The 1,149,038-nt window shown below is 39.6% G+C and overlaps 6 protein-coding genes and 1 pseudogene across 28 annotated transcripts; 4 read left to right on the forward strand and 3 right to left on the reverse strand.

The window, feature by feature from the left end:
- The first annotated feature begins 195,075 nt into the window (after positions 1–195,075).
- TENM2 (teneurin transmembrane protein 2) lies at positions 195,076–824,491 on the forward strand. Of its 19 annotated transcripts, none has more exons than XM_071814801.1 (33): positions 195,076–195,215; positions 259,925–260,034; positions 337,704–337,994; positions 378,671–378,946; positions 538,001–538,084; positions 610,956–611,165; positions 655,974–656,208; positions 668,586–668,824; positions 705,206–705,328; positions 714,355–714,560; positions 722,392–722,587; positions 725,407–725,508; positions 729,318–729,350; positions 742,339–742,533; positions 747,967–748,167; positions 749,628–749,840; positions 775,719–775,865; positions 786,649–786,859; positions 787,828–787,947; positions 789,475–789,736; positions 790,373–790,640; positions 791,786–791,929; positions 793,339–793,588; positions 796,511–796,531; positions 800,245–800,477; positions 801,986–802,140; positions 802,635–803,509; positions 809,628–809,803; positions 811,362–811,597; positions 815,662–815,958; positions 816,849–818,463; positions 821,269–821,399; positions 822,595–824,491. In XM_071814801.1, exons 3-33 carry the CDS (start codon positions 337,769–337,771, stop codon positions 823,354–823,356), a joined length of 8,442 nt encoding a protein of 2,813 aa, XP_071670902.1. In that variant the 5' UTR covers positions 195,076–195,215; positions 259,925–260,034; positions 337,704–337,768; the 3' UTR covers positions 823,357–824,491. The 19 variants fall into 19 exon arrangements, with proteins under 19 accessions (XP_071670902.1, XP_071670905.1, XP_071670904.1 ...); XM_071814804.1 differs by having other exon boundaries at positions 749,628–749,813; XM_071814802.1 differs by having other exon boundaries at positions 195,094–195,160.
- A 14,506-nt stretch (positions 824,492–838,997) lies between these two features.
- Positions 838,998–904,464, forward strand: WWC1 (WW and C2 domain containing 1). Its single transcript, XM_065848936.2, has 23 exons — positions 838,998–839,263; positions 868,038–868,147; positions 873,043–873,246; positions 874,917–874,993; positions 875,751–875,830; positions 876,755–876,884; positions 877,346–877,492; positions 878,508–878,581; positions 883,685–883,927; positions 885,394–885,483; positions 887,832–888,370; positions 892,394–892,502; positions 894,270–894,350; positions 895,236–895,322; positions 895,829–896,021; positions 897,333–897,485; positions 898,068–898,168; positions 898,952–899,099; positions 899,799–899,963; positions 901,379–901,471; positions 902,078–902,308; positions 903,109–903,230; positions 903,720–904,464. Exons 1-23 carry the CDS (start codon positions 839,145–839,147, stop codon positions 903,784–903,786), a joined length of 3,363 nt encoding a protein of 1,120 aa, XP_065705008.1. The 5' UTR covers positions 838,998–839,144; the 3' UTR covers positions 903,787–904,464.
- Positions 904,465–905,522: 1,058 nt separating this feature from the next.
- Positions 905,523–923,310, forward strand: RARS1 (arginyl-tRNA synthetase 1). 3 transcript variants are annotated; one of them, XM_065849356.2, is made up of 16 exons: positions 905,523–905,594; positions 908,000–908,099; positions 910,965–911,099; positions 911,605–911,793; positions 915,387–915,498; positions 916,497–916,597; positions 916,976–917,097; positions 917,412–917,532; positions 917,816–917,945; positions 918,275–918,379; positions 919,314–919,492; positions 920,002–920,111; positions 920,724–920,829; positions 921,581–921,753; positions 921,926–922,173; positions 923,162–923,310. In XM_065849356.2, the coding sequence occupies exons 4-16, from the start codon at positions 911,629–911,631 to the stop codon at positions 923,269–923,271; spliced, it is 1,782 nt and encodes a 593-aa protein (XP_065705428.1). In that variant the 5' UTR covers positions 905,523–905,594; positions 908,000–908,099; positions 910,965–911,099; positions 911,605–911,628; the 3' UTR covers positions 923,272–923,310. The 3 variants fall into 3 exon arrangements, with proteins under 3 accessions (XP_065705428.1, XP_065705427.1, XP_071670917.1); XM_071814816.1 differs by lacking the exon at positions 905,523–905,594 and adding an exon at positions 907,315–907,458; XM_065849355.2 differs by lacking the exon at positions 908,000–908,099.
- A 20,802-nt stretch (positions 923,311–944,112) lies between these two features.
- Positions 944,113–944,761, forward strand: LOC136108004 (zinc finger CCHC-type and RNA-binding motif-containing protein 1 pseudogene; annotated as a pseudogene).
- Positions 944,762–961,641: 16,880 nt separating this feature from the next.
- On the reverse strand, positions 961,642–963,726 carry TLX3 (T cell leukemia homeobox 3). The gene is made up of 3 exons (XM_065849217.2): positions 963,207–963,726; positions 962,561–962,804; positions 961,642–961,963 (listed from the first exon to the last, which is right to left on the reverse strand). The coding sequence occupies exons 1-3, from the start codon at positions 963,625–963,627 to the stop codon at positions 961,753–961,755; spliced, it is 876 nt and encodes a 291-aa protein (XP_065705289.1). The 5' UTR covers positions 963,628–963,726; the 3' UTR covers positions 961,642–961,752.
- A 9,572-nt stretch (positions 963,727–973,298) lies between these two features.
- Positions 973,299–1,122,801, reverse strand: RANBP17 (RAN binding protein 17). 3 transcript variants are annotated; one of them, XM_065849006.2, is made up of 28 exons: positions 1,122,696–1,122,801; positions 1,119,027–1,119,173; positions 1,118,020–1,118,110; positions 1,117,122–1,117,288; positions 1,113,943–1,114,008; positions 1,113,511–1,113,615; positions 1,111,415–1,111,580; positions 1,109,068–1,109,141; positions 1,108,489–1,108,608; positions 1,108,085–1,108,231; positions 1,106,794–1,106,966; positions 1,104,230–1,104,423; positions 1,100,111–1,100,216; positions 1,098,417–1,098,552; positions 1,044,740–1,044,813; positions 1,036,303–1,036,383; positions 1,031,201–1,031,264; positions 1,031,006–1,031,114; positions 1,026,410–1,026,513; positions 1,020,220–1,020,308; positions 1,013,782–1,013,889; positions 1,011,294–1,011,376; positions 1,003,282–1,003,496; positions 1,001,997–1,002,135; positions 996,076–996,239; positions 979,722–979,820; positions 976,346–976,473; positions 973,299–973,842 (listed from the first exon to the last, which is right to left on the reverse strand). In XM_065849006.2, exons 1-28 carry the CDS (start codon positions 1,122,711–1,122,713, stop codon positions 973,746–973,748), a joined length of 3,264 nt encoding a protein of 1,087 aa, XP_065705078.1. In that variant the 5' UTR covers positions 1,122,714–1,122,801; the 3' UTR covers positions 973,299–973,745. The 3 variants fall into 3 exon arrangements, 2 of the variants coding, with proteins under 2 accessions (XP_065705078.1, XP_071670919.1); XR_011741396.1 differs by lacking the exons at positions 973,299–973,842; positions 996,076–996,239 and having other exon boundaries at positions 976,352–976,473; XM_071814818.1 differs by lacking the exons at positions 1,031,201–1,031,264; positions 1,036,303–1,036,383; positions 1,044,740–1,044,813.
- A 3,251-nt stretch (positions 1,122,802–1,126,052) lies between these two features.
- LOC136107938 (kazal-type serine protease inhibitor domain-containing protein 1-like) lies at positions 1,126,053–1,138,078 on the reverse strand. The gene is made up of 4 exons (XM_065849354.2): positions 1,137,359–1,138,078; positions 1,131,888–1,132,048; positions 1,129,374–1,129,518; positions 1,126,053–1,128,406 (listed from the first exon to the last, which is right to left on the reverse strand). The coding sequence occupies exons 1-4, from the start codon at positions 1,137,813–1,137,815 to the stop codon at positions 1,128,279–1,128,281; spliced, it is 891 nt and encodes a 296-aa protein (XP_065705426.1). The 5' UTR covers positions 1,137,816–1,138,078; the 3' UTR covers positions 1,126,053–1,128,278.
- Positions 1,138,079–1,149,038: the final 10,960 nt, after the last annotated feature.

Raw genomic sequence — 1,149,038 nt, forward strand, 5'->3', positions numbered from 1 at the left:
TGTGGTAGTTAAAGGGTTATTGAATTAAAGCTTGTGACATCTCAGCGTCTGTTAACTCCCATAGTCAGCTAAGTCCCACACAGTCGCTTGCTCATTCCTCCCAGTAGGACACGGGATAACGTCTTGAGATAACAGCAGGTTAATAAGTAAAGCAAAGCTGCACGTGCAAGCAAAGCAATATAAGGAATTGATTCACTACTTGCCATTGACAGGCAGATATTTAACCATCTCCTCTTCATCACGCTTTATAGTTACTTGGGAAGACAAATGCCTTAACATCTCCCCCTTTATTATTCTTCCTCAGCTTTTCTTGTTGAGTGTGGCATCATATGGTCTGGGATGCCCCTGTGGTCAGTTGGGCTTGGCTGTCCAGGCTGTGTCCCCTCCCAGCTGCTTGTGGGGTGGTACTTTATTCAGCAACATATCTCAGACATACCACTTACACTTAAATGTCAGAACAGCTTTCAAACATCTACTTTGCTTTCCAATGCTATTAGTAGGAGATCATAATATAATACCAAAATACCTAGTGGCAGCAGGTTTCATATTTTTTGTTTTAGGGGAGAGCTTAGAGGTGTGGTTTACATTCCAGGGAAGTAAAAGTAGCTTATACATCATAAAATAAAAATAAGCAAATAAAGAAATTACAGAAACTTTGAATTCACCGCTGTACAGTGTGTGTTTCAGATCGTTAATTTTTAGGTCTTATTCTTTGCATACCCCAGTTGTCTTAGCAATTCTGTGCAAGTTTGGAGCTCTGTGTGGAATTGGTAGCACTTCACTGTCTTAAGTGCCAGACCTGTGGGTTGCTGGATGCAGCTGAACGCTATTACTTTTTCTAGAATTGGGCACAGCATAACTGTATGTATTAAGTTAGAAGCTAAGAGAAAAAATCAAGCACTGATTGTGGCAGTTGATTATTTTTGTGTTTGAAGAGCGATCTATGTTTAAGTGACTATTCTATAACTTGGTGATAACTGAAAGTAAGTATGTATTAATATGATCTTGTTTATCTTTTTATTTGACTCTCTCTCTTTGAAAAACTTAAATGAATGTAGAGGTCGAAGACTCTCAATCATATTTCTCATAAGCCATGACTGCTACTCACAGTGACATTTTTTCCCCTATTGGGAATAATGTTAAGCATCTTTGCTTTTTGAAGAAAAAAGTAAAAGGGTAAAACAACTCCTTATGATTTCCTGCAAGTTTCTATGCATTTATGATGATTGTGACATTAAATCTATACTTTTTTTCTTAATGCAAAAAAGGAAAAAGTGTAACTAAAATGTTGGTTTAAAAAGTATTAAACCTAGAATTCTGACAGCATTTCGCAATTAGCTTTTACATTAAGTATTTATGGCAGCTACAAATTCACAGCATGGTTTTTGAAGCAGTAACACATGGGGGGAAGCAAAACCAGAACGAGTGCAATTGACATTCTACTGTCAGAACAAAGGGTTGAAAGTGTATGGTTTGTATACAACTACTTTGGTATTATATATTAACCCCTTAAAGTAGAACTAAACTCAGTATCACCCTTTAAAGAGGCTTCATGCAGTTAATTATTAGTAAATTAAGTCCTTCAATCATTCTGAAGGTTGAAGAACATTAAATTATATAGTGCTTACCAAATGATGTCCAAAATCTGACTTAATTTACACTCTCGAGTCAATGGTGTTCACAAGGTTGTAAATCAGGGCAGAGTCTGGCCCTCTTAATTATTAATGTAGAACAAAAATAAGGAGCTCATTCAGAATGTCACTGCGAATCTGCTAAGCCTTGTGCTATAGAACTGTACACCTCCAGGAGCACAGTGCTGTGTAGCAGTATGAGAGAGAGGAGAGGAAAACTTGCTCCGTTTCAGGGGCTGTCTTGAATAAAAATGATTTGTATGGATGTTCTGCAGTTTTGCTGTGAGCCTTGGGGAATGCCTTTGATGCACTTGATTAGGGAACAAGATCTCAACCTTGTAGGTGCAGTAAGTTCTTCACATGTTTAAATACTGATAATTAGTCTCAGTTCTCTCTTTTTTTTTTTTTTTAAGTTACATGATCATGGTGTGGTGTGTTTTTGTTTTTTTTTTTCTTTCTTATACTATCAATTGTTTCTAGGAGTTTGTTTAATTGCCACTGCAATACCCTGTTCTTAATTTCTGTCACTATTGCTAAGTCCTTCTCTGCAGGGCTGCTCTCAGTCCCTTCATGCCCAGCCTGTATTGATACTGGGGGTTACCTTGACCCAGGAGCAGGACCTTGCACTTGTTGAACCTCATGAGGTTCTCATGGGTCCACTTCTCAAGCTTGTCCAGGTCCATCTGGATGGTGTCCTCTCCCCCAGGCATGTCCAGTACACCACTCAGCTTGGTGTTGTCTGCAAACTGGCTGAGAGTGCTCTCGGTCCCACTCTCTGTGTCACTGAAGAAGGTATTAATTTATGCAGAATAAATGGTGATGTTTAATTTTTATTTTGGAATGTAAGATGATATATGTTTTAAAATCCATTTTAAAAAAGAGGAAGGAATTCCTTTTATCTGTCTATGTAGTGTAATGCAGTAAAGTTCAGATTGCTAGTGTAGCTCCAAGCATGCTGACATATGCAGGATCATGCTGAGATACTAGCTCAGGAGCAGCCTAGACAAGTTGGGAAGTAGGTGTGCCCTCATGTAACCCGTGCAAAGTATGAGCTTCTGCTGGGATCCATGTTTGCCACGTATCTGACATGAGTATTTTTGCAGGATAAATGTGATGTGCAGGAGGTTGGACTGGGTTCCAGTGGCGTGGCTCACAGGTGTGCACTGTGTGCAGGGGTGGGGAAGACTGGTGGGAATAATTACCCCAGGCATAGCCAACAAGCTGGGTGTCATTATTCAGAATGTCTGAAAGTTGTATGATGAGACCTGGGATTTAGGACATGTTTACCCATCACTAGAGTGCTTTGACCTACTGAGTTATTGTAATCCATGATTCTTTGCTGCCCTAAAGACGGTGTGTACTCACATGAATTCAGCTGTGTGGGTTGGCATACATGTGTGGCTAAGCCATTTTCTTTCTGTCACCACGGATGAGAGCTTGATTTTCAACCTTGTTGAGAAAAATTTTGCTTTGATTACTCAGCTCTGAAGAGGCATTGGTCCAAGGTAAATTTTGGGCAAAGTGTATTCCACCATATCTGAAAAATGTTCTGCTAGTTTTAATTCTCACTCTGTCAGCAGACTGGTTACTGGCTGCCTCAAATCATATAACTATGGAGTTATTAATTTTTCGTATTTGTAAATAAGCTCCTTTTTCAGAGAGCTGTTGAAAAGATAATTCTCTTGCTTATTTCATGGACTTCAAACCTAATGAGAAACATATGGAGTATATTCTCTGATTCCTGTTCTCCAGTATGTACCCATCTTGTGTATGAAAGGCAGAGGATCGCAGACAGGTTCAGAAGTCTGGCATGCAACTGTCTGAGGGACTGTTGTTATTAAGCCATTCCAAAGTGGTCTTGTAGACAATGTACAGAATGTTAATTCTGTTGTTAGAGCTTTATACACGGAATATAACAAGAATTTACTGTGTGTATTTGTTTACATGCCAGGATGTGTTCTCGTGTAAAGTATCAAATCCACAGATCAGAGCCTTCTCTTGAATCACTCTGCTCTGGCACAGGTTAAAATAAAACAACACACCCCTCCTCCCACAAAAACCCAACGAAAACTGCTGGTTGTGTTTCGCTCTGACACGCCAGTTCCAAATGGCTTTCTGTCTCACTCCGCTGGTTTCTTGGAGGTGGGGATTGATCTGTGAATCTCTTGCATGGTATGTTTGAAATATTTATCTGAGGTTGAACTGTCAGGCGGTGTCCAACTCATTCATTACTAGGCAGCAGAGGGAGGCCGGGCTGTCAGGCAGTTATCATTTTCATAAGATATGGCTCTGTGTTGATATTTATGGACAGCAGGTTCTATGCTTTGTTAAACTTTGCAACTGGAAGAGCTTGTTGCAAGGCATTTGATTTAAATGTGGAAAACGGTAAACCGAAGGTAATAGTAAATTATATCCAAACAATGTTAGTGTTGTCATTATCTGCGATATTCATGGTCTTTCTTTTCTTCTTTCCCTTTGCACCTTTGTTCTTAGAAATATATATTTATATATATTGCTTTCCCTTTTCCTCATTTGCTTTTGCCTTAAGTTTTTCTTCTCTAAACATGTCAGTGACTGGCTTGCAACCAGTGTAATTGGTACCTGGTAAATGACCTGTGTTTTGTTTCTTGATCTGAACTCTTCCTGAATGAAACATGCCTTTGGGGTGCTACAAAGTTCGCCATAATCAAAGAATCAAGGACTTTTCTCACGGTGCAGCCAGGCACCAATAAACACTTGCCTTAACTCCTACAAATTGTAAGTTCCGTTTAGCTTGAGATTATTAGTAAGAAATAAACCATCAGATGAAATCAGACATGTCACTTTTCCTGTTGTTGCTCTCTCTTGTGCCAATGTTATGCCATGATACAATACTGCTGTCTGTTCTGTGGGAGCACGGTGCTACATATAGCCCAGACTGAAAGGTTTTATTATATTTTAGATTCCAGGAGTGTGACAGACATTTTTACATTATACAAACTACCTAAAATTGTAGTTCTTAAATGTTTTCATTGTCTGAAAGGCACATCTTATAGCTGAGGGATAGGAATGTTATCTTTAGGTCAAATTACTGTGTGCTGAAGCATGACCCAATTTTCAGTTTAATGTGAATCCTATTTTTGGTTGTGCAGAAAAATATAAGAAATACCTATTGACTGTGAGGTGCTTATTTCAGTTTTATTAAAGAGCTGCTGATTGCAAGTTATGGGATGCTGTAAAATTGAAACTGCCTTATTTAAAAGCATTCTTGCTTGTGCGATGGTATAAAGGTTGATTTTGCAGCTGTGTAGCCATTGCGTGAGGTTATTTCAATAGTGGCTCTTCATCTGCAGATATTTTCTATTTTTTCTCTTAAAAAAAAGTCCTGGCACTTTTACATTTTGAACAGTTAATCTTTAATTCTTCACCATACCAATTAACTGTGAACTATTAGAGAAACAATAAGCCATGAATCATCAGCTGCTTGTAGGCAGAGAGTTTAATAGTCAAGAGACCGAGTATTTCTTTATCTTAGATGCACTCAAAATCAAAGTGAATAAATCCAAGGTTAAAAAGAAAGGCTATCACATTCCCACTGGTTTTGAAAACAACTCATTTCTTTCTCTCTTGTTCATTTGCTAATACAACACAACAAAAGGAAGGACCTGATTCTGCAATCCTTGATTCACACAAGAAGCTCTTACTTCTGTATCTGTCACACTAAGCAGAGTATATTATTAATAGATATTATTCGCAGTGTACAAATAAAATTCATGAGAACAAACAGCCTACCTCTGTAAACTTTTAGTTCTGTGGAGAGTCCTCATGAAAATGAATACTCCCATTTCAATGGTATTATGTGTGGCAATACAGCTATTCAATTAAGAGCCTTTAAAAGCTTGTACTCTGCCTACCTATAAGCATATAAGTAGTCTTTAGCTCTCATAGAGTTACTCATCTATCAGAAGTTAAGCTGGAGTTGGTGTGTATTGCTGGATCTGTGCCACACTCTCCTACATCTTGCAGAACAAAGTTATTAGATCAAAAGGCTGAAGATATTTCTGTGGCCAGAACTGCATGGGTATTGGGCTGTTTCACCTTAAAGATTTTGAAAACGATTGGTTGGTGCAGTCCTTCCTAAATACGATCAATAACTACAGAAGGTTATATAGAAAGAATAGTTCAGATTAGATTTCTAATGAAAATGGGTGCCACATGCTAAACAGCATTGGATCTGTGCAGCTGTAGAAAGGTAACTGTCTTTAGAGCAAGCAGCTACATTTCAGACAGGGCAAATGCAATTGGAGGAGTTTCACAAATGCGGTGCCTGTAACTTCGGTTTTTTTATACACAGTTGTAGAGCATTTCACTCTAATAGGGCTCCTGCAATGGAGCAGACTTTCAGATCAGCAAGTATGCTCTGCCTGGTTGGAACTTTTTAAAAATTCTAAGTGAAGCAGGCTCAAATTTGGATCTCTGCAGCTTCTCATGAGTGACAGTCTGAAGGAGAAAGGAGTAAATGAAAAAGACTGCTTCAAACCTAAATTTGGAAATGTTTTCAGTTGCCAGAAGATATTGCACGAATGGTTCAAAGAAACCTCGCATCTGTCACAATGACCCATCTCGGTGGTCTTTGAACATTTGATGGGAGGTGTCTTAGTTCAGAGTAATTTCTTATTTCATAATCCATAGTTAATTTGACAAATAGGCATGTTTTACAGATGTCTGTGGAAACACTAACAGAATATCTAGTCCAGCACTGAAACGGGAGGAAGGCTGAATTTAGTAGTTGGTATATCCAAGGAATACCATTAAGTAGCATCCATCTAGATACTTTATAAGGAAATGGTAGGACTTCTAATTTTAGGACTTTTAGATATTTTTAATTTCGATAGTAAATGTTTCAGACGACTTTAGTGTTAATGCACCGAAGACAAGTGCTGCTTCCTTAGCATTATCTTTCTCAGCAATTTTCACAATAATTGTAGGAAATCCTGGTAGTATTTCCTTTTTCAGGCATTTAAAGGAAAAAAAAATCCAGAAAATGCCACAGGAATCAATAACATTATGCTATTGTTCTCTTTCCAAAGCAGTTTGTTGCCAATAAAATTTGCTCAATACCGCTAAAGGTTCTAATGTGTTTAAATAAATTAAACAGGAGAATTAATCAAATTCTGCTCTGTATCATTAGGAGTAATGAATAGCTAAAAATCTGACTCTGTTGGAAATGTAGAATTGCTTAATTCAAATTTCAGTATCAATAATGCTGATACAGGGGAAACAAGTAAAAGGTGCTAAGGGGTCTGTTAAAAATCATTATGTGATCTAGTTCCACAAAGATAAAAGCTAATGTTGAGATAGAATTTTATCTGCATTAAGTTACTAATTTACTATCTACTTTAGTTATGAAACAGAATGGAAAGATTTTCTTCTGCTCAGGATGACAGTAATCAGAGCACAGGCTTGGAAGGGACCGGGAAAATGGTTCAGGACCATCCATGATCTCAGGGCAGAATGTTCCAGTCTGGTATTGCAGTGAAACGTCCTTCTAATTGATACATTTTCAAGAAGTCTATCAATTTAAAAGAACAAAGACCTTTTTCTCAAAAATCCCCAATGATCTATTTCTCTAAAAGTCTAGGAGGATATTTATTATCACTCCTACTTAAAAACCTCACCAAATCTCCAGCAGTATTTCATGTATATTGATCTTCCTTTAGCCTGAAGTCTATCAGGATTTACTCTGAATTACCAGTTTACTGTTCAGTATTGAGACAGAGCTTCTGTGTATTTAAAGTAATGGGAGCTCTGGAAGAAGGAGTTGAGAGGAGGAGGCACAAGGTGGTGTGCAGTGTTTGAAGTGAACACTGTGCTTGCATGAATTCTCTGCTTTGTAACCCAAATCCAGCGGGAAGAAAACAGGTGTCATTTGCATATTTAGGCCACACATTCTTCTAAGTTGGTGATTTTCTGGGAGTAGCATTATGGTATGCTTTTCACAAAAAAAAAGGTTGCAGTAGAGATGGACACAACAAGCCCTTCTTGGACTCTTGGCTGCTGTCAGAGGGAGTAGCTGACTCCCACTGAATCCCAGCACATATAAAGTTGTCTTCTTGCTGCCTTTTCATGAAGTTGGGCCCAGTACCTTTCTTTTTTCTTTTCTTCTGTTTTTTAAAATGTTTTCTTTACTCACTTCAGTGATGGAGTTTCTAGAACAGCCCCTCAAGTAGCTGAAGACCAGCAAATTGACCTTAGGCATGAGAAGTAGTCGTTGAAAAGCAGAAGGATGGACATTTTTCTTGTTGGCTTTCCTGAAAGAAACCTTATCATAATATTACTCCTGGAGGGTATAATCACATTACTGTCATGTGATTAGCACCTACTCTTGTCAGCGGGGAATTCACATCACTAGAGTCCTTCTGTGGGTTTTGATTATTTTGATTATTTTCTGTGCAACCATAATGTTTAGAAATTACCCATGCAGTTTAAAAAAGTAGAGCTGAGGTTGAAAAACAGTGCAATATCCTAACCTATTGCTCTTGCCGTATTGGTAAAGGGACCGTTTCTTACTCTTTGGGAAATACCACTGAGAGAGAAGAGACGAGCACCCATTCTAGTGAATGCTGTTAGTATTCCCTAACCCTTGTTGCTGGCTATCACTTTGAATAGGAGAAGCAGTTAAGGAAAAAACCCACTTATTTTCATTTGTATCTGTGCATTGTTATGGGTTCACGGGGGGGATTTAGAATTTAACCATATTCTTGAATATGACAACTCAGTGGTAAAGTCTACCCTTCAACTTACACAGTTGCAAACTCCAAAATGGATTTCCTGCTGCTTTGTACTTAGATGTCAAAGCCTGAAAATATAATAAAACACATGAATTTTGGCTCCCAGGGGTCTCTGTCCTGTCTTCTTGTGTCCTGCAACAGTTCCTGGTGATGCCTCATTAATGTGGAACTGTTTACAAACAGTGATTCACTGTGGAGAGGAAGGAGGGGCAGTGGGTTGCGAACACGTAATATAAGGGCTACAGTACACTGACATAGGGTTGACATGCTGGTGTTTCATCCCAGGGCTCAAGCTCAGTCACTCAGTGAGAGCAGCTGTAAAGATGTGACAGTTAGAGTTTCGCTTAGCCTATAATGCTGCTTCAGAGCAGACTGCTTTTAGAGCAAGAGAGACACAGCAGGGTCCAAACTCATCTGAAGATTTGACATAGATCTTACTGCACCTTCTTCTTCTAAAGTAAGTGTCCCTAAAAGGACCTTGAATCTCAGAGGCAAAGTTCTGCTAAAACATTCGCTGGAATAATGACATTGCAATCAGCTTTATCCATATTACTTCTGAAACCTAGTTTTGTTCCTTGTTTTATTCAGCAGTTTCCTCCTCTCTGCTTGAAGTACAGATTCTACCAGTCTGAATGTCTCACCTGCCCCAGTGCACAAATGGTCACCCACCCCGCACTGTCCCCAGTCTCGGCTGCGTGCAGAGGAAAAGCATCCAGCTCCCTCTTCCATTCGGTGGCTTACACCTCTCCCAGAAGCAGCAACCAGAAAAACATAACATGATGCCCCGAATTGCTACCCACTCTGTCACACTTTAAGGGAGGCTAACATAAGATGCACAGCAGAGTATAAATAAGCAATAAACTCATGCCATCTGTCAAGAGGTGCAACATTACAACTCTTGCTAGTTGAGGATAAATCATAATGTTTATGTCCTGTCCATGTCAAAAGACTGATCTGATCTACAAAGAGGGTAATGGTGGGGTTTTATGACTGTTTGCTTTTTTTGGATTCAAATATAAAGCACACATTCTGAATTTGAGAGTTGATGACTGTTCCTTGGGGGAAAAAAATATGACCATGTAAAGTCAAGTCTTTACCATAGTTCTTGCAGGTAAAACCAGCTTTGTTCACAAGGATGTGTTCTTATCAGCACCAAAATTTAAATAATTATTTCTAAAGCTGAATCACACAGTCAAACAGAAGTGAAATATCTTCCAAGTTACTTTGCTCACAACTCATAGTAACTGTGAATCTTGATCCAGATTATCAGTGACGTCAGTCAGGACAGATTTATCAAGTTAGCAGAGAATCTAGGCTCCCACCAGCTTAGCTGTGTATTGGAAGTAGATGTGTAGTAGTGGACTCCCAGACTTTTGGGGGCAATAGAATTTGCAGTAGACAAAGTGAACCCAAAATAAATGTCATTTTAAGTTTTAATACTGTGCCCTTTCTTCTTTTTAGAAGTGGTTTGCTCAGTCTTCTAATCATAGTGTATTATGTTGCTGCTTTACAATCACACTCCAAATGCAAATCACTTCATTGGTACCTCAGTGACAGCAACCCCTGTCAGCAGTAGGTACTTTGAATATGCCAATAAGATTTTAACTGCTTTGAAATGTTTGCAAGGGCCACTGTTTCAGGAGATTACAATCAGGGCATTCCATCAGAGGGCTGCTAAAATAGCAGTGCTTTATTTCCACCAGACTATATGCAATGAGCTAATAAGTGATTACTGTCTTTGTATCTTTATATTTGAGGAATAGGTAGAGCATTTCATCCAGTGAACAATGATTGTGTCTTTCAAAAGCATATGCAGCTTCATTAATATTAATGAAGCTTGCATACATGCATCAGAAAGGGCTTATACCCTATATAATCACTATTTATCTAGGCAAATTTAGCTTCATCATTGTCTATTTTCTAAAAATAAGCCTTGTGCACTTGATTTATAGCTTCTGCTGTTTTGTGTTGTGTACAGTTACCATTGTCTTGATCTCTGAGACTCTAAAACTACCTTCTGCTCATTTAAGAGAAGGAAGTTAACTGTGACCTTTACAAAAAGAATAGCCATTGGACAGTTGTCCATCTGTCATTTGAAGAACCTGTGGATTAAGAAGGTGAAAACTCTGAGATTAACACAGAAGTTCAACATGTTTTGTTATCACTTTCCTGTGACTCTATTTCTACATATTAAGCATCGTGTAAAATGCCACGCGTGAAGTTGCAGAGGAGATTGGAAGGAAGCAAATGCTATTCGAAGTACTTACCACTGTACAAGTGCTTCTGACAAGCCTGCTCCTTTCCTTCAGTTTGAACTGTTGGCTCAACAGCTGCGTTTTTGTTTAAGCATTTAGAAATTATATTTGTAAAGAAGATATGAGAAAGGGGAATTTACCCTTAAAGTACTGAAAAGTGTTCATTGACATGACAAGTTCTTAGTGTGTCTTCAGATGTAATTTTGATATGTACACACACAAAAAATAATTTTACTACCTTTTTTTCATCAGTGTAAAAAAAAAAAAATCTATATGTTTGAAAACTAAGTTAAAAAATGAACTTGAATATTATCCAAGTTTCAGAGGTATCTGTAGTAGAAAACGAAGGGGTGGAAATTTCTGAAATTCAGATAGCCAAATCTTTAGCCATTGGTTCACCTACTGTAAGCCCATCCCATCGAGATTATATTAATTGACTATACTACGTAGCAAACAGTATAATATTTGGGAATTGCAATTAATTGGTTGAATCTCAACTGCCATTGCAATATCCTGGGAAAAAGTATGTATGTAATTCTTGGCTGTGCATATGGAGGAAAACTAAGTACCATAATAGCAGGATAACATGTTGATTCTGTATGTGTAGCTAATTCTCTCCAGATTTTCAGTAAATAGGAGAAAAACTATGAGGATGATCAGATTACTAAAAAACCATACCTTATTGTGAAAGATTCCAGAAAATTCAGTATGGTGAATAGCACTTTTGAAAATACCTCCATATTTTTACATCTCCAAGATCTACGTTACTCTAATACTGCTGCAAGGTGTAAATCCAGACACATTTTTAATGACATACCTAGTCTTGTCTGTCAATATAAATCCCATGCAAATATGCTACATGGAGGAAGTTCAAGTTCAAGTCATGTGCATGGAGTTGTCATTAACTTGATTTTACCCACAGAAATTTCTTTGGATTTGTCACTTTGTGACTTATGCCATGCGTCAGCTGCCAATATTTAAAACGGACATAATATATTGAAACAAACCTGTCCTGTTTCTTGAAGTTCTGGAGTTTCTGGGTGTACAGCTCTGGGAGATTCTACCCTTTTTAATAAATCCTTTTTAAGTGGGTGGTGACGCTAGTGTAGCCCCTAAGCATGAGAGTCTGAAAACAGAATTTCTCCTTCAAATTTAAAGGAAGAACTCTGTGATCATCTTCTATTATCTTATTCTTCAAATAAACTTATTTAATCCTTTGTTACGCTATGAATAGTCTGACAAAATCACATGGTCTCTTGGATGAGTTGCTTTGCCTCAGAGTCTGTCAACTTCCAAGACTTTCAGGTTTCCATACCATGGGTTAATTGATACCAATCCCAATTGTCCCAACCTGAGGCGATTCTTTCAGGGACAAAGGCTTTCCCAGCAGCTCATTTAGCATAATTTTAAATGCCTTTTAGCCTTTTGGAGCACTCTGATCTTTATAGGCCATCTGATTGAATTCCAGATATCTTTTAAGTCCAACTGCTTGTTTTAGCTGTCTTTCACAGAAACATTTCTCTATTCGTACTAGTCTAAGTTTAAATTTTCATTTAGGTAACAGTCCTTTATTATGTCAAATCTTTTCTATTCAGCAATTTCCTTCTGCAAATTCACACCCTTCTATTTTTTTTAGATAAATAGCCCTTGTATTAGTGTTGTTGTGAATAAACTGTTCCATATGTTACAGGCATAAGAGACAAAAGTGGCATCTTGCCCCTAAATGCCCTTGGTGTTGAAATGTTCTCTGCAGAATCCTGCTATGAGAAAGCTTTCTTTTGATGCAGCTTGACGAATGGAGACTATTTCCTATTTCTTGTTCTTTGTCTTAGCCTGCTCTTTAGGATGCTTCTATAGATTTTATTGTCTAATCTCTATTAGGCATCTTAAAAGGTACTTTTTGATACTTGGGAACTCAGGCTAGGAAACCCAGCTTGGTTGGATATCAGTTTGTTGGTGCTCGATTTGTAGATCTGCATACCCTGAAGTGAGGAACATCTCATTCTTCCCTCATTATTTGAATCACCCTTGAGTCAAGGTAGGTTAAAGTCGAGTGCAAAGAAAACAAGCTTTCCACAGTATCCAAAACCCCCAAGATGCTTGTAAAGGATGTAAGTGGAAAAAAACTGAAAACAAGCAAAGAAATAACCTATTTTATTTAAAATCAGACTTTACTTATCCTAAAATTATATCAGAAAGTTTTCTCCTTGTCCAAGGCCTTTCTTCACACTACTATGGCAGGGATAAATTATTTCTACATTACTTGTGTTTCATACTGTGATAAAGATTGGTTGCATCTTGAGCTAACCTAAGTCTGGGGTATTGTGATTTTGCCCTCACTTCTGGTCACATTTGTGCTTTGTTCTGGTAGTAGTGTTCATGCAGCCCAGCAGATAAGCCCAGACAGGGAGACAATGCAAATAAGAACAACCTTATTGAAGAAAAGAGCATATCAGAGGGGCCAGAATCCTGCACCTAAGAGATTTCCTTTAGAATTTTTACTCTGAAAACATAGTGAGCAAAGACTAATAGTCCAATTGCATTTCAGGTTTGTAAAAGGAAAAGAAAAAAATGATATTATTTCTTATGAATCATGACACGGTGACACCTGCTATTGTATTTCAAGATGGTTGCCTAATATTGTATCTAATGCTTGACTTTTTTTTCCATGTTTTTTTCCCAATATTTTTCATTCAGTTATTTCTTTTCAGTCAGAGAAATTAGAATATTAGAATTAGATCCAGATTTTCTGTGAATATACTTGTTTAATTTCATTTTACAATAATTTTGAATTTAGTAGAATGGTTAAAAATGAAATATCTCTGAGTAATTGGTACAGACAAGGCTACATAGATAAAAGCTAGCAGACATGTGAAAATACATACCATACGCTTTACATGATCAACAACCAACAACTCCAAAGGTCTAGATATTTTTCAAAAATCAGTCACAAGCAGATACTGCTTTGACTTGCAGGCTTTGACATAATTAATTTAACTAGAATGAGGTCACATTCCAAAACAAACCAGGTGGAGTCATTGTGGATAAACACTACATGCTGTGCCGGAATCCACACAATCATTTTCCAAGTCTGAAAATAGACTCACCTATGTGGGAAAGCTTGGAGCCATTATTCATCTCTCTTTTTTTTTAATAGAACACAAAAAGAGAACTGAGCCTCTTGATGTGTGAAGGGAAACACATCGTTTTCAGGATTATTTACAGTCTAACATACAGTGCACATTTCGAGAGGAGTGGCAGAAAAATGAAATAAAATAAATCTCTGACCTTTCCTGTCTGCCTTACTTTTAGAAATTCTTTGCCTGTTTGCTGTTACTGCTTCTGCTAGGGCTGAGCTTCTAAAATGATCTTCCCCCTGCCATACGAAGAGCACCTGCTGCTAATAACTGCACACAACATTTTGAATGTTCTGTGTTTATTCTGTCCTTTATTTTACTTTCAGTATTTGTATAGTGTCCTCTCATCATACCACTCTTGGAGACGGGAATTCTGACCCTTTGTATTCCAGAGCTAGTGAGTGTTCCAAGTTCGTTCTTGGTTTTGTGTTCATTCCTCTCTTACAGTACATGGAATAGGACTCTGCCTATGTTAGAGATTCCACAATATAGGAAAGGGACTAATTTTCAGTGGTTCACTGAGTGAATTTGAGATCAGTGTCACTTTTAGCACATTGCTTGAGGATGTGCTTTCAAACAAGAAAGTTTAGCAGTCCAACCTGTTTTTTTCCCGTTGCAGCGTAAAAGACACTGTCCTTGCATTTAAGCTGATGCCTTAAAACATACTAATTTAGGAAGAGTGTGAGGGTGTGTGTCTTTTTACTGGGCCTACCCAAAGCTACTACCTCTTAATTTGATACGAGGCCTTGACTGAGCATTAATTCCATAGATCTAATATTATAACTTACTACGTAACATTATATTTTTCTTTGTGGGAGCTTACCCTTTCCCCCCGCCGCCCCTTTCTAAGCTCTAACTGTAAAGCATGCTGCAGTTCTTATCAAGACAGGACAAGTTCATTCTGCGATCAGTACTAGGTATGAAGAGTCTTTCTACCCACCTCCCAGAGATCTCACTGCTTTTGCCAATCTGCTTCACCACGGAGGCTAATGCTGCTTGAAATAATTTTAAAATTTAGGCAGGAAAATTCATTGTACAACTGATGATATAAAACGGCATCTTTAGATATTGACATAATCTTTTTGAATCCATGATTTTTCAGGGCTATAACAGATGGAAATAAATGGAGCATATTTTTACAATCCACATGGGTTAGCTGTTGGTATTATTTCTGTAGTCATGGTAGAAATAAGCCCCTACTACACTATGTTATACAATTAACAGTGAAATTACTAGTGAAAATTTTCTGGGAAGTGAAGTCCTAATTGGGTAAAGAAACAAAAGAGTTTTACATTTTACATTTTACATACTCGTGAGAGAGGCCAAGCAAAGCAGTGAAGAATCAGAGCTCGCCCGGGCTGTGGGAGCAGCACTTGAAACTCGGAGAATGAAAGCAGGCAGTGTGCATGGGCTGGTTTTGTTCTGGAAAGGCTTCCAAAATGGAAACTGAATCAGGTAGGCAAAGTCTTACTGCTCCATGCCACAGGCACTGGGACACCTGGTGAGGAAGAGGAGTCTAAAGCACCTTTTGGAGAAGCGTATTTCTTAGGGAGACAAGTCTTCTTGCCTTGGGCATTCATTTTACACTTGTGAACAGATAATTTAGTCTCTGCTGAATTACTCCAACCCCAGCACAGAAAATGTTGTGTTTTCCTTCAAAGATTCAAATTTGCTTAGGGATTTCCTTCTAGATTATTCCCAACAGTCACAGATGTTGTCTTACCAATATATTTATCCAGTTGTATTTATTGTACTGGTGCAGCCTATGACTCTCAGGTCTTGGCTAAACATTCCTGTAGTATTTTTTCTTGACTAAATGTTAAAAGAAATTGATCAAGGATGTTTTTTAATTATCAAAGTGTTGTGAAAAGATTTTTTTCACCTGTATAATTAGAAGACATTTTAAAAGAAAATTTTCCAGTCAATTAGTCCCTAATGAAGCTCAATTTGTTTTACAAATTAACCTTTTCTTAAAATAACAGGATGATTTAATGCAAGAGCTATTTTGCTTATTTCAGTCTGTACTACAAGTCCTCTCTTCAACAAATATACATCCCTTGTAAGTCAATGGGGGATAGCATTTAAGTTAATAGGTTTTTGTTCCCTAAAGCTTAACTTCAGCTTATATGTTGGCTACATAACACTCTGGAATGCTAAGGCCATTCCCGGTACTTTGGTCTGAGCTCTGGCTTTTTTCTTGCTTCAGACCTTGTTGCGTTGTGGCCCTGAAATCAATATATTGACTGTCCCTGAAATTAGGGGTGCTGTATGCAACCTGGTTTCAGGGTCTCCATTATTTTCTTCTCTATTCATGGGAGTCAGACCTGCTGCATCGCTTAGTGGCCGAGCCAACTCTAACCTGTGTTTTCGTGCCTCGCTGGTGACCATGTCTGACTCTGGTCCTTTCTCTGGTGTGGAAAAGCTAAAATTTCCTTGGAGTTAGACATGTGTATGAGAAGTTTGCACTGTACGAAGATAGGACAGTGTGTGGCTGTTGCTTTGACAGATTTAAGTCCACAGATGCCAGATTTAAGTCACATACACTGCAGCTGCAGAGTGAGTCTTGCCAGGGTGTTTGGGGTCCATGCTGCCTGTGTGCCCTGCCCCGTCACAGCGACCGCTTTGTTCTTTGACCTGACTTCTTAGTACAGCCATCTGTTCTAATGAAGTGGGGAAGTGAAATGTTAATTGGTTTGAATGCTTTTTTTAATTGTGTTTATTTTATTTTGAAGTAATTGTAGTTCATATGTTAGGGTACTATGTTTATTATGACAGTGTTCAGTAGTACATTGTATCATTGACTGGATTTAGTATTATCATTAAAGTCTTTCTGTATTTATAACTATACATTTTTACTGCATTTAGGTTAACGTATATGACTTGTGACTAATAAGATAGAAAATCATAAACAGCAGTAGCAACAGTTGAAATATCTGCCATTCTCAGCCAAGTTTCACCACTGTGCCTAGGAGAAGCTTCTGTTGAATGTTGTTGCTGAACACTACCCATGCGTATTGGCAGCCAGAACAGCTTTGACACCAGATTCCTTTCTTGAAGGTGAACGTATGATGCACATTCTGTCTCCCACCGTGCTGATTTGCTGACATGTCAGGGGGGTAAGTGGGGAAGGGAAATGGTGCCTGCCTCTGCTCTGCCAAGGTGCCATTGGGGTTCACGTCAGCTGCTTTTAATGCTGGGATACTGCTGGGAACTGAGTCTGGAAGAAAATGCTGTGGGAGAATTGATTTTGTTCTGTATCTGAGAAAACTGACCGTGTATAAAAAGATCCCAGGGCTTTGACTGGTTTGCGCATCTCTCCTGTCCTTAGGAAAGGCGGTATCATTTGACTGTGGCTGGATGAACAGGTCTCTCCTAAAGGGGTGTAACGCTGCTATAAAGAGAGATGGTGGTTGTAGGCAACCTGAATTTAGTCAGAGTTCAGCTACCCGCAGGGAAAGCGCTGACCCAGCTGGGTATTGAAAGCACCTCAGGAAGCTCAGGAAAGAAGGCTGGTCTGTGTCTTACTCCAAGTTATTCTGAAGAGAAAACCACAGCTTTAAATTATCCCTTTCTGCAGCCAATGATGATTCAGAAGTGGCTTAGAACAGGAATTAGTCTTTTATTAATTTACTTTTTTTTTTTTTTTTTGGTAACGTTAAGCCAGATTTAGGCACAACTGTGAGCAAGTTCTATTGAAATGAGAAGTCTGGGGCTGGCTGGTAGTTAAGTGGACTTATTTATATTTACAGAGTTCTGGACAGAATTAATGATTAAAGCATTTGTTTCTCTCCATCCTGTCTCCTACAGGCATTAACTGGCATTAATAAAGAAAGGTGCAAAATCATAGGTGCAGGTTAAGACTCTTGTTTAAGAGGTGGTTAAGACTGAGTACAGCAACAGTATCGCAAAACTGATTGATCCAAACTTAAAAAATTTACCTGATGAAGATAGTAATGCCTGTCATCTTAGAGATATGCACTGTCCACCCTGTTCTTCCCACTGTATTCATTCAGGGTGAGATTTTGTCTGGCACACACACTTGTTTATTTAGTGAGACATTCGCATGATGTGCCTGTCTGTCTCAGCAGGTGGAGTTTAGTGCTTCCTGGCATTTCCTCCACCAGTTTGATGTTAGGAAAACTGCTGTATGTCTCTGCCTGTGCCCTGCGTTGTTCTGAGCTGTGTTCATCTCACTGCCGTGCTCAGCAGAGTCCAGGTTGCATTGCAGTACAACCTGGCACAGTGTGACCCTTGCAGGCTTGGGTGGTTAGGTATTAGAGTCATACCAGCTAAATGGAAATAGTTGCAAGTATATGCAATATATCCATTTAAGGATCTTACCTTTCCCGTGGAATCTTTTCCAGTATCTTTTTTCAAGTTAGATCATTCACAATCAAGGAAGAAAAGAGAGGAACAAATACAGTGCCTCTCCCTGTTAAGGACCCAAGCTTCTCCAGTTTCTATTAGAAACTCCAGGTCTTTCAGTACTGCGTACATTTTATTTAGGAATAAGTGCATTTTTCAGATTTTCTGCTCAGGGCCAAATAAGCTCTTCTGTTAAAGAGCTGCAGTACGAGTGGTACTCCCTTGTTTCCACCCTTTTGGCTCGAAGTGACTTTATATGCTGCATGCGGAGCTGTTATAGTTGGGTCAGTGCAAGGTTAGATATCTCACCATGATTACCAACAGTGATTTTTTTTCAAATAGTGAATTTAACATGGCAGTCAAGAATAAAATGGCATGAAAAATTGTAATCTGTCTCACCAAAACATGCAGTTAAACGGGAGAGAAATATATGTCATCAATTAAGTATAGTTGATTTAGCTGACAGTGCTAGAAATTTGAGAATACTTTTATAATGCTCTAATTTTTCTCTGTTCATTCTTCAATGCAAGTACTGTACTTGGAACTAATTTTCATCTATTACACATTTCAAAATACTATTAGTCTGATTAATTAATGCATAATACATCCTGGAGACTAATTTGTTTACTCCTAGCGGGCTCATTAGGACTTACTATATGAATGCGAGATTAGATTTTAAAGTAAGCCACCTTCTAAAGATTGAATCATATGTCTGCTTTGGTGTAAACTGACAAACAAAAATCTGGTAATCTATATCCCTCATTGCTATGCAGGAGTGTGTTAAAAGTTTACTGAAGTTAGATGCATAGCTAGACAGTTCTTGCAACTAAAAAAATGTATTTCCTTATGTTAGGTATAGCTTTATATATCTCAAACCAAAACACTGATTTATTAGGCAAATTTGCCACTACTGCAAATCTGAACAGAACAGTACATGCATTTTTATTTTGCATTGAAATATATGTCGTATTCTCATAGGGTTTCACCTTTGTTATTTTACTTTTTAATGATATTGTCTCACCAGAATGAATGGATAACTTTGCACTGAAGCTAAACATTCACCAAATACAGTAACATTTGGGAGAATTATCTTGAGTGCTGTGAGTCTGTCTAGATGCTGTTTAATAATGTCATGTGGTGATAACTTCTCGCCCAGCTGACCTAGGAGGAACCTTTTTTTTTGAAGTCCTGTTTTGGTGTTTGTTTGTGTATTTGTTTGGTTTGCAGTTGCATGAATTCTGAATGTTTTGCAACACTGGTGCATTTCATTACAGAAAAAGCCAGAGTGGTGGCTCCTCTAGGAGCATATATACTTATGTAATTATATACAAGTTCTCATATATATATGTGTGTGTATCTATATAGTGTATATCTATTTATAAAAACACCCCTTACTACTCTCCTAGTGCTGAACCAGTCATTAAAACTGATTTCTATTCTTTCTATTTTCTATCTCTTAGCCTTTTCAAATAGAAGGGGTAACAGGTCAATGCTTTTCAAATAGCCATGTCTTAGTCCAGGATCCTCTGCAGACAGGTGATTTACGAATGTTCCTAAGTTAGTTACGGTCAGTAACCACAAGTTCTGAAATAAATCATTATGTACGCGTCATTCATTTCCAAAACTTGGATTGGAAAACTTCCCAGAACAGGCTGTGTAATGACACTTCCCCCATTCTGTCAACTTCACCTTTCTTACTGTGAAAATAGACTTCACAGGACTGGGAACCTGATGTTCGAGCTCCACCTTGATTAGGAAAATGTGAATCCACAAAACGAAGAGAATGAGTTAACTTAGGGCTTTTTTTTTTTTCTTCATCCCCCTTCACAAAGGGTTCAAGTTAAACCAGCAGTAACTTGGAGGGCTTTGAGTTGTGATTTAACTGTCCTTATTCTTTCAGGAGAAAAATTTGCATTTGTCTTCATGCTACTGTGAAATCACAGATGGCCTTGAAGTTTTTAGGTGGTGTAGGTGGTGTCCCATTCTGTCCTTTCATCTTTTCTTTTTCTTTTTGTTCCCTTGTTGTCACACAACCTTTTATCTCACTCAGCAGAGATTATCTACAAATCAGTCTTTAGACTGAAGTCTTACCCCTGCCAAAGGAATTAGAAGGTTTATTATTTATTTTAGAGTCTGCATTTTGAGTGTTAATCTTCTGTTGGTCATAAAATTTGTCATAGATTTGTGCCTTTTGTTAATTTTGTGGAGGCTTACCAGAAACCTCTATTGTTTATCACCAATAAAGGAAGTCCATTTTCTGAATCACCCTGATGAGATCAGCATATTGCTTCACACCTGTATGTTATATGTTGTAGTAAATACGTAGAGTTTGGATTGAAAGAGTTTTATTTGCTATTGTGTAGCTTATGTTTTGACAGGCACATATATGAAACATAATCTCCACCTTTTGCTAGTTGCTTGATGCTGTATTTATTGAATAAAATGTGTAAATCTTTGACACCACTACTTTGTACTTGAAACAAAACAGGTCTTGAAAAAAAAAAAAGTGTTTCTTGAATTATGGAAAATAGAATCGCCCACTAATAGCTCTCAGTTTTAACTAAGGTGGAGATTAAGATAGTCTCCTGTCTTTCAGGGATGATAACATGAATGCTTGTGTCTTGCAGAATTTCTTTAAGTTTTGCACTAGGCAAATGTTGACAAATTATCTTTCTAAAATCTCCAGCTTCCTAAATCACTCTGTGGGCTCAATATATCTTTTCAGGAGATATTATGGAATAGCCAATAAACAGGCAGTTCTGAATGAAATTGTCATGATTATATGCATAATCTTATAAATAAGATCACATCAACACTGTTTTATTTCAATGATTACACTTAAAGTCAATTATTATATAATTCAATCAAAGTAATAGTATACTTTATTTTAAAAATGTCTTTAAAAATATATTTACTTTTTATAAACCTTGAATTAAATATTCCTTATAGGAATACATCACTAAAATGAGCTGCATAATAGGCAATGTTTTTGGAATGTCACTACACTCAAATTCATGGTCAGTCTGTAAAATAACCCCAAATAATTCTTGAGGATTGTCCTGTGTTTTTTCCTCTGGTATACTGTCCTTTGGAGTCATTCTAGAGGCATTCCAAGAGGTACCTGCAGTGGAAATAGTACTAGAATGTCAAGGAAATGTAAGGAATAAGCTGATTGCCTAATTACTTGATATGGTTCAAAATCTTGTGTTCACAAAATGCCTTGTTTCTCAGTGCCACCAAAATCCAGCTTCAGTGACAGAGAAATAAAACTCCACCTCTTCTCAGAGGTTTGAATTTCTACTTCCTAACTTCCGTAGTATACAAACGATCTTGATTTATGTTAAGAATGGAGTTTAGGACCAACATTATGCACTCAGATCTCTTGGCAGCTTCCCAGCAAATACATCAAGAGGTGTGTTCACTCTTTCAGATGTCAGAGTAGGCGTTGTGGAGTGAAACGCATTTCTCAGACGCTTCTCCTTGACAATGCTGTCGGAAACACTTAGAGTTAAATCTAGATCCCTGGCATGCAATAGAGTTTGGTTTTTGACTTCCATGGGAAGAGAATGTGCCCCTGAAAGCAGGTAGTGGAGTGCCCAGGACAAGCTGATTTGTTTTGCTAACACACTTCAGCTATGTTATAAAACACTTTTCAAAAAGAATTAAAATTTCCTCTGGTATGGACAGGACTAATGAAACTCCCTTCAGAGCCCATCAGCACCATTCGTTTATAATCAAGCAGAGGGACTGCTGTCTAGTGACAGGAGACACTGTCCAATCCTAATGGAAACCAGTAGCATCCGCTGTGGGAGCGAGTAAGCAAAAGTGACAAGTTAAGATGTCCTGAGAGCTCTTTTGCAGCAGCAGGTATTTTATGTGATTCAAAACAGGGTAGGCAAATCTTCCCTTGATGAGTCTTCAGCATCTGTCCTTATCTGTGACTGCATGGTCCTTCTCCTCAGCAATACTACTACCTATAAGATCAAGTAGTAAGACTGTAGGAATATCTCGTGTGACAGTTTCAAAGAAATTAATTGTTTCGTATTAAGCACTTGTTTCCAAACATCCTGCAACTAGGTAGAGGATAAGCAAAGCATTTAACTGTCCTTCAGCACTGTTGATTAAAGCTTAGATTGTTTCAGCTGGTTAAAACAAATTGTCTTGCCATTGACATTCCTGTGGCAGGGACCAGAGCTCATGTGCAGAGAGGACCAACTGTAGCATCATCCAGAAGGTTACGTGTTCAGCACATAGCACTCTGTGCTAGATTCCCTACAAGCCACCGGGGAAAAAAAGGAAATCCAGCACTCTTCCTTCTGTTTTACCAGTTTGCAGTCTTTTATTAAATTCCATTTTATGTAATTAAATTACATTGTATCTAATTATGGAGCAAGAAACTTTCTTGTTAAGTGGCCATGGGAAGTAGACATTTATGTGTCACCTGCAAGCATGTTTTAGCAAGATGCAGGTGCAGGTTTCTACAGACATGTCTGCCTTTGTTGCTAGCCCACGAGTGGGATATTTAGCACCAGGTAGAGTGAGTGGTGCAAAGAGGCTGCAGATATGGAGTCACTTAGAAATGTCCAATGCTTAGAATAATTTACAGGGTACTGGGCATCTTTGACCTGCAGAATTGTAGGATCTGTAACCAAGTGTGTATAGCACTTTATAAAATGCTTCTGGCAGCTCCTAACGGATTGTATTGCTTAAACTGATATTGTGTCTGCTTCTCATTTTGTGTCACTTAGATTTACCTCGGAGACACAGAGTAAGAATAATAAGTAATCATCTGTTTTTTTCTACTTTCTTAGCTCTAATTGACATGCTAACACTCACCACAAATTTTTCAGCTTTTTCCACCATTACAGCCAGCAAAAAGGCATGAAGTAGACTTAAAGGCTAATAGTGAAGGATTTCTTTTTCTTGTTAACATTGCTGATGGAAAAAGAACGGTAACTCCCCAGCTAATTATTTAGAAGCTTGTCCAGTATTATTTCCAGGCTAGCAGAACCTGGAAAGTCATATTCATCCCTTGAGAAGAAGAATACAGTGATTAAATGGGATGAGAAAGAGATTTGAATAATTTTTAAAGAAAGCATATTTGAAAAATCTTGGATGTCAGTTTGCTATTATGGCAATGCATGATTATCATACTGATGGAAATGAAAAGTTATTTATTAATATCTCTTACTGAATGGAGGTGCAGAGACGTATATCAGAGAAAAGGGAGTGTGAGTTGTAACATATACAGTAGTGACCCATGTGATTATTTTAAGGGCACTGGTGTATGTTCTTGGAATTCTAAATTACACAACTGACTTAGAAAACCATAGTCAGTAACTGTTAAAAATTCCTTTATTGTGAAGATCATCTGTGCAGCTGATGAAAGCATGTGTCTCCTAAGGAAAATTATACTTTTTGGTTTTTAAGCACACAGTACAGTAAACTGTAAAGAGCATGTTCACACAAAACAGTTAATTAAGCTTCCATAAGCATAATACAGGATGAATTCAAGGATAGTCAGTTACCTCTGGCTGATGTCAGATATGTTGCACAAGATAATGAATACCTGATGCTCCCAATAGCAGGACGTGTTAGACCGCAGTTTCAGCACTGCTGCTGAAAAGAAGGAAGTTGAATCAGTTCTCTCCCGTCTGTTTTCCCAGCTGCCCTTTCATTTCAGTCTTCTGTGCTCTGCCCCAGCAGCATTTGTGCAGCTGTATCAGGAAAGGGATAAGGGAGTTAATCTAGATAAAAAAAATGCAGTGTCATCTAATTTCAGAAGCTTTCTTATTTTTTTTTTTTTAATGGTAGAGAGACCTTAAAAGACACTATCAAATGCAAGCATGTTTATCCCCTAAGTTTAAACATCAATGCTGTCTGTTACACCAAAGGCATTGGATTTTGGCTCTTTCCGAAAGCAAAGCAGATGCCTTTCTACATTCTAGGGCATTTGTACGATATTGTATCAGAAAACCTATTTAAATCATCAGTTGGCTTCCTGTCCCAGTTTACTTCATAACGTGTCAGTCTGTCAGCAGTAGGCTTTTTCTCCTACAGCAGTTTCTAAAACTTTCAGCATATCACCAGTGCAAACTGTTCTAAATGACATTCCATGGGAGGCAGCTGGGTTCTTTGATAGGGAGCGGCACTGTGCTGCCATCGCCGGCTGCACTGGGCTCTTCCTGAAGGAACCACGCCGTGGCTGTGGGGTCTGTACCATGGGCTCCTCAGCGCGGTTCTGCTGTAATTCACCATTTAGCTGAGATCGAGTAATCTCTTCTCTATAGAATTAGTCTGGTCTTAATTCATATTATATTCTGAATTCTCCCAACTTCCTTATAGTAATTTCACTCAGAAAACAAGGTAATATAATGCGAATCCACACAATATTGTAGCCACAGGGACAAGCTTATAGTCGAAAGCAGTGCTACAAAAAGAAACTTTCAATTTGAGCACCCTTTGTACAAACTTCCTGATAACGTCGGTGTGTGGTGTGGGTCAGACCTGCTGCCGTGTGGATTGCTGCTTGTGTTCTCCCTCTGGGCAGACCTTGAAAGCCACTGTGTTTTTTTGCTGGTAGAAAGTAAGGAATGTCATAGTTCATCTCACAGGGAACTGCGGGGATGTTGGAGTAGTCACCTTCCCCCAAACTGCAGAACCTGTAACAGGCGAATAGCTATGGCAATGGAATGAAAACTTTCAGTCTGACATTATATAAATCATTGAAATCAGACCTAACCTTGAGTGACTAAAGCCACAGCTAATGTGGCTGTTTACACCAATAAAGACAAGAATTTTCCTCCACTACTTCAATCTGTGTACTAAATTAAGATGAACCCTAAACAGGGTGGCTAAGTAAAATATGACTTATGTATTTATTTTAATTATAAAGGAACAGTCCATTGAATCTGCTTTATTGCTTGATTTGCGTCCTTTAATGTGTAGTGTAATGGTTTTGTTTTTAATCTGTTGACATCCTTTTTCACTCCTGGTACTTAATATTTTCACCTCTCTCCCAGGCCGCCTTCTGTTTGTCACTGTGTGCGTTGCACAAGGACAGCTTCAGATGAGCAATATTCCCAGCTTTAAACAAAAATCTGCTTAAAAATTCTCTTTGAGGAAAAAACATACTTAGAACATCATCTTTCCTAATCACATTAGTAGGAGACTAAAGTAATTTCTTATCGCCTTTGCAAATTAGGATTTCGTTAGCATGCTTTTTATTTCTTCCAAAGTTTGTCTTAATGAATACACCCATCTTGGGTAGTAAGAGAAAATGGTAGAAATGCTGTCAGAAGGATTTAATTACATTCAGCAGGAAGTATGCATGTTGACTCTCTCTCTCTCTCTCTCTCTCTCTCTCTATATATATATATATATATATATGTGTGTGTATATAACTTTATTTTTTTTTCTACAGATAAAGGGTAGATGTTTAGGTCACAAGGAAAATAAAAAGAATAAAAATGTGATTCTGCTGAGAATGATTTTCATAAAGATTTTTGTATTTAAGATATGTGAAGGTAGGCTGTAATTTTGCTTATCACCTAGATCAAGAATCCATTCCTGAAATTATTTCCATTTTTGTTTACTGTGGTGTTGATTTGGGGGGGAAGGTGACAGGAGTAGAAGAAGGAGAGGGAACGGAAACAAGTCTTTTTTTCTGTCTGCTGATAGACGAGCGATCCCTCAATCTTCAATACCATTGCAAACCTGGAAACATAACAGCAAATGTTCACATTCATGCATTTTCTCAAGTACATGATTCATATAAATTTTTTACTATTTTTTAATGACAAAATGCAAGGCTTATTCTTCTTACTCAAAATAAGAAAGAAAACGCATTCATTTCAGAGGGAGCAAACCGAGTGTGTATTTTTTTAAAGAAGTATTGATCTTCAAATAAAACTTCCAGCCATTAAGCTACACTTCTTTTATGTGCCAGGAATGCCCTTGTAGGTTATTTGAACTTAGCAGAGATGTTCAGAAGTAACTTATAAATTTGAGGTGCAAAAATATCATGATGCCTTCAAATGCATGTTTTTAGGTTGTTTTTCCTTCTCCTCTCTCCGATATGAAAGTTTCTCAGAAAACCACCTGTGAATTTGCATAGTCAGATCTAATTTCTTCTCTTAGGTAAGAGGATTTATCAGCTGATGGATTTGCACGTTGGTATCATTCTCTAGACCAACAGCTTTCTTCACATTTTGGGCAAGACTAGACTGTAACACAACACAGATGGTTTTTCAGCTGCAGGGCTTGCGGCACAAGGAGTGAAAATGCAATGTGTGCTGGACTTCACCAGACTTCTCACAAATGTGCTTTGGGCTAATCCCTTTTCCTAATAACTTCCTACATCTGGGGTGCAGTGATTCTCAAAAAGTACTTCTTCCCAAATGCCCTCAATTCCTACCTGCATTGGAGCTTGTGGAGCTATATGGGGAGAACGCCCTCTTCCTCTGTAAATACTTTGGTAACACTGAGTTTTCCAAAGTTTCTGAATGCTGCCTATGTAGGACTAGTAAGTCTCAATTTCTGTTGTTTTGCTTCTATTGATGAATCATTCTTACTACAGACTAAGTGTGTTTATAAAATTCTAAGCTCTGAATCTTTGAATAAGCTGTTGGCGAGCCCTTGCAAGGCATGCACTTGAAGTATCTTAATCCAAAGACTGAATTTAAGAGATTGTCTTTAAGAAGTTTGGAACTTGCAAAGACTAACTCCTATGGTTAGACTCCATCATGATCCATATATACCATACATCCACTAGTTGTGTTCAGAGGAGAAAATTACATCTTTACAACCGCTTCATTTCTCAGTGTCTCTGTTTCATTTTGCTGATAAATCTTTCTCCTTTCTCCCATTTTTTAATCCTTCAAATATTTTCTGAATCTTTATCTCAGTCAAAATGATCTGTTACTTTTTCTTCTGTTTTCTCCCTCCTGGGAGTGCTAATACCCCATGAACATGCCCAGTTGCAATACTGCATCTCTAGCCAGATGTGAAACAGGATCAGCAATTAATTGTTGATGGGCTCATGGCTTTGCTGTGGCTTAGCCAGCTGTGCAGTGGACTGTCCTCTGCACAGGAGGGCTGGTGCTGAATGGAGTCAAGTCTTTTGGCATTCTATTTGTGCCAATAATTTCCTTATCATATGTTTTATACATTAACATCTGGAATTAACAGTAAATTCAAATCTGCTCATACACATTCCCTGTAGATGCAGAGATACAGACATTTTAACAATGCCATACGCCAGAAGGATTGCTGGAAGGAACGGTAGTCTGATAAGAGCTTGTCTGGACTCTATTGCTGGTAACACTACTTATATTTTGCAAAGAGAAAATAGAAGTGAGACATGGTCTCTTACTATGAGCATTTTATCTGGAGCTTATCTCAGAGATTATGGAAAGTCAAAACACAGACACTGCAAAAATACCAAAGGAAAAAAAAAAGGTACTACACCAGCATTGCCTCGAATGAAACCCTCCCTTTTCTAAATGGGATCTTTGCTGAAAATCCCGAATACAAGGTGAAGGACAGACTGAAGCATGCAGCCTGCTGATCCAATGCTTCAGCGAGAACAGATGGTATTCTGAAACAGTCCATTTGTGATCATTCCATAATAAAGATTAAAGTTGCATATTCCCCAGCAGAGGTGCTTTCGGCAGCCTGCCAATTCATGAGCAAGTTCTTGGCCCTCCTCTTCCAGCATTTTACTCCTTTTTTTTTTAAACTTATCCATATCGCATCATTTTTCCAATGATAAGTCTCTATATAAAAAAATCAAGATACAGAAAAGGATTTCTATTGCCATTGTTTTCCTGTTATAATAGTCAATTAACTATGCTAGGAAATTGTTTTATTGTTCCAGACCATAATCTTACAGTAATGTTTTTAGTCATACACACGTTGGAGCTGTACTCGTCTTCCAAGGTGTGTGAGGTTGATAATTACACAATGAATGCAGGGCATTCTCTCATTGAATTTGTCCTTGTGAGCTAAGAAGTGTGGGGGTGTTGTAACAAGGCAGCAGCTGTAACTGACATTCTAATCACAGTTGGGAGTCTGATATAATTTTTTTCTTTTTTTTTTTTTTTTTATAAGTTGGCTGCAAACTGTTATTTCACTGCTTATAGTGGAGCTCATACCCTGACAGTTTGCATAGTAGCAGGTAACCATCTGAGAACAAGGGACAGCAACACTGAAAAAAATGTAAAGTGCTTATAAATGCTATGGATACAGCTATTACATCACAGTTTTGAGCTTAATGTGATCTGAATTTTGATCCATTTTCTGTAAAATTGATAACTACATTTTCAGAGGTCCATTCTTTTCTGTTACCTTTTTATATGGCATATCTGTTTTGGAACATTGTCCATGTATCATCTTATTGGTATTACATTTGAAATCTATAAAGCAATGCTGGATCTATGAATGCACATATCAGTGTATTATAATAATACATAAACAAATAGGTATTCAGGCCCTGATTCACCAAGAGTAGTTTGGAAGGCACTGAGATCTTCCTGTATTTTGATCAAAGTCGATGTTCATTAAAATTGAAACAAACGCTTGCTTTCACCCTTCCTCAATTACTTGCTGTTCAGTAACCGTTCAGATGAGGTAGCTTTGTTTGAATTCTGAAATTGTTGTAGCACTTGCTGGAATTGTGCCAATTTGAAATCTATAAGATGGAGAATACTGGTGCATACTTCAGGGATGCAGTTAAGATTAACTAGTGTCTATATAGGATGTACATAATGCTATGTGTTTCTTTCTGCCCATAAATACTGGGTTTCCTATTATGTTAGATAATGAATGTAAATGCCTTCTTACTGTAAATACCATACATTATCTCTGAAGAGATCTTCTGCCTTCCACTGTTATTTCAGAAAGCATTAGAGGAACCTTTGTAACATTTAATACTTGGTTGCATTGCTGTGTCAGTCACAGGGATTGCCTCATCCTTGAGGCTGCTGGCTGTGATGCCGCAAATAAGAGATGTGAACAATAGGACTTTTGGAAATAACACTGACTACTTTTTGACAACATGGCCCAGCATAAAAAAAATGTCAAATTAAGTGCTTTTGAAGCTCTGAGACAGTAAGTAGTTAAGAATTCTGGGTATCGTCTTCACTGAAAGAGATAAAAGGAAAGTATAAAGGAGTTGGCTCTTTCTACAGAGATAGTATGGCTAAAATGATACTGTTTGGTTATGATGCATGAGTGTGCAGGATCAAATGCATTAGTTTTGTTATTGGAGGCAATTCTGTAGCTTGAATATACCATGGCATGTTCATATCATCTCTGGGCAGGCAAGGAAGTCATTCCAAGTAGGCCGCAGCCTTAGAAAACAAAGGTCACTAAGTAAGATTAAAACACCTTCGAAGACAAAGACAAAGCTTGAATTTTAATACTTTGTGCTGTTGAAGTAAATTCTTTTCAACACCAATCAATGGGAATTGTGACCATGTTAATAAAAATAGAATATGATAATTTATTAGGTTTCTCTCTGTGTACTGTAATTTTCTCACACAGAAACCTTTCCTTTAGGTTAAATGTTTTAAACTGCTCACAACTGTCACACTTCTATGTTCTTTGACTGTCACAATTCTGAGTTCCTTCACAGAATGATTGCATAACCTGTTCTCCATTTATCTTCAGACATCATGTAAAGGGATTGCAGAAGTCCATATGAGAACAGACTACATGTAAACAATGCTGTTATCTGAAACTAGACTTTGATTCATGATGTCAAGAATCTTGCTGTGAAGTGCAGCATCCATTACCAGTGCTTCAGTTCTTTATTTCAGAGCTAGGGATCTCTAGTAAAATGACAATGGATCACATCATAAAAGGATTCCACATTTATAAATAAATAAATATCTATATATATTTTTCCCTCATAACACAGGTATTTCCACATCGTAGTTGGGAAAGGCCCGAACTTTAGTCACTAGGACGAGCTTATAGCACCACCACAGTACCTGAATGTAATTTACCTGGCTTAGTTCATAGAAGCTGCTGACTTTGCAGTGGCTCAAATATCAGTAATGATGTTCATGCTAAAGTTGACACCTGCTCTGCCCTCCCAAATGGAGCCCAGTGAAAGCAGGATGATTATTTCCCTTCACCTCTTAACTACCTGGTGAAGTCAAACCCTCATAGACTAGCACAGGGCAACTACTTTCTGAAGGTACAAGTGCTACTCACTGTGAGTACGTAAGTACTGTGTTCTTCCCACCTCTTGTGACAATGATGACAGAATCACTGTCTTGTAGCTCTGCTCAGAGAATGCTAATAGAATAAGAGCTTTTTGTGCCTCCTCCACCAGTGTAACCTCTTTTGTTCTCTTTTACAATGCTTCCTTGCAGAGCCTGGCATTGTCCCTATCCTTCTCCCACTTTATATGAGCATATGATTTTTTTACATGCCCCTAAAATAGATCATGATCATCAAAAGGAATGAGAACTTATACATCCATCCATGAGAACTGTGTCCTGCCATAGCTCAGTCTCTCTACATGGTATAGAATAGTCTTGTCTACAGACTGAAGCATTTAAAATACTCCTAGTTAAAACCAAGGAGAAACTCTGAAAGTACTTGACAGCTCTGGACTGTGCTTCTGGAGCAGTTAGCAGAAGTGTCACATGAAGTCAGCACATGAGCACATGAGTTTTAGAGAACCAGTATGTACATATCTGTATGCAACATGTGTACCTGTGTGTACATTCATTTTCATTATTAGGAGTAAAATCTGAATTTTTCTATTCCAGTGCAAACTTTGGGTGTCTTGATGTTTCTTTTCTGTTTTTCTTGTGTTTTTAAACCACTGGTAAGTTACAGAAGTGCAGCAAGCAGTACTGCAGGTTCTGTACTGTGAAGCTAGCAGATAGCAGAGGTCCCAGTCTCTGGATTGGGCACTCTACTTTTTTCCTCTATTCTCTAGCTAACACCATTTGCTGCTGGAGACAAATGTAGTCATGCTGCTATCATACGGAACTTTAAGTACGGCAACATTTTTAGTGTAATTCCCAGAGATGCATGCTATGTCTAAAGCCAGCAGGGATCTAAAGGGCTGGAACCAGGGTAGGAGCAAGTCTTTGAAAATAACATGTAAAGATAAATAGTTTGACACAGGCTCTTCGGTGAATTTAAAATCAGTTAAAGAGCAGTGGCAGATGTCCAGTAGAAGCAGGTCTGTTGAAATGGTTTGTATCTTCTGAGATTTTTAGTCCTGTGTATTTGGTTTGGAGCTGGGGAGAGGAAGGGAGGGAAGGAGGGAGTAACTGAAGACAGCAAAATAAACTGACTCTCCACAGCCTCCCCTTCTGTTCCTCAAGGGGGGAATGTGATGCTGTGATATCTTCCATACCTCTGTCTTGAAATTTATCTAGGGTTACTCAGGAGAGAGGCTACTTGAGTATCCTCCTCTAAATCTGGGGAGTCAACTGTTGTACTGTTTTGAGGGCAGGAGGGAAGGAATGTTTACTGTTAGGAACAATTTTGTCATGGTGATGCAAAGCAATTGCATCTCTTCTCACACTGACGTAGAGACAGAGGAAGGATGTAAGACTATCAGAATAAACAAAAGTGGCAAGACTAAGTGGCAAGAAAAATTTATCTATATGGTTCATTTATTTGTTTATTTAACCTTCTTTTTACTCCCTTATTTAATACTTCAGCTTTCTCTCTCCTTTTTTTTTTACCACTTCGTAATTGATGTAATTTATATCCCAGTTTACCTCACATTTTGAATTTTTCTTGATGTATACTTTCCAGTTGCTGAGTAGAGATAGATGTAAAACTGACACAAATCATCAAAAGAGCCCCTTGTCACTGGATTTAGCAATCATTTAGGCAAACGTTTATATGAAGAGTACCTGTATTCCTTCTGAGGTTTGGGTATCTACATAAAATTAGGACTGGAGTTTCTCTGTACCTTGAAGTAGACAGTGTTTAATTATATTGAAGGAAGTGTTTGCCAGGAATTCAATGTGAAGCTTTGCCATGTGTGCTTTTGCTCTTCATCCAACAGGCATGTAACTAACTGGAGAGCACAGTGTTCTCTTGGAGAGGGCAGACCCAGGCTGGCAGTGGGAGACGTCCTTTGGGCGGTCACTGAGAGCACGGAAGAGTAACTACAAATAGATGGATTTTGTTGCTTTCATGTTTTACGCTGTGCGAGTGTTAGTTACTGCAAGATGAATGGCAGTAATGGCAAGACATTCCCCATTGCCTCTTTCTTGGGAAAGCTATTAAACAGCTTTTGAATGTGCCTGCATCATTCTTGGTTTTTCTTTTAACTTGGGCTTGTTTCTCTCATGTCTGTGAGTTCATTGCTACTGCGAGGTCACTCTGTGCAAAGGCTGATTTAATACATGTAGGTGGAACTTCAGCTGGTGTATATCAGGCTTTAATGTTCTTGGGATTTGACTGATTTACCTCACACTATGATTCAGTCTTTACCGCCATGTTGAAAATTTATAAGCCAAACATTTTATTGCAACAATTTCACACTGTTTTACATAACAAATATTTTAAATCCACGGTCTCTTTGGGTCCTAATTTTTGGGTAGAGCTTTTAGTTATATCCAGGCAAATGACCACAGTGTTACTGATAATTTGCTTTTCCAGACAGATTTTAATTTATTAAGTTATTTTAAACTGATGAAGCATCGTGTTTGCTGCTGCATGCCTTTGTCCACTGCAGCTAATTACCAAGATGTGTGCATAAGAAAAAACACTTTTGTTCTCATCATCCTTCCCTGTCTGTGATTCATTCCAGGTTGTCACAATCAAGTATTTGTGGCATCACAGTTCATTACTGTGTGAGTTTGATGTCACAGGATCATTGTTTTCTTCCCTGTGCCTCTCGCTGAGAAGAGGAACAGACCGTCATTAGGAGGGAAGTGGCTTCTGCAGTACGTGTACATGCGCAGTCTTGGAAATCAGTACTGATAGAGAATACAGAAAAATAATTAAATTTAAATAGAATTATTAAAATATATTATTTGAATGTGATGATTGAAAAAAGATTTCAAGTTGGTGTTAGATGGAAGATAAAAGGCAGTTCATGCACCTAAGGTTGATTTTGTTTTAAAGAGATGAAGTAGGATTAAGAGTGTTTATATCCAATTTGAATTAGCTTACAACTTGATCACAGAATATTTTGTTCACTGATAGATACATTCAGAGAGATTGAATTCCAGTTCTAAGGAGGCGTAACTCCTAATCCAAGAGTTAAAATGTAAGAAATCCCAGCATGACTCTCAGAATCATGTGGTATCTTCAGGTAGAGTTGTTTCAGGTGTACCTGCTCATCTGTTCACTCTGCTCCCCACTAGGTGGGTGCAAGTGTTTGTTGAGTTGTGTCATACCTAGAATGACTGAAATTATTACAGTTAGAAACAACAACAACAAAAAAACCCCTGTTGTTGGTGGCAAAAAGGAATGTCTGGATTTTCTAAATTCAGGTTATTTCCCAACATGACCTGACACCAGCTATGCTGGTAGCCAGGAGCTGCCCTTTAAAGAGCTGCTGCCTGCCCATTGCCTGACTGGTCCTAGAATGGTTGTTAGCATGGCCTCACAGAGAACTGCTGCGAGACCTCAACCAGACTGCTGGGGAGAGCTTTCTGCCTTGGGTATTGGTTTTATTGGCATATTTAACTGAGCAGTCATGCCAATAGGTGTGCAGAAGCCTGGCACTGCAACGGGACCTGGGCCAGCCCTGCCTGCTGCCCAGCAGGCTGCTTTCCCTTCCCCTCTGAACCTTGCCTTTGCCCTAAGATTTCAGCTTGTATGTCATGTATAAACTCTGTTTTACTTGGGCTATGTTTTTTCTTATTAGAGTGGGTGAAGGAACTAGTGGGCTGAAAGCCATTTGGCTTTTCCCATGCTTATTCAAAGTTTTAGGTGACTAAAAATACAGCATCGGGTTTGGACATCACTACTCCTTACTCTTGTTTACCACTGTTGTGATATCCTGGAGTTTCCAACACCAGTAATAAGAGTAAATACGCTGTAATCAGTAGAGATATTTTAGATTGTTTTTTTATACACAAAATTAAGGAAATTAAGAACCAACATATGCATTCCTGCAGTATCAAGTTAATAGTCCAAAGTCAGTGCAAAAACTGTTTTCTATACCAAACAGCATTTCACCAATTTTCTTCGTACTATTCCATGCTCAGTTATGACATGACTACTAATGCAAATACTGTTTTTTCAAAACCCTGTGAGGATTATGTTATTCTTATTAGTGTTAGATGTCCTAATATTAACTTTAAAAATGTCAGAAGATATACACACAGTGAATATGATTTAATGATACTGAGAAGCCATAACATATTTAATGCCTGATTTTGAAGGTTTAAATTATAAGTTTGTCTTCATTAATGCCAGTTCTTATTCAACTGACACTGGGTTGTTTTTTTTAACAGCATTGCCAGCAACTTTGTCAGAATTGTTCGCAAATGACAGTGTAATCTAGTTTTAGCAAGTTTTTTTACATGCGTTCTTTTACTTTTCTTCATTTCAAGTAACTTGTTCTCCTTAGAAAACAGAACAAAAAAGCCCAAACCAATGGAATAACGATAAACCTTTTCTCAGAGTTTGTAGGGTCACTGGTGCCCCTAATAAATATGAGGAAATCCTGTAATATTTTGCACACTAGCTGAAAGCTCATAAATCTCTTTTCTTTTGATTCTTACGTAGGTAAGGAGACATGTACTGATTTTTACAATCAGTTCATTGGGTTTGTGATATCACGTTGAAGCCTTATCAGCATGTTGAGAATAGTTTCTCAAGTTGGAGTACAGGCTAGATTCTAGACTTGATATTTTTTTTCAGGTATTCAGATAATTTCCATACAGTGCACTGAGACTTACGCATTTGATCTCACCCGTAGAAAGGCTGTGGCTCTCAGTGGGCCATTGTGTAACTTGTGGTACTGCTGTGACTGTGAGTCCTCTTTGAGTGTTCTGATTTGAAGTCCTGGCTCTTGCGACAAAATGATGATGAGCTTCATCATTCGTACTTGCTTGCTCTGTTCATGATAACATCTGTTAGACCCCGAATCTGGTTGAAGCCCCACAAGTAACAAATGAGAAAATCTCAGTGTCCAATGTGTATGCTACTAGTGTATTATTATATACAAAATTTTTAAAAAGCACTAAAAATTATAATGATAATTAGTTTCCCCAGCTGTGCAGGAGAATTAGGCATTTATTAAAGCATTAAAAAGCAGGGGGACATAGACTGGTCAGTCAAAATATGCTGTTGATCAGTGTCTTTAGGATGTGCATTTTTACTGCTGGATTCAGTCCCAGAATTATTTGGCTCTGCTTTGTATAACATAGAGAACTTCAACTCCCTTGTCCTTGATATAATAGAGCCTTACAGCGTCCCAGCTGTAGCTGGTTACCCTCTATGGAAAGGAAAGGTGCACATTGTATAAGGGTCTAGTGCAAATCAGGAAAATGCTGCCTGCAAATGAAGACATCAGTACTCTTTCTGGTACACAACTACTAGATTTTTAAGGGAGTAAGAGAAGATTATAATAATGAGTCTGATTTGTAGTTCCCAGCAGCTAACTGGAGTTTTTCCTGTAGGTTCTAAATTGTAGCTGGATGCAAGATGGGAGCCTGCAGAGGGGGAACAGTAAGAAGGAGGAGGGTGTAGTGGGTATTGAACAGCAATATAGACTGATACGAATACAGATTAATTCAAAGTTAAACCTGGGTAGGATCTTAAAAGTGATGTAGATGAACTACTTAAGTATTCACTATATGTTTCAGTGAGGTTCTTTGAAAATCATTCTGGCACAGAGCATAATATTTTTAACACTTAACAGTGAGAGCAAAAGCAGGAGTATACAGATTTTTAAATAATTATTTTGAGATCAAATTAAAGGATTCTCAGACCCCTTAACTAATCATGCATTTATTAAAAATCTATGTAAAGCATTCCATTGTTCTCCATAAATATTCATGTTTATTTTAATAAGTGCTTTACAGATTTATTTTAATTCCACCTAAAACCCTCCAGTGGCTAGAAAACTTCATATTCAAGTCCAGGTGTACAGACAAATCTGGAATGTATTTCTAAGATGCTGTAGCATAGTTATTAAGAGTATTATTAATGACAGCTATTTTTGTTGTTGGTTTTGATTGCCACAAGAGAACATAGAAGCTTGCAGCTGGGATTCTTTCAAGCAACATTCTATTCTTCAGGGAACTGTTATTTCAATAAAAACAATGAAATCAGTTAGCATAGGTAATAAAATAATTATAGTAATTTATTTTGGCTATTAAGTGTTGAATCCCCTTAGCTAATCATCCACTTAAAGCTGTTACTCAAAGTGCCCTGGTTGATTTTCCTTAAAGTTAAATCTCATGATTTCTTATTCACTGTTAAATCCATTTTTTATAAAATCTTGCTGTGCTTTTCTACTGGTGTTACTCTGAGTGCCATCAATAATGTAATGTGGTTACCCCAAACTAGTAAAGGATATTTCTCGTTGTCCCATCCATAACAACAGTCATTCTTTGACTTCTTCGCACCTGGTTACAACTGTACTTGAAGCTTACATATTTGCAGTTAGAAAAGCTTACTGTTCACAACCAAAATCAATATTAGAAGAGAGTTTGCTCATGGGGTGTTCAGAAAACCCTGTGTGTGAACTGGACAGACATGATTCCTTCCAGCACAGGCATCAACAGAAGGGCCCATCTTCCAGTACAGAAGTGCAGTGGTTACTGCTCTGAAACCAATACAAATTGTTCCCTTTAAGTAATTTAAACTTTTCTTAACTTTACATTGTTGTGGCTTCTGATAAGTCCTTTAAATTACAGAAATGAAAACAGACAAAGCTTAGTTTCTGTCTTAACTCAGAAAATGGTGTTAGTCTTGCTTAAGAGAACAACTCTGCGTCTTCCTTTCTTTCGTAGAGCAGGAGTCCAAGGGATATGTAAAGGTGTGATACTAACTCCTCTTTACAGAATGGCCACATTTATTTACAGATATGAGAATTTGATCCTTCAGCATGTTACTGCTAAAGTATTACTGAGTAATTCAATCGTTATAGACAACAGTCAAACTCTGTGTTTTAAATAAAGCAACATTTTTTCTGTTTCAACATGATTTCCCTTCAACTGACTCAGCTGCTCATTTCCTCAGATAGAGGACAGTAGAAAGTTATTAAGTGAATGCTTTGTATGATGTAAATGAACACACACACACACACAGACATATATATAGGGTATAGAATTAAGATACTATCAACTTACCTGTGATCTAAAATCAACAGAAACCAGTGAAAATTTTTCTAAAGAGTTCAGGACACAGATTTTATGGACCATATCCAGCAAGAGGTGTGAACGTGACTAAATCCCAGTATGTGAGTGGTTCCAGCAAGGTTTGCCCTCGCAGTCTCATTCCTTACTTACAAGCATATGACAAAATGAGAAATCCCTCAGCGAAAAACTGTATATCAGCAGAAACAATCTATATTGCAGTTGATACTGCAATAGTAATTTTAGCTACTTTACCACTGTATTTTATCTCTCAGGCCACAAAGACTGAGAGCTTCTAAAGCAGTAAATCTACTCAAGGAAGAGAGTTGAATTTTGAAATAAGTGGAAAAGAGATTCCAGGGTTTGGGCAATCTAGAATGTGGTTTCTTAGGTGTATGGCCTTCATGATGATGGTTTGGAAAGGCTGGCAACTCATTGAAAGATGTTTGGGATGGCCCTTGTCGGGTTTTTCTAGTTGGTTGTATTTGGTTTCATAACGCTTACTAGTGGGGACTATTTCCAGGTAGTTTCACTGTTTGTTGCTCCTGGGAAGTGCAGGGACAATCTTTCCTTCCAGAATCCTCTGAAACTGCAAACAAAACATTGCCTTAGCCTGAATGGCTAAGGGAAAACCAAAAAACAAAACCAACAACAAAACCAACAAAATGAAACCAGAACAAAAACCCCACACACACACACAAACCACCCAGTTGTCTTCTTGTTAGGCATGTCAGCTTCTGCATCCCAATTAAATTTTGAATAATCCTCAACAGCTGAGCAAAATTTGTTAAGCTATGATAGAATTGATTCATCATTGAAACCGTTCTTTGGATCTCTGCTTTTAAATAGTCACTAACTTAAAACTCAGGATATCGGGAAGACTATTATTAAGGGATTTTGATATCCACATTTTTCTCTTCTTTAAGGGGTGTTTTTCGTTTTCTTTTAGAGGGATATAAACTAACATCTTTTGGAAGTTTCAGTTGGGGAGCGAACGGGAATGTAAGCTCCGCATTGCATCATTTTATTCTTTTAGGAATCACATTTTACTCACAGTGGAGTACCCAAAATTGCCGTCTTTCATGAAAGGGATTAAATTAAACTATACTGCATAAGGGACTTTGACAATTCCTATAGATTGTAATGATGAATATCTTGATAAAAATGATCTTTTTAAGGCAAGCCTTTAAAATATATTTGCTCTGTTTCTGCAAGGCTTTAATGGATGAAATATATGAGGGGTTTTGTTGCATTGTTGCACCTGATATGGAGGTTTCTTTTTCCTTGTGCTTCAAAATCGATTATTCACTTCTATATCTTGATAGAGGCAATATCGTGATCTCTTTTAGCATGAAAGTGAAGGAGTGGTGAGGTTACGTGGTTATCACCCCTATGAATAAATTCTGCAGTGCACTGTTTGACATCACCTATAACATAAAAAGCAAAATAGATACGTTCTTCTGCTCAGCTTTGATAACCCTTATAAAGAAACTGAAATATTCTTCCAGTCAAAATTACTGTAAATAGTCTACTAATTGTTCATTTATAATTAATTAAATTTAATTTAAATAAGGAAGAGTAAAGATTTCTTGAAAATGTAAAAAACTCTTGCAGTAACTAGTCTGCCCCAAACATGGAAATTTTGACTCTAATCTGATAAAGGCAGGTGTGTTTAAAAAAAAAATTAGTAACTTAATTGACTTCATCGAGAATAATAAGTTAAATACGTATACGATTGTTCACGACTTTAAAATATAACGTGGTTATTTTTAATAGTTTACAGAATGCCTTATTTAATCTGTAATTTCGTTGGATTGAAAACTGTAATTTTTAATTTACTTTGCAGTAACAATGCAACTGGCAGGAGAAAAGTTAATTGTACGTTATGCTGTGCTTTTCTTAAAGCCTCTGCTCTAGAGATCATTTGATTACTGAGCATCACAGCTTTCATGTGCATGCAGAAATAGCTTGAAAATGCACTAAAAATATCTTATATTGAAGAAATAAATAAGATTACAGAAAGTGCCGTTTTGGAGGTTTTGTTTTGTAATGACAGTATCACGTTGTGAAACAGCTCGCTAATTGTTTTTGGCTGCCTATGTTCATCAGTATTTAATTCAGGCTTTCCTTTAAATCTTAGACCTTCCTTATTTTCTGTGTTTATAAATGTTGGAAACAGGAAAGGCAGTAGTACAAGAAATACAAATTTGCAGTCTAAAGAGTGCGTTACCATGGCGGTCAATTTAGGGATATCACTGTATAAAATCTTACATTAAAAAATAATTACCAAAAAAAAGGCACTCTAAGCTCGTGGTCAAACGGTACAGTACCCACAGAATTTTTCAGTCACCATGAAGCTTTTCCTCTCTTAAAATGCAGCAAAATCTGTTCACTTAGAAGCAAGAAAAAAATGCTGTAAGTGAGGGATTTAACACACTGGATAACCTTTTCATTAGACAATTATGTGTTTCAGTCCATGGGATATGAAGTGTATATTTTTTGTAGTACGTTTTCAGATGTCAATGACCCTATTTCATGGAATATAAGTCACACTGTGAATTTCAAGATCTGAAGAAAATCAATAGATGAGACATTGAAGACTCTTATATCAACTGAACATTTTTTTTCATTTTTTTCTCTCTTTTTTTTTTTAATCTCCTTGCTGAAAGCTCAACCCAAACATCAAAAAATCACCAAAAGACTTGGATAATAATTACTAGAGTCTTGGATTTTACTGTAAAGAGCTTTTGTATCCTAGCAGTATTTGAAGTCCTAATCCACTAGGTACAATACCCCTGGGTAAGAGACCAGGAATGTTAGAGAGAGTTAATCCATTGAGCAATAAAAATTATTGCTCTACAACAATTTCGAAAATCTTCACTTACCTTCACAATCAATAAAACTGAAATTGAACAGTCACAATTCACATTAAACTAATTAGAGTAATTAACATAGTTATATTTATAATTACAAATGCATGCATTTGGTGTTACTAGTAGGGGAGACATTTTCACAAACATCCATTTCACTAGTGCCTTAATAAAAATTAAAGACATTATACTGTCTTTTAATACACTTCCCCCCTATAGTTCCTATATATTTGTGCAAAATAATCGTCTTGTTCCTATCTGTGTCTCGCCTGTCTCACAGACTTGAAAGTTCACTTTTGGGCACTTGAAAGAGTAAGCACCACTCTCACAAGTGCATGATTAGGAATTTGAACAGACGATTCTCAGAAAAAAAAAGGAAAACAAAAAAAAATGGACCACCATATGCACTGATTATATGTAATCCAAGAGGTTTAATCCTGAAAAGATGCCATTTATGAATACTTAAGTGATTGCAGGGATGCAATTTTATATTCTCTCATTAAATCTGTTTAGGATTTGCAAACAGGCAGAGCTTTGGGGTTCTCAGCTTAATTCTCTTGTATGCATGGATAGAAACTATGAAAATCACTTTACTAGTGAAACATGAGAGGAAATGAAAAATAAGATAAAGTGGAACAACAGCCCCAGTCAAACTATCACACATTTCAAGGACACTTATCCTGCCAATTAGTGTTAATAATCATTTAACCTTTATGAATGAACACAATACCAGCAAAAATGGGAAATCTTCTTGCAACACAAATTTAAACACAAAATGAATATATAAAAGTCAGTGCAGGTATGCAGAGTAAATATTTATCAAATATTATTCATTCAGTATGTTTCTCCCCAGGAAACAGGCACTGATGGAAGGATTCAGAAAGACAGTTGCCTCAGATAAACATATTTAAGCAGGAGGAGTTGGAAACATGTGTTAGGGCAGGAGATTATGACCCAGTGGCAATTATGGAGACATGGCGGGACAACACACATGACTGGAATGTGGTCAAGGATGGCTATGTCCTTTTCAGGAAAGACAGGCCAGCCAGGTGTGGTAGTGGAGTTGCTCTTTATGTGAGAGAGCAACTACAGTGTATTTAGTATAGTCCAGGCACAGCTGAGGGGCGAGTTGAGAGTCTATGGTGAAAGTTTGCTGATGACACCAAGCTGGGAGGAGTGGCTGACACGCCAGAAGGCTGTGCTGCCATCCAGCGGGACCTGGACAGGCTGGAGAGTTTGACAGGGAAAAATGTAATGAAATATAGCAAATCTGGGTAAGAACAACCCCAGGTTCCAGTATAAGTTGGGGAATGATCTATTACAGAGCAGTGTAGGGGAAAGGGACCTGGAGGTCCTGGTGGACAGCAGGGTGACCATGAGCCAGCACTGGGCCCTTGTGGCCAGGAAGGCCAATGGTACCTGGGGTGGGTTAGAAGGGGGTGGTCAGTAGGTCAGAGAGGTTCTCCTGCCCCTCTACTCTGCCCTGGTGAGACCCCATCTGGAATATTGTGTCCAGTTCTGGGCCCCTCAGTTCACGAAGGACAGGGAACTGCTGGAGAGAGTCCAGCGTAGAGCAACCGAGATACTGAAGGGAGTGGGGCATCTCCCTTAGGAGGAAAGGCTGAGGTGAGTGGGCCTCTTTAGCCTGGAGAAGAGGAGACTGAGGGGTGACCTCATTAATGTTTACAGATATTTAAAGGGTGAGTGTCAGGAGGATGGAGCCAGGCTCTTCTCAGTGACAACCAATGATAGGGCAAGGTGTAATGGGTTCAAACTGGAACACAAAAGGTTCCACTTGAATTTGAGAAGAAACTTCTTCTCAGTGAGGGTGACAGAGCCTTGACCAGGCTGCCCAGGGAGGTTGTGGAGTCTCCTTCTCTGCAGACATTCAAACCCGCCTGGACACCTTCCTGTGGAACCTCATCTGGGTGTTCCTGCTCTGGCAGTGGGATTGCACTGGATGAGCTTTCCAGGTCCCTTCCAATCCCTGACATTCTGGGATTCTGCAATTTATCAGTGACAAAACAAAAAAACAGTTTATGTATGATATTACTAAAAGAAATCATGCTTATATAGTAACAACTCTGAAGTTGTTGATAATTTTCTTAATTTTAATTTGTTAGTTTATTTTTTGTCTTTATGTTATTTCCAGTTAAAAAATACTAAAAAATAAACAGTGAGAAGTCCATGTTTCTGGAAATATATTTGTGTTTTAATTTGCGTGTTTTTATTTTAGTTCATTGATACTTTATTTCTCAAGTAGAATTGTGTACATAAATTGATAGGAATTCATCTTAAGGCTATGTTTAGTTTAGTGATACACATGAGAATGATTATGCATCTGAAAAATGCTGACAAGGTAATTAGAAAGTTAAAAAAATTTAAAAAATCCACTGTAAGTCTCACTCTGAGTCGGCAAGCATTTTGGCTCCAGAATTTGTCTGTGCTTTACTTCTAACGATGATTAGTTTTAAGAAACTATTCATATTTAACTTTAAACTTCAACGCAGTGTTGTAACAATTTTGTTCATTTTATCATGCGCCATCCTGCTTTCAGCTACTTCAGCTGCTATCTTAGGCTGTGTTTTTCTCATGCAAAGCCAATAGAGGTCCAGGCAAGTCCTGTGCTGGGTAACAGGTCATGGTGGGAACTTTGTGGAGAACAGGGATTGCTATAAATCTGTTGTAACATACACATAGTTTAATACTGCAGATTCTTCCAGCTGACAACTTATGATGTAAACCTTCACTTTGAGAGCCAAATTGTATAACATATAATAAAAAGTCTCTCTAGATTTGAAAATGCTATGAAGAACAGTATGTCAGATGAAAATGGATCATTTTAGTGGAGAATGTCTCAGACATCTCTAAGGATGTGAAAACCGTGACCAAGAAAGTTGAAGTAGCCTGCTTAAGGTCAGAGTAGGACTCAGATCTCTTGTGCATCATCACTACCCTGTACTTCTTACACAACATTTCCTAAACCTTATATTCCAAAGTTACCCACTTTTGCTTATTCAGTTGATCTAATAAAATCTGGATACTTTTCAGTATTGATTGGTGTAAGTGTGGCTTAATGGCAGAATCATTACTTTTTTAATCTTGGAACTGCCAGCCCTTACTCTCCTCAACTGAAATTCAGTTTCTTCGATTAAGGACTGCCATTACTAATTGTTTTTAAATGTTGCTTGAATGGTTCTAGTTCAAAAAGTTTAGTTCTTCAGCAATATCTTATAGTTCCACACTCTTCGCAATTCATTAAAACTTCATGTTGTGTGGCATGACCAAAGCCAGAAAAGGGAAACTGATAGAAAATCCTGGAACAAAAAGGTAGAACTTAAATGCTAACTTTCAGAAAACAGTGGCTTGATGGCTTTCTGCACTGCAAATGAGTTGCATGTGTATGTCCATTCATTCTTTGCGTTAAACTGATGCACGTCTGGTAGCAACCATAACTGAGTTTGCCTACCTATTTCGCATCTATTCATGCAGTTCTGGAGGAAAGGTCAGATGAGGATAATATGTCAAAAGGGTATAATTAAGATTCAGGAAGATTAATACCTGTGGTATTTAGTGAAATTGCCTTCTAGTGGAATGCTCATCTATTACTTTGATATTTAACATTTCTGCTGTTAAAATGTTAGTGCTTCTAAAAGTACAAAATCGGTGGCAGACATTTGGGTTATATACTCTTTTTATACCAAAAAAGAACCCCAAGGAGAAGCAATCAGGTAGAGGGTTTTTTCCTGGAATTATAGTGTTTAAGTCTTTCAGTTTTTCCACTATAAATTTGTATTTGGTAAGGTTATTTAAGTTATGTCAATCAGTTTGACAAGTGGTGTCAGTTTGAGAGTGTGAGGGAGAACATACCAGTAATAGTGTCTGAAATATATGGAATGGTCTCTCGTGAAATGAAAATGATACATCTGTAGGATGAAGAGGAATAAATGTTACTTAATTCAACATGAAGAAAAAGATCTTTTTAACATGATTCAGCACATACTTAATATATAATTGAAAGCAGACGAGTAGCCTCAATGGAGTTTGTGGTACACTGGAGCTACACTTCCTTCCAGAAACTACACAAACACATCAAAGATGGTACACTTCCCAAAAAGCGCAGTGAAGATGAGAAGACCAGTACAAAACTGACAGCCCAAAGTAGGTGAAGTTAAAATAGTAACTAGACAGGTATGAACATTATGAAGTCATCAGGTTTTTCTCTTACTCATTATGGATGCTGCAAATAGTAGTTTTCTTATATATATGTTCACATCAAGTCTAAAAAAGTATGCACAGTACACTGCTGAAAATCATAGCAAAACAAATTTGAATGAAAATCTACACCATTTTCCTAATTTCTTTCCAATTTTTTTAGCTTTAGTTTTTGAAGTAAATGGAAATTTTGCTTTATTGAGAAAAAGATTCTGCAAGACATTGGCATGAATCATCCTTCCACAAATGGAGCTGGTAATTAAGTGAGTCATAGGTAGAGAATTTCCAGAATTACATGGTAAAAGTTCTATATGGCTTTGCTACAGGTATAACAAATATCAAGATTTTGAGTGCTGGCAGTACTAAATATGCTGTAGTAATGTTGTATTATAGAACACATGCTACCATTAAATTAAAGAAAACCTATTAGTGTAAAAATGGGATCTTAAGCTGCATTCAAAGCAAGGAAATTCAGACTTATCACTGACATCACGACTAGATTAAGTCATGTAAGAGTTTACAAGATAACACCCCAGAAGTTCTGTGGTTTTGAAAAGAGTATGATTGTTGGCAGTGTCATATCACTACTTCATCTATTTACTTCTGCGTGCATTTTATTTAAAAAATTTGAAATACATTTATTTAACGCAATTGGCAGTGTGTCTGTCCATCTTGACCTGGGCCTGACTGTGCTTCCAGTTGAGCAAAGAAGCAGATTCGGAAGGTTCGGGATACTTCTGTTGAAAAGAGCTTTCACCAGTTGTCTTCCTGAGCTCTGGGAATGTCTTTGTACTCAATTATCATAAAGGAGAAAAAAATTCTTTATCTGTTGGTAGGGCTTTAATTCTTATACTGAGAAGAAGCATTCAGTCTTTTAAACTGAAATACAAGTTTAAATTTCTCTTCCGATTCTGTAAGGTTTGTGAAGTTATGATAGTTACCTTACATAATCACATCATAAGCCCCAACAATATATTTAGTAAACAGTGAAGATGAATATAGACCGGACAAAGTGCTATAGGAATTCAGAAGACAGTATCACTCCTATTTTAAACAAGTACATGATTTAGCTTACTGGAGGTTTCATTGTGTAAATCTGATGGTTGAATGTTACGTGATAATGAGTTATTTTTTTGATCATTGAAAACAGATGTGAAATCAGGAACCAAAACAATTACTTTGATGTCTTGTAAGACTCTGACAAAATTAATAACTTTGTATTTGCACAAAAGACAAGGTTATCCCTCAGGCTACTGTGAGAAGAATGTGCAGGTTTTTTGCAAGTGTGATGTAAAGACTCAGGGTCCAGAAATATCGTTCGGTGGGTTTTTTTCATATTTAAGTATGTAGTCCTACTGAGTCTACTAAAATGATTCGCATCAGACTTTGTGGGACTTTTGCTGTTCTGTGTAATTACTATGTCTATTGCATTCTAGACTACATTTTATTCTTCTTTATCTACAGATAGATCTTGCTCCAATCTGCAAGTCTGCTCTACATGTTAGGAATTGCAATTTAACCTAAGAACTGCACTGACTGTTAGTTTGTGACTGTACTTAAAATTAAGTAGAATATATTTAGGGTTGCCACAGCTGCCACTTTTGCAGGAGTCAATATTATTGAGCACACAATTTAATTGACATGTCTCATGTAAAATTTCCCATTAAGCAACAGTGTGTTGCTTTGTAACTACCAGACATTGCTTTGCTTAAAATGCGTGGTAATTACTTATTAATCTTTTATGGCTTACTGGAAGAAAGTAGCAGGAAGGGAATGAGTATTAAGAACTAAGAGAAGACTGAAAGGAAAGAGAGAGGGTAACTGGGAAATGGGAAAAATGGAAATTTGTTTGGAATAAATGCATGTGTTGTTCAGTATTCTTGCAGCTGGATGTAGTGGAGTATTATGAGTACAGAGGTTTAAATGGAGATCACAGCTGAGTTGGGGAGAAAAAGTGGGAAAACACTGGGGGAGAGGAGGAGGGATGAGGGATCAGCTCTGGCTGGGAAGAGCCAAGGCAATCATCAGAACTCCAAGTACATTTGATGTGATGGGTGCTGAAAATACAAGAAAGGTTAGAGGATTTGCAGCCCTTCTCGCTGCCAAAATCAGTAGTGATTTTGGAACAGAAGGGAGATATGAGGATGCAGCTATTGCCTGGAACCTCTTCTGGACTGGGCATAACCCCCAGAGTATAAAAAAGGCCACACGTGCCTTTTCCTTTCTGCAGCTGCCCAGAAAAAGACGTTGGAGTGGTATCTTTCCGGTTCAGACTTGAATAACATCATGTTCCTTGAACTTACAAATTATAAATATTTAGAGTCACAAAGAGCTCTTTTTTGAAAATGAAATTGACTGGACAAAACAATTGAAAGAAAAAAAAATTAAAGGTTCTTTCATTGTATCTTTATTCAGGCAGAATTTCCAGTTAGTTCAGTAAGGATTGAGAAAGAAGTAAAAAAATCCTTTATTTTAGGAAAATTATTCTCTCAGAAAAGTAGCTAAAATAGAAACTCAAACAATTTTTAATTGCCAGATATTTGCAGAATGATAATAAGTTCTGTAAGTACACTTGCTCTGATAATGGATTTCTTTAGCCCTCCCTTTTAAGCAGAAACAAGAAATAGAAATACTATTCCATGCATCTTATCCATCTAGAATCACGTATGTTTTACCTGCAATTACCTGAGTTTTCTAAGTATGAGACAACTGATATTTGAGTTACTTGGGTACTTGCAGGTTTCCCATTGCCTGTATTGTCTTCTTAATCAACCAGTTGTGTCTCTTAACTCGTTATCAACTTTTTTTTTCTTTGGTGGCAACAAAGGCAATTGCATTGAAGACTTAAGCAGCATGCAGAGGGGTTTTGTCACTCATGAAGGCGTGATTTGCCTTTGTAAACTGCAGGTATCAAAGCAGCTTTTCTATTCTGTTTGGACACACCGCATAGTAACAGGGGGATGAGAGGCAGCTGTGCTTCAGACCACATGAGGTAATTTGCAGACACATTTTAATTGCCTTTTAGAGAGCATGAAGGAGTTCCAAATAGTCTAATGAGTTCCAGCAAACACCTGTGAAATGCTTTTAGACCACCATGTGAAACAAAAATTAAGAAAGAAATAAAGCACAAATCTAGCATGGATATTCTAATGGAGGTTAGAGAGGAAAATACATTTCCTTAAATACCTACCACATTCTCTAAGGCAAAAATGAAGAAAACAACAAACCATTCTATATTTTCATACCTTCAAAAACTTAGAGACAAATTTCAGCAAATGGTCTTTGTAGAACTGTTAATATAGGAGCCTTAGGAGCAGAGGCTTGTTTGAGGTTGAATTATGAATAGTTTCAATGTACAAATGCATTTTTAATCATTATGTTGTAACTCTGCAAAATAATTATGGTCCAGCTTAACTTCAAGTGTTTGAGACTGTATCCACTTAAATCATTGTTTTCTTGAGTGCTTGTTTCTCCCTAGGGGCTTAACAGTAGCAGCAGAATCTCATCACAAAGACCCTGAAAATGATTCAACATTAGCTACATTTATGCCTATGCAGTGTTCTGTATAAATGCATTTTTGTTGGACTTGTGAATTTCAAATCTCTGATAACAGTGAATTAGTTGCTTATGTTTAGTACTTAACTTAAAGGAAATCCACAGTGAAGTTGATCCTTGAAGTGGAGCCTTGGGTAAAATGAATTACGCTTCAGCTCTATAAACTACAAAGTATCATCCCTATCAAGAATGCCATGAGATTTTGAACATGCAAAGACAAGAGCTGTTTCGAGGTAAATTGCTTAGAGAAAATATTAGAAATTTAGAAAAAATATTCCAAAACCAAGACAACTGTAAGCCCCATAGGAGCTAAACATTGTAAATACTGTTGTGTGGTGGCTTGTTTTTCCAAGTCTACACACGGAGGACTTGCAGAAGGAATAATTTCTAATTTTTTTTTATGGCCTTTAGGAAATGCCGAACAGTAGCTGCCTTTTTGCCTGCAAGAAATCCAGCAAGTTGATGGAAGTTATAAAAGTTGTACATTAAATATACAGTAGAAGATATCAATTTGACAAGAAAAAGTGTATGTTTGACATTTTGCATTTCATCATTTGAACTTGCAAGACTGATTTGTGGCATGCAATAATGTTGTCTTGGGCCTCTTTGGAAATGGTATAGTTCTCAAATGATGAGAACGCTCAATGTTTGGCTTTATAGAGAAAGGCAGGAAAGTTTGCTGTTGAGTGACATGACTGAAATGACAGTTCATCTCTAGAATAAGTCATTGTGCTGTGAGGCTGCTGTATCATTACTTCCTTAGCAATGAAAAATTCCATTAAAAATCATCTCTATCGCATGCTTTGTCATAACGTATATTCTTCCTCACTGGCAAGGACAAAACTGTTTAGGGTATCTGAGTTGAATGAAAGACTTCATATATATGATGCGTGCTGTTCCTTGAAAGAGATGCTAAACTGAGGGAGAAAATGTAGAATGTCCATTCCTCTCTTCTGATTAATCCTTCAGGATTAAGAATGTTGGTGGGGTTTTTGGTTGTTTGTTGGTTGGTTGGTTTTTTTTTTTTTTTTTTCAGATGAACTTCAGGCAGGACTAGGAGATAAAATCATCTTTTACAAACATTTCCCTATAATGTACAAATTACAAAATGCCTTAGGTCTGGATTTTTCTTCTGGAACTATGTAGGGTTTCTCCTGTTGTGCAAGGACTAAAGGGGTACAATAAATGGAAACAAGGTAGGACTGAAGTGATGCGATGACAGTCAGCATGGTACAGACTCGGCAGCACAGTGTAAAGAGTTGCCAAATCAAGTCACAGAGTAATCCAAAAAGTCTGGGGCTGGCATGGCAGCGTGTGGTGACATGAGGCTGAGTTAAGGGCATCACATCTCATCTATCGAGCACTCTCGTTAAAATTACGATTGAACAGCAATAAACACTGCGTTATTGGGAATAATCCCTTACGAAACCACAGAAACCAAAGGTGAGCTTCAACACATCAGGTACCAAGACTTCCAATAAAACTTAGCAAAGCCCAGCAAGAACATGTATGTCTTTCCAAACTGAAATGTCACATCCTCTTCTGCATATAAAAAGGTCTCTACGTCTAAGAATGAGCAATGCTTCTTATTTTTGTGGAAGCACAAAAAGATCTATTTTGACCCTTGGAGATGATTAAAAGTGTAGGAGCCCTGCATTCTTACAAAGGTATTTAAGAACAATAAGTTTTTCCATTATAATCAGCTCAAAGAATCTTCATGGAAAAAAAAAGTCTTTTAAAATGCTGTTTTATTGAGAACTCACTGTTTTATATTGAGTAATTATTTTGTGAAATTTTGAAAGGGAACAATCAATCTGAATCACTTAAATTTCATTTAATTTCACTATTAAAATATCTAATTTTGATATTTTAATATATTTTGTTTCCTATTTTAATATAACTATTTCATATTATGTGTCTTATTTATATATTTATATTACTTCAAAGTTGCTTCTCAGCATTTGAATCCTTTGATAAAGGTGATTTAAACCTGATTTTTGAGGTGTTTGCAAACTCATAAAATCCACATTGAGTAATATGGAAGTTGCAAATAATAAAGTTAATAAAGTTCTGCCTGAGAACACTGCAAGTCCTTTAAGTCAAAGCTTTGTGACATACATTCCAGGTACTTTAAAAACAATAAGCATTGCTATAATTAATAATAGCCAGGATTAACATTCTTATACTCATTCTATCCATATCTGCCTTGGTTTCTCTTTGCTTTCATTTTTGTGTTCTTATTTTGTCTATTCTTTTTCCCTCTCCTTCCTTCCTTCTCCGTGCTTTGAAAAGATTCTAGTGGATGAAGAGTTTTCTTTCTGTACTCGTTCAAGAATTGAGGAACTGTGATGAGAGATTCCTCTCTTTCATCCATTCGTTTCTTTTGTTTGCCCCTCCTTCTCTGGCATGTCTGAACATCCTTCACCGCCTTTCCTCTAGATATTGTAAAGCATCAGAGCACACTTTGCTCCCACCATATCTCTTTATATCTTCAAGAGTTTTCACTGTCTTGCTCTTATGTACTTTTAAAAGCTCTAAGAACTGTGCAAAGATCAATAAAACTATTATCCAAAGTTTCATTATAACATTATTCTAATTCAAAAGATAAAGAAACCCTGGTATCCCACATAAGGAAACAGATGTAGGGTGAGACTAAATTTCAGTTTTAAAATAGCTACCACTTGGACATAGCCCATATAAGGTGTGTTCAATAGAACTTAAAAAATATTTAAAACTTACTCATCCTACTAATTTGTGTTAGAAATGTACTTAATTGTCCGCTCTGGGAACGATGCTTTCACTTGTCATCTCTCACAATCAAAACATGTCTTTGAAGAAATGGTCTGAAATAGCATAACCGTTGTGAACAAAAACTGTTCCAGGTGTGCCAAGGTAAATGTCTTCTGGTAAGTTTCATTTTCCTTATGCACTTCTGGACAATTCCTGAAGAGAGGAATGCATCAGGATAATGCTGGATTCTGCAGAAACTTGGAAAACCCACAGGATTCATGGATGTGGGAAATCTGTAGGGATAAGGTGGTTAAATTTTGATTTCAAAGATGACCTTTACCACTTGGAATGTTCTTGAGATAGGCAGTTCTGTGAGGTAGTCAGACTCTGCTTGATTTAATTATTTAAATAAATATGCATTTTTCTATCCTAGTATCTTTTAGAAATGAGTTATTTATCTCACTGTAATGATAAGCATCCTGCATACCAAACAGCATTAAAAACCCATTACCTGCCTTTGATAATAGCATTACCTCTTTTCAGGATAGCCTGAGGAGTTTCTTGCAGCCCAAAAGCTTTACTTTGGTCTATGTTTGCTGTCCATGCTCAGTGCTTGGACAGTCATAAAGAGATTTAAGGGCTTTTGGTTTAAAAATGGTTGTTATTTCTTAGTCATGCTTATGGATAAAAATAGGAAATTTATTTTTAAACTTAAGCTTCTGCTTAGTTTTTCCTCTTAAATTACAGTAGAATCTCTATCAAGACTGGTTTATGAAGAGGAAAACAGAGTCAAACAATAGTGCAAAGCATTTTGATATGCAAAAAGGCTAAATTTTATAGTACCTTAAGTATAAACACGGATTTTTCGAGTATTTCCTTTAGGACACCAAGGATATTTTGAATGTCTTAGTTAATTTTGTGTATAAATCTTGTTTACGTTAATCACTGCTCTGTAACAGGAGAGTCCTGCTTTTAGAAAGAAGTTGGCACTGATGGCTCTCTAGAGTCTGAGGACTGTGACATTCAGTCTGGAAAAACATTGAAGCCGACACACATTTGATAAATGTTGTCCAGGCTTTTCACAGTTAAACACTGAGAAAACGCTGTCATCTATTGGAAGCCTGATTTAGCAAATGTCTGTTCCTGCGAAGCGGCAGGTGTGCCTGTTCTACTTTTCAGGACTCATGAAAAGTAGAAAATATTTGGGAGGAGGGAATACCTTTCTGTTAAAGAAAGAGCTGATAAAATGAAAATTTACCTTTGAGATGACACAGTAAAGACTTAAGTAAGCAAGAACCAGACAAAAAGCTTCAAGATACTATAATGTTATTTAGTGAAATGTATAGCAGTGAAGAATTTGTAGTGTGAGGGTGTTAAGAGTGTTCCTCTCATAGTGGCATGTAGAAAGTGGGCAAATATATGGGAAACCATAAAGGAAAAGTAGTAGCCTGGATTTTTTCTAGGTGCTAATCTATGTAGTTGCTACTGAATGGTGCACAAGACGAGGAGTGGGAGGAGAGGAAGGAGTTGTTAAACCATGTAATAGTAAAGTTTGGGTTGATCTAGACACAGCGTACTCAATACATGCATCCTTAAATAGGGTAGATACTTGATATGTAACAGTGCATAATTCTGAATTGTTACAATGCAGTGGAGAGGTTTTTATACTTCCAAAGAGAATACAGGAAAAAGCATCTGTTTAAAATGGTATCATTCTTTACAAATTGATTGCTAGGGATGAAATTTTTGATTTTGGTAAACTGAGAAAAATCTGCATTACTTGTTAGGAACATGCCTTGCTTTTCTATTTTCTTCTTAATTGGGGTCTGCCTGCAATGGAGTTGCCCAAAAAGAAATCTTGAAGGAATGTAGCAGGCAAGAGGAAAAAATACTTGTCTTGCTTTCTTAAGGCATGTTCTCTATTTGACTTCCCCCTGACTGGAGTGGATTATTGTTTCCAGGGTTAAAGCACCAGAGAAGATCCCATGTCCACTGTAAAGGCAGAGGAACTGAGTGAACCGAGTCAATGACTGCCCAGGGTGTCAGTGAAAAGCTGACGGTTTGGCAAAGGCTTATACAGGGAGAAAGGTAGAAAACACAGCAGAAGCCATCTGCTTTTCTTTGGTGCAGATGAAACAAACTGGTAGAAGTGATAACTGTGTTTACTTGCTTTTGCCTGTTCATACATTTTTTCTCTCTACTTTCTATTTTTGAGTAGTGAGTAAATATTGCTTTTCCCTGAAGATCGACGTCACATGGGAGCAAATGCTCATGGTTGCCAAACCCCAACTGGAACTTGTTGTCACAGACACTGTAGGGAAGTTCCTATAGATGCCAAAAACCCAATGGAGACACTGTCACTAAGGTGACTGGGAACCAGACAGGTGTATTCTTGCACTGGAGGGTGCTTGGATTACACAGTCATCCGCTGAGCGCGGTACATGGAGCCAAACGTGAGTCTTACACTAAAATGGAGCCAGAGAGATGCCATTTAGAAAGGAGCTGCTGATATGATATACAGCCAGTCTAAATGAGAAAAAAAGAGAGAAATATGAATTAGCGATCATTCATCATCCTTAGTAGAGAGTTCAATCATCTGCCTTCAAAAAAAAAGTTACACGTTTTTCTATTAACATCCGCCTCCATCACAAACATGCATAATGTTTGTAACAGTATTTTAGGATGTCAACTATCTCCCTGTACTTTTTTTTTTTTTCTCAGAAAGCATTCTTTCATTCAGAAGAACAAAGTAAATGTTACTAATGGGTTTTAGTGAGAGCAGAGTAAATGTAGAGCAAATGCTTAGAGATGTTTCACATATTTATTATAGGGACTGCTTTTTAGTTCTGCATGGAGTGCTAAAAGCTGTAGTACAACTACAGCTGAACCACAAAGCAAGGTGTATTTTATTTGAATGAAGGTACCAATTTGAGCTTTCTAAACTACATGGTTAATATTGTAAAAAGTTTTTGAAAATCCGTCACTATAGTGTTTGGAGTCAGACCTCTGCTGCTGACCTTCTGCCCTCAGACTTTTGGAATGTATTTTCAAGAATTTACAAATAATTAAGCCAAACCAAAACATAGTCTTGCATCATCCACATAAGCCTTGTAGTTGTACAGTCTTTATTTCTATAAAATAAGCTGTCCACATATAGTCCTCTACCCACCATTGATTACCTAATTACACAATCACTCCATCAGTAAATCAGCCCAACATCTGTGACCCTACATGTCACTGCAGTAGCCCCCTCTGATTCCCCAGGAGCTTTGCTGAGGCGGTTCTGCTGACATAATATATTCATTATCCATTAGATCTGGCACACGCTCTGCAGTGCTCAATTACAATACAATCGAGCGGAGGGCCTGGTGTCAGCCGATGTAATGACTTTCTGATTATCTGTCTTTAAATGATGAATGAAATGAAAATGTACTATTCAAACCAAATATAAGATTGCTAAAGATGCTAAATGAAAATTTTGCATACACACTTTGTGGAAAGGGGGATGAAGTTAGAGGGTAAAGGTTTCACCTCACGTTCGAAAAATAAAGAAGGAGAAATCTGTTCTTAAACCACCGTAAAACCATCTGGTGGAACTATGCTGCCTTTAAAGTTATGGCCTTGTGCCAGTGCATTTTCTGACCATCTCAGATGTTTTCAGTCTCCCACTAATTCATTGGAAGGATTTACATTTCAATGATTTTCTTAAATAAATTTTGTTTTTTCCTTTTTTGTGGAGAGACTTAGTGGCTTGAGTTAACTTTATATGTAATAATATTTCTTTAGACTAAAGTTGATTATAATAGCTGTAATAATGAGTCACTTCCAAATTCATTTGTTTTTTAATTTGATGAAGTATGGGGAAAAAATGCTCTACCTGATTTCACCTCAAAATACATTTCTATGTGGAACACTGTATTGTATAGCCTAGTGTTAAAGAGGTGTTGGGGAGCAACAGTCCTGGCCTCTATTGTATCTTCAGATAAGAAGATAAAAGATATTTCTGTTGCGCATTATCAATCTGTAAAACCTTAGATAATGAACAGTGTAGATCATTGCCCAATGTGGTTTCTTATATCACTTCTTAAAAATCACAACTTTAAACAGCTTGTAACCAAGTCTCAAAGAGTAGGTGATTATATCACAGAGTAAAGGCAACATATCAGTATGGGGAATAATATTTTAACTGAACAGTATCCATCTAAGCAGATTGAAACAAAATGAGAGATTTCAGTATATGCCAAGATTATAAATAGATGAGAGATTCATAAGCACTTTGCTGTTCAAATAATTATGAAGCAGATGTTTGATGGGACAGTCATTTCTGTCTTTGTTTACATCTTCAATTATTTTAGTTATAATTGAAAATCCCATAAAGCTGCATGTTTGAGCGCTATTTGAATCTTACTTAAATTATAGCTTCCCATTTTACACATTTAAGTTGAATATTTCAAGATTTTGAGTGGTGTGCGGCTCTTCTGGGAAATGCAGCACTACATTTGTGAAGGCGCTGTGACTAGTTGCAGGGTTCATTGTTTGCCAGAATACTATCATAGAACTTATTTAAGACTTCTACAATGCATCCAGATATGTTTATCAGCATCCTGATATATTCATTTTAGTACTACATTTACTACAAAATTATTTTGACCTCACATACACTGTGGACAAATTAACTTTGTTGTTTGTAAACCTTGTGTACATATTCTAAGTATATATTATGAAATGAATAAATACAGTCACAATATAGAAGTCTATACTGAATGAAAATTTAGAAAGGCAGTGGCAACCCTCTTGGATTCGTAAAGATGTCCAGTTCACTTATAAAACGTGATGCTGCACAGCAGCTGAAATAAAGTCATCTTCACAGATATCCTTCTATTTGGGGAGTCTGAGGGAAGGAATCAAAAGAAATATAGGTACTTGTACTTCATGATTTATGACAAATTTATTATTAAACTTTAGACAGAAATGAATCTGAGATTTTGTTGCAGATGTGTATTTGGGGTTCAGTCAGCCCTTGATAGAAGCAGGAGCATTAAAAATATTTGTAGTCCCTTAAGAACTTTGAAAACTTGTATATTCATCAGGCCCCAGGATCTCATTTTGAGTAGATGCTTAACAGTAACCTTTCTGATCAAAAACGGAGAAATAGGCTAACATAGCACGAGACACAGAGATGCTGGCAGCAGCAAAAGGGACATTCTGCCCTTACAGATACATTAGTTTAAACCAAGGGGCAAATTTGCTCTGAGCTTGTCTCTGGAATCCAGGTGGATCATACAACCTCATGAGAGGAAATTATTAAATCAGAGGAGACTTGCTGGTGAAATAATTTTAACAAATACATGACTGTCGTTCACAGTGTTCATACTATTTTAATCATCCTCATAGGACTATTCTATGCACCTTTTATTTTAGCTTTAAAAAATCAAGGACTGATTTTCAGTAAATTCTTTCGCTTAAATTCTTTTGTTACATGGCACAAGAAATGTCTGTGTGCAAACACTGCCTTTTAAGGATAAGGATGTTTTCATCAAATTTGTAGTACAGTACTGTCCCGCACTGTAAAAAAAAAAAGAAAAAAAAATACCATAATTCATTTTTTTTTCACTTGACTGTAGAACCCAAAACTTATGAAAAGCTGAAATGTCTGACAAGTAATTCTTGTTTTCTTCATTTAATTTTCTCCACTCTTTCCTCACCGGATATAATCCTCAGCAGCAATCAAGATGTGGAGTATCAGATAACACAGCTGGGATAATGCATCAGAGTGCAAACTCTAGGCTGTTCCTTACCTAGAGGAGAGAGATGATCTCTGGAAGAATAGTGCAAGTTAGTGCTGCTCCACTGGATTTACTCCTGTTTGCAGTTGGTAGCAGTAGAAGGCAAAAAGCCAGACAGCAAGGAGGAAAAAACAAGTGAGGAAAGTCAAATAAAAGTAAATGCTTGGAAAGATTGTAGTAATTTTATGACTCTCAGATTAGAAAATTCACAAATTTACAAATTAATTGGCATAAACATATATACTAAAATAATTATAAATTGATATTGAAGGCTAAATATGGTATCTTATTGTGTCTCCTGTAAATCAGGTACTGATCTGCTGTGGAATAACTCTATAGGATCTCATGAACAATATATAGTTAGTATTTTAGTATTAGAGAATAAGAGAACACATGTGAGAATTTCATCATTCCAAGCAATTTCCTCTCTCTCTTTTCCTTTCTTTGTCCTTTACCATTTCACACTGGAACTTCCCTCCCCAGGACAAGGTGCTCTCCCCTGCTGCACACCCTCTGTGCCAATGGACAGCCCGGGACACGCTTCAGAGATAAATTCCATGGAGAGAAATGATGAAATTTAGTGTACATGGTAATTTCACTGAAAACCCGGAGGGATTTGGCAACTGTGGGCAAATAAAGGCTTAGAGCCTGAAGGAGTAGATTTCTACCCTCCAGGACCTGACATCATAGCCGCAAAAGAGTTCGAGATGTCGCCTTTGTTTTAAAGGAAGTGTTTAATGCCTGGTTGATCCCAGCCTGGGATGCAGCTCCCCTGGGGTATTGAATTACCTCAAGTGCTTTACAGCTCCTGCTGAAAGGCTCCATTATATTCCCGGGCTTTGTTAGTAGTGTAGGCCGAGTGATTTAAGATGGTGGTTATCAGAGGTTATTGTGTTGTCTGGATAACATGAGGAACTTCCTGCTTGTGTTTCCCACTCATGTAGTTTTCTCAACCTTTTATATGCAGAGCATATCTATAGCTTTTTCTGGGAAGAAGAAAAAAAAAGGAGTTGTGGCAACCATGTAGAAACTAGACTGATCTTTCAGTGGTCAGTTGTTATTTCCTTCCCTTTTGTTTACTCATACACATGTTGAAATGTACTGCACATATCTCCCTATATACGTAGATATATTTAGCACCTCATGACCACCTTCTAATATCTCCTGACATGTGGTGCTGTGCAGGCAGTTAAGCTGAGAAGCACAATCTTCAAGGACAGTCTGGAAAGCTGAAGACATCTGCTCTCCATATCAGCTGCAGCTGCTCAAAGATGCTGGGGTCTAAAAAGTGGTTTTAGTCTCCCACAAGTAGTTGGAACACATATTCATCCATTTGAGTGATATTAGACATTGTTTGCTACCCCTATTGTTCTGTTTTCTAGTGATACGAGAATATTTATGCAAATAAAAGCTACAACTCTAAGGCCTTTCCGTGACCTTTGGTAGAATATTGGCGTGTACCTCAGTGCTCTACATGTGTGGGCACATTTTAGATAACCAGAAAAACACATAGGAATTGTAAGTTTCTGCTGAAATATAAACTGATAATGTTGTGAAACAAATAGGCTTTTAATTAGAAAACTCACATTGCTACTAATTGGAAATACAATTTCAAATCTCGTAATAAAAATAACATTTTAATCTCAAACCTCTTACAAACTGATCAGTAGTTTAAATACTCAACAACCAGAAGGCCAACCTTTTGCAAGCTATGTGTGCTTTTTGGTTTTTTGGGGTGCCTTGTTAATAGCTTTTCTCAGCAATCAGCTCATTTCAAAGCCAGGTTTAAAGCACTGTGCTTGTAAATCTAACCTTTCCTTTCAGTTTCACGTTTCATCACTCGTTTGCCTCAGATAAATGACAAAGACAAGTGGGCCAAATGAATGCTTCTGGTTTCAGTTATAATCATTTAATAACAATGCCTTATAATTTGATAAATACAGAAGACACAACATACCTCGGTAGCTTACCAAATAAAGTTGGCTCTCTGTTTTCTAAGTAGCAGATATTCCAGCTTCTCTCACTGTTGTCAGCTTTTGATTGACAATGATTTTCTTACAGTTTTCCTCTACTTCTAAATATCATGGGGAGGATATTATGCATTCCCCACCTGTCAGCTTGGCTGCCTTACAGAGTGTTCAATTACGCTCTAATCGAATAGCTGCCCAATGTAGGCCACATAATGACTTCCTGATTATCTGACTTTAAATGATAAATGAAATGAATATGTAACATTCTTTTCAAATACAAGATAGTCACTGAGCCAAATGAAAACTGATTTTGTGCACTTTTGTCTGAAAAAAAAAATATTGTATTCTAATTCCATTCAACAGTTGTTCTGTTGCTTGTTTTGCCTTCATTAAGATAAACATGGAGTGAGTTATCTGGTAAAACATTAGTCTTCATTTTTGTTTTCAAACAGATGCTGAAGGTGTTGAACAGTGTCTAGATTGTTCTTCCTCTCTTTACGTTGACTTCTTATAAAAAGCAAGGTCAGATTCATATGATCAGTTCTTATTGGGAATATTTCAATACGTACTGTCACTGCAACAGGTCTGGTTTGAGTAATGTATTATACAGACAACATTAAGGTCTGAATAAATTATTTAGTTGTGATAGTGCTAGATGTTTTTCATTTCCAGGCTGTGGTATTAGTACTAAGCAACCGGTATGGCATTTGAAATCAAATAAACCTCTGCCACCTCATTGGGGTAGCATACATTTATTATGCCAAAGTCAGAGCAGCATCTCATAATGATCTTTCGAAGTCTTGTCAGATTCTCTAACCTCTTTACCCAGCAGCCTATGACTGGCATTTTTCTGAAGCACTTCAGCTTAATTTTAGATATGATTGTTTGTGCCAAAGTGTTTGTGAATAATTGCCCTGCTCTAAAGGCTTAAAATAAAGCGGCTTGTAATTTTTTTTTACACATTAACCTGATATTTGTGGCTTCTAAACCACTAGGAATATCATGTGATGTAATAGATGAGAATACTTGTGGTGAAGTTCAGCTCATTTTGAACTTTGTTAATTGGCAGAAGCACTAGCAGTCCAGGACCAGCTCCTAGATGAAAGATGTACTGTGACCCCATTCTGAGCAATCCATTCCTAAACTCACCTAACTCCTGAACTACATTCTTTCTGATTTTCAGCCTAACGTGAAGATACAACAGGCATGCAAAATTCTCCAAATTGGCTGCAGCAGAACTGTCTTGCCAGGATATTTTTTTGCCGCTATTTTTCTTCGTCTTAGGTAGATCACGGCAGGGAGTAGGATCTCAAAGCCACTTAATTGTTTCTTGAAAGCGCTTTAGTGACTGGAATATTTGAAAGAAACATCCTCTCTCCCTAGGGCAGCATTTTGAGAATGACCCCCTCTCCTCAGGGCTAAATCCCTTTTGTGAAAAAAGTTGATGAAAATCGTGTAACGGGCAGATTGACGATGATCCAGGCATGAATGATGTGTGTTGAGACACATCGTGTCCCTGTATGTCAGACCAGGTGACAGAGACTGTCTGCACACACACACCCCACCCCCTGTTCCAATGCCAGGTGCCAAGCATAAGAAATCAGGTTGACCCAATCCGCAGACGGTTTGTGCAAACCAGCAGGTCTACATTTGAAATCTCTCTTATATGCTTGTGTTGTCACCCAAAGTTTGTATTTCAGCAGGTAAGGGATGCATTTTGCATGCTTTAAAATATCATGTAGTCTTTTTTGCACTATTGCATCTTTATATTATGAGAGGAGCTCAGACTTGAGGAGGAATGCATTTTAGAAGGGGAGAAGTTAGTGACCGTTTCTGTTGTACTTTGAGAGCAGGTAAGAGGGGAGTGAGCCAGAAGAATCTGGTCAGCAGACGAAATAACACTAAGGAGGCATTTCAGAAAGCAGGCAGAGAGTCTAGTGATGTTGGCAACAACTTCATCAAGTCAACAACCTACCATTAAGAGATGATAGTCCAGCTCAGCTTAACCTGAAGTAGCAAAAGTGCCTTCTTGTGTTGTACTCCCTGCCAGAGCATGCTTAAAGTTATTGCAGCTTTAGAGTCAGCTGTATTCCCGTGATTTTCTGAGTTATCCTCTCTATTCCACTTCTAGTTGCTGATGATGTTTTACCAAATTTGAGAACTGAATTATCTAAAGAAAACTATTTAAGGTTTGAAAACAAGATATTGTTGTGGTTTAGTACATTGTGATGCAAGAGATGAAAACTCTTGTAATTTTTTCTCTTGTGTCACAAACGGAGCAACTTGAAAGGAACTAAAGTGTTGGGGTTTTTTTATTTGGTATTTTGAAATGAAATAAAAAAATTCCTGATTCTAGAAAGTCATGGGGTTTCTAATTAAACTTCTTCGGGCTACATCATAACAGTCTCTCTAACTACTTCCTCACAGTTGGAACACACAACAGAAGTAAAACTAAGGGTACCTGAGCTCTTATGCAGTTAAAGTACTTTCAGTTGCCTAAGTTCTCTTGATTTCATACTGCTGTGCTTGTGATTCTTCAAATTAGCTACAGCTGAGCTGGCTGCAGCTAATGGGTAGTTGCTGGGAGCATGGTTATTTCCTTAGCAGATCTGAAGCGAGATGAAGGATATTTCTGTGCCAATAGATTTATGATGCATATCTTAACCTCTCACTTTCTTTCATCCCTATTTCTCTATGTTGTCCATAAAGAGAAAAAATAGTGGACTGAGGGGCACTCTTAGATGGTCTGAGCACTGAGTGAGGGCTTCCTAGTAGAGACTGGTCACTGCATGTTAATGGGCAACTCTCTCAGGCATAGACAAACAATGGCAGGACTGTGAAAGGGTGCAGACTCTTCCTTGGGTTCTGGCAGAAAAACGGGTGTTTTGCCTGCTTTTTTCCAGGTAAAAGCTTTGCGAAGAGCAGTCAGGTAACCTAGTCATGGGACTTTGCTATTTTTCTAATCTAGATGACAAAATATAAATCTGATTTAGGAGAACCACAGTGTGTACCTGGGTAACTGTTTACACCTGTGTTGCTGGATATCTCTGAAAGACTCAAATCCAGCTAAATTAAATCTTTCTGATCTGAACATAGGCACTATGGTACAAGTTATGTTATAAAATGTTCGGTTTTGAGGCTGAAGAAGATAAAGGAGAATAGTACTAAAACCTGAACTTTAAACAAGAAAGATGGGAACGGGTGGTAACAGAAACCTTTTGATACACCTCTGCAGTTTGAAAACCTGTAGATAGTCCAGGGGGTATTACTTTGATTAATTATGTAACATTTTATTGGGCCTTAGGAAGGTGAAGTGAGGATGGCATATTTGTTCATCAAGTCTGGTATGAACACAACAATACAGGGAAATCTTTCTGAGCCTGTATTGTGAATGGTATGTGTAATTGGTATGTGCTCTAATGATTTTAATCACTTAGGCAATTTTAGATACATTATTCATTTTAGAAACTTGATTGTGCAGTAAGCATAGTTAGTCCAGACAGAACAGTATAGAAACATCTGTAGAGGGCAAGATGACCTGTTGCTAATTCCCTGGAATGAGTGTATGTTGTTCCTTAATCATCAAGAGTGAGAGATCAGAGAGGACGATTATTTTAAGTAGTATATTTGCCCTTTTATTGACATTTTCTGAATTCAGATGAGTTAGATGAATTACATAACTTATTGTCGTGTCTACATGTAGGATTCCTGAATGTTGCCAGGGGGTATGAAGTGCGATGACTGATAGAGCTACGTTGGCAAGTTGTGCTTTTCTCATTCTATCAAGATTGTTTCCTCTCAGAGTCAATTGCTCCATGGAAAATTCAGGTAGGAGTGGGAGCTCTGTGAGCTCACACCAGTGCTCCTTGGGGGCTGGGAACTGACCTGCAGCACTTCTTCCAGCAGTTAGCAATTGTTTAATTCTTCATTTTTTTTTTTCTAGTGTTGGTTAGTATGTAGCAACATTAAATGAATGATCAGTATTTGTGCGGTTGGTACATTTTAGAGGGATGTAAATTGTCTTGGTAGGTTTTGGATACTCAGCAGGGATCGTGCATTTGAAAGTGGGAGGCAACGCAGCATGAGAAGTAATGGTCTCAGATCTTCTCAGAGAATTTTAAGGAAATTTCCTTTTACGAATGGGGAAAAAAAATCATGGGTGTCAATGTGTCAATGCATGTGGTAGGTCTAGGTTGTTTGGTTATTTTTCAAAACAAACCTTGATAAATAATAATGAAGGCACTTCTAACTTTGCAGCTGAACACTTTTTTTAGTGGACAATACTGTTGGTGTTACTTTTGTAAATAATACTGGTATTAAATAAAGTATTTATGCCTACATACATAGGAGTGTACGTGAAATTGTGAAGCTGAACTTGACTGTAAAGATCTAGGGGTTTAAAATAAATTTGTTTTTATATATGAAACAACTACCTGAACACTGCATGTGTAACATGAAAAACAAAAGGCACTATCCACTGAGAAATGGTCTGGTGCTAACTGAATGCAGACTCGGTTTACCTGCCCCAGCCTGGGTCCACTGCAGGGAAATAGCCACTCTGGCAGCATCTCTGCTGCGGTGCCTCCTGCGCTTCTCCTCTGCCCTTGGCCATGCAGGGCTGCTTCTCACATGCTTTTCCTTGCTGCCTTTGCCCTTTCTTAACCATGTTTCAACAGAGGCTGCATCAGCCTGCTTGGTTCCAGCTGGGTCCCTGGGCATGGTCACCACACACAGGTGTGAGGTGCACAGTGGAATGAGGCTGGGGAGGCAAAATCTTGAGATGAAGTGTAAACTGAGGTAGTAATTGTCTAGAGGACAGAAAAACGATACTGAAAGCAGTAGGATCAAGTTGTGTAAGAGCGTGTTTTTGCTCTAGTACTTTTGCAAGTGGTGCAAAACATGCCAGTGTGGCTGACATTTGCTAGTAAAAAACAAGCAGCATTGTCACTCCAGCCTACAGGAGAGCTGGGTGACTTTGAGGGCAGCAGTAACAGACACAGGATTTGAATCCAGTAGTATGAAATATGAGGTATGTAATCAAGGAATCGGAAGACTTCTGCTGTGAGTTTGAAGCTCATCAGCTGGCCAGACAAAATGAGACCTGGGCATATGGGCTGGTCCATGAGGACTGGTAGCCACAAGTGCCACTTGCCCATAGAAGTGCAATTGGTGAAGTATTTGCTATAAACAGGGAAGCGTTAAAATGACCTTGCATTGGAGTACAGTGTTTAAAAATGTGGTTCTCCTGTTAAATAAATGAGGAGAGAAAAAGGATAGGTCAGATACTGTACAATGACAATTAGGATAATGGGTAACCTGTCATGCAAATGAGTCTAAAAGGCCTTTAATCATTGGGCCTGCATGAGGAAGGATCTGAATTTATAACTACTTGTTATATATGCATTAAGAATAAATATTGGGAAAGGGAAAAGAACTATTTAACATGAAGGAAAATGTTGATAAAAGAACCAAAAGCTGCCATCTGGCCACGATTAAACCGAGTTCTGTCCTACCTACCGGAAGATCTAGAGTTGCCTTTGAATAGTTTAATGGGGTCAGCAGAACTGAATAATGTTAAGGCGGAGTGATGTCAGTTTATAAAGAATATAACTATGGGGACAATTGCAGTACCAAAGGATTTCCTCAGTTATCCAGAATTTCTTTTCCAGATGTGTAACTCTTCAAATACCGAGGTGTCTTTCCCTCTGTAAAAGGATACACCTAAGTCAAGATATTTCACCTCCTTTTACAAAAGAGAAGTGTAGCCTTGCAGGATTAAATATGTGGGAGATTAGTGGGTAGCATCTTAGGAAGCAGAGAGGGACCATAAATAATCATTACTGCCCTGTGAAGCACAAAGGACTTATGAAGGGAGAGCAAGCTGAAATACTTGTGTGTTTTTTTCTTTCACCTCCATCAATGTCAACATTTGACATGAGATAGGAGAAGGGTTGTGGGCAAAATGTATGAGCAACAGCAAAATATATTTAATTGCAGAATATCGTTGATTGTGGATTGTCTGATAATTTGTTAATGGTAGTCTTAACTACTGGTAACCACTAAGATTGCCACTAGACATTATCTTAAGAACTTCATTAAACCATACTTTCTTCTTCAAAGTTTGATTGTTGCAGAAATCAGATGTATTCTTTTCTGTCAGTAGCTAGTGTGCAGAGATATACATCTTACTACCTTTGCGCTCTACTCGATAAGTTATCTGTACTGAAATAATGTTGTGTTCTATGTAGAAAACCTCAAAACCTCTTTCAGAAGAAGTCTTTTTTATTTTTTTCCTTTTTTTCTGGTGGTCAGTTCAAACTTGTGTAACCAGAAATACATTGGTAATGAAAATGTTGTACGTAATTATGATACTTGGAAGCAATTTGTACTGAAAAACACACAAGCAATGGAACAGTTGCATGTATACCGGCTGACATTCTTTTAATGTTCTGTGCTTCAAATCATTCATGAAAACCACTTAAAATTGAAAGAGAACATATGGCTGTTCTTATCCAGTATCTGAAAATATCTGAGTAAGGTAGAGTTTGTACAGACATTTTTTCTGAAATTTGAGAAAATTTTCAACCATTTATGCTTCTTTATCCTGGCTAACTTAGCAAAGCTTAAAGGGAGTCTGACTATTTAATGAAAAACTTCCATTTTGATTATTAAAAATGAAAATTAATTGAGGAGATGCAGCTGGATGTACATATTGAAGACATTCTAGGAAACTGAAAGTAAATCTGCTAAAGCTAAATGTACGTAATCTGCCTTTAGGACAGTTTTTCAGAGAATGGCATGCCATCTCCCAGTCCTTTGTGATATATATACTGAGAAAAAGCCAGAGTACTCAGACACATATAAAAGAAACCTGAAAATCACTGTGATTTCAGAATTTCCAATTAGGAAGAAAAGAAGATTTAAGTCAACAAAGCCATATGGGGTTTGTTCCCCAAAGAAAGTGGCAGCAATGCAGAGGTAGTTTGTCCCAAGGAAGCTGGAGCGTTGTGCCCTTCCAGCCCTGGCTGTGCCCCGGGCTCTGCCTGCCCTCCACTTTCAGCCTGTGCCATTGAGTTTGCCCTGGATAAAGTCAAACCAGCATACCCTATGTGGTTATGAGGGCTCAGAAAGGAATTCTTAAAACATCTTTACAGCTTTTAAAACAGGTTACGTGATTTAGCACTGAAACGTTTTCATACCGGTTCCTTTTTTCCCTCTCCCTCCCCCGCCCTTTTCTGGATGTACGTGATAAATGACAGATTCTCTCAGATAATATTCATGTGGTACTCCAAAATAATTCTGCAGACATGGTAAAAGCTTTTAGAGACTATAAAACTGATTATCTCTTCTGTAGCTCTTTTCATCTTCAAAGCACTTAGCAACATTAACTAATTAATCCTCACAGCGTCCCTCTGAGTTAGATATCGTTGCCGTTATACAGATGAAGGAATTGAAGCAAACACATTGTGACTCACTCATGATCACCAAGACAGTGACAGAGGTGGAATTAGAATGCACAGACCTGTACTTTCAGGTTCTCTGCTCAAACTGCCATGCTGTTCCTCTCTTGATGAATGTACATGTAGGTACTAGTACCCTCACCATGGCCAAGGGCTGACTTTCTGTTAAAGAAATCCTGTTAGGAATTGCTCTGATGGGGAATTTGTTTGTAGTCAGACTATCCTCTTTTAAACACGTCTAAGGGTTCTTCAGAAAATACAACTTGTGTTTCTTCATGGTGCACTGAAAAATTTAAGTCAGAAATAACACGTATGATCTGTATCCATTCTGCTCTCTGTGGGATAAAGTCCTTTGTGGGCTGACATGTCAGGCATCCCAGACGTGTTCTTTGCTGTCTTTGGATGCATTAGATGAGCTCCTGGCTGCACTCCATTACCGGGAAACCTGATGAGGACATGAGGAAAGATGAGAACGGGGCACCCAAATTGTAGCTAAGTGCTATGACAATATTTTCAAATCAGATGATGCAAGTTTCTTTGCAGATCCTCGTGGGCTGTGGGTTTTTTTTGGTTTTTTTTTCCAGTAAAATAGAAACTTCCATTAAAAAAAATTGGTTCGCTGACTGAAAAAAGAGTTTAACTGACTGCAAACCTCCTAATTAAAGAGCAAGCAGTCATGGTGTTTAGGCAAGAAGCAGAAACTGAAAAACAAGCTTCATTCCTCTACTCTGAATGTAGTGGCCATTTTATCAAAATAATTGGTATCATACAATTGACCTTAAACATGAATTCACCCTGTTGCTGTAATGAAACAAACTACATACTAGAAGGCTTATGTTTTAGAAGTGTAGAGGACAGAAGCTTCAGGTGTGGTTGAAGACTCTCCCATCTTCTTTAGAGACTTGTTTTTTACTCATCTTGGAGGCTGATAAGCACTTGGCTTGCATTTTTTTTTTAATATCCGTGGGAGTGTTTGCCATTTGAGAACAGCTCTTCAGCTGTCTGTGAGGAGTAAGCACAGGGATTGGCGAGCAGATGGTGGAATTGTTGGTGCCATCGCTGGAGCCCTTGCTGGTCACCAGCTGTGCCGCGCGCTGGCTGTAGGTGCTGCCCCAGCTGAAACAGGGGCACTTGGCTCTTCTGGGTACTGGAAGCTGCTCGGAGAAGAAGAGCAGGGTGTGGGCTCTGATGCTGTCAATAAATAGTGCTCCAAGTTCAGCAGACATGCTCTTAAAAGAATTAGGAAGTATAAAATTAATATTTAACCAGATTAATACATTTTGTCTGCTTCATTTATTTTTTATCAATTTATGAAAACGCTGTTGATGGAAATAATACATTGACAGAGTATGTTGTTTTGGTTTGGTTGGGGTTTTGGTATCTTCTGGTAAATGGAAACTTATCTTCCTTATGAATACAAACCATCTAACAAGCTATATTGGTCAAATGCTCTAAGAAAATAATAATTATTAGGTCATGATGCATTAATATTTATGTTGTTCATAACTCAGCTTTAAGAGATTAATAATGGAGATGTGAGGGGAATGCTGTCTTAAGGGTTTGTGATTATGTTAATTTTAAGACTTACTGTAGGAAAGGAAATTACTTTCAGGTAGTTACCCTTTTTGTTTGTAGAGAGATTATTATGAAGGAAATGTTCTTTCCATTTTCTTCCAATAATTCTTAAGCATTTCCACTGAAACGAAGTGTTAGGAGCAACTCTCCATGACTACAAATCTATGAGAACCTATTATCGCTGTTCTTAAAAAACTAGAATTCCAGAGTTGCTTGAGCTGCAACTCTTTGGTCCCAAATTATTAGGGAGCAAGAATTCCAGAACTTAATTAATTTTGGAACTTTCACAGGCCTTCCTTCTTCATCTGAAGCAAATCCTAATGCCTCGGAACTCTGATATGATTTGACCCATGCATTCAGGTTCGCAAAGCCACTTCTAAATAATAAGTTGTCCTTTCAAAAGGCGGAGAAGAATGCTTGGAAAAATTGGAGGTAGTATGTAATCACAATGAGAGACTGAACAAATGTAAGGAGAAAGAAAAACAATAATTTATTGTGGAAATGGGTGCAACGTGCAACGTGGTGGAGTTTCATAAACCACTCTAACTAGTTGTGGGTGTAGCAAAACCATTCTGATTACAGATATTTTTTTGTATCTCTTTATTCAGTCTTAAGCAATTGCTGAGAATCCTTCTTTCTTCAAGAAGTCACTGAAACAAAAGTGCCTTTTGTAGGAGATGAGGTTTTTGCTGTGTATTACAAACCAAAACATCTCTTCAAAGTCGTGGTGTGTCATTTTGATGCTGTAGGTAGAATGAAAATGTATTTTTACAGAGCATTTCTGTCTGGCCCAAATTTTGTCACAGAGTATATGTATCTATGCAGTCTTCACTTGACTCCATTCCTCTGTGTTGAAATTTTGCTCTCTGCCCCTTTTCTTCATATCTTTATCATACCTTAAAATCAGAACCTGAGCCCAGTAACAGCTGAGTTAAGCTTATAAGCTCAAGAAATGAGCAGTTAAGTAATATAAGTTCACCTATGCGGGATTGCTCCTACTACCAGCATACTGCGAGCTTGATCAAACTTGCAAACTTATTTGTGTTTTCCTCCTGCTTTTAAGTGTCTGCACGCATACTGTTAATACTCATACCTAATGTGTGAAACACATAACTGTTTATCACAGCCCAGCAGGCAGGATACAGATATTTTCAAACAGCACTACTGTATCCTTATCTCAACAGTGCTAATATTATCCTCTGCCAAAACAGACATGATATATTGAAGTATCTGTAACTGCTACAGGATCTCTGCATATTCCTTGAATTTAGCCTGCAGCAAGTCTGCCATCCATAGTGATCCTGATGTTGCAGCTGATGTTGCAAGTAGCTGCTTAAAAATATTGTCAGAGCATTGGTGCTGACTTGTAGCCTCTCCTGACCTGTGGAGACATGGCCATTAAGACAGACTACCTGTGTTCCCACCTTCCCTACCACATCTTTATATCCTGACAGTAGTCCCCTTTCATGTTAGTAACCCTCTGTCAGATAGAGATGGGGTTCAGATCATGGCTGCAAGCTGCCTGCAATCATAGTTAGGGGCCAAACTTACTTAATTTCAAAGCTTAACAGTAGTTGATGAAATCGGTTCCAATCCACCCAAGTTGGAGCCGTGGCAAAAAGTTCTTTTCCTTCTTTTTGCTGACTGGATTAAACCTGACACCATAACAGAGGAAAAGGACAAGTCCAATACTGCAAACCGTTTTACTATATGATCTACAATATTTGCATGTTGAAGTGCTCAACTACACCACAATTGTGCAAAGATCCAGTAATAGCAATGTAATGACTTCCCAATGATCTGTCTTTGAAAGATAAATGAAAAAGATATGCCACCTTCCAGCTGCAAATATGACGATGTTTGTTGCCACCTGAACCCTTTTTTTTATTATTATTATTCCTTGGGTGGGTGGAGAGGTGTAGAAGGAAGGTTAAAAATGTTCATGTTACACTCTTTTCTAATCTGTCCTCATAAAGTTACACTATTTGGATATTTTTCCTATGTTGTTCAACCTCCCTGAAAGAAATCTTCCTGAAATTCAAAGGGGAAAAGTGGATGTATGGAGTTAATCTCAGGATTTTACAACAGAGTTTAGATCAAATCAAAACCCTTGGCTATTGGTGAGCCACAGGTTCTTCTTGATCATGTAAGTCCTTCCATCACCCACTCCAGCATGGCACTTTTGAAATGCAGAAATCTGTCACTTCTGAGATAAACCCACTAATCCACCTCTCTCCTTGGCACATTCTCTGTTCAGTGGGCAGATTTCTTATATGGATATTTTCTATCACTTTTGCCAGTGCTTCCTCTGTGTCATAAGCTGATGGCTTTAACTAGTGATTTTCTGTTTTTCAGATTCGACAGAGAAATCCAAACACCTCTCTGTGAAGTGTTTTCGGAGTTTATCCCCTGCTGAAAGTCTCCTCTAAGGTAATGGTTACAAATGACAGCAAGTGTATTGTTTACAAAATTTCTGGAAAATGGTTCTTGCTCATCCAAAGAGCTTGTGAATTCTGTAGTCTGCATTATTGCTCTCAGCACCAGCAGCAGCCTCTGTCATTCTTGCTGGTTAAATATCCATACAAGTCTTTGGAGCTTTGGATCCTTGTTGAAAATTAAAGATGTAAGACATAATCATGAGTTCTTTCAAGTACTTGTATTGATTACTATTACTGTATTTTTTTTAGATTAGGATGCAGCAAGATGGTAAATTGCTAACCACGTACCGCTGTTTTGTAGTTCACGGTTGTAACGGTTGTAAGGAATTACTTACGAGGGTTTTCCTCTGTTCCTGTGTGCAATCCTAGCACTTTTTTTTTTTTTTTGATTTATTTCTCTAGGTGTTTAGTGATGTGTTTTACAATAGGGTTCTTTTTCACAGCAAAAAAAAAAAATCTTGTCAGCAGAAGATTATGGCACATATAAATCAGTAACATGGGAGATTGTGTCTGTCTGTAGTTTCCCTTTCCACTTTCAAGTCAGACATGTACTGAAAGACCTATCTCTGAGTTTCGAGATTCAAGATACTAACACCCAAGAAAGCTACTTCCATGTTTCCACTGTTTGTCTGGGGTTTGGGAGACAAGTTTGATAGTTACAGTTGATCAGAGGATTGCTCATACTTGCAGGTTATGTAGAAATACCAGATGAAAAAACTGCAGCCTATATATGGTACAGCCAGGCATAATGTTGTGTTAGAGGACTGAAAAATGTAAACAGTGGTTATTCTGGAAGACATAGTAGTACTGAACTTAGAGGAAATTAACCCAGTTGTCAGGGTGAGGATATGGTCAGAAACCTAGAGCAACTTAGACTTACAGTAATTGAGAATGGAAAATCATGAACCTCCTCTGTCACCTGACTTTTTTCATTTTGTCATTTGATGTCACCTCCATCCCCTCCCTCCAGTGACTGCCAACCTCTGAGGTCACAAAGACTCTGGAATCTGCTATGCTAACACACCAGAACCCATGAGCGAGTTGTTGGATCCAGTCTCACTTTCTTAGCAGCAAGGCTTGAAAGGTCATCGATCCCTCAGCAGATTTCAGATATTCGAGTGCACTTTTCTGCTATGAACTCAAGTTTTGTGTATACATTAATTATTCATCACTGATAACTAGGGAACAAAAACAATTTGAAATTTGTCTTTTTGTATCATAGGTGATCCCTTAAATTGTGTTAGTTATTATATATTAATTCCTTCAAATCCTTAAGTGAATTGGTCAGATTGCTCAAGGAGACAATAATTTGGAACAAATAGTTTTACTAATAGTTTTAAAATAATAAATGTGTTAAAAGGAAGTGAGTGCAATCCAGGGGATTGGCCTCAAACAACTGCATTGGAATATATAGTAGCAATGCACAGGGGCTTTTCTTGCATACTGCATATTGACCGTGTTCAGTTTCTCGTGAGATGGTAATTACACTTAAGAAAAATGAAAGGTAAATTTCAGCAATTCAAAGCCACCTTCTCTGTGTTTCTTCCTTGAGATTCAGGTAATTGAAGAGCTCATGGTTTATGTTTCTTTCTTGAGAGTCAGGTAATTGAAGAGCTTATGGTTTATGCAAAATTATAACAATTTCATACCTCTCTTCTGCATGGGAATTCTTCATTCACATCTTTAATAGCTCTAAATGTGATGGACTCAGTTTGGAACAGATGCCTTGGTTTTAATCCCAGAGTTATTTAGGTTGTTTATGTCCACAAGCAACCTTGGAGGAAGGGAACCCTTGAGGAAGGGATTGAGTAGATGGTTCATTTTGTCTCTAAAAGTTTCCACTGCTTCTGTCTCACTTTGCTGCCTTGTATAATGCATAAAAGAACACTTCAAAAAGTTGCTTATTTATGGAATTGCTTTAAAAACATGATATTGTTATGGAAACTATTGTACAATAGAAGAAAATAATTTAAATAAGGATGCAAATATTGCAGTCAGTACCTGGAGGGATGATAAACCAGGATTTTACCAGTCATTAAGAAAAAGCAAAGGTGCTGTAATGGCTGGTGTCCTGTGAAAACACTGGATGGAAAGAATTAAGAATTAGTCATGTAATTCTGACTTCTCAATGGCAATCTGTTTACTCATTAGTGGTGCTGGGGTTCTTTTTTTAGTTTTGTGTGTTTTTTCCCAGTCAAATAGACCATTTATAATAATCTCCAGCTAACAGCACTTAGATTCTGTGAAAAAGTATTTAGGTTTTTCCCCCGCTTCAAAGGGCACCTTTTTTTTTATGCTTACCCCTGCATATAAGTCTTAGAGAAAACACCTTCTTTCTGTTTGACTCTTTCCAGTGTACGACCACTGGAGCCAGACATCCACTTTCCAGAAGTTTTGATGAGAACACTTCACAGGCAGCTACAAATATTTATAACCTTGAGGCTGCCTTTGATTCTGAATCAGCTTTCAATTACCATTTTAGTTACACTGGGAAAAAAATGTATTTGATCATTTCCAAAATAGAACAAACTCAAGAGGATGCAGTTATTTTAAGGCTTCTATTACTAATTATAGCTAACTTATTACCATACATTGTGGTTGGCCTTCCAGGATACTTGTTTGCATAGAATTCATCAGTTAGGGGATAAATTTCCTAAAGTTTTACACGGACCATTGCACAAGTGTTGAGATAGTAACAGTAGTATCTATGGGAAAATTTTGGATTACTGTGTAATTTCTATTCCTTTCTTAGACAAGAGGACAAACAAAACCCCATAAATCATGAGCTATTTGTTTAATATTATAATGAATGTTAGATCAGATTCAGGATTTCTTCTTTGTCTTTAAGGATTCTGATATAGCTTGAACTTCTCCAACATGCCAGATGTGATTTTTAGCTGGAATGTTTGGAATATGTAGTCAGTGTCATATTTTATGACCTCTATAACCTCACTTGCACTGTGATGTTAAATACATCAGACAACTCTGGTTGAATTAGCCAGGAAAGTTATGAAAGGGTATCAGTGTGTAACTGTCATATAAAAGACCTCCTTCTAGCTCACTTTCTAGACATGCATTTTGCTATTATAATCTTCAACAAAATCTTTGATGCATTAAAAATACTGTATATATTTTATTTGACACAAATTTTTGAATGTCTGTATGATTCAGTCTTTATCAAAATGCGCACATTAAAACCTTCAGAAATACAAATTAAAATCAAGAAAGTCAGGGATCATCAGCACCGTCTATTATGTATTTATTTTCTTCCTATTTTATTTTTCTTATTTCATCTCTTTTCCTTCTTTTCTTCTTCCCCCAAGTGACTTCTTTGTGCTGATTTTAACAATATGTCTGAACGAACATTTGAGATCAGGTGGAATTCAAATGCAATTGATCCTTGAGCTTCTCTTATTTACATTCCTGGTTTAAAAAAAACAAAAGCCAAACTAACCACACAAACCACCACCAAAAAACTCGATAAATCTCTTTCCTCTCTGTGAAGTTTTTGCCTAGGACTGCGATGTTAAAAATAGACAAGGTTGGTGTCATGCAAACACTTGTAAATTAATAGCATGTTTATCATAGAGGATAGAAAGGCATAGAAGAAAAGATTGATTTGTAGCATGGTGGGCAAGAGACCTGAAGCAAGTCCAAAACTCTCCTGACTATGTTATTTGGTTACTACTCGCTGGAAGGAACCAAACTGTCTGTGCCATAGTAACCTGCAGCCAGAAGAGAATGTTCTCGTTCTGGAGAAGCTTATCAATCATTTTTGTATCTCTGGTTTTGGATTAGAGAGCTAGTCCTTTACTTGCTTTACCATTTAGGATGCTCTAGCATTCCTTCCTTCTTTAGCAGTATATAGCTTGATCATGTATTTATGCTGTGCTTTTGAATAATGCCTTCAGTTCATCTATTGAATACTGACAAATTTTCCTTTTCGTACATGTTGGTTGAAGAGGGGAGTGGGGGAGCACAAAGGATTTTTTTTTCTTTAATTCAACCACCTTATGTTCCTGTTACTCTGTGAGTAAACAACAAAAAATCCAACTTGATATTTTAATTTCCCCATATGATTAAGCTTTTCACCAGATGAGTGTAGTGAAAATCTAAATGAAATAGTTATTTTTCTCTCCGGTACAGTGTCCTGTATTTAATGCCAAATCCATCCTTGTGCCAACATCTTTTACAGAACGGAAAGGTGGGCTGCCAGTGTAGCTGTGTATGGAGCACTGATGATAGTTTTTGCTGTGACTCCTGTACCAAAGTCTGAAATGATTATTATAACAAGTACTCCATTAAGAGACAGTGCTATCACATTAATGTGAAGGCTCCACACTGTTTACTTTTCTCCCTAAAATGTTTTCCGGTGCGATAATAAAGTATTTTTTTGTGTCAGTAGTATGGAAACCTTATGGATAGTTCAAAGGTTGCATTTATTTAATGCTAGTCTCTGTTTAATAGAAAGAGAAGAGGCCTGAAGTAGAATATGGAAACACTATGGGGGTACTGTAATCTCTCAGAACATGCCAGCAGAAATCTTGAAAGAACAAAATGCAAATAAAGAGAATATGGAGACAGTGAGTTGGGTAGAATTGCCAGAAGACTGTGCAAAAGTTTAGTTTAGTTTAGTTTTTTAAGTCCTACGTAAGTGCGGAGACTTGTTTTGCACAACAGCCTTCTAGTTTTTAATGAAATACCAAGGTAGGAGAAAAGATGGACAGGAAAGATTTCAAGGAAAGGTCTTGGAGCAACATTGTTTTGCCCGTTATGTTGGGTTAGTAGCTGTACATCTGCATTTTGACTGTTAATTACTGAAGGTATCATTCTTCACCTGCCGTTTCAGCAAGTATCTGTGACAGTGAGACTGAGTGCTATGAAAAAACATGAATGAAAATGATGCTTAGTTGCACAGCAGCTCCAGTTGTGAGCATTTTTGCATACGGTGTGCATGTGCATTCATGAACGTGCATGTGTGCAGCAGACTATGGACATAAGCATTGCTAAATCCAGCCATCAGCTTTTGGATGCTAGGAAAGGACACATGCATTAAATAAGAAGGAAAAGCTTTATATTCTTTTGTAAATAGTTAAGATAATTTGCATTTTAGTTTTTCCTTTTTACAAAGCTTGAGGTTTTCTCTAGTGATACTTAAGTATTTGGATATAATTCTCTTCATATGTAAAAACCTCATCACTCTCTATGAAGTGAAGAGTAAACTCTGCCTTGTAACTCTTTGCTCCAAAATCTCCTACTTATAGCTCAGCTCCAAGACTGGTCATGCCTCATGTTGACTCACTTATCTATTTATAAATATGATTTGTGCAAATTATGAAATATCTATTTGTTCCCTCTATGATACCTCTATTTTTATTTGCATTAGTACAAGAATAAGTAATGCATAAATAAGCTTCAGTAAGTGCAGATTAAACTCTGTGTGTGAAACTTCGGTTTCAGGTTAGTATCCTACAGTCAGTACAGGGTGGTGCTTATTTTGTGTGTCTAAAAACTATAGATTCTTGGTGCTGGATAGTTACACCTTGATAAAAAAAACTGAATGAAAAAGTTCCATATGACTGATGTTCCTGTGTGCAGATTATCTTATTGCCAGTGAAAGAAACTATTAGAAACAAGGGAATACACCCCAGAGTTGTAGCAGAATCATTGTTATTTTGGTGAGGATGTTGTGATTTATCCAGGAGACATCATATTGCAGTGCACTGGGTCTTTGAGAGACAGCTCATCATAATCTCCGGGGCCATGGCCTAACAGATTAAATAGAATGATGAGTTTGTGTTGTCAGAGCACTTCTGTCTAGAGGACAAAACATTTTATTTAGGGGGTAGATTGATGGGATTAAAGCTTTAAATTGATTTACTTTACAAACACAAATTTACTGTAAGTTGTTTTTTATTAAACCAGTCACTGGATTGTTAAAGGAATTATTTTAGAACAGATGAGTTCATTTAAATGAAGAGTGAAGGATCAAAAACCTCAGAATTTATTAGTAAACTCAGTCCCTGCTATTCCTTTGCTGAAAAGCAACATAATCTTTTATGTTTATTTTAATTCGTAGACTATTTGAAAGAACTGGAGACATACAATTTTCTCTCTTTATACCTTCTCAGAACTAAATAAACATGGAAAGTCACAAAGTATCCAAGTAATTAGAAATTAAAATAATTATTTTGGTGGGGAGAGATGCTGTCTGTTTCCTTTGAACACTTTTGAAATACAGTACAAATAAATAGTATCTGTTACTTGTGGCCCCTTGTTTTGTTGCAGCTACACAACTCTTCAGAAAAAACCAGAGAAATATGCTATCAAAGCATATATCCTTTTCACAAATGTCATTCTTCACTCTAAGAAAATTACCTAAATGTTTAAATAAACAGTTTCCAGTGAGAGCCTTTTCATTGTCTTTCTCTGTGATGCTCAGCAGGTGTTTAAATGTTTTATTTTTTCACTTCAAACTATCAGTGTGAAGTAATACCAATAAATGTGTTAGTTTTAGATAATCCAACATTCCCTGTGCTCAGCTGCTTAGTTTACAGTTATCTGTGTGAGTTAGAAATCTATTACCGTGTGTTCATCTTCCACCCAAATCTATCCACCAAGCATCAAAACTCATCAGTGAGATGGAATAATGCCATTTAATTAGTCTTTGATATACAGTTAAATTAGGTCTTAATAAGGGGTAGTGCATCCTAAAATCAATTATCTCACTCTTCTTAATAAGAGCAACTAATTAGTAGGTAAATCACCATAGTTCCCCTTTTATCCTACAGCTTTTACACTCCTGTGAAGGAGATTAGGTTGAGGAAATTACTCCGCAATAGCTCAGAGAAATTTTAGGGCATACCTCAGAAAATGCTTTGCCAAGCAAACTGCAGTACAGAAAATAAACAAAAAAGAAATGGGAAGTCTTATCAAAACCACTTAAATTACTTGATGACTTTGCCCAAATTATGTGTGTCAGGTCACCTACCAGACAAAGGCAAACAGAAACTAGTACTGCCCTGCCTGCAGCAATCTGTCAACATACAGTCTGGGTCTGTCCTGGGGTTCATTTCAATGAGGTCGTCAGTTAACCAAAATACCTATTTATTTCATAGAAAATTGTGCAGCTGCAAACAAAGTATGCCTTGTGGGCCTTAAGCACGGTCTTTACTAAGTATGGCTTTATTCTGATGGAGAATCAGAATCCCAAAGAGGGAAATCTTTGCCACGGCCTTATGAAAGACAAGCGTAGTGTTTATCCATAGGTGCCGAAATTGTTACCTCTGTTAAGCACACAAGTGTTGCATTTGAGGTCTCATTTTTTAGCAAAGACTTCCAACTTCTTCAAATTGAAGTTTCTTCAATTTTTTGAATCTATATTTTTGGTTATAACAAACAACTGTTGGAAAAAAAAATGTATGTCCAAGGAGAGTATTGCAAAGCGTGCTCAGGATTTCTTCACAAGTTACATCTCTCTCAAATGGCTGCTAGACAACTACAGGCTTTGAAAGACCCTAATTTCATCCAGTCATGTAGGCTAGTATACAGTGTATTGCCAGAGATTTGTCACATTTGATGGCACCTTGTTGACTTTTTGCTTTCAAAAGATGTTGTCATTTTCTTCCATTCGATAGTCATTTTTTCTATCATGGTCAAATGTTTGAAGGGAACTCAAGGACATGCTTGTGATTAATCAACGAACAGAGATGTGTTTTTCATTCTTTTTCTGCTGCTACTACATCCTGCATATACTAGCCCCTTCACACTAAACTCCCTTGCCAAGCATGTCAGAGAGATTTTATAACTGTGAAAGTGTGATGTTATTGCTTCAGTTTCCCTTATGCTTATTGTTGCAGTTTTTCTAGACACTTTCTGGTGTTAGTCATTAATGACAACACAGTGCCCCCGTTTAGAGAGTCTGAGCTTGCAGTCTGTTCTTTGTTTTTCCTCCCCGCTGCATTACTCACGCTTTTAGTGGAAGGAAACGTTCTGAAGGCAGCCGTTCCTCCCTGTGAGGCTTCATGAAATGAGGTATTTTTGATATCTGTTCCTGATTCAAATGCTTACCCCAGTAATCCAGTTTTTGATCCTAACACTACCAGAAAGCTGTGAGAAGTGGTCCTCCTGTTTGGCTTTTGACTGATCTGGGACAGGCAGTTATGATAGTGAATATCTGAATCTCCAAACAGTAACGTTTACATCAGCATCTCTGATACTATGTCAGTGGTCCTCTTGTTGATGATCAGCTTAAGCAGGAGAAAAGAAAAGGAAATGTGGCATTCAATTCACTTGCATGTTCTCTGGCTGTGGAGAAACAACACAGAATCTGTACACAAAATACTAACACGCCCTAATATAGTGCATGCACCAATATCTGTGCTCTGTATGCACGCTAATAGAAGGAGTCATAAACTTGCTGAGGACTTAGAGTGAATGCCTATGATAGGCAGGAAGAGTGGGGAAAACACCAAAGAACCAGTGAATGCTGTATTTTAGGCTTGCCTTTGGTGCCACAGATGAATTCTCCAGGCTCTTTAGCTTTTCTGACCCTCTCCTCAACAGTGGAAAGTTAAAACAGGGTGATTTTAGTAGTCCACAGTCAACCTCAGTGCCTTTTAAGTTAAACCTCTTTCTGCTGATAGCCTCACATTTTACAAGGCTGAAGGAAAGAAAATGAACTAATAGTATGGCTTCATGACCATGCTTTCTATAGGTGGTATCAAGTTTCTGAATGGACACTACTTGCAAGTTTCAACCTATTTTTAAAGGATGTACTAATCTAAGTTGGAATGGTGCATTAGACTAACTTATAGTTAGTAATGAAACACTGTGGGCAATCGAGAAAAAGCCATTGTGTTCCCAGCATTGATGTTTGTATGTTCAATTTCACATGTTTTAAGAAATTAGAAAAAGTCAACAAGCTTTGGAACACAGCTGGAAAATGTGAAATATCAGGAATCCCTTTACTGACCTCTGCAGATTTGAGATCTGGTTCATAATGGGAGTAAAAGGTCAGCATCTCCCACTCTCCCTTTTCCCCAGCTGTACATCTTATGCGAAGGCCAAGTTGGAACCCACTGGGGTCACAACAGCTTAGCTGGTGTCAGGAACAGCTGTGTCCCCATGCCCCCACAGCAAGTTTTCATTATTATATTTTCTGACTTGCAACAATAGGTTTGGATCAAACTGTTGCGATAATAAGTACTAACAAGCTGTTTAAGGGGTAACAGAAGGTCATTTTACTGAGTGAAGATGAATGCTCATTGCTATTTTTTTCCAATTTATTATGTACTCCTGACAAAATTATCATGCCAGTTTTACTTTCTCTTCCACATATCTCTCTATTTTTCCTGTTTTGCCATGGACCTGGTCCAGGTAGCAGTCTTTGTTCTTGAAAAATACTGCAGAGTTCATGGCATACAAGTTTGAGAAAATATCTAAGCTGATATGTTTGCAGCTAAATGAAGTTCACTTTTTCTTCATGAAGAAGAGCTGAAGAGAAATAACAGATATCTTTGTCTGCTTCCTGTTCCAATAGTGATGCATCTTACGGCTGCCAAAGGGCATGGTGAACTCAAATGAAATCACCATACACACAAAATTTCATCTCCCAATGCCCTCTTACTTTATCCTTATCCCTCCTTTGACAGCTTTCATTGCGTGCTCCACAATTCTGTGGAGTGAGGTGGGTTCTCCTCAGAAATATCATTTGATTGTATTCATAGATTGATGAGGCAGGTTTTATTTAAAACTGAAAAAATACGGGCTAAAATTGGCAACCTATGTTTGATGTCAGGGAATTAACAATTGAGCAGGTCAGTTCTGTTGCCTGTCATCTTGTCTCCTCAAAGGAGTATGGACATTTTGTTGCTGTCACCTTGCAAGGGTTATATCATGATTTACATCTGCAGCTTGTAAACAACAGTAGCGCGAGCAGTTTGACAAGTGGCAGTTTCACTAGTAAACAAATCAGTGATGCACTTAGGGATTAACTGGGATTGTCAGCATTTGGGTTGGGGTTGGTGCCTGAAACGGAGTTTGCCCTAAGCAGCCCTTTCTGTCTAGGATACCCTTTGCAGGGGGGAAGATAAAATTATGTTTGGGCTTCAGGTGTAATACCTGGGTAGAATTCATGCTTTCATCAGTAGTTCGTATGAAAGTTTTGGTGTTGTCTGATCCACTTGCATTCTGTGGGTATTATTCCAGATCTGAAGACCAAGGATCTCTGTGAGGAAACTTTCAAATTCTGTGACAAACTTGCCCACGTAGTGTTTTTTTATTCCGTCTTCATTTATTTGTAAAATGGATTTCCATTCCAAAGGTGACACTTCAGGCTTGTGTATGTGTTGTCTGCTGTTATCTGGAGGTGACCTTTCAGAGCCTCACCCCAGGTGCCAGAGCCATGTTTAAGAGCAGTGCTTTGACTTGAAGAAACATGCAGATGCTAAAGCAAAATGAAATTGGAATCATTAGAACAAAATCTCCCTGACCTTAAGTTCAAATGATCGCAGCTGTAAGGGCCTATGGAGTTACTTATCATGAACTTTTCAGAATCCCACTCTTCACCTTATTATAATTCAAATTAAAACGTTATTTAAAACCACCAGACCTTTTTTGCAGGCAGAGACTAGTGACTTTACTGTCCTTTTCCCTATATGACTGTTGAATTATGCATCAGTGCAAAGTGATTATAAAACATTACCAAAGAAGAATGACTGTTCAAGTATTTAAAATTGACTTTGTGTTGATATAATGGACTACACAGAGTAACTGGTGATAGAAATCAACTGTAGGGTGGCTGCATCCTGGTCTTTAATGTTAATGAAGGGTTGTTAGTTCATCTGGAAATTTACTTTGCTAGATTTGCTGCTTCCCCATACATACCTGTGCGACTTGTCTCTCTGTTGCGTTTGATCTCCTCATTGACAATGAGCTGTGCTGATTTGAAGGCCAAGATTGGGAGCAGAGCCATGAGAGTCGGATGTTTTTACGTATATGTCTTTTCAGCAGGAATTTGATTCCTGTCGTCCCTCTCTTCCTTGAGATAAAGCCTTCCAGTCGCTCCAGGAGTCTGGGGAAAAACAGAAATGTCAGCAGCTGTACAGCAAATTATCAATTTCACCTGCATTTAAAATTTAATTTAAAATAATCTAACCTTGTCTTATTTTAAATGCCAGCAAGTTTGATATTTCTTTTTACATGAACTTGAATTTACCTCATACAATGATAAATGGTTATAAATATTCCTTACTCCATCAGCTGTTAATCATTTTATTTTTCATCTTTATGCTTTGGGTAAACAGAATCCTATAAAACAGTAACTGAAGAGTAACTTCCTTATCCTCTTGTTTCCTTGCTACTGCAAGTGTTTCATTCCGTGGCTGTTTTTTCTATCACTTCCACTTACCTCTGCATTTTGTCTTTTCCTTTCCCCCTTCTCTTCATTTTCTGCTTTTACCTCTAAATTTATCTTTAATTTTACATCTTTCTCCTTGAAACAGGTATCAATACTAGGAGGGAGATTATGCAAAGTCCTTCCTTCTTCCTTTCCCCCTCTCCTGCCCCAAGGATGGGGATTTGCCCATCTCTAGAGGCAAAGCTCATTTCAAGCCCAGCCGAAGGCAGCATGTAGGAGTTAAAGTAAATTCAAAACTCTTCTCAGCCTTTGTGGCTCTGGCTCTGGGGAGAGTGAACTCAGCAATACCTTGTTTTACTCAGTGCAATCACAACAATCTGTCACCCTTGGTAAAGCTCCTTTGCACTGGAGAGGGGGCTGGGGACCGGGACGGGGGCTGGCACGGAGCAGAGCTGTGAATGGAGATAGCCGTGGCAAACTAGTGGGCTGGTTTTCCACTCTCAACATCCTCCTTCCCTTATGTGAGTGTGTACTTTACCTATGACTACAGCTGTCATACAGCTGGAAAAATGTGTAAATAGTAATTGACTTATCTTGACCCATTGTTCCATTTCAGAAACAGGGTATTTAACAAATGAAGGTCAAATGCTTTTGCCTAATTTATGAATTGTACTGTTACTCCTGGGGAAGTGTTATGACTTTGAAGTTATATTTTAATAACGTAGGCGTTGTGTTTATGTTATCATCCATTATGGCCACGATTAATCCTGGCTGAATGCTACACTGCCACATGGGAATCTGAGATTATGCAGCTTGATTTTTTTTTTTCTTTTTTTCTTTTGGACAGCATGTTAATGGTGCGCTGTACATTGTCCAGTCCTGCTGCATGTCACGAGCTCAGTGAGAATACTCTGTACAATTGCCGTTCCTGTTTTAACTTGAATGTTTCCCCTAGTACTGAGGTGCCTTTAGACTTCCATTTGCACAGAAACACTTATCAATATAAGTGATTTACGCAGAATTTATCACTTCCCATTACCATTATGTTATCTGGAGACAGGATTACATCAGGCAGAATCAGATATGAATATGGATTGTTTTGCTGTAAAGTGGCAGATCAGATGTGTGTGTATGCTTTCTCCCACCAGATATGGGAAATGCAAAAACAAATGTAGAAGAACAAAAGGATGAGATACGTGGCTTTTATCTGGCTAAAGAGTTTGGAAAAAATATTTTTATTACCGTGATTAGTGTCCTTAATTTGATATATTTCTGTTGCAGTCAGTAGCCAATTTTATCATTCAAGTGCTGAGACCAGTATGTGTTCTGAATAACATATATTTGAAGCTCGATACTATTTTTTACTTTCTTGAAGACCCCAACAGTGTTCCAGAGGAGCAAGAGCTTCAGGCCTGTTTGCATAGGATGAAGTCCCACATCAAGAGGTGCTTCTTTTTTCCAACCAGTGGTGGCCTCTTACTCGGCTGCACTCCTGCATCACTGGAAGCTCTAATGCATTAGTTGCTGCCATTGATTTTGCATTAACTGCACTAAAGTACTGCTTTAAACTTTCCAGGCTTCTGCTTTTTTTGTGTCTTTTGAGTGCGGATGCAGATCATGCATCTTTCCCTTCTCCGTGGAAGCTGACACGTGTGCCGGGCAGCATGCTGGAGGGGAGGGCCATCCGCACCTCAGCTGCTCAGGGGCTGAAAGCTCTGGCACAGCAGAGAACCTCTGTGTACATACCCCAAATCCAAAAAGAATTCCTTTAGACGCCCAGTCCTGATGGTTTTGAATCCTTTTTTGCTGAAGTTCTTTCTTTCTTTCATCTTGCGCTGCTTATGTTGTTTTGTGGGCATTCTGGTGACTAGGAATCTTTCAGAACCATGAGCTGTCTGTGGTGAAGTTCCTCTGTGTGACCAAGTGCTGTTGTTCATTCCTGTTCCTGTAATTTTTAGGCTATCGTTGTGTTTAGAGGAGGTTTTTACCCAAAGGGGAATTACAGCCTCATATTATAAGGCTCATTTGGGTCCTGATCCAAGGAAAATTATTATTCAGAGGCTCTAAAGAAATGACAGATGTGACAGTATCGCTGTCCTCACTTGTACAAAGTAATTTTCATATATTTGCCCTCTGACCTTTGTCTTTATCGTTGATGTTGGTTTTATCCTTGCAAGCTGCACTGTCTGAAATTCTCAGCTTCCTTTAAATTTTGCTGCACACTTTGACCATTCTTTAACCAAGTCTGAAAGGTCAGGGACTATTAACACATTTAAGATAATATTCTCATATATTTTAGGTCAGAATCTTTTCTCCCTGTTAGTACAGAGGTTAGTGAGACAAGATCAGATCCTGTCTTAGCACAGATAATCCTGTGCAGTCGAACAGGAAAGAAGCCAGTATGAACTACAACAGGCTCAAAATTAAGATTCAAATACGGTTTTATTTCCTTTTTATTGTTTGAGATTTACCTGTTCACAGTTCCAACTTTTTCACAACCATTCAAACAAAAAACTTCAAAGTTTCTAGCTGGCACAGCTGATGTGTAGAAATAAGACTCTAAAAAAGAAAAACATCTGTTTGGTGAACTTGCAATATTGTTACACGGGATAGGAAGCAGGTTCTGTCCTGCTCTTTGTGTTGCAGTTTTTGTTCATTTGTTTTACAAAATTAACAACATAAATAGGCAGGTCTCTTCTTTCTTGAGTAACTTCTTACATGCTTTCTATACTTATATTACTTATATTTCTTTTAGGTCAATGCCTCATGACACTTTCCTCCTTTTTTTTTTTTTCTTAAATGTCATTACTCACAAGTTAAGCACAGGAATAGTTCTCTTGTTATCTGTTTTTTATATACAATTCAGAAATATAATTATGAATGAAATGTAGAAAAATTGTGTTTACAGTAAAGTCTCAAAACATGGTGCAATTATGATTTATGAAACACATATGTACCTAAATATTTAAAATAATTTAGACATGTTTCGTCTGTTTATTAGTCTAGAAAGAAATAGCCTATAACTGTTTCTTTCCATAGAATAGTTTGACTTAAGGTTTTCTTAGGAGGTAGGAGGATTCTACAGTGTAAAGCTAAGCATGGGGGCAGAATTATGTTCAGAAATGAAGGAACGCGATCTCTCATGTCACTGTGATGAAAACAAAAATAAATTCTACTTGCATATCCCCAGTGGCTTAAAATACAGCATTGGCTGCAATTCAGTTGAAGAAATATGCCTTTCAAGTGATTTACCAATATCAATTAGGACAAAATATTTTATTAAACTACTTAAGCAGCTTGACAGAAATGTGCCTCCTCTGATGAAGAGAAAGAAACGTGATGATTTTAGGACCTTCCGTTCCTTTTCAGCATTTGTTGCCTTGTGTATCTCGTCAATAGGTTATCATAGTAAAATTTCATAACGAACATAGGAAAGTTCATCAGGGGAAAATGAAAACTCATACAGCTGAGAGGAAATGTCTGTGAAGAAATATCCCTGAGAGACCTTGAGGTGAATAGTAGGAAAATAAATTAGATATTAATCTGCACAGTGATATAGCTGCACAACTGGTCAGTACAACCATGAGCAGCATATACAAAGTCATCTTAGTTTTGGAAAGGGGAATAAGAGACCCTTTCAATCAAGTTCATGAAATAATAAACTCAAGATACCACATTACTGATAAGTCTTATCAATTGTAATCTTTTAAGAGAAAAGCAAGATAAATAAGGGAGCTAAAGTCAGATTTAAAGAACAATAGCGCTTGGGAAATTCTTGGGGAATAGCAGTTTCATTTGATATTTTAAGGGATGTATTGTTCATCTACTCAACTGCATTGGAAGAAAACCGCAAGCTTTCTTATTACATGATAGATTACAGGATGAAGATGCTGAAGGCCACATTTTTAAAGCTTTACAGTAACTGTTTAAATACTTTAGGCAGAAGATGAGTTTCTTAGACATGTGTAAGATGAGAGGTGATAAAATTTTTCACACAGCGTCCTCAAACAGAGTGCAGTTACACACAGAGATACCTTCACATTTTACCTTTCATGTTTTACAAGGGACAAAACATACATTTAATGTTGACTATCTGTGCCACTTATTTTCATCTGAACTAAACTAGGCAAGTAAAAACCACAATGAAGGCAACTTAGGTTACATTAGACATGAACACACACACACACACACACACACACATATGCGTACGTATAAAATAAACGAGTGATCACTCTTCCTATATGCATTATGTGCCTTGTGCCCTTGTTGCAAAACAAAAACAAACAAACTCTTAAACTTGAACCCATAAAAATCAAAAAATCTACAGTAAGTATGTCACCAGGAGTGTTTTGAATCTGTTAATAAAGAACCCAAAAGATAAGGAAAACATGGGTAGTTGTTACCTATAAAGACAAAATATTTCCAGAATCTTTTATCAGTAATGTCTTGAATGTAACATTGGGGTTTTTTGTGCTACTAACAAGAAGTTTAAAGCTCTTGGCACCATCTCTGGGCATTTTATTGTGTCTTCAACAGAAATAAAACTGGATCTATTTGACTCTCAATTTGTCATATCCCACGTTTGACACAGAGTGTTTGAGGTGCCTCGTGTTGTAGTGTTAATTATGTTTGTTGTAATTTAGCACTAGTAAACAGAAAGTATATTGACAGGGGATTCAGCTTCAGCTGGAGTGCCATAAACTGTTGGGAAAATGAAAACAACAGAGAAGTTCTGGAAACATTAGAAATGTAGATTTCAGTTCAAGTTTTGTTCATCATGGAAAAATGTGGACTCATAAAACAAAGAGAAATTATGATGAATACGGACATGTCCATTTTAGCAGCCATCTAAAAAAAACTCCTACTCAGTAATTTCAGGACCAATTGAAAAAAAAAGTGTACTTCAGCAGAAATGAAGGTGATGTTGGCATTGTTTGGATAACTGGTTATGTCAGATATAAGGGGACCATATATAAGGTGTTGTAAGCATGAACTAGACCTTAACATTTGAAAGAGCATTAATATGAGCAAGGAGGTATTTTTCCCATTGTATTTAGCTGCAGCAAGGGACAAAAAAAATCCATATAAACTTAAAAAATACCTACAAACTGGCTTGCTGTGTTTTTCTACTTGAAAATTGAAAACATTGCATCATTTTCTCAATCAATGCTTCTGAAAAGTAAATAGAAATGAATCTTAAGAAAAGGGAATTGCGAAAACCCCATTATACTGTGAAAATATATTATTGTCTAAAAGCTTGACATACAAGAAGCAAATGGGTGCAGGTTTCCCTACTCTGTTTGCTCAAGCGATGTGTAAAACTGTTAGAAGAACCACTAAGCAGAATATTTTATAGAAATAATTTCAGACATAGCTGTTGCTTACTAAAATACTTGTTCAAAACAAACTTATGTTACATCAAATGGACCTGTAATGAACAGAGGCACTGTTCACCAGTCCTGGTTTTGGCTGGGATACAGTTAATTTTCTTACTAGTAGCTGCTCTAGTGCTATGTTTTGGATTTAATAAGAGAAGAAGGTTGGTAACACACTGACGGTTTAGTTGTTGCTGACTAGTGCTTACACTAAGTCAAGGACTTTCCGCCCTCTCATGTTTGCGAGCAGGGAGATGCACAAGAAGCTGGGAGGGGGCACAGCCAGGACAGCGGAGCCACACTGGGCGAAGGGGGATTCCAGACCATATGGTGTCATGCCCAGGACAGAAACTGGGGGAGTTGGCTGGGGTGCTGTGATCACTGCTTGGGGACAGGCTGGGCATCGGTCAACAGGTGATGAGGAATTGCACCATACTTCACTTGTTTTGTATTTTCTGTTATTATTTTCTCCTCCTTTCCTATCCTGTTCAACTGTCTATATATCAACGCACAAGTTTTTCTCTTCCCCATCGCGGTGGAGGAGGTGGGGCAGACGTGAGCAGCTGCGTGGTGCTTAGTTGCCAGCTGAAGTTAAACCACAGCACTCAGAAAGGGACCAAGACTGGCCATACTGTTCTTATGTGAGCATGCTTTGTTTAGACTGATTGTTGTTGGTTTTAGGTGGATTCTGATAGTATAGAAGAAAAGGTGGTAACAGACACTGAAATAAAGGTCCAAATACTATCTTATAGTTTTATATTGTATCTTTCAAATGTAAGTGTGTTGAATAGGTTAAAAAAATAACATTACGATTCTGACTTTTCTTCTTTTACTTACTGTTTTTTTCTCTTTCCTCTGGTATGTTCCATTGACATTTTTTTGCAGTATTAGTCTTAGCCAAAATGAATGAGCCATTTAATCTCTCAGCACTCCTCCTCCTTCCTCCTCACCACTTTCAAAAAGACAATTCTTGTTCAGATCTGAGAGCCAGTAGCAATTTTGTACTTTTGCTTTTTACCCATTATATTAAAATCTCACAGGATCTCCCTTAACATAACGTCTGATATTAGACTTATTCGCTTATTGCCAGCATCATTACTGATACGGTATTCTTTGCTTTGGCTTCTCTTTAGTCCCTAGTAAATAGTAATTATTTGTCTTACCCAGCAGTTTATTAATATGATCTCAGTTCTGCAGATCTTCTGCTTTATGAAAGCAAACTCAGCCTTCTCAACTCTATCTTGCCATTCAGCTCATGTCTCAGATTCTTTGAATCCGTCTCATCTTTCCTCTTGGCACTTTCTGTTACTTTTCTGTTGTTGTCATTCCTGAAACTTTCTGTCTTTTCTTGTTGAGCTCTTGAGTACAAAGGATCACTTCTTTTTGAATCTTTGGAAAATGTTGGTCACACCACATGGATTTAACATAGACAAACACCCTGATATCAACAACTCTTTCTGGTGCCTATGTGAGTTAAGATAGAAAAGCAAAGATAGATGTTACCTGCTCACAGAAAGGTACTGTACTCTGTATTCTGTAAGTGGAAGTGGTTTAGGACAGCAAACCATGTCCTGAGCATGGACTTTTCACATCTCCTTTCAATGTCAATGCAGTTGAACTATATTTTTTTTCAGTATAACCATTAAGCCCCTGAAAAAAATAAAATAGATCAACCAAAATTAATTCCACATTTATTAAAATGAAGGACTTAACATTGCATAAGAATGAAATTAGGTAAATCAATTTCAGAATTTTTCAGTGGGAGCAAAAGAATGGAAACAGGCCGCATTTAAATATCATTCAGAAAAACTGCTGTTATCTAAGAGTTTGAGAGATCATGAAAGAAAAAACCTCAGAAACAATACTCTGCTGTCACATTCCATTGATCCAGAGTTGCTCTGATAATAATTAAAAAAAAAAAAAATCAACATGTTTCAGTGAGTTTTATACACCCTTTCTTTTCTTCTAATTTTCAAATACCATATCCATTTTGATTACTTTTTTGAGAGACATGAAGATAAGATGGGTTGGACTGAAACAGGTAAGGTCTTGGTAATAGCTTTGAAGAAAGCAGAGCCAATTTGAATGTGTGATCGACCATAGTTCACCTTTCTTTCAGTTTTTGGATCATATACATACATACTCCTTGTCGTCTTCCACATCAAGCCCAAGAGGTCTTAAACAATATTTTAGGTAATGTACTAGGCATTTCATTTTCTTTAGAAGAACCCAATTATGCTAGAAATTAATAATTAAAAATTATAAATAGAATAAAGAAGCAAACATGAATATTATATCCTACGGCTACATTTTTCAGCATGGTGTGCAGGGAATTAGGTGCAAAAATCCCATTTATGTTAATGGATCTTGCATGTCTAATTCCTCATACACTACAGTGCAAATTTACCCCCTGGTGTCTTTGATGGTACAGAGGACCAGCACAGAGGGGAAGAAGAGGGAGTGATTTATTTGAAGACCTGTCAATCAAAATGGCAACCAGAGAAAATTGCAAAGCTGATTTTAACCTCTGCAGAAACAGCTAGTTAGACCATATGCTTTTTTTTTCTCTTGCCAGATGTCAATATTCATCAATTTCTCATTAAGAGAATGGCACTCTTAAAAAAAAAAAAAAGAAGTGGTGGTTTTTTTTTTTTTTTTAAACACTCCAGAAAATCAAACTGTAAAAAACAGGCCGAGGTAACTCTTTTCAGAAAGGCAACTATTCTGTGCTCTTTATAATTTGCAACTACAGGTTCAGACTGCCATGCCTAGACCTGTCATTAGTTTTCTAAAAGGATTTTACGTATTTACAATATTTTCAAAACTGGAGACCATTAAAAAAAAGGATGACTTTTGATCCTGCACAGTCATCTAGATATTCAGTGTACCATCGGAAGTTTTTAGTTCGCATTTGTCTATTAGAGCTAGAGGTCGCATATATCTGCTTAAGCTCATTCAACCTATATGGATAATAGGGGTCTTCTCACTGCCCTTGTGTATTTGGTATTTAAAAACAGACCAGCCAACAAACAAAAATCACTGGCAGGTAACAAAAATGTTATCATCAGAATAAGACATTATTTGTTCTTATTTTTTTGAAGGTTGTCAAGAGTCAGTGTACAAAGAAAGCTATTTTAGCTAAGTTAGTTGTCATTTTTGGTTAAATTTCAGTATAGCTAAATAGCTCTTTTTTTTTCTTTTCTTTTTTTCTAATATGTGTTAAAAGCGTCCTGGAGAACCATAGGACACCATTTTCCAAATGTGACATATCCTCTCTTCTTGTATAAATAACATCAACATGTTGTTAGTGTTTGGTAGGCTGGTGTTAAACAGCTGTTTTGTTATTAATATTTTATTGCTCTACGTTTTCAAAGATATTTTGACACTTGCTATTATTTCAAATGCAGCTTTTCTTGGCGTTTTTAATGGTTTGTGTATATCTCTAGACAGTTTCAAGATCTTGAAGCTGTCACAACATGTTAAGTAGGCAAATCAGCTAACACAGTAGTTTCAAGAAAGATAATTTTCCTTGCATAACTTCAATCTGCATCATTTTACATGACTTATGAACAGGAACTGACTCATTGACAAACAAGGCATATAGCTTATAGCATAGAAAATGTTTCAGAGTAAGTGTCTTCAAAAAGCAAAGCATTGATCAAAATTCTGAATTTCCTGTTGCTGATGCTGAAAATTGCAGAGGCTGCTTATGGTTGAGATTTCATTGGAAAACCTTCCACAGGTGAATTAGGGTTTTGATATACATATAATGTTTAACTTTACAGCTGTCAGACCTGTATGCGTTCGGCCTCACTCAGTAGTTCAGATCTGAATTTCTAAAGGTCATATATGGGACTGTAACTGGTTTAACATTTTAATTTTCTTTTTTCCATTTACTCTTTCTAATCCTGGAGTGAGACAGTGAAGGTCAGAGTAATGGTGAAAATGAAGAGTTTGGACTTTTTATTCATCTAACCAATACTGTCCATCTGGTCAAAAACGTACGCTGTCATTACACTGTGCTGCTATTGACCTGCGCCCTCTTCTCCTGATTACACCCTTCCTAGGATAAGAGGCGATTCACAGGCTGTGATCCGTGAGCCTCCCTGCCAAAGGCTGCTGATTGTTCCGAATCATGGGTGGTGATCACTTTTCTGATATGAACTGCTATCACAAACTAGAACACAGAATTCTGTTTCTTTAGGAACTTGTTTTAGGCAAAACGTCTGTCCTAGAGGTGAAAGGATTAGTGCTTTATCTACTAGAGCAGGCCATGGTTCTACCTTTTTCTAATGGGAATTATAAAGCTAGTGAAGATTGAATAATGTTTCACTTGTGCTTTATACCCAAACAATAATTTGAAAGAAGTATCGCTGTTCTTTTCTGTCTGGCTTGTTTCTCATGCTGTGGTAGTGACTTCAGAGGAGAAACTGACTCTTCTCTCCGTTTCTTAGCAGATGGTGGCTGTTTTGAACACTCATATGAAGCTTTAGTAGCAACTATCCTAAGTCTCTGTTTGAGAGTTTTCATGAAAGGTAAAGAAGCAGCTGCCTGTATGTTTTAAAAGCAATTAAGAACATAGAAGTCAATGCTAAATTTTTGTCCTTTTTCACGTAAAACTCTGTATTAACTTCAAAGCTAGTGAGTGTGCTGGAGTAAAGTCTTTAGAATTGAACTTGTAGCAAATAAAAATTGTGATATTTAAATCTCTTTCTGTAACCGTTATTTTCTTAGTGGGAAGAAGGTAGCTCTTCTCACAAGATGAGATTTATCTGAAGGACTTTGAGGTTTAAAAAATACTAATGAATACACGTGGCTTTTAAAATATTTGAACAGATCACATGACCTAAACTGCCTACATGATGACAGTTTGACTAAAGAGAGGTTATCTTTTTCATATGTATGGATTATAAGAACACATGTACAGTCCAGTTTTTCATTGCTGCCCAGGTGTTGAACAATAGAAGGTTTTTTTGCTTTATATAACTCCTCTGCAAGCCCCAGAGCAGAAAACATTATTCAAACACAAGAAAAAATATTAACGTACTATCCCATTTAATAATGCCTCATTCCAGAATGGTCCCTTGCAGCTGGCAGTAGTTACACACCAGATGTAATATTGTGGGTTGGACTAGTTTCCAGTCCTCCTTGGGATTGTATTCAGTGCACAGTCTGGGGTTTCCTCTGTCATCCCCCATACCTGACCCAGAGCCCAGCAAAGCTGAGGACTCAGCTGTGTGCTCCTGAAGAAGTATGGAACAGAAAAGTGCTGAGGGAGCTGTTTGCCCATGACTTACTGGGTTTCATCACCTGCAAGTATTGAATTTCTTGTAGTTATTGAAAATGGGAATTGTAAAATTGAGAAAATTGTGGCATGAAAGAGTAGCTCGTGAATGTTTGTGGGACATTTTCTTCCATCAAGTACTTGCCTAGAGTTCATAATGAATCTGGATATCCACTAGAATAGACAGCCTTAGCAATCTACTTTGTGGGAAGATTTTAAAAAGCATTAAGTACTGCTGGACACCCAAATTCATGTTGATTTAGGTTTGGAGCCCTGCCTCACCACATTTGGTGCCCAGGAATATGATCTCTCTGGAGTAACACTGTTATGCAGTAATATTTGTGCTTATTTACAATAAACATTACTGAGTTATCCTTTCTTTTATGTTTATATGATCAGCAAATAATTCAGTGTGTTATTGTGTGCAATAGTGTGTGTGTGTGTGTATATATATATATATATATATAATTTTTTTTACTGATTTGAAGGGACTACTAAATAGGCCAGAGTCCTATGTCTGCCATCATACCTGTTACATCTCCTTGATACCTCTCTTCAAACGAGAACGTTTCTGAAAAGGCTACAATCTGAGCCAGTACAGTTAGTTGAATTCTATGCCAGATTCCTGCTTATAAGTGCAGACTGGAATAGGCAGAAATTGTCTTTCTTAAAAATGCATGTTTAGCACTGGATTTCGCAGATGAAAAGATTAACTTAGACACAAAGTAAAAAGCTTTTCCATCATTGAAAATGCACACCAACTAAGCACTCTTCGCTGGTCTTGTCTCTAGATGCACCATTAAAAGGAAAAGCCGTTTCAATTAAGCCAAGTAAATACTTTGCTGTATTTCACTCCTTGGAGAGTAGAGAGCAGTGGTAGTTACTGCTATAAATGTCACTGGAATTTTTATCCTCCTTGGCTTGCCCAACTCTTCAACTTCCTCCAGCTTCTGTATCTTCAGAGACCTGTTTGTATCACAAATGGCTACAGCAAATAAGACCAGTGAGCTGCTCTCAAAACACATCATGAAGTGGGACTACTCAATATTTTTTTTGTGCATAGCTAGGTAGAGTGCTTCATCTAGCCAGGAAAGCATGCTTTGAGTTGGATGATGGAAGTGAAATAAATCGCTAAGTCCTGTGAGTTCCAGTGAGCACTGTCATCCTCTGACCAGGGCGCACAGCCCCCAGCAGGGCTTGCTCTTCTCGTGCAGGGTAGCAGGTTGTGTTCCCTCCTGTATTACCTGAGCAAGTTCCATCATCGCGTAAGAGAGAAAAGTGCTGGGTGGCCCACGTGAGAAGTGGCTGGACATGACTTATGTCTGTGCTCCTGATCTGTGTAATTCTGGAGAAATGTAAGAAGAAAAGCTTTCTATAGCATGATGAAGAACAGGTCGGTGTGAGTAGGAGGGTGTGTATGTTCTGCTGAATAACTGGGGCTGGACACTGCTCCTGTTGGGTTCAACAAGCTGAATCTTAGCAGTCAGTGCCTATACGTGATCAAGCCCACAGTTCTTCCAGTCTAAATCCAGCAAGTTGTGCTAAACATTGATCCCTTACATTAAATTATGTTATGGGGTCCATTTGTAGAACATATTTATGTTTGTTACTAGTGAAGATGTTTTATCTTTTCTCAAAAGCACAGTTTGTGGTGAAAGTGTTGCTGCAAGCTTTTTTTTTTACATTTTAGTAGAATTCTGTCAGTCAATTCTTGAATCTATTCTGTAAAATATTTACCGAGAAATCCATTTTGCTACCATAAAATCATGTCTGCTACTTTTAAACAATTTTGATACTGGTTTAAACAGAAAAAAAAAAAAAAAGGTATTCTGAAAATATTTTTTGAGAACTAGAAATTGGTTGAGATAAATCCTATGAAGTGGAAGAAAACATTGATATATTTTACAGAACTATTTTTCTTTTTCCTAACTAGCCAGAATAATTTCTTAACTTTATTAAAGGGTGCTGAGTTCTCTGTCTTTAACTGCAAAACAAACCCAGTTCTTAGCTGATTAAATAAACTTGTTGACATGAGACTACAGATGTGCTTTAAGTTGAACACAAATATTTTGCTGAATGAACACTGACATAGTATGATACAATGAAGCCTTAAGTATGTCAGAGGGAAAATGTTGTTCTACAACATTTTAAAATGTAAGTTGTTGTTAAGCATCTTAGAGGTGTTTCCCTAGAAATGGCAACCTTTACCAGGGGAGTCTGATATTGCAAAAAAATGATGGCAGCCAAGGGCTCACTTGTTCTTGTAATTCCTTGGATTCTCTTGTGAACAGTCCATGTAGCAAAATGCTTTGGTACGAGTCTTTTAAATATAAATGTGGACGCAGTCATCGAAAGAGAAGTATGTCACAGGGAACACAGAAAAGCTTGAGCATACAAAGTCGCATTTGAGGTTCGAAATGTCCTGAGGAGCTTTACTAAATGGCATGCTCAGTGACAAGGCTCTTGTGGTGGCATTGGCTTGGTCCTGCTGTGACCTGTGCAGTCACCAGGAGCCTGGTTTGATCTGTTGGCTCATCGAGGTTTTTGAGTCCGGATATAGTGTGTCATTGTATTCTATAGTGCAACTGTTACTGTGCTGCTTTCCTAGGACAACTGCAGTTTGTCTGCCTGCAAATACCTCCCTGACTTTTGTTTTCTGGCCCTGTGTTTTTACAGTATGTATTATAGGCAAGTAGGATGTCTTTTGCCTTTTTGATTCTTAGTATGTTATGAATCAAATCATTATTAATGGGAGTAGGCGAGAAGAAAGGTAAAAAAACAGTGTTTACTTAAAAATAATGTGAAAGACTCATAGAAACATTCATCAGGCTTTTTAATAACCCATTTATGAAAACAGCATGTTGGCTCAGTGGAGTAATTGTGTAGTGTATTAGCCACCCTGTTCCTAAGGAGTTCAGCCCAGCATTGATGTTGAAGTTTATGCTTCCTTTTGGTGTTTAATGGTAGCATCTTGATTTTGATTTAGTTCTGCTGTGTTTTCAGAAACCCCTCAAATTTCCAATGGCCATTGGGAAAACTCAGGTAGAAAACGAGTTATTTAACTTGTTGCTTGAATTCAAGAAGAAAGAAGACTTCAGTTATTCAAGTTTGTTCTCTGTTAGGTGTTTATATGAATAGAAGATTCATCTGATTTCTTTAAATGACTTTTATAAATAAATTGTCTCATTAAAACAATTTCTGAAAATTGGAAGGGAGAAAAAAGTAACAGCAGCAGTATACTCTTTTCCTGGAATTAGATGTGCAGAGCAGATAAGTATCTCATAGATACATATACAGTAGTCTATATAGCAAAGAACAGTGGACTTTAAGTACTGTTCTGTCATTTTGATGTCCCATTCATTCCACTTACTTGCCATGCTCTACACCTAGAAATAGTCTTTACCCAGAGATTAAAGCAGAACCAATACAAAGCAAATAGAATAGCCATTTTCATCTCTCTCTTATTCGTTCTACACTATTTTCAATGAATCACTTCTGAAGTCATATTCTTGAGAGAAAGGGAGATTTTTCCTCTCACATTATTTTTTTTTGAAGTTCATTGTTCTTGGGGGATGGAAGATTCAGAATGTTATAAAGGAAAATATCACACCACAAGTTGTAGATAAGGATAATAAACTTGATTTGTTTTTTTTTTTTTTCTTTCGATGCATTTTAACTAGAGATACTGGGACCTGGAGCATAAAAATTACTTGATTTTTCGTCATCAGTGACTTTTCAGCAACTTTGGATAAATGTGTATGTTCTTGCTATCTGTTAAGACTGTTCTGTGATAGGAATTTTTTTTCGACTGAAGTTTTGAGTTTTAGCAAGTCATTTGAGGTGAGAAATCCAGGTACAGAGAGTGATGAAGAATTCCATTCTAATATATAATAAAGAATTTTTTTGTGTCTTGTTTATGGGGTAGTAGATGCTCATTTACTCTGGACATTGTATCTCAAGCTGAGCGTCATGATCACCAGACAGGTTCAAAGAGATTCTGAAGTATTATCTGTAGGCAAGAGCAATTCATTTCCCCCTTTGTCAGCAGTGGTTTAATTCCTTTAAAGAACAGAGAGAAAAGACGCTGGGAATGTTCACTTTTTTTAATTGCTCTGTGCAGTTGTATTTCTTCTAGATGGAAAAGTGTAAATACTAGTCGACTGACTTAGAGTCTTGGTTTGTTGCCTAGCACTGGAGGACTTGGTTTCACATAAAGACAGACAAATCAAAATGGGTAACACTACTGAAAAGAAATACTGGGTACATGAGTTGTTTATCACTGGTCTGTGATTTGGGACACTTTCTGACTGCACATCAGTATTATTCTGTCATAGCTTTAGCACCATGAGCTAATTCACTATTCTTTTTCTGTGTTGGGGACTGATACACTATGGGTTTCAGTCTGTCCCTGAGAATCTGTGCCAATCCACTTCCAGAATGGTCAGTACTGTGAGAGCCTTGAGGAATGGCGCTGTTGGCAGAAAGTGAAGACATCTCAGGTGTCACATCAGGATACCAGTGCACACCAGCACAGACAAAAGCAAGTGACTCTTAGGGTGACCAGACCTGAAACAGGACTGCCATACATTTTTCTGCCTTTTAGCTGAGGTTTTTTGTGTGCATTTTTTTTGTTGTTTTGTTTGTGTTTTGGTGGTGGTGGTAGTTTTGCTTTGTTTTGTTTGTTTGTTTGTTTGTTACATTTCTGTGTAGTGACAATGTAGTGAGTGGGTGTGGACAGAATTCAGGCTATGGGTATAACCAAAAAATTCCTGGGGAGGGAGGCTAGGTGGTGCAGAGGATGGACTAGATCGCTATGGGTTTGTAAAAGCACAGTGCTAGCCCAAGGGAAGGACACAAAAAGTCAGAGCAGGGTTGTCCAGCAGAACCCTCACTTAAATTGACCAAAACTGCTGTGTAATCTCATGCTCAGCATGTCAGTCCTCATGTGCATCAGCTCTATTTTCTCATGGAGACTCGAGGGTAATGCAAGGACAGAACTGAGGTTTGCCCCTTAAGGAGATGGATATGGTTTCACACTGTATGATGTTTAATTGCCACCTACACAATAATATTTTTCAAAAAGAACAGAGAAATGAACTCCTGCAGTCCCAGTCTTGTACATAGTGCATTGCTTAAAGAAGCAAAGCTGTTACAGACACAGAACATGAACCTCTGAGGAAATGAATCTCAGTCTAAACTGTAAGCTACAAGAATAAACCAGCAAAGCTGATTTGGATTAATATCAATAAATAAAGAAATCTTCATTTCTAATTTGCACAAAAGATTAATAAAAAAAAAAAGAAAAAAGAACAACTTTAAAAAGATGGTGCATAGATGCAATTTTATATCTTGGGATTATAAAATAGACGACACAATGAAAATTCATCTAAAATTTTGCTTACATAAGGTGATTCAGTACTGTGTAATCCAACCCACATAATTTTAGCTTTGGAAATATAATGCTTGGGGTGTGTGATACAAATTAAAAGTGGAGATTTAAATGGACCTCCACGGAAATGGACATATTGTTCTTTCAAGTCTCTGTTTGGATTGATCTTTAAAGGAGAAGATGAGAAAAAAATCTTATTTTTAAATGCTTTATTTTGATCCTAAATTAACTTCTTTTTCTATAACTCATCTTGGCTATTGAATGAACCCAAGGGTAAAATACAGATTCTGTTTTAATGTTATTTTGCATAATACATTTTCACATTGTGAGTAATGGTACCCAGAAGGAAAGAAGCAGTGTTTAATGATGTAATTCTGCAGTTCTTTCTGGTACCTTTCATATTTTGATTCTATTCATTTGTAACACGTGAACAACAAAGCAATGTTACAAAATGTATTAGGACTAATAGAGACTTTCTCTTTCAAGAATACTAGTGTTAAGTGGTTGTAGTCTTTAAAAATACTAAGCAATATTTTACTTTTGTTGCAGCCAGACAACATGAATGTCTACAAACATGTATGTGTATATCTTAAACAAGTGTATACAGGCACATACATATTTGTTACACGTGAGATTTCTGTGACAAGTAAGATTTCTTGATACAGCTAGAGCAGATTATTTGATTGCTTAATCAGATTTTGAATGAGCACAAGAAAGTATGAAGCTGTATAAATGTTTCTCTTTAAAGCTTTCCATATTTCAGAATAGCCAGTACTGATTAGGTGGTTTTGCCGCAATGTTTGACTGTGCGAGGTGCAGAATGTTGTCTGTGCTGGAAGCTGAGGATGTCTGGCACCTCACGTGCTCCTTTTGTAGCGCAAATGCAAAGACTGATGTAACTGATGTGGTGCTGGACTGTTGAGACCACTGGGACTTTGTAAAAATAAAAAGGTAAGAATTTGCCCGGTATGATTAGGGTTAGTGGTTCATGTATGTATCAGAATTTAAACATTTTATTCACAAGCACTGAGACACAAAATATGTAAATTTTGCTCTGTTTCTTTGTGACTTTGGTGAGGGCCTTATGTATGATTTAAGGTTATGTATGATTTTAAACAATTTTTTACTAATGGTAGCTCTGAAACAGCTTGCTGAATGGAAGGCATTCCATTTAGGGTTCTCACACATGCACATGTGCATGCGTATAAAATTAAAGGGAAAGTTACTTAGCATAGTATGCCGTATTTCACTTTAGGAAGGATCTATACTTACTGTAGTCTGATTTATTGTAGAAGCTCTGAAAAGTGAGGTTTATATTGTCTTGAGCTATTTCAATGGTGTTGCTGACATGGCGCTGTAATCCAAAGGACAGAATATCAATAACGCTAGGATGTACAGGAATGTAAACAAGCTTTAGAAAAAACATCCAACAGTTTGTTAAATAGACCACAACAAAACAAGTCTATTATCGTTGCAAAAATAGCTCTGAACTTAATATGTCTAATTATCTGAATAGCTTGGAAAAACGTAATTAATCCATCAGCAATATTTGGTATTCTAATTCTGATACTGGATGGTGAGTTTTATGTTTATTCATATCTCTGTCAATATATTGGCTTCTCCTAAAGACGAATAAACATTAGGCTTGTTTTCTCCTGATAGGATTCTTAGTCTGGCTGAGTTTAGTTTGGTTTAGTTTGGGTTTTTTGTGGTTTGTTTTTGTTTGGTTGGTTTTGTTTTTGTTTTTTTTTTTTGGTTGGTTGGGTTTGGTTTTTTTGGTCATTGTTTTGTTTTGGGGTGGTTTTCTTAATTTCTGTTGTTTTTGTTTGGTTGTACTGTTGTTGGATTTTGTTTTTAAATATATATAATGTGTCCTGTTATCTAATATTAAATCAAGAAATTTTCGTGTTACTCTCTAATATTGTTACTATTTCGGGAAGCTGCTTCAACAAGTGTTTTACTGCCTCTCCAAACATGCTTACTTGCCTTTATGTGTTGGATGTTTCAAAGTAATATACTTTGTGTAAATTTCAAACATAGTAATATAATGTGAGCCTACAGATGCCTGAGGGACTTGTACGGGGTGACAGGGCATGCTGTCAATTTCTGTGAAATCTGGATTGTGTTGTAAGGAGTTGAGTCAGCGAGTGACCAAGAACAGGGCTCACATCATCGGGAGTGCTCCTCCTCACAATCAGGTGTGAACATAAACAGCGTTGAAAGCCAAACTGGTGGATCTGGTTCCAAGCTCTCTGTATGCAGGCAGGCAGAGCAGGTGTTGAACTGGGTTCCAAAACTCGTACGTTGCTCTTTTAGATAGTGTTCTCATATGACAGAATGAAGAAAGGGAAAGGTATGGGATCTTTTCTGAGAGTATATTTAGTTTTCAGGACCATAAATCTGTCACTAGCTTTACATATACACGCCTATTAAGCCAAGTCCTTCTAAATCTAGTTTGTATTACAGGTGGTGCATTTTTTACCATCTATTCTTTCTGTTTGCTGTCTTTTCATAGTGATAGTGTTGAAATATACCGATCTCTTAAAATGCAAACAACTGACTTTGAAGTTTGTGAATCAAATAATATTTTGCAAGAAATCAATATTTATGTTTCTCCAGGTTACAGAGCCAATCAAACCAATGCTCCTCACCATGCTGAAATGTAGTTTTGGGTGTTTTCTTCTATTTTCCTTTTATACCATACCCCTTACTTCACCTCTACCATAGATACGTTATTGAATCTCATTTTTCTAGTGACAGTAAATAAGCACAAGTGAAAGTTATTACAGACTAGAAGTTTATTGTGTAAATAGATGACAATTTACTTCACATTTTGTATCGATTACTTCAGTTTGGCTTACCACCTACGTATACTTCCATCTTCTGACGCAGTTGGCTCTGTTCTGGTTTCCCTGAGGTGTGCAAATTTCACAGCCCTCAGCACTCTATGGTGTATAATGGATAGACAGTTCAGAAGAGTAGCAGCTCAATGAGATTCAGCCTCTCCAAAATCAGCCAGCCATGGAGCTACGTGTGGTGATGACACTTCATCTTAGCGCAAAGTGTTTTTCTAGTGGTTTACAACTCTCGTTTCTGTAGGAGCCTTATCTAATTGCTCTGTACTGAGTGTGTGTATCTATTTCTTTCACCCCGAATATCTTCACTAATGGCTAGGCCCTCTCTTTTGCACTAGTACAGACAACTGCATACTTCTGCCCTTTGCTGCCTGTATGATGATTTGCTTTCCTGTGAGCTTTCTGGCTGTTGCATATATGGTAACTTTAAATTACAAACCTCTGAGAGGACTGCAAATTTGTTGAGGGCACACAACATTAAAAAAAGCTTTTGTCATTTTATGATAACAGGATCTCTCCCTCTCCTTTTCACTTCTTTTCCTTTTCACTTCTTTTCCTTTTCACTTCTTTTCCTTTTCACTTCTTTTCCTTTTCACTTCTTTTCCTTTTCACTTCTTTTCCTTTTCACTTCTTTTCCTTTTCACTTCTTTTCCTTTTCACTTCTTTTCCTTTTTCCTTTCCCTGTTTTTTCCGTTACCCTATTTCCTTCTACTTTTTCCCTTTCCTTTTTTTTTTTCCTTCATTTTTCCTTTTCTTTTTCTGTAGTTGCCATTCCAGAAACCATAGCTTTCTTGGAACTTCTGTCACTTCTGTCCTTTTTGGCATTGTCAATATGACAAGTGTAATCATAGAACAGGAATCTACTCCATAAACTGTTTGGAAAAAATAAGAAACATTTTTTAGAATGAATAGAACCTTGCCATTTTTTTAATCTGCAATACTCTGCTAATAATTGACTCGAAGCTAGACTGAATTTTGGAATAGAAGGCCATGTATTTCACTGAACAGATTCCTGAGGGGTTTCAGTCTGTTCACCCTGGCTGCCATTCTCAATGCGTTATCTGACTGGTTTCAACCTGTGGGTGACGTCCTGACCTCAAAGCAATTAATTCAGGCACCTGGTCTTTTGATTGTTGCTTTAGGAAATACGTAACCAGCTCTATCAAACTCCTTCCAAATGCTAAAAATCTGCATTTCATCTCAATAACAAGATTTCTCTTGCTGCATTTCTAATACTGGTTTCCTGTAAGCCTGTGCATGGTTTTGAAATTGCAATTCAAAATTGAAATTCTTTCCTTATATAGTTCTTGTTGAGACAGTGACATCACATCAAAAAAGTATCATAAGTACAAACCGCATATGACAAATTGAGGATAACAGTCATTTCCTTCTATTTCAGTGTTTTTGCAAACTTCCATGAGAGCCGTGTTTAGATATATCTTTTACTGCTGTCGAACAAAACTGAATTCACTACATGCCATGGGAAAAAAATGATATTGCTAATGCACCCAAGCTGTGGATGGCAGTGCTCACTCACTGTTTCATGAGTTTGAAGTTAATTGTTCAAATCTGTTGTCTCCAGGACTGGAAAGGGATACTTAGCAATAGAATTTTACATCTCTGGAGATGGATAGCAGGCCTTCTGTCTTTTCTTCTCAGTTTAAATAAAATGTATCAAAAAAAAAAAAAAAAGAGCAAAGTAATGAAAACTGGGATGAAGGAGGAAAAACAGTGAAAAGAGTGAAACATAGGTTCTTATGTAGAATCGTAGAATTGTTTAGGTTGGAAAAGACCTCTAAGATCATTGAGTCCAGTCTAACACTGTTAAGTCCACCTCTAAACTATGTCTCTAAGAACCTCATCTCTGTGTCTTGTAAACCCCAGGTCTGGTGACTCCACCACTTCCCTGGGCAGCCTGTTCCAGTGCATGACAAATCTCTTCCATGAATAAATTTTTCTCCCGTATTGTCTTATTAGGTATTCATGTAACCAGTTGCATAGATGCACTGAAGAGTGGTCGGAATTTTCTAGTTCTTGTTCTTCACAATAGGGCTTTAAAGTACAACTATAGGTAGATAAAGATTGTATATCAATACATTATTATGTCACATATCATGTATTCTTCTTTCTGCTGATTTTTGAATAGAAACATTTTAGGATCATATGTACTTGGTAAGAATACACCAAAATCATTAGTACCATGATACTTGATTTTACATTTAATAGAACTGTTCATAAGGCACTTGTTGCCATACTGTTGTGCAAAGAGAAATCACATAAGCATGGTGTTGGGATCTTTTTTTCACAAAAGCATATTTTGCTATTCAGTATAAGTTTTTTATACCCAATAATTATGTACAAACCATTCATTCAGTGTTATCCTGATTTTCAGAGCTGCTGAACACATTCATTTTTTAGTCAAACTGAGGAGAATGCTCTGTTTTCATTATCTTCTGAAGAATGGCCATACATGCCCAGTGGTACAATATTGCTGTACAACAGTGCACTTCTTACTCAGATTTTGCTTTTTCCAGTTCACAAGTGGCTCTTGCTGGCTTATGTCGATTGTCCTGCAGGAAGATTTGAGCACTCATCTGTTTCATAATTGCTTTTCTTTCCTGAATCATTTGCATCTGGCTTGAAGAACTCTCTTCTCTAAATATTCTGCAGGATATGTGGTTTAAAAATCAAAATTGTCATGTTCAAGTGTAAATACCTACAAAAGAATCAGAGCATTAATTCACTCTCTACTTTATGTCCAATCACATAACTTTTACTTAGTGAAAAAAAACCCAAAACTGAAATCCAAAGCTGCAGATTTAAAAAAAAAAAAAAAAATTAGTATCCACCAGAAAAGAAAGGAACTGTCTGTATTGTCCCTAATTACATACCATGTACTTTGAAAACCACCCACCAAATATCACACTAGAATTATGAAGAAACCAGTCCTCATTATGTCTCTTACAGAATTAAAGAAATAGTAGTTTGCATGAGAACATGAAAATTTAAGTAGCATTTTAAACAAATCAAAAAGGGAAAAGCCAACCAACTTTTTATGTTGTGATATTCATAAAATAACAAAAATTGAAAAATACTGATTTCCTTTCATAAACCTGTGTTTCATTTTCGAAAGTTTATATATATATCTACAGTGTATAAAGGATTGGCTAGTGGATTCTTGAAAGTTCTTAATATTAAATTACTTTGAAATGAATGTGCTCTGGAACTCCTGACTCACTGTCCTTGCCTGTCTGCTACTTCAGAACTGTCTTTAAGAAGGTCTGGTCTGGGGATATTTAGAAGACTACTGCTGAAATCATTTGGGAGGGGAGGGCAAGACTTCGTCTTCTCAGACAAGTGAATGGTTTTGATTTCTCTCTCAGTGTCAATAAGTACAGTCTTCAGATGTTTGTCTCTGATATAGTTTTCTTCTACACTTTTTTCCTGCTTTTTTTGAGTCTTGGTCTTAAAAATGAGCAGCTTGGGACCTGTTTGCTCCAAAACTGTGTTCGGGTTGCTCAGCAAGCTTCACGCTGTAAGCCTAGATGGGACCTAAGGGAGATTCGATAGCTAGGAGTAGTGCCACTGATCTGTATGTTCCCAGCTTCACAGCCACGGGGTTTGCGGGGAAGTTCCCCGGTCAGTGCCTGGAGTGTCGGGCACCTTGGGTCAGGGCTCAGTGGGATTCCTACACTAGCCAGAAGAGGAGGGTGACAACAAGGGCATATCTTGAACTTTTCTCCAAGTGAAATTTAGTTTTTCAGTTGAAGGGTAAATTTATAATACCTTTGTCACAAGACATGGACAAGGGCCTGTGTGTGAGGATCGGCTCCCCTGGCCTCTCAGAGGACGGTGGGTGCCAGGCCGGTGCAGTCACTGCCTGACTTGGCGTTGGGCCGGGACTGGGGAACTGGAGCCTCTTGATCACATTAAGTGTCATTGTCCTCTTTTCCTGCTTCTGTTTTGCACCTAGAGATTTGTTGCTTGCGTCTCCAGGACTTGCGTGTAGCCAGGAGAATTAATGAGATAAAAACCTAGAAAAAAATACAAGACTGAAAATTTAATAATTTAAATTAGAAGGAATGTTAAATTGGGACATTTCTTTTTTATTAGTATTTTTTGGCAACTCTTCCCTGATTCTGTTGCCCAAAGAAAGCTTCAGAACAATCTCCCTTTACTCAACAAATATCCCTAAGAAAAAGGAAATTCAGATAGTTCTTCAGCAGAATTTAGAAAGCATTGTATCCTAAGGAGACAAAAAGTAACACCTCCAAAAGAGTTATCAGGAAAAAACGGAACAGCCTTATATGTCTTCTTCATCAAACACAGGAAAAGGAGAAATAAACATTAATTTTACTCTATTAGTTTATGGACTTTTAGTTAAAGACAATTCAATGATGAAATTAATATCATTTTCTTTGAAGAATTCCCCATTTCTGTTTTCAAGTATTTGTAATTTTCTTTACCACAACCTAATTCTTAAAAAGTTTTCATTGTGAAATCTACTGTATTTTTTTTCCACACAAACTACACTTCGGTTTGCTTGCTCAAATATGTGGGTACTGAGTTTTGGCTCTTTATATGAAATACCCTGAGGTTTTCAGATTTTAAAATAACAAGCTCATTCAAAGTTTGAGCAAATACTACTCCATCGTAATAAAGGATGTGCAAATAATGCAAGGGTAATTCAATACACATTTGTCTCTGACAGTGACGCTGAAAACTTCCTCCAGTCAATCACGGCTTGAAGCATGTGCATCTGTGATTTTCAAATTTTCATCTTTTCCCTTTCAGTTTTTACTCAATTATTTCCTCCCCCTTCTTTCTTTCCATTAACAAATGAGATAATATAGAAAAGTCACCTTTCCTGTGAGTTCTCCGGGCTTATTTGGTTATAACAAGTAAGATTGTAATTTCTATTGAGGCTTTTTAGAACTAATGAAAATTATCAACATGTCACACAGCTGCATTTCAGTTTTGTTTGTCAGAGCCCGGAACAGAATTGATTTTATAAATAGATCCTAAATGTGAGTGCAGAATATGCATACTGATGAGTTGATGATAAGACTTTGTTTAGAAATACTTTCACAATTTACCCATGAAGAGTAAAAAGAATTATATGTCAAACAGAACAATGTAAAGCAATTTTTTCCAAAGTCATTTATGCAACTCCATATCCTTCAAGAAATATACTACATAAGTGGTTTTTGCTTTATGCTCATTGATGAGATAGAAGAAGGTTTCATGTGTATTAGAAAGAAATCACATGCTCCGGAAAATGGAACATCTTGTTTTACTGTAGCACAGATTCAGTGAGTCTGACAGGGGTTTTTTTAGATAAAGTTAATTAAAATCAAATTGATTTTTCTCCTTTTCCCTACTTGAAGGTTTTTTACAATCATATTAGTAATGGTGAAGGAGAAAAGAGGGAAAGAGGAACAGCTGTAGCAGGAGGTCAGGGTTTTCCTCTCTAAGAACAGCTCCTGTTCTGCCAGTGAAGCTCCTCAGCAGGGAGAAGGTGCAGTGGTCACTTCTCATGGCTGAAGAGCAGTCACTCTTTGAGGGCTTGGGGGACTGCTCAGCTAGTCAGCTTATAAAAAGCTGTGGTCACACCCTATGGAAGCCTTTTTGTCTCTGTTTGCAAACCGAGTCTTCTTCTTAATCTGAACTCTGCAGGTTCATAACTGACAAGTGCTTTGTCTTGCCGCCCACCAGCAGAGCTTCATACGCAACACACAGCTCTACAGAGCCCAAATGCGGGGTGGCGATGCAGCTCCTCTTAGGACCATGTGTTGACCCTGGTTGTGTTAAAATGTTCCTCCTCACTGTCTGCAGTGACCTGGAAATATTTTCTTTCTAGTTTTTTTAATAATATTCAGATTATGTTGATCATCTAAATACAAAAGCTGGTTGAATTCTGATAATTTTGTCCTGGTTAACAAAGCCATTTGTACTGAATGAAGAAAAATTGGACATATAGCATACTTCCCATCGAAGCTGAAATTTGCTTTGCTGTTTTAAATTATAGATCAGGTGTATGCCCACTAGTTGTTACCCAATTGGCAAGGTATGGCCTCACTGAACACATAAAATATGACTTTAGAGAAGCCTTGCACGACATCAACCTCTGAAACGGCTGGTGGCACAGCTGAAATCAGTGGGATCGTTCTGCATGTACAATCCACCTAATGCTGAGTGGCCTCTGCAGCTTGGCTGACATTAAAACATTATTCTCTAAATCAGTGATTGTAATAACCCTTCTGGTCTGTGATGTTCAGAAAATAATATTTGTGCCATAGAATGGCTGTGGATATCTTTGTAAAAATCAACATCTGATGACTGGTGAGAGAGTAACATTACCTGTTTAGATTCCTAGGTATTTATACTTGTATTGAACATAACCACTACGGCTGATGTCGCTAGTAATAACACGAAGAACAGAAAATTGAGATACATAAAATGTTAGATCAGAGTTGAAATGATGTTTGCAGCATGCATATGTGTTGCATGAAAGCTAAAATAATTTTGTTGGGTTTTTTTGCTTTAAAAATTCATGCTGCCTTGATCTATTTTCCCATTAGTTTCCATATTATCCTAGCAAGAACAGTCAGTCATTCACTTTTCTTTAAGTTATAATTTGTCAACTCTATTTCTCTACCAGATTATTTTGTCACTGTTGTGCTACATACCCCTCTTCAAGTGATTTACCTTTTTAGTAAGCACTCAAAAACAAAATACACAGCAGAAAAAATTTGACTTGGCAACTCTGCAGAAATGAGCATTGTCCGTGGCTTTGATTTTGACAGATTAATACTTCTGCCTTCATTTCTCTGAATATAGTGTTGACAGCAGACCTTTTCTTAATTCTGTTCCTAAAACCTCCTTGCTAGCTATGAATTTATATGTTATACAGAATTAATATACAGAACAAAGGCTGTCAGAGTGTGAGTGTTGGCCAAAGGCTAACTCAGGTCCTTTAGTTTCTTTGGAGAGATAAAGTGCATCTTTTATTTTTCAAGGAAAATAATTATTTAAGTGTTTATGTGCATTCTCTTTCAAGTATCTCATTCTCAGTAGTTCAGGTCTGGGTGAGTTAGGGTAAATAGATGCACTGATGCAAATCCATGGTTTGGTTTCAAGTTGGATCAGTCCTTGTAATTCTGTGCCACAAATTTAACAGAAGGTGCCTTATACAGATTACAGCTTGTTCAAATAGTAGCTGCCAGAATATTAATTTGAACAAAATATTCACAACCTACATTTTTTCAGCTTCTGGATCTTTTGCTGAATTTTCCAATCTGTTGATTCTGTGCTTCTGTGTTTCCTGATTAACTGGCAAGTTCCTGAAAAAAAAAAAAACAACATCATCTTAGGGATTCCTTGTGTTCTTCTGAACTCAGGATGATTTCTGGCTTTTTTGTCATGCTCTTTTGAATGTCTGCTCATTAATCCAGCTCATGTAAATGAGTGACTGATATGACTCTGTTTATTGGTGAGTTATTTCATCCTGATACAGACTAAATCAATTCATTCTGACTGATATACAAGAGACCTTTGCAGTCTCACCTAACTAGATCTGATGGCCTGACTTAGATTTTTCTGCCTGACTTAAATGGCATTTAAGTGGCAGATCATGGAAGCAGATGTGATTGTCATATCTGAGCTGGGCACGTGTGCCCCTTCCCTCAGAAACACGTTCTCCTGCAGAATGGCTCTGAGTATGGACCGGGAGCCACATCCTGCCTTGCCTGTCTGAGCAGGCTTCTGGGTGAGGCTCCCGACCTGCGGAGGGCTCGCAGGAAGGCTGGTTGAGAGTAAACGGAAAGAATAAAGAGGATAATGCTAAAGAATAATGCTTAAGTATCCATCATAGGCTGGCAGAGAGATACCTCTGTGTTCCATGGCGGGGTAACCCCAGGTATAACAGAACTGTCCTAGCGCTGTGTGGTCTGTGCAATGGGATGTGCTATGTGGTTACTCCCTCATGGCTGTGTCCAGTTTCTTATAGTACATCACAAAATGAACTTCTAAAACAGTTACAAACTTGAGGATTACCTTAAAAGATATTAATATACTGGTTTGATTGTATTTGGATTGCTTCCTAAGCAGAAAATGTTATTTATATTATAACTGTCAGAGAATGGAAGAAGAATTGCATTAACAAATGCATTACAACCATGTGTTTATAGATCCAGCCTCCCTCAGGGAATGCTGCCAAACACGATATTCCTCACATTTGGTTTGTAAGTTGCATCTTACAAGAAAAATATATGCTGTAAATGTATTATTGTCCTCATAACTGAGGCCTTGATTAAATAGAGTATTTAAACACATCCTTAAATCTCACTGAGGCTGGGGTGGGGCATAAAGATAAGCTGAAAATTAAATATATGTTCAACATTTTTCATGACTTGGCTATATTCTGTTGCTAGGCCCAGAATTTTAAGAAATATATTTTTGAAATTACTGTCGTGCATTTTATTTAGAAAGTAAACATACTTATATATATATATTTCACAGGTTTTATTTATTCTTTTGTGTTGCCAAGTATTTTGACTGGTTTAGTAGTGTCCTGTTTTTTCAATAAAATAGGAGATAAATGTCTAAAACTCCTGTCTTTAGGCCAGAATCTGACATCTTCATGTGTCAAAAGGTGACTTGCTTTTAGTAGTACTATATACAATTCATCTTATTCTGAGGATAAGATATTTCTTGGTGTGATGAAGGACAGCAAAATCTGATGTATATTTCAGGACAATGCTACATACTTGCAGAATTTCCTTTATTTTATTTTACAAAATAGGCTGGTCCATGTGGCCCCCTCAAGACAAGGTTTGTCGTGCTTAGTGCTGGGATGGCCATGGCAAGGTCCCTGGTTTTAGGTTGCCTTGTCTTATAGTTGCCCTTTTAAAAATAATTTCTGTGAAGGATGTTTCCATAAAAGACATCTGGAGAATGGCAGCGGCTGCTAAAGCTGAAGCTTCACGTTAACGTGAGACTTATTCTCATGAAATGTTGGCGTAGTTTTCCAGGATGCTCTAAAATCTAACATCCAACTGAAGTAATTTTCCACTGTGAAGTGAATACTAAGTTAAGGAAACATGCATAAAGAAATCATTTTATAAGATGTAATTCAGAAACATTCCTTACGTAATTGATCTTTCCACATTGTTTAAACAGGATTTCCATATGCCTAATTAAAATATAGTCAAGTTTGGAAAACAATATTAAAAAAATGGAACATGTCAGTCCTACATGAGCTTGGGTGAAACTCACATTTAAACTGAAATATAAATCCACTCTGATGTAAACTTATATTCTACCCAAAACAGAAGTCCATGCTGTACAGAAACTGTAGAAGCCTCTCTGTTGATTTTCAGTCTTTCAGAAACTGCACAGTAATTTAAAAGAATCAGGTGTTAATCTGTGTTCTGTATATTTGGTATATAAATAATTATATAATCACTGGCAGGTGCTGCATCTCTGGAGGGTTAAGTGTTTCTGAAAGAGAGTCCTGATCACTTGGAAACCGTTTGCCCGTAGAGCAATGAAGCAGTGACACAGAATTTCTTCTGTGTTTCCGCTCTGGGTCCCCACGACCTCGATCGCAGGAACTCTGTCCCCTCCTTTGTCCCCACATCCATCCTGTGGTTCCTCACTGGCCATAGAGTGCATCCTTCGGACATATGTCCTGCTGACAAGCATCACGTGTACCGCACGGCTAGTGCCTGCTCACAGAGGTGCTGATTTAAATTTTTCTCAGCTAATAGATGAAATTTTATAAAACTTACATAAATATCATTATATTTGAAGCCTGGGGTTTAGTTGAACATGATTTTAGAAACATATTAGAGATTTTTGAGGAGGAGCAAAGGTGGCTGGCAGCTTTCTGCAGCTCGGTGCCTGTGCGTTATTGCTTCAGCAACTGAGACTAAAGAAGCACTTTCCCGCCTGCTAATTAGGAAGTTATTAGCTATAGCTGCTTAAACAGGAAGCAGTTTTAAAACTTGAGGAGCATCTTCTCCGTTCATCTTCCCAAGTGCTCTTTTCCTTATTTCATCAAGGGTATCATCGTAAATGTCAATACAAGTTACATGAAAATATCTCTTAGGCCAGTGGTGATGTATTAATGGAGTCAATAGGTGAATTTTCATGCAGTGCTGAATGGTTTAAGGTGGAAGGAAAGTTATCATAAAGCACTGCAAGGAAAAAAATAGAGAGGCTCAAGGCAGCTCTTAAATTTAAGAGTGAAAGGTGTTGGGAGCTCTGGTCTTTAGCAATAAGGCAGATGTCGTTTTGGTTTATGGTATGAAGTGTGCTTCAAATCATTTGCAAAGTGTGAACTGATGAGTACGTAGCTTTTACTATGAATTTTTGGATTGTGTATTACAAGCAATGAAAATCTTGTAACACTGGAATGCAAAAAGCAATGTACCTTATCAGCTTTTGTGAAAAATAAACCATATTACATGTATTTACACTAATTGTGTAATTAGACATTCAAATTACAGTATGTAAATACCTAGTAATCAGCTGAAATTTGCTTTGAAAAACAAGATAATTCCCTCAACACAGGCTACCTTAAAAGAATGTTAAGTTAGCAGAAACCCCACGAAAGTACAATGAGAAAATTAGCCTGCAGTAATGAAAACCTCAATAACTGGGGAGCAATGTGTAATTCCATCATTTCCTTTTGTGTGCAGCTATATTTAACGATTTGAAGCCTAATCAGGTGATGTGCTGAGCACACTGAAATAAATAGGAGTTCTCAAGAGTCTGTAATACTAGAGCCCAGCAGACTTTAAGAATTTACTTCATTCCCCTAAAAAAGGGGGAATCTTTCTTTTCTCTTTAGCAGATCTCTTGAAAGATACACGAAGTGAAGAGTTTAATGTGTCAATGAGCCACATAGTGAAACTACAGCCAAAAGTACTTAAAAAGGCAGTAGTAGGGCCTGGGGAGTTTTGCTGACTTAACAAAACCCTCAATATGTCTTGTGCTTATTCCATCTCAGTTTAAACCTGTTCTAGATACAGTGTGTAAATAAAAATATTTCTCCCTGTGGAACCTTACTCTTTCAGCGTTAAATAATCGAGCATCATTTTTGTAAATTGCTGGTGGTTGTTCTTGACTGACATGTTTACTTAGATAATGTAACAGTTTTTCTCAAAGAAGTCTACTTAGTGTCTAGATGACATAAACATGCTTTTTTGTGTGTGTGGAAGAAAAAATTCCCAAGTGTTCTTTACAGTTCTGGCTTATTCTCTTTCAGGCTTACAGCCTCGTTTAGTGTTTTCCCTTCCTTAGTACAGGTTCAATTACAGTCTGTATTTGCACATATCTGTAAAAATCACAGTTGGTGAGTCTGAGAACGATGTCTACTTGGGAAACATCTTGCTCCTGTGTAGACTGAACCTCTTGAATCAATTCTAGTCTGCACTACTGCTGCTAGTTTTGCTGGCCGCTGTGATGGGTGTGATAAGCCACGCGTTGCTTGACACTGATCTTCCCTAATGCGAACTTGCTTTGCTTTTGTAAATGTGGCCCTTGCAACAGTGAAATGAAAGGTGAGGGGCTGCAGTTGTAGCACCCAAATCAGCACGACTTTAAAGCGTTCTTAAGGGTTAGTGACTCAAAAAAGTATGGTTAAATCCTGGCCTGTGTGCTGACGCTTCCTCACTTTTGTGCTGTGATAGTAGATGCAAGGAGTGAAGGGCTAGAATAATTTGTAGATGTTGAGAATTTTGGGAAAGAGAGGAGGTGAGAGCATCATGAGATGTAATCCCACGCCAGGTTAACTCAGCAGATGGAAAGATTTTAACATTTAGTTCTGTATTACAATCAGATTTGGGGCAGCAATAAAACTGAGCCAGGACAGTAACAGAGAGCAGTACTGCTTTACTAAAATGTTTAAACTGTTATACAACTAGTATTATTATTTTAACATAAAATAATATATAACCCATTATTATTACAATTTTGGATACTTAAAACCTTTTTCTTGTAGGTCCCCAAGATCTAAGTAGAGAGGCTTTGCTTTTTATGACAAAATCAGTTCTCTCACACCATTTAACAGGCAGGGAATCTGCCTGTATGTTCCTTTCTGGCTACCCACATTAGGTAAGAGAGCTGGCAAAGAGGGTCTTCGGGTCTATCATCCCATTGCCTGAATTGCTGCCCTGGCAGGTACTGCAGCAAAACTGCATTTTCAGCCACTGATGGTCAGTGTGCCAGATCTTGAGTTTCTTTCCCAAACATAAAGCGTGCTGGTAAAGAAATTTAGCAGGAGCTGAGCACTGGTGCTTTACACAGTATTAGGGTGGTAAGTGGATCAGCATTGTTGCCCAGCTTGGCTGGTCTGCAGGAGCCAGAGGCTGAGAGCAGCTCCTCAGCCCCACCACGAGCCTCAGCTGCACCTTTGCCCTGGCACCTGCCTTTCAGGTTGCTGGGCATCTGGCTGTAATAGAGCATAAGATCATGAGCAGTAACTACTTGGAAATGTTGAGAAATGGTCATCTTGACCAGCTACAGCCAGCCTACTCTTGCAGGTTCTGGTTATATGCTTGTGGGTTATATATTCTGAAAGCTTGAATTAGGTAAATTAACTGGTAAATGGAAATAATCCAAGCATGGCAAGGGTTCATCCTCTGTAATCCAAACACATGATCAGGATAACCATGAATATGCTTTGCACTGAATACATAATGCAGCAGCTTAGAACATAGGCTTGCTGTGCAGACAGCCATGATGAGCAAATTTTGGACTACAGCTGATGGCCACCGAGACTTCAGTGGTTATTGGGAGGGTAGCAATACCATTGTATTGTTATTTTCCTTTGCTATTTGATAAAAGACAATGAAAACCGATAAATGACCTCTCTAGCCATAAACTTGATCCAAGTTCCCTAATTGATTCAAGGGAAGACATTTTGGGGAAAGCAATTTCTGATGTAGGAGACATGATAAGGATAGAGATGACAGAGACAACGAAGACTCTGGGTAGTGTGGTGATCTCAAATTAACTTGCAGAGGTTGATGAGACTGAGTCATTCCATTTGAAAACAGGGTAGTCACTACTACTGATAAAGAAACTAAGAAGATTCCTTCGACATTTCCAGTATTTGGTATTTCCTATCCATCAGCTGTTAAAGAAGATCCTAACTTTATAAAACCAAAACACTTTTGCGTGCGATGTATTCATAGCAATATCTGTAGAGACTTGGGCAGTTTCCAGTTCTATCAGGTAAATACTGAAGTATCACTTTCTAAACCAGAAAAGAGCTACAATAAAGAATTATAATATCCAAAAGAATCTGTAGGAAACAACAATTCAACCCAACAGTCAGGACGACAGTGGCTTTAAAAAAAACCTGTCCTTCCTTCCAAGATGGCAAAAATTCCCCAGACGGCAGTGACAGTTTCTCCAGTAACTCAGTTGAAGGCAATTTAGATTGTTTGATCTGAGACAAAAGAGCATATTTGAACATACCATAGTCACAGATCCAGGTGCAAAGCAAAAGATGTGTCAGCTCTAAAATGCAGTGTAGTACTTCAAGGCTATGCTCTTAGAGGGTCTCTTGCACACAATATTTTTCTTTTTATGCTACCAGCCATCAAGTATCTAAACTGCAGACTCCTTAGTTCATCACATACTGGAAATACACACAGTAAATTCTCCAACAGTTTTTAAAGATTTATTTCAAATTAATAGCAATTCAGGACCACAACAGCCAAAACTTGCCATAACATTTTATTTCTGTGTATGAAACAGGACTTTCTGGAAGTGTTTGTTTTTGACCAATACATATTTTCTTGTCATGCCAATCAATATAATGGTTCTGTGTAGCTTCCCCTTATCTGAGAGGATATATGTGATCAAAAAGACTCTTTAAGCATTCGTATGTTAACACTCTCTGTCTAAAGAAAAACTGAGAATTTAGTTGTCAATGAGAGCCTTTTATTAACCCCCAATAAATCGATGTTTATTAATGCATTTCTCTTGAGCTTTGCTTATTTTTAACTGAAGAAGATGCTTCAAATGATAACAATCTGAACAATCTTGTTTTCCTTCTTGTAACTTGAGGTGTCTCCTTGTCATATATATATATGTGTGTGTGTGTGTATATATATATATGTATTTGAAAAAATACCATTCAGAATTTGGATTCCGATGAGCTGAATGAAAATCAGTGTCTTTCATATTTCTCCCAACATGGTTGCTCCGTTACCTATTATTGTTTCCTCCTGTACGCAGCTGTCAGGGTTGCTGCTGACATGCTCCTTCAGGGAGACTTGATTGAGATCAATAAGTCATTGGGAAGCACCCAATTAGCAGTCTTTCACTTCTGCTGGAGATGCCTGCTAAGCGTCCTGTGCTATAAGCACAATATTTCTGCACGACTTTTCAGTCCAGATGCACACGTTAATCAAATGAAGAGTAAAACAAGAAATCCTGAGTATAGTACTCAGGGAACCAAGTGCTGTATTGTTTGATTTCAGTTCAGGTTTTTGGATCTCCCCATCTCTTTTGTCTTCTATGCTTGCCTGATGATACCACAAAAGATTGTGGTGTCGATTTAGATCTTCAAGTCCACTGTGAAATCCATGTTCTTTTTCTGTGAGATTAAATTTTAGGATTTCGATTTCATGGGCACAATCGGAAGGTGCTGCCACTAAGAATTCAGGCCAGTTATTGGTACTAAACCCCTTCTGTGTTACTGTGCGCTCATGTTCCAAAACAAAATATTCCTTCCCAATGTCCCTTTATTAACCACACCCAAAACCTTATTCTAACTAAACAAAAGGGACAAATTACTCACAAATGCAGGTTCTGTCAAACCATCAAGTGGTTACAGGAAGATAGCAATTAAGAAAAGCTAGAAGCAATTTGAAGGCAGAGTTTCAGATCGATAGGCAAAAGAGCAGTCAGCTTTCACAGACCTTAGGCTGGCATGAGATGCTAACACTCCGTGCAAGACAAGTGCCTGTTTCATGTTTTTTGAGCAAGCATTTATTGTCGTGCGTTCTTCACATGACATCAGGTCCTCCATGAGATGTTTGATTGATACATCATTTTTTCCAGTTTCTAGATAGTGTAGTGTGGAGGGGTTTCATTAGAAGGAGATATGTTGTTGAATTAGTCAGGCCCAAAGGAATCTCAAGGCCACTTCGAGAAGCTGAGAACAGAATCTGCTGTGAGAAAGAGGGGCGTTTCTTCATTAGCAGGGCCTCAGCATGGCGTGAGTCGTTGGACCTATCATCGGTGGGGCTCCAGCCTGTGGACTGCCCATGATATTCATTTAGCGAATCCATGCTTGGAGCGTGGATTCATGATTAGAGAATAGTTGCGTATATAAGGAGACATGTTTCTGTAATAAATGGCTTTGCGTGATTCACATTGAATCGGAGTGCTGAGTCCTTTATCGTTCCAACAGTGTAGTACATCTATCTAGCTTGCAATACTTGGACGGGAAAAAAAGACCTTTGAGAATGAGTTATACACAGTTCCAGCTGTCTTTTACAGCACTGACTACATTTTTTTTGTATCGCTTATTACCCCAGGCGTGGAGAGAGCCACTAAGTGCTTATTTGTGGGTGTGGTGCAGACTCACTTCAGTAGCATTTGTTATGAAGAAGTATATGGAGCTTGAAGAAGGTTGCCTTTTTGGGTACTGTTAAAAATTAAATGAATAAAAATAAAGACTTTCAAAAATCTACATATACTTGTTTAGCTTGTCAAAATATTAGCATTGCCCTGTCTTTGGCAATTTCCAAATACATTAATGTGAAATATGTGCCATCTGCTCACTGTTTATTAAAGCACTACAGTGAAACGTTAAGGTTGGTATGAATGGTATCAGCAGGGCTTCTTCCCCATTGTACCCCAGCCCAGCTGTCCCATGAGCATGTCCCTGGGCCTTCCTGTCAGCCCCCGAGCCTTTCTGAGGCCATCGGGCCACCTGCTCTGCTACCTTTGGGCTGCCTTCATGGAGCCTCAGGACCACACTTGTGGGTTTGGGTGACTTGGGGTTCTAGTGGAAAAAAAAATCATGATTCCAAACTGAGGAAGAGCACATGTCCATTATCACCTCTCTGACCCAGTGTAGTTGATCCTGAAAGGCAGCAAAGACTGGGACAATGCGTGTATCTCTTTCCTGGAGTCCCACCCATGGGTCTGAAAAGTAACTGTTCCAGGAAGCATTCCTGATTACACAGTCTTGACACAACCCAGCTCTCAAAGCCAAAGAAGAGATCACTCGTTTCAGAGTTGTTGTTGCAGCATAAATATGGATATGTCTTGGAAGCCTCAGGGATATCCCACCGGTTTTTTTATGGTTGGGGTGAAGGGAGGGAAAGTCACAGTGTTTTCTGTGATGAATTACATTTGCACTTCTCCTCTAATTGGAAAATGTGAGATGATATGTAGAAAAACCTTCTAAGAATTTATACTCAGTGGAAATGAAAGATGTGGTTTTAATTCAGATTAAGTACCACTGTAATTTCTCTTGGCTACTCCATACTTCGTTTTCCTCTTTCTCACACATATGTTGAACTTTCTTTTTGAAAATTTTAGGATTGATTCTCTGTTCTACAATAAACCTTTCTCCAATAATCTGTCATTTTGCAAACTGATTTTTATTTCTTCTTTCATTACAATGCAACACTGGTTTTGTGGTCCTTATTTTTTATTTCTTACTATCTTTTTTTCCTTTACTTGCCATGTCTACGCCAAATGTTCTGTAACACACTCCAAACACTCTCTCTCCCCTTGTTTAATTGCTACTCCTTCTGAACTCTTCCAATTCTCACCTCCCTATTCTGAGTCCTATATTTCATCTGTGCCAATTTTTATTACTGCTACTTTTATCTGTGTCTCCTTCAAGCTTCCATCACCCTTTGTGTTACCGCAAACTAATGATCAAGTGGGAAGTGTATCTGCTCTTTTATTCTTTCTTCTTTCAACACCAGTGTGATTAATCCTAGTATTTCTGATTGGTCCATGCAATGATGATTGAGCTGTCGCTCAGGCTTTCACCCTGTCTCGCCACTGGTATGAAATTGAACTTCAAACCATGAGAGCCTTCAGCACCATCAGGAAAATGTGAGTCAGTAATCTACAAAGTGCCTCTGCGTTTCATATGCTATCTAAACTTATGGATGCAGAAAATACATTGTAGGACTTATTAATGAATCTGGATACAGCAATGCCACTACATTATGTAATCTTGCATCCCTCGAGATGAATGAATTATGGATACAAAACTATTATCACACCCTTTTGGCAACATTTTCTTTTCTCTCGTATGATATACCTGTGACTTGTTGGCAATGCTTTATTTCCTCCCTCCCCCAGTATATTGCAAAACTCCTGGAAGCTTTGTATTTCTATTATTTTTGTAGGAGTGCTTTCATTCTTTTTCCACTAAATTTGCTTTCCTTTTGCTATTATGCCATTAACCTTTTAAAGCTTACGTGTATAGCTTTATTCATTTTAATAATTTTAGTTCGATGAACAAGAAACATCATATAATGCAAAGTATTTTCAAAATCACTGACAAATAAAATTGATATAATTAAGATTCTTCTGTATTTATATTGGAATTTCTAATGTGGAAAATTCAGAAGTTCTGAAAGACCCCAAGGAAAAACTGCCTTTGTCAAAAGTGTGGGTACCTAATCTGAAATATGAATATGTGGTCCAGGGCCCCTTTGAAATTCTGCTCCTGATGCTGGAAGATGAATCTTATGAAAATGAAACTTCTCTTATTAATAAGTTAACTAAATTTTTTGACATCTCCAGCTAAGATTTGAGACATTTTTTCTTTTAATGCAAATGTCCTCTTTTTCTGATCAAAAAATCTATATACCCTACCCATGTGTGAAGTTTCTTTAATGGCATCTTTTCAAAAGTATCATAGTACGTATTCAGTATAATTTATAAATAATGTGATGTGTTAGGTCAAATCATCTGATAATGTTACATCAAGACCCGGGGATGTGACAACCTTCAAGGCAGAGCTCCTGTAGAGGCAAGACACTGCATTAATTTCTTTTCCTTCTTGATTTCCACTCTTCCCTCTCCAGCTTTGTAATCCCTTTTCGCAAGTGGAGTAATGAAAATGAACAGAGAATGGGAATATACTTTTAAAAAGTACAGTGAATCAGTTCCTATTAAACCTCACTGTCTAAGAATGGGCCAGTGAAACTGGCACAAAGTCGGATGAGAGAGAAAGATTAATTCATCTCCTGTCACTTCTAAGAGCAGAGTTCAAACCAATCCAAGGAGACAAAAAAGACTTTTTGCATGTGTGCTTAATGTGTATAGCTGTCAGCAGTGAGGTACTTCAAGCTACTCTGCCCTAGTTTCCAGTTTATAGGAGCATCATAACCCCAACTGCAAGGTCTTGGGTTTGGAAACAGTCCAGGAGCTGAAGGTGACAAGCTGGTACTTCGTTAGCAGCACATGAGTAAGTGGAGGTGCCCCTGGCAAGACCTGATTAAGGGACGCTATGCCAGCAGATAAGATTATTCTTTCAAAGACTCTGAAATTATTGTTTAGGAGAGGGATTTGGATGTTGTGTGTTGGGAGGATGTCTGTTTTAAAGAAAGTAAGCTCAGAATAAGGAAATAAAAGTTATTTCACACATTTGATAATTGTCTACTTGTTGACCATCCCAACACAACCAATAACATGTAATGTAAATTTGGCCATGGACCATTTACAATTTCTGAGCAACCTGATCTCGGTAGTGATCTGACCTGCAGGCCTAGGAGAAGTTAAGCAGAACCTCACCAGAGCCGAGAGCTCTCGCTGGTACAGGGTGCCTGGGGCAGCCTCAGCAGGACTCCCAGTGGGGCAATGGGGAGCGTGGCTCTCACTGCGCCTTCTAAAAGTGTACAGGTTGTGTTTCTTTACATGCAAGACCAGACTGGAGAAGTCAGTACTATTATCAGTGCTAGGCTAATGCAGGCTTGTGTGCAGATTATTTCCATTCCCTGAAAAAAAGTACTTGAATGTGTGAATATACAGAAAAGGTTACACGTGGCCTCCAGCTTCCCTGTTTGCCAGACAAGATCAGGTGCTGTCAATACACACAGGAATTGTCCCAGCATCACTGAAATTTGGTTTATTGCAATTTTGTGATACAATCCTATAGAATTCAATACTTATTAATCAAATAGCATTTGACAGAATTTTCTAGAAATGTTTTTATCACCTATAGAAAGCAATATAGAAACATTTTTAACTTAGCAGGACATATTTCTGTAGTATTACTGAAATGATTTATTAAAGCTTTAGAAATCATTTCTATGGGTTAAATATTTCACCTTTTTCCACTGTCTTCTGTAGAATATTCAGAGGGCAAGTTGTCCACTATTTAGGAGCAGTAATATGGCAATTTAGAAAGAAAAATAAAGTGGAAGGTATGTGAGCAGGGTTTAACTGGATGCTGTGAGTAGCAGGCTAGCTTTTATGCAGCAAAACAAAGGAAATGAGTCTGAATTTTTTAATTGCAGCAATGTTAACATTACCACTTTTTGCAACTCCTACACAAGATGTAACCTCTAATTACAAATATCTCTAATACTTTTTTAGGACATTAGTTGAGTGTTATTTCCAAGAGAAATACGCTGCTCACTGAATTTCTGTAGCAACTTCCGATAACAGTTATTTTGCTTAAAGTAAAAACTGAGACAAGTCAGATTTTCCTAGTGAGCCAGATGGGTAACTCACTCTGTACAGCTACAGAGCGGGACTGCCCCAGAGCACTGGCCCAGTGTTCATTAATGGCGTGTGGCAAGACTGAATGCTTGGTCTCCATATTTTAAGCCCAAAGATTTCAGTTCTTTAACAGCCCTGTAAGCATGATCAGTGTGTCTTATTCCAGTTCTACATGTTGCAGACATGAAAGCACGAAAGAAAAAAAGAGCAGTTTTTAATCTGCTAGTTGGTTTAAATACAATGCACATGTCCAGTTGTGCTTCGCTGGAGCTTGGCTAAGGAGGATTTGACCAGGCTAAGGACCCAGCAAAGCTCTGAGAGTAGGGAAAAAGTACATGATTTAGTCATAAGGCATGTTTTGAAGCCCTTAGTGCTCTATTTTAAGAGCATCTACCGAGATGCTTTTGTTTTCCTTCTCTTTCTCATATATTCCTGAATGATTACTTTGCTGCATTCATAGAAGTTCTTTCTGGAATAACTTTGTTCTTTTACCAAGAAATGTCAGATTGTGTCAAACAAGTTCAGCAGTGAGTCTGCATATTTATTTCTACCCAGTATTTTGCCTGTAATTTTGCTTCTCTCCATCTGTTAATTATATGTAGTGACTTATGAAGAATCACATTAAAGCATTTTAAATAATTGGTGTGATAGTGGATGCTATTAGTCACCATTATCACCGGTGGGTGATAATTTTCTGCTCTGTCCCTTCTTTTGGGTGAGAATGGAGGGCAAGTCTGCTACCAAGGAGAAGAAATGCTGAGTAGATTAAAGAAATGTTGGACTTAATTCATTTCTCACATACACTGTATCTCCACTGATTTCATGGAATTGCTCCTGATTTATATCACTGTATTGCAGAGGAAAATCAGTCCCTTAAACCATACTACTATAAGTGATTCATTTTGTGGTTTGCCAACCTATGATGTCTATTTTGTATTTTTAGTATTAAGTCACACATCTTCTGGATAACAATCACATAATATATAAACTTCTAACTACAATGGTTTTTTATCATAACAGTGGTGTTTATTAATATTTTTTACTTCCGTATGGTATGGCATGATATGACTTGAAAACACCATGGTATTTGTTTTTCTATTTTCTTTAAGCCTTGACCTTTTTTTTTAATGTTCCTTGAGCAAAGGTTTTAATTGTCAGTATACCCCAGGCATTCTGGCTGTTGGGAGTGGAGTTTGGGACTTTAAAAAGTGTGCTCTAATATACTTGAAAATATAAAAGTTAATACAAAAAATGTTAAATAAAAGTAGAACTGCAATTTTCAAAAACAGAATATTTCTAAACAAGAACAGATTATAAAGGAAGCTCTATGGAATTTTCTTAAGATTCTGCAATTGGTGGAAAATGTGAAAATTCCATTTGTGGATTAATAAGTAGGCAACTATTGCACACTTTTCCTTTAAATATATTTATATATATGCCTCCCCTTGGGTTTTACTCTGAAAACAATTGTATTTAGAGAAGTGGTTGTGATCTTCAGCTATTGCAGAAAACCTCAGAAATAGTAGGCACATGGGAAGTGTGCTGCAAAATTCTCCTTCTGAAGCCATGATATATTGGTCTAGAAAGAGACTCTCAAGCAACTGTGTGCATATTACCAGGGGTCCAACATGTCAGGGAGCTTAAGGGAGTGGGAGTAGGTCAATGATGTGTTAGACATCACCAGTTATTTATTTATTCAGCTTGACTTTTTCGATAGTATAACAAAGTAGGCATGGATGTTGCAGTCACACATGACCTTGAAGGATCAGGATGCCTTATGTTGAACTTGGATTTCACCTTGAGGCTCACCCTGTTTCAGTGATGGTCTGGACCAGATTATTTCCAAACCTACTTTCAGGTCTGAATTATTCTGTATGATAATACAATGCAGAGACTTATTAATCAACCTCTGTTGCCCGATCTGCAGACAACATAATTATTAAGTTGCAACATCCCACTGAAGAGCTGAGTACATAATGAAAAAACTAATGATTAATTCACAAATTCTGTCTGAATTGTAAAATATTGCTGTGTGGCTGTTAATGTACAGATGTTCCCAAACACTTCTCATGTTTGATGAAAAAAAGTCTTCTGATGCTATAAGTGCCCTAAATTTTAGCAGAGTTACTGAAATTAAAGGGTACAGCAGCCTTGGTCTTTGATTGTTTCTTATTTGATCATGTAGTTTAAAAAAAAAAAATAAATTGTGTAGTGGAAGTGACTGGCTATTGAAACAGCAAGCATCCTATAGTTTGCAAAATCATTATCACTTTATGAGAGTGACAAAAGAGGGATGCACTTGTAATTAATGCTCTTCACCACAAAGAGCTTTGACAGGTTCAGTGAAATAAAAAAAAAAGCAGCAAGCTACATTTAGTGTAAGGGTTACACAGAACCAGTGTACTGTACTTAAATGCTTCTAATCTCCCTTCTCTACTATTTTCTCCATTTAAAATAAAATAAAATCCCCAACAAAATTCTTCAGCATCTTTGGAAAAATAAAACTGTATCTTCATAAGAAGAGAGGAAAAAATGATGGGGGGGACGGGGACTGTGTTGGATGGAGGGGACCTGAAGTAATAGTCAGAAAGGTAAAGGCTCCAAATGAGGTACCATTAGCAAACTATGTAAAAGGCAGAAAGAGCATGCTTTTAAAATGCATAAGAAGGCAGGGAGTAACAAAAGGAAATATTGGGTCTTCTACTTAAGAGGACGGAAAGAAAAAAAATACCGTATGTAGAAAGCTGAAAAGCTTAATAGCTACTTTGTGTTAGCCCTTCACTAAAAAGATAATAGTTACAGGCTTAATGCACTAACAGTAGTAACATAAAGGTGAGATGGAATCAGGAAGGAACAGGTTAAAACGTGTCTACCAATTTAAGATGGAACACATTAAAATAATCTCTGGAGAGCCTGGCAAAATTCTCCCTGGAGTGAGGTAGCATCAGTATCAAAGCCGTTGGCAATTTAATTAGTGAATTCATGGAGGGGAGGGAATTTCACTGGGGCTGGAAATGGATGCCATAGAATGAAATCAAGCAGGTGTAAGATCCTCATACTCAAATTCTGCTGTTTCAATTCAGATCTTTAGGCCCAAGGGAATATTTTGGTGCTCTGAAAATGCATTGTTGAATAAGGTGTACAGCCCTGACTGAACAGCCCGTGAACCTGGCTTGCTAATTAGTACTTATTTTGGCAGCGGTCGTTATATGGCCAACAGCCAGCCTTATAGGCTGCAGGGACGTGTTCTGCAAAGATGGGGAGTTCGAGTGGCAAATATTACATGGTATCGCTTCCTACAGCTGTAAGTCAACCTCCCAGGCTGTAGCTGAACTATCTGATTGATAACTCGCATTATTTTTTAAAGTTGAGGGACTCAACAATATTGTGCTAAACACACATGAAGAGGAAGCATGAAATCACTGTGGTTCCTGTCCAATCTTTACTTTATAATTATTTCATAAGCTGCCATCTGTAATTAAGTTTGAACTGTCAGTGGTTCCATAGCATAGCGGTGTCATTGATAATAACATGTACACAATTATGTAATCCTTTCTCTTGGGAAACATCAAAAAAATACGGCTGGGAATACATAATGCTTTTTTCAAACAAGAGAGCAGATAAAACAGAAATTTCAATGGAACCTCATAGAAACACATTCTTATTGTTGTTATCCTGTTATTTTTCTTTTTATTCTCTGCAAACAGGATATTTTGGGATCTAGAATTTTTCCACATTTTGTTTGTTAAAAAGTCATCCTCAGCAAAGTTCTGATTTTAAAATGGGAAAGCAGACAGCAGCAGAGTGCAGGTAGGATTTTCCTTTCAGAATATTAGTGTCATTTGCACTGTGAAAATTCCCCCAGATAGTTAAGTCACCTCCTTGTGCTTTTACCAGTATTTCTGATGTGGAAGTGGTATTAAAATCTGTCCCTCCTTTGGGGAAAGCTTATGCAACCAAGCGCATGATTCTTATGACCCCTTAGGCTGTCGCTGTTAAAATGTGCCATCAAAGCCTAAAGCAGCTGCATATCAAGCAATGGTAGAAGCACAGCAGGAGCTCAAAAATGTCACTGGCCTTCCTCAACATAAGAGAGCATGTTCAGTAACGGGAGAATGGGGAATTTCTCCAGGCGCTCCTCAGGCCTGGGCCCCTGTGGGAAGTCTGCCCCGCAGGGGTGATTCTTCCTCTGTGGGCAAATCCCCCTGTTGATCAGCAGAGCACAAGAGGAACAGAGTAAAATTTGCTTCAACCTGGTTTTATAAAAGATGATGTAAATATCTTGGGTTTACAGTGTATACAAGTATGCATAACATAAACAGTTACCATATATTTATATATGGTATATGTGGGTATATTTGCACAGTATCAATGACTGCAGTCTTTCATAGTTTCAGTTGAAGCCCCTATACTGCACACATCATCCTTCCTCCCCCTCCCCACCCTTATTTGTATTCATCTCACCCAACCGTACAGATCACGTATTGTCATATCCCATAGTTGTGATTCTTCTTGTAGACGGGAGAGTTTATGCTCCCTGTCCAAATAAGAGGAGTGAAAACACTCCCTTCCAGGCTGTCTCTAGTGACATCTCAGTCCTGTGTCCTCTTCTCAGCAATCATTTCTGTCTGCCTCTCATTCTGTTTGTGAACCCATCTGGGATTATGTGTTATGTTAACATAACGCACGGTTATATGTGTGCCAAATCCATTTCCAATATTTCTGTGAGTGATACAATAGATCTTCAGCTGTACAGCAGTGGCTTGGGACTGGATGGGATGTAGTCAAAGGTGCGGAGGGACATGGCCCGTGTCAATGTGAGGCTGCCCTTTACTGTCCTTGAAAGTTTATGGTGAATGGGAAAGGTTCTTCATGGCAGGAAAAAGCAAATGTTACACCCAGTTTGTGAAAGACGAGGACAAGGGTCCCCCAAGGAGGATCTGGGGCTCCTGGTGGAAAGGAAATCCTTCTTTTAAAAGGAAATCTTGGTAGATATTGTCAAGGTGAGTTTCAGTTTTGTTTTTTTTATGACTTCTTGCCTTTCTCTGACTTGGGTACATGTAGGATTCCCAGCTCTGGCCTTGTATGGCCCAATGAGTTCATGTATCCAGATGGCCTTGGCCAATAGCACTGGCCTGGGCAGCCCTGCCAAGGTTCCTCGCTGGGGCTTTGCTGAAGGTGCTGGAAAATCCTGTGGCATTTTTCCATCAGCTTTGCGTGGAGAAACTGTCATCCCCAGCAAATGGTCTCTGAAATATGAGGGCGGAGGAATGTTCAGTCATTTGTTGCTCCGATTGGATTCATCTGTTATTCATGTTTGCCGATACCATAAATTGTGGCTGTAGACATTCGGCTCTTTTACTGCTGCTTGGATGGCACTTGCGTTGCATAAGGCGAGTTAGATTCCAGAACAGGAAAGTTTTAAATTTGGTTTCTACTTGATGTTTGTTGATTTTTTCTGCCAGCTATACACAATTTTTTGGCTAATGTTACTGAACGTTTAAGGGGTGACTGTAGTAATGCTTATTTTTTAAAAAGAGGTAAAAGCAAGAGGTCTTCTATATCTGTAATATATATAAATATGACATTCTATACATGAGTTACATGTTGTAGCATAGATAGCAATTTCCCTGGAGACAGAATGCGTGACTGAGGGTAGGGTGGTCTAAAGGTAAGGGCTATCTGCTATCTTGGCATGAAACATCAGTAGTGAGCATCTAATGTGGTTTTTGCCTTTCCAGTTTATTTGAAAAGTAGAATTGAAAGGATTTTGTTGCATTAAAATAAAACCTTTTACCAATTATATCCCTGTCAATGATTGCACTTCATATAACTTTTCCAGTCTGACTGTGAAAATAACAGTGAGGGCAGATCATTTTTAGGAAGCTGCTTTTAAAAAGAAAGCAGAAAAAAGAAACCTTCGTAATTATAAACCCTGATTATGTAAAGTAGTCAGATATGGGGTTTTTGCTTGGGTTATATGTGTCTTTTTAAGATGTCTTGTTTAGAAGTTCAAGTTTTGAAATGGAGGATTTTCATTTAATGTTTAAAATGAAATCAAGTTAAATTCTTTCTTATTGTGTATTGCTCAGTTTATAATCCTTAGAGTTAGCTTATTTAGCTTTATGGCAGCATTCCTGTATGCTGTTTGGGTCTTTGAAACTCACTGCTGCCCCTCCTCATTTTATTATCATGAAATTCAAAATACTTGACAAGGGAAAAGACTTCAGAGACTACAGTACAATCATACTTCCCCGACATCAAAGTGAGAAAAGACTGTGAGATGAGCCATCTCGACCAACATGAAACAGGACTTTGACATTGTAATGCATTGACATCACCCTCATTTACTCTTTTTCTTTTCTTTTTCTTTATTTAATTTTTATTGAGGACAGTAAAAAGAGGATATCCTAAGGACACTTGTGACTTAGACAACCCGTGAATGAGCAGAGGTGTAAAAAGCATCTGTAGTCCCACTTTGTTTCAAAAAGATAATCAAGTCTCCCAGCCAATATAGGTATTACCTGGCTGAATATTACATATAATGCTCAATGCTCTAACATTTCCTTGCTGGTCACTAAAATATAAAATAAGAAATTGATTTATTATACCCACTTAGCAGTGAATAAGTAGCACTTGATGCTAATAATACACCAGAATGTAAAAACACACAAGCCTTAGGGTATGCCAAATAAATGCAACTCTTTAAAAAAAAAGAAATAATAATAATAGTGGCAAAAAATGAATAACCTATATTTTGGTATCCTAAATTCAACCTCAGTAAGCTAATGTCATTATTCCTGAAAAATAGTTTCTTAAATATAAGTTGGAAAATAGTTACCATGATCATATTGTCATTATAGGAAAATGTAGTTATTTAGAACCTGGGAAATACATGTGTTTGAAATGCAATTCATGAAAGGCATACAGTATGTCTTTTAATTTATCAGATACTGGAAGATTATAACGAGTTAAGTTTTATGTTAACCCCTGAACACAATAGCTCTTTGCTAAATTCCAAATGATTTGACTTATCCTGCTTAAATACATTTTGTTGTGACGATTCAATAGACGAATATGCAAAATTGTTTTTTAACCTTAATGTGACACTGACAAGCAGTCTGTGTGCTGTATTTTGAAAGTGTCAAAATAATGAAAGTAAAATAGTGAAATAAGAAGGAAAAATAAATTAAGGGAAAAAAAAAAAAAAGAAAATCAAAATCCTTTGTGGTATTTTCTGATAGTGTCTCCAGCACAGCATGACAGTGTGCTGTTCCTGCAGGTACAACGTGAGCTATAAGCAAAAGTGAAGTAAATGCCTATCAGGAAAAAAAAAAAAAAGAATTTTAGAATTATTCTAGTTTTAGCACTTTGAGTTTTTTTAGCATTTAAGAAATGTTTAATTAAAATACATCCCACTGACAGTACATATGCAAGCTGATGTATGTATTGATGGACACAATTGTATTGACTAAACATTGGACAGAATGTGTTAATAGAGATAGTATGACTGGTGTTGTGATTGGATTACTATGTTTCATTTCTAATAGGTTCTTGATGTTCTTTATGAAATAACTATTTCTTGATGAATTAAATAGAAGTTTCTTTTAAATAGAATATGGTTTTCTGTATATTTAATACAAAGTCAGAAGATTCACAGTAAAATATGAATCCTTTAAATAAGAATGTAAATAGTCAGCATAAGTCAGCTTTGAATGTGCAACCCTTATATCAATACATGAGGGTGTTTTTTTCTTGGCTGCTTTGTCCCTTAATGCACAAGAACATCTCTCTAGCATGGTTACAATAAGTAATTATCTATTGAATCAGAGCTAGTGCAGTGCAAGTAGCACATAGTGTACTTACCTGGCTAAACTGATAGAGAATGCTTTATAAAAGTAAGGCACTGAAGAAATGTAATAATATTTATGCTCTATTTTTTTTAAGCAAGAAGTTGTCTTTATCTCACCATCTCCTCAGAATATTTTATATTATCCTATGCTGTAAAACAGACACAATGCTGTGTGTGATTGCAGGCTGAGAAAAAAGACATTAGAAGGGTATGAAATTAAGACAAGAAAATATTTGAATTGTTAGTGATTACTGAAGAGGCTGTGACACCTCTTGTTCTCTCTGATGGAGTCAGGAAGAAGCAGGTTCTGCTGTATTTCTGAGCTGGGTTGGGGTGTGCTGAGAAGAGGACAAACACGCCGGTGTCCAGACGAGTGGTCACTGATTTTGTTTTGAAATGACTTAGAGCAAGGAAAGTCTTTTCCTGCAGCAATGCAGTGAAATCTCTTGTTGCTATGGTCTCAATTGGGTGCCTGGAAGCACTGATGTATGTGTGAAATGTTTTCATATCACAAACATATTAGCAACTTACTTGATACCAAGCACAGAAAAAGAAACCCATACTGTTCATGCATATCCTTGTTTTCCTCTTTTTTGTACTGTAGTGAAGTGAGGGTGTTGTCGGCAGCCAATTTCATGTCAGGCCTTTCTGTGATTCTTTCTTAGTGCTCATCAGGGTGCCGATAGACTAAAGCCATCCAGCATGAAGAGATTTTTCACATCGCAGTTGCAGAAGCAAACTGCTTCTTGCCAAGCACAGAAAATACCAATAAACATTACATATTCACATTTCCCTTTTGTTGTTTAATAAGGGAAAGGTGTCCTGGTGATTGCTCAGCCATCAAGCAGGACAAATTACAACTTCTTTTCTTTTCTTTTTGCTCTTTTCTCAACAGAGAGTCTCCTTTCCTCAGCCTTCTGCTGCTATAAACGAGAGAGAGCATATAGAGAGTCTCAATAGGAAGCGTAATGGGAAAGTACGAAATTGCGCAGCTCGGTTGCCAGTTGCAAACGAAGGCGCCTGTCCTCCTAGCTGTTGCGGGTTCCTTTGTTAGCCAGAATTGTTTCCTTGATTTTCAGAGGCCTGTTTATATATTTGGGATGTGTCTGCTTTCTCCAAACACTCTACTGTAAGATTCATTAATGAGAGTTGGATGTGTACAACCTAGATTTTCCCCCCTTGTCTCTTTAGTAGGGCTTTTTTTGCTGGAACAGCTGCCTCTTCTGTTGTGTGAGGTGCTGCACAGCACTGCTAGGCAAAGCTTCTCCCAAACACAGGGTAGTCTGAGGGGCTGATTTTGAAATAACCAATTAATAAAGTGTATGTAAACAAAATTCTTTGCTTTAAAGTCCCATTTGCTTAATTTTAGTGCCACCACCAAGAACTGTCATCCTCTCTTTCTCAATATTCGCACTGCAAGTTTCTGCTCAGTGTGAGAAAGAAAATTTGCCCAAGTTTGTTTTTTTTCCCCTGAAGATGAGTGAACCCAGGTCCTTGTTCGAAATAACTGTGGAAATCACCTCTTTGTTAGGCTTGAAATATCTTTACTAATCTTTAAGTTTACTATTTTCCTGGCTGCCAACATGAACTTGGCTCAGTTCCTTACATTACACTAAACCGCTATTAAACGACTGTTACTACCTTAATCATTTTTGTATATTAGTCATAATAAACCAGCAATAATAAATACCATAAGTAGATATAAGTACTAATTTTCCAGCATGATTTTCTGCTTTGTTTTTTTTTTGTTTTGTTTTGTTTTCTTTGATTCATAGTAACAAAGAATGAAAATTGAAATAAATATGAAGCCTTCCCACTCTTCTGAAAAGTTTTGCCCTTAAGCCTGTGTGGCCATTCAGAGATCGCTGTGGTAGGTGTGTACTTATACTGCTCACATACATGAACTGAAGAGTGATGAAAATACATATACACTTTGTCTTTCATTCAAATGCTTAAAATGATCCAGTCCTTTCAGGCACTTGATTTTTTTTTTTTTTTTTCCCTAGTACTTTGGGGTTAGTTTATGTCTTATAAATAGGAAATTTTAGATGTGGAAAATAGGACAATGTTCCAACAGTGCTGTTCATGAACAGTACTCCAGTATTTTCCTTAATGTCTGCTTCTGCGTCTCCTTAAATGTGCAAGTCAGGCACTACCTCCATTGCCGGAAGACCCTTTAGAAAGTATTGCATCTTAATGCTTTTAAAAATACTTACATACTTTTACTTCTGTAGCAAATGTAATATGTTGTATACAGCATATAAAAAATTTATCATTTGTCTTCTAACACCTGTAACAAAAGTATCTTGGAAATACATAAGAAACATATAGATCAACTCCCAGGGAGTCATCTGGTGTGCTGTATTTTTCCCAAACTCCAGTTATTTTCCCAATAAATTCTGATAGTAATTTTGGTTTAGTGTGCTAATTTTGAAAGTAATCATACAAAGATTATATACACTAGTTTATATTTAGGGTACTGAGAAGGATCCTTATGGAGTTCTATATTAGACTGTCTGATTTCTCTTTTCATTCTGAGATATTAATTTATACGACTGGCTGCTCTGGGAAGTTCTGGTAAGAATTTTCTAATATATTGCTTGGCAAAATAATCATAGTGTATTGAATGAATTCATACATTAGCATGACTCATACAAGGCTGAGCAGTTGCACAGCTAAGCCAGCCACTTCCAGTAAATAGAATTCAAAATCTCATGTTTATTTTAATTTTATTTACTGTATTGCATATGCATATTTTTGTGTTTTTCCAAGAAAACATGATTGCTTTCCCCGCCCCACTCTCTAATTGGCAGATAGAGCGACACCTTGTCCGATGGCAAAGAAGAAACAACTTTTGCATGTGGAGTCATAAATTTGTGATTAGTGCATATCTTTTAGAAACCAGGGCCCTGTATTTAAATCAGTGTGGAAAAACAACGCCGAAAACCCACCTGGCAGAAAACAGTTAAAGCTGTTTGACCAGGAGATCATGTCAAAAATACATTTTTTCTGTTACAGGCTTGTACATTAAAAAAAAATGAAAAGCTAAGTAAAAAAAGGAACTATTAAGAGAGAAATTTGAACACATTACTATATACAAAGAGGATTTAGATTTCAGATACTGAATTCAAATCTAAATGTTTTTTTCAAAACACAGAGTTACACTGAATCTCTTTAAACTAATTTCTAATATCTTAAAATTTCTTATTTAGAAAATTATTTTAGAATTTTCCCGAAGCTTTTTACTTTGGACATTTCTCTTTCCATTGAATTGGGCATAAAGGGTTCCTATGTATCTTCAAATATCCCATTTTTTTCAAATAACCCATTGTGTTGTACAAGGTGAGGTACTTATTCTTAGCATCTACCCTGCTTGAAGGAGAGTTATGCGCCAGTATCTGGCAATTCAGTGGATACAGACTTGGAAGATAAAATTATGTTCTGTGTAGGTAAGTGTAGCTAATGTGAAGGTGAACTAGGGTGAGGTATATATGGAAGTCACCAGGCAGCACACCAGGTTTGCTTCTGTTGAATTACAGCCATGCAGATTTATGTTTAGATTTTTGTTTTCAATAGCTAAAGCAAAGAGCAGCAAGGAGGTGACTTTTTACCTTCTGTGAAGTCTTTCATTATACTCTGGTGGTATTCCTGCATGTTATTCTTCTAATGGACTCTTCCTGCTGTGCTGAAAAGCAAGCTTGTTAAATAAGATCATACAGAAATACAGGACAAGTGGAAATTATTCTGTAATTTTTTTAATTGATAGGTAGGGAAAATCTTTCACTGTAATGTACTTTAGAACAATATTGTGGAGTTTATGACACAATTCCTAACTGATGGGGAGGTGCAAAATAGCACTGGAGTAGGGGAATTGGTAAGTTGAGGTCGGCCCAGGTTGCTCAGGACTTTCTCCAGTCTGGTCTTGAAAACCTCCAAGCACAGGGAATGCACAGTCTCTCTGGGACACCTGTTCCATGCCTGGACAACTTGTGACTCTGTGAGCTTCTGCTTCTACAGAGTAAGTGGGGACAGAAGAGAGTCTGAATTTTCTTTGCCGAAGTTTATTCCAGTTAGTGTCACCTGTAACCGGAAGATTCTCTGCAAGTAAAGACCTTGTTTAAGAAAACGGTTGTGTCAGGAAATAAAAGGTACAGATTGAATTTGTAACAGAGTCCAGTAAGAACATACCATTTAGCAATCAAGTCCATTTGTGTAGGAAATTAGTTTGCAGTGTGGTTGGTTCACTTGAACTTTACAGGAGTTGTTCGGATCACCTCTGTAGTGAAGTTGGAGCCAAAATGACTAGTTTTGGGTGATCTAAAAAGCCAGGGACAGAAGGGAAACCACATTCTCTCCATCAGAGTCTGAATGAAAGTGAATCAGCATGCTCCTTCACAGAAGAAACTCTGATGGGGTTTCTTGGTGGGTTTTGGTTGTCTGGCAGCTTTCAAACCTTCTCTTATCAGCAAAGTAAGGAACAACTTGGTAGTCCCTGAAGGAATTTGTACTAAGAACTGATACCTGTTGTAAAGCACTAGGACAATAAGGGAAAGGGGAAGAGTAGAAGCCTAAGAACTATGCAAACAGAATGTAGATGTGAGAAGTGCTTTTCATGGTAAATATTTTTCAATGTTTTGCGATATGCTTGTAACCTGATCCTTAAATTTTTGTTTGTGCATGTGTTATCCTAATATTTTTTCATGCCAGAAACTCAAAATGGATAGAGCACTTTCTTACAGCAGGACCCACATCACTGTGTGCATTAGAAATGGTCTGAACTAGCTGGAGGTAGCAGCCCTTAACTTCAGGTCCCAGAATTCACACAAGGTGGTTAGTGAGCAGCTCGTGGATGCAACCCCTTCCTTGGGTACATGGCTGCTGAGCAGCACCGCTGCCTGGCTTATCTCTGAGCTGGTTGTCTGCACTTCACCTGTCAGTAGCCAATGCTTCTGCGTTTCTCTTTCATTTTCAGACATATTAAAAATTTATCACAAACATTTAAAGAAGAAAAATGCATTGACTTTTCTGAAAGCAATTTGTTAATTAACATCAAAGGGATGAAATTTGCCTTGCATTGCCTGGTGAGTGGCATTCTTCCATCGTCCTGGTTGCTATGGCGATGAAGGAAACTCGTTTGTTCCGGGTCACTCCGAAATTTGCACATGAAAGCATTAGAGATTACTGCTGTCTAATCAAGTTATATGGAAAAGTTTAAAGGGAGGTACAATGTTTTACAGCCGGCAACCCTCAACAGAATAAAACACAATAGCTGAGAAAAAGGATTATCTTGTGCTTTTAAAAACATACTAGGAAAGTTCAAAATAGTATGAAAGCTTTTTTAGCCAAACATCTTGATTTTTTCTAATGCTATTTTCTAAACGAGGAATGGTAGAATCATATTTCTAATAGAGAATTAGCGTATGCATCGCCCAACTTCAGGGCTGGATTCAGCATAATGAATAAGGCATGTGCTATGCATTCATTAAACGATTTTACTTTTGAACTCCAGATTCTTCCGTGTCACAGTCCTCAGTGTTGTCACATCACTGCAGAAGTATAAAAAAAGTTACTCTGAGTATGAATTAAATTGTCCAAAGCAAAGAAGTCTGGACTGAGCAAGCCCATGTCTTGCGTGCAGTGCGGATGGTGGTGTTGCCTCTGCAGACATTCTTCAAGGCTTTGGGAAAGACGGGATGTACACCATAGTCAAGAACACATGTTTGAATCAGCTTCTGTTTTCATGTAGGGATTAGAGGGTTTATCCTTTTCTAATTTATTTTTCTTTATAATTACATTTTTATGACTTGCAATTTCCAAATAATGTCAGTCAATATATTAAGTGTTGCTTAAATAGACAAGTCTAGAACTTTAACAGCAGTTATGCAAACAGCTCCATTACAGAACATTAAGTTACCTTAATTCTTAATATTTATGATTTAACAGAACTGTTCAGAGACCGCATTTGTAGAAACATAATGAATTCTTCAAGTTATCTTTTAAATTCAACATAAAGAAGTATATAGCATCCTGTATCTTAATTATATATGAGGATATTCTTGCTATCAAATAGCATAGTTGTCATGGAAGCAATCAAGACTCAGTAACAAGGAAACTGTCTGATTGACCAAGGCTGTTTTTAACAATACAAACTAAAAAAGAAAAGAAAAATATCCATTTTAATGTACCTGCTGAAGAAATGTATCTGCTTAGATGTTGCCATATTTTCAGTACTAAACTGGCTACTAAAGCAAAGTATAAGATACGTTTTGTGATGGTACAAGTTAGTACAACGACAATGTAGAACGAGACTGTGTATACACACATGCTTTTACTAAGGAGAGATTAACTGTAGCAGTGGAATACTGAGGTATACATGCATGTTTGCTTATGTATGAGGAAGGATCAATTAAGACTGCCATATCAGTTACATACATTTATTAATCTGAGAGGTTCTATCATTCCATACTGCTAGGAGACTCTCACCTCTCTACCTCTTGATTCTACTTCTGACATTTTGTTCTGAATTCGAGGTTTTTATGTGTGATTTCCCTTCTAGTATTTTCCTATGGAGCACAAATATGCTTACGTTCTATTTTAGTCTGTCTATTTGTCACAAACATTATTTTAATTCGAGAGAGCTTCTCTGTCCTTTGCCTTATTGACTATTTTTGGGCTGGGTTTGTTGGTGGAATGACTGTTCATTGTATAAAAGCAGCCCTAACAACTTACAAGCACAGAGTAGGCATATTTTGTATTCTTCAGTTTTAAAGTGTTTTGTCTACACCAGGAACAAAAGTGATACCGTGATTTTAGCTGACCAATTGCACATCATGAATAATGCAGGGTAAAATGAATAACTCATCAGCAACTCTGATGCTGAGATATGTTCTCACCCAAGGTCCACTAATTGTGATCTGATTCATATAAAGTAGCCTGCTTATAAATGCGTTGTGAACAGAAAAAAAAAAAAGAATGCATTCTCAACAAACAGCATTTTCAATAACTTTACCAGCTTCAGTCGCAACTTTTCAATTCAAAATCCAGCTCCTTATGCGCTACCACATTTTTATCTGAAATGACAGAAATAATGTATTTCCTTATTCAGCATTTAAAAAGCATCCAGTTCCTAATCCAGCTTTAGAGCAAATCTCTCTGTTGGTCAGTTTTTTAAGCATACAAGCAAAACAGGACTTTATGAAAATGACATATCAGAAGGACTAGATATTTACTGCAATTTTCGCTGACTTTCTAAAGGGAGGAAAAGAGAAATACATGATATGTTCTCTTCAGCCTTTTCATATATTTTAAATACACAATTTTATATAATAAGTAATTAACAATTTTAAGAAAACCCTGTGGTTATGAATGATGAATAACATTGCATCATGTTGTATTTTCATTTTTGTTTAGGAATTGTGATACTACATTCAAAACTGAGTATAGAAAGGACATATTGGTAGTTCAATAGGAGATGGAAATAGCATTTTTTTCTCCTAAATCAGTGCACGTAAGAATCATTACTTAATGAATGACTTTTAGAAGATGCATTGTGAAGGAATAGAGCTTGTTATTGAGAAGGAAGATGGGTTTTGAAATGTAAGGAACAAAGCTGAGGGCCCCAGGTTTTCCATCAAGGGCTTTTTCCGTGCAAGCTTTTGGAATTCTCACGTGGGAGAATGCGCTTGACCTGAATGCCATCTCCCTTCTCCCTCTGCTGTGTTCGGTAGTAACAGGACATGGGGAGGTTTCTGAGAGGGTGGGGGTGGTCTTTGGGGGATCATTTGCAGCACCAAATGATAAGGGACTTAACTGGTGAGATGTAAGAGACTGCTCAAGAATCAGTGGAATGAAATAGGTTCCTCCAGAGGTCATTTGGAGAATCAGTGTTTGGCTCCTCTTGTGCTGAAGTTGGATGATCAAAATGTGTCTCTTTTTACAGAAATTGTTCAAAATATTTCAAGTTCCTTTCGTCCCCCTTTGTCCATATTCAGAACCGTTTTCACAGTGTCGGTGTGGATGTATCATCAGAAAAAAAAGAATGCGAGGATGTGGAGACCTTCTTTCCACACTGAGCAACACCGGGCTCTGCTGTCCTGTCTTCACATCCCTTTGTGGGCGCTCCAGCTGGAGCAGCTCAGGGAGTTCCGTTTCATTTTTCCTATAGAGATGGTAGTGCTCCCTACACGTATCCTATTCTGAAAATAAAATGGAGGAAGAGTAATAATGTTTAGAGACCTTAGTGACAAGTGACAGGTAGAAGTGTAAGGATTTCTACTCCTTTGTTGTTGTTTTAAAGCTGGTACAGGATTGCAGCCATGTGAAAGTTCATTCCTAACAGGCATGTGCTCTCACATCCCAAGCCTCAGGCTACAGTCAGATATAATTAACACCCTTTGACAGTTTCAGAAGGGAGTACAGAGACCATCTGAGCTGGGGAGGCTGAAAAACCCTGTTTCTCTTGCAGCTGAGATCTTCAAGGCTGAGGCACTTTACTGAGAAGTATGGAGAAGCCAGCACTGCTGCGTCTGAGCAGCAGCTCTTCTGTTGATAATCTGGATATTGGGGACTGGGACTGTGGAATCTTTCCCTAGCCTAAGAAAAATCCTTTCCCTAACATTAAGTGAAGTATTAGAAAAATAAAGATGTGGCACATAAGCATCAAATGCATGAGAATGTTCACTGTTCTTATTTAAATTAGTTTTTATTCTCTTAAAAAAAAAAAAAAAAGAGAGGAAGAAAATAAACTTTAAAAGCACTGTCTTACAGCATGAAATCTTTCTGGCATTGGTGGAGCAGTCTGTTTTCCACCTCTCCCAGTACTCGCTGTTCGTTCCAGATTTGTTACAGTAATATTGCTTTTTCCAGTGCTATATTGTTATGATAAATGCATGTGTATTTTCTTCAGCCCTGGATTTTGGCTTCAAGGAATTGATTCAGACTGATATTTTTCACAAATAAGCCATAATAAGAACTTCAGAGAGAGAAAATAATTTTAGCTTTCAAAATGAATTGGCTGCTGAGATCGGGAGCTGGAAATGTCAGGGGTGGCACCTGTAGGTACCCTGGGTTTTGAGGCCATGTGCAGGCATGGAGGTGACAAGGGGCCTGAGAGTTGTCAGTGTTTCTGATAATTATGCCCATTTATTTCTAGGGAATATTTTAGGATTGAATTTTTAGCTTTTGAAAATATTTTATGTTCAAATAAATTATTGGGGAAAAAAAAAAAAAGTAGAGCTTAGTAGTTTGATTTCCCCTCGATGTTAATGATTTTTGTGAGACATCAAATATTTCTGACATGCTCAGAAAACTGGCATAGTTTGTAGCAGCTTTTAGTTTCTGAAACAGTTATTTACCTGCTGAAAATCAGAAGGACTGTCCAGTTTTTGAAAGGCTTAATGGAATATAATCACTAATGATTTGCTAATTTTTCTCTTAAGTGTTTGATTATACTTCAGGCTGTGAGAATGAAATCAAATAGAAATAGAAATATAAGGAACTGCTGTGAAATTACAACCGTTACTATACTGTAGTATACATGTGCATACTGCACATGTTGAATTTCCTGGTTTAGGTTACATATTAAAGTTATTTGGGTTTCTTTTGTTCATTGGGAACAGGAATCATAAGTTACAAAATACTGCACTAACTTTGGAGTCACTTCCAGCTGTCACATACACCTGCATCATTTCAGAGGCACCCTCCAGTTGTTTTTTTAACTTCTGAACTCTTCTCAGCTCATTCCTAATGAAAATTACTAGAAGTACATTTGTGAATGTTAATAAAATACAATATAGTGTTAAGAGCTAATCCAGTTAAATCTCCATTACACTCTGTAATTCTATCTATTCGTCATTCATGTAAAAGCAGATTTTACTGGTGTGTCTTTTAAAATGCCTCAGGTTCATTTTGCACTCTTCCTTAGCTCATAGCCTCAGAATAAAGACAGAAAAGGGCTGGTAATGTAGACCGAAATGAAATGTGTTTGTTTCTCTCAGCTTTTTTCTATACTGTGTGGCTCACAAACTGCTGTGTACTTGGCACTAAATCCACATGAGAAAGTAGCGTTATATTGGGAAATGGCAGCAGTTACTGCAGGATGGTTTTCAGGACAAACCCACAGCTGTCAGCTTTTGGATCAGTCAAGTGTGGAGTTAGTGCAGGGAAAATGTTTAGCCTCAAGGGGGAGAAAGCCAGCTGCCATGGCCATTAGCACCCTTTGTTGACCATCCAAGAACACCAACGGCATCCAAGGCGGCTTTGTCCCAGCTCGCTTTGCTGCCGAAAATTTTTGGAAGGTGTCCAGTATGTGAGCAGAGATGGCATGGGTAAAGGGTGCAGCAGAAGTGCATTTAGATATTGAGCTATAGGTTGTTTGCTTCTTTTGGTGTCCTCAAGTAGAGACTTAATTTGCACTGGTCCTTTCCAAAAAGAAAGAGTTTAATGAAATACCGTGGAAGACAAGATAGTTAGCCCCTGTCCCTTGTATGGTGAATACAGAAGGAGCAGGCCCTGAAAAGGATAATCAACAGAATAGGCTAATATTTGAGCCAGCACATTCAAAATCCTCAATTAATTTTGGGGCTGAGAATATTGGGTGCTCAGTCTGAGCACTCCAGCTGCACTTGAGTTATCTGAGAGTGTAGATGCTCGGGATCTCCTAAAATGAGATCCCAGCTGTTTCTGGTTGATAAATCTAAATTTATAAAACGCTTTTGACAATTTGATTTTAAATTAAAAATTAAGTGCTTTCATTCATTATTTGTATTACATCATAGCGCTTGGGAGCCCCGTCACAAATCAGGACCGTACCTTATTCGGTACATACAGGCAAAGAACAAAAGATTGTCCTTGTCCCAGAGATCTTACAGGTTCACTGTAACACTATGTATAAAAAACAAAATAAAGGATTCAAGGATGCTAGGAGATACAATCCATCAGCATTGTCTCAACAGAATCAACAGCATAAGCAGTGGCATCTTACTGCTTTGTTTGTAAAACTAAACATTTTTTAAAAGGAAAAAAACCAAAAAGGATGGGCAAGTGTTTAAAGGTAGGTTGAAAAGAAAACAAAGCAGATCATTTGGATTACCCATCAAGCTATGCACTTTACATCCACTGAGCATCCGCTGCTGCAGTTGGGATGGAAAGTTATTCTTATACCTGCAACGGATGGATGTCTCTCTGTTAGTATTTCAATTTGCTACCATTGATGGTTCTTCTAAAATTATTACTTGTTGTTTTGGGTGTTTGTTTTTTTGTTGTTGTTGTTGGGTTTTTGGTTTGGTTTTTCTGATTGCTCTTCTTCCCGGGACCATAATCAACAGTTGAAACATTATTTCTGTATAGATTATAGTTGTTGAACTGAATAATAATGTATGATAAGGCAAGACAGAGAGATTACTATTGATTTCCAGATGAATATCACACAATGAAAATTCTCGCCATTAAGAGAAATTAAGTATGAAGAGGAAAAAGGTGCAGTTGACACTGTGATGAAAACTCACATAATGCAGTGAGTTTTTATTTTATACTGATTACCTTACATAAGCTTTTGTGCGTGTACATAGTTGTGTGTTTTCCTGTATTGCGTGGATGGATCAAAACAAACAGGGAAATATCTGAGTACTTTGTTCTCCTTTTGTATGTGCACTGCTATTATTCACTCACTAATTCTTATTATAAGATTGAAGCATTGTATTTCAATCTGTGAAAAAAATGCCATTGTTTAAATAAACAATGTAGAGACAGGAATTTGAGTCATTACAGAATGATGTATACTCAGAGAACAAAACCCTTAGCAGGTAGCTTCAGTGTAGTTATTTCAAGTCTCCCTAACACAGATGGTGCATCCGCAGTGCTGTAAGTACACAGTAGATAAAGAATATTTGTGTGTACTTATACATGGCAGAAGGAGAAATTGTATTGACAATGCAGACAAGGAGTTTTTGAAGAGTTGTTTACAGTTTGCTGGAGTAAAGGAATGGTACAAAACCTACTATAGGATAGCAAACCTATACGCTCACCATTTCTGTCAACATTTTTACTTTTTGATTCATCCTTAGTTATGAGCCTGAGCCAAAATCCTGAATCTGATCATCATATTTGGATGAGATTAGGAAACAGATGTGAATTTTAGCATTCAGATAGATCCTAGGTATCTGACTGGCTGTCTGCTGGTTATTTTTTCAAGTTTTAATCACTTCCTCAAGTACATGGCATATTCTTGATCTGGTCTACCAACATTTTTCCATCTTGGCATTAAAAGATAAGGAATTATTTCTCTGTGTAGGTGCAGGTGCAATGAAGAATTATCCTGACTGCCCATGGCTTTCTAATTCAAATGAGATAATCAAGGAAGGTTGTATAAATCCACTAACAGCTGAGAATACCCCCAAAAATAACCGTGTAAATATCTTACAAGAAATGTTCTCACATGGAACCCACAAGAAAATTTTCTAAATCTAGAAGTTTTGTGTAAAACTCCATTAAAATATTATATTTACTTCAGAGTTTGTCTTCTGCAGGACCCTCTAGCCCTGAAAACCTTTCTTAGCCTCCTACACTCCATATTCAGCTTGCTCTTGATTACAGTTATTTTACCACTGTAAGAATTCTACTTCCAAAAATACGTATGAAAGCTTTTATTTCTGTGCTATTTAGCAGAAAATAACCACAGCATGGAGGCCACAGAAAATTGTGGATCTCGTTTCCTGCCTACTTGCATTAAAGAGTGAAGAACTAGGGCCACCAAACCATTTCCATCCACCTGTGTGTGTTTCTCCTCTGTAGACCTGATATTGAGCTTTCTATCTCTAATAAGCCCTTCCACTTGATTTACAAAGGCTGGTCATCTCCACATTGCAAAACAATATTTGGTCTAATTACTTAGGCAAAACCAGACTGAAGGTCTTTCACAATCACTTCCAGTGAGAGGCTTGTCCTTTTAGAAGGAAAAAGTAAAATAACAGAAGAATAAACAAGCAGTTCTGGCTTTACGTATGTTGTTTTCACAACCAAGATGATCACAATAATTTAAAAATCATTCTCTTCTAGAATATCAAGGCTTAGCTTGCAGTTATGGGTAGTGAACCTTAAGCCAGTCTTAAAACATTTCAAGAGACATTTACCAATACTGTTGAACTTGGTCAGTTCCCCAGAATTTCGAGAGGATATAGTAATACTGATTGTTCTCCATTCACATACGGGGAAACAATGATTAGGTACAATATTAAACTGCCAAAAGAGCAGGATTATTTATTTGATTTTTTTTCCCATTCATTTAGGAATTAATATTTCTAGAATTCTCTTTAGCTGTGACTCAAGGAGGGGCAGGTGCTATTGCAGAGTCCCTCAGTAGGGCTGAAAGGAGACGTTCCATATCCTTCATTTCCAAGGAGTGCTTGTTATTAGCTCAGCATAAAACAGGTGTTAACAACAAGACAATGTGTCAATAGTTAGATATAACTTTAGCGAAAATTATTTTCAAATAGGCAATTGGAATGTTCAAATGTAGGTACACTTTAGTGGAATTAGACTTGAATATTTATTGTGAAGGTGCCGTTAATATAATGAATGAAAAGAGAATAAAATTATGTGAAAATGTTGCCATGTTTGTAATAATTACTGTTTTTATAAATTAGAGGCATAGTAAGTGAGGGGTTTTTTTGTGTTGGTGTTTTTGCGGTTGGTTGTTTTTGCGTTGGTTTTTTTTGGTTTGGGTTTGGTTGGTTTTGGTTTTCCTTTTGACCATTCAGCCAGCTCTAACAGAACTTTCAAAAATATCGACATTTTGCAGCAGCGAAATGCAAGTGGTATTTTTCTCTATGAAGTTTAATTTTCAGCAATTTCATAATAACAGATGAAAGTTTTCCCTCCGCATGGATCTAAGCACCATTGAAGCCCCGTTTTAAAAGTGAAAGCCTGACTTGTGACTTTTACATCTCTTAATATTTAAAGAAATTTTGTGAAAGATCATTTGTTTTTGTATTTGCATCAGTGTGAAATATTCACAATTAGTCAGCTTAGGACCATGTTAAAATCTTCTCTGCAGAGGAGTGAGGAACGAGGCTTTCTCTGGATTCCACTTTGCATGCTTTGGTCAACATGGTGATGGAGTTAGATATGAAAATTTTTATCAGGAAAGTCATGTAATCTGATTTCTAGATCTGTGTATAGACGTATGTCTTTATCAGATTATTCCTGAATAAGAGGAATGACTGACTTTTATGAATAGTATATTTGAGGAATCCATTCAGTATGGGTTTAAAGATTTTAGGAAATAAGAACGTACAAATTTACTTGGTAGTTCTTTCCAGTGATTAATTGATGTTAATGTAACATGTCATTGGATTAGAAAAAGAAAATAACATTCTGACATGACTATAATAGGAATATTCTCAGCTTCAGAAATGATAGATATTTCATTGTGCTTAATTTTTCTTTCATTTATGAGTTACTGAAAATTTGCTGATAAACTGAATAGGAATTGAAATAGGTTCTAGTAGCTCAAGTATTAGAAGAATAATGAAGTCTGTTAACTATTCTGTTTACTATCAAAATAACATTAGAACAAGGTGGCTGTAGACTCTTTTGGTTGTCATTTCTGAGTTTTAGGGTTTGTTTGTTTTCATTTTTGTTCTCTGTAATGGGAGTGATAGAACTAAGTGATATCTGTGGGGGTTCTGTGTATTTTTTACAATCTTGTAGGCCTGTTTTCAGTACAAGGCTGCACCTGTACACCAACACAAGACACAGAGTCAGGAAACTGCAGTTTCTGCAGAGCAGAGTCTTCTGAGATTTCAGAAGCTAAGTGGGGTGTTTCAATTAATGCTTAGATTTTGAACTGAGTCTTTTCATGGGATAAATTTTGCTGCCAGAGATATGGAGCTCCAGGTGGGACTGCAGTGTGCCTCTAGAAGTGTTTAATAAATAAAATTAAAAAATCTTTATTCTGTCATTCATAATTTGGGGGGAAAAAAACCCACCACAGTGTCAGAAGAGTTTACTGTCTTAAATTTGATGCCTTCCTTACAGACTGTTAATTTTTCCATTTGAGTTAAAAAAATCATGTATTCCCCCAATTCAAAACTTGTGAGACCAAGCAATTTTGTGGATTTTCTTCATCTCATCTTTTAATAATTTTCTTGCTGCTGCAGAGAAAATGGTAATAAAATGGGAAAAAAACATTATGGGGAAAGCATATAAAATTTCAAATGGTGATAGAAAACCCCTGAGGAAAAGTATTTCCATCACAAAGTGTTCTCTTTTCAAGGGATCTTTGAAGTCTGTCATAGGACTGCACATTCAAAAATCTTCCTGCTTTGTTTCTTTTTTAAATTAATCATTTGAACATTTTTGGGGGCTTCAAATGTTTACTGGGTGATTATTAAGACACTGAAGTACTGAAGAAGACTCATGAGGCTACATATTCACCCTCATAGCCTTTTTAGATTTTATTTTGACAAACCATCAATTGGAATTTTTAATTCAAACTATTCTCAAATGTTGCAGCATTTTTACACAGTATATTATCAAAGTATCAGGTCCTTTGATAAGGGTAATTAAACATGCCAAGTTTGTTTCCATAGCCCTAAGTCTGCACTTGCTTAGTCTTTCATTATGTTACATGGCTTACTTCAGCTCACTCTATTTATTTACAGCAAAGCAAATGGCATCCTGTCCTAAATGGTGATATATTTATCATCAGAGTTAATGATAAAGACTGTTTTAGGAATAGATAATAAAACAATAGACATTAGAAAGTGCAATCAGAGAGAAATAAATGTCAGTTTAATGTTGATTATTGATGAGAGTTGTCTGGATAGAGCAAAGGTTTCATGGGTTATATGAAATCTTTTCAATTAAAGGTGGGTTAGACTTTTGGGGTTCTAATGGAATTTAAAGGCAGGTTTTGTGAAGTTTCACAAACCCACCTGCCACAAAAACAAACACACACACACACAAGAAACAGACAAAAACCCCAAACCACAAACAAACAAACAACAACCACCAAACAAACCAAATCAGAAACCTCCAACTTTGAATTAGAAAGCAAATCTTTTCCCTGTCCTCCAGTTGGTACTGAGGAAAGCAGTTTTGGGTTTTTTTTCTATCCAGGGAATTAAGAGGAAATCTCTAATATTCTATAATTGTCTTGGTTTCACAACATAATATCTGCTTTGTGACACATTCGCTGGCTGGTTTTCTTTCTTTTTGTCTGAGAGCGCTGGAATTTCCCGCTGTTGTGCCCTTGATTCTGTCATTGGAATACATCCTAGCAGAAATTTCAATTCGCAGAGCAAAATCCTCTTTAGTTTAGATTTGTGTGAAAGTTAAAAAATTACAAGTATTTTAATAAAGGCAATAGCAATAGCTCAGGAATAAGGTTTAGACTTAATGTCTGTGCCAGGGAGTACATTAACTCTACTCAAAAATAAAAGCATGTGAAATGGCATACTACTGCCTGATTATGATAATGCCTTAGTACAAATTTTTGAAAATCAGATACTATAAAAATATACCATTAACTTTATGTTAATAAAATATTTTGCTTGATGCCTGTTAAATTATTCATTTGAAGTAGTCTAAAAATATAAAAGAACTCTTATTATCATTCAATTTACATGATTACTTTAAGTTCACTTTTTTGGTTTAACATAAACAGAGTATAAAATTCCCATCAAGCATTTGGATATTTAAAATGTATCATTTTTATGCAAAAATTGGAGCCTGTTAGGATGTTAAGGTTGTCATTAGTATAAATATAACTTCAATTTCTGATGTGAAAGTATTTTACACATAGGAATTACTGCGTTTGCTGATTTGACTCATTATTTCTGCTTTAATTATTCACGTGCTCTTTTGAAAAACACAGTTTTAAAAAACAAAAGCTAAAAAGCTCTACAAATTGACTCAAAATACTATGAGCATTTCTTTTAAGTAACACAGGAATCAAGGTAGCCAGGGAAGGAGACATTTGGCTTCTTGAATTTGTGAGCTGTTATTCTTTCAGCAAGCTGTGCTCAGTATGAACAGTGACGTTAATCCAAGTTTGAGAAAGGCACTTTAGGACTCCCCAGAGCAATGACAGTGAAGCAGGCGTCTGCTCCTGAGGTGGAAACCTCCATCAGCCCTTGCAGGGATGCCGAGCAACAACCATGCCGTGTTACTTGGCTGAAATTTGGAGGAGGTGTTATCTGATCCTCCCCTCTCTTTGCTCATGCAAGAAGACAGATTTGTATCACTTGCTGACCTTTAGGATCACTGTTGCTCCTTAGAAGCAGTGGCAACTCATTTCCACCCAGGGCCACGTCAGCCTCACGGTTGCCTTCAAAGGGCTGAATGGAGTTTTAGAACTGTGTAAATGACTCCTACATTAAGATTACATTTGGCCCTTTGAAGGCAACCACGAGGCTGATGTGGCCCCCGGTGAAAATGAGTTTGACACTCCTGTTCTAGACCCTCAGATGATTTTTTTTCTTTTAATCGTGTCTCATCTATTTCTATTTGGCTATAAAGGGTATTTTTACAGTGAAGACTTGTCAACCAACTTTTGAGTCTGATTCAGTCACTTTAACAGCCTCCCCCTCCGTGCCCCATGTAAACGCCCCCCTGAATCTGGCTCTGACCCAGCAAACTGCTGCCCAGTGCCCCCTGTGCTGCAGCACGTGAACCCAACACTGCGCAAACAGGACGGCAGTTGCACGAGTCAACCCTCAGAGCTTAGCTTTATGGTGATGAAGGGAATTTTATTTGGGACTTCCTATGGAGAACTGTGTGCACAAAGGATTGCAAGACTGGGGAGATAAACCTTGGCAACTGGAATAAGGCCACAAAATGAATAAACCAGCTTTTCAGTGATTCACAGGGGATACGGCCCAAGATCAAGTCAGCCCTGGATTGCCATCAGCCAGCATATGCAGGGGATTCTCACAGCTGCTGTGCTCAAGCCTTGTTTATTGTGGGAGGTCACAGAAAATAGATGGTTTCATTTCTTATTTCTAAGAGTCACGTCCATTCTCTGTGCTATAGACTTAATCCACACCAAAGCCACTCTGGCTGAGAAACACTAGACAATGCTATTTCCCTCTGAATAGCACTTTTTCCCAAATGGTTGTTTAATCTCCATATCTAGGTTAATTTGAAATAGCAACTGAGACCACAGAGGATTCCAAGAAGGAAGGAAATATCAATATATTGTACTGCTTTGTGAAAAATAAACTTGACAAAGTAAAGGCATTTAGATGTAGCATTTGCCATTAAAAGGCACTTTCCATGGCTGATCGCGTTTGCACAAGTGCCATATAGTCCGAAGCTCTTTTTCTAGAGTTAGTGTGGAAGCTGAGGAAAGTTAGTATGATGGGAGTTTTGAAGGTAGTCAGAGAGTCTAATTTTAGGAATTCAGCTGATGTTCCCAAGGTTGTGCCATTGACTATCTGTATGCTCGGGGGGCAGCAAAGCAAGATGATTTTTGAAGCAAGTCAGGCAAGTCTAAGTAAAGTTATCTCTAAGTCGAGGCTCTTTCACCCTTTTTATTGCTCTACAGGGGACCCAATGATGAATTTAGGTGTTTCTAGTGGATATAACATTAAGTAATGTAAATATTCCTCCTTCCTCTTGTTGCTGTTTCACCGTGGAGCACAGTTAAACCAGATGAACTTTGGAGCATCTTTGACTGATGTACTTAGAGGTGTGTTAGTGAAAGAGAACTTCCTTTATTGAGCAGAAAATTCATTGCATGCAAACACTTAAAGCCCAAAGATTTCAAGAACGCGGGTGCTGTAAGGTAATAATTTCTTTAAAGCATTTGTTACCTTCCTGAGCTTGCAGAGTACAGAACAAAACAATAAGCATGGCAGATTATCCTGTATATTTTGTGTAGTTATATCATTGTGTTTCTCTGGTTTAAGTTGGTAAATGGCTGCTGGGTTTGATGACAGCCCATACCTCAAAGGCGTCAGCCACTACAACACAACTCAATTTAGAACTGCAAGCTTTAGAGCAAGTTTTTCCTCAGCTTGTAAATACATAAGCCCTAGTAAAGGTTTGGTTGTTGGTTGGTTTATTTGGCCTTTTTTCCCTAGGTACGGTTATGTAGGCATTCAGCTAAGGAACTGTCAGTCAAGTGCTTGATAGAAGCAGTTTTTCATGTCCCCAATTTATGTAGCCCAAAGAACAGAATATAAAAGCAATCTCCAGTGACATCTTAATAAATAGATGTGTTGTGTTATACAGGAATATCATAAAACTCATTATCTGGTTTCTTTTTTAAAGATCAGTTAATAATTTTTCACTAGTGGGCAGTTTGGCATGGCTGTGTTTTTGGCATTCTTGAGAACTGTAACTTCGTATGCTGTGCAGACATCAGTGTGTCACAGCAGCGAGAAGGCAGAGCATGTTTGGTACCTGAGGCAGTTGTTACCAGAAGAAGTTACAGACGGGAAAACATAGCCTAAAACCTCTTCCCAGTATTAATTCCCAACAGAAGGGTTAGAAGCAAGTTTGTGTATATTTGAGGCTCTGAAACCGATAAAGCCTGTTGGGAATGTTTTCTGTCTTTAAACTAGTAAGTCATCTTGTGATGCTTTGTACCAGATCCTGTCAAACCAACAGGTGATGTGACAAAATGACCATCAGTTCAGCAGTGTAAAAGAAATTGGTTTTCTTAAATTGCTTTTCATTTAACCTTGTTATAAAGTAGTGATATAGAGAAAAAGAGCCTCCATTATTCAGTCTTTTATGTAGAATCAGACTAATTTTTTGTGTAATGAAATTCAGGATGGAGCTATTAGCTGCTTCTATAATTGTAGAAATTGCTTGAAATGTGACTGTGCTTCTTGCAACCATAAAATCAACTTAGAAATGATTGATTAATAGATATGTATCAGGTGGCTGATGAATTGGCTGAAGAGTAGTGCTATGACCTACCAAGCATGCATGAACGTAGCTCTCCTTTTTCACTGAACAATGGGCCTCCTTTCAAAACGTACATTTCAGGAGGAGACAGGGAGAGTAACTCCTTTGTCTCCTAAATCCATCTGTACTTTTCGTTGACAAATGTCAGGTTTCGGTGAAAGGTGCATCGCAAAAATCTCTTCCCTCTGAGTTCATCAGTGTCTGTCACTGAGGCTGTGTGTGCCCCTGGGACTGCCTGGGTGCCTTACGTTGCCAAATTGACGAGGGGAGAATTTTCCAAATTACTCACCTTTTCTGAAGAACTAATTATGGCGGGTCTTCAGGGGCTCCAGGGCAGGTGTCATCTGCAGAGTCAGAAATGTGATGCACAGGTCAGTGAGAAACCTGTCCTCTTCTAGCAGTGGGAATGGAGCGGTTACTCCTTCCTCACCAGAAAACAAAGGAAACTTGGGAGCTTTTCACAGTTCTGACTCTCACATGTTCATAATTCCCTGTGATACCAGTTCAGATACATCAGGAATTCTAAGACAATTTGACATCATTAAATAAAAAATCTTCAGCATAGGAATTCCATATCTATTTCCACATTCCGTTTTTATCTTGCATTGTACAAATGTCTTAGCTGAAAGTACAAAATGCTAAATTGGGCACTTGTGCATTGGACTAGATGATCTTTTGAGGTCCCTTCCAATCCCAAATATACTGTGATATTGTGATACTGTGATACTTCACTGTCTCATACAATGTATAACCTTACTAGCTGGAGACAAGAAAGGATGTTATGCAACAGGAGTGTTTTTACTTTGTGTGTTGGCTTCTAGCTTTAGGAGTTTTTTTAACTCCAGTTTAGCTTCCTTTTTAGCTCTAGTTTCTTTGTTGCTTTATTCTCCTTTTCTTTTGGTCAGCTCTGACAAGACTCATACACCAAGGTGCGAAACGTTCTGCATTGTTTTGCGGCAGCATTTGTCTCTCTGGGAGGAATCAGAGTTTGTTTCACTGGCAACTATGAAATCACCACTGGGTCTGTCATGTGGTTAAGCTGCAGATGGTTTGCATGAGTTGCTTGTTTCAACTGCATGAAATGTCTCTCTGGACTCTGCTGTGATTCTGAGGAATATATGCACTATCAGTCACATGAAAACAAAATCATGTTTTACTTTTCTGTGACATTAATCCTCACTAGCCATAGGTTTAGTTGTACAGTTCAGCTGCTTCTTCAGGTGAGGGAAGGAAGCTGCACCAATGGGATGCAGTAGCAAGCTATATCGAACCTCTCACAGGCATCACGCAGTCTGGTTAAACCTCAGGGGATACCATTGCTGGTAGTCAGGGATGGATGGGAAAGAAAATCCTGACGTAGGAGTTAATGTCAGGTATCATATTAGACAGGAAACTCTTTTTTCTCTCTACAAAAAGGTTTCAAATAAACATATTATGCAGTCTCCTCCTTTACAGTAATATTTAAAAGTTAGATTTTCTTTTTCAGAAGAGTATGTATAAAACATAGACTGTGACGATCATGCTACTTCTCCTCTAACAATGTAACATTTTCACATGCAACCATGCCTGATGTGAAAGCCACAAGCATTGCTGCTGCCTGGTGGTGATGGTTTGTTACTCATCTAGTTTCCCTGGTACAATTTATATTTATGCAAATAGAGATTCTTGGCAGGCCACTAGATATTTTAAGTGTCCAAAAGCTCTGGTCCCCCTGTACAAGAGTAGAGAGGCTGGCAGAGCTTGTATGCGCATTGTGTTTCAGAAATAGATTACAGATCAGCTGAAGTTATAGTAATATTTCACATAGAAAGTACTGAATACATTGAGGAGGAGAGGTTACTTTATGAATTTAAGGTTCACGAAAGCTGTTCAGTTAACATACTTGGAGTTTCATGTCTATTGTTAACATAAGACACCAGCATATTGTGGTTAGAGACAGCAGGGCAATGTTCTTAAGAAGTTTGTTTATCATTTAGATACTGAGAGAAATGGTCACGCTTTCAAATATTCTCATTGTTTGATATATTGACTGCTTTTGAATGTCTGAGTAGAAACGGCAGGAGGGGAACTCCTGAGTGCTGAATCCTTCTGAAAATCTCACATTTACTCTCTCATCCAACTTTAAAAATCCCCAAATATATTATTTTTTTACTCATATTCATTTTCTAGCTGGATCATAGATTTTTAAATTAATATATTTTATCCTATTTTTAAAATGCTGAATAATTTAGATTGCAGAGATTGAATATTGGGATCCCATTGAAGTGGGCTGTTTAATTTGACATAACATGCATGGATGATCTGAACAGTAGGACAGCAGGCCAGACTGGTCTGCCTCTAGGTAAATAAAATGATAAAGAAAATACAGACATATCTGAGGTGAACAGGACTTTGATATGTCAATCTCAAGTTGTAGATGAGGTGCGCATGTCTGTTATTAAGGAGTTGTTCTCATGAAAAAGCAGTTCTGAGGTGAGAAACTGGAAGCCGGCGTTGTTATAATAGCTGGTTTTCCTACCTTAGAGTTTACTCTCATCTTATGGCATAAGACTGACATTATAAGACTGGGTCACATTCGCTTTCCAGATTCTCATGCAGGACCCAGCCTGAAGCTTTCAGTATCAGGTAGCGGTTGTTTGTGTGAGAAGGCAAAGCGTGGTTAGCTGTCAGACCTCTGCGATGTACTGGTGAGAGGATGTGAAACCATAGCCTGTAACGAAGTATAAGATACGAATGTTTCATCTTCCCTATTCCCTCTTCCTCTACTTGAAAGACAAAGTTACAAACTAACTAGAGAAAAAGAGAACCTCTGCATTTTCTTGCTAAGTAAAAGTCTCAACTTGAACTCTTTAGATTGTGGAAGGGGCGTGGGGTGTGGAAGTCACTTTGAAGTGTTAAGCTTTGTCTTCCTGGGGAGTAACTATATGTAAAGGCAGAGCTGTGATATTGGCTTGCTGAGTGTTGTGCCACCTGCTCTCCATGTAAGTGACCTTGGGACTGTAACGCAGTGGCACAGCAGTAGCCTGACGCTTCAAGTCTGGAACTGTTTGCCGATGGCAGCTCTATTTTATTTGTGTGGAAATTGCTCAGCTCTGACATTTACGGCGTGATTGTTGCTCTGCTCAGATCCTTCTCTGATCTATTGATCTCTGCTTTCTTTTCTACTGACAAAGTGCTCCGTACTCATTTATAAACCCTTGAAATTAGCAAAAGTCATCAATGTAATATTTTGATGTAAATTGGACACTCACAAATTGCCGAAAGGTCATGATGCCAATAGGAAAAAATGTGGCCCAACCCTCAATCTTAGCAGCATTCATCTGAAAGCAGAAGTACTTTGTGTACAAGCTTACAGTATGGGTTCACATTCTGAATTTTTGTTTTCCCCTTTCATTAGCAGACCTGGAAAAGCAGTCAGATCTGGGAAAGAGCTGTCTTGCAGAGTGCTGGAAAATACAGCTTTTGATTCCATCCCACACTCTTCTGGGATGAAGAAACTATCCTACATTAGCTGTGTACAGCTGATGGGAGTCTCCTGCATTGTACTAACCGCTAAGCTCAGCATAGGTAGGTCTGACCTGAGGAAGAGTCCCTGTGCTTCCCTCTTCTGCACCAGACAGAAATGTAGAAAAGCAGATCATGCAGAAATTAAACCAGCAGTTTGTATGTTAGATACAGTTATACTGTTAAATATAGCAATAAATAAAAATATTTTAATAAAATAATTTATTAATAATTACTTAGAGAAGTTGTGTCAAATGCAGACCAAGTTGTCAGTGTCTAAAATTTTCTCATTTGAGCATTTGAAATGTTTAGTGTCAACGTGAAATTGTTTGGGGAGCTTGAGTCCATGTCTCAGTTGATACGTGTCTGTATTACTAATCATAATGACATCTATTTTTTCATATTCGCCAAGAATAGAATCAGAAAAGTACTCAACAGTGAGAGAATGATTTCCATTCTAACTCACATACGTTATCTTTTCAATTCATTTGGAGAAGTGAGATTTCTCACTCATAAGAGACCAGGCTGTTGGGACTTAGAAAATCAGTGCTGATCATGCCGATAACATATTGGGCAATACACAGAAAAATATTTTGCCAAAAGCTTCACTAGCAAAAAGAGACTTGCTTCATTTATAAAGTTTCAGACCTAAGATGCTACTAATGTTCTCTTCAGAAAAGAGAAGAAATCTTGTTTGAAATATAACATGGATTTTTTCAAGCATCAAGGAGGTTTAAGACAGTAAGAGAGAAGTTTTACAGGAACTGTTTACTTATTAACCAAGGCACACAGCCTGGCTCGTGTATTCTGGAAATGAATCAGACACCCTGGCAAAAGATCAAGGACCATATAGAAGCTTAATACGATTTGCCATTTTTATATAGGATTCTTTCTCATAACTCCTGAGAAGTAATCATTGATTGCTGCCATAAAGGAAAAGAACAGCCACTCCCCACGAAGCACAAATTAACAGTAACATGCAGAAAGTATTGGAATTCATGTTTGATGCCAACAATTAAGAAAAACAAAAAAAAGCATGACTGCATGAATAAGAACTTATTGCTCTTTAAGTAACACTTTTAGAACAGTTTGGAACTGAGTTGGTGTACTGACAAATGCTTCCTGGAAATAGTCAAAATTATTAAGGCTTTTGTGTTGTTGTTTAAACGTGTCTGAATTTCAAGGATAGAATGTATATATAAAGAGAAGAATAACTCATGTACCGCCCCCCCTCCAAAAAAAAAGAAAGAAAGAAAATTAGTAAACAAGTGCTAAAGAGATAAAAACTCATGAGAATTAGGTTAAAGAAGATCTTAAGGATTTACCATTTCTCCTAGGAACTTACCATTACTTCCAGCTGGTGTTTTTATTAAAGGCTCAGCACAATGCAAAACATTGGGAACACTTGTAATGTATTTTCCCACTGTTCCTCCCAATGTAGTTGTTCAGTCATAAACATAAAAGGATGCGTAACATTTCCTTATACTTTAGATATAAGCAAAACCTGATGATTGCGAAAATTCTCATAGAATTTCTATCCTCCACCCTCATTGCTAGAGGATCAATAAAACTAGGAAAATGAAAGAATTCAGTGGTAATAAAAAGACTTCTGTGACTCTCAGTGACTTATTCATTGCATCAGTGACTGTCAAATGTCAGGTGCTTAACGTCTCCTGCTTTTCTCACGCAAATATATCCACCATCAACAGGTAGTGTTTGTAGAAGGTTTATATAGTTTGCACATCAGGTGAAACATGAGTGTAGACATTCCTAACCCAGCCCAACAGGTGCTGTTATATCTTAAAAAATCATGTCCAGGATGAGCACCTTGGTGTGGGGCACACTGGGGGCCCCAGCTGGCTCTATCACAAACTTCTCCTCTGTTACATTTGCATGTCATGTTTTTGCACATAAATTGCCACGAATGAGGAGGCTGGATTTTACGAGTCATGGACGTTAATCCAAGTTATCCTGCCACGTTTATTTTCTTAGATACTTGGATATTAGTTGTCATACTGTTGTGCTGCCATTGGAATAGGTGTTTTGTTTGGAAGTAAAATATTCTAAAAGGTATTTTCAACACCTTGGAGTGAGTGTGGTGTGTCTGTCCCATGTTAGAGAACTAAGACCTTTTATAAATAGCAATAGAAAATGTAACTGTCAATTGAATAATTTCTTCAACTAAAACAGTTGAAATCACACTTTGTCTTAGCTACAAAATACCTTCTCAGCTCCTAATGTTCAAGTTCAGCTGCACATGGCATTGTCATTTCTTTCAGAGAAGATTCTCATTTTTCCAGAAATAATATGTATTAATTTTTAAAGTTGTATTTACAAGTATCCTACATAAGACCTGCTGAGGTCTTGAATTTTCATAAGGCATTCTTTTATGAATTACAGATTCATAAAATGTCTTAGTAATTGTAGTTTGGGTATTTGAATGTATCATGGCTACTCCTGGTGCAATTCATTTTCAATTATAAATAAGATTCTGCTTATAATGCCTGTCCCCCAATGGACCGCAGTAAACAAGATATTGTCTCCATTTGAAAGATATTCAGCTTCAAAACAAAAGGGATGATAGAGGCTTACTTGATTTTCTTTTTCTTTTTTTTTTTCTTCAACTGTGACAGAATTTCTTATGGCTTATTCTTCATCCATGGCTAGTGCATTTTAATATTTTAATTTATTTAAGCTTCCTAAAAATACTGAATTGCACAATATTCAGAATTTGTAGCTGAATCTAGTGAGCAGAAGTCTCTACTTGAATATCTAAGTTTATACTACTAAAATAGTAGCACTCAGATGACTGTAATGGCCAAAATGACATGTGCTGTTACAGTCCATAAAGTCTTGGTCATCTGATGAAGAAACCTTCATCCTGTACTTCATACAAGTGGAATGTAAGCGATTTACCATTACCAGTCACTTAAATGCGCTTTAAAGCAGCATCTGCTTCTTTAACTGTCTTATAACCTGTGTCAGAATCGAATAGCCACGTTCACGTGTGTTGAATTTCTGTTTCGTGTTTTCACTTGATATATTTGGATGTAGTTTAGATACACAGTAAATACACTCTTTAGTGTTTTATTCCTTTGGAAGTTTGTGTAGGGTGTTTTTTGTGGGTTTTTTTGTTTGGTTGGTTTGTTTTTTTTGTTTTCTGTTTATTTTTCCATTTTGAAACACATTCTTCAGTATGTCAAGGAAGAAATCTTACATAATATGAACACAGTTACTTCAGTTGCATGCGCTATTGTCATCTACTTGCACGTAAGTTAATTTGCAAGAGTAGTTTAAGTGATAATTGAAGTTTTTTAAACAGATGTACATATGCTGTGTGAATGACATAAAAAAAAAAAAAAATGAAAGTCCTCATTCCAGTTCTTGGAGAACCGAATGTGCAAATCTTCTGTCTGATTCAGATGGTCTAATTTTTCACATACAAAGATTCATTTGAAACCTCATGAAATCTTTAAATTTCTCTGTAAAACATCACGAATGATTTATCTTATTGTAAAAATTACCGATCCAAATCAGAATCTCAGATATTTATCCTTAATCAAAGGACAGTAATAAATTCAGGTTATTAATCTATTGGAACTTTGTAGGGGAGAGGGTAATTATGAGGAGAAGCAGAAAAGCTTTCCGCTGTCTCCATGTGCAGCCTTACAGACTCTGTAGGAGGAAGCATCCTTCTCAGTAACGGGAAAAAAATAAATAAAAATCATTTGTCTAAAAAATGTAGTAAAGAAAGAAAATGGTCCAAAACCCAAGCTATTATTATGTGGGTAGCTAGAAAGGAACTGATTGCTAAGAGATCCAGAATTTTTATTAGATCTGCTAATATCTTCTCTGCTTAGATGCATATAAAATAAACAACACATAAAATGTAATACATGTATGTAACCCGTGATCTGATAAAAACTAGCCCTTGTGCGAAGTTTATGGGCTTTATTCCCCCCTTTTATAATTATACTGATATTCTCCATTGTGAGAGAAACACAATAGGAACTTTCATATTATTATTAAAAAAAATCAAATTTATAGAACAATTATTCACTGTAGTTGCCTGTAATCTTCCAGAATCTTTTTCTTTGTGTGTAGATACTTTCTTATAAATACGTTAATAAAGAATAAATCTAAACAAGATAAGAGAAAATTGGAAGGCGTCGCAATAATTTTGTTCCCCACAGCAGGAACTAGAAAATAACTTTGTTTCTTTTTCCCAGTTCTTTGCTGTTGCCCAGCCAACACCTGAGGGATCACTACCAAACCGGGGAGTAAGTCATTAAAATTCAAAGCTTCAGCATTCAGATACTTTTCACACTTTCTTTTGCTTCCAACTAGCAAGGAATTTTTCAGACAAGCTTTTAATTAACAGGTGAGTTTAATTGATATGTGAGTTTTCTGTAAATGGAAAGGATATCAGTGAAAAGTATGGGAGGATTCTTTCATACAGTCTTAGACCATCAATTTATTTGCACATTGGTGTTTTTGTTGAATCCGTTTTGTTTAGTGAATAAATACAACAGAAGATATAAATACCGGAAAAAGTGGAGGAAGAGTTACCCAGAAGGGTGGGGAACTGTCCTAGCAGCTCCTAACACGAAGCTCTACTTCAGCCATACCTGCCAGAGGGATGGAAACTCATAGGCACCATGAACAATCTGTTTTCTTAAATAAATTGTATGTGATTTCATTAGGTCAGGACTAATTCTCCCAACCCTGTCATATAAAATACAGGTGTCAGCTGGACTCGTACTGCCGTGACAAAGAGTCAGAAGTGTTGTTGAACACACCTTAAAATGAGAAGAGTCAACTCCTGTAGGTGGCTAAAAGCCTGGCTTCAAAATGCCTTAATTTAGACAATGGGAATTAATTTCCTAATGTTTAACGCAATTCTTCCTTACTTCAATTTAAGACTTTTATTTATTTTTTCTTTGGTGTGTTTCCTTGTTTTGCGTTGGCTATGTTCGTCTGTTCAGTGCTTTGGGTTGGGTTGGTTTTTTTTTCCTTACCAGGGGTATGAAATTGTAAGAGTGGGTTGGGTTTTGGGGGCTTTTAAAACTGTTGATGTCTGAGAGTAGACCAAAATTCTGCGAAATCTGATAATGTACTCTTTGTTAAGATGTCAACCATTTTAAGAGACTAAGCCATGCTGTGGCCTGGAGGTATGACTTAGAGAAGCAACCAGCCAAAGAGATTTTTGTGATTAAGATAGTAGGAGGACAGCACACACATTTGTTCATTAGAAGATTTTTTTCCTCCTCCATCGTTACTGCTGGAGCTCTGTGTGAGTCTGGTGGGAGAGCTGGGAAGAAAACAACAGTATAGTGCAGTTAACAGGCTCCTGACACCGACTTCCATGTTTTTGCTGTACTGCCACTCTTTTTGAGTATTTGTTGCCATATTTCTTTGGTGCCATATTTCTTTGATTTCTTTGCTTATATCCTTACGTGTATAAGCAAGTGATTTCTACCTTGAGCAAGAGTGGCCTAATTTGGCATTTATTATAAAACTGTCTTGTAATTGGATTGTGCAAGCTCCTACAAGAATATTTATAAATTCTTGCATGTGTATGAAGGCGGTCTTGCTTTTCTCTGAGAGTATTTGGTCTGTCTTTGTGAAATATGATCTTTCAAGTAAGAAAAATGTGAAGATTATTGTTAAAAAAAAACAACCTCCAACAAAACAGAAACCCTGTTGTTCAATGAGGTACATTTTTCATAATAAACATTAAAATTATTCCAGCCTTTCAAATAATTTTTAGAATTTCCCACCTTATGAGCATTCTATAATTTCTTGCAGGTAGAACTAAGGATATGGTTAATTACAACATTTATTGCATTTGTAAGGAAAGACCAAGCAGTTTTGTGGGGCAGAAAATACCAGGTATACATTTGAGACAAAATGCTAAGCTGTCTTTTCAAAGGCGTAGGTGTCCCTTACAAGCTGCTTCCTCCCTTTCTGCACAGGCACTGAAAATGCGTAGTCTTTCCTGGGCATTTCTGACGTGATGGTAACAGGAGACAACTTTTCTCTGTATGTGTTAATCAGTAGAGGGGCAATGCCTCATATCCAGCCCACTTACACTCTCCCAGTATCATATACACAGGCTGTAGGGTAGACTTTGTGTTGGTTACTGGTTGTGTTTGACAGTGAGGCAGGAGTTTTTGTTTGGTGTTGCTTGGTTGTTTTTTGTTTTTGTTTTTTTTCTTTTTTTTTTTAGCGTGCAGTTGTATCTACGGATTGCTTGGAGCAAGCAAAAGTGAGAATTATATTAATTTCCACTTAAGACCTCTGAAATGCAGGCTTAGGATGTTGCCTTTCTCTCTTTTTGGCTTTTCTTTGTTTCATATCAATTACATTTTTTTTTTTCCTGTTCAACATGTATAACACACTGCTCGGAGAGATTCTTTAAAAAAAAGCCAAGTGGGAGGAAAATGGCTGTGCAGTGCAATATGCCGATGCTACTTAACTCCATTTCTCAACATATGAAAACCTCCCTGCTTCTTGAAAAAGCAGCTAATTTAATTAGGTCCTCGTTTCCATGAATCCTATAGCCCAAATGCATCCTCCTGTCAAATGGCTGTGCCTTTATAACCTTGCAAACCTTCATGGCCATGCTAGGGGAAGGAAAGTTGTAGCTAGAGAAGCATTTTGCTCTTCCATTCCTAGTGCCTACTAAAACAACTTCCATCGTTTTCGTTTGCAACATGTATTAATTTCTTAAACATGAGCAACGATCCCTACAACAAAGCCGTACATGTATAATTAGTCTTGTATTCAAGTACGTAAACTTATAAATTTGAGGTTCAGATAGAAACTTGAGAACTCAACTACCAAAATTACTAATTACCAGAACACTTGTCTCCATGCACTGACCAGCCCGGGAACATGCCTCTTCCTTCTTCTAAAACAGATGGTGCTTTCAGCATACTGTAAGGTCACCAGATTCAAGCTGTTACAAACCAAAAACCAGTTCCAAAGTTTTGCAGCTCTCCCCGAGACGGCTTTGCCAAGCAACCCACTCTGTCACAATGCAGCGGAACCCTCTCTGTCACAGTGCCGTGGAACCGGTGCACTGGGCACAGGAGTGGCAGAACGTCACCAAGCAGCTGGGAGGCTGATCTGAGACACCCTTTGGGACTGATCCAAGGACTGGAGAGTAAGGGCTTAAAGCCACCTTTAGCTTCCCAGGAGCTGGGCATCGTAAGACTAACCCAAAGAGCTGGCTCAAAGCTTTCTGGAATTGTAGAAGATGTGAAAGCAAGCTGTGAAGACTTAATCCAGATAATATCACAGTGGTATAACGATGGGCTGGGGCAGCAACTGGGAGATTTGGCAGAGGCTATGTTGCCAAATGGCAAACATTTTCTTCTTCAGGCTTAGTATTTCTTTGTTAAAATGAAAGATAGGTTGTTAAAACAAACATTTTCAAAGTATTAAAACAAATATTTTCAAAGTATTTCACTGTATACTGAACAGTGAGCAGTGCTGTACACTGAGAAACAAATTAATGAATCAAACATTGCAGCACTATCCACAGGGGCTCGTTTAAAAGCAAATGCATGACAGAGCTGGAAACCAGCTTAAATGCAAATGAGCCAATGTGATGAAATCTGTAATGTTTGATTCATTAATTTGTCTCTCATCGTACAGCAGTGATCATTGTTCAGTATGTGCTACTAATGAAAGACCCTTAAAGACAAGGATTTCCAACTTTCTAGATGAGCTTTACTTTAACAGAGAAATTCTGTCACAAAACCTTTTATGATCATGTGAGAATCTTGCAGCATCTGTACTAATTAGTTTCATAGAAAAGTAATATTTAATATATATTTTAGTTTTCTTATGATGCAGGCTAGCAGATGGAAAGAAGGAGAGCCAGCATCATATGATCCACTAGCTTTCCAAAGGCCACCAGCAGCTAATATGTTATAGTTAAAAGGAGAAAAATACTGGAAAAAAAAAAATCTTGGCTATGTAATGAAACAGAAAACACATTCCCCCCCAATCTTTGGATACAGTTACTTTCCAAAAGATTTGAATCTGCTGTAAAAACATGATTGAATGCCCAAAAGGCATCAGGGGTGGCCAACTTTACTGTTTACCTTTTATAGACGTTAGATTATCAAATGTCAGTTTTGATAGGTATTCTGGTAATGTATATTCAGTCTTATATAGCAGCGATATCAGCCTCTGTTTGTCAGCTCCTTAACTCTCAGCCTATAGTTGTGTTTCTGGTGTCAGTCATTCACAAGACCATCATATTGGGGAAGACAGGACAGAAAAAAGATTATCAAATGAAATGGCCGCTGTAAAGCATATAATAAAATGTAGTAATCTGGGGTCCAATGACAAAGAAAGTTCTGCCAGAGTCAGTGTCAGCTTTTGCAGCCACAAATACAGAAATTTATATAGATTTGGTTTTGTTAGGATTCATCAATTTGGTGACGGCTTTGCTGAGTAAGGGTCCCCACGTGTCATTTTCGTGAGATGGGTGGCACTAGCCCCACAGTGCACCAGAAAAAAAAAGAAAGAAGCCTTTTGTAGCTGATCAGCAGCACATAATAAAAAATTGGCTTGGTTAGGATTCACATTTTTTTGATTCTTTTTCCAAATCCAAACAACATGCACTAGGCCAATCTGTCTATTTATTTCCATTCTGTATTTACAATGGGCTGACATTTAGGCAAGTGCAGTGCTAATGGTACCTCTAGGTATTGACATCTACAATTAATCACAAAGCAGGTACGCTCTTGATCCAAACATACCAATTTTTATCACATTGCCCTAGAAATGTGTTGTATTCACCAGATTCTGAAGGCAATTTTTCCAATAGGGCAGTTTCTGTTCTCTTGGCTTTTTCTGAGATTGCAAACTAAGATGTCAAATATTGTCAGCTACAAAACAGCTAGGTCTTGAGGGCAACAACAGAAGGTTGTAATGTCATTAGTGATGACATAAAAAGGATCTTTTCAGTGGAAATGACTGTCTAAAATTAAATCATAGAAAATCTGGTCCTGCTGTGAATAGAATTTGGTTTTCATGGCATACTTTATACCAAAACAAAACAAAAAAATACACCCTTTTTCAAAGGCTACCAAAATCACCTGCAAAGAGGATTGAAATAGGTATTTAGAAGTATATGAATCATGATCAAGATTTTCACAGTGAAAAGTTTCTGGAGTCTGGTGTCCTTAGATGTGGAGTAAGCTGGCAAGATGAAATTTTGGAAGATAAGCCAATCAAGGAAAAGGAATCTATGTGCAAAGACATTAGAAAGTAGATTCCATGACAATTTCACTTCTGTTTTCATCTAGCATTGACTGTATGTTAGACTTTTTTTTGGTTTTGCTTAAATCTTTTCTTCTCTGCATAGTTTCCTGTTCTAGCCATTTAGTTTTCAACTTCCCCAGCACCATTTAAAACCCATTTCTGCCGTCTTGTACTACTGTAGATTAATGGTGTTATATATTTTGCCTTGATTCAAAATTATTTTGGATTTTTTTGGAAGAAAACAGATAATTTTTTTAGTCTGTTAACAGCTAGTTCTTCTCCGCTAAAACTAGTGGCAAAAATCCTCCTTGTGGCAAAAATCTTACTTGTGTCAATGATTCAGAACCAAGACCAAAGAATGCTGTGGTGTATTTTGCATAAAGCTGTAGCTTTACCTGCCTATTTTTCTTTAATCCATTTAAAAATTATTTTTGTAGGTGTTTTTGTATTTACCAAACCAGTATGTCTTGCAATAGCATCATATTCTACCTTCAAACCGATATGACATTTAATTTCCTATTCTATATCCCTCTTTTGAATGCATTGTTTCCTGTTCTCTGTGATTATAGATACTATGTGGGGAGCGGGTTTTCCACCCAGGGCACAATGATTTGTGCGTCTTCTTCCACAGAAGGCAATTGTGCATTCCGTGGGTAGGCAGGGGAGCAGTGTAGTGAGGTGGGCAAGGCAGCTCTTGTGCCTCCCAGCCGTGCGGGGAAGGGCCGGGATGCTGCCGGGATCCCAGCAGGGCCCAACACGGGCTGCAGGGCTGAGGAGACGGGCTCAGAGGGGATGGTCGAGCTGCCTGGACCCAGCGACTACTGTGGTGGTGGAACAGTCCTTCCCTTTCATCACTAAACTGCTTCCTCAGTGTTGGCACCAAAGGGTTAACACAGTAATACCAGTGACAGAAAGTAAGTTGACCTTGTGCTCAGTATGATTTTTTTCATCTCTTTTGTATCTTTTATATTATTCAGTTATGTCTATTAGATGTTTTCTAGTCTTTGAAGTCCTACCTAGCATGGTAGCTCTTTTTCTTCAAAAACAATTTTTGCTTATCCTAAGATTCACAGCTTTGTTGTGGCTCTTATGTTGATGGAGCGTTTCTCATGGGTATGTTTATTTCCATTCACAAACCATTGTGGGTCTGTTGCTTCACTTCAGAATGTCGTTCCATTTTTAGCAGCCTCTTTTCACCACCTCTTTTAGCATGTCCAATCCTTTACATCAGCCTTTCAGATGGTTTAATTCCTCAGTTCTTCAACTGATGATATCAGACCTGTTTATGTTACTAGGCACAGCCACAGAATTATATCTTGTATGCACTGTTCCGCTTCATGCACATGTTTATTAGTAAGCTAGTAATGTTGTAAGAAGTTGCAGTAACCATTGCTTGATGTAGTGTGCAAAAATTACAGTATAGTAATTCAAAAATGTGTTATCTCAAAAGAAGTTTGTGCTTACGAACTTTTATTCATGCTACAGCAGGTGGTTTTAGCTAGTTCTAGAAAACTTTTAATACTTTATTTTTTAGATTATTTTGAGATGATGTAGAAGCTTTACAAATCAAAAGATGTTGTTGCTAAACAACTGAACTAAATACTTCACAAGCCACTAGAGATTTTATTTCAGCATTTTCCAAAGTGTTTCCATTGAACAACAAAATGTTACGTCTCTCTCTTTACTCACATTCTGTTTTAATCTTATGTAAAGTAGCTTTCAAAAGTGACAGTCACTGCTCCTAGTCCACAGTCCAAGAACATTTTTAGTTTTTCCCTTAAGTGTTTAGGAAATAACTTTGTAGTTTAAGTATAGGTGTGAGAAAAGAAAGAAACTGGAGATAACAGAAGAGATTTAAAATTAATTAAAAAGTTGCAGTTGCTTAAAACTATTTCCAAGGTCACTGACTTGTATATTTAAGATCTTGAAAGAGCAAGAGTTGTCATGGTTTGAAGGCTCAGTCATGCTTTGAACAGTTCCGTTACTGCCCGGCGCTGCAGCCATGGTCAGTCAGTGGAGTGCAGTACAGAGATTGCTGGGCTGGCTGGGAGGGTGTTGGTGAACACAGGGGCCAGGGCAGGTTCACGGCAGGGCTGCAGCTGCCTGTGCACAGTGTCATCTGAGCACCCGGTGCCCCACCTGAGCTCAGGGAGATGCTGCAAGCTGATACTATTGCATGGAGGGCCAAATTGCAGGGTGGTATATTCATTTTATCCTTGTCAGCCTTCTTAAGGATTCTGCACTAAACAGACTGGCAATTATATGACAGAAAGGTTGACTGAGTAGTTTTCTAGGAGTGTAAATAAAACTGGAACAATCTTTAATTTAAAAGGATTTTTTGAATTGGAACTGAGCTGTAAAAGAAGATGATGAGTAGCATCTAAAGCCTACTGAGAAATTCAGCTATCAAGGCTTTCTCCATAGCCATAGATATTTCTTGACATAAAAAAATAATCTTCGCCCTGAGGACAGTCCAGCACTGGAGCAGGCTGCCCAGAGGGGTTGTGGAGTCTTCACCCTTGAGTTTTTCAAATCTGGAAAAACTACCGTGTTGAGCTCACGGTTGGGACAGTCAACTTCTCAAGGTCCTGTTCAACATCAATTTTTGTCCTCTTCTCTGATTGTAAACTCCATACACTGACCACTCTACCTTTTCCAGTAGTGAACTATCTAGAAATAATAACACTGCTTAACTCTCAGCACCTTTCTATGAACAAATCTCAAAGTACCTCTGTGAAAAGATAGAGGTGATTTTGGGGACAGCCAAGACAGAGTGAGCAGAAGCAACGTTACAGGTTACCCAGCTGGGCAGTTCTAGAGTTGGTGATGGCCAACAATCTCCTGCTATCCAGTGCTGTTCCCTTTACACATCACACACTCTTGCATAGTTGTAGAGATGCATGAGCTGGCTGAAGCAATGTTCCTGATCCACATGGCATCACATCAGAGAGCCAGGAAGAGAGCAGCCACCGAAGCATGGTCCTGTGTCCATGTTCATGTGTCAAGCTCCCTCAGGAAGGCTGGTTCTGGTTTCAGGACTGGCTGCCTTGGTCTGGGGTGACAGGGGTCCATGGCACCATACGCTATTGTATGGCCCGGACTTGCCTGGTGCTTTCCTGTGAGAGGGGCAATGCGGTTTTATGTTCCTATCATACAGAAGCTATTAGAATTTTTTTTCTTCTTCTTATATTTTACAGAAAGTTTTCTGAGAAAACTTGGAAACCAAATCAATATTAAAAAGAAACTCTCCCATCTGTCAGAGAAAGCACGGGAGCCAGAATTGGCCTCTGAACCAGTCAGCTGAGAAACTTTAACTGCATAAAGAAAACATTTACAAAATGAAGTCCGCCATCATGTTCGTAAAACTAGGTGAGCTGTAGCACCCTGTCACTTCGCTCTTAGTGCCTTCTAGACACTTCAGGAGAGCGCACAGGAGCTGCCCTGTGGCTTGTGAGACTGTGTTAGGATGAGTTACATTTAGTACGTGCTGCTTCTTAAAGGCTTGACCCTTTGTGCAAGTTATGTGCATTATTAGCAATAGAAATTGATCCCATAAAATAAATAGATCAGTTCTGAAGACTCATTACCAGAATAAGCTAATATTATGTATTATGTTTTGTAATGTATTCTTTTATTTTATTTTTAAGTACCACATAGCTGATTAATCACAAAGCAGTAGTACTGTCCATTTTCCTCTTGTGTAAAATTTAATTTAATTCTTGTGAAGAATCTTTTAGAAATAACATCAGGAATTGCAGTAAATGTTAAAAGACATTGTGTAGAAAAACCTCACAGACTTCCTAGTTAGTTAGCTGGTCTTTCTTTAGATCTGCGTTTCCCCTCTTTGTGTTGTAAGACATATGACTAAACCAATTTGGTCTTTAATCCATAGAACATGCTGTGAACCTCGCCTGTCTGTTTTTGTGTTGGTGCTTACTTGACTATGACTACAGATGTGAAAAATTGAATAGTAATAAGTCTCTTGCTTATATTTGATGTGCGATTTTTAGATGTTTTATGTTATTTCCATATATACATTTGCTGAGAACTAGTCTTTAAAATTACTTTTTACTTATCTTCATGACTCTAGACTTTGAAGTAATACTTCAATGACAGCCGAACTGAGGCATTTTAACAGTTTCTGAACAGGGGCTGAGCAGACCTCTCGGTATTCTGTACCATGCTAAAGAACTCCTTCCCTCTTGAAAGTTTTATCATGTAGGAGGCTATTAAAGTTATGAGTTAGGCTGAGGCATGAATAAATCCTGAGTCTTACTGATGATGTCATTATAGTGGTCAATAAAATACATAGAAGCAAACGCTTTTCATGCTACTAAGATCGGCTAAGCAAATCGGGATACACGAGCAATTAACTCTTTAATTAAGATGAATGGATGACATTAGCCCTCCTTAAACCCTGCTCGTCAGCATTTACAAACAGAAAAAGACGGATGTCTCCTTCCTAAAAAATCTAGCTTTTATTTTTCATTCTTTGACAGCATCTCATTCTTTCCACTTCGTAAACAAATTCACTGATGAACACTGCCAACCGCAGAGATTTAAACAGCCCTGTTCAATCAGTGTTATTTCTCATTGCTCAGAGGTAATGTATATGAATTTAATTTATTTTCTAGGCAAGTTGCATTGAATCTGTGTTTCTAATTAAGAAAAAAAAGGACTTTTGATGCCCAAATGTATAAGATCATATGAATTCAATCAGCGTGACATGTTAGAGGTCACATAGTTAAGTACCATGAAAAATCTTGTCTTTGAATTGGTTTATTAATTCTGCCAAAGGTGTGTGTAAATCGAAGGAATAAAGTCTATCAGTTCTCTGTAATGGCAAATCAGAATAATCTGGAAGCAGACAGATTATGTCTCCATATGTTTAAGATACATATTGCAGTGTATTTTCAGAAACAACCAAATTTCCTAGTGATGGAGGTGTTATTGCCCTTTTGTAATCCTCCAGTCCTCCTGGCTCCAGTGTTTTTGCTGCTGTACTGTCATGGAAGACTGGAATGTGGGGACATAATTCCTACAAGCTATAATGTTTTTGTCATGCTGCACTCATGGCAGAAGGCTTAGTGGTACCTGTGATATATATGACATTGTTACTTGCAATACCCAGAGCCTGAGGCAATCACCCAGTGTGTTATCCAGCAGCGTGGGCTCCAGTAAGATATTTTCACATACAATCAAAACATCCTCACTTTGCAGTTTGTAGCTCAGTTCTCTTAAAGAAGAAGGTGCAAAAGCTTCCTCACTCAGGGAAAACTGTTACAGAGAATGAAGCTGAAATGATGAGATCAGCTGAGGAGCTAGATGATGACAGGGAAATAGCCATCTGTGTTTCAAGCAGATTTTTGGCTTCCTGACAGAAAATGGAATAATGCAGCTATTTGAACCTAGATGGGAGGCCTTTGTGGAGGTGACACAGTCACTTGTTACAACTCTGGGAGCAGTTTGGAATAGGGGGTGCTGCCTGCCAGGTGCCTGGCTGATGCTGGCAGAGCTGCTCCTGCACAGCTCTGTTTGCCATGGCAGGGTGCAGTAGGAAGGGCACCTGTGGGCTCCGGTCACTGTACACGCTTCTCTGTTTCCTTTGGTTGTGCCATAGCAATACAAACTATTGGAATTTCTAGTAATCTTCTCAAACAAGGAATGAAAACAGTGTTTTATGAGTATTAGTCACACAGGTGCTGAAGAAAGGAGTCAGACACAGGCAGTTTGAAGCACACAGCTGTGCTGCAGCCCTGTGCTGCTGTGTGTAGTAAATCAGCACATGCTGCTCCTCGCATTGTCCCAGCCGGTGTTGCTGCTCATACCCAAGCAAGCTCAAGTTCAGCTTTGCATCTGGATGTTAGGCTGCCTCCTGCTCTTTGGTGCACCCTGAGAGCTTAAGCCAAGTTTCGCAGACTTCAGTGTGAGCTGGGTCACCGGCTGCGCGGGTCTGGTGGAGAGGGACGAGGGCCGCTGCCAGCCCTAATGCACCTCCCCTACCCTGCGGGAATGGCCCCGGTGGGACAGGGGGAGTCCTGCGTGGCCTCCGAGCCTGCAACATGCCCCTTTCCTGACAGTGGGCTCCAGGGAAAGCACCTTACCTGCTGCACAGGGTGCTTAATGGCAAGTCTTTCACTTCAGTCATGGCTTCTGGTACAGGGGTAACTTTACAGCATGTCAATATGATGGCTTTTGATACTTTTAATGCTTATTTATAAATAAACTTTCCATCAAGTTCCCGTGTTTTGATTATAATTTCAGTCATTTTAGTTTCAGAAAGCTTGATAGGATTGCATTGGGATGTGAAGGCACTCTAAACCTCCATGTCAACCTTCTAGGGTGCTTCTGAACCTTCAGATTGCTTGTATGGTTACAGGGACTGTCCTTACAGGCTGGTAGAAGTTCAGTGCTGCTGAGCACTTGCCATGCAGCTGCGGTTATCTGCACTGATCCATCAGCTTGGTTCCTGACAGCTGAGGCACAAACAGCGGTGCAGCCGCAGCAGGACAGGCTGGCGCAGGGCACAGGCTGGTGCCCGAGCTCTGGGTGCCCTGCTTGTGCCACTCACTTGCAGCGTGAACACAGACAAAGGACTGATTTGGTAAAATAAGTCTCTGTAGTTGTAACTTTTCTTTGAATACTGAAGTGCCAGTCACTGCTGCTGATATGGACCATACCTCAGAATTAGGCATGTGTATCAAATGATCACATTGCTAACTTCTAGGGGCCAGGCCTAGAATTAGGTGTCTAAATACAAATTTAAGTTACTGTTATCTCAATTTGAAGTCTTTCTGCTCCTTAAAGTCTTAACAGGAAAACAGTTGGAAATTTTATATAGAAGCCTTCTTTAACAGGCTATCACTGCTGACAATTAAAGACAGAGATGGGACTGACAAAGCCCAGGTAACTTCAGTAGTAAAACCTGTTCAGAAATGAATGCAACTCATGCATCTGTATCTTAAACAATTTTTGACAATTCAGTTGCATTTTAAAGCAGGAATTAAGATTATTTTTGTATATACCAAAGCATATATTGATATATACAGAGATGTAGATAGAATATTATTTTCAAATACATAATCTGTAGTTATGGGAGAAAGAAACCAAACTCCTCAAATTTTGCATGCAGCTGGTTGGGAAATCACAGTGCTTATGAAAAGGCGGCACTCACCACTTATATATTGTATAAAAGTAAAGTACTGCTATTTAAAAAGATAAGAGGACATTAAGATGGAAGACTTGAAATAAATAAAAAGTCCGTAGTGGAAACAGAGCATAATCAGAAAGAAAGTTGATTACTTCATCTTACAACTGACAGTTCAGTGAAGTTTCTGTTTTAATATTATGTGCAAGCCAAACTGCCAGGTTTTATTTATCATCTAACTCTAGCTCTAGTCCAAGATACTGGAAAACCTCTCTTGTAGAGCTTTACCTCTTTAACCTCAAATGAAAACTGGCATTCCATCTGGATAGTGTCCAATGTGTCACATTTTGGTAGTCATCAACCAGCTCGCCTTGTAAATCAAGAGCACTGATTAAATAATCAAGATTTTTGAAATGCCTTGAGGGAGCTGTACGTTTTTTGCATTGGTGATTAGTATTCAGTGGTAATACTGAAATCTATTTGAGCTGCAGATATAAAACTGCATTTTGCATACTAGGCATAATCAGTGAGATTATATTCAGAAAGTGTGCTTCCCCTAAGACAGCAGAAGGTTATGACTTTTGCCGTGGCTCCATTGTTAGTTTAAGTGAGCTTTGTCCTTGCTGTTGCACAGCTCTTCATTCACCAGAATCAAATCTTTTCTGCAGCTGGGAAAATGAAAACTCTAGGTAATAACTTCCATAGGGCAGCTGGTTAAATAAAACTCTAGCCCATGAATGGAAAGAAATTTTAATTAAAGATCTTTTCAGTTATTAGAACTTAGCTTACATTGTATCCTTTCTTTTGTTGCTACAAGTAAACACTTTGTCATTTAAATCATTCCCCCAAAACACATATTGCTGGCAATGAGGGGGACTGCAATTTACAAAAGAAACAGTAGTTATTGGTTGCAAAAGAGACTGGTTAAGAACTGAGTTGTTCTTCATAACAAAAAAAACAGAACATAAGCCCTATATCCAGTAATGAACTTAAAGGAAGTATAGGAATATAAATCAAAAATGCTTTCCTGAAAACCCATGCTCAGATTGCAGGTTGTGTCAGCGGTTTTTACCCGCCTCCTCCTTTCTCAGGTGTGGATTCTGTGTCTCTGGACACTGGGGTCCGAGTGGTGAGAGCAGACTCTGCGCAAGATGCAGCAGCGAGTGCATGTGGAGCTGCTCGGGGCTCAGGGGGTTCCCCACAGCCCCGTGCCAGCCACCGGCTTTCCCTGGGCAACGCTGCCCCTGGGAGACTCTCCCTCCTGGCAGACTCAGCTCCCCGGCTCCCAGACTGACCAGTTTCAGCTCAATGGAAGTGTATTGTGTTACTCTTTAGGCAAGCTGCAGAGAGTGTCTGGAGAGTATACATTTCCCTGGGTTTGAGACCTCTGCTTTTGTTAGGATAGCATGCCCTGATGTTAAGCAATTGTATTTAAACTACCCTTACCCTAAATATTTGAAAAGTGAAAAAAAAAAAAAAAAGTCCTTGCAACTGTCTGAAGAATGTCTAAGCCTTGCCTGTGGAGCCTTGCCATACATTGATCCATATATTTCCTATAACCTTGAAGTGCGATGTGTAATCATACTTAATACAGTCTGCATAAGTGGGCTTAATGCATGCTCATCACTGGCCTCAAGGTGATTAGAGATGATGATATATAATCATTTAGAAGGGGGAAAGGAACGATTTGGAGTTGATCTGTCCTGCTTCCTGTCCCTGTCCATCCATATTCATTCGTAGCTCACTTGGAAGGCAATAGTGGTAGTACCAATGCTTGTCTCGCCTACCAACAAACCTACAAACTGGAAAAATGTGTTATTTTTGTCTCACTGCATTAGTTAGCCTCAGAAAGATAATAACTTTTCCTTCAGACTTTGCCTGTGCTGTTAGATTATCATAACCACAACAATACCATTGCTTTAGTTCTGCTATAATGCAAACGGGAATTCGGGCTGTATTCCAGCAGTGAGAAAGAGCATGAGAAGTAGGATAGACTTCAGCACCAGAAGCCCTTTCTTTCAGCTTTCATATCTCTGCACTGGTTTTGTAGTTTATGTTGTTCGATAAAAAATATGTTATGTGGGTTCTGTATAGAAAAGAAAATGTGGCAGAATCTGCCATGACATCATACTTATGTATACAGGTAGATTTTTGTGTATCCGAACCAGGCTGGGCAGGAGTAGTCTCTGGCCAACGCTGCCACCTCACCTGCAGCAAGCAGGGCCAAAAGCACCCTGAGCATCATGCTAAATGTGCTCGTGCCTGTGCCTGGTCCAAGTGTAACCTCTGCACTCTGTCTAGTGAAATCCTTACAAATGAGGCGTGTAAGTACTTCACTGGAAGTAGCCTCAAGGCAGAAAGTATGATCGTGCCCACTCCTGTAGATGTAAGGCTAAATTAAAGCATGGGAAATACTTTCAGATTCCTGGATGAAAGGAACTGTGTAACTGAAAGGTGTTATTGCTGCATGTTTTCATAGGTGTAAATACAGAAAAAAACCTTAATATAGACTCACACAAAATACTGGCTAAAACCATAAAAAGGTTTAAGAGAAAAGTGTGGCAGTTAAGAGCTCTCCTTTCTCCTTGTCTCTTGCTAGGGGTGCCATTGCTTAATAATCCCAGTTGTGGCAATATCGCACAGTCATTAAGATCCAGTATCTGCAGTACTTACACAGAACTTGACATTTAGGTGAAAAAAATGAAAGATTAGGATGTAAATGTATATATTCTGTAATTTTAAGCACATGCTATTTTTTTCTAGGTCAGGTTCATAGCTAATTCCACTGACATTTAATGTGCTAGAGTATATGGAATGTGATCTCGGCATGTTCCAACTGAATGCTCCTCATTTCATACAGTAAATTGGAGATTAAAGATGTTTGACCCTATCATTTCATACTAGTTTTGGTGTTTGATGAATACTGTCCTTCAATCACTGTGTTAGTCAGTTATCTGTTACTGATGTAGTCTTTGCTTGTCTTACTTTTAAAGACAGCTACATTTTTACCTCCTCCCATTTCTCCCTGATTTTTAATAATGAATAGCATACCTTGTGAGAAGTTCAGCTGCTTAAAGTTCACTGTTACTCAGTGCTGGTAACTTCTAAGCTACTGTAATTATCAATTTCTTGTTAATCAGTACAGTATCTTATAGAATGGCTAAAACGTAGTCATTTTTATTTTCATTATAATAATACTATAAAATAATGTCATTACCCTGGTTTCTTAGTATTGCAAGTCCTTTTACTTGATTTCGCCCTGATTCCTACTGTTGGTGTCAAGCGAAAGGTTGGGACCATTAGCTCTCAAGATAGATATTTTTTTCAAATATTTTTGGGGTAGATCTCTATAGATTTGTCATTTAGCTACTCTGTGTTGTCAGCTTTTTTACATAGTGGATCCTTTCTGTTCCTGTTGGTCCAGTAGACCCACTGTCTCCCTTACAGGCTTGCTGCTTGGTAGCTGGGAAGCAGTGTTCACTACTTGTTTTAGGGCTGTGACTAATTGCTTTTCAAGTGTTTCCACAAGCCTCCAAATTTCAGTCATCTTCACCTGAAATATGAACACTTCTCAATGGCTTTATTTGAGTCTCTTTATTAAAGACTAAAGTTTTGCTTTGCCTGAATAGCTGGAGTTATGTCTTGCCATATATAGAGGTACAGTACATGGGCAGAGAGGATTCTTAATAGAAGAATGAGAGAAAGACAGTTTTGTGGTTTGGTAGACCAAAATCAACTTTGGAGATTTAAGGGCTCATTTGCAGGGTACAATACATTGTTAGCTGATCTTCTCAGGAAAATTCCCTGCTGAGGGTTGTGAATGTTTTGGTGGGAATGAGCAGGGAATACCGAACAGAGCCCATTGGTGTGGGTCTTTTAATCCGTGTGCCTCTTAGCTTAATACAGAACATTGAATTACTCTGCTGAATAATTAGGCATTTGTCAAGGAAAATAGATACTTATTAATGGATGATTTGCCATGTTTCATCCTCTCCAGAGCAGACACACTTACCGTTCTATGATTTAGAGTGAAAAAAGTTCTCTATATTCATCTATTCAATTATGAACCTGAAATCTCATTCCCTTCACTCAGTGACGTTCGTATGAAGAAACTTCTGACTCTACTTTTCTGAATTCCTTTAATGTTCTCATAGTTCTGTTACATGACACTTTAGTTTATGTATTGTTGTGAATAAATGTTTCCAAGACTTCATTTTTGGAGTTGGAGCACAGTTCTGGGCTCCCCAGTACAAAAGAGATGTGGAGCTACTAGAGAGAGTCCAGCAAAGGGCTGATGAGATGATGAAGGGACCGGAGCATCTCTCCTGCGAGGAAAGGCTGAGACAGCTCGATCTGTTCAGCTTATTCATCCCAGAGAAGAGAATGCTCGGGGGGGATTTCATCAATGTGTACGAATCCCTGAAGGGAGGTGTAAAGAAGATAGAGACAGGGTGGTTTTGGTGATGCCCAGTGACAGGACCGGAGGTAATGGGCACAAACTGAAACGCAGGAGGTTCTGTTAAAACATGAGGAATTGCTTCTTTATTGTGGTGGCTACTGAGCACAGGAACAGGTTGTCCAGAGAGGCTGTGGAAACTCCATCCTTGGAGATATTCAGAAGCTGTCTGGGCTTGGTCCTTGGCAATCAGCTCCAGGTGGCCTTGCTTGAGCAGGGGGGTTGGACAAGGTGACCTCCAGAGGTCCCTGCCAACCTCAGCCATTCTGTGATCCTGTCTGTGTATGATGATGGTCACATTCACCAGATGTGGACAGATGTAATTAAAAAGCTGATGCTACCTTTGTGTGGTTATGCACAACTACATTGAGTACCTGCAATTCACAGTAAAATATGGCCACACTACAACAGTTACTTTAATACAATATCGGTTCCTAAAATATAATTTTCTAAAATGAACATGTGAGATGTGGTGTATTGTAATAAAAAGCATGTGAAAGCCTTTCACGATGATATTATAAATATTTCTTATTACAGGAAAAACACTATTTTTTGCTGATACTACTGACAGCAGAAGCAGGAGGCAGTAATAAATAGGATTTGAATGAGCTGGAAAGGAAAATAACAAAAATAACTGGTCTGAGGTTTTTGGATGTTCTACCTGTTGGTGGTTACCTGTAAAAAATTACCTAAGAAATAAAATATTCAGCAAGTGACATAAATAATTGAATTATACAAGGATAAAGTGCTCAGTTTCATCAGGGGTTGAACTCCATGCCCACTGAATGCAGTAGCCAGATTCTCATGGGCTTCAGATCAAACCTCAAATACAACAGTTTGATTAGTGCTGTTTGACCAGTATAACAGCAGGTCTCTGTGAACTCAGTCTCACGCTGTGTTTTTAGCATATTCAGACTGATTATAACATAATGACCAACATGCCGTATGCATTCAGTCTAATAAATTCAGTGTATGCCAGTTTTAATTAATGAAAAAGCCCTCTTGCACTTCTTTTAAATATTGATGGATGTTTGGATCTCCTTTTTTAATTCATGCAATACTAATTTTTATCACCTTGCCAGCTTTACCTGACAAGGTAAATTGTAAATGTGATGTAACAGGAAGTTTCTTGTCATAACTGCAGCTGCTCAGGACACATACAGTTCCCTGCCAGAACTAGGAGACAATGCTGCAGGTTTTACCCAGATAGTTTACTGGCCACACATCTGCAACTGGCACTCCTAACAGGGATTAAAAAATAATAAGAATAATAAATCAGCAACTGATAGTGTTTATAAAAAGATCGCAGTGATAGAAGACTAAACTTGATCAGTTTGCTCCAGACGGGCCCGTTGCTTCTCTGGCCACGCTGCCACAAAGGGGTCTCAGGGTCTGTCTCTGAGCACCACTCCAGTAGTAAAACACGGGGCCGTTTTGCTCAGGGAGGCTCCCCCAGCTGCCGTGTTTGTGCACAAGACAGGAGGGATCTCTCACCTCCCTCTCAGAACAACTGCGCTCCAGCTGGTGACCCCTGCTCCAGCTGAACCGTTCTGATCCGTATTTGCAATAAGCTGTTGCAGCCGCTCCAACTCATTCTTTGCTTTTGTATATCAGATTTTGCATTTAGTATTCTCTTTCATGATTTCATGGACATACTAGCTAGATTCCTCACAGATCCACTCCAAACAGTAACAACAAATTATACTGACATTAACAGAATTGTATTAAGTTTCTACTAATGATGGAATATTTTTCCACAGTTTAGGCTGCATAAAGTGGAATAAACATATTCTGCTATTTCTTGGTGGCCTTGTTTCTTCTCAATAGGAGGCAGCAAGTCTTTCATTTCAGCATGCTGTCCTCAAAGTCCATGCCATTTGGAGGCTAAGCTGTGGCTGACAAACTGCAAAGCTGACAGGAAAACATGCAAGGTTGATATATAAAACAAGCTACGCTGCTGGTGTTTTGACTGTCATCACTGCTTTCGGGAAAAGAAATAATACTGCCTCAGCCTGTGCAATGCTCCATAAGAGTCTCTTCAGCTTACATGGGGAATATTGCACATTTCTCTAGTATAAATTTGGAATCTAAGAACTGCAGTTTTATAAAACAAATTCAAAAAGATAAATATTTTTTTCCCAAACAAATGCGTAAAGGAAAAAAGCTTGTATAACTTGTTCCCAAATTGAACAAAGCTAACAAAAAAGTGATGGTCCCTTTCACGAACTGTGAAAAATGCCGGAGATAGTTCTCTGCCTTAACAACCAAATGAAAACATTCTCTCTTCACCACTTGCTCTGCAAATTTTGCTGCAAGCACCAACAGCTTTACACCAAGAAGACCCAAAGGAATTTTCCATCAAAGCAGAAGCGTGCACCACATGAGCAGGTGAAAATGTGATGGAGAAAGGTGTGATGTCTCTGCGTTTGCTATAAGCTTAACCTGTGCAAGCCTTCAGCTAATATACAGTATTTTGTTTTATTTCCAGATTCCTGTGGATTTAGTAGTTGAACGTTATTTCTGTGAGAAATTTATTATTTGGCGTTTGTGTACATAATGACCCGCTAATATTTCCTTTACAAAAAAAAAAAACAAACCCAACAAACAGAATTTGTCTTGTCTATGAACATACTGCAAAACATACACGTAATAGAAAGGGATATTTAAAACAACTTTATTCATTATCTCATTTATTATATTGTAGGTTGGCAACTAATTTGAAGTTACAGATCGAGAGAAACTAAATTACTATGCTACAACATAATCATAGGAAACTTTTGTTCAGCAGCTAATCTTCTATTAGCTACTTCTTCTTGTTGAGACTCACAACTTTGATGAAGATTTTTGGTGCTTTATTTAACATCATAGCTTATTAATATGAGATTCAGCAAAGTATCTACTGCATGCAGAATAACATTCCCAGGAAGATTTGGAATGAAAATCCTCCTGGCACTAGACTTTCACAAGAAATGACATATATAAACCACTAAGGGTCTATGTGCGCTAGCAGTCCATTGGAGAAGAATGTGGCAGGGTATTGGACATTCTTTCCATTTATGCCCTTCCCTCTAGTTACTGCCCCATGCTTTCAGATGTTCAGACTACTAAGTATACGGCCACAGTTAAAAGTGATGGCAGAGAGTAGGAATCCCTTTTAGAAACCTGGTCAGAGGTACTGCAAGGGCAGCACTCAGTGGCATTTTGTGTGTATCCTTGAGCTGTTTGCATAGTGCATGAGACAGCAGGATAGGTTCAGCATGCTCTGTCTGATCCACTATACTTTAAATTTTCTCAGTTTTACTCCTAGAGGTGTGTCATGTCTTCACCTCAGCCAGTAACCAAGCCTACCACAGCCGCTCACTCACTCCTCCGCCCCAGCAGGATGGGGGGAAGAGAATTGGAAGGGTAAAAGTGAGAAAATGCATGGGTTGAGATAAGAAGAGTTGAAATTAAATAAAATAATACATTGTAATGAAAAGGAAAATAACAGAGAGAGAGAAATAAAACACAAGAAATTGACGCAAATGAAAACAATTACTCACTACCAACTGCCTGATGCCCAGCGCATCCCCAAGCAGCAGCCCCCCCCCCAACCTTCCCCCAGCTTTGCATGCTGAGCACAACACCATGGGCTGTGGGAGCTCCCCTGGCCAGCTGGGCTCAGCTGTCCCCACTGTGTCCCTTCCCAGATTCTTGTGTCCCCAGCTGCTCACTTTGCGGGAGGGTGGGGTGTGAAGAGCAGAAAAGGCCTTGGCGCTGTGGGAGCCCCGCTCAGCAAGAGCTGAAACATCCCTGTGTTGTCAACACTGTTTCCAGCACAAATCCAAACCACAGCCCCACAGCAGCTGCTGTGAAGAAAATTAACTCTATCCTGGCCAAAACCAGCACAAGCTGGGATGCTGTTCATCACTATTTTCTATCCTTTTGTTTATCTAGAAAAATGATCTCTGAGAAGCAGAAATATCTGGTAAGATTTCAGAAATGAAAATAAATTATCCCGTCATAAAGTTCAGTAGCATCATCCTGTTATGATTTTCTTTTCAGGTGAAAAAGTGACAGGATACATAGGTCTATGTTATTTCACAGGCATAACCTATCCTTGACAAAAATATAAAGCCGCTTTCAAGGACTTGCACATACTTCAGTGCGTGTCTGTGTTGTGGCTCAAATCATTTCAGCAGTCTTGCTTTTGATAACACCAGGAATGCAGGAAGCTCTAAGAAACTTTGAATTGACAGCCGCTGCTTCCTGACCGCGGCCCCTCTGCTGCAAAGAGACGAGGAAGCGCTTTCCTCCTCATTATAGTTACAGGTTGGGTGGGTCAGTTTTTGCTTTACAGAGTCTCCGACACGACTGCAGGTTTAGCACACATCTGTACCCAGGTCTTTATTTCTACACTGCTTTTGAGGGAGATCTGTTCATAAATTCCTTTGGAAATAGCTGGCAAGCATACTCAGTGAGCTACAGGCTGTCGTGGTGTGGTAGAGGGATGATATCTTTTATTAGGCCAATGAGCATTGTTAGCTTTTGGTGGTTCAGGATCTGAAAAGAAGGCTGGCATGTCCACAAGCTTGGCACCTTTTGCAAATACTGTTTACCGGTCTAATTGAAAATACTATTTCAGAAACAGATCTTAACCTGCCTGTTTTCATTGTAAGTATATTTATAAAGAGGTATTAAACTATGAAACTAAACATGTAAGTGCTTAATCAGTTTGGTTTTTTGTGTTTTGTTTTTTTTTTTTTCTTTTAATGTATAGGATTTTATGTAGTCAAATAGTTATCAACTGCAACACTTGACGTATGAATAAAATACCTGAGCAATCCTTTAGAAATTGCAGCTAAACAGGACGACAGGCTATTGACCCATCATTTGGGAAACACGGTTTTGTCCATTTACTAAAAGTCAGGATATTTAAAACATGAATTATTTTTACTGTAACATGGCATTACTCAGAATACACCAATGAAAAACCCTTTTGTTGGAGTAATATACTGGTAAACATTTTAAAATTCCTAGTTTTTATTTGCTCTCACTGCGTGTATGAGTCCTTTGGTGTAATTTGACACAAATGTAACCTATATTCATACCTTAACTGTGTATTTATGTGAGATACTTATTTGCAATTCATGCTTTAGTGGCCATTTGTATGGTTTTACTTATCATGTCAGCCAGCTCTGACATTATCACATGACTCCAATTTGTTATATGCTTTAAATAATGAATAGCAAATACGCAAGGACTAAGCAAAGCAAACACAGCCTTAAGAATAATGAACCGTAAACTGATACAGCAATAGCAACGTATGTGTAGCAAACGCTTTCCTTTAATCAAAAACCACTTTATGGGATGTTTGTAAATCAGAGGAAAGAGAAGTTATTGGACAGATTCTATGCTAAAATGTTATTAAGGTTTGAGTAAAGATATTAGTAATGTTCAATGAACATTAAAATTTGTCTAGGAGATAAAAGAATATTTAGAAAGTAAAACCAGTTTTTGTCATTTTTATTTTAGCAAGTGGATTATGTGTTTTCTGGTATATATCTGAGGGTTCTTCTTTTTTGCAAATGTCGTTATACTGGGATTAATTACAGCAAAAAGCAGGAAATGTCATATGAATAACAATTGTGGCCTGGTGAAGAGCTTCAGGTATCTTTCAGGATTTTATTTTGAAAATTTGATAATGAAGAAAAGCTTTTAAAGCTTAATGCCCCAAATATTACATTTCTAAGAGCAGAAGCATATACACCATATAAATGCAAGATTTTCTTTTCCATATATTCTGATAGATTTTCAATTGCATTTTGTTGTTATCCAAAATTCAGATTGGAGATTACAAGTTCGTGACACATAGATTTCTTTACATACCAATTTTATAATTGGTACATATAAAATGAAATGCACAAACATAGAGTATTAGGCTCTACTAGGCTACAATACTTTATATTTAGTGCCCTACAGTATTAATATAGTAATATACTGCTCCTCTTATTTTCTTAATGATGCTTGAAAGCAAAAAGCCATCTGCATCATTCTGTGAAGTACAAAATAAATGTCTGTTTTACAGAATCAGGGCTCAGAACCAGAAATGCGTGAGCTCTGAGTTGTGATCACACCGTATTACACTGCTTGATTTCTTTGTAAAAAATTGTTTGATTTGCATGGAGATCATCTGTAAATCGTTATGAGTCAATGCATTAATGGACTTTTTCTTCTCAAAATTCCCGGTGATATCACCAGCCCATGTCTACTGAGAGCTACGATGTGAACGTTGACATGGCACACAGAGAAGTGCCAGCCTTTGGCACAAGTCTCTGGAACAACAACATTGTTTGGATGTTACAGTCACAGCACCTGAAACTTTTCTGTTCCAGCTCTCTTTGTTGCTACAGAGAAGCTGCACTGGTAATAACAATGGTGGGAAACAGTAAACAAAAAAATTCACTTTATGCTTTCCCTTCAGGAAATTAATATACCTGTTTTCCTCCTTAGGCCTCGCTCTCACCATGAAATTAAAAACATGCAAGCCATAATTCTACTTAAGCACATTTTTGCTGACATAATTCATGGACAAATACTGTAAATAATCACGCACAGGTATTATTACTGTGTACGGTCTCTTATAAATAAATCAGTAGTAATACATGAATTCCAGACATCCAGCAGGAGTAGGGTTTCACAGAATCACAGGCTTTAAGGCCAAAGGGGATCATTAGCTTGTGTAACCTGACCTTCTCTATAGCATATCATATAATTTCATCCATTTACTCTGTACTGAGTCCAATAACTTCTGTTTGACTAACACATCTCTTCTATATTTGCCTTTATATTGAGTTTCTTGGCCAAAAATTCATCACCATTTTTGTCAGGTCTACCATCGCCTAAAAGAACTTTTCAGGATTTCTTTGACTCTAATAGAAACCTGTCACTGGGAACGCGGGGTGCTGTTCCTGTAAATGGCTGTGATTATCCCGGAGCCCAGAGTTTCGCATGGTCACTGGTGTTTGTGTTGGGCTTTGCGATTCTTTTGAGTGAAATACGTATCAAAAATATTCTACTGCCTGCCCTATTTTATTATTTATAGTTTTTTTGTTAGGAAATGTTAACATTTTTATAAGAAACTAGTACACGTTAGTAAAAAAACAATCTTTCTGCCATTTGCAAAAGAAACATTATGTACTAAAAATGCATTCTAGCATCTTCCAGACCCTTCCTCTCAATCTTTTTTTTAACCTATGTAATTCATAACAACTTGTGATATTTTCCTGGTAGTATTGTAGCACAGATGACTAGAGAAGGATTTTTAAACAGGAAAGGGGGATTTGGGAAAAGACATTTGAGCTGTGTGGCTGTTCTCCCAAGGTGGACATCGCCAGCCTTCTTCAGCCTCCCAGCTGTAAACTGGCACGTTGATATAACAGTGTTGTGTTTAAATCATCCATCGCCTCCAGGCCGTTAGAGATTTGCATTCCCAGAATTTATTGTCTGTTTCTAGTAAACTACTTTTTTTAATAGATATTTGAAGACATGGCTTTACTTTACAGCACAAATTATTCTTTATGTTTCGTTTTGGGGTTTTTTTTCAGGGGAATTTTTAGGCTAAACAATTTCATTTTTTTTTTATCATCAATATATAATATTGTTTATATACATGTAAACATATATATCGGGATATGTTGATATGTATATTTATATATATACACACACTTTAAAGTATTTCTGTAAAATTGATTCTTGTAATATGTTCCTTAAGGAATTCCTTATCTTCCTTGTAAAAGCAAACAAATAAACAACCAACCTACCAACCAAAAAAGTGAAGAACAGGCATTCCTCTCATAGATCTCCTTGTAACTGAAGAGAGGAGGTTTGGTCTTGCTGGCTTAGAGCTCTGAGAGGATTCCCTGTAAAGGGAACAAAGGCTTAAAAATACAGTTGCATCCTTTACATTAGGAGCCTTATTCTTTTCCTCGCAGTATGGCTTATGTTCCTATAGGTACTGAAGTTCAAGTGTGATGGTGTGAATCCCCAAGCACAGGCTGTTTCCAAACACATTCCGACAGCACCCACACCCGGTTGTATGAAATAGCCTGAAAGCACAAAATGAAGCCCATGAACTGGCACTTTTTTAGCACTAGCTAAATTCCTTATACCCTGATTCCACAGTCAGATGTTTTCAACAGCAATAAGGAAAACAATGGTAATTTCACACACAAAGGGTGGAAGTTTTTATCTTTGTAGATTTGCATGTAAGGTTTAACCATCTTGTAAAATTAACTAGAGGGGAGCTAACAGCTCCTCAACACTTCTCATATCTGCCATTACCTCTAACGTTTTCTTTTGTTACTGATTTAAGGTGGTCATACCTTTTTGGCAAACCTATTGCTTTCAAATCTTTTCAATAAATTCACAGGACAAAGTATCTAAAATACAGAGATATTATAATGAGCAGCAAAAACGAGAGATTTTGCTAGGCTGTGTAACTACCACTTACCAATTACCTTTAACTGGTGAAATAACAAATTGCTGGTTTATCCCTTTAAGCTTTTGACCTAATAACTGCACTGTTTTTCATGAAACATCTCCTTTATATGTAGCTAGAGGCTTTCTTAGTGGTTTTGTTCACACACTTATAAATTACTCTCTGGTATCAGTTCATAAATTCATTGAATCACAGAATGGTGTGGATTGAAGGGACCTCCAAGGCTCATCTAGTCCAACCTGCTGCAATGAGCAGGGACATCCTCACCCAGCTCAGACTAATTCTTAGTTCATCTACTTTTCTAACAGTGTACTTATGCATCTCTAGCAACATGCTGCTGGTTTTTTGCAGCTTTTTGTGTGACTTTTCAAATGAAATAATCTTTTTCAACTGACTCCTAGGCAACTACTGCCCACAGAAAGACTTGCATTATTATGAATTGCAGAGTAGTATTGGCCTTATCTGTCCCCTCCCCTTCTCTCCTTGCGAGCCAGGCTTTGCTGTCTACAAACAATTCAGTTAAAACAAATCTCTGGGGCATATCTCAATGGATTAATACTACTTGTTATGTATTCTCATCTTACCACACAGCAAAGTCATTTTCACACAGATTTCTTTCTTGATGCTATACACTCCATCCAGGATACACAGTTTAACATTCATTCTCTTTTGCTATGTAATTGAAGAGTGTATAAACATATATATAATCTGATAACCCAGAGGGCAGTTGTCTCCAACAATCTGAGAAAGTCGACTAATTGATATTCCTTAGGTTTGGGTTTTTTTTCAAATTAAATATATCACAGTGAAGTCAGACACCTACTGAGTTATTTTTCAAATTATTTCCCCCTCTTCAGACTGTTTCAATATTTAAACAGAATTCTACTTATTTTCTTTCTTTTAAATGAGACCATTGTTATTCATAACCTATTTAATATGAGAAATTGTTCCCTTAAATTGATTCTAATATCAAAAGGTGTGTGTGTACACTGATCTCTTTTCTTTGACCAAAACAGAAATTGTCTAATGAATCATATTCAATTGTTTCTGTTCTCCACTTTGAAAAAAGTTACAGAAAACCAGGCTTCATAGAAGTGCCTTTGTACAGATTTTCCTGACGGGGAAAAGCCATAGCTAATACAGTCAGGAAAGATTTTGATAGACCCAAGAAGAACGCTTTTTTACCTTTAAAAGTGGACCAGAAACCTTAAAAAAACAAAACAAAACAAAACAAACAAACAAACAAAAAACCAAAAAAACACCACAAAAAACCAAAAAACCACAATCCTTGCAGACATTATTTTAGTCAAGCAAAAGATTTTTCTCTCTTTCTTTATCCGGTCAATCTATAGAGGTGCTGTAGAAGTTCTGTGGACAGAGGGATTATAAACGAAGTTGAAGTGTCCCACTGCTAAAGCACTGGCATCAGCTTCGTAGTCAAGCGTTGCAGACCAATTTTATTTATTTATTTACTCACCAGTCCTTAGAGAGCATCCTAGGATTTCCTTGTAGAAGTGCTCATTCTGAGGGAAGTAATGCATTAATTTGTAATCCATGTAGACATTCATCTGCTGATATTCTCTCATTGGATGAGAAATATTAGCACAAAACTAAAGGAATAGGCAAAAAATTATGAAACCATGTCATAGACTCTTGTACTTGTAAAGAATAAACTGAGCAGAAAATAACACCCAGATATTTTGTTAATATTTATTAAGGTCTCAAGCTACCTTTGAGATTTTTTTTCTGAAGTAATGATTGAGTACGCATTTCTGGTTTGATTGTAAGAGCGACTTTTCAACATTTTTTTGGCTGTGCCTTTTTTTGTGGATTTTCAGAAATAGGTTTTGTGTTTTGTCAGCATTCGTCAGTTCTGCTTGGGTATTCCTTGCATGGCCAAATTCAGTCCTTGGGTGGATGATGCGGATTCTTCCGAGTGAGGAGATTGCTCAGTGATTTGGAGCTGCTGTGAGCTACACTGATGTCTCTCCAGCTACATGTGATATTTAAACTGGAGACTAAAACATCTTTTTGGACAGTAATTCAGACAGGAATAATCGTAAGAAAAAAATCTATTATCAGATAAATATTTTGAGTAATGAGAGAGCAGGATATAGCTATGCTAGATGCTTAATCTGAATGCCAACAACTCTTCAGATCACAATACATTTGTAACGTTTTCCATTTCCAAACAATGAGCAATCAAACATAACCTAATTAAAATACTTTCAGTGGTGAAAGAAAATAATATAAAAATACATGAAATTATCAAATAAAAAAAGTGAGTGACTAATTTGTCAGTTTCACCATCACTTTACAAGTAGCAGCAGCCAAGTTATCCCTACACTGCATATCAATCAATTTTACTTCTTACGGCTGATAAGATATTCTCTAATTAAATTATGTTTTAATTGCCTTTGACTTTTAATGCAAGGAAAATGGCAATATGCTTTTCATTAAAATACTCCCTACTCATTTCTGTATACTGTGATTGTCATTATGCAGTTAACAGTTGTTCCACAATGGTATCAAGACTCCACATTTTCTCTTTAAGGGGTTATTTTTATATGCTAATATATGCTAATATAATAGAATTCTTTTAATTGTTGACACTATTGAGTAATGCCCACTTACACTGTGTTGTCATTCCCAGAGTTATTCAAATAGCATCTTTAGAAACATTTGATTCCACGTGTGACTGCATTTACAATTAGAATGTCAGTCCTGGAAAACACAAGCTTCCTATTTTTCACATTGAGTTACTTACTAATTAACCTTTCAAAATATTTGGGATTTTTTAAAACGATCATGAAGTGCATAGATAGTCATAGTCCTGCTTTATGAGATGAGAACTAAAGTTCATTATAGTACAAAAATGCATGTCAGTAAGGATGTGGCAGGATTAAGACCGTAGATCCAGATCAGTCTCTCAGCACAGGTATGGTTGTCCTGTGTACCATGGCAAATGTACAAGGGCTGTACCGATAAATAAATGAGATCCCGGATGTAAAACTTATCAAGGATTCTTCTCCAAATCTCTTTTCTGCATCTGCACAGCAAAAGGTGGGAAAGAAGCAGGTAATGTCTTGACAGTTCCTATTCTTCAATTCAGAAATTACAGCAGTGTATGGGGGGGGTTGGTATTTTGGATGATTCAAAACATACTTCGTCTTAATTCAGCTTAGAGGTAAAGAAGGTAAGCAAGCTACAGACACTGCTGCAAGATATGAAAGTAAAATCAGAATAACAAAAAAAAAAAAAAAAGGAGACAACTTCTTTCTCTGGGCTTTGAGATAACCAGAGTGGAGGGAAAATTGAAGTGCAGCCATACTGCATTCAGTTTACTGTCTGACCCCCAAATTAATTTCTACACCAGTTGCAAAGAAAACATCACCTCAAGGCTGCACCTGAATGCTTCTCTCATGCTGTCACACAATTACTCAACATTAAGCATTCACTCATTTCTGTATGGTCCTAATACTGTGCCTGTTGTGCCTGGTTTACAAATAAAGAAGTGCTGCCGCTTCAATGAGCAGATAATGATATAACCAATGCTGAGTTATTTGATGTGAGTAGTGGACATTTTAGTCCCTGCACGAGTCCTTAATCTCTCTAGGATCCACAGGAAGAAAATTATTTGATATGAGAACCTTTGATATTACAAGTTGTATTTAACATTTCAAGGCTCATTTGAATCAGCTCAGCTCACTGAACTGCTAAAGCGTACAGGACAACACATCCTGCCGAGAGGAGAAACCTATAGATGTGTTTTGTAGCCTAAAGGTAAATTCTGAAAAATCATGAAAAATTAGTTGCTGAAGATAAGGCCCAAAATTTTATTGGTGCCACTCATTTCAGAAGTCATCTGACAGCACAGATCTGGTGCATTACAGAAGGGCAGATGGATCAGGAGCAAAAAATAGCACTGAGATTTCTATCACGTACCGGGGAACTTCTTAAGACAGAAATTCTGTTATGACCCACAAATATCTGTAGTGCATGAGTCAACAAAATTTCATATTGATCCAAAACCTGCTACATCATAAAACCGTATCATGATTCCTTTTGCCCTGTTGTGAACCATTAGGATGCTAGAATACCTGAGTTGTCTGTAGAGATGTGCAGGCACTCCTGGCTGTTGCCAAACATTGAGGGTGAGCGCTCAGCCAGTGCTCTGCCCAGAGCACAAATCCATGGTAAGTATGCTTTTATCCAGCCGTGCTGTCCACGTTAAGAGATTGGTTTGTAGTCTTAGTATAAAATAGAAAACAAACAACATTGTTTCAGGGGATATGTATTTTGTGGTGCATTGAAGACAGAATCCTAAACAGAAGGTTTTATGTCTTTAGAAAAGTGTATCTTTGTACTACTCAAAGTGCTTGGCTTCTAAGTACAGCACTATAAACCGACTGCTTTCTGTAGGTCTGTCCTTTCAACCAAGGATGTGTGCTGATAATGTTGAACCAATCCTGAGGCTTTACTTAGGTAGCGTTCTCAGTGACCCAGTGGGACAGATGTGGCTGGGGGAGCATTTCAGTCAACAGGCCTGAGGGATTAAACTTGCATTTGATTTCTGAGACCAGCACAGTTTTTGACAAGACCCTTTTATTTCTATTGGTGGCATGAAATTATTGTAAAGAAAAGGCATGATATAATGTGCATATTTCTTTCTCGACATTTTTATTGGAGAGACAACACAAGTCAGCAGTCAAAGAATCAAAAAGCCAGAAAATTCAGTGGAAAAAAAAGGATATATTTTTAGAGGAAATCAACCTGCCTGGTATATAAGCTTGTATTTGTAGAAAGAATAATCATATACAACTAGAGTGACACCTCCTAGGAAGCAGAGATGGCCCCAGGGATCCATTGGCCAGGTGCTGCAGGGGGGTCTGCTGCAGGTGCTTGAAAATTCAGTCAAACTCTCTGTGTTAATTTAGGTCAATTGAGGGCCATGTCCTAGATTATAATAATTACAATAGAAGTATTGTGATTAAAAACAAACGTAGCTTTTTCTCTATATATAAATGAAGTGGGAATTAGTACATACCTTACAAGATCTTTCACAAATGTGGTTAATGTACATGGTTTTAATATATTTTTTTCTTTTTCTTTTCCCCCTGCTAGGCAATATTCAAAATCCAGAGGACAAGGCTGCAATCTGCATGAAGCTGGTAGGTCAAATTTTGAAATTATATAAACTCTAGTATAATTAGGCTGACAAAAAAAGATATAAACGGTAAGGTAATGAAACTTGCATTTACTGGGTATTCAGAGAATATGCAAAATCATTTAAATTTACATACTGAGGGGGAGAAAATGTGGTTTAGCAGAGGCAATTAACATGAGAAAGTAAGACAGATGCTGTGCAAATAATTCGTAATGAATAATTTCTTTGCTCCATTTTGTGTTTGCAAGTTTTCCAAACAAACTAGTTTTTCTGATGTATATGTTCAAACTGTTTGCTGAATAATATCTATGCATAATTTTGGTCTGTAATTCATTCATAAGCAGAACTTTTTGAATATTCAAGCTTTTTTTGAATGGGTATGTAGGTCGTACAACACATTTCTCTTTTCCAGTTGGAGAAACATGACTTATATGTTCTGCTATGAATAATCACAATATTTAACAATATTTGCTTCATTATTTTACCAAACATTCCTGGTAGTAAACTCATTTGTTAAAATAATCATGGAAAAAGAGATGCAAAGAAAAGCAAATTAATTAGCCTGGCACCCCTCTTTTGTTTCTCATTTGAGGAAAAATAATTTGTATTGTCCATAATTCTGTTTGTCTTTAATTAAAATATACGAGGAAATGGAAAATACAAAGGCATAGTCTTAAAGATACTCAGGTTTCATATGTTTGTAGTGTAGAGCTGGACTTCAGTGCCCAGAGTCCCTCTCCCAAGTGCCTGCGCTCTAATTTACTCCATACCTACTGGTGGCTGGTTTGCTGCCCATTGTGCAGATGCATGGAGTGGCATCCTCTAGTGACTGGTGTGATGGACTGTTTACTGGTGTGATGGCCCACTGACTGGTGTGATGGGCCACGAGCAACTCCACTTAGATTACAGCTGAATTTCTCTTCGGTCTGTAGCCAAACATGGCCTCAGCTTCTGTGTATAGCAGAGAAGAAAGACTTACATGTTCCTACATGTAAGGTAATGAAGATAAATATACTATTTGTTGGCAGTCAAGGTGATTAATTGCAAGAGGCAAGCTTAATTAGGCCAGTAGTAGTAATGGGTGTCATGGGCAGACACCAAGTTTTTTATGGCCCATTGTTAGAAATGTGTTGAAGTTTGAATAGGAACACATTAATGAATTAGTACAATTTGTGTCTTTTTACATAACAGGTGTATATTCTTAAATACAGTTAGTGTCAGATTTATTCGGAGTGCTGGAAAAGTCAGTTTTCACTCTTCCTGTAAGTGAAGCAGGTCACCAGACCTGAGAGACTGCAGCGTTCATATGATAAATCGTCTATGATGAACTCAATGATAAGTGAATTTCATTTGCAGAATCTTATTTGCAATGTAAAAATGTATTCGATTTTATATTTTTTTTTTATTTTTTAAATGTTTTTATATTTAATACACTTACATTTCAGAGTTTTTATTTACTATTTCAATAGCAGAAATTAATTTAAAAAATCTTAGTAAGCTGAGTTTCACATTCCTAAGGAAACAGCAGGAAAATTTTAAGCTCTCTTTTTGAGGTACCTTTATATCCAATTTAATCACTGGCACTAAGGATCTGACAGTCTCAACTTACCCATTTTTTTCCTGAGATCAGAAATTCGCCTGGGAATAGTTTATGACATGAGAAATACAAAGGATCCTCCAAACCTTTTAACACTAATAGGACAGGCGAATTCAGAGAACATATAAATACAGTTTCAAAAATGTCAGTTCTGCGAACATGTATTTGTTTGAAAGTTCTGCCATCCTCATACTTTGCTCCAAATAATCTGAGAACACTGAAAAAAATATTTGAAATAACTGAAGTGTACCTGTACGTTTTCAGGAAAGAATGGAAATAATACAATAACGTGCTTAGTAAGTCTTAGCGTAGTTGCATGTTAACCAGCAATTACAAGTTCCTTTGGGTACAAAGAAATGATGTCTTTAACAAGCATGGTGAACCAAACAGTCGTCTGAAAATACAGCAAAATAATAATGAAGTGACCTTAAAACTAGAAGGAAATTGTACTTCATCAATTTGGCAGGTTTTATATAGCAGACATGACTTCATTTATTTTTTTAAACGATATACACAAATTAAAGTAAGAAAACAACGGAAAATAAAACATCCATTAAGCTAATTTACTTGAATATATGTTCTCATTGTTCCTTGGGTTACTTGCCTTCTCTTACCTTTTTCAGCACTTCAAATTTCAACTTCGTAAAACATCTAAGCAGAGTAAACCTTACAATCATTATGTTTTGTTGTCTTCTTTCCTACTCATCTACACTATAAAAGAATGTGTTTGGAGTCTAGGTATTTCATCAGCAATTGCTAGAAGACATTATTTTTGTAATCTTAAACCAGACATTCTAGATTATACAACCCTGCAAATATAATTTCTGCTCTAACTTCCCATTCTTCTATGGCTGCCTTCATTTCTTTTTGCACTGCAGGAGTTCTTTCTGTTAGGAGTGATAAATGAACGTATGTCTTTACATTATACATATTTACAGCAAATAAACCTTGTATACCGTATCACTTTATAAACCCATTGCCCAGTGCTGTTACAGCCAGCACATTAAATATTGGGCTTCTCATGCTGCTCAGTGCACTTTAACACAACAGATAACGAAGGGAGATTGGGCATGAAAACTTCCTCTTTATCTTGCACCTTTCGGCACACAAAGTAACTGATAACGGCCAAGTTCATCATCCTTCTTTCATACAATATTCAGGAAATCAGGCACTTAAACCATGACCTTCAGAGAGAAAGGACTGTGTCGTCTGGTTTAGTCAGTAGCAGAAGTGGGGCCCTGAGCCTGAATGGAAGTCGTTGGATTTTGTCAGAATATAAATAAAGCAAGCGAATACTTCTGTGTGCTTGTATGGAAATCCATTTCAAGGAAAACATTTTGCATTAAAAGAGGGCAGAATAAGACAAAGAGCATTAAAGATGGAGCTAAATTAAGGTTAAGCAAACAAAAAATAAAATTGTTTAACTAATAGCTTACTTGAAATAAATATCAGTTACATAGTCTCTATTATTTCATTGTTTCATTAAAACTGCTATGCAGTAACAGAGCATTTCTGCTATCTGTTGGAAAAAAGAAGTTATTCCAAGCCTGAGAATTTTATGTTGGTTTATTAGTATTTCATATTTCTCATTGTCTTGTTAATTCTTGCATACTAAGAAAATTAAAAAAAATATTTTCTAATGGCAACTGAGCCTATGAAAGTTAAAAGATTCACAAATATATCATAGTAATTTTAGGTAACAAATTCAGCTTTTCCCCCCGTCTAATTCTCCTCCCCCAAGCACCGGAATGGTCTATTTAAAAGAGACAAATGCTGTTACAGAAGTTTGCATTGGCATTTGATGTAGGGATAAAAGTGTATCGCTCAGAAGGTAAACTGTCACCAATTGCATACCCTGTTTTATATATTGTTCACTTCTATTTTTACTTTGGTTTGGTTCTCATGATTCTTTAATCCTTTGCATTTTTACATGCACCTTCTAGCAGATGACTTGTCTGCACCTTTTTACACGCTTACTGCTGAAGCAGACTGCTAACTTAATACTGCTTTTGAGTCAGATTTGAAATCTTGTACTGACTCAAAATTACTTCAGTATTCTTTACACCTTCCAAGTTTCTTATTCCCTTCTCTTTTTCTAAGTATTGTTTCACATATATTATTCCACCACTTCTTGTGGTTAAAACAATTTAACTGACCTTTCACCTAAACTAGATACTAGAACAGTCTCATATGTTGCCATTTACCTAAACTTAATTTCATTTACTCTTGTGCAGAGTTTGCATCTGTGGTGTGCCCCTTACACACCACTTTGTGCAGACCTGAGAAAAAAATACTTCTGAGATCAGAAATAACTGTTGATTTTATCCCTAGTTCACCTTGTCAGTGAACTCATTGTGACCAGAATGCTCACCAACCTCCATGGCTTTTATCATAATCACCTTGTAGTAGTTTTTCCCAGACGAAAAATGCAAAGGTATTTCTATAGACAGGCAACCACATAAAATTCTTCTCAGATCCAAGTGAATCCTCTTCTTGATCTGCCAGATGAGCAAAAGTTCATCATTTCCTTAGATACGGCACTAGTCCACTTTAACCATCAGTTATCATAGCAGCCATATTCTTCAGAAGTTCTTGGAAATATTTGTGGTCAGTCAAGTTACTATATGGGAAAAGGGGTTGAGGGGTGCAAGTCCCAAGTTTCATGTCTGTGGGACACACTGCAGACATGTGCCATGACAGACAGGTGGTATTGTCGAAATTGTGCCTGGGGGAGGGAGGTTCCTTGGGGGTGGCTGTGCATACTGAACAGGCTCATTTGCAGACAGCAATTTCTCTGAAGAAAAGTGATCCCTCTTTCAGTACAACAGTGTTCTGTGCCTGTAAAAGTCTGCACGTCTTCTTTACTTTCCACTGAGCAGGTGTTACCTACAAAGACTGTCCATCTTTTTTTCTCCTCTTCTTCCAGAACTGCAAACTTGTTGATGGCTTTGAATTGTTCAGAGCCGTTCAAGCATATAGCGAGTAGCTTTCTACCATCTCGGTACTTCCTTCTGAGCTATTTCTAAGACAGGCTATAATTCTTACAGGGTAGATAGGCTGGCTGGAGAAGGGAAGGAAAAAAAAAAAAAAAAAAGCAGCCAAAAGGACTGGAAACTACCTGAAAATACTAGTACAATTTCAATACCTTTAACTTCTTTTTGGTTGACAAATTATGGACAGCTTCTGGCAATATTTAAGAGGTGATAGAAACATGCACAACATTTACTAAATTACCAAGAGTGGTGATTCCAGTGTGTTAAAATTCTGTATCTTGCTGCTGCTCCTCTGTTGGTAGCTGACTGCATAATACTCAGGTATTGCTCCCATACCACTGTGTGGTTACTTCCTTGGAACAGACACTCCCATGTGTATTTTGTTTCTAGTTTTTGATAATTTAGACTACTGTTCAGAGGATGCATTTCTTACTGTGCAATTGCAGGCATAGGATTAAGAATGAAAACAGGACATCTAAATCAGGTGCAACTAATGATATTCCAGTATATATAATAAATGTGGGAAATTGTACCAATTAATTAAAATAATCCTCTTTACAATGTGTTTAAGCATTTCAGAGGTATTATTCAGTAAGATAAGCTCTCTCTTTATTCTGAAGAGTTGAGTCCTATGTTGTTATGGTGGATCATTGCATATCATGATTTATAGCTTACAGGGTTGGAACAAACTATGCTTATCATCTGGTGCGACCTCTTGTGTATGCCAGCCAGTGAACTCCCCCGATCTTCCCCCACGTAACCACTCCAACAATCCCGTAGCTCACATACGAGATGCAATAGATCTTTCAGAAATATTTTCAGTTCTACTTAAAGGCTCCAAGCAAAACAGAATTCACATTCCATAGGTAAAATGTTCCAGTCATTAATTAGCTGCAGTATTAAAATTTCACTTTTGTTGTACAATGCAGTTACATAGCATCAGCTTCCAGAAACTGTCTTTAATTATGCTTATTTTGATCAAAGTATAACAATGTGTGTGGTGGGGCAGCTACATACTAAAAGAGAAATAATGATATATAGGGACACATCGAAAAATTAGCAGTTCCAGGTTAGGAATTCAAACACACACTTAAAAGGCAAGGGCACAAGCATCCAGCATTTATCTCCAGGAAACTGCAAATCTGTTCTGTTGTCTCCTTTTCCCTTTCCCTTCAAATCACACTGAAGGCCAATTTTTCAAAGAAGTGCAAGAAGGAGAACCACAGCCCTTCTGGATGTGGACAAGATGTTCTCATGTCAGCAGATTCTGTAAGTGACACAGTGATGCTGAGAGAGACTCTGAAGATATCAGGGCCTGAAGCTGATAACACATGCAGGTTTCAGGCTCCGTATCCCAGCGCTACGTTTTGTGCACGGAGCAGCACCCAATATAGCCAATGGGAAACAGGACAGCAGTATGTCCACAGTCCCATTCCTCAGGCCTTACTGAAATCTGAAGAATTACACCTATATGCACTTCGGATTCACTACTTGGAACTTGTTCTTGAAGGTAGGCCCTTCCATTCTTTCCTTTAAAAAACTAAACAGAACTCAAGGGTTTAAACATGCTGTAAGAGGAATAGCCTGCAGTCACCATTTACTTACTAATCCAGTATTTGAGAAGTTCTAACCCAGGAAATGGGGTATATGGTTTATCCTCCACAGCCTCACACATATTCAGTCTTGCGTCTCCCATTCCCAGGAGAGTAATCTTACCACCACATTAAAGGGATGGGACCAAACCTCTCTTCTGTCACAGCTGTATCATCACATTGAAAAGAATCCAAGATCAATTTCAATAGAGAACAAGGGAAAGACAGAGCATAGTTTCCTGTCTTCTGTTAGGACTCTCACTTTAGCGAGAAGACATGGTTATCCTTCTAAAACACATATAAATTGTCTCTAGGATACTCTGTTTTTTAGATATCATTAATCCTAAGTGTGGACACAAAGCCAGCATTCTCACATTGGCCTCATTAACAGTGCCTAGACGTGTAACTTCTGTTTGGTTTTGTGTTGTTGGTCGCTCCCAGCCGCTGTCCGTGCCAACCCATAGCAGGGGAGCACAGAGCTGGTTATTCACCAGGACAAACTCACACTGGTCACTGGAAACTGCCTTCCAGAAAACACCCCCCAGCTGCAGTGTAACCCGTGTTCTTTTTCACTGGGTAGCTAACCCTGACTTCATCAGCTCTGCTGAAGAAATGTGGCCACCTCACCAAGGCATCTTGACTGGTCTGTACCATTGAGCCATATCCATCACAACTGACTGTCAACAGATCTTTGTTGTGTGCCATTTAATCAGCCATATGGTTGTTCCCTCTCACATCGCTGGTATATTAAGTAGTTTTGTAATATTCTGCATATCACCACTAGAAATACTCTAATGAGATGAAGATTTAAAAACATCTTTAGATGGGATGGGCTAAACGTATTTTGGTTTTTGCTAATTTCCGTTTAATCACGATAAGCATCAAGTCATTTGCTTTATGGACTGCTCTTAGAGACATTGTTACCTTTTCCTCTGAAACTTAGATTGCATCAAAATGTAGTGTGAGGAGATTTGTTTCCCATCTGAGTATAATTCCCACTCTTTCCTCCTGATAGGGACAACTCATTACTTAACTGCAACAATCTTTTAAATACATCTCTAACATTCATTTTTGCAATCTAGTTTATTTTCAAGCAGAGAGATTATTTCCAGTGAAATGACTATCACAGTGTCTCTGTACAGAAGTCTCTCTGCAGAATCAAGACATCACCATGCATATTACATTAAAAATGAGACCACGGCATTTGAGACAAGGACACATCTTGAAATCTATGACATGCCATAGAAAAAGGTGAAGCCAGGGAGAAGTTGTGGTTATGTGGATCTTCCTCACGCCTGTGAATAAATGCAGTCCTCAAGCTACAGCATTGCATGTAATTTATGAGGCTCTACTAGTATGCTCAGCTCGCCCCTCTTCTCAATTAACCTTGAAAAGCTGAGAGATACTTCCCTGCTGGTTTCTGGATTGCCCCTTAAAACTCCTGCTCTTTGTTGACAGTTACAAAACTACAGTTGCAGTTGGAAAATTAACTCTGCTGTAGTTTCTCTCTAATCAGACATTTACAGTACGCTTTTCCCAGCTACAGGTAATCCAGTGTGCTCTAGTTTATTTCATTTCTCCACACAGATTTTTTATTTTATGGAATATAGACATCAAGATTGTTACGTTTTAGCAGCACTGCTGCTGTGCATTACTCGTGTCCAAGGCTCGTTTTCACTGCTGGTTCGGTATATCCTGGTTAATTTAAGTTGCTACTTTCCTCCTGGCCTTGCCAAAAATGTGGACAGTAAAGTTTTATAGGTTGACATCAGCTTGTGTCCAGCAGTTTGTCATTCTCTCGGTTCCTGATCTACTTTGCTTTAGTGCACCTTTTTTTTTGTTGGTGTCATTGATGCTTTCACAGATGTGTAGCAAAGGAGGAGGGAAGAAATTTAAGGTTAAATAATAGTCGACATTTAATTACAGTTTACAGAAAATGTAAGTATTCTTCAGTGTATTTGGTAGTAACACAGTACAAAACATGGCCAGTTCATTGAGAAGGGGAAGATGACAGCTGAAGTAATTCCCTTCTGAGGAACTGCACAACAGTTTGTTGAAACGTTTCTACCTTGTGGCAAAAAGATGGAAGCAATTTTTTAACAGTTTGGAGTTTTTTTCCCCCATTATGATATTTTGTTGTTTGTTGTTGTTCCTTTTCCCTGTGCTCCCCGCTGGCTCCGCAGGCTCCGAGGTGCGGGGGGCGGCCGAGGGGCCGGGGCGGCGGCGCTGCCGAACCCTCAGCGCCGCCGCCTGCTCACGGCTCCAGCGGGAAAGGGCCTCCGCGGGGCGGCCTCCGTCCTTCCTCCCGGTCCTCGTCCCCTCGCAGCGCCGACGGGACAAGCATCCTTCGCCCGCCGGCAATTCCCCCGCTCCCGGGCCGCCAGCCCCGCTTGCTCGGCGGAGCCGAAGGGCCTCTCCCGCTCCCGCACCTCTGCGGCAGCGCTCGGCTAGGGCCGCCCGGCCGCTCCGCCGAGGGACGGCCGCGGCGCTAAGCACTGACGCCCGCTATGCGCAGTAACGGTCAAGGCACCAAGGACGCGAGCGCATCGCCGCGGGACCTGCGGCTGCCGCCCGCGCCGTGACAGCGCGCAGTGCCGTGACAGCGGGCAGTGCCGTGGCAGCGTGCGCTGCCGGCCTAGCCCGGCGCTGCCACCCCCTCCCAGCCCGGCCACCCCCTCCCCGTCCGCGCCCACCCGGCCGCTCCGCCGCCCGTCACGGCGCCGCCGCCCGTGCCCGGCAGCGCGCGGGGGGCCTGCGCGCGCGCGCGGCCGGGCGCCGAGCGCGGGGATTGGCTGGCGGCCCCGGCCGCGGCGCGTGCAGCCGGGGGCCGGCGGGGCTGCAGCCAGAGCGCGGCTGGCGCGCGCGGCTGCTGGGGCTCGCGCTCCCTCCGCCCGCGTGCCGCGGTGGTGGCTTCTCCGCGCTGTTCGCTCCGCGCTGCTCCGCTCCGCTCCGCTCCGCTCCCCGGGGCGCTGTGAGGCGGCCACTGCTCTTCCCGCTGCTCCGCTCCTCGGGGGAGGGACGGGACGGGAAGGGAAGGGAGAGGAAAGGAGAGCAGAGCAAAGGAAGGGAAGGGAAGGGAAGGGAAGGGAGAGGAAAGGGGTGTCCCTCGCCAGTGAAGGAATCCGCACCGATGTAAGTTATCTCCCAGAGACGGTGTGAGGCACTCGGGCTGCTCAACCTGCTGCTGGTAAATGCTCTTCACTTCTTACTTGCCTACATGCTCAGGGCTTTCCTTACTGCTTTTCATTCGGCAGCAGCGCTTAAAGCTGCGGCGTTTCTGTGTCTGTCGCTCCCTTCCTTTCTGCTTCCCCCCACCCCCGGTTCTGTAATTGCGTTACTGGAGTTGACAACTTCTGATATGTGGCTGTAGCCGGGCAGGCAGCGGGTTGTTGTTTCCTGGAGCCGGTTAATTCAGCACTTGGAGAGGTCATTAGTCGCATGAGTTCCAGGGAAAGAGGATTCTCTGTGTCTCTGCAATAAGTGGTGCTGCTGCTTTTCTACCCATTAATTCTCATCCTTGATCGCTGGTATTTCTTTTATTTTCACGGTGTTTTAATGTTGCCTTTGTTCTTTAAGTTCCTGCTTTTTTTTTTTTTTTAATTTCTTCCCCTCCCCATGAGTTCTTCTGGGATTGAAGTACAATCTTTATGTATCTATATATATATTTTTTTTTATTATTATTTTTTTTTTTCAGTTTTTGCCAATAGTGTTGAAAGGTATCACTGATTCAGAAACTATTGTGCGTCTTGGTTAGGAACAGGCAGAAATCAGAGAAGGCAGGCATTTGTATTCCGAAAGGGAATTAAAAAAAATGCTGCTTTGCATCATTGCTGCAGATTTGCAGGAAGCAGTAAGGGACAATAATATTATGTGGTTTGCAAAGATAATAAACATAGAAGCACTTTGGTGTTTCAAGTATAGCCCTGCGATTGAGCTGTTTCCAAATTGCACTTAATAATAAATTTGTAGCTGTGGAGAAGGAGGTTGCTGGTATGCATCGCATACATTGCTGAGACAATGTACCAATGTGTGCTAACACCAGAGCAAGTGCCTGTTAGACCTTATGTGGAGTGGCAGTTTGACAAGATACTATTTTGTTTCTTGCGTACACCCAAACTGAAATTTAAATAAGGTGGCTTGATGGATGCAAATTGAGTTCTTAACTCTCTATTTCTGAACCAGACTCCTTTTAAACAGTGCTTGTTAGGAAGCTTGTAGGTGCTGGTATAAACATTTATCTGTAGCAGTTTCAGTTTATTTAATACCACTGACATCTTAATATGTGTGCCTTTTTTTTTTTTTTTAATGCTCAAAATGTAGTGGTAACTGTTGTCTCTCTGTGTGTATATACATATTCATGTATTTATATATAATATTTGGCTTGTACTTGTTTAAATTTACCAAACCTTGTACTACATGAAGAAAACAGGTAGTATGACAGAACTGAAATGCAGGGACACAGAATTATAGGATACTTTGTTTATAATATTTAGTTTTGTAGTCAAAAAATTATATAAGATCAAGGAAATTCAAAATGTATGTGTTCTGAAGAAGTGAAGTCTAGAAGTAATAGTATTGTACCAGTTGAAGAAAATAAAGCTTGACTGAAACAATATGGAATGCAAACTGTCAGTAAGTATGTGTAGTTATCTAATATCTTCATAGAACACTTTATGCAATGCTGTTTAAAATCTGATGTATTTAAAAATGTAGTCTACATTTGTTAAGTGTACAATTAATGAAAAAATAGTATGACCTGTTAAAGTGGTTACTTTATGCGAGTTTAATAGCTAACCTTGCTTGTACAGTCTCAAAGTTTTTCTTCAAACTTCAGAAGAATTTAGAGAGAGGTGATTATTTCTTGAAGACATTTGTGTCATCATTGAAATTATATTGATTTGAGAAAGTGGTGAATCTCCACCATATAGAATGATGACAGCTATTTTTTGAAGGGGCTTATGTAAGTGCTAGATAAAGTCGATTTTTACGAGGGGCCAGCAACCTAAAGATGGGTTGGCATTTCTTATGTTGTCAAGGTTTCAAATAGATGTAAGCAATGTATTTAGGCATAATTTTCAGGTGCGCTGGCAAATCCAGGTTCACAATTAATTCAGCTTGGTCCATATGCTGAGGATTCGAGTCACTGACTAATAAATTAAAACACTATTCATTTTTTACACTGATATATATATATGTATATATAGTGTAGTATTCAAAAAAACCAGCTGTGAGGTCTGAGCTTTAATTCGTTTTGAGAGGAAAACTTTTTTAGCTGTGGTTTCTTAGTGTTTTGGCAACGTCCAAGAACTCACAGAAGGTTGTGGTGGTTTTTTTTTTTTTTTTTTTTTCCCCAATTGTTAACACATGTTCAGCATTAAAAATAAAAAATAAAAAAAAAAAAATTTTGATCTGGATAATCTGTTTGAATTTTTTTTCTGCTTATTTTTAAACATTTTCTACTAAGACAGTGCTTATATGAAAACAATAATCTTTTAATTCTCTATGTGCTTATTTTTCATGTGGATAATGAAAATAAAATAATCGTGTTTCTGTGTCATTAGATTTCAACTGTTTATGTAGCTTGGGGAAAATTAGCACATGAACATCACTGGTGATGTTTTCCTCTAATTAAATTGAACTGTATTTCCATTTTTAATACTTTGTACTAAAAGTCAAAGAGCCGTGTGAGGAAACAGAGGAGGCACTTTCTCTTGTTAGGTCACAGAGTTGATTGTTGGTAGGAACATTGATTTGAGAGGGCCAATAGTTTAATTTCTTTGCCTTTTTAAATAACGTTTTTATTTCTGGGGGAAAACAAACAAACAAAATAAAAGAAAAACCACAAACCAAAAACACACAAACCAGCAACGTATTTATCAACTTGTGGTATTTTATGGTCATGGCTTTGGGATTTTCCTGTCAAATACCATCACTTTCGTTTCTGCAGCCGAAGAAAATTTCGTATGAACACTATTACTTTACTGTTAGAGTAAGCAATGGTGTAAACTGTGTAAGTGATCTTCTGCTTAAAATTATTTCAAACAATATAGAAAAGGGAAAATGTTTGTTCAGTTCAATCAAGGTTAATGCCTAGACTTCCTTGTCTGAGAGGTCAAACTAAATTGAAGGTCAGATTAGATGGAGACAAAGCTCAAGCCACTCTTAGACCACTCAAGTCACTATAGCGATGTTTGAAAAGCTGTTTTGTGTTTGTTTGCAGTTTACTGTGGATTTAATCCCTCAATCCTTAACATTTTTGGCAAAAGGCACACATAGGAGAAGCACCACTGAAGTCCATGCTTAAAGATAAGACTAAAAAATTGTTGTACAGATCCTTTAATAATATTCTTTATAGAAATTGATAGTTCTAAAAAGTCTTCCCTCCCCAACCCTGGATCCATAACAGGAAAATACAACCTTAGGATGTAAATTAAATTCATTTCTACTGAAGTAATTGATAAGAGATGTTTTAGTCTTGACTTGCTTTTTCAGAACGTTAGTGTTTAATGGCAATGGCAAGTTTTTTCTGTCTTTTTTTTAAAAAAAACTGTTAATTTCATAAAATCTTTATCAGGAAGAATAGTTTCTGTGTTACAATAGAAAAGATAGTTTTGCTGATACTAAACATATTGAGAACTGGTCCATACTTTCTGACCTGAGGTGTCACATCCCAGAGCCTCCATACCAACTGCTAGTGACTCATCTTTCTCATTTCTTACTGCACAAACCAGCGCCTGTGCATTGTGCTTTTAGATGGTGTAGGAGGTAGAGCATGGAATGATTTTGGCTGCACCAGACTGTTCCAACCACAGACCAGACCAAATCTGTGTCGTGGTCGTCTCTGTAGCCTCAAAGAGCCTCCTGTCCTGGTCCTTATTCAGAGTCACTTAGCTGAGCAGCTGCAGCAACGTGTAAAATTTTTTCTGCAATACAGTCTCACCTAATCCACGTACGGATTTAAAAGGTACTTTGGGGCATTCTCTGTTAGCTGAATTTTGTCTCACAATTATTGGTCTGCATTGGGATCTCATAATGCTCTCGAAGTTCAAATACGTTGTTTTAAATCCACCTTTCTGACTAACTCAATATTATCAGATAGACTTTTCGGATAAGCAGGAAGCGTGTTAAGCTTAGATGTTATTCCTTTTTTATTATTTTTTAAATAGATTCTTTTGGGTTGAATTGATTGACAGTCAGTGCCAAACAGTAATAAATTGTCTACTTTCATGTTTATTGCTGAACATTAATAACCCAGTAGTCATCCAAATAGGGATGTAATTGCAAGATTTTTAGCAACAAGCTGCACAACATTGAATTATAAACTTATGTTTAGCTGAGCAGGTTGTGAATGGATATGTTATGCATATGCTGTCTTACACCAGTGGCAGTATTCAGACGCGTTCTGGGTTAATAGTTAAGGAAACGACTGATCTTAAGTCATGCTTCTTTAACTCAGGGACAGGTTTAGTAGATGATATATTTTATTGTCTGATGAATGGAAAGCAAAGTTGCACTGAGGTAGGGGGATTCGGCTTTGGTGTTTGGGCTTTTTTTTTTTGTTGTTTTTTTTTTTTTCTGTTTGTTTTGGTGTGGGTTTTTTTTGTTTGGTTTGTTTTGTTTTTGTTTTCTTTTTAATCTGTAATGCCAGTCAAGTAGTATGGGGAAAGTAAGAACAAGGGACCACCCTTTTTGTTTTTTGATAATAAAGTCTTCATTCTGGTTTTGTTCTTAAGGGATTTCTTTGGTATATAAATGTGTACGTTTAGCCAAAACACTAACCTTTCAGAACTACAAATGGGTGTTAAAACTGTGTAAAGGATTTTCCTACTAGCTTGGGGCACAACATAGCTGCTTTTGTGTCTTTAGTGGGAGCATTTAAAGCCTTCGTCTAAATTCTCCAGATTTATCTGTTGTTTTTCAGCCCACACAGGCAGGGAAAGCATCAGGGATTGTTCAGTGGGGTATGCAAGCCAATCAAAATCATTAACAAACACGTTAGGAGTATGGAAGCGGCTGCTGTATCAGTCTTTATGGAAGGTGCTGTGGAGAGGCAAGGACTGCAGCCCAGGGTTGTGCAGGTGCATGTGGGGTTGGGGAAGCAGTGCTGCTCACAGGAACAAAACTGTCTGTCTGCTCTTACCCACGTAAGGCTTCTGTGGGCACAGTGACACCAGGTAGTGTAATTTTTTTGAATCATAGTCTGAGACACCCAGAGAAGCGTTTAGTGCAGATATGAGTCCAGATCTGTCAAATTTTAGTGTAGCACCTTAATGGTGCAAGTTGTCTTTTGACATCAGGGTGCAGATCTATAAGAGCACATGGAGCCTGTCTCCATGTGTGTACTTCTGCAGTTCGCTATGTAAGAGTCTAGATGCCTCCTAGGAAGTTTTATGCGTGTTCCCTTAACTCTGAACATGAAAATCTTTTGGAGAACGTTTAGTAAAGCCACTTTCCCTAAATTAATGAAGTTTGGAATGTTGGCTCTGTTGTGTTTTTGAATGGCTCTGTACAGTTGTACATGTATGCTGTATTGTGGAAAATGCTAGTTTAAAGAGGCGTAGGTGAAAATATCTAAGTGGAAACTACAAATTCTACTCTGAAGCCATTGTTACATAGTAGCTTAGTGATTATGCATAAACGCTTATAAAATCTGTAAAATATAGAAAGTTCTATTAAAGGTAAACAACAGATTTTTCCAAAGCTTTTTGCAAGTGTAGATTGCCTAGTGACTTTTCTAATCTCTCTTTAAAATGCAGCTGTCTACAGTGAAATAAGTTATCCTAATAGTGTGATCCAACATTGTGTTGTGTACTAAAATAACGGTAAGTGCCTTTTTCAACCAAAGTAAGTAGTTGAGTATTTAGAAAGGCAGAATGCTGCATGTTGAAATATAACAGTGATGCTTTTTTAAAATAAAGTCCACTTTACTTGCTATGCTTATCTTGCCAATGCTATAGGAAACACTGTGTTTGAATCAGATTCTGGGGAAAAATGAGGTGTTTGCTGTATATCAGTTGAAATAAAGCGGCAAAGGTAAATATTAAATGCATCATAAAAATACATTCTCTAGGGAGGAATGTTATGCATTTCATGCTTGCAAAATTAAATGAGTTTTCTGAACCAAATTGAAATAAGTGATATGCAACTTAATACATTTAAATAATATTAAGAAAAACGAATTATATTGAAAATGCCTATTAGTGCACGCTGTTTGCCTAGTTCTGCTGTAACTGTAGATACTTCCTTTCACCCAAATTATTGAAGAATTAAGCATTTAAAGAAAATAACTTTTAATCTTAGTTCATATTAATATATACCTGGGTTACATGTTTGGATGTGCATACGCACAGGTTCTTGGTGCACTTGGTTTTGGCTTCATGCCCAGTGACATTTGGAAAGTCATGGTCCATCAGGAGCTGGCAAAACTATAGTCTGGAATGTAGAACTTTCTCTTAAGGCATGTTTTCTTGTTTAGGCATTTCTTTTAACTTTACGTAATTTTGATACAGAGAAAATGTGGTGTTTTTTTTCATTGTCTGTGATTTTTGGGAGAGCTGTGCTGGTATACTAGTTTTGCATGAGAACATAAAAATGTGAACATCCACAAAACCAAAAGCCCATAATAGGATAGGGAAATTATTTTCTCTTCCACTTCAGCATGGCTGACTGGGCACCAAAATCAAAAGGATTATTTATGAATTTCGCAGAAGAATAATTGTTTTGGCAGACTCCTTCCAATCATGGAGAAGTTTTAGAAAAATCATGGTTTATAGCAGAATATTTGAATGAGCTGAAACTTTATACTTGTAACTATGGCTGTAAGTAAACACAACAGTATCATGAAAATGGATCTCTAATTTTAATGATCTCGCAACAGTTTGATTTATCTGAGTATTTATCTCACAGGCATACGGTTACCTAAAACATGATTGAGTTTATGTAAACATTGGTGTGAGATGTGAAGGTCTGCTGGCAATGGATATACAGACAATTTCCATGGTGAATGGTTTCGACCAGTTCCTTCTGTTTTGGGAACATGTGGCCTAAATATCAGCTGAAGAACACTGGCAAACACTGTTGAGGGAAACTCTAAATGTGCAGATCTCTATTGGGAGTGAAGCAATAGAGAACAGATTTTTAAAGAAAGTTGACTGTTTAGAGATGAGTGGGTGCCTGACAAAACTTCCTATTAATTTTAGTCATTTTAAAGTCCATTCTTAGTGTCCTTCTGGTCTTTATCCTGCACCTTTAGCTGCAGAAAATCCTTGAGAAAAAAAGCTGCACCTAGATATCTCAGTTAAGGTACATTAAATAAATGCAGATATTTGGTGGTTAAGTGTTTTCAGGAAAGGAGAAGTAGATCATCAGGTAGATTATTAACAATCTAAAAAGCAAGGTATGGTAACAGAGATCTGTACGGAGCCTTGGTCACAAGAATAACTAAAGCTTTTTTTTTTTCCTTGAGAAGTGAACTGGCTTTAGTTGTCTCCCTGCATAGAGACTAACCTAAATCTTCTCCTTTTCTCTTAGCGCAGTGCTAAATTTGGAGGTCACAGCTTTAGTAACCAGTACTGAAGTACATGGTACTCCAGTGCAGATCTTGGGTGACACCAATGGCCCCAGCTATGAAACAAAGAATGAGCTGTGCACTTGTCTTTCAGCTTTCCTACCTGCGAAGGGATGCTGACTGAAACCCAGAACACTGTCACCTCCTTTCTGCTGTGGAACCTGCTTGCAGTCCAGAGGTGACATGAGAGCTGAGTTGCACAGAATATATCTTTTCAGAATGTCATGTCAGTGGTCAGGACCAATGCTTCAGTGGCTCACTCTGCGGCAGAACTTGCTGCAGCATTTTCCTAGGGAATCAAAGTTACAATTATTTCAGTAATCCTTCTAAAACAGGCCGTCTGGAAGGTGGGAATATCTTTATGGTACTTTGACTGTTTCATCATTGCAGGACAAAGGAGGGAAGTAGTCTCAGATCATGACATTGATAACCAACATACCTTCCATTGGTAACTGATCTTAACATCACTGAAAAAAAGCTGAAACAGCGAATCTCCAGAGGGTTGCTGTCATTACTTCTTCCTACTCCTTTAGGATCATTCCCTAGCAAGGTGCTACCTTCTGCTTCAGGAACCTCGCTAGAAACAGCATTCTTCCCTGTGGGGTATGCAAAGCAGGGAGTGGCAGAATAATGCAGGGAAAAAAAAGACATCTTAGTATTGCCTCACCTGCCTCGGGATTTGTCCTTTCTCTTTCCGAAGTACTCATGGCTTTTGGCTCTACTGCTGCATGGCTGTTACTGGGGTGCCTACGAGACCCTGAGCCCCATGTTCTGCCTGGGGATGCTAAAGGGAAGGGCTAGTAGCTCCTCCTGGCATTGTGTTCCTTGTTGTGTTACCAGTGAGGGTTCCGAACTAATTAGTTGAATGAGAGAGACCTTTCACGAGCAGCTCTCACTGCTGGAGAGAAGAAGTGTGGAGAGGTGAGAAGGACCTGTGGATTGCCTGTGGAGTATTTATTCTTCTATTGAAGCTCTAATTACCTAACTGAAACTCTTCTTCCATCCCAGGGGCCTCCAGAAGTTCCTTTGGTTCAGCTGGCATTCTGTATCAGCTACCTCCAGGCTTAAATTGCCTTTCTTTTTCCTGCATTGTTCCTTTAAAAGAACAGTAATTACTTTTCCCTGTGTCTCTCCAACCACCCAAAATACGAGCCCTTAATAGATTGCTCATTTACAGAGCAGCTTATGCATTCCCTCAATGGCTGTCGCCGTTTGCCCATAACATTCATTGACTGCAAGTACTGGAGTTTATACATTGTCCATTCTGTAGATCTTGAATTTAGCATGTGTTGCAAAATTAAGATTTATAATTGTATCCCGGTTAGTTTAAGGCCAGCTTCTGGATCACCTTTCCCCTTTGCACAAGAGTACTGGGATAGAGAGAGCTGTGTCATTTTGTTTGCCTCAGCAGTCATCTTGGGGAAAGTCAGAATTCGGATTCTTTTGGTACTCCCAACACAGATGGTCGTTACCTTCTTCTTGGTGATAAAATGGAAAGGAGAGAGCCACAATACTTTTTAATTCCCTTGCTCTTATGGAAAAGAAGCAGTATGAAATGTGGCGTTTAGATCTCATGAAAAGCCACTATTGTTGCTGCTTTGCACTACGTCCAAGGTTTTCCATCGAGCACTGGATACTAAGGAGTCTGTGATTATTGAGAATTTATTGACCCCTAGAATGAAGTGTTCGAAGTCCCATTTATAGTCAGATTAAGCTAGTCCTAGTAAGGCTAAAACCTAGTGGGTGTTCTCAAAATCCTGAAGTAGTTTCCGTTAAAACAAATAATTTGTCCCTATGAATAGTAGAGTAGGAGTGTCTTTAAATTTTTAACATAATTCTTAGATATAATGACAGCTAAACCTGAATTCACTATGTTTGAATATGAGGGTCTGACCCTGTGAATAGTTGTTATTGTCCTGCTGCTGTTCAAATGACTGTGTGAGAAACAATCACCTGCTTAAGACAAGCTCTGTAAAACGTTTTTTCCACTGTCATCCATTTGCAGTGCAGTTTACTTGACACATTTGAAAGAAGGACACAAAAGATAGTTAGATGTCACTTTAATTTTGCTGATGAAATGCTGTGTAATACTTAGTAGGCCATAATATTGACACAGCAGAACCTGTCACAAGTTAGAGAAAAAATATTCAGTACTTGGTTTAAGATTGCTCTCCATTCAGGCAGTGCAAACAGGGACTCTCCTGGTAGCTGAAGAGCAACTGTATGTTACTACATCTGTGTCTTCACTTGTTTGCAAAAAAGAATACTGGCAGGCTGGAAGGGCTGAGACTGGTGTGCTGTTTCTTGGGTCCAGGTGGTGAGCTAGCAAAAACGTGGCTTAAAATCTTTCTTGCTGTCCTTCTCCTCATTTCACTTATCTGCTCTAAACTTAACTCTGGCACAGCTGTATCTTGAGCACCAAGACATACGCTCCATGACCGAGGGTTATTTGGCTTGGTTCAGTCAGTTCATGAATATTTTGGAGTATAATTCCCTAGATTTATTATGAACAGGTCTGTCTGTGTCAGAAGTCACAGTATGCATATCGCTGTGTATTCTAAAATAATGCTTTCTGTGACAGGTGTTTAGGTGGTGAATTTATCACATTTATGCCATGACCCTAAAAGGAATATTTTGGGTTGGATGGTGGTACTTTTTCTGCCTTCTACTTTCCTTCCTTCCTGCTCTGTACCTGCTTCTCTCAGCCATGACATTGATGAGGAAGGTTTTACAGGTGTAGTTTCATGTTTTGTGGTTGACTAATTATCTTATTGCCAGAAGCTGTACGAATAGTTGATGCCATTTCTCCTCTTGTGTCTGAAATCTTATTTGTGTCTATCACCATTAGATTATAGCTAAATGCTGAATTTTATAAATTAATGTTTATTTCCACTTTGATTACTTTGGAAGTCTGTAGAGCTATTATTCATCTTCCCTACTTAGCAGTTATTCAACATATCAGTTTGTTCACATAGTAAATCTGTAATAGCTTTTTGTATTATGGAAAACAATTCTTCCTTCAGTAGGGAAGCAGTGGTGCAGGATAAGCTAGTGCTTATAGGTTTATTCTTCACTTAGAAAAGGGGCTGTGGCAGTCCCACATGTAAGGATCTGGATCTGTTGCCTCTGAACAGCAGACACAATTCTGCTGGTCAGTTCACCCACTCAGCTCACAAACTGCGCTTTCCTTCCACACCTGCCATAGTAAATTCATTTGAGAACTGGATTTACTGCCTGAAATGTATCAGTTTTGTGGAAAGATTTATGTCTTTAGGTTTGCTAATTGTGCACCTTTTGCTGTCTTTTTTTAATTGCAAATGTTTCAATTAGAAAGTGTTTTGGAAGATTATAGAAGTTGGATGAGGTTCCAGTAGTGTAGGAGGGAAAGAAAAATTAATCCAATTTTTAATTTCAGACAAACAGCTTTATTGTAGAGGCTATCTTCTCCCTTTGTGATTATGCTGACCATGGACAAGAGTCTTTTTGAAATAACTAAAATGGCTACATTACATTTGAAATATATGGTGGCTAGGTGGCCTGTTCAGTGATAGCTTTTAGCACATTATGGGACCACGTTTTTCTTTCAGTTTCTGAGGCTCAGGTTCAGTAGAATTAGGAGTGCCCATCTTAGCCCTCCTCTTTAAGATTCCACAAGACTGAAACCCTTCGGTGAGCCGGGCAGATGTCCCTCACTGGTGACCACGACTGTGTCAGGCATTACAGCAGTACCTGTGCCTCTCCCACATGAAAACGGGCTGGCAGCACTAGAAGCCTGCTGTCCTCCTGGTTCCCTTTCCTTGCCGTCTTTGAAGATCTGTGCTGACTAAAAGCTGAAATCCTGGAGTACGGGAACTGAGCTTGTCTTACTCCTGGCACATGTTTGGTGAGGGCTATTTCAGTCTTCTCGTACGACTTAGTCCTTTGTCCCTGTGGATAATGGAATACGGGGGCTCACAGTGGAATACAGCATCTCATTGGCAAGCATGTTTTTGCGAAAACTGACTAAGTTATAGATTGGAGCTACCTGCTTTTCTTTAGTCATTTATTTATTTATTTATAGATGTCTCTAAGTCTGTTGTATGAGTTATTCAAGACTTTGCAAGATGAATTTGCAGTTTTATTAGCAGAGAGTTAAAGCTCGCTTCCAGTACACTGTTATCTTCTGGTTTGGGTGTCATGACTTAAAATGGCAAAGATGCTACACCTACATACAAAACATAGACACAGGGGAGCTCTTAACCTGCCTCCTCAATTCCTGGCTATCACTTCAACAACCTTTGAGTTCTGTTCATCTTATGGTTGAGATCCGCAGGACTTCCCTCAGACCTTCTCATCTTTCTGTTTTCACACCTCCTGGCAGGAATTCTAGCCCAGAAAGATTATTTCTTCTTTTCTACAGTTGCCACAGTGCTTCACTTTATGTTTTGCACAACCCTGCTCTCACTCAGGACTTCCGTAGAGCTTGAATTGTTTTCACCAAGAGAGACTGAGGTTAGAAATTAGTCAAAACCAAATGAAACCAAAACCCCAAATCCCTTTTCAAATGACAACAATAGTAAAGCTTTGGAATAGTATACCTGCAGAGGCAGTGCAATCCTCCCTGTTACTGATATTACAGTACAGACTAGACGAACATCCATCTGGGATGATAGCATTACCATCGATACTGTCTTGCAGTTAGGAGACAGATCAGACAACTTTGAAGTGGGCATCTCTCCCAGCTCTATTCTTCTGCAGTGTACTGGACTAGCACTTTGCAATAGAAACAGGTGAATCTAAACAGATATCTACCAAAAACCCTTCAGCTTTTTCTCCAAATACATTTCTTAAAAGTTTAGTTTATTTTTCAGGTTACTGAACTGGAACTTTGAGTGAGGACAACTGAAAATCTGGGTAGTTTGGGAATGGTAAAAATGGATGATAGCAGTTAGTGCTATTTGAGATTAAATATGTATTTATATGCGTACCTGTGCATGTGTGCATGTGTAAGGTTTAAATCCGGATACAAAAATCCTTCTGATTACAATGTGGAGATATTGTGTAATTTCTGTTAAACTGTTTTTCTCTTTTAAGGTGTCCTGTCTAAGCTAAACCATTAATGTATGGAAAGAGGCTAAGATCATGAATAAGATAGCTGTTTTGCTGAGCTGTTCTTTAAGTACTGTAGCAACCTTTGAACTTCATAGTTGAAATTTTGTGCTAGCTAAGTGTTTGTATATTCCAGGCAATTCATTTGGCATCAGGTATTCTATGCATAGCACGCAAATAGCTAATGGGACTTTATAAAATACCATGTAAAGAAACTGGAAGGGTCCTTATTTGGTAAATGAACCTAACATGAGAGAAATAAAACCACAGAAAACTAGATCATGCTTTAGATTACACAGAAATACTGAGAGGAGAGGACAATAGGAGCAAAGTCTTCATGGTAGTCCCTAGAACACACATGAAATATAATAAGATGAAAGATTTAAACTACAATAGCTTTGTGAGGGAATGCCCTGCCTCTCTCCTTGTTTCCCTGTATTGCATCAGTACTGATCTTTTTAAATGTGGAAATAGGTGCCCTCTGTGACTGCCACTGTATCAGTACTACAGAACGGCTCCTTGAACTCTGAATTCCACTGAGGTATCCCCAGATGCCCTAGATACTATTGAGACTTTGCCTGGAAATCAAAGTGGTTCAAAAAAAAATGACCCATCATCCAGACTGGCATAACCTCCCCGCATGCTTTTATAATATAAATTACAGTGGAATTAGTGAGTAAAATATTGAATATTGTCTCTTTTAATGCTATCCTTTGAAATTAATGGTAATGACAATTCCTCAGTTTGGGGAACATGGTAGTGGCTTTGTAGTGACTAATAGCTTCAGTCAGTAATGTAATAGATTTTTGCAACATGATAATGAAAAAAATTCTAATGAAGGTCAAATAGCAAATGGCTACTGAATTGTTAGTTTTAAAAATCTGTCAAACTTTGCAATAACTTTTTCGGGTTTTGTTAAGCAGGCTTTTTCACTCCTGATGACAGAGCTGTGATCATTACAGATCTTTCAGTGGATTTGTTGGAAGAACAGATCTAGTCTATTAGGCTCCTGAAGAAGAGGATTGATGCTGCCTAGCTTGATGCATGAGGTCGAAGCCCAGTTCGGTTTTCAGACTTTTTAGATGAGATGGCATTGTTGGGCCTGACAGTTAAGACAAGGACTGTGTGAAGTCACAGTTTGCTGTTTTGCGTCCTGGTTGAAGAGCCGTCACAGATAACCCGATGGCACGATGCAAGTGAATGCATGGCTGGGGAGCTAGCCAATGCTTTCCACTGTATGGCTGTACTACCGTACTAAATCAGTAACTTAGTGATGCAATAATATCTAACTTCTACATACAAGTTTGTTTTTTTAAGTTTGTAGGATTGTCATTTGTAGTATCATTGGCTGTTGCAGCACTGATATTCTGCAGGTAGTGATGGTAGTTTTGTCAGTTTGGGTTAGTGGATGAGACTTTTCATGTTACGTGGGTAGAGGACGTTTACAGGGACATTGGAAGGAACGTGTTGTGTCTCAGAACATCTTGCAAACGTGCCTAAATCGTGGCTAAAAGTGTTTCCTTTTTCTAGAATAGTTTTTTTTCTCATTTGCATTTGTGAATCTTTCATCTGTTTGTCACCAGTGATATTTCTGTAGTAAGTGGATTTCTGTTAGCTACCTACAAAGTAATTTTTTTCACACAGCATACTGATTCCTATTATGGCCTAGTTACGTTACCTACAAAACATTCATCTATGAAGCATTAGATAACTGTGATTATTTCTCGGAGTGATAGAAAGTAAACACAGGATAGGAAAAAAAAAAAAAACAACAAAACAAAATCTTTGAATTAAAATGTATTGAAAGAAAAATGATGAAACTGCCTTTTCCTGTGAATCAGTACTTTGAAGTGAGGATAATACTGCAAAAGTATAGTTCAAGTTAAGACTTGACAGACAATCTCACATAAAATCCTTGCTGCTCAAAATCTATTCTGGAGAAAGCACAACTCATAGGCTGTTATTTTATTTCTGTGTTGAGATAAATTTGTTTAACATTTGGAAGGATGTGCATGTAAACATATGATTTCCTTAAAGGAAATATAAATGTTGGAGGTTAAGTTTCTGATTACTGGTTGCATGAAGATGGAAGAGAAAGTCTGAAACAAGTTATTGTTAAGAGGAGGTATTTAACTCTAGAATGAGCTTTTTCATACTTAAAATATTGTTTCTCAGTTTAGGATCTGTGTGCAAAGATTGGAAAAGAATAGAAATTTTATCTTCTAATGACTGATCTGAAAAAATTAATTTTCTATCCAGTATATTGGAGAATGGGGTTATGTATTATTTCAAAATTTAAAACCAAAACACAGTATAGTAGAAAGTACAATATAGTACTCCATAGTACTACACACACATAATATTGTTTTAATTTTCATTTTTAAAAAAATAATAATGCAGGTTAGAGCTGCTGTGGGAAGAAAATGTATCTGTGTACTTCATTAGATTGTGTTTCACTGCTATAACAATACTAGCAAATAAATGCATGTGGTGTGCAAGTCTTAAATTTACTATGTCAGAGAATTAAAAAAAATACTCTTAAAGCTTTATTAATTTATTTTCTCATTTTCTAAAACATTTATCTCTTTAATTTGCTTCTGTGTTACACTTTCTCAATATGCATTTTTGGGGCAAAACCTATCCTAACAGGTTTCTCATACATCTTCAGTGTAGCGATTATTTGTGCGCAATGACTGTTAAATCCTTGATTATGTTGTGGGAAGAATGTAATGAAGTTATTTAGCACCTTGTTTGAGAAGGAATAGCTGTTGTGTTGTTAACAGGTTCAGTGTGGTGTGCATGAAGCTTTCTGAAGGAAGATGTTAAGAAGGAAATTTGTGTATTATTAAGTTGTTGCACTGAAGGTTACCGATTCGTAACTGATGCTGGGTATGTCTGATTATTGTGGCAACGCAGAACGACAGGAACACAGGTCAGAAGGCTGAGTTAATGGTCCTGCTGGCTCTGCTTTGGTTATAGGCCTAATCTCTGACTACCGAACTTGTTTCATCTGTGCAGCGGTTCACACTGCTTCCTAATGCCCAAGGCATGCCAAAACCAATTGGTAATGTGGTGTCACCATCTAACACGTACCTGTTGCTGGTGCAGTGTGGGCCGGGCAGAGCTGGCAGGAGTTCTGGGGCCGGTTCTGTGCGCAGCAGCAGTCACCACAGGCCTGTCGCAGAGCTGTGGGTGCCGCACTGTGACATGAAGTACCAAGTGAGTGAGTTGTGCTGCTTCAGAAAGAGTTGTTACCGGGACAGGCGGTTTTCTCCTCTCACTTTGTGCAGTAGTGTTGGCTGGGTTTATTGCTGTGGTACCCTACATGAGAAATTAAAGAGTGCATGCCTAATATCTGAGGAGAGATTTTTCATTCTGTAAGCTGTGCCAAGCTGACAGAACATGAGAAAATGTGGTGGCCTTTCCACTTCAGACACATCTATTTCTCTAGGTGCAAGTACCTTGTCTATGATGGCAGCCAATATGGGAAAAGTACATATGATCGTTGAATATGCATAGCTGTATCTGTGCATTTCCAAATCAGATGCTGAAAGTATTGTGGATGAACTTTTAAACCAAAGTGTGTTGTCAAAGGTCTTTCCTGAACAGAACTTTCATACTTGATCTCAGTCTACTGGCACTTTGAATTCTGGGCTTTTCCAAGCTGTATGGAATGGTGAAACAAGGTTTATTCTATTACTCTCATTGCCATATTCTCTGGGAGTGGGCTTATCGTTTATTGCATGTTCTTAGAAGTGAAATACTGAAGCCCAGAAAGTTGTGCTCTGATACCCTTCCGCAACCGAAACTGGAAGCTTCCTGCTAGCCGTGATTTCTATCTCACAAAGCATATGGTAAGTGTAGCAAATGCTATGAATGGACTTAAAAATCTAATCTCACCTACTGCCAACTATTTTGATAGATGCAAAGAAAATGAGGTATTTCTTTATCCTGGCCACTCACAAGTATCATCTAAAATATCCATAGTAAGCACATAATTTCAGAGGAGCTTGGTCATAAAAGGTGGGTGGTTTATCACCTTGGTTCAAGGGGACGAAGTTACAAGAAATATGAATTCTTGTGGTTCAGACTGCAGGTGCTATGGGTTTCTTTCATTCTTTCATGGTTCACAGAAAATACATTCTCAAAGAGGTTGTATTTCGTAGTACTTAAAAAAAAAAAAAAGACAGAAAAAAAAAAAGCTATGAAAGCTATATTGGATTTTTAAGTCAGCTTTGATTCCTGCCCTGCTGAATAGGAATGAGCAGCCTAATGTGGAGTCTTTGGAGTGCTTAGCCAGTGATGTTCAAACACCTGGTGTTACATCTGAATATCTGGAAAACAGTTCTGCCTCAGACTCAAGGAAAATGGATTAAATGCAGTATTAAATAAACTTCTGCAAGACTGGACTTACCTGTTCTTTGTGTATGAACAGTAAAGGCTGGGTCCACTCCCTTATTGTAAGTAACAATGTTACCAGAGTATTAGTGATTATTTGCTTTCAAACAGTTAGTTGGTTAAAACGGAGTAGGGCTGCATCTGGCCAAGTTCTCGGCAACGTTCATCCTTTTGAGAGCTCAGGATTGTCAATACTGGGCTCAAGTGTTTTTCTGTCACAGCCTGTGCTTTGTGGAGATCCATTAGTAACCTTCCTTTTGGGGTGTGCTGCTTTGGACTTTATCCACCAAGTTCACCATTAACTGGAGGATATCTTTGCTTATGTGACTTGAATTAATACACTATAAATGCCTTAATGTTTTCAAGTCACTTTATTACGTACAATAACATGGTCTTTCTCTCTTTAGTGGTAACACTTCATTCTCTCCAGCTCTTTAATAGCAGATAAAAACAAAACAGATGACGGTAGCACTCGCCATTCTATTCTAGGTTGCATAGTCTTGAACACTCAGGACTCTTCTCCAAACCTCTGCCTTTTAGTTCTATGGATGAGATTATTTGGTGAAATTATTTGATTCACAAAACAAAAACCAAACAAGTACTCTTTATCTGATCAAAGAGGAAATGTGTTGGTCCAGTCTCTTTTGTATAATTTTGGAGAAAGATATGAGGGAAAGTTTCTCTTTCAGATTTCCTTCCCAATATTTATGAGACAGCTGATAGAGAAGCTAACGTTTGACAGTCTCGCTACACTTATTGTTGTAGAAGATGTGAAGGATTGCATCCCCATCTGGTCACCTGATGGAAACTTTTTGAAGCTTTAGCAGTTGGTTTAGATTCTACAACACATCACAGCTTTGAGAGATCTTCCCCAGCATTATTGTGCTATCTGATTGTGTCTGCATTTACTGGAGATTACAGCTGTGATTATATAACCAAGAAATAGAGGCAGGCAGATAAAGATGAAAATCCTTTGTGTTATTTGGCTTTGATTTTGTTTTGTTGTGAGTTGTTTTGTTTTCCTGTCACAGATTCAAGTTGAATATAGAAACTTGAGAGAATGAACTACACACAGACTTAGGAAAAGACGAAAGTAAATTGCAGTTAGAAACCATATAAATCGAGGTTCTTGAGAAGATGTATTATCTTTACGATGTATGTTTTTCTGTGTGTGTCTGTACATATGTATGTGGAAAGGTTTGCAATGCAGATACCCTTGCTATGAACTTGATAATGGTAGTAAGAGGTTTTTCCTACAAAATGTTGCTGCTTCTTCGTTAATTCTTTTTCTCTTTTTTTTTTCCTGACCATTTTTAATTTGGTGAAAATGGTAGTGGTAAGTAGTTGTTTTGCAGTAGTAGAATTCAAAATTCATTAGCAAAATGCAAAGCTATCTTCTGTTTATGCCATCTTACTCTTTATGAAAGTAGGATTTTACACACAGCAACATTAATTACAATTAACTATAGCATTCTAATTTGTTGACTTTATTTATTCAGAACTCTATTAGTGTTAAGCAATTAATGGTAAGCTGAACTTTAGAGTGGATAAGAACATCATTCTAAGCTGCAATAGCTTACTGGATGAGCATATTGTCCTAAATTGGCTCTAGCTACATTGTTTAATGGTTGCTGTATATAGTGCATGTAATTATATGATGACTGAATGCTACTAAACATATCACTTTTAGGTACACATCATGATGATATCGTAGAAAATGTTTTTAAAAGTTCCCATTTCAGAAAATAGTTGTTTCAAGCACTATATTTAAGTGTTCACTGGGTGAATTCTAGATCCATTTACAAAAATATACAGGTTGGAGGATTTGACTTATTACCTCAATCTGGTCTTGCAGGTATGTTTACTTTCTGGCAACTTTCATTTTTATTTGTGCTGTTAGAAAAAGTAGTTCAGATTTTGCTCAGTAGCTTATTTGTCTTGCCATATGCTTTCACTTATAGAGGATTTACATTCATAATACATTTTTCCATTTAATAAAGTTTTTACTATAGCAGGAAATGGAGAAGAGAAATTGTCAGGCTGTTTAAAAATTCAGATAAATACTTGTTTGTCCTGTGAGTTGCATAGTTACATTTGAATTCATTCTTTTTTTTTTCCAATCTCCTACGTGCGGTGAGGACACAATCCAATGATGAAGTAACCAGTTTTCTAAAATAAAAATATGCTAGCACACACACTTTAAAATAAATGTATGTAGGAAGGATATTTTCTCCTTACTTTTGCATTACAACCGGATGCACACGCGCACAGACATGTCCATTTATCTCTCTATATTTATAAATATAGGCTATTCCTTTCAAGCCACAGTAAAGCGGTGTATGTAGTGGGAGCAGTCCAAGGCAGAAATAGTGTGACTGAAAACAGCTGTTGCATCCTGGTTCGCCCACTTGCTCCCTGGAGAAATAATATGTTGCTTATCTCAAGACAGTAGTTTATTATTTTCTCCTACGCGTTACTTGGCTGTTAGTGGGCTCCGGGATGAGATGAGGCAGAATCACAGCACCACGTGTCTCTGCTTCGCTCCGAGAGAGGAAATAGTGTCCTTTGTAGTCTGTTCTCCCCCGTCAGAGCGCCAGCCGTGGCCTACACAGGAGAGTAACTCATCCATGCTCTCTGACCTTCTGCATGTAAAACAAGCAATATTATCATCCTCATTTGCACTTCTTTATTATTTACTGTAGTCATAAAATCAGAGGTCCACAGGCAGGTTTGAAGTGCTATTGTCTTGGGTTCTGCATATGTAGAAACTGGTGGCAGTTACCAGGAGGATGAGGTTTCAGCCCTGATAGGACAAGCTCCCGAGGGACTGGGGTGTGCTCCCTGCCACCCCGCTTGCTGCCCTGGATTACCCTGAGGGATAGAGTATGCCAGGGAGTTAAGAGGTGTTTTACCTCCTGCCTCATTTCATAGACACCCACAGCCTTGAGAGGGGATTATTTTGTGTTTAACCTGCTGTCTTGAAATCACCCTTAGCTCAGGTCAGGCAGAGGGCAAAGTGTCAAGTGAAAGAAGTCACAGTGTCCAAACAAAACAACACAAATGTTGCTGCAAAGGGTGTAAGTGAGGAAAAAGATTCTTGATCGGTTCTTAATGAAGTACCTTCAGGAAGTTCTCCCTCACCTTCCCACTGTCAACTGCTGTGTGGGTTTTCCTGGCAGTCTCTCCTTTGGCATCCAGTATGTATCAAGATGCCTGTTGCAGAGAAAAACTTATTGGTGAAATGTAGCATTTACTGCCAATCCTGTTGTGGAGTCCGTGGCCTTAAAAGGAGAAAGCTGTTTTCTTTCACTCTAAAACTAGTTTCTTACACCAGAAAATAGCTCAGCTGCTCCTATAACTTAGTGGGTTTTCTCACTTTTTTGGAGATCCCCGTCTGTTATTCTGTGTGGTGTTCCCTGTAGTTACCCGACTGTTGATGACTCCTCCCTTCACTGGTGATTCAGTGTTGGTTTCCTAGCATGAGCTCTGGTTTTGGTGCTTTGTGTGTTTTCTTCTGAACTTCATATTTCTGTCTATTCATCCTTCAACAATCATAGTTGATACGAATGTCAAAGGAAGGTGAGTGTAGGTGGCTCATTACTGACTCAAGACTGAGACTGAGCACCATGTTACTCACCAGTTTGTGGACATCAGGGGCTTGGAGCAGCTCACCTCCATCATCTTGTTTTCAGGAGTATAGAAATACAGGTTTTCAGAGGTGAGCCAGAAGCAAAACCAATGGATCTGAATTAATTACCATTTTAAATTATACCTTTTCAAATTTTCTTTACATTCTGGCCCTCCTGGACTTCATTAAGCAGCTACCCACAGCACTCTATCGGTGTGACTGATGCTGTTGAACATCATTGTTGCCATTGTGGTTAAACTGATTATGAACCTGTTTGAACAGATCACCCTAATTCAGTGGTCTGTCAACACCACCTTCAGTAAGCAACCTCTTTTTGTCAGGGTTTTGGTGTGGTTTTTATGTGGCTGTTTGCAAGCGGCATGACAGCTCTGCTTTTTCCTTTGGATGAATATAGCATATTCTATTAAAAGTTACTCTTGAGGCTCAAGACTGAGCTGGTTTTGCCACATCACGAGTGTATTTTGTGGTCCAAAATCAGTCTGTGTTGATCCACAGTCAGTTCGGGGGTTCTCTCTGTGGATTCAGTTTTGTGGGAAAAGGGAGGCTGGATGTGGCACCATGACCCCGTACTCCTTTATTGCGTAAGAGTGAGAGCTGAGCATGTGCACTCGGGGGGAGCAGATGTGGACAGTTAATGCTGTTGCCCTGACCAAGTGATTAAGGGAATTAAACCTGGCCCGTTCCATTATGCTGAGTGTCCTTACACCCACTCCTGTTCAGAAGCAAAATGCTGCTTAAAGTGAAGAGTTACTGAAAAGCAGAGCACAAAACAAACATTATCAATCACAGATGTGACACCTAACCCCTGTGCCTAAACACATGCCTTCATGAATACGAGATTCCATTGCTGTGACCAATTGAATCAGACTATTAAAAAAAAGAATAGCGTGAGACACCCATTTGAGTTGTGCTTTGTGATTAGATTTCATGAAAATTGCATCTATTAAAAAGGGCTAAGGTAGTAAATGCACGCAGAAAAATTACAGTGTGTTTTCCTTGTACTGTGGGGATATATTTTGTTACTGGTTTTAAAGAGTGTTGCTCTACGCTTTTCTATCAAGCTTTGCCCTAAGGTGACGGTTTAGAATTTTTAATTTAACTTTGTCTGTCATCGCAAATGTAGAGAACTAGACAGCTGGGAAATTGTAAAAGTCGGTTTGAAAGGGATTTATTGAGTCACTCCACTCCAGTGGATTTAGCAAACCAAATTTTACAAGAACACTATTGATTATGCTTGCAGAAGTAAGAGCACAGCCCTATTTGTAAAATATGGCCATGCTAATCATTACTAATTTTTTATAAAGGACCATAGTGTTTCAGAAGTGCTCTCCTGTAATATTAATAGAAGATTAAAGAATGGGATGTAACCTTGAACTTGAAGCTACAGATTCAGTGTTTTGAACTTTGTATCATGTGGTAAATAGAAAAGGAAAGGTTAGGAAGAGCTTGATTGGTTTTTCAAGACCTGAAATTATATTACTTAAACCCTCAATTCCAGTAACTACATAATGCATAAGGTACTCTTATTTATTGGGATAGAAAATGGACATACTGAGCCAAAAATAGATGAAAGGAATGAACGGGGTGAAAGTGGATGGCAGGTAAGTTCAGAAGCAGTACTTCATAAAGAATTTTACCTCTCCCATCAGAAGAGAGAGCACCGTGGTGTTTCTACTGTACCACACCCTTGGGCATATCTGGTGCTGTCTGTAAAGATGAGAGTTCAACTTTTATAGCCACTTCAGGCAGGTAGGCGTTCAAGAAATGCGATGGTTCAAGAAAAGCACACTGGCCTCTCCTACTTCAACTCAAAATCTGTGAGGATGCAAAACTACTGTTATGTCTTTACCCTCTCCTTCAAAGCCTCCTGCCTATAGGTGAGGGCAAGAAAAGGCAGATATGCAATTCTCTCTGTTCCTCATTCTCTCTTCTTCTCTCAAGGAAAAAATTGGGTCCAACCCAAAGCTTTCTGAAGCAGTAGCTGCAGCATAAAAAATAAATTGCAAAATCCCCCGCATGTTTCTGAGCAAGAGCTATGAAACTAGTCTTTGCCAGTTGTTTCATTCTAATATTCATCAATATTCTGAACTACAGGAAAAGTGCTGCAACTGCCTATAGATTGAGGAAAGCAATGCTATAGCCGTTAACTCCCTGAACTGTTAACCGAGTGCTATCATGGAAACTCTGTGGATAGAGGTGTTGGTGTTTGAATTTTGCAGAAGCCGATAGCGTAGACCGCTGCTCACTAGGGAAGTCTGTTCAAGTGTATTTTTCAAGTGTTGATACATTAGACTGCTTAATTTTCTGGTCCTGTGACTAAATGTAATTAATATTTTTAAATTAATTTCAGGCAACCTACTTAGCATTCCGTATAAGTAGGAATTAATGCTAGTACCTATTTTGTTTTCTTATGCAGAATTATTTTGCAAATATTTGCTTTTGTCACTGCTGTTTGTAAACAAATGAAAGCTTTTTATTTTAATTGAAAACAAAATATGTCTGCTTTTCAAAACTAAAATAGAATTTTTGAACAGAAACTGTATTTCAGGATTAAGAAACATAAGAAAATGAATCTACTTTTTTTTTTCCCCCCTTTTTTCTCCCTTTTTTATTATATGCTGCAGAACATTTAATGCCAACTGTTTTTCAAGACCTTGAACCATTTTGGTTCTCTTTTACTATGGCAGTGCCTACAGCTTTAGTCTTCTGGGCATATCTTAGATCTCTTGTTAACATCATGTTAGAGAGAACTGGATTTTTTTGCCTTTTGAGCTCTTGGAGGTGCCACATTGCTAGTGAGTCTTTGAATCAAAAACATTTCTAAACAAAATGTTAAGTTCACGTATCAGGTGCAATTAATTGTAGTTAATGTAGCTGGGTCTTGCCAATTGCAGGGCTCATCGGTTTGGGTTCTGGCTATCCTTTATTCCTGCAAGTTTTGCAGCAGCACATATATTCTTATGTGACCTTTCAGCCTCCTACTTGCAGAAAAAAACATTAGAGGGAAGATTTAATTAAATCATGATGAATGGAAATGCAATGGGCTGTTCCTCTCAGTTCTTCTTTAATGGAGGATTTGTGAGACTGAACCGGCTCCTCTATACTCTTCCCCCTTCTTTATCTTGCTGTTCCCATGGCAGGAACATACTAGGGAACCTCTTGACTTTCTCCCTCCTAAGCCACAAAGAATGGGTTGTGACTGCTCTGATTCCTGCCACTGAAGAGGTCTGAAAGCTTTCACTATCCTTCTCTTGGTTACGGCTCCCAAGTCAGCAGCATTTGCTGCTGGCAGTAGCCTGTGGCTGTGGTGTTCATGGAGACAACTTGAGGCTATTTCGTCTTGTCCTGTCACTTGCTACTAGGGAGAAGAGATCAACACCCTCCATGCTACAACCTCGCTGGACTGGAAGTCCACCTCAGAAAAAATGGAACTGGCATTAGTGAATTTTTAAAGGCATGAGGTGGATCACCTATGCCCTTTCAGGTTATTTAATGCAAATAGAATTTGAATCCTCGATAGGACAAGAGGGAATGGCCTCATGTTGCACCAAGGGAAGTTTAGATTAGATATTAGGAAACATTTCTTCCTGGAAAGGTTTGTCGGGCATTGGAACAGGCTGCCCAGGGCAGTGGTGGAGTCACCATCCCTGGAGGGTTTGAACAGATGCGGGGATGAGGTTCTCAGGGACATGGGGCAGTGCCAGGGGTGGGTTAATGGTTGGACTTGATGATCTTGAGGGTCTTTTGCAACCAAAAGGATTCTATGATTCTGTGATTCCTTTCCGGTAGTTGTAGAGAGTGACAAGGTCTCACCTCAGCCTCCTCCAGGCTAAAACCCCCAGCTCCCTCAGCTGCTCCCCATCAGACTTGTGCTTCAGACCCCTCACCAGTTTCATTGCCCTTCTTAGGGCGTTAAGAAGTATGACTTCTGGTTTTTCAACCTGTGCAACAGTATGGAGTTATTTTCCTTCCTCCTTATGCTGACTTCTAGATAATGTTCTTGGATGTTTTTAAACAGAGTAGAATGACCCAGTGAGCCTGACAGCGGCCCAAGGGGCATGGGCCTTCCAGTTTCTGTGTTCTCTGGGAAGGCAGGAGTGTTAGCGATGCTATATGTAATCATTAGCTAGAAAGATGGAAATATTAGCAGGGTGCATTTCTGTGTGTGTATAGATATATTTACTTCTGACAAAATGAGTTGTCATGGAAAAGATTATAAGTCTTACAGTATAAATTCTGGGGCTTTTTGATTTACCTAACAGATTTTTCTGATTTCCTCATGATTTCACTCTGAACTAAGTGTCCGTCTGATTTTACACAAGGATGGTGTTTCCTAACTTTAGTTGCTGTCTTTTGCCATTCGATTGTCAGTGTGTTTTATTAATCTTGCAATCGCTGCCCTTCTGGTGGTATGGTGTTAGACTGTCATCCTGCAATATGTTGGAAAGAATGATGGAATTAAAGGGAAAATGCAAAGATATATGAACAAGATGAAAGAAGAATTTTGGATCAAATGCTGCAATGGCAAGCAGCATTTTCTTTTTATGTCATCCTGAGTCAAACATGAGATAAAAATACCTGGGATACTTCTTGCCTAATAAACTAAACCATGAAACCAGTGTGGATCTATTAATCTGCTGCAAAGAATCCTCGGTGCTGGTTATTGTTACTATGCTGGGAAAAGGAAGGAAAAAGAAAAAGTGCTTCATTTTTTTCACTGCTGTCATCACTCATCCTAATGAGGACAAAAAAGGTTACCTCTGCTAGGAGCATGATGCTTTCATGTACTCTGAAACCCACCTGCTCACTTCTTAATGAGAATGTGAGGTTTGGAGATACTGTGATCGTGTTAGCTTGTTTCTGAAATACATTGCACAAGAAATAACTGTCAGCTGCCTATTTGGTAACCATGACTTTTTAAATTCAGACATCTTAAGGAATGCTCTTGAAATAAATTCTTGAATCCTTTATTGTGACTAGTTTAGACCCTGACAAGCATCAGATGTCAGCAGTATCTGTGTCTTGGGGGTTTATAGGTTGGATTTTACACAAACATATTTCAGCATCTGCATATATATTATTCAATGTATATGTATGCATATGTAAATAAATATCCAGATCAGCACTGTGATTTGAATTTAGAAAAGATCTGACAGTGCCTATGAGCTTTCAGAGGCTATTAGTAAGACAAAATGTTTTTTCAGAAGGTGTGTTTGACATATCTGACCCATAAATTTCACCTAGCGTTCTGCTTCTGAGCTTGTGTGTGCACCTGAGAGTTGAAGTGTCATCACCATCCTGAGCTTTACAGCTGGGCTGTAAAGGGGAGTCTAAAATTATTGAGATGAGAAGGAGATGGTTTTATTTTGAGATCGAAAGCTGTACGTGAATTTAGAGAGGCTTTTTTTTTTTTTCCTTTAGAAGTTAGGGCATAATGCATACCATATTTCGTATACCACAAGACATACGGCTTGTGTTTCTCCTGTACCTATTTGTTACTCCATTTGCTGTTAAGTATATAAAATATAAGAAGTATATCTGTAAACTTCAGTGGTTAAAACCTAGTTGAAGCTGATAGAAATGTGTCACCACCTCATTTGTGGTGAGAGAAAACATCGGCTCTGGACTTCTGTCAGTGATTGTAAAGTTAACCAGCTTGCCGAAGTCCTGGCCGAATGTGTTTAAGCACAGAGTGTTTTGCTCCAGTCTCTCTGTTTCGTCCATACGGGTATTGCTACTGTTAAAAGCTCCGCACAGAGAGAGAAATAGATCCTCTCCAGCCAGCTGCCAAATTGTTGCACCATTTGGACTTCCGTATACATTTTTACTTACAATACATTTGAGTTGGGACTAATTAGTACCTTTATGTCTGTAGGTCGTTTAGATTAGGTAGTTCAGTGTTTCTTCTAGTATTTATATTTTTGTTTCATTTAATGAATCTGCTTAATAGCCTAACCTTGTGACTTGCTGTGAAACACCTATTTATTATTTTTTTTTCCTTCCTTGGTAACGATAGATCTGACTGTCCATAACCAGGGTGCGGGGGGGTTTTGTTTGTTTGCTTTTGGTAGTTAAATCGTTCATGAGAAGAAATCAGCCTGCCTGAGAGATGCAGGTTTGCAGTAGCAATCAGTTGCTTCCTCTAACACAATACAGTTAAACTTGATGGAAGAATTGCATAACTTGATTTGTGCTGAATAGCTGTCCATTGTCAAAAGCTCATTATGGTCGTTGGTCTCCTAATAAAAGTAGCTCATAGAGCAAAGTAATTTTGAGCTAGAGGAACAGATGTAGGCTCATTAGTGTCAAGGAGTTCACCACCAGGAGTTCAGCTGAGTAATGATTAGCCAATGGAACGTATGACTTTAAATCCTTAAAATTCCTTTAACCCTTGCAAATACATATCTTTTGAAGGCCAAATTGACTTGCCAATTTACAGCACAGTCGAGGCATATTAGACTCTAAAAGCTACATGAGAGGTGGTGGGTGAGTTAAGTGATCCTTGAAGAGACCAGGTTAGTGCTCAGTGAGGGGGAGAGCAGGGGGCACAGTCTTCCCCCCGCCTCCCCCGTTTGTCAAGAATTGCGAGGAGAACTCATACTCTTCATTCCTTTAAGTCTCCAAAGGTCCTTCAGCAGCAGCTATAGGCTTCAGCCTAGCTCTGAGAGGGGACTAGTCTGACTGTGTGCTTCTGGATTGATTCCATGTTTCATTTGAAGTGAGCAGAAGGAAGAGCGCTTACATGGCAAGAGTTGAGATTTACAGGGCTGAAAATCTGTCCTTGCTATGGTTGCTATTATTTAACAGAATTTTTAGCCTGATTCCAGATTCTTGACCTAATGTTTCTAGTACAAGAGCTCTTCTATTGCCTCTTGAGTCTTTTACCAGCTGTCCAGCATTTAGAAATAAGCTTGTCCGCAGTGCTGGGGCTCCCACCGACCTACTGCTCCACGACACAAGCCCTTTGCTGTGACCTTAGACTAACAGGTAAATGATTACAGCACTGTGACAGTTTGTTTCAGAGGGTATTAGCTGCCTCCAGTGAGTGAGTTCTACTGTTGGTCTGTGTAGGGGAAGTTAAAAGGGCATGGCATAATGCCCATAATTTTTTTTAGTCATTTAATTCCGTTTAAACCAGGACATCATCTTTGAATCACTGAACGGAGAAACAAATGAAGATTTCTAGTATTATTACAGTATATTCCCTCAGGTCATAATGGCAAGATTAGTGTTACATAAAGACTTTTATCATAAAAATTCATATTCTGATGAAAAAGAGATTGTGTTAATGACATGAAACTACTGGAAAATAGTGCTACACTGTCATATGTTACAGAAATGTAACATTTTATCCTTCAACTTGTTTTCCTTTCCACTGCATATTGTTAGTTCACTTTCACCTAAATATTTCCTGTATCTGACAGATAAACTCAAATAAGATGTTGGATAGCTATTCATTGGACAAAAGTGTGTGAATTTCTGTAACATAAGCATAACTGTATCTTCTCATCTGCCTTTTAACTGTGATTTAGCTGAGAGCTGAAGCATAGTTGGTTCCATTAATCAACGTTGAATCAAGCCTGCAATCTTTATACTAAGATTTGAATGTACAAACCTTTATTTTAAATCTTGCCAAACTCCACACCTGAATTTTCTTTCTCTTTTAGGAGCTGATAACATCACTAACAGCTAGGTAGAACTGGAACAGTGTTTCTTGTGATGATTTAAGTGATAGTGATAATCTCTCTTCTTGCCAGAGAGACAGAATGCTCTAAGCTCTGCATATAAAAAGAAAAAGAATGTTTTAAATACGTTGTTTGGAAATATATAGGGTTTGGTTTATATTTTTCTTCTGTAAGGATTTAGTACAGTTCTACAAATAGAAAGTTACTTTGGGTTATATAGGCTATAAACCAACAATGGAGAGTGACACAGCAATGGGAGGTTTATTTGATACTTCCTGAAAATGGAAATTATTACAGTTCCCATTATTAGAAAACTGCAAAATGAAACAATAAATACGTAGCAAACTACATTTGCGGAAGCTAATACTGTGGACTGCAAAGAAGATAAATATTCAGGAGATTTGTACATAGAGAATAAGTTCACATTTTTGAGGAAAATAATATCTTTTAGCATAGAGATGTGACAAATGACATTATGATTTCCTCCCCTCCACTGATCTGGTACGTCTGCATTTCTCTTGGTGAATGTATGTGCAAGTATCTTCCTTTTTTCTTTTTTTAGTAACTTTTTCTGTCAGAAAATATGCAATGCTTTATCCACACCTGTGTCCATCCCTGTGTGGTCATCTACATGTCTCTTTGTAAGTGCTTGATGTCTTACTTTTGTGACAGCCATCTATATTGATTTATTGTACAAAAAGGAATACTTGCTGTAAGTTCATGATTTTGTACGAAGGGTCTGTTCTTTAGTCTACTTCATCAACACAGTGCAAATTAATTTTACTTTTCAAGAAGGGCCGTTTGTTGGCCCAGAACAAAGCTGTCATGAGCACAGATGGTGAAAAGAAGCTTTGAAAGAATAAGGTAGATCTTGATCTTTTCCGCACAGCTAGTGAAAACATCATCCCCTTCCACTCCACCGGTCGTCAGGTCTTCTTCTCTGGGCTGTGCTGTAAAGGTGGAAGTTTTCCAGGACAGAGAGGCCACATTTTTTATTTTTGCCTCTTTGAACTTGTCAGGTAGGCAGTGTGGGAAATGTTAAGGAGAAGAAATCTTGAGGCCACTGGAGAAATTCCTGTAATAGGATTTTCTGACGTGAGGAAGTATAAACCTGCCATCTGACAGGGATAACAAAAATCAGAAGACAAAATTAATTAGTAAGAAATTGCTTTATTCCCTCTTTTTCATAATTTCTCAAGTTTTTTCCGAGTGTCTTCTGGCTTATATATCATAAACTGTTAAATGAAATGAAGACTGGCATTAATGAACAGTGTTATTATAAATTTAAATTGGCTCAATAAATGAACTATTTTCCGTTACAGTATCTGTCGAAGATAGGGACTGACATGTTTGTCCTGCTGGTTTGTGTATGGTGCTCCAAAGAGTATTTAAAATGTACAAGTGGCCAAATTTTTAACTCTCTGTTTAGATGTCTGAATACATTGAAAACACACAAATAAAGCGTGAATACGTTAATATTTTCAAGACATTTTTATAGAATAAACTTTCAACATCCTGTCAGGCTAAAATTCTGTACTCACTTTTCCATTTTTATTAAAGCAGAGCAAACTGTGTAAACCTCAGCTGCTCAGTTTGCCTCTGTAAGATCAGTGCCTCCCGCTGAAATGCACCTGAAATCCAGATGCTGTACGCTCGCTTGCTGAACCTGGGCTGTATTTGTATTTGTATTTGTATTTGTAGTGTCTGTCTTGCCTGTGACATTTCATTTAGTCCTTGGCCCTGCTGTGCTCGCTTGGGGGCTGCTGGGCAGGTGACTGAGTTTGCAAGGGCGAGCAGTCCTGCTGCAGGTGTGCTGGTTGTGTGCAGGCCCAGCTTTTAAGGATCCTGCGCTCGGCAGAACAACCAGACTGCTCGTTGACTAAAAGGGCAGGCTGCAGCCCGGGTTAGCTTTGGAAAGCTGCAGTTTCGGTCCATGAAAAAGGCTTTTTGATTTGGTGATCGACCGGCAGATCTGGTGAATAAGGCGGTGCCAAGTATATGCTTCTGGTCATCTAAAATCCATCTGGGTTTGGTGGAACATTTATACGCTTTTTGAAAAAAAATGTGCAGTGAAAATACAAGCTTGAGATGTGAAATTGTCAAGGGTTTGACAATCAGTCCCACTTGATTTGACAGGACTGTGTGTGCGCCACCTTCCTTGGGCTTGGGGCTGCGGCCACTCTCCAAGGTGGCTGCTTCCAAACGCTCTCGGCTGGCACAGCCAGAGCTCAAATCCATTACTGGTGCTGCTGCAGATGTGTGAGTCACTGTGGCTGCGGCCGTGGCTGGGGAAGCAGCGGCCTGGCAGTGCAGAGCTCCCTGAGGATTCATTTCTGTTGTTTCTTTGAGGAGGATGTTGTGCTGCTGTGCTCCAAAGGAACTAATACCAGATTTAGATTATTTCAAGTTAGTACGAACAACACTCAGCTGTAGGCAAACACCGATGTGGTTGTTTTCTGCATTCCTGGTCCCAGCCAAACGTCTGTTACAAATACCTAGTTGTCCACCATGAAAAAAGGGCAGATTCTGAGGTAACTTGGGGCTGGAAGTCATTTACAGACTGTATCATGGTGGACTTAAGATAATATGTAAAACTTTATTTTTCTCAGTTTCTTTATTCTTTTAGCTGTCTCAGTAATAGCTTTCTATGTAATTTTATGCTTACTGTGCTGCTGTTTCGTTAATAAAGAAATGAACATTATTCTTCGTACAAAGAGAGCTGAAGTCTTATATGGGTCAGAAATCCTGGTGCAGTGTCTAGAATTCAAACTTAGTTGTCAGATCAAAGCTTTTAAATTCCACCAACATGCCTCTCATCTCCTTAACTTTGACTTTTTTATTTTTGCAAAGGCTGCTTATGACTATTTCTTTCATGAAATATTGGCCATGGTATTTACATATATGTATTTATATTTTGGTGATAATATGTCTTGTACTCTGTTAATCTTTCTACCAGCTAAACTGAGAAGTTTGTATTTTAATGTTGCTTTATTTTGCACCTCATCCAGCTTTTAATGTTTAGTTTAAAAAATTCCTTTCTTTGCTCAAGCAGCACTGTAACAGTATATACAGAGTTACATAAATGTAAAGCTACTTAGGTTATAGCCCAGTGCAATAATCCATGGAAATATAAGTTCCCATTTTCTATTTCAATGCACTTCCTTCAAGCTGCTAATAAACATAAATAGTATCCTGTTGTATTTAGTAGTATCACAGATTCACTGGCACTATTCAAATTCCTTCATGAGATGAGTAGGTATAAACACATTGGAAATGCAAAATACCGGAAATCAGTATTTTGGAGGAAGCATTTAACATCAGATTGTATCTGTACATCTGGGTAACATAGCTGGTGGCTATCATATGAAAAAGGTTATAGCTGTAGTAGAAGTCTTTAAACATTTTCCTAACTACTATTTTTTCTAAGGTGTCATTTTTGCTAACTTTGGAAGAACAGACCTTTATCACAGCAGCTTGACGGTGTTATGTCCTTGCTTCTTGTGTGTGCTTTTAAAAATGTTATCTCAGCCCTGCCAGCAGCGGCTTTACCAGCTGAGGGTGCGGCACCTGCTGCCGGGAGCTCTCGTTGCTGGCTCCTCAGGTCCATAGAAGGGCTTGGGGCTTGGGACCTTGGGTGGCTTTGAAGTTTGGTACTTCAGCCTCACTCCATGCTGCTGACATCTTTGTGTATAACTCAAACTGTAATTTGACAGTCGAACAACATTCGCAAAGATCCTTTGTAATTGATTATTAATGCTGGATGCCAAAGATTCATGGAACTTAATCTCACCACTGAAACACAAGGTGCCTCTAGGACAGTTTTTAAGACAAAAGTATATATGCACTCTTCCTTCCTCTATTCAGATATTTTTTTGAAGTAGTTTGGATAGTGCTTTCTGAAGAAAGGATGGAATTTTTAATATTATTTTTATGGTTAACAGGAAATAATTGTTTCATACCTTATATTTTTTACTACTTGATTTCAAGTGCTATTTTCTACGTAATATTAAAAGGGATAAGGTGATCTCCAAATGTAGCAAAATATGTGATTGGAAGTTGATATTCGATTCACTTCACACTTCTGTGAATTTATAGTTTTTCCTTTTGAACCAAAAAAAAAAAAAAAAGCTTAGTTAGAGTTAGAATCAAGATTAACCTCTCCTCCTGATTAGACATTGGCCCCCATCATCCTTCCCTGCCCTCCATGGAAGTGTTTTTCTCACAGATCAGCTCAAGAGGCTTTAGCTGCTACACAGTACTGGGATAGCAGAGCAATGGGATCAGTTTCTGAGCTCTTGCTGGATTTTCAGGTAATTGTGGTTGTCAAGAATACTGTTTGTTATTTGCAGTTTCCAAGCAAGTTTGATTTTTAATTAAAAGAAAAAAATAAATCCTTTCTTGGCTGGTGATTCTTCACTTCCATTACAGACAGCAACTAATGGAGGGTGTTTTTTCCAAGACATTCTAAAATGTAATCTAGAAGAATAAGATGTTTGAGTAGCTCTGGCTTTCATGTCAAGAGTTAGGATCTCAGCTACCTCATAGCTTGATCTTTTTGTGTTTCTTCAGCCGTGGAGGTGTTATTCTTAATAAGACTTCCAACTGGTGGCAACTGAATGCCTTCATCTCTCCTATTTTTCCTCTTGTCTTATTCCTTTGAAAGTCCTTTGATCAAGAGAGCATAAAGTGGAGAGTCTGCTGCAAGCTCTTTCTTTCCCGTTGCTGAGGGAGCTGGCCGTCCTTTGGTGGGGAGGATGGAGCTCACTCAGATTTTGGAGATCTGGTGTAAAATCACACTGAGCTACTCATCTTTTATGCTTAGTGTAACACTATATTTCCACAAATATATTGAAATTAGCAGAAAAAATGTTTAAAACTTAAATGTAGATTATTTATGATTACTAATTCAGCACTTTATGTTAATAGTAAAAGACTATTGGTGTCTATTAATGAGGTAGCAAAGAGACAAATGAGATACATGAGCATAAAATGATTGATAAAGATGTTTATCTGAAAGCTGTGGTAACATGTGCATACTGTTTTTCAGAATGAAGGGTTTTTTTGGTGATGAGTTGAAATAAATAACCAGATTTCTTTGGGACCATAAATAAGTATTTTACTATTTTTGTTAACACCACATGCCAAATTCTCTTCTGACAGTTTATCATTTGCTTCTGTGGTGATGAATATTTTATTCTGAGCTTCAATATTGTAACATGGATTATACTCTTATTTTCATTGTAAATGTTTATGTAGTGATTTCAGATATTCGACAATGAATAATCAAGTTCTTGACTCTCCTCAAAAGTAGGTTTAATTCACACACGCTTTATATGTTTCTGTCAAATTGATACACATGCATTATCACACTCATTAATGACATCAGTAAGAAATTATATATTTGGATATTTTTACATTCCTAGAGTCTCACTTTGTATTGTTCCCTACATTAACCTTGTTATATGTGATGAAGTTGTGCATAACAGTTCTATTATTGTAATGCACTATGTTAAGTAATCCATATCTGTTTCATTTAGAGGAGTTGAACTACTAACTGTAGGTAGCTTTTCAGGCTGAAGTTGCTTGAGTACCTACGTATATGGCAATGTACCAGTGCACAGTCCTCAGCCTTGTAATTTTAGAATTCAGTGTCTTAATAGGATCAAATGGGTAATTACATACAGCTCAGTCTGCTGCCTTTGCTCACATTGAGTTGCAGTCTGCTCAAGGTTTGATTATAGGGGAGGAAGGTGCAACGCAGCATTAAGAGGCATGGCATGTTTTGGGGTCTTTGTTTAAAAATTCAGCAACACTGGGTAATGAAAACTTGTTTGTAACTGTTAGAATCAATCAAATTAATCAAATATGGAGAACTTCATGGTATTTTTCCTTTTTATATTTATTAATGTTTTCACAGAAAACTCTTTGTGCTGTACTTTTATTAAACTGGAGGTATGTGTAGTTCTCCGAGAGGTGGGAAGTCAACAGCCTGAGCTGTGTCACAAAGCCGTTTGTGTGTCTGGGGTTTTTTAGGTGGAAAGTTACCGGAGCCACATTGCGGTAGCTCTGGCACATGCACACCCCTGGGTGGTCGGTACCCACAGCAGCGTGTTTGGTCAGTGCCTTTCTCTGAACAACGTGTTCCTGCCTGAAACCAGTTCTTGACTTTCACACAGCTTAAGGGGATCGCCTTGGCAGTTCTCTGCACTGGGATTGTTGCAGCAGGATAGAATGAAATACGATAATGAGAAATGAGTGAGTTGGAAATTATACTAAAGGGCAATATTTGGTTTTTATTTGGCATCTGAAGTTCAGAGAAGTGAGGAGTATTCAGATTCTTGCAGAATTTATTGCCGAGTTACCACAGTCTCGTTTTCAAGCACTGACTAAAGATGTTAAAATCCTGTAATTGCCTCTGTATAGGGCTCAAAAAGTTTGTTCAGAAGGAGGGGAACCCATTTTGTCTACAGTGGACATAAATTTGAAAGTCATTTTTCTGTATCCTAATAGTTTAGCAAAATAATGGTGTCGTTAACTGCGTTAATGCATCAGCATGTGCACCATGAATTGTTCTTACTGTGTCTGTTTCTGTTCAGGAGATGGCACGGTAAGACCAGTTAATGGTCAGGCCATGGTAAGATCAGAAATTCAATCAACAGTTATTCCAAGTCTCTTTGTGCCTGTTCCTGTTCAGAAACCTTCTGTTCCAGGGACAGACATGGAGAGACTTGGAATAACTACAACCCGAACATCCAGACATCAGTCCTGGGAAGGATATTGGGAATCTTTCAAAAGACCGATTTACAAAGAGATAAGCTGTAAGGTTGTAATTCTCTGTATGCATAGCTTTACAGGAATAGCATCTTGAGCAAGCTTTATTTCATTATTTCAAGAAGTTCAAAGGTTTGGCTTATAAAGGCGAAGGTGTACGTGTAACAGCCCTTTTAGAAAGATAGTTCTTCACATTGCATGACATTCCAGTTTGAAAAACAACACTGCCCTGTATCACCGAAGCCCAAGTTAAAAGGATTAAGAACTGGCCAACTGACAAAGCTAAAAAATTAGTCATAATAATAGAGTGCAGCTCCACAGGGATCAGCACTGTGCTTGACACCGTTTAACAGTTTCATCATTAATCTGAAGTACATGGAACTGTGATAAAATTTGCAAATGACACAAAGATTACCAAAGCGGTAAATAATGAGGACAGGGAGTAATATAGAATTATCTATACTGATCCTGCCTATATCCGAACGTAATGTATTCTGATTTGTCAGATGCTAAGCTTTACAGCTAAGAAGTAAAGTCATATTAAGTGAAGCTAATAAGAAATGGAAGAACGAGAAACTTCAGGACTCGGAAACTGACAAATCAGCATTACTTTTCTGCAAATACAGGATGAGGGCACAAATAATCCTTACCTATATAGGCAGAGAAATAGTGAGTAATGGACTGATCTGTAAACATTTTATCCGTCTCTCTGAATCTTTATATCAAGACTAGTTCTGCCATAGTTTAACATGGATTATTTGACTCAAACCAGAAGTAATCAAATGAAATGTCACAACATGTTGATGTACAGAAGATCAGGCTATATGAACTAGGACTGCACCTTGACCTTAAACTGTATCTATAAAAACTACTAAGTTGACTTGCAAGAGTGTTTGGCAGACTTCTCTGGAGAAGCTGTGGTACTTCTTATGGGAAATTACTTGTGCGTTTAAGGTTGAAGCTATATTTTTAGGCTGCACTGAAATGTGCTTCTTCCCACATACTAAATTCAGACAAATTAAATTGTCTATTTTTCTGGCACAATAACGTGCGAGTTTGGAATGTTGGGGATTTTTGTTTGTTTTTCCTTTTAAATTTGAAGCAAAATGTGTATACAAATTAAAGGCTTCCCAAAATGAGAGGTTTTTCAGACTACTTTTGTGACTTGTGAGAAGATGATATTTTGGCCTAAAAATGAAGCTTATTTTTGGCATAGAGAGGTGTTATGGTTTATCCCCAGCTGGGAACTAAGCACCACCCAGCCACTAACTCAACTGCCACCCATAGTGAGATGTGGAGGTGAATGGAAAAAAAGTAAAACCCCAGTTTCTGTCCTGGGCATGACACCTTATGGTCTGGAATCCCCCTTTGCCCAGTGTGGCTCTGCTGTCCTGGCTGTGCCCCCTCCCAGCTTCTTGTGCATCTCCCCGCCCGCAAACATGGGAGGGTGGCAAGTCCTTAGTGTAAGCACTAGTTAGCAACAACTAAACCGTCAGTGTGTTATCAACCTTCTTCTCACACTAAATCTGAAACATGGCAGTAGACCAGCTACTAGGAAGAAAATTAATTCTATCCCAACTGAAACCAAAACAGTATCCACAACTTATTCTTATACCATCTACGTCGTGCACAGGTCCTAATCTTTTTGATACATTCCAGTTAATCATCACCACTTTTCCTGTCTTCTCATATATACACACAGATATCATTCTCTTAATCTTTGGGCCATCCCTCCAAAATGTCCATTGAGTTCATTTAGTCCATGACTTTGGGCTCCATCTGTCATAACAGTCTTCCAGGGCAGGAGAGATGGTGTGTGCGGTTGGATTGTTGCATGCTGAAGCCACGTCTGGTAGCATCACTGCTGGACTTTGCTTGGTTTCATCCTAGTTCATTCTTCATTAATCCACATGATTCTTACTGTAATACCATTGATATGGCATAGAGCAACTATCCTAGTGATGACATACAATGGCAGGGTTATATAGCAATTAGCACCCAGAAGAAAATACCCTTGAGGCACACATCAGATGTCCTCATCCTTCCCCATCACCCACCCAGTGCACCCAGGTTCTTGAGCAAAAACAATCCCATGGATGAGTCTGCCTTTGCCTGAGGCAGGAATGACCAAGGCCATCTTCCCTAGCATGTTTTTTATGTGCACTACAGGGACTTCATCCCCTTCTATAGTGTGTAAAAGTTTTGATTGGGCAGGGCCAGCGGGGTGGGCAGATCCCCTGGTGTTGAGTAACCACTTGGCTTTTGCTAAATGTACCCCAGTGTTTGAAGGTCCCACCACCCATTTCTCTCAGTGGGGTCTTTAGCAGTCCAGTGTATCATTCAATTTTCCAGAGGCTGGTACATGATATGGCATGTGATGATGTACTCGCCTGATCTCATCTGCGCTCTTTGGCCCAGGTGTCTATGAGTTTGTTTTGGAAATGAGTCCCATAGTCTGACTGATTTCTTTCCGAGCTGCCATGTCACCAAAAGGCTCGCTTTTTCAGGCCCAGGATAGTGTTCTGCGCAGTGGTGTGGGGCACAGGATATGTTTCCAGCCAGCCGGTGGTTGCTTCCACCATTGTGAGCACATGGCGCTTGCCTTGGTGGGTCTGCCGGAGCGTGACATGAGAAGTCACAGGAACTGCAGCACAATAAGGTGACTCGAGTCGGTTTGCAGAGGGAAGGAGCCAGTGTCTCTTGGTGTTACTCAGGCTACAATGCTGTGGTTGTTCACAGCTACGGACTGGCACAGGAGCTTTGACCCGCTCCAACCTGAGCTGGTTCACCCCTCCTTAGTCTTTCAGGACATGGAAAGCAAGAATATTTATTTAAAAATGTTTTAAGAGAAGATTTAGAGCTGAAACCTGAACACCTGTTGTCAGGCTTATACTAATCACCTGTGAACTTATAAGTAGGGTGACATGGTGCTGTGTTGTGATGTTCACGTTTCTTAAAGAACTGCTTAATGTTCACAGGGACTGAAAATCTGTTGTGGCAGCACTGGAAATGTGGAGGCTTTTTCTAATATGTTTTGCAGTGACGGATATGCTCCGCAGTCCCTGCTGCTTCAGTATGTTATCTTAACCTTGCACTTCCTGAGCGTCACTCCCTACATGGAGCCTTCTCTGTTTTGGGGACTCAGCAGTGACACCAAAGGACTGGCAGCTTCTAGACAAGGAAGTCTCAACCGCAGCAGCTCTCACTATCTTTGCAAATGTAGAAACATCTGCTGAAGAGCACAGAGAGAGGATCTGTGTGTTTTCCCCTCTTTTCCTGGTTCCTTTTCCCAGTGTTCTTCATGTTTGTGATCCCTCATGTTGCTTAGTAATTCCTAGTTTTGGGGGACATTCATGTCCCCTAACAAGAAGCTGCCAACTGAAGTGCCCCTGCTAGGAGATTACATTTTTCTCCTGTAGTCAATGAAGTCTTTCAAGAATGTTTCAAACTTTGATGTAGGTTAAAGAAATGTTCTTTAGAAAGTTTACATGGAGTTTAAGTGCATATGTCTTGTCTTTCTTTAAACTCCTAATACTTGTGTTACCATTACATCTAGTAGAAAATGTTTTCTATTAAAGTATGAGTTATATTTTTAGATACAGAGATAAAATGATCTCATCTCAGACTTGAATTTTTTTTGTAGTCGTTGAATAAAGCAAAAACAAAGGCTGTTGCATTCACCTTTCCACGTGTTTTGCTTTGTTGTGGGTTTTTTTGAAGTGTGGCCTGGATTTTTGTTTTCCAGCCCTGCCAAAATTTTAATTTCCTTTTTAAGTTAAATTGCAGTGTTCTTTCAAATCACCTTCACAATAAGGTTTAGTTCCATAGGAGCTCTTCAGAGAGTATCTGTGTGTGGCAGTGGTGTTTGTGGAAGGAGGGAGTGGCAGAGTGGGGAGAGATGTGTTCTATTTTTCTTGTGAGCTACTTTTGGTCTTTGATGTGAATAAATTTCCATTAATTGTGATGAATTGAGCCACTAAGCAAAACAAAATGGTGTCCATGTATTGCAAGACTATTAGCAAATGAAGGTGTCTTGCTGAAGACCACAGGTGGAAGATTGTGAAGGTCCTTACCTTAGCTGCCTTTCAGTGGAGCGTACAGTAATCATATGTGCTTTGTTTTCTGTAGAATACACAAATGCACAAAACAGTTTCGGAAGCCATAAGATTGACATGACAAATACGTGATGATATTAGTATTGTGTTGAAAAGAACAACAAAAAACCCACATTCCCTGAGGAAAACTCGGGTCGGATAGTGTGAGATTGCAATACAGCCATGAAAAAGCAAAGCTAAGTGGGAATTTTCTGCTCTCATTGAATAAGGCTCTGCAGATCTTCTGTTTGGACCCAGGCTCAGGAATATCGTTATTATGCTGACTCTGTTAGTGGTTGTATGATGCAAGGCCTGTTAATATTAACCCAGACATGTAAAAGCATTTGATTTCTTCTTTAAGGTAGGGGTAACTTGGGACAGAGAAGTTGACAACAACTTCTTTTGTATGAATTAGGGCAAAAAGAGGGAAAATCTCGGAAATAGGACACTGGGAATGGTGTCTTTGAGAAGAGGTTTTCTTACGGTATTCCAGTAAAGAGCATAAATTAAATCTTGCTCGGAATGCTTGTGTACAATTAGTAGCATGGAGGTGTTTGGAGTGTAGTCTCAGAAATCTGTGAAATTCATGCCGAAGCTAGGGGTTTGAAGGTCAAGTACACCTGAATATCTAAAAATAAACCACACAGCATGAGAAGTGGGAAAGAGGAAGTTCTTTGTTTTACATGTGGAGACCCCCGATGAAGAAAGTGAACGAGCTTGCACGGAAGAGCTGTAGTGTTGCAGCATGTGTTCCAAGTTGCGGTCCTAACCGGTGAACTGCCTCTTATTTCAGAGTTTACGTGATGCTTGAAAGGCTGAGCACAGCGTTTCACTCATGAGTACTTGAAAATCAGAAATAAAGCAGAAACAAGCAAAACAGTGATTCACAGCCAGTGCTGTGGAGTTTCCTGTTGGAAAAATCCGTGGTGCATTGTTGAAGAGGAGACAGCTCTGCTGGCACACAGCTGCCTTCGCGCTCCTCTGTCCCACATCAAGGGCAATTACTGCCATTGGGTTCAAGTTATAATGGTTTTGGAAAGAATTATTAAATCATACATTTTCCCAGTAATTAAAGCTAAATACTTAAGTAGTGTGAGTGGGAAACAATATGTAGATTTTATAGATGTATTAACTGATTTTTAACCTAAGAACTTCATATGATTTCTGTGAAATACCAGACTCCCCAGTCTGATGCTTTGGAGCAGATTGAGTTCTTAACTAGGTGTGTTTATAACTGAACCGGTTTGGTCCAAGATGAATCCTGTCAAAACTGAAAACCCCACCATTGTAATGCAAATCATTGCAGGTGAATATTCAATTTTTTTTTGGAAATATTTTTATAAATACCATAAAAGATTGTCTCTGCATGATTCCCTTCATAACTGAGCAATAAATGGAATAAACCTTCCGACCGCCTGCCACACACACGCCTGTGCGATGCTTTGAGGTGGTATAAAATCCTCATGCTGAACATGGGCATTTTGCTGTTCTGCACATCAGGGCTGATCCAGAAATGCACAATAATGTATTTTACCAGCCAGCACCATTCTCTGAGTTTTAGGATGTGGCTTCGCTGGGCTTTACGTTGGGCTTTACCCATTAACCTCTCTCTGCATGAGGACTGCCGCCGGTTTATTGGGATTCGGGGTGAGTGTCATTCAGCTTGAGTGACATGGAAGGCACAGGACCCGCTGTTGGCAGGAAGGATTTGAAGGGCAGTGAGTTGCAAGCAGAGCCAAATAACGTTTGCAGTTATGACAGAGTCATACAATGTTAGATAACACTGCAACCTCCAGCCAAGCAGAAATGATAGAATCATATAAAAATAGGACTGGAGATGACTTTAAGAGGGACTCTGGTTCATTTCTTGCCTGAGGACAGGATACAGTCTCCTTAATGTCATTCTTATCAGGTATTTGGCTAAGCCATTTTTAGAGGCCTCCAACGATGGTGAATCTGTGAAAATTCTATCCCGCCTACCTGAATCATTCACAATCTTTGTCATTAAAAAAAGTATTTCATAATCTCAACCTTTACTTTTGTTTGGCAGTTAGATTTCTTACCATTGCTAACTTAATAACTGGATCAACCTGAAGAAAACTTTCCTTTTTTCTTTTGCATTATATGCAGTTGAAAGTGTGTTATCTTGTCCCATCCACTTTCTCTGCTGTGTCAGCTCATCTTTAGACTAAACAATCTGGATTTCTTTCAGTCTGGTTTTATCTAGGTCATGTTTTCTCTGATTATCCTTGTGGCACTCTTCTGGACCTCGTCTGACTTCCCTCATTCTTCAAGTGAAATGCCGCAAACTATGTGCAGAACTGCGACTGAGCAGAGTTGGAAGGATTATTTCAGAGTCTGTTTTCTTATTTATACAGCCCTATATAAACATAAACATAATATATATTTAGAGAGTGAGGAACAGCATGATATTCTTGATTCATGTGTAGCTTGTGATCTGCCACAGCCAACAGCTTTTTTTACCGCAGAGTTACTTGTTTCTCATCTGTTTGTGTGCAACTGAGTATTTTTGCATAAAGGAAAAATCTTGTCCTTTTTCTCACTGTCAGGAGTTCTTTTTTTCAGAAACACTTTACCCATATGTCAAGCTGAATTTGAATTTGAAACCTGTCCGGTAGCTCACTAGTTTCTCATCTTTATGTCGTTTCTAGACTAAAATATGCCAGAGCTGCCTGATGACTTTGGGTGAATTTAGCCTTGCCGAGGTTGGTGCCTTGTTCAGTAGGAGATGGATCAAAGAAGGCAGAGAGAAGCAGCACTGTGATTAGATGTGTTTCAGCTGGGGCTTATGCTGCAAGGAGAAGTTCTGCAGCTTTATACTTGCAGGAATAATTATCAAATACAATTAATAACTCAAGAAAAGATTTGGCCACGTGTGCCATGATTGACTGAATCAGGGCCTGTGTTAGGATTTGTAGCTGAGGTTGTAGGAGACTGTAGGACAGGTTTTGATGGTGAAATTGGGCTAGATAAGCAAACTCATTTAAAATCAGGATTTCAGATTTCTTTAACATAGACGAAATGTTTTAGAGCTACTTGATGGATTAAACCAATGTCTACTGCTGAACTTTTTTTTTTTGGTACAAAATGTTCTATGTGCAAAAGGAGCTTAATGGCAAGGTCTGATTTTTTTAATTTATTTTTTTTAATAAGGTGTGATTCATCTTTGCTGTCCTCTAGTCTAATTAAAGATTAAAAATCTGCAACAGAATACAAAATTGTAACATCATTCTACAATTGCCTAATTTTGTAGCAGCTTAAAAAGCTTCATTACCAGTTCTTACCCTATCCAGGAAGTATTTGGATGAGTATGATTATCCTGTACTGCCCCACAGTATGGCCTGCAGTGCTCTTGTTTTTCTCAGGCCAAATTCCCTGAGTACATTGCTGCCTTAGTCTTCTGTGTAAGGCCTGTCGACTTGTTGAAAAAGCTTTTAGGTACCTTGGGAAGTTTTGGGTCAGGTCCAAAAAGCACAACCCTTAATCGTGTATGTTCCTGTGTGTTCAGAAAAGATGGATGCTTTGCTTTTCTGGAAACCTGGTGAATTCTTGCCAGTGCAAGGTGAGAAATTCTGCCTCTGAATACCTGTGGTATTACCAGGTGATTTCCCTGTGAAGGAGGGGCAGGACGTATCACGACCTTTAACAGTAATACCTGAAGATTTAGCTAAGCTCACTACTGGTGTGCTTTGGGGTTGAGGAGAAATGCTGAGAAGAGAAAGCTAAGTGTTGTAGTGAAATTATTAGTCTTCACAGCCTGCGTCTTTATTTGAAAGACTGTTCTGATAAACATTGTGTTGTGTATGCAGTGCTTACTCTAGCATGGTCTTTTGAGGAGATGCTTACTTGCTAATACTGCAATACTAAATTTTGCAGAGGAGGAGGTCATCAGTCCTTGTAAATGAAGAGTGTTTTTAATGGCTGAGTGGGCAAAGGAGCCAGATTTATTTTTTTTTTAATGCTACAGATAGCAGTGTTTATCATTCAGCCAACCAGAGCGTCTTTCTGCAGACATCAAAACAAAAAGCCCTAATAATATTTTTAAAGCAGATTAAAAATAATCTTTCTGCATGACCTTGCCTGGATGACCTCCTGGTTCACTGATTTTCAGTTGGGCACTGCATCATCTAGGCAACGTTGTGCTGTTTAAAACGTTGGACATGGAGTGGCATTATATCTTCATCTGTGCGGAATCAGCGGGCAGGGCAGGAAGGCGGCGGCGTCCAGTGCGCTGCGCAGCGTCTGCCCGCGTGCGCCCAGCACTTGGGAGGAGCGAGGGCACTCGGGTAGTGAGATGCTCAGTGACGCTGCAGCAGGCAGGAGCAAAAGAGAAAAATACAATGCAGAGGATCTTAAAAAACTTATTTTAATTTAATTTCATATGAACTCAATGTATAATTATTTAGTATGATTCCCTTGTTTACCAAGTAATTATAGCTTTAAAATCTGTTTGGGTTAGCATTTAGCTTCTCTCCATCCAAGGGAATCATAATATTGATGGAATATGTATTAGCCTGTTCTTGTGAGCAAAAGTAATTAAAAATATATCTTTATTATTCTCGGTATGATAGTAACCTATAATAAATTTTAAAATGAGCTGTTCAAACAAAATATTCAAGTAATGTGCTTCTTGTCCTTTGCATATAGAAAATGAAGTCTTACCTGCTTAGTTTTACAAGGTTTTAATTAAATTAAGGGCTTCTAAAATGACATAAATTACAAAAGTGAAGCATGAGCGGTTTAATATTGGGGAAAAAAAAAGTCTTGACACCAAAATTTAAACAGTATAACACAAACATTAAAGTGGCCTTCAACAATGACTTGAGGATTAGAACTCTGGATATCAAGAATTAAAGGATTTTAAAGTAATAATCTTTCTGTTTTGATTATTACAAGCTAGTGTTGATATATTTGACCTAAAGGAAAAGCTTTTTCCTTTAGCTATGTACTGTCTAATAGCTTTTATTGTTGTTCTCATTATAACGAGAATGTCTGTAAATGGGTGCTTGAATGTTTGCTTTTTTTCTTATTTGGCTGTAGTAACATCGGGAGATAAATAACAAATAGTCATTATTATTCCAGCTTAATAGTACAAGCTTGTTTTTAATGTATACACTTTCTAGGTTTCAGTAGATGAAGATTTATATTATAAAATGCTGAATTCTGTAAATTGTCTGATGAGGCTTTAAAAATGATATGATATGTAGACAAATCAGGAAACTACCCCATTGTGTTCTAGCTTACATTGTAAGTAGCCGAAGCGGTAAGGTAGGTTCATAGATATTTTTATCTTTCTAAGCTCCTATAATATATGGAATCTTGAGGTTCTTATACTGACAGTAATTGTTTTACAATAATGTTTATGTTAGGCTTTCTGAAGTGTTTTATTACCCCACATCTGCATATTCAGAAACAAAGACATGCTGCAGGAGAAAATTATAAATATGAATTCTAATGACTTTTTTAAATAGACAGGAAAAAATACGTGACGTCAGTTTCTGACCATGAAAAACTGAATGAGGATTTGAGACTTGCATTACAATTCTGAATATTCTGAGGAAGGAGAGTGCGCAGTGTGCCAGAAGCTGTGGTCAACTGCTAAATATTTGTACAAGTTCTGTGGTTCTCCTAGGTGTGATTTGGCTTGTGTGGGTTTGCTTGTTTGGTTTTGCCTTTGGAAAAACAAAACATAAGAGCAATGCTGTCATTACCTTTATGAAAGTGTCTTTTGTGAGATATACATGCACACAGAAATATTTAAAGGGACAGTGTTTTGTCGTGTGAAGAACATACTGAATTATGTGTATTCCAGAAGCACTTTGTTCAATCCTAATGTTTAAAAAAAACCCCAGGAATACTGACAAACCATTTTAGAATTTCATTTTTGCAGATAATTAAATTTGTAAAGTGCTTGAAAGAGGAAAAAAAATAGGAAGTGACATTGTACAAGGCTCTCTCTCTTGGTTTTTTTGTTTGTTTGTTTTCCTTTCTCCCAAGTATTTGCTTAAAATGTCGTTGTTGATGCTGTCCTTTCTGTACTTGACCTTCCAAACAACCCCAAACTTGAATGTCAGATATTTTCAGCATTGTGCCTACTAGTCAGAAGGTGTACATGCAAATGAAAGGTTTTTGAATGTAATCTAAGAGTAAGGACGATTTTGGTATAAACCTGATCCAGTGTCATCTTTATTAATGTATTTAAAGTACAGATCAAGATAAAACAAGCTTGATCTTTCTTAAGGTTAGTTTTGACTGGTACTTACCAAAAATGAATGAATCTTGTTTGGTCATTCATTGGATACGATGTTTCAAGTGCCCTGCAGCTTTATGTGGTGTCAGGCCCATACTTCTATAAACATTTAAGCAGGTCTCAGCTGTGACCACAAGACACTGGGGTCAGGATGGTTGCATTACATAGAGAGAGCTGGGCAGTTTGGTTCAGCACGCCACGTCTTGCTGCAGGGATGAATGGCCTGAGGACAAAGTCAAGTCAGTGATGCCTCCAGACCTGGGCATGTGCTGGCCGGGATGGTCACTGGGTGGGAAAGAAACCCACCCAGTAGCTGGTCCCTGCTCCAGCATGTGGAGGGCTGCAGAGATGAGGCTCGCTCAAGTGCTGTGTTAACCATTGCACACAAAGGTCTTAAAGGTCTTTTCCAACCAGACTGGTCCTGTGATTCTCTGAAGGTACCATGAGCAGATGAGGAGGCTCCTCATGGAGCAGCTGGTGTCCTCCGTGGCAGCTGGCTGGGGGAGGTGACAGAAGTTGTTCCTGGGGGTGCAGTGCAGCCAGGATTGTGCTTTGCTCTCCTTGTGGCCAGTCCACGCTCTCACAAACAGTGACTGAAGTGCTATAGCTTTGGGTGCATAATCAAGCCTTTGTGTTGCTTTTCTATTTTGGATAGAGCTTGTTTTGGTTTTGTTCCCTGTGAAGAGGGCGGTTGTTGATGAGGGGAGAAAAAAAAATCAACAAAACAACAAAAAACCCAAACAGAACACAAAACCAACAAAACAAAACAAAACAAAAAAACCCCACCACCTCTCAAAAAGACCAAAACCAACCAACCACCCAAAAAAACCCCACCTCCACCAAAACCAACTTCCATGCGAATGTCATACCAAGTAATAAAGTAATAATTCTTTCTAGTGAGGCAGCAGTTAAAAAGTATCCTTAGCTTTTTTCCATTGGTTTCTTTTTTTGTCTCCCTTGGGAGGAGGTGGCAGAGACATGGGCATTCGGTTGTTATCTCTACTGATTATGCAGTACCCAAAGAAGAGTGCTCAGTGACTCTGTTGTGCTTATTCCGTGGCTTCCTCCCTTCCGCCCGCCATAATGATATTCGGGCTGTGAAGGGGTTGAAATATCAACCTCATATCTGAAGGCAAATTTACATTTCACTCCAAACACCATAATTTAATGAAGGTTTTATGCTGTTGTGGGTACTTAATTATGCTAGAGGCAGAGCTGAAATTTAATATTGTTCCACATGCAGGGAAGATTTACTAGTAGCTTATTTTCAAAAGTCCTCTAAAGAAGACTATTGCTTATGCAGTCTACTCTTGTTTTTTAAAGCGGATTGGAATAACCCACTTTTTCATAAATAAAATTTCATTTTAATTGTGCAATGTAGCTAATATCTGTCTTTTTAGTTTATGGGTTTTTGAGGAGGAGTTATCTGGATTAGCTGGTTTTGCAGCAGTGATCAATGCAACATTTACTGTCCTTAGCAGCTAAACCTTGATGATCTACATGTAAACAAATATAATCATTCAGGACATGTAATGCTGTAAATGCTCATCTTATATATAAATCAAGACGACAATTTAAAAATTATTATAGAGCACACGTGTCACAGTTCTTCTCTTGCACAGCAGAAACCTCCATTTTAAATCTTAACCTGCTCTGTTCCTCATAATAAATGAAAGTACACGATGCTGAGACATCGCTGTCTCAGTTTTGGTCATGGCACCATCTGACTTGTGCAGCACTAAGGGTATATGGGGTAGAAAATGTGGTGGCTCTTGTTATCAGGGGGATGGGGGTCACTGTGATGGGAGCTTCCTGAGACACTGAGGTACCAGGGAAATTTCCAGACTTCAAACAAGCCTTTGTTTATGCACAACTACTAGGCAATCTATCCCATAACAATGAAAAACAATCATTAATTATAAATATTAGTGAAGCAAGCTTGAGCTATATTGTCTCCTGTTGGCTGTGGTGGTTGCTGAATGTGACATGTCCAGGCTCAAGACCTCTTGGAGGGAGCTGGAGCCAAAGTGGGTGTCACTGCTCTACCACAGGCTTCACTCCCTGGCATACACCTCTTCTGCAGATCAAGACCACCCTCTCTGTTTTCATGGCTCAGAATCAGTCTGTTCTGGCCATGGATGTCCCCTCCTGACTATGGGCCATTCACACCTACTGCAGATGAGCATGGCCCTATAAGGAGCAGCTGAGGGACCTGGGGCTGTTCAGCCTGGAGAAAAGGAGGCTGAGGGGGGAGACCTTGTCGCTGTCTACAACTACCTGAAAGGAGGTTGGAGCATGGAGGGAGTTGGGCTCTTACCCCAAGTTGCAAGTGATAGGACAGGAGGAAATGGCCTCATGTTGCAACAAGGGAGGTTTAGACTGGATATTAGGAAAAAAAAAGTCTTCCCAGAAAGGGCTGTCAGGCATTGGAACAGGCTGCCCAGGGAGGGGTTTAAAAGGCGTTTAGACAAGGTTCTTAGGGACATGGTTTAGTTAGGTTAGGTTATGGTTGGACTCATTGATCCTGAGGGTCTCTTCCAACCTAAATGATTGTATGATTCTATTCTATGACTGACTCACAGACTGAGTGCCAGTCACCCGAGTCCTTTAAGCAGTTGCAGACTGGATAGTTTTGTCATTGCTTTCCTGTGTTTATACATCTATGCCAAGGTTATTTTACTTCTGATGCTGAAGAAGGCTGTCTTGAGATACGTCTGAGGCCTGGGCAACCAGAATGTGTTAGAGCATGCTACAAAGACACCAATTGAACATGTACAGGACAGTAATGTGAAAATACAAATTGGAATTCAAATGGTAAATATTGGTGGGATTGCTGACATACAGGCAGTGTAACTCGGAACTCAGTGAAACAAAAAATGATGTGATTAATGTCAGAAGTTAGTAATTTTATCCTAATTAAACATAACAATTTCTGCCCAGTACTTCAAGTTACTATATATATATATATATAATTATTTTTTTTCCTGCACACATTGGCTGCTGCTACTCTGCTCGCCACATAGTGAGAAGTCCTGACTGTTTGTTTTCCTATGTTCAACTCGAGTTGGAACAACTGGGTGTTTCTCCTGTTTCTGCAGACTTTTTCTAATGAAGCTTTTAAAAGAAAATCTGCTGCCCTTTTTGGGGGAACATTTTTTTATTCAAAGTTATCATCTCTTTTAAATATGTGACAGTTTTATGCCTGATAACTTTTCTAGTAGTAATTCTGTATCACTGAAAACCTAAATATGACAGTTCCTGAGTCTCCCATGTCCGGTTTCTCGTCACTGGGTAGGAGAATTAGACTGAGTGACTTCAGCTGGGGAAACATCTGCTGTAGTTATGAGCTGATTGCTGGCTTTTGGCTAAGCTCAGCTCTAAATCAGCCCATAGTTATTATAAAAGAACACATTCTGGTTGTTCAGAGTTGGAATCATGAGTACCAAGTCATAAAGCAGGGTTTTTAGAAGGTGAGAAAACTTTCTAGCAATTTAATGTGTTTCATTATTATTTAAACTGTTCATATATTGAGGATTTCTTGGCAGAAGGCATCTCACAGCATAGCAGAGCTTGGAGTCAGTGTTTCTTAGATGACAGTGAAAATCCCCAAGTCTGGTATGGCAAGGGAGGTGCTATTTTATTTGGGCTTCATACCCCCTGCTTACAAACATATTCACTTTTTGCCTTCTACCAGTTGGGGAAGCAAATAACTTCTCTGCTAAATGTTTGGCTGTTGCTCCAAAACAGAAAATATATGCTATGTGTTTCAATTAAAAGAAGCCCTGTAGCAAAATGTGTTAGTCACAGGCAGAGGCCAAGTGTATCATTATTCTGAAGCAGCAGCAGTCAGGATAATGACCGGCTGAGGACAGTGGGCAATGGGAAGTGAAGCCTGTCTTGTCAGAGTGCTGTCAGTGCAGTCTGGGCACGCTTCGCATTGGAAAGTGCTGCGGAATTGCAGGGATATGGCTCATCTTTGGAGAAAGAGCGGAAGGTTGCCTAATGGCATGTAGTAATTTTAAGACTGATTTACTACTTTTGCCATAATAACCAAAAGAGTTAAGGAAACGACTTTGGCGTTTGTTTCTTTCCTTGCTTTGAGACAAACAGAAGTTGTTTCTGGGCTTCCAGTGTGTTTTACTTTGAAACAAACAAACAAAATCCAAAGGAGACTTAGTCTGGTATACTTTACTTTCCTATGAAATACATCCCTTATGTAAACAGCTTAGGTGAGAAGCATGTTATATTGGAGTTGGGACTTCAAGAATTACACTGGAGAAGTGGCAAATCTCAAAAACAATATTATGTACATGATCAGCCTCATAAATACTGAGCTCAGGATTCTGACTCTGTGTTGCAGCTGCTCGGCTTCCTTCTGAAATGGGGCCCGAGGAGCCAGCACATCACTAGTGGGAGAAGAAGAGGGAGCAGCACGTAGAGTGAATGTTGCACAGAGAATGAAACTGATGAGTTTGGAAGAAAGAAGACAGACAACAGTGGTCAACAAGTTGAAGGGGGAGAGTAGCAAAGTGCTGATTTTTCAAGCTTGAGAGGATGTGTTGTTTGCCAGCCATTCATATTATCTACAAATCTGTGGAAATATGGAAATTGAAGGAAAAGATAGTGATATCGTCTATTTTAGCAGGTCGCAAAAAATGTAGCCGAAAGTGCTGAGATAATACCTACTTTAAAACTGTGAGTTTTTTTAAAAAATGTTTTAAAACATTAATATTCTCATACAGATTGCTGTAGCATGTTGATCTGCTTGCCACTTGACTAAATTAGCCTACTCTTTCTAACAATAATTTATTCTTCTTGAGTTTCTAACTGTAAAAATGTGTTTGAGCATTAGTACAGTTCAAAACAGAAAACATACAACTGCAGAAAGGAAAATAACTTTAGTCCCATTTCCCTGCACATGTTACACTTGAATATAGAACAATATGGTGCACAATAGATCTTTACAGATGTGGTATTTGGTAGTGCCACCTGTTGCTAGGAAAGCAGAACTAAAGTGAATATTTTTGTTACGTTTACATCTAAACCGAGCAGAAAAAGGAATGGTACCTGTTCATCTTTTAATTATTTCAAGGCCATACGTGGATATAAGTTTGATCTTGTTTTTATAGCTATGAAATGGACTGTATTTTTTTTTAATGGTTTATCATACAACAGCACTGGAGATGGTGTGGTAAATTTCCATTCCAGAAAGCTTGCTACTGTTGGCACATGGTTGAATGCCAGTGGCTCTGTTGTGGCTAAACCTATTAAGTCTGATTATTTCCCCCCCTCCTTTAATTGATTACATTAAAGTTCATGTAATACACTAGAAGGTTGATCCTAATAATCCTGAAACTGCTTTAGATTTAGCAAAACACTGAAAGTTAGGTTTTTTTCCTAGTGCTTGAGTTTTACTTTTATGTCAAATGTGAAGAGAATTAAATGTTTTTTAACATGCATCCAAAAAAAAAAAAGAAAAAAGTAGGAGGCTAATGATGAAACTTGTTTGAAGACATGGACTTAATGATCTGAATGCATCTTAATACTTAGCATCCTTTATCAGGTCTTTCAGTTAGCAAGCATGAAAGCTGATTTCTCCACCTGCCCTTTAAAGGATCATATTTGTTTTATTATAGAAATATAACTAATGCTAATGATAAGAATAATGAAAGATTTATAAGAGCAGCTTGGGATCAATTTTTGGTTTTAATTGTGGTTCTTAGCATTACTGATCCTTCTTATTGCCTCAGTTCTACTGTTCATCTCTACTAGAGAAACACTCTACCCTAAAAATACACAGATTTTTGGCTTGTAAGGGAAAGGAAACATGTCTTTTCTGCATTGTTTTCCTCAAGAAGGATCTAGATGTCTAGGTAAGAGCAGGAAAAGATGGAGGAGCGTGGGAGGAAGTTGTTCTTTTTCAGGTCCAGGCAGGTATCTCTCAGGAGTTTATTGCTGCTTCACATAACCAATATTCTGTGGCTGAAGCCATCCTCCTTCCCCAAAGATAGACATTTCCTCTTACACCTGCTGGGCTTCTGAACAACCAGAGTCCTGCAGAGCAGAAGGCAATGAAAGGAAGCAGCTCTGGAGTATACAGGCATCTGTGGATTTAGAGAAGGTTCAGAGGGACAAATAAAGAATGACCTACCCATCTTCTGACCAGAGAAATGATGAAGAGAAATCTGACTTCATCATCCTAGTGAAGTTCAGGACTGGAATCTAATTTAGCCAAATGGAAAATCTTTCCTTATTGATTTTTTTAAACTTTTTTTTTTTTTTCTTCAAATGATGTCTAACTTCCTTTTGTCTTAGTTGCTTCTTGGACCTGAATTTGAAGTCACTTATATTCTTTGTCCCTTTTTCCACTGATCCAGGTTATACTTTGTCTTCCAAAACCTATTTTAACATCTTATTTTTCCCCGTGCACTTGTATTTAGCCCCTCTGTCTTTTTTAATTCTGAATACTGTGACAGGCAAAAGCAGCATAAAGCCTTTAGCAACTACACCTTGCAATATGGAGAAGGGGAAGGCTGTAGCTGCCTAAGGGTTTACTTCATGGATGGATTTTGTATGCTCTCTCTTCTTGAGTCTCTATGCTGACTCTCTTCTGCAGTCTGTGTTCCTATACAATTTAATCTTTTATTTTGTGTTTGTAGCTACCTGCTCTCTTGGTGTTTCTTCACATTGGTCCATCAGTTTAGTTGTTCTCCTGCTTACTCGTCTGCCTCCCATCTATGCACGGAATTGGGGCACCTGAGCAAAACCAACAAAACTTCAATTACTGGTGCCAAGTTTAAACCCCCTGTATAATTTTCCCCAATGCAGATCCTGTTGACATAAAAAGCAAAATAATTTTCAACAGTTACATGTCTTTTTATGAGTCTGTATGCTCTCTTCTAATGAAGTTTCCTGTTTAAAAGAGTTAGATACAAAGCGTATGAGCAAAGGTCCCTGGAGATGTCTGTGGGTGAGCCCTGGGGCCAGCGGGGGACCCTCAGCTCGGGAGGAGCGGGTGCTGTGGGCAGCGTGGTGCCGGGTGCCCGGAGGGGGTGTCCTTTTCGGGAAGTGGTGAATTTGGAAAAAATCTTAGGGAAAATCATTTAGGCAATGGGTGTTTGCATGGGGATTGGTGCTTTGTTGGCGTTGTCTACAAACTATGTATCTGCAGCCAAACACAATTGTATTCTGAAAGAGTTTGGGAACTGAAGGAGAAGAAACGCTTCCCATATAGTTTAAGATGTGACTTTGCTGCAGGAATTTACTCCTTTGCTGTGACCTTGTATCATCCAAAAGTGAACGTAATAGCAGATATTAAAGCCAGCGTGTAAAAACTTTTTTGCACAAACTGGTTGCTTCTGATCTCTTTTCAGTTGTGATTTGATTTTATTTTAATTAAAAAGCAACTGAAATTGTAGAACACTGCAACCTATTAATTGATTTTTGTGGATGATGGTGTAAATGGCTTAACACCAAATAGTAATCTATTTCTCTTCAATCCTGTGTCAGTATTGTTATCTTGTAGTACAATACTAACATATGATTATAGCTGCCATTAATGCATTTAACAGTAGATGACAAATTGTATTAAGATAAGAAGGGTCTCATGCTCTTCCACTTGCCCTGGTGTAAAACAGAAGTCGCTGCCTTGAATTGAAAAGATTTATTCTTGTGTAAGAACTTCCTGGTGTAAATTAGGAAAGTCAAGCCTGACATGTAGTGATGTACCAAATTATGTTACAGGATATTTAAATTCTGTCTCCCACTGTGAACAGCAGGATACCGTTTTTATCCTTCCTGTTGAATGCAGAATCACTTTTCCATTTATAAATTGAGCCTGAACAGAGTGCTCTCAGTATTGCCTGTTCCTCTGTTACCCAACACGCAGAATATATTAAGACACCTGTTCATCCTTGTAAAGCAAACAACAAACAAACCAGAATACTTTCCTGTAAACAAATTGTCCTGTGATTAGTGGAACTAATGGAGCTTCACTGCCTGCACATTTCTGTCCTTCATCCCTGATCCCCTCAGCAACCCTCCCACCAGAAGGATCACCAGTTTCTCTCTGCTCACATTCCCTATGATCTCCCCCTTCTCCTTTTTCCCTACAGTAGCACCAGTTTCTTTTTCTCCCCATCTTTTAAACCTTCCTGCGGTACCTTCCGCAGATTCCTCCTGCCCCGGTACCCACCAGCAGCACTTCTGCCCGGCTGTGCCTTTGCGTTGTGCTGCTGACACCTCTGGGTGCTGGGCAGCAGCTGGGCAGCCAGCAAACAGTTCAGAGCCCCAGATTTCTCTTCTCAGGGGTGATGCTAATTCGAGCCTCTTGTTTTACTATCTGACAGATTTTCTCAGAGCTCAGGGGAGTTTAATATCTTCAAGGCAACTGCCCTCTGTTAAATTTCATAGAAAGGAATCAACAGATATTAAAAGCGTGTCTTTATTCCCTCCTCTTTGTTCTAGTGATTGGTCTTTGTTAGACTAATTTAAGTTTGTTTTTGCTAAACTGCTGCTCTTTCCCCTATCTTGCTCTCTCTTGTTCTGCAAATCATGTGCAGTGGTTACCGCCCTTGTAATGATATTATTAACTGGACAGAAAGCATGCACAGATCAGGAAAGTGGTGTTTAGCCCCTTATTATTTTTAAGGGCATGTCTGCAACTTCCGTTAATAAACTTCTAGATCTTGTACTTGAGGATGGTATGATATGATTGCCTTTAAGCATACTGAAAAGAGAAAGATGAATACTGAAAATCTTTAGCTTCAAAAAATAAAAAATAGCAGATCACATAATTACAGCACATAAATGATACTGAAATGTAAATAATGGAATGTATGAGGCTGGAAGAAACTTCTGGAGTCCTACCAGTTCCTTCTACTTCCAGAATCCCCTGGAGCTCTAGTCCGGCACCCTGCCCAAGCAGGGTCAACCAGAGCAGGATGCTTAGGACTGTGTCTGGTTGGGTTTTGAGTATCTCCACAGATGAAGACACCACAACCTCTCTGAGCAACTCGTTCCAGTGTCTTGCCCACCTGTTCTAGAAAGCAGTGTTTAACTGGAATTTTCTGTGTCTAAGTTCGTGCCATTGTGTCTTGTCCTGACTGTGGGCTCCTCTCAGTGACACCCTCCCTTGAGGGACATGTGCACATGGGTGCCATCTCCCCAGAGCCTTCTCTTCTCCACACTCCACAGTCTCGGCTCTCTCTGCCTCTCCTTGCAGATTGTAACGCATACAAGTGTGCGCGATGCACAATGTGTCCTGAATGCGATTTCACCACCGCAGTATTAAGGAGCAAGAATAAAGATTCTTACTTGAGGAAGAACAGTTCTGAATAATAGCCTACATATGAACATTTGCTTTTCCCATAAAAGCAGGAAAAGGTGTAAAAATCTGAGAACTGAGCATCACTATGTGAGAATAAAAGTTGGATGACAATCTGTCCTTGAGATGGTTTCATGAGGATTTTTTGCAAGTAGCATGATAATGTAGAAAATATTTTAAAAACTTAAACCCAGCACACATTCAGAAAGAATTGTAAGCCATAGCTACATCAAATACCACCCTGGTATTCTTTTTTGTCGTGTTACAAATGGCTAGCCATTATATTTATGAAGTTTTGTACTTTGTGTGTCATCTTTTTGCATCAGCAATATTTGTTTCGGATTACTGAACACCGAGGTGCAATCTGTGGTATTCTTTTATAAACCAAATATTTTTTCCAAAGGTCATTTGGAATTCTGTTCTCTGAAATTTAGATACTAATTATGTTTTCCAGAGGCTTACTACCTAAAAGTTGACCTGCCCATGTATGTACGGATATTTAGGGTTAGCATTTTCATTGTAAAGGGAAAACTGTTCTAACTTCTTGCCTGTTACTGTTTCAAGTTAGCAAAGCCAGGAGCACCCAGTGTCCTTTTAAGCTCTCCTTTTTGTCAGTGGCTATGTATAGATTCACCGTCTTAGCTTTTAATACTTGAAAATCCTATCCAAGTGTATTTATGCTCACTTAGGTGCTATCCAGTATTCAGCATCCAAATGCCAATATTCTCAATTGAGGCTTTTGAGCTTATTTGTTGCATTGAGTCTTTTCTGAGTTTTGTAAAAATGAAAACATGCATGCTATTTTTTTATCAATATGTATTTGATGAAAATGTTTGCAAGTTTTAAAAATACCCTGTTTGCTCAGTGCAGGGCACGGGCAATAGAAATAGCTGGGAGCACAAGAATTACACCTTGTTTGGTGCGATGGCTTTTTGTTTAACCTCACAGTACTGGATCTCCTGGTGAAAACAGAGTTGTTTTCTCTATGAGGTAGTTTCCCAAAGGTGTATTTAAAAAAAAAAAAAAAAAGATACTTTTTTATCTCAGTAAATATTTATATATATTTACATTGTAATTGTTACATATAAATATACTAAGCAGAAATTTTTTGCAAATGCGTAAATCACAGTCAGTGAATCCTGTGCTGCCAAAGAATGTACATGTGGCTCTTTAGGGGCTAATGAACAAATGAAGTTATTTCTGTTAGTGACAGACTACTGATAAGCCATTAGCATTTACAGGTATGCATGTTTTATTGCTGTGTTTTATCAAAGTCCTACCTTAAGCCCTAAGCTAAGGAGGTGACAGGTATTGTAAGAGTCAAGGACTAGAAATAATAAACAGAATCTACATTAATAAAAAGCAGACCTGTCACAGTATCACAGTATCACAGTATGTTTGGGATTGGAAGGGACCTCAAAAGATCATCCAGTCCAATCCCCCTGCTGGAGCAGGAACGCCTAGGTGAGGTCGCACAGGAACATGTCCAGGCGGGCTTTGAATGTCTCCAGGGAAGGAGACTCCACAACCCCCCTGGGCAGCCTGTTCCAGTGGTCTGTCACCCTCACTGAGAAGTTCTTTCTCAAATTTAAGTGGAACCTCTTGTGTTCCAGCTTGATCCCATTACCCCTTGTCCTATCATTGTTTGCCACTGAGAAGAGCCTGGCTCCATCCTCGTGACACTCACCCTTTATATATTTATAAACATTAATAAGGTCACCCCTCAGTCTCCTCTTCTCCAAACTAAAGAGCCCCAGCTCCCGCAGCCTTTCCTCATAAGGGAGATGCTCCACTCCCTTAATCATCTTTGTTGCCCTACGCTGGACCCTCTCCAGCAGTTCCCTGTCCTTCTGGAACTGGACACAATACTCCAGATGGGGTCTCACCAGGGCAGAGTAGAGGGGGAGGAGAACCTCTCTCGATCTACTGACCACCCCCCTTGTAATACACCCGAGGATGCCATTGGCCTTCCTGGCCACAAGGGCACAGTGCTGGCTCATGGTCATCCTGTTGTCCACCAGGACCCCCAGGTCCCTTTCCCCTACACTGCTCTCTAATATGTAATTTCCCAACCTATACTGGAACCTGGCGTTGTTCCTGCCCAGATGCAGGACTCTACACTTTCCCTTGTTAAATTTCATCAGGTTATTTCCCGCCCAACTCTCCAGCCTGTCCAGGTCCTGCTGGATGGCAGCACAGCCTTCTGGCGTGTCAGCCACTCCTCCCAGCTTAGTGTCATCAACAGACTTGCTGATAGTACACTCAATTCCCTCGTCCAAATCGTTAATGACTATATTGAATAATATTGGCCCCAGTACTGACCCCTGAGGCACTCCACTAGATACTGGCCTCCAGCTGGACTCCACACCATTGACCACCACTCTCTGGCTTCTCTCTTTAAGCCAGTTTGCAACCCACCTCACTACTCTATTGTCTAGACCACACCTCCTCAAGTTAGCTGTGAGGATGCTGTGAGGGACTGTGTCAAAGGCTTTACTGAATTCAAGGTAGACCACATCCACCGCTCTGCCATCATCCATCCACCTTGTTACATTCTCATAAAAGGCTATGAGGTTGGTCAAGCATGACTTACCCTTGGTAAAGCCATGTTGACTGCCCCTAATGACCCTCTTATCCCTGATATGCCTTGAGATGATACCAAGGATAAGCTGTTCCATTGCTTTCCCAGTATTTAAACTACAATTTGAAAAAGTAAGTTGGTTTCAGTCTTATGATAAATATAACCCTTACCTAAAAGGCAGCTGGCAGCTCGCCTCTTAATTGTTTGAATATTTGGTACTGCTTGCTTTGAAATTATTTTGGAAGTGTAATCCAATATATATGCCAGATTTTTTTATAATTGTTTTGTTGTTTAGATTTTTTTAATGAACAGTGAAGGGTCTTGCTTTTTCCACATTCACAGCTAACAGATGATAGGACTTGCAAAAATGTAATAATAAAATCTTTTATGATTTAGAAATGCTTAATTTTATTTATGTATTTATGTACATCATTCTGTAAAGGTAATTAGGTAAAAAAGCAATGACCCGATAAAAAGATGTATGAATTTCTCTATACTGCTTAATGAGGCCTAATATAAATCTGAGTTTCAAATCACATTAGGGTTGTCATATGCCCTAATTTCAAATGACAGTTCTGGCTTGCCACTCAGTTGGCCTTTTATTTTGTGTCACAGATTAACCACCCATGTGGTTTTATGTCACTGTTTTATTAGAGCAGTGCTATGCTTTCGAGATGGGGAAATTTCATTACAGTAGTTCTGTTAGACCACAGCTCACATTTTGTGCAGGAGGGTAGTGGCAGGTTCAGGACATATGTGTGTGTATATATATACATACGTGTGTGTGTATATATATATATATATACATATACACGTGTGTGTATATATATGTATATATAAAATGGATAAATATAGGGGAGTAAAAAATTCCTTCTAGTTTTCCACACTTCCTAACAGTGCGGTTCAGTGCAAATGTGATTTCTGCTCATTAGCAGCCGCGTATCAGATCAAGGTGCTACATCGCTCTTCAGCAGCCGTTGCTGTTAATGGGTGACTAATACTGTGTACAGTGGAGAATACAGTGACAGGTGAAACAGTTCTCGAAAATGTGCAGCGTTTGTGATACTTCGTAAAATAGAGTGTCTGCTGTCTGTAGTTGAAGAAAGAGGATCTACTAAAACTATGAAAGGATAAAAAGCAGCTGTTTATTTTGTGGGCGCTTTCTGAATCTGCTGTTTGCTGAAGGGGATTAGCATCTCAATGCCTATATTTTTGTTCTTTGGCTTGATTCTGCACCTCTAAGTCATACCATCTTGTGGGTCTAAAGAAATAAGGTAATATAGAGAGTTTGAAACACTGATTTAATATTTTGGGATTGGATTAATAGTCTGGGGAAAGGTGAAAATACAACTTCTTGTCTTCGTTTGCCAGTGCAAACAGCATTACTAAGATGAGCTGGTAGGTATCAAGCCAAATAATTATTTTCTGTCTCTGTCTAGAGGTAGAGAGATGCTAGCAGGAACAAGAAATAGAATACAGGCTACAGGCTCTACTGGTTCAGATCGATGGCTGTAAGTGGATACCTGGGGACAGTAAAAGAGGCAATCATAATAGAAATGCCACTTACCCTTTCCCAGGCTTTCAGCCCTTTTGGTCCTGGGACTCCCTGAGCTGGATGTGGTCTCGGCTGCTTGGGAAACCTCAGCAGGGTTCTCTTCTGTAGATCTTTCCTGCCTTTGCTTAAATGCTTGTAAACCTGTGGCCTCCCCAGGATCCTCCAGCAAATGTGCATTTGCTGTGTAAAGAACCACCTTTTTTAAGAAGGGGGGAAGTAAGAAAAAGAAATTGTTTTGAACTGGACTACTGCTAGTTCTGTTTGATGTCCTCTGGTTCTTGTATGGAAAGGGTCAGGAAGGTTGGGGTAGCAAAACGCGCAGATCTCTCTGTGGTGTCCTTTCTCTGAGTGGTTTGATTTTGTGCAAGGGGGCACGATGAGTGCATTGCCCGCTGTTTGCTGTATTGCCCCTTGTCCTATCATTGTTTGCCACTGAGAAGAGCCTGGCTCCATCCTCGTGGCACTCATGCTTTATATATTTATAAACATTAATAAGGTCACCCCTCAGTGTCCTCTTCTCCAAACTAAAGAGACCCATCTCCCTCAGCCTTTCCCCTCTACTGAGCATAATTCTGCTTTATTATTGTCAGCTCTGTTGATTTGTATGCTAGAAGCAGCTTCTTCCTGCAGGGATGGTGCTACAGCTGTTGCTTGTTAAGCACCAACTTTTAGTGTTACTCCATTGTAGCATTTTTAATTTATTTGTGGAATCATGGTCGTCTTCATGTTTCCGATGACCATATTGCTTTTCCTCAGCTTCTGCATTCTTTCTCCCTGTCCTTCTGGCTACATATTTCAGTAGATATGTCACAAAGGCTGGTATATTTTTCATTTTTACTGCTTTTCTTTTTATTTGGATTAAGGTTATTGTGTCTCTGAAGATTGTGAGCAAAGTTACTTCTCCGGTGTATTGTGTTTTGTATTCTGCAATGAATCAGCTGCGATTTTAAGTCTCTGCCTCTTACAAGCCAGTGCTATTAGGTTTTTGCCGTGATCTTATCTGTTCCCATGAAGGACTGCATTCCTGTTCTTGTTGGCTTTGGTCAATAGTTCTCTTGAAAATTTAAACTCTTGTCTTCAACTATTACTAATATTCATTAGAAGAAAGAATTCTTAAGCTAAAAGTTTGCAAGATGCCAATTGTGAACTGGTACAGAACTTAAATGCTAGAGAAATGTATAATTTCTTCTTGTTTGAAATTTAATTTATGTATTTCTTTTTGTTCTACAGCTGTGGTATACTGAAAAACTTGCGTTGATATTTCATGGCTGTTAAAAGCTGCTATTATTATTATTATTATTATTATTATTATTAGTTACTCAAAATTCAGTTAATTTTTATTTACTAGTCTACCACTCTCATATCTTTTGCTGGCTAATAGGAAGAGGAAATCATGTTTTTTCTTTCAAGTTTGGCCTAAAGCTCATAAACCTAATTTCCATGATATATATTGATGTCAGGATGAGGAAAAGTGTGTCTTGGAAGTTTTACTCTCATTCGTCAGGCGTGTTAAGTTTTGATGAATAGCACTTTCAGTAATTGGCATCTATGTATACAGATTCTAAATATTCCTTGATTAGTTGGAATGTTTGGTATTTTATAAAGCATTAGTTATTTGAGGATGATAATGCATTACACATGCAATATAATTTTTGTGCTGTACATTCAAAGTGAGTTGACAAAAGTACTAGATTTCTTCATTTTTTTTAAAATGCCATGTACCATTTTTAGTTACAAGTAGGCTCTTTGCAAGCATCTACCTGTCTTTATTGCAAAATGGACTGTATTAAAGTGCAATTATTCAAGTTGCCAAAAAAGAGTGGGGAGGGAATGAAAGGACTCAGAGAACAACCAACACTAAAATCTTTATCTTCAATTTTTCCAGGCCTTTGGGTGAAGTTGCATGATGTTATATTTTCCTCAGAACCTTTCCTCTATGCAGTATTTTGATCAGATGCTGTCTAAGAACAAATTATTCTTGTGAAGCCCAGTATGGTGGTGTTAGTAAGATCACTTTGTTCATTTTGTTTAATTGTTTGTTTTTCTGCTGGGGTGAAGTCAATGAAACAGGGATTTCAGGAGGGGGATTGTTTTGTAATGTGAGTGGTTGCATTTTCTCTTGCGCTACAGTTCCACCATCAATTGTCAGCACCTGATCAGGACATCCCGATATGCTTATTCCCGTCCCGTGTGCTGGCATTACATATGGCAATGTGCTGAGCCAGTTGAAAGAAATGATGGAGACTAAAACTGTGGCAGGAGGAGACAAAAGAAATGGAAATATTTTGGTAAAGTGCCCAGTCAGGTTCATTGAGTAACCACATCAGCTCCTATCCTGGCTCGAAGGAGGGGAGATGCTGCAGAACTAGGAAGCCAGTTGCTGAGGTGAGGGGAGAATCACCCCTGGTAGCAACGTTGGCTCCTTAGCCTGCACACGAAGATGGGGTCTGCTGGTGCTGGACTCTCATGCCTGCTGTATTGGGGAGAGAGGCAAACTGGGATCTCTGTGCCCTATAGCCTTCTGGGTGGTGACAGATACCTGTATTAAACAGACTGTAGCATAACCAGTAAATGCTTGCTTGTTCCTTATTTACGGGGTACCTTACTTCAGAAAAAATGTTTATTGTTCTGAGCTTACAGCTGAAAGTGCCCAGAGCTGTGCTATAGCACACGAAATGCTGTATAATACTATGTACTATGAACATTGGGCACATGGTGTTAGTGAACACTTCGTCTTCGGTCTTCCCATGCCAAGACCCCAGCCAGTTAAAGGGAATAGGGGCTTCCTGGGTGTGGTGGCGATGGGATGGTTGGCACTGCAGTGGTGGGGCAGGGAGGCTGCCTGGGGCCAGAAGGCTCCAAAATGAGCAGAAGAGCATTTCAGTGGTGCTCTGTGGGTGGGTACCTTACACCAAATGATCTAGTGACTAAAAAAAAATTAGTCTAGAATGTGAAGTATGTACCGACAAAGGCCAAATACAAATTGTCTGTGTTATGTTGATTTTGCAGTTCCCTGGATTATACATGCGTGCAGCTGTGATATTCCTTTTCTATCATTACTGCGTGCGTAATCTATAACCTTCATCAAAGAAACATGACTCATTAATTAGTCATGAACAAGGGCAAGACAAGTGATAGTGTGAAGTGTGCCAGATCTTCTCTCAAAGTTTTTAAGTGTCTGGCAGCTTGTAGATACCGTCTCCATAGTACTGGCAGGTTACTCTGTAAGGACCAGTTCTTGCAGGATATACTAAGTGTATGGATTTTTCTATCAATTACCGCAGTGGCACTCAAAGTTACAACCTTTCTTTAATTAACGCTCTTGTACTATTATGAAGTGCATGGTGGTTACTGGCACTGTTGGTTTTAGCTGAAATTTAAATGGCAACAGAGACCATGGCCAAAGTGTGCGAAGTATTTGTACAAATTGGCACCCAGCAGAACGTGTAAATCTTTGTGTGGCTCGTTTTCACTAGTGTTGAGGAGGATTGTGCGAATGTGCAGAGCTGGTGGCAGCGGGGTGTCCTATGGCAGAACTGGTGGCTGTGGAGCCATCTGGAACTGTCCATGCCTGGCTCAGGGCAGCCCTGGCCTCTCCTCACAGGTGCCTGGGCACCCCACACTGCTAACACCAACCTAACTGGCAAAATTACTCTTCTTTGTTTTCAATACAAGCTTAATTCTCATTTATATTTTTTGCTGATTAATTGGCTGTTTGATGACAATTGTCTCATAAACTTGCAGTATGGCTATGAAGCAAACAGATGCTTTTCCAGGTCCTAGAAAGGTATTCCCTGTTCTTCCCACTGCTTTGAAATAATCATTTCTCAGCATTAGAAACTGAGAAATTAGAAGAGAGACAGAGTTTCTCAGACTCCAGAAATGTTTGGTGACAGTGTCTGCCCAGTACATGGGATGTGCCTTCTCTTTTGAGAATGAATTTGAGTAACTCCTTACTTTGATTTTTTTCTTTTTTAAAGACATTTTTGCATCATCTTACATCTCTACCCTGCAAATGGCTACATGAGAAGATGTGATATCAGCAGCACAATGAAAGGGAAGGTCTAGATTTGGTATTAGGAACAATTTCTTCCCAGAAGGGGCTGTTGGGCATTGGAACAGGCTGCCCAGGGCAGTGGTGGAGTCACCATCCCTGGAGGGGTTTAAGAGGCATGGAGATGTGACACTTGGGGCCATGGTTTAGTGTGGTACAGCTCCCTATACTCAGTTTTAAAAGCCTGTAGAAGATGGTCTTTCTGGAGGATTAAAACATGATCCTACACATCCAGTTGCCAGTTTTTATACGAGCCTGACGGGAGGCAGATTTTACCTTTCACAAATTACTTATTGTTCTTTTTCGTGGTAGTTATCAGTGTTTGTATCTCAGTGTAACCTGATGCTGCTCTTAGGAATGTTTCTGTTCCAAATTCAGCAGTTCCTGAAATAGTGATATACAAACAGGAAAGGTATAAAAGAATTAGCAATTATAAGCAAATAATATAAATGGCACAGAATTACCAAAGCAGGAGGTATGTAATAGAAATGTAATTTGCATTGAGGCATAGGTTGATAGGATTGCACAAAAGAAAGTAAGCATAATAGTGAAAATAAGGAGATTATGAAAGTAAAGACTGCATTCCAGCCCCTAATTAGTGAGGTTATCTGGATTTCAGCTTTTGCATTTGCGAATTAAAAGCACTGGGTTTTTTTTACATTGATTCATATTCTTAGGAGATTTTATGCCTTGATTCTGGCCTTAAAGATTTTACATGATACTAATGTACAATGTGTATCGAATTCTTTGTCTTATTTAAATAATTGATGCTTTATGGAAAGCTGTTGGCCTGAAATACAATTATGCCTATTCATTTCCACAGAGATAGACCTCAGCAGTTAAGTAGTGCTAGTACATCAAGCTTCTTTTTAACCAAAAAATAAGTACCATTAATTTAAATTTAGTGAAAGCAATAGATAAAGATGGCAGTGTTAAATACTCTGTGTTACAAGTTGCATATGCAACAATGGAAAGCACTGGCTTTTCTTTATGGGTTTTTGTATGTATTTATGAAATATTTGGCCTTAGTGTTAATGGTTTGCTTGTCTGTTCCCACCTCCAGCATGTGGTAGTTTTGTATTTTTTTGAGCGGGCAAGTGTCAACTGTTCAGATTTCTTTGGCAGCATGGCCAATCACTTCCTCACCATTATTTCTTAATGTTCAATTTCATAACGGAAGGTGAAATCTATGTTTTTTCCAAGTCATCTTACAAGTAGTTGTGGCTCTACCTGCATCATTTCATTGCCTAGGTGCAATATAAGTCAGTTGCTGAGGCTGTGGACATGTTAGGCAATTTTTCTTTTCTAAAAATACTTTTAAGGATAATGAAAATTCTGAAGAAAATGTGGGAACCAACAGGTAGGCTAAAGTATTACATCCTTAGAAGGATAAATTAGCAGAGGAAGCAGCAAGTGGTTTGTAGAGTGGTGACAGCTAAGAATATTTTAGTTTAAACTTCCTGCAATGAAGATATCTGGAGGAAAAACGTCTTGATCCAAAGGTTGTGAGGAATACTATCTGAGGTCATAACGTCTGTTCTTTCTTTAGGAACTGAGTAGAGAGGACATGGTCCATTCCTACCTGCTAGTTTTAACAGTGTAAAAACTAAATGACTAATCAATCTCATTGTTTGTGTGTCTACATTCAGAGCAGGAAGGAGGGAAAATGAGAGGCATAAGGAAACATGTGTCTAGAAGATTATTTTTTTGTCCTAGATCGAATAGATTTTATACGCCTTTTTGAAAGTTAAAAACTGAGAGAGATTACGTACCAAAATATTTTTTAAATCTTTGATAATTACTAGTATTTTACAGTTCATTTTTTCTTAAACTTCTACTTTTTTTTTCTTCTTGACAGATCCTTCTTGCTTTTCACTGCCCAACGCATTGAGAATTCCCACTCACCTGATGAGCTAAAGACACAACCCAGAGCGACCGCAAAGCAGAGCATTGCCGACCCTCCTTTCTGTGAGTAGTCACAACGTCAGTTCTGTACCTTGTTTTGCTCTGAGATGTGTTTATATTGTTGACCGAAGTGCTTCCATCTATGCTTGAAAAATGCCTAGAAAGATCTCTGCAGGAAAGTGGTTTTGTGGAGGAAAGCAATTTGTCTCAGCACTGCACTTTACAGAATCTACTTCAGTCTTTTCCAGCCCAACCGAATTACCTCAGAATGCTTCGCTAAGAGAAATGTGCCTTTTTTGTACCCACCTGGGTTTTCATTTGCTGGAGTTGCCCATCCTGACAAATTCAGGATCAAATGAGGATGGTAGGAGCTTATTGCTCTTGGCATCAAAAGAAATTTTTCTTCACTCGAGTGAGCCTTTTATTGAGATTCTTAACACTACAAAAACTATTTAGTCTAGATGAATGACTGCATATCATAAAGTTGTAAATCTGTGTATTCTGTAATATACGCTGTGCAAAGAAAACATAAACAAAGAGAAGAACCTTTCAAATCATCTGTTCTTTTGTGGTGTCTCTAACTGCTGGACAGAATGCTCACAAGACACCCTATAATTTAATTAATGTTGTGCATACACACTGGGAATTCATTTAATTACATAGAGTAACACGCTTATCCCAATGTGTCCAGCAGATGAAGTAGGCTGTCTCGCTTAAGAGTAGTTTAAGAATAAAGGAAATATAAGCTTCAGTTGATGGATTTCTTTTTTTTTTTTTAATTTTGAGCTTTTTATTCTCTTGTGGATTTTTTTGTTTTTACTATAATAAGTGTATCTATATACCCCATGTAAATGTTCCTTTATTTCTTGTCAGGGATCTTTGTAGTTCATCTTCAAATAGTTAAAGAGCAGACTGACAAGTACTTTTCATACCAAATTCCTGGAGAACAAGCATTAAGTGATAAGAGATTGGTCCAGAAGCTCTCGCTTTTGCTCTGTGTCTCAAGTGCAGTTTGTCAGGAAAAGGTTGCAGAAGTTGGTCCTCAGTTAAAATTTCAGAACACCTGATAGCTCAGTCTCAAAATACCCTGCTGCAGTCTGGTGTAGGTAGGGCTGCTTGGTTTGTTTGCTCTTGTTACCTCCTTTGGTTTTTTTCATGAGGGAACCTGAATAACACTGGGTGCTCTCCCAAGGTCAGACAGCAGGTCAGGAGCAAAGCTGAATGTGAAAGCACATTCAGAAATCCCTTCAGTAATTAAAGTTGAGAAGGTGTCCATTTAAACCTCTCAAAATGGTAACTAGATCCTGTAAATTGCTTTTTTTACATTGCTCTGGGAAGTACTGAGACCAGAAAGGTTTTTCAGATACTGAGGGGAAAAAAACTTCCAATTGTGTGGCTATGGGGAATTTGCTATGGGTTTGATTTGAGTCGATATGCATTGTAGGACAAGAGACTGTAATGCTGTGGTGCTTATGGGGAGCAGAAGTAGTTGCTTAAGAGGATTTCCACTGATTCCTCCAGCTTAGAGAGGAGTCCTCGCAGACCCCCAGGACAGGGGAGGAGCGTAAGTACCGCAAGAAGATCACACGCAGTGTATTACGGCAGCTGATTTGGAGTTTTATTTTGGAAGCTTTGGGGTTTTGGGAGATGTTTGGTCTTCACATTCGACAATGAGTTTTACTTAGCTGCAGATTTGGCGTGTGGAATTTGTCCTGGGTGCCGATGATACCTTGTTTTCAGCCTGTCGCAGGCTCTGCCGTTGACTTCGCAGGGTTGAACCAGTACAATCTCTCCTTAATTTCCCTCAGTAGGTCTGTGTTCCTGTAGATTTGCTGGTGTGATGAAGTAGTGCTGGTAACTTCTGAATTATTTCTCTTTTGTGTTGTTTGCCTGGCTCTGAGCACTGCCTGTTTCTGCCTTCGCATTTGTTCTTCTTTATACAACAGATAAAGACTCAACACCAGTTCACAAACAAATATTGAGACTCATTTCCCTCCATTGTGTCCTTCTCCAGCATCACCTGTGTTATTCAGAGGGCACTGCTGTAACATCAGTGTTTCAGCATATTTGTTAGGTTGACTTTTTGTTTCGAGGTTTTATTTATTTTCTTTTCAACAGAGGCTGCTATTATCCCATCATGGTGGATCAAATCCTTTAGAAAGTAACTACCTTAAAGAAAACACAAGTTTACTTAAAAACCTCCTGGACTTATCCCCAAGGAGGGATTCAGTTTCTTAGCCTTACAGATCTTGACTGTAAATTCCCTTCTTCTGTGCGAGTGGGAAGACAACAGCCTCTCAGTCACTGTTGTCTTCAGTGCTCTGAGCCCCGGGTCTGGAGGATGCAAAATGTTTTTGCACTTTTAGGGCTGCCACTCCATATAACAACATATTCTGTATGGTCTGCAAACCTTTTGTAAACTCACATTGGTATGATAACTCAAAGCTACTTGAGAAAATTGCTGAGGCAGCCCTCTCTTTACTGTCAGGCTCACGTGCCTCTCCACCGTGTTTGATTTGTTAGATTCTAATGATTTTTAAAGGGAACAAAAGTATACAAAATGGTGCAAAGTGTGCGTGGATCTTCTAAGTCACAGCATCTGTCTCCAACACTAATGCTCTGGTTTTGAGCCTATAGATCAAAGGCTTGTTTGCGTTATTTCTGCCGAATACCAGGGCTGCTTCTGCCGGTCGCACACACCTTCGTACCCTGTACTGTGCTTTGGCCGCCACCTGAGAGGTACCTTCAGTGAGAGCTGACGCTAATTTCTAGTGTGCTTGTGCTTAGTGCTTTCCATAATGGTCTAATTTGTTGGCTCCTTTCCCCTTTCTAGTGTAGTTCTGTGCTCACAGCCTGCTCCTCTGCACCAAAAAAACCCAACAAAAACCAAAACCCACAAACAAAACTGCAACCACCAAAAAGCAAGCCTCCCGCAAAACCCCAAACTCCACTTCCGTTGAATGACTTCACTTCCAAGAGATTGGATAGATGTACTTCTTTGTATCTTTTAAAGATATAAGATACTATTTTGCTGAAATAGTACTCAGTAGAGGTGAGGAAAAAGTCTATATTCGCTAAACATGTAGTCTTGTAAACAATTTTATTTTTAAGTATGCTCTTATCCTTCCCTAAAGCAAATTATTTTCTTGCCATAGATTTATTTTGTATACTTGTGTTTTTGAATAGTTGTGTTTTTTATTTCCTAAGCAGCAAGCTCACAATCACAACTTGACAAATAAAATATTTGCACTCAGAAATGGAACAACAGAACCAATGTAACTTCTGCTACTGATTTTTATTTGTGTGTGTGTGTGTGTGTGTGTGTGTAGCTATTTTGGCAGCAAAGGCAGAAAACTGTCCTGTGTAAGCGTAAAACTTACTTAGAGTAAATTGCTCTGAATTATAAACTAACCAATAAGTCCATATTGCTGCAGTGTTGTTCTCCCATTCCTCACCACTCAAATGAAAATTTTATCCCAAATAAGAAACAATGCACTGGAATTTATTGTTTTTTAGGAACACAGTAAAATGGATGCTTCCTGAAACTATCAACAACAGTTGATAGCAAGGATATATATTGAATTTAAATGGACTGTTGTAAAACAAGTGATGATTACAGAAGTAGTATTAAGGTGTTACCTGCGGTTTTGTAAATTATGCCATATTACCAATTACTGGTTTTGCTGAAACATATTTTAGAGAAGAAGAGGCACTATTTCTTTGCATTTCTGTCTTTGTTATGGAGTTTAGTAGAAGATAATGGGGTTTAAGCTATTTAGTTTTAGGAGCGACTTTAAATGCATCAGGAAGTAAGGCCACACATTGACCTCAGCACTGCAAAAATACTTGTTGGGGGATAAATTTATTTAACAGCCTTTCTTAAGACCCAAGATTTGATTTGGAAAAATAAATGAGACACTGTCATTTCTCAAGTCAGGCATGAAAAGATGAGAAATTGAATCCTATTTTGGATAAATTCAGGCCTCTGTCAGATGCATGGAAGATGGGAATAATTCAAGCATAACAGTAAGTCTAGGATGATTTAGAAAAAAAAAAGGATTACTGTATCTTAAAATACTTTTAGTGTACTTTAGATAGGAGTATTCAGTTTGAGAGGCTGTAATGAGAAAAAAACATACCTGTATAAAAATACGAAATTATCACTGAATGTCAAGTAAGAATGTACTAGACTGTACTGGCAAAGATAACTAGATGTTTGAAATCCTGCATTTTTGACTGCTTACTATGTAGCATACAAAATGGAGTGTTGATAAATCGATGCTGATAGTATTTGGTATTTTATAAGGATTCTCTTGGAGATTTTACTAACAATGATCTGCATTCTTTGCCATGAAGTTGTAATTCATATATTTTTCATATACTTCAGGGGGATATGAGCTTTTGTATAAAAAAAAAGGCTCAGTGGAGAAAAACAAGACAAAACCAAACAAACCCCAAACCCACCAAAACAAAGATAAAACCTCCAAACAAACAAAACCAGAGGGCACATTTGAGCTTTGACCTTTGATTTTTCTAACTAAGGGCAGGCTTTAATATATGTCATCATTTGAAAATGAAAACTCATCTTGTTGCTTCTCTAGGAATGTGGAACTGTGGGTGAAAGGAGGGGAGATGCTGTGGATTGTCAGGCTGACCACACAAGCTTGAGGGAAACATGGGGCCGAGTGAGCACTGTGTAAGGGGAGGCTGAGCTGGGCGGCTGTGGAACAGGAGCCAAGAGTCAGAGCCCAGAACAAGTGATGCTCTGTCAAGTACTTCTGTGTAACCTGCTTTAAGCACTGAATAAGGGTATCTGACACAAAGGAAAATGTAAAATCCAGATGTGGTGCCCGTGGTAATCTGTCCTTATGGTTTTATCCATTCCTTTTGGTACTGAAAACTCAGTACTGGCAATTCTAGATTTTTGTGGAAGCGATTCTAAAGTCTTACTGGTGGGATTTCAAAAGAAATACTGTGTTCTTGAGGATGATTTAGTCCTTCATTTTTGATAATGAATCCTGAGCTGGAGTATTTCAGAGCTGCCTGACGAAGAGGAAAAGGTTTGCAGTCAGCATCCCTCTTGGAAAGAGCCCTCTATTCGTAATTACTTTGTGACTAGAGTTTGAGGGAGTGGGACTGTGTAGGTGTCTGATAAATGTTTTTGGTGGAATAGAGTACACGCTTGAGGAATGAGCGGATAAAGCTGCATTTTGGTTCCATTCATTCCAGTCCAGGCTGGTGCCTTTGCCCTCGTGGACAGCTTATTTTTGTGTATTTAAAGATAAAGAAAAAAAAATCTTTAAGAGGAAGGAATCTTGTGTAAATATTTTCTTCCAGGTTTTTCCTTTGCTTTTCATTGCACTGTCTGTGTTTATAGAAGTAGCCGGTATGAACTGGTTCATTAGGCTTTGAATGTATGTTGTAAAATACTCTCCAGTTCTGAATCAGTCTGAAATCAAATCACAAGTTAACTTCTAGTCAGCAAGCTATATCTGCTTGGAAAGGATCTTCAAATCAGGCTTTATAGAAAGAAAACAGAAGTAATAGAGCTACACTGCCATCACAGTGAGAAATCAAAATTTTCAGCACTTACAGATGTTTTGGTATCGCGAAGAGCTGCCACCCCCAGTACTGCATCTGACAAATCTATGTATTTGCCACTGAAGCCAGGACATGAATCAGTTAGAATAAGCCTGAAAACAGGCTCAGGTGTCATCCTGGAGATGGCTGCTATTGATTGCAGGAAGGGAGATATTAGAGAGAGCAAGATGCCTTGCCAGAATAAATCAGTTTTGAGTAATAGGGAGTCCTCCAAGGGTGCTAATAATGCAGTAGAAAAACATGTCAGTAGGGCAGTGGAGAGTGACAGGATTATGCTGCACTGTAGCAATGTTGCAGTTCCAGTAGGTATATGAGGCAAGATGATGCATAGCGCAAATAATTTTTGTTCTGCACTTTTATTCTTCTTTTAAATTTTAAGTCGTGTGCTTGTCGTGGTTTGCTAGTTGTCTGCAAGCTATTATTTATTCTTGGTTTCACTGTGCCTTATACAAGTCTGTCATTTACATAGATGTTTCTCATAATTTTAGCCTGTTTACAGTGACCTGAAGTGGAAAACCAGTATGACTACCATTGTCTTACATGGTGTCCTATAGAAAACCAATCACACCTGGTGTTCAAAGTATGGGTTTCAGCAGAATAATTTAAAATTATAATTGTTTGGTAGAAAAACTGAATATAACTAGACTTTTTTTTGACCTAGCACCTGCTCACCTGTTGTACTGGCAGATAGATGTAATCTTGCCTTTCTGAGTATGTACAGTAGAAGCAACTTTTCTTTGTCCTGGTCTTTCCTGACCCAGCTTTTCATCGCCCCTGGCAGTCTGGTCCGTGCTTGTTCAACACGCGGCTAATTACAGTTATGTGAACACTGACATTAAAACAAGCTGCCTACTGGTAGAGATTTTCTCTTTTACAAGATTACGACTATCTTCTTATTTTTTAATATTAGCTTTGTCATAGCTGTAATGTGGCACATTTCATGGGCAGTTGAAGTTCCCCTCACTTTAGCAGATATCTGGCTATTATACAGATAGCTGCTTTTGACAATAAGCATCTGCAGCTACTCAAGACATAGAGATGCTGGTGTGTGTGGCTAGGCAGCTTCATTTGTTATGCCGTGTTGTCCCAGAATAAATATGCAGAATATATTGCAGTAGAACAATCACAATGCCAAAAAAAAAGAAACACATGGGTGTTTTGTTATAAGAGAACTGACTGTGCTGCTGGTATCAAGCAAGTAGTTAAATCCAAGTAGAAGGAATTTTCATTTTTAAAAAAATATTCCAAATATTTGCTCTATCTCTTTTTTTTTTTATTCAATCTCCTTAGCAACAGAAACATCTGTTTCTTTTTTTCTTAGTCATTACATTCAAAGAAAGTAGCTGCTTCAAAAATAATGAAAGCAATTTCTATGAATTGGGTTGCTATTAATTGTTTCCAAGATGTTTTAGTATGATAATAGGACATGCAACAATTGGCTGTTTTCTCTAATTGAAATATGGCTATGTAGTTAACCTGTGCTGGTTAGGTGAGGTATAATCTATCAGCTCTTATAGTGCATTAATTGTGTGATTTTCTGTGTGAGAGACAAGAGTGAGCTTGACTATTTCTGGCTTATTTAGGAAATACTTAGTATCAATATGTGCATTGTTGTTATACATAATGTTTTATTAATTTACAACTTCAAAGCAAGTCAGTGAAGAGTTTGCCTTAAGACAGAGGACTAAATATGCATGGCCTTACAAATATATATTTTTGTACGTCAATCTACAATACGAAACAGTATAATTAATTCAAAATAAGGACTTTGTTTTATAGTGATGCTCCTTCTCAAATTACTGTATGTTTTATTTTGTTTGTTTTTTTTTTTTTTCCTAGTGGATTTTACAACCCAATTTAAAGCTGTTATTTGGTTTCAGAGGGGCTTACTGCTCAGCAATTTTCACGTGTATGACCAAGAGTGCATTCCTCTAAATCACAAGGAACTTGCACATGTAAGTGAGATTTAGAAAAAAAAAATGAGCCAGGGCTGCAGGACCAGGTTATGAATTGGTCCCTTTAAGCCAAGAGGAGCAGACTCACCGTTGCGGTGTTGGGAGGGAAGGACCTTTGCTCCTGCCATAGTCTTGAGTGACTCATTTAGATCTAACTGCACATGGATGGAGCTGCATACATGCTTGAAATCTAGTGCAAAAATTGAAACTTATTTCTTGATAGTGTGAACCTACTTATCACATAAAGATTCATAATAGCATGGGAGGAGGGGAAATGTTCACGTGGGTGAAACTGGAAAGGCTTAAGCTCAACTGGAGCTAAAGTAACAAGGGCTGGGAAGAGTAAAAAGGAGGGGTCTTACAGGAATGTATGCTCGTTGCAAAAGGAATTTCTAGATATTCATGCGTCCACTGATGGATGGAAAAAAACCTTAATGATGGACACTATGGAAAAAGATTAAGTACCCGCTGCAATTTTTGCCTTGCTCTTCACAAGCAAAATCTGGTTCCACACCTATGTGTGTACCATGGGGTTTGAGGAGGGGAGGTGCAGCCAGGCTGAAACAAGGCTAATTGTATATGTTTTGTACATAGTGGCCAGGCTAACCTCAGTCTCTGGAAAGATCATGATGGTAGATCCAAACATGTCAAGTATGAGAAGGTAATCAGTAATAGTGTGGATTTACTAAAGGGCTACCATTGTTTTACCAATTCAGTTACCTTCTACAATGAAATAAATAGCCATGTCAGTCATTTTACACATTTTAGTACCAAGTTCTCCTTTCAGTGCACTTGCGTGCTGGAACCACACTATAAATTTTCTTGGATGCTTCCACAGAGTATGTATCTTGTGGTTTTTCTTCTGTGTTTGTTTGTTTTGTTTGTTTGTGTGGTGGTGGTGTTTTGGTTGTTTGTTTGGGGTTGTTGGTTGGTTGGTTGGTTTGTTTGGGGAGGGTGTTTTGTTTTTGGCAGTGGGGGGCATATTAATGCTTGTAATGCTCTCTGACTATATCACATGTACAGCAGGAATTTTACTCCAAGGACCATCAAAACTTTGAATTAGAGAAAGAAAAAGTAAATACTATTACATTGCAACTTTTAATCATGTTTACACTCTCCCAGATGCTTTTTTTCTCTCTCTCCAACCCTGAAAAAAAAAATCATTCTGCATGAGACTACTTCTGGCACATGTAGGTGGCAAAAATGGTTTTGAGAAGCTTTACCAAAGAACCATCTGGAGCCTGTATGAGGGCCAAGGACACTGAGAACTTCCTTCATGGAAGAACTGATGAGCTGGGCGGAGCAGCAGCAGTAAAGTATGGCTGTAATCCTTTCACTGGCCGGCACATCAGACGGATGGGCAGGCTGCCCAAATGCCACTTCTCTGAGAGTTTTAGACAGAGTCCATACTCTGATTTCCCTCTTAGGCTGCGCTAAAGCAATAGTGGAAGCCATGTGCGTTCAAGTTAGATGTGCAGAGTAGTCCAAAATACAAACATTGAAATACTCCTGATTCCTCAGTAAGTGCACATTCTTTGTACCCATTGTGTGCTGAAAATGGAGCTGGTGAACAGAGCCCCTCAGGGATGAGGTTGGTGGAGGCAGGCAGAGAAGGATGGTTTTGAGAAGGATGGCAGGGGAGAAGCTGAGTTTTAGTTAAGATGGGCATTGTTGGCTGTTGATCGTACTGTAACTTCTGTGGATGGGGTGGAGGGAAGGAGGAAAGGCATCTGTGGGAGGACCTCAGAAGGGAAGGCTTTTGTCAGTTGTGATCAGGGCCAGGGTTACAAAAATCGCTTCTTGAACTTTTGGTTAAGATCAAGTGTAGTGTAGGAAAAATGACAGGAATTGTTGTTGCAGGGAGGAGCCTCACAAAAGTACCAAACCCTGGTGCCTTGCTGTACTGGCAGGGAGACACCCCGGGCTGCCACAATCGCTGGCTGCTTCTCTGTAGAGTCTTCTGCCCAACGCTGGCTGCTGAAGTAGATGGTTATTCCTACTACGTGTTGAGTTTATTCTATTTATTCTGTGCGAAACAGATATTGAGCCTAAAAAATAAGAGTAGCTAAATACTGGCAATCTTACTGCCAGTGTCATGTTCTATGAGTATAATTAGAACAGATATATGATATCTGTGGTTATGCATTTCATGTGACCTTGCATGTTCAGTTTGTTAAATTAGCTTCTGTCGGTCTTTTAGCTGAACTCTTGGAAGCAGGAGATGGTGTCAGTGCTTTCATGGTAGCTGCAAATCAGGCAGTGAGGAAACACTTCGTCACTTGGAGAAGTTATACAGTCATCAGTATGGTTCTTTCCAAGATGCTCTGGTTCTGTAGGAATGCCTGAAGGTTCCTGACTGCAAGGTACAAAAAGAGTAAGTTGGTTTGAGATAAGAAGAGCAGAATCTTCAGTTACCTGATGCCTTCTCTGCTGACCATCCAAACGCTTAGAATATGAAAGGGATTTGTTTTGTTGCTTCTTCCTCCTTTACTCTGCACTGGAAGGCAAACTTTCCCCTGGCACCAGCTGTCTCAACGTTTCCTGGATATTGGAAAAACATTGCTTACATATTGGTACTCTTTCTAAATAAATCTGTATGATTCCTACAGAGTGTTCCAGAATAAATTGCACATTTTCTTTTACATTCTCTCCGTGTTTATGTTGCATATGCAAGCTGTTACTGTCCATAGGTTTGCTTACTTGCTTGGGATGGAATTTATAAAGATGAAAATGACTAATTCTTTTATCGTTAAAGCAGAGTGAAAAAGTAACACAGGGTGAAAAAGAAATAGCAAACAGGGTGCTTGACAAAGATAGCACTCTCAGTAGCAGTGCTTCCACGTGTATTTAATGGATATAACTCTTCAAATGCTTCCATAGCAAATGGATGCCTTTTTAACCTTCTCTGTAAATTACCCCTAAAGGTAACAGCTGATAATCCTGCAGCTCTTCATGGTATCTGTCCACAAGTTATTTTTGAAGACAGAGTTCTCATGAAGAATACTACTTTGATATTCAAAGAATGAATCCCAGGCAGTTTAATGCTAATGTAAGACAATTTTTCGTGTTTCAACTTTAATTCTGATTTGACTTGAAATTACTGCAGTTGGTAACAGAGAGGAGAAAATATGCATACAAAGTTAATATTTTTGAAGTAAGTGTTAGCATATAGGTGTCAAAATGTGGACTTTAACTGGACTGATTATTCAGAATCTCTTTTTTTCTGAACTGTTGTCACAACTGCATGAAAAACACGTGAATATAATCAGTATTCATGCAAGGACTGTTTCATCTGTGGTTTGTGTGTGATTTTTTTGGATACTGAGAGGGTTGTTTTGGTTATTTTCCATTTTTACTTGTTAAAACTAGCCTAAGAACAATCTGAAATTAGTGCCTTAAGTTGAATCTGGGTTCTGTCACAGTGATAGAACAGGTTCTTTCTTTGATGAAGTGACACTTTGCTCCTGTAATAAAAGGAAATATGTCAGAAAGGAAGCAATAGAAGTAATTGGTTTTGCGTGTTTGGCAGTTGACGCTCTAAGATCTCCTACTTATTTTGAGTGTAAGTTTTCAGTAAAACTACTGCATAATTTAGAATCACAGAACCCAAATTTACTTAGATACTAGTTCCTATAATGGTAATTCATTACTGTAAGAGATCACAATCACACACATCAATATTAATTATTATATATTCCAGGTATACTCTTAAAAAAATTATGCTATTTAAAAAAAAAACTATAACACAAACGCTTTCTCTGTGGAACCTACTGTTGTATGGAATCCATTGTGTTCTTCAGAGAAGTTAAGAATCTATGGAAAAAATACTTTTCATCCACCAAAGGAAATAGGGTATTTGACAACATGCATTTGTCTACAAAATGCGAAGCAATATCTGATGAAATACGCTTTGTCAATAAAATAAATTGCCAAACAAAATGTAATCCTGCCTCAAAATAGTTTAGCCTACACAGTGAAATAAGCTACTTCCACAAAGTGCATTTTATTGCTTGAATTATTTTGATTTGCTGTCTATCAGAATCTGTAGATAAAGTGTTTTTTTTTTTTGTCAGACACTGTATATCAACCTTATTTTATTATATATAGATAAAATACATGTAATTTGAAGGTGGACATTTGATAGGACACCTTAAACTGGTATTGGTTTAGCTGAAATGATAAACCACAGCCACGCCCTGCTGGTGGTGGGAGAGGCTCACTGCTCTTCCTATCTTTGCCTGTAAAATAGTGCCTCTCTAGTTTGTAATTCAGCTACTGGTGCCACAACTTGGGTGTATTTAGCTTTCCTGTGGCATATAGTGTGAATTGTTCACTGTACTAAAGCACAGTACGTAACTCTTTAGTAAATTGATGCAAATGTCAGTACTTGCTAAAATTTTTATGCTTTGCAAGTTGCATACTTGCATTACCTATATCCATGTGTGAATGACAGATCTTCAACTAAACCTTTCCCTGACTTTCATGGAGCTGTACCAGACTCTTAGCTGAATAAGCATTTGCAGAGTGAGAAGGGGGAATGTCAAAACTGAACAATAGCTTTCCAGTTTCTAATTACTTAAAATTGTCAATTATATAAACTATTGTGGAGAGTTTCTGGCTGTGTGCTGTGAACAACCAGAGCTTGGTGTGGCTGTGGTGCAGACTGAGACCTACATGGAAGGATTTCCCTGAGACACCAAAGACAGAAGGAAAGTAAACAGAAGCTGCTCTGCCCTCGACCCAGGCTGTGAACAGTGCCCTGCAGCCAATCACCATAGTGGGGGGGGATGAGTGACTGTAAGTGTAACCAATTGTAGCCTGCGCTTACCACATGGCCTTTTGGTATAGAGTATATAAGGCTTGGAAAAACGTGGTCTGTCGGACATTGCTATTCAGTGTTGTTCAGAGTTCATTGAAGACTATGGATGTTAAATTCGTATTGAATTAGACTCCCTGCTCTCGCCCGGCCCGCCCGTGCGATCAAAGAGCTTCTGCTGGCATCTGCATTCATCGAATTAATTATTACTTCAAACTCTCATATTGGTTTTTATTTTTTTTCCAATGGCAGTTTCCTAGTGATCTCAAAAATTTAAAAAGTTCTTCATTGTTTATATGCAAAGCTGCTTTAGCGCTTATGTAGCTGTTAAGAAATATACAATTTCTCTTTGGAAAAGGTTGCTAAAAACATAATTCTCTCTAGAGAAATACAAGGCTCCTGTTGAGATTTTGAACATTAGTATATGTCAGTGTTTGTACTGCAGAGCTTAGAGTTCAGCTGCATAACATCATGTTCAGAAAAAAAGGCTTCAGAGTTTCCTATTTCACAGTTCTTGTTAAAGTTAAAATCATATATGAGGATTACAAATTTTCACATAAATCAATAAAAGTTAAGTTACTTTGAGATTCCTTTTGCGTCAGTGGTGGTGATAAGAAAATGTCCAAATTTTTCGGTCATAATTTGAAAGAACATAACTGAAGGTGAAAGCAAAGTGCAGGTCTCCAACCCAGGTGAGAGATCTCCTGAATTAGAGTGATCAAATGTTGTCTTTGCTCAGAAGTTAACAAGATCATTCTTGTCATTGCTTGCTTTCCTGATTGCAAGAATATTAGAAGAAAAAGTACAAAGAGTGTAAAGGCAAAAGAGCTTACCTGTGTACTCAGAAGATGTTTGCTTGAGAATGTTTTGAATGAGAATGGGATTACTTACAGACTTAAAGTTAAGATTTGTTAAAAATAAACGTATTTGGCTAAATATAAATTAATAGTAAACTTTTGCATCTTGTTTAAACAAAAATAAACAGTGTGACAAGTGGGAAACACATCACAGGTCTGGTTCCTTCACCTTCTGTATTCAGAATTTCCCAGTTTTTTCAGGAAGAACTGCATGGATAGAAATATATTTTTATCATGTGCTACAAAGTATAAATTACGTTTGGTTTAAAATGTTATTTTCATGTACAAGAAAATAGAAGCTCTATAACTACAAAAATGCATGTGTGTGTAGAAATGGGTGAACTGGGCTGTCTGCAGGTGCGAATGTAAGAAATAAGAAGGTACTGTAAAAATGAGTAACTAATGATTAAGATGCAGGTAATACTTTTACTACATATAACGCTAGTTTGGTTGCAGATAGGAAGAAGTGAAATGCACTGAAAATAGTTTAGTCTTTTTAAGTTGCTGGAAAATGTTCATTCTGTGCTATAAAAAAATAAGTAAAACTGGATGAAATGGTATAATAGTAGCAATAGTCTAAGTTAGCTTCTGCAGCCCATGGCTCAAGTTTAATGCTAAACCTTCATACTGACATGAAACCCCAGCATTAGACTTTGCCTTTGGAAAGTTCTCATTAAGGAATGTGCAAAGTAGGCTCACTCTTGCTCATTAAGCCACTCGGAGGATGTGGACAATTCATAGCTGTGCTCCTTTTTATGCTGTTTAGTGTACGATTTGCATTCAGTGTTGAAAAAATGGTAATTTCAGAAAGCTTCTCCTGGAGTGGTTAGATTACAATTATGCTTCCCACTTAATATATTTTACATATTAAATAACCTGATTTGCATTGTTCTCTCTGAGTTCAGAAGATGAGGCTACTAAAAGAAACTAGGATTGAGAAGTTGCTCTTGAGGCATTTTTAGCTGCTGCGTACGATAAGGCTTATGAGATGATGTTTTCTGCGTCTCTGTCAGCTTCTTCCACCTAAATTTGAATTTGTTCACCATGTCCATTTGCTTTGATTAAAGGCTGAGAGATTTTGGAGATAACTAATTTCCTGCAAAATGACAGAGAACTTTTAAATGCTTCTATTCTGGGGACCCCTCAGGAGAGAGGACAGATTGCAAAATGTCTCAGCTCTAGAGAAGCATCCATCAGTGAATGTACCTTGTAAGGCACATAAGTCCATTATATACACCACCCCCAATATCTTAAATATCTTATATATTTTATCAACAACTGAATTTCATTAGTTCCGTTTCTCACAGAATTAATAGGTTTTGTTGAAATCAATAATGCGAGGTTTCATCATCAGGAGTTTAAACATATATATATATATATTTATATTTATACTCTACACATCTTATTGCTAGAAATTGTAATAGAAAATATCTCTCTTTAATTATGTTGAGTTTTCATGGAAAAATAATATAAGTACTGGGAAGATTAAGTGAAAATGTGTATGGACCTGATAAAATTTGGTGAGGTTGTAGTGTAACTGTAGATAATTCTATATGCAGTCTCTGAGGTGGTTTCTTGTAGGCTGTGCTGTGTATTTGCACTTAGATGAAGAAATAAAGTATCAAAGTCTTCCCCATATATTGACATCAATTAGAGATAAACAATATTTGAGTTTAATTAAGGAAGCCTAATACTTGGAACCTGAAAATTAGTGTTTTGGTTCTGGTGTTCAGAGTATATAGAAAATGCTGGAATTTTCTCCAGGTTATGTTGTGTACTTATCACTTAGGCACTCTAATGGTTTTTGAAAGAGAAGGGAAATGTGCGCGTTCATGTGGGTACATTCATAAGGTCACATTACACACAGAAAAATGAAGACACTTCAAGAATAAAATGCCCTGCATCAATTTTAAAGATATGTTTCTAAAGTCTTGAAATGGTGAATGTTACACTGATTTATACACGCTCCTTTAGTGGTTTTTAGCAGCTGGCTGAAGTGATATAAAGCAATTTTATTTTTCTGTGTGTCTGATGTCATTCTGTGTTAGCGTGGCTGTCTCAGGCCTTTCCCTGTCACTTGATTCCCTGGAGCAACTGTCTCTTCCGCTTGGGTTATTTTCTTTGAAAGAAACGAACGAGCCTATTTCTCAGTGCTAACTAGCTAGATCTCTTGGTGATCATTGATAACATTTCCATGAATTGCAGGGTAAGAATTGCTGGTCCTGAGTGTCATTGCTGAGAGAGAGGGAAAAGCAGTCGGTGTTGTTTAGTCTTGGTCTCCTGCATCATCACATCCTGTGCTCTCCTAGTGCCGCGTCAGCCAGTCCAAACCCTTCTCATGTCACCACTAGCTAACAAGAGGATAAATTGACTTGTAAATCTTGGTTACCAAGTGAACCGGGATCTCGCATTTATTTACGAGGGCTAGAAACCACTTTTGTTATTCAATTTCAGTTCAAGTGCAGTGTAGCCATTCTCTTTGCAGTTCAGGTTTTGCATGTCCTTTTGCATTTGTTGTTGACCTGACATCTTCAAAGACTGTTTAAGATGCAGTAAGCCAGTAATGTAGCTGAGATTCAGATGAGCACATCCAGATGAACACTAGTGTGAGGGAATTAAACATACATGTTTGGCTTGCATTTCTCTGGTGTGCAAACCCCAGGTTAAACTTGCACAAGTCAATTTTGAGGCTAAAGATACTCCTGTGATTTCCTCACCCCACCTCTCTATATGGGAATTGTTGGAATTAAATATTATATTATTCATGTTCATAGATTTGTAATGTAAAATGTTTGCTTAAGTGTCTGTCTCCTTCATTTTCTTACACTTACATAGATTAACCAATGGGAAAAAAAAAAAAGAGTTATGAACATTCCCACATACTAGTAAAGCACGTAACCGTGTTTTATGGGTAAAACATAACTTGGATTTTCCGGTAGTTTGCAGAAAAGCCAGGATTGTTGAGCAAGCAGAGATGTTTCTTGGAGTTGCCACTTAGAGATTATCAAAAGTTCATTTCAGTGACTAATTAGATACTGAGTTTGTTTATATTACTGTAATAGCAATAACATCTCTAGATGGACTTGTGTCAAATTTTGCAGTTAATTTAAAGAAGGCCCTTCCTTGAAGACTTGGTTAGGGTTCTGCAAGAATTTTGGCATTGAAAGGTACTGCCGTATGTATTTCTATCTGGTTTTTAGTGCATTTCTTATTACCTTTAGTGACAGAGTCACTTCTGTCAGTTAAACAACTCTGTCAGTTTTAGTTTCGAGAAGTGTTTCTCCATCGTTTATTATATTGCCTCTTCTTAAAGCCTTTAGTCAGCTCTTTTAATCTGAGCTGGTCACTGTGATGGTTTTGTAGCTTCTTCAGCCATGGCTGTGGTGACATGGACAAGCTGCTTTAGCAGTACAGGCCCAGGTTTGTTCCACAGTAGTGAAGCAAATCATTGCATCATGTGGAAAGCGCCTTATAGTGTAATTTTTGGTGTGAATGTAAAATGCTCTTCTTTCCTGTGACTGTGGCCTTGTCACAAAAGTTGTCAGGGACCAGTGGTCCTCAAAGTGATGGAGTTTAGTGCTTTGGTTTGCTGCCCTGTCTGAACAGGCTCCCAGTGCCCATTGTGGATACAGGAATTAGATGGCACCAAACTGGCACAGTGATAACACATGCCTTTTGAAACTCTCTTTCCCTTTTGTACGTATCATGCTTCAGTTGCTGCAGGTTTTAAAAAAAATGTGCTGCAGTGTACTTTACATGGCTGCTTTTTTCAAAGGGCTATTGCTTTTCTTTCTTTCTTTTCTATGCATATAGGAAGGAGACCTACAGCTGTGCCTTATAGCATAATGTATATGGATTCCCTGACTTCCTTCATTTCTCAACATTGTCAGAGTTTATTTGGAAAGAGCTACAAAAAACAGGACTTATAGACAACACAACTGAGGCTGAAAATGAAATTTTTTTGGCTTTGACTACACTGGAGTAAAATTATGGGATGGTTTTCTTAATATAAACCTTAGCATGTGTGTTGGTATACAGTAGGTTAGTGCTGAAATTCTGAGCAGTTAGGTTTATTTCTTTTATATAAATATCCTTAATGTAAAATACTTGGTTAAAAGTTGAGAAAACATAACATATTTGGGAAATTCAAATGATCCTTGATAGCGCTGGGAACATTTTTGGAAACGGCAACTGCAGTCTTAATCTGTAACGTTAAAAGAATAATTTGCAAAAGAAAGTAATAATAAATGTCCATTTAATTAGTTTTGCGAAGGAACAAAATATAGGAAAAAGTTGACATTAAGAAAATACCATTTTAAATTAAGCTTTAAATGAGAATTGCAGTATTGATAAGTTGAACAAAAGTAACTAAGGAGGATTCAGAAAGCAATGTGTACAATTTATTAGAGTAAAATAGCTTTATGCAAACATGTGATTTGACAAATTATTTTTAAGTAAGCATTATGAATGTTTTGGCTGGGTTTTTTTTTTTTGAGTTCAGTAATATGCAAACCTTCATATAGGAGTCAATATATCACCTGGAAAAAGGACCAAGTAATCTCCATGCAATTTTTGACAGTATGAATATAATTGCAGAAAGACTAAAACATAACTTTAAAATGAAGTCAGGAAGTTCACAATAACAATTAAACAACCAGAAAATAAATGGCTTATCAGAAGGGAAGAACTTAAATACATAGGAATGGTAATAATTAATTCAGCTAACATGAGGTTGCTCAATGTATTAGTTTTACATTAATATGAGATTATTATATACTGCTTACTACTTACATTTGTTTATTTTTTTGTAAAAGAAATCTGCTCTGAGGGAGTTTCGTTGACCTTATGTCTGATTTATAGCCTTGTTGTATTTCTTTCAATGTGAGAATGTCCAAGCGATCTGGTGCCAGTCTACAGTTAAGTTCTCCAGAAGACAGCTTGTTAACCTCAGCAAGAATTTGTAGTAGTTCATTTCTAAAATACAGAGACAGGCTAGAACATGGTACCAGTTTATTCTTAAGCCAGTGAAACTTTGAATTTATCTTCCTGGCCTAGATGTTTCAGTGCAGAGCGTACAGCAGAATTCTGTTCTACGTGCAAGAGTCATTAAAAGTTTGTTTGGTATTTCTGATAAATGAGAGCAAAGTCATGCCTAATTCATGCATGTCAATAAGCTCAGATTTTATCCACGGTATAAAAATGTAGATTAGCTGGATCACAAAGGAGAAAAGATTTCTTGATTTATGGGGTGACTTCAAAAGTTCTTGAGAGATTGTTCAGCTTCAAAAGAGGGGAGCAGGAGCATAAAAGTTTTCAAGTGAAGCAATAACTCAGTGTCATCATTCAGGAAGGAATTTCTATTGTTATATACTATTCTATTGTTTCTAGTCTATTGTTATGGAGTTTTTTAGTTCTGTAAAGCAGATAAACTTTGTATGTCTCAAATGTTGTATCATAATCAGACTATTAAAACCTACCAAAGAACATAAGTATGTAACAACACTTGCAGTTCTGGTCCTTATAGTTGTGGTACACTGTTGTAAGATAGAAACCTTGTCAATATTTGCTGTGTGTACAGGGAGGCCAGATGTGTCTCCTACTCAATCCAGTGGGTGACATGTTCAGGTGAAGCATCTCACTTTGCATCCCTAATTTAAAAAAGAAATCTTCACCAACTCAAAATCAGTTTCCTTATAATATGGATAATTAAGTTCATGTCTGCAGATAACAAATGCTCAACTAAAGCAAGACATTAGTGAACACAGTAAAAGGCAGCAATGAAATAATGGCTGCCCTGTGTAACAGAAGAGAAGGCAGCTTGAGCTCTTGAAAGCAGGAGTTGCGTGAAATAGTTATTGATGTGAATGAGTAATTGATTGATCAGGTAATAACCATCCTAATTTAAACCTGACAAGGATATTGATAGTTGATATTGTTAAATATCCTCTAATGAGGCAGAAAGAGGACAAAAGAAATCCTAGAGTTGTGTGAGTATTGTATGAGAGTTGCTTTGATAAACAAATACAATATGGAATGACTGGGAAACAATGAGAGATGATAAAAGGTACAATTTTCTAGTCGTTTTTCAGACTATAAGCATTATGTCTAGCATGTACAATGGAGCAAAATGAGGGAAATTACTGAAGCTAAGAAAACATGGCATTATCCGTTGTTTGCTATGAGTTTGCATGTGCCCTACATTGTTATTACGTCCTAATTATTTTAAATGAGCTCCATAGAAGCATTATGTCATTCCGAAATTTCTTGGGAAGTTTAAGCATCTGGATGGGTGAATTTTTGGTTGTGTTTTTGTTTGTTTTTCTCACATCAGATATGGGGTTTGCAAGTAATTAATAGATTTAACAGATTTAACAATGCTAGTATGTAATTTCCACTTCTAGGTAAGTTATTGCATAAATCTGAGTTTGTGGAAGAGATCATGAAAACCCGCCAACAAACTAAATTCACAGATGATTTTCTTTCATTATTGTTGGGGGACTTTAAAACAAACAAACAAACAAAAAACTCCAACTAATTGAAGACTTAAGAAAGAAGATGTAAATTACTGCTCTTTTCAATTGTCTAATGTAGCCCTTAAGTATGGGGAAATAAATTTATGGCTTGTAGTAGTTGTGATAATCATTGTACTCAAGTGAGTAAGGAACCCTTCACTGATCATGTTAATTATTAACAGCTGCCAAATATGCATTGTAAAAATGTTCACAAAATTAGTCTATTGTACCAAGCTTCTGTTTTCTGGATTTTCTTTTCTGAAAATAATGTAAAGGAATGTTCAGCTTAAAACCAAACATAATTTCAGTTACTATAAAAATGAAGTACTCTATTGCAGACCTTTGACTAGTCTGTGCTACATCAGAATTTGTGCATAGATGGCAAAATGAAAAGTAGCAGCAGTCCTCATAGAGATGATCCATTCTCCTGGTTAGAATGCTTTTTGGTTGTTTTTTATTTTTTCCTGTGTAAATTCTACTTGCTTGAAATTGAAGTTTTGTGTGTTTCCAAAATGAACCAAAGCTCAACTATGTTTCTCCAAGAGCAGTCTTTGTGTTATCACACTACAATTTTTTGTAACTATTGCTTTGAAAAATGAGAATTTTGAATGGTTCTTTTAAGGATATGCCATTGGGGCTTAATGTAATTAAGAAACATCACTGTGACAGAGATAACACTCTGTTGTAATAGTGGCCATTATGGAGCTAGAGTACACAGAAAATGAAGTAGTTAAGTACCAACATTTTGTTCATAGTAGAAAGAATAAATAAGATGGAGGTATGTATAGTATTTTGAACAATTATTTGATCATCATTAAACTATGCTCTGGCAAAGTTACTGAAGACTTTCATGTGTGTCAGAACTTCATAATTTGGATTACAAAAGTCTTAGCATTTTAGGGGGGTTATTTAGAAATTGATGTGGAAGAAGTGTGGGATTTTACTGATACATATAGGAGGACTTCTATGCAAACTATTTGAAGTCTGATCCATAAAGCAGTGAGTTTCTACTGTGCTAACTTACATATGTTCCGCGAGAATTCAGGAGTAAATGGGAAGTTATCACTGTGTGTACGTGGAAGTCCTTGTAGGATATGAACCTGAAGTGTTTCTTTTAGGTCAGTAAAAATACCTGGCAGATAAAGTGCCATTAAGATACTGTCAAAGACTTAGAGTGTGCTTTTCATACTTCAGTTTAGATTCCTAGGATGATTTTTGTACAGATAAAGTGATACTGAGTACCCTTAGGGGCTCTCAGTGCAGAGCATAAAGCCAGCTGATGCTTCTCCAGCCAGCTGCCGTTTCCAGAACTGTTGGCCAGATGAATATCCTTCGACTCTTACCCCATGTCAAAATACACATGGTTGAATAAAAGCTCAAAGATACCTCTGCCAACTTAAAAACAAGAATATAGTTATCTCATAAGGTTACATATTACTGTGTGAAAAATCAGCATTGCTGTCACTGTTCTCCTTTACTCTGTCTTACTTTTGAAGGAGAATTAATGCCAGGTGTGTGGTTTGCGCTGGATTTGTTGCTGCACAGAGGCACTACACATGTTCTGTGTGTAGGCAGCAGCACTAGTGCCACATTCCTTGGTCACTCTGGACCTCGGGCATAAACCAAGTGCTGAAAAGCACACACGCAACATTGGGGCTGAGTGGCTGGATAGGAAAGAGCATTTTATTTACTTCTATGGTTAGACCACAGTGGGACATGGGTTTTGGTGTCACAGTTTTATCTGAGCTGTTGTGGTAAAATGAATTATGCTTACTTGAGTAGTGTCTGATATGTGTGAATTTTAATAGAAATACTCATGCAAGAGGAAAAGAGGGTGTTCTTAGAAAAGTAAAGCAACTCAAGTGGTGAAACACATGCTCAAATATGCGCGTCATTGGGATTTATTTGAATGAGGAAAAATTTATGGTGATATATTGGTTATTTCCTTCAGCTCTTGGTCTGAAATGCTTCTCTTTTATCAATGCATTTATTCAGAGATAATGACATCTCTTGAACCAATCAGTTCCTATTGCCAGTAGCACTTAGCTCCTGTTAGCACTCTGTGGAACCATCAGATCAGATCAAGTGAATTAATCTGTGACATGCACAGTGAAGAACAGCAGCATTTATCTTCTCTAAGGTCATCCCTCCCAGCAGCATTCTCAAAGCAGCAGTCTCTTCTCATAGCGGGACTTTTCACTTCATAAGTGACCTTGATGGCCCATATGTTCCTCCTTTATTTATTTCAGATGTATAGGTTTCAGAGCACTTAATAATGAGGATTGTACAGAAGCTGCATGAAAAAATATTATGGTAGTGATGACAAGGCAGAACAGACTACTAATAGCAGCTAGGATAATTATATCTCTCTCTATATATATAGATATATATATTTCTTTTCTTACATTTGGAAAGGGATGTCCTGTTGAAACATGACATTTTGGAACTGGATGTCATAAAATTCAGGTCATAGATAAAATGCCGTATCTTCCAGAACTGCAACAATAGGAAGAAAAAAAAATTAAAACATCACAAATATGGTAGAAAACACCATAAGTGGGTTAGCTGACTTTGAAGGAAGCAAATATACTAGAACTTCTGAAAATAATTATAACCAGATAAATAGACAGAATTGACATTAACTTGAGAAGGCTGTGAATTTATTGTCTATTCACTAGGAAAATTTTATATTCCTTTTGCTCAGCCTTGTAGCTGGGGAGCTGTTGATAGCAGAGGGTGAGAGATGTTTATTTAATTAAGGATGTGTTTTCTTGGGTCTTAATATGATGTAGTCAGTCAGTCCCTGTTTTCCCTGCTTCTGCTTACTCCTTTCTGTCCGCACTCACTTTTAAACTTTGTCAAACTTGCAAGAAGCCAGTCTAAAGAGTGAATGTCCTAAAGACAGATAAATTCTGCTCAGCTATAGGACAGATAACCCCATAAGCTTGAGCGAAGACTGGTATTATTTTGCCAATTGCTGGAAAATGTGAATGTTGCCAGAACTTACCTGAGTGTTCTCTTTTTTCCTTCGTGCGGTTTTCGTTTGGGTGGCTCTTTTAGGCATCTTGGTGTGGCGGAGGTTTGGACACGTGGCAGCGCTGGCTCTGCGGTCATGATTGCCCAAGGTTGGCATCCAGTAGCCTGCAGGCTTGCACGGCCCATTTGGAAGCTGCACGAAGGACTTGCAGACCAAGAGCAAGTCTAAGTTGTTGGAAGGATGTGTAAGAGCAGTTAAAAACAAGTATTGAGACTGTGCTGTAATACATTCTACACATGCAGTGTATATTTCTTTTGGACGATGCTGTGTTAGGAGGGCTCTCTTATCCACAGGAGCTATGGAATGAAACGTGTTTTCCTGGGTTACAAGCTCTCACTGGATTTTCTTTTATTTTATTTTTTAAAAAAAAAAATTTTCTCTTTTTCTCACTTGTGATTGGAGAATTTATAAAGTTTCCTTCTCATAGGAAATGCCTGATTTTTTTCTGGAGAAGAAAAAAATAAGTCTAATGTGATTACCATCGTAGGAAAATCTGTGATTATGAAAGTGTTCGCTATCATTTGTGCTTAATGATCTCCTCGTAATGATTCTTTTAAGAAAAAAGATGATAAAAAGAACAAAAAAGGAGCCTGTGTGAGTGTGCATGGTTTCAAAGACAGAAATCAAGCTACACTGTAATTTATTTATATCTCCTATATTGCAGAGTATTGAGTTGTAATGCAGCTATTTCATTAAAATTATGCTTTTTGACAGAAATTTGTACATTTGAAAAACAACATCAGAAGATAAAAAATTAGAAAATTCTGACGTTAAGTTACTGTTGTTCTTGAGATTCTTTTATGTGTTTGGCTTGGTACAGTGAGAGTAGTGGACTTGACCCGCATCTGTTCTGCCTCTGCTTTTTCCTTACAGATCTCATCTACAGTGTCAGTATCTGGCTTTGTCCTTGGTTCCTTAATTCACATGCTGTATTTCAGTCTGGTGTTTGAAATAGGTGTCTAGTCTTTGTATATATTTAGTCCTCTTAACTTAGTCAGGAAAAGTTTCAGTTTGTATTGTTGCTCTATTTACATGAACCCTGAATGCAATCTGCAGCTTTTACAGAGCCCTTCTGTGTCTCATTGAATAATGCACATCTGTGAATACAGGTGAGACTCATGGAGCTCTCTTGACCATTAATGATATCTTATATGATTGTTTTTATAGGAATACCTATCTATATAATGATTTAATTATATTTTTGGTCAAAGTCTGTCAGTGAGGTGTTTTGACACTCATGTCAAACATTTGAGTACTAGTTTAGTACCTTCTAAGTAGATAATGTCAAAGCAGAAGACTTGTAATCAAACTGAATTGAACAAATTATCAAAATGTTATTAAGTCACTAGGTCAAGGGGCACTTACAATCCAGTTAAAAAAAAACCAACCAACCAACAACAACAAACCCAGACCACAAACAAACCCTCCCAAAATTAGACTGGCCAATCCTTGTATCTTGTTGAATTTATTTTAAAAACCATGTTGACGTAAATGCACTTGCCCAGAAAGGTTCAAGAAGGAAGTCAAGAAGACCACATGAAATAACTTCTCTGTTTTAGCTGCATATAAAAGAATTCACCCTCACCCTTCTCATAGGGCATTTCCACCATTTACCCATGCAAAATGACTGCATGAATTGCTAAGCAAAATGACATGAAGGCCTATGTTTGGAGTAATTTGTTGTTGTTGTTTAAAACATTCTACTGCTTTACATGAGGACATTAGTTTCCAGTTTCCAATGCTGGACATTCGTGATCGTGGACTCCCAGGAAGCCATGACTGCCACCTTTCTAACTCTGTTCTCCAAAAGCAGAACAAATAGTCTGCCCTACCATTTTTCAGGAGCAGCATACGCACAGCACAAAACCCAGAACATTGTATCATGGCCAGGGAAACACAAACCCTTTGCTGACCATATGGCTCTCTGAGGACTTGACTGTTTTCCTTTTGAACACATACACTACTACACTGCCTGTCACACCGTAAATTAACCGACCTTTTCTGAAACTCTTCCAACTATATTTGTTCCTAGATTGGAGAAGAATTCTGATAAGGGTATGGATTTTGTAACACCTGGCTTCTTCCATGATTCTGAGCTTGTTGGCACTTCTTTAAAAGAAAGATCAAGTAGAAGGCCTGAGGCACATCCTGCCAAGTCTTTAATGCTGCTGTCTGTCACAATTTGAAGAGCATCCTGACATCCCTTGAAAGTGGGCCATGAAGAGGGTCCCACACCTCCTTTCTTGCAGCACTAGTCGTTCTTACACAGCGACATGCTTCCTCCTTGGCAACAGCGGCTCCTGCTAGCATTAAAAATTTACCTGGGGCAGTTGCTCTGAATATCTGGGGTTGTTTGAACATGACTTCTGAAGCTTCTTTTACCTCATGATTCAAGAACCAAAAAGCGTCTCTATTATCCTGACAGAATGCAAAAGGTACTTGGCATTTAGCTGGAGTCCCAAGTCAGTCATCATATAGGGTCTTCTCCTGGCTATTTTTATTAATGAACCTTTTGTTGCATTTCTTCCAATCTTGAAGACCATTGAGGACTGTCAGATTGCCAGTTCACTCACCTGCATACAGAATATTGTTGGGTAATGAACTGCCTACTGTAATCCCACTTTCTGAGTGCCACTACTGTCATTTTCTGTAATAAAACACAATATAGAGGCCTGTGATGCAAAGCTACAGCCTGGGATGTCTGGGCGGCAAGAGGGGACACAGTCATTGAAGTTTACTCAGATTAGTGTATCGGTGGCATTCTGTAGTCTGGGTCAGGTGATACCTTGTGCCTCAGTTTATTTATTGAGGCAGATTAAAAAAATAAGTCTTTAAGATAGGACTGTAGATTTTTGGAATGACCTGAATTAATCTGTACTTTTAAAATATGAAGTTCTACCAAAAGCTCAAAATGTTATTGGAGATTTAGTGTCTGAATTGCCAGTCTTCCTATGACTGTCTATCTTATCTGCTATCACTGAGGCATTACCTGAAGCCAGCTTGACATTCTCCCTTGTCCCTGTGAACCATTGGTGTCCCAAACTCAGATACCTGCAGGGTGGGTGCTGCACCACAGCCCCTGGTTCCCAGGGGTGCTGGGGCAGCGTGGGGCGCTCAGGCTCAGCCAGCTCCTCCTGCTCTCCTGCCTCTCACCTGCTGGCCAGACTTGCCCTAGGCAACCGTCTTTTGAAATCCACAGCCCTGCACAGGCTGCAATGGTTAGCAGAGCTTGCAGAGCAGTGTTGCATATCCAAAGAAAAATGAACATTTTTGAAGCACTAATAACTAGGAGATGCCCATTCTCTGAAGCACCACTCACTCAGGCACGTTGTTATCCTCTTCTTAACTCAAGCAGTTGCTGTGCTCAAGGTGCATTTTCTCTTTCCAACCTTCCATCCTTTCCTCTCTGAATTCCAAGAGGACATAAGGTGGTCTTGATTGCTCAAGCTCTGGTGAAACATGTTAGATTTTAAAATTGAGGATAGTATTCTTCCCTAAACTGCCACGTGGATAGACCAACTTAGGCTTTCCAAGTATTTTAATGAAATATGCATTGTATTTCTATTATTTTTAATGCAAGCAGCAGTGAAGGAATAACCTCTGTGGCATAACTAGAAATGCAGTTATACTTGCTGTTGTGATATTGGAAGAAGTGTAAGTATTGCTTACATAATAAAAGTTGGCAGGCCTGTTGCTGTATATTAAGTCTGTTTTACTTTAAGTCAAACTGAAAATAAAATTGAGGTATAATATTTTCATAGAAATCTTCAAACTTCCTACAAACATGAAGACAAAACTTTGAATTTCAATGGCCTCTTGTTTAAATGTATTTTTTTTTAAAGCGATGTTTTAGTTTCATTTTGAATTAAAATTACTTAAAAATGTATAAATAAAAAGCTACTAAAAAAACCAAACCAAACCAAACCAAAACCAACCAAACAAGCCTGTTTTAAAGGATTAGAATTCTGGAAACACCATAGACTGATTTCTTGTCACTGAACTGGTTTTCTAAGGGCCATAAGTTTTCTCTTTAATAATTAAATGAATGTATCACCTTTATTTCATCAGTTACCACTCTGTGTCTAAGATTCTCTCATTTCATTAAAGAAATATCTCTATGTGTCATAGTTTAACCTGAGCTAGCAATACACTCGATAGACGCTTGCTTACTCTCCCTCCACCCCCAAATTAGGGGAGAGAATGGAAAGGGAAGGGAGAAACTTGGACTGAGATAAAGACAATTTAATAAAATAACAAAATACTAATACACTAGTAGTAAATTCTGACTCTCGCTAAATGCGACGCATGATGCTAATGGGATGGACTACTGTTATTGCTTGGTCTGGATGTCAGTCAAGCTCTGCCCCATCCATGCCCCCCTTCCTCAATGCCTCACACCTGTGGGCAGAGCACTCAGACCAGAGCAATTATGAACATGAACTTGGTCCTGGGGTGTTATCTCTTGTTTTCAAACTAAGTCCAAACAATTACTGTGCTAACTATTCAGAAGAAAGATTTCTAACTGCATGAAGAAAATTAACTAATTTTCAGGCAAACCAGCACAGCTTGTGAAGGTTTCCTTGCATACTTTGTATGCATAGTCACCTAATGTTGTTAGTAATAATTTTACATAGGAATGGTGAAGAACATTTTCTTTATTCTTTCTGGAGCGTTACAATCAAATATTAATATTTGTGTATCATGTGTTTTCTCATATCGGCAAAGATTATTTCTACTTCAAAAAAAAAAGCCCACCTAATTTCAGGAAACATGGGTTCTCATGTTAGATAGAATTTACCTTATTTTGGTGCCTTCCCAATTTTTTTTATATCTACATACATATATATATATATATTAAGTGTTATTGTAGACATAACATAAACTCTTTTTCAATCCTAAAAAAGAGGATTGTATGTGTATGCTGAATGAAGATTGGCTAGTATGGTAGTGTCTCTTTAAGGTTATTGTGAAGAGAAAGAATGTATGAAAATGATGCACCAGGGCTGCTGCTTGTCTCCAGGTTCCTGTAACAGGGAGATGATCTCAATCTGCCTTCATGCTGTTAAAATGATGCATAAGCCTACCAGCATTCTCAAATGATGGAGTATTATTGCAGCCTCTTAAAAGTTGGGCACTGAGATAATTTGGCTGATGTTGGAGAAAGAATGTACCATAACCCCTGTGGCTCAACTTTCATTGAATAAATATGGCATGCTGCTGCTTTTGTTCTCCTTGTGTATGGAAGAACAATTAACATGTCAAAAAAGAAGAATCACAGAATGTTCTGGCTCCTTCCTGTAAAAGTGCAATTCCACACTGAGCTGTGTTTTTGAAGTTATTGAGCAAGATTCAAGGTTTTATCTCCAAAATATCAGAGATAGTCAGTCTTGTGCTTCTTATGGAAAGTTATATTACTGAAACTGGGAGAACTAATGAATACCATATTGCTTGAGCACCTATCACGTGTATTAAGAATAGGACATATTTTTATTTCTAGATGTAAACAGATCTACAATATGACTACAGGAGTAGAGTTGCAATTTGTTTTGGTTTGGGCTTTTTGTTTGTTTGGTTTTGGTTTTGGTGGGGTTTTGTGTGTGTGTGTGTATAGAGGTAGAAGGCAGCTGAGGTTCTAGTTTCCTTTTATTTTAAATAATAAAGTAAAAATAAGCTTCATCGGTTGTCCATAATAACTCGTTGTGTGGATTTGTCAATAAGCTGAAGATTTCCATTCTTCTTTTTGGCTGTAGGAGAGATGCTAGGAGATATTAAAACCTTTTAAGACTTGATTACAGATTTACCTATTTTCAGGCTCTTGGAATCATAAAATCGTTTGGGTTGGAAAAGAGCTTTAAGGTCATTGAGCCCAACTATTAAACCAACACTGTCAAATCCACTATGGCAATTATGACCTTAACTTATTTTTTTTTAATGTAGGAAATCATGCCTTTTTTAATGTTTTTCCTCTTTGTTGTTGTTGTTGTTGTTAGCCCTTTACCCCTTATTGTTGAGGGTATCAGCTTGCTGATATCAAAATAGTGATTGGAAGCTAAATGGTGATGAATGAGAAGCAAGCGTAAGTTTGCATTAGTTATAAGTTTTGCAGAAGGCAAGTGAATTAGCCTGGTTTTCATCATTAGAGCTTCCTTAAAGCAATTTGCAAATAAAATGGTTGTATAATGACCTATTTAGTAAAAAAAAAAAAAAAAAGAAATTAAAAATCTTAGAATTTGCAAAAAGGCAATAGTAGGTCACAGACTGCAGTTACTAAATATTTGTTGCGTCTGTAAATAATCTGTACAAAATGCTAACAATGTCTGATTTAGCAGAACAGCAGTCTTGTAAGACAGTATTTCAAGTAGAGTTCGTGTAACTTTGTGGCACGTTCTTTTCTTTGATAACACCTTTCTGTCTTGAAGCATAGTTTCTAAATCATTTAGGAGTTCAAAGGCAGTCTTCTTCTGAACTACGTTGTGATTTTCACCTTTATTTCTATTTGTGTCTCACAGGAGATCCCTGCGAATCATAATTTCAATAAATCAGAGCATAAATTTTAATGCCAACGTAATTGTGTCTATCTTGAGAAAGGTTTGTTTCTTCTTAAAGGTTTTCATAGTGCAAGTGCGGCATACGGGTGACTGCCAATTGCCTTTATTTGAGGCTGTACGTCCTATCTTGCTACTGGTGAAGCTGAAGTCCTTAGTGCTGTGAAAAGGTTGAGAGATAGGCATGCTCTCAGTTTATATTGTGCTGTCACTGGAAAAAAAAACCCAAGATAAATATGTGCCTTTGTACTGATAAGAAAGAGTCTATAACATGTACTCAATCTTTAACTTGGCTGCTATGATGTACCCTGCTTATTAGGTCTTACCCTTTCTCTGACCTGAATGCAATTCTGAAATCCAATAGCTTTGCTTAAGGTGAATTGGGTAATCCTGAGTTCCTCTGGCAATAACTGTAACTTCTGTTTTGTGAGGAAGTGTGTACCGCGTTTCAGTCTGAGGGAGAACACGAGGTGGTGTAATCATGCTGGATAAAAAATTACTTCTTTAGTAGCATCCCTTTCTGCATCACGTTCATGGTAAAATTCAGGTTCTGGAGTCTGCAAAATCCTAAGTGTTTGGAGATCCTGTGAGCAAACACTGTAGATCTGCTGGGGCATCAACCTCGTTGTATCTAGATGAATACTTTAAGATGCAATACAGTGTTTCAGACAGCTCAGTGTTTCCCCTATGTCCTGCTGTACTGCTTGTTTCTGCAGGTTATAGTGATCACCTGTGTTTTTACCTGCTTAGCAGTTTTTGACATTCCTGGTAGGTTCACATGTCTCATCCAAACTGTTGTTAGGGAGTTTATCCTGAAAACTGCCAGCCTCAGAACTGTGCCTCATAATGTTGTGTTTTGCAAGAGTCAAGGTTTTGCCTCTTACTCTCTAGATGAATGTAGATTCTAAAGAGCATCCTCTGAAATCTGATCATAAATTGCTGCCTCACTGGATTTCTTGGATTTCCCCACCCGTGATGGCTTGGAGGGCAAATCTTGCAGCTGCGGGCACTGATTGGTATCTAAATATAGGGAAATCTTGCTGCAGGAAATTTTGAGACGGATCTGATAAAATGTAAGAAATCCCTCTCTTTTATCAGAAAATGGAAGTTGAAGGTCAGTTTTATGCGGTCCTCTGTAATTTATCTAGCTGCTGCAACTTAGATGAAAGATTAAATTTACCCTTTTCCACATAGATTGCAAGTAATCAGTCTTTGGGTGAGGAATTAGACCAGATTTGTAGAGTTAGTATTTATCTTTTCACCTTTGATTAAGGTGGTCTGATAAGTAGCGTTGTAATTCCTCTGTGATTCAAGCAGTAAGACTGGTGATGACACTTGTCCATTTTCCCCCTAAGATCTTGCACAGTTGCATGTCCCCCAGCGCTCACGTTTAGTGTGGGCCCTTGTGTCATCTCTTCCCGTTCTCCACAAAGCTTCAACTCTGTGTTAGTCAATAGTTGACAACTTTTTCGTCAGCATGCCTTTTCCCCTCCGCTGAAGTCACTGCCCTTGCAGCGAATGTCTGTGGGGCTAATGTTGCAGAAATGTTAAGTGTGAACTCATTACCCCAGTGTGATAATTTGACAATGTGTTGTGGCAGGAGAAAATCTTGTGCGCTAGCCCCAGTGGCCTTGTCACATCAGGCAAACCATGCCCTTCATGCTGTGGCTGCTTCTCCATGTTTCCGAGGTCTTCTTTTGGAAGTGAGACACCATTAATTCAGAAAGAATAGATCAAAATTCAATCCATGTGCTTTGTATATAGAAAACCACAACAGGAGTTACTTCAGCCATGTGACAGCTTGGAAGCTTGATTACAATTATTCTGTACTTAGCCATGAAACATCATCCCATTATTTTTCTTGTATGATGGAAACATAAAAATAAATACATGAGCAAGTAAATATACGAGGACTAGAACGTTCTCATTCCTGTGGACAGGAGCTGTGAAAACAATATTTTCTTCTGTTCCCTGCTTTAAGGGATACTTAGAACAGTTCACATCCAGATTTTCAAACACAGAGGCTTTCGTTAGGAGCTTTGAAGTGGCTCGCTCTAATGGATCTGTGCAAATTAAACCCTTTCTGGGAAATATAACATAAATCTTATTTGAAGAGTTTAGAATGTACTGCAGGCTGAATTGGTGCTCAGGGCAGTTTTGATGTGTGTGGCCTTAGGAAAGGCAGCCTTATCAGACAGAGGTGCTGACTCTCTGGAGGATGACCAGGATGAGGACTGGAAGCTGAGGGTTATGGTGAGCACTGAGAAGCTTCTACTGCTATAAAAGCAGAAAACCCAGGCACAGGACTGGGTTTTGGCTTGAATGTTAAAGCTTGAAATTTGCCATTATTTGATTAGAAATGAGCTTTAAAAACTCTGATACCTGAGATGTGTGCGTTGCTACTGAGGAAAGTAAAGCAAAGTTTAAAAATATTATTGGAATGTTTTATGAGACTGTTGGAGAATATTTAAATACGGTCCTTCACTAAATTGTTTGTTTCCTGGCTTTAAAATGTGCTTTTCTTTTTGAAGGACAGAACAGACTATTGCATATTGTAACTTAAATGTTAGTTGTAGTTAGTTATTTTTTTTCTTTATCATTCAGTTACATGCCTTTTAAAAGTGTATTTTGCTTTCTATGCTGTCAGTCCCTAATGCAATTTCATTTGTTGGAGAGCAGGGTACATTCTGTCTAAAAAGAAGTATAATACCCTCATAATTGAGGTAATAATACAGACCAGAAGAGCGAGATTAATGGAAATTTTGTTGTCCAGAGTGTTTTATGCCACAAATTTCTGTATTTGTCAATTCATATTTTTATTTAGAGAAGTAAAAGGCTTTTCATATTTGCAGGGAAAATGTCTATGTGTCCATAAATACATATGCATGGAAAACTCAGATAAACTAGTGACAAGCATTGTGAATGAACTTCTAATTAAAGCTTAAAATCAGACAGTTGTGAGTGCTACCATTATTCCCTTCACATTGCCTTTTATCTCCCTTTTTTGTTTTTTTGGTCCTGTGCCAGAAATGTTTGCTACCTAATAACAGATCTCAAGGATTCATTATTAGATAAAACTCTTTCATGTCAATAATGTTTGACAGTTTGTCATGACTGTGACGGGAATGCAACCATCTTTGATTCAGTCACAATTTTGATCTGTTTTCTTTTTTTTCCAATTTTTCCTGAAACACCGTGCAGTCTCCCTGTGTATCTTTTCACCCCCAGGAGCAAATGTTTCGGTGTTCCTTTTTCTGTTACAAACATCAATGCCAGAAGCCTGATGCTCCAGAGTGTTCCTATTATAGCAAACCAGTATTCACATACACTGCAAGAAAGCACTTTAGTAAAGAAACCAATTTAAGTTTAAAGCTTGCTACAAACAGCACAGAAAATAATTAGAAGTATCATAAATTTATCCCTTGTTGTGGTTTAACCCCAACCAGCAACTAAGCCCCACACAGCTGCTCTCTCGTTCCTCCCAGGTGGGATGAGAGAGAGAATCAGAAGGGGAAAAGTGAGAAAACTCATGGGTTGAGATAAGACAGTTAAACAGGTAAAGCAAAAGCCGTGCACACAAGCAAAGCAAAACAAGGGGTTCATTCACCCCTTCCCTTGGGCAGGCGGGTGTTCAGCCATCCGGGAACGCTGGGCTCCATCACACGGAATGGTGACTTGGGCAGACAAACACCATCACTCCAAACATTCTCTCTTTCTTCCCCCAGCTTTGCATGCTGAGCACAGCACCATGGGCTGTGAGAGCTCCCTTGGCCAGCTGGGCTCAGCTGTCTCTGCTGTGTTCCCTCCCAGCTGCTTGTGCCCCCAGCCGCTCGATGGCGGGGTGTGAAGAGCAGAAAAGTCCTTGGCGCTGTAGGAGCCCCGCTCAGCAAGAGCTGAAACATCCCTGTATTATCAACAGTTTCCAGCACAAATCCAAACCACAGCCCCACAGAAGCTCCTGTGAAGAAAATTAACTCTATCCCAGCCAAAACCAGCACATCCCTTAATGTGATTTAAACATGCCTTTGTGTCTGTAACAAGTATACATTTAATTTTGATGAGCTACTTGCAAATAAATGAACGAATGCTAGAAATGAGGATGCTTTTTTCAGTCGCTTGTGTGAATTGCAGGGTAATTACTGGTTCTTCAGAGGGCTTGTGGGAAAAGCATTGGCGCACTGTCAGCATTCGACTATGCTTTTTTATTTCCTTACTTTTAAGTACCCGTAATTCAGCATAAGTTGCAGGCTTTAACCACAAAAATTATTTTATGCTAAAGTGCCTCTAAAATCAAGGCCAAATGCTACTGTGTGGACTAGGTGGAAATGTCACCTACAACCTGTGTAAAAGCTGAAAAAGAGAATGAAAATAAATGTATGCTGAATAGATTCTCTTATTGCCTGTAGCATGCGTTAATCAAGGAGACAACATATAAACATGAACTAAAATGTATCTTTATTTTTCCTAGCTGTTGTGCTGTTATGTGAAAGTGATGATTAATACAGCTAAAAAGAGAAAATCATGCATCTCATCATTAAATCCAGATCTGTTCCTTGAAGACAGATAGGCTCCTACAGAAGGTGTTGAGGTGGTAGGCGCTTGTATACTGCAGTATAGCAAGAGCATTTTGAGTAAAGGTTACAAATCCGGGCAGGTACTCTTGTGTTAATCTAAGCTATTATGCTGAGTGGAGACAGGGGTGGGCACACTAGTGAAAGACTATAATAAAGTGTCAGGATTAATTATTGTCCCTTCTTTTATCTGCTTAAGAGTTTAAGACTGACCGTTAGTGTTATTTTATTATCGTGTTCTGTGGTTGAATGTTCTGTTACAAATACAAGCTGAAGTACACTGTGGTACAATATACCCTGGAAGAATTGGAAATGGGTGGATAAGCTTGGCTATGCAGAAATAATTTTTCTTCCATTCGGAATTTGAGAAGAATACTGTGAAGTAAGGCCTTCGTTAGCTGTTAGTTAATTTGGGACGAAATACTGCACTTAATATTTAGTAAATGGAAATGAAGGCGTCTCATGCTGATTGATTTTTATTTCCCTCATACATTTTGCCCATTGCTCAAGCTGTGGCATTTTTGATACCAGCTAATTAGGTTCATTCTGTGTAGATGGACAGCCAAAGTGACTCAGCAGGGCAGAGTTAAATTACTTCCGTCCATCCTGCTACGCTTGTTAGCAAGTCATGAATATCCTGATATTGTTTTTTTAATTAGTTGGTATGCTTCAGGATTTACTTCAGGGAAACTGTGAATCATGGGCTAAGAGTTACTCTACAAGAAGGATTTAGATATGTTGAAGGTGATTATCTTTTTCCTTGGAGATATCCTGTATCCTAGTGTTTTGCCTAAAATGTTTTGATAGCTGATACCTGCACTGACTCACTGAAGTATGGCAGCTACGCACAAACATTTGCCTTGTGAAGACCAGTAATATAATTAATTTGCCTTAGAATAAATTCTGTGTTTCCTAACTGTTTAAAAAGAGAAACTCTTACAGAGCTGTTAACACTGGAAAACCTTTGAGAACTAGAAACCTTTGGAAGCAGAAACGGTGCAGAGGATGATGGGGCTCATTCTTGTCTGTGTTAGCGACTCCAAGAAAAGAACAGGTTTCATTAGGAACGTAGCTAAATAAATGCATCTCAGGGATGAAACTCGTACAATGTTTTTATATTAAGCATAAACGTAGTTTACATGGACTACTTGTCTTACAAACCAAACAGTAGAAGCCATGCTGTTAATTTCTTGCTTGGGAGAGGCATAATGTCTGCAAGTTTGAGGCCTATTTGATGATCTTTTAAGATGATGAGGAATTTTATTTTAAACTAAATATAAAGCCGCCTTAAACCATGAACATATAATACTTAATCAAACTGAAATGCCTCATACAATATATTCTGCAGGCATAAAACACATTGTGTGGATGCTAGTTTATGTTCACAGGTAGAAATTTCTTTTAAAACTTAATGTTGTTTGCTTGAAAATATGGGGCTTTTTAAATGAAGTTTTTTTAAAAATGTAATTTTTGATAATTTCTTGCAGTGAAATGTTAACTATTTCCAGAATCCCAGCTTAGAGAAATCCCTACTTAAAGAATTCTCAGTGAAAGCACTTTCTTAAGCATTTCTAGCACACTGGTAGGTACTGTGGGTGCACATCTGCTTCAGAAACCCCCGATTACGTGGAACAGACTGGTTTCCTGCAAACTGCTCAACTAACCTGTCTTAATTTTACTCATCCTAGGATGTTAAACATCTTACTTACTTAGCGGTAGAGCTTTCTCCTCTTTTTAAGAGGAGACTGGGAAGGGCAAGAGATGTGCACATGAAGTTGGAGTGAATGTAAAGCTTTAGATAACGTAATCGAATTTCAGATACAGAAATTGAAAAGCCTGCTCTGCTATGCGTATTTCGGTGGTTTGAAAATATTGCGTTTAGTCTAGATTGAGGAATGTATTTAGGAACTATTAATAGAAAGGTAACTGCAATAACTGCATTTTTTTTCACTTTATTTATCTCAGCTAAAATAACCATCACTGAGTATTTGGGTTTTTTCCTCTCCGAAATGTTTGTCGTTTCAGCAGGATTGATGGAATCTGATGAAATACAGGGTGTTTCAAAAAGATGGACCCAATTTCAAAGCAGTGTATTTCACGATGGTAACACGAATATTTACAAACAGTTATCAATGTAACTAATTTACAATTAGCTATCAAGTTGCCTTTTGTAATCCTTTGAAACTCACTGCCCTGCCATTTGAAGTGGTAAGAGTTTCATTGATGGGCAGTTTGTGGTTGCAGAGATAGTGACTTCAAATTGGGTCCATCTTTTTGAAACACCCCATTGACTGAACTGGGTTATTTGGTTCTGTCCTGGTTTTGTCTGGGACAGAGTTAATTTTCTTCCTAGTAACTGGTCTAGTGCTGTGCCTTTGATTTGAAATCAGAATAATGTTGAGAATATACTCATGCTTTAGTTGTTGCTAAGCAGTCAAGGACTTTTTGGTTTCTCACAGTGCCCTGCCTACAAGAAGGTGGGGGGCACTACCAGCTACAGCGGGACAGCTGATCCCGACTGACCAAGGGATATTCCGCAGCATGCGGTGTCATGCTCAGCATTAAAACTGGGGGAAGAAGACGACGGGGGCCGGGGGGTCAGCAGCGTGACATGTTTGGAGTGATAGTGTTTGTCGGCCCAAGTCACCATTCCATGTGATGGAGCCTGGTGTTCCTGGATGGCTGAACACCCGCCTGCCCAAGGGAGGGGGTGAATGAACCGCTCGTTTTGCTTTGCTTGTGTGGCTTTTGCTTTACCTGTTTAACTGTCTTAATCTCAACCCATTAATTTTCTCACTTTTATGCTTCTGACTCTCTCTCCCATCCCACCTGGGAGGAACGAGAGAGCAGCTGGGGGGGTGTTGGATGCTGGCTCAGGTTAAACCGCAACAGAAATGGATTGGATTATCTAAGCAGTGGCTTCCCTCTGGACTTTGAATTTTTCAGCTGATTTTTGTCTTGATTTTAATTGCTTTGTAACAATTGATAAACTTGGTTGAGCTGAAAATTATTCATATGAGCAGAAGGATGTTTGAAGCTTGGAGGTTGTGGTATGGGTTTTTTTTCTTTTTTCTTTTTTCTTTTGTTGTTGTTTTTTAACATCTTCGCTGTATCAGAAGTGTCTACCAGAGCTAATGAAGGAAAAGTGAAGCTCTACTGCTTATCATATTAATACAATTTTGGGTTTCCCAAGAGAGAATTTCTCATTTTTCTCAAGGTGGTTTTTTGCGTTATACTTAAGTTGTCTAAATGATAAATAGTGCCCTGGGTAAGTTGCAGGCTATATATGTAACAAAAAGTAATATTGCATTTAAAGTTTTCTGATAAAGTGGAATCCAATTTTCCATTGAAAACTGAAGATGAATTTTAACTTTTTTTTTTTTTCCCCTGAAAATTCATCAGTGAGTCTGGGCTTATTAACAAGTAAGAAATTATTCATTTAAATCTTAATCTCACCAGTCCTTAATCTCTTATTTTATGTGAATCACTAAAGGAAGAAATAATCCTTAATCTATTTACCTTATTTGGTGAAGATCTATATTTCTATAAGTATCTATTACATATAGATTTTAGATCCATATACATATATAAAGAGATATATAAATATACATTTCATTCTTTATTAGTTTGCACCATTTTAGAGAAACTCAAAAGAAGTTTCTTAGCTCAAACTCTGAATAGTTGGAGCAAGAATCTAAGCCACATTTGAAGGACACGCCGTAAGAGTGGCTCACTGGAATCTGGTCTAGAATGCTTACGTTTTAAAGGACACAAAGGTTTTTAGAGTTGATTTTGTTTCTACATGTGTGTATTTCTGTTTCTAGGACATTTGATAAAGTACCATTACACAACTGCCTCTTGGCTCCGATGTTAGTCTTTGTACCAATGTTTTTTACTGCTTTGCAATGTGCTTCTGTAGGAAGCTGTATGTGTATTAAAAGAAGGTTCCTTTTCTGCTATATGAGCTATGTATCCTCTGCCTGTCAGACCCTTCATGTCTGACTCAAGTTTAAAACACTTGTCCTAATTTCTGAAACTTTTCTTCCAAGCTGTATTTAAAACTTTATACGGTTTTAGCATCCTCCTCTTTTCTTCTTTGCTGACTTTGTTCCAGTCTTCATCTTACGTCTGACCCACTTAAGTGCCTATGACTTTTTCCATGCTACTACTTATAATTGAAGCTGTTTACTTTGCTTTGTGCCCAAAATACCCCTGTCTCTTCAGATCTTTTTTCAGACAGCAAGAATACTCTTTACTTATAAGTCAGATATTCTCCTATAGAGATCTTGTCATCAATACAGTGTACTGGTCTCGCTAAAATCACCCGCGTGCGATTTCTAACAGCCCCGTTTGTGCTGAAATAGAAACTCTTTCGTGTTATATACTTCTGTAATACCAAAGACACTTTCCATTTGGCAAAATTCACAGTGATAATATATAGCTCTCTGGCACCGTCCTCTTTTTTTTTTATGCTGCTGAAACTAAAATCATAACCTATTGCATCTACACTGTGCAATGAAGCTGGGACCTGTGTTCAGAAGGGCTTGTGAGGATATGTTTATCTTAATAAAAAAACTCTGTAACTTAACAGATTTTATTATTATTATTATTATTATTATTATTATTATTATTATTATTATTATTATTATTTTATTTCATGCCTGTTACTGAAAGGTAGAAACTGTAGGTCAGAAAGAAGAGGGGAATTTTTACACACTTCTTCTTGTCTTGTTAGTCCATTACTATGTTTTAGCCCATTCTCCCAGTGGGAAAGTGTGAAGCGTAAGTGCAGGCAGCAGAGTTAAGCTGGAATGTCCTGCAGAGATTCGCTATCACAACGGGTAATACCACTTTATCGATCCTTTCCATACGTCTCCCACAGTTGTGTTAAGCCTGTAGCAAGTAAAACCTTTGCAAAACAAGATCAAGAGATATGCCTTACCATTTAAGTTGAATACTGGCTTAAAAATAGGATAAAAGGGTATTTCTTAGGCATGACATATTGTTGGTATTTTAGTATATACATGATAAAAAAATCCGCAGAGTGGAAGTTTGCCTTTCTTAGCAAAATTATTTATTTTTGAGCCCTACATCTGTGGATGCAAGTGGTAGGGCCAACTTCACTTTATATAAAACATAACTTAAAAAAAGGAAAATGATTTCAACTTTGATCAGATAGCTTTCTTAGAGAGTTGAAATTCTCATTCCTCCCCATTTTCTGCAATATATTACATAGTCATTATTTTGTTATTGGTACTGTAGGGTGGAACAAAGATTGTCTAAGATTTAATAAAAGACCATCAGACATTTTTTCATAAATATGTTTTTGTGTTAATCCTACTTCTCTGCTATACGCAGTTCCATTGCTGCAGCAGTTCCAAAGTTGCTTGTAAATGTTTTCAGTAGCACTTACTTAGATCATTAGTAACCCAGGCTTTCAAAAATACACTGAAGGGATTTCAGCGTAGTGGTGCAGGTTCTTGCTTCAAATGTTGGCCTGTACCTATTGAGAAATACATTCAGATGATAGATCTTAATTTCTGTTTTGAAAATCACCAGGAAAGCGTCAAGTGCTCTAGATCTAAGTGGTTGCCGATACCCGTTATTCTGTGCCTTTGCAAACTACACATTGGGATGATTGAAGCAGAGCTGGGGTCAGGAAAAATACATGAGAGAGTGTTCTGTTGGGGTGCTGGTAGTGCTGTTTTGCCATGTCCCCTCCCTGCAGCCAAGTGCCTCATCTCTAGAACCAAGGGCATCTGTCCTGGAAGGCGATTCACGGCTTTGCTCCGCGGCTGTTGCTTGGGCGCTGTTTGCAGAGCTCTGCACCGCGGGAAGGAGCTCTCCCACAGCTTCGCTTTGGCTGTTCAGCCAAGCCTAAGTGCTTTGTGCTAAACTTCCATTTACCTTGAAGTTATTTCAGTGACTGACTTGAAGAGAATGCTCTTCTAAAAAAAGACACCAAAACCAACACAAGCAACATAAAAAATGCCATGAACAAACCCACCCCCGCCCCCCAAACCACTTAAACAACCAAAAAACTCCACCAGTCCCCATATCATAGAGACCAACATATCTTTATTTCTCCACTTGCTTTGCTAGAATAATGGTACTGCTTGATATCTCAAAAAATCTGCAAAACAAGTATTATGAGACCTGTGTTTTAAGGAAGTTATGGATTTTCTACATTGATGATATGGAAGCAAGAATACAAAGGCTGCCAGTAGATAGCAGAGTTGCAAATAAAACTCTGATCATCTCAGTCAGTCCTGTGTTTGTGCTGAAGAATACTTGCCCTGTAGGTGATTTATCCAGATGAGAAATTCAACAATGAGTTGGGAAGAAGCCAGTAGTTACCTTTAGACAGCAGTAATAGGAAATCTCTCCCAGGAAATGGTAGCTCAACCACCTCCTACTCTGCTTTTCAGGGTGGTTCAGTCTTAGACACTTCTGCATCCAAGTTATAATGAATAACATGAATAAACTTTAAAATCTCTTGTGTTCAATTTTAGATGTAACGAAATAGTGAAGGACACTGATTGTGGTGCAGTGATCCACCGAATACGTTGTTTACATAGACTACTATTCACTGGCAAAGCAGTAGGACTGCAAACAGGTAACAGACTGTCGCTGAAGTCAGACTTGGCACTTTTTGTTTCATATGATATAGGTATATTATATTTTTAGAGGAAGAATAGTCAAGATTAAATGAGTTGTTATAAAAATCAATATTAAGGGCAAAAAGCAGGTAATTTTATTTTTTCTGTTGACAGTGGGTAGATGAAAAAAGATCTCTGATATGCACATGCCACATTTAAGTAACTCACAGAGTTTAGGAAACACAATGTATGCCATGAAGTATCTGATAAATAAGAGTAGAATTCTTCATTTCCTTAAGTAATTTTAACACAAGTGTTGAAGCGATGTAGAGAAGTGCTGAGTCATTTTGAAGCTGCTGATTATCCAGTACAAATGTCATAATAATTAAATCAGTACTGAAGTATCGAGCTAATTGTTATTATTGTTGTATAGTATGAAAATAATATGTTATTCTGTGTTCTTCATTTTTGTGATCTTGATGGCAGATCTGATAAATTCTAGTATTAATTCATTAAAGTCTGAGGATGAAGCCAGACCTGGAGAGGTGGACTGGAAAGATATTGGCTTGAAATGCAACATGTAGTTGGCAGATAAGTTCCTTGCTGATTTACATAGTTGAATCTTTATAGAGGGTGGTTGATAGCAAAAGTCCAAACCCGCTTATAAACAGACTGCTAACAAGTATTGGGACTTACTGACAAATGTTTGCGAATGTTGTCTTTTCTTAGTGGTGTGTATAAATGACAAATGTCTGTTACCTCTGAATTTATCTACTTACTTGTGAAGTGTAATCAAGAATATTTACAGAGGGGGAAAAAAGGGACAGAATGTTTGGATAAGTAAATTGCTACTGGAACAGATGTTGCATTTGCTACTGATATATCGAAAAGTTATGGGTAAGCCACTTAATAGCACTGTGCCTAAGAAGTAAAAGTAAATACATGAAAAATCCACATGCTTTTCGAAGTTACTGAACTATATTGAGACTTTGGATAGATAATGATTATGTGGTAATTTTAACAATAATTATTAAATTGATGCCACTGCATTCAAACCAGCCGCGTGGTGCAGCATAGTCACAATACAAGAGTACAGTCTCCGAAATACAGGAATTCGGGTTTTAGGGAAGAACTTTTACTGTGTTGTAATGTACATGTTTGGTAATGCATAGTAATGTGCAGTAATTTCTGGATCTCTTAGAAGCTTTGTACTAAGCCGTTACTTTTTTTATAGTGTTAGAGGAGCCACACACAAGAGTAATTTTTTCTAATCCATGGCTGTAAATTATTCCACCTTAAAGTACTTGGTGTATTGTACATGTGCGCATCTGGTGTGCTTCAGTGCTTCTGTGGAAGACGGTAGCTGGGAGAACGGAGTTGACACCAGAGATTTTTACCCATCCTATTTGGAAGCACAATGCTTTGCAGAGGCACATCGTCTTCCCTTCCCAGGTTGGGGAGGGAGATGCTGCAGTGAAGGATGTCACTTGTGAATGGGCGGATACTGGTGTCAGTCCATTAATCTGTACTTATGACCTTCTCTGTCCTGGAAAAAAATAGCTTTCCAAGTGAAGATCATTGGCCAAGATGAATAATTCCAGCAGACTGATGGCAGCACGTGCTCTACAAGTTAATCACTTCTCTAAAACAGTTGTTCCACGGCCACCAACAGCATCTCAACTGTGTATTTAGAAGTGGTGTGGTTTGCTTGGAGCTGTGTTTTGGTTTTTTTGGTGGTGGGTGGTTTTTTGTTTGGTTGTTTTTGGTTTTTTTTTTTTAAAGTAACACTCAGATCATAAAGAGCATTAATGATTATGTGGTAAATTGAGAGGTGGTAATCACTGGATAAATGGTACACTTGTGTTTCAGAGAAGCATTCTGAATACTTATTCAGTTCTGATACTCTGGTTAATTCCAGTTTGGTTTTTTTCCCTCTGAATTATTTGTAGCTAGCACAAGGCACATTCTTTTGAGACATTCCAGTCTATTGTGTATCTATTACGCTTTTATATATGAAAAGGGTAGATATCGTAATAATCCTTTAAATTTGTGTAAAGAATATTCTAGAGTCATGATATATTGAAAGAATGTTTTGAGTTTTCTGATGTGGTGGCTTTCAGAGGTTATGTGTGGTGTGTATGTATGTCAAGGACTGCAAAATATATTTCAGGTAAAAGAACTGGTGAATGTGTACACTTAAAGCTCATCCTGACCCTGAGTCAAACTGCTTTTGAGATTTGGAGGGGAGAAAAGAAGTTCCGTATTATCATTTTTGCACAGCTTTGCTATTTGGTTCCATTAGGGATTGGAAATGTGGAAATAATATGGAATAGTGGCTGTCAATCTGAGCAAGACCTAGTGGTAGTGGAAATCTCATTAGCCTGTCTATCAGGTGAGATCTAAAACTGAGGTCTTGACCACTAGTGGTCATTAAAGAACTCGCTTGCTGTTCGCAGGAGTAAAGGTGTTAAATGCAGTGTCTTGGATAAATTCCAACTTGTGAAATTAGATTTGGTCTAAATTCCCTACCAGTTTAATTCTTCGCTTCTTGTTCTTAACTGCAGTATAGTAATGCTGTGAGTTATTAAACAGTTGCTCTGCTCACTTGTATCTTAAGCGTGTCTACTCTTCATTGATAGGAAAAGTTTTATAACAGTGTATGTTATACCATAATGAAGCAATATAGAAAATAATTACAATCTTAATTGGAAGCTACAGTGTTAAAGTTTTAAAATACAACAATTTGCTTATATATTGCCAAAAATATATATGCTATGTTCATTACTGGCTCTTAATTTTTAAGCCACATCCCACAGGTTAGTAGCAAGCTAACACTGGGAGGATTGCTGCAGAACCAGTCTGTGGCACATCATGCAATCGTACTCTCAAAACACACCCCTCTGGCCCATAGCATGGAAAAATGTGTAATGGAGAGATCTGTGTAACTCTCAGATACATCCATTTTCTGGTCAGGTTCACCTCCATACCCCACATCTCACTCTAGCTCTGCCGACAGAGCTGAACCGTTGGATGCCAGAGCCATGTGCAGCTTGTAACCATCTCTACTTCTGCCTGTGTAAATTCTGTATCTAGAGATTCAACATGTGCTTGTTCTTATACGTCTTTTTCTCTACATATTAACAGCCATTTTTTCTCTCTGCCAATTTTCCTTGTGTGTTCATTCTTGTTTAACATACCATGGGGCTGGAAGCCCCAGCAGAACCTACCAGGACACGGAGAGTGTTTAGGTTGTTCTCCCTGAGAAGGACAATGAGGACACAGCAGCAGGCCTTGGTGTCTTCCAGTAACCTCACATGTTACAGCAGCACTGAAGAATCTTCCCAGTCCTCAGAATAAGGCAGTTGAAAATTATCTTTTTCCCTCCTTTCAACTCCTTAGCCGACGGCGGTTAACTGTATATGGAAAGTACTAATTCTCAGAGTGCAATCTGCACTCATTCATTCGCATTTCATCAAATATCTAAGGACTTTGCCAGCTTTCATTCTGTAAGTGTTCTCTTCACATATTGACAAGTCTTACGTAAGGCATGGAGAATTATCCTCTCATCTGCCAGGGGCTACGGGAATAAGAGTACCTTGATTTCATCTTATTCTTGTTTCTGTCCCTCAGATAAGATAGATCTATAGGAAATACCAGAAGCAACGTATAGTGAAACAGTGATTTACAAGTGGAAGAGCAGAATTACTGTGTTCAGGACCGAGTGTTGAAACGTGCCTGTATGTGTATAGGCAAAGCAAAGAGCTAGCTCATTGCCCCGATTTAGAAACATCCTAAACCCATGCGTTTATGATCTCCTTGCATTTCATATCCACAGTTAGGGTTTCAGACACGGGCACAGTGTCAGGTTATTGCAGAGTAAGTGGGGCTGTTTTCACAAGTCATCTGTTCTGCAGTGTCTGACTAACGTTCTCAGAATACATCAGACGTGTTTGTCACTGAGGGGCAGACTGCCTTACATCTACATGGTCACATCAGCCTGTTGATACAGCACGTTTACACCAGAATTTACTTTCCTTAGGTTGAGTCTCTTTCCATTTGTTATTTGAAGTATTTCTCTTTCCTTTTTTTCTGTTATCTTAGTGTGGGTTTTTTTGTTTTGTTTTTAAAAAAAGCCATATCCTCATTTTTCATACGCTGCCTGTTTCCTACATCCAAGTACTCTTTAGTTCAGACGAGTTCTAGCCCCTGAATTATGCATACTCAGCTTGTCATTCAGGGCAGCACTTAGAACATTTCAATAGAAATTACATCTCTAAGTCCTTTCCTCAAAGATGTATTTCTGGAACATTAGATTGTGCTTTAAAATCCAGTGAGAATATCCTATAGAACTAGGAAGGAAACACATAGATAAGTACAAAATTATGTATGAGTATTTATTGTTAGTCGTAATCATTTCGCAATGCTCGTAGGAATCCAAACTGTTATTTGGACAATTTCAGGTGTTTCTTTCCTAATCTTTCTTCTTTAATCTTAAAAGGTCTGCTTAAAAACATACATTATATAGAACATCTCTTTTTTTCAATATGTATTGTTCCTCCTGCCTCTTTGTACTTTAGTAACATGGCAAAGCAGTTTAAAAATTAATATTATTAGAAGAGCTATTAAAATATGCTTTAAAATTCATTTTATGAAGTTGAAAAGTTCATTTGTAATTACCCAAATTCTACAGTAATCAGGTGGAACAAATCTGCATTAACGATATGTAGTTTATAAAACCGTATGTATTTTCCTGTACTGATCAAGGTAGTCCAAGGGCTTTGTATTGTGGCCGATAAGGAGCGCCATCTAACACCAGAATTAGGTGTCAGTAGAGTTTTGTCTGTGGTTATGTGTTTGCAGGGTCCGCACCTCAATATATTTCTCTCAGTTTCAGTGAAGCAGAAAACAGTAAGAAAACAACTTACCAAACTCTTCAAGGATTTTCAAGTCCTGCCAGAGAAAAAATAAAAGTTATCGTTATTTCAGTACTTTGCTTTTTTGTAGTAACTCAAATATTTGCCTGATTTGCATATGTAGTTTGGCATGTGACTTAATTAATACTTTGTGTCACTGACGAATTGTCCAGTAGTACCTATGTCACGTTGATATACCTCACTAGAATGGTAATCAGTTTCTTTGAAAAGAAAGCTACATGGAATAAGTTTGGTCCAAACATTGTACAGGTGATGGGAATCAAACAGAAAGGAACCTAGCAAATGTCTTTTTATTAATATTATTACAAACAGAGTTAATTCTGTTAAGGATTTCCATGCTTTTACATGGCCACCAGCTTGTTTTCTTCTTTTGACATTGCGGTTTAGAGTTATCTTTTGATTTTAACTCTTAATATTTCAAACAAACGGGAGAATAAAGGGATTGGGTGTTTGGTGATGAGAAGGAAAAGGTTCAGTGGTTCCTTATTTCCCTTGACATGGATGGCACTGCATGTCATGGCAGGTCCTGACCTGGTTCGCTAGCAAAAGTGACAAGCAATTACTGTACTTTTATTATACAGCCGCCTGTCTGCTTGATATGCATCTCAAAGATCCAGATAGGGAAACATCAGTCATCTCTTCCCAAATGCAGTGACAATTGTACTTTTCTGAGGGGTGAAAAATACACCCCTGAACCTCTGCCCCGTTAGGAATTAATTGTGATGGATCTTGGAGGGCAATTGCAGTCTCCTCTCATAAGATCAGCTCAGACATTTATGCCTATATTTTGTTAGATTTAAAACTGATCCGTTGTTAGAAAAAATATTGTATTAGTCATTCTCTTTTGATATTTGATAAGGAAAATAGCAAATGCAGTGTAAGATTTAGGAAGCTGTAGGATATTTAAATTGGTGAAAATGTGAGTTACTCAGGCATGTGTTCATTCCCATGGCAGCTACAACCATGGCTGTGCTGGGTTTCAGTCCCCAGCTTGAAAAGCTTCTAAGTTACCAAAAGAAGTTTAGTTCTGTTCTTCAAGGAACTGTTGTGTCACTGCTGATGTAGATCATGTTTTCTACAGCCAGGCAAATGAAAATGCTTGCACATAATTTTTCAGGTAGTCTGTCAGAAACCAGACCTTTTCTATAATATAGTATTGATTGATTGATTGATTCTTAATAACCATCTCCTGCTATACCATTTTCCAGTTATTTGTTGCGAGGAGAAATTTATTTTTTTCATTTAAAATTCCAAATTATATCCAGGGTTTCTTTGTTTTACTAAAACAATCTTATTTAAGCTATAGTCCATCTAAGCTACAAGCCTCAAGTTGAAATCATATTGCTTTCCGAAGATTTATGAATAAAATACTGCTATAGAAAAATTTTTCACATATAAATTGCCAGCACCTGTGAAAGTAGGGATCCATGTTGGATGTTTGAAGTAAGCTGAGTTTAAAATGAAAATGCCCTCCAAAACACTAATAATAAAGTCTTTGATATTTTTTTGTCAGGTATGAAGGTGATAAATGGCAGTGTTACAATGTAGGAATGTTATTTCCCATATTTCCAATGCAAAATGATGGAAAGACATTTTTATTAATTTTAATAAATTTATTTGAATGTCCACTTCAGGAAATAATTGACCACAGGCCTAGGACAGCGAAGAGTCCTTGTAGCTTCATTGAGACTATTGATTTAAATTTCAAGAAATATGTAAATTTTTATGTGGTAGCATCCCTAGGCAGAAATAAAATAATTCAGCAATAAATTGTTGCTTTAGAATGATTTACGTATTGAATAGCCAAACAAATTTATTAAAACCTAGGAGCTAACTCATTAAGAGAAGTGAGACTAGAGGCAACCCTTCCTAACTGTGGTCACGAGTGCCATGCTGGCAGAATTGGGGGGGCTAGAAAACAAAATAGAAGTTTTGTAGGCACCAGGAGAAGTGAGTCCTGTGAAACACAGCTGTGAAATCACGTTCTCCTGCCTTTAATCCTGGTTGGAGTGACCAGATACCATGTGTTGATGCTTCCTCATTTATGCCTTGTTTGGATTTAGAGCGCATCTTACTCATGTGAGTGTTATAACACCACCACCTTAAGTACATCAAGCGTTAAAGGAAAAATATTAGGATGTAATTTTTGAAATTTTGTTCTTTAATGTTGATTTGAGTGAGGAATATATTGGTTATAAACAACTTGGAAGAACCCTTACCTAAGTCTTCAACGCAGGACTTGATTACTCAGTAAGCTTTAATTTCTGGGAATTTGACTTCTATTTTACATTCCTCACAATCATTCTCTTGTATTAATGTGCACATTCCAGTCGCATTTGTCACTCCACTTGGTGGTCCATGTTGTGTCCCTGCTTGTGGTTTTGCTGCGTAACAAATTAAATGTGATTAGTATCCAGTACTTAGACAGACCTGTGGTTAAATGTGTAAGAAAATGGAGGTATCTGTCTGTAAACAGGTAATGTCATTAGGTTAGTGGTATTCTGTGCTGATGATTATGGTATAGCAATGCCCACTTTACTTGAAGTTGCATACTTTGCTGGGAGTGTGTATTCCATATTAGCAATTTCTGCTCTTAATGTTCTCTTTGTAAAAAGTGCCAGACAGAATAACTCTAAACTCAGATCTTTATTTCTGTTAGTAAATTAAATGAGTTAAATTCTTAAATGCTTAGTCTTCCTTGTCTTGTATAGGAGATCCTACTGACTATACGGCACAGTCTGTGCAGAAAACTTCTCACTGAGACAGAGATCCCAAAGTTCAAGTAACTACGGTAAATAGGTTTGGCTAGATCTCAATTTTTAATTCTCCCCTTCCCCAAAGTTTGCATGTAGGTATGCGTACACTGAATTACAAAGCTGTTATTTAATTCTCATTTGAAAATAGTGGAAGCTGAAGAATAAAGGTCTTGGCTTTGCTATGAAGTCTGCTTACTAGGATACCTAGTGTTCCTTGGTTAGTTGTTCAGATTCTTTAATTTGGGAAATGTGGCTCAAAGATTAGATGATGTGAAATAGCTTGTCAGCATCAGAGCAGTGAATCTTCATTTCTTGATTGCAAAAATTGGACACAGATACAGCAGACCAGCAGAATTATTTTAGTGCAGAGGTGACAATAATGATAGGTTAATTTTAAACATATTAAATAATCATTAAAATCCTGGAATTTCGTCATGCTCGCAATCGATGTTTTCTCATCGAAATCTGAAATGGAAATGACATGGAATAGAGTGTTGTCATCCTCGATTGCCAGCCTGTAGGACAGTAGCAAAGTTTCTGAACTGAAATGATGGACAGAGAAGAGTTTGAACATGGTTGAGTTGCAAAAGCCTACTTCAAGGGCCATGCGTAGCATTAAAGGTTACTGCAGTGCATTAGCATGGAGCCACAGACCGTCCCCCTCTTTCTGCTTGGCCTGGTTGCTAAAGCTTTCCCACCTCCATGGCTCTCACCTCCGTGTTACCCTCTTCAGGATTCTGCACCTGTTCTGTGATAACATGGCCTGATAGCAAAGAGCACACGTGGCTGCACTCCACAGCAAACTCACTGCAACAGTTTTCCCCAAGTCTGTGATGCTTTGTCCGAAAATGTTCCATTTCATGAGTAATTACTCTATGTTGTGTTCAGTCAGAAAGGTAGGGGTGGACAGCAGGAGGGATGGTTCTTTCTTTACATTTTTATGGGTGCTAGACACTAAGAGGGGAGGAGAAGATGTAGCTCTGGAGCACCCTCCAGAGGCATGGGTGCCTTTTTCCTCTGGTGAAACCGAGCACGCTTGTGTAACAGGAGCTTATAGATCAGAGGGTACAGCTGGTTTCTGTCTATTTTCTGTATTCAAAAAACCTCACCCTGTTCGTTGTCATAACACACAGTCTTTCTCGTGTGCTTACAGAAGCTATGCAAGGGTGTATTTCAGAGTTCAAACCAACTTCTGTCAGGCCGTGGGGACCAAGCAGGGGGTACATGTCTGCTAGCTGAAAACAACCAGTCAGTACATCCACTTTCTGCTCACCTGTTGGCCTTAGAGATGTCTGAATATTTTATTTTATTTTATTTTGGGTTTTTTCCTTCTTTCTTTCTTATTGCTTACCTACTCAAAGGGTCGTTCATAAGCCCATGGACAAACTGGACATGCACACAAACTGCCCTCTTTGCTGGCATGACAATCAAGGAGCAGTTGCGGTTGGGTTAGTTGAGTTGGGATCACTGAAGGTCTCTATTGCACACCAACACGTCGTGTGTTCGTTCACCTTGATCCGGTGACCTGATTTACCTTCTACCTTAGGTAACCACTCTTGGAATTAATAAGAGCTTATAATTAATAGTGACTGATATCTACCTACAATGGAGTGTCAGTGATTATGCAGCCTGGAAGGTGGTACCTGATCTGGTTTGTATCTGTTGCTATCAGCTGTCTTTCTCAGGTTACATAAACTTACATCATCATAGATTATATTAGACCAAATGCTAAACAGGACAAGGAAAAAAAATAGGGTGGAATGGAACTTAAAAAACTAACAATTACTTGTTTGAGGAATTTCCTAATTGTTCCCTATGTGTGTCCAGGTTGCGCAGCAGAAACGAAATCCTAGTTCAGTACGTGTAGTTAGAACAGAAAGTTGGTTTTATTTTAACTGGAGTTTTGATGCCTGTGGAATGAAAATAAGTCTCTAGGGTTTCTGTGACTTGAGGGTGGGGTAAAGGGTAGATTTTCAGACAGTAGTGGTTTTCAATAAGCGTATAAGGACTAGGGTAAGTTATGGAAAAAAGAATTTTGTGTTTTGAGAAATAACAAAATCTGCTGTTAAATTGCTACTATACAATAGCTTACTTTTTAAAGTCAGAGAGTTTACCACATTTAAAAAATGGTAGGGAAAACATCTTGAAAGCAATATTGTAAGTTTGTATTTGAAGAGTAATGGCTTTGGATTGTCCTGAAAGTAATTCTCGTTTTGCCTTCTCTTGCTCTCAGGAATGTAGCATACCTTCTGATAGATTTGTGGGGACTGTATTTTTCTTCAGAAATGTATTATTACAAGATAAAATCAGGTTCGATAAGCATTAACTGGACAGTGGTCTGGGGACCAACTTGATATAATAATTTTCAGAAAGTCTTAAATGCTAAATCTGTTAATTTGTGGTCTTTACAACATAGATAGCATCTCTTAGAAGGTTTCATAACAAAGAACTTGCTTTGGCTTCAGTGGCAATTCAGAAGGGCACAGGGTAATGACCTGAAGCTCCTGATTTGCAAGGGGTATTGTAGCTTTATGGTTGCTACCTGATGCAGACTTATCTTCAGCCTGTTTTCATGAGCAGTTCAGTTGGTTTGTTCTTCTAGTGTGTCCTCTTTTTTTTTTTCCTCTGTGTGTGTGTAAATGTTGGTGCAACACTTATACATGCCTGTAATACCTGACTGGTCCCTGTTTTATCCTCCTTTCCTTCTAGTTTTCTACTGACTCTTATGTTTAAAGATTGAGTAAATTCCAAGTATTGCTGGATCAGAGATTTGAGACACATCCATTATTTTTGATTAGAAAGTCAATTATAGCTGATGCTTTGCTGCCAGGCCTATTGGGCTTTGTGCCTTTTCATTGTTAACGTGCTTATGAAATAAAACTAAATGTTCAGAAACTTGTAATTAGGCTTTCTCCTTTATGTTAAACAAGGGTCGCTGTTGCCTTTTAAGAGAGGATGGCATATTGCTCCCTTGGAATGATGGAAGGAGTCACCGATCAGGAAAAGGAGGATCACCAATTGATATCAGATGTCATAGGGAAGATACCTTTGCAAGACCGAGTCTCGTGGACTACTCCAAAAAGCTTAAAAGGGCCAGACAACGGGAACTGTAAACTCTCTATATGCTTACAATGAGGTGCATAAAACATAAAGCGATATTACTTTGTATCGTCACTGTTTTACAAACTACCTTGTCATACCTACCCCGAGCTCTAAGAGAAAGCTTGTGGTCCCAGCTGTCTCATTGATCATATGCCACTAGTCGTTGCAGCACACACAATTGAATTGCTTTTCCCTCAGGAAAACAATGTCTCCAGGTGTGCTAATAATAAAATTAATAGCTTAGAGAAACTGCTTGCCACAGCAGCTGTGGCTCTACAATGAGAGGATCGATTCCAGTGTTTAACTGTCCTAATTCCATAGTGGATACCCGACTCAGTCACTGCTGAGATACGTTCAGTCTCACAGTTAATCAATATGTTCCTGATTTAAAACAAAGACCAAGAAGTGGGATTAGAAGTCTTTCTGAATAAAAGGATGTAGGTTAAAACTGTCAACACCCTTCAACTATTATCTTAACATAAAAGTTGGGAGTGCTTTAGCTAGTGCCTCCACAGGAAGTCAACGTGCTACCACTGAAAATATCCCACTCATTTTGTGTAACATTAGCTTGTAAGTCTTAGAATGTAAAATGGCACTTAAATCATCTTGAGCTGGCATTTTGTAGAGCTTCATGAATTTTGATAGTGATTGATAATATTACTTTAGTGTGGATAATGTATGTATTCATACACTGTAGTTATTACTCTGTCATGTAGTGCTGCTGTCAGTAGCCACAGATTGGGCTGCCAGCAATGTGTCTTGAGGGGCACACGTGGTTTTTGTGTTGGATTTTGAGGAGATCTCAATTCTGAATGCTGATAAATGTCAAGGTTTGGCCTGCGTATGAAAGAAAATGCGCATTCCTACAGGTTGACAGTAGGAAGTGAAAGAGCATTACACAGAATTGTGTGGGACAAGGGGCTGAAATTTCAGTGACAGCTTCTTAGTTGCAAGAGGAATGAGAAATTTGTTAAAAATCACAGTGTGTTTTCCAAAGCTTTTTTTTTTTTTTTTTAGCCTGTAATTTGGTCTAATGACAGCCATTATTGTTACTTGTCTTGCTTATATCCTTAGATGATTACAACTCCAGCACAGCTACCTACCGCAACTTCGAACAGTGAGTGCAGGAGGCAGCTGGACGAGGTCTGAGACGTTTCTGTCAGCCATTAAGCATGGCAGTTCCCTGCAGAGGGAGAATAAATTCTCCTTTCCTCTCCCTCAGATTTCAGCAAAAGGAATCGAAATCAGCTCTCCCTATTCCATTTGATACCACCAGAGGAGTGTGGTTTTGTTTGATTCTTTAGAGTTTAAGAAATCTAAGGATAACTGTTAGAAGTTTGAAAGTGCTGCCCTAATCTGGTGGAAGGCATTGTAGGTAATGGGCAATTGGAAATGATACCAGACCTGAAAAAATGAAAGTGTTAGGGAGGGAAAGGCTTTGAAAGAAATGCAAGTATTAAAATGTTGTTCATAACCTAGAAAAAGATGGATGTATGTGGCATGAAACAGGCAGAGGTATTGCTGTTACTTTCTTTACATCACTTGGTAGAGAGGGCAGGAGAAAAACTCTCCTGTAGCAGGAGTATAACTGAGCTCTGAGCTATACCATGGTGTCACCTCCCAGATGTCACCACAGCTCCCATACCTCAGCCGCCATACTTGGCAGTCACGTGACTTGACAGGGAAAGGTGAGAGAAATGAGAAAATCCCTTCCATGTTTAAAAGAGGACTTCAGCCACCTCGCATTTACACCAGCAGGTAAAACATCTCTTGTGTGGACGAGAAGCGTCAGTGCTGAAGAATGCTGTTGCTGCATGCTGCACCTCATCTTGGTTCTCTCACTTTTTGTCTTAAGACTTTGGCCTTTTTTTTGCATTAGTTATTATGACAGACATGGGAGAAGCTGGTGCTTCCGTTTTTATCAAGTGTGTTTCAGTGACCTTGCTTCATAATAAATCGTTTTCATTATTTTAGTCTCTTAATGAATGAAATGACATCCAAAGGTATCTTGGAGTTGTCTCCAGATAAATAGTTCCAAGTATCTAGGACTGCGACTGGATCACTATCTAGTTGTTTCTTTTCTCCTCTGTGTGCCAGTGTCTCATATTTGTACACAAAGGTTGAGGACAAGAGATAAAGATAAATTTGTTAAGCAGCAACTAACCTTTTTCCTAAATGGGGAGCATGGCCTAGTTATGAGGGCAGGCAGAGTCTGAGAACGAGGATACAGGGAATATTTCGGAGGCTGTTAAGTTTAAATTATTGCTGGGAGCTATTGGTAGGAATGAAAGCAATCCTTTGTGGTTTTGATTGTTTGAATAAATAAATACGTTAGGAAAAATGTGCTTTGAGTTACTCAGATACACTGCTGGACACAGGCTTCCAATAGGGAAGCTCTTAAAGGTGCAAATTGGAGTTTGGTCTGTTGCTCCAATTGTATTTGCAAGTACTGGGGCTGAGAGTCTGGGTAGCGTTAGGAGATCTGTTGGATTGTGTTCTGGAAGAAGTCCAAGAAATTGGTTTTATCTGAAAAACAGAGTTCAGATGGGAGATTAAAGAAAACGTGGTTCTCCTACCATAAGAGGGTGTTGGTCTAGATGAGAAGTCTGCATTAGAGGATAAACTTACAGGTGCCACTCAAGGAGATTTTGTTTTTCCAGTGGCTGTCATTACAGGTGAAGTTTTTCGTTGCTCTGTGGAAAAATTGGATTGCATTTTCAGTCTTTTCTTAACAGCTGCAAGCATTCAGCTCTTTATTTATTAAAAACTGTAATTTTCAAGAAATGAATGTATGCTGCAGTAGTATACCTAAATAGGCTATTGTTTTGTGTTCTGAACTTGTGCACTGAGGCAGGAGTCCCACTGACCAAACTGATAAATGATTGTGTATTTACAAGAGAAAGGTAAGAAAAAGATTTCCTTATGCACTAACATAACAGCAATTTTTTCTTCGTTGTGTTTTGGTTTTTTATTTTTTTTTTTTTATTTTTTTTTTCCCATTTTCATTAGCTCTTTTCACAACATATTAAGTGAAATGTTCTCTAAAAATGTCGGGTAAAGTGTATCCTTCCAACATATGACTACAAATTGCTTGTTCACTCCAAGATATGTTGATTTTTATTAAACAATAATATACCTGTTGAGCATCCTAGTTAAGTGAGTGTAGTTTTTGTATTGATCGTTTTCATAAGATAAAGGTGGATGTTTCAGAAGTGGTGTGCAAGTCACATAGCGGGAGAGCCTATTGATGGTACTGGCCTAAGCATTTTTGTTGTGTTAGAAAATTAGATTGAGTTTTTTATTCTGTTTTAAAATATATTCAGCTTGTAAGAGGACTAGTTCACAGAATCACAGACTGGTTGGGGTTGAAGGGACCTCTGGAGATGATCCAGTCCAACCCACCTGCTGCAGCAGGGTCACCAGAGCAGATCACACAGGAAGGTGTCCAGGCGGGTTTGAATGTCTGCACAGAAGGAGACTCCACAACCTCCCTGGGCAGCCTGGGCCAGGCTCTGGCACCTCGAAGTAAAGAAGTTTCTCCTCATAAGCTGCAGAGGAGCATCAATAAGTGAATAATAAAGAGACACCATTTAGTTTTCATGAATATTACACTTACTAGATGAATTTTATTAAATAGACTTGTATACGAAGTCATTTTGATTAAAATGCTGTCTTTACCCATAATGTGTGTTGGTTCCATACCGGGTAACAGTTGAAAATTTCCTTTAGAAAAAAGTAAAAAATGTGTAGAGACGGAAGCAAGGTTGTTTGGTGGTGGTTTTTCATGGTTTGCCAATACTCACAAATATGATCTAACAATTCTTTTGTCTGCTTTTAATTTTACAGAATTAAGAGTTGGCTGAGGGTCATGACATGTTTTTAATTTTTTAAGGCAGTTCTTTAGATGTTCTACTTTATACCTTATCATTGTTCTTATCTTTTTGAAAATAAATTTCAACTAACTAGAGAGTTCTAATATTATGGTGTAGTCTTAAAAGATGCTAGCAGTATGCTTAAAACCACAAGAAAAAAGCTAATGAGTTGTATCGACACGTTAGGATTGAGTATGTCTACTTGTAAATAAGAATCCATGTGTGGATATAAGTAGGTTTCAAAGAAATTCCAAAGAGTACAGCACAGGGTGTCATATGCATCTGTAATAAACCCTGTCAAGATTCTCATCATAGATCGGAACCTGAGTTTTTGCTGTGATTGAGCTGGGCTTAGGCTCCTTGCCCTGGGAGGGAGGGGAGCGAGCTGCAGAGCAGGGTGTCTGGTCTGGGGGTGTCCTGAGGGTCCCTCCAGGTCTTGGTTCCCTCGCTGCATTGTGGGAGCGGGCAGAGGAAGAACAGCTGGTGCAGCTGCTGGAGCAAAGCTGTGAGTTCAGTTCTTAGATTTGAAATGTAAAGAAGGCGGCAGCTTTGCAGGAAGCTTCTTCCTACTAACTTCGTGTGTCTCTTGTGCCCCCTCTGCATTCCCAGGGCTCAGTCAGGGTGGCAGAGAGGGGACCTGGCTTGAGAAGGTTCATCCTAAGTTGTCATTTTCCCTATTGTACAGGTGACTTCTGTGCACAGCCAAGAGAAAGATGGAGAGAGGGAAGCAAAATTCTGTGCTGAAGCTCTGCTGAAACTAAATAAACTCTCATAAGGGGAAAGGCATGTTTTCTTTAACCCTTAGGCTATCTCCTTGATAAATTTCAAAGTTTCTCTGTGAGCAACAGAGGTGTTAGTACTTCCTAAGTAGCTTGTAAATTGTGAAGCTAAGCCTTGAATTAAGATGTTAAGCTTTGTACAAGTCTTTTTATCAGTCCCTCCTGTAACATGCCAGTATAACTTCCCCAAATGTAAAGTTTTGATTTGTGATGGCATTAAAAAGATAGTGCCACACAAGTGCAGTTCTCATTTTTGGTTTTTTTTTTAGTAATGTATTTAACAGTAATGTAAGCTTCTTTTGTGCTATGGAAGAACATGTGTTGTATAAAAAAACATTTCATTTATAGGCTTGGGCTCTAGTGAGAAGGTGTCATGGATTAATTGTAATCATATTCAAGTTCTCTTCTCTTAAAATTAATTTGGCAAATAAACACAGGACAGACAATCTTCATCATTCCCATAAAATGTGTCTTTGTCTTGCTATTCAGAGTATATATACCTGTAAGCTACAGTTCTAAAACACAGACATGGAGAAGAAATATAGATGTATAATAATTCAAAGGCTGTGGTCTTTATTATCTTTTTAATGAATAGCTGAATTACACTGCAAGTTTACAAGCCTTCTGTGAATATTTTGCTTTCTTACACAACGACTGTTTAGTCTCACTTGACCCCAGTGAAATTATATAAGAGGCGAATCTGATTATTAGTTACAACCTGAAATGTTATTTGATGAATTTTGTCAGCTTTTTCCCGTGAGACAGACCCGTGTTCCTGAAAATGGCTGTAATACTTTCATAGGGGGTTTGTTTTTCCTACATTTTCCAGTTCCGGAGCATCAGAACTTAGAAGAAAGATTATCTTCTCTTTATCCTTATATTTCTTTGCCTATTGTTTTACTTTTATTCTTTGATAGCCAAATGTTATTGTTTGATAGCACATCAGAGATTTGTCCATCAAAATAAAAGGATGTGTAATACACACTGTGCTGGCTTATAGGAAAAATGGCAACACAAACATAGATGCCTGGATGGCAGAGATCTGAGGTGTTAAGTGATTAGGAAGAGTCTGTTTTAGACAGTTACAGAAAGTAGAAGTAGTTTTGAGAGAGTAGTAAGTAATATTTACAAGATACTAAATGTACAAAAGATAATGCTGACATTTCATTTCATAGATGGATTCCTAAGACTGTGGAACATCAGCGTCTTAGGAAGGAAAAATAATTAATCTAAGAGCTTTAGGTCACAAATGTGACATAAACCTTCTCTCTATTGTTAATACCAGGTGATGTCAATCACTTCTCTCATGCAAATAATCACTATAAATAGAGCAATTACTACATAAGCAGTCAATTATGAACTGTTGTGTTGTGGAAAAAAAACCCCACAGTATATCGGCTTACTGTCATTTCCAGAAAGGGTTTAGCCTTTTCCTAAAAAAATAAATAAGCAATTATGATTCAGTGTGAAAGATCTAGAAAAGCTGCCAAAAGGGAAAAAAACAAGCAGTGTTGCTTTCTCTTGCATGGGAGTTAGGAAGTTCAGTGTTCCTTAGCAGAGTTCTTTTTCTTTCTGAGATTATTTAGATTGAGTTGCTAGATTGAAATTAAGATCCTTTGTCTTTGCAGGGCCACAGGGGCCCCAATTACTCTTGACTAGTGAGAGGAAAAGAGTTTTTTGAGAAAAATGTTCCCAGCTGCAGTTTAGTTCCTCAAGCATTGGTTCAGCAGGGCGGTGCAACACCGGCCCCCACAGCTCTGCAGCACATGGGGAATGCTTACGAACCTTTTAGAATTCCTGAGTAACTCTCCTTGTGCACCTTAAAAGAATTCAGGCAGGTATTAAAGTTACTGAGTGACGAGCCACAGTTGCAGCAATTAACATTCTTATATGTAAATGTTAACATGGTACACCGAAATAGAACCGCCCTCTCTATTATTTAGCTTTCCTACAGATTACATCGTTGTTGTGGCTTGGTAATGTAATCGTAAGCAGTTCTTACTGTGTTGCAGTGACATGATTAGTTTATTCACTCTGCGTTGTAGAATTAGAAATAATTACTATGTGTATTTGAAACACTCAGACTTTGATTGTAGAAGATTCATTAGGTATCTTTGGGCACCGGAGTGTCCGTGTTCTGCCCTAGAAAAACTCAAAATAAACAAAATTTTTGACTTGTAAAATGTGGAGTGATGGTCAAAGCTGGGAAAGATAGAGAAATAGGATATGGGAAGATGCAATTAACCCCTAGAAATAAACTGTAAGATCAGTTAGACCAGAGAACTGATTACATGGGCTGGCAACGGAAGCAATGACATGGGGTGTGGTTTGTCACTCAGCTCATGAACTTTCGGACAAGTTTACTTCTGGTAGCGAGGGAGCAGCCACCTGTCCTCTGCTTTCATCTCTAAGTCTCCGTGCTGTGATTGTGAGGCCTATAAACTGACTATTCTGCTTTTTTTTATTGAGTTGAGACTCTGTACATCACAGTTAATGCTATGTAATGAATACAGCAAGTGTATGTGCATCATTAGTAAAATCTGGGAAGAGAGTTTTGGTACCTCTTCATACATAATCAGTGATTCTCAGGTCTTTAACCGTCTGTTTCACAGTAAAAACAAATATGTTTTTCTTGTATTAATATTAAGAGCTCCTCTATATCCCCCTTTGAATGTGTGTTTAAATGAAGAAGAAATCCTCACTGTATTGTTTATATCCACTGTGTAATATATAAGCAGTACTCACTTTTGAAGAAGCTGAATTTAACTGACATTGTATGTTATTGTAATTACTGTAGTCGTAACAGTACTGAAACTTTTCCTAACAGCTTTCTGTCATTGATGCTTTTTGAACAGGCTGACTTATCTTAATTAGGAAAGCTTTTTTGAATTGTAGTTGAAAAGACTGTATGAACTGAACAAGTTTTCCTTCTGGAAATACTCATTGTACAAAGTGACACACATCCCCAAAATTCTGTATAGGGAAAGTTGTGTAACCCTTTATCATTTGTGATAGCTAAAAACAATTATAACTACTCTGTGTTGAACATGTAACTTGTTAAAAGCAGTAGCATTTAAAAAGACCAAATGATTAGAAGTGAGCTCTTCAGTCAAAAACATCTTGAGACTGAAACAAGCTTTAAAAGCACGCACCTCAAACACTGGGTCATTCTGTACCTGAGCTGCAGGTAAAGAGCACGGTCAGAACCTCCACAGAGGTTACAAGCTGTGTAATCCCAGAGGACAGGGCTGTGGGACTGTAGCATGGAGCTGGCTCCTCATCTCTGAGCTGCTTCCTATAATACTGCTGTTCTAGAACACAGGTTTATGGATAGGAAATTTAACTTAGCGACCTTTTACGTATAAGGAATATAGTTCTCAGGAGGTGAAACTAAATGGACAGAAAGAGATCTGTTTGTTGTTTAAATTACTATTCAAAATGTTCGAGTTGGTTGTTTTGAAAAATGCCTGAAGTGAATCAGATAGAGTGAAGAAATCTTTGGGGTTTAATTACGCAGTACTGCCACCTAGCCTCAGCTCACAGCTTTGTATGTGCTTGTAGATTTACAACTTTAGCATTCTCAGGCTTTACTTTTTACTTTTTTTCTGCTGAACCTTGTTGTGAGCTTTAAGAGTATAAATGTCTATGCTGAACAGAGACATTTCTTACATAGTAAACCTCAAATATTAATGTGAAAAGCTTCTTAATTCAAATAAATGGAAACAGGAGTAGTAAAAGCCTTTGTGTTAAATAGACATAATAATATCACAGCTCATATTAATGGTTTCCAAATTTGTCTTGGTATATGCCATGTTGATAAATGTTACTATTTCAGCAGCTCTCAAAACAAAAAAGGTTATTTTCCATTAGCGATATCCTTCCAAAATGAAGCAGAAAATGGAAAATGAAGATCTCATGTTTTTGGTGCACATACCCCAGTTTTACATGTTCCTAAAACGAAAAATGTCCGTGGGATGGAAATAAACAGGGTCAGAATAATCAAGACACAACTGATTCTGTATGTGGCAGCAACTAGATGTTTTATATTTTGAAATTTGTGAGATTTGTTTAGATATTTCATGCTGACATGCAGGGGAAGTACCAGCTTTCTTAGGCACATTCTTTTAGTACATCACAGTGTGAAGTTTTCCATCAGATTACTCTCAAGTGCAGTGTGAAGTTAACCAATCGAAAAGCTACTTTACCTTAATAACCATCTAGTGCTTTGTTCTATTTTATTTAATTTTATAATAAATCAAATAAATACTAAAATATTGCATTTAGATTGATGCCGTATTTAACGAGTCCTTTATAGGATGTAATACCAAGTGTTAATCAATAGACATGCCAGAATAACTTCCAATACAACCTTGTAGAGTTTTTTAAATTAATTCTTATTAAAATTATTGACTTGTTGTGACTTACTGGGGTTGCAACTGGAGCGGTTTTTCATCCTAATTAGGAGGTTAGGTTCCACTGCTCAAACTGCAGATAATTGTGTAATGATTGTCATCTTGAAACATAAAAATCAATGTGAGATACTATCAAAATCTGCCGACTCTCACAAACTATGGAAATTATTCAGGTTTTAAAAACACTGCTAAATAGTGTTTCCTTTTATTCTGTATAACATATTCAAGCACAGCTACTCAAGAGAATGTCTATTAACATAAAGCAAATATCAAGTGGTGCTCAGATAGTTAGGGCCGCCTCTTAATCTGTGATATAATTTACAAATATTTTAGGAGAGATATGTAATAGACTTATTATGTTATAGTATTTAAAATATCTTATTGCAAACTAGATAGTAGGATTATATTGTAGTTAACCATGGGCCTTTTTTTTTTCCTAGATTATTTTATTTGTTTATGCAATAAAGAAACTGGTATGTGAAGGTAACGACCACATACATACCTGTACGTTTCCTTCGCTGGTACATCATGAGAACTGGAAAATTTTAGGTCATTCTATAGATACGTATTCCATCTTTTCTTTTACTGTTTTCATGCTGCTATTTCAAGGGGCAAAAATAAGAGAAACAAAGAAAAAAAATGTTAGTTGTCACTGGGACTGTGCATCACTTAGAGGTTATTTATAGTGAGTTTGGTTTTAATATTTGATGTACACAGACCTTTCCGTCTCAGTCAGGTGTAAATCTGGAAACCTGCTCTGCTATAATTGCCTTTGGAGGTCTATGGGAGGTTCTAAAGCCTCCCATAGATTCTGAAAATAATCTGAAGAGAGTATTTTCTATCTATGAGGATTAAAAACCCATCAAGTAATAACAAACTTGAAGGGTTTTCTCTTTACTAAAACTAACCAGAATATGGGCTTGTAGAAATGAATGTCCAAATACATGAAACGTACAGTTACAAAAGTGAACAAGATGCATGCTCTTTGATTAGTCCATTATACATTATTATATAGTTTTCATTCCATCTGCCCTGTCTGCAGATTTTATTCTCCCATCTTCTTATGTTCCATAATGAAAAAAAAAAGTGTTCTGCATTTCAGTGTTTGTGTATGTTGTGTGTAAGGGAAAATGAGGAGCAAACCCTTTGGATTTGGAAGAAAATTAAGCTAAATCTTGGCTGTGAACATTCACCAAGTTAACTCCATGTTGGTCCTTGTCTTCTTGAAAGTACCTTGAAGCAACTAATTACAGGCTTTTCAATGAAGCACTACAAGTTTGGGGTTCAAATCTTACGTGTTATTCTGTGTTTCCTCTTCATCTACTTTCACAGGGAATTGCTGGCAATTCTTCATAATGGTGTCTTAAAAGAACATACATTTTAGAGATAAAAAGCACAGAGAGGTTGAGGTTGGAAGGGATCTCTGGAGGTCATCTTGCCCAACCTCCCTGATTATCTAAGACTTCTCAGTTTTCTTCTTTCTTCTTTTGTTTTTGAAGACTTTCTGTTAAAAAATACTAATAATCAAAAAAGTAGTCCATGCCTCTTCCAAGCATGTTCAAGTCCCCACATGATCAAGTATGGGTTCTAGTTGGACTCAAAATGGCCAAATGAAGGTGGATTTTCATCCAGCAGGTAGCTTGAGCTGTGAGCCGCCGGGCCAGCCCACAGGAGACTGAAAAGTACAGTCAGCCTGGGTTACCTCACATGCCTTTGAGCAAATCCTCAGCTAAAAAGACAGAGTTTGAATATATCACACCTACATCCTGTCTTTCGTCTCTTCCCTGGATTTCCCCTTGCTGCTACCATTGCTCAGACGTTTAGAATCAGCTGATATGTAGCTCAATACTGTGATCAGTTCTAAATGGTATATTTAAATTCTAACGCAAAGCTATTTTTGACAAAACCAAAACTTTTACTGGTATGCAACTTTGCGTTTTCATTGAAAAAAGATTTTTCAAAATGATGATGCTGACCCTGTTTGGGGGCAGAAATAGGCAGAATTCTCAGCTGAGGCAAATCAACTCAGTGGAGGTGAAGTGATTTCTAGGAGCTGCAGAGCTAGTAATCATCATTATCTTTGTGTGAAGAAGATAAAACTGGCTCTGAAGATCTACACAATAGATTATGACATTATTTGAAAAGTGTTTATTAACCTTCTGCTGTTAAATAGAAAGTAGCTTCTGGTGTCCCTTGCAAGAAAGGGTAAGATGTATAACACTTGAGAAGAAAATAAAGCTTTGGCCTTCTCGTTAACATTACTTACAGCTCGAAACAGCTACGCCCATGGCTCGTAGGCTTTTGAAAACACGGCGTTGTGTCCACATTTGGATTCAGACCTGCACACTGCTTGTGTTAACTCACATATCAGTAATTCTTTGAATTGCTTGGATGACGGCACAGAATTTGTTGGAAGAAAGCCTCCTCTATCAGCATTAACGCCACATTCCAAAATTTAGGTCTTATTAAATTCTGTCTAATACAAAACAAGGAGAATTGTGACTGCAATAATTAAACTCACATTAACTAGCACAGCCTGTTTTTCTCTATTATAGTGTCAAATTCAATCCTCAGTGTGAAAACAAAGCAAAACATAATTTTAGTTAAATGTTTGTTGAATAAGAAAAGAAATATTTTCCTTTGTAGACTCTTTAGAAACAATTAAGCATTAGCTCTGTCAAATACTGAATTATAAGTGAATTCAGTTTAAAGTATGCGAACCATACATCCTTTGAAATTTGCCTGAAAAGACTCATTATAAAACTAATGCTGGGAAAAAGCTGTCCTCTTCAAACTGGGTAAAACACCTGAATGTTTTTAGGAAGTGGCTGCACACGTTTTGAAAGAATTCTAGTAATGCCTAAAAACCTTGCCAAGTGCCTTGTAACCAGTACATTTCATATTCAGCACATCTGTTTTCTTAGAAGACTTGCAGTAATAATCAGATTGGTTAACTATACTGTGTTGTTGTTTGTTTTTTAAGATTGATTTTAATGCTTTTATTGATTTGAGGCAGATAAACTCAATTGTGCATGAAATCTTATTTATTTGGGGACAAAAGGGAATTTAGTCTTGGTAGAAAAAGCTTACCTTCCAGGGATGAAAAGTCTTTAGACTTCACTTTTTAAGGCATGTTCAGCATACTGAAAAATTCGTAATTTTGGTCAGCATTACTTGTCAGATATAGAGTTTGGTCTATTGTGCATTTTGGATCCAGGACAACAGTTCCAAGGATTATCGAAATGTACCGCAGATGCGGGGCACTGTATTAGTTGTTTTTCTTTTATCAACACATTTCTCCATGAGACTTTTACTGGCTAGTAATGATTACTTCAAAGAGTTGCATGTAAACACACGCAGTAGAAACTCATTAATTTTCAGTGATTTTGGAAATGCACATGAGGAATGGCTAATTTTTGCAAATCTGTGCTGTTGCCCCATGCTGTGCTATTTTATAAAGAGAACTGTAGATTGTTTCAGATGCAACTCCACCTAGAATTTGTGAGACCAAGAGAAAGGAAGGAGTAGGATTTCCAGAGAAGCAGATGGGTTTAGGGAACAGTCAAAATTAAGAAGCTTGTAAAAGCTGAGAGGCAAAAATGGGTCAAAATCAAGGAGCTGAAACCCAAGGAATGTTAATGAAGTTCTGATTATAAACAGAGAAAATAAAATCTTGCAGTATTGTCAGTATACTGGTGTGAAATGTGTGCACCGTACTCTGATCTTTATTACTTTCCTTTTATTTTTTTACCTGCTGCACTACAGGTTTTGTACCTAGTTGTCCATTAAATCTATTTTGGGTGCTTTCAGTGAGACTTGTTTTAGTTTTTGTCAAACACTGATCTAGAGCAAAATTCTCTGCTGCCCCAAATACTTCTCTGTTGTTGTTACTCTGGTTTTTATTTCTGTACAGGGCTCTAATGTGAGTCAGAGAGCTTTTGTTTAACTGTGGAACTTGAACACAGTATTTGTAATCTAATATGTGTATGTTGTAGTAGAAATTATGGGTGGTTTTTGTGATATGACACCTTGATTTTTCAAAGTTAAGTTCTTACTGGGAATGATAAGGAAACATGCTTTGGGTCCTTCTGATAAATTATGTTACTTAGCAAAGTGGGGATTATCCTGGTTCTGCATAGTTAAGTTGACTTATCCTTAGACTTGTCTCATTTCTGCAATTCTTAGGAAGCATGGATGAGTCTCTCTATATAAAGAAAATAACTTTTAAAAGCATTTTTATTCTTCATTTAAAAAAAATCTAATTAACTGATATGTCACAATTTCATGCAGAATTACAATTTTTAAATCGCACCCATGTGAAGCACTGGTCTGACCATCTGTCTGGTGATGCACTGTATGAGAACTGATATTAGTGCAGTCTCAGTGGAGTCGTGGAGCTACAGACCAATTTATGTTTCATTCTTATCAGTCAAAACTCAATTTCTAAATGGGACACTTCCTAATTCTGTAGTCTTGATTTTTGGAAAGTATTCCAGTAGCCTCATGTCAGTTTTTGATACTGAATGTAAAAGCATTTCAGATGGCTAAATGACTTAAAGAAAGGCAGATCACAGGATCACAGAGTGTCAGGGATTGGAAGGGACCTTAAAAGATCATCTAGTTCAGTCCCCCTGCTGGAGCAGATCTCAGAAATTCTAGCCATTCTAGGATAACTTAGACTAGTCCTGAAAATTTAAGCAAATCCAACTGAAAAACTGAAGGTTCTATCAAGATACCCTGTCAATATTTAGATTTTCCTAAGGATATTTATAGGAAATGAGAACTAGTTTTATGCTTAGAAATCACTGTTTTCAGATAAAGTTTGTTCTACCTATATAAATTGAGTTGCAGTGTAGATCACTACAGGTTTTCCTTTTGGGGAGTTGCCTGAGTCTTAGGCACAGAGATTGTGTTGTAGAATCTCGCCTCTGCACATCTTGTAATATATAAATGTAACCACTAATTCTAAATGGTGGAGTTAATACCTACAAGGTATTATATTTCTTTTTCTTGCGCTCTTTTTTACATTTTGTTATTTTAATGTGTGACCGTGCTACTACACTACTTAAAAAAAAAAAATACAGAGTTGAAAGTTGACCTCAAGCTTCAAAATAAAATGTTAGCTGGGAAAAAAAAGTGTTAGAATTGAAACCAATTTAGTGCTTTATTCACAGATTCTTGGTTTGTTTGGCTTTTAGTCTAATTTCACATGATTGAACAAATACTTGTTTTACTTTTCTGGTTTAAATTCTAGCTGCTTGTATAAGCACAGAAGTATTGTCCGTAGAAAGTTGGCTGTATTGCTCAGGGAGCAGCTTCTTCCCGAAGAAATGACTATTGACGGAGGTGTTCTTGCTGCCTAATGCACTACGTCCAGAAGCAGTCTTGCGTGCGCCACCCATTATTCTGTGTCACTGGAAAGACAGAGCTAGAGTTGTCCAGACGCCTTCAATAATGTGTCGGCATGAAGTCTTTCCAGTAGTACTGCAAGGGATGTCACTTGAAGTGTCTCTTACAAAATACTCACACATAGACTCCTTAATTCTGTGCTTTTTTGGGTAGGAGACTGTGGTTGTGGGAAGTAGGAAAGGCCTGTAACTCTGAGCTCCCTGGAGTCCCCGGTCAGTTCCCATGTCTGGCACAGAGCTGGTGGCTCCAGCGCCTTTGGGGCGCTCACAGTCCCAGCCGCTGGTTGTGCAGAATGTGCTTTAGAACAGTGGATATGCGTAGCACTGAAAATGGCATCAAGAAAGAGATTTCCCTTCTCTTCTTTACTTTTTGCTTTTACTTTTTATTTTAATAATTCATAAAATATTTCATGCAGGTTAGAAATTACTGAGATAATTTGGCCAACTAAGTTAGTAATGGTATGTGGATCATTTTATCCGTAGGTCATTGCGTGTCTCAGTATTGATCTAAATTTGCGATCTGATGGCTTTTAATGTATATGAAATGCTTTGTCAGATACCTTTCCAATTCTGTTTCCTAGTAAATTAGGTTAAAACTGTTCATAGTTTATTGATTTCACTTCAGGATAATGAAGCATTTTAGTGTTTCTTTCCAGTTTGCTTCCTGCTTGAAGAGGTACAGAGGCAAGAGGCTCTTTTGCCCACTGCCTGTAAGGCAGAGCAACCTACTGAAGCTAAGCAAAGCTTTAAATAACAAAAAAAATCCTCAGTAGGAAAAGAATATATCTGCACTGATATACATGACATGAGAATGTGGCTGCGACTGGTGGAGAGGTGGGCTCTTGGGTGGTGGAGGTTACAATTCCTTTTCATGCACTGTTTTCTTTAGATTTATAGACATGGCAGGGTTGTTTTCTTTGGGGTTTATTTCCATATTTTTAAGGGACTGTTTCAAAGTCAGCACTGTCAAATGACATGTTTGGAAACATACAAACTTGCAGTGGTGTCTTGGGAGCTATGGCAGAGCTGTGTTACTTTTGTTAAACTGTGCTTTTAGTCCTTGTAGAGTTTCTTCACTCTAGAACTGCGTGTCGGGCATTTTGTGTTCCCTCAGATGGTCTGTACTGTGAAACTGATGAAGCAGCAAAGGCCCTTGTGCCTTCTCAGGCAATACCATTTGTGTGTGTCTCCCCTTAGCTCCGTTGTTGGCGGGATTGGGTAGCGGGGACGCCATTGCAGCGACATTTGCTGGCCCTCTGTGGCCTGCACGCTTGCACAGACATCGTGTAGCCTCTGTCGTATTGTGCTATCAAAACTTTGAACTCTGCTTTAAAACTGCATGCTTAGGTGAATTTTCTATTCTAAAGAGCTCTGACTTATTAAACCTGTGTGCTCAGCTTACAAAGCTTTCATCATGTGTTCACTTTACAGGCTTGTTTCCTAAATACTTTTTCTTATTGGGTATGGAATTTTTCCTAAATTAAGAATATCACACAGTCACAGACCACTGAGGCTGGAAAAGGGCGTCTGGAGCTCACCTAATCCAGGCTTCAGTGCTGAACTGAGACTGGGTTGCTAAGGGCTTTGTGCAGTTGAGTCTTGAAAATGTGTCAACTTCCCCAGCCTCTGCAGCAACCTCTTCCACTGCCTGTTTGTCCCCATACTAGTTTTTCACCCACCTCATTTCCGATCAGAATTTCCCGTTCTTCTGTTTGCGCCTCTGGTTTCTCGTTTACCTGTGGTTCCCCTCACTAAAGACCCTGCTCTCTCTTCTCCATCACCTCTTGGGCCCCACTCAGGCATCTTTTGGCAGGTTCACCAAGCCCAGTTCCTGCACGTCTCCACATGGATCATGTGCTCTGTCCCTGGACGCACCAGCATCCTTCCCTGGACTTGCTCCAGTCCATGAACATCTTTCTTGTTTTGTGGGGGGAGCAGAACTTGATGTAATATTTTACTATCTGTGAAGTACTGCTAAAAATAATGATATTAAGAAATCACTTACCTGGGTAGCTAATACAGCATTGGAAGAAGCACAACATTTTAAGGCTTGTGTTTTAACGAGTTGGTTATGACTGTAGAGAAATCTCCTTTCACAATGTAATTGTTTTAACTGCATTATTTATTTTTGTTCTCTGTACATATCATCTAATCCTTAGTAGAAGAATCAGCTAAGTTTTGGACCTCTAGTTACTTTTCTGTTTTGAAAAAATAAAGCCATTAACTTTATCAGTTTCAGTATCCTTAGAGAATAAGTGATTTTAGTAGCAATTTTAAAATACTTTAAATTCAGTTTTCAGTGTATGTAGAACAGGATGTCTGTATACCTGTACAGATACAATAGATATTTAGTTAAAACCAGGTGTGTTCATTGAAGTTAGAAATTTGATTTTGTAAGACTCAGTGATACAGCTGAATGTGGCAGGTGACACAACATTTGTTTTGAATCTTTCTTGCCAGGTTTCCCTAGGTTTGATCTCTATCCTTGTCATAAAATGCTGATGCTTTTGCCTGGAAAGTTTGACCATGGCAGTCAAAGAACGTAGGCATCTCTGTTCTGGATACATGGCGATCTAGGCACCAGATGGCAAAATTGTGGGGGCTGGCTTTAGTGTGGTGAGCTTAGTCTGGAGAAGAAAATAGACATTGCAGCTCTGTTATTGTTCTTTCTGTGAAATGGCAATGGAAAGAGAGGACAAAACAGATTTTGTAAATATTCCTCGCAGTTTAGAGATTGTTTTTTAACTGGTTACTAACTTGTGACTGTTCTTCCTTTCTAAAACTCATGGTGCACAGGAGATGGCGAGTTGCATTTTTCGTGCAGTGGCTTATGTGAGGATATCCCCAGGTGAGCTCCCGTGTTCAGTGCTGGTACAGCTGCAGCCCTTGCTGGCTCCATGGGCCTTCAGGCACCTCCTGCTAGGTGCTGGATGAAGATCACTGCCAGGGTTGAGAATGGTGCCTTGCTCCTGACAGCTCAGCCGTGTGAGCAGTGACTGCTGACCAAATGACACAGGGGAAGCCTCCTGTCCATCAGCAAATGCCAGGCTTGCTTTGGAGTCACCCACAGATAGGATGGTCCTAGCCAAGAAGGCCGCAGAAGGATATGGCAGTGTGAGGGTATATGTTGGATTATATTTAATGTCCTAAATGACTAGGTAGCTGACATGTCTTGAAGAATGTGACCTCTTCTCTGGAGTGATTTTCCTTCAGATTGATGAGTCCTTTTTGTTCGTGACTTGGAGATAGAACAGAGGATGTAGTCAGGTCTGCATTGTGATGGGATGATATTATGAGATATTTACAGCTTCTTGTGGTCTTGGACCAGTTAATTTTATAGAAATGTGTTTTTCTTGGCTTAAGTTACTGTAGAAGATTTCCGTTAATCAAAATAACCCTTTCTGTCCTCTTCTATGATAATACGCAAGCGAACCTTGCGCTGCAGTTTTGGGTGGTGGAGCTTTCAGGGCGACAGGACTTCAATTCTGTCCCTGTCCACCTCTTGCTGTGTGAGCACAAGAACTTCAGAGATTTTGAGTTAGAGTTGATCATGTTTTATATTAGCTGTATTCATTTTATCTGTTGCTGTGCATTTTAATTCGTTTTTATAAAGCAATTCATTTGCCTTTATTGGAAGATGGAACAACGCTTGAGGTGTAATTGTTAGCTGAGAAACTTATGGTGCCTTCTTACTTCATTATGCAAAGTTTCATTGCTGTCTGATGCAATCTAGAATTTTGAATGTTCCAGAAAATACTTCTATGAAAACTGTTAAGATACAATGTCCTGTATTTTGTGTGCCTTAACATGATGTTCCATTGTCTTTTTTTTTGTTTTCTTTTCATTTATTAGCTTACTTTGAACCTTTAAAACAAAGGATCACTTCAGGAAGTTGTTATTTCTGATAAAATCTGTGTATTTACAAAGGTAGATAACTCTGAAAAAGTAAAGCTAGTAGTTTACACAAAAAAAATATGACTCCTTTTTCCTCTTCTTTTCTTCCCCAATAGGGCAGAGTATCAAAACTTAGCTGAGTGAGATACTTATTTGTGTATTTGGAAATAGGTGTCTTCACTGAAATTCTATGAAGAACTACTAGGGATTTTAAAATAGTGTTGCATTTGATTTTCATGATAAGTTTATACAGCCTTAAAATGGTCTCTAGTATACCCTTCTTCAAAGAATATCCTTGTAGGTTGACACTGCTAGCAGAGAAAAAGCATATTAAAACATCTTGTTAATGAGCATATGAAAATTGTTAGTATCAAATTGAGGTAGGAGAAGTTCCATGGAAGCTTTAAAGAAAGGAGAGTTTCTTGGGCAGAAAGAGAATGATGTTAATTTAGAGTCAAAAGCAGGTGGTGTTCTCAACTGAAATGATAAGTAAAGTACCTAAACTCTTGATCGTTTGCATGATTACTACGTTTGATGACTTCTGAGAATAGTCTTGTAGGGGGTTGAAAATCGCTGAGAAACCTCTTCAGCAACATGATCTTATTATAGTAGCATCCTCTGATGAGATGTACACCAGAGCTTTGCTTGAGCTCGGATTCTGGAAAGTTCCCCCTTAACAGTGTTTTCGACTATTAAGAGTAAACCAGAAATGAAAGGTACATTCCTAATGGTTTTCTTCTGGCAGATCTGTACCCAGCGGTACACCTTCTGCTATTGCCAGCAGGAATGAAGGTGCCTAACAGGCGTAGAATTATAGAATGTTTTAACACAAGGAAGTGAAGAAGAATTAAGAAGAAACTGTCTTAAAATTCTTGGCACCGGACCTGCTTGGGCGCAAGAAAAGTACAAGTACTTTCATGTTGGTTATGTTTCTGCAACTTTATAATACAGTCATAGGTTTCAAATGAAAACTTTTGAGTCTAATCAGAAGCCCAGTGCCCAGGAGTTCCCAGAGACAGCTGGTGGTTAGCCTGGGTGGGAAGGAAAAGACTGGTGGAAATGAACAGCATTCAAATCCATAACTGAAACTCTGGGGATAAAGAAGGATTTTGAGAACGTGCAAAGGCAGAGGAGCCTGACAAGAGGTAAGAACACTGGAAAATGCTGCTAAAAATTAAAATGAACTACTGACTAAGTGTTGGTGAAAGCAAAAGAGAGTGGGAATGGCTGGAGCACAACTTGTGCTCCAACCAGCTTGATGTCTTGACTCCAGTGCTAGTAAGGTTAAAAATCCCATTAACTAAATTAAAGACAGCATTCTGCCCTAGGATTAGAAGGAAAAAAGAACATCACCAGTCGACAATTAAATAAAGTAAATTGTCATTCAGTGCGTGGGCATTTAGATCTACGTCGCTTCTTTAAATTTTGATCAGTTTGATCAAAGACTTAGTCAGAAATTATTTAGACAATTATTTCCTTATTCAAAAGTATTCTCTGGTGATAGGAAACTATTATACAGAATCATTAAAGCATGCTTAACTGCATTGTGTTAATTATGCAATGATAAATTATTTTACCTTTCTTCATTAACAGCATTTTAGCAGCAGATAATAGTATTGTTTATTCTTTCTTGGCAGTAGAAGAGTAATAATGTCCTGTAGGCAATTATTTTTAGCAAACCTCCTCTTTTGAAGTGGCCGTTTTATATTTGATCTTTAAATCCATTTTGTAAACTTGTTCAGCTATGCTAATTTTAAGCAATTGTATTAAATGAGAAGTTGGCTTCTTGTATTGTTCTATGGTGACTTTATTATTTATTTTTTTTTATCTGAGTGCATAGAATGATGGAAGGGATGTAGATAACAATTATACTGCGAGCAGGAAACCAAGAACTGGAACTTGGTGTTCCCAGTGTGCAGTAAATTCATTGTGTGTGCTGAGGTGGGACACTTGTTCTCTTAGTATTGAACTGTTTCTGTAGAAGGATAATACAGATTTAGCTCTCATGGCTGTCCTAAATCCCAACAAATATTTGTAAATAGCTTTGAGTTAGGAGTGGAAATACATTATAGCAGGGTAAAAATTCTACATTTTTGGGGGGCAGTATTTGGAACGGGGAGGATGTTCATATCTCATTCAGGAAAGAAGGAGGAACACGCTCCAAAAGGAAAAACTTGAAAACTCTGCATAGCCGATAAACTCCAGGACACAAAAATTTTTATTCTGTCACTTTTTTCTTTATTTCTCCTTCAAACTCCTTCTACTGTTTTTCCTCTGTGTATCTAGGAATAAAAGTACTTGTCATTTCAGCCTCATTTGTATTTTGCTTAGTACTAATTTGGGTGGGGTTTATAAGCCCTTCTCTGAAAAATGGCTTAAAGTTTTTTGCTAGTTGTATTTGTCTGTACTGTTTTTCATGGCTTGGATGACATGCTTTTACAAAACGTGGCCATCTTTCAAGTCAGTGTGACGCAATGTAGATTGCGTATGGCTCGAGTAACATCTAGGAAGGGAATCAACGTCCGAGTTGCCACACTCTTTTGACATCCAGCTATTGAAATATGTGGGATGCAGGTGATATTTTAGTGAGTTTAAAACAACTTTTCAAGAATAGTAGTGTAAATATACTGTGTGAGCTAATAGAGGCACTAAATTGGTTTTGTGTGCTGGAGGCTTAACAGCCAAGTGCACAATTCGTCACAGATGAAAATGAAGAACTGGTTGGTTCAAATGTGCCACGCCACCTCAATCCTAGAACACTGGCAGATGCTTATCTAATAGTGACATTTTACTGATGTGGTTTCTGACTGGGTGATCTCCAGCTCATGACTTTCATACAACAGAAGCCACGTTCAGTAACATTTAGGAATTTGTATCCGAGCTTGTGTAGCTGCTTTTTCAAGCGACGTAAGGTACCTTTAAGAAAGAACTTCCCCTTAAGTCTTCAGTGTCAACTGCAATTCTGGACCCTCTTAGTCCATGGTAGAGGATTTGCTCACCTGGATCAACACGCGGTGGAAAATCAGGCGTTGATCCTTAGCAGTCAGTGCAGGATGTGAGAGCGAGACTGTCACAAAGCCTCTCCCAGCTCCTGGGCTTGCCAGCACTTGGTGACGATGTTATTTCCTCAGTGGGATGTTATTTCCATAATGGATTTAAACAGTTCTGGGATTTGTAAGAAGTTCGTGGAGTACAGAAATCTCAGAAGATAGTCTGGAAATAAAAATATGTATATTTAGGTAGATAAAAATACATGATGATATAAATATTGGGCACAAGGTTTCATTTTGTTGTGGTCACAATTTTGGCTGCCCTTAGTCGGAAAATACTTCCTATAGCTTCTATTTACTAAAGGAAAAAAAAGAATCAAAAAAGTAAAAAAACCTGGTTTTCTCTTCAGGAAAGCACAACAGGAAATGCCTAGAAGCACTGGGTGTATTTTACTGCTTAAACTTGAATCATTCATCAAAAATGTTCTGAAATAGCTGTTTCACGTGTCGGACTAAGTACATCTAATTTTCAGTGCAATATATAGAGTAGCTACACAAAAAGGAAAACTCAGTATTTGGAGAGAAAAAAAAAAATCTGGAGAAAGACTTATCAATGGAAAATGAGGTTACATTATTACACCAAACAGACTGTCCAAATAGACTTGTGTTTTTTGGCCCAAATCAAAACCAGCATACTTGCCATCAATTCGTGTAACAAACTGTACATACCGTAGTAGTGTTTCATTAAACATTGCATTTTATTTATTGCCTTTTTTAAAAGGTAGAGGTGATCCAGAAGTAGAGATGTACTTTTTCACCAACATTAAAATCAGCAAAAAATACAGCGGTTAAATAACTCATTTATCCCCTGAAAACCTGTACTGTGCCAAAGCTGAATTATTGAATTTTCTCATTTCAAAAATAGTCCTTGCATAAAATAATGAACAGCATTTGAATCTCTAAATCACAAGCTTATTTCCAATTGTTAATGATGAAAAGAAGTACAGGCTTTTAAAAGACCTTTTTTTAATGAACAGATTGGTACATGGTGTACTACTTTTTATTTTTTTGAGACTGTTTCTGATATCGTTTGCACTGTTGTAATGTTTTGATCTAGTTGTGCTGGGTTATTTAAGGGCACAAAGTAAATGTGAAGTGCTTTGTTTTCTCTTGAACTTCCAAGTGATTACTGCATTCTGTCTGTTGTGAGTGGCAGGTCTAATGGCCACATATTCTGGAATAGCATAAGGGATCATTAGAAAATGCAAGAAACAAGCACATAACTTAAGTAAGATCAGTGTACGAATCAACTTCAAATTTAAAAAGACTTTTAGCGTAGGCTTCACTAAGCCATTAAAATTCTTTTTGAGTCCTCCCTCTATGCCTCCTATTGATTTGACTTTGCTAACACAAAAAGTGGTCATTTTTTTTAAAAGAAAACCCTAAATGAAAACTCCCTGTTTTTTCATTTCTCAGCCCCTCAACCATCTCCTCTGTCCCCTCCCCTCCACACCCAGGGTACCACTGCTGTGCTCATGTCCAGGCAAATAGTTGTTGCACATGAGCACAAGAAATGCTGTATTGGGCGAGTCCAAAGTTTAAGAGATGGTGTGTAACTTGTGGCACATGTGATACATGTTTACCAACAAAGAATGTCTCGTTTATAGCTTTAGATTTACTGTCTGTGGAAGGTCTAGATCAACTGAGACTATGCGCCTTTGAATCTTGACCGACCCCTTTGCAAGCCACCAGTACGTTATTCGGAAAGTCAGATGGGATCCTCTCCGTGCTTCGCAATAATTAAAACAATGATGGGGAGAAAAGCAGTTGAAGTCAGTTGTTAGCGGCTGTACTACTCTGTAGTGTAAGTAGGTCAATATGAGCAGTCTTAGTGAAATCCTTTGAAACAAAAGAAATTATTAAAGCAGTTACTATTTAGGTCAGTTACTCAAAATATACCATTCATAGAGGGCCCTTGAGACAGACAAGTCGAAGAGTATCAGGAATTTTAACCTCAAATTGAATCTCACCATTATTCTCGCTAAACTGGAGCTATCACGTTTTACCTTTCCAGGAATGCGTTACATAAAGATTTGACTATCTTAACAAGGAAGGTGTTTAGCCTTGAATTGAAACAGTATTTCATCTGTTTCAGATAAGTACAAGAAAAATGTGAAATAAGTTTTCTAGGAGCGAGTTACAACTTAATTTCACTGTAGTTTGAGCCATGTATGGCGATGCTGTTGTGTGAATTTTAGGAGTGGTTTGTTGACAGTGCTGTGGAACTGCTTTTTACCGGACTGTTTCATTCATAGAGATCCCCAAAGCAGAGGCAAGCATCTATGCGAATATTTTGTTCATTTAGGTAGATGTATTTAGTCTCAGAGGCTTGGGATTTGTCCTGAAGTACTAGAAAAATCAGAAAAAATATTCAAAGTACTGTAATAAATATGAACATGTCATTGAATAAAACCCCCACTTAAAATATTTTTCATATTATCTATAATATTTTAAGTGTATCTTAAAATGTAGTAATGTTTAAGAAATTTTTAGTAGTACAGTGTTGTAAAGAACAAGTTATTAGCTAAATTATTATGAGATCTGATTCTTGTAACAAGGTTTTCCTTAATAAAGGTCAAAGTAAAGCTGCTGGGACATCTTTATCATGCTTTTCATTTATTTTCTTGTGTTAATCTGTTGGACTCATCATGGTAATGGCAGTGCAGATGTTGCACCTTGCTGCACGTGAGGGAGATTGAGGAATATTTCTTGGCATGATCAACACTCGAGCGTTGTCTCACCGCTCACCATTTCCTTTTATTTTTGCGTTTGTAGGGTAATTGCACAAAAATCTACAGAAGAATGTTTATTGAGGGAACACTTCAACGAAATCTTGTCTGCCTGAGAAGATGCTTTAATAAGCTAAGATGATGGAAATACTCAGAAGTTCTATGTCAGTCATAGTAAATCCTTCTTTTAACTATAGTAACAAGGAATTAAATGTTCTTTCAGAAACAACAGAAATCAGCCCAGACAGCTTGAAGTTCAGCAATCATAAAAAACAAAAAGCTGTTTGTATTTCTGAACGGAGAGACAATACCTTCATACGGAATAATGGGCTTTTGTATTGAGCAGTAGCGTGAAGACATACACAGAGTAATTGGCAAGTTTTGCTCAATACTGTATTCATCTGTTTCTGTGTTTTGTAATTGTGAGATGTTGATATCTGAATATGATGAGGTGGTATTGAGCTGGGATCAAAAAACCAGGAATTGTTAATCTAAATGATCATATATCTCCCCAAACTTCAAGAAGGTGTTTGTACCACCAGTTTTAACATGCTTTATAGTTAACATGCTTTACAGTTTAATAAATATTACAGGGCCAAAGAATTGAACTGTATAATTGAGATATAGAGAAGCCAGCTTAGCCACTAGACATTCAGAGAGGTGGGAAACCTGAGCGTACATTGAGTTGTCCGTTCTCTTTAAACTGAAGTTCTAAAACTAACCCTCCTAGTTTTAGGTACTGAATGTCTTCTGATTTTATTTTGGCGTTTCTGTGTGTACTGTTTCATGAGTCCCCCCGCCACCCGAATGTACCATGATAGTTAAAAGAATAAGGGGGAAGAGGGAAGCATGGCTACAATTTTTAACACTCACAGATTGCAGAATACCTGGTGGGTGGCTTAAATCAGCTGTTTCTCCTGGTTACCTAACTTTCTTCTTTAAAATATAGAAAGAAAAAGAAATAGAAATCGTCGAAATGTCAGAGTCTAAATGAAGCCAAGAAACCATTTCTCAAGTTCACCAGCTCCTCTGGCCAAGTACATTTTTTTCTCTTTTAGGGACACAATCTATTCCAGCCCAAAAGCAATGATTTAGCCAATACTTAGGCCAGTGTGCTGACCTCCCCTCCTCCGGGCGCAAACAGCTCCAGCAGTGCAAGCTGTGACTACCTCCTGGGGTCGTGGTCTTTCGCAGGAGTTTGTTACCTGGCTGGCAGTGGTGGCAGGAGCAGATCTGGGTATTTTTGGTGGGGAAGATTTCATTTCCCACAAAAGGTTTTGTCATGAGGATTTCTCAGGAGTGGTACAGAGCTGGGCATGGGATGCCATGAATAGAAGGCATACATTCAAATGCCAGCTCACAATAATGAATACTCCAGTGGGTAGGCTACCCATGCTTAGTGTATTTCTCGCTTTCTTCTTTCACTTTTTGGTTTATGCATACTGATTGTGCATATATTGAAGCATATATGCCACAGTAAGGGTGTTGTAATTAAGTAGGCTGTAATTATTTCCCTCTTGCTAGTCCAGTGAGCAAGAAGATATCTATACAATTCTGAAGAGCTCCAACTGAGGAGATGGATAAACTGGTCATTTTGAGGGATTGTGAAGAAAAACATCTAGTCATGTTCTGTGGTGCACAAGAGCAGCCAATTCCCAAAGTGGGTTGAGAGAATTATAAAAATGCAGAAAAGCTGAGGCTGGAAAGGACCTCTGGAGATACCTGGCCCAACCTTCTGTTGGGAAAAGGACCTCTGATTGTGTGATCAAGGGGCAGTAAAATAGTCGCAGTTGCTTGGGAGCACATTGTTAAAGGTTAATGTACATCTCTGTAATGCATTAATGGCAAATAGGAATAATCTCCTCTATGCAGCTCCTCTATGTGCTTCATTTTTAATTGCAAGCCCTCCTGCAGGAAGAACTAAAATAATTAAAGCTGGTTTGAGTCTGCATTTCTTAGTACTGTTGGATAACAGAAACAAATACTATTCTGTCAGTTCCATGTTGTTATCAGTGCTCATTCAGAAATCAAAAGATAACAGTGTTTTTGTTTTATCCTTATTTTTTGGACTCTTCAATGAGATGATAATTTAGATAGAATGCGATTCTCTTACAGTAGTTGATTTCCTTCCCCCCACCCATTCATGCCAGTATTTCAATTTCTAAGGATGCATCATGTGGGTTTTCTCTTTTTTCTTGATCTATGCCACACTGTTCTTCATGGATAAGTCAAGGAAAGTGGAATTAAAAAAAAACAGTGGTGACAACATTACTCACTCTTTTGTTATTGTTTCCTGGTTTTAGGTGACAGTGGCTGACCCCAAATATAAGAGTGGCTTTTCTGAAAGCGTCCTACCAGACTCAGAATAATGGACATAAAAGACAGAAGACACCGTTCTCTGACGAGGGGCCGCTGTGGAAAGGAATGTCGCTATACGAGCTCTTCGCTGGACAGTGAAGACTGCAGAGTACCAACTCAGAAGTCTTACAGCTCAAGTGAGACACTGAAGGCGTATGATCATGACACCAGGATGCACTATGGAAATCGAGTTTCTGACCTGGTTCACAGGGAGTCAGATGAGTTTCCAAGACAAGGTATGTTTGAAGTCAGAACCGCTTTCTTTTACAGTAATCCTCAATAGAAAATCTCTGTTGCTTGTTAAAATATACCAGTGTTATAAGGAATTTTAATGAAAAAAATGTGGGAGAATGGATACCATTTCATCATCATTTCACCTGTTTTGTGTTAAATTAGGAAGTCCTTTCTCTTCCCAGATTTCTGGTATTGTTGGAATTCACTATTTATAGGCAAGGCAAACTGGGATCTACTGTTCAAAGCATCTGATAAACACAAATGCTTCACCAGATGTTGTATTTGTCATGGATTTCAGGATTGGCCAAAATGTTTACTTCATATTCTGTTTCCTAGGTTCATTTTAGAAATAATAATGGCATTTTCACCAAAGTAACTGAAAGTACTGAAAAGATAACTAAAACACTGTTCTGGTAAAACCTCCTATGGCCAATGCATATTCATTATTAATTAGGTACCTCCACATTTCTTTGCTGTTCTTAACTGCTGTGTGACTGAAATGTGGTGATGGGCATACTGTTTGACTTCACTTTGTCACTGCTCAGCCTCACTGCTTACCCTTCATCTCATAAAAACTAGAAGGAGAAAACCAGCTTAATTACTTTTATAACTGGCTATAATATTATGCATTATTGCAGCATTGAGATTCTAGAACTAATATTTGAAATAACCTGCCTGTGTGAACTTGTAAGCAAGGTGAGGTTATTTCTTTTAGAAAATGATCCTTGCTTTAAATACCTGTTATGTCCAATGAACTAGTGAATTAGCAGTCTGAATGTTTTTAGTTGAAGAAACTGTGCTGATACCTTTGCACTGTGCACACACATAGTTTTACTCCCATTCAGGTATTTACTTGTCTCAGTAAATCATAAGTCTCTGTGTGGAAACCATTAGCGAGCATTGCTTCATAGGAACAGTGTTGAATGGTCTGGTTAACTTGACCAAATAACCTGTCACTCAGTCAACAGTTATATTTGGCTTTTAGAATACAATACTTGGTTTAGTTTCAGTTGGAGAATCAGATATGGTTTATATCAAGCAAGATACAAGCCATCTTGAGGCATAAGGGTATAGTACTTTGTGCCCCTCTCAGTGGAAGGTAAATTATCTAGTACATCTTCATTTGCTGAAACTCTACTATTTTATATATGTGTTTGTTAATGCCGTATGATAGTTTTCTACTACACATTTCTATGACTCAGAAGTTCTAACACACATTTCTTCGTGGAGATCATTCAATGAAAGGTCATTTTTTAATACTTGATATCATGTCATGCAACTCGTCCAAAGCATTCTGCCAGCAGTCAGTGTCTGTCTTCACCTTTAAACCAAAATATCTATCAATTAGCAACACTAATTAAACCCTTGTCAAATCCTTGTTTCTCTCGCATTTTGTACAGACATTTGGAAGTGTTTGCATTATGCTTGGTCTATCAAACACCAAGTTCTGTTTTCTGAGGTAATCTCTGTTCTTGTAGGGTCTTCTTTGCTTATAGGTCTTTACCTGCAGATAACGCATCAAACTGCAACTAGATCATACAAGCGCTGAAACCATTTTCACTGTGGTTTGTTCAGCCTTTGTGTACAGGAGTCATCTAAATATTACTTTTCCCTATCTGGATGACTGATGCTTCAGCTCAAGTACCTCATTTTAGCTTCCAGGTCATTATTCAGCATTTCATGAGGATGTTCTTTTTCTCTTGATTACTGATTTGACAACTGTTCATCCTCCTCCTGCTCTTAATTTGTTCTTAGCTGCCCTTTTTATGAAGGGGAGTGCAAATTCTTGGTAACTGAATTGAAATGCTCAGAAGATATTATTATTATTATTATTATTATTATTATTATTATTATTATTATTATTATTATTATTATTATTATTATTATTATTTACCCCGCTAGTCTGTGTTGTTGTGTCTAGATGAATGAAGATTTTTTTAAAGAGCCGAAGTAAGTTTTTCTATTAAATAATGTGAGCAGCAGCGCCTTATTTTCCTGCTTTTGTTAACTGGAGAAAGTAAATTTCTTCAGTAAATAAGTCTGTGATGCTTCTTCATGTTTGAAAGCTCGGTATCTTTTTCATTGTGATTTCTTTTCTGACATGAAATATGACATAACGTGGCAAGTAGATTTAGATTAAGACTTGGTGCATCTTCTGACTTTCTACATTAATCTTATATGGATAAAAATGTGGTACATACAGTAGGAAATACTGTTCATTACATCTTACGCATGCGGTTTCAAACTGCAGACATCTAGGAATTTATACATGCAAATTTATTCTGAATTTGAGTGGGTGTTTTGATAGGATTAAATTCTGTAGGAAATAAACATGCTTAAAATAAATAGTCTTTAGAGAATTTTTTTATTCTTCTATTATAAAAGGACCTTGACATATTTTTTTAAGCAATTGTAGAAATTTTCCTCAATATTTTGTCTCATCTTTTAGTGAAGCTATATGCATATGACTTCTTGAAAAGTATCTGGTTTAACCGTGGCACTGGAACTGCTCAAAGCAGTTGCTTTCAGCTGCTGCCTGATCATATGTTACTTGGGTTTGAAAATCTGTTAAGCGTAAGACCACATTGAACTACTTCCAGTTTTGTTTATGATGGTTTGACAGTGAAATGCTTATAACAAAAACAATATTCAGAGCTCAGAAATCTGAAACAGATCTTCTTGGTTCGCTTTAGTGTTTTGTCCTTCTGCTCTGACTTGTCTCATTCTTTATGAAAAAGCAAATCTCTGAAATATAAATACTTCTGTAAGCCAGTGTGAACAGAGCATTCGATAGGAAAATTGAATGTTGGTGGAAGTTTAGCTCTGAGATACAACTTCAAAAATTTGTCATCATTTGCATTTATTGAAATAAGTTTTTTGTGCTAATCGTTGACAAACACGCCTGCCAAAGAAAGTTCCTCTTTGCCATAGAAGCTACTTTCTGGTGTGGTATTTGGAAGTTTTTGGTATAAAGGCTTGAAGGCTGACGTGACTGTATATTACCTGAAACACCTTAATCTGGCATTACTTCTACTGGACTTTTCCTTAGCGAAATTACGGGTAAACATCTAAGTAATAAAATTCCCCATTTTTAACATTAGCAATAATATTTGCACAAAGTAATTCAAATTAGGTTTAGTATTTTTGCATCAAGTTTTTTTTCTCATCATTTTCAAAACCGGTGTTCAGATTCGTGGCTAGAAATGACAGCTCCAGTGCATGCTTGAGCTATTAATTTTTTTACCCTAAAAAAGATAGAAACGTATTTGCAATTCTGTACCTGCACTGGATATTCGTTAGTCAATTGATCTGAAAAATATGGTCCTTCAGTGGATCTCAGAGCATTCAAACATTGCAAGATTTATTTAAAGTTGAAGAGTCCTTTTTGAATGCTGCATTTTAAAATGAATAGAAACTTTTCTGCTTTCTGCTAGGATATATCAAAAGCTTGACAATAGTTCTGATGCCTCTGAATATTTGGAATATTTTACAATCTTGTGGTCATACATGAATTTCTCTATATGCTATATATTTTTCCTCTAAAGAGAACCAATTATCAAACTTTATCTTTTTTTTTTCTTCCTTCTTTTAAAATAAAATACCTTCTTTCTGACTTAATCTGCTGACACAGCACAGTGGAGGTAGATGTTCTTTAAGGCAAAAAATGAGGATTTTGGAAAACCTTTCTTTAAAGGCCTTGCTTTGAAAGGCATCTTTTCTTCAAGTATTCTTGATAACACTCAGCTGAGTTTTTAAGAGTTTTAAACTGGGTTTCCAAGGGATGATTGCAAACCTTACTGTTCCAGAGCTCCTCACTTGGCATTCATAGCTCATGGGTTGTGTATTTCAGCCTGAGCTGAATGCCAGGCTTCAGCTGATGCAAAATTTATTAGCCAATAGTTACAGTGAATTGACTGCTGTCTCATTCTCAGGTCAGATCTAGTTTAGCAGTAAATCTCTGCTGTGAAATGTTAGAACAACTGGAGTATATGATTGACGTTATTAAAAATAAGTCTCCAAAAACACAATCATACTAAACAGGACCCAACAGTCTTGTGAAATATTTTGATGATTTTTTTTTTTACCACAGTGGAATTGCTTTGTATATGCCACAGCATCCTTTTTGTATGGCGAGATAATTTCAAGAAAGAACAGCCAATACATTTCTATGTGTGAGCTCAAGCTCCATTTTTTATTCTTTTATAGTTAAAAGGATGTGCTTTTTGTATCCTGTTTGACACTATAGGTATATTAATGGGAGTCAGAAAAAAGTAGTGATAGTTATTATAATAAATCCCTTATAATGTCCCTTAAGATTGCCCAGTATTTTTATTAACATTAAACAGAGAATTAAGTTATGCAGTGGAATTCTCAGAGAGGGGCACTTGAGATGTGTAGTGCACTCAGCTTTCCTTCGCATGAAGCTGTGTTACTATCCCATACTACTTATCATCTCTTTTCTCCGTGTACATTGAATAAGTTTCTCGAACAACAACCAAAAAAACCCAACAAACACCACAATCAATCACTGCTCTCTCCTTAAAAAACCCAAACCCAAAGCAACCCAAACCAGTTTGATGAAGCTACATTTTATTTTTTACAGCCTACTCCAGGGCAGCTCTGATTGCTGAGAAAGACAAATGTTGTTTTCTCTTCTTGTTCTTCTTCACATCATGAATCTGTCACCAAATAATTTACTGGGACACGTTTAAAGAACCACACTGCAGTAAGAACATTTCATGAAAGTGATTAAGCTTGTTGAGCTCTGAAGTTATTGTGGTCAGATGCTGTGTTCAGCAACAACTAATGTGCTGCTGTATGGAGGGGGTAGTTGCTATTACAGGTTCTCAGGCTGACTGGGCGTCATCTCACTGATTACATTCCCAGTAACATCAACATGAGATTTTGGTCATCTTGTCATCAAGATGTACTCAACTTTTAGGCTCCAATGAGTGTATCCCTTCCCAATCCAACTGAGTTTTACTAACTTGAGTTTTAATATTTCTTTCTGGAACCTGTTACCTTTTGAAAATTAAATATTTTATGTAGATTTGGACTAAGGACATTAAAGAAAACTTTCTCTTGTATTGTGGTTGCAGGAGGAGCACACTCTTAGTTTTCCTTTGTCATGTTAGGTTTCAGGTGGCATTCTGCAGCATGTTGCCTTTCCGTATATCCAAATACTTACAAATAAAATCAGAGGTAGAGGCAGGTGGCCGAAGCCCCTTAACATGAAACGGAGTGTAGGGTCGCTTGTGTGGGGAAACAGGGCTGAAGGCAAATCTGTTGTTGTCACCGGTACGCACGTGGAACTTGTGCTGCTGTTGAATCAAGATTTACTTTGGCTTTAATGGTTACCTGAGAGATGGGCAATCCCAGTGTTAAAATATTTATTAAGGTGAGACAACTGCATTCCGTTTCTCTCCTCTAGAAAGCACAGCATTAGTGGGAAATAACAATTTTGTATTGTGATATGTATACTTTATTTAATAAACCAAAGATGTTGAGTAGCACCTCCCTCCCCAAATCATAAAAGATTATATGGGTCTTATTGTTAAGTGATAGAAAAACATGAAAGCACTTTTCATCTGTGCTGATATTGTTAATAATGGGGCTGCATAGCAGCATTACTAGACTAGCAAATAAATAAAAGTACAAACCTTTATAGCACCCTTCCCCAAATATGATTTTAGGAAGGGAAAATGTAAGAAAGTCTAACCCGAAATCTAATCTGCCTCTTCTTATTTATACTCTATCATCAGTCAGGTGGCCTTTTGAGCTGTAATATTAAGATCTCCTCATAAACAGGAATTAAACAAAAACTTTGTGTATATTTGATCTGAGTCACAATAACGTAAAGTCAGAAGGAAATCTCTTTAGGAGTGGCTTTTCAGGGAAACACCATGGAATAAGCTCCGTATTTGGGATACTTTCAAGTATACATGCATAAATTGTTCTCTGTTCCTCTTTTGTGTCTTGTGGCTGGTGGGGTTTGTTTGCTTGTTGGGTTTTTTTGCCTTTACAGCAGCAAGGTCTCTGATTTGTAAATGGTAGTTGAAGTCAGTTGCTCTGTTAATCTCTTATTTTCTGCTTCCTTTTCATTCCCCTTCCATCCTCCTGTCTTGGCGGTTCACCATTTTGTATCTCCATACGTGGGGTGTGCTCGGTGGCTTGGACCTGCTGGAACTGTTGGCAAGTTGAGCACGCTGAGTCTGTCTGACCCAGGCTTGTTGGACGAAGGTGTAGCTCTTGCTCTCTTTCCTGTTGGACTCATTGAACCTTGTCCCCCAGCGATCCTTCTCCAAGAGGGTCAGGAGGGGTGTTCCTGCCCAGCAATGGGGGAATCCTGTTCTAGGTGAATGTAATGAACGTGAAGTTGGAGTTTAAGAAAATACTGTCTTCTGAAACTTTACAGGGAGAAGGTATGATGTTGACAGGGGGCTCCAGTACTAATTAATATGACCAGCGCTGAGAAACACAGTACCCTTCTAATATTAATATTTATTTGTAGAGTAAACAACAAACAGCTAGACATAATATGCAAATTCCTTGTACACACAGTTTCTCTCAGGGAATCCTTTTTTATTCTTGGCAGTTTCTCTCTAGTGATCATTATTAAAAATCAGCATTTGTTTACAGTTGAAATTGGAGAATAAGAATGCAGGGATTTCTGATGCAAATATATAGGTATGTATAAACTTACCCTTCTTTTTTCCTAAACAGTTATTTAGCTTTCAAAAAGAGCTTCTTCCTCTCTCTCCTCCCCCTTTTTTTTTTACTGCTGCTGTACTAGACTCCTCATCAGTTGATTAGTTAAACTAGGTTCTATTTTTTTAACCATTTACAAAGTTACATGAGCATTATGTAAGCCAGATATAAAACCGTAACTTCTAAAAAGTAGATATTATCAACTGATGTGGTCAGCACACACTGAGTAAAAGCTTTTTATTTTTTTAAGTCAGTCTACACTAGAGTAGGCTTAATAACCATTTTAATGCAAATACCTTTTCAAAATCACTTCAAAATTAATAGGAATTGTACTTCCTACACCTGATAGTTACAAATTCGTATCAAGCAAAAAGATCTCGTGCTTCAAAATAGAGGAGCAGTGTTTGCTCGCCTTGTAATGCCTGGAGCCTGACTGAATGTTGAAGAAAATCTGCTCTTTCTGTACTTTTTTTTCTCCTTATCCCTTTGCTCAGCTATGTAATACAAGTCGAAGACTTTGGATACTGAAAATAATAATTTTTGATCCTATAAATCCTTCTCAATTTTCTCATACACACACATGCACACACTCTTCTAAGAAATTTGTAATATGTAGGCACATCCACGTGGATGCTCTTTCTCATATTAAAATCCATCTGAAGGAAAATAATGTACTCCAAGGAGATTAAATTATATATATATATAAAAACATATTATTTTTTAAGTAAGATAGCCTAAGTGAAAATATTTATTTCTTGATTAATTCTAACAGAAATGGCTAACTTGTGCAAATTCTTCAAATATTCCACCTTCTCTTGGTTCTTGTCTTCAGAAAGATCTGCAGTTTAACACAGATATTTTTTTAGGGTGTATTTTCCAGCAAGAAGAGTTAGGAATGGAGGCTGATTACTTGTGCGTGTTCTCAAACTGATGAAGACGACGAGACTCAGATAGTTTCCTAATACAGCTGTTAGCATGAAAATCTCAGATTTAAAAGCTTTTACGTTTGATCTGGGTTTGAAATGGGCAACTTTGTTCCTGCGTCCTAGGCATGTACTAGAAAATTAGTCTTCGGAAGTCATGTAGCCCAAAATTTGCATTAGTGAATATTGTTTTGTTTCTGCTGTGAACTGGGAACCCATCTAAAGCTTGTTTTCTGGGAAAGAGCAATTAGACCACTTGTTTCTCCTCCCCTTTTCTCATAATAGAGGAAGAAATAAAGATTTAAATAAAAAGGAAATCTGTAAATTTTAAAGTGACAAGACGTTTATTTTGGATTCTATGTTGTTGAACTCTCTGATAACAGGTGTTATTAAGGTCTGCATCTTCAGGAAAATAAGGAAAGGATTAAACACTCCGGTAGGGGGATTGGACTGGATGATCTTCTGAGATTGCTTCCAGTCCCTGACGTTCTGTGATTCTGTGATTTTTGGAGAGCGTGGAAGGTGGTTTAAGCACCAGTCCATCCACTGCTCCAGTGCACAAGGCAGCTTTCAGCTCAAATGCGTTGGGAACAGGTTGTAGGTGTTTATTATGTTTATTTTGTAATTGTATTTTACACCTGATTTTTTTGCCCATGTTCTTTTGAAATATCTTACTATTGTTTGGGAGTAAATTTTAAACCCAGTGGACAACTGTATGGTCTGTGGTGGTGAGTACTGTGTTTATATTTGGATTATGTGGTGTTTAGAAGCTATTAAAATATTGTGCCTGTACCCAAATACATGCAGTTTACTTAGTAAGGAAAACATAAGGAAACTTTCAAACAAACAGAAACAACCACCACTCAAAACTAATTTTCTTCCTTAGAGAACTGTGGATGTTCTGGAGTTTTGTCAAAGTGCTGATGACCAATTTACTTATAAAGTCTATAAATGGGAATTAAAATTAGTAGGAAAAAATGAGAAGCAAGTATAATTGGGTAAGCAAAGCCCAGCATTTTTTGTGTTCTTTTTGTTTTAGATTATTTGTCTCTGGATCTTGAGTTCAAGGTCAGAAGACCTGTCAGTTAGCTTCTTTGGCCTTCTCTCCAGTTGCTCATCAACTTTTCTCAGATTATTTCTACGCTGATCCCAGTAATCTCTCTTTCAATGAAACTCATTGTGGAGTCTTGAAAATAGTAATAGACAGAAACTTCGTCATTTCTGCTGGCAGGCGGCGTGTGTGGCAAATCAGGCTCCATGTCAAAAGCAGATCCCAGCTTCTCTTTGGATTTTGGAAACTGGTTTCAGTTGCTAGCCATTTGGTCTAGTGATGCCCTCTTCTGTTTTACTGAAACACTCACAGTACCCAGTGGTTTTTCTTTACAGGTTCAGTTAGATGCTGCAGTTATTCTATCTAGGTAGGGCTCTTCAAGCCTCCTTTCTATAAACCCTTTCCTATCTTTTACTTTTTCTCTGAAGGAATGAAAACATCCCATAGCAATGCCATGTGGGCCTCAGTGACGTGAATAAAGATAGCCCGTTCTTATTACTTTGATGTTTGTAAATCCAAACTTCAAATCAGCTTTTTCTGGTGGCGACCGGTTCCTGTTGAGCTGCTTGTTGCTTCAAGGTTCCTAAATGTGTTCAGGGTCTAGATAGCTGACTAGACAAAATACCATGCAGATATTTTTATGTATTGCTGTTTTTTATATGAGTGCTTAGCTGGAAGTGTCTTACAGTGAATGCGAAAGTGCATGTCTGTGAATGTAGACCATATTGGAAACAGAGATTTACTGTCCCAAAGTGTAATGCTTACTCAGCCATCTGATGAGATTGGAGCACTAAACAGTTTGAGAGGGATGCATAAAGCTGTTTTATTACAAGATGCTGTTATGAATTGTAGCAGCTTTCCTTATGGTATACTGCTGTTGCCAAACAAGTTGCGTGAATGTAAGCAGTTTTATTTGTAATTATTTGCTTACATTTCCTTAGAATATTTGGGTTATAGCTGTTTGTGATTCCTACTCCTCCACTGGTGGCAATCCCTACATCCTGTTTAATTCAGAATCAAAACATATCTTTTAAAATTGTTGGAAGAAAAGCCTCTCTGAGAAATGCTGTTTCTTACAGACGGTATAGGATGGGTCTCAGATGTTTGTATGGGTGTGTGATAGAGCCTTGTTGAAATGGATGCAGAAAGCTTATATGGGAAAAGTCAAAAAACCAGTTTTCTTCTTCTACTTAATGCAGTGAAAAATAAAGAAGAGATTTCATTTTAGCTCAACTTGGGCAAGTCTAGAAAATAGAGAGAGGAACTATCGACCTAAAGAGATGTTATGGAAAACACAATAGAAAGACCATCATGTAGAACAAATTGCATCAATTTAATTCCCTTGAGCAAATGGCCCATTCTGTGGGAACTGGTCTAGCACAGTATTGTAGCTTTTTTGAGTTACTTCCAGTAGAATACAGTGTTTTAAAGATGGCAGTTTAAAATGACATACTAAACATTATAATTATAACAGTAATGTTTCAAATTTTGTAGTTAAAGAACAAAAAAACCTTTTTATAACTAATATTCCGTTTTACTTCATAGTGATATCCAATTGTCTCTTGGAGATTTTCTGTATCTAAGATAAGCATTTGAACAGTATTAAGGCAAAGCTAAAATGCTGTTTAATCTCTGTGGGAAACTGTTACCTTCCATGAAAATTATTCACAATATGCTAAAAACTTACTACACAAAAGTGATAATCTGGACATAATTCTTGCTTAAGTAATCTCACCAAAGAGTTGCAGAAGTGGGGGAGGGTAGTATTAGATAGTTTCTTGTTTTGGGGGCTTTGGGTTTTAGTTTCTAATGAACCTGCTAAATTGGGTCAAATATATTTTGGCACTAATTCTGGAGTCATGACAGTGAATCAGATTTTGTGTATGGATAGACAGTAAGTTTTTTTTCTAAATTCTTATGAACACAACATTATTACAAATACCTGCTTCAAACACTGAATTTATAAAGCAGATTGTTCATAATCTGAGGAATGATATATCACAGCTGTAATGCTCTGTCTTCCAAAGTTAATGAACAGTTACAATTTTCATAATGAAAAATTAAAATAAGGTTAAAGTGGTTTATACAACCTCCTACAGATCTAGCAATAGTCTAATTAGAAGAATGAACATTCAATTTAAGGTACTTGGAAAAATATATTATTTAGTATTGATAGAGAACTAAAATCCTGTACTTGTATTTAGTATTGTTCAATTGTGAATGATTCAACCAGGACACAGCAGAGAAAAATGAGATGTGACTTGCTTTCTGAAATCACTGTGTACACAACAGATTGTGGTTTTCGATGTCTTCAGTACTTCAGTTGTGTGACTCTTGTTGACTCAGTGCAACAATCTCTCACCGGTGTTTGCCCCTTTCTCTACCATTTTTTAAATAAAATGAACCTTGGTTGTTGTTTTTGCTATTAATAAACTCTAATGAAGCTCTTCTTACTGTGAATTGTCTGTTCTCGGGTAATTGCAACCAAGCAACACAGATAAGGTGCTGGCTGCAAATAGCGTGGTGTTCTGGAGGGAGCCCACTGTCCCCAACTGCTGGCCTTGGAGAGATGGCAGCGCACAGCTGAGCCTTGGCCAGCGGGCTAGAATTGACCACTAGGGAAAACATCCAGCTTCCATCATGACATCACAAAACTGCTCTGACAGGTTTTCCGTGTCCTCGCGTTGCCTCGAGTAGCAGTGCAGGGGTGGGATGGGATGCCAGGGGTGTGACTGGGGGTGCCAGGGGTGTGATGGGGCTTGTGGGTTTGGCAGTGGGGGGAACTTTCTTCTCTACCCACAAGTGTCTGCCCATGCAGGAGGTTGGGAAGAGTTTGTTATGTGTAGGAAGCTGTGGGAGGGTGACAGCACACAACGAGTATTGTGACACTGCACTACCTTGAGCTTGTTTTTTCCGTTTAGCGTAATCTAGAATGACTGTAATTGAGAGTATATTTGGAATAAGCAGGCTTTGTGGTTATCAAATATGTCAGCTTTGCTTTTTATGTCTATATGTCGGCTTTGTAACTCTTATGAGCTGTTATTTCCTGACAGACTCCTCCATCTTAAATTCAGTCTCTTAGATTCATCCTCTTTGTTCATTTTTTTTGACAGCATAACAATGTTATACCTTGATGCAAGTATATCCGTCCCACACAGGGGCTTTTCTATGTAGTGGGGTTTTGTGTGTGTGTGTTTGGTGTGGTGGTGCGTTTTGGTGTGTGTGTGTTTGGTTGTTTTTTTGTGACCAGCACTACACCACACAAGGCAGAACAGTCCTCCTTAATAAAATTCCTCTGAAGTATTGTTTTAGAGTGAATTTTCTGTTGATCTACGCGTTTACTCATAATTTCTACATCTTATAAAAACATAATAGGATAGGATTTCTCCTTTTCTTTTTTCTCTAGTATCTCTTTTACTGCTGAGGATTTAGTGTCCCGTTTAAGAAAATGTATACCAAAAAAACTTGGAGGTGTGGCAGCCTATCCTCGTACCATATAGATGTGATATTTATAAAACAGAAACTTTGGCATTACAAAACATGATGATTATCTGTGCAACAAGACGGGGTATCTGTGCATAGGAACAACTAAGAATAAATAGAATGACTTGGCAGATTAAAGAAACCCCAAATTAAGAGGTGATTTTCACAGTTGTAATATTGTGTTGCAAAATATACAAATATTGTTAATAGTACTGATTCAGTTATTGAATCCAAAGTATCAATTTGCTCAGCTGTTCAGTTGTGGAGTAGTGGATTGTGAGAATAGGAATGTAATTTAGATTCAAATTTGTTTTCCTGGAAATAATGATTTTGCTAACATATAGTGGTTTTGAATGTTTTTCTAAAAATATTTTAATTACCCCAGCATCACTATTTTTGTGTCCTCATTTTTAAGCTATAGTTGAAGAGAGTGGAGTTGATCCTCTTTATATATTCCCAATAAAAGAGAAATTACAGTAGTTGGTGTATTTGTCAGTCATGAGAGGGAAAGACTTCTCGACTTGCATTCTCACCAAGCACGTGCAAGCATTAAGCAGGTGGCTCAAACTGATGGAGATTTACCTTAGATCCTCTTTGTGTGACTTCAGTAGTGTTCTGAAAGAGAGAAGATATAGTAGCAAAATGCACAGTAAATTTCAAAACCACAATTGAAAAAATTAATCCCCTGGCCATGTTTATATTACTGCTTTTCAGAATAGGAAATAAAATCTATGCCTTTGGAGGTCATATGACTATTTTGCAAGGAAACAGACGTGGAGTTATTGGTAGCATCAGTGAATGTCAAGCTTTCTCTTTTTTTCATTTTTAATAGCATTACACCTAATATGTTTAAGAATACATTAAGTCCAGCAGTATAATTTCCTTACAGCTATGCTTATACAATATGCCTGAAAAAATGCCAAATTGTTCAGTTTAAATTAACCTCATTCTTATGCAATGAGATGTTTAAAAGAAGTACTGTTGTTTGCTCATGTAAGAGAAATTCTCCCCTACAGAGATGACATATCTAAAAGGCCTTTATCACTTCAGCTTTCTAGACAGAGGGTGAAGTTGAGCTAAATCTCTGCACAAACTTTACCTTTCCTACAGCCTTACAACCTTTTAATAAAAAGATATTTTGGTGGTGTTAGAAGCTCCGAGGTTACACTGTTGTGGTTTAAACCTGTTAGCAATTTGAACAGCTAAAGTAATAAGTTGCGCAGAACAAACTGTGTATCTTTATCATTCAACGTCCTCCTGTTCTACTTAAAAACATCTTTGCACACACTATCTTACATTTCTGACGACGTGAGATTGTATATTAACATACAACATGATCTGAAATGCAGATGAGGGCAGAGAGGACACTTCTGGAGAGTGGCTTCTTGTCTTACTGTCAAGGAGACTTAGACTTGAAGTTTTATTTCTCTGCTGAATTCTGTAGAGATTTTTGCATATGCAGCTTGCAGAGGGTGTGTGTCAAATTTCCTCTTTCTTTTTTCTCTCAAGGAATGATTTGCAAGAATCTCTAGATTATCGGCAAAATATTTTGTATGCATTTGTGTTTTTCTCTATTTCTCTGTGTTCACCAACCAACTGCATGGGTTTCTCATGTTGGTTATCCTTTCTTCAGGACTCCTAACCTGTGCAGAATGATACTGGTAAATAAAGGCTTTTAAAATCCTAGAAAAAACTTTTCTAGTGACACCAAATGAAGTGGCAGTATCTTCAGTGTTCAAAAAGCAGGGTAAATTTTGAGATATGAGGATCAATATGGAAGAGAGTTCCCAAGATAAAGGGCAGATGGATAAGACTAGTCAGGAGCAGTGCTGAAAGAGGGATAGAGAAAGGAATGTGTTGGTAGGGGCCTTAGGGTGCTAACCCTGGACAGAAGAAGAAGGAAGAGAAAGCATTAACAGAGTTTTTTGGAACTAGCTGTTATCTGGAAAGTCTTATCAATAAAGTGGGAAAGAGGCCATCCCAGCTGTGGAGAGAACTGGAAATATGGTTTTGCAAAACCGCCCAGAAAGAGCTAAAAGCAGAAGCATGTGTAAGATGGGATCAGTTGGCATTGCTCTGAACAGCTTGGGAGCATCACCTGGTGCTGATGATGCAGGATTGGGTTTTGCTTCTTGCCTACATGGTAGAATTGCTCTGGACAAAACTAAAATAAACCCTTGAAGACCAATAGCATGGCTGGAGGTGGAGGCAGTACCTGAAGCTCACCAGCAACATACGCACTTTGCACAGCATAGGCAAGTGATGCTGTAACCCCTCTTACCTTCACACTCCTGTGGGATCCTCCTCTTCTGTTATCTGCAGTGTGTCTCCTTTTTGGGAAATGGGAGCTAGGAGAACAGATCCATATATTCTATAACCTGGGAGGTGTTATCTGCCAAAGTCAGGAGAAGGACAGAAGGGGAGGATGCAGCCCCAGAGGTTTCTGTGCACCAGCCCAGAGGAGGTTATGAGTGCCGGTGGCAAAAATTATGGATGTTCATACTTGTGATTCTTTGTCTGCTCTTGGTGCTTAGTGCACATAGCACAACTGATGCTTAAGGGTGGCTGAAATGTGTGTGGTTGGCTTTATTTACATGAAGGTGATGTGACTGAACTGCATTTAACATTCCCTCCTTCCTTCTTTCTGATTAAGTGAGAGCTAATGAGCTTTTTCAAAGGATCTTGCTGCTAGCGCTCTTAAATTGTGATTTGTTTTTCTGTGTTAATTTGTGAAAAAAATAGTGCAAAATGCCTCTCTTGAAACCTGAAGATATTTTCTCCTGTGCAGAGCCTTTTTAGTAATTCCTGAGTTCGGTGGTGTCCTTTAAGAAGTATTTAGGCTACAACTATAAATATTATCTCAACTCTTGAGGGAAAAAGCCTTTTACATTCATATTGCCATACACTTGTTGTTTAATTGTTCAAAACCACAGACTGACTCAAGTAAAAATCAATGGTGTAACTGGGACTCGCTCTGAAAAGCAATGATAGTCAAGTCCATATCTATATGGGATACGTAATGCGCGAGATTTCAAAATAACACTATATTAAACGTACAATTGTCACAACATACCGTAGTTTTTCACATAGCAGGCGTTGCCTGTAAGTGCCAGAGTGCTCTGACAGACAGGAGCAGAGACAGCATCACCTGAGAGAGGACGGATGGGGCACAAACCAATGACTTGCCCAGAACCCCCAACCCACCCAGTGAGATGCTGAGAAACTGAGAAATTAAAATATCAAAGAATTATGAAGTAGGTGTCACGATTCCACCCCCCAGGTGCACGTGTGTTTGTTCTGTAGGACAGCGAGGCGTGCTATGCAGTGTCAAAATGCTCTGAATGGACAAGTTGATCTACTAAAGTTGCCCATTGGTGCAACACCAATTTGTAGACAATTTTTTTTTATTTTAAGACAAATTTCTGCTTGTAGCCAGATGAAGTTTCAACACATCCCGCTGACAGGTGTAAAGACCGTGATCTTTTATTATTTGGAGACTTCTTAATGTGTTTCCCAGAGCAAATTATAGTAACACTTTCAAAAGCAGTTTGGATCAAAAAGTAAATCGGAGACTAGAAAAGGAAAAGTGTCATAAACAGGGTAAAAGATCACAAAACAATGAGTAATTGAAATGCCGTATATATTTTTACATAAATATTTTGTCACTGTGTTTAATCAACCTCAAAGGTTCAGTCTCTTTTAAAAAGACTTTATGATCAGGGAGCATGTTGTTCTTTAAAGATTTCTGTGATCGCCTGACATCTTTATGGGATATAGGAGTTTTTATTTGTTGTTTAAATTCCCACCTGTGTTTAAAAATACAGTATGGTTTTAGATATAGGAATAAGCACCATAAAAATTAATTTTTTGGGAGTACTGTTGAGAGTGGAAGATTGTACTGGTTGGTGGACCATTCAGTTCCTGAATAATACGCTTGAAGATGTTTTCAGAGAACTTAAGTGCAGATCTAAATTAATACAATACTGAGATTAAAAAAAAAAAAATAAAATAAAGAAGATGCCTGACTTAATTGGAGACAGAACAGAGTTAATGTGTGGTGCCTTGTGAGGTGCTTTTCTCAAGCTCAGGCGATGCTGAGCTCAACAGATGGTGTTTGCTTTGTCTTCTGTGGATTTTGAATTATTTTTTGGCCCCACAATCCATATTTGTGATGTCCACGACTGAACTCGGTGAGACTGCTTTAGAGCTTGAAGTACCCCAGTGCTGCAACACCTACAACTGGGGTGCTGCTGTTTTGTTGTTTGGTTTTTTTTTTTTCTTTAAACCCTTAATAATAGCCGTGGTATATCCGAGTTCACTGTAAAAAGCGGCCATTTTAATTTTTACGTACGTATTTTACGTATTTACGTATTTCATTATGATATTATTCATGCTTGCTTACAATGATTCTGTGACTGTTTGGACATTGCAATATTTCATGTGTTTGAATGCTCTGTTCACTTTACAGTTCTCCTACGTATAAAGCAACTGTCACTTTGCTAATGTGAATTGAAATTTCGTGTCAGCAGGACTTATGCTAAGCTTGGTTTTATTTGTTCCAGAAGAGTGTCATATATTATTCTCCTAGGTAGTGTACAAACATTTGAAATGTATTAATAATGGAACTTTTATATACATCTCTAAGATGCAGATGACATTTTTCTGTGAATTAGGGTTGTTACATGCTGAGTAATTTTTCAACTACAGTTCCCCAAAGTCCTGTACTTAGAAGCACCAAAATGCATTCGTATAATAATTTTATTTATGTAATTGTGTTTATTTTTTATTTTATGTAAACATCATTCGTACCTTCAGAAAAGAAATATGATGGTACTTTCCAACAACGCACAATTTATTTAGAATGTAATTTTTACTTTTAGAGCTTTTTGATTAGAAAGGAAGAAAAGCAAACTGATGATTATGACCTATAAAATTATTCAGCACTTATTTTATTAACCAGTAGATAATCCAGGGCACATTAAGGTGCAATTCTTTTTTCATCTTTTCAACAGGCCTCTAAATGATAATGAACTTGTCTTGATGTGCATGTTAATTTGTGATGAAAGGTGGTAAATGAGAAGAGTTTCCCAAGATTTACAGTCTAAGAAAAACAACTTGAAATGCATCTACTTCATCTTTTATGTAGCTGAAAATGTTATGGAGTGGAAAAAAGACAAAGACTCAGTTGAATGCTTAAGAATGAAAAATGTATACATTTTAAGTAATTCATAGTTTTCTTCCTGAAGAGGAAAAAAAAGCTAAGATTATATATGTCATACTGATGTACCAAATCCTATTTAAATAATTATGAGATGTTTGGATTTTGTTATTTTTTTGTCCTACTCTAACTCACATGCTAAACCATTGGGATAAATTGTGTTGGTTCGTTCCAATTTTACAAACAAAGTATGTGAGAAAAAAGATTGAGTTGCTTGGGGGCATGAATAACATTGAGCAGAAAAAGGGAAAAAAAATATTCTAGCTACTATTTTGCTGTTGCTTTTTTTTCCTTCCTTTTGTCTATGTAGCATGTATTCTTAACTAATCAAAATTATTCTGATTATAAGCAAACTTATCTGATGAGTGAAACTTAAGGCATCCATCACAAGGGAGAATTTCACTTCAGTTAATTCAGTGTGTCTCACCTTCATCTAATTTTCTGGTGTTTGTGGCAAAGGCATATTGCCTTTATCCATCACAGAAATGTAATCATAATTTAGAAAAATAAAGCTTAGAGTGTTTTATTTGTTGTTACAAGATAGAATTTAAAAATACGAAGGTGAAGTCAAAGACATGCTTTTACTGGCTTTTATTAATGTAGGAATTACTCATGTTCAAGCAGTTTGACAGCTTTATTAATATAATTTATTTAATAAAGTCTGACACTACTGGATTGGGAAGAACAAAAGATAGTCAAAGAAACGGGGAAGGTTGGCTTCAAGATGCACAACAGTGCGGGCTGAGTGAGACTCTCACACCTTAGGGAGGAACAGTAACAGCGGTAACTCTTCAAAACATGTGAATACCATTTGACTGAGCATGTTTCAAGAAGACTTTCACCTTTCTGGCTAAGCCTGGTATTCACTATGCAGGATCTTTCCCCAATATAGGACTTTTTTTTGATTTGCTGAGCAGTGCTCTAAGAGAAAATTTACCACAGTCTCCATTACAGTAACACCGTCTTACTTATCAGTGTCCTGTGGTGTCAGGAGGTCCCAGCATTAATCAGCTTTCCTTGGGCAAAGGCAGCAGGCGAAATGCTGCCCCTGAGCTGAGCGTGGATGTCGCCGCCTCACAAGGAAATCAAAAAGACAATGGTTACCGTGGCGTGGATATGGCCCCTTGCACATTTGAAAGGCCCAGCACAAAAACTTTAGTCACTCTTTTGGTCTAAATCGGAGAGATTTTTGTTATTCTGGCAGATGAGTGTTTTTGTGGTTGAAGTGTGGAAGAAAACACGTTTCAAGTATGGTGCTGTGTTCACGTGCTGCTTTGCAATGCTAGCGTTGATAACGACTTATATTGCTTGTGCCAGCGTAATTTGTAGTCCCATGTGCAATATTTATAGTGTTGAGCAAAAAATGAAGTAGCTGAGGCATCTAGACTGACTTAAAAGCAATGTAAATCTTGCATTGTAAATCATACATTCGTTAAAAATCTGAACCAAGATCATTTTCTGTTTTTCTGAAATTCAGGGTACATCTCACTGTCAAAAGTAAATATTCCTTTTAGAGAATTATCTAGCCACTATTGATTTAAAATTTACAGTTAAAGTGCAGGGGTTGAGTTGTTGTACTTTGGCAATGATGCTCCCAAGTCTTCAGGAAAGCACTTGTTAAAGAGCCCTCTTTTCCTGTCGGGAACATGGGTGGTGATGGTGTGAGTCTCTGTGGGACACTTCAGTAAAGCATGATGTGGCGGTGAGAAATACACATGTATAGGTTATGTGTGTGGTGGCCACCCTCATCTGTCTGTGGAGAACAGGAGTTTCTTTATCCATCGATTTTTATTGACAAAGCAAGAAAATATGTGTTACCATCAGGTAACTGTGAAGTGCTGGATAAAGTTGTTAGCATTCATGGAACTTCAGAAAAAATGCATGCAAGAAGTATTTTAAATTCCGGGTAATTTTAAATGTACCTGGTTAAAGAAAACAATCCCACCCATATGTTATCTGAGTTATTTAAAAATCTGTTCATAAAAGTCAAAACATTTGACATGGACATAATGCTTGTAATTATCCATGCCTCCAAGAAAATTAAACTATAGGTGTATGTAAATGAAGACACTCAAAAAAAATCATCATAGAAGTTAAAAAAAGTAGTTAAACTGCATTAATGCACTTTGTGGGCACTCTTACTCAAAATTTTAGTAACTTTACTTCAGCTTCATTAGTTGATTTTTGAAAGCCATTACATCCAAGTAAAGCTATTACATTTTAAAAATCAAAGTTTGTATAGGTGTATTTCTTAGTTTAATCTTCAGATTTTCTTCTTAACATTTCTGGGTTTGTGTGGTTAAATTCTAACCCAGACATATATATGTAGATCATTCCATTTTATTTGGCTATCAAGCGCCTCAAGGTAGCAATCCCATGCAGAAGTCAAGTTCCTGTGTCACAGTTGTGGCTGCAAGTGACGTTCAGCTACAGACCTGAGATCACAGAACGAGCAGACTGAATGTTTTGTTCGGGAGCTTCCAAATATTAATGAGATCTGTTCCAAGTAAAACTAAGTGTTCTGTATAAATACACCCTCTAATGGCACTGTTCAATGAAGAATATATGTTCTGACCTATTTTATGAGACGCTAGATGATCATTTTTATTTTTTCTGTTTGCAAAAGCAAGAAACCTAAACCAGAGTCCACTGTCATGCCCTTTACATGGTAATTTACCATCAGTTTCTCTTCTAGGGAGAAAAAAACCTTGTTACTCTTCCAGTTTGGAGGTCCATTAACAAATTTAGGTCCAAGGGTCATTGTCTCTTTTCAATTCTTGTACGTGAAACAGAAAGAATCAAGGCATATCTGATACCTTCTAGATCCAGCCCTGCTTTAGTTTAGACTTGTGTGTAGTAAGTTTTCAATTCACAGCAGCCGTTAACCTGTTCTTGCCTGGCCCTGAGAGACTGTGTCACAGGGAGGATGAGGCTCTGGTAGTAGGGTACTGAACTCAGGTTTCTGGGTTAATTCTGAGCCCCCTTCCTTTTATGTCTTGAACCATACCCTTCATGTTCTATATAGGTTGACAATGTTGGTCATTATTTGTGTTTTCGGATGAACTGGACCAACAGATGAATTAACAGCTGCTTTCTCCAGTCTTTCTTATGCTGGAATTGTATTTTTCTTGTGCTTATAGTTTTCTGATGGATATGACTAGGACTGTTACAGTCCTAATGATGAATGCAACATAGCTGCTCACAAAATTACCATCTCTACACCAGGATGCATTTAAAAAGTATGCATAATGTGCTGCCAGTTAGGAAGTTACCCTGAATGTGACCTTTGAGTAAATGGTTAATATGAGTAAAAACTAATCTAATGGATTCCTTATTTTTTAATGCCAGGGCTTATTTGAATTCTAGAGCAGGAGTGAAGGTTTACACAGTGCTCGGTAGCGCTCCTCCCCAACCTGAGAGGGTTGAAGGTAAGTGGGAAGGGAGCCGGTGTTTGTTTCTTGTTCATGAATGTAATTCATGAAGCTGAGTCCCTACGAACTCGTAGTTAAAGTCTTTGTTTCATATATACTGATTCACAGAGCATTGACAACCATCTTTTTTTATAATGGGAAAATGTTTGGGGAGATAAAACCATAGGCTGTAACTTATCAAGCAATGGCAGGTGAGGATTTTGTTTCCTAGTTGATTCACCTCCCTTTCTGTTTTTCAGGCTGAGAATCAGGGGCAGCTCAAGACCCAAATATGGCTCATCGAGAGGGAGGATTTTGTGGAATTTATGGAGGGAAACTGAAAACGTATTCCAACAAGGAGGGAGAGCAGGGGGAGTAAGGAGAGTAGACTGAGGTGTAGGAGTAGATGTGTCTTTCCTTGGGTCTGTCCAACCATTAGGAAGGGCAGATTTCAGTCCTACTGGCTTAAATTAACAGCTCTATGCAGGGAAAAGTAGGGTCCCTGAACAAGTGGCTCACAACTCCAAAGGAAAAAGGGCTAATCTGACAAATATTGTCTCAATAGGCATATAGAGAAATAAATACTTTGTTGTAAGAAAAATACCATAACTTATTTGTGATTATCCTTGATAAAGTGACAGTCTAAGGAGGTCGTTTTTGACTCAGAAGGAATGCTGCCTATTGTGCTGCAGTTCACAAGGCTTGTTTCAGAACGTAATTTTTCTTATAAAAGAAATGGAGTAAGCTATTCTTGAAGTTAACTTAATGGAATGAAACAGGTATAAAGCTCTTGAATTCTATTACCAGGGTTTGCCTAGAGAAAAGACAATTAGAATCCTTAATAATTTCATCTTGATGAAATCTTTACCACTGAAGCTTGACTAGTAAACACATGACACTTTATTTTCTGTAACTGAAGATGGTGTTCTGGTTGCCTGGCTTTATAGACAAAGTAAGGGAAGACTCCAGGTAAGCTACATTGACTAGGACTGTATCAATCAAATGAGATGAGGGAAATTTACCCCAATATGCATGTTCTTTTACAATACCTTTAAAATTCTTTTAAGAGGAGTAAAGATTGGATTTATTCTATTAAGAAATTGCATACCGTATTTTCTCATTGTGCTTTCTCTTTGCAGAATATTCTCCCTGTGCTTTTTCATATTTAGAACATGTTTGAGTTTGAAATGGAAGCCTAAAGGTTTTTCTGAAGAATTGTTGGGGTCTATTAATTTGTATGGTTCATTTGTGCTCTCCATAGGAAAGCTGAATTTGCTGGTGCATACTGTGGTTGTGTTGGAAATGCAGTTATATTTTTAAAGTGATATCTAGTCCCTGTAATATTTTTTCTATCAGTGTCAATGTATTTGGAAGACTGAGTCTCTGTAAGCTTGAAAAGAGTCACTTTAGGAAATAAAAATAAATGGTATGTAAGAAGCTTGTGAAGGGAAGCTTCAGTGGCTGGTGAAGGCTGGAACAGGAGTGCTGGGGGAGGAGAGGAGCTGTTTAATACCGATTCTTCCTGCAGCCTGGCAATTTATTCATGCACTGGACCTTGCAAGCCCAATCCACAGATGCTATTTTCTGCTCCTTACTGAATAAAACTCACTGCTGAGTCCTGAGTGTAAAGATTAATTAGTCAGTGAGTGTTAAAGGTCTGTTAAAGCCATTATGGCGTATGTCCACAGAGACAAATAGGGGCTATAAAACATTGTGTTTGAAGCCTAATTTTACATGTGTATTTTTCATTAATAGTAATGATGGTAGTAATAACTATAGTCTTTTCATCCTGAAAGCTCTCAAAGGACTAAATGCATAGTGCAGTGCATAGTGTGTAGGAAGGACCACGCTGTCCATCACTGAAATGCCATCTTTCTCAAGGCATCCTCCGGGTGATGCTGAGCTCAGGTTATTGTTGACCATTGCACAGGCAACTGTGCAGTGCCGGTCATCCAAGTAAGCCTTATTTTAATCCAAAAATAATTGTTTCCTGAGTTGAGGATAGTAATATATATATATATATATATATATGTGTATGTGTGTGTGTGTGTCACTTTTTCAAAAATGGCAACCAAAAAAGTTATGCATCATCGGAAACATATTCTGCCAATTGGTTGCCAGCTTTCAAATGAGCTCTGAGTTACAACATTGTTGAATGTTTGACTCTTTATCAGGAGTTTTTAGCTAATTTAATAATTTCTAGCTAGTGGTATAAAGGGGAATATTTTTTGCATATATATAAGTTGAAAATATTCTTGCTCATTTCTCTGGACCAAGCTGCAAGTGTTCTGTGTGTACCAAGAGTGAATGCCAGCATGACGAGCGGCTTTCCAAGCGAAGCACTCCTGTTTGTGTGTTTGCAGACTTCTGTGGGGTTTTGTGGTATTCTCGTATGTGTTTTTTTTGTTTTTTGAAAACTGGTGAAGCTCAAAGCAATCCAGACTAGCAAATATGGTCTCACTCTTATGGTTATAGCTGCTCCAGTATGTAAAACTAGTATGGAACTGTAAGCCATGTAAAGTATTTCTTTTCCACAGAATGAGATTTAAGCAGGGGAAGAGGTCCCTTTTGATGCTTCCAAAATATGTTGTTTACCCTGCTAAGTCCAGCTATGTGGAACTTGTTTCATTAACATAAGCTTCATTTACAAAACCTAAAAGACAGAACCAAAACTTACTATCTATATTCTCTAGCTGGTGACAAATGAAAAAAATTGTGAACATGACTGGAATAAAACTTCCCTCCTAGGCTGCACAGTTACGTTGTCTAGTGTTTTCATCCCAGTGCTGTACTTGGGTCGGAAGATAGTAGGATATATCTTAAAAATAGAAGAAAAAAGACAGCATTTATCATGTCTGTCAGGTCAGATTGCCTGGGCTTTTATGTCAGAACACTTTCTGGACTCCTTGCTATAATTAGTGTCTTAGGTAATTTTAAATGTTTGTTAGTTCACTGCAGTAATGGAGAGAAAGTCTTGCATTCAGCAGCATGTGCATAGGTGTTCTGGGACTTCTTCCTTTCTTTTCTATTGTCTGTCTCCTGCAGTTTTTAATGGAAGTCTTGTTCCTTTAGCAGCAACAGCAAGCTATTGTTTAAGCTGTTGTGTTGATGTTGGACCTGGAAGGCATGGACAAGAAACCGAAAGATGATGATGTGTTGAACAGGCTTCCAGCAATAACCAGATAAAAATAGATAGAGATGATAGTTGTTTTAGTGTCTATGTGAAATGAAGCTAGGGTGCTGGAAGGAAAGGGTATTCTTGGATGGAAGATGAAAAAAAAAAAACACTAAAAAACCAACAACTTAGTGGCTCTTACCAGATTTCTAACTGCAATTCCGTAATTAATAACTAATTATATGAATGTTTTGGGGCCTCTGTGGATAGTCATACTTAGAGGCTTCAAGAATTTAGCACTCTCTCTAAAGAAATTGAATTAATCACTCACTTCAGCAATGTATTTTTATTAGCTAGTGAATAAATGAAGTCAAAGGGCTAATAGATCTAGTGAGCGAAGCACTTGCCTTTCAGCTGTAGGTCAGGCAGCAACTGCAGCTCTCGGAGGAGCACTTATCCTGGAGACAACTGGGCTTGGCGGGGCTCAAGTGACTGACAGAGCCGGGGCTGTGACTGACAGCTGCGCTTTTTGGACCTCAGCAGAATACTTAATGCCGCTTGAAGCCCTATCCAAATATTTCACATCTTGTGATGGAAACTCAGTGACGGAGGTTTACGCTCTTAAAATAACATTAGTTTATAGAAACACACTTTATTTCGAACATAGTTATTATCAAAAAGGATTGTTTATTTTAGGGTCTAATTCTTTTTTGAAGTATCTAGTTTTACTCATATGTCTAAGGTTAATTAAATTACATATGAATTGTCAGTGCTACAGAATGTCTTTAGAAGACTTTCTGGAATTCAGACTCTTTTAGCTGCCTCATTTGCCTTTTATTGTGGCAATCTATCAACAGTACACTAAAATAATACGTGTTGAAATTAATGGTTGTGCATGACAGTATTTTCAGATATGTACCATGCATGCCCGTAATTCCTTAGTTGTATGTATGATAATGATGCCTTACATATTCACAGCAGTTACAAACAGGGCCAAATTAGGGCCAAAGATTTTTAATTTACATAGAAAAGGCAATCCATAATTGAATATTGCATAATTGGAGAATGCTTGTTTATAGTCATAAACTTGGATTTTGTTCTTGGCTTTTTCAGCACTTCCCCGTTTTGCTCAGTGTTTGTTGCAGTTCATGTACTTGTATTTTGATGTAAATATATATTGCTTACTAGCGATTAGTAAAGCCAGTGCAGACTGGCTTTTAAGATGTGAATGATCATACACACCAGAGAAGGAAGAGCACTCACAATATATAGGGCAGAGTCACAATGTGTTTGCAATTTGCAAACACTAAGGAACAGCAGTAAAAGTTTTTAGCAATAAATGTTTCAGAGGGAGAAATAACGTCTTTGTAATCCCAGTCACTGTGGACTGAGAAGAGGCAGCAATGATCTTTGTACGTGGATGGCGAGACCACGTCGTGGCTTTTTCATCATCTTAAGCTTCTAAATCTCATTTTCAGCGTTTTGCTATAAAACTAGACTTGAATGTTTCATTATTTACATGTAGTATGAATTAATTTCTTTTAATATTTAGTCTTTTCACCATTTCCTTGTTTCACTGTATGCTTCTATATATATATATATTAGTCTTTTCCTTTTATTGGCAAAATAAAAGTATTTGTAGTACATTTTGAACACCACAAATTAAGCTTATTTTTTACTGTTGCTTTTTAAATCTTTATGATGTATGTGTTATTGTATAAATTACGTGAATGGCTTGTGTCTAATGTTAATAATAGTACTGTCATCAACAAAAGAAATTGAAGTTGTGAGTGGTGGATCTTCTACGTGTTATGTATTGTTATTTGATAGGGAGTAACACCTAACAAAGAGCCTGTAACAATGTATAATTTAGTGCATACAGTATGGCTAGCAAATAAAATGCCAGAATTTCCATCTCAATTTAGGCAGATATTTGCTGGATTCATTCTAAACACTGCTACAAATGCAGGTTGTGAATGTAACATTGTAGAGTAGCAATTTATTACACCATAATTTTGTTTATAGTGCTACTGATTAGCAGTTTCACTGTGGTGGCTTAAAGCTTGACTGTTTGTGGAACAGACATTTTGTGGAATAGCAATGGCCAACAATTACACATGCTGTAGGTTTGGTCGTTTTCATATCGGTATCATTTATTAACAGCAATATCTAAATTAGCATTTCAGAGGTTTTTCAGACTAGATTATTTTAACTGCACCTTCTCGTGTGAAAGTCTTAATCTCCTTCACAGCACAGACCTGTGAGGTGTAGGAAATTACTATAGGGGTCTGTCCCTGATAAATGTGCCTTTTACGGAGAATTGCAGCAATGTGGATTTTCTTGGGGTGACAGCATCCCCTGACCACGTTGTCCCTTCTCCACCCTTTCTCCTTCTCCCCCTGTGCTAAGATGAGACCTGTGTTGCAGGTCAAGCCGGGCCGTAGAGGGGTCTGTGCTGCGAATGCATGAGAGGCGGTTTCGCAATCAGGAGCTGCTCGTGCAAACATCAGGGGGAAGATGTGGGGCTCAGTGCTGGACCAGCCCAAGCCACAAGGGCTCACGTGTTTCTCCGTGAAGTGTCAGCTGTTGTGTGTGTGTGTGGGAATGAAGCAGTTACTCCTGTGTTCCTCCCCAGGGCTGTGCAGGTCCCCGCTCAGCAAGGGCTGTTCTGGCTCCAGGAGTCTCCCTTGGTCTGCCCATCCAAGGCCTGCGTTGCCGTGTCGGTGTTAACTAGATAAAATATTCATCTCGGCTTCGACCTCCTTTAAAAGGTTTAGATGCTGGGGCCTGTTTGTGACTTTGGAATCAGTCTTTGGCAGATGTCATAGTTGTTAAAGTAGGTATTAATACGAAATAATAAATTAGTGTAGTGTTCAAGTTTTCTGTAGCTGTCTATCAGAAAGTTCTGAAGTGGATTTCTTTAAAGACTCCCTGTCTCCTGAGGAAAAGGGGATAAGGCACTGTGTCCCTGGACAGGATCTATGACTCATTATGTCAATCAAATTCCACTTCAGAGGGGAATAAAGAGATTTGTATCTCAAAGCTGTGCATAACGACTTCTCGGCTTTTCATTTCATATTTATGAGCGGTTTACTTTGAAGTGTTTATCAGGCAATACGCAGAAACATGAGAGAGCATTGCCTGAAACCATGTTCAAGTGTCTAATCTGTTAAATGCTTGCTGAGCAGGCTAGTTCATCAGTGCATGCAATGCAAAAAGAAGAGGAAAAAATAAACTTTCTGGGTTTTTGAGGTTTTGAAGCAGAATCTTTATATTAACAATATAAAAAGGATTAATAATGCCAAGCATTTTGAAATAAATGTAATATATGAAACTTACAAAAGTTGGCTATGTTCTGTGTTAAGTAGATAAATAGTTCTTTGCTTGAAAGGAAGCTTGACAGTACTTAATACCAAAACTATACAGTGCCACATCTGCTTTTAAGAGAGGAGTGTACATTGACCACAAAATTCGCACTGTTAATTTTGAAGGCTTGAGGCATTCATAAAACCAGGCTTCTGTAGGGTTCTTTCCCCCCTCCAAAAAGGGCAATTTGCTGATAACAGAAGTGTTAAAAGCTGATAAAAGAATAGCAGTGGCATTAGCTTGCAATGGAAACAAATTTGCAGCAGTATTGCCCATTCGCCATGTGCTGTGTCTGCAGTGGAGCTCTGAAGAGGCAGGAATTTTTAAATAGGTCAGAGATAAAAAGCCAAAATTTTAGGTAAAGTGGAAACAAAATGATGGTGTTTTTTTTCATTTTAACATAGCTCCCGTGGGTTAGCTAGATGAGAGCAAATGCCTGGTGATCATTGTTTCAGTTCCCTTATCACAGATTTTCTACCACCAGCTCTCTGAAGTCAGGTTTTACTGGTTCTGGTGAGATGTGACTGGTCCGGTCAGTCCTGTGAGATGGGCACCTGTAGGCTGCAGTGCTCACACGCACGGCCCAGCCCACAAACCCACGCTGGAAAATTCTGATGTATCTGTGGGCAGCGCACGGTATTTCCTTGGGTGAGTGGTTCCTGAGGATGTGTGCTACACAGTGTCTGTGCGTGTGCGCCTGCGTTTAATTTTAAAAGCAACTTCACATTAGAGCTCATTTTCAGTCGTATTCTTAGCTATTATAATTTTAAAAAGAAACAATAGGAATATAATTTGTTCGGTGCTTGATTTTTTACCAGGCCATCTTTCACAGTATCACAGTATCACAGTATGTTTGGGATTGGAAGGGACCTCAAAAGATCATCCAGTCCAATCCCCCTGCTGGAGCAGGAACGCCTAGGTGAGGTCGCACAGGAAGGTGTCCAGGCGGGTTTGAATGTCTCCAGGGAAGGAGACTCCACAACCTCCCTGGGCAGCCTGGGCCAGTGCTCTGTTACCCTCACTGAGAAGAAGTTCTTTCTCAAATTTAAGTGGAACCTCTTGTGTTCCAGCTTGATCCCATTACCCCTTGTCCTATCATTGTTTGCCACTGAGAAGAGCCTGGCTCCATATGATTTTGTGCAGATAATTTCTTATTTAAAAAAAAAATAAATATATATATATATATGTATATGTTTCTGCTCTACAGAGAACACAGTTGACTTCAAATGACTTGTTTTATGAGTCTCCCATTTTGAACTTCTTAAAGTTATCCCTACACTGACTTAGAGGACCCCAGTTGATCAGTACTGTACACTTCTGATTGTCTAGGTATAGATTTGTCTTTGGACTTAACACATCAGAAATCATTGGAAACTTTTGGTTTGCTCACTATTTTGGGTTGATGGGTTCTTTGTTTTGGCTTTCCCATTTAAGGGTAAAATGGCTTTCTCCTTGATTATATAACCCATGTGCATTGTTTGCCGAGTTCCTATTGTTATTTTGTTTTAAAAAAAAAAAAGAAAAAAATGTGTGTATATATATATATATATAAAAGTGCTATAAAGCATCTGTTGTTTGGTTTTTGTGACAAAAACAAGTTGTAGGAGAACTTAAATAAAGGGTAGTTTTCCGATATGTATGTTTGTTCCCTGTTCTGAAGTCATTAAAGAGATGATAAAGAAGGAAATGGAGCCACCAAATGCCTTTGAGAACCACAAATCTGAAATTTAAATAGATGTGCTGGCGAGTTTTAATATGCTTAGCTGAATCAGAGGTTCATCAGTCTGAAAGCAGTGGATAAATCTGTGAAGTATCCAGAGCCTGTCATGGTAGCTTAAGCCATGTGAAGCTGCTGGCCAGCTTAACTTCTGTGCTCTATCATACTGGTAATTAAGAAAACAATTTTTTTCAGATAAGACAGTGCCTGAAAGGCCACAGGCAAGAGCTGTGCAAGTCCCACACAGCCACAGGATTTCTGTCACTAGTCGCAGAATGGAAAAGTGAACTGAGCAGAATGGGCAAACTCTCATCCCAGGTGTCCTGTAGGCAGGAGAGATTTTCCTTTCCCATCTCTGGTCTTCAGTGCAGTCCTTACCTACTCCGTACTCCATCTCCAAACAAACGCAGTTTTAGGTTGAAGAGCACCTGTGACTCCTGTGTAGCCAAAAAGAAAATACATGAACTAGCCTAAAATGCTGCTTTGCAAATGGTTGGTAGATTAAAAAGTGTTGAACTAGTGTGAGGATTGATGAAAAACCCAATCTAATCTCCCTCTTGTTAAATCCACAGAATTCTATAATTGGAGTCTGCAAAGTAAATAATAATAAATAGATAAATAGTGGCATCAAATGATACCTAGATATACTTGACCTTTATCAGTGAGATATGAATTTATAATTTCACCTGATCTGCAAGGTACTTATGAAGCAAGTAAAGGCACTTACAAAGTAAGATGACGTGTGTGTTAAAAATAGTCAGAGGACAGATCCTGCACAGTAACTCTTCCAAATGAACTACATTTTGGTCTGCTCTGTTTGTAGTATGTACTGTGTTATCTCCACATAGTAGTGCCTCAATAAGATTTTGGTTTTAGACTGAAGATTCTTAATAACAAAACTAAACAATAGAGAAGGACTAGACAGTTGTTATTATTATTATTATTATTATTATTATTATTATTATTATTACAATTGGTTGGTGTGCAGAATAGTTGACCTAGTAGGACAAAATCAGTTTTTTAAAATAAGTTTTTAAAAATCAAGGTAAACATTTTCCCACACATAAAAGATTTGACAAAATCATAGTTTTAGTTGAGGTATCTTGATGTTGCCTCTTCAGAGGATCAATGCTGGAGTGGTGGTTGGAGCTTTTACTTTCTGCTTGGCATGTTTGCATTTCCATTCTGTTATTTACCAAATTAAAGTCATTGCCAGCAGTCCTTCAAAAAAAAAAAGGAAGGGAAAGAACAAGGTCAGGGCAACAGTTGTCCCTATTGTTAAAATGGAGTTTTATAAAAACAAAGATATAGATTCAAACAGCAGAAATTTAGAAAAAACCATAATCTATAAGCCATTTGCCGGCACATGCCACAGATCTTCACTTGTGTTCATTGAAGAAGAAGAATGAGGGAAAAAATATCTATATTAAAATTAAAACACTGGAACTGAAATTCTAAGGCACTGGAACTGACAGAAATGTAGATGGAATAGAGAAACAGACTGGTTACATTGACCAAGCAGAGCTGTGCACCTGGGGTAGGAAGAGCCTGTTGGGAGCAGCACGTACCACCCAGGACTGCGGCCCAGGTACGACGGGCTAAAAGGAAGATATTGCACTTGGGTATACAGTGAGCAGCCAAAGGGGAATCAGAATAGCAGCTTGTTTTGTGAGCGTGGAGAGTGCCACTGCAGGGAAAGCAAAGAGATGCGCAGAGGGAGGTCACGTTGCTCAGTTGCTTTGTTCCGCAAAAGCCTCGTGAGGCCAACAGTCCCAGCTGTGGAACCGCTGGATCTGCTGGGCTGCTGCCTGTGGCAGGGGGGCCACTGTTCGTGCCAGAAGGGCCAGGATGTGCCCAGCTGCAGTGCATGCCCCTGTGTGTTCAGGCTCCTAATTACAGTCATTGGTAGATAAAAGAAATCCTGTATTGAGGGTGTATATTTCGTCTGTAGCAAAGTTCAGGACCAGTAGTAGTCTGAATTGATGCCAACTGTTCCATTTATAATACCACAACTGACTGGCCATGAAAATAATTATTTTACTAGGATTAAAAATGAAAAGCTGAAAGCAATTTTTAATTCAATCAAATAAATAAAGATGTTTCCTGATCTCTTCATAAAATGAACACAAGTGATGAATAAAATAAAATGTGGTTGTGTCTGTTTCTTAGTAGGTATACGGTCTCAAAGAGCTTAATCTTTTTTCCTTGATAGCTTATTATAACGTGTATAACTTTTTCTTCTAAATTCTAATGTTCAAATGATTTTCATGTCATTATTCTTTAAGTTTGACATAAAGTATAGGTAGATTTGTTCATTATGGTTTTTTTAATTCATATGGTGCTACCTTTAAATAGTTTGAATGTTTTGGGAAACTCCACGTTAGATGAATTCCTTTCTCAGTCCTCAGAGTCATTGATGTTGATCTACTGATTGTCCTCCTGGCAGGATCGGAAATGCGAAGTTAAAGGCTGGCATCTCTGATATTTCTAAAACCTGGTATGTGCAACATCATTCAGAATGTAAACACAGCAGTTCTGAGTCGAATGATAGTTTAAATGTCTTTTATTCTACTGTACAGGATACAATTTACATTACCATTATTTCTAGGTGACATGATGTTTAAAGTGAAGAAGCACCTTGTGACTAAACAGCTGACAGCTTCTAGTGTTAAGAAATCTTTAAATGTGCCTGAGGACCTTCATAAAATAGAAAGTATCCATGTTCCCAACTTGTGAAGCAAGGAATAAAAGAAAACAATTAAGATTTCATCTGTGATGACAGTTGATTCAGGTTTTTCGAGGGTTCCCAATTAAACAGTTATGAAGGTATGAAAGCTCATTACCTGTGACTTCCACTGTTTCTCGAGAGCACAGTTTATTTATCAAATCATGAACAGTGGTTTATTTTTTACTGCTTTTTAAATCTTGATTTGACAGTATAAAAATAAGAAAAGGCTTTTCATTAGTTCAACAAATTATCACCAGCTAATTTATCCCCTGGTAGTTTCCTACAGATTTTCACAGAAATCTTTCTTAATAATTGAACTCAGATGTGTGTATCAATGAAGATTAGTAACTATACAGTGATTTTAGCCAAAAGTACTCATATAGATATAGATATAGATATAGATATAGATATAGATATAGATATAGATATAGATATAGATATAGATATAGATATAGATATAGATATAGATATAGATATAGATATAGATATAGATATAGATATAGTCAACTGAGGGTTTTTTCTGTAGAACAAGGAGGACTCACTGTCCTTTTCTGACACAACTAAAATGGTTTTACAACAGAAGACTAACATCTTCATGAGCTAGACTAGAATGCAAATGATTTGGTTTCTAGTGGTGAAAACTGAGATTTTTATATTATGTTGGTACTGTGGTCTAATTATTGTATTTCTTTGTGCCACATGAGCCTAACTGTGCATTGCAAATGTGGATAGTCAACACAGATACTGAATGCTACCTCCTCTCTGTTGTGATAGCACTTCATTTTCTCCTTACACTGTCTTTACTGACTCCTCTTTGAAGTTTACATTTTCCATGAAGCTGTATTTGTCATTCCTTCATAGGAAAATACTATGCTAGTGTGACAGGAGATGTCAGCAGGTGTCGAGCAGGTTGTTTAACATGAAAAAGCAATTTGAGAATAATTCTGTGTCTTTTTTTTTTTTTTTAGTAAAACATTAACCTGAAGAATTACATTTTAACCTGGGCTGTGTTGGGTAGATAATAAATAATAAATAGCTCCATCCTCTTGTCCTCCCAAAACTGATTTTGTCCTTAATCAACATAAACATTTCAGGAGAAAACAATAAATGTATACTTTGTCATAAACTAACATATCATTAAAAATAAGTTCATCACCATAAGGTAATGCCAGAAATACAATTTTTACATGATACTTAATCTGCCAAAATTAGTGTGTGTTCTGGAAAGAGGCTGTTCTGTTCACCCTTAGTTTAACAGCTATAAAACAGGGATGATAAATCCCACCTCACGAGGACGTGAAGATAAGTGAAGCAGTGTTTGAGACACAGCACAACTGTAGAAAATGTGTATGCAGTAATCAAGTATACTGTATTCCCTGTTTGGAATGTAAAGACTTAATGAGGCAGGTTAAAAAAAAAAAAAGGATAGTAGCACCACAGTCACCACTTCACCAAAGGAGGAAATTTTACTGAAAAATGTACGATGGGTACGATCACATAACTGAAGATTGTATAATATTGTGAGCTAGAGCAAAATCTCATTAGATGCCTGGTTTTACGAACCTTATAATTTTTTGAAGTGGATATGAATCTACTGTATTAATACTGTCAACAGATTTATTGTCAAAAAGAGAAACATCTGTATCCTGGTATTAGGCTCGGGATCTTCAAGTCAGAAAGAAGGAAGGCAGAAAGAGGATTATAAAAAAGACAATTAAAGGATTTTGCTGTCATTGATGAGAGAAGCTAGAAAATATATTTCAAATTCACACCACGTGTTGTGAAGTGCGTATAGGATTTCTATTTGCTGTTTCTAGTCTCTTGCTGCAGAAGGGACCAAGGCTGCCGGCGTTTCACTTTTGAGGAAATAGTTGTGTTTCTGTTGAAATTTAAGAAATGCTGTCTGCATACTACTGTGTTAGTATTTGTAACGGTATTTCATAGTCTCAGTATATATTCTATATTGCAGTAAGGATTATGGAGGTGGGGGGTGTATGTATGTGCACACGTGTGGGCTGGGCAATGGCACATCAGAGACCTCTGTGTATTCTCATACTTCTCACTAACATCTATAAAGCATTTCCTGGTGCCTTAGTCGCAAATGTGCTCTATCAGAGTAGGATTTATCATCATTAAGTGATTAAAGTTCACATTTGCTTATTTATAAAATGTTTAGCTTTCCTGACTTGCAGTATCTGGAATTTAATAATCTTAAATTAAAACATGTCATCTGTGAATCATCTTAGTAGGTAGTAACAAACGTGTGGGAAGCCCTGCTGTTGTTAACCCCCAGCTACAGATTTCAGAGATGTAGAACATGCTACCGCTTGTTCATTATTGTTATTTTCTAATTTCTAAAAAATCTGTTCTCTGGTATTTTTAGTGGTTGATCAGGGGAGAGTTTGCTCCACAGGAGCTGATACTTCCCAATCCCCATGCTACCAAAGGACTGTTATTAGGCAAAAATGGATAAAGAGTTAGGAAATAGGGGTGTTAGGGAAGTTCAGGGGGATGGTTCGGTAAAGGAGAGGAAAGCTGGCCCGTGTCCCTGCTGTAGGTTATGAGTCTCTGCTGTCTCCTTGTTCTTACCTGGTCTCCTGAGCCAGGGAGGTTCCTCTGCTTGGAGGGATCACAGAGAAAGAAGAGCTGATCTCTTCTTTGTGCTTTGTTTTTTGATTTTGTGCCGTCTTCAGAAATGGAATATTGCAGTTGTAATATCAATGATGTTAAGAGAGAGAATTTTCCAGGCATGTTTCATGCTAATATTACATTTGCCACAGAAGCTATTCATTGTGATTATGTGGTTAAAGATCCTGTATGTTGCACAGAAAAGATTCTACTGATACGTAGTACTGTACTACTGCAGTGTATTTTATAGTGATGTATAATGACGTATGAGGGCAGGGGGAGAGTGAGAGGAGGACATTCCCAGAAGAAAAGACTTACATCAATTGTAGAACAGGATCTTTAACCACAGGAAAAGAATAGTATTGAAACAGTTGAAATACAAAGGTGGATTAAAAAGATGGCAGTTGTTTATCAGATAAGGAAGATAAGTCAAAATGGTCAATGTTAAAAATTTGTGCAAGAAGTGGATTTAAAAAAAAAAAAAAATCTAATCATCTGTTCTCCCTGTCATGATAAAAAATGAATCCATAAAGAATTGAGAAAAATAAGTGTGCATTGGGAGTTTCATAGAAAGAACGACCTCTTATATACCACAGATTGGAGCTGAACTGTGATACTCTTGCCAGCAAAAATCATCATAGCTATGAACATAACCAAAATCTGTGAAAGAATGGACTGTCTTAAATGTATTCTTACTGTCCTTACTGCTTGTAATTGATTATAGTAGCAAAGAATGTAAGTCATATTTATCCTTTTGATTTTAGACTTTGCTCAGTTCAGAACTGCTGATCTAGTGTTGAAGGCAAAGGTATCGTATCTGTGTGCTCCTGGTTTCACAGATCTTCCTCTGAGGCATCTTGTAGCAATCACAGCTGGAGCAGATTGATCTTCAGAAGGGCAATTCCTGCAATTTGTACTTTCCCAAATGAGACCTCTGCCTAGAGGTTAGGGGAAAATAACCTTTGCTTATATGCTAATGCTTTTTATCCTAGCTGAGAATAATGAGTAGAACTGTACATCATTGCATTAAACACACTTTTAGTAAGCATTTATGTACTAAATAACCTAAGTAGTATATTTCTGTAAAAGGAAAATTGCTCCAAAGATAATAAAAGTAATGTATTAATTGAAAACGAAATATCTTTTCTGTATCAAGAGACTGTTCACAGCATGTAGATTATGGGCAATGATGATCAATTATATAACATTATATTACATTTCTAAACTAGCATCTCCTGGTCTATTTTTGTATGAGAGATTGCATACACTTCAAGGGAGCTGCTGATATTAACTGCTTTTCTTTAATGCAAGTGGTCTGGTGATTTCTGCAGGTGGGGGTGAAAGGACTGGGCTGAAGACCAGTAAGCTCCGTTGCGTAAGGAAAAGCAAAAATCGTTTGACTCTTTCTCCCTCTCTCTTCCTTCCTTCCTTCCTTCCTTCCTTCCTTCCTTCCTTCCTTCCTTCCTTCCTTCCTTCCTTCCTTCCTTCCTTCCTTCCTTCCTTCCTTCCTCCCTTCCTCCCTTCCTCCCTTCCTCCCTTCCTCCCTTCCTCCCTTCCTCCCTTCCTCCCTTCCTCCCTTCCTCCCTCCCTTCCTCCCTTCCTCCCTTCCTTCCTTCCTCCCTTCCTTCCTCCCTTCCTTCCTCCCTCCCTTCCTCCCTTCCTTCCTTCCTCCCTTCCTCCCTTCCTCCCTTCCTCCCTTCCTTCCCTTCCTTTCCTTCCTTTCCTTCCTTTCCTTCCTTTCCTTTCTTTCCTTTCTTTCCTTTTCATGGTGTGTTCTCTGAGAGAAAGAGGTTTATTTTCCGCCAGTAGGGACCTAGTGTTATTTATGTGGTAGGTGCCACATGAATCTGAAAGAAAACACTCTTCAGTTTTTGAATATGCAAGAATGGATTCTGCCTGCACATTTCAGTCCTGCTTTGCAAGTGAAGTTTCAGTAAAATGCAGTTATTCTCAACTCCATGCAAGCCCTAGAGATAGAATATGCTGTGTAGCACTGTAAGAAGCCATCCATCTGCCTTGACTGCTACTGCTAGTAGCACATTTTAGCTCATGGACCAGATTTCTCTCTGTGAATACTTAGCACAGTTTATATTCCAAAGGTATGGCAAGCAACAGGCACTGCTGCCCTCCTTCCTTCTCTTTTCTTCTAGGAGGTCTTGATGTGCTTGCTCTCCTAATCACATGAAGAGCTGTAAGAAAGATATTTCTGAAAGGAGACCCTAAGTCTTCCCCCCAGGCCAGGCTGTGGCTGTGTCTCCTTGCTCCAGCTCAGAGGTGCTCTGGTCGCTCCTGGGGACAAGGACGGCTGCTCTGCTCTGGGTGATCCCGGGTGGAATATTCTGCCAGGATGAGCACGTATGAAATGAGTTAGATATTTCTTCATTGTTCGTGAAACTGTATTCACAAAGTAATAATAGCATTCTTTCTGCTATTAATTTTGGAGCAATCATTTCTGTGCATCCAGAACGGTATTTATCATCTATCTGAATTTACAGGAGTGGTGCATTAATCCCATTAATACCTTAATGTGCAACAATGGCTGAGCAAATAAGAGAATATTATATTAGTGAAAACAGTTCATATGTTATTGAAGTGATGTGGGCACTTTCATTGTATGGAAATGAGGCACATAGGAGGATATGATGTAGATCAAGAAAAGGTCTAGGGAACATAGCTACACTGCTTCTGTCTCCTTTTTCTCGGATTTTACAGTAAATTAAGTGCTATGAAGATAGCAGGAAATGTGATATATATATATTTTAAATATATTTAGATCTATGTAAAATCTATATAAAATCTTTGTATCTATATAGATGTGGAAAAGTCTCCAAACTATTTTTTTCTGTGGTTTTCCATGAATATCCAGGGACAAGTTATTCTCCCATTGTATGCTTTCTTCTAGAACACATTCAAATAATATAAATAAATAAAACTAATTTAGAGTCTACCAGAGAAGAGCGTGTTTTTCCTAGAAAGGCAAATCTGTAGAATATTTCATGTCTATCGTCAGGATGCTTGAGATTTTCTCTTGTAAGACTGTAAGGAGATTTCTGAGAAGCAGCATAGAAAATCCTCTCCCAGAGCTCAGGGATGGATTCCATTTGTGTTCTTGAGTTGATCTGATCCGCTTCTCAAATTTTACAATTTCATCAGTTTTCGAATCTTTTTCTCCACATTTCTGGAAGATGCTACGTTCCCAGGTAATAAAAGTCGAGTGTATGGATGAATTCTACAAATACTGTTTTCCTTCCACTGTAAGTGCCTTTACCATTTACCTTGGACAAATGAAGTAAGAATTTCTCTGAAGATTGCTTTTAGCCAGATTTTGACATCAATACAGGAAGCTAATCAGAGTGGAATCATCTATGCTTCTAATGCCTGCTAAAATCCATGGAATATCATTAAAATGTTTTACTGTTTATGTAAAACAGCTTAATTAAGCTAATATGTTCATAATTGATGTGTGTTTGTAGACATTTATGCCACCAGCAAACAAGCAAACTCAAAAAACTTCGTTCTCATGATGGGTTTGGTAATTTTCATGTGTATCTCTCATCAACATCCACTTTACCTGTGTAGGTCAGAAGGTATGGGGCTAGCAGCCCTCAGCACTCCATTTTTTTTAATATAAGTTTTGTATTTTGTGTTGATTTTGACCTTTTTTTTTTTTTTTAATGAATCTAAGGTTATTTTGCTAATATCGTTAAAACAAAACTAATCAGTCGAGCTATTTTTGTTACATGTCTTCTATTGAAGTTGCACATGATTAAATTTACATTTTCTTTAAAAGTAACTGATTCATCTAAGTGTCATGCTGGAGCTCTTTACTTATTCAAAAAAAAAAAAAAGCAAAGGATCTCTAGACTGAAGTGCACTTGAGAAGCTCATTTTTAGAACTGTTCAGTTCATTGCTTTTGACTAAACCACAAAATTTCTGATTACGGCAGTAAATATTAGAAGGCAGGTTAAAATATACTCCTAACTAGGAGGGTTCGGGTTAATTTGGTGTCGATGAAAGAGAGCTGCCTTTTTTCATGTCAGCCTTTTTATATTGCTTTGAAATGTTGCCACTAGATGCTTCATTTCTTTAGAAGCATCCCTTGGTGACGCTTGTGTGCCTGCTGTCCCCTCTTGCTGCTGACCGGTGCCCAGGGGGCCTGGGGGTGTGTTGAGGGTTTAGATTGCGGGGTGACAATAAAACCCTGGCAGATGTATTGTTAACCTCCTCTCCCCCCTTCCCACTCAGGACAGGCGATCGGGAGGGAAAGAAGGACAGAGAGAAGAGAGTTGGAAAAATTAACAATGTTTTACTAATGCTACTAATAAGAATAGAGAAAATAATACAAAATATACAAAACCAGTCTTGAAAGCCCCAGCAACTGCAGAGCTGGCACCCGAAGTCCTGGACTGGACTCTGCAGCCAACCGGAGCTGGATTCAGTCTCTCACTAGGCCTCAGTTCGCAGGGATGACTGGCAAGGCCCTCTCCTAATGCCGACCATAAGCAGAAGGGAAAAGAAGGCAAAAGGGACAAGATCCTCATGTTCTCCCACTTTTATATGAAGTATTCACATGAATGGGATGTTATACACAGTTGGTCAATTTCTTGGTCACCAGTTTCTCGTTGCCCTTCTCGCGAGATGTGAATCTGTCCTTATCAAAAAGTTTGCATTCCATTGCTATGTTTACCAAAACATGTGTCTGGTTCTCCAGGAAAATGCAGCTAATATGAACGCTTTAGCTGACAGGCAAAATTCACTAAAAGAGAAACTTGTTTTTTAACAAAACCAGGACAGGGTGACACGGTGCCTGTCCCCTCCCGCCATCCCACTCAGTGCCACCATTGGGTAGAGACAGAGATCAGCCTTTCAGGAGAAATTTTTCACCTTCCTTTAACTGATAAGTTCTAGGAATAAATGTCGAGTAAGGCCCAGTTTTACTTTGTGTAGATGGGTGCGTACATCCCGTATTAACAGCGAGGCGTGAGAGTGGGGATATGGCTGATAGATGAACCAGATGGATTTAATACTGTGTGATCTTTCCTGTGAAATAAATTGTAGTACTTAAAAAAATTTGCTTAACATCTTTATTAACAGAAGACACTTAAGTGTGTTTTTCATTTAGTGCATGAACTTCCAACGTGTACCTTCTTTCTGGTAAATATATAGAGAAAGAGGAGAAAATATAAACTGCTTTTTGACAAAGTAAACCTACCATTTTAGAAACACAGACCACAGATCTACTTTATCTGTGAATTACAAAATTAATGAAATAATTGACAGTTGTACTGCCAGTGACTTCAGTCTGGCTTTGTTCTTTGTTTTAGCCCAAGGTAATAATGCTAAAATCACTTTGCTTTTCAAAACCTTTGAAAGCCTGAGAGACCAGCAAATATATCCCTATATTTTTTTACCATCCTCTTCATTACTATAGGAAGCAAATACATAAGCAGAAATCATCCAGCAAGTCTATACTTTCTGAGAGCCCTGGGGGACTCCATGTGCTTTAAAAATGTATGAGACTTTGTCCACGGAGTCGTTATTAACCGCTAAAGGTCACATGTTTTGACATTGTTCCTGAAGGGGTGGCCACCTGATTTGGTGTCGGTGCACACTTGCTTCTTGAATATGGTTAAAAAAAGGCAGAAAACAATTACAGTTATTATGAGATTTACCTTGATTTCTGTAGCAGGCATAAAACTACCAATCTCACCAAATGTAATAGTGCAAAACTGGTGACAAGGTTTCATGTTACATCACTGATAGTTTGCATTCATCCAAGTGATCCTGAGCTGTAAACTCTGTTTTCCCAAAGAAGTGTTCATTTTCTATGGAATAGGAAATGATGTGAAAATCAGAATGAAACATCCTGTCTGTATGGAAGATTCATGTATTTGAAAATTGGCTTCATAAGAAAAAAAAAATGATCTTTTTGAATAGTCAAATGCTCAACTTCAAAGCTCATGCCTCGTTCCTACAAATATAATGTTTGATACATAATAAAGCAGGTCATGTCATCAGCACTCATCATGGGCTTTACATTAATCACATACCTAAGTGATTAATTATTTAGGGCCAAAATAGTCACCTGAAATTTAGAGACATTTCCTACCTTTGTTTTGTGTATTTCAACCTTTTAAACTATTAGATGTGTTTTAGTTAAGTCTTACTAGCTCTGTGCACCAGAGGTGTCTGTATCTAATTCATTACTAAGGCTTGGCATACAGCATAGGTAAGAGAAATTTAAAAAGTGTGTTATTTTCAAACTTGAAATAAATCCCCTCACTTTTAGATCATTTCATTTTACATTTTGTTTTTTAATTGCCCTTCTAGGAACAAACTTCACCCTGGCAGAACTAGGAATCTGTGAGCCCTCTCCCCATCGAAGCGGCTACTGCTCAGACATAGGAATTCTCCACCAAGGCTATTCCTTGAGCACCGGCTCCGATGCTGACTCGGACACGGAGGCCGGGATGTCCCCGGAGCACGCCATCCGGCTGTGGGGCAGAGGGATCAAATCCAGGCGGAGTTCCGGGCTGTCAAGTCGTGAAAACTCAGCGCTCACGCTCACCGACTCCGACAACGAAAATAAGTCAGATGAGGAGAATGGTAGGCCTTTTCCTTCAATATATTCATCATGCACATGGAGGAGAATGTGGTCATACTTTTAAGTACATGAGTATTCTTTCAAATACGTATCTTTCACTTTTCTTCCTCAGTTTGACTGAAGCTGCTTTTATTGTTGTTGTGGTTTATTTATTTTTTTTCAGCATCAATAGGAGGAAACTCTATTCCATGTGTATCATATAATATGATATATATTGTGGTTTATCTTACAATTTACTTTCCACACAATAATCCTTCACATAAGTTTGTGCTCAGAGTCCATTAAACTTGCTGATAAGAGAAAAGATGCTTCTTAAGAGAAATAGTTTCCCATATGCAGTTTTTATACACAGCTTGAAATAATATTAATAATCTAAATATGCTAGTAGAGGTAACAATGATGCTAATTTGTAACCATCAGGTTTAATTTTGTGTGTTTTTTCATGGTTTTGAAGCTGAAAAAAAATTGCTGTTTGCTTATTGGTAAGTATCGGGGGCTTTTAAAAAGCAAACCTATCCATAAGACCGAATCAAAGCACTTCTATTTGGTGTAGTTTATTAAGTTTGTAGAACTGAGACTTTAAACAGTGCAATGATCATTTGTGGCAAAACACCCGGCTATTGGTTGATTCCCAACTGCATTAGGCCGCCTGTCCTCTCAAATGCATCTAACCCAGGTTCATGATCTACATCCATATCAGCTGAAAACTTTTTACCTGGGGAATTTTCTGTTCTCACGTATTTTTGAATTGAACTGAAGTAAATAGTAAAAATGGGTTTGCAGGAATTTGTCCTCCACCCTGTAGGGTGATGAACATGCAAACTCAGCCAAGTTAAAATACCAACTAGGGTTTTGACAGTTGCCTTTCTGAGAAGGTGAAGAGGAACCTCCCCAATGTTATAGCCATTTGACCATCTCTTCAGGGATCTGATAGCAGCTCTCTGCTATGCACATCACTTGTGATAAAATTGAATTCATTACATACATGTTGGGTGCCTCTCAGAAGAGGATTTGATTGAGGTTTTTTAGATAGATAGATAGATAGATCGATATGTATATATATATATATTAATTTTTTTTAGTCTCCTCCCCATACTTACTGACAGTTGTATCAGTTTCAACAAAGCCAGTGCACCAGGCACTGGAAACACAAACACCTGCTTGTCAAAGGCAAAACCGAATTACAGTTTTCAGATTGATAGGAAAAGTTCAGAGAAGCGCAATTGATTCTGTTTGTAACAGCAGGCTCTTTTTGCTGGTTTAAACTGAGTCTTCAAGTGATCTCTCCTCTCCATAGGCATAGCAGGATACATTTCTAAATCAAAATCAAAGTGGAGACTTATAGTTACTAGTAAAGGTACATGCAAGGAAGAAAGTGTTTGAAAAAGGATTAGTGACTGATTGATTTTTCCTTTTTTTTTTCTTAATAATACCATACTCAAAAATATGACAACTTCCATTGACTTTAATATAGTTTCGATAAGGCTACTGTGCATAACTTTGAATAGAAAACCTGACTAATGAATTTCTGGCATTATGGAATGATTGGGATTCATTTCTGTAGCATGAATTCACTTCTCTGAAGGTGACTGTCTCCGTTTCAGTGGAAGCACAATGCCACAGCTTTTGTCTGAGAAAATTTAATCTCAAGACCTACTTTCATACATTCTGTCCTAGGCATTGATAAAAGAATGAGTATGTTTGCTCGCATTTTGTTTTCTTCCTTACAATAAGTGAATTATTAAGTAATTGGAAATACAGTGCAGTGAATCCATGTTGAATAGGTAATTTTTCTAACAATGATGTTAATAAGGGAAAGGAGGACATGATCAAACAGCACACAAGAAATAAACCAGTATGTGGAATTCATTTTTACCTTTTGGTAAAAATGTTTCCCTGTTGGAAAGCTGATTGTATAAGGGTTTCTTTCTGTATGTTTGGTGGTTTTAAGAAAAAAGACACACAAGTATGAAGCAACTATTAGATACACAGAGGTGTTAACTTCAGTAAACTTTTTAGTTTTGCTCTCTCACCAGTCCTACTTAGCTCAAAAATCAATGCTTCCTCACATCACTGATTTTATGAAGTTTTGGGATGCTTTATCATATAGATTGACAGTTGCCCCACTGGTTCAGCACCACAGTGTGGACACTTACAAAACCATCATTAATTTCTCACGCTTGTGCCCAGCAGTGGTTTCCTACATAATAAACACTCTGTCCTTCAGAAGCAGATCAATAACCTGCTAGGTATTCATCTCCAAGAGGAAGTAACGAGAATCTATACTTCAAGAGAAATTCGCTCTCTGTTATGGTTTCAGATTTGCAGGATACTGGCATAAAACAAGACGTTTCTTGGTATGAGATTTTATCCATTTATGCCTAGCTGTATTAGAAGGAGCTCATGATGCATAGAGCACTGAATTTATTTAAAGTACCGTTGAAGCTTTTTCCCTTGATACAGTTCAACTGTTGTGTTCAACTCCAAAAGGTGTCATTTGGTTTTTTCTAATATTGAGATGCTGTCAGAGTTTATATCATTGCATTAAAAACAAACAAACAAAAAATAACGAACCGTACCTCTCACTTTTCTTGTAATATGAAATCTATTTTGTTGGTTTTAGTACATCTCTGAGTAGCCCAGAGGAGACTTAATTTCTAAACATTGCTCTAACAATATGATTTTGTTCCCATTCAAATTCATTCACAAAGCTTCTGATCATTTTATGCGCTTCTAGATTTAGTATGATTTAATTTTATCATAAATCAGAATTCTATGAACCTTGAAATATTAACAAGTTTGAGATGCTCATAGATAAATTGAGATAATGGAAGCTCATTGAAGTTCGGTGTTTTACTTGGTATACCGAAATTCTTCCTAACGAAACAACTTATTGATGATCCAGTTTGAAAAACAACACTTTTATTTTCACAAGTTTGATTAGACTCTGAATTCCTCCTACATCTCGCAGCTTTTACTACTGTCTCGATCTGGTAATCTTTTCTTCAGACACAACAATGTGAATATATAACATTGCATGTGTCACCAAATTGTTATTAAACATGATGTATTGAGTTGTGAGATGTAAGTAAATAAATCTTGTGATACATACAAATGTAAAAAGTCACTTAGAAATGTAACTCACCCCGATGTCGTGTGCCAGCTTTGTATAGAGAATTATTTGTGGGAACCCACAGGTATGGAGTATGGCGGATATACCATAGGGTTCCTGAATGCTTATTTTTGCTTTCCTTTTATTAAATCCTGTGGCTGTTTATTCCAAAATATTAGGAAAAAACTTTTCAAAAGTAGCAGTTGTCATCAGTTGTCGTGTTCTTTCCTATTTCCAGAGTAAAGCTGAGATGCTGATTATCTTTAGGTAGTGACCTTGATGCAGGTATTCCAGGGCTAATTTTTTTGGTCTTTTTTATAGTAGAGCAGTTGTTGTTGGTTTGTGTGTGTTTGGTTGGGTTTGGTGTTTGTTTGGTTGGTTTCAGGTGGTGGTTTTTCTTTTATTTATTTTCTTTTATTTTTCCTCTCAAAAGTATAAAACCTGTTATAAAATAAAGTAGCTTTCAGTTTTAAAATTCATGAAAACAGGATGATCATAATCAGGGAGGCGTGATGTACAGAATGCTTTTGCAACAGATCTGCAATCTTCTCTTTTCCTGGCTTCACCATTATTGAATAACCAGGTACAGGTTATTAGGGAGGTGATTCAACACAACTGACATCAGAGAGTGAAAAGCTGAACAAACCAGTAATATAGAAGAGAAATCATCCCAGATAGGAGGAAGGGGAATGGAAAAGTACCATTGAAACTCAGAGCAGCACTCAGTAATAATTCAGGGTGCTGAAATGAAGTGATAGGCCTGAAGAAAATCCCCAGGCAAGGCTTTCAGTTAGATAAGAATTTAAATCATGTTAATTCTTCTGTGGTAAAAGAGAAAACAGCTGGAATGCTGTTGGTCACTTTTTTGTGTATTGAAAATTTATATCTTGACACTTTTTGTATTAGTTCTGTTATTTTACACATCAACAATGTCACAACTAGAATGAACGTAACAAAAAGTTTTTCATGAGTTTTCTACTCTGATATTATAGCATCAAATGCTTGAGATGTTTCTGGTTTACATTTGTGTGGCGGAAAGGAAAAAAGTGTGTCTTGGGAGAGGAGGAGAACTTTCAAGACCAAAACCATGTTATTAAAATAATGTCAGACCAAAAAAGATGATCAAGGAATGCTTTTATCTTACCAGCAGTGATTCTGAATTGAGCAGCAAGACAGGAATGACTGGGGAGACATAAAGCAATCTCAGACTTCAGCAAAACAAGAGAAATAGGTCAAGGTCGTACTGTGGCAATCTGTGTTTGTTTCAAGGAAATCCACAATAAAACACTGTGATTTTGGTGGCTCTTTGCAGATAATGCCTATAAAAAGCAAATATTTTTGAGTATACGGACCCATTTCTGTGTTGGCAGCCCAGGCGTGGGCAAGTGGTGATGATGGGAAGGACCCTGGTGGGTTCTGACAGTGTGTGCACCAGGGCCAAGCCCTCGCTTGTCCCCACCTCGTGTCCTTCCTGGCGAGATCCGCCCTGCGCCCTGGACCGGCCTGGCCCCAGCAGCAGGTGGGAGGGCTCACGTCACCTGGAAAGCTGTTGTAGGGGCTTCACAGATATTTTCAGGTTCAACATCCATCAGTATTTGCTATGCTGGATGTGCTGGTGATCATGGATTCTGTTATTTTTTCCCTGCATTACTTTGGTGGTATTTTTTACTGTAGTAATGAGGAGTTTGAATACCAGACTATACCGTGTGTGCATATCACTTCGTATAAAAAACCAGAGTACTATGAATAAAGTAAAATTAAGTCAGGAAAATTGTAAGATAAAATATGAGAAACTGTATTTATGTGTTGTACTTCTGATTGAATTTTATGAAATATAGGGAAATTATATTTCCCTTTTTTTACCCTGCTATGTAGTTTTCAGTGGTAATTTCACATAGTAATTTCTCAAATGCAGATGTAAAATAAATCTTAAAAAAAGAAAAACACCCCATAATTCAAACTGACCTCATTTTATTGTTGCTTCACTTTTATAAGCAGTATAATCTGGGCTTTTCCTGGGATATTGTTGAATAACACATTTAGACTTACAGTGAAAAAGAAAAGATATTACTGCATCAGAGAGTGTACGAAGAGGCACCAGACCATCAGATGATAGCCGAGGCATTTATTTTCTTGTTTTTTACTGTTTTAATTTTGACACATTTTTTTCAATATTTTATTACTTCAGTTTTAATTCAGCTTTCTGGTTCACACTTCATAATTTGTAGAAAAGGTTATGGTGAAACTGTGACTCTACTCTTGAGAAGACTTTGGTTTTGTCGTATGAATGCTAATGGCTCTGAGTGGTAACACCAGTTTGAAAGTAGGTGGTTTTAACCTTCCCAGTGACAGAATTCTGTTTGGGTTAAAAAGTGGGAGATAAAGCTTGCTTCCTAAATATTCCCACTAAGAAATACTCACTTTTGTCTATTGGAAATACTTGTTAAAAAGGAGTGTTTAAACACTGATGATGCACTTGGAGCAGATCTGTGTAGTCTTTAATTGGTTGGGAAATAAAGATAGTATGCCCGTATCATTTTGAGATAATATATCTCTGTTTTGTGTACCAGAAGAAGCAGGGAAGCTGAGACTTTCTGTACGTGCTGGTTTCAGCTGTCAGTGCTGTCTGGGAACGTGGTGCCCGTTTCCCTCCCAGGTAGCTTGGGAACAGCAGGAGGGACCGAGATGAAAAAGAGAGAGGAGAAGCTGCCGCAGTTGTACGTCTGTTCAGAGCTGAGAAAGTGTCCAGATGGTCCTAAGGAAATGATGAGATTTAAATGAAATGTCATATACTCAGAAAATGCAATTGCATACGTCATACATCAAGTAGACTTCTGAAGAGGAGTGCCGGGGTGGGTAGCTCGTACATGGGCATACTTCATCTCTTCTTTAGGAAGGCTTGTAAAGTACTTTGTAAATGACAGATTTAGAAAGTCATTAAGCACAATATCAAAGCTCGGTTGCTTAAGTGGATCCAATTTTGATGTGCTCTCAAAACCTGAGGGTACTTCTGATAGGAAGTGGTTTCCTAATGAGGGAATTGACTAGCAGGAATGATTTTAAAGGCTTAGCTCCACATCAACTACAATTTTGTCCAGGTAAATGGCTTATGCATTCAGTGCTGAGGGAAGTCTGGATGATGGAGCTAAGGACAAAAAATGGATGTGAGGTATTGGTAAACTTTAAAGCCATGTGGAATACAAGAATATGAAATGACAGTATATAAAATCTTAAACATTTGTTACCGTTTTAATATAACTCAATAAAACTGTAGTGTAGGTTGGCAGGATGATTTGATGGAAGTAGTGCTCGACATACAGGTGTATCAAAAGAGCTGAATAAATGCTCTCTGGAACACAGTATTTGGTGATATTCTAGAGACTAAGCATGCAGATGATGGCAAGAGTGACAGCTTGGCTTAGATGGCCTAAAAGGGTAGAAAAAAATGCCACTTGGACATCCACTCTGGCTGCTGGGCCTTGACCTTCTTGCCTTTTGTCCATATACCATAGGAAGACCTGGCTCAAGCTGTGTCCTCTTCTGCAGCCTCTCTCCTTGTAGTGACTTTTTTGGGTTATGTGAATGCCCCCTACATAACTGCATGAGTCAAAGCAACCAGGAATTGAGACCTGGGAAATAAAAACCCGTGTTTAGGCAGGAAATTGAGGAAAACAGCAATGTAGACTGGTGAATTAAGGCTACCTGGAAAATACTGCAGCAGCTGGGTTCGCAAACTGATGAGGTGAGCTGTGACCTTCCTTTTTCCTGAATTCTTAAGGAAAGAGCTTCTGTGTGCAGCTGTATCTACAGCATTGTGTGAAGGTCACAACATGGAGAGTTTTTTAAAAACTCTCAAAATAACCATGAAATTTTTCAATTAATATTTTAATTATGAACCTTTCCATCTACTAGAGAGAAATGAGGAAACTATATTTAACATGAACACCATTACAGCAGCTCATACAGTTTGTCGATTCTTAGTTTTGGTAAAGCAAACCTATAGGTCACTTATGTAAGCAAGTGGCAGCACCTTTGTTCAAAGTATATAACTGAGTTAGAATAATGCCTTTTTGTGCTTTTCTGTAACTGTATACCTGATAAAGTTAATCTAGCTTGGTACTAAATGCATTACGAATGGCTGATGAGTGACGAAACAGCAGGAGTGTTTAACTGTGTGTTGTGGTCAATTAAATTTATCATGGTGAAACAGGAATAAAACAACCAACCAAACAGTGAATGCCTGTTTGCCATGTTTGTGAAACTGTACACATGTATGGCTGTTTAAGTTTTATTACTGTTTCTAAATATTTTCTTTGATATGCTTGGTGTTTACACGCTCTGTACACTGTTCTTTTCAAGTGTTCTGACAGCTTGTCTGAGACAATATATTTGAATTGATTGTTAATGTGATGTTGAAATGTAACATTCTATGCAGGTAGAATAGAGCTCATCTTCCATTAGAAAACGGATAGGAAACTATCTGTTAGATCCTTTAGTGCCAAAGTTTTCATATGTATATATAAGAACAAACAGAACTTGTTGAAAACTAAACAATCCCATAATTGCTGAGTTTCAAGAGAGGTTATTATTACTTTACTTTCTTTTATAAAAAAACTGTTTTAATGAAATAGTAAATGATAAACGTATGCCGGAAGTTCCTTACCTTAGATTAGAGAAGAAATTTAATTAATGAGCCCGAGTTTTATGGTTTTTGCTCATAAAGATTTTTTGTGACTCAACTTTTTGCAGAAACTTCTTGCAGAACTGGACTTCTGTCAGATACTCTAGAAGCAATCTGGAAATCAACAGTTTACTTTTAATTTCACTATATTTCATATGGATTAAAGACAACTTTCTACTTGATTTAAACTTTTGCACATTCTGTGGCAGTCTCCTTCCTTGACAGTGATAAGGGAAATACTTTTATATAGTCGTTGAGTCTTTCTGTAGCATTTGAAGTTGCTGACTCTGACATCGTTGCTGTAAGCAGCTATGGGGATGATTGGCAATGCTTCAGAACGGCTGCAGTTCTGCCTCTCAAATCAAGTGAATGATTTCTTCTGAGCAGCTGTTTGTCCACTTCCCAAACGCTCTCCTGGTAAGTCTTTGGCTCACAGACCTCTCATCAGTGTTCTTCAGCATCTCAAAAGCTGTTGGTAGCACTATAGATACTGTGCTGAAGTCTTAACCATATGTGAACATGAAATACTATGTTTGATAAAAATAGGAGACTGTTTTTTCAGTTTATGGTTTGTCTAGCTGATGGTTAGAGAACATCGGATTAGGCCAGTACCCATGAAAGGAAGATACAATAATAGCAGAGAGAGTGAAGTGTTACATTTTGCCCTTTCATTCAAGTTTGTTTGCTATTGAAGGCTAGTTATCATTGCTCTTAAAAATACTCATCTATATTTTGCAACTTACTGTAGGAACAACAGGTTTACATGAAGCAGTAGCTTTAAATGTTTTTCCAGGCCAAATAATTTATCTCATTATAATGTGTTACTGTTTGTCACCAGAGGGTGCCATTGCTGTGATCTTCCATGTTCTTGTGCTAAAATCCTCTGATTTTTGGAAGAGGTGCTGCTTCTAAATGGTTCCTCTGCCTTTAGTTGTGTAAGGCAAGGGCAAGGAAAAGGGGCCTTATGGAGAATTAAGTGCACAACTGGCAGCTGAGCTATGTGTAGGTGCAGTTCTTCAGATGCTGTTGCTTTCAGGAAATCAAGCAGTAGCTAGAGCAACCAGATCCTAACAAGGGACTGTTTGCTGGTTATCCACCTGAGCTGTTACCTTTAACTAACATCGCTTACGCTGTAGTTGCATACAAACTCTACATTACTCATTTCTTACTGAGAAAACCACCTCATTTTCTAGATACTTAGTACTGTGCAGCAGAACAATGCTGGTGTCAGAAGAAGAGGCAGTTTTATTTGTGAATGAAGTCACAAAGAGGTATAGTTACTACAAAATAAATTGGTGATATATTCTGTGCTGGCTCGTCAAGGCATCCAGTTCAAGGTACCTTTCCTGATATTAAAAACGTGTACGAGCCTTAGGCTTGTATGTACTAACTGTCCTATCTGGCCCCCAAGGTCTGTGGTTGCACAGTGATGATCCGACTGTGGTCAGGTGGTGGGTTCTGGGAGACTGATTTACACAAACCAGACTCTGAGAAACTTAGTTCATTTGTAGGATATATCACAGATGCAGTTCATTCATCAGATTGTATTTAAATGCAATAGGAACTCTTATTTATGCCTTCCATCCTTTGGTATTTTCTCTGTGCTCCCAAGTACACAGTGCAGCTATCCAGGTAAATGAATAAAAATATGAACTTGTAAAGATTCTTTTCCTGTAGGCTAAGACGGAAGAGGAAGTTTTCATAGGTTTTTTGCTTTGTAATTATTAAGAACCATGCTGGTTTTATTGGGGGCCTTCAAATAACACCTCTCTGGGACAGATTTTACAGCCGAGCAGCACCTCAGTGGAAAGGATGGCTTTTGTGATTTCTGAGGTTGTTCTAAATATCTGAGAAGCTGCTGACCAGTCATTCTAAGGCTTTCCAGTACCCCATTGCTGATGGGGAGAAGACGACCATTCCAGCGATGAAACTGTATTTACCAGGAAGTTCAAGATGCCTGTGGAAACTGATACTGTTTGCCCTGTTGAAACTGAGATACCATCTTGTAAGAAGGCATAATATCACTCAATTAGAACAACATGCCTGTAGGCAAGGCACAATATGTGAGCATCATTTGTTTGCTTAGAGCCACGACTGTCATTCAGAAATACTGAAAGGTAGCAGTTGGATTTTTTCACACAAATGGTTAAGGGACTTTTCTCAACATCAAATTAGTGTTCAAGAGTGAAAATATAGCTTCTGGTTCCTCAGATGTTGAGCTGTAAGAATGACTAATCATGATTCCCGGGGGGGGGAAGTTGTGGTTTTTTAAAACAAAAATCAAACAGGAGAGGTACTGTATAAGAAATGGGTTTATCAGTTTTCCAAAGAACAGTTCTATTCAGTAAACTTGAAATAAATTAATTACAGTGAAGTTACTTCTCTTTCCAGTTTTCTTTCAAAAGAGGAATTATTTTTAAGGCGCCGTATGCTATTTTTGTGTCTCCCACATAATGCTATAGTTTTAAGCTATATTACACAGCGTGGATAAGGAGACAAGGGAATGGATATAATTGCGTAACAGAATGGAGTTTGTCTTTTGTAGCTCTTTTTTTTAAAAAAAAAACCCTTCTTTTTGCTAAATGAAACACAACATCACTAACACTTGTGCTAAAAAGTTCTTTCTGAACTGTTATGTCCAATGCATAGAAAGACAGCGGGGGGTAGGAGGGGTTAGGTCAAGGCTGAGATTGTGGTCTCAGTGTGAGAAGGTGAGTGGGTGAGAACAAATAGTGGGACAAGAATTGCAGAGGAAAGAGAAGTCCAAGGAGGCTGCAGAGAACTCATCAAATGCTCAGGCCTAGGACAGCCCATGAAACAACACACCGGTGCAAGGAAGCAGTTATCTGCTGTCAAAAATGGTTTTACTTGCCATGTGTGCATGCTGTTTTTCAAAAACATGCTGTAGCAATACAAAGAATAAGTTTGGATCTCTATATAAATGGCAGTGTTCACTTTAATAACCTCTTTTGCTAAAGCAAACCTTCTAAGTTGTTGGCCTTGAAGGGTTAATGTGTCAGTGAATGGCACAAGACTGCTAGGGATTGAACACTTTTATGTTTGTGAATGAGATGCAAATATTTGGAGTCTTATATTTGTTCTCATTTTTATTCATTTCATAGTTATTTCTAAAGCTAACAATATATGTAAATAATTCAGTTTGTTTCCTTCCTTTGTGGAGTGCTCCATATTTTTGGTATTAAACAGTGAAACAATAAACCTTCTGTGCCTGGACCTGTCAATATATCCCTGGGTAGCTGCTCAAAGACTCCTTGAGTCTTGATTGTCTAGATTAATGTGCCAGCTCTAATTTTCTGGCTAATTACTACATACTTCAAAACCACTTCTATTATGATACTTAGCCAGTTTTTATTCTTTGAGATAATTTCTTGACCTGTAATTAAGAGTATCGGAAGCTGGGTACCCATATTCAGTTTAATCCTGAATTTTGGGGTTGGATGATGCTCCCAGCTCGTCCTCTGCCATTCTCACTCAGGACTCATCCTCTCCCCAGTGGACTCTCTAGTTGTGGACTCAATGTCCTTAGCCAGAAGTAAGGACGTTCTGTAGATAAAGGAGCACTGTATTGCTTCTCTCTGTGAAAGAATGCCATCACATCTCTTAAAATGAGCATTTCTATTCATTTAAAAGCAGAATTTCTCCTATGTTTTCAGATTTTTAGGAGTTTTTAATTAATTCATTGTGTTTTACTTCCATAGATATCATGAGAGACGAAGGCAGCCTGGTGTGATTACAATGGTGATACTTTGTGTAGTGCTTTTTTTGAAGAGGAAAAAGATAAAGAGGAGATCTATAATAATTATTAGATGACTGACCTATAACCACAGCAGGCAGACAGTAATCATCAGTGTTTTCGCTTTTATTCTTAGTCCAGCTGTTTTGCTAAGATCCTGAGAACACATTCTAGGAGCAATCAGTACTGCAATATTTTACTTGAAGGCTGGAGTTGTTGGGGGAGGATATAAACATAATTCGCAGGACTTGACAGTCAGCATGACTAACACAAATAATCTGACATGGTAAAGTGTAAAGGAGGTAGACCAGGTAGCTGTACATTTTCTATGGCTTTGGGCTGCCGCCTGATAATATATATTAAGATTTTCTTCTCTAGGTATTTCATTTGTAATAGGTATTTTTCACCATAGTTTTCCCCAAATATTTTCAGTCTTGGTAAAAATATAATGGCATTTGCTATTTTTTGCTTGAAAGAACATTTATTCTCCTTTCCTGCTTTTTTTTTTTTTTTAATATAACATACTGCCTTAATCTTATGACTTTAATGTGGTTCCTGATAATCTCCTAGTTTTGTTTGACACCTGATGGCTAAGAGCATTCTTTATGAAACAGAATATCGTAGTGTGAATGTGCAAAGAAGGGGGGGGGTTTCCTACCTATAATGAATCCTTTGCATGGCTAAAAAAAAACGGAGGAGCAGATCATCTTACAGAAATAATTATCAGCTTAGAAGAATGATCTGAAGAAATCAATACGTTCCTTTTCTCTACTTTTGTCCCTCCATATTTGAGTCTAGTTCATAAAATAACTGCATGCTAGAAATGCTTCAGATCATTTTTGGGGTGATCTGTTTTGATACAATATTGATTTTATGTATTTTGCTTTTGTTCGTCTTCTTGTGCCATGCGTACCACAATGGTATTCTCATCTGTCTTAGCATGGAAGAAATGCGGTGGGGCTTTTTCTTTTTTTAACAAACAAAAACTTTTCAAACAATTTTAAATGCGATTTGAAGCTCTTGAAATCTTACTTGAGCTCTACTGTTATGTCTCAGAGGAGTAGAACATACGTGGCAACTTCTCCAGAAAGATCCTCTGAAAAGAACATATTAAAGATGAAATATAAGGATTTTTAGATCAAAAGGATAATGATTTTTTAAAACCTTTACTATGTGATAAATTAATCAGAAGGTATTATAAAGATGTACAAAGTTGCACAAGGAGAGAGAAGAGAAAGTAGACAGTCACTTTGAAATTAGCAGAGACATAGACCTAAAGCCAGACTTTTAGAAGTTGGTTCTAAACCAACAGAAAAGCACTGCAGCAAATGCACTTGTTAGAAATGTGCACTCTGTCAGGGTGTGTGATGAGAAAAATTACTGATACGATCTCAAATACCTTATTCTGTAAGATATTTTATTGTATTTACATGAGAAAAATAATTGATATGATTACAAATACTTTATTCTGTAAGTTATTTTATTGTACTTATGTAGATACTAGAATGCTCTGTCATAAAATAATCTGCATTTTCAATTAATTTATCATTTGGTTAGTTAATTTTTGCATCAGAATATAAATATAGAGCAACCTGCTCTAACAGATCAGCTGCGACAAAAGCCAGCAGCAGGAGAGGACTTTGTGTTGTGCCTTTCCGCATGAGGCTCATAGGTAAACCTTACCTGCCTGTCCCCCACAAAAGAAAGATACACTATAATTACATTTATAGTCTTTATTGCAATTTATCTGTTTTTTCAAGATCTATTTTACTTATTTATGGAAGGCAAGGTGGATTCCACAACTGTCTGAGCAGTGATGATGCTTAGATAAGCAAAATATGTTGTAATTGGGTTTAAGAAATCTTAACATGGAAAGGGATTTTGCAAGTTAGAAAAAAGAGAAAAGCTCTGCAAGTCCATTTTAGTTTTAATTAGATAATACTAATGGTGTTTTAGGAAGTATTTTGAGAGATAATCAGAGTGACTTCATTATTATCATTTATTAATAATAAAGAAGTAAGGTTCTGTGTTGTGTGCATACAAATTGTGAATTTGTGGCAATGCTATAAAAACGTGATGAGTGCAGATATGGAACTTAGACTGAACATGCACAGTTGTAGCAGTGGAGAGTACTAGTGTGTAGTCCATGGTTCCTTTATTTGTGCACAGAGGATTCATCAGTCTGGAGAATAGTTGCAAACGTGATGAAATTAGTTCTGTATACGGATGGTCGCAAAATATCTGACTCATCTTTTAAAGAGTTTCTGAAGTCTGAGGAGTTAAAATGAAACTGACAGTGTTTTTTATAGACTTTTTTCTTTGCTGTTCAAACATAAAGTTCAGTAAGTGAGTTCTGAGTATTTTGTACAAGAATTTCTGTGATAGATCTGCCCTGTTAGGGATAGCAGCCTTTCAGCTATTATTGAAGAGATAAGATAAAGCCCTGGCCAAGCAGCCTTTATTTAGCAATAGCAATATCATCAGGCAGGTTGAACATGTGTTTGAGTACTGGTTCTTACTCTAAATCAAATATATGGAAGAAAAATTACACCATGATAGTTTTGATATGTAGGAATTATTATCTGTCACCCAGGCATATTCTCACTTGGGTGTCTAGCAAGTGTTGGAGTCTTCCTGCTCTTCACATCCCAGTTAGGGACACCCTTTGATGGATGGTGGTGTTGCTCAGCCCCTCGCCAAGGCTCTCCTAATGTTGTGCTGCACCCGGTCTCTTTTTATCATGTCCTGCATTAGAAAAGAGGTACCTGCACAACCTGTACTGCTTGGAGCTGAGCTGCCTCGTGTCGCTCTGTGGTGACCATCACTTCCCACCAGTGTGAACAGCCTTTGGTGTTGAAACTGAACATCCGCTGAAGCGGGTCTCTTAACCTGTTAGGAGAGCGTTTGAATGACCAGCCAGTTCAAAACTTTAAAACAAGCCTTTGCTAGGTTGATATTCATTAATAATAAATATGTAGCTGTGGATCATGATTCAATACGTGCTGGCAGAGTTGGTGTTCGCCAGTCTCGCGCCAACCAACCCCCAGGGTGAGCTGTGCTGTGGAGATCTGGTGAGCGAGGAGCTGGAACCAAAGTGAGGAACTTCATCTGCCCCGTTTGTCCTCATTCTTCCTCAGGTGTTTTATGCTTCTTGTCCTTCTCTCCCAGAAGCAAGGGTCTCACCTGCTCTGAGCATAGTGTATCTTGGTTTTAGGATCATGTTTCTCTGGACGTCTTCGCTGCTTGTTCTACAGCCTGCATTCTTATCTTGCAGATTTTACTTCTTGCCTGTATTTTCCTGTGCCCAACTATATCACATCTCTCCTTTTGCCCTTGCGTGCTTATATATTATTTATGTACTTAATTTAACAAAATGCTTCTATGCTGCTGCTGATTGTGCTTCGTGCACTGTTATGATGATAAAAAATCTTCATATGCCATTGCAAGTTGTGCAGGCTTTACCCAGAGCCTTTCTGTCTAGGTGGACGGCAGGCGTCCTGCCTCAGGGAGACAACAGCCTCTGCTTTGACTGTCGTGTCTCAGGATAAAAGAAAAATATATATATATTAGCTTAAAATGCAACTTGTAAAATACTTTTTTTTACTTCATCCCACCATTTGCATGAGCCATTTTTGTCCCCAGTGCACAAAGGGAGCTGCCCCAGCTGCCTGAAGACCTGCTGTGCTTGAGGGGTGTGAGGTGGGAGCCCAGCTCTGTCTCAAAAGCTGCTTTGGTTAATACAGCGATTAAAACAGCAAAAAAAAATGTAGCAATAAATCAGTTCTGTAGCATACATAGGACTCGGGTGATGAAACTCTATTTATTTTTGTCTTTTTCACCACTCGTGGTTTTCCACCATGCCTTGACTAGATATAGGATTTCTTTTTCTTCAACTCCATTGTAATGTGCTCAACATTATATGCCCCGAGAGTCCCAATTGAAGCTTCATGTGATTGAAATGAGCAGTGATAGTCGCCTTCTGAGTCCTGGCCCAACCGTGCAGCAGCGGTGACCGAGTTGTCTTACTGGTCCCTGTGACTGATGAGGGGCCAACAGTCCATCCATCGCTGCCCTCGGGCTTCTCTCCCACCTCATGCTGGATTCGGAGGAGATACTTGGGGACTTAAGAAGTAGATGCGTAATCTGTGCATTTATCAGTGGGATTGAAATAATCATTTTGGTTCAGACACAGGTGAGATACTGCTTGTGTTGGCTCAAAGGCTGCTAGTGAAAAATATTTCCCTAGAAAATAACTAGACAGGAAAAACGAGTTGGACTTCTGAGGATTTGAAGTATAAAATATGTAAATTGGAAGAATCTGGCATACTGGCAGGTTTACACTTTTCGCCTTGAAATACAGAATTTACGTGATCTGCTCAGTCCAGCATATATACACCATATATATTTTAAAAATATTTTTAAAATGAAAGCTTTCTTTTTATTTTTTTTTTCAATATGGGTGTTTTATGACAGAAATTCTAAGTCCGGTTTGGAGTGTTACGCTTTAGACATCTGTCTCCTTAAAACTTGAGTGAAAATACAAGATGCCTATTTGAATAACACGGTGTCACCAACAGTGCTTGAAAGTGATGCAAGAGGTGATGGTGCTTCCTTATGGTTCTCTCATCATATGTAGTACATTCGTGCATGTATGTGGCAGGTTCTTTGTAATAGAATAATGAAGAGGTCCAAAATGTGATGTCAGATCTAGTTAATCAGTGTACTAGAAATACATTACACTAAATCTTGATTAGAAAATAGTAATCAAAGTCTTGAGTTTCTTTTTGTTTGGGGAGACAGATGGCATATCTGCTTGACGGCAAATATCCAAAAGAATTTTTTTTAAAAAACCCTATCTTTCAAAACATGGCAATCAGAATCATCTTGGAAAGGAACTATTAAATTTAATAAGCCATATGTTCAGTGAATTTACTTATTTTGTTCTGAGATATAGACATAAAATTCACCTCTGTGTCCTTTTGCGTAAATTAACTGCCTTATTCTCTGCTACACAATTAGGGTGTTTAACAAAGTTCCAAATGTGCAACGTATTATTAGCCAAATACAGCAACTAGTTTTCATGTTGCTAAAATAAATGCATTTAGCTGAACAGTCTGCAGTTTACCAGAGTTCCCTCTGTGGAGTTCAGCGTGTTTGAAGATCAGATTGACTGGCAGCTTCCTTGGTATACATAAAACAGATCTAAAATTATTTCAAATAGAAATTCTCTGAGGATTGTATCATCTTTGCTGTTCTGTTGTACTGAAGATGCAGATGTGCCAGGCTGTTCTGCAGGATTATAAATGCATTAGTGAAACCCTAATACACTCTCTGACAAATATATGCAGTGCAAGAGGTTTTCTTAGCCATCTTGTACCCACTCATTTTATTTATTTCATGTAATTGGCATGTTGTTCTGCTTTTATAGCTTGTTAAAATGAGATGTGAAAATGGCTGTACCTAATGGCTGCTGGAAAATCTTTTCCCATGGTAGGCAGGAAGAACATTTCAGAAAAAAATACATTGCAGATTTTAAAGCACGGTGCTCTCCCAGTGAGAAGCGGAGATTAAAAAGATGGATGGTAATGCGCTGGAATGTTTAGCAGAAGCAAGTTTTAATGACCTTGGATATATAAGTGATCTTATCCAAATGCCCAAGTGTTGGAGTAGAATTGTAGATGCAAGGATAGCAGTGTAAGTCAGGGCTCCTTTGCACTGTGGTGCTGAGGCACAGGTGTGGTGTGAAGAGGCTGCTGGTAGCAGAGGAGCTTCTCTTCCTTTCCTTCCTTTCCTTCTTCAGGGAAAATGACAATACCTGGAATGAGGTTTTCTGAGCATCTTCCTGCCCTTGCTTTCTCACTGAGCGGTTTCCTTGGTTGCATTTTGCCCACCTCTGCGTCACCTGATGGTTGCATAAAAGCTGCTCCTTGCTGCCGGCCGCGGGGCCAGAGCGGTGCCGAACGGGGCCGTGGCGGCTCCCTGCTCTTGGCTCTTCTGTGCAGCCCTGTTGATCTCTTCTAGCCCTGCCCTTTCCTAGAGAGTTTGGTTCCTTGGTTAGGTAATTTAGCAAAGTTTGTGGTTTGGAAAGGTTTATTTGTTGTCATTGCTGCTGTTTGGTGGGTTTTTTATGCGTTTTGTTTTGTTGATTGGTTGGTTTGTTTTGGTCATTTTGTTTCTTTCTTTTTCCTCTGACGTTATAGCAAAATGGGAAATATGCACATTTTCTTTTTATCCTTCAAGAGTCCGCTGCCATTATGTCTCCCCTTGGGTGGTGGTGTTAAAAGAAGGGCTATTGGTGCGCTGGTGAAACCTGCCCAGAAACCTTGTTTGCTGAAGAAATTCAGAGGCATGGACCCTGTATGTTAATGTTCTTACTGAAGTTCTGTTTCAATATTATGGTCTCTCTCTTCCCTCCTTGCCCTCTCTCTTGTTTCTGTGTCTGTATGAAATGACTTTTAGCTGGACATTGACCTGTTAACATAAAAGGAAAATTGTCACAGTCCTCGTGATGCTGTTCTGTGGGCTTTAGTCAACACCAAGTTGCTTCAGTTCTAGGGAATCCTTTCCATAAGTTACTGTGGCAGTGAACTCCTTCAACTTACCAGATACGATGAATAAAAACATTTCTCATTTAGAAAGAGATAATTATTATGTAACATACTTTGTAGCACTCTCTCCTTTTTCTTTCTCTTTAACTATAAATATTTCCCACTTCTCACTGTCAAAATATAAATCTATATGTGGTTTGTGCAGAGAAAATCAGGACTCAAGATTATAGTAAAAATTGGAAGATAAGAGCATCTAATCTTGCTTGCCAGCATGTCGCTGTGTTTAAAAAAAAAATACTATAAAAGAACATGAATGCTACTGTATATAAACTCTACAACGGCTAATTTGAGTATGATTGATTGTATTTCTTACCAGTCTTTTGCATTTTCTTAACAATTGTTGTTGTTTCTCTGTGTGTACAATGCACTTGGTAATCTTTGACTGTTCCAAAAGGTAAAGAAGATTCTAGCTCTGGACCTCCAAAACTAGAGAGCTCTCTGCACTGGTGCACCTTCCAGAACAGATAGATCCTGCCCCCAGGAGAACCTGGTTTTAATTCCTAGCACCAGATGATGATAGCTTGCTAGCAGAAGCATGAAAAGTCAAATACCATAGCATATTTTAATAATGCATAGCATAAACTGTATTTAGCTTCACAATAGCCTTAATAATAAACCTCCTACCGCAGGATGTTTGCAGTTCTAGTTGATAGAACTTGCACTGAAAGAACTCACTGCGGCAGGACTCGTGTGTCGTAGTTACCCCAGTGCGGAGGCCAAGGCTGTGTAAGGCAGAAACAGAAGCAATTTTCATTACCTTCCTCTAACAAGGCCATGCAAAAGTGGCCTTATTTGTGATTCCTAGCTCTCCAAATTAGGCCCGTGAAGTCATTCTGTATTCATTAACAAAAACAACTAGTGAAAATAAGTTCAAAAATGAACTAAGTTGGTATAAAATGTGAAGCCTGATAAACCAAGCTTACCTGCCTATTCTAAGTGATGCAAACCCAAATTCAGTTGTTTTATTACTGTAGTGGCAGAGCTAATTCTGAACTGTGAAGTGCAGCATATAATGGAATATAGATCTAACACATAGTTCTCAAAATTCAGGGCTTAACTCAAGAAACTTTGAGAGGGTAAAATGTGTAGAGATGAGGACAGTGACTCCTCCCCAGAGTCAGGGCACTCCAGCCCAGTGCAATGACATAAATTAACACCAGTTTATTCTGCTATAGCAATGAACTTTCGAGGCATGATTAGATAGGAAGAAATTAAATCGCGAATTAGAAGAAAAATAAAATTTCCACTTACAAACATGCAGAGTTTTTTAGCTTCTTGTACAAGCAAAAGTATATTTAGAAACTTCAAAAACCTAACAGAATAAGAGAAGTTTTTCCATTAGTAAAATGTCCTAAAAGTTGCTGGGGAAAGGCTTCGTTTTTATTCTGTATATCAATATCATTTTTTTTAGAAAAAAAATATTTACAGTGTAGCATTTGATTTCTAGACAATAGCATAGCCCCTGCTAGATGTGTTACAAAGAATAATCAACTGTTGTGTGCCTGTTCCAGTGTGAAATATTGGTAAGATGAAGTATATCGAACACATTTATCTACTGAAATCAGTTTGTCTCAGAAAAGACTCAGTTAAATTTTATGGAGCCTAATTTTGTTACTGATACACCTTCTGAAATTTATCTAATATACTGTATTTTTCTTCCCTGATAGGTCAAATGAATCATTCTTTTTTCTCTCTTCCAGAATGGACAGTAAAAATAAAGCCACAGTATGCCATTTGTGTATAACGGGCATGATTTACTGCACGTCTGAATATAAAATCATAAAACTTACAGGACATGGTTAATACATAACCATCAAAATAACAGAGTGCAATTCTAAATTTATGAGGCTGAACTTAACACTGAATATCAAATAAGAACCACATTGATTTCTGTAGCGCATGGCTTAAAAACACATTAGGTGGCATAACTGCAAGACAGTACATTGATTTAAGCGTAAAATGCATAGCACTCAATACTTCACCACCTAACGTTTCCCAGTAATGAACAAAGCTGTTGTATATTGATGAAAGGAAAATTATTTGTTTTGTTAGATTATGGCACTCAAGCAGATGCCTTGCTTTTAGACTAGGTAGGCATAATTTGGGTCGCGCTTGGTAACAAGTGACTTTGGACACCTTAAAGAGAGAGTACATGGTGATCTGTGCATAATGTGTTTTAAGAAATATGTATTTAGTCTGGCCTTAATGTAAGTCTGAATTCAGGCCCCCTCGTTTCAGGGGGAGTGCTTTGGCAGGTACAGAAGATTCATTGCATTTTGGAGGCCTCTAATCGCTTTTAAAATGTTAAACATTTGCCTTCCTGAATCATGGCCAGAGAGTAAGTCTATAAATCTCTATCACCCTTGCTCACTGCGTTTTGCCAAAATTAACTCTGTTTACATCAGGAAACACACTTTTGCCTTGTTTTAGGCCTCAATACACAAAATGCCTCAGCAAGGGAAGAGATTCATTGACTTTAGTCTGAGATCCTCAAAAGATTAATTGGATTGACATTGGCAATTCATCTAGATTTAATCTTAAGTAAAAAATGTTACCTGGGGGTTAAAATCGGGTCAGTTGAACAGGATTTCCCTACAGTGCATCATCTCTAGAGTAGGATCCCTGTCCTTCTTAACTCTTTGATAGCGCAAATGGGACCTAAAGCAGCTCAGCCGGCAACCGCAGGTGAGTATGGGATGGGGATCAGCGCTTGGTGCTGCCCTCCCTGCGACGGGGACAGCAGCTTCCAGCCTGCGCTCCTGGCTGTTAGGGATGCTCACAGACACATGCACGATCTCTGCATATGGCAGAATTTTGTTAAGGGCTGGTAGCACCTTTTGAAGTATGACAACTTGAGCTGTGCCTGTCCCCGCGTTAGCTCTGTGGCATCTCACAGGCTGTGCCCTTTGGATTGCGTAGATTTCTTAGCTGAAACAAGCAGATATTAGATCAGAGTCAGTGTTGCAAGCTCACAAATTTCACAGGGTACTAATTTGATCATCAGTGTTCCGGAAACAAAAATTGATGCGGTTTGCGTTTCAGTTTTCCCTACGTTTTGGGTTACTTTTTTTCATCATGCACAGTTTTAGTCCTCATGACATGCAAAATGGACTGAGATGTTAGAGAATAATGTTTTTAATTACCGTTGACATTTTCAGAGAAGATTAAAATTTAATAAAATTAATTGTCCATGTTTGAATGGCTCACTTTGCAGTTAATCATACACCTTTAGCTTCACTGCAGATATATGTTTCTTTCCTGCAGTGTTTTTTACCTTGAAACTTACCTACAGTAATTATGATAATTGGTTAAATAGTTGGTTATAATTTTTTCTTCAAATTAATGTGATGTAATTCTAAGCTATGCTTAGTGTGAAATAAACTCCTTTTTTAATCTTGTTGAAAAAGACCTTTTCTGAACTTCTACAAATATTTTTTCTTTTCCTTTTAAAGGAAAATCTCCAGCTTACTAGAGGAATATAACTTACTGGGGTTATATTTAATGCCAAGTACAGAATACATTGCTTTCACTGCTGTGCATCTCTAGTAATATAATTTGAAGTGCTAGGGCCCTTTGCATCCATTTCTGAATCTATTATTAGTTGATTAAATTAGCTGGCTGGAGCAGTACAGTGAGAAGAGACACAGTAATGATATTACAGAATTAGTATGCTATGATGAATTGTCAAGAAAAGTAACTGTGACAGCCCTGTGGCCATATGCACTTAGCCATGCAATTTATAGTCATTTGAAAAGCCAAGGACTTTTCAGGTTTGGTTAGGAAATTTGTTCTTGCTTTTGACAGAAGTTGAGGGATATGTGTATATCGAACAAGAGGGGGTTTACAGTGCCAACATGAAAAGAAATCAAAGGCTCTCTTCAACTGTGCTAGCATTTGGGTGATTTGCAAAGAACAAGCTACAGAAAAGGATGAGTTTTATTGTAGCTGTGCCAGTTCTTTTAAAAAGATTATGATATGATAGTGCATAGTATATGATGGTGCAGTTCCTTTACAGTTGTAGAAAATAGTATTACTTGGGGTAAGATAAAAGTGAATGCAGCCTTGTATCACAATTTCAATAGTTATAGAGCACCACAAATTTTGGTACCACAGCAGGGCCTTTTTAGGAGGACAGTAAATACAGCTGGTTTTTATTCTTACAACTGATCTGAGGCTATTCAAAATGTCTTATTTTGCCTTTACACAAATATTTGTAAGTAAAAAGCAGATTGCCAAACACCATCAAAATTGCTGGTAGTTACCGTAGGTGATCAGCATGTAAAAACTGACTCAGGGCCAACGTTGTAGCAATTCCCACTCTTTTCAGCTTGCCCAGCGTAGTTGTTGGACACTTGGAATTTAAATTTAAAATCTTGCCACTTTAACATTTACCATATTGTGGGTTGGCTCTGTCTGTAATATCCTTAATCATTAAAGCCAATTCTACAAATATGTTTTCAAAGTGGTAACAAGCAGAGCCTGAATATAAAAGCAAGCAGGCGGCACCAAAAGACAACAGATTGTATAGTTAACTCATTCTTTTTCTGAGCCTAATAAATGGTATATCAGTAATATTATTCTGTGATTGTGGATGCATAATCTTCGCTGAACATCAGGCTAAAATTCTTGTTGAGCTTTATAAAGTGGAGTGTTAAGTCATTTTTGTTAATGTTGGTTATGTCAGTTAAAACCTTTGTAAAGAAAAGGAAAAGCATGAGACATTCTGTTATATTTTTAGTGGTTATATGAAGAGTTGTAAAATGAATTCTTAATTTTTTAGGTAGCCACTATAAAATTTTTGCTCCCTCCTGGGGCTGCTTCCTGGTACGTAGGTCCTGAAAATGATACTTCACATTTCTCTGTTCGCTACCTGGTATCCAGATAGGAGAACTACTTTTGTCTTCGTGTCTGCTCCAGCACATTTTCTTTATAATGTTGTTAGACAAATAACACTTTCTATTTTTGTAAAACAATTTCACATGCTAATTTGACAGCAGAGAAACATGTTTATAGGTGTGCTCTGAAGCAGACCTCTCCAGATGACTTAGTCCATAGGCAAGGCATATCTGTTTATACGCAGGGTAAAGACCTAACCACTTCTAGTCATCTGTTCTTCTGGTTTGCTATCCTCATCATTAGAAAATTTTTCCTCATGTTTAAATTGAGTCTTTTTTACCACAATTGAAGCCCATTCCTGGTTGTATGGGTTTAGCTTTTTTGTTTGTGTTGGTTGGGGTTTTTTTTGTTTGTTACTCATACTTTTAAAAGTTAGTAGCATACATATGTATTATTGTGGACTAAGATTGAATATCTGTCACCTAACAAAATGAGTTCTAGGGCTCTGTATTTCTTTGGACTGACCTGGACAGAATCTTCCCTGAAGTTGTAACCTAATAACAATGGTGGTTGCTGGTATTTCGTTTTTCTTTTACATTTTGCCTTTGCTGTGGTCATAGCCATATTAAAAAGTATGGTCTGGTAAGCGAGTGTTTCCATCATTTTTGCATCTGTTCAGCTCTTCAGGTGTCAATCAGTCCATGTTTCAGTGAGATTTTTGGCTGAGTCTTGTGCTTTATTCCTGCAGCGTTGTGAACTCTGTTACTACCTGCATGCGATCTAGGTAATGAACACTGCAGTCACACAGGAATTTCCTAATCTTCCTGATCTATGTACTGATAACAATTAGTATTAAATTATTTTCATGCTTATTTGCAACAGTAAACTATGAATATATTTAAAAAAGCCTAACCAAACAGGCAAGAAACCCCCTTCCACCACATATTTCTCCCAAGTAGCAAGTGATAGGACGAGAGGAATTGGCATCAGCTTGTGCCAGGGCAGGTTCAGATCCAGAATTATGAAAAGTTTCTTCCCAGAATGGGTTAGGAAGCTCTGGAACAGGCTGCCCAGGGCAGTGGTGGAGTCACCATCCCTGGAGGGGTTTAAAAGTTGTATAGATGAGGTTCTTAGGGACATGGGTTAGTGTTAGAGTGAGGTTATGCTTGGACTCGATCATATTAAGGGTCTCTTCCACCCAAAATGATGCTATCATTCTATAAATTAAAACAGGCAACATAATATTTCATTTGAATTGTTCTTTTTGCCATATTTATAGCATCATTATTTAAAATGACTTTTTTTTTTTTTTTGTATTACAATAGTAAAAGCTGCTTCTGAGAATAGATGATCAAAAACTGCCCTTGGGAAATAAACTGCTGATTTTAGTGAGTGTGAGTGAGTGTAGGACTAGATCCAACATTTAAGCAAAGTAAAATTGAAGAGATACATGAGATGAAAATAATTTTCTATTTTATTTGCCTTGCTGTATGTGGTAGGGAGTTTTTATGATTTGGGTGTTTGATTTGGGGACACGTTACACTTGGGTGAACTGGAGTGATTAAATTTCGGCTCTGATCTCCGAGTCACCCAATACATAAGAAGATAAGCATTCAAGGTCTTGCTTGTAAGTGTATCTACAAAGTGCTTGGTCCCTTTTGTAGTGTGTAGTCGGGTGTTCCAATATTTGTGTTTGACAGTAGCTTCTCATAGAGATCACCAACTGAAATAAGTAAAAGATTATTTTGCTTAAAGAGGAAACAAAAAGAGCTTTGTTAGTAGCAGCTGTTAGGAGCACAGACAGTGAGAAATAGGAAGCCGTGGTTCTGTAACATGCGCCTTTTCCATATTGATGGGTATTATGTGCTTTGACCCAGAGAAAGGCCTCTCAGCTCTCCAGTGCCTGGACCACTATGCCAAACACTCCTCAGAATTAACAGTTAAGTCAGAATGATCTGAAAAATATTGCCCAGAATATTTTGTCACTGTGTTCTGTATTTGGAATCTAAAGAGCACTTAAACCTGAGCGGGATAACTGTAGTTGTGCTGAAGAGTCCACTCTCGCTGCCCGTGGAAATGAATGCCTTTGATGTCTGTGCACCGCAGAGCAGTGCGGTGAGCAGCTAAATGCCTTAATGCATTCTGCCACTGAGCGATCTGAGAGCTGCCATGTGCATCGTGGAGCTGGTGCAGGGAGGTTTTCACTGTCAGCAAAGGAAAATGAATGCCTTTAGCTTTAAAGTTTAAATGCCTTGCTCAGCAGGGAGCCCAGAGAGATTTGTTCAACTGAAATGAGCTTATAATAAGGCTTTCATCCTAAGATAAGTAAGGACAACATTCAGTAGCTCTGTACTCCCTCACCAGAAAATACAAATAGCTTTCTCTATGTGTTATGATGCCGTTATTGTCTTTCATGTGATATGTTGCAATTCACGCTAATAGACATTTTCCATCGTAGACTGCAGTATGGCCATGTTGTAACTACATTATATTTAGAAATGCAGAAAAATACGAATTGCGGCTTACATATTAATTTGTTTGTTCATTTTACTCCCCCAAAAAATGAGCATTAGGATAATATCTGCAGAAAGACTGTCAATAGCAAGGTATTTTAAAACATTTAATTGTGCTCAAACTTTAAAGAGGTTCAAAATACATTCAGAAAGATTAATTTCACAAGAAAATCCATCAGTGGCTATTAAACATGAAACACCATCCCTGGCTTAGGCAGTCCTGGAGCAGCAGATTTTGTGACTGAGCGAGTGTGGGACCTGTCAGGATTCTCGCTGCTCTTGGGGACAAGAACCTCAGCTGGATGGACCAATTGTCTGACCTGGTGGGGCTCTTGTTACATTCTTACTCCTGTATCTGCCGATTTTCTAGCCCCACCCCAATCATCATTATTTCTGATGCAGTCATGATGCAGTTTTTAACCTGCGGGTTTCAGTTGGGATTGTTAAAATTGAATTTATGACTAGAGTCTCTGTCCACACCGTTGTTTTGTGTGTGGTGTTTGTTACAGGGTTTCAGAGTCCCTAATAAGCTGTTAACAAGCTGTCAGTTATAGCACTCATGCAAATTAGTGAAACAGCCAGTGAGGGACTGATGTGTACAGCGTGCTACCTGAGAGGATGGCAACTAAACCCTTCCAATTTTCATCACTTTCCTTGCCGACGCTGTCTTCTTAATGTCTATAAAGCATTCATCTTGTCTCTTCCTTTATATCGTGTTTACAAATTGAATACAGTAGTTAAATATTAATTAGTACAGGTCAGATTTTGTGTTAAATACCAGGCACCTAAAAATAGAACAATGACATTTAGATACCAAGGACTTCAATGAATCTATCTTTGTGATGGTTTAAATGTGTTATTTACACTTTGCTGCTTTTTCGTAGTTCACTGGAATTATTTTGTTTTCATTTCCACCGCCCTCTTTGTATTTTCTATTCACTGGTTTTCATTATATCTTGGTTTTGCTTGGAAATCCATTATTTCTTGGACTCTCATTTTTTAACTCTTCCCCAAGGGTTGCAAGCCAGGTATAAGTCTCCATACACCAGTCATCAAAACTTGTGTGCCCGCTTATTTATTTATTTTCTAAGTAATTCTCAGCGATGAAGTCTCATAGCTCATACTTCTTATCTTACTCATGGTTCCCTCAGGAGCATGCCACGAGCCTAATCTCTTTCGAATTCTTCATCAAAATATCAACATAAATGTATTTGTGTCCCCCTTGGTATTCATTAACTCTTGGAATGCTCACCCAATGTCATTTCAGACCCTGTGTTACCAGACTTGGCTGCGTAAGCACAGATCATTTTGACCTTACTAGTTCCAGTTAAAATTCAAATGCTGCTTTTTTGTGCTTACCACTGCAATATTTTTTTTCATGTGTTCCGAGGGAGTGGAACAAAGTAGCAATGGGTTGACTTTGCCGTTTGACTGTTGAAAGTGAAATTACTGATGGAGTACAAGTATCTAACACCTGACTGTGATGTTTAGCAAGATTTCTTTAGTAAAAATGTCTGGAAGATTTTTAAGGGAGTCGTATATGAGAAAAGCTACTTTGCTGGTGATTTTTAAAGCTAAAATGATAATCAAAAACCTTTCAACTTGTTTCTCGTAAGTATGTATGCCATTTTACCTTAGGAGGGGAAAAGGTAGGTAACCTGGGATACAACTGTGAGCAGAATTAAGTCTATTCCTCTTTGTTTGCGTCTCAATTGGAAGTGTAAAAATGTTATGTACCTGGAACTTCACAGGGAGTCATGTTTTATGGGGGACTGCATAGATAAAGCTCATCAGATTTCAGAATGCATAGTTCTAGCTTTGTAAGGTTCTCTTGAGCAACCAGTGTTCTTTTGTGCACTCGTACAAGGAGTGATCGAGATTTTATTTATTTGTTTGTTTATGTTTTTTAAAGGCAATTGGTGTCCTGGGCCTAAGTCTGTGTTAGGGAGCCAGAGAACTTTTCAGGTTGGAAGGAATGGCTGGGCATCATCTAGAGGTCACTGTCTTGCTCATAAAGTATTTGATTCATCCTGCCTTGTGTGCTGAGCATTGTGCAAACTGTCTGCTGTCTTGAGCGTGGTGATTGCAGAGGAAGCTCCTCGACGCCTCAGCAAGCAGAATGATCCCATTTCTTTGACTCAGGCCCATCAACAGTTGTATGACAGCTGGAACAGAAGAAAGTGATCTTTCACCGTGTAATATTTGGCTCTTGAATTTCAAATATTTAAACACAATTTTAGGAGTGCATAAGCATCTGTTTGACTAGAGTTAAATACTCTTAACTGCGTATTCTGTAGAAATTGAGTGGGTTATGTGCCTACCAACTTGATTCTGCTGCATTAATATCAAGGACCGTTTTTCTTCTGTGAGCTGAATGGAATCAGGATCGAGTGCAAAGTAAAGTTAAACAGGCATTCGTGTTCATTCAGGAGCAGTACAAAGTGTGTATTCAACTTGGTGCCATAATTTTCGTGTGATATCTGGTAAGCTTATTACTTAGCAAGAGCTATTAGCTGAAGTTAGGCTCACAATTACAAGGAGACCCAATCAGACTTTTGCTTTACAGAACATGTGTGACTGTAGGAAGCTGATTAGGATATTCGTAGGATATTAGTGAGAGGCTGAGGAGTTGTTATTCCCTTTTCTGTAAAGATGGACTTACTCAAAAAGCTTTCTAATTATATAGATAATTGATTATCTCAGGAATTATATTTTCAACAAAAAGCTCTCACCAGTCTGATAAAAAGCTTGTCCTTTACAGATTTTTGGAATATGAGATATAAGGACAGATGTCTTCCAGTTATAATTTCCCAGCTGGAACTCCGTGAGAAACTTGAGAGTTGTAAGACAGCATCGTAGTGTCAGGATGTGTTCAAATTTACTTCTTTTTTTTCTTTTTTTGTCAATAGTCAACAACAACTGGCTGCAGCATCTGGCACTACTGTACATTTTTAGAATTGTTAATTCTACCAACTATGGGAATATTTAAGCACATCTACAGGCAAAGGAATAGAGGATTTTGTTTTATTTAAAAAAATCTCTTTAATCCAACCATTGCCATTAAGACAAAGCTTTTGGATTTCTTTCTGTGTAAAACAAAGTGAAGAACAGGCAGATCTCCTTCAAAGAAAAAAAAAAAAAACCAAAAAAACCAAAAAAACAAACTTAAGGTTATTTTATTACTCTGTAGGTTAACTACATGGAGTTATAGGGACAGGCTGCCCAGGGAGGTTGTGGAGTCTCCTTCTCTGCAGACATTCAAACCCGCCTGGACACCTTCCTGTGTGATCTGCTCTGGTGACCCTGCTGCAGCAGGTGGGTTGGACTGGATCATCTTCAGAGATCCGTTCCAGCCCCAACCATTCTGCGATTCTATGAAATACCGTTGCAGGCTAAAACCAATACAACTTCTCATTGCCTTTCTTTTTTCCTGAAAACTTACTTTACTTTTATTGATTCAAATGTGCATTTTGTAGTTAAAACAGAAATCTTAAGACGTGCTAATTACATGTTTTGGTATGATTGAAGAGAACCAGATATGACGATATTCTTGCTTGGCTGTAGAACAAAGCAGGAGGACTGATGTGTGTTCACTCCTCCCTCACGGATGTAGCCCCCAGAGAACTGGTGCAGGAAATCAATGCCAGCACTTTGCTCTTATCTCACAGTACTGCAGGACTCTTGCTCACAATAGGAATGCATTTAATTTTAACTGGTTTAATGTTTACTAAACATCTGGAAAGGATTTCATCAATTATTATTACCATGGGATTTTGGGGTGTGGGAGGTGGTATTTGTGTGGGTTTTAGGGTCCTGGTTGCAAAGATTTCAGACTCTACTGATTTAGTACTGTACATCATGTGTGACAGACTGGAATAAGTTTATGACTGGGCGGGTTTTGCAGAACTCTGCAAAAAAATGATCAAATAATACTTTTTTTGGGGCATTCCACTTCTCTTCTAAGTAATCCAGTCTCTCAGTCCTGTTTATGAGTCTGTGAGGTATAGTGCTGCGTATTCTTATGTTCTGTATTACTGTGGTACCTGGCTGCTTATGTTAATACCCATTTTCAGACCCAACCATCAAAGATTTATTTATGTAAAGGCACAAATTGAAAGGCCAGATTTCAGAGTTTGACTTTTTTCTGGTTTTGCCATTAGGCCAGCAGAGACGATTTAAAATTTCACATGTGGATTCTGATTACCTCCCTGTAAATATAAAATAGCATTCAAATGAATGAAGTTGGGAATGGAAGTTCAAAGCAATAGCAAGCATTAAGAATTTTCTCCAAAAGATATTGTTGTATAGTCTCCCTCTAATTTTGTGCAGAGGAGTACTTATTTCTTAACATGTAAAGTTAACTTGACTACATTGGCCTTTTTTGTGTTTTACACTTCGTGGACATGGACTAAATCAGCTGTGCTAAACATACTTATTAGTAGTCAATTTATTTCTCAGTCTCTTTGAAGGAACCATGCAAATATTTGGGCTTCATATTTTGTTTTGATTTCTTGGTGGAAAATTGTATCCACATAAGTAAGCATGCACTGAACAGCAATAAATCATTATTTCTCAGATGACCAATATCAGCAGGAATCTCATATTCTTCACTGCTGGAGTTGATTTCTAAATTCATTGAATAATTATTGGTGCTGCTTTTCCTAAGTGACAAACGTTCTTCTGTCTCCAATTCTGTTAAGTCATATGGGGACACATTCACACGCAACCCAACATGCAAGGGTTGTTATTTTTAGGACATTGGAAATAGAAGGATAAGGAAGCAACATACATTTTAAAAGAACAACCAGTAATACATCGGGAACTTTGTACTATGTAGTTTAAGAAAAAAAAAAAATCTGATTCAGGCTGTTTTAATAACTGTTTAAATTTTGTGTTTTATCTCCCCAAAATGCAGATGTTTTATTACAATGATTAATGTTCCTATAATATCATGAGCTGTTTCTGTCATAAAGAATACTGTTGTCAATTTTAAAGTGTCATAACAAAAATACAGTGGCACAAGTTCCAGTGTCTTTATTGAACACAAAGTTTAGTGAAGCTCCTGAGGTTTTAGCAACAATTATGCAGACGGTATTGATAAATGGTTGCACAAAATGTTATCTTTTGCTGTAGATCTAAGACCAATTGTATCAGTGTGTTTTGGAGGACAGCAATTTTTTGAAATAATTTCTGGATGGGGAAAGCAATCTGAGTTCCTGCAGACAAGTGATGCTGGGTGTCAGTGGGGTCATTCACACCAAGGGAGCAGATCGAGGTCTGGAGGTCTCTGGACCTGCTGCTAAGGCCAATCTTACAAGGGCCCATGGAGTATTCATGCGCTTTAGTTGAAATTAATGTCACCTCGTCAGCACCATTGATGCCATCCCAGACAAAATGGGGAAAAAAGAGTGATTGATTCTCAAAATAAAATTAAAAGGAAAGTTCTTGGTAATTTAAAAATAGGTCTATTATATATGTTAGTTAAGTCTATAACACATTTCCCTGTCAGAAGAGTACAACAAATCACTGTTTCATTCATCAAAGGGTTAATTGAATTTTTAAGTAAAACACAACAGAAATTCTCTACAGCAGTGAGACATCAATTCGTTAGAGAAGAGAAATCCTTTAATAGCATGTAACTTAAATAGTTTGCCACCAAAATTAATTTATTGGGTATTGATTAGCTCCAAACTCAGTTTTAATACTGACAGAATATTACAGTTTTGTTTCAACCCCCTGCCAGCTTCTAGCTTTTGCCCTTTTTTTTTTTTTTCCCTTCATGTAGAAGCATGGGTAATTGGGTTCAATTAATTTTAGAGCGAAGTTCAGGATAAGATAGGTGCAGTGAGAGGCGTAAGTCTGTTCACAATTACTTTCTTGCTTGTGAAATATTGTTCTCTTCTTAGCCAATAGCTGATGCTTCCCAAGCAGAGATAGCAATTCTGCTAAGATTTCCTCTTCTAGAAGCTACTGCACTTAAAATAGTTCCATAATTTTTTCCATTTTTTTTTTTTACCATATTACCTTTTTTCTGGTATCAAAGCCAAATCTTTTGAAACCAACACGAAGTTTTATTTTCTGAAGGCTCAAAAAAAATGTACATTTCAGGATTTTAAATTGACTTACATTAACTGAAATGTTCTGGAGTTGGTTTATCATCAGTTAATGTGTCACCCTCCTGAGTGACAGAGCTGAAAGGTTTCAGAGAATGCAGGTCCCTGGGTTTTATTGCCCTCAGCTGTACAGCCTGGGTTGCCAGCATCACTAGTCTATATGCAACTAACTCATTAAATAGCAAAAAGTGTTATTTTATTTCTCAGGTTATGTATTGATTTTCCAAATGCAGCTTTCTAGGCACTCTTTGGGAATAAAGAGGGAAAAGATAAGGTTTATACAGATGTGCGTATGTAATACATCCACACAGACACATACCTACCAACTTCAGGCAAGTCGTATGAATTAACAAAGTTGAAGCCAACTTTGCCATTGTACCTCCAGAAGCAGTAAAGGCTACAGTGCCCAAAAGGTGAGAATTAGTCTCCACACTGCATCGCCAGACGACACAGCTGGTGATCCAGGAGCTGGAGACCCTCTCTTGAGCTGTTAAGTAAGGAAAGTGTTCAGCATCTCAGTATTGATGGGGATGGATCTTAAGAAGGTGTGTGATAAAGCAGACCGAGCTGAAATTCTGCCAGGTTTGGTAAGGCTGGCTAATGGTCCTGGCTACACCCTTTGTGCAAATGCATCCTTGTTTGAAACACTGTTTTGGCTACATTCTCCTTTATTCAAAATCAGTAAGTTTGTTAAGATGGAACTGAGCTTCATTTTCTTCTCTTTTTTTTTTTTTTTTTTTTAATCTGTAGAAGGCATGGATGTGTTTATTAAGAAAAGCTTTAATTGTGAAAACATTAATTGAGTCATACTTCAGAGTATTTCCATTTGATGGTCTGTTAGGTTAATAATGACTCAAAATGAATGTTGTTGTTTATTCCTTGAGAATTCAGCATAATGTGTATTTATGTTTCTTCAGCTCCTCAGACTCCAAGATATACTTTTAGTATTAAACAATGGTTAAGGCTTCTGGTGCAGGTAAAATAACTCATCGACTTCCCTGCTGTTCATTTTAGAAGAGGGAAAGGAGAGTAATGTGACATGAATTTGTTCCTTTTGCCCACGAGTGATTGAACCTATCACACCGCCTCAGTGTTGCAGCCACCTCGAGAGCCCACTGTGCACGGATAGATGAGTTAGTGTTACCAACATCAACTCGCTGAACCAGCTAAGAAGCTATATGAGGCAGCTAACAAAGTCGAGAGCTAAATAGTTATGATTGAAGGGCTCAGATTTGATGCTGTGATGAACAGCAGTGTTTTACATCTCTAAGTGCTGTCATTCTGCATGACTCTGTATTCAACAAAATGTTCTTGCATCTGGATAATATGTGAAAGGTTAACCCTTCTGGTTGTGATCACAAAGGAGTTTTTGAACTTACACTGTGTAGTACAATTCTGCAGGAAATGTTTAAAAATCTTCAGATACATTGTAGCATGTGTTTGCTTCTGCCCAGGGAACACTGGCAACCCCATGCTGTGAGAAACTTGTATCTGTTTTATTTTTATTAGATGTAATTAAAATAGTAGTGATTCAAATAGCACTAGTTTATACAATTTATATGTGTGCGTTTTTGTTGCTATTTGCCTTTGTTTATATGATTCTGCATTTCCGTTATACATTTAATATGTTATACCAAAATAATGTGTTGGAAAGAGCTCTGAAATAAAAGGTCAGCAAAACTTCCAGCACCCTGCAAGATTCCCTAAAGAGAGCCAGCCTTCCCAGGCAAGGTCTGCTCTTCCTTCTTCCCACAGTAGTTGCTAAAAAAGTTGTGGGATTTTTGTTTGTTTGGTTTTTGTAAAAGAGAGAATGAATATTTACACTTGCCTTTAGTTCATGCAGGCAGATAAACATATGTAATGACATTTCTCTCCTTTACATACAGCCGTATTGCACACACTCAAATGTTCCTGGGGTGTTCAGGTTTGTGATACTTTTGGAAATCAATTTGGCAGCATTTCTTCGTACATCTTTTCCAGGAACAGCTGCAGCTTCTTTGCCTGTTGTGTTTTCCTTCTGTGATGGGTTGCAGTCAAGTGTAGTTCTGGGAGATGGCTGCTACCTCTTGTGACTGGCTAAGCCAAGCAATTTTGGCAAAGTTTGTGCTCTTCTTTCTTCTTCCCTTTCCTTCTCTCTTCTGTTGTCTTTTTGGCAGTGTGCTGTGGGAGCAATAACTATAGCAAAGTTGCTATAGGAGAAAAGACAGAAGCTGGCATTACTGAGTATTATATAGTTAATAGGGATGTACTTTTGTTGGTAAGTGAACATTTCGCATGTTAGATTTGTCCTGCAATTTTAGAACTATTTATGGATTTGAATGGTTGCTCAGGGTCATTTCCATATTCTCAGTTTTCTGTGGACAGGACTAGAAGCCCCATAGCAGACACAAAACAAGAGAGCAGTCAGATTATAGTGTGTTTTGCAGACTCTGTTCTTCACAGGGTTCCTCATTCCATGGAAAGAGTCATAGAAGACCTCAAGGATCACCTGGTCCAACCTTTCTTTGCAAAAGCACAGTCCAAACAAGCTGGCCCTATGCCCTGTCCAGCTGACTCTTAAAACTATCCAATGTCAGGGAATCCACCACTTCCCTGGGGAGATTATTCCAATGGCTGGTTGTTCTCATAGTGAAAAATTTCCCTTTTGTGTCCAATTGGAAACACCCCAGGAGTAACTTGTACCCACCACCTCTCATCTTTTCCATGGGACTCCTTGTACAAAGGGAGTCTCCATCTTCTCTGTAGCCCCCCTTTTGATATTGGAACATGGTGACAAGGTCTCCCTTAAACCTTCTTTTCTCAAGGCTGAACAAGACCAGTTCTCTCAGCCTTTCCTCACGTGGTGGCTTCCCAGTCCTTGGATCACCTTTGTGGGCCTTCTCTGGACCCTTTTTGGTACAGTGGGGACCAGAACTGAACAGAGTATTCCAGGTGTAGCCTGACAAGCACTCAGTAGACCGAGATACTGACTTTTTTGTCCCTGCTGGTGATGCCCCTGCCAGTGCAGCCCAGCAGCCTGTTGGGTGCCTTTGCCACAGCAGGAGCCAGCGGGGTTGTGCTGGAGGGCGACAGGTGAGCCCAGCTCAGTGCAGGCACTGCTGGGGCCGGGGCTGTGCTGGTGCTGGAGAGCTCTGCTGAGCATCCCAGCTCTAGGCTGGACAGTGGGAAAGCAGTGACCTCCAGAAGGGTGCAGGGGTTTGATGGCTGCATGGTCTGACATTTAGGGCAACATCAGGGTTGAAGGACGAAGTTGCTGCAGATGGTGATTTGCAGTCTCTGCTAGAAAGGATAGTGAACTCAGAATTTAATATCTGATGCTTTTAGCTCTGGAGATGTGTAATTCAGCCATGTGTGTAAACCAGGATGGTGACCTTCACAAAACCCTGAGCCATTAGTTAATTCAAACAAATGTGAATGTTTGACCTGTCATAAATACCACAAAGGTTGAATGGGTGTAAAGAAAGGAAAAGATTAGAAGCTCCATGTGTATATAGAAATCACCAAGTTTAGAATCTTCATTGTATTTAAATGATTCATTTACATCCAGATGGAAAGATACTTCTTTTTAATGCGTGGTTGTGAAATTATTGCAACATACCAATTTATACCTGCAGGCACGGGTCTGACAGGCAGCCCCAGGTTCATGGTGGTTTTAGTTGCTAGAGATCTGTTTGTTTCGGTTTTGCATTTTGTCACTTAAAATACAAACAGTATAAACAGTATAAACAGTATGTACAGAAGTCTTTATCAGTGACTGGAGTGTCTTAACAATGCTACAGGTTTCAATCCAAGAAGCAAGAAATCAGTTGCATTCTTTTTGTTACTTATATAGTAAACCAAATATGTTGGGTTTATTTTTGTTTTGTTTTCAATATACTGTACAAGAAGATAGGGAATCAAGATCACTTTCTGGTTCAGATTTAACAGTTTAAATCAAGGAAAAATTTTTGTAGGACTTAAGTGAGATTTTTTGCACACCACCAGATGCAGACAGGAATTTCAGACTCCCACTAAAACTGATCTGTTTCCAAAATGAAGATTGTCAAGTCATGTAGGTGCTTCAGAGTATTCTACCCTGTTCCTTCCCACACTTAAATTGTTTGTTTGCAGAGACTTGCCTGAATGAATCTATTTGTGTGAATTCTTTTTTCTAGAAAGATTTGTCAGAGGGCTGCCTCTTGTCCAGTACCATGATTCCAGAGCAGCTTCCCTCTCCCTTGCATAGCATGCACAGGGAATATCTCCCCAAAACCATGCCTCCAGAGCAGCTGGGATCAGTGCAAGCAGCTCTGCACTTTTTTACCCAGCTCCCGGACAGGGCAAAGCCAGCAGTCCCCATTTGTCTCCTCTGCACATGTGCTCTCAGCTCTCGCTTGTTGACCAGGGGAGGCTGAACGGGACCAGTGGTCCTGCCACTGACCTGCTGGCAGAGCCTGGGGAGCCCCTGAAGCACCACAACCCCTGACCTGCCTCTTGGGGTGGCATCTCCCTGAGCTGGTGGGTCAAACAGGCTGGATTTGCCCTGCAGCGTAAGAGAAGGAGACACTACATGTGGATCTTCGCAGCAAACCTCCTAGGATGGAGACCCATCAAGCAGGGTTTGGAATAACTAGCCTTTACTCATTACCGTTTGAAAGTGGGCAGATGTTACAGTGATCAATGATAGGGAACAGGCTGATACACTGATAGTGATTAAACCTCTAGAAATTTAAAACAACAGCTGCCTTTTACCTGCATTACTTTAGAAGCTTTTGAAAATGTAGATGATCCTACTAGATAATGACTTGTAGAAAACTTTTTTCTACTGTTTAGTGTTGAAAATTTGTCCCTGACGTCTTCTAGAATCTGTCATTTTCATCCTAGTAATTCAACTACTTAAATACGTCGTACTGCTTAAAATAAAATTTTGCATGTTAACGTTCCTCTGCAACTAAATTTTAATAAATGATAAATATTTTCTGACTTCACAAAACTAGCAGCCTAATGATAAGGAGATATCTTGAAAAACCGCACAGTATTTAGGGATCCTTGCTTTTTTAGCAAGCTGTTTTCACTATAATTGGTAAGCTACATTCTGCCTTTGATTTACTTTCTCTAACTACATTGATTTCTGTGGCCTAATATATATTTAATTAGTAGAGATGTGATTGCAACTAATATTGTAGAGCTTTTAAAGGACAATAAATTCCAGAGTGTGTTTTATAGATTTTTATTATTTGTTTTCTACTTCAAATATTTTAACCACTGAGGAAGGTATAATTTATCTTATCATTAGACTTCTGTGCTTTTTTTTGTTTGTTGTAAATCAGGCTGCTTTGAGATCGAGTGGTGTCTTCACATCTTCCAATGTAGTTCTCTATTTGCAAACTGCTATATGATTTATAAAGTAATTTGTAAGGGAAGAGGTTGTCTTCCCTCAAAATTCAGGCTGATACCCAGTTCCTGAAGCTCCACATAGCTCAGCTGATGTGCAGAAGTTTGGGATGTATGTCTTGTGTGGCCCTTCCTGCTGGAAAAGCAGAAGAACACTGCAGAGATACTAAAATATAATGTTGATGTTTGCATTGTAACGTGCAAGGAGGAGTTTATTCCCAAATGCAAAGAACAGTCAGAGAAAAGTGGGGGGAAGTGTCAGAACTGCCCTATCCAGGATAACTGTGACCTGTGTGGGTATCCACAGTTGTGCCATAAAGGCAATGGGGAAAGTTACCACTTTTGAGAAGTAACTCCACAAGCAGGCATGGGACCTGAGAGCATTTCAGCATAGACTGTGTCATTGCTTCAGGGATGGCGGTGGGGAAGGTATGAACCTTTTTCTATCTCCTTTCAAGTGACAAAACACCAGGCAAGCAGACACAGGACTGGCACGGACACCCATCCCATGCCTCCCTGACATATGTTGCTGTTGACAGCTGTCAAGTGGAAGGGTGTTGAGATGAGGCCAACCTGTTCTTCAAGGTGCACAGCTATGAGACAAGGTGCAACTGACGCAGGTTGAAATACAAGAGATTTCAGTTGATAAGAATAAGTTTTGTTCAATATGGTCAAATGCTGGAATAAGGGCCCAGAGAGGTTATGGAGTCTCTGTCCTTCCTTGGAGGTACTGGAAACTTGGCTGAGCAAGGTCCTGAGTATCCAGTTCTTACTGCGTCTGCTTTGAGATGGGGAGTTGGACCAGACAACCTCCAGAGGTCTCATCCCATATGAACTCTGCTATAAATCTAGGGTAGCTTTTGTACCAACCTACTTGTTTTGCTTAGTTTTAGAATGAGGTTTCAATTACTTTAGTTCTGGCTTGTAATGCTAGTCTTTAGTTTTGACTATTCATGCCACGGTAGATTTAACAAATTCTGTGAATATGGCAGGTTATGATTACATTTTTATAGAATTGTACTGAAATTTGCATTTTGTAATTCAGATGTCTTAGCAATAAGATATTGTATGCCTTAAATTGCAGATTCCCTTTGTATATGAACTTTTATAACTGTGCTGATAAATAGTGTTGACATAGGCTGAGTCTTTACCTGTTTAATCCCCAAGAAAGGATAACCAAAAGAAAGTGAAATACCACTATCTGATAGCAAGAGAGAGTTCACAATTGGAAGAGTGAGAGCGAGATTTGAAAGGAGGAGGTTTGCTATTTAGTTTGATAACACTAATTTGGATTTATGGAAAGAGATGATGGAGTCTACACAAAGCAGAGTGACTGCACATGGCAAATGTACTAGATCAGTTATTGCCAACTATGGTAGACAAAATAAAGAAAAAAAAGAAAAAGTGGCTTAGATATTTATTTTCTGGTCTCTGCTTATCATGAAACATCTGCTTCAGCTGCTCTGGTTCCCACTGACAGTCATCGGTACTGATACGGTGAAATTCTGACTTCCATGCAGCACAACAGCGCTGAACTTCCCTGGGCTGCATTGTAAGAATTTACTGTTGTATGCATGTGATGTAGGTTGTGGTGCAGGTTAAAATATAAATGGTTCCAGTGCACTTGAATGAGCATCACATATGGAAATTAGCACTGGCACAATTAATTTTTGTTTGTTATAGTCTTAATGTTGCTAAGCTACAGAAGAGAATGGATCACACTGAGAAAATCTGCAAGTTGCTGACTGTTTGCACAGAATCTTTTTAAATGTTACACTAATCGTGTGCTATAGCGTAGCTTTTACTTAGTGTAAATAAAATGGGTACTTCTTTTAAAACCATCATCATAATTTTAAAATATTCCTGTCTTTACTTGTTATGAGAATACTTTTACCTATATATAGCAAAACAGCTATCCTTACAGCACCTTCTTCATCAAAGCAGCTTCTTGGTCAGACATGTACAGACGTGAATGTGATCAACTCCTGTATAGTGTGAAAGAACAATACATTTTTGTTTAAGAATTGCAGTTACTTCCATTTATATCTACATAAAGTAGTTTCACAGGCAATGCAGCCCAGTTTCATCCCCACAAATGAAAGCAAGCTGAAATACCTCATGTTAATAATATTGCTTCCTAAGTTGAAGTGCTTAACTTATTGCCCCCATGAATTCCCAGGGCAGCCATTGATTATTAGAGCCTGAAATATAAAAGCTAAGTGCCTGTAGTTTCATAGGCTGATGAGATAGCAAACACTGTTCAAACAAAGAAAGGTGAAATCTTGATGCAACAGATAGGGATGCAATAGAAGCGATCTGTGAATTCTTCTTCCCCTATATATCTCCCCGCTCAGAATATCTTGTGATACTTTTGTAAAACTAGAAAGGGGGGCTTGATTTTCTTTTTTAGTTTATTTGTGGGGTGACACAAGCCCATTTGATGTTAAAGGTAAAAAAATGTGTTAGGGAGGGAATAAGGACAGACCTTTGACAATATATTTTTGCTTAATCCTCTTGTTTTGAACTGCTTATGAAAACACTACAAAATCTTGCTACAGAATTTGTCATATGATAGGAAAATAAGTTTAAATGCCAAATGTTGAAGAGTAGTAATAAGTGCATCAAATGTGTGAAATATTTTTATTGTTTGTACTTCTGACAAAAGATAAGATTTGAGACTGAAAGTAAAGCACATGTTCTGAAAACCTCTTGCTGTTCCAGGTCCAATTGTGCAGCTTTGTTGCACTGCAGACACCTGTATGTTTGTATTTTTCTGTTGTTTCAGTTCACTTGGCAGTGCCTTACTTTAAAGGACAAGGAATGTTTTGAACAGCAACAGACTTTTCACCTGGACTTCCTGAATGAAATTTTGATTCTATAATGGTTCTAAGTCTAATGAAATAGACATGATTGTGTTAAATTCAACAAAAGTATCATTATCAGACTTGAATTTTATATGTTCTGTAAAATATGTGGCTTTTATTTGAGGGCATATTAGAGGAGATACATAGATGGTATCTCCTCCAGAGGTAATTAAAATTGTACTTAATATTAAAATCATATATTCATTATTTCTAGGCAAGGTACTTTATTCTAAAATGGATGCATTCTTTTCAGCAGTGGAAAGCTATTACGCAGCAAATAAGGACTTGCAGTTAACTGAGTATTTATCATAAAGCAAAGTATTATGAATCAATTATTTAAACCATTGTTATATTTTAAGTCTATGAATATAATATCTTCACAGATTATTTATTTTACGGATGCTTAGACATGCCATTCAGTATCACATGGGAGTTGGACTCAGAAATCAATTTGTGGCTCTTAAATATTCGATAGTTTTAATTTCGTAGAAGGAATAAGAACCCATATGTGCTAACAAATACATAGGTGAAGAGGTCTTGACTCTAAGGATGCAAAAAATCAGTACATGGTTAGCACATGAGACGCCTCAGTCAGAGCCAGTAATGAAGCCACTACACACACCGCATGGTTTCCATTACAGCTTTATGTGAGTAGACGGCATGGTGCCAGAAACAAAAGATTGAAACAATTTAAATGATTCTCTTCTTCATGGTTCAGATACTTGAGCCTCTGGTTTCTGTTCCCTTATTAATGTGCACTTTTATCTGTGCAGAACTCAGACTTGGAAAATAGGAATTCATGGCTTGAATATGTAGAATGTCATCTTGTTAAAGGATGCTATAGTATTATCTGGTAATATATCACTTCGTTGATTATTTGCTGTGCGATAGTTGCCTTCGAGGTTTATGTACTCAAGGTCAAGAACTATTTCTGGAAATTGTCTAATTTGTCCCAGTCAAAATTAAAGAAGTTCTTCTAATAGAGAGTTAGCAAAATAAAGGTCGTAGTCCCCTCTCTTCATATAATTACTTAGCAGTTAAGTCATTTACACCTCCAGCGGTGTCATCTCTTCACCACCCCCACAACCTGAGGGAGGGAAGCAAATGCTTGTGTCTCTTTGTAGGATAGCGTAGTCTCTGTTCCTCTTGTTGAAGACGTTTCACTGAGAAATAAAAATAATCATTGTTTGAGAGCATGGAGATGCACTGACCATCCGTTTGTCACAGGATTCCTTGCTGCTGGCTGGGCGCAGGGTTTGGGTTGGGTCGGGCCGGCCCTGGCAGCAGGTGGCCATAGGGCTCCGGTACAGCTCCTGTGGGTTCTTTGGGTGATGGCTTACAAGACAGCCTGGAATTGTATCATCTTTGCAGGCTCTTTGCCATAAACAACTAGCTTTTTCAGGCTTATACATCACCTGCTTGTGTTGCTGTGAAGGGATACTGAGGTTGCATAGCAACTGATTTTTTGGCGTTGCCATAGACTTGACGAAAGAGCCTGTGTGCAGAGCCATCTGTCCTGAGTGCCCAGCAAAGAGGGATGTGGTGACATTCAGGGTATGCAGACCCTTCCTGCGGACCACTGCATCTCTACTGCAGAACCAATGGCTGAGGAATGGAAAGACAATCAGGCACTAACAAGTGTTTTCTAAGGCCTTTGAGCACACTTTTAAAGAAAGCAATGCTTTCTAATATCCTCAGATTTTTTTATTTGTTTTAAATACAGGCTGTTTAGACATAATAGATTTTCATGTGTAAAGCTTATTAAAATGGAAGAATAATATAGTCAGATTTCCAATTGCAACTCAACTGAATTAATGTTGTAATGATTAAGCAACGTAGGAACAGTAGGGTATTTAGTACTTTTTTTATAATGATACCATCTAATGTAATTGCAGGTATGCAGATGTGAGTGGAAGGCATGCCTTTATGTGTAGGTTGCTAGGTTTTTCTTTAAGTAAAGCTTATTTTCTTTGTACAGTTGGAGCAAATGCATAAAAAATATTGAAAAGGTAATTCCCTACTTGTCTATCTGTATTAGCATTTTACAACATTTTATTTCATAAACTAAGCAAAGTTGATGCTTATTAGATCCAGTGATACATATTTGCTTTTAAAAGGTTAGGTTAGAATGTATTTCATAAAACTCATTTTGTCAGGTGCTTAGAGTTGCTTTTGTTTAATTGCCACATTACAAAGGACGGCATCTTAAGGATTTTTTAGGAATCAGTCATGGTTTTGCAATATTTCCAAAACCATTCTCAACACACATTCACTTCACTTATTTGTTTTCTCATCATGAAAGATTTGTCTGCCATAGATAACTTTTTTAGTATGAGCATTTCACATTTTTGAGGTAGCCTTTTTGGCCAATATGCATCTTCATGTCTCCACATAAAAAGGTTCTTCTTTTGCTCCCAGAAAGTCTTTGTTCCTTAAAAAACTTGTTCTGCCCCCTTCCCAGACCGGAGCCAAATATCAGAAATGCCTGGATAAATATGGGTTTGGGGATGCAGTCTATTGTAAATGTTAATGCTGTCAAAAAGAATAGAGTCTTTTAAATATCTCATTTCCTTTTTATGAACCTTGCAAGAATATGCCTTCTCTTCAATATTGGTTTCTGTTTTTTTCCTTTAGGACCAGACCATAACATGACATCTCAATTTTTTCAGTCTTGCTTTCTTCTTCAGTTATCACAGATATTTTTTGGTTGCTTGAATTCAAGTCATGACAATCAGTTCCTTCGACCTATTCGACCTGTTTCTTAAATGATGTCTGTGATTTTTAGGTATTGCAACTTCAATCTTACATGAATTTTCATATCTTGGAATGTGGGATTGGGAAGAGAACTCTGTTGTAACTTTGTTAATTCAAACGAGATTCAACTGCTTCTTCTTTCTCTCCTATGTTAAACATTTAATAAGTCATCTAACTATGTGGTTCCTTCCTTTCTGCAGAACAGTTTTGACTTCTGGAAAAGGTTGGAAGTGAAAAAATGTAAGGTGAGCTGGCTGGAAGGTCCTTATGGAATGTGAAGTGCTTCTGGACTTAAGATTTAAACCTTCATATCAAACTTATGTCTGTACTTTGTACAGTAACCTTCATTTCACAGTGTTTATCACAGGCAAAAAAAAAGTTCTACATAAAATATGTAATTCTCATCTTATCTGTAACTTTGGAAAAAAAAATAACACTTTAAAAAACTTTATAAAGCAAATCATCAGTTTAATTTCTACTAGAAATATCAAATTAAGATAAAATGGATTCATCTGTACTTCCTAAAACAAAAGAGAAGAAAATAACAGAGAAACAAGTCTCTTTGTTCTGTGTGAAAGAGAATACTTAATCACACATCAGCAGAGAATTAAAAAACAGCAATACATGAAAGTATTCTTTTTTTTCTTCACTGAACAAATTAATTGCCATCAGTGGAAAAAACTACAAAGTGCTGTTTAAAAATAAAAAATACATATCTTAAATTTAATAAACAGGAGCTAACACAGCTAAAATGAAGCTCCAAAAATCAGCTAGCAACTGGCAATTGGTTTTAGGACTCATCAGCTTGAAATACATATCAAACAACGTTCTTGTAAAAGCAAATGTGTGAGAGCAATTCTACATGCATGATTTTCTGAGACAGACTTACTGCAAAAGCTTCTGTATAATGTCAAATGGACGCTCTCTCCAGTTTAGTTCATGTCATAGCTGAAATCTGGCCAAATGTGGAGGTCTTAAACCACCTACTAATGTTTATCGTAACGTTCCTCATAATATTATTGTTATAGTTAAGAATAACACTCAGTATTCACTAGGAAACAGCATTTGTCTATCACTATATATGCTGACAAGTGTATAAAAGGAATAAAGGGAAGAAATTATTACCACGTGAGTGAGAAGGATCCAGGATAATTACCTCCTTGTACACTTGGACCTACAAGAGAGCAATATGATGCAGAAATACAAGGGATATAAGCTTATCTTGCAACTGGAGGTCTCTAAAAAAATGCAACATTTATGCTGTGTAGTGATACACTTCTCCCTTTTTGGGGGAGGATGACCCTAAATGTGGTATTCAAGGAACAATAATGGAAACTAATTCTATAGACGTGTTAATTCAAGTTGACTTTTAAAAAATACAGACCTGGTTTTATTTTCCAATATTGTCAAAATACCCAAGCCAAAATAGAACTACAAAAACATTTCACAAAATACAGGACCATGGACAGGGCTGCAAGGTCCTCGGGGTGGGGAGGGGAACCTAAAGCAAAAAACCTTCAGAATTTCTGGTGAACATTGTGCTGGTACATACTGAACACCTCCTGCTTCCCAAAAGGGGACAGGGATGAGAGGGGAGGTACAGCTGGGGCACATCTGGGCTCAGGAGCATTAGCTGAACACATAATAACCCAAGAGAGACCCATTGCCAGCCCCTGCAGGCACAGAGTTGCTCTGAAATCTGTGGAGATGAAAATTAGAGTTGAGTGTTGAAAAATCCTAGAATGTGTCCTTATTTCTATATCTCATCAATTATATTGGGAGTAGGTTCTCAGTCACGTTTGTCTGCTGGTTTTATTCAAATGTAGAGAACATCGTTCAGTCATAAGTTGCCTTGTAATGTCTGAGATGTATGTAAAAAAAGAAACTGGGCTGCTAGAGATTTTCCCCAAAACACAAGAAATAGAGAAATGCACATTTTATTAACTTTCTCATTTTTGTTGTTGTTGCTTAGTGTGGTTTAAGTGTTTATCTTTAACATGATATATACTGATAATTTTAGCAGCATAGTAAGGGGATTTTTACTCACTGACACACAGTTTATCACGCTGTGATAGATTGGAATAGATCAGATCTAGCCATATGACTGAAATTTTGTGCCAAGTTAGCCTATCTGAGGTGGCAATTTAATTGTCCTGAACCACCTTAATACTTGAAGATAGTAGTTTATTAAAAGAAACAAGTATTGCAAAATGGAGCTTCACAGGCTGGATGACTAACCTGTCTGGCTATTTTAATGTGTTTCTCTTCACTAAGCTACACCCGTCAGCCTTCCAAGGTGGGGTTTTGTGGTCTTACGTCGATGTTGTTTATAGCAAATCAACGTTTTATTGTATGGTTTAGTTTCAAGTATTTATTTTAAGCCAGCAAGCGGGGTGGTTTTGACTTCACTAGTCGGGGCTGGTAGCAATTGATGAAAAACAAAAAAAAAAAGATTAGATTACTGCTTAATGGGGATGTCTTCAAAACCCAAGAGTGACTGAGGAAGATAAGTCCCATGAAAAATCAATGCAACTTAGGCTCCGAAGGCAGTTAGGTGAGTAGACAATGTCACTCTAATGACCTAAATGGTCATGCTCTCTGAGTTTTAATATACAAGAGAGAATGGGGCTGTGTAAAAATATCCGGCATCTCTGGACGCTTTTAGGCTGTTAAAAATCTGAGTGCTGGATATTTATCTGATTACTGTCTCTTGTTCTTGCCTAACTTAAGCAGCAATGGGATAAAGCATTTTTAATATAGAAACTGGGGAAAAAATAAAAGCATTTAAAAAATATCCCTTGAAAGGAAGTAGTGGCTATTCAGGTCACAAAGAAAAATAAAGTATTTTAAACCATACACATTATTAGCTAGTTGTATTCTTTAAGTTCTTGGTTTCTTCATCCCTAAAAGGTTCCTGTTTAGTACTAATGCCCATTTCTTACATTCATTGGATGTTTGCTCACATCATACAAAGAGGACAAAATTTCCTCATATAGTTTGCCAGCCATCACACATTTCCAGTTTCTAGGTGGTGTTTTTGAGCTCAATCCCCTTAATCATTTATGTGATTATTAGGTTGCTGTTCTATGAACCCTCTTGGGAATCCATTTTTCTCCTGTCTGACCTCTTACGTACCAAGAATACATGTTTGCTGCCACTGGTCCAATGCAGAGCATTCGGGTAAAGAAGAGGAGGAGGAAGGGGAAGGAGCTAGATTGCAGTCCTGGGAATGGTTTTCAAGAGAGAAATGATCAGTCATATGTACAATGCTGGACAGCCATACAAAAGTCATGTTACCTTCACATTTATCTCTGTCTCATGAGGTTTTCCTTGAACCGTACTCCTTATTCCAGTATTTGTTAGAGAGTTGAACAAATAATGGCTTGAAACCTTATTTTCTGCCCTATTATCAGGTGGTGTAGCACAGAAACTGTTCCTTGTCCTCTGTGTTCTGCTAGTTTCTGCCTTTTTCTTGTATCACAAAGATCAAATATTTTTGTACCATATTGAGTTCCTATCATATCTATTGGATATTTGACGGTACATCGACCAGTGCCTTACTTGACACATGGTTGTGACAAATCTGACACATGAAGGAGAAAATTAGTGTCAGAGAAGTAGGAGCAAACACTGTCCCTTTTAAAGCTTCATAATCCTTTTTGTTAGCAGGCTTGTAGCAATACCATAACTCAATGACAGTCACATATCATTCAGCTGAAGGTCTGACTTCAGTCAGACTCTGTTTAAGGCAAAAGACAAAGGACAGATTGGAGAAGTCTTACAGATGTGGTCAGTACTCGTATAATTGAGATGCTCTCCAGAACCAAGACAGATGCGCAAACAGTAGCTCCATTTAATGCCTGTCTGGAGCATGTGACATGAGAGATGGTGAGAATTGGATTTGTTCTCCCCTGATGGAAGACCTTATTTCTGTTCACAACTACCTAATGGAAGAGTGAGGGGGATAAACCTCTTCTCAGATGTCTACAGCCATAGCACAGGAGGCGATAGATGCCAAGTGCACCATGGGACATTCCAATTCAATACAAATAAGTTTTTACCATAAGGATGGTCAAGTACTAGAGCAGGTTGCCCAGAGGGGTACCCTATATCCATCCCTGAAGAAGTTCAGAGCTCCACTGGCTGGCATCCTAAGCATCCTGCTGTGTTTGGACCTGCTTTGAGCAGCAGGTTGGACTAGCTGACCTCTGGAGTTCTTTTCCAATCTACACAATTCTATGAATATTTGGAATAGCTGTGTATTTGAGGAAGGTTAAAGCCTAGATTTACTTATACTAGGCAGTGTGATCTTGTGCTGCTTTGGGTTATGTTTTATAAGTCTATATTTGAACTCACACTGTGTGATTTTCTTCCTTTAAAATGACACAGGAAAGTTCAGTGGGCAGATAGAACACAAATTCAGTGGTTTCTCAATAGGGTTGGCAATATGGAGTTGGGACGCTTGTTTGACTGGAATACCAGGCTTTGCATGAAAAGAAATACCTGTATGTTGGGTCCCCATTGTGTGGTAATGAAATAGCATAAAAATTAATGAATGCCTGTTCTTCCTTTAGTATAATGTTGATGCCATCGTTATGAACACTTGCACTAGAGACTGGAGAGGGTGATGGAGATACGGGAAGAGATTTGTCTAAGGCTGCATAGGACTGTTGTTGAGTTGGGAAATCAAGCTGGGATTCTGAAATTCTAGCTGAGTGCACTGCTGCTCAGCCCATCCTAGCTCTCCTTGGTTCAGACCAGCTCTGTGACAGAACAAAACAACTGTAATTTCTGATAGTGTTTTATGTATCTTTGTGCTGAACTTCTGAAATGCTGCTTCAAACAATAGGGGAAAGTGTGTGCAGCTACATAGATCAAACTAAAGGACTTGATGCATAAAAGTAAATCTTATCTTAATTGCAGCGTGCTTGTCAAGGATGGATGCTTGAAATAGAATATTCAATGTGTGTTCAGGCATCTTCTTTGTTGTCTAGCTTGGTGCATTGACCTTTTTATCCCTTTTGCTATGAATTCAAATTCAACAGGGGTATGAATTGTAGTGAAGATTGCAATGAATTCCATGATCTTGACAGTAGAAATCATTCTGTATCATTACCAAGGGATGAAAGCATCATAACTCATCATTTTAATCTACATATCAAGTCAACTTGCTACCAGATTATTAGCTATGATAACCTTGCTATTATTGCATCATTGCCCTTCTAGTAAGTTTTATATGGAGTTTTAGTAGGGATACATGTGGTTACAAAAATGGGCACAAAGTGGAAGAGAATTTCAAGGATTTTCTTTTTTTTTTTTTTTTACTATTTTTTGAACAAATGCTTGAGACTTCTGGGTTAAAAATTATCTTTGTTATTTAGGTTGGTGCAGTCCAGTTTGTTATTGGGGTAACTGTCGTGTGTTTTAGAAAAAAGGTGACTGGACAAATACTTTTGATAAAAGTAGGGACTCCTCTTAAATGAAGAATACAAAAGCTAACATTTGTTGAAATGTAATGATTCATTTGAATGACCAGTTTTCTTAATAGTTTTTTTTTTTTTCACTAAGATCACTAAATGATTAATACATTGATCCAGCCTGCATTTATATTACATTCTAATTCTTTATTTTATATTCTCCAGTATTGAAGAGCTAGAAATTCAAATTGGATTCATTTTCGTTATCAAGTTAGGGGTGGGGAACTGTAAATTGTTCACCTCCACTGAGGAAACCACATATTTATAAATGTGTTCTAAGAAAAGTGAAGAAAGGCTTCTAACGTGTCTAGAAGATACTAATTTGAATAATAATTTCAGTTTGTAGAGTTTATGACCAATAGTTGTTTGCAGACTAAGGCTAAATATCCTTTCACCATTCATATTCCTTTCACTGATGTTACCAAGAGACTTATTTATTTCAAAGTAAGTTCTCCTAAAATATCTGTAACTCTGCTTTTGCTGGAAATATTAAAAACTAGGTAAATTTAATAAGAGAATCAATGTGGATACTCTGTGTCTTTGAGCAGGTCCTATGATCCATAACATTATCCTCTGTAATGGCGTGTCTTACAGTTCTCACATGGAATGGAGATCATGGAATTTTCTGGCTTTTCTAGCCTTTTATGTGGATATAAAAATCTGTGCTGTGAAAGTAATAAGAGGATGAGCCTTATTTTGACAGTACTTAAGTCCTTTTAAGAATACCTGATGTGTGTGGAAGAGGAGAAATAAAGTAAAACCAGGGTTTGTATGTGTTGTCCTTCAATTGCCTTGAAACATTTATCTCATTTTGTCATAATTAAAATGAGAATTAAATGCTCTGCATTCATGAAAATAAAGGAAGTGAAGCATGCAGATTTGTTTTTCAACACGTATATTTGCTGACCAACTGTCATCAACATGTTTAAAATATGTTGGAGATTATATTCATACATAACAGTGAGATCAGTTAGTCTGAATTCTGAGCTCAGATTTTTGTGAGACTTTGAATAGTTCTGTTGGTTTAATGCCAAAATCTCAGAGAAAAATTGGTCAGTTTACATTAGACCATATGTGGATAATGTAGAATTATCCAAAACCATATAGAGAAGATATTTAACAGAATTATAAGCTTTGAAATAGGAAAAAAAAAAAAAAAGAGGTCTTTTTGTAGGATAAGAGGAGCTACAGATTTATTCTTACATGCCTGATATTCTAAATACCTGCCTATTCAGCTTTATGTGACTCACTTAACTGTTCTGTTCCAGCTTTGAATATCAATAATGACGTGTTTCCTGACATCTGGGTTAAGGTGAAGCTATTGTATCTGTCAGTTAACCTCTTTTTTGTCAACCTGCCATGCTGATGATTTTGTGTCTATGGTGGAGTCATTAGGGTATTCTCTGTCCACTGGCAGAATGAAAAGTTAGATTTCCCATTCAGTACGGAGACATTTTTTATTTTCTATACAAATATGTATGCTAGAATGCTTTTAATGTATAAACTGTATCCCAAGATGTCTGATGGAGGCAATGCCAATGGAGAAGGCATTCCCTTTCTCACAAGTCATTTAATTTTTGCAAACTTTATTACTAAGCACAGCAATAACTGTTTATTTAGCAGATATTATCATGCAAAATTCAATACAGGGACAATGTTCATGAGACTGGAATACCATGAGTACATTGTGAGGTATTTCATAAATATATAAAACACTTGTGTCAGTTTATACTTGTTTTCAACATATTTCACTTCTTTACAGCTTGAATATCAAATTAGTGACATTTAAAATGTGTTTTCCCATAGCTTGTGGCATCTCACAGGTTATTTGGTTTAAAGTAATTATGCTTCATCACAGATTTGTGTTCCAGTCAGAGATTCAAACACTGTTGAGCTCTACAGTATATGAACGATTACAAATTTTCAAAAGAGGAGAGTTTTTGAAGGTGTCTGTGTGTTAAATTTTTGAATTAATAGGAACATCAAAGATACAGCATCTGGGTCAAAGAAGGACCTCAGCAGAACGGCTGTTTGAAGCCTTTCATTCTTGACCTCCAGGACTGTAATAAACTTTTAAATAGTTTTCAAGGGCACTTTGGATACTCTGTCAATTAAACTGCCGTGCAAGCCCTTTTCCTGTTGGCCTGTAGCCATTATTTAAAGCAGTCATTAAAATTTAGTTTTAGGTGATACTGTATGGCGCATTTTTTCATTAAGTGGCTTTCCAAAAAAAAAAAGAGGGGGGGGGGGCAAAAATAAAGGGAGGTAAAATATTTATTAAAAAAAACTGTGATTGTTTAAAGGAGCATTTTGAGATCATAAATCTCTCAGTTGCATTGTGCTTTTCTATTCAGTTGTTTAACCTGCCTAGTTCTGGTGTGGTGAAAGCATGCAATGAGCAAACACAAAAAACAACAACAAAAACCCCAAAACCCACTAATAGTGCATCATTTAGCCATTCCGCAAATCCTCACGTAGAACATACAATGCTGTAGACACCATCTAAGATAGACCTGATGAAGAATCGGTTGTTTTGAGATATATTTCCAGTATTATAAAACAGAATATTGTGATGGAGCCAGAATCCTCCATGCAGTAGTGAAGGGTAAAAAGAAGCATCGTTTCCTAGGGTGCTGTTGCAAGAAATGATAGTGACCAAAGAACAGGAGGAGGACCTGAGTGCTGTTCCTTGTTTTGTGACATTTGTTTTGTACATTGTGCGTATTTTTTAGCCTTTTCATTTCTTGTTTTTCACTTGTCTGAGTTGTAGGATGACAATAATAGCAGTGATATCTGCTAACCCCAAGAACACTTGTTCCGTGTCCTTCAATGGAGTGTACTGTATATCTACACAGTATTATTGTTACCAGACATGGCTGAAGGGTTCCACACGCCATGTGCCAATGGGGACTGATGTGCTGGTTCCATTCATAAGCCTGTAGCAGTCCTCTATGATATTGCAAGTACATCTTCAGTTCACTTGTCAGTAGTTAAGATCACTTCAGTTCAACCACTGATGAGACTATCCAAATAAAGAAGTGGGGACATTTGATAATGTACCAGTAATGTTACCTGTGCTCCAATTTCAGCAGAAATTGTGTTTTAATGAGGCTTCATGCTGCTTGGCCAGAGAGCTTGATCTGAACAGAGATAGAGGTGATGTGGTCACAAAGTGAGTGAGTAGTAGCATGTGTCATGTAGCTGAGATACGTATTTCAGCAGCTGGTCCTCTTGGTGAAAAAAACCCAAACCAACCAAACAAAACACAACAAAAAACCCCAAACAAACCCCACAGCACAGGCATTGTCTTGCTTTCAAAATTTAGCCTTAATTTCTGGCCACAATTCACAGCATGTATGAAGTCTTACAAGCTTGTACTCTGCCTTAGGATAATTCTTCACTTGAACTTAATGTTTGTGTGTTTGTGAAGGTCACAGTTTCTAAATGTTAAAAATCAATAAAGCTATTTCCGTGATTCCAAAACAGCAACAGCTGATATCCTGTTCGTTTGAGACTGGAAATTTTACATCCTTCCTGGCTTTAGCAGAGCTTTAGGGTACTCTCACACCCTGAACTCTGTTGTACTGATCTCCTTAGGTAGGTTTCCAAGTTTAGGCCCCATGTCTTATTCCCTGTACGTTATATTTAAATTTGTTGTACAGGATAGCAGAGGTTATACAGTCAAGAGACTGAGATTTGTGTCATGTTGTTGTGTGTTGTCTCCCTCTCTCTCCTATACACAGAGACGCAGATACTTAGATCCTGCCTTCTGGAGTAAGTTTAACCTTCAGTCATTTGCTACACAGCAGAAAATCTGCTTAACACTGGATGCTCCAGAATGATTTGTTTGTTTGTTTGTTTGCTGCTCAGTCAATCGCTTGATTTTCAAAGAAGTGAGAGTATGAAGAAGTGTCACTTTGTCCATATTTATATATTTGTTACTACAGGCATTAATATATTGTTTTAGTCTAGTTCACAACAGCCTGTCTCCCTGTGAAGTTATCTTTCCTTAAGCTATTAGGTTCTGTGATCTGCTTATTGCATCTTGAAAAGCACGATATAAATTCAAGTCAGGGACATTGTACTCTAGTTAAGGGACTGAGAAAATCATAAAGAAAAATGAGAGGTATAGCACATGTGTTTCCAATCTCTGTAGTACATATAATAGAAGGTTTTATTCTACAATTGTCAGAGAGGATCTCATTAGAGTGCAGACTTTCCTGTTCCTGAAAAAGTTCTCATGTTGGGTACTTTAAAGGAAAGAGTTCACAGAGTTAAGATTTAAGGGCACAGGCTCCCTTCTAATACAAGGAACTGTGGTCACAATGGAATGAAAAGTTCATAAGCTATTTTGACGATGGTAGTAATATGTACAATTTGCTTTATTCAGAAGCTCCTTCATGATGCAAGTGCACCTGCAGAGCTGCAGAAGGAAAGGAATTTTCCATTCTGTTGTCATCTGCTGGCCTCCAAAGGCAGCTGCCTAAAAATAATGGACTGGATCAGTTTTAACTGATTTTTTCTTTTTTTCTTTTTTTTATAAGAAACTGATCCAGGACAGGCTGAGGAACTTAGGAGCACAAAAACCTCAATTTTGAGTAAGTCAGTTGTGGGAAGTTTTAGCCATTGGTGAGTGAGGTGTCCCCTCTGGGGCTGGAAACTGCCCTCAGCTCTGCAGCCCCAGCTTCCACAGCCTTCATGGGGTTTTGCAGACTAGTGCACATTGTACGTGTTGAAAATACTAATAAAGACCTTGTTACATATTTTAGAAAACCAGGAAAATTGCATCTCTTGTTCTCAGTCTGACAACTGGAAAAAATAAATTTGCCCTTAGAGTCTATCTCCCAACAGTGTTTCAAAGAGAAACAGGTGTCCCCAAACAGTACAGGTTTGAGTCCTTAAAATAACAGCTTGAAATGTAAGTTAATAATAGATACATAAACATACAAACAAAAATATGTAGTTAATAAATAGATACATAAACTGAGAAAGGGAGCGGTGGGAGTTTTTGGTTCAACTAGGCTTCTCACTTGGAAATTGTTTTCTTCAGTTTTTGTCATCATGGTATGCTGTTCTTTTGATTTCCTTTCCAGTTCCTTGGCTCTCCCATTGACCTGCTTCATCATATTTTTCCCTTTTTACACAAAAAAAAGCCCAAATTTTTATTTTAAAAACCTTATATTTTTAATATTCAGAATTAGTAAAGCTCTTCCATCCCCAAAGAGACTCTCCTTTCCCGGATGGGCGCATGGATGTTTAAGAGGGAAGCTGGTTTTTCGTGGTGCCGCTGTTCCCGGGAGCAGGAGGCAGCGCTGCCAGCGTGTCACCCGCTCCAGGACACCCTGTGAGCTGCTCCTCCGGGTGATGCCTGCGCTAGAGGTAGGAGTGGAGCCGACGCTGGAGGCTGCTGCATTCCTGCAAAGGAAGTGTGTGTTTGATTTATCGCTGTCTCTCCCCTCATATGTTAGATTTTTGGGGGGGAAATTTCCCACTCCTTTTTTCTTTTTTCCACGAGGATATCAGATGTACTGGGCTCAGGACCTATGGAGAGATTCACAAAACGCTTGAGACCCCTCTTTACTGTTTCCTGCTGACTGCGTTCTAAATTTATCATTTAGAATTGGTTCAGATCATAACACAGCAAAATATTACTGAGCAAGCTGAGAGTAGCTGAGCCTTTTCCTTTAGTTTGGCTGTTCTTCCAAAAAACCTTTAAAATGTCCTTTTCATCCTAATCGTAAGCAACCTTTTATCAGTACAGTGTTTATTTTTCTAAACTGAAAATAAAAATAGAACCATACTTTTCTGGTCTGCATTTAAAATGAAAAAATCTTTAATTGTTCTTTTGAATCTTATACATATTCATGTTGAACTCGTTAAACTTTTGCAACAGATTTCAGTTGAGGGGGGAAAAAAACCAAACCAACTTGAACTTGGTCAGATGTGGGGAGGCCCAGCCACTGGAGAAATTAGCCTGGCAGAGTGAACACTTACCATATGTTTGATTTTAAGGAACATTTTGATAGTTTCCTTTATTTTAATTCACAGATGGGTATCATGTATAGCCAGCGTGAGAATAATCTTTGAAAAATCTGTTGCTTTTTAGAATCAAATTTTTGAATTTGAGATATACTGACAACACATTAGACAGAATCCTGGAAGCTGTTCCTGGTAGATTAGGTCTTCAGGTTTTAGTACGGAGAATATTTTTACAATTCCTAATCCAGTGTGATTTGGGAATAATTATTAAATAATTATTGGACTTATAGTGCTCTACCTAACTATTTAGTTAGAGATCTCTTAGACAGTCCTCCTAACATGGCATGGTTACCTGTGAAGCCATTATTTCATTGATTTCTGAAATTCTAAAAGACAATTTTCACTTTTGAACTGATTTGTTTTAATTACAATTTTATGCCATAATACCTTTAAGATGACAACAAAATATGGCCTTTTGGAGGAATAAGCTAATCTTACCTGTTTTGTAGTCATAGTTTTCCTAAGTATGCAAAATAAAATGAAATATGACAAGCTTAACTTGTGCTTGAAAGCAAATAATTGTTCTACTTTTTAGATGGCATGGAAGCTGGAGATGTGAGCTGGAACAGATTCTACTGTCCGTTTATAATAAACATGTGACAGTGCACTAGGATGCGTGGCTGGTTCTCATCATGGGATACAGATGATTGTGTAAACTGGGCAGCTCTGCTTAGAGTTTTCTCCTTGTGAGATATATGCTTATATATCATTTGCATATAAAGACAAATGATACAAATAGCTTCCTTGCTCCATATTTCCCAATACTGCAGATTAGTCTTGAGTAAATATATCTTTTTAGGTGAAAAGATTGTCTCAGAATGTTACTGTGAACATTGTATTGGTCAGCAAGTGTCAAACTCATTGCTGTTGGAAATAACTTCTGTTGATAATTACGAAATACAGAGAGGAGAGCCTGGACAGGAACCAAGATTGATGTTTGGACTTAATAATATAATGAGGCTTTAATAAGTCAGTAATAGGCAGCCTCACAAAATGAAATGAGCCAAGATTACAAACACATAGATCAGTTCCTTGGATCTTAAATACATAAATTGTATTAATCTGTATTGATAAAAATTAATTGCTTATTTTGTATGATCCAGATGTAATTATAGATCAAGATAACATTTCTTAATAAGGCAACATGGCCTTTCAAATTTCGAACCTTATGAGCTATGCAACAATGACTTGAGGAGACCTGGAGCACAAGTTGTATCTGCTGCTTAATTCTGACTTCTTTTCCTGCCTCGCTCCTTTCTTGTGCGGTGCCTGGGCCCTTTCTGCCTTGACTCCCTTTGTTCTGAACTGCTGTACTGTCTCTTGTGTAATTATATTTAGGCCTGAGTTTGAAGGTCTCTCTATTGGAGGTTTATGTTACAGTGATGTGATGGCCATATCAGGCCTCTAGAAACTTTATTTTCAAATTTAAGTTTAGTAGACTGAGCATAGGAACAGTCCAATTGACTTTACTGCAACACACGTAGAAATACGTGCAGGTTTATGGTTGGAAGTCTGTTCTGCAGACTCAGGTTTACTGCAGTCCCATCAAAGAGAGTGATACTGGAATCCTCCCATACAACAAATCAATGTGACAGTCTTAAATAAGCAGAAGTAAGAAAAATAAGAATGTGAAATTTCTGTTACAGTATATTGATTCTTACCTATTAATTTCTGAAGGTCATCTGTCAAGTTTTTTTATGTTATTTTATGACATCATTTTTAGTGTGAAATACCTAGGAGTACTACAGTGTGAGCTTTTAGTTAGTATTTTTTAATCATGCTTGTTTCTTTTCTGACCAAGGATCCAGTCTTCCAGCTCAGGTCTTGTCTGCTCTGTAGGTTGTGGTTTGTCTGGATGACCATTGGTGGGATATCAGACAGGCTTATTGTGTAAACGTCGCCCTTGAAAAACTGAAGAGGCCTTTTTTACAACAACAAAAAAAAAAAACTTCAAAGTTTGGGTATTAGTTTATACCAAACAGGTCTAAGCAAAAAAAATGCCCAACACGAGTTACTGAAGATCCTTTTTCCTCTCTTGCTCAGCTTCAATTTTCTGTGAAGTCACTGATACACTTCTCTGATTGCCATAGTATTTTAAGCTTTCTGCCAAAACAGGTGCTAAAGAGCTTTTGTAGAACAGAATGTGAAAGAAAAACAACACTTAGATGTACACTAAAGAAGAAAAAAGATCATAGCCAACACTTTCCCTTTACTGGTCTCGACAGAACCCTTTTTGTGCACATGAACCTCAGTACACACGGTGTGCGCAGTGCGTGTCAGCTCTTAGGCTGAGGCCGTATTTTTTCCTAAGGCTCTGGGTTTTTTGGTGAGATGTGTTTGTACTGGGTCTGGCTGAGGTGCAGGTACTTTCCCCCAGAGCGGAGAACGTGTGTTCGTTATTACGCCGTTTGTCTTCCAGAGAAACCACTCCGCGTACTGCGGCCCCACTTCCCGGGAACTGGCTGGACATCACCTGCTGGGGGGAAGAAAAGAGTAAAGCTTCTGTTTTAATTTGCTTCCACACACAGCCTTTGCTTTTCACTTTATTAAATTGCCTTTGTCTTGACCCAAAAGTTTTTTCTGTCTTATTTTCTCCCCTCCCCGCACTGCTGAGGAGGGGAGTGATAGAGCGGCTTGGTGGGCACCCTGCATCCAGCCAAGGTCAACCCACCACAGTAGTTTACCTGTAACACTCTGGAGTTAGCGTGTTTTCTACAGGTATAAAGGCTATATCTGGAAAACAGGAAGGATATATTCTGTATTTTTTTTAATCACAGTTACTTTAATTTGGATTACAACGTTATTCCAAAATTAATGTAAAAAGTGTATTTTCATAGTCTTATGTTCATTTGACAGCCCTATTAAGACATATTCACTCTGAAGCAGTAAACGTGTGCAACAAGGAAAATATAAGGATTTAAAACATGACTGATATTTTTTTAAAATTTGTAGAATTCATGTATACTTATTTTTGTCTAAAATCTTGTCAGACCTCCCTGACTTCATCAAATAAATTGAGACATATGTCCTGGGGAAAAGAAGAGCTTATGAAAAAATAAGTGATGTGACACATGAATTTTATTAGTGAGAGAAGAGCAATTATAAATAACTGTTTTCACAGGGGCTGTTTACTGTTTTTTACTTGCCTATATATACAGCTATTTTTTGTCAGTGTTTTAACTGGCAACTTCTAGCATGCTAAATCTGACTTGGTAAATTGAAGGTAAAAGCAATGATCAACTAATGGTAAGATGAGCATATTTTAATGATGTTGGCAATATATAAAACTGAATATATTTGTGGCTCTGGTCACAAATGCTTGTTTGTTGCTTTGTTTTTCTTAAAAGCTCTGCATTGTTTCTTCTCATTAACATAACTGGATTAAGTTTCATATCACCATTCACCATTCCCACTTGACCATTTCATAATTCAGATGAGGCTCTAACAACCTTTCTGAGCTTCTCTCGCTCTAATGATGTCCAGTCAATAAATGAGATTTGAGCACCGCTGCCATCGTAAATAGTATACTTGTATCTAATTTAAAAAAAAAAAGGACCATGAGGATGAATATTTAGCATTTTAGGTCAAAATGCAATCAAATTACAATCAACAATAACAAGCACAGTTGCCTTAACAGAGTTGGAGTTTTTTTTCCCTTTGGAACTTGATTGTTTTGCTGTACATTCCTGTTTACCCCTTTGTCTTAAAGTGATAGTGATCCAGTGTGATAACTCAGCTTCCTGTTTCAATTACCTTCACCTTCCCCAGCATGAGGAAATGGTGTCAGGAGTTAGTTAGCGGTTTAGGCTGGCATAGCTTCTGAATGTAAGTGCAGAGCATCGGACAAAGGATGATGAGACGGGCTTAGGCGCTGCCAGATGTACTAGTGGGATCCATAGCTAGTGGCATGTGTCAGCTTTAAGGGTGTAAGTAGTAAAAAAGAAAAAGGGAGAGAGACAGAAAAAAGGGAAACATCCCAGTGGTCAGTTGGGCAGAGGAAAAGCAGGGTCTGCCAGACGAGTGGCTTCTCCAGTGCTTCAGGTCACCCCTCTCCATGGACCTGTCCCACCGGGACTGTGTCCTTCTCCTCAGGACCTGCTCAGCCATCCCTGTGCCCACTCCTGCTTGAGGTGCCCTCAGGAGGTGTGGGAGGTGACGGGGTGGGTGTCACACACCCTCTGGCATGTTATTGGGTCATGCTGATTGCCTACTTAATTGACCATTAAGTCTTGTTTTCCTAAAGAAAGCTACAAAAGAAGGGGTAGGAAAAGCTGGAGGAAAGAAGTAGTAATTTTCATGCCTCAAGGAACCCAACATAACAACAATATGAAGTTTTGCAGTTGCAGGGCCCTAAGAATAACAGCAGAGGAACATCAGCATGGGAATAGGGAAACCTCTGCCCTGCAGCCAAGGCGTGAAGTCACACGCAGCTACAGAACTGCAGAATGAAGGCCCTTAGTGTGGCAATGGTTAAGGCCCATCAGGCACTGTATAAAAAGAGACCAAAAGTTAGATTAGCCATGACCAGCAAAATATTCCAAAGGAAGATGCATACTTATTTTTATTATTTTTTGTCATAATTCTTTTACTTTCAGTCCTTTTCCATGCTTTACTAAATGATGGCTGAGAAAGACAGCAAAAGATATTTTTACTGTACAACTAAATGTGGGAAGAATCTAAATGGCAAAGAATACTCTTGGAGAGAAAATGAGAGAGTAGATGCTCCATCTGTGAGGATTTTCTTGTTTGCCACAGCACTCTCTCAGTCCTTTTTTTCTGATGTTCTGTGTTTGTAAACTGGCAACTTTTTGCAAATTGTTCAGTTGAAGCAAAGAACCCTTTAACCGGTATCTGTTGCCAAACACTAAGAGCTGATGGTGAGCGTGTTGCTAACCTTTAATGGATCCTGGAAAAGCATAAGCTGAGTGTACACTGTGTGATACACTCAGGGTATGGAGAGAAAGCGGGAAAGGCGTGCACTGCGGCATCTGAGCTACAGAACACCTACAGTCCCTATGCTATTGTTGTAATGATAGTTACATGTGGGCAAACTGTTACTTGGAGGGAGCAGAAGAAACTCAGCTATTGTATAAGAAATATCTGCTTACCTGTTTTGCCCTGTTTGCCAGACTGATGGAAGAGGCTTCCACATTGCATGAGCATGGCTGTAGCGGTACCTGGGCTTGTGCTCACGGCAGCAGACTAGGCACACTGTTCTCTGGCTTAAGTTTCTCTCCAGTATATATATTTCAGGAGCCCCAGCAGTCATGGGAAGCTGTTCTTGTTGTGCTCTCAAAACAAACAGAATGGGCATTTACATGGTGACTTCTACAGCCCTGTTTTCAGCCTCTGAAAAGAGAAACTTCATTACACGTAGGGGAGACAGAAGTCCTCCTATCCCTGCAGTCACAGATAATTTCTGCAAACACTGATTTTCTTCAGATCACAAGATAAAACAGAGTTCTACTCAACATTAGGAAAAGAAACCCACTGAACACCGCATTCCCTTTCTGACACCTGGCCACGTTAGTGAACAAGACATTGATTGCCTCAGAATGGCTCAGTTTACAGCCTAGAGGAAGAGTTTGATCATATATGTATAATAATACGGGTAAACAAACTAGGCCTTATCGCAGCAGAATCAGTGCCAGAAATAGGTGGTTTAAAATGAGAACTCACAACCCGAGGAAGGGCAATAGTGTGCAGAGAACCCGGCATGGAAGCTTCTGGAAACATCTTGAATTGACATTGTCAGTCCTGGGGGTTGAGGGCCTGGGGGGGCCTTCAAATCACAAAGTCTGTGTGTGGGAATAACCGGTGTAGGCATTACGTGTGATGAACCCGATCATGTTACCCTTTTGACCTACAATAGCACTCTGTGAATTTTAGTGTCATTAATTAATTTTAGCTTGGATGGCTGTGTTTGGGCAGAATCAGGATGCCAACTGGCATCTAACTATTTGAGCATCTCTAATGTTATGGCAATATTAAGGCAGACCTAAGCCTGCAATGGTAGGTAGTATTTCTTTGCAAAGAGAAAGACAGAGTCAGAGATAATTTATGTGTTTGTTTAATAGAAAGAACAAAGCATTTTTAACAGTCAGTGAATTAGCATCTTGTTTAGAGAACAACTGCTTTTTATGTCCTCTGGCTGAGCATGGCAACAGCTTCTCCCACCAATATTTATATGTTAATAAAATAGTGAAATAATAAAACAAAGCCAAGAGTGCATTTTTAACGTACATTGTTCATATTAGATCCTGCTTATAGACAGTTAATGGCTTTTTCCCTCTCCAGCTTTATAGATTGAAAAATAGTTATAACAATAATAAGAAAGCTTCCTTAAATTTGTTTTCAGTAAGTTATATTCACCTTTAAAAAAAAAAATACTGTATAATTTGTTAATCTGTTTTCCCTGCCAAACTGGTTGTCTTACTCAACAATGAATTGAATACAAAGCTTCCCCCAGGCAGAGAGACAGAGTACCAACCCCTGAAAGTCTGGCAGCTTAATTGACATTTGGTGGTAGCCTCAGGCAGAAGTTAATTTCTATCCTGTTTATATACACACATATACTTTTCATAAAGCATGCAGACAGTACTGCAGATAAATTAAGACTAATTCATGTTGTAGTTCCCAGGTATACACTTGTTGAAATGACATGAAGCCATTTCATTTTATGAGTGAAGGAGTTCCTCACAATTAACCCAATCTGTCAGCCTTGTAGGAACAGTGTGTTTCCAGGCAGCTGTGTGAGGTTTTCAGAGCATTATTTTTATTCAATTGCCATCCAGTGAATACAGCAATCTCAAGAACTAAAGCTAAGGGTTTCAGACCTTGTTCCCAGATGATGTCCTTCCTACCTGAATGCTGCTACTCATGACTAATAGGTATCAGACAGTCTGTTAGGGCAAATGTAAACTTTATTCATAAAAGCAGTGCTATGTTTGCCTAAGTCAGGGTTTCAGATAAATGCCAGGCAGGCATAACGCATAATCTACAATCAGGTAAAAACAGGAATATCAGGCTGTTGAAAGGTAAGCAGAGGGTTTACTTAAATTATGTGATTTAAACTACATTTTAAACTGTGATCTGTTTCCTTTGTCTGTGTAGATTGAAGTCAGTGAATGAAGTCCGAGCTCCAGTGGTAAAACTGCGGGCTTTGCAAAAGAATGGTTTTGCTCAGTACCAGCTGTGGAACTGGTCCGTGTCTTTTGCTGTCCCAGTCCTTCGTATAGATTGTGATGGAAGTTCTGGCTTCAAAAGGCTAATCTACTAGAGGTATTGTATTGTATCTGTCTGCACTACAGGCAGAGAAAATATTTATGAAACTAATGATCTAAAGCAGAGTATTTCAAATAGATGTATATGATTAGAAAAACAGTATCAGTCACCCTGGTAGGAAAAAGATCTGTAAGTCAAAGCTCAGAGTTTTCTGTAGTCAATAAGGCTCTGTATACTTCTGAGTATGGGAACAATGGCAGGAAAAAAGCCCAAATATATTTTTTCGAGTAGTGTAGTGTACGTAGCATTGAATATCGCACTCCTAAGTGACAAGCAAGCAGCTGCTTTGAAGTGCCCTAGTTCTTAAAGTGAACTTAGGTTTTTTTGTGATTTCACAATACACATTGTCATGTTTTGAAAAAATTCTATGTGAGAAAGCTGTTTTGATGGTACAAATCATCAGCTACAATAAAAATCTTTATTAAAGTCATCATGGGGTTTGGGTTTTTTTGAACTATTCAGGAATTACAAAAGGCAGGTTTTGCAGGAGCCCAGCAGGAGCATTACTTTTACTCCACAAGTCGTGGAGCTGAAAATCTACTTGATGAACAGAGACTCAATAGCAGCAGCTAATTTCTAGTGACTTGTTTGTAGGTAGAGTCATGAGAAACCAGAATGTACTTAAAGCATGTGTGGCAGTAGTCGGGGTTTGGGTCTCCCTCTGAAGGCAGTGGGACCAGGTGTCGTTCCACGTGCAGCATCAGCGTCTTGGGTGTGAGGTGTTAACTGCATCATTACGATAAATCACTAAAAGTTTGGTTTTAATTCTTGGTTTGTATAATACACATACACTGATTATCATAGTGTTTATCAGCATAACTTTGACCAGACTTCCCAAAGGTGTACAAGAAAACTGTTCCCTAAAGGTGGCATACGATAAAAAGAGAAGTACGGCAGTTACCTACAACTGCTGTGGTGTCAACTGTGTTGCTGTAATTAACCCTGGTCTATATATGAATATATAGAACAGAGTGGCACAAATAGGTTACTCTTCCGAGTTCTTGTTGTCAGTGGATTTTGGTTGCTTGGCACTGATGCTGTTCAAGGCAATGTGCCAGCAGTGCACGTGAGAGCGTGTGAGATACAGGGAGAGCTACCTGCAGGTATTCTGCAAAACCCTTCTATGCGCTGTTGCTAAAATTAAGTTTATGGATAATTTATCACCTACTTGTCTCTTGAATAAATTACACGTACAAATGAAGACAAAAAAGCTACAACAAGTCTTGCTTTTGGCTCTGGCAAATAGGCATGTGAGCCTCTTATCAAACATCTCACAGCCTGTTCTATTTAGCAGTTCATGATTGTGAACAAGTGATTCATTCTTGTAGCTATTGTTTTTGCAGTATAAACATTAAATATTCTTTCACTTCCACGACAACTTAGAAATTATCTATTATATTTGACATGTCAAAACAAACTCTGATTTATAAAAAAAAGTAATATCAGAATTTAGTTGCAGTGAAACTGTAGCTGTGGTTAAAAGATTCACAGTTATTTTGCTTTCAGATACTGTCATAAGGAACTTTCCAATGTATCTTCAATATAAAGATGTTACATTATGTTGTAAATATAATACTTGTTTCCTAAGATATTTTTTTTCCAGTTTCCCCAGTTTCTTCTCAAATAGTATTTTCAGGTGATTTTTATGGTCTTTTTCTCATTGACAAATACTATTGTAGGTTTCTTAAACATGAATAATAGCAAAGGAACCAAATGGAATGATCTTTGGAAATTGCCATGGTAATAAATGCCCCATTGATTTTGTACTAAACTACACATGTACATTTTGTAGCACTGCATTAATCAATAGGGTTTTTTTTTAATTTGACTTTTATAAAATCTTAGTTCTCATAGATATTCATGTGCTGCACCTGAGAGTTTGCTTTAACCCTTGGTCCTGCACTAGGTCTGTCATCTCCGTTAAAAGGCTGTTCAAGGGCCCTGAGACATCTTGAAATCTGTATGTATTTTATTCATCTGCAGCGTAAGGATGAGAAACACAAAAGGAATGCCCAAAATTCTAGAGGTAGGAAGAATTTTGGATCTCTTTCTTTGCAGAAATCTTGGCATATTTTTCTTCAATTTGAAGATTTTAAATTATTTTTTTTCTTTAATTCTGCTTGACTTTGGCCAGTTCGGGTACCAGAGCTCATTTTTGCAGGGCTGCTGGCCGGACGCCGTTGCCCCTGCATCTCCGCTCCTGTTGTAAAGCTGGCAGCACAGGGAGCGCAGCCCCTCACCTGCGCATTACCCTCCCACTCCCTCATTTCATCCCAAAATGTCAAAAATCATGGGGAGCTTTTGAAAAAAAAAAAACACAAACCCACACCTTAAAAATAATGGACTCAAATTCTTGCTGTGACAAATGCACAAAGGTAATGATTAGTTCCCACAAATAATTATACTGTTAACAGAACAGAGGAAAAATACCATCGCTTATACAACTGGAGCAAATGACCTTAGTTTTAAGAATGTTGATATTCCTGAAGTATCTCATGCCATCCTATTTTTTTGAGGGGGGTTAAAAACCCACAACACAAAAAATCACTAGCTATTAACCATATTAACTCATTTATGATTAATACTTACATGGTAAGTGATGAATTTTCTTTCCCTTTCACATGATTTTTTTTTACATTTTGCATTTCACTCTCCCTGTGTTTTAAGAGAAGACCAATTTGGTTTTTATTTCTTCTTTTTTAGTTTCCTTGAGCTGCCAGACTGATCATATGTTTGGTTTTGCGGTGTAGCAAAGAAATCTCACCTGAGACGATTCACAGAATCATAGAGTGTCAGGGGTTGGAAGAGACCTGGAAAGCTCATCCAGTGCAATCCCCCCATGGAGCAGGAACACCCAGCTGAGGTTCCACAGGAAGGTGTCCAGGCGGGTTTGAATGTCTGCAGAGAAGGAGACTCCACAACCTCCCTGGGCAGCCTGGGCCAGGCTCTGACACCCTCACCAGGAACAAGTTTCTTCTCAAATTTAAGTGGAACCTTTTGTGTTTCAGTTTGTACCCATTACTCCTTGTCCTATCATTGGTTGTCACCGAGAAGAGCCTGGCTCCATCCTCCTGACACTCCCCCTTTATATATCTGTAAACATTAATGAGTCCCCCCTCAGTCTCCTCTTCTCCAGCTCCAGAGCCCCAGCTCCCTCAGCCTTTCCTCACACGGGAGATGCTCCACTCCCTTCAGCATTTTTGTTGCCCTGCGCTGGACTCTCTCCAGCAGTTCATTCTGTGGATCTTTTAGAAAACACAAAGAACTCTTCATTAAAACAAGTTGCCTTGAAGACAGAGTATGTGTTGCCTTTTCCAAAATGATTCTTTTACACAAGTTTTCTGCTGGGATGAGTCTGCCTGCCCAATGCCATAATGGAAAAATGTTCTGCCGATGTTTGTGACCAGCCATAGGAACAGCTTCCCTTTCCATACTCCTCTTTTCATCGTTCCTGCTCTCTACAATTCATCTTGTTATTGGCCCTTTTGGTTGACCGCAAGACTGGCTAAAATTAGAACTGTTTACACCAGGTTGGGTGACTCAGTTTTCTGTTAAATAGGCAGAAGTAGAAATGTCAGGATATGAATACTTCTGACAAACTATTTCAGGGAATTCATTCAAAAGTAGAAAGTGTGGTTTATTTTGAGTTTCTCATTTTGATATAAATTTTATAATATAGCTGAATTCACAAGTTTATGAGGAGATAGTACATGATAAATAATCACAATTACTCAAAGTAAATATTCTTATGAAAAGGGCATTGCAGTATCTTTGAGAAAATAACTTTGTTACATTTTAATCTATGCGGAAAACCTGAAATTTTAACTTTTTATCATAAATCATTCTTAAAAGGGATCTTAGCATATTGTATTTTTCCATGACTTAAAAGCTTAATGCACTAATTTTCTATAGTAAAAAAAACTTCGTTAGTGCCATCTGCATGTTCAAAGTGAAATAATGTAATTCCATATTCAGTGCATCATTCTCTTATGACACATTCTCAAATACAGCAAATGTTGTAAGACAGACTGAACCTCAGCGTATACCATTTCTTTTCAGTATTTCTAGAAGTTTTGTAGAGATTCACTAATTTGCTGTGTAGTTATAGTATCTTGTGCCTACTGGAATTTGAGACGAGAAATTTAAAAAAGTAAAAAAATGAAAGGTTTTAATAATACAAAGATTTGTGTGTACTATGCTGGTGGAGGGGGGAAGCAGCAGTTTAAAAAAAAAATCCAATTATGTGTCATTTGTATTATTGCCAATATAGCTGTTATAAGTAGGATATGAAGCTGAGCCCATGCAGTATGCTACAGTAAAATATTGCTAATATATTTATGTGAGAAAAGTGTTCAGACAGTTTAAACTGTGCTGAAGTTGATAATCATAAAGTTTCTAATAAAACAGTGTTCAGTGTGATAAGATCTCCTGAGCAGGAGTTAGTATAATATTTAGAAGCAGGGATTTGTCTGCTGAGGAGTTCGTGAAGCTTCTTCTACAGTGTAGCTGTACTTCTCATAATCACAGTAATCCACAAGTGTAGAACCATCTAGGATTTTAATAAGGAACGTAATACCAGGATTACATTTTGCTTGACTCCTCAAGCAATGCATTTTCCAAAACAAATGAAAGATAACAACCTGCTAAAAATACCTAGTCAACATAATAGAACAGGACTGTGAGCTTTCAAACTGAATCTTGGTGTGTTGTTTTCTTTATTTCTGTTATAATGTATGTGGGTTATCAGTCCCGTCCCTAAAAAAAGTCCTGCCCCAAACCTGGATAGAGATGTTCTCGATCTGTGAAGTGCTGTAAATGTTCTGTCTTCCCTTGAGATACAAAGCTTTACAAAATGAAAATGTTTTATACTAAGTGCAAAAGCTACCAGAAGATCGATGGAGTTTTAGGGTTAAGGAATTAGGCAGGTCAGTGTTGAATTCTAACCTCATACTCTATTCAGCCCTGGACAGAGGCACCACACAACTATATCCTCTGTACCTCTACAATATGTTTCTCAAGTGTTAGCATTTGAGAAACATGAACTATTTATGTCCTTGTTAATGTTACAGTAAGTATGAAAACTGGTCAAAGAAGGCATAAGCAAGGTAAGTTACTTGATTTCAGTGTTATTTTAAAGTCTCACTGAGAAATCCTGCCTGCAGGATGCTGAGCTCAGGCAGGAGATGCTAGGCCGCATACATTGGTATACTTGCTGTATGTAAATAGTCTTATATAAACCAGATTGAAAATACACTTAGAAGCCTCACAACTTCTGGTCAAACTCTTCTTAGAAATCTATGAACGTTCAAATGGTTTTTGGTTTAGATTTGGTTAGGGTTTTCTCCTTTGTTGCAAGATCCAGACAAACATTGCCCAAAACAGGCTGGGAGGTCTCGGACCCAGCAGGTCCTGTCAGTGCAATTTTAATTTAATTTTTGAGTCAGTACTTTTCTAGGTGCTTCTCCATCGTTTTGATGAACAAAACTATTTATCTGAAATTGGTGACCTGTGCATTTCTAGTAATCTTTTTATGGGTGCTAGTTCTGTATTTCTTTAGTTCTGATTTCTGTTATACTTGCAGATAGCTTTCTTGGTTTGTACTTTTTTTTTTTTCTCTTTTTTTTTTTTTTTTACATCATAAGGCTTTTTGTAGTGTTAATAATATTGCTTTGCAATTCCTGGCCATGTGTCTTAATTTTACCTTTTAAAAGGCTTTTCCATGGTATAAAAATAACTACACTGGACATTTCTGTCATCTATAAGGACTGAGCTGGGGAACCATAGCACCAGAGATCCTGAAGTGCCTTCTGTTTCTTTCGAATCTACTTGCTTTCAGAGGCAAAGAAAGCAGAGTTGCATGAGACTTAACCCTGTGCACTCTCTTCCCAATTTGAGAAACCACTGAATTTCCTTTATGAAGAGAAATCAAAGAAACAAATTTCAAAATGAAGTGGAGCAAGATCTCCTTTTACCACCAGCTGGCTGGATTTTGCTGATCAGTGTGGACCATCACCGAGGGGCACTGGGAGAGCTCCGTCAGTTTTCCTGGGTCTCTGACCTGCGCTTTGTATCGTTGCCATTCCCATGAAGTCACAAACTCTGTGATACTGACTGTGCATGCTGGGTGGGGTGACTTACCACATTCTGGTGTGGAATGAATCCAGTACAAATCACTTCATTGTATAGACCATATAATTTTTACCTTAATGTCTCATGGCGAAGGTCTGAAATTGTGTGTGTATGACAGGTATGTTAGAAATGGAGCATCAGGTACAGAGTACCAATTTCTAGTATTTGTTCGTAGCAGTCCCCCTTTTGTTACATGTTGTAAGACACCTGTCTAAGAAATAAAGCTAAAATATGGACAGGAGTGGTGATGGGACTCAAGTGCAAGTGAAGAATATGAGTTGAGAGAGGCAAAGGATTTAGAAGATTGGCAGAGAGAACAGTGGTGTGAGTAGAGCTGGGAGATAAGGCAGAAAAGGAAGGTGGTCAAGGAGCTGTTAAAGGAAGGATTTATCTCACCGACAGCAATGCTGTTTGTCAGTCTCTGCATTTGCTAAAACTTATTCAGTATTCATGGTGATCTCTGGAAATAATAGTAGGGGAAAGAGGAATACTTAGAGAATGATGCTTTTCCTTTCAGCTGTTTCTATTTAAATGAATGGGCAACCCTGCCATGTGGTAGACTTCTCAGATGAGCTTCTCACGAATTATTTAGTACTCCATAACTTAGTGCTGATGAAGTCATACTTGTTTTAAAAGCAATTATTTGTATGCATGAAAGTGTCAGCAGCTAGTGATGTACTATAGGTGAATTTAGTGTGCTGCTAATAGATGTTAGCACACTAAATTAGCTAGAGAAAGCGGTACGCAAGCTGGTGTGACCTATTTCTGCATCTCTTGTGGGAATTAAAACAGAGGAATAGTTGTGAGAAAATCTTTGACCCCAGCATTGCTTTCATAATCAACTCCCGAGTAGTGGGATACAGAAAATACCGGCGCACAAGGAACGAGAACAATAAACAAGATTTGTGTGTATCACTTGTAACTGTAGCTGTCAAGCATATTTTTTCTGATTTCATTTCTGCTTCTCATTTTCAAGAGATTAAGTTGTTTTTAATACGTTGACATCTACTGCTTTATTTATTTTATTACAGCACTCATGGTACAAATTTCATCTCTCCTTTGTTGTCTGTGTTGTCTAGAGTGAAAACAGTATTTTATAAGAGACCTTTTTGTTGTGTAATGCATTTCTGTATGGATTTCAGGACAGATGATTGAAAAAGTATCAGCTTACCTACTGTAATATCATTTTTCATAGGTAGGAACCAAGGTAATAATTAGTTGCAACTAAAACTGAAAATATTGCTACTGTTCTAGTTTCTAGAAGATGTTAAGTTGCAAAATCCTAATAAAGTATAATACCATTAGAGGTTTACAGATTGGGGAAACAAACAAACAAAACCCCCACAAACACAAAATCTCAAGCTTTTATAAGACACAGTGGAATTCTGCAGCAGGGTTGTATCTTGCTCTTTTTTTTCCCCTGTAGTTTTGTAAGGACTGTTATTTTTTCCCTTTTCCTGTTGCAGGTGTCAGTAGTGAATCCTGCAGGTGGAGGTCTGTGGCACAGCTCTGACAACGGTTGCGCGCTTCCTGTGCTCGAGCGTTGTAGAAAAATGGTTTGGGATAGAGAAAATACTTTGGGTTTGTTACAGGGTGAAAATACATTTGGAAAATATTCTAAGCCCTTTTTAAATTAATCAAGAACTCAAAAGTAGCTGATGAAAATGCCTTCCAATCTCCACGTGTGATTAAATAATCCTTAATGAGAAGTAGGTCCTTCGTTAGACACTATGACTAGGTAATTGAAAAAATAATTTTTAAATACACTCCAGAGCACATGAATGCACGAACATGGCCAATACATGAAGATGTTTATTCCTTATTGATATTTAAAAGTTGCTAAATTAACCTTATTTAACTGACTGTGAACAGCCAGAACAGCGTTATGGTAATTGTACTGTATTACTTGAGGAGTTTATTTTGCCATAACGTAGAATTTGAAAGCTCAGTGTATTTCTTGAATTTTGTCCTGCAGTTCATTGTTGCTGTGATTAATTCATCATGGCTACTTAGATATGCAGAACCTAAATACTACACAACATTGAAGCTTGTCTTAAAACCATAGTGTGAAAACTTTTATGCATCCTGCAGGAGAAAATATTTGTTTGCCAGTGAGAAGCGGTAACCAATACAGCACAGGATTGTAGAAATACTGAAGTTAAACAAATCTGGGACATCCCCTCACCCTTGTCCCCCCATTCTCTTGTTAAAATCAAGATTTTGTTTTTCTTTCATGTCCATGCTTTTGACCAGAAAGAATTACCTTTGGGTTTCCTTTCCCCCTTGATTGTTTTGTTTAACTGGATTCCACATCCTTATTTCTTTCCTACAACTGCGTACGTACTGAAGCGTGGGGTTGGATGTGCTATGGTCATTTCTCTGCTCATATTGTTGTGGTTCCACCAGAACCACAACCCTACAGCTGTGGGGGAGATGATGACTGGGCCAGCAAATCCTGAATAAGTCACAAAATGGAGAAAAGTTTTTAAACGTAAGTGCGCACTCTCTTTGCCAGACTCTTTCACTTGTCATTTGACCACTAGTTTGTACTAGAAAGAGTCCCTGAATTCTGAGGAGGCGCCAGCTACATGTCAAAAAAATCTCTGCCTGGCCTGGTCTACTAAGAGTAGCTGAAATGATGATTTAGATAAATCTGTGGATTTCTCGACCTTTACTTACAGTTGGTTTATTTTCTACATTTCTATTGAACAAGATACTTCGATTCTGCAAAATCAAAGTGGTGTGGACAACCCCTGGGCCAAGAGGCGTGTCTGTCCTCTGGGCTGGAGGGTGCTGCCCATGGCCCTTCCCTGGCCCCTCACCCCAAAGGGACCGCTCTGAAGGGGGGTGCAGGGGCTGACTCTCCCTTTACACAAAGCTCTGCAATGTGCTGAAGTGCATCAGTGCCGGACCCTGAGCACAGGCACCTTCATCACCTGCTGTCAGCAACAGGAGGGAGGAGCAGAGCTGGGTGACTTGTCCATAAACTCTTCCATAAGAGATGATGGGACCTTGATGCACCTCATGGTTGTCTCCTGGTTCTTTCAGTGGGCTTTGCACAGAGTTTTGACTAGCAGTCTCTGCAAGGGGAGCTCCTCACACCAACTTCTGAGCGCCTACCATAATCACTAAGACCATAATCACTTAGAATGTTGCAGATACTGCATGCAGAACACTTGCGCTAATAGTTAATAATAAATTAAGATGGATTGGAACAACTATCACAAAGTTGAAGCAAAATTTGTGACTACCTCAGACAGTCTGGTATTTCCCTGATGAAAAAAAAAAAAATAATGCAGAGGTGAGGTTGAGAGTTTAATCTCGTACAAGCAGAGGTTAAACCAATATGCTTATTAAAGTAGAATATAATTAACCTCTTGCAACAATGCTAATATCTAGCCTTATTGAAAAGCAAAACACTGTAACACAAAACAATACAAGGGTGAGAAATCTAACCCTTGCTTATCCAGGGAGGTTCAGTAACCATACTTGTTCACACAGGGAAACCAGGCAGCCTAAGTATTTTGCTCTTCTTCATGAGTGATTGGTACCAGAGCTCATGTTCAAGAGTTGCTTGTGCATGGGGAGAGGAGAAGAGCAATGAGCAGTCTCATCTGCAATGTGCTCCTTTCCCTTGCCTGGAGGCTAATAAGCAGGTGGTGATAATTATCTATTAATGTACAAAGATTCTTCCTAGAAAGAAGAATTGCCAGGTCAATGTGACACCTTGTCATGGAGCATGAGGAAGCCCCGTTGTTTGGAGCAGCTGAAGAGGCAGCCAAAATGGGGAGCTGGTGCTGTTGCAGGAGAATTTCTGAGATTTTTATGGGGCTCTCCCTGCCCTGCAGCTGATTGACCGTCAGTTTGAGCTGGCTCCTTTTCTGCCCTCGTTATCTTGGTTTCCTTCTAGCCTTGCCTTGGCCTCTTGAAGCTGCTGCTTTTCAGGGCTTCAATCCTTTGACTTTTCATGGCTCTTTTCCCCTTAAATAAACCCTTGCCCGTTCTCAGAGAAGGAGATCAGAGAGCAGCATGGTGACCTGTGCTGTGCTCTCTCTTCCTCCTCTCATGTGCTGTGCTTCTTCCCTCAGAAGCAACATGACTCCAAAAGTGCTGTGATGGACACACAGGTATCTTGGTACAGGGAGGAGTGGTTGAGTGTTGTGCTGCTTTTTAATTTCATTTTCTGTGCATAAAGCTGTTGGGTGTTCTTCTAAAGTGAGTGTCACTTTGCGAAGAAGACACAACAGGTGGTTACTGGCCTTTTCTTTTAAAGATGTTACTCTTTTGTACAATAAGCAGGTTGCTTGGTCCTAAGAAAATAGCATTGGTCCTAAGAAAATAGCAATTGAAGCAACTGATAACGTACTCATTATTTGGTATTTTTATTGACGTGTAAAGCAGAGTAGTGTCTGTGATTTTCTTCATCCTCACACACTATCTACAGGTTCAAGTTAGCTTTTCCAGCACAGTTCTCCTGCCAATACGAAGTATGTCCAAAGTTTTGTGAGATTAGGGGGAAAGGTTTCCTTTCTGGGATCCCAGAATAATATGGGCACTCATTGTTTCCTAGTCCCTACGTGAGTGCAATTTTTGCAAGTGTTTCATTTTGGAAAGTTCGTATTGGTCCCATGGAAATAAAAGCGAAGCCTCTGTTCAGGTTCTTCTGGTAGTGGGTGCTCAGATTAGTTCTAAGTATGTAAACCTGTCATTTGGCATGAACTGGGGATTGTGAGAAGTCTGAGCCAACTAGCTGTAATTTCATAATAGAGCCGTTTTCTAATATGAAGTGTTTTGGCAAATACTAATTTTGTTTGGAAAATAAATAAATAATCAAAAATAATCAAGCAACTGATTTCCTGATATAAAAATTGCTTCATATAACAAGAGTCAAGGATTCTCTTGAATACAAGGGATTTTAACAGTGCCTAGTTTGGTATTAAGAGAAGTGTTTATATTCAAATGCAAAAAAGAAGAGTTGCTCTTAAAGCTGCCGGTTTAATGGTTTTGGGTAATTGAATTCTTGTTTAATTCTTAGGAGGAAGAAGCGATTGGCTTAGGTTAATTCAGAAATCGTGCAAAATGTTACTCTTTGAAACCATTTTAAGATTTTCTTTTCACATTTCTAATTAGCATTTTGAAAGTTATACATGCTCTTGTTTTTAAGTTAAGTAAAATAATGAATGCCAAGTTAAATTTGTTTAAATTTTGGCCTGCCCCTGTTTAATGATTCAGCCAGAATATGTATAAGGTTATTGCATTTAAAAACATTACTTAATTATTAATACTACGAAAATGCTATTAAAACATAGCAAGTTGCTAGAAGCATTTTTGAAAAGGTATTATTTGATATTTAAAAAAATGGGGTAAGTAAAAGGAGTTGGGATTGTGCTCTGCTCATTTCATTTCAGTGTAGTGAAGCCTGATACTACTTGCAAGTAGGATAATTGTTCTTCTTCTCTGAAGAAGTTTCTAATCGTATGAGATGATCACTGGTGATAATGTTCCACTAACTACAATTTCTAGTACAGTACCAAGAACAAGGAAAGGACAGTAAGATGGTTATTTTAATTATCTGTATGAATTAAACTCTTCACTAGTGTCCTGTGATTGAAACTTATTACTCTAACTTCATTGTTTGGTTATGAGTGTAAACTACAACCCAATTAAATTAGAAAGGATGGCGTGATAGATGTTCACGATCTGAGGCTTTCGTAAGGGAAACAAACCTGGCAAACAGTTCAAGATTATCTTGTTGGCTGTGCTTTTTTGCCTCTAAACCAAAACATGCTATTGGATTGAATATTTGCAGCAGGAAAACATAATTCTGTGTTGCAGAGGAGGTGATGTGCTGGAACCATGAAGGAAGTGGACGGTCTCGTTTTTTCTGTCTGCTTGGAATTGTGCTGTGTGTTTTCTTATGAGTCTGGACACAACCTTCTCAAATTGACACAAATATTGAGTCATTTGGGGTACCTCCAAACTTCACGATGGTCGGCATCAGGTCTTTCTGTGGCATAGGAGCACGAAGCTCTGACATGTACCCTCATATCTTATATCCAGTAGGACTGGCCAGGCCTTTCTTGGACATTTTTTTCATATGTATTTTTTTAAATAAAAGTGCTACAGGGCAGTGCTGGCTTTGCCATCATTGCATTCCATAAACCATTACTGGGCAGGTTCCCCTGAGTGAATCTGGGGGCATACCACACATCCACAGAGGTTTATGGGTTTGCAAGGACTTGGGACACATGACTATCAGAAAACCTACAGAAAAACTTCTGCGAAACAAAGCAGTTAGACCGTTAATCCTAACGATCCGTGGCAGTATATTCTCTGGTTCAGCTGGGAGGTCTTTCACTGATTTCAGCTGGCCGAGGAAATTGTCTGTCACCATTGCCCAGATTCCTCTATGGGGAGGCTGGTTTCACAATAAGGATGAAGAGGTCAGTTTTTTGCGGTGTGTAGTTTGAGAACTCTTGTGTTTGTGTGTGATTACACTGTGGATAGGTGTTGCCTGCTATGTATGGTCAACATACTGGCTTTGCAGATACAACATGGGATTTCACACATTAGTAATTTATTTGAGAAGAAGCAAGATGTTGGCAAAGCCTTTTAGCCCTGCTGTTAAGGGGTGAGGGCACGGGCAGAGTGAGCTCCTCTCCTCCTTTCTCTCTTCTGCCAACCTCTGTCTTTGCTGACACCAACCTTGACCTCGTTGGTGTTTGTCATTAAGGAGGGTGGAGAATCACTTAAACAAAAAATTACCTGATATTTAAGAATTAAATGCATTTCTAGTCTCCTTCTGCTGGAGACTAGTACCAATTCTTGTTATGGTTGCAAAGGTATATGAATACCAGATTTCCTTCTTTTTAGGGAAAAATGTTGACAATACGCAGTTACACTCAGGGATCAGTTCATACGGGGTTCCTCTGCAAGCAAGGTCCTCATTAAGAAGTGATGACCACATTTCAACCTTGATCTTTGTGTCACCTCAGAATATTGATCAAAGGAAATTGCACAGGGCTTCTCTAGAGTTAACCTGCCAACAATAATTAAAAAACGTAATTTGTCACTCTCTTGAATAAGTTTGATATGCTGAGCATATGTTCTGCATGTGATTTCTATTTGTAGTGGCTTGGATGATGTATTAATTTACTTGTGAAATAAGTAGTTCAGAAATAACGGACACCAAATACTTCTATACATAAAAAGTACTTGGTTGTTTTTATAAATGTTGGTTTACATATTTGGTGTGGGTTTTTTTTTTTTCCAATCTGCAAACTTTCAAATGCTTTTCAAACATAAGAAAAGTTTGTTGTGTGAGTTTTAGTTGAAGCTGGCCTATTGTTTCTAAACCCACTTCAGAAAAGCATATACTGTTTTCAGTTTGTGTGTATTAGGCATGCAGGATTATCTGAGCAGCAGGTTTAGGTTTGTCCTGCATATTTAGGTGAAAATAAGTGAGAAACTTCTGACATTTAGGAAAAGAATAGACAATATGAACTTTTAAAATGCTAGCGTCCATTGAGAGAAGGCAGAGTTGATCTTTCTATAAACAATTTGACAACATTTAAATATTTTTTGACATGTATCTCTCTGAGTTTGTTTTCGTGTGCTGCTTTTCGGAGTTTTCTGGGGCTGAGGAATTGTACATTCAAAGGAAATAGATCAGAGCACGTGTTAGTTTATGCTTTACAGACCTTGCGGATTTTTTGTAACCCAAGTGAGAACTTGAAGTTATCGCTAAATACACAACACGCACTAATTAATGTACTGTAAAGTCAGGTACTTTTTCAGTTGACGGTTTTCCAGGAGAGATGATAGAAGGTAGAGAAGGGGCTGTTTGTAGCAGATATGGGTTGTACCCGGCAGTCTGCGCTACACCAGCACTCACAGCCAAGTCCCATCTTCGCCCTTGCAGTCCTGATTGTCCTCCTTCTTTTACATTCTTGCTGTGCGATTTTTATTACTCTTTTGTGCACATTTCCTTTCAGAGTGCTGGAAAATAATGAAGTTGTTCCTAATTTCTTTGCTGTGTGAGTGCTCTGTCTAATGATGAAGCTGGTCCATCTTAATCTCAATTCTAAAGGGGCTTTTCTTTTTAACAGCTTCCCCAGGAAGACCTATATGCAATCTCTATTGGAAGCTTTCACATCATTCCATTGCTTCATGAAGAATTTATTAATTTTATGAAGTATGTCTAAGCAATGCATCAGTAATTTATGAAGCTCCATCATCATTTTTGTAGACTGAGGGCATGTGGGAAATATCATTTGTGCCACTGGAATGATGCTCAGAAAACAAAAATGAATACATCTCACAGGCTGTTACAGCTGTTTCCTGCTCTACCATTTCTGGCTGTACTTCAAATATGGAAATCCTCTGAAAGTTATTTATGCTTGTAAATGAAATCTCTGGGAAAAGAAAAAAGGTGTGGGGGGGTGGTTTTTTTTCATCTTGCTGTGTGTTTTCTTTCATTTAAGGTCAAAATTTGGTGGACCATCTAGTGCATTAGGGAGTACAATAGGGAACTTTGTGTGCTGGCTGGTCTGTAGCCATTATTACAGCAATGTAAATGAATTTGTTGCCTCTCCCTCTTGTTCTAAGCCACTGAAATGCGGACAGAATGTGCTGCCTGGCCAGGGGATGCTGTGCTGTGCCTGTCGTGCTCCGCAGGGAGATCCGGGGGGTTCCCCCGTCCCAGCGGAGCTGCACAGCTGGGCTGGAGGGAAATGCTTTGCTGTGGGTGAAGGAAAGGCGATAGAGTTCTGATGTCAATTGTAAATTGATTTCTCTAGCTTGGGGTATATTGGTTTTTACAAGACCAGCAATTGATAAGTTTGATATTGGAAATTAGGTGTGTATTGGTGCAATTTGCAGTTTTATTATGGTGAGGAAGGGAAGAAAAGCTAAAGATTCCTTTGGGACAATTAAGCATTTCTCTTTAGTTAGTTGCCTGGAAAAAGTCTTTGAAGGAATTGATTTATAAACATGCTCACGCACTGGTTATTTCCAAGGAATCAGCTTTAAAGAACAAACATAATTTAAAAAGGAAATGTATATGGTCCTTTTTTTATTATTATTTTACATGCTATGGAAGACATTATGGAATGAATTGGAAATGCTATATCAAGATTATTTCCTTGAAGATCTGACCATTCTGAACTGAATTAGGGAGTTAGCAGAGTGTAAACTGTTAAACCTCACACATTGTAATTTTCAAGGGCCATTGCGCTAGGATTGTCATTTAAATATTTTGAACATTTTGTTCTCAAACCTAAAGGGTTAACTTTCAGTTCCTGATTATGAGGTGTTTACCACACAAAAGCTATAACTTAAGTGCAATAATTAGAAGAGTTATTGTTCTCCAACCAAAAAATTTAGGCACTTAGTTTTCATTTAGTGACATTTCTTTGGCAACATTGTCAAACTCCTACCTGCTCTCCATAGGCAAGTGTTTAGTATGCAATGTTTACAATAGAGTTATTTCAAAATGTAACTTAAACGGTATCTATAGCACACTCATGCTAAAACTTCAGAATGTTTACTTGCTCTGAGACTGAGCTTTACTACTGGTAACTTTTGCGGGTGAAATCAGTAAGGGTACAATCAGGTACACGGTTTCCATTAAGCTGGTGTTAGGGCTTCCTTTCCTTTGATTCACCTTGACTCGACAAACCAGAAATATGGAAGAAGTTATTGTTAAAGTAGGTTTGCATTTGAATGTGAGACAGGGAAAGAAAAAGTATGCATGAAAGCCATCTGTTGATGATTGAAACAATAATACCTATTCTTAATTGCAGTGGCCACAGGCTTCAGCTGGATTTTACCAATACAGAATTAGAGAGATGTTCAGAGAACAGGGAGTTAGGCGAAACAGGTTTGGAAGCAGAGACATTTATTCTTCTAAAGAAAGCTTGTAAAATCTCCATTTGTAGAAATCATTTTACAAATTGAAATAAAAAATCCTAGTGAGAATAAGGTCTGTGATACAAAGATATCTATGAAGCTTCTCTTGTTTTTATCTAAATGAAATACAATTCTCATGTTTATGTCTATGTAAACAGACACCTTGAAAATGTCCAGTATCCACAGGAATATCCAGATAGGAACTGTTGTTGCAACGACCAAAAATCAAGCTATTCTTTACTATATTTTTAGAACATCTGTTTTGCACTAGATTGTGAAGTGCTAACAAGTATCCACTTGGTGCAGAAATCCCTAACTATCCATTAAAAAGCTTCTTAAGAGAAAAATTCTGTAAAGTGCTCAGAGATGATCTTGCGTTCATGGCTGAATGAATATCCTTGGCACCGCTGATCTTCAGTTGACTGAAGGGAGAAATCAGGAGGGGTAAAGAATTAGCCGAAGGTTCTCGGCAGTTTATAGATTGAATACTTGTGATACAGATGTACCCGCTGTATGAGCTGTATTGTTCATGAGCATTGCAAATAAGTCATATAAATTGTATTTTTAGTGCGTTCAGGTCACAGGCTTTCTGCATCATGAATTGTTTTGAAAGTGGTTGGGAGAGGCGGGTGTGTGGAATAATTTAGATGTATTCATCCCAATGTACTCATTTTTCCAGTTTCTTGTGTTTTTTTTCTTTCAAAGAAAGACCAGAGTATATGGCCAAGGAAAATGAAATTCACAGTCACCTTTCCTACCACCTACATGTATACTTTAAGCTATAATAATGGAGGCATTTTATGTGTGGGCTGACACTTCAGTGTAAGTCAGTGTATTTTCATTATATTTGTACTTAGTAGGGTGTTGGTGCATACATTTTAGTTGTAGGTGCTTCCTCTGCTTACTAGGATACAAACTGGAATTTCAGCATAGTTTCTCTTTCAATTACTTGTTTTCTTTTTATAATACACTTTTCAACTTCAGTTTTTTCTTAGTTAGGCTTTACTATTCCATCTATATTTTTGAAAGCTGTGATAGCAAGGAGAAGAATGAAAGTGAACGGGAAACATCCTGAAAGTTTTTTATAAGATTATCTAAATATGGAGAAATCTAATTTCACATAGTTCTAAAACTAGGTAAATCTATCCAGAAGAACAACAGAACTAGAACAACTCCGGCAGAAAATAACACAAAATATACAATGTGAAGGTTAAAGGCTTAATGAAAGGATTAAACCATCGCTAGGAGTATTCTGTGTGCACCTGCCTTATGCTTTGAGTTCTGCTGTTGAGAGATGAGTTCAGGTTTCCCCCTGCTAGAAGATATTTTGTTTGGAAGCTGAAGCTGTCATTTATATACCCATAGGATATATATTTCTTCATGCATAGGATATATATCATAGAATCATAGAATGTCCTGAGTTGGAAGAGACCTACAAGGATCATTGAGTCCAACTCCTGAGTACAGCTCTGTCCCTGCAGAGAACTACCCCAAAATTCACACATATTCTCACATACATACAAGTATAGACACATGCATGCACACACACACAGAGTCTCTTTTGTACGTCCATGTGTCCACAAGGACAGCAGAAGAGCAGAGTCCCCCCCCAACCCCAAATAACATGTGACCACATTTTCCAAGCATCTTTTGACATTCTGGGTCTCAAACCCCAGCCTGGCATTCAGGATGTTTGCACTCTCTAGGTCCCTAGGACCTGAGACACCCAGCTTTCCAAGGAGGTCTCTTGCTCAGGCTTCCTGAAAGTTCTTACCTGGACTTTTCTTACTTATTCTGGGATATCCCCATTGCTTGGCCATTGTACCTTCTCTGCTCCAGGAAAACAGTCAAAACCTTGTCCCTCTCCATTGAAAACTAATACAGCCCAGTTGATTGGACTGTTCTGCGTTTGTATTCAACACTGTGGATTCTCGTTCGGTGTTACAGATCATATACCCAGTGTCATCAAAAGAGATTGTCCTTTGGTGTTACAATTAACTTTATGAGGGAGACTGCTGTTCTTTTTCTTGTTCTGACTTCTACGCCTGAGTTTTTCTGAGGCGGGCCTTGCAGTAACAAACAGTTCCCGCCCTCTATTGTTAGTGCAAGGTTATTTCTCATGAGCTTCCAACATCAGAAACCCAAGTGGATTTTGCTTCTAAGTCTTAGCTAAGAAATCCTCTCTGGGTAGAAGTAATTTTCTATGCTCGCTTTTTGGAGTTTGAAAAGTAAACAGCATATGTCCAAGAGTATGTGGGAGGCAAAAAAATGCATAGACTTAACAACTTGTGTGCTTCTCAAAGCATGGACTAGATAGCTGCAGAAACACAGTACTGATATTGATAGTATGTGCTTGACAGAAATTTGTAGGAAGGGAATAACCTTAATAAAGTGTGTGGTTAATTACAATCTAATGGAGTTGTACTAAAATAGTTATTTCATATAAAGCAAATGTTGTATTTCTGTTCAAAATATTTTTTGACTATATTTTGCACATAGATTTATATCTGATGCAGTCTTCTTACTGTGACTAAAAGATCTGCTCCTCTATTTACATTCATGCTTAACTTTGAGCTCACATCTATCGAAACAAATGCTTTCACAAAACTGAGTATATGTGCAAGTGCTTATTTGGACTGTGCACAGAGACACAATTTTTTTCTCCCATTGTTTGACTTGGTTTAGTCATGTGAGTGAAGCTATCTAAAGGGCAGTTGGTGTGGTGTCAGTTTGGAGAACCACTTTTAATCCTTCTCATTCACACCTGCCCAGATGTGCTCCGTTTAGCGATGCCTGTGTTTGGGTTTCAGCTAGCAATTGTGTTATCAGGCAGAAAAAACTTTCCTGAGATTCCAGGCTTGCAAGAATTATTGATTTTTTTCAAAATTACTTTATTCCTGAATGTCAATTGCAGAATGGCTTTGTTTATAATCTTTTAAAACTGTTGGAGGTCTCGGTATGAATGTAGTGACAGGAGTGATTCAAAAGGTTATCTGATGTGATAAGGACGCTTTAGCTGTGGTTTTGGGAAGAGGGTCAGCGAGCCCACACGGAGGCTCTGTGCCATCTGCTGCTGCTGCGGGAGGGACCGGAGACCTGATTAGGTGCTCAGTGAAGATTTTTCTGCTATTGTTACTGTAATGTCAGACTGGACCTTTACATAGCTGAGCAAATCATTAAGGAATTTGCATGTTTTAGCAGCCGGAGTCAAACAGACCAAAGGCAAAAATGATGAATCTCCATTTGAACCAGCCAATGCCACCTCTGAGGGGCTTGTCCGGAGCATCTAACTCCGCTACCACAGACCTTGCGGCAATCAGCTCCACGGGCGCCTTACGGAACCTGACTTAATGACTTTCTATATCACATTCACTTGGTGTACATTAATGAGGATTTTTTAGTTGTGTTCCTGCTATTTTGTCTCTTTTAAGACTACTTTCAGTGTTTTAGCATCATGTTCAAAAGGCTAGTCAGACTTCTGTGCTCGCAGCCTCATTAAAATTCTGTTCTGCACATCCTCTGACTCACACTTTATAATCTATCAGAACACCTGTTTTCTTTACAATGGCCACAAGGCAGCTCAAAACACTGTGGTATTTAGCATTTAATAATGAGCACAAGATATGTATTTTTTGACACTTAAAATTTCCTTTAGAAAAGTGTATGGAAAGAATCCAGGTTTGAATGAATTATCTGAATTCTCTCGCCTTCCCCCCCCCTCCTCCCTGTGTTTCATTATTTGAATTTTGACAAAACTCAGTAATTCTGCAGCAGACGGAGAATTCCTGCCTGACATTAGGCAATGGTCATGACTCGAACTGTGGTGGATTCCAGCAGCAATCTCTTTACCCACAGTATTAGCAATTTTTAAATTTGTTAGGGCAGGAAGCGATTGAGATTTGTATCTACATTTAAATAAGAGCCCTTCACAAACAGTTCATTGTAACTCTACCCCTATGAGGATGCTTAGAAGCTTAAGTATATTGTTAACATCTGTCTCTTTATCATTCCATTACTTAAATCAATAGTGGGCATTGCAGACAATTTTTCTTTTAGTTGCACGCTTTTAGAATTGCAGTATTTAGCTTAATATTAGCCATTTGATACAGAAGCAGTTTGAGGGCTCAGCATGGGGTGAAAAATGTGATCTCAAAGGGCGAAAGCCTGTCACTGTTATGTAAGGGAAGAATCATTTCCCAGTGGATGTGAACTGCCGTATCTTTAGTGTCCTAATAGAGGACATACTGCAAGTTGATTATTGTAATCCTACAGTGTTATCTCATCAGTGAGTGGATTAAGGGAGTTCTTTCTGCTGAAGGGTCAGAATAAACATTTTCATTTACTCCCTGCTGTGTCACTGACAAATAGAGGTGTTATCTAAGAACGTATTACTGCACATGGTAAACAAAACTATAGTAATGTACCAGTGAGTCTTCCAGCTTTCCCTTGTCATATAAAATAGAATGCATGCTGAAAGTAAAGTCAATACATTGTTGCTAAAAGGAAAAAGGAACTATTATACTTAATGAAGAAGCTTGCATTTCTCTCTAATGAAATTAGCTCACCTTGTTTCAGGTTAGTGAAGTTTCAGGTACAGGATAATGCGTGGCATTTTTAATGGGGAAATGAGTTCACTGTCTGAGTTGGTCCAAGAATCAGGGATGTTTTAAAGTATTTTAAAGTAGTAAGTTGAAAAGATGAGATCAGGAAATAAATGTGCAAGTGGGAGAGATACGTAACATGGGCAGGTTAACATTCTGTCTGTTGGAGAACATTTCCCAAGGAAACCTATGCTTAAAAAGGCATTGTGCTTTAATTGCTTACCCCGTATACCTTCCAAAGGAATTTGCATAAACTAACATAAAGGAACAGTGATTTTTCTTTTCCCGCTAAATGTTGTTCTTTTTGAAAACTGCTACTCCCAGGATGAAACCTCCTCCTCTGAATGAAGTGATTGCAGGGCACATTTTGTTACAAACCACTGGCCAAATTGTGTGTGGCATTGGAGCACTGGGAAGATCAAAGGCAGCAGCAAATGCAGAGGGAGAACCAGCATCACATGAAAGTGAAAGACCTCGAGGTGCCCAATGCAGAGGGCTCCTGTAAAGCCGGTGTCAGCTTAGCCCTGTGGTCAGTACATACCACAGAGGTTTTACAAATGGAAGAACAATTCCCGTAGGTGACTGGAGTTGTTAGCTTCCAGTAATTCTTAGAATGGATTTCTTTCCTGTATGGCATGTATTTCTAAAAATTATTTTAAGAAATACATGGGTAATGTTCACAGACAATACATAGAGAAAAAATGTGATCAAAATGCAAAATTGCTGTGGAATATTTCAAAGATTCCATAATCTGCAGAGTGTACCCATATTTATTCAAACACAATGTAAAATACTGGTTGAGAACAAAGTATACAAAGGAAACTGAGCTCATAGTTGAAATTGCCTCTCTACAGCAGAAGAAATCTTTAGCATAATTATCTTCTTTGGGGAATGCAGAGGATGGTGTCCTTTCACTTCTAAGATGCACGTTGTCCCTCAGCAACTGCTTGCCCTCTAGGCAGAGCTCTACAGGACCAATCTCTTCCAGCAAGGCTGATTTAAGAGCCACCAACCCAGTTCCCGCTCAGCTTCTCACTCCTGCCTCCTGTGACAGTTCCTGTCATTGTGCAGGTGAAATTGTGCAGGTGATCAGTTTTTAAATGACACTCAGTTTGGGTTTTACTTGTGGTCTTTGGTTGGTTGCTTGCTTGGGTGTGTTCTTCTGTTTGTTTGTTGGTTTGGGGGATTTTTTTGAGGATAGAGCAGTTAGTCTGTTGAAGTCAGATCCTCAGCTAATGCGTTTGCAGTTGTCTCCCCTTCTCCTGCCACCGCCATCAGCATAAAGAGCTGAGTGTGCGGAGTGGGGGGAGCTGGCAGGCCGGGCAGGGATGAGTGGGTGCAGGACAGGAGGGCAGGATCTGTTTACACCGAGTTCACCACCAGCAAAAATTACAGCACAGAACTGCACTCTCAGCAGACAATTTGATTACTGAGGCAGTGCTCTAAGCACATGATTTATCCATGTAGCTCAAAACAGATATGAATAGAGCAGTGTTGCTAATGCAGAGTAAGAGTTTCAAATGGAGGTTAATCAGATGTGACAAAATAGAATAAAATAGAGAGAGAATTAAGCAAAAGATGAGTGTTGTATAAAAGAGTGAACTTAAAACACTAAATAGAATAAAACATAAAATACTAGTTACATGACATACTAAAATCTGTTTGAATGTGGTTTGCCGCATGACAGGTTTCATTATATCATTCATTTGACGAAAACAAAGAAGTTTTCTCCAGAGCCTAGGAGCAGAAGTATTACCAAGGTCACTGTGTATTAGATTTGCTGGTGCAGCAGAGCATGGCTGTGACCGCTGGGCTTGCTGAAGCTCTCAGGACATCACACACGTGTTCCTGGGGAAGTGCTGAGGTTCCAGCAACAACTGGCACCATAGTTTGCTGGGCAACTTCTGTATCTGATGTAGGAATCAAAACTGCACCTCAGCTGATCTGGCTGCCAGCTCGTGGTCTTCCCAGTTCCCAGCAGAGCAATGCTTATGGAGTACTTGTGTTGGCATAAAACAAACCTTGTCAAGATATCTCTGGGTGAGATTTATGCAGAGTGAAATAAAAGTGTGACATGGACACCTGATGCGTGAGTCTTCTCTATGAAGCATGGCATTTGGCAACAGAGACAGTGCTGAGCTCTGCAGACCTGCCAATTCGCACTCATTTGGAGTGACTCAGTCATTTTTTCCTGTTGGTTGTGCGCAAATATCTAGCTAAATAGCTCCTGAAGTTAGGGATTTTTTTTATGCAATGAAACATTTTTCTAAAGTATTTTTTTTAACAGTGCTTCTTTAGACATATGTTTTCCTTCTGTTCTTTAATCACACTGTTAGCCTTTCAAAACAAAATCTATATGGATTTTGAACATGAATAATTAAAAGAATACATTCTGCTTTTGTCTTCTCTCCTTATAGATGCATAAAATGTTTTAGATCAGGTTTTGTTAAAGCTCGCAATTCCACTGGGGAACTGGGTCCTAACCTGAACTGCAGGTTAGCTCCTTATTTTTATCAACTAAGTCTTTGTTATGGACAAAAAAGAAACACAGCCGCATGTAAAATCAATAATTTTTTGTTAATGTAATTGCAATCCTAACAGGCTAACCAAAAGCTGCTTTTAGGCCAAATGTAGCTATCACAAAGAAGAAGGAAAGGGAGAGGGGAGAAAGCTGTTACAGGAAAAGTCTCAATAAAAAACAGTTAAATAATGCAAGTCTCAATAATAATACAATGAAAATCATTGCACACGCCACCTATCACCTATCATCCATGCTATGGCACAGTTCCACCGTCCCGAGGCTGCGGGCTGTGGGCCGGGAGGGAGGTTTTGGCGGGCGGTCCGTGGTGTGGAGGTCTGGCGGTGGGGAGGTGGTGTGTCCCCCTGGCTGGGAACATGACGTGTCTGGCAATGGTTTTCCATCCTCCTACTCCAGGCAACGCTTGTGGCTCCTGTTAGTTTTCTGACATGCTTTTCTGCCTTGCTTTTTCTTCTCTGATCCGCAGCTCTGTGTAACTTCTGAATTTACTGTATTTGCAGTGTCTCATATGTGGTATAGGCTTGTTCATTGTTTCCTTTGTTACCTTTAGAAACAGTTTTGCCTGCCTCCCAGGTCTGTTTTTCTTTAACTGACCCCTGGAGTGTTCATAATGCTGCGGTCTCCCGTATCACGCCATGTCCCTCTCTTTGCAGCACGCTGTGTTTTTACGCTGTGCTCAGAAATACTAAAAGCTGTCCAGACTAACCACTTGTTTCCACAATTTCTTTAAAAATGATGGTTATTTCACACAAGTGTACAAAGCTAAAAGCAAAGCTCCAGCCAGGCCAGGACAAGTCCAGACAAAGGCTGGCATGGCCACCGGGCCGGTGCCTTCCTGAGCGCCGGTGTTGCTGTCACTCACTGCTGCTCTGTGACACGCAGCAGCAAGAGCTCTGTGTCTGAATTTGATGGGATTGTCCATCGCTTCTGGCTTTCCTACCTACATTTATTTATACTGATGCTAGATTTTTGCAGAGATGGAAAGTGAATGTATGTCTTATTAAACTCAAATCATTTGTGAACTGGGCCAGGGTTAATCCTTTGGATGTAGTCAATGTAAAACCAGTAAAGGAAAAATAAGTTTGAAGTAGCAAAAATGCCATGAAAACCTCTTATTGATCATCTGAGTGGCTCTTTCGAAATCTATCACATTGAAGTTACAAAAGGAAAAATCAGTCATGCTATGAGAAACATGATGTCAATATGGTTGCATTTTATAATCCTAGTGCTGCCATAACTCCTCTGCGCTGTTTGCCACCACTGTCTGTAGCCATGTCTGCGCAGCTGGTTGAGGGGCTAATCTTTGTCTTGTAATTTATCACCATGAGATTTTACTGTTAGATTAGGAATTTGGTGCAGCCAGTCAAGCTCTCTTTCTACTAGTCATTATAGCAATTATGTCATGTGAATATTCAACAGCTTAGAAAAGAGATAGATGTAAACTATAAATATATGAATTATTCAATGGAAAAATATAAACCTTAGAGACCTGATGGTGATAGCATGAGGATTTATACAGCTACCATTTTTATCCTTTCTATTGTTACCGTGACTGTAATTGTTCCTGTTTGGTGTTTCCATATCAAATGGATTTCAGCATTCAGGTGTTTGATCCCAGTGATAGTGTAGCCATGAGTTCCACAAGGTAATGGGACATTAACATTAGTTGTTTAACAGCTACTTTACAGTTTATTCAAGTGTCCCAGTTTCTTGGGATGGGTAAATGTATAAGCAGGAGTGTGAACTCTCCATCTGCGCTGTGGTCACGTTTCCTGTTACTCAGTAAATACTGAACTGTACTATTGCCTAGGCCACCTGATGTGCACTGGGTTATACTGGGCTTTTTCATACCACTTCTCCCCTCCTCCCTCAGTCTCCCACAGTAGATTAATATTATACAGCAAGTATTACGGTATAGAAAGGGATAACCAAACAACAACAAAATGTTGAAAATATGAAAAACGTAAATCATATATGTATTTAGAGTCTATTTAATAAAACTTCTGAAGTCCTTACAGCAATACCTATTATCTAGTGAGTGACACTGAAATATTTTATCATTTTATGTCCTGTACACTCATCAAGATAACTATGATATGAATGTATGTGATTTTTATTCAGTTTCTCTATGTTTCCAGAACAGTTCCTACCATTGACCCTTTATTAAATACCCACATGAGTGTGACAGCATAGAACAGTCCCATAGCTCCATGGAGTTAAACTGTGTGAAATCACTCTCAAAACCAGTTGTGGCCTAATGGGGACACAGAAATGCCTTTGATTTCCTGAGCACAGCAGCTTTTTGCAACAAACTTTTTTAGGAGCAGTGGAGGAGAGCATGTGGGGTTTGATGCTGCTGCTGCTGTGCAGCTGATGAACCAGCTCGTCCCTGTCACTTGCAGAGTCTTGGGGTTCAGGTTTGGCTGGGTTCTGGTGGGGGCTGAGGGGAGATTAGTTTGTTTCTGGTTTTTAACACATTCTCTATTTGATCCATTAGGAGAGATATTAAAGCAGAATGTTCAGCTCATTGAGTTTCAGCCATGCAAGACTTTCATTCTTGGAATAAAAGCTCATGCACATGGAAATACTTGAAAAGTATGAGAATGCAGAAACTTGAACAATTTTAAAGTACAATGGAATTGTATGAAAGACCAACATCCTTTTGCTAAAACATATTAGGTTCCCTGTGCCAGAAAACATTAGGAGAGCATGCAAATGCAATTGGGTTTTCAGACTTTCCGCCGAGGTGGTACAGCTATGTGAATTCAAGGCTATCAAATACATTTAATACCTACTGAAAATATGTTCCTGTTATTCTTTGACAGCTGTATAAAATCAGTCTTCTGACAAATTCTTCTCCATTTTTTATTTAGATAAAAAGTTCAGTAATTAAACCTTGCCAATGAAAGTAAAATTTCAGTTAGTTAAAGAGAGAAAATGCAGAAACAGTCATTTATTATACCATATAATACCATTTCATTTTCACAGAAAGTGAGCTTCATAACAGGAACACTTCTGAAAATCTGTTTTTATTTTAAGTAAAGGGTGGAATATTTTTCTGCTGTGATTTTCTCTATGTTCTGTAGGAAAAACCTCCTTGCTAGGTGAGTGAAGCATAAATATTTGCCTTCTAGAGATTCAGTCAAATCAGTATTTTGCAAGGAAATGGTAGAAATACCACAAAAAATGGTGAGCTGCTATGAGTTTCTAGACAAGCCTATTCGTAATCATATAGATGATGGCTCACAAAATAAGTCTTACCAGATAAAACATTCATTTTAATTAGTGGAATTTTTTTTAAGCCATACAGTGAGGTTGATTAGCTCTACACTGCAATCCCATACATTAGTGTTGTAAGAATGTCAAGAAAGCAGTTGAAATTAAAAGGATTAGATACTGAATATTAAATATTTTAATATAATAATGAAATATCTTTAGCAGATTGTAAGACTGATGAAAAAAAGAGGAACACAAAGGTGCAGATTATTAGTATTCTACACATCAGTGATGTAGCTTTTCTTTGAAGTTACCTATTAAAAAAAAAGAGCTCGTTGCTTGAACTATGAGTTCTCTGAAAGCCGCTACATTCCTGCACTTCCAAAGCTTTTCCTGTTTTTACATAAGTAAAAGTTGCTTGAAGGAAAATCTGATTTGTTGATCATCCCTAGTAAAAATGCTTCTTAAGGACTGCTTCAGGACAGCAGTTGCTATTCTCTATTGGTGATACAGTAGGTAAATTTTAGCAATGGCGTATGATCAGTCTTTTTAGGACCAGCGTGATTTCCACAAAGAACAGCAACTTGTGCTCAGCTCAGCACACTTTCTTGCTTCGCTTCTCACTGAGGTAGCTGCACAACCTGACTGGACTCAAACTGTCATCAAAAATACGCTAGCACAGAGTTTTTGTATTATTTAATAATACTTCAAAATGCCCAGCGATTCCTTTCAGGTTTGGAAGTGATGTGTTTGAACCAGAATCAGTTTCTGTTGCAAAGATACCCTCATTGTACTCAGAGTAGTAAAAAACAGGATTATAGGTGTGCTTAGTATCAGTTTGTACTTCTCTGAACACGGTAACTTGTTAAAGCTGAGTGGCTCTTAGCCTCTTTTATCCCTAACAATTTAGACATTTGTCTAAGTACCTAAATTTTCTTGCCTTTTTTTTCTTCCTAATGGATGCACTATAAATACTGTATTTGTGAGACATTTGGCTCTAACCAGTCATTTATTTTGATGATCAAAGCAGCAAACTAGTAGTGGTTTTTTCACTCCTTCACAATATCAGCAACTAGATTAATACATGCGGAACTCACAAAGTTTCATTATTTGCAAGAATTTTAGCTCATGTTAATTGGAAGCTGAGAGTGCAAACCCTGTCTTCCCCAGCCAAAGAAGTCTGGAACCTAGAAGTAAAGTGGCTAATGAGCATTGGGTTTATTGGCAAAGGGGAGACCTTGATGCTCTTGGCAATGAAGTTGCCTTTGGTGTCTCCTGTCGCTTCTGTTGTGGACTTGGAAGAAGAAGGATCCCTAAGGCAAGGCTGGGGAAAGATTGCCATGCCACCCTGAAACTCCTGAGTTTGGCTCTTGCTTATCTGTGTCATCACAGACAGAGAAGTCATCTTCTGTCTTGGACTTCTGTCTGCCTCAGGCGGCCACGGTATGTAGATTTAGTCAGAGCTGTGGTGATTTACTTGGGATCTCTTGTCACTGTCTGTTACAGAAGTGATCTTTAGGGTTGTAAATGGCCAAATATTTCAGTATGTTCGAGAAGATAACCCATAATGTTTCCTAAGGAAGAGACTATAAGTAAAGGTAGAGGGCATAGCTATTGTAGTTGACATTAATATGTTTACATCAGTAAGTGAGGAAATTAAGGTGAAATCAGAATTTGCCTCTGCCTATCAATGTGAATAATACTGTGATACTTTCATAATGAAAGTTAGATAAAGGTATAAACTAATGTGAAGTATAAAATGCTGCCTCAGGATAAATAGATAGCGATGAACTTATTCTTCTGTTGAATATGTGAAAAATTAAAAGCCTATTGTATTGGTAGAAAAGGCAGTATCTATTTCAGAAACAGCTTTGGGACTAATGAACTGCCTAACTTTAAGCTGAAAAGAAGAAATTTCATTGAAAAGTGTAATGCAAAATTGTAGATTCACTTGCCATATATTATCTTGCCTGTGTCTGTTTTATTCCGGTTCTTAGAATTCGCCTTTTATTATTGTTTTAATTGTCTTAATCAGTATTGTTGTAATCACAAGATGTCATCCTGAGGAGAGGGGTAATCTAGTCGTTATGATGTTTCAATGTCACCTTTGTCAATTCATGCTTAACTACTATTAAAATTTCATTATCAGTCTTGTGATTAGATATCATTTGTGATACAGCCAGGAAATACAGGTGAGCAGTTACAACAAAACACCACTTTGGTATTCGTGTTCAGAATCATCTTCCTCATCTGAAATTATTCACCTGTGCCACCTTAATGATTTTCTTTTCTTTGAAACTCATTCTTGGATCTAAATATTAATATTCTGATAAATAGTTTTGTGTCATTAAACAACACTGTTAACTCTCCCTGGAAGTTTGGAACAATTTTCTATGCATGATCAAAGATAGACGTCGTTCAAACCTGTAGTATAAAAATACAAGTTACTTTTCAAGACACTATTACATTTCAACTATTCTAAGATGCCAAAGCCTTCCCTGGAAATGACCAGCAGAGGCACTAATTTGATGTTCTTAGTATCTGCTTAAGAAAAAAACTCTTTATCATGTATATTTTATTGCACATACATTTGAAATGAGATAAATTTAGCAAGATTATTCAGAAATGTAAAGGATTATTCAGTGCTATTTTGCATTCTTCGTTTCAGTGCAACAAAGATAAACTATTATAAAGAGGGACCAGTTAATTCAGCATAAAAATGATGCATGAAATGTGACATCTCTTTAACATTGAGAGAAAACACTTCCCTCCATTGAGTGCTTTACACTAAATGTAAAATATTGACACAGCCCTATTATACCAAACAATAGACTTCTTTCAGAAAGATAGAAGGGGTAGTATCATGTGATCTTATTAATATTTATGAAATATGATAACAGGAAAAAGGGAATTGGGATAGCGTTGCTATCTTTCTAGACCCTATCCATTGCAGCTTCAAAATGTTTTTCATTTCACACATCAGACACTAATTAGCAAATATCTAATTAGTGTTAGAAGAGTAATCGCTCATGGGAGTTGTTGAGGCTTTGAGCTTTCATGCATGCAAAAATAGTGCCACTTTAGGTACATTTGTTAAGGTACAGTAACTTTAACTTTTATTTTTCTCAGAACTGTGTGAATTAAAATAAAAAGCAAAATTAAGCTCCACTAATTGGGGGTGGAGAAATGACTTTATTGATAAAGAGTGAGGAAAGATCCAGAAAGCTTAAAATATAGGTATTTTGAAACTTCTGCAGATGCTGGGAAATTCATTTGAGAGAACAGAATGTAATATTAGTTTGATTTGTTTTTACGTTCCAGGTGAAAAACTATCTGTAATGTTCCTATTTACAAAGTAGATAACTATATCTACCCTAAATCAGGTGAACACACAGTACAGCTAAGGATGGAATAATCAAAATGCTATAGGAAATCTACCATTTTGAAGTTTTATAGTTCAAGTATGTCATGTTGATAAGTTTCTTGTTACGCTAGTTAATTATTAAGTTATGTGGAGTTTATTTTGCATTTTCTTTTTATGGGAGACATGAATTTTATATAAACAAAATCTACCTTGCTAGTAATTTTGTCACAGAGCGGATAAATGCATTCTAGCTAGAAACATGGATAGTGCTCAGTGTATAGCATTGTGCTTCTGTCAGGATCCAAATTACAAATGTGAAGGAGGAAATAAACCCAGCTATTTTTCATTCCTTGTTTTCGTAGTTTGCTTTGGCAACACTGTGAAGTTCACCCTAAAATAATATAAGCTGGAGCCCAATTTGGAAAGTAACTATACTGTAAGAAATGTATGACAATAATGTTAGGGATAAAATACTAGTATACTCTTTAAATATGCAACAAAGTATTATGAAGTGCTGGTGGACTGAAGATATAGTCTTTTTTGATTCTATTGAATTTGATAATGCAACTCTTTTTGCTCAACTTTCTGAAAATGAGAAGTCTGTATGGAATCTGGGTGCCTTCTAATTCATATTCATAAACATTTTTCAGTAACTGTTTACTATCAGTTTAATTTTAAAGATAATGGGGGTTCAAAACGTAGCTTTTAGATGGATAGAGAAAAAAGCAATTCATCTGTGCTCTCCACTAAATTGATTTCCATTTCAGTGGAAATGGCTTGTAGTGAAGTTTCAACTGTCTTCAGCAGAATGTTTCCTCCAAATGATGCAAGATTTCCACAATATTGGCTTGTCATAATATCCAGAATCTGGTTCCTAAATGCTAGAGGAATGGAGTAGTCTATTTTGTTGGAGGAGCTGAGTGGAAAATAAATATAAATAAATAGCATAAAAGCTGGATGCCCCTTCTTTTCTTTTTTTTCTTGTGTTCTGGCAGCCAGATCTGCATGGGGTTTACCCCTGTGTCCCAGGTGTCTTAATAAAGTCATCAGTAGGCCAACAACACCTGCCATACCACGGGAGAAGTGACTATCAACTGTTAGATCAAGTGGCAGCTTTAAAACAATCTTATCCATTGTACTGCAGAGCAAAGTGTTTGTTCCCTGAATTCAATCCCGGTGAACTCTTAATTTCAGGGATTTTTGTTTTATTTTGTTTTCTGTCTTAGCCTCTTTTTAAAACCACTGTGTATTCCTAAATTGTGGGTCGCTGAGTGCAACTGTGGTTTTTTAAACATGCAATTGAAAATGTAAGCATGGAACATGGTGCTTAGATAATAAAGACTGTGTGAGGACTTAGTAAAAACATTGCAAAAAGTTCCAAGTTCAGGAAGAGAACTCTGGAAAATGAAGCTTATTTAGGAGACGGTATTTCTCTGCATTGAATCTGTGCAAATGGAACACTGAGTGTGTTTTAGCAAGCTCCTATGTGTGGTTTAACAGCATTATTGGAAACAGGCTGGTTTACACCGGTGTGGTCTCTTGATGTTCCTTAGACCTTCAGGGGGCATATCAGCACATCTTTTTCAGTATCAAAACGCTGCACAAATAGTTTGTATAGGGCAGTTTTTCATATATTATTGCTTTTCTGATTGCAGCTACTGTTGACAATAATCATTAGCTATTGCATGCAGCTTGTAATCAGTTGGTTGCAAAGTGTTTCTATAGGAAAGGTTTATCTTCATTTACAGACGAGAACCTTGAGGAAGAGGGAGGCAACTGACTTGAAGCGAATTTGAGAACACAGCCTACTTTTCCAAACTCCACTTTGTTGCTCTAGTCACTTGTCCTCACTCCCATATCATCTGCACTAGAAATTCTGAACTTTACTAAAATATTAAAGCGTACACTGCTAGGTTGAGGTAAACAATCTCGCTTTACAGGTTTTTCCTTGTTTTCAAGGCTGTAGTTGGTCAGGCATTGCTAAATAACAATAGAATACATAATGCATTTTAGCATTTTGAACGGTTTTTTATTATGTGTGTTTAGGTTAAATTTAGTAGATATATGGAAAAATACACCACAGGAGGCTTGTCTTGTGTTGAATTTTTTGTTTTTGTTGGGTTGAGGGTTTACTTTTTTGTTTAAACTTGGAGGGAGTCTTATTTTTCTTTAATTCCCCATGTTTCTCAGAGCATGGCATGTCTGTTAGGACAAGAATTGTGTCATATTTTGGAGAACGTCTGTGCTAAAACACTGCTCCGAGGTCAAAGAAGAATCTGTTGATAGTGGGTATTCTATAGGACTCTGTTTTCTTTCCTCAAAGACTGAGCTAATCTCTCCATCAACTTGAGTGTCCTAATTTATAACTCAACACCCTTAGGCTTTATTTCTGCTGCCCTTCCAAGTAATTGACATGTCAATGAAAATGCACGAGTAACCCCCGCCATGGGCAATGGGGATACGGCCCCGCTGCTGTTATCTGCTCTTCAAAGGGTCTCTAGAAACGCCTCCATTGATCCCTTGTTCTGTGCCAGCTTTTAATTTGTGTCAATCCAGGAGCAAGGGGGGTTGTTTTAATTTAAGCCAAATATTTTTTTCTGACCCACGATGAGATGTGCTACATTTACAGGGATTTATTGTTCTGTATTGATTTTATGTAGCAGAATATCAAGCAAAACGAAGAGTCGGTATTGTTGAATCATTATACTAGTTAAAGCAAAAAGAATAATAAAGAGTACCTTCATTAATAGTGGTTTTTAGTAATTGTAAGAAGATTTTCGGCAAGTTAAGCAGGTGGAATCAAGCTCGTAAACATCAATTGATGAGAGGTTTTGCAGGTCTTTGATATCTTTCTCAAACATTTGATTGTATTTCCACACAGCCTAATTAGTGTGGTCAAAAATCAAAGATGTGTATATAAAGCAACAATGACCAGATCATAACTATTAATCATAAGCAGATTCTTGCTATCCCGTGATGATTTACTACTTAGGGAAAAACTTCATCTCCACATTTTATTCCATTTTTTTCTTTCCTTTTGTAAAGATGCACTAAAAAAAAGAGACGACATTTTGTGCTTGATGTAGTGCCATACCACGTTCAAGATATGTAGGCCAAGAGGTTCTTTTATGTTCTTTATTTACTGTATTTCCGACTTTTTAGCTTGTAGTCTCCTTGGGTTTTTAACCTTCCTCTGTTGTAAAATAAAGGCTTTGTGAAAGCATTTCCATACATTTCAAAATCACTTTGTGATGTGGTTTCACCAAGGAGAGACATTTCATTGCCTTCACTCAACTTTTCCGTTTTGATTCTTGAGAAAGTTTTCTTTGACTAATCTGAATGTACTTCAAATTTTTCTACGCTGTTTATGTTAAAACCAAATAAAAAATTTTAGACATAAACTATTTAATTTTGTTTTCCAGAAATCTTTGCGTTATCATTAATATTTTTCAGCTTGTAGAAATTATGTGTTGCCATATTATTTCTTAATCACAAAATGGGACATATTCCCATTTAACAGAAAACCAAAAGGATGCAACTCAAGTGCTTATTTAAAAAATAAAATAAAATATTAAAATTGAGTCAGGGTTATGAAATAAAGACGGCTACTTAGTAAAAGGTGTAAACTTCAGAAAGAATCTGGAGCAACTGAATGTTTTGCCTGGGGAGGCATGTTTTCCATTTTTAAATCTGCAGATTTTAAGTCTGGATTCAGTTTCACAAATATATTGGCTTGCTGCAATAGGTAGATCACAACTAGAACAGATAAATGCAGTTTATGTAAGCATATAAATCAGAGAGCATAATTTTAAGTACCCTTTCACGAATTACATTTGTTTCCTAATAGTCCTATCAAGTAGGTAAATATGGTTGATCCTCTTTATTTAGAGATCAGGTAGCATTAGCAAACACACGTTATATTTCAGCAGCAGATTTTCAAGCTCGTCAGTGGAATGTTAGGATCAGGATCTTTTCTAAATCAGTAGTAAGTAGTTACTGATCTCCCACGTAATTCAATCTCTTTATTTGCTGTCTCCTCTTCTGTAAAATGAGAACAATAACACTGTATGCAAATTCAAGATAAAAATGCACGGAACAGTTGTGGCACTTGTGAAATCCAAAATGGATATAGCCAACTGCGTCGTGCTATTTTTAGAACAATTTCTCACTGATAAACTTCTTTTATAACCCGTTGAAGTCGTGAAACCATCAGAATGGTTTTGATGATGATGATTGAATCCCAAAGCTTCCTAAGATTGTAGGAAACTCTGCTAGCAACAACAGCTTCAGTTAAGCTATAGTTATTGCAGTTTCTTCTACAACCAATCCAAAACCAGAAATAAACTCTGTTGCAGATATATGTGGAGTATGACAATACACTCAACATACAAAGCTTTGCACATCTTAAATTAAAAAAAAAAAAAAATCCTAGGTTCTTATTTACTCATATGATAATTAGATTTGCAAGAATGTGCGTGGGGTTTTAAGAGACCATCTAATTTATTTCTCTCATGTAAAATAATCCTTTTAACATGTAGTCTCAAATAACGTTATATTATTCCAGACTGTAATGTAGATAGTGTATAAGTTTTATTATCCCTGGATGTGTTTACTTGCTTGATCAGAATTACAGCCAGGTGGTACCATCTTCTCACAACAATTTTCCCTCCCTTTGAATGAGAATGGCTCATTTGAAGTTTGTGGAAGGCATATCCGTATGGAATTCGTAGGATTTCGTGTTGTGATACAGCAAGGAGACTTGCTTGAAATTGCTTGTTTCAGGCTGATGATGCAAAACTAGACATCTGTTAAATTAACATCTATCTAACATTTTTGCCTTTCAGTCAAATACATTCAGAAAATTTACATCTTTTTTAGCTGTCAAAACAATCTGTCACAAGATATTTATTTTTTTGTATAATGGGTTACTTAAGGAAAGCAGCAGATGGTTGAGTGAGCTGCACCTATGCTGCAGCTTTCCCAGACCTGTACTACCTACGAACTACTGGAAAATGTACATACTTAAATGATTACTCTTGAAAGTCTAAATAAATCAAATAGAACTTTGTTACTTTTTAACGTGTTGGGTCCCTCTCTACTTTGTGTTTCAAACAAAAACAAACCCCAAACTTCTAATGTTAATTTTGGTAAAAAAAACATAGGAAACGGCACCCAGCCTTCTGTCTTAAAACAGTCCATAGGGTGAGAAATAATTCCCTGCGATAAATCACAGCGTGAACAACCCTGCATTCACCTACAAGTTTGTTTCTTTGCTTAATTTAGAACATTCATTACTTCTCACATAGAGGAGGATATAATAACATGTTATCAATTACAATTATGTATAATTGTAATAAAACCCAGTAATAATAGATCCTAATAATGACCAAAGGAAAAAAGCCTTCAATGCACTAGAAAGTGCTGCATTGTGCTGGATTCTCATTCCGTCAAAACGTGTCCTGTGTGTCTCAGCGGCACACTTGGAACGCTTTTATGTGCCCCTTTCAATCATGTAGAGGCTGCCCTGCCCTGTCCTGCAAGAACACTACTGCGATTTTTCCAGATTAAATTCATAGTGAAATCCTGCCCTCATTAAAGTCAATGGGGCTGCTGCCGCTAAGTCAGTGAAACCTAAATTGACTGCTTGCTTTGCTGTATTTTCTAATAGACACACTAGAAGTCCAGTGTTAGAGCTGTTGGAATTTTTTCTTTCAGATGGATTTATTTGTATACATATCTTCTACTTTCACGTTTTGATTTATGTATGCTTGAAAAATGCATTTTTGTTTTGCTTTGCTTTTGTTAGTCTCATAGCACATAAAAAGCATGTGTGAATATGAGATATTTTGCTCTGGGAACAGTCAGTAGCTTTGTAGACGGGCGAGATTGGAAGAACTGAGGATGTGACATATTCCACCCCTGGGGAGACAAGAACTGTGTCACCCACACCACGACAGCCCTTCAGGGAGGATCTTGTGTTGCTCATTCACAGGGTAGTTTTGGATTTAATTTCAAAGCAGGAAAAGCGTTGTATAAAAACATTGCAATAAGTCACTGTATTTCATTAGTTATTAATAGTAAACTTTTAAGTGCCCCGAAAGGAATCTCTGTGGGCTTCCATGTCAGTATGATATTTTCAGAGAGACAGCATTTGAACATTGAGAACATATGGGGACATAGACTGTGGAAATCATTCACTTAAATGTCACTTTTATCTTAGATTTGTCATCTAATTTTAATATGTTGAATGCCATGAATATGTTTAATCGTAGTTTGCCTTACAGTAAGCTGCGTTTCTTACTACTGACTGCAGCCAAAATACATACATGTTAATTAGAGTGTTGGGTTTTTTCAAAGCTAGTTATTTTGGTTTTGCTTTGAGAAATAGGCTATGTGTGTAACAGGCTGCAGAAACTGTTTTGAGGCTTTGGGGAGAGTTTATAAACAAGTTTACTCTAGTAAAGACTTGGTTACAGCGAGATAAATGGTGCCAGTATCAGAGGAGGAAAAAAAAAAAGACGGCTTTTAAGAGTGCATTGTGAACTAGTGTACGTTGCTAGAGCCCCTTTGGCTTCAGTGAGCATACAGCAGTTTAGGATTTTTGGCACATAGGAACAAAGAAAAAGGAAAAAAGACCAACCAACCCAGACCTGAGCATCCCCAGGCAGCAGCAGGCTTGGCTCTCCTGTACCCTTCACAGGTGTCCCCTTCTCACCCTTATGACTGAACATTTCCAGGAAGGACTGACAGGGAAGCAAATTGTCTCAGAGAGACAGGGTAAGAAATGTACCAGTGTTAATGTTTGGTTTCTAAAGCCATTGCTCTTTGTTATAGACACTAGAAGTTATTTTTTCCTCTTTATTATTGCTATTGTGTCTGTTTAAGAGTCATAAAATACTTTGAATATATAATAATGTTAAAGTGTTGATATATTTAGTTGCAATGAACTGTGACAAGCTGAACCATGAGCATTGCTTTTTCTGGGCAGAGGTAGATTGGCTATAATCTTTAGTAAAAGTCATAATAATTGTCACAGCCTCAGGGCTATACTGGAAGTCCACTATAGCAGCAAGAAGTCCAGATATTAACAGGATTTTTTCTACACTGCTTAATACAAGGAAATGTAGTTTTATTTGCTGTGCTCCTGGGCTGGGCTGGGACTGCCGCCCTGCCCTGTCTCTCACCTTCCCCTCATCAGCCTTCGGCTGCAGCCTCCTCCTCACACTCCTCCCACCTGTGCAGAGGGTGCTGCTGCCCAGGGACAGATGGACAGATGGACAGATGGCTGGCTCTTCTGGCAGCTCTTCTGGGAAATGGATGCGTGGGGTTCTGCCCAACTTGAAACTGAGAAGAGCGCAGCACTCCTGACCGCAGCTGACACCGTTAGTGCAGCTGGAGTTAGGTGTGTTCTGATCTGCACGCTGCACTGAAGAGGTATAGCTGTTTGTAACGCTTGGCTGCCCATAAGCACCAGGACAGACCATATAGGATATGCTGTCCTTTAGCTACTGGCAGACCAATAAATGTTGTGGTTTTTTGTTGTTGTTTTGTGTGTGTGTGTGATGTTTGTTTGTTTTCTGCTGGCTACAAAATTGTGCTGGCCATGTTAGGAAATGCTATTTCAGCTAGGGTGAAAACCATGCAAACAGTAAAGCCCAAGAACCTCCCGTGCTTAGAAGTGTGGTCAATGTACCTCCAGACATAGCTACAAAATATCTGAAGAATAAGAAAATGATTTTAAAGTGTCTTTTCCTTAAAGTGGTTTCTTGGCATTTCCTTTATCTATCTCTTCCTTTTCTTTTTTTTCTTCTAAATGAATACTGTTCTGAAGAAGGAGATTTTGGGAGCATTGTGCTGGGAACAAAAGGATTCTTTCAAAGACTTGTTGCTCAATCTTGTTTACAGGATTTTTCTTTTCCTAGAGCCTTCTAAAGTCTTCTCAATTATTCACTTGCTTAATATATTCATATTTCCTAGAATAAAACCTTGCCCTATTTTGAAGAAGACCGTACCAAGTGTGCTGGTTCAGGTTGATTGTAAATGGGACTTTTAAAGGTGTTTCAGAACTGGGTTTGCCAGCGTAGTTTCCTTCCAGCATTTCTTTTCTAGCATAGTTTCAATGCGTTACGGCTTTTTAAGCTGGCCAGAGCAATGTGCAGAGTTGCTGTGTCTTGGCTGTGGGGTACCCGGAACGTCAGACAAACATCATGCCTTGGTGAGGAACGATTGCACTTGTTCATGCAGCATTAATAATAATTATGATCATAATCATCCTTGGGAATACATTAATATTGTTTTCTTACATATGTATTAGGTTAATACAGCTAAATAATCATAATTAACAACTTCAAAATTTTGTGTAAACATTAGTTATTAAACCCTTAAATGGGTCCTGTGAGGTATCATTACCACCCTTACATAAACAGAAAAAATTGACCACATCCAAGATAATTGTCTTTCCCAAGTTCCAGGAGTGAATCGCAAACTGAGATGTGATTTGATCTCCAAAGCTCTCTTTCGGGCATGGATTTTGCATGCTCTAACACACTGACTCCCAGGAGTTCGGTGTGACTTGTCTGAACAACAGCAATATTATTGTTTACATTTTATTTTCTAGTCATCACACCAGAAATAACTTTTCAGCACTAGCCCTGTGGGTTTTTTTGGGTGCCTATTGCAAATTAAAAAAAATATTTGGTGTGTTTGGGATGATTTCTACAACTGTATTAGTAGTTGTGGCCTTAAGTGTTGTTTTCTACTTTGAAATAATATTAGTGAAGCAAGATATGACCTGAGAAATGCAAAGCTTTGTCAGAATGTTGCTGAAAGTTAACCCAAATGGCACAGAAATGTCATACATAGTTGATTGTAATCATGCTGCTGTGTAGACTGTTATTTTTGTATATTGCTCTGGTCTGTTTATAACCATTAAGAAGGGAATTATGCATAGTAATGTGTCTAGAATCCAAGGAAGTTATTTGGCCTGTACATTATAATTTTTATCTGTTGTTTGGCTGCAGCATATGGAGTCATTATCCACTTAATAAATGAAATAAATGCAACCTCCCATTCCACTCGATGACTGGTGGTGTGGGAGTCAGCAGCATCTGTCACCTGTGCAGACAGACTGAGGGCTGGAAGTGCAGTTGGGGCTCTCATTTCTACCTTTTCCAATAAGGGTTGTTATGGGGGTTTTGTTTTGTTTTTTTAATTCTACTGCGTAGAATAATGGTCCCTTCCTAGGAACATATAGGTGATGCATTGTCAATGTGCGTTCACACACTCCTGCCCCATATGGCCCATACGCCTAAGGCTCATCGGTGTACAGTGGATGGATGTAGCATGTTAAGAATACGCATATGCAAAAGTATGAAAGATACAACTGAGGAAATAACTTCCATGTACTTTGAGGCCATAAGGGAAGTGGCTGAGGTAAGACTCTAAATGCTTTGCTTAAAGACTCAAAGATTGAGTGAGGTCTTTGTAGGCAGAGCAAAACATTTCCATGTTCGCTCTTTGTTCTTTGGAACATGTTCTGATTCTGTGTGCCCCTGTCTCCCTCTGTTGTTCAGTTTTCTACTATTTTTTGTGTGCTTTTTAGTGGGGGTTTTTTTTTGGTTTTGCAGAATTACAACTAGATGACTAACAGGGCAACTAAATTTTAGTAAGGTTTGATTTTGATTATAACTTAAAGCCTTCATTTCTGATTGGACTTGTATAAATTAGGGTTTCTTTCATTCAGCAGTGGTGCAGTTAAAAACTCACTGGAATCTTGTGTTTAAAATTGTTAATCTAAGGTGAAAACTATACACCTTAATTGTTCACATTACTAGCAGCTATCAGCTGTGCTAATTTTGGTTTTTATGCATGAGCAAAGCCCACAGTCTCTACCTGGCTCTCTAAGAAAATAAAAGATCTGTTTCTGCAGGCACCTACAGCATCAGCCTTGTCATGCTGATGACTCTGGCTAGACAGGATTGCCATTAGTGTTAGCCCTTTGGCATCTCTTTTTGATCAGCGAGTGCTGCCGAGCTGTTCAGGTATTCCTCACACATCACAGCTGCAACTGGTATCTGAAGGAATGCTCTGCTCTCTTCTTTCTGGAGCTCTTTCTGCGTTCAGACATTGTCAGTTCTGGTTTATTTCAAATACTGCTCTTCTCTCTCCCTTTTCCCTGGAAGGGCCATCCTGAAAGGTTCACACAGTTTGTCTGCATTTCAGGCCCAGCGTCACACAGATGTATAATGTGCTCCCTGGTGCCCAAATGTTACTTGAGTCCATCTAACGAGTGTGCCAGGCAGCCACCCAGAATGTGCTTGGGCATCTTCATACCACCTTCTCGTGGTACAGGATTGTTCGTTTTTTCTTGTTGCAAAGAAAACCTCGGAGCTGGAAACCCCCTTCCAGGCTATCTTGGGGCAGCGCTGACACCTGCCCCCCGTTAGCTTTCCTTCCTTCAGCTGTGTGAGGCCGCTGGCCCGAGCGAGAGCAAACACCTCCCCCGATGGCAGGGACACCTGGGCAGGGTCAGCGCCGCCCGCCCCCGCTCCGCAGGTGCCGCTGGGCAGGAGGCTGCTGGCAGCCGCCGCCCCTCGGCTCCTGCCCAACCGCCGCCCGGGCTGGGCCCCGCGGGGGGTGCGGGGAGGCGGCGGGGACGTCCCCGCTTCTCCCGCCCCCGCGACGCGGCGCCAGCCGGCGACGGGGAAAGGAAAGGGAAAGGCAGTGGCGGCGCACGGGGCTCCCGCCCGCAGGTGTGTACGCATGGGGGGCGCGGGGCGGCCCGGAGGGGGCGAGCGCGGTTGGGGGGGGAGCCGCCCGCTCCCCACGGGCTGTTCCGCGACAGCAGCAGCAGCAGCAGCAGGATGGGGCCGAGGCCCCGCGGGGCTTTTCCCCGGTGGCCGTATCGCCGAGGTGGGGCCGGCGCTCCCGGAGGGCGGTGGCGGCCGGGCCGCCGCGCTGCGGGGCGGGGAGTGGAGGGCGGCTCCGCTCCCGGCCGGTTGCTCCCGCCTCGCGGAGGGTTGGGGCTTTTCTCAGGAGCGAGGCTTTTCTTGCATCCTCTCTGAGTCCGAGTTAGAAAGAAAAAGCGACTAAACCGCCTTCTTCCGACTCACCCCAGCCCTCCCCCAAAGCCCCCCAAAAAAAACAAAGAGAAAAAAAGAAAGAAAAAACCCCACAGCAAAAGTCAGGATTTTTTTTCCCCTTTCTTCTCTCCCTGTTTAAAGAGACAGTGAATTCGGGCGGGCGGGGTGGTGCGGGCGGTACTGGCTGCCGGGGCTCCCGGGACGGCCGGGCGGGTGGGCCGCGAGCTTTTGGGTCGAGCACCTTTTTGCGGAGAGACTCCGCTTTACAAGCGTTTCGATGTTGCAGTGAGCGCTGCGTTACAGCTGAAAGTAATCTAGTGTGAAACCTCCAGCTTTCCAGACCCCTGTATAGATGCCACCTGTACAAGCTGTGTTAAATTCAGTTTTAATGGTTTGGGAGGCAAAGCATTGCTTGTAGCTGAGTAGCTTGAGCACTACATCTTCTTAACTTCCTGTTTTGGTAAATATCGGGTGTCATAGCAAAACTTGTACGTGCATCATGGACTTAGCGATTAGTGCAACTCTAGTTTGGCAGGCTCGGTCGTTGTTACCCGCTGTAGAGGTGAGTCTTCCAGTGCATCTGGGCGTGCTTCATCTCGGTCGAAGAGGTTGCTCGGTGCTTGTCCCCGCGCGGGGCCCGGGCAGCCGTGCGCAGCCTCCTCACGGGCGGCGGTGGCCCCGGTGTCCCTCATGTCGCCGGTGTCCCTTCCATCGAAGGGAAGGAGGGTCGGGGTGGGCGGGCGTGGCTCCCCCGCAGCCCGGGGCTCCCAGCGCTGCTTCGTGCGCCCTGAGATGGGTGGCGCGTTTGCTCACGTTCGGAATTACCCGAGGGTGGCACCTCACTCCAGAGGGGCGAATTGATTTTGCGTGGAGGTTATTTCAATAATGTATGTAAGGGAAATGCATGTGAGTCTTTAGTATCAGGTGACTTATCCTAGACTAACATTTTCTTCCTGGTGCCTTTATGGTATACACTTATTTTGCATTGTGAGCTTCAAACATCAGCAGATGTTAAAAGTATTTCGATAACACCCTTTCATTGCTCTTAAAGGACTTTTTGATAAGCATAAAGAACCGTTTCCATTGTGATGAATACCAGAAATGTGCAGGAACCACTTAGGCCTTGAATCAGTCGCGACCTACAATGGTAGAAGGGCTTTGACTAATACTTAGCAAACTGAGAAGCATTTTAAAAATGGAATTGACAGTACTCTATGTTTCTTCACACCTTTTTTTTTTCTTTGTTGTGAACATGTATTGGTTAATGTCAATTAATGCTCTGTGAACTTGGTTAACAGAAAATCTATTAGAGTTGAGACAAAAACTGTTGCCCTGCTTATCACTGTAGTGTCACCTAGAATGTTTAAAACATCCTTTATGACTTAGGCATTGCATGACTGCAGTCATATCCTTTATACTAAAAAAAAACCATCACAACACCATAGTGTCGCTTTGTATTGTTATAGATATTTTGAAACCTTAATCACCAGAAAAATCTATCACAAATAAGGAGTGAGGTTGTATAGAATTCCATCAGGGGTCAACGTGTTTTCCCATTGAGGTCAATAAGCACAGTTTTAATGGAGAAAAAGGGGATATTTTGGGAAGAAAAAATAAAGCTAAAAGAAGTTGTTTGTTTTCCTGTGTTGATACCCCTGCCTGATCTCTTCAACAGCGGTTTTCAGAGTACCCTTACAAATCAGCTGGTATCTCTGTGTTCTGCTCACACACGGGGCTACTGAGTCACAGGGAGAAGAAGTGTATTGTTAAAGCCCTTAAAAGAGAAATCAGGAGGCTCAGGGAAGGAGGAAGTGGAGGTTATTGAACAATCTGTGCATTTATAAGGTAACCTCTCTTTTCCCCCTCCACCCAGGATAGCACCCCTTAAATGTCATGCATTTGGTGTTGTGCATTAGGACAAGTACTTTTTGGGAAACATGTGTGGTGACTTCCTCACCTTGTATAGCGTAGTTCATATCTATTTCTGGTGCCTTCCACAGACTTGGTTTTAGGTATTCAGAATCTTAAATCGTACCGTTTTATTCCAGATTTCACAAGTAAGAATCTGATTATTGTAAAAGATAGTTGACTGATAAGTTTTGAATTGCTTCTGTGATTGTTGCAGGGCAGAGAACGTGAAAAAATGACAATGGATGTAACACACTGGTTGGCTGAAAAAATATTAAAAGTAAAAATAGTTAACCTTTGTTTTTTGTTAACCACTTTTTTCGCTTTGTCAGAAACTGTTTATTGGAAAGCGTTTGCTCCAATATCTCTGTCTTCATAAAGTTGAAGAACATTTCAAATAATAGCCAGATAGTTCACCAGTGCTTTTAGTCAGGTGGAAGAAAGGACAGTCTCAGCTGAGTTTCCAAAGAATCAAAACCTGTAGATTCTAAAGGAAAAAAAATATATACAGGAAAAAATATTCCATATTCTTTTTATTTTAATTATTTTTAAATACAGCAACTTATTACTTATGGATATTTTTAAAATCCACATCTTGCTATTCATGTGATCTGGTTGCATTTCAGAACCGTGAAACTGTTGTCTTAAAACCAGAAGTAAAATGTGCATTTAATGTTTTTTTTTCTCATTTTAATAATTTCTAATGCAATGTCATCTTTGCTTTTTCTAGAACCTTTTAATGTACATATAATTTTTTAAACATTTTTGTCACTTTTTAACAATTTACTTAAAATGCTATGTCTTAAAGTTCTCAAGAGTCAATCGTGTCAAGTTCTTGCTGTTCTCAATATTCTAATCAGTGCTTTACAGTTACCAGATTTTTTGTAGTCATTTGCTTTTCTGTGCATTCTCTGTCAGTGGTGTGACGGCGTAAAGACAGGTACAGCTGTTCTGGTTCATACCAAAGGCTCATCAAAACCAGTATTCTGTGGCTGATGAGAGCTGATGGCATGCCAAGAAATGTGTTTAAGGGTGCTCCTATGTGCCATCTCAAGCCGCCTTGGTGGAATTTTACTCTATATTCTGAACCACAACAGGCAGGTAGTAAAACAGACATTTTGAAACCACCCACCGTTTTTCTTATGTTCTCATTTGCTTGAGTCACAGTAGAGATAAAGCATGAAAATGTTTAACAGAAAAACCTCTCGACTCATAAGTAGGACTCTGCCCATATGCAGGCAGCAAGTAGGGATTGTGCGGTTGTTTTGCTATACTGTTGTTATGGCATTACTTGTATACCAGTCTCTCCTCTGTTTCTTATTTCTGATGTGGTAACTGTTGGTGTAAAGTCAACTGTGCATTGTGGGTGTCTCATAAAACTGCAGGAATGGAAGTCTTTGGAATTCTCCAGGGGTCTTTTCTGGTAGACTTAGAGAGCTTTACAATTTTGTTTCATGAGATAAGTGTTCTGTTATAGTATGTGATTATTTCACTTGATCATTACATGAAACGGTTTGAAACGTTTAATGAATTGTCTGGAAGGGTAAGACCTATTTGTGTGAGACCTTTGCACTACAAATGTAAGATATATTAGTGGTGTTTTAATCTTGGAACTTTGTTTTTGTGGGTGGGTGGGTTGGTTGGTCATTTCCCTACTCCCCCTCCCCTTCATTTTTGGTCATCTCTTACAGACTTATTGTCCTGTCTTAAGGAAGCCTTCCCCATTTGAAAGGGTTTTTGGCGTCCTTGGTACAAGGCACAGATCATGCTCAGCTCCAGACAAGTCAGCAGGGCTCTGGCCCCTGGCATAACAACGTATAATTTAGAGAGGTTTCTAGGCTTAGTTCTGTGCTTCCATACTTTCAAGGAAATACACTTGTGCCCACATCAGCTCATAAAAAGGCATGGTTTTTGACAAGCCCCAGTCATTAGAGAATGACAGCAGTGGCCTTTTAATTTGTTGACATCCTTCTGCTTTGCAGCATCTGTATCATAGATGTAGCAAAGCAGTGCATATAGCATCTGGAATTGAATTCACAGCAGAAATTATCTCAGAATAGAAGTCAGCCTGAATATAGGTCAAGTTAGTGCATAGGAAACCAACACATCTTCAAAGCTGTGGCTCAGAGAAGTACCAAATGCTCAAGGGTATACTTAAGGCAGGAACGTTGCATATTAATTCAGAGGACTGGGCAGTAAAATTAGGCTTTGTTCAGTTTTTAAGTGTGTTGCCAGTACTCTAAAATAAATTGTGCACTCTGTGAAACTATGTACTGTGTTGACTCAGTGTAGATTTGTACTTCATGTAGAGAACTTAAATTATCCAGTAGTGAAAAAGGCCCTTTACGAGCCGTACAGCTCTCTCCGGGAAACCGGCCTTTGTCTTTGCAAGCAGAATTTGTCTGTAGAGCGTGGAGGAGCTCTCAGCCCATGGCATAGGGAGAAATCGTGGCAGGCATACCTGTACCTTGTAGGTAAGTTAATCTTTCCATCCCTGATGTTAATTGAGGCACAGGTGGTTCACATGAACTGGCTGCTGTTCAGGCACAGGTGAAGGTAATCGGTGTACTGCTGTTATAAAAAAATGTAAGTCTTCTGTGGAAGATGCTTCAGGAGTTGTTTGATGCACCGATCTGATGACTGTGTTAGAAGGCCTGAGCTTGTGTGACTGTATTCAGAGCTACAGCTGGAGCAAAAATTCTAAACAGAAATGTACCAGGAAGACAGTAGTAAAAATTGGTATAACAGGAATCTGAATTTTTAAATGTCTTTTTAATACATGCTCCTCTGTGGCTTTACAAATAAATACAGTCTTGGGAGAGGGGAATTACATGTCCTTTGGAATTAGTAGTTAGATTATCTTGTATTTCAGTTCTTCTGTCAAGCAAAATTTATGAAAGTATTGATTTCTATTAATTCATGGAATTACTAATTTCGTAATATATTAACACGATACAGAGAAAGCTAAAAATTAACTGTATCAACAAGTAACAACTTAGGTATTAGTTGTTATCACTTACTGAGGTGACAATGATAAGAATCCAAGATGGTTTTCAGTAGCCATTAAGAAATCTGTATGACTCAGAGCCACGTTACAAGCTGCTTCCACTGAAGAAGCTTCTGCTGGTATAATGTTTTCTCTTTGTTTGCTTCGTATGACACTTGGCTATTTATTCTGTCATGTAACACCAGCAGTCATAGATAAATTAGTTCAGCTATGCATACAGTGAGTAAGGTTGTAGTGTTTGGACCAAGTGGAGGTCATAAACAATTTTAAGTTATAATGGTGCTATCACATGTATTTGGTTATGCTCAAAAAGCATTATTTAGGTGATTTTATAATTCATACCTTCAAGAGCACCACGTTTTCCTTCACGCTGCCAGGATGTTACATGTAGCTTATGCTTGTGCAATGTCTTTAACTTATTCCTCTCACCAATAAAATTATGTCTGGTCGTGACACTTCTTTTACCATAACGATTTCATTTCTGGTTGTAAATTGGACACTGGGAAGTTAAGTGTAGACAAGATAAGACACAAGGGATTTTCTTGTATGCTCTGCGTCTGTTCTAGCCCTTGTGCTCCTCTGTAGTCTTTCCTCTGAGCAGTGAACAGATCACAGTCGAGGGAATGGTGGTTGGGGAGGGATGAAGAGCTTCACAGGGCTGTTCTGCTTTTATAATGGTTGTGGTGTAGGAGAAAGATCCAAAGGTGTTATTGAAACAAGGTTTGTAGGGGGAAACGTGGTATGTTTTATCAAGGCAACTGATATAACTGGGGAAAAAAAAGCTTCTTTCAGAGTCTTTCTTCATGTCTGATACAGAAACAAAAGATTGGAAAAATTAGTTCTTTGTCCATGCTATCCAACTAGATAATTGGCAAGGGAAGAGTCTTTGCTCGATGTAAAATACAGAAGAGTATTGGTAAGAGACAATGATCATCAGCTCTTTTTACATAGCCAGAGGCTTTCATTTAACTCCAAAGCATATGTAGTCAATAAGTATTTCTGGGCAGTAGTCCCTTTAGTACACCTGAGTACTTTTGTAGCCTTTTACCGCTTTATTTCTTCATAATTTTCCGTTGTGACGTTCCGTGTTGTAGACAAACCTGTTGATGCATTTTCCTGGCAGGGTGTTGTGAGGTGGGGGGTTCATCATCATTGAACCAGTGCAATGTGCTGAATGCTCTTCCCTGTTCTCTTATGATGCAAGTTCTATGTCACAGACATAGAGTGTGCGTTTGCGTGTAGGCCAATGAAATCCCAGACCTGAAGCAAACAGAATGATCCAGTTTTCTAGTAGGGTAGAGAATTAAGGTATCAAGAGGTTTTCTGTGATTAAACTTGACTTGGCTTCCTCAGGTAGGACTGAGAGGAAGCTCTGATTAGTTGTTTTCTCTGTAATGGTGAAAGTGTGAAAAACGGGTTGGAAATCAGTTATTTGTGTCTCTGCACAAAATGACATTACTAGTACATTTAATAGTGTAGCTATTTTGTTATGTTTTACGGTGTGGTGCCTGTATGCTACTGGAGTACTGCTTGAGGAAGCTTAAGTGGGAGCACGTTTAACAGGAGTAAAATACAGGTTTTGCATTCATGTTAGTCAGAGACTTAGCCTGTCTTATGGAAATGTGGCTGATTTATAGAATAAGTTAATTCCATAGGAGAATAACTTGCTTTGCTTGCTGGAACCGTCAGGACTCAAGCAGTTTAGTGTCCAAACGTTTTTAGTCCCAACTCTAGGTCAGTTATTGTAGAAAATGATTTATTTAGTATAGTGTGTAAACTTATGCTTAATTTTGGCCACATGATCTTGTTTCTTTGATGAAAACAAACTGCACTGATGTTTTCAAGCCTTTTGTTGACCTTGGATGTGAACACAGGGGTTTGATTGCATTGCGAATGTGTAGATAAGCCTGTGAGAATGATTAAACACTTCTAGAAGTATATATATATGTGTTTGCATTTTTTGAAAATTGATGTAGTGAATATAATCTAGTCCGTTGTAAGATACTTGGATGCTGCTTATCAAGACTTCCATGAGAAAAGCAGTTTACCGATATGGGTAGGAAAATAGAAAATGAAATGGGAAAGGTCTCTTCCCTAATTGTTATTGTTACGTTAAGTGCATAGTCAGAGTGGGCTTCTTATATGAGCTTTGGACTTTTTTCTTTTTTAAAGGTAGCTAGACATTTTCATTAGAGTATTTACTAATAATACTATGGAAAAATTTGCAGTAAGTGGACACCTGCATCTTTGTTTGTCCTTTCTCCTCCTGTACCACCACGTTTTCAGACGGTGTTTATTTCTTTCATCTCTGGTGGAGAAAAACAGGAGGCATTTAAAGCAGCTACACTGCTTTGATTAGATTCCTTACACCAACAAGCAAGGAGAAATACTTGATGTAAACCATCACACAAAATGCTCTTTTGCTAGGTCAGGCTCATGCTGTATTGATACACACGTGGAGAGTGGTTGAAAAGGCCAGTGTTCTTATGAATATTTTTCTGCTTATGGTAAGTTTTACTCTGAAGCTCATGTGATGAAAGTTGCTCGAGAAGATTAGTGGGAATCTGATTTTAATTGATCCATATTTATACAATTGTATTGCCAGTGCCTGGGGGACAAAAAATAAGAAGTGAAACACTGAAGCAATCACAAATTTAGCAATAAGTGTGGGGTTTGGGACAGCTTGCAGGCATGAAGAATTCTTTATACCTGGAGGAGACTGAGGGAAGACCTCGCTGTGGTCTACAGCTTCCTCACAAGGGGAGGAGGAGGGACAGGCACCGATCTGTTCTCCCTGGTGACCAGTGATACCACCTGAGGGAATGGCAGGAGGTGTGCTGGGGAGGGTCAGTTGGACATGAAGAAAAGGTTCTTCACCCAGAGGTGCTGGACACTGAACAGGCTCCCAGGGAGGTGTCAGGGCCCCAATCTGACAGTGTTCAAGAAGAGAATGGGCAACGTCCTCAGGCACACGGGGTGACCTGTGGGGTGTCCTGTGCAGGGACAGGAGCTGGACTCCATGAGCCTTGTGGGTCCCTTCTAACTCGGGACATGCCATGATTCTTCAAGTTTTACTTTACAAATATGAAAACTGTATTCCTTCTGCCCAAAGCTTAATATGATGGTTTGTGGTGAGATTGTGGAGGTTAACATTCATAGAAAAACATCAATTCTTGTAACATTTGTGGTACAATAATGATATCTAAGTACTCAGTGTTGAAATTGGCCTCTGATTCTGTGGTAATCATTTGTGAATCTTCATAACCTCCTCTCTGGAACTGGGAAATCCTTACCAAAGAGGACAGCAAGTTGTGTAGAGCTGCTAGAACATTTCTTCTAAACTAGCTAGGTGCCATAAGGTACAGATGCCTGAATGTAGCCCTGTGTGAGTTGCCTGAGCTAATACAGAAGTCTGATGCTACCCAGCTGAGATCTAGATCCAGATTGCCAGAATCCTATGTCACTGATGTAGTCCTTACTTTCCCTTAATAGAATTGAGATGCTGGGATCTAAGGGAAGGCCCAAATAGGATGCTGCTGCAAAGAGAAAATATTTATTTATTTTCAGATTCACTTACATTTCCGCTGCCCTCTTAACCTTGCATCTCCGAGTAACAGCCAAGTCTGATTGTGGGCATGGGTTGGTTCTGCAGACAAGTATTATGCTTTTTGGCCAGCAGACTGATTGCCAGATGGCTAACAGCCTATTTGCCTTTACCTTCGAAAGGTAAAAGGTATAAACAAAGCAACTTACAGCAGCTTTCCTCATGTTACAAGTGGTATATATAGTGAGAAAAAAACACCAACAGAACAAAAGAACAAACCCCCACCCTCTAGCATGAAAATGAGCCCTACTTCTATGGGGACTTAGTGTGTGGTCCTTTTTACATGAGTAGGAATTCATAATTAAATTTCAAATTTAGTTTTTAGCTTGTAATTGCGTTTGTTTTTTTTTTTTTTTTTAAATCTAATCATATCTCTGATGGATTCCTTCAAAACTGTTAGTTCTGGATCACATTTTTTCTTCTAGTACTACTTGGTGTAACTTCATATATAAATAACAAGATAAATGGAAGAAAGTGTAATACATCTTTTTTAAAACACAGATTTATCAATTCTAATATGTTTTGTCGCTATGAAAACTCAGTTATCAACATTAAACATTTGTTCAGTCATTTGTTGATCAGCGGCAGTTTGTTAGTAGTTATAAGTAGAATTCCATCTGCCAGTTAAACTATATTGTAAATTGATTTATAAATTAGCAGCTCCTGGTTTTGAGCGGTGGGGAGGGTGTCTTTCTTAATGAATATATGAAGTTAATTGTACATAAATGCATCTTTAGAAGGTGTGTGGGGGGTGGAATCTCAGGTATACTGCACACAAGTATGCCAGTCAGGCGCAAACAGGCACACATTGTGATTATCTCAGTTTTCAAACCTGGAAGAGACAAGAATGTGTTGCTAAATGAGAGAGGCAGTATGTCATGCTCACTGAGATAAAAACAGAAGCTGCCAGACACTTTGGCTTTATTCTGCGAATTCTTTGCTTCAGAACTCTCCTGTCTTTTCTTCATGCTTATTCTTCCTCCCATTCTCATTCTTTCTCTCATTGCTGTCTCAATCCCTCTCTCATTGTTCTCTCCCTCTTTTCCCGTCTTTGATGCACATACGTTGTCACATTTCATTGACTCTCCCCTCTTCTCTGTTCTTACACTTACGCCTAGTGGTGCTTTAGCCAGAGCTTGCAGCCTCTCAGGCGAGTTTTAGTCATGTGTGAAGCTCAGTTTGATCGAGCGCTCCTTTTCTGCCTTTTCACTCTTGCAAAAGATTAAAAGGTGGCGTCACATCGCTCCCCTGCTCTTTCCCGCAGGAGGGACTTAAAAGGGACAACAAAAACTAAGCATTTTCAATAAGCATTTTCTTGCAAAAACGGGACTTAGCTGTGCAATTTGAGGCTGGTGGTGAGGATTGGGAAGGCTAGAGGATGCTTCATACTGCTAACAAGGGAAGGAAGCCTTCAACTGAGGCAGGTAAGAAGCGCCTGAATCCGAATGTTTTATGGAGTGGCTTGGTCAGAGCGGTAGATTTTCAGCGTTCTGTAACTGAGGCAGCAACTGCAGCAAGAGGCAGCGTCGGTGTTGTACCAGATTCCTTTTGTTTAAGACGTAAAGTATGTGCTATAAATTGAATTAGAAATGGGTTTGTGAAGATGCTGTATTCACACTGAATTATTGCTTCTCCCTCTTTTCTTTCTGTGTATCAAAATAAATCAGAGAACCAGCTTTTGTGAAGGCTGGACTTTGCTTAAGGTTAAATTCAGTGCTTAAATCTCGGTATATGAAAAGCTTTTGAGCCTTATAACCCTCAAGGAGGCTGGTATTCTGCAGTCTTGTTGCAACAGCTGAAATACGAATAAATTGTACTTATTTACTATTTATTTAGTAAGGTAAAATCTAGAATTGAGTTTAGGTCCAGGTGAATATGGTTTGTTTGCCTGGCATTTCATCGGATGAATAGCTATACCCTTTTAGACATTCTGTAAAACCTATTTCGTGTTTATGTTTTGTAAATTGAGATTAAGTAGCATCCTGAATGAAATACGTGACTAAAACTCATAAACTGCATCTGTGTTCAGTAAAGCAATCACCAAATTAGAATAATGGATTTATGTCAGTTGTCAAATGGAGTTAACTCTGAAAGTGCTGTCCACAAGTGCACTTGGATTACAATAAAGGGCTTTCTGTTTAACAGTTATTGAGAGGAGCTAATTTATCAGGCAAAGCCTGTGAACTTAAGTCTTGTGATAATATAAAATGATATAGCTCAAAGAGTTTGTGGTTTGGGGAAACATGCCCTTTTATTCTCTATAAAAATACATTGAAACTCCACAGGGATGCCCAAGACAAAAATAATTTTAATTACTTTTTTAAATGTTGCATGACGGTAGGTGCTTTTTATAAACAACTGGGATATTTAGCTATTGGGACTTCTGGCTCTGGTCTTGCCTGGCTCCGATGCTGGTTTTTTCCTCTCCCTGCATTTCTGTGCTTATATTTCACAGTTGTTCTCTGTACGAGCAAACTAAGGCTCGAAAGAGAAGGCAGGGATTCTGAGCAGCAGCGATGTGCTGAATTTCATCGTCGTGCAGGAAAGTGAACTAGCAGTCAAGACAGTGAGACCATTATTATGGATTTAAAACAAAGCAAATAATATTGCAATGATCAGAGTCATTTGTAAAAGCAGAGTACTAATTAACTGGCTCTGAAAGCAGAGCTAACTTCATAAGCTGCCAGAGTAAACATTGGTTGATAGGTAGATTTTTAGCATGGCAGACCTACAAATGAGCGCGCTGCTGCTAGAAATTAAAATGTTTACTTGAGAACTTTTGTCTTTATGCAAGTTTCCCCTGATGGCTCGATCCCGCATGCAGGCGTACGAATGCGCAGTGCTACGTACCTCGCAAAACTCAGCGGCTGTGCTTTCTGTGGACGTTGGCGGTGGCCGATCTCACAAGATAGGCAGGGACAAGGCACCGCGCAGCGGGGTGGGATCGAGCCCCCAGGGAAGCCTCGTCTCCCATCGGGACAGAGGGACCTCACCCCGGTACTACTTCTATCTTCAGTGATAGTTAATCACACGTATTCACCTTCATAGAAAGGGACAGATTTTTATGTTGTGTTTTTTTTTTTTTTCTGAGGACTTGGACGAAAGAATTTGTGAATATTTCACCGATTTCTGGCGGATATTTTTACTTTTTAACTCTAGTTTTGCTGGACTTGTTTATTATTTGTCATTGGAGTTGCTGTCGCACCTCTCTTTCACCTTTAGGAGTGTTTCTGTATGTTCTTCCAAGCTCCTTTTATGCTTCAGATCTGTTTAAGCACATGCTGGATCAATCTGAAATTAAGAGTAATTTGTCTGACAAAAATGGAAGGATCTGGGTGTAATGTGGTGTTTTAAATGATATTTCGTGACTTAAATAAAGTACATCTAAGTGTAAATGGTAGATGACTTCTGATACGAATTACTCATAAAGAATTTGTTCCTTTTGAAATGGCAGAAAACTATAAGGTTGAAGATGAGCTAACTTAATCTGCCTGAGCCCAGAACGCAGGATCTGAATTGCAGATCGTTTATCTGTCCTTTTGGCATTTGCTAACTCTGCCCTACTAGATGTTAAATGGGTGATTAATATAAATAGCAGCATTTTACTGATGTTCCAGTAGATGTTGCTGGAGAGCAAAGTAAAGATTACTTGATAGAGGAAAAGAAATGCGGTGAGATTACAGAAGCCACATTAAGAACTCAAGGCAAATGATTATACAAGCTGTTTGTAGTTTAATAATACGAGATCAATAATTTTTTACATTGTCATCCTTGGTTCTATTCAGTCTGAAAATCTGAAGCGGTGCGCGCTCTGAAATGAGGCACACTGTCTTTTTTTAAAGGTTTTAGTTGCCACTTTTAACATCGTATCACTACTGACATTGTTTCAGGTGCATGTTTTTCTCAGAGGAAAGGCTGAAAGAGTATCCCTAAAAGTTTGGCGGTTGTTTTGGCTTTTTAATACATCCACAAAATTCAAATGTTTAATTGTAAGTCAAGAAAATAGAATGCATGCAACCTCAACATTAGAATTCCAATACAGTAAAGTTGCCGTCTTTTGAGAAGAGAAGGAGCTTACTGGGTCAGCACGTAACATAATTAAAAGCGAAAAGCACCCTCTTTCCTAATTTGTATGGGTTTTTTTCCCTAGCTATGAACAGTTATGCGTTACTATCTTCTTACGTGCTTAAATTCTGAGAGCAATCCTGTGATAGGTCTCAGATCAATGAGTTGTAGAGTAACTAATGGCAAATGCGTGGATGGAAAACTGCGATGGGCCTGTGCTAAAACTACTGCCTTATTAATCTGATAAAATGATAAAGCAGTCCCAAAGGAGCGGAGGATTCTGGTATACAGGCGCTAACTGATGCAATTTCAGGCAACCACTGACCTCTATCTGTGGGAATATTTATTTTTGGAGATGATAATCAGCCGTGACTGATTTCAAATTCAAAACAGTGATGTGTGTTGTGCTGGGTTTTCAATCCTAGCTTTTCACGTGAAGTGGGATAAGCATGCAGAACTTAGGCTAGTCATAATAAGAAAAGTGATCTCTCTGCATTCAGATGGTTTCTACCTATGTGTACCTTAAAAAAGGAAAGACAATAATTAACTTAAGACCTTTTAGAGAAGAGATTTACATTTTTAGAATTAAAATGACTATATTGCACTGGATTTTTGTAACATATAGCAGAAAGGCTTTATTTAGTTTGGTACTTAGTCTGTAGGAAAATTTCAGCTTGTGCTTATAATTGCAAAGAAACACAGATAGAAAAAGGAGTGGCAGAGCTCTATTGTCAGCTCCCATGTCATTTGCATTGTAGATTATTTGTTGTTGTTTGGTTTTAGTATTTTTATGGGGTATTGGAGGTGTGTGTGCCAAAATTTGTTTAGTCTGACAAGCTTTAGGTTGATTTCCCTACCCCCTCCCCACCCCCTGCCTTCACATTTGTTATTGCCAGTAGGGTTTTTCTTTAATGTTCTGCTGCTTTAATTTATTATTGTATTTGTGAATACACACAACTTTGTACATACTAAGGTAATTCCTTAACCTTCAGAAAATGGTTTCAGTACTTTATATGTGGAAGAAGTGAAATATTCCTGAGTTTCCTTAGTATTGTTTGGGCAACGTTAATGAGATGTATATTTATTGAATAGTCATGTGTAGGGGTTTTTTGTGATTTATTTTTTTTTTCCCTTCCCCCTCAAACTTAGAAGTTTCTCGGACTTTGGAGACAATTAGCGATTGAACGTTGTGCATCTCAGCTGGGCATGGCCAAAAAGGTTCTTGAGCACTTTTACATGTTTTACAGTTCTGTGTCATTCAAGAAAAATAAGCCTGACTGTCACCAGTGAGAGAATATTACCAGAATTATGTTCTTTTACCTTCCCTACTTCGGTTTACTTTCAGACTTGTCAGTTCAATGAAATCGTATGTAATTTAGTTTAAAAGATCGTAATATGTCATCAGTTTCTAAAGAGAATTCCCTGTTGAAAACATTGGCAAATTTAGTTTAAAGGCTTATGACACAATATAGCCCTAAGGAATAAACTTTTATCTTTGTATTTCTCAGTCCTCAAAGTCGTGAAGAGAAAAGCAAGCGTACTTGTATAGTGGAATGAGTACACTGTGAAAAGCCCAGGATAGCTGAATAGGGTAAATAATTTTGGCTACAATTGAGTCTAGTACCACATTTCTCAGTAGCAGTATTGTATTTCTAGGTTGGTCTATGGATGCTTATGTAAGTATAAACAAACACACAAATCTGAATCTATGTATTTTAATTTAAGTCCATTTTCAAATTTAAAAATACATAGCTAATTTCTCATTACTGGCATACAGGAGGAATGGATGTCGAGGGGTTTGCAGTAGGTTATTGAAATATAAAGCTGTGATGTGTACACGGAAAAATGTATTGCAGATTACAATAATTTAATGACTTATTTGGGAAGCTTCCTTCAAATGCATTTATATGCATTTGTTCCATCGCTGTGTTAGTTTCATTAACATTTGATATAAGGTGAAAAAATATTAAAAAAAAACCCACAAAAAATAGAAATAGGATTTGGCAATGAAGTTATTTTATCTTAATACTTCTAAAGACACGGATATATATATTTTGGTAATTTATGCTGAAGTAACTCCCGAGTAACTTGAAGTAGTGAATGTAAGTTCTATTTTAGCTAAATATATTTTACACAATAAAGCTAACACAGTTCTTACTCTATCTTTATGCGCACATTTTTGGAAAGAGAGAGTTCAGTTGCTATCTATAGCTTATATTGATTTAACAAAAGTCAATCTGTAGGTCATCGCTGATTCCAGATCAAATAGAATTTATATTCTGTTATGGTGTGCAATATGATTATGCCAATGTAAAATGTGGAATTATAAAGCTTTATTCTCCTACACCCAAAGTTATTTAAAAACAAAAACAACCAAATAAGACCCCCCCCAAACGCCCAACCAACCAAATAAAAAACCAACAACACACAAACCTTTTCAGCTGAAGCTTTTGGAAGTTGGACATTTTTTTCAGATTGTTCTCCTAAGCTTATCTTTGTGAGATTCCAGAGGATAAAGTCATATGAAAGTATCTTAAGAGTGGTCCTTCTCTCTAAAACATTAGCACTCTTAGAAAACCCTTTGTATGTTTTCTGGGCATTTTGATATGAAACTTAATACAATTTCATATGTTAATTTTGTATATATTTTTGGTAGTGTTTTTTGTTACACTGGACCACACAGTATTGCCAAGTAATGGCTCATAACAATGTCAGTTATTCTAACATTGTTAGGGAGCAACACGGTCTTCCTTCCCCCTCGTTTCTCTTTATTATTGGATTAATGTCTAGTTTGAATAGGTTTTAGTTGACAAATTCAACTCGTTCAGCCCTTTCTGTTTGGTCTAAATGTCAAACCCACCCAGGCTTTTGTACAGTTGCTTCCCTGGCAGCAAAATGGAGACCAGGGAGCTGCTGCAAGCTGGTATCATTTGGTGGGGGGAAGAAGTGTCGATATCGCATTGTAAGAGACTTGTCTTCTCTCCCTACGTACAAGAATAACTACTTTTCTCTAACTAGGAGATTCTGCTTCTGTGGTGCTCCCTTCCTGCTTATTCATGCTTAAATGAAACTTGGATTATCTCAATATTTATATTGATATTCATACTCGTAGCTTAATTCTGTACATAACAGATAAAGGTGGCTGTGCTGTGTTTGGGTTGGAAAGACACAGAAAGGGGAAAAAATAACACGAGATTCTTCTTCGGGTCTAGAGCTAAACACAGGGAAAAATGTTTCGAAGAACAATTCCTGATCAGGGTAAAAACTGTGACATCAAATAGTACATACAGATTTCCCGAAAGTCAGTCTATCGTGACATCTCTCTGCTATGTGTACATGCACATAAATAATGTATATGATCTATACATATATACATACAGTCTCTAGAGGTCAGTAGAATGTAAGGAATGGGCAGATGTTGAGTTTTCTAATATGAGACTTTGAGATGCAGTGTATCAGTTGTTGCTACCTGGAAAAGATGAATAAGTTTCTAATGTAATTTGGAAGTGAAGTAATTAATCAGAGTTAACAAAGAGCTGAATGAAAGAGAATCATGTCTGTCTTGTTGCGGAAATGAGTGTAAATTATTTGTTTTGGGCAAATTCCTGATAAGCTCTCATTTACATCCTAAGAAACTTGACAGAAATCCAAACCATGATTATTGTATTATAGTTCATTATATTGCATCTCCTTACTACCTTTTTGGAGAGGATTTTTTAGAATGACTGAAATAAAAATTGAAATGGTCTTTTGAGACAGCATATGTCAAATGCTAAGCAAATCAGGACTACAGTGCAGGAAACACATTTTATTTCATGTTTGCCCAGTTAGCCTTGGCCAGCCTTAACAAATTAATTGTTTTATCCTTGTTTACTACCTCCTAAAATGAAATCTTCTGAACGAACCAATCACTTACATTTGAAGGTTCTGGTTTATTTTTGAAAACTATTTTGATAGTTTCTTACTAGAAGCTGCAAGTTTGGGATTTTTTCTAAATATTCCATGACTTACCCTTTTTCTTGCGGAGCGAGGGGGGAAACAATTAGCAGATGTAGAGCTTTTATCTCTGATGGAATTGATTCGAATTCTAATTTATGCTGCAATTAAGAAGGAGCTTTGTGCTTCTATTGTTTTTTTTCTTGATAGATCTAACATCAAAATTAAAGCGCTGTAACTCTATGCTAAAGAATAGTAGAGAAAGGTAAGAAGGGGTGTTACAGGTGAAGCACAGGTTAACACCAAACCCGTCCTTTCAAGATCAGCCTTAGGACAAGCAAGCAGGGTGTGTATGGGTTTGAATCTTTATTTGATTCACAACTATTGTGGTTTGGGTGCAGAATTTTGAATTCTATATTGGAAAAAAAAAGCAACTTAGACTGTTCTGAACAATAAAAATATGTGAGTTAACCAAATGAAAAGTAGATGTGTTAATAGGTTTACAGATTCTGGAACATACACGAGTACATTGTTTTATGTTTTCATCCTTTCTGGAGGAGAATGATAAACTGTTTCATTACATTATGGAACAGATTTTCTTTTTTTATGAAACCAAAAAGATACTAGAGTCTGAGTCCACTGCAGTGAATGCAGAAATAATAAGCTTTATTAATCTGATGGCATTTTGCTAGCACCAGTTCAGTTATGTGTTGATTCGTAGCGGTGGTTCCGTGATGGCATCTGCTGGGTGTGTTAGGTTTCAGTAATGTCTGGATTGTGGGGTTTTATTTCTTTGTTTTTACTAACATCATCTTTTTCCTCATTTTGTAAGAAAGATCTGAGAAGAAGACAAAACACCTCTAAAACTTACTCATGTTCACAAAACATTAGTTAATCAACCACTGAGCAAATGTTTTTCGCCTTTACTTCAAAAAGAAAACGCAGTAGGTCTTAAAATGTGGAACTGGGTGGTATGCATCCATAGCACACAGATGTTTGTTGAATTTGATAAATGATCATGCTGCAACATAGGTCTTTTTAAGGCATATGTACCTGGAAACATGTACCATTGTAGCTTGAGCACTTTCTTTACACCGCTGTGGTTACACAAGGCTTTTAGTATTTTTGAAGAGGTTTGTAGTTGCTGCTTAACCACGCTGCCTAAACTTGAAAAAAAAATCTGATTCTGAGTAACCGTGGCATATATATTGTTGTATAAATATTGTACTTAGGCTGTTAAATTCATCCATATATCCTTGGAAATTATCGGTTTGTATGTTCTTTTTCTCTTCAAAGAGGGCATTCATGTGGCATTCAGTATCTTCTGCTCATGTTGTAGTTAAGTTTTGTTTTGTAAAATATCAGTAGGACAGGAACCGTCCTAGAATTAGTTAGGTCATCAGTTCCCCTTTTACTTGGCTTCTAGTTATTTCTGTTAATTTGCCTGGAAGCTATGCTTCAAAATTGTCTTGAAGAGTACACCCTATACTTCAAGGCATGCTGTTGGACAACGATGGGTTCTTTTGAATCTACAGCCGAGTAGACAATCAATTTATAGGTAATCATCATATTAATAAATTCTCTCTGTGGTTCTCATTGTGGAGAACTTGATTTCATGACTCAATTGGTCTTTGCTAGTTCTGTGTTTACTGTTTTATTTCTTTGTGCTTAGAAGAACAGAACAGAAGTGCTAACCTTCTGAACTAAACACCACAGAACTCTGAGGGCATTATGTGCAAACTTGAGTAACCATGACGTTTGGATGTAAAGAAGTCTGAAATGACAGTAATAACCGGTATCACTGTAAAATTAAAAATTATTTCAATTTAAGTGGTTTAATTTTTCTACACACATTTTAAAGTCTGTCACCATAAGCTGCTGACTTCATCTCGAATGCATTCTGCAGGCTTGACAGTTGTTGTGGATTTGTTAATACTAAATCAGTAATTGTTGGCTTTGAAGAGGGATCCAGCATCTTCAGCAAGAGCTTATTAAACTATAAAATATGAATTGCCTTTACCCTAATGGCCTCTGAATCCTATTACCATCCCATTAGAGAGTGTGGGATTTTAGTAATTCTGTTGTTGTTTCCAGTGGGCAGTGAGTACAATGGGGAAGGGCAGGGGTTAATGCAGTTCATCTCCTGTAATAGCGTAAAAGTGAGTCCTTTATCATTCAGTAGAGTCTTTTCCTTAATGCAGGGGAGAGTGGCTTCAACCAGACTCACCGCCCCCAAAGAAACACCATAAACCCCTGAGATTTCCTTTATTACCTACACTTTGTAAATAGAGTAGAAATTAATAAGTTGCTAAATAAGCAGGTCCCAAGGAGGCTGCAGTCTGGAATGTTTTCAGTTATTACCATTATGCCAAGAGGTATATTGAAATACCTCTTCAGTCAAGATTATTGTATTTTTCATTGTTTAATTGCATTGATACTGTAATATTCTGATTGGTTTCCAAAAATGTGAAAGCATATTATCACTTTCCTCATAAATGTACAGTGTGAAAAGTGTAAACCAAAATGTAAAGAAATGGGAGGAAACCAAAGTGGTCTAAGTGGCGGAAGTGAAACTTTTGTACGTGGAATGGTAGTTGCTTGGTTTGGTCTGTATAAATATATATCTCCAGTGATAGTACATCTTACTAGAGAAATGATGTCTTAGAAGTTTACAGTAGAAGTGAATGGGAAGCATTAATAGAAATCAGGTGAGGTTAGAAAAAGTCACGTAGAGAGGTTCTGTCTGCCTTCAGTAGCGTATGAGGCCAGTGTGTGACTTTTTCAGCACCTGCCATGATTATTTTTTTTCGATCGTTTCATGGAGATTTATTTGACAGCTGAATTCCAAATGCTTGAGGCAACTTGCTTCTGATTTCAGAACAGGATCAAAAGGGGAAGATTTCCAACTGATACTGCAAGATAAGTTGAGAGAGACTTGTCAGTGTAACTTTTGAGATAAACAGTATCTGATATAATAATGTGTGTACCATATTGAGTTGGGATTAGTTTGATTCATGAAGTGTTTCTAGCTAATACTTTTCTTTTTAAATAAAGACAAAAGTTAGCATTGTTCAAGGCAGTTACTTTATTTGTTTATTTAGGACATCAGTCTTCGTAACTGGATTTTCTTAGGGTTTTTTTGATGATTGTGTTTGGTTCTGCCATAGTGTTGCCTATAAATACAGTGGTTCTCTTTATCATTAACAGATAGGATCTCGTGTGTGAGTAGTAAGAAGGGCTAGAGAAGGATCTGCTAGACAAGAAATGGACTACTTAAGGCACAATCAGTAATAGTCATGCAAGTAGATTTTTATATCCTACCTGTCTTTATTTATGTCTCCCGCATGTTTGATGACAGAACCCAAGCAAGCAAAAGAGAGAGGTCTTTACAGAAGCACTTGAGATCCAGAGCTCTATAAATATTAATGAACTTCCCTTTGCAGTGTTCCCTTGGTGAAGTTTGCAGTTGTTACACAGTGTGTTTGCTCACATGTGGGCACGCACTTAGATCTGTTTTCTCTCACTGGTAATACTGGGAGAAAAGGGTCTGGGTAGCTCCTTGTCCTTCTGCGTTCATTACTTCGCAGAATGGAATATCACAATTGCTCGTCCTTCCTATGGAGGTTGGCAAGAGAAAGCCTTAACTCCTGTGCTGTAAGGGTTGCACCTAGGTAATCTGCTCACTTAAAATACAAAATCAAGAAACAGTAACCCAGTTTCTTCATTGCAGAACAGGTAGGTTGTCTTCTACAAGAAGTAGTGAAATTTAAATACCTTACAGTATGTTATATAAGTGGGTGTCAGTGTTAAAACTGGAAGCAAATCAACTGATTTGTCAGCAAACTCTTTTCCCTGCTGAAATCATCCTCTTGATTTATTGGGTAGAGTCTGTATGTCTCTGTAGGTCAAGGTCTGGTTGTCTTAAGCGCTGAACAAATATGTGGGAAGGTATGATCCATGCATTGTTGAGTTAATAATCTAATTACAGCCTACTTACATAAAGATCTGAATATTTTAAGAGTTTTCTTCTTGCTTATGAGCAACGTGCTTACTTTAGAAAATTACTTTGTTGTACTAAATCTCAGAATCTTTGTTCTAATCAGCAGGGCCTGGATGGTAATGAGGAAGTATATATTACGTGTATTTATTTGAATTTTCTATTAACTTCAGAATTTTCTACATCCTTTGAGAACATATTGAATTTTCGTTTTACTAAGTAAGTAGCAGTGCTGGTACAGTTCCTAATTAATTTGTGTGCTCTCAAGTATACAATCAATGGAGGTCAATAAACAAGATTTGGCAATACAGGCGTTGTGAAAAAGAGAAGTTTTAGTGACAAAATTGTAGAAAAGGGCGATGTTACGGGATTTTTGCTTATACTTTTGTGTGAATGAAGGAGATGTACATGGTGACCATCACAAGAGGAAGGAGGGTTTGATATTCTGCATTGCACCAGTGCAAACCGTAGTACCTGCGCAAAAGAGTAAGGAGAGTGAAACATGACTGTTTGCAGACGAAATTTCTTTGGGTGATGTCGTGATCGGTAAATATATGAATTATCTAACTGCTGTTTAGCTTTACTCCATTTGGTCAATGCTGTTTTGCCTCTCTAACTGTGGTTCAGCCACCAGTCTACCAATGCATCACCAGTGAACATAATGCAGTTTGATTACTTCCTATCATGCAACCAAGTCTTAATTTTAAACCCATATTTCGTACTGAATTGTGTTTTGCAATGCCATGGCTTGTTAATGATACAGCTAATAGAAGGACTTGTTTACAGGAGGCTTATCATTACAACTTTTTTGCTTTAAACTACTATATTTTTGTTTATGTGCTTCTGAACTGCTGGGTTAGAATGTACTATAAACTGGAAAGTGCTGATGTGGGTTTATGGTTTTTTGAGTGTGTGGTTTTGTTTGTTTTAATGTGAAGTTTTATTATTTAAATACCTTGTGATCAAATCTAAACTCTTTTTTTTAAAAGCTTTACAACAATTTCATTTTCTCATCTTTCTTTTTGCATTGGAAAGTTGACCTTGTACATTAAATACTAACATTAAGCTGCCATCAAGATCATATTGTTTAAATATTTGACATGTTCCAGAGAGGTAGAGGAGAAAACAGCAAGGAAGCAAAACATTTGTGCCAAAGAGCTGCATTATACATGGACAAGCAGCACTGGTGTCTTAGACCAAATGTAATTATAAGAGAGCTGAACCTAATAAAGCATGCAGTATTTTCATTTTAATCTGTAAAACAAAAATGCAATGCTTAAGGAGAAATACTTGGGGAAGGTGAAAGTAGCTAAACATTGAAGGTAAAGAATTGCATAGTCATGAATGAAATAACTTCCATGCAGGTTTAGTGGTCAGGTGTTAAACCCCGGGCTAATAATTTAGGAGAAAGGTTGCAGTCTAGTTTTTATAATGTAGTAAAGTAAAATAGTATATCTGGCTATTGAAGATCATTGATTTTGTTTAGTAATTGTTCTTTTGAATTGAAATTTGATCCTATCTGGACCCAGTAACACTTCTATTTTACTTGAATTTGGCTCAAAAGGAAGATTGAAGTCTAAAAAAGTAGTCTGGTCCTTTTAAAATGAAATAAATTTTCACTGCCAGGAAGAGCTTTCTACAGTTAACATTATTTTTCTCTATACTCCTGATACTTGACAGTTCTTTATTTCAAATGGCAAAAAATCTATTTCAAAATATGGCTTCAGTTGTGTGGGTTTGAATGAAGAATCAAGAACTAAAATGCCTGAATGCTCTGCACAGAGGACTATAACCTACAGTATCCATTTATATTTAAAGAGTTAGATTATGCCCTTTTGAATGTGCACTTGCTTGAGTAATTTTGTCTGAATAGGACATTTAAGGTAAGCAAGATGATCTGTTCTTGTTTGGATCACAGGTTTTGTCTTGGTCACATCCAAAATAACTTCCTTCGAAGAACTAATTTGGGAAGGACAGAGCCTTGTTATGGGAAGGAAAGCGAACTGAAAGGTTAATATCTAAAAATAACTGTAATTAATTCTTTCTTTCAGTTTTCTGATACTGACGTACCGCATGGGGGAAAAGTCAAGAAGCTTAATTGAGTCAGGATTAGCTTTGTTCTAACTGTAATCCAGCAGATATTTCTTTTTCAGAAAATGTCTGCTAAGCAAATGTTGGGAGGCCCAAGCAGTTTGCAAAGCACCATTCTGCGGTTTCAGACTCCATTCTGGAGAGTTCAAGAGACATTTTCTAGGAATGTTTATTTGAAATGCTTATGTTTTGAGGGCAGAAAATAACCTGTCTATCTATAATTCTGTTATTAAATGAGAAGTAGTGCTTAGTTCTTGAGATTTTTTGTGTGTCTCGGTGACCAGCTGAACATCCCTCCATAGTTCTGTAGTCCTCCTGATTGCAAGCGAGCTGGACAGTGCGACTGGACCTTTTAGATAGTTGAGGCTGGCATAGCAAAGGACAACAGTCTCTGTTCATGTTTTTTCGTGTCAAAATCCAATAATTTTCAACATGCTATCACATTTTTCATTACGCTAACTTTAGGATTGTCCTCTTTGCCAGACATATGTATCCCAAGTGCAACTTACTGTATTTCTTGCTAAAGATTTTCTCCCGAGCTTGCATAAGCAGTGAGGCTTTTTTGACCTTGCTGGTGGAACTGGTGTTACTCATGATCATCTGAAGTAATTTAATGTTGCAAAATGGAATACTTTCTATGTAATCTGGGCATTTTATTTCAAACCTGTACTAAACTGCAGGTTTTGTACAATGTATATTAAATTAGAGCTCTCCAGGTATCAACAAGTTTGTGTGGTGGCACATCTAAGAGTTTTTTTAATATTTATTCTTTCCCTGCCTTCTGATGAAAAAAAACCTTTCATCTACGTTAACATAAAGCCTATCTGCATCAGAATGTCTGCTTTTTGAATTAAAACATTGTTTAATTTGTGAATGATTTTGTACCCTGGTAGCTCTGGCATTTGTGAGAGAGACAAGAGATACTGATTGAAACAAGTCTCTGATTCAAATTGAAGATTCTAATATCCCAGATGCTTCTGACTGTGTAAAAGCCTATGGCTTTGATACATTTGATGCCAGTGTTCTCACCCTCAGAATGCAGCAAGTGGAAGCGTCACTGGTTCCACCACCACCCGCTATAATCTTTCTCCTTGCTCCCCCGAAATGTATCTGAAACAGAAGTACTGCTGCAACTAGTACAGCATTGTAAAACAGTATTCTGATGTGCTCCATTTGCTTCCTTAACAAAAATGTCAGCGCAAGTTTATATTAACCACTTAAGAAGTTATTCTGTGTGTATATGGAGATAGTGGTACATGCAAATTAGAAACCAGATTTATAAAATGAGAATTGAGGGAGTTGGCCTTTTCTTTTCACATTGAAGTCTGCTAATTCAGCCACTCATCACTGTGTGGGGTTAAATCCCTCTTTTGGTGTTTGCAATATAGCCTTTTCATTCTTCACTGAAAATTCAAATGCACCTTTTCAGTAGGTTGTCTTTTTGTGTGTATAGGCATTGGGATGATATATAGTTTGTTTTCCACTTCTATCCTATTTGTTGACTACAGAAGAGCTTAAGGTACCAGTGGCTGGTTTGATACCATGAAAAGAAAAAAAGATACATAACAAACCTGTAGTTGTAGTGGCACTACAGTAAAATTGAAGGGAAGGTGCTGTTTATGTCTTGACCTGCGTGGCTTAGGACGTTGTCCCTGCTGTCTGTATGGTACTTGGCCATCAGGAGATCCTCCTGTGCTGCACTGGCTTTTTACAGAAAGGTTGATTTAAAAAGTTGGGAGCAGTATTGCAGTACTTTTCATGGGTATTGCTACCAGGTTTTGTGTGAATGTGTTGTATTATATATTCAATTACTGATATAATCCTAATAAAAGCTATTCCTTGTCTCCCTGACCCAGTTTAGGGAATGAAGTGGGGGGGAGTCAAACAAACCCCAAATACGGGCATTGTTTCACTGGGCAGCAGAAGTACAGGTTTCTGCATGTTGTGGTGAAAAGCTTCATCATGTGCCTCAATATAAGATCTGAAGGACTCTAGAATTATAATCTATTTATTTTTTTAACTCTGTTTTCACGTGGGTTGTTTTTCTTTCCTCCAATGCTTTGGCAACACTTTCACACTTCTCCAGCTAACTGTAGGACCTTGTGCTTTTTCTGTGTAAATAAAGTGAATTTCACCTTGAAATAGTAAACTCATTAGCTATTTTGTTTGTCTGTTTAGTGAAATGTATGCTTCTAAGGTTTTTGTCTTTTTTTTTTCAACTTCTTTAACATCAAATTAGCAAAAATAAAAGGTATATTAAAATCATTAGAGAGAGCAAGTTTCTGCATTTACGTGAGCTCATTTTTCTCCTGTGCTAAGTCTCCTGAGATCTGTAGACAGTCAGTGCCAAGATAACATTGGCACCATTTTCTTATTGCCATGGTGATCTTCAGCTCTGCTGAATACTCAAGGGAGATGATGGTATTTTAAAGCAAGTAGAATTTTGGTAATTAAAAAGGCTGGAAGGAATAATCTTTCTAAATTTTTCCACCTTGGGTAAATAAGGATAATGAATTATGTCTGAATAGGAAAGTTATTAGTCTGCTTTACTTGATTAGTACAGAATAATAGCTAAAAAGAGCCCGGGAGTCGGGGGGCAGGTAGTATCCCCAGTGTACCCTCCGTGCTGGGAGTCAGTGACCGGGGATCTGCAGCCCGGCCCCGCAGCAGCGCAGGGGGGACCAGGGTCGCCTTGTTGGGGTGACTGGCCAGAGGGCTTCCGGCTACCCCATCCTCTGGCGTCTGCCCCGGGGCTGAGCCTGGGACTGCCTTCCAGAGGGTTTGCCAGTTAAGACTTTCACTTGAAAATTGGGCTCCTCCTTTGTATGCTGTTTTATGGAATACAAATGTAATATGTTACCGAAGGCAGTGAGTTTTTCGCTTTCCATCGCTCTCCCTGCAGTGGCCTAGTTTTCAGCTGCGTGATTACAGTATGAGTCAGCACTTTGGGTTGGTTTATGATATTCTCAGATATTCCCTCTGTCTTCTTTTTCTTTTTTCCTGTCCCTTCTCTTTTATGGCCTTGTCAACCATACCAGTCAGGGCACACAGGCAATGGAAAGCATGCTGATAATAAGGATAATGAGACACCTGCTATGCTAATATGTTTGGGATTGGGTTTTTTTGTTGTTGTTGGGGGTTTGTTTGTTTCAAAGTTAATGAAGTCTTCGTACTCAAATAATTTCAACCTGTTATTTCAACTTGTTATTTCAGGTCAAATTCAGCTCTTCAGCCACAGTAGGTATCTTTGCAAAGCTGTATATTGTCTTTAATATTTGTGTAAAAAATAAAAATGCTTATCCATTTGTGTTTGCTCATCGTTATCAAGCATGAGTTATTTATTAATGCTGCTTGTGATTTGAGGGCAGGAAGGCATTTTAGAATATTTCTTTCATAAATATGAAGTTTGTTAAGCTACTAAGTAAAAAAAGAAAGCCAGATTCTCCTTCAGTGTACAGTTAATTCATGCATAGTTGGAAGAATCCTAGTATGCTTACTAAGTGTTAAAGGAGATTTCAGTCCATTTTGTGTGTTGAAGAACTATTTCTTGACCAGGCCAGACTTTCAGGCCTGGTGAAACAGAGCTCCCCCCACCCTGGTGACTTCATAATGGGGTCAGCGTGGGTACCGCACTTGGGAGCAGTTGGTGGTCCTAACGGGAGTGGTGCGCACTGACTCTCTAGAAGGGAAATCCTTTTAGAGCATGGGAAGCAGGGACCGTAGAACTGTGTTCCAGAAAGTCATTGCCGGGAACGCTCTTCGAGGTAACCCTCGTGTCTATACTCAATGCAGTTCCATAGTGATGCTGTTAGGTAGATTGTGAAAAAAACAGATTTGAAAGGTTTCAGGTTAAAGAGGAAATTTGTTTGGTGTCAAATCGGTGGATGAATAGTCACTCATATCCTTTTCTGTATCTGTCAAGAAGAGTGGCTGTGTTCAGGGGATAGGCTGTTCCTTCCCTTAGTGATCTTGAACTGGAGCTATGGAGCAGCATCACTGCTGTGGAAGCAAAGGTTTGGCAGCTTCGCACGCTCTCCAGCACAGTCAGTTAATGAAGAAAAATATTGCCTTTCTGGGGGGAATACAAAGCAGGTGTTGTGCATGTGTACATACACCCACCCTTTATCCCCCAGTTCATCTGTAATCCTACTGATTCGCGTTGGACACGATTGCCTGGTCCCGTTTTGTGCCAATATGTGTAACAACACAATTTCACTTTTGGAGAGGTAGGTGGATTTGGACAGCTCTGTATCAATTCCTGAGGACACAGAGTGACTTTCCCCAAATGGTTCAGTCTCTAATTAGTGGGCACAGCTCCTTGCCAAGAAATGTATTTCTGGCAGAGCTCCGCTTTCACGGGGTGGGATAGGAATTTCCAGATTATTATTACTGTACTTCGTATGTGATTGATTTGTTCAACTCAATGTAATCCTCTAGTTTGGTTTTTATATTAGTCTAAGTGAAATGAATCTTTGGGGTAATCTTTTCAGATTTTTTTGTTTGTTTTTTGTAGTTGTTTGGTTTTACCTTTTTCTCTTTTGTTTTTATGTATTTTAAAATGTTCTAATGAAAGCAACCATTTAGGTAGATTAGAAGTATACCATCTTCTCTAGTTATTTTGCATTATTTTGTTATTTAAAGACCACACTCTAACCATGTTCTAAATTTACCTTCCTTTAAAAAGGGTAAACCTGTTACATACCTGGCTCTGAGCAAAGATTACAGTAAATAAATAAATAGTGTTAGCAAGGGACCGGTGAGGGTGAGAATATGAATATTTACTATCTGATAAGGAGTCCTGTCTAGTTATTTTTAGCTTAACTACACTTGTTTTCTTCTTATTTCAGTTGAAGATGAGACGAGAACTGCAAATAGCCTAAATTAGTCTGTAGCATTTATATCTTGTTAAGTTTCCTGCTTAGGAAAATATGCAGGAAAATTATTATATGTGGTATTCATCTAGACGCTGATGAGTTTGTTATAATTATGAAGGTAGATGTAATGAGATGAAAACATCTCTTTCTTTAGGCTCTCGGAGGAATTCCTTCTCTCCATACTGCTGTTGGGTTAACTGTTTTCTAACCAAAGAGTTCTTCAGCATTCACTTCTGATATTTTGGGGAGTTTCCTCAGTTAGTGTGTAGGAGATTGATTGGCAGGTCTGCTATTAGCATTTGTAGGTGATAACTAATTAAATTCTACGTGCACATGGGTGGATAATAAAGACCCCTTCACATCTCATTTATTAAGATGAGTCTCCAGTGTAATTATCATTTTACCATTATTTAGCATGCTTAATAGCTCTTCTTTGTCTGTTGAGTAATGTTCTAGTTCCTTCTAAAATACAGACTGAACTGAGATACAAGTGTATCTCAACTCTTCAACTTGTACAACTTAGAATTTAGTATTTTTAGTTTTGCTTTATGCTTACTTTTATCTTTCAGAAAGAAAATATTTGTTTCAGCGTGAAGTTTTTCAAATAATTTGGTAATTCCTGGACTGCCTCCAAATGTTTAGTAGGCACTATGAAGCGTTTAGCTGAGGAAATGAAGACCTACATGGGTTCAGTTTATTCACTTCCTGTGCAGGGAATAGTGTTAGCAAGGGACCGGTGAGGGTGAGAATATGAATATTTACTATTTGATAAGGAGTCCTGAAAGTTTCCTTGATAGCAGTATAAGAGGAGATTAGAAATTGGTCTTTGCTTGCTTGTATATATATATATACACACACACACATACGTATGTATATATTTAGAGTTCCCACATTCTTCTCAGTGTGATTAGGTATTTAAGTTGTATGCAACCATTAATCTTGTATTCTTCTAGGATTGTTCTCAAGTATGATTTCAAACAGTTTTAACTTTTGAACCCTGAATTGCTGCTGTTCTGTCTCCAGAGTCTTCCCTTCCCCAAAGGATTCTGTCTATATAGGTTTTTCTATGTGCATCAATTTACGTTAGTAATGTGTATGTTTGCATACAATCGTTCAAGTGCTTACGTTTGAGAACTGGTTATGATACCCTTACTTTCAGGTGAGGAGAGATCTGGACAGATTAAGCTAAGACTGGCAAATGCTTTCCATCATGTTTGATAAACTTCAAATGTTTTTATGATAGGGTTTGCATGTGTTTTTTTCTATAAATCAGGGAGATGTATATACATAGTCATGCCTCCATCCTGAATGCACGGTTTCAGTGACCTTTGCAGTTAGATTTCTACAGTGTCCACCTGTGTTGTTATTTTCATGTTTTCATTTTTTTTCCAGCCATGCTGCTTCCCAAGTCTTGTCATTCAGGCTCAACTGCCTTCTTATTTTATATTTTCTGGGCATCTACAACTTAGAGTACAGCAAACCAGATATTCTTCCTTTCTGTCCCATGCCTATTGTTACTGTAGTTTCACAAAGGTTTGGTTGACTTTTATGTGATGATACCAATTTCTAAAGGAACACAGGGTTTGGGAATATCTTTCTGCTGTTCTTTCATGTATCTCTTCTTTACCTGAAGCAGTGGTAATTTTTGGAATCTCTTATGTCGTCTGTTTTGGTATGAACTTTTGGAACAGCAGAAGCTTTACCCATGATTGCAAGACGACTCTCTCTTTGTCTAACGTAGAGGGATTCAGTATTTCAATGGGATAAACAGCATGAGTCCTTCGTTCACAAGAAACTGTATTTTCCCTTAACTGTGTTCCTAGAGGCTACTGTCACATTTTTCTGAAGCTTCCCAGAAATTTGACCTAGAGTAGAATATTTTTGACAATCTTAACTATGTAGGTATTTAGTCATTATTTACCTTCTGTGCTTACAGTAGTGCCAAGCCACAGGTCACTGCCAAACAAAGGCCTTCTGGCACACAAAGCATGTTTACATTTTTCTCAGCAAGTTGTGATCACTATGTGATCCGTATTTTTGTTAAAGAAGTGGTCAGAAGAAAAGCAGGAGACCTTTAAGGAGAGACGAGTCAAATGTCCTGGTAGGTTTTTAACATGTTTTATATGAGACAGCCATTCTTAAGCTAGATCAGTTTCTAAATAAAATATAAAAAAAGTCTGTCTGTTTTGGTAGTGATGATATGCTATAGAAAAAGGGAGAGAGTGGTTTTTCTGTGGTCACTAAAACAGTAAATGTGTATATGTGCTTTTACAGCCATAGAATGAATGTCCATTCCAGTTAGAGATAATGCATTTACAGCATGTGAAGGTTTTATCAAACAGCTTGGTGGTGCTTGCAGTTTAGGATGTGAGTAGGAACGTTGAGACTGACTTTATAGTAGTAGAGGTTTTCGGAGCTATTGTCAGTTTGTCTGGGGCTCTGGAGGGATGCATAGCAAAAAAAAAAAAGGACGTAGCATTAACATGTTTGAACTAAACTGTCTTTATTTCATCTTTAAAATCCTTGAAAAGAAAAATAATTGCTCATAGGATTGGAGTGATTGTAGTTGTGTGAGTAACTTTGTGCATGGCTGCCCACGCCATTCAGGTTTTTGTAGGAGGCAAAAGATTAGGGTGGTTTGATTTATCTGATTCTCTGATATTACATCTAGTTTCTCCCTATGTTTCTTACATTTTGTTTTACCTTGAATGCTATTTTGTTACGGGCTTCGAGTTTTGTCAGTAAATACTCAAGATTTAGGATGGAGTTGTAGACAAGTGTGTGTGTGTGCTGATTTGTATTCTGCCTCATGGACAAACTCATGTTTCTTTTAGTGATATGACTTAGCTAATGCATTCTGGGTTGATCTGTAAAGGATTCTATTTTTCAGTAATCTGTTACTTCATGAATGCCTTTGGTATGACTTTGCTCTCATAATTTGTATTAAGGTCCCTAAGTAATTTCTTTAAATTCCTTAGTTGCTGAAGACCAAATTTTGATAGAAGTGGCTGAAGATATAGACAATTTGGTTTGTAAAATGCATAAGCATCTGTGTCTCATTGATCTGTTTATATTTTTGAGTATTGGCACAGAAAAATGAAAAATAAAAAAAGCTTGTAATATCCTCCTAGATCACAGTTGTTGAAGAAACAGTTCCCCGTTCTCTACATTGTATATCATAGAAAGTAAAGCTTCTGCTTTTCCCTGTATTTGTGTGTCTTTTGTACTCCAGTTTGTTCAAAATTTCATGATGATACACAGACATATTTGTTAGTTTGATCTTTTAGTCAATGTTCGTTACTCTGTTGTCTTTGTATTGTAAGGTGCTGTGAAAAATGTCCTTGGATAGGTAAATAATTCTTAATTTAAGTCTGTCTTGTGAGAACCTGATGAGCAAGGATTTATTATAAGTCTGCATTTCCAAACCCCCACATTGATCTTGTTATCTAACTGTGCAGCTTATGCTTAAATGTACCTTTATTTCTATATTTTAATTTAATATTTGGTAACAAGGACACTTTGCACAAAGGTTTGAGGACTGCTTAAAATAAACTAAGTGATGCGAAGACCAGGCCATTCATGTAGCCAGTAAAGATGAGAATTTCATTGGAGAGTTCTCCTGTCCCTGCCAAAGTGACCTTGGTTGGTGGAAAGATGACAGAGTGCTTTCCTGGCTGTGCCTGACAGCGCTGTGATAGCAGCACATTTGACAAATCGCTCACATTAAAATGGGGGGCACTTTCGGCAGCACTGGCGTCCCTATCCATCAGTCCTGATTACTACACAAACGTCAGCCATGGCACAGAGCGCATTTGTCAGAGGGAGTAAAAAGCAGTTGTTAGTAAGAGCACTACCTGTCATACTAATGGACCAAAGCTTGCTACGTTCTGATTTGCAGGAGCCAGCAGATTTGCAAAATGGCTTGACCAGTACTTTGAGAAAACACTTTCTGTTTGCACAGTGAATGGGATAATTAAACAGGGAGAATTATGAACTTTGGATAGGGATGATTGAAAAGTTTCTTGAGTGCTTTGACTACCTGAAGCATATTTGAGAGATTATATTCCATGGAATGCCAATGCAGTAAGGAATCGAAATGCGTATTGTAAAAATTCTTTGAAATGCCTAATTTGGGTGGTTTGTGGGGTTTTTATGCGAGTGGGGACAGTATATAATAGGAATTCATTGGAAAGTGTAGCAATTGAAGAATTGCGTAGGGATTGATATTTTCAGTCATAACTATTTATCCTTGTGTCTTTTATCCGTCTTTCTTGAGGGTTTATGCGTGTTTATGCATGTCCCACGATTGGGAAGTTAGAAACTTTATCATAAAAGACAGATTTCCTTCTCGTAAAAGATTAAATATGAAACTGGTTTATTTCATTGGAAAATAGGTCTACCTTAACTTACAGTGTTTGTTTAATTTTGTCAAAGAGAAAAGGAAATTTACCTGAGGTGGGAAAGACATGAGTATTTCTGTAGGTCTCCTTGAGATCCTTTTGACTTTGTATTATGAATTATAAGCTCTGTATACAGAGGGTGTTATATACATTGGCCCAGCTGACTGGCATCTTTGAATGAGTATTCACCTGTAATTGCTTGTTGTGTGTTCTCTGTTTTGAGTTTAAACTTCTCTTCTGCTAAATAGAAATGATCCATTTCTTACATTGTGCAATAAACTGGGAAATCTCTCACCCTTCCTCCAGTAATTTAAATTATATTTAGAGCATTTGATGCACTGCAGCATTTACTACCACTTTGAAACAATGGGGAGGTAAGTGTGAAATGTGGGCATTCTTCTTTGCAGTCTCTAAATAAAAGTAAAACACCTGGATTATTCAAAACCCACCTGGACACCTTCCTGTGTAACCTGATCCAGGTGTTCCTGCTCCAGCAGGGGGATTGGACTGGATCATCTTCTGAGGTCCCTCCCAACCCCTGAGGTTCTGTGATTGTGTGTATGTGATTATTAGTAAATGTGTCAGGTGCGTTACCTGAACATATCACTGTTTTATTTCTTTATAATCTTCCTGCTTTGGGGGAAGTATTAGCATGTTCATTTTCACTGTCTTAATCAAATTAAGAACGCATTGTTGGAATCAAACCTTTTCTTAAAAAGGTAATTGCAGTGCATTTCAAAATGTAACACTAACTGGTTTTAGTTACTGACATTCCATTGAAATACAATGTTCTAAGCCTTTCTTACATCTCAGATGTGTGGCGGTAATTCTGTGCTGAAACATCCATACAGCTTTTTGTGTGTGTTTGTTTTACTGGAAAGATGCTGTTAAAATTAGATCTTACTGGCGAAAAGTGATTATGTAAGATTATTTGGAACCTATGAAATTAAGTGAAAGATGAACTAGATGTTAGGTATTTCTTACTTTATCCTGGTATGTAAATTGCTGTGGTTTTGCATTCATAAAACATGGGCTTGAGAAGATAAACGTTCCTTGCCTTATCCTGGCTTTATTGCTCTGCTGTTCTCTTTTATTTTTCATTCCAAGTAGATGTAATCAGTTGTGTCTGTATTTACATTTACAAATGTAGGCCATGTTTAGCTCTACAAGCTTGATAAAGAATGTCTCTAAACGTTATTTATTGGAATTTGCGCACAACCAAGAGCCCACAGCGTAGACTGTCCAATAAGCTCATCAAAACGTACAGTTAGCTCTTTGAATTTGATCTTCTCCAAAGCAGAGTGCAAATCAGGTTGGTTTTACATTTTCTGGGAAACTGATATTTCTGTAACATTTCTTTGCCCAAAACGCATCAGTTTGGGTTAGAAATTAAATCCCCAACAGTTTCGTGACTACTCAGCATGAACTCTGCACAGGCTGTCAGGTTCTCAGATCAGCTGGTGCCTTAGGAAGGGAAGATGCAGTTTGAAACCTGTAGGTATTTTCAGGAGTTTTTCTCTCAAGGCATCGTGGAACAATTTGTAAGGCAAATTCTGGCAGGCTGTCATGGAATCTGTTGAAAATAATGAGCTGTGACAGCTGGGTTTTCCAACTAACTCTAATCTTCACCAGTGAACTCCTCTAACAATATTTTGCCTGCGTTCCACTGCATATTGGAATACAATTACAGGGATAGATGAGGAACGGCTAACTTAATGATTGTTCTGTGGACTGGTAAAGAAGGCCTGAGGTTTGTAGATTATAGCATCATTATATCTCAGAAGTTAATAAGGGAGGGGTGTCATCAATAGACGATTTCAAAGGCTTTTAAAGCAGTTTCACTTAGTGCAGCAAGGAAACATGATGATAGCCTACACTTTGAATTTTGTTGATGGCGACTGTTCATATGGCAGAAAAGGAATAGAACCAAATGAAACTGCTAAAGAGGAATGCTATGTGAAATTGTGGGATACTTAGAGCTTTTCTGCTACAGTATTGGGAGGAATCTTTTCAGATGCCAACCTCTGTGTTAATGTAGCTGTGCTTCGTGTGATGATTGAATTATTTATTTCAGAGTTATACTGGGTTAGCTGAAATCAAGGCAGTTTTCCATGCAGTTAGAATATCATCTTCTTAGTAGCTAGCATGGCCTGTTGGTTTGCATTTAGTTTGGGATAGAGTTAGTTTTCTTCCAGTAGCTTTCCAGTGTTTGAGATTTGGTCTGAAAGCATCTAATAACTCACTGATACCTTGACCGTTGGCAAAGGGACAAAGACTTTTAAACTGTGCAGCTGTAGGTGCAAACCAGTAGGGGGAGGCTGCAGTAACAAGAGTTATTTTCTATATTGATAGTTTATGGATATTTTTGCTTGCAAACTTCATCCCATCATTTGCATACTCTTCATAGCTTGTGAATAGGATCATCCGTTTGCACATGGTTCATATGGATAAATGTGTTCTTTCATTAAAGTTCTGTCTCTGGCACAGGCAGCAATAGTGGGCTAAAACGTGAGAGACTACATTCATTCATGTGTCAAAACTGGAGAATTAGACCTGGCTGATCTTCCTTACTCTAAATCCGTACGTGGGTCGCTTTTTCAGACTTTTCTATTTATATTAACATTTCAAGGAGACAGAAAGATGCTTGATGTGTCAGAGTTCACTGCTAAAAATCGGTACTTTGTAGAGGACAAGCCCTTTTTTTTTTTATGCACTACTTTTTGAACAAACATTAGTAGAATCATAAAAATTGGCACACTTGTGTTTGTACATAACTTTGATGTTTCCTAGAAAGGAAGATCACTTTTTTGGAGGTCTCGTTATTGGGTTTGAAAGTTCACTTGTCCTTTACCTTGGTGGTGTACTTCTCATTTTGTAATAGGCTGCCTGAAAACAGTGAAACAATAGTCTCTGTAACTGTGTGAGTTTGGCTTCTCTTTAGGTTTTGATTTAAAAAATACTGTTTGCTTATGTATGGAATTTCATGCTGTATTCAAAATATTCCATAAAGGACTATTAAAGCAAATAGAGAAAATTCAGAAGACATTCCAGCTAAGAACTATGTTTTCTAAACTATCTGCATACCTGCTCTTAGTCCCATTATATTAGTTTGCCATTTCTTACAACAGTATAATTTCATATTTTGAGCATGGTGAGCTAAGGAAGTTGGTAATGCTTCCTTTTTCTTGTACAGGTTGCTCTGCCTGATTAGATAATAGTAAATTATTACTTCAAGGCATAAAAAAGATAAATGCTTTATTTATCTGTATTTTAAAATGTATGGCTGTGAAGGAATTTTGTCAAATTTAAGGTTCGTTGACAATTTTGCTCTGTTTTATACTGTTCTAGTTCAAGCTTTAGAGTACATGTTGTTAAAAAAAGAGTAAGGGAAAGGCAAAGAGCTCTTCAGATTTGACAATTGCTTAAAGTGGTATTTGCAGGGATGGAAAAGACAGCAGTTCCCCAAGGAAGGGAGAACAGCCTTACAGTTATTTTGTTCTCTGTGTGTACACAGCTGAACAGCTGGAGAGGGGCTGGAGTTGGGAGCCTTCACTTCTGTTGGTGATTGGTTTGTCTTTTATGTATCTCTGTATTTTGAAACCACTGCTAACTTGCCTGTATCTTTGTTACGTGGTTTTTTTAGTGAGATAGGATGGATTTTTTTTTTCTATTTTTTTCTTCAGTAGATAAAAAAGAATTTTCTGCACTAGGTGGAATTAAATTTCATTTGAATACTGACTTTGTGAATATTCAGGATGATTATTTTACTCATCGTTCCTCTGATGGAATTTGATGGACTTACGGAAGTTTCATAAGATGTACATCGCTGTGATAAGATATTGCCAGATATTGTATCCTTAGCATTTATCCTTACTGAAAAAATCAGATGTTCTGTGCAAAATATTTTGAAAGAAGCTTCAAGCAGTAATTTCTGAATAATTTTAAAAAAAAATCCTCCTCCATTCTGCTCAGGTTTTTTTGCTGTTGTGGTGGGATTTTCTGTTCCAATTACTTCTGTTCTAGAGAAGTTACACGCATTTGCCGATCACATCTTTTTCTTTAGTCTGTCTGGTATATATTTATCCCACACTGGCATCTAAGATTGCTAAATTTAAAATTATTTTTGTCAATACACTAAGGAAATAAATAAGGGAAGATATTCCATTTGTGCAAAGCTCCTTGTAGCCTGTTGTGCTGCGCATCCCTGCTCTGGAGGTTGTTCTGGGGGTGGAACTGAGCAACACAACACATGGCTCCTGCTTTACGTGTAGTAGCAAATGTCATTGGAACTGAGGCACCGCATTGGAGTTCAAGGAGCCATTTGTGTGTGGATGAGTAAACTGTGACCAAAGAAGATTTATGCCTCTTTTTTTCCTTCTTTTTAATTTGCCAAATTTACATCTCCAGAAATGACAACTGTTTAAAATTACAAAGTGAGGGGATTGTTTGGCTTTGGATTTGTTCAGCATTTGGTAAACTAATGAGAAATAAGAAATAATGAATTAAATAGTCCAGCACAAGTGTGTCTCTAAATGAGTATTAGCGGAACAGGGTGATAGAAGTTTTTGCAGATGCAGCGTATTTCATTGGGTTAACAAACATCTATCTGTAAACATATCAGACTTCAGGTTTTCTGAACTCTTCTTGAAAACTGCAATATCTATTTTAAATATTAATTTAAAAGACTTCGTTTATGGATGAGGAGCTTTGGCACTGAAATATTTTGGTACCAAATTTAACCATAAGCATTGATAGCTTAGCTTTGGCTACAACAGAGGATAATGTGCCATCCCCCAGGATGACTTGACTGAGGTATTAGAGTGGGGTAAGAGGCCTTCACGTTGACTCAGCTGAGATTGCAGAGTCTGCAGTGACAAACTTAATCCCTGTGGATGTGAGGTACTTGGCAGTGCAGTGTACGTGTTTCCTCCTAGTAATCTGAAAAGTAGCCATGACATTGGCTCTGGAGGGAGTTGCTTGGCAGCTTTCCCTGTGTGTGTGTGAGAGAAGGTGTTGTAATTAGTGACAATAGAATGTGGAAAGGGAATACAGAGGAAAAGGCTGAATTTTATTAAATTAAATGTTTTCATCAATAGCTAGGCAACAAACCACATGTAACACTGTGAATTAATTATGGAAAATATTTGTTCGTCTGCAATATGCTTGCTGTGTAAATAGTACTAACAACAGTAAAGACAGTTCTATGTTATGTATAACACTGCTATGAAAGAAAGGTACGTGAAAACATGATAGTATTATTTCTGTTAGGTTTTTTTCCTCTCCTCGATAGTTTTTCGTTTCTCTTTGAAAAGGAGAAAATAAGCTTGGGGCTCTTTGCCTTTCAAAGATGAGCACCACACGCAGTTGCTATATGATTAGATATGTAAAAGTTAATGGAGATTTTTGTTTGACTGATTTTTGGTTTTTTTTGGGTTTGGGGTTTTTTTTGTGAGTTTGTTTGTTTTACTTCAGGCACGCTAAGTAGTACATAGGTGTTTGTAAATAATGTTTCTCCCGATACAAGACCTAAACATACAGTCAAAAGCTGGCAATGATTTTCACGGTGGGAAAATAGAAATGCTGTATAAGCTGATTTAGCATTAAAATATATCTGAGATTTAAGGGCTCTTAAAGCTGTGATAGTGATGTCATTGTATGTATCCTCAGATGTTGTTCATCTCTTTTTTTTTTTTTTTTTCTGATTTTTAAATACAGAGTTCATTTTCCTAAAGTAACATCTGCACGGCAGGCCATGTATTTTTATGATGATTATTTTGCTTCCCAGGCTATATAATGCTACCCAAAGGCATGCTGTGCTAACCTAGAAATTCACTTTTTATGTCTTGTTTCTGAATAACTAGATGAACTAATAATAGCTTGAAAGTATATCAAAAGTGTGCTTAGGCTGAGCAAAGTGATGGTGTCTTTATGTTTTACTTGAAAATTTTAATTTGTGAATTAATTTGTGAGCTAGGATGGTTTATAGCAGGAGTTATGTAAGTTTCTAATGTGCAGACTGGGTGTAGAGCACAGCAGGAAAAAGGCACTTTACATCTGCTAGGGACTTCTCAGTGCAATAAAAAATGGGGTTCTCATCACAAGAAAGCGTCAAGTCTTTATCTTTGAAAACAGCTCTCCGAATTAGGCTTCTGTTGGTAAGAAATACACGTAACCAAGTACCTAGTTTTCTGTGTGTGTTCTGAAATCGGATGGCGTTATTTGGAGTGCTAAACTTTGTATGGAGACTGACACGTTTTTCAGTCTTGGGAAGACATGAACAAAGAGCCAAGTTAATTACAATACATGGTAAACATGACTGAGTGTTTAAAGCCTTGACTAGGGTTTGGGATAACATGTCTTGTACTAACTGCATAGTTTTGCCTATTTGTATGTTCACAATTGGCTCACTCTTCAGGCAACCCCTTCGTCACCGCCTGAGCAAATGGAGAAGGGGACGCCCATGGGATGTTAGTGTCCCAAGTCTGTTCCACACCTGACAGTTCAGTTTCTGAGGTTTTCCCATCCACGCCAAAGTTGTTATTTTACCATCACCACAAGGGCTCCTCAGATTTGTAAGAGATAGTATAATGCAAAATATAAAATCCTTTAAACTCTTCTCTGAGTGTGCTTACAGATGCAGGAAGGTGCTTTTTTAGCGTATTCCTGAAATGGTTGCTCTCTATGGCTTTTTGAAGGATGCATTTCTCCTCATTTGGTCTATTCGGTAACAATTAAAAAAATATGGCACATCGTCTGTTTGCCTGTCACTTCCAAATAAGTTTGAGAGATGCAGGGGAGCGGGGATTGCTTTCCTTCTACAGCTTCTCTAGCAAGTCTCACTTTTCTTCGTGGTTTTTCTGAAACACTTCTTGCTTATTTTCATTTGAAAATATCCACTGTCAGAACAATCATAAATAATATTTATATCATAATATATATATTATGATATATATATATTATATATATATTCACAGAGTATTTTTAAATGTAGTGTATGTTTGTGGTATGCATGATTGAAATGAAACCTGGGTTTTATTTGCTTTCTTTGAATTGGGTCAGATGTTTACTTGTTGTTTTACTGGGTGATATCTGAAACACTTACTGAGAATTGGGGGGGGGGGGGGGGGAAGTAGATACCACAGTGTCTTAGGATAACCAGTTCTCAAGTTTGTTGTGCTTAAGGGCAGAAACACTGTACAGTATCTTTCAGGAATGACTTGTTAATCCTGCCTTGGGCCAGGCATCTTTTCTTTGTCTTTTCATGCTGAAGACTAATTGCTATAAAACATATCATCTGACATGCGGCGTTGAAATCCTTTCCAAGAGTACCACATTCCTTTTAGCTAAAGAAACAAATTTGAGTTGGTTCTTAATTCGCTCGTAACAGAACTATGGTGCCTGTTTCTTATCTTCACTAAATTCATGTTTAGCAATTGTTTCCATGTCATTTGATTTCAGAGTTAAGCTGACAGGTCTATTAATTTCCTTTTTCTCCCCTACCCTTGATTTTGAAAAAGTAGATATTGCTTTCTGTTCCTCTGGGATGCTTTGTCCTCTCTGAGTGTTCCAAGATGATCGCTAATTGGTTAGACATTTCCTTTAGTGTTGTTTTCTTCTGAAGTATTTCATTGAGAGCTGTAGGCTCAACTGTTGTTATTCTTGATAGGAATGTCTGTGATACTGAAATATTCTTTAACTCATTGATTTTTTAAAATATTATTTTACACTATTTTTATTTTGATGGTAAGATTTGATCGTAATACATTGCCTTTTTGAGGATAAAAACAACATTAGCTTTTAATAGCTCATCCAGTTTTAGCACATTTCCTCCTTCCTACCTGCCTACCCCTTATATTTAAGTGGATTTTTCCCTTCCTTACAGTTTCTGGCTCGTCTTGTGCTTTTACATTTTTAATGATCAGGAATAGAAGTACAGTGTAGAACCTTACTCTGTTATTAACAGAAATAGCTTTAAAAGTCCCAAAGAAATTCAGAACAAATTAATATGCAAGTTGTCAAGATTGAGAAGGGGTTCAATAGTTAGAGTTCATAACACACAGCATGAATGTATCAATTGTTCTGTTACAGCAGCTGACTTGATTTCATGTCTATACCACTAATACCCTGAAAAATTAATTTTTGAACATTCTTCGCAATAATGAAATACTGTGCTATCCACAGCGTTATTGTTTTTAATTGTTAAAAACTATTGTATATAGTAAGAAAAATGGAAAGAAAAACAAGAAAATTGTATTTTTTCTTTTTTTTTTTTTTTAGCCAGGTGCAGAACATGTGAATTTAATCCCCTTGTGATTAAATGCTTAAACATTCACTTATCTTCATGTGTGAGTTTTCTCATTCTCTGAAATGAGGCTGCTTATGCTTAAAGCCTTTAGCAAGGCCATGCAGAAGAAGAGGTTTTGTCCATTGGTAACCAAATAGTACTGATTACTCCAGTAAAATGAACATGCATGTTGTCTCTTTTTGAATTTGTGTCCTTACAGCTTCCATTTTTCAAATTTAAAATATTGAAACAAGGGCAAAGCTATGTGAAACCTTTAGAGTAAAGCGAAAGAGAAGAGGCTCTCATCTTAAATCTGATTACTTCATTATGTTTGTCCATCCAACTAGGTAATTCTGAAGACACGCAAGAGAAGTCATGCAAAGGAGCAGAAGTCAAAAAGAAATCACACTTGGTCTGTTGTGCCAGCCATATGATAGTAGCTCGTAGGTCATATTTTACAGCTGCCTACTTACTTAAAGCTTAAATTTTGCAATAAGCTTTGCATGCAGATTCAGTGAGGTGTGGCGTGGCTCAGTTATTTGTCATACTGTACCTATTGCAAGTTGAAAGTTTCAATCTTGGGTTCCCTTTTTTGTAGAAGTGTCGGAGCTGTATTCTTTTAAAATATCCTCATCAGTTCTCAGGTACGAGTTGAGTGCCACTTAGGCTTTGAGAGACTATTTTTGTTTCATACTGAATAAGCATAAATTGTCATCAGATCTTATCAAAACAATATGTAGTGTTTATTCTGTAAATATTTCAGAATATTTACAAGGGAGATGTAAAACACCTATACTCATTTTTGGCAACGTGGTTAGGCACTTTTAAAAAAAGAAATCGTTCACTAGGAAAGCGTTTGCATAAAGTTCTTAATGTGTTTTTTGAAGTCTGACAGTTGTTAGTAATTATGATATATAAATCCCTGTGCAAGCTTAGAAATCCAATCCCTATGCTAGCCCTCTTCTGCAATAACTTATCACAGTCTAAATATGTTAGTAATTTCCATGTGATTTTCCCCTTAAGTATTTTTTTTGGAGTTAGTAATGTTTGTAATAATTAGTAAGTGTCTTGAAGTATCAGTGGCAAGGCCAGGCTCTGAGTAGATTAAACTAATATTTTATCACATGCATTTGTGTAGCTCCTGAAGCCATAGTGTGGAATTTTCTGTTCTTGGCCTGTTCTTCCTTACACGCTCTAAAGTTTTGCCTCAGCCGTGCCAGCAACACTGCATTGAGGCCACACCGTGAGCTGAAGGACTGAACTGCTGAGGTCTTGAGCTGTTTGCTAAAACTGGCTAGCATTCTCTAGTCAATTGTGGCTTCATATTAACCATTTAATTATATGAGGTAGGTGAGAGATTTTAGCACTAGTTTGAGAATATTAGTCTCATGCTAAAAGGTTCCGTTTCGTAACTTTTCTTTTTTAAAGAATTGCCTCATCTTTAATTATAGAAGATGCCTAGAGCACAAGATTTTGGTTATAATGGTGGTTATTTTCCTTGTGCTGCTGTATGTGCCTGTAGGTAACAGCAGCTCAGCATCATGATGAATTTTTCAGTATACTGAGAGGCATAAACAGCAGAAGAGGGAGTGGACTCATTTCATACCACTCCAGTTCCTACATAGCATTGAGTAACACCGCTGCGGGGAAGAGCGTGCAATCTTGTCTCTGTGCCATTCGTACCACAGATGGCTCTTGGAAAAATACTCCAAGAGATCATGATATATAGACAATAATATCACTCTTAGAAACCTTCTGGGTCATTCTCTTGTTTTGTAGTCTGAACTGTAGAAGCAAGCTCTGACTGAGGCATTCCAATTTCCATCAGCTTGTGGTAAAGTTTTATCCCATGTTCCTATACAAAGCCTTACATATTTTCCATAGTGGTTTTGATTAGGGCATGGAAGCAGCAGTCTTGAATGGTCCCTCAAACCCAAGCCACGCCATGGCTAGTTGCCTGAAAAGCGATTCAGTTGTTGATCCTTATCTCATTTCTGTTAGCAAAACATGAAGGACTTTGTCAGGAAACTGCAGGACGGGGAAAAGGGCTTTGCTCTCCTAAAACAGGCTTATTACCTTATTTTTTGGTGTCAACAATCAGAAATTCTTTAACTCCTAGCGATCATGTGCATGAAGGAAGAGCACCACTTATGCAGTAAGATCTTTAATCTCAGATTATAACATCCTAAACGGGACACAAATGACAGAGGTACAGAAATGACCACAAAATCATATAAAGTTCTATAAATCTTGTTACTTTTTCATGACTACGACAGATGTTCAGTGGGGAAGTAACTTGTCATGCCTACTGAATATTAGAATCACTGTGTCATTTGGAAGAGCTCAAATGTCATTGTAAGGAAATAAACAGGAAGAGGTGCTACAGAGAAGCAATATCGAATGAAAATTGGCTAAGAGGATATAAATGTAATTAGCGAAACACATTTTCGTGACTGGTAAAATTAGCACCCGTTTATACATGTTATACACTTGAACCCTTGTTGACACCTGAGGCTGGGAAAATATATCTGCTAATCAAAACATGTAATTATATCCTATGAAGCTGAAGTAACACACTGAATCCTTGCTCTTCATGGCGTTAATGATTTGGGAAACTCATTTACCCAATCATCTCAGTTTGTCCTTTCTTGCTGTATTTGTGTTCCCTAAAATAGTAAGGTCAGGGACATGCTAAAGCAATTAAACATTAGATCTATGGAAGAGTGAACATCGCATAGAGTGTTAGATAGTATTGATATCATTAAGGAAGGTTCTCTCAACAGTAGAAAAAAATCCCCTCTTCTTGTAATAAGCAAAGCAAGATAAATATTAACTTGCTGGAGAATTAACATTCTTACAGACCTTCAGTATAGTTGGGGAAGTTGATATCTTGTAATTTCCCACTGGCATGACCCAAAGTAGCTGTCTTCAGAGTCTGTTTCTCCATTGAATTGAAGATGATGGTCTGACATAAAACACACTCTCTCATCTTTTGTTTTGTGTGTGCAGTTGCCACAAATTAGAATTTGGGGGTGGGGGAAGAGGGAGCAAGGACCATTGTAGATGTAATTATTTGATGATAAAAAGTAGAACCAGAAATTAACAGATTCACAGTAACATTAAATTCAACAGAATCTTCAGGCTTATTAAATTACAAAGGTGGTTGTACAAAGGAGAGATGCTTCTGGTGTAGGACAGATGTTATCCATCTTGATTATGAATCTCTGGCAGGTACATCTGAATAATTAGTTCTAAATATTCTTCTTAATGATCCTGGTTTTTTATATATCTAGCTGTATTAGAAGAACAAACCAAAAAGAAAACAAGGAGAGTTTGTAAAAATGTTACTTTACCATTCCTCACTTGCATCATTTTTAGACTAAGTGACATTCAATGAGAACATTTTCTTTCTTTTTCTGAAAGCTGAGATAATTAAAATTTAAAACCAAATAAACATAGTATATATAATGTTTACTACCTACAAGGTCCTGTGAAGAACATTGTAGTATAAAAAACGCATTAACTAGTACATGTACATTAACATATTTAGTATTAAGATGATTCTTAGCTGGAAATGAGCAGAAAATTTACTACATCTAATATTTGAAGGTAAATTAATTCAGTATCTCATAGTTCTGTTGTTATAATAATCTTCCTTTGTAACCTAATTTCATGTAAGGGAGACTGCAGCAGTATTTACATAATGTATTTGCTATATGCAATGTAGTTATTGTCCTACATTTCCCACTCAGATCAGTTAATCTCATATTTTTAGGTGAAGACTCATGCAACATCATAAATATTCTGGGAAATTCAAAACTTAAGTCCTCAAAACTTACATTGAAACACTTCCTGTGCATACCTTGAAATAAAACTGGGCAGTCTAAATACATTTTCTAAATAAATAGAACTGGTAAGATTATATATAATACTGCATTGCATCTGTATGTATGCATAAGTAGTGTAGCATTCAAATGTTCTGTTCCTATTGTTTATCTACTGTAACTGTAGTAACTGTTCTCTGAGGATATTCTCTCTGCGATGGGATATGTGACAAATCCTGTGCATAAGTTGACGCTTATGCAGTGTTTTACTTCAGCATCAAGAAGGGTCCACTTCTGCATTTAGAGAGTCATCAGGTATGATTTTTGAGTGTGAACTGAAAATTTTGTGGCCCTTCTTATCTCAGACCAGTGATGTGTTCTGGACTCTGAATACCTATGCAATAAGTGGGCTTCCTTGGACATTTGGAAACCAGGAACATAGCAACAGGAGTTTGGTGACAAGTAGTGGAAGTGGCTCCCTAGAATTTCCTGATGGAGAGGAGACAGGACATGTAGGTTCAGTTGCAGGCCTTGGGTTCTCTTCGTTGTGTATTGTTGCCTGGACTGAACAACTCATACCTCCATGCAGCCAAGGGTTGTTCATGCTTAGTGACATTTAAATATAACATTTTCCTTGTCTGCTCTATCAATTTATATTATCCAGTCATGCAAGAACACTTTTTTAGCTAGGTTGTTTTTACCCTCTAGTCTGGCAATTGAAGGAACGAAGTGTCCAGAGCACAGGTTTAGTCCACGTAACTCTGCACCTAGCTTGTGCTTTTGCAGCTAAATACTTGATTTCCTGATAGAGTCAGGAGAGAGTGGTAGGTGCTTTTGAACATTTGCCAGAGGAAGATCTTCTGTCTTGACTTCACTCATATAAGGTAGGTGGGCAAGATCTCCATCTGCGTATGTCTCCAGAGTGCTTGTTTCTCTGCACTGACTGTAGAGAACAGGAGGTTTGGCCTCAGTGTTAAGAATTCAACCATAGTCTAAGTTGGGTAAACAAGATTCTACCCGTAATTTTTCTAACACATGCTGGAGGTGTTGACCAATAAGTAACAGCTTATATGTGTTTTGTCAGTGTCAGTTTGTTAAAGGGAGGGTCATGAAGATAAACTCTGACGTATTTGTTTTTGAAACAAATATGACATTGCTTACCTGCACCTTTCAGAAGTAATATGTTCCACATTGTAGTTGTACCTTTTGTGAGGTATTGTTATTACAGGTGTCATTTTCATAATGGTCTCTGTGTAGCGGATGATTATGTAGGGCCTGTCACTACTGAAAAATATTATTTAATACGTGGAAACTTAAATGGTTGCAAATGCTTGAGATGAAAGAATAAGACTGATTCTAAAAAAGCTAAGACAAAAAGGCCCTTTCAGTTGTGAAAAAGTAGATAAAATGTCTGAGTGCTATTGGTTGCTTCATCAGTGAATGTACGAATTGTATCATGCTCTGCTACTTTGTAAAATTCTTACGTCTACAGGTGAATAAGTGCATTTGCAATTACCTCTATACAACTGATGTTCTGCTTTGTCATAACTGCTGAACTCTGTGCGCTACCTGGTTCAGAAGAATGTTGGTTTTACAGCTGTAAGTTTGTGTTGGCACATGGTCAGCAGCTGTATAGACTTTATGAACAACACACATTACTGCATACAGTAAAGGTTTTAATTTAAATATTATTTTCTAATAGATGCCTTCACTCCCAGATGATTTAATTCGTTTAATGCACCGCAGAGTAGCCAAACTCATTGTACAGCTCGTGAGCTGTGGCTGACTGGTGAAATATTTCAGATCCCAGTTTGCTGGCCACTCAGTCCCTCGCTAGGTACAGCAGAGGTGTGTGGCAAAAGAAATGAAGAAATGGCAACTGAGGAATCGGAACTAGGCTGTGGCACCATCTGTGCACTGTTGAGAAAATGGGTTTCTAATGACCTGCTCACTCACTTGAATTACCTTCTCCTACCTGTGTTCTTGTATCCCCATGTAACTGCCTAGGAACACATTTCTGTTACCTCCCTCTTGTCTGTCCTGCAAAACTAATCAGGAACCAGTGGTCAGCTGGCTGTGCTTTAATAACATCCCTCTTTGGAGAAGTCCTGTTACTACATCTCTTCATTCTGCTTTCTTGACGATTGAATAAAAATCCTGTCATACAGTGTATGCTAATCTGTTGTTCATTTTAGTGCACCATCTAGAAAATGTATTTTAGTATGCCCGTTTCTAGGGGGTGATATTGTGTCATCTTCTCTCATTTGGGATATATTACATACATTAAGCTATTCAGCTTATTGATGTATTTGCATGCTGGGATCCTGTCTCTGCCTTCTTCCTGCACCCATACTCTCACCTATAGCTCTGTTTCCAACCTACACTCGTTCCAGCGTTGGCACTGAGGCATTGCTGTAAGGTAGTCTGATGTGTCCTGTTCATATCCTAATGATTTTTCCTCTTAGTTTTGAGACTACTCTGGCCCATTTATTACTTTGTGCCTTTTTATATGGTGTAAATGGACAATGATGGGCACTTAAAAGATGGACAACAATTGAAAATTTTGTCACAAGTTCAAATGCCAGCCTGTTTCAAATATTAATGCTATTTTCTGTTAACCTCGACTGATGCAGGCCATATTCAACACTTCTAAAATTCAAGTCACTACTTCAGCTTTTTCTTGCTTCCTCTATAATGAAGACTGACGCTTTCTTCATTCTGTTCCCTTTAAAGCAGAAGGATTTGATGTAGGTCAACACTGGATCTACTTTTCAAACTCCTTCGTTCATTCCACAACAGATGGAATGAAGTCGCTTTGATCAACTAACATATTTGGAGATAAGCTGTCTTTCTACTGTCTTATGCTTATGGCATTTCCATGATAATAACTGGAGAGGGGGGAGGAATCACATTTATACTTTTTTTCCCCAGTCATGATTTGCCATTATAAGTGAACATTCTTTTAGCTAATGTAGTCAATAACACTATTAATGCTAAAAGGCAAGTTTGGCATAATACCCTTTTTAGCCTTTATGAAATATCACTTACAACATTTATATAGAGTGAGATGCCATGAAGTTCTTAATTGCCAGGATTTATACGAAGAACCTTCAGTATGCACTGGTATTTCTCAACGTGCACAAATAGTGCCGCATGTTGGCATCGTTTTGCGTGTGTAACAAAGACCGGAATTTTGTCTGGAATGTTTTGTGAGGAATTTGGTGTTTCTCTGTAATAGCCCTGTCTTCCACTGTGCTTTAGACGGCTTTTATCTACCCACTAGAGGCTATTTCAGGATAAATTGACAACCTGCACTGTATCTTTTTACTCAATCACTTCTATGTGCAGAGTGCCAGTAGTATTTTCAGAATAGCACTTATGATAAGGAAAAAGTAGGCATAAATGGGCTGCTGAGAATTTATTGGTACTCCTGGTTCTGTTGATCAGGAGCCTCGCCAACATAGTGACACAACTGCCTGTTTAGTGAACAGGTAGAGCCTCTTCTAGCCAAAGCATTTCTCCTTAGAGATAAAAATGAGAGTTGGTGACTTAAGGATAGGATGAACAGGAGCTCAGACAGCTTGTCATTGCTGAATCTTGTCCTGACAGCTGCCTTAGCAGAATGCATTTGATAAACTGTGATTGACAAAATACTTGAAAACTGCAGGTTGAAACTGAATTTGTGGAGCGTGCAAAAGTAGACAGGATAAAGTAAGAATAGTCTTATGAGCACAGAGCTGTCATCACACACGTAACTTTTAAATCCGGAGAGAGCTGTAGGGAAGCCTAGGCTGTCCTAATGTAATCATCAAGGTCGTGACTGTAATTGAGCCTTCATTTGAAGCTAGGTCATTATACAATATTTCGTGCTTGTTCATGACACAAAATCTTATGTTGTAACTTAATTCAGTGGTAGAAAAGGGGCAAACCAAAAATTTTGACTACTAATGGCTCTGTACTTTTGGAATCTGTGCATAAATTTTGAAGTTTTATGTTCTATTTTGGTACTAAAGAAATTTGACAAGAGTGGATCATTTCACTGACTTTACATTTCTGGTTGGGGAACAAATAGAACTATCCACTTATTGCAAATTAAGGTCAGAGTTCTCAAAAAATGAAACCCTTCTAGTGCATCTTCTGCATTATCAGAGGCTCTCAGGTGGCTTTTTTCTTAGGTGGGTTGTCTTTTGTACTTCAGTCAGTATAATATCCTTAATTATCTACATTAAATATTATGTGCCGTTCCACAAGGTTAGAGAAATGAATTATACCACTTCGTTAGAAATAGTGGGATGATTTTCAAAGTACTTCTATAAAAATCCAGTTGCAGAAAGGTGTACAGAACACTGTTAGTATTGCCAACTGAGGAATGCTCTGGCAGTAAGTAGAGAGTACTGTGGTATCTTGTCCTTTGGTGATCGTCATCATCAGACCCCGCTACCGGTGTATCCATTTGTTGGTGTTGATTCTATTTCACACTTACATTTAAATTCCTGTGAAGGAAAGATAAAGAGGTAAACAAATGCTGGTGCTTTTCTCTTCATTTGAGCTGCTATTAGAAGTATGACCTTGAGAGAGGAAGAACACTGGGTGAAAATGCCTAGGTGTTCTTTACAGAGCATTGTCTGTCCATTCAGTCTCCAGCAGACTTCAAAAAGGCGTATCCATGAGGCTGTAATGAAAACATAAATTAACAGGGAATAACTAAAAATACACTTGAAATGAAAAGATAGCTAGGTCACTGACCGCCTGACTCAGTATTTGTAGCTTAGATAGACAATATTGCAGTGTTTCTCACATCATAAATATCCTTCTGGTACATGTAGAAAGTATCATCTACGTTTATTAACTCTAAAATGTTATCTGACTCGTTGTCTCTAATGCTTTCTCTCTCACGGTGCACAGCGTGAACTTGTAATATGTTTACGTACGTCTGCCTTGTCCAGGCAGTTCTCTTGGCTCTTGTATAAACTGCTCGGTTTGTGGAAGCTGGGCAGAGTCCTTAAGGCTGGATTCTGTCTATCAGGAAAGAGATGAGTGTATCCAGTACCAGCCTATGTTGTGTGCAGAGGGGAGCAGCTACAATGATGTGTAAGGTAAATGTACGCTTGTTACATAAAAGAGCTGAATTTGTCAGGGGTTTTGTGTGTTACAGCCTCCTCCTGCATTTTGTTGTTCTGTTTGTGGGGAAACCTTAACTTTGGTGGTTTATTTTTTAAATTAGCTGGGAAAACAGATACATTCTGAGGGGATAGCTTTCTGTATGCTGAGTGTTATCCAGGGTGGTGAAGACAAAACAGTGGAAAATTTCCTGAAGAATCTCATGATGCTGTGTGGGTGGAGAGAAAACAGCAGGTGACATCGATAACTGATGAGGAAATATGATGGGCTCTGAATTGTCTGTTATTATTCAGTTAAGGGATGTTAGTGAAACAGTGGACAGTCCTGTGAAAAGGTATCCATATGATATTACAGTAATGCAAACAGCCCCTTTCTTACAACAAACAAGAGGAGCCCATGGAAGGTTTATGTAAAGAACAGAACAGAAGATACCATCACTGCCGTTGTATAAAGGGGTGGGATGCCTGTACCTTGAACAATATGTTGAATTCTCATTTTTCCATTTAAAAATGATATAGTAGAACTGCAGAAGGTCAGAGCTAGTGAGATGGGTATGGCATATTTTGCTTGTGAAGGATGACTTTAATATTTTAATATTCTTTAGTGTAGAACAACTGGTGACTCGTGACATGACTGGAGTCTGTGAGGGATAACTATACAATATCAAACTAGCAAATGGCAGATCCAAAAGGAACAAAAATCTACTTTTTCATGTAACATTCAGGGAGGTTGTTGGACTTCTCGTCCCTGGACTTTGTAAACGCTAACGATTTACAGTGATTGAAAGGCAGACTTGAGGAATTACATTTGGACTCAATCCACGGTTGGACTTGATCATAAACATCTTTTCCAGCCTAAATGATATTATTATTCTAATTGATGGAAGAAAAATCAATCCAGGGCTGTTGAATAAAAATTTTAAGAAATCTGAGAGAAACTCCTGGCATTTTGGAGGCTATTCCAAAGGAATTTCTTTGTATGATTACTCTGGTTTTATACTTTTCCTTAGGTTAGAGATGTGACAAAAGATCTTTGATCTAACTCTCTACAGGTTGTACTTACATTCTTTGTCAAAGGGTACTGAGAATATATTTGTTTCAAAGTTACAGGTGATCTCATTATAGAGGCTGAAGAGATACCTGGTCAAATTTGAGATTGATAACTTGTCCTTTGTAATTTTTTTTCCCAACAAATAACACAGTTAAGACAGTAAGTTTGGCTACGTGTCTTCTTGTGAATTGCGTGTCAGTTCTTAGTTCTTCAAAATTGTTTACAGGCACAGATAAAAACCGAGATTTTACCAACTAAATTACTTGAAAACTGTAATTTGATTTTTATTTTTTTTTCCTTTTTCAGTAATTGAACTTGCTGTAGCAAGAGAAATCAGTACAAGTAGGTCTCAAGGTGGTTGAGCCTCATGAATTAATTAACTCGCTATCACAATTAAAGAAAAAATACGTCTTAACATTGAAGAACATAACTGTGTAATGAGAAAGTCAGATGCTGAGGTTACTACTTTAGGAGCTTTTTTGTTTTGTAAAGCATTACTATTGCTAGAATATTGATCTCAATCACCAGCTCCCTAGGAACACAACTTTATGTATTTGGTTTAGGTTCTTTTTATGTTTTTAGGGGCTTCTTAATTTAAATGAACAATAAGCCACAGTGTTAGAAGCATACAGGATGACGTAGGGCCTATTTGGGTCTTTGAAAAAAAAATGCCTGATATGTGAGTAGGACCAACATGGTAGCACTTTGGTCCTTCTTAGCTTTTCTGTCCATATGTCTTAGCACTCCACTGTTCTTTTGATAGAAGAAAACGTGTTGTGGTGGTTTGCTTTTTTGTTTACTTGTTTTGGAGGAGGGCTGGGTGACACAACACCCAGCTTGTGGTTATAGTAATTTATCGCTGTTAGAGTTGGATGCTTGTACTGGAAAACCTCCTTTCGTTGTTTTGTGCATCCCTTAATGTTTATTTCACAGCTGTCACAATGCTATATCCAGTGCTCCATCAGCAGCTGATTAATTAGTCTTACCAAGAGCAGCTACATTTGGGGTTTTCCCTTACAAAAGAAGCAGCGAAGTAGTATGTGGCAGATAATTTTTTCCTGTAGCATTCTGGTTGACTTACTATTTATACTTTCAAGCTGAAAAAGTACAGCAGTCTCCCACAAGGAGGAGAAAAATTCTTTTTAAGGATTTTTTAATTTATTTATTTTTTAGAACCCTCTAAAATCTTTTTATCCTTCTCTGTGCAGTTTTTATTTACAGTTTTGTGTGTTGCCACAAGCGACCAAGGACAGCAGGAGGTGCTTTAACTCAAGTATTGGTTGGTTGTAGTACGATACATATAGTCCCCTCTAAATGTAAACTTTGTCCCTGACCACTTTTGTCATAAAACTTGGTTAATGTGAGTTGTGTTACCATATTTGTGTAAGTATACTGATTTTCCTTATTGCTTTGTTTTTGAAATAACTGAATTTGAAAAAGTGATACAACCTTTCACCAGGAACTCTTTAGTCTTTACTCGAGTAAATTGATTATTCCTCATTAACCTAATAATTCAGATATTGGTCTTTCCAGGCATAAGTCATTGATCTAAAAACCAAGTTGTTAGAACAGAGGCTGAAGTAATAGTAGAGTGTTATTTTGGAGAAAGACTTACATGGAAGAGGTATTAAAGAAAGAGAAAGCAACCTCAGAGTACCTGTTGTTGCTACTTGAGATTGAAGCTTTTCTTAGTTTTTAATAATTTTTTCCCATGAGAATTGTGGATTATGGCTTTATAAATTGTAAGGATATTGACCCGTAGCTGAGTCATTGACCCATATGGGGACGCTAACCCATTCCTAAGGGCATAAAGTAATAGTTGTTAAATTGGCCGTTACTTTAAAAAGCAAAGCAAACCAAAACCAGGAGGAGACAGCTTGAGAGAAAAAAAATGTTGTGAAGTTTCACTTACAGTTTTTGTTTTGATGTGAATTTGTTTTGTGTTGAATATAGAGGTGATTATGGATATTGTAGGTGTTGGGGCTTGACTGTTCAGGGGCTTTTGAGAAGATGCATACAAATTACCAGGGTTAGTATCCCCACATGGGTCAATGACTCAGCTATGGGTCAGTATCCGCATAATTTATAAAATCTTGTGGCATTTTTTTGAAGTGGTATTGTGAATTTGATTGGAACTCCTGTGTTACCATATTTGTTTGGACTTAAGAGGGCCTATATTTAAGTATTTTTGGAAGTAAGAGAAGTTGAAACCTTTAAATTTGTCTAAAATTCATTTGAAATTTAGTTTTAGTTCATTTTCAGTTCCTAAGTGTAGACAGACTTCTGCACAAAGGAGTAGACACATCTGTGCGCTCTACTAAGTGCTGCTCTGAATCATGCATGTCCCTGTGGTTTTACACTACTAGTACATACTAATGCTTTCATTAGTCCATAGGAAATGAAAATACAAAATGAAGGTATTTGTCATTTTAAGTCCTGTACTGTTGTCTCTAATGTGACCGATTCCTTGGTTGATTCTGTTTAAGAGACAATGCACTTCAAAAATCCAGCTCCTAGTGCAGTAGTCCTGTTGCTGGTCATGTTTGGTTATATTTAGGACGTGATGAATAGCAGCGTGAATCAAAAATTCTGACTCCCATTTTGTAACCTTACCTTTGGTAGACAGCAGAGCGAGAAAATAGTGTATTTGCTGTTGAGTTCACTGGACTATAATAGGCTTTCAAATGTACTTGAAACTAATATTAGAGCATTTTCCTTCATAGCCTTCAACATGCTTGCGTGAATATTTGGTGGTGTGTTAACATATTTAAATGTATACTTTTAAAAAATAAATATCCATTGTCAATGTTTTGTATCAGAGAATAATTCTGCTTGAGAGCTGCTAGTGTACTATGCAGGTAAAGCTTTTTAAGTTTAATTGGTTTGTTGAATAGGTTTGAGAGAGAGAAAAATTAAGAATACAACTTTTGTAACTAACACTGGATATAAGATGCGCAATGCAACGTAATAAAGTCAAACATCAGATAGTATTTCTGTCAAGACAATATAGGAGAAGAAAAATAGTATGACTCTTTGATTACAGAACAGTTGATGTTGCCCTACTTCTGTGCATGATTTTTGTATTACTTATTTTTTTCTGGTGTTATCATAATCATTATTTGCCTCCAGAAATGGTATGCATATATATGTTAAGAGTACTGCATTTGTTATGTCTCTCTAGTATGCTTGATCCAAACTATTAAGGGAGAATGTGATAAAGAAACAAAAGCAAAAAGGGCTGAGAGAAATGTGGAACTTTGACTTGCCCAGTACTGAGTGTTCTATGAGTTGTTACGGTTTCTGTCCTGTTCCTTGAAAACCACAATGATTAGTAATAAACGTTGAGCAAATAGCAATGCAAATGTACTAAGGTACTAAGAGAAGAACAGCTTCTGCTTGTTGACAGTATTCAATAGGGAGGAAATTGGAAACAACTTGGACAAGGCTCAGCCATGTAGGTGTGATAGAAATGGAGCGAGTGTTCATTGCTGGGTCTTTTTGTGTGAATATTGGCAAGGACGGGAAGCAGCTTGAGAAACTAAGGGTATTTATTTCTAGGACCTTTTTTTTTAGTGCTTCTGAAGTGCTAGTTTATAAAAATAAACCGTCTTTTTATTGTTTATTACCAGTAAAAATTATGTTATGCCACTTTGATAAATAGGAGAGGAGAAATGGCAACAGAACTTAGGAGGATATTGAGACTCTGCTCGTATTTGAAGTTCCGCAGTTATTTTCTGGATTAATGTTGACAGAGAGGCATAAGAATTACGGATGGAAAGAACCAAGCCTTATAAAAGGCAAAAAGGTTTCATAGTGTAAATTAAAAAAAAAAAAAAAAGTCATAAACAATGTGCTATCGTCTTAAAGGGTGGAGCATATACTGTATGCTTGGTAGCCAAGCTTTTAGTGATGCCTGTTGGGAAATGTTAAAAAGTGAAATTCCAGAATACTTGACTTAACCAGTAAGATTGAAACTTCATAGTGCATAGTTGGGAGCATCCATTCAGGCAGGACTACGGAAGGGAAAATTCCCAAGGAAGAAAACATCTTGGGGGAGTGGAAGAGAGAAAGAAGAGACAGGAGTGGTACTTCTTCCTGGGTGGGTAGTGGTTATGAGTCATTGTTAGGCCAGCTCATTAATTAAGGATCAACGCCATATTTGGTGATGACCCTCATTGCTGTGAGAAGGACATGTACCGTGGGGTCCAGGAGTGCTCTGTGGTGGGACCCTGTGGAGCAGGACCTCTGACTGTGGGTGTTCAGGTGCCTCCTGGTTGCTGGTTACACGGCATAGCGACAGAGAGGGAATGAAAATGGGCAGCGTAATTACAACCGTTCCTCATCAGCCTCTCTGTCAAACAGCAAGAAAACGTCCTGTAGGTCTTGTCAGAGTGCCAGGCCAAGTGGGAGACTGTTGGGGTGTGAGAGAAATTAGATAAATGTTAAAAAGCAACAGAATGGTGGAAGCAGAGGATCCATTTCCAAAGAGGCTACCGCGAGAAGAAAACCAGTTTGCTGAGTGATGTGCAGAAGACGAGCAGCTACTCTGGACATCGTGTACCTCTCAGGAGGCTGCTTGAGGAATTGCACTGTTTGCTTTCTAGATTTTCAAAAAGCGTTGCTGGCATTTGCTGTTGGTATTGATTTTTAACCGAAACTGGGACTTGACACAGCAAGCCAAAAACTGCTGCTCCTTCATCTCTGCAAGTGCTGTACAGAAAGCAGATTTCTTTCTCTATCAGTCACTGCATCAGCAAATGGGCCTGTGGACATCGCAGGGTTTGTGTTCTAGAGGAATGTGTAAGAGGAAAGCAGAGTTAATTCACATAGTTTTGCTTTTTCTGGATATACAGTGTAGTGTCTGATAGGGACCAAAGTTAATGATGTAAAGTTTACTTATAAATTATTTTTTTCCTGCTTTTTGGCAAGGCCAAAGATTGTAGGTCATAGTCTATTCTTTCCTATCTGATAATTGCAAAATCTATTACTATCCCTTTGAGGTTTTTTTTTTTTTATAAAAGACTGTACTAAATCTGAATAAAAGCCTAATAAGTAGATTAGTTAGAACAATAGTCCTCATGAGGATGTTTGATTCTGAGTGTAGCTGCTAGAGATAACCCTAAATGCAATTAGGTTTAACCCCCTGTGAGTGTCAAAGGAAGGTGATACCCATGGAGACTTCCCTTCAGATGACACTATTTTTAAAGTGTCTCAACATTTAAATTATTCTTTCCTTTGGGCATTGGTAACAAACTTGTGGGGTTTTTTTTAATAGTTGGAGAAAAAGAGCTTGGAAACTTATGTTTTAGCCATTAATTTTACTGTTTCACATAAAAAGATGTTCCTTTGGGGAGCAGTTTGTTGTCCTCATCTGTACCCTTTGTAACTGTGAGGATCAAATATGCCATGGTGACCACAGACAGGTAAAAAGAGAAAACAGCAGATTCAGCAACATACGCAAGCTTAAAGGGTAACGTGATACCGTGTCAATGGATAAGCTGTTGATAGATTAATTCTGGTTTTTCCTCTAGAAAAAGACATGAAAGCGAAAGTTATATTAAAACAAAAGTAGAGACAGTAGATCTTTCAAAATGTTAAGATTATAGGGTACAATATAACAGAACCTGTAAAATTGCAAATAACTGTGAAAAATATGAAAATAATCTAATCAATTTTTAGTATTATGTTGTTGGGGAAAATGGCTGGTAACACCAAAATTAATAAATTTGCATTTATGTATGTATTTATTTACTAGAGGTTTTATATTGATAATCTTTGTGCTCTGCACCTTACATCTCTTTATTTCACTTGCATATTGTTCTTAGAACTATCTTTCAGTGGAGTGTTTGTGAAAATCTCTTGTTTTATCTTCCTTGCTTTTTTAAATCAAAGGTCTTGTGTCATCAAAAGTAAAGCTGAACTAATTAGCCAAAATACTGGAAAATGGCTTATAGTCATACCACATCGAACTTGAATTTTGTGTGTAGAAAGGTGATGTTTATCCTGTTTAGTAAACTCTCTTTGTTTTTTATTGTTCGTAAAAGTATAACTTATCCCTTCAAATTACTTTTTACCCCCAAAGTCAGCAATGTAAAACTTAGGAGCTGTGATTCGTTCACATTATTTCTGTTGCAGACCCTTTAGATCCAGAATATTTGTGCTCCTAACAAAGAGCTAATTAATTGTCTTACATCTTTAGCATTTAAAGTGCTTTATTTACTGTTGTTTTGATCGGCTGCTTTATATCCCAAAGTGTCAATGCATTGTCTTCTTTGCATGTCATAAATTACTCTGGTATACAGAACATATATTTGTTGTTGATTCTGGTGAGTCTTGGATGCAATAATAAACTATTATCTTATAAAAAGTAAAGATTTGAACCTGAGATATAACAAGTAAAATAATTTCCCAATGAAGCCGTAAAGGCAGTGAAGAACAAGAATTGAAGTGACAGTATGTTAGTTATTAGGCTTCTTGTCTGCTTGGTTTTTTGCAAGGAAATTCATGTATTTTTGTTATTCAGAGATGCTTTGGGTGGGGGGGAGGAGGAGAAGCGTTCTGTTGGCTGTTTTACACCAGGGATGAATGGAATGGAAGAAAAGGAGGAAAAGAGCCATCTCTAAAACCTATTTGTTTTATTTCATTTAGATTTTCACACACACCTTTCTGAGAAATTGAAAGACAGACAGACAAGCTGGCAGCAGCTGGCTGAGACAAAGAACTCTCTAATACGTAAGGTTTTTATCTTGCTTAAATTGTATTCCTTGTAAACTTAGAAACTAGTTTAGAATTTGTGGCTTTTGCAGTGATTAATTTAGTTCTGTTTATCTTCTGCTTATTATGTTTTGCTTGTTTTTTTTTTTTCTTTGATTTCTCCTTGTGGGTATTTATATTCTGTTGTGTTAACCTGATCACTCTTTATTCCATATTTGTCTTTTATACTTTGCAATCGATTTGATTTGAGTGAACTAAGTAAAGGTGGGTTTTTTACTGGGAGTCCTCAGTGGGTGGTGAAGGAGCTGCGTTTTCCCTGGGCTGACGTTGCTTCACAGCACTGGGCACCTCGCATGGAGAGAACGACGTGTCAGAGATGCCAGACACACAGGCATGGTTTAAAACAGTATGGTAGCTGTAGCTAGTAGTATCTCCACAAAGGCAATTAGATATGTTTTATTCCATTGGTGAAAGCTTGCGTGTGGTCTGTGTTGCTTCAGCAATTCTTAGATCTGACTTTCTAATGAAAGATTTAGTAATAGCTCTGTTCATCTTTAGTCTTGATTTGAAGTTATTTGATCTAAGAGTTGCAGATTCGGACAGTCCCACTTGGTGTCATAGTGAAGTTTTGCACCTTAAGGGCTGTGCAAAACAATTGAGGTTTTGTTGGATTTTTTTGTTTGTTTTGTAGGGAATGACCTCATTGATAGAGGTTTGAGGTTTGTTTTGTTTTGGGGATTTTTGTTTGTTTTGTGGTCTTTGTTTTGTTTTTGTCATTTATTTGCTTGTTTTTAAGAAGCACCCCTATTCACCCCCACACACATACTTTCTATTTCCCTGAGAGCAAAACTCCTTTGGGAGGAGGAGGACGTTTGGAAAAAAGCTTGTAACGTACTTTTTAGCAAAAAAGTACATTATTAGTTAGTACATTATTATTAGTTTAAAGCCAAAGACATCTTAACGAATTTTAATACAAAGATGATGATTCAGTGACATCTTCCTCTTGACACTTCTTAAATTCAAATAGTGGTTTTCATTCATTGGGTATCTGTGTTCATACTAACTGTAGCATTAGGATATGCCCTTAATAATTCAGCAGGGGGCATTTTTTATAAGGTCTTTTGTCATCAACCCTGTAATTTTAGCCCTATATTTGACTGCCTAATGAGATGAAAGAGATATTTTGATATTTCACTCTTCCATTGCAACCACGACCTAGTTACATACATGAAAACTACCTTTGCAGTTGGGCTTTGCCGAATTAGGGCCCTAATAGCATTCTGCCTGCTTACTATTTAAATGAGACACATACCAAGGTTTTCTTGTCACCCCCAGTTGGATTTTCTGATAGGCTTCTTTCCATAATTGTTGGTAAAAACTACTGAGTGGAATTATGTTTAGAATCTCAAACAGTGTCTGAGCAAATACTGCGACGGTTTCTTACATCAGGCTCTGGAAAGTGATGAGTATCTGTGACCATTTCATAGTTAATGCAACCCACGAATGCTCAGTGTGTTTTCACACTGGAGATGAGGACTGATTTTTGTATTTCCATGTCTCTTAGAAGAGTGGGAGTCAGAGCATTTGGTAGAGCAATTAAATTTCCATAATGCTGGTACATAATATTAAAAATTGCCCGAGGTGGCATGTTATGGTTGGCAATAAAGATGAAATTAATAAAGAATGGAAATGCTCTTGTATATATCTGCATTTCTGAAGCATTTGTGATTATCGATGTTGCAGAAAGGATTTTAGCACAGGTATAGTGAATGGGTTATGCTATTTAGGCCGTGCTAAATCTCAAAAGAATACTTGAGCACATTTTCCAGCATCAAATAAAGGTTTCGCCCTACAAATAGCATCCATCTGAACAATGTCTTTTCTCATTTGAAGCTTTGAGACTTTTCGTCAAACATTGTTTCTCTTTGGTTTAGTTCTCTTCCCTGACAACCTGATACCCTTCCCAGTTCAAGCCTATTTGATTTATATATTGCTTTTAGCTTTCGGTATTGTATTTGTGCAGGGCTCTAGAAATTAAAAAGAACATGAGAATATATTAATAATTATATAGCAACTCAACAATGTGTGATGATAGTATTCTCACCTCTGGCTTGACAGTGACATGAATTTCAGAAAATAATTGAACTGAGAGAAGCCATAGGAAAACTGAGTGCTTTTTATGAGTTGTATGAGTCCACTTACTTGGACAGACTTAATCTGTTACAGGTGGTACAGCAGTTTGTTACATGCTCTAAAAGTGCTAAGAAAGGTGCAGCGAGCTTAGAGATCCAGACGTGCTGACTGGCTTTGATGTTGGCCAAATCTATTCTGTTAATAATTCAAAGGAACTGACCAAAACCAAGCTTTATCTCTGTTCCTTTGAAAAAGTGCCACAGGATGCTGCCAAAAATGGACAGATGGCACTAACCTTGGTTTAAAGCCTCAGTTGGCTGAGAATGCGTCCAAGTAGTGTTGCAAAGCTTTCAGCCTGCGCGTTGTGTCAGCAGAAGAGGACTCTCTGTGTCACCATGGGAAGAGCCCTCAGACCTTTCATTTTAAAGGTACCCAGTTACTGAGTGGGCTCAGTGAGTGGATTGCTTTGCTGTGTTCTAATAAAATGTTAGGGGGTTTGATCTATTTAGCCTTTGGTTTGCTAAGGAGAAAGATGCTGCTGGTGCAGAGCAAGAGGTGGCGGGAAAGAAGGAGGTTAAGTGCTGCACATGGGTATTATAATGGTCAGTGCTTTAGAAATGCAGGCAGAAGGGTTGTTCTCAGATCCATGTTCAGACTCTGGAAAGAAAAAGGATAAAAGCCTCCTGTAGGAAAATATCTCCCCTACTGAGTATTTGGAGTAGACCTAAATCTCACTATTTCTGACTTCTCCTTTGCTGGGAGAAGATTTCTTAATAGAATAAAAAACCGCAAAAACCACACACAGAAATCCCAAATCTATCTCATACTAAGCATCTAGAATTAAAAACAAAATCAGACAAACAACAAACCCCAAAACGACAACAAAAACACACAAACCAAACCAAACAAAAAAGAACACACACAAAACCATCTTGGGTTTCTTTTTTAAAGCATTCAGATGCTGTAATGTTGAGTAATATATAAAAGCAAAAGAAGAAATTTAATAGCACTCAGCTTGGAATATGATTTGAATAGAACACTAATAGAGGCCTGTGCTTCTCATTGAGTAGTGAAGATAAAAGGATGGGTTCCTGTATCATGTGTGCAAGCCAACCTGAACCACCAGTGCAACAGAAGGCTTAACAGGGAGGGAGAAAAAATTGAGTCAAGTAATTAAAAAATATATGGGAGTGCAATAGCAGTGTTTGTCCAGGAAGCCTTTTTTCTACCATTTCCCATCTTTTGGTTCATTTTGCAACTGTGTTGTATGGTTTAAGCGTCTTTGCTGTATGTTTCAGCATGATGATCTTGAACATACAAATCTGGACATTTTAATGGGTTCCATAGTCTCTGAATTCTTATGTAATCTTGTCAATACCTGAAGGAGACTTGACTGACTATAGTTAATAAGCTACATATTTGATATGTTGTTGCAGCAAGTATACAACTATCTGAAAGATCTCTGTGATGTGCAAGCAAGTTCTTAAATAATTTTCGGATGTTACCTATTGAACTGTAATTTAATTTAGATAGAGATTATATATTTTTCTGGGAGAAGAAAGCGGACTGGATTTTATCCTGTGTTTAGGATGCTTAGATACAAAATGCAATGGTTGTATGGGGCTTGATTTATGGGGATGATCTCTTCCTGGCATGACATTTAAAATCATCAGTGAGAATGGTAGACAGATGTCCAGTAGCACTCAGATATAAATAAGTTCTTTACCTTGTTGAAAATTGAATTTAAATACTTTGTATGGCTACTGTGGACAGTGCTTATAATATTTGTGTTTAAATCAAGTAGTGAGGAATTTAGTTCACTTGGCTACTTTCAACATGAATTTTCCTTACTGAGGATTATACGGGTTTGCATTTCTGGGAGGTCTTTTGGGTTTCCGTTTTAATAGAAATCCTTTCAGAAATACATGAGCAAAACCTGGTTATATAGTGGGATTTTAACAACTGTTTCTTTAAGGAGCCAAGTCAAGGTTGTACAGCTATTCTTCACACAGCATACTGTTTTGTTAAGAAAAACTAGAGAATGTAAATCACAAGGCCAAAAGTGAGTGATAAAATAAAATAATGAGAATGTATGAAATTCTGAGAGGGAAGCAAAACTCTCTTGTGTATTGGGTCCTAGAAGCAAACAAGCTGACAGTTCTGCCAGGTGCCTCTCTGAGGAGCAGACTTAACACTTGTTATAGAATTTGTCTTGAAAATGCCGGTATTTGAACTAAAGAATTTGCAAATTTGCTTGAGAAACAAAACAGATTGTGTGTTGAAAGACTGAGCTGCTAGCAAAATACTCCATCCTGTCAGGTTTATACAAACCGATCTCCTGTGTATTGCACCATGTCCTAGAAAACTGGAAGCCATGAAAACAAGAACTTATACTGGAAGGAGTTTTGTGACAGCTTGTAAAAAATAGTTTTTCTGCTTTTTACAAGAGGCTTCTACCTTGAAGAAACTGATGAAATAGGTGGCAATTTTTAACACAAGCAGTGACAAAATAAACACCATCTGCTATTGTTGACTTATTCCATAGCATTCTCATGCTCGGTGATTTTATCTCAGTTTTTTTCAGAAATAGTTAATGACACATCTGCTGTGGGATGGAGCTGCATTTTTGGTGATTAAATGTGGACATAATCTTAGGGACACCAAAAGTGAAACTTTTTCAGGAAACTGAAGGAAATACCAAACTACTAAAAGGAACTTACAGATATATATATAGTAATAGCTATGTTGATGCCTTTTATTTTTTATTTTGATTAAATTTATTATTGGATCAAAACTGTTAAGTGTATATTTATTCTTTCAAAATAACCCGTTATCATGGAAAACTTCTCATTTGGTCTTTCTTTTACCAAAGCAAAAAGCTTCCCATACTGACATTCTTAATCCTCTGAGGAAGCCTGGTTTTGTAAGCCATCCGTGAATGTGGGGCTGTGAAGGCACAGCAGAGTCAGGAGTCGTGTGGGCTCCGTGTCAGGTTTGTTCCACAGGAGAAGGTATTTAAGGGAGCACAGTGTGCAGTGCCATCATTGCAACTGCCGCAGAAGTAATGAGCTTAATCTCGAGATCCAGGTGGATGCTGTACAATAAGGAATTCTACATACAAGCAGAGTTGTGCACTTTCATAGCATCTGCCTTTGTCCTGCGAAGCTCTGTGAAGCCGCCTTTCCTCCCAGCGAGGGTGCAAGACAAGGTGTAATCATCTGGTGTCCCTGGGTTATTCAGACAAACACAATTCACGGCGGTTTGTGCTGTGGCGTGTTTTCTCCCCTTTGGTAGCACCTGGTAGTCCTGTTGGTTTGAAGATTCCTGCCCTGTGCCCCTGAAGAACCCTCTCTTCCCAGATAACCCCAGTGTGTCCTACCTTTTCCGTCTCTGTCAGCAATGAGGAGTCTCGGTTGTGGGAATTCCTCTTGAGCACTTTACTGCAGAAGCATTAACATAATGATCCGCTGTACAAAACCCAGGCAATTAGGCTGTTAAACCTGTGTTGACTGTGCCAAAATCGTATGTCCCTATCCTCTCATCAGTGTAAGCAGATTTTAATAAAACCAGAAAATAAAATGTCTGGCCCTCCATATGGATAGTTGGGCATTTAATTTTAAGATTTTGAGATAGAAATTAAAGCCATGGATTGTAAATCCTTTTTTTTGGGGGGGGGGAGGAGAAGAGGCTACTTTATTCTGTAGTTGGTGAAAAAGCAGGATGGACTCCACAGAGACGTGGATTCAGACTCTTTGTACTCTTTGTTTAAAACTTTAAAAACCTCAAAACTCAATTCAGTGTCTTCCCTTCCTGCCATCAAGGTCTGTTTAATGCTGTGAAATGCTTGGCCTCCTTTTATGGTTTCACAAAATGTTTTGACAAGATACTCAAATAAAACTGTACACAGTATAAAATGAAAATTACATCTGGAAAGAAAAGCATAATATACACAATTTTGAAAGGAATTGCCATTCTTTTTTTGGGGGGTGGAGGGGTCTTGAAACATACAGTAAGTATAAATGAAGCTTTGCATTACCTCCTTATGAACACTGGCTAAGGAAGTATTGATAGAAGTATGTTTAAGAGTAAACATTTGTACTTGTAATTTATTTTAATACTTTTATTCAAACTTAATTCGATTTATTATTTTGGTAACGAATGTGTAGAAAAGCAGCGCCTGTGAAGTAATATGCGATTAATGTTAATTGTTCTGATAAAAGAAAAAAAAAAGAGCAATCTTAGCGGATTTTTGTCTTTACAGACTGCATAGTAATTAAAAATTGGAAGGAGAATTAATGCAAGTTGCACTGAATATGTGCTGCTTATATTAGATAGTGAGCATTTGAAGTCATCCCATGTTCCTTAGCAGTGATAAACAGATTTACATAAGTTAAACAGTTATATTACTAACCTTTTCACTTGACCCGATTGGTGTAAACGTTGCATTTACGAATTATCGAACCTCTTTGAAAGACAGCCTTATGTATGTGTATTATCGTTCATGTTAATCTAAAGCATTTCTCAAGCTGCTGCGCATGAAGTTAGGGCAAAGAATCCCTTACTTATTCATACCCATATGTATGCCGTGAAACTTGAATAGGGAGGGAGACAAGGAAAACGGATTTAAAAACCAAAAATTATTTACATACTTTTTGTACTAGTGCCATAATTCTTTACGTTAGGTTTACTTATATCGCTGCTTAGGGTAAAAGTGGAGGGAGCCTGACAAGCTTTTGTTATGAATTTCCGTAACTGGCTTTTACCAGCACTTTCTTTTGTTTGGATTGTGAATTGGAAATAGAATGTGCTTTATTCCGAACTGGACTGCATCTGGGGCAAAATGTTTATAGTGTCTAATGCCATAACAGTAAGTAAAACAAAATTGATTACATGATATTCTTTAATACAGAGAAGCAATGAGGAAATTCTGACAGTAAATTATTTTAAGCTGTTACTGTTACTTGCAAACTCTTCCCCGTACTAAAGATTTTTACATTAACAATGCAGAACTATGTTCAGAAGCTGTCAGTGGAAAGCCGGGCATTTTGATAGAAATGTAGATGCAGAATGGGTTTATTGTATCTGAAGAATTAAATCTACTTGTGATAATAAGCATAGGTGAAAAGCTGGGACAGCACACTTGTTGATATCTATTTCCTCATTGGGACAAGTTGAGTTTAGTATTTTCAACCAATTTCACAGTATTTCTCCTATGAGCAGGACTTACAGACATATCTGGTAATATGTTTTACTGCTTTTTCAGAATCTATTTCCTTAAACAGGATTGTTATGAGTTAGTATTTTTTTCCCCACTATAATTGTTCAGATTTTGAGCGATGGTTCATTAGAGTGAATGTGCTTCAGAGACAGGTTTGTCTGTAGTCCCTGTGCTCTGAATCTGGCCATACTTGACTGCACTTGGTTCATTTCTTTATTTAGAATGAAAGCTGGGTAGGAAAATACCACGCCTCAAATCCCATGTGGCTTGCACTACCTGATTAATGAAAATATTGAATCTGGTGTTACTGCCAGGAGACCCTCAAAAGGACTTACTGACATAATCTTTTTTTTAAATAAAGCGTGATTTTTATTTGATTAAATAGCATGTGGAAGTGAGAAGTTGAGGGCATTTTGAAAAAGTAAATGGTGTGCATCTCACTTGCAAAATCTTCAGCCTTCTTTGAGCCCTGTAATATGCTGATTGTTAGGGCTGAACTGTCCTGCTGCCTCTCTCCTCTTTCTGCTCAAAGGATACTTGTCGATTCTCAGGATCAGTTGTAGATGTTGCCCCTGAGTTTGATTCTGAAATTTGACATTGTGTATCGTGTGATAATATCATCCTTTTGGGGAATGTATATTGTTTCAATAGTAGAAACAGCTTGTGCAACCTCCCTGGCACCTTATTCCATGGTACAGACTGAACAGCCACATGTTCTAGTTTACCAAGGACCTGGTTTAGTCACTTAGAACTGACATATTCAGAATAATAACAGGCACCTCTTATTTTGTCGCTGTCAGGCCTCATTCTCTTTACAGAAAGCTATGTCAAAAGTAACAGAACTGCATTTGCAGACAAACTTGTTGTCTTCCACTTTTAGCAGGAAGGTTTGGATCCTTCATTTCATTCATCTAACTCAGAACAAGCTTCATTTTGAGTCAGTTTCTGAACATCATGTCTGATTAAAAGTTACTTTTGTAAAAGACCACGAGTTCCATATCTTAAAGGCAGTATTCAATACACCTGCATTTCTGTAGCTTAAATTTAGGGTTTGTATCAACAATCTCTTGAATACAGGAAGAAGTTAAGACTAAAGCAGGAAATGAAGACCGGAGTTGCCGTTGCTGTGCCATACCGCTACATGTACTAAAGACTAGAGGATTCAGATTCTGCCAGCAGGCAAAATTGAAATACGGAAACTATGTTTCAACTAGATTTAGTTGAATCTAAGGAAGATAGATAGGATTGGCATATATTGTATTGATTTCTGCATTTTCTAAGTCACTTCTGTGATATGCATTATTGACATTTCCTTTAAGGTGGCTCAGAGTTGGTCAAGTCTGTAGTGTCAGGAAGCGATGTAGTTGTCAGAGTGGTTAATATTCCTAGTTAAGTAATGAAGTAGTAAGAATATAAAAAGTACTTCAAATACTAATTACTATAAAAACTTAAATGGTATTTTCTTTCATTTACTGTGCTTTTTCAGATATGTCCTTCTAAAGCTGTGGTGGTAGTAGAAATCCAGTGGTTTCAAAGTTAAATGTGAAGTAATGGGAAAGGACAGAAATAACTCTAAGTACTCAGATACACTAAATATGTGTGAACATTGAGACAGACAAAATTTGAAATCAATTGAAATCTAAACAGTTGAGCTGCTTTATATAAATTAAGAAATGTTATATAGAACCAGCTGCTGCTGTTCACCTTCAGGGATTTTAAATGAAATTATTCCTGAACTGGAGCACTTGGATTGAAACTGGTTTGGTCTGAGGATATTTTAACTTCGCGTTATGGCGATCAAGTTCAGCTGTTCACTGAGACGTTACAGCTCTCTAGAATGAGAAGTTGGGGTGGGAAGAAGTATTTGGATTGGTAAAGCATTAGGATAGTTCTGTGATCAGTTTGGAGTAGATTTTTGGGGTACAGACATTACTATGGCCTCAGACATTGCTCCGTGATTTAGTTTTACTATATCAATTTTTTCCCTACATGTAAGTCCTAAACTGCCAAAAATAAACTAAATAAAGATAAGGGTTGTTTATTCCAAACCCTGTTGACACAAGGAATTACTAAACCTCCTTGTTGAGGAGCTGCGTAAGCACAGGATTCTGTGGAAAGTTATTACCTATATTAATACAGATTCTAAAGGTTCAAAAGCTACCTTATGAGGTTTTTTTGCCTATGCGTAAGTCCTTTGCAATTAGCTGTTTTCTGGAGTCATAAAGGCACCTACGAAGCTGTCATCATTACTTTCCCAAGTGGCCTTCCCAGTGTGGCAGGGCTGGGCTGCTCCTCAGGACACGCTGACCTGCTCTGCTCTCACTTGTCCCGCATCTGCCAGAAGTTGATACTGCCCGAGTTTAAGTCTCTTGGCATTAACATAAGCAGGCTAGAAGTATGTTTAAACCTGACTCCCAAAGTAAGACAAATAGTGCGGTGTGCGTGGATTAGCCTCTATCATCAGAACTACAGATACGCGGTCAAAAACTGTTTATTCCTACAAGCACTCTTTCGGGTGTTACTGTCAACTGATATTTGCAATGATACGCTTTTATCAGTCAGGTGGTTTTGTTGTCTTCAGTTACATCAATACATGTTTGAAAATGAAATAGAATAGGACCAATATTTTCATAAAGCCATAGATTTCTTGTTAGTATTTGGTTTTGATTTATTTGTTTGGATTGTAGAAAACTCTTTCATATCTAGAGAGGAAGTCCTTTTAATTTCACTGTTTGATCCTTCAGAACTCAACTGAGGCAAAGCTAGAATATGATACACTTCGAAGGTACACAATTTCTAAAATTAATCTGGAAATCCTAGAATTTATTAAAACATCTGCTTAGCTTTCTTCAACAGGTTATATACAGGTGTTTCCTAGAAGTTGTTCTTGGAGTAGACTTTTATTAGCTATTGAGGTAGTTTTTAAAAATACATATGGATTCTACAAGGTTCCTTCTGCACATCAGAAAACTTGGAATGCTTCAGGGTACTGTCTGTGTGTTTTAAACTTAAAACAGCAAAATATGAGAGAGGTTGAGTCTGAATAACTTTTCCTACCCAATTTTAAGTTTGTATACTTTCACTGTAGTTTCCCATTTGCTTAGTTAGACCTCCCAACTGAATTTCTTTAATTTATAGATGAAAAAATTCTGTATATGCAAATTACAGTAGTGTGTGTATATTTGTAGTACATGAAGAGGGTGACATGCATAGCTGTGGGCTTGTGTAATACATATCATTACGTATACAGAAATATATCTTTGAATTATATTTATAACAAAATGTGGAAATAGAGTGGAACACGATGTCCATCTCAGTGTCCCCGATCACTGGGGACCTTTCTGTTCTATAGGCTGCTTAAATGTATGACCATTATTAAGCAAAAGGAACATAGCCAATCAATGTTGCATGCAGCTGAAGGATTGTGAGTCATATGATGATGGGAGACAAAGATTATTGAAATGCAAAATATAATAATAATTTGTATTTAGTAAAATTAATTTTTTCAGGGTAACATCTCAATCAAGTCATTTTCTGAAGTGTCACGTGTAGAAGATCATTCAGTCTTACTTACTGTAGCGTATAAAGCTAAATAGCCTTATGTCATATTCTTAATATCCATGCATCGTGTGTCGCACTGTGGTGCAACTCTTTACATTCACAGGAAAGTCAGACTGTGCAAACAGTAGAAGTTGCTGGGGTTTGGTTGGTTTGTTTTTAAGCACTAGTCTGACTGGTATTCAGACGTACTGTGTGAAGCTGTAGCTCGAACAGCTCTCCGTGCCTCACCTGCTTAGAGTGCAAAATGCAGGCGCTACTCTTGAAGTGCTGGAATTTAACAGGAGTGACAGATGACTGCTTGTTTTAGTTGAAGGGGCATTTGTAATGTGAGTTCAATTTTGTTTTATAGATACATATGCAATGAGTTTCATTCTTCTGTTACTTCTGACAGAAAAACATACAGCATTTAACTTTCTGAATTTCCAGGATGATGTTAACTTTTGAACTTAATCTCTGTCAACTTTTTCTATTAATTCCAAAGTAACAATGTCTCTTTCTCCCTCTATTGCATGTGTGGCAACTACTACTGTCTGTGATATAAGGTAGTTAATTACATTTCATTTTGAGGGATATTGGCTAAAAATAATAAGAAAATATTTTCTAATCGACATCTTGGTAAGCTCCAGTTGTCAAATGTCAGGGTTATTTTTTTCCTATTTCACCTTGCATTTCTAGATTCCCCTGTGTCATCTTATAGCTCGGTGTTGTCTTGAAAAGCTCAGCTATCTGCACTTCTGCAGGCACCGCATCTCACAAACACACACTTAATAGTGTCAGCAAACACATGGCTGTGGTTCGCTGCACACTTAATTCTTAATCATTAATTTGTTGAAGAAATGTTTGAACCTGTCAGCCTAAAGGTAGATGACTTATTAAGCATATTTCATCAGAAGGTCTGATTAGAGAGGTAGTCAAATTACATTGGCTTTCAACTATTGTTTCTTCGTAACTTAGAGATACAAAATAAAAGTTTTTCTTCTGTTATGGAAAGAAGGTTTCATGTTTAGAAACTGAGGGAAAAATACACTGAAGTGTGTTACGTTGTAGCAATAGGCTAGGCGAACTGCACCTGTATATATAGATTCTTTGTATAGTAACACACTGATGAAGAGTTTGGCTGCTGAGAACCTGGGGAAGTGATGACGCAGGCTGAGTGTCCTTCATCTGAACATCCCTGATGTGTTCTTTGATGAATATTATAAAAATGTAGTTTTCAAGTAAATGACTGTGTTTAACAGGTGCTTTGTTGGATGTTAGAGGAGAACAAAGTCTGTGGTAAGCTCAAGCCACCCCATCTTTACTAGAATGCCTGTCATATGTTGGCACTTCTATGTTAGTTGAAAACCGACATCAACTTAGTATCAAAAGGACCCCGGCAGGAACAATAAATTCCATTGAAGAAAACTAAGTTGCGTTTCTAGTGAATTTACGCTTGTAGATAATCAAGATGTGCATGTACTTTATGAATTGTTTATGCGTACCTCACAAAATCCGCTGCCTTCGCAGAGTTCTGTCGTTATCGTTGCAAAGTACAGTTCATACTATGCAAAAGTTCGTGAGTAGCTGCATGAGCAGATGTTCGTTGTTCCAAACTGCAGGTGCACTTGAAGGCAAAGAACTGTAAATCCAACCTGCAACACAAGTTGTGCTTTCCTGAGCGACCATGCTAAGAGACATAGTGTATAATTAATCTCTGCTAAACATGCACAACCTGCGCAAGATGTAGATGACTAAACGAAGTACTAAACATACCCTAGCGGCTGTTTCAACATAATTTCTTTTTCAATAAGCTGAATAATTTGTTGAAAAGGAGTCCGGCATGCTCTTGGTATTGGATTCTAATCAACCAGTAAAGGGAACTCAACAGTTAGTACACTGGAGGTGAAAATTAAACAGAAGCTAACAGAACTGCGGTGAAAGCAGGCAGTTTATACATTGATTGAAACAGTACTTATAGCGTTTTTTTAGCTGGGAATACAATATACATAGGGTTTTTAGTTCATTGTATGAGCAAAGCACGTAAAACAGGATTCTCCTAGATGTGTTTAAGGACAACATCTACCCATCCTGTATAATGCTTCCTAATATTTTGTAGCTTTATCTGGGCCGTTTTTCTGGTGTTCCAGAAGCCTCTGAAGCATATGATACTTGGTTCCCATGAGTCTTAACTATCTTCCAGTTATCCCAAGGCATCTTGTTTCTGCAGCTGGATCAGGATATGGTTTTCCTTGGCAGATTTTTTAAAAATTATTTTATTTTAAAAGTTAGTTAAGCTTTGACAGCTAAAGACATATTCGAAAGAATTTTATGTATGTCTTCTTAAGGCATGGAAACTTTAATCAATGGTTAAGAGCTAGAAGGTACTTAATTAAAATACAAATAGCTGCTTCTTGTTTATATAGTAAAATCAGAGGATGTCGTATTTGCTTGCTCAGAAGCAAGACTCTGAAGATAAGACCTGCATTTCCTGATAAGAACGATTTATTCTGTAGATTTACATTTAGGGGTGGGATGTTTTAATTTTCTGTCTGGATTCTTTTGTTTGGTTGGTTGGGTTTTTTTCCACAGAATGGTTTTTTTGAGAGGGATCCCAGTTGTTCTTAAGTGGAGGAAGGCTTTAGCCATCCGGGTTCTTGTGTCATAGCAGATACATACAGGAGGAGGTGTAGTGGTGATTTTGAATTTTCCCTTATGTAGGTCTAAGTTCTGCAACTTAGTCCTTGGATTAAAGGATTGTTTTAAGATGCAGCATGATCTTTACTTTCCTTATACAACTGAAATAAAGGCTGCTGAAGTTTCAATAAAGGAGATTTTGTGTATCTAAATCTAAAACCTTTTTCTTAAATTCAACTCCAACATTAATTTGTTTCTTTAAATTGTGGATTTGCTCCCAGCTGGGCTTTCCTGTGTAGCACTGAGATATTGATACACTCGGTTATGTTGGTGACTTTGTGTACCATACTTAGAGCTTTCACATAACCTAGGCAGCGTTTCTTTGGTTTTTGTGGTGGTTTGGTTGGTTACTTGCTTGCTTGCCTTTTCCCCTAGGATTTTGCCATTTAAAATATTCCTATGAAATTGCATCAGTTGGCTTTAGACAGATTAATGTTTTGCATAAATGCAACTTTAATAATCTTTCTTGTAAATTCATCTGTACTTAAACATCTGCAACCCTGGAATTCCATGGGTTGGTACGGTTGTTCAATCCCACTTTAATTTTCATCTTGATGTGTTATCAATTTTACCTTGCACGGCGGGAGTACTTCATGCAGCAGTGCACCTGCTGGTCTGTGTTGGTGTAAGTGACACATGTTTCAGTCAAGTGATGGGACAAATTGCTTTATTATTGTTTCATCATTTCTTTCTAAGTAAAAAAATAATTAAAAAATCTGACCTCAAGGAGCAGTCAGTATTTCTTGTAAATGTAACTTGCTATTCATTACTTATCTTGAAAAAATGCAACGTTTCAATTTACATATCAGTGAAAAAATGAAGACGATATTATTTAACATGCAAGAGTAGCTAAAAACATAAGAAGAAATGGAGAGGCAGGTACTTATTTTTAAGCCACAGTTTTTGAAGTTAATTTATTATATGCAAATGATAAGTATTTCTCTAATATATGCTCATATGTGTATATGCTCACATCTCTTTCATTTTCTTTGGTGGCCTACCGCCCGCCCCCAGCTATATCACATGTAGACTGGGAGAGTCAGCAGATTTCTTGTTAATGAAAAGTGGTGACACTTTGCTTTATTGTTCATCGAAGGCTTTGTTCTGACGGAGATAAATGACATGCTTGGGGTTACCAGGAAAATGTGATTTCATCATCGAATCGGGAAGCTTTGAAACAGTCTTCCCGATTTCCAAATAAGTTATGAATATGCCAGATCTGACAAAGAGAAACATTTATTTTAATGCCTGAAGCTCTGACTCTGGAGTTTCTTCAATGTTGTGTCTTGCTGTCATTTCATATACGTTTCAGTAAATAAATTTTTAAGTTCTAGAAACAATCTCTATTATTCATATAGAAGCACATTGCATAATTTGTCTAAATGTAGAAGCATAGTGTACACAAGAAGAGTAGAAGACTGCTTATTATTTAAGTCTGCATGTATAAGAAGATCTGATGTGCTTGTGCCAACAAAATTTAGACCCCTTACATAGTCAATGGCTAAGGTAAGGGCTCTAAACCCATCTCCTCCTCTTTCTATTCCTATTTGAGGCACCAAAAATAGGTATCAGAATTTACAAAATGTGGGTATTTCTACCAAGAATGAAAATGAGAGAGGAATTAACCTTATCTAATTTTAAGATTGACTCTTGAGCTTGGTGGCTTGGGCTGGATGCCTTCAAGAGGTCCTTTTTAACCTTAATTTTTCTACAAGTCTCTATTGATGTCTCCCTATAATATAACTCCATGGCATAGAAAGGAGATATTTAATTTTTGTGAGCCCTGTAATTTGTTCTCTGAAATCATAATAATCTTGACTTAAGTGTGACCACTTATGCTCCTGAGCCTTTTGACATCATTTTAGGAACTCCCCATCTGTTCAGAACCCAGAACGTTGCTTGCTCCACGGTATTGCTGCAGGTTATTCCAGTGGCCTGATCAGCAAAGCAGTAGGGTCACACCATTCTGAAATAAATGACCTCCAAATTTCTGGTATTTCCCAGAACTGATCTTGTAAAATATAATCAAGAACATCTTACCTGATCACAAAGTTCTCTGCTGCATGTGAGACAGCAGTACTTCAAGTTCAGCATGAGTTAAACAGTCAGTTATATGAAGATGCCAGATGATAAACCATTTCTTTTTCCAAGACTCACAGACTGGTCAGGGCTGTTATGGAGCCCAATGCTATTTGTAACAAAAGGTTCATTGCCTCATAACATGATGTTGGGTAAGATCTAATTCCTTCCATGTTGTATTTGGGAGAATTGAATGATCTTTTCCTGCGTGACACATATTTAGCAGATCGACCAGCTGCGAGGAAGGGTCAGCAGTGACAATTGCTTTACAAACTGGCAATCTGCCAGAGCTGGGTCCAAATTTTAGTCTCAGAATGTTTTGTGTACATTTGCGATGGAGAGTCTGGCACTGTGCTGGGTTTCACAAGACTGTAACGGTTTTCTTCATTCTTTTCATGTTAAGATCTCTTCTGGAGATGTTACTTTACATACCTGAATGTGACAAGATTATGACAGAAGTTGCACATCTCTGGTTAGTTATCAGACAACAATACACGGCTGGTAGTTTCTCCTATTTGTGTCCCATGGGAAAGTGCTGAAGTGGATGCATATATGTACTTTTGGAACGTGTTATTGAAGAGATCAATATGTCCCTGGGAAATCAAACCGAAAAACTGGCTGTTTTGTACATGTTCTTCACCCTTACATTAAGAAGGTTTTCTTAGCTTTCAGGATTTGGTGTGGCTCTTCATAATGTATTTTATATTTTCATTGTTATTCATTGCTATTTCTTCTCATTTTCGTTGAAATGAGTAACTATGGTTACTGTGTGGCTAGTGCAGTCCCATGCAGTGAGGTTGTGGAGGCTTTTAATTGTTTATGATGTATGTTTTCAGAGCGTTGAGCACTAACATTTATTTCTTGGGAAATTAAAATTTGATCGCAGAAGTTCCATAAGCCTGCCAGAAACATGGGAATTTGGTAAAAGGTGATGTCTGGATAACAATATTAAGACTTTTGACAAGAAGCATGTATTCTTTTTGTCAAGGAAATAGAAATGGAGATGGAAAGTGTTTTAGTAAATCCTGTCATAGTTGCAGGTTACTATGTAAAATTGAAAACTTGCTCAAGATAAATGCTGGAGTGGTTAGAATACAGCAGGACAGCTCCAATGATATCCGATGGGGAAGGGACATAAAAGAAAACTGAAGTAACAATAACCATGAGACATTTCTCAGTGCTGGATAAGTTTATAAGGTGTTCACCAAGATAAAATTGGACATAAATTGTTGGGCTCTGTCCTCTGTAATCTGAAGCGGAGCAGCTGTTGTGCACACTACATGTAAAGGGGTTGGCATCAATTGTGTGAGTCTCCCGTGTCCTGTCTTGTATTTTGTTTACAGAGCTATGAGATCTATTTAAAAAGAAAATCAGGAATTTTACTTAAACCTCTAGGGCGCCTCAGCATTGCTTTGTGAGCAAAGCAGCAGCAAATGTCTAGCACCCATATGGGGTGCCTGATAACATTGGACGTTTTCCAGGATTAGTCATGTTCTCTCGTGGTGAGTGTAAGGCTACCGGGCTGTGCCACACCATCCTGTGCCGCTGTTGCTTCTAGCGTAAGGCAGCATGCCATGGAAACAGGGTTTTTCTGAGACTTGACAATATCATGTTAATGTCTGACTGCCAGAGCAACTTGTTTGAGCCACAGGAGCCTACATTTAAATCAAGAAAGTCATTAAGCTATTTCACATTAGAAGAGAAGCTAGTAATTTCAGTGGATTTTAAAATATTTTCACACTGTGCGTGTACACTCATACAAAACTCTCACTAATCTAGTTACTTTTATATTGTTTTTATACATATTCCTGTTTTTTAGTGGAAACCACCCACCTGCCTGAGTAGCTAGTATAGATAATTTCATTCTTGTTCGTTGATTGGTAACTAAAAACCAGCAAGAGTAAACAATGACATTAACTCGATTCTTACTGATAATGGCCATTTGTTGATTTATTGGTAATCGGCAAAGTAAATATTTAAAAATATAATTGTTGACTAATAACCTAAATGATATTTTGATGCATCAGTTCATGTGTGGTGCTTTGCTGCAGGCTGCCTGATCAATGCGTCACTGTAAATTCTGGGCTTGGTTTTTTAAATGCATACAACACAATGAGAAAGGAAGAAATTGAGGGAAGGAGATACGCATATGCTGAAGGGACATAAATAAGCTTGAGTTCCTGGGAAGGATGACTATTCAGAAGTAGAACATGTTGGATGTGGGACGTTTTATCAAAGGTAACGGTTACAACGGCTATTGAAAAGAACACAAAGCTGAATGGAACAAATAATAGAAGGGTTTTATAGTGTTAGAAAATCTTCCCATTAACTAAACACAATATGCAGGAGCAAACATATGGATCAGTCTCATTAAGAACAAAGGCAGTTGTTTGAGATGAACCTCAAAGGGAAGAAGAGAAGTGGCATTTTGCTTCGGGAAAGACAAAAGAATAATGGGGTTAAATTAGAGCGACATCACATTATCGCACTGGTGGAGTTTAGACAAAGACAGAGAGTACAATAGTTGGTCTTGCTCTGTGTGGAAAAAGCAAGAAAAAGAAAGGACTGAGTCTGTTACAAGCATAGTGAAGTTTTGTTTGGTTGTTGTTTCAGTGTTAGAAGTTTCCAGTTTGTTTGGTGCTATGATTCTGGGCGGTGTTGGTTCTGCCAGCAGTGCTGTCACACAGAATATCCAGAAGAAACCTTAGCATGGCGTGCAATGTTCCTTTTACTCCTCTCATGGGTTTGCTTTTCTTTTCCTTTTTTTAAACATATTGGTTGCTAAAACCCTTGTATAGTCTTTGGTCATCATTCCTCAAGCTGAATGCCTAGGTTTTAACTCAGCTCTCAGCTGTCTTTCTTGCTCTGCTTTTTGGTTACAATAGCTTGGAGATGTTGGTAACCTCTTTGTCAAAACGTGTCGGCTGTTCTCATTGAAATGAGGATCTCTGTGCCCAACTGATGGCATTTCACTATACAGTATATATTCACTATGTGGGGAGTATGAATGCCTAGAGCATTCTTTCATGGACACCTTTAGCACAAAGCTCAAAAAAGCCCATTTACAAGTTAGCATCTGAATTTCTACTTGTGCTAATTCTGTACTACTTGGTTATCTGGATAGTTGTAAGTAAAACATGGAAAAGAAACAATATAGGAGAAGTTTCTGTCTGTTCTTTTTGTCTCCTTCCTTTTCAACAGGCCTGTGAATGCTGTTAGATATTTGTAGGGGCACAACAAGACAGGTTTGCTGCGTCTGATATAAGACAGAATTTCTCAGACAGGTAGGCTTGTGTTTTTCACATTGATCCCTAAATCAAGCAGACAAGTACTCTTTATCATTCTCTGGTTAAAATAAATTAGTCACCACCTTTTACTTCACTGTGCTTTTGAGCTCTCTTGTCAAGAAGTCTGGTTGTCTTATGCGCTGTGTTCCTTTCTTTTGTTGAATCCACTAGTTCACTTTTCTTCTTTCTCTCCCGCTCTCCCACAATTGTATTCCCCTGCATCTTAAATAGTTCATTTAAGAAGTAGCAGACTTTCAGAGGAATTTTGATATGATCTCCCATTATGGAGATTTCAATCTGTTACACAATCACGATTCAATCTGTTAACTAGATACGAGTTGAAGAAAATTTTTAGGCTTGAAAATGACAAATGAAACCATTTAATACGAAGTTACCAATACAGTATAATATTTACTGTCATGTTTTAATAAAACCATTATTCTATGCCAAGGAAAGATATTGGTAAAATGGAGATGATAATTTAAAGGACCCAAAGATAAAATTGCGAATTGCAAAAAATCAGAGTTACATCTAAGCCTTATAAGAAATACGTGCCTTAATATTAAAAAGAAAAGAGGGAAATAGAAGAAGAGAAATCTGTTCTTTTACATCCTGAGAATCCTGTGATGTGCAAAATCAGTGTTTTGTAGCTGTGATACCTGTTGTAACATAATACTACCAGATGCTGCAATATCATGTTGCATTCAGTAGGACTGGACTGTGCAAACTAAGGCAAAAATGACACCTGTACACAAATATTTGTTGTGCTAACATAGGACCTACTACCTGGCCTGAGATCACATTATGACCTCTAGGAATGATAAAACTGATTTTATTTATTTATTTTTATTGTTTTTTTTAAAAAAATTATAGATAAGAAACAGTAAGATGTTGTTTTGGAAGCATTAAGCACGGTAGGAGGCTCAGAAAGTAAAACTTTACAAGACAAAGTCTCTAAAATCACTTTTCATCTTGTACAAGTATAGAATACAGTTCAGATAATGATAGTATATGAATGTCTTAAGTATGTGTTAAGAGATTAACATTTGCTCGTTTTGATATCTTAAGAATTAGCTGGTTATACAGTTACATTGTCCCTAGCACATGAACAGTTTGACAAGACAGAACTGAGTATTTATTTAGATGAATGAACTTTATTAACCTTGTCTCAGAGTTGGGGGGTTCACAGTCCCTGATGAGCCACAGAGCCTGGAATTGGTCAGTTTTCAAGATTTTCTTAAAAATAACAGCTTTTGGAAAACTTCTAAAACAGGTTGATCCAGAATGTATTTCTCATGAAAGCAAGCAGGAACGCGATACATCCATCTTGAAGGCCAGGTCCTCCTATCTATAGCCAAGAGTCACCGAAGAAGTTCACCTTGTGAACTGGAGTGGCAGCCTGGAAGGAGTGCAGGTCAGAGCAGGGACCAAATGGAGAATTTTGTTGTTCCAAAGAACATACAGAGAATTGCAGGAAACTCTGGATGCCAGATTTAGGGAACAAATAGAGATTTTTTTTTTATCAATTCAGTTACACTTTATCCCTTGCTAGGAGGCCAGCGTTGCATCACGTGTGGGGCGCTAAGGAAGCGTATGAGAACTCCAAGTTTATTTCTATAACTATTTGATAAGGTTGACTCAGATGAAACCAGATGAAAAAAAAAAATCTCCTCTGTAGTGTGTGTAATACTCTATTGTTTTTAATGTATTTCCAGCAAATTATACAACATAGCTATCGTGCATCTAACTATGTGATAGTTCCTTTTCCCAAGTTTACCTTGTATGTGCAGCCATTCTCATGCACCAGAGATAGAGATTTTCTGCATAAGAACAGTGATCTTGGTTCTCTTCTGTTAAGAACAATGATAAGCTTCATTTCCTTTGTTGATTCGTGAGAAATATTTTGAAATACTGTGACTTCAGTTCAAGCGAAAAATATTTTGATGACAATGTTTGCCATCCTCCTTACGCTCTGTCATTATATACTGTGAGTTAGGAGGAAAAATGAGTAGTTGTGGCTGGGTCAGGTAGCAGGAATTGAAAGAGAACTCGGTGTTCTGTGTCGCATCCAACAAGGTCTGTCTTCCTTTGAAACAAGAATGACCTCTCTGACTGAAAACCAAGGAAGTTCAAAAACCTCTAATTTTCCTTGAAATCTATTTTTATCATGATCTGGGGTGAGCAAAGTTAAAAAGTACAGGACTGACAGTACAGAAAGGAAAAAAAGACTTTAGGGAATGGTGCAGATATTCTGTAGCAGAGTTTAAAATACTTGGGTTTTGTTGGGCTCCCTCGTTTTTATGGTGTGCAGCATGTTTCTGAGCAATGCCTAATTATTCCATTCAGTTTCTAGAAGAAATTATAGTAATTTATGAATCCCACTGCAAAATCATAAAGTTTAATTAGCATCAGTGACTGTTACTGTCATTGAAGATACCATTAGTATTGAGAGAAAAACATATACTTAATGAGGAGAAAAGATTTCAAATATGAATTCAAAAGCATATATAAAACATATGTAAATGTGTGTAGTAGAATTATTTTATATGAAGCCAGGTGTACAGCCAAGGGTCTCTTTGGGTAAGTTAGATAAAATCACTTTTTATGGTTCACATTTTGAAGTTGAGGACTGACCTGCTGTCCAGAAACATTTTAGAAGTTCTGAGAAAGAGTGACAGAATGTCCATTGTGTGGAACGCAATCAGACTTTTTGGAAGAAGTGCACAAAATCTGGTAGGTACAGTTTTAATACAGCACTTCTGCAAATACCACGTGCCGCTCCCTAAGAAAAATTGCTGTAATGACTCAACTGCAACAGTAGTTGATGCATCAATCCTGTGTCTGTGCCAGATGCCTCTCTGGTTTGTAAAGGGTCCCAACCGGGAATTTATACTCGCAGGCGAAAAAATAGAAGTAGGGGAGAAATTGCTTCAACACTTGAAAATTTTGCGGATTTTCCCAAGGTTTCCTCTTGCAAAGAAAAACAACATTAAAGAAGGTGGAGTGTTAAAATGTTTTCAGTGCTGCCCCTGTTAAATCTGTCAATCACATTGATTCTTTTCAGTTTTTAACAGTTCTGTCATATACAGAAAAATAATATGTGCACATTTTATAGCATCCATCAACTGAAATGTACCCATTGATTCCAAAAAGAAGGTATTTGACCCTCAAAAACCAATTACTTCTACTTAAATTGAAAGACAAATGTGGAGGTGGTTTCATGAGCAAAACAACATTTTAAAACATTTTAAGGCGGAGATAGGAAGGCAGCAATAAACACACGTTGTAAAAGACATATATTTTTAAGCACTTGTCAGAAACGTTAACCTGGTGAGATGTGGAAATGTCAGACACATTACATGTGCAGGACGTGCATTTGGCATTTTGCTGTCAGCGGGGGAGTTCTTCTATAACTAATTCCTCAGGAACCACACGCTGAGTCTGTCTGCAGGAAGGAAGGAGGACTAGGGCTAGAAGCATATATTGTTTATTTTGTGGAGGTGTAGTACAGGATTTTTTTCTCTTTAAGGGAAGACCATGATTTGTATCAGTCATGCTGCATGATAGTTTTCTGGAGTTTGAATAATATGCCTGTTTTATGCAAAATAGGAATCCAGCTGTGCTGCTCACTGGTCTTACAGGTAGAAATGGGTAAATACCAGTATGCTACATATAAAATGAGTTTAAAAGGTTTTCTTTCGCAAACCAGATATGTTTAATAAATATTATCTGCTGCTGAATTAGGATAGTTTTAGGGGGACCTGCGCCGCATTGTTTTACTGGGGTCTCTTTTCAGACAAAAGAGAAGGGGGAGAGGGAATTGATTCCCTGGCTTAGCCATTGTAATTACTTCTCCTCCTCTCAGCTCAGTTAATTCAACAGTATAGCAACCAGGTTTTTTATTTAAATGGAAATGTTGACCCCCATAATGTGCACTATCTCAGCAGTACTATTGATGATGTTAAAGTTGTTTATTTCAGCTACGGATGTTTAATTTACCCACTATTGGTATTGTATGTAGGCTTAAGCGCGTGGTAAGGAAATAGAATTTAAGTATCACTGTAAACTCAAAGCCAAATCTCCTGCAGGATAGAGTCACCTAAAATCAATATGTTAATGAATACGCAGAATATAGTAGGTAGTTACAATTTAAGTTTATACACCAATGTTTCCCATAGAGAGCTTCATGGATAGACATTGAATTCAATGAGTTATGATTTTTAGCCTCTTTTAGACTATAACCTCTAAGCATTGCAATCAATATTATCCAAATTTAGTCCTAGTGTTAAATAGAGGAGCAACACTGAATGGGAAGTTGAATTCATAGCAAAAAAAGGTTTCTCTCCTTTTTGCATTTTTTTTTTTTCAATTTTTATTGTTTATATGGTTGAGAAAGTCTTGGTTGCCATGGATAGATAAGCTTTTTTATAATATGGTCAGAATGCACTGAAAAAATACCAGACTTAGTTTACGTTGAGAAAAATGATATTTGACATTTTAGGTATGCCTTTGGTTCAGGTAGATACGGTTGTAAATTTTACCCTTCAGGAAAAAAAGTATATAAACTTGAGAGTTGGAAAAAAGTATTTTTCAAGTTAGTGAGATGTGTTCTGTTATTAATTTTGGTCTCATTAAGACAATGTTGTGTCAATTAGCTGCAGTAATTTTGTGCATCTTGTTACAAAGCCAGAGAAGCCAGAAATGGAAAGAAAAAAAAAAAGAAAGTGAAAGAATTGTGTCTGATTCCTCTAGGAAGAAGTCTCAAAATTTCTTTACAAACCTTTGCGGTATCATAGGGTTTTTTGTAAATAGGAAAAATTATTTCAGGAACCTGAACTTAGCATTCTTAAATTTATTTTTACAGTGTGTGAACACCCTCAAATTTATGTTAAAAATGTATAACTTCCTCTCAGGAAATTATAGGCCAGAATTCTGATTAGTGTGCATTGCAGCTTCACTGACAGCAGAGAAGTGCAAATGCTGAACCACGTTTAATCTCTGGCAGTAATAATTATTTGACTTTAAATGTTATGCAACAAGTCTACTTCTTTTTCCGTGTCCTTCGATGTAGTTAGCTGTATAGGGAAATATAAGTAGGGGATAGTGATGCTCCTCCTTAATCTTGAAAACAGTTTGTTAGTAGGTGAAGAATAAAAGCTTTGTTGTTGTGGTTTTTTTTTCCAGAGGTTTCCAAAGCATATATTCAAAGGTATTTAACTTGGTGGACTACACATTATTGTCAAAAACGATTTAAAGCTGAATTAGCTCTGTCTTTCAATTGAGACAGCATACTTAGTCCGTATTAATAAACATATTTGTCATTCTTTATGAAATCACCAGTGTGTTGCCAAGGACTGAAGTTTTTCATCAGCTGAAATCCCTTCGGTAGATGCTCCTGGTCCCCACACACCCAAATTCCTGATCTCATCTCCGTTACCCCAAGATATGCGGAAGATAACAGGCATGGTGACCGTTTATTGAGCTGCTGTATCAACTTCTCCCTGTGCAAGCTACGCTGTCAGTGCCACAGCTTGAGTATCTGGTAAGAGCGGTGCCCGTTGGTGTTCACCCATGGAAACACCTCCTTCCGAGGAGCTTACTGTGTCCTGTACGGTCTGTGCAGCACTCTGCCCACAGTTGCAATGCCTTGTTCTTGCACCATCCTATGGACAGAAGTAGCTGCGCAGCGAGCATGCCCTCTGAGGCAAAGCAAAGGTGACTCAAATAATGATAGACTTTTTATCTAGCACATTGCACTCACAGATTTCTGAACAATTAGGAGCTTTCTATTGTGATGCATTGCGTGGAACTGAGCAGAGAAACGTGCAGGACGGTGAAATAGCTGAAGAGAAACCCCAGTGTTAAAATGATGGTGAAATGTCACTGTCTGTTTCCTATCAGGGAGACATAAGAGATTTTTGTTTTGTAAGGACTAACCACTGTCACTCAACTTGGAAGAAAAATAACCTTTTCTTTTTTAATAGGAAAAATACTTTAAACATCTCTGTGTTATTAACTGAAAACAAACCACACTTCCTATATAACACAATAATTATTTGTAGCCGTACTGAGGAATAGAATTAAACAAAGTAGAAAAATACCTTGAAAAACATCACGTCCTTCAGCTTGTCCTTAAGTTAGATATAAAACAGTAATAATGATTAACCTCTCATTCTTTTGTCACATGAAGGTGTTGCGTGATTGAAGCTCAATCGTGTAAACACTTGATTAAATGTAAAGCTAAAAATCCTGCCTGTAACCTTTTCACTGGATCTGAGCAGAGAAGGATATACAGTGACATCCAAGAGAATGTGGGGAAAAGGTGTAGCAATCACATTTTATTTATAAAATTGTAGTTCTATAGAAACACATTTTAATGTTTTTTATAAAAACCAGAAACCGCAGTTTTATTTGGGTTTATAGTCTTTCTCCAGTGGAGCCGAAGCACAACTGTAACTAGTATGCTTAGCAAGAAAAAGAATTGAACAGCTGCAGTTTTTCCGTGTGCTTGGGGCTAGCCTGGGGACCTTCCTGTTCCTCTGAACCATACTTTGATTCCCACTCTGTCTGTTGTGTTTGGAAATGAAAGTCGTTTTGACCAGTTTAACTTCTGGATAGAAAAAAGTCTTTATTCCCTGATGTTGTGAAAGAAGGAAGAGAATTTGGTAGTTTGAGGATACTTGCGGAGAAATTCGGTGACACCTCCAGATCCTTTGACGTTTTTTGATCTTTCTGTTTAAATTTTTCATTAGAATCTTAATATTTGTTACAACGTGTGAATATGCTCGTTGTTATATTAAGAAACATATGGTAATATTATCTATAGGAATAGGCTTCACTTTTTTGGTAATTGGTCGTAGTTGTTTTGTTTTCTCGTTTTTGAGAAAAATATCTAGCACTCCATTTGAAGGCAAAGGGCTGTATCACCTTGTAGGTGGGGTGACTTGGCGGTACATTTCTCCCAGAATCTCATGTAGTAGATTATTTATAAAAGAAAAAAAAAAAAAAAGGTGGCCACTTCTTTCACTCTCATCATATTTTCCTCGTCAGAAATGTTTCGGCATTGCGGATGGAACTTTATGCGTCTGTGGTACCAGGGGTATCTGCATTAAGTTTTCACTTTGGCCGGAGTTTGAAACTTCCAATAGTGATGATTAATAAAGCATCAGTGATACTACATGTCCGTCCATATTTTTTGTATTCATTACCAAGTTTTTTATTAAAGCACTGTAAAACCCTTATCATTCTCTTAAAAGAACCGTTAGTATACGTGGGCAGTGTTATGGGACGTCACAACTTCTGGTCAAGAGTCAGTACGATAGAAGCTCAAGTTACGTGATTCTGTCTGTTTTCCTTATACTAGATTATTAAAATATCCTGGCTTAAGAAAAATGCTACTTTCACTTAAGATTTTTTTTTTCCTCTTAGTTAGATTCAGAAAGTGCTAGTCCCAAAGCTGAGATGTTTAAACATGGAATCAGGCGTAGCTTAGAAAGCTGCGCAAAACTGCTCAAGTCCCACAGTACCGTTTTTTAACTCCCATAGTGATGGATCAGCACTGAAATGCACCTGTGGCTACGTGCTAGTAATGGAAACTGAGCACCAAGGAAGACAAGGAGCAAACGGAATAGTATTTTGAATCCTTGAATTTTTAAAAATAGTGTCATTTTCATGAAGCTTTCCGTAACTGTTTCTGAATGATAATCTGAGTCAGTGTTAATGGGATTTGAAGATGTGGTTCCATGGTGCTCTAATTATTTTAATCCTGATCTTTCAGACAATGTTTTATTAATGGCGTTTTGTTAAAAGCCTGATAAGTTACTCTTAAGTGTGGCAGGAAGAGGGGCCTAATTAAAAAAAAGAGAGAGAATTATTGTTTACACTGGAGATTTTGTGGAGGTTTTTCTGGTGCGAAAAATTACCATTTATGACATTCAGCGTTGGAGTAAATAACTTCAGTGAGTATAACTTATCTCTACTGCTCAATCCTTCACTTTCTTATGCTTATGAGTAGAGTCGTCTCAAGTTATTTAATAGAATGCTATCCCGGCTTCTCTCTTTCTCCAGCCTCGTTGCTGGTATTTGTTTTTTCCTTCTTTAGCTTTGTCTTAGAATTTGCAGCATTCAGCTTACCAGATGATCGGTAAATGTCAAACAAATCAAAGTGTTGCTGCCAGCAGAGCTATTGAAGTGCTGCACTCTGAATGTGACTTTTTTAATTGATTCCTGAGAGGTCGAAATAGAAAGTGCCAATGCATGAGCATCAGGGATTCACAAAAACAAGCCCTCGGCATTCCAGCTTTTGTTCTCCTTGTGCTTATCAGTGCCCTCCTTACTGTGGGGCAGGTGTGAGCACCTGTTTGTTCTCATATATATCATCACCCTGTTTACTCGTAGTATGTCATATAATTTTAGTTGTGCTGGGGATTAGCGTATCTTATACCTGGGAAGACATTTTGGGAAAATACATCTTAAAACTGAGAGGGGAAGACATTTAGCCGAGCAGCGTGTATCCTTCAGAAGCAGCAGGGACATGTTGCAGGCTCGAAGCCACCAGCATAAGGTGTCACTGGTGGTCCCCCGCTTTTCCCTCTTTTCCTGCATTGCTTTCCCCTTCATCTTGGTGACAGCTGCTTCATCTCCACTCGTGTGTTGGGCTGAAAAGTATTGTATGTGTTACTTGGGCCATATTTTCTTCCTCTTGCCAACCCTGTATGTGGTTTTTTTGATAGGCCAACTGTCAAGCAGCATACTGCAGAATGCAGTGACACTTGCGTATTCCAGCTCGTAGCTGACAAGCGCGGTCCCATTGGTTCTGCCCAGCCAAGAGATGTGTCCTGTGGGCCAACCCACTCTCCAGTTCTGTGAAATGTGACATAATCATGACCCAGCAGAGAAACAGAGACAAAGAAGATATGACATTTACTGTTCTTTACATATAACGGCCTTTGAATTAATGGCAAATGGCTTCTGGGTTTTGTTTTGTTTTGTTTTTCTAGATTCATTTGAAGATTTAACTCCTTTTCCTCTCCCCTGGCACTCTCAACTCTTCTTTCACTTTTAAGTCATGTATATAATTTTGCTTTCCCCAAGGTCACAAACATACTAGTCCTAGGAAGTTTTAAAGAGGTTTGGACCCACTCTGGAAAACATGATTTGCCTGTTTTACATCTCCACTTTGCAACCTGTCTGCAGAGTGACAGATTAATACACAGTTAATTCTCAGCTTCCTTCCCAAAAAGTTGGTCAAATCAATCTAAGCTAAAATATAACTTTTGGTATTACAATGTGCTGCTTCCTACTCTGATTTATCAGAATAGTTACATTTACATGTCAGATGCAGAAAGATGATCCCAAAAATCAGGCTTGCTCATCTGTATAATCGTTTTTGAGCGTTTTCTAATCAGAGGTGCCTTCTGCATTAGCATTGATGATTTTCAGTTGCACTGATGTGTTTGTTCTGTATTTGTGATTAATAAGCTGTTTGGAATATTTTTCCACTTGACTGTGTGAATATGTTTTCACCTGTACAAAAAAAGCATTGTTACAGAGGTTCCAGAGAATGTCCTGCATTTGTCTGCTCTTAGTGATTTCGTATTCCTGGAAAATACTTGGGAGCTGTGGGTTTCTGAGGGTATGTTTCACTACTCTTTGCTATTCTGGTCTCCACTTGCGTACTGGGATGGAAGAACATTGTCAGAATACATATTTATGATTGCTGGATGAATGTTCATGCTCGGTGTGTCAATGGAGAGCTCCACCAGTCCTATTCTCTTCTGTTTTTTCTGCAGCTGACTGATATGCACATGCAAATAGATATGTAGATGAACTCTTCAGCTCTCACAGTAAACATTCGCGGGGAGGTTTATCTAGTACAGACACAGAATGATAAAGCTTTGGGAGATAAATTTTACTCACAGCCTGAGATTAACATCTTGGCACTTGTGCAGTGTCATGTGTATGCCCAAACTCTAAAGGTGATGATGAAAGGAGCTGGTTTTGGATTTGCTGGTGTAGCAGTTCAGCCTTTCCATACAGCCCATATGCCTTCAGTACTGCAGTAAAGGCAGGGGAGTGGATGGAACCGTGCCTGTTAGAAGCTTCCCCACGCAGGAAAGAAATTGAACAAAAGAATGATCTAAAAATACATGGAGAAGTCACTAATATGATATCATACTAGCAGGGAGGTTACTGGGGAGAAGAAGCCCTCATCTTTCTATGCATAATACTAGTAAACATGCAAATTAGATGTTGGTGTTTTGTCTAGATGATTCTGTGGCTGTCATCTTTCTTTCCATCAACAAGGTTAAAATATATGTGTAGTTTAATAACAGGTCTAAAAATAAGGAGAATTTTGAAGTGCAGGTTGTGGGCTAAGTCTGACAATATCATGAGCTTATTTTCTATAAATGGATTATTTTTAGAGGCCTTTTTATTTTAAATCCTTAGGCTACACCCGCATACTTTAAAAAAACAAAAAGTCTTTTCCTGAAGCTAGGAGGATTGCAATGCTGAGGCTTTCAAATAATCAACTCCTTGTGAGAGCTTGAAGCAAAATACCAAATAAGGAGGTTAGTCACATTAACAGAGTAGAATGTACATGACTCAGTAGACATAAATAGGGCCAAATGCAACAGGGTAATAAAGAGTAGCATATGCTAATGCGTTAGAGATTAAAGGGAGGTGGCACGAGTGACATTTTGAGGCAAATTACATTGTTCTAGCATTCCATAGACTCCAAATAACCTCTGGCCTCAGGGCTTAAGATTCTTACTGCTTGAAAATAAGAAAATAAAGATAGAATTCATCCTGTCTAATTTGCACTAATAATAAAAGATATGCTATTAATCAAAGTTAATCATCAGTAAAATAAGACAGGCATTTACAGAGTGATCCCTTCTGCATTTTCTGTCTTAGCAGGGTGTGGGAGAAATGTCCCTCTTGTGGTGTCTCTGTTCGTGAACTGCAGAGGTAACCACTTGACTAGTTATGGTTAGATAACTATTTTTAAATTGTCAGAATTAGTTGAAGCTCATCTTAACCATCTAACTTAAGACAGAAGAGCGTGTTTCATGTGAAATCCTCTGGCTAGTTGGTTGCCATCAGTTGTCTGGCTGCACCTGCTTCTCCAAGGATGGCACTGGGGACCAGAGGGACTCATTTTTAGCCGCTGTCACTTGTACGCTCCTTGGATACACAGCCCAAATTTGGATGTTCCCAAGACTTGTCTTAGTTTGCAGATATTCTCAAGAAACTGGATAAGAGACAGTAACCCTATTTGTCATCTTTCCTCAACTTAGATTTAATTTTAGCTAAGTTTAAAAATAGCAAATAAACAATGTCCAAAGCAATGGCATTGCTGACCTAGAAATGGAGTTATAAATGTGAGGAATTAAAATACATTATTAAAATACTTCTAGACAACAGCATTTAGCGTGGTTGTCATTTAAAGATTTTTTTTTTTTTTTTAAGCATGTCTTGGCCATGGAAGTGGGTATCTTGGTACTGCTTCAAAAAGTACCATTCTTGGGCAGAGCCACCGCAGTTACACTTCTCAAAAGAGCACTGAAGCTAATGCGGATAAGTTCTTTGAAGGACCTTCATGCAGCTTGAAGACAGCATAGAGGCAAATAAACATTTTTGAGTTGATCTGAAAGTGACTCTTCTGAAGTTTAGCTAGGAATTCTTTGAAGCAGTGTTGTCAGTGGTTTGGTATAGCTTTGTTTCCAGGTGTTTAACTTCTGGGTTCAGAAGTCAAGTTGTAGTTATGGACTCTCATTACATGTTGCTTTGAGTTTGTTGTTTTTCTGTGTCACTTAAGAAACCCTTGTAACAGAGTCTGTACTTGACATCTCAGTAAAACAGATGTCAGTCGTGGAAATATGATATTTGAGGTAAATGTCTGTCTGTCCATCCTAGGTGCATACTAAATTGGTTTTAGAGATCAGGCATTCCAGTGTCCATGGCACAGCACCCGTAGTATTATGTAGGGAAGTATGTTTCGTGATGTGTTCCACCACTGGAGTGTGTTAGTGGCACTTTATGCTGCTTTGTAGTTTACTCCCATTTTATGATTAATTTAAAACTTTCTCTAACAAAATAGCACTATGCATACTATGATGAATTTGAATTTATGGCATCTGTGGAATTTAACTTTGTTGTATCGTTTTAGATTAATAATGCTTTTTTGTTTTGAGGAAAATACAAAGATTACTCTTTAGAGCCAGAGTTACTTGTTTTTATAAAATACATGTAGTTTTATGTCTCAGATGATTAGTATTCATCTCAGTCTCCATTATTAGCACATTTTATTTACGATTATGCTTTAACTGCCTGTTTGCACAGGTAGGGGTTTGTAGGTAGGGGTTTTGATGAACTATTCCAGGCTTGTAAACAGTAACAGTCTAGATCCTAGAAGAACAGACTTGCATCCTGCAACACGGACTTGTGTGTCTGTACTTTGAGGGCAAGGAGATTTAGATGCTTTAGTCTCGTCCCATTGACTAACGCAGGGCAGCTCTGTGAGAAGCCCCCAGAGGTTTTTTTTGCAGTTCCTACTCGCAGTTCTGAGTTATCTAATTCTTGCCATGTTACCTGTGAAGAATCGCAGGTGCCTAACTGGAAGCAAGTGCCAAGGTGCTTAACTGCCAAGTCCTTATGTCTTTTATTGCATCTAGTTCTAGATGGCTAACAAGGCAATTGTCCAGTCTTTGCAGTCAATTTAAAAATAACAACTGTTGGGTATTGCTGAAACTGGTATTTACTAATTGATTGGTATAAAGGGCAAGAATTAAATGGACTTAATGATTTTTTTTTTTCAAACCAACTTGCACACCATTGGTTTCATAATATGATATTTAAAAAATAGTTTGTGTATTTTTTCCTTGCTTATTGAGAGCAACAAAGAGCATTCTCATTTGACTGCGAAGGCTCGGGTCACAGAGGCGAGAAAACTAAAAAAGGAGACTTTGGCAGGGCTGCCACACAACTCTTCACATCCCAGCTTGTAGTGGTGCTTGAGATTATTCCACCACGTTTGGAGAGCTCTGTGTTTCCTTGAAAAATACCATGAGGCCTCTGTGGGCCATTCCTTGAATTTAAAGGTTCTGTTGGATTGAAATTCTGTGTTTTGTGGTGTCAGCCGCTCTGCTAACTTAACACCAACTGAAAAGATACTGACTCTGTGTGTACTCTGATAGAGTGTACTCTGTCTCATTGTCCAGGTCTCTGATGAAGATATTGCATGATACAGACTCATACCCCTGCAGTATTTCGCTTGCTGTTGGGTGCCAGGTGGACAATGAGTCGCTAATTCCTGCCCTTGTAGCCCAGCAATTCAGACAGTTTTCAGTTCACCCGAAAGTCTGTTTGCCCAAACAGTATTTCTTCAGCTTGCAGTTGAGAATGCCGTGGAAAAGGGTGTCAAAAAGATTCACTAAAAACTAAGTGCGGCATTGATTGCTTTCTCCTCACTTCCATAGCCAGCTATTTCATTGTAGAACGTAATTATTTTGGTCAAGCATGATTTGCCCTCTGGTAAATCTGAATTAACTATTCCTGATTATCTTCTTGTTACTGATGTTCGTGGGAAAGTTTTCCAAAGATAAATAGTTCAAATTCTTTCCAGGCATCACTGTAGCTGAGACTGATCGGCCTGTACTTCCTCAGGTTCTCTTTATTGCTTTTCTTTGATGAGCATAATGTTAGCAAGGGCTTGTCCCATGGCAACCATTTTTAACAAGTGAATGTCACCTTATGACAATATCCATCAGGTCTTTTAGCACTTGTGGCAAACCCTATCCAATTCTCTAAATCCATCCCCAGCTCACAGCCCCCTCCCTGTGTGCCCCATCTCCTCGGCATGTCCTCATGCCTGTGCCCCAGGAGGTTCTGTCTAGCAATTCCTAGGCTAGACCAAAGCCTGCTCGCAAGTTCAGAGTCCAGACGTTTTCTAGTTGCCTTCCTGGGCTTTCTCAGGATCCCAAACTCAGTTCATGATCTCTTCAAACTCGTACTCTGTACAGTCAAGTGGTAATCCCTCTCCTTCTCATCCTTGCTTGTCCTCTGTAAATCAGTGGTCCTTTTCCCAGTAACACATGCACTTCTTCTGTGTCTCCATGATCCTGATCAAGTCACAGATTTCTGACTGAACTTGCATTTCTTTCGTGATCGTTGCCCCAGCTCTGCGCAGTGGTGGACGGACACTTGAGGGAAGTGTCTGAATGCGCTCACTCCTGAGCAGGAATGTGGAAAGTGCCTCTTGTGGTTTTCCCTCTTGCATCCCTCCTCCACTTACAGCTCCTCCTCCTTTACTTTAGAGTTTCACTCCATGTCGTGTGTTTATACTCCTACAGCTATGTTAATGTATTCACTGACATCTTTGGTAAAAATCTAGTTTTACGGATGTGCATGAGCATATATGCATGTATAACATTATACTGGATACTGTATTACTTCTGTTTTTCATTTTCAGCCTTGTTTTATCTATAAACAAACATACAGTTCATATCTGATTGGCTGACAAATTTTAGTTTAGTTAAAAAGCATAAATGTTATTGTCATATAATCTTGGCTATGAGGTTTCAAGGCAGGTGTCCGCCACTGCTACTTAGTTTGCTCTCCCTCTGCCCCAACCATCCGGAGCTCTTGGGTTTGAGTTGTGTACCAGAAATGACGACAGCATTTCCAGCTGCTGCTCTGGAGCCTTTTAGAACTCACAGAAGTTACAGCACTGGGAATTAAGCTTTGAAAGTCCTAAGAAGAAATTGCATTTTATTTGAAAACCTTTCAGTGCATTTCAGAGTCTGGAATAATTCTTTGCATTTCTATAAAAAAGAAATATCCCTGCTGTATAAACCTCCTTCAGGCCTCCCCCCCCGCCTCCCCCCAACATTCCCTTTGAAGCTTGCCACTTGATAGATTAGCCCAGTGCTAAATAAATGCCTTTTTTGTGTGTGTGGAAGCTTGGTAATTGCTGTAAAAATATTCTTAGTGGCTCATAATATACATACAATCAGATTAGTTTTGAATTCTATCTCAGCTGAGAATGTAGGAGTAATCCAATTGGTGGTTGTTTACCGCCGCTTTTTGTGATGCCTCAAAGGATGCAAGTGAGCTGGGCCACATCAGCATCTCCGTAAGGAGGGAACGCAGCTGGTGTCGTGGTGCAGAGAAGCAGTTGATTTAAGTGTCCAAGACACGTTTGAAACTAGTGAGACTATAATCACAGTGGTCTTGGTATATACTGCTTAAAACTCGAAAGCCCGGTTGTGGCAGTTAAACTCTCAAGTCTAATGCAATTGCATAGTGAGAAAGCTTTTCTAGGGCTGTCCGTGCATGGCCATCTCTTATACTTCCATTGATTCCGTCATGCAGGACTTCTAAATTCTGCTCTTGAGGAGAACAGCTGTCGTGCAGCTGAAGTGTGTGGATTTCAAATATGCTTAAGCAGAGACTAAGCTGCTGAGGTTTCTAAACACTCTGTAACATGGAAGCTTGGGAAAAGACCAAACCCATGGGTTCTCTGGGTCTTTCTACAACACTTTCTTCTACTACTTTCACCTTTCATGGAATTTATTTCTCTATCATAATAGCTAATTATGACATTGGAGGGAACCCAGACATCAGTTACAATATTTAGTTTTGTTCTCCAGTGCCTTCAAAGGAGTCCCAGACTACACCGCAGTTGAAACGATTGAACAGTTTTTCTTTTAGTCATGCTCTTGTGTCTTGCCCAAGCAGTCTTTCGTTGTGTTTTGTTGTAGTCTTAGCTTCATCTGTTATATCACAATAGGAGAATCGATTGGTTCAGGTGTTGATTTTATAATGGAATTAAATTATGTTCAGAGCTGGGGAGACAAAGGCAGAAACTAGCCATTTTAATATGATATTGTGTATATAGGCTGGTACAGGTATATATATACTAGCAAAGCTTGCAGTATCTGGTCCTTTAAGATTAAAAAAAAAAATCATGTTCTTTGTATTATGCGTATTTGTTAGAGTGCCAACAAGTCTTTTATTTATGAGCTTTATTTAACTGTAAACTATGAAGGTTTTTAATTTTTCTTGAAGGGTAAGTTTTAAAGCGTTTAAAATTGTAGCTGTTACTGGGTGTTTGGCAGTGTAGAAAGTACAATCACGAGATACATATTTGAAAAGGCATAGTAAAGATCTGCTTTCTTGTGTTTGTTATTCATTAAGAGATAAAAGAGGTTTTGTTCCTAAGGATAAAGGGATTCATTGTTTCAGTTTACTTTTCATGTCAACCAAAAAAAAAGTGAGGAGATACTTGAAACATATTTATAAAGTGTTGGAGGGGTGTGTTTTCTGTAGCAGAATTCTGGTTCTAAAACTTGATTAGGTTGCTTGGATAATTTGCAGTTATTTAAATTGGATTTTTAAAAATACAGAGATTGATATTCTGCCTACTTGGACCATATTTTAAAGATACTAGCACTTCAAAGGAAATTATAGAAAGGAAATCAGATGTAACCAATTCTGTATCCAGCCTAACAATATTAGTTCAAGGTATCCTGGGGTAATGCTAAATTAAAACGGTGTTTGTGGTGTCGGAGCACACAAAAATATAGTCTTGATGTATTCTCTTTTCTTTTGTCAGAATGGAAAGAGCGATGCAAAGGTAATATCTCATGTGTAAGAAGATAACTGTGAACTGTGTGACTTGGTAGATATTTGGTTAGGATACTCGAAGTCAAATCCCTTCCCCTCTCTGATTAAAGACATGCGCTGATTTTCAGTCTACTGGAATTGCCGTATCTGACAGTGGTGGTGTCTTTTAGTAGCCCAGGGTAAATTAGGTCTTAGAAACTGTTATGTGTGCACAAGTCCTAGATGTGGGAAGAGTTTTGGGGGCGGAGTGAGGAGTAAGGTTTTTGTGAGGTTTTTTAATGAAGCCAGAGAGATGGAGTGATCTGCTTGATAATAAAGCCTAACTTCAATGCCAACTCCATGCTGTTAGAGCATATTACTAAACAGCAAGAAATGTGGCACAGATGTTGTGGCAGCCATATTTTACACCCTCCAAAAGGTCATGTCGCTTGTTATTACATTCAGAATCAATATTAAGTGAGCGTTCCAAATTTCAGCTGTCAGTTGAATTTATTGCTGCAAACCAAGGCTGAAAGGTTTTCAACTGTGATTCGAGCAAGCTAACAAATTAATAATCTAGGAGTATGCATGGTGGAGCAGGTGATCTGTGTTCCAACAGAAAAGGAAGTTTAATTGAAAATCACAGAAATCAGAGCTGGGATGTTTAGTCCATTCCCTCTGCCATAGCGGACGTGTAGTGTCTGTGCGAGGGCATTGCAATGGTCGCTGCTGGGGAAGATTTGCCAACAGATTAAATTGTGTGCGGTACAGCGAGATGCTCCGTGTCTGTGTGGTACCTTTAAATGTCTGTCTCGTAAAATATTTTGGTCTCTGACATGTGAAAATCATTTGCAAAATTCCAATATTCTGCACGTGTACGACAATTCTGCTTTTTTGTTGTTGTCTCTGGTGACAATGAAACTGAAAAAGTCTGCGTGGGGGAGGTGGCCAGCAGTGGTCCAGGAGCGCTGGGCTGAAGGTGATTTGCACCCGTGTTTTCACATTCACCAGGGTAAAGATAAATTGCTTCATCAAAACAGTTTTTGGAACAGAGGAGTAGATATTGTTCAATGGGGATGGTCTTGTGGGAAGGAGTCTTTGTGCTTTTCAGCAGCCACAGTGCTCACAATTCAAATCTTTCTAGTTGTGGAAGATGTTGGAATTCCTTAGTTTCTAAACGTTTTGTGTTTTTGATGCTGCTTACAGAGCTGTTTGGAGAACAAAATGAAGAAAAACTCTTGCAATTTAGCATTCCTCTTTTGTTTCCAGTAGGTGTTAAAGTGACTTTAACTAGACAAAATGCACTATTTCAATTCTTATCTGTGTATCTTATGTGTTCTTCTTTCTTTGCTATATTCAGATACGCCAGATTTGCATTTGCTTAAAGGCTTTTCCGCAATAACTACAGTACCTCTGTGGTGTGCTTTGTTGCTTTTTCTCCTTCTGTTTCAGAAATGTTGATTTTGCTTCTGACATATCTGTGAGGGGTTTCCTCCATTTCAGAGTACAACTGATGAAAATTTCAGCTAGTCTGCAGGATTTATTGAATTGTCTAAAGTTTTGCTTAAATTTAAACATTCTTCATCCTATTTAATGTAAATATTTCAGATATAAATTTATGGCTCCTGAAGCTGAACATGTGAAAACAAGGAAAAATTATAAAAGAACAGTCAGACTGAAATGAGAACAATAGGAGATACAACATGTCTCCACATTTGTCTTTCGTGCACTGTTTCCCTTAAATTGTTGGTTGTTTTTGTTTTGATTTTCAACTTTTAGTTCTAAGCTACCTTCTCGTTGTGCAAGTGGCAAGAGAAAAACAACGATGCAGAAGTGTGGATACTGTTGGACACTTCTGCCTTCAGTGGGCATCTGATTGACAACAAAGAGTTGTTTTCCTTAAAAATTACTGACAGATGTAGGAAGACTATAATACCAGTTTATTCAGTACAGATTTTGGCTGAATAAGGGGTTAATATGAGTGCGATTAAAGACAAAAGGGGGAGCAATGGGGCAAATGTATTAATATGCCAAAAGTATTTTGCTGCACCACTCTATTATTTCTGGAAAAAGCGTAAATCATGGTCTTTTATAATAGGCTATGAGGTATAAAATGAGCTATAGAGCTGATTGAAGTCATCCTCAGTCTGCCGTATGACTTATTATTGCACAGTGGAACTAGATTCCAGCTTTCCCGCAGCAAGGAAGATAATTTCTGTCACGTATCTTGTTTCTTGTCCTCACCACCACTGCTATTCTTATTCTTGTCATTGTTTCTGTTTCCTCAGTAACAACTATAGCTATTTGCATTTGCGATGGTCTTTTGAGACTACAAGCCCTGAAAGGATCAGACATTTGTATGTACCTTCAGTTTAGTGAAATGGCATTTTCAAGGCCATTGTAAAAATCTACATACTTGTTTTCTTCTAAGATGCAGAAAGGAAGCCATGGAGACATCAAGAGGCAATCAGTAGTTTTTTTTTCATCAAACATCCCCACATTGATAAGAAATTTGCCTCATTTCTTAAGTTTAAATGGTTAAACTGTAGCATAAACTGATTTTATCTAGTGCTGTCAGCTTAAACCTAGATAAAAACTTCTTGTATCCTTTTTTCTTTCTGTGAACCTCAGTGAAGTAGATACTTTAGGTCGCATGGCAGCCAAAATCTGGCACATTAAAATTTACAGATGGTAAAAGGCATGTCTTTTCATCTGCCAATGTGCGATTCAGATAGCACAAGCAGACTTCAATCCACTTGACCTCAGTAGAGTTGGCACAGCCTTCTTTCCCAGGCTTGTTTGATAAAGCAAAGTCAGTAATGCTGCTGTGTGAAGAGGGGGTGTAGCTTTTATAGCTAAGGTAATTAAAATTACTGAAGAAGTATTTATAGACAAATTTAATGCTTATGTATGTGCAGTTGAATTCTGTGGATGTCAGGGAGTGTGTGTGGACTAGTTTGAAGCACTGTCTTTCTTAGAAGATAGTAATCTGAATAATTTACATGTCAGAATCTGAGGGTAGGTACACACTAAAATGGATAGAACATCTTAATTCCACCAAATGATGTCAAAATTGTAGAGCTGAAACTATAACTGTACAAAATAATTTAATTTGTGTTGACAGGTTAAAGAATGTATATTTAACCCTATAAGAGTAAGGAGGCTGATGAAGCATCCTATTATGAAGCTCCAAAAAGAGAAGGTTGTGTTGGGGTGTTTTGGTTTGGTTTTTAAGATATTACTTTGATACAGATTTTTTGGGAACCCTTTACTGTACTGGGGGGAGTGGGTTTTGTGTATGTTTAGAAAAACAAATGTTCTTAAGCATTAAGTAGGAGTAAGCACATGGATTCCTGTAGTGTAATCACTCTGTGCACCGTAATACCTTCTTAGAGCCCTTAGGTTCTTTTCACGGAGGTCAATTTTTCATTCAGCGAATATGCATCAGTCTCCAGATTTGTGTTAAGGAATTGAAATTTTTAAGACGTGGACTTTTATTTGATGGAGCCCAATAGGGTGCTTGTATCATGTAGAGCAGGAGTTCTCAAAATTTAAGAATCAGCATGCCACATCAGAAATTCAGAAGTACTTATTATACTGCCTGTAAGATTTTGATTAGTTTAATTATAAATCTTTCTTGGTCTCATTTTTACTACCTATTACACAGCCTGATTGCAGCTCACCGATACTGTATGTAATCCAGTGATGTATTGCGATCTAGATTTTGATAGCCATATTTGCAAAAAGATCTGTCTGCCTGCATTGGACAATTACATATGTTGGTAATACCCTCTTTCTGTTTTTCCTTGTTGTTACTTAAATATCTCTGTAATAATGATGCTATTTTACTAGATCAGAGGTGTACCTAAGCAGTAGAAGATCGTGAGCAGGAAATTTTGAGTAAATGAAGCTAAATTGAAATTTAAAAGGCAAAAAGAAAGAGGACTGTCATGTGTGCAGTCCTGTTCATGTTGAACCCCAAGTTCAGCCTTCTTCCTCCATTTGTAGAGTTCTTGAGGGCAAAAGTGTTGATACATGTGAATGTTTGAGATAAAAATTTTGGACAGGAAATTGTTTCTGTTTATTTTGTGGGCCAAAGTGGAGAGCATCACAGAAAGACTACATTCCTGTAGCAGCATGTATATGAATTTTCACCTAACTGTATACTTGTCCTATTAATGTACTTTTTTTTCTAGACGTACTTAGTGCTGTTGAGGACAAGATACAGTATTGATGTAGTGTTCTGGAAGTTCCTATGTTGGTATGGATATTCCCATGCTAATTTTGAGTATTCTGTGTTTTGGTTTGGTTTGCTTTTCATGTTTGTGTTTTGGTTTTGGTTTGGTTGGTTGGTTGGGAGGTTGGGCTTGGTTTGGTTTGGTTTTGGTTTCTATTTCCTGAAATTCATTTGATGTTTTCTCAACTAAATCACACAAATGTTCTGCTTTAGATCATTCAGATCTCAACACTCATCTCATTTCCTGAGATGTTCCTAGGTAACATTCTGAGCCAATCTGTAGCAGTCTGTGTTGTGGCAGGAGTAGCTTTGTTGTCAAAAGACTCTTCCCTGTCAGCCTATTGAGAGCAAGATGAGGTTCCTCAAGGTTCCCTCTCCGTCAGAAAATTAAAGGTCAGTGATCACTGGAAGGATTTGGAAGGAGGAAGGAAAGCAAATGTCCCTTTTTCAATTATAATTTCACAAGAAAGGACACGAAATGACAAAGAGACAAAGATTTATACTAGAAACAACCTATGGAAAATGCAGTTATCTCTTCATGGGGGTGACAGGAATCTAGTGGTAGCAAGGACACTGCATTGAAAATGGTCAACAACCATTGTTTGCAATTAAATAGAAAATTTTAATAGTGTGATGGTTAAAAAAAACCAACAAACTATATGGCGTATGGGGAAGAGGGAAGGAAATCTGTCACAACATCTAAGAACTAGCTGGGGAAAAAGGGAAAGAAATTAAGCTTGCTGACAGTAATGCTGTTATTCAGAGACAGTCTAAAATTCTTTGTCCACAGATTACATTAAAGGACTCATAAAAGCAATTAACTTGTAGACTATTTTTCTAAGTCACTAGAAGATTCAGCATCTAATTACCGATTATGTAATAGCTGGAAGCCAGCAGATAAACTGCAAATTGTTGATGCCCTGGGATAATTTAAAATACTTTGGGAGTGGTTACGGGGATTAAAAAAAAAAAAAAAGTTTTAAAAATATATGGGCATCCCCCTTTAGCATGAATGTATTCATTTGAAATTACTCAGTCTCAGGTTGAACATCAAATGATTCTGAGTACCTTAGTGTTCCTGGGTTTTGATCTTGTTCTGGTGAATTGAGCTGATGCCATGTCAAAATGGGCCGCTCTTACGAAAGAAATGTGAGTTTGTCAAACTTGTAGCAGAAGTTGAGAAAACGCAGTTATTGATCAGTTGGGCAAAAATTGTTCTGTCCAGTTCAATCTATTTATTCCCTGAAACAAGGTAAAAGATTGTAATGGTGTTATTCTTGCTTTACATTTTAGATTAGTGGTTTCAGCACATGGTAGGCCTTAAGTCTAAAGACTGAAAAAAGAGAGAAAGTAATAATCTAGTGGAAAACACTGTAAATCAAAAAGGTAACTCAAATGATAAAATTAATTTTGTGATTTTTATTGTGGGTTTTTTTGGTGTCTGTCTGTTAGGGTGTGGGGGTTTTTTTGTTTGTTTGTTTGCTTGTTGGTTTTTTTTTTTTCCGTACTTGATCATCTTATTTATTGATTAATCTACATCGAGTTAGGATTTTAATATTTTTCTTATTGGTTACATTTAAACACGTTTTAAGAAATGGTTGGTTTCTCCAGTTACTTGCTTAGTCTTTCTAAAATGGAGAATGTTCTCAAGAGATGAGTGGTAATGTCAACCTCACAACAGCTTTTGCAGCGAGTTTAGATCCTAGCATATAGTTATGGGATAGTACATTACTTGCCAAATACATTAAGTTTTGCTGATACTCCAGCATGCCCAGTTCTTCCAGGTGACCAGTGAGAAATGCAACATACAGTTGAGCTGCAAGGAGATGGATTTGCTGTGAGCATCCCTAAAGCCCTCTGCAGGTTTCTCTGACCAGCTCAAATAGTGATGCTTTCCTTCTTTTGCTGCTTTTTGTTGCTTTCTACAAAGTAGCAATTTTTTAAACATGAACTGCAATTACAATAGTGACAAAGAACATGGAGTTGTATTCCTCATTTGAACCGTTCTCTTATGAATATTCCAACACTTTTAATATTGAACTTGTTGAGTTGGATTGATTCATAGTTATCACAATGGCTTGTGTTTTCAGGCCAGATAAATTCAACGTAGCATTTGTTACTGGTAATAAATCTCAAATTAGATTTTATTAGTATTAAAATAAAATGAAATCCCAATTATTACATTTTAAGCCTAGAACAGTAAACTTTATTTAATGAACTGTCAAATTAAATTAATCTCCATATGTAAAATACTACATGAGTGTAGCCAACTGCAAACATAACAATGCAGTTGTTCTGTACCTTCCCAGGACTGTGAGGTTATGCTCCAAGGTGGACATATGTAGAAGCGAGCTGAGATCTGTTCAGGGGAGGTGACATTAGTCCTATCCAAAAAAAAAAAAGAATATGACCAGAGCAAGAAACTTGTACTTGAGCTGGAAATTTATAGTGCATATGAAGCCAAAGACAAAAGGAAAATTTTGAGACTAAACTTTGAGTTAGTAGAGAGATTGCTATGTGGAGACAGTAAACATTCTTGGACATAAGCTGAGAAAGATGCAAAAAAAAGAGAATAAATCCCTAGAAGCAAAACAAAATACAGATTTGAGAAGGCTGGGAAATACTGCATTAATTATGCTGAGTGCCACCTTTACAAGTTCCTCTCCCTTATGTGAGGAGTGGATGTAGGCATGGGGGTCAGATCTCTGGCAGACGGCAACTCTCAGGATTTGGTAATCCTCTCTGTCGCTCTTCTCTCAATGCTACTGTTCAGCTCAACCAAGATGGTACTAAACTACACGCTGCTGGCATTTAAAATATAAAGATTATCAAAAGATCTTAAGCCAAAGACTGGAAAAGATTGACAAGTGCAAAAGCACACATCATTTAGGCTTCATTCCTCCAGGCGTTCAATCATAAACTATTTTCTATTAAAAGAATGAAACATAAGTTGACAACATGAAGACAGGAAATGGGATGGATAAGCAAAACAAATGAAGCCCAAATTACAAAGGTACGTGCACACAAATAGTGAGATCAGAAGTAAGTGTCGAAGTATTTCTCTATAAATGTTAGGGGCCTATATAGAGAAGACTGAGAACATTTTTTGAAATTAGAGTGTCAGCCTCTTTGTAAACAGATACAGAAACTGGCTTGATGTAAAGGAAGGCAACAGGGGACTTTCCAGATGAGCCATAAAAGGCCAGAGGAGGGTCTGTCTGTGCACAGGGGCGTTTGAACAAAGGACCTAAAAGGCTCAAGAACTGGAAGTCTGGTTTCTTCTGGAGCCCCGCAAACAGAAGCCTGCCTGTCAAAGTCAGGTCAGGGATGCGCTCCTGTTACCACATATGCGTTTTTCCAACTGACAGTTTCAGGTCATGATGGGGCTGTGACATCCAGGAGGTTCTTTTGGTCTATATCATCGTTTCACCTTAAGGGAGATGGATAACTAGTACATTTATCTATACAAATCTTCTGCAACGTCTACATACAGCACAGCCAGTTATACTCAAGATCTAGTGTTGAGCAGAAAATGAGTAGCATGCTAGTAGACATAGAGTAAAGCCTGAATTAAATAAGTCAATTTTTCTTTTTTTTTCTCTTTCTTTTTTTTTTGGGGGTGGACGGGTAGCTAATACATTCACAAACCTGAATGTCCTACCTAATCCAGTCTATGACTGGTTTAAACAAGTAGAATCCAGTCTGTGACTGGTTTGAAGGATTTTGATATTTCCACTACTGGAAACAGTTTTTGCTTGAAAAGCAACAGTTGCATGGAAGTTACATCCTGTAATCCAAGTGCAAAGCAGTGGCCTTATTGTACTTTTGTTTGTCAATAGGCATCTTGGAAACCTGGTGAGAGGCAAGTAAGCAGCGGTACAATGTCAGGGAACAAACAGAGTAACAAGTAAATATCATGTGAAAGGGAGAGCAGCTCTGTGAAGCACTGCAAGGCAAACAAAGCATTTAACCAGGGAAAGAAGTCCGGTTTGTGTCATCAGATCTTTGTGGCTTGAAATCCCTCACTTGAGTTGGAAGAACACAGTCCAAAGGTTGTACTTTGGGCCATCGGGCTAGGATGAGGATTGAGTGCTAAATGTCAAGGAAGATCAAGTAGATCAAGTTGTCCAGGTAGAAAGCACTATAATGATGGCTTATAACACACTCTGTAGATCAAGTCTCAAATGATACAAAGACTGCATTTTTAGATGCCACAGATTACTGCTGCTTGTAACCCACTAAAGCTTTTTCTTTAGCTTTGAGTTGGGTTTGAACTGCTTCAAGATGTAGGTCTCATAGGGAAGCTTTCTGTAATGGTGACTGTAACTTGCTTAAGCTGTCTGTATTTCAGCATGGTTTTACGTGTTCCCAAAACACTTTCACGGTCTCCCAAAGGTTTAAGTGTCTTAGTTTGGAGAATCGTTTGTGGATTCATGGGGAAGCGGATGGCAAGGCAAGGGGTCACTAGCAGTGGTCAGGGAGGGAGGGGATGGACTAGGTGACTTCTGATGACCGACTGTAGTCCACTTTTCTGTCACCAACTGCTCCATGAGCTAAAGGAATTGAAACTTAAGGAATGAAGTTGATACCTTCTGAGTACAGCAAATCTTTTATACTTCCTCATAGCTGTATTGACTAAAGAAGCTGGCTGTGGTTGTGAACACATTGGCGAAGGTGAGCAGGGTAAAATATGTACATATTTCTGCTGGTCACATTTCAGTGTAAAGCGTTTTAGACAAAAGCATGCCCTGTGTTTTTATTAGGACTTTATGCCAGGGTCTTTGAAGAAATGGGTAACTCTTTCTGTTACCTTCCTGTCTGTCTGCCAGAGATGTCTCTATATACTATCGGCTTCAAGCGACTGCAGTGCTAAGCAGGGCTTGTCAAACAGCGCATTGTCAAAAGGTTGGACTTTGATGGGTAAAACCATCTAATCCAAATCCAAACATGTTTTTCTGTTTCTCTGGGAATACACAGGGTGAAATTAAATAAACATATTTTTTTTTCCTTCTAGCTGTGGCACTAATAACACTTTATCATTAATGCATCTCCAAATGAGAATATTAAATTTAATACTTTAAAAGGGACTTTATTCCTGGGGAACACATTCCAGTATCAATTCACTTACCTTTTATTATGTTTCTAACAAATCCTTACCATATATGCTAATTATGTAAAAGAACTGATATTCAAATCAAGTAGTCTTGCCTTTTGTGCTCATTCTTAATATGGGAAAAGTAAGAAGGAGCCACAAAATGGCTGTGAGGCTTTGGGGCATATCCACTGCAATATCTGGTTGTCCATGTCGTCTTTTCAGCAGAGGCTCTGTGTGGCTCTGCCTCTATCTTTCCCTGGTTTACAGTTTTTAATATGCTTGATTTAATGCACCTTTTGCCAGCTATGGGTCACTTTTAAGACATTTCAAAGGCAAGATTTTGCTCGGCTGTATAACGAAATCAAATAACGTGGCTGGAGAAATAATGATTTTAAATGCATTCTCTGAAAATGTGAAATAACAGAGGAACGGTTGTTTGCTGTCAATTGCTATTGCTGAAGGAAAACACATTTCTTCAGGATATGTTTCAGGTGTTTTTTTTCCTAGTGTGTGTATATCTGTGTATGAAGCAGAAGTTGTCATTATGAAATGCAGTGTGACATTAATACCAAAATATTGTTAGAAAAAAACTAAGGTGTTAATAAGCAACACAGCATTAGAAAGATAGGACTGGTCAGACCTTCATTCTGCCACAGGCTTGTTTTCGTCCTTGATCTTTTCCTTTTTTAGGCAAAACTAAGGCAGCAAAATATACCTACCAGAAGGGTACAGAAATAGCAGCACTTGAAAGACTTTTAAAGCAGAGTGGAAACAGCTTCAGTACCTTTTAAACTAAATGCCATTATACTGCAATACTTTGGCTGAGAAGAGGGAAAACATTTTTCTTCTCTGAAGGGGGGAAAAAGAACAATTTTCCTTTCTGAATAGAGTTGGTTGGAACAATATGGAACCTCATCAGTTAGATTAACTTTATGCTTTTGAGTAATACTGTGCAATTTCATTATTCCTGTGTATTTCCAAGAGCCACTACTAAAGAAGAAAATTAGTCCTTCTATCTAGTATTAAATAATTTGTTAGTAATTGTGTGGAAATGCCAAGTAAATACAGTCTAAAGAGTTTAATTTCTATTTTACACACACACGTATATATGCCTTAGTTATTTTTTAGAGACTTGGAATGCCCAGCATGAGAAAGTACCGCTCATGGCAGCAGAGCAGCAACCTCATCAGTGATGTGAAACTGAGCAATTGTTGGGTTTGTTTATAAAATTTGGGTTTGTTTGCAGATTTTGTGGCAGGTATATATTGACCTTGCTACATCTTGACCATGAAAGTCCAGATAATTGAAAGGTAATGAGAAAACTACAAATAATATGAAGGGGGGGGAAAAGCAACTGTTGTAATCATAGTTGTATTAAGTGTTATTGTATGGCTATGTCACACATCAGAACCACAGAAAACAGATCTTATGTATTTGATTTACTAGGTAGCTTTCATCATTCGACAAATACTTGTCTTTCAGATATTCATGTTTTAGTTTTGCAATTCTTTGTATTTTCCGACTCATGGAAATTAAGGTGGTATGATGGGTGTAATATGGAAAGGTATCTGTGTGACTCTTCTTTCTTTTCAATTAGATTGTAAGGCAGGTGGGAAAAAATATAAGATAATAAAGCTCTGCTTTCCTGTTACAGTCAGAGTGGAATAGCTATGAAACTAACTCATCATGCTTCTTTTGACTGAAGTAACATGTTTATAGGATGATAGAACTACCCTGGTCTGGACTTGGGGTGAAGAGGAAACCCCCACTGTCCTGTGTTGTGTAAGGAGCTCGCTGCCTTGTTGGGTAGGAACCATAATGAAAGTTGTGCCTCGTACATATATACTTGTCACTGAAAGATAAAAAGTTACGTACATGTTTCTTCCCAGAGCTTAATGAGCTCTGTTGCTTTCAGGAAGGAAAAGCACTGCTTTTGAATCTGCAATATCTTACTTTTCAAATCATGGCAGTATCTATACTGGAGAGAGATTTTTTTTTTTTTTCTTTTGCATGATAATTTTAATAGGAAAAATGTATCTGACCTGCAGAATTCTGAAAATTGGTATTGCTGAGACTTGGAGCAGGTGGCTCCTTATCTCCTATTGAACCTAGAATGTGTTAGGGTATATTTTGCATCTGATGTGCTCCTTATCACATACCTCGTTCTCCATAGGGGTCTGGCATTCTCTAAATCCATGTGAAATCAAACAGATGTCTTTTTCTGATAGATCATGAAGGCAATTCTACCAATCTTTAATCAGAACTATTGCCATAAATGAATATATGGCTCATTGACTAGCTAGGTTTCATTGCAGTCCAGCTTGGAAGAATCTTCCTACACCTAGACGTTTTAGACTTCCCTGCCTTATTGGTACAGGCAGAATGTGATTTATTGTGCAGAAAAGCCACATAAGATATCCTTGAATGGAAGCTCATTGTAAAAAATAATTTTAAGTTATTGAGATGAGTGGAGCAGTTGACACCAAATAAGGTAGCAAATGGATTCACTACCTACAGGCTTTTCTTTCCCAGTCATGCCATCTCTCTTTAATTTTGACGGACTTTAGCCAGATTCTAGATCATGTAAACACTGTGGCCATAAGTTTAACACACAAAAAGAAAAAGGATTTTCCGTCTTGAAAAGCAGGTTTAAGGCATTCTTTATAAGAGTAACAGTTGCTATGTTTATGCTGTGGTGATTTTCAGAGCATCTGGAGGAACACCGTGTTCTGCGTTTCAGGTAGAATTTTGGGCGAGCCAAGTGTGATCATTGTGATATAACTTTACTTTCATCAGCCTGACAGATACAGAATGAGATACCTAACTCTCAGGCATTGTAAATAACTGCAGAAATGTTGCAAAGATAATTTATAGTTGTATCTTTTAATTAAAACTATAATTAACAAATAAACATTTTGCTAATAACATGCTAACAAATTTTCTGAAAGGTAATATAATCAGACTTGATTCTTTTTTTTCATACCCTTTACAGTGCTGTGTTTCCGTTGACATAGATTAAGAGACTTGTAGGTTTTTGGTTGGTTGTTTTGGGGTATTTTTTGTTTTGGTTGGTTGGTTTTGTTTGGTTGGTTTTCCCTATATTGTCATAGTTAGAATCAGGAAAAGAATTTCTAATATGAAAGTTAGCAGTTTCTTGGAGTTGGACCAACTTAGTGGATTTTTTTTCTCTTCAATGCATTTTTTCCATTACTAGTAAATGTTCCCTTTGCAGGCTAAGGTTACAATATGGCCTTTTTATGTACTTCAAACAGAAATAGAAGGACTAAGTGTCTGTCCTGCACTACAATAATAGTCAAGTATTTCAAGGTGGTTTAGTCAACTGACAGCTAGAAATTGCCGGTCCTTACTCAAAAGAAAGGTGTTGTCTTCCAAAATATTTTTACCTTTGTTGTAGTTAGAAACAGTAGGAGACTTTGGTGACAGGATGCATTTGTACGGCTACTGCAAACACAAATTGCTAAAACAGATTTTTTTTCCTAATACAGTATTATCTGATTTTCACGTGTTATTTAGTTTTAAAAATATGATTGTTCAACGAAACCATTTATAACTGTTAATTTAAAAAATCTTTTCTATTTGAAATTGCTTTGCGATTCTTTGGCATTGGAGCTCTGAGAGTATAAAGCGTATTTATTAAATGTCTTAGCCCGTAGAAAATGTTTCTCAAAGGCTTTGTTCACCTACAGCATTCTGAAAGTGCACGGCAATTGAAGAGCCTCATGCTCTGCCTGCACCGAGTTCTGTTCTCTAACAAAAAAAATTACCTGGAGGAATTAGAAGAGGTGATAGGAGGACATATTTTGGCTGACAAAGTCATGACTTCATGTTTAATTAAAAAAAATATGAAAAAAATAAACCTTTTCATGTTTAATTTAAGGAAACAGTAGAATGTTGGGATTTTTAATCCCAGTGATGCCGTGTCAGTGCTACACCATGGTAGTGGTTCGCCTGCCTTACAGGCTCCAGATGTATAGGAACATTTTACTAAAAATGCCTTTCTTTTTGTTACTGAGAAAAAAAGGAGAAAACAGCTAAGGCAGCAACAACAAAAACAACACATTAGGCATGCACTACTAGTCTAGCTAATTCTAGGGATGCTATTAGCAGGCATTTAGGCAAATCTATTAACATTTAGCATCAGCACAAATGCAATTGCATTCCTGCTTTTCATGTTTCTGGCAAAATACGCATGGCCATTCGAGGGAAGAAAAGGACATTGAAGCCATTTGTAAGGTAGTACTGCCTAAATGGGGAAAGAAGTTTTAAGGAAATTGTTAAATTGAAAAAGAAACTTGTCTCAAAAAGTGTAACTTAGAAAGGAAGCGAGATTTCTTAAAGAATAAGGCTGATCAGGTGTTTGGTTGGCATTTTCTGTGCATCACCACTGAGATTAATTTTTAAACAAGTCTTAAGCTTTTAGCAGGCTTTTGTACTTAACTCTTCATTTCTTTATTCTTTAAATTTAGGAACGCCTTTTGAAAAAGGTATACAAAGTAGTCTTTTTGAGGTGCATCCGTTCTGCAGTTCAAGTTTAAAAGTACATTTTTCATCTTCCGAGATGTACCAGGCAGCTCTACCGGAGAAGAAGCTGAAGGTGTAGTTACAGTATTTGTCTTATTTTTAACAGTGACCAAGGGCAAATGCTTTATTATAAGTCATAAAATATCTATAGTAAACGCATATTGTAATGTGATGCCATAAATGGGAAAATCATGTTGTTCTTTGAACTGCCTGATTTGCAACTTCGTATCAGGAAGGAAAATTTGCGAACCAATCCAGAAGAGTCCCTATGTATACTTAATTATTGTAGATACTCCTGTTACTTGCTGTTCCTGGTCCTCTCCTCAGTTCCTCTGAATAGTGTGAATTTATTGTGGCCTCTCTGGCCTTTGAAGACCCCAGAGATACCCAAGGCATTCATAATGCTTCTTGCCTCTTCAGGTCCTTTTGTTTTTTTCCAACTGTGTATAGCATTAATGTGTGGAGAAAAGATTTCTGATGAAGTGTAGCATTAATCCTTTTTCTATATTGAGAGTTGTCTATTTGAACTTTTACTATTTATCTCTTGTCTCCTGTTCCAATTCCTGGGTAGGCTTGCTCGTCATCTTCATTTCAGTACTTGCATATTGAGTTTAATTGTATTGAACCGGTGGAATTCTGGCAAATAAAATACTAAGTCTTGTCCGAGGTTTTTGTAATGTTGTTTTAGAAACACTTTTTGTTGTAGAGTTATGCTGTTGGAAGTCTAAAATCGATTACAGTAGGAAGTCACGGGTATTGACTGATTTTACAACTCTATGCTTTTGTTCTGTCCTTTTCAACTTTACCATAATGTTTTACAAGTCTTTCCCATCCCCTTGCATCCTCCCAGCCCCAAGGACAGGTTTATCATTCAGGATTGACCAGGAGAGGTGGAACCTGTTGGGCTCTCGGTCACTGGCTCCATCCCAGCCTTGGCTTCTCGGTCCTTTCTCCCACCCGGTGGGTGTCAGCCTGAGGACCCACGGGTGAGGACAAGAGGTGGGTGGCACCTGAAGCAGGGCAGGAACTCAAGTGTGCTTGTGAGCCCTTGTTGGTCCCATGTCTCGCAGAACCATGGTGGTGTTGAGGGCTCAAGAAAGGGATGGGGAATTGGGGAGTTTCTGCACTGAAGTGAGGGGCTGTGCACTCCCTTCACCTTCCATGTGAAGCTTTTCCAGATGAGCCCCTTCTCAGGTGTTTCTTCACTTTTTTTAAACTTCCTTCTTTGTTGCTGAAATTCTGGAGGGCTTCTAGGTATAAAATTCCTGTAGCCATTCTAGTATTTCTTCAGTAAATATACTGCACTTGTTTATTTAGCTATTTAATTCCTCAAGCAATTGCTTTTTTTACTACTCTTTTTTTTTTTTTTTTTAATAATTCCTTCCCTTTCAATGAGGAAGCCAAGAATCACATTCCTACGAACCAGAGAATTTGTTACGCTAACACGTCTTTTGTACTTAACATGTACAGATTTAAGTGATTATTTATATAAAACATGTGAGAATAAATTCTTCCACTTGTCTGCTGAAACTTAAATTCAAGATTCTGGATTTTTCTACACACAGCAGCTAATGATTTAATTTGGATTTGTGGCAGCTTATATCCTGTCACTGCTCAAATGGCATTGACTGCTGCTACAAAAACACACCACTGTGAAATAAATCCCAGATTGTTATTAATTAAAAAAAAAAAAAAATCAGCTTTAAATATTTCATTTCTCAATTAGATATTAATCTTGTAAAGCAAACTGCTTCAATCTAAAAGAGTAAATCAACTATTCTTCTTAGAGAATCCCTCAATGTATCTCAAAATTCAAATTTCATCTGGAATACTTATGTTACATTTGTGTGTTTCAGAGGATTTGGGACATTTTAAGCTCTGTTTTAGTATTTTTTTTTCTCCTACCTTTTGACACATTTTGTGAAGGCATAAATGGACTTCTGTTGAATGCAGTGGAATTTGCAGGTGTTCAACAGTATCAAGCATGATGCCAGGAAGAATGCAAAGTCTTTTAAGTGACCATGACAAAAGTGATCTAGAAGCCCCCTTTTAATTTCCTTTTTAGGCATATTTCACATAGGAGCTGATTTTCTTCCAGCACATCATCACTTATTTCAAGGATTGTGCTGACAGCACTGTAGAGACCCCAGAAGCTGAAGCCCACCTTAGAGCATGGCACTGGAGTGATTGCTAGTTTTAAAATCTTTGAAGAAGTAAAAAGACACTTTGGGGAAAAATACTCATTATCATGAGAACATGGTACATTCAGTGCTCTTCACGCTGCTGACTCACAGCACCCAGTTAAACCTCTGCATGTAGGTTAATTGTTGACAGAGGGAGCAACAATTTGAATTATGTCAATGTCATCATGGCTTTCAGCTGCTCTCCTGAGCCTGCTTGTTGTATATAAGCAACAATACGCTAAAACAGTAATTTTTGTTTATGAGAACTCCATGTATAAAATTTTAACCACATAAAAAGTGTGAAATGTCAACTTGATGCTCTTGTCTGTATCACCTGGGACCTGGGCAGGCTCAAGTTGCTGGTGTTACTCTGTTGTAACTGCTTTTCGCACCTCGAGGGGGATCAAACACTTCCCAGGGGGGTGATTGATGCCCCAAGGCTGTCAGAGCATTTGGACAATGCCCTTAGTGATATACTTGGACTTGGTCGGCCCTGACTTGCTCGGGCAGTCGGACTAGATGGTCATTGTAGATCCCTTCCAACTCAAATAGTCTACTCTTAAATGAAGAAACAAACTTTGTGGTAAACTCGCCAAAAGCTTGGTTTTTGACCACAGTCCTCAATAAATTAGTACCCTCGATCTGGGTACTTGGAACTATAATCTTGATATGCAATAATGTGGCTGAAACCATCTATAGTAAAGTGAACCTGTTGAATTTGTGGAGCATAGCAGTAATTTCTGCTAAAACTGTTTCTTCCTTTGTTACTTACTGAAGGCAGATCTGAGGTGGAATATAGTTGGGACCACGCGTCCCAACACGACAGTGGAATAGATAACCAGTGTCCTTGCGTGTCTGGGAGCAAACTGTAGCAAAGCTGAAAGTTTTTCTCAGCCTATATAATGGGTCACTCAGCAATGTCTCTGAAACAGACAGGAGTGTTCCTTCTGATTGGGTCACTTTCCTAATAGTGACAAAGCACCTTTAGTACATTGTGTTTTAAATAACTGCCAAGAAACAACAACAGGCTAGTGCAGAAAAGGTCCCTTAATTACTTTTAGGTTGTAGAAAAGCTGTGAATGGGCTTGTTCTGGAACAATGTTGCCATTTTTTGTTTCTTTTTATGAATATTTACATTCGGATGTTGCTCTCTTTGAGGTTGTTCGGGTTGATGAAAAAACCTGAGCTTTGACTCAAATCATAGAGGCACACTCTTGCCCTATTTTATCAATCCATATATTCTAACAACAGAACAGTTGTGCTGTCACTGCTGTCAGCTTTTCCTCAGCAATGCACCTGAAATATTGAATGTAAGATCATTTTCATAATGCCGACTCTTTTCTACCTGCCGTCTTTGAGGTGGCCGCTGTGCTACATCTGCGTTAGCGGCAGAAGATAAATGTGCATGGATAACTTATTTTAATACTGGGCAAAGAATGCAATGGATAATATAAATATTTTCAGTCCTAATAATTTCTATAGGAACCATATTAGCAATTCATGTAAATGTTGATTAATTTGGTATTTTTTTTTTAAACCACTCTTAGGGGTTTTGTTATTCTAACAAAGTTTTAATCAAGCCTTTCAGTGGCAATATTGAATTTGGAAAGTTAGTAGTTACTGGTTACAGCGTGACTTCGTTACTATACAGGAGAATCATTCTGTGGTGATTAACATCTATTCGCATCTTGGAATGCATTATGGGCTCTAAATTATCATAGAAATTAATGCAATCTTCTTAAAAGGGCTTAAAATATGGTAATAGATACAGCATACTAGCACCTGCAGCTCAAGGTACTAAAGTTATTAAAGTTGGATATAATTATATTTATTTTGCAAGCATCTAAATGAGGAAGAGAATGAGAAGAAACAAAGTTTAATAAAAATTAAAAAGATAGGCACTCAATTTGAAGCCAATTTAGATTTTAAACATTGTCTTTTATTTAATAAGTATACTGCTGTTTCTTATGCATATGAAATACTTTGTCCACTTTGAAGTTCAAAACCTGTGTCAGAATAGTGACTTTCCTTGTATTGACTTCACAGGAGTGAATTCAGTCAGCTGGGTTGCTTGTGATTTATACCAGTGAATCAACAAGGAGAGAAATTCTTTATATGTTTTATTTTTCAAGTCTGCTGCTTCTTACCTGTGCTCTGTGCTTGTGGTTGTTTTTAAGGGCCACTTGTCAATTAATTTTCTGAAGTCTATCAGAACAGGAATTATGAAACACAAAATAGGGCACCTGCTCGCAGCTCAGTTTCTGGTTGATACCTGTGCAGGTATCCAGTAGGAATAGGCCAGCAGAGAGCAGATCAGTGGTACCTGTAGATGAGCAGGTATGATTAACCTGAGGCTGATGTACTGTAGTACTTTGCTTATTGAGCAATGAGATACATGGATAAATAAGTAGCTGGTCTAAACTTCAGCTCCCATTCTGCAATTAAATTAATGGAGCTAGCCAAGAAATAAAAGTGGGGTTTTTTTTGCAAAAGGTGATGATTATTTCCCCAGTGTAAAAGCAAACATATATATATATATGTTTCTGTTGAATATCTGTGGCATAATAAGTAAATATCTCCTTATTCCTTATCTTCTTGTTATTGAATGAATCCCTGCCTATCTTTAAGATAAGAGAAAGACATGCTGGCATTTGATGCAGGTGTTCATTGTACATAAAGTGAAGCATGTTCAGCACATTAAGTGCAGACTTGGAATGCCAAGAGAGATTTACAGATAACAGAAATTAGCAGAAAATGCTTCTTATTATCAGCAAAGAAAAGCTGTATTTTAAATGACAGCCAGTTGCTTGTTTACTATGATTATAATGTTAATGGTAATATTCTGTTCACAGTTCTGTGTGCATAGCAGCTACTGAGGTCATTGCGAATTCCAGGAGACTTGAACTCCTACCTTTTTTTTTTTTCTTTTTTTAAGGAAAATGATGAGTGCTGCTCACAGTGCCAAACAGTATGAAGCAATATGAAAATGGTATCTATTTAATGAGGTTTTTTGTTTGGCAGGGATGGGGAGGAGTTGAGATTTGTGTGTTTTGCTGGGCATAGCACAGAAAAATAACATCTTTGCAGTATAGTTAGTTTATCGTTCAGCAGTACTTTTGTTTCAATTTTCTCAACAGTTCCTTCAGCCCTAGATGCTTTTAAGCATCTGTCAGTATTGTAAGATGATCTTAATTAGATAGAAAAATGAGGCTTTACTGCATAGGAATGAATTCAGAATCTTTTTGTCCCATTTGGAATGAAGTTAGAATTACAATTTAGTCCTTATGTAGATATCCTTGTCCAGCTGTAGCACTTGAGATTTACTTCAAGTTTGAGAATAAAAGTAAGTAATGAAAGAGAAAAGGGAATAAAAATGTAGGGATTAAAATAAAGACTAACACACCACACCTCTCAACAAAACAAAGCGCCCCAAGGGAAGTCAATAAACAATGTCATTACTAATTCATTCAGAAATTGGAGTAATGGTTTTCTAAAGTGAAACGACCAAATCAAATAACTAACAGTTTGTCAGGGCAATAATAATTGTCCTTGTATCTCTTTTAATTGGCTTTAACCTTTCAGTTTCTGTGGAACTATCAAAAAATTAAAGGGGAATGTATTCAGAGAGGCAGATCTATGGTAGCTCGTGGTTTTGTACCATTTAATGAGGTCAGAGCAATCAAGACTCTCAGCAGATCCTAAGATCTGGCTGATAAATGACTGTCTTCCACTGCTGATTCACAGTGTTTGGTTCAAGTCTTTGAGCTGCTGTTTAAATATGAAAATACAAATTTCTACAGTTAGGAGCTATTCTTGAATGATTTACTCTTTCTCGGGAAAATTTATACAAATTTATTTGCGTAAAAATGAAAAGTTTCACTGCTTGGCAGGAGGAAGATGAAGTGGTTGGATTAGAGAAAATAAGGTGTGGTTGAGATAAATAAAACACATGTGCACATGTGTGTTTAAATATATGTGCTTAGGGTGTTCAGGCTTGTCTCCAGTAAACTGATCGTTAATTGTATGTAGTACAGATAGAATGGGAATTTAGCACTTGCTAAACTTGCCATTTTCCTAATGCAAGGTTACACATGTTGTAGAAAATGAAGTGGCAGTTTTAGTGGAAGTGTGGATAGTAATTATTGCCTATTGATCTTTCCTTAATGGCTACATTTATGAAAGGTGTTTGTTTTATTTGGCTTGGTGGAGATCTACACAGTGCATCAAGCTTATAACTGAAAGATGATCCTTAGGATTTCTCGGTCTTATTTTAGGCCTTCATTTTTCCCTTTTTTTCTTTTGGTCCCTTTTATTCTCTTGAAAAATATCTGAAATAGAAATCTGAAAGTGGACAAGCAGCAAGTCCCCCAGTTCACATCCACATATGGATTAAAGTTTATATAGTGATCTGTAATATCTATAAATAGCATTGGTAAGGACATGCATGACTGCTGACTGTATTCCTCAGGGAAAATGAAGTTCCTTAAGAAAGGAATAGAACTCCTCTTGCACTTAGGAGCTCTATGAGAAATAGCTCCGATATAGTTACCTTCCTTTCACTAACAATATCTTCGCATATCATTCACAAGAGAAAAACACACTATAAAAATAAAATAGGTGATACTTTCTGTGACAAACATCTACATTCTTGGTCTGAAAGTTTTATTAACAACTCACACTTATATATTTTTATGATACTTTAAAAATTGTGAATTATGAATCATAGAAAATACCCTCCGGCTTAATTGAGAACCATTATGTCTAGTAATTGCCAGTGATTCCAGAAACAGCCGTTGTTCTCTGGCCTATTAACATAATTTGAATTTTTTACTGCACTTCATAATTATCTGCTGGAGTTAACAAACAGGCCCATTTACTGAAGTGTTTAAGAACAAAAGCTCCAAATGGACTGGATTGTGATGTATTATTTCTATTAACCAACCTTACTGGGACAGTTTTTACATCAGGTTTTGATGGGGTCATGACTTCTGATAGAAGAAGAGTGTGGATTTTCTAGTTTTCATTTCATTAAGTGTAGGTAAAAAGACATCTTTTTAAATTGTCTTTGAGTCTCTCTTACTTATCTACTCCATTTATTCCTCAGTATCATTTTAACTTGGTCTCTGTGGTAGCCAGACAGAAGCACTGTTTCAACTTGATATATTTAGCAAATTTCATCTGTTCACTGTGGCAAGTTAGCAAAGACAGAAGAAACTTGGCCACTGCTTAGATTATAATATTTTTAGATCAAGACTCCTTTTTAGTTTTGTGATGTGTAGTGAAAACAAGCTCCTTATCTATCAATTAGATTTCGATGTACTGCAATAAAAGAAATCACTGAAACTCACTGCGTCATTACTGGTTTTCTCGGCACGTGATCACATACAGCCTGCCATCATTTGCAATCTAAAAACCTCCCGTGACAGAAAGATCTCCTAGTTCCTATTTCTGTCATTCTTCTTTGTCGAAATCATTTTAAGCAGGTTTTTCTTCCTCGAGCATTTAGACCTCAAGCCTTCAGGTAATCTTCTCAATTAGTCCCTGGGGCTGTAGAGAGACAGGAAAGTGCAAATCTCTTAGCAGCTAAAATTGCAAGTTGAGGTTAAAATTAAGGTTTTAAACAATCTGGTGTTGGGAGAAAAGAAAAAGGACGGGAACAGATAGAAATCCTGGAGTTTCGGCTATGGTAAGGATAGTGAAATATATGATCGACTTCTCAGAGAGAATTGTAACTAACTCTTCCTTTGTAACCAACTCTTCCTTTGTAACCCTCTGGCAGGTGATATATCAGGTTCTGTGTGCAGCTTCTCTCCATATCGATCCTGTCTGTCCTACTAACTTCATGTACATTCCCCTAAAATCCATCAAATGTTGTGTTCAGTCTTTGTAGAGCCCTGAAGATTTGGGGCACAGAGGACCAGGGGGGAGAAATATGTCAGTGAAAAGACAACCTTTGCGATGAGCAAAGATGAACAGCTCATAAGCAAATAGAAGGGGTTTTGTTTGTTGCGTTTGGTTTCATTTTGGAGGAAATTCCTTTCCTTTCCAGTAAATTGATAAGAGTCCAGCTGTAAACCTCCATTCCAGACATGAGCTTTCTGCAAGCACTCAGTAACTTCCCCAGAGCTGAGAGGACTGTAAAAATACTATGTGTGCCTTCACCAGTAGCACAATTTAGATTTGAATAAGCCCAGAGCTTTCTGAGAATTAAAATGGCATTTTTTTTTCCGTAAGGGATGTTTTAGATATGTGAGGTGGAATAAATGGAAAATGTCTTAATATGTAAGTGTTCTCCTGCCGCTGAAAATTATAAAATAAAACTTATATAAGTGTTATTCTTTGTGCTTTAGTGTAGGAGGCATTTTTTTGAAGACTAGGCAAGAAAATCACCCATTGTCTTCTGTCATTAGTTAAGTCTAAACCAGGAATCTGGGATTATTTTACTACCTTTATGATACTTTTTAATTGTGGGCTACTGGCTATTGTTACTGAAGCCATATACTTACATGATACTGGGGTGAATCAGCCTGGTTTTTGCCTTTTTTGTGTATCAAACTCTCTGTTTTGTTGGGTATTTTGGGGTTATTTGGGGGTTTTGTTTCTTTGTTTCGTTTTTCCTCAGTGACATCAATATAAAGTAAAACAAATGTCTTCCTTTTTATGAGTCATGAGCTTTTTTTTGTTCTGAGAATAACTCAAAGGTCAACTGCTGGTAGGGCTGGGGCACCACTTATCCTAAAATGCGTACACGTGTACTTGTGTATGTATGTATGTATTTGTATGTGTGTGTATAATACCCACATCCATGGTATACGCTTAACTCTCATGTATTATATGGCTTTTTTTTCCTATTATTGCAGCAGCGTAAGGAAGGCTGTAAGGCAGATCCTTGTGTTGGGGACTACCTCGGCAGGGTTCCCTGCAGTAATCCCATAGTGAGGATAAACAGCAAGAGGTTTTTGCTTCTTATGATGCTAATGTTCTAAAATGTTGAACATTTCTTCCTCTATCATTACACTAGTGCATTATTTATCCAAAAGACAGTGATACAGAACTCAAATGAGTTTTATCATGAATTGTGTTGGCCTAAGGTAAGGATTTTTAAATGCCGCGCAGGATAGGACTGGTGATTGTATATGCCTTATAATATACTTGCCTTATGTTTTAGTTGGTCTTTGACTCTCTTGTAGGTGTTTTATGTATTTTATCACATCAACTGTAGATTGAGAAGATACTAGAGCTCGAGTTACTGGCAAATGAGCACGGACATACCTGTAATGAAATTTTACAAGGTGTTAACTACAGGCAAATTTGGGACTCCTAAATCAGGCATCCTTTTAATAATCTAAGCTCCTTTTATTCTTTTATGATAGTTGTAAATTGTTGACCAGAGAAGGAACTGAACATTTTTGTCTCTTTCAAAAGCCATTTGTTTCCTTGTGTGTGTATATATATATATAAAATACATGTTAGAAGATAAATATATATATGCATTAAAAAATAATATAAAATATGTTGTATGTGTGTGCACTCTGGATCTTGGAAGGGGGAACGTGTGATAGCTTTGCATAATTTAAAATTAAAAACAGGAGGAACACATGATCTTCTTAGTAAGAACAGTAACATAGCCACTTTGTTTGTCTCTTTGTTCTTAAAGGAGTAATGTCCTCTGTTACTCTTACAAGATTATGACTTGTGGGATCTTAAGGCTTGACCCGACTTGCATTTTCTTTTGTTCCTGTTGTACATCATTGGATTTAGTGTATGTGGATCTAATAAATAACGTGATTAAACTGAATAAATTGTTGTCAGTATGTATAGCTGTAGCACATAAATGCGTGCTTGAGGTATTTAATTGCTGCTGTAACTCAGGAGACAGTAGTTTTATACTCCATTGTAATAAATGATTACGTGGTTCATTTTGCAGTCCATGGTAATGTAAAACCTGAACCAGCATTCTGCACAGTAGAAAACTTACGTAGGTCTTGTTTGTAAAACCAAGTCTAGTTGTGTGGAAACAAGACAAAATTTTAAAAATGTTATTTGCTAATTGTTATGTGTGATAAGTGCATGTTGTTTCAGTTGTGCGTGAGGTAATATTCTGTATTGCAAGGGAAGCTATTTCTGCACTATTTGTCTACTTCACTGCTCACAGGAGGTGCTGAAGTTAGATGTGATGTGGCTGGGGTGGCTGTGACAGGGGAGCTGTCAGTGTATTTAACATAGGACCAAGTTTGTAGTTGAAATAACTTATTTTCTTCATAATGTTATTCGTGACATGCAATTATAAATACAGGAGTAGATCTTCTTACCTGAAAATTGCAGTGTGAATATTTGAAATAACGATCCTGAGTTAAGAAGTTCAGACAAGTTAGAAGTTGCTTTTATAGTGTGGAGACCTGACTTCAAGCAAGGGTGAAAAAGAAGCAAAGCCGTTACTTAAGTACTTTTTAATGTTCTCTGTCTCCGTTGATAGACCGGATTTCTGATAGTGAAAGCATGTACAGTAATATTCAGTTCATCTTCCCTGACTGTTTTCTCCATAAACCTTCGGCTGAGTTTAGTTATGACTTATGCCTTGAGCGTGGCATTTGGGAGAAACAGAAAAAGTAGTATAAATGTAAATGTGAAAAGCTACAGCTCATTCTGTTTTTGAAATTGTTGGTGTGAAAAGAACTCAACGGTGTTTTATTTAAACAAGGTCTGCTTCAACCTTGATTGACTTGCAGTAAATTGCCTGGTACAAGAGGCAAAAGGAAGTGGATAGAAAAATGGCAATCAGCACCAAATGTTTCACATATTGATTGACAAGCACCAGAGATACGCTGGAGTAAGATAAATTGGCTAACAGAGCCCATCTTGACAGCTCCTGAGATGGGAAAATTGTTCCTGTTAATTTGCTGCTGGGACCTTGTCATTTATGGGGATATATATTTGAGTGCCTTCTAATGGTGTAAACAAACTTTGGATTCCTAAGTAGCGTATTTCAGATTTAGTTGTTTTAGTTCTCCTCTGTCCATGTATTTCTGAGCTGTAGTTGTAAAGTGCTTTAAGATGGAAAAGATGAGAGTAACTGTCATTATGTTAAAGATACAGTTCATGCTGAAAAACAGAATAGTACATTCAGTCTGTTCTGTAGGCTGCTTGATTTCCAGTGGGGTTTTGCTTTACCAAAAGGGGTGGAGCAGAGCCCATTTGTTTCAGGGGAAGAACGTGTATCTTTGTTCCTTCATTCTGACAACTTTAACTGTAACTACAATGAAAATATTTCTTACCTTTGTAACATATCTAATTTTGTGCTTGCGAATACCTTTTAATCAGGTCTTAGGTTTTATTAGTGCTGCAGAGTGAAGCTCCCTTTTCCATATAGTAATCTTTCATGTCTACAATTTCTGTTCTTTAAAAGGAAAATTTCTCTTTTTAAATTCCTGTACTGTTCTCTCAGACTGTCAGTAATTAGGGCGTTGCACAGAAATGATAAAATAGTTAACGGTCTGATAGGTGCTGTGTTGCAATCTGCCACTCAGGTTTTATTTTGGCTAAACCTTTTCACAGAAAATGAAAATGAACATAAACCTCCTCACTTAAGAAATCATCATTTTTCAGCTTTTATGTAAGCAGAGTGAGGAGATTCCACTATTCATTTAAGGTATGGCCTACAAACCATAAATTATGTTTTCCTTTCTTACATAATTTCTATTGTTTCTTTATTTGGTTCTACTTCCCCAACTCTGAACTAGAAATCAACTTTACAAGGATGGCAACATTTCAAACTTTATTCAATACTGGGGATGAACGCAATTTTATCTGCACTTGAATTTCTCGTTTGTAAGTGCTTTGATAGGTTCTCCATAACCCTGTATTTGGATACTTCTTGTATTTCACGCCTGCTTCAGTAAACAGTCAGCTTTACCAGAAGACAGAGATTTTAAAGGGTTGAATAGGTCTGGCTCCTTCTTGGTGATGGTATTTCCCTTCTTCCTTGGATTTGGAATTGCAGTGTAGCTCCAGCTGTATCCCCAGCGCAGTGGAGCATCCTGGACTTGGCTGACCAGCAGCAGCAGCCTGGTGTTCCCATCAGGAAAAGACCAGGGAACCTCTCCCTGTGCAAAAGCTTTGCAGATCCTTAGGGTGAAATCTTCACTGTGCTGAAGGCAGAAATGTGATTTGCATTGACTTAGGGAGCTGAGATTTTTGCTGTGGTTTGCTGTTTTGTGGTGCAATGTTCATTCTTGAAGCGGAATCTGCTACAGGGCCTGATAACGGCTTGTCAGGGCACACAAATGTTCAGTGTAAAATATCATAACGGTCTTTAACATTTGTACTACCCGTTAAATGTTTAAGAAAAAGAGAAGTTTAGCCGTCTGAAGGTGCAGTAAGACACAGGGAAGTTACATGCTGACACGCTTTTGTGCTTTGGAAAATCCCACCAGTGACATAGGTGACTGGGAAGTCAAGCCTTTAGTTTCCTCGTACATCCAAAACTACTGCTAATGTCAGTACAGGCCCTGTACGAAACGCGAGATTGGATCTTGAGAGGAGAAACCAGATGAGCAAGGAAAATGTAAATATCAAGATAATATCATGTAAATGTAAGTATCCGTATCAAGAGTAATGGAAGATTAATTCCCATCATACTGATACTTTCCTTATCGCACCTTAGTATCTCCCAGCACTAAATACAAACACCTCTGGAGTGGATCACAGCAGATGTTGAGCACTAATTCAGAACTGCATTCTGCACACCTTAGAAAGAAAATATCAACACTGTATTTGAGCTGTAGGTGTGACTAAGAAAAGCAGGCTTTTGTAACCTTGGAGCAGAATTAGCCAGAATATAGCACTGGCACTGCATTATATGATAGAGCAGATTTTAAGAAGATTTGTTGTTCATTTCATATTTTTTCACCAGAAGTTAGAGCTGCCTTTTTAGCAGGTTGCAAAGAGTTAATACAAACTCTAATCGTTATCCAACTCCCACCAGTTAGTAATATCTCTGTATGACTTTCACAGAGTTTGTTAAATAATTACAGGTTGGAGTTTTCTCATGTTTGTTCAAGACAGTGTTATTTATCCCACCTATTAGTGACTCCAGGCACTTGAATCACTAAGTGTTGCTATGTTCCAGGAAATAAATTTCTCTAGTAGAAATAAAGCCAACATCGTTCGGGAGGATATAAAGTGGAGATGGCGTGAATGGTTGTTTAACAATATTTAGAATTTCAATAAAATAAAGTGAAGTTAAACAGGAGGTGTTTGGATAGTGGAAACAAGTTTGTAGCACAGCACAGCCTGAACGCTCTGTGTCTCTAGAATGAAGGTCAGATCCAGTACTTGTAGTTTTAGCTAAGGAGGTAGATTTCATAGGGTGCCTCATAATTACCTACCTAGGACCTAATTACAGCCTTTTTTTAAGTGGATTTCCCTGGCATGAATGCTTAGCTGATAAGATTGATAAATACAAAAGTGTCTTTCTTGCCGATTTTTAAAGCTCCACAATTCAGTCAGGTGTGATAATGGTTGTGAATCTTGTATTAATTTGTTTCCAAATACACTCCTAATCTTAGAATGCTGGTTTTGTCCCACAAGGAACAGGCAGCTGATGAGTTAAGTTGTTGGTTATAGTTAGTTCAGTAGAACCTTTTTTAAGGAAGGTAGGTTAATGCGAGTTCCTGGGAGTTACGCCCGTGTGGATATTTCTGCTTCTTGGTGCTCTGATTTTACCGGCTACATCAGAGGTACAGTAATATTAGAGAAGACGTTTTGACTTTGAGTGATGGAAAAAAATCATTGAAACAAATTACTGTTTTCCAGCTATGAAAGTACCAAACATATGCCAAGTAATCAGCTTGCGAGTGTAATAGGTTCATGAAGGAAGGGCGTTTTCTAATCTTATTCACTGATGTTTTTCCCAAGACAGCAACAGCTTTTATAAAATGAGGCTTATAACTTCTCATTACAGAATCTAATCTGCCCAAAAGACATTGAACAGCTGCAAACCCCTAACATCTTCTAGCTGTAAATTGTTTTTATTATTTATCTTTGTTTAACTAAAAAAGAAAGGGGCATCAGATGATTTAACAAGACAAGAATTAAGTGACATTAGCTTTTGACAGCAGCAAATTATTCCTTTACATACTGAATTGGTTTAGATAATTTTAAAGTCATGACTGTCTACTTATTTTTAATATCCAAATTCCATTAAACAGATATATTTTGTAGACGGATTGCTTAGGAAAATTAATTTAACTCTAACACAGGAAGTCAGAAGAGAAGTGATTGATTTCCAATTTAGTCTTATTCTTCTGCATATATTTTAGTAATGATAGTATCTCGCACCGGTACAGTGATTTTCATATCCAAGACTAACACATGCGCAGTATTTCAGGAAATATTAACTGCATACAGAGGTCAAATGGTTTAAGGAACATAAGAAAACTTGAACAAGCTTGTAGAATGGATCCATAATAAAAAATAGAGATCAGGACTTGCTGCTGCTTATTCATTTGTCCCTTCTCTGTTGTCTATAGTTCTCAAACTGTATTCCTGGCTGTGCAGTAAATGGTTCTACTTCAGAGAACAGGAAAGAGAATATTAAATATGAATATATTTTAATATTAGTTGGGGTTTTTTTAACAGAACCTGGTTCCCATTTAAAACTTTTTCTTTTTTTTATTTTATTTTTTTCCCCCCTAGCACATATAATACTTTATAAGCAATTGCTTGTCCTGTCAGCAAAATTTAACTGGAACTACAACAATGCTAAACCAATGAGACTTTCTGCCTTACTGTCATGAAGAATATAGGAACATTTTGTTTTGCTTGGGATTTTCTTGATTTATTTCTGCCCCCGCCCAACCACCCTGTAGGATTGCTTGGAAATGTATAGACAAATTGTAACGTGTACATACAAAGAAATAGCCTTGAGTTTTTGCTGTAGTTTATCTAAACAACCTTTTACTTCCTAGACCATTAAAATGTTATGCTTGCATAGGTAAGATCACGATTTCTAAGGTTATGCTTTCTAAACAAATGCGCTGTTTTGCTTGTACAATGTGAATTTAAGGATTTTTTCAAAACTCTATGTTATGCCGCATCAGATCATCCTCTGTTACCGCCTTTCATATTTTCATAAAGGAGGTAGAGATTTTGGCAGGTATGCGATCATCTCTTCAGTGCCCTTTTCCTGAGGGCTTCAGTCCCCTTGGAGTTGATTTGGCTTTTCGACGTTTCACAGAAATGCTCTGGGGAGCCTGGGTGTGGTTGAGAGAAGAGTTAGGTCCATACCCTGCTTGAGAGCGGAGGGAATGGATGCAGCTTGCACTGAGTTGGGTTTTGGGGTTGTCTTTGGAGATCTTGCCAACGTAACTGCCTGCACGCGCCCTGAACGTGTCAGCATGGTGCTGGAGCTGCGGCTCCTGCTGCTCTGGGGAATTGCAACACCAACCTCTCAGCATTTCAACATGAAAAAACCACAAAAAAATACAGGAGGGAAGACTTCAGGGCTTCAGGGCCCCAAGTGAAGTCCTTTGGAAGGAAGGTATAACAAGCCCAGTGAGCGGAGTGGACAGTAGCCGACCCGTCACATGTGCATCCACGAAGATGTGGTGTGGACACAAACACCTTGCTCCACAAACAGCTCCACCGTTTCCCCCGTGGCCGGGCAGAAGCTGCGGTGCGTTGGTGCGAATGGTGGAGCTGGGCTCTCTCTGTGCCGCACAGGTTCTGCTGCTGTGCTCGCAGGGACCTGCTGACCAGAGCTTGAAATCTTCCCTGTCTAATGATACAAATTGCCTTTTGGAGCATGTTCTTCCCTATACTGTAGTTATTTTTTTTTTTTTTTTCAAAATTATCTTCACTCTGTTCATTCGTTCCCTTGGATTATGTGCTTTTTTGCATAACAAAAGTCTTGAAAAAACTAAGCAAGGCACATGGGGTGTTGTTCATTTTGTTCCATGGGAAAGATACAAACCCGTAGCACTGGTTTATCTGTGCTGATTTGCTGTTATGTACCTCACAGATGATGACTTACTGTGTCTACATCTCTTTTTTGGTGTTCTCTTTTGAATGTTTCAAAGCCACCTTCTGTCTTACCCTGGTGCGATGTGACGGTATTAACGTCATCCTTAGTTGCCCTAACTATGCATTTTGATGCAGAGAAATACCTAAAAACATCAGTAAACAGGTCTGTGCAGGAATAGCAACCCCACGCTTTTAGGATGACCTTATTTTCTCCTTTGACTCTTGTGAAATAGGCTCTGTGAAAACGTCTTGCTTGCTTGGCTGGTTTTGTTCATTTGTTGCTTTTGGAGAGATAGGAACTTCAGAACCACTGGAAGTACCTTTCTTCAGTGATAACTCTGTCATCCAAATACTGATTGATATCTTTCTTTTTTGCCATTTTGAAGGTTGTTTGCCTTAAAGGGAAAAAAAAAATAAATAAACAAACCTCCCCCAAACACTGAACAAGAAGCATGCAACAGGAGTTTAGGCAACAGAAAGCAACTTGGTGCTGAAGAAAATGATCCCAAATTGTTAGATGTCTGTCTTTCTCTTTCTTGCGGGCTTCATTTTTGGCTTTGTTTTGTCCTGTCAACTTGAAATGCAGCCTGATCAGTAAAGGGTTAAGCGTGTCCTCTGTGTGTGTGGATGAGCAGTGCTGCCTGCCCCATGAGGGATCTGCTGCATCTCCTCTTTCTCTGGGGAGCCGGCGGTACCGGCTGCTCAGCGCTGGGGGAGAAGGACTTTCTCCCCTGAGAAAAGCTTTGCCAGCTGGGGCTCCACGCTGGCCTCCCATGTGCTGAAGTACAAATGCCATTTTAGCTACAAAAATAAAAGATGCTGTTACTATACAGAAAGCGGGTGATTTTTCCTGTTGTCACTTAGCTGTAGCAATTTCATTAAATACAAAATATTTATAATCCTTACGCCAGTTATGACAATATCTCTTAGATTTATTAAATATGAATCTGCTTGAGAGGGCCCAGCCCACTGGCAAGACATGCTTTGCACAAGGACGGGATTTTTTTCCTGCAGAAAGCAGTTATTCTGGGGAGGAATAGCAGTCTGCTCAATGTGCCACACCTCAGGAAAGTTTAATTTATAATGCTTAATTTATAATGCTTTGCACTGCGAAAACATGCGTCTTATGTTATCTAGTTGTCTCCTGACACATTTAGCAACGTTTCTCACTCTGAAGTGAACTTAACGCTGCCGACAATGTAGGTGCCTCAGTTTGGCTGACTGAGAAATGCCGTGGGAAGTGTTGGTGCTGGGGGGCTGGTACCCCCAGAGCCGGGTCCTGCTGCCCTCCCCACATCCATTCCCTGGGCTCTCCAGCCTGGAGCGAGGGACAACAGGAGGGGAATATCAGATCCTTTCTCTTATCCCCTCCAGTTCATGTCCAGTCAATGCCATTACTGGATAACAGTCTTTGAATAGTTGTAGTAAATATGAGCAATGCAGCAACTGCTGATGATGATTCTGTCCATCATTGAAGTTGCTAACATAATTGTATAGGAATACTTTATATAGGTTCTAGACTTTGTATCCATGTAACACGAATATCAGCTTCAATCAGTAAATGTCAAAATCTTTATTGCCAATTAGATGTTTTGCAGTCTCCGTTTTGATGCCATCAGTGATGTATAAACAACTCATCTCCTTCCACTTTTACTTCCCCAGCTTCCTGTGTTAATACTTGAATGCTATGACATCTTCTGAACAGTTGTTTCAGAAACAACAGTTATCTGAAAGTTTCTCTTCTTTCTGCAATCTAATATGTCGAGGATTGCACAGTGAGTTTTAGCTTGTGTGTATCTTTCCTATCTGAGTCCTGGCCCTTGGGAGCAGAGCTGTAGAAAAAAGACATAAGTGACTTTATTGATAGTAATATATGTGACTAACTGTAGTTATTACAGATCATTTATGTTTATTAGTTGCATGAACAACAGATACCCTAACTTACAGAAGTACAAAATAACCTTAGAGAAGTTCAAAACATATCATAACCTCTTGATTGTGAAAAATCACCAACTGTTTAAAGCTATTGTAACTTGATTTTGCTTATAAAAGCCTCCATACATAGGAAGATGCCTTCATAAGTGTAATTTATCAATGAAGATATGCTCTTCATGTAAATAAAATTCTCAGTGTGATAAGCTGCAAATGATTTTTTGCTACATGTGTGCTGACCTTAGAAGTGAGATTCTCCTGATAGGAAGAGCTTGAGAATTCCACTGCAGGTACAATAAGCTTTGAGATCCGTATTTATCATCTCTGGCATGCAGATATTTTCTCTCAAGTTTTATGTTAAAATGGGTAACTTAGGAGTGTGGGATGGCAAGGAAGAGGTTGTCATCTTCACTCCTGGCAAAGTTAATGGTAAAATGGCTACTTAAGGAGTCTGGATTGATCCTTTAGACCTCTTAAAATAATGTTATTTTTTTGTATAGTATGTATATCTGTCTAAATGTGTGTAAGTGAATATATAAATATTTATACAAATACAATTATGTCTATGTTTTTGTTAGGTGGTAATATAATATTATATTACAGTGAGGTGAAATGTTACTTAACGATTCTTCCAGATGTATTTTGTAATGCGTATTTACACAGAGACTACTCGTGAGTCAAAATTCTCAAATTCTGGGGGCTTTGTCGTGTTTCTTCCCTGCTTCCTGTCCCGCACCACGGTGGAATATAGAGTCCAGGGTTTCACACACGCACACGGGCTTTTATTCACCCACAAAACTCCATAGGTCCTTTGCAGGAGAAGAAGGAAGGGGGAGTATGGGAAGCGCATCTCAAAAATCCTTCAGTAACTGATAAGAAACCTGCTGGTTTTTGATGATGTCTCTTATTTATGTATATTAATGCTAGAAGTGATTGCAAACAGCCCTTTTTTAATTTTCTTTTTATGTTTTTCTTCTGGTGCTGGGTTTTGGTCTTTTAGGCTAACAGCGAGGAGACTGTCTCTTTGCCAAACGTGTTATTGTTATTAAGATGAACGGAACTCTTCTTAGTTGCCTTGGAAGTGTCTGGGCTGAGCCAGTCTGCTCTGTCACCCCAGTACCACGTTAAACCGTGACCACACCTGGCACATTGACACTGGGAAGCCTGTGCCTTATTCAGCCTTTGGTGGGCTGTGCAGCTCTCCTTAACAAGGAGAATAAGGGAATTCCTCACTCCTGTGTCTCACCTGCATACTCAACTTTTGTGAATGTTGTTGTGGATCTGTGGCATCATTACCAGCTACAAGTGTGGCACAATTTTTGAAGGATGATTCTATGGCAGATTTGAAGCCTTAGGGACTTAGAATGTAGCAGTAATTGAGAAATGGTTTCATAAAAGTTCCTGGGCTGATGAAGAAAGATGTGATTCTGGTTTAAAAAAAAAAAGGCAATACTAAGTCTGTGCTGTCTGCTATGTTATCTTAGGTGAAAAAGGGAATATAAGTGATAACAGAGTGAAAAAGGCCATTGCAGAATGAGGTGCCATGTGGCATAGAAACCCAAAGCTCTCCCAATTCAGAATGCCCTCCAGAAGGACAGTTATCAGGATTTTTCCTTTACTCTAAGTAGCAAGATAAGATAAATGAGAGGAGAAATTAGGGGGTGGGGGCATGGAGGGGAAGAAAAGGGGTTTTTTGTTGTTCTTGTCTGCTTGCTTTTTTTTGAAAAATGCTTTACAAATACTGCATTGAGTAGCTGTATGAGTATTTGCCATGCATGAGTATCTGTGGTATGACCATACATAGGAGCAGATAGTTGAAGAAATAACTAAATTTTACTATTAAAATTGTAATATATCATCTTTTAGAATTTGGATTCCCTTTCTAGTATTTGTATCTGGTTTATGTTTCTTTGGGTAGATCACACGAGTACATTACTGCTGTCAGTAGACTTAATTATCTATTACATAGGGTTTCTGTGAATGCACAAATAGATAAAAATCTTATTCATAGATGCTTTATCACATTAGTGTCTGAAGAGTAGACCCAAAATGCATGAACTTTGGTTTACATGATAGATTTAACTTTTGAAAACAGCAGTGTAAGAGAATACTGATGTTGCCATACATTGCAGTATTTGTTATAATACTGTAAGGTATTGCAGGTCCCATTGTGAAGTGATGGAAATTTAGAACCATTTCAGGAGATTGGGGGTTTGCAAATCCGACTGTTAAGGTATCTGCAGACACATGAATGGGTCTGGCAAGAAGCTCAGGTTCGTAAAACCTCTGAAGCTTTGTCTGTTATTTTAAATGATACAATAATACATTGAACTTATTTGACCAAGGTATTAATATTGAGCAGTATGAATCGAACCCATTACTTCTGACTTAAGAATGCACAGTAACAAAGAAAAAGCATCTGTCATGCTCTTTACAGCCTAACTGCCTATGTTCAATTCTCTTTTGTAGTTTCACAATCATTCTTTCAACTGTGGTACTGCGGATAGTTACCCTTTAGATTCATTTCCTAGGACAACAAAGCTTAATAGTATCTTTTTCTGTTCCTCTGCAGTAGTTTTTCAACTCACTTCCCACCAAATTTTGCAAAATTTTGAGTGTCTTAAGCTATTCATGTGTGTTTCAGGGAGTGGGGTTGCAGAGCCATGCAGAGGGAAGCGGCTCTGCTGGAGCCCCACCACTGGAAAGGCTCTACTGGGAGTCTGATGTTTAGGAAATGCCAAAAATCAGCCTGACAGAAAGATCAGGAGTGTCCCAGCCACTATAAGAAGTTCCAATCAAATTTGGCTGCTGCTTAGGAAATCTGACCAGGACAGTATAGTGGTAGGTTCTGTGGCTAACATACGTTTATGTTGTTCAGTTAACGTGTGCTTATGGACCAACCTCCCTCAGAAGCCAGTTTCCCACCAAAACAATGCAATGTTTTAACAACTTGATACCTTCTGTTTCCTCTAAGCTACAAACAAAGCTATAGTAATTAGACATTTTACCTTGTCTTCAGGGATTTGAGCCGTATTATTTCGTGGAAATAACAATGTGATCAGTTTTCTTGGCAAAACAATTCTTGGTTTGGTTTTGGTTTTGTTTTTTTTTTTCTTTTAAATTCTCTCAAAGTATTTGGCAAAAACGTATTTAAATTTCTCTGAAATAGCATGTGTAGTTTACACAGAAGGCAAAATCTTTTGCCCTTCGTGTCACCGCCTCACACATCCAACATTTTTATAATACAGTAGTATTTCTATATGATAGAGTAAATGCAGATTTCAAAATTATAAGGTGCTTCTTTTAACTTCATAATGTTGAAGTAGAGCCAGAATATGTGAAAATGAAATGCACACAATGGGCACGGTGTCACATCCCTGTCTGAGGTGTGTCAAACCCCAGCCTCTCTGCTTGTTTCCAACACTGCAAAGAAATAATTAGAAACTGGTTTTGTTCAGTGTCTTGCCTTGAATGTTTGGGATATTCACTGTAGTATTTCATAAGAACAGCATAATCGTGAATAATAACAGTAATTATTCCTGTCATCAATATTAGAATTATTTCCTCGTAAATGCAAGTCTACAATGAAAATATTCAATGCATATTGAATTTTCTCTAGCATAAAAGACAGTAGTTGGGGGGTTACTGTGGAGTAGCTTAAACCCATTTCTCTTATATAACTTTGTCATTTAGTCTTATCATTGATTTATCCAGTGCTAAAAATATAATAATAATAATAATAATAAAAAAGCATAATAGTCACTTGCCTGTCTCCAGGTATTTATTTTAAACCTTTTGAAGATAAGCAAGTAGTTCATGCTATTTGCTGATACCATGCAGTGAAAGTTTTTTCATTTTCTATGGGTACCTGCTCCTCAATGAAAATTTATATGTGACGGATGGAGTTGTTTCTTTTTTATTCCCTGATTTTCTTTTCTTTTCTTTTTTTCCTCCTTTGGAATTTGATGTGTGAGTCTAGATAAATAAATTGTATAAACTTGAGTGCAATTCATAGAAAGTGAGGGGTTCTTGATTCCAAAAATGACGATGTAAAGCCAGTGTGCACTTGTTGTGCTACTGTTTCTTTAAGAATAATGGAAATAAGGATGCACCATTTTGTGTAGTTTTGCTGTGTTTCAACATTTGTAGCTGGCATGCAGCAGGTCTCTCTGCCTCACAGACTTTGGCTGTATCACAGAGGTCATATTTTCCTGTGTATAAATTATTCATGAACAATTTCTCCAGTGCGCTAGATAAACTTGCAGAGATCGGAGTGTGTGTTTCTCTTCTTACTCTCATCCCTACAAATGCTCATCTTCTAATAGGCAATGAGAAAAAACAAAAGAAGAAAGAAAAAACCAACCAACCAACCCACCCTGTCTTCATCTGTGTGCATTTGATGGAATGGATTGATATAAACTTAGGGAAGTTTATAAAAGCAAAGACTAAATAAGTATGAATTTTTTTTTTTTTTTAAATTTACTTGATACCCTTAGTTTAATTGACAAAAAAATACATTGTTACAGTGGGCTGAGGTGTATTGAACACATTAAGAATCTGGTTTCAGGGTTGAAATTAATCTATCTGATGAGCTAGGCAGGAAATTCTGTCCCTGCAGCAAGAAATGAGAGGGAATGGGCGGGAAAGCTTAAGAATTTCCAACGCATATTCCAGCTTAGTCAATCTCTACAAAGGGAATAATTCCTGTGATCCCCTCTGCTTCCACTCACATCTGGCAGTCAGGTTTGGAAAAATGTACAACGGTACAGGAAGAACCTGAGCTTGGAGGTAGCGTTCATATGGTTCTTGTTACATGGCACTAAGAGATTCCTGTGCTAGAGCAATTTCCCCAGTAAAAGAAATAAAATAAAAATTAGAATGCCACCATTATTTTAAGAGATGATTACAGACGTGTTGTAATTCCAAGAATCAGCTCATTATAGCCTCCTTTCTCTTTTGGTGTTATTTAACAAAAAAAACCTATTTCTGTGCAAACTGTTCCAGTACTTGCACTTTGCAGCATCTGAGGATGCAGCTTGGACACTCGGGCACTGCCCTGCGTGCGGTGCCTCCGTTCACCTGGCATCTGCCCACCTGATCCCCACAACCTGAGGCTCTGGACAGATTTTTGGAATGAGTTCACAACACAGCCACTCAGATGGTATAAAGGGACAGGTTCCTACCAGCGGAAAGCTTTTGTAGCTCTGTGCAGCAGTGTTCATATGTAACGATGGGCAGTTACGGTGCAATTACTCGGCTGTTTGGGTTTTCTTCATTACGCTCATTGCTGATCTTTGATCCCTCTGTCCTCTTTCCCAGGTCGTCCCATTCCACCTACATCCTCGTCTAGCCTTCTCCCATCTGCTCAGCTGCCCAGTTCTCATAATCCACCACCAGTTAGCTGCCAGATGCCATTGCTAGACAGCAACACGTCCCATCAAATCATGGACACCAATCCAGACGAGGAGTTCTCTCCTAACTCATATCTGCTAAGAGCGTGTTCAGGTCCACAGCAGACTTCCAGCAGTGGTAAGAAAATTGCAAACGTATGAAGTTTGTTTGTGCCACGTTTGTGCTTGTTTTATGCGTGTTTTGTTTTCTTTTTTGTTTATTTGCAAATGTGTTCTTACATCACCAAAAAATTGAAAGGCTATGTGGGAACAAGTCAAACAAAAATCCTACTGCTTTATTTCAAGGAAACCTTTTTTGGAAATGCCATACATCATATATATTTTTCCTTCATTTTACTATAGAGAGCTTTTTTGGTTTAGGAGTACTATGAGTAGTGTGAAAAATATTATTGAATTCTTGTCATCAGTGGGTTTTATTTTTTAAAGTAGTTCTTGTGTTCCTTGATGGATCCTGTAGAAGAGAGATGTATGCACAAAGGTTCTTTGTTATACATAGGCTAGTCCAGTGTCTCATGGAGATGATGAAGTTCTGTAGCTAAAAATGTGTCTTGCTTCCGCTATTCTATGTCTGTTCTTGTTTCAGGATCTGTCTGGTTCTACGCTTCCAGTGTCACATTTAACTAACATACTGCTGTTATTCAGCACATTAATTCTTTTCTTTCAGGCCACTTTTAAAATGTTACCAACTCTGCTATCAGTTGTATAATCTGTAGTGCTTAGGGTTTTCTTTCTTTCATTTTTCATTTTTTTTTTGGTAAGAGATGCTGACTTTTCATTTTGACAACCAAAATGTGAGAAATGAAGATACAATCTCTTTCTGGAAATACAGGCAAAACAAAAGGCGTCTATTATAGTTCCTTATTTTTTGCCTTTTTTTCTTTTTGTACATAGATACCTATTGTGCAGTAAGTTATATTTCATACGCAGTTTTTAATCTGCTAGAGGTTCACTCTTTACTGTAAAAATCCAGATCTGCACAGTATCGGAGACAGGAACTGTTGGCCTTTGTGGGTCTGTACTATTGAACGATGCCTTCTAAATAGTGGCTGGTGGTGTGTGTTGGGAGGGTAAGACAATGAGTAAAAGCTGTAATATAAGATTCAGAGTTGATATAAGGTAAAATTTTTTCCCTAAGCATTGAATTGGAACAGGTTGCCCAGAGAGCCTGTGCAGTTGATGTCCGTGGAGGTTTTCAAGAACAGGCTGGTTAAAATCCTGAGCTACTTGGTCTGACCTCAGAGCTGCCCTTGCTTGGCAGGAGGCTGGACTAGAGACCTCCTGGGGTTCCTTCCATCCTGAGTTCTCCTTTAACCCTGTGGTCCATTCAGATATGTTAAAATATAATTACACAAATAATAATTCAGAGATCGAGCGTGCTTTCTTGATACTTGAGGTTAGAGGGTGAAAAATATGATACCGCTTTTGAGGGGTTTTTTTAAGAGGTTCAGGGGGATCTGGGGAGCTGCAGACCTCAAAATTTGTAATGAGCAACTTGGTAGAAACCATAGAAACAGGAAAAAAAAAAAGGTTGATACGATCTAACTTTAATGAGTCAATGTAGCTTCTGTAAAGGGTACTCCTGCCTTAGAAACACTGCAGAGCTCTTTGAAGGGGTCAGCCATTTCTGAATAAGTGTGATCTAGTTGATGAAAGGTCTTTGTATTTTCAACAGTCTTAGCAAAATCTGTCACTAAGTTCTTTTAAGGCAACTAAACTGACATATAGGGTAAGAGGGAAGATTTCTGCATGGTAAGTAGTTATTTGAAAGACAATAAGCAGAAGCTAGAGCTCCTCAGTGAATTTTTATGGGACATGGAGATTGCTGGAGAAGATGGTGAGCTGGGGTAAGAGAGGTGGCTGATGGCAGGGTGTGAAGAATCACAAGTAACCAAGTAACAGGGCAATAAAACAGCAGAGGAAATTCAGGGCAGAGAAGCATGAAGAATGGAAAAAGCAGGTCTGGTTCAGCAGGCAGTGATGGAGCGGTGCCAGTCGGGGTGAGTTGTTGGGGACACGGACGCTTCATCGCGGAGCTCAGGAGCAGGTGAATGTGGGCAGCCAAAGAAAGGAATAAAGAACGAAACAGAGGACATTGTCTAAAGGATGTGGTGGATCAAACAGTTTGTAAGGGTTGCTACATAGAAGAAACTGAAAAGAGACTTGGATGATACTTGAATACTTGGTATTTGGTATTTATAGTCACTGTTGGACACTGAGGGAGCCAGTGTGGCTTTTCTTGTGAAGTCAGATGAAGGAAGTTGCAGTAAAACAACTCTGAAAATTGATTGAAAATTTGATGGAAGAACTCTTTATGTTTAATTTTAAATAATAGTAATTTTTTCCTTATATTCTTAAAAAACTTTGTGTTTCCCACCTGTTACTGTGGGCTGACCCAAGGAACCTTTTTGGCCTGCTGAGATATGCTTTGCTTTGTTTATGAATGGCTGATTTGTTCATTCTACATTTTAACATTTTTTTCCCAAAATATTTCAGTTCTTTCTTTAATAATTATTCACATAATATTTAAAGACTTTTTCGAGGTTTAAAAAACAGCTTTGCTTTTTTTTTTTAACCACAGGCATATGCATAATTGTTTGCTCACCACTGAGAGTGTTCTATAGCATAAGCTCTTCTTATTTAGTGCATCCTCTGGAAACTAATAAGCAATTTACTAGGATTTTTTTTCTTTTATGTAGTTCTCATAATGTTTCCTTGATAGAGATTATAAGAAAATAGCACAGAGAGTGACATATAACTCAAATTGGAAAAGCTCACCTTTTTTGTGGTTCATCCTTATTCTTGAAAGATTTTCAGAGTAACTTTTTACCATCTACGTAATATGGAACAGTAGACCGTGCCATGGTTTTTTCTTTTTTTTTTTTTTTTTTAATGTTTTTAAAATCTATTTTAGGTCCTGTGGTAACTAAGCAACAAAAATCCAGACATTTGGGAGACAGTAAATAAATTTAAATACTTGGTTTAATTTTGGGGTTGGGTTAAAAAGGAAGGTTTGAAGATATTAAGATTTCAAGCTCAGATTCCAGATAATCTTTGACCATTAATAAACATTTGCTAGTACTTTCTAAGTTCGTCTTTAAACATTTCTATCACGGTCTTCAAAGTGCATGCTGAAGATGAAATATTTGCAGAAATCTGGTACTGATTACATTGTAGAATAAGTGTCCTCTTGTTTGTCTGATTGTACACTTCTGCTTGCTTCAACCTCTACAATTAGGGGATAGCTCCTCAACAAGTCTAGGATGAGTCTTCCTGGGTATGAGGTGACAGTCGTCCACATGTGCTGCCCTGTGCCCTTCACAATAGCCATTCTTGATCTGTCTGGAAAACTCATTTGCGTAAAAAAAATTACCTAATCAAACCTTCCATCAAATGAGCAATCTATTGTTGATATTATGAAGGCCTTTAATCTACAATAAATCTTTGTTAGAACTCATCAGAGCTTCCAGTTTGAGAGAAATGTGATTATAGCACTCTTAAAATGACATTACATCATCGGGGTGATTGGTTTATCATTTGGAGAAGCGACATCAATCATAACTAGCATAACCACACAGTAAATGAATTCAACCTTTCTACTGCAGAACAATGACACAATAATTGCTCAAAATCAGACTTAAAATGAAATCAGAAAATGCACTTTCTTTAAATATGATGTTAACCTAATGGAATATATTATTAAAAATCGTGTTTGAGGAAATTCTATGTAATTAAAAATATGTGAAGATGTATTCCTTTTTTTCTCTCATTAGAACCTGATTTCATCTGCAGAATCATTTTCTATGCAACAGATATTATGCTGTGTTTAATTGAACTCCCATCACTTACATTCCTCTGCTTGTATTTCTTAATATAATATGCAGCACAATTATATGTGATGAAGGACAAGAGGTTTTTGAAATCTAGTGCACCTGCTGATAGTATTTTGAAAAACAGAAATATTATAGAAGGAAATAAAAGCTTTTATCTGTGAAAAGTTAGTAGGGTTTTTTTTCCTTTTAAAAGCAGGTCAGTTCCTGTCACACCATTTTCTAGGACGGTTTCTCACAACTAACAGTAAGAATAGGTTTATTTCTTGTGGTTTCTGTATGTATGGAATGTATTTTCTTTCTGGCAATACATGATGACTCATCTTGTTGGAATGTCATTTTAATGGCTTCAATCATAATACAATAAACCAGGCTGGTTTTCAGTCTCACACAGAAAAAAAAAATGTATATAAGGGCTTTTGTTGCCAGCATCTTTGCCTTTATATTATTATATAGGATTTACTCTTATTAAACCAAATTTTGGAATCCCAACAGAAAAACTGTTTGTTTTTCAACCTGAGTAAAATGCCTAGGATATACCTACTTGCACAATAGCTTTTGATATAATGAATCCATAACTGGATATATTAATCATCTTCAGCCATTCTAACAATGAGAAGGTAGATGGAGAATGATTTGGGGTATTTGATTTGGGGAGAATTCTAAACTGTGCATTAGATATTGTCACAATTCCCAGGAAGTTACTGAAGTTTAACTGGAAGGGAGATCATGCCCAGTTTTTCAGTGCTAATGTGTCTTTCTGACTCAGAGACAATAATACAAATCAGTTGGCTTAATGTAACAATATTTGCCCACGGAGTACTTTGGACACTGCTTTGATTTTTATTTCTTTTTTTAATAAGCAGTTATTGGCAGCAAGGAGAAGGGAATGGAGAAATAGGTTGGATTGAATGAGATCATTGTGATTTAGTGTTGTTTGCGAGTTAGAGTTGAAATGAAGAATAAGACTCCTTATTCCGATGACCCTAGTTTGCGGTAATTTATTATTAAAAATATCAGTATTCGTCATAATCAGTATAAATATCTAGAAGGATCTTCTCTGTTCAACAGATGTTACCTGTTGCAGTTTAATCCTGTATGTAAAGAACTTTTTTTCTGAAGAAAGAAACTTTCTCAAGGTGACTCGAAGCCCCAGGGCATTCGTTCTTGATCCCACAAGGTGGAGTCATCAAACACGTTTTGCTCATACACTGTCGTTGCAAGTGGTGGAGGTCTTACCCACACTCTTGCACAGGGATAAGCGTAGGGTGCTTGACCGATATTTATTGGAATTTTGCAGACATTTGTTTTGTTTTGTGTTTGAAATACCGTAAGCATTTTTTATTTTACAACAGTGCAAAGAAAGAGTTGCGGATTGTCATTTTAATTTCTATTTCCAAATTAAGAGCAAATTATATATGTTTGTTTCTCAGTCCATTGTTATTATTCTTCTAATTACTATTGTTATTGAGAATTTCAGTACTACAGGCTTTTTCCCTACCTTGGCACCTGTGGCTGTTAAACTCTGCCCCAGAAGTAGACAAAAATATCAGTAATTTGAAGAATTCCATCCTTAACGCTTAATGAATCTGAAGAACATAGGCCACCCCTTATTTCTCAAAGGCTTCTCTTCAGCAGGTGACAATGTCCAATGAGGATTGAATAGAAACTAAAACCTGTTGGTTTCTCGTGTTTGTGCTATGAAGTCGGGCTCCTGTGTTTGATGTTTTAAGCAGTAGTCTCTGTTAGCAGCAAGTTCTTTAAATAGATTATTTTTTTCCAATTTGTTTTTAAGGCTTAAATTCTCTAAATCCTTAATGACCAGTCACATCCTAATTTTGTTGTATTTCTTGAGTCTAATTTTAGAGCTTTGGCCTGGAATTAGAAATGGAGGGGACAGCATGAACTATGTTTTCCCATTGAAACTGAAGGGTGTGCTTTTTCTTAAGGATTGTCTCCATGTTGCTGCAACTATTACTGATATCATTGCCGCTACTAATCTGTGTAGCATATGTTGACAGTGCCAGCAGATGTCTGAATTTCAGCCAGAAGACGTGATTCTAGATATTAAGATATGGCAGAAATACTGTATTTATTAATTTATGAATTCATAATCATAATAGACAAATCTGAAGCAGAAGGTTCTATGGTAATAAAAATGATAATGCATTACAAAAAGCTATAGAATTGAGAACAGATTGTTATTCTGTTGTTTCTGTATTTTTCTTAAGCTCACCATGGTTTTGAGAGCTGCAGAGATTTTTCTTAGCTGCTTCTACATCATTTTAGTTTAAGACTTGTAAATGTGTTAAACTGGCAGCCTCTGTAGCAACAAAAGCACAGCAAAGCAGCTGCGGCACCAACTTTCCAAGGTTCCTTTTCTCCAGCGTGTTATTCTGCTGTTTTCTGATATCTACCATGAAGGCTCTGAAATGACTTAGTTACTATGGTCAGTCAGCCTTGTTTCTTCTCATTACCAATCCTTGTTTCATCTCCTAGCAGGTAGTTTGAGATCACCAATAAATGTCATGCATTTGAAACTTAAAGACTAGGTGTTGCTCCAGACCATTCTGCCAAGAAAATGGGTGCCTAGACCTGGCACCTTGTTTGAAAGCTAAAAGGCGTTAGAGATGTTACAATTATAGGCAGAGTAACTCTTTTCTATATTTTCCTTTCATGTGCTGAGTCCAGGTGCTGTGTGTGTTTTTTCCTTGCTGTGTAGGAAAGGCTGAAGTTGTTCTTGCTGACGCTCTGTGCTGTAAGTTGTGCTGTATGGGGAAGAATTGCTCAGGCTTTTTAATATTTTTGTCTTTTCATATAGATATTTGAATCTTCTGACCTACACCTAGTTTTTCATTGGTAATGACATAGTCCTCACAACTCGTGTAGTGGATTCTGCAGCTGTTTACATGGAAAGGGCAACATTTAGAAAGCATTTCAATTCCTTAACTGTCACCTTAACTGGTAGGTGATTCAAAGTGAGGAGTCAAGTGCATGTAAGCCATGTGCACTTCTGAGACTGTAAAATCGAGAACCTAACATTTAGGATATAACTTTTTCAGAATTCATTGCAATGTTTGTTTGCAGAAAGACCTGTGGGGTGCGTGTTTGGTTGGTTTTGTAATAACAAAAAGTTTAATCGCATCATTCTTTCTCCCTATAAATAAGTGCTGCTAAAAAACACTTAAAAGGCAAGGAGACAACTTTCATTTGAGCCAATGTCTTATGGATTTCCTGATTCACATAAGATGAAGTCATACACTTCTGCTTCATTTAAATGATAAATTGTCAATTTATCTAGTGCTTAATTATTATTCCTGGTTCTAGAATTACTTTAATATATTCACGGTTATATAATACCTATTTCTGATATGCTTATGAATATTAGCATCTTCTCAGGCAAATCTGTAAATATGTCGTCTATTGGTCACCTTAACATCTTTAGAAACTGAGTTTATCTTCAGATAATGCATGATTAAATCAATATGAAGTACTGGTTTTTTAGCGTTAAAAGATGTTCCAAGTAAGCCTAAAAAGTACAAGAAACGGAGAACTCACCACATCTCTAGAGAAACTGCTCAGTGGTCATTAATTATTCTCACTGGGTTTTTTGGGGTTTTGGTTTTGGGTGGTTTCGTCTGTTTGTTTTTCCATTCATGCCTGACTCTCTGCCTGACCATTCCCCCATGCATGTCTTTTATCCCTTCAGCATAAACAAAGAGAAATCTGAACTCTGTCATTTCGCTCTGAATATTTTTCCCTTTCTGTTTACTTGTAACAGCCCTGTTGCTCTCTGGAAGTATGTTCATGGAAAGAATTTGCACATAGAGCTTTACTGACAAAACTCTCCGCTGAAAATACAGCTCACCCCAGCAAAATGTGCTCTGCTGTTACTTCTTGGTGCTTCTGTCACTGCATCTTCTGCTGGGATGTGCTGCCGCATGCTTTTGTACACTAGGATTCTGTCTTTCTTACGATTTCAACTTTAGCAGCATCCTTGTGTGGCCACCGTTACAGTGGGAATGCAATACAAGGATGTGGCTCCCCCGTCAAACAGCTGCTTTATTTTGCTGCAGGTTTACAAGTGTTTCCTGTAGAGGGAGCGCGGTGGAGGTGCACACCATGGGCTGTGTTGGGAGGCTGAGGAGAGAGTCAGAGGTTTTGATGTTGTGGGATGTGCTGGGAGCTGAGCACGGCATTTCAGCTTGGTTCTGCCTGTGGTGATGTGGTGCTCCTTACTTGGACCACACCTGTCCTGGCATTGCCTGTGGAGAGCTGGCTTACGGCGCTCAAGAGAGTCAGGAACCAAAGGACTTTGAGTGCGAGTCTTGAGCTGACCAGTTCCTTTGTTGTTTGTAATAATTACATACTGAAACTACAGATGAGGGGTTATTTTTCTCATGTAAGCGAATCAACAAAACAATATTGCCTTCTTTATTACATTACAAATATACGTGATTTTTTTCTGCTAGCTTCTCACATGGAAAGCTGAGGACTTTGAATGTTTGTGCAAGTTAATTACTGGCCTGAGTAAATGCTTGCTTTTTCAGATATCTTGACATCAAGGCACAGGGGGAATCCTGTTCCATTTTGTCAGCTCCCCAAATGTTTCCGCAGCTCGATCTGTGGCATTCACACATGAATGAAATTGCATCTCTCGCTCTGTTCCGTTTGTTTGGATTCTGTGTTTTCTTCCAGTCTGTAGCAGTGCTGCACTTGCTCCCAGTTCCCTAGGTTGCTTTTATTGCAGTGACCTTTTCCATCTACGTGGGGTGCTATTTGTCATTCAGCTCCACTTCGGTCCCTACTTCAACCCACCAAGGTGCTGCCTGACATCTCGCTCCTTTACAATAGTTCCTTTCTATTTAATGCATTTGTGTTGGGTATCATAGGGATGGAACAGTGTGATTTCCAGTAACTGAGCTTTTCGTTCCTTTTATTCAGGTCAGGTCTAATGATTTTTGAAATAAAGAAATAAATGCATACAAACAGGCAGAAACGTAATGGCATCTTTATGATTATAGTGATAGCTGGTACTTATCTTGTGTGATGTATCTGGAATGTGAAGGAAAAACAAACAAGAAACTAAGGTGTGAATGCTAGTAAATCCACAGGAAAGAGAATTGGCAACTTAATATGGAATTTGTATTGTTTTGAGAAGACTCCTTGTCCTTGATGCTCTGTTAATTTAGGAGAGATAAGTAGAAGACTGTAGAAAATGAAAATGACCTTTTATAAATGATAAGTAGGCATGTGTGGGTATAGAAGCCTGTATATACCAAACCCCTAAAGGCTGGGGACTCTTACTCTGCTGCTGGATGTTTCCAGATCTGCCAGAGGGACTGGCTTGCTGTGAACTGCCGTGCACCAAAACCTCCATTCGTAACAGCGGAAAGGTTCAGTGTTGCCTCAGTACTCCCTAAGAAAAAGATGCTTGAAATTGTCATTTAGAAACATCCTTCTCGGTCTTGAATCTCCAAACTTGAGGCACAGTTGTTACTAAGTCATAAAATGGGAAGTCCCAACTGGTAATTCACATGATTTGGGGAGAACTCCGAAATCTGGACTTTAGTGTTGCACACTGGATTAATTAAATCTGTAATGTATAGGTAATTATTTTGAGTTTCCCAAATTAATTTTTCTACTGGAATTAGTGGGAATTTTGCACAGCAAACACCAGGCTAACTCCTCAGTTAATACACTGTAGTGAAGTGTGGAATATTCTGCCTGGTGAAACACAGTGTCTGAGCATGTTTGTTAATGGTTGTTTCCACAAACAGGTGGATAATTGTTTCACCTGACACAAATCTGTCAATTAATAGGGACTAACAGACATGAAGAGGTATTAAATCTTTGTGTGTGAGCTCCAGCTTTCTGAAAACATAATTTATGAAGTCAAGAGGAGGGAGCTTGGGGAGTTAGAGCTCAGGTGGTAAACAGCGGCGTCGAGTTGTTCTGTCAAGTACTGAGAGTGAGGGTGGGGACTGGTGTGGTTTGGGAACTCGCATTGATCCGCAGTCCCCCTGTGATGCCAGTTGAACCAGCTCCTGGCACCTTCATTGCCAGCGTAGCTGAAAACTCGCTCAAAAAGCAAAAGGCAGTAAGGTGGTGGCAAAACAAACCACAAAGGCAGCTGGTCAGGCTTATGGGGAATGAAAGAAGAAACATGGGCATCTTCAATTTGAGTTTTGGGTGGGAAGAGCAACATGAATTACTTCAATCTAAAGCAAAAGGTGGGTTGTGGTTTTCTGTTGTTTTGGTGTTTTGTTTGGTGTTTTTTGTTTGGTTGGTTTGTTTGTTTTTCCATTTTAAGTTTCAACCTGTTTGTTTAACATGCTTTTAATGGAAGGGGGTTTTGGGGGTAACCACAACAGGTGTGAATCCTCAAAATGAAAGGCGAAAACATTTGCTTAAAAGTCTTCCAAATGGAATGGTTTAGCATTTTAAAAAAAAGAAATAATTATTGTTTTAATTAGATGTTTCTGTATTTTCCAGATCTCTTCTTCCTTCCTCCCCAATCTTTTTCAGCTAAAAATGCAGCAAAATTTAATTAGATATTCATGGATAGTTTATCTCCTTAGGGTGTGAAGCAGGTACTTGGCAGAAACCAGTTGAAGAAGAGCTATTTATTCTAAAATCCATGAACTTAGTAGACATAGTAAGGCCAGTCAATTATATTTGTGAGTGCTCTGTGCAGCTGGGGAAGAGGATGCAGAGAAAACCAGAGTGACTGAAGAAAAGGAGGAATTTCTGAGACTCTGAGTTCCAATACTGACTTGAAAGCATGATGAGATTATGGAGTCCAATTTGTATGGACAAACTGAGAACTGGTGGTTGTGGAAATGCAGAAAGGCTGGTGAGGGACTGTAGTTCTAAAAGTAATCTGAGGAGAAGACTCAAGAGACTGGCTAGAAATAAAACTTTATAAAGTGCACTGTCAACAAGTAGAACCCAATCCCTCTGCACAGGTAGCACAGCCGTTCCTTCCAAATCATTTACAGGGAAAAGTTATGTAACACAAATCACTAGAAGGCGTCATCCAGAAGTATATATATGGCCACAAAACTTGTTTCTTCACTTATATTTCCAACCACACACCAGTTCTTAGCAGTGTTTTTCCTTTGTTTTCTATTTTGTTGTTGGCAGCTGGAAGGTCTCCACATTCTTCAGCTCCTCTGAGATCGTGCCAGAAATAAAAATGCATTAGAGAATCTCGTTTCATTTTCTTTTTTTTTTTGGAACAAGTTCCATTAATATCCTGCTGTCACAAAGCAACTGGTACTGTTTCACAGCTCTTTATCATGGCAGTTTTTTTCTGGGGAGCGACAGCGATTGCTCATTGAGACCCAGAACCTCAACTGCGCAGCTGCCAGTTCTGGGCAATGGGAAGTTAAACTGCTCAGACAAGTTCACTTCGGATTTTAGCAACTTTTTAATATTTAACCTTTAAATTGCTTTGAGGAAATGAGTACTGGTGGATTCTGCTGGGTCAACAGCCTTTGCATTCAATGGTTTCTTCATAGGATAGTACAGGTTGGTTTATAGAGCAGTATTTTCTTTACAGGACAGGCAGACTCCATTCAAATTTCCAAATTCAGAAGGGGTCTGAAGGCCCAAATTCAGATTCTGGATACATGCTTTGATGTTTGCTTGTTCTGGATGGTTGGGGTTGGTTTGGAGGAGGGAGGGGAGGATGTGTTCATGTGGCGTTTGGTTTTGGTTGGGATGGATTGGTTGGTTGTTTTTTAGCTACATGGTTAAATATGTACATTAAATACATTTTCTCAGATTCTTAATTTTGAACAGCTTTTATAATAGCCAATCTGGCAAGTTCATTTGATTAACAAAAAAGTGCATCACAGGTGGTTCTTCTAAGGAATGAATGCTGACATCTATTAAAAGGATCAACAGAATGTCACCAATAGGTTTCAGTCTGTGTAAAAATTCTGCAGTTTAATTATTTCTGGTTCCCAGAAAATACTCTCAGGTGGTTTTATTAGAAAGCACCTAAAAGGTTTGAGAAAACTGCAGTGAAATTATATCATTTCAGATTTTGGTTTAAGCGTAGTGTTATCAAAGAACAGAAAAATAAATAAGTAAATAAATGGAACAGAAAAGAAAGAGAGCTTGCCTCTCTTTAGTTTTTCTAACCCCTCCATGTGTTTCCCAAGACCAAAACTCTCTGAATCTACCCTAATTAGTCATCAATCTGAGCTACTTGTTAGACTTCTGTTCCTTTTTTTCAGGTAAAAGTCTTTATTTTCTCACTGCAAAACAAACACCGAGTGAATGTCACAGATGGGAAGTGGTCGGTTCTTCCCAGAGCAACCCAACCATGAGAACAGGAATCTGGACTCGCTGAGCGGCCGCTGTGTTCCTTACAGAAATTGCCAAGTTCTGTACGAAAGTACTTAAATATTATCATAAGATTTGACGCTTTCTCCACCTACAAGTTGCATTTTGAAATCTGTCAAAGATATAGGACATGGTTAATTTAATAGTATTATAGTATGTGAACGTTGCTTAATATTCCCATGAGTAAAATTCAGAGCAATGGAGAATATTCAGAGCTGACATAGAGCAAATTACTCAAGCACAGGACAACCCGTGGCACAAATCTGCTTGCTCTATCAGGCTTCATACAATTAAAGATAACGAATTTCTTACTGCTCTCCCAGCTGCTTTTTATTAGTCTGTTATTAGGTGCTGGTTAGAGGCTCTCTAATGATTCCTTGTTTGTACCCTATTCATCAGAATTCAGGTAATGAAACTGTTTTCCTGCTTTTCTTTATTCTTAAATCTTTTTTGAGCCACTAACTCAATGCCTTGTGCGACTTTTGGCATTTTTTCATGTGGTGATGGTGGTTTCACAACTGCAAAATGTAACCCAACAAAATAATGTGCACCATTATTGAATTTTCATTGCTAAGCAATTTGAAGTAAGGATATTAAACCTGCTTATACTTCACAAGTGCTTCATGTCAGAATATGGATAGTTTTTATGCCGCCTTGGTGTAAACCTTAGGATTTTTGCAGAAATTTGTATGCCATGGTTCTTTAGCTGGGAGTGTCAAAAGGTTACTTTCAGGAGTTAAAAAGCAATAGATAATCAGGTGTAAAATAGTACTGATTTGTTGGCTGCAAATTTTGTTTGTTAAGATGTAGAGGCAGTAATGCAAAGAAGTTTTTTAATTCAGAACCAAACTTCAAATTCCTGCACTTGCATTTATCTCTGTTGAATGCTTTTCATGAGACATTTGAGATTTGATATTGAAGAAAATTAAATCACCAGGAAAAAAAGAAAAAGCTGAATCTTCGCAAAGATGAGACAAGCAAAAGGAATATAATGCTGTTGGTTTTAATGATAATAAATTTAGGTTGCTTTTTTGAGGACTGGAAGAGCTCCAGAAAAGCAATCGGTGCTTACTTTGGGAGCACTTAAATATCAGTGGCTCAGAGCGACATACAGCTCTGCTCTGTCATTATAGAGAATTGTTATGCCTCACATAGGCGTTATTGAGCTAATCAATTCATCAGGAATTTGCATAGAATTAGAACTGCATGGCAAAGACTTCAGGAAGTAAAATTGCCTATCAACTTATAAACTCAGCACGGCTGATTAAAAAAAAATGTAATGAAGCAAATTAAAATAGTGGTGGATTTCAAATTGAACTTGGAATATTCTAGTTTCTTCCACAAAAGTAATGGAAGACGTAAGTGGAGTTTACTCACGTAATTTGGATGATCATCACTGTGCTCAAAAATTACATTACCCAGCATGTCACATGTGTACATTTTGTTTCCTCTGGAGACCTTAATGGAATATTCTGACAGCTGTCAGTAAAGTAAACATTATTGTCCAATGGAAATAAAGATCATGATGAAGAACAGGATAATTAACACCTATGCTTACATGCTTTGCTGCTCCAGAAAATTGATCCAATAGACCTGATACATTTACAAGGGATGAGCTAACAATTAAGTAGGTGCACGTAACTGTTGTCTTTATTTCATAAATCTTCGAAATCTTACAGCCCTTTACTCTTTATGGGGATTGTTTTCTTAAAAGTTTTATCTGTAATTTAACAGAACATTTTAAAATAATTTGACCGAATTATTTCATAGGAAACAAAAAAAAATTAGGTATCCAGCAGAATGACTATGATGTTAAAATACTCTTGTTGAATTTGCCTGTGAAGGATATGTTTGAGGAGTCTTTGAAGATGACTTTATTCTCAAATACGATGGACTTTATGGCACTGTTCTTATATGTGGCCATTAGTTCAAGAGAAATAAAGCTACTTATTTTGAATATTTTTGCTTTTTCATGGGGAAAATAATTCAGTGTCTGTTTTTAAATCACTAACCACTATTCATAACCTCATTGTTAAACATTTCGAGGCTATTATAATATTTTGCTATTAGTAACATTTCAGCAGTTATTATTTACTAGATACTTATATTGCTAAATGTGTTTGGTTATTGCCCGTAGGCAGCCTGCAGACCTATATAGTTTCTAGGCGATTTTGTTACGGAACATGCATACATACATGCACATAACCCCTGGAGCCCGTCTCCTGCCCATACACACGTGTGCTTCAGTGGCGCTCCATGGAGTGGGAGAAACTCTCTACTGTTCCATTTACTTCTGTATTTTATCGGTGCTCAGCAGATGGTGGAGACTGTATGTCTAAGTAGTGGAAACAAAAATTGCTAGAAAAATAGAGTCACAAAAACTTTTTAAACTGACATCAATTAATACAAGCCAAGAAACGATGGAAAGGTGGGTGATAGTGATGGCAGGACTTTGAGGCATTCTTAAAAATGATATTCTGTGCCAGATTTCTCAGGACCTCCAGCTGTTGTTTAATCACTCAGCTTTTAGAGTTTCAGAGGGTCAGAGGAGATAGCTGATATTTCATTTTGAAAATGTGTTCATTGTCCAGGGTAGAAAAAGGGGCTTTTCTCATAGGAAACCTTACTCTACAATATTGACTATGCTGGGATTTTCAGTTTTCTGCCTGAAATAATCTTTGGCGGACTTCCGCTTTAATCTTACTTTGTTCTTTATTGAGGTGAACAAGGAGTCACGTAAACTTGTTTCCAGATTTTTTCAGGCCAGAGATGGCATTGCATCTTATACATGGTTTATTGTCTGATGTTGGCTAGAAATTATGTCTTACACATGGTAATATAACCTTGAAATACATGAGGCTGGTAGCTGGGACGTGTACAGATGGTGGGGTTTGGCACTCCAGTGTTTTTGGTAAAGGTCTTCTCTGCTTGAAGTCAGTGATTTGATCGTTGATGTATTTATCACTGGTTTACTGTAATTTAAATGAAAACTTAATTAAACCAGCTTTGATTAAAATTCCATATGAAGAATGTGAATGTTGGTAAATGATAATTACTCTTAGAATTGCTTAAGTATTGAAAATGCTTCTAATGTCTCCTATTACCTGTCTGGCTGGTTTGGTTTAGCAGTTCCTTTCCAACACCTTCACTGTGTTTCTCAGAGTGTAATTTTGCGTGACAGTCTTACCAGATTGTAGAACGGCTTAATTACCAACAGCCTCTTCCAAATCCAAGAATATACATGAATTTTCAACAATTATATATATTAGTTCTTAGGAATTTCTGCTGTTGTCATTTATCAAGTGCTTGAGCTTATTCAGCATCGATAAACATAGAATCAGGGCTGTGAGTCTGGGGGGCTGATGCTCAGGTTTAGTGATGGAAGGAGAGGTAGAGGCTTCAGGTAAGAGAGCCCAAGACCTTGAGTCATTGGGGAGCAATGTTGAGCAGAAATAAGGAAATGTTGCTTGGGGCAACAGGAAAGGTGTAGAGTGTGTTTGTAATGCACATGGAGGAACCTCCGAGGATCAGTCAGTGAGTAAAATCCTTACACAGAGTAAGTACCGCCCGGTGGTGTTTACATTCATAGCTGTCATTGAGTGGACCTGTATCAATTGTAAATTATCTCTGTATGAGTTGATGTACCCATACACACGTCCATGTTCACATGTTATAAAGACGTACATATACGTACTATACATATATATTAATAGGTGTATAAAGAAATTGAAGGCGGAGAAATCGATTGGTTGTTGTTTTTTTAAAAAAAATTAGGAAGAGTCTCTGTATTTGAGAAATTCTTCTGGACAAAAGCAAGGAAAAGGGCATTATCTGTAATTAGAAATAATAATGTATAATTGGTTCATTTGCCATATTTCTACAGTTCTGATTTAGTTGAACAATGTGATCATTATGCCACCAGTTTTCAATAGAGGTGTCACAATGAAAAATAATTGCAATATTCCACAATATTAACTGTACCCTAATTGCAAAAGTTTTGAAATATAATTACCATGAAAGCTAATGCGACAGGGAACATTAAGCATAATTAGCGTATTTTAAAAAAGGGAAAAACTGTTAGGAGCTTGTTATTGTCTCGTAAGGTAGCTTCAAATTAGCTGGATGCAGAGCACTTTCATCTAGGTTTTCTATAATTTTCATTATTAGCACAGGCTGCAATAAATTTATTTGACATAGCCCACACCTGCTAACCCTGCAGGAGAGAATTTCTAATGTGCACAAGTCCCAGGTTTCCCACAGAATCTGTCACAATTTCCTGGGAGACAGCAGTTTGTAAGACTGGGGGGGCTGGCTTAGGTTTTTTTCTCTTTTTTAATATTATTATTTTTTTTTTCATTTAAATGGTCAGTCATGCTGCGCTGCTCAAGTTGTATTGTGTTGTAAGAAATTTCTGCAAAAAGCTGTACAAAAATGCTATTAAGACACACTTCAAACAAAGCATTAATTACAAGGCACGACTACAAGTTCTGAAGAAATCTATAGTATATTAATTATCTATTTTCTTTACAGAACAACTATGTGCATTCACATAGAGCATGAAAATTCACCCAGATAATTAGAATGTATTCTTTGAAGAGGAACAATATATCGCACCGCTTGTATACTCGAAATGTTTCTGTGCCCGTATAGCAGGATCCAAGCTGTATGACTGACGGCCCTTCTACAGAAGATTGATACCTTTTTCTTAAAACGCGTTAATGTTTCTGAAGTACCTTGTTTTCATAAAAGTGACGTACAGCTTCACGGTGTGTATCTGTAAGTGCAACCTGCTCGTGTCTCCTGTTAAAGTGCAGTACAATATTGGCCAAATATCATGTTTGGTAAAGTTGAGAGAGTCTTTATAGTGACTTAAAGAGAGTGCCATAGCCAGCTGTGAAGAGTTCATATATAAAGGTTACTTCCATCTTACTTTAGTATCTCGTAGAAACACGCATTATTATCCAACTCTTTTAATACTAAAATAGATACTTTGCAGATGCCATAAATTTTAATTATCAATATTCTGTTATAAAATAGGGACTCATCTACACAGTGAAATAATCTCTAATATTAATTTTGAATTAACATGTTACCCTTTTTAGCAAACTAAGCTACTCAGGAATTAGTAAAAGTATAGAACACCCCGAGCGTGTTCACACAGGCATCTGAATACACCATTGTGCCAGAAATTTTTTGTCTACTTCTATAAATGCCTTAAGTCAGTGGAGTGTATGAATAAAGGTACTTCAGTCATAAGACCACTGGTGAAGTGTTTAGCCTTCAAAATGTGTTAAATGCATTTACAGTAATCTTAATAGGAATTTTTTTTTTCTTCTTTCCCCTCCCTAAAGCTATGATTAAGATGTCTTGGAATTTTTTGTGGAGGGCTGCAGAAAACTTTTTTCTTAATGATTTACTTAAAAGCCCTCTTCTGTAAGTAGTACTTAACAGAGCATGTGAAATAACAGTACATGCAATTGGTTATACATAGTATCTCATGCTCTGTATTTTTCCACAGCCCTCCGTGTGGCTTTGGAGCTCCTGACACCATTTCCTCTGGCTTTGGCAGGGGTCGGGCTGGGGTCTGGCAGCAGCTCAGGGAGCTGCATCTCTGCTGCCAGGCTTGGTGCGTCCCTGTCACCATCCCCTGCTTGTATCATCACCAGTACTCCCAAAAAAGGGACGACTCATGTTGATGATAGGAAAATTAATCTCCCCTCCCAGGGAAAACCAATCAGTGCTTAGTTCACAAGCTGATCGCTCCTGGCACCAGTTTTCCACCCAGTTGCACAAGCATGAAGCGTGGTGCGGGAGAGGGTGGAGTTTGGTAGCAATCCAAAGTTAATCAGCTGCTGGCTAGGGAATCCCGATGGTGATCCGGACCTTGGGGCGCATTTTCATCCTTGGCCGCCACCAGCCACAGACCGTGCTGCTTGGGGAAGCCTCAGCCCTGCTTTCCCCACCACTGGCTTCATATTGCTGCTGCTCTGCCTTCCCTTGTGCCAGCTCTAGAAGTTGTCTGATTAGCTGGATTATCAGAGCAGCCTGACAGCTAGGCCAGTCTGCAGGGCAAAATCAGTTGGATTTTCAGGCTGGTTTGACTCAAAGCCTGCTGGTAACACCTGTCAGCAGAAGGGAAAAGAGGCCAGAGTGGGAGGGCTGGGACCAACCTGCCTCTTTGGGCAGCAGTCTGGACTTTGTCAAAACAAGCTGGAAGGCTGCGCTTGTACAGATACTTGTGCAAAGATGGGCTTGTAATTACCTCTGCTTTGGGTCCACTGTCAATGTCTCCTTTGGTATACATCCCACTGTGCTGGGGGGTGCTGCTCCTTTGTATTCTCATGTGTAAGTCTAAACTGATGTATTGCTGAGCTCTCTGGACCATGTGTCAGAAACGTGCTGTGCCTGGAGCTAGTCCTCTCTCTGATGAAGGACTTCGTGCTTTATTCCTTCTCTTCAATGTTTTGCCCTTCTGCACTGTTTTTGCTTTCTCTTTCTTTCCACCGCCTCTTACTCTTCCTTATTCTGGTCACTCGAACTGTAGTAAGCACTTTGCTTTTTTCTTATTGCAGCCGTGGCAGAGTCCCAGGCCCTTGAGCCAGCAGGTACAAAATACGAGTGATCACCTTTCCCAAACAACTCAAGGTTCTGCATCATTTTTAAAGATCAGATCAAACATATCTGTTCTTTAGCAAACAACTTTAAGCTATGTGTTTTGCAAGAATCACGTTGAATCATTATGTGATGCTTACTGTTAACTCTTTGGCTTAATTCCCCTGTTATTTATGATATAAAACTTTCTTTCATTAACTAGATTGGAACAAATGAGAGTGGAGAACAAAACTCTGACAGGCAGATTTAAATATATATTCAGTATCCAAAATCAAGCTTTAGATTTTTCAGGAATTAATCTCCGTTTAGTCTCCTATAAGAAAAATAATCTTCCTTTGCTCTCAAACATGTATTCAGCACTTCAGGCTTTGGGCATCATTCCCAAGTTCATCTGCTCTGCTTTGGTGTCAAGATAAAATTGAGATCAACTGACTAGCTAACAAAGAAAGCAGCATGTAAATACTGAAAAGTGTACATTTGAAAAAACAGTTTGTATATAGCATAGAAATCAGACCTCTCGTTACCACCATGACAAACATTGGTTCTTTCCACTGTTCGGCGTGCCTAGAAATGAGACTTGCACATTCTTGCCTTTTGAAATTTTCTGTGCACGTGAACATTATCAATTGTGGTGCTAAGAGCTTGTATTTGCAAAGATATTGCTTTGGTGGGGAGCCGCGGCCCTGATGGATGCGGTGCCTGCAGAAATGCGCGCAGCACGGCTGCACCGTCTTGCATTCTCTTGTGGTGGCATTTTTGGACAAAGTGGCAAAAATGCTCAGATGTGTATTTTGTTCTTGATATATTGGGCAGTTGTGAATTTGTAACTCAATCTATTTCAGCTTGCTCAATGGTTTGGAACAAAAGAACAGGCTGGAGGGGGAAAAAATCACATTAGATCTGTGAGTCAGTCACCTACACCTGCTCTTCCCCCAAAATCTTTACCAGGGGGTCACTGAGATGATCAGTACTGGTGAGCATTTGCAGGGGTGTTCTTGTGTTCAGTTCCTTGATGAGCTAACTATGTATCCCTATGACTTGCAGCAAACCAAAATTGGATATCTGAATCTGCTTTGAACTCCCCATTCTCTTGTCCCTTTGCTGCATAGTTTACATTGAGAGGGTATTAAATTAAGATGCCAATCCCAGCTTGCTTTGCTTGCTTTTTTGAGCAGTCATTAATTAATACGAGCATTAGTTTAGTCATAGTAACGCTTGTGGTTCAGACACTACTTTTAGCCTCTAAAACATACAAATATAAGGGAAATATCAGTAGCTAAATTGTGTTCTGTACTACACAAGGTATAGAAATGCATGTTCCTCTTCTCGTTAAGACTTTGTATTTATTTTTCATGTATGTTTAAAGTCAGACATTTCCTGCTGGGAGTTACTGCTGTAAATAGCTGTCCATTCTTTATCCCCACCAGCGGTGCATGTGCGTAGCACACAGCAAAGTTTATGAATCACTTCTCCTTGACAGATCGGAACAATCACAATATTCTGCCACGTAGCCAACAGCAGCAAGTGAATTATATTAGCACTTAACTCTCCAGAAAACTCTGTTCAGTAATTAAACATTAAGCCTCTGATGCCTATCATCATTCAGTGCCAAGACACTTTGCAGTACAGGTTTGCTATATTCAGGTAATGATATTAGAGATGATAATTTATTCTGTAAATGTAGCTGTCTGAGAAGAGTGAATTTACTGAAGTCAGAATTGCATTTATAAGCTGGTGTTTTAGGACTTTTCTCCTAATTCAGACCTTCACCATGCAGGAATATTTATTTAGTTTAAAAGTCCTCTGAATGTAGGATAATTGACAAAGAGTGATGAAAAGAACAATATTTGAAATTGTGACACCAGTAGCAGTGTGTAATATAATGCAGAAATCTGCCTTCATTCAATAAGGACAAATGACCCAGCAGCACTTCAAGCTTTGGGCGTCATTTCCGAGTTAATCTGCTCTGCTTTGGTGTCAAGATAAAATTGAGATCAACTCACTAGCTAACAAAGAAGCTCAGGAAACTTCAAATAAAAATTTGAACTTATAGCAAATACAGCACTGCTGACAGAAATGCTGAAGTCTGTTTTCCATCAGCGTATGTGCATAGCTTATTTAATGTTATTGTGATGAGAAATAATAAAGATAACCCTCAACTAAATGAATAGCTGTGTTTGGTAGCAGCTGCAGCTCCTGTTCACCAGCTGAAGCTGTAGTGCTCTGTTCACTGCTGGTAATTTTTTGTTTTACAACAAAATAGCTAAAGAAAATAAACCACACAGAACTTAAAAAGAACTTAAAGTGAAAGATGCAAGATCAGGAATGTAGAACCTTACAGGTTGTCCACGGTAGGGTTTTCTGTGCAACCTGAATTTGCCCGGTCGTTGATGTTGTAACGCACTGCTCTGGCCCGCTCAGCCCAGCCGTGTCCCCGTGAGCAGGGCTCTCCTCCCCACCTTCTCCTGCTGGGCTTTTCCCAGCTGTCCTCTTCATTTAGTGCAGTCTGCTTGTCCATCCAGTCCTAATTTTCGTTCTCCTCTCTCACCTTCTAGTGTTTCTTTGTCAGTTTCTATGCATGGGTTTGTTTGTTGTTGTTATTTTAGGTTTTTTCCTTCCTTCTCAATAGTTTTCAGTCCCTCTTTCCTAGGATCTTAGAAGACAGATTTAGCAGAAGCTCATATTTCTAAAAAGAACTCTTGGAAGAACAATATTAAGTCGTTCACAATATGAGATTAACACAGCTAATTCTTTATAACCAAAGGTGACTTTAGCTTGCAAGACGTTAGATGTTAAGCATTACAGTTACCTTATAGCAGAGTTTTGAAGCAGTAACTTCCACTAGTTTTCCACAGCCTTTTGAAGGACTCCGCTGCAACAGCAGTAATGCCACAGTACATGAATCTAGAATTTTTCACAGAATATTTGGCAACTGTATTTCAAATAGAAATTGCATCTCAGACTTTGACAAATAAAACGTTTGCCTAAGTTTTGATTCTTTCTCGCCTCCTCTCGTGTCTGCATATTTGAAGGTAAGAGTTTGAAATGTTAACCCAAAAAACAAGTTGAATGGCCAGGGAATGGTGCAGTGCCCACTGCGGTCTGTGGTCTGGTGCTGCCCTCAGGCACCTGGAATATTTGATTATTTAAATGCACAATTCTGTTCTAGCTATCATGTATAATTACACCGACTGAATGTGTTTGTGTGTAGCTCTGTGTGTCTGTATGTGCACATTTTTTGGTTTATTTTGTTTTGGGTTGATTTTTGTTCACATCAAAAAATTGATCTTGACAGATTGGTGTGTGTCTGGAGACAACACTATGTATAGGTCACATTCATAAAGGAGATATTTCCCAGTTTGGTTCTGTGGAAGTTTTTGTTGCATTACTGTGCTTTAGAAACTGATTACTGATGTGTTGCTTTTGATAGTTTTATTTATATTTATGAACTTTTTTGGAAGAGGTTAAATTTAACCACCTTAGATGCCTGATGTTCTCATAACAAGATAGAGCTTTGGATCATCCGATGGTATCAGGAAGAATGCAGCAATATTACTACCGAGGAGGACTGTGATAAGTGAATTTTGCATATGTCTTTTAACACATCTGTGTGACCAGTTGTTAGGTCACAGTTTGATGAAACTATTTGATTTTTTTTGCCAAGATTAGAATAGGCATAAGGTTATTTACATGAATTTTGAAACCTTGATTCATCTGGCAAACTGCTGTAGAGTACTAGAAAATGTTAAGGGGAAGAGGAGAAATTCTGAAAGCAATTAGAGAAACCTTTTGACAGCTCTTTTCAGCAGATGAAAAGCCAGCTTCTTGTGAGGAAGAATCTCCTGGCATTGGTTTCAGTGTCTTGTGGGCAGTTGTGCCATCAACATGCAAATGCAGGATGTAGGAAAAGGCATATTGAGATACTTGTGGGTTATTTAAAATTGAAACAGAATTACCAAGAGTATTAATAATATTTTTCCTTCAATTCTCGAAACCAAACATTTTTGGAATTGTTCAGTATTTTAATTTGAAATCTAGTTTCTTGAGCAATCAACCCTGTGATCTGCATTTTTCCATATGTATATTCATGTGTGTGTTTACACATTTGTTTGTTTATTGCATCTGGTCCTTCAGTAATGTGTAATTTCTATTTCTTCCTTTTGTCTGGAGGCCTCTCATATTACATTTAGATTGTATCCTTTATCATCCCAAATTGACATTTATGCTTTTACTGCTATTCTTTGCCTAGCTCCTCTCTGGTATGGATCAACAATTTGTTTTAATCTATGTCACTTCTCTTATCTCCCTCTACACAGAGATGCAGTCATTTTGCACTAGCGTACGCCTACGGAGATTGTGTTAGCCACAGTGCAGTGGCTGCTTCCTCTCCGCTCCGAAATGCCGGGGAATCTTAATTGCTTTTCCAGTTCGTTTATAAGAACGCAGAGACAACAGTATGTGCGAGACCAGTGTTGACAAAAGTAATGGTATGCCAGCGCCTATGAATAAATAAATCCGATTTACATAGAAGAATACTGTGGCAACTGAAATGGAGTCACAGAATGGAAGGAAATGACGGTTTAAAGACATTATTTCTTATTCTTAGCAGGGAGCTAAGTCTGGAGTGCTATAGAGCATAGGCTGCTTTACAGGTATGGTTGTCTTTGTAAACAATATATTTTTGTTTTAATTTTCTAAAATGACTAACTTGAAAACTTTGAGGTATACATGAGAACTAAACAAGAAATGTTCGCATTTCCAGAGGCCTTAGGAAGCTGTTATGCTTCCTGTGGATTGCTTTACTTTCTAATAATGATTTTAACAGTTTGCGTTCAATTCCTTCCTTAAATCTGTTCAGTTAAATGCTGTGATGTGAAATAGTTTAGTAGGTAAGAAATACTGGCATAATCTGTGTGCAGTGACAAATGTGGAGCTATAAGCAAAGGGTTGAAATGAATCAGATTTACATACTGAGTAATGAGTAATTCCTCTGTTGGAAAGAGGGAATAATGAGAACAATCAGAATAGCCTAGCAGAGAGGAGGCATGGAAAAAGGGTTCTGCAATACTCAATAGATCAATTTGGGTATGAAGGCTGATAATGGGAACGTAATAAAATAATCAGAGGTGAGCAGGGATGTAGAAGCGAGATCACTGGGACACCTGCCAGCTCCTTTTTCCGTGTCTAAAGACAAGTGCCTGTGACCCACTGCGCAGCCTTGGGTGCCACAGACCCGGCTGTTGTGCTTGGGGTACATTTCATGCACTGAGGGTTCACTGTTTCTTACAAACCCATGGCGGGGGCACACACGATGCCTTCTCGGGGGAAATACGCTGGCCCAGACGGGAGAATGTGGTCTGGAAGGAAAAGATTGTTTGTGTTCATGTATGTCCAGGGATAAATGCTGACTGATTTGTAGATAACAATCACTGGCTTGGTAGGAGACAGGATCAGTGGAAATGTTTAGGAGAGAAAACCTCTGTGTAGAAATTTGATAGCGAAATAGGAGAAAGGTCCTGAGGAAGTGCAACGTGCATTTAAACTGTGTATTGAGTTAGCTGGCAATAGCAGCAATATACATATCTACATATATAATAACAAACAGAGATATAATATTCACCTGCCTTGTTCAGCTCTGGAAGCTGTAATTTTGTGAAATGTCAAAGCAAGAGGACACATTTGATGTGTTTCCTCCAGCAGTGTCCTTGTCAGTGACAGCATTTCCCACTTCTGTTTCGTTACTGGGGGATGGAAGCAGCCCAGCAGTGTGCCTGTGCAAGCCCGACAGTGACAGTGCCAGGTAGGGAATTCAGGGACCACAGATAAATTAATGAGCTATTTTGAGCTTCTATGCATCGCGAGATTTTTTTTCTTCCCCGCATCCCCTATAAAAACTGAGGCAGACAGTGTTCTTGTCTGATGTAGTCTTATCAAATGTGAATAAACAACACCTATAGTACTGTAGTGCTTTAATTAATGATCTAGAGAAGCCTCATTCAGGTTTTAATCTGCAATGTCTCCTTGACCAGCAGCTTTGTTTGTAGTTGCACTAGGTTTTTAATTGCTTGGAGTTAGAAAATCAGATGTGTAAACTAATAATATCTGAAGAACAAATGTGCTGTACTTGTGTCTGGACTGGCTAGCATGAATTTTGTGAATTACCCAAAAATGAGAGCAGAAGGGTTTTGCCTCTTTCACCAGAGAGTTACAAAGTGTTAGAAGATTGAAGACAGTGTATTATTGTATATCATTTATGACAGTAATATGAGTACTCAGGCTGTGCCTAAGCAATGCTTTTGTGTTTATTTTGCTCTTTTGATGCTGCAGTTCATTTTAGCAACATACACAAATAACTGGCTTGATTCACAAACGAAAAGAATAATATGTAATGCAAAGTAGTTGGATTGAACAGGAAGGTCTAACTTAGTTTATGCAATTTAAATCCAGCCATAAACTGTGCAGATAAATGGGCACAGGACTAGTCCCTTTGCCAAGTTAGGGGTCTTTAGGGGTGCACCGCAGGGACACTGAACTGCAGAGCTCAGAGCCCTGGTTCTGCACCACGCTGCCCGCGCTGGGGAGGCAGCAGGAGCCGTGGGTGCTGCGCGGCCACAGCTGCCCAGGTACGTCCCTAAGCCACCTGGAGGCCGGCAGTTCCGTCCCACCCAGCTGGGAATCTGATCTCTGCACTGCACATGTGTATGCAGTCCTTTTTAAACAGCTCTGCACGCTTACGAAATACACCGGGCTTGGTCAACAGATCTAACTGTTATTGTAACCTGGTGTTTGCGTTTCTGCAGGATTCTTGGTGTAGCCAGCAGAGAAAGATGTTGCTGCATCTATTGCAGCAGTGTGGGTGATCCCACAACAGAAATTTTGGGCCATGACTGCTGAAAGAACTCCCGTCCTTCTAAGTGATAGCAATGTGACTGGTTGTCAGGTCTGAACCCAAATGATTGTATCTGTGGCTTCCCACTGTGTCCGGGAGTCAATCACAAGCCACCTTGTGGCTACCTGAGCCTTTGGGAAAGTTTCTTTTCTTTATTAGTCCAATATGTATCACTTCACCAAGCCAAATTCTGTGTTTGTCACCTGGTGGTGGCATTACACGTTCCCAACCGCCATAGTTAGGTGTGCACACTGTGGCTGCGGGTTCACTCTGCTCCCAGAGAGCATGGAGCAGTTCAGGTTGCCGCTGAGGATGCTCTGGGGCTCACATTCTAAATGCTAATCTAAGTTTACAGAGAACTGTCATGTTAAGTAGATATTTCAAATCTTTTTGCTTCTTTCACACTGCTAAGGACGAATGAGAAAGGATGGATGTAGGGTAACATGTAACACCTTCCACACAATGGATATTCACATGTGGTGGTGCAGGGTATGTTTCAAGTCAGCCCATGGTTGTCTTTCACTTTGATAATAAGGATGCAGCTTGATGTCAGAGCTTAGCAGATATGCTGCATTTTTCTTCCATTGTTATGTATTTTAAAAGTTATCCTGGTATATCTACTGTATTCCAGTTATTTTCATTGGTCTGTTTAAAAAAATACAGCCCTGCACAACCTTTTCTTCTTGGAGTTCATTTAGATAGTTTATTATCAACAGTTAATAGAAGAATTTCAAGTTGCTGTGGCATTTGTCAGCACTGAATTGTATCTCCTGTCCCACCACCTGTAACATAGCTTTACTTGCTTTTGAAGGACTGTATAGTGTATTGTATTTTAATTACATTTGACAAAATAATGATAACTTTTAGACTTATCAAGACTTGTTCCCTATCTATCTTCTCAATTTTCAAGACCTTATTTATTAAGTACTCTGCTAGATTTTTTTCCATTCCACCAACATTTTCCGAAGGACATTAACTGTCCAATTATTACCTTTAACAACCATCTATTCCTCTCATAAATTCATGATCTATATGTCTAAATCTAATTTTAGTTGGCATTACAACTCTGGTATTGAAACAGAAGAGCTCCTTCATCTCCAGAATTCCCACTTTTTAATTTTTTATGTGCTAATGCATGTAATACATCTCTACCCTATGATATTATAGCTGATTTTAATTATGCAATCCTTAATTCTTATTCTTTGAGCAGATCAGCTATCTTGTTCTACAAGTTGGTCAATATTCTTGATTTTAAGAATGTGTAAGCCCTTTGACATGCTTCTCAAATTGCCAGTGGTATGCCAGCTATGTTCTGTGCTCCAGCTTTGTTTTTCATGTATTCTGAATTTCTGTTTTATATTGAGTGCTATTAAAAAGAATTGTTGAATTCTGAACCTTAGTATTTAGGAACTAAATTAATCTAATACCTATTATTTTCTGAAAGCATTAGTGTTCAGAATGCAAAAATAACTGCGTCGAGTGGGTTTCCTGTTTCTATATCTGTATGTTAAGGGAGAAATAACATTTGAGCGAGTAACTGAAGTCAGTGAATGCAGCTGTCGCATTACTTGATCATGGCCTTGTTTCCTTATGGTTATATCCATTTACTTGCTTGTGTCTGTCAAGTATATGAATTTACAAACCCTGTATTTCTTTGCCTTCTGATACAAAACCTGATTTGGAACCTGGAGTTCTTGCTAGATTTATTTTTCAAAATATTTAACCTGATTTATTTGGGATGTGGAGCAATCTCGTGGTGTTCCTTGCATGTTTGACCTGTCATTTAGAACTGCTGTATCACCAGCATGAACAAAATCTGCTGTTGCTTTCTAGACCGTTGAAATATTTCTGTTGTTCTAGTTTACAATTTCTTTTCCTAATGAAACAATGGCAGTGACAAACAAGAGAAGAGATTGCATTCGCAGTTTGACACCGGCAGCTGTATTAGACTCTTTGCTTCAGTTTGCATTTCGTTTAACCGTAGAAGCCATATCTTGAAATACAGTTTAGTAAACTTAATTATTTTTGCTTGCTTCCTGTAATATTTCAAGATACGTGAAATTGAATCACAATGGGGGTTATCATGCTTTCCTAAAATGTATGACGTTTATAAGGAGTAGGTATTGCTTTGTTGTGTTACACAATTTATTATCATCTGTTTGTGCCATAAGTCCTTTTATTTCTTTCATTTTGACTTTAGGAGCTCTCTCTAGCCTGAATTACTTTATTTAAAACTTACTTGGTTTCCTTCCTCAGAATTATAATTATTCTTCTTTCCGCTTGTTGAGAGATTTGAACTGTAAGCAGCTTGATACCACCCATTTTGGGTAAGGGGAACACAGAGCTCGCTGAAACACAATCCCGTTTAGGGAATCCCCTTTGTTATTGGATACAGCGCAGGAAACTCCAGTGGCAGTACAACTGTCTGCTAACAGTATGTGCCACACGCATAGGTGTGTAACTTCTGGAGAGGAGGAGAAATAGATTTTTACCATGGGATTGTTGGGTTTTTTAATAATATCATATGTACAAAGAACTGAAAGGAATCTTCTAGGCTATGGAGTGGAGTTCCCCTGGTGAGAACATGTGCCTTGGAATGGAGAACACAGATTACACACCCGGAAAGGAGGAAACCAAGTAGATGTTGTTAATCCTCATCAGAAACATGTAGTCATGATCAAGTAAAATACTGTAGCCATACATGGCATTCGTAGTGTGCCCCATTGATGCGGTTTTTGCATTCGACTCTGAAGAAAATTTCTTTTAGTATCCAATTAGTTTTTATTGTATTTCTAGTAAAGATTCGTAGTATTAATTACAACATAAAAAACAAAGATGCAGTGCACTGAAACAAATGGATGTATTTTTATGCTTAGATTAAAACATTACTTGTAATTGTTTACAGTGAAATCTTCTTGCTGTCACAGTGGTGTTAACAGGGCTATAAACTTTAAAGTTCTCAAAAGGAAACCAAAAGTATATTATCTTCTAGCTATGGTGTAATCTACCATTAGTTACCCAAATATTGCTGCATTTATACTGTATCATGCACTTATCAAACATCTACATGACTCCTTAACTATTTCCAAAACAAAAGAGTCATTATTTACCCACTGTGAAAACAGACTTGTGTTAGTGGTATTAGAAATCATTAGCTCTATTAAGTCCGTTATCAGCTATGCTAGCAGCTGGAAATATCCTGCAGCGCAGGAGGGCTCCAAAATGTTCCTCAGTCATTATATTCTAGATCACTTTGTTTTCTTGTGTGGTGAAAACAGATTATAATCACATTCAGCCACAGGCAAAAATAGAAGCTGACAACACTGGTAGAAAAAGATTTATGAAACTTTTCATTGCTTGAGGCGGTATTTGTAACAAGATAACAGTGTTGTCCCTTAGATAGGAGCATGAGTGAACAGTTCAGCTTTGTCTTTCTATCATCTCAGTGCATTGTGTCTCAAAATGACAGAGTTATCACACCATAAATACAGCCCAAAGCATTACGGATGTCTATAAGCGGGATCCATATTAATTGTAATGTGTAAGGAGACAGATCTGTTTATGTTAGCTTAGAAAATAACAAGCTAATTTTTTTAAGAGTGTAAAATATATAGAAGTATCAATTCTGTCTTGTCATTGCATGCTTTGAATAGCATGGACTCCAAAGATGGTATCTTGAAGTGCTGGGGTTAAAATAATTCCTTTATCAGTCTCTGCTCTATGTGAGGCTGGCTGTTCAAACAGTATGTCTAAATGGCTGGATTAAAATAATTCCTTTAACGTGGCTTAAGATCATGGGTTTGGGTTGGGGTTTTGTCTTTGGCAGAACCATTTTTTGCAAAAACTGCTCCTTCCTAAGAAGGAAAAATAATTTCGTTTTCAAAAGCTACAGTGTTGAAAAAGCAATGACGTGTGCATGAAAGTAGCTTTTAAATTTACTGTGCTACAAGTGTATGGCTCTTGGCTCCCTGTTTTTAAAACCCTCTGAAATGGTACTGAGGTTTAAGTACATCATAACATCTCTGAATTTGAAAAAAAGATAGTATGACTAGGGCGAAGGGAAAAGGTGTATGTTACCCAAGCTGCTGCAGAGTTGTAGCACTAATCAATAGAAGATGGGTATGTATTTAGAAGCAATTACAGGTATAGATGTGTCTCCAGAATGTGATGCAGCTATACAGATGTGTCTGAAGTGTGTAGTTAGAGCCCACCCTGTTCAGTGCTGCGTTCCTCCTGCCTACGCACGTCCCTTGTCCCATCCTTGGCAGCTCCCTTGGCTGTTTCCCCATTAATTTACCGTGAATCTTCCCTGAAGAGAAATGCAGACTGCCTCAGGGGGAGCTCCACACCTTTTCCTTTTCCTCCTTTTTCAACTTGCCTGTTCTGCTCCCGTGGTTCCCATTTCCCACCCTGAGTAGGGTGCAGCACTGGCACCCCCGACCCGGCTCCTGCCAGCAATGCTCCTCTTGCCTCCCCATTGCTTCTGTGGCTCTGTGCCCCCTCCAAATGTGGGGGGTACGCCTGCCCCCCACCCCGCAGCCCAGCGCCTGCTGCTTGGTACAGCAGCTCTGCTGGGAACCCGGCTGGGCCAGCAGCTTGTGTTTGGTTCACGTGCTCATGCAGGGATCCTTGCTGTATATCGGAGATAATTTCTATATATCAGGTTGTTGTCCTGTGTATTCCTGAATGCCCACTACCTCCACACGCCCAGATAACTCTGTGCACCTAATAAATTGTTAATTTGTTGTGTACAAATTCCATCATTTGAGAAATTCTACTTTGTCTATGCTTTCTTTTTCCATTGATCATCTAGAGTAAATTACTGTAGGACCAATTCCAGCTGAATCTGTAACTCTCCCTGCTGTTCATGTGAAGAGCTGAAATCTGCATCACTTGCAATCCTGTCTAGAGCATCATCTGAAGTATTTATAACTGAGAACCTAAGAGTGTTACAAAGATAGTAGCATGCCATTTCTTTTTATCCAAAACGCACTCTGGTATGACATATCTGGAGCAGTAGGGAAGGCTAAAATGTTTATTTTGCTGGCTGACCCAAGTGAACAAATAGGTGCGGAATGATTGGAGTGGGAATTGTTACATTTTACGTGATGAATTGTGTTTTGAAACAGGCTGAGATTGATTTTGTGCTGTGCAGGGATGTTACAATTCCTGCCAGTTATGCAAGGTGTTTGAATCTTATGCAAGGACTGGAGTAACAATTTTAAACAGAATTATTGACTAAGGAAAAAACTGCTGTGTCTTTCTACTTTCAGCTGTAAAGATACTCCACATACGTGGGGAAATATGGAAAAGAAGAGGATGGCATTTAGGGAGGGAAATTCTGAACAATATTTTATCTAACTGGGGGAAGTAAGATGGTATGATATTAAGGTGAAATACCTGAGTTTGCATTTGTATGTGATCAAAAATTACCAACCTTTATGTTACTTGAAGAAGTTTCTCAAAAGTATAGGACAAAGTGTGCCAGTGAGTGGGACTTTCATATTTCAGTGGATGCTACAGAAAGGATATTTCATTGCAGGCAAGTTCAAGGATACTGTCTTTAAAGAACACAAATCATACTCATCACTAATTCTGTGTTTTGAGAATGGAGTTACACAAATTAGTAAGCCCTTTGTGATGCTGTGAGTGCGAGATTGTTTGTTTGCTTGTTTTTTCCTAGCAGTTTGATATGGATTGTCTTGGTGGCTGGATTGTAAGAGATGAGGAGCTGAGGGGTCTGTCTCCTGAACTACTGCAGAGAGGGCAGGACAGAAAAATCAGAACTACAAAAGGACAGTATTAAAAAACCCACAAGCTGAAGACAGTAGGTAGCAGAAAGAAAGAGATGAGAAGGAAGAGGTCAGTGGTGTTCAGTGGTGGGTTTTTCAGGCACCCTCGGAGCTCTGGCCCACTGAACTGGTCTGCTAGAGCAGGATGGTGCTCTGTGTGTCTGTGCTGCTTCACTCCAGAAAAAAAGGCATTGTGCCAAAATCCCGTCTGTCTCTTCCCTCCCTCCCTTCCTCCCTTCCTCCCTTCCTCCCACCTCTGAAAGGCTTTCCATGCCACTAACATCATACCATTTCTTTTTCATTCCACGAGCACCTGCACCGTCACCACCACAAAGGTGGAATATCCTGACCATGGGTGGTTGTCCTTTTTAGACACCTCTCATGTTCAGCACATCCACGGTACCTGCTCCTGACAAGATCTCAGGCTGCTCATGAGACTTTCTTTTATTTACTCAGCCAATGCCCCTGGGGGGCCTGCAGCCCACTTTGCTCTTTGGTAAATGAAGAATCTGAAATGGGGGCTCAGGGTGACTCAGTCCCTCAGACATCATCCTCACCACCAGATTCTGCCCTCAGCTGAGGGTTTATTCAGTGCAAATAACATATTTCCCTGGGTTTTAAGCTTCCTTCAGTGTAGTTTGGCACAGTTGCCCAGTGGCTGAGGCAGCTACTGTCTATAGTTGTGGCTCCAACGTGCGATAAAGTCACGGCACCTCTTTGCCAAAAGCAGGGGGTCTGCAGCTTGCACGGGGCACACAGTGACACCCAGCATACGCCCACCTTACCCTTCACGTGAGTCTGTCTTTGTCACTTGCTCCTGAATTTGACTCTGCGGCTGCTTTAGCAGCAGGTTCCCTCTGTTCAGAGGATATTTTGCTGCCAAAACGTGCTTCTAATGAGAGGACCAGCTGTTCTCCCTCAGGACCAAGCTTCCACTTTCTCCTTAGTTTGCTTCTTAATTGTCTTATCACTGATGAATAATTAATAATTTTTTCTTGAGTATTTCATAAATTCAGAGTTTTGTGGAGTCTCAGTTAATAAAAAGGCAACGTACAGCAACAGAGGGTTAGTTCTCTTCCCCTCCCTTCATGACACAGCGTGCCATATTTTCCTGAGCTTGTGTCGAAAAATATGCAAGTAACTGGAAGTAGTGAAACTGTATCAAGATGTCCATCAGCATCCTACACAGATGTGTTGTTTCAGTTTTATTCCAGGCTACTTTTTTTATGATGCAGAAAATACGCACGGAACAGTCTTCAAGTTTTAACAATGAATGACTTACTTGTCCTGTAGATGGTAGCTTTTGCTCTTATATTTCCCTTAAAATGTACTAATTAGACATTAACTTAAAAACATAATCCTCTCCAATGGGTAGGTCTTGCATTATGTATCATTTGGAAAATCTGTGATCAGCTGTGGGGTTTTTGTTTGGGTTTTGTTGTTGTTTGACAGCTAAAAGGTCAGGCAGAACGATCTTGCATTTCTAGATCTTTAGTGCAGAAGTTGCCCCATTTGTTTCTGCTTATTGAAATAAATTATTCAAATATTCGCCATAGAAAAAACAAACAAAGAAACAAGCAAAATAAAAACTTGTTTGAAATAATAGTTCAACGTGGGTTACTTTCTGTTAGCACCTACAGGAGTCAGTTTTCGTGTGTTTTCATGTGCTCCTGGAGAAGCGCGTGTGGCGGGTGAGGAAGGCCTGTTCGAAGAAGAAAGAAAAACAAAGTGAAACCAGGGGACTGGGCTTTGCTCACCCAGTTCAGTTGCTCTCTCTGTTTTAGTTTATGTGCCTGTAAAATTCTGATAACATCCTTACCTCTGAGGCTTATTTTATGAAGCACTTTAAAAAGAACACGTGGCAGGTATTTTGCAGAAGGCTAAATATTATCATTATTGTTACATTGTGCTTGTTGGTATTGATCAATTCAGTGTATGTAACATTAACTACAAGCAGTTTCAACAGATAAAAAGTCCACTGTCCGTGTTGCCAGAGTACAGGGTTACTGGGGTTTATAATCCCTTTCTGTATCATGTTTTACTATTCATGTTAACAGTTTTTGCCTTCCCATGTTTGTGAATACTTATTTCAGAATACTTATTTCTTTGCTATCTGGGCTTCTATCTGCCTTTGTGACTATGTGAAAGATAACCCTAATTTTTGAGATTTGAGTTTGCTCAAAGGTCATACTTACTCCTGATCCAGCTGCCTTATGCATGTACCCACCTGTGATATCTTTCTCAAGGTCCGGTTTGATTCTTTGTTATCAGAATAAAATTCCCCATTAGCAAAGTTGTCTGAGTTAATAAATGAGTGTAAATGAAAATTTTTCACACATACCAGTAGCAAGAAAATTAGTATTATTGAACAGATATCTTTATATATATATATATATATATATATATATATATATATATATAAAAAATCTTATGACTATTGTTATTGGTGTGGAAAGTCACAGCTACCTAACAGCAACACTTTAGCTAAGGTTTATTTTTATAAAGTAATTTGATTTTGGTTCGTTCCATGTCATGTAAGGTCACCTAATAATTATCCCACTACCTAGAATGGTAGATAGCTGTACTTTACTGGTAATAATATAATGAAAATAATTTTCACTTAAAATACTCGAGATGTTTAGGGGAAAAAAAATCCTCTTGACCTTGGAATTTCTTAAGCTAGACTTCTCTGTTTCTGAATGTTCCTTGGAAAATGCACTTCATAAAAGGTCCTTGCAGAAAAGCCTTGACATGTTGAACATATCTCTATAGATAGCTAGGAAGACTTAATAAAGATTTTTCTTGCATGTTAACTTAGAAATAGGAAGATCATGTGCTGTCATTCTGTATCATAGTTTTGATATCAAACTAATCTTGTTGGATTTTTCGAATACAGAATTTCAGCTTACTATCTACTAAATTATTAGTATCCTGCCGTATTAATGCCAATGCGCTCCCTCTTCTTGTGGGGGCGTGAGAGGTGGCAGCAATGACTGGTCCTTGAGACATCAAAGCACATGGATGGTGGGGCCTCTTGATCCAGATGAATCGAACTAAATCCAATCCAAATTTACCACCCTACACTATCCAAACTGCAGATAGTGTAGAAGAGGGAGGCTAGGACATTCTTCTCTCATCTACTGATCTGTTTGTATTGTGCCAGGTTACTCACTAATCTGTGTAAAACCTATACATATAACACGCATAATCCTCAGAAGCTTCCTTTCTATGTAAAAGTCTACTATCATGCTACTTTAAGAGCACATAAGGCATATTTATTTAGTGTCTTTTCCCTTCTTCTGACTCTTTCCTTGTCCCCCTATGTCTTAGAGAAGCAGAATTCTTTGACTTACTTCAGAGTCCTCCTTATCTCCTTTGCTTCTCTGTCATGATTTCACAAGTCAACTGCAGTGTCTAAAAGTTTTGCCCCTTGATCTGTGGGTTTTCTGTAATTCACCTGTCAGATTATGGCTGTAACTGCCATGAATCCTTTCAGTCCAAGGTTCAGCAATCCACGTGTTTTTAAGCAGAGATTTCAAACATAGGTTTTGATTACTTCTTGTCATTAGGAAAAGCTATTAGCAGTTTTTGCAAGGTGGCAGATGTTTATCCAGTGGTTTTAGCCAAACTGCAATCTTGGTATTTAACTGCTCTCTAGTCTCTTATGACTTTAGTTAGATAAAATATTGAGGTTATCCTCTTCTCCCATTTTTTAAGTCCTTCTTTAATATTGCCACTATTATTACTGTGAATACAGCATTGCAGCCGAGAACTGTTTTCTCTCTTTCTTTTCATGGTACTAAACTCAGTACTGCGGTGAACTCAGACATTCTGAAAGAAGGAACACTGTAATTCAATTATCATAGCTACTTTTTTACTTTAAATAGAAAATGGAATCAGTTCCCTTGTTGCTTAATTAATACCATATTTCTATGGCTCTTTATGTGAGTTTCTTTGCATTGCTGGTTTCTCAGAAAAATAAAATCATGGCCTTGAGACAAAGAAGGACAGGTAAAGGTGATGTCAAACTGAGTACCTGTGGTGAAGCTGCATTTTCAGAAGCGTGTCCTGTACGGAGAATGGGTAGGGTTGTGCTGTTCACGCTCCCCTTGACACAGTGAGCAAGTAGAATTGCTGAGAGACCTTGCACTGCCCTGCGTTCTGTTTGCTCTGGTAATGCGGGGCCACTTCAGTGTTTGGTGTCTGCCAGTGCGATTACACAGTCTCTTCAGGCTGTAAATGCGATTGTCTTCTCCATGCTGGAGAAGTAAGAACAGTGCGTATCTAAAGTGGCAGCCCAGAGCTTATAGTTGCATTGTAATTATGGTATCAGAGGTAGGCTGGGTGAACTGGGCAGGGGATGTCAGATAAGCGAGAAGCACAGTCCTAGGGGATGAGTGCTGACAGTGTGACTCTTTTCTTGTTCTGTGGTCATGATTAGGCAGGTATGTATAGATATATATGTGTGTGTGTGTATATATATATACAGAAATATATATAAAAAAGAGAGAGAAGAGTGGAAAGAAAAAGAGCCCCAGCCTTATTCTGAGAGCCTCTTCAAGCTCAGATAAGAGACTTGCACCGAGGTTTAATGTCTTGATGAGGGTTACGTTTCTGCAAGATGCTGGTGCTGCTATGTTCTGATAAAACAACACTTGGTCTTCTCCAGCTAGTCAAAGTTTTCAGTAGACTGCCTCATTTTTCCATTTCTAGCGAGTGTTTTTCTATCTTGGGTAAATTAATGCATGGTTAGCGCAGCAGTAGTCCAGTATTTGATGGGTGCTATTGAGAGGATTGTTGGGCAGTGTAAACTCAGCGGGTGCCTCATCACACTGGTGTCAGGCAGTTCATTTTCCTGATGCCTGAGCTGAGGGAAGGCCAACAACAACCTCAAAAGTCAGGCAGCTTTGACAGGACTTACTTAATGGTTTGGGACTTTCGTTTTTGTCCGATACCAACCAGTGACAAATTCAGACCAAATTCAGCTGCTTAGGGAAGAAATGCCAGTCATGTAGTGTTGCAGCTTGTGGTAGCCTGAAGGCAGACAACTGCATCTTTCTCTCTTATTTCTTTCTTACCTTCTTTTAAAAAGAGAAATAACTTACTGAAAACTCTGATGCAATGCAATATATGCATTGCATTATGTTTGTTTTTCTTTACTACAGCATTATGCAACGCTCCTCTTACTTTTTCCGTATAGTCTACACAAATTTTTTTTACCTGTTCTACATGTTGGGAGACAGATGGTCCAGGCAGTAAATAAGTGGCTTCCCAGGAGCTGTGAAATTGGATTGTCCCAGGAAACTCCTCCAGGAACCTTGTATTTACTGGTATATGTCAGTAAGTCTACATGTTAATGATTCTTATACATCAGTGTTTATTTCCACCATTTGATTATCAGCTGGTTCAGTCTAAAGGAAAAACTATTTAATCATTATTTTCAAGGGGTAATATTGTAAGTATTTCTGGAAAAAAAAAAAATGCTCGAACCCTGAAAACCCATGGAAGAGCATTGTAGTAAGATAGAACTTTTTTTTTTCTTTTAAACAAGGAAAACTAGTGTATTTTTGTTGATGCTGCTGTTAAACTGAAAAAATTCTAGATTAGTGTGCAGTATGCATTATGGTGAGTCGTCCTAAGGCAATAGTATAAAATGGAATACAGAAAAAATTCAGGGGTTGACAAAAGTCAGTGCTGCTGGGAAGTGCTGATAATATTGCCTCAGAAGCAGAGAAATTACTTGAAGCTGAAAGCCATGTTCTATATATTTAGTTTCGTTAATACTTCAGCTGCCAAACTCCTCAGTTGTGAGACTTGACATTACAGACTCTTAGAACAACAGAAAGGTTCAAAATTGTTACTCTGCCGATTAGACCTTTCATTCTGAAAGGATCTGCAAGGCTGATTTATTAAAAAGTTCACCTAGGCATTGCTGAGATCTCCATCTCCTATTAGATCTTCTCTCTGACACAGTTACTTTCAGCAGTTTATTTTGAGAGTCACTTTTGTGCATAATTTTTTTTTAAGAGGTTAAGTTTTAAACATTTTGGACAGTGTGTAATACGTTCTGTGATGTTTCTGAAATAATCCAGATAATGTGTTGCATTAAAACACCTGTGATAGCATTTCTTTTGCACCCTTGATAAACAGCTTTGTGTGCTAGCTGACTGGGTTATGTAAAATGCGAAGCACTGCTGTAATAGCTCTAGGGATGACTTTCTATTGCACCTGACTCCAGACTCGCAATGAACTGGAAATTGCAGTACGATTATCCTTATGTCACTATGAAAATTTTCAGGCTCCCCCTTGGACCATGCAGGGAAACAGCAGTTTTCAAGCTGTACTCCTATCCGGAAAATGTCACCAGGCTGACACTGCTGGCCTAAATATTTCTGTTCAGAAGTTTCTGTATGTTGCTTAGAAAAACGTATGTCTTCACTTTCTTTTTGGTGTGATTCTCGGTGTGTCAGACCATGTAAGGTTTGGAGAGGGTTTGTGTAAGGTTTGGAGAAGGTTTGTAGAAGTGTTGTGGTTTAATTAAGCAGGCAGCTCACCACCACACACAGCCGTACGCTCACTCCCCCCTGCACTGGGTTGGGGGAGAGAATTGGAAAAAGAAAAAGGTAAACCTTGTGGGTTAAGAGAAAGACGGTTTAGTAGGGCAGAAAGGGGAAATAATAATAGCATGTATAGAACAAGTGATGCACGGTGCAGCTGCTCGCTGCGCGTCACCAACGCCCAGCTGGTTCCTGATCTGCAGTCCTCTGGCCAGTTGTACCTGGTTTCTCTACTGAGTGTGGTGCCCTGTGGTCTGGAATATCCCTTTGGCCACTTGGGTCAGCTGTCCCAGCTGTGCCCCCTCCCAGCTGCTTCTGCATGGCTGAAAAGGCCTTGACTTGGTATAAACATTGCTTAGCAGCAATCAAAACATCAGCGTGTTATCAACAATCTTCTCCTATTACATCCAAACCACAGCACTATGACAGCTACTAAGGAGAAGATTAAGTCAATCCCAGCCAAAACCAGAACAGTAAGTCTCTAGATAGGGTTCAACTCTTCCTATTCTGCAGAAAGAGGTATGTAGACCTGCATTTGGCATTCCACACTAAAATGGTCCAGCGTAATTATGATGGAAATGAAGAGCTTTATTGCTTAGAAATATATATATGCTTTTCTTTGTAGTTCTTCGTACATTAGTGCCTCCTTCAGACAAGTTATATATGTAAGCTAAAGAAGATAAATACACACTTAGTCTCCCTGAAATATGTTTATATCTATTTCATCATTGAAAAACTAAATGAAAAAGCTGATTGGAAAAGATGTGAAATGCGTGGATTGTTTTTTAATTGGAAAGAAGACTCTTTAACCTCTGTGACTCATTTTTATGATATGTAAAAATGGAAATAGTATGCCTATCTTTATATATACACACATATAGAAAAGTATCACAGGACACTGTGTCCACATAAACGTTATTATTGAAGTGATGTGTTTTGCCACTGGTTTATGCAGCTAGTGCACCTCATGCAGTGTGATAATGAATATTTAAGTGATGTATTTCAGCAAATATAATTAGTACATGGTACCTCAGATAATACTGTTTTGTAGGCCAGTGGTTTTTAACCTTTTTGTAGGTGACCCTCACTTGAGAAAATTGGTTATAAAATGAATCCCTCAGGCTGGACTCCTGGTGAGGGTTCCTGTGTCTTTGCCTTCATTATGCACAGCACTTTATCACAAGCGGCCTACTCATCAGGCACAAAGACCAAACCTGTGATTTCTCTGGCTCCAGCAATGCTGGGAACAAGCTCATATTCCTGCTGCGAGCAGGCTGATGCGCTAGGACATCTGCAGGGAGCATGTCGGCACCTCTGGTTTTGGCAGCGTGACGGAGCAGTATTTGCTCTCTGCACAGCGACGCCTCGGGTCTGGCAGAGTCGCTGCGGGGGCTGCAGCTTCTGCCTCCCCGCGATGGCCGCGGGAGCTGCAGACACCGTGTCGGGCCGGCCCGTGTGCGGCTGTGTCCGATGGCTGTGTCAGCCGTGAGGGGATCTGCCTGCAGCACTCCTGCAAAGGATGGGCATAAAGACGCTTGTAGATAACAAGTGATTCGGCTGCAATCGCTCAAGGGTTGGCTCAGTCAGGGTAGGATATCGAAACTGTGACAAAGTCTTAGGCTTTATCCATTAAACCACCTGTCCCTTTCTCTGTGATTATCTGGCTATTGTGGGTAAGCAATGGAGTATTTTTGTTTGTTTTTTCGTTGTTTCTGTTTTGCCACAGCAACGTTTAATTTTGTATTCTAATATTGTGCTGAGGAGATGACTGCAGTGCACTGGCAGAGACTGATAAGTGACTTACAATTTTATACCACACGTTTACTGAATTCTCAGTTTGAAATGTACAGTCTGGGATGACAGCCAGTCATTCAACCTATTCTTGCCTCAAACACTGTAAAAACATGCGGACAAAAGATGGAACACCTGGCAAATGTTTGGGGTTTACAACAACAAGAGAGAGAGTTAATGATACCCATGGTTATGAGCGAGATAACTTGCTTCTTTACAGCATATGTTGAAAACATTTCCAGAACATTTAGATTCCATTTAACTATGGCCTTGCACAAAATAATATAGAGAATTAAAGCAAAGAAAGAGAAGAACTGAAACAGACATAGCTTAAAACAGGATCTGTATTGCTTGGGAAGGAACCCTGGTCCCACCCCACCAAACTCGGCTGAGGGCTGAAGTCCCCTGTGACACTGGCCATGGAGGCGGCAGCTCCTGGAGATGCTGTTTTATATTCCTAGGTGTTTCATTGCTTTCTTTTCTTCCCGACTCTGAGTAATGGGATCTGCCTTTGAAGATGAATTTAGCTTGGAAGGTGGCCCTGTGGTTCTGCGAAAAACCTTTCACTCATTGTGATACCGGATGATGTGGTTTCCTTGAGAGGACGGTGTGGTTAGAGTTATTTGAAAGAAGAACTAGGAACCCCAAAGACTGGGTTTCTAATGTGGGCTAAGAAGGATTTTCTGTGGGTTTACTTTATTAATTTTTTGCTTTCAATGTATCAGCTTTGTTATCTTTTTGCGTTCGATGTTTGTGTTGTTTAGATGTATAAGGAAATAGCTGCATCATTGTTTATTTTAGAAAAAAATGTGATTTTTTTCTTTTAGTCCTTTTGTGAAAAGGATTGATCAGGAGGTGTTTCTATGTTTCTTTAGCGTTTAATCATGGCACAGAGGCTAATTCAGCACAACTAAGATAAAATCTACGTTACTTTTTTTGAGGTAGTATTGACAAAGAACTGGGATGCAGGGAAATGATTGCTTTGCTTAGATTAGGGATGCTGCTGATTCTGCTTTGAATTTAATCTCCGAGGCGGGGGATTAACTTGTTCTCCTCAGATCGTTGCGCTACGTGGATTTAGTGCGCGTGTTAAGTGTACCAAAGCCTTGGAAAAACTTGAAAAACAATTTGACCATGTTAAAGCAGATGTGAAGTTTCAGTTGGCATAGCAGGAAACATCTGAGCCGCAGGAACAGCTGAGCAGTGGCGTTGGGAAGCGTGCGCTCAGGAGCCATTGCTGCTGTATCTGTCAGGTGGTGACATCCAGAGCCGGTCCCCGGTCCTTCCCTCCCTCTGCAATAGTAGGGAACAGCTTAGTGATGGAATTACGTTGTGTTTTTTGGTGGGTTTTTCTTTTTTGTTCCTTTTTAAATAGGAAAATGCTATTTTGCATCTTTCTTTAGCTGAATTTACCAATGTGTTAGTCCGCTTTGTTTAATTGTTTTACTGGATAAAAGAATGAACAGAGCATTTTTATTTTTTTCTTTGTTAGCATTTTGGTTCTGATTAAACCCAAATAAGTCAATTGGATAGCTTACGATTACTTCAAAGATACGTAGCTCAGACTTTGTATTCTTAAATAGAAGGCAGTTTGTCTCCACTCAGCTTCTCATTTGCACTTTTGAAGTGAGCGTTGCTGATATTCTTGACGGCAGTAAGATCTCTTGAAGAATTGCCTGTTGATTATGTGGTCATCAGGCCCTGATTTTTTCAGAAGTGCTCAGCACAATCAGTGTGTGTGAAAATTCATTAGAATTAGGTATGTTTGTCTATTTGTGAATTTAAATTGGAAACTGAAAAAAAAAAAAAGCCAAAACGTGGAGGGCACCAGCATTTCAAATTTCAAGTCCCCTGCTTGTCACTGTGGTTTTAAGAGACTTCTCTTTAAATCCTAAATGTTTGAGTTTGTATAGTGTATTCTGATGAACCCCCTAATTCATTTAATAATTGAGAAAAGGCATAATCACTTCAACATTTTTCCCAAAACCAATGTTGGCAACTGCTATATCAAGAGTAATATCTCTTTCCTGATATAAAAAGCCAGATGTACTCCATCAAGACACTTACTGTGTTTAAGCTTCCAAATAATAAAGCAGTCGGCAAGAGGCCGCAGAGCATGTCGTATTGTAAGGTACGTTGTGCCATCCTTTAGGCTGCTAATCTTTTATTACAGGACAAGTGATTTATTCTTCTGAACTTGTGAGCTCAGCAGATTTGCAGGTACTCCTGTTGAAGTTTTAATTTAGGCAAAGATACTCATAAAGAAGTGCTCAGATGTTCAGATGTGAATCCAATTTTATATCCCTGGCAAGTTCAATGGTGTTCAGCTTCTGCTTTTGATTCATTTGAACAGATTTATGAAGAAGCAGCATATTAAACTTTTATCTCTCTCATATGTATATATATATGAGTGTGTATGCGTGCTTCCTAGTTAGTACTCTTTATGTATGTAAGCTTTTATATGTTCTAATATAAACTAAAGTGTATATATATATAACGATGCTATCAGTATTTGTTTTATTATTCTATATTAGCTGCTAGATTGATCTTCCAGCAGTTTTCTGAGGTTTTGCAGCTGCAGTGCATGTTCAGTTACTTCTGCGCAGCTCATTTTGCGCGGTACGTTTTATTTACTGTGTGTGAACTGAGACTTGAGGCAGATTAAAGTAATTCACGGTAACTTGAATTAAGTTCTTGCTTCCTTAATCTTACAGAAATTCTGTTCATTCTTATTGATGTGCAGTTGGCTCACTTTTCCGAACAGCCTCTACAATTTTGTGGTTGCAAGATTCAGAGTCTTTATACAGCTGGCACTGCTGTGTCTCTCCAAGCAAAACTTTTTTGTTTATGTGGGTGTGACTGTTCCATATTTATCCCCCAAAAGGAAAAGCTGCGTCAAACATAAGTTGAAAAAATATGAAGTACATGAATCTTCTGAAGTGATTTTTAACACAAGGGCACGCTTTTGTATTTTATCATTCATAAATATCCACTTATGGAAATCCAGGCTTTGTTTAAAGCCAGCACACAGACTAGGAGGGTAATTCCACTTAAGCTTCTATGCGCATGGGTATTGTCCAAACACATTTTCTTCCCGCTGTGTCTTGCTCCACGTGCGGTTGGAGAGCGGCACCGGACGTCGTGTAGATTAGACATTGGTGTTTTAGGAGACCCAAATGGGAGTTTTAAACACAAAGTTTGCTAGGCTGAACATTCTCATTCAAGCTTGTGTAGGACATACCTGAGGCAAGAATAGGGAGGTGAGCAGCATGTATGATGGTTCTAAAATTTAGGATGTGTTTGTGAATGAAAGTTGTCTTTGTATTTAAAGCGATTGACACTTCCATAGGGTGGGCATTCAGGCAACAGACATTCAAACAAGACAAAGAAACTTCCGTGCAGGTTTAAAACGGCATGTGAAGGATACAGAATTTATTATTATTCCCTTCTTGAAGTTTCTTGGCACAGGACAATTTCAGCTTGCCTTGTGCAATCCCAGGGAACTTGTCTGTGTGTTCTTCATCAGCCGGTGCTTCCCCAGGCCCGCACAACCGCGTCAGAAGGTCAGTGACCTCCCTCTGAGAGCCACCGGGACCAGGCGGGCACGGTCACCGCTGCGGCTCAGGTGGCTGGGCTTGGACCTGTGCAAAGGAAAGAGGTGGTGACTTCTCCCTTGGATGGCTTAACAGAAGAGCCTAAAACCTCCTCCTGAACTGTGAAAGGTGTTTGGATAAGAACTTCAGCATTCAGATGCCTGAAACGATGCACTGATTTCAGTTCCTGGCTGTGTGGCCTGATTCTCAGTTGGGATTAACCCCCTTTGGATGGATGGTTGTTTTTTGGGGGCAGGTTTGTTTTTTCTGTTAAATATAGGCATTGGTTAACTTACAGTTAATTGATGAGTTCAGCAGTGTTTCTACACTTCGTTGTTTCATATAAAAATAGATCAGTGTAGCTGCAAATGGCTTCCCCTTGTGATGTTTTATTGTTTGATTCATTAAGTACAGAATGTGATTCAGTTTATAAAAACAAATGTACATCATTATAATTATAATTTCATTAGTATTATTTTTTCTGGTTATTGTTCACTAGAAAACTACAACTTGATATAATGACTAAAGCATGCAGTTCATAACACACAGTGTTTGTTTTCTCTAATCTCTTTCACTATTTTTATTAGGAGTATTTCAACATGTGGAATTGCTCTTAAACTTATTTACTATTCTGCATTTCTGTTTAGAAAAGTGGCTATGCTAGAATGACACCTGCTTATTATATTTTCTTTTAATGTGCTTTTTATTTTAATCCACTTGCCTTATTGATTAGAAAAGAATATTTTCATTATCAATGCAAACATGTCAGTATTCAAAGAATGAGAAAAGCATGTATTCTTTATCTCTAAAAAACATCATCTGACTTTTATCAATGAAAGGGGCTGAAAGAGTAGCATAATTGTCAAGTCTTGGTGTGTGTTTGTGGCATTGCTGAGTAGAAAAATACAGGTCAAATCCTGATCACATGGAGGAACATGAAAGTTATCATAATTGCATTGTTACTCTCTTTTAATATTTGGAATTTAATCTTCTTTCACCGGCACAAATACTGTTTGTTTGATGCTGACTGGTAAAATAACAGTGAGAGAAAGCAGATTGAGATCTCTGATTAAGTTTTATGGAAGCCTAAAGACCATATTCTCAAAAGCTATTTTTAATCCATTAATTTCCTTGGAGTCCCTGATAGAAGGAGGGAGAAAAAAGTTCCTCTGGGTGGACGTACAGAATGGTCAAGCTGAACGGCTCTCCTGGCTCCACCACAGAGGAGTCTTTCTCCAGGGGCAATCCATAAAGAAGTAGTTTTAAATCTAAATTTAGTCTTCCTGAACATCCCAACTGTGCAACCTCGAAACACTGTTAGATATCTCTAGTGTATAATAATCACTGATGTGACTTAACCGTCTTCTAATGCCTACAGGTCCAAAAGGCACCAGGCTTAGTTTTCTGTTTGCGGGGTTTGGCTTCTTTCTAGAAAGTGGTCCCTTGAAAATGCCAAGGAGAATAATATCGTCAGCACACATTTGTGATTTACCGTTCTTTTCTGTTTTAGGCCCTTCAAATCATCACAGCCAGTCAACGCTGAGACCACCGCTCCCTCCTCCTCACAACCATTCCCTCTCCCATCATCATTCCTCTGCCAACTCCCTCAACAGGAACTCGCTCACCAATCGCCGCAACCAGATCCACGCGCCCGCTCCAGCACCCAACGACCTGGCCACCACCCCCGAGTCCGTGCAGCTGCAGGACAGCTGGGTGCTCAACAGCAACGTCCCACTGGAGACCAGGTGGGTGCTGGGGAGGGACACCCTGGGATGATGCCACTGCCCCCGTCTCTGAATGAGAAATGAGACAGCTCTTTGGCTCGTTAGGAGATGGGGGTTAGGTCACTGTGTGTCGGTGGTGCTTTTGGCTGACACAGCGCTAGGAGTTACTGACGTTAGAATGCCTACAAGCTTCTGATGTGCTTTGCATTGGGAGATAGGCAGGTGAATGTCTCTGTGTTCATATGTCCCATCTTAAAGCCTTTTATCCATTTGGACTGTCCTTGTATACATAACTCACAGTATTAGTACAACATATTTTACACGCAGGCTCGGAGACAACTTATCATTCATATTGTCTGTGTTCCTGAAAAATTATACAATTCGCCTTTCCCAAAATAACAGACAGTCATTTGAAATTATGCATTTTGTGAGACTGAGAAAAAAAAAAATACCAGATTCAAGACCAAGAGTACTATAATTTTAATTTATATTTCATCTAGCGTGCAAGCTCATTTTAATCTCTTCTGTACGTGTTAACAGCTTGATGCCCGTGGGGCAAACGGTTGCATATAAATGAAAAGGTGCAGCACTCAGGCCTGCCAGATAAATAAATAAATAAATGCCTGGCATGCTGCTGTTCTAAATATTCTGGTTTGTTGTCATTTGGGGTATGGAATGTCAAACATATTTAACTCGTGCTTTAAATAGCAGAGCTGGCAGAGCTCATCTTCCAGAATTTAAAATTAGCCATTGTGGTGCTGACAAAAGTGATTGGAATAGGAGGGTGTTCTCGCTGCCCAGAGAGCTGTAAACACAGCGTAAGGGTAGAGGAGCTCGTGCCACCGCCTCCTGCCCTGGTTTCAGCTGCTTAGTTGCCGCAGCTTCGGAGATATTACATTTGAATTACAGCCTTCTGGGAATTTAATGCTGCTCTGCTGGATTACACCCAGAGCAGCTAGGTACGGTGTAGTTACACCACCGCGCAGTCTCAGCCAGGTCGATTAAGGACTGCCTTTTGGCTTGGAGCTCGGAGAGGAGCTGGTGTAGCTGCATTAAAGCTTACAACACCTGGGCTGTTGTTATCCTGCAGTTAATCCATGGTCGTAGCACCGCAGGGACACAAAGAGATGAACAGAGCGGGGAGTCCGTGCCCCGTCCGGGCTTAGCTAGAGCACAGCACGGGTGCCAGGAGGAAATCGGGGGGGGCAAGTGCATGTTATCTGAAGCCGGAGGTGTCCATAACAAAAAAAAGAAAAGGGGTTCTCACTTACTGAACATTTGAAGCCAATTTTGACCAAAAAAAAGGAAAAAAAAAAAAATGAAGCCCTACTCTTAACTGCTACTTCTGTGAGAACATCTGTTACTATTTATAATTTGGCATCCTGGATTTGGTATTTATTACTAAAGTACTGTAAGATAAAAATGTTGGTCAGCCCATGCTGATTGTTGCTGTGTGCTTCATTGCCCGTGTTATAACTTTTAATTCTAGTGTAGAGTGACCCCCTGCTGTTCCTTGTCCCTCTGTGTTCATATGAAATTGCTCTTGGGCACAGCAGTACCTTAAGGATGTCATTTCTGATGGCTTAAGTTTGTCTCAATTTACCAAACACAGTTCCTTGGGATATGCACAGAAAGATTATTTGTCATAATATTGGCACCCCTGAGAAACAGGACTGGGCATTTTCCTGGCTGTTTTTATTTTCCGATTCTGTGCCTATTCACATCACTGGAAACTATCCATTCCATTACTAACTTTGGTTCGTCTTCACTTCTTTTTCTCATAAACCCTCTGGGAATATATATATATATTCATGTTGATGACAAAAGGTTACCTTGTGAATACAGTTATTTTTGGAGGTTGCAAGACACCAGGCAGTTAATTGGAGCTTTTCCATAGAGAGGTTTGTCGTAGGCAAGCATTAAGATATTAGAAAACATCCTGACAGGACTGCTGTGTTCTAAGACTATTCCAGAGTTGCTACAGGATCGATTTTTCTTCTTTTCTGAAATTGCACACCTGACAGGACTTGATGACAAGTTTCATCACCAGAATATTAACTCAGAAGATTATTTTCTTTTTCCTGGTTTGCAGCGAATTTTGCTGTAACGGATGCCTGCAGAATCATTGGAGACTTTCCGAATTAGCCTGTAATTCTTTCATTTTAAAACTCGCATTTCATCTAAATTCATACCAGTAGCTAAAAAATAGGAGGACACCTTTTTGGTAACTTTTTAGTTCAGCCTTTGCTGTATAGCATTGCCTCGTTGTGAAACATTGATCCCTCCTATAGTTCTTCTTCACAGTGCACTACTCTTTAGTTTTTTCTTGTTGTCAATTTATTAATCTCAGCAGTGGGGTGCTCAGGAGGCGAAGCCGGCACTGACCGCCCCCGCTTCGTCAGGAAAGAGTTTCACAACTTTTAGTTTTCATGTTTCAGTTGCCTTCATAGATGCTCCTCTCAAATGGAAATAACGTGCAAGTGGTCACGTCACTGAGTATGAAACAAAAACGGGTACCTGAGCTGTGTGGAGGGATTGTGCTATGTCAGCACTACACAGCTCAGATCGCACTTTAGATTCCGGATGTCTCTTTATCTAACAGTACTGAGCACTGAAATAATGGTATAATACAATGTGTGTATGGGTGTTGTTTTGTTTGTTTGTTTTTTCTTGTAAGAATTTTTTTTTCTTGCCTTCCCATCCTTCTCTTGCTGTCTTAAGAAGTTTGGACTAAATTCAAACTGCTTGGAGACAGCATTTTTTCCAAATATATTCTTTCTCCACCTCTTGTTTCAATATTGATGGGGGTTAATCACGTTTGTTTTATTTTCCTTGTGATGTAAAGTAAACTTCTATTGCTTGCACTTTTTGCTGTGACCTCCTTGGGCACCTATACACTAAGTCTCCATGTACCCTTTGTGATTCTGTATTTTTTACATAATTATGCTCAGATGTATTGCAGTAGCTTGTTGCTTTTAGTGGAGTTATGAGATTCCAAAATGTTAGGCGGAGTTGCTAATCATGCTTTTTTAGAATTATAGAATCCTAGAATGATTTGGCTTGGAGGAGACCTTCCCTAGATCAGGTTGCTGAAAGCCCCAACCAGCCTGACCTTGAACACTTCCACTGATTTGTGTTTGATTTTTAGTGTGCTGGTTTCTGCTCCAAGGCAAGCAAATATGGACTGTGTCATCCCTAGTCAGCTGCTTCTTTATGGCTCCAACAAGCCCCTAGGCTGGCTGTGTAATTGTTCTGTTTTCTTTGAAATAAGGGTCAGTAATGGAAGGGTTGAAATATTTTTAAGGATGCCGTAATGCATCACGGTAGCATTTTTATGGTGCTATTTTAATGGTTCATTTGTGCAGTACTTAGCTGCTTTACCTTTAGGCTCAAAGCCGCTGTTTAATGCTCTTTAACTTTTATTGTCCTCTTGCAGTCTGTTTCAAACCATCTCCTCCTCCTCCTTTCCAAAGCGCTGGTTTCTACGTTTTCCAGTTAAGAGGTGTTCCTTTATTGCAGCTTTAATCATTGCTCTCAAAGGGGATGAATGATGGAAATACTACTTTTGAACCTCTCGGTGCGGGTCTCATTACTTCCAGCCTGCTAGAGAGGCAGCGCTGTGCTTTAAAGCTGGAGATGCTCCGAGGGCGCGAGGGGAGCAGCTCGGCTGTGCAAGGGCGGTCGGCATCGCTCTCCACACCCCCAGAGTCCTCTGCTGCGGGAACCTCACACGGGGCCGGCTGCTGGCACCCCGTGAAAAGGAGTGAATCGCAACTGGGGAGAACAGAAGAGCTTTCATGGAGGGATGGGTGGCTGAGATTGCCTAATGTACTAATGCCTGTTCTGGTACTCAATATTCATTTAGTTGGTACCATTATAATTAATAATACTTAATCCAAGAGAAAAAAAAAAAAGACAAAATCAAATAGAAATTAGTCTTCTACTTCAGTCTCATAATCAGTCTCATACTTTGAAATATTATCAGTCAAGATCTTTTAGTTGTAAAGATAATTTTGAATGCATGTCTATATTTTTTTTGAGTGTGCTCAGAAGGATCTGTTACTAGACTTCAGTGAGGAATGCAACACACTAATTTTTGTCCTGTATTTTGGGAGAAAGGATGATGGGTCACTCTTCTGATGATCACAAAACCAGTTTCCTTTGAAAATCTGCAGGCTTGTAATATAAGAGCAGTGGTCCAAATATGGGTCATTTAAACAAAGTTGATGTTCAAGACTGAGCAACCTGAACATTAGCTTTAGAAAGAACTGTGTAGCTGTTAAAAATATTTCCCTGCTCCTAGGGTTTAAGTTATATTTCTTTCTTTCCCGGTCCAACACAATCACTCTGGGTGAGCAGGAGAGTGAGCTCGGACAGAAACTGGAGATTAATGGATGGAGTAGCAATGTGAGCTGTATCCCAGTCTGCATCAACGCAGCACACAAACTCAAAATCATGGAGCGTCATAGCAGAGAAACATCCGTGCTCGGCATTTTTATAGCTGCAGCTTCTCAGGCAGTGAAGGAGCGAGTGCAGTACACGGGAGCTGTGCACAGGCAAAAGAGTATGTGGATAGTAGGATTTAGTGCTGACATCTTTGGGTTTTTTTTTCCCAAAGAAAGAAATTAAATATCTGAAGTGTAGTTAATACTGAATTCAAATGCCCTACCATAGTAGGGTGTCCAGATCCGCTGCAGAACTACTGAACGTGTAAACGTGAAGTTTCTGAATGTGTAGAGATTCGAAGTTACAGCCGCTCTCCGCTATTGTCTGCCTATTTTGAATAATGTCTCAATATTTTGATATCTTTATACATGGTGCTGGAACAGAATAGTGAAACAAAATTTCTTTTTGTTTTGTTAATGCAAATTTCTAGGATATATTCAGCATAATGAACAACTACTCGGAACAATGAAATATCTCACTCCAATGCGGCTTTCTCTTACCACTTGCTTAAACTGTAAGGCTACAGGCACATAGTTTAGTCCTCTGAGTTTGAGGGCTCAGGAACCGACTCCTTCATTCCCTCGTTCCTGCATGTGAAGGTTGCAGGAAGGTTTTGTGGACTGTCTGAATAAATGGCATCTGCATGGATAGATTCTGGACCTAACTAAAAATCAAAAGCATCTTACAGAATTGAGTAAAGCACAGTCAAAAGCATCCCCAAGGACTTCATGTGCATTTGGGCTATGTTCTTGGAGAAATTCCAAAAACATTGGAGAAAGGTAATTTTTATCATGCTACCGTAGTAGGCTCTGATAAGAAAGGAAAAAGGGTGAAGGAAAACACTGCAAAAGCAGAATATGTAACGATGGTTCAGAAAATCAGTCTAGATGTATTCCTACTCAAATACACACAGGTTCAAAGAAGCTTTTACAGATTGCAGATAATTGCGTGTTTTCCTGATCTTGTTGGTTGGGGCATTTTAAAGTTTAGGGTTGTGCAGAGTGAACGGGCAGCATGAGTGAGTGAGGCAGGTTTGTTTAGGGTATTACTTTTTATTTAAAAAAACCTCATCTCAAATGCTTTGATTTAGGTTTCTATTTTTTACATTTCCATGTAGCCTGATAACAAAATTATTTTAGAGATTTCAGTTTATTATTCTATTATTTATACTATACGATTTATAGACTTGAAATAGCACTGTTGCTAGTATTTTTTTTTCTTGTTAAGCGAGTAGTTGAATTAAGAGACGGTGAAGAGCTTACCTGTATTACTTTTAAAACATCAGTGTTTTGAAATTATGTTCATGAATGGGTGTAGAAAGCTAAAAATTAATGGACTTATTGAAATGCAGAATACTGTTGTCATTATCATCGTTACTGGAATAACAAATGCGTTAGGAATTATTGGATTTCATCACTTTCCATTATGCTACTCAGAACTGCAGCAGAAAAGACACAAGTTTTTCCACTTAAGAAGGGAAAGGTCCTATAGTTTGAGGTGATTCAGAGCTGCCTAAATCTTCCTATATCTCTATTATTGCTCCTGCTCCCGTTTAATGTAAGTGCGTATGCGGAGTAACTGTTTTCTTGTGTTTATATCTGTAGCTATTTCCGTTATGCTTTACTAGACGTTAACCAGCAGTTTTGTCGCTGCATTCCTATGGAATAAACGGTACCGTGAGAAGGATAGGCATAAATTTAAAAGGTAAAGCAACTATTTCCTGGCTCACCCCCACAGCAGCTCACTGGGATTCGAGATGACGGGGTGCTCACCGCCTTCGCAGGACACGCAGGACCTGCTTTGGGCACACAGGCACCAGTCGGCCAGGTGAGGGGTGTCCCCTGGAGCTCCCTGGGGTGGCTGAGCTGCTGTGTGTCACCACCAGCCATCCCTGCCAGCCCTCATGCATTTGCTCCTTTCAGATTTTGTGCCTTTCCATGTTTATGTTCTCCCTCTCAGATTCTTGAGCTGCTAATGCTGGCCATCTCAGCAATCCTTCCTCTCTCCGTATTTTTCGCCTTGCCGTTCCACAGACTCTCTCATAGCATTTGTCACATCTCAGCAGTTTCTGAGGACCCCAAGCCCAGGTTGTGTGGTTGGGATGTGCCAGGGCCAGGCCTGGAACACGGGCAGCGAGAGCCCCAGGAGCAGCTTTCAGCAGGGATGAGAGAGAGAGAGGGTTCTAAAAGCTTGTCCAACAGTATCTCAATTAACATCTTCCAGATCAAATGCAGGTTGTCCTGTAAAAAGGTGTCTGCTACAGAGCTAGTGCTACAGCTGTGCTACCATACACGTTCTGCCTTTTTTTACCTACTCTCTTTTCAATTGCAGCTTTGTGAACATTGCCCGCTTGTTTTTGCTTAAAAATGTGACAGATGAGGGTGCCTAAAGGCTGGCACCTGCCTTTTGGTACAGCATCCCACCTTCCTGTCAGGCAGCTTTCAATTACTGCGCTTTGTGTGTCCAACTGTGTCTTTGTTAGGAGTGTGGCGATGGCAGTGACAAACCAGTCTGGGACTTATGGCAACATCCCCGACACTCTGCTTGACACTCTGCGTTTTGTAGCAGACGTTGCCTGGGGAAGTGAAGAACCAGCCTTTAGGGAAATGGTGAACCTTTGGAGAGCTGGGAAGCTGGTATTGGAGCCGTGCTGGAAGCCGGGTGGCCGCTGCAAGGTTCAGTTATGTGGCGGGGGGTGGAAGCGTCCCCTTGGTATTGATGTGTCCGTTCTGAATTATTGTTTCTGTGCCTCACAGGGTGTTCTCGCTTCCTGCACCATGCACGGGTAGTTACAAATTGAGTATCTGCAGCAGGCTGAAAAACACTGAAATAGTGTGTTGTCAGGGCTGTCCTGTGTTTGTAACAGGTGCTGGGTGTGAGGGTGCCCAGAGGTGCCACGCTGGGGTAAAATGGCCAGTTCATTTATGGGTGTATTTTAAACAGGTTTCCACTGAAAAATCTATCATAGTGAGTTTAGTCTGTAGATTTAATGTGATTGAGACAATTCCTTCTAACTATACAATTTAAACACAGATAACATTTTAAACCTTTATTGCTAACTTTAGTGCATTTGGGGAATACCCAAGTCTCTGTGTTCTAGACACTGAAAAGAATAGAAACTTCTGTGTGATTTTACTGCATCAGAGAGCCCTCGGTTGTGTAAACCTGGCTGACAGTCCTCAGGTTCGCTGCAAGAACCCGAGAGTAACAACACGCAATTAAATCTCATTTGTGGAAAGATTGAGAGACACACAGGTAACCAAAGCCTGAACCAGTCTAACGCTCACAGTTCATAAAAGGCATAAGAACAGCTTGCAGTTTTCTCCAATCTTGGTTTCAGCAGAAAACTGCCGGAAAACTTCACCATTTGAATTTGGCAACCACTTTCAGGCTTCCACTGACATAAAATGACTCACGGCTTCTTTTTTTTGAGGGACATGGCCACAGAAGATATATTTGTTTCCCCAATGAAAGCCAGTATCATACATTCAGTGTTTCACTGTGTTTTGTTTCTTCTGAGAATAAATGTTCAATAAAATTATAGACAGATGTGAGTTTACCGTAGCTTTAAGATATTTTTAAGTCCTCGAACCACTAAATTGAGCTGATAGTATTCTCTTGGTAGGTATCTCTTCTATCTATTAATTACTACTCAAAACCTATAAAAATATGAAGAAAAGACAGTTTAAGCATTACAGCTCTCTATTTCTTTTTTCATACAGAAAAAAAGCTTAGGATAGCTTGAGGAGGGAGAGAAGCAATTTATGTTAGAAAGTATCTTATTCTTTCTTTCTATTACGGTTTTCTTCCTCAACCGAGTGTTGCAGAGTGCTGCCATGACAATCTGTCCAGAATGGAAGTGGGGGGGAAAAAGATTGTTCTCTCAAAGAATCTGGAGGTTAATACAGCCTCTGTCAGCCCACTGTTCCCTGAAGACCAGAGGTCCTTTTGACCCGTGGGAAAATAAATGCTATAGAGAACTCTGAATTAATGAAGAAAGCAAAAATACAGCTTCTTCCATTTGCCATTAGTCCACCGAACTGTGGTCAAATGTCCCCTTGCAAGCTTAACTCGCCCAGATGTCACCTTTCCCTGGTGTCAGTGATGAGGTCCCTGGCTGTGACCCAGCGCATCAGCAACACAGGCCGGTGACAGCAAAGGGGGTTTAGCATTTTTCTGCATTTAGCAGCCTGAGCTGCGGCTGGGAGAGAGAGCAGAGAGCTCCAGGGGAACTGGTTTTCTGTGAGGTGCATGCAAGCTCCTTCCATAGCTTTCATGGACACTTAAATTACTGCACACCGGCAATCATGTTTTGCAATTTTCCAGGGTAGGAACGTCTTCACAATGCACACAAAATAGGGAGACTGGGCTAAGACTTAGCAAATTTACTCCCATGTTTCAGAAGAGAAATTTAGTTCCAATCTAAATCAAATTATTAATGCTAGTTGTGATGTAGAAAATGTGTTTTTCTTAATGGTGTTTGATAAGTGAACAGGTAAGACCGAGAATATACAAGGCTTTTAGTTTTAATATGGAATGTATTTGAAATTAGGTGGATGGGTACAAATAAGATCATTTCTTTTCATAAGCAGTCATTGTACAGTACCTCCCAGTTTTACTGCTGTGAGACTGTAATTAATGTTGATAAATGCTCGTGTTCTCTCTGTGCAGCTTGGGCCCACAGACAATTGGTTGTACCAGAGCATGTCAAATCCCACATAAAAATATAGCTATAGATCATTGGGTTTAGGGATAGAGTTGAGACAAGTCAATTTATTTCCATTAGTAGCTGAATTTAGACTTAAAACTCTGGGGGCCCCAGTATTTTTTCCGTTATGTTCTCAGTCCTGCTGCCGTGCTTTACTGTAACTTCAGGTATTTCTGTTAATCCAGCCTCCAACTTCTGAATGGAGTGCCAATTTTTAAAAATTACTTGGTAGATATTTAACATATCTTTAGTTAAATGTCTTTTTAAAACTTTTGAAGGCAGAATTTCTGCACTTTAAAATGCTATATTCTAGTGGTTGACTCTTTATCAGAAATCCTCATGGAAACGGAAAACTTTCAGCTTTCAAAATACATGAGTAGGACTTGCAGGTGTGACAAAATTCAGGATTTATCCAATGATATCTTTTCTTTTTTGCTTTGAGAATGACACCATTCCACATATCCATTTCAGTTGGCCTCTTTTGCTTCTACCAAGTTCCGATCAGTTTTAACAATACACTGGAGGTTATGTTTGCCTGCATAAGCATTTTGGTTTTCTTTATGTGCTTTATGCATCTCAAAGTGGATGGTAGTGGAACTGGTTTTCTTCTTCTACTTTTTCTCCTCACATGAAACTCTATGTGATTGACATGTTCCATTAAAACATATCTAGATATTCATTAATTCAATTTTAGTGAGAGCAGAGTTTCATTATATGTCTGAGTTTACTTTAACAATGCTTTATATTAAAATTTCTGTTGGCACTGTAGCTGCCTTCTCAGCTAAAGAGGACATAAAATTCCTGGGTTTAAAAACCTTGACATTTCAGATAAAGATAGTGCCAAGGATTTCAGTTTGATTCTCTGCTTTCAGGCAGGAAGAAAGAAAGAACTGTAAGAACTGTCTCTCTTCCTTCTGTCCTTCCGTCCTTCTCGTGCTCGTGTCGCTTCAGTCCCTGGTTCCCATCATGGATGTGGAGTTGTGTTCCCACACCAGAGAGCAAGCGGAACAGACTGAAACTGCTGCTTCTAACAAGTGTTAATCAGGTTTTAACCAGACAAAAGGAACAGAAGTGTCAATAGATCTAGCATAACACAACCAGCCTGATAACATCGTTTTCCCAAGTTATTTTAATTGAATTGTTGCAAAGTAAAGAAACATTTGAAATGAAGTGTTCATGAAATCATACTTCCATTATTTCTTGCTTTCTTGTAACTGCAAGGTGCAGTTTTGAAATTAAAAGGCTTGGGTGTAATGTTGAGGGGAAACTCTTTTAGCACCTGCTTTTACTGTTTTTTCTCATACAACATGTCTGATGGGTGGAAAAGAAGCAATTCTAATCTTTAATGAGCCTCACTGATAAGGGAGAAAGAAGGACAACTTTGGGTGGAAAAAATGGCAGGATATTTCTATTTAGGAGCTGGTTAGCATATTCCATTTTTATTGTACTTTTTCCCTTGTTTTACAAATACTGCACTTAAAACAAACAAACACGGGATTAGTCTGCTTGCAATAGGCTGTGCAAGCCACTTCTGATTGTGTACTTATGGGTGTGAAGTTTTTTCTGCCGTGTCTCCAAAGTACGAAGTTGTTATGACAGCAAGTGCTGCTGCTGGCTTAGCTGACTGAAATGTTTTCAGAAACAAACTAAATTTTGGTCACTGTTATAAGGGACGCACAATGTCATTTGGGGTTTAAAACAAATAAAATAACAACATACCCATTGTTAAAGTTAGTGTTTTTCATGTTCCTTATAATAGAGTTTATTAATGACTGCATTAAAAAAAGACCATATTTTCAGAGACCATATTTAAATGTGAGTATTTAATCATAAAACTGGGAGACCTAACCAGCCTTCCTTTGACTGTCTTCTGCCTGTATGCAAATTCTATGCAATATATTATGCTCTGTGTTTCATTTCAAAACAAATGCTTTAATATTCTTGAAAATCACTTTGGTTGTTTTGTCCAAGTATATAGTAAAGTCTATGATGGGTTGAAAAACAGGAAACACATTTCAGTTTCAAACTTCCGAATCGTTGTTGTAATAAACAGTGACTGACATTGATTTCAAAGTTCTAACAGGTGATTTGAGAGTCACATACTGGATTTGGATCTGATTAAAAATGCTAAATAATTTTACATTTGAAGTAAACCTTGGGTTATTTTAAGCTTTTTTTTTTATTTATTTTGGAGATTACTGAGTAACTTAATTGTCACTGATTCCAAGAACTACTTGCTTTTCAAAGCTGTGGAGGGAGAAGGTGTGGAACAGACCTTCAAAGCTGTTTTGTCTCAGAACAAGTGTCCTTCTTGAAGACCACTGGCTGTATTCTGTACTTCTTATCATTTACTGGGAACACACTTGTAGTCACTTCTTCCTGACTGCGAGAAGTTAATCTAGAGAAGCCAGTCACCTAGTTTGCTTTCTCAATTTCCTCTGTCTGGAATGTGTTGGAAGCATTTTCTGAGATTTTGTTAGGTAGCATATTTTGTCTCTTATTTTCTTCTCAACAAGTGTATAGGCAGTTGAAGTCCTCTTTTTTCTGTGGAGTCGTGTGCTTTTGGTGATTGTCTTAGTTGTTCAAATCAAATCTGTGTACCATTAAAAAAAAATTGTCAATTCTAATTCTGGCATGATCTTTTCTTACAGGACTATGGGTTTTGCTCAGTTGTTGTTAATGGTCTTTACTGAGACCCATAATTTTTTTGTCTTGGAATATTTGTTGGGTAATAGGTTCCATGGGGAAATTGTGTACACCTGTGAACTCAGAAAGGATGGTTTCTCATGAAGTTCAGTGTTCTGTTATACTAATAAACATTGCAGAAATCTTGTAGTTGAATTAGTTGCTTTGTCCTAATCAAACACAGGCCAAAAGGAATTGATAGTGATGACACTTCTGAATCTGAGCTTTGGTTGTTGACTGCTCGCACATCTCATGGGTGCAATCGCAACCGATACTCAAGAGACTTCATTGGCTCTGCTGGTGTTTTAGCTGGGATCTGGTCGAGTTGAGTCTAATTACAGGAAGGGTTAAGCAGATATCCTGACACTGGTTTAGTGACAGTTGTTAAGCTCTGATAGCAAAAAGACTGAGAGTTTTCATCTCCTTGTTTCTTCATACAAAATCCTTTTCCTTTTGTGTTGCATTGAACACATTATGGCATCTGGAGTGGAATAGGAGATATTCTTTCTTAACAACAGGACTTGCCATTTTCAACTCTGTTCCATTTTATGTTTTTCAGGCATTTCTTGTTTAAGACATCTTCTGGAACTACTCCGCTGTTCAGTAGTTCTTCCCCTGGTTACCCGTTGACCTCAGGAACAGTTTATACTCCACCTCCCAGACTGTTACCTAGAAATACATTCTCCAGGAATGCGTTCAAGCTGAAAAAACCCTCGAAGTATTGTAGCTGGAAATGTGCTGCTTTATCTGCAATTGCTGCTGCAGTCCTGCTTGCCATCCTGCTGGCATATTTCATAGGTAAGGCTGTGTTTTCTCTGTCAAATCACATGGCTATGTCAGCAAATGGAAATTCCGCAGAAAAAAAGGATGGTCAGTCTTTTTCAGAAATCGGTGTTCTTACTGAGCAAAATAAATTATTATTCCTTATATTAATTAAAGAGGAAAAGGTTCAAGTCCTGTTCACTGTCATAAGAGCAGGATTCTCAGCGTGCAGTTAACTTTAGATGTCAGATATGTATCTCTCATAGATGGTCCAAACAGAGGGTGATATAATGATTTTATCTCTTTTTATGTACTAGGATGTGTTTTTAAAAATGTTTGGTAAAAATTGTGGTAGGTGGTGAATCCATATAAACAACAAAAGCTACTGGCATTTGTATTCAAATATTACTATCACATGCTGCCTTTAGATAAAAAGCACAAAACCATTTTGATTAGTGTCAGTCTATATCCGTCTGTGTGCCTAAATTGCTAGTGGTGTTAGATCTAAATAGTTTGAAAGTTCCACTTTGTGTGCTTTTATTTTTTGGATTCCATACATCTTTAATATTTAGTAAGCAAAAATATAGGAAGGAAACTCTACGTGTTGTGCATATTTCCCATGGTTAAATATGACCACACTATCTTCTAATTCTTTCTGTGGTCTTTTGAGGGGTTTTTTTAGCATGCTCTTGTTATTTTGTTTTAATTCATTTCCAACTTTTCCTCCACCAGGATTTCCCCTCATTGTATGCTGTTTTGGGGGTTTTTCTAGGTGTCTACACAAACTAGCTGTGTATTTTTTACCTTTTGGAGAACATTCAACAATACGATAGTGACAATCACATGCTGCATAAACTCTCTAGCTTCTCTGAGTAAATGGCAAAATTATGGTAGCTTGTTGATATTTTCTGACTTTCCAGACCTACTCTGTGTGGTTTTTAGTTCATCTCTGAAACTATTGTGTAGTGCTCAAAAGCCCTATGAAGATGTACTGAATTTTCTCCCTATTCTCTCCATTTTAAGAGAATGATTTTTTTTATTTTGATCCCATATAGCCTGACTCAACAGTATAGACACTGTTTTCAAAGGAAACCCCATTTTTCATTATAACGAGCTTCTATTTGCAATTGATATATACAGTAGTGAGAGAGCTGACTGGCTACTTTATTGCTGCTGTCTCATTAGGCCAGGCCTACATCCCAGCACACTCAATACTACAGAGCTAACCGTCTTTCTATAGTTCTTCTGTAGAAAACCTCAGAAAAAAATAACAGCCTTAGTTGGATATGTAAATAAAAAAAGATTGGAAAGCACGTGATGTATTGAACTTGACACTTATCACACAACAGCCCTCTGTTTGAGTGATTATGCACATGGGAAATGATATACTGCAAGCTGAATATTTTAATCATATGCATCACTTTGAAGTGATAGATTATGAAATGTATTTTTCCTTGGTATTTAGGTTACTGTAATCTAAAGCAAAGCTTTGCAACATGGTTGTTCCTTTATATGCTTTCATATACTAAGACAAGAAAGAATCTAAGGCGATGCATTGATTCTTAATAATTGATGAGTGATCTGTCATTTCAAGTAATGACATAAGTGGTCTGTTTTCACAGAAGTTTTGGAGTTCTTTCCTGACTAAAGAATGATGAGTGCGGTAGAGTTGACTAGTGAACGGAAGAAAGGTTGTAGGAAGAGAGTGTTGGCTCGAGGGTTAAATAATGAGAAGTTACCTGACACCCTTCATGCCATACACACTAAAGAATAAGTACATTTAAGAGTAGCTGTCAAAACCAGAAAATAGCTGCAATTAATCCTGTGAATAAATTTGATGGATCCACTGTGATCATAATTTAAGGTGATGGAAAAGAGAGAAAAGAAAACAAAAAGGAAGTTTCACTGCCTTAAGTGCACAAAAACAACACGAAGGTAAAAGGGATGTGCTTAGTTGGGCCATTCGTTACTTTAATTCCCTTTCAGCAAAAGCTTATATGATTCATTCCACATAACAAAGAGCAGGTGTAAGACAATCAGCTATAAACTGATCCACCCTTCAAATTCCTGGGACTTGCCATCCTCCAATAGTGCGACTTAAGGTGCTTGATACATAAGGTGCTAAATCATGGCCTTATTAAGAACAAACAAAATGAACAAAGTAATAGTTATGGAAAAAGGCATCAAATTTTGCAGCAAATGGTTCTGGTACTTAGATGTGTCAATATATCGAGGCTGTGTGAAGATTATCATAACACTAATCAAGACTATTGTGGGACTAAATGAAAAGTCAATGCTGCCACATATGAGGTAAATTATATTGAAAGAATACTTTGAAGTTTTCATAGTCTTCAGCATTTCTAAATGAATTGTCCTGTAATAAAAGACATGGGGAAATTGATATGGATAGGTCATTGAAAACATATGCTGCCTACATGTTTAAACATAGGACTTTCAGAGGGCTGAGAAAGATGATGGATGGCACGAAAAAAAAGATCTGTTGAGGGTTATTTAAAGAGACAAGCAAAAAAAGTATCAGAACAGATAGAAAAGAAAAATATTTTTAAAAATATTTATGCATTCCCGTTGCCTTTCTGATAAGACATAAATAAAAATACAGTAAATGAAATGAAAAGATAGTATGTTTAAAGCTTTAAAAATAAATTAGCAGTGCATAATGACCTTTGGTAGTTTTTGCTATGCTACATAATTGATGTTAAATAAAGATACTATTGAGATTTTAACAAGTTAACCATTTGTCAAAATGATGACAATATGTCCTGTTGGAAGGAAGTGTCGGTGGGTTTTTTTGTTTGTTTTGGTTGTGGTTGGTTGCTTGTTTGTTTTGTTTTTTTCTTTTCTTTTTTAATATACCTGTAGGTTGATGGTTTAGATCATAGAATGCCATTGAAGTCTGGCTATATAGATAGACTCTTCCTTTATAGACCAGTCAGTACCATCACTGTCTGAGTTTTCCTAAATCCTTCTCTGAAACTTATCCTGGCTGATATCTGGGAAGAATTCATTCAGGTCTGTATAGCACTGGTTGATTGTGCTATGGCGTGTGTTTGTGCAGAATATGCTTGGGTTTTTATGCATACAGTTATCCATCTTAGACGTACTATTCTATACCTGAATTCCTTTACCCTGGAGTTTCTCTTGAAACTTTGACACACACATCAGATTCACCAGGTTGAAAAAAAGCAAGCAACTTGAGGGTTTTTTGTTGAAGGAGCAGACAGAGGCAAAAAAATTCAGATCATGACCCCATGTACGTCCCCGTTGTCCATCTGGCTCCTCTGCTGAGGGTGCGTTAGTCCCCGGGCAGGCGGCAGCTGTGTTGCCCCAGGAGAGCCCACAGGGTCTCCCCACCCTGCTCAGCACTGGGGAGCCCCATTGTGACGTCAGAGCCCCTGCTGTGATGTCAGAGTTGGCCAGCGCATCCCTCCTGCCTGGGGAAGGAGCCCACAGCTGCCGTGTGGCGGTTGCCAGGGCAGGCAGCTCCTGCTCTGGGTGCCGTCGGGCTGGTGGAGCTGGTTATGCATGGACAGATCAAGTGCTGTGGCTGAGCGGGAAACCCATTTTTGCCAGCGATGACAAGGAGAGAGGCACCCCATAGAAGATGCCAAACAGCCTCAAAAAGGCTCCTTGGAGATCAAGGCCAACCAGGAACCGGCAGGGGAGTCAGCTGAACCGAACCGCTACCCGACAAGTCGGTAAGAAGTTGGCTGCTCCTGCCTGGGGCATCGGGTTGGGGGTGAGAGCTGGGATGCGGCCAGACACAGCCCATGGGGTGGGGAAAATTATAGCGGCATTTCTGAAGAGAGAAATGGAGCACAAGTGCGATGGGGAGTGGCTGAGGGACCTGGGGGTTCAGCCTGGAGAACAGGAGCTGAGGGGAGACCTTCTGATCTCTGAACTGCCTGAAAGGAGCTTGGAGCATGGAGGGGTCAGCTCTGCTCTGCTCTGCTCCCAAGTCAAAATTGATCAAATAAGAGGAAACGGCCTCAAGTTGCGTCAGGGCAGGTTTAGGTTGGATCTTGGGAACAATTTCTTCCCCAAAGGGCTGTGGGGCATTGGAACAGGCTGCCCAGGGCAGTGCTGGAGTCACCATCCCTGGAGGGTTGGACAGACGGACATGAGGTTCTCAGGGACGTGGGGTAGTGACAGTATTGAGTTAATGGTTGGACTCAATGATCTTGAGGGTCTTTTCCAACCAAAATGATTCTGTGATTTGCATGAAAAAGAACATTTTAAGATGTTTCTATGGCTGTTATACTATTTCTAATAGCGGAGAATAGGAAAAAAGCACTTCAGTTAGCTATTTCCTATAGCTATACAAAATGTCTACTTATTTAAAGCCACGTTTATCGCTTCTCCCTGTTTCTTTAGTAGCCAGATGTGAATGAAAATCAGAGCATAAGTTGGTAGTATTGCACGAGGTTTTGGTAAATTCCAGCATGCGGTATGTAAATGAAATTGTCCTACAATCCTGCCTGAGACAAAAGCCATTTCACAAAGCCTCGGGGTTATTCCTGTTATCCTGGGGTGACATATGAAGAATGTAGAACCAGCCATTCGCATTAGGACATCCTGAAGATATTGGGCTGGTGCTAAAACCCAGTTACAAGAGAGTAATTTATAAAGTGTCAGAAGGAAAGCATATACCACACATATTGTCTTTGTCAGAGTGTTCTCTTCAGAGGTTAAAGGAGTGATGAAAGCATTTGTCATGTTAAATTAGTTTTTATCTCTTTAGATTCTTGCCAGACTTGGAGGGGAAAAAAATATAAGAAAGAAGGGGAGGGAAAAGAGTCACCTTGTGCTTTTCACAAAGTTACTGCTGCCAAACATAAATACCACATTTTATAAGCCTCTGCACTGCTCCGATTTGTGCCAGTCTAGCTTTGAGCATTGAAGAACATCTGACCATCAACATGTCAGTGCAATGAAAATATGGTAATTTAAAATATTTAGACTTTCCTTTTAAAAAAAAAAAAAATAGAGCTTTTATTTCCTGTAGAAGTTGAAATCTACGGTGACTTTAAAGATGCTCCGCTTGAAAATAGTATCTTGAGACTCATACTGATAACTTCTGCAGCATTGATGCTATTTTATCTACTCCTATTATGTGCAATAAGATACAGGAAAAATAAAAGAAAAGTGACAGAAAGAAATTATGAGCATAGAATACTTGCACTACATCTTTAGTGTATATGTTGCATATGAAGACGTTATTACTTATTTATTCTTCAGGTTCTTGAGGTTTAAGATAAATTTCAGTTTTCTGCATAAATGTAAAGCAATATATTCACTTCAGTGCTAGAGAAAGGGCTGAATTGCCAAAGGGTCTGGCAGCTAACTAAGCAAATGTCTTTTTTCATTACCTATATATATTTAAAATTAGAGCCTGAGAAATAACTATGCAAAGAATAAATATTTTGGGAAATTTCTTGCTATTACAAAGCCTCATTGTAGGTGCTTTAAGGATAAAAGACATACAGTCAAATAAATGGCTAATTTATTTGGTTATCCCTCTTGTACTCACAGATGTATTCATTTGTTTTGTGACACTCAGGCGAAAAAATTTATGGGCTTGCTGAAAAAAATAGGCTTGGACATAGAAGTCTCATCTTTACTCAGCATCAAATATGTGTATATACCAGACTTTGCATAAAACTATTATTGAGGAGTTGGCATTCTTTTCTTCCCACAAATGAGTCAGATTTTTGCCAATTCAAGTGCTTGCGTGAAGTTTCTTGTTCATTCATATTTCTAATTTCTTTCACTCATAAGTCAAATTGTCTTTTTGACCCTGGTTTCACAGGTCAGAATTCATCAAAGCATTACACTCAAGTGGCTGTCTTTTGTATCAATTGATTTGGGTTTTTTTTCTCTCTGAGTTATTTTGGACGAATGGCAACCTACTTTTCATTTGAATTCTCACGTTGGATTTGTTGGTTTTTTACTTGTAGAGTCAGAAATCCACTGACTTTGTCTTGTCCAGACTTCACTAAAATCAAATATGCTAGACATTTTGGAAGCTAAGACTGGAAAAAGGGAAAATCATGTGAAGATGGAACCTCTGAGAGGTAGAGGTCATCTGGCTGCCAATCACTGCTATCAGATTCACTTGAAATCAATGTAAACCGAGGGAGCTCTGCATCTTGTGAGATTAGCTGATGACAGAAGGTTCTGTTCTTAAATTTGCATTGAAAATAGGTGTCAGTTAAGGGGCAATAATTAGATTTCAGAATATGCCTGTCATATTCTAAATGTCACACATTCAGTGATTCTGATTGACTGGTATCTGAGAGAGAAAAGAGTAGTAGTAACTTGGTAAGCTGGTCTGTCGCTACCTGGGAGAAGGGGCTTTGAGCCTTCCAGGGAAAAGTATTTGATCCCGTTCCATGCAAAAACTTCATTCTAATGCTGGGAACGGTGATCCTGGCTCCGGGAACTTCAGATGTGGCTTTCAAGGCTGGTAAGTGTCCTATTGCACAGTCCAAAGGTGTGAGAGATTCATGAGGTGGAGACAATTTTTCTAGAGACAAGATGCTCCAGCTGCTGTATATGCATAATACCACAAAAACCAGGAGGATTTTCACGTGACGTTACTTGGTTATTGTTTGCCTTGCTTTTCCCGAATCAAAAATAAAAGCTTGATCTACAGATTTGTTCTCAGAAAAGCCAATGTACCTATTGTTTTGCCTGGCAGAGATCTCAGAGATAATGGCAGGAGCTGCCTTTCAGTGCAAAGGGGCAGCCTTATCCGCCTGTTAAATTCTCTTTGTTGAGGATTTTCATACTCTAAACCTCAGTACTTGAAACTAGAGTGAGACTAATGTTTCCATAACTCGCAAAGTGCTGTCATGTGCTTTGCACTCGAAACTGGAAACCCTTTCTGTTTCACTGCCTAGTCGAACAAACATCCTCTGAAACCTTGGCAAGAAACAGGAGACCAAGGGGATGTTTTCTTTTGTGTGTTATTGGGGTGGTGTTTGGGGGGGCACATTTTTGTTTGGTTTTTGATGCGTGTTGCACAACACGATCTAGGATGGATCTGGTGCTGGTGATGCTCCCCAGAAGCTGTTAAAATGCATTGCTGTGAATTGAGTAAATTAGTGTCAGTGCTGGTTGATGCAGCTGTACCTGCTGATGCTGCACTGCTGGGAACACGTGGTGTGGTAGAGGTTACTGGAATATCACAAAAGTGGGTAATGTGGTATAATAGGATAGCAATGGCTAACTGGGAAATTCTAGAGAGATAGTGCGTAAAATTAGTAGTTTAGTAGTATAATTATTATTTATACAGTACAAGTTTTCACTTTTTCTACTCAAAGCTGCAAGAATGGCTTCCTCGGAGATGCTCTTTTTTTTATTCCCCAATTGTGAAGCAGATGCTGTGCTTCACGTGCACTGTCATTGTCCTGTCATGCACAAGCTAGAAAATATCCTGGGTTTCATAATGGCTGCGGAACAGAGCCTATTCTCACTTTCATCAGTGCAAATACTGGATATTATTAATTTTTTTAGTAGTCTATGATTTAATCTCAGAATCACAGGTGTGAAGTCTTGTCAGGGTGGAGATAAGTAGATGCAAAATGAGTCTTGCAGGAAGTCATGGGGGAAAATTATTAAAAAGCTTTGAGATACTTTGGTGAAACATACTTTATAACCCAGCCCAACATACTGAGATGAAACCATTTTTCTGGGGGACGGTGAGCATAGAGGTTATTGAAGGTTATTGATTTTGCAAATATAATGCAAAGTCAGAGATACCTGTCTAATAAACCTGTGGTCATTCTTTACGAAAAATCAATGTTCAATACCAGTGTAAAATGTCTCAGTTCTCCTTAGGGAAACCTTGCTCTGTTAGTGGCTATTTATAGTGAGATCACCAGTTGATCATTTACGGATTCGTTTATATTGATTATTTGTTGCTGTGTTTCTTTGTTAACTCATTGTGGTTTTTTGCACTTAATTTGCTTATGGATTGTATTAATTTAAGTGTAGAAATACATGTTTGCCTTTAGGAATATAAGTATCGTGCAATGGGGTAATAGCAGATTGAAAGATGCGACATGGATTTAGTTAAGTGTGGCTAATGTAGCTCTTACAACAGTGTTATGAAAGCCATGAAAAAACAGAGACAAAAATGCTTAAATGTACTAAAGAGACAAGAGAATATTCAAGAAATATTGAAGGAACTTTCAGGAATACAAAATATGAAAATATAAATTAAATTCAAGTTGTGAAAATATTAAGACGGGGTAACAGACTGCAGAAATTATGGAGTAAAACTGAAAAGGTGGGAAGAGAAATGACACATCACTATGCAATTACAGAAAACTTTACTTGCCATGTAATGTGGTGAAACTACCTCCTTTCAGTAATTTGAAAAACTCTTGAAGAAATAGGGTTTGGGCTCATTTCAGCTTTTGCTTATTCGAACTTTAGTTCTGTGTAGTCTTGCTGCATGGTACTTGGAGCTACCTGCTCACATCACTACTCAGATACAAAAAATCCCAGCCATTTTATTTATTCTACATCTCTAGTAATAAACTCATAGACTTGCCAAGGTGAGTTTGAGTACCTGGCACACTGTATTCATGTTACATTGTGCCTTGTTATTAATTCTTTATATGATAGTTTTGTAGTTACAACCAGGAAAAATACCAGCGTCCGTGACAACCTATCTGATCCAGGGACAAATTTTGCACTCCAGATTTAGATTTATGAGGTTATAAGATAATTCAGGTTGGAAGGCACCTCTGGACGTCTCTAGTCCAATCTGCTGTTGAAACCTGGGTCATCTCTGAAGGTCCAGTCTGGTCTTGAAGACCTCCAAGGACAGAGACTGGGCAGCCTGTTCCACTGCTTGACTGTCCTCACAGGGGAGAAGTGTTTCCTTATACCCAGGTTGATCCAGTCCCTACTTCGTGCCACTGCAAGGAGTTATTGACATTTCTAGTGATGTGAGGCATTTTTGCCTGAATAGTGCGTGCTGAACCCTTAAGACATGTGGTCCTTTCATTGAGTGAGTGTTTTCTGCAACAGAATTTGACTTTGATGGGTATAGGTGAGCCAAAGCCTATTGTATTTAACAGAGTAATGTGTGTAGGAAGGAGAGGGCTCCTTTTTTGTCTCATGCATGTATACTTCCTTAATATTCAGAGAATTCTGTCCTACTTGATTTCTCATAATCGTTTCTGACATCAGAATCTTGAATTATAATGCCAAAGTGAAGAATGTAGTTGGTTAGAAAAATCATGTTTTGACTTGCATGTTGAGCAAATTTGATAAAGAGAGAATCGCTTATGAGCCCCACTGTGTGATTATTAGGCAGTATTAATGTCTTTATCTTGGCTATTACTAAATAATTACTAGAAAAGACAAGCATTTGTATGAATGTAGTTCCTGAATGGAAAAGGAATTTAATTCTCTGATGTTAATGTTACAGAACCTTACCTGAAACTTTAAATGTGCTCTGGATTTAGTTTGTTTTCTTCTCTAGGATGTCCAGATTTATCCCCCTGTGTTGTGTTTAATTTTTAAAAGGTAATATACATAATGCATAACAGTGCTGCAGTTAATTTTTTTAATTTGCTGGTTGGTTGATCAGCTGATTTCTTCCAACATTTTTCTTACTAAATACTTTCTGAGGAAAGCCACAGAATAGAAGATGTTTGCACATTGTAATGTGTGTGTGGCCGAAGAGGTTCCACGTGTGCCGGATGAGAAGTTGAGCTCCGGTTGTGCTGAGCTGGGTTAGACCAGACTCTTGGAAAGGTCAGTTGGTCTGTGGGTGTATGCTGCCTGTACCTGTGTGTTAACAGTTGTTTTGTTTATATCTGAGTGTGCTCCACTGGCCTTGCAGTTACATTTTCTATTTTGTTTATTTGCATCTATCAAAAGATTTGGCAGTGTAGCTGGAGTCATTCTGTGTAGTCAGAAGAACGAAATCACAATTTTTTCCATTTGAAATCAAGAACTTTGTGCTATCGCTATGCCTCCTAAATCTGGAAACCAGGAAACCCCTCGGAAATTATAGGGGAGTTAGTTTGATCCAAGACACGTGGTTGATCAGCAAACAGAGGTTTTGCTCTTGACACTTGGAAATGGTCTTTGAGGGTAACGTTTTCTTTTGCAGAAGAAAGGAGTTTCTTCTGTAAGAATGTTCTACTGGTAGAGGATTTCTGTGTTCACTTATTAGGAGTCATTAAAAGAGAGGAAAGTAGTGCTTGATATGCTGGAAAAATTAATAGTTGCTGGGAAAATGTCAGGAGTACAGAGCAAGTATCCCAAGGTAACAGGAGGGCAGGTGTTAACCTGCGACAGCTTTGCTGGTCCGTGGTAAATGCAAAATACTTTCAAGTGAAACAGAAGTTAAGCAATTTCACAGCAGAGAAAGACAATGCAATATCGTAGTTGCATTTACCTTGCAGTAAGTTAGTTATTGGGGTTAGTATGCCTGTATGGGTTAGTATGCCTATACATACATCTTTCGGAGGAGAAAACAATGCATCTTTATAACAACATGGTGCAGAGCTGGGACCTAAAAATAGAGAATTGTGTTAAAACTGGCCACAAGGCAGCGGAGAACATAAAGAGAAAAGAGATGCAATTTAAGCGCAGAAGATTTATTGAGCTAAAAGTTTATTTCACCTGTTGTTTCTTTCTTCATATATATCCCCTTCTACATCTTGAGACTCCATTAGTCACTGAAATGCAAAGCTCCAACCACATGAGAAAAGAGAAAGAGCGAGCCCATAAAGGATCCTGCTCATTAAGCAAAGATCATGGATCTGATCAGTCTTACTCTCGCATGGGGAGTTTTAACTTCATTTTTTTTTTAACATTTTTAGATAATTTTAACTCTTAAAATAATGTTTTTGTCCTTATAGCCAGAATTTATTCTGAACCTTAAAAACATCACAGTTCTTTTTTCATGAGTCAGGGATTTGGGGCTTGGTTCGTTAAGAATATTAGGGTCTTTTTCAACAAGAAGAATTTTTCTGCATCTCTGGAGGCTTCCTGAAAATCCTAAAATAAATAATGGAAAAATAGTGATTTAAAACCTAATTTCTAATACAAACCAGACCTGGCTGTCTAGATGAAGAATAAGCTTCAATAAATGGGAGACAGACGCAGGCCTCTTCAGTATGAAGAGTAGCGAGGATGCAGAAATAGAAATAGGTTTTTCATTACATGAGGGATTATGCTTGGGCCAGAAATGCCAAATATTCTGTGGACCGCAGCTGCACTTTCTGTCTGCTGTTGTATTAGCTGGTAATAGTAAAACAATGATGTGATGGTAGAGACAGCTATTTGTTCTCAGAAATACAGAAAAGTTGTTTTCCTTTTCTTTGCTTGGATTGCCATATTGGACTCCATGGCATATCTTAAACTTCTCTCCTTTTTGCAGCAAATGGGCTACAAATTAAAATATACATTCTCCTTGCACACCACCTGAGGATGCCCATAGAGCTGCTGATGTGCTCCCTTAGCCAATTTTTTCTGCTGTCGCTCTGACACTCCTTAGTCAATTCAGGGCCTTGTTATTTGCTTGCACAACCTGGGTCACCGCAATTGCCAAACCAGCCACCGGCAAGTGCTGCCAATTAGGTCTGTGCCTAAGGAGGTGTGTTAGTGGTACTGAAAGCAGTGAATTTATAGACATTCAAGAAAACAGCAAGATGCATCTTGGTGCTTGATTGGTTTTCTGTCATTTGATCAGCGCTACCCAGTCTCGTCTTAACAGAGAGACTGGAGATAGGATTGGTTTTCAGAATGTAGTTTGCTGAAGGGTTTCACCCAGTCTCAGAATATTTGTAAATGGAAATTATTGAGGTTGGAAAGCTGTGATTTTCATCTTTTCTTTTAGATTTTATATAGAACTCTGGCAGAATAAGTTTTATATTCTGCTTTAGGACAAATAAAGGTTTAACAACATCTAATACACACAGTTCTCTTTAATTTCTTTTTTCCTGTGAAAAATCTCTGCATGTTCTTCCTATAAAAATCACCGTGAAAATGATCTGCTTAACTGTATTTTATCATGAAGTATTGTTTTAATATGTTGCTTGAATTTTTAAAGTGAGCTTTAATAAATCACTCATCTTTTCCCCCATATTTACCAGTAGAAAACTGTAAACAGCTAGAACAGAAAAATGCTTTTAAACACAGTGCAATTTGCTTAACATTGATTGAAAAACTCCTGGAACACTAGATGCATGACAGCTAAATGGAAAGAGTGGGAATTTTCTTTGCTTCAGCTGTGTGCGCCTTCAAAAATGTGCATTTTTGACTGTGGCTCCCATGCTTTGAGGAAGAGATATCTATTATGGAATTAACCATTTCAGAATTCCTGGATACCAGGTTCAAAGTGATCCACATCCCAACCTGCATTTCAACCCAAGTCCGAAGTAGGAGACCTGTTAGTAGCTACATTTAGTAGAACAGCGTGTTGCTGATGAGCAGCCCTGGTGCAGCACAGCCGGGTGATTGAAGTCGTTGGGTGGGTTCACCCCTCTGGAACAACCTGTCCCGGGCTCCTTCTGGCACTGACCTTCTCCAGGGCCTCAGGAACATGGGATAAGAGTGAACAGCAGATTGGGGATTGTGCTACAAATCCTGCCTTGCCAGGTACTGGCAACTGGGGCTTTGCACCATCAGTTCACATGGTGGATGTCTCCTCCCTGTGACTCGTGGGCACTTGGTCATTGCACGTGTCCTTGGACAGACTTCATCAAATCCACCCTATTTTCTACCTTTTGAGTATGGACCCTTATCCTGAGCGTGGATCTTTTTGTAATAGAAAGGTCCAAACCAAAGCTTAGAGCCCAAACCTTATAGGAATTCTAGTTCTCTTAACACATAAATTAATTCTTTTTTCAGCTGTCAGCATATTTTCAGCAGATTTTGTTTTAAATGCTCTTCATTACCAGCTCCTACTGCGTGCAACACCTTCTATACCCTTGACAATCCCAGAGTAGTTTGCAAAAGAGGTAACGGTTACATATATTGAGTACCTTGCTTTTTCTTTTGTATAGTCCTGACTCTGGAATTGTTTATATTTTTTCTCTAGTTGTACAAAGCGGTTTCCTGAATTCAGTACTCACAGTTTTGACACATGGGTAAATTACTGAACACAGCGGTTCACCAGTAAGTTTCTGTGTGGATGCTTTTAGCCAAAATTGGCAAGTTTTCTTCCTCAGTTTTACTGCGTGACCCCAAATCGTTCTGTTTTCAGAGACAAAAGACCCTTGTGTTTCTCACAAGGCAAAACAGGCTTCAAATACCAAGGGTAAGATACGAGTTTTTGGAGGTAGCAGTAATTCAGCCTTTTACATAGCTCAGTAAGGTTGTTCATTAAAATTTTCAGACAAAAGATGTATTGATTTGATCGGAGGGCAGGAGACAGTCACCGTTTGGCTTTTGTCCACGGGGATGGTGAGGCACGTGGGTGCTCGTAGGGGAAGGCATACAATTGTATTGGAGATAACAGTGAATCTTCGTTTCCTTGGGCTGGAAAACTAAACAACAATCATGTCCTTTCTTGGCTGAAGGAAACTACAGAATCCCTGATGCTTTCTCCTCTGTCTGTAGGGCTGTGAGGCTTATTCCTAATCTCTTTTGCTGGGATATCTTTTGTTAAATAGGATTTACGTCAGCATTCATGTGCACTGTGCACCGTGCGTTCAGTCTCCAGTCAGTCCTGCTACTTGGTGCCAGCGCTGGACTGGGGAGGCCTTTGAAACCCATGTTTGTCACCTTCCTGAAAATATCCTCTGTGTCAGCTCGGGAACTGGCGATCCTGCAACCATTATCCCTGGGTTTCAGTAATATAGACACCCTGTGTGCCATTTACAAATTGAGACATTAGTGCTTAGTATAAAACGCCATTTTAGTTTCAACTCTCTGACTAGTCTGGTAAGTTAAAGATAATATGATTCTATGATAGTTTTACCTTTTAAAGCTTTTACTAAATATAAACAGTTTTTTTCCCTAAAGCTTTTTCTTGAAAGTCAAAGGTCTGGATTGAAATGGCAAGTTTATAATAGAGTTTGGGCTGCAGATTATGAAAAGGCCAAATTAGTAGCAGACAATTACGTTATACGTGGCTCTAGTTTGCTTATTGTTTGTGTTTATGTGTATAGATATCTACAAATGGACTGATTCCTATACATTTTACTGTTTTCTTTCACCTAATTTTGTTGTGTGTTAGTAGATGCACTTAAGTCATATGTAGATAATCTTTTGTGCCATACTAAAAATAAGTAATATTGCTATAAATTCACAGAAATGATGAAAATATTTCACCTGGTTTTCAGCTTGCTTATTTTATGTATTTGGAAGAATTTTACCCTAGGCCCAATACTCCCTGCGAACCTTTCTGAAGTTAATTGGAAATGCACTTGTAAGTAAAGTCAAGAATGGGAAAATTAGTTATAGTTTGTGTAGACTTCTTTGCAGCAAGGGAGAATTTTACAAAAATAGCTGAGGCAGTAACTGGAAATACATTTATTTTCTCTGGTGAAATTCACAGTATCTCAAAGTGTGTAATATTTTGGAGTAGTCTAGTACATATCAGCCACCAATACTTACTGATAATGAATTATTAAATTCTGCTCTTTTATAATAAGAAATGTGACTAGACTCGTCATTGCTAAAGTGTTGGCAGTAGTTTCAGTGCAATGTTTTATAGAAGTTTTAGTATAGCATGTGTGAGGTTCCCTGGGCACTAAATCCAGACTCTCCCAGCAGATTTACAGATGAGCTGGTTCTGCAGAAAACCACCGTTCCCTGTGTCTGTTTTTGTGAAAGAGGCCACTAGGGAAAGTCTTGAGGCAAAAGCCGTTTAGGTCAAAGTAGTTCGTCCCAGTTATGAAGCTGGGGAGAAAATGCCTCTAACTCTTATTTTGATGGTATGGATATAAAACCAGCCCATGGTTGGGCAAAGCTTGAGCTGAAAGGATTCTTAGGCACCTCTAAAGCTTTTTAAAGCCAAGTTTTCTCTTTTTTCACTGGCAAGCATGGGGGGAGATGGGGGGCAGTGCAGATTTTTCAATTCCTCCTCTCTTGATGCAAAATCATCTGATTTGCCCATCCGTTTCTTCCCTGCCCTTGGCGGGGGTGCAGGCACCGCTTCACAGTGTCTCTCTGGCACCATCAATCTGTTGTATGAGCTTGCAAGTCAGAAATGGGCTGGGATGCCATGTAGGAAAACAAATAGCACTGGTGTCCTAGCCAAGGACTAACAGATGGGGCTGAAGTCTGCTACCCTCTTAGTAAATCTAGCTACAAAATTAATAACCAGCTTTTTCAAACGTAAACTGAAATAAACTAAGTCCCGGGTCTACAAAAGGAAATCCATGTACCACCTCCTAGCACTTGCCTCTGTGGGTGAAGTTGGGGTTGATAGATTTCTTTTAATCTTTTTTTTTTTTTTCCTCCTCCACCAAATTGTAATTCCTTATGGGCATTTTAATTCTTGACAGTTGGGACATCTTCTAGATGACCCAGATATTGCTGAAGTCTTTCAAGAAAATGCAGTTTTAATTATGCACTTGGATTTTATTAAGGGAAAACACATATTCTGTAGCACTCTTAAACAAAAGTTCATCTAGAAGCTATTATTCTCAAGTCTATTTTCCATAAGAAAAAGTGAGCATCTTATTTAGGAGTAGTAAAAAATTTGTAAGTTTTATTTATTTGTAAAGCAGTAGCTGCTGTGATTGAAATTAAACATGAAATCATGCTGCTTCTGATTAATTCTAGTAGAGAAGGACTTGATTTTTTCTGTAAATAGGCTAAATTAGCTTCTGGTAAATAATGATAGTTGTAGGAATTTAAAAGAAAGACAAAAGTTTTGTTTCCTACTCAATTAAATTACTTATGCATTTTAAAAAAATAATGCTTGAAGTTAGGCAGTGATTCACTGTTTTCTAGAACTGAGGTGAATAATAGTCAGTGCTAATTTAGCTTATAAGCACTTTACTGTGGGGAAAGTAAATGTTATTATTCCTGCATTCCAGATGGCTAAATTGAGTTTCAGTAATGTATATATTTTACATTACTGTAAAAAATGGATCTTGGGTCTGCTGGTTTTGAGTGTCTGTTTTGAGTAGTATTGAGCTCTATATTCTGGTATTTAAAAGCAATGTAATAACTGGATCCAATGAAGATCATGGGGTTTCAGGAAGAAATCACAGCACAAGGTGGTAAAGCATGATAGACAATTCATGCCTATTAAGACAGCAAAGCTTGACAGACAATTTGTGGCTGTTTTCAGGTAGTGTGTGTGTGAATGTTTTGTGTCTGTTGATAATGAAGCGACTTCTTTGCCAAGTGCTGCAGCGACAGGTAGCGGGAGATTCCCTACATTCATTTTCTGAAGAATCCTAGATGTTCACCTCACATTTGCAGCAATGTTTTAACATTGTTTCCATTTACAGGACACAAAATAATTTGTTCTAGTTAACATCTCAACACCTTCATTTGTGAATAACTATCATTTTGTTAATTATTTTAATGAAGAGTATTAGTACGCTATTTAAGATGAGTTTCTTATATTCTACTAAAACTAAATGTGAGGGTCAGCTGAGCTTTGGGGGTCTGTGTGTCAGAGTGGTTTTGTCACTGTCCTGCTCCACCCAGCCACTTGTTCCCCAGCTGGCTGGATTTTCCCAGGTAACCTCATGCAAGGACGGGGCTGTAGCCCTGGCTGCTACCAAAGCAATTAAAATCTTTCGCTGGTCTTCTAGGATGCAGGACTTGCTCTCCCAGCACAACCTTATCTATCCATTTTTATTTGGGGACCCCGAACTACTGTCCCTGTGGGATGAAGTATTGTTTTTTAGGCTGTTTGCTGGGGAAGGGCAGCTGTTTTTCTGATTTTTTTCCTCTTTGCAAGCTGAGCAGAGGGGAACTGGAACTCAGCACTGCCCAGCTCTGAGATGGCTCTGCTGAGGGGAACCCAGCCTGTGACATTAAGTGAACCCACTGGTTGTTGCCAGGATATAAAGTATGACACCCTTTGCCCGCACTCGGTGCTAAGTCACATTTTATCATTATTTTAACTGAGGCATATTATTTTTCTGGGATAGGGAATGATAAAGGAGCTATTTCTTTAGAGTAGGAGTGAAGCTGGACCACTTGGGGAATCTTTCAATGTTACTTCTATTCTGAGAATAAATGGCAGATTTCAAGTTCTGGGGCTATCGGTCTAGTGTCTTTTATTAGTAGGATATTCACCTTAAAAAGTAAAATGAGTGAAAATGTAATCTAATGTGGTGAAATCTGTAACAATAATAATTAAATATTTCATCTTAGTGTGCTGTTTTGAAGGGAAGAGGACAAATATTACTCTCTTTTCCTTGCAACTTGGTGAAAATAACTTTATGGAACAAGGAAAAAGAGCAATGTGATGTTTCTGCTCTCTGGTTGGTTTTCTTTCGGAGTGAGCAGATACCAACCGCCTAGTGAAGCTTTCAAAATTGCTCCACTCACACAGTAATCTGCCCTTTCCCACCTCTGCTTTACCCATCCATCTTCTAATGCTTTTACTACGCATTCCTTCTTTCAAAGCTATCACATGTAGAAGAAATTCTGGTTTGTTTCTGTTACCGTTAATGGCAGACATGTTTTCTTATTTAAGAATCCACAGGAATCTTGATTCTGATTCCAAGGAACGTAATTTGTATGTAATTTGGATAATAATAATAATAATAATAATAATAATAATGCCTTGCAGAAAAAAGATAAAATATAAGGAGATGTGAATGTTAGCAATAACTTTTTGTTTGCAATGTCGACAACTCTGCCAGCATTCCCAAATTGCATTTAAAAATTTTAACAGCTGTTTTCTGGAGACAACAGTGAATATTTTGATTCTTGACAGTAAGATTGTGATTCTTTCCAAATAAGCTGATACAGATTAATTAGGAGAGATGTTGCAAAGCTTCTCTAAATTGCCTGCGTTTCCATGATACAGATTAATAAAACTAGATTTATTTTTCTTGCTCGTTAAAGTTTGACTCTGTAGAATTTTGTTCAGTGTTTTGATAGCTTTTTATTCTTTGATTTCTCTGCAGAATTAGTAGAGAAAAGTACAAGTTCTCCTGTTGATGTATATGAATCGAAACACAGCTGGGTACATCTTATTTTACTGCTTTGAAGATTGCTCTTTAAGTGCTTGTGTTCTGGTGCAACAGCAATGGAATGCAGCGTATTGTGCTACTAAAAAATTCAATAGCTTCAATCTACAGCATTTGTGTGCCACTGCCTGAGCGCTTCTGCCAATAGGTTGCATGTGCAAAGACAGTCCAAGTCCTCCTCCTTCCTGTCTTTTCTCATCCGCCCTCCAGGTTCCATATATTTTGTCAGTTATCGCCACAGCAGGTGTCCTACGTCAGATAGGGACCAAAAAAAATGTGAATGAAGTAGCACATAATTTAGCAATTGATTTACAAAGCAGACATTGAAGGGAAAAAATGTTTCTCTCTCCAGTATCAGCAGGCAAGCACTAAATCATCAGCCTACACACATGCATCGCGCAGCCATCCACAAGGAGACGTTAAGGGACACCAAGCTAAGCGGCATGCCATGGTTAGCGGCTGGAAATGTTGAAGAAGGGTGAGGAAGCAGAGCCTGTTCCTGTGTCAGCGTTAGCGATGGGGACTGGACCCAGGACCATGCACTCCCAGCCCAGTAGGCGTTCTCAACAAGCCGTCCTTTGCAGTGCTTGTGTCAGGAAAACTTTTTAGTAATGATAAATTCGTATCTGGTTTTGGTGGGTTTCGTGTCTTTTTTTTTTTTTTTCAGAAAAAGAAAATGAGGAAAACCAGAAATATTATGTTTTATCTTCACATTTTTTGCCAGCTGAGTCTCCAGGTTGTCAGTGCCTTGGGCGCACCGGGGTAATATTGCCATGACTGCTTGAGAACTGCTTTGAGACTTTTAGTTAGAGTGTTTGACAGTATTTCTGACAAATCCAACATGAGGATATTTAACCAAGAATGTCCCTGAAGTCACTTCGTACATGTGTACTGCATCCATATTTACACTTACTGAGTCACTTGCACTCCTTCTCACTTTTATCGTAGACATGCTCCTATTGACACTGTGTTCTCCCTCATTTCACAAAGCTGGCGGTGGTTGTACCCTTTGCGTGCAGAATGAAGTTGCTTCTTGGCTCTTCCAAGGCAAAACTGCAGGTTGCTTTAGTGTAAACCAACTTCCTTGCAAATACTAAGGATTTACTGCCATTGATCTAAAGATATGACTAAAACTGCTGTGGAAAAGCTCCTGTGGTTTTCGTACAGTCCCATTGCATTTTTCCATGAGGGATTGAGTTTCATTTCTTTGTTCTGGACACAGCTATTGAACCCCAGTTGGCCAGCAGCATTCTTGGCTCCCTAGCAATGAGTTTATATGGGGTATAAAGCTCGTGTGGGACTTTGTTGACCATAGTTTGTCACAGAGCATAAAGCTGGTGTCATGGAGGCACCCCGAGGCTAGTTTAAGGGACAACGGGGTCCAAAACAACTTTTATTAAACCGGTGAGAAACAGGGTTTTAGCACTCCAAAAGTGACTTAAATATAGGTTCGGGTATCAGTTGAGGAAAATTATTAAGGGGCAGCAACTAGTACAACAGGAGATCCACAGTGTGCATGCACGTGGCTTCACCCAAAACAATGCCGGAACCGCCCCTGAGTCCCAGAGGAGTACACACTGCATGAACACGGTGTGGGATTGTTCTTAAAGAGATACGGGTACTCGTAGTGAGTATGGAAAGTGTACCCTTGCGATTGTGCGAGGGTAAATTTATGATACACTCGCAATCCTGCAAGGGTTAATTTACTTACACGTGTGAATATGCACGGAATACTACACGTGCTTATATGGAAGCACGGGAGGAAAATACACTCGCAGTTGTGCCAGGAAATAATTTAAAGTACACGTGCAAATGTGCACGAATATAAATACACTCACGATTGTGCGAGGAAATAATTGTATACGTGCTTGTATTAAGCACGGGAAGTTACACGTGCAAATGTGCACGGAAAGGATAAATACACTCGCAGTCTTGCGAGCAGTTTTACTCACACCCGTGACGGCAAGGCAAGCGGGGTCTCCATCCCGGGGAGGGGGGCTCTCGGTGGCAGCATCTTCAGCTCGCGCTCCGAGAGACCGGCGACAATGGGCCCAGTCTCGACGAGAGTCCCGTTTTTATTGGCTGATCAGACCTGACTGTAGGCATTCTAGAAGCTTCTCTGCACCCCCACACCGTGTGTGGGGTGCCCCTGAAGCCTCCAGACATCCCCCACACTGGTCACAGGTGCCCAGCGGCTCACTGGCGCCTTGGCAATCCCTTCTTCTAATGGCACTGGCCAGGGTGCTCTGGGGCCAAACAAAAGAAGCTGTTAGCCTCACACAGAGAGAGAGGGGATGTGCCTATTCCTTCCATGATGAAGGAGGGAGGGGGAGAAAGGGGGGTTTGCATTCTGCCACAACTGGTGCTGTGGAGGGTGTCTGGGCCCAAGGTGCAGTGCTGGAGGGCACCTTCGTTCTTCTGGCTCGCTTTGAAATCAGTAGAAACCATAAACCACAGAACAAATGTGCATGGAACACTTATGCTATTTAGGGATACTTTTATTTTGATATCTCCTATAATGAAACCTTAATATCCTTGCCATTGAATTTCCATGGCAGATCTAGTGAATAGCCTGGAAAATGATACTGCTAATCAAGAGATACCGTAGGGACTGGGTACAGATACAGGTAGAACGTGTGCATTGTGGCCACATTCTGCAAAATTTATTCTTGCGGTTATGGCCATCAATGCTGGCACAGCTATTCTCAAAAGTATTCATTTATAGATAAGATTTTGTAGGCTTGTTCCCAGTGTTCTGATATTTTAAGGGTTGCAAAGTTGCTAAGATACAGGCAGAAAGTTAAGTTTATTTAATGTATATTGTTAAATAAATTTTATAAAATATTACTGTGATCTGCAGTTCACAAGGTTATATCTGTGGCTTTGTTGAAGTGGAATTGTTATGAAAAATACTGTGGACTTGATTCATGGTTGCATCGTTCCTTTTTCACACTGATACTACTACACTGAAAATAATTGACTTATGCCAATGGAGCATGAAAAAGATGCTGGGATGAATTTGGCTCTGTATCTTGAAATGAAATGTATGCCATTTTCTGTTTGGCATTTGCTGTACCTTAATAAAAATCATAGGGCAAATTACATCAAATCATACTATTAAAAGAAATGTTTTCTTATTCTTTGCAGTAGAACTGACCTGAAACATTTATGTGTTGAGAGTTTTCTCAAAAGCGCACTTTTTTCTTGCCCTGTATTTAAAAATTGATAACCAAGGGGAAAAGACTGTTGAGTTATAAAAACAGAATTTTTTTTCTTGTAGTTGTGTCATCCACTGCTGAAACATAATTGAACTCAAGGTTTGCATTTGCAAATGACCTTGACTAAAGTTTTACAATTCAAAGAATTCATTTAATGACTTAGGCAATCTAGAACGCCAGAATCACTTTATGGGACAAAACCCGTGTAGCTCCCACTGCGGACTCAGTGTTTGGCAAGTCAGAAAGTGACTCTTTTTGCCTCTTATGAGATGAATTTAGACTCTGTTTACAAAGAAAAGCAATATGAGGCAACCATTCAGAGTGGGGGTGAATGATCTTGGAGGAGTCTTGTTCTCGCCTGTGGCTCAAAGAACCAGCCTGTAATCTCTCTGGGGGTACCTGGCTCGCCAGTCTCCTGGAACCAGTATCCCTTTATTGGCCCCAGCTTTGGGATTTGTCTTCGCTCCATTGCTTTCTGCATATGGAGGCTGGTTTATGTCATGAGGATGACACTGGTGTGCTGTGCATGCTGCATCTTCCGAGCACTGAAATAGTTCCTACAAGGGCAAAGACGGCTGTAGCATATGTGCTTGGTGGTTGTAATTCCCTGGTTCATGCCGCTATGCTGTATTGGTTATGGAAATAATAGATAATGTATTTCTGTCTGTCAGCCCCCTTTGCTCCCTTCTCTCTTCTCCCTCTCCAAAAGGAGGCTGCAGGCTCAGATTTTTTTCCTTGATTCAGGTTTTTTAACTTTATTGGATTTTTCTGGGTGCAAGAGGATGGAAAAGAACAAGAGAGTGACTGCATACCTTCAGGTGCCTGAAGATGAAAACCCTCAGTCTTAATTTCTCACCTTTAAGGCACTATTCATTTCTTCTTGAGTAAATACTTTCCCAAAGGCATTAGTGACAAAAGCAGTTGTCTGCATGGATGTCCCCCTCAGAAGCATGTCTTAGGTTTTCTCCCAGTGGTGCTTACCCAGATTTGCGTCATGTGCTGAGTGTAGCATAAAGCACTTTGGAGAGTGAATGTTCATTGCAGACTTCAAGTACAATCACAAGTTGATTGGCATATGTGTTGTTCTTTCTAGCAAGTTCTCTGTAGTTTGTTCTTTAGGGATCTTTTAAAAGGCATAAGTCATTGGCTCACGATTGCTGTTCAGAGTAAGCTGTCTGACTGTGGCTGACAGTGCCCTGCCCCACATTCCCCTTCTCTGGCTCCCTCACCAAGCTGTGTCTTCTGTGCCTATACTCAGGTAGGATGCCAGAAGAAGGAGAAGATGATGATAGAAATTATTTCTGTCAAAACACTAATCCCCAAATATAGGGTAGTTAGTCGTACAAATCATATGGGTGCTGTTAAAACCTACAGACATGAGAAGCAGGTATTATTTATCTGCTGTATCATTACTCAGGCCAGGGTTGTGTGCACAGACACAGGACAATGAAACAACAGAAACCAAGATGCAGCTCACTGAGCCCCCGCTCGGTGTGCAGTCCGTCAGGCGTTTTCTAGATGGGCCATGGGCGTGGACAGCTGCTAGATAGGGAGTTTAATCTTTTGCCTCTGCTTGCTGGAAGAAGAATCGGATGGCATTATGAATGGGGAAGCATTAGTCGTTTCCTAGCTGGCAGATTTGGGTTATGTTGGCAGTGCAGAATCTGTAGGAGACTCAGCTCTGATATTGCATATATGCATATGTCCCTAGGCATCAAGGTATCTTAAATATATATATATATATATGCCCTTTTTGGATATTTACAGTTCTGCTATTCTGTAAAAACAGAGTTCTAAATAAGGGACCTTGATCAAAATGTAATTTCTGTTTACTGTAGTCTTGCTGTTAGTCTCTGTGTCCCTGCGGGACTTAAATGACAGTGTGTATACATAGATTCAGCAGCTTCTGGGATGTTTAAGGATATTAAATATGACTAAGCAATAGCCATTATTAAAAATATTGCACGAAGAGAAGGGTGTTATCATCATGCCTTTGGTTTTCCTCCCTTGAGGCAACCCGTGTTTTAATGACCTCATTGGAGTTTCATAAGCTTGAAAGAGGTCTCAACATTCTAGACACTGGTTTCTGGATTTCTTAAACCACCTTCTTGTTTAGAGTTCATATTCATTGTAGTCTGCTCTTTGTCTCCACTCAGATGCTCTAAAATAGATGAAACTCAGGGATCAATAAAATGATTCCTTTTTAAATTAGAATAATATACATTATTTAAGAAATAATTTAAAATGGAACTTCCCATTATTACCAGCGTTATTGTAAGAACTGAGCTGAAGCCATACAGTTCCTTCCTTGCCAAAATGGGGCAAACCCAAGTTTGTTTAGCAGGCTTTTCATGAGTGTCAGTCCTTACATTGAAAGCTCCTATCCTGTCACCTGCTTTCAAATGCTTCAAATTTAGGAAGCCTGCTGCAGATGGTATCAGTAGTTTTACTGATCCGAGGCCTTGGGCAAATTCATTTGAATTGCTTTGAAAGTGCATATTCAAAATTCAATAAAATAAGAGGGTCTGATGGTGCAGCTGCAGCATATCCCCTCCAGCTGGGTAAGCTGAGATGTTTCGAGGCCCTGGACTAGCAAAGCCTGGGTGTGCTGTACAGATTATACAGAGAGCTGCCAGGGAAGAGGTTTTGGCAGGCTGGGTGCAGCAATCCCCCCTGCCAGCAGACTTGGGAGCAACAGTGGCGTTCGTGCTGTGTGGCATCTTTTGCTGGCTTTCCCAGACAGAGATTTGTTGGTGCAATAGTGGCGGCAGGCCAGTGGGAGGGGATTGCCTCAAGGGTAAAGGGACGGAATGTAGGAAAAACAATAAAATGAAAACGCTCCAGTTGTTTTGAAAGTGATTGGCTATCCTGAATGCTTTGGTATGGATCCAAAATGATCTGCTCCGTGGGCGGGTTTCGTTAAATTGCATTCAGAAATCATATTTGCCCTTGGGCGAATAGCCTTGCTTTTATGCGCACTAGGCAAGTCACGTGCACCAAAATGGAATTCACATGGTGCTTAAGTCAAAAAGCTAATGTCAGTCATCATACCTTTTATGCATATCCAGTCCCTTGGTTCTTTATGCCCATTTAAATATGCAGAAGTGCTTTTTATTATTACCTTGCCTGTAAAGCACTGATATATATATAGGCCATGTAATTTATTGCAGTATAGACCCTTCTCTGCATATGTATTCAGCTCTTACAAATAAAATTAAAATCACAAGGCATAAAATATTTTGGTTGTTGGGCTCTGATTTTCTGAGATTTGTGCTATTAAGCTGTGGAAGTAATTCCTTTATGCGCTGTGTGTCCATGCTTTCCAGATAACTCCCTCTGCAGCAGTACATGGCTTTTCTTTGTAGCATTGTAGTGCCGGTGTCCTTGTGAGCTTCACAGTTCTGGCACAACCAGCACAGTGCCTAAAGGTGACATAATCAGAGAGCACATGCAGGGACGTTATTTGAGCACCATATCGTTGAAGTGCACAGTATGTCTCTAGTTACTGAAAGGGCTACCATGAAATTTAATTTGGAGTTTTACAGACACATTTTGAATTGGAAATCTCTGTAATAACTTTCCCTTTGCTCAGCCTTTTAACTGTGAAATCCAGTTGGGGAGTTTTGAAGCAGCAGGTAGTGTCGCAGCACTCTAGAGGGATTTTGCCAGAATTCAGCTAAAGTGCTTGCAAGTGTCATTTCCATATTTAACTAATTTCAGTTTTTAATTAGCTCCATGTGAAAAATAGGAGTTCACGCTGAGCTAAGCTGTCAGCACAGAGTCTTGTTTCCTTTCTAGCCTCTCAGGACAATTATTGCAGCATCCCCTGGTTTTTTCAATGAGTGCTCAGCCACCGCGCGCTCCGTCCCTCCCATTGTTCCCTGACAGGAGCCAGCGAGTGTGTTGTGTCTGCCTCGCTAAAACGGAGAAGATAAGTTCTCAAAGTATTTCAAATACAAAATTGGTTTAGTAAAGGTTCAAAGAACTTCATACGTCTGACTCAGAAATACACAGCAGAGCAGAACGCTCCCTCCTCAGACCTCGCTGGTGCTGTGCAGTCAGCTACGTTGTTCCGAACAATATCGGATCATTTCGGCTTCGTTACTTATTTCATTGGGTAATATCTCATTTTAGGAAGCACAGTGTGAAACCAGGTTTTTTTTCATGGTGCTTTCTGCAGGCTAAGTGCAAACAATGCAATGCTCCAGAGACGGTTTTGTCGCAAAGGCCTGTGGTCCTCTATAAAGAGAGAACTGCGTTTGCATAAAATTCCATAACGCAGTATAGGGATGGAAATTTGTTAATCCTGCGTCTGAACTGAAAATTTACCTCTTGGGACGTGAATGCAAATGTTAAAATATTCTTCAAGAATGAAGTAAGAGCTGGAGTTTATGTAGACTCTGCAAGAACATGGGATGTGAACAGATTTCTGAAATAATTTTATGAAGTGATAGCAATCCTGAGTCACATATACATGACAGCCGTATAATGCCATTGTTATTTTTGAAAGAATGCAGTCATTAAATTGTCAAAATCACATTTAAATGGAAAAATTGGTGAAATAACTCTGGAGGTGTTATCGCAGGATTTTTTTTTTTAAACCTGTCCTAAAAGGTGAGATTCGTAAAGATTTATTAATAGGTTTGGTAGTGTCTTCATTTTAATTTCTATTCATGTGCTAGCAATATAAAGGTTGTGTGGATTTGATTTCCCACCAATTAGTATGGACAGCCAATTCCAGTAGACAGAAACAGATTTTCTCTATTAGACCATAAAATCAAATACATCTTTTTCAAATTGAAATGGATGGGAAAAAAATCTCAGCTGTAGCACTTCCTGGGTACTTAATGTTAGTAATGTTGTGAAAGAAAGAGGTAAATACATTGCAGAAACTTGTCAGATACAGTGACACTGTGGAGTTTCTAGTCATTTTTCTTTAAAGTTGTCAAGAGCAGCTTTGATACCTGTTTCCAAGATGAAGCAAATTCTTGAAAGGAGGGAAGAAAAAATGGAAAATAAATTCAGTAGCGAAGAGTGAGTCTGAAATGCTACATGTATCTTCAATATAGTTTGGGGGTTTGTAGGTTGGGCTGTTTGTTTTTGATACAGTGTTCACTGTTTCGTCCATCAAAGAAAAAAGATCTGTAACCCTGGTTTGGTTGCTGGCCAGCTGGGTGGTACAGACATGAAGAAATATTAGCTATGAAGTATTAACGTGCAGTTCTACCTACCATATATTGCTTTTTGCCTCTTGTAGTATTTGTCTTCTCTTTGAAGGATAATTCCCAGTGATTTCATTGGTATCATTAGATAATATTGCTACGTATGTTAAAATCTATTTTATTAATCATTTAACATAACTGTTATGCTTTACAAAGTGCATGTAATTGAAGCCAAAGGTTTCTGAGGGTAATCTAGCTCATATTTTATTCTATGATGTATTAATTAATTGTATACAGTGAGGCATATACTAATGCATTATCACTCATGTCCAATTCACCCTGCAGTTTAAACTGTTGACTTTGAAAGATAAAGCTTTTTATGGGCTACATTACTATCGCCTGTAGAAAACAATATTTTTTCAGGCAGTTATGATATCTGCAGTCTCAAATACTTAAAATAAATAGAGGAGTTCCGAAGTGAAGGTGTCTCTACTGCAGTCAGTGACAATTATGACCTTGATTTCAATGGGCCTTCATCTCAAACAGCTCCGGACTGACCAGGGATGGACATATTCTGCACTGCTGAGCGCAGCCAGCCGAGTTGCCTTCTGCACCGCTTTATGTGGGAGATGGAAAGCTGCATTCAAATGATCAGATATCAGATGCCCTGTATGAGAAGCTGGCTTCTTTTTTCTGTGTGGATGGCAGCCGCTCCATCTGTAACAGCAATTTCTACTATCTCTGCGGTGAATTTTGTTTTATCACAAGATCAGATTGAGCTAGTATTAAAAACCACATTATAAAAGGCAACTTAAGACAAAACAGATAAAGTAATACAAGTATTAATATTTAATTGTCTATTACGATGATGTTCCTTGGATGAATTAGAATGAAGAAGTCCAAACCAAATATACTTGTCTTGCGTGGGGCACAGTGCTCGAATTGGACTTATGCAGACAGGTGTGCTATCGTAATGTTTCTCGGGACTTAAAGTGCACATGCAAGCTTTACTACATTCCTAGATCGGCTGATGAAAGGGCTGATGAAATTGTATAACAGGATGTTTTGGTGATGCAACTGATAATCATGTGAACACACACACACCCATTCTCTGTGCAAAATGTATATTGCTGCAGTCTGAAAACTTGTAACTCTGCCACTTCAAAATAAAGCAGTAATCCAAAACTAAAATCGTGGCACCATATAAACCCTTCAATGATTTCTGTGTTTTCCAATGTCCTTCCATATTGGTGTGATCCCACCGAAGTCATGTTCTCATTTGCAGCTCGCACTGTCGTTCCGGCTCTGGAGTTCTAGATGGGAAGATGAGAAGGCACAGATGCAGGAGGGCAAGGGTTTGGCCTCTGCTTTCTTAGGAAAAATATTTTTCCTGTGAAGGCGAAATAAGCGAACCTCAGACTTGGAAACCTGCCGAGAAAAAGACAGGTGTAAGATTAAAAACACAGTATAGCCCAGCTATCCCATACCCATTATGGGGAATGGTTAGGAGAAATCTGTGCCTTTATCTCAATATCAATACATTAATATCATTTAGGCTATGTTTATATATACCTTTTGAAGTGTAAAGGAAAAAGTATAAACAGTTTATAGTGTTGAAAATGAATGAGAAGCTTTGGGAGAAGAAATCATATTTACTTTTAATCTTTGGATTTACCTTCTCTTTGTAATGAACTCCAATAATCACTTCGTGTGGAGAGTAAAACCTTAAAGTTTATAATTCATGCAAGATTTCACAGTCAGGTGATTAAATTAAACTATTCTTTATCTTTTCTATTAAGGGAAGAATATATTCTGTGATTAGAAGTTACACTTTTTTGCACTCTGGACAGAAATTTGGCCATTCATAATCATGCAGTTCCACTTCATTTAGTGTATGCAAAGGAGTAATAACGGTAAAAACTATTTTCTTATCAACATTGCCAACAATCAGAGGTTGAGTCAAGGGCTGAATGCTTTGGAACAGTTAGATCATGAACATCTTGTTCTGCGTGTTTGTAGAGATTAGGGCAGTTGCAGTTTCAGATGATGAACGTAGTCGAATAAATGTTTGACATTATATCCCTTAGGGTTACAACGAGTATTAAAAGTAAAGCAGTTATTCTAATTCTCCTGCGTTCAGGCATCAGTGATTTAAGAGAGCATATTTGCGTCTGTATTCCTTGGAACTCCAGTTTCAAGTCTCAGCTGGTCCTTCTCTTGGAAACAGAGTAAAGACAAGCTGGCTACTTAGTTCATGATAATGGTGGCTTTAAGGTATGAAATTAAAACTGAATTCAATTTGCTTTGCATGAACATTAAACGCTCATGATTGCTCCAGAAAAAGAGAGGTTTTCCATTGTGTTTTAGTCAAGAGCATCCCTTTCTGCTATTCTAAACCTATTTCAGAAGTGGCAGTGTTTTGGCAAGGCTGGTAAAGCAGATATTATAGAATGTGACTTTTCAGGCCGAAAGATGCTGTCTTAGGTAGATAAAAATACAAACACTTTTCTTACTAGTTGCAACCACCTAGTTCAGAAGCAAGGCTAGAAAGATTGCAGCCTTGACTCTTAGAATTGCCTCAAGAAGTGAGTTCATTTTCTACAGTCTAAGGAACTGATTAATCTTGTGCCGATTTTCTACACTCTGTACAATCCAAGGCCTATCACGAGGAGAAATGAATAATGCACTGTGTTCTGCTTCGCTTTTAAGGTCTTTGTCGTGAGATTCCAGAGTCTGAACGTAGCATGCAGTGCTACCCTTCTTGTGACAAAAAGATTGCTCTAAGTGGCACAAATCAAAACATTAAACAGGACTGAAGCAAGAAAAGTCAAAAAGTCTCAAGGAGGGATTCTTTCCCTGTCCCCTACCCCAGGTACACCTCTTGTTCCTGCAGGCTGGAGCTCTGCTTGCTCTTGTTATCCTTGGAATCAGGAGCCAGGTCTTCACATCCTCCAGCTTTCTGCACCCCCAAAGTAACTGCAAGCGTGTGTAAGCTTTTCAAGTATTCTGGAAGTAGAAAGACTGAAGTTGGACATAGAGGAATGAACTTTCAAAGCACAGCATGAAAGATACACCCACAAATCCCATTAGTAGTAATGTGGTTTGTGTGCTTATCTGCCATGCAATGCTTTGAAAATTCATTCCATTCAGTTCATTGATGTGCAGAGGGAAAGAAATCAGCTTGGAGGGGGTGCATGACTAATTAAAAAAAATAATAATAATATTTTTTTTGGTCCTCCTATTTGTTCAACAGGAACACAGTGACAAGGAACCATCTTATAGCCCTTATTCCATCTCCTTTTTCGTCTTGAATAACAATTATTCAAAAGAAAGCAATTAATAATTCTCAGCAGAAGTTTTGCTGCTGATTATAACAATGCGCTCATTCATGGATCCTTGATGGTGTTTCTATAAAGTACTTGTTGGGCTGGATGCTTTAAAGCAGAAGCCCTGTTCTAAACACTTTATTGTCTAAAAGAGTTTACATGCTGAGGGTGGAATTATGCCTAAAGATTTCTTCCCTTTGCATTGTGTTTTCCGAAAGGCACAATCTCTGCTGTGTCTCCCCCATGAGCAATTGCGCACGCCTGACATTTCTGCCGTGGTGGGAAGCACCGTGCTCCCCCCTCAGCCAGCCAAGGGAAGGGTCTGCCTCTGGTTGCCTCGGCAGTGAGGTACTGAGATTGGAGTTCTACTGTGGGTGTGCTTGTAGGCTCATTCTTACATTAGAGAAGAGCAGAACTGTCTTCTCTCTGCAGCTGCGATAAGGCTGGCAGAACCCAGCGCCTGATACTGCTTCAGAAACTTGCTGGGTAATCAGTCCTCACGGCTTTCCTCATGCAATCAGAAAAGGCACCCCATCTTTCTCTTCAGAAATTTAAAGGAAGCTGTTGTTGCTGTTATTTTAAGTGAAACTATTGAAGAACTTGGGCACGGTTAACAAGAATATGAACGTGCAGATAGGTAACATCTTGGGTACACCAAGGAGTGTTGTCTACGTGTAGGAGCAGCTGTGTTGGGTCCAATAAGTCAAATAATCCATTAACTTAACTCCAGCATCCAGAAGTGGTTGTCTTGTACAAACAGGTGTATTCTGTTTTAGCTACGTACTGACAGTGCTTGTATTCCTCCTGCTGCAAATGCGGCTGAAGGGTGGCCAGCAAAATTATCAAGCAAAGGACGGTGTCAGCCTCTGTAAAACATCTACTTCTTACTGAAATCTGACTTTGTCAGGCATGTTTGTTGCCAAGTCCAAATTTTGTGAGAGAGGACTTTCACTGATTGTCCACGAAGATGAGGTACCTTGTACATCAATAACACTTGCTGAATTGCCCATCCGACAAAGCCGAGCTGTCCTCTGTGTTCGGTTTCTGTTACTTGTAAGACATGCTAGCAAAATATGGACCTCAGCTGAGATGTAGTTCAGCAAATTCTGATTGTCTGCGTGTTTGGAACTGTCTTGTAAGCTCTTCAGATGTGAGAGGAGCCAGGGAATGCTGCTTATTTTTCTTCTTGTAGCTACCCGGTAATTCACACTCCTCAGATGAAGACCTGAAAGCACCAGCTGGAACCAGGTGTTGTGTTTTGAGGTGCCATGAAAGTTTTTCCCATGCAGTTCTACCATCGTTCTGCTCTGTCCTCAGCCCTGCTATTCCTGTCTGGGCATCTCAGGAGGAGAGGTTGTCAGGCGTGATGAATTGTGCATTCATTCAGTAACAGGGGCAAGTAATCGCTGGGGAATAGGCCTAACACACGCATTTCACTTGTGACTTGGATTGAACTTGAACCAGTTACTCCAGAGGAATAGTAGTAGAATGTTGAACTACTATATGTGTATTCTTTTAAGGAACTGTTATTTTATGAATAATAATTGAGACCAGTAAGATCAATTTTTGATATTCCTGGAGTTCTGTTGCATGATCAAGAAGTAGTAACTAGTAAAGAACCATGAGTTTCAGCTGAATAACATTTAATACAAAGTATGTATGTAATAATGTTTATTTTTTAATTTTGGGGAATACGTTTATTCAAGTTTTCTGGGTTACCTATCTATCTGTGCCTAGAAGTGTAAAAATTATTTCGCATCATACAAATATTGCAGTGCATTGAGACAATATACAGACCATATGAAATAAAAAATTGCTTTGCAGATAGTTCTTTGAATACATATACTATGAAATTACCTGCTGCTAAGATTTATTAGGTACCTTTTGTTTCATCATGTTTGTGTCTTATTAGGCCTGATTGGGAAATCACACTGAGCTGCTCAAGACTAAGTAGGTACACTGGAAAAACAAGAGTTACATCATTGTTTACCTCGGGTAGAGGAAACAAACTTTTAGTCTTTCCACTTCCCTATAATAGCCTACATATAGCAAATGTGCTTTTAGTGTTGATTTGCTACTGTTGCTCATGATATAATGGACCAGGGTTTTTTTGCACATGGAAAGATGCTGGCCTGCTAGAGGTAGACAAAATATTATTACTAGATACACCCTGACAAAGTGAGATCACAGTTTGATGGGTTCATTTTGGATGACAATAATTTAGGGTTTAGTAAGCATGATAACTTGGAAAAGTAATAATATATGGAAACATTCTGAATTCTGTTCACTTTGTAATCTTCCCATCTTTTTGAGTCACTTACGGAATACTGAATTTTCTAACAAGCAAGCGGTGCATGTCTTCTAGACCTCAGCTGGGAAGATGCAGTAGGAATGGGGAAATGGGATATCACTGATCTGCATATTTCTCCCTTTTAGAAGGAATAGCATAAAGGGATAAGTGCAAATCCTGTCTATTGGCAGACGCTGAGTTCTAGTACAAAGGAAGCCAACAAAGGTCTCTCATTTTAAAAATACATGGTCAAGAGTGACAGGAGAGCACAAATGGAGGACAGAGCTTTTGGAGCTTGGAAACCATTGTCTGTTAGACTAAACTCTAAATGGAGCGAGTGTTGGGTTTAAGGCAAGAACGAGAGAAGACTGAATGGAAGAGGAATGCGAGGACACTACTGAGTCTTAGAGAACGTTCAAGAAAATTTTGCGTGTAAGTTTTGTCATTTTTGTGTCTGTGGATTTGTATACCTTTTGGGATTTCTTAAAATAATGTGTGAGTCACAATAGCTGCCTCTATCTTATGTAAGTCTTAAATTGATCCTTGACAGCTCTACCACCTGGAGTGATGAACTAGTTCTCTGCCTTTGTTCTGGATGGGCACACAGGTTTAGCTGCCAGGCACTTTTGCTCTCTGTTTGTGCATGTACTGGGGTGGGAGTGAGAGCTTGATTATTACTTTTTACCTAAACCTCAAAGGTTTTACTTTAGAATTTATTTGGTTTACATTCTCATTTTTAGAGAGTATAAATACACAATTCACTATCCTGAGTTACTAGATGTTGGTGTTAAATGAACGAAATAAATTCTGACAAGCTCAATGTTTAAAAAACAGGTATTGAAGATAAGAACTTGAAAAATATGCTTAAATGTGGAGGGGGAAAAAAACAATCAAACCTACAAAATGTGAGTGCTCTGTAAAATATAATTTATGAATACACCATACATATAACAGATAAAATGTCGCTTTGTTATGTTTTAAATCTTCAAGAATGTGTTTGTCCCTGGAGGTTAATCTATAAACCAAATGTAGAGCTCTGGAAATGTGTTTAGGTAAGTGGGCTGGTTTGGAAAATCAGCACTCATGCTGCTGATGATCGGTTTTGGATCTAGCTGAGCATCCCAAATCAGCTGTCTAGTGAATATCCTCTGGAGAAAACGTGGCCAGTGCTGTAATAGCTGATGAAAGTGTATCTTTGGGGAAGAAGGCAAAGCCACAGCATCACAGATTATTTAGTTTCAGTTTCAAAGAAAAGTAAAAAAAATAGGAAACGAGCACAAAAGCACTAGCCCAAATTTCTCTTCTGACACACATGCACTCAACTTCTGAGTGAATCTCTGTATTTCTAATTAAATGGGCTTCTACTTATTCCTTTGCTGGAGGCATTTTTTGTTTGATTAACAGAACAAAAGGTTAATCGTATAAATTTGCCATCTCCTCGTGTTGTGAAGCAGGAGAGCATCGGCAGCTCCTGGTTCTCCCTGCTGGGCTGCCAGGCGGGTTTGCTGTGTGCAGTGCAAACACCAGCGTTCCCCTCGGCCCCCGTGACACGCTTTTCTGGAGGTATTCATGGTAGAAGGTGAACGTTCCTCATGTTCGTGACTTCAGTTGTCTTAGTGGAAGTTTGTAGATCATGTCATGGATACGTGAGCTGTGCTGGAGATTGGCATCTTTTCTCTATAAGGGACTATAGCAGACGTGCACATCCCTGCCTCGTTAGAAGGAGATCTAATTGCTCCTACCTAATGTGCATCTCTGATTAACACAGAGCAATGGAATTTATTAATGAAATCATGACACAATTGGAAGCAGGTGCATAAAAGTTTTTCTTAATACTATGTTAGTAAGATCTTTTTTAATTACTTGTTTGAATTTTCCTGGTAATTATAAGTTAGCAGCTATAATTCTCTTGGACAGACTATTAGTTATGGTTTCCTTATCTCTTTGTTGTGAGGAATGGCTCACACTTGAAGCAGCAGAATTTCATCTCTGCAAGCGACCTACATTTATATTTACACTTGCAATTTAAAAAAAATACATAATTCCAACTGTAAAGATACACATTCAGAGCAAACAACCACAAGAGTCTAATTCTCTATGACTTATTTTCATTTTGGGGCTCTGCAATTCCCCAAATCTTCCTGCAGTTTCTGCTGGCAGGGGTGGCCCAGGGGGCTCTGTCTGGGGCCCGGGGTGCAGATCCCATGGGCATTGCTGGCCCATGCAGGCTTGATGGAGAGAGTCTGTGTAAGAACTTGGTCGTTCTTTGAGCTCTAGCAATAATTTTTCAGTTTCTTTGCCATACCGAAAAGAAAATTAGTTGCTTGAGATTAGACCAAGCAGCCTTTTAAAACATTTGTTTTGGCAAAACAAAAAAGTTGTGATGGAATAAAACATTGACCCACATATATATACATTTTTTAAATATTTAGCAGGAATTCTTAAACATTTCCTAGAAATTAATTGTGAGTAGTTTCTCAGCAGGACATCCTTTTCAGGTTCATGCCTTGTATTTTTTAAAAATGCCGGATGCTTTAATGTATTTTCAATTTTGCAAATTCGGCATAAATGCAAAATATGGCAACTGTCCTCTTCACACAAAATGTCTCCTGATTTTTGTTACTATCCTTAGACATCTGCTTGTACCATAGGTGTGTCTGGGGGAAGGAGATGTTATGAAAGCTATCTTGCTTCTTAGCTGCTTTTGTCAAAAAAAATGAAGGTTAAACTCACACAGGTTGTGTGCTGAGGGGTTTCCAGGAGTTGGAATTGCTGGACTGTGGGATTGGGAGGTGCTTTGTTTTGTATTCTTGGGTTTTAGGAGTGTGTATACGAATCAGTCACATCCAAATGGATTCCCTGTATGCAGAGATTATCTGAGTGATGTCTCAGGCACTGTAAACTGCAGGTCCTGTGCTAAAGTCCTATTGCTTTATCTATCCCCACTGTTTAAACACTGGACGCTTAGCTGTGCAGCCACTGGTGGCCCATTTGTGACTACACCAGCCCTTCCACAGTTGCTTTTAAGTGCACGCAAAATATCTGCTCATATTATGTGGCTCTGACACTGCAGAGGTGAACAATTATGAGGGTGCTCATCATCATTTACATGTTCTGTCCCTAAACTGAAAGGGAATCCCCTCAAACACCGTTTTAGTTTATAACTGAAAATGCTGTTCTCTGTGGTGTGCAGGTTTTTACCTACACCTTGTGCAAGCAGGAAGAGCACTGATGGTGAATGGAGAGAAAAGGGAATAAAAACAGCTTTGTGGGCTTTTCTATCCCTCACCACTCCTCAATACGGGGAGGATGCCGTAGGGATAATATGATTGAAGTATGGAGATGTATTCAGGTAGCTGCTGTTTATACAAGCTGAAGATGCACATAAATCCACTGGCTGAATGATTCAGACCTGTCAAGTCTCATGCATTATGCACAGGACTTACTCAATTAGCCCCCGCCACAGCGCCTGCAACTCCTGCACTCTGCAAGATGCTGCCGTGGCCTTTTCTCTCACGCTGTCCCCACCGTACCCACGGGCCTGTCCCCAGCTGAGGGACAGCCAGAGGGGCCACAAGGACATCTGCAGGCAGGGAGACCTGCCCTGGCCGGGCTGCACGTGGCTCTGCCATGTGGCACCGGCAGCTGAGTTTCATACACTGGATTAGAAAAAATAGTGAGGCCAAAGGATTGGCAAAGACCTGCGTTTGTCAGGAAAGTTTAATCTGCAAAATGAAGACAGAGGCTGTTAAATCTGTTGATTTAAATAAGTTGTAATAAACACCAAATAATTGCACTACAAAGTCATTAGTATACATAGGGCTGAAGCTAATTTTATAATCAACGTATAAATTATCACATATAATTTAAACTCGGAGCGAGTATTTGCAGTAGCACTTTGTTTCCCATTTTGCATCCCCCCCGTAGTGTGTGAATCGAAGAGGTATTGCACGGTGCCGAAGTGAACAAATGCTCATCTCTCCGGATTGTGAGCACTTTTCCTTTTGTGTTTCGCTAATGGAGAAGATCTGATAACTGAACAAAAATAAGACAGACACACGTGAATCACCAGGGCTTCTTGTTGTTGTTGCCTTTTTTTTTTTAGCTTATTAACAATCCTCTGAGACAAGTTGCTTTACCGTGTTTTCCAAACGATGCTTAATTGCAAGTAGCCGTAGTTTCTCCCCAACTTTTTTTTTTTTTTAATGTTTTTCTCGTGTGCACGGTGCATTGATGTCTCCCGCCTTGTGTCTCCGGCAGCGATGCACCTCCTGGGGCTGAACTGGCAGCTGCAGCCGGCGGACGGACACACGTTCAACAACGGGCTGCGGCCCGGCGGAGCGCCCGCGGAGGACGGCGCGGCAGCGCCACCTGCAGGCAGAGGTGAGGCGGCGGCACCGCGCGGCAGCGATCGCCGTATGTCCTGTATATGCACCGAGATGGTGCCGTATGTAGTGTATATGCACCGAAATAGTGCTGGATATAGTGTATATGCACCGAGATAGTACTGCATATAGTGTATATACACCGAGATGGTGCTGTATGCAGCATATATACACCGAGATGGTGCTGTATATAGCGTATATGCACCAAGATGGTGCTGGATATAGCATATATGCACCAAGATGGTACTGGATATAGCGTATATGCACCAAGATGGTACTGGAAATAGTGTATATACACCAAGATGGTGCTGTATATAGTGTGCGTACACCGAGATGTTACTGCATAGGGAGTATATTCACGGAGACGCTACTGCATATAGCATATATACGCTGAGGTGTTACTGTGTATAGTGTATATACGCTGAGATGTACGCAAAGTGTATTTTAAGGCTGTTTTTAGCATTGCTGGGGTTTTCTGCATTCTGCTGCTGGTAGCTTGCTGCGTGCATACAGCTGTTCTTATTCTTTGCCTCTATGCACAAAATCCTATAACTTCCAGAACCTCATCTACTAACGAAGAAGCGCTACTTCATCTACTAACGAAGAAGTGGTCAGTCAAAAAATACACCTATGTTTTACTAGGTATGATATGTCCCATTTCCATGTATCACATAGAGATCATAGAATCAGAGAATGGGTTGGGTTAGAAGGGACCGTAAAGACCAACTAGTTCTACCCCCTGCAACCAGACCAGTTTGCTCCAAGCCCCATCCAACATGCCCTTCAACACCTCCAGGGATGGGGCATCCACAGCTTCTCTGGGCAGCCTGTGCCAGCGCTTCACCAGCCCCATGTCTCAGAGAAAATGATTGACTTAGGGGGGAGAAGTTCATTGTACTGCTTGGGAGAAGTGAAGAACTTCGGCTTCCAGACAGGACCAAATCCTTGGGGTTTTTTTCTTTCTCAGCTGTAATTCTGATGGAAAACATGGAGGACAGCGTAATTTGACCCATGGTGAATAATCTGTCCTGTGATATTAGTATGAGCAATGTAGGCAACGAATGGCTTCTTCTGCTAAAGAAAAACTGTGCTCCAGTGGAGGATGGCAGAGATGGGGCAATGAGAAGAATGAGGGAAAATCTAGAAACATAAACACTTTCTTAAACTAAGAAAGGGTGTATTAAAAATACAGAGAGATTAAATGTCACAGGAAGGATTTCCGTTGTTTAAATTGATTTTTTTTTTTTCTGCTGAGATTCACGCGTTTTCTTTGTACATCACAATAAGGCTTCCCCTGATTATTACAAAAATTATGATAAGGTGACAGAACAGAACGTTTCAGTTGATCAAAGCAGCTCTCGGACCTTAGTGGGCTCTGAAGGTGGGATGGGGTGACTGAAACAGAAGAGCACTTGCTGTTGGTCAATGGAAGAGTTTTGTTCAGAGCTGAACATCATCTTCCTCTCAGGACCTCTGGCTTGTGTTAAACTGGCTGATTGCCCAAGCAAAGATTAGAAGGAAATGCTGACACAGGATACTTGCATTGGTTTCATTGGAAAAAAATTAGTTAAAATAGATCTGGGAAAGGAAGCTGAGTGGTTCTTCAGCATGCCAGATCATTTCATGGATTTGTTTCTGTTTTCAGTAAATGATACTACTACACCTCAGCTTCATCGTGTTTTCTGTGAAGGGACTAACTTGGGCATCCTCCTTAACATGAAAACCTACATCCTGGTGGTGGCAAGAACCTGTAGGTTTTCAGACAGCGGTTTGTTGGCTTGGCTTTCATCTCTGACTGACTGTAGGTCAAACTGGGCAAACAGCACATCCCTGAGTAGAAGGCAGAATGTTCATATCACTGCTGAAATTCTTCCAGATTGTGCACAGGTGAGAGGCCCTATGGTTTTAGGCAGGAACCTGAAGCGCTCAGGTCTGCAATTATGGTCACTTAGCAAACAACTGCTGTGTTTAACACGTTTCCAAATTCCCTCCCCTGCAGCTTTTTCTTGCCATCTCTGTGCAATATAGGGCAGCAGGACTGTTGAATTGGAATGTGCTCGTCTGCCTGGGGCAGTTGAGTGCAAATCCTGGCAGTTTATCCCAGCCCCACTCTAATTAGCTCTGTCCATTTGAAGAGGCTGAGGTGCCAGCTGCTTTGGGAGTGGTAACCTCCTGGAGAGGAGACAAGGAGACACAACTGCTGGTTCTGTCTGAAATCTCTGCAGTTAGCTTTCCTCAGAGCAGGCTGGAAAAGTTTACTTGTTCTTCTGACATTTTGCAGAAGGTTGCTGAAATGTTGATAATCTTGGGGAAGGGGGGAGAACAATATTTAAGCAAGTAATTGTCCACAGTGGAATAATATGAATGACAGGTTTGGATGAGCACCAGGACTATCTAAAAGACAAATTCTCATAGCAGGCAAGGGTGAAAAGTTGTTCTACCTCACCTTTCTATTTATTATGTCCAAGTTAATATTGCTAGCCCAGCAGTTTTGAGGAAAGCCCCTGACAGCTTTTAACACAACAACGCATTTCAGGGCTCGGGGCTCTGGCTGTGGAGAGTGACCTTTCTATAATTGACACAACTCAGGATGAAGCCATTCTTTTCAAAACATGGGTCTCCCAAAGAAACCTTTAACCCCTAGACTGAGAACGGCCACTTAAACACAAGCTGTGCCTACTCAGCAAGCAAGGCATTTTAAAGTAGGGCAATTTAGAAGGGGAAAAAAAAAAAACAGCAGATATTTCAATTTGATCTACTTGTTCTTTATTAAGAGACTAAATTCTGGTATGAAATAATAAAACTGCAATTTGAGAGGAATGTAAATTACTTTATTACTGCATTTTCCCCTCTGAATGAAAACAAAATTCACTGTTAGGCTAACAGAGTTGCAGGTTTTTTGTAATTACACACTACATCTCGCTGGTACTGGGCATGTCGGGAAGGAGCAGGCAAGTGAAATGGGTAGAAAAATCCTCAGTGCTGCTGTAAAACTGCAAGTGAAGTGCACCACCCTCGCACTGTAAACGAAGCACGGTATGTATGCATATTTGCCTTTAGGCTCTAGAAGTTCTACTGAATTAAGGATTTAAATTAAGAGACAAAAGTAAAGAGAACGTCCTTTCTTAATGCAAATGATAAGGTAGTGTTCCTTCATAGTGCATAAAAACCTGCTGCCATGTAATTGTAGAACTGCTACAGGGATAACTTTCTGAGAGTGAGGTCCATTTGTCTCTTACAGTTGTATAAGCATAACTTTAGAATTTAGGTGTAATAAGTCTGAATTAGGGGGGACTGAATTACATGACCTTACAGGATTTTTCTATGCCTAGATTCTGTTAATCTATGCCAAAAATGTATTCTACCTTTAAAATTATGTAGTACGCTAGACATATATTTCCATTAAATACATGACTATGTGCCATTTTGTTTCTAATTGATGGAATATACTATAAAAGTCAACTTTAATCTTTTCAGAGGATGCCTAAAATAAACTACAAGTTATGTAGAAATCCAAGTAGAAAATGCTTCAGTGTAGGTCTTTGTTGTTTATGACATATTGTCTTTGGTGTGCTCACAAATTTAGCAGATTTTCTAGTAATTCCAAATCAACTTCATATTTTTTAACTTCATTATTTGCTATAGTAAGGTTCTATAAAGCTGAAAAACACAGTAATGGATTGTGGTTTCTGATCTTAGACACTGCATTTTAAAGGACACTGTGGATAATTTTGGACAAGGATTGTGGAGCTGAAAAATCACTTTTTTTTACCATAAGTATACTGACTAAGTGGAAAAGGTAGATTTGAATGTGTGTAATCCAGGGTTTGTGTCTGTTCAGACCAACCAGCTTAATCCAGGTTCATGCTCAGTTTATGAGATATTTCACCAAGTCTACTGCAGTGTATGGATTTTGAAAAGACAATTACAGCTAATTGAATGGTAAATTATTGAAATATCATGAAAAATACTTGTTTCCAGTTATCAAATTCAGCGTTGTAAATATAATGGCAATAATAATACGAAGAAAGTTAAATTTGACACCGTTTTACTTACTCACTTGAGAGAGGGGAACACCAGAATTGTATTGATCTAGCAGAAATTTGCTTTGAATAGATCTGAATAGCTGAACTGAGCAGTCATTGTGAAGCTGGATAGGTTGTCTTCTCTCTCCAAATGATGCTGAGGCCTCCGCCAGATGCTGCAGCTCCAAGTCACATTTTGTTTTGCACGCAAAAACTGTTATTTGCTAATACTTAAGGTATTTTATTAGCAATGCAGCAGACAGGCTTATGTTTCAGGAATAACAGATTTATTAAATGGGAAGAGTTGCCACTCTTACATACCGATAAGTTGAGTTCAGATGCAGATAGGGTAAGACCTGACTTGGCTGCCCGAGACACGGGTGCTGCCCCAACCGTGGTCCTGCTGAACCCTCATCCTGCTCATGGGCGCCAGGACTCAGGAATGGGAGGGAATTCTTTGTCATGTTGCAAAAGATAAAAAGATGGAAAACTCACACCTCATTAACAATGTCAGCATGACTCTCTGGATTTCTACTATTTCTTTGCAGATGCTTCAGAACATGATCAAAATGTAACAACAATCAATGTATTTTAAATGTCACTTCCGTTACCTTCATTCGATTTAATCAAGACATGCCCTCATTTTCCAAGTGGATTAATCTTATTAAGTAGTTACGTGGCTAATGTAATGTAGATCTTAATTAATGCTTTAGCAAGCTGAAGTGTTAATATGGACGCTCTGAAGGCTTCCACATGTGGTCTGCTGAAAATATACCAGGCTCTAGAGCTGTCTTAGCAGAAGCAAAGTATTTGACTAAGTTCAACAGAACAGAAGAGGAATTTTATTTTTGTGATTGTGTTGGTGGTGATAGTATGAGTTGCTGTGTTTAAAGTTAGGTGATGAAGTGTATTATAATAATCATCAGAGGTGATTGTTATGGCGATGCAGAAATCCATGCCACTAGGTGCTTACTCTTTGTGAAATGCAGTGAACTAAGAAATGTTAATTTCATTTCAGCTATAATTTGCTTCTGATTCTGAAAACAATGAATCTTGTGAAGTCATGCCCACATGAATGTGAAGATGTGCCCACATTTTTAGGTTTTAGGCATATCACGTCATTAAGACGTGTTTCTTAATTCCACCTGCAGGGCCAGATTGTTTGACTGCAGCTGAGCCAGAGCAGTGATGTTAAGCAGACACTCTCTTTGCAGAAATTCTTTCCTTTCACAACAGTAGAAAATAGGAGATACTGATCAGCAAATGCGAGATTCTGAGTTTGTTTCAGAAGCTGTTTTACTGGGCTCCTGAAAGCTTGTACAAATTCAGAAGCTTCCTTCCTCCTCACTTCACAAAATAGCACTCATGAGTACCACAGCATCTTCAGCATAACTGAAGTTCAAGATGTGTCATAGCAGCTCTTCGTTTCCTGGCTTTTTACTTTATTATAGCTGTGGGAATTTGTTTTGCATCCGCAGTCAATCTATTGTACATGTTTCAAAAAAAGTCTGTTTTCACTTGGGTCCTAGGGCACTTAGCTATTAGTAGTAGAGATCTTGAAGCAGGAGTTCATACAGGAAGTGATCCGTGTGGCAATAGTGCACGACACTGATTTTTCCACTGAAGAAATTTGTATAGAAAAATATTTTCTACTCTTTTTTTAATTGCCTTTCTGGAACAACAAGAATTGTCTGCTCCTGTAAGTAGCAAATTTACTCAAGGAAAAAAAATCAAGCTGTCATTCAAAACCATTGTAATTCCCACATATTCTTTTTTGGCACAAAGTCAGTGGAATGTATTTCTATATTGAATGGTTTCCTTTACACAGCTGTAGTGTAATTTCTTTGGAATTCTGAGTCATCTGTAAAAATCCCTAACTATATAACAAACAAGAACAGAAAAATAAGTTAAATAAAATAAAAGGAAAGATACGTCTGCAGCAGTGATTTATAAGAAATGCAGAGGTACAGGAAGAGAAGTGAGAACCTACATTGGTGGTATTTATTCCTTGTGTTTAATTTGAAATTGTCCAGATTATCTTGGTAGTTCATTATGGATCCATTGGAACGGTTATTCCACTGAATATTTTTCAAGAGTGCCATCAAGACACAGTTTACAATCATCATCATTATAAAGGCCCACAGTCAAAGCACTGGTGTTAATTGCTATTAAAACGTGATGTCTGTAGCGTGACACTGCTGGTAGCCAGATTTCATTTTTATTTTTAAATTTTCACTACTGTATAGGAGAGGAGCCTGTAATAAATAGTCAAGTATACCTGGTTTCAGTGTATGTACGGTTCTGCCTCCATAGCTGACACTGCTTGACATCAGTTAAATTAAAGGCTGACTGGGCATGTCCTATCAGCTGCCACCTTGAAAGTCACCTCCAGCGCAAAGACGGGGCCTGCTGACAAGTTAGCAGGGGGAGTTCGCATCGTTGTTGTCATGTATCGCCTGTTTGATAGCTTCAAAGGCAAATATACTTGAGTGCTAAAACAGTCTTTTCAAATGTATATGCCAAAATAGTAATTCAACTGGGTAAATAACACAGCAGTTTAAATGAATAAGTGTTATTTAGTTGATAAATATATGTTTGACTGAGCGATTGAAATGGCTCCCCTGGGTAAGATGCAGAAGTATGCTTTTAAAACTCTCTTGTAGATGTTTATAGAGAAGAAATCACAGGAAAAAAAAAATAAATTCAAGTATCCATGGCATAAACAGATGAAACTCTAAAACAGTCACCAACAGCAGAGATAATGATGTTGGGATTTATTTGTTCACGATAGTATGAGTTGTTTGGGTTAGTCTTTCTTTCCAGATTTGTCAGTTTGTCACATCTGTAACATCACTTAAATGTAGTTGATGTTCTTTGAATGTGATCTGCAGTGGTCCATCAAAATGGAAAAGCTTCTAAAAATAGCTGGAGGGAGTGAGTCAGGTGGCAAGATACATTCTCTGCATTAGGAGGTGAAGACTGAAGGGAGCTATAAAAAAGTTTCAGAGTCTCTAGAGACAGAGTTTATAAGTGAAGCTCTTAGTGCAGAAAAAGCAATGCACATCTAAAGCTAGGATGATGTTTTGCTTCCCAAGTTTCAAAAAAGTAAACCTACTGACTAAGAAAAAGAGATTCAGTGGTCGCATCTTCTTGGCATTTCAGTTCCTTATTTCTCAGTAAGTGTAATGTTGGGCTTAAAGGAGATGAAGGAGCCCTCAGTCTTAGGCTGACCTCTCAGCCCTGCCACTGGTTCCAGTATAGCATTCAACAGGTGATTTTATGTGCTTTGTGCCTGGTTTTCCTCTGCTAGCAGGTAAGATCTAAGTTAAATTCTAGTGAGATGGCACCTGACTTCATTGAGGTAGGGACTTTGAGGCATCCTCTGTTACAGTAATCCATGAGAAATGAAGTCATGTATGTTTTATAAAACATTGCATGTTTGAATCTGTTTGGTACGTTCTTAGGTGGGTCTAAAAGCCTGTTGCTTGATGTTCCCAGCCATTTTTCCTGTCTTTGCAGCTTCTAGCACTTTCTTTTTTTCTTACTGCCGTGAGGTTATTGTAGACCCATTAACATAGAAAATGAAGAAACAAACAAGTCGCCAAAAACTGTATAGCAAATGGTATTCTTTTACCATTTCAAAACACTGCTAACAATAATATCTGTTTCATTATGTACAAGTATAAGTGCTGCTAACACAGATAATTTGGAATCTATAATTGAAACGTTGCTATTGCAGCTCTCTCAATTAAAGATAGTCAAGACAGAAAAGCTGTTATGTACTTACCTGCTGGAATTATGTGTCGTTCTCTACCATCCTCTTACAGTCATACTGTGCTGCAATATATTTCAAAAGTAACTTGTCATTTATTGAAAATAGCATTACACCATGAAAAAAAAATGAAGTAAACGTTGAACCTTTTACAAATACTGTCAATTTTTACAAATACTGTCACTACCATCAAGTGTGTATTAATATTTATATTAATGTTACATTTAAATTTCTGTGATTGTTAGCAGACATTTTCTGTGATTTTCTGGTCTTTATAGTATCTGTTGTAATAATTTTAAAATGGCTTTATCACCATGTTGTTTGAGAATATGGAACACAAAATCAAACACTGCTATGTACTGTAGCTTGAAAACACTGCTAACTCTTCACGTATTGCACTCCATGTTTAAAATATTTGTAGCCCCAGAACCATCCTGCTTGGCTGAGAACAGAGGGGATTTGCACCATGTTTTAAAGGTTTGCTATTTCATGGGCTGGAAGCCAGAGCACTCAACCAGAAAGGTCTTGTGCCTTGTCTTCAATAATGCATGCTGAAGAACCATCAAGTGATGGATTTTAACAAGGGGGAAAGACTTGTGGATAGTCCCTGCTTCAGGCAGAGAGAACTTAAAAGCCAGCACATCAAGTTGTGCTGAGTTTCTTTCAAGAGGGAGAAGATGCGTCCTCAAGTACAGACACTGTCCTCTAAATCCTTTTCTGTGCATTTCATTTCTTCTGTCAAATCTCTTCTCTATGACCTGGAATTTATTGCGCTACTTTACTATATAAAACAAGGGTAATAAAAATTCACAGTCTATTCATTCAGATTGAAGCTACCCCTCCAGTTCACCTTTCTGATAATTTTTTTTGTACGCTGGTTGCCTACAAGATGCAGCTGAAAAGAGCACCGGGAGATTTGTGTGTGCTTAATTGACTCTCTACTGTTACTATATTTGATCAATAAAGAGCAATTGCAGAGTTAAAGGGTTGGAAGGATTAGGGGAGTGCAGATGCTCCACCAAAAAATGTTCACAGCTTTCTTACCTCAAATACAGGGGCATATTCTTACACACTGACAGAAACAGCAGGAAAACTGCATCAGAATAAGAAATGAATGGGTTTTTTATTTAACAGGTGGCATTGCTACAGATGTTAATCCTAAATGAATAGAAATACTGTATTAAAAGCAGTTATTTCATGTGATTCATATTTGCTTTTATTCTACAGGACCATGGGTCACTAGGAATAGCAGCATAGACAGTGGAGAAACAGAAGTTGGACGCAGGGTCACCCAGGAAGTGCCGCCTGGAGTTTTTTGGCGGTCTCAGATCCATATCAGCCAGCCACAGTTCCTGAAGTTCAACATATCCTTAGGGAAAGATGCGCTTTTTGGTGTTTATATAAGAAGAGGACTCCCACCATCACATGCCCAGGTACTTTATCAATGTATTTGTTGGCTTTAAATGACAAAATGCGCAAGTTTAGAGCCTCTGGGTTAGATTTATATTGGAGCTTATGGACCTCAAGTTTAGGGGTTCTGTTCAGCATCCTGGGAATTACTTAATTTGCAATATCTGACTGAACACTCTGATATCAAGATTTCTAGGTTATTACATACCTCGAGAGTACTTTGATGCAATAAGTAACTAATGATGATGTTCTTGCCATTCAGGTTTTTAAAATAACTTGCAGTTTGTCACCCAAGGTTTTAAGTCTCTGACAAAGTCTTGGCACCAGCTGGGCTAAACCTATCCAGTTATACACCAGTCTAAAATGATGAGTGACGATGGTCAGGCGCACAGTATCAAAGCACTGCGTACAGTTGGAATGCATGCACGGCTAGATGTGTTAATATATAATTTTCTATCTTTGTGGAAGTTTTAATCTCCACAGGCTGTTAGAATGGCCTTGCTGGGATGTGCAGCAGACTTTGGCAGCACTGCTACCCAGCCACATTAGAGAACATAATGCAGCAGCCATGTGTTTGATAGCTTTAATTTGACTCCTTTTCCCTCAAGGGTGTCGTTTAGGTGTAATATCTCACTCAGACATGGGACAAGTCTTGCAGTCGGAAAACCAAATCCTTCTTGACTTCTAACCGGCCTCAGGGATGAAAACTCAGTAACACCACCACATTTTTACAGTTACGCTGTACTACAGAGCTAAGGGCTGTAGGTGAAGATAGTTTTAAAGTTGGTGAGACCGCACTTAAGTATCTTTTCCTTCTAGGTTGTCAAGTGTGTTTTTTACTTTCTTTGCTGTGAGAAGATATAGCCATATTTCTGTTAAAGAGATATTTTTTAAATTATTATTATTAGTGTATTGAAAACTCATTAATGTGAATCAAATTATTCCAATTTACTTAGATTAGAACTTTAATGAGAAATAATATATTTGCAGTTACACATACTAAAGGGAAAGAAACTTGCTTCTTTAGAGAGCAAGGGAAGCAGAAACAGCAACCTGCTTTTGGAAAAGACCCCTTCCTTCATGCATATCCTTGCTGCTAAAAATCGGTTCTTTATTCAGAAATTATCACCTGAACTTAAAATGCTTTATTTAGGATATGATGCAGAACTCCATCATCCCTTTTGGGAACACCCCATTTAACATTTCTAGATGCCTTGTCCTGATTTGCAAAGAACTGCTGCTACTGTTTCCTTTGGCAAAGCTGACTGCAATTATATAAATGGTTAAAATGCATGATCTAAGCTAAAAGCCCAGAGGCTTTAACATAATTGCATTGCTACATATTGCCTGCAAGGAGGAACCAACCCTGAGTGATCTGTGTCCATGTGCATGCACAAACTCATGGTACAAACAGTGATCCAATTAATTTTGTGGAGAAAACTGCACTTACATTAAATGAATTTTGGATCTGCTTCCCAGTGTCAGAGGCAAATTTATAGAACTATTCTGCATTGCCTCTTGTTCCTTGGTGTTTATTATTGCCTGTAGTCTGAATTGAGAACAAATATCTTCAAGCAGAGTTGGGATGAAAGGAGGAAAGAGGTTTACATGGGTTTATGACCCCTGCTTCTATGAATTTGTGAACAAGCAGCTTTGACTATCCAAACTCCATCAGCTTTCTGTAGTATGCTGGTTTAAAATGTTCTGTGAGTTATTGAATGGATATATCCAACTGGTAAGAAATAAAGATCGGCAGTCCACAACCCAAGGAGTGGAGGGCAAGTGGTTGGCTTTTCCTGTAGCCAGAGATGAGCGTACAGTGTCCTGAAGCTCCGTACGAAGGCTAGAAAATTGGGGAAATTGTAGAGGGCTGTTGATTCATTTTCAGCTGTTGCCAGACATGAGTGGAACACAGAAGATATCCACAGAGAATATGTTCCAGGGTGAGAGCCTTTCTTAAGAAAGTTTTGATTTTGGCTATAATGCTTCAACATGTTGTCTTGAGGGCAACATATCTTATATCTGTGGATCTTTAGCTGTTGCAATGACTTAATGACAGAATTCATTGAGCGTGTCTCATTTAAATCAGAATTTTGGCTTTTGCTTGCCCTGTCATTGCACCATGAAAAAAACCCCAGCAATTCAGTTGATGAAAACAGACAAAAGTATAAATCATAAAGTGAAAATGGCTTAGGGCAACCAAAGCTCCTTAGCAATCATCAAGGTTTGCTATAAATACAAGTTAATTATAACTGACTAAGACATGATGGAGGTATGCCTGTATCTTTTACAAGAAATCTGGTTGGATGTAGCTGCTAGTACAAAATATTGTTTTAATTCTAGCTGAATTTTAATTTCTATTCCGCTGTGATAAAATATATTTGTTCTAGGTTTCATTATGATGTTCTCATCTGAGCAGGCTGTAATCAGGCAAAGTTTCTCTTTCTTTCACTCCAAATTACATGGATAGGATATAGATTTCTTGATGTTTCTGTTAAATTAAATAATGAAAAATATCACGGGTGTTTCCTACTGAGCTGGATTTCTCCTCGGAGAACCTGTTTCCCAGTCTTTGGAGGAAGCAATTCCAACCCTCTTCTATAACTGGAGTTAATGAAATCCACTGGTACAATCTGCAGAATTACTTTCCCGTATTCATGCCGGGTTCTGATGCTTGTCAACGGGGTGGTGCAGCAGAGGATGGCTTGGCATTTTTGCCCAGCAATCAAAATTCAGCTGAGCTGCTACCAAGAGAAAAAGAAAGAAAAGGGAAGCTGTTACAGACCAGAGTTAGCGAAAAGAAGCCTTGTTCTGACAGAAAGAAGCAAAAGTGTTTGTATTAATGAGAATAGTCTGAAGTTGACACCAGGAGATATTTTAAAATTGAAATTTAAAATCCTTGTTTTTGCAGGTTAGGGACATGAGCTGTAAAGCAGTGAACAACTACACTTGACAGTTCATCACCGATCAGTGCTGATATGTCAAGCCAAGCAAAATCCTTTGTGGGAACAAGTCAATAATCAGCAAATTAGGTACATGATTAACCTGAGACAACGAGATGCAGTTCCTGTCTGAGAGCCCTGCTGAGATTTAACCTTCTCAGTATTACTGTTTAGCAAATATTCCAAATGCCTGGTTTAGTCAGTCAAACTGATGTAGCTGTAAACTTGCCCAGCAGCAGCCTGTGTGCCATGTGCATGGGGAACGCAGCTCTAGAGGAGAGCTAAAAATGCACTCTGGAGGGGCAAGCAGGCTACAAACAGGAATTTTGCTTTCAAGTGGAATTCTTCTGGCTTGTGTAGTGTTACATAGAAGTAACAAAATACATGTTGTGGTCGTGGATGATCAATAGGACATTAGTAGAAGGTAGTTATACTAATAAAATCAATAATGTATGGAAAATGAACTGTAAATGTAAGATAATGCAAGAAGTGACTCTTCAGAGATTGCAGAAATTATTATCTTACTACACATTGGCAGAACATTCGAAATGACACGTGAATTAAGGTAACCTTACGGAAACATCACTGTAACATGTGAAGAAGACAGTTCATGGAGTTGTATTGTTTTCATTTCCAGCAGAGTGTTTTATACTTATAAATTTTTCATGTCAAAATGCAAACCGTTTTCGTTTAGAACAGGAAATGGCTTTATTTGAAACAACTTGAATAGCTGAGGAGCTTCAGTGTTACCTTGGTTTTTAGCCAGTGCTCAAACACATTGAGGTGCTCTGACCACCTCAAAGTGCTCCGGTGCTGTGATTGCTGATCGCTGCCTTGTGGTGCTTGTGTTGGGTCACGTTCAAATATTGAAACAAACCACTTGGCTCTCACTGTGGGTATCAGATGTTTCAAGGGTGTGTTTTAATGAATAATTACCAGCTGGATTTTATGAAGAACTAATTTTAAAGCACTTTGCAAACACGTTGCTCTGACATATGTTTTCTTGGCTGCTTAGGTCTTGCTGGGCTTTGGCATAAAGAGGAATACTAGCCACAAAGCCAAGACTGTTTTTAACTTCCCCCTCAGTTTGAATATGCATGTCTGTTATTAAGACAAGAGCTCTAAGAAATCTTTGTTTTCAATTTTGAATTTCAAACACAGTTGGGGGTTTTGCAGAGGCACTCAAATGGTTTGAAATCTAAGAAAAACCCAAAGGTGATGCAGGCTCTCTGCATCTTCAGCATCGACCCCTGCAAACTCTCTGCTTTGCTCTGCTCTCGCACCTGGATGCACCTGGGCTCAGGCAAACTGTGCTATATGGATGGTGTTGTGCAGTATAGTCTCTACCGTATATGTAAAGTTCCAAAGCTGTTTTGCTGACTCCCCTTGGTTACTGGAAAAAGAAAATCCTCATTAGCCTATGAAGAAAGTACATCAGAGGAGGAGAGAAATCACTGCATTGGAGAAATTATAAAAACAAATTGCCCAGAAATAACTTAGTATGAGGTTTAGGTTTGTAAATAAACATATGCAGTAGGGTTTTGGCATGCTGTGTAGTAAAAATAAACTCACTGAGAATGTGAATTTGGAATTTTAGAGAGGTGTGTTGGCAAGTCACTTGCTTATATGGAGCTTTAATCACAGTAAGTACTCCCCACTGCAAAACTGAACTCTGAAAATGTAGTCATGGGATTTTTGATGCATTTTATTTCTGAGCAGTTTTGGCCCTTTTTCTGTGACTTTTGCTTTTTTGAAGCTATGAAATATAAAGGATCATAAAAAAAAAAAAATTCAGTGTAACTTCCAAATGACTTCAGAGATTCAGTTTGATTTGATTCATGTGATGTAGCTGTCTCTTCCTTAGCAGTTGTGTATATTACATTAAAAATTCCACAGCTGCTTCTTTCATGATCATGAAAGTACCTTCATTCGTCTTCTAATTATGCACGTTTGTCAATAAGTAGCTTTAAAGCAGGAGCTTCAACACAACATTACTTAAAATTAATCACTCAAATTTGGTAAATCTGAAAATCAACAGGGCCACAAGAAGCAAAATGATGAGTCAGGTTAACAATGTGAAGAAATCTTATCTGGTTATGAACTGACATTGCCATCTCGGTGACCTTTTACTCAGGGATTTTAGATTTTGGGGCACATACACCTAGGTACGTGCTGACACGTTAGGATTTGTACACCCAGGGAGACGCCAGCACCTCCATTATCTTCCTTCTCTTTTTCTCAGTCCTGAGGAATCTAAAGTGGAATAAAAATCTATTGTTAGACTGTGTATCCGTTTGCACTGGTATTTCACCATTCATAAAGTTATTCAGGTTTAAGCATTTTGCTTTTGGCTGAGCATGGAATAGTTCCTCCTAGATTGATCAGAGAGCGGAGATAACAATCTTAGCTTTCCCAGAGTTAAAGCTGCAGCCTTATGGGGAGTCATGCCAAGGGAGCTGCTCCCACTAGGTCACACCCTGTCATCCTGAAAAGAGATTCTGCAGCTAAAACTACTTCAAGCAGTTTCAGCCTGAACACTCTTCCCCTTCGATCTCGCCAACTGCTGAGCCTTCTCCGTGATATGAGGTAGAATCAGCATCACACAGAGGGGAGGCAGAGGCGCCTGCCAGCACAAGCAGAGACGAACAGCGTGTTGCCAGTGAGAAATGTCAGCTTTTATTGCTGCTTCCTTAGCTGACCCTTTGTGAATGATTGTTCTGAAGAGCAAGATTTCTTTTTCCCAAGATGTTGCCAGACTAATAACATTTCCCAAGGAGGTGATGAGTCTGTCCTTAACCTCTGACTGTTGGACGATAGGTTTTAGCAATATTTCCAAATGTCATTGATTTAAGAGAAAGATATACGTGTGTTTGGCACCCCTGATACTGTGAAAGTTACTGACGTGCCAGAAATCTCTAAACCTCTGGTGTGCGTTGGCTAAAATGCACTGATTTACCTGATTTACTTTCTGCAAAAATCCTGTGTGAAAAAAAGGCTCAAGTGGGTGGCAAGCTGATCTTCACCGTTTGCTGAAACTTTTAATTCTGCTTCTGCTCTTTTCCATGATTAAAGGCATAGGAGAGAGTGGATAATGCACTTGCTGTGACAACACTGTGACAAATTCCCTTTGTGGCTGCATATTGGTGTCATAGTTCCACGTTTCACAGGAAAGTAGTAGTACCTCTGTATTTTTCCCTTTGTTGTAAGGCTGAGTGTATCAAGGACTCTATATTGCTCATATATAACGGTTAGAAAATTTCCAGTAGAAATGTCAGCTTTTATACCTCAGTTTTAGATAGATGTGTAACATGGTGCTAAAGTGTTAAATCAGTCCATCTGTCTATCTCTTCTACTAGAAGGGAGAATATTCATTATTTTATTGCATATTGTGTATTATTTGCTAGAACTCACTGCTAATGAGTGAAATTTGTTATACAAGACAACCCTCTCAGGACGTTTGGTCTGTTTAGGATGCAAGATTTCGGTTTTCTGTTTAAAATGAAAGCAAGTGAAGGTGTACATTTTCTCAGAGCTGTTGCAAGCACAGACTATATGTGCTAGAGATAACAGAGGTAAATGCAATGAAACTACTGGCAAGCAAGCACATACTATTACTGTATTTTATTGAACACATACATCTTTCTTTAGACATGTCTATCTATATCTATCTACTCCTACATAGATAAATGTGTCTAAAACAAGATGTGTTTTCATAGGGGTCTTGTTATACAACTATCAAAAGATTAGATATATTGTTTTTGTTGTTTCTTAAGGGCTTCCCTTAGATAGGAGCTATGAGAGCTGGAAGTTGAGCATAACATCAGCTTGAGAGCTCCAGAATAACAGACTTTAAAGACAGAAAAAAAGCCTATTAGGACAGCTAGTCCAGCTGCTTTGTTATGCAGAGTTATTCCCTGCTGTAGATTAAACAATATTTCTTCCAGTCCTGTTTAATTGTCTGATGCCGTGGCATCTCCATTGGGAGGCTATTACTGAGCTTAATAGATGGGAAGCTTATCTGACATTCATCTTCAATTTCTTTCTTTTTTTAGTTTTGTGCCATTAATGGTGCCATCCCTCTTGTACTCCAAATAATCACTTGCTCTGTTTGATCCCTTTCCAAAGATTAATGTGATGTTCTACCTTACTTGGAAACCATCCAAACAGAAATTCTCAGTTTTCCTTAATATAAGTTCAATTCCTTCAGCCACTTGATTTGTGTTATTCCTTTCCATGCTCCCTCTGGTTTTTGTAATCTACTTGCCCCTGACTGTTCCACATACAAACTCCAGGTAAGCAACTCTTACTCCATGATATAGAACTTGTGAAGTGCATTTTTGTTGGGTACTGAGTTATGTAATATTAGACAGACACGTTACCTGCTTGTTTTCACGTTCCGGGGGTTTCCATTCAGTTATATGTCTGGAGCTAGATCTGAGACTTCTGTTCCTCTTGCAGCAAAAATCTATTGTAGGCAATTGCTTAGAAAAGGCTGTGTCTTTCATGGGTTGAAGGTTTCCAGATTTGAAAGCTGGGTAGGAATCTAAAATTTGATGGGTCAAATAATTGGTTTCAATTTCTTTCTCAAAACCCAGCCTGTCAAGAAATGCTATTTGTGTATTTTTTGATCACCTATGCAGAAGAAAGATGAATAATTCCATGTTAGTGTTTAAGAAAGGATAAGAGTCACAGAATCTCTGTGTGTTCCATCATTGACTGGTAAATATTAGTTTGACATTGGCATATTTTCCAGAAATACCATTTTATGACAAAGTAGAAGAGAAAATATAGTGTCAGATTTTGAGCTGAAATATCATTCTGTAGTCAGGTCTGTTTGTTCAGGGAGTTGTTTGTTTGTGTTTTGTTGTTGTTTGTTTTTCCTCCTTTTTTCCCCCTGTTTTTTTCCCTGCAGTACGATTTCATGGAACGCTTGGATGGGAAAGAGAAATGGAGTGTGGTGGAGTCCCCACGGGAACGCCGGAGCATTCAGACCCTTGTTCAGAATGAGGCTGTGTTTGTTCAGTACTTGGACGTGGGTTTGTGGCACTTGGCGTTTTACAACGACGGCAAGGACAAAGAAGTGATCTCTTTCAGCACAGTTATTTTGGGTAGGTATCTCCAAGTTGAGCATTTTTCCTCTCTGTTTGTACCTTCTCTTACTTAAAGTTGTAAGATCTTATTGCAGTCTTCACTATTCAGCCTGTTTATCCTTATGCTGTGCTTTTTTATTTCTCAGTGCTACTCTGTCATGAAGTGTCTGTAATGGGGTGCTGATTTTAATTTGCTGATTTAAGGATTTTAGCATCCACATAGATCTTGAGCGTAGTTCTGGAAAACAAAACTCAGATTAAGTTCAGTCTGGGTTGGAGCATTCCCAAGTTAATATTCCTCTCCCTTATCTCTGTCATTCTTACACTTCTTATTTGCTCCTCTGGAGGAGCTGCTTCACACCCAGGTGGAATAGTGTCCAACAGGAGAGAGGTTTCATCTTAGCAGAAAGACAGCACAAGAAGCTGACACCTGTGAATGAGATTGTTGTTTGCAGTTACCCTAGGGATTGAGTCAGTTAATTAGCCATTTGCTACCTTGAAGCTTGCTGCTCAACTAATAGTGGGTCATCTCCTCCGCATGGTGGAATGAGGAGCAGACAAACGTCTAGCCTATGATCTGAGAAGCTTGCTGGCTTTTTTAGAAGAACAGGGTTACGTTTAGTCGAAAATCAAACTGAGTCTTAAGTTCCCCAATTTTATTAGAAGATCTGTTGAGCTTTGAAGGATTTAATGAACTTGGCTGAATATCTTTGTCACAGTGGCACAAAAAATTCTGAGATAGTCTGTGTGGTATTCTGTCCTGGCCGGTGAAGTATTAAATGGCACTATATTGTAAGAATCTGTAATTACTGTTAGTTCAGGGAAAGAGAAACTGCTAAAAGTCCAAGTGAGTTTTTAGGCTTGGTGAAAAACAGTTGGAGATCTTTTCCAGTCTTGCCTGATTGATGGTACAAAGCTTATGTCTTTTTCCTTTCGCATTAGTGTAAAATTCAGTTTGATGGCTGAAGTTCCAAAGGGTGTAGGAGGATAGCCAATACTGTGTCATTAAGTGTGAATGTAATTGTTTCTGTTAACCGCAATTAAGATGAAAAAATGATTTTTCTTCCATAGCTTATACGTGATTTTATAAGAGTTAGTAGGTGCTGCGCGTTTTGATACATATACACATATTTGCGTATTTGCTCATAGAATGCTTTTTCTGCTTCTCCAAAACCAAGAACGTTTGTGCTTATATCGTGTTATGCCCCTCTTGTGCTTAAACCTTCAGCTGCGATAAGTTGTGCTTAAAAGAGCTGCCAGGTCGAGGCTGCAGCTTTCAAGAGCATCAAAGGTCTAATAGTCAGGTAGACTACTTGATAGTGCAATAACAGTAATTGGACTGAAATGTAGAGAAAAATACAGTGTTTTATCCAGTTCAGAGGTTCTTCTACACACAACTAATATCAGACATTTCATAGTCAAAGGATCTGAGACAGCTCATACTTACTCTGATGTGGAAGAGGAGAAAGAATAACATAAATTATTTTAACTCCCAGACAATACTAAATTTACCATGATTTTGAATACATAGATGATGCTTTTGTGTGCCATGAAGCAAGATAATGAATAAATCTATAGACAGGCTTCTTTGTGAGGCAAATTGATATCTTTGAGCATTATGTTTCAATTTTTCTTTTCATTGTTTACATGAATCATTTCAAGAGGCCAAGCTAATGACATCTCTTTGAAAATTTGCTTTAGAGGGTTTTTTTATTTAGTGTCCTGCAACTGTGAAATTAGATTTAAAGTTGTGCTTGAATCTTTTTCCTCTTTTCAGTTTAATTTGACAGAACAATACACTGTATGGTTCTGCTAGTTCCAAATCCAAAATTCGTTTTGTGTGTTCTACAGCTGCTGTTTCTTTGTTGTCTGCGACTGACAGAGCCATTTAGTTTGGGGCCACAGGTTCCACAACAACAGGGAGTAATAGTGAAGGGTAACAACCTTCCAGTCTGATTTTTTGTCCCAATAATTCAGTGTTGCAAACGTGTTCCACTGAAATCTAACAGCTTACAAATGAAGGTGATTTTAAGAATTAATTGCAAAATTGGAATTTGATTTCTAGGTTGTTACTATGTCAAGTGGTGTATATATTATTCAAATAATAACAGAATTTGTGGAAAATCAGTATTTTGGTACAGGTGAAATGTTGTCATCAGGCAGGTGTGCTTATTGAAGTCATCAACACTTCAGTGATCAAACTCTAGTGTTAAACCTTGTCCAGTGTTTTTACAGACCTCTATTTCATCCTCTTGTGTAGCTGCTCACACCTTTGTTATTAATTTTTTCAGTATAAATAATATTTGCTGGAGTGGAAGAGCTCCTCTTTGTCATCTTCAGCAGACATTTCTGTCAGCTTAATTAAGGAGGCTTTAAATGTCTGTAGAAGGAGAAGAGATTCTCCTTGGGATAATCAGCCTCACGTGGAAGGGTGGTTGTGCCAGGTTGAAGTCACATTGCACAAGGGAGATTGATGATTTTCCTGATGAAGCATTATGTTTGCTGCATAGTATGAGTTCAAACAGAGCTGTCAAGGTCTGAAGGGGCAGCCCTGTCTGCCTGTTGGACCAGCAGACTTCAGGGCTATCAGCAGACTTTGAGTTCTGATGGTGCTCAGAGACTCAATAAGGGACCCCAGTATATCACTAGATCTCTACGCTTACTCATGCTGCTGTAAAACTGGGTACCTTTTTGCTTCACCTGAACTTTGTGGTGTTAATATTATCAGACATTGTTCTTCTAAGTATTGAAGACAAAATAAACTGACGAAAAATTAAGCAAAGAATTTGTAGCCTAAATAGGAACCTACTAATGTGCCTGTGATGCTTGTATTTCAGATTCGGTGCAAGACTGCCCACGGAACTGTCATGGGAATGGCGAGTGTGTATCAGGTGTCTGCCACTGTTTTCCAGGATTTCACGGAGCAGACTGTGCTAAAGGTATCATTTTCCCTATGTTTACAAATAACCGCAGTGTGTGTTTGTGATGTATGGATCTATAGTGCCTGCTGGTTAGCATGGGTCCAAGCTAGACTCAAATAGATCAATATGCCTTTTTTTCCTTAGATCTCCTAGTTAAATGTGATCAAGTGGAAATATTGCTTCGTTGCTGATGAGTTTGCATAACTGCACCTTTTTTGTGTCAAAGGTAGTAGGTGGAAAGAGCAGAAAAGATTTATTTTCTGTAAAAGAGGATAGATTATCATCAGTGTTTTCTGATAACCACTAACTAGTCTGCAACAGAAGACTGATTATCTGTCGTTATTGATAGTGTGCAATATTCTGGCTTGGCTGAGCCTTACTTCTAGAACATAGCATCTTTCTTGCATATACAATTGCTCTTTGACCGAAGGAAGTTTGCCTTTTTTAGGAAAAAAAAAAAAGTAGGACTTGATAAAGACTTAAAAGAAACATTTTCTTAAATGTTGATTGTAATTTTTTACAAATAAAATGGGAGATGCATGATTATCAAGGATTAAACAGAAATCTAAAAGATGTTTGTGGATTGGCAGTCGGTGTTTACTAAGTTTTTCTGAGAGTTTGGGATAGCTGTCATAGGGAAAAGATTGATAAAGGAGGCCTTGTTTAGTTTATACAGCTAGTAGCACACGTTATCTAAATTCAGTGACTGGGTTGTGTTCCCTGCTGTTCCCGAGCACAGTCCTAACATTTTACAGTTTGCTTCTTTCTTAGTTTGTGCGAGATTTAGGCACATTGTCAATATCATATGTTTACAGTTGTTTTCCACAGGTTGTTAGTGTTCGAAAGGGGAAAGCCTGGTGCTTTGGAATGCCTTGAAGGGCCTTAGTAATGTGCTCGTTTCTTCCCAGACTCCTGATCCAGTCCTGAGGACAGTTTGTTGTGTCCCTCCTCTTCCGTGGCTGTAGCAGGGTGGCATCCAGGATACTCATGCATGTCTATGGAATACTCCATGAATAGCTGTTGTAGTTGTACTGGAGCGAGTAATTTCCATTTTGTGACTCCATATTTGGTGCTCGAAGGTGCCATAATAAGAAAAAAACCCCAAAAGCTAAGGGCCTTGGAAAAAGCTAGTGATGTTAATTCACTGCTAGCCCTACTCATTTTAAAGAATACTTCAAATACAGCATACATGTTGTTTGAATATCTGAGAAATCAAGACACTTGGCAAATACGTAGAGGCGATATCTGTGTATTACAAAGTAAATGGTGTGATAGTGTGTGCTCTAAATAGATGTTGACAGCTGAATGCATTTCTGTGCAAGTGTGCATGCAGTGACTGTGCTCCACTGCCACTCCTCACACACACATGGCCGTTAAATCAACTCATCTGCATTTGGAGTTGTGGGGCAGCCCTGCGTTGTGTACCGAACCTCTGTGTAATGCTGAATTCCGTGTTAATGCTAGAAAAGACTTTGTTCAGGCTGTGTCAGATAAATAGCTTTTTTGTAGGGTACTTGTCAAGCTGTATGTCAGGCATTTCCTCCCTCAGTACATCCCTCTGCTTCCCGCTTGTCCTTGCTGTGTTGTCTCTTTCCCCTCAAAAGCTGAAGTGGTTTCTTGGAAGTTCCTTTCAACCCTTTTGCTGTTTCCTTGTCACACATCACGGTATTTCTAAAGAACAAAGAAGCCTGAGAAACGACCTAAAATGACAGAACGGGTGTGTTGACAGAATTCTCGTGTTTCTGTGCAAGCACAGAGCTGCACGTCTTTATAGGAGGAGACGTCCCCAGCAGGGACCAGGGCTGGAGGGCTCTGTCCTCGCCTGCTGCACAGACACTGCCATACCTGCTCTTATGGCCATAGATTTTTATGCCAATTATGTGTGAGAGCAGTTTCAGAAGACAGCATTCAAAATTGCATTTGTATGCCTGGTAAAACACAGTAAAATGTGATAGAGAATTAAATATTTTCCGGCATATTATACGTATGGAGACATGTTTAATGTACATTTACTGTAATGTTAAATTTATATTTAAGCTGTCACAGATATAGAAGGATAATGATTTTCTTTCCATCTGATTTTTTAAAAATTATTATTTCCCTGGCAACACATGGCTCAATGTCTCACTGTAAAATAGTTTGAGGCAAGATTCAAATACAGAAATGTAGAGAAAACGTGAACAAGCTCTTCAAGTGGCTTTTAGAGCTTGATTCATGCAACAACACAGCACTAAGAGCTTCACATTGGATGAATCCCAAGTTTGATAGATGCAAAGCGTGATCCTTTATGTCAGTGAATCCCCTGTTACAGGGCTGATCTTGGGGCATCAGAGACAATGAATCCTGAGAGGAGTCACCCGCAGACTCTTTGCAGACAGTGTGCAGGTACTCCCTGTGTTACTTTGCCCCATCCATGTAGTTCTAAAAGATAAAAATGAAGGAAATCTGTGAGAGACAGCACAGATTTGACTTCAGGTCCATTAGCTCCAGCAAAACACCATGAAAATTATTAGAAAGAGATGAACTTTTGGCCCAACACACAGGCTGATGGAAGTGGAGGAAATTTCACCCCCTCAAACACTCTGCCAAATACTGAGAGATTTCATTTCTCATCCTGATCTGTGGAAATAACTTATTCTCAGGTAATCGTTATCAACAGATTTACTCCATCCTTGCTCAGGCAAGATTCCCTTTGAAATCACTTGGAGTTTAACCTAGTTAAGAATTCCATCTAAAACACAAAAAGGCTAACAATACATTTGAATCTCATGTGGGCAAAATATGGCTTATAAAGAAAAAGAAAGCCTGATAATCAAAAGATAATTCAGTGGGTGGAGATGTATCCTGCTAAAGAAAATGTGTATAGTTAAAGTCAGTGGAAGATTTGCTGTAAATTGAACTGCACTGAGAGTAACCTTCTGTCCACAATTAGCTGTAGGAGTTATTAATAAGTGATGCTGTGGCCAAGAATCAATTAAAGAATCAGACACGCAGCTATGATTATGTTATTTTGGTATGTTGTCACTTTTTTATATTCATCTCTATTTAACCTCTATGACATAACCACCCCAGTATATCAAGGTGTCGTTCTTACGTAGTGTTCCCATTGTCTGTGTCTTATAATAGTTTGGTCTTTCAACTGGCAAGTTCTGGGGTAAGTCTCCAAGCAGGGATCCTTCATCCTGTCCTGCTTTTCGCTGTTTGCACAGTTCCATGTTCCAATGAGTTGGGTTCTTAGAAGTGACTCAGAGTTGGCTGTAATTTTGTTTCATCTCATAATATATTTGAAGGGCATGCAAGTCTTCCACTCCTTTAACAAAAATCCTTCCAAAGATGCTGTCATATACTGTTTTGCAAATGTGATCAGAGCCTCCTTTCATTTTGAATTTTACAATACTGAGATTTGCATCAGAAACATATTTGGCTGATTTGAAAAGGTGAAACAATGTACCATCATGTGGGATTTCTACATTGACATGGTGAGCGTCGTCTATTAAGGGATGGTGTCCAATTTGTAAAAGAAGGAAAAAAATGGAGTCAAGAAGCTCATGTCAGCTGCCATGAAGTTGCCATTTAGCAGATGCTTTCTGGTTGATTATGCAATGTAATAAGAAACATGTTTAATATTTTAATCTAAATGCATTGAAGGCTTTTGGATTTTTAAAACCAGAAATTTGTACCATGTTTGATCAGTTAACTCTTTAATCTGATTTTAAGAACTCTAATGATTCAGATTTATATTATTAGCAGTTTCTTTTCCTGTTCTCCTTGTGTGGGTTTTTCATTATTTTATTTTCATTCTGTTTGTTTTTGGCTTACTGGCAAAGGACGGCGCCACTTTAATAAGTATAAAAAGAAGGGTAGGTTTTTTAAAATTTCTTTTTATTTCTTTTGCAACATCTATTTAGTTTGAAATAGTTACTAAGCTGTAAAGTGTAGTCTATCTCTTTTTATTCTAATGGATTTGCTGTTTCTGATGATTACCCACACCACAATAAGAGTTCCTACCGCTACCGTTTTGTTATGTGTGTACTGTTAATCTCTGTATAAAAATGTAAAAAGCTGACCATTTTTAACTAAGGTATAATTGCTAGAAGTAGCAACTCTTGCTTTTTCTCAGTTGTTACTCAAATTTCACTTGTTTGGGACTCTTCTTGCTCTGAGGTTATTCAGAGGCAATAGTGCATAAAGTAATGGGTTTTTTGTCCATTGAATGCTCTGCTTGAAACTGTTCTCGTAGTCCCATGTCAAAAATGCTCCCAGTGGTGTAAGAGGTTCTGGGAGTGATTGCAGTGGGGAAAACATGAATTTTGGAGTGCATCTTGCTGAATAATTCAGTACTCAGTTCATTGCTGTAGAGCACATGGCCTGCATGAATGGATCGTGTCTGGCGTATGCTGGTAATGTGCAGGAGTTAGTATTTCCTCCCTTTGGGAGTGAGGAAAACAATATTTCCCTTCATAACTTGGCTAGAAATTTTAGGAACTGGAAAGCAGAAGCTCACTGGGCTTTGAAGGGAAGGGTGAGAGGTGGTGCTGAATCGCCTTTCTCCCTCACCTGTCCTGTGCATGTTATGCAAGGACAGGTTATAGATCAGACAGGGGAGTGGGTTGGATTAAACATGATGGTTCTCAAAGCAGATTGGTTTGGCAAAGAGCAGGAGAGGAACGATAGTCTAGGAAAACACACCATTTTTATGGCATTAGAAAGAGATTGTCATGAGCGATAGTACTTGTTAAAGCTAATCTAGTGGTTAGTACTTTACAAGCAAAACAAATACATGAAAACAGCACCCACCTCCAGGAATTTACTGTGTCAATACAAGTTGAAAGGGAATGAATGTGAACCAATTGACAGATGTGGAGATATAAGGAAAAAAAAAGTGATACTCAGTGTTATAAGCACACAAGTAGTGGGACTGTTGTCAGGTTTGGGGAACACGGAGGTAAAAGGCAGTTTGAAAGAGGAAAAATGGGGCAGATAGTATCATGTGGGTAATGGAGGGCAAATAAGACTTCCAAAGAAGACAGAGCACAGGAAAGAGCTCAAAAAAGCTTTTTAAATTTGACTTTCAAAAGTGTTGTAACAGGTTGAAGTCAGAACTCTAGCAGTGAAGTGGGTCTGAAAATGAAGTTGGAGCATGAAGTTCATGTTCTATGTGATAAGAGGGGAAAGGACCTGAAACAGGGCTGAGAAAGAAGAGCCACATAGTTGAAGGTTAGATTAACAGACTAACATTGTGATTTTTGCAGCCCTTTGCACGCATGCATGACTGAGGAAGCCTGGATTTATCAACACTGGAGAAAAAGGTGTTGATTTAGTGTGGATTTTATTTGCTGAAAGCTAGGGCAAGAATTCTGACAGAGAGATGCAATGCAGAACAAATCTGTACGACTTTGTCAGAGCCTGAATGCGAGGTGAGGAATCGGATGAGTCAAAGCTAATATCCAGATTCTGAACCTGAATGACAGGTAGAACAGTGGTGTTGTCCAATGTGACACAGCGAGAATGGCAGGGGAGGGCTGAGAAGCAGTGGGTTAGAGAGAAAAAGAGAAATTAGAGAAATAACAACTTTATTGGCAAACATTTTATGTGTTCATAATCATACCATGTCTCATAACTTACACTGTAATCAAAACAAAAAAAGAAAGTGTGCTTTTCTTTGGAAATGCTGCATTCATGACTTGTCACCCACACATATCTCACATCCTTTCTTGAAGCTGACAAAATTCAGCATGCTCAGCTTCTCTCTTAGGATCTCTTTCTGGGTGGGTTTGTTTTTAGGCATTGTGTGTTTCTGTGTGTCTGTGTGCCAACTTCTGCGTGTGCTGCAGCAGCAGCAGCGCAGCCCTGCCTTGTCTCTCAAACCTTGGTTGGAAGCATCATTTTGATACTTGAACAGACAAGGCCGTCTTGAGCAATGTTCCTCTCCAGCAGTTCCCACCTCTCTGATTCAGTACCTTAAAATGCCTTTGCTATAATTTTTCTTCTTGTTTTCCCAGTCTCAGATTTTATTAGCAGGCATTTTTCATTTCTGCCAAACTGATCATGTCCTCACTTGCCTTCCAATGAACTCAATGTACAGGGCAGGGCTTGCCCGTCTGCTCTCAGTTTTCTTAGTTTTACAGAACTGCAATACACTCTGAAAAGGGTTTTATGCCATTAACTTTGCCTAAAATGATTACAGGATAAATAAATGGACATGTAACCTATTTTGACAGTGATCGGAAGTCATTGCTGTCTACCAGCTGCTCGCTTGTCTGCATGAAATGAGATAGTAGCTTTGATCCGGTGTCAAGTAGTCAAGCAGAGCCAACACAAAAGCCACCGCTCTAACTCTTTGTAATTGGCAATTTAAACAGGAGCCAAGAGCCGAAGGTGTCACAGGCTGATTTCTTGTGGATCGTTAGTGGTCGTGGCTCCAAAAGGGGCTCCAGGAACACAGTCAGTAGTGTGACAAGGAACGGAGAACAGGAACCATCGTTTCTAGCCTGCAGTTTTCCTCACCAGTCTGAACAGACTCTGGTGGAGCTTAGAGGTAGAAACAGAGGACTGGAGAGTCTGGACTCCCAAATTCTACAACAGGTTGTTGTAGAGTTACAACAATGTAACAATGCTTTGTTAGATTTCTGTTACAACACAAGTCATTTAGCATCCTAACATTTAATTACTTGTTAAAAACATGTCCCTGTCCCTATAGTACAATGTAGATTAGATGTGAGGATTAGCAGATGCTTGCAAAGTATGTGCTATTAGTAAAAGGATGGTGACATAAGAGTACTCAGATTATTCCATGGCCTGAGTCAGGCTAAAAATTGGTGCTCCATATCTTTCGTGTTCTTTGTAAGGGAATCTATGCAAAGTCAAAACAGGACCCAGGAGTTACTTTTAGCATTGTAAATATTTGAGAAAACCTACTTTAAAAATATGGATTTCAACAAGCAAAATATTAACTTCTAATAATTCTTAAAGCTTTTATGGCTTCTGCTCATTCCAGCATTGAATTCAAGGTTAAAAAGCATTTATCTATGGAAGATCTTATCCTGAATAATTTCAAGTGGGCATGCTTCTGTTTTTTAGAGGCAGATCCTTCCTTCTGTTTGTTGTACTTGTGTCTTTACAGGGCAGCAAAGATTCTGCAAAAGTTTTAAAGCTATTTATTAATGTTGTTAAATATACCAAATACTTGCATGTAGTAGAGCAACTTAATTAGCATTTGTTTTCTATAGTAAATCACCAGTAAACAAATTTGGGCTGTGGATTACATAGCCTTTTCTTATGTTTCTAAATTCATGTTGCAGTGTATGAACTTGGAATTATGTATGAGTCCTTTTCCCAAAGAGCTTGTAGGATAGCAGTGCAGCTAGGAAGGTAGACTGATTTCCGTAGGAGAAAATGCTGAAGACAAAGCTAAAAGGATTAAGAAAAAAATGGGGAATGCTGAGGAATTCAGTAATGAAGGAGGAAGGAAATAACTGAGCAAAGTTGCTAGTACCACTGCTGGACAAAATATGATAGGAGAAAAGAAGGCGGCATGTAAGTAATTCCAAGTCTCTGATTTCAGTGACCACCGGTGCATCTTTATCTCATCACTCATTACTCAACCTGTAGAAATTGAGAGGCCAAAGACAGAGCCACGGGCCGTGCTGTAGCTGAGGCCGCAGCTGGAACCAGCCTTTATTGGCTTAGGATGATAGCGAAGTTTGCTTTGCTTATGTCCAAGATGGAAAGCATATGTAAACACAGTAAAATCTTAAGAATGGATATTTTTTTTTTCAACAGCGTTATAGTAATATCTTCATGCTTATTCAGAGCTGCGTACATTCATTTGATCTCTCACGACTGCTTTCAAAGCCCGCTGTTATCAGTTGCTTCCCTTTATCTTTCTTCCCTTCTTATACATGTGCAGCGGCAGCGCACCTATTTGCGCAAATATTTTCTGTTTCAATGGAACTCCAATAAATAGAATATTTCAAAGGGTTCCCAGTGCAGAAAGGAGGTGGAGATGCATACAAATACATGTGGGATGCAAACCAGTGTCCAGCTTAGTTTCTGGCAAGCCAAAAATCTTTCTTCCAATCCTATATTACTTTTATTGCTGGCTAAGAATCTCTCTGCTCTAACTATGCTCTGCTGAGCTGAATTGTGCTCACTGTGATGTATGCTTTGTAATTTGCTTTTATGTTTAATTGCCTAGCTTATTTAATTGTGTTGCAATCTACATTTTGTTTTTAGATTGTATTGTCTCCATGGACTTGTACTGTTATTTGTTTATTTCATTAAGTTCTAAAAGTTTGTCTTTGCAGTTGTGTTGGGATCGTCTTGGAGTCCTTGTGATGGTGGTAAATGTCACTGAAGCAGCTATGATTAAGTAGTATTGTAAATCATGTTATAGAAATACAGCTGTTAAGAGATCCTTAGACATTTGCCATCCCTGAATAACATAAGCAGCCCTGAATCACAGCTTCCGATTTCAGCGTGCATGACTTTTTTTGTATCTATGTTATATCTAGATCTGAACCTGTAATTTAGAACTTTTCCTATATTTAGACCCTATTTGGGTGAGATAAAACTCAGTTAGCTGCATCCCCCTTTGCTTTCTCAAACAAACAAAAAATTTCTAATTCAAACGTAGAAAAGTGGTGAAATACCTACAGCTAATGTTGAACTCTGCAACTAATTGTGTTACAGTTTGAATCTTTTCTGCTAAATTTAATAAGGTAAATAGTAGTAACTAAAATGAGACCAAAGCAGTCTGGGTTTTAAAGACCCTGAATACTACAGTTTATGGGCGCAATCCTACATCTGCGGCACTGCTCTTAAGCCAGAGCTAAACTATTGCCAGAGAACTAATAGTTTTAACACCATTCACTGGGAATGGTGTAGAATCTTACCAAAATATTTGAAGAAATGTTTCACATTTTTATTTCTTTTGTTAGATGCATAAATGACTTCATGGTGTTAGTGCTTCTCTGATATGCATCACAACACATCTGGAAGGATAATTCTGGTGTTTGGTGTTTGTCCTTAGTGCTGCTTTTCGTGAACTTGAAGCCTCATCTCCTTGATTCCTCAGTGGCCCTTTCCATTGAGACAGCTGCTGAAACCTCTGAAACAGTTCGGTTTTCCCTTCCTCCTCAGTTTTTCTAGTGATGAAGTTATCAAGACATACCAAAAAAGCTCTCCATGCTTGTCTATGGCAGCAGTTGATTCCAACATCTGTTTATTTCCTTCTGTTGGTAGAAAATAAAATTTCTTTCTCTGCATGTTGCTCCAGTTGTATCAACCTCACTGCTTTTATCTAAAGCAGGAATTCCACAGCTCTGTTTCTGTGTTACTAGTTCTCAAAGAAAAAGGGGTTTAGATTGCAAAGCCATGTTTTTGGGACATTTGTATCCACCATCTGCGTTTTCCTCCAATACCATATATCACACAGAGAGTTGAAAATAATTCTTCTCTCTCAAATATCTTTAGACAACTAAGACTTAGATCTGTGTTGATGGCTTTCTAGATTCTCTAAGCTCATCTTCATGCTAGCAGTAATGAGGCTTCAGCCCTTTCAATCCACCACTACATTAGTTCCAATGTATCCATTGTTTGCTTAATGTTTATTTTCCGTATTCTTACAGAATGCATCATTATTATTATTATTAAAAATATCATAATGGTCTATTCATGAAGCAAAATTTTCTTGTAGCAAGTGACCAACCCCAAAGAGATAGTTTTAAAAATTTGCTGTGGGTCTGGAAATTCCTGCCAGATAGTGTGGGAAGACATATTCACATTTCTTACATAGATTTTTGTACCAGTTGTAAGCAAAGCAGTTATTTAATGGAAATAGGAGCTTTGTAGAATGGTAGAGGAAGAAAAAATAAGTGTTTTCTTTTTGACAGATAAGGTCACTTTGAAGGCAATGAAAAAAACTATGACGTTTTTGATAAATTTTGACCGTAGCAAAAGTTTGCCGAGTGTTCAGAAGAATGTAAATATTCATTGTACAATTAATGTTGTTCAGTCACTTCTATAAAAAACCTGCCATTTTTTTTATAGAACAGCTTAAGTACTTATCGATTGAGAACTTCTATAACTCCCAAAATGGAGGCATCCCCATATCTCTACAGGTATTTTAAATGAATTGAATTAATCATAGGCTTAAAAGTCTCTAGTGATCTTCGTTAACTTTCCTGGGTTTAATTAAAACATCTGTGCGCTTTTAATTTATCGATTCATCCAACTCATATGTCATGTTTTTAACACACCCCAGAATGCTCTGCATCATTTTTAACCCAATTTCCACTTAACTAAAGCAATTAAATTCACCCTGGATTAATTAAAGCATCCATACTTTAGTGCTTAAGTCAGCGTGTGCTGCTTTCCCCAAATGGTTTCTGAATGTCAGAGATTTGACACACCTGATGGGTTTTTTGTCCTTCTGGAAATTCTTCTGTGAATCTCTTTCTTGCTTACTAATGTGCAGTTTGACAGAGCTAGACAAGGAGCTTGGTAAGGCTCAGACTTGGGCAACTGCACTAAGGAGTAGGGAGCATGACTACTATCGAGGACTATACATCTCATCTTAGCGCTGACCTAATGCCTACAAGCGTAGAGTACCACTGTAATTAAAGCATTTCTAGTATTTGTGTGTTCTGTAGTCAAACAGTTTCAGGAAGTAAGTAATAAAGCATATAATGGTCTAGATCTTCCTATTTGTGACTGTTCTTAAGAACATTTCAGCCTGATGGAAGCTGGTGAGCTCTGAAGAGCAGGCAGTCTAGTCAAACACCTTTCTTCCTGACCATGCAAACACCGTGTTTGTGAGGCATAAAGAACAGACAAGAGAAAATCTCCCATTCCAGAATGATTTTCTGGGGGATAAGTTTGCTAGGGAGGGGGGACAGCTTCTTTCCAGGAATATAGCATAAAAATAGCTAAACTAGTAAAAGTGTGAAGACGCATAAACCATGAAGTGGTCCTAGCAGTTATTACCAGTATTCATATCCATAAATGAACTCCAGTTGAAACTAATAGGCATGCAGACAAGTAGTGAAATGTACACCCAACTGATTCAAATAGGTTTAAACATAAAATATGAAGGAAAATATTGTCAAACAAAAAAAATTTCTTTTTAAACTATAAATAAGAATATTCATATATTGAATGTCTCCTACATTTTTAGAAATATGGGCAAACACTTGATGTAATAAGGGAAGTGATAGTTTGTTATATTTCATTACTGTTTTGTTTAAAATAATAATAATGAAAATTCTAAAGCCAACGTTTTGAATAAGGTTGTCAGAAATTAAGTTCTTAATTAACTGGGATGTTTTTCTAAAGTGCGTATATTTGCAATTCCTTTGAGTTTAGCCACTTTGTATATTTTAAGCCAACTAGAAATAAAGATTGTTTATATCTAAATAGATATGAGTTCACTTTAGGAGGCTGATTGTAGGCAAGAACTTTATTGTAGATTTTGGGCTGAATCTAAAATTATTTGGGGCTTTGATATACAATTGTAGTAGCATTCAGCTTCTATCATCAGTAAAATATGTCTTCACCTACTTGTATCTTAATCTAATTTGTCCATTGAAGAGAACTTAGCTTTTGTAGACTAAATGCTACACATGTGTCATCAAGATAAAGACCAAAAAGAGAGAAACGCCAGTACAATGTGACCCTATTCACATTTTTTAGGTATTTGGAACCAGGCAGTTGTAGTTTACATTAGTTTTGCATCTTCCCTGTATTTCTACTCCAGTTTGGAGCTGACCTGGAATGCATGTATTGGTTTCAGATTAGACCATCATAAATAGTAATCCATTTTCTTTATGCACTGGCAAAGTTATACATAATGTCTCAGCAGTAGCAGTTTAATCTCTGCTAAAAGGAAGTCCAAGTATGAGTTATTACAGTCTGAATTTATTATCCCCTAGAGGAACTGCACCCAGAAGGTTCCCTGGTAAGGTTCATTGGTAAGAAGTTTGACCTACATCTGTCTTCAGTACAATCCCCAGCGGTCAGTGAAGCAAAGAGCAGCTGATTCTGTTATGCTAGTGTGTATTTCATTTTTTATATAACTAGGAATTTGTGCAGCTCTGTCCAAAGAGCGTATCAAAACTGCCCAATCTGTAGGCTCAGCTGATTTTTGAGAGACAACTATAGAATGCTAATATGGTGGTATTAAAGGCTTGAAAAACATTTACTCTGTTTCATGATACGTAATGGCTTCCTCCAAGCTTAGGGACAATGGGCTGACTTGCACTGAGGGGTACAGGGAGAAATTGTTTAGGCAAAATCAGACTCAAAAAAAACCTGGAAATTCTTCTTGATGAGAAGACTCAAAATGTGTCCGTTTGGTTGGGAGTAGAACCAAGTTTTTATCTGACCCCAGGCAAACTTTGTGTAAACCTCAACAAGTGCTATGCACACTAACATTGGTGCACATCCTGCGCAGCTGGGCCATACTAGTTACAAGAGACCAAATCCACATGCAAGTAGGTGCTCACACCTACAGAACAGGTGATTCTTATGCAGTTCTGAAAGGGCATATGCTGTCAGACATAGTTCTATTAAACTGTGTTCTATAACAAAAGTTGCAGGACTGAAACTCTCTTCATCCTTCTAAACAGGAACATCTACAGACAAAAATAATCTCTATTTCTCTTTGGTCTGACCAAGTTCTGTACAGTTCAACAAGGGCTGAACTTATCTTACATAGGAGTATAAATAATGTCTCTTCAGAATGTTACTTTCTTTGTTTGTATAGAGGCTATATTATGGAACTAAAGCTGCAATGGCTTAGACCAAAATTCCATTTTGCCCAGAATTTCAGCTCTGATGGTGGCATACAGCAGATAACTGGGGAAGAGTAAAAATTGTACCTGTCTGTGATGCTTCTCCAGTAAATTCATTTGGTTCTAGAGATAACTTGTGTTAGGACTTCCCACAGTAGATGATGTCTCTTTGTTTATAGCATCCTTTGTAGATTTTCATTCCATTATTTTGTCTAATTTTGTGTTCAGTCATGGAAAGTTCTTCCTTGAGTTTTAACTGGTCAGATAATCCTGTTAAAATTCATTGATGAAGTGGTTAGCGGTGCTTGAGGTGTAAGGGCACTTCAGACTGTGTCTAGGTGTTCTGTTAGTGTAGCCTTAAACTTGCAGTTCAGTACTCAGTCCTTATAACCTACACTTGCTTATGTTCTTGATGACATGTTTCTCCTGCAATCTTAGTGACATGGCAGTCTTGGAAATGCCAAAATCTGACCACGAGCCTCTGTCATTTTTTCTCACTCTCAAAATGATATTCCTGGTTTGTAGAATAACTCCAGCAAAGGGTTGTAGATTAAACGTTGTGGCTTTAGGTTGCAAGTGTCCTAACTGTAACTATTCATTTCTTCCCTAAGGTTAAATGACAAATTCTCACATTTGTCCAAAGTCAGTTGTGATGTCACTAACATCTTGGCAATGCACACTGCAGTGTCAGATCACTGAAAGCAAATTACTCTTCAGCTTATATACAAGCTTCACTAGGACTGAAGAGGTTTACAAACCATAGCAAGACCTCTGGCGTGATAGAAACATGAAGACAGGAATGAAAAGCTGTGACAGGACTTTCATCTTTACTGAAATTCCTGAAGCACCATAGCAGAGCAAAAAGACTACTGCAGGAGCTCTTTAGCCCAAGAGCCAGCAGCACCTAGTACTGTTTCTTCGGCTGTGCCGGTCTCTGATATCCCAGAAGTGGAACCCTGCGAATTGAGATGAGAAGTAGGATCTAAGAATGGCCTTCCCATAGACATGTTCCAGATAGCAGATATATATCTCTTTAGCTGGACCACAATCGCACGTTGTTTAATGAGACTGAGACGCAAGGCAAGGAGAGAAGCAATCTCACACAGGGTGGCTGGCACAGTATCACCCAGCTAGGTCTAGGTTGCTTGTTATTTTTTCAGTTTTGTTTTTTATTTATTTTGGTAATGGATTTATTTCTGCTCAGTCCCTCATGTAGGAGACTGTGCTGTTCAAATTGAGTTATTGCCTTTGAGATTTGACTCCAGAGGAGAGGTTTGCAGAACAGAAGTCCTTTCTACTGATGAGTGCTATGTTGACCTGTAAAATAGCAAAATAAAATCTATTCCTTACTTGTATCCAGTTTGTAAGTCAGCCCTAACTTTTGTCTTTATAACTACTTGAACAAATGTGATTTGTCTGGAGAAACCGTCTACTGATTCGTTTAGCTTTCCTGGGAACCGACCTTTCCATGCAGCTCTATCGCAGCATGGTTAGGATGTTGATGGGCAAAAGCAAGGCATGAGCTGGCGTGTGCTGGTGCAGTTGGAGAAGCTACACCAATCAACCATTAATAATGACAATGCTGAGTCTCTTCAATGACTGGGAAGCATATAGAGCATTTGCTTCTAACAATATGTCTTCTGTGGTGGACTTGAACAAAGGAACTGCAAGTGTAACCACCACATTCAGGAGCTGAGAGACAGGGCGTGGAAGGTGGCATCAACAAACTTACCATTCATGATTACTCCGGGTCTTCAGGACAAGCTGCCTTCTGATCACTCACGTCCATATCCTCTACACCGTGGCAAGTAGATAGACCAAGACTAAAGTTATTACCTTGCTTACAGTGATTTGGGAAAATGTATCAACGTCAACCCAAACAAGACTTCTAATTGCAGTGAAATGGAGAGTTACGGGCAAAGAAATAGCTTGTGTCCCCAGGTCTTCCTACTGGAAGAGTGGAAGTGGCCCTAGTTTGCTCCCTTTCTTTGTGGCTCACTTATCTGACCCGCAGTAGCAGCATTAGGGTGTCCAGGCAGTGAAAAGCAACGCATGCTGAGGAGCAGAGGTGGACTCCACGATGCAGTGCATGCAGAGAGAAGGAAGAGCTAGTCATACAGCGTATGAGTTGCTACTGGTTCAGTGTGTTGTGTATCGTGTAAGGGTGTTTGATGGTGACGTGCAAAAAGATGCAAAATAGGCTGACCTAGAGTGCAGTATGGACATAACAGAACTTTGCCTGCATTGTAATTCGGTCCAGCTGGTGCAGTAAACTTAATTCTGAAACCAGCTGCAACAAGCAAAACTGGTAGAACTTCACCATAAACTTTTTCTTGGAACTTAATAAAGCACTTGTGAACATATGTCACATCTGAAATCAGAGAACTGCTGCTGAAAATTGTATTTTATTCAGATTCATACTCGTTTTAGGAGTGAGGAAGGAAAAGATTGAACTAGACTTACAGGAAGAGAGAACAACAGGAATGAAGTAGAATGAAGTCTTATTGCTACCAAAAAACCTGACAATATGGCCCTAAGACTGAGGAGGGGTAGCAAAAAAACCCCAAACTTCACCGTTCTGATTTTGTTATTATTCAGCTGTAGAAAAGAAAGGCTAAAAAATATTATACATGTGACCTGTAGTTTTAATTGAAATAATTCTCAGCATTCTAAATTTTAGCTGACATCTCAGGTTACAAATCTGAATTTTTTTTTCTGGTCAATTTTTTTCTTATTTCAAATAAGAAAATTCTTGAAAAAATCTATCTGAAGTGGGTTCTTGAAGCAGATCAATGGGACAGCTAAGATTAATAAAGGTTACAGGACTGAACAGTGGAGAAGTTGTACAACTGGACAATTACCCATTTCATTGTAAGAAATCAATTACTTGTGCTCTCCTTGATCATTCAGGTTAAAGGGATAATAGAAGCAAGAAGACAGTAGGACCTTTTAATGATTAATAGTAGCTTTTGAGTATATTTTTGACATTGTAAAACTAGCTGTTAGTTTCTCATTTCTTTGAAGGGTGAAAAGACAGGGAAACACTTTTTTGTCTTTATCAAACTGCATCACAGAGAAGCACAAAAGTGCACCTTTCCTCAAAGATTCACTTCATTACTCCCATTTTCTGTTATTCCTCTGTTATTTTTTCTGTTTCTCTGACTGGTGACCACACATTCAGTGTCTGACAGGCATGGAAGTTCACAGATTGCTAAAGGCATGGGCATATAGGAGCGTGAATATGCCTTACTGGAACATTTGTGTGTAACTGGCTTTTAATAAACCACTTCTTCCTTTCCATTGCTCTGCATATGTACAACATCTGATTCCTGGCATCCAAGACCTGCTGACTACTTTTATTATTCACAGGCTTCACTTCATTTGCATAAATGAATATTTACTCAAAATGTGTCTTACCCCCTTAATAATGAGAGAGGGATAAGGGTTAATGGTGCCTTCTTGTCAATACACGCAGGGTAGGAGCAGTCGCTCAGGGATTTGGGAAAACAAGGTTCAGCAGGGGTATTAGTGGCAAGGTGCACTTGTTGTAGATTAAAACTTGAGTTATCCATGTGTTCAAGTTTCTTACACTTAAAAAAAAAAAAAAGTCAAAGGGTCTAAAATTTTTTGGGGACACAACCTTAAAAAAGTGTTATGGAAGAAGAAAGATGCTCTATTATAAAGTGTTTTAGGGACTGAATGCTTTGTGTTCTGCTGTCTGTGAAAACTGGATGTTACCTAGTGGAAGAGAGCAATGTCAGACTCAAATCTGTTCACATTACCTCATCAGTTACTCTGAACTTCATCAATAGTCTATAAAGAATAGTAGTTGTGTTCTCAGAATGCTCAACACATTTGCATTTTATTAAATAATATAATAATCAGATGATTTGGGAAATGAGGAACTGAACTAGTACAAATTAGCTTCGATTTCTTTTGCCAGTAGATTAACATATTTGAATATATGTCTAAGTATTTGGTAGTGGATTTCTAGCATTCTTTTACGTGAACTCATGTATGACCCTCTATGCTGTTCTTCTTTCGTTCCCTTTTCCAGCTGCCTGCCCGGTGCTGTGCAGTGGCAATGGTCAATACTCTAAAGGCACCTGCTTATGCTACAGTGGCTGGAAAGGTCCAGAATGTGATGTCCCCATCAGCCAGTGTATTGATCCCTCATGCGGAGGTCACGGTTCCTGCATTGAAGGGAACTGTGTCTGTTCTGTTGGCTATAAAGGAGAAAACTGTGAAGAAGGTAATTGAGTTTGTTCTCTGGGTTTTGGAGTTATTCAATGGGAAGAAAAAAGGAAAGAATAGAATAAAAAATGAAATGTAAAACTACTGTAGCCAATAGTTGTAAAAGAGGGATAAAAATATAGTCCACACAATTTTACTGATCTATCAAAGTTCAGACAAAACTTGTCACCTTCTATATATGTTGTTTTGCAGTATTAAGATTGTCTGTCACAAGTAAACCTGAGTAATTCCTTTGTTGAAGAGTAAAGATAAATCTTTATTTATGGATTATATTTATTGAACACTTTAGACGTGAAAGGCAGAGGAAAAAGGACCAGTGGCAGGGAAAATTGTATGGCTGCAGCTCCACACAAAGCAAACGTATCAGTCACTGTTAAGAGAGAAGTTGATGAAACAAATTTGAAAGACTTGGATATCCATGTTCCTGACAGACTTTGTGTAGGACAAGTTACTCCTGTTAGCTGCAGTCACATGGGATTAAAGAAAGGTATATGGTGCACATAAGTTATAATTTTCCTTTAAATGCAGAAAAGCTCCTCATGTTGAAAGTGTCCAATTCTTTGCGTATATAGAATGACCAAATTTAACAAAATAACCCATACAAAATGCGGTCATAGATTAAGCTCAGTATTAGTTTTGTTCACAGTGTTTTCTATTAGAATGCGCGCCATAAATTGGACAGCTTTTCTTTTTAAAATGTATTAGGATGGTTTTAAAAGGGAATTTAACTCCCCATGGGATTGCTAAATAGACAGTTCAGCATACCTTGGCACATCCTCAGAGCAGGAATAGTTCAAGCTACTTTATGAAAACATTGCAGAGCTTATTAATCCTCCCGAAGGAGGAGCAGTTTGAGCACCAGAGTGATAGGACTGGAGCTGCAGGGTTTTACGACTAAAGAGTCTCTATAGAGTATACTGTGTGGGATACAGATCTGTCTACCATGTGTATTGATTTTTGTCTTACACTGTAGTAAAGAGCTGTACCTCCCATCAAAAAAACAAACAGAAGAAAACTATAGAGACCTAAGTCGCTAGAGGTTATACCCTTTGGATGTGGACTGCAGTCATCGCCTTTAGGACAAGATCTTGCATTTGTCTGGGTGAACTTACTTTGCTAAAAGCAACAACAACAACAACAACAAAAGCTAGGACTAGTGGGACTGCCAAATCTGCAACTGTTTGTTCAGTGCATGCCTGTCACCTCCTTCCAGGAAAGCTTCACCACACTGATTTCTAATTCTCTAATCCAGAATTCAACTGAAGTCAGCAGAGTTTTTCCATTGTTTTTAACGACTTGCGTTCTAAGCTATATCCAGAAAATTCTGTAATGTCTTTTTTGTCTGCTAGAATTGATAGTTCTCACTTCACCCTGAGCATATGATTATAGGAAGTATCCAGAAATTATGTGAAATGCCTTGCTATAGCTAGCATTCTCATTGAAGTCAAAGGTGAAAAAAACTGTCTTCAGCATGCTCTGCAACATCCAGTTTCTGGTAACTGCAATGGTTTGCTCTGTCTAATGAAGACATATGAATTTGATCATGTTTTGTGTTGTCATATAAATGCTTGTATTATTAGAGAGAATATGGTAGGTATAATGATCTTTCCTTCATTTGAGTCTACATTTTACCTTGTAAGCAGTTCCTCCCTCTTCTTGATTGTAATTTCCAGCTATTTGCATGGAATTCTCTCTCTACTTCGAGTTGTCTAGAATGGCTGTGGTATATCTGGGCCAGACATCCGGAATCCCCTAGCACTCCTGGGAGACAAACGGGCTCTTGTAGTGCTTCATTCAGCTTCTCCTAAGGTGAATGCTTGAAATGGGTGAAACAAGCACATCACCAGCTCCACACAAGGTCATAGGACAAACTGGTGCATGTTTTTTTACAAAGGTGTTAGTGCTAACACCATTCACAGTTGGAAACACTGAAAGCATTGTCAGTCAACAAAGTTTTTGGGAGGTGAATTACTATGTGAGGTGGAAGGCCATACATTATTTAATCAGCAGTATGCTTGAAAGGATGAGGTTTTTCTTAAAAGATAAATGGATTACAAAGGCGGGAGGTATTGACTGCAAACTTGTAAGGGGCCAATAACATGACAAGAAAGGTTAAAATAACCTTTTTCGTACATCATTGGGCAGTAAATACGTCAATAAATTAATTGACAAATAAATAAAAACAACCATTATGCTTCTACTCTAAAATTCCATTTCTTCTGACATATTTCTCGCTTTAATTCAAGAGCTAACAGAAAAATGCTATAATATAAAGTGGTGCCTCTCCAGTTGCAGGTAATCATCTGATTTCTTAAAAAACTTTCTGTGTGAATTAAAATTCTGCCATTCTAATGGTAGAATGATACAAATAAATATATCTGTATTTATAGATCATTTATGAGATCTCTTCTGTTGATTTGAGCTTCCAAAAGGAACAGCAAAGGCTGATTCATTTGTCATTTTCCAACTAGAATATTGAATTAGAAGAAGTGGGTCAGCATTTTTTTTCTTCCCGTTAGCTTTTTATTTCTGATATTCATCATGGTCATATTGTTCAAACAATTTACCTGAAGTGTAAGTGGCACCAAAATCAATATTTGTGATTCAAAATTTTTTGCAGCATAAACACTGTTGTTCTATTAACAAATTTGCACACAAGATGAAGTGGCATATTTGTCAGGTTTCATTCAATCTGGTTTAGGGGAGACAAGTGAAATTGCCCAATTCGGTGCAGTTTAAGGGTGGTTTTCCTGTCAGCTTCATGGTCGAGTCATTTGTCAATGACATTTAACTTCATAAGTGTAATTCATGGCTCTTTGGGGGTTTTATGGTACGTATTGTTCAGAAAACTCCTTGACCTCCTTTTTTGTCCTTAGGGATATAAATTGCTTTCCGTACCTTTTTTGTCAAATCCACAGAGGGCCCAATACTAAATGAGCTCTAATGATCTGAGCTGCCAAGGGGCTGTGAGTTCTAGGTCTAATGTACCTACGTGCTAAGGCACGTTCTCCTTTGTTTAAACACCAAAGAAGTTCCATTTATAAATCCTTATTAAATACCATTGTAAACCCTTCTAAAGACTCAAGGCCAGCACCTCTGCAGCAGAAGTCAGTGTAGTTCTGCTGCAGGTAATCACGTTATGCTAATTTTAGCAGCTGAGGATCTGGCCCAAGATGATAACTCTAGGAGCACGTATTAAAATAGAACAAGATTTGCCTTCAAAGTAAAAACTCTCTTCAATTTAAACTTTGAAAGCTGTTACTCATATGATAGAACAAAACAGCTATAAAGTATATTTGTCTAGAACAACAGACAAAGGTGTGTTATTCTGTAAAAGAAGGGAGATTTGGGGCTTAGGGCTATTGATAAGCTTATCCTGTGGAAATAAGTCTCAGCTGCATGAATACTCTAATTCAGGATAGAGGAAAGAGAGTTTATTTATGTAGAAAAAGGTGATGTTTTCCATGTGCTTAACATAGCTGTTGTTAGCACTTTGATTTGAGAAGGAAGATGATACCTTTCTGACACAGAGAGTACATGTGGACTCATCAGTATCTCCCAAAGTCAGCTGTCCTGCCACATACAATGTTATATGCATATTACCCTTTATACATTTTCCATTGAAATATCACTATCTCAAAAAAAACAGAATAGACTAAATTTAGTGGGGCGGGGGGGGGGAAGTAATCTTCGTTCTCCAAGTAAATTGACCTAAATCTTTGTGTTCTGTCTTTGTTCAATCAGATTATTTTATCACAGTTCTGTGTCTGTCAAGTTCAAGAGAAATAGTGGGAAAGACGTGTTCTAACTTTTGGGCAGCTTCTAATTTCATTAAGCACCCAGAAGGAACAACAGTACAGGACAAGCATTCCAGATAATTGTAGAACAGTTTGTGAATTTATCAAATCTTACGTGAACAGAACCACAAAGCAAGCTTGGTTTACCTGTAAATACAAAACTGCATTACAATATTTAAATGTCCAATTACCTAAGCATTAAATCTTTAAAAAGAAAAAAAGACAAAAACCACATAGCTACTGTCATCGTTAAAATGCAAATCTTATAAGGAATTTTATAGCAATTTATTCCTGTACTACTGTAATCCGAATTAAAATCAAAACTATTCTGATAACTCATGTGCCTGCCTCAATGCTCTGTGTTGTATCTAATCTATATACTTACTTTAAATGTTCTGCAACTACATAAAGTAATTTGACAAGACTCTGTTTATAGAAAAGTTGAGATTTTAAAGATCAAGTATTGTTCACATAAGGTAGAGTGAAAATGTCTCTGCCTTAATTTAGAAGGATCAATTTGGAAAAGATGAGAGATAAATCACTTTCATTATAAGCTCAGATCTTCCTAGAGCTGCAAGAGAGAATGCCAATCATTCTAGGTCCTTCTGCTGGGAGCTAATATATACCAGTCATGAGATGAATTCATTTGATTTAGGACATGAATTTGACCTTGGCCCTCAATTTCACAGCAAAAGGCAGTTCGTAAAGCCTCTGTGTTGGTATTTGCAGTAGAGCATAGCATACTTACACCAATTCATTATATAAAATAAAAATTTTGAGGACCATAATGTTACTATATAGAGTTTATTTGAAAGACAGCCCATAACATTTCTTTCTTTAACAGGATTGAAATGGCAACTGAAACTTCATGGATTTTCCATCGTAACTATTTTCACTTTCTTATTCTGTTGCTTCTGGATTGAGAAAAGATCAAATCCTTATCTCTTTCTGGTTTTCTTTCTTTCTTTAAGAGGAATTATCTGCTGGTTAGAATACGGGTTGAAGTAACTAGGACTCTCAGTTTCACAGCTCAGCTACTAATGGACCACGAATCAAATGCTCCAAAGTGCCTGAATAATTTAGGAGTCTAAATGAAGCTGAAAGCCAGTGATATTTTGCCTTCTAGATTCTTAAAGTGGGTATCACAATGTTATTCTCACAATGCTCTAGCATTTCAATAGTGATAATAGCAGTATTGATGAAGAAACTCCAAAGAAAAATATCCTTGAAAAGGTGCAATTTATTCCGTTATTTTATGTTTTGTTATTTAAATATAGTGCATGAGTCCTGGGAATTTCAGTGTATTTCAGAAGTATCCCCAGGTGAAGCTTATGTGTGGAACTCTTACTATATGTATATATTTAAGTGTAATTTCTAAGTCCTTGTGCTTCTTCACTGTGGCGTTCCTGCAGTAACCTTTCATTGTTCACTCACACCCTGGTTTATCTGGAGCTAAAACACAAATCACATCGCACTTTCCCAGCTGTTAATACGACTTGAAGAACTACATCGATTTGCTGTATTTATCACAGCGCTATCAACTTTCCAGAGCACGCGTCTCCAGTTTTCCAAACATCCCATTGTGCGAACTGACCTTTCTCCGCATTGTTTTGTCTGTCTGTTTCCTGCTGCAGTGGATTGCTTAGACCCGACGTGCTCGAGCCACGGGGTGTGCGTGAACGGGGAGTGTCTGTGCAGCCCGGGCTGGGGGGGGCTGAGCTGCGAGCTGGCGCGAGCGCAGTGTCCCGAGCAGTGCAGCGGCCACGGCTCCTACCTGCCCGACACCGGGCTCTGCACCTGCGACCCCAACTGGATGGGGCCCGACTGCTCCGTCGGTAAGGAAATCTTCCTTCCTGACTCCACAGCAATCCTATTTTCCTAAAGTTTTAATATATACGGCAAGCTCGAAACGCGCATCATTTAGAAAATTGTTTTTGGAAGGTGTTTGGTGCTGTTTAGCTACTTTGGGAAGAAATGTCTTACGTATCTTAAATGCTGATTTTGTGACATTCTTAATTTGGGACTGTGTGGTGAGGGGAATGCAGGCTAGGAGTTTGTAGTTCATTCTTACGATGACCCCCTTTACATAAGTGCTTCGCATCTGTTTCCCAACTGCTAATGAAAATTCATAATATATAAATATGTTTATAACATTTGAAGAATGGGAAACACCACAATTATGGGGTTTGCTTTACCGTACATCAAAATGCTGCTCAGTTATGTAAAACATCACAAAACAGAAAAATCTCTGCTCAGATAAAGGGGATTTTTCCCTTTTCAGTTGTACATGGAGTATTTAAAAAATAATTAAAGAGCAAGAGACACTAAAAAGCAGGCATAAAAGTGTAAGCTACAAAATTTTCTCTCTCTCCAAAGCTGCAGTCACAGAACTTGATTATTCTAACAGAAGGAGCTAAAGAGAAAAAAACAAAGTTTTGACAAGACAGCAAATGTTCTATTTTGGGGGAAAAATACTGGGAATTTTGCATTTATATTCTAAGCTGAACCCTGAGATGGACCTGTAGGCCATAAGCAAGTCTCTGAAAATAACATTAACATTTTTCACATTTATTCAGTTATTTCTCAAGGTTAATGACTTAGAATACTCCATCAGATAAATGAATATCAGGGTGTGTTTTTTCTGCTTCATGCGTCAGCAGCCAGAAAAACTCATGAATGAGAGTTTCGCTGTCAACCTCTTTGGCGATGCATGAGGCAAAAGACCCCTCTGCTTGCTTCTCTACAACTTCAGCTGGCACAAAACAGTAGAAGAACTTTTGGAGTGAGACACCGGCTGGCTCACCATGTTAGTAATAGGATTCCAAAATCTCTCCCTTGAAAGTGTCTTTTACCCATCGCTCCTAGAGTGTAAGTGACTCTGAATTGTCACCATTCTCTGCTGAATGAGCTTTAGGTGAGTTTCAGTCTCATTTTTAGCAAATCAATGGCTATATCAGAATCACCAGAGGTCCAGGTTTGGAACTGGTGGCTGAACAGAGGATACAGTCCTGCAGCAGTCCGTCCGGCATACAGTAGCAGATTTATTTTAGAACAACATTTTAACATAATTTAGTTTGTTTTTTGGTTTTTTGGTGGTTTATTTCAAGTCTGTTTTTAAGCAAAAATCAAGTGCTGGTTTTGCTATGAATACGAACAGTCCAGCCATTGGCAATGTGTAGTTTTCAGCAGAATTCTCCCTGTTCCACTCACCCTTCCCTTGGTGACCAGGTTGCTGCTCCTGCCCCGCCGGGGCTGACCCGAGCCAGCTATAATCCTTCTCTTTTTCTTCTCCTAGAAGTGTGCTCCGTCGACTGTGGCACTCACGGGGTGTGCATCGGCGGAGCGTGTCGCTGCGAAGAAGGGTGGACAGGAGAGGCGTGTGACCAGCGTGTGTGTCATCCCCGTTGCACGGAGCACGGCACTTGTAAAGATGGGAAATGTGAATGCAGAGAGGGCTGGAATGGGGAGCACTGCACCATTGGTAGGCAAACGACAGGCACCGAAACAGGCACATATTGCTTTCTTTTCATAAATCGTAGAAACATAGTTACTGTTGTGTATTGTAATAGGCTGTTCCTTTAGGGACCCTAGTGCTTTCAGATATTATCTCTGACTCAAAATGTGTTGGGTGAAATGCAGGTGAGCTCTTGGAATCATGTAAAATCAGTAAGAAACTGATCAATGGAGAAAAAAAACCCAACAACAACAAATTCCGCAGCAGATCAACGTTAGTAAGTAGATATGTAACAAATGGTCCATTACAGCATCATCTGAGCCAAGATTGTCAAACTTAACTATGCATTCCTTTGTGTGAATGACATCTTTTTTAATTTCCCGGTCTGATGCATCAATACTCTCCCGCTGTTAGACATTGCATCTGAAACACATCACCACCATCCCCACACAGAGCAGGGGTCAAGTTGTGGAGGAATAAGTGTTCCTGGTGCTACAGAAATAGCTCCCGAGTGTTCTCCTGCCAGCCAGCACGGGGTGTGCGGCCGGCCGGTCCCGGCATGCGGGGCCCTGCAGGTGCTGCCATACACCCCTGGACCCTTTGCTAATGGTGCTGCTCAGTGCAGCGTGGGCATCGAGCAGTGCTTGTGATGGGTCAGCCTGGGAAGTTCAAAAAGGCCACACTTACACAGAGCCGTGGTGCTCTGTCCTCTGAATTGCTGTGCTTGAAAAGTTATCCTGAAGATAAATTGTGAAGATCTTTATTTTGTCTCTACGAGCAGTCAGGTAGTGTATCTGGATTATTTTGTAAAGTTTTATACGGAAAACAATTGAAAAAAAATATTATTTTTCCCCACGCTATAATAAAAAATGGGAAATTCTGAGCGATCACATCTCTCCTGTGAAGCCTGAGCAAAATTATCTGGAACAAGAGCATCCAGCTGCTGAGACAATGTGCCGTTCACACAAGTGTACTTTCTCCAAAGAACTTTTGGAGGACTGTGAGGTTTACCTTCGAAGAAGTCCAGATCCAAGGTCACATTGTTCTAATTATCTCAAAAGTGGTAAATTTATTGAAGAAAAGGAGTAGGTCAATTGAGATTTTCATGGCAATCAGGGACCCTAATGGGACAGTCCTATTACAAGTGAATTGTTATTTCTTTACTTAAAAGTATGGTGAGATTCTTGCATCCCTCAAGCTGTTTTTCTTTTTCATTCCCCTCTGATTTCTCCCTTGATACACAAACCATTTCCGATACACACGAGCTGGAAACTAAAAGTATACTCTAATTGGAGAGAAGAAAAAATAAGAAAATAGATACATATTTTGTGGGCGTTTCCTTTGCTGTTGTGGTGCTGCATGCTTCCACCACACCATGCTAATGTGATTTAAATCAAAGCTTTTATGATTGAACACTTTGTGACCAGCACAGATGCAGAGTGTTTTATAACAATTGCTTTCGTACTTCCATCATATCAACATACGTCTGCTGCATTAATCCAGGCATTTTGTTTTCATGTTAAGTATCTTCTTGATTTCTACAAAATGCCTAGTATATCATTTTTTTTGCATTAAATTGTGTAATAATTGCTTATTTTACAAGTTGCTGCTTTGTGCAAAATTTGTTTTGCTTTATAATCTTGTATTAATATGCCTATGTTTAGAGGTAATTAGTTTATTGAAAGTCTTCATTACTGTGCAGACAAAAAGATACCATGTACTGATATCTTAAAAGAATTCTGAAAATTACACGCTGAACTAGCGAACTCTGAGGTGAGATTTTTAGTCTCATTTTCAGGGCTGTGAAATAAGTATTTTCCCTATTATTGATATATATAATCAATTCTTCTTTTTAGAGGAAGAGTGATGCTGCTAAAGTGCTTAAAATACGCATAAGCTTTTTTTGTTTCGTATGTATAAGAAAGATTTCCTTGAAGCTTAATGTGGGTCTGCCTGTGGCAAAGGTGAGACTAGGGCAAACAAATTAGGTTTGCCCTTCTAATGATCATGTCTTAAATTTGTGCAGTTATAAGTTGCCTGTTCTATGTAGGTTGACAGATATTTATTCTTCTGACAGGCCTGGACTAGTAAGAATTTTCATAGGGCACAAAACATGATGCCAGAAATGGGATTCAGTTCAAAGGGACAGCTCAGCTGGATCCCACTGGTTTGTGTTACATGGGCCTGAAACAGAGAAAGAGTTTGGAGGATAAGGACAGTAAAACTAATGTTTGTCAGTATTCGTACAAAAAAATCCAGTTGCCACTGGAAAATGTCTCCTTAGAGTGGAGTGATGCTTTGGAACAAGAATGAATTGCTCAAGATGTTTTAAATGTTGATGTGAAGAAGTGTAGTTAAACTAGGCAGAAACTAATTTTAATTTAGAGTACCCTATTTATGGTTTTGCTTTCAACTGAAAGGGTGACAGACCATTCGTTGTCAGAATTATTCACTGAGGAGCGTCCGCCTAAAAAGATAATATTCAGGAATGAAAATTCCCTGTATCGAAACCTTTATTTTTTGAAATTATTTTAATTTTAATCCAAAACCATTGTTTTAGTCCTGTTTGGAATGTATCTGGCAAACCACACAGTCTATTTACCCGAAGGCAAAGCTGGCCAGACCAGAGTCCAATAGCATGTGAGCAGAGGATGAATCTGTCCCTTCCACGTACATAGTTTGGATTTTCGAATACCCATATTAGGTCTTCAGGAGCAGTGAATGTCCACACGTACCTCACAAGACCTTTGAGAATTTCTCCATGTGCACGTGAAGCAGAAAAACGTGAATCCCGTAGGAGAGTTTATTTACTCTAAGTTCCCATTTATTGCTCCACTTAGTCTGAAATCTCTTGAAGTCAGTAGAAAAACATGCTTTGATTCCAGTGACTTCAGGCCAAGCCTACTTAGAACAAGTTGATCTAAGTCATGAGAAAAGGAGAAAGGTTTCTGTATACAAACCAAAATACCTTTTGTTTGTACTTCTTTATCAGTTTCATGAGAAAAGGAGAAAGGTTTCTATATACAAACTAAAATACCTTTTGTTTGTACTTCTCTATCAGTTTCATGTGCTATATTCACATAGCAGTGGGAAAGAAATCATTATAGCAACCTGCAGGTATCCAGGTTCATTCAGGATATTTTATTCTATTTAATGTCAAATTAGGCTTTTATAGTTAGTTGACAGAATGCGCGTTCTTTATCGTTTTGATGTTGAGTATCTAAGCTCAAAAAAAATGTTTAAAAAAAAGTTTAAAAAAAAAGAAAATGCAGTTTCTTTCTGCATTACCTGCATTTTGAGAAAAACATTCAGTGAAGTCTTCCAGAACGCCACTATTAACTCCGTGTTAACAAGCTGTTTGTACAAAGCAGCTTTTACCTGTGTGCAGCAGTAGAATTACATCTAAAAATCAGTGACTGTAAATTCCAAGTTGTACAGATTTTGATAAATCTACATAATATAAAAATGAAGGAGTGGTGTCTGGCCTTGCTGAAGTGCTGTGCGTAGCAGAGCAGAACTCTACACCGGGCATGACATTTCGCTTTGCTGCTTTGGGTAAGAAGAAAAACTGCTTACTGAAGTGATGATAAAGAAAATGAATCTTTTCCCAGTGCAAAAATAGACCTGTCAGGATATGTTTATTAAGTGATTACTATTCATTGATTGCAATTACGGAGGAAGTTATAACTTAAATAATAGAGGGTAATCTAGATGAGGAAAAAAATATTGGAAAACTAATAACAAAGCAAAAGACTAAGATATAGCTGTTGCTAAATCTTGAGCCAATTTCATGACAGAATTTTAAGACAGAGGATTTAGCTTTTCCTTGGATCATCTGAATGTTGTTAAAGCCTGCTGTTATAAAACAGATCTGTTACTTTCACTGAAAATAATATTCAGATGTTTAAAACTGTTGGTTTTAAACTGTTGTGGAGGATGTTCTCCATATAAACTGTCAGGATTGTGTACTAAGGACAGCGTGATGTATATGGAGATCTTAAGAAACAGTCAAAAATACCATTTTAAAAGCGTAATTCCATCTGTAATTCATAGCCCTGCAGCATGAAATACGACTGTTATTAAGTCATTGGTAAAGATCTCACAGAGAGACTGGTGAAGCCAGGATTTAATCCTAAATATTTATGAGTAAAATTTAAAAGCCTGCAAACATAGTGTATCTTGTAAGGTAAGCTCTCACCAGAAGATGATATATGAGGTTATCTTTCTGGCAGCCTGTCATATTCCCAAAGCACTGCTCTTGTCTACATTAGATGTAGGTTAAGCACTCCTGCTTTCAGACAGAAAGTGGCAAAAGATGGTAATAAAGGATATTTGATAATACGGATGCTCTGCTGCAGATTATGATCAAAACAACTCTTATCTTCTCTACTCCTTTTTATTTTAATTTATTTTCAATGCCAATAAGCTGCACCCCCTTTGACAGCCACAGAACCTGAGCCCCCAGCAGCCTCCCTGTGGGCAGAGGACACGGGGACACTGTGGACATCTCTGCCGCTCTGCTCCCTGCCCGGGTACCGCTTGTCGGAACCAGATTCCAGAGGTGGGGCTCTGCTGTTCCCTTTCCTCCGCCGAGTCCTTGGCCTCTGTACGGAAAATGTCAAAGGGTAGGACATGTTTCTTAGTAAATAATGGATTTGGAAATCTGGGTTAGTCATGTACTTTATCTTTTATGCTTTCAGGGCCTTGAATAAAGAATTGTTTGAAAGAACCACAGTCCTTCACCTACATGATGGAAAGTAACCTAAAATTTTCAGATACATAAAAATGTGGAGAAAAAATAGAGGTTTCTCTGTGTCTGGGGTGGTTAAGATAAGAGGTTCATGTGACAGCATAGGAGATTCGGTTTAGGTGTTAGGAAAACCCTTGGAACAGTAAGTGAAAAACCGAAGTAGATTTTCTAAGGAAGTTGTGGAATCCTCATCAATGGAGCTTTTAACAACAGTTTAGACAAGTGTCAGTCAGGAATAGCAGAGCGGTAGTTCGTCCTGCCATGGGGCACCAAGCTGACTAGAAAATCATTGAACTATATGAGCTCTCCTCCAGTCTGATTTTAAATGAGCTTAAAAGGTAGGATTCCTTCTAAGTACTTTGTTTTATAATAGGTTAAGATTTGTACTGTCATCCCTTTTAAGAAGCTAATGCCAGTCTTAGACATAGAATTGATCGTTTATCCAACCAAGGAAGCTGATCAGTGTGTTCTGTATTTGTGGAACAATAGGTTGTCAGCATATATATTGGCTACTCCGAAACATCCAGACAAAGAGCCAATATTACACCCAGTAGGTAAATATTTTAAATCCTCTCCCTTTGAAGTACCAAGACTCACCCAACTGAATAGTAGATGGATAGCATTCCATCTCTGGTTTTACTAAAAAAAAAAGAGGAGTTTACTACAATTCTTTTCCCCAATTGTTTTGGGAGGGCTGTGCTCTTTCCAGCTTTTAGACGTGTTTATGTTTTTTGTAGACTGGAAGGAGTACCACATATAAAGAGTAAATATTTAGATTTTTACCTTATAATAGAGTAAATAATTGATAGAAACATTAATAATGAAGCATTGTGTAATCTTTGGATACAGCAGGATATTTTTGTACCATGATAATGCTCTTTGTGTGAAAGATTTTTTCCTTCTACTACTGATTTTTCTTGTTGTAATTACAACAGTAATGATTCAAAGATGAGGCAATTTTCAGGAGAGATGGAAAGTGTGTGGGAGGAGACAGTGGAAAGCCATCGTATCTGACAAAGAGCAATTTAGAAGGAGCTAGATATATTAGACTTCTCCAATGCACTTCTAACTTAAAATTAATCTGTAACATTTTATAACCCATCAAGGTATAAAATAACCTCCAACAACGACGATAGAAATTTAGATTGCATACTCTGTAGAGGGAGGAACACGTTTTTTCATTTTATTTGAAAAATGCCTAGAATATTTGGGTCATGACCACTTTTCCTTGCTGATGATATAGAAATATGTTGGTAATATATGTGGTGACATGAACAAAAATATTAGAGACATTGACTGTATCTGCAGATTGAGATTCATCCCCTATGTGATCCAGTTATCCTATTGTCTTTACACCTGGTAGCAGGTTTCCTGGTGCGCACCTCTGAGATGCAGCCTTTAAGTACATGGTGTCAAGCTTTCATTTGGAGTGCGATAGGGTGTTTTTCCCCTCTGCGCGTATCTTAAGCAAAGCAGAAGAGTAGCAGATACCTTGTGAATTAGTCTGAGATATTCTCAATGATTTCTGTAGTTCTCTGCACATAATTTACATTTTCATTTCTGTCATGCAAGCATAGAGAGACTCATAAGGTAGAAGATTTCCTTATGAAGTGATGTTTTGGTCATATGTGTTTTATTACATCATGTTAGGATTTATAACAAAACCCAAGGAAACGTACTAGTCAGTGAGAGCAATGGTCAGCTGGTCGCGCATCACCGTGCTTCAGTAAAAGGGCAAGTTCCTGGTAAATAAGCAATAAGAAATTTCTTCCTGGAAAGGTAATGCTTTTTATTTTTTCCAGCTACATTTACTGTTGGGGTGCCTTGTTGGTTTTGTAAATGTGTCATCTTTGATTTCACCTCCAAAACTTCTGAATAATATCTCTTGGCTATAAAATCCCTGGATTAAACAATATGCAAGCAGCTCTTGTTTTGAGTCTCATGCTAATTTTTGTTTCTGATTTGTAACTCTATACATTCCTATCCCAATAACCAAAAAATACTTTCCTACTTTCCTTTATCAGGCCCGTTAAATTTTCTGAACAACTTACATAGCACTAAGAAATCCAGAACTACTATATGCATCCTCTTACTTTATCATTACAAAGCAAGATAACTGATTATATATTGTTGGAATGAAATATTCTATGTAGAGATTTGTATACAGTGAGAGTGGTTTGACTTTCAGGGAGTCTAGAAACAGAATTCCTTTTCATCTGCAGGATTTACACAGGGCAGCTGGGGATCTTTTTGGCCAAAAGGCAAGCTTATTCATGAGGAAGAGCTTTCCTGTTTGCATTCTTTGCTGAGGGCTTCCTGTAAATGATTGAAATATGTCACACCGCAGTGTCAGAACACTTGAATGGCTTTTTTTTCCTTTCTCTATATATAGGATATTTGCAGAACATGACCTTACTTCTTCCCTTTCTAGCTCAAAAAATTTAATTGAGTGTGTTTTCAGCAAAGCTTCCTCCATTTTGTCTGGTACTTCAAAGATGCACCCAGCAGATACTGGTGAATAGTTTCCCCAAACTAAAATCATGTTTCTTTTTTCTCCTTTTGGAGGGGCTCCTACATGAGTTATATTGATTTTCTGGCCAATTCTTGAACTCCTAGAAGACCACAAAAAGAGGGGGAGGGCAATCAATCAGGCAGCTGATCTAACTTTTGAAAGGGCAAAGCTGATTTTGCTGTTCATAGGAGTATTCGCGGCATCAGGCAATCTTCTCTTCTTCCATAGATAATGTTTCCTGTGTTATTTTGTACCCTGTGGTGTCAAGCACAGCTTCAGCAAGGGAGTGAACTACGTGGTGTTGCTGGATACAAAGCAAGAAAGATGTGGAAATGCTTGTGAGAGGCCAGTGACACAGATCGTATAGAGATAGAAAGGTGGTACCAGATATTGAGAAGTATGTATCTATATAAATACATATAGTATTTATACTTACTAAGAAACAAATACAAAAGAGAACAATATCTGCCCATCTTTTTGAGGCCTGCTTGTTATAGGTATCTCTTCCTAAGCACTTGCGTTCTCACTTATATATTCTCGAGGTATTGTTCATGTATCTTCAACATCGGTTTCACAAAATCTTTCATGTTTGAAGATGCAAATAAAGCTGAATGTGTTTTGCCTGACTGCTGCAAACTCTATGGAATAACAACCCAGACACAAGGCTTTACCTTTTCAGCTTCTTGTCAATTTTGTCTCAGATTCCTACATAATAACAAATTAGCAGTAGGATACCTTAGAAGTTAGGGGCTTGTCTTCCTAAGATATTGGATGCTTTAAAAATTTTCCACTTAATATTTTCTTAGTTTAATGTTGTATTAAACAATATTAGTGTCAAAAAGAAAAAGGAAAAAAATGGTCTCTGTAGCATCTCTGAAGTGTCAGTTCAGGATTTTGCTGTGTGATCTATTTAGGGCTTTGGGGAAAAAATGAAACTATTGAAAGTTTTCTCTTTTAACTGTCAGTTATCTCCTGTGCAGTAGCTACTCGCTGAGGATGAAATACATGCTGATGTTGAATATTGATACATTCTTCTTTCAGTAAAAGCCCTTACTAAGACAATTTTTTAAAAGATCTTAAAGAATGAATATGGGGACTTGTTCAGGGTACAAGCTATGAGGTATCTTGAGCCATTCTTATTGAACAAAGTTTTTACAAAATTTATATTATTCATCTCTGTTCTCTTGTTCTTTCTTTCCGTTCCTATTCTGACCTGCTTATGAAATGCTTATGAGGAGAAGCTCACTTCTGGAGATTATTCCTGTAGGTAGCCTCAATCTATTTCATTTTCAATATAGTTTTTCTATACGTATAAAAAGAAGCAAAGTTTTCTGTCCAACAGAAATCATCATATAATGTAGTTTTCATCATTTGTCCAAAGAAATTACAAAAATCATTCATGTAACTGAGATGAAAGAACTAAATACAAACCTGAGTGTTCTTGAAGGTGCTCAGGCCTGAGGTTACGGTCCATGTTCATCTCTGTATGTTGAAAGTGCAGATAGTTGGAGTAATATTGGGGTCATTATTACCTGACTTATAGCTGCTACGAAAATTCTAAGTAAGTGTTTAGATTTCTGCAGTTTCCAGGACATACTTCAGTAGTGTTTGCAGTGATATAGTAACGATTGACATATAACTGCCCATCTCATTCTGTCAGTTGTATGCAAAACACATCCACGCTGGGATAGATGGAGACAAAGCAATACTGGTGTCTCGGTATTTTAGCAGCAGTTCACAGTCTTAGTACTGAAGCTGAAGGAAAAGCGGGACGTGAGGAATTAAGGTTGATGTATTTATCCTCATTCTCTCTTCATTCAATAACAGGACTAGAACAGAAAGAATTCGCGGTCCAGCTGCCTCCTTGAAGATTTTCAAATCTGAGATCTGACTCTTTGCCCTGGGTGCTACACACTTAGCTAAAATATTTCATTCCATATAAGTACTTCTCTTAGACAGTTAAACGTTCTTCATGGGAAAGAAGTAACTTTTGCTTTCACAAAGACTTCATTGTGACATGGATCATAACATTGCCCCTAATGAAAATTTAGGCAGAAGAGACATGTTTGTCCGCTTATCCGTGTTAATGCTTTTCTCCCTCTCATTCTAATAAACTTACAAGGTCCTTTTACCGCTGCCTTAATGTAATCTGCCAGCTCTATGGCCCATAACCGATGTCTAACATCTGGGGTTCGTTGCCTTTTCTTGTGCTGTCTCATGGGTTATTGGGAGCCGTGCAGTGAGTCCCAGATGTTCCCGTGTAAAACAGTTCCTGCCTCTCTCAAACACGATGACACAACAGCACCCAAGTCTTACCCAGCACCTCTGCATTCTCTCTCTTGTACAATGCCTTTTAAAAAGCTGTGGGTTTCCTGCGTTCCATAAATAGGGACCCATAATTTTGACGAACTTCCAGTCAATGGCAGAGTTTATCGCTTTTTCTTAATCCCATCATATTTTTAGTTTCTGTTCATAGTTTTTAACACTCCAGTACAGAGCAGGTTGATCAACTCGGTATCAAAAGTCTGTGTCCTGCCTTTAAAATGTTGTAAAATAAGATGCTGTACAAAATATCTGCCAAGGAGAGGTTGAAGTATTTCTTCTCAAGTGTTTTGGAGTGATTAAATTAGGCTGAACTACATGAGCTGCTAGTTTATCTGTCATAAAATTAGGAAGTATATACACTTCTAAGTTTTTAGTATATTTTTACAGAAATCTGTATGAAGATTAATCTCTTCTATATTCATTCCAGTTAATGATAAGATTGCAGATGGGATTTTTTTACGTAAATGTTGAAAGAGTGAAGTTATTCATGAGCGTGACAAATGAGTAAGATTCATAATGCATTTAAACCATATATGCCTTCAAATAGTTAATATTTTAGAGCGTTAAACAACCACAATGAATCAAGATGCAGTCCCTGTTCTGAATAGAAATAGTGCTGATAATAGCTTTGTTACGTAAGAAAGAAATATCATGATATAATCATGACTGCACACCATTCTTTCTAATTAAAAACTTGAATTAGTTTGTAGTGAAAAATATTACTAGGTTGTGATTTTAGGCTAGGAATGATACTAAGGGACAATTATCCAAAAGAACAAATAAACAAAAAAATAAGAGAGATCAATTTAGGGATAACATGTTTACCTGGAACATGGTGATTTATCCATCTTAAGAGCAGTATTGCTTCAAATATGTGATTTTCCAGTTGTTAGGAATCAAAAGGGATTGCTGAGCTTCTTGTGGAATGAGTAGTTCAGGAATAGCACTGGAGCTATTTTTGAAAATTCAGCATGCACGAACACAAAAACCTAAATGTCCCAGAAGATGCTGATTCTCCTAAAACCAAAGACACATTAGTACAGATGAGAGAACGGACTTCTTGTTTTAACCGCTGGGAATACCAGAGAGTAGAACTCGGCTCCTAATGTAGCATGTTGCGATCTGCTTTTCAGCACATTTTAAATATAAACTGAGCTGACCTCTTTGCTTTCCATTTAATAAAGCAACGCAAAATGTGTGTATGCTGGGTTATAGATGACTTCACTCTGAAATTAATAGAAGGATTAGCACTATAGCAGACAGTTGTACAATGGAAGATAGTGTGCCCAGAATAAAGCAGTTATTTCAAAAGAAGTTGGGTGTCTCCATCTCTCTTCCCTATTTTCTTTTGTTTTTAAATTGCAGAATAACTTGCATTTGAACAAGAAAACTATTAGTGAAAGCAGGAAGCCGTGGATTGTTATTTAGTGCTGAAAAGTGAAAGCACAATATGAATTTGTCAAAATGTTAGCAGAATCTGATTAATTCTACTCCTTTTTTTTTTTTTTCCCAGAGTAATTTGGTTAACAGTAAAGGAAAAATAATAGCAACGTGCCTTTTCTTGTTTCAAAAAAACCCTGGAAAGATGTGTTAAACTTAAGCCAGAAAATGACTGCCTAGGAGTCTGTTAGGAGTATGGGATGAAGGTTGACATTGGTCCCCATGCAGCATTGTTAAGAGGCAGTTGAATTGGGGGGTGCGGGAAGTACGACGACATAGATTTTTAGATCAAATTCATCTTTTTGTTGGCTTCTTTGGAAACTGGGGGAAAAATTGCTTTTTGTTACTGCCTCCCTTGGATCGTTATTAATTGATTATCACAAAGCCAATCCATATGTGTCTTCATTGTGCCCTGTGAATGTCTGAACTTTTTTTTTTCCCCAAAATAAGTCAGAAATATTGATTTAGAATGGAGAAATCCTTCCTTGTTTAGAGAGCTGGTTATTAGAGTCAAGGTCACTTTCTTTGTGAAGGCTGAGAGGGTAACAGTTGCCTGAAGGAAATACGGGGTGTTACCCTATAGAAAATGTTAAGCCTGTGTGAACACGTGTGTTCATTGCTTCTGCGTTATTCCTCTGCAGATATGCTTATGAAGCAGAAACCTAAACAATGTATATACCATGTTACTCTCGCATATCTAGCTAGAAGGCTGAAGGGGAAATGAAAAAACGTATATTGATGCCCAAGCATCAGCTTTCCTTAATTCAGATCCAGAGGGGCCTATAGAGGTTATCAGTTTTATGATTTTGCATTGCAACCTTTTGTTACATATTTTATAACAACTTCCATTGCTTATACAGACAAAAGAATTGGTCAGCCCCAGTTCATATCCCTTATCAAAAGACTTAATTACATATGAGATAACACTCAGGTACTCAACTTGGTGGATACAATGAAGTGTCTTCTGAAATTGTCGGTATTTTCATGACATTCTTTTAAAATAAAATGAGGACAGTGCTTATTAAAACCCAACAATTTCCCCAATTGTTTGAATCTTTCAACCTTCCATACACAGATAATTTGATAAGTCTGGTTTCTGTCACTGGTATTTGTATTTCTAGTTACTATGAAATTCCTGAAATCCTTATTACCCAATTGAAAAGTGTTACTACATGAAAAATGTTAAGTATTAGATGTCTTGTGAAGGGAAATATTTATTTGGGAGAATCAGAGTAATTTAACGTATTTGCATTTCATTTAAGACTGCGTCTGTTTATTTAACCTTTATAGTTACAGTTTCCTGTACTATAGTAAAGATTTTTATCAGCATTTCTGAGGTAAGACACTATATTTTTAAAAATTTCTAGCAAAGTGAATATAATGTATCTGATTTCTTAAGGTGAATGTTCTTATCAATATCAAATGGGGGCTTGCTTAAAAGTTATTTGCAGAATATGCTGCTAATTATTTACAACAACAGAAAAGTAAAATTTCTTTGAGATTTTTTTGATATGTTAAGAGATACTCTTAGCTACTCATGCTGTATTTTCAGTGTTGCAAAGAAAGCCAATTGCACAGAACTGCAGCAAAATGTCCTTTAGATGTGCCATGCACAGAGCTTAGAACTTTGGTTTGGTTTGGTTTTGGAAGTTCCTTTTGACTGGTCTTTGTTTCTAATAATGTTAAGTCTGCTTTTCCCTGGTGATGTGTTTTGGTTTGGATTTTTTATTTGTTTTGGTTTGGGGTTTGTTGTTTGGTTGGGTTTTTTAAGTAAAGCAAATAAGATGACGATACAGTCCTGCACCTTTTCACCTGACATGAATCAGTGACTAGAGTGGCTTAGTCCAGTGTCTTTCTCTTACAGTCACATTGCAGCCAAGGTGGAACAATCTCTAGATTTCTCGGCTCACTTGGATATTGTGTTTCTCTTCCCAAGAACCGTGCTGGTGACAGACAGTCCCCTGATGACCAATATCAACCTGCCCGTCCTAGCACGGCTTAAAAACTCTGTCGCCCATAGACGCAAGGTAACCAAGTTAAAAGCCCAGTGGCTTCTTCTGGTGGCATCAGTGGAGAAATGGAAGAGAAATATTCTGTCTATAAACAGAAAGACTTCAATGTTTGTTCCAGAAAATTAAGGTCACTTCTAGTGAGGTGAGGGGAGGAGCAGAAGCTCTCAGTTGCCTGATAGTAAATATTTTTAATATAAAGCAAGCAGAGGTTAAAGACTCTATTCTCTTTCAGTCTTTTTCCCTGTGCAGATTAAATACTCTTGGCTTTCTTGGGGGTTGAAATAGTGAAGATGATCTCCCTAGTAGATCAAAATCAATTCCCCAGATTTATTTAGTATTTAAATATCAAGGCAACTGGCTATGTTTGAAGGGTTATACATCTTTTTCCTTCACCATTTATGCAGATAAAGAAGGAACAAAAAAGAGATCTATCCTATGCTTTGTCTGTGCATGCAGGATTAAAAACAGCTCATTTGTGAAAACAGCATTTTTATTTCTGTAGCTTGTATTAGTTATTAGTGCAGCTAATAGATATAAAAATTGGAAAATTACATGATACTCATGAGACTTATGTATACTGAAAAGGGATGTAGTATGCATGTCTAGCACTTCAGAATTAAAGGCACGTTTATAAATATTCATCTTCTATCCTATATCTGTCAAACAGTTCAGCATACCCAAATACTCACATAACTCAGAATGCATTGTTTATGTATTTTATTTTGTCTTGCATATGTTGCCGAGGTGGCAGAATACTGCTCCTATGTCGTTGGCATTATTTCATCCTTTACATTTGTATATATTTAAACTCTATAAATTCTAGCTCTAACAAACACGTGAGATCTATGTAATAGTCAAATATCCATTATTTTGTGTCACTTATATTTTACTGTCATGAAGATGTAAGATTACTGGAAGCCAGAAGCAGTGTGAAAAACATTTAGTGTACATTGTCAAGGCTTTTTTTCATTTCAAACTATCCCACAATACTTCTTAAAACTTCCTTTTGTTTCTTCAGCACTTTCTTTTGATTTTCCTTCAGGACTGCTGAAATGTTTGGACTCTGTAGCCTGAGACCATAAGGTGTGCAGCCATTTATTGGAATCCATTAGTTAATACTTTAAGATCAGCTGTGAAGTGTAATACGTCTACCTATATAGCCCTTTTCATCCTGAAGGGCTTGCAAAGTGCTCTACCAAAGTAAGGGAGAGGTGCTCACAGAGCGTGCTAATTGTTACAGAGGAATGGAGGAAAATGTGTGCTTAGGTTAAGGCTCATATTTATTCTTCTGGTAGAGATAACCTGCATGCTTATACAGGATCTGCATTTGCATACTTGAAAGCTAATTGCTAAATTACAAATTCTATGCAGATATCAATATCTAATGAATAGCAAGTAATCATATTGTAATAACACCTGAGAAAACTGGGATTCCCTGCCTTGGGAATTATTAATTATGAAGCTCTGAAACTGCAGGGTTCATAGGTAATTCAGGTGGGAAGGAGTGTCAGGAGGTCACCTAGTCCAAGCCCTTCCTCAAAGCGGGCTTAGTTCTGAGTTCAGACATTTGACTCAGGCCCATCCTTTATAGGACAGACCTTTACAGGCCTCTATGTCGCACCCTGGATGGGCTGTTTCTCACCTCTTGGCACCATAGGCGTCTCCTATAGCATATTCAGCAACCTATGTGCAGAACGTCTGCTTGTTCTTACTGCGCTGCCCTACCTGTGTATGCATGTGTGTGCATACATCCCATCCCCTCACAGCTCAGAATTCATACAGGATTAGAAATACCAGTGTAAACAACTGTTAAGTAGTACTGGCATGAGGGAAACAGTTCTGTTTGGTCACTGTAAATGCTGCCTTAGCTCACTGGAGCATTTTGGTTGACTTGAACTCCAGTTTGTAAAGCTATTTGTATAGTAAAGGAGGTATGGTCAAAGAAATGCAATTGGTATTTGCAGCAAAAGCAGGTAATATGTGATTTAAAAAAAAAAAAAAAATATATATATATATATATATATAGGTTCTGATGTACAGAGTGAAGGAATTCACTCTGCAGTCTTGAATTGGCTTCTTAAAATCTCCACCTCCTATACAGATAAGATGAGCTTTTGTCAGCTTAGCAGAGCTCTTGACCCCAGTTTCCACCCCTGTACCTTACACAGTCTATTAAATATCCTGAGCCTACCAGATAAGAAGTGAGGCCTTGAACTTGATGCTGAATTTCTCTAGTAAGTCATTGGTAAGAGAATTAAAATAGTATTTGATACACCTGATTTTATTAAGAATAAATGCTTCGGTATTCACTTCGCTGAATTTGGCTTACACCTGTGTATCTTGCATTGCTGAATGGACAGTGTGGGAGGTGCAAAATGGGATCTGATGGTCCCTCCCGAGTGGTTGATCTCCCAGCTCCTGTGTGTCCTCTGCAGAGGATTCATGATGTGAATTAAAGTATTCTGAAGTTCTGAACTGAGAACTGTGAGTGTCCTCCCTGAAAATCAAAAATTGCATTAGATCTAGGATGTTTGTTTAGTTTTAGCAGAACTTTATAAAAATGTTTGGAAATGGAAAATTTGATGCTAGTGATATCTGGCTAGAATGGTTGCATCCAAGGGTTGTTCCTCTGTGGAATGGCCAGACTCACACCAGTCTGATGAAAGGAAATCTCAGTTTCAAAGTGATTTGTTGCCTTTCAGACAGGAGAAGCTGCAGTTACCCGTGACCCTTCCAGGAGGCAGGAAGGGCTGTGAAACCACCAGCAGTAGTTTATAATCCACTGGTTTTCACTGTGCATAGGAGTCAGTTAACACATAGAAACCAGAGAAAACCCATGCTTTTCTGAAGAACCACTACATTAATTTTAACTATTATATGAAGGGCCCAGGTGTAGCAAACTGCCATGAACCTTGAGACTGTACAGTAGCTGATTGAAATCTGTTTATTTCAGCTGAATTTTGCCAGTGCGGACCAGCTTGTGTCCTGGCCCTCAGCTGTCAGAGCTTGGAAGGATGAAGAGTCCCTCTGGTCAGTGAGGAAGGATGTGATCCCAAGAATTCTAGCAACTTCAGATTTATGGGTTAATTGTACATTACAATCTGTCAGTTTTTCCCAGACAGATAAACTTTTCAACCCTGTGTCTGGCAGGGCTGATGCCAGGGCCCCCCTGGAGTGTCACCTTTTGATTTCTGCACAGCACACCTGCCCTGGCCGTGCTGTTCTCCCTGGTTCCCTCTGTGCGTCTGAAAAGGCTGAAGTTTGAAATACACCTCGCCATCCTTTTGCATTAGCCCGTCATGGTTTGCACATGCTAGAAACAATTTTATTGTTACCAAATCTCGTTTAGAGACCTAGATTCAGATGTAGATGTGTGAGCACAGCAAAGGACAATGTTTCATGCTTAATTACAAATATCCTGGCTGTAGGATAGTTTTAGGTCTACGGAAATCCTAAAGAATTACTTGAATGTGGTTGTATTTAATGTATCTATAGGTCGAGCTTACCAGAAAATGTCTGATTTGACTTGGCTTGGTGTTTATGTTCTCTGCCTCTGCATTGAAACTTTGTTGCAATGAATAATGCTGGTTAAAAGTATTTTCTGAGCAGTAAAGCCAGTGATTGTGATTTTCATTTAAGATTTAAAGTAGAAGAAATGCTGGATGGCATTTGTGTCCTGAGAAGAGCTGGTCAGTGACCATGTAGTCTCCTCTGGTGACCCGTTGGGGCATTCATAGAGAAAAAGTAGATCTGCCTCACTGGAGGATGTTCAGTCAAAGGAGATGTGGGGGTGCTCTGTGCTTCCAGACAAAGCTTGGTAGCGATCCTGCCCTTGTCAAGCCTCATCTTCTACTTTTTGTGTCAGCAGGGTCTTAGATTGTAAATATTTGAAATTAGGGCCTGCCTTTGTGGTATCTTGATGTGTACAGGGATTTCTATGTTAATGTCTGATCACAGGGCTTACCTCTCATTTTATACGGGCGGCATTCACTACATCACTACATTGGGTTCACCTTTGGCCAAGCACGACACCCCGCCAGCTCCACCGGCCAGCTCGGCTGCCCGGGAGCGCGGATGGAGGAGCAGCATCCTCTGTGGTCGGGGCTCTGTGTGAACTCTGCAGAAAGGAAAGTGAAACCAGAAAATCCTTAACCACATGGCTTCATGCTTTCCTCCGCAGTTATTATACAATGGTACAATACAGGTACTTCAGTAAGGTGGGTCTGATTCTGAGTGCGTGCATAGTCTTAGCTGTTGACAATAGTAAAACTAGGGCTTTGCATTGTTTCCTGTCTGAAACAAAGAAAAATCAGGTCGTTAGTGTAGAATTTTATCAATTTCTGTTCACCAAATGAAGCAGAACTTCTGAAATGTAGTGTCTGGGATTTGACAGCAAATTGATAACAAATATCCTTTTGCCCGATACAGTTACCACTTAACAGAAGAATTACGTTGTGTTTTCCTCTTTGTCTCTCCCTATGACTTGAACAGGGTAGAATGGGAGTATGGAAATGTGACACAATTTCATGCATCAGCATATATGAGATTCTTGAAGCGTTGTAGTTAATAATTATGTCTAAAAGTATACCAAAACATTTATTCAAAAAAGTTCAAATGCATATTTTTAAAAAGCTATGGCTATCACATATTTCAAATAAAAAGAAAACAAATTGCATTGTGTGTAAGGAGATTGAGCAGCAATTACTGTGTGCATCTTGTTTTTTATGAGCAAATGACTGAAACTCACTGCTATAACACAGTGATTAATGTAGGAAGTTTAGTTATTACATTTTAATTAGGTTATATATTCTTTTAAATGTGAGGTCAATGTGTTGCTTGTTATACTTCAATTGACTGAATTTATACATCCTGTCTGATAGGTCACTTTATCATTACACTGCCACTAAACTATTTATATAGACATTATTTTAGAGATAAATCCGACTTGAGAAAGCTTCTTTCTCAGAAACTGTATTATATATTACAAAGGATGATGCCAGTCCTTGTATCCCGTATCAGAAACATTAATACAATAAAAGATTATGGTTGTGGTACTGGTTTTATGAATGCAATTTCACCTGGAATTATATTCTAAATGGATTTTGTTACCGTAAGATTAATTTGAAAGAACCAGCTATCTAAAATACAAATTTTACTACATCTTTTATGTATCTTTTTATTGAGTATATGAATATGAGTCTTGTTTGAAAAGAACACATTGTGTAACTTGAATGTGCTGTGAGGGACAAATTTTTGCTCCCAATATCTCTGCAATTAATCTGCTCAGCCTACAGCCAAAACTGTGGCTGTGCTGCAGCTTTGGGGATGCAGCAGTGTCTGCCTTCCACCTCAACGCTGCCTTTTATATATATATATAAATGGCCCAACTTCTTGGGCTCGTCTGAAGCTCTTAGTGTACACCCAGCCTTCTGAGCAAACACGGATGTGTTTTATTATGGACCTGTTTGGTTTCTTCAAGTCTCAGGACAGTTTAGCATAAACTGTCACCCCATTTCCCTCCCCAGCTCTTGGCAGCTCAAAGGGGGTCACAGCAGCAGCTGGTGACAGTTACAGAGCTCTGTTGGTTGTGCACAAGAGGGAGACCTGGGGGTTGTCTCCCTGCAAGAGAGTCATGGGACCCCATCTGCTGGAGTCGCTTAGAGGGAACTTGGAGAAAACTGCTGGGAACAATCCCTTGTTAACAAGACATGGTGCTCTGACACCCGGGGGTTTTTTTTCAATCTCAGATTTTTGTGACCTATATTGCAACATGAGCTTTACTCTGTCTGTTGTGTGTGTGTGTGTGTCTGTATCTTTTTTTTTTTTTCTTTCACAAAGATGCAAGTGACTTTTCTTGAGTTTTCTGTTTGAATACCAGCAGTTTCCCTTTGTGTGAGGTTTACCCTTCTTCTAAACAGTCACACATTTTTCCCAAGTTGTCCTGTTTCATTTGGAAAGCTGGATGTTCTCCGAGTTCCTACATATACATGTGAAAGATAGAAATTACATAGATACATAGTAAATAGAATTTAGAAAGAAATTCCGTTATGGCATACCTATCCCAGGCGGTTTAAGGAACCTTACCTGATATCCAGAATTGTCTGCTTGCACAGGACGTATTTGAGTGGAGGAAATCAGGATTCTGGATTCTTGAAACTTGCTTCTTGGACTCTTTTTGTTTTTCAGCCTGTTGTAGCTAGCCCAGTGTTTCATTTTAACTCAGGCATGTATTCATCTCCCCAACACATCTGCAAATGTTTATTTATTCCATATGTTCCTTTGTTGCATATCTAGTTTAAAGAAATATTTAAGGTATTGGATAATTTTTCAGGAAATGTTTTCTCTACAGAAATAAAGAGGGGAAAAGGAAAGAGGCAGCAGAGAAGGCAGTCAGAGCATCTCGGTGACAAATGCTTCATTGCCAGGGGGAAGCTCCAGCTCTGTGTGAACGCTCCCTGGAATGCAGCAGCGCTGCTGGGGTGCTTGAGCAGTGAAATCAGGCTGCTCATTACACTGAAGGGCTCTGCTAATTCTTAACAATTTGTCAATCTGTGTGACTGTCCTGCTTTAAAGACCTGATTTAGTGCTTCTGTGCGGCTCTAGGGCATCTTCTGGAACCGTCCAAACTCAATGAAGGTGGCCTCACCTCCCATACGTTTAGTTACATGCTTTGGATTTGAGTTTATTTTAGTTGAAATATTACTCTGTAGAAAATAACTTACGTGTGCCTAACATAATACTATATGTCATTTTTATTTGTATGCCCTTTCTTTGGCTTTAACTAAGCCCTGCAGGCTTTGGAATTGAAGGATTAAAAAATAACAATGGCAAATAAAAAGCATAATTTTATTTTCAGTGTTGCTAGGTAGCTCATTCCATATACCACATTTATTGTTTGCTAGATAGCTGTAGGCATACCAGCAACTCACTGAAGGAATGAGCAGAAAATATGAAAACAGTGATTATCCTCTAAAATCCAAATTAAGGAGGCTATTATCATTACTGCTTTTATGTCATTTCTCTATATTCTGTAGGTACCATCATATCCCAGACTACTTTTTTTTTGCTACAGTTCTGTAGTTAACAGCTGTAATGAGAAGAGAAGGATTTAAATGTAATTTAAATGTTCCCCTTGAAACTCACGTATCCTGTGAGCGAGAAAACATGGTGCTGTACAACAACTCTTTAGTGCGGGGCATCTTCACCCATGGGACCACCTGGTCCAGTGGCAGCTCCAGTTGGTGAAATGACCCCAGTGCCCTCCAGCAGGCTCTGGGTGAGGGTGTGCAACCTGAGATCAGGCAGAAAGAGAAACAGCAGGTGCTGTATTCCAGACCGCGGCTGTGCTGCCCGTGTGCTGTATGGGGAGTGGTGTCGGGAACCCTTCGGTCTGCTTGACGATGGAGTTTGGAGGAGAACTGGCTGGTAGCCAGCTTTGCATCAAGACTCGGAAGATGTAACCTCATGATTTACATGTAATTTTCCATGTGCAAACTGAGTAGAGGGTAAAAACATTGTCCACTTCTCTGAGTGGTTACGAGATATCACCTAGAAAGATTTTTACATTTTTTTTCCTCTGTCTCACCTATTCCCCTTTTTCCTTTTTTATCCTAGGAGGCTACCTATTCCTTAAGAGTTTGAAAACTTCAAAATTATAAGATTTCTCTATCTTTTCCTTGGCTGCCCTTTCTCTTCCTTCATTTTCAGAGTGATTTGCCCCACTGTAACTGGGAGTTTGGTGATTAATAAGGTCTAGACTGAAACCACAAATTAATTGGACAGTGTGTCTTGATATTTTGATTTACTTAAAATGTTTGTTTTGGAGTTTTAAAGTAGTTTATGTATATATGCCTGGTTAGCTGGGTACATGTGTATATATATACCTGGAGTTTGTGAGTATCAGTGGAATGAAAAGGAACACTGTGCAGAGTTTACCCAAAATTAGATTAGAATTGTTGATGTACTACCTAGATACTGGAGATTAATTTGCTGAGTTAAAAGATTAATGACCTTACGTTTTAGTCTCAGAATAATTTCATTGTGGATAAAACCTGTGAGTATTCTCTTGTAAATCTATCCAGTACTATCGCTTTCTTTGAAATAAGCACTGTCCATATTGATTTTGGTTACTATTCATAATGATTCTGCAGGCTTTCTTGTTAAATTCAGCTTTTTATAAATCTCTCAAGTTTTGAAAATATGAAACTGTAGAAATAGATAAAGCCTACATAGGCCTGGAGGAAGCAGTGGACAATTCTGCTCACATTGACCTCAGTAACAGCAATGTTTATTGTTTTCTAGACTGTTTATTTTTCTGTCATTGCTATGAAAAACACTTTAATTTGTATTGTTATAGCATCTTTTAAGCCCCGTCGTGGACTGTGGCAATGTGGAGCTCAACAGACAAATAACAGAATCTAGTGTTTTAAGTTCATTTTGTCTTTTGGATTATACGGGCTTTCAAACAGGAGATTTCTTTTCCTATTGTGTCTAATGAAAGATCTCAAACATTTTTGATCCCTTTCTTTGTGAATATGAATAATGTGAAATAAGCTGAATGTAATAATTGCACGTATATAGTAGTAGTTGACTAAATATTCCCCTTCATATTGACATGTCCTCTTGTAGTGTTTTGTTAAGTACATTGTTTACTTAGCATCCATGGTAGATACTCCTCCTCTTAGTAACAGGCATAGTCAGGAGATAAGAAATCTAATTCATTCCTAGAAGAAAGAACCCAACAACTATTTTATGGCAAAGATACCACATTTTTTTTTCTTAAGCCACAGTCTTCTCATGTTGTAATCAGTATTCATTTGTACTATGTGTCACCACAGTTCCTTTCATTGTAATGTGCTGTCATCACATGCACTGGAATGGATAAGCTTAGGAAATGTGAGTGAAGGGCTCTCAGGTGCTGAGGAACAATGTAAGTACTTAGGGGGCAAGTGTTCCCAAGCACTGAAATGGATACATTTGCTAGATCTTTGCTTACCGAACTGTAGAGTTTGAGTTGTCTTCAAGCCCTTGTTGTGATCCATGGGAGTCAGCGTTCTCATGCTACTTCAGTCTGTAGATGTTGCATGATATTAACTTGCCAAGAAATGGGCTTTTTAAACTATGAGCAAGTTAAGAACGTAACAGCCTGTTTAAACAAAGAGAAGTGAGCAACACCGTGAAATCTGTTAATTAATTTGTTCTGCTGCTCCGATTTAGTTGGGCAGTTAGGAAAAAAATAAAGAGAGGAAGAAATTCAGGCATTAAACTGGTTTACATCGTTCTCTGTGAGATCCAGAGATATAATGCCTTTATCCTGTCCTTTTTCTTTATCACAGCCTTCCAGCATTCACTTTACATGAGTGCTGAGCACTTTGTGGTATGGAGAGGAATAAATGTTAGTATTTTGATTTTGAAATCATCTGAACTCTGGTGGTCCCTGACAATGCTAGTCACAGATCCCTGTTGCTACATTGCAAAAAGTGCTGAAATCTTTCTCGCTGTTTTAATTGTAAATGCATTGGTACGTGTATCAAAGCTCCCAGTGACTAGTCCCACAGGTGAGCTGGAGGCTGAATGAGGGGACAGGCTGCAGTAGCGTTGCAGCCCTGGCAGCAGCAGCCTGTGCGGAGACATTGCTAGAGAAGTGTGAGACACTTGAGCTGATGTTGCCCGTACTCTGCCTGGTCTGTGAATAAATAGGTTGTCAATCTAGCACTTCAAACAAGCACTTTCTTCTTTTTTAACCTAGCTTTTTGACGTTGTGGTAGAAAAGAGGAGTCGAATTTCTCTGCACACCGCGAATAGCAGCCAGTCTGCTTAGCATGAAGGGCCCTTTTCTGTGCTGTGACTGAGAGCTTCATCCCACGGCGGATTAATTCTTCAGGTTCCATGTCGATAGCCCTTTTCTCTGTGGCTGCCTTACTCCGAGTGAATTCACGGGACAGCCAAGAGGTGTGAATAACGCAGAAAATTTTGTTTTATTTTTAATTTTTAAGCTACAGCACAGCCATACAGAGCACCTGGTGTTAGGGTGTGCTCCGTACAGCGGGGGTTTCCAGCGGAGGCACCATATTCAACTGTGGGCACCGAGCGTTTGCTGAGGCTCTGCAGCTTCTCAGGCACTTTGGGACATTGTCCATGTCAAAACCCACTGAAGGGAATTGTTTAAATACAAATATTCAATGCTTTGCCTAAGTAGAAACTTTTTTAGAAGAAAACTTGTTATTAATAGATCATAATGGAGGCTTGTTGTCCAGTTGGTCAACAGGGTGTTAGAACAAATTTTGGTCTAACAGACTATAATGCTGTGTAAATATTTGCTTGAAAAGAGAGAGGCATAAACAGAAATACGTATGTGCACACACGCATGTACGGAAACACACATAACCATGCAAAAAGATCTAGCTTGTTGTCCATTACTTAAAACTGGCTTGAGAGTTAATATTTCATTAACTTAATTTGTCTTTTAAGGAAGATGTTACTGTCAAAGTACTTGGATCTTATTGTAGTCTTCTGCTGTTTTTTCCCTTCCTTCTGATATTTATGTTATTGAAACATGAAGTCTGTCTTTGGAAGACCACAGTTAAATACACTCTATAGAGGTGGCGTAGTGTTTCCTAGCAACATCATGTCTATACCACTGGTGCTTGCTTCTCTTTTTAAGCTAAAAGCAAAGTCATGTCCATTAATCCCCAGCTGCACGTAAAACTTTCAGAGATGTTGCTAGCTCCCTACTGTTCATGTTTTCATCTTGCTCATATGCTCCAAAGCAAACTGCTTCAGTGATTTAATTCTCTTCAGTGCCTCAATATAAAGCCAGCCGTGTGTGTATATTGACAATTACTATTTGTTTTTCATTTTAAACAAATAGTTTGTCTTACAGTATGATGCCTCCCCTCAAACATTATCATTTTGGTCATTCAAACAACATGATAAAGGGATGAAATAAATGCCTTAAAAATATATTACCTGTGCTGCAAAGTAAGTGCAATTCTTTTATAGCTAAGATATGTAATGGCAAAATAACCTTACATTTATGTGAGAAGTGGCACTGTATTTTTTTTAATACACAACAGCACTGAAATAAAACTTCTAGGGCTTGTTTCTGTCTGCTGATAGCTTTCTGCGTAAAACGAACTGCATGGTCTTGGCCCTGTTCCCAGAGCTCTGGTGTCTTACTCCACAGAGCTTTGGTGGAGATCAAGTGGCTGTGCCAGTGCTGGAAATGATGCAGGTTCAGGCACCTTGGTAGGACAGTGCACAGGAACTTTGGTTGCTGTTAGCTATAAAAACCTTTTCTGTGGGACAAGTGAGGTCTCGGAGGTCTCAGTCCAGCACTTTCACGGGCCCAGAATTTATTTTTAAAAATGCTAAAGGAAACTTTCGGAATTACACAGAAGATTAATGTGGCTGTGGGTTTCTGTCCAAGTTTATAGAAATGCACAGGCAGCCTAGATTAGTGATTTCTGGAAGGCTGTTCAACCTTCCAGCACGAGCATGAAAGCTGTGCTAGTTTGGTACTGCTCCTATTCCCGGTCACCTGCAGAGCCGAGGGGCACAAAGGTGACGTACTGTCATCTTAGTCCTTTTCCAGTGCTGCACATCTGGAGCGGTGCTGCTCAGACAAAGAAAATATATTTATTTGCTTTCAGGATATTTCCAACTGCTGCCTTCCTCACTCATAGCTTGTGGGTGCCCCTTAGTTCCTTGGTGCTCTTAAAATGTCTGAGAAAGGGGGTTAAGTACTTAACTCACTGCTGGCCGAGGGGAAGATGAGAGACCATGAAGCTTTATGAGGTGTTTTAAGAGAAAATTTTCTGCCCAAGACTAACAGCAATGAGATTAATTATTGTGTTCTCTGGTCATTGCAGAGATGGCAGGATTAGACTGTGTTTCCAATGCAAATGAGAGCTTGTGAATGACTGAAATCCAACCTCAGTTTGGCAGCACAGCCCTCTCGTCCTGCTCAGGCTAATGACAAGGTGCTATAGAAGGCTGGCTGGAGGACTCTCACATCTTCTTGCACCTCCGCAGACAAATACACACACTTGCGTGGATTGGATGTTGATGGATTTGATTGTGTATGCCAAGACTTCAAACATCTTACAGGATGGAATTTGGTTTTCCACCCCTTTTTCATAATGATTATTCAGTAAGATACAGCACTGCCTCCTGAGACTCATTTATTTTCAGGAAAAAACAGTAGAGTTATTCTGTTACCTATGGATATTTTGTTAGAACATATAAGCACCTTAGCAAATGAATACTTGTGTTCCTAATTTTGCTATACCATAAGTAATGTTATATCCATAATTGATCCGAAACATACATTTTTTGTGAGATATCTCTTCTCACGTATCTTTCAGAAAGCATGAAATGTTACAACATAATATAAGTAAACTTAGTGTTAAAAAGTAGGTGTTTTAAAGTGATGATGAAGAAAAATATTTTCAAAATTATTTATTTAAACTTAGTATTTAGAGAAGCTCTGGATCATGATGCAATGCACACTGTAAAAGGCACCCTGAACATTGACATGCTTGTTGAAGACGACCTTCAGTGAGAAAAATAAGAGGCTGTGATCTGCTATCAGCAGACTATTATTTCTGCCTACTCAAGATCTGAACCTTTACTGGGTTCTTAAAGCATTTATGATTTATAAGCTGATGGCAGGAATCCCCCTCTCTTTTGGCTGGAGTTAAATCCCCGTTTCGCTCGTGTGTCCCCTTTCTTTACCCTCCTCCTCCACCCCAGGGCTGTGGCTCTGGGCCAGGAGAGCGTTTGTCCCATCAGCAGGATCGAGCTTTTTTGTCTGCACAGTAATATTGTCACACGTCTGAGTGGCGGTGCGAGGGAGTGTGTCTTGTGCTTACCTTCTCCATTTCTCCAACCAGATGGCTGCCCTGATCTGTGCAATGGCAACGGGCGATGCACGCTGGGTCAGAACAGCTGGCAGTGTGTCTGCCAGAGCGGCTGGAGGGGGCCTGGATGCAACGTTGCCATGGAAACCGCCTGTGCCGATAACAAGGATAATGAGGGAGGTGAGCAAAACTCTTTCAATTCCCAGTCCCTAAAGAACAGAGGGTTATACGCGCTTTCTTCTGAGTCATTTTCCTTCAGAAAGACTTTGGCTGTCATTGTTGTCAAGCGAGGGTGTCACATTGCTTTTGAAACAAATGAGACTGGGCGAGCTGTGGAGTCGTGCAGAGACGTGGTGACCCCCAACGCCTGCTCAGCACTGACAGACCCAGTCCCGCTCCACGTCCCACTGACGCCCATGGTGGAGAGCATGGCCCAGCAGACCAGAACGTTTTCCTCGGGCTCTTGGCGCATGTGAGGTGCAGAACAACTCGCTGTGCCTGTGTGCACAAGCGGGGCGGCTGACTGAGCAGGACATTTAGCAAGATGTTTTCTGCTCTGTGCTGGAGGCCAGGGTCGTGCTCTCATGTACATAACCTGTGTAAGTGGTTGTAGTCACTGTCAGACGGCACAGCTCGTGTGCCAGGCGTCAAAGGGCTGAGTGAGCTGCCTGAACAGTCAGATGTGGTATGGCTCTGAGATCCTAGTTCAATTTTCCCCCTCCTTTATCAGGAATTTCCCCTATTAAATATAGAATTTGTGTTCTGTGTTAACCTTCAGAGGTAAAACCTATCTGGTTTTGTAGAGCCTTCCATGGTATATTAGGCTGTGCTGAGCTGAAAGCAGTTCTGAGAAGTTCTAAATAAAATTGCTCAATCTGTCTCCTTCATTTGAAGTAGCCTTCTTATACTTTCCATTACAATGTCCTTAGCAAGTCAACTAGATTCTTTTTCACTTAGTTCTGCTCTTCATTTAAAGTCAAACATCAAACACAGCTTTGAGACTCCTTCACTTCTCTTTGGCCAATAATTACTCTAAAGAGTGAATCTATTTTTTGCTGATTAATAAATGTTTTACTCACAGCATTTCCTAAAACTGCAAAGAAACATTTGGCATACTGGAGTGTCTGCTTCTAGGGCAAAATTGTCATTAAGTGCTTTTATTTTATGTAAAATTTCAAGGTGTAGAAATTTTTCATAGGTCCTAAACTGAGGAACAGGTATATTTGGTTTTGATTACATGATATAAACCATATCTGAATATCATCCCCTAATTTTAATCTGTAAATCCTCTGTTAGTTCCTTGGTTTCACATGTGATCAGTCCTTACAGAAATATTTTGGAAGAGCTGGAGATGATTCAGTTTCAGAAAAATGGAACTTATTTTATAGCTGTTATGGAATTGTAAAGAGTAGAATCTAACTGCCAAATAACATTAGTGCACATTTAACTATACAACAGAACCCAAGATGCTTGTGTTAAGATTCACTGTAAGAAACTAAAAGGTGGATTTGTTGCGTTTGTAGTTTTTACAGGCTTTGAAGGAAAAATTGAAAATGGATGTATCATTAGATTTTCCTCAAGGCAAGACATGCGTTTGGGAAAATTGTTACAAATACTGGAATAAGATGTTTACTTATGCAAGACAATATTCTGCACTTGTAAAACAGGCAAATGGGGAAAAATGGCCACTGAAAAGACCATTCAGCTGTTCCTCTCACTTTAAAATTGCAGAATTCTGACACTTAGTTCATGGAAGGCAAATAGCAGTTCACTGAAGGCAAAGAATACATAGAATAAATATGCCACACAACAGACATATAATATTAATCAGCATTACCATGGAAGTTGCATTGTTTCTGGTTTACCATAGGTGAGCCTGAAAGAAAAAGAAGGACAAAGATGAGAACTCTTCAGACATTCTCAGTGCTTGCGGGTTGAAGTTGGATTTTACCAAAGGCAGAGAGATTACTACTCATTGTTTTGTGTGGGAATGCAGATAGTTTGAAAATCTATGCCTGTTCAAGGTCTAAACAACCTGAAAAGCCCATCTGAACCACACATTTTCACACAGGCATTTTATGATGAAGGCAGAAATGAAGCTCTTGTCTTGGGACCCGTAGCTCAGTACTTTAATCTGAGGATCATTATTATTCTTTAGTAGTCTCATCCTTATTACATTTCTGTAGGGTTCTCTAAGGGAGCTGAGGCGATGTTCAGCACCTGTTCAGCTGGCTGTTCCTCCACATATTTGCAAGGTGTATCTGGAAAACCGAACAGACAAACCCCTTGGTTCAGCCGGGCTGTGTTTGGTACATGGTATGGGTGGCACAGGCTGACTTACCCCGGGCTTGTAGCACTGAAGTTCTCCGCTGTCTCTCATGTCATGGGGATTTTTACTGTTTCAGTTTCCTTAACTATATATTGTGTTTCAGATTTTTTTGGATGGCACAGGGTCCTTTCCAGTGTGTGCTGTAAGGACAGAGTCATTGTCATTCCCATCAGTTTGTCAAATTGTTAGTCACAAGAGCTACAACAAAACTCAAACCTGAACATAATGTTAATCACTTAGTATCTTACAGTTCTGCGTTTGCCTTAAGCTGTACTACTCTATGTGTCTCATTGACTGCACATCTGGCCAAGAACTTGTCCTGTGAGCTATGTGTTTATTAAAGCTACCCCAGGCAGGCCACAGGAGTGTGCAGGAATGGCGAGGAAGGAAGGGAGGTGTCCTGTGTGCTTCAGGATGCACCTGTGTAATTGTGACTGTTCATATAAAGCAACAAATAAAATAAAGTTTTCTCTTTAGACAAAACTGAAAAAATGTACTGTGGGAATCAATGTTAAAGATTCAGCCTAGTTACCAGAACGCCAAGTTTCACATAAAACACAAGACTGATGAAAGTTAAAGAAATCACCTCTCCTCCCAGTCACTCTCTTCATTTGAAACTCAGCTGAGTTTGTTTGCAACAAAAAGTTGAAGTCATTTGCTGCTCCATTACCAACATTGCTCTGTTAACATAAGCAAGTAGTTCTGGAGTAGTTCTGAAGATGCAAGCTGTTCTTTCAAAAGGCAGTAGGGTAGCTAAAAACAAACAGACAAACCAACCAGGTTTTTTGCCTAAACGAGATGTTTCTCTGGACAGCTCAGCCTCCGCCCTTTTCCGTTCATCTATTCCTGTTGTTAAAATACAGTTGCTTCAGTATGTCACTGAAATGCAACTATCATTTTCTGTCTTCCATTCTTCCCCACATGGCAGCAGATTTAACATATTTTGGTGCTCTCCTGCTGTTCAGCTATTCTTATTGCAATTGTATGTCACAATCAGATTCAAAGGCCTTAGGCCAAGTCTTCATTTCATGGATGTCAAGAAGAGCATTGCCACTGACTCCAAAGGGATTCCCATTTGTCCTGTTTTGTCTTATTATATGCCACAATACGAATTCCATACTATCGTTCAAAAAATATAAAAATGAAAGATTATACTTAATAATTTTTCAATTTTAGATTAATGCCCTTTAGTTAGTTTATTCCTAGAAGAGGCAGATGTGTCCCTGTCTTGTTGAGACTTACAAATCTTAATTTTAAATGAGATGTCAGTGTGTATTACTCACATAAATAAAACAGAATTCCAGAGCAGAGAGAGCAAAGAGTGTCCAGAGCTGTTTCTCCTCTCAGAGCTGTTCAGGTAGAGCTTTGCCAGGTGGCACCGGCAAATTCACCTGTGTTTGTCCTTACTATCGCATGTGCAATCTAGATATGGGCTTAACTGGGTGTTCGTTATGAACCTGTCTAGTGTTGCAATGCAGCATGGGCTACTTGGCTGAAAAAGCTTGCAAGCCTCTTATTTCATTATTTATTTGTCTATTTATTTCTCTGTCTATTTATGTGTTTATTTTTAAGGAGGAAACTGAAAGGTAAGGGTTTTCTGGCATTGACTCACTTTTAAGATCTTTTTTTAATTGGAAAACACTTCTTTTTTTACAAAATGTTTGGATTACATAATTTACTTACTGTGGCCACTTCTAAATCTAATCCCTTTCCTTGATCAGTCCCTCAGTAGTCTAATAGTTACTAAGCATCTTTTGGAGGGATTAGAAATAGCTTTCTGTTATGACGTATACTTGTGATTACAATATATCATCCCCCCATAGACATGCACAACCCTTTTAATTCACCATGGATTTATTTTAGGAAATTAGGGGATTAGAAATTATATTTTGAGGAATGGGAGAAGGTACATTACTTTTAAAGTTCATCTTTCTTTCAACATATTGCATAAGGAAGCCAGTAGAGGGGATATTTTTACCCATCTTTTTACAGTAACTATTTTATAATATTTTAGTTCTTAAATTGCAAAATGCTTTTAGTGTCTTGGAACAGTCTTTATAAATAGTGTATGTTTAACTAGATTTCACTTCAGACCTTACAATGCTTCCAAGTAAAATGGACAATGAAATGCGGAGCATACATCATATTTCTTTTCTAAAGAATATTTTTACTCTGTGTTGGACGCAGTTGGTACCCAGAGCTCATGTTTGAGGCGCCTTCCTCCTGAACTCTGTGGGATTAATGGGAGAGGTATGTAAGAACTCTGGGCTCTGCAGAAGCAGCCCTGGCAGGAGTCCTGGATCACCCACTGGGATCGCTCTTTCCAGGCCTTTCTTTTCCTTCTTTCTGTCTTCTCCCACCTTTTGCATCCTTTCAGACTTACTCTGCTCATATTTTTAATTTTTATTGACAGGAAAGGCAGCTAAATGATGTAAGCTGTGAGAAAGAAAAACAGATAATGACCAAAATTTTGCTAAATTGGTTTATTTCAGATCTGATCAGGAGGGAGAGGGCAGGTCCATGTGGGTCAAAAATTTAAGAAAAAAAAAGAAGCTTTAATTCAATCACTGCTTATGTCACTTCACAGATCACATTCCTCCTCAAAATATAATTATCTAGTCTCTAAAATGGGGTGAGGAAGGAAGGGAAGCAAGCTGTAGCAGTATAGAGTACTGAGCTAAATAGAATGAGGAATACCTTGTTTGTTATGCAAAGTGAGACATTCTTCTTAAAATACATTTTAATTTATTTCCCCTTGGCTTTCCAAAGAGAGTTTTGCATATCTCAGAAGGCAAATTTTGCCCTTCAGTTTATTACTATATAGCTGTAACCTCACCAAGAAATACAGTTGGTGGTAATTCTGTTTGGCACAATACATTAAAGATAATGAATGAGAGAAAGCCGGCTATCTGCTCCAGTACGAATTCTCTTCAATTCACGAGCAAAATACATTTCTAGAGAAGTTCACCATCAGGACAGTGCACTTGACTGATTGAAAGGCTGTTTATTTGAGTTGTCTAAGAAAACTCATCTCTGAAATTAGACAGAAAGAAAATAGAAAGAAAAGTGTCTTCCTGCAATAAACATTTAGAAAAAAATTGCTTTTAGAAAATTACAAATCCTGTGACTTGATACTGCATCAGGCTCGTGACATTTAAGATAATACAAGTATTTCACAGCACAAAAGCAAATCATGTAATTTAGCTTGCCTCAACAAGCATTGCCTCAGCAGGGGTCTCTAATTCAGCACAGACAAAAGATTTTATGAAGTTCTCAATATAAATACCCAGAATACTCTTGGCACAGAAAATATCTTCCCAGAGCCTGTACAATAGTCAGTTTTGGAACATTAAATGTAATCAGTAGTTGAAATCTATTGCGGATAGGGGCCAGAGTGAGTTATGTAGACTCGAGTATAAAATCTGTATCAGAACTAGATATTATGTAGGTTGGACAAGAGCTGATGAGCGTGCTTGTGTGTGATTTTGTTAAAACTTCATGTCAGCCTCTAATCGCCTTTACACACATTAGCCAGCTTATCCTCATGCTGTCCCTCACGGGATATGTTACTACAATAACATGCTCTTACAACCCATGGAGAAGCAAAAGCAAGAAATTGAGTGACTGCAAATTCCGTGGTTTAAAAACTCAGTTGCTGCAGAGGTATCATGTGCACGCTGGAACTGAGTGAACTTGGTTTTTTTTAAAGATGGTTTTAATCTCGGCGCTCTCATGGTCATCTCTGCTCTAAGCGATGTGTGGTTTGAAGTTGGACCAGCAATAACCGGGGGTACGCAGGGGTTCGTTCTGAAGGACCAAGACGCACCCGGCGCGTAGCCGGAGCTGCACCCACAGCAGCTCCATGCAGCTGCTGCTCTTGGGGGATGAGGCTTCTCCCACGGGGCAGCACAGGCATCCTGGGTGGGCCAGGGACCTGCAGATGTTACTCTACCAATGTCATGCTCCAGCGTATTTTAAAAACATCATTAGGGAGCTTTTCAGGCATTCAGAGTCATATCTGGCATATACAGAAGCCAGGTTTATTCTACTTTACCACAATTTACAATCCAAGTTTTCCTGAAAGCTGCATTTAAGTTTACAGTTTGAAAATACTCTGTTGTGCTCGCAATGAGTTATAAAAAACAGTGGCATAATGAGTATCCTGGCAGTTTACTGAGAGGCTTTCCAGCTTGGCTAATTGCAGAACAGGGCTGGAACGGGATTGGAAGCATTTCCTTCCTTGTCAGCACCAGGACCTTCTGCGGAATTACTCTGAGTGATGTATGCCAACATAGCTAACAGTCACTAGATCAAACTACAAAAGTGAAAATTTGGGTTAAATATTAGATAAAACTTGCTGGTAGTAAGATGTACTGGGCTGTGGAATGGCCTGACTGTGGAAACAGCGCTGCATGCGGTTTTAGAGCTCAATTAAAATATTTCTGTGTTGGCAGAGAGAAGGCCAACTCTTTTGATAATCTGATAGAGCATCTCTAATTCTTTCACCTTGGGTATATTAATACTACACATAATTAAAATCAGATCATGATAAATTAACTAATTTGCCCTTAGAGTGATCAAAGGCCCTTTTGCCCTCAGGATTCATAGTAGCTGCTGTTCCCACTCTCCCCCCCACCTCCATTTTAATCATCAGTCTGAAATGTTTATTGGAAAAAGAAAAATTTCCAGGAATTATGCTCTGAAAGCCACCAGCTGCTGAAGCTAGTGAAGGGTAAGGATGCCCTCTACTGAGCTGTGTGCAGGACTTCTGGTTTGGAAACAGCATTGTCCCCTGCTGGGTACAGAGGCATTTTCTGAAGCAGCTGGATGTGAGGGCAAAGTTGAGTCATTCCAACGTGCATCATGAATTGGACCTGAAAAAACCTGCAAGTATTTGATGAAGAGTGGAAATTAAGGATAATTTACTCATAGGAGTTCAAAAAACAATAGATCAAGCCTCAGCTTCCCAAAGAAAGGTGTAACACAACTCTGGAATCCAGTCACCTGAATGTGACAAGATACATATTCGCTGCTGAAGGAAAACAGATGATGAGAGTGTCTAAATACATCAGCAGTAAAATATATCACTATTTCTGCTCAGTTTTTTTTTTAGGCCTTGTAATGATGTTCAAGGGGAACACAATAATAAGATGATCTGAAAATATGGTGCATCAGTAGATTATTTTACTTACATGTAATACTTCAAGAGGAATACCATATCCCTTGATTCGTTTCTGAAAAGATTTGAGAATCCAGAAGAATGAAGAACAGCAATGGAGAACTAATCCTATGCTGCCAGTTTAAATCAGATCAGAATTTTCTATTTTGTTCTTCTCCGTTAAGGCCACGTCAGGACTTCTCTTGGTCTCAGGTTGTTGGAGGAGGTTCAGCGCCATCTGAACTCCCTCTGCAGTCTCTCCCCTTTAGCAGACAGAGTTTCAGAGAGCTGCGAACTGGCCACTTCCAACTCAGACGTGTGTGCTGTGTAAAGCAGCAGTATCTTGGTGAGGCTAATGGGGAGGTTTTTGTCATTGGATTAACCACATAAATAATTCAGTGTGCCTGAGGAAATCTGGAAGACGACAAGCTCTGAAATATATATTAAAAACAAAGTACTGAATTCTAATTAAAATTCATGCTTATGGCAGAGTTTTCTCTTACAGAAGGTACAATTTTTCTAGCCCTTGTTTTAATCAACTGAGGCTAATGTTTCTCTAGCAATTTGCTTCATATATAGTGGTACAATATGGCTGGAGAAATGGGCCGATAGGAACCTCATGCAATGCAAGGTCCTGCACCTGGGGAAGCAGAATCACATGTACAAACGTGTGCTGGGAAACACTTTTTATCACGAGGGCTACTGAGCACTGGAGCAGGTTGCCCAGGGAGGTTGTGGAGTCTCTGTCCTTGGAGATTTTCAAAAGCTGTCTAGGCATGCTCCTGGGCAATTGGTTTTTGATAGCCTTGCTTGAGCACGGGGGGTTGGAACAAATACCTCCAGAGGTCCCTGCCAACCTCAGCCGTTCTGTGATAATACATCCAGATAGCAAATTAGGTAAACGTGAACTAGCAACAAATATATTCTGACAGTAATCAATGCTCTTCATACATAGAATCAGAGATTTCAGAGCAGCAAAATAACAGCAGCAATGCATTGATGAATGTGGACAGCAGAGCAGTGCACAAGCCTCTGACAGCAGTGCCCAGGCTCTGGCTGCATATGCTGAGCAGATCCAGACCTCGGGTCTGCCCTTGCAACAGGCTGGATCAACTAGTTGGCATAAGGTAAAAATACCCTAACTCCTGAGTCCTGCCATCTGGGAATAAATTAGTGCAAGGGAATACAGCCATATATTATAAGTAATAATGTTCCCAAAAAGTCATGTGTATATTTATGTAACGGTATATGCCTGTCTTTTTGAAATATTCTGGAAAGCATCTGAAAGTGTGCAAGTCTGAATTCACATAACTGCATTTAAACCTTCCAACGTGAAAGGAATCACACATAGATTTCTCCCCGGTATCAAATGGAGATGTTTCTAGCCTCCCAGGTCGTGAACTGGCAATTCAGAGCAGTTTGATTGCCTGCTTGATTGTTTGTGAGATAACGGTGAGATTGGCAGTGACAGGGTAATTTACTGAAGATTGCAATGTCAGACTATATCCAAGGGGGCTTGCGAGCATAAAGATGTGATTCGCATGACTGACAGGATGCTGAGAGATGGATATGCCAATTGAAAGTTCATGGTGTCATCACAAGTGTTCGGTCACAGCAGCCCGAAGTCTGCTGCGTGATGAAGTCATTACAGACGTAACATCTGCTCAATGCACACCTCTAAAAAGGTTTAGCAAAAAAAATATGATGCAGCTTGAAGAGGTAAATGTAAATTTGTCGAAGGGAGCAAATTATATCCTGTGTGTTGCTTCCGTTATTTGTAATGTGTTGATAGGATTCTCTTGACTGGCAGTCATCTGAATAAAAGCACTGAGCGGGCTAACCAGCGGGCAGCTTTCCGTTCCTAGCTGTGGAGGTGCCACAAACCGAGACAGAGCGCAGGACGCTGAGAAAACGTTCTCAGAGCTTAACAGGAAAACCACCTTGGGTTATAATCTGAAGCTAATGGTGTCCTTATGACGATTATAGAAAGTGGGTGGAAAATGGACTGTAGCAAAAAAAAAAAAAAAAAAAAAATAAAAAAAAAGTCCTACCGCCAGATTGGAAAGGATTTCAAGATGGATGGGGCTCTTAATGTGAATAGGCGACTGACCTTAAAGCAATATATAGCTCTTGCAACAAGGTGGTTTGTCTAACTTGAATTTCCGTACAGGGCTGAATGAAACATTGTCAGCATACCTTGGCAATTTTGGTTTTAAATCAGAAAGGGTCATTTCAGGCACATGCAGTCTGTTGGAAGTACAAAGCTAATTGTAAAATAAGAGAGCTTTTTGTAGATTTGGGGTTGGATTGGTTTTTTTCTTTCGTTGTTTTTCCAGTTGTCTCTCTGTAGGGTAGTGTTGGTCTGTTGTGCACATGAAGATCTTGATAATACATGAGTCATGATCTTACTCTAAGGTCAATTATAACCTACTGGAATGTTCTCTCTTGTGTATATGATATTAAGTGTGATCCCAGGCCATATTTGTATTCAAAAATCAGATTAATATGCCTTTGGAAGGCTCTGAAACTTTACAGACCTAAGTACATTGCAGATTGAATGCCTGATTCTTGCTAGAGTAGATGAATGTTTCTAAGTTGTTAGAGATTATAATATTTTAAAGTAAATGGTTATTAAGTTCTAAATTACAGTAGAACTCCATTGAGAGAATATATTTCAGATAAATGATGATACCAAAGGAAAGAATGATGCTGTAAGTTGTTACCGTATACGCTAAAAGTAGTCAGTTGTGATTTATCTAACTATGCAGATCGATCTCCCCATTGATGGCATTTTAATTTCTGGTGTTTAAATTCTAGTTTTTCTTCTAAATACTTCTTAAGAAATATTCTTGATGGACAACCTAATAGGTAATATGATGACTGAACCAAACAGCGTTGAGCCTCCCTTATCCAAGCATGCGGACAGGTTCTGATTCAAATATCTATGGGAGATGGGAGGCCCTGCAGCATTTCCCTATGAATTGCCAAAATGGGTACAATGTAGGTTTTTTTTCACTTAGGTAATGATAACTTATGCTGTCATCCCCCTCTCTTACCCTCATCTCCCCAGACAGAATAAATTAAATCAAACACCACAATTCTCAAGACTTTTATAGCCCACCAAGGACATGTAAAAACTCCGTAAAACAGTTGGAAGTATTTCAAATAAATAAATAAATCTATAACTAGAAATCCTGTACTCCTTCTGCTATTCCTACTTTCTAATTTCAGCCTCTTTGGGATTGATTCTCCTCTAACACTGGTTTAAATTAGTAGTTGCAGTAATGGTGTTTAACCAAGATACTTGAGAAAGTCTCATCCTCATGGCATCATTGGTTCAGTTACCAGTTGTACGACGCTGAGATGTTCTGAAGAGTAAGCACTCGCGTTTTTTCCAGTGCCTCAGGATGTCCGTGAGACATTGTTGGTCGGTAGGTCTGTGCAGCAGGGTGAACTTGATGACTCCTCCCTTTCAGATGGGCTGGTCGACTGCCTGGACCCCGACTGCTGCCTCCAGACCACCTGCCAGAACAGCCTCCTGTGCCGGGGCTCGCGGGACCCGCTGGACGTCATCCAGCAGAGCCACGCTGGGTCACCTGCCGTCAAGTCCTTCTATGACCGAATCAAGCTCTTGGTGGGGAAGGACAGCACTCACATCATTCCGGGGGAAAACCCCTTCAACAGCAGGTAGCGGCTGTAAATGTGATGCTGTATCTGTGCGGTTGCGTGTTGTGGGAAGAGTTCTCCCGAATATTTTATTTATGTTTTAACATGAGACGCCGCTTTTGGGTGCTTCATGTGTTTGTATCTCAGGCATCATTCCCACTGAGGTGCTCTGTGGCAATTTACAATGTGGCCTTGATTATATAACGCTGAGTTTTCTTAGCATTTTATCATATTGGCAACACCTGGAAGATTCCTTCCATGCAGTACAAGCTTCTGAGGTTTATATTTTATGAAGACAGCAATCTAGAACAAGGGAAAATGCAAACTGGTTTCCAGTTAGAAAGAGATTGAGGAATAACCCATCTTCATCACCTTCATTCACATCAACTTTGCTTAACCTGTTGGCTAAGAAAACTCTTATTTTCTCAGTCCATAAAGCTGAACTTAAAACAAAATCATTTCTCCTGTTGACAAAGTGTAAAGCAAGGATTACAAATCAGGACCAAAGGCAGTGTACAAAAATGAGTCACTCCCTAACATGGAAAATTGGTTGTGTTAAACAGAGGTATGTCATTACAGTGTGTTTTTAAAGTGTACGAGGCATCCACAGACACGCTGTTGTACCCAGTGAGGTTTTTAGAAATGCCCAATCATCGTTTCAGTGGCACTTCAGGGTCACAGTCCTGGCCTGGCTGAATGGGAGGCAGTTTCTACTCTGCAAAGCCTCGTTAGACAATGAGGCAAAGCCTCGTTAGACAAGGAAGGCACTAACTCCCATTCTGTATGCACAGACCCCACTGCAGAGATAAGCATTTTCTTGATTGAAGTATATAGAGAGAGCTGGGCAATTTTGTGGTTTCCTCAAAAAACTTCGGAGTAAATTGGATTTAGAGTAAATGAGGCACAAGTGTTCCATTACTCAGTTCATAAACAAGGTAACTTTGCTTTTGTAACTAACTTTGATACCTTTACTTATCTTTCTTTTTCAGTCTTGTGTCTCTCATAAGAGGCCAAGTGGTGACTACAGATGGAACTCCTCTAGTTGGGGTCAACGTGTCGTTTGTCAAGTATCCGAAGTACGGCTATACCATCACTCGTCAGGATGGCACGTGAGTTTGTTTGCTTCATTGAGCACCTATTTCATATGTAGTATCTTTGCTGATTAACAGATGGTGTGATCTAATGGAACCATGTGGTATCATGTATTGCATTCCTCCCAGGGCAAAGAGCTATTAAGTAAACACAAAAGTAATTTTTCACGTGGCATTTTGAATACTAACTGCAAGTAAATATGAAAAGACTGACTTCTCATAATAACATGTTGGCAGGCAGACTCCTTTCAAATAAATTGTTCTGTGTCTATGAAAACATTTGTGGGACTACAGTAATATCCAGCTGAGACCAGAAATATTTTCTTTTTCAAAATGCAAGGCAGGCTAACCCTGCTAGGGGAAAAAAAATAAAAATAAAAAAATAGTATCATTATAGGATAGTCTGTTTTGTTAAAAGTTCCCTTCTGCCTCTCTTTCCTTTTGAAGATCCACTATCTTTTGAGTTTCTTCAGGGTAGAATGTAATCAAAAGATTCTAATTGAATATATTTAGACAAGTTCCTGCTGTGCAAAAAAGTGTTTTTCCCCCCTTGTACTGGCTGATTTGAAATGCACACAAATTCAGATAAACAAAAATCAATGTGTTGTGGTTTATCTAGTTTACTGGCTGTGGTAACTAGAACAGTATATCTGTAGTGCATACATTATAAACGTTTGCCATTTTCTCTTCATCTTGCATGCCAACATTTGAACTGAAATAATGAGTCAACGGAACTGTAGGGAGTATTTCATTTCCACATTTCCCAGAATACTATTCTGTTATAATAAAAGTATAATGTTGTTGATTTCAGTGGTTTAATACTACAGTAAATGGTAGAGCTGAACTATATTTAGATCTGAATGGATTATTGAAGTCATTGAGTAATTTGTTAGGCTGACAGCATTTTCATGAAGCAACTGATATCTACTTCTGTTGTCAGAACAGCCTAGAAGTATTTTACTCATTTAGGCCAGATTTCAAAATGCCTGCACAGTTCCACATTACTGCTATGATCATGTAGGGGGTTGGGAGTAAATACCCGGTCTCTCAGAAAAATGGTCCATCAGTTATGCTGGAGATAGGAATTTTTATCATATTTGTAGAGCACAAATGGGAAAACTTTTCTTTATTATTGTCTCACTGTCCTGTGTCACATTCTGTGCCTGCAAGACAGCATCTTTTAGGAAAGGGATAATTCACTGTCCAGCTCAGTATGAACTTGGCTTCTCTGCTGATTTGATAACATATATAAAGATGACTTGTAATAATAACTGTGGTGGTTTGTTTGCTGGGTATTTTTCAGTTATTTAATGCAGATTTTATAATATGGAGGAACAAGGTTCGTCCAAGTAACTTCAAAGCATTGCTTGTCTTGGCTGGATTTCAGTTGTCTAATTGCCAGAGGTTCACATCCTATTACTGATTGATTGAAGCATGACACTAAAAGTATACCTATAAGTATACCTGTGTACCTGCCTCACAAGCCAGGAATGCTACAACTGGAATTATTCAGTCTCGTCACTTCTAAAGCCCACGTTTTTCTAGGTTTGACTTGGTTGCAAATGGCGGAGCATCCCTCACCTTGCACTTTGAACGGGCCCCATTCATGAGTCAGGAAAGGACAGTGTGGCTGCCGTGGAACAGCTTCTATGCCATGGACACGCTTGTGATGAAGACAGAAGAGAACTCCATTCCCAGCTGCGATCTCAGTGGGTTTGTCCGTCCTGACCCAGTCATCATTTCTTCACCACTTTCAACTTTCTTCAGTGATGCTCCTGGTCGGAATCCCATTGTACCAGAAACCCAGGTAAGAACACTGGGAGTGCAAGGGATATAGAAATCAGCAGTCAGATGCTCGTGCTGACCTGAGCACTTACCACAGAGTCACCATTTGTCCCCTGGAATTGCTCTAGCAAATGCCTCTGTAGAGTCGCATTCGTTCTGACAGATAGCAGGTTTTCTAATGAGGTCTGCAGGAGATATCCTAGGTTTATGTCACCCAGACACATTTATCTTTGCCTACCTTGCACCTTCTCATTATCATACAATATATCAAGTATATCTCTCTATTTCAGTTGACAGCTTAGGTGTTTGAGGAGAATTTTGCACAGGCTTGGTGTGTGCTGTGTACCGCAGGCTGTTTTCTTGTATGTTTTTTAGGATAAAGGAAAACTCTACTAGTACCATTGTTTCACTGCTTTATTGAGGTAGTCTTTATCCTAGCTGTTAGTGGTTCCTATCACTGTATTTCTTATGTTCCCCTTGCATGTAACTTGCAGTAAAAATACTTATTTTCACAAACAAACATCAGTCACTGCACTGATTTGAGAATAACCATTCCCAGTAGTAGAAAGTCATAAGTTCATAAAAATACGCCAAGAGATATTCTTCTAAACAAATAATAAAGCACTGATATAAAATGTTTGATCTTTTTCCTGTTCAGGTTCTTCATGAAGAAATTGAGATCCCTGGCTCTAGTATAAAGCTCAACTACCTGAGTTCCCGCACTGCTGGATACAAATCCTTACTTAAGATCGCCATGACTCAGTCCCTTGTGCCGCTGAATCTAATCAAAGTTCATTTGATGGTAGCAGTAGAAGGGCATCTGTTTCAAAAATCATTTCAGGCCTCTCCCAACTTGGCGTATACATTTATCTGGGACAAAACAGATGCATATGGTCAGAAGGTTTATGGGTTGTCAGATGCTGTAGGTAAGTCAGCATATACAAGCTCCAAAACTTTCCAAATAACACCTGTAATTCTTAGTAAGAAAACTGCAAATATTTCTGATGGAGAGGCAAATATAAACTAAACAGTTCCTGTCGTTCCTGTCTTCCTGACACAAATTATCTTTGTATTATGGTTCTTTTTACACATTAAAGATAACATTCAGAAGGTCTAAACTCCATCAACATGCCTGTGTTCCCTGATCAGTAGGTGACTTAGTTTAGACCAGACAAAAAGCGACCACAGGAACGTAGGTGAAACCTAGTCCATCACTATGTTTTATTTTCTTTCAGTTAACAAATGAACCTCATGCTGGCCTGGGTGGCATTCTTCAGTGCATTTGGATTTTCATGCATGCCATTACTATAGCCTCTTGTGGTATAATACAGCTGAAATGAAGTGGTGTTTTTCTAGTACTGTTCAGTCTTGTAGTTTTATAACTATTTTTAGTTTACTTGGTTCCAGTGGGTGGGAAAAAGAGTGATTATCACAGTATTCTGAAGTTTGGACTTTCATTTGAGTATGAGAACAATTTTGATATAACAGTGCTAAAAATGGGCACCAGAGCTCTGCCAGTGTGAAAGAAAAATTAGTTTTTAAAATCTTGTTTATTTTCTATATTTTCTAAAATCTTCTTTGCTATTGCTTTTCTTTCTTACATTGTTGCATAGGATATTGTTTTCCTGAATAATGTTTACAGTGCATGTGTGCTTAAAAACACAGAGTTTTCACAGTTCCTTAGTATATGCTATGTAAAATGACCACACTAAATAAATGATGTGAACATCTGGCAAATTCAGACTTTGATCTTATCCTGTTATCTGATAGAACAATTTTATTATATTTTTAAAATTATATTTCTCACTCTCCTCTCACCAAACCAGTCACTTCCCAACACCAGCTATTCAAAGAGAAGTGATCAGATCCCTGCAGAGTACGTGTGAATGAAGTCTCAAATTTGTGTCTAGTCAAAGATCTGAATTTAATGTTGTAGAATAGAAGAGAGGAATATAATCAGTCCATCTTCTTGAGGGGCTTGGGGAACTGGAATGTTGAATGATTTTTATGTGCTCTGGATGTTTAATGCAGTGTTTGTTCAGCAGGTATATTAGATTTTACTTTATTTCAGTTTCTGTAGGTTTTGAATATGAGACTTGCCCCAGTCTCATTCTGTGGGAGAAGAGGACAGCACTGCTGCAAGGGTTTGAACTAGATCCTTCAAATTTAGGAGGATGGTCTTTGGATAAACATCATGTACTTAATGTCAAGAGTGGTGAGTTACGTAATTGCATGTTTTCTGTGCTATATGGAATTTTGTCTGTGAACACTTTTTATTTGTACTATATATACACTTTAAAAAATGCTCCACTCTTTTTATATCATCTTCATCTCAGTAAGGTATGGGAAATGTTTCAGTTGTCAGAGTTTTTCAACAATTGTTTACTCTTCTGCACAGCATGACTTTCTTCAAGTCCTAATCTTTATCCTCCATTCTGTTCTTCATTTATTCCCCTGCAATGTCTCCCTTCCTTCCTTCCCTGGTTTTCTGATACTAACCACACCCATTCCTGGTTCCTTTTGTTTGACCTTTTTCCCCTCTAATCAGCGATGGGGCTTAAAAGGAGTATGAGTTTCTAACGAGAGACTGAGTCTCATTTGTCTTCTTCTTTTGTCACCTGTTTGGTTTTTTCCTCACTTTGTCTACACATCCTAAGCTGATTGTTCATCCTCTTCGTATTTTACCAGAGGCTCTCAGGCAGTTGAATGATGGCGTATGTTTCATTTGATCCCTGTAAAGTGTTTTCTACAGCCTCCCTGCTCATCCCCACATTAACAAATTGCAAAGTATATTGTTGCTCAAGAAATTTAAAGTAGTGTTCAGAACAGGCAAGATCAGGCTCTTTGAAGACACGTAAAGTGCTGTGCAGCAGATCAAACACTGTTAGCATAGCCATGTGGATAGTGCACGATATTCTGTTGTCACCAGTGGGGAGCCAGTTACATTAGGATCGTACAACTGCATTGCCAAAGGAACATGAGGCTAAATATTTCTGACCAGATTTCTACAATCTTTAATGCGTTGAAAATGATCACTGTGTCCAAGAATCCACCAGTAGCTTCCCTCTTGCCTCCCAGCCCTGATCCTTGGCAGCCCTTCTAAGAGTTCCAGCTCTCTCCTACCTTTTCATTTGCTGTGCTGTCCTCTTCTCTGCCATCTCCATTTCTCATTTTCCATGAAAAAAAAGGGTGAAAGACTGAGAGGTGAAAAGAGAACAGTAAGGTTGGCACAAAATTCCAAACAAAGTGTAAGATAGGGAACTGGAGTGAGAGGATCCAGGGACACAAGCAAGGAATGTGTCTGCCGGTCAAGAAGACGGATAAAGCCTTGTGCCAGGCCAGAGAGCTGTATGGCAGTGTTTGCTCTCATAATGAATACCGGGGGACTCCGGGTTTATGTTTGAGTCTGTGCTTGTGTATGTGTGTAGTTTTTCAAGAGAATCTTCATTACACCTTTATTTTTACTACTGCAAAGCTCTTTCACTCTTTTTGCACCATCAAAGAGCCAAGTGCAGGAGTCATTTCAGGGTACAGCCCTTAACAGCAGCTGTTGAAAAGAGAACTACCTGAAGTCGCCTGCAATCATTGGCAGTAATAACCGCTTCTTCTCCTCTTTGTTATTAGGTATATTGCACAAAGGCAATGGAGAAAATCAGTTTCTAACTCAGCAGCCGGCTGTGATAACCAGCATTATGGGGAACGGGCGCCGAAGAAGCATATCCTGCCCTAGCTGCAACGGGCTGGCAGAAGGAAATAAGCTTTTGGCCCCTGTAGCACTTGCAGTGGGTATCGATGGAAGTCTCTTTGTTGGAGATTTTAACTATATTCGGCGTATCTTCCCATCCAGGAATGTTACTAGTATATTGGAGCTGAGGTAAGATGTTAGTCTTAGCACTTCATTTCTGTAGCCTGTGCTCAAATCAGCCTTTACCATTACTTTTTATAATTTTGTAAAACATTGTCACTTTCAACCTATTTAAATTCCAGTGGAGAAATGGGGCACAGAAATGCATAGTTCAAAATCTGTAGCTTATCAGAGCAATGACTATAGAGAAGGACTAAAGAGTGCAAACCAACGTGTACAAAAAGCACAAACCGTCTTCTTCTGTCTTGTTGGTGGTCATTTGATACAACCTCCCCTCAGTACTATACATCATTTAGTTTTGTCTGAAAACTCCAGAATGGACTGCCCTTAGGTACTGAGCCACAGAGAAAAGCAAAGGTGGAACAGCCTCACCAGGTCAGAAGGGAGGTTTTCCTGTCAATGGTTTTGGGAGCCACTTTCCCACTTCTTTCCCATGCTCATAAGTCTGTTTCTGTGGGTTGGCAAGTACAGTTAACATTGACATACAAAGTCACTTTGCATATTCAGCATTCTTTTTAAGATTGTATCTCTGTCCCCTCATCCTACGCCCCCTCCCGACAACATGAAGGTACGGTCACCTAATAGGGAAAGCATGAGTATAGAGTGTACCTCTTCACCCATTTCTGTTCCATCTCCTTTTTTCATTCTTCTAGGAGAGGCAAGAGCTGTTGCTTCAAACTGTAACTCATGTAACTGGACCTTACAGTTACAGCACTGTTGAGTATTTGCAGAAAAATGAGGAAAAATAGCTTGCATTGGCTATCTTCTCGTACTTCTGCAGCCCACTCAGGCGTTAGGATTAGTGCTCTTGTAAATGGGATATAGCTGCAAAGTTCATTGAGAGAATTTAGCTCATTAGCCTTTTTATTTTTTTAATGATATGGCCAATAACCAATTCCTCTTCTTCCACTGTATTTTCAGTTTTTAATTAGTGGGAGAAAGTGCAAAATAATTGGACTGTCAGAGAATAGGAGGCCTAGCTCTATTTTATTCCTCACTTCCATTCATGTCATTCTGTTGATGTCACTGTTGTGAATTCTGATTTGTAGAAAAGAGGATCCGATTCAGGACAATTCTACTCTGAAATAACTCTCTAACACTTACCTCGTGCACCATCAGCCTGCCTCATATTAAAAAAAAATCATAGGTCATCCAGTGCTTTCTGCTAGCAGCTCAGTATAAACCACAGAAGGTAGCTGGTATGGATGTGTGACCTGCTATAAATATTTATATCAAAATACACTATAACTCTGCGTTATAGAGAATATGATGATTTCTTTTCCTAATTTGTTCAGTTCTGTTTAGCTTTCTAGTAAATAGGACTGCAGCTTTACAGGTGAAGAGAAACATTTTCAAATTAGGATACTTAATATGAGGCATTTATATGCACCTCACTTCCTAATATCAGCCAGTGCCAAAGTTCTCTAGCACACCTGGTATTTGAAAGTGTTGTCTCCAAGTTTATAACAGTGTTAGCCTGGCTGCTTTGCCTTCCCTCTACCCAAGAGAGAGCTTGGGCTTTTCAGCATATGTGAGGGGAAAATGGGAAAGGACGTCAGTAAAGAACCTTTTATTTTATTTTCTTTTATGAAAGTCCATTTTCCATAGCATAGTTTCTTTAGGTTCTGTTAGAACTATTAGCAATGAACAATAAAGGTTTAGTTGTGTTGGACAGCTGCAAATGACTTGACACACAGATTATTAGGATTTGCAGTAATGTCTTTTGCCTCCCGTTCCTCTAAAGGGAATTCAGGTCCATTCCAGCAAACATCATCTATAGCAATAATTGTGACTCAGTGGTCGTCTTGAAATCTGTATGAGTTACATAGGTAAGAGTTTGAAGATTTGAGCCATTTAAGCACGAGCAAGAGCCAAGTCTTCAGCTAGTATTAAGTAGCTTGAATAAAGTTGCAAATAGTATGTCCCTAAGTATTAAAAACCACATACATCACTTCAGTTAGATTTCACAATGGATATAATTTTGGTTTTACATAAGCCAATATAAATCTGGAGTAACTTCAGAAGCGAGAATGCCCTAGTGTGCACATTTGCTTCACACTGTCCGTTATGAAGGTGCCTGATCTGAGTGGCTGATGAGTAATTTTGACTCCAGAGTGTTGCATGTCATGCCTGATGTTGGTATTGCAAGTTCGGGGCTGTGCATGGAGTGCTGCAGCTCAGGAGTCACGCATCGCTTTGCTTCATTCAGTGGATATTCCTGAACGGAATGACATAAACGCAGTGAAACACTGTGGTGTGGAGGATGTGTTAATTTTCTTCTGGGAAGAAGAGAACACTTTGACTTTGTGTCTAGACAGTAAATTAGGGATCAATTAGTGCTGGATATCTTCCATTGTACAGTATCCTACTGCTCACTTAGAAGGGTTTATTTTACCCTAAGATTTGCTTTGATGGGCTTTAATAGATACCAAGTAGCATCCAAACTTGCTTTAAGCAATTATTTTAGAGACTGGGGGGACAGGATAATGAACTGTGTAGTAGAAAATCATTTAGAAATAGCCTGTTGGAAAACCATTTTGATTAAAGAGGTTGCTTCCAACTGGCAGACAATATCCTCAGCCCAGTGCTTCCCCCTTCACAGTTCTGTATGCAGAAAACTCCCAGTTCCTCTCGCTCCTAGCCCACAAGTTACACATATTTCCATGTGAAAGCTTTCAATGGTCCCGGAAGGTTTCTTGTAAAATATCTGGGGGGGTGGGGGCTGGGGGCAGGGTTATACTCCTAGGGAATGAGCTTGCAACTCTGTCACCCCCAGTCGCTCTTCATCCGTAAACCCAGCTAAGGCTAGTGCTGAAAAGAGATATCTTCTCCTGTGTCCTTTTGTAAAATAAAACAAATACTATGTTTGCTTTACCATCTATTCTTCAGCTAACTGTTTGTTCTTTTTTCTTCTGTTCCCTTTCTATAAAGAAATAAAGAGTTTAAACATAGGTAAGACACGAGCTCTTTCCCATATAATTTGATATGGTTTGTTTGCTTCATTGTGTTTGCTTTTTGTGTTGTGCTTCTTGTGTAATGTTATGTTCTTCATGTACCATATATAGAAACATTTTTATGTGCTAATTGTGTGTTATGAATATGATAAGCGTTAGCAATTATGAAATGTAGTCAAAAAGCAACCAAATAAGTTCTGACACTAATTAGAAATTTCTAGAAGAATGCAAGTATAATGAACCCCGAGCTAACTTCTGTATAAACACTTCTCCCTGCTGTCTATAATTGGTCTAAATGGTCGAGGTAAACGAAAACAGCAGTTTTACAAATACCTGAAACGTTCACAAAAGCACTAATGACTGCAAATAGGTCAAAAACTCATTTTCCGGTCATTAATGATTTTCTGAACCCTCTGTCCTTTTTCATAATTTAGTTTCTATTTTCTTTCCTCAAATACATTTAACCACCAGTCAACCTGTGGGGCTGGTTCTATGCAAGCACTAGATGCAGTCGCTGTAAGATTCATGAGGGAGGCATAACCTTTCCAGACGCTAGGAGAAAATATTGTGCATCATGTCCCCTGAGCACCAGGCCTTCTGGATGGCAGCAGCATGGGAAATGCTTGTGCCTTCTCCCGCACCACACCTGGCGTGGACAGGATGTTCACCCTGGAGAATATCAAGGGCAAGAACAAGAAGAGCTGTTGTAAACTATTCCATAGTATCCTGTGCATCACCCTTTTAAAACCACACTTTCCATTTCTGTAATACAAGTTAGATGCAGAAGATGTCTGGACTAAACAGTATAATTTCTCCTTTACAATATATTTTGGTATAGCAAGTGTAACTCCAGTAAATTTTCTTATCTGGGTGAATTCACTCACAATTTGCTAACGAACATTGGTGGTGCTGGAGGCTCCTCATTTAAAACTATAAGCTTGGTTAACTTTTCAGGTGGTTAGAGATTTGCTCTGGGCAGCTTCTCCTTTTGGTTAAACCTAAAGGAAAGCTGTTGTTGCACTATTGTTACTTTGATGTATGTATGAGAAGAACAGGGAGGAGAAACCGATGCTGCCTGTACTTGCCGTCAGACGCCAGGCTCACGCTCAGTGCAGAGCAAGGCTGCGAGCAATACCAGATGGTATGGGAAATCTTTTAACACGAGGTGCATTCTTTGGCTTCCTAGAATTCGAAGGGTACTGAGAAAAGAGAGGCAGAGGTCTTTAACTGCTCAGATGCCAGTTTGAGAAATATTTACTATTTAGTTATAAAATACATCCCTGTTTGAGGTAATAACCTCGTAGTTTCTGTGGGGACACGAGGAGCGCATGTCACCTTCCACCAGTCATCTTCTGCCAAAGTCCCTCAAGTATTGTAGGTGCAGAGTCCTCCTCTGTTGGCCCCTAACCCAGCTCAGGCAAGAGCCAGGGGCTGCTCCCTGGGCTGCCCCCTGGCAAAACTGCCCCAGGGAGATTCCAGTGGAGAAAGGCAGTGTGAGCTCCATGGACACACCGATGACAGCAGGAGAGGACAGGGACATAAGCCCATGTTCTGCCATTGCTCGTTACCCCAACTCATACCTTCTCCCATCCCAGAGTCAGCGGGACACACCTAAGGGTAGCTGTGGTCAGAAGGGGAGCAGGGCTGTGTTCGCTCAAGCAGGTGGGCAAAAACATGGCCAAAAAGAAGAGAGACCACTCCAGTGTGGCCGAGCAGCTGCTGCTCTGTGTGTCCCCATCCAGCTGAGGTGCTGCATGGGTAGAAGGGCAGCAAAGGGCCCCCTGGGCTGGAGCAGAGCAGGTGGCAGCAGCAGCCAGGCTGGTATCTCACCTGCTGCTGTCACAAAACCTTTAGCTGAGTATGGATGTATTTGTGAAGTGTGGCACAACACTAGTGTCGCAGCAAAGCTTGGTCCTCAGCGTTAAGGGAAGAGCATGGTAGAAGAAGAGAGCAGAATTTCAAAACAGTGACAGATATGCAGGGGTTTGTATGGCTCAGATACTTGAAAGACTGGAGAAATGTAAATGGAAGGAAATCATTTTCTATGTGGCAAAGAAAGTGGAGCTTTGTTTTGGAGGGATGGGAAGGAGCGTGGTAAGGGTCTAGTGAAGAGGTGCGGTCTGCTGCTGAAGACAGGGAGAGGAACTCGGGAAATGAAGAGATTGTGCTCTAATCTCAAGCATGTCACTAGTCTCCCTGCATAACTTTGTCTACACCACTTAACCTCTCTGTGCCTCAGTTTCCTCCTCTGTAAAATGGGTATAATACCCATCTTTTTAAAGTACTTCGAGATCCATGCATGAAATAAACCTGCCAAGTATTTTTTGTTTACTATGTTTTTTCATCTCTAATTTCTACACTCCTAGACTTCAGCAGATGGTATTACCTCTGCCTACTGAATTTTGATCAAACCAATCTCCTTCCTACTTTCTACAGTTTTAGAACAAACTGTTATTGACCTAAAATCATGACACGTCAAAGACTGGCATAGAGGAAGACAACTGTAGAAAGTGATATTTTGGGGCCTCCTCATTCCTTCAAATCTGGTCATGACCACATGAACGCAGTTGCCTTTGTGCTGCTGATAATCCATCTGCCGAAACTGGCCTTACAATAGTTTCAGCAAGTCTGGTCAAGATATGGCTTATGTCCATCATAACTTACCTCTGTGTATCCTCACTCTTGGAGATGGGCACTTTTGCCACATGAAACTAGGAGTGTGGATATTTGGAGGCAAATATCTCTGGTTACTGGTAAGTAACCTTCATTTCTTTTCTTCCTGTCTTCATTTGTCTTCTATGCTTTGAAACCACCATTGACCTTATTTACACTCACCCATAGGCTCCAAAGGCTGGAAAATTCACATCATGCTTAAATTCCAACTGAATTGAGTTAAACTAGCCAGGCAAGGTTTTGAAAATATTTCTGCACTGCAGTTCTGTGTGTGTGAATGTATGTATATATATCGCTAAGATTGACATTTCTCAATTTGCAGATGATTTGCTAAAGTAGTTCCAAAATGTGACAAGCTGCCAAAAAGCATATATTTCAGAAGAGAAAGTAGATTTCCATATAAGCACCCATTCTAATCACAAACTGAGGACCAGTTTTTCAATAACAGAAGGTTTGGAGTAAAAGTCAGACACTTGGGGTCTCTGCTTTTAGTTCTGTTAGTTATATAATCAGCTTCATCTGACGTAAATGAGATTCTTGATAAGAATGAATGAGAACAAATTTGCTTTAGAGAATAAATTTGTTATGCCTCTGCCTCCTATTTATACAAGACCTCACAAATCTTGTGGCATAATATAAGTAACTCGGAAACTGATTCTTTGGTCTTACTCCTATGACTTCTGCTTTCAAGGGAAGTTAAACAAGGTGGCAGAGAGGGGGGCAACAGGTAGCGATAAGCCAAAGAGAATTGACCTGGAGCAGATCTAATGGGCTAAAGAGATCAAGAAGAAAGTCTGCTCTGCAGCTTTGGCTTGTTGGGCTCTGCTGTGCAAGCTTGGTGTAGCAGGATGAATGAGATTTAAAATGACAATGCTTCTGATACCTCAGATACCAGTCCTTCAGACCCCACCTCCGGATGAGGGTGTCAGACTTTCTTTCCACATCTCTCTGTGCCTGATGAGTATTTAAGCTCTGGAAGCCTGTGAAGTTTCTGGACTGCTCAGCTGTTTCTCTTTTATGCTTTCTTTTTCTCTAAAGCAACAATCCTGCTCATAAATACTATCTGGCCGTGGACCCTGTTTCAGGCTCACTGTACGTATCGGACACCAATAGTCGGCGGATATACAAAGTCAAGTCCCTGACGGGCACAAAGGACCTGGCTGGCAACTCGGAAGTGGTGGCAGGGACGGGAGAGCAGTGCCTGCCTTTTGACGAGGCCAGATGTGGGGATGGAGGGAAGGCGGTGGATGCAACCCTAATGAGCCCTCGAGGTAACGTAGGAAAAGAAGCCGGAGAAAATGACTGTGTGAGGCTAGGCTGGATGTGGAAATAATTATCTGGCAATTAAATCAACTCCTTGCTCAGTAGTTTTTATTCTGGACTTTAATTACAGCGGATTGGCAAGTGTTCGTGCTTTGTTTAGTTAAAGCAAACTTTATTACCCCAACACTGAACGCTGCAAAAGGAGAACAGAACACAAATTAGCAGGGTAGCACTCACTCCAAGAAGCAAGCGTGTAAACTGGGAAACAAATTACTGTTTGAGATACAGCCTTTGGGGAGAAAAACTGCCTGCGGTGTCTTTTTTCTGAGTTTTTATTCTACGTATCCCCTTTTTCTTCAGAAGGGAAGGAAAAATAAAAGGGTTTTTGCCCTTTCCAGTTTCTAACTTTTAACAAGAAGTTTTCAAGATGATATAGAGATTTGGAGATGTGCTTCTTTTTAAGATTTTTTTTCCATTGTTTCATCTTAATTGTAAGGATTGATTGATCAGGTGTATTGCCAGGTGTTTCAAACATCTTTGGGTTTCATTCCAACAGTTGAAAACAGCTAGATGATTGTAAAAGACAATAAAAATGAAGGGTCCTGTTTCTATGTATAGGTAATAGTTTCAGTTAATACATACTGAGTATATTAACAGGATAGGGCTGCTTGCATGTTTTAAGTTAAGCCTCCACACAGACGTTAAGCTGATAAAGCTGTATCTCCTCTCACTGGCACTACAACCATTTGAAGACAACATTTGTAGACGGATGTTTTATTTTCAGCCCAAGAACTGGACAAGGCAGTGTGCCAAACCAAAGCAGGGAAGGCGAGTGAGGAGAAGTCTGTCCTTGTTCCCAGCAGGCAGCGGCATCCTCCAGGTCCTCCGAGGCAGCACCCTCTCGTTCTCTGCCTCTCCTCTCCCAGGACTCCCAGCGGGACATGCACTGAACCTTTCCTTTTTTTCTAGGCTGGGAACCCCTGTGTCTTCATCTGGAAGCACCAGATGTTCTTCTCATGTTCCTTACTGCAACAGGTCAAAGATTGACAAAACATCCTGAAAGAATGTGATGTCCTCTTAATTTTTTAACACTTCTAAAGCCATTTTAGAAGATTTCTAAAAATCTTTCATCCTCGTTAGATCCTTCAGCTGAAGAAAGCAACGCCTCAAATTGCTGAGATTAAAACTTAGGAGATTTTTTTTTTTTAGTTGGTTTTATGTAACATGTCACACGGAGTTTGAATTCTGATGCATTCTGCTGGCTTTCTGGCAGGTTTGGGGGTTTCTGTGGTTTTCTTTTCTTCAAGGCCCCGAAGGATATACCTGCTTGATGCCACTTATTCTACAGAGCTGTGGGTACTTGGAGGGTTCCAGGACCTGTGCTCAGGTTGGAAGGGAGGAAAGAACAGGAGAAGTGAACAAACGTCACCATCTTGTAAACTTGATAAGAAGATGAAGCCTGCCTTGAAGCTGGGAGCTTCTCTGCTTCGCTGATGCCTGGTTTTTATATTTGCAGGAATTGCCGTGGATAAGTATGGACTCATGTATTTTGTTGATGCCACTATGATTAGAAAAGTGGATCAGAACGGAATCATATCAACCCTGCTGGGCTCCAATGACCTAACTGCTGTTCGACCTCTCAGCTGTGATTCCAGCATGGATGTCACCCAGGTAGACTCTTACTGCATTTATTTTCTTCTCTGCCTTAGAAGAGATGGGCATCTATTTTGGATGACTGCCTGGCCACTTAAGAAATATATTATGCAGCACAAGATGATAGCAGATTTGATTCACTACTGAAATGAGTGAATGATCCTCATACTGTGGCTAACACAGGTTATTTATGCAACTATAGAGAAATAAGGTTGAGGTAATGGGAGTTATTGTCTTAATTGCCTGTTTTTCTGTAATTATTGTAGAGCTTCCACAATGTAGCATTCATTTGTTGCACAGAAACACAATTATCCAAAGTTACCACTGCACGTAGCTTTAATATTTCTGAAAAACAAAGTCATTGTTTGAAATAGTTGCCGTTCATGACTTGGTTTCATGATTTACGCTGATAAACCCCTCACTAATTTGCTGTTGTTACACATGGAATTTTAAACACTAGAAGTGTACTTTTCAGTTATGACTTTTACAGTAATAATTTGTGCAACTCATAGGTACGGCTGGAGTGGCCTACTGATCTCGCTGTCAATCCCATGGACAACTCACTTTATGTCCTAGAGAACAATGTTATTTTACGGATCACAGAAAATCATCAAGTTAGCATTATTGCTGGACGCCCCATGCACTGCCAGGTTCCTGGTATAGACTACTCTCTTAGCAAACTGGCTATTCATTCTGCACTTGAATCAGCCAGTGCCATTGCCATCTCACACACAGGAGTTCTTTACATCAGTGAGACAGATGAAAAAAAAATTAATCGGCTACGCCAGGTAACTACCAATGGAGAAATATGCCTTCTTGCAGGGGCAGCTTCAGACTGTGATTGCAAAAATGATGTCAACTGTAATTGCTATTCTGGGGATGATGGGTATGCCACTGATGCCATCTTAAATTCACCATCTTCCTTAGCTGTGGCCCCAGACGGTACCATCTACATAGCTGATCTTGGAAATATCCGCATTAGGGCTGTCAGTAAAAACAGGCCCATTCTTAATTCTTTTAACCAATATGAAGCTGCATCTCCAGGAGAACAGGAGCTGTATGTCTTCAATGCTGACGGGATTCACCAGTACACTCTCAGCCTTGTTACCGGGGAGTACTTGTACAATTTCACCTATAGCAGCGATAACGATGTCACGGAGGTGATGGACAACAATGGCAACTCCTTGAAGGTCCGTCGGGATGCCAGTGGGATGCCCCGCCATTTACTGATGCCGGATAATCAGATTGTCACGCTGGCTGTTGGCACTAATGGTGGACTCAAGCTAGTCTCAACACAGACCCTGGAGCTCGGATTAATGACATATAACGGAAACAGTGGTCTCTTAGCAACGAAGAGTGATGAAACAGGATGGACAACATTTTATGAGTAAGAATGTTTTTGGATATATTAAGCATACATTTTATTTTTTCAAATGGTAGTGAGTAGGTCCTAAACTGACCCTGCTGAAATTTGTTCTAGGCTTTTCTCTGAAACTGAATAAGGCCAATACATCTCAGTCTAGTGTGGTACTGCGAATGGTTATGTGGCTTCTTGATTTCACCAGCGTTGCCGGGTCCCTTGGGTGGGTACCGACCCACCTCGATTCCTGCCCCCAGCAACCTGTGGCTCCGACTGAGCTGCCTCTCGCTAGGAGCCCTAATGCCGCACTTTCTTTCGGAACTCATATTATATATCTTTCCGTTCAGGCTCATGTATTACTCATGGCTGATAAAATGTTGATTAACTTCACTGATTGTTCATTCTTGAGACAAGTGAGGAAATTAGATCCCCAGCTATCTGTCAGAGCCCTGGTGTAGCTCCCGTAATTTGTAGATAACCCAAAAGCACCCTGGTGTTCGTGAGCATATCGATTAAAAATCCAGAAATCCCTCTTTAAATGAAATTCATCAGAGATAAAGTTCAAAAGTATATCAAAAATCTCAAAGAACTTGTCAGATTTTTGTTAATAGTCATCCTGTTCTTAGTAGTCTTATTGCCATTTATTGATCAAAACCATTTTTGAAAGCAGGAGCTAAACAATATATTCAAAATACATATAACTATTAAATAAAGTATGGCAAGTTTTATGCCATATATGGTATTTGAAATAGTTAATTAATGATTACCAAATACCATTTCTCAAATGAGTGCGTAGAAAGTATGAATAGGGATTTGTATTCTGTTTTAAACTGTAGGCTTGTATTTAAGGTTACAGACTAGCAGTGGCACACACCTATTTTAGCTCATTAATGCATTTATCTTGGCCGCCACGTCCTTTCTTTTTAGTGAAAACGTAAGTAAAGCAGGAATAAAAAGACCTAGGTTCAGTCTGCTCAAAAGATGTCTAAATCAGCATTGCACGTCAGTATTTTGTCCACCACGCGTTTCATTTCTGTACAAAGGAAAGCAGTGCCCTCTCGTGGGCCCTGGAAACTGAACTGCTGCAATAGTTCATCCTGACAGTCGGTAGAGATGCAGAGGATTTTTCTCCTTAATATTTTGCAAAGAGTATTTATTTACCGTACATTACTTACAAAACTAATCCAGTTATGTGAACGCATGAGGGCATTACCTGCTGATTACAAGACCAAGTAAAAAATCTCACTGTACTAGACAGTGGTGAAATCTCACATTATCGCTGATGAGGTGCGGATGCCCTTCTAGGCAGGCTTTTTGTTGTTGTTTTTTCCTCTATAGGTAGCTCAAAATTCAGATCAGAAGTCATGTAAACTAGTTATTTATCAAAACACCAGTAATTAATTGTAGGAAATTAAATAGCAAAGTAATTTAAAACTCTACGTGAAAATCAATGAAATATTTTAAAAGGCTGTCAGAAAGTTACAAGTTACAAAACTGGTATAACCGGTGGCTGAGAATCATACATACAGATTTTTCACTACAATAAAAATGCATATACTTTACAGTGCATGTGTAAAATAAACTATACATGGTATTATCTAGGTTAGAAAAATAGCCATAAAATGCCATTCACAAGGAGGTTAAAAAGAAGTGAAGTATCTCTATATGTTCACGGAAACCCCTATTTGAGGACCAGTAGATATGTATATTCACCGAAGACGCTCATTACAAAACACCAGAAAAACAGAGACATCTCCCTTAGGCTGATCCTAAGCAGCTGACTTATAGTAGCTCCTTAATATTCTTTGTCATCTCATGTACCCCCGCAGTTGAGGGTTTGATTAATAAGATAATGAGAATTAGTCAAATCAAATTCACAAACCTAAACAGTCACAGTCCACAGTCATTCTATACTAGTTTCTGGTTTATATTTTTCTACAAAGCAGTTCCAAGGGGAAAGTTCTGTATTCATCATTTTGGTTGATACTATAAGTTAGTATCAATTGAAGACATAAGAAATACTCAGCCAATGAGAGTTTGTAACGATAACAAAATTGGGGTTTGTGCCATTAAATTCATGCATTCATACAGAAGTAATCAATACCATAAATTGTTAATATGGCAGCAGAACTGGAAAAGAACAAATACCTTTTTAGTAGTAAAATAACACATGAAGTAAAGTTTAAGAACCCTTCCGAAAAATTTATTTCAGTACATTTATATGAGCCAGGCATTGAAGTGCCACGCTTAGTGGGTATATTCCTCTCTTTTATCTGCAACTGTATTCTGAAAATGGTCACAGAATTAAACCTCTGCAGTGTATCCGGGTATGCATGTATATACGCAGACAGATGCATACACAGTCTATTTTTGTGTGTGTGTACACACACTCCATATGCATATTATAATATACCCAGTGCATGTGCATAGGCACATGGTTCATTTGCAGTAGGAACAAGCAAGGATCTTAAATAATCCAACAGCTACCAGCAGGCTCACATGGGGTAATTTAAACTTGGGTTTGGGCATGAAGCACAGATCTTTGAAGTGGTCCTCAGTGGTATTCCACGTGGTCTTCACAGCATCCAAAGAGAATGCTGCAGTTTTCTTCTTGAAATAGCTTGGGTTTTATTAGGAAGAGAAAATAGGGATTTATGTAACTGTATGTGGGTCTGCAGCTTGCCCTGCTCTACGTTAAGTCACAAGATGCAGTTCCTCCTTTCTGCAATACAATATATGCCGCTGTCCTGGTGACCCCGCCTGCAAGCTGTGCAGCAGTGCACGGTTCAAACCCCAGCGACCACAAAGCTGGCAATAAAAAAACTGAGAAGATGTAGAGGTGCCACAATATTGGCCACGGGAGAACAGCCCGCAGTGCATTATCACAGGCCCGCGGGAGGGAGGCGGGGGTGGGATACGTGTGCATCCCGCACGGGCCGGCAGCTCCGAGCCCCAGGATGGGGCAGTGGCTGCAGCAGAAGGCGAGTGTGTCAGCCAGAGCTGTCCTGGGAACTCACACCTGCCCAGGCACCCCAGTCCCCTCAGCGATGCGGTAGCGAGCGAGGAGTGGGCGCAGGGGGATGCTGAACCCCGGCTAAGGTGACAGCGTTACGGTGCCAGAATTAAGAAAGGCTCCGTTCACTCTCTCCCCTCGTAGTTTCATTAGTAGAAAAACCTGCAATGAGACCATGCTCTAACTCAAGTCGGTAACAAAAGCTCAGTAATTTCAGCGTATCCAGAATCCACCTCATTTGAAGGTATAAAAATTGCCAAATCAGATCTGATTCATCTAGCCTGATGTATTGACTGTCATATGTAGCAGCTGCTTCCCAAGACGATACCAGTAGAATATTAGTCTATTTTCCATTGCAAAATTTTATTTTCTTACTTCAGTAGACCCAGGTTCATGTCATGAAGAAGAAGAGTATATAACTATTTAATTCCTGTATAGCTTTATTCTTATTATTCAGATAAATGTCTGGTTGTTGTAGTCTACTAAGCACTTGCTCTCACATAATACATAATAAAAAAGCCCCACCTCTATAATGTTTCACTTCTAAATGATGTAGTACATAAGATGTTTCTGTTTTATTAATTTTACATTTTTTACCTTTAAGGTATTCTTTTTAAATAAGATTTTATCGATGCAATGGATAAAATAGAAATGCCTTCTTTATATGTTGGTATTGCAGTGTATATATCATTTAAGTAGTGACTTTTTTATATGTCTAGCTCGTAAACTACACAGTCTGCAGATCCTCAGAGAGAGTACTTTCGCATGTGTCACTTTAAGCATGTCCACCACTTGCTTATAAATCCTTTGAATCTCTGCCAGTGCTGTTTTCAAATAGCATGACCGGCACTGGGAAACATGCCCTATGGCAGGAGGCAAAACACTGATTTCTAGAAATAGCAGTAGAATATTTCCATTTTTCTGTTTCAATCTTTGTAGATCCTCATCCATTTTTACTTTTTAGACTGTCCTTGCACTTTGAACAGAGATTTTCAGCCAGTAGCCCACAGCAATCCCGAGGAATTTTTCCTGGGTTAATTAAAAACCCAGCAATGTGAGTGAAGAGTATGAATTAATGTCTCATTTGCATTGCCTAAAATATATTTGCTGATGGGGAATTTTGCCAGCCATTTTTCTGGATGTTCACCAAGCTCTGCATAGTCACGTTGGAGCCACTCAGAGACTTGTCTAGTTTGTCCTAAATAACATTGTCTCTTCTGTAATATATGACACCTAATATTCTGTTCATCACCCTGCTAATCACTAAACATCCCAAAGTAGTCCGCATATAGACGCTTAGGCTGTAACTCATTAACCTTTGGGATTTTTTAAATTGTTCATTTTTTTTTGTCCTTTTTGTTTTTCCTAGCTAGATGGATGCGTCACTGGATCAAGTTCTTTCCTCATCTATACTTGACGAGTAGTTTTCAGTATTTTTTTTGTGAAGACTTTTTCATAGACTCAACCAAACCCCCTTTCATAGATTACCTCAACATGTTATAATTTATCTAGTATCCTGTTGATATGGTAAAAAAAAAATTACATATATATGTATATGGGCAGAAACTTGTGACTTTCATTAAGAACAATCATGTTGCTTAATCCTTATCTGATCCTGAACTGCTTAAATGAACACTATTATTGGTCCCTTTTAGGTTGCATGATGCCTTTGTCTTATTGATTTACTTCTTTGCCTAATACTTCCATTGATCCTGGTAAGGCTTGTTGCTCCACAGGTGATTATTTTTCCTTCCTCCCCTATACTCAACTGAATGTGTGCAACCATTTGCAATGGATTTGAAAGGCTTATTTTATATTTGTATTAACTGAGGAGCCAATTTGTGTATTAATTTTGCATGTACGCTATACAGTTCAGGTGGCCTACTTTGAGGCTTCTGAATGGTTTAATTGCAAAAAGTCCTGTTGAAAGCACTGATTTCTCTTCATCTTTCCAGCTAACCACAGATGTCCAAAGAACTCGGCTAGCTCCGTGCTACTAAACGTGCTCCTCTCCTCTTCTGTTACTCTCAGGCAGTGCAATGGATTTACCAGTTCTCTTCCAGGCTTCCTGCTCCCCGGATCTCCACGTTTGAAGGATGACCAGTTGGTTTCAATCTCTACCTAAACTTTTCCCTTTATCTACACAGGACATTTTTTCTTGCCTTTCTGCTGTTTAGAAGCTTTGGTAGCAGCTGGGTGAGAGACTCTCGCACAAGTAGAGAATTGCAGCGAGCAAAGTGTCAGACCGGAATGCTGATTTTGTTTCAGGTCCCCATTTCTTGCCCTTAAAATCCAATGTTTTGCTTCTTTAGCATAGGTATGCGCACAAATGTAGCATACTGAAGGAAAGGGAGAAACAGTATGATTTGATTTCAGGCAGCATTCTTTCTTTTCCCCCTCCTCAGGCTTCTAAATAAATTTAACCCAATAAGCTCATGAAGAGCCCTTTTTCCTTTATTTTTTTTTCTTTATCTTTATGCCTATGGAGCACTTAATTAATCTTCTAAGGTGTGTTGACTGCTGCCCTTTGTGCAACTCCAACCTATCCTGTTCTTTAACTTCTCATCATTCGTCTTTATGAGCCAAGATTGACCCCAAAATGCAGTTGAATACCACAGATAAGATCTAAATGAAATTATGATGTTCTCAAGCTGATGTCTTTCTTAATCTCTTATGACAAGTTTATTCCTTGATATGTCACTTAAGACCATAATTAGTAGTTTCCGCTAAGTATTCAATTGCAAATGTGCAGTATATGCAATTGTATATTGTAGTATCCATCGTAAGTCCACTTGCTTGGAGTGAAAAACAACTATTGAAAGACAGATTAATTTGCTAATTATAATTGTTTGAGCACTCTGTATATCTGTAATAATTTAGTTAATCAATTAGATAATTTAAAAGATGCTAGCCTGGACTTACACTCATATAGTTGAGATCAGTATCTCTAAATTTATTATTTCATCATTATAGACTCTTTCAAGAACAGAGAAATAGGTATGGCCAGGATGTTCTTGAAAATCTGTTTCATTCTGGGAATTTTTGCACAAGTGTGGTGCATTATTAATGCATGGGGGATTGAAATGAACATATATCCTCATGCTTTTTTGCTCTCACTAACTTTTCTATTAGCTATGATCATGAAGGGCGTCTCACCAATGTAACACGTCCCACTGGAGTGGTAACTAGCCTTCATCGAGAAATGGAAAAGTCTATTACCATCGACATCGAGAATTCTAATCGGGATGACGATGTCACGGTCATCACAAATCTCTCCTCTGTGGAGGCTTCCTATACAGTTGTTCAAGGTACCAAAGCGCACTTCTCAGCACATCTAACCACACACACAGCTCGAGAAAACAATTCGCAAAAGATTTGTGCCATTAGTACACTCATGAGCAGGGGAAAAAAGCATAAGGTTTCCAAGAAAAGCTCCCATAAAGCTCATTCCTAAAATGACAGGTCTTCAGGACAGGTAAGAGACATTTCACAGTCATACTTTGTGTCAAATATCTATGCTCATTATCTGCTGGTGTAAGCTAGTCCTGCCATTCCTTCTCGGGTCAGGGTCACTTTCCCCGCTCACATATTTCGCTGTACTTCACTGCAAAATTGGTTCTGACTCCAGTGCCACGTTGCTGCAGTCTGAGTGCTGAGCGGTGGCTGCCGGGGTGGAAATTCTCCTGGAAAGGGAGGCTCAGGTGCCATCCTACTATTGAAAATGAAATGTTCCAAATTTATACATTCTCATTAAAGGAAATGCAAACCAGTCAGTGCAGTGGATGATCTTGTGCCATAGTTAGCACTTCGAGACCAGTGTTACAGCCTGAGTGTGGCAGGAGGCATCAGAACAAAATGGTGAAATGGTTGCATGGAGCTTTCCAGCACCACCCAAGCGTTGTATCTGATGGAGCAAAACCAGTCAGTCGTCAAAGACAGACTGACAGCAATTTGGTGCATGATGGAGGTTTTTAATTAAGATATAAAGTCAGTGAAATAATATCACCGTCGAACAATAGTCTCCCCCTGACATAAATGTCAACATTTATAGACTATCATACCGTGACACATCTGGTTACAATGACTTTATTTCTCTTATACTAGATGATTAATTATGTAGATGCTGTCCTGTCAGACAAGCAGTGATGCTCTGGTGACAGTGGCACACTGTAGTGCTCCATTCTGGCTGAGAACGGCTGTGTCAAACAGCTGGAGAGCAGCACGGCCCTAGACGTATAGGATTATTTTTACAACTCTTTCCCAAAAGCGAGAGGCCAGGGGCGCGAAGGGCTGGTGCCCTTCGGGGGTGGGAGGAAGGCAGCAAGGAAAGGACGGGGCTGCCAGCCTGCGCTGCTGAGCGCACACCTTGAGGAGTTCGGGCTAAACTGGAATTCTCCACAAAGCTTCTGCCTGGAGACAGTTTTTAAGCAGAGGGAAAGAAAAAGAACCAGCATTTACTTCTTCCCACTCATAAAGAGTCCACCAACTTTTGCTTGTTTTTCTTTCCGTCCTGGAATCTAATGGTTTGTTGTTTATCCAGCAGTTCAGTTTTCTGGACTTTTTGTGCATATTAGAAATAAATTACATGGTTGAAATATATCACCATGCATTTTGATTCACAATTAAGACCAAAGGGAAAACATCATGAAATAAACACAATATCTCTCTGCAGGCTCACTGTTACACTCCTGTTCTTTACATGAAACAGTAACATCTGTAATTCCACCATAGTACCACGTAAATGGTAATTGCAGGCTGACTTCATTTAACATCAACAGGAGTGCAATAAAAAACCAATCAAATTAAGCTATATGTTTTCTTTATGACTGGAGTAGCTAAATTATTTTCTTTTCATTATTGCTGTAGATCAAGTGAGGAACAGCTACCAGCTCTGTAATAATGGTACTTTGAGAGTGATGTATGCCAATGGCATGAGCATTAGCTTTCACAGCGAGCCTCATGTCCTGGCTGGGACTGTGACTCCCACCATAGGACGATGTAATATTTCTCTGCCAATGGAAAATGGTTTAAACTCAATTGAATGGCGTCTGAGGAAGGAACAGATTAAAGGCAAAGTGACTGTGTTTGGAAGAAAGCTCAGGGTAAGTAGAATCTGTCATTACAATAATGATCTTTTCTTCTGTGGGCAGACAATTCTCCATTTTGAAGGATGTCTTTCCTATTTTTACTTGTTAAAAATGTACAACTCGGGGATTGTCTTCAGTATGACAGTCTTGTCTTTGTTTGAGAGGTCAGTTAACTGCATGGGATCTTCTGCTGCAATCAGCTATAGAAGCTTCATTACTAAAACTATTCCCGAAGACGTTGGTAAAAATACACGGAATATTGCTGCAAGTCCCTCTGCTGTTGAAAGTGGGGCAAAAAGAAAATCTGACCACTTGCCATTTGTAAAAATGCTACAGCACGCTTGGCCACAGTTAGTCCTGGGGAGCAAACGCAATCACGGCTTGAGCTGTTACGTTTTGCTTCTGGAAAATCCCCCTGCAGATTAATGGAAACAGGCATATTGTGTTTATTCCCTTTCCCAAATGGCACGATTGGAAAATAATTGCCATAATTACAAAGTCATAAGCATAGGATAAGAAAGACACTCAGGTCATGTAATCCGTCCCCTGCCAAATTAAAGATCTGCTGCAGCCAGATTAATCCCATTCTGTTCTTAGCTGGCCTGGTTTTCACCCCTTAAGTATCTAAACTTTCACTGGCTGCTTCAGCATACGTTGTTGATACTGGGCAGAAAACAAATGTAGTACTGATCAAGTCCTGGTTCTTTTAATAATACTTTCAACATCATTTGACATGAGATACAGTTCTGTGTGTTCAAGCTGATACACTAAATGCAATATATGTAAATAACTATGTAGTCATTTACAAAAAATAATAAGACTAGGATGTTAAATTTGGTATTTTCCTATTGCTTAGCATCTAATTCACAGTGTTGAATTAACGAGTCTTTCCTTATTCTCACAAATCCTCAGAATGCATTTCTTGGGGAGAGGGGGAAGGTTAGACAAAAATGGAATGAGATTAGCAGCTAATCCTTAGTAACTAAATTTCATGGCTGTGTAATTGATTTTTGATGTATTGACCTGCAGAAGTTGATTATAAGTAGAAAATAGATCAGGTCTGCATTTCAACTAGGTGTTTGAACTAAAAATAAATAGGACCGTGAAATGAAATTTCGGTAATCCTAACTCTCAATACTAAAAATTTGATAGAGGTACTTGTGGTAATTAGCTGAAGTTAGACACATCTTAGAGCTGAAACCTTGCCTGAGATGGGTTTTCTAGCATCATGTTTATGCAAATCAAAACACTGCTTTATCTAGCAACACCTCAACATTTAATTGTCTGGTGTTAGTTCCTGTAACAATAATCACATATCCATTTAGCTCTTTTTAAATGAAAATCACTGTGAGATTATAACAGGTTGAGTGGACTGAAAATGAAATTTGAAAATGAGGAAGAAAGCACAGAATTTATTTGCATCTCATCTATCATAATTCATCGTTAAAAATTGTGTAGTGAATGAAACAGCAAGAGTGTTGGAGCATCGTGGGGTGCAGGTGGCAGGCAGGGCAGGGACAGCTGTGGCATGAACCGCTACAGAACAAACACAGCACTGGGACAACTGGTGAGAGAGCGTGCGGAGCTGTCACCTGAATCCCAAATTCAGAATTAATAACAGGCGGTGTTGTTATTGTGCGGGGTTCACCCCTGCCTGGGCAGACGTCGTAAAGCCAAGGAAGACCCGCGCTTCACCTTTGTATTATCCCGCCTACTGTCTGCTACTGTTTTATGTGCCAGACGCTCCGTGTCTTGAAGTAGTTTCAGATGAAGTCTCGCTCAGGTTCCCTCTGAAGAGTTTTTGTTACGAGGCAGCATCACGTCAGGGATTTCTGTTGCCAGAGCTTGACGCAGGGCACAAAGCGCCCGTCCCTGCAGCCGCCCGAGGAAACCAGGTGTGCGGGTGGGCAGAGGAGAGAAGGAGCTTGTTCAGTCACCTCCAGCCGTGACACTTGTGACAGCACTAGCGGTGTTCCCAGGAGGGGTGGGAGTCACTCATTTTGTTTGGGTTCCTATCCAATCCATGTGACACTGCAATTATACTCTGCAGTTTTACTTATTTTACAAATGAAGTTACTGAGCTACCCAAGCAGCTGCTTGCTTTATTCCCTAAGTGATGTCTATGGTTGTGCATAGCTCTTCTGTGCAATCATTTAAAAAACCTTAATGCTTTGATTAGGTATGGCAAAAAAAAAAGGTAATAATCTTTATAATGCTTTTGAGAAGAGGGAGGATACCTGGAGTCAGGCTTTTCTATGTACAGATTACAGTTGCACTTACTGTACTGAAGAGAAGAAACCCCAGAAATCCCAACTTCAGAAAGGAAAAAAAAAGCAGCTCAAATTCAGTTCTTAATATTTTTTAAAGACTTATGTTTTTTCTGGGTTTTTTTGCTTTTTATAAAATCTGCCAGTCCATAAGAAATTGGGTTCTTTTCAGTCATACGCTCACTTTTTCATGTTACAGCTAAATGTTTTTGAGAAGTGAGAGCTCTCCTCTGCATCCCCAAGAGCTCTGTGAAGGAAAAGGGTTTGATATGTCTCTGTCACCAGGGTTGATCCTACATTCACACAACTAGTGCAACCAGCTGAGAAAAGTACTATTGTTGAGTTTGGCTTCCCTGCCTTTGTTTCCATTACAGTGGGAGAGCAGAATACGATTTATTGTCAATGTGTTTAAAAAAAATACCCTATCTTTTATTTGAGTTACAGGAGAAGTTGTTGCTGCGATAACCTTTGGGAAACCCTACAGAAAAGAGCTTTTTCTAATTATTTCCCACTGAGGAAATGCAAACTGTTAAAGAGCTAAATTTTATTAATGGAAAAAATTAGGATAATGAGCGATAATTGGAAATAATTATTTCTTTACAAACACAAAACTGTATTAATTTTGAATTTCCTTTCTGTATTACTGAATTCCTACGGAGTCAGTTGGGATGGGAATTGGGTTTACCCCTGCCAGTGAAAATATCTCAGAATAACTTTTATGTCCTCGAGAAAGGCTCAGGGTTAATTTACATATTGTTTGATGTGCAGTTTAATTTTGGATAAGAGAAAGCGTTGCTTAATCAAAGCTGCTGCAAAATGTAAGCTGAAGAATGAATTCCCAGAAACTGATGAATACTTTTTAAGTAGTCATTGCTCTCAAATTATATCTAATTTAAAGACTTCTACTTTATTAATGGTGCATCTACAATTAAATTACTTAAGAAGCTTTATCAGATTACAGCATTAGCCTGAATTCTGTGGCTTAGCCTCCAGTGAATATATTTATGTATCTCTCATTTAAGCACTCTCACTAGAAGCCTCTCCATTTGGCATTCTGAGGCACCTTTGTTTCTGTTTTGTTCTTTCATTAAAAAATAACATTTAAAATAAATCCGGGACTGAAACATTTTGTGCTGTACTTTGATTTGAAAATTGTAACTGAAAAAGAAAAAAAAAGGAACGTATTTAATCGAATTATTTAGCACTTTTTTTTTCCTCAAAACTAGAAGTCCATCTTTCCCAGCCTGCATGATCAGGATTTTTAATCAGAAGAAATGAAACTCATCCCAAGTGCTGGGGTTGCTGAGGGACCTAATGACTAGTTGGAAAGTAAATGAAGAAAACATTAAATGAATTAATTCATAAGCAGGGTGTCACAGCCACAGAACCTGAGTGGCTCAATCTCAATGAAGACACCAAATTATAATTGTTCCTATTGTTCTTGGAGTCATTGTAGGGAAAAAGGCTAAGAACTGCTAATGGTAGAAGCAGAAAAATTACTTCCATTCAAAATAATTTGTTTCTCTGCTACATGCGAACACTCTGCACTCGAAGCCCCAGGTGTGCAGAATGTCTGTGCATCCTGACAGTAAGGAACTTTGTCTCTGGGAGGTGGGAAATAGCCCAGTAAAACAGTCAAAGTTACGTATTTGAATATACCCAGCAGCAGAAAGCAAAAGCCCGTTAATAGGAAGACGTCCTACACTTTTGAAAATGTGGGGAAATTTAGTTTTCCTTTGAGCATGCTGCTTTCATGCTGAAATTCCATAGAGGCGTCGTACCCCCTGACTGCAGCCTTCCTCCGCTCCATAGGTGCACGGAAGGAATTTACTGTCCATCGACTACGACCGCAACATACGCACAGAGAAAATCTATGACGACCACCGTAAATTCACGCTGCGGATCATTTACGACCAGCTGGGGCGGCCTTTCCTGTGGCTGCCGAGCAGCGGCCTGGCCGCCGTCAACGTCTCCTACTTCTTCAACGGGCGCCTGGCCGGGCTGCAGCGCGGCGCCATGAGCGAGAGGACGGACATCGACAAGCAGGGCAGGATCATCTCCCGCATGTTCGCGGACGGGAAGGTGTGGAGCTACACCTACCTGGAAAAAGTAGGTGGTGGTGTTTTACTGTCTGACATTAGCCTCAAAGAGAAGAGGTACCGGTCGGCTTCATTTTAAGCTCTGCGTGTAACATACAGAAATTATCTAAAATTTTACCTATTCCAGCTGTTAAGAATCCCTGGTGTCAAAATTCCTTATTTTTCAATTAGTCAACTGAATTTGACTGCTTTTTAATGGGAAGTGCTTTGCTCATGGTTTGTGTCCTTTGATATTTTCCCGAAAGCACTTAGGCTGCCATACAATGGCACAAACTAACACAATGCATTGCGCTCAATTAAAACCAAAAGTACATAACTGAACCTGACAAAAGGTTCAAGTAGAAACAGGTAATTAATCTCTCATCATTATTTATTAAATGAAAATGTGGTAATGCGTTTTTATATAGCCTAATTAAGACACTTCAATCATGAAAGTGTCTTAAATACTTCAAAACTGCATATTATTTTCCCATTCCCTTCGTGGAATCTGTTGTTTTAAGCAAACCGGAGCTGATGTTCTCTGCTTAGTTTCTCACATGTTTCACGGTAATAGTTGTGAATTACAACTGCTAGCAGAAAGATAAATGAACTCATTTATCTAACTTCTCTGCATCCTTCAAAAAAAACACAACCAATACAAGTCCTGCTAAAGGGAGGGCAGCTGATGGGTTGCTAACCTACACCTTCTCTGGAATGTCAGCATATTGATTTTCAAGTAGAAGATCTTCTCATCCGACAATCTGACAATATTCCTGAGCAGCTTTGTGCCCCTAACGAATGTATCTATGTCTCTCTTTATTCAGTTAACATTAGTTCCTCTTCAGTAAACTTTTCTTTAATGCCCTCTCAGAGGTCACATGCTGAAAGACAGTAACTGTGTATTGATTTTTTCCCCTCTAGTCAATGGTGCTGCTGCTTCAAAGTCAACGTCAGTACATTTTCGAGTATGATTCTTCAGACCGACTTCATGCTGTTACTATGCCCAGCGTTGCTCGGCACAGCATGTCAACCCACACCTCTATTGGCTATATCAGAAATATTTATAATCCTCCCGAGAGCAATGCATCGGTGATTTTTGATTACAGTGATGATGGGAGGATTTTGAAAACATCATTTTTAGGTACTGGCCGACAAGTCTTCTACAAGTATGGAAAGCTATCCAAATTATCTGAAATCGTTTATGACAGCACTGCAGTTACTTTTGGATATGATGAAACCACGGGCGTCCTAAAAATGGTGAATTTGCAAAGTGGAGGATTTTCTTGTACAATCCGCTATCGGAAAATTGGTCCTCTCGTTGACAAACAAATCTACAGATTCTCTGAAGAAGGTATGGTCAATGCAAGGTTTGATTATACATACCATGATAATAGCTTTCGAATCGCAAGCATCAAACCCATCATAAGTGAGACCCCTCTGCCTGTTGATCTTTACCGTTACGATGAGATTTCTGGCAAAGTAGAGCATTTTGGCAAATTCGGAGTTATTTATTATGATATAAATCAAATTATTACTACAGCAGTTATGACACTGAGCAAGCACTTTGATACCCACGGACGCATTAAAGAAGTTCAGTATGAGATGTTCAGGTCCCTGATGTACTGGATGACTGTACAATATGACAGCATGGGAAGGGTCACCAAAAGAGAACTGAAACTTGGCCCATATGCCAACACAACCAAGTATACCTACGATTACGATGGAGATGGGCAACTGCAAAGCGTAGCAGTAAATGACAGGCCCACCTGGCGCTACAGTTACGATCTGAATGGAAACCTTCATCTCTTGAATCCCGGAAACAGTGTCCGACTGATGCCGCTGCGCTATGACCTAAGAGACAGGATTACGCGCTTAGGTGACATACCGTACAAAATCGATGACGATGGGTTCCTGTGTCAGCGAGGCTCCGACGTATTTGAATACAACTCCAAAGGACTCTTAACCAGAGCTTACAACAAAGCCAATGGGTGGAGCGTTCAGTACCGCTACGATGGACTCGGCCGAAGGGCTTCCTGTAAGACTAACCTGGGGCATCACCTACAGTACTTTTATGCCGATCTTCACAATCCAACACGGGTAACTCATGTCTACAATCATTCCAATTCAGAAATTACCTCTTTGTACTACGATCTGCAAGGCCACCTCTTTGCAATGGAGAGTAGCAGCGGGGAGGAATATTACGTCGCCTCAGATAACACAGGCACTCCGTTAGCCGTGTTCAGCATCAACGGGCTCATGATCAAACAGCTGCAGTACACAGCCTACGGGGAGATTTATTACGACTCTAACCCCGATTTCCAGCTGGTTATTGGGTTCCATGGGGGGCTGTATGATCCTTTAACCAAACTCGTCCATTTTACCCAAAGGGACTATGATGTCCTGGCTGGACGCTGGACATCTCCTGATTACACCATGTGGAAGAACATCGGGAAAGAACCTGCTCCTTTCAATCTGTACATGTTCAAGAGTAACAACCCTCTCAGCAATGAACTGGATCTAAAGAACTATGTAACAGGTGAGACTTCATGACATTTCTTATAAATAACAGTTTGGAGGTTGATTTGGGCAAGAAATCAGACTTCTTACCAGCCATTTGCTGAATCCTCCCATCCAGGTTGGGCCATTTTGCTTTTCATGCTATGAAAAGGGCTGGCTAGTCCTGATGGTACTGCTCCTCCCCAAATAAAAGGTGCTAAATGAGAAGCCACAATGAATTGGAGGGGGGGGAAAGAAAAAAATTGCCTAAACATTCAATTTCAGCATAGTTCTCTTCCTATTGAACTAGTACTGTATGAAGATGTGCTCATTCTAATTTTGTATAAGGAAAAGTGAAGTCACCTACAAGAATCACTGGCAGGTTAGTTGCAGCATCAGGAACCAAACCGCTCGGCATCTCTTTTCTTCAGGGCTCCTTTCAAAATTAACTGCTGACTGAGCCCACAGGCAGATTATGAATTAGCACCAAGAATGGATTTAATTAAACCTCTTTTTCCCATTTAACTTTTAATGTGCAAACAGCCTTAGTCTTTAAAACAAAAATCTTGATGCTTTTTAAAATTACTTCCTCCTGAAAGACTAAGAAATTTTATGGAATATCTAGACCTGAGAAAGAGAAACAATGAAGTAGTTTTGATCATGTATGTTAGAATTGGGTAAAACTTGTAACCTATTCTTAATTAGTAATAATTTTTCACTTACTAAGATCACACAGTACTTGAACTAGCTGCTGGCAGTTCCTAAAAAGAAAGGTAATTAATATGTCTTCAGGAAAGGCTTTTTTTCAGAATTGAATGTGCAGTATACAAAAATTAGAGCAGTGACATCATTTTTAAAAGGAGCTATCTTAATTTTAGCAGTTATTTGAATTTCAAGAAAAATGCATTTCCTTCAAAAAAATCATAGCCAGTTTCATTAGTACGTTGGGATCTAATAATATGTGTAACACACCACAGGTTGTACTGTAGCCACTTCGCAATTTGAAGATAGTATGTACTGGTGACTAAAAATACCTTGGGATCAAATTCTGTTGTTAAATTCAACAAAATTCCTATTTTCACCTACCACTGTTTGATTTAGATTTTCTGTATCACGATGTTTTGCTATGCTCTGAAATTGCATGAATTTAATTTATCCATCCACTAGATGAAATCTAGAAAGACAAATTGCGTTTTGGTATAGCACACACCTAGCAGTCTGCAAAAATACTTCACTGGTGATGAAAATATTTGTTGCCGTATGGACTAAACATTATCTTACACAAGAAGTGATTATAGTATTACAGTGGCACCTTGGTTTCCATCGTTAAAAAGCAAACAAACAAATATAACAACAAGACACACTGCTCCTAATCCATTTTTACTGTTAACACCTGACACTGCTTTATTCACAGGTTTTGCTGAAAAGTAATTCCTGTAGCAAGCGCAGTGCTGCAAAGCACATTAGCTAAGAAAAATACCAACTACTTTGTATATAGATCCTCCTCTTTTTTGCAGAATTGGGGCAGCTGAATTGTTCGGCAGAGACCATCATACCATAACATTAACTGAAGCCTTAAAAAGGAGCAGTAACCCTGTGCTATCCAAAGCTAGAGCAAAACTATGGTAGGCACTGTGCAGTGGCACTGCGTACAAATATCTCAGCAGAAGCAGAGTGTTATACTTCTTATTTTAGTGTCAGACTGGCTAAGAAAAGACGACTTTGGCTGTCACACGTCCATGACCAAGAAGTGTTACGCTTCTTAGGATATAACATTACCTCTGCTCAAGATTTGGGGAGAACAGGCTGTGAGACACGGGCTGGGACCGGCCCCACCATCCAGGGTGTCTCCCCATGGTCACCTCTCCACACACCGAGCTTGGAGCGGAAGTAGTGGCACCAGGAGCCACCACAGGCCAGCGAGGGGAGATGGCCACTGGAAAAGACAGACAGGAGAGATTTTTAAGTAAAAATAGCCATGAGCGTAGGTCCAGTCCAATGAGAAGCACCCATGCCCCCGTACTGCTGCTTATCTCCACGGCAGCCAGAAAAGAGAAGCAGGAAACAGAAATGTAAAACAGGGTCATGGATTTTGTTTTTAAAACATCATTTTGGCAACTAAAATACATCATTAGTTCTTAATCCCTGCTGAGTGAGAATTACCATTATTAATTTAGTGACTTAGCTTTTTCAACTAGATACAAAGACAGGGTTTTAGTGGTTAGAGCTGGACCTTCCCAGAGCTCACCCCGGTACTGAGCTTGTTACCCGCCCTGCAGCTCCTGCTTTTCCGTACTGGGCCTGAGAGATGGGGAAGGATATTCATGGTACCTAAATTTAGACATCTGAATTACAAGTCTAGCTTCTCACTGCATTTAATGGAGCCTCCTGAGACCTGATGACAGCTAATAGAAGTAGGTCATAGAAGAGAAACCGTGTGTTCTCCCAAAGGACTCCACAGATGTTTTTAGGAGTAGTAGCCTAATGAAATATCATTTTACAAGACAGTTTATAGGTTACGGTAGCCCCATCATAAGGTGTCAGAGATGGAACAAGTATTGCATAAAGTAAAATGTCTGGATAATCCATGTGCTGTAATGGAAAAAGAATGAAAGAGGTGGTGTATCCCTGAGGAACTATTTTGGGTAAATTTAAAGCAATATTTCCTGTGCCTGTTCAAGGTGGATTACTGCAATTCTGTAAAGTGCCACACTGTAATAAAAATTATGAGTTCCACTGCTACTTGAAATTAAGGAGGTCAAGGATGGATTTCCTAAATTTGTGGATTTCTTGTATTTATTACATACACTTATTTCTCATTTGCCTGCTTACTTTTGATTTTCAGATGTCAAAAGCTGGTTGGTGATGTTTGGATTTCAGCTTAGCAACATTATTCCTGGTTTCCCTAGAGCAAAAATGTACTTTGTGTCACCTCCATACGAATTGTCCGAAAGTCAAGCATGTGAAAATGGACAGGTAGGCAGAAATATGGAGCTATTTTTCTTGATAAATTTGCCCCACTCTGTGAATAGAACTGCTGGCAGTTCTATAGTTACAGCAGCAGGCCAAGTATTTATTTCAGTGTAAAGTGAAGTGGGTATAGCTAGATTTTATACTAATGAACACAGGCCTTTCTTGCCAGCCTTCGTTGTTATCATAATTACAGTGTCATTAGTTTGTCTTTTATTGAGTTCTTCCTTGATTAACAAGTTGTAACTCGATTAACTTGATTAGCAATGACAAAGGGAGACAGTGTCAGGGTAATTCATCATGTGTTCTACCTTTGGTAAAGCCATCTTATAACATACGTGATGCAATAAACTTAGATTGGTACTTGCTGTGGTGCTAAGAAATGGTTTTTCTTCTCACTCTGTAATAGGATTCCTCATCATTTTTTGTCCAATGCTTTCCATACTTAGAGGCTTTGGTTTGCTACTCCAGTTAACTCAGTTACCGTGCTCATGCTCATCAGGCTAAGGGTGGAAGATGGCATATGCTTTCCACCTTTGTAATAAATTCTGACCCATTTAATAACCTTAGAGTACTAGGCCAATTCCAAACTTGGTCTTTTCTAACCTTACGTCACATTCGTGGTAATACAGCTGAAATCATATAAACCTAAACATAGCGCTTTCACAGGGCTCTAAGTCACTTGAATGTCTAAATCCCCTCTTCAGGAATTTCTTTGGTATTTTGAAGCCCAAGTCTCATCTGCTTTCAAAAAGGCTTACATTCAAAAGCATTTTAGTTATATATACGGGTTGAAATCTCTGGGAAAAAATGTCCAGACGTTGAGTGCCATCTTTTAATAGATTGATTCTGTTTGCTTTAAGTTCTGATTAAAACTGTGCTAGACTTGGGTCTTACTTAGTCTTGTAACGAATGTTATTTTCAAAAACTGTGATTTATGGTACATATATGCTACAAGGGTGATTAATGAGAAGCATTTTAGTTGGTATTACTGATAGCAAAATAATTTGTCAAATGAGTATTTAACCTGATTCTGAACAGGATATGTACAGGGGTGGGTAGCTGTGGGTGCTCTTCCCATAGCATAGAATTTTTCACTGCATGGCTTTCCTTTAAAAAAGCAAAGATTAATATCAGTCTCTGAAATAAGTAATGTCAGATCTATATCTTATTTGGCGTTGTTTTGGTTTGTTTTCCACAGCTAATTACAGGAGTTCAGCAGACAACCGAAAGACACAACCAAGCTTTCATGGCTCTTGAGGGCCAGGTCATATCTAAAAGGTTACATGCCAATATTAGAGAAAAAGCAGGTCACTGGTTCGCAACAACCACTCCGATCATCGGGAAAGGAATCATGTTTGCTGTGAAGGAAGGCCGTGTCACCACCGGCATTTCCAGCATCGCCACAGACGACAGCAGAAAGATTGCCTCTGTCCTGAACAGCGCTCACTACCTGGAAAAAATGCACTACAGCATCGAGGGCAAGGACACCCATTACTTTGTCAAGATCGGCTCGGCTGACAGCGACCTCGTCACCCTCGCCATGACCAGCGGGCGCAAGGTCCTGGAGAGCGGAGTCAACGTCACCGTCTCCCAGCCCACTCTCCTCGTCAACGGGAGGACTCGAAGGTTCACGAATATTGAGTTTCAGTATTCCACCCTGCTGATCAACATCCGCTACGGACTGACCCCCGACACGCTGGACGAGGAGAAGGCGAGGGTGTTAGACCAGGCTCGGCAGCGAGCCCTAGGCTCGGCCTGGGCCAAGGAGCAGCAGAAGGCACGGGATGGCCGAGAGGGCAGCCGCGTATGGACAGACGGAGAGAAGCAGCAGCTTCTGAACACGGGAAGGGTTCAAGGTTACGAGGGATATTATGTCCTGCCCGTGGAGCAGTACCCAGAGCTAGCAGACAGTAGCAGCAACATCCAGTTCTTAAGACAGAATGAAATGGGAAAGAGGTAACAAATTAACCTGCTGTCATCCTTTGCTGGATGAATCAGTAGTCGTAACTGTTATCTCCTCTCCTAAGGAGATGAAGACCTAAATGGGGGCACTAGGCTGAGCTACTTTGGGATAGTAAGTGGCAAAAAAGCTCATATTTTTTGAGTTAAATGCTACTGTTCAAGTGATTAAAAACCACATCCTGAAGTGGACTAAAGCCAGACTGAAAACTAACCATACAAATTAAAAAGTACCCCTGAAATATTACCCACTTGTTCTGGGTCTAAAGAAAAACAAAAAGAAGGCCTCGTATTGTATTACCTCACTCCATTCACACGTGAGCAAACTAAGAAATCCAAGTGGGCCACTTTCACTAACCAGCTGATGAAACACAGATGATTCAGACTGCTTGTTTGATAAATATCCAAGAGGTTTTCATTTAAAGCAAAATACAGGTGCATTTAAAACATGACTTTGGGGTGATTTGTGTGTAGCAACTGGAGGACAATGAGAATGCAAGTGAGAGCGCACTGGAAATAGTAAAGAAAAATATATTTAAAAGTAACAAAACCACACTTGCACTCTGACCCTCCACTTGTCTGGCCTGAAGCTTAACTTACTCAAAGAGGGCAGAGTGTAAAGTTACATTCAAAACGGTGGCTATAAATCACTACAAATAAATTTCATACTCTGTTTGTCTTTGAAGATTTCCATTGTGGACAGTATAACACAGTTACAGGGTGTAGTCTGTTTAGATTCAGTAGTTTGTTGGTATCAGTTCCAGTAGAGCTGTGGGCATTGTGTTACACTATTGCAAATGGGCACCACGTCAGATCACCCTGTACATACATCAGCCAGAAGGCACAATCACTGTTTCAGATTTAAAAATTATTAGTGTGTTTGTTTGGTCGAGAAACTGAGACAATCACATTACGGTCACCACAAAAAAAAAAAAAAAAAAGAAAAAAGAAAAAAAAAGTCTAATACGAACTTTGGTACAAGAACTTTTTTGTAATATACATGTATGAATTGTTCATTGAGTTTTTATATTAATTTTAATTTGCTGCTAAGCAAAGACTAGAGACAGGCAAAGATAATTTATGGCAAAGTGTTTAAATTGTTTATACATAAATAAAGTCTCTAAAACTCCTGTGAATTACTTGTCTTCCATTGTGAAATCTTTTAAAAAATGGAAAAAATGTAGAGTCTGTCACCTAACGCACACAGCATCTTATACGTCGAAATGCCTTGCTGTCATAGTACTGTGAAGTCTACAGAGAGCTGATCTCTGGGTAAGCAAAGTCCAACATACAAATCACCCAAAACACTTTTTAGGACACAGCAGAATGTTGGTAAATGCTTAAGAAATTCCTTCTCTGCACCTCGTGACTAGCAACCCTCAAACTGCCATGTTTCAATACTGGAATTAGTTTAATTGCCCTAAGGTAACACTCAAACAGTTTGAAAAATGCAGTAACAGAATATTAAATGGAACACTGGAGGCCCAACTGTGAGCCAGAAAGCCCCCATGAAATGTCGTCTTTGGGAGATTGCTTATCTCTACCACATTTAAAGACTGGAGGTAAGATCAAAGACCCTCTCCTAAGCAAACAGTCACTCCTGATGATGGTAAAAGGGAACTATCCATCAACCAGAGCCCTGCTGCTTTTGTCTTATTTAAGTGTGCAGAGGGTTGAGAGGGTTCAAATGAGAACCCATCTCACAGTATCCTGTGTCCTTGTGCTGGTTTGACTGAAAGTGAGTTAATTTTCCTCATGCGGTTAGAAACCTTTCTTTTTCATAGCTAGAACGGTTGTTGTTTTGATTTAGTTTGAGAACAAGAATATAACACCCCAGGACAGATTAAATATTTTTTAGTTGTTGTGTGGGAGCCAAAGTCTTTTCTGAGCTCCATGCCTCCAGGTGTGGGCAGCTGGGAAGGGGGACATAGATGGGACAGACCTTGACTGACATCCAGACTGATCAATGGGAATATTCCATCCCATCAGCGTCATGCTGTGTATTGAAGGACAGTCAGATTTTCTGGCTAGGGGGACAGAGACCCATTCTGGTTCTGCTCTGTTGCAGTGGAATTCTGTTTGGGAGTTCTTTTAGTTCAGCTTTTTGCCATTTTACTGTTCTGCAGAGCCCGCTGGGCCTTTCTGCCTTTTCCTCTCTTCTCTCTCAGGCATCAGCTGTTCTGCACCAGGTGCTAGTTCCTGGCACTGACTGCTCAGCACGGATGGAGTACATGAGGAGTGGCACTGAGCATCTCTTACTTTATATTTTATTTTCCATTCTGTGTATATATATATTTATATATATATTAGTAGTACTGGTTTATTAGTATGATTTTGTTATTTTATTAAACTGTGCTTATCTGCATCCATGAGTTTCTCCCTTCCCTTTTGATTCTCTCCCTTATTTGGGGGTGCAGTTGCAGTGAGCAAGCAGGTATTGGGGTTTTGAATTGCTAGCTCGGGTTAAACCATGACAATCCTTCATTCTGTTTCCAATCTCCGGAAGCTGAAACTCTTCAGAATTAGAGATTCTGCTGCTTCATTTTATCCTTCTGCAAAATGAACCTTAACCAAACTACAAGTGAAGTACTATCTTTAATATTAATTAGTATGGGAGGAGCTGTGACAGGTTGCAGGGGATGCAGTCACAAAGACAAGGCTCCCTATCCAGCTCCTTTGCAAATAACATACGTGTCATCAGGATGTTCTTAAACACAACTTTTCGAAGTGGTCCAGTCATGCTAGCTAAATACAGAGACCATTTATTCCAGGGCTGTCAATGGTTTCCAAAGCCCATGGGCAACCTTGCACAGATTCCATGGAAAGCCTCAGCAATATATTTGAGCTCTTAGATCCAGGTAACTATTATGCTGGACTTGAGCAAGGTCATTCCCAACCCTACCTCTCATTTTCTTTGTGTTTGCAAACAGACTCCCTGCCGCATTGAGCAGCGCATCTACCTGCGCAAACTCTCCCAGCCTGTCCTTTTGGCAAGTAAACGGTAACATGTCCACTTACTTAGAAAACCCTTGTGTGGTGCATCAAAGAGATTGGAAGAAATAACTGTATTTTTTAATTATTACAAAAAGCTAGATGCTCTTATGTCTGAAAAAATAGCTGACTGTTAGAGGCCGTACCGAAGAGCTTTCCACCTACAGAATGGGGGAGATAGCTGGACTGATGTGGCCACAGCCAACCACTTAGTGCCTCCTCTCGTGTGGTCCCATCTGAGTTTGCCCTGTTTCTTGAGGAATCTTTTTCACCCGTTTCCTTTCTACAACACTCCCTCTCTGCACTCCTGTTCCTCTCAAACTTCTTGGCTTTGTTTTGTTGTGTTTTTTTTTTTCTCCTCTCTCCTCCTTGCTACACTTTTTTTTGTATGGAATAACCTACAGCAACACCATTGAGACATTATTGAGGTCCTTCATATGGGAGAGCAGCTAGTCGGTGGCTTCAAGAGTGGCACTGTGGCTCTGTCCCTAGCAGTGCTGTCACCAGGAGAGGCCAAGGGCGGTCATGTAAGACCTGGCTCCTCGCCAAGGGCAGGCACAGTGCACGGGCCCTGGCCAGCCCATGGGCTACCAACGCGGCCTTGGGCTTTGTCATTAAGCTGCCCGCAGAGTGGTCACAAATCCAACAACAGGCTTCTGTTCCAAGTTTTAGTAAAACCAGGTGGAGAGTCAGCATTAGGGTACATTCCTTTTTTTTTCCTATTGGATTGCTGTAACTGAATGAATTTGCTATTTATGACCTTGTATTTTGTTTTGAAAAAACTGATTTGCCTCCTGACTCAGCCCAGAGCCTTGATGGCTGGTGTAGGCATGTCTCTCAGCACACCCTGCTCCTCACCACCACTGGTGTTTCACCTCTTGAGGTCGCACTCCATGGCTTTTTGGCCGCATGATGGCAGCTCTGCCTGCAAGATGCTCAGAGGTACAAGCCTTTGCCTCCCTGCCCGTTCCCCAGCAGTGCCTGCTGGGCCAACAGAAGCTCCTCCTAAGGCTGGGCCAGACCAATGGATCCACAATGCTCTCATGGGAAAAAAATGTGAGGAAGGAAGTATTTAAACCTTTTTGTTTGTTTGTTGTTTCTTTGCTACCTGGAGTGCAAGGGCTGACACACGCTGGGCTCTGAGAATGCACAGAACCAGCCTGAAATCTGCACAGGAGCCCAGCTCTGGTACTGTTAGTTCTGAGCTCCTATTCCTTGAGTAATATAGCATCTCTGAAGTTTCCTGCCAGAAATGAATGTGCCAGCAGCATTCTGCCTCTGTAATGTTACCCTGTGAGCCTCTGATCTTCATGTAGCCCAGGGTCACCATTGCTATAAGAGCAGAAGAGCTACACATCTCTCATCTGCCCTGGACATGATCGTAGCACCTCCTCCCAAGGCTCTCCCATGTTTGTTGATCAAGAGTTTCCTGTGCAAACGAGCATCAGCCTGCCACAGGAATCCAAGAAAACCTAATCAGAACTGAGTGCCACTGCATAATTTGCATTAGCTGTTTTGTGCTATAATTTCTGCCAGACCGACCCTTTTGCCAACAGTCTCGCAGACACTTCTAAAGCACTCAGTGATGATCAAACATGGGAATAGGTCTGATATTCAGCTTTAAGGCTACAGCCATAGGAAGCCCAAAAGGTAAAGTTGCTGTCACCCTATTGTACTGCCTCATGTTCATCTAGTGATCTTGCATGAGGATCACATGGTAAGGTCAGTCATATACTCAGGTGGTCTTTATTTTAACTGTGCATCTGTTCAAAGGTGAGATCTAACTTTTAAAACTAAGGTAGGAAATACAGATTTTTATCCAGAAGACAAGACCTTCTAGAGCTATAATTTTTTTCTCCAAAGATAAATTAACAGTAGACATCCCTTGCCAGTTTTGAATGTGGGAATGAGGCTCCACCAGCCAGATGTCAAGTATAACAGGCTCCTTGGCTCTAGCTAAGCAGGGTAATGAAGAGGTACCAGGACCCCTTTGCCTTTGAGCTTTTCTGCCAACAAGGAAAATTCCCTCCCAACCACTTCAGGTACAGCCTGCAGCATAAAGGTTCCTTATTTACAAGGCTTACTTAGTTTAAACCCTACGCATTGCATTTGAAGCCTGCCACTCCTCTGGAATCAAACTCATCTCTGCACTTCAGTGGCACCAAGTGCTGGGGGCTATGTGCTCACAGAAGAGTTTAAGACAGGGTCATCATCCACCACAGCACAGTGACCAAGGCAGCTGCAGAAGACCTTTCACTCGCCAGATCTCAATCAGCAGAGAGAACTTACAGCCTTACAGCCACTTTCAGCCCATGGAAAACAGCGCAGGAGCGCTGGCTCTAGTGGGTGGTTCCACTGGGCAGAGGCATCACAGGAAGCTCCTGGTTGTGCTTGGTACCGTTACATACACATTACATGCTCCAACTGCCTGTTTAGGTTCGTAATAACCTAAACAATTCTCTCTCCCTTGCCATGTATGTTTGTCAGCTCCCTAATAAACATAGTTGCATGCAAGGCCTGAACATGACCAAGAGCTCTAGAAGGGCAAATACTATTATCGGTGTCCAAGCACTAACTCCCATGTGTTGATGAAGCCTTTCTGCTCCTACCTAACCCAATGCAGCAGTGCTGGGCAGATCTAGAGTCACCGTCACAAACTATATGTGTCTCCAGCAACACCTAATGGGTGATTACCTGAGCTATTATGAAGAGCAACTGGTGTTTAAGAAGCAGTTGAGACGTGGTCGCATAACACTCATCACAACATGCTTTGGCACATCCTTACAGCTGGACCCGTCACACTAATGGGCTAAACTGGTAATTTTAATCTCAGCTGACTGACAGCCCACAATATCAGCTCTGCCTCTCCACTGCCACCACCAAAGTAGATAAAAACCGAAAGAGGCAGCAGCATTGGTGTGATGTGCTCATCTACCCCAGTCAGGCAGATGACCCAGGCGAGGACACGGCTTGGCAGAGCGGCAGGAGCTCGACCCCGCCAGCCTCTCCCATGCACACACCTTGTTTGGGTGGCTGCACACGGTGCGCAGGTCAACCTGCAACCACTGGCCCCAAGAGGCACTTCTTAACCTGGGGAACGTGAGGTTTGCATCAAGGCAAGAGTCAGTGCCCCAGCGGATGCTCTGCTCCCACACATGTGCTTCAGTTCACCTGCAGCTGCTCTGGTGGCTCCAAGTGCCACCAACCCTACCCAGACTTCCCCACACCTCCTGTGAAGGAGTGGGCTGTTCCTCTTTCCAGAAGAGTTCTTCAAAACATATATTCCATGTAACAAGATAGGCTTTCCCTTATTTCCGTGTTCATTAAAATGTTTGTGTAGTGTCTTAGCCTCTACCAAGGATTTAATGGTTCTGGAATTAGTCAGGCTACTTCTGTGAAGCTTTTGCGCCAAGGAGAAAAAAAAAAAAAAAAAAAGGGCAAGTAATAAAGTGAAATGTGGTAAAAACACCATGGGAGTGAGCTGTGTGCCAACTTTCGGAGAGAAGCAAGTGAATGCAGCCAATTTATAAATCCTTAACAAATAGGATTTACAATGGAAGTGGCAGTTAAGCCATCATGAGTACAGAAGGTGGCAGACAGTGTACTGTAACGCCGTCCACGCTGTGTTACAGACGCTCAACAGCATTGCTATTGGAGAAATTACATTTACAGAAGTTTTATATCTTTAGATGGCAGATTCTGGCAGGCTTTAGTCTAATTTTGTGGTTGCATATACAAAGAAAACCTGCCAGCAGCGTTGTGTTGGCTGTACTACTGCCCGCCCTGTGACGGCCCAGGCTCTGTGATTGTTTCAAATACCTCTCCCTCCCCAACTTAATTAACTGAAGCAATCACACCAATTAAAATGTTAAGAAACATTAATGCCGTTAATCAGTAATCTAACTATCTCATTTCTAGTGGTCAGCCATAGTCGATGGCTCAACAGGCTCTTCTAGATAAATCAGACTTTTATCTCTTCCTAGAGATAAAAATGAGACTCTTGTTCACCTCTGTGGGCTGTAGTGGTCTTTTTGAAGACCTGTCCATTTTTAGTGCCTGCTCTCTGCCCACATGAGGAAGGCAGGCTGTTAAAAAGGCCCTGACGAACACCTGTGAGGAGAGTTTTCACACCTGGCACAGCACAGGGCCCTGATTAAAAAGCAGGGGGTGGTGGCTGAGGGAGGACTTGGAGTTCATCTCCTTCCTTCAGGTCTCACAGAGTCACAGGATGGGAGAGGCTAATCCACTGTTCAGAGGAGGGACTCAGAACCATGTCCAGTGGGATTTTTGGTATCTTCAAGGTTGGAGACCACAGCCTCCCTGGCCAACCTGTTGCAGTGCTCAGTCACCTTCGCAATACAATAAGTATTTTTCAGGTTTAACTAAAATTTTCTGTATTTCTACCTGTGCCTGTTGCCCTTTGTTCTGTCACTGGGCACCACTGAGCCTACCCTGGCTCCCTCATCATTACTCCTCCCTTTAGATACTCGTACACACCAATAAGAGCCCCCCAAACCACCAGCCACCTCCTCTCCAGGCTGAACAGTCCCAGTTCAGCCTCTCCCCGTACACCGCATGCTCCAGTCCCTCCATCACCTTCATGCTGGACTCTCCAGTATGTCCACATCTGTCTTGTACCAGGTCATCCGGAAGCAGACAAAGCACCTCCTCAAGCTGTTGGTGATGCTCTGCCTAACACAGCCCAAGATGCTGCTGGCCTGCTTTGCTGCAGAGGCACATTGCCAGCTCATGGTCGACATGTTGTCCCTCCAGGTACTTTTCTGGAAAGCTGCCTTCCAGCTGGGTGGTTCCCAGCTTGTATTGGTACTTGGGGCTTTTCCTCCCGACATGCAGGACATTTCACTTCCCTTTACTGAACTTCACAAGGCTCCTGTCAGCCCCTTTCTCCAGCCTGGACGCTAGAAGACCCCCTGGTTTACCAGCCGCTCTGCCCAGAACCTGCCCCAGCTGCCATGACCCTCCCAAGACAGCAGGGAACAGCCTGGCAGTGCCGCCGGCCACCTCCCTCAGCTCTCCCAGCTGCATCCCAGCACATCCCAGGGGCTCCTCCATATCCTTTTGTTGCTCCCTTACCTGATCCTGCCCCCTGACGCAAAGTCTTCCTTGCTCCAGACCGTCTCCCTGGGCAGATCAGACCAGGAAAGACCAGAGGCCACGAAAGCACTGGGTGTCTCAGCCTTTTCCGTGTCACCAAGCCCCTCACTGCAGCTGGGCAGAGAGCTTACGCCGCCGGGCTGATCCTTCCAGAAACGCCCGTGCCTGTATTGGAGCGCGGCCCCGTGCTGAGCCCCAGCACGTGTCACAAAGCACATGTCACAAAGCAGCTGCACCTGGCGGGGGCGTGTCCCGGAGACCCGCTCCGCACCTCCGAGCGCGGCCCCGGCTGCGGCCGCCGCGGCCCCGCACCTCCCGCATCCCCCCGCTCCCTCCTGCCCCCCGCATCCCCCGCTGCTCCGGCACCCCCCCCCCCGCTCCCGCACCCGCCGCTCCTTCCGCTCTCCGCTCCTCTCCCACCTCCCGGACCCCCCGCTCCTCCAGCCGGTCCGTGGGATGCGGGGCTGCTGCGCTGCGGTGCTACCTGCAGCTTCGTTACCCTCCACAAGTTTTGACACGGGTAAAGGGGAAAATACTGTTCTCGGTCATATTTGACATGGGGTTATGAAACTGCAAAAGTCTCCGTGATTACGCCTGTTTGCCTGAGGAAGCAAGTCTACTTTGTAGTTCGTGCTTCCACTGCCCCACCCGGCAGCTCCCCATCCCGTGACAGGGGCATGATGATGGCACTGCGGCGTTTTTACAGCTCACAACGCAATTGCCGGTATCATTGCACATGGACACAATTCCTTTTCCAAGCCTGTGCACATGCAGTCTGTTCCTCCTCACGTGCAGCAAAAGACACTTGTCACACTGGATGGGGACGAGCTCGGACTGTACCGCATCCTGTGCATGTCCCACTTTCCCACTGCTGCGGGACACCTGCACGGGGTTGTAGGTGACTCTGGGTTTGGGAGTCACAAGCCACACTGGCAGTAATGTGGAAGTTCATATTTTCAGGCCAGAAATGTGGAGAGCGCTGGGGCAGCTCTGTGGCTGGTGAGCTGACAAATGATCAAGAGAAAACTGCTTATGGGAGGAGATCTCCAGAACTTCTGGGCAAATAACGGGCTGGCAGAAGTAGCAACTGATACAAAACGAATTGATTTTTATGTCATGTAGGTTGACAGGTTGATGGAAATTTTAATATTTTTTTTTCTTTTTTGATAACTGAGGGTGACTGTGCCAGGGCTGGCTACCGAGGACAGCCCTGCCTCTGCCTTTCAGCACTGGTACCATGTCCCCAGCACAGCCCCCACACTGAGCGGCTGGGTGGCAGCTACCAAGAGCTGCGAGTGCCCCACGGGGAACACCGAGCACTTGGGGACTTGCACAGGGGCCACGCTGGTATCAGAGTCTCTCACCACTGTGAGAGCTCTGGCTTCACTGGGGTGGTCTCCCATGTAGGTTAAGCAGCTCCCAGTTATTCCAAGATAGGAAACACACATTTGGCTCCTAGTGAATGTTGCAAGGGGTGTCCACACGCTCTGAGAAGACAAGAGACTCGATCTTTCCAGCAATGTCAAGAGAAGATTGCAGTGCAGCGCTTCCAGTGGGTACACAAGGGTCTTAGAAAACAACAGAGATAAGGGTTGTTTGGAAAAAAAAAAAAATAAATAAAGGAATCCTGTTTTGTTTGTAGGTGAAAAAAAATCTCAGAGCACCCAAAGGTCATAGTTAGGAATTTATTTCCTCACTGCAGGCTTGTTTGCTGAAAGATAAAGATCTTTGGTGCAGGTGTACAAAGTGCCAAGGATCGTGAAGGTGACACAGAGTAAAACCATGGCTGAGCAATGTGTTTGTGGCAGCCTTGACAGCCCCATGAATCACAAGAACAGCCCCTATCGCAGCTGCCCTGTGACATATCCCATTCTCTGAGGCCAAGCTCAGCTAACGGAGCACTTTCCTGCCTTTGGGGGCTAACGATGCTGCGGTGTCGGAGCCAGCCTTGCCTGTGGCATGGGATGGCCTGAACGCTTGTGCTGGCGTAAATATTGACCCATGGCTTGGGAGAACCTGATCCAGCAGTGGTTGGGTACTGTCCTGCAGACCTGTGTCATCAACAGCCCTGTGTTACAGCCTTGCCACACACTCACACTCCCGGTTACAGCAAGCTACTTCTGAACAGAGTAACCAAAAAAAATACCCAGAGCAAAGGACTGGAAAAACATGGTTTCAGTCCTGGCAGGTTGTTGTTCAAGCATACAGTGTTGTGGCTGTAGCTCAAGAGCATCTGGTCAGTGCAAACCTGAGGACTTCTGCATCCTCCTGTGTCACAGGAGGTTGAGGAGGACTCAGTTTGGACAGAGTCCCCCAGACTTAGTGCTGCAAATGCATTTGTTTTCACAGGGCTCACGACAGCTGAAGCTTCTTAAGGCTGTAGCTTCTATACTCAGCCACAGGTCTCTTGCCTTTACTTTTCAATCTTGTTAGATGCCATGTGACACATTCTTGACTTAGGTACACAATCTTATCCTATGCACTCACAAAAGCAAGTTATATATTTACTACTTAATAAACAAAGATGGGGGATTCTGCTCCATGTTTTCAATGCTGAGTAGAGCATAAAGAACTACACTAATGTTTACTAATGTTGTTTATGATGAACAGTATGAGAAAGATTGAAATTTAACATTAGAAATCCAGAATCCGCTGCTTGAGGCATTTATAAAAGAAGGCTAAATTAAACTTTCCTCTTTGTCAGAAACTTTTATTTAGTTTGATGAGCAGATCTTAAACCTTCCTACACTTATTTTCCAGCTGTCCTTTCTATTTTAATTAGTCTTTAAAATGTATTTATTGATCACTCTCTTCCACTCTCTGCCGGCTTTGACACCAGCCCCTTGAGGAACCCTGCGTGGTTTAAGTCAGTCCGTTTGCTGTTTCACAGAGGAAGTGCAGGTGTCTGGTGGGTCACGCTGCAACTGGGATGATGGGATGGAAGAAAAAATAAGCAATTACTGAAGGAGAGATGAGGGAGTGGGTGGTTTGTCTAGGGGAGTGGTGGTTTCTCCTGCGCACAGCTGTGCAAGGGTGGCCAGAGCTGCCAGTAAGGCTGAGAACAGAAATAAAAGCCGGAGGGATAGGGGCTTCTGAACCCTGTGTTAAGGTGCTGCAAATCATCACTAGGACTGTGAACTCCTCACCCAGGGACCACAAACCTTTCTGAGTCCAGCTCCCTGGTGCCTGGTGTAACTGGTGCCTCTGTACTGTGAGCTTGAGCCAAACTCCTTTCACTCTGGAGTACCTCGGGTATGGTCAAGAATATTTGGTAACAACTACCTCAGCTTTTTATTGCCTGCGTAGATGACTGAGAATGTATGAAACCATATGAATACATAATAAAACATAAAAAGTGGGTTTGTTTTTAATACAGAAGGATGGTTGCATGCTCTCTCAATACATTTTGTGGGACTGCTGAAATCTCCTGGGGTTTGGCCAGCACCACTGCTCCCAGCTCTATTCCCTAGTAATGTAGAGTGCGAAATAGGAGAAAAAATAAAATTGTCAGAAAGTAAGACCTTACCTATAGCCTAAAGGGACAAAACATTCCAGAGCTTTGTTTTCTGCACAACAAAGTCAAAGAGTTAAGCAGCCTTGTTGGATCGCTCAGGATGTGCCCATGTAGCACACCTGATCAGCAACACCCCCCTGCGTGGATGCACTTTGTGGGAGAACAATCAGTACATGCCCTAAACAGTGAGTCTCAGGTGAAATAATTCGTTCCAGATAGTGCCCAGTTGAATAGCATCTTGTTCCATAAACAAACTAGCCAGGGACCTCTTACCACCTTCTTGTGAGAGGCCAAAACACAGCAGCAATCCAGCCAGCCAACTGGGTAGTGGGAAACCCAGCCTGCTGCACGGGTCTCATTTAATCGTCCCCTTGCTAGAGGAACCTGAATCTCTTGCATCTCACCCAGGCTACATGACAGTGTGTGTAAGGGAGCATTGGACCAAACGCTGCTGCGTACAGAGCAAAATGACAGATGCCTCACCTGGAACAAGAGGTGCAAGGACCGGCCAGACCTGAGCAAGACGCAGCCAACACCTGTCTGAGCTACAGGACGGCTTTGTGGACGTCAGCTGCTTTTTTCTTTTCTTTTTTTCTTTTTGAAGGCCTCCAGCAATGGATACTTTGAAAGAAAACAATGAAGAGGCTTTGCCAATGTTCACAGAAAGTTCCGGTCGCATTGGGACTGGAAAGTACAGCAGGTTGTGTGCACTCTTCCATGCCCGTGGGCACTTCTGTCCTTCCTGCCAGGCTGGAAACAGTCTCTGAAAGTGGGAAGGCTTTGGGGTGCTTCCAAAATAAAATGTTTCTTCTTTCCAAACCTGGTTTTGACTTTTCTTAAAAGCTAAAATGCCATTTGAAAACCATTGACGTACAGTCTGGGGGTGGGCTGGGTGCGGAAGAGATTTCTAGAAGGGTAAGGTAACCCTCCCCAGAAATGGTAGGATTGCTTTAAGTTGAACAATGCTAGAGTTTTTAACCAAAATGTGGCATTTCAGGTTCCCTTCAATTGAATTCAAACCCATTTTTCCTCTTATTTCAGTTCAGACACCTGAAGAAACCTGTTGGGGGCTAACAGACCAATATTGTGCTCTAGTAGCTTTTGACGTTTGTGGTTTTGTTATTCACAGTCAGTTAAAAATAGAGCTTTACGTGTTGAGTACAAAAATACAGACTTTTGAATGTATCAGGAAAAAAAAAAAAAAAAGGCAGCAAGCAACCAGCTTTTCCAAACCAGAAATTACCAACAGAAAATGGCTGCTTTGCTACTGAATAATTTGTCACCCGTTCCATTGTGGGCTCAGCAGAGCTGGCTGGTACAGTGGTGTGGGCACACGAGGTCATGCCAGAGACATTGACCCCAGGGCACCAAAGTGAGGGTTTTGCAGACTTTGTTCTCTGCCCTGTTCTTCCTTTTCACATAGCTAAGAGCTTACCTGCCAACCAAACCTTACCTTTCTCTGCTCATGAGAAAACAATCACCTGTTTGTTTATTGCTATACAGTTCAAACAGACTCTGATAACGCTGAATTCTTTTGTTGTGAGTGTAAGCGGTAAAAGGGAGTAAGTTACCATATACACAGTCCTGATTACATTCATAAATTAATGGGTTTCAGTGAGAGAGGTTTGTGGGTTTTTTTGAGCTAAAAAATAAAGAGGGGTGGAGAGGTTCTTTTGACCTGAATCGGAACTACCTGCAAATATTTTCTCAGGTATTTATTTCAAAAGCAATTATCTTTAAAAAACTACACAATTACTTTCCTCATAAACACAGCTGATGACATCCAGAAAAGGTATTTGGTTGGCTTCTTTACATAGTCTTTCTCTAGATGATCTACACGGGTTCTGAAATTTTGAAGAAACACTTCAAAATGAAACGCCGACTGGAAGTATCTCTGTGCTTGAACAAAAGACCACAAATACAGGAAATGAAAATATGCATTAATTTGTTATCACTTCATTATTCACTGCTTCTCTGATAATATTTAAAAGAACTAGTTGTTGCTGATTTTTTCCTATTGCTACAGTTCTCTCTTTTAAATGTTTTAAGTACTTTGCTGCGTGCTTTACAAAGAGAGAAACGTCATTATCCCCGAGGCTAAAAGCCGTACAGAGGAGCCCGGTGCCCTGCAGACATCCCCTGCCCTCCTGGCGCAGGCCCAGGGCTCCCGGTGTCTGCTCGCTGGAGCGGCACGGCTCCCACCGGGCCTGCTCTTCCACAAGAAACCGCAAGATTGGTTTAATGTTGCGGGCAGGTACAGTGTTAATTCCCTCCTTTTGCTTTATTTTTACTGTAAAAGCTGTGGGTATGGTCCTGTTTGTAAAAGCAACACGTTTAGCTGCTCCCTGCAAGTTTGGTTTCAGATAAAATGGGGTTAAACCAGGCTGTTTTCCAAATGCTGCACGTTCAGTTTTACTTGTCTTCATTTTCTTCCCCGTTCAACCACTTCACCAGCCAACTGCTACTGCATTCTGCTTTGGTCTCTGGAGAATCAGCAGTGCTGGCTCCCAGCAGGTTGTCAGAACGCCTGAAAGAAGTTATCTTACCCTCCAAATCTGACACAAAAATGAGATGTTATTTCTAATTGTCTTTCTCACTTTTTGTCTCCAGCCCTTCGGGGCTCGCCTCTTCCCATCCTCCAGTTTCCTTTTCCACCCCTGTGCTTGGCAGGGATCCTCACCCCATTCTGCTGTTTCAATAGCCGGAGCTCTACAAAACTTCTTGCTTTTCCCCACCGTTGACAGCAGGAAAGCAGCGTTGGCTGTGGGTCCTGGGGAAAACGCAACCACACACAGAACTCCCCTGATGGCCACGCCATGCAGGTCACCCGCGTTAGCTCATGGCCTGATCGCATGGCGTTGCATGAGCTTTTACTGTGACGCGTTCTCATGGGCAGTCTGTTCAAGCCTGAATTACTGAAATCTGTAGATGGCACATCCCCATAGCTCCTTACACCCTGCACGGCAGCTGTGCCTGAGCTCAGGTACTGGCAGCAGCTGAGCCCTGGCAGCAGCTGCTCTGGAAGGGGTAACATGCTGTGCACTGGGGACACTGTCACCCGCCCGCTGGCTTACGCCTTGTCCCTGGGCCCTTCTTGCGCTAGCGAAATTTATATTGATAGCCCTGCCTTCTGGCGATGGTGTTACTGTGGCTACATGCCCGGCTGCCAAGAACTTTCACTCCTGAAGCTGTGTAAGTGGTGAAGTCACCAACCTCACCCCCATGGAGACCCACACGGGCAGTTCGATGGGCTGTTCGCTCACCACTGGTAAATGTACCCTGGTGGTGGCAACACCTGTGGGGACCCAGCTAGCTCCAGCACGCCCTGTATCACTGGGATGTCCAGCACAGACGGGGTGTCCTGCACCACAGGGGGATCCTGCACTGCTGCAGAGCCAGCTGGGACCAGAAAGCAGCACACCCGTGGGCCAGAGACACAGCCTGAAGGATGTCCCCTGCTCAGGGAGGTGTTTATGATGTGCGGGTCTGTGAGAGTGCCCCGACCAAACGGGACATGTCACACCAGGACACCGCACAGCCCCTGCTCCGCGTGTTTGGCCATCTTCATGGGATCCTATCCTCTGCTTTCTGTGTCTCCTGAGAGGAGCTGAGTGGTTCTCACAGCAGCCCCCCGGTTTTGGCCTCGTCGCTCCCCATCCGCGCTGCCCCCGAGCGCCCCAACTCCGGCGCTCCCCTTGCAGGTGCCCCATCCTCCCCGCCGGCAGGGGGCACCCTCGTGCGCGCGGCAGCGGGGCGGGGCGGAGCCTGTAGGAACCGGCATCCCCCGCCCGGGGCGCCGCTGGTGGGCGGAGCCGCCCCGAGACTCGCCGGGGCCGTCGGCGGAGCAGGAAATGGAGGCGTGAGGGGCCGGAGGTTTCCGCGCCGCAGGGCTGACCCGGGGCTCTCCCGTCGCCCTCCCCGGACGGGCCCCGCCGCGGCTGCGGGGCCGGGCGCCTCCGCCCGCCTCAGCCGGCTCCGCGCCCCGCCCCCGCCGCGGGGCCGGCATGTGAGGCTGCCCGGCGGCGGCGCCTCCCTGCGCGGCTGGGCCGGCGCGGCCCCCGCACCGCTGCTCGCAGCCCGCCGGAGGGGAGGCCCGGTCCGGCCCTGCCCCCCGGCCGCCGCCCCGGAGCGGAGCGGTGGATGGGGCAGCGCGGCCGGCGCTGGGGACGATGCCGCGGAAGGAGCTGCCGCTGCCCGAGGGCTGGGAGGAGGCGCGGGACTACGACGGGAAGGTGTACTACATCGACCACGGCAGCCGCACCACCAGCTGGGTCGACCCCCGCGACAGGTGGGCGGCGGCGGGGCGCGGGGGAGACGCGGCTCCGGGGCCCTTTGCGTTCCCCGGGGTGGGGGGATCCCCGCGGGCAGAGCTGTGCCCGAGCCCGGCGCCTCCGCTCCTCGCTCTCGAGTTGCCTGGTCGGTCGCTGCCGCCGTCCCTCGGCTCCAGCCGGGCTCCCGGCCCCAGTTCTGCTCGGCGGTAGGGAGCGCAGCGCGATCGCCTCGTTACTCGCGGCCGGGCGCTGGGCTCCTGCCCGCGCTGCTCGGGAGGAGAGGGGCGGAGGGCGATCAGTGAGGGGGGGGTGTTGTTTTGTCCTTCACATCTCCCTACCCACCTCCTTTCCCCTCTCCAGACATCTTGCAAATCTGCAGCGCACGCTGCCGTCGCGGGGGAGGGGAGCGCGGGTGCCACCAGAGCGGTGACGGCTCCTTCCCCCTCCCCAGCCCGGCTCATCACCCCCGAGAGCAGCGGTGGCTCTTTGGAGTAGGTTGGACTGACGAAGTGGAGTGAGGAGGTGTCGGTGGGTCGGACCCTGCATGGTGCCCCACCTCTGCAAGCCGTGCCGTGGTGTGGGTGAGCGTGGGGATTACCGAGGTCACCCACTTCAGGGTGTGTTTCTGATCACCCTTCTGCTTTCCAGCAGCCTCCTCTTACTCCCGCTTTCTCTAGCGAGCTCTTTTCCCTATATTGTTCACTTTAAAAAGTAGGAGAAACAGCAGACAGTCTGCTGTTCAAGAGCCAGGTCATTTTCCAAGCAACGCTCTGTCCTGGCACATTCCAGCTCCATGCTTGAGGCGGTTACAGTGAGCCAGCATACGGCTGCTCGAGCATGCGGGAAGCTCAACTTTGGGATCACTGTTGAAATCACAGGTTTCTGAATTTCAAGTTTAACGCTCTGTTAGCCGAAGGTCCTGGACCCACAGACTCAAAAATCTATCTTGATGCGCTGGAAATTCCAACAATCTGAAGATGCGATTTGTCATTGGTAAATTTTACACGCTTCCCCTGTCTGACAGTGTTTTCCTTGTTGTAGGGCAGCCAGTGTGATTTCTGGATTTGTTTTCCTTTCTTCCCCTTGCTCCAGGAATCAGTTCCTTGAGGGAGCTTCCATTGCTGGCATGATGTCAGTGCTTTGCCTTCTTTCCAGTTCTGCTTAGATTTTTTTTTTGTTAAGCATGAAAGTGAATGATTGTCTGATTTTACAAGATTTTAAACAGTGCTCTGCATTCCAGGAATAATCCTTGTGTATGCTGTACACAAAGGTAACCTGCTGCTGGCTGTATGCGGTCAAGAAGAGCTAATAACAGGGTGGTTTCAAGGTGTATTTTTTAACCTTCATAAATCAATGCAAGCTTAAATTAGGAGTGTTTTCCCATCATCTTTATTTTGTTACAGAGAATGAAGACAGCGAGAAATTTGATAGGCCTAATAGCGGCTTATAAAAATTCTCATCTGTCTGTGGTTAGTGATTCAAAAATGACAGAAAAGACTAAATGGGTGCTTTATTTACACATGTGTATTGAGCTGTCGCAGAAACACTACCTACTCCCCACTGTTAAAGGAGAATATTCGAACACGTACTGATAAGTTGTATCACATGACATTTGTTGTGCACATAGAAATACACCTGAATACACATGGCCCCGACAAGCTTTGCATCTGAGTCATCTTCCAGTAGCACTACCAAGAAAACAAGCTGAATCAGACGGTCCTCCTGAAAATCCTCAAGGCTTTGGAAAGTTTATTGGTCCAACACTAGAATAACCGACACAGCACATCCCCCATCACCTGGGGGTCCCTGTGCTTGTTTAAGTTGAAGCACCGCTCTGGCAAAATCACAGGAAGGGAGTTTCTCTTTCAACTGTCTGCAAAAACCTGCTGATGGGGAATTTCTGATCAGCTCAAGTCACAAGAGAACTACTCCCTGCAGTAGTGAACTTGGGTTTGTGAACTTCTTATTTTAAGGTTTTGTTTAAGTGTATTTTAAGTTTAAATATTTTAAGCATAGCCTTTTACAAGTCATGTTTAGAACTTCTGCACCTGAGAGGCTGGTTTCAGTGTTTGCCCTCTGTGCTGTAGCTACGCATGCAGTCTTTAACTCAGTAAAACGCAGTAGATATCAGGAAACATGGCTGTAAAACTGCAAGTTGGAGCAGTGTGGAGGAAGGTGCACATGGTAGGGCTCACTTTGAACCCAGCTGCGTGTCATTGGGACCGTACCTTTGTAATACCTGATAAGTTTATTCAGGGAGCAACAACTGGTAGCTGAAGATAGAGCACAGAGCTTTTTAAACCTTCCCTAAATCTTTCATTCTGGCTTAATTTAGTGGAAGTAAACACGAGCAGGGATACCATCTAGCTTCAGGGCACGGGCTTGCCCATTGTTTTTGTGACAACAGTTGGTGTCAGCTTTGTAGTCCTGCTAAGGGAGGTTGGTTTAATGGGAAGCAGGCCTGGCAGGGGCACACAGGGGTGCTGGCAACAAGGGGTGGACGGTGGGACCTCAGCTGGCCTCAGACTGTGTGAAATCAAAAGCTGGGCTGGTGGTTTTCCAACTCCTGTAACGCATGGCACGAGTCCTGCAGATGGGCTGGGGATAAGGGGACCATTAGACTTGGCTGGTAGGAAGTCACTGGCACCCGGTGGCATCTCGCTCTCCTGCAGAGCTGACTTGAGTGATGCTCAGACACCTGAAGTCTGGATTGAAGCAACTGCAGGTCAGCACATTTTTGCCTCATACCCTTTAAGGGTATATGAGACTTCAGGGCAGTTCTGGGAAGCCTGTGGATGTTAGAGCATTTTGGGAAATCATCTAAGGTTAAATAATCTGGAGAATTTTGTGACTTAACTGTTACTGTGCTTGTGGTATGATGTAACAGAAAGGAATCAAGGTACCTTGTAAGCAAGAATTTCAGGTTGAAAAGCTGTAAGGTAGTTCTAGTCACCATGTGGGGAAAAAAACCCCACACTACTGTGTTTTTCCTTGTGTAAAAGGAAGCTCACATAGCTGACTTTTTTGTAGATTTGTTTGAAATGAGATAATTCAAGACTTGGATACAGTATAATTGGAGATCAAACCTTCCTGAGCTGGGGGAAGAAATGTTTCATTCCTGGTTTTAAAAGTAAGCATGGTCTTTTAGGTATGCACCAGTACATACCATTTGGTAAAACATATGGGAGACTTGTCCCAGCTGCTTTCTTAACACAGAGGGTGCATCTGCACTATAAGCTGCTGTGCTGCTAACCAAACAGAAAATAAGGATGTCTCAGAAACGTTAGCAGCAGCTGCTGCCTGTTCTTAAACACCCGTATGAATCAGGAATTGCAGCAACAGTGCCCCAGATGAGATTTTTCCTTTCATCAGATGTGAGGTTAAAGGTGTGTATCTGGGTTCGTGTGGGTTCCTTGAGTTCTTTACACCAGGCTTAGGGAACCTCTACTCTTCCTTAAACTATCTTGGCAGATCATAGTTTTTTCTCTCTTCTCTTTGTGTTTCAACCCAGAAGCTTCCTGATTGTACTGAGGATTTGGAGATGCCTGGTAACCTGTCCCACTCTCCAGTATTCCTGTTGTCATACTCATCCTGCTGGCATGGTGCTGTAAACAGCTTTCTCTATTTTTTTACTGAACTTCTCATTTTACCCCAATCACTTGGCTCCTATTGAGAGGGAAAGCTGGTGAAATGGGAGCCCTTCTAGGTTGAGCTTGGTGAAGCTGCTAAACAGCAGCAGATGTTTTCAGTTTCAGGAGGCAGCAGTGCCTCAGTTGGTGGCCCTTCAATTTTTTAGGGCTCTTAGTGATATAAAGGGTTGGAGATGTTTGTTAAATGAAAGCCTAGATACTGCAGTTGCTCCCTGAAATCCCCTCCTACTCCATATGGAGGTTTTTCCAGTTTGAACCCACAGAGCAGAGCTCTGGTAAAGAGAATTAGGGAAGTGACTTGCCAAGGCTTGGGGCCAGTATGTGCCAATGTACATGTTGTCACATGTAGAAGACTTAGTGCTTTCAAAATAGTTAGGGCTGCCTATTTATAGAGGAAGATTCAGGCTTGCTGAGCCCGAGGATCTAAGTGAACAAAAGCTAGGTGTGTCATATGGAGAGCACAATCATTTTGCGGTGCCCCTCTAGGTCTGCCTTCTAGGCTCGATGTGAAATACTGCAGTGTATTTTGCCTCCTGTATGGTCCTGATCCTGAAGCTTTTTATCCCCGGTCTGCTCTGCATGCTTGTTATCCAGACTTCCTGTATGAAAGATTTAGAAATGTGAGCATCATACTAAAATTTCCTATCTAACTGTCCACTGCTTGGATTATAGCATAATTCTAATCCCTGGAATAAGCTGAATATAACTAACTTAATGTGCAACTTCTCCAAAATAAAGGGGTGAGAAGAAATGAAGTGAAAAGCAGGAAGAGTAAAAGGAGCTGTGGTTTTCTGTAGATGAACATCAGTAAGCATAAGGGGAAGAGAGAAGAATTCTCAAAGATGGAGCATTTCTCTTCCCCACATTTTTCGCTGGTCCCTGGCAGCAGTGTGGGTCGTGCAGCTGAAGGCTGCTAGTTTGGTGCCAAACACCCTGCCATATGTATGTGAATCTGCTGCTTTCTCGTGTTTGCGTTCCCCAAAATAGCTGACTATTTTATAAAGAACAGACAGTTCAGTGTATGCCCACAGCGTTTATAACCATTTTTCATGAGTACAGAAGTGAGCGACAGAAATGTGATCTTCGTAGTCATCTAAATGTCATCTCTGGGAGCAGGTGTTTTAATGTGGAGGACTTTTGCTGTTCTTACAATTTTTCCCCCACAGTAAAAGAAAATTAATTGGTTTATATAAGTGCTAATATATAGGGAAATGGGCAACAAGTAAGGTTGTGATACTTCACATTTTTTTTTTTTTCATTTGTTAATATCATGAGTCTTCCAAGATGAATTAACGCAAGCTGCACCTCTGATTTGAAAAAGCGGATTAAAGCTGAAATCAGTCAGACCTCTTCAGTTATGAAAAATCAAACTTAATTATTGATGTTGTTTGGTTTTAGGTTTTATTTTTTTGTGTGGTTTTTGTTTGTTTGTTTTTCTTTGTTTTTTGTGGGGGTGATTTGTGGGTTTTATGTGTCCGTGTGTTATAGTAGGATGTGTTGACAGGTTTGGAGGCTGCAGGCGCTGCCTCCAGAGCCACAGTGCTTGCTCATGTGTGAACTCACTTGGAACTGGGGAGGGCGGCTGGAAGCAACAGGTATGATGCTTTTTAACAAGAGCGTCTTTGCTAAAGGTTTTGTACGCGCACCTGTGTAGCGGCAGAGGATGTTGGCAGTGGCTTTAGGACTACTAAAAGCATTATTTTATCTTACTTCCCTATGGAACATGAAGAAAATGAGAAATGTGGAGCTTTGCTCAGCTCAGCAGCTTTTTAATGCATCTTGGGGAATTCTAAGTCTTAAAAGATCAGAACTGCTTTTGAAGAAGTCTCTGTAAATCATATTGTTTAGAAATATGTAGGCTGAGCTTCATCTTCTGCTTTGACAAGGTCATCTTGCTCACAAGATCAGTCCTTTAATTTTGCCTCAAAGACTGATGACTTGTGAAGTTAGTGACACTGCCACAGACGGGGAAACTTATTTGTCAAGGGGATCAACAATTCCATCCCTATGTAGGTCATGTATTTTCCAATCAAAGTAGTTATCTTGATCTCCATTCAGTGGAATGGCAGGAAATTGGTTAGTAAATCCCAGCAGGTGTGGGTATGGCAGGCGAGAGGTGGCCACCGTGTTGGTGGCCTGGGGCAGGAGCTGATGGGCACCTGAAGCTGCTGCCAGAGGAAAGTTGTGTATCGCTGCAGGGAGCAAGGGCCAGAAATGGGTCTGCCTGAAAAATGTTATTTCATTGTCTGGGTTTATTTCACAGAAACAATTGATACAGGTTGTGTACGTGTGTGCAGAACTCATGAGGGGCTGTGGGAGCGGAGCTGGTGCTGGTGGCAGCGCAGGAATGCTGCTGAGGGGACACTTGGGAAGCTGTCCCCAGGCACTTGACCTGGGCAGGCTCTCTGCCAGCCTGGCTGGGGAGGTGTTCCAAAGCTGGAGGTGCTCAGCTTTGCCCCGTGATTTCTGGCTGAGTTCTACTGGGAGAGTGGATTTTCACTTGCTGGAGCCCGGATGAACCCAGCAGCGGGGCAGAGCATCTCCTAAAGGTGTAATTCACGCCCATGTCTTCATAGCTAGTACAGTTATGGGAAGATGAGTTTGCAGCAGCCTTTTCCATGTCTGGATGTGATTTAAATTCCTCTAGCTTGTGCCAGAAAATTTATAGGAAGACATGTCCAAAAAAACTTTAATGAAATAACTTGTACCTAAAGTGATGCATGGTAAGTGGCCGAGGGTGGTCCTGTCACTGATCTTCCACACCACATTTTCAGACTGAGCTCTTATCTCAGTTACTGGAGGAATCTATTAGTAAATGATTGAATCGTATTCTGTCACCTCCCACAGCGCGTTCCTGCCCGCCTTACCGGGACTCGGCTCCGCTCCTGCTCTGCTGGGATTGAAATGTTCTGGGCTGGACTTGACTTGGCAGATGGTGGTGTCAGGTATGGGGAAGATTAAGGTCTTTCGCAAAGAGGGGGAGAGATGGTGCCCCTACTTTGAGAAAGCCTTGCTGATGTTCGCCCTGTGCAGGGGCTGTTTGAACCTGGTGGCCTGGAGTGCCCCTCCAGCGGGGCAAGTATTAGTTGAAAAAAAATACATGAATAAAGGGGTGGCAGCAGCTAGGCAAAGCCAGGTGGAGGTGTGTAGGCTGATGCTGCTCCATGCGCATATGAGAGCTATGTAGATTGACCGCTTCCTTGGAGAGGAGTAACTGTTGTGTTGGCTGGTTGTCATTCATGAGACCTGTGCAGTAAGGTTACATGCTTCGCTTGTAGTAATGAAGACTTAGCTCTAACTGCTCAAATAGAACCCAGAGTTCTTGTTCACAGAGCTTAACGTTGGTGCTCCCCCCTCTCTTTCAAGCTACATGCATAGATAATTGGCTGAACAAACAACAGACAAAACTGCTCCCAGTAGAATAATAACTGCTTTTCACTGCCACTCATCCAGTCAAGTGACATCTGGAAGACACTCTGGGTAGTCACAGGAGGTTTGGTGTGTAGCAGGAAGATGCAAAGAAGCCAAATCCTACAGCTGTCAGTGTTTTCTGTTTTTTCGTGCTTTTGGATGGGTTCTGCTGGCTTGGTTTGTTCTCTGTTTATGCTGGTGCTTACGGCTTCCACCCCAGCCACAATGTTCTGCAACATAAGTAACCAACACATTTAAAAAGCAGATGAATTGCTTTCTCAATCTCATAGAGGTGCTGTGGGGATTAATTAGTTCTGACAAAGTGCTTTCTGGCTGGGATGTCAAGCTGATGTTTCAAGACTAATGGTATTGTTGAGTGAAACTATTTAGTTCTCCTCAAATGCCTAATCACTGTTTTAGAAGAATTTACTCAGAGGAGGAAAGCTTTATTGATTTAAAGCACGCAATAAACAGTATTGATTCGCAAAAGGCAGTCATTCATATCTGCTCTATGCAGAATTGAGATGTGAGGTGGTCACATAACTATTTTGAACGAAAATGTAAGTGAAACTATTGCTTAAATGACCCTGTAGCAACTTGCAAATTCCCTATACATGACTTAAAACTGCTTTGATAGCCTTGTGCCCAGAACAAGGGCAGTCCCCTAAGGAGAGGGCTCTCTGCTATTTCATCCCTCACAACCCTGCCACAGGGAAGACGGCCTGCAGAGGAACAGCAGCGGCCAAAATAATCTTCTGGACCCTTAGAGTGGCACAGGAAAACATAGCCCAAAACTGCTCTATAAACCTGCGCTGTGAATAACTTTGCAGTTAATTTTGCTTGTGCCAGGCACAACTTTTGATTTCACGTGGCATCTGAGTGTCTGCAGCTGCTGGAAGACATAGCGGTGGCCCAGCCGCACAGGCTGGTCCCTGCAGCCCCCACACCATCCTGGGCACAGATCCTGCGGGATGTCCTGCGAGGGGCTTGAGCAGGTTGGCATTGGTGATCTGTTGGACCATGGCACCCAGCCCCTGAGGGCATGGGAAGAGTCGTCTCACTGACAGGTTCATCCCGGGCTCTTGAAGTTCTTGTAGTTGGACCGTTTGAAAGATGGAGTGCAGTTTTGAACTGCTTATCCAAATTATCTCAAAGGGAGCTTGGGTGGGAATGGTAATGGAAGGTATTTGACTGTCACATGTGATGCAGCTCTGCACATTATCCAGTCTGTTTCCTGTGAAGTGTCTCAGGCTGGTGGCCTGTCTGGGTGCTGCTGGGTCACTCAGGCTGGTTCAGGCTGCGGAGAAGCTTGTAGTGACCCCTGTGGGAGGTGGAGATGATCCTACTCATTTGGTGGAACTGGCTTCCTCTGCAGCTGCTGAAATGCAAGAGAGGTGCATGGGTGAGAGTGGGGAGGCAGGCAGCACCCCAGAAGATGACCTTCGCCAAGAAGAACTCTTCAGCCTGTCTGCTGCTCATTCCACTGGGTTCCCGTGCTTCTCTGGGGGCTCGTTGGGATTTCCAAGGCAGCACATGTGTACTGTGCTGCTGCATCTTGTGTCTCAGATCTAGGGGATGTGACAGTTCTGCTGCAACAGCGCACACAGGCTAAGGTCCGTGCTCAATTAGTGATGCTGCTCTGGTGTGTAACAGCTGTTTGCAGTGCTCTTTAGACAGGCTTTTGCTGTTCGCACCTGGACCGTTGTTCAGAATGGTGCTGCTTCCATTCCTCAGCATCTGATGTGACTTTGGTTCTTCTGGTTGCTGCTTGTGACTTTTGCTGTTGATGGAACTGGAGTGGCTCGGCTCACCAGAGACCTTCCTTCTTTGAAGGCCTCTGCTGCTGCAGCAGCTTATGTGCTCTCTTTAGGATTTTTCCAGATGCTCCATGTGACTAGTGGAGTGATGCTAATGATGCAGCTTCATTGACTGCTGTTGCTCTTAATTCCTGTATAGTGGAGATGGAAGCTTTTCTCAAGGAAGAACTTGGTATGAAAAGGAAGTATTTCTAAGATAAAAAGGTAAGACTTATCTAAATTAGGATGACCTGTACTGTATATAGCGTTCCAGGTGAACTTTTCATATTGAATTGTGTTTTTAAAAAAAGAATCCTTAACATGAATAGCATTTTTGTATTGTGGAGCTTTGACATGGTTAAACTTGAAATCAAATCAGCACTTAGAACACTTTTTTGTTGGAACGTGTATGTGGTGATGCTTGGGTGTATTTGATTAGTGGTGTGTGTTAACCCTGAGAGAATAAGGAGGTTGAACTCTTCTGCTCACTGTATTATTCAATGTTTCTCAGCATCTGATCTCTCTCCACTTCAGTTGTCAGTTTACCCACTTGTTTAGATTTTTCTGAAATTCCTTGAAATCATCTCTGCATCCAGCTAACCTGAATGGCTTGTCAGCCCACAAGGCAGCGAGCCAGACTTGTAATTTGTCTTTTCTTGTGTCACTAGTAAGTATTTCGCACTGTAAGATCTAAGCATCAAAGTTAAACAATCTGTAGCCTTGATGAGATACTATTTAATTCTTATGTGGACACATACATAGAAGGCTTTAGGCTGCTTAACAGCTAGTTCTCGAGTAGGCAGATTTGTCCATAAAGAGATCTCCTTACAGTCCTCAGTGAGTGTATTTCTGCCTTATTTTAACCTATATATGCAGGAAAGTGAGATGTCGTGGCTGCTCCCATGTCCCATGGCTTTCTGTGGCACCAAGGTTTTGCAAGGTATCTTAGACTTCCTAACTTTTCTTTTTTTTTTTTTTTTTGTGTGTTTTTTTTGGGTTTTGTTTTTTGTTTTGTATTTTTTTTGTTGTTGTTGTTGTTTTGAAGCTTGAATGTAGAAGCTTCCAGATTTAACCTGAGTCTGGGATGTCAAATATCAATGTGATACTTTTTCATTTGAGATGGTCTGTAATTCTGAATAAAGGTAGATCTACTGTCATATGTCATCTGTTAATTATTCAGAGGCTATTGTATGGCACTACTTGTTCCTTATGCAGCTGGCTCACTTGTCATTCAGTTTAGAGGGCATCTGCCATCATGGGCTTTGCTTGATGCTAAGGGAAGCATAACTTGAACATAAACACTTTTTTAAAGCACACGTTGTTTGCTTGCCTGATTTCTTGTACTACTTGGGCTCTACTCCTCACTGCCTTTTTAAGATTTCTTTTTAGAAGAAGAATGCATGGGTGGAAAGGGAGGGGTATGCGGGCCAAGGAACCTGGCTTGGTCACTTGCAAAAGGGTTGCATGGACAAAAATCTCAGTTTGCAAAGGCAAATTTGCATCTGAACTGGTGACACAGAGTCGTCCACTCAGGCTTGTTTTCACATGTCCTTTGTAAATGCCACTCTTATCCCCGAAGCAAATGTTCTGTGTTGAATTTTCTCATCTTTATTCCCTATTTGTCCAGTAGTCTGTAGCTAATGCCCCATAGGGCTTCCTGGTTTGTTTTCTGTTTGCTTCCCAGAGACGAGCTCCTACAGTTTGGATGGTGGTTTGACAAGTCGTGGTGCATCTCCAGCAGCTTAGATAGACTGGTGGTCCTTTCTAGTGGGGTTGCTATGGGTCTTGAGTCAGCTCAAAGGCAGCTGATGCAGTTACTCCTCCGTGTTTAGTGTTTTGCTGTGTAGTAACAAAAATGAGACCAGTCTGAGTGTTCTGCTTGGAAATCTGCTTGTGATGGAGCACTGCGTGTTGGTAAGTGTTCCTTTGCAATCAGACTTATTACAGAATAGATTTTCAGTGAAATAACCTAGATGAAATAATTTTAACAATGTCCTTTAAAGGCATTATTGTTTGAATTCCCTTCTGTAGTTGGGCTCCTCTCTGAATGACAGCAGCGCCTCTTGCCAAATTTGTGGAAGACCAGCTGAAATGCTGCTTTGAACCAGACCAGATACCTGATGAAAGGTGTAGGGATTAATGGAGTTACGTCAGTATGAATTAAGAATGTGTGAATTAAGGATTTTACAATAAGAGTTTTATTATTTATGTTGCTTATGGAGGCTTTACTTCCATTAGCTAGTCCTGTCTTTGCAGTCGAAGGCAAGCTGTTGACCTGTCATTTCATGCCTTTGTATTCCCAGCTCTGATGCTCAGAGCTCTCCCTTTTCCAGTGGTTGTTGCTTCTATTTTCTCGCTCCTAAGCTGTATAATGCTGTTGCTTAGTTCTCTTATGGCCATACTTTATAAGGTCTCAAAAGCCTTTCATAAAGTAAGCATTTTGCCTGATGGGAGAAGGAGGTTTACAGAGTTTGAAAAAAAAAAGCCGGGGGGGGGGGGGGCGGGGCAAGAAATACACTGTAGATAATAGATTCCAAAAATGCAAATTTGTTTAAGCAACTCCTTAAAAAGAGGGGAGGGGGGATGGAATTGAAGATTAAAACCTCTGTTTGTATACATGTAGAAGCTGGAGGCAAAGCAATCCATTCATAAATATACAATAGGATTTATGTCATGGTGAGAAGTGCTACATGCATATTCATGTGTCATTTGCAAATCCTTTAGCGATTAAATACTTTACTGCAAACTCTAGAACTAAATAACCTTCTTGTTGAAATGAGATGTCCGAAGGCTCTAATGCTTCTCCAGGGGAGGGGAAAGGATGGGTGGGGTAATAGATCTGATACTCTAATTTTCACTCTATTAAAAGATTTTCAGTGTGCTTTGGGCATTATTTTATTAGAATGATCAGTAGTCTTGAACAAAACGTGAAGCAGAGGCTTACAAGAAATATTGTGAAGTGTATCAAGCTAAAGCAAATAGACTTGGAAACTTGTTAGGATGTTTTTTCTCAAATGATTTTAATGTCAAATACTTTTGTCTAAACTTTCATATCCTGTAGGTAAGGAAAGAGGCAGAAGAGTAATAGAGCTTGGAGTTGAAAGAAGTAGCCTTTGTGTAAGTGAAGTGAATTGCCTCTAAAGGCTGTAGCCTCACTTCTTTATTTGACATTAACAATGAATAAGAATATACTGTTACCGATGTTTTTGGTTTTCAAAAGCTTTAAAGTATTACAGACAATGTATATACCTTGAACATAATGCATGGGGAACAATATTGCTATAGAATAACTGTTTCTTGCAGCTTGGTGTGTTATGGCTGGTGAGGGCTCGGTGGCAGCACGGAGTGTCTGGGTAGGGTGGGTGATGTGATGGGTTTGTTTTGCCCTTCAGTCATCAGACTAAATGATTTTCTGCACATGGCACAGCTACTGACAGGCAGCCCAATGGAAAACCAGTGTATGCCTCTTGTACAGCTGTGATAAGATAAGGTTGGGACTTGCCACTTGCCATGCCGTTTGGAGTTTATTGGATTAAAGTTCTCCTCAGTTCTTAAAACTGAACTTAGGTACGTTTGGTTACACCGGCCTAAATTCTCAGTTTGTCCTTTGGGAAAGCTGTGGTTTATTCCCCTATCTGGACCATCACAAAGTGTTGCTTCCTGCTCTCTCCTGGCGCTCCTGATGAACTGTTCCTTGTTGTGTCTTTATGAGCTCTTTCTCCTTTGTGCATCAGGTTTGCATTGGGAAGAATACTATGTCCATACTGGATGGGAAAAGCCAGCTAGGTTCTCATGTTCTTGCCTCCCCACTGAGGTTATTTCTTTTAAGAAAGTTGTTTTGTCTGATTTAGCTTTCCTGCTCCTGTTTTGTAACTGCCCACTTCTGGGATGCTTTGATTCAACCGAACAACAAAACAGGGCAATGCACTCAATTCACTAAGGACTTTATATGCATTTTTCTGGCTGGCACAGGTGTAACAAATTGCCCTTTTAGTCCTGTTTACTTGTTTTTCTCATTCGGTCGCAGGTAGTTTCTGCTCCTTGGTGATCAGAGAAGAGCCCTGGATTCCCTGTTGCTGTCTTGCGTTGTGATGAGGGAGGCATGTAGCAGAGGTGATGTCCCCTTGGTGCCTGGGGGCTCTGCACTACAAAGCTTTACTTTGGTTGATTTGAAATAACGTTTCAAGGTAACTGTGGAAAGCTGTTGCTTTTACAATGAGCACTGAGGATTTGCTATCGTGTGCCATGTCAGAGCATCAGTGTGTCTAAGCTGATGGCTAGTCACGCAAGGGAATGGAAATGCAGCACTGGGTACTTGGAAGAATATAAATTGGTTTTTCCATAGAAAGGACAAAATTGGGGTAAACAAACCCAGTCTGAAACTGAACCCAGACTAGGTGACTTCTTGGCTTTATATGGTGAATACTTAACCCATTAAGCCGTTCACGTGCAGACTGGGGAATGGCTGAGGTGTGAGGTGTGATGTTTCTGGTTGCTGGGAGGCCGTGTGAGCCTGTTTCATGCCAGTGTTGTGTATTATATGTTAATAAGGAAAAATAGAAGCGATTAATTTATTAACAAACCTCACTTCTTAAATGAGCACTGCTCAGGTAAGGGGCTGGATGGGATGTGAATTTGTAGTGGTTTGGTTTGGGTTTTTTTTCATCTTGTTTTAGTAACCATAAGAAATTGCCTCTGGATCCATCTCAAAAGAGTGCAGTGAACAGTATTGTAACCACTTGTACATTTACTGGTGGAAAAACTAAAAAGCTTTGCCCTAGAGCTTGGTTGTGGCTGTAGCGCATCATTTCATCTCACCTCTCGTGCTGCTGCGGGTCTGGCTGTGGGCCTGAGCTCGTTCCTGCTGGCACGGCTGGGGAACCACCAAGCCATCCCACCACCGGAGGTGGCCCTTCCTCCAGCCCTGGGGCACATGGTCCCCTCACTGAGCTGGTGAGCACACAGAAAACTGCTCCCCCTTTTTCTGGACGCGGTTTCTGCTGCTGCAGTAAGCTGGAATGACCCACAGACTGTCTTTTGCAGCAGTGACCTGCTGGGCTGGTTCCTGCCAAGCGTGGGTACCCTGACAGTCCTGGCTCGCTCTGGAGCTGCGGTGGGTGCGGTTGTGCTGGGCTTGCCTGGCACTGTGGGTGCTGAGCAGGGGTTCAGCCAGGCAGCCGTGGCATTCAGAGTTTGTCCTTCAAAGCAAACAGCTTAAATATCAGATTGATGCTTTCTCAGTGCTGGGGGCTGTAATTCCATCTGCTGTGATGCTGTGAAGGTGACACCTGCAAAGGTGTGTGCCTCTTTTTGGATGTCCTCCCTGTATCTCCTGCATGCATAACTGAAGGCACAATTTTACCTGCCTGTTGGCCTTGCTCAGCATCTGGTTGCTTGAGAGCCTAGCAAACACTTAACATTTTCCTCAAAATGCTGTTAGAGAGAATGTTGATGTCATATTTCATTCAGCCCAAGCACTGCAGCTTCTGCAGTGTGACTTACCCTTTGTCTTCTCTGGTCTGGAACAGCTGATGCATCTGTTTATGCCATTGATTTGGCAATTATTAGAAGGACATTGAATAAAGGACATTATTAATGGAAAGGAGAAGTGTTCAAAGACATCTGCCAGTAAGGTCTGTGTTTTTAATAGTCCTGCAGTTTTATCACTGATTCTGGAAACTGAGAGCAAGTTGATTCTCTGGGTCAGTCTGTAGTGAGCTTAAACATCCTAGACAAGGGCAACAGGAGTATTTAGTTTGCCAGAGAATTTCAACTTAAGTCTTTGCAGACAAGGAGAACTATGGATAATGATTTATTTAGCTGAGCTGATAGGAGTAAGTTAAAATACTTGTTGAGGGTTCTGCATTGATCATGTAGACCATTTTTTGGATAGAGATCAACAAAACCAATAAACTGCTTGCTGAAAAAATTACTGGCGTGGGAATTGCATCTCATTTGGATGCTGATGGTGAAGTAGTATTCAGTTAAGCAGCACATTTCAACCCCGTGAGCTCTCGTGGTGGCTTACTTAAGACCAGATACATGGTGCTGTAAGGCACAATGTCAGACCCGTTAAACAGAGCTTCGACATAAAAAGAAGAATGGAAATGAATAGCTGAGATATTTTAGGTAATTGCCCTGAGCAACAGTGATGGTCATATTCTAACAGCTTCAGTAAGTTATAAACAAGCTACAGCTGAGGCTGGATCAGGCAGCTGATAATTTGCAGGGTGCCTGGTGTAATTTGGTTGGAGAGCAGCGAACGGTGTGTGGGCTCTGTGTGCCCCAAACTCCCTTCCAGGGGTGTGTTATGTACCCCCAGAGGTCTGGTTCCTATTACACTTCCCACCTCCTCGGTTACTTTGGTTTTACCTGAAGTGTCTTGCTACAATTCACTGAGTAAGACTTGAAATAGGATTTTTACTCATTTGGCTGCTTCTTACGCTTTGCCAGCTACAAGTGTTACAAAAACTGATTGTTATGGAAAAAATAATGTTATTGAGGGATCTTGGAAAAAAATAGTGTGTTACACTGAAAAAAACAACCACATTTTTCCTTTCTTTTGGATGAGTGGAAGAAGGGAAAACATGACTGAGATAAGCTGGACAAGGATGTGTTTCTGACAATGTCAGCTATACAGGGTTTCAATTTTGCGTAGGAAAGGCTGACTCTGGAATAATTTGTTTTTCAGAACCTTGGTCTCCAAATTTCAAGGACAGGTACTGTTAAGGTAACTGGAGATGGGAACAACCTAAATGTATAGAGAGACATCCTGTTCTGGAATTTGACATCTCTCGACATATGAGCATCTGCTTCTGGAGGTGTTAGGTTGGAAATGCAGTGGTGGTAATTCAAATAGTCAAATTTGTTAGTACTTCCTTGTGTGAGCAAGGTGGATGCATAAGAGCTGCAGATAGGGACTGAGTTGCTAATTAACTTGGCCTTTAAGTGTGGCTTTTTGGAAAGTAATGCTGCCTCTTGGCCCATTCCTCTTGGACAGGAGGGTGTGCTCTGCCTGATGTCCCTGGTAACCTGGGGCATTCCGTGCCCCACAAGGAAAATCTCAGTGTGAAATGTCATGTGCCTTAAAGCACCTGCAGATCCTGTGACTTGTTTGCTAGGTTGCTCTACAAGGAGGGCTTGTTTTGTGAAGGGAGCACAGGGGTATCTACAGCATCTTCTCTTCCTGGTTTCATCCTTATGTTGAAAACTGAAGGGGAGAAAACACCCTGTTATACGTGAGCAGGTGCTGAGGCTTCATACAGCATAAAGAGATGTGATTTCCTATTGCACCCTGCTAGGCTTGTGTGCTCTCTGCTAGATTTTGAGAGCTTACTTTGACCAATGCATGGTTTCCAGGACAAATCTGAAACTCTTAAAATTGGTGCCTTCTGCTGCTTCCGCTGACTTGCAGGGACGAGCAACATGTGAAAATGGAGGCGGTGTGACTTGACTCGTTACAAAGCCCCGAATAATATTTTGTGCCTTATGCGCAAAGTGCTTGAAATCCTTCTGGTTTGGAATTTACATGAAATAATCAGGCTATGTGACAATGCATAAAGTGCCGTGGTGTTGTCTGTCTGGCAAACACCTGCGAGAGGGATCTTCATCAGCTTGAGCTTGGCCATCGAGTGGCTGCTGCCCCAGGAGCCAAGGTCCCTCCTGGCCAGGGCCCTTCTGCTGGGATTAAACCAGGACAGCCACTGGCTCTGGTGTTCGGCTCTTTGTCTCCACAACTCCTCACCTGCACTGCTGCTTTTTCCTCGCTGACATGCTTGGGGGGGGTGGGATGGCGAGGGGCGGGATAAGGGAATAAGGGTTTTAAACATTGCTGGGGAAGCAACTGGGGGTCAGGCACAGCAGTCACTCTCGCAGGGCTCGGCTTTGTATTCAGATGCGCTGGCTGGCAAGCTGCAGACATTCCAGATACTTGTGTTCATTTTGGCCGTATCCAGGCATGCACTCACAAAGAGCAAGATGCGTGCAGTGAAGTATAAATCCCATCCTCTAATGGCTCAAAGCACTGTTGTGCGCGCATACATGCTTAACAGATTGTATAATTAGCTGGCTTTGTAAGCAGGCAGCATGTATGATTCTTCAGTAGTTATCTCAAAATCTTATGTGGTGTGAGGCATGTCTGTGGGTCTGTAAGCTGTTGTATCCATGCACTGATGGCTGGTGCGTGGAGGAGAGGGGCTCCCCAGCCCTGGCACCATCTCCTCTGCCTTTCCTCTGAGCCCTTGGCTGCCCAGCTGGTTTGGCTGGCCACTCTGGGCTGTGGGGACAGGGTGACAGGAGCTGTCCCCAAAGGCAGCCTCCATGTAGCACCCTTGAAAACAGGCTCACCGTGCATCCATGTGCATCCATGTGCTTCAGCGTGTGCAACCAGAGCCCCATGAGTTTGATTAGGTTTTGGCCCAGGCTGCAGCCTGGTTTTATGTGAAATATTTAATTCAGCAATGTTAATCCTGGAGGTCACAAGCGTCATTTGCAGAGTTATCCTGACCCTGCAGCACACGGGCTGCTGGCAGAGCAGCTGCGGTGCTGTGAGAGGTGTTGCCGAAGCCCGGGACCGGCTGCGGGCGAGTAGGAAGGCTGGGCGGTGCGGCCGGGGTGTGCTGCTGTGGAGGAATGCGGCAGGTTGTGCCGGTGTCCAGGAGACGCGGAGGGTGGGAACGCATAGCAGGGCCCAGGGCTGCATGCTTGGGATTTCATTGGAGCTGGGGAGGAGCCGGGAGGGAAGCGAACATGACCTTGAGAATTCTTATCGAGATGAAAAGGTGCAGTCAGCAAGCACATTCCTCCGCCGGCTGGGCTGACAGCGAGTGCTGCGGCTGCACCGAGCTAAGCAAACAGCTCCTTGTCGTGGCTACAGGAGATGGACACCCCGCCAGTGGCCACAGGAGCAGTCAGTCCCACAGCAAGGTTGCTGTGATCTGAGGGTGTGAATAAATCCAAGGGATCAGCTTCTAAAGTTGACTGTTTCTATGCACTTCATTTATTTGTACTAATGAGTCTGAAGGCAGTAGCAAGGCAAAGGTTGGCGGCTGGAGAAGACAGGCCACTTGAGAGGACCAGTTTTAATTATGATTCCATGGCAAATAAAGCTCATCTGTGAGTGTGGTGACCAAAAGTCTGGTGAGCAGCTAGAGTTGGGTTATAGTTGGACTCGATGATCCTGAGGGTCTCCTCCAACCAAAATGATTCTATTCTATGACTTGTTTGCCAGCTTTCTTCTTGATCTGAGCTCAATGCCTTAAGCCCAGCTTTCACTTCCCATGATACTTGATTAAGATGAATGTAACAATTCTTCTTTTCTTTGAAGTTATTCAGCTTGTAAGGCCAGGATGAAACAGCCTGTTCTGTTGCAATTCAGCTCCTTCACTTCCTAACGTGGAGCAATTATATGGTGGTACTGAAGCAGGTGTCACTGCTGTCATATGAGCCAGGGTCTCAAATGAGGTACAGAACCTTTGGAGACTTGAAGCTACCTTTTTTGACAGGCTATCATTATAAACCTTGAAGCCGCTAGTAATGAAACGATAACCGCCAGGCATTCAGTGACAATGGAAACTGAGGGGAGAGGAGCGTTAAATGCCAACCCACCCACATCTTCCCAATGCAGTTTGTGACCTGGGTTTCTGAGGAGTGAACTGCCTGCAGGACCACCTGATGCTGCTTGTCTTCTCACAAGGACCCGCATCTCAGTCACTTAACGTGGATATGGGAGGTCTTGCATGTTCTCCTTAGCTCTGTCACGTCCAGTGGTGAACGGTCAGTATCGCTGGGCTGAAACTCTTTCCTGTACTATCACATTGATGCCAGTGAGGGTATAATGTCATCACCAAAACCAGAATTTAGTCTTCAGGGGCTACTGTGATTTTATTTAGTTTTATAAAATGTTGCAATATTTTGCTCTTCTCTGAGAGGGAATGCTGTAAATTTGACCTTTTCTTTTTTTTTTTTTTTTAAATGTGGAAGAAGGTTACCACTTCTTGCCAAAGTTTGGAAGCTTTGCCAACAGAGTTGGCTCTCTGGAAGAGCAAGAGACTGACTATGGAGAAAGTCAAATTTGATAACAGTGAGAAGCGTCAGCACACCGAAGCAAAGCAAATATGCAAAGCCCATTGACAATTGATGCCTTTTGTTTAGAGTATTTCTCTTATGAGAAATATTTCAAAGTATGTTTTATTGCTTCCAAAGAGATTTAGAGTGGTTGACTTTGCTGTCAGGACTTGATAATCTTTCAAGGTCCAAATGAGTTTTACACACCTGTTTTTACTGTGTAGGAGGAAGAAGTGGGGATGGGAGAAGGAGGGACACAGCGATATCAGAAAGACACGAACAATTAATCTAAGGTAGTTTTAGTCACCTTCGCCAGAGTATATTGGAAGGAGGAAGATTGTTCCTTGGGGAGGAGGTCCCTGTGCTCTCTCCTCATACGCTGCAGTAAAATAATGGCTAAATATTAATAGTAAGACTATGTAAGGTGTGTCTCTGACACATACCTAGACCATGAGGTGTGAGCAGCAGTGATGAAGTGGTACCTCTGCCGAGTCTTTGCTTAGTGGAAAGAAATGCTGTGTATTTGGAACTGAGGAATAACTGAAAAGCTTTTGATATCTGGTATGTCTGTAAAAGTCTGTTGGATACTTAAAAAAATATGATACACTGCTTTGGGTAGAATCTTGATTAACTGGCTCTGGCCAAAACATATAGCGGTGTCTTCTCCACAAGCCTTTTACAGCGAAATACCTGTCAGTTACCCCATGGCAAAAGATGACACTTTCACACACATTTGAAGGCGACACCTTGGGGTTTTTTTGCAGCTAGTTAGAATTTGTGATCAGAATATTGTTTATTGCTTGTATGTAACTGTTGAGCCCTTCTATTTACATCCTCTTTGAACAATTGAAACCAATTACATCCGTGAGCTTGTATTCATTGAGATCCTCAGATAATACTCCCTGCAATAATATTTGAGTTGTAGACAGTCTTGGGAAATTAATTTTTCATAAGGAGTTTTCCCTTGATTTCTGAAAAATAATATGTTACTTCTGGGATTTGTCTCAATTGTTTAAAATTTTGAGTGAGACTAAAATGTTGTTCCTGGTCAGGAGATGAGGCAACTCAGTGTTAATGAAACTTCTGCTGAATTCAAGGTTTACCGTCTGCTTTCTCAGTCTCCTACACCAATGTAGAAAGCGTTAGGAATACTCCTTTATTTTACCTGTGCCTGTATAAACTCTGTGCAGAGGAGGGAAGGAGCCCCCCCGGCGTGCTGAGCTGTGGTCCCCAATCTCTGGCCTGTGGCTCTGCAGATGAGCTGTGTTCTTTCTCCCTGTGCAGATCACTGGGTGTGCAGACCTTCCGCAGGCTGCTCGGGGAAGGGGGATGCAGAGAGCAAGTGGTGTCATAACTTCTGTGTTAACACAAATTTAATCTGTTGGCAAAATGTATTGATAATGGAGCATTCGAAATAAATGATGTTTGTAAGAGTAAATCAATTAAACTCATTTAATGATGCAAATCTCATTTTTACTGTTCTCAAATCGCTGAACAAACTTCAATAGTTGTTGATTTGTATTGACTCCCTTGCAGTGTGTGAAGTGCTGAGCTGTGTTTTGTGCTTTGTACAGTTCTCTCTATAAATGTGCAGTTTGGAATGATTTTTTTGTGCCTTAACTACATAGTACATCAAGGCTTTGCTACTTTGGATGAAAAAGGTACCAAACCAGTTAGCTTTAGACCTTCTCTTATGCTTCTAACTCTTTAAACCTCCTAAACCTTTATTCTCCTGAGGTTGTTCTCGACATCTGTTCTTGTTTTGACTTTTCTGTTTATTTTTATGCATTATGACTTTTCAGGAACTGAGAAGGCATTGCATCAACAGTAATAGCAACAGTAGTAGATAGTAAAGCTGATATTATGAATTCCAGCTGCTTATATGCTTCAGCAGTTGCTGTATCCATGAGCAGAATGTAGTGTGACTTGGGCTTTCTCCTCTGTGGAGCTGGTGAGGTGCCATGCCCGAGTCTCCAAAGGCTGTCTTCAGTACTAACCCGCAAGGCTGAGTCTGTTGACACAGTTTTGGTTTGCCCCTCTTGGAGGATGTGGCATGAATTACCATTTGCAGGGCAATGCTTATTCTTTAGTACATGTTCAGTATCTTGAATACACCGTTGCTTTGCAACTAGAAGGTTTTTTGTTCTTCTCTGTTCTCTGCTGCTCCAAGATCTTGACCAGGCATCTCCTGTAGTTCAAGGCACCAGAAATATTCCTGTTCATACCTGGAACTGCTGAGTTTACAGCAGCATTGAAGGGGCTCATGTCCTCCCGTGGCTGCACTTGGACCCCTTTGGGGTTGCCTTGTCTTGGTGGCTTCCCATGTGTAGCTGGATTCAGCTCTATCTGGACAAGATTTCCAAGTTGACAGGCAGCTGTCAGGTCAGAGAGCAGTGAAGCAAGGTTTCCAGAACCCATGTAGGGATTGCATAAAAGCAAAGTGGCTGCAGCTGATCTGTCTTGGGGAACAGAACAGCAGCAGCTGTGGTGATGCCCAGCTGCTCACCTGGGCTGTGTTCTGCAGGTGATGCAGAACAAAGAGCCTGCTAGTGTTGCTGTTTGGGGTTGGGAACATCAAATAGCTGTATAACTCTGTAAGAATGTTTATAGTGCATAAACAGCAAGCAGGCAGTCCTACTAAAGCTGCTGTATGGAGTTAGCAATTAGCCCAATGCTAGCAGGTGGACCAGGGAGCAGCATACAATGTGCATGTAAAACAAGCCTCCTGCACTTCCCTGTCCCCTAAATGCACTTCCATACTAGCAGTGCTTCATTTGTATGTTGGGTAGACTCAGGAGCACAGGTGAGTCCAGCAATTCTATCCCAGAGTTGTCTGTTTTCCCACTTCAAACACCATGTGAATGAAGGGCACAGGAGCTAGCAGTGTCACAGGAGGTATTGCTGTCCTGCTCTTTTTCACAGTAGAGATGAAACATGCTAGGAAGAAATATAGCAGCATGCATTGCTTCTTGAAGAATTAAGGTTTTTAATCACCATACGTGAAGTGGCAGTTCAGTGCCTGATGAAGTCAGGTTGTGGGGTGAACCACGAATCTGTTCCCCTTTGTAGACACCCAGACTGTCAGCACTACCTGTCCCTGCATGCCACCGGCCAAGGGATAATGTGTTCCTGAATGTTGAGCTACAGCAATTGTTCAGTACTTACCTCATTGCCAAAATCTCAAATATTTGCCTTTTTCTGACAGTAGCTATTGGTTCCCTGCTATAGGAGCTCTATTGTGGTAGGGAGTCTGTCTTATACACCTCTTTATCTCGAGGCATCTTGCCAATGTAAACTGCTGCCACCCACGCCACAGGCAGCCTTTCAGAGAAGTAGGAGTGCAGGCTTCAAGAACAGAGACAAGCCTTCCAGTTCATAATCTCTCAAATATGTCAATAAACTAGTCTAACTACTCTGTTGGGATGTTTAGGAGACAATTTACTCCTTCCTGGGAAGTGACCAGTACCCTTCTTCGAGAACAGCCGAACCTGCGAGTGAAGAGAGAGCCGACTTGGTGTTAGTTGGTCTGCTCAGGCTGTGCAGGTGCCAAGGCTGCTTCTCATCCTAGGAGAACTGAAGGCAAACTTAAAAAAAAACAGTCTCAGCTATTTAGAACTAAAGACGTTTGAATTACTTGCACGATTAAATTCCAACTCTTGCATGCTTTTAGTTTAGCAGTACTGCACTGTTCTCGTGAAGTTGTACCTTACTCTTTTATATCTTTTCTGCTTAATGGGCTCAGGAAAACATGCAGGATATACAGGCTGGCAGGCAAGTTAATGTTGTGAGAAGCCTCAACTCCCATTTCCTGACCTTTTAACTTTGAACTATCCCAGGAATTTTGCATTTGAGTGATTAAGAAGGTATGACTGACCTCTTGCCTTTCTCCTGCTAGCAGAACCAGTTTGTTAATCGCTGGGAATGATCTAAAATCTGTAAGTGGTTTTTGATAGTCTTCTCGCAAGTAATAACTTAGTAGTTCTTTGCTTCCAGGGGTAAATGATCTGTACTGAAAAGAAATGCGTGGGCGAAGCAGATTGTCAGTGTGTGCAAAGAAGAGCCTATGAACATGCAGGCCCTTTCAAACATGAACAGAACAAGCAAGCAGCAAACTGTTAGGCTGATACATGCTCGTTGTGGCTGGTGGGGTGGGAAATTGTGTATTACATAGCTTAATACTTCCAGGAATCTGTTTGACTAATAGAAATGTATTACTATTAAAGGTATAAATGCGTTTGTGTGTGGAATACTCGAAATATAGGTTATTGCCTGACTTCAGGTGTCTTTGGTACCTCTGGATCTGTTTTTTGTAGTATCTCCTTGGGCAATATGTGACTTAATTACTGTAGAAAAAGAATTTGGATGTTACTCGCTCATTTGAAAGAAGTAGAGGGTCTACATTAGCAAATTACATAAAACTCAACATCTCAATCTCAGTTATCAACAACTCAGCATAATGAGGTGCAGGGGTTATTTTCGTGTGCTGGCCAAAGAGCAGTACAGGATATTGCTGGGCTCTTGATCGTCAATAAAACTGTTCAAAATTAAGATAGCTTGGAAAATAAGCTCTGAGGGTAGATGTTGGACTTGCTTATCCCAGCGGTGGCCCAATACACAGGGTATCAGGGGCCAGGAGGAGATGCAAGATGAGGAACCTTTGGGAGGCTGGGAAGATGCCCGATAACCATGGCAACGAAGGAAACCACTTCTGAAAACAGCTCTGCGGTCTGAGTTGCTTGAAGTGTTGTATTGGGGTTTTTTTTAGGGTGTTGCTATTGGTGATGTTTAGGTTGTACTTTAAGCAAACTTGTTTACGGCAATAACTTCAAATAAGCTGTTTTTCTCAGACTTGATCCCATTTTTACTGTAAGGTCGACAGTTCTATTCCCAGTTACCCTTTATCACAGCAAGATCAGAACTCGACTGCAATGCCATACACACTGATAGTCATTGAAATCTCACCTCTTTGGGGTAACTAGAAGTTCAGGGTGACTGTGCCTTTGTGTGGGTCTTAAAATAATGTCTGGCTTCCAAAACATTGAAGTCTTTCATTTGACCGGTCATCAGATTCCTTGGAGCACAGTTAGGAAGCTTCCCAAATTTGTGGTCACTTCTTGAAATCTTCTCTGTGTTACTTGGGAAGCACTTTCCCATTCACAGTTTTGATGTGCTCATGGTGGCTCTGAATTACTTGTCCCCTCGGTGTGACGGTCTCTCTTTCTAAACCCGTGGCAGCTGCTGAGGCTTTGGTGCGACCAAGGGTGTCATTTGGCAGCGAGCTGCCTGCTGAGGATCCTGACTGTCAGACGTGAGCTGTCCTCATCACCTTTCCACTGAATTACAATTGGAGTAGGAATCCCAGAGAGTGTTTCATCGTGCCCAGGTGTGTGGTGGCAGGGCGAGGAAAGCTTTGCCAGCAAGATCACAAAACGGGCTTATCGCTGCCACACCTCCAGCCCCCCAGGGCAGCTCTCACTGTGCTGAGAGAAGATGCTCCTAGGGAAAACAGTTACTATAGTGATGGATAGCCCTGGTGTGTCTGAGGGCTGGATCACCAAGCTGAGTAATAAATGTGTAGGAGTCTATTTTTGAAAGCTTTTGTGAGGAGGAGATTGCTGTAGTCCTAGAAAAATTGTCTGCAAAGTGGTAGGTTTTTCTGTGCTGAAGTTTAAAAATAATCATAGTCTGTCTTGAGAATGAGATGACCTCATTAAAAACAAAGAAGCTTGTATGTCATTGTGCTGAGGCTCCTGGCGCTGGTTCTTGCAGCAGCCTTCTGAGTTACAGCAGGAGCTCTGCCCATTAACAGGTTCCTCACAACTCAGACCCCTGGGGATCTTGTGTGCAGCTACCCTGGCGTCACAGCTGGAATGCAGGTGCTTTTAGCCTGTTCTCTATCCTGGTCTGTGTAGCACATCTTGGCACATAATGAGCACTGAGTTTTATTCGAATGAGAAATGAAGAAATGCTATGAAAAAAAAAAATCTAAGTTGAAGCCATTGAAAGCAAAACCTGTCTCCAAGCTTCTTCCATGAAATGCTGGGCTTAATAATTATTTGGTTTTGTAAGAGAAATGATATGAGTGGGAATATCTGCCGGAACTCATCATTTTGTTGTCTTGCTTGACTTCTTGGCCACGAACCCTGTGTGGCTCGTACCCTCACTGTGTAGCTGGGAGGCTGCTGGGATTTGGTGGCCAATGCTGCGGCTGTGCGAGGAGCTGGCATGAAGGTCCCCAGTGATCCGGGCACTCCCTTTGTCCCTGTGCGCTGGGCCGCTGCTATCAGTACCGTACACGGTAGGAAATCCCCTGGTCTGTACTTTCACCTGTATACAGCCATGAAGGATTTTGTTTAAGGGCATGTGATCTGTACTGAACTGGTTGAAATAAGGCTCTACTGTTTAAATGGCTTCACTGTATTATGGGGTTTGAGGAACCTTGCAAACATAGGGATTAAGCAGGTTTGCATACAGCATAGGAATTTGGCAATCCACTGTGCGTTTGTAAATGCTTTACGTCTTGGTGACACAAGCGCCCTGCTGTCTGCACATACATGTACATGCACGTATGGACTCCCGGCCATGAGCCGAACTAAACAGCTGTGTGGGGGATTGCTGTAGGCCACCAATTGGCATTGAAATCCAATAATTACGAAGATCACGTTTCCTCTTTTAAGAAGTTCAAAATTGATTTCTGTTACCTTTGTAGTATCAGCTCCAGGTTTGTAAGTGGCACCGTTCACCCATCTGCTTGTGTCAGGAACCTCTGTGATCTTACAGCCGTGTTTAACAAACCTTCTGTCAATCAAAACCTTGTTATACAAGGATTATTTGCCTTCAGATTCCTGTGTAATGAGGTTTTTGATTGACAACAGTGGAGTTAAAGACTTTAGAAAGGCTTTCTGAATCTGAGATGAGCAAGTTTCTATTTAATAATGTTTGCACATAACATTGGCTTCCAGTTTTATCTGTGAAAGCAGCAGAAAGTGATAGATCGAAAATTCTAAGAAATATAGAAACCCTTCTCATTTAACAATTACGCAACCTATAAACTAGAACTAGGAAAGTAACTTTCTATTTCCTACTATGGGAGCAGGATTTGACCATCATTTGCTGTACAAATGCTTGAGCTATTTGGGCCAAACATTTCAGGAAGATGGAAGTGTCTTGATGCGTTTGCTGGTTGGGGCATGAGCGAGGTACCGTAAGGTACTCCTCAGGTTAGGAAGCTGCGTGATGCTCCTGTCTTTTACCTCTATTGTCAGGAGTAGTTTCTGAAACGATGCCCTTGACCTGCTGTGTGTGGTGGTTGCTGAGGGTACCTGGTTTCCAGGTGTCCTAATGAGCAAATGCAGTTGTTCCAGTAAATTTGAATTTCTTGAATGAAATCAAATGAAAAAAAAATAACATATTGAAAACTAAGAAAATACCTAGGTTGCTGTGTCTTTTTCAAAACCCTAGGTGTTCATAAAAATGACCTTGATTTACACTTAATGAGGGAAGGGCATTCACAGGTAAGATGAAGGTGACTTGATATGAGATAAATATGTGGGTTACTTTTTGGTGAGCTAGAAGGCCAGAGTTAGGCTCTAATTTACAAATATCTTCTCTAGCTGAAGCTGGTTTCTTTTGTGGGAACTCCACACCAGGTTTAGCCTCCAGGTTCAGGGCAGATGAAGCACTTCAGGGGTAGTTCTGGTCTGACTGATGCTCTAGAGAGCAAAGCGAGCGTGGCTGGAAGGTACAAACTCCTGTGTCTGCAAGCTGTCTCTCTTGACTAGACTTGGGTTTAATAAAAAATACTGTGCCTGCAGACTTTAAGTTTTCCCCCTGTGACTGGAGATCAGAAGTCAAAGTCAGGATTTTCTGAACTTTTGGGCTCATTGCTTTCTTCTGAAAGCTGCATGAACGTATCTGGAGGCTTCCCTAACAGAGGTGGGTAAGGAATGCATAAATAATGTTGTGGAATTCTTTCCTTAGTTATAAGCACAGTGGGTGAAAGGGGTTCCTTTTTCTAGATTGCCACTTTGAGTCTAGCTACAGAGAGCACCTATTATATGATACTGTGCTTTGACTGAGTTGATGAGATTTTTTCCGAGGCTGCTGGAAAGCTTTGTGAATTGCAAAGGAGGTGTTTCAAAAGAAATAGCTCTGCAGATATGCCCTAGCTTTAACTTCCCAAATGCAGAAACAGTTCTGTTTTATGCAGAAATAATACACTAACTAGATCATGTCTTGCTATGAGAAAGAAACTTTTCCTTTGGCTCGTTTAATCCAGCATGCTACATTTTGAGTATGTTTAGGGAGATGCTTGATTCTGGACCCCTTCCGGAAAATTGAGTTATCTCAGTCTGCATAACAACCCCTAAAATCATATCTTAAAACAAGGAAATAATCTTTCTCTTTTTATGCTTTGTTCATAGCCTGGCTACACAACATATTGCAGCTTTCATCTGTAATTGTAGCATTGCTGCTTTGATTTGTGCCAGTTTTTCCCACAACAGCAAGGGAAAGGAGTTTAGAAGAGTAACTAATTCGGTTATGAAGCTGCAGTTATTTGGGGAAATAGCTGTATGACATATGTTGTCTGTAATAAATGGAATTACTCTCTTAATCCTAAAACTAATTACCCTTCTGTTTGCTAGTTGAATGACAGATTTCTCCTTTAATGAATACTTACTCCTCTGCACAAATGGGATGGTTGCAAGCTCAGGGTCAGCTGGGGAGGACAGCACTAGTCTGTGCTTGGTGGTGGGTGCTCCATGTGAGATATGCTGAAAATCTGAATCCCAAAGGTGAAATTATTCTCTCTTTCTGAGCCCTGGTAACTGGCCAGTCTCCAGGTGGCTTATGTCATTGCTGTAGCAAGCTGATCCTGCCTCACCTTTTCTCAACTTTCTCCAAAACTCCAGCTGAAAGAACTGGCTGTATATGGTTCATGCATTACACTTCATATGAAAAATAGGAATAAACATCCTTCATTTGCTTGGTCCTGGCTTCCTCTGCAGTTTGGCAGTTTCTGAGCACATCTAGAAGGAATTCGGCCTCTTCTAGAGAAACAGGACTGGACAAAAGCTGAGCAGAAGCTTTATGAGTTCAGCGTTAAACTTTGGAGCATCGAAGTTTGCATTCCCTGGTGAAAGCAGTCCCAAGTTCTGGGGATGATAGTGCGTTAGGCCAGAGTCCAAGGGAGGGAAGGGGCCTGGGTTTTGGTGAATCAGACCTGTGGGCACTCTGAGCCTTGCTTTTAGCCATAGGAGCCTTTGGGTGTTGCTGACTGTGGTCTGTAACAGCAGAACTCATCAGAGCGGCAGTGCAGTACTGCTGCGTTTGGACTGGGCGGGTTACGCATTTTTGTGATACTGAGAAACTAATCTAGTTTGTCATTAATGAAACAGAACATATTGCAACGCAGATAAGTGGAGTTGTATGACGAGTAGTCCCACAGTCCTCAGCACTTGCTATTGGTTTAATTATTCATGCTATGCAAATTGTATTTCTCATCTTCTCCCTTCTTGCCTACGTATTTTTGATACAGGACTTGCCCGCAAACAGTCTTGTTCTTTCAGCTGGGAGATGGGGATTGTTTCTGGCAAAGTTTTTAATGTTCTTTTGTTGCATGAGTGCTGACGGGGCCGGGCAGAGCTCGGGAGCTCTGTCAGAACAAATTCATCTTGCTGTAACCTCACATGAAGAGAGGGAAGGGTTTGTGGAGTATTATTTGATAAGAATAAAGGCTTTAAAATATTTTTCAACTTTCCTTGTTTTCTATACCGAAGCCCCTGTGGCACTTGTTTACTGGTCAGTTGTTTGGAATAGACAGGTAGGAGTGTTCGTGTATTCATCCTAAATATTATTTTGCATTTCAGGTATACTAAACCACTGACCTTTGCGGACTGCATTAGTGATGAATTGCCGTTAGGATGGGAAGAAGCTTATGACCCTCAGGTTGGAGTTTATTACATAGACCACAACACCAGTAAGTGACGCGTTATTGTATTTTTACAGGGTGATTGTTTTGTGCCTGTGTTAAAATATGCTGAACACAAAACCACAACATCACTAGCAGCACGCTTTAGAGCAGATGAGATCTGCAGCTCATGAAATCAAACCCTGTCATCCATTGCACAAGTTACTTCCCTCTCTAACACAGGAATTTGAGATGTTCTGGTTTTCAACCCTCAAAACAGCAGTCACATTCAAGCTGATACTCTGGACACACCTTCAAGATTCGGCTCTACTGAGGAGCCCGACAAGGCAGCAATGATCTGGAGTTTGTTCTTAGCCTGGAATTTGTCCTTGTGGCAGGACCATCAGAAACAGCGCAAAGGTCTTGTGTTTGTTCCCCTGGCAGGGATAAATGGAATGACCGCGGGAGCTCCCAGAGCTGCAGCGGCTGCGCTGCCTTTGCTGGAGAGGGAGCTCCCAGTAGGTTTGGGGTGTCCTGAGGCGCATGCAAGTAGGAAAAGAGTTAAATTCAGGCTTGTGGTGATTTTATTCTGTATCCCTAAACTAAACTACTGTGCACCGTCTTTGTTAGATGGCTTCATATACCAGAATGTTAAGCTTCATAAGCTTATTTGAATTATAAGAAAACACAGAATTTGATATATCATTACAGGTCTTGTTAGGAGAAGGCTTTTTAAAGTATATTAATGGCAAAAGGCAAACTAGAAATTACATTGGCCAATTACTTGATGGACATGGTCATGTTATTAACAAGGACATAGACAAAGCAAAGACGTTTAATGCTTTCTTTGCCTCGGTTTTCAACACCGATGATAGACTTGGGGGCCCCCGTAACCCGGGGTTAGAAAACCATGGCTGTGAGAACGATAAATTCCCGATCAGTCTGGAACTTGTATGGGATTTGCTGCTGCAGCTCAATCCCTGCAAGTCAATGGTGCCTGCTGGGATTCATCCAAGGGTGCTTGAAGACCTGGCTGATGTCATACCAAGACCACTCTCTGTGATTTTTCAACACTCCTGGGAATGTGGAGAGGTCCCAGGAGAATGGAAGCTGGCAAACGTTGTTCCAGTCTACAAGAAGGGCCACAGGGGTTACCCTGGGGAACTACAGGCCTGTCATCCTCACTTCTGTGCCTGGCAAAATCATGGAGAAGATTGTTCTGGGAGTTATTGAAAAGCATCTGAGCGACTATGCAGTTATTGATCCCAGCCAGCACAGGTTCACACTGATAGTCCTGCTTAACAAAATTTTGTTCTACAATAAGGTTACCCACACTGTCAGTGTGGTCTTTTTGTATTTCAGTAAAGCCTTTGATACTCTCACAGTCTTCTCCTGGACAAAATGTCCAGCACACAGCTGGGTAAACACACAGTGCAGTGGGTGAGCAATTGACTGATGGGCTGAGCTCAAAGGGTTCTAGTAAAGGGGGTGATGTCAGACTGGTGACCAGTCGCTAGCGGGTTCCACAGGGATCCATCTTAGGGCCAGTGCTCTTCAATGTCTTCGTTAGAGTCAGGACTTCAGGGATTGCTCAGTAAGTTTGCTGATGACACAGAAGTGGGAGGAGCTGCGGCGTATAGGTGGAACAAACCAAACACGATCTTAGTTGCACATTTGAGTTGGGTCAATGCCCAGAGATCTGGTTGCAGGTCTGAGCCCTGTGTGGTCCAGGGCAGTTACCCCTTGTCCCTGCCTTTCCAAAGCACCACAGGCTTCAGGAGCATGCAGAGAAAGTTTCAAGCCATGCTGACACCTGGTAATAGCAGTTGCTTTTTGAAAGTTTCAATGCTATAGGGTGTTTAGAACTTCAATTAAAAGATTAAAAGGAAGAGAAAACAAAATCATGACCCCATTTATTTTGCCGGCTCCAATCCAAATAATGATAAAGCTAACCATATCCACTTAGCTTCAGCTAATCAGGAGTCTCATCTTCACGGTTCATGTCAAAGTATCCTCTGGACAGTGTCCAAAACCTTCTTCCTCTCCAGGGTCTCCTGCAGATTGCCTGTGTGGGAAGGAACCGTCATCAGAGGGTGTGAAGGAGATGAAGGCTCATTGGTTCTTGCTGCACGTGTGAAGTGTTTGAGACTAATTATCAGAAACAAGCCCAAGGACAGACCTAAATTAAATATAAAGACAGCAGCCGTTAAAAAAGTGAGACAGAGAACACTTCTAACCTCCTCTCTGAGGCAAAATAAATACAATTAAATTGAATTGACTACCCAGAATATTCCTAATACAGTATTAATGTGTAGCACCGCATGTCTTTCTCTGAGAGAACTTATTTGGAATTTGATTTGTACAAAGAAATGATGATTTTCTTGCCAGATGCTGATGCAAGCATAGTAAGAGTACGTTCTTCAAACATGAAACAATCAGATTTATTTATGACAAGCTGAACATTAAACTAAAAATTCACAAGACAACAAATGATGTAATAGCCTGCATTTTTGTAGTCCTTTCATCTGACTTTTGAATGGTTTTTTTTTTGCATTTCTCAGTATCTGGGGCAGATTGAGAACCCTTAGCCAGCATTTTCATAGATTGTTTTTACATATTTGAAAACCAAAGCTGAAAGCTACAATCATGGGGATACAGTTAGTGCTGTGGTTACCGAAAATGTTGAGGTGATTATTTAGAAAAATGGGAACAAAGCGGTTTTGGTACCTCAGTGCGCTGTCCATCGTCTCCATGGGCTGGCTGCCCGGTGTTTGCTCTGTGGGCTGGCGGATGTGCTTGGGGCAGTGTCAGGGTTTTACCACCTCACCCATGTGTTTGGGATTATGTAGATTTTTTTTATAGTCTTCCTCCTGGTTGCTTATAAGGGAGGGATTTCCCTGCGGCAGCTTCCAGGGCCCTTCTTGCGATGACAGGAAGAGTGGGCTGCCAGTTCAATGGAGAAGTGGAAAGAACCGAGCTTGAAGAAGCCATAGGTACAGGCAGACTTATGACCCAGTGTCCTGAATTAGACTTAAAGTGTTGTGGGTACATTGCCAACATAATTGGAAAGCTTGAAACTCAGAGCCCTGAATAACAGATGTTGGTGCAGCCTGGTCCGGACAGCGGGTCTGGGGACATGGGGACAGCTCTCTGTGTGACTGGTGGTGACTTTCCCCTCTGCTTCAGTGGTGGAGTCAAGGGAGTGATTGCTCCTGGGTGTGGGTTGTCTGGAAAGTGGCATTCGGGGCAAGAACAGAGGTGGGAGCCTGGGGTTTTCAGACTGGCGGTTGATGCGCTGCTGCATCTCCCTGACGTTCCTCGTGCTCCTTCCAAGAGCGAGCTCAGTGCTCCCTGCGAGGCACCAGCACCTACACCTGCCACAAGGAGCTGCCTTGTCATCGCATTATTTTGGGGCAGTTTTTCAGGTCCAGGCTTATCTTTAGTGTTACCTCAGCTGACATGTTGCTTGTGCTAGCAGGACCTATAAAGGATTTTTGTTGAAATGCTTCTACAAGCTATACTGTTAGTATCTGTAAAGGTTTTTTTTAATAATCTTTTGCAGCTTCTTCAAGTTTTGCTGTGTAACTTGAAATGCCATATGTTCTTTTGGGTCTTGGGATGCTGTTAAAACAAGTTCTTACTGGAGTATCCTGCTAATTTTCTCCTCAGCGTGATCATGGACAGCTTGTGAAAATGATCGAGTGTCCATCCCTTGGGTAAAATCCTTATTTCTAGTTCTGCTCCTAGGATTATTGTCAGACTGTTCTCTTCCCTCCACTCTGTGTATTGTGGTGTTAGTCTGATGCCTGACTTGCTTAAGAGCTGCTCGTACCTTCCACCGTGGCAGCTTTTACTAAATATTTAAAGAGGCTTTTAAGATATGCAGATTAGACTCCTACTGATAGTTTCAAGTAGCTCCTTTTTATTAATTATTCATTATGTGGTAACTAGGCATCCTTATTCAAGCACAGTAGTTTAGACAATTTAGAGCACTTAGTTGTCTGAGTATTGGAACCTGTTCCAAGCAAGAACATATAATAGCCTTGAAAGAGAAATGAGAAATATTTTGGACACTTCTTCACAAAACTGAGACAAATACTGACAATAAATTTGCCTAATTAGTATTAGGAGTAGCTGTGTGTCTGTGACCTTACGCCTTTTTCACAATTAGAACCTGAAAAGCAATGTAATGGTTGTGTTGGAGTAACGGAGATGGAAGTGGTATAGCTGTTCATGACTGCGTTGCCTATGTTACCAAAAAATATTTTTCTTAAACTCCACCTCGTGCATTCTGCAGTGATTTACTGTGTGCCTGCTTTCAGTGGAGGAAATGTTTACTCCTTTTCTGAGATGCTGTTTATATAATGTCATTTGAGATGCCTTCATGAAGACATTCTGTGATTTAATGAGTCTTCATTTTTACTTACCTGTGGAATCTGAGCAAGGTTTTCTTTCCCCTTTTTGATAAACACCACTTGGCAGCCAGAGTTGTTAATTCTTTTCGTGTTGTCGGATGCAGTATGACACAGTCACGTGGCAGTGATGTGTTCTGAAAGTTTTTTATCAGTGAAATAGTAAAGGGATTTTATTAGTTATAAAGCAGTTACAATAAAGATAAGTCCAACAGTCAACGTCAGTATCTTAGAGCTTGTGTGTGCATATGCTTGTGTGCACACTTTAAGAGGCAAAACCAGGGTGGCTTCAGCAGCAGAGGAGCTGGAGAGTTGTGTGATGATTTGCTCATGAATTGCTCTACCCCGTGAGTGAGAGTGGCAGAACTTGCTGGAGTTCATTGTGGATCAGTGGTCACCTCCTAAGAAAAAAGGAAAATGTCCTTATTCCACTTTTCTATTAGGGTATGGGGCAAGGGGCTATTTTAAAATATTGCCAGAAGTGGCGGAGCTTCTCGAGGCAGCAATGCAAACCTGCTTTCTCTTGATCTTGCCTCCTTTTTTCTCTCTAAGAAACTACACAGATAGAAGACCCTCGTGTGCAGTGGCGGCGGGAGCAGGAGCATATGCTGAAAGACTATCTTGTCCTGGCCCAGGAGGCGATTGCTGCGCAGAAAGAGATCTATCAAGTGAAACAACAGAGGCTTGAATTGGCCCAGCAAGAATATCGGCAACTGCACGATGTTTGGGAGCACAAACTGGGCTCTCAGACCAGCTGTGAGTAATTGATGAACTCTTATCCAGTGACTTGCTCAGTCACGAACCCACTGGGACAGTAAAATCCTTGAAGCTGCTCCTCTGATAGAGCGTGGGATGAGTTACGCTGTGTCACCCTCCATGTTTGTTCAGTTTGACCTAAAAGCAATAGCTGCCCAGCACCTATTTGGTAAAGGATGATTGTTATGAAACATTATTGTGGTTGGCTCAGGCACTGGACTTGGGGTGCACATGTTCAGCATGGACTTCGACAAATGGGAAAAAATGTGGAAATTGGCTTGGTGTGAAGGAATTAAGTTATATGGTATTTTCCTTGATTCCCCTGTCCAAAGTATAGAAACAGGGCCAGAAGGCTCATCCCAGGTAGCATTCCCAGGCCCTTTTGGAGTTTAATATCCCCAGGGTAGCTGAGTGACTTCCTCGGGGAGCTGAGGGTATGTATTTTACACCATATAAAAGCTAACATAGGTGGATTATCCCTCTGCAGATGAAGAACATTGTTGTGTGCTCCTCACTAGCTGTTGCTTCAAGGATTGGTGCAGAAATTTATAGATGGCCAAATTTCCTCCTTATTTTTACTGGTTAGGAGCTAGAAAATGTCCAGAGGATGGTTTATTTTTTTCAAGTTCTCCAGAATATTTTTTATAATCCTTGGTATTGCTGACTGTTTATGCTCTTGCTGGCCCCATCCATGGACTGACCTCCCCCTGCTCAGTTATGGTTTATGGTGGTGAATTCCACTGGCCAATCCTGTGCCTGATGTTAAGAAGTATTTAAATGGTTTTCTGTCAACTGAAGGATTGTTTGACTAGGGTCCCGTCCATCAGCTCTGCAATACAGTTCTTGGTCTTTTCTGAAGAGCTCTCTACCCAAGTGCTGGTGCCCCAGAGCAGTGCACTAAGAACACTGGGAACGTGAATTACTCTGGCGTGATGTGATCTGTCTTTAAAAATACAACCAAACAGAAAAAAGCTGAAAATGCTTTCCCATGGTTTATAGGGCATAAACTGATGGCTGCAAGGATCAAGATATCTCCCTTGCCTCCAGCTGCCTCTAGCAACATTGCACACTGGGGAGCTTCTGTACCTTCTGAAGCAGAAGGGTTTTAACTGCTGCTGAGGAGAAAATTCTGCTCTTAATGGGAGATTGATTTAATCTGGTGTGACATATTGTATGATTGGTCATGTCCTCAAGGCTGCGAGAAGGCATCACATTTTTCTTCTCATTCTTTGCGTTTCTTAGTTTCTAAACATTCAGTGGGTTGTTTACTCAATGAGAAAGTCTTAAAACAACAGAAAAAAAAGGTAAACCTTTATGCAAGGCCTGTCCCTTCAGTTCCGTTAAATGCCTTTGGAAGTGCAGGAAGCGATGCTACTGAACGAAGTGAATGTGTTTGGGAGTCTGACTTAAGTGTGTTAACCTGGAACAAATCAAGACTTGGGAGAGACAGGACATGCTCTGGCCTCTTTACTATACACTTGTTGTGGAGTACTTGACTGCACTATTGCTTTTCTCTGCCTTTGATGGAAGAGAAGAGATCTGGAAACAGCACCAACAATATGTGGAGATGTGGGTGTGCAGGAGCGATGGGAGGTCTTGCTTTGTGATGGGCCGGTAGAAGAGCAGGGAAGAGGGCAGAGCTGCTGAACCGAGTGTTGTGTTTGTTCTAGTGCTCTCTGGCTCATCGTCAAGTTCCAAGTATGACCCGGAGATCCTCAAAGCAGAGATTGCTACTACAAAATCCAGGGTAAGTAGTGCAAACAGACCTTTGCTTACCACGAGTAATTTGTGGGTATTTCCAAACCTCATGGCAAATACTAAAAGGAGATGCCAAAGCAGTTGAAAGAGCTCATGTTGCCGTTCTGAATCTAGGAGGTAATTTATCAGAATTCTCAGATGTTGCAGTGTTAGGAGTTTGCCAGGGACCAGCAGCTGTTCTGGCCCAGGGTGGGCATGGGCTGTGAGCGGCCGCTCCCATGCAGAGCTCAGTTTGGGCAGAAGAAAGGACTAAAGCAAAGTAGGTCAGTCTGGCCTCTGTGGAGGAATATAAAACAGCAAGCTCTGGGGTCAGTGGATTTACAATATGTATTATCATCCTGCTGTATTACTCACACAGTGGGGCCTTTTAGTTTGGCATGTTGGAGGATGCAATGTAACTCCTGTCCTGTTGCTTAATGTTTTTTTAATGACTGGGAAGGTTTTAAACATTACTGAGTAAAATCAACATGTGTTTCATTCCTGTCTCTTTTGAATTTTTCTTGGCTTTTCTGCTTATGAGGCTGGAACTTCCCTCGAGCCCCTTATTAAGTGGTGTAATATCTGGGTACAGGATAAATCCCCAGCCAGCGATAGCGTCCTGATGAGGATGCAGTCAGGGCTGTTAGCTGCTGCCGAGATGAACCGATCAGAGTACTGCCTACACTGAATAAGTTTTGAATTGAATGAGTAGTGCGGTACCTAAATGTTCATATTCATCACTGTAAAAATGTGACACCTTGTTACAGGTTAATAAACTCAAGAGAGAAGTAGCTCACATGAAACAAGAGCTCCAGTACAAAGAACATGGATTTCAAACACTGAAGAAGTAAGTTTCTTCTCAAGATCTTATTTTCTGTTGAGAACATCTCTGGCTTGTAATGCATCCCCCTCCACATTTATAATTAGCTGGCCTAATAGCATAAGCTGAAATGTGTTGCTGTTGCTATCTTTGGCAAATGCAGCTGAAAGCAGCACACAGCTATGGAGGTGGTTCTCTCAAATCAACACCTGTACGTGATTTACCACGTCAGAACCAAATTCATGGCAACAAGAGTTAGAACCAAGATCTTGCCGGTTAAATGGCATTCTGTTTTACTCAGTATTGCTCAATACAGATGACACAGTCCAGCCTATTGTCTTAATTATAAGAACTAATGTTTTAGGGCACTGAGGAAAAAATTGGGGTGGAGTGGAAGGGGAGGAAAAGTTTCAGGTACTTTACCTTTTATGAATGTTTTAAGTAATGTCACTGGTTAAAATCTTGTGTATTATAAACATTAACTGCAGTAGAATTCTTCTGAGAAAAGGGAAGGAAGAGGTAGCTCATAATTACGTTGCACAAGGAAACGCATCCATGTATGTGAGATCTGTTGCCTGTTTTTTGAAATAGTGACTGAAAATAACATAATTCACATAGATGGCTAAATTGATCCTCTCTGGGTTAGAAACAAAGTAAGTAGCAGCAGTCAGCCTGAGGTTTGGAGGTTTTGTCTGCATCTTTGTCCTCCCTAAGGAGTCAAAACAGATGATATGGCCAAAATCAGCTTTCGGAACTTTCATGTACTTCTGAGTGGAGTAACTTAGGCAGTGATGAGTGGGGTTCTTTGTTCCTTCCATTGTCTTTATTATACTTCAGAGTGTGGTTTTTTTCTTAAAAATTAATGTCACAATGAAGGCATCTAGGATGATTAAATTAACTGGACTTTATGAAGTGTTAGCTTACTATATTTTTTTCTGTATTTCCATGCAGAATTGACATGAAAATGTCTGATACTCAAGGTGGCTACAAACTCGATGAGGCACAAGCCATCTTGAGTGAAATGAAAGCTCTCAAGAAGGCCATCACATCAGGGGAGAAGGAAAAGCAAGACCTTATTCAGGTATTGAAACAGGATGGCTTTATAGTATTTTGTGTTGCCATTGCTGTCAGATTGGATTTCTGAGAAATAATGTAAGTATTTTTTATTTCGGATATGTACTTGAGATTTTTACTAACATAAGTTAGTCCTGTATTGCGGTTGGACTGCAGCCTTTTTGTTCTTTGTATCCTGGAAATAAGAAGTATAAAATATAGCAACTAACAGTAGTGAGCACTTGCTTAGAGATGAGTGTTTGTCTCAGGGTTTTTTGGTCAGGAATGAAGCTATATTACACTGATGCCTGGGATTCCTTCATGCCGTGGGAGCTGTGGTCCAGCCATGCCTGACCTTCTGTTTGCAGGGTCCAAGTGCACACAGTAAACACAGCCGGGACTTAATCACATAGCTTAGGCTAAAGCTATGTAGTTGCTGAGGTATTTCAAGCAGGAGTGAGCTCACCTCATGGCTTTTTATGGTTTTAGAGCTTAGCCAGGTTAAAAGACAGCTTTGTGAATGACAGAGGATCCCAGTCAGAGCTGTGGGCCAGCAGCGTGTCCGTGGAAAGCTCCAGCCCCTCATTACCCCGGCAGTACCTGGATGTCAGCTCCCAGACGGACGTGTCGGGAAATGTGAGTAGTGCGTGAGAAACCAGGGGCACATGGGGACATTCCTCTGAACTAGGTGTAGTACGAGTTTCCAAGCATGGGCAGCTGACTATGAAATTATACCTTCTCCTGCTTTGAACTTCAGTGCAACTTTCATTTTTGTGTGTGGTGTTAATGTATCTCCAAAGGCAACCTGCTGTTTCCCCACGCTGTCCCCATCAGAGCAACCCAGGTGGGAATAAAAGGGAAGTTTTATTTTGCCTGTAGGTGTAGCTTTTGCTGATACAAATACTCCCTTAGCTCTTACAGCAGCAATATGCAACTAGACAAACAACATTCAGCAGCTACCTACGGGCTGAGTTCTAAGGAGGACTCTTCCTTAAAAGTGCATTTGGCTTTTAGTGTGTTATGAGCGAGACTGACACTGTATGGGCAGGTATTTTGGTGCCATCAAACATCTGTAGTGCTCATAAACCCTCAGTCCCATGTGTGGAACAAGGTCCCAGCTGTCGGGGTGGTGGTGGCCTGGGGAAGGACTCAATCAGTGCTGTGGGTGCATCTCGTGTCTCATAGGACATCGCCACAGAAACCTCTCCTGAGAACCTTCACATGCACGTCTGCAGCCGCTCTCAGCCAGCAACATACACGGGACTAAATATCTGCAGGTTTGGGCGTGATGGGGTATCCCTGATCTTTAGGACTTCACAACCAAAGCAAGATGCCATCCAAAACAAAATGCAGCACAATTAATGGTTGCAAACAACATTTAAGAAAGATCGTAAAGCTGCTTGCGTGTGCATGAAACTGGAAGCCTGAGATAGGTGTGGGAGACTCTCTTGCCTGGTAAACCAGACCAAAAAAGAGCCTCTGAATCCCCTGGGGTTTTAAGCATTTGAAACAATCATGAGAAATTTAACCAAAGGAAACATTTTTCCATTCTTTGACAAGAACAGGTGTAACTTGTAACATCACTATTTAAATTGGGAACATCAACAGAGGAGTGGTTACTAAGTTGTTGATTTTATATTTTGTGTCTCAGTTTATTACCAGCAGCAGTAACCAGTTGGCTGAGAAAGTGAGATTACGCCTCCAGTATGAAGAAGCAAAGAGAAGGTAATTCTTTGGACTGTTGCACCCTTTGGCTGTTGCACAGCTCACTCTGAAGATATGTTTTGCCAGAAAAGGTGCCACTCGGATTGAAACCCAGCGTCACTGCTAAATAAACATTGTAATTTTTGAGCCAGTGAAGCAATAGGCTTTCTGGGCCAGCGTTATCATTCAAGAAATAAATAACCATCCTAGAAATTACTAAGGAGTGACTAATAGATGAAGAATTCAGTCTGGCCACACCTGTGGGGACATAAGTGGTTTTGCTGCCTGTTGCTAATGCTTCCCCATTCCTAATAAGGAGGCTGTATTGCAAGGCATCTCCTTGCCTTATTCAAAATGAAATGAATGTTTGCATGGCTCTAAGTCTGATAAGGAGAAATGTATATTGTATTAACACCTCACATATCAAAATATGGTCAATGGCTACAATTCCAGGGCTTGTCTGCTTCTCTGTAAGAACGTAAATATTCACCCTTGCCCTCTGATCTGAGATGGATGAAGAATAGATTTAAAAAATTCATATCTACTTAACAGGACAATTTAAACAGAAGTTTTCTGGAATTTACTTTTTTTTAATAGATAATAGCTAAACTCAGCTGTTACATGAAAAACCACCAAGCATTACTATTTAGACTTTGGCTGGCCTAGTCCTTGTCCAACGATGTAACCATTGGTGGTGGAGACTTGAGTTTTGCCTGATCTAGTGGGACTTTGCAATTCCAGAATAACAAAATTCAGCTGCCTGGTACAATCTGTCCGTGAGATGTGCATGAAGAAAAGGATTTTTCTTCAGTCTCTGGGTAGAGATAAGACCTTTCAGGCTGAGGTTGCTCATAGTGTTTTAATTTCAGTGTATTGGCGCGGTCAGTTGTCCATGTTTTTCAGTGGCATAAAATTGGATCTGTATCTGTGGCAGTTGTCAAGGTCTGTGTGTGCCCAGCTGCCTTTGATGTGAACTTACACTTTTCTTCCTAGGTGGAGCGGTTTTATCAGAACTGTCTATTTTGCCAATCCAAGATTTGCCAAACTACCTTGACATTCAAATAATTCTGTGACTTTTTAAAACAATGTTAACATTGTTAGTCCTCCAGCAGTTAATTTTTTAGTGCACACATGGCTTTTTACTTTTAAGCTGAAGATCGTGGTTTAACTCATGCTGACTTTACATCTTGAGGTTGAAGTGGAGCACTCTTACTTTAGCCTGTGTCTTTTCCAAGGTGGGGCAAGTGAATAATGAGAAACCAGAGAAGATAATTAATATGCTCTTTAGAGAGAGACAGAACTTTACAGACGCAGCACAATAGTTCATTGGAAGTAATGATGAAAGGCATTCAACACAATCTTGCAGTTAAAGGTTTGATACTTCACATCTGTCTTAGGTTATCAATAGATTTTCTCAGAGTTTAAGAAACATTATTGTGAGGAAGGATGAGTCTGAATGGGCATGAATAGTTGATGCCAAAATGAAAAGATCTCCAGCTATCAGAGCACTGTGGTTTTGGCATGGTCTTTAGTAGGAGCTGCAGAAACAAATACCTGAGCTGGTTTTAAGCTGGAACAATACTATGGATGCAGTGACTCACAAGGAACCTTCGGCTCCTGTCAGAATTACTCCCTGTGATGTGAGAAGTGTTTCCTGTCCCCGCAGCAGCATGTTAAAATGTTCCAAAAATGCAATAGAAGGGCAAGTGCTTTGCCCATGCACGTGTAGTGAAGGGAGCTAAAAGTTATCTGGAAAGGTAGAACTTAAGGCCCCAAATCAAGATGATCCCGTATGAATTAAGTTAGAACTACCAGCTTTATAAGGGCTGATGGTTTTGAAAGTGGACTGTTTACACCATGGCTGTGGATCAGACTGAAGGCACAGATGTAGGTGAATATCTTGCTGAACTTCACCACCCAGAACTGCCAGAGTACAAGTCTGCGTATTCCCTCACCCACTGCAAAGTCCTTTCCTTCCACAGCTCAGTGAGACAAGAGCACTAAAGCAGATAATGTTAAACCTGCAAAAAAAGAACAAAGGGCAACTGCAGTGACAAACCTTTAGCTTAATTGGATTGGGAACTGATAATGAGTATAATTTCAAGGGCGATGTCCGTGTCACATCTCTACACGGAGATAGCGACTGCGGCATAGCTGTGATCAGAGATGCAACTGAATTGTGTTGTACAGTTTCAGACGCGCTGCAGTAACTCATTTGCGTAGCACTTGCACTCTGGGCACTGCTTTACTTCCGTCAACAGTTGAACTTTCAGCTTGGGATTCGTATGACTGGTGAAGATTTTAAAAGTATGTTCTATCATCTCCTAAACTGGAATATTTTAACATCACATTTAGCAGCATTGCAACACTGGTGGGTATTTGACTGGTCAGTTTTTAGAACGCACCTCCCACTTTGATTTTTTTTTTCTAAAGAACAGAGGCTGATCTAATATAGGATCATTAATACTGGTTATGGATACACATCTTTGTGTGCACTTCTGTAGAGATGCACGTGCTCCGAACGATCTCCAAGGAGGCTAAAATTGTATGTGTTACGCCTTTGTCACAGAGAAGTACCAGCTTTCCCCAGTAAAAAAAAGATACTTGATATGGCAATGAATAAATCTTCTAACTACCTTTTGTAGGTAAAATAAAACAGTTAAATAAAAGCTGAGCTTCTGGCTCTGTATTCCGTTCAGTCTTGCAGGGCAGTGGCCGTTGAGGCCGGTGTGACCGCGCTGCGGGTTTGTGCAGCGCTGCAGGTCAGGCTCGGTCAGCGAGTGCTGAAAGGCCGGAGTTTTCAGCCAAGTGCCAGGCAGTCTGCAGAGCATCGCTTTTGTAATGGTCTGTTTTATTGGAAAAATAGAATACATAAACCTCCTTTTAACTGGAAAAGGATGATCATTTACAAAGTGGGGTAAAACTTGAGGTTAGTTTAACAAAGCTGTAAGGCTCGGAAATGCATAGAGAACGAATTCCAGTGGAAAAGCCATATCCGTGCAAATGTATGCCAAAAGTGATCAGATTAATGCCAGCCAATCCTCTTAAACTCATATCCCTTCAAAATGCACAGAGGAATTCTTGGATTATGAATTAATGCCACTGTTAATTCTTCGTTGGAGCACAGTGTTGCACTTAATCAGGCACTCAAAAACAAAACGGCTCCTAGGAAGACCTAAAAATAGTTGAGCTGAATATCTATCAATTATGGAACTTTAATTAGAGTAAGCAACCTGCTGTGGGAAATGGGTTTACAGAAAGTGAGGCTTCTCTTCAGAAAAGTGATCTCTAGTCTCCCTCCTGGGCTAGAGGAGGCAGGTCAGCCTGTGTGAGCCTAATCCTTCACAGGCTCGCTCGGGCTCGAGTTCCTCTTGGCCTCCGGAGCTGGGAAGACAAAGGTTTATTCTTCCAGGCCATTCAGCAGTCGTGTAACTGCTGCTGCCCAGATCTGCATCTTATTACTTACTCCACACACTTTGATTTTGCTATTTGGCATTCAGTTTGCTCTCTGCCTGCATGTGTGCTGGGTTGCGGGAGGAGGTGGCACCATCCTGGGTGCTTCTGTAGCACAAACCGGTCTCCAGGAAGAGACGAATCCCGGATTAGTACCCACAACTATTTGTTGTGCCCAATTTAAGACCGGTAATTCTGCCACAGATCACAAAGCCCTTTTCAAAGGGAGGTGAATATTGGACTTCTGTTTTACACGTACAGCATTTCACTTACATTTCTTTGGTATTTACTAAACCTGAGTGAGAGATTAACCTGAGCTAATCATGTGAAGGGCCATGCATGCCTTGACTCTCTGGTCTTCAGTCAGGTGAATTACTTTTGCAAATATTTCACCTTGTATTGCAAGACACTTTTTCTCCTTGTTTGCCTTGTAAGCTTTTGTGATTTCTCCCCCCCAGCCCATTCTGCCCTCCCCATTCCCTGCTCCCCAGTCAAACCACGTTTGATTGTGTGAGTTCCACAAATGCAAGTCCTTACTAACTCTTACTCAACTTTATCTGTACTATGGTTTCTCACCAAATGACTGTGATCATCCCACCCGATCACTGAGAGCTGTAGGTGATGAGTCCAAAGGAGACGGCATCCTTTGGGCAGACTGACAGGACTGCCCTTGGTTCTGTATCCTGGCCTGCTGCTGGCTTTTTGCTTCCCTCTGTGTGTTGCGTTGCGGACCCAACTGAGCTCCACATTCCCAGATATTTGGGAAATTGGGCATGGGCAGACAGTTGAGTGAGCAGGCTCCTTACCCGCCACGAGCTGTGCTCTCCTCTGCTCTCAGTCAGAGCTCTTGCTGAATTCTAGATCGGTATTGCTGTTGCTTTTACTAATCATCTTCCTGCCTGAGATGATGTGATATAGTGCTGAAGGATTAGTGATGCAGACTTGAAACTAAAATCTGGGATGATACCTCTAATGAAAATAGACTTTAAATTTCATGCAAATAAGTGGCTGTGGATGTTGGTGGGATCCTGCTACCTCTTGGGCTCTTCACATCCCCAGGCACAGGCTGCACCAGAAGCAGCATCGCTATTTAACGTGTCCCAGATGCTTCGTGCTGAGTCAGCACCTGGATTGTTCCAGCAGCAGCATGCGTGTGATCAACTTCCTCATTGTAAAGACAAAATTAGTTTCTAAACTTTTGAGTAACCACCGACCTTTATCAGCCTTTCTGGATCGTATAAGGAGAATATACAGTTCTTTTCCATAAAACTGTGTATAGATCAGATATTTACCACATGACACTCTCCACAGCAAGTACTGTGAGGTCATTAGCTGTAAGGCATGTGAAACACCCTGTAGTGTATCTGACACCTTTTTTTGAGATCCGGAATATCTGATACACTATTCCTTGACTGGTGGATGCTGCAGATTAGCTCACCGTTGGGAGCAAACCTGAGTTAAAATCCCATTCTGTGTGTCCACCTCCCGATGGTGCCGTCACTTTACAGCACCCTGGTAAGGGGGGCATGAGGGTGGTTGTCCCTGAGCTCTGAGCCTCCTTCAGGGCAGGGGAGATGTTTGGTCATGGTACACCTTTGTGTGTCTCTGCAGCAAGCAGCTCAGACAGTCCTCGTGAAATAACTGCTTTTTTGGTTTGTTTTTTTTTTTCAGAATAGCAAACCTGAAGATACAACTGGCTAAGCTTGACAGCGAGGCCTGGCCTGGCGTGCTGGACTCTGAGCGGGATCGTCTCATATTAATTAATGAGAAGGAGGAGCTCTTGAAAGAAATGCGATTTATTAGCCCCAGAAAATGGACTCGAGGAGAAGTGGAAAGACTGGAGACGGAGAGAAGGCGGCTGGAGGAAGACCTTCAGGCTGCTAGAGACACGCAGAGCAAAGCTCTCACTGAGAGGTAGGTTCCCAGGCACAGGACAGAGCTCACCTTGGTGGACAAGAGGCAATCGGGAACAAGCAGCAGCATCCCTGGCTGGATGCTGATAGCAGCGTGCCCACAGATTGCCAGGAGACTGCTTCTGCTTAGGAGATTTCTGAAGTCATCTCCCAAAAGGAACCGCCTGCAAGGCTTTCTCCCCAAGCGGGGAAAGGTTGTTGTTCCTACAAATGGATCCTCTATGAGAATGTGAGAAATGCTCGAAATAGCCCAGGATAATGTTAGTGTACTACGATGTTTCTGTATGCAGCCAGCACCTCACAGCAGCTTCTGCAGTTGCTGTGCAGTCTGGAGCTTGGTAAATGTCAACAGGTGGAATTTTAAATTTTTAAAATTTGTTGTTTGTTCTGAGCATCCTCGGATGTGATTCCTGTAGGAACTGGTATTTGACAGGGCTGTGGGAGTTGTGTGGAATATCCTGTGAATCTAAATGTGCTGAAAAAATGCCAACTATCCTCCCTAATTTTACTTATGTTGCAGGGGGTGTTCTCAAGAGAATGTACAGTGAGGATGAATACTGCATTAGGCACTGCCTCCAAGCGCTTTACAATCTGGATGTGGGTGGCTACGGCAATGTTAGTTTTAGCTGCAGCCTCTTGAATATATATGGAATAGGCATGTTGCATTCACTATCACTGTGGCTCTATATTTTCATTTCTTCTACATGCTCAGTGTCCAGACTATGCCAATTTTCTACATAACCTTTTCATAGTTTTATCATGCTGGAAAAAATATAGGCATCTCAGATGTTTCAGCTGCAGGACTTTTACCATCCCGAAATATCTGTGGTTTGACAAATGTTTCTGGTCTTGCCATAAGATGAACACTTGCATTTGTGATTTTTAGCAATGTGGTCCTGTTCTAGTGTGCCTAAGAAACAGCACATTTCTGGAGAAGGATTTCTTGTCCAGAGGGCTGTTAAGTCAGGGTATGAGCGCCCAAGTGCATGTTTGTCTCTCAAACCAGTTCAGGTGTGAAATAAAACTGAGATGTTGCTGAAGTCCATAGCCCATGTAAAGCCCATATAATGAGGTGGTTAATAACTAAATCATGTAAACCTTAGTCATCCATAGACCTTACTGAAACCGGGTGAAAGCATTTACACCTTTACTAGCACGGTAAATACAAGAATGCAATAGTGTATAATGAGCAAAATCAGACAGACATTTTTTGAGACCTGATCCTAGAAACATTAACTTTTATAGTACTAGCTCTAATTATTTTCCCTGTTGTGAATGTTTGCAGGATTGAATTCCACATTTTAAGAGTATTGGAAGTCGTAAATACCTACGTATCTTGACCAAATTCTGACCCTCGTTAAACTCTGTGTTCTTAACTTTTGTAGAATTTCATAGAAAAAATAGAATTTTCCTTTATTCCTCATTTTAAGTAAGAGCTTTAGCTCATCTTCTCCTATCTTCTCTTAGACTGAAATTGAATAGCAAAAGAAATCAGCTCGTCCGAGAACTGGAGGAAACGACACGCCTGGTTGCGCTGTTGCACACGCAGCTGAAGAGGTACGTACCTTTTACAGGCGCTGGGGTGCTTTCGCTGCACACCGTGTAACTGCCTTTTTCTGCTAACGATTTCATCTCCCAACCGAGAGGTCTAAAAGGCCTCTCAGTTACAGCACTGACCTCAGAGCCCTGTGTAGTCAATGGAAAGAGCAGCCTCGAGGATTATACATCCCACTCAGTTTAGATGTGGTGGTGCCTCTGTGTGACAACAGGAGGAATTTCTGTGATCCCTTCCATTTTTGACATGTAACATTTAGGTGACTAGTGATGCTGAGGTTTTCTACTAATGGTTGAATTACTGAAGTATATTCATGAAGTATGTTAAAGACAGCTTAACATTCACCCAGCAAGTGAAGTGAATCTTAGTGATGCAACTACACATTAATGTATGACTGTCATGATAATATTTCTCTAAATTAATTCCAAGTGTGCTGTTGCTTGCAATGTAGACAATGTATTGCGATATCCCTGAATCTCTTGTGGTGCATTTGGTATATAGAAATGTTTCTGCAATCGTAATGTGGTCTGGTTGCTCAGGCTGTAGTTTTGGAAGAGCATAGGATTACTTTTTTCAGACAAATGCATGACTGCAGGCAGTAAGGCCAAATCATCATGAGCTAAGACTATGCTTTTATAATTTTGATTAGGAAGAGAGTTTGGTGAAGTTTTTGTTTGGCTGAGGTTTTTCCTCTCGGTGTGTACTGAATTTACTCTGTTTGTAGCTTCTGCTCCGCTTGGATTCTGTTTCATTTTGTGAAGATGACACCGAAAACACTGGAAAGAAATCATAGTGCAAGACTGACATGTAAATAAGCCACCATGGAGAATAACTATCTGTGATGCTCTTATGCAGTGGAAATGCATCCTGTTTTCATTTCATCTAGCTGATTAGGGATCTTTTGAGGTGACTGAGAAGCATGTGAAACTAATTTCTTCCTAACTATGTGCCCAGTGTTCTTGGCATGCTCCTTCATAAGAATAAGCATTTGTAATTAACCCCATCATGCAAAATGTCTGGCATTCAAAGGTATGCACAAAATGTAGCTGAGCCCAGTTTTTTGACAGGGAAAAGATTAACAAAAAACTTTCCCTTTCGATAGTGAAATACATTGGAAAGTGTAAATTTACTACTGCTGCCATGATCTATATATATTACCAAAATGCAAAAATATTTAACGTGTTCCAGTTCCGTTTCACCCAAAAACTTTTTTGAACAAACGTGATACAGTGCACATCTGTCATACAAATGCAGAAGACATTTTGTGCCAAAATTATACTAAATTCTGCCAACTTGCCTTTTTCTCATTAGATCATGGGCATAATTGTATGGATGCAGCTTCTAGCTTTTAGCCCATAAATAGGGGATTATTAGGCTCATTAACATCCTCACTGTGTTTCAGTGGGGTAACTTAAGCCACTTAAACATATGCAGAATTTTTTTAATAGATAATCCATATCTGAAGTGAGGGTTAAGGGTCTTTATAAACAGTCAATAACAGGCAAGGTATTTAATGTCTGGAGCAGGAGTGTTGATTTAAATGGAATTTCTAGGGATGGTATATGTTGTAGTTGGTACTGGAGGATTTGTTGGGTCTCTTGAGCAGAAAACAGTGTGCCGTGGTGTCTGGGCTTTCTCATCTGAACAGGCTTCTATTCAGCACCTGCTTAAAATGAACTTTGCTGTCAGTTACGTTCTGAAACTACATCTCTAGGAATAAATAATTGATGAGAACTGATTTCACAGCCCAGCCCCAACTCTTTCTCTTGCTCTCCCGGCCCTGGATTCCTCTTTCCCGTAGGTAAATCCTGCCGGGTTTCTGGTACCTGCTGGCTCTTGTGATCTCTGAGGGCCAGTTCGGGCAGTTGTGATGTTGCCCTTTGGCTGGGGGTCCAAGATTTAGGCAAATGGAAGGAAATTTCCACAAGGTCAGGCAGCTGGTTGCAATAGCTTCGTCTTCTTGCATGGGCCTTGCTGGTCTTTGCGGTCTGCTTTGGGGATTAAAAGGAACTATAGATTTTCGTCCCAACAGATGTGAGGAGATAATGTTGCCACTAATTTTAATGGATTTGAAACATTCATTAGAGTTGTTTTGGCTAAACAAGGAATGTTATGAGTTTGATATGGTGAGTAGAAAAATGTGGATGGACTGTATTTATTTTTATTGAAAAGTGACCCAACTTTTCCACTCTGTAGACTGTGGTTCTGCATTGTTGTGGGGACTAATGCGTATGGCCTGAGCTAACAAAGCACAGCATACCGTGGGGGCTGAGAGATCTGGTGACATTGCAGTGTTTTCCTGAGAAGTCAGGAGATACAGCGTGATGGTTTTCTGACTTGTCTCCTTCAGTCTCTCCACCAGCATGCTTTCCCTCTCCTCGAGTAGCAGCCCTGGTTCCCTTGCATCGAGCAGAGGATCTCTTGCCACCTCCAGCCAGGACTCGTCCACCTCAGCCAGTTTCACTGACCTCTACTACGAGCACCTGGAGCAGTTGGAGCAGTTGGACTCGGACTATCAGAACAAGCTTGACTTGCTCTTAGAAGGAGCCACTGGATTCAGACCGTCAGGCTGCATCACCACTATTCACGAAAACGAAGTAGCGAAAACTCAGAAAGCAGATACCACTAGTCGCGTACAGGCTCTGAGATCATTGTCTGGTACTCCAAAATCCATGACGTCACTGTCTCCAAGGTCATCTCTCTCTTCTCCATCTCCACCTTGCTCTCCACTGGTGATAGACCCACTCCTAAGTGGTGATGCCTTTTCAAGCCATATGGATTTTGATGATGCAGAGATAAGTACAAATCTCTCAGAACTCGCCCTCAACACCGGGAGCAGCAACTGTAGACTGGAAGAGCCTAGAGCAGCAGATAAACATCTAGGTCAAGGTATGGTGACAAACTGTGTGCGTGCACATGCATGCATTTATTTTTAATGTAGTTTATAAAACACTGAGAGGCAAGTATTTCAAAAGCTGTCAGTCATCTTGGTATCTTTGTGTTGAAAACTGTATTCAACTGTCTGTTCTACCTTGCTTGGGAGAAAGGGTTGGTATTTTAATTTGTACACAAAAAATACTGCTGATCTGATGAGTCTTACAGAAGACCGTACCAAAGTGTGTTTTTAGTGCACACGATATTCATGTGCAAATGTTAATGGTTGTGGTGGGGCGCCTGGTTTAATTTGGCACTTATCTATTCAGGATGTCATCTAGTGCTTTGGGTCTGAAACTGGGAGGCATGTAGTGCCATGCTGACACAAACTTTTTGGCCAGGCCTTTGAGGGTGAGTGGGAAAGGCATTTAGTTTAATAGGTAACAAATGATAATAAAAATCCTTCCCTGTCACTTTGGCATACACAGCATCTTGCTCTGGTTCCCAGTAAATCAGTGGCAATGAATTTATTAACTTGAGCTGAACAGACATGTCAGGGCTGTGCTTGAATTTCTGTTGTTTTGAGGGGGATGGTCTCTTAGCAACAAGAACATGTTTAGATTGTGAGCATGATAAAATTAGACATTTAGAGATAGGGGATGTTCTCATACATGCATATGGCCTGTTGGTGGGTGGGAAGGGTTCATTACTTTTGAGAACGGTGGCTGGAATGAAGTGGATGGAAGACAGCAGAGTTGGGTTAAATCCAGTGGAAATGAGTGAAACGACCGGATTTGTAACTGCAGCGAAGAAGAGCTTTAAAGGCAATATAAACTTGCAACCCGTAGTCATACGAACTGGCAGTGCCATTTGTTTCTGTTCTTCACAAGATTACAAACCAGCCTGTGTGAATAAAGGGAACTATCACCATGTTATCGCTGCCTTCTGCACTAGGAAAGCTGGTACTATTTAAAATACAGTAAAAGACAGGCGTGCGGTTCTTCCCCTTTGAGCTACCATTTTCCTACAAGCAAAAGGTTTTATACATTTGAGTAGGAAACAGTAATTATTCTTATTAGAACTAGATGCTGATTAGTTTTAACCTTTTTAGCTCTTCAAGATTTGTCAGGGCTCTTAAAGTGAAAGCTTGGGTATTAAGCAGATTAAGTGATTATTGCTGTTAGCCAGTCAGCAGACAAAATAATCACCATAAGTAGTTTATTTCAGGGCTATAACGAGACGAGATTTTACTCCTCAGGCATTTTGGGGGGGGCTCATTGTGACACCCGAAACACAGCGGCTGGAACTGAGGTGGTCAGTACTGGGTCTCATGGCCAAAGCACGCTCACGTGTTCCTGTAAGCAGAGCTCAGTAGTATATATCTGAGGGATTTGCTTTTTGTTTGTGTTAGAACAGAACCTCTGCTACCTTTGAAGCTAAAATGAGGTTTCCTCTCTCACCTGCATGACACCTGAGCGGTGTAGGTAAAGCTAAAAGGAAAACCTGGAGCCTGGTAGATGTGGTGTTCTCTGAGGAAATGGCACAGGTGAGGACAGTGCACGACGTGGCTGCTCAGGGCCATGACGTTGTGTGTCCGGGAGAGCCCGTGGAAGGAGAAATGGCAGGAAGTGAAGAGCAAACTCTAAATTCTTGATACGAGTGGAAAAAACAGGTGATAAAAATATAGGAAGTGCTATCTGCCTGCTCAGAAATATAGAAGAGAATCGGGCCATTTCTGAAGTCTTCCATAAACTTTTTTTAGTGTGCTACCTCTTGGGAGACTTAAAGCAGAAAATCCAAGTTTTGTGTTAATTAGCCACATTAAAATGTACAGGTTCAATGTATGTGTGAGACTTGCAAGGCTGAGCTTCCGAATCCTTTGCAAAAAACCAAAAAGTAAGGTAAAGGATGGCTGCATGCTGAATCCTTTTCAGGGAACTGCTTCATCTCCATTCAGGTTTACACTTCAGCATTCCGCTGCACGAACAGATCCTTCACTGCTGATGTTGTGCACCCCCCCGTACAGTGGTCAGTAATGAAGACTTTTGGGGTTGGAATGGCTGATTGTCACTGGCAGTCAAAGGAGATGAACAGGTTGAGGTTGCTGAGTCTTGCCTGCCGTGTCCCTCCTGCTTCACCGTGTGGCGTTTCTGGGAGCGGCACATAAAACTCAAACAACTTCATCTGAAAAGCCGGCCGGGGGGGAAGAAATCATTTTCATATTGAAACCATGGAATAGGAGGTGCAGAGCAGCACTGAGGAAAAAGAAACATAGTTTTGACCCTGCACCCATCCCTCCAGCACAGCCTATGATCAAGAGTGCAGCAGCAGCCAGGCAGGAGGGAGGATGGATTAAACTGTGAATGCCAGTATTAAATGCATCCATTTGTTTCAGTGAGTGACTGATATATTGTGTTACAGATGCTAACATTTATTCATGTGGTTTGGCCTAAGGGGAAAAAGTTTGGACATTTATTTCTGTCCAACTGTTCCATGGGAATACCAAGATGAAAAATACCATTCGGTCATGTTGTCAAAAAATACATGGATAAATGGGCCCAAATTGCACGTGTGCACTCAATATATTGACGTTACCTGTAGCACCCTCTACTGTTAATTGTAGAACAAGTCCTTAAGTCCTTACATTATTCCATAACCCTATGTGGAGCTTGCACGCTTTTTGCACCAATGTTTTTTCAAAGCTATATTTAATTCTTCAGGTGGCTTTGAGACTGGGGAAAGAAAAAACAAAACAAAAAAACCACACAAACTGGTTTGCAATGAAGAAAATATGGGATGGAAACTATATATTGATAAGGGGGCATGTGCTTTCCTTAGGCCATGGGAAAGAGGGACCACTTCTGAAAGACAAAAGCCCCTTGGACAGGAGCCCGTTGCCACACTTGTGCTGCGGGGTCACAGCTGCTCCCGCTGGGACAAGGTGGCACCTCCTCACCCTCGATGGGGGCCCCAAAGCCCTGCCAGAGAGGGAAAGCCAAGGGCTGGGTACGTCCCAGCCCTCGTTGGCCACCGTGGCAGGCAGAGCTCTCCGGCCTCTCGGCTGAGCACATCTCTGCAGGAATGTGATGGCTCAAGTGAAAAGATGCAGAATTTGCAGAAGTGCCCAGGGCATATCTCCCTGTTTTGTAGCACAAGAAATCTAAGTCAGGCAATACTCCTTGCTTCAACTTCCTTGGTTTCTCATGCTTACGTCCTTCCTCTGCGTTCCTGCATGTGGCTTCTATTTTGAATCCTATAACCCCTCCTTTCCATGTTCAGCCACCTAACCTGGTCTTTCTGGACCTATCTTCTGGGCAGGCTAACCTTTTGGGTTCAGGGTGGTGGTTTTTTTGCTGTTTCCCCTCCTTGAAGCTAAATTTTTGATATAAGCTGTCCAGGTGTGATATACCCCTCAGCACGAGCAGTGTTTGTTTGCCTGGCTGCTGCTCTCTGGGGTAGCTCAGACCAGACCCTGCTTAAGGCTGACTTGCAGTGGAAGCTGTTTTGTTGGTTCCCTTATGTAACTTCACTGGAATTCACAAGTTCTGCTTCCTCTGCATGTTGCCCACCTTGTCCTGGGCACCTCTCTGCCCTTCAGGTGCTTGTGAAGCCTCTCTGTGCATCGCCTGCAAGGACCTGTGCCCATGGAGGTGCGGGGGCAGCCGATTGTAACACCCGGCACCACTGGGGTGTAACCTCTGCCTGTGCGCACACGACTGCAGGGAACAAGTATGAAATGGGCATGGACTGTGCGATGAAGCCCTGCTCTCACCTCCACCGCATGGGCTGTTCCTCTGGTTGTCCAGGGGCTTTTTGTTCTCCAGGGCACGTTCCTGAAGCACTAACTTGATGGTGGCTGTTGAGCGCAGCCCTCCCTGCCTGTGTCCTCTCTGTCTGCAGAATCGTGCTGTTGCTTAACAATACTTGGGTGGGGAAAAAGTGCAATTCAAGGGGAGGATAGGACAAAAGCTGCTGCTGATCCAGACAGTTCGTTTTCATTAACACCTGTTTCTGTTTTCCTCTGTGCTTTTCTGATAGGTATAAATACAGCTGGAGGGACGGCACTGAAGGTGGCGTGTGTGTCAGCTGCAGTGTCTGATGAATCTGTTGCTGGAGATAGCGGGGTGTATGAGGCATCTGTACAAAGGTAGACATCAGATCTCTCTCTAGGAAGAAGCCAATGACTCCGCTTTGCACACAGGAGTCAGCTGGAATAATACCAATTATGATCTTTTTTGTCATTTGGTGGCTGAACTTCTCAATCTCAGATTTCTTAACACTTCTGGGAAAAACATGAGCAGGTTGCATTTGATTATCAAAGTGACCCATGCTTCCCATAACAGAAGCAGCTGAAAGCAAGTGCACGGAGAACTGTTTGAACAGCCGGTGTGTTTGTGGAGGTGCTGGTAAGCTGTGACTGCTGCCTTGACGGGGGTAGCGGAGCCATCTGGCAGGTGTAAAGTTCCCTTCCTGTCACTCAGCCGTGCTGGTGTCAATGACAGCCCTCAGTCAGCCCGAGAGGGCTTTGGGTTGTTGAAGGTGGACAGCAGAAGCACCTTGAGCTGCCCCGTGGACGTGTACGCGCTGTGGTGCAGGTCCCCAGTGCCTGGAAGCAGTTTGTGGTTCCGCAGGACTCGCAAGTGTGGAGCTGACAGTCAGAGCTCGGCCTCACTGCTCCTGTGGGGCTCTGGGCCAACTTACTGCTTCCTAAAGCTGTCTGGGGTGCTTTGACAAAAAGTTCACTGGAAGGTACTGATCTTACTGATACCTGGTTTATCTGCATCTAACATGGGGCTTCTTACTATTTTATTGGCATTGGGATGACTTGCGGGGTCATTTCTTGAAAGGCACGACTGTAGAGTTGAAAAATTCCTCACCTTATATCCCCCCCCATTCATTAAGTTCATTAACGCTCTAGATAAATGAGTAGTTTTTTATGTTTACAGCACGATGCACTTTGACAAGAGCATGCAGTGCTTCTGTAAAGCAGAGCCCATGGGCCCAAGCCAGGCAGTCACAGTTGGGTGTCTTACGGCCCCTGTGTCCCCACAACAGGACAGAGCACTGCGGCGAGGGCAGGAGGGATAAGGTGTGACAAGGACACAAGGCATCCCATGCACACGTCTGCTGTTCCTTAGTGTCCTTTGGGTTGTTGACTTACCAGCCTTTGTAATGACTACAGCATCACTGTGGTGCCTGTAATAAATGGTGAGGGCAGGGTGAGCCATACAGTTGTCCTCTGTAGCTGAGATGTAATGAAATATGAGCGAGTGCTAAATAATATGGAAAATACTTAGAAGAATGCTAATCCTCTTTTAATGTGCTGCAGCATAGCTTCTGAGTCAATTAGACAATGTACGTACTTTTGGGGACTTTCAGCGCATAAAAGCCTTGGAGGAGGAGTACATTGGGAGGAGAATGATGCAGGTAGTGGTTCTGAGTGACACCAGGCAGTGCACTGTGTCACTCTTAATGTGCTTAGGGAAGTTTGGTTTCTTAAAGAAACAAAGGAATGAATTAAATCTAATCAAACTTGAGAATTTTTGCTGTCATGATGCAGAACAGGATTGCAGTTATTAAGTCCTATTTCGGTTGCTGGGCAGTCAGCTGTCTTTACTAAAATCCAGCCAAGGGGACCCTTTAAAAATTCCCCACTGACTTGTTTTTGCAGAATCTTTTGTGTGGCTTTTCTTGGCAGTGAAGGGGAAAGGCGTATGACTTTCTGCTGATAAGCGCTGTAATACATACCTCTGAGGATGATTGCACTTCTTAAATGGGCTTTCTTTTAGCTGCTAATTTTACAAAATCCATGTAGCAAACCCCTGAATGGAAGGGCAAACACCTTGTATCACCTAAATGCTGGCACTTCAATAAAAGGGAAATCAAGGCCTAAATTGTCTTTGGTTTCTTTCAGACCATGTGTGTCAGAGGCGATGGTGTTTGACAGTGACGATACAGAAGCAGTTGGGACAGCTAAAGTGCAAATTGCAATGAGGTAAGCACTACCCATTTTTATTGGATTTTCCTTCAAATGGAAAAAATGATAGATGGGCTGTAAAAGATAGTGCTTTCTGTTTTCTTATCCTGTTTATCCTGTCCTGTTAGTATTAACTAATTAATGCCCTCTGGAGTGTAATTGAGATTCACACTCGCCTCCAGAGGTCCTTGGCCCAGTTATCCTCTTTCATGTCAGTGGAAATCAGCGGGTGACGGTGTGATAGGAGGGTGCAAACCAGCAATGGGAGCACCGATAGCACTGGGCTGGAGAGAGCCTCTTGCTGGCTTGCAGTCCCTACTAGCCTGCAGCTGGTGGGGAAAATCTGCCTAGAGTAAATGGAATCGGAATCACTGGCCACACTTGAATCCCAGGTCAGGTGTAGGAAGGCGGATACAGAGGATCTTCCTTAAATGACTTAGTGGAAGATTATTTATGATTTGAGGAAAAATAAATAGTGCAAAACTGTCTTGTCACAGCTATCAATGGTAAAACAACAGTTACCCGTCACATCCTCACTGTTGTATTTCTACTTGTAACTTTTTTAATGTTACAGTCGTAATATAAGGCCTTTCAAAAGGTTTTAGTTCCAATACAGCAATTTCGCTAGACCCCAGGAAAAGCAATGTGTCTTAGGTCAAATCTGTAGTCCATTGTGTCTGAACTCTGATGTTCTAGACTGTTCTGAATTCTAGATGTTCTGGTAGCAAAACTTCACATAATATGAAGCTGGTTTTGTTTTAAACAAAGCCATGGTCCCAGTATAGTTTTGTCTTGTTTGTAAATTTTTTATGTTTGTGTTAATGAAACAAGTGGAATACTCATTCATGGAGTCCAGGGCAGACATCTTTACTAATACTGCTTTTTTGTATCTTTCCAATTCAGATATGATGACAAAAATAAACAATTTGCGATATTGGTCATCCAGCTGAGTAACGTTCCAGCACTGCTGTTACAACCAGATCAAAAAGTGTGAGTGGGTGAAATAAACATGCTCAAGTATTTGTATGCGATTCCAGTGGGAATTAAACAGATGTTGGGGGTTTTTTTTCACACCCTTAAAAATTTACCCTTTTTGAAATGCTTCTACACTTTGCTATGTGTAGCAACATTTGTGAACTGAATATGCTGACAAATACTCGACTCATTTTTGTGTAGCTGTTTCTACCTACAGAAGGGTACATGAGCAGCGTGACAGGTTGCACAGGCATAAACAACCGTGTAAAATACAGTCCGATGGTGTTTGATTACAAGATGCAGAAGGATGAAGTGTACGGCAATTCACACCACTTCATGTCTCTGATCTTGTGATGAAATGTACCTTTTTTTCTCAGTCGACTGATACTCCAGAGAACAGGACAGGACGGTGATGTCCGCAGTGCTTAGGCTGAATTTCCCTTGCAGCTTTCTGGAGCTCTTGCAATGGAGGGAGCTGCAAACCTGCACGGTAGAACTGATAGCAGTGCTTTTTTCAACAGGAACATTCGCGTGGCTGTCCTGCCCTGTTCAGAAAGCACAAGCTGCTTGTTTCGCACAAGACCAGTGGAAGCTTCAGACAATCTCGTGTACAATGAAGTATTTTGGGTTTCTATCTCTTACCCGGCATTACGCCAGAAGACTTTAAGAGTCGATGTTTGCACTGTAGATAAGTCTCACCTTGAAGAATGTTTGGTTAGTATTAATCTCTATTTTAATATCTTTGCGTTTGTTTCCTCATTTGAATTAGGCAAAATTTTAAACTCTGGAGTATGGCAATTTCTCTGAAAGTTTCTTGATGATCCTTACCTATATGATCTCTCGCTGTGTTCTTTGCAGTAACGATTTTGATCAAGAAAAAACCAAAAATCTATTTGATGTTTTGTTACAGGACTAGTGGTGACTTTGTCAGACTCCTAGATTTCCCTTCCCTCATGACTGAACCTGAAAATTTACCTATTTTTCTTCATTTTGTAAACATTTCTTGTAAAGTAATCGAGAATGGACTTCTCAGAGGAAGCCACTGTAGAATATTAAAGACCTCTAAAGGATTTTTGTAAAAACTACTATTACTATTGAAATCTATATGAGTATAGTTTTTTGAGTGCTAGTGTTGCCATAGCCAACTGTTCCCTATTATTAGGGAAGCTTTTTTGTAATTCAGTATTACCTGAGCAAGTTGATTTAGTAGAACTATTTCTGGAGTATTGTCCTCCAGAACACGAGCAAGGCGTGTTGAGCTGGGACAGAAGCAGCCATTAAGTTACAGGAAAGCTGGTATTTTGTCCTGCACATGTTCTGTAGCGTCTCCCTTGGCTGGAGGGGTGCACGTTTTATGGTGATTCTGCATTTCTTCCTCCACTTGCTTTGCAAAGGAGTACATCTGTTTTCCAAAGGGTTTTTTCTCTTTTGGCAGCGTGTACAGTCCTGCAGTAGCTGAGCTGCAGGTGGGCGCACACTGAGTGCAGGGGCTGGACTGGGCCGGGGCAACCAAGTCCACTCAGACATGGATTAAATAAATTACAAATCAGTCTTACTTTGATTTTGAATATGTCAGGAGGTGTGTACTAAATGTAAAAAGTGACAAGGTTAGATGAAGAGGAATGGAATATAAAATGAAAGCACCTTGCTCCGAGGCAGTGATTTTTGTGAGCCTTGCGGATTTCTTGAACGGGGATCTTCATCTCCTGTTCCTTTCCCTTTTTCCTTGAACCTCTGGCTGTAATTTATCCAGGCTGCAGTAGCACCGTTCATACTTCTGGATTCTTGTACACAGGAGCTGTAGTGAATCACTTGCTACTTGGATTGGAAGTCCTAGACAATATTAAAAATAACTGAGCATAAAGCATACTAGTGCTGTTGAAATGAGGATAAACAAGGCAATTTTTCTTTTTGTCAAACTTGCCAAAGTCAAATAGTTCTGGATTGTAACTGTCGTTTCTTCTTACTGATGTGGTAGCTGTTCATTTTAGTATGACACTAAAACTGTGGTTTTGCTCTCAATAGGGTGGAGCACAAATTAGCCTTGCTGAAATATGTAGATCCGGAGAGAAATCAACCCGTTGGTATAACCTCCTTAGTTATAAGTATCTGCAGAAGCAAAACAGGAAAAGTAAACAAGGAAATATTCACTCCGAAGTACCCTGCACTGAAAAAACAGTAAGAACAACTGCTTAAATCAAACAAATCTCTTCTAAACAGTACTAATGAGAGGGTTTATGTGGCTGAAGGACTCTTACAATAGATGAGATGCAAAGGCTGGTGTGTTTATATTAGAACTTGAAAATGTCATTAAGTGCAGCAAAATAATTAACATGTCAATTACAGATATGCCCTTGTCCTGGGCTAAATACTTACTGAACTCTGCTCCTCTGGAAGCTGAGGGATGTGGGATGTGGTCTGGTGTAAGTGACGTGTGATGTCCCACCTTTCTCCCGCTGGACAGTGCACTTGCCGAACGAGCCGGGGCGCAGCGGGACCTTTGCACGTGCCCGGCACGCACCACGCTCGGCCTGCGTCCCGTCCCCGTGTCCCCACGCGTGCTGGTGTCACCAGGGTGGTGGGCGGGGGTGCTCATGCAGGGCTGCCTGAGCACAGGGTGAAAACAGGCTCAGGGACACCACAGTGTGGGAAACACCGCCCTCCCAGCACCAGAGGAGAGCGGGTGGGCTGCACGAGCAGAAAAGAGCTTTGCGGGTTCTGAGAGTTGTGTCTTCACCAGAAACCTCTTGCTGTCCTCAGGACTCGGTCTCGGCGCTCTTAGAGCAGACAGCTGTGGAACTGGAAGCTGTGGAGAAGAAACTGGAGGAAAGCAGAAGCACTTTAACTAGTGGAGGGAGCTGGTAGGTAGCAACCCACTCTCCTGGCGTTGTGGGCTGATCAGAGCATTTGGAGAGTCATGTGCAGAGAAAAAAGCAGATACGGAGCTGTGGGAGGCGGCTTCTGTCTCCTCCCGTTTTGGTGAAAAATCCTGTTTCTTCCATTCTGGTGGCTGTGCTTGGGAAATCAGAACAAAGCTGATAAACGGTAAAAATAGTCAATAGCACTATGCTAATTGTGTTATTCGTACCATATTCTGTGGACATCCATGAAAGCTCCACTGTATGGTGCAAGGCTTTGCTTTAATATTAATTTTAGCTGCTGTGTACATTGTTCAGGTTCAGATGTTATTAATGAAACGCAACATTAGAAATAAAAAGCAAGCCTGACCAATGGGTTTGATGGAGGTGCCAGCTGTGAGCTCAAAGGACCTGAAAAGGATGTTAAAACAGTATTTTAATTTTGTTTGTCATCGCTTTTTAAACTAAGACTAATGGCATCCTGAGAGCTCCCCTTAAGATGTACTCACCTTAAGCTCCGACCACATGGCTGAAGCCTCAGCTTGATTCCTTTGAAGCGAGATCAGTATGAAGTTCTTGGCTGTAATGGTTGCAGTTTCACTTCAGTTTCAATTATTGCCTTATAAATCTGTGTTTGTGTAATGTCAGTGGCTACGGGACTTGCCAGGTACAACCAACTGCTTTGGGACGTATTTCTGCCCAGCACCTTATGGGCGGTAGCTCCTGCTGCAGCACCAGAGTATTGTCCACAACAGCTCAGTTCAATAACAAAGCTGTTCTTAACAGGCAAGACGAAGAGGTTCCTGATCAGGAAGAGCAGGATGAGATCAGTGAAAATGAAGCAGAGGAGGAGGAGGAATTCTGTGCTGGAAAATCGCTGTGGGAAACAGAAGAAAGTCTGGATTCCCAGCTGCACATGGAAATAGCAGTGAAGGTAATGTGGTGGGCCTTTTGAACAGAAAGATGGGTAAAGCTTCCCATTGCTCAGCTAACCGGTTGCTGTTGAGCTGAGCAAGGCTATAGCTGTTACTTAAAAGTTCATTACTGATATTTAAATGTTTATCTACCTGAAATCTTTTTAATAACTCTACATGACCACTTTGTTCCACAGTTAATATGGCATTCGTTTCGTGCCTCCCTTTTGCTGCTCGTGAAAACTGTTTTCATTAATGTGATAGTGGCTTTGACCTCGTTTAATTCTGAATGTACTTGTAGTCTGACAAACGTGCTGTACACGTGCTCTGTGCACGTACATTCAGTGATTTGGATCTTTGCTGCAGATGCACAAGTAAGGGAATGGTGTTAAAAATCGTACCTCTGTTTGCTGGGAGGTCGACAGGTCACGTTGATGTGCTGAATCAACAGGCGAAGCTTGTTGGGGTCAGTTGTGTTGAACAGCGATCAGTGGCCACAGAGCCCGTAGGGAGCGATACAGTTAATGTAGCAGCAGCTGAGTTCAAAGAGGGAGGTCTTAGGAGACCCTGCATGAAAAGGGCTAAAGAATAAATGGTTTTGAATGTGACGCCCCTGGGACTGAAAGTGGAGACGTGTCACAGGTGTCTCAGGCAGGCGTGGGTGTGTGTCACTGGTGAGATGGCAGGCTGGCACTCACACCGTGACATCTGTCTTCCAGGTGGATAAAGAAACAAACACGGAGAACCTCGCACAGTCTTCTACCGTAGTGCGTCCGAAAGACAAAAGGGCAGCAAATCCACCCCAAACTCAGTTTGTCAGAGGTAGCACTATCATCCGCTCGAAAACATTTTCACCAGGACCACAAAGTCAGTATGTGTGTCGGGTAAGGAAAATGCAGTCTTGGGGTTATAAATACAGTTTTCCGTTAATGAATGCATGATACCAGTGTTCACTTAGTCTGAAATGTTCACAGTGACCTGACACTGTTTTCTTCTCTCCCGCTTTGACTTCAGAAGTTGCTCTGTCGTCACCTCCTAGACAGTATCTTTCCTGGGAAATTATAATATTGAGCACAGATTTATAAAATATATATGTGCACGTGTGCTTGCAGTACATGTAGCACGTTGAGATGCCCAGACTAACCTGGAAGGGCCGCTGTAAGACAGGGATGAATAAGCTGCATATCAAACCCTTTCCTGCTGCTTTAGGATTATTCTGTGCTAACTTGAACTGACTTAGCTGTGTCTGCCTGACTTCAGATGAGGTGAACAGGAAACCGTGATAGAAACGGAATAATAGAAACGGCTGATAATGTCAGCAAAAAAATTGTGGAAGCTCAGGAGTGTCTGGTGTGCTTTGTCTGAAGGTAACTGAACAGGCTGGGTCAGGGTGTCACTTCCACTGCTTTGAAATGTTTGTTCACAATTACTTCCTGGATGGAGGGTCAGCCTAAACTATAATTCATCTTTTAAATGGAATCCGCAAACAAGCGAGCACCACCTTTAATCACACATGGCCTCTCCTAAGTGGGCATGCTCTTGATACAGCCAAACCGAATTTAATGTGCAGGTTTCTCCGATTCAGAAGCAGGTGCTTCTATAGGAACTTATTTAATTTGCAGCAGTGCTTGGGTGGAGGAGGCACCGTGTCCCAGCACATGCAGATCCCACATGCCTGTTCCCTCCCACCCCCAGGTTTCGGAAGGAGCATGAGAAGGGAATTAAACCCAACTTGAGCTGAGCTCTTTTTAAGGGTCTGGAGACAGTCACAAAAGAAGGCAGGCTGTGTGTGTGTAACATGACAACTCTGAAGTTGAAAAACCCAGGGGGATAGCTTACAGGTAAACCTACCTCTGGCACCACTAGCTTGAAGTGCAGGTCACTGGAGAAAAGAGAAATCTCAAAATAGCCACATGTTTCACAGCTGCTAGAAAAGAGTATTTTTTTATTACTTAGAGCTTATTTTTCTAGGCTGTTTTGCCCAGCGCAGTTACTTGCACAGGAGAAGGGCAGCGGGGTAGGGTCCCATATTATACCCTACCATAGTGTCTCTTTTTCCATGCGGCCTATTCCCAAAAAGGGACAGAGTTCAAGGCTCCTGGTGGGATCTGGCTGTGGATTGCATGTTGTGCACTCAGATGGGGGTAGCAGCTGTCTGCTGTAACCTTTCACAAAACTTCATAGTTCTGCTTACATCACTGCTTAGAAACACAGAACCCTCTGATCTTGCTAATAATGTGTGTGTGCACTGTTTGTATTTGTTTAATGAAAAATATGTGGTTTTCACTTTCATTTTCAGCTGAATCGCAGCGACAGTGACAGTTCAACGCTATCCAAAAAGCCCCCCTTTGTTCGAAATGCAATGGAGAGGCGAAGTGTCAGAGTGAAACGGGTAAAAACCTCACCACTAATTTTTTTCTCTAGCATCCACACTTGCAGAAAACAGAAATCTATTTTAAAGGAATAATTTGCAAACATACATCACTTGCCATGTGTTTTCATTCACAACCTTTTCTTTGTGTGTGAGAAGCCTCTCAAGGCTACTTTGATACATCAGAATATGACAGGAATGTTTAAGGTGGAAGTCATTTAGAATTATCACCTTAGGAAGATGGTTCCTGGTATTTTCTATCTTATCGGTGCAGAAGCAGCACAAATAGTTTTCCCATGTTTATTGTTGTGAAATTCTTAAGTACTTACGATAAATGTGAGGAACTGGGGTGGCGGGTGAGGAGGATGGTGTCTCAGATGCTCAGTTGACCCTGTTGTGGTGACTCTGTATCACACCATGAACCCATGTGCCTGTTGTAATGGCAATCACTGAAATTCCCCCTGGATACTGGTGCCAAGCTCTTAAAGAGATGGTTTTTTGGTCAATGGAGATGCTTTGTGCTAAGAGAAGTGTGGGGAAAATGGGTCTCATGATGTATTGGGCCATTTTGTGGGGAGCGGGCAGGACAGTTCTCATCACTGTGTTTACACACCCCTTCTTTTCCAGCCTTCGATCAAGTCCTTCGGTACAGAGCGCCTAATCCGCACTTCACTAGACCTGGAGCTGGACCTGCAGGCTTCAAAAACCTGGCATGACCGGCTGGTTCAGGAGATCTCGGTGCTGAGGGAACTGAAGGAACAGCTGGAACAAGCTCAAAGTCAGGGTGAAAAAGAGTTGCCCCAGTGGGTGAAGGATGATGAGAGATTTCGACTGTTGCTGAGGCTCGTGGAAAAACGAGTGAGTAATAGCTGCCCTTGGATTTTATTCAAGGTTTTTGAGAAATGTGGTTTCAGAAGCAGGAGAGTTTGGACAGTCAGGAAATGAAGCTTTAGCATGACAGTCACTTCTGTTTTCTCCTTACTGCTCCATCAAGTGACTGGTGACAGAAGACGCAGTCCCTGAGGATCTGGCTGTTCTCAGGTGCTGTGTTCACACGCTGCAGAGTCTGTGCCTGCCTTCCCATGGGTGGGAGGGTTGAGAAGACAGCAGCTGTGTCTTGATCCTTCTGAGAGAAATAATGGCTGCATGGAACTTGTGCTTGGATGATGCTTGGTTTTAGAATAGGATCCTCATGCATATTAAGTCAGATGATAGCAGACTTTTACAGGGCTCCTTCCCAATGTCTGATTTATCAGAGCACCTCTGCTGGCGCTGGGTAGAAACGAAGTTACGGTGGCACCAGGGGTGGGAGTGAGTTGGTACAAGGTGCACTTTGGGGCACAGCTGGAATGTGGGTTGCCACGCTCCTGGGTGAGCTGAGCTGCTGGCTTAAAAAAATATAACAAGAAACTACGAAGAAGGTGCAGACAGCACCCATAGTTCTTAACGAAGGGCTGGAAGAGCTGACAAAAGCTCTCTCTGTGCCAGTGGTTACCTGAGAAACCTTCTGGTTAGTTTCTGTGGCTTGCGATTTTCTGAGTCAGCAGCTTCCAGACCCCTTAGACCTGCAACTGGAATACCACTGTATTTGGAGATGAGGTGGGACAAAGTGATTCCTCCTGGAAACACAAAATGGCTCTTTTCCATTATTTGTTTAGGTGGAAAGAACAGAACATAAGTGTGAGCTCAAGGCCGATAAGATGATGCGAGCTGCGGCCAAGGACGTCCACAGGCTGCGCGGGCAGAGCCGCAAGGAGCCCCTGGAAGTTCAGTCATTCCGGTAAGTACGGCTGGCTGGATGACTAAGATGCTGATGAGGAAGGCTCATCTGTGTAGAAGTACTTCACTGTTCAGCTTAAACAAAGATTTCTGTATTTTTATTTCAAAGTGTAAGGTCTGAGAATCAGGGAAAGGAGCTGCAGTGCTGCACGTGAGCTCAAAGCAACCAGCTGTGCTCCGGGTCATTCCCCACCCAGCAATAAAGTCACAAATGCTTTGTTTAATACAGAAGCAGCCCTTTGCTTCCCTGAGTAATGTGCCTAGAAAGGCAAAACCCCTGAGCCTTTCCAAAGTGCTCGTTTGATACGGTCAGTGCGGGGAGTTTAACTGTGGGGATACTCCACGTTTGGTACATAAATAAGAGGTGTAGGTGGTGTGAGGAGGTGCTGCTGCTCCGTGTGGTGACAGCTGGCGGGATGAATTTTAACGTGGATGATGGACATTTCTGGCAAGACTTCTGCTGCATTAACGACTGATCATCTTTTTTTAGAGAGAAAATGGCATTTTTCACGCGGCCGAGGGTAAACATTCCAACGCTCTCTGCAGACGATGTGTGATCACCATAAAGTATTTGCTTTCCGGACAATTCTACAAATGCAGTTTGGGTTTTGAAGTTATTTATGTGGTTTTATGAAGGTACCAAGGCATTTGTATATTAGAGCTTTTGTCAGTATGTGGATGTTTTGAAGATTTTTAGGTTAAAGTTATATCATCACAGAAACCAGCATTAAAGTGACAAGATTGTATAGTTTGTATATTTAGGAATGTATTTTTGGGAAATAGAATTTTAAATAAGAACAAATGCAGCATAAGGTGCTGTTATTCTTAAATAATGCTGTTTAGACTTTTTGTACAGCTCTGCCTTTTAGAGGTTTTACTGCAATAAAATAAATTTGAAGGAACCTCACCCCTATCTTCTATGATGTTCTGCATCGGACTCTCCTCCGAGTTGTGTGTTTTGTGCCCTGTGGGGAATGCAGGGAGCCCGTTCTGACTCCCGAGTGCTGTGAACGAATTCTCTGTGAGCTGTGAAGCGTTTGTGTTCCCTACTGGGTCATAAAAGTGGGTGTGACGTTCAGAATACTTGCACTTTTAACATTTGTACCGCAGCTCATGTCTGTAATGGGGCTGTGAAGGTAACTTGGGGAGCCCATTGAAACCACTGCTGTGGGAGGAGGGCTGCAGGTTTTAAGTCCATTTTAGGTTTTTCCAATAAAGTGACCTTTCTGGACAAACCTGCCTTCTTGCTTTTTGTTTTGTGTGAATGTTCTAATCACCTGGCATGTAAATTTTGTTTCTTTTCTGTCAGTGGCTGGAAGTCTGTAACTTTTAATGTGTCTCGCTTTGTAAATCCTTCAGACGAGGCATTTTTGTGATGTAGCTGGTGTAAGTTGGGGAACGACCTATTAGAGAGCAGCGTAGGGGAAAGGGACCTGGGGGACAGCAGGGTGACCATGAGCCAGCACTGGGCCCTTGTGGCCAGGAAGCCAATGGTACCTGGGGTGGATTAGAAGGGGGTGGTCAGTAGGTCCGAGAGGTTCTCCTGCCGCTCTGCTCTGCCCTGGGGAGACCACACCTGGAATATTGTGTCCAGTTGTGGCCCCTCAGTTCCAGAAGGACAGGGAACTGCTCGACAGAGTCCAGCGCAGCCACCAAGATGCTGAAGGGAGTGGAGCATCTCCCGTGTGAGGAAAGGCTGAGGGAGCTGGGGCTCTGGAGCTGGAGAAGAGGAGACTGAGGGGGGACTCATTCATGGGGATCAATATGGAAAGGGGGAGTGTCAGGAGGATGGAGCCAGGCTCTTCTCGGTGACAACCAGTGACAGAACAAGGGGCAATGGGTACAAACAGGAACACAGGAGGTTCCACTTGTGTATGAGAAGAAACTTGTTCCTGGTGAGGGTGTCAGAGCCTGGCCCAGGCTGCCCAGGGAGGTTGTGGAGTCTCCTTCTGTGCAGACATTCAAACCCGCCTGGACACCTTCCTGTGGAACCTCAGCTGGGTGTTCCTGCTCCATGGGGGGATTGCACTGGATGAGCTTTTGAGGTCGCAGCCCGTTGCCCATCGCTGACCCGTCTGCTGTGCTCAGGGCTCTGGGAGCGTCTCTCAGTGCCGGCCCGAGGGATGTGGTGGTTTTTCCTCCATGTGGCCTCTTTCCGCACACACGCACACACCGACCCAGCCGGACCCGCCGGGGGCACGGCGGACACAGGACTCTGCCCGGGCCCTCCCCGCCGCTCGGGGGCGCTGCCGCAGAGCGCCAGTCTTCCCCGCCTCCCGCGCTTTCCGCTTCCGCTCGTACCGCTTCCGGTCGCCGGAGGATGGAGGCGCGCGTGGCGCAGTCCGCAGCTCGGCTGGCGCGGCAGGTGCGGGACCGGGCGGGACACAGCGGGGCCATGCGGGGCACGGCGGGGGCGGGACCCGCCGGGGGAGGCGCTGGAGGTCCCGTGCTCTCTGGGGCGCAGGGGACGGGCGGGCCCGCCGGGCAGGGGGTGCGGTCGGGGCGCTCTGGGTCCGTGCAGGCCGAGGCGGGGGTGGGCAGAGCGAGGCCCCGCCGGACGCTGGGGTGCAGAGGCCGGTCCCGGGGGTAGCCGGGCGCTGAGCACCTTCCGCAGCTGCTCTCATTGCTCGTGAGAAAGACAGGGAAATAATAAGCCCAGGCAGCGCTGCAGGCTCGGGGGAGAGCGGCTGGAAAGTGCCTGGCAGAGGGACCTGGGCGGTGTTGGTGACAGCGGCTGAACATGAGCCAGGGGGACAAAAAGGCCAAGAGCATCCTGGCATGTATCAGGAATAGTGTGGCCAGCAGGACTAGTGAAGTGATTGTGCCACTGTACTGGTGAGGTCACACCTTGAATCCTGTGCTCAGTTTTGGGTCATCTCATCATAAAAAGGACGTTGAGGTACTAGAGAGAGTACAGAGGAGTTGAGAAAGCTGGTGAGGGGCCTGGAGCACAAGTGTGATGGGAACGGCTGAGGGCACTGGTGGAGCACAGGAGGCTGAATGGGAGACCTTATCGCTGTCTACAACTGCCTGAAATGAGGTTGGAGCATGGAGGGTGTTGGGCTCTTATCCCAAGTTGTAAGTGATGGGACGAGAGGAAGTGACCTCAAGTTGTGCCAGGGGAGGTTTAGATTGGATATTAGGGAAAAACTCTTCCCAGAAAGGGCTGTCGGGCATTGGAACAGGCTGCCCAGGGCAGTGGTGGAGTCACCATCCTTGGAGGGGTTTAAAAGGTGTTTAGATGTGGTTCTTAGGGACATGGTTTAGTGCCAGAGTGAGGTTAGGTTATGGTTGGACTCAATCCTGAGGGTCTCTTCCAACTGAAATGATTCTAAAGTGCTCTCATTCCCCAGCCCCTGTGTTGTGTGCTTATGGCTGTGGTTCATCTCATGGCACTTTCCAGTGAGGGTATGGGTTCAAGATGAAGTTCTGCAAAGAACTTCCAAACAAAAAGCAGTGAGAAGCTATCAGACACGGTGTGTGTCACCTCCCAGGTTCTTGGTGCCATTCCCTGAGCTCTGGTACCCAGGCAGAATGTCCCAGCTGCACTGCAGGTGTGGCTTTCTCAGGATTATTGCAGCAATAACGTGCTTTGGGTTGGGGAAAAAAGATTGTGACAACCCATTTTCTTTTCAGTGACTATAATAATAAAATCTGACTACCGGGTCTATCATAGTCAATGACTGATATTGACAGAAGAGTACAGAGACAGCTTCAGGAGAACTTTGAGTCCTACAGGTTAACTTCTCATATATTGCCCCAAGAGTACCTAACTGACATATTCTGGACATTTGACGTGTGTTTTTTGCCTACCATACATGTGCTCTTAAGCAACTTTTCAGTGTGTTTTCTACTCACAATTCAAACATATGACAATAAATCTGCCTGTTGAATCTCTGCAACTCCTTTTTGCCTTTGTGTTTGTCCTTTGTAGCTGCTGAGTGAGGAAGGACATCTCGGGTATTCCGGCAGAGTGGTTCTCCCTTTGCTGTCACTGCTGTCTGGTCTTTAGTCCATAAGCAAATCCCAGTCACTCTGAAGGACAGCAAGAGGGACAGTGTTCGGCTCTTTGGCTCCAGGAGTCTGAAGGAGGCCGTGTGGAATTACTGAGCCTGAATCTACCTGTCACCTCGCTCCCAGCAGCATGCTCCCTGGCGCTGCAGCGTGTCCTGGAGCACTTTGTGAGAGGGCAAAAGGAATCATTGGGAAAATAACCCAGCAAAGAGCGTGTGAGTTATTGCACTGAGCCAGCTCAAAGAGTAGGAGCAGAGATCAAACCGTGCAGGAGGCAAGAAGGGAGGGGAAGGTGTGGAGGGGTTGCTGTTAGATGGAGATTTGTTACTGAACCAGGCCAGGAATTTCAAGGCCAACTCAAGAGCTGAGAACGGGACCTGCTGTGGGAGAGAGGCGATGCTGCCGTGGCAGGGCCTCAACGTGGCGTAAATCAACGGACCTATCAGCAGTGAGGCTTCAGTGTGTGGACAGCTTGTGAACACAGATGATAGCCAGTTAGCGAATGCATGCTTGGAGCGTGGATGTGTGATCAGAGAATAGTTGCATTTATAAGGAGGCTTGTTTCTGTAATAAATGGCTCTAGCGTGATTGACATTGAATTGGAGTGCAGAGTCAGACTAAAGCCCAGAGACAGGAGCCTATGCAAGTTTCTTGTTAATTCAGTAGAGTCTTTGGTAGACATTCTTATACACTAAGGGAAAATGCAAGGATAATCTTGGTCCTATGGAAAAAGCTGTAGTTTTTTTGTATTCACAGGTGAGGGGAAGATTTCTAGTACTGAGCTGACCAAAGAGCCCTTGAAGATGTCAGCATGGCCTCATGTAATTCCTGCAGCTTCTCATGAGGTGGTCATCAGGTATGACCCTTTATTGACAAGTTGTGATATATCCAGGGCTGGGCAGGTACAACAATCCAGGGGGTGACACTTCATGTCCCAAACAGCAGCTTTTTCCTTCCTTTTCACAATTACATGTTCTGTAGATGGGAGCTGTATTGGCCTTGTCTCCCTCACTTGGATGGTACTGTCAGAGCAGAGTATCTGTAGTTCAGTGTAATAGTTTGTTTTTCAGAAATAATGTAGTGTTTATAATATCCCTTTAATATCTGGCATTCATAGATGATTTGCTAGAGAAGTAGGTTTATCACAAGTTGTGACAAGGGGCATTTATAACATGTGAATGTCTAAAGACGAGTGTCCAGCAAGCTCAGCAGCGTGGTTATGGGTGTGAGGGTCACAGAATCATTGCGTGTCTCAAACTGGAAGTGACCCGTAAGGATCTCTGAGTCCAACTCCCTGCCCCTCAAAGGACTACCCAACACTAAACTGTGTGACTAAGGGTGTCGTCCAGACGTTCCTGGAACTCTTGATGGACCTGGTGCTGTGACCACTTCCCAGGGAGCCTGTTCCAGTGACCACCACCCTCTCAGTGAAGAACTTTTTCCTCATGTCCAATCTGAATTTACCCCAATGCAGCTTCTTTAAGTTTCCTCATGTCCTGTCCCTGGTCACCAGAGAGGACGGTCACGGGTCTTGTTCCCCTCCTGGCTGACCCAGGAACTGGGGACCCAGCTGCGGTGATCGTAACCCAGTGTAATCATTGCCGAGTTCAGGCTTTTCTGCTGCATGGTTTTGAATAAAAAGCTCATTTCATCATCAGTATGAGCTGTTAATGAGCAGAAAAATGGAGACTGAAGTGGCAGGAGCAATATTGGGATGGGCAGCTGGAGCACCATGGTGAAGCCTTTTTGCTTTCAGTTCGTGGTCAAGTAACAAAAAGTCTGCTACAGAAACTTTCTGCAGAAGAGGAGCACAAAACATGAGAGGAAGATGTGCCAGTCTGGGCCAGAGCCATTTGGATTATGGAGCAAAATCCAAACCGAATTTCTGTTCTGAAAGTTTACCAATGATACTGAAATATCTGGATGGCTGTAGCTTTGGGGGAGTCTTTTAATGCAGGAGGAATACGTGTGAGCTGCTTGTTTGCTTCCATATGTAGTGATTTTAATTTCAAAAGCAGAATGCAAATTTCTGGGTCTGGACAACATTTGTCCTTGATGCAAAACTTTCCTAAGGGTCTTGCTAACATGTCCTGAAGCTGGTGACTTCACCAGAGAGAAGGTAATACCAGGCGGACAATAATTTACAGATAATTTGATATTACAAGTAGAAGATAACTTTGTGCTTTTCTTAAAGCACATTGTAGGCTCGGGGTGGATGAGTTACACATGTCACTACTCCAGTGTCAAGGCCTTTAAGTCAGTTTGTTGCTATAACACGTGCAGAAACTTACAGCGAAACAACTGTAAAATAATGCAATGAAATCTCTCTTGTGCTGTTTTAAACTTGAAGTTCAGTCTGAACATTTTTCAAATGGGTCTGTGTGTTACATAAAATGCTACCAGTTCAGGCCAGTAAGAAAAGTTGAAAATAAGAAAAAATGTATTTTGTGTTGTTCATATGAGGAAAGGTAGGTGAGAAAAAAACAGCCTGATTTTCAGGGGATCTGCCTTGGGTTAAAGAAAAGAGTATGCTGCAAAAGGAAATGGTGCACTGGACTATTTGAAGTGAGTTATTTCTGAGATCCAGCTGTGCTGTTCAGTGTCTTTTGTTGGCTAAATGCCAAACCACAGGTTTTGATACAGGTTTTTTTTTCCTTCCCATCTGAACGTGCAGCAAGCATCCTGTTCTCCTGTAGCAGAGGAGGCCTTGAGGCTGTCAAGTGTGCTGGAAACTGGAGCGCAAATGAAGAATGACCACAAGAGTTCTCGCTTTGAGCTTGCTCCGCTAACAGCCCAATCTTAAGAATGTTTTGGCTCAGCTGAGGTTTTCTGAGCATCTGCCGTGCTAGTGGCGTTTGTGGGAGCTGTTGTTCAGGTGGACGTATAAGACCAGAAGATTTGATGGCCCTATTTTTTTTCCCTATTTAAATATTCTGGTTGTTTCAAGAGCAACAAAGCAAACAAGCCCTTTTTGATGGGGGTTGGTGGCCTGTTTGACTGCAGCAACAGCCTGAGCTGGCTCCTGCCGTGGGTGTTCTGGGGCTGGGGAGCCTGCGCAGGCAGGTGAGGGGCTGGCGGGTACTCCTTGCGGCATCGAGTCGCTTTAATTCTTTAATTCTGGTTGTGAGCCAGGTTTGTGGCTGCTGGGCACAGCGCCTCTTATGGAGAGGACAACACATGGACACCAGCTATGAGGTTTCATGTATTTGGGTTTTTTTAGGTCGTGGGGCGAGGAGTATTTCTGCTCCATGCAGCAGCTTCCAACCAGCTGGTGTCTGAGCTTGCTGGGGTTGTGTGAGTGGTTGTGGTTTCATCCTCTGGAAGAGAAACCGTGGCCTATGAGATGGTGGAACCAGGTGGTGGAGCTTTAGGGAGTTTTGAGTCACTTCATTTGACATCTTTATTAGATTTAAAAAGCTGTAGAAAGTGCTTATTTTGGGAACATGTTTTGATAACGTGACCTGTTGTCTCTCTTGCACTTCTGTCTTAATATTAGTGAGGTTATTGTCTTACTGACTTCTTTTAGACTGTTTCAGAGTCCTTGTTTTAGACAGAAATAGGAACCACCTTTAAACATCAGTTGTTTGGAATTACTCAATGTACACGTCATTGCTGTTACCTTTATGAGGCTAAACTAAAACTCTATCTGAGACCTTGCAGCTCCTCACCTTCTGTCACCCCACCCCAAGAATTACTGTGTGAAATTTAATTTGCTTTTCAGGAAAACGAGATCAAGTTGTTAACTGCAGAAATAGAGCGTCTGAAGAACTTTGGGTGCTTGGGAGTCTCCCCAAGTTTGGAGGGGTTGCGAGACGAAAACGCAAAACTTAAGTATCGGTTAAATTTCCTTCGAAAGGTAAGGCAATAAGGAACTAATGGTGTAGCATGTGGGTTTTGTTCTCAGTAAGACAAGCTAAATAAATGATGTCAGTTTGTAACAGCTAGTGATGTGTGGCAGCGTGCTCACTCTGCATTCTGATGCCTTAATTGTTGGTGGCACATAAGGTATTTCTTGGTCCCTTAAACAGAGACCTGCTTTATGAGAAGTGTCAGTAGGTTCCACACCATCACATCTTGGCAAGTTGTGTAACGGGCAGCTCAGCTGAGGTCGCTACCAGAAGCACTGCCAGAGGTGGGAGAAATGATGCAGCCCTGCGTTCAGGGCAAATGATTGTGCTGGGAGGTTTGAAGGGAGAAGCAGCTCTTGAATCACATTATTTTGATGTTGTAAATGTTGCTCCTGTGCCCAGAGGTGTCAGCCAAATCTGCCAGCCATGCTTTGCCAGGCAGCCGAGGGAAGAAGTGGGATGTAACAGTTCCTCAGATGCTGTGAGTTGTGCCTTCTGGACTGTTTTTTTCAGAGCCTTCAAGAGGAAAGAAGTAAAATGGCAAAAAGCATGATTAACATCAACAGCTGTCTGCAGGAGATCTTCGGAGCTGCTATTCAAGCTGCCTACCCAGACTTAGAAAACCCTCCACTGGTAGTGACACCAAGTCAGCAACCCAAATTTGGGGATTACCAGTGTAACAGCGCCATGGGCATAACACAGGTAAATCTGAGTGATCTTACAAAGAGAGGAGAAAATGAGGATGTTGTCTGGTGGGAGCTACGTGATAGCACAGTGAGAACTGCTTGAGGCTTGTTGCCGGCCTCTGGGATGAGAATTCAGTGAGTATGTAAAGGCATTTTAGGGGAAGCATTTGTCTTCACAGAGCAGACCTGTAAACCTCTGTTGAGATGACTGATATGAGAGAGTTACGTGTGTGTCACCGCAAAGCTGCTCAGTTCGTGGGATCTAAATCAAATCAGGATTTAAGTGCTGCATTGATTTACTAGTGGTGTGCAATTAACTACCAATTGGTGAGCTATATCTTTGGAGCTCGTATCAGCAAAACAATAAATCAGAGTTCTGGACAGTTACAAAATGTTGCTAAATATCTGCAAATCTCTAAAAGCTCTTCTGTAACAGCAGGGAAGTACAATGTCCCCCACACCTTTGCACAGAGTTGTGTGCACAGCCCCCTTCGCACGAGGTGGTTGGATAATGGACACATGCCCCATCTCTGGGGTGTGAGCTCCCCTTGTCACACACCCCTTTGGTTGCTGTGGGTGTTGGAAGGTTCCCCCACCCACTAACACATGCCCGATGGTGTGGGAAGCACCTTCTGACAGTCTCCAACCAGGAGTAAACTGCTGCTCTGGCACTGTCCGTCCTTCTGCCCTAGCTCACTCCTTTCTTTCAGAAGTCTCTTGTTAATTCCCTGGCTACTGCTGGGTTTAAATGATTGTTGTTGTGCTCCTTTAACATTTCCAGTTTTGCCACAAATGTTCTTTCTAATGAATTTGGGTTTGGTACTCTGCACTCATTTTTGTGTTTGTGCTCCTGTCTTATTTATTGGTGGTTGTTATCCCAGCCTTAGCTGAGAGCTGACTGTGTGAGCATCCCCACATCTGTGGTTAACGATATCTGTATTTTCTTTCAACTAAAGAAAAGGCAGGAAACATTACTTTTTTGTTACAGTGTTCTGATCTTGGAGGTTTTTCAGGCAACTGTAATAATGGTTCCGCTTTACAGAACACCTGTTAAGTGTGTGGAAAGGAAGCAGTGGGTTTTTTTTTAACCTGGCTAGTATCAACTGTCAGTTTGAAAATGATGGCGTTGCTGCTTTCTAGAAGTTATTTGGCCGAAGAGAACCCTAACAGAATAAGAGACACTTCAGGACTGGCTCAGTGGGCTGGGACTGTGCTGAAGTAAAGCCAGGAGGTGGGGGAGAAAGAAAGTTGTGCATTAGGAGCTAAAGTGCCCAGACTTTCAATGCATTGATGCCTTTGAGTGAATAGGTAGCCTCTTTGCAATTACAGATCTTTTTTTATTTTGCAGTCTCAACAGAAGCAACATTTCTTTTTTAAGTGTTCTGTTGTCAAGTCACCTTTATTAATGTATTAGACTGGTAATCTGCACATGGAACATGCACTGACACACATGGAATTCTACTCTCCCAGCTTGTCATCCGCAGCCACTCTGTCTGTTGTCCCGCCACAATGAGTTTGACTCCCAGGCAGTGTCGATACGTGCCAGCCAGCAGGCTCTGGGACTGAAGTGCCAAGGCTGAAGCAGCCCTCACAAATATGTGTCGTCTTCCCGTGGTCTTGTTAGCACATTGTGACTGGGCTCCAGCCAGAGGAGCACCCTGGGTGACTGCGCTGACACGGGCTTTCAGAGCTTCGCCATTGCTCTGACCGCTGCTTTACCCCAATTAAGTCACGGTTGGGATTCTCGAGCAGTCCTGGCTTCTCAGTGTCAACGTTGTTCGCATAACTTAGTGTCTGAACAGCCAGGGTTTCAAGTTGCAGACTGTCAGCTGTACTGGTGAATAATGATTCCTGGTACTGGGCTTGGCTGTAGCGGTTTTCCCTGGCAAGGCGAGCTGTGTGTGCTGGGCCTGGCCTTGGCAATGTTCGCTCGGAGTGGATCAGTCTACCAGAGCCAGGGGATGCAGTGCAGTCACTTCCCACTGAGAGCAGCAGGTTATGTACTTTCTGTTGGCCTAAGTTTTCGGGACTTGACGGTGGGGCACGTCTTCCCAGAGAGTCGTGTCCCCCAGGGTGTCCCCTGTGCAAAGCTGGAGCGCCGGTCACTGGGGCTGCCTGAGGAACCGAAGGGAAGGGTCCTGACCCAGGGGCAGCTCTGATACGTGCGGGGCTGCAGCCTCTCCCTGCAATGCACCCATGTGGAAGCAGCCCTCACAAATGGGTATTGTTTTCCTGGGAACTCGTTAGCATATTCATGCCTGGGATTGGAGCCAGGAGCTCTGCTTGCTCCTTCGAGTAATAGGAGTACGGTGACTGTTGCTGGAAGGATTCAAATAACACACATGCCTGTAATCCGCTATAACATGCCCATAATCCAGTTTTGAATTTATTTTTCCTGTAGTTTGCACTTTGAGTAGCATTAAAGGCTACAAAGGTTTTATTTTCTTGCCCATTCTAAGCCTTTACCATCTTGTAAGGATCCTGTTACGATCAGCTGTGTGACAGGTTAAACAGGAAGCTGGAACTTCAATAGAAGTCACATTATACAGCACCACAAGTTCGCAAATACGAGCAGTAGTGGGTCTAAATTCTGAATTGACAGAGAGGTGTGTGGTCTTGTGCCCTTGATGGGAGTGAGGCAACACATTATTTTCAAACACATCACAGTAAGAATGGAAAATCACGTACTCAGAAACAAATAGTTGTGGTAGTTTTAAACAGTGTGAATGTAGTGCTTTGCAAGGGCTGGGTTGGCATAGCTCACAGAATCCTTCTAAAGGGTGTTTTTCTAAGATTTGCGGAAAGCTACATGAGAAGAGGTTTCGGGAATGGACAGAAAAGTTGTGCAGTTGGCCTAGATGATCTTTTTGATTCTGTCGTGTGAATTTGCATCGCGTTATTGGAGCTCCTCACAGTGGGCTATTTGTGTCTAGAGGGAAAAGGAGAGCTGCTTTACCAGCAGTCTTTATGATGTTCTTCAAAGAAAATTGGGCAATGTTAGGATTATCTTTGCTTGGGTTGTTGAATTTTATTAATTCATTCATTTACTTGTTTACTAAGTTTGAGTCTAAGGTAGGACTGAAGGCAGTTTGCTTTGGTTGGTTATAATCATGAATCAGCAGAGTTGCACTGAATCCACACTCAGCACCTACCGTAGGCACAGTTCAAAACTTCGCATAGGGATGTTGGCAGAGCTGTGCATGCCTGTGAGACTGCTGAACAGGATTTTGAAGCAGTGTGAAGGGCTGTGCCGGCTCTGTTGATTTTTAAAGAATTTGTCCCTTTTACTACCTTATAGAAACAGAATTTCGCCAAACCACGTAACAGGTTATTGAAAAATGACCTGGAAGATTTTCTTCTGACAGAGGGAGTACCCTTTAATTGCCCTTAGCAGAAGGAAGTGAATGTGTTGTGTCTCATTTGACTTCTGCTGTGTAGAAGGAGCTGATCTAATCTGTAAAATTTGCTAGAGATGTTTTTCTTTGTCTGTGTCTCTGCATCATAAAGCTTGTGAGGACCTTTCAGTGCTGCAGTATCTATGCTTTCTGTTTCACTCTGTAGAATGTTTTGGAGGATTGATGTTTAGTTGATTTTCTTGTTGTGTTTCAGATACTGCTCAAAACCAAGGAACAGAAGGTTAGCCCAAGAGAAATCGCTGAGAAAATAGCAAAAAATATTCCTGCCAACGAATGCATTGAGAAGGTTGAGATTGCTGGTCCTGGTAAGATAGTTTCATGTTACACACTTTGAATGTTTTAAAGGTGATCAGACAGTTTTATACTGGATGGTGACCAGGGAAGCCGAGTTGTGTTCAACTTTTCTGTGATTTAAAGCTGCTGGTACAAGGTGAATTAACTTCTTCTGTCTTGGGGAGCTTTGTACCCTCATGCTTCTGCAGTAACAGAAAACCTGTCTCTCTGTTAGAACTGACAAGTACAATCCTGAGCCCTTTAATTAACAATTTTTCCTCTGATCCTTAAGGCACCAGCTTTTCCCCTGTAAATGTTGGTGATGAGTATCAGACCACAATTATGAAATCACAGCAAAAATCCCAGTGCCCTCTTGCTGTTGCTTGTATGGTGAGGAGACCTTGTCCTCTCAGCACTGAGATGCTGGAGTAGCCTGGAGATTGTTAACTGCTGCATCTGTTTTGTCCCTGTGACTCAGGAAGCAATATAAGGACTCATATTCGTTAGGGCTTCAGCATAAACACAAAAATCTTGTGGCACAGCCCTTCAGGTGCTTCGGCAGAAGTTCGTTGATTAGCTCTGTGAAGCAGGAGAACTAAAAGTGTCATCCCACAAGTGTGGATTATCCAGAGTGAAACTATGTGGTTTAGGATATTAATTTAAAAAAGGATACAATGCAGGATTTGGTTTTGCATTCTGCAAACCCTGGCAAGATTATTTATTTTCTCATTATAAAATGTTTTTATAAATGCACCTTTGAGTGTCAGTGTGAAAAAAAGGTTATGTCAGTGGACTAGCTTGCAGTAAAGGCTGTGGTGGTGTGAAACAAACTTTCATAATCTGAGAAGAGGATTTGTCTTCTAGTGACAGATTTGTTGTCCTGTTGCTGAAAAATTCTTTTGTTTTGTCAAGCTGACTTCATATGTTCTTGTCCTTGATGTGAGGAAACAGGAATCTAAGGGGGAAGGAAACAAAAAGTGTTTGAGGCACCTCTGCAGCCCCACCTCATTGCAGGTTTTCTCCTCTAAAGGTTTTATCAACGTCCACTTGAGAAAGGATTTTGTGTCGAAGCAGCTGAGCAGTTTATTGATTAATGGAGTTCAACCACCGGCTGTTGGCAAAAGGAAAAAGGTACAGCAGTGAGCACACAGGCGTCCTGCTCCCGTGTAGGTGAAACGGGCAGGAGGTCACGTAGCCCTGGAATTCCCCCCAGAGTGGCTTGTTGGGCAGATGGGACACGGCAGAGGCTGCTACAGCGGAGTAAGGGGGATGTGATCAGGGGCCAGGGGGGCGTGGGCTGGGCTGCATGTACCTGGTGTGGCCTGTGGGGGTGTGGGACAGGCCTCCCTGGGGACAGCGTGCTGTGCCAGGGTTGTTCTGGGAGCCTGTGCTGCTCTGCCTGCGCCACCTTGTTCCCCCTGCACCCACAGCCAAACCAGGTTAAGCATGTGGGTGTGATAACAACTGCTGCCTTTTATTCGTTTGTTTTCCTTTGGTACTGCCCCTAAGGTGGTGGTGGATTTTTCATCCCCTAACATTGCGAAGGAGATGCACGTTGGCCACCTGCGGTCTACCATCATCGGAGAAAGTATGTGCCGACTGTTCGAATTTGCAGGTTATGATGTTTTGAGGTGAGAGTTGACTTTTGGGTGGGGTGGGCTTGTTTGGCTGAATTTGTGCAATCTTTATACTGTGGTCTGTATTGGCCTTTTTTTATGTGCATATAACAAATAATCCTTTATGTATATACTAAGCTGAGCAAGTGTAGCAGGGTTAGGAGTCAAGATGGGCAGCAGCTTTATTGCAGTGAAGCCAGGGGCTTGCCAGGTTTGCGTTTCTGATATTACGGGTGTTTCTTCTTTTAGAATATATATTTTTTAAATGCATGTATTTTAAAGCGTATGTTCGAAAAATGATTATTATTGTGCTCTTTGATTGCTTCAAGGTTAAACCATTTAGGAGACTGGGGCACCCAGTTTGGAATGCTCATCGCTCACCTCCAAGACAAATTTCCAGATTACTTAACTGTTTCTCCTCCTATTGGGGATCTCCAAGCTTTTTACAAGGTATTTGTAGCAAATAAGTGTGATATTCATGTCAACATCTGAAAAGCAGATTGAGGAGCTTTACAAATGGAAACAAAACAATTGAATCACTGTTAATAGATTGTTGCTATCACCTGTCACTTGCTAGTGAATTGTGGTATCTGGTATTGAGTGTCTGTATGGGGTGTGATTAACGGGCTTTGTAAGCATCCTCCTCTCTACCTTTGAGACAATACTCTCGGAGAGCCGGGTACGAATGTTAGCTTGTTGCAGAGGTGCTTTTTCATGATGTGTTTCACCATAGGAATCCAAGAGGCGGTTTGACACAGAGGAGGAATTTAAGAAACGTGCCTACCAATGCGTGGTGCTGCTGCAGAGCAAAAACCCAGACTTCATTAAAGCATGGGAGCTGATCTGTGACGTGTCGCGGAAAGGTGACTTTGCCAGATTCGGAAGCGTATCTCAACAGTAGAACAGTCTGTCTTTTCTCACCTTTGTGGCTGAGCCCATCCTCTAGTTTTCTTTTGAAAATCACTGCCACACCACTATGGGAAGCTTAAAGAAAAAAGCCGATACAACCAGAGTACTGGACAGTCTGTGGAGGCTTTCAGTGAAATCTTTTGTGTCCTGAGACCTAGTCTGATGGCTCCACCAAGAGATGGAAAATACCTTAGGGACTTGCTGAGCCCACTGATAAACATACACCACTAATTCCCACTGTGTGCATTTAATGGAAGTATTCTGTTCTGTTTCCCTCCTCAAGAGTTCCAGAAAATCTACAACTGTTTGGACATCACACTCGTAGAAAGAGGGGAATCATTCTACCATGAGATGATGAAAGACATTGTGAAAGAATTTGAAGATAAAGGTGAGGCTTTTGGTCTTGGAGTCAGAAATTCTGCAGCTGTCAGGATGAACGAGGTAACCTTGCTCCTATTCAGTGAGGCTTAGGACCGACGTTTTTGAAGCTGCGTGTTCCCCACCCTTGCTGTTTTTCTCAGCCACATTTCCCGAGTGGATCTGCTGTGGCGTTTCCCCCCAGAGAAGCATTAGCAGAATTGGTTCTTATCTGTTTTATTTCAGAAAGCTTGAATCCTTCTTGCTGACACCAAAAGCAGTTTGTCTGTGGTATTTGTAAGCAATAGGATGAGGTACTGCTGGATTTTATTGTATCCTTAGTAAATAATCAAAGAGCTATATATGACAGACTTCCCGGTCTTAGTGTTGTACCTGTGTGGGAACTTTGAGAAGTCTCTGTGCAGATTGTGGCATTTTCGGATCATGTTGACTTTGAGGCTGGCAAGAAGCTAAATGGAGCATAACAAGTGTTTATGTGTTCCTGTTTGGATTTGGCAGTTCTTGAGTCTCACCACCTGAAGTGTTCAGATTCGTCTTATCTCTGAAAGACTTTATGCTAAAAGAAGTCCTTGTTGCATCTCTGTAGAATTTCTGTCGCCTTCTAACACCACACTATGTGATGCTGTTATTGTGACTGTAAAGGTGGATCTGGATGCCAGTGACGGGAGTTTTTAAATCGAATTATGTCTCTTCTGGTAAAGCCAGATCTGTACAGATCTGCTTTCTTGTGCGTAGTGTGAGTTCTGGAAGTGCAGTGACTTGTCTGACAAGGGAGGTTCTTTCTTTTTTTTCTTTTCATTTTGTGAGCCATTAATTATTTGATAATGTGGGTGCATGGTGTTTTCTTTCTGGTAACATCCAGGAAGCCAGTAAGTTCTTCTGCTGATGCTGGCCCACAAACCTTGCTGTGCACTACAACACAATCTTTTCCTTTGCTTTTCTAGGATTTGTCCAGGTGGATGATGGCCGGAAGATTGTGTTTGTTCCAGGTTTCCCTGTCCCGTTGACAATCATGAAATCGGACGGAGGTTACACATACGACACATCTGACTTAGCTGCTCTTAAGCACCGGCTGTGCGAGGAGAAGGCTGATATCCTTATTTATGTCGTCGATAGCGGCCAGGTGAGGATGCCAACCTCTGCGGGTACAGATATCAGAAAGTGTGTTTAAATGACAGATGCAACGGAACACCAAAGGGATTTTAGGGTGGTATATTTACTCTTGTCCTTATTGTAATGGTGAATCTGGTTTGATGATTTCCGTGAAGAGCCGCTAGAACTGATTGATTTGGGAGAGACCCAGTTACCACTGAAGGTTGATGAAGCCTAAATCTCAGTGGCTGAGTTTGGAATAAGGTTTGTGCTGCTTATTTTTGGGTCTTTTCTCCTTGAAGAAATGTAAGGTTGTCAGCTCTGAACCTGAGCAGTGGTGGGAATTTTCCAGCTGCTGCCTCTGTAAGCCAGGAAAATTCTTTGAAAGGCTGAGCTTTCTGAAAGGGAGTTTGTCTGTGGAGCTAGGAACATTTTAAGTCTTATTGTGAAAGTAGCATTGTGAAGATGATAAAACTGGGAAGAAAACTTGCACCTGGAGGAGTGGCTTGAGAACCAGTTGTTGGTGTTTGTTCCTTGCAGTCGGTGCATTTACAAACAGTGTTTGCAGCTGGACAGATGATCGGCTGGTATGATCCCAAAGTGACCAGAGTGGCCCATGCTGCGTTCGGAGTGGTGCTGGGAGAAGACAAGTAAGTCTTCGGGTGTGGTTTTTCCTCTGTGTGTACTCTGCAGAGAATGTTTGAGTGAATGCAGCAGACTTGCTCTTGTTTGTTTACAAGTGTGTATGTCGCGTGCCAAAAGCAAAAAAAACTTGGGAAAAGAACCTGTGGCCCATCTGCAAGCCAGGCCCCTGCACTCCAGAGTTGTTCTCATGTCTCTGTGGATTTGTGGTTAAACCAGTGCGCTCTGGCGGTCACGTCCCATTGCAGACTGGGTGGTTTTGCTGCAGGTTTGTTAGAAAATTAAAGGTGACTTGCTGGACAGAGGTCTGGCACTGTTATTGGGTCCCGCCTAATGTCTGAAGCTGGAACAGTTCTGTGAGCCTTCCTGTTCACCCCTCCCGGACACCCCATGGGTGTTGTATCAGTTTTGTAGCTGTCCATGTGATACCAGTTTCTTCAGTATGAAGGAGTTTGTGGGCATGTGTTTTTTTAATAAGCCATAAGGTGTGAGCAGTAGAAATCCCTGCAGGAAGTTCTGATGTGTGTCCTGGATGTGCCTGGGCACATGTGGCACCCCAGGCAGAGGGTGGAAGTGTTTTGCCTCTTACACAGGTGGTCATTTTGGCTCTCTGTTTTCAGGAAGAAGTTCAAAACTCGTTCAGGAGATACCGTGCGTCTTATAGATCTACTGGAAGAAGGGCTGAAACGATCAATGGACAAGTTAAAAGACAAGGAACGGGACAAGGTAGTTGTGACAAATAGCTTATCTTTCTTGAGAACTTCCCAGGTTTGTTCACACACTTACGGTTTCCCCATTCTGGATGTGAGCTGAGAACATGGGCACTACCAAACTGCCCAGGAGGTGACATGGCTTGTATACACAATCAGTACAATTATTTGATAGCAGTTTGGGCAAGGTGCTTGGTGCTCCTTGGTGCTGTGCAGCGTAGGTTTTAAGTGAAAGGTACCTTTTTAAACGGGAACATGAGGAAGCACAGAAAAAACACCTTGAGTGTCTCCCAAAGGCTCATGTGACTGGGACACAAAGTGCTTGCCATGCTGACAGCACACTGTTCCGCCGGAGGGGTGGTTTTATGAGTGTTGCGACTATGCAAAACACTCTCTAAGGGTAGGAGGACTAGTGTTTGCAACATACACACAGTTTGTAAGAAACAGGAGCACAGTATGAGCATCCAACCTGTCTGGCAGGATGGTACATGATGGGGCACAGGGGTCCTCAGCAGTAGAAGGACCCAGCGGAGCGTGGGCAGCACTTCAGGGCCAGTGACAGCAGGAGAAGTGGGGGGTTGATGTGGGGCTGTCAGGTGCCCTGAGGTGGAAAGGTGGATGTGAGCCTGTCACTGATGGGACAGTCCCCTTGGTGGCCTGGGCTTTCCTCCTGAGCCCTGCTGAGTGGCAAAGGTGGCCTGCAGCGATTTGTGATGCTAATGTAGCATTCTTCCTCCTGACTGCTACCTGTTCTGAAATTGCAACAGGTCCTCACACCAGAAGAGCTGAAAGCTGCCCAGACATCAGTTGCTTTTGGCTGCATTAAATATGCAGATCTCTCCCACAACAGACTAAACGATTACGTGTTCTCCTTTGACAAGATGCTGGACGACCGAGGAAACACAGCTGCGTATTTGCTGTACGCCTTCACACGGATCAGGTAGGTTGCTGCCAGGGCACAGTCTCCCGGTGTGTTGCGGGGCTGATCGCTCTCTTCTGGCCTGGTAGCCCAGGACTGGGCAAGAGAGGAGATGAGTGGGTGGCCTGTGCTAGCCTAGAGAGAGGCCAGCCCCACAGGACCCTCACAGACACTGTGTTTTGGATCACTGCAGAGCCATTGCTCGCCTGGCCAGTATTGACGAGCAGATGCTGCGTAAGGCAGCCAGGGAAGAGGTGCTCATCCTGGACCACGAGAAGGAGTGGAAACTGGGCAAGTGCATCCTGAGGTTTCCGGAGATCCTGCAGAAGATCCTGGAGGACTTGTTGTTGCACACGCTCTGTGACTACCTTTATGAGCTGGCCACCACCTTCACCGAGTTCTACGACAACTGCTACTGCGTTGAGAAGGACAGGCAGAGTGGTGAGTGTTGGCCAGTGCCACGTACCACACTACGGGCAATCTGCCGCCTGTTTCCCTGCACTGGAAGGCCATTGTCACACTAGTTGCTGCTGCAGAGCAAGTGTCCTTGTGGGAGGACTGAAGGTGGCAGGCACAGCCTGTGTCATCACCTGCCCATGAGCAGGAAGGTTGAGCAGAGAGTTTTGAGCAACTAGACAGCTGGAAACTTGAGGGCTGGTCAGTCTGCTGGGCTTGGGGGAGCAGGAGGGGGCCCAGTGTGCCATGGGGAGGCTGTGGGCGGATGAAGTTCCCTGGGGAAGGCACTGTTAGTTGTTCTGAGCAGCCGTTTCAGCTCTTGTGACAGAATCCCAGAATGTCAGAGGTTGTAAGGGACCTGGAAAGCTCATCCAGTCCAATTCGCCTGCCGGAGCAGGAACACCCAGCTGAGGTTCCACAGGAAGGTGTCCAGGCGGGTTTGAATGTCTGCAGAGAAGGAGACTCCACAACCCCCCTGGGCAGCCTGGGCCAGGCTCTGCCACCCTCACCAGGAACAAGTTTCTTCTCATATTCAAGTGGAACCTTTTGTGTTCCAGTTTGAACCCATTACCCCTTGTCCTATCACTGGTTGTCACCGAGAAGAGCCTGGCTCCATCCTCCTGACACTCATTCTTTATATATTTGTGAACGTTAATAAGGTCTCCCCTCAGTCTCCTCCAGGCTAAAGAGCCCCAGCTCCCTCAGCCTTTCCTCACACAGGAGATGCTCCACTCTCTTCAGCATCTTTGTTGCCCTGCGCTGGACTCTCTCCAGCAGTTCCCTGTCCTTCTGGAACTGAGGGGCCACAACTGGACACAATATTCCAGGTGTGGTCTCCCCAGGGCAGAGCAGAGGGGCAGGAGAACCTCTCTGACCTACTGACCACCCCCTTCTAACCCACCCCAGGTACCATTGGCCTTCCTGGCCACAAGGGCACAGTGCTGGCTCATGGTCATGTGTTGGTGTTTTCCAGGCCAGATCGTGAAGGTGAACATGTGGAGGCTGCTGCTGTGTGAAGCCACTGCCACCGTCATGGCCAAAGGATTTGACATCCTGGGGATTAAGCCTGTGCAGAGGATGTAGCTGCATCCTGTGAGATGACAATAAAGGGAATGAACAACTGGAGGTGTCTGTGTGTTTTGGGGTGGAGTTCAGAGAAACACAGAGCAGGAGAGGGAAGGGAGGGAGGAAAGAGGGGAGGGAGGTCCTGGTGCTGCTGCTAATCTGGACTGGTGAGATCCTTCTGCAATTCCGAACTTAAATACACATTAAGGGGGATATAAACACTCTGATGATACTTGCACTTACCTTTCTGAGGAGTTCAGGGTTTTCTCCTGCTTTAACTTGATCCCGTGGATGTAGGGTACTCCTGACCCATCTGAAGCTTTGGTGGTAGAAATTTGCTATTGAAAAGACACAAGTTACACAGCATGCTTCTAACCTGAAGTACAAGTATATCTTTTGAAGGCAGTGGCCTGTCAGAGAACAAGTTCTGCTAATGAAAAAGGGCTATACCTTAGAATACTCCGTATTTTGGATTTTAATGCTGTTGAGTCACATTTTAGGTTCCTTTCTCTGCTGTGGATATGCTTAGGGGAAAGGCTGTTCTATCAGTAGGCTCAAAAATAAGCTCAGCTCCTTTTGGAGGACATAGCCAACCAAAGCCATTCTAGCAATCACAGAATCAACAGAATGTCAGGGATTGGAAGGGACCTGGAAAGCTCATCCAGTGCAATCCCCCCATGGAGCAGGAACACCCAGCTGAGGTTCCACAGGAAGGTGTCCAGGCGGGTTTGAATGTCTGCAGAGAAGGAGACTCCACAACCTCCCTGGGCAGCCTGGGCCAGGCTCTGACACCCTCACTGAGAAGTTTCTTCTCAAATTTACATGGAGCCTCCTGTGTTTCAGTTTGAACCCATTACCCCTTGTCCTACCATTGGTTGTCACCGAGAAGAGCCTGGCTCCATCCTCCTGACACTCACCCTTTATATATTTGTAAACATTAATAAGGTCACCCCTCAGTCTCCTCCAGGTTAAGGAGCCCCCAGGTCCCTCAGCCTTTCCTCACACGGGATACTGGAAAACCTACTTTCAGAAAACCGTCTATGTATGCGATTATAAAACTGTTACACAAGCAACAACAAATTAGGGATATATTATAAGACAATAAATGAAAGACCATACTAGTCATCAGCTACATTTTCCCATATAAATGGTAGAATACAGAAAAGGACCGAACCTCCTTGCCAGAAAAGGAACTTTCTAGTCCCTTGGGAGCTAGAAATTCTTTTTGTGTCCCTTGGATCGGCCAAGTGGTGTGGCCTGGCATGGACAGAATGGAGTCCACCTGCTAAATATCTCAATGAGGACAAGCTTCACCAGCTGCAGTAAGCAGCAAAGCCAAATGTCTGCACCGTCCTGGCACTCCGACCTGGGGAAAGCCCCAAGAGCAACGGGTTGGGCTTTGCACTGACGACGCGATTTCGTTCGTGAGCTGTGAATCACTGTGGCAAACCAGACATCTCACACCAATTCCTTTGCTTCTCACTCAAAAATATTCAGGAAAACAAAACAGAAAACAGGTCGTTTTTGCTGTTTATCTCCTAAAACAGCCCTGGGAAAGTCAGAAGCAGAACCTGTCCAGCTCTAAAGAGCGAACTGTCACACCACCATATGCTTGCAGGGAACTGGTTATTCTTTTTCAACCTGCAGACATGTCACATTGCAGAAAAGACAGATTTGATGCTGAAGAAGATGTGCAGACACGTGCCTACTTATGTTTAAATTCTTAAATAACCGACTTCAGCAGTACTTAAGTATGTGCTTAAGTGTTTTCCTCCAGTCACAGCATTGGTGACATCATTAGTCTCTGACAAAAACTAAGGCATGAAAAGATGAATGACACAGAACTATGGAGGTATTAAAGATGACTCGTAATTAATGTTTACCTGAATAGTGACTCAATCACATCTCCATCTCATGGTCTTTCCTCACAGTTTTTACATCAATAGGAATCTGATTTCTGAGTTACAATTGCAAGGACTTCCAAATTTGCAATATATTTATAGGTTAAACAAATCTAAATCTGTTTCTACAAATATATATGTTCACACAGATGTTCTTTAAGTAAATGAGGATCAGTTCCTTAGAGCAAGACAGACAATAGTTGTATAATAGGTATCTACTTGCAGTTGAGGGAAAGAGTGAGATCCATCAATATTTTCTTGGTTTACTTTTAAAGCTTAATTTTCCTGGTCAGGACACTGTATAAACAGCAACAGCACAGAGGATTTATTATCTAGAGGCAAGACAACGTACTCTTCCAATAACATATGATGATGTAATAAAATCTGCTGTAGTCAAACAGGATGCATGTTCTCGAGACATCATGTTTCACAGTATTCAGCTTTCAAATTTGGCTTTATCGCTTCACTTCCAGTTTTTAATTCTGCAATGAACAGGGGAGGTTGGAATGAGAGCAGGTGGAATTTACTGCTAGTTCTTTTAACTGTGGTCCTTCGACAAAATCCCTCTTAAAAATATAATAGCTTTCATTACATTCAATGTTTGTAACAATAAACATTTTAAAGAAGAACAGTTTTAAGGTATAAGCACAGATGTCTGGAAATGATACGAGTTCTCAACAAATCCATACCTCCCCCACAAGTAATAAGCACTCTTTGTAGCTTTAAAAACATGAAAAAATGCTGAAATTGTATTGTTAGCCTGGCTGCTGCTTGTCAGTGTCTGCTTTAAAACCTCATGATTGCAAGATGATTTTTCCAACATTCTTTCTCAAAACACCAATAAAACTGCCTTGCTCAAAGCCCCAGCACTCCAGGGAAAAGAGCCTGAGAAAATTATAACAACTAAAAATCACAAAAGCAGAAATTTGACTGAGTAACCAGGAAAATTTGCTTCTTTACAAGATTATATGGAGTCCATGCTACGCTAATTAAATGTCCCTTCAACGAAAACACACACCATATTACCATATTCGTACAGGTTTGCATGAGATATTAGAGAATTTGGAAGCGTTTCCATCAAAAGTGTATACGAATATTCAGTTAGCATGTTACTAAAAAGACATCAACTATTGTATGTGACACACTTACTTGCGTGTACTCTCGAGCAGACATTCCAACATGGGACAAATAGCAAACGTGAGGGTCTAGAGATGAGCACGTACTTGAGGTGTCCCACATCGGTGTACACCAGCTGCCCCCACACCTGGACGGTGTTCTGTATTGAAATGAGGCCCAGGGAAGGGTGTATGATACACATGTCTATGCCCTCGCACAGCAAAGCCCGTTCATGCATTCCAGTTCTGAGAGATGGTGAAGAGACACAAACAAATCCTATAAATAAAATGCTATCACAACATGAATAACACTGGCCACAGCCTAAGCGTTCCCAGAACAAGAGTTCTCAAGGGTACCTGTTGCTAGGGCCTATCAATAGTTATTTCCTTGCCAACTACCAACACAACTTGGCAGCACCAGCACAGCAGATGTCAAGAATTAACTGCTCGTTTTGTGACAACTCATAAAGCCCTATGGCCAGTAGTGCAACATTCCCACAGGAACAGAATAGAACTTCGCAGAATCACAGAACGCTCACCAGATGCCTCAAAAACATAAGCATGTTTAGCATGAGTACATACCAGCAAAACTCTGCAAATACTAGAAATTACTGGGTGTACTGAAGAGACGAGGATTCCTGCACTACGCTTCTTGTATGTCTGCTTGTATGTTACGACTGATACCAGCCAAAAGGCAAAGACTTATTTGAAATACATGTTTTAAAAGTACCTTAAAATGAAGCTTGCTCAGTAGAGAGAAATGTTTTTAAAGCACCTCAAAACGTAGCATGTTAGGCTAGAGGAACAGACCCGTTTCTTAGAACTATTTTCTTTACGCGTACACTTAAAAATTAGGTTTCCAAAGCACTTCACAAATGTACCTGTCCAAATTCACTGCTTGCTTTGCTCTGACTTCTCAGTTGTAAGTCGTCAGTGCAACAGACTGAAGAAACTCATCAAAAAACTTCCAGAACTTCCATGATTTTATTATTCTGCTTCTAAACTTTGAATTACTTCCATCATCGCTTGGTTCATTTGGACAATGCCATCTGTAACAAAGGGTTTCCTGCACAAAACTCTACACCTTTTTCATCTCAGAATAAAGCGATGCAACAGCACGATAAGGATAGTTCTACATAAAACAGTTGCATGACTCCTTTTTTTTTCCAAGCTGCAGACCAGAAGCTGATTTCTTACACAACAGCCCATATACACTGTGCCTACATTTATTACTATACTTAGTGCTAAAATTTATCAAAATTTTTATCATAACACAGCACACACTGAATACCAAGACATGGGACTGATAAAACACAAGCATTGTACTCACAGAGCAAACAGGAAAAATAAATATCTGTAAGAAAGAGCAGGAGCATGACCAGTATGGCACTACAAGTCTTCACAAAGTGGTTTTCACTTAGAAAAACCCAGTAGATCCACTCAGGCAGCTCAGCTGTGGAGAAAGCACAGCTGTCCTCATTGCAGACCTGACTTCAAGCCTAAGCCTGAGCCTGTGCGCAGCTTTCCTGAGCCCAGCTGGGAGATAGGCTGGGTAAGAGCCAAAGCTTCCCCAGTTCCCAACACGTTGCAAGTACAATTCTGTTTTTAGAGCAAACCAAGCCATGAGCAGTGATGCAAATAAGAACAGGCTCAAAAATATTTTGCAGCTAGTGCTGACATTGTCAATGAATATGACTGAAAATACAGTAGCATTCTCACACTTAGAGGTGGCCACAGGGCAAAGACACAAGAGCTGGGGGACTTCTCTTTGCTAATTCAGGCCTTTCAGCGTACCTTTGCACAGTCCCATGTTGCAATGCCACAACACATGAAGCACTTGGCCTGTATGTCTACGATTATTTTCCATTAGATTTGCTGCAATTATTTCACTGTTAAGATAACTAACAAAATTGTCCTACTGATACTGCTACATTTCAAGGACATCTATGCTGCCTCCTCCTAATCCTACTGGAAACAGAAGTCGTAAAGGGAAAATGGACACCTGAGAATTTTACTCTGATGTAAGGAAATTCTCAGGCCAGCGTGATTACCATGATGCTGATCTATATGAGAGGAAGAACTAAAAAGGAAATAAGAAATAATTGCTTGAAAGGAAGAAACTCCTTTCCATAGGGCTGCACTCAGTCCTGACGTGCAAGACTGCTTTGCTTTCATGGCACGTGCAGCCTGAAGGACAAGTGAAAACTCGTTAGATAGTAATGGCAGAATACATATGAAGCACCTGAGCAGAGCGCTCTTGAGATCTGGGAATAAAAGGCACAGAGATGTAAAAGAAGATCAATAATAATGAGTAGCATTAATGGCTAACACTAACGTACTGTCCTTGGGCAGCAACTGTTATAAACGTGCAACAGACACAAATCCTGCCCTAAGGGACATGCTAAAAGAACCACCACTGTTCTGGCAACTTTCAGAATGCTTTAAATCTTACAGTTAAAAGTGGCCAAAGTTCCATTTCCTATGTAAGATTCCTTCGCAAAAGCAGGGACAATCTTCTTGGCGACCCTTTGGGGCTATTGTGAAGACTCTCACGCTGGTCTTTGGCAAGACAAATAGTACAGATGAGCCATTTGTGCAGGAGCCCCATTCCTAGCTTCTAATCTAGCCTGGCTTCCCAGGTTGGCTGCTCCTCCAGCGATGGCACCCACCTTCCACAACAGCCTCACCCACTGCTTCACATTTGCTCCGTAGCCATACAATCACTATAAAAGTATCTTCCAGGTTTACCAACCAACTTTTAAAATTGCCCCGTTCCCAGGCGCTCCCCTGTCACCGCTGGTTGTGCTAGCGGTGGTGGGAGCAACAAGGCTTTTCCAGGGTCCATTTGAAGTTAAAATTATGAGTTTCCCATTGCATGTTTCTGGTCTGTTATCTTCCTGGGCTATAAAAATTTCTATTACTTCCCTATGACTTTGAGCTGCTAATAAGGTACTTCATTTTATACATACACAGTGAAAAATGCATTTGCTGTGCTTGAACTATGATTTCCTAAGGATGTTCAGAACTGCATTATACCTGCCACAAGATTTTTCAAGAGCTGTTTTTTCTTAAATTAACCCCTCTTGCTTAAAGAGAGAGTCTGAACATGTTGTCTACTCAATGTTTAAGGCTCAAATGCAATGCTTTCCAAGCATAGTGTTTACACTGACCAGGGTAAGCAGGCAGGGAGCTGTAAAACTGTCGAACTCCAAAAGCTGTGATGGATCATAAATAAGCAGAAATGTTCATTCTGTTGTCCCTTGTGCAATGCAAAATAGCAAGGCCTACTTGTATTTTATTGACCCACTTGAGAAAGATGGGGGAAAAAAAAATTATTGCTTGGAATTTTGCCAGGGTAATTTAGGCTCCATGCAGATAGAGGATATGAATGTCTGGAAAATGAAAAGGCCAAGGTATTTGTCCTTTCGTTCCTGCTTTACTATCATGCTGGTATTTTGGAACTGCAGACAACTCTTCAGCCATCACAGCTGGGAACTGCGATGTATCCCAATACTTCATGGCAACCTTAATTGCATCTTCATCCAGCTCCTTGGTGCTCAGTTCCCCAGCTGATTACCAGGATCCCAAGCTGCAATTAGGATCTTGACTCAGGTTCTTGTCATTAGCCTCCCGTGTCGGTTACTGTGACCTGGACAAGTTTAAAGGCATTTTCTTTGCAGACCACATTAACTAGCTCGTCAGGGCTGGCTGATCTTTTAATTGCTTCTACATAAGTTCAAGAAGGTCATGTTTGCTCTACAAGATTTTCAAAGAGCTCCAGGGAATTAGGTATCTGACTCATGTCAACTTTAGGAGGAATGAGAGCGTAACTCTCTAATTTCCAAGTCCACACTTGAAAATGCTTATCCAAGTAAATGCGGTGAAAGACAAAGGATTTATCTCCCTGCAGTCTAATCCCAGATACGTTGCTTCTGTGTGCTTTGGTCCTGCTGGCTGTAAACCAGGAGCAGACACAACATTTCTCTGATGCAGCAGCTCCTCATGGCAGTTCTCTTATGGGGTCCCTGTACATGATTGTGAAATATTTGATGTAAGATTCCTAGGAGGAACATTAACAGGAAGGGTAATTTCTTGCTTCCAATAGAGCCAATATCAATAATGCTATGGCACAGAAGTAAGAAAACACAAAACAAGAGTGTTGGCTTCATAGGACAGCACTGCAGTGCCTGCAGGGTCCTCCCAGCACCATCCCATAACACACCTGCTCCTCCCTATAGTGCTGAAGGGCAGGGCCTGGGCATCCCTCAGTGCCAGCAGCACGTGGCTGTGCTGGAGCTGAGCAGACCAGGTGGATCAGCTCCACGAGGTCCCCGATGGTGACCCTCTGTGCTCTGTCACGGTCATCGTGACATCCACCAAGAGCGTGCAACAGACCCAGTTGAAACGGAAGTGGTCACAGTCCTGCAATGTTATACATTGGCCATAGGGGAACAAAGCTCAACTGCAGGGGGTCCCAGATGCCCACGGGTTAGCCCTGGCGTGCCTTGTCACCTGCTGCCAGCACCATCCCATAACACACCTGCTCCTTCCTATAGTGCTGAAGGGCACCAAGTCTCTGATCCACAGAGGCTCCACTGGTGTTGATTTACAAGATGTAACGTTGTTGCAGGCTTCTGTTTCCAAAACTAACAGATCTTTTAAAAAAGTCACTCTGTGTCAAGAAAAAAGGGATCAGATATAAATGTCATCGGTCAGTGCAAGAACTTCCTCCTCTAGGGGTGTTAAATCCATGGGAGACAGAGCCAGGATTGTTTTGCCTCACGTATTTCTCGTTAGTACACTGGAAAGCAGCGACCAGTTCTGCAGCCGGGTCTGTGCGGCAAGGCTCGCCGTGCCCGGTGGCGCCGGCCCAAGAGCGGTGTCACCGCTCACACAGGCTGCTCCTCACGCTCTACTAAGGACCCGCGCTCCGGGTGTTTTCTCATCGGTGGCAACACGAGACCTTTTTCATCAGGGTTTTGGGCTCTGGTTTTGCCATCAGATGGGCGGAAGTCTTCACTAACTCACACGAAGGCTGGGAGCTCCAGGGTGCTCAGGTCGTGTCCGTGCGGCTGTGGGATGGGGACTCGCGTTTGGATCTGATGTCTCCTCATAGGAAACGTGAAGCAAGAGGGAGAAAAAAGGCAAAAGTGTTATCAGCAAGTGGATTTGTGGGAGGGAAGCGGCAGGAGCCGGGCGATGCACTGGAGATGGCTGTGCACCAGAGGGCACTCTGAAATCGCAGATGTCGAAGGGAAAATTTATCACATCGGTGGGTCCGGGAAAGGGGCTGGGACAGCAGGAGGAGTGGGGATTTCACCTGTAAACAACTTTTTGCCACCACCTAAGGGTGGCTTAAAGATATTAAAGCCCGTATTAGAAAAACAGAATATTTTGCTAAGAAAACATTTTGGAAATCTTGAAATCAGCATCAGTCCCTGCATTAAGTTTGGGCTTGATTCACCATTCATTTGCAAAGGTCTAACTTAGCAGCAACTTTACTGGAGTCAGATCCATTTAACCAACATTACATCTGCCCTTTCGGGTACTTTAAGCTCCTATGGACGATTCTTCTTTTCTTCTTTTTCTGCCAAAAACAAACACCGTGGTGCCATTGACCCCACCTTGGGACCCCAGGGTCAAGCAAAGAACCCCCAACGTGATGCTGGGGTTGATGCCGGTACTTTAAAGAGGTAATACTTAGCTTTGTGATCTGTCTGAAGCACCACAAAGGTCAAAAAATCAAATCGAATGCGGGAGAGAAATAGGAAATATCACTAGTGTGTGAGTGCAGGGTACAACCACATCTTGACTACTATAGGTGGCAATAGACCTGTTGTGTAAAAAGACAAAATAAAGGGCTATTCAGTAACAAGAAGCACGGAGATCAATAAACAACTGTCTGCTGTCTCTCCTAATATAAGAGGTAGAGGGCATAAAATGAAACTTGTAGGTGACAGATTAAATTTAAAAAAAAAACAACAAAAAAAAAAGGAGGAGGCAGATCCTCGACCAACACGCAGCAGAACCGTGGAAGTCACTGCCACGGGATGCTGGGGACTCCAGAATGTTACATGCATTGGACACACAAGGGAAAAAGAAAAAGCAGTTGAGGGAGAGTCGGCAAAAGGCACCCTTCTTGGCTCAAGAAGTCCTTGAACTGCTAGGGAAGATATTCTGGGGGAAACATACTGTAATCTTAACCTGCTCTCATACATTTCTTGCAGTGATGCAGGCAGGAGGAGGCAAGGGGCTCCTCAAGCCAGGCTCAGTGCCAGACGTTTCCAGCAGACCCGCAGCTCAAGAGCCCTTGGACCCAGGCATTGACTTCAGCCTAACGTACACTGCAGTGTAGATTCCAAGGCTCAGCTCCAGAACCAAGTTCCATTTTGAGGCTGGTCACATGCTGCAGTGGGGTTTTGAGTCTACCAGCAGAGATTTCGCATCTTTTGTCTGGCCATCTCCATCCATGAAATGTGGACATCCCCATCTCTGACAGCTCCACAGTGGAAGGCTGTTCGGTTATGGCAGGGGCTCCTACAGGCTTGTACTATCACCTACATTGGAAACCTTCTGCAAATGCAGTCTCTGTGTTTTGCTGCTGGTGGTAATTTGCACCAGGCCAAGATGGAAAGGTGACAAAATATCACAAGATCAGCTTGATGCTCATCTCTCAGCTTCATCCTATAGCAGGGAAAGCTAATCCCGAGAGCAGTTACATGCAGCAGCAAAGTAACCCAGGTGCCTTGATTCCTGGATGACACAAAGGAAAACCATGGGGACCTCCTCTTTAATTCTCTGCATTTCCCAAATGAATGGTGCATCTCTCTGAGATCCAGAATTTTAAAAAGCAAGTGATGAGTTTGCCAGTGGTTGGGGTCCATGGGATGTTAGCTCTCCAAGGAACGTAGAACTTCCTTTACAAGAAAGAGGATTTCCTCAGGAAGAAAGAGACGATTTTTCAATACTTCTTCAATTATTTAATCTGCAATTTGGAAGCCACAGTACTGACAACAACTTCAAAATAGTAGTTCTCATCTGCTTCGTACTGCACTTTTCAGGCTCTGCTGTCTATTTGCAAATCTCTAACAAGTTACCGCAGAGCTCTTTGCCTGCATCTTTGTTTTGTTAAGTAAAAACATGAACTGGTCTGGCACAAACAGATGTGCTGCACACATCTCGGCAGCTTCCTGTGCAGCCAGCTTGGGCCCATCAATCTCATTTGCCTTGTTCATGGTGCCTTTGAACACTTAATTACAAAGCAGCACTTGTCAGTCATGTCACTTATCATCTGCCATTCCTGTCACCTCAGCCAGAGCCCAGAATCCCTCCAGCTTCTTTTCAGCTACGTTTCAAGGCAGGAAGGTCTGTCCCAGGAACACCTTTAACAGTTAGGTATTGACACATCAATTAGCACTTGGCACTCCCAAAGCCAGTGTCACCGAGGTCCTGCCACTGTGTCGCACTCGCTCGTAGGTTGGTTCATCGCTCTTGTACATTCCTGTCCAGTAAACACACCTGGCATGTGGCAGGAAGACCTCTCGTGCACCTGGGCATCCCTCAGTGCCAGCAGCACGTGGCTGTGCTGGAGCTGAGCAGACCAGGTGGATCAGCTCCACGAGGTCCCCGATGGTGACCCTCTGTGCTCTGTCACGGTCATCGTGACATCCACCAAGAGCGTGCAACAGACCCAGTTGAAAGGGAAGTGGTCACAGTCCTGCAATGTTATACATTGGCCACAGGGGAACAAAGCTCAACTGCAGGGGGTCCCAGATGCCCACGGGTTACACCTGGCATGCCTTGTTGTCACCTGCTGCCAGCACCATCCCATAACACACCTGCTCCTTCCTATAGTGCTGAAGGGCACCAAGTCTCTGATCCACAGAGGCTCCACTGGTGTTGATTTACAAGATGTAACGTTGTTGCAGGCTTCTGTTTCCAAAACTAACAGATCTTTTAAAAAAGTCACTCTGTGTCAAGAAAAAAGGGCTCAGATATAAATGTCATCGGTCAGTGCAAGAACTTCCTCCTCTAGGGGTGTTAAATCCATGGGAGACAGAGCAAGGATTGTTTTGCCTCACTTATTTCTCGTTAGTACACTGGAAAGCAGCGACCAGTTCTGCAGCCGGGTCTGTGCGGCAAGGCTCGCCGTGCCCGGTGGCGCCGGCCCAAGAGCGGTGTCACCGCTCACACAGGCTGCTCCTCACGCTCTACTAAGGACCCGCGCTCCGGGTGTTTTCTCATCGGTGGCAACACGAGACCTTTTTCATCAGGGTTTTGGGCTCTGGTTTTGCCATCAGATGGGTGGAAGTCTTCGCTAACTCACACGAAGGCTGGGAGCTCCAGGGTGCTCAGGTCGTGTCCGTGCGGCTGTGGGATGGGGACTCGCGTTTGGATCTGATGTCTCCTCGTAGGAAACGTGAAGCAAGAGGGAGAAAAAAGGGCAAAAGTGTTATCAGCAAGTGGATTTGTGGGAGGGAAGCGGCAGGAGCCGGGCGATGCACTGGAGATGGCTGTGCACCAGAGGGCACTCTGAAATCGCAGATGTCGAAGGGAAAATTTATCACATCGGTGGGTCCGGGAAAGGGGCTGGGACAGCAGGAGGAGTGGGGATTTCACCTGTAAACAACTTTTTGCCACCACCTAAGGGTGGCTTAAAGATATTAAAGCCCGTATTAGAAAAACAGAATATTTTGCTAAGAAAACATTTTGGAAATCTTGAAATCAGCATCAGTCCCTGCATTAAGTTTGGGCTTGATTCACCATTCATTTGCAAAGGTCTAACTTAGCAGCAACTTTGCTGGAGTCAGATCCATTTAACCAACACTACATCTGCCCTTTTGGGTACCTTAAGCTCCTATGGACTATTCTTCTTTTCTGCAAAAAGCAAACACCGTGGTGCTATTGACTGAAAGCTATGGAAATATGGACAGGGAGCAGAGATTCCTTTGGGTTAAAGCCCCTGTGCTCTACAAGCAGCCCTAGACAAATAGACATCCAGATCATAGGGACTGCAGCAGCTGGACCTTCTCTGATGATCTCACTGGCAGAAGCTAAAAGCAAATACGTGTAGGACCAGATTAGTTCCCTAAAACCCCATTTCCAGCCCTGCAAACGCTCCCTGGGGCACATGGTGTTGCCACCCTCACCTCTGCGAGCAGATTTCTCCTCTGTCATTATGAGCACACTATTTTTCACCAGCATTAGCATTTAAGATGATTTTCTGCTTGCACGCCATCCATCTAACCATTTGTAAAGGCAAACCAAAAAAGGATGTTTTTTTGGGTAACAAACCCCCAAAGGATGATATTTGCAGGGAAGTGCAGGACTGCCTAGGGGGTTCAGGTGAGCCCTGGAATGGGTCGAATCCTGCAGGTTTCCTGGAGAAGGGAATCCTGGCGGTGGGGGATCTCTGTGAGTCAGTCCGAGGATCCCAGCTCAATAACGGAGAGACAGATAATAGCATTTGAACACTATCTTCTCCAATTCAATTGCATTGATTTATTGCCTGTCCAATGAAGCCATCAAGTGTACAAAATGGTTAATCTTATATTTTTTTTTCCTGCTCTCTTCTCAGAGAAGTGAAGTTGTAAACACAGATCCATGCAAGGGGTGAGGGGAGGGAAAGATTTGACTTTTCTTCAAGGCAGATGCTGCAGTGTGTCTGTGCAAAGCAAATCCCATTTTAGCACAGAGCAAAGGAAGGACACAAGCCCTTCGCATCAGCATCACCAGTCTGGGCAGAACCTGTCCCAAACCCAGCTGGGGGCTGCTGGACATCCTCCATCGCATGGCCCCTGCAAGGCATGTCTGATCTGCACCACTTACCTAATTCAAATCTTTATGTGTCCAAGTGAAGAAAACAATATTCCAGCCCTAATCCACGCAGGACATCACTGTTGTTTGAAATGCTGCTTCAGAACACAGGGTGGCTCGTTCAGCTGGGGCAAATGGATCTTTGGCTCCGGACGGCTGGGACAGAGGAAAAATGTTTATTTTTTTAGAAAGTATTTTCTTCCGAAATGTACATTTGCAATTAAAGGCTAAGTATGCTGTATATTTTATTAATGATGTGGGATAGTGAGGCATTTTAAAGCTCTATTTTGTTTTGATGCTTTTTTTGTTGTTGTTGGAGGATAGGAAGGAATTGAAATGGAAGGCTTAACACTTATAATTTCAAAAATTTGGCTTATATTTTAGGTTCTGGTAACATGCAATTACAGGCACTTAGAAAGAATTCCCTTTTTTGTACTATGCCCTAGAGCATAAAATTAAGAGGCCAATTCAGGCTTTGTACTGCTTTCAGAGGCAGTTTGCTTCAGCATAGATCAACACGGAGACTGACTGTCGCCTTTCTATTGAATTAGGTCTATATTTTTGACAAGTATGGCAGCAGTATCATCACTTTAATCACCAACAATCCATTGTGTCTCTTTATGCTAATAAATAAAACATTCTGTGTTAAATATTTCCCAGTAAGCACTCGAAGACCTGCAATCACCACTCCTATATGTTCCCAAGTAAAATAATAGAATGGTAATGAAATCAAATGACGTCTAGGAGTTTTATAGACAACTAATAGCAGTTATTGCAAAGTGCACATCAGATACCAATTGAAGGTTACATTTCTCTTTAATATAATATAGCATGCATATTTCACTAACTGTCTCTGTATATCAAATGAATTGAACAATATGATGATATAGGTCAAAAACGGAGATCTTTGGGAGAAGCCTTTAGGCGGAAGAGTTTACTGGAGCTGTTTGTTACAAGCAAAAGCCTCTGGAGTGCTGGATGCAAAACATGGGAAAATTTTCCCACATTATAGAAAAATTGCCGGAGAAACCTCCTGCCCTTCCTGGCCAGGCTGTGTCCTCCTGAGGGCAGGGTCAGCCCTCCCCATACACTGGGGCTTTGCCTGAGGGCTTGATCATAGAATCATTTTGGTTGGAAGAGTCACTCAAGTTCATCGAGTCCAACCACAACCCACCCCTGGCACTGCCCCACGTCCCTGAGAACCTCATCTCTGGTCTGTTCAACCCCTTCAGGGATGGTGACTCCAGCAGTGCCCTGGGCAGCCTGTTCCAATGTCTCACAGCCCTTTGGGGAATAAATTGTTCCCCAGATTCAACCTTAACTTCCCCTGGCACAACTTGAGACCGTTTCCTCTCATCCTATGCTGGCGAGTGTCTGGCAAACCATAGAAATGGCCATGAGGGACCCCACAGTCCATCACCCTGACCTCAGTTCTGGAGCGACACCCCAGTCTAAGACCAAGTCCTGGAACAACAATCGCAAAGCAGAGACTTATGTCTTAGGAGAAACACCACCAAGGATGGGATCCTACAGCGATCAGGCACATGGGGTGCAGCCTGTGGGGTCCAGGCTCTGCACCACCCTACCAACCTCCCGCTCCCACCATCCCAGGGACCCTGGACTCCCCAGTCCTTCCCACTTTGCTGCTCAGCTGTCCTGGGGCTGTGCCAGCCCTGCAGCCCCATTGCCACTGGAGCAGCATCGGTACCAGGACTGTGCCGCAGTACGGCAGCCCCGGCACGGCTCTGCAACACCCCTTGTCCCCATCTCCCCCATTTCCCTGGTTTCATTCCCACGCTTCACTCCAGGGGCCTTGGAGCCTTGGAGTCACCCTAAAGAAACCCTCCCTGAACTTCACATCAGCTTGTCAGGAGAGTTTTCCCATCTCCGTTACTAATATATCTAATATATTCAGGGGGCCCCGCCTCAGTCAACATGAATTGTAAACCATTTCTCTAAACCCCTCAACAATACCCTTCCCTAAACCTTTTTTCTATCTTAATTAGATATTCTATCCCTTTGGTTTAAAATAGTATTTAATTTCACTTAATGATTTCAACAAAAAATATTAGGATTCCCCAAACAGACATGTTCCCTCTGAATTCTCTCATACTTTTTTTCAAGGGCTTCAGTTTCATCTTTTTGTTGCTTTGTCAAAACACAGCTAATTGACTGTCCTAAAAGTACAATTTTAGTAATTTCTCTCAATGAAGCATCACCGCCTCCTCTATTAACACTGCCTAATTGGACTTTGAATCCCCAGCCAGCGACTTCACCCATGCTACGGGCCCGTATCACTGCAACAGTAAATATCAGCATCCCAGTTAAATGTAGGTTGGCTCACATTCCCCCAAAATTGGCTTTCTGCTCCTCAGAGTACAATCTGATGCAATATTACATTAACCATATTTTTTTTTTCTAGGGGAATTGGAGGAACGGAGGAGAAGCTGAAGCGCAGATCTGCATTTCATCTCCTCGGTAAAAGCGCATTTGCTCCCCGGCGCCGGCGAGGAGGGAGCTCTGCGGATCCACGGAGCCCTACGGGAGCCTTTCCAGCCTCCCAGCCCTCGTTTCCAAGTTTGCTTCCAGCAGCTCCAACTCCAGAGGGCACGTCAGGTAAGGAGACGTCGCGCCAATCCCCCACCGTTCTGGAGGGGCACCAGGCACCCCCTCCCCAGCACATCACCCAGTGGTGGATCCCAGGACAGCTCTGCTGTGGGCAGCTGAAACCATTTCCAATTCTTTCCCCTCCTTCTCTAAAATACACGCTACACAGCACATGGCTTTCAACCATTGAAGACCTTGGCACATACTCGGGGGCCAGGAAGTCTGACTGGCCATCCCACACTGCATGTGGCAGCGAAACACCCCCCGTATTATCTGCAGTGGCTGTAATTATCTTAGAGCATCTGCTATTAACATGCAAGCATCAGGCCAAGTTACAAGGAGAGAATAGAAACAGAACTCCTCGCTGATAACTGTAATAGGCACCAAAGGCACATATCTCTGCATAATTGCTAATTGTTATTACTCTTGCAGTTGATGCCAGAATTGCCCAGAGATGCCTCTTGCTGCTCACGTCCCTGCGGGATTTGGGAAGGCACCGAACACCACCATGACCGGCAGAGACCCCCACAGTGAGGGAGGTTGGAGCCATTCCCACCAGCCTGCTGGCCCCTTTCAGGAAAGCAAAAATTGCCAGGGACAAAGTTAACGGCAAGTTGAAGTGTGAGATCAAAGCACGTGAGGATTTACAAGGGTCGGGCCGGACAAAGCGCTCCCCGCCATGCCACGCGCCGGCTTTCAGCTCCGACAGCGAAACCCTCTGGGGCCTAATGAAGCCACTTGACCTCTTGCTCCCCCCATTCTCTGATCTGCAAAAGCGGGAATTAACACTTCTGACACCCTGATGGGACTCAGATGGGTTTGACAAGGCTGCCCCAGCCCTGCTTACAGCTTTGCTGGGGGCTGCAACGGTGCAGCATAAAAACACCGTAAGATACCCTAATTGTTATGAAGGGTATGGACAGCTCTTTTAGATACACAGCACTCTCAATTTTTGTTTTCCTTTGCTGCTGCTCTCAGCCACAATCTAGGCTTTCTGAAATGCGCTGGATTTTCCATCACTCGCGTTCAGACGACCCCACCATCCACACTGCTCCGGGCGCAAAGCCCTTACAAATCCAACCAAGAAAACCCATTTCTACTCCATACTTACACAACCCACTTACAAAATCACAGCCAGCCGAGCCGTTGCTCCTCCAAAGTGATTCACTAGGCTCTTCTCCCTCTTCCCAAAAAGCCTGGCATGGAGGCAGACGAGTTTGGGGGAATGACGTTGAGCGCTGGTCCGGATCTGGTCCCAAGCAGACAGAGCTGTGCAGCACAGCAGAGGGCACCCCAGCCATCCAGCTGAACAGGGAAGACCCTGCTTAAAAGATGTTGCTCTCAGCTCTTTCCTTATTGCAGGCAAGCGCTCCAGCGATAAATGTTTTCTTGTAAACACGCCATAGATGGAGGTAGGAGCCAACAAAATGGAGATGCCAGAAGCTTTTTGTCTTTGTGATTTAGTTTCTTATTAGAACACGCTACTGGGAAAGAAAAGATACCATTGATAAGACTGACATTAGAGTCAGCCAGTAAAATTAAAACCCCAAGGACTGGCCTGGCCCTTTTCTTGTCAGGCAGGAATACAGATTCTCTACCAAACTAATACTTTAAGATACTCCTAAATGTTAGGGACAAAACTTTCAGATGGAAGAAAGAAGGGGTTTAGCTGCCTTCAGTTTTGGCAGAAGAGTTTCAGATGCTCTGAAGGGCCTGACTTTCCAGCTAAGCATTCACCCTCCTGCCCCAGAACAGGACCCAGCCCTGGGAAGGCACTGGTAGCCATGGGCTCAGGGCTGGAGATATCTCACGTTTCTGCTTCCTTCCAAAAACCTGGGTTGAAATGATGCTAGAAGTGAGCTCGTGGTTGCATCCTGAGCTTGAAAGCGCATGTGCACAGGTTGTTGATAGATAAAACCAATTCGAATGCAGGTTCCTCTTGATGTCTGCGAGCTCATGGAGCTGGAGGTATCACAAACTCTGTGCTGTGAGTTTTGTTACTGGCCAAATCTCGAGCAATTTCTTGAAGCTCAGATAAATGCTCCAATTTTGTCCCACTGGTCTCATTCTCCTCTATCACTTTTACACAGCAAAAACCTTGCCCAGAAAGCACTATTTTGTATGACAGGGGCTTAAAGCCACCTCTGATTTTGTGCTACTGTGGCCACACACCGGGCTGTGAAGGAGCAGCAGCTAACCAGGGCTTTCTTAATTAATTCTGATTAAAATAAAAAGTTCTTTCTCTCCCTGCCCCTTTCACAGCCCCTCTAAAACCAGCCACCCCAGCCTGCTTCAACACGTGCCCCACCTGAGCCTCACAGCTATGTTACATGTCATTAACAAAACATAAACCAGAGGTCATATCTTAACGGGAAAAGTTAAATCTCTTTATGCAGTTAAATAAACGTACCTTGTCCAGTCATTAAGAAGTGATTAGTTTAGCTAAGAAATAACAGCACTAGGGCTGTCAGACCGGCACACAAACACTAAAAAGAGCAGAGATCAGATATCACATTAGGCTAATTATGAAAGTAGTAAAACAAGCAGAAGCATAAAATAACCGTGTGGATTTTGCTGGATTTCTTTTCTTTGCACAGAAAATGCTAAAGACATTCTGCAAAAGAGAAATGGGGTTTTTAAAAAATTTCTCCTCTGGTTTTATTCATCTAGTACCGTATGTATAAAGGCAGCACATACATATGCAGTCTTCCAAGTTGGGTGTAGCAGCGGACAAATCCTGACAAGGACCGAGTTTCTTAAACCCCACAGGAATCCTTAGATCTCTGTGCAATATACCTGTGGCATAATCCCAGCTCTTGCAGTCTGTGCACAACAGCAGAGCCCGTCCCACTCCCCCCACGCCCGAGTTCCTCCTCCTGCCCAGCCACAGAAGCTCCTGAGCATTTTTGGAGACTGGGTATACTCCATTTCTTACCAATTCTGGCATGTTCTCCAGAGTCACCTTGCCCAGCCCCCAAGTCTTAATTTTCATCACCAAGAAGCCAAGCACCTTTCCTGCTATTTCAGCTATTTACCCTCCTAGAAATAAGGTTTCCCCACCCACTGCTATCCACCCGCTGGATATATTTTACCTACATGTTCTCTTTGTCCTGATACCTTACGTGTTTCACTCCCAGGTTATGTTTGGGGTAAAAGCTTGATTTCTAAGAGCAGGAGATAAAATCCAAAATACCAAGCCAGAAGCTGCTCAAAAGGAAAAAGCTACAGCAGGACAACACCAAAGCTCTCAGGGCCTCGCTGGACAGAGGAGTCTGCTCCTACCAGCAGTCATGGCTGGGGCTGCTCTCCCTCCTCCTAGGTTTATAAACCACATGAGTCTTTTCTCCCTCAAAACACAGAGAAATCATGCTATCCTGAAGATGCTGAAGGCCCAGATTGAAGTATTACTTCTGCCTGAATTACAACTGAGATTTGACCCCATTCTTGGAAGGATGCCCTAAACACTTGCTGCCTTACAGAGCCAGTGTCTTCATCCCGTGACTGTGTCCTTGCTCTGTGCTCGCCAGACCTGCCAGGTCCAGCAAGCTTTGTTGGGTCACGGGCATTGAGTACCCAGCTGATCCCAAAACATGAGCCACGCTTCCACCTACAAATGCTGTTGTGAAAGCGGTTGAACGCTGCACAGCCAGAGGTCAATAGAAGCACAGAACATCTCAAGCTGAAAGAGACCCAGAAGGATCACTGAGTCCAACTCCCTGCTCCTCACAGGACCACCTAAACGTAAACCACACAACTAAGAGCATCGTCTGGAAATGTGGTGATTTGTGATAAAGTTTGAAACCTGCAAAAATCTCGGTACTCGCGAGACTTCGGAGGCAGAGAGCTGGGTGCCCAGCAGTATGAGGAACCTTCAGTATTAAGTGAGGGTTGTGAGGATATCAATTCTGAATTTAGACATAAAATAGCAGTTGGATGGGAGCATCCAAGACACAGATGCAGCTGTGAGCAGACAGCTGCTCACCTTGCTCCAACACTCGGCTGGTGTTATCTCAGCACCAAGCTGTGCTCCCCCTCCAGCCATGGCCAGAGACAACCCCCAGCTCTGCAGGGGATGCGGCAATGCTGAAGAGATACCCATGAATCACGACATCACACACAACAAGGTTCTCCAACAAAACTGAAGTATTGGCCCAATAAGCAGAGGTCAGGACTCATGTCTGAATGACTGGTACAGCCAGAAATATCTGGTCACTGTTGAGAGAGAGAGGAGGTGGTTTTCCATTTTAAACACTTGTATCCTTTTTGAAGCTTTTATTCACCAAAACCTAATATTAATAATGATGGCAGATCCTACTTTCCTTGAAGTAATGCCAGTTTTAATGCATTTTTTTTTACATAACTATAGTATTATTGAGGAACAAGTAGTAAGTGATAGATACTTTAATGTAATATGAGTCAATATATATTTATATGTGGTTTATGACTTAATCAATATTGCTACATTAGCAAGAATAAATATGGTGTTTCCTTTTCTGGCCTTGAAAAGAACAAATAAGGAAAGTCACATTATGAAGTTTAGGAATGAATAAAATCTCTGCATTTCCCAGGCAATTCAGTAAATCTCTGACATTCATTTGTTCTCCAGAGCAGAGCAAGTACCTCCCTGGGCAGGCAGCACCTGGAGACCCAGCTTGGGACTCTGCTTCAAATATCACAGAATCACAGAATCCCGGAATGTCAGGGGTTGGAAGGGACCTGGAAAGCTCATCCAGTGCAATCCTCCCATGGAGCAGGAACACCCAGCTGAGGTTCCACAGGAAGGTGTCCAGGCGGGTTTGAATGTCTGCAGAGAAGGAGACTCCACAACCTCCCTGGGCAGCCTGGGCCAGGCTCTGACACCCTCACTGGGAAGAAGTTTCTTCTCATCTTTAAGTGGAGCCTCCTGTGTTTCAGTTTGCACCCATTGCCCCTTGTCCTGTCACTGGTTGTCACAGAGAAGAGCCTGGCTCCATCCTCCTGACACACTCTTTATATATTGATCCCTGTGAATGAGGTCACCCCTCAGCCTCCTCTTCTCCAGGCTCCAAAGCCCAAGCTCCCTCAGCCTTTCCTCACATGGGAGATGCTCCACTCCCTTCAGCATCTTGGTGGCTGCGCTGGACTCTCTCCAGCAGTTCCCTGTCCTTCTGGAACTGAGGGGCCACAACTGGACACAATATTCCAGGTGCGGTCTCACCAGGGCAGAGTAGAGGGGCAGGAGAACCTCTCTGACCTACTGACCACCCCCTTCTAATCCACCCCAGGTACCATTGGCCTTCCTGGAAGCGAGACGCAGCTGGAACGGCGGTGGCACAGGGGGTATGATGTGTCAGGTCCCTTCCTGCTAGGGCCTGTGTGTTGGCTGGTGTAGTGTCACACCACGTGTGCCCGCACGAGCTGAGCCCCACCATGATGGGAAAATGAGTGCTGGGTTGGCATCAAGCAAAAGCACAGTATATGTGTCCAATCTACCTTTTGCTTTGACAGACAACAATCTATACAGGATCTTTTCAAAGTATGGGAAAGTTGTCAAGGTTACTATTATGAAAGACAAAGACACAAGGAAGAGCAAAGGCGTTGCCTTTATTTTGGTTTTGGATAAAGAATCTGCACAAAACTGTTCTCGGGCACTTGATAACAAACTTGTTTGGAAGAGTAATAATAGCAAGTATTGCCATTGATGAGGGAAGAGCAGGAGAATTCATTCGCAGGCATAACTACTTTGATAAGTCTAGGTGTTACAAATGTGGGGAAGCAGGACATTTAAGTTATGCTTGTCCTAAAAATATGTTAGGAGAGCGGGAGCTACCAGAAAAAAAAAAAAAGAAGAAGAAAAAGTAAATAGTTGAGCCAGAAGAAATTGAGGAGGAAGAAGAAAGTGAAGAGGAAGGAGAAGACCCTGCTTTAGCCAGCCTCAACCAAGCCATAGCTGTTCAGCAAGCCAAAACTGAGGAAGAACAACGAAGATGGACACAGACTGCAGGGGAACCTTCAATTTCAGATGGTTCAAAATGTCCATGGATTAAGAAAAACACTTATTTCAGCGATGAGGAAGAACTCAGCAATTGAAGTAATACTGGTTTATATGCATATATATCAGTGTACGTTTTGTAATGTTTTTTTGTAATTTTTTTTTTATAAAATATTTCACGGCTAGCTTCCTAAGAGGAATTTAAGAAAGGAAACAGGCGCCAGCACAGAGCATATGTCCACTTCAGCATCCTGAATCTCAAGATCAAGGGCTTTGTACCCTGAGCAAGGAAGGTTTTACCACCGAAGAACAGGAGTGCACAGCTTGCATTGCCCCCACAGTTCTGCCACCAGCACCTTCCCGAGCTCTGCAAAAGGGAAGGACAAAGTGCTCCTGATTTAATACAGCTCAACACATTCACTGCTGCAAAAGGTACAGGTTGTGATAGGTGTGGGACATGCATTTTTATCAAAGACCAAAACTTTTCCACCAGTTATTTGTTCTGGGTTATTGGCCCTACCCAATACAGCACAGAAACCCTGCTCCACCAGCAAGATGTTCATCCTACATATCCTAAATATTCATCCTACATGTTCATCCTACAGTGGCAGGCCTTCATCTGGAGCAAAGCCCCAGGGAAAGCTCATCCCTGGCTCCTGTCTGCACTTGCTGCCCCCAGATCAATCACTCTCCTAGCTCCTCCTTGGGTACATATGCCAATAACCAGTTATCTTTGCAGGGTGCAATGCCGTGTCACCTTGCTCCTGATGGACCAGTGCAGGGAGGGAGAGCCAGCATGTGCAATCTGAGCTTGAGCACCTCGATGGGATGCAGGACAAGATGCTTCTGATATTTAAGTATCCCCAAATCATGCCAGAAGCCCACACCTGTCAGTCCTGCTGGCAGCATCTGGAAAAAAAAAAAAATAAAGAAAAGTCACAGCTCTTGTTCCTGCCCCAAAATCCTCCAAATCCAAGCAAGCAATATACATTTCTGTTAGGATTTCCAAGAATGATGACACTTCTGGGTGGAGGGATTTTTTTTTACTTGTGGTCTATCCTCTGGGATCCAACGAGTGGGAGCCTGTGGTGACGGTGGTCTAAAGAAAGAGCTCTAGGGAGCAGCTCACAGTTCAGCCTTGTCTAATGGCACTAAAAGTGGCTCCAGCTCCAACTCTCAAAGTTCACGTTTCTGACACCACTTAATGGCTTTGTCTTGAAGATCCCAGTGAGGCTTTGAGCTAGGTAGATTTAAGAGAGTTTAAAGCAGGATCTTAATTTACTTCAGCTGACTAAAAACACTCAGAGCAGGTCTCAGCAGTGATCGGTGTCCCTCGATGTCACCCAGCACACCTCCTTCCCCTGTCACACTGCACACAAGGCTACAGATGGTCACTCTCTTAAAAACCTCATTCCAACGTTAGAAGACCTCTACTTGAGCTGGACAATCTGCACCAACACTCACCTGACCTGCAGCAACCAGCCCAGATCCACCAGGACTCGTCCATCATCGCTTCTGGTCAGCCGCAGGCTCAGCCTTCAGCAGAGACTCTGTGCCACATGAGGCCGAGCTGCAAGGTGAGCCTGAGATATTTGTGGTTTGAGGTGCTATTTGATGTACTCCTCTAGAGGAATTAACCTCTGGAAATCTATCTACTACTTCCACTGTTGGCTGGAGCCAAGCTGATTCTGTCTCCATCCTCCTTCACTGAGCAACTGAGCTTCTCAAAACATGGACTTTTGACCTAGAGCTGAGCTCAAAGGTTGTGCCAGTGATGCTGAAGCTCCTGCTAGACCCACCTTGGGCCACTTTTGTGTCCCCTGGGCAGGAGCTGATGCTCACAGCCCAGTGTCACCAACCACATTGAACGCAGCCTCTTCCACCATGACCTTCTCCATCCCCTCCCAACACACCTGGATAACCCTCTTACCATCTGGATTTACCCAGCTTTCCACAGGGTCAAAGCTTGACCTTCCAGATCACAGAGCCAGTGTTCACGTAAGGGCAGGAGCAGGGAAAAAAAAACCTCCTCTGTCCTCAATTTGGAGAGTTTATCAGCATTTATTTATTTTTAACAGATTGCTACCGCCACATTTCTGACCTTTTCTTGTTGTGATCGTTAGAACTTTTAACTGGATCATAAATCTTTTATTAACATTTGGTATTATACTAATTAAAACTGTTCCATATATGTATTATTAATTTCTCCAGCATTTCTTGCAAGGGTGATGTTTTTAGCTGGCTTAGCAGAATGTGCCATAGTAAATAAGGAGAAACTCATTTCCAGGCAATTAGGCTTGCAGAAAAATAAGTTTCTTAATGGAGGGCACGATCATTACAAATTTTACCTAAATAAACAGGGTTTCTTAATGGTAACTCTTCAAGCTAAGTAAACAGATTGGTGTGGTAATGTCCTAAGCAATACTTAAATGTAACTGTTTAATAAATTGGTAAATTACTCATTTCATCTTAGAACAAAATGGTAATACTGTAGTAATAACCTAGTATATATTCTGTAAATATGAAGCATTATCACTTTAGCTCTGAAGAAATCACCACAGTGATATGCCAGCATTGATCTAAAACTGCAGCATTTTATCTCAAGTTTATTACCCATTTTTGAGAATCGCTGAGATTTTCAGAGCATAATGGCAATAAAAGAAGAATTTAAAAAGCGCTTAAATGTGCATAAGTTAATCAGAGGTATCCTCGGGGGGAAAAGGAAATTTGGTAAAACATGAATTATAAGCATCATTTAAACTTACTTTGGACACTAGAGATAATAAATGGCACCATAATTTAGAAATAGCTTTTAACATCAATGACTGTAAGTAGCACTTTACTGTTCATAAGAATTGCAAAGCAACGGTGCTGAGGCCAATTTTATTAGCCATTTTTTTCTTTATAAAAGCAATCCAACCATTTCCAAACTGAGCAGACAGGAACAAGAGTTACGTGTTAATATGCAAAATGCATTTGATTTTTTTTTTTTTAATAGCCAGCAATAAATTTACCAAAAGATACAATCTGGAAACAATTGAATGATCATTGAAGAAGAATAAAGCTTTCTCAGAGTTTACATATTTGGGAAGAGGAGGAAAAGGAGGGAGAGAATATTGTCCATAGATCCCTATTTACCAGGGAATGCCGTGGCACTTCCGAAGCGAGGGGAGCAGCAGTAAATCAGAGGAGGCAGCGCTGGGGGAACAAGGCTTCTCCTTGCGAACTTTGCAGGGCTGACAAAGCCCCCAAGGATCGCAGCCCCCCACACAATACCCCATTAACACGCCTTCTTCCCAGCCACCGATCAGCCTACAAAGCATCTTTCAGAGCCATCCCCGACTGACCCTCGCACCCATAAATTTGGGGCAGGCAGGACAAGAGTCCCTTTGAGCAAGCGGCAGCACATGCATTATTTGGGGAGGGGGGAGCTCCTGGCTGCTTTGCTGGGGCGATGAGCCTGTTCCTGGGGGAGCAGGTATCTCACTGCAAGATCTTCTTCAGACACCCACCCTCCCGGTGCTGTGTGCACCAGCAGAATTGCCAAACAAACTGAGCTCAAGTATTACAATTTATTTTAATTGTTTTCAGACTAATCCTGTGACTCCAGAATAAGAGAGATTAATATTCTTGAGATTTTCCCTGTCTGAAGTATCCAAGATCCTTAACACAATGAAGCAGCCCTGCTCGGCAGAATGGGTTGTTAACTCGGAAACTCAGGAGAAAGCAAATATCTATATTTTAATTATTTCGCTCCTGGCCACTTTAGCATAATCAAGATCTAACTACAGTCATTATCCTGCATTGCCAAACCAAGTCCTCCGTGCTTTCAGAGCAGCTGGGAGTCTTAGCGCCCCAGTTTGTCCCCAGTAGTTTCTGGGATGTATTGTGGTTATGCACCATCCCTAAGATAAAATAAGATCACTTGTATTATTTCCTGGGAAACAAATTCAAGCCATGCTGGTAACAGACTGTGACTGATTTTGTGTTGGTGCTGGGAAGATTCATTCAACCACTAGAAGAGTCGTCTCAGCACAGAAACTGAAGCTGTACAACAGAACGTGTAAGAAACATCCTCTGCTCCAGGACTTTGCCTTGGCCTCCAGCAAAGCACATTTCCAGCAGGAGAGATCCCTCTGGAAGTACTGAGAGGAGAGGAAAACTTCTAAGTTGAACAAAGGGAAAACCAGGAGGTGATGCAAGCCTTAATTTCCTACGTAGGACTCTGAAACGGCCGCATCGAGCAAACAAGTGTGCTATCGGCTGCGAGGGCTAGAAGCTAAAATTGTTGTTGCTGTTTTTCTTCCCTGAATTTGTACAACAACCACAGAACAGAACAAACAGGAGTGAGAGATCCATTTTTACTGTGATTAGGCACTTATATTTCAAATCGATTCGTCGATCGTGAGGAACGTTTTATTCAAGACTGGATTGCTTTTTAAAGTACATCTCTTATCTCAGATAAGGTTTTATTCAGGAGAAACATAATACCTGTGTTATGAGGCACTGAATTAAGATGAACTTGCCATGGAACAACTACATTTTAATTTACTCCTCATAATTAAAAGCAAATCTCTGAATACCTTAGGCTGATTTTTTAAGCATCCATTTAAATCTTCCTGTTGTTCTAGGTGGACATCTTAAAACACCAGAGATAGGTACCAAAAAAATTCTTAACACTGAGATCCCTTGAAATCTGGCAACACATCTTTAATTAGAGAACTCAAGCGCTGTGCTCCGTGAGCTGGGAAAGCTCAGCTGATGGGGTGGGTCCTGCAGCCCTTTTTAAGACTTGTTTAAGACTGGGGGGACAGGAGGACAGACAGGCAGGCTCTCCAAAATGCCGTGCCCCCCCAGAAAGGTGCTGCACCACCTTCAGCTCCCAGCAGCAGCTACTCCTGCAAAACCAGCTCTGCCATTCCCCGTCTGGCACCAAAACCAGCAACATGGGACTTGGCTTTTGCACGGGGACAACGACATTTTCAGCTCCTCTTTTTTTCTTCCACATTAGTGCATATATTAGCTTGTGGCATCAGTAGCAAGCCTGCAATTTTAATGCAACTATAGAACTGGTATTGTTGCATTCAGCTCCGTGTTCACTCGCTGCCTGTGCAAGCGGTACCGACTGAAGGGATCATCTCCTGCACGGCACCCGCGTGGCACACAAAGCCCACGCAGCGGGTGGGTGCGAGCCGAGCCAGCCCAAAACACACAGCACCATCCCACCTCTGCACTAAACCTGCCATCCCGCTGCCTTTCCCGGCTCCCCACGCACAGCTGCCAGGCCAGACAGGCATTTGTACACGCGATCGAGAAAACTAAATGGCATGCAGTTATGAAGATGAAAATTCAAACCAGAAACGTGCGCTGAAGCATTTGGCAACCAACAGGATTGTTAAATGGTCCCTGCGAGCCAGCTCTTCGGTAAATCAGAACAGCTCTCTGAACGCTCTGCCCCAGTATACAAGCCGTTATCGAGAAGCTCAGACACCAGACTTGTGCAGCCGACATCAGGATGCAGCGAGTTCCTTGTACCACCCCAAATCAGACAGAGCTTGTTGTTTCTGGCTGGCACGTACAGAGAGAGGGGAAAAAATCCAGCTCTCCCTGAGTCACAGCAGGGCCGATCAGAAGTGACCAGCTCAGGTTTATTGGTGTTATTTTGAATTGAGTTTGGGCTCTAAACCAGAGCTGACTGTTGCATGAGTATTTACTTAGCACAGGCGGGGGAGGCTGGATCCTCAGCCGCTCTCAGTCCATTCACTTCCCAGCAAGAGCGATGCCAATTCAGATCAAACCCCATTGTACAATAATGACATTCAGACCACACAAGCCAAGTGCTGGGAGCAGCTGAGCTTTCCCACTGCCTGGTGCGCTCAGGAAGAGTTACAGGTGTAGGATTTGGCTTGGCTGCTTTGTTTTTTCCTCATCTATTTTCATACATGTTTGAGCCTGCCATGACACGTTGCTAAATTCCAGACACAAAAATTATCTTAAAACAGATTAATTTTTTTGTAATGAAGGGGTGGGGGGGAAGATTGCTCGCTAACCAAGTGAAATCTATAAAAGGTAAAAGCACAACCCTTCCACAGCTACTTTAAGAGCCCCCCTCTGACGTGAACCCCGGCAGCAGGTGCCAGCCCCTCGCCCTACCTGGGGCCAGCCCGTCAGTCACTGCTCCCCTGGGGCCAGGATGCAGCGGAGCATCGGCGGCAGCCCCGGGGACGGCACAGGCGGGCGAGCAGGTGGCCTCGCACGCTGCCTCTCCCACCTGCTGCCCCGTGCCGAGCTGCGCTGAACTTGTCAGGCCATGCTATTGTCACGGAGCACAGATGTCGGCTGGGCAGCCATCGCCCCCTTCGCCCGGGGGTGCCCCAGGCGCTCGCTGGCGGAGCCATTTTTAGGAGCACCCTGTTGTTCAGAGGGGCATTCTCCTGGGTTTCCTCACACACTGTTTTTCTTCTTTCCACGCACCGTATTCTGCTGTTCGTGTAACCACTGCTTTCTCCACTCTGTAAGATTCATGAGTCATTCGTGATGTGTTTTAGTATATTTGCTGGCTTCTGGCTTGCTCAGTGACCTGGTGGTTCCACCACAGAGCTGTCCCAGCACTCACTGCCCGATGGGACCCCAAAACACTTTGCACAGAAATCTCTCCCTTCTGCCCCCTGGTACGGACTCACACCAAACCGTTGCCATTTCTAAGGTAATACCTGGTTGTTTGTTCACATACTGCACCACTGCACTGGAATTTTAAACATAAAAAGATTTCTTTTCCACCTGAAAGTCCAATAGAGCCCCTTGACAGAGATGCTCGCTGCTCCGAGCAGCCTCGTGTCCCTTCCCCTGCTCTCTCCCAGTCCTTCCCATCACTCCCACCTCCAGCCTTGCTCTTCATCTCCATTCTTGGCTTCCTCCCTCCTCCTCAGGTTTCCCTGCACGGATGGAGGTCTCGGATATCTCCTCTTGCTGGTCTGCCCCTGCATCTCTCCCACTTGCTGCATTCCCACCACTCCCTCCCCTCCAGCCGTACCAGCTCTTGCTCCAGCCGCCCTCAATCCATCAGAACTTTCCCATGTCACTCACTCCATCACAACCAACATGGCCAGAGTGTGAATCACACCTCATGTGCATTTCTGCCTCTGCCCCATAGCTAATTTCAGCTTCTAAGAAGGAAGAGTCTCATCCAGAGAAGAAGACAAAGAGCAAAGCAACAACCTTCCTTATGAAGAGGAGCCAACACTACAGGAAAATCTTCATTTTGCAGTTGGAAAGCTGCAGACTGGCATCAAAAGCCAACAAGGAGGAAGAAGCAAATGGAGATGGAGAAGTCTGGGGCAGGCTCTCTATTTTTCCTATTTGAAACAGTGATTTGTGCTGTGCACTTCAATCCAGTTTAGCTCTCTCTCATGGAAGTCCCACCTGAGTTGCAGGACCACAGCCTAGATCTGGATGAAGCACTGAAAGACTCCGCTGTGTGTCACGTACAGAAGACAACTGCCTTTGCGAATCTGTCAGAGAGAACAGGGAAACTCAGTTGTCCATGTAATTTTCAGGCAAGAGCTTCCTCTCCCTGGGAGCAGTGTGAGATCATGCAGAGGAGGTTGGAAGCTCCATCTAAGAAGGTTTTTGGACAACTGTCTGCAATTTAAAACAGAGTCCTGACATGAAGAAGGGACACAGGGTGCTTTATTTTTCCTGCCTTACTTAATATCACAGTGAAAAGAGTGCACTGATTTTACCCCAACTCCCCATGCAGCAGAACTATATCTTCTCCTCTCTGAGCAGTTGGTAGAGACCAAAACAGAGAAAAGCAACGTCAGAAAGATCAGTGTAGGAAAGCCATGAGCATGACAATGCAGAAAAAAACCCCTAAAACCCTACCGTTTCTACCCTTGATGAGTTTAGAGGAGGATCACATTTCAAATCTCCAAAAAGGTCCTGCAAGTGTTGTTAGGGTTTTTTTTCCCCCCAAACACTTCACTTATTCCAGGTACTCCAAAATATTTCACCCTGGAAGAGGTGAAAAAGGCTTTTTTCTTGTGTGACCTCTCAGTGATGATCTCTTGCTGCACAGAGATGTAGCACAAGGTACGTGTGCGCTGGCCTGGATAACTCTAAAACAGTGTTTCAAAGTCAAACCACTAACCTTGATGTGCCAAAACAGGCACAGAAAAGCCTCCTTACCCACCAGCCCTGTGCTCGCCGTTGGCCTCCTGCTGAATAAAGGAGTCAAATTCAAGTTCAAAGCATTCCTGATGAACAGTCTGAGGACACAGGCACCTCCACAGCTCCTGACAAGCTGGAAGCGATGCCGGGTACAACAGCTGCTCCGCTGGAGCACCGAAACAGCAAAGCTCCCCAGCGTAACGCGACAGCTTCAGTGAGCGAGTCCCCGACTGTGCAAACTGCTTTCAGAATCAATTACCCATCTCAGCCTCTTCTGGGCAAGATGCAACATCCTCCCCCCCACTTTTCTTTTTCCTGCAACCCTACAAAAAGATGATGGAGCAACATTTGATTCCCATTTTAGCAGTAAAATGCCAAAGGGGCTCTTGGCTGCAGGCAGAGAGCAAACATGTGCACCTTTGCAGAGAGGAAAGCTGGGAGCGGGGTGCTCAGCAGCGCCTGAAGGATTGACCGAAAATAAGGCTGAGGGACTGAATGAGAGCAGAAAGACAGAGGCTGTGACCCAAGAGAGGGCAATGTGTGCCAGGAGCAGAGACAGGACACCTGCAGAAGGCACAGATGCCATAAGGAAGAGAAATAATATTTTAAGACGCCCCAGGAAAAGCGTGGCCCAGTAGTGCTCTCAGGCTCTGTTCAGGAGCACAGAATAGGAAAATCTACGAAGCAGGATGCAGGATTGCAGAACCAAAACGAGAAGAATTACCAACAAGTCTCCTCTGCCTATGAAAGAACCATCACCTACACATCAACCCTGCAGATGGGCAGGTTCTGCCAGCACACCCACCTGCAAACCTTGGGGGTATACAAGGCACAAGACTGGAGGTTTGGCAAAAAAGCTTGAAGGAGCACTGTTGCCTCCTCCCAGATCTGCAGCTCTGTGACAGCTGAAGCATCTCTGTCCTCTTTGCTTCACCTCTGCCCCCCAAGCCAGTGCTGGGTGCACATTTGGAGGGGACAGAAGAGCTGGTGTGGGGGAACAGCCCCTACCCATGGGCTGCAGACAGGAGGCTTCATCCCAGCCTGCTCCTGGGCAGCCTTTTATGGGGACTTAGAAACATTTTCTGTTGTGCCAAAACTCCCTGTTTACCAAGAAAAACACAGCTCATGCCACGGATCATGCCACAGCAACCCGCAGCAATGGAGTGGTGGAAGGGAAGAGACGCTGCTCCCACCCTGGCAGGGCGCCGGCACAGCAAGGGCTGCAGCACGCGTCCTCAGCGCTCAGCACTCCCTCCCCTCCATCCAAGGGAAAGATTTGAAGGCTTCCTTAATTATTAACCATTTTGCTTTGTTTTCCCTCTCCACTTGAGAGCAGCAGCTCTTCGGAGGCCGGAGAGCAGCTTTAGGGAGCACCAGCCCTGCTGGGACCAGCCACAGGACAGCACCGGCCGTACCCACCCACGGCTGCACATTCCCTTCCAGGCTGCTCCCATCACCATTAACGGGAACGACGTGTGCCGACGAACGAGAGAAGAGAGTCTAATGTCTTTATATTATACCACTCAGGGTCACGTCCTCAGCTGATGTAAAGTAGATGAGATCCCCTGAACTTAATGGATCTCTGCTGATTTACACCGAATGAAGAGCTGGCCCTCGCGCTCCTATTAAACCAGCTGGAGCGTTCCAGCAGGCTTCGCGTTTAACAGCTCCGTACTCTAGCCAGGCTTTCCTATCACTCCAGTCCATAAACCACAAGCTTTATTAACTAATAATTAGTTTTTCAAGTTAAGTTTCACAGTCATGTTTTAAGAACTGCTGCCCTTAGGGCAGGTGGGGAGTTCTGCAGAGAGCTGGTGTGCAGAGCGGAGACACTGCCGGCCTGCTGGGGGGCTCAGCCCTGGAGATGCAGGGGGGCTTCTCACAAACACGGTAGCACCCATTGCCTTGGGAAAGCAAATGAGAGACAAGCACCTCAACAGTTTTAAAATATCAAGTCGAGGCATTTCTCCTGCAAACAGAGATGATTTTAGCTGCATGAGCAGCCTCCAGGCTACTGAGCTGTGGCAGGTGAGCCTGGGTGCAAGTGTCTGTGATAAGGCACGGTGTAAACCCTGGGGATCACTCCGTTGTACAGCACTACCTGCACACACAGAGCATTTCTGGCACAGGGCAAGAAGAGCATTCTGGAAGCACATGCAGCTTCCCTAGTTTTTTTCCAGTTGTACCCACCCATCATTGGGCAGAAACACAGTGTGATGCTGGGCCACATCTTTCCCTTGTGTGCTGCTCTCCCTGGATACTCAAGTGTCTTAAACACCAGCCTAATAAAGAGGCTAAACTTGAGAAGCATGTGGGCTTAAATTATGAATAAAATACTATTTTTCATAGATAATTTAGTCTCACATTAAAACACAACTTTCTTAACCAGTATATGTTAGCTTCAGCTAACAACTGACAGCTCCTTTGCTTCCTTCTGTAACTGGGTTGAATAAAGAACATTTAGTGCATTTCTGCCACCAGAAGGAATAAAAGCAGCATGCCGTACAGAACTGTGGGGGTAATCATGACAGCCTACTAACACAAGTGTTCTCAATGAGGAATGTAATATGGACAGCTCTTACAGAGACAGTTCTTGTGCAATAACTTAAACAGTACAGATTACTACTTGGGGAAATAAAAGACAACATAACTTTGAAACTTGAAAAGCTCTTTCTTTGTTGTAATCAATTGCAATAATCCATGTCAGTGATTTAGATGAAGATCAACTTTACCTTTCTTTGCTGATGACACAAAACTGAGAGCAATAAAAAACTTAAGTGCATTTGCGCACAACTAATGGATTGGATGTGGCATGTGCCAATGGAAGTCAGTATGTATAATGCAGTATACACTGGATGCCAAATTAATGGGATCATTTGGGCATTCTGCAACACTTGTGGCATGGAGCTTAAGTCATTTAAGGAGCCTGGCAAAGGTTGATGACCTTCCATTTTCAAAGGACTGAAGTAACCCAGTAATACTGTAGGTAAAACATGACAATGAATTTTATCCCCTCCATCCAACTGCTATTTAGTCCAAAACTGAAAGACAATGAAATCAAGACCTGGTGTCCCTATAACAAAATACAGAAAAATAGAGATTCACCTGAGCAGGGAGCTGGAGGTTCAGCACACAGACGATGGGTTTGATGCTGCCAGTCGTACATGTGCAGTCCAACCTTCCCACTGCTCTTGGGGACCTGCGCTGGGCTGTGGGGCTCACACCGATTTCCCATGGTGTCTGCTTCCTACTTGGATTAGTTCCTGAAAGGCATCTCACCGCCAGCGTGTGGCACACAGAATCACGTGATGAGCTGCAGAGATTCGTTCAAGCGGCTCAGATGAGTCACAGAGCTGGAGTCACAGCAACTTTCTGCCACATCCCGATTCCCTCCCTGTGCGGGACAGCAGATGCTCCTAAATGCTGGCAAATGGGCCCAAACAAGGAGAACGCACTGGTATGAACATGAGTACGGGCGTTTTGAAAAATGGCCTAAAATCTGGATTTATTAAGGTACTTAAACCTTCTCTGCTCATCACCCCAGCAAGCTCAGGCCACCCATCAGTGGAGCCCAGCACCTGGACATCCCATGTCCCAGCCGTTCTCTGGGCTCAGACGCCCCAGCACAGCCCAGAACAACCTATCGCTCCTACAGAAGTGCCAAAACACTCACCTGTGCTGCAGAAAGAGTGTGAGACTCATCTCAAACATCTCTGCTCCACACTCCCCTGCATTTCCAGCTCAGGGCACATCCTTTCTAGGAGACGTGGACATTTCTGAATGCACAGTGCAGAGACACCTTTAGGCAGTCAGCTTTTATTTTCCACAGTGACCTGGAAAGAATATAGTTTATCTCTTACCCTTAAACTAAATTCATGGGAGTAAAATGTCTAAATACAATTACTTCTCAAAGCTTAACAGCAGATTTTAAAGATATTTAAATGCCTAGAAATGCAGAGACCTTCCCAAAAAGGGGGAAGAGCACGTAGGTGCCAAACTGCCACCAGCTGTACTGTAGCCCTGCCCATCAAAGCTAACTGGGCAAACTCAGACCCTCAGAAACAAGCAGGCACCAAATAGAAATATTTATTCCATTGCTGTGAGTCAGGAAAAAGTCAGGAGCTTGATGGACTCAGATCAGGCAAGGGAAACACAGAGCATTCAAGGGAAAAGCCCCAAATAACCTAAAGCAAATGGTGTGTATACCCCCTCCCAAAAACACTCATCTGCACAGAAAGCAAATACTTTCATCCACCTGGTCCAGCTTGCTCAGGCAACACATGAAGAGAATTCTACCAGCTACATGAGTAAGCACTCACCTGCGTGAATCATGGCCCTTAATTTATTCCTCATCGATGGTGGGGATGATCGCAGTGCAGAAATACATGCTTCAAGGAAAATTCCTAGGCGTGAGGTAAAAACCTCAGTATCAATTACATTAGCGATACATGAGCTAAATTATGACTTAGCTGAGCGAAACACTTTTGTAAACCAAGGCTTTGAATATTGTGTAATTTGCATGTTTAACAGGACCAGGCTTTCATCATGGAGTGGAGAAGGAGAGCAAATAACCCATTGATTTTAAGGCCCATTTAGGAAAAGGATTGCCTATACAGATCTGATCACCATGCATTACTTTGTAACATCTAATACCCTGGGCACAAAATAATGCTGAGACATGCAAATTACAAAGCCATTTTTATCCTGAGAGGGGTTGTGCCTCTGCATGCGAGTGTGGTACGGGAGCTGTTTGGGTTTGGACTTAAAGCAAAGTCAGGAGGGACTCTGAGAAAAAGTTCTTCCACACAGCTCTAGTTACCCTGAGCTCTGCCTTGTGCATCCGCCCGCTCAGCTGCTCGGCCCTTCGTGGGAATTCACTTACGCACATGATTAAGCTAAGTTCAGAAGGTGGTTTGCCCAAAGTTAAGTTCCACTGATAATTCAATAGTTCTTAACTCTTGTTGCCTTTTTTCCATCACTCTTCAGCAAACATGAGTTTTCCTGGGCTTAAAACTTCCCAACAGGAGGGAAGGTGAGCACACATCGTGCTTTCCAGAGCACACATGGACAGAGGCAACATTTCATTTCCAAATTTCAGACTGCTTCAGAAAGATCACCCAAATGCAAAGAATTACCAATTTCATAGCAGCATCAACATATTAAAACTCAATTTGATAGGATGTGCAGCATCTCCAGCCTTCTCAGGCCACATCTCTATCACAAGTCTTACGTCACCTGCACTCAAATGACTTCCCCAAAATTATCTGTGCTGTAATGCGGTTGCAGGAACTGCAGCTGCTCTCACACTGCCTGCACACCACTGGTCCTCATCCTCTGCTGAGTGGAGCATTTTAGGAAAGCTCCCATGGAGGTAAAGGAAAGTTTAGTAATGAGTGAGAGGTTTGGGGATAAACCACAGTCCTCCTCAACTAGCCAGAGCCCACACTGCAAGAAGGCTGTAGCAGAAACTGAGAAGTCACACTGCTGCCTGCACACAACAGCCTGACTCCACTTGTCTGCCACACAGTCCAAGTGCAGCACATGGACAGGACAGCAAACAGGATCAGGAAAACAGCCAGCCCACCCCCAAAAACGTGCCCTCTCTCCCATGGGGCATCCACATCCCCCAGGATTACATTCCTTGGGATGGAGGGGCTCAAGTTGGTAGGGTCTAAAGTCCATGCAAACTCCCGTGGGTGGCTTTGTTGACAGACCTTCAGAGATGCACAGCAGGGACCATCAGGCAGCCCTGGCACACCTGAATCAGGTTGGCAGGGAACATGGCTGTCATTCGCAGAGGTGGAAATATTGTGTATTTATTCCCACCAGTGTTTTCCTGAAGCTCCTATAAACACTGGGATTACTGGACAAAGTAATCGGAGGTAACCCCCACTTCTGTCCCGTTCAGCATGACCACTCACATCGGTACCCCCGTCCCACCCATGCGATCTCGTCTTACATGATGTGGATGCACAAGGCAGCCTGTGTCCCTTGTACTCAGCACCTCCCAAAACTTTGAGACCAGCTCCCCCGAAACAAAGACATCAGCCACAAGCCCAGCAAACCCATGCATGCAGATCCCAGTACATAAGCCCCACCATTTGGTGACTGTTCAGATGGTTGAAATAGAAGCTACTGGTTTCTAGAATCCTCTGGAAAGTTGGCGCACACTGAGGCTTGATCCCGCTGCCTGCAGCACACCCCCTGGGCAGCAGTAGTGAGAGGACCCCGAGTACTGCCTGGAGGGTCACCCCTGAGTGCAGACCCACTCAGGCTGCTTTTAATAACAAGGCTGGAAACGCTCTGCGGCTTTGCACTAGATCCTCGCCTGCCACCAAGTTGCTTACTGCAATATGCAGCATCATTATGCTCTGTGCAAATACACAGCTTCTAGCTTACCGCAGTTTGGGAAAAACTGCAGGGAAACCAGGAATGCAGAAGTTCAGGGTCATGGGACGCTCAAACAGTTAAAGAACAAGGTTGTCTCGAAAACAACTCCGTTTTTAGGTATCAGGGGGTACAGATGAAACAAAACATCAAATACACGTGCGAATACGGGCGCCCGTTTATTCCAGCCCCCTTGCATAATTCAGAGCTCGACTCCGGCACATTTTAGCTAACGCGGATTTCTCCTGGCTGTTCTGCATACGGTACTTGGGGTCTCTCTGCTCTGCATACGGTGCTATTGCAGAGAGCAGCACAGCCACAGCCCCTGCCGCTGTGGCGAGGAGCAGCAAGTGACAAACCCAGCGCAGAGAACCGGGGCCGGCCCCACGGCCGGGCTGTGTCCCCGGCAGCGCCAAAAGTGCATCGCTGCGCAGCGAACCGCGGTGGGGAAACGAAGGAAACAAACGGGGAATGGTTTTGACTGATGCACAGCCGCAGGAGCGCGGCGTTTCCCCTGACCCTATAGCCAGGTATAAATTTCCCCGTTGTTTTTTTTTTTTTTTTTAGTTTGTTTGGTTTTGTTTTTGTTTTGTTTTGTTTTTTTTTGTTTGATTTGGTTTAATTTTCCTTCCAAACACCTCCCCTCGATCCGTGTTTTCTAGCGCATATTTGTGGCTGGTGAACGATACCAGTCGAGCAGCTGCACGGTCCCAGCACCCCCATCACGCAGGGTATGACAGGATTTGGCCCTGCCGTTGGACCCGCACAACCTTCCTCGACAAACTAAATCCCGGCTAGCACCTGAGCCTGTGCTCCGGTACCGCTGAGACAAGGACTAGCTAAGGAAATATTTTCTTAATCCCTCACCGTGAGTGACTGACCGCCCCTAAAATGTCCTTTGCCGTAATCCGGCAGGCGGAACAGCGAACCCAGGACTGGGAACGCCTTTGAACTGCAGACCCACGATGACTGGGACTGTGGGAGAGGCAGAGCCCACCTCCCCTGGACACGGGATGCTCCGGGTCCTGGCCGGGGGAAACCCGCCTGGATCTTCGCGGATTTCTAAAAAAAGTAATTTTTGCAGCTTCCCCCCTTGCTGGAGGACCGGTCACCCGGACCCCCAAAACTATGGGAGTTTCTTGTGAAAAATACCCCCCCACACACCCAGGTTGTTAAAGCAGCTCCGGGGCTGCCGAGCGCCCGGGGAAGCAGCACCCGGCGGGGCACGGCCACGGCCACACGCCGACCGGCTGTCCCCGCAGCAAAGGCAGCGAAAACGAAAATCGTCGTCTGGCTGCCGGGAGGCGTCTCGGTACCACGGGGCTGGGGTGGAAAAATTCCCGGCGATCGGCGGGGCCTTTCCCCAGCCACGCCGCCGGTCCCGGGAAGCGGTGGGCCCCGCAAAACCCGCCCGGCCACTCGCTCGCTCCTGCGTAGCGGTTCCAACCGTGTCCCAAACCTACGGCTGTTCCTGCCGCTTCCCCCGGCAGCACCGCGTACACCCGCCCCCGGGTGAGCTGCCAGAGCCCCGCTCCGAGCCCGCCCGCCGCCCCCCCACGTTCCCCAACCCGGTTCCCGTTCACCCCGCCGCTCCCGATCCCGGCCAGCTCTTCACCTCCGTGTCCGCTGAACGACCGCAGCTGCTTCTCGGCTGGTGTCCGCCCCACAGCGACCCGGCCCCGGGCTCGGCTTTTCTCCGGCGCGGCGTCAGGCAGCGAGCGGAGAGGCGTTTTTAAAGAAAACGTTTATTTACACGTCTCAGCAAGTACAAAGTATTATACATGGTCTGTGTCAACCCCAAATCTTCTTTATTATGAAACATAAGGCGCTTTCTCTAGAGTCGGTGGCGAAAGGAGAGGGCGCAGGGGCTGTTTCGGTGCGCTAAAGCTCATCGGCTAGAAAGGTGAGGACAAAACCGAGTGTGTGTTGTCTGAAAGGAGCCCTTATTACTACGGTGAATGAATTATAGCTGACATTAACTTCACCTGGGACAGCTGGAAGCTACTGTTTTTCAGCTTAATAGGGTTTCCTAAGCTAATGAGTCATCACCGGCTCCGCTGAGTCCCCTCCACTAAGTGATAGGTAGGTATTTTTTTCTAACTATCCTCAGAACAGGAAAAAAAAATAGCCTTTTGTTCCAAAGCCAACACAAAATACCTATGTTCAGATTTCGATATAAATAATCGAGGTTTTATATAATTCCATATTAATAGTGCCCAAAATCTCGATGCATAAATAAATTAAATTATTAACACTTCTTACAAAAAGTGACATATTTCCCTTCCTAGTGGAACATCGACACGAATATACAAGCGGAGCGCGGGGCCCCGCCACGGCGGCGCCCGGTGGCTCCGCTCCGAGCCGGCATCGGGGAAGAGCCGCCGCGGCCCCGGCCCGGCCCGAGCCCCGGCCCCGCGGGCGCCGCTCGCCGCCTCCGCGCCCGCCCCGTCTGGGCTGAGCCGCGGCCCGGAGGCGGGGGGAGCCGCCAGCCGAGCTCCGCGGGCGAGTCCGCTGCGTGCCCGGGCTGCCGGGCTCAGACGAGGGAAGTGACCGGGGGGATCTTGGCGCTCTCCTCCTCCCAGGGCTGCAGGTTCTGCAGCGCGAATAGCGACGAGTTGTGCAGGCACAGCGGGTCGGGCTGGATGGATTCGTTCAGAGACTTCTGGAAGGCGTCGTGCTGCAGCTGCAGCATCAGCCGGCTCGCCTGCTGCCGCTCGGCCTCCCGCTCCTCCGCCGTCTGCCGCCTGCCGAGGGACACGCTCAGCCCGCGCCCCGGGACGCCCCGGGATGCTCCGCCCGGGGCTCCGCGGGAAGCGGCCGCTTCAGTGGCGGGGGAGAGACCGCGGGAATCCGGGTGCCGCCGGACGCGGGAGCGCCGTGCTGTGCGGCCGGTGCGGCTCCGGCGGGCAGCGGGGCAGCGGCGCCGCTTCTACCGGGGCTGGGCAGCGCCGGGCGGCCTGTAACGGAGGGATTCCGGGCGGCGGAAAACGCCTGGAAACCCTCTGTTTCCCAATATTCCCGTTTCCGAACATTCCCCGATTTTCCCAATAATTCCTCGGGTTTTTTCGAATAATTTCCCGTTTTTCGAATTAACCCTCGTTTTTACGAATCATCCCCCGTTTTCCGAATGGGGGACTATAAAAAAAGAGAAAAATAAATAACAATAATTATAACATTCTGAAAACAAAAATTCACCCCCAACCGTTCGCTGCCAGCAGCCGGCGAGGGGGTGGGGTGCGGGTGCGTTCCCGTCCGAACCCGGGGCTTCCCGGGGGCGGCGGGCGGGGAGCTCCGCCGGGGGCGGCGGCGGGACGGGGCGGCCCCGGGGGCGCGGGACTCACCGCCACTTGGTGCGCCGGTTCTGGAACCAGGTCTTCACCTGGGCGTCCGTCATCTTGAGGGACTTGGCGAGGGCAGCGCGCTCGGCCGAGGCCAGGTACTTCTGTCGGTGGAAGCGCTTCTCCAGCTCGCAGATCTGCACCCGGGAGAAGGACGTCCGCGGCTTCTTGCGCTTCGGCGGGGTCCGGTTCTGGTAGGGATGCCCGATCCGCCGTGTCACCGTGAAGGGCGTCAGCGCCGCCGCCGCTGCCCGGGTGGGAAGCACAGGGGTCAGCCCCACGCCCGCTCGGTGCCGGCCGCCCCCCCGGGGCCGCAGCTTTGCCCGACGGCCGCCCGCCGCCCCGCGAAGGGACCGTGTCTCCCCGAGGTCCGGCTTCCATATTTCGCCGAACGGATGCGGAGGCGAGCGGGGCCCGGCCGCCCCCCCGCCAGCCCCGGGCCGCCCGCGCTATCCACGCCAGGAGGAGAGCGATTTTTGGATCGCTGCGAGCGCGGGGGAGGGAAACATCCAGCGGGGCACCTGTGTTTTTATTCTTATTATTATCACTACTATTATTTCGTTTCCTATTTTTTGTTCGCCTCTCCGTTCGTTGCCGGGGGAGGTTGGGGGGCGCGGCGCGGCTCGCCTGCCCCGCCCCGGCGCCTTACCTGTGAACCTGTCCTTGACGAAGCGCCTGCTGCTCTCCATCCAGGGGAAGTTGAGGCTGCCCAGGCTGGGCACGGCGGGCATGGCCGGGATGGCGCTGGAGATGGGCGGCGGCACGGCCCCGGGGATGGGCCTGTGCGCCGGCACCCGGATCACGCCGGCCGGGGCCAGGCTGAGGTTCACACTGTAAGATCCCGAGTCCTCGAAGGGCGCGGCGATGGCCGGGAAGGGGGCCGGCAGGGCCGCGTAGGGCGCGCCGCCGCGGCCGCCGCCGCCGGGGCCGCCCAGGAAGGTCGCGCCGTCGGTGCCCCGGGGGGGCGGCGGGGGAGCGCTGTCCTGCTCGGGGCTGTTGAGGATCTGGTCGATGCCGAAGCTGATGGGCTCGTGCTGGTGCTGGCCCTGCGCGCCCGCCGGCGGCTCCATGCTCCTCCACCGCGCGCCCCTCCGCGCCCGCTATAAAGGCGCGTCCGCTCCGCCGCGCTCCGCGGCCCGGCCGGCCCCGCCGTGCGCCGCGCGGAAACTTTGCGGAGCGCGCGCCGCCCCGGCAGCCGCCCCGTCATCTCCTCGGGGCCCGCCGCGCGCCCCGCGCCGCGTGCGCCCCCGCCGCCGCCATTGGCCGCCGCCGCCCAGCCTCTGCGCTCCCATTGGCTCCCGCCGCCCGGCACCGGCCTCGCGCCCGGGCGCGGGGGGCCCCGCCGCCGCCGCGGTGACATCACTGGGGCGCACGAACAATGGGGCCGCGCGCGGCGGGCGGGGCGGCGCGAGGGGAGGGAACGGGAGGGGCCGGTCCGCACGTCGGGGGCTCCGTCCCGCTCCCGCCCCTGCCCGTCCGCCCGAGCCGCGACCCCCGACGGCTGCTCCGCGGTGCTCCCGGCCCCACACCGGCTCGGTCCCCGCGCCCCGCGGCCGCCCCGGGCACCGCTCGAATGGCGAGGCCGAGCGGCCGCCCCGACGGCAGTGCCCGCGGCCGGGCCGGGGGGACCCCGGTGCGCCCCGGGGCCAGATTCCGTTTGGACTCCATTGGCGCCCAGGCAGCGAGAGCCCGGCGCGGCCGCAGAGCGAGTTTGCAGACGCTCCCTAACGTCCAAATTGGACTAAAGGCGTTAAAAATTAAATAACGTTCAGTCCCATTTACTTAGTTTCCTTCTTATAAAGGGAAATGAAAACAGGGAATAGAATTTCCCTGTTAATAGAATGTAATGGCATTTGATCGGCACCTGGCAGGGCGATCCCGGGATGCCGGAGCGGTGACAGGAGGGACGTGATTAGTTTTTAAACCTTAGGATTCAATTACCGCAACGCGCCGATTCGTTCCAACGGCAGCGAACGCGGCCCGACCTGCCGAGCCACCGGCGCTGCCGCCCGGAGCCTGCCCGGTGGCGGACGGCACCGGCAGCGGCCGCGGCCTCGCTCCCCGTCGGCTCTTTCCCCGCCGCCTCGGCCCCGCGGCGAAAGGTTTGTGAGGCCGGGGGTGCCGTTCCCGTCCCCTCCTGGCCCGCGGGCTCCGGTTCGGCGCTGGCCCCGACGGCCGCTGCGGAGCTACCGCCTGAAGTTTCCCGGCGCGGCGCGGGGGGCGCCGGCCCCGACAGAGGCGCGTTCCTGCCGGCGGCCGTCGGGGGGGCTTCCCCGCTTCACCGCATGGAGGCACGGTCATTAACACGGCTATTAAACACCCACCCCCGGAGGGGAACCGTCCGGTGCCACCCGCAGCCCCGGGCAGCGTAATCGGATTGTTCCCTCTCGGTGCGGCGGGTGCAAGCGGGGCCGCCATCAGCCGGGGCTCCCCCGGAGCGGAGATAATCGGATTGACACGGTCCCGGCAAGATGGTGCGGGACCGCCCGGCGCCACCGGGCACGGACCAGCCCTCGGGGCTCCGCTCCGGCCGGCCCGGCGGGGAGGGCGGGGAGGCGACGGGGCGGGGAGAAAAGGAGGGAGGAAAAAAAGGAGAAAAAAAAAGGCAACCGGGGGAGGATAAATAAATAAATAAAGTGACACCCAGTCCTGAATCAGGGCAGGCTTTGTTAGAGAAAATTGCAGCTTGATCTGCATAATGGGAACTCGGGCTGCCCAAGGCTATCTTTTTATTGCATGTGTGTCTGCTGTTATCAATTTTGTGAACGATTTCACAGGGAGCCTGGCAGACTTGAGCTGGAATAATATGCAAAGATGAGCTTTGAATAATGAATGATGTGCTTTTAAACCAATTCCAAAGTGTCTGTGATAGTACAATATGAAAAGGGGTGGTAAGTAATAGTATATTTAAAAGGCGCTAGTATGTTTTTATTACTATATTTAAAAAGATATCTATATTATTTTTGTGAAATGGATAATATATCACAGAGTCTTTGATAATCAGCTAAACAATACATTTTTCTTTGGGAAAACTCTCCTGGTTTTACACAGTTAAATATAGAGTATCAGCGTACAGCTTTGTAACGCTCGGCTACCTTATTAAATATTAACTCTATTTTAATATTAGCTTTTAAATTTAATATGTTGACGTTCTGCAGTTTTACTTTAATTATGTTTTATAATTAATAACCCGGGACGTATGGTATCCTTAAATGCAGCTCTCCTGCAGCCACCCCGTCTCCCTCACCCCTCCGCGGGCTGGGGGCGCGCAGCTCCGCGCAGCCCCGCGGCACTGTTCCGCTCCCAAAAACCGGTTTACCAAGCGCCGTTTGTCGTGGCTCCGTGCCGGGCCCCGTTCCCGCCTCCCCGGGACCCACCGTCCGTTCGGAGCGGAAATGCGGCCCCGACGGCGCGGCCCGGCTCCCGGGATCCCCGCCACGCCCGGGGCCGGGTAGTGCCTGCTGGGGTGACTGTGCTGCGGGGGTGAACGTACCCACCCAAACGCGGCTGCTCCGTGCCGCCGGGGACCCAGACCCAGTTGGGGGACAGTGGGTTCCCTGGCCAGGCAGGGGGCATCCGCAACGTATCCCCACCGCAGCTGGGTGCAAAGAGCTCTGCGTCTGTCTGGGCTCCAGCCAGGCCCCAGGCAGGGTACCGCACAGCCTTTGCATGGCATGGCACAGCATGATCTTTGCACAGTACAGCACAGCACACCGTGGCACGGCCTTTGCACTGCATGGTGTGACACCAGCCTGCGAGTGCCCAGCGGCTGCAGGGTCACCTCTAACCCAGGCACAGGGGGACTGAACGGGTGCAGCATCAGCAGGACAGTGTCCAGCTGGGTTGGGGTGCCCCACAGCAGCAGTGGAGCGGCCACTGGAGCCATGTGAGCAAGGGAGGCTGGGAAAGGAGGGCTGCTCAGGAGCGAGAGGTGAGACGTCATCATTCCCTGTAAAAGTCAGCCAGCACATTGTACAAGTATTAACAGAGATGTATGGCTGAGCACACGGCACGGGCAGGAAGAAGTGCGGTGGGGCCATGCTGCGGCACAGCTCCTTTGGCCATGGTGGGGAGCGTGGCTGGGGCAGCTGTGCTGGGCTGGGATGGCGTGAGGCCAGAAGGTGCTGCACACAGCCACCTTCAAAGGCACTAGGGGACATAGTTAAGAGAGAGGAAAAAGTAATTAACTCTGTGCAAGAGGAGCGACCACCTCCCTGGCACTACTGGGCAGAAGGGACCCCTGCCCACTTTGTCACTGCAGGCAGAAAAGCTGCATCCACCTCACCTATCCCAAAAACCTAAAGCTGCGCCCAGGTCTGGCTGCCATGGGGGAACATGGCGGGGGACACGGCCCAGCACTGTCACTGGGTTTAGTTATGGTGTGCACATGCACCCTTCAGCCCTGGGAATGTCTTTGGGCTCAAAACATGGAAGGTCCCAAAGGGAGAGTGTCCTCGCAGGACCTGCCATGTTTCTGACAGCAGCTAATGCCACCGTTGAGCTTTTCAAGTGTTTCTTGTAGAATGAGATAATAAAAACACGCAATGAAATACACACTGACCCAACCCCAAGAGTCCCTGTTTTCCAAGAGTGAGGTAGCTCCAGCATCCTCTTCCACTGCAGCACCAGACATTTCCTATCTGCGTTTGGAGCGGGTTTGCCCATGGTGACCCCATCTGTGCCACCACCATGTGCTCCTGCACACTGCAGGCACCTGCACACATGGCCAGGCCCTTGACTGCACCACAAAGGGAAAGAAATGGAGCTTGAACCCCCACAGCCATGGAAAGCAGAGGAGTCACAGGGATGGTCCTTCTTCTGGGCATGTCCCAGAGCCAGAGAAAACAAAATCCCCATAGGGAGGATGTTGGCAGCGCCAGGTGGTTGTTTAGTGCCCAGGGGTTGTGTGGATGGGGAGGTGGCATGGGCTGGTGGGTCACAGCATGCCGAGGGTCTTCAGATTCTTCCTACCGAGGGACTGGGAGGTTCCCCGAGGACAAGCACAATACATGGGAGCAAGGACAAGTGGTCCCTGTTAGGACTAGACCCAGCACTAAGCAGCTGGAGACCAAACAGAGAAGGTCCATCCCCCCACCCCGTCATCGTGCCACCACCATGGGGCCAGTGATGGATGGCACAACGGGGGCCCAGAGCAGCTCACACATGTAGATCTGGCTGCACCCCCAGAGGGTCCCATGCCACCCCCCAGGGATGGGCTCAGCCCCACGGGCTGGGGGAATGCACAACTTCGACTGTCACACAGCATCCCCCCATGCAGCTCAGCTGCTCTGCTGTGAGGTAGCCTCAGTTAAATGTTTACCATCAAAATTTAGCATGGGCCAAATGATCCATTCCACCTTTTTTTCCTTTAATGTTTACCATTAATTATTTTTAAAATGAGGCATTTTTTTCTAAGGTGAGAGAGACAGGTCTCTGGGCATGAGACCAAGAGAAACCACTGCGAGGCTTCTCCAGCCTTTTCAAACCAGTAGGCAGCGTTTTATAATAACGGGCCGTTAATTGATGGCGCATTGCTGCGCAGCTCCTCCCGCGCTGCCTGGCACAGCCGCTCGAGAGCGGGGCTGCAGCGTGATGGATGCGCTCACACGAAACCCGGGGGCAGGGAGGCCCGTTCGGATGCTCGGTGGGGCTGGAGCAGCTGCTGTGAGGCTGGCGGGCGGGTAATATCCCCCTGTGCCCGGAGCTGGGGAACTTCCACCCCACACACTGCAAATATCCATGCAGGTCACAGATGCTGTGTGCACGACGTGGCTGGAGGTGTAGAGGTGCAAGTGCTGTGGGCACACTTGGCTGGTCATGGTGGTGCCTGACAAGTGTCCCGTTGTCCCTGGGGCTGCAGCGCTCTCAGTGCCCACAGACCTCATCCCAGAGATGGCAGCGGCAGTGAACTTACCTGGGACAACGCTATGGAAATCCAGGCTCTGCAGTGAGGCCGGGCGGGTGAGGTGCTGGATCACACCCGAAACCGCTGAGCATGGGCTTCTCCCAGTGCTGCTCACCTGCTGTGCTGGAGCTTTGGTCCAGCTGAGTGCCAGCTCTTGTACCACCTTGAGGAGCTCCACGGAGTGTTTGCCAGCCCGCTGCATCAGCTCAGCCGCTGTTGCGTGTTTCTAGCTCTGCTCACTGCGCCTTCCCCAACCCTCGGGCTGTGCATGCCCTGGGCTGCCCACCACAGCACGTTGTTCTGCATGTCTGGGGCTCCAGAAGCTCTGATTCCTTTGAAAGCTCTGGGGTTTGCGACCGACGATGGTTGCAGTGACCCTCACCTGAGGTGCGGTGTGCCAGCTGGAAGCAGGGCTTGAAGGAAAAGGGGTTTGCTCAGTGTCTGACCCACAGCTCAGGTCTCCAGCAGTGTATTTGTGCTGCCTCGCTGGCCATTGCACTGCCACAAATAAATCTTTCTTTAAAGGATGCTAAAGACTGTGTCAGCTCTCACATATCAAACTCCTCTGTTATCCTCACACCCTCCTTTAACACACAGGAATTCCCAGGCTGGGAACTGGTCTCTGTCCCCATCAGCTGGGAATTCTCATGAGCCCAAGCCCACTATGACCTGTGGCCACTGCCAGAGCCCAGCACAGGACTGCAGGAGACATCGGCAGCTGCAGGGATGTACCAGCCCCTAAAAGCATCACCCGTTGCTTCAGGTTTTGTCTCTTCCCTTAGGGCAACAGGAACAGTGATATCTTGCTGCGTGAGAAAGCAGCAGCAGATGTTGAGATGTTTTTGCTGCAGCTCCTGGCTTTGGCAGTGCATCTCGGGTTGGGCAAGGCCAGCCCTGTTCTCCGCAGCCTTTACTAGACGGATATTGCTGTGTAAACCCAACACAGTTTTAAGTGTTTAGCACATCACTGGTTACTTACAATTCATGTGGATGTCAGCACCACAGAGAACACTAAGTTGCTCCTCAGCCATAACCCTGGAAGCAGCATTCATGCAGGGATGGTGGGGTGATGCTGGTGTTCTGGCTGGAGAGGGACACGGGTGTTCTGCATCCTGGCATGATGGTCAAAAGCAGTTTATGCACTGGCCTCACCACCACATCCCAGTGATGGAAAGGGACCCCGTTACAAGCTGGTCGGGGTGTTGTCCCCATTGCTGTCTGTCCGCTGGCAGGCAGCTCGCTCCCTGGGAGCAATGCCGGGCTCGGGCACTCAGCTCCCAGCGCTCAGCAGAGCGCAGCAGCAGTTCTGTCACCCACAAGGGTTAAATCAGCTGCTCTTTTTCTGAGACAAGAGCCCTGGTGTCTGCGGAGTCTAAAGGTCATTCCCCTCTGCCCCTTCTTTGGGCTCGGGAGGCTGCACCCCCGGCTGCAGCTGGGACAGCTTCACCCGACTGCAGGCGGGAGGGGGAGCCGAGCCACCCCCATCGGCCCTTTCCCCATCAGCCAAACTGTATTATTCCCTGTCACCCTCCACAGAGGAGCTGGAGGTGCCAGCCCTTTGAGTGGGGGCTGAGCACCAACACCAAAAAGCCTCCTTGTCCCCCGTGTCTCGGTTAAGCGGATGGAAACAGTTAAATGCTATTCGTGGATCCAATAGCTAAAGGTGGCTCGAAGCCTCTGACAGATGAAGGTGCCTTAGTTTCAGTTCACGTTTCAAAGCACACCTTTGTGAGGTTCGTAACCCTAATTGTTATATTAAAAAAGCTGAAACTTTGCTCTTGTTCAGAATCTATGCACTGGTCCATGAGACTGGATGAGATGGGGAGGGTACGAGGGAAGCGCTGGGAAAGGAAAGAGAGCACAGAGGGTGACAGGCAGAGGGGGTTCAGTTTCTTTCTGCTGTCTGATTAAAATCAGGCTGCAGTGAAGCCGACGGGGAATGTCCCGGTACTGGGAACAAACCCTGAAGGATGCAAAGACACCTGGTGTCCCCCAGCAGCAGCGCCAGCCCCAGCTCAGAGAAGGCTGGGAGGTACTGCAGGTCTGCGCGTAAACCGGGGAAAGCAGTCGGTGTCTCAACGTGCCTTCCTTCCCTCTTTTATTATTTTATATACCAACACGCAGCTGCTGCCAGATTTTTCCACTAAATATGACTTTTGCTGGGCAAATCACATTAGGATGGATGCCGCAGGTATCCATTAAGGTTTATTTATCGTGATACTGTTTGGATCTCATGCTTATAAATAACTTATGTTATGGCTTTTGTTTGTAGAAATGTAACTTACATATTTTATTATGCTTTCTGTAAACCTCAAAAAGAACGTTGTCAAAGAAGCGCCTCTTAACAGCAGCCTAAACTACGGTACATAAAATCTACACTAACATTATTTTTTAATACAGCAAGGAAGCGTGTTATCCCTCTACGGTTTGAAAGGTTTGCTGTCATCATAAACTCGTACTACAATAAAACATTAACAAGTCTAAGGAATTATTTTGTAAGGTGTGCATATACCGGTGGCTGAGTTTCTCCAAAGCTGCGTAATGCAAGCAGGGCAGGGTATTAACAGTTCAATGTTTTCCCCAAAAGCTGCCTCTGCCTGCTCCATCAGGCAGAGCCGGACCCGTGCAGGGCTGCTCTGGGGACAGTTTGCTCTCCCTCGCGGAGGGGCGGACACTTATCTGTAACAATGCTTACTGTACAATGTCATTTGGGGCAGAATCAGACCACGTTGTTTGCATCGTCATTCGGGCTCGCATTGGTTTCTTGAGATGAAATCACTGGGTGGCCAAGCGGCGTCTTCTTGCTGATGTTTCCTTCCCCACTGTTGCCACTTTTCTTTTTAAATGGAAAAGAAATCCACCCCCTTAAGGGAATTACGTCTTTAAAAAAAACCAGTATAAGGCCTTACACGCGCTTTGTAAACACGAGATTCTGGGCTGCACCCCCTTTGACAGCGCCATTTTAAAAACCTGACAGTAAAGACCATCAACAAATAACTTGGAGTCATAAAACACACTCTCTGTTTGCTCTGCCATCCATTTCCTAACCTAAAAGCAGGCCTATCTACACCACCAGCTACTCTAAATAAGTTCCTGTTGTCTACTGTCAACCAAGGTTGAAACACCGCTCAAATACACGCCTGGGGTTTGCCCAGTTTGTGAGATGCTCTGTAGAACCTCACCGGAACGTAACAAGGGATGTGTTGGAAGAGAAATTTCAGAAACATACTTGAGCGCTGTGGGGAGTCAGCAGCCGTGTATTAAAGCTGTCTTGAAGTCCGAGTGCCGAGCTGCGAGGACACACGCGTCCTCCCCTGCTCCATGTGCCAAAGCCCCGCACTCAGCAGAGCAGCCGATGGCACCAGCAAACGGGCTGGTTTGAGAGCACACGCTGATGGTTTGGAACCACTATTTCCACCACATGACAAAGCAAACAGAACCCACGAGCTTTCACCCGAGTAGTTAATGCCACCACATGGGGGGAAGGGTTTATACAGCCAGCGGGGAGGTGGCACCCACCTCAGCATAGAGTATCAGTAAGGACACAGAGAAATCTCTGCCTGGGTCGCAAACCTCTGCCTGGGTCCCAAACCCCTGCCTGGGTCCCAGCCACCAGCGACCTACACACGCCTCCAACAGTTGAGTTCTGCAGCTTTTAAAATCTGACTCAGCAGCGCAAATTCCAGTTTCCTTTAAGGACCAAAATGGAGAGTGAATGGCTGCGCTAATTCACACATGTTGGATGCGTTGGTAAGGATCACACGCTTTCCGCAAAGTTTACAAACCTCGGCACGTGAGCCCTGTGAGGAACACCCCGAATCTGCAGCGCTTCAGTTGCCTCGATTGATTATTTTCTCAAGCGCTCAGCACTCTTGGAAATCAGAGCCTTTGGCTGCAGATTAAATACTTGCTCCAGGTGAGTTAAATGTCAACAGAAAACTGCTTAATAAAGTCACTTCCCTTCAGGTTTATTTCCTGTAATTTAAAAATGTGCAGAAAAGAGTTGCAAAGAAAAAAAACAACTAGAAAAAAGCTCTAAGAAATATGGGTATGAACTTTTCCTCCCTGTTGGTCACAAATAAAGATTCCCATTCTAATATGAACAGTATTGAAATATTACTAAATATGCAAATGTAAGCAAGCACAAAACCCACATAATTATGTACACAAGAAAAAAGAAAAAAACAAACCAATTCAAAACCAATACCAACGGTTTGCACATAGTGGCTTTTCTACATTCTAAACTAATTGGCTTATTGCTTAAGTAGTTCTAATTTTTCTCAGATTTTGCTTCAATTAGCTTCTGTATTTCCTCCGCCAACACAGCACCTCCTGCCCATCACGGAATGGTGCTAATTGCTCCCCACAAAACCAGAGCGTGAGCTCGGACTGGAGGAGGATTTTGTTCTGGAACAAACCAAACTGAACCATCTCTGAGAGGTGGAGACAAATCTGCTGAATTTGCTGTTTCGGATGCAGCGTTCATCTTCATTGTGCCACACGACGTTTAAATATGGACCATAACTCTCTGTAACTATCTGCTTTCTTTTTTGTAGTGGTGGATAGATTTTTTCTTTTTATACATTGTCTTAACAACTTTATTTTCTTCTGTGTGCTTTATTTTTTTTCAGTGTCCAAAGACCCAGAAAATGTGTACTTGTGAAATTAAAATATTATCGGTTCTCCATTAATGCTTGCTCCATTAGCTCCTGTGTTATCATGTGCAATATTCTAAATTTTCTTGCTATACTTGCAGCCCCAAATGCTCATTTTTAGTCTTTTGCTTTGTTGTCCATGCTGTTATTAACTGCCAGCGCTGAAAAGAAATATATAACATTTTGTAGAAAAAAAGTAATTTTATTATTTCAAAACCACGTCATTTTCAAACAAGTAAGACCTCAGTCAGAGGCAGCTTGGAGTTTTTCATTGATGTGATATTATTTACCATCATGTAGAAAACTGAGAATCATTAAGTGATACAAGCTTAGAAGGAATGTGTATTTATTTCGTTCTTTGGTTAAGTACTGTTTCTACACCATTTTAGAAAGATAAAATAACAAGATAACAAATTTTGATAAGAAAAGCTAAAAAAACTTTCTTCAAACTAAGGCTCATTTCTCATTGCTTTTGCCATTATAAATCCTCACATTTAGGCCAGAGATAAAAAAAAAGGCAGAAGATATCTTAAAAAAATAGTTTTCACAAGGGTCAAAAGTCTATCCAACAATATAAGAGGGTCCCAAAACTTCGAGCATTGGTTTGTTAGTGTTGCCGAAGTCATCGTCAGCTCATGGCGTCTAAAGTGCCGGGATCCGAGGCCCCTTCGCTGTGCAGAGCTTCAGCCACGTCTCTTCGGAACACCGACATGTTCTCAGTGAACCTGGGCGAAAGAGAACCCAGACGTTTGGTTAAAGGAGAACCTGATACTGAGAGATGCATTTCAGGAATCGGCGAAAAGGATGACTACGAAGTTGAGAGAAAAACAGAGGAAACTCCTGAAAAAAATCACTAGGTGCCCGCAAAACCCAGTCCTGTAAAATAACAAGGAGCATATCAACGTGTGTGGGCGCCATTACCAACTCGGCCCACCGATAGCATGAACTATTTTAAAAGTCAGCTGGGAAACGTATGCAATGAGAAACCTTTCCATCTCCCGTGCCTCGGGTGCTCCAGCCCAGGGCTCTTTGGGACATGTCCAGATGGCCCCAATGCCGGGTTCCCCCAGCCCCGCCGTCCCCCTCCGGAGCGGTGTCAGAGTTCAGCCTGGCTCGGTGACAGCGGCACCACCACCCATCTGGCACAGAAGGAACTCGCAACAGTATTCCCCAACCGTTCTCTGCCGGCAGGTGAAGGATGTGACGTCCGGCTGGTGGCATCACACCCGAGATCAAATGACAACCCTGACTCAGCTTGTACCACAGCCCAAATCTCATCCGCTGCCTCGGTTTGTCCTCACCTGAAGAGTTTAATTACCATTTATCACATCTCATGCATCGATTTAAAAAAAAAACCCAAAACATAACCCCAAAATCACAGCAAAAATGAGCTAAAATGTCAGAAACATGTATTGCATGCTGCATTGAGGGTTTTTCAAATGCTCTTTTGCTTGTTTCCTCAATGCTTTTGCTTTGATTGTGTCAGACTTTGCTGGCTCTCTATAGCGAAGTTAATAAAGTTTCCCAAAGAGCGGCTCCTCAGGGCTCGTTCCTGCACAGGGCTGGTGGGCAGGGGCTTGCAAAACCCACGGGATCTCCAAAGGGCTCTTTGTAGGACCAGGGGCAACAACCCTTCCCAATTGTCTCTGCCGTACAGTACTTCATGGGTATGTGCGGTAAACCGGGGCTTACAGTGTGTGCAAACACAGGATGCAATTATGAGTTTGTTCTTTATTCAAAACTTTTCTGCATCTGTGTTTATTTCCTTACTAATGGAAATTGATTTCTGCTCAATTTTAAACAATCACAGTTAAAAGAAGCCTCCTGTTCCAAAGGATAAGTCTGAGGATTACAAATAAAGAGCTAAAAAGGGAAAAGCCCCCCTCAAGCCCCCCGCGCCCAGGCTGCTAGCGGAACAGGACAGCTCACAGAAACCTCACAGCAAAGCACGTTCTTCTCAGAAAACAATGTTATCTTAGGTGCTTCTTGCCTTCAAGACACATAAATAGATAGGGAACTAAAAAATTATCTAGTTAGAAGAACGAGTTTTACTCTGTTTTTTCATTTTTTCTTTCTTTTTCCCTAAGATCTTGAGTCAAACGTGTCCCCTTGACATTTACAGCAATAAGGTCAGACTACGTCCTCCAGCCCACCGCTGCCAGTTCAGTTTTTCTGTCTGAACAGACATTCTCCTGCTTCCCAGTGGCTCCTTGCCTTTTCCCCAAGTTTTCTACTGATCCATAATACAAGCCCATCTGATTTATTAGCGCCATGGATGTGATCCCTGTGCTTCTCTGGGTTTGCTTCCAAACTCCCCTGTCTCTGGTAATCATCCAGTTAGGTCATAGGGAACTTATACATGTAGAACCAAAATTTCATAGGAAAGTGAAACAAAACAGTGGAGACCATCATTAATGCAAAACTAATTAAGAATTTAACGAGTTCAATGACATTTTCAGACAACAAACAGAGACTAAGTCAGAGAAATAGAATGAGCAAATGGTTTTAGCCATCACTGCTCTCCAAGGCTCTTTCCAGTTTGTTTCAAGCTTTCCACAGTCTCAGTTTAGCTTGCGTTGCTAAACTTCCAAGGTTTGCTTTGGTAGAATAATGCACATGGAAGAGAAAATGCAGCTAGCTAGTAATAAAACATCAGCATGAACATTACATACAGAGAAACTTGACATTTCTTTTGTGAAGACTTTTCTTCAAATGAAGCCAAGACTGAGAAAATTTGTGTTTCATGTTAAAAAACATCTTGCCTCATTTATCTACACCATGGAAGTGGCCCCACTGGATCCCTTCTCATTCTGGCATTTCACAAGCAGCTGCACAACCCCAAGAGCAGCAAGAAAAGGTTCTGTCAGAAAAGCAGCACCGCTGGAGGCTGCAGTGAGTGTTTTATCAGAGGGCTTTCAGGTTGGAAAAAGGAATCTCTGCGGTTCACCTGCTGAAACGAGGCAGTTTTTCCCAAGTGAAAAAGCAGCCTGGCACACCTTGACTTTGGGACTACATTAGGAAATACATTTCTGACCAAGAAAATACATAATTATCAAATGTTCAGGCTCTGTTAGGTGTAGGGATGAATTATCTGATAGGATATTTTCTTCCTTTCAAAAGGAAATGCAGTTTAAAGCTACCTGGAATACTTCCGATGTTATATTTCTTCCAGTTAAAGTTTCCATTTGCCTTTCATTCTTTCAGATTACTTATGTGTTATGAATGTACCTGTCTCTGTTCTTTAGCAGAAGGTTTTGCTCGACTCCTTCCATGAGATTCCTGAAGCACTGGTCCAGGACTTCACGTTTGTTGTCAGGCTGGCTGCTTATCAAGGTTGCCCTTAGTTCACTGAAGTACTAGCAAAGCAAAGTGGAAAAATATTAAAAATGAGGCTTGGAAATTTAAACTAGTTAAAAAAGAACTTTTTATCACCTTAGAAAAAACTAGGTTTAGTCTAGAAATACTGACCAGGAGGGGACGTCCAGGGCTATCTACTACCCTACTACTACAGCCAAGCAAGTCACATAATCCTGTTCAGTCTTTATTATATTCGCTGTGTCAGTCAAAGTCTCATGGCCTTGGGCGTAAGCACATCCATGCTATAAGCACTGATATATACAATTATTCAGAGGAGAATGAACCATCCTGATGAACCTGTGCCCAAGTACCTGGCAGAATTTCTGAGCAGTCTGATATTGCAGTCAACAATAATATTGCTGGTATTGCCCAAATTTCAGGTGTATAATCAGTTTTCATTATGCAAAATTTAGTAGACTTTTGAAGCTAATGTAACTTGTAGGGTATCATATGGAGTGTCAGAAAGCAGGGAAGTCTATGATCTGTTTGCTAGATCTTTTTAAGATGTTTAACAGGTTTAAAGCTGTTTAAACCTTAAACAAATCTCAAATTAAACACACAACTTTTCCATCAAAACTACAGCTCTCCTGCACAGATTAAAAAAAATGGGATAACTAAAGAAAATGTAGTAAAATCACAGCACTCTACCACTAAGCCCTGACAACCCAACAGGATTATAGGAAGCGTTTGCTCGGTAAATTACCTGCCCTCAACCTGGTTCTTCTCAAACCAGAAACATCCTGTGTTGCATGTCTCTGGTGACCGCTGCAGCAGGACCGGCAGTGGAGGCAGCAGCTGATCAAATAGCTGGCACCCAAACTACTTCAGAACTCTAACCTGGAAATCACCTGGAGCTGGTGTGAAAGGTGAATTATCTGCCTGCAGCAAACACTTTCCCAGCAGCCCCGTCTCGAGGTGACAAATCCAGAGTTCAATGTAGAGAAGGCCACAACCCTGAGATCTTGTCCAGTGACACAAGTTGTTTTTAGAAAAGAGGCATTCCAAGAACTTCTTCAGTCAAGCCCATAATGGGAAGTATTTGTAGCATCCTGGGGTAACAGCGAAGAAGAACATCCCTGCTGGCCGCTACTGTGACAGCATCCCCTGAAACCTCTCTCCTGTCATCAGCGTTTCCACATGAAGGAGCTGTTCTCAGCCCTGGGGTCTCCAGGGCTTCTCTGCACTAACATCACCTTTTGCCTGTGTACTCCGAGTCACCTGCATTTCACACTGAGCTGATACCATCTCGAAAGATCCAGCATTACTTTAGGGGGGACTCTGAGTATGATGCTCATTTTGGCATAATTACCCCCATTGGTGCAAGCGTGTCTAAATCCCAATTGCCCTAAGTCCCCAGGTAAACCTGATGCCTTATTTTGAGATGAATCACGGGCAAAGAAGATCTCATTGAAACAACAGAAATAGTGAACAAGCAGTAACACAAGATAAATGTGCGTTTGCTGTCTCAGGAACTCCAGAGACAGAGACCCTACCTCAAATAAAGGAACCCATTTCCAATAAACAAACCAGCGGTGCACTGAAATGAGCCAAGAAAAGATGACTTTTACAGCCAAAATAAGTGCCTGTCCTACTTTTTCCGAATGCAAAATAACTAACCTTGATGCAAAAGGGGCAATACAAATATTGTAAATTTTATTTCCTGTTCTCCACCCTTCCAAAATAAATGTAAGGCTTGTTTGTAAGTAAAGGTGCTTGTACATACCCATGTCTGCTAAGCAAAACACATAATCATTAGAAGTAGTCTAATTTCAGTAAAAAGAATATTCTGCCAGTCACAAATTTATTCCTTATGATTTACGGCTCCACGGTTTTATCTTCAAGTGAAATATTTAATTTCTTCTTATACTGAAGCATCAAACCCCCATAATTAATATGTAGTCAGGCTAATACTTAAACGCTATAAATCAGAAGCATTATATAAACAAAAGTGTCGTCCTGAACAAGATTGGGAATGCACAAAACTACTTATTTCCCACTTTTATAATGATGCAGTGACTCAGAGCAGATAGAAAATGATTAGTTTTCCTTCCAAAGTAGGAAATATTGCTTCCATCTGTAAAGTATAATATTGTGATGTCATAAAGTTTTCCTAAACACTGAATTTGCCCTTATTCCCTCTCAATCATTTTAAAAGAACTGCTCTCTCTTATAGAGCTTGGATTTAAATCACAATAACACACCAAGAAGATGAATGACAGTGCTATTGGATATGGCTAAAATTGGATCCTTCAGCACAGGTGAATGATGAGACAGCGCTTCTCTTCCTGATATATTTTCTTCTTCTATTAGTTTCCTTCCATAGCTGGGATTTCAGTTTGAATTTTAATGTATGCAGTTGCTGCTAATCTTAGTGTCTTATTTTTTTCCAGCACCCTCTTATTGTATAGACAATTCATTCTCCAAAGCAGTAATACACTGAGGCTTGTGACTGCCCAAGAGATAAAGCAATTCAGAATAAAGTTAGAGCTGGCTCTGAAGTATGGCGAATACAACAGGTCACTATTCCAGAAACAATGCCTTGCTGTACAAAAAATGCACACATTTAGACCAACTCGCATCCATTTACTCAGATGGTTTCCATTTCAGACAATATTGTCTCTATTAAGTCACCAGGGAAACATGATGGGTATATCCAAATTCATAGTTTCAGATTTTATTGAAAGGACAAATTGCCGAGTATTTCCTGGTTTAGAGAATCTGCCACAGATGCACGCGATCCAAATTGCAATCAATGCGAGTACTTAAGCGTAAGCGCTCAGATAATACCCCCCAAAGCCTGTTGTTCCTGCGAAACCTTTCAGAAAAAGAAACTGGTTAACTATTTTTCTAGGAAGCAATTTTTCTGATGTGATTTCCACAGTGTTCTTGTTTCATATTTCTAGCTAAAAGCCAGATGAACTTGCATAACTTCTATTCCTGCTTAATTCTGGAAAAGCAAAGAGACAGAATTTATTTAAAAAGGTTAATTATATACTTGCATGATCTAAGGTTGGGTGTAAAAGTTGGGGTAAAGGTTTGAGAGGATTTTTCAGCAAAATGAAGCCATTCATCCACTGTGAACGAATCTGTAAAATGCCCATACAGCACAGGAACTGAACCCTGCTGTTCCCAAGGAAGGAGATGGGGAATTTGAAGGGCAACAGGTAACTTAGTTCTATGTGAAACAATTATTTCATCTATTTGAGCACGAAAAGAGTGGATCTGGTGGAGTTTCTTAAGTACTCACTTTCTCATTGAGAAGTATCAGTCCAAGCAGTGGTCTTGACACAGACCATTGGTTTCTGCAGTCTTCAAAAATGATGGTGTTGAGTAGGATCGACATCATCTGAAAGAAAATTCAGACCGCTTACAAGAATACGGATACTGTTGTTATACTGTGTGATGTCGTGAGAAGGAAAAATTAATGAAACCTTTACTAACCATGCCGAAATCACTGAGATTTTATATATGAGCATGGTATTACAAAAGTCATTCTTCCCAACAAATACTCAATATCCAAAACTACCAGGTAAAGAAAACTTAAAGAAAATGAATGTCAGAGCTCAGCTCTAAAGACAAAGTTGAAGTTAAAACAAATATGAATTGAGATTTAGGGCTGCGTTAATTTAAGGCACAGGCTTTGACTTTACTAGAGGGATTTGCCCCGTTGTCACACTACATCTAGGAGAGCAACACACGTGACCAGTAATCTCGATTAATTTCAGATTAATCCCTAGCTGCTCTTCGAGATTCTCCTTTTCTCACATCTACGTTTCTTCATGCCCAACACTGCAAGGCATCTGAAGGCCGCACTACCTATTTCAATGAAGACAACCCTAATTACAGCAACGTGTCGATAAATCCGTACCATTTCCATCACAGTTGCAAGTCCAGCCTCTGATTTTAGACATTTTACTTTATTTCTGCGACCTACTTTATGGAGCTCTAGAGCAGTCATAAAGCCACTTCATCAACTTTACAAAGCACCGAGATCTATTAGCTCACACAATTAAGTTCTACTGGCACCCAAAGTGAAGGTACATAATTCACTTTGCTCGTGGGCTGGCACGTAACCAGAGCCTTCAGCTAACGCCACGTGGAATGTTCTCCCTCGGAGAATCGGCTCTTGACGTGTTCCTGTACCCTCTGGTGTGCATCACTAGGAAGGGTAGGACTTATTTAGGGATTGGCGCAACTTTTGTAAAAAGAAATTACAAAATAACTACAGAATCCATTTAAAGATAAAAAGCTCTAAGATATCCTTGAGATATGTTAGTCCAAAATGCCAAAGGCCACAACATATGTGAACCTAAAAACATTACTCAGAGATTAAGCAGAGTGAAAATTTGTAAAATGTCACCAGTAAATAGTTTGACTCACATTTATAAAATATCTACACCCTAAAACCAAACATAGAGGAAGTAGAAAATCATTAAATCCTTTCTTCTAGGCCAATGAGCAGCTATGAGCAGGGTCTCCAGAGAGCTGCCACACTGCAAACCAGCCTGTAATAACTGACCAAGGCCAAGTCAAACAGCATGTTTCGGTAAATGAAAAAGATGAATCCTAGCACTACAAATCACCTGGAACAGAGATATCCACAAATTATTTGAGCTTTCAAGTTACGAACACATGGTCTGGCACAGGAAAAGCCAATTCTTCATCTGACTTTACAGTTTACGTATCAGGCACACTGCTTTCCATTACTCACAGGGCAAAACCAGTTCTATACTGCTTTGGAACTAAAGCAAACAATTCAAACCCTCTGCACAAGCACTAATAGGGGCTTGTTTTGCAAATATGAATAATAATGGCAAGTTCTTATATTTAATCTTCAGGTTTCAATCTCTGTAGCTTGTAACAAAGCCAGCTGTAGAATGCAAGCATTTTTCAAGTGATTAAATAAAAAAACTCAAGCCGTGATTTAGTCAGAGCAGCACAACTAACATACCCATATTTATCAGCAAAAGTGCTGTGCATGTAGAAAGACTTTCAGTGTGATGCTTAATCTAAAAAGGGCCTGCTCAGAGACAAGTTCACAACTGATGCAAAGTGGCACCTCTTCAAACTCTGGCTTACCAAACAACTCCTGAGCATGTTTCTAGCCTAGATTTGCTACTGAATTGCAAATGAACTGCAAAGCGAAAAACATGGAAGAAGACCAAAATGTCCAAAATTCACCTGGGAAACACTTATTTGTCTCTGTGCATAAGTAGTACAGACAGTACTGAATAAGCAAGGAATATGACGAACGTCACAATTCATAAAAACAAAGCCAATATAAAGCAACTTACATAACAGAAACTATTAATTGTATGTTCTGATATTGGCCAACCAGGACATGAAACATCGAAAAGCTCCCTGCCACTTCCAAGCTTTTCCTCTGACAAGATCCTACTGTCAAACATTTTTAATTCCACATCTGACTCTAAGGACTAATGAAAGAGAACCCTTTTAGAAATCATGAGCCGTGCAGGGAACAGCACTGCATTCAGGAGTTAGCTACATCTCACACCTGGACATGTGAATGTTTGTTTTCTTCATGGACCAACCCATTCCTTTCAATTAAACTAGTCACACCACCATCAAAAGCTAATGCTTCACATAAGGTTGCCTCTGTTTAAAGGAACCGCTGGGACTCATGGTACCGCTGCACTAATATGAACAAGGTTGTAACATCTGCCCGTGGGCTCTCCCAACAGTGATTAATGCCTCTCAGGAAGTTATGCAAGATTATTACTTGCACAGGTGGACAATCTGGAATCCTATTGTGTTGTCTTTGCAGATAGCTTAGACATCTTGCTTTCTGCAAAGATTTAAAAAAATAATCAAGGTGTACGGCTCGGCATTAAGAGTTGCATACATAGAACTGGGGCACACCTATGCATCATACCTGTTGGAAATTGTCAGGAGTGCATGACAGCGCAAGCAAAACACGATCAGCAATTACTGAGCCTAAATGCATCAAGACGAAGGGCACCAAAATCCAAACAGCCTTAAACTTCCTTTTCCTGTTTTCCATGTTTCTCTTCTCAAAACTATTGTTGCCGCCTTGTTTCGCTCCATATATTTGGTTTCCCGTGCTGTTTCTGCATGAGCCTACAGCAAGCTGTTTGCATTCCAGACCCTTCTTTGTTTTACAGCGCTGCTGACACACTCCAAGAGAGATTGCACCCGCAAACAAGCGCTCGGAGACCATCCCTGCTGGAAAGAACTTCTGTCTAAGGGAGGCAGCCTGCACAGACTCATCTGCAAAGCAACAGAGCTCGTCTAGACGAGCCTCATGCTACTTTATAATGAAGCTTCGCCTCAGCAAACAGCACATTTACTGGTGATGCACCAGACTTTAACTCTTTCTCGAGCAGAGACAGCAAGCTTTCATTTAATTTCACTAATCCTCCCATCACATAGAACAGCTTCTTCCTACACTGACAGGCGACATCCTGAGCTCCCTCTTTCAGGTCTCCTCCGACCAGTGATTTGACGCTGTTGTAACCAGAAGCAGGTTGGCCCATGCGCGATACGTGACACACAGCTCCATGTAAATGCCCATTTTTGCTGTTCACCTGAGTTGTTCAGGTCAACTCTTTAAGCTTCTGGAGGAGGCTCTGAAATAATGTGCCTTCTTCATATTTCATTTGCTGACACACATGTACATGTGTTTATGATGGCAACACATAATGGCAGTTTTCTGAAGAGGAGATCTTGCCCAATAATTTCCATAAATGAGGAGATGAAGGCAGTTACCTGGCCAGCACCGCAGCCCCAGAGCAAGTACATGAGCAAGCAGCACTGCCTGTATTTTTACTGCAAATCTTTGGAGAACTGCAGAGGATTTCCCAGATGTTAGTTGGCTTCAAAGCGTGCCACTGATACCTCAGCATTACCATCACATTTTACAGAGGGGCTGGCTGAGGAACAAAATCTATGCAAAGCCATACAGGCTGAGCCTGTGGCACCTCCTCAATTCCCTCAGCTCCTTCCAGCCATCACCCACCCTTGGTCACGCTGTTTCTGGAGACCTGCAGCCCCTCTTATCGGGCAGCAGAACCAGCTGGGGGGGTTCAGGTGGACGTGTATGTAGGTGTCAGGGGGAAACCCACTCTGCGGTGCATCCTCCTTGCTCAACCGTTGCCACAGTCTCGTCAAAGCAATCCAGTGGCAAAACAAAGCACAGAGCTCAGAAGCAGAATTGATCCAACGTACACATTTTTTGTTTGTTTGTTTTCTAGGTGGAAAATACCCTATTGGTAGAAATGGAAACATTTTGTTTTAGGAAAATGACTTCTCAGATGCTGCCCCAGAGGCAGGGCAGCTGGCAACACCGAGTCGGGCAGAAAACAAGGTCTCGAGGTGGGGAAAGAGACATTAAAAAGGAAGGGGCTGGGGAAATACACACAATCTATTTTTTCCTTAGCTCAAAATAGCAGCCTTGTCTCTGCTCTCTTATCTTCAACACAGGGCATCACTTGATCTGGTTCAATAATGTTTCTCCTGACATGTTTGTTCTTTACAAAAGGAACTATTGACAGAACAGGCCAGAATAAAGAACTGTTCTTCTAATAGATTAATTCTTCAGAGCCTCTCTTCTTTCAGAGCCTTTTTCTTTCTTGGGTGGAGGAGGAAAATGTTGGTCAAGATAATCCTAATTATGAAAACTGTTTCTACAGGAAGGTGGGAAAGAAGCTGCCTTTCCATTAAAAAGGGTTTTTTTTTTTTGGCTGCTCCATTTTATCTAAAGAGAGCACTTGCAACACTGCAGGTCCTTTAACTCCTTTCTCTCTCCCATATGTTGGGATGAATATTTCATTTTGCTGCAACTAATCACATTTTAACATAAAGAACAGTATGTTAACACCAGAGACAGCAGTACATATTCCTTTACAAAGGTTTAGAATGGTCTAAGAACATACACAGCTTTTAGCCAAGCACTTGGCTGGTCAGAACACTCCTTTTTTCCGTACAGATTTTCATTGTCTAGCATGCAAAACTTGGTAGGTTTTTGTAGGTCTAGCTTCAGATAGTCCACTTTAAATTTAGGAGTTGTGATTACTAATTTAAATGTCCTTTGGAGTTCTCAGTTCTTTCATCATCAATTCTTCCTATATCAATAAATGGATCATCATTTACTAATAATATTAGGGAGATTTAGATGCTCCAATGTTATTAAATACCTTAAATTTTAACCTGTTGTTTTAAAATATTTATTTTACTTGAAAGCCTAACTTTCAGATTGATATTTTCCGTGTTCAAAGCCACAATTTCCAGGTGAAATAAGAACGCTAAAGGCTTTATTTATTATGAAAGTGAGAACCAGCCCGTTATTTCTGAACTAAAAATATTTAACTGTCAGAAACAGCAAATCTGTTAAGATTTGTAATACGCCAGAGTTTAAGAATCACGCATCGAGTCCCACTGCATGACGAAATCAGATTAGACCAACAAAGAGCTTTAAGCAAGTTGTCCCAGTAGACGCGGGCAGGCTCGACCTCAGCACTGGATAATGGGCCAGGTTCCACCACGGCAGCTTCTCACCTGCACACCCTCCCTCTCTCCAGCCTTCTATAGCTCATTTTTCTGACATGTACAGGAAGAGGGGAGGAGTTGTGGAAGGAGGGAGGGCAGACAACACAGGCAGTCCATGAAACCCGGCTAATGCAACCGCAGAGCTGCTTTCTGCTCTGAGCCTCCTCACCTACCCTTAGACTGAGCCTTTCTTCCAGCCTATATAAGCCAGATTCCTCCAGATTTCTGTTCAGAATATAACATTTCACCCTATTTATACCTATTTCCAAAATATATTTAAGTAAATCAACAGTAATAACTAAAATTTCATGCCTCACCAACTGAAGCTTAAAGAAGTTGCAGGAATTATCAAGATTTAATAAAATTGCGAGGGACCCAACCTTTTAAGTCTGTTTGGAATAGTTCAACTGGGCCTGGCCTATTTGCTTCCTTTTATGAGAAAAATTAAGGTATAAATGGCTGAAAAAAACCCAACTCTGTCAGGATATGCCATCTGAGTGACACATGAACTATATCCCTGCAGCTGATGGACTGAAATATGATTTAAGTGTTATCTTTCCCAGGGTTTTCCTATCAGTTGTATGTCCTGTCCTGCTGGGAGAGGACTGTTCTCCCAGTGTTCAGAAGGGATGGAAAAGGGATGGCTATAGATGTGAAAATGGAACTGTCACAGAGAGCACGGAGCTTGGCGTTTTCCTGGATATATCTTCAGAACTGGCCAAAGGGCTGAGGATGGGAGGTTCACTTGAAGTAGGTGCAAATCATGAGCCAGCAGAAATAATCATAAATTAGACTGTACTAACTTACGTCAAACCTGACTTTGTATCTGAAAGAGAAAGATGCGCACATATTCAAAAGGATACATTTAGGATGACGACTTAATGCTAACGAGAAGCACCTGCAACATGCCCATTAAATTTATTACACCACATCCACTGCAGTTTTCTATTTTTTCCACTGTTAAAATATTAACGGTGGTATGTTAATAGCACAATAACACAGATCAGTAGTGCAAAGCGGACTTTTCAAAGCTAAGACGTGCTTTCAGAATGTCCTACCTTTAGCCAGCAGTGACCTGCCTTCAAGCAGTCGACAGGATCACAAAGCAGATGTTGGTGCTACGCAAGGGAGTCACTGCAGCACAGCTGGAACATGCTGGAGCTGCAGCTCCATCCAGCACGCGAGCTGTTCACAGCCAAAGATTCTGTGTTTGCAAACAGTATTTTTAATATCTTGCCTCTAATTTGAGGGTACATTGTGACATGACAGAACATGTTCCTTTCAAACCACAGGCGTATGTGACTCTTATGTGAAGGGTTGCGATACTCGGTCTATCAGACCTGGGTGCTCCTGGGTGGGCTGGAGAAGAGATGCAGCTGGCTGCTATACACTCACCTGTAGCACAGTGGTAAATCTCATGGGATGGAGCAGTTTTGTGTAGTCTAAACACTGGAAGCAGAACAGTTAACTGTGGCATCGCTGGAGATGGCTGATGAATCAAATACCTCCTCTTTCTGCAGGGAGGAGGGGATACATTTCATTAATTATTACCTTCCAGGGCATGCTGACTTGCTTCTGTCTGTGCTGAATTTCATGTAAACCCTCTGTTGAATGTCACATACTCACATGCTGCCTGAAGTGCTTGATTTTGTATTTGGATATCTGGTGTAGCTGACAGATGTTTACAAACTCGCGTATCTGCACAGTTTCTTTTTGCCTATCCATCTGTGCTCCCTGATAGACAGCAAATTATACCTCCTCAGGCTGGAATAATTTAAGATTGTCACATCAATCCTTAATCTGCATTTTTTAGCTGGTAGCGTTCAGAGATTTTTTCAGTTACAGATACTAGAGTGTAATTTTAAATTAACCTAAGCTGTTTATTTAAGATTCAGCCATTTCTAAACAAGCAGCTGTGACTATAGAGCATTACAGCTGTTTTTAAAGATGACAGAACTGTGATTAACTGGGACTTTTGGAATGTAGAACTTGTCATCATTTATAACGCAAACTTCAGGTTGCTTTGGTGTAGAAGGCTGAGCTCTTTAAAAACCTTATAAAAATTTAATATACATTCCCTTCTGCTCTTAGCAGCACGTAAAGAGGCAGCGAGGTTCGGGTCTTTGTAAACCCAGTCAGTCTCATCTCAGAAGAAGATCCTGAAGCATTTTTTCCAGTCCTCATGGCGAGAGCCTCGACCTTTCTCACACAGCCAGCACTTCTGAGAAGTGACACGGGATGAGGTCGTTGTCTGCAACCAGCATCTCTGACCAAATGACTAATTACAGCTTATTTAATCCTCTTGGGAGGGGAGAACAGCAGTTTCACCTACATCAACACCTTCCAGCAAGTCTGTCTTCAGGAACCTGAATGGTCCTATGTTCAAATCTTTCAGTCTTCTCCTTGACTGACAGTAGGACTTACAGTGTGCATCATCTTTCAATTCCTCAAGCGTGAGCTGTTGCTTTTCCCATCTCCAGCTCCTGAGAAATCCACTCATGCCTTCCCTTGCATCAAGTGCTGGGAGTTGATGCACAACAGCAGTGATGAATTTTCAATGTTGCACCAGGACTTCAGCACAGAAACGGGGATCTTCACCTGCTGGATCATTAGTTTTCTGAAATCTCTATTACAGGGAGGCCTTCCAAAATGCCAGTCACGTGGGGAGGGAAGACAAGGTCAGAAAATGCTATTACTGGAAACGTAAAATCATTTTGTCTAAAAACAATTGGAGGCTACTCTCAAACTTAATCTACAGAAATGTTCCAAACATGTAAAAAGCTGCATAGGGAGGGAAAGGCTGAGCGTGAACTCGGCTCGAAACCCCTTGTCCAAGGAACTCCAGGGTACCTCAAACCCGAATCTGACCCAGGCTCACGGTGACACTGCATGGCAGTGTGCTCAGCACAGCCGTCGGGGATGCCAACACCACACACAAGGAGCAAGTCCTTAAGCTGGGCTCAAGCCTGCACTCACCTGCAAGTCAAGCCCAGCCTGGCCTCTACCACACCACCCACCCGGCCTTGCGGCAGCAGATGTGCATCTCTCGCACCTGGGATTGCCGGCAGCTCGAGCGTGGGCTGAGGTGCATGGGCGGCTGTCAGCAGAGCCCAGAGCGTCCCCCGCACAGCGCAGAGAAATTAGCACCAGGGTGATGATTTTAGCCGTATTTACCTTTGTTTAGCACTGATATGGAGAAAACCAGCAGGGATGGGGAGGCAGGTTGGGCTTTCAAGCCGCACCTTGAAGGAAATCAGAGGATAAGGAAGGCAGAAGCTTGGCTCTAAGCCCTGCTCAAGGACCGGCTGCAAAGCAAAGCGACCTACTCGGCTCTAGAGGAGCATAGAGCTTAAAACGACTAATCCAAGTAATAATTACCAACTTCCTAACAGATTTCACACCTCATCTGTTCTCAAACTGTTCCTAAATTGGTTCTGATTTCTTCTGTAGAACAATTAAAAGTACTTTTGTTATCCTGATGAACTGAACTGTAACCAAAGCCATTGCAAACAAACATAAAAGACGGATGATAAAGATGGTAATAAGCATATTGCTGCTGTGTCCTGAATAGTCACCGACACTTCTTAGTGAATACCATCTTTCACAACAACAACAAAGGATAAGAGCACAAGGCTATTTCATGCAGTCATCAAAACAAAATGCACTGAATATTATATTTCATACTAAATACATTACCCTGGCAGTTTGACACTCAACATTTCAATAGATATTGCGTCTCTCTAACATTCTCCCTGAATTTCTGCAGATGGACTTTTAAGTATCAATGGAAGATTACTTTACTTGTCACGCTAAAGAGATTTTAAAGAATGGTTGCACACACTTCATTTTTAATTTTTTTTTATTCCCTTTTTTTTTGTTAAAGGGAAACGAGGCATGAATTCAGAAACACGGTTATACTGAAAGGGCAAATCCCATGTTGTGCAGTCATCCTTTGTGTGTAGTGCTCTCTCAATAGCTGAACTGGCTCATCTCTGATGTGCCCAGCAAAGGACTGGGAGGATTTGCTGAAGTTAAACTGAACTAACCTACGCTGCACTAAGCTAAGCAGATATAAACTAACAGTATTCCGAGATCTCATCAATTTTAAGAAATGCATTTTATTTTTAAGCTGTGCAGGTTCCTGGCGACATGTAAATGCACACAAATCTCAGTTTTCAGTAAAAGAAAACCCCGAACAAGTAAACACCAGGGGAAAAAAAAAAAACCAACAAAGTAAGTTTCTGATTTCAGAAGGCACCCTGAACACACAAATATGTCTCAGGATCACAAACAAAACCGACAGCAATTTCTCAGCCTAGAATAAACACGTGTTCTAAGGTTCAGTTCCAGAGTGCTGAAAATCGGAAATCTGCCAGGGTTAAGTGGGACACGCATTCAGTGCATACGGATGTTTTTGGCAACAAAACAGCCCCTTTCACCTGACACGCACCTTCCCACTGCTCAAAATAACAGTGGCTGGTTCAGAGCGACGCAGCGATCGCCTCGTCAAGCACCGGATCTATGCACAGGCATCATCTTGCCCGCTACCGGCTTCGATGGGCCGCTGCTATCGTAGGCAACAGCAATTAAGCATCCTTTTAAGCTGCTGCTCTTCTAGAATTTTAAATTTGATTTTTTTTTTTTTAAATGGGGTAAGGGAGGGTGTTTGTTCACTGAGAGCGAGTTTCATTACTCACATGGCAACTCTGCCAGTAGCAGAGCACGGAATGGATTGTTACCTTTCCCTATCCATTTTGTAAAGATATTGCTTTCTTTCCAGACTGCAAGCATCACTTCTAACTGGATTTTGAATTATAATGTGAACTTTACAAAATTATTGGTGCTATTCATATCGCTAGTTAGATTCTACAGAGCGGCAATATTTTTTGCCCTTTCCCAAACCAGCACCTCTTAGTGTTTTATATAAAACAACCACGGCCAGCAGAAATCGAACATTTCCAAGTAATGTAAAGTATTGCATTGCACAGAGTAAACAAGGAATAAAACATTTTTATACTTCCCCTTAAACTTATTTGCTTTTTGAAAATATTTATGCAGCATAGAACACACGAGGTTATTGAGAAATACAGCCAGCTCCTCCTCTTTAATTGGAACATTTATGCTTTTTGTTGTGCTAGCAAAAAGCAATGAACAGTAATAATGTAAGATAAATACACAAGAAACTTATAGATATGATTGTAAAACAACATCATCCTAATGTTTTCATTTAATTACCCTGAAATATATTCTATTTAATATTCATTACTCAAAAGCCAATTTAAAAGAGAAAGAGGTGAAGGGACTTATTCAGAAAGACGGACTGTCATTCACTGCAATAGTTATCTAATATACAGAAGTTAATAAAGCAGATTAATCTACAAGTCCCTTTAAGCCATCACTGAGTTTAGAACAACTGCCTCTTTGACCTCTAACCCTCCCGCTGTGCACCAGTAGCAGGTGCCAGCTGCACGAAAATTATGGCCCGCGCGTTGCAAGGCAAAGTCTTTTCTTACTTCGCTTCTGACCAGCAGCTGACCCTGTAGGAACGATTGTTCCATGCGCTGGCCTAAAGGCTACATAAACCAGCCACGGCGGAACAAAAGCGGACACGCAGCAGCTGCCTGGCCCGAGGGCGAACATCCAACACCGACACCTCGCCAGCCCCGGCCGCGCTTTTTGTTGCCGTCCCCGGATTCTGTACAATACTTGTTACTCCGCCCAACGCAACTTCTCTCCATCCCCAAAACTGTTTGTGTAAGCGACAGCGCAGCTTGCGTGATTAAGAGGAGCTTCCCAATTTGATTTAGCGCCGTTATTAAGAGCGGGAAATCTTTGGATACGTCGCTAATGATGATGTATTTTAACATTAAAAGTCTTAAAATTAAATTACTCGATTCACATGACAACGAATCACAACAAGGACTTTAAACAAAGCAGAATTAGAGAAGACACTGAGCTCATTAATATTTTTTGATTTCTTAATTGACAGCTCTCTTGTAGTGACAGCTATACGTTTAGCAATATACTTGAGACTGAGGCTGCTGCTGCCTTTATTCATGTGCAGTAAGACAGCACGTACGAAAGAGAAGCAACCATGTTTTTCATTAAGATAAGATGGCTTTGACAATAGTTATTTTGCTGATACAAATTACACAACCACAAAAACAATCAGAGTAATGATTAAATGCAGTTATGTACATGGGAGACTACTAGTGCAAATGTTAACATATTTAAATGGGTTCCCTTCATTAAAAAAATTATATATGATATTAAACCATCAATCAAATCAAAACACTAGAGTCTAAATGTATTGTCACTGGTTAAAATAAATGACTTTGAGACTGAATTTTGGCTCACTCAATATGGTGCCTTTTCTGTTGCTTAGCCACCCAAGTCTCTGCTGGCTTGGGCTACAGCTGGTATACCTCCATCCCTTTCAATTAATAAAGAAAGTTATGATAGTATTGGATAACATTTTAAAATTGTGCTAAGAGGCTGAAAACAGATGTCTCAATGAAAATCCCCCTCACTGCTGTTATCAAACCTCTTAAAGCTGAGCACTCTGGTCCCCATTCAGCTGAGCCTTTAAACACATTTAATTCTAAGCATAGGAACAATTGCACCTGTGGGTTTGATCTGCTCTTAAAATTAAGCAGATGCTCACATATGTGGCTCACGGTGCTCAGGTACGTCTTGTACACCTGCCCTGTGTCAGTACAAGCCAGATTTCCTTTTGTGCTGTGCTTATATGCAAGCGCTTCTGCAGGGGCCATGCATTATAAACACAGCTCCTCTTCAGGTTTCTATTTCAATTACTGTGCATAACTCCACACTAGCTGCATGTGGCACTGAGGTTTATCTGAAAAACAAAACCATCACTGATTTTACTACATAAAAGGGAAAAAAGGAAAGCAGCAATTTTTATTTTAGTAATGCCACTTGAATTTTTCATTGCAACTGGCACCTTTACTTTCTGTTTAAGGTTTGCTATGCAGCGTTGCTGTGCTGCTTCGTTTAGCGCACGTTTGTCACTTGGTTCTAAGTTTGAAGTCATGCGCTCAGCTCCAACGAGCAGCCTGGGGAGGGTTTACCTGTCACCTTCACGCAGGGGGACTAGACTAGATCATCTTCTGAGGTCCCTTCCAATCCCTAACATTCTGTGATTCATGCCACAGATCCTCCTGCCACCGCAGCACTGCCCACCTCACCCTCAACCCCTTTTTGGCACTACTACATGCACCATGACCACGCCCTCCAAGTTCCTTGCTCACACACGTGCCTTCCCATCTACCATCTGACCCCAGCAATGCTCACACTTACCAAAACCCATCTTTATTCTTACCCACACAGTCCTCCTGAAATCGATGCACAGGACATATTCACCACGTGATATCCTCATTCATGACCTTACACCTCACGCACCTCTCCAAGACAAGCCCAGGACAGGTACTGAGCACTGAAACGTCACTGAAATTCTGTCTCCATCCAACCAGCCAACCCTTTACCCCCTCCCGCATCCAGCAAAGAATTAGTTCAATAACGGCTATCCAAACAGAACTGTTTACCTATCATGCATGGCTCCGCAGAACATTTGTCAGAACTATGGGTGAAAGACACTACAAAACTGATTCAGTTTTGGAAATAACTAACATGAGTAATACTTCACTGCACTCAAACTGAACTAAGAGCCTAATGTGCACAATTCAGCAAAATAAGCAGTAACAGAAGATAAAGATAGCATCTTAAAACCAAAAATTATACTTTCATTTATAAAGCAAAGCAAACACCGGTTTCACCTGTCAATCCTGCAATAACAGCATAGGAAAGTAGGAGCTTTTTAAAATTATTTATTAAAGTACTTACAACATAATGTAACAGCAATAGTTGAATGTAATAAACTTAATACCGCTTCCTATCCATATATCTCAAATTACTTTACACACGTTAATTCAGTTTAGTTGTAAGACACCATCATGAAGCAGTTGCTTGCAGATTAAGCTCAGACTAAGTAGCTTGCCTGGGGGCACAAAGCCTGTAGCACAGCAAAAAGCGGGGCCAAAGCCAACAGCCACTGTTAGGTGTTGAACGTATGCTGTAACTTACACCTAAACATTAAAAAGTTGGTTCACTTCGATGTGTCTGTACAGTCACATCTATGTATTAATAAACCAGAGTTTCTATAGGACATACATAAACAAACACAATGAGAATTAATAAGCTTCAATTACGCACCCCTGTGACTCCAGAGGCTAAAGAGTAAAGCCCCAATCTACACCCATCGCCTCAACTGCATTCAGATGCTGCATCACCCCATTTAATAGCGAACGAGTGCTCAGCTGCAGGCATATAAACAGAAAAGCCATGAAATAATTCTGCTGCTATGACACGTAGTGTTGAGAAATCGCAATGTGCCGCAGATCACCGCGACACTCCCGCAACTTGCGAGGACGGAGCGACGGGGCCGCACCGGACAGCGTCGAGCAGGGGCCGCTCCGCCGGGCGCTCGGGCCCGCACCCTGCCCGGGCCGGGGGGAGGCGGGGGAACACGGCGGGGCTGTCCCGCCGGGCCGGGGGAGGCGGGGAACACGGCGGGGCCGCCCTCCGGTCCCGCAGCCCGCTCCGCTCGCCCCGGCCCCGCCGGCAGGGGGCGCGGTGCCGCCCCGCCCCGCTCCGCTCCGCTCCCCGCTCCGCCCGGCCCGGCCTCCCCGATGGCGCAGCTGACGCGGAGATCCCGGTTCGCGCCCTAGGTCCGGCAGGAAGGTCCGCAGCCCCCGCCCGCAACAGGAGCCCGGAGACATCCGTGTATCCATCGACCTGAACCTGCTGGAGATTTTAATTATCCAGCTACTTCACGAGATCCAACTTGGAAGAAATGTTCTAACTAGTAAATAATTGCAGTTATCATTGCATCAGTTTAGTTTAAAGAGCTGACAAACCTCTCTAAACTCAAAGCACAATTAGTCATTAGGGTCTAGTTTTTCAGCGCTGTTAAGCAATTTGTAACCCATTCCTTTTAATAGGGTTATGCATTACTTAACCGACACAGATGTCTTGAAAACTGAAACCTCTAGTTATGAAGCAGCAACCTTGTTCATTAGCTTCCGTGATAGTCAAATCATCTATAAAACCGGTGTTTAATGGCCAGCCGATGAATAATCAATGTCTCACTTTTCATCTGAGTGTGAAAGTGAGAATAATCTAATACACCGTCCCCCTGGTAAAACGCGAGGCCTTGGGTTCCGTTTCTATTCAGGGCTGATTTATAACCCAATGGAAACCTGATGTAAACATATGATCAATGAGTCCCATCATTGCTGATAATAACCCCCAACCGGCCCACTCCCTCATCTCAAAAGCCATCCCTTTAGGCTATTAGTTTCGTCCAGCTAATCCTCTCTACTATTTCTGCCTGCTGCTTTTACCTTGGCCATCCGTTCAGTCCAGCAGACTCAGAAGTAATTTTATACGCAGCAGAGAGCGGGTGGAATTGATTTTTCACTCAGTGCTCAGTTCCCATCTGAATAATTATCAATTTTACTGCCTCATAAAGGGAAGAGTCAAAATTTCAAATCAATTCAAAAGAGCTTCTGAGACAACAGAAACTGTGCATGAGAATAAAGGTCAAAGTTGTCAGTGACCTCGGGAGATGATGTCAGATATTAGTACACTGAGTAGTTGACATCAGAGGCACTCAATATGATATGACTAGTGCTAATGCAAATCATATTTATGCTGACTACTGGAGACCAGCCATTAATATTTAAAAGAGTATGTGAAAGCCTGCATTCAAAATAAATGTAACTTATTCCGCAGAATCTGAAGTTAATAAAGACAGATCACCACCTAGTCATGTGCTGTGAAGTGAAAGATTACTGCATATTAACAAAGTTATTGCATCAAGATTGCCACAAATGCAGGGAAGTCCAGAGCCCAGGTTGCTGTTCTGTCCTTTCCGCTCAAATCACTGCACGAACACAATACGGTACTGAGCAACCTGACACAGCCCAGCACTGACTTCACTGCTAGTTGCCATGAAACCCCTATCAGGCAAGTAAAACATAAGAACCTGTAATATGACAAGGGAATCATCGTATTCTGATAATGATGTCAATAATAAACACCATTAATATCCTCACAATGTGCTGCATACTGCCAGGAATATATTAGCTACCATTAGTTACTTTTCACCTTCAATTAGAACAGTAAACAAATGACAACAATAACTGTGGTGACTGTACGCCAGGCTTTTTCCAAATGACAGCATATCTATTAGGGAAACACAAAGACGACCACACGAGTCATTTGCATTTTGTTAATAACTTCCGTTTTCATTAAAAGCCTCCAGACACGTCTCCTCAAACAGCATCTTTGCAACTGCATTAGGAATCCAGAGATTCTTGTAAATACACATTTTCAAAGAGCTGATTGAGATTTTAAGGGAATGTGGCAGAGAGCAGATGTGGAGATATGCGGCTATGAACATTGTGACCTCCCCGTAATGGACGTGGGCTGTTATGGACCTGACAGAGCCAGGAAGGGAAATCTCTCCTAAGAGCTGCAGCGGTCACTTCCTTTTCAGAAGCATGAGATTGAATTTCTATTGTATTTATCTTTAACAGAAAAAAAATCACACTGAGTCACCTACTGCAAAATAAAATATTGAAACTCAATAGCATACAGCTGCGTCATTTACACATTTAATTATCAAAGCGTGTGGTTCAACGCCAGAATCTGTTCTTCTTTCTCACAAAATGCTTGAGAGCTTTCCTTCCCATTTGCCTATAGAAATGTATGGATGATCTTACACACCTTCACAAGCAAAAATGAAATACCAAGTTTTAAGAGCCAAGTTTTTACAGCCAAATATAGCATCGATACTTTTCAGTATGACAAAAGCCACCTTCGACCTTTGGTTCTCATGAGAACATGGCTGAAGCGACTCAGGGTTGCATACCAGCATGGGGAGGTTTGTTCTGTTGCTAAATAGCCAATGATACCCTGGGGTTCAGTACCACCAAAACATCAGGAAAATTCAGAAATTTAATAATAGCCCATTGAAAAGACTGCTAATTCACCTGCTGTAGAACATCTGGGTTCTGCTGCATGAAATGAAGCAACCTCTGTCCATCCTGGGAAATCTCTCTACATCTTGGAGTCTTCTTGCCTTTAGAGAGGTGCTTGAAGAGGTAGGTGACAATACAGTCTAAACTAGCGCAACAGCTGGAGGAGACTATTGTATCTGTGTAAAAAATGAAACAGTTTTGAAATTGTTTCCATAAAAGAATAATTAATAATGACATTTTATAGTACTTGCAGAGCTCACCTTCCATAATCTCTTTGACATTAGGCTAATCGATACATTGACAGGACTATTTTTGATACATGAGTCGACTAGCTTCGAACACTGCTTTTATTAACAGACAGCAGTATTAAACCTTTGCTTTTGAGTAACTGGATAGCTCCATGTCCTAAAAATCCTATCAACTCCAGTCAACTTCATTCACTCCTGTATGAACGCTGCTGCCCCTCTGCCTATTGGAAAGCACAGGCTGAGCATGGAAATTGTACTGGTATTCAGTTTCACATTCAGAAGGCTCCAGATTCCTGGAAACTAAGATTCTGGTTTGATCTGCTTACTGAAAAGGCAAGGCTCAATCAAATAGAGCTGTTGCCCATGTTCTTCTCTAGTATTTCACAATGTTTCTCTGCCCCAAATAACTTACAATCAACGGCAGGTGGCAAACAATTAACAAAGGCCATTAAAGGTAGTATAAGTGTGATCACTGAACAGCCAGTTAGTCATTTTTCTTAACAACTAATAATTCAAGTAGGTTAAAGTGCATTAAATATGCTTGGCAACAACACAACAGCATTAGCTAATAAATACTTCATAAACATCCCCAAAACTAAAAGTCATGACAGCAAAGGAGGATACTGCTGAAAAGCAGAAGGAAAAGCCTCTTCACATCTTTACTTACTGTTGCTATAAGTAAGGGAGATTAAAAGCTTAAACCTATTTGCAGAGTAAATATGTCTGTCTGATTTATGTAAGTTATTTTCTTGCTAGGTGTTGCCTGCTGCGCCGCTGCTGCGCAGGAGGATTCTGCTCCTTCTGTGCAGCAGCACGACGGTAACCGTGTGCGGTCCCTGCTCCTCACGCACGCTCCCCTCGCCTCCCCAGTCGCGGTGCTGCCCCGTCCTCCCCTGACACCCCAGATGCTCCTCGGCCCGCAGACCAGCAGCTGCGGCTTCAACATTGACAGCGGAGCTGCCTCCCGTGCTTCAATGCGGCTCCTCGCGATGCCAACACCGACCGAAGCTCCTGGCACACACACAGCGGTTTAACCTGCCGGGTGCAAGGTTTAGCCCTACCTGAGATTCTCTGCAACCATCTTTCAACCATCGGATCCAGCGCAGTGGAGCGTTAGGACTCCATCCTGCTGCTGTCGACAGCAGCTACAACTTGTCTAGGCCTTTTATAGTTCACAGTTTTTATTTTAGATGGGCCACTGGAGTAAGGGATGTGTGGGGGTTGCAAAAGGAATTAAACTGTTAAAATGCTCATTCTGAGGGAAAAGGGATTAGAAGGATCCAATTAAATGTACCTTGAATTCTTTAAACTATGCTAATTTGGAGGCCTGCCAACCTTGCAGTGTTCATTTAAACACATCCCTCTAGACACTGAAGTATTTTGATCTGTGTCTGTTTAACTCTTTCAGCTCTGTGCTGACACTATTAACCCTTCACCATCTAAAAACTAATTGTGCTTTACTAAAAGTGTTTTGAAATAAACACTGAAGAAACATTTAAAGGCAAAGAAGGTACAAATGGTCTCCTAAGACTTGATTTTCTAAAGCAACCAGCTGACTTAGCAGCAGGTGTTGATCTAGCGGCTCCCAGAAATGAGCTGGAGCATCTCTATGGTCTTCACTGGACCAGTGGCCTTCCTAGGACTGAATGCCCCTGGGCAGGATGTTAAGACACATTGCCGGAACAAAGCTGAGCTCAAAGTTGTGAGTCTTGCCAAAGTAAAGACTGCACGATCTGGCACTCATCATGTTTCTCAACCAAAACAGTCCTGCATATAAACTAGAAATGCAATTCATGGCGGAATTGAATCACCATCAATAACAAGTGAGAGACTTGAAAATACGTATTTCATACGAGGGCTCTGCTGTATTTCTAAACCAGTGCTTAACTCTATTTCTTTTTAAATTGAATAATACAAAGTAAATCACTATCATCAGTTTACAAAACAGCAGTAGTTCTAAACATGCTGATACTGTACAAGTAGATATTTTACATTCGACAGTAAGTGATTTTAGCAGGACAGCAGACAGGTCTGTGCTATCATTTGCTCATGAGAATCTGATATGAGTGTTAAGAGCTACTTAAATTTGCCCATAACTATATATCAAATATGCTTCCCTATGCTCATTTTTCCTTTTGATTGCAAGGATATAACAGACAGGGAGCGTCAAGCAAACTCCCTTGAATGACTCTTCTGGGCATGTGGAACCTTGTGCTGGAGCAGAATAGCGTTCTCACTAAATCTTGGCGAGACAAGGCAGCCAACCGAATAAATAGAACAAACAAGAGCAACAAGGAGCTACCACTTCTGAGTTACGGACAGAAGAAATGGATGGAGAAGACAGAATAGAGATAGAATAATAAAAGAAACGGAGATTAAAGCTTGGGATAACCAGGAAAAAATCAAGTCAAACCGCGGTTCTCATTTCTGGTCAACTCAGCTCTGTCACCTGTGAACTAATCACTCGGATCACGAAACAAGGAGGCCACTAGCTCAAGTAACGGGAAGTTGAGCATGTATGTTACAATAGGATATATTATTTTTAAAAAGCCAAGAAAAGCCCAAAACAACTTGAGGATGCCCTTTGGTCTTAACAATATGACAACATCGTGCTGAAGGGGAATCATTTATCAACAGTTTAATGACATGGCTGAATCTCTGCAAATTGAATATTTTGTTTTTTGCACAAAGGCGATGAGAGGGAGAGTTAAGTGGTATTTTCCTTGTCCATCAATTGCTTACGGTTCAATAGTGGCATTATTTGCCTTTGAGACTAAACCTGCAGAGTAAATGGATTTAGCAATTTAACATCTAAATTAGGCAGCAAGACAGAAGAAATGTTTTACTTTTTCCTCAATGAATAGCACACTATACTATTAATCATACGGGAATTAGAAAAGCTTTGCAGAGATTAGTGACAGCATGCCAGGCAGACTACATTAAAAGGCTCCGATCCACTGAGTCAGCTGTGAAAAAGCCAGGTAAACACTTTAGAAGAGAACTATTGGAGTGTTTATCCTCGCAATAAAAGCTTAGATGAGGCTTCCATTATAGCTGATTTACGGTGAGGCGCTTCCGAAGGAATACATGTTCTTTCCCGGTGTTTATAAAGAGTGGAATCAAGCACGGTATTTACTCAGCAGCAGAATGAACATTCCTGAGAAATAAGGATTTGGGGAATGTTTATCCTACAGCTGATAACAATGAGAGTCTCAAAGGCTTCACGTATGTAAACGGAGCAGAGAAAAAAAGTCAGATACTTTCTTCCTGTGAAGGGAAGTGGTCTCTTGGTATTTAATTTTTAAAGTAAAAAGACAGCTATTTCATTTTTATAAACATTTCTGAAAATGACTCGTATGTTCTAATCCATTTAAAACACAATTCCCCCTCAGATGGCTTATAGCCCTGAGCTCTGCTATTCTGAGATGTTCTTGTGGCACTGACACAATTCAGTGAAAAAGGTAACACTTGGATCTACTTATTTTCCAAAGGCAGAAGGATGTATGTGACCAAGTAACACATAGGAAATAAATTCATATTACCCTGCCTGACACTTGGTAATGCCCCAAACACCAAAATTTTTAAAAGGATAAAACGTTAAGAAAACGTTAAGAAAACGCAGTGACAGGTAACTAACTCTTGAGATGATTCAAAATAAATAAATTACCATTTAGAGCTATAAACTGATCAAAGAGTAGTTCATCTGGACATGCCATCATAGAAGTATGGAAGCTCATGTAGTTCACAACAAAAATAAACCTTCTTGAGCACAAATGAGGAATTCAAATGCTGACAGCAATATCCATTCTTGATATATGCCATATTAAGAAACATGGTACAAAGGAAAAATAATCACTTTATCACTTTAATGTGAAAGGCAATTAAAAAAAGCAATTTCCATCTGACTAATCACGGAAAGTAAGTATTATTTTTAATGTGCAGGAGTTAAAAATTCCTACACACTTTGTTTTAGTCTCATACGCTTGCATTTATTTGAAGCACGTTAAGGACCTTAAGATGAACTGAAAGAGCACATGGGTGAAGCGCTTCTACGGTTTATGAAATGGGAAAAAAAGTGAGCTGTTAAAATTCTTGTTGATACTTTTCTCAGCAGAACATCAGCATTTCCACCAAATGAAAGTTTTCTAAGAACACATCTACGTTCCTAAAAATTAACGATTCTTCATTACTAAATTCCCACATACTTAACAGACATATCTTCTTACTCCTTCTCACTCTGAGTGAGAGAACACCACTTTCTGAGAGAGGAAAATAAACATAACACACAAAAGCTGAAGCTTATATAGCTTTTACATTTTCTTCCCTCTCTTTTGCATGAATTCCAATTGGGTTTCAAAGAGGTGGTTAACGGAAACTTGATATGCCAGTGAATTATCCAAATGAATACAACTAATATCTCAAATGGAAGAGATGCAAAGTGATAACACAGAGCAGGAATATGGTTTGCTACCAATAAACTGGCAGCTGCCAGTCGAGCTCACAAAATATATCCATTTGCAAAGGATCAACAAGCAGATCCCAGCAAAACCAGCCCCTGGGCAGAAATCGCGGTACCATCATTACAGGTGAAAAGCACTTAAAATACCTGGGAGAAGATGGATTTCAGCATTATATAATAAAATGACCTGAATACTTCTTTACTACTGCTGCTTAGCTATTCACTACCCGTTTTCACTCTGAGAGTCGGTTCCCTCTTGCAGGAAAAACTGCTGAGCGTGTTTAACACAAGGGATGCTGGGGAGTCTCGGTGCATTCACACATTCCTACCGGGCCTGACTGACACTTGGTGGTGATGGGAAACACCAGCTATTACAGACTGACATCTATACACACCAATGTTATACATTCTTTTTTCCTATTCCTTAATAACCACCCCAATCAATAAATACTACTGTAAGGTTTGAATGGCTTCTCAGTCAAAAGCTATGTAAATGCACGGTGTTCACAGGTGATCTGAATGTAGCTGCATGATTTCCTCCTTTCTTCCCTCAAATGCCCTGCTTCCTTCCCCATATTCCAAATGACTTTAGGCCACCAGCCTTCCCCCGCCCCCAAACCCAAACATTTGGACAGTCATCTGGTTTAAAAGCATGAATTAAACCATGTGGGAGAATGAAATCAGGTGCAATCAGACTGCTGTATTTTTATCTTTATTCCAGGTGTGCTCCTATGACCCTGATTCTCCTCTGAAGTATATTCAGGAAGTACTGAATAACTAGTTTGTTTTTTTCTATGGATAAAGATAGCTTTAAATTTCTGAAATCACATCACAGCTGTGCAGAACAAGTATTATTTATACAACAGCTACGTTGATCAAATAAAAACAAAACCCCACAGATTCCCGTACACATTTGAATACACTTTACTTCTGAAAAACAAATGCATGAATCTTCAGTACAATCCTTGTGGAGGCACAATAATAATTTCAACAATTCTGGTTTGTAAGAAAAAACAATTTAAAAATACCAGTGGTTAAAACCTACAGGTTAGATGTTTAAAATAACTTAGCTCCATGACCTGAAATAAGCACATTCTTAAAATGCTCAAAAGCCAGCATCTTCCATTGCCACTTGCTTTTTATTTTTTACAACACAAACGAATGTGCCTCTTTGAAAATTCTAAATACTTGAATTCTTTCTTTAGCCGAGTGCAAGTCATTCTTACCTACTGCAGTAAGTCCTTCAGATATAGAGGTAAGAATATAGAAGAAGACGCGAGGTTCTAAACTGCTAATGAAACTCATATGATCTTGGGTCAGACACTCCAACAGCGGGTAGTAAGACTGGCTTAGTTTTCGATATTGCTGCAAAAAGAGTACACATTCATAGTAAATATAGATATTACCACCGACTAACATTAACAACATTAACAGATGACAGAATAATCATCTTATTCTTTTTATGACGTGATAAACTCTAATTCAGCCATTAAATCAAAATATTTATAGCGGCAAAATATTTTCTTGTCTTCGGTAGATTTTAACTTTTCAAATTTACCACAGGATATAAACTTACTATTGGTTTAAAATAAGCTCAGGAGAACACAATAAAGCAATCAAAGCACCACACATTCTACACAGCTATCAGTCTAGTAAAATAGTATAGTGTTCTGTCCAGGTGCCAGTTTGACAGGCTTATGGCCCATATCTTCTGCAAGAAATCTTATTGAGATTTATCACAGATTTTCCCAAATTATCTCAGTGAAGGACTTTTTTGTGCTAAGTGAGGTCCTGTAACAGGATCTGGGCAGGCAAAGGCACTTGCTTAAACCCATTGGCTCAATCAGCACCTCACGGACTCTTATTTAGGGCATTTATTGTTGGGTAGTTAGGATGTGCACCCTTCATTATACAACTGATACATCAATTTTAATTGAGAGCAACTTTTCAGTTCCAAGGACTTTATTTATGTGGCAGGCATAAATCTGGGTATTAACCACCTTTAACAACGCTGAAAATAACAGTTTTGAATGAAAGTGTCATGAAGAAAATGTCACAGTTCAAATTTAGGCTGATATTGCGCAAGAACTGTTGTCTTCCCCCAGAGAACTGGGAACATGGCGTACTTTAATTTTACAGTTTTAAATTTTATGGGGAATACACGGTGACAATTCACAGATTGAAACTAATTGCAGAGAGGCTGAATAGGTGAGGATGTTTTACAGAGCACACAAGCAACCCACACGGGTTACAAGTACAGAAAGGAACAAAATTTTGCATTTCTCTCCCTCACAAGCAGCCCAGTGAAAATTCTGGAAAAGCTCCCATTTCGCACAGCAGGTCCGTCATACCTGTATTTTAGATGCTACTATATAAATAAATTCAAGTAATGGAACTGAAAACTGCATTTGAGCTGTTCTAGAGCCCTCTGTCTCATCATAACCATACAAAGCCTGTGGTGGTGTTACTTCATATTTCATGTAAAGACTCCCGAGATGAGTAATTGCTTACTAGCAAGTCACTGTGGGATATTGAAAGCAGCATTTTGACAAAGGCCTGAAGTACATTGTCAAAGTGGTTGTCCCCGTACAACTTGAAGACGCCAAAGCTGACATAATTTCCACATAAGGCAGATTTGAGTGCAGAGTAACAGATGGAAATGCCCTTGAGTTTCAACGGATAAACCTGATCTTTTGACAAAGTCCCAAGAGAGAGGATCTGATTACCTGTTTTCATAAAAAGAAAGAAAGAAAGAAAGAAACTTACATAAGCAGCTGCAAATCTAAAATATTTAGATGGCACTATCTAAACTTTTTTTTTTGCCTTTATTTTCTTTACTGTTTGGAAGAAAAACTGCTGCTGATTTTATGTAAAAGATCTGTTAATTAAGCATGACTAGAGCTTAAAAGCCACCAAGGAATTAGTATGTGAAATTTCAAATATAAGCTATGGAATTCCCGTCACTGATGTACAGCCAGATCACGGTAGCGGATTTATCAGCACGAATTCCTTAATCTGAACAGAGTTGAAACACATGTTTTTATAATTTCTCATGCTGCAGCAAAGCCTGGTTTTGATCCATTACCATGACAGTCTCTTGGGATGGTTGCTGATGCATACACACACTAAACATATCCCTCCGAAAACAAATATGTCCATTACAAAAGCCTCTATTTTACCAGTCACAGATGGGAATGACTTTTTAATTAAAATCCATGTTTGTAATGTAAAAATAACAGCTAACTGTAAATATTTGCTGTTGCTATTTGCAGGCAACAGTGACTTTTGGATCCAGTGTGCAGCAGCGCAGCAGATCCCACTGAAATCCCCTGTACAAATCTAATTATTCACAAGGCCTCATTACCAAGTTTTCTAAGTATCTTGTAATAATTTAATGCTCATCTTCACAGCACCCCAGAGTTAGTTTGTCTTCATGACAATTTTTTTTTTAACCTGAAGTAATGAATGAAAATGAGCTAAAGCAGTAGAATGAACATGGCAAAGGCGAAGCACTTCAGCTCTACCATGAAGTGGCCTTACTAGGTTGACCCCATCTGACATTGGCCTTGGCAGGCTTGGCCTCCACAAGAACCAAGTGCCACGTTTTCACTCTGTTACTACTTATCATTCTTGGTAATTTTAACTAGAGGAAAATAATGCAAACCGGTACATTTTTAAAAGCATTCCTACAAATAAAAGCACAATGCTCTGCAGATCAGATGCTTGGCTCATCTGCTTTAAGTGTCTGAGCTCATTGTCATGGCTATGATGACAACTTGGATCAAGGAGAAGGACAAATTCAAACATTGCCAGTTGAGAGAGGTAGTTATGACAATTCGGTTTTGCTTTTAGAATTAGCAATTAAACATGCCCCTAAAAACTTGCCTGAAATCACACAGATTTCATAGATTGTGTAGGATTGTTTAATATATATTGTGGCCTAATATTAACCCGTGTCTGTCTCCACGCAGCTCTCCCTTCTACCCATGCAGATTTCCATTTCCACCCGCAAATCACATACCAGCCTGATTTTAATTCTTTCTCTTAATGCTATTGATTACTGACAATGAGGAGTTTACATCATATGATTGGGAAAATAAGCCAGAAAACCTTGTTTCTAAACACCCAATGCATCGAAGTATCACCCATTTAGTACGATTTGATGCAAAGAGTGAAAGGCCTAAGTTATCGTTTAAAACATTAATCTTGTTGAGCACTTCTAGCAAGTCCAAGGCAATTTATTCATCAGGTTGTAAAGGAAAAGTATATTTACAAAAAAAGACAGGGAGTAGGATCAGAGAAGTAGTATAATAACTAGGGTCTGTAAGAAGTGGGAATGGCATTGCTAGAATTATGGGAGGGGAAGACTCAAATATTTAGCTGGGAAAGATGGTAAATCAAAATCAAGGCCTCTTAGTTCAAAAAAATAATTAATGACAATACTGAATGGTTTTGCTACTGTAAATAGTTGCATAAGCACTTCTACTACCCTGATGCTGTACTCATGAACACAGTGTGACTGGGGAAGAAGGTGCCATCCCAATGACTGCTACTGCATAGAAATTCATTCCAAATGGTGTTAAATGACTGTCTTACTAAAAATTACCAGCATCCAAAAGATCCTCTTTGAAAAGTAGAAGAAAACAAAAAAAGAAGAATGTCTTCTAGTGCACCTGGTTATTCATTTATTGTAATACTTTACACTAATTTTATGTAAATATAATTTCTCAATAAAGATAAACTCCATTTAGCTTCCTACAGTGCCTCATTTAAGATATCCCAGCCAGGTCATCTTAATCAGCACTAATCTTTTTGCCAAGAACTAGTCTAGTTACTGAGAAGATCAGTGAATTTCAAATTTTGTGAAAAAAATAAAATGAAATACAAATTTCCGTCTGTGAGATAAAGCAGGAAGGCGCACACTTTTCAAACCCCGCTATGTAAACAGTGTGCAATTGTGAGGGTGAAAACAAGACAGAAAGGTAAGTGTGCTGTAACCCAACCTCATCTGCTCTTCTCCAGTATTAAATTTCCTGCTAAAAATCTCTGCTGGCTTCAGAAATAAGCAAAGTTCTGGATCCAAGAAAGTAACAGCCTTGGGTTTACAGCTGAGCTGTCCAAGCACGACATCGTGCAATCCTTGGTCCTTGAAGGACTCAGTGTCACATGCAACAACAGATGGAAAGAGCTTAGTAGTTGTCAACGAGGCAATTATGTACTTAATATGGAAATTAATTGGAAGTCAATGGAAAAAAAGGATGATGAGGAAAGAAGCTGATAAAACCCTAGGACTGCCTTAGCCTGGGAACATGAATTCTAGGAGGTATCCCACTAGCGCTGAGCTTCTGTCATTTTTATTACTTTGCAAAAAAAATCCCCCTATAATTAAAACTTTCAATCCGTTGCTCAGCATAAAGCATTTGATGTGGGAAGGCACAACCTCTGCTCCCCTGGGCTGCCCTGGCAGAGAGGAATTCCGTGCCTATCCCTTCTATAATACTGAAAGCACAGAACCTGGGTCTAAGTGCAAGACTAAAAGCTGCTTTTTGCAAATTGACAGAGCCCACAGAGAACTGTTCTGTGTTCATGGACTCATTTTAAAAGGGCCTAAGAGTGGGAACAGCCGATTTCACATCAGCAGCAGAGGTGAAAGACCACAGGGTGCCCCTTACTAGTGCCCCAAGCCATGAGCCTCTGATCCAAGGGAGGCACTGCTAGAGCAAATACTAGTGTTTTAGCATTAGTTATTGAAAAAAAATGCAGTATGGAGCTACGCCTGACTAGATAAAACAAAGAATGATCTACTTGTAACATTTAGCAGGAGCTGCAAGGGAATATTTTTACACACCATGGATACTACTGAACATAAACTAATTTACCGAGGTACTTGGAATCAGGTCAAGAACGACTCCTCAGCTACTGAGGATATGCTTACATTTATAATCCCTGTAGCAGTGGACCAAACCACCATTTTATAAACTCCTACTGTTAAAAGACACAATTTAAAGAAATTAAATCAACATAAAAGTGGCCTTTGGCATGCTGAATTTAAAAACTGTGTTTGAAATTTGCAGTTCCTGTCAAAATGAACACTCTATGGAGACTTATCAGTGAACGTCCAGTGTTACTCCTGAGTTAAAAATCAAATCAAAAACATCTAACTTGCACCACATTCTTCTTAATGTGGGAGAAATTGTATCTCACAATTTTAAAATACACTGTCTTTCAAAATTCTCAGTAATTTCCTTTAACACAAATTTTTGCCCTGCATTGACAGCAACGTCACTTACAAAAAAATGTAAATTCAGCCTCAGAGGTGACAGAAAATTCTGACAGGAATAAGAAATAACTTTTAAAGTGACTGGGCAGAATTGCTAGATAGAAAATAAAGGCTTGAATTTGGCTGACAATTTAAACATTTCATTACCAAAAGACTCCTTAGTAGATAAGGGAAGGACCTGGAAGAACCAAGTGTGTGTGTGCAGAGGGGGAACACGAAGGCAGCAAAAACCCGAAGGGAGATGCTCCGAGGGAGAGAACATCCCCGTTATGGGGATGCAGGAGCATGTCAGGACAGGCAGCTTCCCTTTCCCTTCTCCTCCTTAATTGTTTTTACTTTAGAAGCTATAATACAAAAAAATGTTTCCTTATGGCTGAGTTTCATTTAAGCCTGGCTTGTTCTAGATTTCAGTCCAATAAGCACTATGTATAATAATACAACTAAATCATGTTAAAACATGTGTGAATTAGACGAAGATTAAAAAAAAGATTTTGGTGAGATTAAACAAAGGTTGTGAAAATGTATCACATTTATTAAGAAAAAGTGTTTTTTGCCTTTTCCCCTTTCCTGTTTTTATTATTCACCACTGCCTCATAAAGATGGTTTGGAATGTATGCTTTCCAGGCGTTCAGAATGCTGGGGCAGCATAAAGATGAGGCCGTATATAGAGAACGAAAGGAAAACATGAATCATAAAGATGAGAATGAGCTTCAAACACTAATTTTTTAAAGCTTCCACAACAACAAAACATGCATAAACCCTCTCAAATCAGCACAACGAGCATGCACAGTGCCACGATAAATTTGCCAAAAGAAACCGATTATGAAATCTGAGTCAGTAATGAAGAGCAATATATTCTGGAACTGCCATCACAAAGGAAAGGAGAGCAGATCAATGGCAACCCAGACCAGTGAACGCTCCCCTGTAAGCAAAGCTGCTGATTAAAAATACCTGTTCTACAGCAAGAACCACTTCAACCAAAATCCTGAAGAACTGTTATCTTCTGAAGTTGCTGGCACTGAATGGATTACCACACTAAGTTTTGAAATACATGTTCTAGAAGCAATTTAAAGCTCATTAGAAATAATTGTGTCTGGCTACTGGAAAATGTGGTAAAATTTAATCCACATCCAAATGCTACCTGGGCTGTGAGAACAGGAAATTGTTCTGTGCTACTGTGGGTAACCTCAGCTCTGACCTTGAGCAGTAACTGCTACAACAGCTGAAAGCTGAAGCAAAATTAAAAACTTACATCAAAGTATATCATGACAGAATGTAGATAAATAAAACCAGCATATTGAAAGTATTATTTTTATGTCAGTCTCCTATAATGAAAGGGAAGAGGCTTACTAAAATGTAAAGAAGCCACAAAACAAAAACAGACAGTCCCAAGATGCATTGAAACATCATTCCTGTACAACTGGGAGTTCAAAAACACAGAGTAAGGAGACTTGTACATACAGAATTAAAAGTGAAATATATTGGGGATGAGGAATGGTGGACTGTACTATTCCAACTCCTTTCAATTTTCTCTTCTCAGTTTATTTCAAATCACTCTATCACTCAGTCAGACCTGCTCTTGCCATAATGGACAAGACACAACACCCCTTGCCAAGCAGCTGCAGCGCCTAACAAGGATAATTGACCCTCTAAGTGCTTTTCGCATCCTACGCCAGGCTTTACATCTTTTGAACATATAGCATTTATAAAGACATCTTAAAATTGTCTTCAGCACTGTATCAGTATCAATGATAAATGAGCAGAAGGACAGGACACACTAGTACTGCCCTAATCGCAAAGCTGGATCTGTTAAGCAGAATTAAGCGCTTGCTGAGGTGCTAATTTTAAAAAATAAAAACAATTTGTATTTTAAATTTTACTCAGTGACAACTGAATATGCTTAGTATATATTAAAGATAGGCATTTTGGATTTCCAGAAGAGTTATATTTTTCTGTATGCTGGAATGGAAACCTCATAGGCTAGTTATTGGTGACAGAAGCTAAAAATGTTAACAGCAGTTATAAAAAGCTGATTAATTGTAGTCTTTTGAAATATAGTGGGCAGTAAAGCCTTCCCAGAGTGTAAGGCAGCGACCAGTTCCGAACTAGCTGCGGCAGTTCAGAATAGCACTGATCTCAGAGGTTTCCTGCATCTGAGCTGCGCGCAGTGCAGAGCAGGCTGGATTATCCAAAATCTGGGCTCCAAGAGACCAATTCATCCCCTTGCACCGCCAGCTCTTCCATGTGGACTCTGCGGTCCTGGAGTAACTACTGGCAATCACTCACAGAAAACCTGCACAATTCTGCTAAATGTTACACCTAAGTCATGGGAAGATCACTGATGGGACCCTTTTGGACACTGATGATAATACAAATGTGTTTTAAAAGCAAAATTAAAAAAATACATACATATTATGGTTGGACCCTATGATCTTAACAGTCTCTTCCAACCAAAACGATTCTATGATTATATATTGAGCGGAGGCTCATCTCCCACATCTACGTATTTCCTCCACTTGTAGTTGATACTGGATTTTAAGTTTTTCTCCCCTGTGCTGAGTACAATGTCGTCCTGCTGTAGGAACTCAGTTACCCAAGATGCAAAAGAGAGGTGTGAAAGGTCTTCTGGTCATTTCACATCTTCCCATGGCACACATCTCCAGACAGATACCACATGTCCCTGAGTATCTTCCATACGATTTAACACAGAGGCTTCGACAGGCTCTGTATCTTCACCACTTAGTTTTAAATCTTAAATCCAGACTGTCCTGAAATTTCCTTTTCCATTGCATAATTAAATTCTAGCACAGGCCAGAAATGTCTGGTCCTCATGAGCAAGAGCTACCCATACTCTAGCGCTGAGAACTCTGTGAACTTCACATACACACCATAAAAAGCTGCAACTGAAAGGAAAAGGCTTCTTCACAAAGTGTTTTCCAGGCAATGAATGAGGAATGAAGCAGGCTGAAACCAACTAGTGTGGTTTACTCAGCAAGGTTTTGAATTTTGATGCCAACAACAGAGACAAATGGATGCCCAACAATACAGTATGTTTTTCATGCCTGCAGAAAGGATGATAAAGGCTGATTGCAATAAAACAAAAATTAAAAAGGAAAATACAACTGCGATGGGATCAGGTACCACAAGACAAGTAGGGCTGAAGCATCATCATGACTACACTTGTTTGTTGTTTTTTTTTTAAAATCACCAACGAGGGCTTACAGCAATTAAGTACAAAAGCTACCAGAAAATGAGTAGTAAAACCTAAAAGTTTATCTTTTATCTTTTCATATAGGGAAAATGTTTTTATTCTGCCTCACTGTTTTAACAAATTTACTTAATAACATAGCTGAAAAAAACGTGCTAACTTACTACATGGTATATTTAAAAAAAGAAACAGAAAAATGATTTTGCAAGGACCGAGAGTTACTTCGGTGTAATTTTTTCTGTCATAAGTAAATGCTTTATGCATTTTGCATATACTGTTTCCATGCCCTACAGATCAAATGCAAAATTACAGTTGATTTTTTTTTTAATATACAGACAGTCACGCAACACAGTTTCCAGACTCAAAAAGCAACTTGATTGCAGTAAAAGCAAACTTCATGCACCAGTTTTCTTTCTTTAAAAGTAACAGGACATTTATGGTTATTCATACAAATTGCAAATGAGATTGCTTGGTAAGGTTCCTTTCAAAATATTTAGGAAAGCAAAACTGCAAGCTACGAAGTTAGTTGCAATGTAATATAAACTGCTGGTGTCAAAGACCTGCTGCAGTTGCATGTGTGAGTGGGAGCAGTAAAATGGAGCAACTTATTATAAACACTTTTAACAGCGCTCTAGGGTAAAACTGTTATGGCCCTATTATGTTTTGGAACTACCGGAATATAATTTGAATACATAAAATCAACCCACACCTATCAATCAGCAGCCTAGATCAAACACCTCCTGAGTATTTGCGTCTTTGCTGAAATACATTTCTAGTTGCTGGAGGACAGGCGTTCGAGTTAAAAAAGCGACACAAGCGAGCACGTTACATGAATGAACCGTGAGCGATGGAAGGAAAGGAGCTCCAAGGGCTGCCTGGGGTGCTCTGTGCTTCCCAACGGGATGGCACGGGCTGCAGGTCTTACAGTCCTGCCACGTATCGGTCCCACAGATCCATCAGTGCTCAGGATTTTTATATCACAAGACAGGCAAAGAATGACACGACAAGAGGGAGGAACCGTTAACGAATACCTACCGTATGTACAAATCATTTTACTAGCTTCTCTGAAGAGAAGAATTCCATTTGGAGATGATCCATCAAAATTTAAACGGTGTGATCTAAAAAATAACAGCAAAAATATTCAGATGGTCATGGAAGCAGAAACTGCAATGGGTTCATTTCTAAAAAAAAAACCAAACATTTGCTGGTTACCAAGTACAATTATTTGATAAACCAATTCCAGCTTTCAGTCTAACCACGTGCACTCTAGTCATCTCCACATGTTGCCAAAGAAACAATCCTACAGCAAAAGACAAACCAAGTTCAAGCAGAGCAGGTAACCAGACAATACAGACACAGCTTTCAGTGACCAGTGACCACCCTGTGCCTGCATACAGGCCAGAACAACACTACAAAAGCTCCAGAATCCAAGCAGTTAGGCTGACTTTTACCCTGCTTCTCCATCCGTAGAGTTTTTAAAAATAAACTGCTCCCCCCTGGTTATTCTGCTACATAAAATCTGTTGCAATCAAGCCAGTTCTCCAAGTGTAAATTGTAACCTGTGCTTTTTATGACCATTCAGACCCGAAGCAGATCGCACCATGTTGTCTTCCCTGGGGCACTGGTGCTACCAAAGCCACCAAGAAGCACTTTGTTCCCAATCTGGAAACACAAGAGTCCTCATCAAAGTCCCTGGTGTATCTTTCCAATTTTTCTTTGTCATAAAGAAGCTTAACTCCTAGTTCAGGCCTAAAATTTAGCTTTGAATATAGGTCTTAAGCGTCTACGTAACTTCAGCAAAACTTACCCTTAGTGTTTATTTGGACTGAGTGCTGTAAACCAGAGTATCCCCTGACTGACTTATTTGCAGTAGGCAACTATTTGTGCTGCAAGTCCAATTTTTTTCCACGAGTCCCTATTTGCAGGGTCCTTGTGTAGATCTGGGTGTTCATTTATACGACGTGCCTTGTATAAAACACTTGTGTATTCCATATGCACAAAATGATAATGGATGGCTGGCAGAGGCAAAAACAACACCCGCAAACCAACACATCATCTCAATGTCAGAGTGGCATAATGCACAATCTGATACTCCATAACACATTTGAACCATGTCAAAGTATATTGTATAATGCATTCTAACTGTAAAAGCTGATGCAGTACACAGCTTGTGAAAAATACCATCCTGGACAATGTTTTCCAAAGGGAACAAGGCAGATTTTGTGAATACCAATAGGCAGAAGAATAACATGAATATGGAAAGTAGCTTGAAGAGCTGTTTTTTGCATAAGGTTTATTGTACCAGTTCCTCTTCTTTTTCTTTACCATTATTAGAGTTCTGTGCTTATGCTTTAATGACCTCCTCACTGAAATAAGTCGCAGCACTATTAGCATGTACTACTTGTGCACTGCACCATGAATAAAAATAGGTTAAACTTTTCCAGGAATTTAGTTTACAGCTGTCAAGATGACGGACACAATTAGCCTACACAAACCAAAGAGGGAGTCACAGCAAGCAAGTCAACACGAACAAGAAACGGGGAACCCTGCCCCAAGGTTTGTGTAGCCTTAATCAGGGATTAAGAGCACATCGGACATGCCAGCCAGCTCGGAAATGTAAGGCACTGATCTCCTGGCGCTAGATTTAACTAAATATTTTTTCCCCCAAATTTCAAATAGTTCAACTCTTTACTTGTAAGTTTGATTCGCAAGGCAAAATAAGAAGTATGTGTTCTCATCACTTCTCTGCTGAAAACTCTAATTACTTTGGTCATGAAGCTACCCAGTACAGAGACTTTAACTAAGCATTTTTCATTTAAAAATATTTTTTTCCTTTGGGCAGTACACTAAATATTTCCAAGTGCAATGATCATTTCCCCAAATAAATTGCCCCTTTACCTGTGGTAAAACAGGAATTTCATTCTACCTACTGCAATGTCAAGTGCCAAAACCACCACCCAGAATCATTCTGAGGTTTTTTTGGTTAGTCCACAGAGCAGATTTTACATGTGGGAGAAGACAGCTACATGTTGATTAGAAATACTGCTGTATTAGATACCATTCTTTCCTACTTTGGCTGGAAGAGTTGAGTTGCAAAAGAAGCTGTAAAGGGAGCTGTGGTCTTACAGGCACATGTGTGTGCTGCTTGGCTTAAGGCAAAAATTCAGCCTGCAGCAAATCTTGGCAGCAGACAATTTTCTCATATTTAATTATAGAGTCGGAATTTATCCCTGGTCAAAGCACACACTTTCACTAACACTGAATATAAAATCACAGTAGTCTCTCACACATGCTCTTGTAATTAATCCTTACCAGCTGATTTTGTAACATCTACCATTTTGGTAAAATCATACAATGACACTGAAAGCTGAGTTCCGCTTGCAGACCTTGTTCCACAATACTAAAGTAGCAGTCTTAAGTCAAAGTCAGACATCATGAGGATAAGCAAAGCATAGAAAGATGGAACAGAGAATGCGTACCACTGCAGTATTCATCACTTATCTAATTTTCACGGGCTTCTTACCTGTTTTGCACGAATTCTGCCATCAGCTTCAAGATGGGGGTTGTACACGCAGGCTCACGGTACCACAGTTCAATGGCTCTTTGCAGAACAGAGATGTACGCAGGGTATCTTCACCAAACTGAGTTAAAGAGCTCACTGATAAAACATCAACTTGCAAAACAACTTCCCCTCCAAACACCATTAGATGGGTGGGCCAGATATAAACCTTGGCAGCCCATTCTGGCAGAGGGACTGCCAGAACCTATGAATTTAAGCAAGGCTCTGCTTAGAAGACCAAACGCTTTGAAAATGTTAATAGTTAAGTGGGATATAGTTAATATACCAGAGCTGTAGTGAAGGAAAAGGAAAGTAGCATGTATACATGAAGCTAACCTATAATTACATACATAAAATGTGCTTGGATTTTAAATGAATGGCATACGTCGCAAATGGCAATTTAATTTTAAAACACCACACATTTATATATTAGCAAATCATGAGTCCCAAATTTCGGTGCCACCTCATATGTATCATATTTGCTATATAAACGGTTGAGAACCATTTGATTGTGCGAAGTTGCTCTCAGAGCGTTCAAGAAGACAATTCAGCCAAATTGCGGGGGAGAGAGCAGTTAGATTTCTAAGAACTCTTTCAGGAGAGCTGTTTGCTCACCAGCACCCCAGAGATATCTGTTCTTCTGAAGCAGGATTTAAAAGAATGCAATACAGAAAAAAACCCAAAACAACAAGTTTAGTAGACTCCGCAATTTAACTTAAAAAAATCCTATGAGTTACTGACTGTATCAAAATATTTCATAAAATGATTTGATACAAAGCTGACCCCTAATCTTCCCAACATGCTGAAAAGAAAGTTTATTTGGATAAGAATGCAGACTGGTAAATGGAAACGATATGGCACAGCCTAACTGGCAAAGAATTAAACTGTTTGGTTTTATATTGAACCAAGAGATTTTAACTATATGATTTACTATTAAAACATGAGCTACCTAGTCAATGGTTTTGTTTCATAATAAACTTATTTTTAATTTTTAACTTTGTTTCATGTCATATAATTCTGCTTTATTTTTATAAAAACAGTGACGATTCTTAGGAGAATGCTATTGCCTATTCAGACAAGAAAGGCAACTCTTGCCAATCTTACAAAGTAGAATACAAGCCAAGCAGTCACCACGGGCTTGTGAAAGAAAAGTCTGAAATGCATACAGGTTTACAGGCTTCTAGGAAATGCAGATGTCTCTGTTCGCTGTGCCTCCTCTGGTGAGGCTGAAGCAGCAGAGCCAGCGCCAGTGCGAGCGACAGGGCTGCAGACAGATGGACGGCGCCCTGGCCACGCAGCCCGTTGGAGGCGTCCAGCACCTCCTGTGCTTTTGCTGCCAGCTGCTCGAGGCACTGCAGCCATCAACTGATGAGGCTGATGGGTGAGATACACTTTTAGACCTTGCTTCTCACTCCTTTATGGGGTTCTTTATGTTTTAAATTGGACAAACTAGAGTTACACGTAACACGGAGGGTCACACAGTAATGAACTGGGATTTAAATTCATAGAATCATGGAATCATTTTGGTTGGAAAAGACCCTCAAGATCATAGAGTCCAACCATAACCCACCACTGGCACTAAACCACGTCCTCGAGAACCTCATCTCCGCGTCTTCCTTCTGGGAAGAAGTTGTTCCCAAGATCCAACCTCAACCTCCCTTGGTGCAACTTGAGGCCGTTTCCTCTCATCCTATCAAGGATTCAAATTCTGTTTGCATTAAATAACCTGAAAGGGCATAGATGATTCACCTCATACCTTTAAAATGCACTAATGCCAGCTCCATTTTTTCTGAGGTGGACTTCCAGACTCGCTCGCTCTCACCAGAAGATGGTCAATATTCTCAAAATGTAGCAGATGCCGTGGAAGGTACAGAAGTGAGCTGCACTACTCGCTCTCCTACGTTGTGCCTCCTCAGCATTCCTAGTAGTCCCTGGTGCACAAAACGGAGATGTGAAATGTTGCAAAGCCCCACTGAGGAATTTTGCAGGGTAGAAAGCCTTTTCCATTTTCGTGGTCAAGAGGGTAACTTGACAGTCAAACCCTACAACTAAAATGCAAGCCAGCAGTATCAAAGTCTGCCAACACATCTGATATGATGAGTTATCTTAATTCAAAAACTTAATCACTGAGTCCACGTTCATTGACAAAGAAAGACTGGAAACCGTAGTCTAATTTTATAAAAGCTAGGGTCAACAGAAAGGCTTTGGCAATTGTTTGTTTCTTTTGCAAATCTAACCAAGTGGAATAAATTGGTCTTAAACAGAGTATCATTTAAAAGTAGTTCTAACCACAAGCTTCAAGGAATCTGGCTAAGTCATGAACTTAGCCTGATCAGACAGTTCAAGCTCAAAGGAATTTAAACTGCAAAAAATGATACTGAGGTTTGAATCAATGCAACTGGCAATAACAGCAATTACAAACAGACTACTGATCGGGCAGCCTTGCTTCCTGAGGAAACGTGCTCTCCTCTTTGGCTCTTTCAATTTGTACCAAATTCCAAGTCATTAAAACATACAAGCTTAAAAATTTAGTTCTTCAAAAGCCGAATTGTTTTGAAAAAGCCATCTTACTGCCGCCCATGGTTTTATTTCGTTAAGAAACAGGACCCAAATTTGGATTAAAATGTAACATTGGTAGTTTGGTGGGAACACTGGTTTCCTATCCTAGCTATCCATACCTGAAGCAGCTCAAGATCAGACACCTGGACACCTCGGTCAACTGCAACGTTTAAATGGCCACTAGATAAAACATTTCAATGGCAGCTCACTTTTCTATAACCTTAGTGTCTATGGATCTACACACATAGGCATTTTATATAGGCAGACAATTTAATGCACTCACACATCTACATCATGTGCTATCTGCCTGACTGCAACTCTGAGTCAACCTAATAATTTAATTCTTGCTACCCATTTTCTTATTGCAGCCTTTTTCTTTTACAGACAACAGAAGTCATTAAATCCTGAGAATCAACTGGGAGGTACAAAGGAAAAATTGCCTATAGGTTACCACCTCACTGTAAGAAACAGTAAACTAAAGTACAAAAAAGTGGATATTACCCTGAACTCACAAGCGAATCTCCATGGACATATGTGAATCGAGATCAAGGACCTCAGACTACAGCCTGATATTAGTACGGAATAAAGCAGATCAAACATCCAAAGTCTTACCCAGGCAGTCTCGAATTAAAGAGCAGAATGAGATACATAAGGAAAATCCTCACTGTCAAGAAAAAATGGGTTTGATTCTACTCAAATTGGTATTCAGGTTTTTTCAGGCCACACCTGCATGTTCAGGACTGACCTACAAATTACAGAGACCACATGTTATGAATACAAAAGGCAAATAAACTTTGCAAAGCTGTGGTACTGGAATCGTCATTGACAGCTTGACATATCAATATTTCAGGAAGAATAAATGACTTTCATATCCAGGGTTTTGGTTTTTTTTGTTTTGTTTGTTTGTGTGATGTTTTTCTTCATCTTTCATTACTGGCTGCCTTGGGAAGAGGCTACACTTAACACCTAAAGCTGCTTAAAATATTTGGAAAAATTTTAATGAAGTCTTTTGAGAGATCACCTAATACAACTTTAAAACAAATTTTACTATAAGTATTTTCTCTTCATCCCTCGCCAGAGGAAAACTATAAATCTTGTCTCAGCTGAATGAACACCATTTATCATATTCATTTTCTTGTCAATACAATTATGAAAAGCCTTTGGCCTTTTTCCAAGGAGCCTGATTTGCTAGAGAAACTCAATTAGTATAAGCAAGCCTGCTACAAAACAGCCCTATTTGGCAATGTAGCGCAGCTTCAGCATACCTGACGATTCACCTCTAAACCACGATCCTAATAACTCAATCAGCATGGTAAAACACAAGATACAACGGTGTCCCCCGCGCCTGCTCCCCTCCCCAGACCAAAAGGACTTTAAAGAAATTATTTCTGCTCATTCTTGCCATCTACTGGACAAGAGTTAAATGCTAAACACTGTGATCAGAAAAAAAAAACCAAACCTAAACCAAAAACCAGAAGAATCTGCCAGGTGAGAGATTACTGAGTGTAATGTGTTTTGTTATGGACAGGGCTCATACCCCAAGTATTTCCTGCAATCACTTGTAAAGTTTATCGATACATTATTCTACCAACAATTTACAAGTGACTATTTCTCATAGTCTTCAATACAGAATAAGCATCACCTCATGGTATATGAAAAGCTTAGCCTTTTATTCCTTGCCTCTTTGTCTTGTTATTTATTGAATGAATGCAAGTAAATCAGATTTATTTTGGCTAATATTCTGTATTTGCCATTTTCAATATTGGAATACTAGGACTACAAACATAACAATAAAATCTGTTTGAAAACCAGCTATTCTTTGCTATTAAAACCATTCTCTGATTATATATTTGAAACTATAAAAGAAACACGTTAATCAAAGGATATTTAAACTTTATAGGACACAACTGGCATCTGACCAACCCTTCTCCTTTATCTGTCTTTATATAGAGCAAATCAGAGTTGCAATAATAGCAGCTTATGCGGCTCTAATGCTTTGGATCAATACCTGGATGAAGCTGGACTCAGGCAAATGAGGTGAAAGCCACTGAACGGGAGCGAGCACTTATCCTTCACACCCAAAGGGGTGGAAGAAACAAAATGTTTGAAGCTGTGCAAGGGAAAAGAAACTGAGAAGGCCTGAGCTTTGCATTCCACACACTGCTGCATCTCAATCTATTTTTATTGCTAACACAGAATAATGAAATCTAAAAGTTGGAGGCTGGTCTTATTTATCTGAAGTAAACTTAATTCAGAAACTGGAAGGAATAAATAAATTATATTAAAAAAATCAGGAAAGGGTCCTGAGGATTACATGTCCTGGATCCTTGCATATAAAAGCACCTCCGTGGATAACTCCACTTCTTTCAAAGGGAGAGGAGGTGAGTGTGTGCTGTCCCTCCTCCCGCACCTGGAGATGTGCAGTTGTGCACAGGAGAGGACTGCGATACTCATGCTGCACGAGGCAAAACAAATTAAAACCAACCTGAAATAGAAGCAGCGCTGATCTGCTTTTACACATCTTCCTGATTTTATTATTACGTTTTAGTGTAACGCAAGCACAAGCAGGACTAACGAAGTTAAATGTACCCAATGGTGCCCACTGGAAAATCTGCTGCTAATTCACAGCCTGGCTTCAGGAGTGTTTTTTTCTTTTCCGCCTTTCATCCTCCAAAACTGAAATTAAAGGATGCTTTCCACTGATTTTTAGAGGAATAAACACGACACTGCTTTATGTTTTGGGCTTACCTTCTGCAAGCTGAGCCAGAATCCCCGCAGGCTTGCAAAGGTCTTAAATAGGACTTATCTGAATGGTCATCAGGATCCCACTGTCCACCAGGCAAGGACCACGCTCCACTGTGCAGCGTTTCAGTCCTTAAAGGCTCATTTCTTAGTTGCAATTCCACACTGATGCATTCCTCTTTATTAACCAGGAAGATTAGTAGTGAACGGTAGGGTTTCATTATTTGCTTAAAATAAAATTATTTTTAAAAGCTTAATTTCTAGTAAAGCATGTAATTATACTCAAATGGTATTTTTTCTGTTCATAACATAAACAAATACGTCACTAACTTCCACAGTTTCATGAAATCTAAATTATAAAACAAATATTTTCATAATTACTCCACTATATATTTTAGCAGTTTGTTACTAATATGACTGTGTGCCTAAGAGAGAATTGCAGCTACTGTATTTATAAAAATACAAAATATTTCTCTATAGTATTAGAAAAATACCCAGGAGTATTCTTGTATTTGTTGGCATAAAAACGCACACAACATTTAAAGCAAATAGAGCTCCTTTGTCATTACTTATTGACGAAAACTACAATCTAGAGATTTTGATTTAGTTTTCAGATGTCCATTTTCTTCTGGATCGAGAAGATTGCAGGTGTTGCGATATTAATAGAGCTGACATAAATAGAAAGTAACTGACTAAATTAAAGACATGATTCATACCAGAGAGAGAAATCTCCCCAGACAGCACTTGTACAGTGTTTTTTAAGCACTTTTGATGTTAAACCAAATGTAGGTACATTGTGTTTGGAGTTTGAGATGTAGCGCTTTTTTTTTTTATGAAAACATTTGGGATTTAAGAAGGGAAGAGAACCACTTGGCTAGGTTTCCTAGATTAGCAGTGTGACACGGCAAAGCAAAAGTGACCTCTCGGTGGTCCTTCCCCGGTTAACCGCATGGTTGCCATTGTGCTGTAATTTTGGCCGATGGTGCACGAGCTCGTTGAGCTTTGTTTCCCGTTCCCCGCTGCGCCGCGCGGTGCCACTAATGCGAGGGGCCTGGTGTCCCCGCACAGAGCGGGCATTGTCCCCGCGGGAAGGAAGGATACAGCCAGCCGAACAGCAGGGAGTAGCTGCTCTTTGTGTTGAGCGCGCAGGCGATCCCGCGAAGGTCCCGCGCCAGCCCCACCAGCAGACGCTGTCAGTGGGAAAGAGGCACCGTAATTGATTTTCACGTTAGCGCCGAGCAGATGGAGTAATAATCAGCCAATAATGGCCGCGTATCTGATTTTGATTCATTAGTTTAAATGGCTCGCTCTGTTTCTTTTTTTTTTTTTTTTTTTTAATAAAAACCACAAAGATTATTTGAACAGACAAGATTGCCACAAGTTTTATAGCGCTAACACTAGCAAAATGCTTAGGAAATGCTTTTGATTATTCAATATGCTATCCTAATGAATAATGCAAATTAAAACACAATATAAGAATACCGTGTATTAAAGTTTAAAAGTGCTTCCTGTATTAATACATTTAAAGTAACAATAACAATAAAACGTTAATTTAAGCTTGTAATATTTTGAATGAAGTGTAAGACTAACTGATACTCATAATAAGCTACAATTAAGGTTGCACTGAGATTCTCATTGTACTGTTATTTTAACACTTTTTTTTTTAAAGTATTTTTTCGAGTTTGGTTTCTTCAAAAAGCAACTTTTTTTTCCCTTTTTTTTTTTCCCCAGAAAAACATGCAAATCTCTGTGTAACATCAGTTCTGAGATTAATTTCGTTTTTCCTTCTAATGCCTGAATGTGGTTTCAGAACCCTTCCAGCTCAAACGCAGCCAACATTTTGTACATAATTAGGATGTTTTCAGGATAATTAATAGATATCAATAAAACCCCAAAATCTAACAATATAAACAAACTTTCGGTTTACTTTGATTTAAACATTCTGTTTTGAAAATTAAGTAGTTTTAATAAATTTTATTTCTGTGTTGCAGGTGGAGTTTGCACGTTTTTTTTTTTACCATAATAGAAGACCACAGACCCTGGCAAAATCATCACAGAAGCATGGCAAAAAAAAAGGTAGAGAGTTCTCTCTTTAAAACCAGAGTTTTCAATGATGTCCCCCTTGGTGATAACGGTGTAATATTTACAGTGTTTGGAAATACAAAAGATTCACAGATTAATTTTAATTGATCACATAAAGAGCAAATTACGGTTGATGCCTAAACATAATCTTACAGGAGGGCTAATTTCTGCTTTTCACATCCAGACCCAATAGTCCCCCTGACTTGTATGGCATGCACAGATTTATCCAAGGATACACCGAGTTCTCTGCAAACCACTGGTGTGGTTGCTAGGACTATTCTAGTATTTGCATTTCCTTTCTGCCATGCATTGAAATGGCCTGAACTTGCAAGATGCTCAGAGGTCTCAACTCTCATTAACTTTAAAGGGACTCTGAAATCACTAGAGAGGAAGCATTCAATGCTGAGAAGATGCAATATAAACTTGCAGGTTTATATTCATCTGTATTTTTATACTTGGTTGTGTTGTTTTGTCCACACAGAAAATAAGTGCTCAGCAGACATGGTGGCCAAACCGTAAAGAATTGAAAGAACTCGTCAGCAACACTTTATACTTCTTTCTGAAGGGATACGGAGATGCAACCATATGTACAAGGAAGTGCAAATCTTCCAGATTTGATTTGGGTTCCTTTGGTCATTCCAGCCACAAAAAAGGGGCCGAGCGGGACTGCAGAGGCAGGGATGGGGCAGGGACCACAGGGACCCACGGCCCCACACGACGCAAACTTGCCTTTGTTTGCGGATGAGCTGGGACAGCACGACCTCCCATCTCACTGCGCTCTGCACAACGCGGCTTAGAAAATAACCCATATTCCTCTAACACGCTTATTCTGTTTTTATAAAAACCACTAGTTGTAGGAAAACACTCTTTTGAAAAGATATTTAAGGAACAGTTTGGTTGTGCGACTTTAAAAACTATTAATAAAAGCTTATGTGCGTATTCTTTAAACTATAGTCCCAGGTTTTGGGGAACCTACACAAACATCAAGCAATTTCAGACACTATTTGACCTGGAATTCTAAAGAAAGGAGAACAACTACTACACAAACTACATTTCTTGATGTTCTGTTCTTTAAATTCAGGTATTGTTGTTAAAAAGCCCAAGCCATTTACAACACTATTCTTAATAAATGACCTCAGTCTACAAGTCACCATAAGATTCTTGTTCTATAAGGTCCCAGCAAACTCGGTGGTTTAGATATCTCTTGGAACTCAACTTTATAAAATAACACTGCCTATAGTTGGCAATGGCCAAACAGCCTATTTATTAGCCCACAGAATCCTGAGATCAGTCCTGATCTGTTTAGGTCACTGGTAAAAATACCCTTCAACTCTAACAGGTGCAAAGATCACCCCAGATTTCCTGCTTGCTTAAGTCACATTTAGTAAGGAAAAAAACCCCCCAAATGCTAAAATCCCAAGACAGACTAATTTTAGCCCATTATGAGTTTTCAAATAGCCCTTATGGGCATAACATTTATTAATGACAAACAACACTATACACTTGGACATCTACTTTTTGTCTGTCACCCTGTGGGATTCGAAGGGCCTTGCAAACTTAACAGAGTAATTTGAAGAATACACAACCGAACACCAGCCCTTTCTGGGGCAAAGTGACAGTTAATAACAACACCAGCAACTGCAAAACGAGTCAGATGAGAGGTGAAGAACAATAAATACACGAAACATTGCAAGAGAAGCTTGTCAGTAGAGTGGGGCTTTATACATTGCTTTTCTTGCCAAAGAAACAATTTTGTTCAAATTTCTATTTTGAAATATTCTTCCCTGGATGTCAGGGACAGATTTACTTCAGATAAATTAAAACAAATCAATTTTTAAAAGAAATGCAGATTTTTTGTTTCAAAGTTCCAAAGAAGATTTTTCAACCGATTTTTCAAATGAAGGGAGCGGAAAATTTCAATATTGACAGAGCAAACCCTACGACTTGCCAACACGTGCCAAGTGTCTGACTAACGCAATTTAAACCAGACGAGACAACTCACGCCACCCACCCCCAAAACGGGGCTTGTAATGGAAAGTCTGACAGACCCTTAACTACAGTGGCACTACTGGGTGCAGCTATAATATTACCCTCATAATTCTACTATATAATAACAACAAAGGAAAAAAAAAGGTGAAGGGTCATTGCGCTTTGTCTTTAGAATTAAGATGGCTGTCTTCATCCTTACAGCATACTCTTAATTCTGGAGACACGTCTTAATAACCTCTAAATAGTTCCAACAAAAGAGCCGTGTCAGAGGAATGAGCAGGCCCCAAGGTGTTTCAACTGGAGTGTTTTCATCTGCCTTTATTGCTCTATCCCTCTCCAGAATTAAGGCAATAACCTGTGATAAATTATTCAGGAACTGCTACAGGGATCAAAGCAAAATCATTCTGTTAAAGTGCTGTTTGCAACATTTGGCACTTAGTGTGAAAACTTTTAATGTGTGCAAGCTGAAAATCAAGGATTTTAAATAATTTAACAGCATGGAGTTTCTACAAACCGGCTAAAGATAGCATGTTGCTATTTAACAGCTTTTTCCTCAGATCCCTTTTTTCATGCGTTTCTAGCAAATCAGATGATGTCACAACTATGAACAAAGTGCTACTGAGATTCCGGCTGCCCCGTTGATATATTACTTAACTGGATTGTCAAGAGAAACCTTGAAATTCTTAGGAGAAAATCAGCCGCAGTTTTAGTACCGGACATTTTTTCCTATTAACGAAAAAATGGGAAGCAGGAACAACCCAAAACCAACAGCAAAAAGGAGAGCAAAGCACATAATTACTTAAGCCATCCTCAATTTTATTTGATCTCCCTGGAAAAGAAAGCTAAACATATGTTTTGTATGCAGATTTAATGATTACAAATGTATCTTAAAAAGAAAGTGCTCCCTTGTTGTGACTGTTTTTCAATGGTGTATTTCAGAAATATTAAAAAACAAAGAAACCCCTAGCCAGTTAGAAAGTCCTAGTAAAACCCACAAATTAAATGAATTTGGCAGTCCTGGACCATTTTCATAGCGATATTTTCACAGTGTCATCTCCCTGTGGATCGGAATACTAAGCATTTTATTGAAGAACTGAACTGTTTTTGTTTGCAGTACTTGCAAAATGAAGTACCTGAAAGCACTTTTGCATGTATTATTTATTCATCATGATAGAAAAATAGCTTTAACCTAATAAATTACGCTTAAGAGAATTTAGAGCAAAAGTTTTGTTTATGATAAAGCAACAGATTCAGTCCTTTATCAGTAGCTTAAAGCACCAAGTTTTCTTTATACAAATTAGACAGATGGTGCTTACAGTAGAATTTACTAAAGGTCTGTCACAACAAATGCAGCCAAGCTGCATATTTAATCACTGCAGAACCTTGTCTACCTGCAGCTGCCAACTGCTAATCCAATTTCCCTGATAAATGTGGCAAGAGACACGATCAGCAATAAAGAGCATCTAACTCCATTTTCCTGCAGGGCGTCTTTTGATGAACATTTAGGACGGAAGCGGGAGTGCACTGTGTGGCCCTGCCTGGTGGCAGCTGCATGCATTCTGAAGACACAGTTCTCAGGTTACTCACTTAATTCTGCCACTATCATTATGTTGCTATTGATCTCAGTAGCTCTTGTCTACACAGCATTACTCTAGATGAAGCTGAATCAGGCAGTTATCATGCATCAAACTTGCTCAAAAGCCTGGAGATTTCCCCTTAATTACTTGTGATTTTATTTGCAAATACCGTTAAAGTGTAATCAAGCAGTCACTTTCCAGGGTCGTTAAGAACTTGCTAGTTTAGGAATATATCACTGGCACTCCATTAAAATTTCTCTACTAAGGTGGTGTCAAGCAAACCAGACAGGACAACGGCAAAATTATTTTAATAAACTGAACCCTCACATGCAACAAATACAGTTTGCTATAGGGAGGGTAGCGCTATCAAATGACCTAATTGTTGTGATTTTTAGGATTCATAACTTGAAATATGAGAGGTGAATCCAAGATAGATGAACTGCATCTGAACTGTACCTATTTAATAAATGCAAAATTATTAAAATTAAATACATAAAGCAACGACAAATGAGGAAGCTAGAATTAAGTAATTGTTGAAATAGCTTTAAGTTCTGTTTAAAACAAATATTAAGCTTAATTCAAGCTATTATTTTGAACTGTGCATCTTCTGGTAATGTCAGAGATGCACTGCAGACAAATTATTTACTAAATCTTCCCAGCATAGCTGTTATTTTCTTATGAAAGGAAGTGGATAAATACGATGACGTAGTATTTAAGTTTCCATCACACTGCAAATTAAAAATTACTGTTAGGGTTTCTTCGAAATTACCCTGTGTAGCTGCAGCGAGCGCTCCAGTGTGCATTGTTAACTATTTATTCAGTGATGGGAGAAGGGGATCTCTTTAATGCAATAGTGCTCTAATATATTATCATTCCTGATGATGCAGCTTCCATCTAGCAAGTCTTTTCCTTCCCTAAAATATACTGTTGTTTTGACACAAACAGCTTGCTACACTTAAGGATTTTACTAATAAAACATAATGTTGTGTTAGATATTATGACTGTTGCCACAGCTGAACTGACTTGTCAAATCAATCCTAATATGGCTCCCACAGGCACATAAAAACCTTATTTAGCTATCAGTTATCCTAATCACTTTGTTCAGTTTAAGGGTGCAATACTTCAAGACCAGTTCCTATTTATACATATATGCCCAGCCATTTAATAAAGTCCTGATTTATATAATAAATTCTTGTTTGAAAAAATACTTTAAAGCAGCCGTGTTTTATCAAGTGTGTTACAACATGTCTCCTCATACCCCCAAATAAATATGTTAATATACACAAACAGGATACTTGCACGGCAAAGGGGAATATTACACATGAAACAGATAAGCTATCACTGGAGACAGATTTGTCCCTTTGATTATAAATGGGGATCAAATGGGGTCACCAGATCTGCAAAGTACTGCAAAATCCCAAGACCTTCATAAAAATTTTTGTACAAAGTTTATTTAGGATAGTCATTTGTAGTGTTTGTTTTTCTACTGTCTACATTCCTAAATATATATATGTATACAGGTATAAATATAAGAATACATGCCAAGAGAGACAGAAGACAGAACAAGCTTGTTGTTAAATGCTTGCCCTACTATTAGTTTTTCCCATCAATAATTTGTTTCCCCATAATTGAAATAAACCTACCTTTGCTTCTTCTTGTTCAAAAGTACTGTTGAATATCCGCGTCACACCTTCAAATGAAACTGCGAGGGGGAACATGAAATTCTCAAACTTTTCCTCATCTTCGCCTACAAGAAAAGAAACCAAAACAGCAAAAGCATCACATAATATTGACGCTTGTTTGGCAGGGTCAGTCTCTTCAGCTTTTATAGAAAGGTCTCACTGACATCATCGGAACTTTCATATAACCTACAGGAACAAAAATCTGAGGTTTGACATATTTTTACTGAGCTATAAACAAAGACAAATTGTTGATCACGAACAGCTCGTATCTGAGACTGGCACGTCTCTGCTTTTCACATCTTTCTCCTTTTCATATTTCTGTTTTCTCTGTTAAGCTAACAGCATTTCTTCAGTACCCTAGAAGAATATTCACGTAAGAAAGTCAAGAGTCAACAGTCAAAAATGTTAAATTTAAAACAGCAATGATAAATTACAGCCTTTCACGTGTGTACTTCGTAGTATGATGTTTAAATCACTAACGTTTATGATCATATGCTATTTTTTTTTGCTACCTCCTGCCTATTTAGTATACAGAATGAAGCTGCCATGGAAAAACATCTGGAGTGTGTTGGAGTTATTTGTATAACACTATCGCCTCATTTGTTTCAGGTGTGAATTTAGAGTAAAAGAAACAAGATATTGTGGTAGGGTAGGGAAAAAAAGATTGTCTCAGTTAGATAACCAGGAAGTCTGGGCTGTTTTTGTCAGGATGCTGAACAAGTAACTCTAAACAACAACTTCTTAGAAATGGCAATTTGCTTGAGGATTGGTACTCACGCTACTTATCTGCGGGCCCTTAATGAGGGCAGCTTGCCTCTCGCATGCAGATTCCCCTCGAGAGTAATTCAGAGTAGGAACTTAATTTATGTTCTTTAAAGAGCTCTTTGCTATAGGGCTTCCCTCCCTCTTCCTCAGCAAAGTCTGGCAAACTAAGTTGCAACTGAGGCTAGGAATTAGGAGGAGTCTTTTGTGTGCCAAAATGGTTGTGCAGAGTTAGGCTGAGCTTTACGGTTTAGCTTCTACACTTCACATACCCACCTGTAAAATGGGCCTAATTCCAGCCTCTTGTCTCTAGGGATACTGTGCAGGCCCCATCACTCACCCCAGTGCAACAGTAAAAGGCCAAGAAAAAGGCCAGGAAGAACAGTGACAATAGAAAGCAAAGCGTGGACTAACACTTAAATCCAGATTGACAATGCACACACACAAAAAATCAAAATACCCAGTAGCTCCTCATTAAGCTAGGATGACATCTTCTGAACAGAAAGAGGCAAATATCCTCTGAGATGAATAATTGTGATCCTGCAATTAGAACTGCCTCCTAACAATGTAAATATTTACAATGGAGAGGGAAAGAAAGCTGCAGAGGCAATCCTAATGATGGCATTTCCTCAGTTCTGAATCCTTCCCGTTGTGACCTGAACTGCTACCTGTACCACAGGCCTTTTGTGCCCAGTTTTCCACATTTTTTTAAAAGCAAAGGAAATACTTTCAGTAAGTTACTGCCACCGCACTGGTCAGCCCCAGGTACAGAGACTTCAAATCACAATCCATGCTCAAGAACTTCTCATAGGAGCGAAGTAAGGGGCCAAATCTGGGACGTGCACCCTGTTCCAACACAGTACGAGTTTCTCTGCTCCCAATCTCGTTGCTCAGCCAGCATTGGCTTCCTCTTACCCTCCTAGAAGCTAAACTATTTCTATAAGCATTGCGTATCCTGATGCTTTTCTCCTTTTAATTGCTTATCAGATTTTCCCCAGAGCATTAAAAAAAAAAATCAAAAAGATCAATCCTTTAGGAAAAGCCCCAGTCTGGTATTGTCCCATGCCAGTGTAGAGTCTCACGGAAGTCACTTGAATTCTGCTTTATGCAAGATCAGGGCTCAACAGCTATTTATAGAGTTCTCAGGAGAAATGTGAATTATCACGACATTGCAAAAGTAAGAGTTCACTTCATCTAGAGTGCTGTGTATCTTTAGAAGGGGAACTCCATGAAGATACTATATACACAGCCAAATTCAAGACGAAGCCTTCCCAAAGGCAGAATCTCAAGCATATTTTTAAAGTAGTTGAGAAGACCAAAGAACTACTAGAATGTCCAATGCTGACCAGGACCAACACTTGAATGACCAACCAACTCATTCTGGAAACAGGGTAAAGGGAAATCTTATGTACTATTTCTGTTTAAAACTTCAGCATAGGCAATGAAGAAAGAGTATACTATTAGGATCCTATACATTATTGCCCTATTAATAAAATAATTTGTAAGTTTTAGAAAGGAAACACGAATTACTGCCTTTACACTTCTTTTGCATTCCTGTATGAGCCACATTCATATCCCAGGAATAGTACAGGATTAATAAGGAAAGGAAGAAACTATCCTAAACAAATCTACCATGGTAAATTGTTCATTTCCTAATGCGAACTATGTGTACATATCCTTACGATGTCATTTGAAAGAAACGAGAAGCCTCCCGTGTAAGTTCTGGCAGATCTGGGTGTGGGTTACAGCAGCAGTGATTGAAACCTGCCTCACTTGGCAAGGTTGGGCACAGAACACGAGCACAGACACCTGGTAGTGCAGGACCCTGACAAATCATGCCAAATACCTCCTGAGCCTATTTTATACAGCTTAGATCTATTCCTTTTGGTGGTGCAAAAGAAAAAGTGATAAAGATTTATTAATCCTAGTAAAAAACTTTGATTTAAACTTAACTTTTACAGATGTTCTTGTATTCGTTTTGGTTACTATAACTTCAGACTAAAGAATATTCAGTTTACTTTAGAAAACTTGGACAAAATGTTGCAATTCTAAATGCCAAAAAATATTTAAAACACAACCAGGGGCACATAAGGAATTAAAAGTCTAATTATATTCATATAACATTCAAGTAATTCAACAGACACCAAAGTGCATTTTGAAGCAAATACCAATTAATACATTGGTGATGTTTTCTTACTACAATTAACTATCGCCAGTCACTCCAGCATTACATTGCTTAAAATATTAATATTCTGAATTCACTGTACTTAAGTAATCTCCAAAAATATTTCTACATCAATTACTTAAAACCACAACCACCAATAAAATACATTTAAATTTTGGGTTCCATGCAAATCGTTTATTGTTCATATAAAAGGATTATATATAAGTTCTTCTTTAAATTTGAAAAAAACAAAGATGACAATTGGTACAATGCACTTTAGTCTAACAATATCCGTTTGCATAGTTTGAATTCACCAGGTAAGAATGTTGGCATTTAATGCTTGCACAAACACGTAGAAAGGACGGCTTTTGTACGCCTTACTTTTAAAATTTGCACCCTAAAACACGACTTGTACCTGTTTGTGTCTCTAGGTGGGCTTTTCTACCAGTTCAAACCCAAGTTTATTCCAGTAGGGACACAAAGGACAATAACGCAAAGACTGATGTCTGTTTTTCCTCAATACTCCTAATCACTTAAGATCTTGCAGAGCTTTTAAACAGAGGAATCACAATGACCTCGATCAGCTTGCAGACCGTAGTAAGTCATGTGCCTGAATTTTGCCTGACATATATTTACACAACCTCTGCTTAGAGATATAATTTATAGCACCTGTGAGCTTGTTTTTACCAAATCTTCAGCCCCCTCCCCCCCCCCCATAGGAAAAGTTACTGAAACTGCAATGTATAACCCATTTTATATTAGAAAATGTACCTATTGCTTATGTGATACAACACTGAGGCAGTGCTGAACGCAGTTTAACTGCAAGGGAGGCAGTTTCAGCTCACAGTTGCCATTTTTTAAGAAAATGCTGATGAATGTGGTTCAGTCTTGCCTCAAAATTGACTGTTTCCAGCTCCGCTCAGCAGTAGCCAATACAGGCACCCATCGTCAGCAAGGGGAGAAACAACCACTGTTGGCTATGACGGTGTCAGTCTCTTCTGCACACACGTTGCCTGGGTAAGTCCTTGTGTGAGGGCTGGAAATCGGGACTCAAAAGTATTGCTAAGGGCAGTGACTGCATTCAAAGTGACTGAACCCTTCATCACATCTCACTATTAAAGCATGCACTGGGTTTTACACGTGTCTAAATTCTCCCATTTCCAAGGGACAACTCAAAAGGTAAGCCCAAGTGCAGGCTTAAGTATTGCTGGTTGAATTGCAGAGTTCTTGTCAATGTTTGTTGAAACTCAGAGTCTCTGTGTATTAGGAACTTCTATGAAGAAGGGAAATAAAAAACCTTCTACTGTAAGCTGGAAGGTTCTGGCATAATCAGTATCTCACCTAGAAATGCAAAATGCTTACTCAGGTAAGTTCTCATAGTTAATACAAAAAGAGCTTCTGTGCAAAAAGTTGACTCATCCTGCTTATTTCTCCAACAGAAGACAACAAACAAATACAGGGTTATTGCTTAATGCCATAATCTCAGAAGTTGATAGGCAGTGATTCAAATACCAACTATAACATACTTACTGTACAATTAAGCTGCTGTTTGATTGACTGATTAACGTTCAAAACTCATAGTATTATACAGGACAGTGAGGTGTCTCAGGGACACGGGAGGACGACCTTACCTAAATCTACCATGAGCAGCCGCGTGAGCGCCGTGTAGAACACCGTCCGGCACCGCAGGTAACTGAGCCCGCACTCACCACTGACGCCCAGGAAAGGGAAGTGCTTACTCTGCTCAAACAGAAGCGTATGAAAAGTTAGTGTGTTCTACGAAACGTACTACACACAATGTTTGTTACCATAATAAGAAAACTTACTGTGTGATTCTGAAGCATGAATTTCACAGCCTCTATTTTCACAAGTCTTTTCAGGAGACCATAAGTAGCTGGCGTTAAGGAAAAATCAGCCTTGCAGCATCACAATTACATTATCAGGTTGTACAAGCTTTCAAGAATTTTTAGTGAGAAAAAAATTCTAACTGAAGCAACAACACATGTACGTAAAAAAATCTGAATTTCATCTAGAAATGTATGTCATAGAGATGTTCTTTAGAACGTTAAAGACCAGAATCTATTATTAATTAAAGAAATTACTTTGCATGGCATATATTCTAGTCACAAAAGAGATGAATGAACTAAGTGACTTTTATAATTAAATGGGGATTTTCTGATAATAAATGGCACTTTTTTTTTTTCCCAGATAGACCAATGTCATCTGCATGTTTAAAAAAAAAAAAGTAGTTTTGCAACTGCCTGTGTTGAAGAAAACCGGCACTTGGCAATGGGGCTGGCAGCAGCTCTAAGCAGCTCTGAAGTAACAGCCTCAAAATCAGAGGTATCTTACAGACTCACCAAAAATCACATTTAATTTGCTTCAGTTACAACAGAAAAAAATACACCTCGTACATACTAAGCGATGTTAAACACTTAAGCAAAATATTTTCAGATATATAAGAACTGAACGGAAATTTCTAAGAACATAAAGAGTCTCAGAGCCAGAGCGAAGGCCGTAAGAAGGTGGTATAGCTGGGAATTTTGGATGTATCTACAGATGTTTCCACTGAAATCCCTGTTTCTTCAACCCTATAAAATACAAAGCCAATCTAATTGACTAGGCTAAGCATGTCGATCCACTGCATTGGGCTGAGGTGGGCTAAGCTCGAGTCCATTTGCACCTCCTTGTCCCCAAAGGCTCCCAGGGAGACACACGCTAAATGACACAGCAACATATTTCCCGGACCGTATTTATTCTACAGGTGGCATATTCTGGCATGACTTAATAGGCAGATACACCTGATGAAATGTAGTATTTTTCTTAAGGTTTCTTTCAAAAAAACATGAGAGATCATATTAAGTCAAAGCCTGAGTTTGCAAAAACTACGTTCCAGAAGACTTTAACGGTTGGATGGTTAAGACTGGTTTCACAACATGAATCCTTTCCTAACTATGAACATCGTTAATAACACAAGCACACACCAATTCCCTGTATTGTATGACTCGAACACTTGGGCTGGACAAAGGAGATAATCCTGTGTATTCCAAAAAGAGCCACGATGACATCTTGGTGAGCTTTATTAGAGAAGGAATCGCTGTCCCGAGGGATGTTTGCAAAACAGGTGCCAGAGAACGGCCTGGACTTTCTGACTCCTGCTTCTCCTTCGCTTGAGATAAAAGTGCTGCATGACTTTCCACAAGTCAGTTAAATTTCACTGTCTCAGTTCCACATCCATAAAATGGGGATATAAAAGGCTCTGTAGTATCCAAACATAACACACTTTTTAAGGAATGCCATAGAAAAACTTAAACCCCAGAAACACTTATCGGCGTTGAAGGTATCAAATGAATGAAGTGACTTACGGGCTTGTACATTCTACAATGAATATGACAAAACCAGGACTCGTTAGTTTACCAAACACTGTTGTTCTCTGGCATTGAAATTCTTTAAGAAATAATTAGTATGACCGCATAATTTCAGACTGTACAGCAGTGCCTACAGTCCTGGACAAACACAGAAGATCTTACAAACCACTGCCCATATAACACTTATTATTGTTATCATTTTTTTTTAGTCCTTGCTGCTTGCTTCACTCTGCCATTCCTGCACATAATTGATTGAAGAGCTTGATTACTTTTATGGGAACAAACAATTTCCCTTTTCATTTTAAATGGATTAAATTTTTTTAAACAGTTAAAATTATAAGAATAGATTTTATAGCTGCTATTAGAAAACCTCCTAATCCAGTTTTAAGATTATGTTCCTTTGTCAATCTATAACAATTGATATAGCATTAGCTGGTTTTATATTGCAAAGCTACATAGTTTTGGTTTTTTCTCTGGTACAAGGGAGAGCCTTTCATAACATAAAGCTAACAAAGACATGGATAAAGGATTTTTGAGAGACTATAAATATCTTACCCAAAGTTATTGTACAAAATAACAATGAAACTGTAGTGATTTTGCTACCAAAATATACAGTGGAAAAGTTAATTATTAGAAAGAACTAAATGTGCATGAGGGAGCACTATGGCTTCAAAGATATAAAGGAATGACTAACATATTCCATTATGTAAATGAATTCAAAGATATTTCACGACTGATCAGCTAGGAGGGACATAATGATTTATAATTCAAATAACTGAGCTTTGAAATCAAATTGGGCTAATATATTTCGAAATATGCAAACCTGGAATAATTGTGAAAGTAATGTAAACCATGACACCAGCTCCACTCATTTGTTGCCTTTGTTGTTGCCTGTCTCATGTTTTTTCTTTGCCCCGCCCCCCCATTTTACAGTATAGTTGCTGGAATTAAGGTATGCTTTTAATTCTAGATTATCCTTTAGAAAAAAAGATAATTATCCATATAAAAAAAGAAAAATACGAATTTCTATGATGTACAGCAGCTGATTGACATAAAGCACTGAAATTAAATAAATTATTATTTTAACCTTTCAGGCTAGCCACAATTTAATCTATATCAAATACTGAAAATTGATCCACTGGATCCAGCATCTTAACAATACACTATTTCTTTCAAAGCAATATATACTTAATGCCTTTAAAAAAACCCCTAATATAATGTGAAAAGGCCAAAGTTTGCAATGCCAGGAAGTAGTTATAAACTACTTCATATGTTTGAAATAAAAAGTACTTCAGTATTATTATTAAAAAAAACCTATTGGTAGAGTTTTTATAGGAAAAAAATACATATCTTTAAAAGCCAAAATGACCAGTGAAATTGGGTTGTACATCATTTTCTGGGAAAAAGGAAAAACAGCCTCGACAGGTGTAATTTATCATTTTTCTGATTTAATACCAAAGAAATATATTAAAATAATAAAAAGAATCCTGAAATCCTCAAAATTTGTAGTGATAAATAGCCCTCCCAGTCTTTATTGCATTATGCCTACTAACAGAAATATTGCATGGTGGATTTTGCCAGACAAGGACGATTATTTTCCAATAAAAAGTTGCATATTAAATTCCAGCACAAAAGTGGGTGTCTAATACTTTTGAAATCTTTTATGGTTTGCCAGGGAACACAATTTTAAACTTAACTAATACAACATCGCGGTGAAGCGAACCAGCGTTAAAGCTTTGTACAACCCCACCCGTCTAAGCTGCTGTTCTCGGAATTTTTGTTTGAAGTATTTCCATCCAAAAGTCATTGAATGCATTTTCGCTATTTATGTTTTCGTTAATCTCTCTATTTACTAGTTTTTAACCATTTCACATGGATGTTTCAGGTGTATATTTATGCAGGCAGTGCTGCCTTACATCCTGATTATAGAGAGGGCTCCGCAACTGCTCCTGCAACAGTTCACAAGTTTCTGCAAAGGAAAAAACCCACAATTTCGTCACAATTCTACTCTTCTAAAGACCTTAGGTTGTTGAATATGTACTTTTTAATCCTTTCTAGGTCCTGATATTATTTTACCTATTTCATGAGCAGAAACTCATTTACTGCAAATATAATTTCGAATCTCAAACTATGCAGACATTCCAGCCTTGGAAAAGTATTATTGGCACCAGTGGTTTATACTGACCCTTGTTTTTGAGAGCTACCACGTGAACAGATGCCTTTGAAAGCCTCCACAAGACATGAAATGCTGGATGCTTGTTGGCTTCAGCAGTAATATGAGGATGATTATTTCAGCAAGCATATGTACATAAGTAAATAAGCAAGGACTTATAAGTTTGGTGCACTATGTTAAATTTCTTGGTTATTTTGGAAGTGTTTTGAAACCTAGTGAAGCAATAAGTATGTAGTATAAAAGAGGAGAGAGCTCATTAGTCTCTCCATAAATCTTATCAGTGAAATAAACGTCTCCCTTCTGTTTTTGTCAAATTCCTTAGTAATGTTTCGTTTGCAAGTCCTTTCCAGTCCCGTTTCTGTGATGACATGAGACCATAAACACACGCATATTTAAAATATCAAGTTAGCTGCTTAATGGTATTTCAAGTAAACATATAGAAGTACACATTGTATGATTTTCATTAAACAAAATTCACTTACGGAATGTGGAAACCCACACTCATCTTTCAACCCAAGGAAATATATTCAAGTTCTTCTTATACGATTAGAGTTCTATGGAGAAATAAAATGATACCAATTGTCATATTCCAGGTGCTTTCCCCTCTGCTTGTCTAACAATCTTCTCTAGAAAATTACTGAAACGTTGTTTTTATTTTAAAATAGAGAAGGATTTCTATATTGCATGTTTTCATGAGCTCTGGTGGTTTATTATCTGTCATATACCTTTAAAGATTGTGTCACATCAAAAACAGGTACTATAAATATATATTTTTTTTTCAAATCTTCTGGCTCAATTGACTGAAAATTCGAAGAGCAAACATCCTTCTCCAGCTTATAAGTGAATTCAGGATAAGATGCAAAATGTTTGCAACGGATAGCAAGTTAGCAACCATGATTTAGGTAAGAATTTCACAAAACTCCTTGAGCCCAGACAAAAATTCACATGCAAAAATCCCACATGATACAGTGAGGAGCTTAGAATTGGGCAACAATGAAATACGTCGAGAGGCTTGTGTTTCAAATCTAACGTGTGCTTCATGTCTTAACTAACCCATTCTCAAAGTAAAACCAGTCCTGTTCTCAACTGCTACCAGAATCAATCCTCAATATCATTGATTCATCAGTGGTATTGACTTCAAGAATATTAGGAAGGGGACAGACAACCACAAGCAAGTCGTTATGAGTTCTCTTTTGTCGATAAAAAGTAGGTGGAAATAAGCACACCTTTTAAAATCTGTGCACAGAAAACAATAAACCAAGAAGAATAAATATTAATAACCTAATTGGTTTAAAAATGTGGCATAGGAAACAATAAAAATCACATATTAATTTTTACCTTAATATTTTCAAATAATATGTTATGGCATATACAATAAAAAGGATATCCAACAGAAAGGTCATTTAGAAACTGAAGAGTTCTTGAAATCACGGGCTCACATCTTCCCCAGTATTTAAGATTTGTAACACTAGAATAAAAACAAAGAAACCAAACCAAAGAGTGAGATTTTGTAAGACATTTTCCTCTTTTTGACAAGTGCAGTGCAAAAGCTCAGAGTAGCAGTGCATTGTACTATAAATGTATTTCTGTTATGTCTTAGGATTTTCCATTTGTGAGACAGAAAATGCTACAAAAACATGCCATTCTTTTTCCTGAACAAGGGATTAAAATATTTTTCTAATACTGTAACAAATATATTCATTTTTTAAAAATCCATCATCTGTCATATTGAAATAAATTATGTGAAGCTTACCCCTACTTGTATCTATCTTTTCAACACAATATCTGGTCACTTAACTTCTGTAGTATTTATCTGCCCAATTCTTCACAAGATAAAAACCAAACTGCTACAAATTCCCTACGAAAATTTCCATAGGAGAAACGGGGCACAGAAAAACTAAGGGCCAATTCACAGAGGTACTGATAAACCCAATTCCCAATGAAACTCTACCAAACAGTTCTTGTACTAATCCCTATTTTTCCTCTTCCCTACACCAAACACTTCAGTGAAGGCAAGATACATGGGAGATACTGCATTTCCCTAATTGCAGCCCCTCTCAGTGCATTTAGGAAGCACACTCTGATTAATGAACCAATGCATAAATTATGATATAGGATAACCCTAGACCTATTATCAATCCTTGGGGAACACTACATAAAACAACTTTCCATTTTTGAAAGCAAACTCTTACAGTACACCTTTCAGTGGAATAGGGCAGCTAACACCAGAGACAGAATAGAACAGAACCATTTTGGTTGGAAGAGACCTTCAAGATCATCAAGTCCAACCATTAACCTAACTCTGGCACTAAACCATGTCCCTAAGAACCTCATCTAAACGCCTTTTAAACTCCTCCAGGGATGGTGACTCCACCACTGCCCTGGGCAGCCTGTTCCAATGCCTGACAACCCTTTCCATGAGGAATTTTTCCTTTGATGATGACTTGCTCTACTACCTTTTCCATACATTCCGCCTGAGACATGTAGCACAGAGCTGGGACCTTCTACAGCTTCTTCTGTTTTGGGATGCAGTCAGTGACCTGGGATGGAATTTGGGGTGTTCTACTAGATTTATTAGGAGGTGAAGAGGTGGCAGTAGCCTTCAGATGAAAAGGGTAAATTGAAGCCAGTAAAGGAATGTATTTTTTTTTTTTCAAACTAGGAGTGGTTACAACAGTAAGTTGAGAGTCACTGATCTTGTACCAGTCTTTTCCTAGTTTGTTTATGACAAGGTCCTGTAGGTCAGCACCAACAATTTTACTGAGTCCAAATGTCTGCTGCTTATTGTTCCTGTTGGAAACCCCAGCCAGAGAGTCCAAGAAGAAATTACACACACACTCCCCCAAATAGCCCAAATGCATTTATCACTTAATTATACACTGACTCCTAGTAACTTTTTCAAGTACTCCTTTGAGAATCCAGGCTGGCCTGGTCAGCCTAGCACAAGTTGTGCCCTCTCAAATTCCCTTTTTTGAAGGCATGTACTATGCCCTGCTCTTCTGGGACATCCACCATCACCCTTACTTGTTTAAAAAAGCAAAAGAAAGTTCAATGTCCCTCCTTCCTCCAGACAGAGAGATTCACAGCAGAGTTTCTGGTATTGGATTCATCTAGAGAAACAAAAATCAGGCCATCACAGCCTGTTAAAAACAGCCAAATAAAACACAAGCTAATTAAACACAGCTTAATAAAAAGGCAGCACGGCTCCCTGGCTCAGAAGCCCTGCACCTATTCCTGATAGTGACATCAAATGGCTGGGGTGAATCTCAAACTGCCCTGTGATCCAGAATAAGTCACTTCAGATGCGTATGCCTCGGTTTCCTTGTCTGCAGAATATGCTTTAAGCATGGAAAGACCACGATGTAGGAGGTAAAATCAGTACTATTTATACCGTGAGCGAATAGGATTTCAATTTTGTGAACCTAGATCTTGAAGAATAGATGTTAAATGCCTTCAAATCAGCATTGATTATCGCTTTTACATCTTCACAGACTAAGGAATGTACTATACCACATAAACTATATCTCTTTTTCAGGAAGTTATAAACTCAAGAATACAGTTTAAAGCATCTAACTGTTTTGTATTATTTGCTCAGGAAAAGGCAAATAACAATGCAATTGCCAAAGCAGTATTCCTCAGTTTAGCTTTACAAACAAACATTGATTTACTTTATAAAATCTCTATGAAGAGCTACAGAGGTTCAGATTGCCTTAAAGAAATAGCCCACGCTAGCAAGTCCATAATTCACAGTTTATCCCTACTATGGGGAGTTCTGGAGATGTTTATAGTTGCACTAAATCCTTAACAAGTGTATACCACACAAAGCAATAAAAATGAATTTGGACTACCCAGATTTGACATCAATATCAAAATCTTAAAAAGGTTATTTTGCAAAAGAGCAAAATCTTTGTCCTTCGGTAGCCATTTAAAGAAAATAAGAAGTCACAGTGACACCCTGAAGAGAAAATTAAAATTGCATAACGAAGGCTCTCCTTCCAACATTCAGGTACTTTTGTATACACTTATTCTTTCAGTTCACTGTTGTATTTGGATACTGAAAGATGAAGTAATAAAACAAAAGCCAGAAAATACTCATGAGTGAACAGAGGCTGAAAAACTTCAATTATAATCATAGCAATTCCCATTTCTGTTTCTGTGTTATCAATATCAGGCAAGATGAAAGACAAATAAAATGTAATATTCTAAGAAACATCTACAAAACATTATAAGTATCTGAGAAAATTTGTGAAGATCCACCTCATAACACAAAAGCAGTTTTCCACTACGTAGGAAGAGAAGCCAAGGAATGAAAGAGAAGAAAAATCTACGGCTCTCAGAGAAATCATGGCAAGATAACACTGAAATCCAAGTGCTAGTGTCCTTGCTTCTTCATCTCTCAAGTGACTTATTATTGGTTTAAAATATGAACTAAATGAAACAGAGTCAAAGGAACTAACCATAAAGTTTCAGATGAGACAAAGAAAATAAGACCTTCATCAAAAGCTACGCCAATGCCAAATTCACCAAAACATGGTAGATAAGCACTGAACACATTTGAAAGGCAAGTACAAAAAAGTGGAAGTAAAAAAAAAAAAAGGCAGAATATTTCCAATTTTGGTAACAATATCAGTATCAAAATACAGAACTACACACACAAACAAAAAACCAGAAAAGCAACAGTAACACTCATCCACGCTGAAAAGCTTCGAGAATTTAAACATTTTAAATGAAACAGAATTAAGAATCCAGGACACTTTCAAACATTTGCTTTTAGCTTGCCTTTAGTAAGAAGATAAGAATAAACCCCTAGCTTCTAAAAAGCTTTCCCACCTCCAAACCTTCCAGTTTGCTGTGAGACTTCATCTGTCACCACAACTGTTTCCTAATGCAGCTCCATCAGACACCAAACAGCTCTTCCCTTAGTATGGTGACTTAGAGTATTATTCTAAGAGGCTGTGTATTTTTAACATAAGATCTAGAAAGGGAAGATAAATAAAGATGATATACTCCAATTTACAGTTCTCTGGGAACAGGGTTACCATATCAGCCACAGAGGAACAGAAATTCTTCATGTGTTCCAATTCATGATGATACTTGACCAGGGAAAGTATCAAGTCAAAGATATCCACTTCCAGCCTCTTAAATCCCTTTCATGACTTTTTTTTCTCCCAGGACTTGTCCTTAATTTCCTGTCCTCAGCTTAGGGTATGTGGTAAAACCACAAAGAAACACTCGTAAAAGATAAGTTGCCACCAGCCAGATGAGATAACAAGCACTGTAAACCACCAAGTGTGGGTGTGGTGGTTTCTCTGGTTGGTTGGTTGTTTTTTATCCATGTTTTGTTTTTAAATAATTAAAGCAGAGAGTAAAAAAACTTTTAAACTTATGTAAGGATAACATGAATTGGAAAGCCTGAACTGTGTACATGTAGGAATAGTCTTGGATCAAGGCTGTAACAATAATGTTTATATTATAAAAATCATAAAGATTTAAAAAAATATACATTTTAAACAAATCTTTCCACGTTGCTTAAGATGCCTGCTATCCAATTCCCATTAAAGTGCAAGAAAAATGGGCATCCAAATCCCCGAAAAAGACGTTGAAAATCTCTTCCTTATGTGGTGTTTAAGTTTCAGTCATACCAGATAGCAATTTGTTGGCAAGAAAGCTCTGTACAGTCATGTTTTGATTGTTTCTTGCAGATTATCATCATTTACAATGAAAGCTCTCTGTGGCTCAATGACAGTGATTGGATATATACTTTTCATTAGATCTGAACAAAGGTGAATAGCTAAAAAATGCACATTGTCGTGAATAAAAGTGCCAAGTGTTAGTTTGCTATGATTCATGGAGTCGTATCAGTATGAGCGTTCAGAAAAATATTTGGGGATCCAGAGTTTTTATACTTATGTATTACTTAAATGTTGTCACACAGAAGCTATCTCTATTTATATTTATGTATATATGCATCCACCATAATGAAACAATTTCAACAGTCAAAAAAAAAGGCAAAAAGCATCTAACAGCAACGTTTGAATATGCATATTTGATTGATATTTCAGCTATTTTATCATGATCAAAAATAATAAATATTTGGGTAAATATGTTGTAAATCTACCTCACGATAAATCACTTCCACGTGAATTTGATGATAATTGAAAAGAACCAGAAGAGGTTCACAAAGACTAAGTGAAGAAAAGGAAAGGTGCCTGCAGCCAGATTAAATACAAGACACTTTCAGCCAAATGCCCAGGATAGGCTCAAGGAGCAGATGGAACAAGAATTACTCCAGTCTGCAGGTAGCTATTACTCCATTACTCCAGGCAGCTACTGCTCAAAGGGTGAGCAGTGGAAGGAGAGGACTGCTACTGGTTGTAACCACACTGCCTCACGAGTCCTGGCCTGGATCCACTTCCCAGCAGGCCAAGAAGTGTAAAATCATCAGATCAGGCTTTTTGGGGAAGAAGTAGGAGCAACAAGGATGGAGAACTTCATAAAGACAGAGGAATAGCCAGTACCTCAGGGCAACAGGCTAAAAAGAAAGTCTAAAGAGACAGGCAGGGACCTTAAATCATTGTCCTTCTCCAGAACCTCATAATCCACTGCAATCCTACTAGCTCCTGCAAAATCTCATTGCCCCTTTTGCCTGTCTTCACCCTCACTTAACTCCTCCCAGCTCGTCCTTCCTTGAACCCGCTCTACTGTTGCTACAATGCTGAACATGGTTGAGAAGACTTAAGATGCCTTGCACATTAGAAAAATCTAGTTTGAGATGAAGATTTTCCCTGCCCGGCATACACCGGTCAAAGCAAGATAGTGGATGCTAAAGGAAACATCCTATAAAATTTCTGTTAAGTCTGTGATGAAAATCCAGCTATTAATGGATATTCTAAGTACATATAACTCCATGTCTGCAGAAACGGTTTCACAGGAATTCAGTAAAAGGCACATTCATTAACTTCCAATGGAAAGGTGATAAAGCTCTAGGATCTGATGTGACAGTAGTACTTTAAATGCAGTCAGAAGGTCTAAAGGACACCTATTACAGTGGCAAATCTCAAAATGTTTCTGTGCTTTGAAGAATAGCTATTTCATACAGCCTTTAATCCATAAATGGAACAGTGGCTACCGCGGCTACTAGCAGTTCAAATTGTTTTCTGTTAATGAAAGAACACACAGAGTTTGATCACCAATCCTCCACAGCAAAGCTGCTACTAATGAATTCAAAACTAGATTAAAGCTACATACAAGAAAGTGAACTACTGAAAACAGAGATAACCAGGAAAAGACAGCTCAACAAAAAACGTGTTTAAAATCTCAAGAAAGCAAAGAAAAAATGCCATTTATCCATCAAGCATTACCGAGTTCACATCAGACTTCAAGAAATTACAAACTCTGTGTGTCAACCAGTAAGCTATCACAAAAAGAGCTTCAGTTTCTAATAGCAGAACAAAAAAATAATTAATATGTCCTGGTAGACTAAAAGTTGTTTGACTACCATAAATTCAATGGCTCTGTTTACTTCTCACACCAAGTATAAAACCCTTCCTGCATCCAATCGTCATCAGATTATTTAGTGGCAAAATGGAAAGGAATAACCTGACATTGTCTTTTGATGCTCCCACAGTGCTAGTGGCAGATGACGATAAGGTACTTTCTCCAACACACTCTGATTGGAAAGACCGGCTGCCATCAGCCAGACAACACTATTGTTTGAAGAGTGGTCGCAGTCATGTCCTGCCCACTGCTGTTAACAACGTGGTAAGAATATTCTTGGGAACAGAGTACCAGAAATGCTGCCACACTGGGTTGCCCCATCAGACCCCAGTTTTTGCATTATATATCAGTACGTTACGGTTTCACACCCAGATTTTGCAATTGGGGTGCCATCACTGGGGAGAAGCTCACTTATTTCAACTGACACGTGAACGTGTTTAGACAGTGGTTTCACAGCTAACTCAACACTGCTGACTGAATTGTCCATTTCGAGCTGTAACATTCTTCTGGAAAATGAAACTGATCTTTAATCAATGAACAATTCATGTTTTTAGGAAAATACAGTAAGACACGAGGAAAGAGGAAAAAATCTGAAAAGCGGCATTGACTTTTGATTTTTACATACCTAGAGGGTTTTTTTTAAATCTTCCATGTAACACTAAAACCTTAACTACGTTTTTTTTTCTTAATTTACAGTTCTTGTGCAAATACAGTCCTATTCAATCTAAACACATGTAGGACTTATCGTACAACTTGTTAAATGATATACTGTTATTTCCTCAACTGTGAAAGGCAACAGAGATTTCACCTCAATGGCAGCAACAGGTAGAAAAGCTAACTTACACATCTGGTCTCCAAACAAGTCCTCTTTCCCTCCTTTTTCTTCAGTTGCTCAAGTTTCACAGCAGTTTAAAACAACAAAATGAAGCCTAGCCACCTAGTACCATGGCATGGACTGCTTCCAGAGACCGGACAGTAAGTATCCATCAATATTTTTCCACTCATCACCCTCCATTTACCCATCTTCAAGGTGTACTCCAGGTAAATATCAAGGTTTGATGGGCACTATTGTTATCCTAAGGCAAGATATAACACTCGGTTTCTGGTTTCGAGGAAGCAAAGCATTTATATCCTGTTTGCTGTAGAAAAGTTAAGTCATATTAGCAGATGGCCTTGGCTTAATTGCTACTATTTCTCAAGGCTGGTAGTCATGGTCGCAAAAGACAAGCCATGTTTAATACTGTTTCATACTGTCCGAACAGGTCACAGCTAACCTGGCAACATCGGCAGAGATGTTTCTCTAGAAGATCAAAGTCCACTGAAATAATTTAGAGGTCTTATAAGTCAGATTTAGAAGACATGAAGTAAATGACAAGATGCAGCATCTTCCTCACTGTAGAATAAAGAGGTAAGGTACTTGTTTCTCTTTCTTCAGGCTCACACAAAACTCATCGTCTCCTGGGGACTCCCAGATTTTTTTAGTGGATATTCACCATTTTTCTGAGGGACCATTTTGTTTTGTTTCAAGAGCTAAACTGATTTTAGATGAAACTCTTTTTGAGGCAGGAGAAACTATCAAATCTCATGAAAGACATAAGTAATAAAAGGCAAAATCCTGGTAGCCTTCCTGGCGCCCAAGGAAAACAGCTACAGCAGAGGCAGGAGATAAAGGCAGCTTCTCCAGGGTGATTTTCTAGGATCATTCTTAATAGATATTATTGTAATCCTCATCTGCCAGAATAACACAGCATCTTATTCTGCAAAACATCAGAGATGAGAAGACAGCTGATAATAATGCCCCTTGTTTCCTTCAGTATGAGGCCTTAAAAATCCTCCTCTGGGAACGTGTATTTTTAAAGAGAGCAAATTTTGCCCAATTTTTCCAGATCTTGCCCAAATGCAATCCAAGAGAGCTTCCCCAAACCAAGGAAAGATTAGTTTAACTTGGTTAGCTCCCCACTGTAAAGCACCATCTAGTTTTACAGGCAATTCCACTGACCCCTGAGGGTGCCTGGAATAAGAAGAAGGGAAGGGAGGGGCTGCTTACACTGGGCTGTCACTGAACAAGTCTACGAAATCTCGGCTCTATTCTCCCATAAGCCATTTCCAGAGGTGATGCAAGCACTATGGAGGACATATCTAGCTGCAAGTGTTTATTTAGGGGTCTACAGTGCCTTTGGAAAAGGGTTATCCTTTACTTCAAATATTTAAAATCTATGGAAGACATTTTTTCTAGAAAAAAAACCCCACAATATAACTTGGATTTGATGTAAATATTAAAGACAAAACCAAAATACATACAGACTGGAACCCAAGCGCAAACTCACATTTTTGTCATAAATGTTTCCAGAACCTGGTAGTCGTCTGCTATTCCTAAGACTTCTGACATTCGGGCATATACCTGGAAACAAACATTTCAACAGTAACATATTATAGGCATTTACCAGTACCAACATTTTCATTTGGTTTAAAACCCTTCCTATTTTGATTTTGAATGAGAAAAGTCCAGGCACAAATGCCTGTCCATCCTACCTAGCAGAAGCATTTATAAGAGATGGCTTATATGCTCTCTGATAGTGTTCTCTGAATTTGGGACCAATGAGCCTTTACTTGCCCTTGAATACATTTCTTCCCACAAAGGAGATGTAAATTTTCAACATTAAACTCACTTTGTTGTTCACAAAACAGTACAGTCTCTACTCCAAAAAACCCATTTTATTATACAAAATTGTAAAGGGATGGAGAAAACATTCTTCAGTTGGTCCCTGGTCTCAGTGGGACGTGATTCAACACCCTCCTTTGGCTTGCATTTGCAAGTTTTTGCACTGCCAGTCATAAAATCTGGTAAATTAGGTACTCTTCAGACATTCAGTTCTGTGTTCTCAAAGGGAGAACAAAGGCTTTGGTGGCCATGTAACTGCAGTTGTATACTTTCCCCCTTTATTTCAGATCCAAGACATGTATCACCAGCCAAGTTTTCCCCTCTCAGATCAAACTACTGCTATGATGCAGTAACAAAAGCACAGGACACAGCAAGTATAGTTTTCCTCACTGTCTAGTCTTCAGACAGTTTTCTGGCAGTTTTAGCAGACTAATACTTAGTTTGGACAATAACACTTAGTTGGGTTAAATCATAGAATCATTTTGGTTGGAAGAGACCCTCAGGATCATCGAGTCCAACCACAACCTGACTCTGTCACTAAACCATGTCCCTAAGAACCTCGTCTAAACGCCTTTTAAACCCCTCCAGGTATGGTGACTCCACCACTGCCCTGGGCAGCCTGTTCCAATGCCTGACAACACTTTCAGGGAAGAATTTTTTCCCAATATCCAATCTAAACCTCCCTTGGCTCAACCAGCTTGAGAATAGAAGGGAGACAAGCACTGCGAAATTCCTCTGCCAGCACTTTACCATCAGCTCAAGTCATTCTGCTATTTGCTTACGACTGGGCTAAACACAGATCTACCGGGCGGTAGATTTCATTTCATTCATTTTCACCTTTAGTGCCACTAAAGGAAATACTATGGGTGATATGTAATTCTTCCCTATGACGTGATGCAGGCGATCCCACTGAGGTGTGCAGAGCGCAGGCAGCGATGAGAGCCGGCTGCCATCTAGCTGTCGCATTATTGCCCTGACATTACATATTCCACAGAAACACCCATGAACTTCAGCTCACTCAGTACTTCCGTCACTGAACCTAAACTCTTTTGGACCTATTTCCTTTCTGCTAGTGATGTGATCCCATAATTTTGCTTAAAAACCAAACCAGCAGCATTCTGCTTCTGAGGGTGTCAAAAAAATAACACCACAAATAATGAATAATGCAGTTAAAACTGTATTTTGATATTCCAAAGATTTTAGTTTTAAATCCGAGCACAATAAAGGAATGAGTAAATACACTTGCAGCTCTAAGCAGAAGTTGCACCAAGATCAAGGATAAATTAACTCGTAAGCTAACTCATGCTGTTATAATTGTATGACTGTGATTCGTTGTGACAAAATCAGTTGTGAAAGAACAGTCAAAACATACAATCTTTCAAACTTTGCAAAATAATACGTTCACACTGTAAATATGAAGTTACCATTTACAGTCACTAAACATAGCTAGAAAAATATATTCAAATATAAAATTAATATCTTTTGATTTTAAAACAACTAATCTCTCTAAATATTGCACTGCTGAAATGCTATAGCAGCTGCAATTTTAGCAAAATTTAAGAATCCCCGTGCTTGAGAAAAGGAAAGGACAGAAGGAGACAGCGAGGAATGTGTTCAGAGCACACACACAGTGGCGTTCGGAGCTCTCCCCCTGCCCTGGGATCAGTGGGATCAGGGGGTGGCAGCCGCTTTGTGCTCTGCTGTCACACCAGGCTCTCCCCACTTCAGAGTTTAACAAATAAAACACTAAACCAGCAGTCAGTGTTGACAAAGGGCAGTGCTTTAATCCACAATTATCCTTGTAACTCTTACTACTCCTTTTATCATCCATTAGCTTTGATTCCCATTATCCCATCAAGGACTGTGTCAACGCTTTTGTCCCTGGGGATTTCCCACAACTACAAGGATCTGACAGCCAAGCCTGAGTGCTAAGCAGGATCATTACCTCTTAAATCCACTTATCTGATCCACTGAATAGTAAATTGAAAAGCTCATTAACAGCAACAATCTGATTTATTTTCACATGTGACAGGGTCATTGCAAGTCAGCGTGAATACAGTGCTTGTAATAAAAACTACTACCCGTTCCCTAATGTGACAAATTGTAGGCTAAAATAAACGTGATATTCTAAACACCTTCTTCAGAATCATTTTCAAAGCCAACACACACTCTTTGCATGTAAAAATAGAAAAGCAAACAACCCCCAACCACAACAATGAAACGCCCTTAAGACTTTTAAGCACTATAAAAAATTAATGATAAAGCATTTTGGACGTATAATAATAAAACACACTTCAACAACAAAGACCGTGCTACATATCCAAAAGGCAGAGAAATATCCTGTTGAAGGGGTGCTGGAAGGACGTGGCAGCTCGGTTCCCACCACGGAACCAGCCAAGGCTGGGGCTGTGGGACCCCAGGGCCACCCACCCACCAGGTCCCCCCAGCCCAGGCCCCCCCATCCTTCTGCCAGCAGGAAAAAAAACAGGGCTTCTGTTTCCAGTTCCCTCCAGACACTTCAAGTAAGGAGCAGAATTAACTCTCAATAGGAAACAACCAGCTTTAAACTTCTCGAGAAGCTTTACACAATCATTCCAAAATCCTTACAACTGCAGGATTTATAATTCCAATACTGCATCAAAACATAGTGCTACGCAGTCATGCTGTGAGATCCTCAAAATGTAAATTTCTTAACAGTACAATATCCCATCATCACCATCTCATTCTTACAACTGTTATGAACGTAGGCAAAAAACCATGACAACATGAGGTTCAATGAGCTTCACAGGTCCAAGTCCATGCTAGAGGTCCTCAAAACAAGTGGGGCTGATACCACCAAGGCACCCAACACCCAGGGGCACCCTGCATTCAAAGGTCATGGCAGTGGAGAGAAGAGACCAGCAAAACACCTTCAAGAATAATTAATAACTTCAAACACATTCAAGCAAGCGTGAAAGTGAGGGATCCAGAGATCCTCCTCTTTTGCCCTGTTTGTCCCACTATAGCCATCTCGGTGGGATGAGGATGTTTAAGGAAGGCCACAGGTTCACAAGCTCTCGTGCCATGAATTTTGTGTGATCTAGCAGATTTATCAGTACATAACCACAATACTTCCCACCTATTTGAGCGGTACCTGCCACATTTCAAAAGGATGAGAAAATAAAATTGTGGAGGCAATGATTTACAAAGTAAAGCACTTGTATATAAACACATTTCAAGAAAATGGAGAAATAATTCAGTAATCGCACTAAAACTTTGTTTCCCCTGTCTCCTCTCCTCTTTGGCCCTAGATACACTTAACTTTGCTTTGTCTTTGGAGGTCTTCTCTTTTTGGTACTACTATTATAACTCCGGAGAAGCTAATTATGTCAATTCTTAAAATGTGAAGCAGATTACAGAACTGGGAAGCTCAGAATATGAGTTCCTAAAGGTTGGATGGCTATATAATGACAGTCACAGAAATTCAATAACAGCACTGTATGGAATGTACTCAAACGCACCCCATGAAACAAATTAAAACAGAGCAATGAATCTCTCACACTGTGCAAATAAGAAAACACAAGAAAATGTTGGTTTCTATATGTTTCATAAGGGCTATTACAATGAATTAAGATTTTTGGATAATGAATCTTCAGAAAATTACAGCAAAGTTATTACCCGTAGGCACTGCGTAAATGCTTAAGATATTATAACTTCCTTGAAGCTCTCCAGGCCTTGCCGCAGAGCACTATCACTGCAACATTAAAGTATTTTGTCATGAACATTGAGGGCAAACCCAGACCTTAATCCTGTTTACCCCGAGCTGGCAGAAGTTGCGCGGGGACGCCAGGCTGGGGGGACGTGGGGGACATGGAGCTCTGGAGCTGCCACCCACCTCCCAACTAATCACGAGTTCCTTTCTCAGTGTCAAGTGCCACAACACATTTAATAATTTCCTCTGCTTTTAAAATCAAAATTGGGTATTTTGAATTTCCAGCGCTTAAAAGCTCCATTATAACACAGCAGAAATCTAACTTCAAAATCCCACAGACCATTTCTGAAAATGTGAACTGAATCCCTCAATTAGCACACTAGGGTACCACATGATGCACCTTTACCTCCTGACCAAACTAGTAAGAGAGGAAAACCTTGGTCAATCAATAAAACCTCCATTCCTGACCAGCTGTCTTCAAAAGATGTCAAAACACCCTTAACTCAGAGGCTAAAACATGAGAATGAGTTGATCTGTTGTTTCATAGCTAGCTCCTAAATGAAACAAAACTCAAGGATGGGCCATAAGAATTTGCCTCAACTGCTTTCAGACAGGACCTCTGAAGATTAAGTCAGGCTTTGCGCTACATAAAAAGTAGGATACTATCCAAATCACAGCTATGTGTGTTTGTAAGCGACCAGAGGAACTAAGCTGATTATATAAATTATACGCTATCTACTACTGTCTTACCTATAAACCTAACATAATTAAAATACTGCATGAAGTTATCCTCAATTGAAAGAGACTTACTATACAACAACGTTTAAAAATTCAGGTGTTGTTCTTACAAAGTGTAAGGCTGTACAGGAAAGGATAAATCTGCGGTGTGAGTCAGAACCACAGTTTGGGATGTTATTTCCTGCCTAGTCTGTTGAAATGCTCTGTCACCCCAAGCTGAGGGAGCGGGAGGCACTGACGGCTCCGCAAGGGCTGGTCTCCAACCCTCCCCTGTCCCTGCCTGTGAGCTCAACGCAGAACGAGAATTCACAGATTCTGGGGTGCCTGAGTGATTTACTCCCCGCCTCTTGCTCCACAAAGTGCCCAGGCTATGCCAGCAACAGACCTGTTCTTAAAGGGGAATTATTCCCTATTTCAATGACTTTCTCTCAGCCTTTATTTACTTATTTCTTAATTCCTGTTTGCTGAAAATCTTGAAAGAAAGATTAACAATTCTGGTGAACTTACTATGGGACACCTAGTATGAACTAATTGCTGCTATTGCTGATGCAGCATAAGAACCATTCCCTGAAAAAACAAAAAACAAAAACCTGGTTTACCTGCTAGGTCTTCAGCTGGTCAATTGTCAAAAAGGGGCTCAGCTTAGTCTTGTTTAGACTTTAAATTTTGTAAAGCACCATTACAGATGTTTAATTCTACTGTCTCTTTCATCCCCTCCCAGGGCTTAAAGTACAAATGTTATAGTGAAAGCTGAGATACACTGTTAACAACTATGACTTTTTGAACGTCATCCGAAACATCTTTAGTTTCCGAAGCACAGTTCTGGGCTGCATTTTCATTCAGAGCTACACACTGCACTGCAGAGATTCAAGCTGTATATGCAGCCAGGTATTTGCTTAACAAGAAGCCAAAAAGCTGCTTTAAAATCCTCTGTTGACTGAAACAAACTGATATTGTACAGATTGCAAGAGCAGAGTTGTGCCAGCCAGAAAAGTCTGAAAGATAAAGTATTAGACGTACTTCTGTAGCTGTAATTGACACTCCTACTTGCCCCTATAACTATTAAAAGTGTCCAGCTTAATTTTATTCAGTTGCTTAATTGTATCTAAATGAGGGGCCTGCCCAACATGCTTATGTACAATAAGCATCACCATTAGTTTGGCACGTAAAAATAAGTAAACATCATGGCTACTTATTCTAGTTTTTGATATAGAAATTTTACAACTATTTCATTGTACTGACTAACAGCTGCAGGCCTTCTGCATCTTAGGATCAAGCCCTAAGCACAGGAAATTTAGTGATATCACATATTTTAAAAAGGTTTTGCAGTGGGGTTGTACATGAGAGCGCTTTTGCACATTTATCCCACGGCGTAAGGAGAGGTGTTACAGCCACCACAGCTAATACCAGCAATTTGAACAACCCTCTTTGGCAAGCGAGAAATAAGATAATTGTTCAACATAGGCTGGCTCTTCTGAAATACTGGAAGCATTGCCTGTAATTATAGACATCTGTCATTGCTAGCCACTCAGTAGTAACCCTGACATCAATATACAACTATAACACTAAACTGCCTGCAGGCACAGCAATGGGAGGCAGAGACGAGAGGCGGGCAATCATCTGCCTCATCCAAACTATCTGTCAAAGGTTCCTAACCACAAATAGCTCTTACGTTTTGTATCCTTAGGATAATATGTTGATTTATTTTAGATCCTCTAATATTTACAGTCTAGGCCATCTACTAAAATAAAGAAACAAACCTTATGGCTAATGGAGGCAGTTACCGTTCAAAATCATCACGGAAGGTCATAGCTCACCACTCCAGTGTTAAAGGCTGATGGCTCTTTCCAACGCGCACCCGCCTCCAAACTTTCCCTCCTCCAAAATAATACGCGCACATTTCCAGCTACAACGTACAGCGACTGCTGGGGCCTCATCAGCCAACGTTTTATCAGCCAACCCCAAGAAATATTTACTTTTTGAACCCTGAGAATATCTGCGCAAAAATGCGCACAGCGAGCTCCAGGATCCTGGGGTTCACCGTGTTGGCGCAGAAACCAGAGCGCTCTGCAGAATTATCTTTAGTGTCCCGTTTTGAAAAGGGAATTGCATTAATGACACAAATTATCTTCACAGATTAGATACTTCACCGGTTCTTAGTGGGAAGCCGATGTACACTATTAGCCAAGGAATACAGTTTCTGGAAATTTACAGATAAACGTGGGTAATTTCTTCTTAATTCTAGGGTGAAAATCGTGTTGAATCCCTCCGTCTCTGCTGTTTCGTCTTCATTTGAAAATCAATCTCAGAAAGGGGCAAAAAAGATTGTAGGTTTAAACTAATTAGGAATTAACATCCTTACAATTATCGTAATTTGTTATTAACAAAACCGAGATTTCTTAGTATGATTCACAACAGCCTCTGTTGAAGAGAAACTATTAATTACTAGACAGACAGTTAGCTTACAAGTGAGCTGCATTTTAAAAACCTCCTTTAAAATACAATTGCTAAATGCCTTACAGTGCTGTAATGTGAGACAGGTTCAAATCTTATTACTTCACTGAAATTAAAACCTAAGTTTTAATACTGTTCAAGTCGAACAATGATTCCACACTTTATTGCTTTTGAAATCCCTTGATGATCATAGGGAAAAATGCCCTCGAGAAAAAGAGACTCTGTTTTCGATAAACAGAAAATACAGTTTGCACTCTTAGCCTCTTTGTCATCACAAAAAAAGGATTTAATGCCAATTCTTTAAAAAAAGACTTTTTTTCACAAAATGTGCACCTTGTGTGCCATTTGTAAAATCAGCTCACTTTCTTTTATTTATTACTGCAGCGCGGCAAGGCAATAAAGCAGCTACTGATAGCTAATAAATTACATGCCTTTTAAAACAATTCTCCAGCTACAAAAACTTGTAACTACAAAGGCTTACATTTACATGGTACATCGTGTGAAATGTCTATATTTATGTTCTATTTAACCACATAAATAAAATCTGACCCTTTATTAAACAGCTGAGGATGAAACAAGGGCTACGCGTGAGATTAAACAAAGGGTAACTTTTTAAGGCTTTTCTACAGATTCACATAATTAAACATAAAATGCAAGCAAAAATGATCTAAGGAGTTCAGGTGCAAAGTATTTTTAAAATCAACCACATTTTTAAGTATGCCTTTCAAGCTGTCTTAAGGAAAAAAGTGATCCCCGATCTTTCAACTATTGCACAATAACAATGCAAACTCCTAAATCTAAACATTATCTAAGGTTTTCAATAATAATTGCAACATATTATTGTAATATAAAACAATAATTATCCATCACATACCATTAAAAGCAAATTTGTATTTTTAATGAAAATAAATATCAGAGCTTTGGGAAAGCATTTTTTTTTGTTAAAACAGATTTAAAACAAAAAAACCCCTGCAGTTTTATCTCATCTTGCATCTCTCTTCAAGAAATGCTTTACTTCTCCACATATCTGTTAAATTCGTGGCTGGCCTGGCAGTTACAGCTCATCTGGACAAAACGCTGAGGTGCATCGTCTCTTATTTTTGTCCTGCATTATTTTTAGGCTGATGTGCTAAACTATTTTCATACATTTGTTCCTTAGAATTTGATTATCTCATAAAACTTTAAACTAAGCATCACATTATTTTTAATTGTCTCAATATCATCGCGTGTCTAAATTTCAGATGTGCAGTTCTAATATTAATTTCCTCCACTCGCAGTTATTTTTATAGTATCTGGGGCTTTGGTTTTGCTTTGCTTGCGCAACTTTTTCTCATTGCTGCAGTTCCAAAATGGCAGTTCTTTAATTGAGCAGGAAAACAAAGCTTAACTTCCTGCTAATAAGTAAAACCATTTAAAACACCGCGATTCCACTTGAAGAGAGGAACCCGTGACATGTTAGCAAAGCCGCCGCACGGCTCTGGGTTCCTCGCCCCGCACACCAGCACCGTCCCCATCAATCACTCTCAACGGAGATGCTGTGGGGCAGATCTTTCTGTCTCACTGAGCATTACTTGATGCAAAATGAGATGGGAAATAGTTTGCAGACACTTTTCCACTCCCTTAATCCTAGGGCTACCCTTCCCTATGGTAACCGAAGGTTTCCTTGGGTAATATGCGTTTTCTTGTATTTTGCACATCATCAGCGCTTAAAATATGAACACATTCATTATCTAAAGCAGACATAAAAGGAGGTTTAACAAACCAAGCGCCCAGGACAACAAACAAAGCAAAGCCCATGATTTCCTAATTCAGGTTATTCTGTCTGCTTGTGAGGATGAAATATAGGTGCAATCTTAAGATGGCAGACAATAAAGAGCGAATGGACCCTGGCGTGTCTCTACCAGGAGAGCGTCCTTTGCGTACCAGGATCCCTAGAACGCACGGTAAAGAGTGGAGAGACAACTTAACGGGACTCTTACAAATGCCACTTCGGTTCAAGCAGAGCTGTAGATATATTTAAATACAAAAATAGTGATTCTTAAGACACTGAAAATTCAACAACTCTTAATTTCACAGCTAAAACACAGGACACTGCAATCATGCAAGAGCTTAGGAGAAAGGAGCAACATGGTCTGACCTAGAAATACAAAAAGTATTTGAGAGGTGTATTTTCAAGAGGAAGTTGTCAATACCAAGCTTTTGTTGAAATTGAGCAACTACAAACATAGACAAAATTGACAGGGTGTGCTATAAGGTAAGGAATTCCAAACAAATACACTGCACATATAACACCAAAATAGATCCGTCTCATCCGACGTTGGAATTAGTCAGGCTAGAACGAATCCAGCAAGGAGCAGGGTGGTTCCTGGCAGGGAGTCAGGCAGCACCACCCGTGATCTCACAGCAGCACCCGATGACCTCACAGCAGCGGCTGGTGACCTCACAAGCACCACACTATGACCTCACAAGCACCACCCGCGCCACACACACACGCATCCCAGGGTCCCGCGTGGCTGCATCATCCATCCTGCACGCAGTCCCCACGTCATGTCATCATTTCACACTATGACTGATAGTAATGGTCTTTAACGATACACAGAGCAATATTCGGGTTTGTTTTGCTGACCTCTTAAGCAAACGAGATAATCAAATCTACGCAAACATGACAGATAACAGGACACTGTCAGACACAGCTACTCTCTACAGTGAAATAATGTGAAGCGCTTCAGAAGCAAAGCGAGCTGGGGAGACGTACTGTCGGGTGCTGACTCACACTTATCTTCAGGGACACCGCAAAACTAATTTTTTAGCTCCAACAGCACATACATTTAGATGATTCCATAAAAATCTAAATAATACTCCAAATGCTATTGCTATTCAGAAGATTAGAATGAAATTGGTTGTAACAGAAAATGCATACACTAGAATGTACTTGTGCTCTTCAGCGCTCATTTGAAGATGGTCTGTTATATTAACGCTACTTAAATAATCAGTTCCAGCGCATATTTTTGCAAACCCTAAAATAATACTAATATAATTTTATATCAACTTACACACAAAAATTTCTGTGTGTCTTGCAACAAGCCATATTATCGTATAGATGATATCTATACAAATAACTTAATACTTAAATTGATATAAAACCCCTGCTTCAGAAAACAAACTTTTGTTCCCCAGACTTCTTTCTCAATAGAGCTGCATGCCTCCAGAAACAACTCGTCAGGAGTGAGAATGCTCTGGAGAAATAATATGGAACCTTCCTCGTGGCCTTGCTAACTGCAGGCCTTTTGATCCAAATTGATGCCAACTACCGACTCTTCCAACAAAGGACACACGGATGAAACCTGTGTGGAACACGTCATTGAAAAACTGGGGTTTTTTCCTCCTTGCTTCAGAAAACCAGCAAAGGGGAGAAAACAGACAACTGCTTGCCCGCCTATGATATTTGACGGAAGTGCATTTAAGTCTGAGAAGAGTACTTAAAAATATATTCCTGTATGCGAAACAAATCTATACAAGGGCAACATCACTAAAAATTGTGGATGAGTCTCTAAGTCACAAAAGGAAATGTCCGAAAGAGCTCTGAATAGTCCCATAACAATATTTTTGGGAGGATCTGTGTGTCTAGTGAGACACAACGTAAAGCCCAAATGCTCTAAATTCTGCAAATTTGATTTCAGTATATGGAAAATGCTTATACACAGTTAACAGTCATTGCTGCCCCGGCCCTGGCTGGTGACATGGCTGTAGCACTGCTGTCACTGCTCAGATGCACAAACATCAACTAGTTGTTCTGCCTCATTCTAATCCAATTAGGTATGAAAATCACATGCTGGTACACAAGATACTGAACAAGTCTAACACAAACCTGAACCAGACACTCTGGAGAAAATGTTTATTCGCAGGTTTGTTTTTTTTTTTTTAACTGAAATACACAGCCTCATAAGGGAAAAAAACCCAACCCAAACCTTCCTAGTTCAAGCACCCCACATATAAAACCAAATCATACTGCTTTAAATATGAAGGTTGCCAGTGTCTCCCATTTTTTGAACGCATTATACAGAAGGTAAGGAAGCCAAGTGGCTCCTGTAGCCTCTCTAGTTACTATAAATAAGAACATTCAACAATTAACAGTGAATTAGCTCTTGACTTTGTTGTGTGAAAGGAATGGAGCTCTGACAGCATTAAAGCATCTGTGAATAAAGGAGACAGTTGGCTGTAAGCTGTTCCACTAAGTCATCATAAAGTATGTCAGTAATACTTGGAAAATGTTTCTCCTTTCTCTCATATTCAGTGCTTTTGGCAAAATATGTTCAAACAAGAAGAGTTTCCATACTATTATTTATTACCTATCTTCACTCATCTGTTATCAACTTGAAGACAGAGATTTTTTCTGGGGTGAAAGAGCTGCTATGATGGCTTATATTCCTAAGGACTGCTGCAAGAAATTCATGAAATGTCTTAATTCTGCCATTTTAGTTACAGAACTATAGATTAAAATTGAGAGGAGGATATTTTTTCTTTTTTTTTTTGGCCCAAAAGAAACAATCACAGACTCTTTCTCACTTCCCTCCCCAAATCCATTCCCAGAGGCATCCCTATATTAAAAAGAAGCCAAGATTTAACTTACGTATGAGTAACATCACAGTAAAACAGGCATAACTATAATTATCTCAATTCCAGCCTTATGAACTGCAATTCAAGTTTGCATTGCACTCTAAGCCCCGGAGTATGAAAAGACACCAAGTTACAGAATACGCAGTGGTGGAAATGACGAGCAGTATCACCCCGTCCTCCATACTCTGACAGCCTAACAGCACGTGCGATTTCAGCTACGAGAGGATTGCGCTTTTAAAGCAACATCTTGAAGTACTCTTTTTCCTTCCCATCAGCATCACAATGTAATTTAAGATGGCTTTGTAGGCATTTCTTACCTTAACATCTGAATGTCTTTTATCTGAACTATGCCGTACATGAGATAGAGCGTGTGGGGTTGTGGCAGGTGGAAGGAGCTGAGTCTTCCCTCTGCTCGGCACCAGGAGACACAGCTGATCTAGTCATACACTTCTATTTTCTCGTAATACTTACTTTTATTAATGTTAAATTTACATCACTGCTGCTGACTCAAATTTAATTCTATTTTGAATTTTCACTCTGAGAATTAATCACTAATTTACATGTTCAGCCTTTATATTAAAAATTAAGAGAGCCACAAAAAACAGTCAACGTGGATTTTTTTAGTAATTGAAGATACACACAAATAAGTGTTGAGTTGTTTTCCTCCACTTTTAAATATAGATTCGCAAGCAGCAAAATTTTACCGGGGGATTAACCTTCATTTTCAGCTTTCTAGCATCATCACCAGAATGGTGCACAGGAATTGAAGCAGCATTGCTGTATCATTTCAGAAATCTGTGTTACTAAGAATCAAATGAAATAATATAACAGGTGAGGGAGCTCGGTTTTTACACAGCTGTACTTTCAGGACTCCCCATCCATCCCTGCTTTAGTTTTTCCAGCGTTGTTAGCAAGACTAAGGAATCGGCATCAGTCATTCTTGAGAGCGCCAGTGCCCATGTCAGGATGCAGGTACAGATCTTCAAATGGTACCATGAAAAACCAGACCTATTAATTCAACATGACACATAACCCATCCTTCTATTCTCCTTCTTACTATTCAGCCTTTACTACCAACAGACTAAGGACATACAAATTCAGGGGAAGGGAAGGCAGGTAGTTAACTCTTGACACTCTAATGAAACCACATTTAACAGCACTGCCTCTAGCCTACGCACACCCAGAAGCTACGCCAAAATTACTAATGGCTTATTCAAAACCTACTTTTGTCAAGCTCAGACTTTGTAGATTTTTTTTTAATCTTTACACAATATAACTTTTAATATCTGCATGAAAACTGTTGCACCTTTCAATCTAAACAGGAAGAAATTGGGACTTGTATACACAAGACTGGAGCTGGTTCGAAGTTTTACAATTTCTCCCCTTGCACAATGCAACTCCATCAGTATTAAAAGCTTAATTGCAAATATCTGGATTGCCCTGAGAGCCACGGAAGCCTTGTTTCCTGACACCCCTGTTCCCAGGCTTTGCCTCAGTCCCCTTTGCACAGGAGAATTCTGGTCTGCTGCTCCATCTCCTCTCTACACGTGCTGTATGTTCTTGCACACAATTAGTTATTGAAACTTGGAACGTGGAGAATGCCACTAGAGGGCTCACATATTATTATAAAGATATCACAGCATTTCTATGCATTATGGAAGTTTACAGAATCTGCGTGATTCCATTGCATTTAAACACAGAAAAAAACCCCACTGTTGCCAAATATGTTATTCGGCTATGGTTTAACTGAAATAATCGATTGAAAGTGGCCAACAATCGTGTAGTTGGAGTATTAAGTCAGCACAGGATATCTGTATTTTCTGTGAAAAATAACCAGCTGAAATCCTTGCTTTCTGTTGTACTCCACTCTCAACACAATCCACTATTAAATGCAGGTCAGTGTCATACTATGTAACGTAATACTACAATGACACATTATATATAGCCTTACCCACTTAACGGAGACTTAACCTCAGTATTTCTTTTAAATGCAGGTTTAATTGGAATGATTATATTCAGTAATTACAAATGCGATCGAGATGCTGTCTCCGAACCACTGAATGAAGCGAGAGCCATCTAGAACTCAGCCTGCAACGTGCCCATTGCTTCCCATGTGGTGCTGTCAACTGGGATACCAGTAAACAGTACAAATTCCCATGGCACGTCAGGCTTTAATTGCCCAGAATCATTGGCTTTCCACTTCAGAGGCCAAGAGGCAGAACAAGGGCAGCAGTAAAGCGACTGCTAGGACTATCATTATACAGAGTAAGAGAGGAGATCTAGTTAAACAGGAATCAACAGGAAGGAAAAGAAATATGTTATGTATGCACCAGATACATACAACACATTTTTATTCCTGTCCACATTAAAGTGTGCTCCAAGACAGCAAAACCAATGGGAATGAAATATATCTATCAATTATTAAAGGAATTAAGTCGAAAATATTTTAGCACCAAGAGATAGACTCTAAGTTAGTATTTAATTTTACAGCTAGACACCAACACTATACATTTTAGACAAAACTATTAGTTGACAATGCATCCTGTTTGACTTTAAAAAAAATCAACTAAATAAAAATTAAGATTAACACAACAGCATGAGGGCAAAATTAACGCTCTATGGCAGATGAATTCTCTATTGCACCTGTCCTCCACTGTGCAAAAGAACATCAGCCTGCCACTGATTATTTCTTTTTGACATGATTTATCGCCTACTATTCTTTAAACTTGATAAAGCAAATTAATCTTTGATTGCAGGAGCCACTGGAGGTTGTCATTAGTCATGTAGTTTGGTGAGGCTGCATGTGTTTCATTTACCAGTCACAAAGAAATGAAAGCCCAGCAGCCATCACTGGCTGCTCCAAGTGTTTTCCTGATCCACCCAGGAGAAAAGATAACAGAATTCAGTACATGGGATTTTAAGCAGCTACTCTAGAACTGACCCACATAAACAGAACAGTATTTACTTTTCCAGAAAGAATGATGATGCCCTAAAATTTATATTCATGTGAAGAAAATAATTGCTAATGAACAATTTGATCTGATTAACATATATTTCAAGCTAGCATCTACTGAGTTGTATGAAAACTGAATCCTTACATAATAAAAAAATCATCTAGAAGACATATTGAAAAACGTGAGCAAGTCTAACAAATGTGCATAGACTGCAAAAATCCCTTAAATGTACGGACTAATGCTGGACTGGCCCCATCAGACCCGCTGGCTCTCCTGCCCCTTTGCGCCCTGCTCAACTTCTTCACAAATCTCTGCGTCCAGCCCCCCCGTGCCTGCTTCACCCTGACAGCCCCAAACCCACCGTCATCCCCTCTTCAACCGCTGAGGGTGGCAGCACCTCAAAATGGGGACAAATGACAAATCTGAGTGGTTTTATTGATGGTCTTCATGGTATTGAGAGAGTTGTTTTGGACAGAAAACAGCTGCTGCAGTTTAGCTGCACAACAGCAAAAGTGGTTCAACCTGAAACGTGCCCTGGAGTGCACAGGGGAGACTCAAATCTGGGGGGGGAGTTGGTTCCTGAGCTTCAGTAACCAAAACGGAACACGGTACAACACTTATGTGGGGAAAGATTTCCCCAGAAAAGGTCGGTAATTATTTCAGTGAAAAGCAACAAGGAAGAAACAGTTGTCGATACCAGAGCAACTGTTCCACATCAAAATGTAATTCCACGTTTCGTCATGCTACTTTAAAGCACAAACCTGACGGAAGCACGCAACAAAGGCTGCTGGTTGTAACTCGTGTTATTAAACGACACTTGTCAAAACAGAGTTTCAGATACTGTACGGACACAGATATAAGACAGCGTTCCTATATTAGACAGTAATATAGTACAGGATGCATATGTTAAAAAACTGTTTAGCTCTTTTATTTATATATCACTATATTTAAGACAAAACTCCAACTACCTGGGTCTCTCCTTCAGCATCTATTATAATTGCATGTTCTACATTTTAAAGTAGTTTATTAACTGGTAACACACAAAACTTGCTACTTTTGGAACCAAGCAGAACTTCGGTGTATAAAACCCAAACAACTATGGGCTTGTGCTGTCTACCTTCTTTACATTACATATTTGGAAAAAAATAATGGGATGCAGTAGGAAGTTTACAGAACCAGGAAAACAAAGGAAGGTGATCAAACAACTCAGGGTGCTCCTGATATTTAGTGTTGCCATTATTATTTGTATCAGTATTTTATTATTGCAACTTCATATGTTGAAGAAGAAACTGTGGAGCTTTTTTCTCTATCTGCAGCTTGAAAGTTAAATGAAGATATACAAATTGTTGCGGGGTGCTTAATTTGATGCATTATTTTATTTTTTTCTCTTTTTTAAACTGAGTACTTAAATTTGGAACTGTTTATACAAAAACTACATTTTGCTACTGGAGATGAGTTTTGTATTCTAGAATTAATAGTAACAAATAGAGGAAACAACTGTAGGAAAAATGCCCAAATTATCACCACAGGATTCTCTGTGTAGATACTTGAGAAAGAAGAATAAAGAGTAAAAGTCACTTAACTGTGAACTATGAACAGTAGTTTCTCATATAAAAATGCATTTTAAAAACGTGAAAACCTCTATATTCAGTAAATGGTCTGTTTTTCTCCTTGGTTGCACAGGTAATTCTATGTTTATTTAACAGAAATACAAGTACAATAACTTACTATTCTTATACAAATACACACTTACTGTTTGGCTCCATTGAGAAGCTATAAATTTCATCTATTGAACATTAGCTAAAAAATTACATGTGTTTATCATCTGGATTATTCTCAGATTAATAGAGATAAATGACAAAACATAATCAGCACCAACTCTGCAGCTTAATCATTGCATCTGAGCTATAGGAAACACTTAATTACTCTCATTTACTAGGTGCAATCTAATGAGAAGACATTAGCCAAATGAAAAGAATGCAGTACAAACAAACAAAATAGTTATACCATCATTAAAAAGAAACTCTGACAGTGCAGGTGACAGCATACGCAGGATAAATTACCATAATGTCCTAAATGCTGAGCTGTCAGCATGCTAATGCCGCGCTCAGACACCCGGGGAATCTCGGCACTATAGCTGTCAGGAACGGGGATCATAAATCACTGCGCCCGACTCCACTGCTCATTATCCGGCTTCCTTAGATGTGGTTCTCAGCACAATTCAGCACAGACACGAGCAAACAGTCGCCCTCCTCGGACAGCAACGCGGCTGCTGCTGAAGAACGCGGGTACACACAAGTCTACGTGCTGAAGCGCCCAGGATCTACCTGAGCCTTCAGACTCACACCCAAATACCTTATTGCAGATTCTTGCCTTTTGCTTAGAACAAATGAAAACAGTCAATGAAGGAGAGGATATTTCCTCCTACTTACACAGCCACTTACTTCTTTTACATTAAAATCATTATTTGCACATTTTTGTACCTTGCAGTCTTTAAAGGAATACACAAATTGGGAAATAAATGTGCTAGAACTGCACACCCAAGCATGCAGGTGTGTCGGTTCTGCCCGCATGCATTCCCCATGTGTGCCAACTACGTGAATACAGGCAATTGCATGCTCATTTTCATACAAAATACATTTTTTTCCTCCACTACATCACTGGCAATAAAATTAAAGGATGAACTCAGGAAATATAAGGGTATGTGTTTATGTAGTCCATAGATAGTCCTATATTTACTGCTGGGTAATACATACATCCACTGAAGCCATCATCCAGGCCAGGGGACAGCTACAGAGCCTCTTATACCAGACCCAACATTCACTAGGAAAAATCAAAAGAAGATTCACAGTACCTTGGGCTATTGATACCTGAGCATATGCAGGTTAAAATATGCTTTAGGATTTTTGGTTTTTTAAACTCAAAATGATGGGCAGATGTAACATTCAGAGCTCAAACTGCAGATGAGATGAGTGCAGTAGCTGGGAAGGAGCATTTGGTACGGGCAGTGTGCTGGGCATGGTGCTAAATCCCACCTGTAACCTCAGACACGAGTGACGGGATGTGTGGACAGAAGGCATCTTGTACTTCGTATCTCGTGCCTTCAATGGCAGCAGAATCAGTGAAAGGAATTTTTAAGTCCTTCTATACAGCTTTTGAAGACATGGATGTAACATAAAAAACAGACCTCATGAACTTGCATATTCAGGCCAAATCTTCTCTGTGATGGGGGTTCATCTGATCTCCAGAACTATAATAAATAAACCTTCAAATATTACGTATTTTTGTGCAGGTTATACTGAGTTTGTATTCCTTTCAATGCGCACTGAAGTCAGCTGTACTATCAGAAGGGGACAATTTACAAACACAGAACTGCCTCTAATTATTTTTCTACAGTTATCCTCTACAACAGATCACCTTTACTTCAAATATCTTCAAAATTATGACTTAGGATTGAAAAGTCCATGGTGAAGGGGCAAATCAAGAAAAAGCCTAATGCAGAGTTCTCCTAAGTGAAGGCATGAACATTGGCATGGAACTACGGGTGAAAAGTAAATTCTTATTCACAGTACAGAAGCTTGAGTTTACGGTTTGGAGGTTTTTTCTTTTCCTTTAATTAGATAATGCCCCTTTTGACAAAAGTTTGGTTTAGATTGTTTTACACAAGACAAAACAGTAGCGGCACCATGAAGAAAATCAGTGAAAAAGGAGCGGAACATTACTTCTGTTTTTCGTTTGACCTTTCAGATTTTCTATGCTGAGAACAATAAGCATTCATTAAACTTTGAAAACTGTAAAGTTTCAGATACCTGTGGGTGGGTCCAATTGAGAGTTCTTCCACACACACACATTCATCTTACCTTGCCTTTATTTTGAGAGTCCAAGTCATAAGTGATAGAAATGCTAGAGAAAATGCAGCAAGTTTGAAAGATGAAACTATTTGATCTGTAACAGAGCAACCATAAATCACCTTCAGATCGAGGGAAGAAATGAACTTTAAGAGCCTGAAATGATAAATCTGTGAATTAAAGAATTTTTAGGTTCCCAAATGCAAGAGAAGAGATCTTATTATTAACTGATCTGATTTTCAGGTGTGTTAAATTCCTGCCGATTTCCATGGCATTAATAATGCTCATTGCTTCCAGAAATTAGGCCAATGGGCTTTCCCATTCATGTATCTTAAATACTGTAGCAAAAGTGTGATACGGAAAACATTGTTCTGGTAGGGAAGCCTCATTTCTATTTTATATATTTATACTTGTGGGGAAAACTCTTCCCCTTTCCTAATTAAGATGGGAATGGGGGAGAAAGTATATTAAGGAATCATGTTTTTTCAAGATTTTGAGCTTGTGGCTGCACATGTTAAAAAAGAAACTGGAAGGTGTCTGTTTGATCCATATGCAAATAGGTTTAGGAAGGATAATTATTTTAACACTGTGTTTTATACTATTATTCAAGCAACTCTTCATAGTATCTTTTAGTGAAGTCATTCATTCACCAGAAAGACAGGAGAAGACAGAGAAAGGAATGACATAGTAATATGTAATAACATATTTTTTAATTGGTTTCAAAGATTGAGAGTTGAATTTGGGCGACGCTTCATGCACTGGTAACTGGTAATCTTGTGTCAATGCTTGCATACGGCCCTGAAGCATTTTTGTCGGACATATCAAAACTAAACTAACAAATACCGATTTCCCACAATGGACTTCAAAAGCAACAGCTGCACAAGATGGACCGTGTAGTCACAGGTTTAATGTGTTTGCTGGTAAAAAACAAAAAACCACCAAAACCCACCAAAACAAACAAAAAACCCCACAACAACTTTATAAGGCTCTTTCTGGTGAGGACAAATGGTCTTCTGAAGGCCCCTTACTTATTGATGGCCAGCCTTAATTAACGACATGACCCAAGTATCTTTAAAGCAGCTAACAAACCCAGGCTTACAGAAAATGAAGTAAGGAAAAAGATCTCAGAGAAGTTTAAAAAGACTGCTCATGCATGGCATGTGGTATTATTAGTAGGTAAGGACAATAATATGTGGAAGTCCAAAAGTATGTTAAAAATCTTCTCAGGAAAATAACATTTATTGCCTTTCAAAGATGACATATTCTAGTAATTCTGTGTTTATTTATTTAAGCAGGTTTTAAAATCAAATTTTCAGTACTAACAAGAGAAAAGAGCAAATAAGAATTATTGAAGTGCATGTTAAAAATTTTCTATATATTATGGCCACATAATAGGATTTTTTTTCTCTATCATAAGATATTGTAGGAACGGGCAGATAAATTACTGTCTATATTCACAGAATAACAATGAAAAACTACTCTTAAAGGGAAATCCTTCCAGATCTGTAAAACAGTGGTGACAGCAGCAATCAACCTAAGAAAAAGCAGTCACTCCCTGACTGACACTCTCATTCATTTTTATGACTAATGAAGTATATTACAGAGAAAACAAATGTAAAAAGCTTGTTTAAAAATACTCTGCATATTCATACATTACTGTGTAACAATAAAAAAGTTTAATCTAACTAGAATATAATTTGCTTTGGAAATAACAAAGCTATATATGCTTTATAAAAAGCATATAAAGCATTATCATTGAGTACTAACAGAAATAAATATATCAACTGAGGACAATTTATAATAGGCTTAATGGATATTAATGTCAAATACTGTTTTTAATTCATCATTTTGTTTAAAAGTTACAACAAATATTTTGACTCTGAAGTCTCTGAAGTTTGTAAAACTAGTTTTCCACAGACTGACGGGTTACGCATTTGCAATATGGATCAAAAGGTTCACATTAAAATCTCAAACACTGATAAAATTCTCTCATTTAAAAAAAATGTGGATTTCTTTTTACAAAACATCTCCTAACTCAGTTTTATAACTAATTTGTTTGTGAGCCCTGTTAATGACACAGTATTGCCTGTGACCTTCTGTGTGTAATGCACCAAAGTGAGGTGATATTAAAGCTATGAATTAGATATTACTTATATTTATTATTTAATGAATCGTAAGTACCCTCATTACTTTCGGAGGAAATGAGCAAATTATAATGTCTTCCCCTTCATAAGAAGCCCTCTTTGGGCAACTATCAATTGAGTGTGACTGTAATTGATAACCTCAGCCGATTTTACATTCTGTTACAAATCCGGGTTCAAAAGGTTAATTATGGCCTGGCCACAGCTCACGGGAAGCGCGGGGCTGGTTAATGAAGATGTACGGCGCGTGTTCTGGCCGGGACCCCCGACAGCACCGCGAGGAGAATTAACGTTCTCGCTGTCAGCTCAAGTGCCAACGTCACGCTCGCCAACCTCGGCACCCTTTCATTCAAGAAATATATTGCTCTGTTTGGCCTTCCAGATACCTTTTGCTTCTCTTTTGATTTCATTAAATCCAGAGATCAATAATAGTGTGTCAATTGAAAATGCGTTACTGATTAATATCCAACAAAATTAACATGAAGATCAACTCTTCGTTGCTTTTTCAGTCACTTTCCTCTGTAACACTGCATTTAATTGCGCTTCAAAGTAGTTTCGGTGTCTTTTAATGCTATGCACACATGAAATATATACATTTTAAAGACATCTGGAAATTGCCACAACAAACCACTTACTAGGCAAGCAATGATATAACCAGCATTACACTATAAATGAATAAATTATTTAATCCAGAAGACCAGCAAAAATAAGACTCTCCTCCATAGTTCACACATAAAACACAGTTCCTAGCACAGAAGAAAGTGACTTCCAACTTAACAAAAATCTATGATGACAGAGCAGAAAACCTACAAGACCAGCCATCCCATCTAGGGCTACTCCAGCGGTACCAAAGCTCCAACTTCCAGCCACAAGTCCAATTCCACTGCTCAAAAAAAGAAGCAGAAGGTTCCTGCAGATGCACGGTGTGGTTTTTTTTAGATGTGCCAATACCGTAATCTCACAGATATCCTTGGCACCACAATTACCGATCGGCGTGCACTGGAGAACAATAATTGTATTTTCCAACTTGACTTATATCACAGAGCACAGATTAATAAAGATTAATAAAACCCTCTTTTAACCAACTGCATTGCATTACTTCTGCAAAAGGCCATCATTGACGGTAGCTCGGAAAGTCAAATAGGCAGTGAAAAAATAATGCCAGACAGTTGTGTTTTTCCAGCTAACTCAATGAGGATGCTCCATCTGCAGAAACATGACTACTTTCTGAAGAAGTCCTACTTTTCTTTTTTCTCTCCAACCCAAAAATCTTTGAGTTAGAGATTTTTCAAGTTTTGTTTTCAGATAGAAAAAGGAAACCAAAATCTTAGTAGATATAACCTATACTAATTGATTCAAATGTATTAACACAAGATTTTAAAAAGGAATCTAATAGTAACTTCTATCTGATTCAGTTGTGCTAAAGAATAGTTAAATTATATAACGAGACCTAAAATATAAAGAAGGGACCTTGTGGATGCTGAGTACAGTTTCCTATCAGTACAGGTAACCGTGTCACTTAATCCTTTTATACATCACTCAAACTTAATTTTAAAATCTGTTAATAATTTTCCCTCCCTAATTCCCCCTTTGGGAGGCTGTTCTGGAACCTCGATCTTTGGATAAGTAGAAACCATTTTTGCATTTCTAGCCCAAGATTATTGATAGCCATATCCATTTGTTCCTGTGCCAACAGCATCCTCAGTTTGAAAAGCGCTTCGACCTGCCCTCATTTTTAGGCCCCAGACACACTGCTGGCCATCGATCACGTCCTCTCTCCGCTCTCCTCTCCAGGGCTACCAAAGCAGCAACACAAGGTCTTCATCTCATGTTCATGGCCTTTCTGTTCTATTTTGAACGAATCTCTCTCAAAAAGATGCAGCTATGATAGAATCTCTGACATTCCATGCAAAGGTGGTTAACGTTCACGCGTTTTTTTAGTTGACGTTTGCAACATTTGCAAGTCTCTGATAATAGATTGCTATACCTCAGGTGCTGAGCAATTAAGTCACTAGAACACAACCTTTGTCATCATCTCACCATGCCGCTATTATTATATAAAGATAAGCCAAATAAAAATACTGAACCTCCAGGTCAAAGGAGGTGATTTATTTTTTTTTAAGATAACACAATCTTCATAAATGGATGTAAAAAAGGAAAAAAATAAATAATTTGAGAAATAAGAAGTATATGGCTGAAGCACTCAGTGGTTAATCTATCCACAGAAAGCTTCTTCATCTTTAGTAAAACTACATGAAATTAAAAAAAAAAAAAAAAAAAACACTAGTAAAAAAAACCCCATATTCAACAAGAATATCTTGTAGGTATTAAAATGCTAAAAAGTATGTGATGTTGAAACATTGAAAAACATAAATAGAAGTGCTTGTCAGACCTCAAGAGAAGCCCAAACTTCTGGCCATGCAAGAGTCAAGATCTCTCTGGTCCAGAGTCATTATTGCTACCTTTCTTCTAGAAATAATGAAAAAGTAGTAAAGGCAAAACTTGCCTGGCATCACAGAGTAAGAATTCGCCAAATGCATAAAAATCTACTACAAAGTAAGCAGAATTATCTACTTAACAACAGCAAATCTAGGCCATGATCAGCTAAACTACTAAACACGGGTGAAAGAGCTGGCACATTATATGCATATTTCTCTTTTCTGTGTTCTTTGCTGTGTATTATTAGTTATCAAAAATTAGTGTTTCTAGATAAAGACACCAAAGTTATCAAAAAATAAGGTTTCGGTCCTGAAATATCACTGCCATTTCTGTTAGATAGAGATGAGCTTTCTGCTGAATGAAAGCAAGACTACCTGCTGCCATCAAAATCCACACACTGGAACACACATAGGAAAATGTCTATAGAGCTGTCCTACAAGGAAGATTTTTCCATATCCTCCACGCCCTGTTCTCAAATTTGGGTACTCTGCAATGGGCTCACTGGCTAACAAGAGACAATACAAACACACATTGCTCCCAACCCCAAGCAGGTACACATTCCCACAGATTTTAGGAGGACTACTTAAAAATAAGCACGTGCTCAGACAATTTGCTGCCCGAGGTCAGATTTCTTTGCAGAAATGATCCGTGCATCTGATCCAGCTGTATCGCAGCTCCCAGACGCGAGACAAGGGAAGCACAAAGCGGAACATGACACAGACAGAGCCAGGCTGCTTCCCAAGAAACCAGGAGGAGCCGCTTGAAATGGGTTTTTTTGCCACCCTGTACTCAATATGGCTAATCAATTGAGATAAAGTACTGAAAATATTCCATCAGCTTGTATGTAATAACTCCAGTTTAATAATCATTGAACACAGCTGTAGCCAAAGTACTGCAACCTTAAATCAAAGATCACTTCATATGAGGCGGTCTTAAGGGACGGTTTTGTCTAAGAGTATATGTGGCATGCTTAGATATTAGCATAAAACTACAGTCACTACAGTTATTTTCAATATAAAAGGTTGTCCACAAATCAAAATTAAATCCCCTCCACTTTATTCAGAGTAAATGGCTGCATAAGGACGCAAACAAATAAACTGAAAGCTTGAAAGTCAAGTTCTCAATTACTATTTAACAGCGACTTTACTGTATTTGAATATAATTTACTGTATACTTAGCTGGTTTAAAATGGAATCCAATACTGTGTAATAAAAACCCAAATAGCACAACAAATGATTGATGATGATGCAAATGTACGAATACTTGGGTCTGAATAGGGCTGCTTGCGGATGTTATTGCTAAATACTGTACCATCCTAGCGTCTAATAAATCATTCATGAAAGCAAAAACTATACAATTTGTTGTGCAACTGCTCAAATCCTGCATAGTTTCTAAATGACTGCTGATGCAACCACTTCAGAGTAGCTTTTATTCTCAGTTATTAAAAGAAGTTGAGAACTCTTGTTTAAGTAAAGCTATTTCTATTGACGTGGGGAAAGCAGCTAAAACTGAAGAAGTTGTAAACTGTAATGACAGAATGAAGACACCAGTTCATCAGTTTAAATGTTATCAAATGCACGTAAAATTATTTGCTGACCCACACCATCCATTAATTAGCAATGTTACGAAGTAGCACCGCACTTCTACGTGTAAAAATACAAACCAACCGCATTATCATAGAGAGACATATATAACATCATCTTTGTAATAATGATGAAGTGTTCTATGCAGAGTGTTCTATTTGCAGCGGTGATTCATTGTGCTGGGGGAAAAAATGCTGACACTTTGAGAAGATATTTTCCCGTAAAAGGTTGAAGTCCTTAAGCAGCAAAAAACACCAACGTCCATCATCTTTAAACTCTATTGATTTCTGGTGAAGATTTAAAAGGCTGTTTACTTATTTCCCATCATTTCTGTCAGAGCTGTAACAGTTCTCTTCCCACTGAATAAACCTCTCATGATCCTCTTGGTGATTAAGGTCAGACAAAATGTCAAACTCCTAATGCTAAGTGCTTTCACATTAAAAATTAATACCAAATCACCAAGTAAAATCCAAACAAGAAGTCAGACATGTAAACAGTACACAATAAGGGTAATACTGACCATTACAAAAGAGAGCTATAATGCATACATGAAAAAACATTTGGCAACAGGTAAGAGCACATTCTTTCACTTTTGCATCTTTAACCCCTTTTCTTATTTTAGAGTTATTGTACTATGTTTGACACAATCCTTTTAAAAATCCTTTTTCCATTAAAGCTTGTAGTTGTCTCCTCTTATTTACCCCCAAATGCTATTTACTATATGACTGAAATATTACACGGATTGTTTTTATTTCACTCTGAACTTCATCCAGGAAGCAAATCGTACTTTTACAGCTGCTGCTGAACACAAAGCCAATATACAGGTAAATTCAAAGGACCCCCTAAACCAAAAGCAAATTAATTGTTAATGATCTATACAGCATTTTAAACCAGAAACCATTGTATGCTTGAATATATACATGCATGAACAGAGGAATATACAACACAGCCCTGGAAAGAGGATTCCCATGGCTTTTTATCCAGACTGCTGCTACTTCAGGCAACCAGAACGTATTACTTCATTCATAAACTGATCAAGCTCAATCCTAAAACTAATTACTTTCTTTAACCTTTTAAACAGTTACTCGTATCCTGAGGAAAAGCAAGAAACCAACATGTGTAGAGCCAAACTTCAGGGTGGTTGGAAGCCTGCAAGTAATAAACTGTGAATGTAAATCTTAAAGAAGGTACAAAAACGGCCAAGGGTGAAAATACCAGCTTTGTATACCTAGCTGGGAGTTTATTTAAGCAGTTAACTTTAAAGTTTTGGTCCAGTTTGCCAATCAAACTACAAAAGATTGCTCTAGTGTAGAATACGTTAACAACGTGAATGAGATATTCACAGGTACCAGGCTGAGGAAAGTATCTCTCTACACTCAGCAGGTTCTAAATGACAAAACTTTAACCATTTTTGCTTTTGTGGTGTTGTCTATAAGCGGTAAGGGACTGCTCAGTGCTGTCGTCTTTGAGTTCATCTACCGAGTACGTACAGATTATTCCCAGTTTGTAGTGGAAACAGCTCTATTTATTTATGGACATTTCTTGTCTATGGAACTGTGCATGTATTTTGTGCACCTGCCTAGAAACTGAAGAAGTAAATAAGAGTATTGCACATGGATTTGCATAAGCAAGATGGATTTGCTGAACTCTTGTAAGAGCTAGCTCACTTATCAGCAAGAACACCTGATTTAAGAGCAGCTCTTGTCAAAGCTGTGCTCTGTACACTGAAAGCGATAATACCAATGCTGCCTGCAATGTTCTTGTACGGAGGGATGACAGGAGATCCAACAGGACATCATCATTCCGGAGAACAAGAATTTTATGATTCTGTGATAGGTTTTCATATCAAGCTATGGATATTAATAAAACACAATAAATTTTCACCAGAGATCATTAAAAATCATGAAGCATAGTAAACCCAAAGTTGTTACTCTTCTAATTAATAACCAACTGGCTAGCTTTTAAAATCAAAATAACTATCACAGGGAATTGTGATTTGCTGTATGCCAGCTTTGTTGGAGTTCTGCCTTGCTCCTATAAGGCTCTGATGTGCAAAGAGATGCCTGTGAAGGGTCACAACCCCTGACTGTCCAACACAACATTAAACACCAGTGGTTCACTTTATACACTTTGTTTAGCGGATGGGAAAAGAAGGAGAGATTATCAGACGTGGTTATGGCCTGGCCCTGATAGAACAGAGAAAACAGAGTATGGAAGGAACCTGTAAGTTCTGTGATATATTTAACAAAGAATTATGCATGTTCCCATAAAACACTCCTTGGGAACACAATGAGCACAAAAAAACCAAACAAACCCAACAGCACACATCAAAAAAAAAAAAAAAAAAAACCAAAACACCACAGAACAAAAACCCAACAAGCCAAAATAAAAAACTAACTGAAAAAAAATCACAATTACTTTTGTACAAAAGACATAGTTCCTAAGGATGGATCGAGGAGTCTAAATTTCAACTGTAATTTTTACACTACATGCTCATTATGAAAATAAACTGCTACCTTATAAGATATCCCATTTCCTTTGTTTTTCTGGCTCTTGAATTCCTCGAAGTTTGCAAGTCTTATGCTACTATAGGCTGTGAAGACTTCTCATCTTTTTGGAAAGACTCAAGCTCCTCGTCGAGTTTTTTAACGAAATATTTAACAGCCCAGCATGACAGGGCAAAATAACGCAGTACTTGCAGCAGAATGATGTTCACATATTCCCGAATCTGACATTTGAATCTGATTCAGTGGCCACATGGGCTCTCTGCTGCACTGTTGAGTCACAGCAGGAGCTAAACCAGTGGGTACAAGGAATGAGGTTTAGTGCTTCCTAATGAGCAGATACTTGATGTTGATATTATAAAGAAATCAAACCAAGCTCAAAATTGAAAAGCATAATGGTGATTTTTTTTCAAAGCCAGAGGAAGAAATTCTGTTGGTTTGAGTAGAAGAGCAAGGGCCCGTTCTAGACCTCCAAAAGTAATGAAGAATTCCTGTCATTCCTAGGGCAAGAGAAATTCTCCTGCCACCATGAACAAGGAGACACCCCATAGAACGGGCACTCCACAAATCCTGCACTGAAAACACCGCCTAATCCTCAGGGTACTTGTGAGACTCTCACTGACTTCAGTGAGATTCAACGGATAAAGTTTCATACTCTAGTCTAGGGACTTGCCAGACTTAAATTTTCAAGTTTATCTTTATCAACCTATGATAGTCCAGAAGCTACTGTATATTCTCAATACCTTGCTCTCAAAATCCTCTTTGAGACTCATGGCAAATCACACTGGTGATGAGTACATATATAGATAGAAATATACATATACATTTATATATATATACACACACCTGCTCAAGAACTATTCTTTAGAAGGCTGGATAATCAAGAAAAGTAAAGCAGCCATATATCAGAGAAAATCCACGAGAATATGTTAATGACTAATACCAAAGGTTTTGTTTGATACTGTTCCCCCACCAAAGATGCGCCTACCTTGCCCTTTTGTAGTAGTTTTCTGCTACTCAAATAGATAAGATAGGACAGTCATCTTCATAGCAGAAATGTCTGCACATAACTCTTTTCAAAGTCAGAACACAAACCTCCATTCAATGACTATATGTAGACAAAGAGGTAGTCCTTATTTCCTCACTGCATTTTCAGTTATCTGTAAAACTAAGTTTCCTACGCTATCTAAAGAAAAACTCAAGGCTCAGACTGTCAAAACGAAAACTTCATGTGCAAGAAGAAACAATAAAACAGATTAATTTCTGCTTTTATAAACCTGAGATTATTCATGAAGGAATATAATTAAGAACACCTAAATTACTCTTCACTAATAATGTTTTGCTTTCCATACTCACTCAGCCTCAAACAACAGCTCTCTCATGTACATTTTATATTAAAATCGCGTAAACCTTCTACAGATGTTCCAATGTTTTTTTTTTAAGGAAAGAGGAAATTATTTAGACTAAACTAACTAGAAGCCTTTAAGGCCAACTCTTCTTAGTTCGAACGATCAGCTTTTCATCTACTAATGCAATTAAGCATGTGCTTAACCTTTGAAAACAGTGGAATTTAACTTTATTTGTGTTCTATATTATACATGGATAACCTACTGATCTTGGAACCTCAGGGAACTATGTTACTCAATGATTTATGCCTAGTTTGATCTCATTTCTGAGGAAAAGTGATTTTTTGCTTCACTTGACAAACATTCAAGAGTCTTGAATAATATAAACTTTTCTGCAATTGTATTTTTCAGAAAAAGTTGATTCTGCCTCACATTTCAAAAATCTTTCTGTGCCAAGAATTTTCCATCCTTTGAATATTTTGAAGATAGAAATGTGTTTTTCAGAGCAGAGTCCATTGTGAGCATTACAAAACCAATGAAACTGTTTAAGTTATATATTCTAATTAGTTTGGCAGAGCTAATACAAATTACGTTTACAGACTAACAATAATAAAATTGAGGTACTAGTTAAATATCTAAAATAATTAAAGGAATCATTTTTAGCCTGGCATAATTAGGTAATTCACTTTACAAGCATTTATTAAAATGAATTCACATGTTATATTCCATAGGTAGTTACACAATAGCGTTTATACAGGAAAAATATAATGAACCAAACTCTTTGTATCCAGCCCTCCACAATTAAAACGAAGACTCCCCAAGTAATATCAATCTAGGATAGACTAATTAAGTTTGGTTTGATAACCATTCATTTCTTCTATTGCCTCTGAGCAAATTGTTTATTAGAGAAAGTTATTTTACACAAATCAAATCAAACTGGGTAAACCATTATATTTGAGAGAAACCTTAGCCATCAGTCAATTAATCCATCATTTTCTCCAGACACTTTTGTTTAACTAGCAGATCATATTATCAACAATTTAGATATCCTATGATTCAATTATGACAGAAAATTTATTGACAGCTTCTCTAATACTTTTGTTATGAATAAATATTAAATGTTCTCCACTTTTGATGAGCAAACCAAATGCAATCATGTGTTAAATCTAATACTCAAAACCTGAGTGATACTTCCCAATGAAATGCTCTAAAAAGTATTTTAAACCCAAGTAATTTAAATTATTATTATTAAAAAAAAATAAAATCAAACATACCTCACAATTTCTAAGAAATAAGCAAACCAATTATTTGATTTCCACTAGCTGACTAAATGGAAATACACATATAAGAATATTGCCGAAGATTTAACATTAATAAATGGCTTCACATAGCGTTCTAGAACACAAAAGGCATTATCATATAAAAATGGTATTACCACCACATAAAGTTAGAGACTCTTGCAACATGAAAAAATTGCCTAAACATTAATAGAAATTGATTCTCCGTGCCTAATATGAAGATGCTTGCTGTCAGGAATCACGTCTATTAAAAAAACACTTTGTGAGATGTTTATAATTACAGCTGTCTTAAGAAAAGAATATTGCCTAACAAAGATTACTCCCAGAATACTCAAACCTCTTGACTGACATCTCTCTTTAAAGAAATAAGATACTGACTCATTTACAAGGGGGCTAACCAATTCATGATGAAAGGACCAGAGGACAATGGAAAAGCTTCATCTAAACGAACGTCCATTAAAGAGATAATGGAATTACGCAAACTTCTATCAATATATTAGAACAGCATTACTACTTCAAAGTATTTTTCCTTGAGACAAGGAAGTTGCTTTTAGAAGGGGGGGACTGTAAGGAGGTTTACAGCTGCAAAGGAGGAGGACTGCAGCTGAATATCAGAGCCATCAAGGGAAAATGAAGCCCACACTTAGTGTCTGTCAGCATCCCAACAGGAAAACCTGCTGAACAGTGAACCAAGAGTTGTTCACGGGAACCTCAGATAAAAGCAGGATTTCCAGGTCTAACACTTCCCATTTGGAAGAAGCAAACACGTTTTTGTATGTAGATTCTGTATCAGTGATATATTGGGACCACTTCTTAATGTGGAATGCTCTTATTGTAAATATCCTAGTTAAAAATATCTTTAATACACGTTTATGGTCAAACCTCTATAAAATACAACAAACCATCACTTCCTGCCCTATTGTTACCTCCTTCTATTTGGACTGGTGTACAAGAATGTATTGTGGTTTCACACATTGCTTCTGCTTCTTTAAGAACGGAAACAACCTTGTGAATTTATGCCAAATGGAAGCAATAGATAGGTTAAATGTACTTTATTAAAATGCACATCTTTCAAAAAAACCCTGGCGAAACTGATTTCACATCAAGTCACTTGCTGCCTCTCAGTACCTGCACACTCTACACTGATGGTTTCACTGGCACCTCTTAAGAAGTCCAGAAACTATCATGCAGAAATATGAAATATTATTATGTTCTGAAGTGTTAATTGCCAGATACAGAGCAGTATGTTAACTTACAGCAAATGTACTGTATTTTACTCGATACTGTATATATATATATACTGTATACTGTATTCACTCTACAGGACTCTTCATGCACTTAAAGTCTTTTACTTCCGTTTAATACAGAAGTCCTGATGCAACAAGCGCTGTAGCACACTTTATAGAAAATGGGCATCTCAATAATTTGTTGGTGACAACAGCCGCTCAGCTGTGATGCATTCAACAGGAAGAACTGCATAAGTGCTTGCAAGGAAACTCCCAAATTAATACCTGTTGCTTTAACTGGAAACCTGTAACTAAATTACAAAGAAAGTTATAAAATGAGTGAATGTATTCTGAAAATTCCTTCCTGACAGCTGCACATGAGTCTGAGAACAGTGGTACCATATAATGAATAGTAAAGAAGAATGAATAGTAAAGAAAAATGATTATTCAACATGTTTTTTTCACAAGACTTGTTGCTAGCCAGATAGTCACATCTCTGGTAGCTCCCACCTGCTTTCCTGCACAGACACTCGTAATCATACAGCCAGTCCTACACCACCACACAAACAGCAATGACAACACAAGAGAGACAGGAAAAGGGCAGGATTACCTTTCCAGCAGTGGAGTGGTTTTATATCAACTTAAATGGACTGTGAAACTGTACTGTCAAACTTCATTAGGTGTGACTCCTGGAGCTGCGACATCTACATCGATTCCCCTTCCAACAGATCCTATTCCTACCATATGTGCACTTCAAGTACAAAATCAGCTTTTCAGTCAAATGAGATCACTTACCGATATCCAGAACTCCTCGCAGTGCAAGGTCCACTTATGTTTTTACAACAATTGCAAATACAGCCTATTACTTAAGGATAGTGTTGTTTGTTCTGGGTTTTTTTTGCTGTTGTGTTTTTGTTTTTTCTTTTGGTAAACACATTGTATCTACAAGATTAAACTTAAACCCTGACTGCTGCATGCATGACAAGACTATTTAATGCAAAATATGTCCAGCACTGTTTTCCTGAGTGCTAGAGATAAGTGAGTTTAGAAAGGGAAGACAGGGAGTAAATGTATATTTGGACTATGCATCTCCAAGATTCCTTTTACTGGTAAGTAATTCTTCTTTTTTTTTTTTTAAATAATAATTCAGATGGATATTCATACAGCGAGAAAAAACAAGTAATGCCATTGAGATTCATATTTATGTTATAGAAAGCTTCAGGTAGCTGCTCAGCAGATGAGAAAAATGAAGAAACTTTTCTGCGTGGACACAAATGTAGATTTATCTCTGGCAGAAAGCACTGGGATAAATGGACAAGGCTTCATTTTGATAGCCTCTGAGAAGTTTTAACACTGCCTGTTACGTTTTTCAGATGGAGATAACCAAGCCCCAAGGAGTCGACAGCATCAAAATGCTTACAACCCTTGCTCATGCAAAAATTCAGCTACTCGTAACTTCCAGAAGCAACATGTTTCTGCCTTCCTAAAATGAGAAACAGTTACTGCATTTTGCTGTAATATCTAAAAAGTCTGGAAAGGAAGAACTTAATACTGATGGAGGATGGCATAGACTGCAGCAGAAATTTAGAAGGAGGTGAAGATTTGGATCCTTCTGAGGAGGCCAGTAAAAGGGATGTTAGAAAATTGTTGAAGGATGTTGATACCTTCTTGGCACCGTAACAGACCATGATGTCTTTTTCAGAACCTATTGTTGAAACCTCCTAAGAATACAGAGGAGTAGAAAGAGAAGCTTCCCTCTTTGAGTGTCTCACGGCCAGAAGGCCCAAGTACCAGCCACCAGTAAATAAGGAGGACTGAATTTAATTTTCCTTTTAGACCCTGTCACACCAAGGCAGACAGGTGAAAACACATCCATCTCCACCCCAAAACAGCTCTTCCAGCCAATAATGCCCAAATTGGCTTCCTCAGGGCGTAGCTACCAACTATCCCTGGCATGAGTTTTCAGGAAAAGCAGTGGGTACTTCAAACTCTAGGTCTCAGATGGCAAAAACTCTCTGATTAAAGACAGGAGAGAGGATTTTTTGCTGTAACCTGCCATCTGAGAGAGCAACCAAAGGAACACAAGTTTGAGACCTGGATGACCGTGCCTGAAGTGTTATAAATGAACACACACGGACAGATCATTTTGAGAGTGGAGAACCACATCTGTGTGACACTTTGGACAGTGCTGAATATGATTCCTTCATCATAGTGATGATGGGGAATGATTCTCCTAAAAAACAGCAAGGTCTTTCTGTGTGAGATAACAGTCGTAGAACTATAGAATCATTTCGGTTGGAAGAGACCCTTACGATCATCAAGTCCAAGCATAAACTAAATCTAGCACTAAACCACGTCCCTAAGAGCCTTATTGTGTAAGCAGATTTACAATCATTTGAAATGATGAGAAAGCATAGAGCTAATCTCAATTTTTCACTTATCTATAGTAAAGTATATCAACATTTTTGTAAGAAGAAAATCCCCTAGATGTGTTTCCTGCTCACAGCAAGAATACAGCTTAATGGACATGCAGATCTTAAAAGCGGTTAGGAAAATGCACTTACATTTCAGACCGGGCAGCCTTCAGTTGGGCTGTCAGTTCAGGAGAGGTGACCCATCTGAAGCACTTTAATGATATGGAAGGAATTGAAAGAATACATGAAGAAGAGCTTTGTTATAAAAAAATAACTTAAATAGAGCTCAGAGTATTTTGCCTTTACACTCATGCAGTGGGGATGAGAGAGGACGGGGTGTGAGAACACGATGTTCTACCTGTAGACTGGGGCAGCAGAGGTGCTGGCACAAACCCCTCTGGTGAGAATGGAAGATTTGTTTACAGAACAGCAACACATGCAAAAATGCAAGAAGTTTAAAGGCTATTTACACTTACCCTCTTTAACAACAACCATTCATAATGAAAACATTGTAGCATCTGTTCAGTCAGTTACACAGAAATACATTCATAAGAACTGTCCAAGAACTTCCCATTAGTGGAAAAATACCAAACAAAACCAAACACAAAAAGCCAAAGCAAAACAAAAACAAACCCAAATCAAACCAAAGAAAGCCAAAGTAATCATTTATTTCTCTAAAATACTTGCATTTACAGTCAAAGTCTAATTTACACTTGCTAAATCTACTTTTAATAAAAATGGCTGACGGGTCATGATTAAGTGATGAACAGGTTAAGTTTAATTTTATTTAAAGTAACTTATGTGAAAGCCTTAAGAAATCTCATTTATCTCCAGAATGTACCTACCCGAGCTTGACTGCTAGAGAAACTGTTGTAGTGATGCTAAAATAAGAAATATATTTGACAAAAATGAGAAATCAAGCAGCTGTGTGTGGCAAGAAAACTCTGAAGGTATATTTGATTCCAGTATCTTATACACTTACTAATCTGACTTTGGCTCTCTGCTCAATTATGGCGCTGACAAAGCCAATTACAATACACTTTAAAATGGTTAAATATCTACCTGAACATTTAAATACTTTCACTCATTCTGTCCTGTAGCTTTTATGCAAAAACAAACTGTATAAAAAAAAAAAGTCAGCACTTATTTATACCTGTGCCTTCTGACTAAAAAGTTAGACTATTTTTCAAATACAACATTCAACTCAGGAAAATTGAAAATAATGACACATATTTATTCTCATGCATAGTTTATACATTTATATTATACCAGCAATACATTTTTTAAAAATTAACTATGCTTGATTCTCTTTGTCTCCCAACTCACTCAGTTCTATGTGTCTAATGAGTAAATGATAATAAAGCTCTTGGATGATAGCAAGTATTAGCACTACCCAGCGAAGTGAATTTTATGCCTATATTTAGATGATTCCTCCTAAAGAAATATGTTAGATGTCTGTTTTTAATAACAGTTACTAGAATCAACACACCTGCTGCTACTTGACAATAAATACAGGAGTTGAGAGCACAGAAGAGAGTCCCCGAGATCCCAGCCAAGCTACAGCAGGGTAAACATGAAGGTTTATCAGCATTCAGCAGTCAATAATTCAAGTTTTGTCATAAAATAAGACTCCCAGATATTGAATCCCGTTCCCAGACTGTATAGGGGCGTACAATCACATTCTTATTTTCCTTTCTATTGGTTGTAAGGATCTCTTGCTGTACACTTGACTACAAACTCCAAGAAACAACAATTATGTTTTCATTATGATTAATAACAACCATTGTTAAAGCAAAGTATATTTCTATACATGTTATCCAAATAGGGCTGACACATACGTACACTAATAGCTTGGTACTTGTAGGTCCTACTGAAACACAAGTAATTGGTCACAGTAACAACCTGGAACCACTTGAGAATGTTTCCATGACTCCTCAGCCACACAGTGCCTACTTGGCCTAGTCAGAACAAATCCTGTCATGGAATATCTTAGGTTTTTCACACAAAAAAAAAAGCTCCAGCATTATGAATGAGTTCTCTCAACTGTCACTTTGAATTCACTGAAGAGATGTTATCACAGAAGGAACTTGCTGTGAAAGACAGCAGTGTAAGAACATGGGAAGAGAGGTGGGACAGAGTGAGTATACGAGCGGGCTTTAGGTGTCTCCAGAGAACATCACAAAACTGCTGCTGGAGCTGCAGCTCTGTCTCCACTGACTCTTTGGGATTAACACTGGGTGTCCTACAGGTCTAAATTCACGCCAAAGTCTAGAAAATTAAAGTAAAACTGACAGTTCTTGTAGCTGGAGGAAGTAAAACCTTGAGTGCACCCTGTGAGTCCTGCTGCTGTACAATAAAGTCCCCAGTTCTTCACAAGAGATCCTTCAGTTCCCAAAGTCCAAATTCAGTGTTTCTCCTATTTTAGGATCAAGATACCACAAATTCTTTCACCACAGCTCCTCAAATTCCTAACATGCACTTTGCCTCTGTCTGTTTGGAGAAGTTAATCACTCCTTACCAGCTGATGGCTGTTGATGCAGTTTTTCTTCTCTGCTGCTTTTCAGCACAAGCCAATATAACTGCGCATCGTCAGGGCGGCCCCGCCGCCCACCCCAGCACCTCCAGCAGTACATCAACTGCTGTCAGCATGCCTCTGGAGTTGGATGTTACAATGCAGTTCCCAGGTTTTAAGCGCTTAAATACAAAAGAAGTCCTATTTGAAATATGAAAAGGGTATGATTCATGAAATGAGGAAACAGTAACTTGATCATAACAAATATATTTGACCTTTAAAGTAGTAACAACAAACATTAAAAACACTCAAGTTCTCCTCTGCTGCCAAGTTTATTTTCCTCGTAAGCTGTGCCCCATTATGCTACAATAATCCTTCATTATTCCAGTACAATAATGCACAGTCTATCGTCTACCTATAGTTGTCTGGTGTCTATTTAGTTTTATAGCAAGCAAGCAATTTCAGAATATGGTAATAAAGCCTCAATCACAGTAATGATGTATGATGGGCTGTAATTTCTGTGTGCTAATGGGTTACAAACAGTATCACAATGATGACGGGAATCTCATTGATTCATTATATGAGTGCAATAATATCAAAATGACTAAACATAGATCACTATTTACTCATGCACATACTCATAACAACCTCTATATATTTCTATATACAGATATATAGAAATAAAATTAGTATTAGTCTTTCCACATAAAAGTTCACACGGCACAAAACATTTTGCGTTGAGTTTCCTAAATCAATGTTTAAAGTTGAAATTACTGCATTGAACGGGTTCTTTGAAAAGCAACCCATTGATTTTAATCTGCTTGAAGCAATCAATTACTCCCTGTCCTCTTTATTCCAAACTGTAATGAAAACTAAACTGCGTTGTCTTGAAAACTAAATGTGAAGATGATCATAAACAGAATTTAAACTCCATGGATTATTCATATCTACCCATTTAGATTTGCCATTTCCATTATGAGTACATTTGCCATGAGCATTTAATGGACATCTAAAAGGGAATTCATTAAAGCAGGAGCTGTTGGCAGCACTTATGGGCTTCAGACTGCTTTATGTTTGCCTTTAATAGCTCACTATTATAAAAGTGATATATTGTGTTCATCCCATTAGTAGTTTGCAGAAAGGTCTGTAAGACATAACAAATCCTTTTGAGTATTGTCAGAATCAAAACTAAATCACAGGGTATGTTTTTTTCAAGCAGCATGTTATGATCCCAACAATGTACCATTTTAGGTCATCTAAACTTTGACAATCTTAGTCAAGTAAGAATTTAATGACCTCACAGACGTTCGTTCTTTTTTTAATGAAACACACTGAATTATTAATGCTGTCTCAAATGCAGAGATTTTTAAAAACCTGTCATAACTAGTAAGGTTAAGCATGCTTAAAAATGAAACATGTTTTCTTAAGTGTCAAGGCAAGTAGGAAGCTTAATGCCACCAACCTGCGGATGAAGACACTGAAGAGCAAGCGGTCTCCATCCACCTGCCTGCCTGCCCTTCCCCAGCCCTCCGGAGATGCACAGAGGGCATATATTTGCACAGGGTACTGCCAAAAAACGCCAACCAGGACCAAGTCAAACTGCCTCGTAATCAACTGCTAGAGTAACGCAAGGTTTATGATAGAAACACCCCTACGTGTCATGGCTCAGATCTACCTGACAGTTCTAGATGCCTCCAGAAATCATACTGTGGAGTTTACCACCCAAGTGTATTCAAGCTGGTAGCATGAAAGTGTTGCTGTGATTAAATCCTGAGAGAATACAAAACAAGCAAGTATTTGATTATTCACTGCTTGTTCCCTAGAATTGTTCCTGCCCCCAGTGCATCACACTGAATGCAATTCTCTTTGCTGGCTTGTGCTCCCTCTGCTGACTTCACCGTTGTAAGACATACTGTATCTTTCCCAATAGATGCTATTTATTTATTTATTTGTAAAGAAAATGGTGGCTTTCATAACATGTACAATTAAAACTCACTGTTTTGAAAAGGATTACAACAAGTACTAATAAATACGCATCATAGCGTGTCTCTCTGATTCTAGATATTTACTTAGCAAAATACAAACTTCATTTAAATCCCAGTTGCTTCAGGAGAATGCTTTTCCTCCTCAGCTTCAAAGGCTACTGGCAGCTTTATAAAGTAGTCCTGGTTACACTGAATTTAGCCACAGCACCATGACACTCAGAAATCACTTACACAGAAGGGCTTTATAAGGAAAAGAGAGTTGCAAAGCTGGTATAGTTAGAGCAATTCTCTCCTGTGATGCAGACTATCTCCACACTTCAGCAAGCAACTGCTCTAAAAGACAATGATGTTGAGGAAATAAGTGGTATTTATCACGTCAATGAATTTTGACAGTGACTGACACAAAGCAAATGACGTTATCATGTTCCGAAATTCCTGATTACCATGAGAAGAATGAAATCATCAGTTTTAGGAAAGAATCCAGGGAAGCAACTGGTCATTCTCACTTCACTGCATTTCAATGTCCAACAATCATAACTGACACTAACTTGAAGGATGGTAAGTTAACAAATCTCTCTCTGATTCAAAAAGCTACATACAGTAATATTCTTATGTAGGCATCTACATGGAAAGATAAGTGATACTTATCTCTGTGAGACAGACAGGGAGAAGTAAACACAATTGCTAGTGAATTATTTCATCTGTGGCTGTTGTCTAGTAAAAATTCTAAAATCCCTCCCTTGACCTAGGAACAACTAATTGACTTCAGTGAGCTGGCATGTGATTCTTTAGATTAACGTTCATGAAATCAGTATTCTTCTATAATTCACAGGATGTGTGTGTTTGTTCAAACATATAATTAGTTTGTATCTTTTTACACCAACCTGCCCACTTTCACCAGCCCATTTCCGAATAGTTTCAGAGTGCTGTTCGGCTAAAAAACTCTCATACCAACCCCATTAAATTGTCTTGATCATTCAGTTTCCAAGTCAAGTAAACTTTTGTCTCTAATTTTTGCTCCAAATTTTCAAGGACATGCAATATCTCTCTCAAACTTTCATACCAGAGCCAGAAACTCCACATAATACTGGTTGCCTTAGTTTCTGAACTCACTAGGTCAACTGAATAGAAAAAGAGGCTTTAAATAGTAATTCGCAGAAAGCTGAGCAAATTTCTCAGAACTGTTAAAATTCTCCCTACCTGTTTGTAAGGAAATCTATTCGCTGAAGGAAAGGTAACATCTGAGTGCATACTTCAGTATCTTATGAAATCCTTCTGTTCTAATGAATAATCACTATACACATTTTCTACACTCAGAATTACCTCATCAGAAAGAAAAAGAATCCGACTTAAGAATGATTCAACATCTTCCTTTCACCCCCACTTTTATGAGTCTGCTGTTGTGTCTAAATATTTCCAGTGAGCGCTGAAACAAGAACAACTTTAAAAAGCATGAGAAAAATAGGCTTTAAATACCCAATTAGAATTCAGATGTCTGTAAGAGTCACTTGCAATTTCTCTGCAGCAATCTCTGTTTTCCTTTTCCTCTTCATTTCATTGATTACTTCTAATGACAGGAAGGGAAGAACTTCAGTTTCTGCACTCGCTGGGTTTACTATAGAAAAAGCTTAAAATAGTAACTAAGAAGAAACTCACCAGAGTAACTGACTTAAATGAAAGATCCCACTACTGTATTGAAGGAATCTGCACTTAATTGATGTTTGGATAGACATTTGGAACTGTTGGTTTCACATGTTCTCAGCCCAAGAAGTTATTCTCCTAGAAAAGCACATTTCAGGGATTTCATGTGTCCACCATGTAATCAAAAGAGGGACTAAGAGCAGCAGCCAGAAAAAATAAAATTAAGTTAAAGCTTTCTGTCACAAAGATTCACCACTTATATAATGGCATGAACCTTTAAATCTCAACTGAAGAAGGGAAATTCCCCTGCCCAGAATTACTGATCATCTGATCACCAACTACCACACAAGTTTATTTACCGTCTCCTATTCCTACTAGGAATTAACAACTATTGTTTCTTCGATGTCCTTAGATCTCGTCAATCAACTTGAAGCACAAGACTGTCTAGTGTAGTTACTCAGACCAGCACAAAAATATTTCCAATATCCTGGGAAATTTCAAAGCACTGAAAGACTGCATGGAGTAACATTAAAGGTCTAACAAATACCCATCTTACAGCTGATGACTAGTAAGTCCTCAAGATGGAAAGACCATGGCTGACCTGTTATTTATCAGGAAGAAATGCTGCTGAAAGCTTTTGGAAAGATAGATGTAAATCCTGAACCTCATCATGTCTGAAGTTTGATTTATTTGATGTTCATAACAGTATCCACAAGGTAGGTAGACAATAAATTATAAATAAAAAACTGGACTGTCCATATTTACATGAACATCAACAGCAGAGACATCCAGAAATCCCTCATGGTTCACCTTTTTTTTTTTCTATATTTGCAAACAAGTTTCACTAAATCATGCCTTGCCTGGAATATCTTAATTCACTGGAGTATATCTATAATTTGTTGAAAGCACTGGGAAAAGAGAGTGTAGGCATTATCAAAATGTTTGGAGGAACTGACATACAAATAGGAACAGGAACGCAAGCTGGAAGCTCCTTCCTTGACTGAGCAAAATGTAGATTCTGCAGAGATTTCTGTGCAAACCTTTCTTGGAAAAGTTATTTTTGTACAGATGCGTCGCAGTTTAACCCCAGCTAGTGATCAAAGCCATGACAGCCACTTGCTCACTGCACTCTCCCCATCCTCAAACAGGGGAGAGGATCAAAAGGGAAGGGAGAAACTTCTGGCCTGAGATAAAACAGTTTAATGAAATAACAAAAATAATACTAATATACTACTAGTACTAATATGTATAAAAATGGAAAATAGAATATATTCAATGCAATTCCTCATGAACTCCACCTGCGCTGAGCAGTCAGTCCGGGAAAAGAGCAGCTTGGTCCTGAACAGTCGATCCCAGTGAGCAAGAGGAAAGACCAAAAAAGCAGAAAAGGTCAAGAGACCACTGCAAAACAGCAGAACAATAAAAGGCTGAACTTAAGGAGCTCGCAGATGAAACTCCACTGAAACAGAGCAAAAGCCAAATGGGGCTTATCAGCCAGAGAACCTGACTCACATTAAATATGGAGCACGATGCTAACAGCATGGACCATTCTCATTGATCAGTCTGGATGTCAGTCCGGGTCTGTCCCATCCACGTCCCCTCCCCAGCTGCCCCGCACCTGCAGATCAAGGCCCAGAAAGACCTTGGCTCCCAGACAACAACTCAGATAACAAGTTCTTACAATCCCCTTGTTCCAAGTCAAAAACACTGACAAGTTACTTGAAGACAAACATTAATTCTGTCCTGGGGTGTTATTTTTCCTCAAACTAAAATCTAAACAACTGTGAGAGCTATGAAGAAGCAAAGTTTCTAACTGCATAAAGAAAACAGCTCAATTTCAGTCAAACCAGCACAAGATGCAAAAGGAAGGACAGAGGTACAATATCTCATCTGTCTCAGAGGAAACCTTTCACTTAATTCATCATGAAGCATTTTACAATGATGTGGATGCTTTCTTTACTATGCTGGTCTCAGAAAAGCCATTTACATAAGGCATGCGAAGCAAAAGGTGGTTCAAATTAAAAAAAAAAATTGATTGGAAAATCTGATGACTTCATCAACCTGGAAAGTTTCCAGATCAAAGGAACTACAGAGTAGAGGAAGTAGCTGAAGCCTCATTTGTATCTCAAACCCCAAAAGGTTTCTTATCCTTTATCCTGGAGCTGACTGCAGGAAATAGTCCTCAGCAATTCAGCTCCATTGACTTTCTCTCTTCTGGAGTGGAAGTGATGTACTGCTGGTTAGACTGGTTACGTGACAACAGCGTGATCAAAAGGGACAAAGTTTGCTGTACATGCTGCTCTGCAAATGCCTGTCATCTTCATTTTCAAAGGGTCAGGTCAACGTTGATCACTCCACACAAATACTTGTAAATAAGTCTATAAAGTGTGGGGAAAATATGAATAAACCATAGTAATAGGAATGCAAACTATCCAATTCTGTTTAATTAAAAAAAACCCCACAACACAGGAGTAGTGACATGAGAGGAAAAGGTAAAAGGAGAAACAGGATGTTCATTGCAACTCTGGATTATTCCAGAAGTTGTGCCTATAACAAAATAAGCATAAAATACTCCAAGAGACTGACAGTTTAGGTGCAACGTTTAACACAGGTCAGAAACTGCACGCTTTTGTAAGCTCAAAAACCAATTGACCCTGAGGTCACAAAGAGTGGAATTTTGTACTTTGTCTACTCGATTATCACATTTGTTTCACATGTAAGAATAGAAAATGCCAGTGCATAAAGCTACCTGGAAAGACAATTGGGTTAAATATTTTGTCAGAAAAAAACATGTTCAAAATGAGCTGGAGTTAGTGCTCTAGAGCAATTCCCATTTAAGAACACTGCTATACAAATACACATTCCCCATATAAATCTAAAATGATGACACTATTACAAAGGAAAAAACAGAGGATCATGTAGAGGACTGCTTTAGCAATATACTAGTTGCTGGTAACAGCTAAACAGCTGATCAGCTAAACTCAAACACAAAACCTTGGAGTGTTGCTGACCAGGGCAGACTATGAACACAGCATCTAAACTGAATCCCGTTTAATGCAACCAGTATCAACAGAATAACACAACTGCCTAGGGTTTTACTGTTTCGTTCTTTTTTGACAGATGTACTTATCACATGTTATTTTGCATATTTTTCCTCCCTGAATTACACAAATATGCAATAAGCAATTTCATAATTAAGTCTGAGTCATAAAACTTGCTGTAGTCCGATACTAAAAAACTATTCACTTTGCTCTGAACTCTGATGGTTCATTTACTTACTGCAAGGTCTGGGACATTAATTAATTAAGCTACTTAAATAATGAGGATATGAGGCCAACGTACAGCAACAAAACCAATACAGTTTAGATGAATAAATCACACAATAGCCTGTTTGGTTTTTTGTTTTCTTCCCTGAGATGCCCTGTCTGCCGTTTATTCCTTCTTGCTACGTTGGTATGGGATATACAGCACAAGTGGAAAGGTCCAGCAGTTAGAAGAGAATCTGCTTGAGGTGAAATGATAACTGAATTATTAAACAAACAACAAAATATAATAAATACAAACAACGTAAAAAATGCAAAGAAGTATTTACTGACATGGACAGAAAACATCAGTAGTGTCCTTACACCAGAGTCCACTCATCAATGACAAAGCAGAGACAGTTAAGCCATAAAGCAGACATAGGTGAAAGCAAAATTTGAAACTACATTTGTAAAATAGAAAAAGGAATATTAGGCTATATCAGATAAAAGGCACTAAGCAATGTGATAGTTCCTCTATGCTAGAAAAAATTTAAAACACTTGCATCCAAAATAACATGAAAAATGCTCTAAGATAATTTCTGTTTAACATGGATCTCCTTCCCTCAGCTTTCCCTAAACGTCAATTTCTGAGACAGGTAAGCAATTTAAACAAACAAATGGCTATCACTCACATAACAAGGGAATAGAAGAGAAAATTAATTGATGCAAATACTTAAAAGTCAACTACTACCATGATTATTTTGCATATAAAAGCAAAATGTGAAAAACAGGGCATTTCATTATAGGTCCAAACATCTCCACGTGTGGAATCACCTACAGGTGACCTCACCAAGTTTTGCAAATGACCTACCCACCTAACTTCACAGGAAATTTCAGGTTCCTCTGTCAGCACAAATACAAGAAATTTTCAGAAAGCAAATCAGTGTACAGACTCACTCATTCCTCTTTAAAACATACTTGTAAAATAATTAGGATAGTCTCTTGCAGTTAAATTGATCTCCTAAATAGTCTGAAATGTAACTCTATTACAAGAAAAATTAATTGTGTTGGCAGCATTTTGTGACATACTGTACCACTGTTTTATCAGCATTTTGCTGTTCCCACAACTTCTCCTCCTGACACCAGTTCAATCTGTTCTGGGCACTTGCTATTAGAAAAACAGGAGTCTCTCTCAAATCACAAATTATACTCACATCCAAATAACCCAATAATATATTTGCTCAACACTTAAGAAGTCAATAATCTGGAGTGGAAGTAGGATTAGTTTTTAAGTCCGCAAGTGATGGTATCAATTCTGAAACATTTAAATATTAGTTTACAAATATTGCTTATAGCTTAATAGCATCATAGACGTAACTTCACAAAGATATTGGCTCTAGACAGTAATTATATCCTCAGCCTAATGTTGCAGTTAATGGACATACACATTTCAATGATAATTGCAATGCCTGAACATGATAATGTGCCTTTATTAGCAGCTACGAAATAAAGCTCAGTTACAGCCAAGTGCAGAGCTGAACTATGCTAATCATTTATTTTTAAGACTGCCTGATTTGTGGTATAAAATCCTAAAACAAAATAGCACAGCACTTTACTTAAACCAGTGCTTTAACTGCAAATATGTGATTAAATAATATCTAAAGATTCATACACTTTTCAGTTGTCATGAGCAATGAGTCAAAAGATAAGTTAGTAAGATAAAGGTGTAGGTAACTGAACAGCAAATAAATTACACTTAAAAAAACCCCACAGCACTTTAAGGATTTAAAGACTTTAAACAGCATTGCAAGAAAAGGAGGAAGACTAGGAGTATATAATGTAGAATTTAGGAAAAGAAAAACCAAAACAAAACTTCCCCAAGTAACCACAGAAGGGTAAGTGCTGCATAGTCCATGAAAAAAACCACATGGATTCCTGCATAAAACAGCCAAGTAAAACATGACAGAATTGAGGATATGTAAAATGAAGAATACAGCTCAACCTGATGAGGAAACCAACATTTATGACTCTGCAAAGTTCTTAGGTGTTTGTCTTTATGTCCTGATAGGTTATTTGCTGTATAAAATTCCTAAGTAACAGAGAAATTTTAACTACTTTTAGACAACTCTTTATTAAGAATAGGCACCGTGTATTGTGATTTAAAGTTTGCCAGGGTGTAGTAAGTAAAAATCGCTGCCTAGTCCCACGAAATCAAATGTCACAGATTCCAGTGCAAATGGTTTTGGTTTGTTGCTGCTGTTCTAATTTAAAAATGCAACAGCAAAAAATCTTGCACTAAACACTTAGAGAATCCTTCAAAGTAGGAGATTCCTTCAAAGGAATCATTTCTTCAAAGGATGATTTTTCACATGAAGCAGGATGGTTGTCAGTACAAGACACAATACAAAACTTCAAATAACCCTACATGTTTACAAGTAATGTCACAATTAACTTAGCTTGTCCAATCTTTGGGCAATTAAGGGAAATATTAATTCAGGAATATTTGCTGAAAGTTCTTTCTGGTCATGGCAGGATAGGAACAATGACAGAAAACATGAAAGGAGATCTGCCTGCAGAACACTGACTTATGTCAACTTTCTCTATCTCCTAAGCCTGCTAGAAATCGCTAAGTCAGTCGAGAAGTCAGAGCCTCAGAGAGGAGAGAACCAAAGCAATTCACGTACATACAAAGCAGCATTTTTTTCCGTGGACAACAAGAAAAAAACCCACACTGACAAATCTTTGGTCCAGAAAACTGATGAATTCTCAACACGGAGCTGCTGCAAGCCAAACTATTACAGCAAAACTCCAATCCCACAAACAGATCCTACAACTTAAAGTTCTGAGCTATAGTTTTGACTGATTTTGTGGTTGTCTCCATGCTAGCAGACAGATATCTAGTACAAGAAACATTACGTGTTCTCATATCATTTTTGCACTTCAAAGCTTGAGAAACAAGATTTTTCTTTGAACGTACGACTAAAATAATCAGGAAATGACTTGTCAAATAATACAACTGTATTTGTCCACTTCAGCCTTATCTCTCCTGGCATTTTGACCATTCTGAACACTGAATGTATGTAAAATGCTTGAAATGTCTGTGAAATTTAAGTTGGCAGCTTGTAAACTCTACATTTCTATAGGTAAGCTTAATCTTCCTTTATTTCAAAGCTAAAAATGTGCAGAAGTAGTTCACAAAAGAAGTCATTAGTAAGATTTCGTAGGTTGTTTGTATCAGTTCTACAGATTCGGAAAAACCCTGCAAGACTTGGATCACCCACCAGTATAATATCTATTTAATTTCATTTCTGTACTAGGACTTGACTGTTACATGAATTTGGAGGCTTTTCTGACCAGCATTAAGTAGTCTGTCCCTTCCATCACTTATCAGGAAAAAACACATACCTGTTGTGTTTGATAAAACAAACCAATTTCTGCTCGTGACATTCAAATACCAGTGATTATATTTTTCTTCCTGAAACAAGCACTCTTCTCAGAATACGCCACAGAAATAAGTTGTACCCAATTCTCACTATGATGCTTCCTTAACAAACTCTAAATGTTAAACTTAAATGAGAGGCATTTCATGCAATCTGAAAAATATTCGGTTCAATTAAAAATAATTGATGCATGGTGAAATAATTCTTCCCAAAGCTGCTGTAAAATCTTCAAAAAATAAAGCTACTTAATAATTTTCATCTCCTACAGGCTAGAGAGAAGCATTATTGCATATTAAAAATTGGAGTGTGGTTTTCCCAGAGGTAAAAGAAAGTTATTAAAACAACCTATTTATTGTTGATATAACTATCCATTTGTGCTACACAAAAACTAACACTTTCAGTACATTAAAAGAAAAGCTAATTAAGGCATAATTAGTATTTTCTATGTTTTGATAATTAAGGGTTAGTTGGCTATTTCTTTTCAAATTCCTCTTTGATGTACCCCAACAATGTCTTTAATGAGCAGCTAACAGTATTGAATCCCTGATGGCTGAGGAGTTTAGTGACCACTACTACATTACTTTCATTTATCACTGCCTCTTTACCTATAAATTAAAGTAGCCCTGTAGCTATGTTGATCTACTTTATATCAATTTCTTCATCCATATCAGCTGAATATGTATGGCATTAACCTCATTTACTACTTTGGAAAAGCTGAATTAAAATGAGATCTAATTTCTAGTGCACAGAACAATTTCCAAACGGCCTGCTAATTTCCAGCACCTGTCAGCGTTGTGATCTTCACCTCATTGTAATGAAATAAAACAGTATATATATTTTACAGCTCAGAAAAGGATAATCATTCATAAGAGGAAAGATATCATTAATCACGAAGACACCAGGACCCAGAATCTTTTATAGCATGTACACAGATCAACACCTTTACTTGCAAAGATCCCCACTAAAGTCAGTGCGACTGCTGCAGATCTCCAGGTCCTACATTGTGCAGGGTGAAAAGGAGTCACGTTCTGCACAACTAGGTATTTATTTCCATTCCCTCTCTCCCCAGATCACACTTCTGTGTCTGCAGGCCAGGTAATCAAAGACATATCCATATACTGAAGAAATATCAAAATAACAGAAGTCAACAGAATACACATTACACATTAGAAGACCAGCCTGCATTCAGTGGTTAGATGATACCTAGTTACGTACGTTTTTGCTTTCAGCTACCGCAAAGAATGCATAGCAAGGAAATTATATTTTTCCACCCCTCTAAATACATTGTAGTCCGAATTCTAAACCCTCCAGATGTTTTTTTTATCATAATGCAGATCTACCTCATATTTCAGGTCTATAACTTCAAAGCTTTAACAACACATACAGCTGCAATCCTAAATGTTAATACAGTAACTTCTTTATATTGACCACATAAGGCAATAAAATACGTCCTGGATAGCATAAGAAATCCCATTTGCAACCCCCAGCCCCACTTTATAATCGTGCTTAAACTTATATCTGTAAAGGCTCTCTATGACACATTAATCCACACTCCTACTTCCTTCTTCACTCTCACCTGCCCCAGACTGGAAACCAGCCCAGATCCAGAATTCCAGCTCCTACTTTTCTACCTTGGCTCCCTATTGCTTTGACTTAAGTCTGGGCAGGAGCAAAGCTGGGCCGGTGAGCTTCACCTCGGAAGTGTCCCTCAAACTTGAGCCACCTGCTACCAATTAACTCACCTCCGGACTTCTCTAATCACACCCCGGGCTACTGTTTGATTAGAAGGAGCGGAACAGAGAACCAATAGTTGCCTCACAGCACAGCAAGAGAGTTTACCTAAAAGCATTTTAACCAATAAATTCCTTTTTATATACAAACCAAACACCAACCTTGCAAGCACAACTATTCTGGTTAAGATTAAGGGTGGGATTTATTAAAAATTGTTCTGCTTATTGAAAAGCTGAGAACAGAACTCCAGAAATAATCTGTAATCAGGCTCTGCTAAAGAGCAAAGCTCAGCCTCCAACACTTGCTATTACTGATGTTTTTAGCACACGACCATTATCAAACATGTGAACAGGTTCCAGTTTTGACCTCTGTGTTTCAGGAATGGCAACAGTAAGCTAAAGGCGTAATTCTAGTTAAATAGCACCACATGCTGTAAAAAGTAAACATGACAAGTACAAAATAAAAATAAAATCCTTAATCTCGGTTAGAATGCCAAATAAAAAAAGGAGTGTAAATAAGTGACACGGCAGACAGTTCTACACCCTAATTCTAAACCCTATTTAACACTTATTAATCAGATTAATATTTTAATGTAATTTCTTTCTCACATATAAAGCCATTGTAAAAGTCCACTAAATACTTTCATTTACAAGCACAAAATATTTAACAAATAAAACCATTCAACCAAGAAACTCAAGATGCAAATGAACTAACAATAAAAAGAACCTTGTTTCTGTATGCACGCATTTTTCAAGAGCACACTATTGGAATAACTCTTAACTGTACCTCAAGAGAAAAGCATCAGCCAAACCCATCTTTTTAATGAAATCACTATAAGCTGTACAGATATGAAAAAGTGACCACTGTCAGGACTCCAGATTATGAAGATGCTTTACTGTTAAACTTGTTTCATGGTAAAGACACAGTTCTAAGTGAAATGTGTGAAATTTTAGTCATTAACTTGGCTAAGTTGTATTTCTTATGTTATATTAATTGGTAAAACTTTTCCAACAAGTTACTCTTGGCAGTCTCTCACTACCCATTAGACAGAGCCAAATACACCCGCCCATGGCATCAGCCTAAATTAGCATCCCAAGTGCAATTAGTATTGTTTAGCCTAAATTAGCATCCCAAGTGCAAAAATCTTGACCTATATTATGTGTGTTACCAAATACACTCTGCAACAGCACAAGGAGCAGACAGAGCTCCAGATCTGGTCTGCCCACCCCAGCAAAATAAGAACTTGCATGTAACTCACAAAGAACCTGCTCCTTAAGTGACAACTCTGCTCTAACCCATGATAACAAAAAGCAGCTAAAACACATTCTTAGCACCTCCAACTTACATTTTGCACTTGCCACGGGAAATTACATGACTTGGCAGGGATGTCACCAGGTAGTCTCTCTAAACTGGAGGCTATCCAGTAACAGTCCCACCTGTGGCTGGATAAATAAGAAATATTCCTTAGCATGGAAGAATGAGTGAACACGTGCTTTGAGCTGGAAAAGGAGTCCGTCTCCTCTGCCAGCTCTCCATGTTCAAAGACACTATAATTCCTGTCGTGCTTGGTACTTGTATTCATTTTTAAATGGCTGTAGTGAGTTAATTGAAACATGACAGGCTAAAATAAAATCCTGATATAATAGAAAAATTCCTTATTGGTGGTTGATTAACATAACATACAATACAAACAGTAGGGCTCATTTCCCCCCTAAGCACGCTTTTCACTGGCTAAGCAAGAGCAACCAACCATGACCATTTATAATGGTCTTACTAGGAAGCATGAGATTAGACCAGCGAGGCTTCTGGTTTATCCTGTACTTTACGGAAGAATGGATTAAGTACACCTAGACATAAATCAAAAGTCCCCATAGCATCTTGGGTAGTACGCACCAGCACTCCGCTATTGGCATACTTAAAAAGCTTCCTCCAGGTCTTCCTTGCTACAAATTAAGTGAATTACATTCTGTCTTTTCCTTGAAGGGCTCTGAAAACACGTGATCACTAGCTTTTCAAGAACAACCCTTGATAGCCTTGATTTTTGTCCCAGCTCAGTATTCTATCTGCTAAACCAAACCAAAGCACTATCTTCTGCATCTTACTTGCATTGTCATACTCTGCCATTTGTCCCCAGTTTTCTAAAAGTGTGGTGCCCATAACTAGACATATTATTCCAGCTGAAGGCCAGTAAGAGCCAAATATACAGAAATAAGAAATTCCAACACCTGACATAATATTGCTGTTACTACATCCACAAAAACAACATATTTTTCCTGTGTGCAAAACCAACACATGCTGTTGAGTTACCCCTGCTTGCAAGACATTCACCTCCACAGCATTTGCTGAAATAATACCGCCTGCTCAGAGATTTCCCAGTGGTAACTGTAAGCGGAAATTTTCCTTCCTAAGGATGGTGTTTCACCAGCATTTTAAACTTTCAGGTTATTTCTCCAGCTTACGAAGACCTTTCTGAATTCAAATCCCATCCTTTGCGATCACATTTTCCCCCAGTCTAATCTCACTTGCGAATATACATACATAATTGCGTAGTTGTTGTTACATTGAAGAATATTGGAAAGAAAAAGTCTCATTCAAAACAGGAATGTTTTCTCTAACAAAGAACATGTGTTTGCTGTCAGGAATCAGGTTTCAATGCAATATTACACTCTTACAGTGACACATTCCAGCAACGCTGGAGCCACCACAGACAGAAACAGAAGCTACAATGGCTTTTCCAGCCAAATCATTTTCTAGTACCCTGCCAGCAGCCAAAGCAGCAATACGCCACAAAAACAGGACTCTGTGAAGGCCAAGTCATATCAGCATTAAAACGAACTACATATTGATAGACAAATAGATATTAATAGTGCTGTACAGTATACAGCCTAGTATTCAACAGAAATATAATACATATATTCATTCAAAGGTCTATCTGATTCAAAGGACAGTATCTTGATGTATTATTTTCATGTTGAGAATGTAATGGTACTAAAAGTGTATTACAGCACCATGGAAGAGATCTCCAAGGTTTTGGTATTCTTCCTTAGACAGCAAGTCCCACCGGACTGTTTAATAAGAATGCATTAATTTACCTAGCCAATTTTCTTTTTCTATAGTGAGTTTGCTTTTATTATATACACGTTTGTATATTTATATAGAAGACTTGTTCTACAATTTCATTAGAGTATTTAGTTTTCTCTCACCATTGTCTGTTCTTCTGTATGTGAGCATACGACCAAATAGAGAAATATTCTCAAAAATTATTTCAACATGGCTGAAGCATGCAGAATTTCCATTATCCATTCTGTAAATAAAGCAATTCAAGCAATCCTGAATATTTATATAAATGTGTATTAACTTAGTCAGTTGATATATGTCTGATTTTCCTGCTTCCAAGCGTGAGCCTTTTTATTGCATATTTGTAGATAGCTGCCAGCGAGACACAGTACCAGAGGATTTACAACTGTGAGGGTAGAATGCCATCTGCTGCTATACTTGCTGCTACAGCAGGATAAAACAAGAATCGTTACAAGTGCTGCCTTCTGACTTCCTCTTAACTGCAAAATGTGTACAAGCATCTCATTTAGTTTTATTAAAAATTTAAAAATTACAAACACCAAAACCAGGAGCTCAGACGCCTTCACACACAGCTTTTGTTATAAGATCTGGTAAAATAATGTGATGTGGGCCATGGGAGTCTATCAATGGAAATGAGAGGCTGTTTTACCAGGCCTACCAGAACAAAAGTGGAATTTGACTGCAAACTAAATCCTATCAGTAGATAACGTAATCTAAGCACAACATTTAAAAACACCCCACACTTCGAAAATGCATTTGCAATGAACTATGGAGTTGCCAGACTGGGGCTAGAATTTCGAAACACTCCTTGAAATGTTATGCACCATCAAAGCCTTGCAAAATTCCCACCTTCCCAGTCTGGTTACATACAAGACACATCATAAGCAAAGGCAGTATATGGAATATGATATATTATCAGTTTGATTTGTGTCCACTTATCAGGGCGGGGGAAAACCAAGACAATAAAACAAAACAACACAAAACCATTTTCTTGAATACTTCCTACAGTTTTCCCCCATGTCCTTTCAGTAAAAGTTAATTCTTTCTGTTCGAAGTGCTCTTCAATAAATCAAATGGAAACATTAGCCAGCATTTTACTCAATAATTAACCATTTAACCTTCCGCACACAACGCAATCGCAGAGGCAGTCTTTTGGTTATTCAAAACACAAGGCTGAGCTGGATAAATTAATACGTATTGAATTCTGGTGTAGCTGGCAAATGTTCAAGTCTACATTTTTCCTACTGACAATGGAGCTCCAGGTGATTAAGTATAAATAATGTACTTCAGTATTTTGCCTGCTGCTTCACCCGCATACAAACGCTTCTTGCAGTTTTCTGTAAGGGTGGACACAAAAACCTCAGGTATACAATCTCTTAAAACAATCTGTTATAGCATATTAGACATTGATAGGGTTTCTCCACGCGGTTACACCTCCAGCAGCCAGAACACAAGGTGAAATCAAAAGCCTCAAAACCAGACAGAAATTAAAATATAATCTGGGAATTACAGCTACTGTACAGCCGTGTTGCCTCTGAACTGCCGCCAGCAGGAATTTTGCTAATGAAAATATCAGGAGCATGAGCACATTTTTACTGTGTACCTTCTGTTACTTTGCATTAGAGCAGGGCACCAGATTTAAAAATAACAAATCAGCTTTGGCAGCTGAAAGGAACACATCGCTTTTGTGAAAATGTAGTTCAGTATAGTGGAAAGCTTTATTTTTAACATTAAGTGAGGATCCATTCAATAAAGTACAGTTCAAACATGAAGCGATAAAAGAATTCTTGAGATTGGGACCGTGCACCAGAAAGCAAGGACCAAGTACTAGACAAGTAAAACCAAATCTCCGTCACTGTCACAATTCTTGCTAAAGATTTGCTTGGGGCTCCAACAGAATTCTTGCCGTCTTTCTCAAGATCAATTGATCTCATCTTACTGACATTCTCTTTATAACATCTATGTTATGACTGTCCCCTACAGTTAAGGTGAATTAACTGCCGCTTCTTCAAAGATGCATCTTACTTTTCCCTCTTCCCTATTTAAAATGCAGAAAAGCCAAGTAATGTGAGAAATACAGTGGAAACCACATAAATGAGTAACTGTCAAAAGAACAGAACTATTAAAAGAATAAATCTTGCGTACCCAGCTGTGAAATATAACACAATATAGCAGAACCCAGCTAAATGTTTGAAATAAAAAATTGAAATGCAAAGTAACCTAAAATTGTTTAATGAACATAGCTGTTAAAATATTAACTCCCTGTATGCCACCACCCAAAAGCACACATGGTAAGAAGCCCATACAGATGAACAACACATAAATAACTTGTCTATCTGTCCATCTAGCCAAGCAGCCACCAGCTGAGCTCAACAGCTTTTATGTGTAACATATATTGGCAGATCAATTTATTCAAAGGCATTTTGATTTTCAGTGCTGTGGTTTAGAGCAAATATTTACCTTTGAGCCGTGCTGAAGCTGGTCTCCAACATATGTTTTATGGAACTGATCCATGAACCAGAGAATTGCCAGTTCTACTTTTTCATTACTAGACTGTGGTAACTGGGCATCCATCAAAGACATCAGCTGAAAAACTCTTAATGACAGAAAAAAACCAACATTTTCAGGAAGAATTCTCAAATTAAAGGATATTGTGACAGCTAATTTCCCTAGGAACCCATCAGCCATTTTTTGTTTGCCCAAGTTTCTTCTAGGATTTTGATTTGTTTAGATGCAAATTTTGCATAAACATCAACATAACGCTTTTCTAATTATTTTGGCACTTGACATTTTCTCAGAAACATGTGTTACACTGTGGTGAGTTTGTAAAATGTTGTTTTCTTTCTTACAGCATCAATTCTGTGATGAAAGAAACAAAGAAATTCGGGAAGCACGGGTCTCCAACTGCAAGGAAGAGATGTTCAGGTTCCCTGGAAATTGAAACTATTGTACTTAGAAATAGGTTTACACATGTCGTATATAATGCACTGTCTGCCTTGCTTCTTCCCACTTCTGTCTCTCCTAAAACATCTGAACAAACACGTATTTTCTGACCTAAATCCCTACTTGGTGTATATGTCCATATTACCAGAACTGATTTCAAATAATTGATTTCAGCCTACGTCAGCTAAGAAAATTTAATACATTTTTTTAAAAGGAATATTCCCTTTATTCAATTTCCCATGTTCTTCTGCTATCTATTCCTTGACATCCTAATTCCCTAGCAATTCAAAAAATTACTCTCACCTTTCGCCAATTCTGAAATATATAATCATTGCATTAGAAGTCAGTACCTACTTCATCTGCAAGCCTGTATATTAAAACCTCTCACTTTCAATAAAAAGATAGTGGAAGATTGCTAACAACACAGAGCCCCAGGGCAGACTAGGAAGGCAAGAAACAAAAGTGAAAATGTACAGCTTTTTATGCAATTCTAAATTGTATGCCCTTTTTCACGTGTTAGCTAGTAGATGTAAATAGCAGGATCAAATACGCACGCCCTTCTAAACATCCTTGTGGGTGAGAACACGATTAGGAAGATTTTGCCACATACTTTGGCTTTGCCACAAGGAATACACATCATTCACAATAATCCCTAGCTCACCTCTTGCCCTACAACTTGCAGAAAGAAGGCTCTAGTACATACATTTTTAAATCTAGGGCCTTCTTTTTTAATTCCAAGCCTTTTTGTTCTAAAGTGAGTCTAAATTTTCAACGGTTGACCAGCAGTTCCTCTGCACTTCTTCACCCGCAATAATTAAAGGAAGCAGTGCAGAAAATAAAGGCCGTAACTCACAACTAATAAGATTAACAATTGTATACAAGTATAATGCACAAATGAATACAGGCAGCTACATGGGCATATCTAAACACTGCTATAGTTAGAGACACATTTGCCTTTAATCTTCTTCCCTTCCTCTGAAGCACAGTTTTCAAATTATTGAACTAATGACTCTTTCACTGCCCCAGATGATGACACTGAAAAGGTAAAAGCCACTGGAACGGTCTTAATCCACAGAAAGTCAGTGTAGTCCCTGAGCACCCACCATTCAAGAACTGCACAAAATTTGACTCATTTAAATTCAAAATATCTGCTGATACTAAATATCATTTAAAAAAATCAAAATAAAGAATTTAAACCAAGCAATACTTACCGACAGGATAATTCTCCATCCATGGCATCATGTTCATCAGTACTAGTGTATGTTAATCGTCCTTCCACAAAAGCACCCACAAAATACACAAGCCATGCCAGCCGTCCTACCATTAAAAAGAAAGAAGAACGGTTAATGGTTATAAACCATTACGCTAATACAATACACTTCCATAAGGTATCAGCACTTCCATAAGGTATCAGGCTATGGAACACTGTCAAGAGAACGGTTAGGTTTCTGCCCTCACTGGATTTCAAACTTAACCAGACAAATCAACACAAAATCCTGAGCAGAACCGACAGATAAAGTAGAACAGCATATTAACCTGGACATGCTTACAAATAAAACAGAAAGGAAATAACCTAGAACACAAATTAAGCAAACTCGGCCTGATAAGATTAGCTATACAATTAATCTAGTATCCTCACTTGCCTGCTACAAGTCACTTCAAGGCATGGAACAACTCTATATACACTGGGTCTGTTACATTTACTTATAGCATTAGGAAGGAATTAAGACTCAATATGATGTACTTTTTAGTTCTATTTCAAATAAAGATTTCTTTGTCATATTAAACTAATATCTGAAGTCTGTAATTTTTAAAGTTAGAAGAGATCTGCATGTAAGAAAATACTGATGTGATATATCAGATATATTCTTCAAGCAAAGAGTTTGAGAGCTAGGACACAGTTTTGAAGGTCTCTGTGGACTGTTCTGTGAAAGGGTCTGAAGGACAGAGCTCATCCCTTTCAAGCCATGCTGCTGTGCCTTCTCATCTCCCAGATTATTTAGCTGTCAGTTTTCCCTAAAGCACTGGCAAAGTCCTTATCAAGTGCAGTACAATGTAAGGATCTTCATTTCTGAAAAGCTGAGTATCCATAAATAACTCCTTCAGTCTATGCATGTATTTTGTACAGACTTTCATATAGTGCAACACTGCTTAATAAATATGAAACTCTTAAGTTTACAAACATGCAACTCAGGAGAATTCTTTTGGCAGTTCTCTGCTGGAAAATCCTTTCCGGGTTGCAACACCTGGATGATTTTAATCTCTCTGTCTCATTAAGGTGGAATATTTTTAAATTTGACCTACTGATACCTATCGAAGTCATGTAGTTTCCTGCTTCAGCTTTTTAAGCTGCGAATCCAGTAACTAATGGTATCCTCTCTCTGGAAAGATGCAGTATTTTCCCTAAAGTAGGATCAAAACTAAGACCTGAATAGCAAAGTGACATACAGAACTGTTAAAACTTCAGGATACCATTAAAGGTTTCTTCCACAACTGAAATGCACTTAGACTAGAGAACAGCAAAGCTACTTTTACACTCCATGTTCATTTAGCAAAATAGACTTTATAATAAATTCAAATGAACTGTTTGAAAATATCGACCCATTGAAGACAACTCAGAACATTTTCCGTGTAAGTAAAACCAAGTATAACCAGGCTTCTCACCGACTAGAGATATTTACATAGGGCATATGATGTCTTGCCCCCATTGTTGGGATTTTACCAAGTGATGACAACATCACTTACAAGAGAAGACAATACCCTGAACAGTGTCTGAACACATTTGGAAATTTAACATAAAGGATAACTGCAGATAAACAAATGAAGTTACAACTGTAAAACAATATTCTGTTTTGGATGTTTCTATGTACACGTCAGGACTGCTAGATGCACAGTATCTACTGAAACCTTTGAGGTTTTATTTCACATTTGTTTCAAATCTCTGACAAACTACTCTTCATTTATATACCATTAAACTTCACTTAATTTCCCTCATGCTTTGCATTGGTTTAATTTGAAAAACACAGAACAGAGAGCACTGAACGCTCTACTTCCTAAGCTGCTTCACCCAGGACCCATTAGTAGTTCTGAGGAGTTCCAGTATCTTCATGGCCTGAACACAAGCCTATCCATCATACCTAATTCTGGTTCTGTCAGAGGTATATAGTAAGTGCATTCTAGACATAAAAAAAAGATGGTGAGATTAAATACACACAAAAATATAATGCAGAGTATGCAATAACATGCAGATGATTTCAACACAAGCAAAGGAAAGCGTTCAGGCTTATCTTAAATCTCGCTCTTATTAAAAAAAAAACAAACAAACAACAGAAAACCAAACAGACACATGAATATGTAATACAGTCTGAGATCTGCAACGTAAACCACTTTGTGACAGGGAACAAGTGTTAACTTTTGAGACAAGATATATGAGGAAGACCTCCAAATGTCTTCTCGGATTGTTACTGTTCTGTTCCTAATAATCTGGTATCAGTTGCCCAACAGCCACCAGATTTCCATGTTTCAGGACCTGTGCTTCTTCACAAACAGGACACTGCCACACAAAACCCCATCGGACACACGACACATCGCAGCACAAACCGCTGTTAATTTAGGACATGAAGAGAATGCACCATCATTAGCAAAACACCGAGGAGCTGAAACATCCAACAGAACAGGCATCACTCAAGTGAATTCAGCATAACCAGCTACTAAAGAATGGTCATTTGAAGATGGTATCAAAACCAACTGTGAAGTGGCACCAGCTGGCTCAAAGAGCAGAGCCACCGCTTTGGCCAATAACCCTTTTCAAAATAAAACCTCGTCTTCCTTTTTACAAATTGCAGTAGCTAATTTTTAAGTGCATAGTTATTTTTCTGATGATAGCCCTCTTCTCTTAGCACAATATCAATTGATAGGTATGACTTCTTTCCCTCTTTTATACCTTTGCTATTTAAAATTTTCAGTGCATTTGCTTTTGCAATTACTGAGGCAGACAACATCTTTTCTTTTAGAAAATAATTATTGCTGTAATAATCTGTAATTATGGTTTACAAGAGCAATAATCCCAAAGAAATCAGTCATTACCATAGATCACAAGTAATCATTAACTACTGTTAATGACCCATTTCTTGGGGATTATTGTTTTAGTAAACCAGGACCGCATGACTATTGATACAGAGAGCAAGACAGTATAATAAAAAGAGATCTTAATATTATATTAACTTATTTTGTAACATTAAAAGCCATTAAATATCTAAATTTAACTATGTATATCTAGGGGATAGCACAGTTATTGTTCAATGTGAGCACAAATGTTTAGTTTGCAGAAGAGAAACACAATATTTAAACTGCATCGAATGTTTTCTAACGCATAACGGCGACCCCCAGAGCACTGGCACCAATTGTTTCCTTTCAACCCCCCTCCAGGAGTGGAGAAGTCACATAAATTCAGACTGCAGCTGCTCAATAAAATCAGGTCATCAGTGAAAGTTCTCCCAAATAAAAGTTGATAGGTGCATGGAAGAAACTGGAATTAATAAAAAAGCAGGAGGTCTCATAAATTAGTGAAAAAATGCCTTCTACATAGAAGAAAAACCAGGATATTCAAATTGCTATCACCAAAAGAACAGCAAAATAAATCACAAATATTTAATAGCATGCAAAGAACAGTTGTATTATGCAGTAACCTCTCTCACCTTTTCAAAACAACACCATTTATCCATGTAAAGATGCAACAGCCATAGTATAACTATATTAGGAAAGAGCCAGTAGTTATAAAGACAATTTAAGTGAGACACAGAAAGGACTGAAATAGGTATATGGAAAAAAAAAAAAGTACATATTATTTTTACAACTTACACTACAACAACTAACTTGAGTTTCTTGAAAATTAGGTAATTCATCTTAACAGAGCTACACAAAATAAATTAAGGTTTTTAGTGTTAGATTATTTTTTACAGACAGATAAACGCAAAAAGAATGAAAGTTAACATCTTCATTTTCAAAAAATGTTCAAGTTGCAGCTGATTCCCTCGAGGGTAACTCAGGTATTAAAATGCTGCTTTTTCAGAAATTAAAAGTTTTTAGAGCTCTCATGTCTATATTCTAAAGATGAAACAAGATGTTAAAACAAACACATCAACTGCCAACACACCCTATTTAACAAAAGAGAACTAGTGACAATGTGATGTAAGGTGACTGGGAGCATTAACTTCCAGTTTGAGAAACGGTGTAGGAATATCTGCCATAAAATCACCTCTCTTTTTCATATGCAAGTATATGGTTATTGGCACATAATACACAGGCTAAAAACTAAATTAAATACTAACCTTCCTGAACTGTGATTTCTATTGGATTCCTACTAGAAGAGTGCAATAGTTTTTGGTAATTTTGTGCATTTTGGTCAAACAACTGTACAAGAAATGTACAGGTCTTTTCGTATTCACACCTGCTAACTGTGCACAGTTGCTCCAGCTGGTGGAAAACTGTAGCTGTATCATCCAGTGGATCTTCTAAGCCATCTCTGGAATAGACATTAAAAGTAACCATTTAGCCAGTATTGCTTAAAAGCTGATGCTGTTTTCCCATCCAGCTCTTGAATCACTGTCACTGAACTGCTGAACTGTAACAGCCCTAGCAACTGGTGAATACAACAGACACACAGAAGATCTTGTTTTATTTACATCCATACCCTTACACATCCACACAAACACAGGAGAGTATTCTATTCGTGCCTTCCTCGTAATACCTATTTTAAAAAGCAAGGAGAGGAGATGAGGCTGGTTGTATGAACACAGAAAGGTAAATCCTGAAGAACTAAGGCCCACTGTGCCTGAATAGAATATTAACAAGCAGCATCTTTCGCAGAAGGATAAAAGAATGGAATACTCAGTTGAAAAGAGGTTTTTATATTCATCAGATGAAGCACAAGACCATGATACCAAAGCCAACAGTCAAGCTGCAGTAAAATTCCATGCAACTGCTTTACAAATCTTTATTTTCTTCTGCTGTAAACAAGCTGTGACCTTATGGAACAAAGAGACAGATAGTTCTTGCTATGAAGTGTAACTATACTCATTACACAAATCACCATAGAAAAGGTTAATTCATCAGGTTACCCATTTGTTGCACAGGCAACAAACAATCTACAGGTAAAGATAGCATCCAAAAAGCTAACAAAGCTAACAGCGCTAACATCCAAACTTAGAGAGATATACAGCAGCTGGAAATCCTCATGCTCAAGATGGGCTGAAAGAAACATCTTCTCATGTATTTACAAATACTTGAAATAAAGTTGTTCTTCTAGTTGTAGAAAAGCATCCTTCTGTAGACCCTTTGTAGAAGAATCATTAGTTCCTCACTCACTCTTACTGAAGAAGGAGAATAGCTATTCAAACCCCCCAAAAGTTACTTTCCTACATTGGTCCAAGCTACTTGTCAGGCATTGGAACAGGCTGCCCAGGGTGGTGGTGGAGTCACCATCCCTGGAGGGGTTTAAAAGGTGTTCAGACGAGGTTCTTAGGGACATGGTTTAGTGTCAGAGTGAGGTTACGGTTGGACTTGATGATCCTGAGGGTGTCTTCCAACTGATTTGATTCTATGATACTCCTTTCTCTATCTGAAGGGCCATCTGCATGGCTCCTGAATAGAAGGTGGTGTTATCCACTATACTGGTTTGTAAGAAAAACGGTCATTCCTGAAAACAGAATTTGTTTGCAAAGGCATCAGTTAATCTCCTGGGACGAAACAGAAGAAGTTTTATGAAATCAGCTCCCAGACATCCCATGTTTGTCAAGAACGGCCTGGACATTCAATATTAAAGTGTACATTTGATATTGCTGTCTACAGAAATGCCACAACTGAGGATCTTCATCAGTTAAGAGAATAAAGACAATACCACAGTGGTATAAAAATCACTTAAAGCTAGGAACGGACACATGCCAAAAGCATTACCAAGGCTGTCAGGAAAGCTGACTGGTCCTTCCATGTCCTAGTACTGGAACATTGGAAGCTCCCCTAGATACTATTAACTATTTTTCCTGAGACAATGATAGAGAAGCTCACGATTTTGAACCATTAGGAACTCGGTCTTTAACATACCTGTGGTGATAACATAAATAACACCGCCTACAGCTTAGTCACTAAGCAGCAGGATGACAGGTTATGTAATTTGCAGACATGAGATTTTGGCTGAGACAAAAGGACAACGGCAGTAAAGCTGAATGCACTTCCTCACACAAACTGAATAAACAACATCATCGCAGTCATGTAAAACTGAAAAGGAAAAGCAGATATACTTTGTTCTGCAGTCCCATAGTCTGGCAGGAATTTATAAGAGCCCTTGGAGAAAATTAAATCCTTTCAGCAATCTGAACACTTCTTTCTTATTTGCTCTCTTATAGTGTGGACTACAAGGTCATTTAGTTAAACTATTAAAAAGAAGATTTGAAGTAAGAAATTTTGAATCGGCCAGTTTCAATCTTGCCACTCTCTAGCTTGCTCTAGTTGATCTCACCCCTTCTCGTGCATGGGGTTCATTCTGCTTTCCCCCACCATGGCCATACAGAAGGACTTATCAAGAAAACACCTCACAGCTGAACAGTGTAGTTCATTCAGATAGTCTTAAAAAAAAGGGTGGCAGGGGGGAATATTTTTTTTTTCCAAAACTTGAAGGTATGTGAGAAGAAAAACAATTAGAATTTACATTTGATTTTGGCCTGGATTCAATAAGCAAAAGAAGTAAAATGATATCAGACAATTTAGATAATCTAAAGAAATTGCCATGGTAATCAGAGCCAGTGTACTTAGATTTTAAACAAAAGATAATATGCCAACGACTCAGAAAAATCAAACATTCCATATTAGAGCTTTAAAGTTGTAATTCCAAGTTTACCTTATAACTACAGGAACACATTCCAGTCTAGAAGTAATATAAGCTTTTGTTATCTCAGGTGCATACGTATCTAAGAGGTGAGGTTCTGCCGTTTTCACAAAGGGTACAGACGCCACCAGTCTTTGCCACAGAGTTAGCAAATAATGAACACTATTTGGAGCAAACTCCCAGTGCTATAAGAAAACAAAACATATTTCTGTTAAAGCAGCCCAGTGTGACATTTTAGTTATGAAATATGACGCTTTTATCTTAAATAGTCTTCTTTATTCACGTAACTACTGAAGGAGCCAGTCGGAACAGAGACACACAGTGGCATACGTTATAGAGTAGATCCAGAATGACTTGCATGCATGCTTACCTCCATCAGTTGAAATCCATGATTCAAAACTCAGAGCTAGGCCTAGGTTCTCAGACAGGGCATGGTGAGACTAAAGTGCTATAAAGGGCCCTTCAAAAATCCTAACTGTTGAGTGGGAAACTGTCTAGAGCCACCTAACAGGAAATGTAAAGAACAGAAATGCACCTCTACTTTCTTTTCTAAGCCATGGAGCTGCCATTGGCAACTCAGGAATTCAAATGTCAATATCTCTTAAAAGTCACTATCTTCAGCTGTTATTCTGAAGACCAGAGAAAGACTCTGGAGGAAATTCTAAAATGACAACTTCTGTAGTATTAAAACAGTGTGTGTGCCTTTATCTCGGTGTGTTTCAAAAATAAATCTGTAACATTTTTAACACTGTTAGAATCTTGATCCTGTGATGTGTATCCTTCTTATACAGATGTGGGTCCCTCAAAAACCTAGCTATTATTCCACATAGCTACTGTATCCAGCTCAGATGGAAACTGTGCTCCAGCAGATTTGTATACAGGCAACTGCATATGTTTGTACATATACATGCACAAAAGCAGAACTCAAGAACTTAGTCAGCATAGGCACTCCAAAGTTTACATGGGAGCACAGGTGTAAGTGTTTTAGGGTTGGACAGAGAATTTAGTTAGTTGGATTTTTTGAGACGGTGAGAACTAAGACTGGAGGATTTACATCCATCTATCCTCTACTTTAGTTGTCATTTTCTTCTTTAAATCTGCTCCCATTAGAAAACTTCATAAGAAGAGTGGGAACCAGTTCTAGACAATTTAGAAATCTGATTTACAGCCCTGACAAAATATATTTGTAGGTAAAGACAAGCCTCACTCCCTCCTCAAAAAGCATCAACACAGAGAACCAGGATCAGTCCTCTCTGTCATTCAAGAGTTGAATAAAAGAGAACACTTCTGTATATATTCTTACCTGTAGGCTAGTAATAGTAAAATTTGCTATAAGTTGGATGACTTCTGGGTAATCTTTCACCATTACTAGCTCTCCTAGTTCATAGTTTGTCTTTAGCCGAGCCAAAAAACGACAGAATTCATGGTAATTACCCGGATCAGATAAACCCTAAATTTGAAGAAGAAAATTTTTAAAAGTTAACAGCTTAATCTGACAGAAATTTTATGAGTGTTTTTGCGATTCGGACAACAATTTTATTTGCATAGGGGTTTTGCTTTGTTTTGAATACAAAAATCAAAACAAACAGATGTCTGGCTGAAAGTGGTTTTAATAGATCCAGTAAATTAATGAAGACCGTAACTGGAAAAATCAAATCACAGCTGTGTCAGCATTTTGAATAAATAAAATGAGAAATAAAAAGATACCTGTGGATTTTCAAGTATTTGTTTCACTCCTTTGGTTAGATTACCAAGATATTTGGCACGTTCTGGATTGCTGAACAAAGATCTCCTTGTAGAAGCAAACTGAACTAAACAAGAAAGTGCCTGAAGAATAAAAAATAATACTGTAAGATTTAAAAAAAATTAAAACTTTCAGAATACTCATCTCTTAATGTTTGGAGCAACCCAACCTACTGCTGTGTGTAGTACATTCTGTGTCTGAAGACTATTTTTGCAGCAATGTCTGTTTGATCATTGAACACAAATATAGCTCAGTTTTAAAATTCCCTTTTACAACAGCTGACTAATTCAAAATAATTAGGTGGATGTTTTCTATGTGGCTGAGTAGTGCTGAGTTGGGGGAGGAAGGATTTGAATGTTTTCAGACTCAGAAATGAAAACTGGGGCTGAAGTTCAAAGACAAGACATCGTGACTGGGCACTGAGCCAGGGGACTCATAACACGCTAATGCACAGAATAAAACAAGGTCTTTTGCACAAAGTATAGATGTAAAAAGACTGTTTTCCCTAATTAGTTGAGTGTAAATCATTACATGTCACTTACTAACTGAGACAGCACTGGTGGAAGGGAATGGTACAAATCAAAAAACAGGTCCAAGGTCTCTGGCTCCAGGAAAACTATGGAAAAAAATAAATTGGTTTTATCACGCTCTACAAGCAATAATTAATTATCTTTATTTTAATAGAATCACCTTATTTTTAACAAAAACAATAAGAATGAGATACCACTGTAGTCGAGAATCAACAGTAAATAGATGCATTAATTACTTCATTGTACAATATTAAACAAAGCACCGCTCTCTTTTTATCACATTAGATCTATTCTATAGCTCATAAAGAATACATCCTTCAAACTGCAGATGATACAATACTTCGTCAGTTGCTTGCAGAACACTGTTCTGTAACAGATGTAGGTAAACTGATTTCTTCAGGTTACTATACTACAGTAGTAGGCTAAGACATGTTCCAGATACTAAGAATTAGTTTATTCTGTATTTAAACAAATACAAGTTCCTATCCTGAAGTCTACAGACTGATAAACAGGAAGAAATTTGTTAAACACTGCATAACCAATTCACTGTGGAATCACATCTAATGACTATAACATTATCCTACTTTATGAAGGGGTACCAACAGGGTAGAAGAAGTTCACCAATAATTCATAACTAAGTAATCTCACAAATTAAGTAATATTTCAAAGTTGTTCCATTTATAAGCATTGTTTTATATGATGACCTATGGAAAAAAAAAAGCATCACATAACAAAGGTTCATTTCCTCAGGCACTCTTTGTGTTTAATGACTAAAGGGACATCCTTCCACCAACTCAACTAAAATCTTGGGAAAACCCATCTCCTTCTCCTTCCTGGAGGGTCTTGGGAAATTACTGCACTTGCTCAAATTCAGCCTTTTGTCAGGATTCCCCTGCTTGCTGTTACTAGTCCCCTTCATCCCTCACACTGCAATTAGATTAATGCTGAAGGAACAGAGTTGGGGATGGAAACTGATGAAGAACAGTATCATCGAAATAAGGAGAAATATCAAACACTACAGAGTGTAAAGCTATGCAGGTAAGCCAGACTTAAACATCCCATCTTGGGTATGGGAAACAGTGTAGCAGCTTTAACTAGACATAACAGACTTCCAATCAGGCTCGTCTACTCTGCCAAGAAGCAGGATAAATTAGCCTACAAGGAGCTCCATGCTGCTAGGGCTAAACCGCCTCCATTACCCAAGGTAATTTCATTAAAGCTGGCTTGGACATATTTATACTAGACCACCATCTGCACTGTATAAGCCCACAAAGTCAAACCTCCAGAGCCTAAGAACCAAGACACAACCTTCTGCTGTCTTCATTAACAAGCACATAGAGCACACTTAAAAAAAAATCCACACAGATTTCTCATCAGGAAGAAAACGAACAACACATGCTACAAATGCTGTACCTCTTTAAGGTGTTCATATGCCAGGGATGAGAATATTCTTTGTCTAACTAGAATAATTTGATTTACTGTTAATATTTATGTTACAGACTACATTTATTATTTCTGTCTGTAAAAAGAACAACAGAAAAAGTGTGACAGAAATAGCAAATGTTCACCAATAACTCATCGGCAAAATGCTCTACTGGGGGTCCTGGTGGACAACAGGATGACCACGAGCCAGCACTGTGCCCTTGTGGCCAGGAAGGCTAATGGCATCCTTGGGTGTATTATAAGGGGGGTGGTCAGTAGATCGAGAGAGGTTCTCCTTCCCCTCTACTCCGCCCTGGTGAGACCCCATCTGGAATATTGTGTCCAGTTCTGGGCCCCTCAGTTCAAGAAGGACAGGGAACTGCTGGAGAGGGTCCAGCGTAGGGCAACAAAGATGATTAAGGGAGTGGAGCACCTCCCTTATGAAGAAAGGCTGAGGGAGCTGGGGCTCTTTAGTTTGGAGGAGACTGAGGGGTGACCTTATTAATGTTTATAAATATATAAAGGGTGAGTGCCATGAGAATGGAGCCAGGCTCTTCTCAGTAGCAAACAATGATAGGACAAGGGGCAATGGGATCAAGCTGGAACACAAGAGGTTCCACTTAAATTTGAGAAAGAACTTCTTCTCAGTGAGGGTAACAGAGCACTGGAACAGGCTGCCCAGGGAGGTTGTGGAGTCTCCTTCCCTGGAAACATTCAAAGCCTGCCTGGACACATTCCTGTGCGACCTCACCTAGGCGTTCCTGCTCCAGCAGGGGGATTGGACTGGATGATCTTTTGAGGTCCCTTCCAATCCCAAACATACTGTGATACTGTGATGTTGAAAATTATTTTATTTTTGCAAGTATTTTCATTAAAGAAGTTACACAATCCACTGGGTATAGACTTCAGACTATTACCAGTTACAACCCTTTCTTACTTGCTCTCCAGGTTGTTGGGATCTGCACAGTGCACAGGTCATCTGCAGATTCATCAGCTGAATTTCCAATGAAATCAAAACTAAGACAGTTAAGTACAAGCTTCAGAAGTTGCACCGCTACACTTTGTTGCCGTTGGTCATGAAGGATTAAAGGTTTTGCCAAGAGCTAAGGAGAAAAGAAATCTTGTCAGGCCACCCGCACAGAACACACTTTAAAAACAATTTTAAAAAGGAAAATGGTTGCATATAAAACTGTGAAGTTCAGAGCAAGAGAACACAGACTAAGCAAAAAACAAATCCTTCAACAAGAGAAGGTGCAGTCTTTCCTTAAAGGCAAGGGGGAAATCATTATTACCACTTCAGTGACACCTTCCACATCAAGCTAAAACTCCCAGACGTATAAATAATTTTTAAAAGCCTGCTGAAATAATCCTTTTGCATAAAACACAGGTAAAATTCAGCATGTCATTGATACTATCTGTTAAAAAAAGTGCTAACGGTCACTGCCAGGTTTCATGGTTTTCTCTTTCAGTTACTCCAGACCAGCACGGAGTATATATCATATGGGTAAAAAATTGCATAAACATAACATCCTCTTTCTGTAACTTTTGAACTCTTGGAATTATTTTAGTGATGCCACATTTATTAGTTGAGTGCATTTTTCAGTGTATTCAAAGACACTGAAATATTTCTAAAACCAGCTTCCTATACAAAAGTTGGCACGATAAAGATACTAATTAGAATTTTCTTCTATTTCTGTCTGGAAATCTGTGTGATGTCGCTCAGAAAGACCTTTCAACCTGAGATTTAAAAAGTACCTATAGACCAGCTGACCTTGAAGAAAGCTGGGAAGTGGCTGCTGCAGGACACAAGTTCTTAAAAATATGTTTATTGTTTTGAAGTGTAATGGGGTTTACTCTATCTAAGAAGATCCTTCCACAAATATCCAATTCTTCTTTTAAAATATATATGATTTTTCCATTAATATGCAATTCCAACACAGATTTGAAACATCCTGTGTACATTAGCAGAGCATTCCCTCTTTAGAGGTGAGGGCTTATACAGTATTTAATTGCTCTATCTGTTAAAAAAAATACACTGCCTATCACCTGACCACTAATAGCTAACAACATGCTCCCTTTAAACTTATTGGAAATGTGGGGTAAAACATGCTAGTTAGACTAAAAATACACTGTAAAAGAAATTTAAGCTAACACAGTTTAGCTCATTTATTACAGAAGTACCTCAATCTCATACCTCCAGGAATTATACTCTTAGCCAAAAAGTAATCACTGCCACTATCTACTGACCCACTGCGATGGCATCTGTGTTTAAACCCTTAGCTTAAACACCTGTGTCCAAATTCCAACACCCAATTCATTCGGTTTTCAGAAAAAATGAATAAACCAGCACACCTAAATAAGCCCAAGAATAGAAATCAGGCAACCTTTAAAAACATAAGCTGCCCACTTCCACTGCTATGGAAGGCCTTGATCGGCACAAAATGGAAAGTCCAAATTCCAGCTCTGAGCCCAGTTCAACCTACCTGGTCCTGCCAGACCCAGCTTACAGCAAGCCGTGCTTCACCTCCTCCTGCCAAGGCTCCTGAGAGGCTGCAGCCTGAATTACCCCAAAATGCTACCGAGAGGATAAGGGAGCTAATGAAGGAGAAAAACACCTTGGCCAGATATGAATGCGCTGCCATACTACAAGACTGCGAATCTGTCTTTCTTCTTGGTCACTCCCAGTTTAATAAATCATTCTTTTAGCAAATACTGAGATGGTGGGCCCAGCAAAACTCAGACACAATTAAATTAAGAAAAAACATCCCAAAAGACAAGCTCAAATTTGGATAATTCATGCTTCACAGCAAAATATAGAGAGATGGCACAGAAAAAAAAAACACTGAAAGCAAGAAAGGCATGGAGGGAAGAAAACTGGAATGTTTGTCTTTGAAAGTTTTTTGATCACTTAAGTTCGACTGGGTGTCATGTAATCTGCTTAAGTGCGGAATTCATCAACTCAGAAAATATTAAGGACTCCAACTGGGACAATTAGGATGTCAACACTTTGGGTTCAGTTATAAAGAGCCTCACCTCCTTCAGAAGAGAGCACGCAAGCATCAGTATGTCCTTTAGAGAGGTGTCACAGAATGAGGTAGCTATTTTCCGATGTTTTGCTGAAGACCTTGAATGATCAACCTAAGAAAAGTTAGGACATAATAAAAAACCACTCCCTTCTTTTCTAAAACTATATGATGGGTTTATCTGGCAGATTATTTGACACTAGAAATGAAAATTATCGTCTGTATCAGATAGGGTATGTACCTGGTACAGGTAAAGTCCTTGCACAAAGAATTTCTTGTCTCCATATATTTTGATAGGGGAAGGAAGGTGTGTTAATCCCTTCACGTCTAAGAAATGCTTCTCTAACCATTTTTATGAAGGGCACAAGCATTCAACACACTGCTTTCTCAGCAATACATACATACATCCCTTGCAGAGGGTAAAAAAAGCAAACATGCTTACTAGATTCATTTCCTGAGTCAGTTCTGAGAGAATCATTACTCCTATTATATAATGGTCCACAGTGCCCTACAGAAAACAAACAAACAAAGACAGGATTGCTCAAACATCGCAGCTTGTATTTACTATTTTCCAACATTTCTAGAATCAAGAGGAATATTTAGGCTGAGCTATCCTAAGCTGTATAGAAGGCTTTCACACCAAATTCTATCAACATTAATAGAACTAAACCTTCCAACTCCCTAATTAGCTCTGGAAAAAAACTTAATTGTCTTCCACCACAGTAGTATACAATATATTGGTTTGAATTGAATGATATTTTCCAGCTGTGAGAAGCTGTGTCTAGAAAGCAAGGCAGTATTTGCACCTGAGGGTGCGATCTGATCATCACTATTTCAGTTCCTTGGAATGTTTCAAAATTGAGATACAATTTTGCATTTAATTAATAAAATTTAGCTGTCTTCACTGAGCTACCATAAAGCATTTATTGAAAAATTAAATCTGCTTTGTTAAAACCAATTAAAATCAACTGCAATTAGGCCTTGCCATTGAGTCAGGGGGAAGATCTCTGTATCTACTTTCAGGGCTACAGTTTGCAGCCTCAGCTTCCCTGGGGTCCAAAAAGCCACGTCATCCTTGTCAGAATTTTCCTGATACTTGTCACAACCACACTCATTTTCCCAACTCTGAGGATTACCCAAAGTTCAATTAATGAAGAATCTGGTTAATTACCAAGGGGCCTGGCTTTTCACTGACACCTAGTCTGTGTTATCACTTGCACCAAAGCAAACCAAAAATGAAAATTTCAAAGAAGTCTCAGGCAAAACCTATATTGTTGCCCTCTCTGCATTCAGTAAGATTAAATATTTCATACTATAATTTGAAAGTACCTTTCTCTTACATTTCAAATTCTTAAAACAGTTAGTTTGAATGTTCATTCGATGACACAAACCTGCAAGCACAGAAGATGCAACCCCCCCTTTTCACAGGTGTGAAAAGCTGTGTGGTGAATTCAGGAGTTGGGAACACAACTAGTAATCCCTCTTTCTATATTAAATCACACTAAGATTCACACTGGATGAACTTCAATCTGCAACACTAATGCGTATGTATTTGGAACTACCATATGCTAATTATTAACATCTCTTAGTGTTGTTTCGGGATTATTTTTGTAAATTTTATCTACAATTCAATTCACTAGCAGATCTATGGCTTAATTTTCTTTTCTACGGGAATTCTTAATTTAACTAAAGAAATCTCTTAAGAAGCTAAATTTCTTATTTAAATCTCTATTTTTAATGAGCTACATGCTGAAGAGTCACACTGCAGCCGTTTTAATAATAAATGCAAAATCCAATTACATTATGTTCATAAAAATAACTGCAAAATGGTGGAGAAGTATACTTGAGTTTGTTTTTAATAAACAGAATATTGCAACTTATCTTTTATTAGACATTCCCAACGTAACTCAAAAAGTACATTAACTTGAACAGTATTATAAACAAAGTAAAACTGAAAAACAAATAAGAAACTCATTGGCAAGAAACATAAACTGTTAACTTCCTATTTTCATGTTGAGTTGCCAGGATCACCAACACAGACACATGTAATGGATCACTTTGGAAGTATGATAAATCTCCAAAGAGCTTAAAATTTCTGATTATTTTTTTCTCAAAATAAGTAGTAGGTTTTACATTCCCATAGACACTCAGAAAGATTAATCTGTATAAACTTTTTAAGCAGATTAGCCATCTCCCAGAAAAGTTTTTAAAAACCCTTTTATACATGTTATACATATAAAATAACCAAATCTGGCTACTAACCTATGACATCAAACCACTTTCTCCAAAATTCCTTCCCGGAAGATGCTGTATAGCCTGTATCTTTAGCCACTGCGTCTGGCAGTACTTTAGACTGGACATGTAAATTTGCAGAGTGAACAATCCATAGTGAATAACTGCACTCTCATTAGGAGAAATTATTTCCAATCAAATACTACACACCAAGATCACCTCTCTGTCCTGCAACGCATCTTCTTTGTAACAGTGACCAATACCATGGGGGAACAGGAACTAATGTGGAAGGAAATGCAAACCAAGAACATTCCTGCCCCACCCCATTACTGGAGAGGGAAGATGAGCGATCTCTCCTCCCAAATTTCCCCATATCCCTATGTAGAATGCATCATTTTTGTGATATGTTAGATTTAAATACATATGCTAAAACAGGTACAGTTATAAAACCCCACTGAATTTATTATCTACCTCCCTATATTGTACACCATAACCCTAGGAGAGACAGAATGGTTTGGTTTTTTTACTCCTCTTTACATACATATATGCACGTATCTAAGTATCCATGCACACAAATATGAATCGTCAGTTTCTCATAAAGTGAAAAAGGAATGGGGCAAACTAGGATCACAACCACATAAATATTTACAGCGTCTTGCAATTTTGTGTACCAACAGTTCTATCTTTACACAAGCTTTCCTCAGTAACTTCATACAGGGGTTTCTAGTGATTTCTGCTGAACACTAAAGTGCAGGTGAAGTCCCACTGCTTATACAGAAAAGCAACAATATAAGATCATCACAGTGAACACTCCAACAAATAGTTTATATAGGTATCTTTTTGATTAGCTCCCCATGACAGGTACTTGTAAAAGTCCATTTGAACTAGTTCTAGAACTGAACAGTCCAGCACCATTTCAGTGGTCATTATTATAAAAATCGCAATGGGACTCATGCTTTAAAATGTTTGACAGTCTTATTCTTCAGATGGTGCAGCACCTGCATTTCTAACCAGGTAACTGGAGCTAACGCTATGAGAAACATATCTCCACATCACTTGAAAAAAATTAAAGCATTTAATAGTATGGCTTAAGAACAGAGGCTGATGTTTTACAACCACACTATCAAAGAGTGCTCTGGAAAAAGAAAACCAACCAAAAAACCAAGACAGCACTATGAGTACTGTGAGACATCAAAACACACAAACTCCCACAAGTACCAAACCCGCCCTGGTTCTTCACTGTAGGGCAATCTTCTGTTTTAAGCAATGTTCTTTACACTTTACCCACTCAAGTGCATAACAAGTAGGTGACATAACATGTCAATCACGAAAAATGAAGAGGTCCAAACAAAAAAAAAAAAAAGGTAGAAGTGAATTATTGTTTCCTACCTGCAAAAATTTTTTTACATCAGTAATAATGTTTCTGAAGATGAGCTGATCTTTTAGTACCTCAAACCATCCTAATTTTGTAATTTTAGCAATGACTTGAATGAGGGCTTGGATGACAAAAGGAGCCAGTTTGGGTTGAGATGCTACATAGTTCAGAATGTAATTTCCTGTAAAGAAGCATTTTAAAATCAGCAACAAAAGTCTTATGTGAAGAAAATTAATTACATGGTTCTAATAGAAACCAAAGGCATGATTTAAAAAAAACCCAAACAACTATATCCTTACAGTTAGCACAACTGGAAGTTGCGTTAAGTCATTAAATACAGGTAAACCTGCAGTAGCAAAGCACATGACATACATGATCATCATTCTAGGACACATCTGACAACAGTTTGTGAATTCAGAGAACACTGGCAACTAAAAGAGTGATTCTTCATTACAGCCCCGTATACTGGGCACTGATTGTTTCACTGTGTTACAGCAGCTCTCACAGTCAACCCATGATACACAAAAGTTGTTTTTAGACAGGAGTCCCTGCTGAATGTTCTCTCTTTGGAGAAACTTGGTCTAGTGGGAGGCTACCCTGCCCATGGCAGGACGGTCAGGACCAGATGATCTTTAAGGCCCCTTCCAACCCAAATCATCCTATGATTCTGTATTTATTTATCTTAATTTTGAAACTAGGATGTTATTTGTGAGCTAATTGCAGCGAAATTACGAAAGAGCTCACAATCACCTTTATGTTCACTCTCTCACAATGACTACATTGTGAATAACAGGCTTGGTAAAGGGAGAGAACTAGAGAAAGACACAGACTATCCACTGAATGATTACTGTGCTAACAGGAAGCTTTAGATCAAACTGATATAAGGAAACTTTAACCACAAACATTACTTACGAATGTCAATCCTTTGCTCAATAGGTAATGGTGATGCCCTGCTTACAAGCTTAGACAGGCACGTTGCTGCTAGAAGCTGAGCATAGGATGTCTGCAAAAGACATGAATAGACATTATTCAAAAATAGGCTAGTTAAAAGCAGGGACAATAAGTCAAAACCTGATAAATAATCAATAAATCAAATTGGTTATCAGGTGTTGGTTATGTTTGTTAAGTGTACCAAAAATTTATAAAAGATGTATTTTAGTAATATCTCTGTTTCGTTATAAATCAAAATAAATTACAATAATAAAGCAGTGGAGAACTAAAAATATCATCCCTTTTGATGGAAATCATTCACTATTCAGTGGAGTTCTTTAGTTTTGAAACCTGTTTTTAAATTACTTCATAATTTAGAACCTTATGATGATTAGTGAGGGTCCAGCCCTGGATCAAAGATAGGTTCAAATGTGTTTCCTCTTTTTATTTCTCTCTGGTTTTGAATGATTTGAAAAACGTACCAAGAACTATACTGTAATTAGCTTGGACTATCAAATCAAAATCAACTCCCCTATCACTTTATCTAGAGGTAACCATGAAATTAAACACCAAAAATGAATCTGAGTGACGATGAGAGAATGGTTTAAACTAACAGACAACAGATAAGCAGTTGAAGGACTTTTTTAATACTTTTTCTTTTCATTGTAGCTAAAAACAAAAACAAGGTGATGTTCAAACACCAGATTATACCACACTGTGTCCCAACATTGCTCTACAGACGACACAACCCCAGATGTTTCCCTTTTTGTCCCCGACATCTCTAATGCAACGTATTGGTAACTCCTACAAAGACCACCTCCACAGGAAAAAAATCCTGGAATCACTTATGAAGCAAAATACGTACAAAAAAAGGGAAAAGCATTTTGCCTTTATTGTACTGACATGGTAATGGCCCAGGACTGAGAAACCTACGTGAGCTTCTACCAGCACAATTAGAATTATGGATAACACATATTTTGGTTACTTACTGTTCCTTGTTCTAATAGAAGCTGGCATTGATGAAGACATTCTGGGCTATCGATAAGCTCCAGGACAACCTTCTCAGCTTGCAGTCGCTGTGCTAGATCCGTTCCTTCATACAGGTGCTTACATAGTACCTCTAGATCTGCCAGGCTCTGTCAGGAAAGAACACAATTGAAACTTCCATGAAGACCACATGAGATTTCTCTAAGTGTTTATAAACCAATATACTACGCCACTAACATGAACTGTTCCTTAAGCTAAGCTTTCCATTTGATTCAAATTGAAATTACCAAATACCACGAGGCTGTGACAAGAAGCCAAAAATAACTCCGCAAATCAAGTTGCCATTTCTTATTCTTTCAGCTACCAAAGTATTTTTAATGTGGTTCAATCCATCTGTTTTTCTGACTATTCAGATGGGAAGTCCATCGCTTTTCTGAAGAGAGAAGAACAGTTTGAGCTATGCTACTTTGAAAACTTCTGGCAAATTTAATTTAAAAGCTGTAATTCCTCAACAAATTGCAACACCTGAAAGAAACCAGCATTGTCTGCATTTGTTGATGCATGTGTCAGTGAAAGAAGGGGCAATTCAGAAGCTACAGAAGAGCTAAAATTCCTCTCCATTTAAAAGCTGAAAAAGTTCTCTTTGTTAAAGCAGGTGAGGAGAGAGGGGCAATATCTCCTGCGTGAGGGATATGATTTATATCTACTAGTCCCTGTCTCACAGGAGAAATGAACCTTTTAAGCATGTTTTGCAATCATTACACAAACACAAGTTTTAGCATCCATCAGATTCCCAAAGCCTATGGAACTCTCATCAAGAACCAGCCACACCATAAGAAGTTACCCAGTAAATAAGTTTTCATTACTTGAGTGTGGCCTACGAAGACGAGGAAAAGAGCACACGCAGTATTTGAGCAGTCTCATTTAAAAGTCTAAGTTCTGTTCACCAGCCCTTACAAAAAGATGATTTGTACTTGAAAGAAAAGATTCAGTTCAGCACAATCTAGCATTACTTATAATGTAGCTCTAACGCCTTTTAAAAATCTAAGACAGCACTAGTGTCTTTGGCAACCAAAGTACATTGGTTTTGTCAATCAAAGCATGTCATTTCCTAGAGACATGCTTCCTATAATAAAAAACACTAATTGTGGTCTTTTTCCTTTGTTGTTGTGGTGCATATGGAGTTCCTGGCTCTGGTCGACTTTTTCTGAATTTCAACAATAATGACATTTTAAGAGTCCCTGATTTTCAGTCAAAAAGTCACAATGCACTTGTTCCTTTGGAGAAATTTTAAGACATTTGCTTCTGGAATGAACAGACCAAACACCTCAAATACCAAGCCCAACAGAGACATGCTTTGTTTCTGTTTTCTCTCCCATGCTAAGAGAGCAGAGGAAAAATAAGGAACAGACTACAATCCCAGTGAGGCAATTTTAAATAAAGCAGGATCCACACCAATTTAGGTGAAAACTAAGACTCATGAAACTCAAGCGTACACATTAGGGAAAATATAATACAACAGAAAAAAACACATAATTGGGGTAAAACATGGGAATAAAGACAGCTAACAAAGATAGTCTTTGGACGTAAATTACAATGCATCTTTCCACAATGGAGTAATTCCAATATAATCTGAGAAGCATCAATCAAATTCTCATCTGGTAACCAGCAAAAGTTAAAGACCCTCCTTTATTTGACCTGAAATTTGACTTACAAGTCTGGACAAACTTCGCAACAAGTTTGAGAAAGTCCAGAATAAAACTGAGATATCAGGCTAGTCACCAAGGTCTAAATCATCTGTATTCTAACTGGCATTAAACAGCAAACCTCTGCAGGACAATGAGGGAAACCCACCATAAATTTTTAAAGCAACGCTGAACAAAACCTAGACAATTATCTTCAGAGAAAAGCTGGTTTCTCAGATATTGAGACTGATGTCCTTCTACACTTTGAAATGCTTTATCTGCACATGTTTGGTCTCAGGAGAACATTGTGACAAAGTTTCTTATTGGTAGGTTTGAGATATGGCCAGAAATTGCTCAGAATTCTCAGACTGACAAAGAAATGGTTGGATGTCCCCTGGATGGTATTTTATGTGTAGTACTGAGGAAACATGCTCATTTCCCTTGATTCAGACAGTGAAATCAACAAAATACAACCTGAAATCAGCAAATACAACTATCTCGTGCATGCTGGCAACTCAGTTCAGCACCAGAGATATCACCCAACTTCATTAAGAAAAAAATAGTTGGAAAAATCAATGAGAAGTCAAAAACTAGCTCTCAATATTATATATGTATTTCAAGAAAACAGAAGATTGTCAGAACCCCTTTTTCCTTGTGAGACGAAACCATGTAAAACTGAGGCGCTCAGATACCTCCTTTACTCAAATCCTTATCAGTGGCTGAAAGGTGAAAGAAAACGATAGTGTCAATGAAGAGGATCTAGCAGTTAGTCGCTGGCTGCTTTGATCCAGGAGCAGACAGAGACCTGTGTAAAAAGTGCCGTTTTTGATAAGAAAGAAGCGTAATTTTTTCTGAGAAACAGATTCACATACTAATGCAAAAGGTGACTGTGATTTTTTTTTTTTTTCTCTTTTCAGCTTCACAATAGTCAATAATAAGCTAAATAAAGTTCTCCAGATACTTCTGGCCCTGCTTCTACAGCTCTGGGAAGTCCCGGCAGCTCTCCTGGGAAAAAGCCAAGGGCCAGAGACGCCAGGGGCTGCTCCGTGGTGACCCACCGGGCAGGCGGCCAAGGAACCAGGCAAACCGGCAGCAAACCAGGTGGGTTTCTGACCAAAGTTTTGCTGACACTGAACATTTCCCACAGACATTTTGATTTTGATCAGCATTTTCTGACTGAAAATGTTCTATTGAGAAAGTTCCCCCGGCTCTGTGCAAGAGCAACAGGACTGGCATAGCTGTTGAAATGCTATGGGGGGGGGGGGGAAGACAAAGTGTGCCACGTGCCCAAGTATTTAAATAAACGCCTAAAATGGTCTCTCGAACATTGCCAAAGCCTTCTGCCACCAATTCAGTGAAACCACAAGGGTCTCCAGATGAATGCTTAACATCTCCGCAAGGATTTTTGGGGGTCTTTTCCCACCCCACCCTTCCTTCGCTGTTTGAGACCCACTTTCAGCGGCTGATGTCCATCTCGGACAAGTCCCGGAGCGGGGCTGCCTCGGCTTTTCAGGGAAGCGTCCAGTGCCCCCGGGAAGAAGCGGCGGCAGGCGGGCAGGTGTGCGCAGCTCCCGCCACAGACCGGAGTCCCGAGCGCACACGCACCACGCAATGGGAAGCATGACAAACCAGCCCCGCAGCGCTGCCGCCCGGCCCCGCCGGCACCTGCACCGCCCGTGCGCCAGCCCCGGAGAGCGACACCGACCACCCACCTGCGCCGTGCGCGGCCACTCTGGCAACCGCCCACCCGAGACCACCACGGCTCTAGGGCTCGCATGGAGCTCGCCCCGCAGCTCCTCGGCGGCTCTGGCCGCTGCGCCAGGGCGAACCGCGGCACCCGCGCTCCCCTCACCGCGCACCTCAGGACCGCCCTCCCCGCGCTCTCCCAAGCCCACCACCCCCCACGGCGGCCCCGTCCCTGCACGGCCCGTTGTCTCGCAACAGCCACCGGTCCCCGCCTGCCCGTGCCGCGCCGGCTGCACTGACCTGGACGCGCAGCGCCATCTTCTCGAGCGGCGCCGGGAGCGGGCCGCGGAGGGGCGGCGCGCCCGGCCGGGGATAGGGGGCAGTGCCGAGCCGCGCCGGCTGCGGGGCGCGGGCGGGGCGGCCGTTGGGGCGGAGCGGCCGTTGGGGCGGAGCGGCCGTTGGGGCGGAGCGGCCGTTGGGGCGGAGCGGCCGTTGGGGCGGAGCGGGGCGGGGCGGCCCGGCCGTTGGGGCGAAGCGGCCGTTGGGGCGGGGCGGAGCGGGGCGGGGCGGGGCGGCCCGGCCGTTGGGGCGGAGCGGCCGTTGGGGCGGAGCGGCCGTTGGGGCGGAGCGGGGCGGGGCGGCCCGGCCGTTGGGGCGGGGCGGAGCGGGGCGGGGCGGGGCGGCCCGGCCGTTGGGGCGGAGCAGCGCGCGCAGAGCCTGGGTGCGTGTCCCGCTCGCGCGGGCGGTGCGCGGCAGCGGTCCCGCCCGGGCCAAGGGCAAGGGCGGGCGCGGGGCGCCGCTGTGCCCGTGGAGCCCCATGCGGGGCGGCTGCAGCACGGCGGCTGCTGTTGTTCCTCTCACGGTGTCAGCGGTGGAGCAGAGGAGTCTCTCCAGGCTGAGAAGACCGTGTGTTTCAGTAGCTTGTAGAATCATTTCGGTTGGAAGAGACCCTCAGGATCATCACGTCCAACCGTAACCGCACTCTAGCACTAAACCATGTCCCTAAGAACCTCGTCTAAATGCCTTTTAAACCCCTCCAGGGATGGTGACTCCACCACCACCCTGGGCAGCCTGTACCAAGGCCTGACAAGTAGCTTGGACCAATGTAGGAAAGTAACTTTTCGGGGGTTTGAATAGCTATTCTTCTTCAGTAAGGGTGAGTGAGGAACTAATGATTCGTCTGCAAAGGGTCTACAGAAGGATGCTTTTCTACAACTCGAAGAAGAACTTTAATTCAAGTATTTGTAAATACATGAGAAGAATTCTCTTTCAGCCCATCTTGAGCATGAGGATTTCCAGCTGCTGTATATCTCTCTAAGTTTGGATGTTAGCGCTGTTAGCTTTGTTAGCTTTTTGGATGTTATCTTTACCTGTAGATGGTTTGTTGCCTGTGCAACAAATGGGTAACCTTCTGATGAATTAACCTTTCCTTTCCAGGAAGATTTTTTTCCTAATATCCAACATTTAAGCGCAGACTTCCAGACTACTTCCTGTAAAGAGATTTTAGACCTGTACAGTAAACCATGAACCATATGTTGACCTGAAGAAAATGGGAACATCAACAGTAACTCCAAAATGTCAGAAAATATTTAACGTTCAAACTTGTTTTCACATGGATCAAAAGACGTGCCATATTCAAATACAAAGCCGCTTGTCATCAACAACTGTGACCACTGTAGAATGAACCAGTCCGTTGCATGCTGAAGCAACATTGTTGGTCAATTAACCAGTTTCTGGCACAGCGCTATTTGTAGTTACTTTTGCTTTCTCTGAGAGACTGCAAATAGTAAGATGTAGACATTAACACCTTGTGAATACATTTAATTTTCCATTTAGCTATAGCTTTATTCAGCATGACTGTAGATAAGGGTAGCAGCAAACAATCATTGGAGCTTAAAGTACCAAGGTCTCATATTTGTTCTGAAACTGTTTGTTTTATTTTCAGGGAATACTGTTCAATTGTCTTGTCTATGGTGCAGATCAGGATTCAATTTCCAAAGGATTTACTCTTGGATAGTGGCAGCACAAACAAAAGGAAAGTTTCCTTGGTGAATGTGGGAGCGTTGGGTCAAACAAACCATGACCATTTATAAAAGTATTCCCATTTTACAGCCAGCAATTCAAAAGTTGCATGCAATTCAATGTAGCATTAATTTCCTATGTTTATAAATCAAGAGTCAATAAACATGGAACAAGCCAGTGTGATGCTGCTCTGTCGGTGCTTCTTAAAAGATCCAAACCAAAGCCTGTGGTGTTGAGGTGTTTTGGGGCCCGGGCAGCAGCGGGGAGTTTGGTTTTGTTTTGCGAAGTGCTGGAAGGTTCCTGAGAGTGGAAAACCCAAGAACGCTGCTGCAATCCAGAGGGCTGAGGAGATGGTGCTCAAATGCTTACAGCTGTATCCAAAGGGACAGATCTTCAGTTTTCCAGAAAGAGCAGAATCTCCCCTCTACAGGTGCCTATAAAGAGGTGGATAAATTAAATACAGAGTAAAGGTCTCAGTTTCCCGTTGATGAGAATCCCATCTTCACTTACCGCTGGCTCAGGTAACAGGTGGAGACTATGACATCAGAATTACCATGGATATTTTACTTCTTAAATTAAAGCACTGCAAAGAGACCCTGTTGCCTGGGTCTCTTTCTGTGAACAGAAGCAAGGAGCACAGAGCCTGTCCCACGGGGTGAGTGGGGAGCACAGGCTCTGCCATGTGCTCAGCTGCACGGCGCAGCCCCATGACTCTCTGAGCCTTATTTAATCAGCAATTGAATCATTTAATCTCTCAAACGCAGCAATTGCATTTCTCTATCCAATTTCCGTCAGCTATAGCCTGATTATTTCAAGGGGAAAAAAATTGGTCTAGCTAAAGAATTAATGAATTCCTAGACTACTAATTCACAAAACTCCAGAGATTTGACACAGCAATAAGAGTGTTAGATTGTGAAACTGCCCCAGACTATGTCAGAGTCCTAGTCCAAAGCACAAAGCCGCATTAAGGAGTGTTTATTTATTTACTTATTTATTTATTATTAAGATGTAATTTATTTAGGAACTTTTGTTGACAAGGAGGGGGGAGTGTCATCGTGACGGTACTTGTGTGACAGGCATCAACAGAAGAAAGTTGTACCGTGACACTGAGACTCGTCCCGTGGAACAGGACAACCAAATTCTTGCTGTGTTCTGTGGATGGTGAATTTAAGAAGGACTTTGGGTCTGGCTCACAAGATACAGTGCTGAGCCCTCCCTGCAGTGTTGACAGACAGCTTCTAGCGTCAGTCTGACGTATTTTCTGCTAGGTGGCGTAAAAGCAACTCCCTGAATTTGTTGGTACTTTGGATTATGTGAATAGATCTGTTGCTACAGTCAATGCATCCATAATGAGATCCATTCATTTGCTGTGCAGCTTAGAGAGGGCTGGATCTTTCCCCATGCCTTTTTTTTTTTTTTTAAATCTATTTGATTTTAAGTGAGCTCATTAAACTATATAAAGAAAACCAGCCATTTCAGTCCCCCCAAGAAAAGAACTATCAAGTGGTCGGGGTATCCGTGGTCCTTCTTTTTTTGTATCGCATCAGGACTTTTCCTAACATGCAGCTGTCTTACTAAAAGGAATGGCTAATAATTTACAACAAATTATTAAATATATAAAAAATACATAACAGAGACAAATGCAATATATTTAATTTGGAATCTTTTGTTCTGGAAAGGTTAAATTTTTTTAAACAGGCATAGTCCATCAGGCCAAACAGTTGCTGTCTGGCTTTGATACGATTCTGATACACATTTTCTCATCCAAGCATTCATTTTGTTCTGGTTTTCATTTGACATTAACAGCAGCAAAAGTCCCAGAAGAATTCTAATTTATTTCTATAGCTAATGATTTCAAGATTATTTTCTATGCCACGTACTAGTCTATGCCAGTATATATTGCCACAATTTAGTGATTGGTTTAGTAATCTGTTCGTTTACAATGCAGGTCACAATTCATCTCTAATTTAAAAAGCCCACTTAAAAACCAATCAACCAAACAAAAACAACAGTGATTTCTACCAGACAATATTATGTTTGAATTAATATATAGTGGATAACCCGAAAAAAGATTAGACATATCACCAAGGCAGCAAATAACAAAATCAGTAGTTAAAGGTGAAGCCATTTGATACTCCTAATTAAAACTAATTAATCTTTTCAATGACACAGTGGCATGTTTTCTACCCCTATGCTGACAATGCTCTGGGAAGTCTGAAACAAAATTAATTATTCTTTGATTGTTTGCTATGTGGACAAAGATCTATAACGCCTCAGGGCAAACACAGTCTATAGCAAATCTCTTAATGTAATTCAAATTGAAAGGAAAAATCTGCCTAATGTCACAAAAGCACAAAACAGCACAACATTAAAGGAGGAGTTTGTGATGCACTGTATATACATAAAAAAAAATCTAGGCAGTATGTGTAGTCATATAGTGAAATTGCCCTTAAAACTTCCTTAACACCATTAATTTAACTTGGAGTTACCTCAGTGTGCACAGTAATCACTGCATATATATGTGCTTTGGATAAAGAAGACTGCAAATACTGTGGCTTTACATTCTGATACCTGAACTTTTGCTTCTTTAGTCATTAGCGGCGTTCAGTAATTCACTGCTATTCATCTGTCCCCAGCCCATGGCAACCATTAGGTGTAACTGCCTCCCGAAAGTGGTTTTCATAGCTTAGTATCCTTCATTGCCCATTAATGCAGAGCCAGCCTTTATGTCTTTAGTTAAAAGCAACTGGAGAAATTTTTCTGTGTGCTCGCTTTACACTTTGAAGTGTTCTGTTTAAATTGTGTTCAGGCTGATCAAGAAGTGGTTGAGACAATTTGAGAGATGTGCACACATTCTGGTGGTTTTCAGAAAAAAATGATGCTTGTTTTCTGTTTGCAATTTCCAAAAGTGTGGTGATGCCAAATGCGCTTTACTTGGACATAGTATAGATGTGTAGGAGCAAGTCTTGGACAGGCCCTGTTGTGCAGATCTCTGTGTTTGAAGGGCTACAGAACAGCTGCTGCCTTTAGATTGCAGTGATTCTCACCAAAAATGATGCTGTTCAGAGTAAAAATAATGATCCCAAATCTGAAACTGTTGCCTAGGCTGGAGGGAAGGAGCGGACACTGTTAAGAGTACTGCTAGAACTGTCACAAAAAGAAGCTGAAAGGTATGCGGCTCTGCTTGCCTGCACGAGAAATCTTTTTGAGTATTGTTAGTAAAACAATTGAGTATTGTTAGTAAAACAGCACTTATGCTTTAGACTGTGATTGCTTCATGTATCTGTTAAAAGTAAACAACTCCCCAAAAGACAGATAATTGACCCTTGATGAGACTAACCATGGAAAATTGCAAATGAGATGGAAAATCTTGCTGAAATTTATGAGAAAATATGAACTAAGGGATTAAAGGCTCTTTTGCAACCTTCATACTTAGGCTTGTTGCCATGTGAACAATCTCTTGATATTTCTTAGTACATTATAGAAAAAAGGAAATTGATCCAAGGTACAAATTTTCTTTAACTATGGACATTTTTGGTAGACAAATTAGAATGCTTGAAGGAAATTATCATTTACATTTAAAAAAATGAATATAAGATTTGATCCCTCCAGTATACTTAGTAGACAGGTGCATGTTTAAGAATTTTATTTAACAGTCTAAATGTGTGAATTTACAACTGTTCTCATGTCTGGTAAGTAGCATGATACACTTCAGCCAAAGCTGAGTTTCAGGAAGACGGATACATAAATGAATGTGCGTGTTATCAGAGGAGCCATTTACAGCATCGAGACTACTCGTATGTAACAGAGTGTGAAAGGTATCGGATAACAGTTGTGTAAAAATTATTATTCTGAGATGTTTCAATTTTCATAGTCCCCGGATTCATATTCTTCCTCATCTTCATCATCAGAATGGTCATAATATTCCCCATATTCGATACTGTAGCTTGCACTTCTGCTGCCATCGGTAAATGCAAAACCAGATGAGTCTGCAAGACATGATTGAATCCAGATTAAATTAGTTGTAGGCGGGAATGAAGAGGAAAGTACGGGTTTGCATCTGCATAGCAAGCTCAGTGTTTCTGAATCCTCATTAAATCATCTATTAAAAGGAGAGGGTTTTTATCTGGTGACTTGACCTCCTACCATTAAAGCTCATGGTAAATGAGAAAATTCCTGTATCGTTCACATTTATGATGTTGAAAACACATTTAATTCCTAATACTAGTAAACTATGAGTTCAGTCCTCTGCAGATCCTATGCACCTGAAAATATGACCAAAGCCCCACTTGCTGAAGCAAAGCCAATGACAAACTAGACCAGTGACAAACCCCTAGACCAGGAGGCAAACACAAGACAACACATCTTTATCCTTCCTCCCCGGAGGAACAAGGGCGTTATTCTGCAGCACTGGGCCCAATGCAAAACAATAGTAAACTATTAGATCTTTCTAAACACTCTCATTAAGGAGCAACAACTGTTTCCTTCCTAACTTTTTGAAAAATAAACAGCTAAGCAGAACTTTCATGACTTAAAGGCTCCCTCAGGTACAGCTGCTGCTGTTCGGGGGGCAGAGCTCCTCCTAACATCAAAGGGCATCTGTAGGATAAGGATAGTGGAATAAGTGTCTCAGTTGTGTGGCTGGGATCCACAGCTTTCTGTTTTCTGGAAGCCGGTATAATTTGCAGCAAAATATTACAATTTTAACATGTAAGTTTGTTTGTTTGGTTGGTTGTTTTCCCAGAATTCACAAGCATTTCAGGCTTTTAAATACTTAGGACTGAATCTCCTATTAGGGGATAAAACAAAGGAAATGCACACAGAAATGTTAAAGTATGGACATCTTTAGGCAATGTTTCACATCCTTCATTTGCATTCTGACAAAGCCGCCCTTTGCAGCCTGCTTATATGCATTTTTATGTTCTTCACATCCAATTAAAAAGAACCAACCCAAACCTTCAATGACTTTCAATCTTGCAGAGGCGTAGGTCGCACCATGCTTATTTTTGGTGTGGCAGATGTAAACACCTTCATCTGATTTTTTGAGGCCTTGAATCTGCAGCCAGCCTGTCACACCGTACTTCTGAGGCCCACCTCGTGCCTTTGGGAAGAGAAAGAAACAGCTGAAACTAGCGAGCTAGGAGATACCATAATATCTCTCAAAATAATTGTGGATGGGTTAAACGTTTGTGGCAGAATGCAAACCCCCCTTTCTCCGCCCCCTCCTTCAGTATGAAGGGAGTAGGCACATCTCCCTCTCTCTGCTACTTGAGGCTGACAGCTTCTTTTGTTTGGCCCAGAGCACCCTGGCCAGGGCCATTAGGAGAAGGGATTGCCAAGGCGCCAGTGAGCCGCTGGGCACCTGTGACCAGTGTGGGGGATATTTGGAGGCTTCAGGGGCACCCCACACACGGTGTGGGGGTGCAGAGAAGCTTCTAGAATGCCTACAGTCTGGTCTGATCAGCCAATAAAAACGGGACTCTCGTCGAGACTGGGCCCATTGTCACCGGTCGCTCGGAGCGCGAGCTGAAGATGCTGCCACTGAGAGCCCCCCTCCCCGGGATGGAGACCCCGCTTGCCTTGCCGCCACGGGTGTGAGTAAAACCCCTCGCAGGATTGCGAGTATATTTATCCTTTCCGTGCACATTTGCACGTGTAACTTCCCGTGCTTAATACAAGCACGTATAAAATTATTTCCTCGCACAATCGTGAGTGTAACTTTATATTCCGTGCACATTTGCACACGTACTTTAAATTATTTCCTCGCACAATCACGAGTGTAACTTTTTTCCGTGCACATTTGCACGCGTACTTTAAATTATTTCCTCGCACAATCGCGAGTGTATTTTCCTCCCGTGCTTCCACATAAGCACGTGTAGTATTCCGTGCACATTTGCACGTGTAAGTAAATTAACCCTCGCAGGATTGCGAGTGTATTATAAATTTACCCTCGCGGAATCGCGAGCGTACGCTTTACCTGTATCTCTTTAAGAATAACCCCACACCGTGTTCATGCAGTGTGTACTCCTCTGGGACTCGGGGGCGGTTCCGGCATTGTTTTGCGTGAAGCCACGTGCACGCACTCTGTGGATCTCCTGTTGTACTAGTTGCTGCCCCTTAATAATTTTCCTCAACTGATACCCGAACCTATATTTAAGTCTCTTTTGGAGTGCTAAAACCCTGTTTCTCACCGGTTTAATAAAAGTTGTTTTGGACCCTGTTGTCCCTTAAATTAGCCTCGGGGTGCCTCCGTGACAACGTTGTTCCAACTTTTGCTTTTTGGTGACTGCCACCATGCTTTGATTCTGTTTGTTTCTACTTCCACACTTTTGTGACAGGCAGTTTCAACTTACTCAGGCTAAAGCCTCTTAAAGGGCTGAGTTTTCTTTTCCAAACAAATAAAACCATTCACAAATGTTCACAGAGATGCTCTCATGCTGAGTCTATTGACAAGATCAGTCAGCAGGGTTCGGTTTAGTCTCTGAGGTGACCAGCATTTGGATGGCGCTCCTCACATGTTTTTTTCTGAGCAACTTTTCAATTCACTAATGGCACTTGTGTTTGTGCTGCCTCTGGAAACATTTCTAAATAATTTAGACTTTGGTACTTTAATTAGTTTTCTCTGTGCTTTGTCTATCTACCTTTTTGTTCAGGTTATGCCCCGTATCCACTGAATCTTCTCATTTTGGGGCTGTGTATCCAGACAACTAGATTTTACATGGATTCCTCTGCGTTCTCTCTTTACATTCTTTGTCCTTGGGACAAGACACGCAGATGCAGGCTTCAGCCTTACTGAAGTCTGCCTGTACATCTGGCTTTATTAGCTCATCTCCCCAGAATGTTATTTCCATTTTAAACAGAGTTTTGATTTATTTAATTCTAGCTCAAACTTTCAGGCTGTTTCTATATTTGCTGGAGTCCATACTAATGCCTTCCTCCTCTTTCCCCTCAGGTTGAAACACAGTGTCCTCCATGTAATAAGCAAGTTTCTTTGCTTTTCTTTTGAACCTCTCGGGGACTGACCCCAAATGGCAGTTCTTCATAAACAGCGCCTTGCAAAGGAGAAGTTTAGATACCTGCCAGAACTGTGCTTTGGCATCAAGAGCAGAAAAATAGTTGCCAACAGGCATCCTTCCCAGAAGGCATCTTCTTTTAGCCAGTAGCCAAAACAGTTCCGTTTAATATGTTCATTCATTTTGTTTTCCAGAGTCATACCTACATAAAGAGAATCTTCCGTCTTTTGTTGCTCTGAAGCGGGCCGGATGGTACCGTCCCTGTTATTTCTTCTGCTTGGACTGCCAAAATAATGATCCTTGCACTGACTGAAATCAGAATTTTTTATGTAGTCAGAAGGCCCCTATTGGAAATCTATTTATTACAACAGTAGTGTATCCCATAGGGGGAATTCTCTGATTAATCCTGCTACTCCTCATCCCAAACTGTATGACACATGGAGAACTCGGGTTTTACCTGTACTGAGATGTGGGTGTCATCTCCTGGCAGAAACATTTTATTCCCCTTTTTTTTCCATTCGAGGTGAGGCATAGGATAGGCTGACACCTCACAGCCAAAAATGACATCGTTGCCTGTGAAATTCTGGACGTCCTGAGGTGGCATAGAAATAACAGGAGCTGCGAAGAACCAACGCAACGGCGTTTTAGAAGACAGTGAGCAAAAGGCAGCACAAACGCATAGAACGTGTTACATGATAAAACCAGTTTGCCTTTTGCCATCTGACAAGTTATGAAGAGCTGCAGGATTCCAAGTGGCTTTTAAAGCTCAGAACACTTTATGTCCCATCAAAGGGTAAACAGGCTTTTTAAAAACACTTATTTCAGAGGATGTGTCTTTGCCTCCCCTTGCACATGATCATGAAACTTATGCTGAAATTGAAAGTTTAATTTGTGTCCTGTGAGCTGTCATTGTGAGCAAGACTCAAAGCCCACCAGCCTGCCAGCCACTACTCGACTAGACCTTCAGAGGAGAGTATAAGAAACTCCATAGCAGATAATCACAGAATAACTTGATTGTATGTGGTAGCTCTTAATTTTTCTTACATTTTGCTTAGCTTAAAAGCTAAAATACTGAGATTGCTAACTTGTCAACATTTGTTTTCTGAGCACGTCATTGCTTTGCACTTGTTAAAATCTTGTCTCCCTCTGTTACTCATGGAAGTCACTGCAGCAAGTTGCAGAATAACAGCATTAATGCATTTCACAACCATCCTGAATTCCTGTGAATTTCATCTGATCTTGTTAAGAGACAAGTAATAAAAGTTATTCAAATCCCATTATTTTTATAAGGGTTTATGTTATGTTTATTATAATTATTCAATTTCCACTTACTTGTTTCTTATTGTTCTCTTACCCTCATCCCCCTCCACTGTTTGTTTATTGCCTCTGAATTATCCTCTCCCACTTTTTCCCAAAGAAAAAGCTGACATGAACCACGAGAGGGAGCCAGTCCAGGGATTTGAAGACATTCTAAAAAGAAACTATCACCTCATACATTCGTACAGGACTTAAATGCATAGCCCTCTGTAAGCATGTATGAACATACTGAATGTTAACAGGAGATTATGATCTTCAGCAGCAGAGAGCAAAATAACATTTGCTGTTATCACAGCTCACCTATTTTGGAGATCTCTGCTTTTTTTCCTCATCTAGTTGTCCTCAGTGAGAAAAGTTTTTCTGTTTAAAGTCTGTTTTCTTTCTATTTCCATACCAGTGTTTAAAAATGAATGCATCTTCCAGGCCATTAGACTTCTATTTAATTATTACTTTTGTTTTTGTACAGATCCCTGATGCTTGGAAATAGAAACTTATAGTAAATAATTAATACATTTGCACTTGCAATATTTGAGTCAGCGTGCAGGTACAGCATTTGTGCTTCAGCATTTCCAATTGTTCCAGGGTTTCAAGCAAAGTTTCTAACACCTTTGTCTGGTTTTCAGTATTTATATCTTTGCAGAAAATACAAAACCCATACTGATTAAAATTAATTGCAAACAGATTATACAGCAGAACATCCATTTCCCCACTTACGAATGCCTCATTAAACATTTCTGGTACACTTCAAAAGTAAGATTTTCAAACTCTGAAAGATTTTAAACCTTTAAATGCTTCTTCTTTCATGAGAACTGTACATTAGGAATCTGTAAATGATTTCTAAAATCATTTATTCAAATAAGCATTAAGTGAATATCTTAGATTAGAAATTTTTTGCCTATGAACTTATAGGGTCTGATATTAAAACACACTTTAGAATATTAAAACTCATTGCAACCACACTCATTTTAATGATACATCCACTGTAGTTAAGCTTAAAGCATAAAACAGGAAACCAAACGTCTCCATTGACTCACATGAGTTCCTTACATTATTCCTGTAGAGAGACGGCCTGAAAAGCTTTTTTCACCAGGCAGATGTTGAGCGGTCAGAACTTTTGTCCTGGTGCCAACGCAGGTGTCCTGCGGACACAGGGACAACGCTGAAGTGTTGCCGAGAGCGGGGTCCCTGCGTGTGGCAGCAGCCTGGCAAGGGGCTGAGTTACAAACCTACATTATCGCTGCTCACGTATGAGAAATTTGTCTTGTACTCTACACCGTACACCAAGCCGGATTCCACCGTTAGCCGTAAGGAGAATCCAGGCACCAGCTCAGAAATGCCAGGATGTGCTCCGAGTCCCGCCCGGCTGATACGCTCACAGAGGTAGTTAAGGCTTTGCTGGACCAGGGCTGACCAGCACTGGCCTCTCGCGGGATCCAGCTCACGGCAAGCAGGAAGAACCACAGTTTGCTCTAACCAAACCGCCTTTTCTGAATCTGAACAGACAATAAATACTTGCCTTACCTACTCAAAATATGTGTCTCACACCACCATTTTGCTGTACTTTACAGGAGAAAATTGACATTATGTTATATCATTTTAACAGAAATTTACAAACTTCCTTTTTGAGTGTTTCAGATTTTGTGTTCAGCCAAATTCTCCCATGCATATCTGTGTGTACGTTTTATTGCACAGATCTTTGCTGTTACGATAACTTGTCTGTGTGTACGTTTTATTGCACAGATCTTTGCTGTTACGATAACCTGTCTGTGTGCATGTTTTATTGCACAGATCTTTGCTGTTACGATAACCTGTCTGTGTGCATGTTTTATTGCACAGATCTTTGCTGTTACGATAACCTGTCTGTGTGCATGTTTTATTGCACAGATCTTTGCTGTTATGATAACCTGTCGTTTTGATTTCTGGAGTGGTTAAATTTTTCTTGATAGCTATACAAAGCATTCTGATGTTGAAGTGTCTAGAGCTGAGTGTGCAGTAGTTTCCCCTTTCCTTTTACAGTCCTTGTGTGCTACAGAAGACATATATCAGAAGCCACGAAAAGTCAAAATGCTGCTTCACCTTTCACAATCAGCGTTAACCCAATATCACTCCAGACTACTGAATTGGATAATATGATATTTTTTGCTTCTTAACTCCTAGTAACTTTTGCTAATCTATGTCTGATTTGATGAACATGGTAGAAAATTTTGTGGCTTCTTTGTTTGGGTTTTTTGCGCTAAAATTTACATTTAAAATAAATTACGTGACGCAACTGAATATAAAGAGAATCACTGCTAGATGGTTATGTTATTTTGTTAAATCAGCTGCTAGAAAGGTTTGAATGTGAATAGGGATGGATTAAGTGCGGAGAATCTGTATATAATCAATGTACTTAGTAACCCTGGTGAATTATTAGATAAACTGATCAAAACTAGCTTTCAGGAAAAGAAGGGTTTTTTTCAGTATTTCTGTAGGGATCTAGGCCTTTTTCTTCCCCTTTTTCTGGTGACAGACAAAAGATAAAAGGCTCTGCTCTTCTGATGAAAGGACTTGATTGTTATTTATTTATTCATTGGTTGCTGTGTACAATTAATCCATTTGGCATCAACAGGAAACAGCAGATGCTTTGAAGGAGAAACAACAAAACAAAGCACATGGAGTTGAGTGAAGGTTATATTTATAGCTTGGTACCAAAACCCACAGTGTTCAGTGTTTGTTTCTCATGCAAATGGGAGTGAGCAGCAAGCGGGTGCAGGTTGCTGCTCCAGGAGCCAGGCTCCCTCTTGCCTTTTGTCACCAGCTGCAGCCACGAAAAACCCATCTGAATTCGCGGTGCACGTTCACATGCCCACGGTGCCGCTTCGGATCACCACGGCGGCAAGTCCTGGTAGACTCTTATTTTTCTTAACTAAACTCTGCACAGCACTGACGCGGCTGTGAACTCTCCTCCAGGTTTCCTTGCAATTCAGTAAGCAGAGTAACGGGAGGAAATTTCTCAGCATTGCTGGAGAGAGGGTGCAGTTTGTGGGGGCGCAGGGCAGCAGTGGGAAGGCGCTGAGCTCATGGTTCCTGTTTGATGAGCTCTCGTGTTCCCCAGGGTGATTGTGAGGCCTGGTGGATGGCAACACCAGCAATTAAAAGTGATAGTGCTTCCAAATTAAAGTGTTTTGTACGTGGCCAGTTCTGTTTAATTAATTAGAGCAGACTGTTGGCTTTCAGCCCGTGTGCCTGAACAGCTACTTCTGCTGCAAAGTCAGTTGCTACTGGAGTGGCACTTCTAACTGAAATCTTCCTGGGGCGGTTATGCTGCAAGAACCAGTGCTATTTTAATCCCAGATAAGAACACCTATCCGATGGCCAGCAGGCTTTCAGTCATACTCTGGACTGGTACGTATTGAGTTTCCTGAATGTCTCTTTACTGACAAGCCTCATTTCCCAGCTTAATACCCTAATGACAAATAAGAGATTCTTTAATGGATGTATCTTGCAACTAAAGAAAGGCGAAAGAAGTCTGCTCTTAGCTGTTCATCACTTTTCCTTTTAAGTATTCAATATCCAGTGTTCATTCAACATAAAAGCACAGCATACAGTCTAAATTGGAGGCACCAGATTACGAGCAAGCGGTGGGTAAAATGTACCCAAGTTACTCTCATATACGGACTTTGCCAGAGATGCAGTTTTGGATTTTGGATTCCCAGGACTGTGACCCATTTGTGACCCACAGACCTCTTCTACTCAGTTCATTTGAGAAAATATTTCATTAACTTTAAAAGAAAAAAAAAAAATCTCATTCAGGAAACAAAAGCCTGTTCATTTTTCCCTTTTCACTTTATATTCATGTGACTTAAGTGAAAGGTGCCCAGGAGTAAAGACTTGTAATAATGTGAAGAATGAGAACAGCATATAAGCAGGAGGCAGGATTCCTTTGTACAACCCAGCTAAGAATCCTTCCACTAACAGTCATTGCTTTTATGGAAATTAGTTCAGCTTGATTTTGTTCTAATTTTAGATTTCCATTTAATAAGTTATTAATACTTAGATTTTATTATTCCAAAATGTGATTAATTTGGACTTTTTTTTTTTTTAAAGAACAGATCTGTTAATTAAGCCCTATCTTCTTGTATTGCCTCTGCTTTGCTGATGATCCACATACAGGTGGATACACACATGCAAACATACATACATACATATGTATGTGTGTAAATGTATGATGAGACCTGCCTTGCTATCACCACGTTAATATCAAGTCAGCGTTCATGTAAGTTATTTGTCCAGTCATCCCAGCCTATCCTATTCACCTACTCCCAACTACACATACAACTTTCGTAGAAAATATCTCATACTCGCTTTATTCAGAGCAGAGCTAGTCTGAAAGTCTATAGCTTATTAGTCATTATGTGATTTAAATCCACTAGTCTAGTATAGAGGTTTATAACATAGAAGATTAAGTACCAGCTGCTAAATGGCATGTTTAATACAAAGTAGTATTATAGCAAAACGATGACAATTTAAACAAAAATGCAGTATTAGTTCATTAGAGTAGAGCATCTAGTAACACATCTAAAAATAAGAATCAGATTTTTTTCAGTTTGAAAGCACCTCTGTGCATATTACCTGATTCACACGGTCCTTTATGTTTCATGCTGGTATTTCTTTTCGTAGCATAAGCCTTGTTGAACTGACAGATGTTCTCGTAGGTTTTCCCTTCAGGTCCACAGACGCTCTCTTGAGACTTGCACACACACTGGGGTTCAGGGACTTCCCCAAACCTTGTTTCGTCAGCATCCAGCCTGCACTCCAGGTTGTCCCCACACTGCCCGTAAAAATGATTGCCCTGGTCCAGGTCGCAGATCTGACCTTCTGCGTTTCCACATTCACGACAGCAGCCACAACGGTCCAAAACAGTCCCGGCTGGACAGTCTTTCGGCTCAGAGCAAAGTGCTAAATCACATTTTCCACAACTATCTCCTTCCCGTAACAGCCTCCACCAGCCTCGGTGGTACAAAGCAGGGAAACTCTGAGAAACCTGCACCAATAGTACCAGCACTGCTGTAGCCATCGGGTGCTTCATCTTGAGAATGTAACGAACAAGCAGAAAAGGTCCTTGGAGTAAAGCCAGGGCGGGGGGAAAAAGAGCCAGCTACTGGGAGAAAAACATCACAATCCTTTTTTGTTTTAGACTATAAATTCTACTGCAAACACAGGCTTTTAAAAGAAATTAGCGTCAGATTCCTAATCTGGAACTGATAATAAAAATGCATACGAACCCACTGGCTTTTCTTTAATGCAGTTTGGAATGTGAGTATTGCTTGCCCAGAAACCAAACTGCCCCTTCTGACAGCTGGGTTGAAGCTCTCTGAAAAGCTGTTTGCTCCGTGTCTCCTTCAGCCAAATTTGCAAAGCATTGCTCTACTGAAACAACATTAAATTGCAGCTATTGAAGAAAGGAGAACAGCCTAAATTAGTGTAAAATGAAGAAATTAACTGCTACGAGCTCCCTCCCAACCCCATCAGTTGAAAAAGATGGTCACAAAAAATATAACCGTGGGTACAAAGTAGCACCCAAGATGGCAGTACCATGGAGCCTGGAACAAGGTTTAACACTAAATTTCATCTATTAATCATCACAGCTAGGGGGTTGTGAGTGAACAATTTACTTACAGGCTCTTTACAAGCAAGGGACTATCCAAGACAGCTGGAATTGGCTTTAAACTCTTGCATTTAAGATGAGAGGTGCCTGGACCCATTAAAGAACCCATTGTTCTCTCTACATTTAGCTTATTTTCAGTGTTTACTGGCATCTCTAGTTGGCAACCCAAAATAACATGGTCCATGTTTAGCACCAAAGTACAACAAACACGTGCAAGCCACCGCAGCACCTTCAGACACAGCAGAAGGAGGTTTTGCTGAAGCATTAGATACATCGCTTGTCTTTTCCTAGTGCTTTTCTGTCTCTGTTTCTGAAGATGTGCTTACACCATGAGTTGTGAAGGAGTATGAAAGAGGTAACTCTGATTTCTTTTCCCACTTCCGTGCATAAATTTGGGACAGGGTCATTTCTCGCCAGGTCTTGCCCGTTTCTTTGTACATCTCAGTATTTAGGCATGCTCCCTATCGTCCTACTTCAGAGCAGAAAACCCTTGCAATGCTGAGGAGATTTCTTGTCTATAGACCGTCAGCTGCTGTTTCTACTGCTCGAGCCACGTGCAGCTCAGCAGAGATGCATCTCGCTCTCTGTTGGAGACAGAAGTGAAGCCATGGTGGAATTACAGACCCTGCAATACGGCTCAATAGTGTGGGTCAGGGATCACCACTCCTATGAATGAAACAGCTTTGTTAGTTTGTTAGCTTAAAATAACTCTATGTGCATCGCATTTTTGAGACATCTGTATAGGACACTTTTCAAAGCCAGCCTAGAGAGACCTCCAGGGCCCTGCTTATTTCCATCTGACGGCTGGCCTAATTCGCATTCCGTAATGCATGTTTCTGCTTTGAACACAGAATCAGACTGTAAAGGAGTAAATTATGTGTGTAATTGATGCTTTTAACATTGAGAATCAGAAAAAAAAATAACCACTGAATTTAATGGGAAATTGATTTCTTGTCTCATCATCTTATTCTGTTTAATGTGTTTTATTTCACACTTCCCCATCAAATTCTAATTGGACATTTAGTTTTGCATTATAGGGTCTACTTATCACTGTCTATTTTATTATTTGTGCCTGCTGCTGTAGGGGATGAGAATCTAGAGGCCAAGGTTTTGCTAAGGCTCATATAAAGTAAAAAAAAAGTATTTATAGTGATAAAGCCATATATGCAAAGTGGAGCCAAAGCAGGGAGGGTTGCAGGGGCTCCAGCTATGGCTGATGTGGGATTTGAGGGCTGTAGAACAGAAACATACAAGGAAGTACCTCCTGTGTCCTGGCACTGAGGAAACCCATTATAAATATCCTAGAGAGCATTTCTGGCATTTAACTGACTAATGTAATCTCAGTTCTTACTGGGTTCAGCCTCTAAATTAAGACCTGGGTTTGCCTGTGGCCCCGTTTGCACAGCTGCCCCTTGGCAGGTGATCTACAGCTGAAGGTGATTTGGCCACTGATTCCTGAGCTCACCTGGAACAAACTGAGGAGGGGGAGAGGTTAAAGCGCTGTGGTATGACATGGAGAAATGGCCTGATAGGTGCCTGCAGTGTGTTTCATTAGCAAGCCAGCCATGACAAGCTGAACAGGATGTTGCTGTGACTCTCCACACTATGGATGTGTGGGGTTGTAGCACAGGGGATAAAAGGGGGAGCAAGGAAAATGCAGCCACGTTTGAAGTGGCCCATCTAAAAGCATAGTCCCATCTGGTTCAGTAATAAAATATGCATTATTTCAGTATGTCCCTAAGCCCTGAAGCTTGCTTTGGTGGGTTTGGCAGAAAAAAGCGTTGATTTTCATCACAAACCTTGAATTATCCTAACCCTAAATACCTCCCAGAACAGAACACAAACAGCACTGGATTAATGTCACTGATGGAGCTGCAAGACAGGCACCAAAATATGCTGCTTTTCGGATGCCGTCTCCCAAAAGCTGCCTGAAGAGCTGACCCACAGTGCAGATGAAGCCTCCAGGGCCCCTCCAACAAGAGGAGGAGGGAAGCAGGTGCAGTGCATGAGGGCAGCTATTACCATCAGCTGTGAAATGTTGTTTTGGTGAATAATTTCTTCAGCAGGCAGGCTGAACAGCATTAGTGTCCCCTTGGTCTCAGCAGGCAGGGTAGTGCTGGCCATACAGCAATTTCCCTGGATTTTCTAGGTGTTTCTATGTACCATGGTCAGCGTGAGTTGTGTCACCACCTCGTGGAAGGGACAGCACCCAAATTGGATGGCGGGCAGTGAGAGGACATAGCAAACCGGCCCAGAGCTTCTTGTACCTTCAGATTGCGTCTTCCACTGGGACATGGGCAATGTCTTGCACAGTAATTCCTGTAAGTGAATTGTTAAGGAAATTGTGTTCTTATTCATTTCCTGCTTTCTTCTGGGGGCATGATGTTATGCTAAGCTGCTGACTTGTATTGCATTATTCTACTTTGCATGGTAATAGATAAGGTACATGGCTGATGCAATTTGCAATCTTATTGCTAGTGATTCCTGAGGTACTTCTTTCAGACAAAATGTGGTTCAGCTTGTTGTTCTGTTTTTATTTGTGTCAATGAGAGTGTTATTTAAGTAAAGGTTTCTGAATCTGGCTCCTGACAGCCTTACAGATCTGGTCCCTACACAGATACGCATAGGAGCCCTGTGAGGATTAATAGCAAAACACAAAAAAAATTGAAACATCCCTGCTACCTTCTTTGTCCTGCAATGGTTCCTCGTATTCAATGGGTGAAGTTTGGAAATTATAGTGCCCTGTCTCTTAGGTTATATTAAGTGCCTGATCTTGAGATTCCTTTAGATAAATTAAATCTTGTCTGACTCAACATGTGTTTCCATCCAAGAAACTTTATACTTTTACCATGTGTGCAAAAGAAGCATTAAAGAACAGTAATGCTCAGTCTATTATACCAGATAATAGCACACTATAGGTGGCTGTGCCTCTTGGATATATGCATTACCTGATCATGCACCAATCTCATTGGTAACTTTCCCTGCCCAGTATCCAGAATTGAGCTTCAGTTGAGCTGCTCAGCTCACTTGAAAATGGTATTTGGTTTTGTAGAAATCAGTGGCAAATAGTGGACATTCATGACAGATGAGGCCAAAATGGTTGGATGCCATCTGTGGAATTCTAACGGAACTGCTGAGCAGGCACAGGCCGTCCTGGGATCTCCACACATTTCCTTTTTTGGTGCCAGTCCTATTTGCTGACACGTTATTTTCATGAATCTCATCATTAGCGCTGTAAGCACATGAAGAATAAGTTAATTCTATCGTAACATGATTATTAAATCCATTAATCAAAGGCAGGAGATCCGTAATTAACTTATTCTCCAGCATCAGGTAAATGATTCTGCTGTGAGCTTTAAGACAGCAATTGTTCACTAATATGCAAAATTCAGTGGGGCTATTAGGTGATAAGACTATGTAATTATATAATTAAATTATAAATTTTGCATGTTTTAATAACATATATTTTAATTATTTTCTTTGCAAAGTTAAAAGGGAGATTTTTTTTTTTTCTTCCCCAAAAATGGAATGACTGGTTATAGATTTATTCCTTCTGTTTCACATTTCAGCATCTTCCTTGTTGGTGACCGTAGGCATTCAAATTTTAACTTGCAAAGACAAAAGCAGGCCCTGCTAGCACTGTTCTGACACCAAATGCTTGGGTTTGATTTAATATAGGCTTTTAATATATTTAATATAGGCTTTTTACACAAACAAGTCTAGAAATCCCTTCTCACAAGCTAGTATTTCCTTCCAAGGGGCCAGATATTTCAGGGGTTCTTTTCAAGCCTGCTTCATGTCTCTGCTATTCTTTAAGTAGACCAGACTTCTGCAAACTTTGTGGTTTTACCCAGAAACACCTGAAAGTGATACTGGAAACATTTGGAGAGTCAGCAGTAGGTAATGGGGCATTTCTCTGAAGCCATTCTTTTGAGAGGTGGGAGTTATAGTGAAGAAACTTTTACAGAAAGTATCACGAGGGCATTTTCCCCTTGTGTCCTGCCCACATTTCCAACCCAGCAAATCTCAGTTGCTCCTCTTAACCTTGCTCCGTACTATTTCAATCACAAGTGCAATATAGAAGCAGTAGCCAGCCTCATTTCTCCTTCCTCTGGAGGGATGGGGGCATGAAGGTTTGTCGACCTTCTGCCTTAATTTTAGAGACACCTAATGGAAAAGCATCCCTGTATTTTGTGCAGACCACAGCATTTTCGGGTGTCGTGTTTTACTGCAGCAGATGCTGCAGTTTAATGCAGAGTTAAACAGTTTTTGTGTCAGAGGCAGTTGCTGTCTCCATCAGCAGGGACACCGTAGTGCCATGAGGTACAGCAGGGACACCGTAGTGCCATGAGGTACAGCAGGGACACCGTAGTGCCATGAGGTACAGCAGGGACACCGTAGTGCCATGAGGTACAGCAGGGCTCAGGCTGGAGCTTGGGGTGCAACTTTCAGCACTATGTTTGAAGAAGGTCCTTATTGCAGACTTGCAACAAACACGCTCTAAGCATTTGGACAGGAGCTAGAAGGAAAACCAAATGAACAAAGAACCAACCAAACAAAAAAAACAAACCAACAAACCAAAACAAACATAGGTCTGGCTCTGCTAATATTCTGAGGTGCTTCCACCAAACAAAGGCTGAAAAGTACCATTATCTCTGGTCAGTGGCTGGTGCGAGCCGGGTGTGTTTGTGCATATGTGTCCATCCCTTTCCAGCAGAGAGACAGTGAGAGGACACTTAAACCCAAATTTCACTCTGGTGGTGCTATTAGTTACCCATGCCAGCAAAGTTCTTAAAAACAGGAAAAAACGCAACAGTTTTTTTTCCTGGGAAAGCCTAACAGAGGGAAATCTCTGAAACTTGCAGACAATGAATATAGAGTCATTTTTCTTGGCAGCCTTAATGTTGATGGATAGGACAGTTTGCCTTGTCCCGTTTATATAAGAGCAGCTGATATAAAATGACTTCATAGCTGGATATTTATGAGAAGTTTCATTTCAAATAATATAGTTTTTGCCTCTGGCAGTGCTGCGGTTCAGCCTTGTTATTACTGGGAACTAGATCTTTAGGATATTCTAACTATAACTTCAGGGCCTGTTTGATCTGCCCAGCAAAGTTCATATTTTCCAAAGCAATGAAAACTTTATAATGGAAAGTCTCATTAGCAAAAAATACCTGTCCCTAAAAGCAGCCGGGAAATCAGGCACAGAGAGGAAACTTGGGGGATTTTCTTTCAGCTTCACCTGCTTTCTCTAGCACTGCAATGCTGAAGAAAGTAAATGTACAAAGAGACTGTAATGATCCTTCCTGAGAAAAGCAACTAGAAACCAATTTCTGATATAAAGCAAAATTCTTGTCTCTTGCAGCAATTCATCTCTTGCATAAAATACTCTTGAGGGGAACAGGATTCATTCTGATACTGGACCCTCTGCCCAGGCTGGGGTTGCTCTGAGATCTACACAGGAGCAGAGCTAGGGAGGAGGTATCAGTAACCTCCACTAAAACTTCCAAGGCTCTTTTTTAAAGTGCAAGTCTTTCCTGTTTTGCACCAGGGCAGTGCTATAAATGGGATATTCTCAAATGATTCCTCACCCGCTTGGAGTGTGCAGAGCTAAAGACTGCAGTTGGTGCAGCCTGCGTGGTGTTAGGAGGACCCTGTAGTCCTGGACCTGTCAGTTGGGCTGAAGCCTCCCTTTCTTCAGCCCAAACCATAAATCAGACTCCAGCCCTTCTTCCCGTATCTCCTTCAAAGACATACTCAGCTCTGATGGTTGCTGCAAAGGGAAATAAGTCTGCCACAGGCACAGGTCTAGGCTGTGAGCAAATAAGTCTTGCAAAAAGCCTATTGCCTGGACAGTGGTGGTCAGATCAAAATGACCCACCAAAGAAGCTGGAGAAGAGCGCAGGAATCCACCTCCCACCACTGTGCTTCGGTTGGAATTGCTCCAGAATTCAACACTTCTGACAAACATTTATGTTCACGTGTGACCAGAGATGTGCTGTGCTGTCTGGCAGAGGTGATGTGTAGGTTCTGTGTGGGGAGGGGAGGATTTGCAGGCTTTAGTCTGGGGTGGTTTGGGCACCCGTGTTCTGCAGCAGTAGGAGGTAGAAATTGTGAGAGAGGACAAGGAGGAAGCTTCAGAGTAAGGACAGAAAGCAGCGCTTTGGCAAAGCTCAGAGGGGCAGTGCTGCGTGCACAGGTGGTGTTTCTGAGTTTCTCACTGTCAGATTTCCTGCTGTTTTCAGAGCTTTGTGTGTTGTCTACAAACCGGGCTGCATCAAAGAATCCTGCAGACTGGCACCCCTGAGCTTTCAGGCTCATGCCTCCAGTCAGAAGGAGTAATCTCCAAGCAAGATCATCCATCTAAATGCTTGGAAGTTAAAAAAACACACAACAAAATCAATAGTGGGTCTCTATCACAAATGCTGAAGCCCACAACGTGCCCCTGGGAAGATGAGGCTTGTCTGGGGATATTTGCTACTCCTGCCTTTCATGAACGCTCATGCCCTCTGGGTCAGGATGGGGCTGGATTTGCCCCTTTCTAGAAGGCCAGTTTTAGTCTTGGCCTCTGCCCTGTCCTGCTGGTTCTGAGGGTAACATGGGTACTTCATCCGATAGCTCTTAGCTTTGTGTGTTTGCTCCTAGGAAAAGGCCTGGAAGCTGGAAACAGCATTGAGGGGAATACGAATGAAAAATGTGCATGAGGATGAGTTGAAGTAAAAGCCTTGAGTCCATTGAAATCGATAGCCAGACTCCCATTAACTTAAATGAGCTCAGGATTCCACCCAGTGCTTTTAGCTTCGCCGGCTTCCTGTTTGAGTTGGCAGGGCAAATGCCTTTGTCCCTGTCCAGCAGGGCGTACTTGGGGTTCTTTTTCTGTTCGGGATGATGAAACACTCTTGGGAATCTCAGTCTATTCCAGCCAGCTTGAGATACCAAAACTACTATTTTCAGTGCACGCAAGATGTTAATCTTTTTTTTGCATTAAATGCTGACCTGTTAGTCCTAAATTGGATGTCTTGAAAAGCTGGTCTGGTCTTATGTTTGTCATTACATTTCCTGATAGCTGACATGAATCTAAGTGTGCACTAGAGAGGTATTCTATTAAGTAACTACATCAGCTTATAGAAAATACCAGTTAAATGGTGTCCATTGATGCTGCAGGAGTAGGTCGCTGTTGCTATAGCAGTGGAGTGAAAAGGGTACTGTTGTCTTGCTGCTCTTCTGTACCACAGAGCATTGCAAAACTACACCTGTGCTTGTTTGTGCTTTAGGGCTGGGGACTGTGGACTGCAGGGAGTGAAAACAGCAGGACATCTCTGGGAAAACCTGAACTGATAGGATAAAACCAAAACCTACTGTCTCTTTGTGAGGGAGGGAAGTAACCTCTGTATTTAAAACAAGGCACTGCAGGTGTCTCAAACTCAATAAACTTAGTGGAAGTAAAAAAAAAAAAAAACCAAAACCAACATTGAAATAAGTACAGGCTGTTTCCATCCAAATCCCTCCTCTGGTAGAAGTTTGAGTAAATGGAGGAACTCTGCAGTGTGACTGACAGTAAAACCCCAACCACATACTGAAAAAGCCCAAACCACCTGAGTAATTCCAGATTTGCAGGCTCCCATAGGGACAGGTTCTCAGGCCATGTTTCTAGACAGGTCAGTGCCCAGGGGACCCAGCTGAAGTCCTGTCAAGGCAGGAGTCAGAGCCTCATAGTGCTGGTACATGCTGAATCTGAAAATCTCTTCTGTTTCAAAACTGTGCCAGTATACGCACATCTCTGCTTAGGATTTGGGACCTCAGTGTAGAGTACACTGGCATTATACAAAAGCCTTTCTTTTTTGAGGAGGAAAAAAAACAACAATTCCGTATCTAGAACCAGATTTGCTTCACAATTCATAACTGTTCTGTTGATTTAGCTTACTAGTAGAGATGGTCATCCAAAATATGGATTTCTTGTTTGCAGTCATAAGTACCTGGGCTAATCTGAGAGAATAAGACATTATCACAGAAGGGTTTGGGTTGAAGGGCCCTTCCCAGCTCCCCCAGTGCCACCTCTGCCATGAGCAGGGACATCTTCACCAGCTCAGGTTGCTCAGAGCCCCGTCCAGCCTGGCCTGGGATGTCTCCAGGGATGGTTCATCCACCACCTCTCTGGCCAACCTGGGGCAGGCTCTCACCACCCTCTGTGTAAAAAATGTCTTCCTCATGTCCAGCCTGAATCTCTCGTCTTCTAGTTTAAAACCGTAATACAGAAGACATTTTTGTGCCCAAACAAAGCAGCCTGCAATTCAATATTGAATTCTCCTGTTGAATAGCTAAGCGAGTAAAACACAATAAAAAGGAGTTTTAAACCACATGAACTTTGAGGAAAACCACAGTTTGAGGCACAGATCTCGAAAAGGGAAGGAGAAAGAAAGAAAATGCATCAAATTATTCATTACAGACTTAACACTCACCTCAGATTAACAAGCCCATTGTCTGATGTCAAGTGTGACAAGAGGCTGTAATTTAAAACAGCTTTTATTCATTAATGAATAGAAAAGTTATTTCAATGAGAATTTGGAGAAAACCTATGCCAATTACCAGCGCTAAACAGTCTTTTCTTGTAAAGACACGGCTTTCTGGCTGACTGGTGTTGTGACACTAAATACAGTAAGCAAATGAGAGTGGTTTCTGCTACCAATTCAATCAGTAGGTTTGAAATTGAATTAACCTTTTAAAAATGCCAAGTATTCTTTACAGCAGATGGTAGTGTTTGCATATACAAATACCTCTTGGAAATCATAATGTAAACCACATGCTCTGAAACAATAGCATTCCTGAGCTGAACCCTTCATCCTCCTGAAAATGAAGAATAACACTCTCCAAGCTCAGACTGGTGGCTGCTGCAGCAGGACCAGCTCCTGCTTGTGCTGCGGTGAAGGGGGAAAAACAAGGGTGGGGGCTTAGGAGGAAGCAGGGGGAGGTTGGGATGTACTAAAAGGTGATATTTCCTGTCACTCACTGCTACGCTCTAAGACATTAGCTCCAGAGGCGTGCTGCAAACAGGCTGTGTTAGCCTGTTCTACCTCTCCTCTGTAGCACAGCTCCTTCATATATTTATATTAAATTAATGTTTTTATATTAATCCTCAAAATGCTTAATACTGCTCTGGCTGGACTGCTTTTGTTCCCTGTGCTGGCTAGGACAACTCTCCATAGCACGGTATGAGGTGTTCTGTTCCTCTATGCATCAGATACAAGCATTTGCATCTCTTGAAGGCTCCTCGAGTTACACGCGTTGCCCGCCTGCTGCTCGCCATCCATCACGCGTTCTGTGCTCACGCGCACTCGCAAGCGTTTGTCCACAAAGGCGTACAGTCAGTGCCAATGTTCTTAGAGACAAAGATTTCAGAAGCTGCAGCTTTAGGAAGTACACGTAAGGAAAGGTTACGACACACCAGAATGTCGCTGCAAAGCAGAGTTATCCTAAAAAGCAAGTCCAGTGTTTTCCTCCACACGTTCTGCCAAAAGCACAAACTGGCACTGTGGTGGAATAATAAACATTGGGGGTAACTCTGTCCTGTGGCTCATCCAGATTCATGGTGCCAAGTTCCCTCTGCTGAAGGGCAGATGAGGTTGGTGGGAGCCAAAAGAGCTCCCAGCTCAGAGTCCCCAGCCTAGAGGCTCTTTAGGAGAGCAGGCTGCTACTCCAAACCTCTCCTGATCCCAGAGCCCAAGCACAGCTGAACCTGTGAGCAAAACAGAGCTCTGTGTGGTTCTTACCTGTGGCTTCATTCTCACCTGTAGCTTACGTGTAGCGCACCAGTCCTTTGTGGGAAAAGCTGATTTTCAGTTGGTGTTTGTCAAGATACCAGGGTTTATCTTTGCACACTGGTAACACAGGAACCGCTCTGTGCTCCACGCCTGTCAGGATATGAAAGCCTCGAGTTCAGTGGTGCTTCTATAGCTTGTGTTAGACAACACCTGAAAGAGACAGGGCAGACTTGGGACTGTGCAACGCATCATCCTGACTGCTCTGAAGAACCTGCTGGGCTCATGTCACTGCCCTCTGCCCAGTGTCACCTCTGGGACCACAGCAACACCAGTCATAACACCAGCCTCTTCCAGGACACCACTGCACACAGGCTGACTTGCTTTGCTGTAGGACATACTAGCAAAAATTGATTATTTTGGTGCCTCTGACATGCCTAACCTACTTGCAGTAGGATAGGGGCTGAGCAGCTTGCTTACTTTGTCACTTTCCATATCTGGTCCTTGTTGAGCATCAGTTTGACCACTGAAAGGGCCTCAGGACCACTGTGTGTGCCCTGCTGAGGCCAGAGTCAATATCTTGTGTTACAGCAGGGCTATATAGGGAAACAATCACATGTGAGCTTTATTGAAGTGGAAAGTTCTGTCAAGAAAATAAAGCAGGAGACCATACTTCCTAGATTTTAAAAGTTTCTGAAGTAAGAAACTGGCCAAAGCCAACAACTCTTTCAGAATATTCTCATAAGATATCTGGAAAAGAAAAACAAACCAAACCAAACACCAAAAAAACCCCACCAAACCCCTCCTTCCCCTACTACTTTCTGTCCCTCCCTTCCTCTTGAAGTTATCGAAATCAGCAATAAATGAGAACAGACAGAGCTGATGCTTT

The sequence above is a fragment of the Patagioenas fasciata genome, chromosome 14 (assembly GCF_037038585.1).
Source record: "Patagioenas fasciata isolate bPatFas1 chromosome 14, bPatFas1.hap1, whole genome shotgun sequence".
Taxonomy (NCBI): Eukaryota; Metazoa; Chordata; class Aves; order Columbiformes; family Columbidae; genus Patagioenas; species Patagioenas fasciata.

Coding starts and splice junctions, on each gene's coding strand:
- TLX3 (XM_065849217.2), bottom strand. CDS start 963,627: ATGGAGCCGCCGGCGGGCGCGCAGGGCCAGCACCAGCACGAGCCCATC. Junction 962,805..963,206: donor CGTCAAGGACAGGTTCACAG/GTAAGGCGCCGG, acceptor CCACCCGGGCAG/CGGCGGCGGCGCTGACGCCC. Junction 961,964..962,560: donor AACCGGCGCACCAAGTGGCG/GTGAGTCCCGCG, acceptor GTCCCTCGGCAG/GCGGCAGACGGCGGAGGAGC.
- RANBP17 (XM_065849006.2), bottom strand. Junction 1,108,232..1,108,488: donor AAATACTTGAAAATCCACAG/GTATCTTTTTAT, acceptor CTTCAAATTTAG/GGTTTATCTGATCCGGGTAA. Junction 996,240..1,001,996: donor TGAAGGACTTACTGCAGTAG/GTAAGAATGACT, acceptor TTTTTTACACAG/ATACAATAGTCTCCTCCAGC.
- LOC136107938 (XM_065849354.2), bottom strand. CDS start 1,137,815: ATGAAGCACCCGATGGCTACAGCAGTGCTGGTACTATTGGTGCAGGTT. Junction 1,132,049..1,137,358: donor TAAAGGACCGTGTGAATCAG/GTAATATGCACA, acceptor GGTTCTTCGCAG/CTCCTGTTATTTCTATGCCA. Junction 1,129,519..1,131,887: donor ACACCCACATCTCAGTACAG/GTAAAACCCGAG, acceptor CTCTTCCCAAAG/GCACGAGGTGGGCCTCAGAA.
- RARS1 (XM_065849355.2), top strand. CDS start 905,550: ATGGAGGCGCGCGTGGCGCAGTCCGCAGCTCGGCTGGCGCGGCAG. Junction 921,754..921,925: donor TACGCCTTCACACGGATCAG/GTAGGTTGCTGC, acceptor GGATCACTGCAG/AGCCATTGCTCGCCTGGCCA. Junction 922,174..923,161: donor TGAGAAGGACAGGCAGAGTG/GTGAGTGTTGGC, acceptor GGTGTTTTCCAG/GCCAGATCGTGAAGGTGAAC.
- WWC1 (XM_065848936.2), top strand. CDS start 839,145: ATGCCGCGGAAGGAGCTGCCGCTGCCCGAGGGCTGGGAGGAGGCGCGG. Junction 878,582..883,684: donor TATGAAGAAGCAAAGAGAAG/GTAATTCTTTGG, acceptor TTTTTTTTTCAG/AATAGCAAACCTGAAGATAC. Junction 898,169..898,951: donor TTAACTAGTGGAGGGAGCTG/GTAGGTAGCAAC, acceptor TGTTCTTAACAG/GCAAGACGAAGAGGTTCCTG.
- TENM2 (XM_071814801.1), top strand. CDS start 337,769: ATGGACATAAAAGACAGAAGACACCGTTCTCTGACGAGGGGCCGCTGT. Junction 656,209..668,585: donor AACGTCCCACTGGAGACCAG/GTGGGTGCTGGG, acceptor TATGTTTTTCAG/GCATTTCTTGTTTAAGACAT. Junction 742,534..747,966: donor AGGAGAAAACTGTGAAGAAG/GTAATTGAGTTT, acceptor TTCCTGCTGCAG/TGGATTGCTTAGACCCGACG.